The sequence below is a fragment of the Aotus nancymaae genome, unplaced genomic scaffold (assembly GCF_030222135.1).
Source record: "Aotus nancymaae isolate 86718 unplaced genomic scaffold, 86718_ANA_hifiasm-v0.15.2.pri h1tg000002l, whole genome shotgun sequence".
NCBI lineage: Eukaryota > Metazoa > Chordata > Mammalia > Primates > Aotidae > Aotus > Aotus nancymaae.
Genome location: NW_026988413.1, coordinates 53,185,347 through 54,153,305, shown reverse-complemented (window position 1 = coordinate 54,153,305; position 967,959 = coordinate 53,185,347). Strand labels below are relative to the sequence as shown.

Genomic DNA, 967,959 nt, shown 5'->3' with positions numbered 1-967,959 from the left:
GAGGCGTCAAAGCCCGGGAGAGGGCACCTCCCGCCCAGCTGTCCGAAAGGGAAAGCCAGCCCCTTTGGCCGTCAGGGCGCTCGGTTTTTCCTGGGAGGATGCGCGAGGGAAGGAGAGGGGCGGCGGGGACGGCCTCTGGCGCCGGCTTCTTTGTCTGCGCCGGCTGCGTCCCGCGCCCCTCGGGGCTCGCAGCCTGGCAGCCCGGGCGGCCCGTACGCGTTCTGGGATTCCGCCCGCGGTTCCGCCGGGGGCTCTCGCGCTCACTTCCCACCCAGGCCCCCTGTCCCTCCCGCCGCCCCCGCCCGGCCCCTCGCAGCAGCGACAGAGCCTCATCTGTAGCGGATTTTAAAATGAGATTAAGCGAAAGTGGAATTGGCAGCCTCGAGTGGTGCCTGGAAATGGTGATTTGTGCTGCTCGGTTGTAGGGAATTGTGAGGCCGGCAGGGCTAGCGGAGCTGAGATCCTACAGGCGCTCTTCGCCGGACTGCTCTGTTATTCATTGCTTCTGGACTCTGTAGGCGGAGATGGGTGTCGTAATTTTTTTAATCAGTGTTTATTTCCTTTAAATGTCGGTTATGACCAATGGCCCTGAAATCGGGGGAGGGAAAAACGTTCAGGGGAGATGCTGGCAGCGGTGATTGAAGCGGGTGGTAATGAGCGGCTGCACATGAACTGCAGGGAAGTGAAATAATCCATAAGCACGTTTTTAACCGAAGACGGCTGGCAGGAGCCCTGCGGCATCCGGAGATGGGGGAGCGGGGTTGCCAGGTTTTAATGCCTCTCCCCACCCACCCTTGGCTTGCCACCAAGCCAGATAAACCCGCACGTACAGAAATGAGTAGATTATAAAATTGGAAGGGATGGTACCTTTGCTTGCATTTGTGGGGTGAGGGGCGGTGAAAATCAGGGTCCAGGGGGAGACCTCTGCAATCACTTCATTGCAAAAGAAAGAAATTGTTTTCCTTTCTCTTACCGAGACCGAATGACAGGTAGAAAGGGTCCATCTCTAGCTGGCTTCTTGTTTCCCTTACTTCAAAATCCCCAGGGGCCTAACTGCATATATATATATATATATATATATATATATATATATATATATATATATATATAATATACAATGTATACATACGTGTTTGTGTATATATATGATGTAGTAACAATTGCTACACTGTAGCTCTGTGCTGGGCGCAGACTACGGGGCTATAGGTACTCTACCTCTTTAATCCTAACACCAACTGAACGGGCAAAAAATACCCCATTTCACAAGGAAGCACTCAGAAATGTTGATAATTGGCCCAAAGTCAGTGACAAAGGCTGGATGGAGGGCAGATTGTCTGGCTTCAAAGGCTCTCGTCCTGCACTGCCCTGCTCCAGTCTACAGGTCTAGCTAGAGCAGGTGGTGTTGACCCATACGGAATTAGGAGATACTCGCTCACAGCTAACAAGACTGTTACCGCCTTCCTGTCCAGTCGTGTGAATATAGCCAAAGACAAAATTAATCACTTGTAGAAAGAATCAAAAACTAATGTTTTTGGTTCACACTTTAAAAATGTTTACTTACTATGTACTGAGCACCGTCCTAAGTACTATGCATACTAACTCCTTTAATCTTCATAACAATACTATGGGAAAAGTACCATTAATATCTTCATTTTATTACGATGAAACAAGCACAGCGAGGTTAAGTAATTTGTCCAAGGTCACACAGCTAATAAGTGAGAGCTGTGACTTGAACCCAGGCAGTCTGATTCTGGTACTTTAACCACTGCAAACTGCCTCTAAAGAATGCATGTTGGTGTTGCTAGAGGGATGAGAGGATAATTATTCTTTATTCAGTGTCAGAACACCTCATTTCATTCTTACATTAGGCTGCAAAGTAGGTATAATTATCTTCATTTTTAAAGAGGAGAAAGTTGAGATTCACAGAAGTTAAAGGAGCTTGGGATCAAATCTGGCTATGCTTGATGCTAATGTCGCTGCTTAAATAAACCATCTTTAGTAAGCGCTGACACTTGGTCCAGGATATGATTGGAACTTAATTCATATAAGGTCCTCAATTCCCAGGAGGGCCCCTCCCATTGGGTAGTGCACTCTCAAAGAAATATTCTTTCTCATATCTCTCGACATGGCTTTCTTAACATTCAATTTATGTGACTTTCTTTTTCAATCTTCCCCTTTATTGTGCTTCCTTAGTTTTTATCACACTGCTTTGCTATTGCATTTGAATAACTTTTATACTCTTAGCCATGAAGTAAGCTCACATTTCTGGCTACAGCCTTGCAGTTGTTCAGTAACGGGCACAAAGACTGTTTAAATAATGTCCTGACTGGTGTTGAGCTGGTCAAGAGGGGAGTAGATGTTGGTACACTCCACTCTTCAGTCCTTAGGACTAACATGAATACCTTATGGAGGCTCAAGTTCATATTTGTTTAATCTGACACTTTTTTGGTTGAGGCCAGTTCAACTAGTCATCATTAAAAACTTTTAAATAACTTTTAGAAAAATCAAAATCAGAAAAATACATGAGTCATATATAATCCATTGAACTGAAAGTAGCATCTTCTTAGTGAGCAACTTACTTGAAATCACACAATAAGGTGGAAACCCAGGTTAGATAGCAAAACTTCCTGTTTCCCAATTTGTGTGCTAACCCTATACCTCATTTCTATTTAGTGAGCCATAATAAGTATCTCCAAGAATATCTGGCTTACAAAATCCAAAACCTTCTGAACTCATGGAAAAATAGAGAAGTGCTTTTCAAGAAAAATTGGTTTACATCAAAAACATCTGCAAAAAATAAAAGGTGATGCTGGGTGAAAATCAATAGGGCTTGTGGGAAAGGGAGTTTAAGATGGGATGAGACTTATTTTTAATTAAGAGAGCTTTGAAATAGTAGTTAGTCTACCAAAAGAATTAAACTAAATATTCTTAGGAGATAAATCCACTTCTTCTTGATAAGTGGAAATTATTGCCCAGTATTTGAATAATCATAACACAATGGGAATTAAATTCATATATATATGAATTTATATATATGATATATATGTGTGTATGTGTATATATGTATCTGCTGTGTGTGTGTATATATGTATCTGCTATATCTCTCTATATATATACATGTATTTATATACATATATATCAGATACATAACTGAAATTATTGGGAGGTGCTTTATCCAAATGAAATGCAAAAAAGACATTAAATTATATTTTAAGTTTGCAAGAATTCATTGTCTTTCATTGATATTTTTTAAGATGAAATATTAAATATTTTGGTATATGTGGGAAAGTGAGTCACTATTCTTATTTACCATGTAAAATCAGAGAGTTTATAAAATAAAAAATATGTAAATATAAATACGAACATGGTGAACAAACTGAAATCAGTTGACTCACTAGACTCGAAAATGGTAATAAAAGGCCACATAAGAGCAAAGCCAATAGCAGCTAATAAACTTATAAAATCTATTACTCATAAGACATGGTACGGTATGGTTTACTCATACCGTATGATAAAATTGATGCTCCTAAGCAAAAGCAAAAAAAGTCAGACCCTAAAGATTAGCTAAGCCTTTTGCAAATGAAATTTCACTGATAAAGGTGGGATATTAGAAGGTTGGCTCTGATACACATGTCCTGCCAGAACTTGTTACCAATTGCCACCCCAAATTAAAATACTGTGATGAGATAAACTATGGGTCAATACAAAGTCATTATATTGTAAGACTTCTGAAACAGAATCTGATTCCTCAACACTAAAAGTCTCTTTTTTAAAGCTTCTCCACTTCCTGGGATTTGCACATGCCCTTACTTCTCTCTGGAACCTATTTCCTGTAGCCTAGCCACACATCTTCCATCTTCCTCTCCCTTACCTCACTTCTTACTTGGCTGTAGCAGCTCATGCTCCAAGTCTTCTCTCACACATTTTTGCATCTGAGAGACCTTTCCTGATCCCTCATGCTAAAGTATGCCCTCTAGGGCAGCACTATCCAATATGGTAGTCCTAGCCCCGGGTAGCTATTTAAATTCAAATTTAATTAAATTAAAAAGTAAGTACTTCAGTCACACTAACCACATTTCCAGTATCCAGTAGTTACATGTGGCTAGTAATGGGATAATCTGTATGTCTGCACTGTACTAGATAGTGCAAACGTACAGATTATCCCATTACTACAGAAAGTCCTATTAGACAGCACTGTTCTGCATTGAAAAGGTGAATGAATGGCCAGTCACCAACATATTCAATCAATATTTATCAAACACCTCCTACGTGCCAAAGTGCTGGATGCAGTGGACTGTGATAAAAACGAACACAGTGGTCACTCTTTTGGCATTTACAATTTAATGTTGGGGACAGACAGTAAACTCATACAATAAACAAGGATAATTTCTGACAATGGTAAATGCTATGAAGAAATAAAACTAGATGATGTGGTAGTGACTGTCTAGGGCAGGGAGGCTACTGGAGATTGGGGAGTCAAGGAAATCTTCTCTGAAAGAGTGAAATTGGAGCTAATACTTCATTAATATGGAAGAGTACATCATGTTAACACGTGGGGGAAAGAGCAGTCCAGCTGGAGAGATCAGATAATATAAAGGCCCTAAAGCAGGACTAGACTATGCTTGGGATGGTCAAAGCTTAGGAAATGTAGCAAGAAAAGGGAAGAGTGAGGCTGGGCACAGTGGCTCATGCTTGTAATCCCAGCACTTTGGGAGGCTGAGACAGGAGGAGCACTTGAGTCCAGGAGTCTGAGTCCAGCCTGAGAAACATAGCGAGACCCTATTTCTACAAAAGATTTTAAAATTAGCACAGCATGGGGCTGCATGCCTACAGTCCCAGCTACTTGGGAGGCTGAAGTAGGAGGACTGCCTGAGCCCAGGAGTTCAAGGCTGCAGTGAACTACGATTGCATCACCATACTCCCGCCTAGGCAACAGAGTAAGACCCTGTCTCTAAAAAATAATCATCATTATAAAATAAGTAAAATGAAAGAAAAGGTAAGAGTGATATGGATATGAGATGAGGTCAGAGAAGCAGGCAGAGGCTAGATCACACTAATGTGATGGGGAGACTTGGGTCAGGAAGTAATATGATCTGAATGAATTATTAGAGTGTTGAAGAATGCCAGAATAAGTTGAGGAAAAAATTTCAAATACTTTTTCTCCAGGGTTTAAGTAATATCCAACACAATGTTTTAATGTAAATGTCTACAGCACAGTATTACAGTATACCAAGTACATTCACTAGGCACTAGCATGGACAGTGGCCAGACTGGACAGGGCCTTGTCTGCCACAGTGAGGATTTTCTTTTCTTTTTTTCTTATTCTTGAATACAATGGTGAGGCATGGAAGGGATTTTAAGCAGAGACATACTATGGTTCTATTTGTACATTTGGAAGATCATCTTCGTTATAAAGGGGAGAGTAGATTGGAGAGCAATGAAAAGTAGAGACAGGGAGAGAATTAGGATGTAGTGCAAGTAGCTCAGGTGAAAGGTGATGGTCTGCAAAGGGGATAGGGAGAAGAGAATGGAACTGAGATGTATTCAGGAGCCAGAACTACAGGACTGAGTAACAGAATGACTGGGCATAGGGATAAAGGGAGAGCGATGTATTGAAGAGGATGCACAACATTCAGGCTTTTTGCAGCTTGGTAATTGTTGCTGTTAGATAAATGATTCAAAAATACTTTTTATAAAGTAAACTTTTTAATGACGTATAGTAATAGGCACAAAGCCATGAACAAATCATACGGGTAGTGTGCAATGCATTGTCATAAGTGGAACGCCTCATGTAAGCAGCATCCAAACAATGTAGACAGAAGTCTCCGTGACCACTTTGAGTGAGCAATTGTATTCCTCAAGCCATGGAGAAAGTTTCAAGCAGAAACATAACATGTCTTCAGGATGGCTATTTTTACCTGTTTGCAAACTTTATATAAGTGGAATTATACAATATATGTGATTTTATATCTGGATTCTTTGGCTCAAAATCATGGTGTGAGAATTATTCAAGTTTCTATATGTAGCAAAAGTGTGTTAAATTGTATCCTGTAGAGTATATGGGGGAGGAAATCACAATTTTCTTATCTATTATTGGAAATTTTGTCTATTTTCAGTTTTGGGCAACTGTAAATATGAAGTTAAAAATATTCTTGCACATGTCTTTTGCTGAACATGTGTATACATTTCAGTTAAGAGAGGGAGTGTTGGATCATGGAGGAAACTCCTTTTAACACACTGATGAATAAGTGAGAAATAAAGATAAATCCTTAGAGGTCAAATGAAATAACAGCAGGAATACAGAGATAAAGAATGGAGTACGAATCCTTCCAGGACTCTGAGACATTTGCCTACTTCAGTAATATTTGAGTTTCCATTGTGATGGCCATGTGGGGTTGGGAACGGAGATAAAGCTTAGGGCCTGCTCAAGGCAGGAAGAGTGTTAGGCTATTGCTACTCAAAGTGTGGTATGCAGATTGATCTCCAAACTGTTACCGGTACATGTTGAGATATGTACAGAAATTGAGACTGTTTAAAAACTTTCACAGTTATTATATAGTGCAGTAGTATCCAAGCAGCATTCCATTTCCTTATATTGACTGTAGTTTTACAAAAGTATCTGTCCGTGATGGATTATGAGTTAGTATGCAAAGTACTGTCCCAGGTAATCCATAGATTAAAGCTATTAACCATTCCCAAATAGCTCAGCCCTCAATGAAAGGTAAACTAGAAAAAAAAATCAGAAATTCTCTCACTGAAATGTGAAACCACAATCTGGCTTTCAGGAGTTTTTGATACAGATTCATGTTTCTGTTTGATTTGAAAAATATCAACCTAAGAATCAATTTTAAAGTGGTTCTGGGTTGGAAGTGTTCCCACCCACCTGGCAAAACCAAATTCAAATCACCTCTAGGATGGACCATAAAAACAAAAACAAAAACAATTTCTTTAAGTCAGGCTTCAAAGAACTATGACAGATCAAGATTCACAGAACATTGTGTTTACAATCAAAAATCACTAATACTATGAGACAGCAGAATGCATTGGGTCAGTAAAAACAGGATAACCATAATCAGACTCACAAAAACTTCAGATGTTGGAACAACTCTCTCTACTGTCTAAGACATGCATATTTAATAAATTTAGAAAATGAAAAAAATATTTCAAAAATAGAACTAAAAACAAGAGACCATCAGAAATGACCAGGCATTCTCAAAATAAGAAATATAATACCTAAAATTTAAAACTGCAAAGAGAGAAGTATGTGCTTCTGACAGTATGGTATATTAGGTATTCTGGAAGGCCTTCTTCCTGTAAAACAACTAGATCCAGCATAAAACATAATCTTCTTGTGTTATCAGGCTTATAGAAAGAAACAGAAATCACTAAAAGACCAGGAAGTTTTACAGCTCAAGGACATCAATTAAAAAAAAAAATCAGGAAATTTTTAAAAGGAACCAACTATAAGGGAAAGCCAGAGTGGTGAGTATGTGCAGTGCATACATATGACTGTGGGTTCCCAATTATGTGGAAATGCAATATATGGCAGCTGTCACTGCAAATCAAAAGAAGAAAAAGTTGACTTTCCAATGGATGTACTGAGACAATTGGTTTTTCATAGGAAAAATAATCAAATTGGACCTCCACTTCCCATGAGGGCCATAGGCTGAAATATAGAGCCTTTCAGTTTCATGAGTCTCTTCTAGGTCTTCAGGGGAGCCTTGGGTTCACATGGTCATATTTTTAAAAATTTGAAAAGTTAAATATTTTCAATACATTAATTAAGATCACCATCTTTTTCTATTCTAACTACTCCTCCACATTTTTCTTTGTCACTGGAGTCACTGTGAGCATTTTTTAGATATGGCTAAAGAAAAGTTGATTTGGAGATTCACTGCATTTGAGTTTAGTTGGATATTTTTATTTTATTTTATTTTATTTATTTATTTATTTTTTCAGATGGAGTTTTGTTCTTGCTGCCCAGGCTGGAGTGCAATGGCGCAATCTCAGCTCACCGCAACCTCTGCCTCCCTGGTTCAAGCAATTTTCCCACCTCAGCCTCCCAAATAGCTGGGATTACAGGCATGGGCCACCACGTCCACCTAATTTTTTGTATTTTTAGTATAGACGGGGGTTTCTCCATGTTGGTCAGGCTGGTCTTGACCAAAGTGCTGGAGGCGTGAGCCATGGTGCCCAGCCTTTTTAATGTGGTTTATAGTCACTCTGTGTTTGCAAAGTTATTGAAAGAATGACTTCCAGAAATATTTCTACTGGTACTATGCTGACCTACCTGGAGCCATGACATGTAGGTGCAAATTAGAGGTTGTATCTTATAACGTGTCCTATAGGCCCTAGCTCCAGAAATATGTAAACAGTAGAGCGGTGACAAGGTGGGAAATGTATGAAGCCAAAAGCTAATCTGTGAAAAAACCTAAAATGTTACAAAATGTAAGTTCTCTTCTGTCAGAAATGATGAAATAATGCAGTGTTTACAATTATATTTTAAATGATTATATAATAAAATATAATGAATCACATATTTAGTGTATCTAATGCACTTTGCATTGACAATCTGATGGTTCCAGACAAAACAGCACACAGAATTGCCACCAATGCAGTGAAATGGCCTAAATAAACAAGTATTTCAGTGACAAATTTCCCAGCATATTCTTTAGTATAATTATGTATATAGTATTAGTATGGGTAATTTGATGATATGCATCTCACTGATTTAGGGATACCTTAAATTTGGAAAATTTTACAGTTTTTCATAATTGTTGATTATACCAATATTAAAGTATCATGAGGAAGAATTAGTCTAAGGAATGACAAAAATGTAAATCTAAATAAAGAATACAGGGGAAAGTCTGAAATGTCAAAAACAACTTTATATAGAACAATGATAATCAAAAACTCTAATGGTCAATAACATGAAGACAAGGAATTAATTAAAATAGGCAAGAAAATATAGATGATAAAAATGACAATAGAAAAAATAAAGAAAATTATGTGAATTAGTTCCCTTCTAAACAGGAAATCAAGATGAAAAGGAAGATGAAGAAAAATACAATATATTTGATCAATAGAACATACATGAATGTCTAAAGCAGTTTCATTTTGATAAATTTGTTGACTTGGACAAACACCATGATCTTTCATTTTTTCCTGTACAGTTAGATAATAATTTCACTCAACAGCATTTAAGGAAAGAGAGTTTATTTTTAAAAGTTCCTAAATTGTGATTGAGCCTACTAAGATTTATAGAGAATCAAAGAAATCATACAATGGACAAAAAAGCTTCCCAGAAAAATATTTTGAAAAGCAACTTTTTTTTCTACTGTAAGCTCTGGGGTACATGTGCAGAACAACTTTTAAATGGTCAAATGACTATGAAATCCAGTCTGGATTGTTGCAAGAGTAGAGGATGCTTTCATTGTTCGTAATCTCTTTTAACAAGACATCAGACAAGTTTGCTCATATCAAATGGGTGTTCAGACTGGAGGAATTTATTAAGAGCCCCCAAAATTTATGATGACTCCTTAAAGCACAAGTTTATGACATCTGAAGCAGTTTATTGAAGAACATGAAGCTAAAAATGTAGGAAAAGAAATATAAGTGGATTGGGCAGTTAATAGAAATATTATGCTATTTATTTGGATTTTGTGAAATTTTACTTTGATTTTAAAATGTTTTACTTTGTTGTGATGTTTCTAACTCTTTAAAAAAATTCCTTTTATACATAATGTATGTATTTATTTTTCTTAAAAAGGACCTCTATATTATATATGTCTCATGTCCCACAAAGCCTGTCCCACATACTGGCTGAATATTACATCTCAAAAGAGATGGATCTCAAAGATCTACCTCTTTTGAGATGTAATATTCAGCCAGTATGCCCAGGTGTGGTCTCACCTGATGCTGATAGGCAGCATCAGTTATGACTAGTGGGGCATGACTAGTGTTCCCAGTTGATTGTGTCCACACTGTATCAGTGTTTATGCATTCTGAATATTAAACTCTACTTGTCCTGCAGACAAAAAGTCAATTGCTAGAATAAAATTTTAAATGGGGAAAAAAATGCTTCAAAACTTGTAGAAGAAAATAGTGTACCAAATACATTTTATTTCCCTCTCCTCCCCAAATACGCTCTCCATCCTTCTCCTCCCTGAACTATGCCCAAGATGATGATCTATGCAGATGGCTTTACCAGGGTGCCTGTGGCCTCTTTTCTGGGTGAGTTTGGTCAATAGAAGGACCTGGCATTCCATCAAAGGGAGGAGGTGATTGCTAGGATTAGAGTGACTGGGTGAAGCATTACTCTTAAAATTGCCTCTCTACATTCTATCTAATCTCACCTTCTGGAACTCTCTTTAGATGTAAACTATACTTTCTCATTCACTTTTCCATATATTTTAACTGCTCTGTTTTATTTTCCATCTATTCATTTCTCTATGCCACATTTGAGAGAATGTCTTCTGATTTGCCTTTCAGTTCATTAATTCTCTCCTTCCAGTATGTCTAAGCTGCCATTTTAACCTATCCATTGGGTTTTTGTTTTTTGGTTTTTCGAGATAGGGTCTTGCTCTGTCTCCTGGGGTGGAGTGCAGTAGCACAATCTCAGCTCATTGCAACCTTTGCCTCCCAGGCTCAAGCAATCTTCTTGCCTCAGCCTCCCAAGTTCCTGGGACTATAGACACAGGACACCAAGCCCAGCTAATTTTTGTATTTTTCGTAGAGACAGGGTTTCACCATGTTGCCCAGGCTCATTTCAAACTCCTAAGCTCAAGTGGTCTGCCTGCCTTGGCCTCCCAAAGTGCTGGAATTACAGGCATGAGCCACTGCACCTGGCCTTATTTTTAATTTTTATTATGTAGTATTTTATATACATTGTGGAAAGGTCTTAGACACAAAAAGAAACTGTGAATAATATAATGGTAATAATAATGAATAATAACAGAAATGAATAAATGTTTCACATATATATCAGAATAAAAAGTTGTGGAATATATTTTATATGTGTTTCATGTATATTTCAGATATATTCAACAAACATATCTGAAATTATAAGAAAACGCAGAACAAAAGATAGTCCAGAACGATAGCACTTAAATTGAGGATAGTGTAGTCAGAGTTAAAGTATTCAAGAGGAATATTTTGACTAACTTCAATCTTTAGTAATAAGAGTTAAGTTAAACATCATGTCCACTCATAAATGGACATACATAGTATGAACCTGATGTTTGACTTAATTCTTATTACTAAAGATTGAAGCTAGGGTTTTGCACTGCAGTAGAGTGCTCACTGAGAGGCAGAAGAGGCAGATGAAATCATCCTGTGTTCTACTTGCCAAGTCCAGATAGGATAATGGAAGAATGAAAAATTATGGGCCAAACTTAATCACTCATGTACAAAGATTTGCAAATCCTAAGCAAACCTATTGATCAACTAAATCCAGCAAAATGTAAAAAAGGTAATAGAGGATAGAAGTTTTAGGTTCATTTCATGACTAAAAGATAATTTAACATTACTGTGTTAACAAAGGAGAAAATAATTTTAATCGTTTCAATAGATACTGGAATTCAGTACCCTTTTATGATACACTCATAGAAAAATGAAAATTGAAAGGAGACACCTTAATCTGATGAAGGATGTATATACAAAAGTTCCACAAGAAACATTATTCTTGCTGGCAAAACATTAAAAGCATTCCCTCTAAGATCATGAATGAGACAAGGATGTCCTCTATCACCAGTTGTTTTTAATATCGTGTTATATGTAATATCCTGGTTCTAAACAGTAAGATAAGAACAGAAAAAGAGAAATAAAATATATAAGTGTTGACAAGAAACAAACTAAATTCTTGGCAGTTAGTTTCTTTCAGTCTATTAAAGATACACTTACATTGGCTTCCATTGTTGCCGTTGAGAAGTCAGTCCTCATTTAAACTGCTGCTCATTTGAAGGTAATCTGGATCATTCTTTTTTCTGGATCTTTAAAGAATTTCTCTTTGACTCTGATGTTCTTCAGTTTAACTAATACTTTTTTCTGCTGCATAAAAATCCAACTAGCTTTTGTAACTCTCATATTCACTCTCATAGTTTGTCTGTATATGTCACAAGTGTTATGATAATTTACATGGAAAACAGGAAAAAATATGAAAGTAAATTAAAAGATGCAACACAAGAACCACAATATGGCCTTTAGGAATAAATTAAAAGCAAATATATGAAGTTATATAAGAAAAAATAAATAATTTTCCCAAGTTACATAACCTCTAGAAAGTGTTAAAGCTATAATTCAAACTTAGTCAGAAGCCCAAGCACCTAACCACTACACTATCTTGCCTTGATTCACAGAAGGGAAAACACCAGTGTCTCATATCAGTTGAAAAAAATGTTACAAAGCAAATTAAAACAAGATATCATTTCATACCTGTTAGATTGTCAAAAATCTGACCATACTTTAACTTTACTTACTATAATATATTTCTTATACAGACCAATAAGTTTGCAAGTATTTGTTACATTATTTTATATTTTTATATTTTTTCCATTATAGTTTCATTTATATTAAATATTGCATAATACATTTTTAAAGAAGGAATCCTTTTAAAAATAAATAATTAAAGAAAAAATATTCTTTAATATCAATTATAATATTCAAACTATTAATGCCCCAAATGTGACTTAAATATTATGCTATACTCAAAATTATGAAATTAAAAACTAAAAAATAAAAATACAATAATTCTATGTGATGTATTATTCCCAGTTGAGTTGAATTATTCCCAAGGAAATTTGTGTAATTTTTGAAGCTACCTTCAACAGATTTTTAGAGATATTTAATACTAATTCTCTTTATATTTTCTTTTACTTTTCTATTATTTGAACTCTTTGAGCTTTTCTTAGAGCTCTTTTCCAGTTAATTTTTAATTTCATTGCAGTATTATTTATAGATTAGAGTTGAAAGAACTATTTGGTTGTAGCCAGTAAAGACCCTAACTCAATTAATTTAAAAAATATGTTTATTGATTAAGATAATTGAAAAGTCCAAAGGAATTTTCAGCCATTTAGCATAACTCAGATGCTGCTGCTAGGACTCCCTCCATCTCTTAGCTGCACTCTTTCCTGCAGAGACATCAGTCTCAGGCAGGCCCTGTCAACATGGGAGCCCTTGGCGAGTCCAGGTATATTTTATTATTAAAGAACTGGCCGAGAGTCATATGCTATCCTTGAACCAGACAGTAGAATGGCAATGCAGATGAGCCCAGTCTGGAGCATGTCTCCTAAAGCCTAGAGTGAGTAAATGTAGAGTCAGGCCCACCAAAACCACATGGACTATGAGGGAGGAAGAGGTGGGTGACCGAAGAAAAGAAGGTGCACATTGAGCAGAACAAACAACAAATTTCCACTGCATCAACTGAAGACTCAAAAGTCCTTCCGTTGCCTAGCAGTGGAGGTTCCTTCCTGTGCCATATTGTTCTCCAGTATTGCAGGACGTCTGACAGTATGTGTGAATGCATTCTCATGTTTAATAATGAGTGCTGGTCAAGGCTCTTTTCAGAAGCAGCATTCATGGTAAGTTGACTTTAACTTCAAGCCAAGTCTGGGAGGTTGTAAAATAGAGGTCGGGACTCTCACGTTTTATAAAACTTGATAGTATTAATGGTGTTTCCTATTTGGGTCCTCAGCTTGCTACTTCCATGATAAAGTCCTACATGAATAATATGTAATTCTGTAAAGTTTTCCAGTAAAGTTAAATAAAGAAGAAGGAGTTGTTTAATATTATTGGATTCAATGCTGAGTACTGATAATGGGAAAATTATTCACAAACATTTCAGTCTTGAGAAAATACTGCTCATATTTTCAATGATTTGGCACACCTGAGCTTACAAAAACTACAATTTATACTTTCTGAACATATGACCTTGTTCAAGACTTTTCTCCACACTAAAAATTATCTGGAAATTCAATACCTAGTAGCAGTGCTCTGAAAGTCAGTTTGCTGTAACAGATAAGGATACCATTATAGATATCTACCCATTTTCTTTTCACAGTATTCAAGGAAATTTTCTGAGAAAATGCTCTGCTTACAGACATTCTTGCCATTGAAATAGCCAGAATTTTGCTGATGAGGGGTTAGACTCACGGAGATGAATAAATATTGGTTCGCTACATACTATTAACCTACCATATGCCAAGTACCATCCTAGGGAATGTAAGGGTAAAGAGAGATGGTCTATGCTCTCAAAGAGTTTATAATTCAATGGAGGCAAGGCACAGATGGATAATTATAATATAGTGTGATACTTTGGTAAAATAAATAATATGCATTATGATATTTAGAATTGAGATTAAGCAAGAAAAAATATTGGGATGGGTTGGAAGAGGTGTGTTGAAAAAGCCTACACTGGGGAATATCTTACATGATATTTGGGCTAAGTTGTAAAAACAGGTAGGAATTATCCAGGTACAAGGGAGTGGTGCAGGAATGCAAAGGACAACCCAAGCAGGGTAAACAGAGAAATAAGCAAGCACAGTGTGTTGAGCTAACTAGAAATAGGCTTAAGTGAAGTATGTATGCAGCTGAAAACGTAGGAACTTCCTGGTAGGCCTGGAGAAAGATAGCTACTAAAAAGTATCTGTCACCCACCAAGACTTTATTCATGTAATTGTAATTGATTTTGTCTTAATAGCATTTTACTAGGTTAATATTCTTGGAGATGGTTATGGGAGAGATTAGTCATCCACATCTTAGTGTCAAGTAGTTTAATCAGTTTGCTACCCTAAAATTTGGTCTAGACTGGGGTCAGCAAGCTTTTTTTATATAAAAGACCAGATTATAAATATTTTTTCTTTTGCAAGCTGACTTAGTTTATTATGCGCTGTTATTACGTAATACCTGAGACTGAGTAATTTATAAAGAACAGAAATTTATTACTCACAGTTCCGGAGGCTGGGAATCCAAGAACAAGGTACCAGTATCTGGTGTCTAGTGAGGGTCTGGTTGCTCCTTCCAAGATGGCACATTGAAGGCTGCATCCTCTGGAGGGGAGGAACTCTGCTCTTCATATGGCAGAAGAGCAGAAAAGAGCAAATCTCCTGCAAGCCCTTTTTATAATGACATTATTCTAACCTAAACATTTCCCATTAGGCTTCATCTCCCAACTTTGTTACATTGGAGATTTGACTTTCAACCCACAAATTTAGAGGAGTCAAACACATTCAAACTGTAGCACAGCCAAACAGTTTTCATTGCAACTATTCAACTCAACAGTTGTATCATGAAAACAGCCAGAAGCAACATATAAACAAATGGGTGTGGCTGTGTTCCAATTTAATGTGAATTAAGAAAACAGGAGACTTCTCCAAGATTTCTACTAAATAGGAGAGCTGTGAATTAAGCCAAAGGCTTTGGATTCCTGAAATAGTGCCCCTAGCCATGCTGACCCCAGTGACAAACTCCTAACTTTGAATAACTGTCTGGGCAGCCCTACTCTTTCATTTTTTCCCTCAGAAGCCATATGAGAAAGCATTGGCAACAAAAGCCAAAATAGACAAATGGTATCTAATTAAACTCCAGAGCTTCTGTACAGCAAAAGAAACAATCATTAGAGTGAACTGGCAACCAACGGGATGGGAAAAAATTTTTGCAATCTACCCATCTGACAAAGGGCTAATATCCAGACTCTACAAAGAACTAAAACAGATTTATAAGAAAAAACAAACAAACCCATCCAAAAGTGGGTGAAAGATATGAACAGACACTTTACAAAAGAAGACATATATGAAGCCAACAAACATGAAAAAATGCTCATCATCACTGGTCATTAGAGAAATGCAAATCAAAACCACATTGAGATACCATCTCTTGCCAGTTAGAATGGTGATCATTAAAAAAACTGTAGACAACAGATGCTGGAGAGGATGTAGAGAAATAGGAACATTTTTACACTGTTGGTGGGAGTGTAAATTAGTTCAACCATTGTGGAAGACAGTGTGGCGATTCCTCAAGGATCTAGAAATAGAAATTCCATTTGACCCAGCAATCCCAGTACTGGGTACATACCTGAAGGACTATAAATCATTCTATTGTAAAGATACCTGTACACATATGTTCATCGCAGCACTGTTTAAAATAGTAAAGACTTGGAAGCAACCCAAATGCCCATCAATGATGATAGAATGGACAAAGAAATGTGGCACATAAACACCATGGAATACTATGCAGCCATAAAAAATGATGAGTTCGTGTCCTTTGTAGGGACATGGATGAACCTGGAAACCATCATTCTCAGCAAACTGACACAAGAACAGAAAATCAAATACCGCATGTTCTCACTCATAGGCAGGTGTTGAACAATGAGAACACGTGGACACAGAGAGGGGAGCATCACACACTGGGGTCTGTTGTGGAGGGCTAGGGAGGAACAGTGGGAGAGAGGGTGGGAAGGGATAACATGGGGAGAAATGTCAGATATAGGTGATGGGGGATGGAGGCAGCAAACCACCTTGCCATGAATGTACCTATGCAACAATCTTGCATGATTTGCACATGTACCGCAGAATCTAAAGTACAATAAAAAAAAAAAAAGAAGCTCTTCTTCCCTTTGAAAAATGATGCTGAAGAGAGAAGGGAATTCCTGCTTTATTCATAAAGGCAGGAGATAGAAGTTCTAAACTGCTAAGTGGCTTTTCTTGTTCCTGGGGTAACCCTCCCTTTCAACTTTACGTTGTCAAGCGTCGGACTTTCCTCCTCATCTACCTGGCCTGTGCATGGCACACAGGTGTGTGGGAAAGTAGTTTTGGCTATGTGCATGTTCCAGGAAACACTCCAAATCTTAATTTATTTTCCTCCCCTTACACCAGCCTCCAAATATGGTAAATCATAGTTAGGGTTGAAGTGTAAACATAAAGTCCTATTTAACACATTACACAGCTGAAATGCAGCAGTATCCCACTGCTGAAAGTTCTGTCATGTTTAGTAAATGTGCAGGTCCTGGACCATGAAACTCACTTTGAGAGGCATGAAAATATTAAAGAACCAGAAATCTCAGGACTATTATTTTGGGGTTGGGAGGAGGGAGAATAAAACTGGCTACCTTTAATAATTTATTTCTCTCATTCCTTTTCCATATTTGAATTTTAGAAATTCTATAAAGCTCAGAGGGAATTTGTTCATTCCACACACTTTATGAATCCCTTTTTTGTGCACATCCCATGTCAGAACCACATAATAATGCAAGAATTACTTGCCAATTGCATGAACTTTGGTCTTAAATGGGTCATGGGTCAGTTTCAAACAAAGCACTAAATGTGAAATGATAAGTAACTTCCATGCCTATGATATTACGAGATTTTATTTTTCACATAGTGGACACAATGGCATAGTTTTGTCTTTATTTTTCAGTTAATGATGATAATGTGGATATTGCTCAATGCCAGGAACAGGTCTAACAATTCTGCTTAAGACATAAACTTTTCAGCATTACACAGTTCAATATAATGTCTTTTCTTCCCAATCATTTAATGAAAATTTCCTTGTTCATTAATAGTAAAGGATTTCATAAGAAAAAAGCCACTGACAAAATATGCCTTATGATTGAACAATCTAACATATAAAAAGTTATAAAACTGGTCGTTGTTAAAACATGATTGCACACGTTTGTGCTAATACTACAGGCACTAACGCAAAAAGTAATAGTAATTTTTAAAGCCTGAATTTAGTCAAATTCTCTACCATTTATATAATTCACACAAGAAGTGCTAAATATCATGTTTTACATTTAAATGCTAGAGAAGGTGTTTATGACAAGTACTATAGCTTTAGTACTAAGACATGTAAATGAATTTGAACCCATGACTAAAAAGTGCTCAAATGTAAATAATTCAGTGGTACAAACAATACAACTGTAACATTAGGTTTTTGGATTGTAACCAAGTGTCTCTAACAAAATTCCCAGTCCTTTGCATGCACTGCTAACCCTCAGTGGTTCTGATTATTCTAAAGGGCTTATGAGTTTTTTTTATGATAACCCACAAGCCTAGAATCAAATAATATAATTCTGATCCAATTTATAAGTCTAATAACTGTGGGCCATATGCTCACTTTTAAAAAATGATCATTATAACTATTTTAAAAATATTTTATGAATTACATAAATGACATAAATGATAGTTTGAATAAATTGAAACCCTTCAAATTATCACCATTACTATCATTTTACACTAATACTGGCAACATAAGTAGCAAGTATGAACAAACACATCTTAGTACTCACAAGTTTTATAAGTTTTAAAGTGTTAGATTTCTCATGCATAAAGTAGATTTTGTTAATGGCTTTTTCCAAAAAATGTTAAATTATTTTAAATGAGACTCACAAAATTATTGATGACATTGTTCTTCCTTTCAGGCAAAACTGCTAGTTTAGTTCATAGAACTACTGCCTGCTAGGCCAGTTCACAACTTTTAAGTTTTACTTGTAACTGTTTATTCTAAATAGCCTTTTTGAAACATTGATGATCACAAAAGTCTCCTCCTTTCATTTTATAACAATTTATAACGTATTTTAAAGTATATAAAATAATGTAAACCACTAACTGTTCGCCTTTTTAGTAAAAGTAGAATTCTAGTCAAAGGTATTCATAATTGTATCCTCTGTTTGGTATGATTAAGTTTACACCTCTGGGGGTCACAGGCTGAGAAAGCTGGCAAAGTGCCTACATTTTACATTCCTGTAGTGTATGAGTCTTACATATTGCACTGAAATACTCTCAGAATTAAATAGCCATGCAATTAAGATTGCCCATCAAATATGATATATAGAATATAAGCGTTATTTTCTAACTCTCCTTTCATGAAAATACAATCTAGCTCCTGCAGTGAGTGAGTCATGGTTCTTCCAAGAGCCATTTAAAGTGCCTGAGTGAGAATTTTCTTCAAGAATAGGGCAATTAGAAGGCTCCCCATGAGTTGAGGTGAGAATGCTTCCCAGTTGGAAGGCCCAGGACCAGGGTATCCCACAGTGGGCACAACACACCCCTCTGTCTAAGGGATCCATGCTCTCTGACCTGGGTGGCCAGGCTGATCCTTACCCAGGGGTGACAGAGGATGTGAGTGATGTAAGGTTAGGAGCTTTGCTTGCTGACTCCAAAACTCCAAACTTCGGAAGTCAATAATCAACATTATCTGGGAACTCAGCTATGGTCTTCTGCCACAGTCCTTCTCCCTGATTCTGTTAATCATTGAGCTCTCTTTTTCCAAATTTAAGAATGAGTCACGGCTTTAACTCTAGGGCAGCCTGATAAAGGTTCAGCATCAATAGCCTGCCCTGTGATTTCCAGGTCACAGGAAAAGAAAAAAGAGAGGAAAATGACAGCTGCCAACTTAAGAGCGGCCTGTGAAGAGTTTCTGTTTGAAAAATAATGCTGACCTCCAAATGACCTTCAGTACAATAGTGCTTTTGCTAAAGGATAAACTGAGCCTTGGCTAAGGTCTAACATCTCAAAAGTAAGATTGGATTTCTTTTAACTGCCACATTTTGGCATTTGCTAATATTTGATACAAATGGCTGATTTTGATTGGGACAGCCAAGAGAAAATCACATAGAAATCCTCCAAGATTTTTGAAGGCCCTGGCTTAGTGACTGCATCATCCAACGCTTACTATTGATATGACAGGGCATGATTTGTTGACTTGGAGATATTGATTTTGTTTCAGTCATTTTAAACATCCAATTGCTAGTAATTTTTGGATAGCTTGAAACCATAGTAAATTTTTTTCTTTGTCAAATTAGATATAAACAGGGAAATCTGAACTTAGGGAAGAAATCACATTTCAAAGATTTCGTAATAATAATTTTCCTTATTATCTCAGCAGATGACATTTTCAGAGCTCAATTGAGAGTGGAATGTGTTAAAGTAGGTCAAGTGTATGGTTTTTGTGGTCAGATATCTTGTTTGTTTTAATTACTAATTTAAAAAAAATACACAGAGTTGAAGTTCAGGGCCTGAGAAAGCCCTGAGGTCACATTTTACCATGAACCAGGCAAACCATATATGCTGCCCCATATCCCAGTGAGGAATAATCCACTGCTGCTGAAATATATTTGATAAATCACTTATGATAATTATGAATGATGAACTATTAAGGAGGGGTCGAGGAAACAAACACAGTATGTGACACATAAGTAGATGACTTATCAGACCAAGGGTGTGATTCTAGTACAGTGTCAGGCCATGAGTTTTACATTTTCATGTTTTATAACTAAGAAAACATTTTCATACACAGGCACTTGTTTTATTTAAACTTCATGTGGTTGGTATTACCATGCCATTCTATAGATGCAGATGGTGAATGATATGCTTTCGATCTGTGTCCTTGCTCAAATTTCATGTCAAATTATAATCCCCAATGTTGGAAGTAGGGCATGATGGGGAGATAATTGGATCATGAAGGTGGTTTCTCATGAATAGTTTAGCACCATCCCCTTGGTGCTGTTTTGATAGTGAGTGAGTTCTCATGAGGCCTGGTTATATAAAAGTGTACAGCATCTCCCGACCGGTCTTGCTTCTTCCATGTAAGACACCTGCTCCCACTTTGCCTCTGCCATGAGTAAAAGCTTCCTGAGGCCTCCCCAAAAGCAGAAGCCACTATGCTTCCTATGCCATCTGCAGAACCATGAGCCAATGAAACCTCTTTTCTTTATAAATTACCCAGTCTCAGATGTTTCTTTATAGCAATGTGAGAACAGACTAATATAGTGACACTCAGTGAGTTTAAGAGCATGCAATAGATATTCATTCATTCAAATAGTTTTTGGGTGTTGAAGAGCACTCAGGAGAAATTCATTCATTCAAATAATTATTTGTCAAGTGCCCACAATGTGCCAGGGATATACAGTAACTACCCAGAACCTGAACTCAGTTTGGATAACTAAATCTATTGTCAAAAACATTGATTCCATATCTTTCTGAACACTAAGAAGCTGACAGCAGCTTCCAATCTATTAGGTTTGTCAAATTAATTGACATCTCTTTGCCTCCCAGCACTGTGCCAAGCTACTTTTGACAATCTAATGGCTAGAAAGCAATGACTTTATCAACCGCTGGAATACTAATTATAGGCAAACTGTGAGATGGTGCTGAGAGGCCGCTTTCCCGCAACCCACCATTGGGGCTTTCTCTGTACTTGCTCTTCTCTATGACTGTGTCTCACCTTTTCTGCTTCAACAACGCACTTCTATTTGAAAAGCAATCTGAAACAAAAGCAGATTGTTTCAAAAAAAAAAAACAACAAAAACCTGATTAAGACAAGGAAGAAAGAAAAATATACATGTTTAAAATGAGAGATTTAACCATAGATATAGGAGAGATTACATTTCTGTTGAAAAATCTGTGGTAATAAAATTGAAAATCTAGAGGAAAGTGGTAAATTTCCAAAATATAAATTACAAAAATTAGCCTAAGAAAAGAATTAAAACCTAAACAAACCAATAATCATAGAAGATAACTAAAGCCATGCTTTTAAGAAAAGTATACAGGGCCAGGTGGTGTTACAGATGTATCTAGTCTTTAAAACTGATAATTCATGTTATTTAATGTACACTGGCTCAAAGAAAATACATTAATCTCCATTTTATACAATTAGAAATACCTGATTAACTTGGCCTGGCGAGGTGGCTCATACCTGTAATCCCAGCATTTTGGGAGACCGAGGCGGCCAGATCACCTGAGGTCGGGAGTTTCAGATCAGCCTGGCTAATATGATGAAACCCCATCTCTACTAAATATACGAAATTAGCTGGGCATGATGGCTCACGCCTGTAATCCCAGCTACTCGGGAGGCTGAGACAGGAGAACCCCGGGAGGCAGAGGTTGCAGTGAGCCAGGATAGCACCACTGTACTCCAGCCCGGGCGAGTGAGACTTCATCTCAAAAAAGAAGAAAGAAAGAAAAAAAGAAAGAAAGAAAGGAAAAAAGAAAGAGAAAGAAGAGAGAAAGAAAGAAAGAAAGGAAGGAAGGAAGGAAGGAAGGAAGGAAGGAAGGAAGGAAGGAAAAAAGAAAGAGAAAGAAGAAAGAAAGAAAAGAAAGAAAGAGAAAAGAAAAGAAGGAAGGAAGGAAGGAGAAATAAATAAATAAATGCCTGATTAACAAAACCCAACACCCAATAGTACAAACCAGAAACTTATAAATGTTCTCATATCAACATAGATGAAAATTTTAAATAAAATACCACCAATCTAATCTAACAATAAATGAAAAGAGCAACAATGTGAGTTCATTCTAGATATTTAAGGATAGTTCAATGCTACACATTCTTTTCAGATAATTCATTACACTAACAAATTGAGTGTGAAAATCAACGTTATGATTACAATAGTATACAAAATGGGGTTTGTAAAATTCACCATCCCTTTATAATTTTTAAGACCTCTAAATAAAAGAAGTAGAAAATATGACTACTTGCCACACACCAAATTAAGAACCAGCATCAAGCTAAACAGTAAAATGCGAATGCCATTTCTATTAAAATCAGAAAGAAGGCAGAAAACCCACATCAATTTTCTCATTCAACATTGTTTTAGAGATAATGCACTAAAGAAAAAAATGAAACAATGCATACAAATACGGGAAAATGTTGGAAAATGAAAGTTATTCCTTTTTGCAGAATTAAGTATAAACTTAGAAATCCAAAGAGACTAATTTAATAAATTAAGAGTACTAAAAAAAGAATGGATTTAGGGTAAGATATAAAAATATTTAGTTTCTATTTATACTAGCAATAACCAATAGAATAGAATAACATAGCATATTAAATAGAAATATTATTCACAATAGCAATAATTATGATAAAACATACATGACAAAATTATACTAAAGACATAAATCAAGACTTGAATGAACTGAATGTATACCCTGATCCTGAATGAGGACCTTTAGCATCATGAAATGTTATCCTTTCAAAATTAATATGTAAATTTTATTCAATTCAAATATATGTATTTTGGGGTGTAGTAACATTTCAAAGGTCAACTGAAAGCATCTGAGAATAGACAAGAAGACTCAAAAAACATTGTTGATATGGAGTTAGCCTTATTAGATAGTAAGACTAGTATAATGCTACTGTAATAAAGGTAATAGACAATAAAATGTGGAATTAAATAGTAAAAGAAAAACTAAAATTGCAAATATTAGCTGGCCATGGTGGTGCATGCCTATAGTGCTTGCTACTCGGCAGGCTAAGGTAGGAGGATTGCTTGAACCCAGAAGATAGAGGCCGGAGTGAGCCATGATTATAGCACTGAATTGCAGACTGAGTGAGAAAGCGAAACTCTGTCTCTTAAAAAGAAATTAAGATTTATATCTATTATTTTCAGGGGAGTCCATGTATTGTTTAGCAAGAAGACAATTACCAAATAATGTGTAAAATATCCGCTCATTTAAAAAATCAGACAAAGATATTATTTGCTTTTATTGGAGCACTGAGAAAGGCTATTAATATCATTCATATTGGTTTCCCCGGGAGTAAAATAAAAAGGAGAACATAGAGACTATTGTCCTTTCCCGGACAGATGGACAAGAGGTGAAGAGGAAGCAGTGGAGAGAGAGACATGGGGCGGGGGGGAGAGAGAGAGAGAGAGATTGCCCAACTCGGAAAAAAAATCTGAAAGTAAATGCTTTGATGTGCAAAGATAATTATTTCAGGAAAATACACAAGAACGTGCTTTGATATGCAAAGAAAATTTCTGGAAAACACACAAGAATGGAGTGGAATTAGAGAATGAGTAAGGGAATGAAACTTCTCTTAATACCCCTTTGTTTTGTCTTGTTTGAATTTGTAACAGGGATCATTTATTCATTGTTTAAAATCTGGCAAACTAATTCCAATGGTTGAAAGTAGCTTAATGTTACCTTTCAAGGAATATTTAAAATTCTTTTTCAACTGCAACTGTCTTGATCAAGTTATAGGAATATTTAAAGTTTAACGAACAACTCTGAACTCTGAAGAATCAGTCTATTTCTAATAGATCATAAGGGCCATTTAGAGAGGAACTCCTGAAAAACACTACATGGACCTACTAGTTGGTCTGCCTTCTCAACTGTTTTTAAATATTTCTTGTCAAACATAACAGAACTTCAGTTCTTAGAAACTTTTGCTGTCAGGATTTCATGGAAGCTGGGAAGGGCATGTTTAAAATTGGGATAATCATGAAATGTGGAGATTGGTAAATGTATCATATATGTCTGTTAACACTATTCATATCACCTCACCACATGTCATTTTTTTGTATCAGGCTGATTCACAGATTATGAAGAACCACAAAACTCTATGTGTGGTTTTGTTATGAAACCTATTTGTTGTGTATCAGTCTCAAGGAAACTTAAAGTTGGAGATTGTGTTCCACAAGGGTAGATACTATGAAGACTCATTTGTAGCTATCAGACTTTATGTTACCAGCAGAAGGTAGACCTTGATCACATAAAGCAACAGATGATAATATTGAGAAAATAAATATTCTGCTGTTAATGCCTATAGCCAACCCAGCAGGTAGAAATTATAATAATTAACAAAGGAAGAAATCATTTACTTGCATAAGTCAATGTTATAATATCAGAACTGGCTGGATGTGAGGGAACACAAAGACATAAATAGAAACACTTAAAAATCACCAGTTAGAGGTCCTGAAATTCATTTTTTCTCTTTGTATTGTCTTAATAAATCACACATCAAATAATACAGTTGAAAGAAAAAAATTAAATGAAATGAGAGTTGAATACCAGGTTGAGTAGAAAATTTTAACTGTAGAATAATCATCCTTACAGATACAGATGACACTTATAGGTGAAGTTATCACTTCCTTTTTCTCTCCCATCTCAACTCCTAAAATGAAGTGAAAATTACTTTAAAAGCAAAATGGTTCTGGATACATTGATAGGTATTTTTTTCCCAACGACTATAAGTAGCAAATTGTAACACTTGATGAATCATGTTATTTCTCACCTCACTTAATAAACTATAATAGTTAGCAAAAAAAAATTTATATATATATATATATATATATATATATATATATATATATATATTTCCTACAAGGTATTCATTTATCTCTGTATAAAATGTTTGAGGTTGAAATCTGGCCCAGAAAATGGGGCAGAAAGATCAGGAAATGGAAATCATGTGTCATCATGAGTAATATTCTGTTCTTCTGGACCTGAATTATAGCATTTTCACTAGAAATGCCTATAGTTCCTTCCCAAGAACAATAAAGAAATCATCAAAAACTTAGAAATATAAATAAAAAATAGCCAAACATTGAGTCTCCTAAATGAACTCATTGTGAGTTTTTTTAAAAAACAAAAACATGAAAAAAATATACTACATCAGAGTTTTTTACAGAAATGGAATAAACACTTGCAACATTCATAGAACAGACAGAAAATAATTGTGGTCAATTATATTATACGCCTACTCCTGAGAAAATATTGCACAGTCCAGGAAATGAGTTCTAGGATCCTTCCTGTATGTGGTAATATGTCCCATGGAGGCTTATTGTCTATAAATTCCCTATTTTCACAGCAGTGTAAGAGTAAACATGTGTTTTTATTGATTTTTATGTGCCACACCTTCTGTTCCACAGTGGGCTTAAGATAGCTTAAAGAGACACATAAAGTGCAATAGAACTTCATACATTAAAAGTGTGAGCATAGATGAAAAAATATGGATAGAAACATAAATGGAGACCAGAAAGACATAATAGTCACATTCTTGCTCTTGGTGAGCCACAGAATTTGGTGCTAAGCTTTCTAGCAATGACAGAGATAAGGAAGACATCAAACTCTAGCATATTTTTGGAAAAGGAAAAAATCCTAATGAACCTTGAGTGTTGGCTTAAATTACTCTATTTTTAATAGAAGTAAAAATATAATAGTAGTTAGTGGAGATCTAATAGAGTGATTACTAGAATTCCAGGTACTTGTCTTAATACATTACATACACCAAATCATTTAATCTTCACAAAATCTAATTAAGTAGATAATACTATTATCTCCTTTTTGTAGATTAGAAAGTTAAGAAACAAAGAGGTATATAACTTACCCAAGATCATGGATGAACATATAAAATGTTATTCAATGTATACTTAGCTAAGCAAGATATAAACTCTGTGTAGTTATACCTTTTATATATTCACCTATGTGAAATATATTTGATTATATATAAGCAAAACTACAAAAACAAGACAAGCTAACAACCTTAATTTCACACGATAAATGGTGTTGTTTGAAACTAAATCCTGCTTGCACTTAGTGTAGACTTGAGTGCTAAGATGAAAGTTCATTTATGTTTGGCATGCTACAATTTGATGACTCAATTCTCCCTCCATTTTTCTCTAATTAGACTACTGAGACACCTAGTTCATATGGCCTGTTGAGACACCATTTGGCCTTCCTTTGGTGAGAAGACATCCTCAATGTATCAAGCTCACCAGTGTTCTTTTTTTTATTATCGAGCAGCAAATCTAGAAGTATCACTTGATATCAACTCTATTAGAAGCACAAACATGAACTCAGTGAAACTGTGGAACAGTTTTAATTATAAAATTCAAATAATCAAAAATATGCTTAAATTGTTTTCTAGAATATCACTTAAATAAAACACAAAATTCATATATTCCTGTGAATAATTCTAGTTATGGAGAAACATACTTCATAATGTTCTTCATTTTTAAATATAGATTGCTCTAGTATAAATAATATTTATACTAGAAGACATTTATTTCTCATGGGACAAAGCAATATAAGGAGGACAGTGTCAAATTAATTAAATTAATGATGGCTTTGGCAACCATCCTATGAAAAAAGATAAGTATCTGAAAATATAATGATGACATCACCCCCAAAATGAACTCAGTAAGAGGAACCCTGATGATCTGGTTTTATCTGGGTGTATTCTGAAGCAGGGGAAACAAAGTGTCAGGGAAAGAAGTTTGTGGCAATAAACTCAAAGATGTCAAATACCTCATTTCAGCAATTACATCTTGGCTTCCACATGGCCTTTTATAGCAAGAAGCTCTTGTATAGAAAGCTAAAGAGCCAAACAAGAACTTGAACCTGAATAGACATGTTCCCTTTCACTCACAGTTTGAGAGAAGAATATTCTTAGGAAGTGTGCATCCAAGGATGTTTACTTATATAATGTCCTTAAGCTTGGAAAGCAACAAGATCTTAAAGATTCATTAGGATTTCCATTTGTTTCCATTTTCACTACTGTTACCTGTTAGAATGTTTTAAACCTGACTAAGCATCATAAAATGTATTACCTCATATAATAAAAAGTCTAATGTTGCTATGGCTTCATGGTTGGCTGATCTAGCAGCTCAAGGAAGTCCAGGCCCCATCTCTTTCTATCTCATTGTTATGCCTTCCACAGTGTGGACATTTTCCCACAAGTTTTCCCTAGAAGCCAGGCGTGTAGTGAAAAAGTACATAATTCTTCATTCATATCCAGCAGACAACAAATGAGTTTCTCCACCAATTATGCAATAAAATTCCTTTCTTATAGTCTGGTTGGCTAAACATAGGCCCCATTGCCAACAAAATTCCATGAGCTAATTGCTTAAACCATATTACCTAACCAATCCAAGCAAGAGACATGAGATTGCCATGATTGCTGTAGACTAGTCAGAGCCCAGCCTAGAAACTGGAGCTGGCGTCAGCTTCCCCTAAGTCAATTGGGTTGTACTTTGTGGATGCCTGCATAAAGTTAGAGTTCCAGTCTGGAGGGGAAAGTGGGGATAGGACTTGAGTAGCATCCTAGCTATCAACAAATCTTCTAGCAATAAAAGCTTTTCCTAAGAATGTTACAGGAAAACATTTTGTACCATGCCCTGACATCTCTTAGATGGGCTATAGAGGGGCAGTAGTGGCTCAGTCCTCAGTGAAATTCTTCCATGCTGTAGTGAGCGCCACTTCTCTGGGGTGATGTTTATTCCTTAAACAGTCAAACATCCTTTATTGCCTCCTCTGTACTGATAGCTGAACACTTGTTTGGACAACTTGCTTTGCATAGAGGAGCTACCCTCATTAGGACATCCTGGCTGTAGAAAGGAGCTGCCCACTGTGGGTTTCCTCTGAGCTGTTCTATTGCTCAATAAAGCTCCTCTTCATCTTGCTCACCCTCCACTTGTCTGTGTAACTCATTCTTCCTGTTGCAGGACAAGAACTTAGGACCCACTGAATGGCAAGGCTAAAAGAGCTGTAACACAAACAGGGCTGAGACATGCTGCTTGCTCACCACATTGCAGGCAAAGAGAAGGAAAGAAGAGTTGCAGCCCTTCGGGGATCCCAGATGTGGGAGCTCCCTGAGCCAGGGCTATGACTCCTCTCTCTTTGGGGTCCTGCAGTTCCTGGCATCTCCAAGCTTCCAGCAGCCACTGTGTTCCCTGATGCCAGCTGTGGAAGCTGCTTGTGGTGCACATGTTTCAGCCACAGCCTTGCAGAGAGCCGGCACCTGTGCTGGCTCCTGGAGCTGCCTACCCTGCTGCAGCAGCTGGCACATCTAGCTGCACAGTGGCCAGACTCCATGCTCAATCACACACCCCTCACTGTTCCATGCCTGACTCACCCTTGGCAGGCATGGGACCCAGGCCAGTAGCATGAGCCACACGCAGTCTGCCAGGCCAAGTGGGCAAAACACAAGCCCAGTGGGCCCAAGCAAAACTTGGGTAAAGGCACCACCAGCCACAGAAGTTTCTGGCCAGAAAATTGACACCCCAAAGATCCCATAAGAGTAGCATGTTTCTTAAATGCAAAATTGACATTTTATATTAGTCCACTGGAAAGGCAAGAGCTCCTGGCTTCTCTGCTTTTTTGCTGCTTATTTGCTACATAACTTCAAAAATGTTCTTTAACATCCTGAGGGTTGTCAGTGATGCTTACCGAACAACATTGCTGTGAAGATCAAACATAGCAATAAATGCAAAATCACCATATATTTTTATTAAGAAAATTAAGTTAGGCCAAGCATGGTGGCTCACATCTGTAATCCCAGCACTATGTGAAGCTGAGCCAGGTGGCTTGCTTGAGCTCAGGAGTTTGAGACCAGCCTGGTCAACATGGCGAAACCTAATTTCAACAAAAAAAAATTAAAAATTAGCCAGGCGTGGTGACATGTAGTCCCAGCTACTTGGGGGGCTGACGTGGGAGGATCACTTGAGCCTGGGAGGTCAAGGCTGCAGTGAGCTGTGTTTGTGCCGCTGCACTCCAGCCTGGGTGACAGATTGAGACCCTGTCTCAAAAAAAAAAAAAAAAAAAGGAAAGAAAGAAAGAAAGAAAGAAACAAAAAAAATTAAGTTACGACTGTGAAAATATTTTAGCTAGAATGCTGTTGAGCACCTTTGCCAGAGCAATAAAGCAAACATTTTATCCTTTAATGTGAGTATTTGATATTAAGTGAATGATCTTTAGATTTTTGCAGCACACCCACTCTATACAACTCAAATCAGTGATCATATGACAACTCCCGAATGACTTAAGTAAGTTCTGGACTAAAAACAAACATTGACGTTAAGCATGTGAGATACCAGAGAGGATTCCATTGGGAAAAAAAACTGGAGAGCACACACAGAAAAGGATGATGAGGGTAGCTAACAGCTACAGTTTCAGTCTCGGCTTGGAATTTTGATGGTAGGAGAGCATAAAAAGAATCAGAAAGGCCATAAGTTTGGAACATCCATCAATAGTTTCTACAATGATTCTAAAAATGTGATTCCCTTAGACACAGATGCTGTTTCAAACTTCCAATCTTCTCAGGTGCAATGCAAAAAAGGTATTTTTAGATATTGCCTATAAGAGCTACTATGGTGCTGGAGAACAAAAAGCAAATACAGAATTAGCTCAAAGGTCAATGTTGTTTTCATATATCTCTAGGTCATACTACCCATTAACCTTGCCCTGAATCCTGACCAACGGACACAGCAGAAAAGAAAAAAAAGGTAGGAAGATGAATCAATCAAAAACCTTTGGTTGCCATCATCCTGAAATTGCCAGCTCTTCTGCCATTCACAAATAATGTGTGCAACAAATTAAACTAAGCATTAAAACAATCAAGTTTAAGATGGGGCGCACAGTGCACATCTAGACCCAGCTGCTCGGAAGGCTGAAGTGTGAGGATCCCTTGAGCTCAGGAGTTCAGAGCCAGCCTGGGAAACTTAGTGAGACCCCGTCTCTTAAGAAAAAAAAAAAAAAAAAAAAAATTCTTTCAAAAAAAAATCAAGTTTAAAATGCAAATAAAATCTAGAGATTTTATTAACTATTAGAATGGCTCTCTGAATGACTATTGGGCTTTAAAGGCTTCACTCAGGGGTTCCCTCTCTTTTCACCCTCCACTCCCAGGGTGGTTATTCTACCTGTCAATTCTTTGGGAAAGGAAATAGAATAGAGTAGCTGTTAACAGCTCAAGTCCTGAAATCATACAATCATAGGATTCAATCCAAATGCAATTTCTTACTAGCTGGGTAGTCCTCAGGAAATTGCTCAACCTCTGTGCCTCAGTTTCCTCATCCTAAATAGGCATAATAATACCTGCCTCATAGAATTATTGAGAGTGTTACTGAGCTCAGTACTTGACAAAGACTCAGTAAATGTGACCCATTAACTTTAAACACATTCCTTGTTAACAGAGTAGGAAATTAAAGGGCTGCCAGCTTAGGGAAAAAAATGCTTTGAAATGATACACCAGCATCTGGGGCACAAAGGAAAGATGTACTGTGGACTTCTAGTGAGAGTTAATACCAGATGGTTTAGATCTGTTATTGAAAGTGAATTCAGAAAGCGACAACCCCACCACTACCCAGGAAGGGCAGAAAGGATGCAGTCTGCCCATAGCTGTCCTTGTTTGAATGGATATTTGTGTGAGCGACACATTAAGTTTAACCTTTTTGCTTTTAACTTTTAAAGCTCTTGAAGGTCCGCTTCCAAGTGAGCTTTAGGAACTCTGAACCAGCCCTTGCCTTCAGGGGGTTTGAGGGAATGGAGCTTTGGACTTTGGGGCTTAGTAGAACATTAAAAGGATTGTACATCTTTCCTTACGTAGCTCCCAGGCAGGGAAGATCATTGCTCGTTTTAAAAAGCTTTCATTTTTCAGGAGCCCTTGGCACCTCAGATTCATTTTATATCTGAGTTTATAGCTGTTATTTATAATTTTTTTGGTGGTCTACATTTATCTTCTTTATGTTTTTTTTTTTTTTTTGTCTCTCTTTTCAAGTATTGTTTTTTAGGGAATGCATTTTGGGTTTAGAACCCAGCTAATACGCATTAACGACAAAAATGACTGCTGTGAGGTTTTGAAATTGATGGATAACAAATGGTTGCTTTTAAAACTCTTTTACAGGATTACTTTTAAAACTATTTTTAAAAGTTAAGGGGCCGGGCGCGGTGGCTCACGCCTGTAATCCCAGCACTTTGGGAGGCCGAGGCGGGTGGATCACGAGGTCAAGAGATCGAGACCATCCTGGTCAACATGGTGAAACCCCGTTTCTACTAAAAATACAAAAAATTAGCTGGGCATGGTGGCGCGTGCCTGTAATTCCAGCTACTCAGGAGGCTGAGGCAGGAGAATTGCCTGAACCCAGGAGGCAGAGGTTGCGGTGAGCCGAGATTGTGCCATTGCACCACTCCAGCCTGGGTAACAAGAGTGAAATTCTGTCTCAAAAAAAAAAAAAAAAAAAAAAAGTTAAGGATACCACTTTACAATATATACTTTAGTCATTTATTTTAATACATGTAATTTAAGAAATGGCAACATGTGGGATGTTTTTAAAGCCTTTTATCTGAGGCTCTCTGAGTAAGTTTTTATTATGGTGAACCCATGTGTCCAATTTATTATGTAGAAAACTGAAGTTCCAAGAGGTTTAACAGAATCACCCAAGGTCTTATAATAAATCGTAGCCAATCTGAACATAGAGTTCAGGACCCTTGATCAGTGTAGGATCCTATATGTTCATCAGAATGACTTAGAAGGTTTTCAGACATGAAGCTTTTCCCATCTCCATCTGCTAGAGTCCATTCCAGGAATGTGGGAAGGTATCCAGGAATATTCCTTTTTATACATATTATATTTAATAATACTGAGGCTGGTAGTCCCTGAATCACACATGAAAACCACATCTTCAAATCCAATTCAGAGCCCTAAAACAGTGAGCCCCAAACTTTTTGGTTTTAAGAATGATTTACACTTTAAAAAATTATCTAGGATCTCAAAAAGCTTTTGTTTTTCTAGGTCATGTCTATCACTATGTATTGTACTAAAAATTTTAAATGAGATATTTTTAAAATATTTATGGCTGGGAGTGGTGGCTCACACCTGCAATCCCAGCAGCTTGGGAGGCCGAGGCGGGTGGATCACTTGAGGTCAGGGGTTTGAGACCAGACTGACCATCATGGCGAAAATCTGTCTCTACTAAAAACACAAAAAATTAGTCGGGTGTGGTGGCAGGTGCCTGTGATCCCAGATACTCAGGAGGCTGAGGCAGGAGAATTGCTTGAACCCAAGAGGCGGAGGTTTCAGTGAGCCTAGGTCAACACCATTGCACTCCAGCCTAAGCAACAAGAGTGACTCTGTCTCAAAAAAAAAAATTACTTATACACTCATTTAAAAATAATAAACCTATTACATGTTAATATAATAACACATTGGTTATAAAAAGAACTATATTTTCTAAAACAAAAATATGTAGTGGTATAATTTTAGATTTTTCCAAATCTCTTTAATGTCTGGCTTACTAGAAGACAGCTGGCTTCTCATATCTTCTTCTGCATTCAATCTGTTGCAATCTGTTGGTTTGGGCTAATGTTATGAAGAAATCTGGCTTCACACAGATATTTCGCTGGAAAAGAAGGGACTCTTTTAACAGGCTTTTTATATAATTATGGGTATTCTTTTTTGATATTACAGCAAAACTCAACAAGTTTCTTAAAGATTCATTACAGTATAGAATTTGAAACCATGTGGATTAACTTTTCATACTCTGTCACATTAAAATTCATCGGTTTGCTTCTATTTTGAATAATCTTTTATCTATTCTTGATTTTATCACATCATATGTTAGTCATTTGGAAAATAACATTTCATTGAGGTAAGCAGACCTTCCACATTTTGGCATATTTCACTATACAATATTATAAAACTCACACTCATTACTATTACCTGAAAAAGGCATCAAATACTGAGAAGCTGTCAAGCTAATAGTGGCAAATATAAACTTTCCCAAATTCTAATTTTCACTTGAAAGTAACTTTATCACTGGGAACAAATATCTAATAGTTTTTTTTTTTCCCCTTATGACAGACTTACTTGGTTAAGTTTTGAAAGGTTAAAAAGGCATATTTTACATGTCCATTGTCCTTTCAAATTAAAAGTATTCCCCTCCCCCAAAAAAAGCAGTTGGTTTAGTCTGCTTCTCAAACACTTGCACTATTGTTTGACCTTGAGGCAACCGTTGGCCTCCGGTGCTTTCTGAGCACTTCTCATTTCTCCCACAGATTACCATGACATGTTCTCAAAGGTGGAGATTTCAGAGTTAATCATTTTTATTGCTTACCAGGGACACTCCTAAGTGAAACTAGGTTTTGTTTGTTTGTTTGCTTACCTGCAAAAGCATGATCGTGAGAAACACAATGACTACTAGTGCAATTTGTGCCACTGCCTTAATTTGTGCTAAGCGGCCAGCACTTTGCTTTTGCCTTACAAGGCAAATATCAACACTGAGAAAAAGGCAAATAATGTCCTAGTATTTTTATAAACCACTTTTGATCTTGCAGGTCTTCTGGAAAGGTCTCCAGGGCTCCCAGAGTCTGTGGACCACACTTTGAAAAACACTGCTCTGAAAAACCAGCTTGCTATGATTTTAATATAATTCAGACTGAAAAACAAAAACATGAATTTAGCAGGATGTCCTCATTGTTATTGGCTTATCTTCCCCTAGAGAAGGGACACAAATGAGTAGAATTAATTAACCTATCATTCTTTTCAAACCATCTTAAAAAATTAGTTGTCTTTGTAGAGCTTAGCAAGCTGGGAAGTATGCAATATGAGATAAGAACTCATCACCATTTATAGAGTGGTTGATAGCCCAAGTGTAAAATAATTACAATGTTTGGAGAGTCCATAACTTATCATTTTAATCTTGGCCCAATACAAAATCAGGATTTTAAAAGCAGGTTTAAGAGAAGTTTAGGTGATGGTGGCTCTCGGGGCTCTTTCATCACAATGGAAAACATATTCCTTAGCTAGCATACTTTGTATACCATTAACAATACAGAAAAAAAGAAAACCCTCCACCCAACCATGGACATAGTGTTATGAGTGTTGGGAGCTGAGGGAATTGCTATTGAAAAGATAACAATGGCACGGGGGAAGTAAAAGTGAATTTCTCTTTGCCCCTTAGGCATTCATCTGCCAGTGATCGGATGTTACCTTTGTATGCCTTTCTCCCTTCAGGCACAAAGATGGAATGATGCTTGGAACTCAGAGTAAAATTTGAATAGGCTAGACATCTGCCTTCTGGCTATAACTTTCTATACAGCCAAAGCAGCTAATAGCCTTAGAGTTCCTTCCATCTGACACAATTTGCCATAACTAGGAAACTTTAATGTATACTTTAGAAATTCAGAGACACTGAATGACTTTGCAATACGTTTTTGGTTATCGCCTTCAGTCTGCTGGGCACTGGTTTGGAGAGACAGTAACAGCCCTGGTACCAGTGTTTTCTCATCTCCTCATTAACTAGTTGTACATAATCTTTAGCAGGACTCCATTCTCTCATCTCACATGTATAATGAGGGAGCCTAGATTTGAGAACCCACACAATCCTGCCGTTGGAAGATATTTGGAGAATTGTTATCTAATTCTATTCCCTCTGTTAGAACAAAAATAGCCACTACTAATTTACCACTTACTACATCCATGTTTTATCCTAAGTCTTTTATATATGTGAATTCACTTAATCGTTAGCTTTATGAGGGAGACATTGATTGATATTAGTAAGTTCTGCTATAACATGATATATTGGTTCCCCAAAAATCACTGCTCTATGCCAAATCATGCAATAAAAGACAGGCCTTATGGGGAAATGGGGCTATGACATATGGGGTATGACACTAAAAAACCTTTCAGTGGTACTTTTTAAAAAAGATAGATACCTAATAAAAATGGTGAAATATTTAAGAAATACACAATTACTACAAAAGACCTGAAGCTTCCTCGTGGAGGTAAGCGTCTGCACTCCCACTGGCCTGGCCACTTGCCACAAGAGGGAAGAAAATTCATGAGTCAAAAAAGAAAAGTGATGTACAGAAAATGAAAATGAGGTGCAGAAACAGCAGGATTCGTTACAAGTCTACATTTGCCTTATTTAAACTAGTTTGAATTTATATGAACAGTCAGCTGCCTTTGATTGGCTAAAACTCAGTAGTTGGCACAAGAGTGTATTACAATCTGTTTACACATCCATTGGGTTACAGTCCACTATATACAGAGAAACCTGTAAAATATGTAAACAGGCAGGTTTAAGCTAAACTTAACAATTCTTCAATATTTGGTCAACCTCTCAATTGAGAGGTTGACCAAAACTTTGTCATTGATGTCACTCTGTCACCATTGTAAATGTACTTATTTGGTCTCAAATCCCACTGAGAAATACCAAAACAGTGGGTTTTGTAAGGTAGGAACAAAGATTTCAGGTTATTATTATTTTTAAGTGTTAGAGTAGGAGGGACCTTTTTGTGCTAGAATCTCAGGAGAAAGACAAAACCTGGACTGTTTTAGGATCTGTTTCCTTAAAGTTTCATTTTGATTATGTTGCATTTAGCCTGAGTGACTCCATTTTGGTTTGATCTGGTCTGTTAGAGCCTAGGGCTTGAAGTCAGGCCAAAACAACGGCTTCTTACAATTTTGTTTAAAAGCTCCCCACTGGGGTCAGATTCTCAGTAGGTGAGTGATAAGATTTGGTTGTGTCACCACCCAAATCTCATCTCAAATTGTAGTTCCCAAAATTCCCATGTGTTGTGGGAAGGAGTAGGAGGTAATTGAATCATGGAGGTGGTTCTCGTGATAGTGAATGCCATTCTCATTATAGTGAATAAGTTCTCATCAGACTTGATGGTTTTATATGGGTTTTTTCCCCCTTTGCTTGGCACTTCTCCTTCCTGCCACTATGTGAAGAAGGACATGTTTGCTTCCTCTTTACCTTCTGCCATGATTGTAAGTTTCCTGAGGCCTCCCCAGCCATGCTGATCTGTGAGTCAAAACCTCTTTCCTTTATAAATTATCCAGTCTCAGGTATGTCTTTATTAGCAGCATGAATGGTCTAATACAGTGAGAGTGTGAATAAAACTTAGGGCCTTAGCGCAACTCTCAGTTGCCATCGTTTTGGATTTCCAGTCTCAGCATGTCATTCATTGGTTACAGTATCTTCATGTTCATACATTTCTTTGAGTTTTTGCCAGTCCAGTTAAAGAGAGATAATTTAATATTCTAGAGATGACTGCATATAAACATTTAAAACTTCATGCACCAGGAAGACTACTATTATGACTATCAGGAGGATAATACCAAGAGTTTAGAGTGTTCTCCTTAGACAGAGTCTCCATGAACAAAATGAATTAAAATCAAATAGATCAAAGAATGAGCTAGAGGAAGAGTCTCCATTTCAACCAAGCAGCCTGTTTATTAATCCCCTACAACAGAATCTCTACAATACCTATTGTATTCTTCCATGTACAAGAAGTGTCAGCAACTACAGATTTTCTCTTTTTGGCCAATTAGAAATCTAGAGCAATTCGTTTATTTAGCACAACATTAGCAAGATAATTTAGTCTGTTGTGTAACCATAGCCTTTACAGTAGAATCTGCTACAGAGCCTACTATGAGAGATAAATTTCTAATCATTGCCTCATTTACTCCAAATCATGAAAGAAAGAGACATAACAAATGACGCCATTCCAGAATAGTGAAGGCCTCTTGACAACGTTCTCTTTAACCTATGATCTAGGATGAGAAGTAGCCCAGTGTTCTGTTTACGACTGATTATGAAGCAGCAAATGTACCTCACAGCTACCCTTCATCTTCCATCTAACAAGGCATAAGATTGACCATGTGTAAGGCTGGCTGCAAAATCCTTCACAAATAAAAATATACCTCATGAGTCCACATGACAGACTCTTTTTCATTTCTACATTTCATAAAGGGATAAGCAGGGAAAAAATGGAAGATAAAAGTCTCATGATAGCAGAGCTCTTGATCCTTGACCTTGGAAAAAGCTGTCTATATCTGGGATGCTGTCTGCTTCAGAGGAGAAATGTCTCTGGTTAGCTTTACTTTACCATCTCCAATGGGTATACAGTTCTAAGAGTCTGGAGGGGGCCTTCTGAGTTGCAAGATTATAAACCCAAGGTTCAAAGTGCCAAAGTTTTGCTGAAGTGTGAGTGGCAAGGACAGTCCTTCCTGATGTTGTTCTCAAAATACCCACTCTCCAAGTTCTAGATTGTGAAGGATTCTATTGTTCTCCATGGACCATAAAAAGCTTTCTTTGCCTGTTGAAAATATAGTTTGGCATCATTCATAATAATACAGTTGGCATAGTGCATTAAAGCCTTTAGTCATATCAGAATTTAGTAGTGAAAAATACAGGAGGCTCTATCTTTAGGTGCATAGGTCTTCCAGGGACTATTTCACAAGGGGTTAAGTTATGTTTTCGTTTCATGGTGGGCAGTTTTATACAAATCTTCCTTAAAGTCTGAGGAAGCTGAGAGGCTGAAGAAAGAGGATGACATATTCAGTTTCTCAGAAAGAAATATGTAATAGGGACTTACAAACAGAAGCCACATCTGTGTCTTGGGTGGTGGTGAGATACAGTGGTGGATCCTTGTGCCATTACCCCCCAGACCTAGGGCTTATATACCACAGGGAAAGGGTGATTCAGAAGAGATGTGTAGAATAATTGAAGTATGATAACATCAAGGTTGTTTGACCTAAGGGCAAGATTTACAGTAAGTATCTGCTCTTACACAAGGAACAATAGGTAAACTGGAAATCTCAGAGACCTCTCCAGAACAAGGGTTAATAGAAGCCAACATGTTGAGGTGAACTGTTCCCACAGTTTTCTACTGGAAGTGGATCTGATTGTTATAAGACCATCCAGTCAATTCAGTTAGCTTTACCTAATGGTACTGTATCTGTAATACCTTATTTAACTATTTTACAAATTATCCAGTGAAACAAGTATGTCTATTATTAGAGATATTTCCAAAAATGCCCCAAGAGAAAAATACATTTCCTAGTAATATTTTAGGTATCCTTATAATGACAGCTCTCTTTCATGGGAAAGCTTTTGTACAACCAGAACACATGCATTGAAAATGACAATTGAATGAAATCCCTCTATAAATGTTTAAATGGCCCATTAGGTAACAGAAATATACCTGAAGTTTTGATAATCTTCCCAGGATTATAGATTTGACAGACTATTCAAACATTGTTCATAAAACATTTTAGAAATTTTAAAAAGTCATGACATTTTTATTTATTTACTTATATAAGATTACTTTATCTCTTCCATGATAAGTCATGGGATGTAAAACTTTGTTTTTTGAGACGGAGTCTTGCTCTGTCTCCCAGGCTGGAGCGCAATGGTGCAATCTCGGATCACTGCAACCTCTGCCTCCCAGATTCAAGCAACTCTCCTGACTCAGCCTCCTGAGTAGCTGGAGCTGGGATTATAGGTGCATGCCACCATGCCCAGCTAATTTTTGTATTTTTAGTAGAGGCAGGGTTTCACCACATTGGCCAGGCTGGTCTTGAACTCCTGACCTCAGGTGATCTGTCTGCTTTGACCTCCCAAAGGGCTGGGATTATAGGCATGAGCCACCCCACCCTGCCAAATGCAGAACTTTTAGTAGTGGAAGCCTTAAGGACTTAGGAAGGACCAGGTGGCTGCCCAGCCCCTTCATGAGTCTATGTTTAGCAATGGACTTATGTCCTCTTAAATAGCAATTTTGTTCTCCAATTAAGGTACTTAGCATTGCTCATTAGATGAGTTATCACAGGTAATTAAACTTGAACCATGGAGTTCATTCAAAAGCATATCTAAACAATTTTAGTACTGGCCGATTTCACATGAAAATTTGGCCAAGTATTTTCTTGATATTCAGTTAACTCTTGTCCTCTTTGGGTTAGCAGTTTTATAAGCCAGTCAGTCTATTTATTGGAATTTTGGGAATACTTAGTCCAAATAATGTGATCCTAAACTTATCAGTAACCTGTGATTAAGAGGACTTGTCAGGATTCTTTTCACCCTTTCCAGGAATCAAGCTACCAAGGTTTATAACCAGTTTGTAAAAGTCCTGAATATTTAATATTCAGCTCTTCCAATGAAGTAAGAGCAGGCTTAAGGACAAGCATGGAAGTCCCTGACTTTCAATGTTTAGTATATATATATGTATGTATTTAATTTTTAGAGAGATAGAGACTCACTTTGTTGCCCAGGCTGGTCTCGAACTCCTGGGCTCAAGCCATCCTCCCACCTCAGCCTCTGAAAGTGCTGGGATTACAGGCATGAGCCACCACACCCAGCCTGACTTTCAGTGTTGATGGAAGCTTGGAGTAAGGCCTGACCTCACAGCAGCCAATAAACCAATAGCTACGGTTATAGTCAGGTCATTAAAAGGATGAATCCCAACTCTAATTTAAAGATAAGTATACTGAGGCCCAGACAGGTACGTTGATTTCCCATGATCATACAGTATTGAAATGACCCCTATAAGCTTTATAAAATGAATTAGGGAAGAAGAGAGAGGGAGAAATGAAAATAAACCAAGTTTGCAGCACATTCAGCCTCAGTCATGAGGTGAGCTTGGTCTCTGCTTGCTCGTAGTCATTTGGTGCCTATTACCTCAGAATCATGCAGATCCTACTACAAGATTAGAGTTCCCCTTAACTGCTCTATAGATAACAACTTGAACATTATGGAATGTTGTTTTCCCTTCGAGATTTTTTTTAGGACCTTCGGGTCCTGTGTGCTGAGGAAACTACTGAGTCAGTTGGTCTGAAGAACCCCATGAGGAGCCAATTCACCAAAGAAAGCAGTTTCCACATCTTGATGATATCATCCCCCGTGGCCCAGCCAATCAACAATCCCAACTTTCCAGCTGCATACCTTCTATGATCCCCTAAAAACCCTATCCCAGAACTCCTCAGGGAAACAGATTTGAGGGTCTGCTCCCATTGCCTGGCTCAGTGCCTGGCAATCATTAAACTCTTTCTCATTTACATCTCGTTGTCTCAGTGTATTGGTCTATTACTGCACAGTGGACACACAAACCTGTTGTTTCTATAACAGTAGGATGATTAGATCTCAGGTATTTGCACTCCTATTTTATTTAACAGTCTAAGGCAGTGGTTCTCAGAGATTAGCCTGCATTAGAATAACCTAGATACGTATAAAACATAGAGGTGAAATGTAAGTCTGGAAGCACATGACTTAGGCTTAAATACCAGCCTGCCACCTGCCAGCTGTGTGACTCTGGGGAAGTTGCTCAACTTCTGTGTGCCTCAGGCTCCTTATCTTGAAATGTTGCTAATAATAGCATCTTGGTCATTGGGTTGCTATGAGGATTAAATGAGCTAATATTTGTAAAGTGGTTAGAACTGTGCCTGGAACACAGTTATTGCTCAATAAACATTATCTTTCACGTGTCCGTCATTCTTTCTAGATTCTGAACAAAGACTTTGATTCTAGGCTTCAGTTTCAATCAATATTAGTTATTGGTCTCAAGTATGTATTTGATACTTATGTCCTTGATATCATGTGTTAAGAGGTGGGATTAGAAAAGAGAGACAGCAAAAAAACAGAGTTCATTAGTTTCAGAGGCTCAAAGTCACAGTCATTGTCAGTTCATTGGTGAAAATGTCACCAGACAAGTGTTCTTCCAAAAGCATCTTATCTGAATTATTGCAGTCCTAAAGAATGTCTAGTCATAAACCTTGTCATCGGCAGGAGATATGTGAAGGATGTAAAAGGGTTTCTTGGAAAGTCTTTTGAAAGTGCTTGGAAACAGCTCTTATTTTGGACATGAAAGCATGAGCCTCCTCTTCCCTTCATGTGTTTCTGGCCTTATTTTGTCTAGATCTGGCAACGGTGACAGCATCCCATTATCTACAACTTTCACACCTCCAGAGACTTGAATTCAGTTGCCTGTGATAGGGCCCTGGGATATGCATTTTTAACTCTAAAATATGCATATATAATTCCTCAGGTGATTTTGATGTCAGTCGTCTAGAAATATGTGCTTAAATACTGGCATCATTTTGTATACAATTCCAAATATTCAGAAACTCCTGAAGTGCACTAGTGCATTCTCAGGTTCAGAAGGAAGAAACACATATAAACAAAAATAATGTCAATCATGACATACCATGAAAAGGTCTATGAGAAAGGAATAGAAGGAAGGAAAATACCTTCCACTGGGAATGTTGTGTTTTTTTGGAGACAGGATTCTGCTCTGTTGTCCAGGCTGGGGTGCAGTAGTGCGATCATGGCTCACTGCAGCCTCGATCTCCTGGACCCTCCCAACTCAGCCTCTTGAGGAACTAGGACCCCAGGCATTTGCCACCATGCCTGGCTTATTAAAACAAAATTTGTGGAGATGGAATCTCACTATGGGCTCAAGTAATATTCGTACTTTGGCCTCCCAAGGTGTTGGGATTACAGGTGTGAGCCAATGCACCTTACTGGAATGTTTCTTGAGGAGGAGAGATCTGGTCTGGACCTCGAAGGTGAGGAAAGTCTCTCAGGGGCTCTCAGGGCAGAGAGAGTGTATTGAGTGAAGGCCCAAAAAGTGTGAAGGTGCAGGGAAACTTGAAAAATAGTAAAGCAGACAAGAACAATAGGCATAGTCAGAGCAAATTCTGAGTTGTACTTTGACATCCTAAAAAAAAATTGCATAATCTCACATATATGTGCAATCTAAAAAGAAAGAGGTTAAATATAAAGAGGTAAAGAATAAAGAAAGGTGGCCTGAAGGTTAGGAGGGAGGTCAGGGATGGAAACATGAGTATCAGAGATAACCGGGCCATAGTGGAAACGGTGAACATTGGTGAGATTACCAATAAGAGAAAACAATGAGCAAAAGAAGAACCTTGAACAACCACATTAAAGTCCCAGGTTTTCTTAGCTTTAGATAAAAAAATGGCATCAAATCAACAATCAGTGATCAAAAAGACGAGAGATAAATGTTAGTAAGTGTGTGGAGAAAAGGGAACCTTAGTACACTGTTGGTGGTAAGATAGACTGGTGCAGCCACTATAGGAAACAGTATAGGCATTCCTAAAGAACTTTAAAATATGGCTGGGCATAGTGGCTCAGGCCTGTAATCCCAGCAGTTTGCAAGCCCAAGGTGGGAGGATCACTTGAGCCCAGGAGTTTGAGACCAACCTGGGCAACATAGTAAGACCCTGTCTCTACAAAAATTTTTTAAAAGAATTAGCTAGGTGTGGTGGCATGCACCTGCAGTTCCTGCTACTTGGGAAGGCTGAGGTAGGAGGATCCCTTGAGCCCAAGAGGTTGAGGCTGCAGTGAGCCATGATTACACAGCTGCACTCCTGCTTGGGTGACAGAGTGAGAGCCTATCTCAAAATTTTTAAAAAGAAGTTGCAAAAGATACACACACAATGGAATATTATTAAGCCTTATAAAAGCATGAATATTATTAAGCCTTATAAAAGCATGAGACCCTGCCATTTGCCACAACATGGATAGACCTAAGGGATGTTATGCTAAGTGAAATAACCCAGACACAGGAAAAAAATTGTATAATCTCACGTATATGTGCAATCTAAAAAGAAAGAGGTAAAGAATAAAAGTAGTTACCAGGAGCAGGGTGAGAGAAAGGAAATGGGATATACAGGTCAAAGTGTATAAAGCAGCAGATATGTAGGCTGAACAAACCAAGAGAGATAATGTACAACATGAAATTGTATCAGTGATTTCTGTTAAATAAGTACATTTCGGCTGTCCTTGTCACAAAATAAAAGTAACTATGTGAGATGATACGTATGTTAATTTGCTTCACTAGTGTATCCATTTTGCTATCCATAAGCATATCATAACGTCAGTTCATAAACCTCAAATATATACAATAGAATTTATTTTTTAATAAATGAATTACTACCTAAATCATTATAAACTTCATGCTGACTTGTGAGAAAAGAAAGATCTGATAATATTTCCTTTCATGGGTTTTATTTACTTCTAAATACTCAAAGTACTACAATTAAATTAGGACGCTTGGAAGGTTGTGTTATGACAGTGGTTTTTGGGGAAAGTACATGAGCATACCCTGAATATCTGAGAAATGCAAGATTTCTAAGGTGTCACTCCAAACCTAAACTTTTCCAACCATCTGTATTTTAACAAATTCTGCGGGAAATTGTGTCACACCCTAAATTTGAGGTCTACTGTCTTAAAAAAAGAAAGGTCATAAAAGTTTTGCATAGATCTTTAGTACTGGTTGTGAAAAGCAAAGGAAAGATCATCTGGTCTAGTGAATAGTGGCCATTTTATTTTAAAACATCAACTTAAATGTAAGATCAAACAAAAATCGTGTCAATAAAATATTCTTAGACCAGAGACAGATTGCTTGCCTGAAAATATACTGGGTATATCAGAGCAAATGTTTAGGAGAACACTAGAAAGCAATAATAAAAAAGGTCAAAGGGATGCTTGAAAACCATTAGTTGATCATAACTTTCTACAGTCCTGTAAGACAACCCCAGCTTTATCAGAATATAGCAAGAGCAGATACAAGCCAGATCTCATGGATCATAATATTTTTCCCACCTCTTTCTGTAGCATATTTAGCTAAATGTGAAGCCCAAGAAATTCTGAAAATCAACTTGCCACATAGAAAACTTAGAATGTGGCACTTTTAAATGGGTTATATGGACTTGATTATCTTCTTTGTGAATACTTGTATTAAATAATTCATTTGTAGAGAAATATAAAACGTTGCCAGTCTTTCTTATATTCTGCTGCTGATTATTGTAATTATCAACCTTTTGTATCAGTGCGTTTTGGCTGCAAGTGAGAGAAAACTTTAATTTTAAGTGGCTTAAGCAGTAAGAAAATGTAACTGGGAGCCCAGAGGTAGAACAGCTCTCAACACAGCCGCTCAGGGTTCCAGCTTCCCTTGCTCCTTTGTGTACTGGCTTTATACACAGGCTGGCAGCAAGGTGGTTCCAGCTGTTTCCACAATCACATCCAGCTATGGCAATGTCCAAAGGAAGAAGTAGGGCCAGCTCTTTCTTAAAGCTCCGTTTTAGGAGCAAGAAAACCTTTCTGAGAAACTCCCCCGAAGACTTCTCTTCCTGTCTTACTGTCTAGAACTGGGTGATATTGCTAATCCTCAATCAGTCACAGTAAGGGGAAGTGTGTAACTGTGACTAGCTCAGACTTACTCTACAGGCTGGAATAGGTGTTGGAAAGTCAACCACTACTATCACTGCAAAAAATGATCTCCACCAACATTTACTATGTTTACTTTCTATTGTGCTAGAGATTATGCTAAAGCCTTTCTGTGTATGTCATCTAAAAATCAATCCAGAAGATATATGTTTTTATTCATTTCATGTTACACATAAGAAAACTTAGCCTGAGGTCAGCTAATCACTTCAAATTCGCAACCAGAAAACACTGAGCCAAGACTCAAGCCTAAAGAAAACTCCCAAGCATGACTCACTCTGAAGCTCAACTCTAACAACCACTCTGCTATAAAGAGAGAGCACATGTAAAATACGTTGTAAATGTAAATGTACAATTCAAATATCAGGACTATTATTTAGGTGAGCATAATATAAACCTCAGCAAAAAGGGAATGCAAAGATAGGAGAGGAGTGCAAACAGCAAGTAAGGATGCACTTTGTCATTCTAAATGCATTCATACTTTTAGGTTGTAAAAATCATATCCTAAAGAATGGGAAAAATCTGTATATAAGACTATATGTGACATTTGTGACATTGTGGAGAAGGAACAAGGAACCAGCAAACTGAAGAAAAGCAACTGCTTCAATTGTAAAGGAGCAAAGAAAGAGGAGGCTGCAAACTGAATAATAACAGCTAACATTTATTGAATACTTCCTCTATGCCTGGGATTGTTCCAACAATTATGTGATGTGGAATTATTATTCTCTGCATTTTACAGATGAAACACTGAACTCATGAGGTTTCCAAAAGGATTAATTAAGTGGTTAAGAAAGAAAGGTGTTTAAAACAACTCCTGGCACACAGTAAAACCCTCTATAAATGTAGGTTATTATGGTTACACAGAAATCAAAGTAATCCTCCATATGCCTGGAGTATGCCACCTTTACTACAGAAAATTTAACTCACAATTTATACCTGTCATTTGTTTTTCTAATTATTTTTATTAGCAATATTTTATAGCAATATTGTATTTAAAGAGAGTGCAATATTAGATTTATTTGCAGGTAACAAAACAGCCAAGTATATTAAACGATTGATGTGAGAGTCTATAATTTTGTTAGTCATTGAAGAAGGATTAGTGCCACTAGTATTAAGATATGAGGGAGCTTAACACCCATCTTTCTGACTCACCAGTGTCAATGACACCTGAATTCAGCCTCTTCAGCAGTCTGGGGTCTGAGAGCTGAATTCCTCAGCTGAGCTTAAAATGCTGATCTGTTATTTACTGAGCTTTTTTTTTTTTCTTTCCCTCTTCTCTTTGTGTTTCTGGTTTTTGTCTGTGAGTAGTCATAAAAGTTTCATATAATGACAGGTAAGGGACTGGGAAAAGATGCAAGCACTAGAAATATAACACTCGAAGATGTGTTTTTCCTGCAGCATACTCCAGACAAAGCATATTTCTGGGCATTAAAATAATAACAGTGAAAAACCCTAGTCTTTCCTAATGCTAAATTATTTTAGCACAGGAGTCATTTTACCCCATAAAGCATTCCTTTTTTTTTCACATGAAACTAGATATGAGTTTGGTTTTTCAACACACTTGAATCTTTGGAATGTCTGAATAGTTTGGGAATAAGCAATTGTGCAAATTCTGAAGTGTGAGGGCACTTCCTTTTTCCCTTCCTTTCGTCCTTCCTTCTTTCCTTCAGGAGGAATTTGAGTTTTAGTAATTGTGGGTCTTACTGCTGCACAATTCCCACTAGATGGCTGTAGCAAATTTCTGGAGATTTATTCTACTTGGAGCAGCAAATCATGCCAGATTCATGAACCCTTAGCATTTTAGTTTTCCCTGGGATGTTTATCAAAGAATGCTGGCATTTAGGCATATATGTAAAATTATTGACTATTTTTTGTTTTTCTATCAGTAAAGATATTAACTCTGAATTCCATTCCTTCCCCTTCCTCTAATTTGGTATCATGCTCATCTTCACCCTGAATGTATTTATTTACTGGTATAAGCAAGAAATGCCTCATAAAGCAAACTGTACAACTGAGCCCCTAATATGTGGAAATTTTGTGTGTGTGCGTGTGTGTGTGTGCACACGCATTTGCATGTTTCAGGAAAAGGTGTTGGAGTTTGTCAAATGCTGTTTCTGTATCCGTTACAATGATCATGTGTTTTTCCTTTCTTAGTCTATAATGCAATATACTCATTGATTTTTACAGATTTAACTCGTGATATGGTTTGGCTCTGTGTTCCCACCCAAATCTCATCTTGAATTGTAATCCCCATAATCCCCACGTGTTGAGGGAGGGATGAGGTGGGGGCATGGTGACTGGATCATGGGAACGGTTCCCCCATGCTGTTCTCCTGAGAGTGAGTTAGTTTTCACAAGATCTGATGGTTCTATAAGCGTCTGGCATTTCCCCTGCTTGCACTTCTCTCTCCTGCACCATGTGAAAAAGGCCTTTGCTTCCTCTTTGCCTTCCACCATGATTATAAGTTTCCTAAGGCCTCCTTAGCCATGTGCAACTGTGAATCAAACCTCTTTCCTTTATAAATTATCCAGACTGAGGTAGTATCTTTATAGCAGTGTGAGAATGGACTAATACAATCAGCTTGTATTCCTGAGATAAATCCCACTTGGTCATATTGTGTAATCTCTTTATGTGGATTTGATTTCCTAGTAATTGTTGAGGATTCTAGTTCTATATTTCTAAGAGTTACTGGTCTTTAGTTTTCTTGTGACATTTGTCTGGTTTTGCTATTAGGATAATACTGGCTTCATAGAATAAGTTAGAACATTGCCCTGTCCTATTTCCTGGAGGAGTTTGTGAAAGATTGATTTTAATTCTTTTTTAAAGGTTTGGTAGAATTGATCTGTGAAGCCATCTAGGCCTGGGATTTCCTTTGTGGGAAGTTTTAAAATGATTAATTCGATGTCTTGTTATATGTTTCTTCACATTTTCTTACTCTTTTTAAGTCAGTTTTGATAATTTGTGTCTTTCTGGAATTTGCCTGTTTCACTTAGATGATCTAATTTGGTGGCATACAATTATTAATTTCATTCATATTTTTTCTTTTTCTTTAGCCAATCCAGCTGTTTCTATATCCTTTATATTTTACTCCATGCAAACACTGATTTATTGGGGCAACATTATTTTAAGCAGAGAGTATTTAAAATTACAATACAAAGGTGACCATCTTCTTGGTTGCAAAGTTGTTCACTTGTTTGTTCATTCGACAAACATATTGAATGTCTTGTATATTCCATACACAGCGCTAGGATCTGGGAATAAGGGGTGAGCAAGAGACAATACCTCACCCTATAGAGCTTATATTCTCATAAGAAAGGTAGACAAGAAGTAAAAAATGTAATATCCTACATAATATATCAGGAAGAGTTTAATTATTGAGCACTGTTTAACAGATGACGGCATATCAATCTGCTGGAAATCATATTCCAATCATAATGTTAATAAATGAACATAACATAGGTGGGATGTCTATCAGATTAAACAGATTCTAATTTGGGGAAGTGGAAAGGGAGGCAAGGCATTAGGTGCTGATCTAATTTAGTAGGTTTTAACATTGGCTGCACATTATGAGCATCAGGAGAGATTTTACTATATCCAATTCCTGAATTCCTCCTAGAAACTTTTATTTAATTGGGTCTAGGTGAAGCCCAGGCAAAAATTTGTTTTGACAACCTACAGAATGGAAGAAAATATTTGCCAACTATGCATCTGACAAAGGTCTAACATCCAGAATCTATAAGGAACTTAAGTCAACAGGCAAAAAACAACCCCATTAAAAGGGGCAAAGGACATGAACAGACACTTTTCAAAAGCAGGCATACACATGGCCAACAAACATATGAAAAAAATGCTCAATATCACTAATCCTTACAGAAATGCAAATAAAAACCATAATGAGATACCATCTCACACAAGTCAGAATGCTACTATTAAAAAGTCAAAAAATAAAAGATGCTGGAGAGGTTGTGGAGAAAAGGGAATGCTTAAAAATAATGCTTATACACTACTGGTGGGAATGTAAATTAGTTTAGCCATTGTGGAAAGCAGTTTGGTGATTTCCCACAGAACTCAAAGCAGAATTATCATTTTACCCAGCAGTGCCTTTATTAAGTATAAACCCAAAGGAATATAAATCATTCTACCATAAAGACATGCACATATATGTTCATTGCAGCACATTCACAATGGCGAAGACATGAAATCAACCCAAATGCCCATCAACAGTAGACCAGTTAAAGAAAATATGGTACATATATACCATGGAATACTATACAGTCATAAAAAAGTGAGATCATATCCTTTGCAGCAATGTGGATGGAGCTAAAGACCATTATCCTAAGCGAACTAACACAGGAACAGAAAAACAAATACCACATGTTCTCTTTTATAAGTACACATGGACACAAAGAAGGACACAATAGACACCATGGTCTACTTCAGGTTGGAGGGAAGGAACAGGATGAGGACCAAAAAACTACCTATTGAGTACTATGCTTATTACCTGGATGGTAAAATTATTTGAACACCAAACCACTGTGATGCACAATTTACCTATATAACACAACTGCACATGTACCCCTGAACCTAAAATAAAAGAAAAAATTTGTTTTAAGAATTCCTTTGTGATTCAAATGTCAAGCTAGTGTTGAGTATCAAGCACCTACTATGTCCCAAACAATATGAGGTGCTTTATATGTTATTTTATTGTTCTAGTATTAGCATAAGTTGCATTTTATTATTCTTATAGGCATGTGAAAAAAAACTCAAGTTCAGAGAGAATAAATGATTGGCAGGTTACACAGCATCTGTTTCACCCTTGGCTCTTTAAATGGAGTCACCTTATTTGTGTGTTCCATCAAAGGGAGCTTAAAAATCTAGGAGTAAGCTTCCTTCTCTTATGTTCTTCCCTGAGTGCCCTTCTTTTGCCCATTCACTGGCTTTATGGTTTTCAATCTTATTATTCTTTCTGTGTCTTTATCTCCCATATTTTATTCTTAAACTCAACACTTTGGCTTCATATTCCTCAGTCACTACTACCTAATTTGAGGACTTATTTGTATCCCTTTTTCTGGTTTACTGACCTCAGCATGATCTACTCAACTCTTGATGTAGTATCTTCCTTCTAATGTAGCTGATAAAAATTATTAGCATAAGATGATGGTGTAAATAATTTTACACAGTATAGTTAGATTTTATATTTTTGCCTGAATTCCCATACCACCAAAAGAAACTTTTGGCAGCTACACCTTGAAATTCTAAAGTGCTCTTGTATTTTGTAATAACAAAGGTTCTGTTTGTGTGTCTCTTGCACCTTACTAACAGCTATGCTAGTGGTCTATATCAAAGGTTAACAGGAATAAAGGTAATGGATCAGTTGGCCATTTGGTTCTTCAATAAACTTATATCATTAGAGGACAAACTCATCAATGATGAAATTCTCATATGTGTTTTATTTTTAAAATTAAGGTCTATCCAAAAAGATATTGTTTAGTCAATTAAGATAATTCACGGAGTGGCGGGTACAAATTAAGTCAAAGTAGTTGTCTATGTAATGGTTAATTGTTTTGGTGGTACTTAATCCCAACATAAAAGCTTTGTAAGGCAGTTTGTAAGTGGTCTAAATTGAATTCAGTTAAAATAATGGCTATATATATAGGCTGAAGGAATGGAAAACTATCTGCTTGATAGACTGTGTGTCCCGTACAGTGCTCAGTATAAGCTGTTTGGGTTTCTTAGATTGTGTCATATGATCTAGAATTCAGAGCTCATCTCAGGACCTTGGACAGCACCTGATTAAGCTCCTGTTAGCGCATACAAATGACTTTAATTTTGAAAATGTGCTAAATTCTTTGTGGATACAATCTCATTATCCATCAGAATGATGCTGTGAGGTATATAATATGTTTTTAATTATTTTTAATTGTTTTACCTAATACTGATGCTCACAAACATGATATTATTTTATCCTCTTTATAGACAAGGAAACTGAACCTCAGAGACATAGTTACATAGCTAGCTAGCTAGCGGGTAGCTAAAATGGAATTTGAACCCAGGAAACTTGATTCCAAATCAATTTGTTTAACCACTGTATTCTTCTGCTTCCCTAAGAAAACAGATTATATATGTAAAAAGTCCTTGCTTTGTCCATCACATGTGGCTAACCTCACCTCCCTCAATCACCTCACTTTCTCATTAATAAAGAAATCTGCATATGTAATTTATTAAAAATTAAATTTATGTTTATAAATCTATTAATTGGTTAACTTAAGAGAATTCACTGAGGGAAAAACCAAGTCAAAACAGCCATCTTCTACTTAAACCCCTTCTTCTTAAATAGGAACACATCCTGTACCCATTCTCAGAGGTAGCAGCATTTTCATAGACTTCCTGAGAAGACATATTATGTTAGGACCTGTGGTGAACTAGGGTAACCTTGAAAGCAGTGGGCATAGCTCAAACACATTAGTAGCTTTTAGACCTACAGATAATTTATATGAATTTAATGGTACCCTAACCTTTCAACTGCCACAATATGAAATTCACATTCAAAATACTTTATTTAATTACCTACAACATGTGTAAAATGGAGTAAAAGTTTAAACTATGTTTCTGTTTTCTGAATATATATATAGTCATCCCTTGGTATCTATGGAGGATTGGTTCCAGGAATCTGTTTCCCGCTTCCCCTACAAATACCCAAATCTGTAGATGTTCACATCCCTTATATAAAATGTCATGGTACTTGCATACAACCTACTCATATCCTCCTATATACTTCAAATTCTCTGGATTACTTAAAACACCTAATACAATACCTACATATCACTTCATTTGCATGGATTCAATGCAGTACTCAGCATGCAACAAATCCTAGTTTTGTTTTTTAGAATTTTGTGGAATGTTTTTTTGGATATATTCAATCTAAAGTTGGTTGAATCCAGGAATGTGGAATCCACAGATATGGAGGGTTAACTATAGAAAAACACTTTTAGTTGTTTTGTTCTCTTTGGGTTTCTTAGAAAATAAAATGGAAGCAGCTAGAGTATTTCTAAAAGAATCCAAATACTAAATAAAATATGGTCTTGCTGAAGGTCTGCTCATCTATTATTGCTTTTTTCTTTTAACAAACTCAAAGTCTTTTATAACAACAGAGAATGAGACTTTCCTAAAAATATTGAGAACCAACACTCAGTACAAATCCTACTTTCTGGTACTACTAGTAAGAAAATGAATACAACCTCAAGCATGAAACTTCAGGACTGAAATAAATGGGACAGTCTGATGACAGGCCACTTCTTGATGTTACTGTGCTGAGAAGCTTACATCTGTCCTAAAGCAATTCAGTACTGTGTATTGTGGTTCTAGTGCCTGTGTAATACACAACTGCCATAATAGGGTCACTTGGTTCTCCAGCTGCACTATGACAAACACATCTGATGAGCTTATGGGAAAATGTTCACAAGCACCATCATTCATTGTCTCAAGATTTATGATTCACATAAAGATCAACAGTCTGGTGCACACTGATTATTTTACTGCTGAGCTATACCATCTGTCTCAACCCAGAAATATTAAAGGTTTCTTAAATAATGGTGAAGGATTTTTTTTTTTTTTTTTTTGAGACAGAGTCTTGCTCTGTCACCAGGCTGGAGTGCAGCGGCATGATCTCAGCTCACTGGAACCTCTGCTTCCCAGTTTAAGCAATTCTCCTACCTCAGACTCCCAAGTAGCTAGCAGGAACTACAGGCACCTGCCACTATGTCCGGCTAATTTTTGTCTTTTTAGTAGAGATGGGGTTTTACCATGTTGGCCAGGATGGTCTCCATCTCTTGACCTCAGGATCCACTCCCTCAGACCCCAAAAGTGCTGGGATTACAGACATGAGCTACTGCACCCAGCCACAGGATCATGTTTTAAGAAGCATTATCAATGGCTTTCCAGCCTCTTTTGACTAAAGCAAAATTGATAATGTTGGCCAGTCACTATCAGCAATTAAAGAACTCATTACAAATAAACATCCAATCCACGAAAATAAGCTTTTACTAACAGTTATAGCAAAGAGCAAAAATGGTACACTCCACAATATCTGAATATTAAATTAGACACACCAATACCTACTCTGTTTATAGACTTAAGAATATAAAACATGGATTCTGAATGGATTATGGCTGCCTGGCTAAAATAAACACTGTTCAAAGTGTGGCCTGAGAGCTGTGTTTAACTACAATGACAGACCATGCTTACCAAATACACATGTGCCCTCCCTATGGCAGTGCCTTTAAAACTTAAGCTGAGTACAGCATTTTTTGGGTACTTATTTTCTAAAGATCAGCCTATACCTTTATTATGTATTTCCCCTTCCCCTTTTGGTTAAGTTAGAGCCATGTAACTAGATTTGACATGGTCTCTTATGCATCCCTTCCAGGATGAGGCAAGTAGGAGCTGGTACATTTTCTCCATCACTCTCTTCCCCAGTGTGGGCAACATTGGAGAGCATGTGTTCCAGATGTCATAGAAGATGGAGGTCTGCCTGGCCACTATTGGGCTGTGATGAGAGTGAGAAATAAACTTTTATTGTGTTAAGCCCCTGAGATTTCAGGGTTGTCTGTTGCAATTAATTACTCTGAAGAATGCAGCCACAAATATCAGATGGTGTTGAGATTTCTCACCACTAAGGACAAATCTCATTTTCACTATCAAATTGGACTTAAGTCAGGAAAGAAGTTTTTCTCTTATCAAAGGAGGAAAAGAATTATTTAACTCACACTATGACATTGCTTTTAAAAGTGATATTGGTCACAAGTTTCCTTGGGTGCTTTATCCTAAAGATCCTTAATTATGTTGATGGATGTATAGATAAAGATTTCTGATCAGTTATTGTTATTTTGGTCTTAATAGTAGGTTAGAAGAACAACATCTAATTCCAATACCCCAGGCTACTTGTTCTAATGAATCCCCACACTGTGGCAAGCCACCCCTCCTGCAAGAGCTTCACTGTGAAATACTTTCTTGATCCATTTTTCAGGTGAAGTGTATTATATTAACTGCCTGGCCTCAAATGCAGTGTGGAAGGACCATGAGAGAAGGGCAGAGGAACCAAAGCTTTGAACGAGCTTCTATCATGAGCTATCTGCCCATGAAGAATGACTTCTATGGGAAAATCTCATTGTTATTCCAGAAGGCCTCTGTCACATTATCTTAGCCCAATAGGTGAAGCACAATGAAGAAATCATTTGTAAGAGGTCCTTGTCCATAACCTACATTTGGTCACATTTGGTGACCCAGAATTGATTACAGTATTGTAGAGATTGTAAAAGACTGTGGGGTATATAAGAATACACCCTGTAATTCATTAAAATAAATCATCTTCAGTGAGACATGACAAAGAAGTTTTGGTTCTGACCAAATGTATGTCAACTTTCTATAGCAACTCCAGGTGAGAAATCTCTATTTTAAAACATGTCTCAGAATATTTTTCCATTATTAACTGAATTTCTGTGTGTCTTCCTTTTTCCCCTAATGGCAGGCTTACTGCCGCATTAGGGACGACAAAAGGAAATTCCTGCCTCTATGGGTATGGTGGACACAGCAATGAATAGGGAATCAGTAGGCTCTAGAGGAATTGCAGGGTACTAAGTATTTCTCCCTCCAAAGGTACTGGTCCTTGCAGAGGGATATCCATTAGCACAACACTCCTGGACTCTCTCATATCAACATCATCCCCAGGAAAAGACTCTTTCATCTGGTGTGTGATGTTAGGAGCAGGGATTTTGACCACATAGCCTAGTCCTTCCTGCCACTCTTTTCTCTTTTAGATTTGTCTGGTTGCATGTGCTTTGGTCTGCTCTCAGCCTCAAGGGAAGAAGTGGTAAATGTTCTTCACCTGCAGGGGGAAGCCACAGTTTTCCCTCGCTACCTGTTGTGGTGAATAGTTAAGCTGGTCAAATTCTGGTATTCAACATCAGGAAATTATCTCTTTTCACAAACCTTAGTTACTCCCTCAAATTTAACATTAATCAGCAATAATTGCTGATACTTTTATTTTCATTTGCTTGACTCTTTCATCTCCCAGTTCAGAATGTGGTATGGGTTGAAGGATGGACCAACCTAGGCCAGAAATCCATCATCCTAACGACAGGAAATTTTCTAGAAGAGAGTTTGAAAAGCCCCAAATTGGAAGTATTCAAATTCTCTGTATTAGTTGACTGCAACGAAATGAGGAGAGGGAAAGAGAATTTCATATGAATATGGTAGTGATGCCTCATTGAACTCAGAGCAAAAAAGCTACTGGACCATTGAAGAGAACTGCAACTAGGAAATATCTGGCTGGATTCTTTCCACCTCTTGTCTTGACATCTCTATGCACTTTTTTTTATTCTTCTCTTTCTCTGCAGACCAGCTTTCTCCACTTCTCCAGACAACATGCGGTTTTGTCAGAGACTGGAGTGGGATTCACACTGATTCAGTCAAATGTGGTCATGACAGGGAGATTCATATGTAGAGCAATGCATCTACTGTATCAATAGACCAATAATGTCAGTTATCTGCTAAGAGTAAGGAATAGGAAATTACTGTGTGAGGTTTGGGGACAAAGAAGACAGTTTACAATAATTGGATGAGGAAGGGAGACTAGAAATCAGGTAAAAATAGAATGGATAGTCTGCCCTGAGTATACCTGTTAGATTTGTAGTCCTATATTTGGAGTGGGACCAATCCTTGGAGCTGCAAATGTTTCCTCAGTCATGAATAGCTGCTGATGTCAGACAGAGCTTAAGCAAAAAGTTGAGTTTAACCTGCTTTTTCTGGTCAGGTTAGTAATGAGAGGAAACAGTTGGTATTATAGAAAAGGGAGTTATGAGAGAAATCAATTATGAAGTACACACTGGAGGAAGGTGAGATATATGATGTGGGTGATGGACAGTTAAAATGTGGTGAAGTAAATAGTATGAAGGTGTGAAGGGAGTCAAAGATTTGTAAATTATCATTCTACATTGTAGTTGGTTTGGTTCATTAGTTGCTTATAGAGTTTTTTGTTTTTCTTTGCCTTTTTTTTTTTTTTTGGTCAAGAAAAGAACCATTTTTTCCCCACTATATTGCTGATAATTTGTTCTTATCTGCTTATTTGTTGTCTATTGCATGGAACCAATTCTGAAATACATTCTTATAGGAGCCCCCGGGCTTGCTTTCCTAATTTGGACCAATTGCTTTTTCCAGGCCTGCTAGAGAATTCTCCTCTTGGAATTTCTTTATAGTGTTCACCTGAGTTAGTACCATCATTTATTGAAGGCTATAACTCTCCTGCATTATGTTTTGTCTTATTTTGTTAGAAGAAAATTCCCTAGAAGGAATATTTTACATGTAACTTTTCTGAGACTTTGTTACCATCAATGTCGGTTGATAACTCGGCTGAGTATATAATTCTAGCTTGAAAATCATTTCCTTGGAATTTTGGAGGCATTGCTTCATGTCAGTTTAATTCTAATTCCTTTATAAGGTGATGTCTTTTACTTAAATGAAAATATTTAGGATCTTTTCTCTATCCTTAGAGTTCTGAAATTAACAATAGTATGTTTATTTGTGGATTTTTAAAAACTAGTTTGCTCAAAATTTGGTGAACAAATTCAATCTTAATTTAAAATAATCTAGTTCAAATTAATACTAATTTGATTTCAATATTATATAGAAACTTTTCCCCAGTACAGATCCCTTTCTTCATTGTGCTCTTATTGTTGTCATAAAATTACATCTTTACATATTATAAGCCCATCAACATTTTTTTATGCAGTTAGAAAAGAGTTATGAAAAAGTAATTTTAATCTAAAGACTTATGTCTCTTTTTAGTACTGAGGTATTTTCTTCTATCATTTCTGTGAAAATATCCCTTTTTCTATTTTCTTCTTATGAAGTTCAACTAGTGAGATTTTTCTGTCTCTGTATATTTTCTGTTATCCCAACTTTTCTATTACTTTATCAATAATATTTTAATTTTCAAGAGCTCTTTGTTCTCTGACTATTCCTGTTTCATAGTTCCCTGTTCTTAATTTACACATATATTATATTTATTAATTTAAATAGTAACATATGGTCCTGGGACAAAACAGGTAAAAAAGTGCATTGTGACAAGTAAGCTCTCCCAAATTTCTAGCCCTAGAGGCAACTTTGTTATTAATTTCTTATGTAAACTTCCAGAAATATCTCATGTATTTAAAAGCATACATACATACATTCCAGCTTTGCTTTTCTTGTTCTCATTCTCTTGTCTTTCCTAAATTATCTCATATTTATTGGCAATCAGATATTTTATTAATCTTAGACTTTCTATTTTGTAAGTCTGGTTTTATCCATATGATTTGTTGTCATTTCAATGTAAAAATGGAGTGGCCCAGGTGCTGTGGCTCATGCCTGTAATCCCAGCACTTTGGGAGGAAGAAGTGGATGGATTCTTGAGTCTAGAAGTTTGAGACCATCTGGGCAACATGACAAAACCCCATCTCTACCAAAAATATATATATATATATATACTAGCTGGGCATAGTAGCATGTTCCTGTAGTCCCAGCTACTCTAGAGGCCAAGGTGGGAGAATGAGCCCAGGAGATTGAGACTGCAGTGTGCTGTGATTGTGCCACTGTAATCACACACAGAGTGATAGAGTGAGTCTCTATCTCAAAAATAAATAAACAAAAATTAAAATGGAGTAGATTACTTTTTTAAAGACATTAGATGTTGATTTTTCTCCTGTTGCATATGTTAGCATGTTTTCTTGCTCCTTCTCACCCTTGAGTAGAAAAGCCACCTGGAGATGCACGTTTGTGTGTAGTAATGATGGTAGAGAAAATGGAGGGAATTGACACAGAGTATTTGTTTTAGAATAAGTGCTGGAGAGTTGGTTTATATGCTGGGCAGATGAATGAATAGAGAGGCCAGAACCCACCTAGCAGCCCTACTCCTCTTCAGGCAGTTTATGTCTTCCACTTCCAAGTAATGCCTTTTGTTTTCCCTCTTCTTTCTCCCACATTCTACCCCTGCCCAATCCAAGTCCAGAGGCCTTGGAGTATTTTGTCTAGCAGCTTCGCTCTCTCCACACTATCATCCTTCTTTGCATTTATACAGGACTACTCAGGACTATAGCTTCCTCCAATTAATAGTACTTCTTAATATCTCTTATCTGCTCATGGTTCCCTATAGTACATTGTCCTTTAAAAAAAAGTGCTGGGCATTGTAGGATAATCTAATTCATGTACTCCAGACTACCCTTTTACAACATTTGTTTAGTAATTTTAAAGTATACCCTACACTGGGGGCAGGTACTTCTCTATAGAAGGAAATATTTTAATGAAAGGAAATTGTCAATCTGTCATTATAGGTTTGGAGACACGATTTTAGGGAGCCCTAGGATGGGAAGGAAGAGAAAATGCTATTTTTATTAATTTGTTCCTACGTATTCCCCCACTCCCCATCTGGAGGATTAGTATTTTCATGAGAGACATCTGGCAGCCCTGTCTGTTCCATTCCATGGTTTCTCGTTAATAGAACCAACGTGGAAAATGAGCTGCAGTTATTCTTTCTTTCTTGTAAATATAGCATCTTGCAATGATTGCAGCACTGTGGATATTATCATTGCTTTATCTCCCTGGAATAATTTCTCATTTTCTATTTTGAGGCACATTGTTCTATTCTTCTGATAGAAGAAGTTTCAGTCATTTTGATTCTAGCAACACTATAAAATTAGAGGGAGAAAACTTCAGAAGTTGCAAAACAGTAATGCTGTGGCCTTATTAAGTTAAGGGACATCACGCTGTTTACCCATTCACACTTGCTTATTGACTTAATGTTTTGTAAATTTAGCTTTCTTCAGTCTCAGCTGATGTGTGGGTGCATATACCAACCAGACTGATATTTATGCCATAAGTGAGAAATGACTTGATAATTTATGAGTGGTGAAACCCAAAGTCGAACAGTTTTTCCCTCAGGAAAGGAAAAAAAAAAAAAACACGCAGCACATCTTAGACAATTCTCTCCTTTGATTCTTTAAAGAAAGTGAACACTTACTGATGAGCAATTGGAAGAGAGAATTATGCATTTTGGTCAGCCAGACCACATTGTCCTCTATGAGCTATCTCTGAGAGAAATGTACCCAAGTAACAGATTTCCTTTTCTTGCCTTTTCTCTGTATCTGTGCAGTGGTTGGGCCTACACTAAGGATGACATCCTGGGAGTTTAGTGCCTACATGTAGAATTTCTGAGGGTTAATACTAAGTGACTGGGCTATGGAGATGCCATGCTGAGGGTGTAACTAGTAAAATACTAGTCTATGTAATGAGTAATACTTGAACACCTCCACTCCTTCTATGTCTCTGTGCTTTACAAAAGAGTTCTCTGTTATTGTTTGGTGTCCTTTCGAACAAGAGAAATAGATTTGATCACAAAAAGCCCAAGTTCTAGTGGAGAGAAGGGCATATATGTTTGGGGAAGGAAAGCTAGGGGAGAGTTGTTTGACCTCTCGGAAATATATCCAAACAAACACACATACATGCATGCACACACAAGCGTGCAAATACTCATTCTCACATACACATGCTCAGAGATGAGAATGGGGAATACCGAAGTTAAAAAAAGTCAACTGATCAGTCTCTTCCTCTCCTCCTTATCCTCCTCACTCTCCTCACATTTGGAGATGTCTATGAATGCCCAAGGGCGTGTGAGCCAGAAAACTGATCAAAAGTGCAAATGCTTGTGTTAAAAATTTCTTACCCCACAGCAACATGAATTCTTCAGAGACCATGGGCTTTGATATAAGATGTAAACTATTTTGACTTAGTTTTTCCACCGGTCATCCTAGGGAAGAGAAAGAAATAAGAAGTCAGGAAGTTGGCTCAAATGCTGAAGGTGAAAAAACAGGGAAAATTTGCAGGGCACCACACAGCATCCATTGGTCCACAGCAATTCTGACAAACAGCCAGGAACCTGTCATTAATTTCTTAATAAATGCCCAATGCTCTTCCCTTGGGAATAATGCTCTGCTTTTCATGGTTCTTTGTTTGAGTTAACAGTGCTTCCACCAGAACAAGTCTCTTAAATATTCTGTGGATTTTTAATGAATCATATGAAGGTTCAATCCTTTTTAAGAAGCATTTATTTTTTTGAGACACAATCTCATTCTGTCACCAAGGCTTGAGTGCAGTGGTGTAATCCTGGCTCATTGCAATTTGAACTCCTAGACTCAAACGATCCTCCCACCTCAGCCTCCCAAGTAGCAAGTACTACAGGCTTACTCCATTATGACTAACTAATTTTAAAAAATTGGCTGGTCTGGAACTTCTCACATCAAGCAATTCTACTGCATTGGCCTCCCAAAGTGCTAGGATTATAGGCATGAGTCACTGGGCCTGGCAAGAAAAGGATTTTTAAGAAAGCAACAACCTCAAATCTTTTAAGATAAGCTCTCTTCAACCTTGGAGTCCTTATGAAGCTGCTGTGTGACAATCCCTTAAAATTCTAAGAAGCCCCAATGCTTAACAGAAAGGTTGTAAGGCACACCTTTAAGATCCTTAGAAGGCCTTAGGTTTTTCTTATAGCAGCAGTACCAAAAGCAGGCACAAGCAATAAAAGCTGCATCAATTATACACAGCTGTGTAGCAAGCCGCTCTAAAACTTAGTGACGTAAAACAACAACAATCATTTTTTAGTTCACAAAACTGTCAAAATTCCAGGTATATATCTGTGTCTATTGAACCAATTACTCTGATAAGAAGATGAAATTGCCCTGTAAGGTTAAAACTCTCAAGACTAGGAGTTCTACTTTTTAGTCATGGAAAATTAGTTGTTTGGACCAAACTCCCACTGAGAACGAGAAAACCTGGAAGACACACACATATGCACACCAAGGCAGTTAGGATGCGTGGGGAAAATATGTTAGGGAGAAGATGAAAGCCCAAAGGCAAGTCTGGCATCTGTCGCCACTATCCTTTGAAAAGAGATGGCATTCTTACAAGCAGTAGATGAGAAGCAGAGCAGATTTTTTAGCAGGCACAGATCTAGGGGGCAACAAGTAAAGTTCAAGGCTTAGCAAAGTGGAGGAATCTAGGTCTAAAGGGAAGTTGGAACTCCAAAGGGATATACACTGGGAGTATACTGGAAATAGACTGGTCTCCCCAGACACTGAAATCCAATTTCAAATCATTTTAATTCCTGATTGTAAGGTAATCTGGAGGGCTTAATTCAATGCTGACTTCCAGAAGTAAAAGAAAATTCTCTCTGAAGGAAGGTAAGATTATCCAGAGCTTCAATTTTCTCTCCATTTTTCATATCCAGGGCATGGTATCCCATCAAAAGCATTTAGGTATTTAAGAAAATATAACTTAACTAAAAACCAAAGAAATAAAACATATGATAGATGTTTATTACTTTGTTTGATAGGTATCAGATGTGCTTTAAAACAATATGTTCAAAGAACAAAATAGAGAATTTTAGCAGAGAAATAGAAAATTTAAAAGAATGACACACATATGCTAGCTGGAAAATCCTAATATTAATAATAACTGACATTAAGTACTCAGTGATTAACACATTTGACCTAATTGTCATACATAGAACAGTGCACTTAACAACTGCACCACCGTTTATCAAAACTGAACATGTGCTATTCATAGGATACTCTCACAAATTTCATGAGATTAAAATTAGAGAGTATAGTCTTTGATGTCAGTAGAATTGAGCTAAATATCAATAACAACAATTTTTTAAAAACTAGAAAATTTATGTTTGGAAATTAAGCAACACACTTCTAAATAACCCATAAGAAATGGTGATGGAAATCAGAATATGCTTGAACTGAATATTAAAGAAAATAGTACATAATACATCTCATGTGATGAAATTAAAGCAGTGCTTAGAGAGCAATAGACTTTAACATATATATTAGAAAAGTAAAGGGGCTTGAAATCAATGATCTAAGGGTCTACCTCAAGAAGTTGCAAAAATAAAATCAAATGAAACCCAAAGTAATTAGAAACAGAGAAATAACTGTAAGAGTAGGAAGTATGTTTTTCAAAAGAAATGTAAAAGAGAATTAACAAAGGCAAAGTTGATTCTTTGGGAAAAAAAACCTACTAAAATTGGCCAAGCACAGTAATCCTAGCACTTTGGGAGGCTGAAGCAGGAGGATCACTTGAGCCCAGGAGTTTGAGACCAGCCTGTACAAAATGGTGAGACCTCATCTCTACAAAAAAATAAATCAGCCAGGAGGTGGCACACGCCTGTAGTCACTCAGTAGGCTGAGATGAGCCTGCTAGTTCAAGGCTGCAGTGAACTGTGATGGCACCATAGCACTCCATCATGGGCGACAAAGGAAGACTGTCTCAGAAGTAAAACAAAACTGGTAAACTTGATAAAACTCTGGGAAGACTGATGACTAAAAAAAAGAGAAAAGGCCCAAATAACCAATAATAGAAATGAAAAGGGGATATTACCACAGGTCCTTCTGATAATTAAAAGGATAATATGAGGATATTAGAATTACAATAAGAGATTAAAAATTTTAAGTAACATGAAAAAATTCCCAGAACACACTGATTGCAATTGACAGCAAAAGGTAGCAACTGACTGACAGATTCTAAAGTTTATACGGAAATAAAAAGACCTAAGATAATCTCAAAGAAAAAGAGTAGTAGACTTAGAGGAGCCACACTACTGAATATCAAGACGTGTCATAAAGCTATTGTAATCAAGATGATGGTATTGGCACAAGGATAGACTATTAGAGAAATGGAAAAGAATAGGATCCAGCAAAATACCTACACACATGTAGACATTTGATTCATATGAAGGGTGGCATAGCAGAGAAGAAGGGAGAAGATGGTCTTGTAATAAATGGTGCTCGGTCAATTGGCTATCCATATGAAAAGAAAAACTGAAAATAAAAATCAGGTAGTATTTAACTGCTCCTAGAAGAGGAAATAATTCTAGGAAAAAAACTGGAGAATATCTTTATGAAATGAGGTTGGCAAAGATTTCTTAAATGGGACACAAAAAGTACTAACCATAAATGAAAAGATAAATAAATTGGAGTAAATAAAACGTAGGAACTCTCGTGATGAATAAAAAAATGCCAACAAGAGGGTGAAAAGGCAAACCACAGAGTGGGAGAAAATATATGAAACACATAATGAAGAGCTTGCATCCAGAATATATAAAAATACTTTTTATATTTATAAATCTACAAAAAAAATACAGCCAATCTTATAGAAAGGTATTCAAATGGCAATAAACATGAAAATATGCTCAATGTTATTTGTTAGTAATCAGGGAAACATACCAACTAAAACTCCAGTGAAATATCACTAACCACTCGCCAGAATGGCTAAAATTAAAAAGACTGACAGTATCAAGTGTTGATAAGTATACAGAAAAGATGAAATTTTTATGAATGACTGGTGATAGTGAAGTTGGTGCAACCAATCTGGGAAAATGACAGTATTGATAATGTTACATGTACATTACATGTATATGTGTCATGACCCAACTAGTCGTCTCCTGGGTTTATATTGAGGAAAAATGCTTACATACAGAAACCAACAGACATGTACAAAAATATTCATGGTGCCATTATATGTAATAGCTAAATATTAAAAAATAAAAATCAAAGTTCCATCAACTGACAAGTGATACTGTGCAGTATAATTATATCTAATAGGATAATAGTAACAATGACAATGAATGTGCTACTGCTGTATGTCATAAACCTCACAAACATAATGTTGAGCAAAATAAGTCAACCTCCTCAAATATACATACAATATGATTCCATTTATATAACGTTCAGAAACATGGTTATCTTTGGGCAGCAAGATGGAGACAGTAGAGACTGGAGGGTATGTCATTCCCCAGACTCATGGAGTTTCAACCTACTTATACATAGATCAACGCTTAGCCAAAGACTTGGAGACTCTTCTGCTAATCCCCTGAGCTTTTCCTGTGCATTCTTCTCCTCTCTGATATTCTGCTCCATAAATCCTAGCCACCTTAGTCTCCTGGAACCCAAAGCAAGACTGCTATGGTCTGAAAGTTTGTGTCTCCCCAAAGTTTTTCTGTTGATACCTAACCTCCAAGGTGATATTAAGAGGGCCTTGGGGAGGTGATTAAGCTTCTCCTAACTAGGTCATCCCCTCATGAAGGGGATTAATGTCCTTGTAACGAGGCTTGAGGGAGTCCTGTTGCCCGTTCCCCATGTGAGGATGCAGTAAGAAGATGCCATCTGTAAGCAATGAACCTTCACCAGATACTGAATTTGTTGGTGCCTAGATCTTGGACTTCCCAGTCTCCAGAACTATAAGAAATAAATTTGTATTTGTTATAAATTATCCGTTCTAAGGTATTTTGGTATAGCAGCAAGAATGGACTAAGATACAGACCCTTAGGCTCTGTTTGGATTCCCTCTTCCTGCGCTGAGACCTATAAACAGCCACCAGGCAGGAAGCTAGAGCAACTGAAAGGCTCACCTCATTTATTTGCCTTCATTCAAGGATCTCAGTCTTGCTCGGCCTGTTAACCAATGCCTGAAAATTATATATTTCTCCCAGTTTTCTAGTTGTTTCTGGCAAGATGGCAGTATTAAAAGTGCAAAACTGGCCGGGTACAGTGGCTCATGCTTGAAGCACTTTGGGAGGACAAGGTGGTTTGAGCTCAGTAGCTCATGACCAGCCTGGTCAACATGGTGAAACCCTGTCTCCACCAAAAAATACAAAAATCAGCCAGGTGTGGTGGCACGTGCCCATAGTCTCAGCTACTCAGGAGGCTGAGGTGGGAGGATCACTTGAGCCTGAGAGGCAGAGGTTGCAGTGAGCCCACATGAGGCTGCTGTACTCCAGTGTGGGCAGCAGAGTGAGACCCTGTCTCAAAAAAAAAAAGTACAAATATATTTTTAATCCCATTTGCATTCCTGGAAGTCTGAATTTATCAAGTCCAAGATGGGGCCCAGGCATCAGAATTTTAAAAAAACATATAAAGGTGATTCTGCAATGTACTTCCCCAGTTGCCTATAACTAAAAAGAGGCCATCACTACTAATTGTCAGCCTCTGATCCCCTATTTGCAATACTGATGGTCACATTTATACACACACATGTGCATGTTTATTTAGCATATATTATTTCAACTATTACTTATTTTTACACATGTTATTTTTAACTACATTGGGCATTGCAAACTATGAATATACTTTTAAAGTGAACATACATTCATCATTTTAAAGTACAAAGTCAAGTTGACTTGGTGAGCATGCTTAATTTAAAAAAAATTTTTGATATCCCTATATAGATGACATATCTCTTCAAGGATTTTAAAGATACACTGATCTTTTAAGAAAATTGCTGAGCCTACTCACATCTGGATTCTGTAATCGGTAGCAGAGTTCTTGGATTATGCAAACACACATACCACAATTTGCATACATGTATAGGTTTTTGAATATTACAACAGCATAGCTAATATTTATTGGGCACTTATGTGCCAGGCACTGAACTAAATTCTTTAAACTGGTTATATCTTTTGAAACTCAAACCACCATAAAGGGTAGGTCATTATTTCCTTATATAGAGATTGGTATCTCGCCAACTTCTACTCCTGCCTCCTCATCCTTACAATGACTCTATGAGATAGGTATTCTTATTATTGTCAACTTCCAGAAAAGGGAGGGAGGCACAGAATGGTTAAGACAATGAATCCTCAGGTATATACAATAATATATACAATAACTGTTGAATAATGAAAAGATGTCAGAGCCACAAATCAGCTCAGGTCTTCATGACTCCAAAATGTATGTTCACAATACCTGTGCTAAAAAAAAATATGTAGAATCAGTAAATTCTTATTTCTAAATATTTTGAAATAAGAAAGTAAAACAATGAAAGAATTTTGGCCAGTTTTTTCACAAATTAATAAAATTTTTAAATAAGCCTCTTTTATAGAAAGAAGTAGTGAAAACTTGGCAAATGGAAATTTTTCTAATGATAACCTTTTTCTCTCAGGTAAGCAATGACGTTTCAAGTCAATATTTACCATGATTGATTGAAATCTAAACATACAGTAAATTCAACTGAAAAGGAAACTCTTGCTATATCAAATAACTTTGATGCAGATAAAGAAGAAAATTATTAATCCTGGGAGAATCAGAACTTTGATCCCATGTTTACCCCCAAGTGGATGGCAGTAGACACATAACCAAAGAAAAGTCATTAAAATGAATCAGTGACTTCAGGAATCCCTTGGATCAATACACAGCTCTCCCCCTGTTTGTAAAAGCTCATTTATCTCTGTGCAAACTGGATGAGTTCTGTTCAGACATCTCACAATACCAAACATTATCCATGCATTAAAGTCACAAAGGCAGAACTCAAGATAGTTCAGTCATCAGGTAACATATTGTCCCATCTCCAAAATAAATGTCTTTTATTAACTTTCACTAAAAACACTAAGGCAATCTGTGCACATATACTTCAAAGACTGCCATAAAAAGAAAGAGCAGGAGATGTTTTTCTATTTCTTCTGGGTTTTGTTTTTTGTTCATTTGTTTTAAAGATACACTACTTTCTTCTCTTTTGCCCTTCCACACCCAGAAGCATTTGCCTATTTCATAAATACGAAGTTAAAGAAACTTGCATTCATGGACTCCACATAAATATAAATGATGTCCAGGTTTCCATAGCAAACACTTAGGGCTGTTCATTTTCTCTACCCCTTACAGCCACTGCAAAGTGAGAGTTAGACACCAGCCTGGAGGTCTAATGAGCACCTGTTTCATTTACTCGGGATATAACTCAAGCTGCTGTAAAAAACTGCATTTGTGAAAAATACGAGAAATGATAAACAAGTTCTTCTTCCCAGAGGCATAGTAGCTTATCCATAGCTATTGCTTCATAAACAAATTCAACCCAATTGTCATCCCTTGTTGTCCCAGAGGAAAGCAGTACCTGCTTGGAAACAGGAGAACAGGCTGTGGCCTCAACTTCCTGGCTTTGGATCCCAACACAGCGACCTTTGGATCCCAACACTACTGGCTGTGTAATCTTGGGGAAGTCACTTAACCATTCTGTGCCTCCCTTTCTTATATGGAACCTGGGAATAATAATGGTACCCATCTCATAGTATAGGTAAAGATAAGTAGGCATTTAAAAAATAGTATTCAGGGCCAGCTGGGGTGGCTCATGCCTGTAATCCCAGCACTCTGGGAGGCTGAGACAGGCAGATCATCTGAGGTCAGGAGTTTGAGGCCAGCCTGATCAGCATGGTGAAACCTCATCTCTACTTAAAAAATACAAAATTATCTGGGCATGATGCTGCATGCCTGTAATCCCAGCTACTTGGGAGGCTCAGGCAGGAGAACTGCTTAAACCCAGTAGGTGGAGGTTGTAGTGAGCCAAGATCATGCCATTGCACTCCAGCCTGGTCAAAAAGAGTGAAACTTCATCTCAAAAAACAAACAAAAAGTAGTATTCAGCTATTATTTGACTGTTCCCATGGTTGTTGCCTAGATGACTTCTCCCAAATACATAGCCATTTTATTTGCAATAGGATAGATGGCAGCCAGTCTAATTAGGAAATCTCCAGATTAATCATATTTGCAATATATCTTAGATAATTCCATCCAACCTCAAGATCCTTTACAAATACCTCCTTCATATAGAATCTTCCATAACTAACCTTGACCAAAAGGATATCGTGTATATTTCTCCAAATTCTGCTGCCTGGCCCACCCTTGTGATTTAACACATATTGTCTTGCATTCCTAATTATACTTCTTTTTATGTCTAAATTGTCTTCCTAACAAGATTTGAGCAACCCCAAAGTAGAAACTATGTTTAATTTCATCCTTTCTTCCTCCCTTATGATAGCAATAGTAATATTAATAATACCCTCTCATATCTCTTTAGCTAAGGCAATTTCCCAAAAGGCTGACAGCTGAAGGCACTCTGCTGGCAGCAAGCACTCCCAACAGATATATCCTTCACTCCTGAAGGGGGACCTGATTGGTGCATTAAAACTTCCATTATAATATTAAATTAGTAGTTGATATAATAAGCACAGGATACTTTCTCCCTTTATGCAGAGATTATCTATATGTCCCTTTGTGATAGTGTTGAGTGTAGACTTCTTAGGGGAATAGATTGGATGATGTCTGAAGGCCGACCTTGTTTATTATCAGTCCAAAAATCAATGGCAGGTGGGAGGCTTCCCTGGGCAAGCAATTATGTTTCTAGCAAATACTAATGTCAATGTGAACCAAAAGATAAGTATCTATTTGAGTAACATGTTTAATTACAGGTTCATGGAATCCTATTTATGGTTCCCTTCCCCAAACCAATCTAAGAGAAGCTCAAGAAAAGCTCAGCAATGGCACAGAAAATTTTAAAAATTAAGAAACTATGACAAACTCTGAGAAATAGAAGGTGGCTGAGTCTAGGGTGGGGTAAATAATGAGATGTTCTCTAAAGCCCCAAATGAGGATAGGCTGGCAGATAATTTTTTAGTTGTGTGATTTTGTGTTCCCAGTATTTCCCTGGGCAGATCACTGCCTTCTCTGCTATGACCACAGGATCAGAAGGATAATATCCTAGGAGCACCAAAAGCTGCAGAAGTAAGTAACAAATAACCATAGTGTAGATGGGCTAGCAGGTACCTGAGCATCTTGCTCCTCCTCAAACCATCTTACAGTATGAGCAATGATAATATCATTGGACAAAATCCATTCCTGGGAAGAGGGACTAAACTCTGGAGGTGGAGAAAATGCATGCAGGGGTAACTTAATCTTGTGTTTTAACACAAGGGCCTCTCTACCATAAGGCAGTGCCTGCTGAATCACTTGCTATACCACTCCCCATCTCCTAACTAACCTGGAGAAGCAGTAGCCAGGGTCTAAGACGTTTTTGCTCTTCTCTCCAGGTAGACATTACTAACTGAATATACTAGTCATGGTCCCAGTGGGGAACCGTGGCAAACTTAAACTGCTAATTTGGATATTTTAATAATAATACTATTTACAGTCAGGCAGGCAGCATATCACAGTATCTAAGAGCTAGTAACAGGCCTGAAAAAGGACAGGGAGGTAGGTGCTACTATCAGAATCACAAGAAGGAAGTCACTCGGAGAGATGTGTCTTGATGGAATTCTGATCTTTAGTCATGGACACAGATGACAGCATAAGAAGAGAAGTGAGAGAATAAAGACTCTTGACTTCACATTCTTCTCTCCCAATATTCTCCTTCTGGGGCTCCCCAGTGGCTGAACCCAATGGGAAGGCAGAGAGCAAGGGAGTTTATTGATGTTGTTTGTACAGGTCAGCCTCCAGGAGCACTGAGCAGGGTAGGAACAATGGAGACGGGATCTGGAGGGGTAAACAGAAGCTTTCCAGAACACCAAGTTAGCTGATAATCCCAAGAGACAAATAGTGAGATATCCTGTGAGCACAAATGCTATAAAATAAAGGCAAATAATGAAAAACTTGCACCAAAAATAAGCAAAATGGAAAAAAAACACAAAAACTTAAATGAATCAGAAAATTCAGGGATAAGTAGGAATATCAGAAACACAAAGTAGAAAAAAAGCAATGATGAAAAATAGCAAATAGGCCATTTGCCATGAAAATTAATACAACAAATGGGTTTAATAGCAGAATAGATACAGTCAAAGAACAAATTAATGAAGTAGGAGATTATGCCAAGGAACCCTTCCAGAAAGTGCTGGAAAAGTAAAGTATGACAAGATGAAAAGAATGAAATATTGGAGAAAAATTAGTATCCATCTGGTGGGAGCCCTAGATGCAGATTAAAACTAAATGGAAACAAAATATATTTTAAGATATAATAATCAAGAGTCTCCCAGAATTGAATAAACATCTCAAACTCCAGAAAGGCAGGATTTATAGTGCTTAAAGAGGTGGGGGGGGGGGGCGGGGGGGGCGGGGGGGAGCTGTGGAAAGACTCACCCTAAATGCATTAAAGTGAAATTATAAAAGATTAAAGAAAAAGAAAATCAGATTTCTCAACTCCAAAACTGAATAGAAGAAGACATGTACATGATCTTTTTAAAGTACCAAAGGAAAACAACTTAAAACCTTGAATTTTATAATCAGCTAATCTATTACTTAAATTTAATAATGATAAAAATATTATTAGGTATACGTGTCTCAGAAAGTTTACTACACCAACACTCTGTTTCACAAAACACTTTGAGTATGTATTCTAGCAAGAAGAGAAATTAGTACAGAAGGAAGCAATAAAATATGGGAAGAAAGGATAAATAAAGATATAGTAAGATTTATTTTTGTTTCATTTGTCTTGGGCAAGATAAACAAAATAACTATATCCATAATCATCCAGAAGTAAAATTTTAGCTGACACTCATATGGTCGGGCTGTGTATGGGAAGGTATCAAAGAGAAGAGAATGACAATATGCTAAACTTCCTGACTTCCTTGGGAAGAACCATAGTTTCTATCTTTTGATACTGATGGATAAAAGATAAGCATAGAAGAGAATTTAATAAATTAGCATTAACTATCTTGAGAATAGTAATCTTTTTAATTTTTAATTTTTAAAATTATGGTTACATATTAGTTGTACATATTTATGGAGTATATGTGATACTTTGCTATACGCATACAATGTATAATAATTGTATTAATTCATTTTCATGCTGCTGATAAACACATACTAGATACTGAGAAGAAAAAGAGGTTTAATTGGATTTACAGTTCCACATGGCTGAGGAGGCCTCAGAATCATGGCAGGAGGTGAAAGTGAAAGGCACTTCTTAAACAGCAGTGGCAAGAGAAAATGAGGAGGATGCAAAATCAGAAAGCCCTGGTAAGCCCATCAGATCTCGTGAGACTTATTCACTAACACAAGAACTGGCCTCCATTATTCAATTACCTCTCCCAGAGTCCCCCCAACAACAGGGGGGAATTCTGGGAAAAACAATTCAAGTTGAGATTTGAGTGAGGACACAGCCAAACCATATCAATAATCAAATCATAGTAATGAGGATATCCATCACCTCAATAATTTATTTCTTTGTGTTAAAAACAATCCAATTCCACTTGTTAAAGCTAATTTGAAATATGCAACAAGTTATTGTTAATTATAGTTGCCCATTATGCTTCCGCACACTAGATCTTATTCCTTCTATCTAACTGTATCTTTGTACCCACTTACCATTCCCTCTTTAACCTCCCCACTACCTTTTCTGGCTTCTAGTAGCTATCATTCAAGAATAGTAATAGATTTTTAATGTTCAAACACAAGAAGACAATTGTAATCTATCCGATAGAAGACGGGAAATAACAGTAAAAAAAGAACTTTTGTAAATCAGAAATCTGTGTAAATGGAGCAAATTAATTGCAGATTTTTAGATTGGATTTAGGGGTAAAATCCAGTAATAATTTTTTTGCAACAGACTTACTTGTTTGTTTTTGAGATGCAGTTTCACTCTATCACCAAGGCTGGAGTACAGTGGCTTGATCTTGGCTCACTGCAATCTCCATCTCCCAGGTTCAAGCAATTCTCCTGCCTCAGCCTCGAGTAACTAGAACTACAGGCGTGCACCACCAAACCTGGCTAATTTTTTGTATTTTTAGTAGAGATGGGGTTTCACCATGTTGGCCAAACTAGTCTCAAACTCCTGGCCTCAGGTGATCCCCCTGTCTCAGCCTCCCAAAGTGCTGAGATTAGAAGATGTGAACCACTGTGCTCTGCCAAAAGACCAGTTTAAATTGACCTCAGATTCAGTTTTCACTGAAACACACATAAAAAGAAGAAAAATAAATTGACTTCAGATATGGTTAAATGAGAAAAAAAATAGATCATTTTTAAAATTGGAGAACATCATCTGATAAACTTTAACTAATTTTCTGATACAGGAGCAACACAAATAAAACAGAATAATGTGGATATTTTGGCAATCAATCCATGAATATGTAAGAACTGAATACACAATAGAGATAACATTATAAGTAATAAAAAGACAAGAATTATTTAGTAGATGGAGTTGGAATGTATATAGAAAAATAGATGATGGCTTAATAATTTAGTAGATGTTTTACCATATAGAGAAAAACAAGGAAGCTCTCTGCATTGAACTATATTAATTAGAATTGGGTTTATGTACAATTAATTAAAAAAGCGGTAATGGCTTAAACAAGGTAGAAGCTTATTTATCTCTCCTGTAAGAGAAGTCCAGAGGTAGGATTGAGGGCTGGAATTGTAACTCTATAGAGTCATCAAAGCCTTCCCATCTTTCTGCTCAGCCACACTCAGCATATGGCATCCATCCTCAAGGTCCTTCCATGGCCAAAGATGGTTGCTGATACTCCAGACATCATCTCAGCAGTCTAGGTTGGTAGTAAAAAGAATCAAGGAGAGAGAAGGAGGAACTTATATTCTCCATTTTAAAGAGTCTTCCCAGGAATAACCATAGTACATATTCAATACAGTTGCTGTGAGGTACGAATACAGTAAAGTTCTTGGTCCAGTCCCTGGCCATAGAAATGTTAGCTATTATTGTTGTTATTGAGAATGCAGGTGCAAACAAGTAATTATAATTCAGTGTAGTATATGTCTGGTAGGTGATGTAGGCACACAGAAAAGGACCCTGAGTGTTAGGGAGGCTCTATACAGGAGGTCATAGTTAGGCTGTGTCTAGAAGTATGAGTAAGAAAGAGTTCACCTAAAAAGAGAAAAAATTAACTGCTAGTTAGAAGAAACAGCACATTCACTGGTGTGGTCATTAGAAAAGTGTGGTGTGTTCAGGGGATGTCGAGAAGTTCAATGTGGCTGGGGTAATGGGCATGTGTCCAAGTTTAGGATGCACACTGGGGCCTTCTCTGCCATATCCTTGAGCAATGGGAATGGAGAACCAGCAGGGAAGATCTTCAGCTTGTGAGTGGCCCAATTATACTTGTATTGTATTACATTTTCTTTTCTCTTTTAGCTCCTAGATTCACCTGAATAAAATTGTGACTTTGCTTCTTTCAAAAAAAAAAAGGAATCTCCCCAAGGGTCTTATGCATACTTTTGTTTATATCAAATTGATGACAATTAAGTAAAATGGCCTCACCTAGCTGTAAGGGAGTCCAGGAAATGAGTCTTTATTATGGGAAGCAATATGTTCATCTAAAAACTGAGGTTACATGCCTAAAAAAAGAAAAACTCTCAGCCACTAAGACAGGTAATAGACGGGCAGAAAACCAGTCATATGGAGATTGTATTGTAAGGTGAAGACTCCAGTTCGCAAGAGACTGAAGTTCTAAGCAATGGCAGAGCTGAATCAAAGCAACTCTGCCTTTATACTCAACTCACAAACATCTTCCACTGCTTCCTTTTGTTCCCTATCCTCTCATATACACCACATATACTCCTATCCTTCCTCAACTCTATCCCAAGTACATAAGACCAAAATTGTTCTTAAAAATCTACAAAGCTAGGTTCCTGAGTGACTATAAGGCCCAGCAATTATCAGAACTCAGAGGTGACTCATACAGGTAAAACCAAAATCCTTAACCTGATTATGAACTGGCTCCCAAAGCAAAATGAACTGGAATGAACTTATTTAGGCATAGTAAGTTTGAAGTCAGAAACTTTGCTCTAACCTGAAAAAGGTAGATTGTCAGAGATCAAAGGAACCTTACATATTACCTGCATTATAAATACATCTTGTCATCCATTATTCAACAACTATTTCCTGAGCATCTACAATGTTTCCAGCATGGTGTTATGCTCTGAGGATTCTCTGACGAGTCAAAACAGATTGGTCTCTGCCCTCACCAAGATTGTCTAGTGGTGGAGATAAACAAAGCTCCTCCTTGTCTCTTGAGCTTTTACAAATACTGTTTCTTCACAAATGCCTGGAAGAAACTGTAAGTGAAAATTTCCTTGTCAAACTTGAGGTTGTGGTCTGGGCCAGGTCCAGTGGCTCATGCCTGTAATCCCAACACTTTGGAAGGCCAAGCTGGGTGGATCACTTGAGGCCAGCAGTTTGAGACCAGCCTGGCCAATGTGGTGAGATCCTGTCTCTACTAAAAGTACAAGAATTAGCTGGGTGTGGTGGCCAGTTACTTGAGAGGCTGAAGCATGAGAATGGCTTGAACCTAGGAGGCAAAGGCTGCTGTGGGTTGAGATCACACCACTGTGCTCCAGCCTGGGCAAAAGAGTGAGAGTCTGTCTCAAACAAAGAAACAAACAAAAACAACTTTAGGTTGGTCTGAATGTTAACCTCCCCAGAGAGGCTTGTCCCAATAACTCTGTCCAAAGCAGGTGCTCCTGTGCACTGGCATCGCTGTCTATCACGGCACCCTGTTCATATCTTTAGTAGCACTTATCACTATTTATTACTATATGTTTATTGACTTACTTTATTATGTTTATTGTTCAATGCCTAAAGTTTGCAGATGGGAAACTGAGGTCCAGAGAAGTAAGTGGACATTCAGCAAGTCATCAAAATCTGAATGAAAACTCAAATTGTCTAAGTACATGAAAACTTTAAGAAGCTGCACAACTTCCCTGAATCTCAGTTTACCTATCTCTAAAATGTGGTCCATAATTTTCTTACCAAGGATATCAGGAAAGAAAAAAACAAAATAAAATGTATCCAGATTGGAAATGAAAAAGTAAAACTATCTCTATTTTACATCTAGAGATAGTTTTACTTTTTCTATATATGGCATGATCTTGTATATAGAAAATACTAAGAAATCCACACATGGAAAATAAAAACAAAACCATTACAGCTAGTAAACAAGCTTAGCAAGGTTGCAGGATACAAAATCAATATACAAAAATCAGTGGTAGTTATATACATAAATGAATAATCTGAAAAAAATGAAGAAAATAATTTCATTTACATTAACATCAGAGAGATTCAAATACCTAGGAATAAATGTAATAACCCAGGAGAGGCAGGAATTCTATATTATAAGCTACAAAATATTGTTGATGTAAATTAAAAGAAAACCTAGGTAAATAAAAAGACAGTCCATGGATTAGAACACTTAATATTGTTAAGATGGCAATTCTATAGATTCAATTAATCTCCAGATTTAATATAATTGTTATTGAAATCTCAGCTGGCTCCCCAACAATTTTGAAAACAAGAGCAAAGTTGTAGAACACATACTTTCCATTTCAAATCTTTTATAAAACTACTGTCATCATGGGTGTATGTATATGTATAGACATAGATCAATGAATAGGATATAGGAAGTTCAGAAATAAGCCCATGTATTTATGGTCAACTGATTTTTGGCCAAGAAAATTCAATGTGGGGAAAGAACAGTTTTTCAACAAATTATGTTGGGACAACTGGACATTCACATGCAAAAGAATAAAGTTAGACCTTCACCTTATATCATATATAAAAATTAATACAAAATTAATTATTGAACCTAAATGTTAATGGTAAAACTATAAAACTCTTAGAAGAAAACATAATGATAAATCTTGGTTACCCTGGATAAGGCAATAATTTCTTACATATATCACCAAAATAACAAATCACAAAAGAAAAAATAGATTATTGAACATTATTAAAATTGAAAACTTGTATTTCAAAAGATAGCATCAATAAAGTAAAAATGCAGCTGAGATAAAATATTTGCAAATCATGTCTAATGGGTTTGATATTCAGAATATATTTTAAAAACTCTTACAACTCAAAAGTAAAAAGACAAATAACCTAATTTTAAAACAAGCAAAAGAGTGAGATAGATCTTTCTCCAAAGAAGATATATAAATGGGCAATAAATACACGAAAAGATTCTCAGCATCATTAGTCATTAGGGAAATGCATGCCAAAACTACAATGAGATACTACTTCAGACACATAAGGATGGCTCTAAGAAAAAAGATGGCAATTACAAATATTGGTGAGAATGTGGAGAAATTGGAACCCTCATATTTTGCTGGTGGAAGTGTAAAATGGTTAAGCTGCTTTGGAAAATAGTTTAATGTTCCTCAAAAAATTACACATAGTTACCATATGTCCTAGCAATTCCACATATGGTTATACATTCAAGAGTTGAAAACATATGTTCACACAAAAATGTATGTATGAATGTTAATATAAAAATGTATGTATGAATGTTCGTAGTAACATTATTCATAGTAGTCAAAAGTAAAATCAGTACAAATGTTCAGCAGCTGATGAATGGATAAACAAAATGTGGTATATCCAATCAATGGAATGTTATTCAGCTATAAAAAGGAATACTTTATGCTCAACCTTCCATCTCCCACAGCCATCATCATGGGATAGCTAACAGAACAGCCATATTTTCATGAAACTGCCTCCTGGCCTCCATCTATTGTTTACTATTAATCACTACAAATTGGGATCCTTCTCCAAGATTTTAAACTTTGGAACAGATTTAAGAAGAAGTCAATCCCTCATTAATGTTAGAAGCCATAAGAATTAAACCTAAATTAAAATCAGAAGCTGTTACATACTATGGGCAGAAAGCCAGTCTTCTTTGAGAGGCAAACTAAGCTGATCTCATGAGGCAGGAATGCTAAACAAAGAACATGTTGTGGGGACATCCAAGTCCTGATTCCAGAGTTTATGAATACCAGATGCATCTGGGACCTTCCCACAGGTTTGGTTGTCCAACCTTTCATTGAGTTCCATGAAGCAGTAGGTTGCCTCTCTGCACAAATTAATTCTATCACTGGCAACCCACTAAGGACACTTTAACACTGCAAAGTTTATTGTCGATAACAATAATCTCAGGTTATAAAAAGGAAAATGGAACTAAGAGCTAACATTTATGAAGTGCCTACTCTCTGTCAGACACGATTTTAAGTGGTTTAATGTGTCTTCATTAATCCTCACAACAATCTTATGAGATAGGTGCTATTCTTTTCCTATTTTATAAATGAAGAAACTGAGGCGTGGAAAGGATAGATACTTATCCATGGTCACAGAGCTAGTATATGCCTTGAATAAGTTAGCAATGTCAGTATTCTTAATCATTGTACTATGTTGCTTTACATGGGGTACAACACTACATGTATGTAAATTATTACTATTTGGAAGAAATTGACATAGAAGTTTCCGTGTTATTATGATTAATTTCTGAGTGGTGAATTTCCTTTACACAGCAATATCTCATATAGAAGCTTCCAAGAACTATCCATAGCATTGGGTACTTTTAATCTATAATTTCAGTTTTCTACCTTTTAATACTTCCATTTATTACCTGAATCCAAATTAACTCATATAGTGGCTTCAGTTATCATGAATTACTGATAAACAGCATTTTGGCTTATATAGCCACAGAGCTGCAAAAAAACAGTCTATCTCTATTATGCTTCCAAAGAAAGAAATATTCATATTCTGATGTTTTCATTATAAGGACAGTCAGTAAATGATCTACACAGAGTTCACACTAGAGCTGTTGAGTTTGACAGAGTATGAGCATATCATTTAAAATGCATGTAGATTCTGCTATTGCAGCTGTAAATCCGAAAGACAACACTGTGTTGTCAGGTTCTCCTCGCAAGATATCTCTAAATTCATGTTAAACTCATAAGCTGCTTTCTTGAGATGATAAAAAAATCTGATTCTGGTGAATCCAATGCTTATCCAATTTATCCCCAGCAGAGGTTAGAAAGTTGTACATTAAGTCTTCCCTGTCTTTCCTCTCAGCTCTACTTGCTGAAGGAACAAAAAGTACCTTCTGTTTAAAAGAAAAAAAAGCACTTGGAGAGAGGTTTCTTCCTGTGGGCTCTTCAGTCCCCTGTGTCTGATTTCCTACAGAGTGCTAATTACTGGTAGAAACCTGTTAGACAAAGTCTGTGCATCAGGCATCTTTGTACAAGAAACAGAAATGAAATTACCACTTCTTTTTACATAAACATCAAGTAGTCACCAAGAAGGCAAGAATGAGTGCCAACTTCAGATATGAACTGGTGACTTCCAGGGAGCATGCTGGCTTTAGATATAAATTAAGTTGGGTGCTGGGATGGGTGAAGAAACCAAGCTAGCTAGAAAATACCTCCTCCTTGTGCTGGATAATACCTTAAATTCCATGGTGTGAGTTTCACTCCTTAGTTTAAGACTTTCCTAGGTTATTAAATTGCAATTAATCTAAGGAAGGGAGACATCTCAAATCTTACCAGTTCCTTACATTTTATTGCGAATGAGTTTTAGATCCTATCCTGTGAGTAAATTTTAGAAAGGGAGAGAATTAGAACAGAATTAGAGACACTGGGAAAGAGAGACAAGGGCAGAAGCTTAGAACAAACCCAAGTTGTCCCAATTCCTGCTTTGCAGTGCTGTCTCTGACTTGTTAGTCTTTTGCTGGACCACTCAGTCACCTGATCCCAAAGGGAATTAGAAAATGGTCCTCAACTATGCCACAGGAGGAATTGGGAAGACTTCTGTGGTTAAGAGGAAATCACGGCCCCACCCCACCCACCATCACAGGTTGGTAACACCTAGTTAGGTCATAAGCCAACATATCTGATCAACTATGATCCAGTAACTATTTCGGGCAATGTTCTATTTGAAGGTGGTGAAGGAAGAAGACTGAAATCAAATAGAAATAAAACTAGTTGTCCTTGTCCTTTGATAATACAGTAAGAAAAATCATGTAACATAGAAAACAAATAACTACAATGCAAAACAACATGTCTGATGGTACCAATGAGTAAAATGGAGGCAGCGTATATAAGTGAAAGTTGAATCTGAGCAGAATTGGCTACAGAAGACTTCCTTCAGAAGAGATCGTAGCCCCATCAGAAGCTAATGTCAGACACAAAGGAGAGGCCATTCCCAGGATTTTTTTTTTTCTTTTTGGTACAGAAGAAGTCTTGCTGTGTTGCCCAGGTTGGTCTTGAACTCCTGGCCTCTAGCAATTCTCCTGTCTTGGCCTCCCAAACTGTTGAGATCACAGGTGTGAGCCACCACTCCTGGCTTCCAGGAATTAAAAAAAATAAAATAAAATAACTACCCAACATGTACACATGAAGGTAAACATTGGTTATATAGGCCTCAATTACCCTGTTAACAAGTGGCAATTCTTCAATGAAACCAGCTGTTCTCACTGTCACTGAAAGTACTAATATAGCTACAGATTGTAGCTGTGGAAAGTTTTCCTAAGTCTCCCTTCATCTGTGATCTCATAATACCCACTACACATCCTTTCTTTTCCACCTGCATTACTATGATGATTTGTTTACAGCTATTTTCCTCAAAAGTTTGGAAGTTCCTGAAATGCTAGGATCATGTCTTATTCATTCTAGTAACCCAAATACCTGACACAGGATATAATACATAGTTAGCACTCAATAATAGTCATCAATATTTATTGAGCACCTGCTAGATGCCAGGTAGGATAAAGTGTGAACAAGATAGATGGGATTCTTATTCTCGTGGAGCTTATGTGTAATACTAGTCAGTGCATAGGTAAATGGGTGAAGCACTGTATGGATGTATGTTTGTGTTTTCAGATACTGCAGATGCTGCCAGGACATTACAAAATCTATAAGGCCCTTTTTACTCCTTGAAAGGGATAAAATTCTTTGTTGAAAACTTCTCTTTGTCATATCGATAAGGGTTCCACAGAGACACAAAGCTTCACCCTTCAGGAGAAAGCTTTGCAGTTGGATGAGCTAGAAGGAGGTTACCAGGGCTAGATGGCCTGGCAGGATGACAGAGTTCAGGTAAAGAGCCCCCCAGCCTGAAGCACCAAAAAAGCCTCTTCATCACTGGTAAGGAGGTTTGTCTATACAATACTTCACATAAACTCTCTATTCTCACTTGTTCCTGATTTAGTAAGCCCATCAATCCTATTTATAAGATACTTACATGCTGTTCCTTTCAAGAATCCCATGGTGTGAATTTCTAGCTAAGTATGAAGTTTCTGTTTTTACTCTCCGAAGACTGCTCTAATACATTTTTTCACCAGAAGCTTGTAAAACAAAGTTAGCTATCAAAATAATAGGTGTCAACAATTCATCATCTAATCCTAAGTGACCCTGAAAGTTTTCTATAAAGAATTCAGATTGGGCAGTCAAGAATGTCTTAAATTTATAAAATGAAAGACTGAAGGTAGAAATTGATTCATCCTAAAATAATGGTTTTGCATTTTTCACAATTGGTGATAGATGTTTCAAGTTCTAAAAATGCAGACTTTTAAAATAGTAATTATTAACATCTGTATAGCATTTTACAAATTGAGTCTCTCAACCAACCCATAAGGGAAATAAGGAAAGAATTCACTATGAGACAAATAATTAAACTTTAGAGGACTTAATATTTTTCTCCAATTTTATTTTATGAAAAATTTCAAATGCAGTAAAATTGAAAGAAAAGAACATTAGACACTCAGGTGCCCATCACCTAAACTGAACTATTGCCAATATTTTGCTAACTTTGCTTTATCTATACAATTATTAAAATATTTCTTTTTTTTGCTAAAGCATTTGCAAATAAGTTACAAACATCATAAATGTTATCCCTAAATATTTCAGAATGCATCAATTAAAAATAATGACATTTTGACCAGGCATGGTGGCTCACGCCTAAAATCCCAGCACTTTGGGAGGCCGAGGAGGGCAGATCACGAGGTTAGAAGTTCGAGACCAGCCTGACCAACATGGTGAAACCCTGTCTCTACTAAAAATACAAAAATTAGCCAGATGTGGTAGCATGCGCCTGTAATCTCAGCTTCTCAGGAGGCTGAGGCAGAAGACTCATTTGAACCCAGGAGGTCAAGGTTGCAGTGAGCTGAGATTGCACCACTGCACTCCAGCCTGGGTGACAGAGTGAGACTCCAACTCAAAAAAAAAAAAAAAGACATTTTTCTTTTTTATTGGTAATTTCATTTTTATCCCAAGAAAATTTTCATTTATTCCCTAATATCATTTAATATTTAAACCATGTATAAATTGCTTCAGTTGTCTTCCAAAGTTCTTTTTTTTTGTTTTAATTGAGACACAATACACATACCGTAATGGACACCTTTTCAAAGTATAAAATTTACTGGTGATAATATACTCCATGACCACCATCTAATCCCAGAACATTTTCATCACCCCAAGGAAACCTTTACACACCCATTAGCAGTCACTATTCATTCCCTCCTCTCCTCAGCCCCTGCCAATCACTAATTTACTTTCTATCTCTGTAGACTTGCTTATTCTGAACATTTCATATAAATGGAATCATACAATATGTGTCCTTTATGTTTGGCTTCTTTCATTGAACATAATATTTTCAAGGTTCATCCATATTGTAGAATGTATTTTGCCACTAAAAGTAACAACAAAAATTCAGATACTTTTGTAGTAACCTAATAGCACTCCATTTCTTGTTAAGACTGAATAAGATTCCATTTTAGGCTATACCATATTTTCTTTATCCATTCATTAGTTGGCAGATATTTGAGTTGATCCCATTGCTATGAATATTCATGTACAAATTTTTGTGTGGACATATGTTTTCAACTCTCTTGAATATACATATATCTAGGAGCAAAATTGCTGGGACATATGGTAACTCCATGTTTAATATTTTAAGGAAGTGCCAAGGGTTTTTCAAATGGCTGCATCATTTCACACACTCGCCAGCAATGTATGACAGTTCCAATTTCTGTGGGTTCAGTGTATACTGCTTGGGTTATGTTTGCATCAAAATCTCACAAATGACCACTGAAGAACTTACTTATGTAATCAAATACCACCTCTTCCCCAAAAACCTATGGAAATAAATAATTTAAAAAATAAATAAAAATCAAATGAAATCATAAAAAAGGGAGAGTTCCAGTTTCTCCATATCTTCACAAACGTGTTATTATATATCTTTTTTTATTATTGCCATCCTAATGGTGTAAAGTAGCATCTCATTGTGGTTTTGATATGCATTTCCCTAATGATAAACGAAGCTGAGAATTATTTCATGTATTAATTGACAATTTATATACTTTCTTTGGAGAAAGTCTATTCAAATCTTTTGCTCACTTTAAAATGAGGTTGTCTTGATCTTATACCTAGAAAATCCCATTGTCTCAGCCTAAAAGCTTCTTAAGCTGATAAGCAACTTCAGCAAAGTCTCAAGACACAAAGTCAATGTGCAAAAATCACTAGCCTTTCTATACACCAACAACAGGCAAGCAGAGAGCCAAATCATGAATGAACTCCCATTCACAATTACTAAAAAATAAATAAAATACCTAGGAATACAGCTAACAAGGGAAGTTAAATCAGAGAGGACACAAATGGAAAAACATTCCATACTCAGAGATATCAATATCGTGAAAATGGCAAGTAATTTATAGATTCAATGCTTTTCCCTTTAAACTACCATTGATGTTCTTCACAGAATAAAAAGAAACAATTTTGAAATTCCAAAAAAGAGCCTGAATAGCCAAGACAATCCTAAGTAAAAAAAAAAAAAAAAAACCCCAAAACTGGAGGCATCTTATTACCTGGCTTCAAACTATACCATAAGGCTACAGAAAACAAAACAGCATGGTACTGGTACAAAAACTGACAATAGACAAATGAAACAGAATAGAGGACTCAGAAATAAGACTGCATGCCTACAACCATCTGATCTTCAACAAACCTGACAAAAACAAGAAATGGGGATGACTTCCTATTTAATAAATGGTGCTGGGAGAACCTGCTAGCCATATGCAGAATATTGAAACTGGACCACTTCCTTACACCTTATACAAAAATTAACTCAAGATAGATTAAAGACTTAAATGTAAAACCCAAAACTATAAAAACCCTAGAAGAAAATCTAGGCAATAACATTCAGGACATAGGTATGGTCATCAAAGATTTTACGATGAAAATGTCAAAAGCAATTTCCACAAAAGCAAAAATTGACAAATGGGATCTAATTAAATAAAAGAGCTTCTGCATAGCAAAAGAAACTATCATCAGAGTGAACAGACAACCAACAGAATGGGAGAAAAATTTTGCAATCTGTTCATCTGACAAAGGTCTAATATCCAGATTCGACAAGGAACTTAAACAAATTTACAAGAAAAAAACGACCCCATTAAAAAGTGGGCAAAGGGCCAGGTGCAGTGGCTCACACCTGTAATCCCAGCACTTTGGGAGGCTGAGGCAGGCAGATTGTCTGAGGCCAGGAGTTTGAGACCAGCCTGGCTAACACGGTGAAACTCTGTCTCTATTAAAAATACAAAACAATTAGCCAGGTATGGTGGAGCATGCCTGTACTCCCAGCTTCCCCAGGAGGTGGAGGTTGCAGTGAGCCGAGATCACACCACTGCACTCCAGCCTGGGCGAGAGAGGGAGGCCCTGTCAAAAAAAAAAAAAAAAAAGAGTGAGCAAAACACATGAACAGACACTTCTCAAAAGAAGACATTCATGCAGCCACAAAAATATGAAAAAAGCTCAACATTACTGATCATTAGAGAAATGAAAATCAAAACCACAATGAGACAACATCTCACGCCAGTCAGAATGGTGATTACTAAAAAGTCCAGAAACAACAGATGCTGGAGAGGTTGTGGAGAAAAAGGAACGCTTTTACACTGTTGATGGAAGTGTTAATTAGTTGAACTATTGTGGAAGACAGTGTTATGATTCCTCAAAGATTTAGAGGCAGAAATACCATTTGACCCAGAAATCCCATTATGGGTATATACCCAAAGGATCATTAATCATTCTATTATAAAGATACATGCATGTATATGTACACTACAGCACTATTCACAATAGCAAAGACATGGAATCAACCCAAATGCCCATCAATGATAGACTGAATAAAGAAAATGTGGTACATATACACCATGGAATACTATGCAGCCATAAAAAGGAATGAGACATGGGTGGAGCTGGAAGCCATTAATCTTAGCAAACCAAACACTTTATGTGGAAAATGAATGATGAGACCACATGCACACATTGGGGGAACAACACACAGTGGGACCTGTCAGGGGTGGGAGGAGGGAGAGCATCAAGAGAATAGCTGTTGGATGCTGGACTCAATACTGAGGTAATGGGTTGATCCGTACAGCAAACCACCATGGCACATGTTTACCTATGTAACCAAACTGCACATCCTGCACATGTACTCCAGAACTTAAAATAAAAGTTGAAAAGAAATTTACAATGTTAAAAAATAATAATAAAATAAAATAAAAATTGTCTTTTATTGTTGAGTTGTAAGGGTTCTTTGTGTATTCTGGATATCAAACCCTTATCAGATATATGATTTGCAATATTTTCTCCCATTCTGTGAGTTGTATTTTTACTCTATTGATGATGCAGTCTGGACATAGGCATGGGCAAAGTCTTCATGACTAAAACACCAAAAGCAATTGCAACAAAAGTCAAAATTGACAAATGGGATCTAATTAAACTAAAAAGCTTCTTCACAGCGAAAGGAACTATCATCAGAGTGAACAGGCAACCTACAGAATAAGAGAAAATGTTTGCAATCTATCCATCTGACAAAGGGCTAATATCCAGAATCCACAAGGAACCTAAACAAATTTACAAGAAAACAAAACAAACAACCCCATCAAAAAGTGGGCAAAGTATATGAACAGACACTTCTCAAAAGAAGACATTTATGTGGCCAACAAATATGTTTTAAAAGAAGCTCATCATCACTGGTCATTAGAGAAATGCAAATCAAAACCACATGGAGATATCATCTCACACCAGTTAGAATAGTGATCATTAAAAAGTCAGGAAACAACAGATACTGGAGAGGATGTGGAGAAATAGGAACACTTTTGGCACTGTTGGTGGGAGTGTAAATTAGTTCAACCACTGTGGAAGACAGTGTGGTGATTCCTCCAGGATCTAGAACCAAAAATACTATTTGATCCAGCAATCTCATTACTGGGTATATACCCAAAGGATTATAAATCATTCTGTTATAAAGACACATGCACACATATGTTCATTGCAGCACTGTTTACAATAGCAAAAACTTGGAACCAACCCAAATGCCCATCAATGATAGACTGGATAAAGAAAATGTGGTACATATACACCATGGAATACTATGCAGCCATAAAAAAGAATGAGTTCATGTCCTTTGCGGGAACATGGATGAAGCTGGAAACCATCATTCTCAGCAAACTAACACAAGAATGGAAAACCAAACACTGCATGTTCTCACTCATAAGTGGGAGTTGAACAATGAGAACACATGGACACAGGGAGGGGAACATCATACATGGGGCCTGTCAGTGTGTTGGGGGTTAGGGGAGGGATAGCATTAGGATAAATACCTAATGTAGATGACAGGTTGATGGATACAGCAAACCACCATGGCACGTATATACCTATGTAACAAACCTGCACGTTCTGCACATGTATACCAAAACTTTAAAGTATAATTTAAAAAAATAGAAAAGAAAATATGGCACAAAAAAATAAGAGTTTTATATTTTGATGAAGTTCAGTCCTTCTGTTTTGCCTTTTGTGATTTGTTCTTCTGGTGTCATTGTCTAAGAAATAATTGTCTAATCCAAGGTCATAAAATTTATCCTCTTTTTTATTCTAAGAGTTTTATAGTTATAGCTCTTTCATTTAGGTCTATAGTCAATTTTGAATTACTTTTTGTATAAGATGTAAAGTAGGGATCCAACTTAATTTTTTTCACATAAATATCCAGATATCCCAGTACCACTTACTGAAAAGATTATTCTTTCTCCATTGAATTGTCTTGATAATCTTGTCAGAATCAGCTGACCACACACCTAGGGGTTTATTTCTGGGATCTCGTTTCTATTCCACTGATTCATATGTCTATCCTAATGCCGTATTTATGCTAGTCTTGATTACTGTAGCTTTGCAGTAAGCTTTGAAATTGGTAACTATGTGTTCTCCAACTTTTCTCTTCTTTTCGAAGATTGTTTTTGCTATTCTGGGTCCCATGTATTTCCATATGAATTTTAAGAGCAGCTTATCAATTCCTGCAAAACAGATAGCTAGGATTTTGATAGGGATTTTACTTAATATTTTTAAACTTACAAACAGTGGCTTTTAGGTAATAGTCAATAAGGTTTTTTTAAGCAAAGTTTTTCAAGGACAATCACTTTTAACTATTTTAATTGTTCTGAATGACTAAATATGGGGTATTTATTATTATTTTTAAATAACTTCATTCATTTTGAAGAAAAATTACATCAAATACATGCAAAACTGAATTTCAAAGGGTGTTCATGAATAAAGATGTATGCCGTCAAGTAATCTACAGCACTCTTAGCAAGAACTAGTGCTCTCTAATCAGCAACTTTTTTACAGATAATTTTGCAAGAGATTTTTTCTTTTGAAGAAATCTGATTGCTAATTATTAAAAAGAGTACTACACAGCTCTAAGCACTAAGAAAGTGAGGAACACATTGAAAGATAAATTTTCAGTGAACGAAAATTCGAAAAGCAACAACCACACTTCAATCTGTTGGGGTAGGCTCTTAAAATGCCCCTTTATAGAAGTCTGATTGCCTGGGATTTCAGTTAGCAATACTGTCAAAGAAAAATATGTCACAATGCTTCCTCTTACGAGTTTGCATGTCTAACCCTTGCAAGTGATTTTTTTTCCCTACTGCTCTTTCTCCCCCTCAACGCCTCCTCATCACTTACTTCCACTTCCTCTTCCTTGAGCCCTCACTTTTTTCTTTTTTTGGAATTTCATGTTTGGATTTTTAAAAGTATTTTAGGCTGGGTGCGGTGGCTCATGCCTGTAATCCCAGCACATTGGGAGGCCAAGGCAGGGGGATCACTTGAGGTCAGGAGTTCAAGACCATGCTTGCCAACATGGCGAAACCCCATCTCTACTAAAAATACAAAAATTAGCCGGGTGTGGTGGTATGTACCTGGAATCCCAGCTACCTGGGAGGCTGAGGCAGGAGAATCACTTGAACCCAGGAGGCAGAGGTTGCAGTGAGCCAAGATCATGCCACTGCACTCCAGCCTGAGTCACAGAGTGAGACGTCTCAAAAAATACACAAAATAAATTAATTAAATTAAAAGTATGTTAAAGGATAGTGAAAATACATTTACTTAAATAATTTTTTTTACAACAAGGTCACTGCCAACTAATTATACATCCTGTAAAAATGCCAGGGTCCTGACTGGGGAATGTGGGGATCCGTTTGGATGAGCATGCTGGTGTATGTCAAGACATGATGCTATCCATTTGTCCACTGACTCTCCAACAAGACAGATTTAGGTGTAACATTTCCTTATAAAATGTTTTGGTACTTCTAAGACAAACTTATCTTCAATATGACTCAAAATTGAAGAGACAAATTTTTCTCTATGGCAAACACTGTGTAATAAAGGAAATAACACTTAAAAATATGCGTCATAAATGTGAATTTTGCCAGCTGTAAAATGTCCTATCCAATAGCCATTTTGTGGATTATATGAGGAAAATTTTAATTCCACAGTGGCAACTTGGGAGCACTTGGTTTGCTTCTGAATCAGCCACCTTCCTACACCATCAGAGAATCTATGTTCAGAGAAGAAAACTCATTTTAATGTAACAGCATATGAAATGTCAATAGTGGAGTAAATCTAAGAAAAATAAAATAGCATTTTCCAAAACAAATATGTGATTTTTTTTCTTATCTATTATTTTGAATTCTCTGACCCACTAGCCTCCCATGTGTTACTCTAAATTACTAAAAGTTTAACATGTTTGGGCTTTCTTTAAAAGGTAACACATTTGGCTGTGTGCTGTGGCTCACACCTGTAATCTCAGCACTTTGGGAGGCCGAGTCAGGCAGATCACTTGAGGTGAGGGGTTCTAGACCAGCCTGGCCAACATGGTGAAACCCAGTCTCTATAAAAAATACAAAAATTAACTGGGCATAATGGCACATGCCCTTAATAATCCCAGCTACTCAGGAGGCTGAGGAAGGAGAATTGTTTGAACCTGGGAGGCAGAGTTTGCAGAAGGCTGATAGCATGCCACTGCACTCCAGCCTGGGCAACAGAACAAGACTCTGTTTCAAAAAGAAAAAAAAGTAACATGTTTAGTTGTATACCCATTTAGCCACAGATACATTCACCGCTACTGGTGTTACTGAAAGATTTGATCTGCTATTTAGGTGTGTTTCTGAGAATATCCTTGTGTAGTCTGATTTAAACAAACATTAACCTCTCCTTGGGCTCTCCTTGCCACAAAACCCTCGTAGAAACTTACTACAATAGTATACTTTTGCAAATAATTGAGATTTTCAAGCCTCCTATATTTTTCTTAATTTATAATTTGGTATTATCAAAGAATACACTCCATGGCAGTAGCTTTGAAACTGTTTTTGATTATGGCCTACATAAAAGATACATTTTACCTTGCAACTCACTAAACACACACAGGTGTGTGTTTGTGTATGTGTGTATATGTCAAACAACAAAAGTTTTATGCAACAATATTTATCCTTAACACATGCAATGCATGCTGATATTTTCTTTTTTCTTTCTTTCTTTCTTTTTTTTTTTTTTTGAGATGGAGTTTCTCTCTTGTTACCCAGGCTGGAGTGCAATGGCGCGATCTCGGCTCACCGCAACCTCCGCCTCCTGGGTTCAGGCAATTCTCCTGCCTCAGCCTCCTGAGTAGCTGGGATTGCTGATATTTTCTATTCTATTTCTTTCCTTTTGTAAAGATGCTGGGTAATCTACCCAGTTGATGCCACAACTCAATAATGGTTCTCAACCTGCAATTTGATCAACATTGTTCAGAGAAAGACAGTCTTATCACACTAGAGTAATGCAAGAATAGGATCTCAGTTTGTCCCCTGATAACCCTAGCTTTCAGTGAGACGCTACCCCATTTTGAGTAGCCTCTAAGCCTTGCATTCTTTTCTCTTTTCCTTCTTCTGTAATAGTCTCAGATGCCACCTACCACAGGTAAATACAAACATGCGAAGAGATAAGACAGCAATCCTATAGTATGAGTCAGTCACAGGCTTTTTTTAAAAAAAAAAATCCTCCTCTGGAACATGACATTCTATAAAATTGGTGTTTATGTAATCAGCAATCAAGAGAAGGGCAAATATTGAAAAAGAAAGAGTCCCACAAAAGCAAAACACAAATAGCATTAACAGTTTACAATCTTCCTCTCTCTAGTCTGCTTTTTATCTTCCGTCCGCCCTAATGTCAATTTTTTTTGCTCAGTGAGTAGAATACAGTTGCCTTCTTTACCCTGTCTGCCTTCTTTCCCAGAAAGTTGCTTTTCTGTTAGACTCATGGCAGCCTTCCATGCAATCTCTCCCCATTCTTGTCTAGCACTCTCTGAATAATGGAAGCTCTTTTATTCAATCCAGGGCACTAGCTTTCACTTGACTCCTCACCCACTACTCAATCACTCATCGCCCAAGGATTCCCAGTAAACTCTGGCTCCCCTTCCTTCCCTGCCAGAATATCTTTTCAGCTTTCATCAAACAAAGGCACATGATTACATAGCCAACATAGACAAGAATAACACAAAACAGAAAAAGGGTGTTGTTTTTTTTTTTTAAAGTTTATTTCATTGCAGAAAACACAGAATTCTATTGGGTAGATATTATTCACTGTATCAACTCAGCATAAGACAAAGATTTTATTTGATTTACCCAGGGATGAGGTAAAATTCCCTATTGCTCAATAGGGAATTCCCTGACCTGCTCTGGTTGGAGGAAAAGTCCCTTTAGAAGTTATGGCCTTTCTGTTTGACTGTACATATGAGGACCTTGCTAGTGAGGTTGTGTTATTTTTAATCTTCCGTCTTACCACTTGTGAATGTTGTTAATTGCTTTTCTTTTTCCTAGAATGACTCACTCTTTCATTTCTTGTTTCTCAGATACCCAAATTAAATAAAAATTAAACATGTAGCTCAGAGTGGAGTAGAAGCATATTATCAGTTTCATGTTCGAAATATGTTGTTTCAGCATTTGCCATATTGTCTCTTTGGAACCTATGTTTAATTATATTATTCCATCTAAAATATTGGCTAGATAACTTTAATATCAGGTGGATGAAGCTCAAATAGAGAATTAACCTATTTAGCTCTTTTTGCTTTATTGTTTTTTTCCATGATTTTAATTAATAGATATCCATATATTTTTTTCTAACATTATATAATGGTATAAACATAAAAGTGAAAATCAACTATAATTTTGCCCCGTAGATATAACCACTTAAAACACTTTGGTATATATTCATGGAGACATTTTTCATATATATATATATATATATATATATATGCCTCACACATATTAATAGAATATTTTAGAAAATCTCAAAATTAGTTGCCTTCGGGTTATTAGAGTAGGAATAATTTCTTTCCCCACCTCTTCTCTGCTTTTCAGATTTTTAATAATGTCCATGCATTGGTTGTAAGCCATAATAAATGAAAGTAAAAAAGTAAAAAGACTAGCCAAGGAGCCGTGGCAAAAGAGAGGTCATTCTGCTGGCAGGGCAGATGGATGGTAGGGGAGGTCAGGTGCTGGGGCAAGGGAAGGAGTGCAGGTGGGGTGGGGAGGGGTCTGCAGAGGAAGGAAGTTCTGACTAGTCATCCCTAATCCTCAGCTCCTGTTGTTGTTTGTTCAAAACTTTCATGCTTGGAGGCACCTTCATAGTCACTTTCAAATATATGTTTATATTTTCTGGGACTTCATAAGAGCTGATTTTGAAACAACAACAACAACAAAAAAAACAACTACCTAAATCTTTTGCCAATGTCAAGAAGTGAGGAATAATTTAGAAGTATTTCCTTAACTTCTGCTGTTTGGGTCATTAGGAAAAATCTCACTCATAGATAGGATGTAGCTGGCAGGAAAGATGTGATTATTATCTATCTGTGTTCCCACCATCAGGCGCAAAGAGGAGGAAGTACACGTCTCTGCAGGGCTAGGACTGCCTCCCCAAGGACCACTATTTCAGTGCAACTATTAAATTACACTCCTTCGCCAATCCCAGGAAACTCCTCTCTTTCCCTAATGAAGCATTTATCACCATCTCCACACTGAATCTACAACCCATTCCCTCTCCTGCACCCCCATATCTGAGCCCCATCCATCTCTTCCCTTTGTTTTACTTTAGGAGGGAGGCTTGTTATATATTGCTTGTATAATGCTTTAATCATGGATTATGGGTTGCTTTACAGCTCCCTGAATGCCTTGGCAAGGTCTCTATATAAATAAAATTATTATTATTAAAGTCAATTAATCAGAGACACAATTCACTTTTCAGCATCTGACATCTTGAACACTTACTGATGCAGAAGTCTTTGCTTATCTCCAGTGTAGGGACATTTTGGGAATCAGTAATACAGGACATAGTTTTGCAGATTTCTTTAATTAGATTATAATTTGTACATACATACAAATGCATGGACATGTTAAGGATCAACAATTGATCAGCAGTCAAATAAGATGCTGAGGTTTTTTAAAATTTATTATTAATTTTTTTTTTTTTTTTTGGAGACAGGGTCTCGTTCTGTTGTTCAGGCTGGAGTGCAGTGGCGCAGTCACAGCTCTCTGCAGCCTTTATCTCCCAGGCTCAAGCCATCCTCCCGCCTTAGCCTCCCAAAGTGCTGGGATTACAGGCATGAACCACTGCACACAGCCAACTACTGAGTAATGATGTTTGGAAAGGGCTAGTAAGACTTATCACATAATTTACAAGCTACTTTTATTCACACTCAGCAAAAGAAAGAAAGGATAAGCAGCTCCCTGCATAATTAGAATCTCTTATCCACCTTAATTTCTTTTGATAGGTCATCTGTCTGGAGTAGCTAATTATTTGATTTTTCTTTTTCAGTAAACTTTTTGTTGAAGCATACATTATATATATACAGAAAAGAGCACTATTCACAATTGTACCGCTCAATAATTTTCACAAAGAAAACACAAAAAAGGGCCTCCCAGATATCAAGCAACAGAACATCACAATTCCTCAGAGGCCCCTCATGCCACTCCTATTTACTACTCCTGCTCAAAAGTAATCCTGACTCCTGTCCCCAGAATAGTTTTGCCTGTTTTGGAACTTCCTGTACACACAATCGCACAGGACGTACTGTGTCTGGCCAGTGATTTGTATTTCATGGTTCTTAGGATTTTAAAATTTATTATCTATTAAGTATCTGCCATGAGGCAGGAATGATATTAAGGGCAGGGACTACAAAGAGTTGACAGACACAGTCCCCACCCTTGATAAGCTTTCAGTTTAGCAGGACGACCGACATGTACACAGATGGGGTCAGGTAAATGTTAGCAGTTGTACAAAGGAAGAAGTGGGGCTCCAAGGAGATAGGGCTCAGTCCCACAGTGGCTCACAAGGTGGGTTGAAGAGACTGTCCTTTGCAGGGACACGGATGAAGCTGGAAACCATCATCCTCAACAAACCGACACAAGAACAGAAAACCAAACACTGCATGTTCTCATCAGGCACAAAGAGATAATAGTCAGGCACTCATTAGTGGGTGTTGAACAATGAGAACACATGGACACAGGGAGGGGAACACCACACATGGGGGCCTGTAGGGGGGTGGGGGACTAGAGGAGGGATAGCAAGGGGTGGGGGGCTAGGGGAGAGATAACATTAGGAGAAATACCTAATGTAGATAATGGGGTGATGGATGCAGCAAACCACCACAGCACGTGTACACCCATGTAACAAACCTGCACGTTCTGCACATGTACCCCAGAACTTAAAGTATAAAAAAAAGAAGAGAAGAATAGACTACTGAGACACCCACCCTGATACCTATGATATATCTTGAAATCCTCTAAGGACTTGAAGAAAGGATAGGAAGATATGAAATTGATTGGACAAAATTATTCTGGAGGGCCTTCCTGGGTTGTTGCTGGGATCCTCTTTTATGCCCTTTTTTTCTGGGTCATTTTCATTCTTCCTTTTGTAGTTTTTCCACACCTTTGACCTCTTCTACTTCCCCTTTCTCTCAATTCTCCTCCTTCTCCCCTCTTCCTTGGTCTCCCTCCTATCAGAATGTGCAGATTCTCCTCCCACAACTGCTCTGGATCTTTCTTTCTACCGATCCTTGCTTCCAGGGTGAGAAGAACAGGAGCTCTAAGCCTCTACACACATCCTGCCTACAGGCTCTACCTACTCACCTTCCCACTGAGTTTTCTTATGGGTAGTGGGCCCGTGGCACTCCTGATGGCTGAGGGTTGAGGAGGTGGAAAGAACAGATAAAAGGAAGGATAGATGTGGGTGGAGGATAGAGAAGATGAGCAAAACCATTTTAATCAATTCTTTTTGGTGTTCCACTATGAGTTCTGCAGTCAATTGAATTGAGTTTAGCTGATTTAATATTTATTGTGTTTTTTGTACCATCATCAAGTACTATTCAATTTCAGATGTCGAGCTGGAGTGGATGTAATGTTGCTCTGTTGTTTTGCTTTGGCTCCAGCAAATCCACCTTTCTCTCTGAGAACCCAAAAGGTGGTTTGTGCTGATTCTTGTCCACTGAGAAGACGCTGCTCTTATGTCCCCTGCCAGAGGGATACTCTCTGTTCAGTGTCAACAGAAGACCATTTAAAACACCAGCAAGGGAGCTGAACCTCCTGCTTCATCACCATGCCAAAAATCCCCAGCCTGTATTTCTTTTTCATCTGATTCCGACAGGGTGGTTTTTGTATCTTACCCACTGGCTGCCTAAATTGGAGACTTGGCTGAAAATACATTGGCTGAAGTTCAAACCAGACAAGATGAATGCCCAGGGTCGGTAAACTATAGAAATTGGAAGAGATAGCCCTAGTTCCTCTTTTCATGGGATTTTTCCAGAAGGGGATGTTGGAGTTTCAAGAGACAGAAAGTGACCATCATTTGGCAAGTGTTACATAATATTAAGAGGCAAAGTAGTGAGATGGGAAACATCCAAGAGATTTGCATCAAACAATCTGAATTTAAATCCTGGCTGCATCAACTAGCCCTGTGATAAAAAGCATTTTGGAGGTCAGATTTCAGAAGAGGCATGGTTGAAACTAAAATTTTAACTCTCCAATTTGCATGCCAATGAATACATTTTATGGAGTGCCAGATCAAAGGCCTGCTGATCCCATCAACTCTTCAACATGTAGATACTATGAGGATCAATGATCCATCCTCAATATCCAGGTGCTGGCTGCAAGTTCATTTAGACACCTAAGGTGCTTATTGTTAAATAGAAGGAAAGCTTGATTTATGATGTCTGGGACTTCCTAAAGAGGTTCTTTGTGCTTCTTTTAGTTGAGAATTCCAATAAAATCAGAAAAACAACTTACCCAATATGGCAGCTCAAATATCCAAGCCCCATTCACAGGTAAAAAACATTGAATAAGAATCAATACCTTATAGATACTGATAGAGATGTTTAATAGGGGGTAAGTGATGATTGGTGCTAAGGTTATTTGCTGATTAGTGTCTTAAAGGTTGTATGAGAGATTACATGTGTGCATCTTGTGTGTGAATGAAAGTACGATATCCTGTTTATGCCATAAAATATCTATTCAGAGCCAATTTTGTGCCTGAAGAAATGCCTTGTGTTGGAGTTAGAGGTGGGAGAAGATACAGTCCCTGCCCCAAAGGAGGCCACAATCTAGTATTTGAAATCCAGGCTCCTCAGTGCAGTTTTCACACAGGATGGAAAAGTTTCTCCAAGGAAGAACATCTTTGAAATTATAATGGTAGAAAATAAGACGTGAGGCCAAAACAATTGATTTCTTTTTTTTTCTTATGCTGCATAAGGAAATCCTCGCAGCTCTACCATGAAAATATGACTAGACTCTCTCCACTTCTCACCAGCTCTCCTGCTACCACTTGAGACCATTCCATCATCATCTCTCACTGGGAATATCCTCCTAACTAGATCCCCCACTACACTCTATTCTAGACACAGCAGTACAGTGATTCTTTTAAAGAGCACCACTCCTGTATTCAAGGCCCTCTGCTCACTCAGAGTAAAAACCTAAGTCCTTACAATATGAGATCTGAGCTCACATTCCCACTCTGACCTCATCTCTCACCTCTCCTTGACCACTCTGTCTCTGTTCTACTCCACTGACCTCCTTGCTGCTCTGTGACCCCCATCTTCCCAGCTATACTAACCTAGGACATTTGCACCAGTTCTCCTCTTAGCCTGGACCATCCTTTCTCCATAAATGTCTCTTGATCTTTAAACTTTTATTCAGTTGTCACAATGAGGCTAACCTTTACTACAGTGTTTGAAATCAACACCCTCCCACACACACTCCACTCCTACTCTGGTACTCCTAACTTTTATATTTCCATCATTGACTTACTGCTCCACATTTATGTGATTTGCTTTTTAATTATGGTTATTGTTTGTTCTTTGTTTCCTTCCACTAGAATGTAAACTCTGTATTTGTTATTTTATTCACTAGTCTATTCTAATCACGTGGAACATTTAACAACACGTATTTATTAAATGAATAAATTAATCACATAACCCAGATAGAAAGATACCTTAGAAATAATCTGATCTCCAAGTTGATACCTCAAATTTTTCAGGATGCATCTAATATACAAACCAAGGACAATCTGTACTTCTGTGCTCTAAATTCAGGTATGCTAAGAATGGACTCCTTGGCAATGGATTTATTTACAAAGTTTAACTCAATTTTGATCAGTACTCCTAAAATTATCTGTGGTGAAGAAATTTTTTAAAATCCCATCTGCCATGAAGCAAGGCTTTTATACATTACAATAATGATGAATTTCTAGAAAACCAAAATTTAAAAATACACACTACAAAAATTATTAATGATACGATATAAAGTAAGTGTATTAGGTTCAGTAGAAATGAACTACTCTGTCAAATTGCTATAAAAATTTGGAACACTGAATTTCTTATCTTATGGCATGGAGGGCGAGTAATGACAGTTGGAGAAACACACGTTGAGGAGCAGCAGTCTAGACTTGACTTCAGAGCTCACTCTTCTGCCCTTACCAGACACTCAATACCTCCCTCTCGTGCCCTCAACTTAACAAGGTTGTCCCATGCAGTTTGCTAATTGTGCTGTCCACAGTGTCTTTCTGGAGGAGACTTCCAGAAGCCTTTTTTTAATTCTTGCAAATTCTCGTTTTTCAGAAGCCCAGTCAGTTGACCTTTGAAATGTGGGGATAAAGCCTTAGCTTTCCAAAGTCGCTTATTCTTTTCTTTATTTCATATTTTATTATATTCACTCTTATTAAAAAACATTTTTCTTAAAATGCAACAAGCTTAATACACTTGGTATATATAATACCTGGGGACATCTAAAAATAAATCTAAAATTTTATCAGTATGTATGAATGAACAATATATTTCTCTTATTTCACAGCAATTGAGTCTATTGCCTGGATTCAGTAATAATAAGAATTGTATCTATACAAAAGATGTGACCATTTAATGTTTTAAGGGAAGAAGTTGAAATATAATTTGGAAGTAAGAAAGTAGTAAACTTGTATTTCTCTAGACTTTTAAAAAATATAATACATGCAAAAAGAGTTCACATTTTAGTGTGCTGTAATTTCTCCTCTGAAAAATATCGTGATTGAGGATGTGTGATGTTACCAAGCATTTGTTTTCAGTTTATGTACAGGATTCTCCATGGAGATATGTCCATAACATGAAGGCATCCAATATAGAAAATGACATGCAATGCCTTTATTCTTCCAGTTTAATTAATGCTATGACAACCACTTGGCAGAGACTGCAGTGAAGAGGAGGCCTCTGTAGGGAACTGTGGGTTATGAGCAGTAAGGAGACTGTCAAACTGTTATTGGGACCCAACATATCAAAACCAAAAGCTTTTTTAGCAGCATCACTGGAGATAAATTCCAAGGAGAGTAAGTAACTAAAAAAACTGGGTTGTTTAGTCTAACAAAAGGAAAGTTGATAGTAGCAGGAATCATGTTTTTAGAATGCATTCTGAATATGTAGAAAATGATTTCTGAAATTTAGGGGAAAAAAATCCTAAACCTACCCATCTCTGTGTGTTCACAATGCCCTGAGTGCTTTGAGAAATTCAAGATTATTTCCTTCCTTCTAGGGTGATTTATTGAGCCCCAAGGCTGTACTGGGTGAGGTGGTGAACAAGACAAAGTCCCAGCTGCCTTGGAGTGAGCTGGGGTACAGATAATAAGCAAATCATCAGATACAGAATAAATGAATAATGAGATGGACTGAGGAAAAATAAAACACTCAGGACTAGAAAACGACGTGGGGTGTCATTGCAGTCAGGGGAATCAGGGAAGGCCTCTCTGATGTTAGGGCTGAGACCTAAGTGAAAGGTGGGAATGGGCCACCAGGAAAAGTATTGCAGGCCAGGGAGGAGCTAGGGCAAAGGACTGAAACCCACGCCTGTTTGCTGAGCTTAAGAAAGAGCAAGAAATCAGTGTGATGGAGCACAGAGAGAGCAGGTGGAAGGGGACAGGAAGAGAAGTGAGGGAGGAGCCAAGAGCCCGTCTTTGCAGGGCCTCATGAGGATTCCCCACTCTATGAAACCAAGGCCCCTTTTAGATAACTAATATTTCCCAATGGCCTATTTATTTATTTATTTATTTGAGAGATGCTTATAGAAGTTCCATTTATAATAATCAAATGATAGAAACAACTCAAATGTTATATTCTTAGATAATTCAGTGTGTGGTAAAACTTTGTAAAAATTTGTGTTTACGTGTCAAACAGAGTTAGGATCTAGGCTCAGGTCATAATCAATAGGAGGACTTTCAAAAGTCTTCCTGGACCCAGGACAATTTTGCATTGTGTGAGACTGTCCTAAACATTGTGCAACAGCTGGCATTTCTGTCCCCACCTGTTAAATGCCAGGAGCACCTCCACAGGTCTCCCATAACCCCTGAGCAGACAGCATCATCTTTTGAAAACCACTGTGATTGGCTCTGACAATCATGGAGTCTTTGGGTTTTATGAGAAGGTGTTGGTGAGTTTGGAGCATTGCTATAGATCAGTGCTGTTCCATAGAACTTTTTGCAAGGATGAAAATGTACTATAAACACCCGTCCAATAGGTAGCTGCTAGCCACAGGTTGCACAATTGTGGCTAGTGAGACTGAGGAACTAAATTTCTAATTTAATTTAATTTCAATTTATTTAAGTTTAAATAACCATGTGGCTAGTGGCTGCCATGTTGGACTATATAGCTACAAACTATAAATATAAATCTCTAACAGCCAGTTTTTTCTCTTGCTCCTTTCTCACCCCTTTTTACATTCATGGCCATTTCTTTTTGATTCTGCTGATTTGAAAAACTAACTCCTTGGAAATGTTGGACTCAGAGCACTGCACCAATACTTTACTTGGCGGCTAATGAAGTTTTACATAATGGCGGCTTCCCTGAATTCCTTATGTCTGGTTACAGTTGGGAAGAAGCCCCTTTCACTTGATAATACCCAGTGCCTCTTACCAAATACTGGCCTAACAGTGACTGGGGCAGTTACCCAGAAAACAGAATGCCTGAATGCAGAAGTGCCTCTCACATATAGACAGGGACTGAAGTATCCCAGCAACTTGAACTTTACAAGACCAAGTTGAAGCACAGAGAGGACTGAGATGAGAGAAGAAATAACAGGGAAAATTAAAAGAGAGTTGATATGGTTTGGCTGTGTCCCCACCCAAATCTCAGCTTGAATTGTAGCCCCCATAATCCCCATGTGTCATGGGAGGGATCTGGAGGGAGGTAATTGAATCATGGGAGTGGGTTTTTCCCATGCTCTTTTAGTAATAGTGAATAAGTCTCATGAGAGCTGATGGTTTTATAAAGGGTAGTTCCCCTGCCCATGCTTTCTTGCTTGCCACCATGTAAGACATGCCTTTGTTCCTCCTTTGCCATCTGACATCATTTGAGGCCTTCCCAGCCGTGTAGAACTATGAGTTCATTATACCTCTTTTTCTTTATAAATTACTCAGTCTCGGGTATGTCTTTGTTAGCAGCATGAAAACAGATGAATACAAGAATAGAAGGAGCCAAGAGAGGATGCAGGAATGATCCATGAGAACAGTTTAACCTGGAGCCAAGTGAGGGAAGCCTTTAACAAACAGTACAGTAGGACAAAAACCAGGGGACATAGTCATCCTGCTGTACGAGTGGTGGAATCCCAGTTAGGTGAGGCTCCTCTGCCAACCAGACCCCACCTTCACTCTTCCTGAAGAAGAAAGCATTTCTTGCCCCTTCCAGTCTTTGCTCACCATTTTCCCTTCAAACCTTACCAGTTCTTCAGTGCCCCTAGGTCACAAGTCACCATCTTTTTTCTAGGCCTTCCCACTCCTCCACTCTGTGTGCCTCTATCACAGCACTCATCCCAACCAGCTGCAATGAAGCCTCTTCACAACCTCTAGTGGGCATGGCCTTCCTCTTTCCTGAACCCCCTCACCACTTCCGTGGTCATGACACAACATGAGCAGACACCACTTCCGTGGTCATGACACAACATGGCTGTGTGCATCCTGGTTCATCTCCTTCACTAGAGGAAGCACCTACAGCCCAGGATGGGGTCTCATGCACTTATGTATCCTCTGCACAGAGCCTGGCCAAGGTCGGTGCCTGATGAACTTGGGTGTATTGTTGCTTTTCTAGTTGCTTTTCTCCTTAACAAAGAAGAGAGTCTGCATAAATTAGGCATAATAAGGGCCCCCCAAAAAAACGTCTACCTCCTATTCTCCCAAACCTGTGAATATGTTGCCATGCAAGGCAAGAGGGACTTTGCAGATGTGATTTTTTTTTAAATTATACTTTAAGTTCTGGGGTACATGTGCATATCATGCAGGATTGTTACATAGGTATACACGTGTCATGATTGTTTGATGCATCCATCCCCCCTAGGTATTTCTCCTAATGTTATTCCGCCCCAAATCCCCACCCCCGCTATCCCTCCCCTAGACCCGCTACCCTGCAACAGGCCCAAGTATGTGATGTTCCTCTCCCTGTGTCCATGTGTTCTCATTGTTCAACACCCACTTATGAGTGAGAACATGCAGTGTTTGGTTTTCTGTTCTTGTGTCACTTTGCTGAGAATGATGGTTTCCAGCTTCATCGATGTCCCTGCAAAGGACATGAACTCATCCTTTTTTATGGCTGCATAGATTAAGTATTTTTAAATAGGGGGATTATCTTGGTGGGCCCAACTTAATTACAAGGATTCTCACAAGGGAAAGAAATAGGCAGGAAAGACAGAGAAGGAGCTATAACGACAGAAGAGGGTCCAGAGTCAGGGATTTGAAGACACTATGCTCCTGGCTTTGTAGATGAAGGAAGGGACTAAAGCAGGGAATGCAGACAGCTCCTAGAAGCTGGAAATGGCAAGGAAACTGTCTCCCCTAGGACCTCCAGAAGGAACTCAGGTCTGCCAACATTGATCTTCAGCCCAGTGAAACCCATTCCAGACTCCTTAACTCCAGAGCTGTAATACTACAGATGGGTATTGCCTAAAGCCACTAACTTTATGATTTGTTACAGTAGCAATAGGCAAGTAGTATTCCCTGACTGCCCTTCAGCTGCCAGAGGCCTCCTTGGGCCACATAAGCAGTAGGACAGCCTCAAGGAGCACTACGTTGAAGTCCCTGATCGTGCTTTAAACAACAAGGATTTTCCAGGTCTTTCTAAATGTCTCCACATGCTGGGCATGGTGGCTCACTCCTATAATCCCAGCACTTTGGGAGGTTGAGATGGGTGGATGGCTTTGAGGTCAGGAGTTCAAGACCAATCTGACCAACCTGATGAAACCCCATCTCTACTAAAAAAAAAAAAAAAATTCACCTGGCATGGTGGTGGGTGCCTGTAATCCCAGCTACTCAAGAGGGTGGCTTAGGTAAGAGAATCGCTTGAACCCAGGAGGCAGAGTTTGCAGTGAGCCGAGATCATGCCACTGTACTCCAGCCTGGGCAACAGAGCAAGACTCTGTCTCTAAATAAATAAATACATAAATATCTCCACAGAAGCAGAGGCCACTTCCCACCCTACCATCCATAGGGACCAGGGTTTTCCTTAAAGGAGAAAAGTACCACTTAAGGAAAGCCTACATTTGAACATGAATTTTTTAAATTTAATACACTGATAAACCCAGAAATGTTTTTACACTGTGTGCCCTGAGTCTGGGCAGAGGTGGAATCTCCCTAGGGCAGCCTGTGGAGGTGCCAGGGAGCAGGCAGGTTTCTGCAGAGGGGTTGGGCGCCCCCTCAATGCCACCTGTCTGTCAAGGAAGCTCTCACAGACTCAGCATGCTTGCGGCATTCCCTGAGCCCCATCACTGTTGATTGTTACTGCCTCAGTAGCCCTCTTCCCTGCTGGAGTGTGTGCCTTGTGGGCACACAGTCTGAGCCTGATTTGCTGCTGCATCTCCAAGCTTAGCACAGTGCCTTGCGCACAGTGGGCTCTGGACACCTACATGGAACGAATGAAGCCACTACCAGGTACACTGCCTAGAAAGAAAGAACTATTCAAAACTAAAGACCGTGGGCACCTCAGGAAGGTAGGTGCACCCGTTGGGTCCCTCACTCAGGTGCCTGGCTGTCAACCTTTGCACAGTGTTCTCAGACTTGGCAGTATGTTGCAATTGCCCAGAAAGCTTTAAAATATTGCTGTCTCAGAGATTCTCATTTAATTGGACCAGGGTACAGTTTGGGCTTGGATTTTTAAATTCCCCAAGTGATTCTACTATTTAGCCAAAGTTGAAAACCATTGCTCTGCATCAACTTCCCTTGGACTGAGGAAAGTTTTTGTCATTTTGTTTTTATCACCTAGAACCTCAGACTCATCTGAGCCCCTCCTTCTTAGATAATAATAAAAATAGCTACCATTTGTTGTTTATTTACTGTTGCCAGGCAGTGGTTCTAAGCACTTTATGAGTGATAACTTCAGCCCCAAACAGTTCCATGGGGTGGCTGCTATTACTCTTTTTTTATTTCTTTCAGACAGGGTCTCGCTCTGTCACCCAGGCTGGTGTGCAATGGCATGATCACAGCTCACTGCAGCCTCAGTCTTTCTGGCTCAAGCAATCTCCTCGCCTCAGCCTCCTAAGTAGCTGGGACTACGAGTGTGCACTATCATGTCTGCATAATATATATACTTTTTTTTTTTTTTTTGTAGAGATGAAATTTCACCATGTTGCCCAGACTGGTGTTAAACTCCTGGGCTCAAGTGATCCTCCTGCCTTGGCCTCCCAAAGTGCTGAGATTACAGGTGTGAGCCACCACGCCTGTTCCTTTTTAATAGATGTGGAAATTGATAAGAAAAGTAACTTTGCAGAGTAGAGATTTGAATGTGGACAGTCTGATTACAAAGACCCATGGCCTTAAATACCTGGCTCTACTGGGCAAGGTAGAAGTGATTTCAGGACTCTACTTTAAAGCAATGGCTACCCATTGGCCTGCCCTCCAGCTAAAATTGTTCTCTGACTGATCTTGTTACAGTAGGTAGCTAGTCAGGTCTGAGTGGGGCAAGACAGGAGTATTCGGTGACCATCAGGTGATGGTCAAGCGTTGTTAACTGTTTCTCAAAATTAATCATTGGTCACAGCAGGCACCAGGGAAAGGCAGGCTCCTAATAGAAAACACCTGAAACTGATGAGCAGCTTCCAAATAACATCGTGGAAGCATGCAACGTGTAAAACCCCAAGTCAAGAGGTCAGGCTGAGCACTTGGTTTTTCAAGTTGCCCCACGTGGCCCTCTTCCCAGTTGTTTTCCTTCCCTTCCTTACCTTACTGTTCCAAAGCTTTTTAATAAACTTCCACTTCCTGCTCTGAAACTTGCCTCGATCTCTTCTTCTGTCTTATGCCCCTCAATCGAGTTCTTTCTTCTGAGGAGGCAAGAATTGAGGTTGCTGCAGATCTGCACAGATTCACCGCCAGTAACTCTAAAGCGCTTCCACTGCTCACAACTTTAGTCCCTGGTGTCTGTGCCACTGCCTTGGTCACCAGTCTAGGGAAAATATTATTCAAAACTAAATAAATACTACTCAAAACTAAAGACCTTTAATGAGCTTTAGACGGCTGGGGTTACAAACCCAACTCCATTGCACCTGGCTGTGAGGGGCAATGTCTTCATTTAAATGATAGCAATCTTTCCTTACTAGAAAGATTCACTCTGGCTGAAGGTTAGGGAGAGGAAAATCATTTCAGAATTGACCCTCAGTCAAATCTGCATGATCTTCCTCCTGTCAGGTTCTAACTGAGGTCCAAGGGGAGTCCGTGACAAGTGGCTGGAAAACACGAGGAATCGTAGACAGTTTTGACATGGCTTTACTCTCTCTCTGGGCACGAGAGAGCCTTATGTATAGTGTCAGCGGGGTAATTATACCTTTTACAGACAATAGTGGCTCCTAGCCAAGCATGAGCTCACGTGGTGATCATCTAATGTGCCTCACGTGGCATGGTTATATAATGTGTGGGGTTGTGCACCTGAGCTCTAAACCCACTGAGTCATACCACGCAGCAAGGCTGCCTCGACCTACTCCTGACTAAAGCGCAGCCATTTCCCTTACACTCTACCCCCTGGTCTGAGGGGGTCTTGGAGCAGGACACATACCCATAGGGTAGAGCCCTGAATCCATAACCCACAACAACAGTACAAAGAGCAACAACAGCTCACTGCTAGGATCCCAGCTATGCTACTTACGACAATTAGGGTTGAGCCTAGGCCAGAGCCCAGGGATGCCCACCATCTCTGCAGGGAGTTGTCAGTAAGGCTCTCGACCGCTTTTATCTTCCCTGAGACCCCTTGCAAGGCTGCCGTTATGTTCTGCTGATTGTCAGGAATAAAGGCACAACATTGTGTTCCTAAAAGGGCACAGGTGCCTCCTTGAGCAGCCGTAACGTCTAAAGCCATTCAGTTTTGCAATACCACCTTTCTGATCTGATCAGCCTCATCTGTTAACAGGAAAAGGGTCACTCAGGTGTAATTCAGAGCCCAAGCAGCGTGATCTGCAAGAGCAATAACTTGTGCTTCTACAGTTAGGACACGCGTTCCAGGGATAGTCACTGCCAAGGGGTAGAACAATCAGGGGCTCGTCACACTCACAAAACAGTGTAGAGCCTGCCAGTTATGCTGGTGTCTGGGCAATGCGGGGAGAACAGTGGCAGGTACATAAGGCCACCCCCAGGTACAATGTCCAATACAGTCTACTGGCAGGTAAGGCCACCCTGTGTCCACACAGACCCATAAACTCCCAGGGAACACAAAATCCAGCAGGGTCCAACGCCAGCCCCACCCATCATAAATGCTATGGGCCAGCCGGGGGTGGGCATAAAGCTTGCCATGTTGTGTTCCAGGTGTCAGCTATGGGACCCCAAGTCTCCAGCCATGTCCTGTTCTCTGCAGATGCTAAATGTATGGAATTTTTTTTTTACTTTTGAAATCACTCATCCACTGATAAATCTGCATCCATTTTCCTTGATTTTTGTGATTTATAGCTTCACTATTATTTAAAGCCTCTGTGGAGAGACATAAATACTTTTATCAAATTAGCCATTCTTAACTACAAATCTGACTTCTTAAATATTTATTAAATAAAGAAAGACTCTTGATTTAATGTGCTGGCTTTCATACAAATTACCAAATACAGATTTGATGGGGATGTTTTTCCAGAATTAAGTCCTCTGTAAATGTTGAAGTAAATGAATTACTTAGCATAATAGCTATATGAGATAGGTTTTGGTAAGTGATACCACCCTCTGTGAATAGGTGATTACTTGTTCGTCCTTCATTTGAAAAAGTAACATAATAGTCACCCTACTTGAAAGCGAATTAGTTCTTGTTCACATGTGAATGAAGAGGCCTATGTGGGATTAAAAGCACTTTCTATACTGAATACATATGTCATTTGTAATTTGTATTTGAAGGACCTGTTTGCTTTTTTGGCATGACTTCTTTTTTTTTTTTTTTGAAGAAAAAGGAAGAGAAAGAGGGAGAGAGAACGGGAGCATTGCTTTATTGCCCAGGCTAGAATGCAGTCTAAAAATGGGTATTGAAAACCTCTTTTATGCCAATAATTGTGCTTAACAATGGAGACAGGAAGGAATAAGGGAAGAAAATAACAAACAAGCAGCCAACCAATATTTCATTTAAACCTATGAAATGTTATGCAATTACTGAGGAGTGATTTGCTTCCAATTATGTAGTCACTTTTGGAATAAGTGTGATGTGGTACTGATAAGAATGTATGTTTTGTGTATTTGAAGTGGAGAGTTCTATAAATGTTTATTAAGTTTACTTGTTCCGGGTCTGAGTTCAAGTCCTGGATATCCTTGTTAATTTTCTATCTCATTGATCTGTCTAATATTGACAATGTGATGTTACAGTCTCCCACTATTATTGTGTGGGAGTCTAAGTCTCTTTATAAGTCATTAAGAACTTGTCTTATGTATCTGGGTGCTCCTGTATTGGGTGCATGTATATATAGGATTGTTAGCTCTTCTTGTTACATTGATCCTTTTACCATTATGTAATGTCCTTCTTTGCCTCTTTTGATCTTTGTTGTTTTGAAGTCTATTTTATCAGAGGCGAGAATTGCAACTCCTGCTTTTTATTTATTTATTTATTTTTGTTCTCCGTTTGGTTGGTAAATCTTCCTCCATCCCTTTGTTTTGAGTCTTTGTGTATCGTTGCATGTGAGATGGGTCTGGATGCAGCATACCGATGCGTTTTGGCTTTTTATCCAGTTTGCCTCTCTGTATCTTTGATTGGGGAATGTAGTCGATTTAAATTTAGGATTACTAATAATATATGTGAGTTTAATATTGCCATTTGATCCTAGCTGGCTGTTTTGCCCATTAGTTGATGTAAATTCTTCATTATGTTGATGCTCTTTACTTTTTGATATATTTTTGGAAAGGCTGATACTGGTGTTTCCTTTATATGTGTAGTGCTTCTGAAAGAAGCATACACATATGCTGCCAAATATTGCCACAAGAGGGGTACCTTCTAAATCTGCAATAGAATCAGAAGTTAACATAATATCATCAATATAATGGAATAGGCAGATACCCTCTGGACATTGCTAGGTGGCTAAATCCGTGGCAATAAGACCATGATATATGGTGGGGCTATGCACATATCCCTGCCGCAACACTATAAAAGTCCATTGTCTCGTATCCATCGTGAAGGTGAACTGTTGCTGGCTCTCTGGAGTGATGTCTATGGAGAAAAATGCATTGGCCAAGTTCACCACATAGTGGTACTGTCCCAATTCTGTTGTCAAATGGTCCATCAAACCCATGATTGACAGCAGAGCTGCATGCAAAGGAGTGTTACTTTTTTTAAAAAAATGTGTCCTTCTAGATTTTTTTAAATTATACTTTAAGTTCTGGGGTACATGTGCAGAATGTGCAAGTTTGTTACATAGTTATACACGTGCAATGGTGGTTTGCTGTATCCATCAACCCATCATCTACATTAGGTATTTATCCTAATGCTATCCCTTCTCTAGCCCCCCAACCCCTGGCAGGCCCCAATATGTGATATTCTCTCCTTGTGTCCATGTGTTCTCATTGTTCAACTCCCACTTATGAGTGAGAACATGTGGTGTTTGGTTTTCTGTTCTTGTGTTAGTTTGCTGAGAATGATGGTTTCCAGCTTCATCCATGTCCCTGCAAAGGACATTAACTCATCCTTTTTTATGGCTGCATAGTATTCCATGGTGTGTATGTGCCATGACTTTCTTTATCCAGTCTATCGTTGATGGACATTTGGGTTGGTTCCAAATCTTTGCTATTGTGAACAGGGCCACAATAAATATACATGTGCATGTGTCTTGATAACAGAATGATTTATAATCCTTTGGGTATATACCCAGTAATGGGATGGCTGGATCAAATGGTACTTCTAGTTCTAGATCCTTGAGGAATTGCCACACTGTCTTCTACAATGGTTGAACTAATTTACACTCCCACCAGCAGTGTAAAAGTGTTCCTATTTCTGCACATCCTCTCCACCATCTGTTGTCCCCTAATTTTTTAATGATCACCATTCTAACTGTCATGAGATGGTATCTCGATGTGGTTTTGATTTGCATTTCTCTAATGACCAGTGATGATGAGCTTTTTTTCATATGTTTGTTGGCTGCATAAATGTCTCCTTTTGAGAAGTGTCTGTTCATATCCTTTGCCCACTTTTTTATGGGGTTGTTTTTTTCTTGTAAATTTGTTTAAGTTCTTTGTATATTCTGGATATTAGCCCTTTGTCAGATGGGTAGGTTGCAAAAATCTTCTCCCGTTCTGTAGGTTGCCTGTTCACCTGTTCACTCTAATGAGTTTCTTTTGCTGTTCAGAAGCTCTTAAGTTTAATTAGATCCTATTTGTCTATTTTGGCTTTTGTTGCCATTGATTTTAGTGTTTTAGTCATGAAGTCTTTGCCCATGCCGATGTCCTGAATGGTATTGCCTAGGTTTTCTTCTAGGGTTTTTATGGGTTTAGGTCTTACATTTAAATAGTTAATCTGAGTTAATTTTTGTATAAGGTGTAAGGAAGGGATCCAGTTTCAGCTTTCTGCACATGGCCAGCCAGTTCTCCCAACATCATTTATTAAATAGGGAATCCTATCTCCATTGCTTGTTTTTGTCAGGTTTGTCAAAGATCAGATGGTTGTAGATGTGTGGCATTATTTCTGAGGCCTCTGTTCTGTTCCATTGGTCTATATGTCTGTTTTGGTACCAGTACCATGCTATTTTGATTACTGTAGCCTTGTAGTATCGTTTGAAGTCAGGTAGCATAATGTCTCCAGCTTTGTTTTTTGTTGTTTTGTTTTTTCTTAGGATTGTCTTGGCTGTGCAGGCTCTTTATTGGTTCCATATGAAATTTAAGATTTTTTTTCCAATTCTTTGAAGAAAGTCAATTATAGCTTGATGGGGATAGCATTGAATCTATAAATGTGGGCAATATGGCCATTTTTACAATATTGATTGTTCCTATCCATGAGTATGGAATGTTTTTCCATCTGTTTGTGTCCTCTCTTACTTCCTTGAGCAGTGGTTTGTAGTTCTCCTTGAAGAGATCCTTCACAACCCTTGTTAGTTGTATTCCCAGGTATTTTATTCTCGTTGTAGCAATTGCGAATGGCAGTTCATTCTTGATTTGGCTCTCTTTAAGTCTGTTATTGGTGTATAGGAATGCTTGTGATTTTTGTACGTTGATTTTGTATCCTTAGACTTTGCTGAAGTTGCTTATCAGCTGAAGGAGATTTTGGGCTGAGACAATAGAGTCTTCTAAATATACAATCATGTTGTCTGCAAATAAAGACAATTTGACTTCCTTTTTTCTTAATTGAATACCCTTTATTTCTTTTTCTTGCCTGATTTCACTGACCAGAACTTCCAATACTATGTTGAATAGGAGTGGTGAGAGAGGGTGTCCTTGTCTTGTGCCAGTTTTCAAAGGTAATGCTTCGTTTTTGCCCATTCAGTATGACATTGACTGTGGGTTTGTCACAAATAGCTCTTATTATTTTAAGATACGTTCCATCAATACCGAGTTGATTGAGAGTTTTTAGCATGAAGTGCTGTTGAATTCTGTCAAAGCCTTTCTCTGCATCTATTGAGATAATCGTGGTTTTTGTCATTGGTTCTGTTTATGTGATGGATTACATTTATAGATTTGCATATGTTGAACCAGCCTTGCATCCCAGGGATGAAGCTGACTTGATCATGATGGAGGAGCTTTTTGATGTGCTTTTGGATTCAGTTTGCCAATATTTTATTGAGGATTTTCACATCGATGTTCATCAGGGATATTGGCCTGAAGTATTCTTTTTTATTTGTGTCTCTGCCAGGTTTTGATATCAGGATGATGTTGGCCTCATAAAATGAGTTAGGGAGGATTCCCTCTTTTTCTACTGTTTGGAATAGTTTCAGAAGGAATGGTACCAGCTCTTCTTTCTACCTCTGGCAGAATTTAGCTATGAATCCATCTGGTCCTGGGCTTTTTTTTTGGTTGGTAGGCTATAATTGCAGCATGAATTTCAGACCTTTTATTGGTCTATTCAGGGATTCAACTTCTTCATGGTTTAGTCTTGGGAGGGTGTAAGTGTCCAGGAATTTATCCATTTCTTCTCAATTTTCTGGTTTATTTACATAGAGGTATTTATAGCATTCTAAGAGGGTGTTACTTTATTCAGTTCCTAATAGTCCACCATCATCCACCGAGTTCCATCAGATTTTCTAACTGGCCACACAGGAGAATTGTAGGGATTGTGGGTGCCATGTGCTATCTGCACTTCCTCCAGCTTTTAATTGTCTCAGTTATGTCCTTATGCCCACCCGGCAAATGGTATTGACAGGTGGAAGTAAACCGTCAGGGTTGTGGCAGGACCTGAGGCTGGTGCTGTGTGTGTCCACACAGCACTGGCTTCAGCTGGGGGGTCCTGAGCCTTCCTAGGGGAAGGTAAATCAATCAGGCAACATGTATGTTTTGGAGGCTAGCAACTTTCTAGAGGCATAAAAGGGAAGTGAGATGTAATCCCATATTTATGCTTGGTACAACCTAGAACAAGTAGGGTCAAGCCAAGAGTGCTTTGAACCAAGGATTGGTGACTGAGGAAAACAGAAAGAGGCAGGAGACTGGACAAGGGCAGCAGTCATGAGGCTGGTCTGATTCCTCCTACAAGGATGACAGTTCTCTGGCCAACAGTTCCTGAGAAGCCAGAACACATACCTGTTGACATGTACCTTGTCTTTTTTTGCTCCCTCTGTCATTCCCAGTCACAGCTATTACACATTGTTGTCATATTCTCCTCTCCGCCTTTCTTGTCTTCTCCACTCACTTTCCAGCAGATGGCCTTCTCTCCTCATCCAGAGAACGTGCCCAGCAGCTGTTAACACTCAGCTTTTTATATCATATAAACCTAGCTTCATCCACAGGCATGCTTCCCCAGTACCTTCTTCAGTGAAAGACAAGGCCCTTTCTTCTGTCCAAGACTCACCTCTGCCTTGTCCTCTGGTACTGTTCGTTGAAACATTGTTGACAACTCTAGTTTATTACAACCAACATTTTTATCTTTTGTTTTGATTTTATATGGTCTATATTAGGTTGTTTTTCTAAGTAGTATTTGAGTAATAAATAATATTTGGTATTGAGTTCACATTTTCCCTTTCTTACTTATAAGTAGTGAGGGTGAGGGAAATTTTATTTAAATTGTGTGCATGCACATGTGTACTGAATCATGCTGTAAAATGCATTTCTTACCATAGGTTGCCAAAAGTTTGAAAAATGTCTTGCTAAATCCCATCTCCTTCATATCTTGCCCCATCTTCGTCCTTTATCATCCTCTATTTTCTTTTCTCTTAAGCATAATTTGCTTCAGTTTTCTTCCACTTTGAAGAGAATAGCTTTCCTCAACCCTGCATTTTTTCTATATAGCATCTACACTACTGTATTGGTTTCCCAAGGATGCCATAACAATGGTACCACAAACTGAGTGGCCTAAACAATAGAGAAGTATTATCATACAGTGCTGGAGGCTAGAAGTCTAAAATCCAGGTGTCAGCAGGGTGAGTTGTTTCTGAGGGTTCTGAGGGAGAGCCTGTTCCAGCCCTTTCTTGTAGGCTTGTAGATGGCCATCTTCACACTCATGTGGTGTTCTCCCTGAACGCACATCGATATCTAAATTTCCCTTTTTATAAAAACACAAGTCATGTTGGATTAGGGCCTACCCTAACGACCTCATTTTAACTAATTATATCTGCAATGACCCCATTTCAAAATAAGATCATATTCTGAGGTGCTGGGGGTTAGGACTTCAACATATGACTTTTTGGGAGACACAACCCATAACAATGATCTTCTCTGGGTCGAGATTCTGGAATGTGAAACCAACATTGACTGCCTATTCCCTTACCTGGATTCACTGTTCAAGTCATTGCAATCTTCCTTTTACACAACTTAAACTCCAATGGGAATGCTTTTAATCAAGTTACTCATGCTAATTGTCAAGTTCAATAGATAACGTTTGTATCCTTATCCACTTTATTAATCTTTATGATTTAAAAGAGGTTATACTCTTTCCAGTGAAACTCTCTTCTTTGTTGTTGTTGTTGTTTAACTTTTATTTCAAGTTCAGTGGTACACATGCAGGTTTGTTGTATAGGTAAACTTGTGCCATGGGGGTTCGTTGTACAGATTATTTTGTCACCCAGGTATTAAGCCTAGTGCCCACTAGTTATTTTTCCTGATACTGTCTCTCCTCCCACCCTCTGATATGCTCCAGTGTGTGTTGTTCCTCTCTATGTGTCCATGTGTTCTCATAATTTAGCTCCCACTTATAAGTGAGAACATGCAGTATTTGGTTTCCTGTCCCTGTGTTAGTTTGCTAAGGATAATGGCCTCCAGCTCCATCCATGTTTCTGCAAAGGACATGATCTGGTTCTTTTCTATGACTGCATAGTTTTTCATGGTGTATATGAACCGTATTTTCTTTATCCAGTCTACCATTGATGGGCATTTAGGTTGATTCCACATCTTTCCTATTGTGAGTAGCGCTGCAGTGAACACACATGTCCATATGTCTTTATGACAGAACAATTTATATTCCTTTGGGTATATACTTAGTAATGGGATTGCTGGGTCAAATGGTATTTCTGTTTTCAGGTCTTTGAGGAATCGCCACATCATTGTTTTCCACAATGGCTGAACTAATTCACACTCCCATCAACAGTGTGTAAGCATTCCTTTTTCTCTGCAACTTTGCCGGCATCTGTTGACTTTTGCTGTTGTTTGTTTGAGACAGGGTCTCATTCTGTTGCCCAGACCAGAGTGCAGTGGCCCCATCTCAGCTCACTGCAACCTGTGCCTCCCAGGCTCAAGCAATCCTCCCACTTCAACCTCCTGAGTAGCTGGGACTACAGGCATACATCCCCAAGTCTGGTGAATTTACTGTTTTTTTGTTTTGTTTTGTTTTGTTTTTTGTATTTTTGGTAGAGATGGGGTTTCACCATGTTACCCAGGCTGGTCTCAAACTCCTGAGCTCAAGCAATCTGCCTGCCTCAGTCCCCTAAAGTGCTGGGATTATAGGCATGAGCCACTGCGCCCAGCCTATTATTTTTTGACTTTATATTAATAGCCATTCTGACTTGTGTGAGATGGTATCTTGTCATGGTTTTGATTTCCATATATCTAATAATCGATGATATTGAGCTTTTTCTCATATGCTTGTTGGCCACATGTACATCTTCTTTTGAAAAGTATCTGTTCATGTCCTTGGCCCACGTTAATGAAGTTTTTTTTTTTCTTGTAAATTTGTTTTAAATGCTGGATATTAGACCTTTGTCAGATATATTGTTTGCAAAATTTTCTCCCGTTCTGTGAGTTGTCTGTTTACTCTGTTGATCGTTTCTCTTGCTGTGCAGAAGCTCTTTAGTTTAATTAGATCAATTTTTGCTTTTGTTGCAATTGCTTTTGTCATCTTTGTCATGAAATCTTTGCCAAGTCCTATGTCTAGAATGGTATTGTCTAGGTTAACTTCCGGGGTTTTTATAGTTTTGGGTTTTACATTTAAGAGTTTAATCCATCTTGAGTTGATTTTTGTATATGGTGTAAGGAAGGGGTCCAGTTTCTGTTCATATTCTGCACATGGCTGACCAGTTATCCCAGCACCATTTATTGAATAGCTGGTCCTTTCCCCATTGCTTGCTTTTGTCAGCTTTGTCAAATATCAGGTTGCTATAGGTGTGTGGCCTTATTTCTTGGCTCTCTGTTCTGTTGCATTGATCTATGTGTCTGTTTTTGTACCACTACCGTCATGTTTTGGTTACTATAGCTCTATAGTATAGTTGGAGTCAGGTAGCGTGATGCCTCTATGCTTTGTTCTTCTTGCTTAGGATTGCCTTGGCTGTTCAGGCTCTTTTTTGGTTCTGAATGAATTTTAAAATAGTTTTTTCTGTTAATAGTTCTGTGAAGAATGTCATTGATAGTTTAATAAGAAAAGCATTGAATCTATAAATTGCTTTGGGCAGTGGCCATTTTAATGGTATTAATTCTTCCTATCCATGAGCATGGATTATTTTTCCATTTGTTTGTGTCATTTCTAATTTCTTTGAGCAGCGTTTTGTAGTTTTCCTTGTGGAGATCTTTTATCTCCCTGGTTAGCCATATTCCTAGGTATTTTATTCTTTTTGTGGCAGTTGTGAATGGAATTGCATTCCTGATTTGGCTATCAGTCTTGACTGTTGTTGGTGTACAGGAATGCTAGTGATTTCTGCACATTGATTTTGTATCCTGAGACTTTGCTGAAGTTGAAACTCTCTTATTTGGCAGTGACGACCCAAACATCCCTGGTGTCTACTTTGGTTTTCTTCTCTTTTCACTATTGCTCTTTGTAGAATCTCATCTATGATCAGGGCTTCAGTTGCCACCCATAAACTAATGACTCTCAAATTTATCTCTAGTTCAGAATTGCCCCAGAGATACTCATCATCTTAAAGTGACTGACAGTTACAGGCACGGGCCTAACTTTGGTAGCATAATACTGAAAAATACAAAATAATTAAATCATGAGGCCTGAACTCATTTGATAAAGTCAAATGGTTTTCTGGCCTTTTCACCTGACAAGCATGGAGATAACACTGGTTTTTCAAAATAGTCATTAACTTTCCAGTGAAGTTGATTGCTTAATTTCTGTGTCTTGTTTTGGCTTCTGTGGGTATAAATGACAACTAGAAGCATTCTCATCTCAAAAATCCTTCTTCAAACAAATGGCCAGAAATGTAATCACCTCTTCACCTGATGTGAGAATAGATGGAGGAAAATTCCTCAGGAATAGAATAAACTGGAACAATTACATGTCCTCCATGCAAAATCCTACACTCCTTCCCCAAGCATAACCCTCTTAGACAGCTACCATGTCAATGTAGGATGGTAAGGCCAATTACCTGTTCCCTATCACCCAGCGCATATTTTGGTATTACAGTCTTGTGGGGGCTTCTTACATTCAACAAACACATATTCAACAGAACTTGGTTATAAAGATACTGTCTATAAGTAACATCCCTGAAATTAACAAGAAGTTGTCAGGGTGATCCTTAACGTAAGTGACTCTCTCAGACAGAGAAACACTCTGTGATAGTAGCATTGTCTGTTTCTTAGTTTGCTTTTGTTTTTTAGTTTTTTAATTCTCATCTTGTCATTTGTCTTGATTATTTTATATATATATATATATATTCATTCTTTTTCCTATCCATTTATAATTTTACTAGTGCTGACATTTGATTTGCAACCAGGATAATGATTAAATGTCATTAATGCACTGTTTATCCTGTGAAGCATATTTACAAACCTAGGTCACGTAAGAGTCCTAACCTAAAGCTCAGCCTCCTCTGAGCTCTCCCTCACCAGTTAGTGTGTTGCTATTGAACTGCCCTGTTATGGGTTTAATATGTTAATTAATATATTTTTAAATGTATTAATTTATAAGAACTAGTTTGGGAGAGGCTTTTTCAGATAATTTTTAATATAAACATCTATTGATACTTCTTGTTCATTAGGTTTGTGAATCTACAGATATAAGGATATATTTCAGAAATAATTTTCAAACCCTTGCTGTGTTCTAAATAAGTCCCTTACATTGTCTCAGCATCACAAGTCAGATTTCAGAGTAGTACGTTGTGCTCAATGCATTTTCTTCCTCTTACTGTCAGGATTTGAAACAGTCAGACTCTCATGACAGCTGAACCCCATGGGGTCCCCACTGGCTGCTCATGACTTACTGGAAGACTGAAAACCCAGCTGAGATTGGTTGCAAGGTTTCAAGCTTCAGCTACAGCCCCTCACCACAATCTAAGAACATTTCCAGCAGGGAAGAAGACATAGGCCTGGGTTAAACCTGTCAGTACTACTTGCCTCTTCCCCATACATGAAATTCCTTAATGGCACTCCCTTTCTGAACTAATGAAGGGCAAGGCTTCAAATGAGAAACAGACCAGCTCCTTATGACAAACATCTTGGGGCCCCTTAGATTAATGTATAATGCAAATATGCTGACTATGCATTTGGCCAAGGTAGACGATGAATTTATGTCCATGGTGTTTACATTGCTACTAACTAGCATTCCGAAGTTTTTCTTAAGGATTCAACCTAGGGCTGGGTATACTAGCTCATATCTATAATCCCAGCACTTCGGAAGCCTGAGGTGAGAGGATCACTTGAGGCTAGGAGTCTGAGACCAGCCTGCTCAACAAAATGAGTCTGTGTCACTACAAAATAAAAAATGAAAAAAGGCTGGGTGCGGTGGCTCACACCTGCAATCCCAGCACTTTGGGAGGCCAAGGAGGTGGATCACCTGAGCTCAGGAGTTCGAGATCAGTCTGACCAACATGGTGAAACCCTGTCGCTGCTAAAATTACAAAAATTAGCCGGGCATGCTGGCACATGCTTGTAATCCCAGCTACTAGGGAGGCTGAAGCAGAAGAATCACTTGAACCCAGGATGCAGAGGATGCAGTGAGCCGAGATCACGCCATTGCACTCCAGATTGGGCAACAAGAGCAAAAAGGATCCAGCCTAGGATGTCTGTTGTTTCTAAGGAACACAGTAGTGACAATACACTGATTAACCAGGCATTACCAAAACTGTGCTCAGTAAAGCAGGTAATGTACTAATGGGGCAAAGTCGGCTTTGGTTTCAAATCCTGGCTCCTCATCTTACTTAGCTGGGCCTTAGACCCTAGCAGACGTCAGCTTTCTCATTCATTTAAAGGAAGAGTAGTATATCCCTTGCAGGGCAGTTGAAAATATAGCAGAATTTCTTTAAAGTGAAAAATTTAAGTTTAAGGTGTCCTTTTTCCCCCTTTTGCCTTTTGTTTTACATTAAAAACAATTAATTTTATTTTCCTTTACTGCTAAGCCAGTGATACTCACTGACTCAGGGAGGAGGTTACATAGGATCTAGAGCGCAGAATCATTGCTAGGTTTGAGGTGTTTGTTTTTGAGGTATAAAAAACACATGTAATGGAATGCATAAACTGCATAAATCTGAAATACATAGTTCAACTGAATTGTCATATACACCAGCATAAGCACCACTCGGATCAAGATATAGAATATTTTTATCACTCCAAAGTGCTCTATCATATCCCCTTTCAGTTAGCAATGCCACCGCTACCACCACACTCTGAAGTAACCACTATTAGGCTGATCATGAATTGATTAGTTTTTTCCTGTTTCTGGCCTACTTCACTCAACATAATGTCTGTGAGATTTATCCATGTTGTTGTATTGGTTTTCATTATAAGAACACACAATTTTAAAATGTATTCTATTGATCAGTATTTGTTTTCAGTTTGCACTATTATGAATAAAGCCACTGTGAACATTCTTGTACACATCTGTTGGTAGGCAAATACACTCGTAACTTTTAAGCATAACCCAGGACTGAAATTGCTGGATCAGAAGGTAGGCATAAGTTACTCTTTCAAGGAAACTGCCAGTTTCCTAAAATAGCTTACTACATTCCCATCGGCAGTGTATGGGACTTGCAATTGCTGCACTTGATTTGGCATTTTAATTATTTCTATTCTGGAGAGTGTGTCGTGTTAGCTCATTGTGGTTTTGATTTGCCTTTTCTTGATGAATAATAAGGTTGGGCATCTTTTCATATGTTAATTATCCATTCAGAAATTCTTTTGTATGATGTGTGTCTTAAAGTTCTTGGCCATTTTAAAAATGGGGCTGACTTTTTGTTATTAATTGTAGGCGTTAAGTATTCTAGATACTAGGTCTTCATCAGATGTATGTAATGCAAAGATTATCTCCCAGTCTATGGCTTGCTTTTTCACTCTCTTAATATCTTTGATAAATAGTACTTCCTAAGTTTAATTTTGTCCAATTTATCACTTCTTTCCCTTATAGTTAGTATTTGCGGAAAGAAAATTTTATCTACATCAAAATCATAAAGATACTTTCTCTCATTTCTTCACCTAAAATCTTTGTTTTACCTTCTCATTTAGCTCTAAAATACATCTAGAATTATTTTTGGTATATGGTATGAAAGCGGTGTCAAGATTTGCTCAAGTTCTTTATTGAAAGATCATTCTTTCCCCATTAAATTGCATCATTGCCTATGTAATCAATCCAGTGACTGTATATGTGTAGACTTATTGCTGGACTCTATTTCATTCAATTAATCTGTGTGTCTACGCTTACATTAGTACTATGCTATCTGGATTACTATAGCTTTATAATAAGCTCTGAAATTAGGCAGTGTCAGTCTTCCCTTTTTGTTTTCCTTTTCAAAATTGTTTTGTCAGTTTTAGTTCATTTACTTTCCACACAAATTTCCAAATCATCTTGTCAATTTCCACAAAAAGCCTATCGAGATTTTAAGTGGGATGGCATTGACTAGATGAATCAGTTTGGTAATAATTAACGTAACAATACTGAGTCCTCCAATCCATGAATATTCATTTAAGTCTTTAAAAATATCTATTGGAAATATTTTGTAATTTTTTTCAGTGTAAAGGTATTGCATATCTTTAGATACCTCCATTTATTTTATGATCCAATAAATACTTTTATTTTCCAACCATTGCTACTATATGGAAACACAGTATTGGTTCTTACATTTTGTTTGTGTTTTTTTTTTATTTTCCACACACACAAGGATAACTTTACTCCACACTTCTAATCTGCCTTTCATTTCTTTTTCTTGCCTTATTGTGCAATGTTAGTATTACTTTTTCCTTAAGTGTTTAGTAGAATATGCTAGTGAAGCCATCTAATCTTGCAATGTACTTTGTTGGAGGAACTATTTATGAAATTGATTGGAGTAATAGTATTTTTTTTCTTATTTATTCTTGTGCCAGTTTTGGAAAGTGATTTTTAAAGAGTTTGTTCAGTTCATCTAAGTTGCTAAATTTATTGGCATTTTTAATGATATGCTCTTATCTTTTTAAGGTATGCAGAGTCTGTGGCACTGTCCTCACTTTCATTTCTGATATTACTGATTTGTGTTTCTTCTCTTTTCTCTTCATTACTTTGCTAGAGATTTATCAATTTTCTTAATCTTTTGAAAGACTCCCTTTGGCTTGTGTTGATTTTTCCATTTTTCCCATTTGTTTTCTGTTTTACTTATTTCTACTTTTTATTTTGTTGTTTTACTTACTTGGCTTAAATTACTGTTTTTTTGCTAGTTTCTTGAGATGAAAGTTGAGATCACTGATTTAAAATCTTCTTTTTCATTGTATATAATTAAAGATCTAAATCTTTCTCTAAGCCAAATCTCTTGAATTTTATGTTCTTTTTTTTTTTTTTTTTTTTTTTTTTTGAGACGGAGTTTCGCTCTTGTTACCCAGGCTGGAGTGCAATGGCGCGATCTCGGCTCACCGCAACCTCCGCCTCCTGGGTTCAGGCAATTCTCCTGCCTCAGCCTCCTGAGTAGCTGGGATTACAGGCACGCGCCACCGTGCCCAGCTAATTTTTTGTATTTTTAGTAGAGACGGGGTTTCACCATGTTGACCAGGATGGTCTCGATCTCTTGACCTCGTGATCCACCCGCCTCGGCCTCCCAAAGTGCTGGGATTACAGGCTTGAGCCACCGCGCACGGCCTATGTTGTATTTTAATTAAAGTTTAAAGTATTTTCTATTTTCCAATGCAATTTCTTTTTTTTTTTTTTTTTTTTTTTTTTTTTTTTTTTTGACCTATAGGTTACTTAGAAGGTTTTGATTAAACAACTGGGGATTGCTAGTTATCTATTATTACTTCCTAGTTTAATCCTATAGCAGACTGAGAATAGACATCATATGATTGAAATTTGTGAGACTTACTGTGTTCTATTTTGGTCAGTATTCCCTGTGTACTTGAAAGGAGTGTGCATTCTGCAACTGTTGAATATAATGTCCTATAAACTTCAGTTAGGTCAGATTGGTTAAATGTGTTGTTTAAATCTTCTGTACATTTACTGATTTGTGTGTGTGTGTGTGAGAGAGAGAGACAGAGAGAGTGTGTGTGTGTGCTTGTTTTATTAGTTGCTGAGAGAAGGATACTACAGACTCAAACCATTATTGTAGATTTAGAATTACCATCCTTATTCATTATGAAATGTCCCTTTTTTATTTATTGGCTTAAAGCAAGCCTACTTTGATATTAGTAAAGCCAGGCTATCTTTTTATTTGCTTAGTGTTTCCATGATATATCTCTTTCCAACATTTCACTTTCTATTTATCTGTGGCTTTATATTTAAATGGTGTTTCCTGTAATCAGCATATCATATTGTCTGTTCTTTAAAAATCTAGTTGTATGCAACATAATTCACACACAATAAAATTCATCTGTTTTAGATGCACAATTCTTTGAATTTTGACAAATGCACAGGTCATTTAATTTCTACCACAATCAAGATACAGAACATCTCAATATGCCCAAAAAAGTTCCCTAGTAACTCTGCAATCCAATCTTCCATCCCTAGGATTTGGCAACAACTCATCTGTATTCTATCCCTATAGCTTTGCCTTTTCCAAAGTGTCACAAAATGGAATAATACAGCATGAATCTGGCCTTTTTACACTTAGCATAATGCATTTAATTTTATCCATGTATTGGTAGGTTTTTTGTGTTTTGTTTTTTGCTTAGTAATATTCCATTGTATCAATGTAGCACAGTTTCTTTCTGTTTACTGGTTGATGGGTCATTTCCAGGTTTTTACTATTATGGTTAAAACCACTGTAAATATTCAAGTGCAGTTTTTGTTTTGTTTTGATCTCTCTTAAATAAACCTTGAAATAGAATTATTGAGTTGTATGGTAAGTTGTGTATTCAACTTCTTAAGAAATTGGCCAACTCTTTTCCAAAATGGCTGCACTATTTGCCATCCCTGCCGACATCAATATTCAGAAAGTTCTGGTTGCTTAACATGCTTGTCAGAACTTGATATTGTCAGTTTGTTGTGTGTTTGCTTTCTTTAGCCATTCTAATAGGTGTGCAATAGTAACTCACTGTGGTTTAATTTGCATTTTCATATTGATTAATGATGTTGAGTATTTTTCATGTGTTTATCTGGCATATTTATATATTCTTGATAAGTTATCTGTAGAAATCTTTTCTCAAAATTTTAATGGGTTGTTTATTATTCTTGAATTGTGTGAGTTCTTTACATATTCTGGATACCAGACCTATGTATTTTGTCAATATGTTCTTCCAGTCTGTGGCTTGTCTTTTTAACAGTTTCTTTTGAAGAAGAAAAAAAATCTAATTTTGATGAAGAACAATTTATCAGTTTTTTATGGTTTTGCTTTTCATACCTGATAAGGAATTGTTTTTTTTTCACCTAAATTATCAAATTTATGAGCATAAAATTGTCTATAATCTTCCCTTTTATCCTTTTAATGTCTGTGGGGTCAGTGGTTGTGCCTTATCATTCCTGATATTGATAATTTGTGTCTTTTTCTTTAGTCTGACTAGAGATTTATCAATTTTCTTGACCTTTTTGAATAATCAGCTTTAGGTTTTATTGATTGTCTCTTTTCCTTTTGTTTTATTTTCATTAATTTCTACTCCAATATTATTTTCTTCCTCCTACTTGTTTTGGATTTAATTTTCTCTCCTCTAGCTTCTTAAGGGAGAAACTTGAATTTAGACTTTTTTCTTAATATTTGCATTTAATATTTTAAATTTCTCACTAAGCATTGGTTTAGCAGCTTCTCACAAATTTTAATATGTTGCATTTTCATTTACATTTAGTTCAAAGTACTGTTAAATTTTTCTTGAGGCAATCTCTTTGGCTAATCGGTTATTTAGAAGCATATTGTCTAACTTCCAAATATTTGGTAGTTATCCAAATCTACCAAGTATTTTTTAGCCAAATTCTTACCAGCCTGTATGACATCCAGTGCTGCCCCAGGTGAGTAAATGCTCATGTCCTATCTTTCTTTGATTTCCAGTCATCCATGTTGCCTTTAATTTCTACCTATTTGGCTTTTTATTGTATTAATCATTAGACAGGCCTGTCAGTCTCACTTTGTTCAGCCTCCTGGATGCCATTTATCACAATGGGCACGAAGGAAGAGAATTAGTGCAAATCAATTCAAAATCTAGAGCCATAACTTGAAGCACAAACTGTGCTGAGTATGATCTATGATGAATTCATCATGATTATGGCAAAATCTCACAAAACATAAATATTTTCAGGAAAAAAATGTTAAGAATTAATAACCAAATATTCCATACTTAGATCTACTTAGAGGGAACTTTTACATTTAATGGATAAATTCAGTATAATTTTTATACTTCAGAAATGATAAAGTCAATGCTTAGTAATAAGAACCACTTTAAAACAATATGTTTTCGGAATTTAATTAGCACATTTAATCTGTAAATGAAGTATTTAAATGAAGTATTTAATCTGTAAGTGAAGTCATTTTGTCTGGGCTGGCATGTATATATTGATATAACTAAATCTGTGACCCACCCACTTCTCTCCTGCCATTTTCCTTTATCTTAATAATGCAAGGGCCATTTGAAATTTTATTTTTGAGGTGGAGTCTCATTCTGTCACACAAGCTGGAGTGCAGTGGTGCAATCTTAGCTCACTGCAACCTCCTCCTTTCAGGTTCAAGTAATTCTCTTGCCTCAGGTTCCTGAGTAGCTGGGATTACAGGAGCATGCCACCTCGCCCAGATAATTTTTTTTTTTTTTTTTTTGTATTTTTAGTAGAGATGGGGTTTCACCAGGTTGTCCAGGCTGGTCTTGAACTCCTGATCTCAGGTGATTTGCCCTCCTCAGGCTCCCAAAGTACTGGGATTATAAGCGTGAGCCACCACACCCAGGTCTCATTTGAAATTTTAGTTATACAAGTTAGTAACTTGGTATTAGAAATCTTAGTATTTTAAAAAAAGAAACTTCAATTGTATCATAAATCCTACTTCTCCACAAAAAGACTAATGAAAAGTCCTTACAGTTTAAAGCGACTCCCCAGGGAGGCTGTCCACTTTCTAGAGGAGCTGAGTGCACCTCTGCAGGAGCTCAGCTCTTTCCAGCGAATAGGTGGAGTTTTCTAACCCAGAGGAACCAGCCACTTTCATATACATTCCCTTACGTATTTCTATTTAGGTACTGACAACCCGAAAGTTTGTATCTCCAGCCTGGGCTTCTACCTTGAACTCGACTTATCTGCCTCTTTAAATATCTTCATTTAGATACTACGTAAGCATAGTCATGATGCTATAACAAAATACTGGCGACTGGGTAATTTACAAATGATATAAATTTATTTCTCATAGTTCTGGAGGTTTGGAAGTCCAAGATCAGGGCACCAGCAGATCTAGTGCCTGGTGAGGGCTGCACTCTGCTTCCAAAATGGCACCGTGCTGTACCCTCTGCAGGGGAGGAACACTATTTCTTCACATGGTGGAAGATCAGAAGGGCAAAACAGCAAAAGGGATGAATGTTATCTCCTTACATGGCACAGGAGACGGAAGGGCAAAAAGGAGTGAAGAGCTCCCTCACCATTCTTTTACAACGCCACTAATCTGCTCATGAGGGCAGAGCCTTCATGACCTAATCACTCCCTAAAGGCCCCATCTCCATGTAATACTCTTATTATATTGGTGATTAAGTTTCAACATATGAATTTCTGAAGGACACAAACATTCAAACCATAGCATATACCTAATAGAAATCTCTAACCTGCTATACTCATACCCAAAGCCCTGATTCTATCCCTGTTACCCCTCAAATTGTTCCTCCAGTCTTCATCTCAGCTAGGGTCAACCCCACCCTTCCAGATAATCAGGTTAAAAACCCCAAAGTCATCCTTGACTTTCTTCTTTCACAACAGATATTCAATTAATTAGCAGGTCCTATAGAAGTTTCTCTCAAATTATATCCAGAATTTGATAGCTTCTAACCACCTGCACTGCTAACATCCTTATCTGAACCATTATTATTTCTCAGCTGCATTATTTTTATAGACTTCTGGCTGATCTTCCTGCTTTCTCCCTACAGCCTATTCTCAATACAGTATTCAATATTCCTTTTCAAAATCTAAGCCAGATCATGTGATCCCCTCTGCTTAAATATCTCCAGGGCTTCTCAGCTCACACAGAATAAGAACCAAAGTCTTTTAATGCCTTGCAAGGCCACACACGACCTGGCCCCCATCACCCTCTGATCCCATCTACTGCCACACTTACCCTTGTTTCCTGTATTCTGATCACGTTGGTCTTCTTGGAGTCAGCGCCTGTGTTTTGGAAGTAGATAGGCAAAGATACTTGGGGGAAGGTTGGGCATGGACAGTCAGCAGTCTCTGCTGTACCAATTCACATTTTGAGATGACATAAAATATATTCCATCTGCATTCCCATAGTACTATTTTCAGCCTATGATATTCTGTGTGGTGATTTAAAGCATGTCTGCAAATTCTTCAACATCAGGTGGGTCTAATTCTCTTCCTTTTAAGTATAGGCAGGCCTTTATCACTGCCTCACAAAGCAAATGCTGCAAAAGTGATACTATTGACTTCTGAGGCTAGGTTAGAAAGGCAGTGCAGCATCTGCTGTTTCTCTTGGGATGCTGGCCTCCGAACCTAGTTACCATGCCATGAGGAAGTGGAGAGAATACATAGAGAGCCCATGTGATCTAACATTCTCCATAGAACTAAGACTCTAAGAGGGTTTGATTTTTCCTTCCTGAGCTAGATACTAAATAAGATTTAGCCATGCCTCTTACTGCCACTTCATATGCTGAAGAGAATCAGGATTATATGAATAGAGGGGAACTGTTACTTGAAAAAAAAAAAAAAACTTGTAGTTCTTGAAGAACAGTGGTGATGATCACCTTCTATATATTTTCTTGAATTCATTCAACATGGTTTCTCCCTCACCATGTGATGGATACTACTTTAAGGAGTAAGACATCTAAATCACCAAATAACCAGCTCTATCCCAATGATGCCTACATTTATACTTGTAGCAACTCTGATCTCCAATCTAGATACAACTACCTGTTTCACATTTCCACTTGGATTTCTCACAAGCACTTCAGTGGCAACTGAACTCATAATCTTCTCCACCCCTACAGACCTAATCCTCCCCCAAGATTTTCTATTTCAAAGAATGACTCTACCAATGCTGATAGTACCTATTATCCAGGCCAGAAATCTCTCTAATTTTGTATCACTCCTGTATCCCATTCACCTAACACAATGCCTGGCACATAGCTAGTACTTAGAATCTGTTGCATTAAACACTTTTAGGGAAACTGCCATTAAATCGAACTCTCAACTCCTTGAAAGAAAAACGGAATGGATTGTGGTATATCTAAAATCCAAGCAAATCTCCAATGCTTCTAAAACCCAGGCTCCTTCCATTATGCCAAAGCTACCACTATTTACTCAAACAGTTGAATGCCTTCTAAAATTCCCATCATTACTGTGCATCAACATGTAGTTATGAATGAATTAATTATAATTTTCTCTGCTCTACCAAATTTCTGCTTCTCATACTGTGTCTCATGAATGTGTGCCACTGCTGGAAAATGAACATTAACTGTGTATTCAGGGCATTTAATGACAAACTTGAGTGAAATGTTGCTATCTTTATAGGAAAGATTTTGTTGAGCTCTACTAAGCATTTTTGAAAGCAAATTGTGTCAGCAGACTGAAATTACATGCAAAATTATCTAAACTACTCACATGATAGGCAGTCACACTTTGTAGTAGATGAAGCTTTCTAAATGTAGGAGATGGAGCTGAATAATATCAACCTTTGGTCAAATTAACTTCAATCCAAGTCACTGCCTATGGCTAAAGGCATAAAATGCAAACAATTATGGTACACAATAGTGTGAGACTTAAGGTAGCAATGAAGGACACTATTACAGTTCTGATTGCACAGGAGACAGTTTCTGAATTTCATCTGCTATTTTTGATACTTGTTGAGTACTTAATGTGATAGGAGACACATTATTCCTGGACTTGGTCTGATTTTTCTTTGGAATATATAAGCAGAGTGATGCATACTTCGGAGAGACTGAATAGGCTTCTTACACTTCTGAGTTTTTCATGCTCCAGACCATCTTAATTACATTAATCAGTTGTTGGTTGACTAAATCCATTGGAGATACACCACTAATTGTTCATGAAGCCAGTACACCTTGAGGGCAAAAAATATAAGTCCTGAGTCACCTGCTCTCTGATGGTTTTCAGCTATACCTTTGACCTATCTATCCCACAGAATACTGAAAAATAAGTAATGAAATCTGCATACAGATTAGAACCCAGTAGATAACACTTCAATTCTAAAAATTAAAATCCAAGGTATTGTGTACATTTGAGAATTTAAACAAGAAATAATTTTTCTAGGTATGAGTTAAGAGTACAGTAAAAAAGGGATGTGCCTCTTTTTAGTAAGAATGTCACATTTCCTTATTTACCTCCTTTCTAGGCCACAAATACACATTTCAGGATAATAATAATACTAGCTTTATCAAACAACTACTCTGTGCCAGGTACCTTACGTAGATCAGGGTTTCTTTATCTCTGCACAACTGATATTTGAGGGTCAGATAATTCTGTTATGGGACATGTATTTTAGTATACAGTAGTCTGCCTTCATTCATAGGGGCAGTAAGTTCCAAGACTGCCAGCAGATGCCTAAAACCTCTAACAGTACTGAACCTGATTACCATAATTTAAACACAGTTTGGTTCACATCTTCTGCCTTTTTCATCTTAACTAAGCACTTATCATGCACTGTGGCCACAACTCTCGCAGTTTGAGGTAAAACAGCAAAACTAGCATGAATTTTTTTTCTTCTTTACAATTTCACAGAAGATTCATTCTTCCCACAGATCTTAGCAACTTCTGCACATGATGTTATTCTTTCCTTATTAAGAACTTACACCTTTTCACTTAAAGGAAGCACTTTACAGCTTCTCTTTGGCATATCTGAATTGCCAGCATTACTACTCTTGCACTTTGGGGCCATTATTAAGTGAAATAAGAGTTACTTGAAGGCAAGCACTGAGATACTGCAAGAGTCAATCTGATAACCTAGACAACTACTAAGCAACTAACCGGTGGGTGGCATAGACAGCATGGACAGGCTAAGTAAAGAGATGATTCACATCCTAGGTGGGACAGTATGAGAGTTTGTCTCACTACTCAGAAATACATGGCTTAAAACTTGTAAGTTTATTTCTGGAATTTTCCATTTAGTATTTTCAGACCATAGTCTGAGGACGACAGAGGGTTAAGTGAACCCAAGGAAAGCAAAAGCATGAATAGGAGGAACTACTGTATTTAGCAGCATCCCTGGCCTTTACCCTTCCCCACCCCACACCCAGTTGTGACAACCAAAAATGTCTCCAGAAGTTACTAAATGTTTGCTGGGGGGCAAAACTGTCCCTAGTTGAGAACTGCTGCCTTAGATATATTAATGTATTTAATCCTGTAAACAACTCTGGGGTAAATCTTCGCCTCCATTGTACAAGTGAGAACAGTTGCATAGATAGGTTAAATAACTTGCCTAAGGCCAGACAGCCAGTAGCAATACAGCTGGTATTTGATCCAAGAATTCCAGAGCCTGGAGCCTCAACTGCTATCTTGGTATCAAGACTTTGACCCCTTTGTGACTAATGAGATGAGGCTTGGTAGATCAAAATCTCTTCCAGAGTTGTTGAAAGGAATTGCTGCATCAATGAAAGCTTGCAATAGGCTTCAAAATGACTTGAAATAGAGAAGAGGGAGTAAGGTCTCCATCGATGTATACCTAACTCATGGTAATTGAAAGAAGACATTTGTAAAATGGAGGACCATCTATGTATAAATAAGTCTAAAAACCTACAGCTGAGTAACTTTTGTCTGCTACCACCTAAATCACTTTCAGACCTAGGTAGAGTAGATGCTGAGTGTAATTTAAGTGCCTCCTCCCAACAGAAATTTCTGGTCTGCTGGCCAGCATAATTTCCATTATTGGATTCCCTCCTGTAATTGGAGATTCAGATCTTCCAATTAGAGAATTCCACTTGCAGATGACCCTTGTTAAAATGCGAACATCCATATTAAGCTCTGTTAGTCTTCATTTAAATAAATTAATCAAATTAGCTAGTCAGTCATTTAGCAAACTGTTAGAAAGTAAATTACAAAACAGGGAAGCTCTGATGACCCAGTCAGGGGCAGGGAAAATCTGGTTACAGGTGTTATGCAGGGAAGCCACATTTGGGGCTGGTAATAAGGTGGGGCAGTACAGGAGAGGAAATGCACTGGGCAGGAGACAGGTGACCAGCAGTGAGGATGCATGGACAGTCACCTATAGGAAACTTCACCTCCTTTCCATCCTTCTCCTCAGTTTCCTATTTGATAATTTCTCCTGTCCTCTGATATCCCAGAGTCCTTTCCTCAAAATACAGACTGGTTCTGCCTATCTGTGACAGGCTGCACAGCAGACATGCATCCGCAAAACAAAATATAAGGGGCTGAAAGCTATTCTAGGTGGCTTTGCTCTTCCTCCAATCAGCTACCCAAATTGTTTTCTACACCTTGATGACATACAGATTTCTACATGCAGGAAACTAAGCCACAATCCACACTACACATGGCTTTTCCCTGGTCCTGGCATCGTTGAACATCTTGTGAAACACAAACTTCATTTTCTCTGGGAAAAGAGACTTAGAGTGAGGATGCTCTCTATCTCTTGCTGTGGATGTCAACCTTCGGGCAAAAGAGCCTGTCTTATTTACATAGGGAGGCAAAAGGAATTCCATCCCTTTTCTCCCTAACTCATTACCTCTAAATAGTAGATAACCACTTGCTTTCTTTGAACCAGATAGTTACATTAAAAGTACCTTTTGTGAGAGTTTTTCTTCAAAAACAGGAACGAAGAAATAAAATGCCACTGAAATTTAAACTAGGCTCTATAATTAAGCACTTTAATTCTGCTCAAAATATTTTTCAAGCCTTCAAATGCTGCAAGAAAACTTCTTCACAAATACGGACAAAAAAATATGGACAAGAAAATCAGAACCAAAGTTCACAAGTGATATAACAGGAAAAAAATTTATTGTGAAACTCTTAAAGGCCAACAATTTTAAAAATGAGAAAGAAAAGAAAACCATGATACTACTACTACTAATAATAAAATAACTGGTTTGGGTAGCTAATTTTAAGAAAGTGACAAGATAAACCTTGTACAAGCATACCATAGTTATCAAGTAGGCTGAAAGATGGAAAGTTGATCTGTTTCTGATCAAACTACCTTTGCCTTTTGAGAAAAGCAAGTGAAAAGATAAACACATACAAGCTTGGATTTTCAAAAGAACTTATATTTATTGTATTTTGCAACTATGATCTTTTAAAACAGTGGCCTTAGGAAAATCTGCTTTGGCAAGCGACTGTAGAGGCTCCTGTGGAGAGGAAGTGAAAAGAATAAACAAGGGCTGCTGGCACGTTCAAAGCGCAGGGGATAGTTCACAGAGCAAAATGTAGTCCTAAGTAAATGGGTTTCAGGCAATTTCAGTGTTAAGATAACATCATTAAGAGTAGAACAGATTGTGCTCAAACCCTGCTGTTTATAATTAACACGTTGCTTCCAAATACTCCAGGGTCCCTGGTAAATAGTCTTCTGCTCACATCCACCCAGACCAATCAGAATATTTTCATCAGATTCCATGCTGGGCCAGCACCTGTTTGGACAAATCCAATAGAGCCAAAGAACTCCTCTCCTTGGCCAGCTAAGTCATTGGATGAACACAGCTTGGCTTAGTCATTGTCACAGTGTCCATATGGCTTTGAAGCTTGTTTTCACAAGAAATCGTACAAGTATTTTATTATGTCAAAGTTCACCGTCCTATAAACAAAGACAGATAATATGTTAGCATTCTCACCACTAGATTGCTCAGCTTTTTATGATTCTGGAAAGCACATGCAAAATAATTCATGACTAATGCTAAAAATCCTATGGTGCTATCAAATGCACCCCGATAGGACTGACATTAATTTTTTTAAATGTTATTAGGAACAGAATTAAAAAATTTTTTTTTTTTACCATGTACAAAGTTTGCTTTTCTAATAAAAAAGTAAACGAAACTACAGCTATTCAACATTCTGTACTTCAATTGACTATAGAAAGTTTTAGACTTCATTTGAAAGTTCTTTGCTTTTTGTCTAATAACTAGAATAAAGTAATTAGAGATTCAAAAGTATTTAAATCTTCTTTGCTTCTGAACATTGTTTATCTTCCGAAACACCTGTTTTATCATTACATAATGCATAGCTCATCTGTCCTCATTTGTAGTTTTCATTCTTTTCAGTCTTTTAACGCTGGCTGACCTGTATGTGTATTGTAACTAAATCTGTATGATCCAAGAATACGATACAACAAACAGACGATGTGAATGTATATTTTTGTACTCTGATGGCAGGCAGAATAAAATAGCAGAGACAGAGACATATAATTATTTTCCTTTCACTAAACTCATTCTTCACTATAAATATTCAGACTTGGAAGTTTATTATTTGAATAAACGGTCAAAATAATTGGATATAATGATCTAGCAATAAGTATAAAATTAAAGCCTTAAGTATTCAACTCTGCAAAAATAATCATCCATGTGAGAACAGCCTTTTAAAGATTCACTAATTGCATGCTCTTATTTATTAAACCATCATCAATTAATGTTTTTGTCTATCATTTTGCAATATACTTTCTAAAAAAGTTTCTAAGCAAATGACTGACATATCAAATATTTTTAAAAATGTGGAATAGGGAACTGTAGATAATGCTTATGAAAACACATTTAAAAATAGCTGAAAAGAGATGCTATGGCTATTATGCTACCTAATGTTGGACTGAAGAATACCTTGTTTCATTATAATAGTGCCTCTCTGAAGAATACCAAGCCTTTCCAAATGGTATAAAAATACTGCCAAAACAATCCTGATAAAAACAATTAAAAATAGTTAAAAAAAAAACTTTATGCCTAAAGACACAAAAAGTATGTTTATTAAATCATAAAGCTATTTTATATGTTTTTCTTTCATTCAACTCTAGAAACACTCAAATTTATGAGCATCAAAGTACTTCTGACACTTTTTTTTTTTTTAGACAGAGTCTCGCTCTGTCACCCAGGCTGCAGTGCAATGGTGCAATCTCAGGTTACTGCAACCTCTGCCTCCCGGGTTCAAGTGATTCTCCTGCCCGTGCCTCCCAAGTAGCTGGAACTACAGGTGTGTGCCATCTTCCTGGCTAATTTTTGTATTTTTAATAAGAGACATATTTCACCATGTTGGCCAGGCTGGTCTCAAACTCCTAACCTAAGGTGATCTGCCCACCTTGGCCTCCCAAAGTCCTGGGATTACAGGTGTGAGCCACTGCGCCTGGCCAACACATGATTTAACAAAAAATCATGATACTGATTGAAAAGATATTATTTAGAGGACCATACAAAGGAAACAGATATAGTAGTTTACTTTTAACAACTGACACAAAGGCAAGTGTATTTGTACATCTCTCCAGGCACATTTCTCCACAATGACTTTGGGTTTTAAGTTATAAACCTAAACTGATATGGTAAAATGGACTTAATGTTGTGTTACTATTTTTTTTTTCTGGCCTTGGTGAAAAAAAGATTTTTGAAGCAGGTAAGATTAAAACAACTTAAATTCCAATACTAGGAAAATCCATAAATTACAATATATTTGATGAAATATTATACATCCATACAAAATGATCAATATAAAGATACACCAGCAATATTAAGGGAGAAAAGGAGAAGAAAGAATTACAAATAAGGTGTGACAGCTGCAGGGAAATGCTTGTCTAATGGACTAATACTAGAAGAGAGCACAAACAAATGAAAATACTGCAATGTTTGTGGGACTTCTCCATTTTTTGAGAAATTTATTTGTGTTACTATAGCATAGTTTGCACAATACACAAACTGTAACAGAATACACTTAATAGAATGAATGGAGTGATTTAAAAACACTAAGCAACTTAAATGTTCATAAAACTTTCACTATATTCCATTTCTGTGCTTTGTCAGTGGTGAGTATTCACGCAAACTGAATCATACATTAAAAGTTTTAGATTTAAAAAGTTAATCAGGAATTGAATATAAGATCATTCCTTTAAGAAACATTTACTTCCCAAGATGCATTATGATCTCTACCATTCCTCCACCCCAATGTAAATAGGCAACTTGCCAACTGATCTCACATATATTCTTTTAAGACATGACAGAATTTGTTAGAATAACCACAGGGGCAACATAAAAAATTATGCCACACATCCCAAAGATAACTTTGTGCTTTAAAGTACTTGAAGACAAACAATCCTCTTTAAAGAAAGGTATTACTTACAAAGAGAATTGTGTAATTTGCATGTACGTTCTCTGGCTTCCCATGGCCACAGATGCGTATTACAGTCATGCAAGTAAAATTTTAAACTTTGGGGTAACTTTCAATATACTATTGGAGATTCTCCCACAGAAGATAAATGAATTATTTTCTAAAGTAACCAGCTGGAAAGAAATACAGTAAACACAAATAGTGTTGGTGGCAATTTTCCTAGGGGTAATTCTTAAATCAGAATTTAGAATACTTTAATGCAAGCTAATTATATGGTATATATTTAAGGATTTAATTTTGCCTTTATCCTTTTTTTCATTTTGTTGATTCTTTTTCTCTACATTAAAATACTTTTTTTTCTTTTAGGATGCTATTTTGTTTCCTTTTACTTTTGTGGGCAGTTTGAGTTTGGGTTTTTTTGTTTGTTTGTTTTTTTCTGACCACTTGCAACCTTAACAACTTTAAGTTGTAACCTCAATTTATCTTATAGTCTTCCCAATGACTGTGGAAGAAAACAACTGAAAATGTGTTACTACCATTCACATTAAGAACAATCCAAGAACAATATTTAATAAGCTTCTCAGTCATCTGTTATCTGCCTTTTCCCATACTCTACCTCCATATTCTATGTTCCTGTTCTAGAATCAGCTTCCTGCAGCTTCTCTGTCCAAACCTTTCTGCTGTAGTCTCTATATCCTCTATCTTTTCAAGGAATGGTTGTTTTCCCCTTCTGGGCTTAACTGAAACTGGGCTCCCCACAAAGGACACAGTCTTTTCGTCAGCTCCTTCCAGTGAATGTTTACCCCAGACAGTTCAGTCAGGTGGGGATGGAGTCCTGTGCAAAAAGCTCTGCTACTCTGAGATTAAGACCATTCTGCTCACCATCCCCTATCCTCTTTGTCACCATCCCTTAGTCACTGAATAATTTAGCATACAGTTTAGTCTTCCTTTCCATCCCAAGACCTGTGTCAGCCTAGTGACTTCACTGTATATTTCTCTTTCTTACATCCAATAACCTTTTCCACTCTCATAATCACACTCAGAAATTCTCTACTTCTATATAAATAATTCAGACATTCTACTTTATGATCCCCAGTTTCTTCCTTTTTTGCTATATGGAACATGTTGGGACAGTCAGTTCACAAATACCTTCATTTTTTCCTGATCTACAAATGCTTACTGAATATTTATGTACTAGGCACTGAACTATTAGCCCCCAACTTGCTTTACTTCCTTCCTGCCCTTCCTAGCTTAGACTCCATGATTCATCAGGTTAACTAGTTACTTGCTAGCATCCACTGAGCTCACCTAGCAAAATCCCAGTACGATGTGATTTCACTTATAATTATTTGCTGTCCCAGTCTCTAGTACAGAAACTGGTGTTGGAGAAGACCACAAATCTCACAGATTGGTGCCACTGTAAATTCAAGGTCAAGAACCTCAACACTCTCAACAAACTGCTTTCCTTTCAACAGTTTCTTCCATTCCCCATGGCAGCTATTTCATATGTTCGATTTCTCTAAACTCGTACTACTTCTGCCCTTGGTCTCAATTTTGTCTCTTCCTTCACAGAGAAAACAGAAGTTATCAGATCAGAACTCCCCCAACTTATTGCTACCAAACCTCCAAATTCAGCTCCATCTGAATCCATCTTTTTCTCTTATTATAATGCAAGAGGATTCTGCTCTCTCATTCAGGGCTCTTGCAACTCAAATTCTAAATCCCATTCTTATATAACATTTCAGTAATTGGATGCTTTAAATTAACCTTTCTCCCTTTAATGAACTCTTCTTATCTGTTCTTTCCTATCAGCATTTAAATATGCTCCAATCTTTAAAAATAAATAATAACCCTCTCTCAACCCTACAACTCCTCTAACAGTTATAATCCTCTCTCCCTTGGCCAGGCACAGTGGCTGACGCCTGTAATCCTAGTACTTTGGGAGGCTGAAGCGGGTGGAACACCTGAGGTCAGGGATTCGAGACAAGTCTGGCCAACATGGCAAAATCCCATCTCTACTAAAATTACAAAAATTAACCAGGCATAGTGGTACATGCCTGCAATCCCAGCTTCTTGGGAGGCTGAGGCAGGAGAATTACTTGAACCTAGGAGGCGGAGGTTTCAGTGAGGCGAGATTGTGCCACTGCACTCCAGCCTTGGCGACAATGAGACTGTGTCTCCAAAAAAAAAACCACCTCTCTTTACAGCGTGCATGCATGCACACACACATACACACACACACCCCTAGAATACAGGCCAATAAGAATAGGGGATAGCTATGTTATACTTGTTGCTATATTTCCCCAAAGCTTACCACAGTATTTTGTTTATAATGGGCAACACAATAAATGTTAAATAAATGAATAAAAAACATTACGTCTCTTCGCTACATCTACTTTCTCATAAACACTATTTAACCTCACTATAATCTGACCTCTACTTCATTGTATCACTGAAAGTGTTCTGGATAAAACTACAAATGACTGCTTTATTATTAAATCAGAGAACTCTGCCTGATTTCTTGGCAGCAATTGATTGCTGACTCCCTTCCCTTACAGTTTCTTAGTTTTCTTTTATATACAACTTTATATGAACTGTTATATCCACTTAAGTTCACATCATGAGTTATTTTCCCATATTATCCTTCAAAAGTATGATTTTCAATAACTGTATAATATATACTATTGATTGATTGCTATTTTAGACACTTAGGTTGTATCCTGTGATCCTTATTATCTCATCATTTGTTCTCTGCCACAGGTGTCTGGAATGAGGCCAACCTTTTCTTTGGTAACTATCCTTGGGACTTCCTCTCCCATCAAACCTCGATTTGGAATGAGACTCTCCTGAGCTCCCTTTTTGCTGTCCCCAAAAACAAATTCATATAGTTCCCCTTCATGTGAAGTTTTACTGCTAATCACTATAGGAAAACATGCAATATTTACTTATTTAGCACATACTAAGTTTAAAGCACTGTGCTAGGTTTGAGGATAAGACAGTGATAGACACAAACATAGTGTGCTTTGAGCTTCATGAACTTATATTCTAGAAAGAAAGATGAACTCTAATTATTCAATTAATTATTTAAGTAAAACATGGTAAATATAATGAACAAAAGGGAACTTCCAAATTGTGTGTGTGTGTGGTGTGGGGTGGGTGATGATGGTGGTTGTGGTTTTGTAAGAAGGCATCTTTAAGGAGCAGACACTTAAACCAAAATCTAAAGGTTATATAGTAGTTAGCTAGGTGAAGGAGAAGAGAAGCTGGAAAATGCTGTGTATGTAAGGATGGGAAGCAGAACGGTGAATATAAAAAACTGAAAAAAGCCACAGTGGTTAAAGTACAGATAACTGAGGAAAGAGGAGACTGCTGGAGAAGAGATGATGGTGGTTTGATCTAGAGTGGTAAAACTATCATGATAACAAGTGAATGAAATTGAGATAAATAAGAGGGGCTCTGTAAGCTCAATAGGATTAATGGTTGAATACTGGGAGTGGGGAAGAGAGAGATGTCAAGAAGGACTCTCAAATTTCAGGCCTGGGCAACACAGCAGACTGCAGTGCTTATCACTTAAATAAGAGACACTGGGAGGAAAGCCAGATATTTCACTCTTTGTTGGTGGGTGGAAGCAGAGGTTAGAATTCCTAAGTTCAGTTTTGGAAATATATTAATATAGCTGGAAACAGCAATAAAGGTCAAGAAATTATAAATAGGTCTGGTCTTTAACAATAGGGGCATTATTAATACACAGATGGTTGATGAAGTCACATGTGTAGCTAAAGTTGACTAGGGAAAAAAATCTAATATGAGAAAAAAGCCTAGGGCCAAGCCTCAAGAAACAGCTATATTTAAAGGTCAGGTGGTGGAGATAACCTCTGTTAGTAAAAATGACCAAAGAATAAAGAGGAAAACGAGAATCGTATCTAAGAGAAGAGAGTTTTAAGAAAGAGAGAGTGGCCAACAGTGTTAGGTGCCACTGAGAGGACAAATAGCCTGAGACTAACAAAGGTTCTGGGAAAGTGGAGGAGATGGAATTCAGAGCATAGGTAGAAGAATCCACCTTAGGAAGAGAAACCCCTTTCTACTGAAAAAGGAAAGAAAGAGAAGATGGACACCAACACAGGTAGCTGAATTTTCAACTGATGGTTTCAACCTTGTTCTGTGAAACAGAGTGAAGACTGAACAGAATGAATGCAGACATTAGAATCTGTGGTTTAAAAACAGTCAAGAATTTAGGTGGAGGCTGGGCACGGTGGCTCATGCCTGTAATCCCAGCAGTTCGGGAGACTGAGGCAGGTGGATCAACCTGAGGTCAGGAGTTCAAGACCAGCCTGGCCAAAACAGTGAAACCCTTTCTCTGATAAAAATTAGCTGGGCGTGGTGGTATGTACCTGTGATCCCAGCTGCTTGGGAGGCTGAGGCAGGAGAATCACTTGAACCCAGGAGGTGGAGCTGCAGTGAGCTGAGATCACACCACTGTACTCCAACCTGGGGGACAGAGCAAGACTCCATCTCAAAAAATAAAAATAATAATAATTTAGGTTGTAAAGAAGTATGGATAGCAAGTCTCCTATTATTTCGGTACATGAGGTAGACCGGGTAGACAAAAATCAGTCTTAAGGAGAATAGGGAAATAGAGTCAGGTTTCGTGAGTCTCAAAGAAGTCATTTTTATAAGAAGTTGGGGGGCAGTAACAGTCTGGAAGTGGAAACAGGAAGAAAGGATGACACTGAAATGACCTCCAACCCTGAGGGATTAGGGTTTGAGCAAATACACAGCTACAATTAGAGATAACTCCAGGGGAAGTAGTGTCCCAAAGAAGAGTAAGGTTTTAGCTAAGGCAATGAGGAAGACAATTAGGAGAAGAGTAAGGAACATGGGAGGGAGGGAGAGAATGAAAGGCAGTCAGCAGAAAAGAAGTACAGAACACAGGGATGAGAGAGAAGAGGGCAGGTGTAGGGAGAAGCGGGTGCTTATTCTTTGGACACTGCCCACAGGAAGTAGGGAACAGTAAAGGAAACAAAAGAAGTTACAGAGTGTCCAAGTTCTATGGCAAGATTCCAGGTCTAAAGTTCTTGCTTTCTGCTGAGTGGTAAATGAAAGTGCATGTCTCTGGATGCAGAGATATGGAATTTAAAGGAAGTAATTGCTTTATGATCATACTTAACACACTAAAAAATAAGTTTTTATTCAATTTTCTCCGTGTAAAAGTTTGCCTGGTTTTATTAAAATGAATCACTAAAACCCTTGAATTCATGTTTTAGAGCCTATATGCCACAAAAATGTGGCAAATACCTGCATCATGTTATCACTACATTGTAGAGATGGGGGTCTCACTACATTGCCCAGGCTGGTCTTGAACTTCTGGCTTCAAGCGATCCTCCCACCTCAGCCTCCTAAACTACTGGGAATACAAGTGTGAGCCATTGTACCTGCCCATTCATTCATTTATTTATCATTTATTTATTTTTCAGAGTACTTTTAATTCAGAAGAGACTTCAGGGAGAAGCCTGACAACATATGGACTTCAAAACCTCAAGAAGCTGTAAAATTAATCATCAGAGGAGATCTGAAAATCTACACTGATATCAAGCACTGTTTTTAGGCTGAACAAAATAACATCTCATGCCTTTATATTGTTAATTTTGAAATATATGTAAATACTTCCATGACTAATTTTTAAAAGATACTAAAATGGAATCTTCATATTTAAAAAGGTTAGGAACACACTGTCTATAGATTGCCCGGTTCAACCTGCCAGTCTACACATGCATCTCCTCTTCCATTACAGTCCTGACAGATCATTATCCAGATGCAACCGTATGATGAAGTCATTTATTCACATAAATAGTTTGAACGTTTTCCACAACACTGAGTACACCTCTTTGTAAGGAAACTCATACTTTTAGACAGCTTTCATTTTGACAAACATACTTTCTTCCCCAGAACTTCTAACACTTTAGAATTACTCAGAATTAGTTTCATCCATTTTGCACACGACAGCCCCTGAAATACTTGACAGGTCACATGTCCTTCCTAAGGCTTTTCTCTCACACTCTGTCCTTCAGTCAGGGATGTGACACAATTCCTTATTCTACCACTCTCCTTGTGCCCCTTCAGCATTTATCCATTTGTCTCTCTGAAAACTCTAAACACAGCACAGCACACCAGATTTGATCGGCCTGTGACAACACACAGTAGAATGATTATGTCCCCTGACCTAGACACTGTATTTCTATCAGTGTTACCTAAGACAGGATTTTTAAAGCCTTGTAGTCAGCTAAATAATTTAGGACTTAAGCCAGCTCTCTCCCATCTTATTGCAATAGAAGAGAGTTTTCCGTAGCCAACTGTCTGTTAAATCTTACCTTGCTACTATGGGACCATTTATTCCAGTCTATTAAGGTCTTCCAGAATCTTGATTTTTGTCCTCTAACATATTAGCTATTTCTCCCAATTTTATGCCATTAGTAAATTTGAGAAGGTTCATTCTGTATTATAGCTTATTCATTCTTGGCACTTAAATAAATGATTTTTTCTTGCTTAAGTGACTAATGACATTAGATTAGGAAGAACACTAATTTTTATATTTAGTATATCATTTACATATTTCAAGATATTTTACCTTGAAATAGCTCTGATGAAGTCCAGAGACACTGTGCATTTGTATTTTGGTCCATCAAGCTGATCGTCATGGCCAACCAGAGTTAACAGCTGAAGGGTCACTAGAGAAGTAATCTAAAAGTGAGAGAACATTATTATAAGAAACTGTTTTAATAAGATTTTGTTTCTGAAACATAATCTCTTTTATAAACATACGTAACTGAATCACAGAAAATGTCTGCAAAGAAAATGACAACTTTGCAATCTGGAAACACAAATTTGTACATATGTTTACTAGTCTGGCAACTAGGACTAGTTGTCAGAGTCCTGGTTTGTTTTTTTTGCTTAGAGATATGGTCTCACTCTGTTACCCAGGCTGTAGTGCAGTGGCTTGATCACAGTTCATTGAAGTTTCAAATTCCTGGGCTCAAGTGGTCATCTCAACTCAGCCTTCCCAAGTGGCTGGGACTACAGGCACATGCCCACCACACCTAATTTTTTTATTGTTTTGTAGATATAGGGTCTGACTGTGTTGCCCAGGCTGGACTTGCACTCCTGGCTTGTAATCCTCCTGTCCTGGCCTCCCAAAAGGTTGGTGATATAGGAGGGAGGAGGAAAGTGCTGGGCAGAGAAGGGCATGGTCCCTGGCTAGAGTTCTACCCACAAGTCTGTGCCCACAGACCTAGGTAAGAATAGGCATTTCAGTTTTCATGCCTAAATGGTGCATTTTCCAAGACCACCCTGGCAGCCATGCCCTCATCTTGTGCCTATAAAAACCCTGAGACCCTAGCAGGTAGATACAAGCGGCTAGATGTTGAGAGGAACACACCAGCAGAAGAACACATAAGTGACTGGACATCAAGAGGAACACACTGGCAGACACTGGCAGGCCATTACAGTGGGATGACAGGGAGTTTGGCCAAGAGCGGCCAGACTCCAGGGGAGAACCACCTACGCACTCCATACCCCTTGTGGCTTCCCATACATCTGCTGAGAGCTACTTTTACTATTCAATAAAACTTTGCACTCATTCTCCCAGCCCACATTTGATCTAATTTTTCAGTACACCAATGCAAGAACTTGGGATAGAGAAAGCCCTCTGTCCTTGTGGTAAGGCAGAGGGCCTAACTGAGCTGACTAACACAAGCTGCCTACAGATGGCAAAACTAAAAGAGCACACTGTAATACACGTCCACTGGGGCTTCAGGAGCTGTAAGCATTCACCCCTAGATGCTGCCATGGGATCAGAGCCCCATCTGCATGCTCCCATTAGAGGTCTGAGCAGCAGGACACTGAAGAAGGGAGCCACTCTCCCCAGGAGGGGGAAAAGGGAACTTTTCCTGTTTCACTGGGATTACTGGCGAGCCACACTGCTCAGCCCAACCAAGAGTCCTAGTTTAACAACTGATTCAACAATCAGTCCTTAAGAATTCCACTAGAGACAGCTTTCTTTCATTAATGACTCAGATACATGACTGATAAACCTTTAAAAGCTGTAAATAAAGCATATTCCTTCTCTACATGAACATTTTACAGAATTTCTGTCTAAGTAACTCAGAATACAAAATCTATACTCCTTTGGGAATAAAACAATTCTAATATGGATTTAGGCCTTTTTTTTTTTTTTGAGATGGAGTCTCACTCTGTAGCCTAGGCTGGAGTGCAGTGGCACGATCTCGGCTCACTGCAACCTCCACCTCCCTGGTCCCGGTTCAAGCAATTCTCCTACCTCAGCCTCCCAAGTAGCTGGGATTACAGGCACCAGCCACCATGCCCAGCTAATTTTTGTATTTTTTAGTAGAGATGGGGGTTTCACCATGTTGGCCAGTCTGGTCTTGAACTCCTGATCTCATGATCCCCCTGCCTCGGCCTCCCAAAGTGCTGGGATTACAGGCGTGAGCCACTGTGCCTGGTCGGATCCAGACCTTTTTAAGAGTTGGGTAGCTGGTTAGATGATAAGAAATACATCCTTCAGACCTGGGCTTAGTCTTGCTTTAAAACTTTCTTTCTTTCTTTTTTTTTTTTCTGAGACAGGATCTCACTCCATCACCCATGCTGGATTGCAATGGTGCAATCATGGCTCACTGCAGCCTCAACCTATCCAGGTTCAGGTGATTCTTCCACAGCAGCCTCCTGAGAAGCTCGTACTATAGGCACATGCCACCATACCCAGCTAACTTTTTGTATACATGGGGTTTTGCCATGTTGTCCAGGCTGCTCTTGAGCTCTTGGGCTCAAGTGATGCACCCGCCTAGTCTCCCAAAGTGTTGGGATTACAAGCATAAGCCACCACAACCAACCAGTGCTTTAAAACTTATTGCTCATCATGTACTCAAGAAAATACCAGAGGAATTATTAGTAAAAGCAAAAGTGCTTTTTGTTAGGTCAAGATCAAAGTACAAAATAACATTCATACGGCCAACTAAAGTATTAAGTTTTCTGAAATCTAAGAAAGGAAGCTGATCCAAGAGCTGAAATTCTTTGAGTGCCCACTGTCTTCTCCTAATTTCTTATTTTTATCTACCACAGATCAGTAGGAAAAAGAGCCAGTAATGGCAATAAAATAAAATTTGGAGACTTAGTTACCTATAACAGCTCAGTGGCAATATGAGTAAGGGTTTTAAGTTATAATATCGGTAATAACTAATCATATGTCTTAGGAATTAAAAGTCTCACTTAATTTGGAATTAATACTTTACAGAGGCTAAGTAAACATCCTATGAATAGTAAACACACAAAGCAGTAGTAATTTGCTTGGTACTGAGTACTCTATACATATTATCTCATGTTATTCCTCATGACCTCTATGTCCACAAGGTAGATATTATTATACTTTTTAAATTTTTTATAGATGAGCCTCAGAGATCTTAAGTAACTTTCCCCATATCCCAGATCTACTGGCTTAGCAAGAATTCAAGAATCTATGATCATCTTACTATACATTTCCCATTATAATTTTGAAGGGAAAATTGTCACGCAGTGCTCAGTCTGCTATTAGTTTATTACCAAGTTAAAGAGTGAACAGATAAGAGATACCTTATATAGAGTATCTTACGTAGAGAAAATCCTACATTTAGTAAATATGAAACATTATTTCAATTGGAAAAGCAATTTATATTAATACATCAAAATACGAAGCTTTGTTGTTGAAAGGCTAAGATTTTAATTTCTAATTCAATATCAATAATTAGGTTACACCTTGAAACATCTTTTATAAGTATTCTGTGTGTGTTGAAAAGCATATGTATTTTACAACTGTTATGTATTTTGTTACGTGTCTATTGCTTTGTTACATATATGTCTATTATACAAGACATATATGTAATAAAGACATTATTTGTGTTGTTAAATCTTATATATACCATTTAAAAAATCTGCCTGACCAAAACTGAGAGGCATTACAATTTTTTCATTATCATAGAATCTTTTTCTTCTTGCAATTCTGTTTTTGCTTTATATTTTTGAAGCTACATTACTAAGTATATACAGATTTAAAGTTACTATGTTTTGTTGACAAACCTTTTCATTATGATAATAAACCTTTTATTCTCCAGTAATGTCTTTAGCTTACAGTATTTTTTTCCTAATCTTAACATAGCTATCTCAGCATTCCTTTATGTGCTCTGCCTTTTTCTTATGTTACTTTTCATGATTCTACTTTCAAGGTTCATGTTTTCTCAACTTTAGACAGTTCTCATGTAAATAACACATAGTGGAATTTTGTTTTTATAGTCAGTCTGACAACTTTTACCTTTCATTAGGACGATTGACTCCATTTGTTTTTAATATATCTAATGATTTTTAAAAATTTTTCTTTCTACTGTTATATTGAGCTATTTGTCCCTCCTTTCCTTTTTTTCATTCCTTTCTTACCTTTTAATGTATTATATTTTCTTATCTCTTTTTACTTTTACTATCTTGTAAGTAATTACTAGTCCCTTTAATTTGAATGTCCATTTTGATTTCTTCTTTGGCTCTCATGCTATTTTGGAAGTCCTTTGTTTCCAACTTACAAAGTTTTTTATTTTGTTTTGGGGGGATCACAGATGTGATCTGCATACTAGCAATCCTTTGAAATTTGTTGAGGTAGCTGGGTTCTCTGGGAGGAAAGAAGGGTACACAGGAACCTGGGTGTCACTGTGACAGAGTGAAATTGAACATGGTGGCTACTCTGCCTGTTCTGTCCACTAGGCCCCTTCTTGCTCTGTCCTAAGAATGTCTCCAGCTGATAACAACAGAGCACAAAGCATGCCCACCATGCAGGATGACTTACCCCAGGCAAATGAGGTAGGGAATAACAAGAGTTTTTCTCCTACTTATTAAGGTATTTACATAATATCCTCCATTCTGCCTCTTAGCCTGCAAAGCCTAAAATATTTACTATGTATCTCTTTACTGAAAAGGTTTGCAGACTTCTGCGTTAGAAGATTGCTAGATTCAAATTGTTAATTTAACCAACATTAAAACTAAGGTGCTTAGTAACTTTCTCAAAGTGATAATGACTGGTTGTTACCAGAAACTGACTTGACTAGGACTTAAATCTCCTAACTCCAATTCCAAAACTTTTTAAAAACATGCGTAAGCTGTGATCATAGCTAAGAAAGCACACATCTAACAGATGTATTATACTCTTGCCTGAGAATAGTGTGTGCTAAAAGAATTAGGATGATCTGCAAAACAGTCATAAAGGGAGCATTCAATAGAATAAACCCAGCAGTATGCCTCTAGCACTAAGATACAGGACTCTTTGCCCATTAACTTAAAAATCTGGCATATGCTACAAGTTTGTGCCCACCACAGAGGTGGAGCTGTCTGGCTGTCACTTAAGGTGTTAAGATCATCCAATTATCTCATTCCCACTCCCACCACCGGGCCCATTTGGATTCCATACTTAATCTTCTGATTTAGGAAGAGAGAGAACATAGTTTAAGAGGAAAAAAACATTCAAAGTTAGTAAGATCTATCTTTTGTCACTTACTAGCAGTAGACTTCAGACTGGTCAGTTAAACAATGTAGACCTCAATTTTCAAAACAAAAAATCATCAAAATAATCTTTCAGCCATAAAGGGATGTTCTAAATATTTGTAACTAAAAATGAGCACCAAAAAACTGTTAGAATAAATGCTTTCAGTGAAGTTATAGAATACAAAAATCAACAAATATGTCTATACATTTAGACATGAACTATCAAAGAAATTTTTAAAAATCTCATTTATGACAGCATCAAAAATAATAAAAATTTAAGAGTAAATTTAATCAAGAAGGTGAATTATTTATACACTGAAAACTATAAAATATTGATGAAAGAAATTGAAGAAAACACAAATAAGTGAAAAGATACCTGTGTTCATGTATTGGAAGAATTGTTATTATTAAAATGTTCATACTACCCAATGCAATCTACAGATTCAATGCAATCCCCATCAAAATTCCAATGTCATTATTCACAGAAAATAGAAAAAACAATCCGAGATCCAAGATGGCTGATCACTAGCAGCTCGGGCACGTAGCTCCCAGTGAAAGCACAGAGAACAAGAGGACGCCACACTTTCAGACGAATATTTGTTGCTCACGGACCAGGAGATTCCCAGTGGAGGAGCCCCACGGGTCGCCAGAGCGACTCTTGTGGCCGGCGCGGCAGTTTTGCTGGCGCCTTAGCGCAGCAGTTCTAGGTGCAGAGTCCGGAGATTCTCGGGCAGAAAAGCACCATCAATCTTAACACCGCTGTTTTGGCCGGCACAGTGGATTGCTCAGATTTCGGTGCTAGGAATCAAAAGTTGGACGTCCACTCAGAGACCTAGTTAGAAAGTCGGTAATTACAAAGACAACAGAGGGATAAATACACAATGAAGAGAAGAAACCAGCCTCAAAAGGCAGAGAATACTCAAAATCAGAATGCCTCTCCCTCTACAGGGGATTGCAATTCCTCATCAGTAACGGAACAAGGTTTAATGGAGAACGAGTGTGTTCCAATAACAGAAGCAGGTTTCAAAATGTGGGTGATAAGAAACTTCTGTGAATTAAAAGAACTTGTTCTAACCCAATGCAAAGAAACTAAGAACCTTGAAAAAAGGTTTGACGAAATGCTAATGAGAATGGACAATTTAGAGAGGAATATAAGTGAATTGATGGAGCTGAAAAACACAACACGAGAACTTCGCGAAGTATGCACAAGTTTAACAGTCGAATTGATCAAGCAGAAGAAAGGATATCAGAAGTCGAGCACCAACTCAGTGAAATGAAACGAGAAGACAAGATTGGAGAAAAAAGGATAAAAAGGAATGAGCAAAGTCTCCAGGAAATATGGGACTATGTGAAAAGAGCTAATTCACATGTGATAGGTGTACCTGAATGTGACGAAGAGAATGAATCCAAGTTGGAAAATACTCTTCAGGATATCATTCAGGAAAACTTTCCCAACCTAGCAAGGCAGGGTAATATTCAACTCCAGGTAATACAGAGAACACCACAAAGATATTCTTCAAGAAGACCAACCCCAAGGCACATAATTGCCAGATTTATTAGGGTTGAAATGAAAGAGAAAATACTAAGGGCAGCCAGAGAGAAAGGTCAGGTTACCCATAAAGAGAAACCTATCAGACTTACAGCAGATCTCTCAGCAGAAACCCTGCAAGCCAGAAAAGAGTGGGGACCAATATTTAATATCCTTAAAGAAAAGAACTTTCAACCCAGAATTTCATATCCAGCCAAACTAAGCTTTATGAGTGAAGGAAAAATTAAATCTTTTGCGAACAAACAAGTACTTAGAGACTTCACCACCACCAGGCCTGCTTTACAAGAGCTTCTGAAAGAAGCACTATACATATAAAGGAACAACCAATATCAGCCTTTCCAAAAATATATCAAAAAGCAAAGGGAATTAACACAATGAAAAATGTACCAACTAATGGGCAAAACAGCCAGCTAGCATCAAATGGCAGTATTAAACTTATATATATTCTAATTGGATAAAAAGCCAAAACCCATTGGTATGCTGCACCCAGACCCATCTCACATGCAATAATACACAAAGACTCAAAACAAAGAGAAGGAGGAAGATTTACCATCCAAACAGAGAGTAAAAATAAACAAATAAACAAAAAGCAGGAGATGCAATTCTTGCCTCTGATAAAGTAGACTTTAAAGCAACAAAGATCAAAAGAGGCAAACAAGGACATTACATAATGGCAAAAGAATCAATGTAACAAGAAGAGCTAACGATTCTATAGATCAACCAGACAGAAAATTAACAAGGACATCCAGGACTTGAACTCAGACCCGGAACAAGTAAACTTAATAAACATTTATAGAACTCTCCACTTCAAATACACAAAACATACATTACCACCTCACACCTATTCCAAAAGTGACTACATAATTGGAAGTAAATCACTCCTCAGTAATCGCATAGCATTTCATAGGTTTAAAAGAAATATTGGTTAGCTGCTTGCTTGTTATTTTCTTCCCTTATTCCTTCCTGTCTACATCATTAAGTATAATTATTGGTATAAAAGTGGTTTTCAATACCCATTACTAAGTTGCATTCTAGCCTGGGCAAGAAAGCAATACTCCCATTCTCTCTCTTTCTCTTCCTTTTTCTTCCTCTTCTTCATTCATTTTTTTCTTTCTTTCTAAAATAATAAAACTCTGATCTCCTGAAAAAAAAAAAAAAAAGGAAAAAACAATCCTAAATTTCCTATGGAACCACTAAGGACCCCAAATAGCAAAAGCAATCTTGAGAAAGAAGAATAAAGCTAGAGGCATCACACTTCCTAATTTCAAAGTACATTACTAATACAAAACTATAGTAATCAAAACAGTATGGTAATGGCATAAAAACAAACACACAGATCCAAAGAACAAAACAGCAAGTCCAGAAATAAAATCACACATATAAGGTCAACTAATCTTTGACAAAGGTACCAAAAATACACAATGGGAAAAAGATAGTTGCTTCAATAAATGGTAATGAGAATACTGGATATCTGCTTGCACAAAAAGTAAAACTGAACTCTTATACCGTACACAAAAATTAATGCAAATGTATTAAAGACTTAAATTAAAACATGAAACAATAAAATTCCTAAAAGTAAACATAGGGGAAAAACTCTCTGACATTAGTCTTCTCAGTGATTTTTTGGATATGATACCAAAAGTACAGGAAACAAAAGCCAAAATAAACAAATGAGACTATATCAAACTCAACAGCTTCTTCACAGCAAAGGAAACAACCAATAAAATGACAAGGCAATCTACAGAATGGGAGAAAAAAAATCAGGTAAATCAAATGGCATAAACAAGATAATAGAAACAAAATTATATTAGCAATTGTATTAAAAGTAAACTACATGCTTCAAATAAAATAAAAAGACTGAAAAAAAAACAAATCAAACTGCATATTGTTTAAAAGAGATACATATAAAATGGAAGCATATATAAAAGTTAAAAGTCAAGGACAAAACTGAGGTATATCACACAAATTCTAACAAAAAGAACAACAATAATGAAAGTAGGTTAAACATCAGACAAAACAGACTTGAAATGAGATTTAAGGAAAGGTTCACTTAATAATGACAAAATGCAGACCCTAAGCTCATATGTCTTACAAGATTAACTGCTTGAGACGTTTACTATGAAGAAAAGAGACACAAAACAGGATGAAGAGCCGAAGGATCCAGGAGTCTTCGGGGGAGAGTAAATATTGCTAAAAGTCAAGACAAGACAAATTCAATAGCCTTCCCAGACTGGAAATAGGTAGAAATCTATAATGACAGTAGGTCTGAAGTTTTAATGAATGGGAAGACATATAGAAAAGAGTTAACATAGTCTTCTATTGCTAAGTATATTAACTTCAACTCTTTCTAGTTTTCTGTAAGAGATTCATTTGCTAAAATAGGTGAGTAATAGCTATTTGAAAAATCATGCATTGAAATCTATTACTGAGGGCAGTTCTCCTTAATACTTTTTTTTAAATATGGAAGAAAACATTAATTACCTTTTACTTTGCCACTGACATTGCCTTATAATATGTCTCATAACTGATACTTTCCTGTAAATTCAAATAGTCTCAAATATTTAGATTCTTTAATGAAAATTGTATGCTAAATTACTTTTTCCACAATTTTTTCACAGGAAAACACAAAATCTGTCTTTAATAGTTAAGATAGGGTCTCAAGAATATTTTCAGATACCTTACAGTTTTTTTACTTTTACCACATTAGTGATAACAAATGTCTAAAGGCAGAAAGTTAGAACAAATAGGCCCTTGAAGTCACTTTAGTTCTACCAGGATTCCATGGCTAAATTAATCATGTAAATTGTACAAAGGATACAGTATCACTTCAGCTGAAGATGCAGCAGCTAAAAGGCACTTGCAAAATATTAATAACAAGAGTGATCATTTTTTACTTATTATTATTTTATTTATTTGTTTTTTTAATTGTACTTTAGGTTCTGGAGTGCATGTGCAGATCATGCAGGATTGTTGCATAGATACATACATGGCAAAGTAGTTTGCTGCCATCATCCCCCTCATCACCTATATCTGGCATTTTTCCCCATGTTATCCCTCCCCAACCTCCCCACCCCTGCTGTCCCTCCCCTAACTCCCCCTCAACAGACCCCAATGTGCGATGCTTCCCTCCCTGTGTCCATGTGTTCTCATTGTTCAACACCCACCTATCAGTGAGAAAATGCAGTGTTTGATTTTCTGTTCTTGTATCAGTTTGCTGAGAATGATGGTTTCCAGATTCATCCACGTCCCTACAAAGGACATGAACTCATCCTTTTTTATGGCTGCATATAGTATTCCATGGTGTATATGTGCCACATTTTCCTTGTCCAGTTTATTACTCATGGGCATTTGGGCTGGTTCCAGGTCTTTGCTATTGTAAACAGTGCTGCAATGAACATACGTGTGCATGTGTCTTTAAAACAGAAGGATTTATAATCCTTTGGGTATATACCCAGTAATAGGATTGGGGGTCAAATGGAATTTCTATTTCTAGATCCTTGAGGAATTACAACACTGTCTTCCACAGTGGTTGAACTAATTTACACTCCCACCAACAGTGTAAAAGTGTTCCTATTTCTCCACATCCTCTCCAGCATCTGTTGTCTCCAGATTTTTTAATGATCACCATTCTAATTGCGTGAGGTGGTATCTCCATGTGGTTTTGATGTGCATTTCTCTAATGACCAGTGATGGTGAGCATTTTTACACATTTGTTGGCCTCATATATGTCTTCTTTCAAAGTGTCTGTTCATATCCTTCGTCCACTTTTGAATGGGTTTGTTTTTTTTCTTGTAAATCTGCTTTAGTTCTTTGTAGATTCTGGATATTAGCCCTTTGTCAGATGGGTAGATTGCAAAAATTTTTTCCCATCCTGTTGGTTTCACTCTAATGATTGTTTCTTTTGCTGTATGGAAGCTCTGGAGTTTAATTAGATCCCATTTGTCTATTTTGGTTTTTGTTGCCAATGCTTCTGGCGTTTTAGTCATGAAGTTCTTGCCTATGCCTATGTACTGAAAGATTTTCCCCAGGTTTTCCTCTAGGGTTTTTATGGCGTTAGGTCTTATGTTTAAGTCTTTAATCCATCTGGAGTTAATTTTAGTGTAAGGTGTCAGTAAGCAGTCCAGTTTCTGCTTTCTGCACATGGCTAGCCAGTTATCCCAACACCATTTACTAAACAGAGAATCCTTTCCACATTGCTTGTTTTTGTCATGTTTGTCAAAGATCAGATGGCTGCAGATCTGTGGCAATGCCTCCGAGGCCTCTGTTCTGTTCCACTGGTCTATATTTCTGTTTTGGTAACAGTACCATGCTGTTTTGATTACCGTAGCCTTGTAGTATAGTTTGAAGTTAGGTAGTGTGATGCCTCTAGCTTTGTTCTTTTTGCTTAGAATTGTCTTGGCTGTTCGGGCTGTCTTTTGGTTCTATATGAAGTTTAGGGTGGTTTTTACCAGTTCTGTGAAGAAGGTCATTGGTAGCTTGATGAGGATAGCGTTGAATCTATAAATTACTTTGGGCAGTATGGCCATTTTCACAATACTGATTCTTCCTAACCATGAGCATGGAATATTTCTCCATCTGTTTGTGTCCTTATTTCGTTGAGCAGTGGTTTGTAGTTCTCCTTGAATAGGTCCTTTACATCCTTTGTTAGTTGTATTCCTTGGTATTTTATTCTCTTTGTAGCAATTATGAATGGCAGTTCACTCATGATTTGGCTCTCTGTTAGTCTGTTATTGGTGTAGAGGAATGCTTGCGATTTCTGCACATTGATTTTGTATCCTGAGACTTTGTTAAAGTTGCTTATCAGTTCATGAAGATTTTTAGGCTAAGACGATGGGGTCTTCTAAATATAAAATCATGTCATCTACAAATAGAGACAATTTGACTTCCTCCTTTCCCAAATGAATACCCTTTTTTTCTTTTCCTTGCCTGATTGCTCTGGCTAGAACTTCCAAAACTAATTGAATAGGAGTGGTGAGAGAGGGCATCCTTGTCTAGTGCCAGATTTCAAAGGGAATGCTTCCAGTTTTTGCCCATTCAGTATGATATTGGCTGTGCATTTGTCATAAATAGCTTTCATTGTTTTGAGATACATTCCATCGATACCTAGTTTACTGAGAGTTTTTAGCATAAAAGGCTGTTGAATTTTGTCGAAGGCCTTCTCTGCATCTATTGAGATAATCATGTGGTTTTTGTCTTTGGCTCTGTTTATGTGGTGGATTATGTTTATAGACTTGTGTATGTTGAACCAGCCTTGCATCCCTGGAATGAAGCAGACTTGATTGTGATGGATAAGCTTTTTGATGTGCTGTTGGATGTGGTTTCCCAGTATTTTATTGAAGATTTTTGCATCTATGTTCATCATGGATGTTAGCCTGAAGTTTTTTCTTTTTGTTAAGCCTCTGCCAGGTTTTGGTATCATGATGATGTTGCTCTCATAAAATGATTTGGGAAGGATTCCCTCTATTTGTATTGTTTGGAATAGTTTCAGAAGGAGTGGTACCAGCTCCTCTTTGTACATCCGGTAGAATTCGGCTGTGAACCCATCTGGACCCAGGCTTTTTTTGGTTGGCAGGCTATTAATTGCTGCCTCAACTTCAGCCCTTGTTATTGGTCTATTCAGGGTTTCAACTTCTTCCTGGTTTAGGCTTAGGAGGGTGCAAGTGTCCAGGAATTTATCCATTTCTTCCGGGTTTACTGATTTATGTGCATAGAGTTGTTTGTAGTAATCTCTGCTGGTAGTTTGTATTTCTGTAGAATCAGTGTTGATATCCCCTTTATTGTTTTTTATTACATCTATTTGAGTCTTCTCTCTTCTCTTTTTTATTAATCTGGCTAGCGGTCTATTTTGTTGACCTTTACAAAAAAACAGCTCCTAGATTTATTGATTTTTTGAAGGGTTTTTTTTGTGTGTATGTCTCTATCTCCTTGAGTTCTGCTCTGATCTTAGTTATTTCTTGTCTTCTGCTGGCTTTTGAGTTTTTTGATCTTGCTCCTCTAGCTCTTCCAATTTGACAAAAGGGTGTTGATTTTAGATCTTTCCTTGCTTCTCATGTGGGCATTTATTGCTATAAATTTCCCTCTAGACACTGCTTTAAATGTGTCCCAGAGATTCTGGTACGTTGTCTTCGTTCTCATTGGTATTGAAGAACATCTTTATTTCTGCCTTCATTTCACTGTTTATCCAGTCAACATTCAGGAGCCAGTTGTTCAGTTTCCATGAAGTTGTGCAGTTCTGAGTTAGTTTCCTAATCATGAGTTCTAATTTGATTACACTGTCGTCGGAGAGACTGTTATGATTTCTGTTCTTTTGCATTTGTTGAGGAGTGATTTACTTCCAATTATGTTGTCAGTTTTAGAGTTGGTGTGATGTGGTGCTGAGAAGAATGCGTATTCTGTAGATTTGGGGTGGAGAGTTCTGTAGATGTCTATTAGGTACGCTTGGTCCAGATCTGAGTTCAAGTCCTGGATATTTGTGTTAATTTTCTGTCTTGTTGATCTAATACTGACAGTAGAGTGTTAAAGTTTTCCACTATTATTGTGTGGGAGTCTAAGTCTCTATGCAGGTCGTTAAGAACTTGCTTTATGTATCTGGGTGTTCCTGTATTGGGTGCATATATATTTAGGATGATTAGTCTTCTTGTTGCATTGATCTTTACCATTATGTAATGCCCTTCTTTGTCCCTTTTGATCTTTGTTGGTTTAAAGAACATTTTATAAGAGACTAGGACTGCAACTCCTACTTTTTTTTGCTCTCTATTTGCTTGGCAAATCTTCCTCCATTCCTTTATTTTTAGCCTATGTGTGTCTGTGCACATGAGATGGGTTTGCTGAATACAGCACACCGATGGGTCTTGACTTTTTATCCAATTTGCCAGTCTGTGTCCTTTGATTGGGGCATTTAGGCCATTTACATTCAAGATTAATATTGTTATGTGTGAATTTGATCCTGACATTTTGATGCTAGCTAGCTGTTTTGCCCATTAGTTGACGCAGTTTCTTCACTGTGTCAATGGGCTTTCCCATTTGGCACATTTTTGGAGTGGCTGGTACTGGTTGTTCCTTTCCCTGTTTAGTGCTTCTTTCAGGGGCTCTTGTAAGGCAGACCTGGTGGTGACAACATTTCTCAGCAATTGCTTGTCCATAAAGGATTTTATTTCTCCTTCACTTATGAAGCTTAGTTTGGCTGCATATGAAATTCTAGGTTGAAAGTTCTTTTCTTTAAGGATATTGAATATTGGCCCCCACTCTCTTCTGGCTTGTAGGGTTTCTGCCGAGAGATCCACTGTGAGTCTGATGGGCTTCCCTTTGTGGGTAACCCAACCTTTCTCTCTGGCTGCTCTTAGCATTTTTTCCTTCATTTCAACCATGGTGAATCTGATGATTATGTGCCTTGGGGTTGCTCTTCTTGAGGAATATCTTTGTGGTGTTCTCTGTATTTCCTGGACTTGAATGTTGGCCTGCCTTGCTAGGTTGGGGAAGTTCTCCTGGATAATATCCTGAAGAGTGTTTTCCAGCTTGGATTCATTCTCCCCGTCAAATTCAGGTACATGTATCAAACATAGATTAGGTCTTTTCACATAACCCCAAATTTCTTGGAGGCTTTTTTCATTTCTTTTCACTTTTTTCTCTAATCTTGCCTTCTTGCTTTATTTCATTGAGTTGATCTTCAATCTCTGATATCCTTTCTTCTGCTTGGTCAATTTGGCTATCGAAACTTGTGTATGCTTCGCGAAGTTCTCGTGCTGTGTTTTTCAGCTCTATCAAGTCATTTATGTTCTTCTCTAAGCTAGTTGTTCTAGTTAGCATTTCGTCTAATCTTTTTTCAAGGTTCTTAGTTTCTTTACATTGGGTTAGAACATGTTCTTTTAGCTCAGAGAAGTTTGTTATTACCCACCTTCTGAAGCCTGTTTCTGTCAATTCATCAGACTCATTCTCCATCCAGCCTTGTTCTCTTGCTGGTGAGGAGTTACGATCTCTTGGAGGAGGAGAGGCATTCTGGTTTTTGGTGTTTCCATCCTTTTTGTGTTGATTTCTTTCCATCTGCATGGATTTATCTACCAGCGGTCTTTGTATTTGGTGACTTTCAGATGGGGTCTCCGAGTAGACGTCCTTTTTGTTGATGCTGAAGCTATTTCTTCCTGTTTATTAGTTTTCCTTCTTACAGTCAGGCCCATCTGCTGCAGGACTGCTGTAGGTCCACTTCAAACCCTGCTTGCCTAGGGATCACCCAAGGGGGTTGCAGAACAGTAAGGGTTGTGCCAGTTTCTTCTTCTGTTATCTTCATCTCAGAAGAGTATCCGCCAGATGTCAGCTAGAGCTCTCCTTCATGACATGCCTCTTTGGATATACAGGGGTGGGGGAGCAGCCTGAGGAGACAGTCTGTCCATTATCAGAGCTCAAGTGCTGTGCTGGCAGCTCCATTGTTCCATTCAGAGCTGCTGGGCAGGTACATTTAAGTCTGCTGCAGTGGAACTCATAACCGCCTCTTTTCCCAGGTGCTGTGTCCTAGGAAGGTGGGGCTTTATTTATAAGTTCCTGACGTGCTGCTGCCTTTTTTCAGAGATGCCCTGCCCAGCAAGGAGGTAGCCTAGTCACAGTCTGACAGCAAAGGCACTGCTGAGCTGCCATGGGATCTGCCTAGTTGCTGTGTAAACTTCCTTGCGGTTTTGCTTACAGAGGTACAGTTAGAACTGCCTCGGTAATGGCGGTCTGCCTCAGTAATGGCAGACTGCCTCGGTAACGGCGGACTGCCTCGGTAGTGGGAGACTGCCTTGGTAATGGCTGATGTCATTCCCCTCAGAGAGCTGGACCGCCCTGGGTCCAGCTGCACTTGCTGCAAAACTCTCAATCCAGAGTATTTTAGATTGCTGGTCTTTGTGGGGGTGGGACCTGCCAAGCCAGATCACCTGGCTCCCTGCTTTCAGCCCCCTCTTTTTCAGTTGAATGGGCGGCTCCATCTCCGACGCATTCCAGGTGCCAGTTGAAACAGTTGCCCAGATTTATTTGAGTTTTTGTGTGGAAATCCACAGCGCCAGCTAAAACAGCAGTGCTAGAAACTCGTGGCTTTTCAGCCCGGGGATCTCCTGGTCTGTGGGCAGTAAAAACTGTGGGAGAAGCACAGTATCTGAACCAGAGTGCTGGATTGGATGGAAAAGCCCATGATGGCCTTCACTGGGTAGGGAGCAGGGTCCTCCAGGGATTGCACTTCCCAGGTGAGGCAGTGCCCTGCCCTGTCTGGGCTCACCCTTCTTGGGCTACACTCACTGTGCAAACAGTCCCATTGAGATGCTCCTGGTACCTTGTTTGGAAATGCAGTGATCAATCACCCTCTGCATTGCTCTTACTGGGAACTGCACTCCAGAGCTGTTCCTATTTGGCCATCTTGGATCCCTCCTGATCAATTTTTTTAGGAGTAGGGCTGATTTAGGAAAAGCTAATACATTAAAAGAACTAAACCTAAAGAAAGCAATTAAATTAGAATGTGATTTTTCACATCAAAAAAAAAATAGTCTTTTATTTGTTGACTTTATCATATAAAAATCACTGAAAAGCTCAACATAAAAATATTCATATATATACATTGTATGCAAATATACAAATAATAGATATTCAGAGAAATATCTATTACATAAAAGCAGTCAACAGGCCAGGCATAGTGTGGTCCATACCTGTAATCCTAGCACTTTGGGAGGCCAAGATGAGCGGATCACTTGAGGCCAGGAGTTTCAGATCAGCCTGGCCAATGTGGTGAAACCCCATCTCTACTAAAAATAAAAAAATTAGCCAGGCATGGTGGCATGCACATGTAATCCCAGCTACTTGGGAGGTTGAGGCATGAGAACTGCTTGAACCCAGGAGGTGAAGGTTGCAGTGAGCTGAGTTAGTACCACTGCACTCCAGCCTGCATGTCAGAGTGAGACTCTGTCTCAAAGATAACAATAAAAATAATAAAAAAAGGAATGAACAATATACTAAATATTTAAAGGTCCTTTCCCAGTTTATTAAAATTTTGCAAGAGTTAAATTGAAAACAAAATAAAGCACAAAGATTAATTAGTGGGGTTAACATTTTAAATCTCAAATGTATTAGTTTATTAACTGTACTAAATGAAAACTTCTGGAAAAATACATATAAAACTTTAAAAATTATTTCTATACATGCATAAATAGCAGAATATCCACCTTCCTGTCCATTATCCAATCCTTAAATTAGCTGATATTTATTTCCAACTACATATTCATGAAACTCTTCAGGAGTTACTTACTCTAGGTACTACGCATTTAAAAATGAGGCCAGGTGCAGTGGCTCACACCTGTAATCCCAGCACACAGGGAGGCTGAGGCAGGCGGATCACCTAAGGTCAGGAGTTCGAGACCAGCCTGGCCAACAGGGCAAAACCCCGTCTCTACTAAAAATACAAAAAATTAGCAGAGCATGGTGGCATGTTCCTGTAATTTCAGCTATTCAGGAGGCTGAGTCAGGAAAGTGGCTTGAACCTGGAAGGCAGAGGTTGCAGTGAGCCAAGACTGCACCAGTGCACTCCAGTCTGGCCAACAGAGTGAGACTTTGGGAGGCTGAGGCGGGTGGATCACGAGGTCAAGAGATCGAGACCATCCTGGTCAACATGGTGAAACCCCATCTCTACTAAAAATACAAAAAATTAGCTGGGCATGGTGGCACGTGCCTGTAATCCCAGCTACTCAGGAGGCTGAGGCAGGAGAACTGCCTGACCCAGGAGGCGGAGGTTGCGGTGAGCCGAGATCGCGCCATTGCACTCCAGCCTGGGTAACAAGAGCAAAACTCCGTCTCAAAAAAAAAAAAAAAAGAATAGGATCACAAAAAATATTTATTTTGCTCCACTTTAAATGATCATGACAACATGATGAACTCAGATCTCCAGGCTAGCATTAACACCTACATAGTATGATACGGTCAGTGTGGACACGGCAAAAGTCTCTAGACAGTGAAGGTACTCAGATTCATTGCGGTGTCTCCCTTTCACATGTATACATGTATATGCATAAATAAGGTAGAGGCGGAGCAGAGCCTTTCCCATCTACCTGCCTGAGACCTTTCCTACAAAGGAAAAAGACACAGAACAGGATGGGCAACCAAGGGACACGGGAGTCTTTGGGAGAGAGTAAATATTGCTGAAAGTCAAGATAAGACAAATAGTCTTCTCAGTTTGGAAACTTGTAGAAATCTATGCTGAGAGTAGGCCTGAAATTTTAATGAATGGGAAGATATGTAGAAAAGAGATAACATAGTCTTCGATGGCTAAGTATATTAACTTCAACCCTTTTTATTCAGTGACAAATCTGTGACTTAGAGAAAAGAGATATAAAACAGTCATTCCTATTGTTAGGTCCCCAAATGTGGGGAGTGATTTACACAAAGTCTCTAGTTCCGGCACAGAATAAAAAATTGAAATATTTTGCAGTAAATAAATTAATGACTTAGAAGGATTTAATCTCTGTTGGAAAAAAAAAAGCTCTCCAAATAATAATGGTAAAACATTCTGTAATCTTTTTTTAGCACTAATTTACAGAATGCTTCTCATTCAATTGAGCTTTGAATTACCATGGAACATATTTCAGGAACAAACACCAATAAAGAGCCTAGACAGAAGGTTAGAAAAAAGATAAATACAGAACTTCCAACCCAGACAGGATGCAGAGATTCATATTTGTTATTCTTCCCTGCTTCGTACAACTATAAATCCTAGAAATAATGTTAAGAGGTGACCAAAAGAGGACTCTGAAAGGTAGAAAGAGGGAAGTGGACTGCTTAGGGATTCTAGGGCTACAGAAACAAGATAGAGGGAGGGAGTCTTATAATTCCTCACCCAAGAGCAAAAGGTAAACCAAGCCCAGCACTTCCCAATCCACAACTGAGCAACAGAAGGCTACCTAGGTATGCACATTCCTCCCCTGGATTAAAGAGGAATGCTGACAAAAGAACTCGCAATTCTATATCTAGCAAAGCTATCCTTCATGAATAAAGTGGAAATAAAGATATGCTCAAACAAAAAACTAAAGAATCTGTCACTAGCAGATGACCTTCAGAGAAGGGCAAAAGGAAGTTCTTCAAACAAAAGGAAATGCTAAAAGTGAAAGAACAAACAGTGGAAAGCAGATTTGTAGAGAAATACAAGAGAATATCTCCTCATGAGTTTTCTAAATCACATTTGATTAAACATTTTAACACCTCCTGATACTCAAGACAGTATCTGAAAAGTGGGGAAGTAAAAGGAATGGTAGTATGGCTTCCATAATTCACTTGAAGTGGTAAAACACTGATATGCCTTATAAAACTAAGCACGCAATTATAGTATTACCCTGAAATTGCACTTATGCATTTATCCCAGAGAACTGCATGTTCACATAAAAACCAGTACATGAATGTTCCTAACAGCTTTAATTGTAATGGCCAAAAAACAAGAAAAAACCCAGATGTCTTTCCGTAAGTGAATAGTTAAACAAACTGTGGTACATGTACACCACAGAATACTCCTCAGTAATTAAAAGGAATGAACTATTAATACATGCAAAAATTTGAATGAATCTGAAGACTTATTCTGAGTCAAAAAAGTTAATTCCCAAGTGTTATATACTATATAATTGTGCTTAAAAAATTTCTTGAAATGACAAAATTCTAGAGGTAGCAATTAGCACTTAACAGGAATTTGGGAAGGGGAGGGAGAGAGGAAGGCTAAGGTCATTAATGAGTAACAGGAAGAATCCTTGTGATAATGGAATCGTACTTGACTACAGTGATGAATTAACAAAACTATGCACAGGATAAAATATCATATAATCAACTATATATATAGACATACACAAAAGAATACATATAGAAGTAGGGAAATCTGAATGAGATCAGTAGATTGCATTAATGTCAATTCCCTGGTTGTGATATTTTACTATAGCTTTGCCAAATGTTCACATTGTGGAGAACCAGCAAAGGACACACAGGAAAGGAGAGTACACACTATTTTTTACAACTGTGTATGAATCTATACTTATCTCAAAAAAGCTTAATTTACAAAAACACTGAAAAAGTATTCAAAATATAGGCGGCTGTGAGAAATACCTTGTAAACCCTCAGAATAAATTTTATCTCAAAATGTTTAAGTAGCTATGAAGCTAAAAAAATCTACTTGTAAAAATAAAAACACTTTTTAACACTTATTTGTAAGGATTTTTAAATCTAAAGGCAGATGATTAGTTATGACTTGGGGCTCAGCCTCAAAGAAGATTTGTAGCTACTGGTTTCAGGCTGTAAGTCTATGAAGGTTCTTACCAAGTTGCCTAAAACCTGTGGCTAGTAAAACGTATTATTTCCTCTACAGCAAAGGAAGATTATAGCAGAAGTATTACTATATAAATCCCAACCTGAGTGTTCTTTTTCCAAATTCTTACTTTATATATTTTTTAATGATAAAAGTTCTGTTTTTATTTGTTTGTTTGAGGGCTATGAAAGACAACTGCACTGCAAATTTATTAAACAGTAAAGTTTTCCAACATAAAAATAATTGCACAACAAAATTCTGAGCTTGCTCATCTGAACTTGAAACTTAGGAGATCAATACTTGACTTAATAGATGAGGAAAGAAACATCATAGCAGGATAATTGGCATTATTGGTCCCTAGTCAGTCACCCACACAAACTAATGTTTCCAAATTATTTAATCCAAAAGTCCCAATGAAAAAGAATACAACACATATGTCATGCTAAAGGTTTACTAGAAAATATTTTAGAGTTGTAACAACAAATTTTAAATTAAGCACTTAATTTTAAGAATACTTAGCATATTAAAAACACTTATCCAAAATAATACATCAAATTGGGTACTAATGATTAGAAAATGGTTCATCAAGACTACTGCTACTGTGAATAACAAATCCCAGTATGAGTCTATGTGATTTTATCTTTTCTTCTGCTGTTTTTCAAAATTCCTGAGAATGATACATATGTATTTTGGCATTCACTACTTCCCTCAGGTTCTAGCAGAGGATATGGACAAAACTTGAGGGGCAGGGGTCAGGAAAAGAGAGCTATAGGAACTAATTAATAATATTAATGACCATGGTAATTAGCAGTATATGGACTGGAATTTATTATTGTGTTGAGATTCTACGACAGACATCGTGCATCCTCAATCCTCACAAAAACTCTCATGATTACTATAAATAAATCTCTTTTTTTCCAGATGAGGGTTCCACCTCAGAGAGGTTAGTAAATTGCTCAAGGTCATGGAGCTAACAGTGGTTAAAAACAGCAATGGATTTGAATACTATTTGAATCCAAAGCCCATATTCCTTATACTACCCCAAATAAGGAGCTATAGAATACAAAGAGAGAATTTTTTTGTTGGGAGAGATTAGGAAAGCTTTATGGAAGAAGGAAAGGGGGTTAAATGACAACTCCAGCTTGCACTGTATGCTGGAGAGGTAAGAAACCTAGGAGAACAGGCAATGCAAGTAAAACAGAAAAAAAGCCTTAAATAAAATTGTAGCAATAAGGACAAAGAAGTATCTCAATACAGTATAGGCAAATGTCCTGCCCCAGGGATACAGAATAGCCTTGAGAAGTAACAATTAACCATCCTGTGAACAAAACTGTTAGATGTTTGAGTTTGATGTCATGAGAGTAAAATATTAATATGGATTTTATTTAACCTAATGACAGGTTAGTTTTTCATAAGTCAGATTATATATTACATTAGACATTAAATTGCTATCTTTAAGGTTTAATTTTTAAAAGGTAAATATTCGCTGGGCACAGTGGCTCACACCTGTAACTCCAGCACTTTGGGAGGCAGAGGAGGGTGGATCACTTGAGGTCAGGAATTCAAGACCAGCCTGGCCATTGTGGTGAAACCCCAGGTCTATCAAAAATATAAAAATTAGCCAGATTTGGCTACTTAGGAGGCTGAGGCAGAAGAATTGCTTGAACCTGGGAGGCGAAGTTATAGTAAGCCAAGATTGTGCCACTGCACTCCAGCCTGGGTGACAGAGTGAGACTCCATCTCAAAACAGCAACAACAAAGTAAATTATTTTAAGGTTTAGGGAAAGCATGATTTCTTAAATTCTGAAATTATTAGACAATATTAAAAATGGTATCCCAATGCAAAGTTTCTTACACATTTGTGGTTTAAAGATCATTTAGAGAAACATTCACAACTACAACTCATAAAATATACAGTGGTTGAATATACTAAAGGTGAGGATAAATATACTCTATCATCAGTAATGTTCAGATTGTAAGGATTATATAATGCTTTCCACAGCTGCTTTTCTTGTCTGTTTTGTCAAGCTCAAAGTCAAACGAATAAAACTTAAATGAATAAAAAAGTTCCCTAAGGAGTGGGTTCTCTTTTTCAAAGTCAGAATTTAGATTTCATGTTAGAAAATACAGAAAAAGTTTTGTTTTTGTTTTTCAAAACCTGTATTAAAAGTCAGTGGTTTTACTACGAAGTTTTAAGTCATATGTTTTCCAGTGATGTTTTTCCTCAAAATAAAAATTCTGTTTTTGTCCTCCTCAGTTTAAACAAATCCCCTCAAAATCTGAAGCATCCTGTTATCAAAGAGAATAGTACTTCCCTAGCTTTCCTACACTAGTAGCATTTTGATACTGCTTAACGGATTTTACTTTACCTTAGCTTAAAATAATCAATCTATTTGACTCAAAAGCCAAAGTATATATTCCTTTTCCTTTGACTAGGTCCTACATTATGACTGAGGCATTCACAAAGAAAAATAAAAAATGAAAATCTCTTTATGTGTACAATATTTGTAGACTTACATCTTAAATGGGGTTATACGATATTTGTTTAATCTTTGCTCTGTGTACTATTATGTCCTTTGTTCTCATCCGTGTAGGGGATGAGCTGATTATTTATGTCGTAACAATAGGAGTTCATGTACCACAGTGAGGATTTTTTCCCTTAATCTGAGAGGCAGCCACTAACAAGCTTCAGCGGGAAATGCTTGATGTAAAAACAGTGTGAACCTGTTCCTGGGCTAATAAACTGTTCTTCCTGCCAACGAAAGAAAATCAATTTACAACTGTAATTAATTTTTAACATGCTCACTATTTTTATACATTCACAGGTTGGTATATGTCCATTGACTTATGAAATATCCTATCCTGTTTGTCCTGGAGGAGCTTTACAGTCTGAAACATATTAAATTATTTAAATAAACAAACTTAACATGTGAAATGTCAGTATATGAGTGCCACACAACCCAACAAGCACCACATTTGATTTGAATTCAGGAGACGTGATGGTTCATGGCATATATCAAGAGAGTTCCACTGACATTTTTACACAAACAAAGCAGAGGTGGTAAAGGCAGCACATGGCAGAAATAGGCAAATATCATCAAAGCAGTTCAACTTGAAATCACCAACATGAATTTTCATTCCCCAAAAAAAGGAGCGTGGTTTGCTAGTCTTCAAATATGTTCAGATAAACAAAAAGTAGCATGTATGTTTACACATAAAGAAACTGAAGATAGAGCCTCTAATCTCTGGAACTTTTTAGCATGCAAATTGACTGCAAATCTTTAGCAACCACAAAGACCATAACTGCATGTTAGGAGAATGGGAGGTCATTCAGTGAATGACCCTCATGTTCACAGATGGCATTGTGCAAGAGATACAAAAATGAACAGACAACATCTACGCCCTCAAACATGAGGGTAGTTGGAGACAAACACATAAAATGGTAATGACATAAAATGAGTGCTATGTTAGTATTATAATATGCATAAACATAATTATCTGATTATAGAGAAGAAAAAGAACTAAAAGAGAGGGAGGCAAAGTGCAGATTCATTGAGAAATGACATTTGGGAGATGGACCATGAAGCGTAAAAAGAGAGCTCAATAGTTGTAAGGGGACAGTACACGCAACAATATAAAAACATTTAAAATTAGTGTGTTTTCAGAGAGGAAACAGCCTATTGTGTATCGTATATATGGTGAATGAAGGAAGTGGTAGAAATTGGGGCCAGATTATGAAGGACCTTTCGATAAATGTTACTTAATGTAGACTTGGTTCTGTAGATAATGTAACTCATCAAAAAAAAGCGTAACCAGAAAAAGACCAAATTTATCTTTTAACATTTATGCTGATGACTGTATGGATAATGAACCAGCAAGTGTCTAGTTACAAGGAGACCAGTTAGAAAGCTGGTGAAACTGTCTAATAAGGAAGCTACCGATTTAAGGTAATGTCAGTGAGGGTGGAAAAAAAAAGGAGTACATTTAAGAGATATTTGTATTTAGGAGGAAAGACAGACTAGACTTAACCAAGTAAATGGAGGGGAGAAAATGATATGGTTCAGAGATAATTTCTCCATTTAGCTAAACTAAAAACTAGAAACTGTGTATTATCTTTGTTTTTCTGCCACCTAACAATATATATACCACATGGTAGGTGCTTAGTAATGGATGAATTAATAAATCATTAGTTTTAAAATCTAGATAAGACTGAAAACCCAGGAAAAGATTTAGGAAATAATTTGGTTTGAGGCATACCAGTGTGTGATGTATATGGATCATCCAGGTACAGTTCAGTTTCAGTTGGCAATAAGGATAGGGAACTAGAGAAAAAGCACTAGAAATACGTATTTCAAAAGCCACCAAAATACACACAGCATTTAAAGCCAAGGGAGTAGATAAGATAGCTCTGGGTAAACCTCTTTCCCTTTCTTGTTGACTATGGAAGCATGATTACTTTTGATTCTAATAATTCAATTATCTACCATCATTCAGAGTAACCAAAGGTGAGGAAGCATTCAGGTACTAAAGGTTACCTGGGCCTAAGAACCCTAATTTTCTACCTAAGAGAAAGGACAAAGACTTCTCTGCAGCACCAGCTACTGCAGTATGTCTATAGATGGCTAGGTATGGCCAATCTCCTTAAAAAAAACTCCAATTCATTGTGTGCTGACAAGGAATCAAGACAATTTCTTACTGGAAACCCCCTTTAAGCACCAACATGTCTTTTAATAATCTTTTATATATTTTGTTTTTTGGGGGATGGGGTCTTGCTCTGACGCCCAGGCTGGAGTGCAGTGGTGCAATCACAGCCCTCTGCAGTCTTGACCTCCCGACTCAAGTGATCTTCCCACCTCAGCCTTCAGAGTGGCTGAGATTACAATTACATACCACCACACCTGGCTAACTTATTTATCGTAGAGACAGGGTCTAACTTGAACTCCTGGGTGCAAACGATCCTCCTACCCCAGTCTCCGAAAGTGCTGGGCTTACAGGCATGAAACATCATGCCAGCCAGAAGTTTTTTAAATATACCACACATTTCCATAATGAAGATTTTTCTAAATCATTTATCTCCTAACCCATTCTTATTAAAACTCCTCTCATTTAAACCAACCTAGTCATTAAGTTCTATCTAATGCACAAATTTGCCTGTATAATCACTATATATTAGTAGTATGGAATCTCTTAAACATGCATTTGGAAGCACATATCCACACAAACTTTTTTGTTTGCTGTCAGGTAAAAATGTGCCAAGTTAAATAAAATTCACTGGGTTCAATATATTTCCCCCAAAAATGTGAATAAAGGATATACATTTAGTAAACTTATTGGAAGCGACACTAACCTTTGAGAAAGATAGTTATAAAATATTGCCCACAAAAATAAAGTATCAATGTGTTATTTTATACAAAAGTAGAAAGCATAATTTATGCAATTTTTAAAATCCTTTAGGCAGTTTTTTACGTGTCACCCTTAGGCACTAATTTGATTTTTCTAGAGTTTGGTGAAAATGCCTACTGCTGGACTGATACACTCACAAAGGCAAAGTGGCTACACTAAGAAATTTAACAGCGGATTTAGAGAAGACAAGAAAATAGTAGAGGAAAATAATGTTCTTTTACAAATGAGAACAAGAAAAACAATCTTTTATCCCTGGGCAGTAAAGTAAAATATGCTGTGCTTTTTAGTATCCTGGGTAATAATTAATATTGTTATTCTTTATGACACATAAAGAATACAGCTAGTAAAAATCATAGGTTAACTTTACTCTTCGCAAACATGAAACATCCCAAAACAGTTTTAAAAAAAAATCTCGTGAAGAAGGCATCTACTACAGAGTGGTCTGACGGCGGAACAGTAATATGTCCACACCGGGGGTAGCAGAAGATTTGAGAATCTCATTTACTGCACCAGTGGAGACTAAGCATCATGGCGGTGATGCTCTTAGCAGCTAGAAAAGAGCCAGCCTCTATCAAACAGCATCCCTGCTGACCTATTCATCAGCGAAGTAGACATTAGGTAAGGTGCCTTTACCAACCTTGGGATGAAATGCCTCACAATCTCAGTTGTTGTTAAGGAAAAAACATAGTAAGATTATTAGGAAATGTTAGCATTCAAGCTATTTTCTGTGATTTACATAATTTACCTTAATAGCATCAAGTATTACAGTTGAATATTAAAGAAACATTGGAATGCTGGTACAGGACAAGCGAAATGCAAGAAATTGCAAAGGAAGAGCTCTTCACATTTCTAATACTTTAGTATCCATGGAATTTCAAGGAAAACTGTCCCTTTTAGGCACCAAGTTTAATGTCTATAAAGATAATGCCGACACTCAAATCAATGTATATGAATATCTTACAGCTAGATTTTAGGATGTTACTCTTTATGTTTACAAGATTCAAATTCTTGTCTACTAGATTTCTAGTGTTATGTCACTAGCGTTTAACAAATATAGCTACTTTTTGTAGAAATATAAATAGAACAACCATAATACTATGTAATATGCAAATTAATTTTTAAGGTAAAGAGGTTTTATAATCATAAAGTCTTCATAAAATTAGTTTATTTAAAGTGCTTTTGGTTAAAAAAATTTATAAAAGCAGTTTGAAATACTGTATATTACAAAAGGAAATAATGAGTATACTTTTCCATTATGAAGTATTTCAAATATAGCCATGTAACTTTTTAAGAAAAGTCACTCTGGCTGCATATATTAGGCCATATACAATATACTGATTACTTGTCCATAACTTAAGTTCAAAGTCTTGAGATTGTCTGACACCAATGTCATAACTAAATTTAACTGGGCATTAACAAAATTTAGTTATAAATATCAAACAATCATTGCTTCAAACACTTAAGTTCAAGGCATGTTGGAAGAAAATATTCAACAAACAGCTTTGTTATGACTCAGTAGAAGACACTTAAATAAGTTTATCAAATATTAAGAACTACGTAAGTAAAAACTCTTATTTATTCACTTTAATTATTAGTATTCACTTTAAGTATTTAAGTATTAGTTTCTTCAGCATATGTATATCCTCACAGTAAATACACACATACACTATTAACTCTAGAAGTATAAACTAGAATCTGGTAGCTGCACCAGTACAAATGAAGAGCTGTGGAAGCCACAGATATATCTTCATTTCTGTATTCTCTTTATCCAAAACAATGCCTGAAACATAGTGGACACTTAGTCAACATTTGTTAAATGAAATTTTAAACAGAGAAAGAAAAATTTAATTCCAACCATGGAAAAAAAAGATAAATACTGATTTTGAATTTGAAGTGTGAATTAGATTAAAATATTTTTATTTTTAAACATTTTAGAATTAAATAAAAATTAACAAAGTCCCCTCTTTAAAAAAACTAACAACTGTACACATTTACTACATATCTTCCTGTATTTGACTAAATATGCCAAAATTTGTTTTTGGTGTAATAAAATGTTAGCTACCTTAACAAGTATAATATAGCAAAAACATCTTTTTACGGCTATGGTGAATTACAGATCAAGTATCTGCTAAAAAAAATTTCACAAATAAAACAACTAAATTATCATTCTTCTTTCTGATCAATGATAAATTCATTTGGGAAAAACAATTAGTTTGGATATAGCCTATATATCTTATAAACCAACACCTAAATGAGTAGTAAGTTTGTCTAAATGTTATTAGACTAAATGAAACCTCTACAAAAAACAATTGTTGATTCACGACCAAAAAGTTGAACTCATGTAACAAATAACTCCAAGTATATTCCAACATACAGTATCATGACATGAGTTCATAAGCAGAGAAGGTACAAATGGAAATGCATATTTAAAAATATATATTTGTGTAATAAACTATGCTCCAAAATGTTTGTATATGTTCTTATAAATGAAAATAAATTTGCAAAAACACTCTAAATTTTTCATTATGTACAACTAAGTATAAAACCACTCAGAAATTAGGTATTAATCATGGAAAAATCCAATTTGTCAATATGGTACACAGAGCCATTATTTTTAAAAAACTATCTCCTTTTCTTATCTTTCAGCTATTTCTTGGTACTCATTCAGAATATATTATTTTTATAATACAGTAATAAAACCTTTTAAATGGCAGAATTAAACTACTTTCAAAAATTATTTTCCAAAATGCAAACTGATCAAAGAAGATCAATGATAATTAAAACATATTCCTTTTAAAAGTCACTTTAGAAACCTATACCAATGATTTTAGGAATAAACTCTCCAGCAATTTTATTCTCTGGGAAAAAAATAAAGCAATACGGTTTAAGATGTTAAAATAAGTGATATATCTCACAATCTTAAAGAACTGTACTCCCATTGCTCTGACCTAACTATAAGACTATTTGGGTGAGGGAGGTAAGAATGAGTAAGAGAAGATATAGAAGTATAAAAAAATGAAAGAGAAATTCAAAAATTCCCAAATTACCACTTTTCTTTAAGAAATAAAAAAAGATACAATTAAAAAGCATAACCTGGCTTTAATATACCTCTGGAAAAAAGACAACGGTATTTCTTTAAAAGATGATAAATGGTCTTCAAAACCATATCTGATCAAATTAAACATTTAGAAATAATACCTATAAACTTTACCCATTTACTGCATGTATTCCATTCTAATGATGATAGAAGAAAGGAAAGGAGAAAAGAATGAAATACCAGAATTAATGCTTTGTCACCCAGAAAGTTCAGGCATATATAGAAGGGCTACATTTATCTTATTGGAATAAAAATTTTTTAAATGATCCAAGATAATGACTGCAAAATTGTACTAAAGGTAAAAATCAGGTAAGACTAAAATAATCTAAAAAAAATTTAAAGTCATATTTAAGTTCAATAAATCTGAGCATTGACATAAAATGTTAAATGTGCTACTATTTACTATTCTCTTTACTTATGAGACTAAAGAATTAAGGAGCAGACTTTTATTTAAAATTCAATAGAGAATAAACAAATTCAGAATAATGCCAACTACAATACAATATTGCTGCTACTCCTACCATAAATTTATTGTTCTCAATTGGAATTTTAATAAACTTTAAAGAGTCTTTGAGTTAATATTTTTATAACTTCATTATAGAACAGAATAGATTTAAATAAAATACAATAGAAATAAACTTTTGCTTCAGGAGAATTCTGAATGTCTATATCATACATGATAAATGTATACACAAAAAAAATTAAATAATTATTTAAGCAGTAAATCCAGCTAGAAAAATAGCACATCACTATCATATAAATTCTTAAAACAGGTGAATACAAAAATAATACATGATAATCTCACATAGACACATTACAACCAATGAAAAGCAATTTACTTCCAGGTACAAAATGTAATTCATTGCCAATTTTATTTACATTTTTATAAAAATGTAAATACACACATACATGTTTATAATTACATTTTTCAGCAATTTTATTTCCATTCAAACGAATCAATGTGTTAACAAACTTCTCTGTATGTCAGAGACAGTATTAACAGGTAAAAGGTATGTTTTCCTGGCTCATCTTAAAGCTAGAATGCAAAAACATTGCCATCTAGTGTTCGTACCAAATAAGCACTTCCAAAATGAATGGTATTTCTGTTTTTCACTAATAAAGTGTGTGTTGGTTAAATACAAACTGCCATTCCCATGGTTAACAGTATAATTTTGATAGATGAGTAAAAGGAGAAAGAAGAAAAATAGAAAAGGTCACTGGGAGTGAATGGGAAGAAGAAAATATAAGGCATGTGGGAGAAATACTCTTTGGATATGATTCCTGCCACATTTTGTTCTTAAACACATTACTTGATTTTCTTGGATACTTTACTGACCAAGCAAAAGTAAAGATCAACTCTTTAGAACTAGTTGCATCTATCCCTATATACTCCCCTCCCTTTGTATCCCAAATGAGAACTAAGACCAAATTCCTAAATGACTTGTTATTAAATTAACATAAACAAATTCATTTATAGCAATACTTTAAATATACAAAGTTTACCATTTTGATTACAAAATGTTAATTAGAAGGGATAAAGAATAAAAAGATCAGCAACTACAATTGTCAAGTTTGAAAAAAAAATTACCTTAATTAACCAACAAAGATGCATTTTGGGCCAAGTTGTTCTCTTAACTATGTAATATTACTGGCACTGCTCTAACTACGAAGACTTCTGACATTGCTCATCACAGTCAAAGGCTCAGAGCAGCTAGTAATCTCTAATCAGAAACCTCCCACTGTTTTTAATTGCTATATTTCTTCCCAGAGGATAAAACTGCTGAAGAGTTTATTTCTAAAAAGAGAAAATGCTCTATGCATGTAAGGTACAATATGTAAGGTACCAATAATAAGGTGTGACATGTGGTGGCAGTAGTGCTACTATGACTACTACTACTACAACCACAACTACAATGACTACTATTACTACAATATAACCCCATTAAATTCCAACCAAACCAGTGTGACAGATCACAAGTATGCCCTGCTTTTCATACATTTCTTTGGATCATATTAACCCTTCTTTCTGAATCTCTAACCTAAACTCTATCCTTTGGAAATAAGACATCAGGTGATTTTAACATATTATTTCTCTATTTACCCATTTACACATTTCTATATAATAAACATGTACCACTTATGTAAATTAGAAATATTTAAAGAACAAAAACTCTTACACATTCTCTACAGCCAAGTCTCATTTTTCATCTTCTGTGAATTCTTTCATCCTGCCCAATCTAAAAGTGATCTCTTTCTGCTCTCAACTTCTCAGGAGGACTACCTAGCATTCACTTACAGCCTTAAGAAAGTATTTTTAAGTATATGCTTTAATCCCCTAAAACAAATTATAAGCTCATTGAAAGAAAAAGCATGTACTATCCTTCACAGTGCCCCCCAACACAGGTAATTTTTGGGCACCTGAGAAGGACAATCACATGTGATGCAAACATGTTTCTGCTATGTTAAAAGCATTGTCTAACTCACTTCCTTAGGCTTTAAATCTCAAAGGTTTACTCATTGCATCATATTATAAAAGTTGTTTAATCTCTCTGATGTATTGTAAGACTCAACTGCTTTTGATAAAGACCTGATATTTTAAAGTACCTGCTAATTTAGTTATTGCAACAGTAAACACAAAAAATTCGTATGTTGTATGTAGAAAGGTATTAATAAAAGGCAAAGTGTGATTAAAAACCAGTTTCAGACAAAGCATTTTTAAAAAATATATAGAAAAAATCCCTGTAACACAAATTAAAACTGAATTACTTTTTAAAAGTTATCAGCATTAGGAATCTACCAAGCTATCTATCTAGCTATCTATCTAGCTGTTTAAGTAGCCTAGTAACTGAGTGAACTGTGTTTCTTCAAGAACACAAAATGAATGTAGAGACAATTTTCTATACATGCTGACACTCATAAAAATTATCTACATTCAATGTTGAGAAAATTGAGACTATATTTGTTACTCAAACTCTTCTCTAAATGCAAAATTAAAAGTTGCTAGCATAGATTTGATTACAAAGTCTGACAGCTATTCTGGGGCCAGATTTATTCCATGAATTGATTAAAATGCAAATATTATTTACATATTTCTCAACCTAAAAATGCATACAGAAAACAAAATGCTCACTGCAATATCTGACATGACTTTGCTTTTAAATAAATATTAATTACATCATTTTGCTTTTTCTTCTAACCACTTATACCATGTGCTAAACATTGTTTTTTTGGACCATTTAAGAAATCTACTGTGACTATAGTTTTAATAAATTGTTTTTTCTTAAAATGTCAACTAAAAAACAAACCTTAACTATTTATTTTTTTAAAGTCATATTTTCTACTTTTATGCTTTTGCTGCCACCTAGTGAAATTGTGAGAACTTAATATTCTGGAAAATGGCATTTTTTAATAAAAGCACAACTATTTGCAAAGTACACAGATGAGGAATAAGGACACTTGTAGATTACTCTCTTACAAACAATTTTTTAAAATTTTGTTTTCATTAAATTATAATTCATCAACGTAGTTATCAAGCCACTTGTTTAACTGGCAAGATAATTATGCTCATTTAATTTTAAAAATTCCTTTACCAAAAAAAGAGCCAAATTAAATTATTTTGCCATGAGGTTATACTTGTAAATATAAGCAAATTTAGTTATACTGCCAAAGATTCTATATACGTAATTTTCAATTACCAGAAAAATGGGTTATTATATAGTTAAAGCAGCAACATATGCTGAACAAAACTGTGAACACATGGAATTCTATCAACTCTACTATCTGAAGAATCTCACAAAGATGACATAGATAATAACCTATATTAAGCTTACCTGGGAAAAAATATTTGCTGTTGGAGCAACTCTGCTGTCCACGATACTATATAATATTGCTAATAATCTGTCTAGTGGAAATGGTTTTGGCCCAAGGAGATGATTGCTCGTCTGTAGTAAACAAAAACCAAAAATAAGAATTTTCTTCTTATACCAGAGCACTCACTTTCTGTACTACAAAACTGCCAATAACAATGTATTTATGTATTACACAGTTCCCCTAAAAATGCTAATAAATGTAACCTGCAGTCTCTAAGTTAGAAGTACACCTGATATGATCATGATTTATCTTTTCATTACAATTGTTTTGTTTAGAGACAGGGTCCGCTCTGTCACCCAGGCTGGAATGCAGTGGCAGTGCAATCATGGCTCACTACAGCCTTGAATTCCTGGGCTGAAACCATTCTCCCACCTCACACTCCCCTCTTGAGTATCTAGCACTCCAGGCACACACCACAATGCTTGTCTATTTTTACAAATTATTTTGTAGACACAGGGTCCCATTATTTTGTCCAGACTGGTCTTAAATGCCTGGCCTCATGCAATCCTCCCCACCTTGGTCTCCCAAAGTGCTAGAATTACAGGCATGAGCCACCATACCCAGCCATGATTTATCTTTTAACACGTTCCTCAAGATTTCTGACTTAGTATCAACAAATATTAATTAAAGAACTCACAGTCACCTTAGTCCAGTCCTAAATATGCCTCCTATTTTGCTGTTATAACCAGGTGTTAAGTGATTTGCCAAATCCAAGATAATAACCAAACCAGGTTCCTAAATCCTAGACTAGAGTTTACTACTTATTTCTCACAATTCCTCTTTGTACCTCTGCAAGGAAAATTTATTTGTTCAACCTTAGTAGATCTAAAAAGATCAATTACAGTAAGTTGTAGCTTAACTTAGAAAACTAATAAAATATTTTAGAAAGTAAATAAGCTATCAGCCTAAAACAATGTACAATTTTAAAAAAGTTTTCAAGATTGTAAAAAGTTCATACTTCTATACAAACTCATATGGTATAACTCATGTCATCAGAAATGAGATATAGTGCGCAAGTTCCAGTTTGTTAGCAGATAATTTTAACAGCAAATATTTATTTATTATTTTATTTATTTATTTATTTTGAGACAGAGCCTCACTCTGTCACCCAGGCTGGAGTATAGTGGTGTGATCTTGGCTCAGTGCAAACTCCACCTCACAGATTCAAGTAATTCTCATGCCTCAGCCACCCAAGAGCTGGGATTGCAGGCATGCACTACTATGCCTCACTAATTTTTGTATTTTTAGTAGAGATGAGGTTTTGCCATGTATAACAGGCTGGTCTTGAACTCCTAACCTGAAGTGATCTGCCTGCCTCGGCCTCCCAAAGTGCTAGGATTACAGGCATAAGCCACTGCACCCAGCCACAAATACGTACTTTATATTAGCAATGGCAAATGAAACTGGAAACTATATTTACGTGCATGGGAATAACCATTTATTTATTTAAAAGAAGAATGACTGTAAAGAAGAACACCTACTCAGAATTATACCATGAAGTTTTTAACCTCAGCTATTTATTTCTAAAAGATAGTTAGAAATCATTTTCCAGGTCTTAAATTTTGTATGCTTTTGTCATTAAATACTTCAAATACATAAGAGTACAGAAGTGAATATAATGAATACCAATGCACTCACCAATTTTATGTAATATACTGTGCAATACATGCAGAGAAACAAAACATTAGGTCACATTACAAATAAGCTGAAGCTTCCTTGAACCCTCTCCCACCCTATTCTCCCTTTCCTTCTCTAGAAAAATTCCACTATCTAGAATTTGATGTACTCTTGTGAAAGTTTTATACTACCACATATGTATACATGAACAATACACAGCAATGTTTGCATGGTTTAAAATTTTATATAAATTATATCATTTTGAACATACCTCTCTACCAATTGCTTTTTGAGATTTATCCATATAGATACATGTAGCTCTAGTCCATTTTTAAATTACCTTACAGAATTCCATTCTATAACTACTTTAAAAAATTCATTACTATTACAAATAATCCTGTGACTGACAATCTTGTACATTTCTCCTTGTGCACATGTGTCAGTTTCTCTAAGTAGGATTGTTGCATTAAAGTACAAAGGCAGGGTCAGTGCTATGTGTTTGCCAACACTGATTCTTCCCTGATACACAGGAAGACTACATTTCTCAGTCTCTCCTGCATTAGACAGAGGTCATGTAACTGGGGTCTGGCTGTCCAGTGGAATATGAATAGAAGTGATGTAAGCTACTTCCAAGCCTGGTCTTTCATCTTCTTTCCCTTTAGTGGCAACTTCAGAGGCCACCATGTTTCACTTCCTATCACTATAAGATGAAAGAGGGCCATTCAATTCATATTCAGTATGTTGTAAGCAACATAAATATTTTTTTTGTATGTAAAGCCAACATGGGTTTGGGGGTTTGCTTCTTACTACAAGCATAACGAGTCTACCCTGACTAATACTAACATTAACTTCACATATTAACTTCAGTAGATATTGTCAACTTGCAGAATAGGCAGACTCTCACTCTTCTACATTATCACCAGCACTTGAAATCATAGACTTTTTTTGTTTTGTCAAGCCAAGAGTATGAAACATCTTGCTGTTGTTTTAACTTGCATTTCTCTCATTAGTGAATAAAGCTGATAATCATGTCATGATTATTAGACATTCAGGTTTCTTAATGTATCATTTATCCATTTTGCTACCAAATTTTTGTTTTTTTCATATTGGTTTGTAATGAGTCTTTAAAAATTCTAGACATTAGGCTGGGCATGGTAGCTTATGCCTGTAACCCCAGCACTTTGGTAGCTTGGTGAGAGGGGTGGATGATTTGAGGCCAGCCTTGAACCCCTGGGCTTAGATGAGTCCTTGGTGAAACCCTGTCTCTACAAAAAATACAAAAATTAGCCAGGCATGGTGGCGTGTGCCTGTAGTCCCAGCTACTCCGGAGGCTGAAGTATGAGGATCGCTTAAGCCCAGGAGGTGGAGGCTGCAGTAAGCCGTGATCAGGCCACTGCACTGCAGCATGGGCGAAAGGCGAAAAAGTGAGACCCTGCCTCAAAAGTAGATAATAAAAATTCTAGACATTAACTGTCTGTTGTAGGAGTTCAAGAAAAGTGGTAAACATCATTGTAGGCTCTGCAGTCAGGCAGTCCTGGAATTGAGGAAAACTGCCTCTAAGAATGAGAAAAACAAAACTCATTTTCTATAGTGCACTCTATAGTTCAAAATTCTCCATCTTCTTACAAGAGAAGCCACAGTGGTTTGGACATACAAGGTAGAAGAAGTGATGTGAAACAGCCTAAATGCTCCTTTCACCAATTTCAACCTTACCTGACCCCACCTTCAAAACACTTAGTGTTTTTAATCCCTAAGCTTTTTCCAGGTTCCTAAGGCCAAATCAGCTAAGTTTGAGGCTTAGATTTCAGCTTTTTCTCTAATCTGCTTAGTCACCTCAATATCTCCCTACCATGCAATTACAAATTTTGGGGGTCTCTCATCTGATTAGTAGTTATGAGTTTACTTTTTTTATTTCTTCAACGTTATAGTTGTGGGTGATTCAAAGGGGAAAGAAAAGAGAAAAATGCCTGTATTCAACTGGCTGTATTTAACTAAATAATCCAGAGTAAACTTCTTCATCTACTAAGTCACTAAAAAAACTTAGCCTAATCAGTTTTAATTTCCAGCACCAGCTCACTTAAATGTACCTTCAATCACTATAGTCAACATAACAAAACTCTATTACATTATAACAGTACCTTATCAATATAGATAAGTTCCTATATTTAAATGACAAATGTAATTATAGACTTATCTATTCCCTATATTATCTTCATTTCTTAAGTTTCTGCCGTTAGAGAAATTAAAATGTAAATACCTTTTCGTGTTTTTTTAGAAAGTTGGTTTTCTTGATTTTTCCATGATGCTACAATTAAGAAAAATAAATTTTAAGTTGAAAAGACAGTATTCCACAAACCAGAAAACATTATTTATTTAAAATATGGCACACATAATACTAATCTATATATCTTAAGTTTTTAAATTGTTATTCTCCTTATCACCTTATATACATATTTAACTTGATATTTTAGGCCAATTTCATCTAGACTTGGATTGGATATAAGATTGCTTTTGCATGTAAAATAAGAATTTCTAAAATAAAATAGTGACATTTCCTAAAAGAACTTATTATATTGATTTAGTACAGCATATATATTGCTATAAAAATGAAATTTCCAAACAGATATGGATTTTTATTCATCCCATAAACAAGTCTAGCAATTCACATAATAAATGCTGACGGAGAGAATTTTAGCTAGGCACAATTCACATAATAAACGCTGACGGAGGGTATTTTAGTTAGGCACAATTCAAATAATAAACACTGACGGAGAGCATTTTAGTTAGGCACTCAGGATTCAATAGTGGGAGAAAACAATAAATGTGTTCCCTGCCCTCCAGAAACTAAAGAGGGCCGGGTGCAGTGGCGTGCACCTGTAATTCTAGCACTTTGGGAGGCTGGGGTGGGAGGATCACTTAAGGCCGGGAATTCAGGACCAGCTTGACCAACATGGCAAAATCCTGCCTCTACTAAAAATACAAAAATTAGCTGGGCGTGGTGGCGCACACCTGTAATCCTAGCTACTTGGGAAGCTGAGGAATGAGAATCACTTGAGCCAGGAGGCGGAGGTTGTAGTGAGCTGGGATCACGCCACTGCACTTCAGCCTGGGTGACAGAGTGAGACTCTGTCTCAAAAAAACAAAGTCCTAAAGAGTAGCACAAGACATGAGAATAAATACATACACACATACATACAAATTGTTGCAAGTCCAAAGAAGAAAGTAAACATCATGTGAAATAGGAAGGAAACAATAAAGAGGTCATTTAAGATAGGCTGTACAGAGAGAACTGCTTTGAGAAGGCAACATTTAAACTGAAGCCTGAAGAATGAGGAGTAGAGAAGGAGCTTTCCAGAAAGACAGAACATACAGACAAAGACCTTAAGGGAGGAAAGAGATCAGAATGTTTTGAGGAAGGACAATGGCTAATGTGATGGGAACACAGTGGGTGAAGAAGAAGAAAAAAACAACTCTAAACTGGGATTTCTCCAACTAATGTATATACAGGAAAGGCTTCTTCAGTGTTCTGGATAATAATTCACTATAGTAAGAGTTTTAGAACAACAAGAGTTGCCAGCCTTAAAATTATTTCCATCCTCCATAGTTTTAACAAAACTTTACATATTTTTAAAATCTAGAATTATTGCCTAAGATATACCCAATTTCTTCTTTTCTATGAAACTGACTACCTTCTCTCAAATTTCAGAAATTTCTTTAAAGCCTTAAAAGAATGAGTCCTAAATACATATTTGGCAATCTTATTCTAATCTCTTCCCCTTAGAAATTTACAAGTGTTAAGAAATTTCAAAATATTCCTGGGTTCTCAAAAAATAAAGCAAAAAGAAGTATGTTACTATTACCTTAAGAAAGAACCTCTTGTCAGTTCTTGCTGGATTGTATGAAGCAAGGTATGCAGCAATTAGAATAAACTTAGAGTAATATGGAAGTTCCACATGAGTATGCGCTGAGAGACCTATATAACAAAACACTTTGATGAAGTATTTATTAGGGTACCATTGGGTTTTAAGTATCTCTTCTCACTTAACTTTTGATTTTCATATGGTATTCTCTCGTCAAAATGACTTACTTCCTTACCTTAAAAAGTACCATGATAATGATGGCCATTGTGATGATGAACATTAATGACAGGCTTTACTCAATCTATTATTTTTGTTTGGCTCCTCTCATTTTGAAGTCTAAATCCTAGCGTTCTTCCCCTCAAGGCCATGCTCTCCATTAAACCTTCCCTGATGTTCCCCTAACATACCAAAATAAAAAAACTTATTTCTACTATGAATTCCTACTCTGAGTATTCCCACATAACATGATGCCTTATATTAACAGTTAACTGTACAAACTGAGTATACTTTGTCTGAAATGCTTGGGACCAGAAGTGTTTTGGATTTTTTCAGATTTTAGAATACTTGTATATACCAGTTGAATATCCCTAAATTCTGAAAAATCAAAGAAAACAAGCATTTCCTTTGAGCTCATGTCAGCACTCAGAAAGTTTTGGAGCATTTTCTATTTGGAAGTCTTAGATTCAAAATGCTTAGCCCTGTACATAAATCATATCCCTTAGTAAACAATACTAAGCTGAAGGAGCTATATCTAACATTTTTCTGTATCTCTACACTGCCTTGCACATAGGAAATAACTGCTGAATGGATAAATCAGGCAAGTAGCACTAATTCTTAAGGAAAGGGAAGGAATCTGATATTTACTGAAAATCTACTATGTGTCAGATACTGTGTTAGGTGCTTTGCTTAAGCATCACTTTGAATCACTGCAGTTAACAACACTAAATATTCTTCCCATTTTACAAATGAAAAACTGAGCTGGGTTCAAGGTCAAACAGAGAGAAAGTAGTGCAAACCAATTATTACAGATTTTTTTCTACTCTGGCATCTATCTCTTTTCCTAAAAACACACAACTAGAAGTCACTTGTAAAGCATCTGGAGTATTTAAACATAAAAAAACACAAAAGAGCATTTTAACACCACTATTGCATACATTTTCTTTAACCATTAGCCACTGACCTTTTTTTAAAAAATAACATTTTCGATATTTGCTTATTTTTAAAGTAAAATTAGTTCTATTAATATTTGGCATAAATCCAAAGAAGCAGTTTTCTTAGAGAAAAAAAAGCACAAAGCTTTCAAAACATAATCACCAAAGTGCATACCCTAAACTGATTAATATAAAATTACACTTTATTCCATAAAACTCATGAAATATAAACAATGAGATAAAACTGTCATATCATTAGATTGCTTTAACAAAAGCATTTAAAGAAATAGAAATTGCTTGATTTTCATGACTTAATCCAATATTTAGAAAATAAAAAACTGGTATCTCAACTTTATTTCCTCCCATTAGAGCTTCAGTTAAAGAAAAATCATTAATCAAAATATCATTATAGCTTAAAAAGTAAATTCTCTTTTATAATACTATTTCCTGACAGAATGCTCCTTAGTATTAACTTTAGTATCTTGATAATTAGTCAAAGAAGCATCTCTGGTAACTGACTCAATACTTCCTTTGATACCTTTCAGTTGCCCCAGATCTGTGTCATCTTTCTGTAGCTTTTCCCACTGGGAACTGAAAGCAAAGAGAAAAGCAAAAATGAATTAAAAATATAAAATCAATATGCTGTATTTAAAAGAGAGCCCTAGAAAAACTAAATTTTTAAATTTATTAACAAAACAGAAAAGAAAAATATGTACATGCAATATACGTGTTTGTACCTGTACAAAATAATTCAATGTATATATTAGAATGACATAAATTTACAAAGCAATAGCCAGATGTTAACTATTTAAAAATCGCTCTTACTATGATCACTGTTGTAGCTATCAAAAAACATCAACCAGGCCGGGTGTGGTGGCTCATGCCTGTAATCTCAGCACTTTGGGAGGCCAATGAGGGAGAATCACATGAGGCCAGAAGTTTGAGTCCAGCCTAGGCAACATAGTGAAACCCTATCTCTACTAAAAATACAAAAATTAGCTGGGCATGGTGGCACATGCCTGTATTCCCAGCTACTTGGGTGGCTGAGGCATGAGAATCACTTGAACCTGGGAAGTGAATGCTACAGTGAGCTGAGACTGTGCCACTGCACTCCAGCCTGGGTGACAGAGTGAGCCTCTGTCCAATCAATCAATCAATCAATCCGCCAACATTCAGTAAAACTCCCAATGTTCTAGTTAGCATATTAGATACAATTGTCATATACTATTTCTAAATTCTATAGCAATTTCTCAGAGTAGGTCTCATACCAGAAAACTGAGGCCCAAAGGTTAAGTTACCAAAGAACACTCAGCCAGTCAATTAGTGGAGCTATGAGTCAATTCCTTGTAGGATGCTTGCAAAGTTCATGGTATTTTAACAGCCCCATCCTGGCCTTACTTGCAATTAAAACTATTAAACAACCAAAACACTATTAAGAATATGAAGTGATTATGATATGACAAATTGAATTTATAAAGCAACACACTATAGTATAATGAAAAATCAATGACCTGGGACAGTTGTAGCTGCATGACTTCGAAAAAATGAGTAGCTTTCTCACAAAAAAAAAAAAAGGGCAGTTCGATGCAAAGGCCCTCTCCAACTCTTAAAACCCTTAAAAATAATGAGCTAATATACAGGGCTAATTTAAAAATAATCCTGGATTAGAACAATTAAATATTCAAAATCTTCATGAAGAACACAGTGGAAGAGATAAGGATGACTGTGGGTCTTCTTTGAGTATACTTTTTAAAAAATAGTTTTAGCTTTTGAAGTATTCTTTGATACCCATCTCTCACCTGTATAGCAATCAACAAGTTTATTTTATTCTCTTTTCCTTCTTTTCCCATTTTTTAAGTTGTAATATTCCTACCTTGTCAGAATACATAATATTTACATACTATTCTTCTACTCTTATTTCCACCTTAATTTTAGTTTTGAGCTAAACTTAATTACATTCAATGTTCATCATCAATCCTTTTGTTAGTTTCTCCAGTCATCTCTTTTTTACATCAAGGTTGTCCTAAGAAATGCCTTATAAAGATTGTCCTCTGAGTTCTTCCATGTTTAATATTGCTTCTCTCTAGCCTTGATAGTTGAATGACAGGTTGACTGAACATAAAATTATTTGGCTTACACCTCCTTTCTCCTTGAGTTTCTTGAAACTGTCAATCCATTTGTGGTCTTGTTTTTTTACTAATTCACTGTCCTTTTTAAGTGACTTATATTTTTTGCCTGAAAGTTCAGAGATTTTTTTTCTGTTATTTTTAAAGTCTAAATGCTTTCCAGGAAGTCTCTGTATTCAGCTTATGCTGAATAATGGCCCTGCCTCCAAAGATATCAAAGTCCAAATCCCTAGAATCTGGGAATACATTCTTACAGGGTAAAAGGGACTTAGCAGATGTGACAGTCAAGGATCTTCAGATAGACATTACACTGCATTATCCAGATAGACCCAAAATAGTCACAGGATCCTTCTAAGACGAAGACAAGTCAGACAGAAGAGAAAACACTATACTACTAGATTAGAAGATGGAGAACGGAACCATAAGCCAAGGAATGCAGGCAGCCTCTAGAAGTTAGAAAAGGCAAATAAACAGATTCTTCTCAAGAGCCTCTAGAAGGAAAGTCCCATGGACCTGTTTTAGACTTCCGACATACAAAATTGTAAGATGGTAATTATGTGTTGTGTTAAGTCACTAAATTTCTGATAATTTATTACAATACAATATACAAGCACAGTTTCAGAATCGATCATTCTCGATTAATTGGGAAAATGAACTATTTTGATGTGTAAAGCTAGGTCTTCTATTTCTGAAATGTTTTCTTGGATTATAATTTTAGATCTTAATTCTAATCTATTGTTTTCTGTTTTCAGGAACTCCAATTAAATATATGTTAACTCTTCTTTCTCTATCAGATTTGTCACATTTACCAGACAAAGAGGTAAATATGTCATATTTACCTCTTTTTTTAGTTTTGTTCTCCTGGTTATTTTTGGTTCTCTCCTCAATGTCCCTTATTATGTTCTCAGTTGAATCTGCTCTCCCTTTTTCATTTTCATTACTAACTACTATTGCCTGAACTCTGCTCTTGAGTTTGATCAACTTTTATTTCACATCCCCCTGTTCTTTGTCCATTTATTCTGAGTTACTAAATTTCAAACTTAAAGTATTATTTACATACCTGAAAACGCTTTTTAAAAAAATCTAAACCAAGTCAAGCTGTTGTACTGCAGTCTTCCTCTGCTCTGTTTTCAGTGTTAAGGGGGAAATTTTCATTAACTGAACTGTTTTTACTCACATTTTCTGTTTCTTCTTATAATACCTTTACATGGCTTTTCCATGTTGTCTTTTCTTCATTTTGAAATGCCTAATATTTGCCTGAAGCAGTAGCAACAGGTGATTTTATGAATGCAGGACTAAGGTTTTCGGGTGGCACAGATTACTTAATTCTAAAGTGCTCCCTTTTGTAAAAATAATGAAGTCAAGTTTCTTTAATAAATGGTGCCATTCTGAAAAAGTGGGATTGGCTTAACTTCCGATTTTGTCATTTCTGTTGGGGGGACGAAAGGAATCTTTAATTTCTATCCTTTCTTTCCATTCTTTTCCTTCATTACCAACTCTCAAAGGAATATCACACCTTTCTCAATCAACTGTCTCCCCTCAAAACAGTACTTTCCCAAGACTATCATGCTAACTCTGGCCCCACATACTCTTAAAACAAAAAAATACAAAAAGTTAAACAAGTGTGGTGGCACAAACCTATAGTCCCAGCTACTCTGGAGGTTGAGGTGGCAGGATCACCTAGGCCCAGGGAGGTTGAGGCTGCAATGAGCCATGATCTTGCCACTGTACTCCAGCCTGGGCAACAAGAGTGGAACCCCATCTCAAAAAAAAAAAAAAAAAAAAAAAAAAAATGCCACATTGATTCTCCAGTAGCCAGTGCTCTAATCCTTCCAGCCTCGGAACCATTCACTACTTTCTCACTCAGGGTTGAACTCTCTTTCTCGCAACTGATTTCATTTATATTTCACCACTACTAGTCAACCTACCCCTTGCCCCAACAATCTTCTCTTTTCCTTTCAGTCTTTGACTTTTCAGCTCAGCATGAGCTCCACAACTGGCCCTGCTGGTTTCAGTTTTTACTTCACTACTGATACATAAAAATTGAAGTTTGTAGCAATCTCTAACTCATATTAATGCAGCAGGCAAGGGTTACAGGTGGTTCTGTTGGCTGTCCTTATTGATATTATGGAGAGAATTGGATTTAGGTGGCCATAATTATCCTATAGGACTAGAAGTCCCTTCATTATTATGTAAGAATCATTTTAACAAGCAAAAAAAATGTTCCTTCCTACCTTTAGAAGAAAACATCACAAGCTTTTCCATTCTATGACTTCAGAAAACTCTTATCCAATGAGTTTTTATAATTAAAAAGGGAAAAGGAATAATAGTATCTTTGTAGTATTTCTGCTAATTAAGAAACTACTAAATTTTTACCTGAATTACAGGCTATATCAGCTAATTATATTGAAATCAAACAAAATTATTAAAGAAAAATAGTTAGTGATAGAGTAAGGCATTCATGAGAAAAACATTAAAAAAGTGACTAGAAAGAAAAGCAGGTAGTGTTTATGTTTTTCGGTTTCCTATGCTGATTTGGAATCTGGACTTAATCTAATATCTATAAGACATTTTATTATTCACAATCATTTTCAGATATATTATTTAAATCTTCTAAGGATTATTAGAGGAGGAAGCCAAGGCCTAGAGGTTTTAGGACTTGCTAAGATCACACATGGCAGACAATGGCTGAGCTAGAAATCAAAATCATGTTCTTCTCACGCACTAGGTGCCACCATGTCTCTCCTGAGCTGCTTCACTACTATTCTTTATATCATTCAAATATCTAGAATAAATACGAGAAAGCTAGTACTGACTTTCCTATAACTTTCTAGGTTAAAAAAAAAAAAACCTTTGTTTCAAATTGTGTAACAGTGGAGCCACTTGAGCTAAAAACCTCGACAAACAGAGCCCGGGAAGGCCATGAAGAAGAGTTCTCATGAATAATGCTTGATAAAAGAACTATTACAAAAACCCGATAAAAGAACTATCACAAAAAGACCATAACCTTGAACAAAGGCCACCATAACCTTATACAAAAATCCTGTGAGGACGTCTGCCCGGCAACTGCCTGTCCATCTCTGAACTGGTACCACCTTTGTTATTGAACCTTGTAGTCATGAATAATTATCTTAAAACAATTATGTAATTCTCCTCATTCTTCCTTTACAAACCTTTGTCTTTTACTTCCCTGAATATGCAGCATATGCATCTCCACTATAATGCCCATCCTCAAAGAGATACCATTTTCTTTTAGAGTCCCTCTCTGCTATTTAGGTTGACATATTGAAGTGAGACCTGCAGCAAGATCACCTTCAGAAGGAATCAACAGTTCTCAGAACTGGCATATAGCACTTACTTGAGCCCTTTGAACTTTCTGCTTCCACGGCTCACCTTTTCTGCCCTCATGAGCCTCCCACTTTTTGATGGAAGCTCTTGAATTCATTCAGGATCTGATTAAGGCCACTTTAAGAAAGGGTCTTACAATCCTCTTGGGATAACAACAACTTTCTGGTTTTTCTGGCAATCTCTTTCTGGCATAAGGACAAGCATCCTTCTGGTTTGAATACTCTGGTTACTATAAAATTTGTGTTCTATCTGTGAAGTATGTCTTTTCCGGTGAATTCACTTCTGGTTCTACATGCCTAATTTAGTATTTTGTTTAATCTGCATACCTGGGTTTAAAATTTTTGTAAATCTTACCTTGGTTTCATTTTGGTTTGGTAACACATATCCATAAATAATTTAGCTCTTTTCCCTTGCTTATTTCTAAGAATCTACAAAAAGCAAAAATAAACATCCTAGATGGTGGGCACAGGATGGCTGATTAAAAGCCACTACGATGTCACCAACATCTAAAACACTGGTCCAAACACCTAATATTTCCTGATAAGATTCATAGGATTTTCTTTGCTCTTGAGTGATTAAAAAGAAACAAAATGGGATCCTCAAATGCTAAAGGCATGCTAAAACAATCTTCCTTTGGAGATTCCTGCCAGCTATATTATGGACCATACTTGGGCATATTTTTTAATTGATGGGCAAATGGTTACAGAAGGTAGCTAGTCAGGCATAAGCAGGACAGGAGAAGGTTCCCCCTACCCCACCAGGAATGTCAGGCAACCCTAGGGTGATGGGCAGCCTATTGTCGCACTGTCTCTCTAATAATTGGTCACCGCTGGCACCATGCAAAGGCAGTCTCCCAACAGACAGAAACACCTGAAACTGGTGATCAGCAGCTTTCCAATAAGATCTCAGGAGTTGGGTGGGTAAGCTCAGACATGTGCAGTAAGAGGCAAAATAGAGGTGTTTAACTAGTATATGACTTTCCAGGGACATTCCACCGGTAAGGGAAGAACACCTCAAGTGAGCATATGTACAAGGCCAGTAAATGCACTGCACATGCCCATCTCCCAAGGGCTAGCAGGCCACTGCCCACCACAAGGGAAGAATCAGAGAAGGGTCACAAGAATCCAGAAGTATGCCACCATATACAACTCTAAGTCTAAGGTCAATGGGGCACTTATCTTTCAAGTTGCCTGCTTGGCCTTCTTCCAAGTATACCTTCCTTCCTTTTGTTCTTGTTCTAAACCTTTTTAATAAACTTCACTCCTGTTCTACAACTTGCCTCAGTCTCTCCTTGTACCTTATGCTTCCTTGGTAGAATTCTTTCTTCTGGGAAGAAAAGAACTGAGGTTGCTGCAGGCCCAAATGGATTTGCTGCTGGTAACAAAAGGACATCAAGGAAAATTTGGAGCACAATGGCCATTATTTGAAATCTTTAAACTTATTAAAGAACTGCGACCAAGTAAAGAATTAAAATATGTAGAGCATTCTAATTTCTCTACCTCTCTATTTTTTTCCTGCCGACTTTGAATCTAGTCACTTTTTCTGCTGGTATTGAGATAAACTTGCCACTATGGCATTCCAGCCAAGACAGCAAAGGGGAAAAAGTCTTAGAGTGCTTTCAAATTATTGTTACACAAATTATATCAGCTCCATGGCAACTGACAACCTAGACATTTTCTGGAAATGTAAATTTAGGTTTCCCTTACTAACAATTGATTTGAGTGACGGAATAGTTAATTAAAGAATTGATGTTCTAAAAGAAAAGAAGTGGCAAATGTTTATAAGAGGCTCTCAGATCAAAGAGGTCAAAATCTTGAGCTCAGAGCAATAATATAAAATGTCTCTGTCTGGCATAAAAAATGTTTGTCTGCCATGCAAGAACTAGAAAAAGCTAAAACAAACAAACAAAAAACACCCTGCTAAAATGCTTCCCCATCCACACTGACCAGTCAAGCAAACCAGACCAATAAACAAAAGAAAAATGTGTTACTAATTCTAGGATACTTGGAGACGTTTTTCTTATACAATTCAGCTGGTCCTATCTAAAATATAAACACTGGAATGTGTAACCCTCAACTTACTGGAAACTGAAAAAAAGAATAAAAAGAAGTGTTTTAAAAATCAAACTGCTATGGAAACTGCCTTATCCAAAATATTGATACACAGTCTTCATAAGATTGCCTATTGGAACAAATAAAGTTTAGCCATGAGAACAGGTCCCAAATTTTATCAGAAATAGTGTTTGGCTCCAACTATGTTTTTATAAACCAGTGTGTATATGTGTTTGTGTTTATACATATATCCATGTGTTGTGTTATATGTTGTGTCTACATGGTAAAATCTGGCACAGTTGTCCAGAAATCCCTTAGGGAATTCTATTCAGATTGGCTTAAATAAGCAATAATAAAAACCGTTAAAATATACTGTAATTAAACCAAATGACAAGTGACTTAAATGAACCTTTAATAAATAAGCTAGTTATCTGGGAAAGACATAGAAAGGGAAAGCCTGGCTGCATTAATGGGATTCTCTACAGATGCAAATTTCCCCCATCAAAGAAGACTTTACAGGGCCATTTTCAAAATACGTCAAAAAATATTTTGGGGTAAAACACTTTGAATTCCTTTGGTGTCTGCTATCTGATATGTGATTCTATATCAGAGTCGAGTTGGAATTTGGTTTCTTACTGACACAAAGAGTTTTTTGTCATCTTATGATCTATCTGCTTTAATGTTAATGCTGGTCAGTGGTGCCTAAGCTCCAAAAAGGAGGGGCTATGTCTGGCCTCCCTTCCCCTCATGGCCAGGAATAGTTTTTCAGGTTTCTTCGGGGTCCCCTTTGCCCAGAGGAAGTCCATTTAGTTGGTTAGGGAGCTTAGGAATTTTTTGTACAGTAGTTCAATAAATTAATTTTTTAAATATAAAAATAAGTAAGCGAGCTGCTTTTAAACTTGTTGATAAAATAAACAGAAATGTCTTCAGAATTGTCAGCATAGATTTTTGCTGGGATTTATGGGCCAGGTAGTTTTATATTTGTCTCTACTAGACAAGAGGTTTTAAGCTAAGGTATCAGGATTTCACACAAAAGTATAAAACTATAAACTCAGCCTAAAAACAGAATAATCTTTGTTTCTGTAACTCTTTGATAATTAAGACTAATTTGTTTGTTTAATAAAAACAGCTAAACCTCCAAAGTAATCAGAAAAATATCCACAACTTTAATTTTAAGGTTCTTACTTAGGTGAACACCTGATATTCACAAGCTATAAAAATGACTAACAACAAAAAAGAGTCCTAGGCCAGATGGGTTCACAGCCAAATTCTACCAGATGTACAAAGAGGAGCTGGTACCATTCCTTCTGAAACTATTCCAAAAAATACAAAAAGAGGGAATCCTCTCTAACTCATTTTATGATACCAACATCATCCTAATACCAAAACCTGGCAGAGACACAACTAAAAAAGAAAAATTTCAGGCCAATATCTATGATGCAAAAATCTTCAATAACATACTGGCAAACCGAATCCAACATCACATCAAAAAGCTTATCCATCATGATCAAGTCAGCTTCATCCTGGGGATGTAAGGCTGGTTCAACATACGCAAATCTATAAACATAATCCATCACATAAAAAGAACCAAAGACAAAAACCACATGATTATCTCAATAAGATACAGAAAAGGCCTTTGACAAAATTCAACAGCTCATTATGCTAAAAACTCTCAATAAACTAGGTATCGATGGAACATATTACAAAATAATAAAAGCTATTTATGACACACCCATAGCCAGCATCATACTGAACGGGCAAAAACTGGAAGCATTCCCTTTGAAATCTGGCACTAGACAAGGATGCCCTCTTTCACCACCCCTAGTCAACATAGTATTGGAAGTTCTGGCCAGCGCAATCAGGCAAGAAAAAGAAACAAAGGGTATTCAATTAGGAAAAGAGTAAGTCAAATTGTCTCTATTTGCAGATGAAATGATTATCTATTTAGAAGACCCCCATTGTCTCAGCCCAAAATCTCCTTAAGATGATAAGCAACTTCAGCGAAGTCTCAGGATACAAAATCAATGTGCAAAAATCACAAGCATTCCTATACACCAATAGCAGAAAAACAGAGAGCCAAGTCATGAGCGAACTCCCATTCACATAGCTGCAAAGAGAATAAAATACCTAGGAATACAACTAACAAAGGACGTGAAGGACCTCTTCAAGGAGAACTACAAAGCACTGCTCCAGGAAATAAGAGAGGACACAAACAGATGGAAAAACATTCCATGCTCATGGTTAGGAAGAATCAATATTGTGAAAATGGCCATAATGCCCCAAGTATTTATAGATTCAATGCTATCCCCATCAAGCTACCATTGACGTCACCTTCTTCACAGAACTGGAAAAAAACACCTTAAACTTCATATGGAACCAAAAAAATGCCCACATAGCCAAGACAATCCTAAGTAAAATAAAACAAAGTTGGAGGCATCACAACACCTGACTTCAAAGTATAATACAAGGCTACAGTAATCAAAACAGCATGGTACTGGTATCAAACCAGATATATAGACCAATGGAATGGAACAGAGGCCTCGGAAGTAACGCCACACATCTACAACCATCTGATCTTTGACAAACCTGACAAAAATAAGCAATATGAAAACAATTCCCTGTTTAATAAATGGTGTGGGGAAAACTGGCTAAACAGGTGCAGAAAGCTGAAACTGGACCCCTTCCTTACACCTTATACAAAAATTAACTCCAGATGGATTAAAGATTTAAACATAAGCCCTAACACCATAAAAATCCTAGAAGAAAACCTAGGCAATATCATTCAGGACATAGGCATAGGCAAGGACTTCATGACTAAAACACCAAAAGCAATGGCAACAGGCCAAAATAGACAAATGGAATCTACTTAAACTCCAGAGCTTCTGCACAGCAAAGGAAACAATCATTAGAGTGAACTGGCAACCAACAGAATGGGAAAAAATTTTTGCAAGCTACCCATCTGACAAAGGGCTAACATCCAGAATATACAAAGAACTTAAACAAATGTACAAGAAAAAAAAAACTCAAACAGTGGGCAAAGGATATCAACAGACATATCTCAAAAGAAGACATGTATGCAGCTAACAAACATGAAACAATACTCATCATCACTGGTCATTAGAGAAATGCAAATCAAAACTACATGGAGATACCATCTCACACCAGTCAGAATGGCAATCATTAAAAAATCTGGAGACAACAGGTGCTGGAGAGGATGTGGAGAAATAGGAACACTCTTACACTGTTGGTGGGAGTGTAAATTGGTTCAATCATTGTGGAAGACAGTGTGGCGATTCCTCAAGGATCTAGAAATAGAAATACCATTTGACCCAGCAATCCCATTACTGGGTATATACCCAAAGGATTATAAATCGTTCTATTATAAAGACATATGCACACGTATGTTCACTGCGGCACTGTTTACGATAGCAAAGACTTGGAACCAACCCAAATGCCCATCAATGATAGACTGGATAAAGAAAATGTGGCACATGTACACCATGGACTACTATGCAGCCATAAAAAAGGATGAGTTCATGTCCTTTGTGGGGACATGGATGAAGCTGGAAACCATCATTCTTAGCAAACTGACACAAGAACAGACAACCAAACACCACATGTTCTTACCCATAAGCGACTATTGAACAATGAGAACACATGGACACAGGGAGGGGAACATCACACACTGGGGCCTGTTGCTGGGGGTGAGAAGCTAGGGGAGGGATAGCAGGGTGTGGGGGGATTGGGGAGGGATAACATTAGGAGAAATACCTAATATAGGTGTCAGGGGAAGGATACAGTAAACCACCATGGCATGTATATACCTATGTAACAATCCTGCATGATCTGCACAGGTACCCCAGAACTTAAAGTATAATAATAATTTTAAAAAATGACAAACATGGAAATAGTTTGAACTAATGACTAGCCTTGCCTAACACCTCAGTTTTCATAAGTAATCTACTTATAACTGTTAAACATAAATAAATTAGGTGAACATAAGCAGCATAAACATTTATAGTTGAATTAAATAATACTCATTGAATGTCTGAATCACTTCCAAATAAGATAAAGTACTGAAACATAAATTACTAAACATAAGCTTGTTCTTGGCTTCTTAAAGTCTATAAAAAGACTACTACTAATACACATAAAAGTTAGGTTATAGAGAAACATTTTAAAATTATAAAATGGCTCTCATCTATAAAAAACTGTCATGTGCAGTTCAAAGTTTCTTGCTTCCTTGGTTTTTACTAGAAATTAAGGTTGCTAAAAGTAACCTTAACAATTCTAATTAACATATATAATTTTGTACACAAAGTTTACCCCAAAAACTTGGATGTGTTTTTAATGAGAATTCTTTTTTTTAAATTTTACTTTAAGTTCTGGGATACATGTGCAGAACGTGCAGGTTCGTTACATAGATATACATGTGCCATGGTTGTTTGCTGCACCTATCACCCCCTCATCTAGGTTTTAAGCCCTACATGCATTAAGTAGTTGTCCTAATGCTCTTCCTCCCCTTGCCCTCCACGCCAAAAAGGCCCCAGTGTGTGCTTTTCCCCTCCCTGTGTCCATGTGTTCTCTTTGTTCAAGTTTCACTTATGAGTGAGAACATGTAGTGTTTGGTTTTCTGTTCCTATGTTAGTTTGCTCAGAATAGTGGCTTCCAGCTTCATCCATGTCCCCACAAAGGACATGCACTCATTCCTTTTTTTATGGCTGCATAGTATTCCATGGTATATATGTGCCACATTTTCTTTATTCAGTCTATCATTGATGGGCATTTGGGTTGGTTCCAAGTCTTTGTTATTGTTAAATAGTGCTGCAATAAACATAGGTGTGCATGTGTCTCTAGAGAATGATTTATAATCCTTTGGGTATATAAATCCAGTAATGGGATCGCTGGGTCAATTGGTATTTTTGGTTCTAGATCCTTGAGGAATCGCCACACTGTCTTCCACAATCATTGAACTAATTTACACTCCAACCAACAGTGTAAAATCATTCCTACATCTCCACAGCCTCACCAGCATCTGTTGTTTCCTGACATTTTAATGATTGCCATTTCTAATTGGTGTGAGATGGTATCTCACTGTGGTTTTGATTTTCATTTCTCTAATGACCAAGGATGATGAGCTTTTTTTCATGTTTGTTGGCCGCAAAAATGTCTTCTTTTGAGAAGTGTCTGTTCATATCCTTCACCCACTTTTTGATGGGGTTGTTTTTTTCTTGTAAATTTGTTTAAGTTCCTTGTAGATTCTGGATATTAGACCTTTGTCAGATGAATACATTGCAAAAATTTTCTCCTATTCTGTAGGCTGCTTATTCACTCTGATGATACTTTCTTTGGCTGTGCGGAAGCTCTTTAATTTGATCCCATTTGTCTATTTAGGCTTTTGTTACAATTGCTTTTGGTGTTTTAGTCATGAAGTCTTTGCCCATGTCTATGTCCTGAATAGTATTGCCTAAGTTTTCTTCTGGGTTTTTATGGTTTTGGGTTTTACATTTAAGTCTTTACTCCATTTTGAGTTAATTTTTGTTTAACTTGTATGAAGGGGTCCAGTTTCTGTTTTCTGCATATGGCTAACCAGTTTTCCTAGCACCATTTATTAATAAGGTTACTAAAAGTAACCTTAACAATTCAAATTAACATATATTATTCTGCACACAAAGTGTCCCCCAAAAAATAAAGTCTGTTTTTAATGACAATTCTTAAAAAGCCAAAAAAAAGGTGTTCTTCATTGAGAAAAAAAGAATAATTTTGTCTAAATTCTGAAGGTTATTTAAGGTTATTTCCAAAAGTAAATTCAAGAAGAAAACAGAAACATGATAGAAAGGAACCAGTAAGCAGGAGATACAGATGTGTAAAGTTAAAGGTATAAATATGTATTTTTCGCAAAAGAAGGTTAAAAAGAAGAGCGAATTTTTTTTTTTTTAAGAGACAGGGTCTCGTCATGTTGACCAGGCTGGTCTTGAACTCCTGGGTTCAAGCAATTCTGGTGCCTTGGTCTCCCAGAGTGCTAGAATTACACATGTGAAGCATCACACCAGTCAAAACAAGGATAAATTTGAGAAATAATTTTGTGTAGTAACTATTTTGTTCTAAATGTAGTTATTTAAACAGAGAAAGCATAAGACAAAACTAAAGATCTAAGCATGTCATAGATGGTTTATATAAGTCATAATAAGGTTTGTGAAGGGTAGATTTATTAAACAAATTTGTGTGTGATCAAGTCGGCTATAATTAGAAGGAAATAATTTTTAAGTCTTTCCAAAGATTGAACTCTGAGATAAATATATTTCTCAATACAAAACTAAAAATTTGGTCTACTACATTAGAAAAAAGCTGTGTGCTTTTGTTTTTAAATTTTTTCCTAAGAATTGATCTGCTTGTAGTAAAAATTAGAGTAGGTTTTTACTTTGAATTCTGAAATCTGCTTTTTTAATAGTTTTTAAACTGCAGGGGTTTTTTCTGTTGTTTTTCTTCTATTTCACAGTCTTCATTTAATTTCAGGTTAGTAAAGCTGTCTTCTTCCCTTAGGATGGTAATTTCATTTCTTGAGGTAGAATTTTCCTCTTAAAGCTTCTCAGATATATAGCTCAGAAGTTTAATGTTTGCTGCATCTTACTGCATGCCATAAATGAATGCTTTCAACTCTTTCTCCCCTTGAGAAAGTACACCTTTAACCTTGACTGAGGTGATAACTCTCTCCTTTGACTTTTATATAACTTTTTTCCACTGATTATAATCTAACTCTAAAATGTTTATCTTGATGGTCTACAAAACCAATGTTTTCCTCCAGTATAGCTTGATTCTGTACACTTGGCTTTTCTTAATGTGTCTGAATCATTCCATGTAATCAGGAAACTTCCCATGCTGTTACTGAAAGCCATGTATTTCCCTGCTCAAGGAACTGGTTTTCTTCTTTACACTCCATGGTGTGTACTCATAACCTTGACCACAATTCTTCCTGTGTCTGATTAAATTCAAGTACTGTTTCCATTGGGTTCAACTTCCAGGTTATCTAAATGGGCTTCCTATAAGGAAAAGCAATCACACAGCAAGAGGTTCTTCTCTACTTTTTTGGTAATTGGCCCAAAACCAAATATTTTGCATTTTATCAAGATAACTTTGTGTTGTCCTTACTAGTTTTTATTTTTTATTACTTAGGAAAATAGCTTTGAAAAGGTTAAGGTTTTTTAAATCCAGGTAACTTTCTATATTGCTTTCGAAGTCCTTTGGTTATCATTCTGGTTAAATGAATGAGTATTACTTTAGTGACCTGTAATCTTGTTTTGACCAGCTGTTTAAACCTTTTCATATCGTTGATAGAATTCCTCAATATCAAAATTCTAAATTAAATATTTTTGACCTAGAACTAACTTTTGGATTTTCTAGTTAGGCCCTTGGAAAGCCTCAAGGTGCGTATTTCTCACATTGTAAAGATATCAAATGATTAAATTTATTTTGTAAATGGTATAAGAAGCATTGCCAAATGGTAATACTGGATCTTCTTTCAGTTATAGGTATGTGACTAATATCAATGTTATAAAACTGTCTGAAACTTAGAGATCTAATATGTCATCAAGTCATAATTGTGGTTATATATCGTATGCCACAAAAATAATCAAATTTCCTTGTCAATTTTTGATTACGGTAAACTTTCATCAAATTTTTAACCATGGCTATTCTAAGTCTCTGTCATCCTACAGTTATAGTTCTGATTTCTATCCAAAAGCATTTGCAATCAGATTTATAAAAAAAGATTCTAATAGTACTCTTAAATATACGTTTCTAGTAACTTAAAGATCAATGGATTAAATAAAAATCTATCAGAACTCTAATGAAGAAATGACAGGCTCATGAAACTGCTAATCAAGATCAAGCAGAACAAAAATTAATTACATGAGATTGAATAACTGATGAAGATAATGTTAACATTATTTTTGTTTGAAATATTAGTTTTTTGCTTGTTTTTGTTTTCTAGATTTAAGAAAATTTTCTCTCTAAAGCTACCTAGAGTTTATAGTTTTACAAAATTGCTAACTAGCAATAGAGTAAAGTAAATTTGTGAACCAAGGTCAAGCATCTGCTTTTTCTCCTTATTTCATTCCTCTAAAATTCAAAAACTCTTCATGGGTATTTTTTTTCCTTGGTAACATGTTATTTACTAAGTTCAAAAAGAATTTGCTCTCTCTTTACAACAGAATATAACTGGAAACACTGGTTATATTACCAAGACTTTGACTATCATATCATATTAGAAAATGTGCACAGAATTGCCTGATTTCAAAGATTTTCCCAGCCTTACAGTGAGTGAGTAAGTACTATACAAACTGGGATTGTCATATTACTATACATTTTACTTTGTATTTTCCTTTTTAAACTTTGTACTTGTTGGCTGTCAAATTTCTGCAGACACTGGGTGCAGTACCTCACACCTGTAATCCCAGCACTTTGGGAGGCTGAGGCAGGTGGATTACGTGATGTCAGGAGTCTGAGATCAGCCTGGCCAACATGGGGAAACCCGTCTCTACTAAAAATACAAAATCAGGCGGGCATGGTAGTGCACACCCATAATCCTAGCTACTTGAGAGGCTGAGGCAGGAGGAGAATTGCTTGAACCTGGGAGGCAGAGGTTGCAGTGAGCTGAGATCACACTATGGCACTCCAGCCTGGACAACAAGAGGGAAACTCTATCTTAAAAAAAAAAAAAAAAAAAATTCTGTAGAAGTACAACTCCTAACAGAACAATGCTGACCCAGCACTTTGCAATGACAGCCAACACCTATGGAACAGACAAAATTAAACTTAACAATGGATTCTAGCTAGACTTAGCCACTCCCTTAAACCTCCCTTGTGGCTAAAAGGGTTCTGACACTGACTCCTAGCCACCATTCACTCCTTTCAACAGACGACCAGACAACAACCCAGGACAGGTCTGTTCTGGCACCGAAGTACAATAAAAACCTAACTACAGGATGACTGATCAGCAATGCTTTTGGAGAAAGATCTTGATTAAAGGGGGAAAATGTAAAAGTTGTCAGAATCAAAATGGAGTTACATGATTAAAAATCCTGAAAAAACAGAGCCAAGAAAGGCCATGAAGGAAGGGTTCTCATGTATAATTACTGATAAAAAGAACTATTACAAAAGACTGAAAAAACCATAACCTTTTATAAAGGCTAACGCGATCCCTACACAAAAAATACCTCAGTGAGGACATCTGCCCAGCAACTGCTTGTCCAGCTCTGAACTGGTGCCATCGTTGTTATTGATTCTTGTTGCCAAGAGTAATTATCTCAAAACAATTATGTAATGCTCTTCATTCTTCCTTTAAAAACAGTGTTTTCCTTTACCTCTCTGATGATGCGGAGTTTATTACAGCACGTGCCTGCCAACTGCAATGCCAATTCTCAAACAGGTATCGTTTTCTTTTAGAGTCCCTCTCTCTGTTATTTAGGTTGAGAGAGTATATATCCCAAATAAAGATAAAAACAGTACACATAAAAACAGAAAATTACCTTGATACTTCCCTGAGATAAACAGTCTGCATGGCTTTCTTCAAATGAGGTTCAATATTTCTCCACAGTTTGCGAGTATCACGTTCACTTGCTACCCAAAGGGAAGAAAACTTCAGTAATTTATATCTTGTAAAAAGCTTTCTCAAAATAAATATTAATGAGTAAAATTACACAGTTACCTTCTCCTTTAACCACAGGTTCACAATATTTAGGAAAATTAAGTACTGCCTGTAAGTAAAGAAATATAAAGAGAAGAATAAAGCACTGATCAATCACAATTAGAAATTTATTTTTCAAGTAAAATGTGTTCTACAATTCAGGAAATTTTACTTAAAACAATTGCTCAAGTCAAACGTAATTATATGCAGTGGCATGCGCCTATAATCCCAGCTACTCAGGAGGCTCAGGCAGAGGGATTGCTTGGGCCCAGGAGAGGAAGGCTGTAGTGTGCTGTGACTGCACCTGTGAACAGTCACTGCACTCCAGTCTGGGCAACATGGCAAGACCCTGCTTCTAAAAAAAAAAAATGTAATTGTAGCTAATTAGTATAATAACAAAACAGCAAAAATACCAATAATGATAGCACAACATAAAATATTCTTTAATTGGCTAAATCCTGCCTAATATATTAGCCTCTATATACAAAATTACATGATAAAAGAGAATAGAGTGTCTCACCAAAAATATATTTCTTTGGCATATTTTGATACGGCTAATTAGAAGGGCTGCAAGCACAAGAATAGCACTGAAAAGCTGTTTATGTGTGTGTGTGTGAGGGAGATTTGCATCTGTAGAGGAAATAAGTAAACAGCAGAAAACAGGCTTTCTCTGATCATCCCCCACCTTGGATCTAGGAAAGATTAGCTCTCAAGAAAGAGACTTCAGGGTCTGACACCTTTGAAGGTCTGATAGAGAAACTTAGAACAGGCTACCATCTATTCTCTCTGAAAGTTGGTACCTATGAGGTTTCATTTGCACAACAAGACTGCCTTCCCTAACCATGTGTTTTCTCTTCTCTCCCTCCAGTAATCTGTTATGCCATGCCCAAGCCCATTTTCCTTCTGTAACCTTAGGATGGTATACAAATTTGAACCTCTGGCCCCACTTTCTGTCCCCTACCTTTTGAGGCTCATACTTTGTGTAAGGCTCCTGTGCCCATATGCATATTAATAAACTTGCATGCAATAGCTAATGCATGCAGGGCTTAACACCTAGGTGAAGGGGTGATAGGTGCAGCAAACCACCATGGCACACGTTTTACCTATGTAACAAACTTCACATCCTGCACATGCATCCTAGAACTGAATATAAAATTAAATTAAATTTAAAAATAAATTAAAATTAAAAAATAAATGTGTATGCCTTTTTTTCCTGTTAATCTCTTATTAGTTTGTTTTATAGATTCAAATTATCAAACCTGCAGGGTAAAAATGTGAACTTCCCTACAGTAACAAAGCATAATTTGTACTTTTAGGTTATATTTATGTCGCATAGAACCATAAAACATTTAAAGAAAAGCCTCAAGCCCAAAAAATTAACTGTTGCTTTCTAAGGTCTGAACATTCTCATAAATTAAACATCATAGAGTTCCGTATGACTCAAAGTATTTCGATTGCCAGCACTACCTAAGATTGTTACAAATGGAAGTTCTTGATACCATCTCAGGCATACTAAATCAGAATCTCTAAGCATAAGATCCAGGAATCTATGTTTACTGATCTCTCTAGAAATTCTATGTATTCTAAAGTCTGAGGAGGACTAATTAACTAATAATAACTACTTACTAGTTTTCCATTAATTAACACTGGAATTCTACTGAAAAGTAATTTGAGCAAACTGGTAAAAACATATGGCTTCCATATATCAATATTAGTTTGTTCCCAGTATTTCATATCAAAATAATTCAATGAGGCGTAGAAAAAAAGATATATATAAATGTGTAACTATATAACATATAACATATAACTAGATAACAGAGAACTAAGAACCAAATCATTAAAATGATTTCTTCCTATTCAACTTCATAAAAAACAATTATTTAAAGTAGAAAAATCTTCCAAATTCTGCTAATATTAAGTATAGAGAAGAAGAATCAAGAAGAAATTATTCACTTCAGCCAAACTTTCTTAACTTAATTTTAGATTTTCAGATCTAAGTATAGTTTAACAACAGTAAAGTATCATAATGTTAACAGCAACTGGTAAACAATTTGGCTAATAAAAATAAACAACTGACCCTTGAACAATACGGTTTAAACTGTGAGGGTCCACTTATACACAGATTTTTTTGCAACCAAACACAGATCAAAAACAGTATTCAGGGAATATAAAACTCATGAATATGGAGGATTAAGTTTTTATACACTCAGGTTCTGCAGAGTTGATGACAGGGTTTAAGTGTGCTCAGATTTTGATATACATGGGAACCAATCCCTCAAGTATACCAAGGGACAACTGTATTGCTTTTCTTTTTGGTCGAAACACTAAAATATGTTTAATAATTTATGAAAAACAGTTAAAAAGGCAATGTCATAAGGTTTGTCAGAGAAAACAAACCTAAATGAATATTCAAAGTAGTACTTTATTTTCTCCTGCCTTAAGCTACCTATAGAACTAGCCTCTGAAAAATTTAGAAATACCAATTCCTAAAAGCTCACCCACAGAAAAGATCCCTGAAAAAAGTATTTTTCAAGTGATTTAATAAACTTTCAAGCAAAATGCCACTTACAAACTTTGAAACAACACTATCTATCTGAAGAAAAAAAAATGAATGTTTATTCTTCTATGTTCTATATCTAGAGGAAACTAGAACATTGTGCTATTTTTTTCTCTAATGTTCAAGGATTCTTTTCTCTATTATTATCAATAGTAATATAAAACTTAAACTATACTTCACATTTATGAATATGATATTAAAAAAAGCTGTAACTTCACCCTAAATAAAATCATTCCTCAGTGAAACCTAAAGAACTTTAAAAAATACCATATTTAAATATATATTTCTCTCTTTATATTTTATTTTCCCATAAATATTTTCCTTAAATAATTTTTCCTTCTTGTACTTTATAATCTACTTTGAAATGGCTGCCAGCATAGATTCCCACAGGATTCAAGCACTAAAGAGTGGTAACTGCAAGTTACTTTCCAGGAAAGAGAGAGAAAGATTATTTGCTCCTAAGTCCATCTCACCTAGGTGCGTTTTCCTGACCCTTTCCTCTGTGTAAATCTCTTCTGTTATTTCTCTCAGAAGCCAGGGACGTCCTGGCTAAGGATCCAACTTCTAAGACATCTAACTTCTCGAGGAATATTAGTGATAAGCTTGAACTGGAAAAACTGTTCTGTTTTTTTCCCAACTGAGAAGATGTCTGAAATCTACACAGAAATCAGAGAAGCCCTGAAATCCGAAACTTTCAAAAACATACTAAATGTGAGCATAATTTTAAATGATTGCCTTTTATGTCCTGTCTCAAACACACACTGAATCTAAGTAATACTTTTCAGGGCAAAAACAGAAAAAGAGTTAAGTGAAGAAATTGTGCTAAGAGACAGAATATGTTACTTTGAAAGTAACTGTTTTCCAGTCTTATATATATTACTATTTTCTGTTATATGGAGATAAGATCTTCATTATTAATTGAAGGTTTCTAAAAGAGAAACCAGAAATTCTTGTCTCCTTCCTTTCCCATTCCCATATTAAATGAAAAAGGTCAAAGGAAAATTAAACATCAACATTTTTCCAAACTGTCTATGAAATATAAACAGCTATTCTAATTGTTTAAAAACTTTTTAAAGAACCTTCTATACAAAGATTACCAGCTTAGGGTCAGTGGCTAATGAAAGACCTACAATGAAAGCTTCTGACCAAACTCAAGTCTATCTAGATTCCAGAAACTCAATCATTGCATACATAAAACTTAAACAAAATCTGTTATAAAACATTAACAGACTTGTGAACTGTTCAAGTTTTTACATCTCTTTTCTGTTATTCCTCATTTTAAGTTTAATGGAGTTCTGCATTTTCTGCAATTAGAGAAAAGAAAAAAAAGGAAGAATGAGAGGATCTGAGAATGACATTTTTCTGATCAGACCAAAGTTTGTATTAAACCACAGACATTTTTCTTCTTATGGTATATTAGCTTCAAGAGGCCATATACAAATTCCAAGAATAAAATTTCAGTTTCTAACTTATCTCACACCATTTCTACATGGAAAAAAAAAAAAATATATGTATATATATATACACACACACACATATATGTATACACATACACACACAGTCACACACACACACACACACACACACACACACACACACATATATAGTGAAGCAAAATGTTTATTTACCAGATGTCTGAGCTCTTTCAAATCTCGACAAACAGTGTAGAAAACTCCAAGAAGAATGTTAATGTAGGCAGCATAGAAATCAGCTGAATACTCTGGAGGATGATCATGGGACAGGATCTTTTGAAGGTTTCCTGTTCACAGGACACAAAATAACTTATAACAATTAACACAGCACCCTAATCATAACTTCAAGCATTTCATAACAAAGGTGTTAAAAAGAAAACCCAGATCCAGCAATAACTAAGGAATCATAAAACTATTACAAGATTAGAAAAGTGTGATTTGTGAGATAATAAAAAATACGTATTTGATCTTCACCCCAGTTCCTGGCATACAGCTTCAAAAAACCCCCATAATTTAAAGAATGAGAAGGATAAATGGAGTATCTTTTGATACTCATAATAAGCCCTTTCTTGATGGGTGACATGGTTTGGCTCTATGTCCTCACTCATATCTCATTTGAAATTTTCAGTGTTGGAGGAGGGGTCTGGTGGGAGTTGATTGAATCATGGGGCAGACTTCTCCCTTACCGTTCTTGTGTTGAGTTCTCATGAGATTTGGTTGTTTCAAAGTGTGTAGCACTTCCCCCTTTGCTCTCTCTCTCCTGCTGGCCATGTAAAGATGTGTTTGCTTCCCCTTCACCTTCTGCCATGATTTTAAGTTTCCTGAGGCCACCCCAGAAGCAGAAGCCTGTACAACCTACAGAATGTGAGCCGATTAAACCTCTATTTTTAAAAAATTCTTTATAAATTACCCAGTCTCAGGTATGTTTATAGCAGTCTGAGAATGGACTAATACAGTGGGCCCCTAGGTAGCTTCAGGATGGGTACTGGTTGTCAGAGGAATCAACTGTGTGATTACAGGCCTATATTCTCACATACACTGCTATGAAGAAATACCCAAGACTGGGTAATTTATAAAGAAAAGAGGTTTAATTGACTCACAGTTCCACATGGCTGGAGAGGCCTTACAGTCATGACGGAAGGCACTCTTAACAGGGCAGTAGGAGACAAAATGAGTGCCAGCAGGGGAAATGCCAGACACTTACAAAACCAACAGATCTCATGAGAACTCACTAGTATGAGAACGGCATGGGGGAAACACTCCCATGATTCAGTTACCTTCTACCAGGTCCCTCCCATGACATGTGGGGATTATGGGATTGTAATTCAAGATAAGTTCTGGGTGGGGACACAAAGCCAAATCATATCAAGGCCCCACCTCCTGTACTTGGGAAAAGGAGAAGGGCTAAAGATTGAATTCATCACCAATGGCCAATGATTTACTCAATCATGATTATATAATGGCGCCTCCATAAAAAAAATCATAAATGATGAGGTTCTGAGAGTTTCCAGGATAGTAAATATATCCACATGCTAGAAGGGTAGCATGACCTAGCCCCACAGGGAAGAAGCTCCTGGGCTTCGGACCCCAGTGGTCCTTGCCCTATGTACCTGTTCATCTGGCTGCTCATTTGTATCCTTTATAATAAATCGAGTAAGTAGAGTGTTTTCCTGAGTTCTGTGAGTCATTCTAGCAAATTATTAAACCTGAAGAGGTGGTCATGGGAAACTCCAATTTATAGCCAGTTTTCAGGAGTACAGGTAGAAACCTGGGACTTAGACTAGTGTCTAAAGTGCTAATATTCTTGTAGGACTAAGCCCTTAACTTGTGGGGTTAGTGTCACTAACTTCTGATAGTTAGTGTCAGAAGTGAATTGAATTTTAGGACACCCACTTGATATCTAGAGAACTGAAGAATCTGTTGTTGGGTGAACAAAAATACCCAATACATTTGGTGTCAGAAGTGTTTTGAGTAAAAATAATTCTGAAAAAGTTATGAAAATTTTGAAACTGAGGTTAAAAAAAATATATCAAATAGGCCAGGCATGGTGGTTCACGCCTGTAATCACAGCACTTTGGGAGGCCAAGGTGGGCGTATAATGAGGTCAGGAGTTCAAGACCAGCCTGGCCAATAGGGTGAAACTTGTCTCTACTAAAAATACAAAAATTAGCCAGGCATGGTGGCACATGCCTGTAGTCCCAGCTACTGGGGAGGCTGAGGTGGGAGAATCACTTGAGCCGGGGAGGGAGAGACGGAGATTGCAGTGAGCCGAGATCGCGCCACTGCACTCCAGCCTGGGTGACAGAGTAAGACGCCATCTCAAAAAAAAAAAACAAACAACAACGATTAAATACTCCTTAAGACAAGTAGAAAACAATTACATCTAGAGAAAATCTCAAGAACCAGATTACTGGCAAAATCAGGAACAAGGAAAAAAATACTGAAGATTCTAGTTTATTTTTCTTCCTATTAAGTAAATCAACTAGGGAAAAAAAGAGGGAATAGTACATAAACTACCAACAAACTAGCAAATGCTCTTCATGTTTTGTAAAATGAAAAGAATACATTAATTTTTTTAAAACAATCATCACCTGATCCTAGTCCTTACTTTGTTATTCCCCCTCTTATAAAACAAGTTTTCTCCCTACAACTTTGATATCTTTATTTCTCTGCTATTGTATCTCAGACTCTTTATAAAATATCACGTTAAGAGTCCTAACCTTTTATTTTATCCTGCTGGAAATAATCATATTTTAGAAGCACAGTAAAATTTAAAAAGAAACAACCATCTATTATTCAAAATTTCCCAGTCTTAATACAGGAATCAGTTAGTCATTCATTCCTTATTGTAAGATCCTCTGACTTCTTGGTGCAATGGTCTCCTCAGACTTCTCAGTTAAGAGCTCTTTGCATATGACTAGAACTTTAAACCTAGTTCCAGAGTGTTCAAGTTTTTTGCAAAAAATTACAGATTAAAACCCTTCCAGGATATTCTGATCACGTCAATTTCCCTAAAAATACTAACCATTAAGTTAGTATTTTTAACCAGGCCATTTACCATTGGCTTTTGATTTTAACCACTCTTGTGCCTGACAATCAATTAAATACAGGTACAAGATCAAACAATATATATGAACTATCAATGAAAATTTATAAACAGATGTTTAGAAACAACTCTATTAAGGAATATTTTACAGCAGTTGACAAAAAAAAAAAAATTTAAAGCCTTGTTTCATACTTAGAATATTATCCTGAAGAGATACTAGATGAGACACTGTTACTGAATTTCCTTTTTTATTTCAAAACTACTGAAAAAAAAATAAACAAAAGCCAATACTTCCCTTTGGAGTCCACATACTTTTACATTCTAATAGCAAACTTTAAATACAATGTCACTAAGTTTTTTTAGGTATGCATGGGGGGAATATCTGATATAGTGAAAATTTCTAAAAGGTACTATAAAACTTAGAACAAAGATATCTACCTATAAAACCTACCAAATAACTGGATGGATGTAAGAAAAGAGAGATGGAGGGAAGAGATAAATGATCAGAGAGACGAACATACGTAAGCAAAAAAAAAAAAAAATTATTCTATAAATAAATGGATAAGAAAATTTGGAAAACAGTTGAGTCTCCAGCTCAGACTGTACTTCTAAGTGCCCCTTGAACATCTCTATTATATTTCTTGCAGGTAGCCCTCCGTATCCCATAAGATAGTTGATTAGATGTTACCATTGGCCTACTTCAGCCCTGATGAAAGTCTTAAAAGAATCAGAACCCTCGCTATGTTACTGTAAAAGTAAACCAGCTACTTGCTTATAGACTACAGTAAAAAATCTCAGAGTACAATTCTATAACAAGCAAGTCATGCCAGCTCTAAGAGTTTAGGACTACTCAATTTCATGAAAAAAATCCCATCTATAATGAAAAGCTGAAAACAGTGTATCATCAGGTAGTAAATAAAGGGCAGGAGAAACCCACTGCTTGGTCTCCTTGGGTCTTAAAATTTCATTATCCAAGTATAGTCTCATGTGCAAAGAAAAGCCATTCCTAACTTGGAGAGAGACTTTTGCTTCCAGTTGAGAGAGAGTAAGAGTATCCAGAAATATCCTCCTCTAATAATCAATTAAAAACTGGACACAATATAGAAAACAACTATTTTCAAATATCAAACAAATGGTAATAAAGGACCGTAATACCGGAGAAAAGGTAAACAAATAAGGTGAGTCCTACCAGTAGTCAAGCTTTCTAATGAGGCAATTTTAAGACTGTATTGCAGGTAGAGTTCCAAAAGGAGCTCATTTATCCTACTGAGTTGAGGAGACAGAGACCAGAGCAGAGGGAGCAGAGGGAGCTGAGGTAGCTAGAATTTGTAGGGCAGAGTACCTGAGGGGAGAAAGCTATGCCAAAAAAAGAGCTCCAGAAATCTGTACAGGGGTTCCCTCAAGTCTTAGTTTAAGACCAATCTATGCTTATAGATGATTAGTTCAGAGGAATAGTGTATGCATAGGGTAAAACCCTATAAAGCCATGCAAGAATTAGTTGCTGGGAAAAACCATTATTGGAGAGCTATATGTCAATTCCAAGAATTCATATAGGGCTGTGAATTTTTCATGTTGCCACCAGTCAGAATGCAGAGACCATGCTAAACACACAGGGCATTCAGTAGAGATTCCAGAAAAACTATGTCTTAGAAGTAGAGCTAAAATTAGCCCTGGAATAAAGGCTACTCTAGATCTGCTCTCCAAAAAAAGCTTAAAAATAGCCTTAAAAGGGTCAACTATATCTGTAAGTAATTATAAAGGCTAATGAGAAAAAAGTCCAAAACACAACAAAAAACACAATGTCTAGAATTCAATCAAAAAGTACCAGAAACATGAAGAAGTATAATGGATATCCAAGATGGACACAAATTAGTTGGTGGGAACAAACTCAAAACAAAAAAGGTAACTGAATTAGTAAACAAGAACATTAAAACAACTATTATACATATATTCATATGCTCAAGGATATAAAGGAAAACAAAAGCATAATGAGATCAGTAATGAAAAATTTTACAGGATGAAATTAGCTGCCTACTAGAGACTTGTAAAAAAATGTCAATGAACTTAAAGACATAGATACAAAAAACAATCCCAAATAAAACACATACATAAAAAAATATAAAATTTAAATAAACAGTCTTTCAGTGGGACAATATCAAGCGGTCTAACATACTTACAATGCAATCCCACACTAAAAAAGATAGAGAAGAAAAGGTGCGGAGGGAGACAGACAAAATATTTGAAGAAATAATGTCTGAAATTTTTCCAAAGTTGATGAAACTATACACCCACAGATTTAAGAACTCAACAAATTCCTAGCAGAATAAACAATGTTATTTTCTTTCTTGTCTTTTTGTTAAAGCCAAAATATTAAATATTATATTTAATATTTCAGTTTTATAATAATAGTTGAGGTTTATAATATAATTTTACATGGTTTATAAAAAATATAGAAGTAAAATATAAGACAACAGCAGTACAAATGTGGTTAGGTAGGAAACTCTAAGTCACTGAAATTTCAGATTGTTATCAGAACATAACTTAATCTATCCTAACTGACACAATAACTAAACCAAAAACCTGATCAAGTACATTATAATCTCTCTGAAGAAAAAAAATATCCATTGCCTAAAGATGAATAGTCTGCAAGAGGTAAAGACCAGAAAGCAAGACTTCCAAATTGGGCTCCTAGCTATAACTGCTAAGATGAGTACTGTCCTTAAAATCAGGCACCATATTCCTGAAAATGACATATGTTTCAAGTTATTACAGCCGAATAACATTAACCACTTAGATAATCTATTTGCCCTGGTTCCACACTTAGCCATAATTTTAACTTACCAATTAATGTTCCCCTTCTGAATGGCTTTTTATCTGACTACAGTGTTTTTGCTTTAAAAAACCTGAATACGTAAAAGGCCCTAAAATTTAATAATCAGAATTTAACTTGGCTCTATTATTATATACTTTTCAAAAATCTATTATCCTATACTCACTAAAGTTAGCAAGATCACTTTATTTGCTTTTGTCCTCAAACTACCTATGCTGCTTTGTATCTTTACTTTTTAAATTTTTTAATCAAATTCTACAGTTACATTATTAATTCAACTCAACTAAAATGTACAAAATCAACATTTTTTATAATTTTCTTAAATTCTAAATTTTTCAGTACTTAAAAGTAAAATGGGTCATGAAAATACTGAACTATGAACAGTGCTGACATAGGTACAAAGTTTTTTTGTTTAAATAAAATCTTTTATTACTTTTCCTCCTTCCTTTTTTTATTTTGGGATTTTCATGGATGAGAAATTAATGAAAATAAGGACTCCCTTTATCTATTTTGGGTTGCTGTTTAAAAATATCTCAGCTAATTAGCTAAGACAGGAGGTGTTATTTGACTGCTGTTCTGGTGAAAACAGGCAAAAATGTGCTAATCTTAACAATGTATGTTTATAGTTGATTAGTTCAGAGGAATAGTGTTAATGAGGTCAAGGTCATGGAATGCTATTTTTTTATAGCCTGCTAACCACCTTATGCTTCACAGTTATAATCTCTGAATCACAAGTATCATCTCTGTATGACACCCCACTGTTAATCCATAAAGCTATTCAGCAACACAAAAAGTTATTGTGTTCTTCCAAAAGCCAAAACCATCAGGATCTATGAAATTCAAGATTAAATACAACCCCCAAGAAAATAAGACACACAAAGGCTGGTAATTGGTATCATATGAATTACAGTAAAGAAAAATGAGATTTATGAAATCGAAAGATGCAAGTCCAACATTATAGTAAACCCAAGTATATGGTAAATGAAGATTTCAACACACTGTTAATATGCTTTACCAGTCTAGTCTGATTATTTGTACAGATGTCATAATCACAATATAGGTACATCTTAATGTACTGACTAAAAAAAATGAAGATACATTGGCATAAATATGAGAGCTTCTCATCCAAAAGAAATTAGTAATTATACAATAACCTCCCACAGTTCCAAAATAAAAATTTTGTAAGTGCAGAACTACAAACATCTTATTTGAGACTGGCAGCAAACCTTAGCAGTTTAAGATATCAAAGTATTCCATTTGAATATGCTAGTTTAATCTTTCAAACAACAAAAACTATTCTACTGCATATCGTTTGCCAGAACAATGTTTTAAGGTTTACCTATGCTGTAATCAGGGAAATACAAGACAAATGGCTCAAAGCATCCAGTATTTGGACGAAACTTTTCCCAAACAATTTCACTGAGAAAGATAACAGTCACATTTCTGTCAGCCTGTAAAAGAAAGAAATAAAAGTAACTTTGCATTTAAAAATCTTAATCAGAGCAGTACTTCCTTTTGGGTTTTCTTTAAAATAAATCCCCCACAGTTCTAACCTATAACAAATTATTTGCATATTAATAAACCATATTTAGAAAACCTAATCAAGGAGCTCATCCATTTGCAAACTGTCACACACTTATAGGTTAATTGACATTTCAGTTACCCATGAGTGCCAGAATAGTCACATAAGAACTTATAGAAATTAAGAATATATTTACTTGAATACTTAACTCTCTTATGGAAATTTTCAAAAAAATCATAAGCTTTCAATCAATAAACAATAAAATACAAAACTTAGCATTTCCCATCGTTAAAATGGCTACTATAACCAGAGAAAACAAAATATGGAGTTGCCATATGCCAAAACAGATATTCCCTAATATATAACATAATATAAAAAGAAAGTTTAAAGCTTTTTTAAAGATTATTTTTACACAAATTGAGTAAAACTGATGTTGAAGATACATTAAAAACACTAACAACTATGAGTTATTAGTATCTAAAACACCAGTGTAAAGCAGATGGCCTCTGAAGTATATTTAGAAATTACAATTAATATACCAAAGAAGAACATTAAGGGAATAAGCTCAATGTGTCTGTTATCCTTCTACAGAGTGGACACAAATACTCTATGCATTGCTAGTGAGAATTCATTGAAATTTTTCTCATATTCTTTTTGACATTTCCAAAGCTGACAAAGCAGATATGACAGCTGTTTTGGTCTACAAGTATTCTTTGGACCCAATCTCATATGTAAATATTCTATACTGTTATAGTGATTAACTATTTATTGATTCCTAACTTGTGTATCCTAATCTTATACACCAACTTTCATTATTTAGAAAAACATTACTTTGATTAACAAAGATAGCTGAGTACAATAAATTCTTACTTTCATTGAATATCTAGCATCTTTATGAAAGAGGACAGAATGTTTAATTTCAAATGCTTTTTTGTCTTATAAAATCATTCGTTTTTTTGGTTTTTTTGAGACAAGGCCTGGCTCTGTCACCCAAGCTGGAGTGCAGTAGTATAACAGCTCACTGTGGCTTCAACCTCCCCAGGCATAAGTGATCGTCCCACACCTCTCGAGTAGCTGGAACATGTGTTACCATGCCCGGCTAAATTCTGTAACTTTTGTAAAGACAGTGTCTCCGTATGTTACCCAGGCTGGTCTTGAACTCCTGGACTCAAGCGATCCTCCTGCCTTAGCCTCTCAAAGTGCTGGGATTACAGGCATTAGCCATCCCATTGGGTCTGATTTTTTAAGAATTTCTGAATTTATTTCTATGGGGTAAAACAGTATGCCCTAATCACAATCCTGATAACAAATTATCAAGTTGTTTTTGCTATAAAAATATGATTATCTAAAAGCATTTTATAAAACCAGTTAAATATATTCAGAAGTTTAAAAAAAGAGGATATTTATCAAGCTGAAAGGATTTTAAATTGGTAATGTTCTCATCTTTTCATCTGATAAGTACTTTCAGCATATATGATATCCATCATATTTTAAATTTCCTTTCACTTAGATACTTAATATATAAAACAAGAGAAATGCTTTTGCCAGATTTTTCTTAAATGAAATACATTTTTAAAAATCATGTATGTTTCCAGAAATGTCAAAACAAATCTCTTTTCCAGTTCAGCTGAAATTACTCTAAGTCTTTAAATTTTCTTCAAAGAGCTTCTATAATTGAAACTAAAAAATGGTAAAAAGTCCTAATTGTTGTGAAGGGATGGATGATCACCATTACTGGGTATAAGGAGGAAAAAAATAGGGCGATATACACTGAAAAGGCAAGAAGACAATAACGCATTCTGAATACCAGATGGTGAGTTCTAGAGCAAAGCAATGGGAAATAGTGGATGAGAGTATGCAAACACCGCAAACACAAATGCAACAAATAAAAGGAAAGGATATAGGAGATTTCTACTCAAAAAAGACAGGCCTTGAGTCTCAGTAATAAAATGTCAAGAGTTAATGATACCTTTAAGGCCGGTTGCCTCGCTGGGAGCTCGGACGCACACCCTCCTCTCTTTTGTCCAAAAGCTCAGACATGCTCAGGCATGTTCCCTTTTCCCCTTCTCGCACAGCCTGGCTTTCCCTTAAAGAACCCAGTATGCAAGTGGGGTCTTGTGATTCTAGCCAATAGCAGCCGAGTCTTTCTTTCTAGCCAATAGCAACTGAGTCTTTCTAGCCAATAGCAGCCAAGTCTTTCTAGCCAATAGCAGCTGAGTAATTCTAACCAATAGCAGCCAAGTCTTGTATGCAAACAAAGGCTTGTAACCTTACCCAATAGTAGTCTTGCTCTCCCACAACCAATCGAGCTCCTTCACCCCCTATAAAACCCCACGTCTGAGAAGAGTCTGTGTGACTTCTCCCGCCCCTCCTGTCGAACTGCAGAACCTCGCCTGGGAGCCTGAATAAATTCCTTCACATTGGATCTTCTTGTGTTGGCCTCAGTTTCTTCTTTTTAAACTCAGCAAGAACCCAAGAACAAACCTCATAATACCAAGAAAAGCTAGACTGTGTGAGGTTAACTTCCAGAATAGGCCACCAATAGCTACACTTATTTTCCTGTCCTCTCTATACTTCCCCCTCTCAACTATTACTAAAAGTAAACTTCAGGAGTTGGCCTTAGGCACACAATGATTTCAGTGGCCTCTTTAAGCTTCTAGCAGATTCTCAAATTTGAGCAATATATTTAACTTTAAAAGGCAGAAATGTTTTGAGCACTCCTCCCCTCCCTAAGTATTATGATTTTACTTAATATTTTAAAACATACAAACATAAAAGTAGGTAAATATAAACTGCTTAGGCTCAAAGCACTTATAAAATTATAAAACCAAAATAAATTTATAAATACAAACTATAAAACCAGTAAAATTTAAATTAATATTAACTGAATATATTGAACAGTATTGTTTTGTTCAAACTAAATCTTTGTGAATATGGTGAATACGGTCCTACCTGGAAACCACCAAGCTATTTCCCTCACCAATTTTCTTTATTCAAACTATTATAAAACCCTGTTTTATCTGTGATACAATTTGGCTTTCACCTGATACAAATGCCTAGTAAGTCCACTCCTGTGTTTTTTTTTACTGGGCCATGACAATCACAGTAGTACTAATTCGTAAGCCCTCACTTAATGTTGTTGATAGGTTCTTGGAAACTGTGACTTTAAGTGTAACATATAATAAAACCAGTTTTTTTCCTCAACAATGTTAAAATGAACTGATCCTGAAGGTATGGAGGACCTGCTGTAAGCTGTTTCACTTAAAGTTGTATTTCCCAAGAATCTACCGAGATGTTACATGAGGACTTACTGTACTATGTGGAACCAACACAAGAGTAAACTGAAATACAAAGGTAAACTCTGACAGTGAGTGGTCATAAGATAGAAATCCAGATGATCCAGAATAGCCATGCCATTCTTTAGATTATTCTTATTTTGAAATGCGAAGAAAATTGTAAAATTCTTGTGAGATTTTAAAGTCTGGCCCTCCAGCACTTATTCTAGCAACACCTAAAATCTTTTAATAGAAAGCAATCACTTCATAATTAGAGAGAAAAAGCTAAAATAATTGAAGAATAAATGCTATCAAATCAACTGCTTTTAGTATGAAAAAAATACTGAGGTTTACTCATAACAGAGAAATCTGAATTAAAATTACATTAAAATGTTAATTCTCACCTATCAAATAGCAAAATGAAAAAAATTCACAACACGATCTGTTGATTAAGTTGTGGGGAAAAACCACTCTCTCACATTACTTACCAATTCCTGTAATCTAAGAAATCCAGGCAAAAGATTTGCTTCCATATCTCTTAGATACTCTGCTTTATCTAGAACCTTAAAAAAAAAAAAATGTATTTTTAAACGCTTTACAAAATGACATGATTTGACTATGTCCCCTAAAGTTCATGTGTTGGAACTTAATTCCCAGGGCAGCAGTACTGGGAGGTGGAGCCACATAAAAGATGATTACGTCATGAGGGCTCTGCCCTCATGAATGAATTAATACTGTTATCAAGGGAGTGCATTAGTTATTGAAAGAATGGCTTTGTTATAAAAGGAACCTCTACCACCTCTTGCTCTCACCCTTGTCCTCTCTTGTACTTCTTCCTTTCATCATGAGACAAGGCAGCAAGAAGGCCCTTGCCAGATGCAGGCACCTAAACCTTTGACCTCCTAAACTCCAGAACTGTGAGAAATAAATGTCTTTTTTAAAATAAATTATCCAGTCCATGGTACCCTGTTATAGCAACACGAAATGGTCTGAGACAGTAAGTTCACATAATATACTGCAAAATTCAAAACTTGAATTTTCCAAGTTATAAAGAAAAACTATAACTTCTGAATTAACTTTTAAAATCCTCTTTATATTTGTAGAAAGACATTTGAAATAGATTAAATAAGTTAAAAAGTAGACTACTTCTAATACGTTTTAACTCAAATGTCTAAATAGAAAATGAGTAATAGCTACATTTAAAAGGTTTGTTTTAAAGGCACACTACCAAAGAAAAAAAAAAAAAAAAAACAGATGGTGTAAGGTATCCTGATGACACTTTCTTAGGTATCTACAACTGTGTGCATTTCTTATTCCATTTGATAAAAGATAGATGGTTACCATGTACCAAAAATTACAGGTCTTTCTTATCCAAGAGAAACAAGAAAATTATGAATTTTGTCATGTAGAACTGTCTTTCTTCAACTTTGTAACTGTATGATAAACCCTGTCTAACTAACTGGATAACTGATTATGTTAAAAAAAGATTCAATTTTTGTTCAGTGTAATGATAATGTTATTGGGATTACAGTTTTTTAAAAGGTCCTATATTTTAGAGATATATAGTGAAGCATTATGGACCACATGATTTGATACAGGTAATAGTGAACGGGGTACAATTGACACAAGTTTGGCCACATATTAATAATTATTGAAATTGGGTGATGGATACATAACACTATTCTCTTTACTTAACGTGTCTGAAATTTCCATAATAAAAAATGTGTTTTTTTTTTAAAGTTTCAAGATGTCCATTAAAACAAAAAACCCGTCCATTAAAACAAAGAAATCAAGGTCCTAAAAAACACTATTTAAAACAGTTAGTCTAATGTTTGTTTTTATTATGGAAAAATTTAAACACACACAGAAGCAGGGAGACTAGTACTATGAATCTGCACATATACATATCACCCAATCCCAACAAATACTAGTATCAACATAAGGCCAACTTGTTTCTTCTATACACACCTTACCTCCCCCTCTACCATTTTGTTGGATTATTTTTGAACAAATCTCAGACATTATATCATTCCATCCATAAATATGTAGTAAGCCACTCTAAGAGATGAGGACTCTTTTTAACCATAACCACAGTATTATCACATCTTAGAAAATTAACAATATTCTTTAATATCATCTAATAAACAGTACTCGAATTTTCTCACTTGTCTTATCCATTTCTTCTTATATTCAGTGTGTTTAACTCAAGATCCAAAAGGGTTCACATATTGCAACTTATAACATGTGATTTACTTGTCTTCCAAGTTTCTTTTATAACAGATCCTCCAATCTTTGATTCTTTATTTGTTATAGAAAGTAGGTCATCTGTCAGGCAGAAGTTTCTGTATTTTAGATTGGCTGATTGTGTCACTGTAATGACGTAAAACATATATCTGTATCCCTGAAATTTACTGTAAAACAGCCAATAGATCTAGAGGTTTGATCAGACTCAAGTTCAAGTTTTGGGCAAGAATACTTCACAAGTAGTGCCATAAATTTTTTACTGCAGTATATCAGCAGGCATACAATACTTAGTTGCCTCTCTTTTTTGTGATATTAAGATGGATTCACAGATTCAGGCATTGTTAGCCTGATTCATCCATTATAAAGTTCCCCAGCTGCCTTTCACACAATGATTTTTGCATCTCTTGATGATAATTGCTTATAATCACTCTTTCATTAGAGATCGCAAAATTGCAATCCTCTACCATTCTTTCTGCATTTATAGGTGGACATTTTTATAGAAAGAACTTTCCCTCATCCATGATTTGGCTACCCAGAAAGTTCACATATGACAAGAAGGATAAATATCTTTCCCTTTATTTGCCAATTTTCAGAATAATAAGCTTGTGTCTATATTAGTTTGCTGTGGTTGCTGTAATATTACCACAAACTTGCTGGCTTAAACAGACTTAAAATTCATTCTCTTACAGTTCTGGAAACCAGAAGTGAGAAGTCAGTTTCACTGAGCCAAAATCAAGGTGTGAGTAGGGCCATACTCCTTCCAGTACCTCTAGGGGAGAATACATTCCTAGCCTCTTTTGGCTTCTGGCAATTGTCAGCATTTCTTGGCTTGTGGCCACATCATGCCAGTCTTCAAGGCCAGCATCCTCAAATTTCCCACTGACTCTGCTTCCAGCTGCTTCTGTTACCTGGCCTTCTCCTCTATGTGCATGGTGTAGTTCAATTTCCCTCTGCTTCCTTCCTATGTAAACATATGACTGTATCTCAGGTCCACCCAAATAATCCAGGTAAATCTCCCATCTGAAGATTCTTCATGTGATCACACATGCAAAGACCCTTTTTCCAAATAAAGTAACATTTGTAAGTTCCAGAATTAGGACTTGGCATCTTATCTTCAGGTGCCATTATTCAGCCTGCTATATGCCCTACTAAATTATACTCCCAAGGTAACCAATGAGTTGGCATTTTGTATCTTTAAAGTATTTGTTTTTAATGTATTGTTATGAATTTGTGCATTTTAAAGTATCTAATATATGCTTCCATTCATTGAATTCATTATTCTTTTTGATGGCCAAATTGTCCTATCTTTGGCCAATGGGAACCTCCTTTAATTGGCTTCCATTTATTTTTTAAATGACCCTAATAGTCATTGATGGTTTCCTAGCTTTTTGGTATGGCAAGATGTTCTAGGCTCCTCTTGTACATTTTCTGCCTAGAACTAAAATCACTCTTTCTCTAAAGAAATCTGTTATCTTCCCCTATACTTTATTAGTAAGTTTTATTGTAGATTATAATCACTTAAATTAAGAATTTAAGAACTCCCCAAATTAACCAAATTTTTGTATCTGTTTTATTAAAACAATGTATGAGAAAAATCATACCTAAGATATTTTATTCTTAGTTTAGACAAAAAAACTAAAATTATTTACTGCTATAAAGATATGCATTCACCATGCATTTTGATTATAAAATTACCCATCAATCTCCATTTAAATAATTCTCTAATCCAGAACAGATTAATTTAAATACATTCATCAATTTTTTCTGCCCATTTTAATGCAAAACACAAAGCTAAAGCAGTAAAATAGTTAATTATTCGAATGTGATTAAGTTAACCCATTGTAATGATCTTATGATATTCTAATGAATACTCCTTTTTAAAAGCAATTATCAGACTAATATTAAGAGAAGCAGAAACTCTAATTCAGATCCAAATACTTTTCTTAATTTACACTAAGGTATTCTAATAGTGTCTCAATTTATAGGCTAGCAAAATGATATGGTTAGGCTTTGTGGCGCCACCGAAATCTCATGTTGAATGGTGATCTCCGTAATCCCCATAATCCTGTGTCAAGGGAGAGACCAACTAGAGGTCATTCAAATATGGGGGTGGCTTCCCCATGCTGTTTTCATGATAGTAGGTGAGTTCTCACAAGATGGTTTTATAAGGAGCTCTTCTCCCTTTGCTCGGCACTTATCTTCCAACCACCTTGTGAAGAAAGTGCTTGCTTTGCCTTTGCTTTCCACCATAATCGTAAGTTCAACGAGGTCTCCCCAGCCATGCTGAACTGTGAGTCAATTAAACTTCTTTCCTCTATAAATTACCCAGTTTTGGAAAGTTCTTTATAGCAGTATGAAAATGGGCTAATACAGTAAATTGGTACCAAGGTAGTTGGGTGCTGCTATAAAGAGTGGAAAATGTGAAAGTGACTTTGGAACTGGGTAACAGGCAGAGGTTGGAAGAGTTTGGAGGGCTCAGAAGACAGGAAGATATGGGGAAGTTTGCAACTTCCCAGAGACTTGTTGAATGACCATGACCAAAATGTTGACAGTGATAGGGACAATGAAGTTCCGAATGAGGTGGTCTCAGATGGAGATGAGAAACTTCTTGGGAACAGGGAATCAAGTGACTCTTGGTATGCTTTAGCAAAGAGAAGGGTGGCATTTTGCCCCTGCCCTAGAGATCTGTGAAACTTTGAACTTGAAAAAGATGATTTAGGGTATCTAGTGGAAGAAATTTCTAAGCAGCAAAGCATTCAAGAGGTGATCGGGCTGATTCTGAGAGCATTCAGTCATACGCATTCACAAAGAGATTATCTGAAACTGTAACATATTTTAAAGTGAAGCAGAGCAGAAAACTTTAGAAAATTTGTGGTCTGACCATGAGTTAGAAAAGAAAAACCCATTTTCTGGGGAGAAATTCAAGCCAGCTGCAGAAATACGCATAAGTAACGAGGAGCTGCCAAATGTTAACAGCCAAGACAATAGGGAAAATGTCTCCAAGGTATGTAGAGGTCTTCACATGACAGTCCATCCCATCACAGGCCCAGAGGCCTAGGAGGAAAAACTGGTTTCATGGGCCAGGGTCTAGCTGCTTTGCGCAGTCTCAGAACTTGGTGCCCTACATCCCTACTCATGGATAAAAGGGGCCATTGTATAGCTCAGGCCATTGCTTCAAAGGGTGCAAGCCCTAAGCCTTGGTGGCTTACATATGGTGGTCCTGCAGGAGCACAGAAATCAATTAACGTTTGGGAACCTCTGCCTAGATTTCAGAGGATGTATGGAAATGCCTGGATGTCCAGGAAAAAGTTGGCTGTAGGGGCAGGGCCCTCATGGAGAACTTCTGCTAGGGCAATGCAGAAGAGAAAAGTGGGGTTGGACCCCCTACACAGAGTTCCCCCCTGGGGCACTGCCTAGTGGAGCTATGAGAAGAGGGCCACCATCCTCCAGATCCCAGAATGGTAGATCCAACAGCTTGTACTGTGTGCATGGAAAAGCCAGAGATATTCAACCTGAGCCTGTGAGGAGGGTACTGTACCCTGCAAAGCCACAGGGATGGAGCTGCACGAGGCCATAGGAGCCCACTCTTGAATCGGCATGTCCTGGATGTGAGGCATAGAGTCAAAAGAGATCATTTTGGAACTTTGAAGTTTAATGGCTGCCCTACTGGATTTCAGACTTTCATGGGGCCTACAGCTCCTTTGTTTTGGTCAATTTCTCCCATTTGAAAAGGCTGAATTTACCCATTGCCTATATCCCCATATTATCAAGGAAGTAACTAACTTGCTTTTGATGTCACAGTCTCATAGGTGGAAGGGACTTGCCTTACCTCAGATAAGACTCTGGAGTTGGACTTTTGGGCTAATGCTGGAATGAGTTAAGACTGGCAGACTATTGAGAAAGCATGATGGGTCTTGAAATGTGAAATGCCCATGAGATTTAGGAGGGACAAAGGGTGGAATTACGTGGTTAGGCTTTGTGTCCCAATTCAAATCTCATTTTAAATTGTAATCTCCATAATCCCCATAATCCCCACTTGTCAAGGGAGAGACCAAGTGGAGGTTAATGAATCACGGGGCAGTTCCCCCATGCTGTTCTTGTGATAGTGAGTTCTCATGAGATCTGATGATTTTATAAGGAGCTTCTCCTTCCTCCTGCTTTGTGAAGCAGGTGCCTTGCCTCCCCTTTGCCTTCTGCCATGATTGTAAGTTTCCTGAGGCCTCTCCAGTCATGCTGAACTGTAAGTCAACTAACTTCTTTCCTTTATAAACCACTCATTCTCGGGCAGTTCTTATCTAATTCCAAAGATGATCATTTTAACATGTCTTTAGAATAATCAGGCATATCTGTTGCTCTAAAGTCTTCACTACCTTCTTTAACTCCCTAAGAAATTGAATAAAGTACTTCAGTATAGTTTTCTATACCTTCCATGATTTGCCTCAACCTACCTTCCAGTCCTCTTCTTCTCTCTTCATACTTTATAACCCACTATAACTAGACTATTTGGCACTCTCTGGCCTCCATTCTTACCTTCAGGACCTTACTTATATAATTCTATCTGAAATTCCTCTACTTCAGTTTCTTCCTAGAATACTCTGATTCATTTAGGTCTACTTCAAATGTTAATACCTCATGAAGCTATATTGGATACACACAGTCAATACTTTGCATCTGGTGACAATCACTTACCACATTCTGCATGTAGTCATATGTATGTGTCATACCTTTTCTATTAAATGAAGCTTCCCTTGGACAAGGAATATGCTTAACACATTTCTGTATACCAAAAGTGCCTTGCACAGAGCACTGTACATAACGGGACTCAAATATATGAAAACTGATCTAATAAATGATCATTTTCATATAAGAGACGATCTAATCAAATGAAATTACTTACAATATATACAGTCTGATCCTTGAGATTTTCAGCTTTGGTTACTTGTTTAAACAAGCGAACAAAGTCATTAAATGTTTCACAGGTTATTTCGGTAGAATATCCATCCTCTGAAGAACTAAGATGATTCAATTTGTTTAAAATTTGTTCCAAAAGCAGCCTTAAGGTAAAGCATTCAACACAATTCACAAAGACATGTGGGAGCTGAAAACAAGAACCAAAACAGTGTAAGTAAAGAAGAAAACGCAGAGACCCAGTAATGGGTCTGCTGGATATTCTCCATTTGTCTTTCTAAATCTATATCCCACCAAACCCACCCCACGCCCCAAGAGTCTGATGGCCACAGATTGTATCACCTGGACTCTCTTATTTTCTGGCTCTGGATGGAGAAGCCAATGGAAAAGAACCAGCAGGAGGCTAAGGGAAAATGGTAGGAGAGAAGCTTGGATATTGATTTCCTTGACTCCCACCATGACCCCTCAGCGGCCCTAGCTTGGCAGTGGATACTCTTCTACCAAAGATCAAGTTGGACAGCCCCTCTTCTAAGGCTGTACCTCTTGCTGGGTTCCAGTAACAGCACCTTTCTATGATCCCTTCAGGCCTGGAGGTGGTGAAAGCCCTGGTGTACCATCATCCCTTAATGATTACTATAAAATTTCCTCAACCTTTTAAAAATACTCCCTTCATTAAACTCACTTCAATTATTTCTTTCAGTTTGCCATTTCTTCCTTACAGAAATTCAAAGCAAACTTGTATTTTCCTATAAAGAATTCTTATATAGAAATCAGCCAGTCATAGTGGCTCACATTTGTAATCCTAAGGCTTTGAGGTCAGGAGTTCAAGACCAGCCTGGGCAATATAGTGAGACCCTGTTTCTACAAAAAAAAAAAAAAAAAAAAAAGAAAGAAGGAAATCCAAATATATTTGAATGTTAAAATTCTTAGAAATTTCACATTTATAACTTTAATATCCTTGAATAAACCTAAGTCAAAAAAAAAGAATTTTAAGAGTTTGAAACCATAGTAATCCTTTTATGAGGACTGTAAGAACTAGCTCTTGGCTAGGCATATGGCTCATGGCTGTAATCGCAGTGCTTTAGGAGGCCAAGGTGGGAGGATCATTTGACCCCAGGAGTTAAAGATCAGCCAGGGAAACATAGTGAGACCCCGTCTCTAAAAATATAAAAACAATTAGACAGGCCTGGTGGAGCACATCTACAGTCCCAACTACTTGGGACGCTGAAGTAGCCAGGAATTCATGGCTGAACTTGAGCCCAGGAATTTATGGCTGCAGTGAGCTATGATCATACCACTGCACTCCAACCTGGGCAATACAGCAAGACCCCATTTCGGAAAAAATAAAAATAAAAAAGAACTGGCTCTTCATTTAAAGAACTATTAAAATACCAAAATGAGGTAACTCCAGAAGTAATAAAGAAGCAAACAAGACTTGCTCACAAATACAATCTATCCTCAAAATAAGATCATAAAAGCAGTACTGATCATTCAGAGGAAGATAATTTGAGGCATTTGGCATAAATAATGGAATTTGTAACTATTTTTAGTGATTTTATAAACTTTATCCAATAAGGAGGCTTTTCTTTCTCTGAGTAACAGTGTCACTAAAGCCACATTAAACTTACTTGGGGACAGGTTCACCAGCATTTGCTAACTCGTTTCACTCTCACTCCTTTACGTACAAGAGTCTACAACATCTCTGTTATGAATAGTGTCTTGCTTATGGCATTTGTGCTATCCATGACCTTTAAAGGCAGCATATTCTAAGTGCCTGTCTGGGTCCCTGTATCAGAAGCAGTGACAATTATATATTACACTGATTAAGTGGCAGCAGAAATTACAATGTGAAAAAAATGGAATACAGTCCTTAAATATGGAACTTCCTTATTGGGTTTTCTTGCTTTTATTCAACATTTATTTTGGGGGCACTTCATTCAGGGGGTTCTAAAATGCAAATGCCTGAACCAGGATCTTGTACACTCAGATTCTGAAGTCTAGTATATAGCCCAAGCATGTGTGTTTCTAAAATGCACAGCTTATCTTTGGGATCAAAAGCTGAAATCCACAAGTTAATACATGCTAAGCACTGTGCTTGGTACCGGGGATAATTTCAAGAAACTCACAGGCTAAAGCCAGGGAAACACAAACACAAAATCATAGCTGAGAGAGCTAAATATTATGAAAGAATTAAGCACAGGGTGCTAAGGCTGCAAAACAGGGGTGCATCTAATATAGCTTAGAGGATCAGAAAAGACCTGTAGAGTATAAGTAGAAGAAAACCTGGCAAAATAAATAAGCATTTGCCAAGCAACAGGAAGAGCAAGTGGGTAAAGGAAAGTCATTCCAAGTCAGGGAGCAGCATCTGCCATGGCTTGAAAGTAAGAGAGCAGGAACTGTACACAGTTCAGTATGCCATCCTAAATATGCCTTCTCAGAGCTAGAAAAGGATGGGGTTAGCAAACCAAAGCCTGTGGACTAGCCGCCTGTTTCTGTACATAATGTTGCTTTGAAACACAGTCTTGTCCATTCACATAGAGAATGTCCATGGCTGCTTTTACAATACAGCAGAATTAAGTAGGTGAGACAGAAACTACATGGTCCACAAGCAAAAAATGTTGGTTATCTGGCCCTTAAGAAAAAGACTGCCCATCTCTGGTTTAGGATTTGAAAGGCAGTATGGCAATAGTCATCAGTAATAGCAGCTAACTTTTATTGAGTGTTACTACGCGCTATGTACTACAGAAGGCACTTTTCATGTACTAACATTTAATTCTCGTAACAATCCCAAATGTTGTCACTATGAGCCAACTTTGCAGATGGAGAAACCACTAACTGGTGAATCCAAAAAGCAACATGAGTCTGCTAGACTCCACAGTCCAAACTCTTAATTACTGTGTTATGAAAGATAAATTCAGCTCATGAAAGGTCTTATACATTGGGCAAATTACTTCAACACTGTCCTGAAGAGTTTAAGTAAGATTTGCATGGGCTAGCTACTCGGTGAAGATTGCAAATAAGAGGCTTACAGAAATACATGGAAAAAAACAATGGTAAATGAAAATCCTAGCACCAATGGCTAGGATTAAAGGTAGATGGAGACATGATTTTAAAAATGTGAAGCAACAGACCAAGTTTATTGATGTGATTTACTGAATGAGGGAAGATGAGGAAAAAGTTAAGAAAATGCAAGTTTGGACAACTGTGTCGATGACAGTGGATCATTCATAGAGAGAGATAATACAGGAAAAAGAACAATGTAAAGGCCATATGTTTAATTTTTTATTTGTGGAGATTCAGAATTACAGTAGCAATACATTAAAGAATGGCAAAGAAATATTTAATATTTTTATTCTTACCTCTAAAGTTTTCAACAAAGTTTGTGTTACATAGGTCTTTCCACTGGCAGTATGTCCATAAATAAAAATAGATGGAAAGCTGAAATGATGTCTCTAAGGGGAGAAAAGACAAAGACAAATATGAGGCTGCATGTACAAAATAGAAAATAAACACTTATCAAGTTGTTCAAAGTTGTATGTGGAAAAGTAAAATATTAAATCCAAATTCCTAACAGTGAGCATATTGTGGATGCGTCAACACACTTTGAACTTACTTGAATTCAACTCTAAGCACTTTGTTATGAAATTAAAATTTCTGTAACATTATATTTGGCATATTTTATAATGTACTATATATTTATATTTTTATTATTGTACAGGTTTACATATACCAACTTGTACTTTCAACTTTATAGGAGACTTAAGGAATTTTTAAGAATAATTTTGTTCATAATCCATTTTGATATTACTCCTTCTTAAAGAATCTAATCTCCTGCGAGGCTACAACTTCACTATACATTTTAATGCTATGAAAGTAAGTATATATAATCTAAAGGTTAAAAGGAATTTCAAGGTCCTCATTCTTAGGAAAACTTACAGACTCATTCTGAACAATGCATACTCACTGATGCTGGCATAAATGCATACAGTAGATCACATAAAACACTAACAAAATCTGTAGAGCATTTATTTTAAAATATATATTTGCAAGACCTTCCTGCAGTACATTCAGTTTGCAGCCCAGAGAAAAGTAAATATTGTCAAAGGTTTCTCTGGTCTAATCAACACTACGAATACTTACACTTCATTCCTTCAGTGAACACTTTCATTAGATACCTACCGAATGTGAAAACCATGAGGTACTGAAGAGAACACATATCAGTAAAAGACATTATCTACTTTGGAGGAAATTATAGTCCACAGTTTTTAAATAATTACAAGAAAATTAGATTATTTTTTAATAATACTTTTTTTTTTTTTGAGACAGAGTCTTGCTCTGTCACCCAGGCTAGAGTGCAGTTGCATGATCTCGGCTCACTGCAACGTCCGCCTCCCAGGTTCAAGCGATTCTCCTGCCTCAGCCTTCTGAGTAGCTGGGATTACAGGCACACACCACCACACCCAGCTAATTTTTGTATTTTTAGTAGAGACAGGGTTTCACCATGTTGGTCAGGCTGGTCTCGAACTCCTAACCTCATGATCCGTCTGCCTTGGCCTCCCTAAGTGCTGGGATTACAAGCATAAGCTGCTGCGCCCGGCCTATTTTTTAATAATATATTTTTTAAATAATTACAAGAAAATGAGATTATGCAATTTCCATGAGAAAGTTGAGTCTCTATCATTGATTACAGCAACAGTAACAAACATTTATTACATTCCAGTCACTAAGTTAAATATTTTTTACAAAACAAATCAGGAACTCAGATTTATGCAGGAAAAAGACTTTCTAAATGGCATACAGCTATGGCAAAAACAGCTCAACTGCTAAAAACAGACTAAAAATGTACTGGAAATGGATAGGTATTATAATACCTGAGTCCTTTTCTAAAGTTTATATGTAACAATCTTATAAATAAACTGGCTCAAAAATTCTGTCTTAGGAGGGTGTGGTGGCTCATGCCTGTGATCCTGGCACTTTGGGAAGCCAAGGCAGGTAGATCACTTGAGTTTAGGAGTTCACTTGGGAAATGCAGTGAAACCCTATCTCTACAAAAAATACAGAAATAGCCAGGCTTGGAGGCACACATCTGTGGTCCTGGCTACTTGGAGGCTGAAGTGGGAGGATCACTTGAGCCCAGGAGGCAGAGGCTGCAGTGAGCCAAGATCATGCCACTACATTCCAGCATGGGAAAGACAGTCAGACCCTGTCGCAAAAAACAAACAACAAATTCTCTCCCTAGAATTAAATGCGTGTTGCTGAGCATCTCTGCTATCCATTACATTTTTGTTGTCTAACAATACCTTAAAACATCTTTTCTATTTGTTACCTAGAATTATGTTGAACTGTTCCACTGTTATTTAACCTTTCACCTTTATAAATCTCGCTAGCATAAAATGCAGTAAGCTAGCGTCTGACACAGAAAAGGTGCTCAATATTTATTTATTGTACAAATAAATGAATATTCTTAGAAACACGAACCAATTTTTTATAGTTCTTTGCTACAGTTCTTTGGATTTCCCACATGCACAGCACCTTGCAGAAAAGTGATACTAATATTGTTAAACATAATTTTCATTAGGAGCAAAGGTCAAAAACCTTTCTGTGATCCACCACTAAGTCAAAACTACTCATCCCTATTTGCCAATGCTCTTTTTCAGGAGGAGTATTTCTGGTTGGAATGATCCGCATTCCAGAGATGAAATTCAGAGAACATAATCAAGAAAATACAGATAACTATAATTGAAAGCATTATAAATAGAAAATTAATTGAAGATGCAGTTGTTGACCTCTAATTTCCCTAAATAATGTGCCCCTTTAGATAGACGGCAGTACTTTTCCACTAATGCCTCACAGGCCACCTCAAATCACCATGCAGTATTTCCAGTTGGATGAAAGTAACTTATTGTACCTTTTCTATGTTTAGGTACGTTTAGATGCATACTTATCACTGTGTTACAACTGCCTACAGTATTCAGTATAGTAGCACCGTTGTACAGGTTTATAGCCTAGGAGGAATGGGCTACACCATACAACCCTAGGTGTATAGCAGGCTACACCATCTAGGTTTGTGTAAATACACTTTATGGTATTCATAGCGATGAAATTGCCTAGCGATGCATTTCTCAGGACGTATCGCCCTCATTATGTGACAGCAACGGATGACTGTAGTTAAAAAAGCTAATCAGAAGCTGGGGGTATGAGTATGACCTTAAATTCTCATTCACTTTCTTCGCAGGTAAGATCCAAGTTTCATTAATTCCAATTCTGATTTATGAATCTGAATCAAAAAGCACACCAAAGACCATCAGCAAATAGTCAAAAATAGGTTAAATTTTGAATTGGTGAATGCTACCCTCTGCCTATTGAAAGGACTCCCTACCTATGTTCATTCAGAAAAGACAAACATCCTCTGTAGTGCATCCTGTGAACTACCAGTTAAGGAGAAAAGTTTACACTAGACCTCTTCGGAACTTTCACAATTCTGGAAAAGCTAGTGAATTTTCAAACCCGAAGCACTGCTTTGGCCCTTAGTGGCCTTGAAAACAACCACCTCTCTACACTTGACTTACTCCAACTACCTCATAGAAACGTGAGAACTTACATTTGAATAAATAACATTCTGAAAACACATCTGTTATATAAATGTCATTGGGTTGGGGTAAGATAATGAGCAACTTCTAGCAGCTACTGTGGGCAAACTTCTCAGAAGTGCAGCGTGTGTCAAACACATCTTGGGCAACGTCATGTAGTGCACGCTGGTCCTTCTTGGACAGTCTCCTCTTAATCGGAAGAGACTGTGGGTGAAGGTGCAAGGCAGCCCCACAACACCCCTATCTCAACTTAAAAACGGCCTTTTGGCCCTCAATCCAAATACGAAAAAAAGTATTGGAACAGATCGCAAGACTACGGAAACGTCTGTCTCGAGTATCTGGAAGACAGTTTAACTACAATACCTCTCCAAACAAGGACTGCAAGGTGGACACTTGAGACTCGCGACAAAGCACCACATTTTCCAAGTGGGTCATTCTGCCGGACACCGCCGCAGAGGACAGTGGAGCCAGCGCACAGGCCCCTATCACAAGCAGCAACCTCGCTAGGTCTAGCGGCCCGCGCTCCCGCCGGAAACCGGACCCACCGCGTCGTGGGAGGAGCCGGCGCTGCCTGGCGGCGGCGTGACGACAGCAAGTGCGCCGAGCGCCGCCGCCGCTCTAGTCTCTCGGATCGACTCTTCGCCTTCTCGCTGGTCCTGGGTGCGCTGGGATTTTTCGCGGGCCTCTGCTAGGTGGGGATTTCTGGCCGGGGCTTTTCCCGCTCAAACGCCGAGAAGACGAAGCGGAGATGGGCGAATGGGGAAGATGTGGGAGGAGTTAAGGGGGTCCTGTGGCCTCTAATGACCCGGGAACCCGTGCCTTTGGGTTTCCCGGCTGAAAGCCCTAAGTTTAGAAACCTTGAGTGCCTTGGAAGACGGACCTGGAGCTGGAGCCCTTAGAGGGACGTGGAAGGCCGACTTAGGAGACTAATATGGTCAAAAGATGGGTTTTCTTCCTGACGAGGAGGTGGGAAATTAGTGGCGTTGAGTGCAAAACAGGGTGTAATAGGGTTTAATGAACAGCTTGGAATTACTATTTTTCGTGCAAGCTTGAAACCAGATGTGGAAGGCCTCTCATTCCTAATTGGAGGATGTTGTATGTGTGTGGTGAGGGTGATAGTATAATAATGCTACTTTTAGCATAAGATTTTAACGTGTATTTATTTGTGGGACACCTATAGCAACTAAACCCTAGAATATTCTGGAAATAAGGTAAAGTAGTAGACAACTCCGTGGTGGAAGAGAGCTTGGCGTCCTGAAACCCCTGGGTTGGGACCACTGAGTCAGCTGCTGAATAGTGGGACTTTGGAATCGTTGAGCCTCAACTTCCTTATCTATAAAATAGGGATAATACTGGCTAGCTTATTGCTAGGAGTAAAAGATGCTGTACATACTACCTGCTACACATAAATATTAAATTGTGGACTTCAGTCTGCTCGTAGATTGTAGATCAGAGTCTTATATTTGTGACTGTCAAAGAATCTTTTGAGAATTGCGGTCTATAACGCATTAGCTAGTCAAAATTATATTTTCGCGCAATAATTCAAAAGCATTTGTCCAGGTACTTTTAATAGAGAATTCTAAAGGTTATAATGGGACCATCCATCAAATTTCAATGTCTCCAAGGGAAGTTGGCCTTTGCTACTCTCCCAAGACTTATACATCTCTAATAGTATGTATATAATGTATACATGCATTATAATCATAACACTACATCTGTAGCATTCAATAAAACTGACTAATTGTCTAAAATGTTAGTCTCCCTCTCTATATACTTTATGAGGGCAAGGAATACTGTCTTCACAATTCAGTTTCTAGCATATACTGTTATGCCTGGCAGATATGTAATAAACAGTCAGATAGTCTGGGTACCTAGTGTGGAAAGTGGAATCAATTTGATTTGTTAAAAAGACTATTGCAGTGTCCCAAACAGTAAATAATAATGGCTTAAATAAACAATGGGAATTGGTGAGAGGGAATTGTAATTAAGGTTCATTAAACAATGTGGCAGACACTGTGATAGATATATTACTCCCATTTAAATTTTAACAATATTATAATAGAGATACCATTCTTGTTTCACATATGGAAAAATAAGATGAGCTTAGATAATTTATCTAAAGGTTTATAGTTCATACTTACTTGAACTTAGATCTGGTTAATCCTAAAACCCTTAATCTTTTTATTAACCATACTGGGAATGAGCTAGGTCTGAGAGAAATTTAGAAGTATATTTTATATAACTCAGTAGCTGTTAAGGGAGTAGTCACAGAGACTAGCATTTACGTTCCTGACATAGGTGATTTTAGGTTTTACCAGTAGTGAAATAAAAAATAAGGAATACAGATGAAAAGCCAGATGGAAAAAAAAAGGAGCATGTTTACTGATTTAGTTTTATCTTTATGGGATAAGAAATGACCCAAATGAGTTTGTTATATTAAATGTGAAGTGTCTGTAAAATAATCAGATAAAGAAGTCCAGTTAAAATGGGATCTGTAATTTGAGAGAGAAGGGCCCAGAGGAGACACAGAAATCATTGTATAGGCAGTTGAGCCAGTTCTCTAAATGAGGTTACTCATGGGTGTTTGTTTCATGGATTCCACTGAATTATTTAAAAATAAATAACCAGGACTAGGGAATAGAAGGTGATTTTCTCAACTGGATAAAAAGCATCTATGAAAAAAACTACAGCCAATATCATAATTAATTGTGAAATACTAATGCATTACCCCCTACGTTTAGGAACAAGGCAAGGATGTCTGTTCTCACCCCTCTGTGCAGTATTGTACTGGAGGTTGTAACCAGTGCAATAAGAAAAAGAAATTAAATGCACCCAGATTTGAAAGAAAAAAAAGGAATTTATTTGCAGACAACATGATTGTCATGTAGAAAATCTGATGGATTCTACAAAAAAGTTACTAGAACTAATAAGTGAGCTTTGCAAGGTTTCAAGATGTAAGATTAACAGAAAAAATGGTGTTTCTATTTACTAGCAATAAGCAATTGGGAATTGAAATTTAAAATAACAGCACAATTTCAACAAAAAATTATTAAATACTGAAAAATAAGTCTGACACATGTAAGACTTACACGCTGAAAACTACAGAATATTACTGAGAAATTAAAGAAGATATTTTAAAATAGAGTGATACCATGTTTAAGACTCAGACTCAATTTTGTTAAAATTTATCACTTTACCCCAAACTGATGTGTAGATTCAACACAATCCCAGTGTTGAATCCATGCATAATAATAAATAAATAAAATAAAATAAAATGGGTTTCTTGTAGGCAGTGTATACAGTTGCCCTTTTGTATCTGTGGTTCCACATGCATGGATTCAATTAATAGGATCACAAAATCTTAGTGTGCTCTCTCTCTCTCTTTTCTTTTTTGTTAGAAAATTACAAGTTAAAAATAGGCTCGGCCAGGCAAAGTGGCTCACACCTGTTATCCCAACAATTTGGGATGCCAAGGCAGGCGAATTGCTTGAGCTTAGGAGTTTGAGACCAGCCTGGGCAACATGGTGAAACCTCGTCTCTACGAAAATACAAACATTAATCAGCCATTGTGGTTTGTGCCTGTGGTCCCAGCTACTTGGGAGGCTGAGGTAGGTGGATCACTTGAGGCTAGAAAATGGGGAATGCTACTTTATTGCTGCAGGGATGAAATCCTAGGAGATTGAAGCTATCTCCTTTTGCTGAGTCAGTTCCTGGCTGGTAGTCAAAAGACCACATGAGCCAGTTTCTTGGTATGGGTTACCAGTCCAGGTGGTACCAGCTGGTCCATCAGAATGCAGGGTCTGGAAAATATCTCAAACATCAATCTTAGGGTTTATAATAGTAGTGTTATCTATAGGAGAAATTAAGATTACAAATCTTGTGACCTTTAGTTACCTGACTCCTGAATCATATTTCTAAGCTTATGGCTAATTTGTTAGTTTTACAAAGGCAGTTTTAGTCCCTGAGCAATGAGGGAGTTAGTTTTGGGAAGGGGCTGTTAACATAAATCCCTCCCATAGTTAGCTGGGCCTACACTCAGGAACAAACAAGGGAAGCTTGGAGGTTAGACACAAGATAGAATCAGTTAGATTAGATTTCTCTAACTATTAAAATTTTTGCAAAGGCAGTTTCAAACATAGATATTTAATTTCTCTTAAGTAAAATATAGGAGTGAGATTGCTGGGTCATATGATAAATATATGTTTAGGTTCACAAGAAATTGCCAAACTGTTTTCCAAAGTGACTGTACTATTTTACATTCCCACTGGCAATTATGAGAATTCCAGATACTTCACATCCTTATCTTGTTACTTTTATCCTACCTGTGTTCTGTTTTAAAATGGGTTTCTTCACATGGACACAGGGAGGGGAACATCACACACCAGGGCCTATCAGGAGATGGGAGGCTAGGGGAGGGATAGCAGGGGGTGGGGTTTTTAAGGTAAGTAAATAAATAAAATAAAATGGGTTTCTTGAAGGCAGTGTATACAGTTGCCCTTTTGTATTTGTGGTTCCACATGCATGGATTTAACTAATAAGATTAAAAAAATTAGAAAAAAAAATAAGGAACAGTATAACAATACAAATAAAAACAATATAGTACAACAACGACTTATATAACTTTTATATTGTTTTAGGTATTGTAAGTAATCTAGAGATGATTTATACAGTACACAGGATGGTGTGCATAGGTTTTATGCAAATACTGTAGCCATTTTATATAAAAAATTTAAACATCCACAGATTTTGGTATCCATAATGGTCTTGGAACCAATGCCACACAGATACCAAGGGACAACTGTAGTGAGAGCTTTCTTATTTGTCCTTATTTATCTAATCTGACAATATCTGTGTTTCAACTGGTATGTTCAGATGATTTATATTGTCTTATTTATATAGTTGAACTGAAATCTGTTATCTTACTAGTTGTTTCCTATTTGTTTCATCTGTATTTTTTTCTTTTTTCTCTTTTTTTGCTCCTTGCTTTTAGGTTACTTGAGCATTTTTAAAAATTACATTTTGCCTCTGCTTTGGGCTTATTACTTATGCCAGTTTTTAATGTTGTTATCATGTTTGCCCTAGGGTTTATAATACATATGTTTAATTAACCATCATGTACCTTTAAATATATTAAACCACTTCAGGACTACTGAAAGAACCTTACAACAGTGTACTTTCAATTCTCACTCCTATCTTTTGTGCTTTTGTTGTCACACCTTTTACTTTTTATTATGTTATATAAACCCAAAATATGTTGCTACTAGGCCAGTGCTGTGCAATAAAGCTTTCTGTTTTGTCCAGAACAGTATTCACTGGCCACATGTGGCTGTTGAGCTCTTGAAATGCGGCTAGTTGTAACAATGGACTGAATTTTTAGCTTTTATTTTTAATTTTTAATTAAATTATATATTGCTACCTTTGGCTAGTGGCTAGTATATTTAATGGTACAGTTTTAGATAAGTATATTTAGAATGACTAAAATAAAAAATAAAACAGGAACTGGGCACAGTGACTCATGCTTGTAATCCTAGCCCTTTGGGAGGCTGAGGAGGGAAGATCACTTGAGACCAGGAGTTTAAGACCAGATTGAGAAACATGGGGAGACCCCAACTCTACAAAAATAAAAAATAAAAAACTTAGCCAAGCAAGGTGGTGTGCACATGTAGTTCCAGCTACTTGGAAGATCTAAGGTGGGAGGATCACTTGAGCCAGGGAGGTTGACACAGCAGTGAGCTGTGATTGGATGAGAGAGCAAGACCTTGTCTCAAAATATATAAATAAATAAAGTAAATAAACAAATAAGGCTTTTATATTAACATTCATTTAATCATTTCTAGAATTTTTAAATTTCTTTTAGTAGATCCAAATCTTTGCCTAGTATTATTTTCCTTCTGCTTAAATAATTTTAATTGTTTATCTTAAGGTAGGTCTGCTGTTAACAAATTCTTTCATCTTTTTTTTCACCTTTATTTCTAAAAGATATTTTAGCTGAGTATATAATTCTGGGTGAGGATGGATTTTTTTGCAGCATCTGAAGTTGAAACTATGTTGTCTTCTGCTGTGGACACCTTCAAGGTTTTCTCTTTATTTGGTCTGTTGTTCAATGGTTTGAATATGACGGGTATAGGCGTATTATTTTTTATTTTTTCTGTTTCCTGCTTGAGTTTTCTCTGAGATGTTTAGGTCTGTGATTTGATTCTTTCATTATTTAAAGAAAAATTTAGCCATGATCTCTTCAAATAGTTCTTCTGCCCCTTTCTGTCTATTCTTTTCTGAAATTCCAATTACAAGTATGTTATACCACTTGTTGATGTCCCACAGTATTTATATGTTCTGTTCTGATGTTCCCATCCTTCCCCTCCATACTCTATTCTCTCTGTGTTTCAGTTTGGGTAATTTCTATTGACCTATATTCAGATTAACTGACTGTTTCTTCCACTTTGTCAAATCTACTGATGAACCCATCCAAAGCTTTTGCCATCTCTGCTACAATGTTTTTTATTTCTAGTATTTTTATCTCACTCTTTTCTATAGTTTCTATCTCCATTAAAATTTCCATCTGTTCATTTCTACCTTTTCCTCAGTTTCCTCTCCTGTCCTCTTCTTTCTTTCCTTTTCTTGAGACAGAGTCTCATTCTGGAGTATAGTGGTACAATCCTTTCTCACTACAACCTCCACCTCCTGGGTTCAGGTGATTCTCCTGCCTTGACCTTCTGAGTAGCTGGGACTACAGGCATGTGCTACCATGCCCAGCTAATTTTTTGTATTTTTAGTAGAGACAGGGTTTTACCATGTTGGCTAGGCTGGTCTTGAACTCCTGGCCTCAAGTGATCTGTCTGCCTTAGCTTCCCAAAATGCTGGGATTACAGGTACCTGGCGCAGATTCTTAAACATATTAATGAAAGTTATTTAAAATTCTCTGTCTAATGGCTCAAACATCTAGATCAATTGAGTCTCATTCTGTTGATTGGTTTGTCTTCGTCAGAGGCTTGTTTTTTGTATTTAAAAAAAATTTCATGTCTCATAAGTTTTTATTCAATGCTATACATCGTGTGTAGAACAGTAGAGATTGGGTTAAATGCAAGTTGAATGCTTCTTGTCTGAAATTATTGGGACCAGAAGTGTTTCAGATTGTGGATTTGGTTTTTCAGATTTTTGAATATTTGCATTATACTTACTGGCTGAGATCCAAAATTTAAAAATCTGAAATCAGAAATTCTGTAATGGGCATGTCTTCAGAGTTTCAAATTTGGAATGCTCAGTGCCTAGTAATGCCTTTTCAAGTAGGTATTAATGTGTGACTGCATCAAGTCAAAGCAGTCCTGAATGAGCTGCATCTGGGGCTTGCTGTTGCTATGGTTACTTTCAGCTTCAAGATTTCTGTAATGTTTCCTTATCCTTAGGGTGGAAGCTGAGTGATGACAGGGTTTGCTGCCTTTCTGCCAAAGGCTTAGGACTTTTGTTTTATAAAGGACAAAGTTCAAGGGAGAGCTTTATTCATTTCCCAGTTTGCAACATTTTCCCACATTCATTTCCCAAAGGAGAGGTCGCCACTCCTGTTTCTCCACACTTGCACATCTGAGGGAGGCTTTCTCCTGCTCTGCCCTCAATACTTCTTGTGAGTATCCAGTGAAGTTTCATGGAGATGAGCCTGTGAGTGAGTGTGAGTTCCTTTTTAGTCTGTGGCTTCATGGTAGCCACAGTTGGCTTTTACCAAATCATTAAAAATTTTAGTTGAATGTTTTTGCCTGCTTGTATGGCAGCTGCCTCTTTTCCTCCAATATTCTGCCATCAGTAACTCATCTCTCCTTAGGGAAGCCTGTCTTTCCTTAGATTTTAGGCTACTTGATTTCCTTGTCATTTTATTGTTATTGTTAGTTTTTGAGCTGGAGACTCACTATGTCGCCCAGGCTGGAGTGCAGTGGTGCAGTCTTGGCTCACTGCAACCTCCGCCTCCTGGGTTCAAACGATTCCCCTGTCTCAGCCTCTTGAGTAGCTGGGATTACAGGCATATGCCCATGCCTGGCTGATTTTTGTATTTTTAGTAGAGACAGGGTTTCACCATGTTGGCCAGGCTGGTCTTGAACTCCTGACTTCAAGTGATCTTCCCTCCTCGGCCTCCCAAAGTGCTGAGATTACAAGTGTGAGCCACCAGTCCCCACCTCCTTGTCATTTTAGCTCTCTGATGGGTTAAAAAAGAATTACGATCTTTTAGTTTATTTAGCTTTTCTTATTGGAGTACGAGCGATGTTCTTTCCAGATTATTCTACTCTAGAGAATAGTAGAACTCAACGAGATATTTTTAAAATCCAAGCTCACATATCTACTCTTGTGTCATTTTCCTTTTTATTCACCCTCTGTCCTGAGTTTGAACCTTTCATCTAAAGGCTTTCATCGTTGACTCAGGCTATATCTTATAGGGAACCAAACCTAAGACATCTACCTGTGTAGTCCCGTCCCAGCTCCAATGCTATAAAACTCCCCCAGTTTTCAAAGCCCTTAAGAGTCACTATTTTGCAATCGTTATAGCACCTAAAATCTCAATCTTGTATTATGGCTATTTCTGCTTGTGTTTTTTGGGTACCTACAGGATTAAAATACTCAGAGTCATTTATTAATTCCTTCATTAATCTAGCTTTTGCTTTTTTGCGATGGTTTTTTATTTATTTATTTTTTTAGAGACAGCGAGGGTCTCTGTCACCCAGGCTAAAGTGGAGCAGCTACTCACCCATGCAATCATAACGCATTATGGCCTCTAATTCCTCGGCTCAAGTGACCCTCCTGCCTCAGCCTCCCAAGTAACTGGGACTATAGGCATTTGCCACCATGCCTGGCTAATCTAGCATTACTGAGGACCTGTCATGCTAGAGTGCCAGAGCGTGACCAAGAGAGATATGGTAATTGTTCTCATGAAGCTTACAATCTAGTGGGGAAGACAGACAATGAAGATGTAATTGGAAACTTACTGGGTGCTATAAATGCAAAGCTTCAGTAAACAGAAATATCAACACGGAATAAATGAGAGGTTGAATAAATGTATAAATAATTCTTTCTCCACAATTACTTATCTCTCTTCTTTGTATTACATTTCACCTAAAATAGAATGCTTCTTACGTTCCTGATCATATTATTCTAGAATTTTACCATAAAATAGCTGCCAAAATATTTTTTTATAAAGCTTTTTATTTGTTTGACAAATGCAGCTGTAAGCATTGACTTTATATTGCAAGACCACAGTCTCCAAAACTTCAAATTCCCTGAGAGCTACTAGCATATATTAGAAATCTTATATAATATTATATTGACTAGGTCAAATATTTTGAAATTTGTCTCAACTCAAATTTATTTCACTTATTTCAATGAAAAAGATTTTTTTAAATTATAATAGAAAAAGAAAGTAATAAGAAAATGTAATAAAACTATATTCAAAAGTGATATATATAATGAAATAGAAAATTCAATATCACAGTGAAATTAAATCAATATTAGGTTGAAAAGCAATTCAGTTAACTTTTCTACTGCAACAACCAGATCAATTATTTTTACATTACTTCTTTTTAAACTTTCAACATTGCATTTCTAAAGAAAAATTTATCAGACAGGCCAGTTTAACATTTCTTAAAATACATATTCACTGTACAAGTAAATATTCATGAAAACATTTTTATTCAAAAGATAAATAATAAAGCATAGGATCTAGACTTCAATAGATGTGGGTTAGGATCTTGGTTTTGACGTTTCTTAACTGTGATTTTAGGCCTTGGTTTCCTCATTTGTAAAGTTGAGGGGAAGGGGAATAAAAATACTATCCATCTCACAAGGCTGACATCTCTGTATTTCCAGGAAGATTGATCTCCGACCATATTGAATTTCCACAACAGTCTAACTATCTTTCATTAGAATACAAGCACCACAAGTGAAGACGTGATTTTTGTTGACTTTGCTCAATGATATATCTCCACCTGCAAAATAGTGACTAGTACATATAAGGAGCTCAGTATGCATTGAGTGAATGTATGTGATATGTTTAACCTGGTGCCCAACACATGGCAAATACCCAATAAATACCATAATTGTTATTATATTCATTTATTAACCTTACCAAAACCAAACTTTAATTCTTATCCTGCTGTTCCTATAGCCTTTTCATCTTGTTAAATTGGCACTACGTTTTTCCAGTAATTCAGGCCAAATTTTTAAGTCTTATATTTATTTCTCTTTTTGCTCAGTACCTCACAAATGTCTCATAAGTCCTGACTCTATCTTTATTGTTGTGAGACATTGCTCCCACGGTCTCTCAGATTTCTGCGTGTTTTGTGATTAAGCCACTGACTGCCCTTTCTTTAGGACTATGTCTTCCAGGATGTTTATCTACTAAACAGTTTTGAAAGCTAGAGATAGTGTTTCCCTCTGGAGAACAGGGAGCAGACATGCAATTCTGTCCAGTATGGTAAAGATAATGTCTCCCACATAAACCAAGAGCAGGCATGTTTACTGCCCATTGTAAAAGTTTCAGGTTCCCCAAGCTCAAGGTTTCTTCTCTTGCAACAAAATCCACTATAAAGATGTAAACCATCATCATCTTTGTTTTGTTGCCCTGTGGGAATTGGGGTTTGGAGAACTGACACAAAAATGCCGATACTGGGACATGCAACCAAATGCATAAATCATAGAAGACTTCCTAGAGGAAATGATATTATGAATAATGAAGTATATGTAGGAGTTACTGAGTGAGAGAACAATGTGCAAAGGTTCAATACTTAGAGCGTGAAAACATTGGGATACCTGTGGGGATTTCAGCAGAGCCCAACTATTGGGTACAAGGTAGAGAAAAGAAGATGGAAAAAGACTGAAAAAGAATTTATAAAAAAAAAAGAAACCTAGGGAGATAAGGGTGTCATAGGCATTAACAGTCTTGTGTGCCATGACATGGAGTTTAGACATGAAACAAAGATCATGAGTGGCCACTGAAGGATTTTAAGCATGGATATTTGCATCTTGGAAAGGTCGCAGTATCGAGAACATTGAAAATGGCAGAATTAGAAACACAGAGACCTTTAAAATCTCTTACTTGGTAAACTGGTTTAGAATTTATAAGGAATTCAAATAGGAAATGGCAGAAGTAGGGTCACATTAAGGACTCAATTTGCAAAGATTATGATGTATACTACTGTACCCCATGTGTATTTCAAATAAAAACTATATTGAGCCATAAAAATAAGTGCAAGAAAACTCAATTATGTTCTGATATTTTCTTACATTAAATATATATTTTTGATATTTCAAATATTCCATTATTTCCAATTTTTGTTTGTTTCCTTGATTCCTGGTGTTTTGGAGAAATTATTTGACAAAGATTAAGGATGACTTTCTCCTCCTTGCAAAGGTGTAAATTTATTATCTGGTTTGAAAGACTCAGAATTTTAAGCAACATAAATCAGTCAAAATTTTTTTTTTTTTAATAGACAATGTTGCCCAGGCTAATTTTGAACTCCTGGCCTCAAGCAATCCTCCTGCCTCAGCCTCCTGAAGTGCTGGGATTATAGGCATGAGCAACCATGCCCAGTCCAGACAAAGGGCTTTTAAGCAAAGTCCTTCTCTTCTTCTTTAACAATTTTATTCAATAACAGTTAGATGTTATCTACATGCTGGTTTCTCAGTTTTCTACTGGTAAATTTTCTTTTTTGAAACTATTTCATAATTCTAAAAGTGAATTCCTCTCCTGCCCTCTGTGTAGCTAATAATGTCTATTTCCAGTTAAACTCTGTAGACTTGATCTGGTCATTGCTTCCCTAGGGAGGAGGCTGCAAAGTAAATGCCTCTTTTATACATTTGAGTTGATCAGCAGTGAGACTGTATAAGTATGGTGCTTCTCCTTTCTTATTTAGGGCTTTTAGAAATGGGCTTCCTCTACTGCTTGTCAGAAACATGACAAAATAACAAGTATATGGAAATTCCCAAGACTGAGTAAGATGAAAGGATTCTGAAGAACATTTGATATTTTAATGTCTTCCACTTATAGTAATGTATTAATTATTTCTTAGAAAGAGGACATTGTGGATCTTTCAGTAATTTATGGTCTTCTGGTATCTGTTTATTAGTGTTCATCTTTTTCTCAGATGAACATATTATATAATTCTTAAACAGCCTAGATTCTTGGCCAGTGAAGAATTTCTGAGGGCTCCTTGGAACCCCATACTGTGCTAGTGCCTTACTCATGCAGTAAAGCTGTCTGTTAGATAAACCAACCCCAGGAAGAGAAAAAGAGGAGAAATACACAGATTTGAGAGCAATTTAGATGGTATAATAAAACTTGCGTGGTTAAAGAGAGGGAGAGTATAACAATGACTGCCGGGATACTGAGTGGAGCAGTGGCCATCACTGAGGTCAGGAATACTAGGAGAGGGAAAATAAATTCTTTTTCAGGCAGGTAGAATATGAGGGGCCTGGAAAACATCCAAATTGTGATGCCAAGTTAGCTAAGTGATTCTGGAACTCGGGAAAGCCATTTGAGCTAAACACTTAAGATTTAGGAGTCATTAACACTTAAATGATTGTGAAATTCATGTGATAACTGAAATCACTCAAGGAGAAAGGATAGAATGAGAAGAAAAAAGGAGACTATGGAAACCTGAAAAACATTAACATTCAGAAGTAAGCAAAAAAAAAAAAAAAAAAGAGAGAGAGGAGTATCAGATGGAGAAGGCCTAGGCAGCCAGCGAAATTACAGAAAAATCAGGAATGAAGAAAGAGGTGTCATAAGAACTAAGAAAGATTTAAGAAGGGAATAATCAGCAGTGTTAAATGATGCAGAAGGTCAAGTGAGACATATACTGGGAATTGTATTAGTCCATCCTCGCATTGCTATAAAGAAATACCTGAGACTGGGTAATTTATAAGGAAAAGAGGTTTAATTGGCTCGCGGTTCCACAGGCTATACAAGATGCATGGCAGCATCTGCTTCTGGGGAGACCTTGGGGAGCTTTTACTCATGTCAGAAGGCAAAGTGGGAGTAGGCTGTCTTCATAGGGCTGGAGCAGCAGTAAAGGTAGTGGGGAGGTGCCACATGATAACTCCCTGACTGTCATGAGAACAGCACTAAGGAGAAGGTGCTAAACCATTTATGAGAATGCTAAACCATCTCCTGATGGTGCTAAACCATTCATGAGAAAGCGCCTCCATGATCTAGTCACCTCCCACCAGGCCCTACCTCCAACATTGGGGATTATAATTTGATGTGAGATTTGTTCAGGGACACAGATCCAAATTATATTAGGAACATATTACATGTACTGTTTTGTAGACTGCTTCACTCCTTACAGGATATTGTGAATATGTTTTAATTTCAGTACTACAGATCTACATTGTGACTTAAAATAGCTACAACGGCCAGGCATGGTGGCTTATGTCTGTAATCCTAGCACTTTGGGAGGCCAAGGTGGGCGGATCACAATGTCAAGAGATTGAGACCATCCTGGCCAACATGGTGAAACCCTGTCTCTACTGAAAACAAAACAAAATAAAACAAAACCAAAAATTAGCTGGGTGTGGTGCTGTGCACCTGTAGTCCCACGTACTTGGGAGGCTGAGGCAGGAGAATCACTTGAACCCAGGAAGTGGAGGTTGCTGTGAGCTGAGATCGTGCCACTGCACTCCAGCCTGGCAACAGAGCAAGACTCTGTCTCAAAAATAATAATAATAAAATAGCTACAACATAGCTGTTACATAGAATTCATTTGCGTGGGTGCACCATAATTTATCCAACCACCAACTAAACCTTAAAATTATTCTCAATTTTTCCTTTTATAAAACGTTTTCTGAATATGTTTGTATATAGATCTTGATGTGTTCAATTATTTTCTTAGGTTAAAATCCTAGAATTGGAATTATTAGGATAAAACGTCTATAGAGTTTGAAGACTTTAGATGTATTTACCAAATTGCCTTTCAGTAAGCTGATCCTGAAACTTCTAGATTAAACCAAGAGAGACTGGAAAAGGGTTAGGTGGTCGGTAGTGTCATGTGATTCTGGGCAAAAGAAAATGGACATCCTCTAGAGGGAGGCATCTATGGACAGGAACTCCATAGATTAAGACTGAACAATTGCAGGGCCTACTATTGCTGGAAAAATTTCTGGACTGACCAAAGAGGAGGGTGCAGGCATGCCCTCCCCATTCTTGAACAGTATTGACTTGAGCTCTCTCTGAGCCAAACGCTGCACCATCTGGAGACAGCATGCCAAATTAGGAAAATCCCTCAACTGAGTGGAGGGGGTAGTCAAGGAGAGTGATGAGTTCTGGCTCTAGGCCCAATTCCTTGGGTGTTCGCAGGGAGCTGCAGCTGTAGGGTAGAGAAAGAAAAAGGCAGAGGACTGATAGAAAAACCCTAACTGGATCCACAAAAGTTTCTGGGGCTGGGTAAATGGGAAAGAAAAAAGCTAGAGCAGTTTTTTGGGGGCCGGGGGACCTCTTGGAAGATCAGTGAGAAGGGAAGAAGGCCATGAGGAAGACAATGGGCAAGAAGGTCTTGGGGATGGTGGGGATGGCGAAATTTGATTCTCCTTAGAGATCAGGGCAATTGTCCTTGCCCCCCAAGTCCACAGCCTCCCAGTCCTAGAAGGTAAGAGTGACCCAGCCAGACCTCTCCCTGGCCCCATGCACCCAACCCTGGTGCCGCCCTGCAAACCAGCGCTACCGGAGTACCAGAGGATTGCTACCCTGGTCGTGTCTGTTTGGACTGGAGGACATATGTGGAGTTTGGTCGTCTGTTTCCTCCACCCTACCTTCCCGTTCCAGGGGGTTGCTGATGCTCAAAGCGGGGAACACTCTTCTCACCGGACTTAGTTTGGGGTCTTTTGGCTAAATCTTACAGCTCATCACGACTCCCTGCTGATGACTTCCAGAGAAGAGGGCCAAGTCTGACCAGAATGCAGTCTGAAATGGGAATGAGGGATCGAAATTGAGGGAGCAGTCTCGGCCTGCGGCGCCTGTTCCCTTACCACAGTCCTGGTTACCGGAGAAAGGACCTCTGCTGATCGGTGGGAGGACAATTCAGATACTGAAAGTAGCGCTGTAGCTACTCGGCTCTGCCTCTAGATGTCGCCCTTGGAATCAAAATAACAACTGGCTCCCTGAGAGCTCCTCACATCACAAGGAAAGGGCCTGAATGTGCCTTGCCCCTAAGGGAAAATAAACCCCAGCTGGTGAATTAGACATATCTGAACCCCAAAATAAAGGGCTCTGGGGGTTCTAGTGGAAGCAAATAACTGCTCTCTCTCTCTTTTCTTGTGTTAGATATGTGAGGAGAGCTGAGGTGAGAGGGTGGAATGATGGTACCGCAATCAAAGTATCTGAAAGAGATTCCTTTGCCTGAACAATGAACTAGTTTAGGCCAGGAGCTACCTTCTACCCGCAACAGGAACGGCTGCAAGAGGAAGGTCAGATACCTAACAAGGAACCACAAATAAATAGCCAGTAGATTTCTGATCTCAACAGTGAAGACCAAGAGAGGGAGACAAGCTACAAAGTGCTGAGAGAACGTATCTGTGTCAAAGTTTGTATGCAGAAAACCTTCCTCCAAGAATGAGAACAAAATAAATAAATTATGTAATTTGATAAATAGAAGCTTAGTTTGTCACCAACAAATTCACACATAAGGAGCATGTAAAAGTTGAACTTCAAGAAGAAGGAAAATGATAAGAGGGAAGGTCTAAAATGCAAGAAGCAATGGTAATGAAAGTAGTCAACACAGATAAATCTAAAGCATTGCAAAAAATGATGATGATAATAGTGATAATGTCTAATGTGAAGGATTTGAAAAGAGACAGAACTAAGACAGGGGACACAAGTGCCATGCAAGATGGCCAGGAGCTGATAGACGTCTAACCATTTCAGAGACTTTCCCATAAGGGAATAGGTAAAGATACAGTATCAGCTGTAGACATCAGCATACTTTTTAAAAACATATATTGCTTTATATGAATAAAATCTTACATAAACTTCATAAGAGAAAAAGATAATGTAAATCTGAAAACTCTAGAAGTGTATAAAGTAAAAAGTAGAAATCTCTGCTTATTTCTATACTTTATACTCCCCAGGTGAAATATTTTGTTTAAGTGCATACATGCACCCATGCAAACCATTTTTTTTTTAATGAAAACATTACTCTTCAACTTGCTTTTTTACTTAGGAATAATCATGGACAGTGCTCCAATTTAGTATATTTGCATCTACCTCATTCTGTTTAGCAGCTGTATAATGTTTTATTGTCTAAAGGTACCATAATTTTTTTAAGGAGAATAATTTTTTCTTTTTATTAAAATCTATTTATTTTACTTTAGGTGCATACTATATCTGGCATTTCTCCCCATGTTATCCCTCCCCTCCCTTCCCACCCCCCACTGTCTCTCCCCTACCCCCCCAACTGCCCCCAGTGTGTGATGTTCCCCTCCCTGAGTCCATGTGTTCTCGTTGTTCAACACCCACCTATGAGTGAGAACATACGGTGTTTGGCTTTCTGTTCTTGTGTCAGTTTGCTAAGAATGATGGTTTCCAGATTCATCAAAGTCCCTACAAAGGACACAAACTCATCATTTTTTATGGCTGCATAGTATTCCATGGTGTATATGTACCACATTTTCTTTGTCTAGTCTATCATTGATGGGCATTTGGGTTGGTTCCAGGTCTTTGCTGTTGTACACAGGGCTGCAGTGAACATACGTGTGCATGTGTCTTTATAGTGGAACAATTTATAGTTCTTTGGGTATATACCCAGTAATGGGATTGCTGGGTTAAATGGAATTTCTATTTCTAGATCCTTGAGAAATCGACACACTGTCTTCCACAATGGTTGAACTAATTTACACTCCCACCAACAGTGTAAAAGTGTTCCTATTTCTCCACATCCTCTCCAGCAACTGTTGTCTCCAGATTTTTTAATGGTTGCCATTTTAACTGGCGTGAGATGATATCTCAGTGTGGTTTTGATTTGCATTTCTCTAATGACCAGTGATGATGAGCATTTTTTCATGTTTGTTGGCCTCATATATGTCTTCTTTTGAAAAGTGTCTGTTTCTATCCTTTGCCCACTTTTGAATGGGGTTGTTTGTTTTTCTCTTGTAAATCTGTTTTAGTTCTTTGTAGATTCTGGATATTAGCCCTTTGTCAGATGGGTAGATTGCAAAGATTTTTCCCATCCTGTTGGTTGCTGATTTGCTCTAATTATGGTTTCTTTTGCTGTACAGAAGCTCTGGAGTTTAATTAGATCCCATTTGTCTATTTTGGCTTTTGTTGCCAATGCTTTTGGTATTTTAGTCATGAAGTCCTTGCTTATGCCTGTGTCCTGAATGGTTTTGCCTAGGTTTTCTTCTAGGGTTCTTATGATGTTAGGTCTTATGTTTAAGTCTTTAATCCATCTGGAGTTAATTTTAGTGTAAGTTGTCAGGAAGTGGTCCGGTTTCTGCTTTCTACACATGGCTAGCCAGTTTTCCCAACATCACTTAAACAGGGAATCCTTTCCCCATTGCTTGTTTTTGCCGGGTTTGTCAAAGATCAGATGGTTGTAGATGTGTGGTGTTTCTTATGGGGTCTCAGTTCTGTTTCATTGGTCTATGTCTCTGTTTTGAAGGTACCGTAATTTTTAAAAATTCCATTGATATGTAGTTTTGGAGGTTTATTGTTTCTACTATTATTTCATATAATGTTGCAGTAGACATTTCTTTATATACGTCTTGCATAATTATTTCTATAGGATAGATTCCCAGGAATGTATCAAAAGGATATATGCAACTTTTATTTTGATAGATACAACCAAATTACCCTTCAATCTACAACCCCACAACAACATATAAGAATGTCTTTTATCCCCCGCCCTCCTCAATAATGGATATTATAAATCTTTTTAAAGTTTTTCATCTGATAAGGAAAGATGATTTTAGTTTCAAGTTGCCTTGATTGTTAATTAAGATATTTTCTTGTCATTTCATTGGCCATGTGCTTTCTTCTTTTATGAATTGGTTATGCATCCCCTTTACTTATTTTTATCGGGTTTTAGCCTTGAGTTGATTTCTTGAGATTTTTGAGGTAAAATTGAATGTCTAATAAACTGTACAAATTTAAAGCATACAATTTGATAAACTTTGACATAATATATACATGTGAAACCATCACCACAATCAAAATAATGAACATATCCTCACCCCAAGAAGTTTTGTCATTACTCTTCATCATTTCACCCTCTTGCACCCCAACTTGGATCAAGGCAATCATTGATCTGCTTTTTATCACTGCAGGTTAGTTTGTATTTTCTAGTATATTATTGTATTTTGTTACTGAAAATATGTCATAGTTTTACATATATTTGGGGTACATGTAAATCTGAAGCAAGTACACAATGTGTATTAATCAAGGCAGGGTAATTGGGCTATCCATCACATCAAACATTTATCTGTTTTCTTTGGGTTGGGAATATTACAATTCTTTTCTTCTAGCTGTTTTGAGATATATAACAAATTATTGTTAACTATAATTTCAATACTGTGCTATCAAATACTAGAACTTATTACTTCTCTGTAACTATATTTTTGTATACATTATAGAATTTTATATAAATGTAATAATGCAGTATGTACTCTTTTTTTTGTCTGACTTTTTGCCTCTTGCCTTAATCATTTTAAGATTTATCTGTGTTTCTGCTCTTCAGAGCTCTTTCTATATCATAAATATTAGCCCTTTTCTGTTATATATAATGCAAAGATGTTCTTGGAGTTTTGTCTATATCTTATCATGGATTTTGTAGTCTTTTTTTGTTATAAGAAATTAAATTTAAAAATTTAATAGTAATCTCCATAAGCACTCTGCTTCATGACCTGATTTGTAGGTTTAGATTCATCATCAAAAAGCCTTCCTTATTCTATAATTATAAAAACATTTTAGAATTTTCTAGTACTTTTTTGGGGGGAGTTATATTATAGATTGACTTGGGAGAAAATTGAGAACTTTAGAATATTGACTCTTACTGTCCAGTTACATATGTTTCTCCATTTATTCATATCTTCCTTTAAGTGTTTCACTAAGATTTTATAGTTTTTTAAATGTAAGTTTTGCCCATTTTTTTGTAAGATTATTTATAAGAATGATAAGTTTGGGTCAGTTATTGTATAATATTTTTTCCTACTATTTCTTTTGTTGATTTTCTAATCAGATTGTAATGTACATTCTGATCGTTGCTCTGGATTTTATAAGTATAAGCAATACATACTACATCAACTCAACAGAGTCCTCATTTTGCACAGTTCCAATATCCACAAATTTTAGTTACTATATTTTAGTTAGTTAAAAAAAACACACACACACATTTCCCAACAATTTGGTTCAAATTTTAGTTACCGTGATATGTTAGCTGTGAGTAATTGCATAAAGAGCACATTCCCTAATCAATGCACAAAGAACAGATGAGCATCATGATTAGTGCTCAATCACAGTACTTCTTCCAAAGTCTGTCCATGATGGGTCACTCCATGTCTTACTAAGTGCACACACAGACAGCAGAGCATGGAGTTGCATTGCCTTGTTGTCTCCTAGTGATAAATCCATATTACATTTAAGAAATAGGTACTCAAAAGAGGGAATTGGCCACCAAATATGAAAGTGCAGCAAAATAACGAAAAGTGATAAGGGTGAAAGTGAATTTGAATCACTCATCAATGGGGTTATTGAAGAAATAATGTGTACCCTGTTACCATTCAAGAAACTCTAGACATGCAGCCAGAGAAACTCTGTGAAGGTGAACTTATCAACATAAATAAGGAAAGGATGATTAAAGGATGATGATGTTTCAGAGGAAATGACACTGACACAAATCTTCCCCTTAAAGGAATTCTCAGAGATACTTCACAGCATTGAAAGCACAAAGGATGAAGGTCAATAACGTTTTTATACAATAGTAATACTATAAATATATAATTTAAAAGGAAATTGTTGCCAAAGCAACAATAAAAGCAAATAATTTCCTGTAAGTAAATCTAACAAAAAATAAGCAAGTTTTAAGAAACCATGGGCTCATCACTGTATACATGTATGAAAACTTAGAGCTGTTTGGCCCCACCTGCAGACACTTGGGAACAACACCTGCAAAATCTGCAGGAAGGAAGACCCTAGGGGGTGGGAAGGCAGGGTGCTGAGAAGGCCTAACATGAAGCTGAATAGGTGTACCATCAGGAAAACCTCAATTTTGTACTGCTTCTCTTTTATAATACTTTGCAACCAGTTGACTATGGCCCATTAACGATGTGGAATGCTATCTGAAGTGTCTACTGGAGGCTTCTCTATAGGCAACCTCCTGTGGCATCTTGGGAACATCTTTTTGTCTCTAAACATCCTTGATATGCAGTTACCAAGGTTCATCTTTTATGCTCTCAAAGATATAGCACTGTCTGGGTAATGTCAGCTAGAGAGTATTGTTGCAGTAGTGGAGGATCTTGTTCAAAGCCCTTGTTCATGGCTACTTACACTTGCCCACTGCCATTCACTGTCAGCTCAGCAGCAAGGAACAGAACTCTACTTAGGCTTCCCCACTTCCAAATCCAATCCCTGTTCCCAGATCCGAGCCCAAGCCAGAGCCCTACCTAGTAGAAGACATATATGAGCCAAGGCTATCATGTAGAAACAAACATAGTTTAATGGATTTGTTTGTTTTGGCATTTTGCATTATATGAAGTCACACTCAAGCATTCCAATGCTCTCTCTCTATTCTTGTCCTTCTAAATCACCTTCTGAGAAGAGATTATTCCTCATCAGGAAAAGAGGAGAGTAAATGGAATGGTAAGGAAGAAATGTGAAGTCAAAAAAAATGTAAAATATAAAAAATGAAAAACATGTATCAAATTATAGGTATCAGGAGTGGGCAGATCATATATTTTAAAAAGCTGCCAAGAGATAAGAAAGGGACAGAAAGAAGTTGGAAAATTAATGATGGTAAATATGAATCTACATACTCATATGTAAAAAATCACCTCAGTTAGGGTATTTTTAAAAATCTAATTTAATATGACATTGGCCCAAATCCTATGACCAGATCGATACAAAGTTTAATTTCAGTCATGTTGGAACTTTCTGACCTTCTCTACCCCTCATCTCATGAAGTATTTCAAGGGACTTAGAAAATATTATGGGTAGCACCTTCCATCTTCAGTCTACTCCGGTTACCACTGATATTCCTATTGTCCTTACTAAACTTTTGGAGGGTTCTTCTATTTCTTTGGGCATGTGAATTTCTGCTGAAGCTAGGTGACCATTCAGCCAACTTTCCTCCCAAGTTCTGTTGCCTTCCCCAATCCCACCTCAGGTCCCCACTCCTTGTAAAGCCTGCTGACCTCCAAACTCTTCTATGGCTTTAAAAATTCCACCTTTTTGGCTGGGCACGGTGGCTCAGGTCTGTAATCCCAGCACTTTGGAAGGCCGAGGTGGGTGGATCACGAGGTCAAGAGATCGAGACCATCCTGGTCAATATGGTGAAACCCTGTCTCTACTGAAAAAAAAAAATACAATAATTAGCTGGGTGTGGTGGCATGTGCTTGTAGTCCCAGCTACTTAGGAGGCTGAGGCGGAAGTTGCAGTGAGCCGAGATCGCGCCATTGCACTCCAGCCTGGGCAACAAGAGCGAAACTCCGTCTCAAAAAAAAAAAATTCCACCTTTTCTTCTCTCTCTCAATCCTCAGAAATCATACATTTCTCTCCATTACTTGCAAATATAATCCCTTTTTGAGCTCAGGCTATTGGAAAACAAATGACACAGAGGGAAAGTTGTCTATGTAGAACTCAAGGAGCCTAAGAGGTCTGACTACCTTCTTGGAGCTGAGGGATTGGGAAAAACTCTGAGAAAATATCTCAACAAATTGTCCTTTTGCCGAGATATCAGGGGAACCTTGCATAGCCTCAGCCAGCTTCAGCACCTTGATTAGGCCCCAGATGGATCACACAGGGATGGGTACTTGCACTTCCTAGACTCAAGAACAGGGCTGTGGGAATGAAGACCCCTGTCCAAGTACCCATGATTCACAGTGTTGGCAGTGCAATGCAATGTGGCCAACTCTGGATAAATAACCACTCACTACCATTGGCAATCACCAAAACCCCACTATTAGCTATGGTTTATAATAGCTCAAAAATCCAGTGAGCTCTGAAACTGAAGAATAATGGTGGAACAGTACTTTGATTTTACAGGTTCATGCATAGGACAACTGTTCCAGAGAGACTCCTCAAGTCACCTATTTCCAACCAGAGAGAAATATAACATCAGAGAAGACAACCAGGATAATCACCTTTGAGGTTGATTAACCTGGAAGGTTGCCCTCTCCTGAGGGCAGACAGGGAGCAATGAATTGTAGGGGAGCTAGCATGTGACTAGGGCTCCCTGGCTCTTTATCTGACATTTAAGTCTGCTGGCCATGGAAGCAATAAATACAGGACCGTAGCAACTTCCTTTTGGCTGGGCTCTATCCACACATTGGAAACTAATAGGGAAGCTGAGGCTATGTTCTATGTCCTTCAGATGGAAGGTGAGGGATAGGAAGAGAGGGAAGCTGCTAATAAGCTGCTGTGACCCAGCCTGCAGCTTATCAGCAGAAAGAGAGTTTTCAGTTTATTCTGAATGGTAACTCCAGGTCTTGGGGCTTACCGAGAGGATTTACCAGGAAGAGACCACATGCTTAACAGATCTTAGTTGTACATGAAAAAGACAATGAAGGTGAGGAAGAGAAAGCAGTGAAGAAAATAAAATCAGAAGTGGTTGATTTCTTTTTATGAGAAGACCAAAACTAATATTCAAAAAGGAAATACTCTAGGAAGTAAAAGTGCAAACAAGAATCCAAGAAAAACAAGAAGAACAGTACATATGGGGCCTCTTTGCAGCTACTTCACAATGGGAAAAGATACCTGGGGGTTATTTTCACAGTTTGAGGAAGATCCATAATGTGAACATTTTATTTTATAAGAAAGCATTAATATAAGCTGCTTTAAATGCTTTGATGATCAAGGGAGGTATAAATAAGTAATTAAACAAATATAATTTAAAGTTATCTACCACAACATATATAAAACATACTTATCTTAGAGATGTTCAGCATATTTCCTATGTAATTTCTGTGAGCTTTAAGGAACTCACCGCAGGATTTGACTGGCTTAGAATCTTTCATCACCATTTGCAACCTGGAAATCTATCTGTCCTATAGAGATCCTTGTTAGCTATATGTATTAGAGTAATGCTTGCTCCATAATGCTTTTTCTCATGAAGCAGGCTGAGGAGGAGGTATAATTCTCACAGGCTGATGTATTCAACAGATCAGGGTAAGGTTTAGGCAAAGTTCCCATTTTCCTATCTAGGTTGTGGATGTGGCAGGGTGGGCTTCTACCCCTGTACCTTCCAGGAGATCTTCTGGCGGATTTCCAGCAGAAACTATAGAAGAGGCCCTTGACCTACTTTCACATGCTGCTGGGCTCACATTTGACATGACTTCCAGCATCTTGCTAATTGTCTTTACTCTCAGCTTCTGACTGTTTTCTCACTTTTTCTTGGCTGCCTCCTGGGATTACCTTCTGTTCATCCTTGGTTTGTGTTTTACTCTCTGGCTTTGGAATATCATCCATTTTACTTGCTTGCCTAGTTCTCATCCCAGATCATCTCTGACTAGATTCAATGTATCTTGTCTCCTCACCCATTTTCTCAGAGATGCTGTATTGTTTTTTCCTCTCATTTACCTCTTTCTTCTATGCTACACTCTCCTTCTCAGCCTCTCCTTTATTACTTACACATTTAGAAACTAGAGACTGCCAGATATGTCATTTAAATTCTGCATAATGCCTATCTGTGTTACTGGGCATTGTTAATTTCTCATTGAATATTTGTCAGAGTGAATATAAATCAAACTAATTTTCAAGCTACTCAATTAATTGTGATCATAAAAGTAGTTTGGTGAGTCAGGATGTTTTACAGAATGAAGTAGAATGTGATAGAATGGAAAATGCCAGAGGACATAGTAAAACAGAGTATTGTACAGTACTGTTTTGTGAAACTTGTGTTCCCAAAAGTTGGGAATCATAGAATAGGGTTATTTTTTAATACTGTAGGTCATAGTTAAAACATCTGAAAGCCATGAATTAGACTGCAGAGTGGGTTAGACAGAATTTACGCCACCCACCCAGGCCTTGTCATTAAACAGCTCTATTCTCTGGTCATAATGATAGGCTGAGGAAGACACATGTGCCATAAGCCAATCTAATCAGAGTCCTCCTTGAGATTGTTTTTTTTTTTTTCTTCAGTATCAGGAACAACTTTTTCTTTTCACTGGGGTGACTAAATTGATAGAACATGAGTTTAAGGTTATTGGTGGATATGTTGGAGAAACTTGGAGGCAGAGACAATGCCCCTTGTCCCAATGTATCCCTGGACTTTTCCATTACATAAGGCAATGCATTCCTTTTTTGGCTTAAGATAGCTTAAGTTGGATTTTTGCTCTTTGCAACCAAAAAATCCTGGGCAATTTTAAAGAACATGATGAGGAGTGAGAAGAGCTGGATTTAGGCTTGCCAGTGTCACACACTAAATGTATGACTCTTGGAAAATCTCAAAGGCTATATAGCTCTCAATTTTCTTCTCATCTGAAATAAGAAGAGTGCATCAAATTGGTAACTCACAGTCCTTCTTGGCCATCAGAGTTCCCTGTGGAGCTTTAAAAAATACAGATCTCTTAGCTCCATGTTAGGTTTTCTGATCAAAATCTAGAGGAGTGTGGTACAGGCAGGCAGTTGTAATTTTTTAAATGACCTTAGATGATTCTGATGCACAGCCAAAGTAGTTAAGTGCTGAACTAGGTCATCTCTCTGTTTGTACCCCTAATACTCAGTGCTCTGTGATTCCTCAGAAATCACACAGTCTGACTGAATTTTCAGCTGTTGATATAGTGACAAATATAGAATTTGGACTCACTCTATTTTTGTTGAGTGGCCTAGGATGAATGATGTAATGTAAATGGGAATAATGACTAATAAATAAGTGCTATCACAATTCCTAATTAGCCTTATAGACAAGTAGCAATCACCACTGCGTCAATTTAGTGTTCTTAGTGCAGACACCCACAGGATGGTCTGTCATCAGAGCAAACTCTTTTCTTTTTTTGATAAGTAGGGGGTTAAAGGGGAGGAGTGTTAAAGCAAAAAAAAAGTGCAAGAAAGTTGATGATTAAATTTTCTTTGTGTCATTACAAATATTTCTAGTAACCAAAAGTGTCACATTTCAGTTCTTTCCCGTGTCAAAGCACAAATTTAAATTAGAAATATTAGACTGATCTTTCTTAAGTAATTTTCTCTTGCCCAAAGATTTCATTCTCTATAGAAATGGCATATTTCTGTCATTAATAAAAAACACACAGAGATAAGTCTCATTACCCCTACAGATTTTTGTTTATTTTCCTCTTTAACATGCTTCAAGATAATTTATTCATCTGTTCATTGCTTTTCACAGGAACACTAACAAGACTAGCAGACTTGAAATGCTTTGTCTAGGAGAGTGCTTTCTTGGTAAATTTTCATTATGCTTCTCTCACTCCTGCCCTTTGGTGGAAAATGAGTGCATTATGGGATAGCTGCAGGGATGTGTACACATCCTTCAAGTGCACATATTCATCAGTTTAACATTCTGGGGGCTCCAGGACAGTGGCCACAGAGGGGAGAAGGATGTGTAGTGTGTGTTCTTGAATGATTGCTGAAGACCTTTGGGGAGGAGGAAGGAAGATGCATGAGGACAGCCAAGTAGGTAGAATGGGGGAAGCGAAATAGGGGACATTTTTGCACCTAAGGAAATAACTATTTTTGAAATGTTAGAGTAGCCTGTCAGCCTTGACAATTTTTTTTTCCAGGTTTTGAGGAAACCAGGGTGAGTAATTACAGGCAGTGACTGTGATTGTCAAGATAGTTCTGTAATTAGAGAAACACAAAATATGTCTCATTTAGAGGCAACTCAAATAGAGCCACTGGGTCAACCATCAGTTGGAAAAGGTTAATAAAGTCATAACAGCCAGGCAAGGTGACACTGAGGACTGTAGCAAAGGTCCGTGATAGGAGAGGATGTTTTTTCCTCCTTAAAGCATGGACTTTCTTTTAAAGCAAATTTGGAAGGAGCAGTCTGGAAGGAGAAATGGATCTGAATTGAATTCTGCAGTAAAATTGAAGGGAGGGGCAGGCCTGGGCATTCACTTGTCAGAGTTTTAAAATCCTAGTTGCTTTCTTAAGTTACTGGAGTAAAAAATACTTCAGTGGGAGAAGCAAGATTCTTTTTTTAGACTCATAATATAGTTAGAATCCATTTTTGCCCATGTATAAATCTTATAAAATGGTTGAAGCTGGACAGCTCACTGTCTAAGCAGTCAATGTTTTAATAAGCATGGAGTCGAAATCTTAACTACCTCACAATTTGGAAGCAAATAAGCAGCCTTTACCCACGAAAGCATGTAGAAAGCAAAGCATGTAGAAAGCCAGCATATATGAGTTAAGGTGGGAGTTGGAGGCAACGATCATCATCTATTTAATGAATATGATAAGCAGTTGGATGCAGCTGCCTTCAGGCATCTGGTATAGATTTATGGGTATCCAAATAGACATCCTGAATTCTAATAAAGGCAGCTGATCAGAATAACTAATTGCACAGACAGTTGTGTTATGTGTGGTTTTCACTTTGTTTTTAAATTTAGAAATGTCTCCCTTATTCTTATCACACCAGTAATAGGTGCCTAAGAAACGTACCTTTAGCTTTTTTTGTAATTCACACCTAAAATGGTTTTCAGAATGTAAGAAAAATCCAAGAAGTTTAAATATTCTATAAAGCGAGGTAATATAGTCTTCTTTTCTCCTTTCCTTTTTCCCTTTCTCCTCTCTCCTTTCCTTTGCATTTTATATTTAGGATGTGAAATCTCTCTAAGCAAAATATGACAACTACTTGAAAATTATGCTAAAATGTACTTTTGTTCAAGAAAGCTTTATTAACAGCCCCAATGGATATGATCTTTAAATACTAACACTATATCTTAGTCTGAATATAAGAATAATTTTAGGAGGGGGAGGATCCAAGATGGCCGAATAGGAATAGCTCTGGAGTGCAGTCCTCAGTGAGAACAACACAGAGGGTGAGTGATCACCACATTTCCAAATGAGTTATTACTGCCTACAGACCAGGAGATTCCCGGGCTGAGAAGCATCATGAGTTTCCAGCACGGCTATTTCAGCTGGTGCAGCGGGTCTCCGCACAAAAACGCAAACAAATCTGGGCGACTGTTTCAACCAGTGCCTGGAACACCTAGGAGACAGAGCTGCCCATTCAGCTGAAAAAAAGGGGGCTAAAATAGGGAGCCAGGTGATCTGGCTCGGCAGGTCTCACCCCCATGAAGACCAGCAATCTGAAATGCTCTGGATTGAGAGTTTCGTAGCAAACACAGCAGGACCTGTGATGGTCCAGCTCTGTGGGGGAAGGTCGTCTGCCATTACCAAGGCAGTCCGCCACTACTGAGGCAGTCTGCCACTACTGAGGCAGTCCACCATTACTGAGGCAGTCTGCCATTACCGAGGCAGTTCTAACTATACCCCTGTAAACAAAACTGCAAGAAAGTTCACACAGCAGCTGGGCAGAACCCACAGCAGCTCAGCAATGCCTCTGCTGGCAGACTGTGACTAGGCTACCTCCTTGCTGGGCAGGGCATCTCTGAAAAAAGGCAGCAGCATGTCAGGAGCTTATAAATAAAGTCCCACCTTCCCAGGACAGAGAACCTGGGGAAAAAGGCGGTTATGAGTTCTGCAGCAGACTTAAACCTCCCTGCCCAGCACCTCTGAACAGAACAGTGGAGCTCACAGCTTAGCACTTGAGCTCTGATGAGGGACAGGCTGTCTCCTCAAGCAGCTCCCCAACTCCCGTATATCCAAAGAGACACCTCATAAAGGAGAGCTCAGGCTGACATCCAGCGGGTATCCTTCTGAGATGAAGATAACAGAAGAAGAAACTGGCAGCAACCCATACTGTTCTGCGGTCACCACAGGTGACCCCCAGGCAACCAGAGTGTGGAGTGGACCTCCAGCAGTCCTACAGCAGAGGGGCCTGACTGTTAGAAGGAAAACTAAAAAACAGAAAGAAATAACTTCAACATCAACAAAAAGAACGTCCACTCAGAGACACCATCCGAAAGTCACCAACTACAAAGACTACAGGTAGATAAATCCACAAAGATGGGAAGAAACCAGTGCAAAAAGGATGAAAATACCAAAACCCAGAACACCTCTCCTCCTCCGAGGGATCACAACTCCTCACCAGCAAGGGAACAAGGCTGGATGGAGAATGAGTCTGATGAATTGACAGAAAAAGGCTTTAGAAGGTGGGTAATAACAAACTTCTCTGAGCTAAAAGAACATGTTCTAATCCAACGCAAAGAAACTAAGAACCTTGAAAAAAGGTTTGACAAAATGCTAACAAGAATAAACAGCTTAGAGAAGAATATAAAGGACTTAATGGAGCTAAAAACACAACATGAGAACTTCACAAAGCATACACACATTTCAATAGCTGAATCGACCAAGCAGAAGAAAGGATATCAGAGATTGAAGATCAACTCAATGAAATAAAACGAGAAGGCAAGATTAGAGGGAAAAAAAGTGAAAAAAATGAACAAAGCCTCCAAGAAGTATGGGATTATGTGAAAAGACCTAATCTACATTTGATAAGTGTACCTGAATGTGATGGAGAGAAGGAATCCAAGCTGGAAAACACTCTTCAGGATATTATCCAGGAGAACTTCCCCAACCTAGCAAGGAAGGCCAATATTCAAGTCCAGGAAATACAGAGAACACCACAAAGATATTCCTCAAGAAGAGCAACCCCAAGGCACATAATCATCAGATTTACCAGGATTGAAATGAAGGAAAAAATGCTAAGGACAGCCAGAGAGAAAGGTCAGGTTACCCACAAAGGGAAGTCCATCAGACTCACAGCAGATCTCTTGGCAGAAACTCTACATGCCAAAAGAGAGTGGGGGTCAATATTCAACATCCTTAAAGAAAAGAACTTTCAACCTAGAATTTCATATCCCACCAAACTAAGCTTCTTAAGCAAAGGAGTAATAAAATCCTTTACTAACAATTCCTGAAAGATTTTGTCACCACCAGGCCTGCCTTACAAGAGCTCCTGAAAGAAGCACTAAACATGGAAGGGAACAACTAGTACCAACCACTCCAAAAATGTACCAAATGGTAAAGAGCATTGACACATTGAAGAAACTGCATCAACTAACAGGCAAAACAACCAGCTATCACCAAAATGTCAGGATCAAATTCACACATAACAATATTAACCTTACATGTAAATAGGCTAGATGCCCCAGTCAAAAGACATAAACTGGAAAATTGGATAAAAAGTCAAAACGCATCAGTGGGCTGTATCTAGGAAGCCCATCTCACTTATAAGGACACAAACAGGCTCCAAATAAAGGGATAGGGGAAGACTTACCAAGCAAATGGAGAGCATAAAAAAAGCAGGAGTTGGAATCCTAGTCTCTGATAAAATAGACTTTAAACCAACAAAGATCAAAAGAGACAAAGAAGGGCATTACATAATGGTAAAAGGATCAATGCAACAAGAAGAGCCAACGATCCTAAATATATGCACACCCAATATAGGAGCACCCAGATACATAAAGCAAGTTCTTAATTACCTACAAAAAGAGTTGGACTCCCACACAATAATAGAGGGAGACTTTAACACTCCACTGTCAATATTAGACAGATTAATGAGACAGAAAATTAACAAGCATATCCAGGACTTGAACTCAAATCTGGACCAAGCAAACCTAATAGACATCTGCAGCACTCTCCACCCCAAATCCACAGAATATACACTCTTCTCAGCACCACATAGCACCTACTCTAAAATTGACCACATAATTGGAAGTGAATCATTCCACAGCAAATGCAAAAGAATGGAAATCATAACAAACAGTCTCTCAGGCCACAGTGCAATCAAATTAGAACTCAGGATTAAGAAACTGACTCAGAACCGCACAACTTCATGGAAACTGAACAACTGGCTCTTGAATGTTGACTGGATAAACAATGAAATGAAGGCAGAAATAAAGATGTTCTTCAAAACCAATGAGAATGAAGTTGCAATGTACCAGAATCTCTGGGACACATTTAAAGCAGTGTCTAGAGAGAAATTTATATCAGTAAGTGCCCACATGAGAAGCAAGGAAAGATCTAAAATCGACACCCTATCATCAAAATTGAAAGAGCTAGAGGAGCAAGATTAAAAAAACTCAAAAGATTACAGAAGACGGAAGACGAGAAATAATGAAGATCAGAGCAGAACTGAAGGAGATAGAGACAAAAAAAAACAAAAAAAAAACAAAAAAAACCCTTCAAAAAATCAATAAATCCAGGAGCTGGTTTTTTGAAAATATCAACAAAATAGACACACCACTAGCTAGATTAATAAAAAAGAAAGAAAGAAGAATCAAATAGATGCAATAAAAAATGACAAAGGGGATATCACCACTGATTCCACAGAAATACAAACTACTGATGGAGATTACTACAAACAACACTATGCACATAAACCAGTAAACATGGAAGAAATGGATACATCCCTGGACACTCGCACCCTTCCAAGCCTAAAACAGGAAGAAGTCGAAACCCTGAATAGACCAATAATGAGGGCTGAAGTTGAGGCAGCAATTAATAGCCTACCAACCAAAAAAAGCCCAGGTCCAGAAGGGTTCGCAGCCAAATTCTACCAGACATGCAAAGAGGAGCTGGTAAAACTCCTGAAACTATTCCAAACAATCCAAACAGAAGGACTCCTTCCCAAATCATTTTATGAATCCAACATCATCCTGATATCAAAACCCAGCAGAGACTCAACATAAAAGGAAAACTTCAGGCCAATATCCATGATGAACATAGATGCAAAAATCTTCAATAAAATAGCACATCAAAAAGCTTATCCATCACGATCAAGTAGCCTTCATCCCAGGGAGGCAAGGCTGGTTCAACATATGCAAGTCTATAAACGTAATCCACCACATAAACAGAACCCAAGACAAAAACCACATGATTATCTCAATAGATGCAGAGAAGTCCTTTGGCAAAAATTCAACAGCACTTTATGCTAAGCTCTCAATAAACTAAGTATCGATGGAATGTATCTCAAAACAATAATAGCTACTTATGACAAACCCACAGCTAGTGTCATACTGAATGGGCAAAAACTGGAAGCATTCCCTTTGAAATCTGGCACTAGACAAGGATGCCCTCTCTCACCACTGCTATTCCATGTGGTGTTGAAGGTTCCTAGCCAGAACAATCAGGCAAGAAAAAGAAGTAAAGGGTATTCAATTAGGAAAGGAGGAAGTCAAATTGTCTCTATTTGCAGATGACATGATTGTATATTTAGAAGACCCCATCGTTTCAAGCCCAAAATCTCCTGAAACTGATAAGCAACTTCAGCAAAGTCTCAGGATACAAAATCAATATGCAGAAATCACAATCATTCCTATACACCAATAACAGACTTAAAGAGAGCCAAATCACGAACAACTGCCATTCATAATTGCTACAAAGAGAATAAAATACAACTAACAAAGGATGTAAAGGACCTCTTCAAGAAGAACTACAAACCACTGCTCAAGGAAATAAGAGAGGACACAAACAGATGGAAAAACATTCCATGCTCATGGTAAGGAAGAATCAATATCATGAAAATGGCCATATTGCTCAAAGTAATTTATAGATTAAATGCTATCCCCATCAAGCTACCTGTGACCCTCTTCACAGAACTGGGAAAAACCACCTTCAACTTCATATGGAACCTAAAGATAGCACGCATAGCTAAGACAATCCTAAGCAAAAAGAACAAAGTTGGAGGGATCATGCTACCTGACTTCAAACTATACTCCAAGGCTACAGTAATCAAAACAGCATGGTCCTGGTATCAAAACAGAGATATAGACCAATGGAACAGAAAAGAGTCCTCAGAAGCAACGCCATGCATCTACAACCATCTGATCTTTGACAAACCTGACAAAAACAAGCAATGGGGAAAGGATTCCCTGTTTAATGAATGGTGTTGGGAAAACTGGCTAGCCACAGAAAGCATAAACTGGACCCCTTCCTGACACCTTACACTAAAATTAACTCTAGATGGATTAAAGATCTAAACTTAAGACCTAACACCATAAAAACCCTAGAAGAAAACCTAGGCAAAACCATTCAGGACACAGGCATAGGCAAGGACTTCATGACTAAAATACCAAAAGCATTGGGACAAAAGCCAAAATAGACAAATGGGATCTAATTAAACTAAAGAGCTTCTGTACAGCAAAAGAAACAATCATTAGAGTGAACTGGCAACCAACAGGATGGGAAAAAATTTTTGCAATCTACCCATCTGAATAAAGGGCTAATATCCAGAATCTACAAAGAACTAAAACAGATTTACAAGATAAAAACAAACAAACCCATTCAAAAGTGGGTGAAGGACATGAACAGATACTTTTCAAAAGAAGACATATATGATGCCAACAAACATGAAAAAATGCTCATCATCACTGGTCATTAGAGAAATGCAAATCAAATGAGATACCATCTCCTGCCAATTAGTATAGTGATCATTAAAAAATCTGAAGACAACTGATACTTGAGAGGATGTGAAGAAATAGGAACACTTTTACACTGTCAGTGGGAGTGTAAATGAGTTCAATCATTTTGGAAGACAGTGTGGCAATTCCTCAAGGACCTAGAAATAGAAATTCCATTTGACCCAGCAATCCCATTACTGGGTATATATCCAAAGGATTATGACTCTTTCTGTTATAAAGACACATGCACATGCATGTTTATTGCAGCACTGTTTACAATAGCAAAGACCTGGAACAAACCCAAATGCCCATTGATGATAGACTGGACAAGGAAAATGTGCCACTTATACACCATGGAATACTACGCAGCCATAAAAAATGATGAGTTCATGTCCTTTGTAGGGACATGGATGAATCTGGAAACCATCATTCTCAGCAAACTGACACAAGAACAGAAAATCAAACACTGCATTTTCTCACTGATAGGCGGGTGTTGAACAATGAGAACACATGAACACAGGGAGGGGATCATCACACACTTGGGTCTGTTTGGGAGGAATACGGGAGGGACAGCAGCAGGTAGGGAGGTTGGGGAGGGATAACATGGGGAGAAATGCCAGACATAGGTGATGGGGGGACAGAGGCAGCAAACCACATTGCCATGTATGTACCTATGCAACAATCCTGCATGTTCTGCACATGTACCCCAGAAGATAAAGTGCAATTATATATATATATATATATAAAGAAAAATTATGTATATGTATATATATATATATAAAGAAAAATAAGTGAATTTCATTCAGTGCAAAAAAAAAAAAAAAGAATAATTTTAGGAAACCAAAGTAACCAATTAAGATTTCAATTGGCTAGACTAAATGTGTTTGCCCTTGGATGTAACTCTTTTCCTTCTCATTTAATATTCAATTAACAATGTCTACTTTTTAAAATATTATACTTTAAGTTCTGGGATACATGTGCAGAATATACAGGTTTGTTACATAGGTATATATGTGCCATGGTGGTTTGCTGCACCTGTCAACCTGTCATCTAGGCTTTAAGCCCCACATTCATTAGGTATTTGTCCTAATGCTTTCCCTCTCCTTGTCCCCCACTCCCTGACAGACAGGTCCCAATGTGTGATACTCCCCTCACTGTGTCCATGTATTCTCATTGTTCAAGTCCCACTTATGAGTGAGAACATGTGATGTTTGGTTTTCTGTTCCTGTGTTAGTTTGCTGAGAATAATGGTTTCCAGCTTCATCTCTGTCCCTTCAAAAGACATGAAGTCATTCTTTTTTATGGCTGCATAGTATTCCATGGTGTAAATGTGCCACATTTTCTTTATCCAGTCTATCATTGATGAGCATTCGTGTTGGTTCCAAGTCTTTGCTATTGTAGATAGTATGGCATGCAATAACCATACATGTGATGTGTCTTTATAGTAGAATGATTTATAATCCTTTGGGTATGTATCCAGTAATGGGATTGCTGGCTGCTGGGTCAAATGGTGTTTCTGGTGTTAGATTCTTGAGGCATCGTCACACTGTCTTCCACACGGTTGAACTAATTTACACGGCCACCAACAGTGTAAAAGCCTTCCTATTTCTCCACATCCTCTCCAGCATCTGTTGTTTCCTGACTTTTTAATAATTGCCATTCTAACTGGCGTGAGATGGTGTCTCATTGTGGTTTTGCTTTGCATTTCTCTAGTGACCAGTGATGACAAGCTTTTTTTCATATTTCTTGGCCATATAAATGTCTCCTTTTGAGAAGTGTCTGTTCATATTCTTCACCCACTTTTTGATGGGATTGTATGTTTTTTTCTTGTAAATTTGTTTAAGTTCCTTGTAGACTTTGGATATTAGCCTTTTGTCAGATGGATAGATTGTAAAAACTTTCTCCTATTCTGTAGGTTGCCTGTTCACTCTGATGATATTTTCTTTTGCTGTGCAGAAGCTCTTTAGTTTAATTAGATCCCATTTGTCAATTTGGCTTTTGTTATCATTGCTTTTAGTGTTTTAGTCATGAAGTCTTTGCCCGTGCCTATGTCCTGAATGGCATTGCCTAGGTTTTCTTCTAGGGCTTTTAAGGTTTTAGGTCTTATGTTTAAATCTTGAATCCATCTTGAGTTAATTTTTGTATAAGGTGTGAGGAAGGGGTCCAGTTTCAGTTTTCTGCATTTGCTAGCCAGTTTTCCCAACACCACTTATTAAATAGGGAATCCTTTCCCCATTGCTTGTTTTTATCATGTTTGTCAAAGATCAGATGGTTGTAGATGTGTGGTGTTATATCTGAGGCCTCTGTTCTGTTCCATTGGTCTATATCTCTGTTTTGGTACCAGTACCATTCTGTTTTTGTTGTTATAGCCTTGTAGTATAGTTTGAACTCAGGTAGTGTGATGCCTCCGGCTTTGTTCTTTTTGCTTAGGATTGTCTTGATTATACAGGCTCTTTTCTGGTTCCATATGAAATTTAAAGTAGTTTTTTCTAATTCTGTGAAGAAAGTCAATGGTATCTTAATGGGAATAGCATTGAATCTATAAATTACCTTGGGCAGTATGGCCATTTTCACTATATTGATTGTTCCTATCCATGAACATGGAATGTTTTTCCATTTGTTTGTATCCTTTCTTATTTCCTTGAGCAATTGCTTGTAGTTCTCCTTGAAGAGGTCCTTCACATTCCTTGTTAAGTTGTATTCCTAGGTATTTGATTCTCTTTATAGCAATTGTGAATGTGAATTCACTCATGATTTGGCTCTCTGTTTGTGTATTTTTGGTGTATAGGAATGCTGGTGATTTTTGCACATTGATTTTGTATCCTGAGACTTTGCTGAAGTTACTTATCACTGTAAGGAGTTTTGGGGCTGAGACAGTGGGGTTTTCTTAATATATAATCTTGTTATCTGCAAACAGAGACAATTTGACTTCCTCTCTTCCTCTTTGAATATGCTTTATTTCTTTCTCTTTACTGGTTGCTCTGGCCAGAACTTCTAATACTATGTTGAATAGGATCAGTGAGAGAGGGCATCCTTGTCTTGTGCTGGTTTCCAAAGGGAATGCTTCCAGTTTTGCCCATTGATTATGATATTGGCTGTGAGTTTGTCATAAATAGCTCTTATTATTTTGAGATATGTTCCATCAATATCTAGTTTATTGAGTGCTTTTAGTATGAAGGGGTGTTGAATTTTTATCAAAGGCCTTTTCTGCGTCTATTGAGATAATCATGTGGTTTTGTCATTGGTTCTTTTTATCTGATGGATTATGTTTATTGATTTGTGTATATTGAACCAGCCTTGCATCCCAGGGATGAAACCAACTTGATCACGGTGGATAACCTTTTCGATGTGGGTTGGACTCAGTTTGCCAGTATTGTATTGAGGATTTTTGCATCAATATTTATCACAGATATTGGCCTGAAATTTTCTTTTTTCGTTGTGTCTCTGCCAGGTTTTAGTATCAGGATAATGCTGGCCTCATAAAGTGAGTTAGGGAGAAGTCTCTCTTTTTCTATTGTTTGGAATAGTTTCAGAAGGAATGGTACTAGCTCCTCTTTGTACCTCTGGTAGAATTCGGCTGTGAATCTGTCTGATCCTCGATTTTTTTTGGTTGGTAGGCTATTAATTGCTGCCTCAACTTCAGCCCTTGTTATTGGTCTATTCAGGGATTCGAATTCTTCCTGGTTTAATCTTGGGAGGGTGTATGTGTCCAGGAATTTATCCATTTCTTCTAGATTTTCTAGTTTATTTGCATAGAGTTGTTTATAGTGTTCTCTGATGGTAGTTTGTATTTCTGTGGGATCAGTGGTGATATTTTCTTTATCATTTTTAATTGTGTCTATTTGATTCTTCTCACTTTTCTTCTTTGTTAGTCTAGTCTGGCTAGTGGGTCTATCTATTTTATTAATCCAGCTCCTGGATTCATTGATTTTTTGAAGGGTTTTTTTGTGTCTCTATTTCCTTAAGTTCTCCTCTGATCTTAGTTATTTCTTGTCTTCTGCTAGCTTTTGAATTTGTTTGTTCTTGCTTCTCTGCTTATTTTAATTGTGATGTTAGGATGTCGATTTTAGATCTTTACTGCTTTCTGATGTGGGCATTTAGTGCCATAAATTTCCCTTTTAACACTGCTTCAGCTGTATCCCAGAGATTCTCGTATGTTATGCCTTTGTTCTCATTGGTTTCAAATAACTTGTTTATTTCTGCCTTAATTTCTTGATTTACCCAGTAGTAATTCAGGTGCATGTTGTTCATTTTCCATGTAGTTGTGCAGTTTTGAGTGAGTTTCTTAATCCTGAGTTCTAATTTGATTGCACTTTGGTCCAAGAGACTGTTTGTTGTGATTTCTGTTCTTTTGCATTCGCTGAGGAGTGTTTTACTTCCAATTCTGTGGTCGATTTTAGAATAAGTGCTATGTGGTACTGAGAAGAACGTATATTCTCTTGACTTGGGGTGGAGAGTTCTGTAGATGTTTATTAGGTCCGCTTGGTCCAGAGCTGAGCTCAAGTCCTGAGTATCCATGTTAATTTCTGTTTCGTTGATCTGTCTAATATTGACAGTGGGGTTTTAAAGTCTTCCACTATTAGTGTTATTGTATGGGAATCTAAGTCTCTTTGCAGGTCCCTAAAAACTTCCTTTATGAATCTGGGTGCCCCTGTATTGGGTGCACAAATATTTAGGATAGTTAGCTCTTCTTGTTGCCTTGATCTCTTTACCATTATGTCTTTATCTTTTTTGATCTTTGTTGGTTTAAAGTCTGTTTTATCAGAGACTAGGATTGCAACCCCTACTTTTATTTCTTTCCATTTGCTTGGTAAATATTCCTTCATTCCTTTATTTTGAGCCGATCACTGAGATCCTTAAGAAGAGCAACCCCAAGACATATAATCGTCAGATTCTCCAAGGTTGAAATGAAGGAAAAAAATGTTAAGGGCAGCCAGAGAGGAAGGTCAGGTTAGCTGCAAAGGAAAGCCCATCAGACTAATAATGGATCTCTCTGCAGAAACCCTACAAGCAGGAACAGAGTGGGGGCCAATATTCAACATTCTTAAAGAAAATAATTTCCAACCCAGAATTTCACATCCAGCCAAACTAAGCTTCATAAGTGGAGGAGAAATAAAATCTTTTACAGACAAGCAAACACTGAGGGATTTTGTCATCACCAGGCCTGCCTTACAAGAGCTCCTGAAGGAAACACTAAATATGGAGAGAAAATACCGGTACCAGCCACTGCAAAAACATACCAAATTGTAAAGATCAATTGCAAAGACACTATGAAGACACTGTATCAACTACTGTGCAAAATAACCAGCTAGCATTATGATGACAGGATCAAATTAACATGTAACAATATTATCCTTAAATGTAAATGGGCTAAATGTCTCAACTAAAAGATACAGACTGGCAAATTGGATAGAGTCAAGACTCATCCATTTGCCATATTCAGGAGACCCATCTCACATGCAATGTCCACTTTTAATTCTATGCTTGAGCCAATGATATCATTGTGCTCAACTCTACCCACAGATTGTGCTACCTGCTGGTAGATCCAGGGGTAGCTAGCTGAACATTACTGATGGTAAAACAATAGTTATGGTTATGTGTGTGTGTGTGTGTGTGTGTGTGTGTGTTTTTAAGTACCTATTGTTTAAACTGTTGTGGCCTAATGAGGTGACTAAAAGTTAACAGTTTTGATTGAAATAGTAAAGAAGAGAAGTAAAATGCTCTTCTTTAAAATTACAATTTTCTTTTTGAGAGGTCCTGGGCATAGAATACTGTCAGGTATATTCCATCTCTGTTGAATTGACCTCCCACCCAGAATATGGGAAATTATCTCTATAGAACTTATATAATCTCAAGTCTCTCCCACCTTCAAATATGTGGGAACTATTCTTTTATTACTCAAATATTCATTAAGATACTGAAGTAGAGATGTTGAAGAAATTAATATGAAGGAGACATAGGCTCTATCATCAAGAAGCCCACAGTTTAGCCAAGAAGAAGGATATTTACAAATACATGTGTGTTAAGTTCAGACATGGAAATATGTCTAAATGTTAGGAGAGTCTAACTCAAGAGAGTCAAAGGAAAGCTTAAGAAAGTATTTGATTTGGGTTTCAGTTTGACTTCTATCATAAGGGATGATTACAAGTCTTACAGGCAGACAAGAGTGTTCCTGAAAAGTGAAGTGTCTGTGCAAAGACATAAAGTGTTTGAGAGCAGCAAGTACATAGTTTAATTTGGCTAGAACAGAGATTGAAAGATTAGAGGTTAATCAAAGAGAAGATGAAAAAGATAGCTGGGGGTCAGTTGAAATTTGTATTTCATCCAATGACCAGTGATCCCTAGCCTCAGCAAATGCACACAAATCATATTGCAAAAAAATTCAATATGATTCAGACTCTTTCCCTACTCTCTACCAAAGTTTTCAGGTTAAGAAACACCAAACTGCTAAAGGCAGTGGGGATCACTGAAGTATTATATTTTAAGCCAGAGGCTGATACAATAAAATTCTTGTTTTAGAAAGACCTCTCTTACAGCAGTATGGAGATTATTACTTGTCACCTCAGATGTGCCAGGTTTGAAGAGAGATAGATGAGAGGCCAACAGACCCATTACTGTCTCACCCAGCTCAGTTTCTTTAAAATCTGGCTCTCATTCCCATAGGTGATTAAAACATACATAAAGGAAACATGTCAGTGTAAGAGTGGCATGTGTGTTATCGCTGGTTTCCAGCCCAGCCTCTCTCACCTGTCACACCAATTGACTTTCTTCCTGACCTATGACCTTTTGAGCCACTGCCTGGATCTTGATTAAAGTCCCTTATTTGACAGGAAATCTCACAGACTAATAATTTGTTATAAAATCCCTTTTGGCACAGTCTCAACATCTCTCACATCAGTGTATGTTTCTCACAGGCTGCTGATAGCAGATTATCTCTATTTCCATGGGCTAGTCTCAGACAGTGAGCCAATGTCATCTCTTCGTGCACTGACAAAAGACTAAACAAAGATAGAGATATTGGAGCTAAAGATCTGTCTCAAGTTAGAATTAACAGAACTTGGATACTAACTGGATGCAGAGGATGAAGATGGCAAGGCGAGGCATTCACAGCTTTCAGGTTTCTAACTTAAGAGACTGAGATGCTTGACAAAAAGGTAAAGAGGAAAAGGAAAGCAAGTTAACTCAAAGAGAAATCAGTTTGTTTTCAATCTGCTGATGTTGAACCTTCTTCAGTTTATCCAGGTTCAGTAGGGCATATTCTGCCTATTAAATGTTGATGAATCCTGGGGTTTGATTCTTGCTTGCCTTTTCTTACCCTTGCAAACAGACTCTGCATAATCTCATCCGTTCTCCTGGCTTCAACTACCACCTGCTAGTCTCTCTGCTTCTATTCTCTCCTCTTTCCAGCTGGATACTCAATGAATATTCATTGAATAAATTAATTATGGTTGAGTGACTCCATCTTCTATAATGCCTCCAGAGTTCTTTTTCTTAATTTCTTTTTTCTGAAATGGGGTCTCACTATGTTGTCCAGGCGGATCTCAAACTCCTGAGCTCAAGGAATCCTCTCACATCAGCTTCTGCCACCATGCCAGGCTAACAGTTGTTTTTCTAAAATATAAACACAAGTCACTCTGGAGCTAAGATTCATTAATGTAGAATCAACAAATAAAGCTGTGGCAATAGAAGAGTTCACCCAGGGATAATATGTGGCTAGATAAGTAAAGATAATAGAGAAAAGAACCTTGGGCGTCAACAATGTTTAAGAATTACACAGAGGAAAATGAACCAGGGGAAGTTACTGAGGAAGAGTGAAGAGAGAGGAATGAATAAAACCAGAAGATCCTTGTATGTTGGAAGTTAAGCAAGAAGATGTTTTGGACAGATGGGCTCATGAGTGAAGTAGCTGTGGTGACAGTCCTATGGATGAGCCCAGCAATATGGATATCCACTTATCAAGACTGATCTAGTTACAGCCATTGCTAAATATCCAGCCAGCTGTTAACAGGAACCAATACTGAGCTGCCAATATGTTATCATCTCCTCAAAAGGCTGTTGATCACTTGGTAATAAATTGACCACACTGGGCCTCTTTCACTCTGGAAGAGCCAGCAGTTTATTCTGACAATAATAGACACATATTCTGGGATAGATTTGCCTTTCCACTCCCACAGCCTCCATCAGCACCACTATTCAAAGGTTTACAGAATGTTTGATCTGTAGACTCAGGATACCACATAATGTCATTTCAAATCAGAGCACTCACATTATAGAAGAGGAGGAGTGGGCATATGCCTATGACTATGTAATTTGCTATTCCAATCATACAGGATCACCCAAGAGTGAACAGCCTGATAGAGCTTTGGAACATCCAGTTAAAGGTATAGCTGACATGTAAGCTTGGAAATAATACTTTACAACGATGGGAGGAGCAATATAAACTCTAAGTCAAAAAACTTAATAAGATGCTGTGTCCCCAGTAAGAAGAATAGATGGGCCCAGGAAGCAAAGTGTGCAAGCAGGAGTGGCTGTGCTTGCCATCACTCCCAAGTAATCAGTGCTTCCCATCTCTGCGGCTCTGAGCTCTGCAGGTTTAGAGGTTCTGAGTCTAAAAGAGGGGATATGTCTTACAGGGAATTAAGCAAAAATCCCTTTGAATTATAAACTGACTCCCACCTGAGCACTTCAGGCTTCTTGTGCCAAGGGATCTGCAGGTAAGAAGGAGAGTCACCATCCTGGAAGCAGGAACTGATCCTAATCATCAAGAGGGAGAAGGGAGGAATATGTTTGACAACTTTGGTGGCCCTCTGGTGGATGGGAAAGCACAGGAACCTTGTTTGGAGTTGATGGGACAGTGAGACCAGCAGAGATGCTACACAAGCATGAGGTGAATCTAGAATGGATAGTTGGGGATAGTGATGATGAATATCAATTGCAGCCTTGAGACTAGCTGGAGTGTCAGGGACACAATTCACTCCCTTGATCTTTTCTGCGAAGTTCTCCCATGAAAAGTAGTCCACTAGAATCCTAGAAGAGCTGCTATAGAGTGGATCAAGAATACATACGGGGTGGATCAAGCAGCACAAACTGTTCACTAGGGTAAACTCTGTGAGGCACTGTCCAGATCCTTCAATGAAGGATTTGTTGTCCCAGTTGCTGGGAGCGCTGTTTGCAAACCACCTGCAGCTCTCAGCCCCTTCAGGGATTGCCTCAGCCTCTCAGAGTGGCATTGTTTAAAGTCAGGACAGTTTACATGTAGTAACTGATTGATAGGGGAGTATAAAAGCCCGGGCATTATGGCCCATCTCAGGTTAACTTTGAAGGTCTATTCTAGCTCCAGCATTCCCCTCATGGTCAGCCAAGGCTCATGTTAGGCTTGCACAACAGCTTCACTTCTCCCCTTTCAAATCCAGCTTTCTTTCTCTCCTTTCCACAGGTACTGATCTTAAGGATGCATTTTAGTAAGCATCCTGCATGCTCAACTCAGATTCTGCTCCCGAGGGAGCCCAAGTTGTGACACTTCCCTAATGCCTAATCATGTCATTGTTCCCGGGTGAGGATCGTCTTCACACCTCTGTTCATCACATATTCAAGCCTGAGATCAGTATTCTCCATAGGGTTCTCAAGCTCTTTGTTTCGGCTAATGGGTCTTTAGTCATAGAATCTTCTCTGAGTGGAGATCCATCTGGCTTGGCACCTTCTCTCAGGCAATCTCAAACATCTACATTTTCCTTTGCATTGCTGTGATTAAAAAGTAGAGCCTTGGAAGCCAGGTGTGGTGGTTTGTGCTTGTAATCTTAGTTACTCAGGAGGCTGATGTAGAAGCATTGCTTGAGACCAGGAGTTCAAGATTAACCTGGGCAATATAGCCAGACTCCATCTCTGAAAAAGTGAAAAAAAAAAAAATAGGTGGGCATGTTGATGTGTGCCTGTAGTCCCAGTCACTTAGGAGGCTGAGGCAGGAGGATCACTTGAGCCCGTTCCAGACTCTCCAGCCTGGGCAACAGAGCAAGACCTCTTTGAAAAGATGAAAACAAAAAGTAGAGCCTTGAAACACCCTATCAAATTGTCCAGAAGTTATACAGTAGAACACACAGAAAAGGAAATTCAATTCAATTAATGTTTATCGAATATTGTAGTAGGGTGGGTGTTAAGGAGGAGTAGAACATGGAAATGCAAGAAAACAAGCAAAGAAAAAATCTAAAAAGTGTGAAAATAAGTGGCCAAGTAGAAATTAGGCTTCAGTCCGTTAAAGAGAAAGAAAAATACGAAAACACCAAAGATTGAGCACCAAGTGGACACAGGGAAACATCCAGGACAGTCTGGACTTCAGGGGATGAGGTTCAGGGAAGGGAAATGGAATACATCTTTTAAAGACAAACTGTGAACTGCGTCTGTCCCATCCTAGGAAAGCAAAGCCTCTGAGTGTTGCTGATTGACAAGCAATGTCTGAACTTGTCGGATAAACAAGTACTAGACTAGCTGGAGGTGGTCTACTGCATGTGTGGGGCACCTGATATAGGCTTATGACATCAGCTGGCTGCCTCTGGTGCTGACATGAGAGATACCTGCCTCAAGATTATGGTGTTCAGCTCACCTCTGCTCTGTATGCAAAGTGCTGGAGTTGGGATTATGCCACCCAATCTGGTCTGTACTGCTGTTGTACCAGATGGCCTGTTCATGGTTTATCTTTCCTGCAACTTTACACCTGCAACTCCTTCACCAAGGTCTTGGTGGGAATACAGACCTTAAGCACTCTATGCCTAGATTATTATCTAGATCCCTCTTAGCTTTCAGACTAACTTCTTTCTGCCCTAATTCTCACTACATTGAGTCTGTCTCTTCCTTACAGGCCCTCGCTTGTTTTTCAAATTGAATTAAAATTCCAACTCCAAGGATTCACCCTATACTCACATGGAAAGCTCCTGCTACATTCTTGCCTGTGCATGCACTTTCTTCCATTAGGCTGTCCTTTGTACCCTCATACTCTCCCTTTCTGAATCTGGGCCTGTTCCACTTCCCACTTGCAATGGCCTCCCCACTTTTCTCACCAATTGTAATTTCAATTGTTATTTTAATGTTGAAAGGTGGCATTATGTGTGATTTTATGGAAGTTCCAGCATAGGAATGGAGTGACTCAAAGGGTCGTTGACACAAGCATGGCTTATGTATCTGAAAGACAGCCTCATCTCTTAGGGAAGGACCCACGTTCTATGGTAAGGAAGGAAGGGATTCCTTCACCTGAACAAGGGTCTGGCAACTACAGCTTGTTTGTCTAATCCAGGCTGTTGTCTGTTTTTGTTAATGAAGCTTTATTTGAACACAGTCATGCTCATATGTTTACATATTGTTTATGGTTACTTTCATGCTACAATGGCAGTGTTGAATAATTACAACAGAGACCATATGGGCCAGAAAGCCTAAAATTAAAATTTGGTATCTAGTCCTCTACAGAAAATGCTTGTCAAATCCTGACCTAGAGCTTTCTTGTTTATTTCGGCCTGCCTGGTCTCCTCCATTAGACTGCAGCCTGCTTAAGAATGTGTCCATATTTCCCCCACTGCAACTTGTAATGCACTCCATGTAGTGAAAGCATTGGATTTCTGATTGAATGACAGGCATTCATCCAAGAAACACTTTTAAGTGCACCAGATGAGCAGCAAAACCTAGAGATGATTTATATTTTATGTGGTGAAAAGGCTATTTCCATGCCTTTTTTTCTCAATACATTTATTTTTTTTCTTAGTTTTACTCCATAAGGTCACTATAATAATAATTTAAAAAAAAAAAAAACCCTCAAAGTACGTTGTGATTTTTAAGGAGACATAGTCTCTTTGAGGAAAGGGACTGTCTGGTTCACTGTTCACTGTTGCAGCCTCCATCCAGCTACAGTGCTTGGCAAAGAGAAGATGCTCAACAGACAGTCAAATAAATGATGAATAAATGAGCTTCCTTTTCTGGTTGCAAATAATTTTATTTAAAATATGTTGTTTGAAAACATATGTAAACTTGAATTTCACAATGTTCATAACTCCACAGTTAATTAAATAACATCCAGGCATATGTTTGTGTGGATGATACCAACGGATTTGCAGGGAGATCATCTAAAAAGAAGGCATTGATCAAAGGAGCCCATTAGGCCAATTCTGTATATTGTGAAGAACCCCTCCCACCACAGAACAAATAATAGTATTATGATTAAAATGAATATAGACAGTCTCCATTTAAAAAACAGGTCGTGTTTCAAAATTGTATTTGTAAGGCAAGACTTTGACCTACATTTCCTTACAGAAACATTCTTAGAATGAATGGCCGGATTCTACTCCAAAGAAATTACTGTGGGGAAAGGGCTTTGTTTGGAGGAAAGGAATCTGGGTTCAGTGAATCCTGGCTGTCATTAATCAGCTGACTTGGACAAGTCACTCTCTATGGCAGCTTCTGATCTTCGTTTATTTAATCTGTTAAATGAAAGGAAAACGACATAGGAACTGTTAGGATAATTAAATGTGACAATGTACATGAATTAACTTTCACCATTCCTGGAACCTAGTAGATACTTTTTTAAAAATTTAATTTCCAGCCAGGTGCGGTGGCTCATGCCTGTAATTCCAGCTACTTGGGAGTCTGAGGCAGGAGAATCACTTAAACCTAGGAGGCGGAGGTTACAGTGAGATGAGATCACTCCGTTGTACTCCAGCCTGAGCAACAAGAGCGAAACTCTGTCTCATTGAATGAATTCACTTACACTAAAGTGTTAATGGATCACCATCCCTTTACTCTCCCCAAATTGTTTGTTTTCAAAAAGGACTACTAGATCATCCACAGGAATTTCTTAGCAGTCAAATTTAAATGTAGGCAAAGGAAAGGAAGTGCCATTCCATTTCTGCTACTGAAATGGCCTCCCCACTTTTCTCCCTGTAGGTTTGCTGGTCCTCTTTGGGAGGCTGCTGTTGTGGTCAGTTTTTCTAAGCCTGGCTTTCTGTGGATAAAGGACTCCAGAAACACCCTGAAATTCTGAGTGAGTAAGCAGAGGTGCATTTTTCTGGGCAGAGGGGCTTCAGCTTTCATTAGATCTTAGGAGTGATACCTCCATGACTCCAGAATAGTTAAGAATCTCTGTTCTATGCTGTAGTTGATTCCACAGCTTCTTCCCCACCTGCACTTCTGAACTCTTAGACTCGCTAAACGCTCAAGTTTTGATTGCCTTCACTACAGGCACCTGAGTACTCTTAGTAGTTGTGAGAAGGGGAAGGCAGACAGGGCATGAATAGTACTGACTATTTTCTTTATAGACTTTTTTTGGAACGTAATTTTTCCTTGTATAAGTGAATTCTCACTAAAGAAAATGTAGAAACTGAGGACAAATAGAAGAAACAGGAGAAAAGCACTCATGTTCCAAGCAGTGTGGCACTTTAGTAGCTGCGTGACTATTGTTCCTTAGTTTCTTTACTTTTAAAATGGGTATACTAAAAGCATTTACATCATATGGTGGTTGTTTCTATATTAATTTCTGGTATATGATTGGCATTCAATGAGTATTAACTATTTTGTTACTCTCAAGCCTGAGTTTGTCTATAAAATTGGGTGGAGTATCTACATACCTGATTTGGACTTCTGCATAGGAGAGCTCTCTCTTTTCCCTGATTTGTTAATTTTTTTAATTTTATTTTTTCAAGTTCTGGGGTACATGTGTAGGATGCAGGTTTGTCAATTTGTCCAATCATTTATATCATTATGGATTCATGGTTACTTATTTTATATTTTGCGTTATAAACCAATACTTTGTTCCATATTTGACCATTGAGAGCTCTTTTAGCTGGCTTTTGCACCCCTTTGATATACTCCTGTTGATCTGGATTTTTTTTGTTGTTGTTCCTTACTTTCTGGTACTAAAAAGTGCTCCAAGCTTATCTTATATATTTTCTGCACTGTCCTAGAATCAGCCATTTCTTTAAGGACCCCATCCAGTTTACTGGAGAAAAACATTAGAAACCCATACTGCATGCTACATGTGCTTGTTACTATAGAGTGTCATTTCTTTAAGGCTCTGTCAGCCAACAGAGCAAATAAATATATCTGTGTATACTGACCTGTGTATATATGCATATCTATAAATATTTTTACATGTAACCACCTTATCTATATGAAGTTAAACATAAATTCTTAATGATGTCTCCAACTCTGATTCATTACTACCAGGATCATTTTAGCATCCTTCCCTTGATGATCTGTAAATTTCCACTCCTTTGATGAGAAGTATGTCTCCCAAATTTTCTACCATTCATTTACTTGTCTAATTCCTGTAAACATTGATAGCTATATCTGAATTGTTAACTTGTACTCCCTTGAGAAACTATTTCATTGACTAGAGTAAAATATTTATATGCAGTTCCTTTCGCCTTTAGTTTTATGTTAAAAGTTGGTTTATCTACATCAAAAGTTACTCTTGTAGGGCCAGGCGTGGTGGCTCACACCTGTAATCCCAGCACTTTGGGAGGCTGAGACGGGCAGATCACAAGGTCAGGAGTTCAAGACCAGACTGGCTAACATGATGAAATCCCATCGCTACTAAAAAATACACACACACAAAAATTAGCTGGGCATTGTGGCTCATCCCTGTAATCCCAGCTACATGGGAGGCTGAGGTAGGAGAATTGCTTGAACCGGGACCTGGGAGGCAGAGGTTGCAGTGAGCTGAGATTGTGCCACTGCACTCCAGCATGGGCTACGGAGCGAGACTCCATCTCAAAAAAAGAAAAAAAAAGTTACTCTTGTATTATAAAGTTCTATGGTTTTGACAAACACATAATGTCATGTATCCATCATTCAGTACCATACAGAATAACTTCACCACCCTAAATATCCCTTATGCTTCGCCTATTCATACTTTTTATTCTTCCTTGAATATCTAGCAAGCACTGGTCTTATTTGTTGTCACTACACTTTTACTTTTTCCATAATGTCATATATTTGGAATTGTAGGGTATGTAGCTTTTCAGACTGGCTTCTTTGTAATATGCATTTGCGGTTCCTCTGTATCTTTCTGGGATTGATATCTCACTTCTTTTCATTGCTGAATAATACTTCATTGTATGGATATACCACAGTTTGTTTATTCATCACCTATTGAAGGATATCTTGATGACTTCCAAGATTTGGCAATTATGCATAAAACTGATAGAAACATTCCTTTACAGGTTTCTATGTGTAATTTTCTACATGGACCTAATTTTTCAACTTAGTTCGATGAAATCTGAAGAGTGCAATTATGAATCATAATGATAAGTTTATGCTTAACTTTGTAAGAAACTGCTGGACTGTCAAAATTATTGTATAATTTTGCATTTCCACCAGCAATGAATGAGTGTTCCTATTGCTTCCCATCCTTGCCAGTGTCTACTATTGTCTGTTGTTGTTTTTTTTTCATTTTAGCCATTTGAGTTATGTATAGTGGTATCTAATTGTTGTTTTAATTTGCAATTCCCTAATAACAATGATGTTGAGCATCTTTTCATAAACATACATGCCATCTGTATATATTCTGAGGCCAAGAATCTGTTCACATCTTTTGTTTCATTTTTATTCTTATGGTTTTGGTTTTCTTATTGTTGAGTTTTAAGAGTTCTTAATAGATTTTGGATATAAGTCCTTTGTCAAATATATGTCTTTCATATATTTTATTCCAGTCTGTCATTTGTCTTTTTTTTTAATATACTTTATTTTATTTATGTTTTTGATATGGAATCTTACTCTGTCACCCAGGCTGGAGTGCAGTGGTGTGATCATGGCTCACTGCAACTTCCACCTCCCAGGTTCAAGTGATTCTCCTGCCTCAGCCTCCATATAGCTTGGATTACAGGCACAAGACACCACGCCTGGCTAAGTTTTGTATTTTTTGTAGAGATAAGGTTTTGCCATATTGGCCAGGGTGTTCTTGAACTCCTGACCTCAAGTGATCTACCCTCCTTGGCCTCCCAACGTGCTGGGATTACAGGCGTGAGCCACTGCACCCAGCTAGACTTTATTTTTTAGAGCAGTTTTAGGTTCACAGCAAAACTGAGCAGAAAGCAGAGAGTTATCATACTACTGTCAGCCTCCCCTACTATCAACATCCCATATCAGAGTGGTACTTTTGTTACAATTGATGAAGCTACACTGATACATCATTATTATGCAAAGTTTTTAGTTTACATTAGCGTTTACTCTTGGTGTCCATGGGCTGAGACAAATATATAGTACAATATATCTACCAATAGTATCATACAGAATGGTTTCACTGCCCTAAAAATTTCCCTATGTTTTCTCCTATTTACCCTCTCTCCCTGCAACCTCTGGCAATCACTGATCCTTTTTATGATTTCCATGGTTTTGCCTTTTACAGAATTTCATATAGTTGAGACAATACAGTCTGTGGCCTTTTCAGATTACCTTCTTTCACTAGATAATGTACTTTTAACATGCCTTTATGTCTTTTCATGGCTTACTACCTCATTTCTTTTTAATGCTGAATAATATTTAATTGTCTGGATATACCATAATTTACCTGTTCACCTACTGAAGAACATTTTGGTTGCCTCTAAATTTTGGCAATTATGAATAAAGCTGTTATAAACATCCTTGTGCAGGTTTTTGTGTGGACATAAGTTTTAAACTCATTTAGATCAATTCTAAGGAGTACAATTGCTAAATTGTATGTAAGAGAATGTTTTGTTTTGTAAGAAACCACCAAATTATCTTCCAAAGTGGCTGTAGCATTTTGCATCCCCATCAGCAATGAATGAGAGTTCTGTTGCTCCGCATCCTTATCAGCATTTGGTGTCGTCAGTGTTTTGGATTTGGGGCATTCTAATTGGCATGGAATGACATTTTGTTATTGTTTTAATTTGCATTTTCCTTATAATATATGATATGAAGCATCTTTTCTTATGTTTATTTATTGTCCATGTGTCTTCTTCGGTGAGATAATGGTACAGATCTTTTGACCATTTTAAAATAATGTTCATTTTCTTATTTGTGGATCAACTTTTTATTCTTTTAACCATGTCTTTTACAGAGTGAAAATTTTAAATTTAGTGAAATCTAACTTACCAATTTTTTCTTTTGTTTCTAAAAACTCATGAAATCCAAGGTCATGTAGATTTTCTTCTATGTTAACATCTAGAAGTATGGTGGTTTTTGTCTTCTACATTTATGATCTATTTTGAGTTAGTTTTTGTGAAAAGTATAAAATGTATATCTAGATTCACTTTTAAATTTTCTTCCCTCTCCTCTTTTTCTGCCTTCTCTGGTTTTTCCCAAGCATTTATATCATTCCATTTTTTTTCTCTCTTAGCATGTCAATTATTCCTCTTTCTAAAAACTTTTTAGAGGATGTCCTAAAGTTGGTAACATATACATATAGAACTAATCTGAGTCCACTTCCAAATAATGCTTTATGGATAGTGCAGGTACCTGACAACAGAGTCCAATTCCTCCCTTCTCACATTGCTGCTATTCATTTCATATAACCATATGCTATTGAAACTGCTTTTGCAAGAATTATAGCAGTGAAAGGAATCTAACCTAACTGACTTCATCTTGGTGCTAACTTCATTTCACAAGCTAACAGCCCTCGCTCATTCCTGGATGTAGGCCATGCTAACTCTGGGAAGAATTAAGTTTATAGTTTAACTTTGATGCAAAAATGATATTACCTCTCAAAGCTGACCTCTGTGGGGACTGAAACTCCTTTTGTAAGCCTAATGAAAAACTGCAAGTTTAGGATAATGCACAGGGCCTGAATCCTGCTAAAGCATAGGCACAGTTAAACAATAACCAGCCATTATTCTTTAGCTTGCTTTTCTACAATCACTTACTGCTCAAGAGTCATGTATCCAGAGGTCACAAGACTTGTATTCTCTCCAACTGCTCCTACAAATAATATCACTATTGTAAAAACCTAGGGTAGGTCTTTGAGATATTTTTACTTTTGTATTCTGGCAAGTAGCTGACTCCACCCAAACCCAGGACTCATATGAAGGAACTGAATCAACTGGTCCTGGGATCACACTCAGAAACTGACTCATTGCACAAAGACTGTTTTAAAGACTGCTATGATTTCCTCCCAACCAGTCAGCAGCACCCATTTCCTAGCCCCCTGCCCACCAAATTATCCTTAAAAATCCTAGCTTCTGAGCTCTTGAGAAGGCAGAGAAACATCTCTCATCCTTCTACTTGGCTGGTCCTGAGATTATTAAACTTTCTCTACTGCAGGTTCTGCTGTTCTTAGCGTTTGGGTTTTCTGGGCAGCAGGCAAGAAGAACCCATAGAGCAATTATGCTATAGTCACACAATACATTGTTACTATTATTATTTGGGTAAACAGCTATCTCTATTAGATCAATTAAGAATGAAAGTAAAAGATTTTAGTTTGCTTTCCTTCATTCTTTGATGCTGTCTTCCTTCGTGTAGATCTAAGTTTCTAGCCTATGTAATTTTTCATTTCTCTGAATAACTTTCTTCACAATTTCTTGCAGGGAAGGTTTACTTGTGACAAATTTTCTGTTTGTTAGTCTGAGAAATTCTTTATTTCTTCACTTTTGGAGGATAATTTCACTGGATAAAGAAATCTAGGTGGATGCTTTTGTTCTTTCACCACTAAATATTGTAACCCCACTCTTCACTTGTTTCATGGTTTTTCATGAGAAAGCCAATGTAATTTTTATCCTTGTTCTTCTATAGCTAAAGTGTTTCTCCTTCCCCTCTGGCCTCTTTGAAGGTTTTTTCTGTCTTTGTTTGTCTGTAGTTTAACTATGATATGGCTGAGGTAGTTTTGTTGTTGTTGTTGTTGTTGTTGTTGTTGTTGTTGTTGATGGTAATGTTGTGGTGGTGGTTGTTTTGCTCATTAATCCTCTCCTGCCTGATGTTCTGTGAGCCATTTGGATCTGTGGCTTGGTGTCTTTCACTAATTTTAGAAAATTTTCAACCATTGGTATGTCAAATGTTTCTTCTGCTCCTTTTTCTCTTTCCTTCCCTTCCAATATTTCAATTACACATATGTTACACATTCTGTAATTGTCCCACAGTTATTGGATATTCTGTTCTGGTTTTTCATTCTTTTTTTCTCCTTATATTTTGGTTTAGTAGAATTCTGTTGGCATATCTTTAATTTCACTGATTCTTTGCTTGGCCATGTCTGGTCTTATTGTAAATACATTAGAAGTATTCTTCATTTCTATTACAGTGTTTTTGATTCTTTTGATTGTTTCTTAGCATTTCCATCTCTCTGTTTACATTATCCATCTATTCCTGTGTGTTCTCTACTAGAATCCTTAACATATTAATAGTAGTTTTAAATTTTCTATCTCATAATTCTAATATATATCATATATAAGCCTCATGCTGATGCTTGCATTGTCTCTTTAGATTGTAGGGTTTTTTTTTTTTGAGACGAAATACAATGGCTCAATCTCAGCTCACTGCAACCTCCATCTCCCGGGTTCAAGCCATTCTTTTGCCTCAGCCTCCCTGGTAGCTGGGATTACAGGCATGTGCCACTGTGCCCAGCTAATTTTGTATTTTAGTTTAATAGGGTGGTCTCAAACTCCTGACCTCAGGTGATCTGCACACCTTGGCCTCCCAAAGTGCTATAGATTGTGTTTTTTTCTTACATTTCAGAATGCCTTGTACTTTTTTTGTTGAAATTCAGACGTGATATATCTGCTACATAGGCCTGACTAGGAGCTGGGCTGTGTTTAATGTTTTCTGTAGTGGTAGGTGCTAAAGGCTTCAGTTTCCTCTTGTCCTTGTCTTTTTTTATTTCCTTCCTTGTTGTCCTTGAATTCTTTTCTACTTCTTAAATAGAGTCTTTGTCATGCATTTCTTTCACTTGTAATCCACTGTTATTATTCTGGGAGCCCTGTTGATGTGGTGACAAAATGTAGGGGAGAGAAAGTAGTCTATAATCTTGTGATTAAATCTCAGTCTTTTTGTGGTTCTGAGTCCTTGGGCTGTGACATTCAGAAATGTTTCTTCTCCTTTTCTTCTCCACTTAGGTGAGACTGGAAGACTAGCAGGGACTGCAAGTTAGGTAATTGCCCTTCCTCAGGCAGATAAGACCCTAGTGAAATTTATTCCCTTGGATAAGCAGGCCTTTGTTTTGGACAATGCTTGAGCTGTGGATACTTTTCCCCTTCCCCCTGCTGAAACAGGAGAGGATTTTTCTTAGATCTTCACTTGTGAACCTCATGGGGTTCATGGAGATAAAACCCACAAAACGTGTAGAAGCCTCTCCTAATACCACCCCCAATAGTTTCTCAAGCTCAAATTAACTCATACTCAGTCTCCAGAAATTTGTCAAAATGACCATTTCAATGTTCCTACTAGTTTATGGTCCCAACAGATCCTATTCCACACAAGCGGATCTTGGCTGCTTTGCCAGTTTCCAGATTTTAGGTGTCAGTTTGTCCTATGATTTCAATTCTCTAATGGTCTAAGAAAAGTGTTAACTTTCAGTTTGTTTAGCCTTTTTCGATCTCTTGACCTCGTGATCCGCCCGCCTCGGCCTCCCAAAGTGCTGGGATTACAGGCGTGAGCCACCGCGTCTGGCCTGTTTAGTCTTTTTCATGTTGTAAGGATTGGGTGATGACTTTCAAGTTCTTTGCATATTGGAGTTGAAACCAGAAATCCTTCTGATTATTTTTAGTCCTAGAACCCATCCTAAACAGGTCTGTCACTTTGACTTTTTCTCCATATCCTCCTCTGATTCTTTGTCTCCTATTTCCTCAGACCAAACTTAGTTTAGACCATTATCCTATATTCTGTATCTTAAGTCTGTGTTTCCTCCTATCCTGTCCTATACTCCAAGTTTCTTGTGTGTTTGTATTACTTTGGGTAATATTTTAAAATAAATTTAATGTATAGTCTTCTACTTGTCTTACCTTCAAGACTATATGTGTTTACCTTTTCTTTTATTTCTACTCTTGGAATAAAGTTTTTGATTAAAAAAAAGTATTGTCATAGTTGGGATGTATTATTTGTATATACAGTAATATTGTAAAGAATACTCACTAAATATTGTTGAACAGGTCTTATTCAAGGTCATACTTAGCTATTGATTTTAAATATGGTTACTTTATTCTAAAATTTACCTAACTATTCAGATTTTTGTGATTCATTTCTTTATGGGTTAACTCACTTACCCACTAAAGTTTTTTCTTTTCAATTTTTTCTTCATTTATAACAGCTAGAAAATAATATAATCTATGTGTATGGATAAGGACTAGCTGAAATATGAGTAATAGAAGGGTAAAAATAGGCTTTAATTCCAAAATAATCTACTTCTACTATTTTCATTCATTAAAAATAGGAAGAGAGAATTAGACTAATCCAAAATATTTTAAAAGCATTTTTAAAAATTGCTTTGCATAGAAAATAATAAGTCAATTTTAGTTTAGACTTTCATTGTAAAGTCAAAGGAATAGAGAATAAATGATGGCAGTCCAGGAGCCATTGATAGTGGCAATTAATATTCATAACAACTGTCATATGGCTATAAAATATTACTGATTGTTATAGCTACTATATAAAATTCAATTGACTTGCTCAGGATTAGCACAGTAATGTCATTATAGTCTGAAATCATGTTATAAAGCTGTAATTATGTTGGCCTAAATAAAATGAGAATTTGCACCAGAAAAAAATTAATCCATTTACTTACATTTTGCATTTTACTTATCTCAAATGCCTTTTATCTAAATTGTACATCACATAGTCTTATCAGAATTCTATGAACTTAGGAGAAAATGGGAGCACCAGCTGAGGTGCCATCTACAGGTTATTATAGAAATTGCAATGTTTAGTATTCTGAGAATATCTGATTAACAAAAAATAAACTTATAAGCTACTTTTTGGGATAGAGGACATCTAGGAGCAAGGTCTCAACAAACAGCAAAATACAGAATTGAAGGAGCTAGTTAATTATTATTTTGACTGGATGGAGTAAACGGCTTATTTCCATTAATGAGCTTCCATTCTAACTTGTATTGGATTTTATAGTTTTCTATGCATCAAATCAAGTGAAAACATTTATTGTGCAAAAAATTATTTTGGTAGGTTTGATTTATCCAGGGGGCATTTTAATAAAATAAAGGCCCTTAAAACAATAAGCTAAAAGAGATCTGGGGGTGGGGAGTGGTAGCCGAATCCTTTGGGAGGTAGAGGCAGGAGGATCATTTGAGCCGAGTAGTTCAAGACCAGCCTGAGCAAAATAGCAAGACTTCATCTCTACAGATAATTTTTAAAATGGCCAGGCATGGTAGCATGTGCCTGTTGTCCCAGCTACTTGAGAGGCTGAGGTGGAAGGATGGCTTGAGCCTAGGCAGTCAAGGCTGCGTCATGTCACTGCACTGTAGCCTGAGTGAGACCCCCATCTTTTAAAAAAGAGAGAGACAGAGAAAGAGAGACCTGGGATCAAGTCCAACTACCACTTACTGTCATGTCATCTTGGATTATCGTGGTTAGAAGTGTGGGCATTGGAGGCCACATCCTGGATTTGAATTTTCTCCTTTCTTCCCCAGCTCTTCCCCATCCCCCCATGACTTCCCATCTCCTCCAACTTCTTTCCTTTAACGTGTCCTCTAGATTCTTCCCTTTCACTCCTGCTGCTATCTCTCCCTCATCTCTGCTCTCCATCTTTTCTCCTTTTCTTTCCCCCAGTTGCTGTTCTCTTCTGCTCTTTTTTCTTCTAATGCTAAAAGACATTGACAAAACTTGTTCTTTTTAATCATTCACCAAATGTTGATAAAATAACTAAGTAGGCACATCTTCACGTCTTTTATTATGTTACTTTATTTTCATTATTGTGAGCAACATCTGTTATGTTTTCTGTCTGCCCAGCCTATTTTTAACAACATTGTTATACTGGAGGAATTTGTAGTTTATGAATTTGATGCCTCCTCCCCAGTCTTCTTTACAATCACTGCACAGGCATATGACTTAGGTTCTAAATGGGACTCACTCACACTTCGATTTGCAAGAGAACAACTTGGGGCAGGAGCATCTGCACACTGGCAAGGCATGGTGACAGAGGTGTAGCCACTACAAGAGTGCACGCGAGACCTCCAACTGTGGGGAGTATAATTAGCCATGGGGCCCCAGCTGCTGCCCTCAAAAAGCCATCTGCACTGAGGCCACACTCTGACATGGCTGCTCATTGAGTGCCACAGGATACCTAGGCAGGTCCAGTTCCTGTCCTCTGACAACTGATGTCAGCCGAAAGACTCCGTGATAGACCATTCCCAATATGTTTTAGACTGTACAGCAGCCCAGCATAATTCTGCCTACCCTAACTTTCTTTTCCTGAACTCAAAGTCAGACTTTGTTGGAGGTCTGATGGCTCTCCCTGCAGTTCTAACATGCTCCCATTTTCTCTCACATAGATGTTTTCCCTAAAAAAATCCCTGAGTGCTTAGCTCTACCTTAATGTTTGCTTCTCAAAGGACCCAGATCAGCATAAGCGGCATTTAGCTTTGAGGGAAGTCAGTGGCTGCAAGTTGAGTTCCTGGCACCAGAGTAACAGTGGTTGCAGAAAAGTCAGTGTCTTGATGTCAGTGCTTGGTGAGGGCTATGGTAGACATTTCTTTATCAGGGAAGTTCTAACATATGGACTGGAGCATGTTCCCTAGAAGCATAGCCTCAAAGCTCATTGTCTAGCTCTGCCTACGCTTCCATGAGCTTCTTAATATCCTAATATAAAGCACAGTTTGTGTTTAATCAGCCAAAGTAACTTTTTTCCTTGTGACTAAGAACTTTTGATTCAGAAATCTATTATAAAAGTGATTACAGGCAACAAAAATGCCGAGAAAGAGAGAAAAATTGGAATAGGTTATCTGAACTATTTGGGACTGGTGGCTCCTAAAATTCAGCTAATACTAAGAGACGGATGGTGGATTCTGGCATCACATGAAACACACACAGTGGCAAATGTGCTAATTAAATTAGGTCATACAATTAACATCTAGAGTATCCATTAAAGGCAAGGCTTTTAGTGACCCAGAAGCTGCTACCACAGGAAAAATACGAAGATTGTGAGGAATTTAAGGAATAAGTCAGTTGCTTCCAACTGCATTGAATAGCTTAAAGAAAGAATAAAAACCTCAACTTTTTAAATTTTCAGTTCACAGAAAACAGAAAATCATGGAATGTCTATGATTATGTTATAAAAATCTCTTAACAAAAGTAATTGCAGGATAATACACTAGAGAATCGAATTTAAAATTCATATCAGTTGAATTCATTACCATGCCTGTCTCTTATAAGAAAATTAGCAGAAAGAAAGGGACCCTGAATTGGTATGGGAACTTATGGAAGGATTTAGGGGCTGAGATGTCAAACCCATAAGCTCCCCTGAGCCTCTCACCAGGAGAGGCACCACCTACCCCTCTGCCTAAGGAGGCCCCTCCTGCTTGGAGGTAAGATAAAGACCCTGTGATTATCTCATCTCAGTTACCTTTCAAGGAAAAGGCAATTCTTCTACCACTCTTGTACTATCTCCCATTGTTTCCAGATTTTACCTGGAATCAAATCCCAACAAGCCCGAGGTATGCAAATATAAAGTCACACACAAAAATAAAAAATGCACACACAAAATGAATTGCAAGATTTATCTGATTTGTGTTGATGAAAGGAAGATAAAGAAGGGAAGGAGAGAAGGAGGAAGGAAAGAAGGGAGGAAGGGAGGAAGGAAGGAGTACATATAGTAATAGATCCTAAAAGAGATAGAACAAAGAGGGAGGAATATATAACTTTACACTGGCCTAAATTTATCAATATGAATGTACTAACCAGAGTATTTGGATTAATGTTTGTGAAGATTATATTGATATTGTTTGAATGATTGGTTGACTAAAACACAGACTTGGGCAGGGTTGGCTGCTGTGAATGATCACCACATGTCCCTCTGATAATCCTCTGGAATAGCAGGTATACAAGATAACCCACCTTGAGGCTGTCAGACAATCTCTTTCCTCTGCCAGTCCAAGGCTTACTCAATGGGCTCGTGGAAAACATAGCTAAGTCAGCCAGAGTCAGATTCTATTGTTTGACACTGAGAACTCTAATACAATATGCATCTTACATTTTAAAAATTAGGCACCATGTGTATTATTCAGAGTCCTCCAGAAAAGCAGAACCATTGGGATATGTATGCATATATAGAAAATGTTCATCTTAAAGAATTGGCTCATGTGATTATGGAGTTTGGTAGGTTCAAAACCTGCAGGGTGGGCTGGGAAGCTACAGACCCAGGAAGACCCAATGGTGCAATTCAAGTCTGAAAAGGTGTTTGCTGCAAAATTCCCTCTTGCTCAGGGCAGGTCAGCCTTTTGTTCAGGCCTTCAACTGATTGGATAATGCCCACCCACAGTATGGAGACCAGTCTGCCTTAGTGAAAGTCCGCTGATTTAAATGTCAATCTAACCCCAAAACATCCTCACAGGAATATCCAGAATAATGTTTAACCACATATCTGGGCGTTATAGTCTAGCAAAGTTGACACAAAAAGTTAACTATCATAGATAAATAAAGATCTTTATCAAAATAATTTTTATTATTAATCAGAATTCTAATAATTAACTTATGCTCTGCATTATATATTAATAATTATTTCTATAATTACCACATGCAGTCTTTTTGTAAGTAATTGAAAAACTAAATGACTAGGATTATATAACTTGAATCCAGTTTAAAATGATGAACTTAAATCTACAGAATTCTCTACCACACATTTAAAACAATTGCATGTTCCAGCCAAACTAAGCTTCATAAGTGAAGGAGAAATAAAATCCCTTATGAACAAGCAAGTACTCAGAGATTTGATCACCACCAGGCCTGCTTTACAAGAGCTCCTGAAAGAAGCACTAAACATAGAAAGGAACAACCAGTACCAGCCACTCCAAAAACATACCAAATGGTAAAGAGCATTGACACAATGAAGAAACTGCATCAACTAATGGGCAAAACAGCCAGCTAGCATCAAAGTGGCAGGATCAAATTCATACATAACAATATTAACCCTAAATGTAAACGGGCTAAATACCCCAATCAAAAGACACAGACGGGCAAATTGGATAAAAAGCGAAAACCCATCGGTGTGCTGTATCCAGGAAACCCATCTCAAATGCAAGGATACACAAAGGCTCAAAATAAAGAGATGGAGGAAGATTTACCAAGCAATTGGAGAGCAAAAAAAAGGAGGAGTTGCAATTCTTGTCTCTGATAAAATAGACTTTAAAGCAACAAAGATCAAAAGAGACAAAGAAGGACATTACATAATGGTAAAAGGATCAATGCAACAAGAAGAGCTAATGATCCTAAATATATACGCACCCAATACAGGAGCACCCAGATACATAAAGCAAGTCCTTAATGACTTACTAAGAGACTTAGACTCCCACACAATAATAGTGGGAGACTTTAATACCCCATTGTCAATATTAGACAGATCAACGAGACAGAAAATTAACAAGGATATCCAGGACTTGAACTCAAGCCTGGACCAAGCAAACCTAATAGACATTTACAGAACTCTCCACCCAAATCCACAGAATATACATTCTTCTCAGCACCACCTCACACCTACTCTAAAATTGACCACATAATTGGAAGTAAATCACTCCTCAGCAAATGCAAAAGAACGAAAACCGTAACAAACAGTCTCTCAGACCACAGTGCAATCAAGTTAAAATTCGGAATTCAGAAACTAACTCAGAACCACACAGCTTCATGGAAACTGAACAACTGGCTCTTGAATGTTGACTGCATAAACAATGATATAAAGGCAGAAATAAAGATGTTCTTCGAAACCAACGAGAATGAAGACACAACGCACCAGAATCTCTGGGACACATTTAAAGCAGTGTCTAGAGGAAAATATATAGCAATAAATGCCCACATGAGAAGCAAGGAAAGATCTAAAATCAACACCCTATCATCAAAATTGAAAGAGCTAGAGAAGTAAGATAAAAAAAAACCCTCAAAACCTAGCAGAAGACAAGAAATAACTAAGATCAGAGCAGAACTGAAGGAGATAGAGACACAAAAACCTTTCAAAAAATCAATAAATCCAGGAACTGGTTTTTTGAAAAGATCAACAAAATATACAGACCACTAGCCAGATTAGGAAAAAAGAAAAGAGAGAATATTCAAATAGATGCAATAAAAAATGATAAAGGGGATATCACCACAGATTCCACAGAAATACAAACCATCATCAGAGATTATTACAAACAACTCTATGCACACAAACTAGTAAACCTGGAAGAAATGGATAAATTCCTGGACACTTGCATCCTCCCAAGCCTAAACCAGGAAGAAGTCAAAACCCTGAATAGACCAATAACAAGGGCAGAAGTTGAGGCAGTAATTAATAGCCTACCACCCAAAAAAAGCCGAGGTCCAGATGGGTTCATAGCCGAATTCTACCAGACATACAAAGAGGAGCTGGTACCATTCCTTCTGAAACTATTCCAAACAATCCAAAAAGAGGAAATCCTTCCCAAATCATTTTATGAGACCAACATCATCCTGATACCAAAACCCAGCAGAGACTCAGCAAGAAAACAAAACTTCAGGCCAATATCCATGATGAACATAGATGCAAAAATCTTCAATAAAATACTGGCAAACCAATTGCAACAGCACATCAAAAAGCTTATCCACCATGATCAAGTAGGCTTCATCCCAGAGATGCAAGGCTGGTTCGACATACACAAGTCTATAAATGTAATTCACCACATAAACAGAACCAAAGACAAAAACCACATGATTATCTCAATAGATGCAGAGAAGGCCTTTGACAAAATTCAACAGTGCTTTATGCTAAAAACTCTCAATAATCTAGGTAATGATGGAACATATCTCAAAATAATAAAAGCTATTTATGACAAACCAACAGCCAATATCATACTGAATGGGCAAAAACTGGAAGCATTCCCATTGAAATCTGGCACTAGACAAGGATGCCCTCTCTCACCACTCCTATTCAATATAGTACTGGAAGTTCTAGCCAGAGCAATCAGGCAAGAAAAAGAAATAAAGGGTATTCAATTAAGAAAGGAGGAAGTCAAATTGTCTCTATTTGCAGATGACATGATTATATATTTAGAAGACACCATCGTCTCAGCCCAAAATCTTCTGAAACTGATAAGCAACTTCAGCAAAGTCTCAGGATACAAAATCAATGTGCAAAAATCACAAGCATTCCTATACACCAATAACAGACTTAAAGAGAGCCAAATCAAGAACCAACTGCCATTCACAATTGCTAGAAAGAGAATAAAATACCTAGGAATACAACTAACAAGGAACATAAAGGACCTCTTCAAGGAGAACTACAAACCACTGCTCAACGAAATAAGAGAGGACACAAACAGATGGAGAAACATTCCATGCTGATGATTAGGAAGAATCAATATCGTGAAAATGGCCATACTGCCCAAAGTAATTTACAGATTCAATGCTGTCCCCATCAAGCTACCAATAACCTTCTTCACAGAACTAGAAAAAACCACCTTAAACTTCATATGGAACCAAAAGAGAGCCCGCATAGCCAAGTCAATTCTAAGCAAAAAGAACAAAGCGGGAGGCATCACAGTACCGGACTTCAAACTATACTACAAGGCTACAGTAATCAAAACAGCATGGTACTGGTACCAAAACAGAGATATAGACCAATGGAACAGAACAGAGGCCTCAGAGGCAACACCACACATCTACAACCATCTGATCTTTGACAAACCTGACAAAAACAAGCAATGGGGAAAGGATTCCCTGTTTAATAAATGGTGTTGGGAAAACTGGCTAGCCATGTGCAGAAAGCAGAAACTGGACCCCTTCCTGACACCTTACACTAAAATTAACTCCAGATGGATTAAAGACTTAAACATAAGACCTAACACCATCAAAACCCTAGAAGAAAATCTAGGCAAAACCATTCAGGACATAGGCATAGGCAAGGTCTTCATGACCAAAATACCAAAAGCATTGGCAACAAAAGCCAAAATAGACAAATGGGACCTAATCAAACTCCACAGCTTCTGCACAGCAATAGAAACAGTCATTAGAGTGAACTGGCAACCAACAGAATGGGAAAACATTTTTGCAATCTACCCATCTGACAAAGGGCTGATATCCAGAATCTACAAGGAACTAAAACAGATTTACAAGAAGAAAACAAACAAGCCCATTCAAAAGTGGGCGAAGGATATGAACAGACACTTTACGAAAGAAGACCTACATAAGGCCAACAAACATATGAAAAAATGCTCATCATCACTGGTCATTGGAGAAATGCAAATCAAAACTACATTGAGATACCATCTCATGCCAGTTAGAATGGCGATCATTAAAAAATCTGGAGACAACAGATGCTGCAGAAGATGTGGAGAAATAGGAACACTTTTACACTGTTGGTGGGAGTGTAAATTAGTTCAGCCATTGTGGAAGACAGTGTGTCGATTTCTCAAGGATCTAGAAATAGAAATTCCATTTGACCCAGCAATCCCATTACTGGGTATATATCCCACAGATTATAAATCATTCTACTATAAGGACACATGCACATGAATGTTCATTGCAGCACTGTTTACAATAGCAAAGACCTGGAACCAACCCAAATGCCCTTTGATGATAGACCGGACAGGGAAAATGTGGCACATTTACACCATGGAATACTATGCAGTCATAAAAAGCAATGAGTTTGTGTCCTTTGTAGGGACATGGATGAACCTGGAAACCATCATTCTCAGCAAACTGACACAAGAACAGAAAATCAAACACCGCATGTTCTCATGCATAGGTGGGTGTTGAACAATGAGAACACATGGACACAGGAAGGGGAGCATCACACACTGGGGTCTGTCAGGGGAAAATAGGGGAGGGACAGCCGGGGGTAGGGAGTTGGGGAGAGATAGCATGGGGAGAAATGCCAGATACAGGTGATGGGGCGGAAGGCAGCAAATCACACTGCCATGTGTGTACCTATGCAACAATCTTGCATGTTCTTCACATGTACCCCAAAACCTAAAATGCAATATAAAAAAAACTTCAAAAAATTAAAATAAAAACATAAAATAAAACAATTGCTTGTTCTAATGATTAACAGTTAGAATAGGAGGGCACTAACCTAGTATGCTTACTCTCAATTCTTTTCTGTAAGTCAATATGCTTTATTCAGAGATTCCAAATAGGTAAACTTGGCATTCGTGGCACATATATAAATAGAAGCCTGTGAAAGATCATGAGTAAACATTAAGACTCCAAAGTTCTGATCCATGGGATCATCAGGCTATTGATCTTGCTTGTTTATGTTTGTCTTGCCAGTGAAAACATAAAGATATGTCACCTTAGTGTGTATTACTAGACAATAACTGCAAAATCAAAATAGATCATACACTTCAGTGAGGGGAAAACAGATAAAAATGTTTGAGAGTTAGAGAAATAGACCAAATAGAGATTTAACAATGAAAGCATATTCTTTTAATTTAATTCAGTCAAGGTTACTTTTTCATGATGTTAGGGTAATAGAGGCCCTATAGATAATATTCTCATAAAATTTATCTTCCAAATATGTACACTCAAGTGAGATATAAAAAGAATGAATGAATTAAATTATTCTGTTGAAAGTAACTTTTAGTAATAAAAATCTGCAGAAAAAAAGAATTAACTTAATAATATAATTGTCTGACCTCCCTTAAATGGAGAATTTCAAGGACTCTGAAAGCCATTTAATTTCACTAAAGGCTTTATAACTGTACTGTCTAAACCAGGCTTGGGTTAAACCTCAAGGTGATGAATACTTAGTGATTTCCAGTAGGTTCTTGGCCACTAACAGGAGTAGTCTACTAAATACACTAGTTTCATACCAGCCTTCATGTGTTAGAAGCCACAGCCACGCCTCAATTCTGCTCCTTTGAACAAGCCTCACTATTCTAAAAGCTGTATTTTACAGTGTAATGCTTTAGAACAATCACTTAATTATTATTTCAAATCATCCTCAAGAGTTTACTGATATAGCTGGGGATGGCACAGTAAGACATTTTCTCTTGTCTCCTTTCACAGTTCATAAAATGCCTGTGCAATTTGTGGCCATTGCAGTAGATCGCAGTGTCTTAAAACTTCCTCCGTTTGCAAATCAGGCTGGTTAGATAATAATCTGTAATCAGGCTATTTATATTATATAGATGAGACTATACAAAACAATCATGCTTTGATTCTTGCATTTATTACTTCCTGGGCAAATGCTAACTGGCAGTGAAACTTGATAGCAAACTATCTGTGTACTTGAGAGTTGTCAGATGTTACCTGGGGAGTACATAACATTCCCTATGCTATAGTAGCAAGAAAAGTCAGGGTTAAATTGTATTAATAATGGTCATCATTAGAAACTAATTGAGCCCAGAAAATATTAAATGTGCTTTAAAAAGAGCCCAATACCGAAATACAAGTTTATATCTTATATATTGGACATTTAGTAACCGCAAGAGAGGTGAAATTATTCTCTGCATTGAAAAATTTTTTTGACATTCAAATTTGCAATTGGAAATCTAGAACATGCTTTTGGCTGTTGTGATCAGTAATATGTTATTTATTTTCGTTGACTATTATAGGCATATATGTCCTAGCTTTTGCTAACTGCACTTAGAAGCAGTTGTTTAAGCTTTTTTTTTTTTTTTTTTTTGGTCATTGTGTCTTTTTACCTTATAGCTACAATGAAAATATAATGTTCTCCATTATCCCTATACTGGTTACTACAAACTCTCCAGAAATTATTTCCCTACAATTAGAGAAACCTTAACTGAAATGAATTAAGATTCCTCTAAATGAAGGAAGGTAATTTCTGGAGGGTTTGTTGTAAACAAGTATAGCTCCTAATTATTTTGTGGACTCCATCCTTCTCCAACCTGGCAGTTTATTCTCTTCCAACACTGCCTGTATGCAAAATACTAAACATTTCCTCAACCAGTCATGCGTGATGGTTCTGAAACTCTGTTTCATACATACCCAATGTGTATTTTTCCTAATTAAGACCAATCCCTGCATCATGCCCTCAGTCCTACTTCCTACTGTTTCCTTGGGAGTTTTTCTCCTTTAATTATTCATCCTTTCTTCTGTCTCTTAGGTTTTTCTTTTTTCATTCACATCCTCTTCTCATCCTACAAACAGACTCAGTATTGCCTACCCTAAAATAATTAAATCTAAAAGGTTTTCCCGGCTGGGCGCAGTGGCTCATGCCTTTAATCCCAGCACTTTGGGAGGCCAAGACAGGAGGATCACCTGAGATTGGGAGTTCGAGACCAACTTAACCAACATGGAGAAATCCTGTCTCTACTAAAAATAGAAAATTAGCCTGGTGTGGTGGCACATGCCTGTAATCCCATCTACTCAGGAGGCTGAGGCAGGAGAATTGCTTGAACCCAGGAGGCGGAGGTTGCAGTGAACTGAGATCACACCATTGCACTGCAGCCTGGGAAACAAGAGTGAAACTCCATCTCAAAAAAAAAAAAAAAATGCTGTAAAGCTTTTCCCTTTTCCCTTGATTCAGAATACGATTTTTTGGTTATTGCCTATATTAACTCAGCCTGCCGTAATAAAATTATAGATTGGATGGCTTAACCAACAGAAATTTGTTCTGACAGTTATGAATGTTGGAAGTCTGAGAACAGGGTGCCAGCATAGTTGGTTACTGATGGAGGCTTTCTTTCTGCCTTATAGATGGCCACCTTCTTGATGTGTCCTCACATGGCAGAGAGAGCAAGTGATTTCTTTCTCTTTATCTCCTCATAAGGCCACTAGTCCCATCATGAGGGCCCCACCCTCATGACCTAATCTAACCCTAATTATCTCCCAAAGGCCTCATCTTCAAGAACTATCACATTGGGGGATAGTGCCTCAACATGAGTTTGAGGGGATACAAACATTTAGTTCATAACATTGTCCCCATTTCTCTTCCTCTGGAGCCCTTCAGATAACATTTTGGAAGAAATAACCTTCAGTCCTTGCTCCCTTTGGTCACTTCTCATTGTCCCACAATCATTTACAGTTTGTCCTTCTGCCCTCACAATGTGACTAAAATCACTAAGATCACCAGTGACATTATGTCTGTCAAATCCAAAGGCTGCTTTTCTGTTCTTATCTTATTTGATCTCTCTTTAGTGGAATGCTGTTGGCCATTTTACTCCTTCTTACCTTCCTCATTTGGCTTCTAAGAAATGATACTATTTTCTGTCTCAATCACATTGGATTGTCAACAACCTCAAGTCAAGATTTCATCCTCAGTAATATTGTCTTCTTAATGTATATTCTCTCCTTTGAATCATTCCATGTCTTAATTACTGCCTGTGTTTGGTGATAAACCTTTCTCAGACCTACTGTATTGCAAAGGAAAACCTGTATCACTGTGCAAGTTATTTAAATAAGTATTTCTAAGATGGATTGGAAGTCTTTTCCCTTATTGAGGCTGCTTTTGTCATTTGTTTTTGTTTTTTTTTAATGAAAACAAATGTTTCTGTAGGAAAAAATCTTCAAATATATATTTCTAAATCTCTGTGATGGTCTTTCTTTGTTTTCTCTTATCCACACGAATCTATTGCTTTCAGTTACTAGTGTCCAGGTTGCTCCAATCACCACTGGATACTTCACAATTTGTCAATGTCTTCTTCAAGATATGCTGCTAAAAAAATTAAATACAGTATTCCAGACACAAACCGTTCAGCCTAGAAGTCAAGAAACTATTAACCTCATGCTCTTGACGCTATTCTTTTAAAGGTGGATTGATGTTCTATGAGTTGTTTGGGGGCAGACTCACATTGCTTGATGCTGGCTCACATTAAGTTTTTTTTTTTACCATGTGAAAAACAACCTCTTTCCAAGCCATACTTTCAAGGCATACATTTTTTTAAAATGAAAAATACAGGAATTATCATTTATTTCTACTAAATTTCACCTTATAGGTTTTAATCCAGTGTTCTAGCTCATAGAGACATTGCATTGTAATTATGTGATCTATGGTATAAATTCTTTCTGTTGCATAAATCATCATTCCTAATTTTGACCTCTGAGATCCTGCTTTCTGGGAGTTCAACTAAGTCACTGATATTGTTGACTTCAGTCACTGAAGTCAGGGAAGAGCCTCTAACACATTACTGGAGATGCTGCTCTGTTGGCAGTGCTTTGTGTCAAGATTTACTCAGGAAGTGGTAAATGACATTCCACATGATGTCATTTATACTCACCGACAGTGGTTGTGAAAGCTCCCATGACTCACCAGTGGTACTGTCATGTCAACAACCCACTCATGAGACTGTCATTCTCAGCAAACTGACACAAGAACACAAAACCAAACACCACATGTTCTCACTCATAGGAGGGTGTTGAACAAGGAGAACACATGGACACAGGGAGGGGAGCACTATACACGGGGATCTGTTGCAGGGGAGTGGGGGGGACAGCGGGGGGGGGGAGTTGGGGAGGGATAGCATGGGGAGAAAAGCCAGATATGGGTGAGGGGGAGGGAGGCAGCAAATCACACTGCCATGAATGCACCTATGCAACAACTTTGCATGTTTTTCACATGTACCCCAAAACCTAAAATGCAATTAAAAAATAAATAAATAAATAATAAAAAAAAAATAAAAATAAAATAAAATATGCTTTAAATATTTATTAGAAATCAAGATGTATAAATGTCTATGCTGTTTCTCTGTTCCACCAAACCAAAATCTCATCCAAAAGGGAAAAGATTATTATAATATGATTGTTCTTTCTGGACTCATTACTGTAGCCAATGAGTAGTATGCTTTCTGTTAAGTACTGTTTTGTCGTGTCTAAGATTTTCACTTTACCTTGCTTTTAATTTTCAGAGAAACTGTAATTTAACTTTTTTATTTTCTCTCTCATTTCCTTACTAGCCTTGAACAGTTAGGACAGGTCACTGAGAGAATTCCTCCATTGGGAATTGCTTCATTGTTCTAAGGTGTTTCACTGATGCAATTCTACAGCATGGTTTGTTACAGTGATTAGAAATTCCTCATAATCTGAATAACATGGATTCCTCTTTCTGAATAAGTCTTACCACTGTTGTCACACAAAAGCCCCAAAATATATATTTTTAATGTGCCTTCCATATCAGAGTCTCCGAAGTGTGATAGTGAAGTTTGGAGTGTAGTTTTTATTCAGTACTTTAATCCTAGACACGCAAACATAAGTGTATTTCAGGACACCCTCATTAGCTACATTATGGGTTTGTGTCACACTCTGTTACACACATTTCAAACACTTTGATTGGAGTATAAATGCTTAGCCTCCAGATTCTTCCACCTTCAAAAATATTGCCTCATAATGCACAGTTGTGGATCCTTTCCTCCCAATTTTCACACCTTTCCAGAAACCTCTTAGCCAAGCAAATACACATGTATAAATGCCAGCACCTTTGAGTTTTGCCTCTTCTTGACTTCACTTTAGTTGTTATTAGAGCCTTACTCAATAGAGCAAAACAAGTCTAGCTGATTTCCCAGCGTTCTGCCCGCTTTCTACCAGGCTGTATTTCCCCTGGAACTTCTCCTTTAAGTCTACTCCTATCACTGACAACTGCCTCATTATTACAGCCTCCGTATTCTCTCTTGCCCAGCTTACATTTTCAACACCCATAACATCATTTGCAGTTAGATGGAATCTCATGTACACTGAAGTGGAAATCTTCCAGGTGTTTGCTCTTGGTTTCTAGCTGTAAAATGAGACACTTTGATTCCTGTGAAAATAGTATCAGACCATAGTCAGCAGGTAAAAGAAAGTTTGTTTTGTTTTGTTTTGTTTGTGTGGGGGGGGCAGGGGGAAGTTATCTCCTCCTTGATCCTGAATCAAGATTATACCTAAAGCTGGCCCTGAAAGTAAAGCTTTATTTAGGATGCTTAGGATAAAGTGGAGCTTGGTCAGAATTCAGAATAGGTAGTGGAGATTCTAGCCAGTCCCTTAAGACAACTATTTCAAGAAAGCCACAGAGCAAAGTTTTGGGAAGAAAAATAAAAACACTCACCCTCCCCAAATTTTATCATATGTAGCAATTAATTTGACTAGTTATAGAATTGTTGCATTGATCTTAATCTATAGGAAAGCCCAACACAAAGAATCATAAAAGATCTCTAGGATAGTAAAAATTGCAGTTACCTTTTGACCTCTATATCAGCCAAAAGAAAATCAAATAACATATCTCCTTTATAGTTTTAGGGCTTCTTGTTACTTAAGAACTGTATTGAAATTGTGTTTTTGTTTTGCAAGCCTCATGAGTTATAATGAGTTATTGAATAGCATGGAAAGCAGCACTTGACTGAAGCTGATTCTAAACTCCTGATGGGAGAAAAAGTTCCACATGAGGTCAATTGTAATTTTAGATAAAAAATGAATAAGTCATGGTTTTTAGTTTGGTTGGTTGAGACGGAAAATATTGGTTCCTCTGGTAAGTAGCCATGTTGGAGATAACAGATGATCCATCCAACCAAAATTTTGAGTTCTAGTGTAACTCTCTATGAATTGACCCACCATTATCAATTCCCCATGCAAGACCAATTTCATGCAGGATAGAAAAAGCCCAGGAAGTGTGAAAGTAATCTTTGTTTTTTAAAAATGAATCTACTCTCAAAATTGAATGAAATTATAAAAAATGCAGTATTTCATTTGGAAGAGCGAGATTTGAATCTTCAGCACCCTCCAACAAGTTGAAGGGGTGGTATATGAGTAAGGCTGACATGAGAAGCTTCTCATGATTAGTTTCTCAGATAAAAAAAAACAAAGAAAAGAAGGCCATATTAAGTATTAGTATAGATTTTCACAGATATAATGAAGATCTATTATTATCATTACCTACAATGTATGAGAAAGACTAGCAATTTGATGTATAGTGGGAACTTCTAAGCAAGTAGTTCATGTTTGGCATGTATTGCTAACAACAACAACAGGGACAAGTTCTGAGAAATGTGTTGTTAGGCGATTTCACCATTGTGTGAACATCATAGAGTGTACTTGCACAAACCTAGAAGGTGTAGCCTCCTCACACCTAGGCTGTATGGTATAGACTATTGCTCCTAGACTAAAAACCTACACAGCATCTTACTGCACTTAATATTGTAGGCAGTTGTAACACAATGGTATTTGTGCATCTAAACATAGAAAATATACAATGAAAATATGGTATCGTAATCTTGTGGGACACTGTCATATGTACCGTCCATTGTTGGCTGAAACGTGGTTATGCAGTGCATGATTATACATATACACTGCATGCTTATGAGACAGGGATAGCTGGAATGCTTATGTTCATTTGGTTGATTCATTCTTGGTAATGAAATAAACATTAAATCCTGGAATTTTTCAGAAACTAAAAAAAGTTTTTTGTCCATGTATTTTGAATAAATATCTTTTAAAACATAGCCTTCTTTCGAATGATAGGGAGGCACTACATACATAGATATATTTATCTTTAGTTACTTATGTTGGCATATTTTCAAAGAAATTGAAACTGAAAAAAGGTGTGAAATCTATTATGTAAACACAAAAGTCCAGTTTCAGTGAAATTGGTATTCTATCAGAAGGTAGGAAGTTGTCTAGTGACCAAATGCAAATGAATGAGTGACTTGCTAACATATCTAATTCCATCTACATAAAGCAGATGGCCCCCTCAGGTCCTTCAATATTCCTCAGTCATCTTTCTCCTCCCCAACAAGGATTTATTAGGATTGATTGAAAAAATGATCTTCTTAAACTACTTCTACTGCTTTGGTATTAGCTTTTGCACTTTCTCTCTTAATGTAACTAGTAGAGACCATTAAGAAACAAGTCTTTGGGAATGGGGTATCAGTTTCTATAAAAATAAATGTTTAGCTAAGTAGAAAGTCACAAGCATCTTAACGCAACATTAGAGAACTCTGTACCAGCAAAATCAAGTGATCCAGGAAATGGAATAGTCCTTAACTTAATGGGAACCTCTGAGTAAGTAGTTTCATGTTTGGCATCTCCAAATGGCATCAAGATTGTGTACTGCTAATCTTGCTTAAGAATTTGCATTGTCTTCACACAAAAGCTGTGGTTTATTATGAAACAACAGAAGCAGGGCTAACAAGGTGGGTGGCAATCAAAAGATTACTGAACGTTTTTAGTAAAGGTGGACCATGAGGCAAGGAGCATGTGTTTTATGGAATTGAAGCTCTGCAAACAGCAGACCTCTTTTCTTTAGAGTATACCTTTCTCCTGTGGGGAAACAAGAGCTGGTCACGAATGGACATTTTTAGCCACAGCTGGGCTGTTGTACCTAGCAATAACAGAAGCAGTAGCAGCAGCAATAGTATGAATGTATGGGTTTATATGCTGGTGCCCATATGTCATATGTGTTTCTGTATGTTGTGTTACTCAAACTTACTGAAGAGGTACATCTCAAGTTATATGTGAGGTTTATTTAAGAAAAAGGCATTATAGGAACATTTTACCTTTCAATAATCTGTGGTCTCTTGATTTTAAAATAATCTGGTATTCTCAGTAAAGACCTGTGTTTGCTTGGGAAAAGGCCAAATTAGCATTGAGAGAGTGTTAAAATATTGAACAGCATGGCAGGTGATGAGCAGAATAGACTGGGTTGATTTGTAACTCCCAAAAGCATGGAAATCAACATTTTCACCCTTTGAAAGGATGAAGGCTGGGCATGGTGGCTCACACCTGTAATTTCAGCATTTTGGCAGGCTGAGGCAGGTTGGGAGGCCAAGGCGGGTGGATCACCTGAGGTCGGGAGTTCAAGACCAGCCTGGCCAAAAATTGTGAAACCTCATCTCTACAAAAATACAAAAAATTAGCTGGCTGTGGTGGCAGGTGCTTTTAACCCCATCTACTTGGGAGGCTGAGGCAGGAGAATTGCTTGAACCTGGGAGGTAGAAGTTGCAGTGAGCCAAGATCATGTCAAAGATTACTGCACTCCAGCCTGGGTGACAAAAGCAAAACTCTGTCTAAAAAAAAAAGAAAGGATTGAAAGGAAATGTGTGTGCGTGTGTGCGTGTGTGCATGTCCGTGTGTGTGTGTATCCAGCAATGTCCCAGCATTTGCCATTAATTGTAACTTAACCTAGTTGCATATTGAAGAGCAGTTACAGTCCTTCAAGATTTATGTAACACTTATAGCAGTATAATTTATTTACAAAGAGCTTCTTTGATGTGCTCTTTGAAACAGCCCAGTAAAATCATATGTCTTCCACCCAAATAATGTTTGATTTGAATTCCAAATTTAGTACTGGAAAGGAATACAGACAATCAAGTGCATTTTGCCTTGGACAGGAGCCATGTAAGGATTCCATGTGAGCTGCTCTGACCCATCTGGTCCCAATAAGGCCTCCTGAGGCTACCTTCTTTATCAGCATGGTACCTTGAAGGCAGTGGTGGTGGATACTGTGATTTTCCATTGGTTAACATCTGCTCACTCTTCTGTCAATTGTCTCAGTTTTGTCACACAGGATTACCTCTCTCTCCCTCACTAGTTACAGACTGGATGGTTTGTTAAATCAAGTGATCTTGACATCCTCTAGCCAAGGGATAGGATTGTGACCCAATCAAGGCCATTAAATAGAGACTGTCTTCTGGGGATTTGACTTTTGAACAGATACTGATACAGGAAATTGAGCTGTTTCAATCATGGTCCTGGAAGAGAATGTCCCTTGGATCATGTAGTATTGAGGTCCCCAGACAGCTCTAGACCCTCTCTTTACTGTAGACTTCCTTATTTGAATTTGACTTGATTTCCCTTCCCTTCCCTTTCCTTCCCTTCCCTCCCCTCCCCTCCCCTCCCCTCCCCTCCCATCCCCTCCCATCCCTTCCCCTCCCCTCCCCTTCCCTCCTCTTTCCCTTCCTTTCCCTCCTCTTTCCTTCCCTCCCCGTCCCACTCCACCCCCTCCTTACTTCCCCTCTTCTCTTTTCTTTTCAAGACAGTCTTACTCTATCAGCCAGGTTTGTGCATAGTGGCACAGTCATGGCTCCCTGTAGCCTCAAACTCCTGGGCTCAAGCAGTCCTCCCTCCTCAACTTCCCAAGTAGCTAGGACTAAAGGTGCACACCACAATACATGGCTAATTTTTACTCTTTTTTGTAGAGATGAGGTCTTGTTATGTTGCCTGCTGGTCTCCAACTCCTGGGTTCAAGTGACCCTCCCACCTCAGCCTTCTAAAGTGCTGGAATTACAGGTATAAGCCATGGCACCAGCCTTTTTTTTCTTAATTAAATTTGTTATTTTCTTCTTCTTGCTAGCAAACAAAGAGCCCTCACTACTGAGCTATGCCTCTCAGCCTATAGAACTTTGCTCTCTGGAGTACCTGTCCCCAAGCCAATTTCTACACTTATTCCACTGTTTTCACAATCTCTAATTGTCACTTGGTGAGTGACCCAAGGACTGCTAAGTGGAGATTATTCAGAAGAATATAGTAAGGACAGAAAAAGAGATGTAAGGATTTTAAGAACAAATATTTAATATTTAGATATCAGTCCCTTTTTTTTCTAAGGTTGGACTTTCTTTTACAGCAGAATCCCTAATAGACCAAAACTGGATCCTACTTTATCAGAAATTCAAATAAAGATGTTCATCATCAACAATCAGCAATTCAAACAAGCACCTGGCACTCCTCCAGATAATGTTTCATATCCCCCACTGCTCTCAGGAATTGTTCCTGCTTATTTCTCTCCAGCAAATTGTGTACTGTTCAGGCTAATGTGGGAGATTTCTCGTGAGAGACATTCTGGAAATCACCGTGGTGAGAGCCAAAATGTGTCCCCTAAAAGCTTTCTCTTTCTCATGTTTTCTCTTATCCTTTTTTGTCCTTCAAATATTTCTAGCTCCCAATCCCGTATTCATTTTTCTTATTTTCTAGACTTCTCGTGTGAGGTCTAGAGAGCTGGTATGAAGCTCTTCATCTGGAAACATTGCTTTTTAATAACATAGTAAAACATCACCCTAATATAAATAAAGGCTATATAAATCTTTGTTACAAATCCTAAAATAATGTTCTTCAAACTATGGATCAAAACCCATTTGTGGGTTGTGAAATCAATTTTTATAAGTTGTATCCAGGTTAAAAAAATAGAATAAAATTGTATACAATAGAGTAGATCTGAGTAGAAAATAGCAGACTATTTCACTCACAATATTTTAAACAAAATTTTTTTTTCTCAGTAATGTGTAATTCATGGTCAGTTCTCTTTAAACCAGGTCAAGACCCAATTGAGATGCCTGATTCACATGATTTAATCTCCTCTTTCACTCACTGAGAACACCAGAGTCCCTTCCATATCCTCTACATAGCCTTTGGCCTTACTAGAAGATGCAGTGAGGCATCTACACGATGGTACAAAATTATGGGCTGAGTCCTTCAAGTTCAGAAGTAGATATGCCAAAGTAGGAAATGACAAAAAAAACTTTTTTAAGACAATAATGTGGCTCCCAAAGCTACTGTCTTGTAGCCTAACCTTATTTTGTGTGTCAGAAGCTGAATATGTTACCGTATTCTTACTCTGTATTCCTTCTGTAATGTTTCTAATCTCTCAGATAGACTTCTTTACCCACATTTGGATATCCAGGCTCAGTGGAGTAAAGGTTAAGTATCCAGGAAGGCAGAAGAGAAAATCACATTAGTTTAAAAACCATTACTAGGTTACTCATATGAATGTTTCATGCAGTACCATAAAACATACATATGAGTAACCTAGTAATGATTCTTAAATTAATACCATCGTAGTATGACCATGCTTCGCTAAATAACAGTTTTGATTTGACAACCTCTAAGTTTCTATTCAACTCAAGACTGTCATTCTGAGAACATTTGTACCAGTTACTCTTTAAACTGCTTGTCTACAACTCTCTCCACCCTTCCAAGGACCTAGTGCACTTTTGCTGTTCTATGGGGGTTTCTTTCTTTGGCCATTGCCTCATTTACTCTTCTTTTTTGGACTTTCCTTCTCCTACGTAAATTGTTCTAAGTCTCTTTCCTCAGGGGTCCTCTCATGATCTCCCCACTTAGTGTTTGTATGCCCTTGCTGGGAAATCTTATCCAATATCATGACTTTAATTCTATTTATATAACATTAGCATTCATGTCAATATCTCTTCCCTGAGCCTCAAGACAAAATTTTAACTATTTATTGAAACTTTCTACTTGTATATCTTGTAAGCTCTTAAAATTCTATTATCTAAAATAAGAGTAATAATTCTGTCTCCCAAAACATTTTTGCTTCCCTGAACTGATTAGTAGCAGCCCCATTTAAATAGAACCATTAATTAAAAACTTCAAATCACCTTTAATTTCTCTCAGTCAGTATTTTCCATCAATTTTACCTACTGAGTGTCCCTTTTCCATCTCTACTTACACTACCTAGGTTTTGGGTCTCAAAACTTGTCAACTGTTCTATTGAAACTGCCTCTTGACTGGCCTCCTTGTCACTGTAACATTCATTTTCCACAGTGACACCAGAGTTATTTTGAGACACAAATCTGAGCGTGGCATTCTCCTGCTTAAAAATGGCTAATAACTCCTAACTTTTTATAGGACAAAAATTCCTCAGGGAACAGCTAAGGCCTTTCAGAGTCTAGGTAAACATTTTTTTTTTCCCCCTCACAGGATGCCCCACCTTTCTACTGGAACCAAACCAGATTTCTGGTTCTCACCTTAATCAGGCTTTTCATGTTTTATTCTGTCTGCCTGAGAAGGGAGAGGGAGACCAATAATCATAGAATGTCCACTATGTGCCAAGCATTTTGCTGTCTAATTTCTCCTTCAATACTCCTAGAAATTGATTATTTTTCCCATTTTGAAAATGAGAAAAATTATGGCTGGAAAAATTTCAAATTTTGCTCATATTCGCAGAATGATTAAGGGCTAGAACTAGAATTCAGACTCCAGCCTTCTTGATTCTAAAGCCTAAGCTCTTTCCACTAAACTGGGTTATGCTATCTTTGCTATGGACTGAGTGTTTACGTTCCCTCTATATTCATATGTTGAAATGTAATCCTCACTGCAAAGGTATTTGGAGATGGGGCTATTGGGAAGTAATTAGGTCATAAGTATAGAGCCCTCATACATAGGATTAGTGCCCTCATAAGAGGAGACATGGGAGGCTTGCTTCCTTTCTCTCTGCTATCTGGCATGTGTGGGTACAAGAAGAAAACAACCATCTGCAAAGCAGGAAGCAAAGTCGTTCCTCTTTTGACATAAGATCTGCCAGAACTTTAATCTTGGACTTGCTGTCCTCCTTAGAAGTGTGAGAAATAGATGTTGCGTAAGCCACTACTCTATGGCATATTTGTTGTAGCAGCTCTAACTAACTAAGACAGTACTGGAACTTATCTCCTTTTTTTCTTTCAAGACCCAGTCTAAAATATCACCTCCTCTATGAAACTTTTTCTGACTCCCCAAGGTGGAGTTAGTCATTCCATTGTCGTGCTCCAGTACCACAGTGTACGCATCTCTGTGGCAGCTCTCTTCACATTGTATTGTAGTTATGTATGTGTTTCCCTTCACCTTAGCCTGAGGAACAAGAGCCATTTTTAATTCATCAGCAAGAAGGCCAGTTGGAGAGGCAGAAACAGCAACAACTTGCCAAGAACCGAATCCCATTTCTGTACTTATTAACCATACAACCTTGGATAATTTACTGCACCTCACAGAATCTCTTCACTTGCCAATAGTGATGATAATTCTATAGGCAAGGTTTCTAGGACACAGGAGGCACCTCATACATGTTGAAAGGAAAACTTAGAAGAATATTTAATCCCTTAGTAGTCCTTTCCAGACATAAATTCACATTTCAACATTATCTTCCACCGAGCCTTAATAGTGGGATTTTTGGTATTTGCAGAAGACTGAAGGGAGAGGCAGTTTGGGACAGCAGAACATCTAATATTCCCACCTCCCCACATCATCCTTGGCATTTCATTATCCCTTAGTGGAATACCTTAGTGGAATAGGGCTGCCCTTTAATGGAAACAACTTGTTCTTAGCTCTGTTTAGCACCTCTACAAGAGCCAGAGCCCTCCCCTGTGCTGCGCAAGTGTGGAGAACATACTTATTGATTGACTGCTTTAATTGAAAACTCTTAGCTTGATAAAGGAAAAATGATGTGTTTTTCTATACATCCTAGAAAACCATTCAGTAGTAGACTTTGTTTCATAAAATAATTTTTAAGAAAAATGTATCCCCCAAATATCTTTCATAAAGCTTATTATTGTGTCTAATATTTATGTGAATCTTTTTATCTAAATAGACTTGAAAGCATTTTGCAAATGGATTTATTACCTATATAGTGTGTTCAAGACAATTAAAGTAAAATTCAATTAAAAAGCAACCACCTCCGAAGTAGGGCGCAGCAGATGTTTAACAGCTCACAGTGACACCTCACAACAGTGCAACTTAAGTAGCAGTTGATGAACAAAAATGAAGAATTCCATTTTCTATTTAAGCAACGGGAGCAACAGAGAGAAACAGAACTTAATTATCCAAATTAGAGGTTTTCTGTGACACCAAGGTCACCATCTCTGCTATTCACAGAAAAGCCACGAGATATTTATTGATCACATGCAGCCAAGAATACTGCTTTATGTCTCTGCTGATGGACAGCCCCCTTAGGCACCCAGCCTCCAAATATTCCAGTGATGAAAATTCGCAAGGAAGCTGGGAATGATCTTCAGGACTTAAAAAGGCAGTCCTGCCCTCCTTATTCTTCTGCTCCTGGGTTCATGAGAGGGCTTGACCACTAGGCTGTCTACCAAGTGACACAAATAGAATACAGTGTAAGGTTGCAGCCATAGTGTATCTTTCTGTGTAATGCAGTATGGATTTTACTCCTATCTAACTTGATCTTGAGTCTGGATGGAGTGAAACATTCTGACCACTTCACTCGGTGATTTTCATGTTCATTCCTGCTGAAGACTAAGGGGTGCTGAGGTGGGTCAGGGTTTCTTTCAGTGTTGAGATGTTATTTGAAAGTAATGACTCCACAATCTCAAAGCAGCCTTACAAAAAGCTAAAAAGGAAAAATTAACTCAGCCTCGATACTGAAAAATGCCTGGGTGGAGAACTGAGTGTGTCTCCCTTCCAGATGTGAGCTTGTTTTACATTCCCCAACTAGCTTGATCACCATGAATGTACCAACCTTCTGCCTATTATATTGCTTTTAATTTAAATATGAAATAAACTAGGTTTCCAAATAAAAATGAAAGAGACTCCTTGACTGCAGTTTATGTTAGATTAAATAATAATTTGACCCAGTTTTCCTTTAATCTGATAGAATTCTAAAATTAGAAACAAGCAGAAACTTGTTAATGGATTTTATCTTTGGGTCAAATTTCTTCATCAACTTGCCATCATGATGCTGTTAGTTAATTCATTCATTTTGGTAATGGCCACTTGCAAACAACTTACTGATACACACAGAATTAACAATTATTCTCTCCCTGCCTGCTGATAAAAGGACATCTCTCTGAAGGAGAGAGGAGCCAGCAGTTTCAGTAGAAGCACTGTTGCTTTAAATCGGTCTATTCAGATATTGTTATAACAATTTTACCTAATAACGAATATAATAAAGGCTGTTCAGAGATCGTATGACCTTTAGCCTATGGATTGCAAGGATTAAATACTGAGATAGATGTTTTCTTTCCGTGTGAGAAAATAGAAGACTTTCTCAAGAAAATTACATTGACCTGATTTTCTCAGGATCAAGCAGATGCAAATCAACATGTTTATTATATACCCATCATGTGAACAAAACTGTGCTGAATGCTAGGCAGACATGAAGATCAACACAATGATCTCTTGAATTCTTACAATATCTCAGGGATCTACAGAGATAAGAAGGAGTAAAACTAAGTAAGGCACAGGGGTCACACAGCACGTTTACAGTAAAGCCAGAAACTGTGGCTATTAGAACTTCTTTTCATAGTCTGGTGCTACTCCTCAAAAGCATAGTTTTGAATTGTGCTCTCTAGGCCTCAGATTCTGTTTTCAAGAGCATAAAGAGTAATTGGACCAAGTAGGTCATCTTCAAGACAGCAAAAGAGGTATCATTCCTGGCCACACAGAGGGAATATACTAAATTTAGAGAAAGAGGTATATGCTGTCATTTCTCTCCAGATTTAGATTTCTTCTGTCACCTGATAAATTTTATGCTATCAATAATCTTCCTCTCTGGTATCCACCGGCCTCTCACTGACCAACTGGATCTTTCTCAGCAGAAATTTGATCAACTTTCTTACATTCTAACTAATCATATAGACAAGGGAATCTTACTTGAACCCTGAGCATCAACTACACATCTGTCCATCATTGACCTTTCCTTCAAAGCCAGACTTAGAGAAGGAGTTGTTTGCACTCACTGCTTCTGCTTGCCTCAGGCACCAGCAATTCAGCACCACATTCTTGAGATTGTTCTTCAAAGATCACCAACAACCACTTTTCTGCCATCCATCCCAAGGTAGATCCTGTCAATGGCTTCCTCCACATTGAATCTCTCCTTCCTCACTGCCTCTATGACACCACTCTTTCTAGTCTTCTCTTCCCTCTCAGACCACCCCCTCTTCCTCCACCCACCTCTTCAACATCATTATTTCCCAGGGTTCCATGCCTGGTCCATCTTCCAGAACACCATGGGGAGTAGAAATAAAGTGAGCCTTGGAGACATGTTTGTTTGACCATTGATTATTCCACTCATTAGCTATGTGATCCTTAACAAGTTATTTGACCTCAATGAAATGCAGTTTCCTTGTCCTCAGTATATGGGGCAAATCATGCATAAGTCACTAAGTTTTTGTGAGAAATAAATGTGAAAATAAGTAAAGAGATGAGCTCAGGTCTGCCACGTGATATGTGCTCATTCAATTTTCATTGTTTCTCACCTACACCTCTGCACTGATAATATCCTAACTTATTTCTCTAGCTTGGACCTTACCCTGTCTCAGTGAAGGCATAGCATCCCATCAGGACCTACAAGTCACCTTAGATGCCAACCTTTTTCTCACCACCCCCGCAAGGAGGCTCTTTACCCTAAGAACTCTTGCATCAATTATCCTCTCATTTTCCCACTACTGCACCGGTCTCAGTCTAGGCTACCATCACTTTTTATCTAGACAATTCCATCCTCTTCAAAGAAATTTTCCTTCAGTCATTCCCACTATCTTCATCTCCACTCTGTCTCCCTCCATAGCTACCATCTAATGCATCATCTCTACTGGCAAGTCTTTGCTGTCTCTGTTGCCTAGAGAAATAAGCTCACATCCTTTGCATGGTATACAAGACCTCTCAGAATGTTCTTCTTCTTCTTTTTTCCCCCCCCAAACCCAGAATGTTCTTATCTCCATCTCCTTTCTACAGAAGTCCTGCTCTCCCGTCTAACCAATCTACTCGTATATTTCCTAACTGACAGATCCTTACATTCTCTCTGCCTTTGACATATTGATTCCTCTGTTGGGTACACCCCATGCCGTCTGTTTATCCTTCAGTCCTTAGCTCAAGTATCACCTTCTCTATGGATCCTTCTCTAACATTTCCCCTCATTGCTACCCCATTTCCACCCTTTACGTGGATTTTGGGAATAATGTCTCTGTCGCCCAACCTGAATTACAGTAACACAATCATAGCTCACTGCAACCTCAAACCCCTGGGCCCAAGCAATCCTCCTATTTCAGCCTCTCTAGTAGATAGGATTATAGGTGTGTACCTCCACACCTGGCTAATTTTAAATTTTTTATGTAGAGATGAGGTCTCACTAGGTTGTCCAGGCTATTCTCGAACTCCTGACCTCAAGCAATTCTCCCACCTTGGCCTCCTAAAGTGCTGGGATTATAGGCATGAGGTACTATGCCAGACCCATTATTTAAAAATCAACAAACATTTATTTTTTATATTCAATAAATAGTTATTGGACACCAAATTAGTTATCCATAAATTATTGCATAAAAATTACCTCAAAGTTTAGTAGCTTAAACAACATATATTAAATAGCAATGGTTTCTGGTCAGGAGTTTGTACACAGCCTAACTGGGTTCTCTGGCTCAGTTAGAGTCTGTCACACACCTTAAATTAAGGTGTTGTTGAGTGCCAAAGTTGTTTTAAGGTTTGAGTGGGGAAAGATTTCCTTTCAAGCTCACTCATGGTGGCAAGATAGAGATCTTGGTGGGCTATGAACTGAGGGACTTGGTTTCTTGATGGCTGTTAGCCTGAGGCTGTTCTTAATTATTTGCCTCTCCACAGGTCAGGTCACAACAATGGCCTATTTTATCCAGAGAAAGCAAATGAGAAGATGAGGGAGAGAGGGAAAAAAAAAGAACCATTGTCTTAGTTTGGGCTGCTGTAACAAAGATACCACAACTGTGTGGTTTAAGCAGCAAACATTTATTTCCCACAGCTATGGAGACTGGAAGTTTAAGATCAGGGTGCTAGCATGGTCAAGTTAGTGGTGAAAGACCTCTTTGAGGTTTACAGATAGCTGTCATTGTGTTGTGCTCTCGTGTCAGAAAGCAGAGAGAGAGGAAGCAAGCTCTCCTAATTCTCCTCTTATAAAGGGCACTAATCCCTTTCGGGAAGGCTCCACGCATATGACCTAATTACTTCTCAAAGGCCCACCTCTTAATACCATCCCATTAAGGGTTAGGATTTCAACATATGAATTATTGAGGGACACATTCCACCCATAAAAACCACCAAGATGAAAGTTACAGGCTTTTATAACCTAATCTCAGAATGATACCTCCTAAACTTTTTCCACAAATTATTCATAGAAGAAAGCCACTAGTTTTAGCCTACATTAAGGGGTGGGAATAAGAATCATTTCCAGACTAGATCAGTTAGATAAGTTTCCCTAAAATGAACCCATATGTAAGAATTTAAACTACTACTGAATATGTTAGAAATATTACTACTAGATTAATATAGGTGATTTTTATGAATTGATATCTTAGTGTATTTTGGCTCTCAATCTTCAGGAACCACATTTTCTTTGAAAATCACAAACCTGTAGAGTTTATTCACTTCACCCACCAGGTTCCCTAGAAATTACTGGTTTTCTTAAACTATTATTAATAGTAATTTTAGGCAAGAATGACAACATTTTCAGCTACCAAACCTGGAATATTAAAGCCTGACTTCCCATCTGTTGTACATTTAATTCATTTATTTAACTTAAGCCACTTTAATTCAGTTGAAAAACAGGAATAGTTACACTTAGTTAAAGAAAAAACCCTCTAATTATTTATAAAGAACATGATGGTTAAGTTCACATTACACATTACCTCTTACATTTTTCCTTCTCCTTTTTTTTTTTTTTTTTACTCTGAAAGAAGAAGCAGTTGTTAATGTTTAAATTTAGTGGTGATGGTACTGGGAGAGAAGCTTTACGAAAGCTTTATGTAACCCAGTCTAGAAACCTTCATCTCTGAGACAACCACAAAAGGAAATTAGCTTGGGTATTTTCCTACTTTCCTACTGGAATGAATCCCAAATTTAGGTACAGACTGTAGGCTTGTCACCTCTGGTCACAAAGGATGATCATTTCTCATTTCACTTGGGAAATGCTTCCTGTAAAAGGTTAGATTTCTAAATGTAGGGAATGAGAATAGTCTGTTCATTTACATCCCCAAGTGTAAGTGCCTAGGCAATGGAATCTGACTTCCTGGCTGCAAATCAATTGGTCACTCACTGATTATACTCCCTGTGTCTCATTCTCCTTCTTTGTAAAGTGGGGGCATTGATAATGATAGAGAGAGGGGAAAAAAGAACCATTGTGTTATTGGGTTGGTTTTGGTTTTAAATGCACTGATAGGTATAAAGTGCTTAGAATGGGTCTTGGTCTGTGGTAGGTCTATAATAAATGTTAGCCCTTTTGGGCCAGGTGCCGTGGCTCAATGCCTGTAATCCCAGCACTTTGGGAGGCTGAGGTAGGTGGATCACTTGAGGCCAGGAGTTTGAGACCAGCCTGGCCAACATGGCAAAACCCAATCTCTACTAAAAATACAAAAAGTAGGCCAGGCGCGGTGGCTCAAGCCTGTAATCCCAGCACTTTGGGAGGCCGAGGCGGGTGGATCACGAGGTCGAGAGATCGAGACCATCCTGGTCAACATTGTGAAACCCCGTCTCTACTAATACAAAAAAATTAGCTGGGCATGGTGGTGCGTGCCTGTAATCCCAGCTACTCAGGAGGCTGAGGCAGGAGAATTGCCTGAACCCAGGAGGCGAAGGTTGCGGTGAGCCGAGATTGCGCCATTGCACTCCAGCCTGGGTAACCAGAGCGAAACTCCGTCTCAAAAAAAAAAAAAAAAAAATACAAAAAGTAGGTGGGCGTGGTGGCACGTGCCTATAATTCCAACTACTCAGGAGGCTGAGGCAGGAAAATCGCTTGAACCTGGAAGAGGGAGGTTACAGTGAGCCGAGATTGTGCCACTGCACTCCAGCCTGGGTGGCTATTCTGAATGATTTAGTGATTACTTACAAAGTTATATGTGATTTATTTCATCAAATCACAGAATGTTTGTGCTATAAAAAATCCTAAAAATCACTTGCTCCAGTCCCTTCAAGTCCTCTATATAATACATTTTTTTCACACAGTACTCATAAGAATTATTTTTAAATGCACATGTGGTCAATGACTCACCACCCTCAAGGTAAGGACCAAACTTATTTTACCTGGTTTAACACCCTAGCAGCTCCCCTGCTCTCTCAATCGCACACCAGCAATTCAAATTTTCTGTTTTGCAGAGATCTCTCCTTCCTCTACCTTGAGTTTTCTCAGAAGCCGTTGCCTCTGCTCAAAATATTTTTCTAGTCATTTAACTATTCCAATTCCTACTTATCTTAAGGTAGGTAAGTATCCCTCCTATGGGCTAATAGAGAGGTACTGTACTTTCTTCATCAATACCTATCACACTGTATTTTATTGTCTCTTTGTCTGTATCCAGCTACTTACTCCAGTTCTTTTTTTTTCTGTTTGACATGGAGTTTCGCTCTTATCACCCAGGCTGGAGTGCAGTGTTGTGATCTCAGCTCACTGTAACCTCTGCCTCCCAAGTTCACATCATTCTCCCGCCTTGGTCTCCCAAGTAGCTGGGATTACAGGCACCCACCACCATGCCTGGCTAATTTTTGTAGTTTTAGTACAGAGGGGGTTTTGCCATGTTGGCTGTGCTGGTCTCTAACTCCTTGGCCTGCCCAGTTCGGCCTTCCAAAGTGCTGGGATTATAAACGTGAGCTACTTCGCCCTGCCTACTTACCCAAGTTCTATGAAGAGAAGGATCTTCTCTGTCTTCTCCATAGCTTTATCTTCAAGACTAAGTAGGTAGTATAGAGTAGGTGCAAATAAATATCATTTTTTAAATGAATGAAACAATGACTTATCCCCCAGATTACTCAGAGCAAAGATGGGCTTAGAATTAAGGTCATTTCTCCACATACGTTTGGTCAATTCTTCGAACAAAATGGAAAGGCTTTATTCATGAGTCATTGAAATTGCCAGAAGAAACATTTTTCCAAATACCAAATGTAAACACACTCATCAGAGAAAAAAAGCATCAAAATTATATTTAAATCTGCTCATTTTTCCCTATGTCTATTTCTCACCTCACCTTCTTACAAATATGAACATATTTTAATTTCTTAATGATTTTATACTTTCCACTTGTCAGATAATTGTTTTTTCTTTTTGTGTGTATGTTTAACGGAGCTGAGATTAACATAGATATTTTTGCTTGACAACTTCAATTTCTGAAGCTTCTTATTATAACCAAACATCTTTAATTTGATGCCATATCAGTGATTAGGAAGAAAAAAACTTACGATGGGGAGTGTGTATCTCATAGTTACTGACTGTTATCATAGTGAGAGAGATAATAAAATCATTCACCTGCTCTTGTAAATGTGCTGGAAGTTCTAAGTTAAACAAAGTCTGATTCTCCTTTATGCAAAATTAAAGAGAGAGCTTCAGAGCGCAGAGTTTCGAGGTTCAGTATAAGACCACTCTATCCTGGCCTTCCCATGAATGTTGGCAACAGGAGATGGAGCCCCAGCACTCTGAATGTTCCTGGAAGTGCCCTAGCCTATCCTCCCCCAACACAGGCACAGCTCTCTGGACTGCTCAGTCTTGAAAATCCCAGGACTAATCTCATTATGTTCTTTATCCCTGCTGCTTTAGCTACCAATAGAAGCCCAAGTTGTCAGGTCATCTCTCCTCCTCCCACCACTCTAATCCCCAAAGCGGGTCTGCATGTCTCTCGGATTTATCCCACTCCTTCCCTTTCTACTAATTCTTCGAAACTCATGTTCTACCATCAGAAACTCTTCTTGATCTTCTCTAAACTTTTTTTTTAACCATCTTTCCCTTACTAAAACGCAGTAGTCCCCTCAGGACTCTCGAATAAAGTTAATTGTCTCTCCCACACTGTCATACAACTGGAATTGGAGGTGGTCCTTGCTTCTCATTGTCATTTGTAGACACTTGTTCTCTTTCCTTCCACCCACCCAATACTAGTTTAGAACTTTGAGTCATCAGAATCTGCCACCCACTACTTGCCCTAGTTGATGTCACCTACGGACTTCTTCATTATTTAATGACTTTACCTTAGGTCCATGAAACAGACTCTGTGTGGGATGTTTTCATGCAGGTTTATTGAAGCATACACTGTGAAACAGAGTCTGAAAGGTAGTGAAGACAGCAGGATTAGACTGAGTAGAATTCATCTCTCATCTAGCTGCAAATAGACTTCAGCTCATCCCATGGGGTGTGCTGGAGTTGGGCTATCCCTTCAGAGTTGGCCCCAGTTGATGAAAGGGAGTCAGGACTTTGTACTTCATACAGCTACTATTTCTTGCTCAAACAGTCTGATGAGCATGATCTCATGGACACAGTGGACCAATGTGGTATTCTGCAGAAAGTTCAGATGTTCTTCAAACTGTGACAGAGGAGATAATAAGAGAGTTAATATAGTCCTGGATCAAGGCATAAATGTGTACTGTTGTCTGTGCCTCATTAATACAAATTACTGTTAATCTTTTTTCCTGATAGTGATGAAAAAGAATGCATTCACCAGATCAGTGGTTGCATACCATGTACCTAGGCTGCACTGATCTGCCTTAGCAAAGATACCATGTCTGATACTAAAGCTTATTCTACTTGGTTGAGTTTTCACTAGTCCACTTTTATTCACCTAAAAATTATCCTAATTTTTAGGAGCCAGACTGCTGAATATGGTAGTTTGCATCTTTTATGTCTTTAAGGGTGGTACTAATCTCTGCAGTTGCCTCTGGAATGGACATTTTTGATTTATTCTCTTGGCTTAGTGAGGGGGATTCCTGAAGACTCAGTCTTACTGTTAATGTTCAATAACTCTTCCCCTGAAAACTCATCTCTAGTCTCTGTGCAGTGCTTGACTGCCAAATTTCTGTGTATAGAGAAGCTGGCAGTCTGTTATAATGGCAGAAGTCTCAGCCACGGTTCCATGACAGACCATAGCCATGGTGAGTACTAGTGATGGTTACATCATAGCCTAGATGGGTTAGCAGACTTATGGAATTAGAGGCCCAACTTGTGGAGGACTTGAAGGCAACATAAAGGAGTTTAGAATTGATCCAACTCACAAAGCAGAAAACTTTGAAAATTTTTGAGCAGGAGCAATGGATGGAACATGGCAAAGATCTGGGCCAAGAATGATGGAAAATATTACAGTAACATAGGCATGAAGTGATAGAGTCGTGAACTAATATGGCAGCTGTGAAAACTGGAGCAATGAAGTAGAAATAAGATCTTTTTTTTGTTAAAGATTCAAAAGATCTTGATAATATGATTAGAATCGGGGATGGAGGAGAGATAGCTATCAAGGGTGATTTTTACCTTTTCACCCTTGAGTAATGGAGGAATGCTATTATCTTTTAGATAATTCAGAAATGGAGGAGGGTGTGTCGAAGAAAAATAAAACATTTAAAATAGAGCATCATGGTGAATCTGGTTTGGACATGTTGAGTGTGAGTTGATGGCAGAATTGCTGATTAGAATTGTCCCTGAACAATTGTAAATGTGAAATGATAGACTCAGATGAGCATTCAAAACCATAAAAATTTAAACCTGGAAAGAAACTCTTTTAAGGGACCAATTAGAACTTATTCAGGTGCTTCAGTGGAGGATGACAGTGGTGGTTTTAAGAAGTTGTAGAGTATTTGTGAAGTATATGCCTGAGTAATATTTGGAGATATTAGTTCATATTTTTCCCCACAGTGTTTTCCTGCTCATTTCTTTCTATTAACTCAGCAATAAATTCTGTGCTTCTTTGCCTAAGGGAGAGTAAAGGGTAGGCAGAAAGCCCAAAAGTAGTCTATAGGACATAGTATCTCTAAAAGCATAAGCCCATTGGAAGAGGTTTACAGAAGACACAGTAGACTCAAAGAAGGAGAAAGGAAAGGGAAGCTCTCTCAGATAAAATTGAGAACCTCTTGGGCTGAGGAAGAGCTAAGAGGCCTATGGATCCTGGAACAGTGGGAAATTGTGTTTTATTTCCTGACAATACATGGGACTGCCAAACCCCAGAGGGTAATAGCCTCATGGATTGTCCAAAGCAGTAGTATTCAGCCATGGTTGTTGCACATCAGATTATCTGAAGAAGTTTCTTTCCTACAGAGTCTTGCTCTGTTGCCCAGGCTGGAGTGCAGTGGCGCAATCTCGGCTCACTGCAACCTTTGCCTCCCGTGTTCAAGCAATTCTCCTGCCTCAGCTTCCCAAGTAGCTGGGACTACAGGCATTGGCTGCTATGCCTGGCCAATTTTTTTGTATTTTAGTGGAGACAGGGTTTCACCATGTTGCCCAGGCTGGTCTGTAACTCCTGAGCTCAGACAATCCACCCACCTCAGCCTCCCAAAGCACTAGGATTACAGGCGTGAACCTCCACACCCGGCTCCTTAAATTTTTTTTAAAGTTATTTGTTATTTAATAGAGGTGGAGTCTCGCCATGTTGCTCAGGCTGGTCTTAAACTTCTGGTCTCGAGCCTTCTTGGCCTCCCAAAGTGCTGGGATTACAGGGATGAGCCACTGTGCTCAGTCCAGAGTTTTGTTGTTGTTGGTTTTTTATCCCAGTACTCAAGTCTATCTCAAATATTCTGATTTAACTGGTCTAACTTGGGCCCAGGAATAGGTGTTTTAGGTGATTCATGTTGGCAGCTAGACTCTCTAGTCTAAGGCAGAGTTTTTCAACCTCAGCACTATTAACATTTTGAATGAATAAGTCTTTTCTGGGGATGGGATTTTCTTGCACTGTAGGATGTTTAGCAGTATCCTTGGTCTCTACCCACTAGATTTTAGTAGCACTCATCCCGCCAGTTATAACAATCAAAACTGTCTTCGGATATTACCAAATGTCCTTGGGGGAAAAAACTGTCCCAGTTAAGAACAACTGTTCCAGGGAAATCACAGGCTTTGAGTTTCCTGGACTCATCCATAAATGACACAGAAGCAACAGAGAGAATTTTAACCTAAAGGAGACAGTGGACAACTCAGAGGAAATAACTGAAGATCATGACCTATATGAACCAATGACTGATGATCAAAGCATCCTTCTCCTCATTTCTCAAACCTAGGACCATGGGCTGTGACAGCTCCTAATGTCTTGGCACCACTCAGGGGTGAGGGTGAAGGACAGGGGACTGGGAGGAGAGCTCCAAATTAATATAGTGGAATTTCCTGCCAGCCTGGTAGTGAAGGGGCTTAGAATTAAAACGGAAATATTAAGAGGGAGAGAAAGAAACAGAGATAATATTTCTTGTTCACTTGAATTGTGGCCTGATTTTCATGCCTTATACAGTTTCGTATCATATTGCCTTATTAGCTAACAGAAACATCACACAAAGCTCTACTATGGATTCATGCACCTCCCAATCCTGAGGTAGCCTGGAAGACCAAAGCAGATTGGCTGAAATAGAAGCAGAGCTGCTACAGTGACTGGCTAAAAAGTCCACAGGAGACATCCGAGCTTATCTAGGAGATACTTAAAGTGGCACTGCAAAATACATGCTGGAAAACAAAGAACTTTGGGGGCTTCTTTAGCAGATACAGCAACTTATCATGTCTTATGAGGGCCCCAAAACTCTCTCACTATGTGGAAGCTTGGTGATCTCAGGTGGATAGCTTAGAGCCCAGGGAGACAACTGAATGAGGCTTTCTCTTCCCCAAGGAGGGAGGACAGCTATGCCCCAGGAGGTTAGTAACTCCAGACAAAAAATGCCCATCCCAAAAACAATTGTCCATCTTCCAATTATCTCTTGCATTTGTAAGTGGATTTGTTCTCTCAATTACATTAAAAAACAAAACATTCTTAATATCATCCAGTCAAATCCCATCGTTTAATACATAAGAAACCTGAAGTTCAGAATGATTTAATGACACTGCCTAAGGTTATACACTTGTTAAGTAACAGCACCAAGACTAGAGCTCAGGTCTGATAACAACCAGACTGGTAACTTCACTCATCAGGATACCTCAAGTATAATATAGATATCTCTATTTACTGCTAGAAATTAACATAAAAAGGAAAGCAATATATGGCGAGTATATAAATGTTCTTAACTGCAAGGTTATTTCAGGCATATTTGACCCAGACTCCAGGAAGTCCTGAGCAACAGGGATAAGGAAATGATCCATATATTTTAGCAAGATGAGAACTCTTAGAAGGTTTGTCATGGGCGGCCTTGCCTTGCAATAGTTTGTAAGAAGGGAAAGTTCCATCTTTGTTTCTGGCATAGCCAAGGTCCATGTGCAAAAGAGTTGGCTCTTAGATGTACATATATCCCCCACAAAAACTTACTTTTGCCATCGTGGGTCCGTCTTTATTACCAATTTTCCCTTAAGGCTCATGGGAGGAGCTGCAGAGAGGGCTTGAGGCTAAAGGTCAGGTTCCTCACTTTCAGGGTAAAACATACCTTTGAAAGGAAGTGGTGATGGAGTACAAAGAAATTCCTAAGGGAGAAAGTGGTTTCAATATGGCAGGAAATGCATCTATCCAGGCATCCTGTATCCTCCTTCAATGTACAGAGTGATTTCTAGAGTTGTCTATATCTATGGTACCATGTGATGACTCTTCAAGGTGTCACTTGAATCCCTTTAAGGATGTACTTCTTTAGAATTGAAATCTCTGAGGTTCAATGATTGGGTGACCTTATGATTCCCAAACAGTGATGAACGGGGACACAGCAGAGATGAAAGGTGTCAAAGAGCTGGGAACAGTGCTGGCTGGTGGTGTTAGGGCCAGAGCAGAAGTGAAAATAGAAGTGGAGTCAGCAGGTGGTATCAGAGACTAAAGTTATGTTGGAGTCAGAATTGAAAAGGTGACATGATGGGTCATGGAACAGCAGTATTACCGGCCCAGTAGAAGTTAGAACTGGTGAGGCATGGAAGGTAAGCCACTTCCCTGATCTGTGTTCCTTAATAGGGACACAGCCTTATATCCTTCACCTTTTTCCTAGCAGTCCAATCTAGCCCAGTTCTGCAACATACCAGGAGCACAAGGAAATCCAATGAATAGCTTATGTATTTAAAAAGTTTTCCCTTCCAAGCACATTTGCATTTTACAAAGGGTCTTTTATAGAATTAAACATTTATTCAGACCTACTTTCCTCATTCTGGAAAACAAATAAAAATGGAGACTTGAAAACAAACAAACAAACAAAAAATAGAAATATTTAAACTTCACCTTTAAACATTGAGGAGTTGACAAAATAGTGGAGAACTGCCAGGCCAAATTCTGAGAGAAAGCCTGATTCCAGAGAATAAGGAAAGGAGCCAGGCACCAATGCTGCCCTGAGGGCATTTGCCAATATTAGGCAAGATAACAGAAAACTTGAGCTTTGATTCAGCAGGCTCACAGGTAAGGGAACAGAAACCAAGTCCTTTAGCAGAAAATTCTACTAAACATTCAATGTGGAAATAAATCTGGCACAAACTCTTCCAAAGAATAGGATGTGGGAACTTTTCCTAATTCCTCTTATGAGTTTAGCATACCCTTGATTCCAAGGCTCAATAAGGATAGTAAAAGGAAGGAAAAATAGAGGCTAATTTCAACATATGAAAATAGTTGCCAGATCCAGGATTATGAGATTGGGTTAACGTTAAAAATCAGTCAAAATGTAATTCATCACATTAAAAGATTAAAGTAACAAACTATAGAAATGATCCCTGAAGATATAGTCTTAAGAGCTTCTGCACAGCAAAAGAAACAATCATTAGTGTGAACCAGCAACCAACAGCAAAAGAAACAATCATTAGTGTGAACCAGCAACCAACAGAATGGGAAAACATTTTTTCAATCTATCTATCTGACGAAGGGCTAATATCCAGAATCTACAAAGAACTTAAACAAATTTACAAGAAAAAAATAACCCCTCAAGAAGTGGGCAAAGGATATGAACAGACACTGCTCAAAAGAAGACATTTATGAAGCCAACAAACATGAAAAAACGCTCATTATCACTGGTCATTAGAGAAAGACAAATCAAAACCATATTGAGATACCATCTCATGCCAGTTAGAATGGTGATAATTTAAAAATCTGGAGACAGATTCTGGAGAGGATGTGGAGAAATAGGAACACTTTCACACTGTGGGTGGGAGTGCAAATTAGTTCAACTATTGTGGAAGACAGCGTGGTGATTCCTCAAGGATCTAGAAATAGAAATATCATTTGACCCAGCAATCCATTACTGTGTATATACCCAAAGGATTATAAATCGTTCTATTATAAAGACAGATGCACATGTATGTTCATTGCAGCACTGTTTACAATAGCAAAGACTTGGAACCAATCCAAATGCCCATCAGTGATAGACTGGATAAAGAAAATGTGGCACATATACAACATGGAATACTATGTAGCCATAAAAAAGGATGTGTTCATGTCCTTGCAGAGACATGGATGAATCTGGAAACCATCATTCTCAGCAAACTGACACAAGAACAGAAAAACAAACACCACATGTGCTCACTCATAAGTGAGTGTTGAACAATGAGAACACATGGACACAGGGAGGGGAACATCACACACTGAGGGGTAGGAGGGCTAGGGGAGGGATAGCAGGAGGTGGGGGGACTGGGGAGGGATAACATTAGGAGAAATACCTAACATAGGTGATGGGGTGATGGATGCAGCAAACCACCATGGCATGTGTATACTATGTAACAACCCTGCACGATCTGCACATGTACCCCAGGACTTAGAGAATAAAAAATAAATAAATAAAAGATTAAAGTAGAAAAATCATATGATCAATTCTAGAGATGAAGAAAATAAAGCCCAAATATATATTACCAATAGAGTCCAATGGAATACTATATTCCAGTGAATGCCACAACATAAATGAATCTTACAAATAGATTGCTGAGCCAAAGAAGCAAGACATAAAAGACTACTTGAACATAATTCCATTTAAATAAAGTTTTTGGAAACAGGCAAAGTGTAATTATATTGTTTAGAAATACAGTATAGCTGGAAACACTATAGGAAAAAGAATACAAATTACTGTAAATATCTGGAGTGTTATTATGTCTAGGAAAGAGGGAAGGGCCTGTGAATTGGAAGGGATATGAGAGAGGATTTGGAGAATGCTTCCATCTCACTTCAGATGCAAAAACAAAATTTAAAAAAGAGTACTGTCAATGTTTTTTTTCTCAATTTGAGTGGTGGTTACTCAGGTATTCAGTTAATAATTACTGTAATTTTTAAACATTATTTGTGGTTTATGCACCTCCAAATATAGATATTATTTCACACCAAAAATATTTTTAAAGAAAGCCTTTTAAGATCCACAGAAATAAAGCCTAAATAGTGGCATTTCAGGCAACATGTATGACAAGCAACAGGAGAGATATTTTTGGGTAAGGTGGGCAGGCCCATAGTCCCTTCCACCACACTCCACACCCAGCGGTTCACTCTGCTACTCAGGCAACCTGGCCCTCCACAGTCTACCTTACTAGACAGGAAAAGTGTGATCCTGGTCAGCTTATGCAGTCTATTGATCTTGCCATAATATTTCAGAACCAACATTGTGATTAATTCAACCATAACACATCATAAATTTAAATAAAAAGTTCAGCAATTATTTACATGTCTTTTTAAAAATCTGAATTACCCAAACCAATGAATGTGATTCCTAAACAACTAAGATGATTATTTGCTGCTTTGTAGTTTGTCTGGCCATGGGCCATGAGAAATAAGAAAAAAAAATGCATAAAAAAAAGTCAGTGATATAAAATAAAAATGCAAAACTTAGTATTTTTTGAATGATAGTTACAGCTCATCAGAGAAGAGCCTGCAGTTGCCATGGCAACAATAATACAGGAAAGTGAACCTCCAGCCTCCAAGTCTCCTTTTTTTTCTCTCTTTCCTAGTCCTGGCACTAAATAGTAAAGAATAGTCCCAGACGATGTATAAAATCCATAATGTTTATAAATTAGTCTCAGTTAACACATACAAGAACCTTGAGTTTTTAAACAAATAACATGCTGATGAATGTTAAGAGGGTAGAGACATCTTTGATGAATGTACAATGCATCCAGATCCCATAAAAGTAAAATAATAGGGCATATGTTTGCATTACTGATGGTCTCTCCATATTACACCTGATTTGTATCCTATGCAGTCTCAATTTCTGAATTTCACTCCATCTTTATGATACTTTACTGTAATATACCTCATCTTGGCCCTCACACGCAGATTCTCACCCACAGTCTCCAATTAGCACAGACTTATCTTTTATACAATAAATGAATAGTGTAATGTACTGATTAAGACATTGGAATTTGGGATCAGATATATCTAAGTTCAAATTTCAATAATGCCACTAATTTACTGGGGAATCTTGGGCGATTCCTCATCTATAAAATGGAGATAACTATAATTGTAATACCTCTTATAGGGTAGTTGTAAGGGTTAAATGAGATAATGTATGTAAAAGCACTTACAGTACCTAGCACATATTAAACTTTAAACATTAATTTATCATTATTATAAGTAAAATGCTGTTCATGGCCTATGGTCATAGACATATCAAGCAATTCTTGAAAACCGTGGAAAAGTTTTAGTTCTCAGAATTGTAATTCTCAGCTACTTTATTCTACTTCTATTTCTATTCCTGTTTTGGGTGTATTTTATTTCTCAGTTAATTCTTGGAAGCTTTATCCAAAGACCATTCTGCAAGCCTTGCTCTCTAGCTCTTCCTGCTTTGTCATGCTTCTGCCTGGTTCCCAATCTCAATCACAATCAACAAGGTCAAATGCTGAGAGAAAAGCTCAGCTTAATCTCTATTTTGGCTACAGTTTGATAAGTGAGATAAGTAAAGGATATAAATATGTCATGTCTATGGGTATAAAAAATGGCAAATGGGGCAACAGATAGGAAAAATGCTCCAAGGAATAAAAACAATATGAGAGGACAGCCCCACAGCAAAAATTGGTCAAAAGTGTGAAGACAAGGATTTGTAAGGTCCAATGAGTAGAAGGATTATGGTAGGCTTGTTGTGTCCACCCATTCTAGAGGGCAAAGAAAGGCCATAACCAGCCACCTGGGGCCTCCTTTCATCCCTCAGCTTCTGGGAGTACAACAGAGAAGGATGTAGAGAACCAAGGGTGAGCTTCTTGACCATAAAATCAAAACCTTCACCATCAACTAACACCTATGGGTTAGGAGCATAGACTTGAGCAAGACTACTTTCATGAAGTCAGATCCCTCATGAATGGCTTGGTGTCATTTTTGCCGTAATGAGTGAGTTTCACTCTTAGTTCCCAGGAGAGTTGGTTGTCAAAAAGTGACTGTCACTTCCAACCAACCCCCTTGCTTCCTCTCTCACCATATAATCTCTGTACATGGCTCCCCTTCTCCTTCCACCCTATGTGGAAACAGCCTGGAGTCTTCACCAGATGCAGATGCTGGTGCTATTCTTCTTATATTACCTGCCAAATAATCCTCTTTTCTTTATAAATTACCCAGCCTCATGCATTCCTTTATGCAATACTAAATAGACTAAGACCAAATCATACACTGCATGCTCCTGTGTTTGGTTTCTTTTCATCAACAATATGGTTGTGAGACTCATCCATGTTGTGTGTAGTTACTGTTTATTTATTTTTGTTGCTATATAGTTTTCCACTGTATGAATGTATTACAGTTTTTGTTTTTGTTTTTTTTTTGAGATGGAGTCTTGCTCTGTAACCCAGGCTGGAGTGCAGTGGCGCCATCGTGCGATCTTGGCTCACTGCAACCTCCGCCTCCCCGTCCTGGTTCAAGCAATTCTCCTATCTTAGCCTCCCAAATGGCTGGGATTACAGGCATGAGCCACCATGCCCAGCTAATTTTTGTACTTTTTAGTAGAGACGGGGTTTCACCATGTTGGCCAGTCTGGTCTTGAACTCCTGAACTCGTGATCCGCCCGCCTCAGCCTCCCAAAGTGCTGGGATTACAGGCGTGAGCCACCGCACCTGGCCAGTTTATTTTTTTTAACTCATTCACTGTTGACAGACATTTGAGTTGTTTCTATTTTGGGAGCTTTACAAATGATGGTATAATAAACATTCTTGTACCTATCTTTTGGCATACATCTATGCAGAATCCCATGCATTTTCGGGGGGTTATATCTAAGAGTTAAAATGGCAGATCATAGAATATGAGAATGTTTAGCTTTAGTAGGTGCTGGAAAACCAATATATCCACTTCTTTAAAATGGTTCCATCAAACTGTATTCCCAAAAGCAGTATAGGAGATTTCCAGGTACTTTCCATCCTCACTAATACTTAGTATGTCTGTCTTTTTAATTTTAGCCTTCCTACTTGATGTGCAGTGGTATCTCACTTTTGTTTTGATTTTCATTTTCTTGATGAATAATGAGATTGAGCACATTTTCATATATGAATCGGCCATTTGGTCCTCCTCTTTAGTGAAGCACCTGTCCAAACCTTTTACAGATTTTTCTGTTGTATTGTCTTTTTCTTATTAATTGGTGAAAGATACACACACACACACACACACACACACAAACACACACATATATGTATTCTGGATATTATTCCTTGTCAGATATAGATATTGCTAATATCTTCTATCAAACATTGTTTTCCTTGTTACTTTCTTAATAATGCATTTTAGAGAATAGAAGTTCCTAATTTTAATGCAATTCAACTTAGCAGCAGCATAGCCGTTAAACAAATAGGCTCTGAAGTTGGACAGATACATGTTAAAATGCTAGTTCTGACTCTACCTAAAAGTCTGTGTGACTTAGGTAATTATTTTCTCTCTCTAAAATCTACTTTCCTCATCTGTAAATGAGTAGTAATTTCATATCCTTCATGATGCTGGTGTAAAGATTAAAGAGGACCATTTGTGAGAAGCACTTAGAATACTACCAGGTGCTAAAACTACTATTATTCTACTCCACATCATTATCAATGTAATACTCATTATTTTATTGTATTGTTCAGTGTACTGTATACTTAATTTTATAAATGACATTCTGGTTCCCCAAGTTACTAGAGTAAACTGAGATTTAGGATTGTTCTTTGGCTGGGGAACTTGCAATAAAACTGCAGCAAACATGAAGGTCACAAGAGAAGTAGAAAGGGGAATGAATGATATGGTGAGAGATAGTCTTAAAGGTTGTAAACAGACTCATTTCTTCCAAAGTTGTTTCACACATACCATAGTTCTATAAAGGTCATGCAGAGATTGGCCATATAGAATGAAAATGGAAGCAATGGGTCATAAGATGAACACAGTGTAAGAATTGGCACTTATTGAGCACTTCCTATGGCCAAGCACCTGCTGAATGTTTCACATAGATTATTTCCTTTCATCTTCCTAATGATCTTCAAGATATGGTACCATTTTGTACCTGTTATACAGATGAAACAATTGACTCTTGAAAAGAATAATTAGTTTGGCCACAGTGACACAATTAAAATATGATAAGCCAGGATTCAAACCCAGGCAGCCAAACCCTGGCACTCTTTATTTACAATGTTCTATGCTCTATTTGCATCCTGTCAGCAGACACTTAACTTTAATGGAAGACTGGAGCAGTGCTTGTTATCAAGGTGTATTCCAGGGAGAGATTAGTGATATGCCCACCATCACAAACATGAATACTTTACCAGCTTAATCAGCAGCCAGGTTGCAGCAAATCCAGTAAATTTCTCAATTTGTACATATCCAATTAAATACATGCTATAAAGCGTAAAAAGTACAATCAAGAACCTAAAATATTCCAGATAATTTTATTCAGAAGAGTTGTCACTGAAAATTCCTTTGATCAGATATTTCTATTATTTTTGTAACAACATTTTAAGCTACTTCTCTACTAATCACAAAATTGTTGTCAGCCTAAACCCTGTATAATAAAAATTAGAACAAAGCAATTTTATAGATTTAAATAGTTTAAGAATGTAAAACAAAGGTAGGAAAGAAGAGAGACTTAAGAAAAATGGAGTGGACAGAATGAGCATAGAATTGGGGTCTAGATTGGGTGAAAAGGCATAAATCCATAATATTAATAAGATTTCTTTGTGACCCTTTGATGTGCTGTTTTGATGGTTACTTCCCCTCTATTCAATTATTGAAATGGTTAATTGAAAAGCCCTTTAAGAGTGATCAAATATTCAATCTGACTTAATGATCTTGACAACCTAATCTGGATACTTTGTCAGTTAAGTATGAATCTCTTTTACTATATGTTCCAGTTCTTTCTTGCTATGTACCAAATTACCCCAAAACTGTGTGGCTTAGAACAATAGCAGTAATTTATTTGGGGGCAGGGCTTTTCAGAGAGGGCTGCTCTATACAATACTAGCTGGAGTGGCTCAACTGGAGGCTGGAGGATCTATTTTCAAGATGGCTCACACTCATTGCTCCAAGATGGTGCTGGCATTTTAGCTAAGACTGTGAAATGAAGGTCCTTTATCCCATGGGCTTCTGGACACACTATTTGTTGTTGGGTGTGTTTGTATTTTTCTTTCTGAGATAGGATCTAGATCTGTCACCCGGGATGCAGTGCAGCGGCACGATCTTGGCTCACTTTAACCTCTTTCTCCTGGGGCCCAGGCGATCCTCACACATTAGCCTTCCAAGTAGTTTGGACTACAGGCACAGGCCACCCACCACACCCGGCTAATTTTTTTTTTTAATAGAGATGGGGTTTTGCCATTTTACCTAGGCTGGTCTCAAACTCCTGGCTTGAAACAATCTGTTTGCCTCAGCCTCCCAAAGTGTTGGGATTACAGGCCTGAGCCACTATGCTTGATCCAGGCTATTTGGATTTGGACTTCCCCATGACATGGTGACTGAGTTCCAGGAACAAAGGTCTCAAAAGAACCAGGCATAAGCTGTTGCCTTGTATGGCCTAGCCCCAGAAGTCACAGCGCATCATTGTATTCACAAACCTACCTAGACTCAAGAGGAGGGAACATAATCTTCAGCTCTCAGTGGAGGAGCATTAAAGTCACATGTTAAAAAGAGCATGTGGAATGGGAGATATTGTTGTGGCATGTTTGGAATATGCAATCTGCCAGACCATATGTGTTCATTTATTGATTCATTCAATGAATATTTATTGAGCACTGAATTAGAAGTTAAATTTTTAGTGGTAGGGAGAAATATAAACTTTCTGATGTATATGGGGGAAACAGGCATTATTCAAGTAGTCACATAAATAGATGTATTATTGTGCGAATGATAAATGTTAAAAATGAGAGATCCATGGCACCATAAGAGAGAGTATGGGGAAGTCTAAGAGGTCAGTAAAAGCTTCTTACCAGGAAACAACAATTGAACTGAGATTTGAAGGATGAATAGAGGTAAATTTCTAAAAGAACCTTCTATGTGCAAAGAACAGTACATGTAATGAGAACAAAGATACAGATAAGGGCTTTGTAGATGATGAAGTGGGTGGGGAATAGACAGTAGAGTAAGTTGAAGCTGGAGAGAATGGTAGAGGTGCTCAGAGCAGGCAGGGGCATGCTAAGCATTTGCCTTTGGTCTCAGAGCAGCTAGAAGCCATTGAATTATTTCAAGCAAGGGCAATGGCATACTCAGATTTATATTAAAAAAGTGTGCTGTTCTCAGTGTGAAAAATAAGAGAGGGTGAAAGCAAAGAAAACAATGATATGGCTACTATAGTAATTTGAGAAAAGAGGTTATTAATAACTTAGACTAGTTTGGTGGTAAAGATGAAGAGAATTAAATTCAATAAATAGGCAGGAGCAAATTATATGTCAACAAAAGGGGTAACCTAGAAAAAATGGAAGAAATTCTAGAAACACCACACCTGGCTGAATCATAAAGAAAAAAAAAATCTTAGCAGACCTAAAACTGATAATGAGATTGAAGCAGTAATCAAGAACCTCCCAACAAAGAAAAGCCCAGGACCAGACAGCTTCACTGTAGAATTCTACCAAATATTTAAAGAAGAATTAATGACAGTCTTCCCCAAACTCTTCCAAAGAATTGAAGAGGAAGGAGCACTTCCAAACTCATGCTATGAGGCCAGCATTACTCTGATACCAAAATAAGACAAAGACACAACAAGAAAAGAAAACTATAGACCAGTATCTTTGATGAATAGTGATGCAAAAATATTCAACAAAATATTATCAAAACAAATTTAACAGCACATCAAGAGCATAATACTCCACGATCAAGTGGGATTTATACCTGGAATGCAAGAATGGTTCAACATGAAAATCAATCATTATAACACACACAATTAACAGAATGAAGAACAAAACCACATAGTCAAATAAATTGATGCAGAAAAAAGCATTTGACAAGATTCAACATCTTTTCATGATGAAAATACTCAATAAACTAGGAACAAAAAAAACCCTACTTCAACGTAATAATAAATGCCATATATGAAAAGCTCATAGCTAACATTATAGCTAATGGTGAAAGACTTGAAAGCTTTTTCTCTAAAATTAGGAACAAGGCAAGGATGCCCACTCTTGCTACTCAACTTAGTACTGGAAGTCCTAGCCAGAGCAATTAAATAAGAAAAAAAAATTAAAGGCATTCAAATTGGAAAAAAGGAAGTAAACTTATTTGTTTGCAGAAAACATAATCTTATGTGTAGAAAACTCTAAAGATTCCACAAAAACCTGTTAAAATGAATAAAATATTTCAGCAAAGTTACAGGACACAAAATTAGTTGCTTTTTAAAAATCACTAATAACAAATAATCTGAAAACAAAATTAAGAAAACAATCCTATTTAAATTGTAACATCAATAAAAGATAAACCTAGCCTAGGAAATCAAGACCACCCTGGGTTACATAGGGAGACCCCAAACCCCATCTCAATTACAACAAAAAAGAAGAAATAAAGAAAATATTATGGAGTTGCCTCAAAAAAAATTAAAAATGGAACTAGCATATGATCCAGTAATTTCATTTCTGAGTATATATATAAAAAATTTCATAGCAGGATCTCAAAGAGTTATTTTTACATCCATATTCATTGCAGCATTCCTTACACTAGCCAAGAGGTGGAAACAACTTAAATGTCTGTTGATAGGTGAATGGTTAAGGAAATGTGATATATACACATAGAGTAGAGTATTACGAAGACTTAAAAAGAAGGGAATCCCATCACAGACTACATTATGGATGATTCTCCAGGATATTATGCTAAGTGAGATAAGCCAGTTGCAAAAGGATAAATTCTATATGATTCCACTCATATGAGGTATCTAAAGTTGTTAAACTCATAGAAGCAGAAAGTAGAATAATGGTTGCTAAGGGCTTAGGGGAAAGGGAAGGGGAGACCAGTGTTTAATAGGTATAGAGTTTCAATTTTGCAGGATGAAAAAGTTCTAGAGATCTGTTTCACAACAACGTGAATATACTTAACACTATTTCACTGCAAACTTAAAAATGGTTAAGATGGTAAATTTAATGTTATATTATTTGTTTTTTACCACAATAATAATAATAATAAACCAGGAGGTTCTGCATTTATTTAGATCTCTCCTGATTCACTGGACTCTGCTTCCTCTAAAGTAATAGAGTCCATATCATTTAGATCAACATCTGGAATTTAACAGAATTAATATGAGTGTTGGATAGATGGATGGATGAATGTACAGACAGATGGATTGATGGATAGACAAGACTGATGAATAAGAGGACAGACATAACTCTCCTTTTTAATTCCAAGTTCCCTAATTCTCTCTTGCCTTATTGCCTTTGCTGGTATTGTTCCTGCTTCTTGAAACATCCTTTCTGCTCATTCTCACCTCTATCCATGCCCTCACCAGTCTCTTCCTCATCAAGGAAGCTTTTGCAGATCTCAGGGTAGTTATATGCTATCTCTCTGTGTCCTCAGAGGCCATCTCTAGCAGATGTAGGAACGTACTATACTGCATTGCAATGCTTATTTTGCGTGTCTCTTTAACTTGATTGTGTGAACTCCTTCAGACAGAGACTGTGTCTTGTAACCCCAGCAACTAGCACAGTATGCAGCCTACTAACAGTAAGCACTAGCTAGTATTTATTTATATTAATGAACAAAGGGAATTAACTCACTAAACCTTGAAGATCTGAATAGTTAGACTGTCTTTTCAGGTTTCTCTCAAATACCAGATTTTTAAAGTTAAGTTTTAGAAATGAAATCTTTGCAGAATTCTCTGAAAAATTTGCAAATGACAATGTAACATTATTCAATATTGTTGATTCATCAGAATTCTATGGGTGCAAGATCCCCAAATTCAGAGCCAACATCCTGTGGAGGAAATTTAGAAGTGCAGTTAGTCTTCCTTCCTAAAAGGCTGCCATCGTCTTTGCCTGAGGGTGGGCCAGGAGATTGCTGGTGAGAAGCCTTAATTTCCCTTTCACCCTTCCCAGTGTGCGACCCCTCCACACACAAAAATCTGCTTCAGTATTTAAAGATGTACTCAGCTGAGATTTCAGAGTTTTCCACCATAAGATGCATCAAAAATGAATAGTGCCTGAGAAATATTTAAAGACAGATGTTTTCAATGAAAAACTTAAAAAAAATAGAATACCCCTCACAATAGAATAATTAGTTGAAGCACTATTTCATGCTTTTATTGAGGATACTAATGAAAATTACTCAAAAAAACTGAGAAACATTACCAGGTGAAATGCATCATGGGTTAGGTCAGTGTTCTTAAACTGAGCTCTACAACATGTTCTTCAGCATTTGTGAGTTCTGTAGGAGAGTTTTAAATTTTGTTTCTAATCGAATGCTAATTTAAAAATTTATATAAGCGTATTTCAAGTAATAAGATTCCGTTACTGTCTGGTGGGGAAATGGGCTGGAAAACGGTACTGACAAACACTTTTAGAGTAGAGGGCTCCATATTTATGACTGCACTGATTCTGAGTGATCCACCCAGGAGCTTAGTTTTTAATATGTTGGTAAGCATGTCCAACTCCACTAGACATTATAACAACAATATAATAACACTTATTCTACAACTACTACTATGCAATTATTTCTAATTTCAAAGACAAAGCAAGCAAACAAAAAATCTTTTCTCTCTTGCAGTGATAATTTGCAACTAAAATCATTTTCATGGAATAAGGTGTTAATTTCATATTTGGTAGCTATGATACCATCATTTGAAATGATACAATACATCAAGGTAATATTGGAAAATACTAACACATAATGAAGTGGGCTTTATATATATTCATTTGTTCTTTCAATATATGCAATATGCCATGTACTGTTCCATGCTTTGGGGATATAGCACTGAGTCAAAAAAAGTTCCTGTTCTGTCTCACTTACATTCTAGTAAAAGCCAAAGCACAGTATAGTCCAACTGTGCAAAGAAAAGTTTTGTAGTAGTTTGAAGACAAAAAGGTGGTGAGAGAATTGAGTTGTCAAGGAGCACACTATAGTCTAGACATTGCAATCTCTAAAAACCCTGACTATATCAACCATGGCCAGATTTATAGTGAGAGAGGGTTTATTGAGTTGATTTTGTCTTTCTGCATATTAACTTGCATCATTAGTATAAGTGAATAAATAATATGCCCAAAAATTTTGTTATGTAGTATCTTTAAATTTCTCAGTTACATTCTGGAAATGTTCATTTGAATTTTATTAGTTTGGTTGTTTGACATATTTAATTTGTGGATTTATTTTAGACTGATAATTTCTTGAGTTGTTTTTATAAGAGGTATAAACTGTCTACAAAAGCAATCATTTATCATGACTTACTTGGTTAATATGGTCCAAATTATCCTTAAGCTCTCACTTTAAGTTACATTAGTAGCCCTAAGGAAAATCCACCATGGCACATTAGGTCCTCTCTTGCTGAAGCACCCACAAGCATTAATTTAAATTTAATTTTGCAAACAGTTTTATTGATGTATAATTTACATGTCATAAAGTTAAACCATTGTAAGTGTGCAGTTCTATGATTTCTTAGTAAATGTCTAAGTTGCACAACCATCATCATAACCCAATTTTACAACATTTCCATTTCCTCAAAAAGTCCTCTTTTGCCCACCTGAAGTCAATCCCTGCCCCACCTCCAGCTCCAAGCATTTACCGATCTAGATATTTTCCTTTTCTACAAATTTCATATAAATTGAATTTTTTGTGTCTGGAATCTTTCACTTAGCCTAATGCTTATGAAGAATCATCCATCTTGTAGCATGTGTTAGTTTTTCATTTTTATGGCTGAATAAATTCTGTTGTATAGTTTAAACACATTTTGTTTATCCATTACCAGAAGGCATTGATAGATATTTGGATTGTATTTTAGCCAATCTGACAGCCTCTTTATTTTGATTGATAGTGTTTAGTCCATTCACTTTTTTTTTTGAAATTTGGAATATGTATACATTTATTTTTTACATATAATTTTAAAAATTAGACTTTCTATTTTGAGATAATTATAGATTCATATGCAAGTATGAGAAATAACAGAGAAATTCCTATGTTTCCTTTACCTAGTTTTTCCCAATTGGCAGCACTTTGACTATGTCATTACAATGCCTTCTGAGCTTCCTTGTTTCTAATAAGGAGTTAGCCATTAATTGTATTGTCATTCCTGTTTCCCTACTAATTACTTTTCTCATGCTGCTTTCAAAACTTTCTTATTGTCTTTGGTTTCAGGGATTTAAGTATATGTCTAGGAATGTATCTTTTTGTGTTTATCCTACTTGAGATTTTTTTACTTTAGGGGATCTGTAGATGAATGCTTTTCATCAAACATGAGAAGTGCTCAGCCATTATTTCTTCAGATAAACTTTATGGGACTTTCATTAGACATTTGATATTGTCCCACAGGTCTCTGAGGCTGTATTTATCTTTAATTTTTTTTTCCTCTCTATTCTTCAGATTGGATGCTTTCTATTGATTTATCTTCAAATTCACTGATGCTTTCTCTTACCACATCAAATCTATGTTAACCCCATCAGATACATTTTTTATTTCAGTTGTTATACTTTTCGACTCCAGAATTTCCATTTGGTTCTTTTTTGTGGTTTCCATTTCTCTATTGAGATTTTCTATTTGTTGTGTAATAGTCATTATACTTTCAAGTCTTTAAATATGATTTCTTTTCATTTTTAAAAATATATTTTAAATTGCTTTGAAGTTTTTGTCTACTAAAACCAACACGTGAGAGTCAGTTTCTACTAAAATGTTTTTCTTCTAAGGGTGACATTTTCCTGTTTCTTTGCATGTCTCATAATATTTAATATAAAACTCACTATTTTGGATAGTGATAGCAACTGTAGATTCTGATTTTCTCTGCTGAGGGATTTTTTAGAGTACCTTGCCTGGACTTAATCTGTAGAATCAGTCTTCCTCATGATGTGTGGATGCTGATATCTGTGTACAAGTTTTTAAAAATTATTCTTCTTATTTTTTATCCTGGTTTTCTAGAGGTTTTCCCTGAGTCTGCAGGGCTTAGTGGTCAGGCAATGATTTGGGCAGAGATCATACACAAATACATTAAACCTGTAAGAATTCCATCCTCTGACAATGGAATCAGCCATTTCTCAACTCTTTCTCAGCTTCTACTTTTTGCCAACAAACCCTCTTTTGTCTCCCCTCAACATGCATGTCATTCCAGGGTTGGCTAGGGTTGCGTGGAGGGCCTATTTAGCTTTTGTACAGTTCTTTAATTTCCTGGGTAGCTTCATTAAATTTTGGACTGGTCCTGCTTGCTCCAACTGTGACCTCAGTCTAGAAGAACTGTGGGTTTTCCATATTCATTTTCTACTGAGCTTGCTACTTTCAGTGATTGTATTTTTTGTCATGTATAATGTTTTTCTGGCCCTATACTTCAAGTCTTCCCTTTCTGGAAGAAGCTGCTAGTTTTCACTGCTGGCCCTGTCACACTGAAACTAATGTGCTGATTGAGCTAGGGTGGATAACAAGGGTGCCACCCCACACTAAAGGTCACAAACTCTCACATTTCTTATCCAAAGTCCAGCAGTTCTTCATGAATAAACACCTCTCAGTTTATTGTTTGCCTGTAGTCAATCTTCAGAGCCCTGAAATGAATATTTTGACAATCTTATTCAGTTTTACTTGTTTTGGAGGAGAAGATAACACTGACTTCTTCATGCTGCCATGACTGAACCCTGATTAAATTAAATGTTAGGCTTTTAGTATTTATCCTGTCCATGTAAGAAACATTAAAATAGGCTGGGCGCATTGGCTCACACCAGTAATCCCAGAACTTTGGGAAGCCAAGGCAGGTAGATCATGAGGTCAGGAGTTCGAGACTAGCATCGTAAAACCAACATAATAAAACCCCATCTCTACTAAAAACATAAAAATTAGCCGAGTATGGTGGCGTGCACCTGTAGTCTCAGCAACTTGGGAGGCTAAGGCAGGAGAATTGCTTGAATCCGGGAGGTGGAGGTTGTGGTGAGCCGAGATCACATCACTGCACTCCAGCCTGGAGAACAGAGTGAGACTGTCTCAAAAAGAAAAAAGAAAAAAAAAAAGAAACATTAAAATAATAACTTAGCAAGTCATTATAATAGGTCCATTAAGGGTTTTTTTCTTTAAAAAGATTCATATTCAAGTTTGGAAAACACTATAAATTAGTCCTAAAAATTCAAAAGGTAAGTTTTGTCTCCACTTTGAAACTAAATATCATTTTTTACAATATGCACTTTAACAGGCAGAATCATATCTCATGTTTGAATATTGTAAAGTGAAGAGATTTAATATAAATTTAGCTTTTCATTGTCCTTTTTCAGTTTGCAATTTTTAAATAAAAAGACAAAAAAGAACATATTCTTCAGTAAAACAGTGAGTGGGATAAAATGGCTATTCAGTTTGAAATGATCATTTGATTTGAAAGTCTATAGCCTTCAAACAAAAATCACATATGCATGTAGTCTTGCCAGGAAACATTTGAAAAAATTAGTTGGTGTTAAAGTTTTATCAGCAGGGAGGGTGAAGGTAGCAACTTTCATAAAACTTCTTGAGATTTTCACTCAGCTGTTTTGAGAAGATTATACATCCCCATGATATTAACTTTTGTATGATCTGCTTCAGCCAATGGAATATGCTTTGGCCAATGGAGTATAACATGCTACATGTCACATTTGAGCAGAAGTTTTATAATTCAACTGAGCCTCATATAGTTCTGTCCTCTGTCATAAAATCATATGTCCTCAATAGAGGCTGCTCTATCAACTTGGACCCTATAATGAGAAGAAAGATCTGCAGTCAGGTCCATTGCCTAGAGCAGGACTACAGTCAACCAGCAACTCATCATGTGGTGTAGGTAGGAAGCAAATGATTGTGGTTATAAGCCACTGAGAGTTTGTGTTGCTTCTGCAGCAAGAGCTGACTAATACAGATATAAAAAGGTGCCCCTACAACAAAAGTACTGAATTATCAAGAGTAATATTTTTGTGTTACTAAGGCAGTAAAAGAAAGCACCTTTAGAAATGTGTTTGGAATTATAAGACTTAAAATATAGAATATGTGGCTTGGGGATCTTCTCTAAAAGGCTAAACTTGAGGTTTGAGAGACACAAGTGATTGCCAAGTAGGAGAAACAAGCTGTGTGGATAAAGATGCCTTTAGCAGAGAATCCAAGTAGTGGGTTCAAATACAGGCCCCAAATTGAAGGTACAAGGGTAGATGTTTCAAACTGAAGGTGTTTATTTTCAATCAAGCTGCACCTAGAGTGGGAAACATCATAAAGCATGTTCAGGAGGCACAGCAGATAAAATTTCCTTTTTTAAAGATCAAGAAGATCAACTAGTGTTAGAGTCAAAGAACATAAAACCTGCATACTGAAGTTTAAATTTTAACATAATATCACTATGACAGGCTTTAAAAAATCACACTTCAGGTGATGGTCATATTTTTATAGCATTTTATTCAATAGAGGTCACTACGTATCTTTAGACAGAATCATTCTAAAATTATCAAGGGCTTAAACAGATTAATAGCAAGAGAGTTCTTTTAATATGTTCTTTTAGATGGTCAGCCTTATGAGAAAACAACTTATGCTTTTAACTGAGTTCTGGAAAAAATGAGAACAAAAACTTTAAAAAGGGGCAATTTACACATAATCCAATTCATAATAGAGGAGAAAAGGAAAGAAGGAGAAAGCCTGGCATTTCCATTTCCCATTTCCCTCCCTGTTTGAAGTTCTACACAGACTAAGGTGCAGTGAATTCAGTCCTGTGATGAATTTGATCTTGATTTGCAGGGAGAGTTGAAATACTCAATCTATCTGATTGCCAGTGCTAACTTAGTGATTGATTATCTAAGAGGTGGTTCCTGGTTTCTGAAAATCCCTAAAAGAAAACTAAAGGAGTAGGAGAGCAGAAGAAAGCCTTGATGAGTGAAAAGAGCTTCATTACTAGAATCTATATATTCTGGAGTGGAATGTAATACTGACCTTGGCAATAGCCCTAAAAATCGATTAAGTAACAGATTTTAGAAATCGTCTCTTTCTCCATTATCCAAGGTCATAGCAATGACTCATCTGAAAACTCTAAGCAGCCATTGCTTGAAAAATTATACTGATGGGATTTCAGAAGGAGTTTTCAATTTTAAAGAAAATGTCTATTTCACCACAGTCTGTTACATCTTTCTTAGGTCTTGCCTAATTTTTTCCCCAAGTACTGGGTTGTATCTCTCTTTTTATATTTTCTCAAAGTTATCTTGAAAGAGTATTCATAGAATAAAACTGTACTGCAGAAAGGCAGCTCAGTATTCATCTGATGTCCCTTCTCCTTCACCATAATTTTAGAGATGAGAAAATGGATCCGTAAGATCCTTGGGCTTTTATAGTTCAACAAAGATGGTGCTAGGTCTGGATCCCAGGTCTGTAGTCCTCCAGGGCTTTCACGCTCTCCCCGCTCTCCCATATTGTCTCAGCTTAGTTTGGGATCAAAACATTTAGCTCTTTACCTTACCCAGGATCTTTTTAGCAGTGTTACATGGCCACATTCTTCTTTTGTTGCTTTCTCTGGTATAGTCCTGACATTCATTGAGACACAGTTTGCAAAAAGTGAGTGTGAGTCTCACTACTGACCCTTTGCGGCAGTCACAGGAAAACTGTTTAGCAGTGAAGTTGGAGCTTTGTGTGTTCAGTGTTTCTAATTCAATGCTGTCGATGACACTGGCTTCTACTAGTTATTTAGCACGTATGAATCATGTTATAGTTTCAAAATACTTTTCTATCAATAGCAAGTTCTTAGCATGAATCAGGCTAGTTTTATTATTTCCTCCTCCCCAAAGCAGCTTTCCTGGTCACATCAGATTTGATGAGGTGCAGTAAGTTGCCCAGATGCTTAGCTGTCACAACTCCTAAAGTCTACAGGGTGTAAGCCAAAAGTTTTAGGTTAAGCATAGAAACAGTCTTACCTCTGGGATCCCTGGTTACTAAGGACAGGGTTGGGGGGTGGGTGACAAAGGGGTATGGGAAAGGGTAGAACATTTTGCATTGGTTGATAGCAAGCCAGGAGTTCACAGGTATTTTAGCTCATCCCTAGTTGCTAGATTCTTTTTTTTTTTAATTTTTCTTTTATTTTACTTCAGGTGCATACTATATCTGGCATTTCTCCCCATGTTATCCCTCCCCACCCTTCCCTCCCTCCCCACCCCCCCACTGTCTCTCCCCTCCCCCCCCACAACTGCCCCCAGTGTGTGATGCCTGAGGCCACGTGTTCTCATTGTTCAACACCCACCTATGAGTGAGAACATACGGTGTTGGCTTTGCTAGATTCTTTAAAGATCCTGCTTCATCCTGAAAATCTGCTGTAGTACAGGGAAGGATGAAGATAGGGAGAAGGGCCACTGGCAGCATGTAGTTCATCCCTGACTGACGCTAACCGTAAGAGGCAACAACTCAAATTCTCAGAGGGAATAGGAGCACTTTAGACCAGCAATACACCAACACTGGTCTGATCCTAGTTGCTGTTGACAAGAGTGGACACCTTGAGTGTGCCCCTTGGCGTGGTGATTCTGAACACAAACCTAGAGGCAATTCCAAACCTGGAATAAGAATAAGGCTCTCCTTGGGCATGACTCAAATAGAAAAGCTCTTTGAATCATATTTGAATCTGAGTCACCCACCAGTCTTTTCTTTGTCCCATAAAGGCAATTCAAGCATTGAGGTATAAACCAGGCTTTTTGATTCTCAGCCTTCCCTTCTCAGCCACCTCCCATCTCAACCACTCCATGGAAACAGTAAGATCTCTTTCAGGCATTTATTTTAAAGAGAGACTACTTCATAAAAGCAGGTTTTGGGGACTTGGGGGCTTAAGAGAGTTACTAGAAATTATTTTCAGTTCTTGCTGTAAAGCTATCTCTGCCCCTGGGACACATGGCCTGCCAAATGGCCCCATAAATCTGATTATTCTCCTTTCCTCTTTCTCCTTCCGTGTTAAAATGCTTCTGATTTACCAGCAACTTCAGGAGAGTTAAAACAAATGACACTTAACAGAAATTCTGACCCTCCACTGCCACCAATGCACTGATGATGCATCATCATGAACTGTATTTTTAGAGACCTGCAAGTGTTATATTGGGCTAGCCCATATTTAGGTCATCTTTGTCACCTCCTCCAAATCCCTCTGAAATTTTAAAGACCTTCTCAGAGTCTACAATCACACTTGCTAGAAATTCTTACTTACTTAAACTTACATGTCTCACGCTACTGTTTAATTGTTCTCTCTTGATTTTCAAAGCTCTGTCTGATGGACCTTGAAGTGTAATACATGAATTTCATGCCTATACAAAAAGCTGAATGGAAGATTCTGAAACTCATGCATTTAGATCCATTCTCAGTTTCAGCAACAGCCCTTTCATTATCTTACGCGTCTCACACCCCATTCCACTTTCTCCCCCTCCCTCTTCATAGAATCTCAAATCCTCAGATTATCAAATGAAGAGCATAGTTAATTTTCATCACTTAGGTTATGATCCTTCTTCCATAGAATAGCCATTGATACAGCCAATTAGGTATAGACTTAGGGTCCAATTTTATCAGAATTTTCTATGATAGAAATGCTCAGAAAATTCAGTGATCATATGGTTCAAAATGATTTGTTACCAAAATCCACTCCTACAATTAAGCATTCTGGTTTCATGGCTGGGGGTGGGAGGTAGTTACATGGTTCTTTGTATCAGAATCAGAAGGAAACAAAAAAATAACCATCAGAAATAGAGAAATGCAGTTTGAAAAGTAGAAACTATTAAAAGAGCAACAGAAAGACTGTTAAAAGGGAAAACAGAAAAAAGACTGTTAAAAGGGAAAATAGGCTAAAGAAACAGCAGGAAGGGCAGGTGTACAACAGCTATGCCATGTGAAAATGTAAGGAATTCTTTATGCGTAATTCGGGGATCAGTTAGCCTGAAAACAGCACTGGTTAACCGGAGCTTTGGATAGTAGGGGGAGATGGAAATTCCTGGACAATTAACCATCTTCTGCGTCTTTTTGTACCCTTAGCACCCAGCTTAGCGCCTGGGCACAGAGTAGCTGTCAATACTTCAATAGTAAATGGAATACTGGCGGAACTACCCTGTTTTCAAACAAACTATAAAATTCTGTGACAGTCACTTCCAAGCATACGCCGGTCCAATCTATGGAGGGATTTGTCGGGGAAGCGACCTAAAGCAAAGTATGGGGCATCCATTGATACAGTTCAGCTGGCTGCCTGGGGAAAAAACGCAAAGAGGACGCAAGCTCAGCTGTGGAGGTGTGAGACCACCCTTGAGGTTTGTCTTTTACGTTATTGTCCGCCAGGCTCTTGCGCAACTTCTATCTCCACCTGTCGACCTAAAGGCAACCGAGAAGTTAGCCAGGGGCAGTTCTGTGGTAACAAGAAAGACTCTTGGGGGCAGTACGCCTCCTCTCCCTTGGCGTCTCTCGCCTGCAACTGCCGCGCTGCCTGCTCCTCGTGCCTCTGCAAAGATGCAGAGGTCGAAGCACGTTGCTGTGCGGTGATGAAATGTTCCCTGAATCAGCTTCTGGAGCCCGGCCCCTCACACCCACCAGGATCCTGGGGTTGCCTCTAGTATCCCTGTGGGTGCTCCTGCCCCCTTCTTAGACTATCCTTGCCCTCCTAATCCAAGCCCGCTTCTCTGGCTCCTGTCCACCACTTGATGGGCGTTCCGGGGTGGCCGCGGTCTTCTGCGCCCCTGAGCACTAGCAGCGCGGGCCGGGCAGCGGGGAGGGAGGCGGGAAGCCGAGCAGGGGGAGCCCCGGGCTTGCGCGCCGCGGTGCTCCACGAGGGATTTGCCGCCTTCAGCTGCAGCAGCTGCAGCGGCGGCGGCGGCGGCGGCGGGGAGAGGGGTGGAGGGTGGTGAGGAGGGCCGGAGCCCGGGCCAGGAGGGAGGGAGGGGAGCCAGGAGGCTGTGCCAGGCGAGCCGGAGGGGTGCTCCGCGCTCCCCCGCCCTCCTTCCGGGAGCGAGGATGCAGACTATGAAACTGGTGCTGCTGGGTTGAGGCGGAGGCAGGGGAGTTGCAGCGCGCGTGGCTCCGTGAGTGTGTCTCCTGCGTGCGGAGAGGCGGGGGGAGGCGGAGGACCAGGAGGAGGAGGAGGAGGAGGGGGAGAATGCCCGGAGCCGCCGCCGCTGCCGCCGCCGCCGCGATGCTCCCGGCTCAGGAGGCTGCCAAGCTGTACCACACCAACTATGTGCGGAACTCGCGGGCCATCGGCGTGCTGTGGGCCATCTTCACCATCTGCTTTGCCATCGTCAACGTGGTGTGCTTCATCCAGCCCTACTGGATCGGCGACGGCGTGGACACCCCGCAAGCCGGCTATTTCGGGCTCTTTCACTACTGCATCGGCAACGGCTTCTCCCGGGAGCTGACCTGCAGGGGCAGCTTCACGGACTTCTCCACGCTGCCCTCGGGCGCCTTCAAAGCTGCCTCCTTCTTTATCGGTCTCTCCATGATGCTCATCATCGCCTGCATCGTCTGCTTTACCCTCTTCTTCTTCTGCAATACGGCCACTGTGTATAAGATCTGTGCCTGGATGCAGCTCACCTCCGGTGAGTGCGCGCTCACCTCCGCGGAGGCGGAGGACCCCGGGGCGACCGAGTCAGGGAGGGGCCAGAGTGGGAGGGCCGGGGCTGTGCGCGCCACGGTGAGCCCAGCCGCCTAATCCGCTCAGGCGTCGAGGTGTAGTGGGGCGGGAGCCCAGCGAGGCCGGAACCCCCGGGGTTCCCCAGTCCCGGCGCTGGCGCCTTGTCCCGGGGCTTTCGTGAGCCTCCCAAGTGTGGGGGACGCCACTCAGAGGGACGCGCCGGAGGCAGGGCGGTTGTGGGGCCGAGTCCTCTCAGAACTAAGGCTGTGGGGCGGAGAAGTGGCCGCTTAGAGAGATGGGGGCGGGGGTCCGTGCTGAGGGACTCCAGAGGGACTGACAGGGCGAAGTGAAAAGCAGATTTGGAGAGGTCGTAGTGGAAGGAGCAGCCAACCTGCCCTGACCCTCGCTACTGGGACTATTTCTGTCCTTGATCCTGGGAATGGGGGTGGGGGGCGGTGGCTGGAGTGATGCTGTTTCTCTCCGTTCCGGGCAGTTATCTATGTTTTCTCCTCCGTCTGGAGGTGAAGAGACCTTAATTCTGTTTTGGGTTTCCTCTACTTAAGAAGAATGTAGCTTAGAACATTCTTTCGCAATTCCTCAATGTCAAGTCTTCAGTTTGCCTCCTTGTTCGTGCAAAGGTCCTTCCATTTCATCTTTAAACACAGAGGAGTCTTTAGTAAATCAGGATTCCTCCAGATCTCGTTTTTGGAAAGTGGCTTTGGGGAAGTGGGCAGAGAGGAGAATCTGTTTCAGTAGCATCTCCGATCACTCTTTGCATGTGGATGATAAATTGTTGCTGGCTGGAGGATATGAAAGTACTTTTTTTTCCTGTGCATCAAAGTTACTTTTAACCCAGAAAGTATGGGGTACATTTCCTGATGGCTTTGAAGAGTCCTGAAACAAAACTGACTCCTTACTGTACTTCCCCTGATGCCTATTGCGTCTCTGCCAGCCACCTTGGATGCCCTCCCTTCTAAAGTCAGGCGTTCAAGGGTCCTGGACACCTTTCTGTTCCAACATTGTTGAGATCCTTTTGATTTTATAGATGATGTGGTTTGTAGGAGGACACTGAATATCTTAGGCAGCTAAACTTCTCATTTGCATTTTATTTTATTGTTTTCATTTTTAAGATGTTAGTTTCAAGATTTTGTCGTTCATTCTATTCCTGGAAAGGTTTTCTGGGGAGTAGGGATTAAATCCCTGAGTTTACCAGAGTGTTGTAGGGTAAGTAAATACTTAAAGGTGCTGGACAATAGCTTTAAGGTTCATAATCCTGTATTGCTAGTTGATAATGAAAGAAAAGCTTGTAGGAAACTACATTTGTGTGGAAGTATTTGTTTTGTGTCGTGTCTCTCCTGATTCTGATTTGCCGTATACTGTAAAAGTGTGTATATGAAAAGCAAGAAATGAGCACAAGTAGAGACTCCCTTTTTTACACATACCATTATTCTCCTGAAATGTGAGTTCTGCATCTCCTTCTGCACCTCCGTCCCCAATTTTGTATGGCACCCCCTCACTCTGTGTTTTTATATATAATGTTAACTTTTATGGCCGTTTCAAGCAGAATAAGATTTGGAATAAATTCACGTATTATGGCTATTCTTGACACTTAGCTCTGGTTTGACTTTGAAGAGGACACACAAGATGCAGATGCTGTAGAAAAAGAATTGACCCTGCACAGCTAATTTTAATTTTTCTAAGTTAAATGACCTATTTAGACAGGTGATTCAAATTACATCGTTTTTCAAAGGTCTGAAAATACTTTGCAGGTGCTTTCTCAACAACATATTCTTCAGTGTTTGATTTTTATGAGATTTCATACTCTAACCCCCCACTTTTTTAAAGGACAGAAAGAAAATGATCTTTGAGAAAGAAATGCTAGCTTTGAAGTTAATACATTAACTGCAACCATTACAAGGATTCCCCCCACCTTTTCTCTTTCTGGAATAGAGCATACAAAAATTATCTGACCTGCAGTAGTGAAATATAATGTTGTTCTCAGACATTTGACATCAGTATTTATCCTGTTTTCCATGTCATATAAAATGTGGTGATAGTTTTTGTACTAAATAAAATGTAAGGACATTTACCTCAATTGGAGAAGTCCAGATCCTTAAGGGATATCCTTTTAAAAACCTTTGTTTGCATTTATTTGGTATTTTATTTCTAGGTAAACTATAGGACATGATTTTGTTCATTAGTGAAGTATATTAATAAAAGAAGAATGGATTCTGAGGGCAGGTCAAATAAGAATCTGTCACTCACAGATTTTTAAGGCATGACATATAGAAGATATTTCTAAAGAATGTTACATTTAACATGGGTTTTCAGGTTTTGTTTTTAAATTAAGTCTCATGATACAAACAAAAAATTTAACATGATCTATTGTAAGTTTCTTTGAAAGTTTAGTCTAGCTTTTAGACTATTCCTCTTTAATATTAAGTAGCCTTCTCCTACCTATTGTTTAACTGTACCTAGGCTAATCTCTAGTGTAATTTGCTAAATATGAAAGATGAGACCTTAATATACTGAGACCCTATTGGAGACTGTTTTTCCCTCATTGGAAATCAAACTATTCACTTGTGTGTTTAATTATCTAAGCATTTTTAATATACTAACATCCTATTATAGTCAGGTAGAATATAAAATCCTATTTCAAGTGATACATTAAGATGACAAAACAGGAGACTTCTTATGGTATTACAGTATAAATAATTACTATTTTTATGATTCTGAACGATGAACCAGAAAACTTAATTTATTTATTGGACCTGAAAATGATGTTGGTCATTCACCTAGGTATGTGAAACACACTTAATTAATTGAGCTGTTGTGAACATCTTACCCTCTCCCTCCCCACTCTAAATCTTATTGAAACACAGTATGAAACTAGGAAACACAGAATTAGGAATTAGGAGCTAATATATCACACTGTCTTTGGATGTAATCCTGTACATACAGACCATGCCTTATATGAACACTGGAGACATAAAACTGATACATAAAGAATAATAATCAGAGATGTATAACTTTCCTAAATCTATAGAAAAGCAATTTATTCATAAGGAAAAAAAAGATTTCTTTCTGTGTGATTTCTCTAACACTAAAAGGAAAGGAGTATATTTGTAATCGGTCAAGCAGGGTAATAAAGTTCAGATTTTTTAAAAATCAGGATGGAAAGGGAAATTTCTTCCCCTGGGAACCTGATTTTCTGCTTCTGTGTTCTTGTTTTCTTTAAGTCAATATTTCATTTGGTTTCTGAGTCTACTAATAACCACATTTATGAAAGTGTTTTGTTTTGTTTGTCCTAGTGACTATAAGCCATACCTTGAATTGTTTCCAGAAGCCTGTGTGTTCACCATATTAGGCCAAATAAATCTTTTGTTTTCTTTTTCTTTTTATAAGCTGAACTATTCAGGTGGAATTTAAAGTTTTGTAGACATCCATCATTGATTTATTGGTCCAAGGCAGCAGATGAGGAAAGATACTTGCTTTCATCTATGGAGATGGGACACCTGATCCAAGTTGGATTTTCTTATTAAGGAGGGATGAAGACAGAATGGGTTGTACTCCCCAGACTCCTCATCTGTATCATTCTGAGTGTACCAACTAGAAGGGCCACCAAGATGGCAAGGCTTTGTGGCAAGGGGTAAGGGCTGAATTGTTTAGTCTGTTACCCCTAGGCTCCCAGCTTTAGTTCTGCCAAATTCTTTTTATCCCACTTGCTTTCTTAAATTTTGTAACTTTGTTGTTTAGGTGAGATGAGAATCACCAGAGGTAATCACTATATTTCTTAGCCTGCAAGAAGAGCCTGTGAAATGTTATCCCATCCTATCTTGTGGCACCCTCCTCTTTTCTTATAGATCTCATTAGCATTTGAAATTACAGCACATTTCCATGTTTATTTAATTTCTGTCTTCTTTAGTACATTGGAAGTTCCATAAAACCTTGTCTGTTTTTCTTTATATAGTCTAGAGGTCAAAGCATGGAAATCGGAGTTCAAAGATGTGGGTTTGAAGCCTGGCTGTGACACTTATGGACTCTGTGACCTGGGGAATTAATCTTTCTATGCTTTAGTTGGTCATCTGCAAATATGCTTATAATTGTACCTGTCAGGAAACTGGTGCAAAAACTAAATGAACTAATGTATATACTTAGTGCCTGGCTTATAGTAAGCAGGCCCTCTGTGAGTGTTGGATATGGTTGCTGTTTTTGTCTTGTTATTATTATTCCTATGTCTTGGAACATAGTAGTATGTGTATATCTAGTACATAGTAGGTATTCAACAAATTTTTGTTGAGTTAATGAATGAAATAAGAATGAATAATTGAGTGAAGAATGAAAGGAAAAAGGACTTTAAATTTCCCATATGTTGTGCTGGGCGCAGTGGCTCAGACCTGTAATCCCCGTACTTTGGGAGGCCAAGGCAGGCAGATCACCTGAGGTCAAGAGTTCAAGACTAGCCTGGCCAACATGATGAAACCTCGTCTCTGCTAAAAATATGGCTCATGCCTGTAATCCCAGCACTTTGGGAGGCCAAGGCAAGCAGATCCCCTGAGGTCAGGAGTTCAAGACCAGCCTGGCCAACATGGTGAAACTTCGTTTCTACTAAAAATATAAAAATTAGCCAGGTGTGGTGGTGTAAACCTGGAATCCTAGCTACTTAGAAGGCTAAGGCAGGAGAATCGCTTGAACCTGGGAGACAGAGGTTACAGTGAGCCAAGATCGTGCCACTGCACTCCAGACTGGGCAGCAGATCATGACTCTGTCTCAATAAAATAAAATAAAATATATTTCCCTTATGTTGTGGTGAGTAGTGAATGCTGTATACTTTGAAAGCTGTGATACTCATTTCTCATTGATGTGTGGCATCAGTAATAGTGACCACACTGAAAGAACTATTCCTTGTTCTTTGATGACAATGGTTGTGACTTAACAACCTAATTTGTGATGAACTTTTTCCTAAACGGAAGCTTTTCTGATGTATAGGCAATGATCTTTATTACAACATTGGGAGATAATCACATCTCAGGCTTCAGCAAATTTTCCCTTACCATTTATTTTTTCATTTAAATAACCCGTATCATTCAAATTGGAGGTTTTATGTAAAAATCAAGAGACTGGGTTTTCTTTTTTCTTTTTTTTTTTTTTTTTTTGAGATGGAATTTCGCTCTCGTTACCCAGGCTGGAGTGCAATGGTGCGATCTCGGCTCACCGCAACCTCCGCCTCCTAGGTTCAGGCAATTCTCCTGCCTCAGCCTCCTGAGTAGCTGGGATTACAGGCACGCGCCACCATGCCCAGCTAATTTTTTTTGTATTTTTAGTAGAGACAGGGTTTCACCATGTTGACCAGGATGGTCTCGATCTCTTGACCTCGTGATCCACCCGCCTCGACCTCCCAAAGTGCTGGGATTACAGACATGAGCCACCGCGCCCGGCAAGACTGGGTTTTCTTTCAGGAAGAGCAGGGACTTGTTCTCAGTTGGATTTACTTATGTACCTTCAGGAGCAATAAAGACAGGAAAAGACATGGTTTCCAGACTTTCCCATTTCTTAGTGGGCATCAGTGCAGATGTGCTGTTCTTGGACTCCCACAGAACCTGCCAAACCTTCTCTGATAGAGTGATTCTGAATGTGCTGAGCTCTGATGGGGTGCTCTGAAGAGGGGACAAAACTGAGATGTACTCAGGTGTAGACTCAGTGTTCAGGACAGTCATCTGTTCTTACAGTTTGGCTAGTGCTGAGCAGTATGAGAAAGCGAGCTCTTGCCTCAAAGTGCTGCTTATGCATCTTAAGTTCAGTGCCATGGAGTGACCCTAAAGAGAGGCTTTTCTCTACCAGAGCATTTCAAACCTTCTCTGATGTGTAGAGGAAAGGATGTGTGCAGCTGGTGAGGGCAGTTTTTTTTTTCTCACAACATATTTCACTTAAAAGAATTTTTTATTTACCAAGACAAACTTACCAGATAGTGATCTGAAATAATTTAAAAACTTTTCCCTTATATGTAATGTGACAAGAAATGTAACAATTGAAGAGATGTGTGAAAATATATTAATGTGATATCAAAACAGTTTTTATAAAAGTGAGATTTTAAGCAAAATCAATGAAAAATAACTGGTCCCATATAACCCATACAATATATTAAGAATTTTTTTTTCTTGATGCAAGGCTACACATTTAACAAGTTTTCCACTGTAAAAATATAAGAAAGTACTTACATACTTCTATAAATTAATAATAAATATAAGCCTAACCAGAATATAGTATCAGAGGCTTAACATGAAAACACCTGTTTGGTAATTTTTGTTTGGAATGTTGCTACCACCCAGGAAGGAGAATCCTGATGGCCAGGCTAGTATATTGCACTGTATGTACATATCTCAGAAATCTTTCAGAGGGAGTAAAATTTTAAATGGAAAAAAAAAGAAAGAAAAGAAACAGAAGAGTATATAGCTAGAGTTCCAGTGTGTGGCTCAGTGCACTTCTGTGTGTGGTGTGAGGAGATAAACTATGGGGAGAGGAGGAGAGGGAATTTTGGATCACATTGGCATGAAGCAAAAAATTCTCCAGGAGAATTCTAATTTGGGGGCTTAATCACATGAGAACTGGGCTAGTTTTAAAGAGTAATTTCCATAATATGTTTGAAGTTTAGGGGTTAACACCAGTTTTAATTAATGTGAATTTTCTTTATCATAATGAGTCAACTGGAATTTTTATTTGATAAGAGGAAAGACTAAGGAGCTGACCTTTATTCTTAATAATAAAAAGAAGATAGTAATAATGATGGAAAGTAAGAGGCTGCTTCATATAGCAAATAGTAGATAAGTTATTTGATGACTTAAACATAATACTGTTATGAAAAGTCACTGAGGCATTTGAAAAATAGAAATAAACAATCTCCCTCAGCATCCTAAATGTTTGCATAATTAGTATCATTGTTAAAAATATAACCTCTCAAATTATGGCTATAATTCTATGATATTGCCAATGCACAAGATTCTGGTACTATTCATAGTTTAAATTGTCTTAACTATAATCTTAAGTGTATTTTTCACCCTTTTTGCTAAAATAAAACAGAAAAATAAGTGGCCTGCAAGGGGAAGATAAATAATTTTTTGACCAATAATAGACATGAACGGTATCTGACTACTATTGTGTAGAATGAAAGAAGAAAGCAAACCTTTTGGAAATAGAGTTGCTGGCACAGAATTGTCATACTTGAGTTCTGACATCTTCCCCACCGTAATGAAACCAAGGGGTGCAACAGGGTAGGAGCTGCTGTCTCCTCAACAGGAGGAGAGATCCTAAATGATTATCTGAGTGAAGCTGGTCTTCTAATTGCATGAAATTTTAAGATTATGACTTATTAATGAAAGGGCTAGTGAAAGGGCAGTGAAAAATAATGACGTAAATGATAAACACTTGTAGATCTCAAAAGAGACCCTAACTCAGAAGCAGACATGTACAACCCAACTAATCAAGGGAGTTCTCCACATTCTTTGCCCCGTTAGAAAACAATGGCAGATAGGATTTTGAAGGGGGCTCAAGTTTAGCTTCAGTACAGAACACATCACAGGCCCATGTATTTAAGTGTTTGTAAAACCTAGTTATAAATTGTGAGTTTAAATTGATTTCTGTAATATAATGCCTTTAATGGGGAAAGGGAACTTACAGTAAACATTTGGGTAAATACATTTACAGAACATCTTAAGAACATGTATAATTACAAACTAGACCAATTGAATTCATCTAAAATTCAGATGATTAATAACCAGTGATATTGTGGATTTGTGTAATACCAAATATGAATTAACTGAATATCTACATTTTAACCAGTTGACTGGACAAAGCATAATACTGACCACTTGATATGTTATAAAAACCTTCATAGAGAAAGGAATGCTCCACTATAGTGTTTTAAAACCCATGGTTGGTGACCTTTTAATGGTCAGTTTGTAGATAATTAATATTAGAACTTGGATTAAAACTGAGCAGAAAATATGAATACAAGGCATATAAAAAGGGCTTTATAAAACCTTTATTTTCTGAAAACATTTACATACTTACATAAGTGTGTGGACTAAGTTGCAACATAATAGGTATTAATTATTGTAGGTTGTAGTCACAATGTTTGAACAACACTATTCCAGAGAAAAGATGATTTAGTGTGAGTTTAGGAAAACAATCATCTCTTTGGAAAACTGTTGAAGATTTATACAATTTATTCATAGCTAATTTTGTATTAGAAGATAGATTAGATAAAATATACTTAACCTAAGCAATTTGAGAATTTTTTCCTTTGGTTTTATTTTATCACTTCCATTTATGACTTTTATTGCTAATGTATCCCCAGCTAAATTTTGGGTTGATTGAAAATTAGACTTATTTTCCAGTTGTGATTTGATTGACCCTTTGCGCTATAAAAATGACATGGTCCACCTCTGAGAAACAATATAGCTTCAAAACCATTTAACAAAACTAACCTTGTGTGAAATAGATATAGACTCATAGTCTTTTGAATGTTGGACAGATATTAAAAATCATTTAACATAATCTTCTCATTTTCTTAATTAAGAAATAATAATGGTAAATACTAACTATTGAGCGACTAACACTTGCAAAAACCTTTAGTTTAACCCTCACAACAATCCTACAAGGTTCGTTTTCTTATTCCCATTTCGCAGATGAAGAAATTGAGGCTTAAAAAAATCACTCAAAAGAACTTGTTGAAGGTCGTAGAGCCAATAGGTGGTTTGAGCCAAAATCAGACTCTTTCCCTGGCCTACAGCATGTTTCCACTAAGTCTGAGAGAAAATAAGAGTCTTGCCAAAGAATACCTTGGAAAAATTGGGATCAACATGCTCAACACGCATCTGATTCCCACTGCAGTTCCATTTCACCTACTTCCTTTTGCCTCCCAGTGTAATGTCCATTTATTTAGTGTAAGTCTTCAATATTCATTTTCACCATTCTGTATCATCATAAAAGGAAGGAGCTGCTGTTTACAGAGGAAATAATTATATATTTACCAGTTGCCTCTTCAAGCACACTTACGTGTGATGAGGTAGCACTCATACCATCCTTTTCATTTCTCTAACCTAGAGGCTGGGTGGTTCTTTTCCCCTAAAGTCCCCTTGGTTACTCCTCTGAGATTATTGCCATTAATCTTAGACTGTGAATTTTTACAGGACTAGAGCAACATCCACATTACTGGCTCTATGTCATCCATTCCGGCCCTAAATTAAATGCAGAAATTTTCTTAATAGATTTGCTTATTGATAGTGGTGGTGAAGATGGACAGGGTTGCTAAGGCATGGACAGAGTTCCAAAGCAGATAATAATAGACTTGAGCAGTTTCTGGAGGGATCAGGGTGAAAAAGGGAAGCTAAGGTGTGGTCAGAATATTTGCGTTTTGACCTATCATCTTATTGGCTAGATAACTTTGGGCAAGTCATCTAACTATTTTTGACTTTTCATTTTCTTAATGTTTCTAAGGCTTATACAGTTCTGTTCCAGATACAAAAAAAAAAAGAGATTGCAAGTTACAGACATTTAAAAAATAACATCTGCTAACCAAGTGTTGCTGTGTGTTTACCAAGAAAGTAAATGTAAGGAAAACCATCCAGGATAGAATGAAATTAAAGCAGAAAGAAAATAAAGAAAAACCAGAAAAATGGATAGGCATCTAAAGTTAAATTTTCTCAATCTCATGAAACGTTAAATAAAATCTATTTTCTGCATTCTTAGGATTATTGAACTAATACATGTAAAACACTTAAAATTGGACCTAGAACATAGTAAGCACTCAAAAAAAATGTTAGCTATGATTACTGTTACTACTATTACTACGAGAAAGATCAGGGCCAGAGGCATGGTTAGTGTTTACAAAATTTAGTAAACAGAAAAATTGAACTTACAATGTGTAACCTAATAAAGGCAGTTTAGTAGCACAGTTTGTGTATGCCGGATCTACCTTGTTTGGAGATCAAGAAAATATTTGTGAGTACCTTTAGTAAACTGTACGGTGGGCTGACTGCGGTGGCTCATTCCTATAATCCCAGCACTTTGGAAGGCCAAGGTGGGTGGATCATGATGTCAGGAGATTGAGACCATCCTGGCTAACACAGTGAAACCTCATCTCTACTAAAAATGCAAAAAATTAGCCGGGTGTTGTTGCACACGCCTGTAGTCCCAGCTACTTGGGAGGCTGAGGCAGGAGAGTCTCTTGAACCGGGGAGGCGGAGGTTGCAGTGAGCCAAGATTGCACCACTGCACTCCAGGCTGGGTGACAGAGTGAGACTCCCATCTCAAAAAAAAAAAGTAAACTGCATGGTGTTATAAAAATGCCATTGTGTTCCTTATAATGAATTGTATGCTTTACTTACAAAACATCAGGTTCAGTTGAGTTTAATTTTGTGTTAACAGATCTAGCTCTTCCATTTTATACGTCTGGAGTAATGATTCAAATAATAGGAATGTATTTGGGAGATCATTTTGAACTATTTGATAACTGCAATTAAACAAACTTGAAAAAAGGAAGCCATGTTTTGAAGAATGCATGGCAAGACAGTTTTTAATTGTGTCAAGACCTGAACATTTAGTCATTCTTACTAATTTCCTCCAAATGATAGAGAAATATTATCAGCTGTTACCCAAATTATTTCCTCTTCACAGTTATTGAAAGCAAAATTGAATATTCTCTGACTCTAATAACATCAGGAACAAATTAGAAATAGCATTTTTCCTTTGCTATTCAAAATGTGACTGTAATACATTGAAAATTAGGTTTCTCAATATTTATCTGTGAATCTTTATTTTTTTTTCCTCAGCAAAGAAGGTAATGATTTAAAATTGTCAGATGAAGGTTATGCTCAAATGAAGGTTATGTTGTTCTATTTTTCATTAGCATGTTAATTCCTTGTATATCTTTAGCTTTTCTAAAGTAAAAAAGCAACAACATTGTTTCTTATATTTCATTTTAGTTTTAAAGTCACCAGTTTATTATAAAATCAGAATATCAGGTTTTCTATGATTACTTCTATGCCTACAATCCAAACTCTTGGATTAAACTATAAGCAAATGAACATTCTCTGCTTTACCTATTTGCCCAAATTCCTTTTGTGGTGACTATTTAGAGCTGATTTTGACAAGAGAACTTACTAAATAAGCTTGTTCAACCAGACTGTTTTTGGAATGCCAGTGAGCATCACTGAGCAGTCTTGAAGGCCATGGTGAATAGTTCTGTTCTTTCAGACCTCTCAGTCTTTCGAAAGGGCTCTTTAGTAAGATGAGCTAGGATGGGGAAATGGGTCAGGATCCACCAGCCCCAGTTCACTTGGCTGAAGACCCCTCCATTGTCAGCAGGATGGGCTCTAGAGGGAGCTCCAGCCCTGTTATCTTGACTTCTCAGAATTTTGCCTTTCACAGGGTCAGGTCCAGTCATTTTCTCCCTGACACTGCTTGTAGGATGATATTCTAGAGGATGGAGGGTGGAGGATAAAATATGAAGGTTGAAAAAGAATAAGAAAAAGGATTTATCAGAAAATATACAGTAGAAGGGAAAGGTCCTTTACCAATAAGGGAAAAGCCAGTTCCTCCTGAATATTTCTGCAGCCCCTTGCCTTAATGTAAAATGCTTTGAAATTACTCTCTATAATAATTTATCTGACCTTTGAAGAAGCTGCCGTGACTTCCATTGTTCTCCTTTTTCGGAGAACTCATTGGCATGGCCATCCCTATCCAGACATTTTAGTTGTTATTTCTTAGACTGGAGATGGACACATGGCAATGATTTGAGCAGGTCACTGGATAATGCAAAAGAAATTGAGGAATTCAGAACGGCAAGATTCTAAACAGCCATTTGGTCTTGGTGGTCATGAGCTATGCATTATAGTTGTGTCTCTGCAGGTGCTTGAACTTGTTTTGAAAATTTAAAAAGTAGGATTGGAAATCCCATTTCTTGGGAAATTTTGGGGACTTTTCAAAATTTAAAAATAATGTTTATGATAACTCAGAACATGGACCCCAGCCATGGGCAAATAATGCTTCACAAAATCAGAATGAAAAACTGGACACCAAATTTAATTACCAGTTTCTACCTACAAACTCTAGTCTCCATTTCCTTAAATAAAACAAAAGAAAAGAAAAGGAATGAGTTGCTATTATACCCACATGTAGCATTATCCACTGAACACCACTCAAAGGAGACACAAATTCTCAAGTTGGTTTCTATTTTATCTCTTTAGGAACCGGAAGTGCAGAAAATTCTTTAGAGGAAAATTTTTGAAAAGCACACTTCCCTTCTCTACATCAATATTTTTTTTCCATCTTATACTCAGAGAGCATTCTTTCTAATCCTCACCAGAATTTTCCCTCATTAGTCCCAATGCCCTGCTATGGTCCCAGCTCCCACTAAAGTGTCCGTGTATGAACAAATCAAGAAGAAAATCTGAAACTGTACTGATAGTGCAAAGCATGCTAGCATTACTGTGTGACTGCTTAGAATGTTTGGCCACACTTAGTGTGCAGAGAACAAAGGGGGAAAGTTCTGCAATCAGTGTGAGTTTGCATTTCACAAGGACTGTTCCCTTCTTTTTTGCGTACTATTAAAGAATTGATTTTTTTTTTGATAAAGTCTCTAGAAAGCCAACCAAAGGATTGTGAGTGGTGGTCTCTATACACTGAAGGTTTAATTATAATAGAGCTATTCAAGAAATGGAATGAGTCTCACAGTTCTTCATCTCCAAGTCTCATGATAACATGAGCAGTTCATTGGAAATTTCTCCCCAAATGTGTTAAAGTATTATCCAAGTTTAGTATAGAAATGTGATTTAAATGTCTATTGTGTTATAAATGTTATTTAGCCTAGCCATTACTGTTTCACTTCATCTGCCTCATGTTATGAATAACATATTTTACATTGTCTGTGGCCTCTGTGTGTGTGTGTGGTTTAAACAATAATAAATGACCATTTGTTTACCTGCTACCCACTCCCCTGATTACATTTCCTCTCACCCAGAAGTAGCCACTTTCTTGAGTTTTGTGTTATTACTTTACATTTTCTTATAGTTTTATCACTAATGTACACATTCCTGGGTAGCATATTGTTTAATTTTGTCTGTTTCTGTTTTTAAAGGAAATGCTTTTAATATTTCACCATTTAGAATGACATATGCTATAGATTTTTATTTTTGCAAATACTAGTTAGGTTAAAGAAGCTCCCTTATTTCCTACATTGATAAGTTTTTAAATTGTGAATATAAGTTGAATTTTACTGAATACATTTCCTGCATCTATTCAAACAATCAAATTACTTTTCTGAATTAATACATATTGATAAGGTAAATTATGATACCTTATAATACCTTTTGCATTTCAAAAATAAAGCCAACTTTGCCATACATCATGAGACTCAATTTCTAATATTTTATTTATTATTTTTATTTTTTTTTATTTCAACAGCTTTTTGGGTACAAGTGGTTGTTAGTAAGTTGGATGAATTGTATAGAGGTGAAGTCTGAAATTTTAGTGCACCTGTAGTATGAGTTGTGTACATTGTACACAATATGTAGTTTTTGAATCTCCAATTCCACTTCCATCCTCCCCAGTCTGAATCTCCAAAGAGCATTATATCACTCTGTTTGCCTTTATGTACCCATAGCTTAGCTCCCACTTAAAAGTGAAAACATACAGTATTTGGTTGTCCATTTCTGAGTTATTTCACTTCAAATAATAGCCTCTAGCTTCATCCAACTTGCTACAAAAGACATTATTTTGTTCCTTTTTATGGCTCAGTAGTATTCCATGCTGTATATGTGCCACATTTTCTTTAGTCACACATTAATTGATAGGCACATAGATTGGTTCCATAGCTTTGCAATTGTGAATTGTGCTACAATAAACATATGCATGCAAGTGCCTTTTTGATATAATGACTTCTTTTCCTTTGTGTACATACCCAGTAGTGGGATTACTGGATCAAATGGTAGATCTACTTTATAATTTTTAAAAATATTTTCATGAGTTAAGTTGCTCTTTTTTTGTTTCCTTTGTCATACTTTATACCTAGTTTGGATAAGAGGGTTATATAAGATTCAAAAAAGTTGAGAAGTCTCTTTTTCTGTCTTTGAAAAAAAAGTTGTGTATGAGTCAAATGATTTGTTTTTGGAATGTTTAATAGAATTATTTCATAAAACTGAGCCTGTTGTTTCTTTATGGAAAGATTTTTTTACTGCTTAATACATTAATTGTTATAGAATCATTGAGGCTTTTTATTTCATCTTAAGTCAGTTTTTAAAGATATATTTTCCCAGAAATTGGTCCAATTATTTTATCTACATTTTCAAATCTGTTGTCATAAAGCTACTCCTAATATATTTGCATACTCGTATAAGGGTTGCTTGTGTCTTCTCTATTTTCTTTAGCTCAATTTTGCCAAAGTTTTGTTATAGTCTTTTTAAAAGAACCAGCTTTAACTTTGTTAATTTTTCTCCATTACTTTCTTCTGTCCTATAGCATTCATTTTGCTTTTTAAAATATTTCGTTTATTCTATTTTCTTTGGATTTATTCTTGTTCTTTTTCTAACTTTTTAATTTGGTTACCAAGTTTGTCAATTTTTTATCTGCTACAACTTTTGTGGGAAAACAATCTGATTATCTATGCTGAGATTTTTGAAAAGGGCATTGTTGGAAGTTTTGAGCAGGAATTGCATGCAGCTATTACAAGCATCATATTATTATATGTTCATTACAAAAAGCTCAAGTTACTTGTTAAAATTTTACAAGTATTTCAATGGCATAGTTTATGCAAATTAATATACTTGATATTGAGGCTATATTCAATATATTTTTAGTATATATTTATATTCAATTTTTTCTCATATGAAGTAAATGTAATGAATGTTTTTACAAAGTTAACATTTAGCATAATAGATGCTCCTAGATACCTTTCCATTTATTCTAGCAAATACTATTGTACTAGTATCATTTTCTATGATATAAAAAAGATGAGAAAAAACTCTTCACCACTAGTAGTCAGTTGATGCCCCCATGGTTAATGTCAGCTTTAGTGCTCCATTACATCTTTGGATTTTTGCTTTGTCTTTTTTCTTACCTCGGATAATTTATTACTTTACTATAAGCTCATATGCATGCTTTTAAAAGTTTTGAATTTTTATTTCATTTTCATTTTCTTTCTTTCTTTTTTTAAAAATATCTCTCTGTTGCCCAGGCTGGAGTACAGTGGTGTGATCTCATCTCACTGCAACCTCTGCCTCCCGGGTTCAAGCAATTCTTCTGCCTCAGCCTCCTGAGTAACTGAGAATACAGGCACGTGCTACCATGCCTGACTAATTTTTTTACTTTTAGTAGAGAGGGGTTTCCTCATGTTGGCCAGACTGGTCTCAAACTTCTGACCTTAAGTAATCCACCCACCTTGGCCTCCTTTGTTATTCCATATTTTTAAGTGTTCTAGTTAGAAGGGTTTTTTGGGTCATCTGTCCTGCTGTATTGTCCAAAATGTAAGTCCCGTGGAAAATATTCTGTTGCCTTTGCTTAGCTCTGTGACCACATGAACTCCAAACATCAAAGTGTCAAGTCACCACTTTGTGCCATTGCTCGGTGGGGAACAGGATGGGAGAAATGGAGATTGTAATTTCTGAACTGACAACTCAGAACTAATGAATCTCCCATAGTGGGTTAGCATCATGTTTTTCTGAGATTAAACTATATTAGGAGCAAAGACGTGAAGGTCTCTACTTCCAATGACATTTGTATATAGTATAGTAGATTTCTCTTAGTTCTCATATAAAAATACCAAATGAAATAATAAAAATACTGTAATTGGATTCTCACTCCTTCTGTTCATCTTTCACTCATTCATTTATCCTTCCCTATTGCAGTCCTTTTAGGTGTATTAGAGGAGATATGAAGGCTAACACTTTTTTTCCTTTTTTTTTTTTTTTTGAGATGGAGTCTCACTTTGTCACCCAAGCTGGAGTGCAATGGCACGGTCTCAGCTCACTGCAACCTCTGCCTCCCAGGTTCGAATGATTCTCCTGCCTCAGCCCCCTGAGTAGCTGGGATTACAGGTGCTCACCACCATGCCCAGCTAATTTTTAAATTTTTAGTAGAGATCGAGTTTCACCATGTTGACCAGGCTGGTCTCAAACTCTTGATCTCATGATCCACCTACCTTGGCCTCCCAAAGTGCTGGAATTACAGACATGATCCACCATGTCCGACCTTCTAACACTTTCTAATGTTGAGGATCTCTTCAAGATTGGTTTTCTTCCTAAGATTGGAAATAATTTTGCATTACTGGAAAAAAAAATGTGGAGGCCATTATACCATACTACGTTAAGTGCCTAAGTTCCCAAGCCAGAACATTTGAGTTTGTGTAGTGGATACTTCTTTTACAGAGTAATTGTATGACCTTGGACCAGTCCTTAGCCTACCTGTGCCCCAGTTTCCTTATCTGCAGAATGAGGATTAAAAATAGTACCTATCTCAGATCTGGTACACAGGAAACACTGATAAACATTAGGTATTAGAATCACCATTATCATTGTGTTATAATCACTCTAGAAAGGCAGTCCCAGAAAGAACAAGAAGTATAAAGGACCTGGTAGATTGCTTTTCTATAAAAACTCCAGGTGCCCTCACTGTTTTATTTCTTTTTTAATCTAGAAAAAAAAAAATCATGCACATTTTGGTGTTGCCAATCCATTGCTACTTCATTATTTATTAAGGTCAGTCCTTTCCATACTAGTCCTTTTAGGGATTTCCTAATAGTGAGGGGAGAACAGAAGAAGGTGTGAAACTTTCCAGGTGTGGGTGCCCTTTTCACCCTCTTTTTGGAGTTAAGGATTGGAGCGCTGTAGAATAATATCATTGAGGCTCAGGCAAAGGGTTGCAAGGAGCTGCAATGGTTGCTTGCAGCCTTTTTACCGGACGCCTCCTAAGGACAGAGACCATGGCTGTTTTACCCACTATTGTAGTTTAGTGCCTAGGTTGCTTGTCACTGAAAGTTTGCCTTCTTTTCTAGCTGGGTGCAGTGGCTCATGCCTATAATCCCAGCACTTTGGGACGCTGAGGTGTGTGGATCACCTGAGGTCAGGAGTTCTAGACCAGCCTGGCCAAAATGGCAAAACCCTGTCTCTACTAAAAATACTAAAATTAGTTGGACGTGCTGACACGTGTCTGTAATCCTAGCTACTTGGGAGGCTGAGGCAAGAGAATCACTTGAACCTGGGAGGCGAAGGTTGCAGTGAGCCGAGATCGCGCCATTGCACTCCAGCCTGGGTAACAAGAGCGAAACTCCGTCTCAAAAAAAAAAAGAAAAAAGAAAAGAAACTGGTGTAAAGACAATTTCTCAGCTCTTTTTAGAGAAAGGGTTAACATGCTGATTTTTCCCACAGCATAATGGGAGATCATATCATTTCTGTATGTTCTAAACTCTATTTAAGAAAATAGATTTGGCCGGGCGTGGTGGCTCACATCTTTAATCCTAGCACTTTGGGAGGCCGAGGCGGGCAGATTTTATGAAGTCAAGAGATTGAGATCACCCCGCCCAACATGGTGAAAACCCGCCTCCACTAAATACAAAAATTAGCCAGGCCTGGTGGTATGCGCCTGTAGTCCCAGCTACTCAGGAGGCTTAGGCAGGAGAATTGCTTGAACACAGAAGGTGGAGGTTGCAGTGAGCCAAGATCGCACCACTACACTCCAGCCTGAGTGACAGAGGGAGGCTTCATCTCAAAAAAATAAAAAGAAAAAGAAAGAAAAGAAAAAACAGATTCTATTTTTATTTCAAGATTAAAAACAAACTATGAAACAAACTTATGCCTTAACGTCTTGTGTATATAAATATGGAATGACATATTCTAAATGGCTCACCTTGACTAGGGAAATTTGGCATTGAAAAAAGATATTCTGTTAAAATCAGATATCTGGGTTTCATGGTTTGTAATGTTTGACCTTAACACAAAGAAGAAAAACATTATAGAGGCAAGAAAACACGAACATATTTGAAAATAAACCTTGTTTTTAAACAGATTGTTTTCCAAAAGAAATTCTTTTTATTCTTACCCTTCAAGATAACAACTATAATATCTGAAAGTTGAGCAAGGTGGGAAGATCTAGAGAACAAAAGAAAAAGACAAAAAGACACTGCAGTATAGTTCAAGGTGCTAAACAGATGAGACTGACACATGTCAGAAGCAGCAGTGACTTTCTGTGCTTCTTACCATCCCTGCCCCATTTAGACATTTATGCACTGGTTGCAAGAGGAAGACTGATCAGTTAAAGTCTAAGCAGGGAGCTGAAGAACCTCTTCATTCTCCTCATCCTCCTACCACTCTTCTCTTTCTCCATTGCCTCCTACTTTTCCTTCTGTCCTCTTCCCTCTTTTCTCCTCCTTCTTTTCTTCACAAATTTAGCTTGAAGTTAAAATACTCTGGGAAGACAAAAACGCATGACATTTATATATAAAAAAAAGCAACACCCCTATATAGGTAGAGAAAGAACATTTTATTTAGAAGCTAACAAAAAAACAATGTGAAATAATAAAAAATGAATTCAAGTCTCCTTTAAAATATAGCCGCATCAATTTGCTGCTGTCAGAGGGGTGCATTAGTAAAGTGGTGTCATAAAAGATATTTAGTAATTGTTTTTTCTTACAAAATAATTGTTTTACCTTTTTCACTGTTGTGAGGTTTTTTAATAAACTCCAAGAAATAAGAAAAATGTAGAATCTTGAGTGCAATTGTAAAGTAGATGTTGAAAGCTAGAGAAAAGTATTGGGAAATGAATTATTCTGTATAATAAACCCCAGACGTGCAAGGGAGCCCTTTTATGATATTGCTCAGATACATTGTTCACAGGGTTTCTTTAAGAAGATGCTCATTGCTTTGGATTTTGAAATGACATTGTGATGTCTGGCTGCTATGGTAACTGCTACCTTATTAAAAAAATAATATTTATAGCATTAGGAGAAATACCTAATGTAGATGACAGGTTGATGGGTGCAGCAAACCACCATGGCACATGTATACATATGTAACCTGCACATTCTGTACAGGTATCCCAGAACTTAAAGTATATATATAAAAAAAGTAACATTCATAATCCAACTAAAATTCTAACTTTTTAACATGCTATTCTAGAGTTCCCTTACATTTACCCCACTTTCCAACTTATCACATATTTGCTATAACCTTACTTTTTGGAAGTGCCTGTATTTCCCTATTTTTTAATATGTTAGGTTGATATCATTGTCATATTTGAGTAAGGATTTAGTGTTATTGCAAAGCTAGTTCCTTTTGCCCACAATAGTACCATTTGCTGAATGTTTTCCTTATACCAGGTACTATTCTAGTTCTCTACATAGTATCTCATTTAATCCTTACAACAATAATATGAGGTGCATTATTATTATTCCCATTTAACTGACAAGGAAATGGAGGCAGAGAGAGATTAGGAAATGTTGCCCAGGATCATACAGCTACAGCTGTCCAGTATAGTAGCCTGTAGCCACATGTAGCTGCTTAAATTTAAATTAAAATGAAATTAAAAGTTCAGTTTCTTAGTTAAACTAGCCACACTTCAAGTTCTCAATTAGTCTGTGGGACTAGTTGCTGCTGTATTGGCGAGTGTAGAATGGAATGTCTGTATCATTGCAGCAAGTTTTATTGGACAGAACTGTCAGAGAAGTAATGACGCCAGTCTTAAACCTAGGGGATTTGGTGGTTTCAAAGTCAAGACTTGAAACTACTGCACTGAACTGGCTTTTTCTCCCTTCCATGAGAAATAAAGGGACTAGTACGAGAGTCTTTGAGTTGGTGTTAACCAGAGATAGATAAAGGGCAAGACTGATGAATAGAGACTGAATGGGAGATTCATTTATTCAGTCCACAAATGTTTTTTGAGCCCCTGCAGAGTGATGGGCACTATTCTATATGCTGTTGATGCAGCAGTGAACCAAACAGATGGGTTCTGTGTCCTCACAAAGCTTACATTCTGCTGGGGGCTGGCAGACACAAACAACTAATTAAATATATATCTATCAGGTGGTGATAAGTACTATGGAGAGAGAGAAACAGGATAAGGGTTATAGGGAGTGCTGATGAAAAGGTCTCTTTTGCCGGGCTTGGTGGCTGATGCCTGTAATCCCAGCACTTTGGGAGGCCAAGGTGGGCGAATCACCTGAGGTCAGGAGTTCGAGACCAGCCTGGCCAACATGGTGAAACCCCGTCTCTACTAAAAATACAAACATTAGCCAGGTGTGGTGGCTGATGCCTATAATCCCAGCTACTCAGGAGGCTGACGGAGAAGAATCACTTGAACCTGGGAGGCGGAGGTTGTAGTGAGCTGAGATTGTGCCACTGCACTCCAAGTTGGGTGATAGAACAAGACTCCCTCTCAAAAGAAAAAAAAAAAGATAAGGTCTCTTTGACAAGACACAATTTAAGAAGAGACTTGAGAAAAGAAAGTGAGAGAGGAAAATTCCAGGCAATGGGAAGAAAATGTGCAGAGGCCCCAAAACAGAGATCAATGAGTCCAGTTAACGTGGTCAGTACCATGTAAATTGGCAGGCATCCAGAGAAATCACTTCTCTTTCAGATCCTCATACCTTATCTATTTAGGCTTCTTCACCTCGAGTCTGATGTCGCCTTTCTTCCCTAGTTCTATTACATCTGCCTTTGAGTCCATAGAGGCCATTTCACTTCTCTGATAAAATATATATATTTTAGTTTGCAAACTTTGGAACATAAAACAAATTTTAGCACTCTTCTGTGATTAACCTTTATTTCAAGAGATTGCAGGATCATATTGTTTGAAAAGTTTTTCTACTTTTCAAGGGGTCTTTCCTCTGATAAGCAGAAACTAGTCTCCTAGACCAGAAGTTGCCATATGTAAAACCAGGCTGACAAAATTATTTTCAGGAGAAAATTAAGATGGAAGGAGACTGAATCATAGTTTAAAATTTTACTTCTAGACTCAAGTAATAGCCTTATAAGCTTCATTTTTTATTGTTAATAGTTTGGCCAAACATAGAAAACAATTCCTAAGTGTTTGAGCAAATTTACAGTTTTCCAGTTAGCAACATATTGACATTCTGTAAGGATACATTCAACCTCTCATATGCCAAGTATTAGGAAAGATTTTATTCTTGCGGCAATACCTGGGAACTTCCATGGCACCCTCCTGTCCTGACCATCAGCTGTGCCTCTCTTGGTCACTACATCCTGTTGCATCCAAGCCCACTCCTTTTTTTCTTTGTTAAGACCTAATACAACTAGGCCGGGTCAGTGGCTCATACCTGTAATCCCAGAAACTTGGGAGGTCATAGTGGGAGGATTGCTTGAGGCCAGGAGTTTGAAACCAACCCAGGCAACAAAGTGAGACCCATCTCTACAAAAAAAGAAAAAAAAAAATTAGCTGAGCTGGGGCAGAAGGATCCCTTGAGCTCAGGAGTTGGAGGCTGTAGTGAGCTATGATCTCATGACCGTACTCCAACTTGGACCACAGAGCGAGACCCTGTCTCAAAAAAAAAAAAAAAGATCTAGTACAACTAGATCATTATTCCTGTCTCTAAATTGCAAAAAGAAAATGAGTAATACATGTAAATTATTACTTTTACATTTATATTTTCAGCATTTTATGTATAAAGTACTTTTACATGTAAAATTCTTAGAATACTACCAGGTATGTAATAAGAACTTCATAAATATTAGCTCTTATCATTATTATTCTCAGCACTCTAAAATCTTTCCTAATACTTGGCATATGAGAGGTTGAATGTATCCTTACAGAATGTCAATATGTTGCTAACTGGAAAACTGTAAATTTGCTCAAACACTTAGGAATTGTTTTCTATGTTTGGCCAAACTATTAACAATAAAAAATGAAGCTTATAAGGCTATTACTTGAGTCTAGAAGTAAAATTTTAAGTAAAATTTCTCTGCTTTATTAAAGCAGGTCTTTAATAGATGCCTTTAATAGATGCCTCCAGGCATCCAACCTACCTTTCTGCAGCTGCCTGTATCTTCCAGTCCCACCCCTGTATCCTACACAGCTCATGCACAATGCATGTCTCCTTTGATGAGCACTGCTTCTCCACATCTTCCTAATCTACCCTGCACATTGGAATTCCTGATTCTGAATCCTGTAGTAGGCGCTGTTGAGATTTCACCTGTTTTCCACAAGCATTTTATAGTCTAAAGGAAAGATCTCAACACAGAGAACAAGTCTGTTTCTCCAGGGGTGGAGGTTTCTCCACAGTTTTCCCTCAGTGTAGGGCAGTTCAGGTGGCCTCACCTCCACATCTCCAGCCAAGAGTTCTGGGTCCCATGGATGTGGGCAGGATCCAGGTATAACCATGAGTTCCTGGCTACTCTTTCAGTAACAGTTGGGACTTCCCAACTCCATTTAAAAACAGTCTAGAAAAACTCAAAATTTGGCAGCTGAGATTGAGTGAGAGTTTCCAAGTGCATTGGGCAGGTGCCTGATTTCAGTAGGGAGCCTGTAAAGGGCTACCCATAAAGGCAATTATCCCTCTGCAGTTCTGGATGCCTCCCAGAGGCTCCAAAGGGGTTAAAATGTATTGATTTTTGTTTGCAATATATTTAAAAGGAAGCACTAGAACCCCAACATGTTCATGAAACCAGACATTTTATCCATTTTATACTACCAACAAACAAGCACAAAAGCCAGCATGGCATGGGCCAGACAATGAGGAAGTGTAAGATATTTAGCAGTTTTTAATGTTGGAAAAATTCACATTTTAAAACTACCTGTGTTTATAGGCAACTGCATGGAACAGGAGTAGATAAGGGTGCACCATGTTGCTGAGGTGTGATGTCAGACGGGATCACATAAGAATGATAATGTATCCAAGGGAACCATAATTTTCTCAAAATTTCTTGACATTCTGTCATTGAATTACATTAGTCTTTTTTTATTTGTGTTTCCTCAGGCCTTGTTTTGGGCTTGTGTTCCTGAAAGACACAGTGATAAATTATTCATTTGTATATAAATAAAGGTGGCAGATTCTGGATGGAAGAAGTGTTTGCAGAGTGAGAGTAATTCCTGTAAGATAAAGAGTAATTCTGGATTATGGCACCTTATTTTCTTCATCAATGCCCTGTTAACCTGAAGTTATATAAGCTATGAGCATTAGTGCCTAATAGGGCAGGGAGGGTGTGCTTCAAACTAATAAGCAGAACCTGCAGAAACTCCGAGTGATATTAGCCATTTCTGTTTATGGAGCCTTGAAATATACCAGTGCAGTTCTGGGCACTTTATACACAGTGCCTTTGATTTTCTTAACCCTCCTTCAGGGTCGATTTTTTTATTTGCTGATGATGTAGCTGAAGCTCAGAAAGGTTATGTGACTTGTCCAGAGCCACCTACCTGGTAATTGGAAATGCAAGGCTCAATTCTATGTCTCTCTGTTCCTTTATATATATATATATTTTTTTTTTTTTTTAGTTGGTCCCTTTTATTCTTATTTCCTCATTTCCCACTCTCACTGGCTTCCTCATCCACTGAAAAACCATTATAAGTCTGATATGTATCCTTTTGTTTGTATGGATTCTTACAAAAAAAAATCTCTCTTTTTTGTGTTGCTCCATTTTTAGTTTGAGTAAATGATATTCTGCTATAGATTTGTTTCTCTTGTTGTTAACCATTTATTTTTAAACTGTTGCTGTGCATTGCTAGGTTTTGAAGCTCCACCCATGTAGCTGTACGTACCTCTGGCTTGTTACTGCTGAGGACTGCACAATTCTCCAGAGTTGCATCCACCTCATTTCCCTTGTCTACTGCCCTGGCAACAGCTCCCCAGATTGCCCCTAGATTTCCACCACACCAGACAACTGGGAAGTGGACATCTTGTACACATTCCTCATTGAGCCTATGTGGGATTGTTCGGGAATTGGACATACCATAGGACACACATATGCCAACTTGGGCCACATTGGGCCAGTTTGCTGCTATGCAGCCTAGCAGCTCCAGGCCCCACACATCTGCCAGCAGTGCAGAGCAGTCTTGCATCCTGTCATCCTCACTGGCACTTCCAGTTTTCTCATTTTTCTAATTTTCTAATTTTGGCCAGTCTGATTGTATAAAGTGATATTTCATTGTTTTAATTTGCATTTCTCTAAATTATTAATGACTGAAAATTATCTCTTCATATGCTTGTTAGTTGAACTTTTTCTTCTGCTACCCTGTTCCAGTTCAGGAGATGAAGTTCATGGTCAGGACCCTGGCTATCTCTCTAGACTGGCATTGTTCGTCTAAAATATAATGCCACCCACATATGCAATTGCATAATTCGTAGTAGTGACATTAGAAAAGGTAAAAAGAGATAAGTGAAATCAATTTCAATAATATATCTTAAATCAATATATCTAAAATACCATAATTTCTACTTATAGTCAATGTAAAAATTATCAGTGAAATATTTTATATTCTTTTTCTTTTTGTACTGTCTTTCAAATACTTTGTATATTTAACAATGAAAGCAAATCTCAATTTGGATGCTAAATTTTCAATGGTTAAATTGAAATATAGTCATTTTATGTAAGTGAATTTCTGTTTAACCAAAAACTATTTGACACTGCTTATAAAATTTTGGATATGCCTGATTATTAGAAAGCTCTTTTTATATTGGGCCAAATAGTACCAAATTATTTTTAACAAAATAATTGGCTGCCCTCCATTGTAGCCCCCCCTAAAAAGCCTTCCACAGACTCAACCTCAAAAATAAGTGTAGCATATTTATAAAATTGGACCAGGACCTGAAATTACATAGCAGCAAAGGCTATTCCTCTGCTAGCATCTATCCAGGATGATTTAGTAAAAATCTGAATCTGTTGGCAGTCTGACCTAAGGATTAGTTAATGTATTTTATGCAAAGGCAAAGCCAGCATACATTCTCATTTTGGTAAGAAATATATAGAAAGATAAATTTTCATCTTCATATTATTGATATAGTACATTATACAGATGTATACAATTAAGAGATAATTTTATGCAATATGGCAGGCATTAATAAAGACAGTGTGAAAGATTGTGGGACAAACCATTAGTGAAATGATTGTATTAGGATATGGCTTTTGTAACAAGAAGGAAACATGCTGCAATGAAGGCATGAAAAATATGGTTGTTTATAGTCACTTTTCCAGGTTTGGTCACTGTTCAGCCCAGGGTAGGTGATGAGAAAGGAACAGAATGCAACTTCCAGACAAGAAGGAGTGTAGAGTAGATAAGAGAACCTCCTTCCTTGCTTCCTCTACTCCTTGGTGTTGATTACAGGCTGCCTCTGACCATATACCCAAAGAAAGGGTAACAACTTTAACCCATAATTTAGGTGAGAACCAGTTTGAGACATACATGATAGTAGGGAATAATCAAGGGCATGGGAAGATATGTGGCCTGGAGTCATCCTTTCCTGACTTTTCCAAATCTCTCCATTTTTGTCATTGTCAGAAGTAGTGTCATTTGGACCATGGCAGCTTCAGGGTGCAAGTATTTATTTTTCTTTTAGCCTTAATCCATCTTGGAGCAGAGGGAGTGGGTGGAGGTTGAGGAGCAGACAACAAATAAAAAAAGGAAAACCCACATCTGACCCAAGAAGACTAAAGATGGACTCTCTTACTCCCATTTGTTCCTAGACTCTTAGGACTAATTCCGTTCAGCAGATGGTCTCCTGGAATACACTGTGCTAGTCATTATAGAATCCCAAAGACAAGAGATACATCACTCCCACAATCTAGTTGTGGGGGAAATGGCACCAACACACAGATAATGAGAATCAAAGTTAGAATGTGCTAAATGGTCTAAGACAGGGGCCGGTAACCCCTGGGCCATGGACCGATACTGATCATGGCTTGTTAGGAATTGGGCCACACAGCAGGAGATGAGCAGTGGGCTAGTGACCACTACCGCCTGAGCCAAAATGGTTGGACAACACTGGTCTAAGAGAAACACAGAGTTTGCAGAATATCAAAAGGTTAGTCTTCACATTTAATTTGGGGACTTGGAAGAAACTAGTGAGTAAATAGTCTTTGAGGTAAACCTTAAAGGATGAATAGGATTTTCATAGGTAAAGATGAGCAGGAAAATGCATGCTAGGATTACTCCAGAGGGAAGCCCCCAGTGATACTATGCACACAGAATTCATCACCCACTATACCTAAAGAGCTAAGTAGTAAAGGCATCCATGTTTTTGCTCTCTGGGTCTGATGGCATCGTGAAGATAACTCAGATTAGTCTCAGAGCTATGAGATCACCTCTGCTTCCTTGACAAGTCATGTGTAATATTGGCAGCCAGCTACCAGGTTAACAAATATAAGTGTGAACCCAGGATAAAAATAGAGTCAGGACTTTTTCCTCCTCTTAAAGGCAATTAATAGTTATTGACCTGGGACTTCTGGGCAAGTGATTATCTAAAACATCCATTTGTAAAGGACATCTTTACAACTCGGTAAGCAGTAACTTTCAGGTAGCCAACTTTGGCAGACTAGAAAAATCAGCATGTTATGTATTTAAGTCTCTTTTTCCCCCTCTAGTATCATTAAGGTTTCAACCAGAGAACAAAACCAAAAGGAGATAAATATTAAGAGATTTATTCTAAGGAATTGGCTTACACGATAGTAGAGACTGGGTGGGCAAGTCTGAAATCCCTAGGGTAGGCTGTCAGGAAGGGGAGACTGGAACTCTTAGACATGAGCTGAAGCTGCTATCTGCAGGTGGAATTTCTCCTCTTTATCTTCCTCCTCCTCCTCCTCCTCTTCCTCCTTCTGTTTCTCCTTCTTTCTTCATCTTTCTTCTTTTTCATCTCAGGTCTGCTCTTAAGACTTTCCAACTGATTATGGACTTTAATCACATCTACAAAATACCTACGTGGCAACAGCTTAATTAGTGTTTGACTGAATAACTGGGGGCTGTACCCTGGCCTATTGACACATAGAATGGACAGTCACAAATCCCATAGACAGCCCTAGTATTAGGGTGAGGACAGGTAATATAAACAGTGGGATCAGGCAATTTAAAGCAATGGTAGAAGGGAATCCATCAAAGATACAAAAGGCCACGTAGTATATGAGTTTATTTATATGAAATATCAAGAATAGACAAATTTACAGTGGATTTGTGGTTGTCAGGCTGGGGATAGGAGGAATGGAGAGTGACTGGTAAATGTGTATGAAGTTTCCCTTTGGGAAAGATGAAAAAGTGTTGGAACTGGTAGTGGTAATGTCTGTACAACATTGTGAATGCACTTAATACCGTTCAGTTGTACACCTTAAAGTGGTTAAAATGTAAATTTTATGCCACGTGTATCTTTACTGTGTATATAAAAAATAATCAAATTTTTATTTGGTCTGACTACAGTGGGCTAGAAATTGAAACATACTTCTCTTTGGGGGTCAGTAGGATGTAATTTTTTTTTTTTTTTTTTGCAATAGAGTCTCACTTTGTCACCTGGGCTGGAATACAGTGGCACAATCTCGGCTTACTGCAACCTCTGCCTCCCAGGTTCAAGCAATTCTCCTGCTTCAGTCCCCGAGTAGCTGGTATTACAGGTGCCTACCACTATGCTCAGCTAGCTTTTTGTATTTTTTGTAGAGATGGGGTTTCACCATGTTGACCAGGCTGGTCTAGAACTCCTGACCTCGTGATTCACCTGCCTTGGCCTCCCAAAGTGCTAGGATTACAGGCATGAACCACTGTGCCTGGCCCAGTAGGATGTAATTTAAAAGTATCAGTTCATATGTTTACCTTTGCTTTAGCATGGGATTTACCTGTTTTTGACAAGTGCCAGCCTCAGTTCCCTTACACAGTTGAAATGTAGGTTGTTTCAGCCTATTGCTCTACATGTAAAGCTTATAATGTGAGATCATAAGCAGGCTTTTCATAGACAGCTTGCAAGTGTATTGAGCCATAAAGATAATACAGCATTGGGTGACTTTCACAGAGCAAGTGATGGAGATCTTCAGATACAAGAAGCTTTTGTTTAGAGCGTGATGATTGGGAAGATGATTGTAAATCCCTGGACTGTCAGAAAGAAAACTGAGATTTAGCTAGGTTATTGTATGTGGGTTCCTGGGAATATTTTACTGCCATGGCTGTTTTCTTCTCAATAAATTCTTTTCAGGCTGGATCTTTATTGAGAGCTGTGATGTGTGGATCCTTTCCTCTGTGTATAGCATGAGCTGTTGCTCGATGGATGGCAGCATAATGATCCTTTTGCAATGGTGACAGTTTGGAGAAATGTTTTCCAAATGTGTTGCTACTGGCAGACATAGATGAATTTCTAACTAGAGTTATGGATCACCAGGAAAATGGGCTCTGACAGTGCCCTGGAGCCAGGGAGTGAAATAGACCTTCCCCCAGATGAGGGTGCACAGGGCAGGTGTGCAGAGCCGCACAGAGAGGGCCAGCATGAGAATGTCCTTCTGTTTGTGCATATGCTTCCTCCTTCTCAACTGGAAACCACATATTGCATATTTATTGCCCTCAATACAGAGATTTCTTATTGGGAATATTTTCAGCTCTTTTAGAAGCAACATTAAGTATTTGAAGCCACTAAGGAGGAATTTATTTACTGGCATAAGTGGGACTTCAGACATCTAAAAGAGCCTTTAGAAGGTCTTATGTTAGGCTTCACTTATATCATTTCATGAGTTAAAAATAACATTTAAAATTATTATAAACTATTATAGATGCCATTGTTAGCTGATTTGGGTCACTGAAAGACATATTTAGATAAAATTAATTTTTTGAAGCGTCAGCGTTCCCATCCTGAATGACTCAATAAATACATAAAAAAGCTAAATACAATTTGGTGTTGTCTTTCCACAAAAGCAACACAGCTGACTCGTATATCTCAGCCATTTTTTGACTATTCAGGTTCTTGAGTCCTGCACTGACTCAAGTCACATGCACATAGGAACCCACGAGCAGCTGTAATCTTTATGGGAGAAAGAATTCTATGCAACTGTGTCCACTGTTAGAGCTCACCAGTCAGGCTGGCCTAGCTCTTGCGAACACCTATTGAAAGACAATTATTGATGAGTGTGATGTAGTATGTTGGATGTATAAGATATGCTAAATACTTCATAGACATGTTTTTTTTTTCCCAATGCCAGTTTTGTGTAACGTGTTTTATAAACTGACACTCAGAAAAGTGAGTAACTTACCCAAAGTCACACAGATAGTAAGTGGGAGAATTGGCTTCAATTCCAGCACAGTCTGATCCTCAAACTCTGACACTTTCCATTGCACCATGGTAACAAAGATTTTCAGGATAGTTATCCACAGAGCTAGTCATCAGGAAGTGCTGTCGGACACCTATACTTTTAAAGGGATGGGGTGGGTGATCCAGGGAAGCTGCACAGTAGGAAGATCTGGGCAATGGCAAGAAATTCACTTGAAGAGCAACTTTTCTCTCCAAATACACTGCTCATGCATAACCTGCTCTTTGGAGCCTTGCATTCCAATGTATCATGTTTCACAGTTAACCTCCTCTGTGCTTGCTGTGCACCTGCCCATATGTCTGTAGTCACGCTTGTCGTACCTTATCGTACCTGGCACAGAACTTGCCATAAAGTAAGATCTTAATAAGTGCTTAATGAACTGATAAGGTAAATGCATCCAGATAAAGCTCAGAGATTGGGAAGCCAGAGGGAGTAAACTGAGCAGGTAAAGTAGGAGGTTGGGGACAAGCAAATAGAACTTGAATAGGAGCCCCATTTCTATGTTTGCCTTATAGTGGGTGAGCCTACCAGCACCAGAAATATACATGGAGCTTGATGATAAAACACAGCCTTTCTAGTCATTACATTTTCAGCTTTAGGGAGGTTGATTTCCACAGTGGGTTGTTGGATTTTTTTTAATATGCTTTCTCGTGTGTGTGTGTGTGTGTATGTGTGTGTACATTTACATACCTCTTGCCCAGGATGAAAACAAGGAAAGACTTTAAAGGAAGACTTCAGAGGAGAGTGGAAATAGGGTGATCAACTCTCTGAAGACTCAAAGTTCCCCACTTTGGTCATTAAGCCAGGGATGGGCAAACAATAACCCATGGGCTAAATTCCTCTTATGGACAGTTTTGCATGATCCTACATAAGAAAACAGAGCTAAGAATGACTTTTAAATGTTTTAGTGGCTAAAAAAATCAGAATAATAATAATTTGTGGCATGTGAAAATGATAAATTCAAATGTCAGTGTCCATAAATAACGATTTATTAGAACCCAGCCATGCTCAGTCACTTGCATATTGTGTATGGCTGTTTTCGCATTACAAGGGCAGAGTTGAGTGGTTGCTACTGAGACTGTATGGCCCAGTAAGCCTAAAGTATTTATGATCTGGCTTTTTACAGAGAACGCTTACCAACCCTTGCTCTAAGCCGTGGTAGTATCAACCCCTTTTAAGGCTGGTGGGAAAACAGAATAACATTATTTCCATTGTTTCAGGAGCCTTCCAGCAGAGTATATTGATTGTATTTATAGATTCCTATTGATTTTTGTTGTTACTTTGATCTGTGTTTGTGGGAAGGGCCTGGAATAATTGTTGTATTTTGTGAATGTACATTCTAAATAGCATCTGGAAAATCTCTCATGATTGATTTTGGTAAAGAAGCTTTAATTTCTAAATTGCTTTTGACCTTTTCCATCTGAAAGTGTGAGCTGAAGGGGAAGCAAGGAATAGGTAAACAGCAGCCTTTGGCCCCACACTACTTCATGAGCCACTCTGGGGATTAATGAGATAATGTATAGGCAGCATTTTGTGCTTGTCAAGGAAAGGCATTACATAAATATAAGACATTATTATTAGTAACACACAGATGGCCTTGAGGAAACGATTTTCATTTCTGACTCACAGAATAATAGGTTTCTACTAAAATAGTTAAGATTTGATGATTAAATTTATGCTTGTAATGGGGTCAAAGTAGCAAGGTTTAGCAGCAAGGTAATCTTGGAGTAATGAGAGAGACGATCATGATTTCAAGATACACAAATCTATCCAGATTAAAAAAGAAAGGCAATAATTTTCTGCTCTCCTGAAACAATGTAAGATTTGATGCTGCAAGAATAACTGTGATCATTGGTCAGAAATCACTTTGGGATCCACCTCTTTTAAAGGATTGGCATTACACCACCTGACCAACACCTAGGCTCTCCAGGAGCTAGGGGATGTGAATGTGTGATGCAGAAATGCTCCTGGACTTTGCCCTCTGACCTGCTAGATCTTCTTCCCAGAGATGTTCCTGGGTTCTAGTGGGTAGTTCTCATTAGAGCAGAGGCTGGGACAAGAACTGTGGTGCAGGCAGTTTGTTTGTGAGGTACTCCTCAGAAACAACAGTGAGAGAGCAGGAAGCATAGATAGCCAAGAGGAGAAGTCAGCCAAGGATGTATTATTGGGCTGGGTAACCTGCAGGCAACTGAGCTCCATCTGCTGGGGACCCTCTGAGGCACTGTGTGGAATAAGCCTCAGACTGTCATTCTGAAGAAGGCTGGAATTAGTAAATTCATTACATCATAAAAAGAGTCATTGCCAGGTTTTGAGGTCACATGTGCTAGATCATTTGCCTAAGATGTTTTGTTTAATTCTGAAAACAATTGAGAAAGGTATCTTTAGTCACATTGTACAGACAGGAAACTGAGGAATTTAGTATTTTAGTATAAATGATATAAAGTCACTTAGCTAGTAAGTGTTAGGATGTGGATCCAGGTCTGTGTAACAGCAAACCTCATGCTGTTTCATCGATGCTATGTAAGAATGTAACTGCCCAATGGGTTCATCTTGTCCGCTGCCCAGGTAGAGCCAATTTATCAAGACAGGGGAATTGCAACAGAGAAAAAGTTTAATACCTGTACAGCCAGCTAAATGGGAGACCAGAGTTTTATTATTACTCACATCAGCCTCCCTGAAAATTCAGAAGCTAGAGTTCTTAAAAGATAGTTTGGTAGGCAGGGGTCTAGGGAATGGAGAATGTTGATTGGTTGGGTCAAGGATAAAGTCATAGGTATAGGGAGTCAAAGCTGTCCCCTTGTGCTGAATCAGTTCCTGGGTGGGAGCTACAAGACCAGATGAACAAGTTTACTTGTCTGGGTGGTGCCCAGAACCATCAGAAGGCAAGGTCTGAAAAAATACCTCAAACACCAGTCTTAGGTTTTACAATACTAATGTTATCTCTAGGAGTAATTGGGGAAGTTAGGAATCTTGTGGCCTCTGAATGGCTAATTTGTTGATTTTATATGGGCAGTCTTCTCCTCAAGCAAGAAGGGAGTTTGTTTTGGGGACTGTTACCACCTTTGTTTAAAAGTTAAACTACAGACTAAATTCCTCTCAAAGTTAGTTCAGCCTGTGCTCAGGAATGAACCAAGAGCACCTTGGTTAAAGGCAAGATAGAGCCGGTGAGATCAGCTGTCTTTCACTGTCATAATTTTCCCAGTGTAATAATCTTTGCAATGTCAGTTTCAAGAATGTAGCCTCTTTCTCAGGCAGTGGATTTTAAATTTTAAATGGTTTCTGATTTGTAATGTTGGGAGGATGAGTGTATGGTGGGAGGTGCTGTTGCAGTAGCAGATAATCCCCCCAAATCTCAGTAGTTGAACCACACCTTACTTGTCTCACAACATGTGCATGTGGGTGACGAGATGGCTATGTGTTGGTGTGATCATCTCCTGGGGATCTAGGTTGATGGAGCAGCCACTGTCTGGCAGTGCTGGGTCTAGGCTGAGACAAGCGAGGTACCTGTGCCATTCGTTCTCAGGGTTGTGCAAGTGCTGACCTTGAATTCACATGACCTTGGGAGTGAATGCCTCCTTCCCCTTTGTACCACAGATGCCTCACTTAACTTACCCTAGTTCAGTCCTTGCCATTGGGACTGCATATGGCAGAGGGAAGAGGGCCTGGTAAAGCAGCCTCTTAAAGCTTTCACCTAGAGTGACATGCTTTTTCTGTTCACATTTTATTGGAAAAGCAGGAAGGATGCTGGATTTTGGTGAACAGTAGTAGAGTCTCCCAGAGTAGGTTTGATTTAATTCACTTTTACAAGCCTCCTTTTTTCTTGTTAATAGGTTCACAAGTTTAAGCTATTAAGCAGATCATCATGGCTTGGAATATATTTAATTCAAATGTTGACTTTCCTATGTGGTCTCGTGAAAATTCAGAATAACCAAGTGCTGCAGCTGAAGCTTCCTTTATCTGAGTATTAAAAGTAGAGTCGCAAGGAAGGTTCTCTGTAAAAATTTCCACACCATAATCACTCATCCAAAACTAATCTGGAGATTTAGCCATTTTGTAGATGGCCTGAGAGACAGAGGAAACAGACAGGCAATTGTTATCCAAAGATTTCATCTTGAATGTGTAATAAGAGCTATTGACTATAGGCAAAGTTTGATAAAGTTACAGTGTGGTGAGGGTGGGGGGACTTGTTTACTATTAGTTGCCTTCTTTAGCATGTGGCCTAGAAAATTATTTTGTTGTGGACTGCATTTTCTCTATGAGCTGAAAACACAGAGTAAGTGTAAAAGAGACATTAACTGTTAACACATACACACACACACACAATCATGCACGCACTTTAAAGAGGCACTGTGAGAAGAAAAAATGGCTTTGTTCAAATAATTGCAAAGCTGGCAGTAGACGTTAGATTTTCATGTCCACTTATCCCTGTACATAAGTCCAAAGAACCCAGATCATCTACCAAAATTCTACTTTTGTCTTGGGGAACAAGTTCTAGCAGTGGAGAATGCTGCATTATGGTCAGAACAAGATTTAGGTGTTAGGAGAAAGGGAATCATATCATGGTGAAAATCTGTTGCATCTTTGTATTTTTGTCCACTCTAGCAAGAACACATTGTGTAACTGGGCAGGCCATTTAACTTTGCTGGACACCAGTAGAATGAAACCAGGATCAGGTCATTTAACCCTGCTTTCTTCAATGGTAAGATGAAATGGGAAAATTCTTGCTCTAAATTTGGCAAAGTAAATAAAGGAAGAGATTGTTGTCACCTCAGAGAGATAGCAGGATGTAGAAATTTCTTTTTTAAGCTGGAAGAGACTTTAGAAATTCATACTTTGAGAGAAGGAGTCAGTTGAGAGAGATACTGAGGGTGCAGGAGAAAGAGAATTTCTGCCATTGAAGGTTGTGAAAGAGGTGGGAGCAAGTGGTAAGAAGAGGACGGAAGACTCCATCCAGATTGGGGATGCTTTTCCCTCTAAGACAGACTGGAATGAAGATACGATGGGTGGAGATCCTGTGATTTTTTTTAAGGTAGTGAAGAGGGCAGGGTAGCATCAAGAAGATGAAAAGCCTCTTTCCAGCTTGGTCATCTTCCTAGAATGTGCAGGCAGGGAGGGGACATGGATATGCTGAAGGGTGGAGAAGAGGTTTGGAACAAATGTGAGAGGAATAGAAACATTTTGGAGTCCAGGAATAATTCAAAGTTAAACAGCAGAAATTGTAGCAGACCCAGTTGGCATGGTGTATTTTTCATTATATGACACACCAGGACCAGGGATGAGGACATCTAAATGTAAGAGAGGGTCATCTTGGAATGATTGCCCTTGGCAACTTGGCTTAGGAGAAAAACAGAAGAGTTTGAAGTTTCCTGCAGTCTTTTGTGAGAGCAGAGAAGGTTCTGTGGGCAAAAGAGAGTGGGAAAGATGGAAAGGAAGTTTTGGACACTCAGGAAACACTGAAGGTGAAACAATGCTCAATAAAGATGAGACCCCAAAGGTACTAAGACCTGTGAGTGATTGAGTTGGGGCAGGAATTGCATTATCTTTTTGAGAAGATGGAGGAAGAGGGGAGCAGAGTGCTAGACTGTGAGTTTATTAGGATAGGGCCAAAGGTCCTCTTTATTTTGGTATCCCAGATCTTACAATGTTGTCAGGCACACGGTGGATGCTTAATAAATCCCTGTTGAAATAAATTAAGCTGAATGTTACCCAGGCTGATGGCAGAAGATGAAAACAGAAAGCAAATTCTGAAATTACTGGGCTGTAGACAAGGTTAGCATGTGCAGGTCTTGTCTAATGCAGAAGAGCTGACCTAGTTTATCTTGCCAAGCACCCCATCAGGGGCTTTCCCTTCCTTTCTCTATGACTGACTTCACAAATAAGAGGTAATTTCCCTAACTGTTGCTAGCTGTGCCTCCCACTTCTATAGGATGGGTTTCTGCTTATCATCCTAATACAAAATTATATTCTCCTGCTTGCCAGTATGAATGCATTTTATGGGAATGGCTTTGACTACATTCTTGATAAAAGAGTCATTCCTAGGGATTCAGTAAATATAATATCGAGAAAATGAAACAGAAATGAGAACCTAGCTAATTTGTATTAGAGATGGGGTAGCTCATTTGTGAATTGCTGAGTTTTGAAAGATATCCAGGAAAGAAAAAATAAATAAATCATGCATCCAGTACTGCTAAATGTAGACTTTTTTTTCATTTATTTTGCCAAGTGTGGATGGTTGTTAATTACATATTTATGATAATACTTTGTAGCTTACTTATGAAAGTCCTGAAGCACGTTTTCTAAATGTAATGAAGTCTGGACTGCATGGGGCCCTCTGGCTCCATTAGACTGCCATTAAATTTTATCTGAGAAGTGGTTTAAGTTTGCTATGGAGTTTGTGGATTAATTATATTGAGGTAGATTAAGCCGGCTTCTAATGATAAAACTAAAATACTAGAGAGACAATCTTAATATTTAAAAGGTTCTATAAAACTTTACTACATGCATATGAATAATGCATTTGATCATCAAAAAGAACGATTTAGGGGTTGAGTTCTAAGTGCCTTTGGACTGTAAACATCAGGGCAGCCCTTATATTTCCAGCTTGGGAATCAGTTGTTCCATGTTTAACTTGTAACCTGTGTTGTCAACATCTTTCTTACTCTCCTATTTCCAGACTAGAGAATTGGTATGTTGTATTCAAACTGCTGTTTATTAAGACAGAACTCAAGTTTAACCATTACCTAGCATTAATGTTGGGTCAGATCAAATGAGCTGCTTATGGCTTTAGGGCATAGATCATCAGATGTTAAGCAGGTGGAATAGGGAGAAAAGCTGGCTTGTTGATGACCATGGCTAAAAATAGTGGATTTGGAAATATCAGCATAATGAATGCATTTTACAACTTGGAAATTCTGGAGTTATTCACATATTAGAAAAAAAAATGCGTGCAGTATTTTGGTTAGTGTGCTTTTGTTTTTGGTTGCCCAAGCAAACAAAAATTTGAGTTGTAATGACTTGCAGATAGAAGTTGCTGTTGCTTAGGAATTGTTGAGACTTTAGGGGAAAGGAGGACCTCAGTAATTTTTGTTTTAATTTCGTCTGAAGACATAGGGAGCAAATTACATCTCTGTAATGGTTCATTTCCTGGAAGTAGTTATTTCCCCAAGGCTTACTTTCCCCTTGTACTTTTGAACTTTAAGCCTTTAAAGCCTTTAGCCCAGCACTTAGAAACTTGTCATTGCAATTTTTTGGCTATCATTTATTGCCTGTGAACCCAGCTTTCTTCTCATTGGGAATTCAGTGTTCTTGTTAGGTTGTTTATCCATAGAGAGCAGTATTGAGTGAAGCTGTCAGCTCATTAGCAGTGGGGCGTGTGATTTAGATTTGATAGGTGTACCGTGAAATTCAGGAGGGCTGAATTAGGAGCCCTCAGCAGGTAGCTTTTGCTGTCTTTATTTTCCCTACCAGAACAGTTTGGGTTTGGATAATACTTTGTGTTTTAAAACTCTGTCCAGCCTCTTTTAGTTGTTGTTGTTGTTGTTACTGTGGTAAGAACACTTAACATGAGATCAATCCTCTCATTTTTCGAAAGGAAGTATGAAGGGAGACAAAAAAAAAAAAAGGTACCTGAATGGTTCAGTTTGAGACTTTTAAGACTGGTTTTAGCTTAACAAGAAACTCCAGGACCTAGACCAAGACAAGATGCTTGCAGACATCCACTACCTGAATGCAGGGAATAGGGCCCGACTTCTGCAGTGAGTGATCTGCTCCTTTATGTTCACTAGTACTTCTTGGCTCTTTTATTTCTTTGTTCCTGCCTCTACCTAAATCCGTTCCTTTCCTTCCTTTTCTGCCCCGACTCTCAGCCCTAGAATCTTTGTCCTTTTCCAGACATGATGTGTACACATGTGCCTGTGTGTATGTTGTTTTGTTTTGTTTTTCTCTCCATAGCATTCCCGCAGACCAACAGTTTTGTGGTTTCCATGTGGCTACCTCCTTTTGCTTGTACTGGTCTCCTATGAGGGCATGACCAGCTTGTTATGTACCAGTACTAATTTTTATTAAGCATCTCTTATGTGCCAAGCATTGTATCAAATGCTGCATACATATAATATTTAATTTGTGGTACGACAAAGTAATAATAACAACACATATAGCCCTTACTACATAATTACTAGCTCTTACGGACACTGTGCTACACATCTTCTATAAACTTATTTTATGTTCACAGCAATCCTATGAGGGTTTCATCATTCAGGGTCTCTCCAGGAGATGTAAACTGTACCTTTTTTAAGTTTTAATGTCGTGTGATTTATAGACTCAAAAAATTGGTTCATTAAAATTTTACAATTCAATGAGTTTTAGTAAATTTATAGAGCTGTAATACAATCACCATAATCCAGTTTTAGAACATTTCCATCAACCTCCCCAAAGTTCTCTTGAGCCTGAAAGCAGTTAGTAGTTGCATGAGGCCAAGTTCTACCTCTAGCCTCATGCAACCACTGATCTGGTATATGTCTCTATAAATTTACCTTTTCTGGATATTTTATATAAATGAAATCCTATAATATGTGGCCTTTTGAACTTGGCATCTTTTACTAATTTAATACTTTGGAGATATCATACATGTTGATTTGAATGTATCCAAAGTTTGTTTCTTGGCCGGGCGTGGTGGCTCACCCCTGTAATCTCAGCACTTTGGGAAGCAAAGGTGGGTGGATCACAAGGTCAGGAGTTTGAGACCAGCCTGGCCAACATAGTGAAATCTCATCTCTACTAAATATACAAAAATTAGCCAGGTGTGGTGGCAGGTGCCTATAATCCCAGCTACTCGGGAGGCTGAGGCAGGGAAATCACTTGAATCCAGGAGGCAGAGGTTGCAGTGAGCCAAGATTGTGTCATTGTACTCCAGCCTGAGTGACAAGAGCAAGACTCTGTCTCAAAACAAAACAAAACAAAACAAAAACAAAACAAAAAACAAAGTTTGTTTCTTTTCATTACTGAATATAATTTTTATTGTAAAAACATACCATATTTTGTTTATGATTCTCCCAGTTGATGACCATATGAATTCTTCCAGTTTTGACTATTATCAGTAACGTGTGGACAGATGTTTTTATTTCTTTCTAAAACTGGAATTACTGGGTTGTATGGTAAATTTATGTTTAACTTTTAAAGAAACTCTCAAACTATTTTCTGGAGTGGGTAAAATCCTATCTCTACTAAAAATACAAAAATTAGCCAGGTGTGGTGGCAGGCACCTGTAATATACAATTTTACATTCTCATGAGCAATGTTAGAGAGTTCGTTTCTCCATATCCTTGCCCACACTTGATATTATCTGTTCTTTTGATTATAGCCGTACTTGCAGGTTTGCAGTGGTATCTCACTGTGGTGTAAATTTGCATTTCCTAAATGAATAATGATGTCGAGCACCTTTTCATGTGCTTATTAGCCATTCAGATCTTAGTTGGTAAATTTCTATTCAAGTCTTTGCTTGTTTGGCTTATTCTTGAATTATAAGAGTTTTTTTTTTCAATATTCTGGATATAAGTTGTCTTTGAAAGATGTAATTTGCAGATGTTGTCTCCTAAGTTATAGCTGGTCTTTTCACACATCAATTACTTTAACAGAAAGAATTTGATATAAAGAAGTATTAACCGTGTTAACATACATGTTAACCATGTATTGAAGAACTGAAAAGCCCAGAAAAGAACACAAATGTTTCACAGAGGTAACCATTGCAGGAAGGAGATAGAACCTCTAAAGATGGAGGAACAAAGGGAAGAGGTTGAAATGATAAAATTTAGAAGCTTGGAGAAGAAACTAAAACTTGGTCCCCTGAGGAGAGGCTGCTGCCAGCTGGTGCTGGTGTCTCTGAGGAGGTGCAAAGAGCCTGGTTCTGGGAGTGTGGGAAAAACTGCAAGCTGGCATTAACTGCTGCTGGTGGAACTTGCTGCACCTATGGGATAAGGAAGAGGGGCTTTGGAGACTGATGAGAAGATCAAGAGTCCTTTTCTCCTATTTCAGTCTTCCAGGCTCCATCTAGCACCATCACCCTCCCCTTTCCACACCACTGGCAGAACCAAAAAGGGAGCTGGGTGGCAAAGCAGAAATGTGACTTCCAGACTCCCAGCCCCAGCATCAAAAAATGGAGTACCAGAGGGGTGGGTTTGATGTTAAGAAACAATAATTTAATAACATGCACAGGTAGGTGCTACTATTATCCCCATTTTAAAGATGAGGATACTGAGGCAGAGAAAAGTTATCTATCTTTCTTAAGATAGTTAAACTAATAAGTAACAAAGTTGAGATCTGAATTTGCACATATGGCTCTGGAGCCCATTTTCTTAAACTGCAACACTGTTCCACTTCAGTCTCCAACATATATTGTAATAAATGTATGGTTTGCAAACAAAGCCCTTCCTGTTGCAGACTCTTGGGTCTCCTGTGGTCCTGTGGTCCGTTTTCCTGATTAAAAACTACTACTGTTTTTCTGAGTTTTTGAAAGCATAGACTCTACTTAGAGAGTTTCTAAGCTATGGCTGTTCCAGTCTTCAAAAGAAACCAACCCAGCTGGTTTATTTTACGTTTTATCTTTTTTTTTTTTTTTTTTTTTTTTACTTTTTATTTTTTTAAAAATAATCTTGCCAGGTGCAGTGGCTCACGCCTGTAATACCAGCACTTTGGGAGGTCGAAGTGGGTAGATCACCTGAGCTCAGGAGTTTGAGACCAGCCTGGCTAACATGGTGAAATTCCGTTTCTACTAAAAATACCAAAAAAAAATTAGCTGGGCATGGTGGCATGCGCCTCTAACACCTGTTATCCCAGCTACTCAGGACGCTGAGGCAGAAGAATTGCTTGAACCCAGGAGGCAGAGGTTGCAGTGAGCTGAGATCGTGCCATTGCACTTCAGCTTGGGCAACAAGAGCGAAACTTGGTATCAAAATCATCATCATCATCATCATCATCTTGTCTCCCATTTTCATCTCTCCATTTCCTACAACATCAAAATGGTTAGCTGGCAAGGGCACATAGTTTATCTCTCCCAGTGTTACCTATGTTTCTCCTCTGGTTGGCATTAGAGGAGAAACATTTGTGTATGGTTCTCTCATGGCAACAGGCTAATTCACATGCAATCCCATGATTCTGTGGTTTGTTTTTCTGGTTATATTATGTCATTCCCATTTTTTTAGTTGCTTTCCAGTCCTCTGAGTTTCAGAATATAGCTCACTGTTTTCACTTTGGATTGAAACTTGATGATTTCATTGCTTAACTTGCAAATTCCTGAGTAGTGATATTACCATGACGTTCCTCAACTGAGAAATTAGGCAAATTTTCTTTTTCTCCATATGAATCACAATGTAAATGTTATACCTGCATAATCAGTTCAGTAGGCTATGTCGTACTCTTATACTTAGAATTCAAAAGTGATATTTTAGGATATTTTTAACAATATAGGTACATAATTTTGCATAGACAAATAATTTTGCAACAGAATAAAGTGAGCTGTCTGGAATATGCACATAACGTAGTAGTGTTTCCCCATTCCACAAATAGACATGTATGAGATACATATTTTCCCTGACAGATTTATTCAAACCAAAGTCTGTAGCAGAATTTTCTCACTGCTAGTTGAGAACATCAGAGAGGATAACGTTTTTTGATGGGTGGATTGCTAACAGCCAGTTAATTGGTATTTCTTCTCAGTGAAAGTTACAGTCCGTTTAAGAATAACGTGGTCCTTTTGGAACCATTGCCTTTTTGGTGATAATTTGTTACTGTCCCAAACAGTCATTAGAAACAGTATGAATACAGCCAGAGTAGTTGAGAACTAAATATGACTTTCATCTTGTAGCTGGAGGTGCTGATGTATCCACCCACAATGTTAAAATTCAGTCTTGTGCAATGTGGATGGTAGTGAGGAAACTACTTTTTCGACGTATAGTTTACCTTTTAGGCTCTTGTCCTTTTCCATTCAGGAAGCCTGTGAAATGGAAATGCAGGGTTGCAGTTTGAAATACATAAGTTGATTTGGGACCAACAGGAGCAGTGAATCTAATGCTTGAATCTAAATATTAGCACAGTTCTTGATTCATCTGTGATTTCCATGTTTCCAGAATGCTGTTCATATCCTATTATATTTAGGATGTGCTGGCTGTATTTGGTTTTGAGGCAGTTATTGGTCTACAAACTTAGTGTACTGTGTGATACACTGAGGAGGCAATGTGCTGTGGAGAAGTTCTGTTCCTCAAAAGGTCTAATGGGTAACATATGAGCTCCACCATTCAGTGCCTCATGAGATCTTGGACAAGTAACTTTATGTCACAGAGTCTCAGAGCCCTCATTTGTAAAAACAGGGGTGATAATACAGCATCGTGAGATCCAAGTAAGATGTGATGGTGGTTTGTGAAGGTTTAAGTATTACAGAAGACGTAGTTATAAATATCCTTGTATGGTGATTTGTAAATGTTAGGGCAAAGGGAAATATACAGATTGCTATATTATTCGTTGGTTTGCTTTTGTGAATGTTCTTTTGTGATTTTGTTCATTGTCCAGTGAATGGCTGGATCATGATTTAATCCAAATAAAACACCATGTCTCTCATTTATCATATTTCTGAGTAGAAGAATATGTCTATGGCTTAAACATGCTTTCTCAAAGATTTCCTGAGAGCTACTTTAAAAAGAAAAAAAAAAAAGCAGTTCCCTGGGCAAATAAGTTTATGAAATGCTGCATGTGCTATTTTCTTCTAGAGATTCATAACACATATTAGCATATTAGAGGTTCTGAGAAATCCCACAATAATAGTTCTGGTGAACTTTGTTAATCCAACATTTCATAGTTATTTGAATATTAAGACCTTTCTCCCATGTGACATCTAATGTAATAATGTATCCCTTTGGTATATTCTGCTTAAAGCCAATTTTTTAAGACAACAAGGTGCCTGAATTTTAATTGGAAAAGAAATCAAATAAAATAATAGTCTTTCTTTGCTTATATACACAGCAGCAGCCATATTTCAAGAAAAATTGTGAAATAAATGAAATGAATGTTTAGTTGGATGATCTTAGGAAACATTTGGTTCAAAGTATTATATATGTTTTAAGTATTTTTAAAGTTACTTTTGCTTTCTATTTATTGGTGGTCACTGTGCTATAACCTTCCATCCCTTCAACTGTTGTCAATTAAAAGAGTCAAACTCTGTAAAATATTTTGAGAGATTTATCCTGAGCCAAATATGAGTGACCATGGCCCATGACACAGCCCTCAGGAGGTCCTGAGAACATGTGCCAAGGTGGTCGGGGTGCAGATATGGTTTTATACATTTTAGGGAGGCATGAGACATCAGTCAAATACATTTAAGAAATACATTGGTTTGGTTCAGAAACACGGGAAAAATTCAAAGGCGGGTGGCAGGTGGGGTGGGCAGTTCTATAGTGGCTGCCCTTAGAGACAATAGATGAAAGTTTTCCTATCCAGATCTTTAAAAGGTGCTAGACTTTTAATTAATCTATTAGGATTGGGAGGGCCTGGAAGAAAAAGATCTAGCTATGTTAATAGGGATTGTTTACAGATCCAGATTTTCCCCCACAGAGGACAGTTTTGCAGGGCCATTTCAAGATATGGAAGAAAAAAGAAACAAAACATGTTTTGGGGTAAAATATTTCGATTTTCTTCATTGTCTCATAATGCTATGCCAGAGTCAGATTGGAAAGCAAGTCACGATATATAGGATTAAATAAAACCCATCTGATGAGAATTTATGGTTTGTAGGACACAACTCCCCAGATTCCTTAGATAGGAATTTGAGCAAGATAAAAAAATCAGAGTTTAGTCCTCACTACCAAGCTGGGAATAAACATGTCTTCAGTATTTGTTGATTTAGAGAGTAATTCTATTGTCTATATATGTATACAGAAGTTTCCTTGTAGGCTAGAAATGGAGCATGGGTGGGAGACACATGAAAAATGGAAATTAAGACACAGCACCCTAAGTATGATGTGGGGTTTGCCTGGGCTGTTGGAAACACACTGAGCTCTGCCTTGATCTAATGGGATAGTTTTGCATCTGTGGTTGGCATCAAAGGGACCAATGTTATATGTGAATGATTCTGGAACCTACTAGAAGTGTGAGTTCCTCCACCAGACTGGAAGCTTTTTAGGACAGGCTTTATGTGTTTTTCTGTCCTTAGGGCCTAGTGTAGTGAGAGGCACATGGTAAGCATGGAATTATTATTTTTAAATGTTTAATAAAGTAGTAGAATTGGCAGCAGAATGATCTGACTTCCTTTGTCATTTAGATCATGTTTTTTTGCCTTAGCAACACTATTTACTTCAAGCAATAAATATCAACTGTTAGTATATTTTCATTTCAATTCATAATGACTTTTATCTGTAGAAATAATAATATAGGCTGGGAACAGTGGCTCATTCTGTAATCCCAGCACTTTGGGAGGCCTAGGTGGGTGGATCACCTGAGGTCAGGAGTTTGAGATCAGCCTGACCAACATGGTGAAATCCTGTCTCTATAAAAATACAAAAATCAGCTGAGCATGGTGGCACACTCATGGGGTGAGGCAGCAGAATTGCTTGAACCTGGGAAGTGAAGGTTGCAGTGAGCTGAGATCGTGCTACTGCACTCCAGCCTGGTGACAGAGCAAGACTCCATCTATAAAAAAAGAAAGCAAACAAAAAACTAATAATATAAAGAAAAATGAAAACAATAAACACTGAACATGGTACAATTTGGTGTGTTTGGCAAACTAGTTGTAACATAAAATTTGTTTGGCAATGCCAGGCACTGTAGCTCACACCTGTAATTCTAGCACTTTGGGAGGCCAAGGCGGGTGGATTGCCTGAGCTCAGGAGTTCATGACCAGCCTGGGCAACACAGTGAAATCCCGTCTCTATTAAAATACAAAAAATTAGCCAGATGTGGAAGCATACGCCTGTAGTCCCAGCTACTCAGGAGGCTGAGGCAGAAGAATTGCTTAAAATCAGGAGGGAGAGGTTGCAGTGAGCCAAGATTGTGCCACTGCACTCCAGCCTGGGCGAAAGAGTGAGACTCCTTCTCAAAAAAAAATTGTTTGACAAAGGTGAAAGCTGTAAGCACATTAACATATTAGAGGTTCTGAAAAGAATTGGTCTTGATGGAAAAAATTATACCTGGGAAGAATTGGACTTGCAAAGTAATCAAAATAGTATAAAGCTAACAAGGCTCAAAATTACACATGGTTAAATTTCTTATTGGCTAAGAATTTATTAAAGAATGAATGTTGATAACATGATAACATTTAGATTTGCACAATTTGACCCTAGAAAAAAATTAATCAATTTGGTAATAACAATAGGTGCAAAAGAAACCTCTCAAACACTATCCTGGATTTTTACTTAACTAATGGGTTTCTGAAGGTGAATCTGCCTGGGCTGCTATTTCTCTTTATTTTCCAGAGAAGGCATTATTACAGTTCTCTAGCATCATGTCTTACCCATTAATGTTCTGTATTAAACTATTTTGCCTTCATCTTTTCACCAGCTCACTGTTTCCTAATGTGCTTCAGCAGCATCTGGAATACTTGCTAAAAATCCAGATTCCTAGGTTATACCCTTAGACTACTAAATCTGATCTGTAGGGTTTAGGCTAGGATTTGTATCTTTATGGCACATCGGGTTATCCTTATGTAGGTTAAAATTTGGGAACTATTGGTGAACATGTAGGATTCATGCCTTTTAAAAATCTGATATTGGATGTGGGGAAGAACATGAATGATACCATTGGTGGCAAGATGCCAGGATAGCACAAAATCATCCATTCATTTACCAAATCATTTACCACAGTTTGTGGGCACTTTTATGTGCCAGATTCTGTCCTAGATGCTGGAGAGTATGGTGGTCAACAAAGTAAAGATCCTGTCCTCATTAAGTTTACATTTTGGTATGAAAGATTAAGTACAAGTCAAAATTAAGTATTTTTAGGTAGTGATAATTGCAATAAATAAAGGGTAGAGAAATTTTTATATAGGATTTTTCAGTGTGTCATAAAATGCCAAGGGACCACAAGAAAGGAGATGCTAGATAAAATCTCTGAGGTCATTCATGTCCCCAGTCAAGAGTAACAATGGGAATCTTCTTCTTTCCATTCTCCTGATAATGTCGCTGCTACTTTTTATGGAATGTAGGTTTTCATGGTGATAGATGGGGCTGAACTGTCAGGGAGTTGTGAAAGGTTGCATCTTGACAAGGAATTTTCACTCTAAGAAAGCTTTTGTCAAAATATACTCTTTGGGTGGATATCAAGAAGGTAATACAGTTTTGAAGTGTCTGCAGGCCAGGCTCTATTACTCTGGGCTAGGAGGAAAGGCTTGGCCACACTCCTCCTTGCCATTGCCAGAATATATTGGTGAATCAAGTTATTACAGTCATTTTACCAATAATACTTATGCCTCCAAAATTTACAATATATAGCTTTTTTCCTGGAAAGTTCTAGGAGTCTTGCAAAGCAAATTAGCATTGTTGCTGCTATGTAGTATTCTTGGGTTATGACTTTAAGATTTTTATGTATGAGGTACAATGAAGCTTAGTTTTCTTGTTGGAAATTTTGCTAGGTAAGGGCAAAAAGGTAACATCGCAAATTGTCTACATTTTCCCAAATATCTGGACAATGTCCAGTTCCCAACTACTCCATTAGGTCTGCAGGAAGGTCGAAAATATCTCTGTTCTTGTGGGTGTCAGGGGACTGGATGCATTCTGACATCTTGTAAAGTTCCATGCCTTATTTAATCACAGGATGGAAGGATAGAATTTGCTGATTCATTTGCCATCCTCTCAGGTGCCTGGTTTAAACCATCCGTAGGAAAGGTGACTGAGAGAGGAATACATCAGGGTGCTAGAAAACACTGAATACCTCTTGCAAAACAAACTTAACTGTTAAAACGTCTTTTTATTTCCCTGCTTGTTACTTCAAGAGAGATACAGCCCTGTTCTTTACAGGAAAAGGAGGGAAATTAGATTTCAGTGTATCACAAAAGCACACATAAGTAGGAGGAAAAGGAAGAGTTTAAGGAAAGGAGCATCTCAAAGTGAATGCTTAAAAAAGCATCTCTCCATTATAATATCTTTTTATTCTTTGGAATCAAGTGTTAAGGAATTGACAGAGTCTTTTGCTTAGAGAACTTAAAACCATCTAGAGCAGAGGACAGTATTGACTTTGCTGAAGAATTTACTTGCACCTGTGAGGAGCTGGATCAATTAACCTAAATTGACTCTCATCATTTTCTGTGACAGCTGGCAAACCAGTGACTGCTTCACTTTTCACCCCTACCCCACCTCAAATCATCACAGTATTGGCTCACCATTATATAACCCCTGGGAAGGACAAATCTGCATATTTTAGAAAATGAATAATGCATCCTATATTTCCCTACATATTCTCAATAATAATAACTAAGCTTTTATTTGCCTTTAAGTTAGAAATCTAGACTTTGCTTGCCTGTGGCTTCTTCAATTCTTGTAAGAATTCTACCTTGTGAAAATAATATGGATGCAGTACTGCACTGGAATTTTGAACTCTTCCAAATGAAACTTTCAGCCTATTTTTTTTTTTTTTTTTTTTTTTTAAGAGCTCGATTGACTGGGTGCGGTGGCTCAAGCCTGTAATCCCAGCACTTTGGGAGGCCGAGGTGGGCGGATCATGAGGTCAAGAGATTGAGACCATCCTGGCCAACATGGTGAAACCCCATCTCTACTAAAAAATACAAAAATTAGATGGGTGTGGTGGCAGGCGCCTGTAGTCCCAGCTACTCAGGAGACTGAGGCAGGAGAATTGCTTGAACCTGGGAGGGAGGTGGAGGTTGCAGTAAGCTGAGATCGTGCCACTGCACTCCACCCTGGTGTCTGGCAACAGAGCGAGATTCTATCTCAAAAAAAAGAGCTTGACTGAGGTATAATCTATATACAAGAAAATGCATCCAGTTCAAATGTACAGTTTATAGTTTTACTTTTTTTAATTTTCAATTTTTGTGGGCACATAGAAGGTGTATGTATTTATGGGGTACATGAGATACCTAGATACAGGTATACAATATTTCTAGCACCCCTAAAACTTCCCTCCTGCCTTTTTGCAGTTATCCCCTCACTCCTGACCTCAGGTGACTTCTGTCATTAGAGATGAGTTTTCTTTTTCTAAAATTTTAAAGAAGTGAACTATGCAGTATCTAAAGTTTGTTTGTTTTGCATAGCATGCTTTTCAGATTTATCAAAGCTGTTGTTTTTATTAGTAGTTCATTTATCTTCATTGCTAAATAGTATTCCATTTTGTGGATGTACTGTATTCACCTGTTGATGGCATATATGTTGTTTCCAGGTTTGAGTTATTATGAATAAAGCTGCTGTGAGCATTCATGTACAAGTCTTTGTGTTGACACATGTTTTTACTTTTCTTGGGTAAACACCTAGGAGTAGAATTTACTGGACATATGCTAAGTGCATGTTTTAACTGTTTTCCAAATGGCTATACTGTAGTAATGCATGAGAGTTCTACTTTCTCTGCATCTTTGTTCATACTTGGTATTGTTTTTCTTTCAATTGTAGACATTCCATGAGTGTCCTATGGTATCTCATTTTAATTTGCATTTTTCTTATAACTAGTGATGATATTAAGCATCTTTTTAATGTGCTTATTGGCCACTAGTATATCTTCGTCAGTGAAGTGTCTTTTCAACTCTTTTGTAAGAGTTTGGCATAAGAGTTCTTCATATATCCTTGAGACTAGTCCATTGATATATACATGGATCTGGTATATTTTCCCCTAGTCTGTGATTTGCCTTTTCATTTTTTTAATGGAGTCTTTCAAAGAGTTCAGCTCGTCAATTTTGTTCTTTTATTCCTTGGATTTAATTTATTCTTAATTCTCCCAACACATCATCCAATGTATTGCTCCCAAATTCTGAAATCGGGAACCTATCATGTAATGTGAGAGTGCTGACTTTCGTTTTTATAAACTTAGCACAGAAGTTTTGAAAAAAATATTGCCAGATGGCCCAAAGATACCGACTTTGCTGTTTCCTGTCAACTTTAGTCTAACCAGGTCCACTTCTAGGACAAGCTTGGAAGTCTGGATTGATTGGCAGATCCCTCGTACCATTCCAGAACAGAGTCGAATCTCCAAATTGGTCTCCCAGGGAATTAGAGGTAATTTGGGGGAACAGTTTGCACTTCCTGTGCCTTCCTCAGCACAGATCAGCCTGAACCAGAGGAAACTAACTGCCAATATTGGGAGTTTCCCTTGTAAGTTTGTAAATCTGCCTCTTCGTTTTTTGTGTTTTATTGAACATGAAAATGGAGTCTGTCCTTTACTCCAAGAAGCTATTAATGGGGTTTCTTAAGGATAATGATGCATTGAGAGTAGTGTCTGAAGTAATAAAGCATGTCTTAACAAATCTTGGACAAGTCAATTGTTTAAATTGTTCCAAGCTGACAGTAAGCAGCAGGATGTCCGAGGAGGAGGGTGGTACAATAGACACATTGGCTGATAGACTTTTTGGTAAGTGCACCAGTCAGTGCTTCTAGGGCAAGATCTAAGAAAAGAGAAAGCCAACATGAAGTTTCACGAAAATGTGGAGACATGATTTCACCTTTAGGATAAAAAGAGATGGAGAGAAAGGACTTCTCAGCACAGCCACAGCTTGTTATGCAGAGGAAGCAAAGGATGTGGCTGGAGCCACAGCCTGGAACCCTCAGTCACAGCACTATGCCAAGTGTTGCACAAACCCATTCTTATCGTGATTAGAAGTACCATATTTGAGATTTTATTGGGCTGCTATATGAAAACTATCTGACTAGAGCAGAACATTGAATTCTGCCCAGGGCATAGATTTAATGGGAAAAATATACTTGTTTATATTACAAAGTCTTATCTGTTTCAGTATAATATATATCATATTATTTTTAGCATGCTGGTTAACTAAAATTTAACTGTTTATCTTTCTGTTATGACTCCATTACTCACTGCTCTATGACCTTGAACAAGTAATTGTATCTTTTATAAGCCCTACGTTTCTCCACTGCAAAATGGGGCTATAACAGAACCCATCTCATAGAGTTATCTTATGAAGATACATTGAGATAATCCATATGCCCAGCACATAGTGAGTACTTAATAAATAACAATTTCTTTATTTAAAATAATGTACTTGTAGAGATATGTATTAAATATATTGAGTGATGAAAATTAAAAGATGTTAGATGTGGTAAACAGGAAACAATAACCCAGCACATGGTACTTGGTATTTCTACAGAAGATTCAAGAACAAAATAGGACTAAGCAGTATTCATAGATATGAATAGAAAAAAAAAAAAACTAAACTAAGCTAAAACACTTTCCAGGGCTCGAGAAAAACATACATCTGCAGATTAAGAGAGTTCCCTATGTTTGAATAAAAATTAATGAAAATATTTGTAATGTAAACATATCTGTGATATTTTTGATTTCCAAGAGTAAAGAAAAATTCTGGAAACCATTAAGTAAGGAGAAAAAGTTCCCTACAAAAGAAGAAAGAGTCAAGTTAGATTTAACTCCATAAGATAAGCCTGTGAATCAACAGCATTTTAGGAGATATATTTGTGACTAACAAATTCTAAGGCATAAATGCGAAATGAGAAGCACATTCTCAAATTTAGAAGAACTTAGAAAATATGTCATTTATATACAATACTGAAAATATACTTATACTCATTCTTTAGCCAAGAAAGAAATTAATAAAAACAAAAACAAAAAGCCAGAAAGTAGAATTTTTTTTTCAAGATTTCATAATAGCATTATATTTATTATAGATGCTGTTTATCAGGATGATATAATTCCTGTGGTGAAAAACCAACTCAAACTGGTTTTTACCTCTATTCTCACAACAATCAACACGCAAGACTTCTGTAACCAAATGTGTGGGGATTTCTTCCCATACACCAAGCAAGCAAGCAATCCTGCAGTGTACGCCAGCTGGATGTCCTTTAATTCAATTCAACTTTGATGCTATCTACCTAGAGATAGCCTCAGAAACCACAGGTTGAGGTCTCAGTCCAACAAGATTGTTCTCTCTTTTTTTTTTTTATTGCATTTTAGGTTTTGGGGTACATGTGAAGAACATGCAAGCTTGTTGCATAGGTGCACACGTGGCAGTGTGATTTGCTGCCTTCCTCCCCTTCACCTATATGTGGCATTTCTCCCCATGCTATCCCTCCCCAACCTCCCACCCACCGCTGTCTCTCCCCTATTTCCCCCCAACAGACCCCAGTATGTAGTGCTCCCCTCCCTGTGTCGATGTGTTCCCATTGTTCAACACCCGCCTATGAGTGAGAACATGTGGTGTTTGATTTCATGTTCTTGTGTCAGTTTGCTGAGAATGATGGTTTCCAGGTTCATCCATGTCCCTACAAAGGACGCGAACTCATCGTTCTTGATGGCTGCATAATATTCCATGGTGTATATGTGCCACATTTTCCCTGTCCAGTCTATCATTGATGGGCACTTGGGTTGGTTCCAGGTCTTTGCTATTGTAAACTATGCTGCTATGAACATTCGTGTGCATGTGTCTTTATAGTATAACGATTTATAATCCTTTGAATATATACCCAGTAATGGGATTGCTGGGTCAAATGGAATTTCTATTTCTAGGTCCTTGAGGAATCACCACACTGTCTTCCACAATGGTTGAACTAATTTACACTCCCACCAACAGTGTAAGAGTGTTCCTATTTCTCCACATCCTCTCCAGCATCTGTTGTCTCCAGCTTTTTTAATGATCGCTATTCTAACTGGTGTGAGATGGTATCTCAATGTAGTTTTGATTTGCATTTCTCTAATGACCAGTGATGATGAGCATTTTTTCATGTTTGTTGGCCGCATGTGTGTCTTCTTTTGTAAAGTATCTGTTCATATCCTTCGCCCACTTTTGAATGGGCTTGTTTTTTTCTTGTAAATCTGTTTTAGTTCTTTGTAAATTCTGGATATCAACCCTTTGTCAGATGGGTATGCTGCAAAAATTTTTTCCCATCCTGTTGGTTGCCGATTCACTCTATTGACTGTTTCTTTCGCCGTGCAGAAGCTGTGGAGTATGATTAGGTCCCATTTGTCTATTTTGGCTTTTGTTGCCAATGCTTTTGGTGTTTTGGTCATGAAGTCCTTGCCTACGCCTATGTTCTGAATGGTTTTGCCTAGATTTTCTTCTATGGTTTTTATGGTGTTAGGTCTTATGTTTAAGTCTTTAATCCATCTGGAGTTAATTTTAGTGTAAGGTGTCAGGAAGGGGACCAGTTTCTGCTTTCTGCCTATGGCTAGCCAGTTTTCCCAACACCATTTATTAAACAGGGAATCATTTCCCCATTGCTTGTTTTTGTCAGGTTTGTCAAAGATCGGATGGTTGTAGATATGTTGTGTTCCCTCCGAGGCTGACAGAAAGTAGAATTTATAGTGTAAAAGGAAATCACTGTGAACATTGAAATCAGTTGTGTAGATTTAATTGAAAATTCTTGAATTTTCTACTTATTTAAGAGTAAAATGTAACTGTAATACTTAATTCTCCAGAAAGAAGATAAATACCAGTTTAGTATTTCTAAACTTGGTAGAAAATCCTGAATTATTTTTGGAAGTAGCAAGTGGAGAAGGGGCACGGAGAAAAATAGTAAATATGTTAATTTTTTACCTCAAAAGAGGGAGTTCATAAGCACTGTTTTGCTTTCCTGGTAATAATTTGTGTCATAGGCTCAATGTGGTTTTTTGTTTAAAGCTGAAAGATACTTACAAGTAGAATTAGAAGTTTAACTATACCTTCCAAAATGCATAGAGATTGTTAATGGGGATGTACGATTGGTGAATTTTAAGTCATATAAATTATCTTTGGCCTAATCGGGGACTCGCGACTGGGCGCGTGACACGCCACCAGCAAGCCCCGCCCCACAGTGAGCCCCCCCCCCGCCCACCGCTTCGCACCCCGCCATTGGCCTGATGCCCATCCAATGGGCGACCACTCCAGGCTCCGTTACTCCTCAGAGACAAAGGGAAGAAGGGACGGTTAGCTGACCTCGCTCTCTCGCCGCTTCTCTGCCCCCGCCCCTTCCTTCCCGCTCCGGCCCCCCCACCCGCAGACTGGCTCCAGGCAGCGCCCGGGCGGCGGAGGCAGCTGCGGAGACGGCGGAGTGCGGGATGAGGAAGTCAGGCCTCGACACCCCACCTCGCCCCCATACCCCAGGAGCTGTGCCTAGTCCGGGAGAGGCTGGGGGGGGGGGCCTCAAGGAGCCCAAAGTCGCGTTCCCCGGAGGTACGAATCGCTGCTAGAACCCCGGCGCAGACGCGGGCAGCAGGTTAACCCACGTCTTCAGCAGCGTGATGTTGACCGGCTCCGCTTCCTTCTACGATTGCTACAAACTGCAGAGTGAAGACAGTGTAGACCTAAGGAAGACCTATACTCTATTTTCTTCAATAGAATATTCAAGTTCTGTAGATTCTTCACTTTTCTGTGCACCATGGTCTACTTATGGAGATGATATTAAACAACCTTCTAATTCTCAGATCAATGTAAAGGACAGGATTCAAATGGAAAGAAATGACTATGGCAGTGAAACAGATTTATATGGACTTGTGTCTAACATTTTGGAAGAACAAGATAAGTCACAGTCATATTTTGCTGAAGGGACCTGTTCCTCCAATGTAAAGTCAGTTTGGCCAATGAACACAAGCAGATTTGCATATCACCATGACCTCTTAACAGAAACCAAAAGGCCAATAGATACAGCCATCTCTCAGCAAGCTTTTTATAGTGGTGAATATGTGTCAGCAATGGAAAAGCAATACCTGCATAACAGTAATCTCACACCACAACAAAAAATAGATGAACTTTATCATGGGCTTACTGGTTTAGACCTTGAAGAACAATGGATGTACTCCTCACGAAGTGATCATTCTAACTGTTACAATATTCAGACAAATGATACAGCTGAGACAACATTCCAAGAGTATCCATTTATCAAAAACTGTCTTATACCTCAAACTGGTCTTTCTGACATCATGAAAGAATCAGGAGTTGATATTTACCCTTATGGAAGAGACAGAATATGTACTAAAGGTCTTGAAGCACCATTACAGCAAAAAAGGGCAGAGATGTTTCTTTCTCAATTTAATAGATACAACGAAAATGTAGATTATTGTAGATACCCAGAATATGTTCATCCTAATAAGGTTAAGCTTAATAAATGTTCAAATTTTAATGTCCAAGATAGTAAAAAATTAGCAAATGGCACACCTGAAACACCAACTGTAGAAGCAGACACCTACACAAAGTTATTTCAGGTTAAACCAGCAAATCAGAAAAAAACGGAGGAGACAATCCCTGACCAGGAGAATTTCACATTTCCGAAAGCTACACCACATCTGACAGAGAAACAGTTTGAAAAGGAAGCAGCATTCACTGCTGATTTTGGCTTAAAATCAGAATATGGACTAAAAGCTCACACAGCTTGGCCAGCTAATGATTTTGCTAACGTCACAGAAAAGCAACACTTTGCTAAACCTGATCCTCCAAATTCTGAATATTTTAAATCAGTGAATTTATTACGAAACTCAGCAACATCTTTAGGAGGTATCAATTTAAACAGACCAACTTGGATGAATGTTCAAACAAAAAATAACACTTCTGTTCCTTATCGAAATCAAGGTAACTTGATGAAATTAAATAGTCATTTAAGTGCAGCTTCAAAAGGTTCTAACCATTCTTCAGATTTTCCCCAACTATCATCCACAAACTTAACCCCAAATAGCAATTTATTTCAGAAATATTGCCAAGAAAACCCTTCAGGATTTTCTAGTTTTGATTTTGGTTACAGTGGTGCAGAAAGAATCCAATCTGTCAATCACATAGAAGGACTGACAAAGCCTGGAGAAGAAAATCTCTTTGAAGTGGTTACGGATAAAAAAAATTAAGCAGCCAAATGGATTTTGTGATAACTATTCAACTCAGCAGTATGGGATAATTGAAAATGTAAACAAACATAATTTTCAAGCTAAGCCACAGAATGGACATTATGATCCTGAGGAAGGTCCAAAGCATTTAGATGGCTTATCACAGAATATATACCAAGATCTACTGGAGTCACAAGGTCATTTTAATAGCCACAGAACGAGAGGTGGAGACAATATTAATAGCTGTGTGAATCGCACACAACCGTCATGCTTTTCTAATAATTATATGATGGGAGATTTAAGGCATAATCAGGGTTTTCAACAAATTGGTTCAAATGGGTTTCCCCTAAGATCCACCCACCCATTTGGCCATTCAGTTGTTCCACCGTTAGATTCCTATGACTTATTTTCTTATGATGACTTAAGCCATTTGTACCCCTATTTTAATGATATGATGTATGGTGATAATTCCTTTTCTGGTCTCATGCCAACTTTTGGATTTCAAAGACCAATTAAAACCCATAGTGGACCAGCCAGTGAGCTTCATATTCGTCTAGAAGAATGCTATGAACAATGGAGAGCATTAGAAAACGAGAGAAAAAAGACTGAACTAGCCCTTGCCAAGAATTATCCTGGGAAAAAAGTATCCAGTACTAACAACACTCCAATTCCAAGGCTGACCTCCAACTCTTCTAGAGCTGATCACTTAATTGTGGATGAACTTCGAGAACAAGCCAGCGTTGTGACTTTACTAGGCAAAATGGAACGTCATCGGAGCTCTCTTCTTCATGCCAATATCTCTACTGCTCTTGATAGACACTTGGAGTCTATTCACATTGTACAGTCACGTAGAAAAGATGAAATTGTTAATGCTTCCAATCGGCAAAGGCAAGGAGTTCCTAGACGTCAAGATGACAGAGATGTTTTTGCCCTTGCTTCAGCAATTAAAGAGATGTGTGTGGCTACTCAGAAAACACGCACTACCCTGTGGTGTGCACTGCAGATGACCTTGCCAAAAACAGCCACTACAACTGATGTGGTAAAGGCTTTACAAAATACAGTAAACTGTGAAGATAAAGTTCATGAAAGCATACATAGTAGCAATCCAATGAACCAGAGAGATGAAACAAACAAACATTAAGGAAATGCGAGCAGAAAAAGTAAAAAGCTGATAAATATATCAAGACATGCTAAAAATTTTTTAATGAACTTGTAAAACTTTAGATATGTTTTCTTTCAGATTTAAAGTTAATACCAATACCTTAATGAAGTCTAACTTCTATTTAAAAATCTTTTATATGAATCAGATATAGTTTTAACTGAACTCAAAGGTACAGTTGACTACTCAGAGTTCTGAGTAGTCAGGTAACAAGTTTAAGTAAATTAAATATTTCCTAACAGCTAAAATATGCTTAAACCCATTCTGTAGTGCAGGTAAATGCAAATGTGAAATTCTTCTAGGAGATATAAGTTTCATTTAGGTCTGTCTTAGTAAGTATAATTCCAAGTAATGAACCTAAGTAACTGTAACCCAGTTATGGTTACAGCCTAGTAACCAAGACAAGTTTTGATTGTGATATAAAAGTGTTTTCCTTAAAAAATTGGATAATACCTAGGGAACAAAGGAAAATATGGATAAACCCAATATTCATGTAAAAATTTAATATTTAAAATACTACCATATTTGTATATTTGAAATATTAACACCTAAGTATATGGAGGGAAATGCATCTGATTCTCCTAAATTAATGATAAAAGTGCCAGTGTAAAAACCATGCAAGTTACTGAATATAAAACCTGTTCAGATCATTTGTGTGTATTCTTTAAAATTTAATTATATTATCAATTATTACATGTTTCCCATTTTAAAGTTATTTAAATTGAATCATAAAACATTTCCTTTATCTGGATATTTTAGACTTGATGCAGTAACTAAAATAATGACTACTGTTTTAATACCCTTAGTTTGCTGCCTTTTATGAGGGTATCACGAAGTTCTAAGATGTATTTTTTTAAAGGTTAATCTTTAACGAGTTTAGTTTGCAGTTGGTTAGTGTATATTTTGTATAGCTGTGTTCATTAGTTTGCTTCTGTATTTTAAACATTATTGAAAGCTTAGCTTTTTCTGTTTCTCATCACTTAGTATCTTTGTATGGAACTCAAGTAATTTATTCATTAATATGAAATGTTGGTATTATGTGACTCAGAAGATCTTGGGTTTTAACGTTTCTTGCGTGAGTTAAAAGTATAATATACTGATGAAATTTAATTGAAATATCCTTGACTAGAAACACTGATGTTTTAAATGTTAGTGTTTTTCTTAGTTTTAGAAATCCTGGTATTAAAAAAAAAAGAGGGTAATCATACCACATAAATTTTCTTTAGATGATGTGCAGAAGAAACTGATTGAGAATGCAGGAGTAACTGTAGGGAGAAACATTTTGATCACTGATAAGCCTTAGAACTACCCAAATGAATTACTTTGAGGGTAGTCAAATAAAATAGATCACCTCACCACAGTCACTGCATAGAAAGTGGTTAAGTTTAACAAGATATGTTGGATGTTATGAAAAAAATACTGTACTGAATTTAGTCTCTCTGGAAAAAAAATAAATTACTTTGTTGAAGAAAAAAATTATCTTTGGAAAAATAGTTTTTTAAAATATCAAAAAGTAAAATATAATCCATGTTGCAAAAGATAGACTGCAAAGGAAAGATCAAGATACTAGACAAAATAGAAAACATGGAGCATAATGACAAGATTAAAACCTATGGTTCACTTGTGGCTTTTAGCTTAGAAATGTATTCACTGAAGACTATAAATTAAAGTGGGTGCTGTTCCTCTGTGTACTAACCAAGATTTACAGATCGAGTTCAGTAACAAGAATTCAACAGAATGCTGTGTATTTAAGCAGACGTTAAACAGGGTGACTCAAGAGGTCTCCTACTACTATTGAACTTCTAGTATTTTTGCTTTATGTTCTGAAAAGATTTTCTTCTCCATATTTCCATGTCGTGCTAATCAATACATAAAGTTCCAAAACTATTATGTCTTTGTTGTACATGATATCCTTTATTAATATAAATAATGCCCTTTCACTGTTTATTATTTTGCCTTACATTCTGTTCAGATTCTTTCCTTCCTTCCTCCCACACGCAGTTGTTACATGTTTACTATGTGTCAGGCACTGCACTTGTTCTGGATATAAAGTTGTGAGTAAAACAGAGGTGGTTCCTGCTTTCATGGAACTTAAAAATCTAATGGCACCTGGCCGGGCACAGTGCCTCACGCCTGTAATCCCAGCACTTTGGGAGGCCGAGGCGGGCAGATCACGAGGTCAAGAGATCAACACCATTCTGGCCAACATAGTGAAACCCCGTCTCTACTGAAAAATACAAAAATTAGCTGGGCATGGTGGCATGTGCCTGTAGTCCTAGCTACTCGGAAGGCTGAGGCAGGAGAATTGCTTGAACCCAGGAGGCAGAGATTGCAGTGAGCCGAGGTTGTCCCACTGTATTCCAGCCTGGCGCCTGGCGACAAAACAAGACTCTGTCTCAAAAAAAAAAAAAAAAAAAATCTAATGGCAACTTAGGATTGTGACTTCTGTTTTTATTATTTACCTGATGAATCTCTAATCATCCATTTACATTTTAACAAAAACATTTTTGTAAATAAATACTGGTAAGTTGATTTTGGCTTTAAAAAAAAATCCCATTTCTTTCACTGAAAGCTTGCTTTTGGGTGAAATATTGCTGCTTCTACTGAAACACAAGTATTGAAATGATGGGAGACACTAATTTGATTTAAAACTGCCAAATATTAGCATAGAAAAGCAAACTCCCATTCATCGTTTGAATTAACCTTAGGAAAAACAGTGAGATGTACAGGAGTATATTTAGCTTCCCTTCCCTCTGTGTGCCCTTAACATTCCATTTTGGGATATCTGGATGTCCCTTACCTCCCCATACAATCATTCTCCTACTATATTGTGGCTTCTCAGACCAATCCAGGGATGTGGATGCAGAGGGAATTTTTGAATGTCTAAGGTAGTGGTTTTCAAAGTATGTCCTCTGGACCAGCACTATCTCCATCACCAGGAAATTTTGTTAGAAATGCAAATTCTCAGGCTACATACATGTCACTGAATCAGAAACTTGGGGGATGTGGTTCATCAATTTCTCTTTAACAAGTTCTCCAGATGCTTTTTGATACATGCTCAAGTTTGAAAACCACTAGTCTGGTGACCCTCAAGCGTGGCTACACATTGGACTCACCTGGGGAGGCTTGCAAGCCATTGATGCCTAAATTCCATCTCCAAAGATACTGGGTTTAATTGTTCTAGAATGTGGCCTGAGCAGGGTTTCGAACTTGTGCAGCCAAGTTTGAGTACCACTGAACTATATGTCCCAATCCCATAACGAAATGTAAAAATTTGTCAGATTTTTTTAATGATCTTATTGTGCTGAGATGGTGTGCAAGGTACATAGCTGGGCTTTAGAGCCAGATGGCCTTGATTACTTTTCAGGACTCTGGGACTCACCTGCTGTATGATTAGTCAGCAGGTTACTTCTCTTCTTTATGGCTCAGTTTTCTCATCTGCAAAATAATAATCAAAATGCCTATTGCATACTTGTTACATGCCAGTCACTCTTAAAGGCCTTTAACTAACTTTACTGTTCACAGTAGGTCCTGAGAGAGAAGTACACTTATTTGCCCCCATTTGCAGGTGAATAAACTGAGGCACAGTGAGGCACTAAAACATGACAGAGCCAGGCTCAGGTCCAGGTAGTCTATTTCTGTAGCTCATGTTTCTGACCACCATGCCATAATGCCTTCTCATCTAACAGTGACACCTCAGGAGATTTTTGTCAGAATTGTATGTGTACAATTCCCTAGTTGTTTAATTCCTATGCCTTTAGCTCCCCCATCTCTCTTGCTGTGAATTATGCATGTTTTATTATTAGTTCTAAAGGAGACATCTTCCTAGCACAGTGACTCTGATGTGGAGGTTTCAGGTACCATAAGTACGAACTATAGGTAGGGCTTTGGGCCACAAGGACTATCAGTGCCTCTCACAAATTAGCGACCTCCTACTTTGGTTAAATACAGGCTTGCCTTGTTAATAATCATTAAACTTGATTTTTAACAAGCTACACAGTAATTGGCTCGTGCCAGCATACTTCCTTTAACCAGATGTTCAAATAGGGCAGCACTTCAAGATCTTCAGTTTAACAAGTTTTGTCCTGAGATATTAGCATTTCATTAGCATTTACAGATTGAACGCAACACCTGGCTTCTCTTTCAAGGTGATGCTAGGAAGGAGATGGTCTTTTCTCCTAAGGAGCAACATTTTTAATTCATTTGATTTCTAGAGGGAAAAATACTGCTCTTAGTAAGTACCTTGTAAGTTTGCTACTCTGTTTTAACAGTATTTAAAATTTAAAGGTAAGATTGTAGGAATTGCTTGTCATTTTTTTAAAAACTGCAAATTAATAAGAAAGCCATGGTGCTTTTTTCTTCCTTTGTCTTATTGTTAGGGGGAAGTGAAGAAGGTCTTATGAATTCTCATTAAAGGTTAATTTTGAATCTTGAATGTCAATGGATGTCGCTTCTTATATGCCTTGTGGAATTATTTTAGAGCATGTAATCAGTTGTCTGACCTCTAGCAGTGGCCTTCCCTCAGCTCTCAAGAGAACATGTTGTGAATTCTGGAGGTTTAGTGTACCTGCCTATTAGCTGCTTGGTTTTACCTTTTCTACCTGCAACCTGTAAGATGGGAGAAATAGAAATGAGGGAAACTTTGAAAAATTGGAGCAGGATAGGTGGAGAGAATAAGTTAAACAGGGGACAATAATGATGACAAAGGATGTTAAATAACACCATCTACTGTGGATGTTGAGTGTGGGAGAACTGTAAGAGCTAGCAAGTAAGCACGTTAGAAAACAATTCCAAAAATTGAGAGATTAAATAAAAGGCTTCAGAATTAAAGAAAGATAGAAGACTAGACAGACAGTAAAGGGAAAAGAGAAGAATTAGTTATCTTTTTAGACAATTATATTGATACAAAATGCCATGGAACCTGTTGGATGTAGATATTTAAAAAGAGAAACCTAGGTGATACAGGCAAGAAGTGGCAGTAAAACCAAGATGCCACCAAGAGCTTGGATCAGAGCACCTGGCTTGGATGAAACAAAAGTATGACTGAAGAATGAATATGTCAAAAGAGGGACTGTCCAGAAATGTGACATATTAATAGAGAAATCAGCAAGGAGGGCTTAGACAAGAACCATCCAAATCTTGCCTAGAAGAAGGAAGTTTTTGGCATCAGAAAGGTAAGGAGCAGTCAGGAAATTAAATCTTAGTTATATTTTACAGTAAGGAATCCTATGGATTTCCCAATCCAAAGAAGTTGTCCTCTGGTCTTTACTCTCCCAGCTGGAATGGCCCATTTGAGAACCTGGTGTGATGACTCATGCCTGTAATCCCAGCATTTCATTATATCTAGTGTCCTAAATCAAAAGGAACAAAGCAGAAGTTAAGATCTGAATAGTTTATCAGGACTTGGTAGCCCAATGCCATTAAACATTTGAATTTTATAACAATTCTTATTATCTTGTTTCTCTGCCCATCCTGTAAACTTCTTAAAAGGACTTGTCTTCCCTTGTAGATTACCTTCAGGGATAAAATGCACTAGTCTTGTCGATACACTTATTATGGTCCTCGTGGCATTTATAATTCTTATTGTAAATCAATATTTGGAATTCTGGTCTCTATGAGTGGGGTTAATGAGAAGCTATCCCAAAGATGTGGCCCCATTTATGTGCTGACAGACTGGTTTTAAGCTGAGGCCGCAAAGCTGAAGGCTGGACTTGGCACCAGAGTAAAATCACCAAGATAATGATTGGCTACATACCAAGATGCCTTCTAGAGAGGCAATCTGTCTCTCTTAGTGACACCTGAGTTCTCTGAGAGCATAGATATTCATCATTTATGCATGCATTGACTCAATCATTCATTCAGTCATTCATGTGGCAGTTTACTCATTGATTCATTCAAGAAATAGAATGAGTTTTACTTTAATGCTAGAATGAATTAAGGTAACTGCACTTTCTTATCTATTTTATAAGGTGTGGACTATAAATGGTTCTAAATAGAAAATGAATGCATCAAATGTCACATTTTCTTCTTTTAATGTAGAAATGTGTTTTTAATACTTATTTTTAAAGGTCTGGAAAAAGGAAGCACTTCCAGAATGGTGGAGAAAGGGCTTGCAATAATTGCTCCTCCATAAAAGCAAAGAAAACATTGGTAAAAAACTCATCAAAATCCATTTTTTGAGAGCTCTAGAAATTAACCAAAGGCTTACAAAAATGTAAGGAGCATTTATTCAAGAAATATTGATAAGAACAGTGAGCTTTGTGGCATTTTTACTTGTCCTATTCCCATCCTCCTCCCCCAGCTCCATGGTAGCCTTGAATACTAGCTGACTCACAAATGATGGTAATTGTAGACCAACCAAAAAACAGCAGTCTAACAGCCACTGGAGTGGACATAACAGGTTTGGAATTTTTCAAAAAGTCCTATTCCCAGGGCATTGTCATTATTTGACATATTTCACAGTTCCCTGAAAAGCTCCATTCATAGGGAATTGTCATTATCTGACCTGACTTGGAGCTCATTCTGCAGGAAAAACACTAGACCTAGGGAGTTTGTTGAAGACTGTCATTGGTGATTGCTTAATACCACAGTTGCCTGAGACTATAATAACAACTGGGGCAAACAAGAGCCTGGCTAAAAGATCCTGGCTAAAAACCTAAAAGGAAGATGTGAAGAGCAAGATGTCCATAGGGGTTTTAGAAAGTTCTTCCATATCCCTAAGGATCTAGAAAGTCACATGTGTATTCAAGGCTGTGATCTTGCCCAGGAGACACCAGAAAATACCCTAATTTCTCACCTCTGTCTGACCTTGAATCTCTCCACAAGCAGGAAGTAAGAGCACTAAGGCAGAGTTGTAAACTGTGCAAATGTGCCTTGATATACATGTAGAACCTCTTGACAAAGAATGGGAGACCATTGATTCAAGAGAGTTAAGAAAATTTTTGTCCAGTCATTAGCTGACCTTTAAGTTCAAAGAGATTTCCATGGCTGCAAATTACCTAGAATGCAGATTATTTCATGAAAGCCACTAAATAAGAACAACAAAAATACAAAAGCGCACCAACTAAAAACCCTGGGTGGGAGTGGGGGTGGAGGAGGACCTGATTTTCAAAGCTGCCAGCCAGAGGAAGCCAAGATGTTGGATCTATTAGACAAAGACTTTAAATCAGCCATTACAAATATGTTCAAAGAACTAAAGGAAACCATGTCTAAAGAACTGAAGAGAAATATAAAAATGATGTCTCAGCAAATAGAGGACATCAACAAACATAACGATTATTTTTAAAATGCAATAAAAAGTATAGAATTGAAAAATACACAGCTGGACGTGGTGGCTCACACCTGTAATCCCAACACTTTGGGAGGCGGAGGTGGATGAATCACATGAGGTCAGGAATTTTAGACCAGCCTGGCCAACATGGTAAAACCCCATCTCTACTAAAAATACAAAAAATTAGCTGGACATGGTGACAGGTACCTGTAATCCCAGCTACTCAGGAGGCTGAGGCAGGAGAATCACTTGAACTCGAGAGGTGGAGGTTGCAGTGAGCCAAGATCATGCCATTGCACTCCAGCCTGGGCAACAAGAGTGAAACTCTGTCTCAAAAATAAAAAATTAAATTAAAAAAGTTCAATAACTGAAATAAAAATAGTATAGGGGATCAAAAGCAAATATGAGCTGACAGAAGAACGAACCAGCCAAACTGGAGGAATTTCAATCAGAATTGTTTAGTCTGTAAAACAGAAAGAAAAAAGAATAAATAGAAATTATCAAAGTCGCAGAGACCTTGGATGTCATCAAGCATACCAATATACGCATAATGGTAATCCCTGAATGAGAGGTGTGCAGGTAGAGAGAAAGGGCAGCAAGAAAACTTGAAGAAATTTTGGCCAAAAATGTCCTAAATTTAATGAAAAACATCTATCTAGACATTCAACAAGCTCAATGAATTCTAAGTAGGATAAACTCAGAAATCCACACCTACATACATTATAGTCAAACTATTGAAAGACAGAGAAATTTTTTTAACTTTTAGGTTTAGAGGTACATGTGCAGGTTTACCATATAGGTAAATTGTGTGTGATGGGGTTTGGTGTGCAGATTATTTCATCATCCAGCTAATAAGCATAGTACCTGATAGGTAGTTTTTCATTCCTCCTCCTCCTCCCACCCTCCACCCTCAAGCAGGCTCCAGTGTCTTTTATTCCCTTCTTTGTTTCCATGTGTACTCAGTGTTTAGCTCCCACTTATAAGTGAGAACATGTGGTATTTGGTTTTCTGTTATTGTGTTAGTTTTCTTAGGATAATGGCTTCTAGGTCCATCTTAGAGACAGAAGATGAGTTAATGATTGCCTGGGGGTTGAGGGTAGGAGGAGGGGGAAATGACTGTGAATGGGATGGATTTCTTGGGAGGCTGATGACAAGGTTCTAAAATTATATAGAAGCAATGACTATACACTTCTGTGACTATACTAAAAAACACTAATTTGTATACTTTAAAAGAATAAATTGCATAGTATGTGAATTATATTTTAATAAAACTGTTCTTAAAAACTGGTTCAACATTTTGGCAAGACTGAAAGACTACCTAGTGTAGTGTTTCTTGACTTTAGTGTACATCAGATCACTTGCAGAATCTCATTAAAATGCATGCTCTGGTTCAGTAGGTCTGAGTGCAGACTGAGATTCATCATTTCTAACAAACTCCCAAGTTGTGTCTATCCCTCTGGTCTTCAAATGAATAGACTGCAGAAAAAAAGTCTGAAAAGATAAACTTAGAAATGTTATCAATTAATAGAGGTATAATTTAGGTAATTTAAATTATCTGTTGTATGCCATAGGTTTCCTGATTGTTTTAAATTTGTTTTTCATAATCAGAAAGAGGTAAATAGTCATTTCTTAAAAAGTAAAAGAAATCCTCTTTGATCATGTTTTATTTATTTTAGGGTAGTGTTAGTTTTCTTGCCTGCATTTCCATCAGGTGGATTAATTTTTGTAACAAAACTATGAATGAAAATGTAAATATATGCATTCATGTCATTATTGATTTTATATTTCCTTTTTAAACATTCTGGTTAGCATTAATAAGGCAATTGAGATTAATTGGTTATAATTGCTAGTCATTTTGTAAGAACCCATGCTGCCGTATGCTGTAACTTGTTCTTGCCCAACGAACTAATTTTATACCACAGTTATCCAACATCTAGTATATGCTTCATTGCCATGATAGACACAGAGGAGGAGGGATTCTAATGATCAATTTGCAAAATGCTTAGAATTATTTTATTGGATGTTAAATAGCTTACTAAATAACAAGGCTCTTTTTAACATGATTAACAAATAAGAAACATTTTAAAAATTAAATCTAACTTTTTCCTGAATACTGTGTCCACAGTCAGTTTAAAAGGCTGACCTGTGGTTTGTGAGTTTGGAACAGTTAGGTAATAATTGTAATACCAAGATCCTCCTGTTTGCTCACACATTTCCCAATACTTTTAGTTCATTCAGTGACTTACCTGTGTGTTCCAGCCAGTCTGCCACTTAGTGTCACTTGTATCATTACAGGCAATAATTTTTTTCTGAAATTGGCAGCCATTTTTTTTTGCCACCTTCTCCCATACTTCTGCCTCCACTTCTACCACAGAGACACTTTCCATAATTTTATCTACTTGGTTATCAGAAGGACCCACTGACTGACAGAAGCAGGAGGTAGGAGATGTAGGAGTAATTGTGCGACAGGTGGAAGAAATAAATTGCCTGCCACTGAGATACTGGCTTTCTCCTGCATTTTTCTGTCTCAATTTCTACTCTGTCCCAAACATTCAATACTTTATCCAAATAAATTTCCTCAGCCTGGATTTTTCTAGGACACCAGGTAATTTCACAAAATGGACTGAGTCATAATGCTCTTTATTCCTTATTTTCTAACTTTTATGATGTTCAGCTAGCTTTATTTAGATTTTGCAACACCCTCAAAAATAAAACTTTGCTTTTTATGAATGTGCACTTATCAGTAAAGACTCTTTTGGTTATAAATGATAGAAATAGGCAAGTAAACGTAAGTCCAAAAAGGGAAATCCAGGGTCATCTCACTGCTGCCAATGGCAGAAAGGCATGTGGGACTGAGGGAAGGATGCTTTGGAAGACCACCCAAGATAGCTCCTCTTCATCCTGCCCGCTCTGTAGAGCAGGTGACCCTGGCCTTGGGTTCACATGGTGGAAAACATGGCCACCCTATTGCTTTGGAGTTTATGTGTGACCAGTGTAGCCACACTAAGAAGAACCAACTGTCTTGGACCTATTCTAGGTTCCCAGGAAAGGGAGTTGGCCAAGTTCTGTTCAATTGCCCACCTTATGTTAGGACCATAATGTACAAATGCCTGCTAAAGACTCACTGCTACAGAGCAGCAGGAAGGAGGTCAAAAGGAGAGAAATGGGGATGGCACAAAATGACACAAAATAGCAATGACATAAAAGAAATGAAATCCCAGAGAAGAAGGTCTCCAGAGCAGTGATTATGGTAAGATACAGAGAAGTTGATAAGAGGCTGAAATGAAAGCAGAGTGGGGCCAGTGAGGATAGGGTTAAATGCTATACTGCTGGGCTCGTTGAGGGAAGGATAACAGCTAGACTATTGAAGGTGTATCAGGTTCAATTTAGAAAAGTCAAAGGCATCCTCTTTTTTCAGCCCATACCCTTCATTAGATTGCCCTGAATTTTGCCATGAAATATGGTACAAAAACACAATGAAGAGTTTAGAAAAGAAAAAAAAAAGATGAAAAGCGTGCAGAGGCCAGGTGCGGTGGCTCACACCTGTAATCCCTGCACTTTGAGAGGCTGAGGTGGGTGGATTGCTTCAGCTCAGGAGTTGAAGGCCAGCCTGGGCAACATGGCAAAATCCTGCCTCCACCAAATATACAAAAATAAAAAATCTCTGGGGATGATAGCCCATGTCTGTGGTCCCAGCTACTCAGGAGGCTGAGGCAGGCAGATCACTTGAGCCTAGGAGGCTGAGGTTGCAGTGAGCCGAGACAGCAACAGCTTTGGGCAACAGAGTGAGACCCTGTCTCCAAAAAAAGAAAAGCGTGTAGAGATTTTCTTCTGTTTTTAGTTGTAGTATTTTGCTTGATTGGATTAGAAAACATCAAATGAATATACCTGGGAAGTTTCCATGAAAATCTGGAAATCAGAGAAGGCTGAAAAGAAAATCAAATATGAAAATAAATATTAGTGCATGAAAATATTCTTATAGAACTTGAAACATTTAATTTCAAATAATCAGTAGCAAGTGAATTTTCCAGTAAAATTATATGAATTCCATTAAAGTAAAAGTTACAGGCTATGATTTTATATTATGTAATATTTTTATCTTAAGAAAACACTCCATTAGCCCCAAAAGTAGAGAATAATTATTTGTTTGGTTTCAGCAGTTTACCATATTCCTCCTAACTTCCCCATTTATTTCATTATTTTTTAAATTTTTATGAAATAAAATTGTGTTGTACTTAATTTTTTACCTTTTTGCCACACCACCTAAGAAAACCTAAGACCCTTCAAATATTTCTGGGGATTCATGGTTCATCCTTGCTGAGACAACATAGAAAGAAACATGTAACTGTTGGTCAAGAAGTCTTCAGCCACTTCATACACATTACCCCTAGTTTTCCTCAAGGGACAGCACTTTCCTTTCCTCCTTCTCTGGGAGCATTTTCTTCTCCCACTGCATACCTACTGTGGTGGCAGAGGGAGAAACATTTCTTACCCTCCACAGCCCGCTTCTTCAACAGACACCTACTGAGCATCTACTACATGAAAGATAGGAGGAAGGGGTGTGAACAACCAGATAAAGGCAGTATAAATCAAGGGGTGTTTAGTTAAAAAGAAGGTGACAACAGACTTGGCCTTGAAGGAAGTGTAGGAACTTGACAGTGAACAGAGGAGGGACGTTCCATGTTAAGGAAATAGCACATGCCAAGGCTTCTATGGGCACAAAGTTTACCTTGAGTTTCATTGAGAGCAGAAAACAGAACTGCTTCAAGTGCGCAGTTTCTCATGATAGACAGGGTGAGCCCTGATTTTATGTTATGTTTATCTCTTTTAGGATGATAATCCAACTTCTTGTCATTTTTGACATGGGTATTACTTTCTATGCATTTAACTTTATTTATTTATTTTTAAAGTAAGTCTCTCCAGCTTTTCTTCAACTTTCTTCTAACAGAAAGATCACATCTATCCAAAATGTTCCTCTGAAGGTTTTGGAAGTGCTGGAGTCTAGCATGAATGTCAGATGTAAATAAGTCACCATCATCTTGTAACAAGTTCATGGTACTCTTTCCACCTGTTCACACTTAGGTCCCAGGGAAGGCAACCCTGTATCTTCTTCCATGTCAAAAGTAAGAGGACGGGACAGGCTCCAGGCCTCCATCCCTGTTTTCAAATATCGTAACCTGAATGAGGAAACACAAAATGTCACACATGCAAACGTAATGTCCATCAGAGCTAGTCATCTACTGCTGTTCTATCTCAAGCATTTTCTTCATGTGGTTTGTGGATTGCCTTTTAGCCACTATGTGATGGAACTAGGGCAAAGTGAGGGGGCATCTGAGAAACTGTTCCAGTAAAAGCAGTAACTAAAATTGTTGATGCTTTATAGTATATAAAGCATCCCCACATGTATTGTCTCATTTAATTCTCACATCCATCCTGCATTTCTTATCCACTTTTCAAGAGAAAAAACTGAGACACAGAGGGATAAAGTAAATTCCCAGCATCTGCCAGCCATTAACAAGAAGTTCAAGTCAAATCTTCCTGCCTGTCTCACCTTATTATGGTCTAGTAGTTCTGAGTTACCCAGGCAGCTGCCGTATCCCATTTTGCACTCTCACTCTTCTGTTCTTCACTGGCAGATTTCTGTTGTCACCTTCTTCAGGTTCTCTGATGCCCCACCTGGCCCTGAGTACTCCCTTAGAAGCTGCATGCCCCCATATCAATACTCCTATCCTGCTTTTTTGCTGTGATTTGTTGACCTGGTTTCCTCCCTTGCTGGCTGTAGATTTGGAAGGCGGGGATTACATTTATTGGTGTTGATATTCTTAGTGCTATGCTTGACAGTTGTCACTTCCCTTTCTGAAGACAGGCTTTATGGTTGGAGTGCAAACACTAGTTTCCAGAAAGTTCCTGTGTACTACTGAAAAGACACACAGGATAGTGAGGGAAGATGTTACTTCCTGTGAGGTTTTCTGGGGAATGGAGAGTTCTGGTGAACTGGCTCAGGAACTGCTATCCCCGATGTCCTCTCACTTCCCTTGACATCGTAGATTTCTAGCTGGACAAGGCTCTGGTGCAGCTCTAGGGTGCTAGAATAAACATCTAGGATTACAATAAATATTGGTGTTTTGTGCAGTTTTAATTTCCTTGGATAAGTTAAGATTAAATTTGACTTTACTATTATTCTCATTTTTTTCCCATTTATTCTGTAACTAGATAAGATCAGAGTAAATTACCTGAAAATGTACTATATTCTTGTTCTTTTTTTTTCTTTTCCTTTTTTTTTTTAGAGATGGAATTTTGCTCTTGTTACCCAGGCTGGAGTGCAATGGCGCGATCTCGGCTCACCGCAACCTTCGCCTCCTGGGTTCAGGCAATTCTCCTGCCTCAGCCTCCTGAGTAGCTGGGATTACAGGCACGCGCCACTGTGCCCAGCTAATTTTTTGTATTTTTAGTAGAGACAGGGTTTCACCATGTTGACCAGGATGGTCTCAATCTCTTGACCTCATGATCCACCCGCCTCGGCCTCCCAAAATGCTGGGATTACAGGCGTGAGCCACCGCGCCCGGCTCTCTTTCTTTTTTGAGATGGAGTCTTGCTCTGTCACCTAGGCTGGAGTGCAGTAGTATGATCTCATCTCACTGCAACCTCTGCTTCCCAGGTTCAAGCAATTCTCCCACCTCAGCCTCCCAAGTACCTGAGATTACAGGTGCCCACCACCACGAGGGGATAATTTTTGTATTTTTTTTTTAGTAGAGACAGGGTTTTGCCATGTTGGCCAGGCTGGTCTCAACTCCCAACCTCAGGAGATCCACCCACCTCAGCTTTCCAAAGTGCTGGGATTACAGATGTGAGCTACTGCGCCCGGCCATATGTTCTTCTGTCCTTAAGGTAATTATGTTACCATAGAAGGGGCTCCAAAGAGTCATGTTGAGAGGGTTGGCTAAAGACTCTACAAGACTGGGAGGCTGAGGCTGGTGGATCACCTGAGGTCAGGAGTTTGAGACCAGCCTGGCCAACATGGTGAAACCCCATCTCTACTAAAATATTAAAATTAGCTGGGCATGGTGGTGAGTGCCTGTAATCCCAGCTACTTGGGAGGCTGAGGCAGGAGAATTGCTTGAACCCAGGAGGCAGAGATTGCAGTGAGCCGAGATCACACCATTGCACTCCAGCCTAGGTGACAAGAGCGAAACTCCATCTCAAAAAAAAATCCCATTACTGGTTATATACCCAAAGGATTCGAAATTGTTCTCTTATAAAGACACATGCACATGTATGTTCGTTGAGGCACTGTGTACAATAGCAAAGACCTGGAACCAACCCAAATGCCCAACAATGATAGACTGGACAAGGAAAACGTGGCACATATACACCATGAAATACTACGCAGCCATGAGAAACAAAGAGTTCATGTCCTTTGTAGGGACTTGGATGAGTCTGGAAACCATCATTCTCAGCAAGAACAGAAAACCAAACACCACACGTTCTCACTCATAAGTGGGTATTGAACAGTGAGAACACATGGACTCAGGGAGAGGAGCATCACACACTCAGATCAGCTGTGGGGGCTAGGGGAGGGACAGCAGGGGGTGGGGAGGGATAACGTGGGGAGAAATGCTGGATATAGATGAAGGGGGAATAGAGGCAGCAAACCACCGTATTATGTATGCACCTATGCAACAACCCTGTGTGATCTGCACAGGTACCCCAGAACCTGAAGTACAATTAAAAAAAAAAAAAGGCTCTACAGGAGAGCTGGAACTTGACCTGCCATGTGTTTTACAGGTTTGTATCTTTGAGCAATCACTCAGGGTTGAGTTACTTATTATAGTTCAAAGAAGAAGAAATGCATTCTTTTCTATGATGATGGACATAAAAAGTGTCTGAACCTGCTAATTAACTATTGAAAGAACAGTTTGGCATAAATTATACTGTAACTGAAGTTGTATTTGGTAGACTTTGTCAAGCATTTAAAGGGAGAATACAATTAACCCTATCTGGTAGGTCAATTCTTTCAGCTACCTATGAGGATATTCTTAAGATAATCCATAATAATAAGCCATTTTGTTTCTGTTCTAAAAACTGAAAATGAAAAGTCAAATGTTCTACATAGACCACACTGATGTTCTTTAGTTTATTGGTAATTCGTGCCTAATATTTCCAGTTTTCTATTACTTGTCATCTGATTTTTATTAGGTTGCATAAGTGATAAATGAAAAAAATCTAGAAATTTGACCCCCAAAGACAAAATCCTCTCAGCCAAACTAACAACTCAGATACCCCTCAACATTATTTAACTTGACCTAGTCTTAATAGTTTCTGCAAAAGCCACAAGCATTTCAAAATTTTTATCAACATTTTCACCCCCCAATTTTTAACTTCCTCTTTCTCCACACTTTTCATAAGAACTGTTTGTTATTTTTTCATTATATATGATTTGGAATCATTTTTATAAATTTTCCCAATTGGTGTGGACAGACACCATCTGTACAGGTTTAATGAACTCTCAATGTGTGCTTCATTATATTGTGGGAAGTAATTTAGAGCTAACAAATGTTATTTGACATCTACAATGGACTCCTATAGAAGTAACAAAATAGATATAATTTTCTTGTTTGTCAGATATAAGGAAAGCCCTAAGACTAGCCTGTGTATGGGCCCTGGCCCTGGGGGTGGCTCCTGCGTCACTTCACCACTCCTTCAGTTTGTGGTTAGTGCTTTCACCCCCAATATTGTGAAGGGAAGTAGCATAAGTAATCAGTTATGTGTGGAGAAAGCATAGATTCTCAGCCACAAACTTTAAACACAATGGAACATGGCTATTCTAGATTCATTCCTAATATTTATTGCTAATTAGTTTATAAGGCTCCATGACATTCTTGGAGGACTCAGAAAAATATTATTTTGTTCATTTTTCAAAGGCTGTAGCTGACCATCTAAAATTAATTAGTGCCATAATCAATAGATGAAACAAAAAAAAAGTATTTAGGATCACATTTAAGCTAACATTTTCATTAAATAAAAACAGCCAAATCATTTCAGCAGTGTTCAGAGTACCAGAAAATAATTTGTATTTACCAAATAGAAAAGGACAAAGCCCAGTAGAAAAGAAAAAAATGAGCATAACCTTTTAGATGACTTAGAATTTGAAAAACAAAAGCAGAAATCCTAAACTCAAATAAATTTTATTTAAGGAACAAAAAGATAACCAGTGCCAGATACTTTTCAGAAATTCAATTTGAGAAAAAGAATATTTAGAAAATAGCAGTTAAGACCAACTAGATTTATTCTAAAAACGCCTAGGAAGCAAACTCACTCATTCTCTGATTCGGCAGTCAGGACAAACTAGATTTATTCCCAAAACAGATAGGAGGGAAACTCATTCTCTGTTTTTGCAATTGATATTTCAGTGGCTCAGCTGTGGACCCCTCATTAAGAGACACATTTAGTAAATTAAAGAAAAGACCCAGTGAAGAGAAAACAGGCAATACAAATTATTAATGGAACAATGGAAATAATTTATGAAGAAAGATTAAAGTAGCAAAGAATGTCTAGCTTTGCTTGGAAATGAGTCACAGGAGTCATAATAATAGTCTACAAGCATTGAAAAGGTTTAAAACACTGAGACAGAAGAGGAATTATATGGCATCGCCACATAGGTATAATCAGAAATAACAGTATAAACTAAAAAACAAAACAAAACAAAACAAAACTTCTAAGCTATGAGCACTTTTGGATGACTGAGTATTTACTTTCACTGAAAGTGCTGCAAGTTTTAAACATTGGCCTTTCCAAAGACATACACAAAGTATTCTCTTTGTTATCCCTTATTAATCTTCTCAATCCACCAACATCCTGAGGTCCAAATTTCAGGGAAGTGTGGAAGATTTTACAAACTACTTCAAATAAATGTATAAGAAAGTTTAAATTAGGAACTTGTGTCTGGCTTATTAGCCAAGGGCTTTTGACAGTTGATTTTGCTTATGCTGATATGGTTTCCTCTTTCTCTAGAAAACTCCTACTCATTACTTGAGGTCATCCCCCTTTTCAGGAATATAGATGAAGCTGGAAACCATTATTCTCAGCAAACTAGGAAGAGAAAACCAGACACCGTATGTTCTCACTCATAAGTGGGAGATGAGCAATCAACACATGGACACAGGGAGGTGAATATCACACACCATGGCTTGTCGGGGTGATATACCTAATGCGTGTGGGACTTAAAGCCTAGATGACGGGTTGATGGGTGCAGCAAACCACCATGGCACAGTATACCTGTGTAACAAATCTGCACGTTCTGCATATGTATCCCAGAACTTAAAGTATAATAAATAATTTTTTTTTTTTTTTGAGACGAAGTTTCACTCTTGTTACCCAGGCTGAAGTGCAATGGCGCGATCTCGGCTCACCGCAACCTCCGTCTCCTGGGTTCAAGCAATTCTCCTGCCTCAGCCTCCCGAGTAGCTGGGACTACAGGCGTGCGCCACCATGCCCAGTTAATTTTTGTATTTTTAGTAGAGACGGGGTTTCACCATGTTGACCAGCATGTTCTCGATCTCCTGACCTTGTGATCCACCCGTCTCGGCCTCCCAAAGTGCTGGGATTATAGGCGTGAGCCACCGCACCCGGCCATAATAAATAAATTTTTTTTAAAAAGGAAAACTCTTACTCAGTCTTTGAAACTTAGAACACTCAAGAAGCCTTTGACACACAGGCAACGGTTGGCCATTTGATCTGGGTCCTCTGGAGGCAGTCTGAGAATTCCTGTAGTCGAGCACACGGCATAGTATGATGGAATCCTGTTTACTTGTGTCTCTCCTGCTAAGACCCTGGACTCTTTCAGGGGAAGGGCTATGTCTTATTCATCTCTGCATCCTTGGCCCTTCTCAAGGTACTATGTGTGTAGTAGGCAATGCAAACTTTTGTCACAGGAATGAATGAATGAGAAAAAGATGCAAATAGTGATGGAGACATTCAACTCTTCTTCTTTTGAATGCATTACTTTGGTCTTTGTATACATTTTTAATTCTCAGATATCTTTATACCATTTAAAAAGCGTTATTAAAAATATCTTTGGAGGAAAAAGATGACAAAGATTACATAACGAACTTGGATTTGGCTGAGAATGTCATTGAGGGAATCTAATCAGGTCCTTAGTGAGCATGGGCCCTCTCGCTGTCTCATTAGGAAATAGCCTGTAATGGAGGTGTCATTCCTATGCTATGGCTAGAGTGGGCTGGGCTCTGCAAACTACAGCAACCAAGCCAGATCTGGCCTGTCTCCTGTTTTTATATGGCTTATTATCTAAGAAAGAGTTTTATATTTTTATATGGCTGAAAAATGTCAAAAGAATGATTTTTTTGTTGTTTTGAAAGGGAGTCTCACTTTGCCGCCAAGGCTAGAGTGCAATGGCGTGATCTCAGCCTCACTACAACCTCCGCCTCCTGGGTTCAAGTGATTCTTCTGCCTCAGCCTCCCGAGTAGCTGGGATTACAGGTGCCCACCACCATGCCTGGCTAATTTTTTTGTATCTTTAGTAGAGATGGGGGTTTCACTGTGTTGGCCAGGCTGGTCTCGAACTCCTGACTTCATGATCCACCCACCTCGGCCTCCCAAAGTGCTGGGATTACAGGTATGAGCCACCGCACCCAACCAGAAGAATGATATTTTGTGATATGTGAAAAACTATGTGAAATCCTAATTTCATTGTCCACAAATAGAGTTTTATTGGAACGTAGTCATGCTTATTTGTTTATGTACTGTCTGTGGCTGCCCTTGACTACGACAGCATAATTTGAGGAGTTGTTTCAGAGATTGTGTGTCCCACACTCCTAAAATACTACCCAGCCCTGTATGGAAAAAGCTTGCTGACCTCTGCTCTAGAGAGATAATAGAGTCCATGTGCTGCAGATGAGAATGAGATCTTGAATCATGATCAGTGAGCTAAATCTTTAAAGTTATTTTTAATGAGATCACTTAGTTAATTTTTTTCTGATTTTCCTACTTCCTATAATAGATATTGATAAAATAGCCATTGTTTAAAAATTTGAAACTAAACATATTTTTCATTTTTAAAATAAAATGACATTTAACTAAATGTCTTTGGAGTTACACTTTTAACCAGATGAAGCAAAACAATTCAGTAGAGATCAATAGTGATTTAATGATTGGCCAATTTGTACTGAAGTAAAATTGTTGAAGAAATACATGTCATATTTTAGACAGAGTACATTGAGAGGTAAAGTGGCTTGAGAACCAAGACTGCTGACAAATCGCAGTCATCAGCTCTATACTCGTAAGAGGCATCAGAATTGAGTCATGAAAGTATAAGACACACTGCACTAGCTCAAAGTAATAGTTCTATCCCCTGCTTTTCTGTCTCTGACTGTATTTGGAAGGAGCTCTTTTAGGAGGTACAACAACTGAGCTCCATGTTTCTGGCCTGAAAAATTCAGGTGAATTGGTGGTACCTTTAACCAGACACCTATAAACTTAGCTACATATTTATTGAACCATTTTGTATTTTGATCCTGTTTTACTTTACAGAGATTAAAAATGTCTTGATTTCATATGATTATCCATGTAGGTCAAGTAACTATCCATGTAAACTTTATACATTTACCTACGTAAAGAAGGTGAAAATTAGGTTCTCAAATTTGTTGTTTTACCCTGGTCTATTGGTGATATTTGGCAACTAACCAATCAGGTCCATAAAACAAATTCAGTAAGTTGTTACAGTTTCTTTAGTTACATGGGTTTTTAAGAAGTATTTGGATGAGTGTGTAATTTATTTATTTGTTTCTAATAAATTCAGATAGGTAGTTTTTCAAAATAGTATTGATTCTTAAGATAAAAATCATGAATGGGTTTGTCAGTCTGTTTTTCTAGTAATTCAGTTTTTGAGCCTAGCTAAACAATTTCAGTACTACAGAATTATAGAATAAAGTAAAAAATGACATTTGTGATGCTATTTTTTCCTAATGAATATTTTATGGTATAAAAACTAATTTTTTTCTCCCTCCTTTTTTACTTATTAAAAATATAAAATTGCTCAGAAATAAAATATTTTTCATTGCCTATTTCAGTAATACATTTAATATTTAATTTATCAGATGGCTGGCAAAATATAAATATATTCCTGAGATAATGGTAGTTAACATTTACTAGGGAATTATGATGTGCCTGGTATTCTCGTTTTTTTCTCTTTTCATCCTGTTAACACTCTTATAAAATGAGTACTATGATTATTCCCATTTTGTAAATTGAGACAGAGAGGGAATAAGTAAATTATCCAATGTCATATAGTAACAGTAGATTCAAGATTCAAATTCAGACTGTTTAAAATCAAAGTCTATGATTTTAACCTCTATGTTATACTGCCTTCCAATCATTATCTTCTTGGCAACATTGTAGCTCTATATTTTGTTTTTAGAACTTTGGGGCAAAATAGAGCATTTAAAGCATAGGTATGTTTGAGAGGACTTGAATATAACAGATATTGAGGGTTTATTTTATGTTAGACCCCAGGCCAGGGGCGTTCACTTCCTACAATTCCCTTTAGTCCTACCAAGAGTGTTGATGTAGGATTTATGAATCCTGTCCTCTGTTATAGGAAATGGAAGCTTAAAGAAGTTAGCAACTTTCCCTGAATTAAACAGGTTATAAGTGACAGCTAGAAATCAAGTGCAAAATAACTTCTTCCTGAGTGTACTTGGCCAAGTCTCCTTTTCCTTGAGCATCCTCTAGACAAGGCTTCATAACTTTTCACAAGTGTGCTGTCAAATCATATTCACTTATTCTAATTTCAAGCTTTCCATTAATAACCAGCCATTCGCCACCTAAATCCTTGCCAATTGACAGCTTCCTGGTGAGCTGGGATCCATGAATGAGGTATAACTATGCTCCAGGTACATTCCTTTTTGTCTAGAGAACACTGTGAGCCCAAAAACTGGGGCCTTGAACCACCAACACATCTTTGTAGGCAAGAGATAAAGTGAGAATTTTACCTGTGGAATGTAGGCCGGGCTGAAAATACTAAGAGAGCAGTTTTGGAGTTGACACTAGCAGTGGTTGCCCAGGAAAAAATCAGAGATAAGGAATATGTATTGTCTATCTACTATGTGCCAGGAAATTAATATGCTATCATTTATTCCTCAAAATTGTCTCAAAATGACATTGTTTTAACTACCCATTTTATTGAGATATGAATTAAAGGAGATGATTAACATGACCATAGTCATGTAGTCAGAACTCTAATCCAGGTCTTCTGATGCCAGAGTCCATGATCTTTCCACTGATCCAAATCCTTTCTCCTCGGAGAAAGACACAGGTAGGTATGCAGGAGGAAAATGTGGATGTCACTGGTGCTGGACAACAACCGAGTCAGTCAGGTGTCCCTGGTGATTGACAGGGAGATGAAGTGGAAACAATAGGTATGCACTGATTTCTTCTTGGGGCCAAAAGCAATGGCCTCAAATGAGTGGGACTCAAAAAGGCAAAAGAAACATGCCTGGTCGGGCACAGTGGCTCACACCTGTAATCCCAGCAGTTTGGGAGGCCAAGGCAGGTGGATCACCTGAGTCAGGAATTCAAGCCCAGCCTGGCCAACATGGTGAAACCCCATCTCTACTAAAAATACAAAAATTAGCCAGGTGTGGTGACGCATGCCTGTAATCCCAGCTACTAGTGAGGCAGAGGCAGGATAATGGCTTAAACCTTGGAGGCAGAGGATGCAGTGAGCCGAGATCTCGCTATTGCAGTACAGACTGGGCAACAAGAGCGAAACTCCATCTCAAAAAAAAAAAAAAAGAAAGAAAGAAAAAGAAACACCTTTGCATTAGGGGACTTATAATTCAGAAGACATTCCCTGGGAGCCATGTAGTCTATCTTTCTGGAAAACTTTGTTTGATAACTTAACTCTTTGGTTATGAGCTAGAAAGACCTTGGACTTTGAAGTCCAAGGTATGAGCTGGATGCCTGCTTGTCCACTTACCAGCTGCTTGATCTGGGGCACCCTGGGGGACCTCTCTGAGACACAGATTCTCTGCTGTAAAATGGGGATCACAGTGCTAACGTCATAGGGTTGAAGTGAAGATTCAGTTACATCATCTGACCTCCTACTGGATACAAAAATAACTCTTCCATTCTCTAGGTTATTCTTACCTAGATGCTAATTCTAAAAGGTCAGGTCACTCTGCTAGGTTCTGTGGTTGATGAAGGATTGTAAAATCTAACCCCTGTCTTTAATTATTTTTAAATTTGGAGGAGATAAGAACAAAAATAGTTTTAACAATAGATAAGGCAAATTCTCTAAGAAGAGCCCCCAAAAAATGCTCTGTGGGTCTAATGAAGGAAAATAACTTTTAAGAGAAATTTCTGGTCAGGCGTGGTGGCTCAGCCTGTAATCCCAGCATCTTTGAAGGCCGAAGTGGCTGGATCACCTGAGGTCAGGAGTTTGAGACCAGCCTGGCCTACATGGTGAAACTCATCTCTGCTAAAAATACAAAATTAGCCAAGCATGGTGGTGCATGCCTGTAGTCTCAGCTACTTGGGAGACTAAGACAGGAGAATTGCCTGACCCTGGGAGGAGGTGGAAGTTGCAGTGAGCCGTGATCACAACATTGCACTGCAGCCTGGGACAAGAGTGAAACTTTGTTTAAAAAAAAAAAAAAGACAACCTTTTTGGTGTCACTGGGATGTGATGTGACTTGAAAGGTAGTTAAGATAAAGATCTCAACATTTAAGGTAGTAGAAACATGACTGAGAGATCAATCAAGTCCTTCATGCTTTGTCTCCAACTTGGAATGAAATAATTTTATTTAAATTATTATGCTTTCTTTCATTGCAACCATCTAGAACGTTCAAGTAAAAGCTGAACAATTAGTAAGTGGCATAGTCTGGATTTGAACCCATGAATTATGATTCCAAATCCAGTGATTTTTGCTTCAACATAGTGGTTCTCATCTAATTTCACTTTCTTTGACTTTAGGACTGCACTTAGACTGCCTCTGGATCTTCTTTTGAACCTCCCCTCAGATGGTAGGACAAGGAAACCCAGAAATTCCCTGTTTCACACTATTTATTGGACTATCTGCTTGGCCCCATTAACCCAGAGACATATAAGTGGGCTTTTTCTTACTCTTATTTTATTATTCAGCACAGTCTGCAATGACTAAGTCAATATTTGGGATCTTTGACCTTTCTTTTCTGGCTTTAACAGTATTTCTAATCTATAGAAGAGCTGTTCATTTGAAATATTTTGTTCCTCATTTCTGTTATTTCAGAATCCCTTTGTTACTCTATTTTAACAAATAGCAAGGGTTAATTATTGAGCTCCATGTTTCTTGTGGCAACATTTTTTTTTCCTAGATTGGATCCAACTTTTACATATGAATTTGTGGTGTTTATACATACTAGCTAGCAATTTGCTCACTGGATCTTCTGCTATTTGGAATAAATTTGATAATCTTCTAAACTCCCCAAATATTGATCTATTGAACCATATGGTAGAACTCTGGTGTTCTGCCATAGCTTCATGTGAATTGAGCAGATCATTTCTGTGGGATAAAATCTTAAAAAGATCTTGAACCAAAAAGGAAGCTCTGTGGCCACATTCATTTTATCACCACAGATTGGAAATGTTTACTGGTAGAGACTGTGTCAGAAACAGCAAAAAGGTTACCTTCCACATGCCAATCATGAGCTGGGTAGTGGCTGTCTGGATACTAGCAGAAAGTCTGAGGCATGTTCTCACTCACTGAAATGAGTGCTGTGATAGACTAGCAGTGTCCTCCCTTTTTGCTGGGGTAGAGGGAGGGGCAGAGGAAGAGTCGAAGCACTAGTGTTGTAATTTTCTAACCCTGTTGAGAGGGAAGAAATAGCTCTCGATCCCTGCTTTTTGTTTAGAAAATCAGATAAGTGGCCTTCTGACGTCTTGATTTGGTAAAATCTTACTTATGTTTGCCTGTGTGTGTGTGTGTGTGTGTGTGTGTGTGTGTGTGTGAAAGTTATCGAGTCCTACAACTGAAAACATATTGAGTGACCCCTTGGTGTTGCCTGGATTCTCAGAAGACTCATTTCTATTGAAGAATAGACTTTTTGAAAATCTTGAATACAAAAATCAGCTGGGCATGGTGGTACACACCTGCAGTCCCAGCTATTCAGATGGCTCAAACAAGAGGATCACTTGAGCCAGGGAGGTCAAGGCTGCAGTGAGCTGTGATTGTGCCACTGCACTCCAGCCTAGGTGACAGAGCCAGACCCTGTCTCAAAAAAATAAAAATAAAAAAAAGAAAGAAAGTAAAGAAAAATGTTGGAAAATACTGAAAAGTTAAGAAAAAGAGAAAAATCACGCATAATCAAAAAATCACGCATAATCTATTTTATTAAAAACTACTTCATTGTATTTAAATGATTAAATGGTTAAAAGATATTTAACTGAAAAATGTGACAAATGCCTTTGGACATAAATCTTTGCCTGTGTGTCCAGCAATGTCTCTTGACTCCTAGAAAGGAATTAGTGAGATACTACAAATGTATAGGCTCTTGTTACAGATCAGCAGATTTCTTTTTAGAGAGGTTATATCAATTGCTCTCCTGCCCACTTTGCTTGAATTTACACTTCTCAGAAAGTAATGCATGAGATTGTTAACCAGTTGCTATATCAATTGTGGTATCCATTTTCTTCAGTGAATATTTAAGTTTGATCTTTATCTGAAATTAGATCTGGCCTGATGTAGGAGGAAAAGCAGTTGAGCCAAAACTGGGAGATGTGGTCCCTATTCCTTAACTAACTAGTTACATGACTTGGACAAATTATTTAACTCCTCTATATGTGTGGGATTTTTGTGTTTGTTTTTATTTGTTTGTTTGTTTTTAGGCTGAGTTTTCGCTCTTGTCACCCAGGCTGGAGTGCAGTGGTGAAATCTTGGCTCACTGCAACCTCTGTCTCCTGGGTTCAAGCAATTCTCCTGCCTCAGCCTCCTGAGTAGCTGGAATTACAAGTGCCAGCAACTACACCCAGCTAATTTTTGAATTTTTAGTAGAGATGGGAGTTTCACCATGTTGGCCAGGCTGGTCTCAAACTCCTGACCTCAGGTGATCCGTCTGCCTCGACCTGCCAAAATGCTGGGATTACAGGAGTGAGCCACTGCACCTGGCCTATATGTTTGTTTTACCCATTGAAGACTCTATCCTACCTATTCCACAGGATTGTGGAGGATCTATTGGGTAACATAAAATAATGAATGTGAAAACAAGTTGAAAGTTAACATAAATGTAGGAGTCTGTTAGTGATTAAAGGGAGGAATAATCCACAAACCAAAATATTTCACCATTAAACTGACCCGCTAAGTCATTTGTGAGTTATAACACATTGAAGATTCAAACAACATCATGGAAAAGACATAAATAGTGCATTATTTTGCAGCAGTGAGGAAAATATGTGCAATAACATATTTAACATTGTATTGATTAATACGGATCATACAAAGATAATCATCAACCAGTCTCACTAACTCAGCAAGGAAGCAGCTAAGAAGGATATTAGTAAACATGTAAATTAAACTTATGAAGGATAAATTGGAAAAGTGAAGTGTCTAATGCTGACATATCATGAGTGGCTCTATGTAATTCTGAGTGATTTTCAGAAATGTGATTCATTTCGTGAATTGTACAGGAAAACAGGAGTGTTGTAGGGCCCAGCCAGAAATTATTTTTAATAGGAAACACCTCTTCCTGTGATTTAGGTACTGTAGAATCAGAAAGCATATTAACTGTGCCCACGTGAAAGTAGATTCTAACTGGATTAGTTTCAGTGAAGGTATTTTAATTAAAAGATAATTTGAGTTTAGTTATATGAAACGTGTTGTAACTGTTCTCTGCTTACTGGCAATCACATGGTTTTGAATATATTAACCTCTTGATTTAAGACTTATGAGTTCTGTTCTAGCTATCAGTAGTTTTTTATTGATAATAATGTTGATCATTTATATGTGAAATGAGATGACAGATAACTACAGTACAATTGAATGTAGTATGAATATAGTGAAGACATTCCTCAGATTGTCAGGTTATTTTGACTGGATATATTTTTTGCATTAGAACCATGGGAGGGTTTATTGGCATAACTTCTTGACAAAAGATGGTAGTGGGAAGAAGATCGTTTATAGTTTTTTTTTTTTATGCTTTTGAAATTCAATAATTTTAACTCTTTGAAACATACAGGTATCATTTCTTCAAGGGCCCTACCCATCTTCCTCCTAAAATCACCTATCATAGATCTGATTAAAACTTAGAAATAGCAGTTTCAGAACAATGAAAATAGACTACTCAGAAGTCCTCAGAAAGCAAAATTTGCTCTTTTCAACCTCGTTAGTGTTTGTAGGTTTATTCTTTTTTTTTTTTTTTTTTTTTTTTATTGCATTTTAGGTTTTGGGGTACATGTGAAAAACATGCAAGGTTGTTGCATAGGTGCATACGTGGCAGTGTGATTTGCTGCCTTCCTCCCCTTCACCCATATCTGGCATTTCTCCCCATGCTATCCCTCCCCAATTCCCCACCCCCCCGCTGTCCCCCCCACTCCCCCACAACAGACCCCCATGTATAGTGCTCCCCTCCCTGTGTCCATGTGTTCTCCTTGTTCAACACCCGCCTATGAGTGAGAACATGTGGTGTTTGATTTTGTGTTCTTGTGTCAGTTTGCTGAGAATGATGGTTTCCAGGTTCATCCATGTCCCTACAAAGGACGCGAACTCCTCGTTTTTAATGGCTGCATAATATTCCATGGTGTATATGTGCCACATTTTTCCTGTCCAGTCTATCATCGATGGGCATTTGGGTTGGTTCCAGGTCTTTGCTATTGTAAACTGTGCTGCAATGAACATTCGTGTGCATGTGTCCTTATAGTAGAACGATTTATAATCCTTTGGATATATGCCCAGTAATGGGATTGCTGGGTCAAATGGAATTTCTATTTCTAGGTCCTTGAGGAATCGCCACACTGTTTTCCACAATGGTTGAACTAGTTTACACTCCCACCAACAGTGTAAAAGTGTTCCTATTTCTCCACATCCTCTCCAGCATCTGTTGTCTCCAGATTTTTTAATGATTGCCATTCTGACTGGTGTGAGATGGTATCTCAATGTAGTTTTGATTTGCATTTCTCTAATGGTTTGTAGGTTTATTCTAATGTCCCTTTGAGGCTATCAGAATATCAGCAGGACACACAGCACACACAGGAAAAGAAGTTAAAAAAGGGTAGTATTGAAAATAAGCCAAAGAAGTATGTTCCCTCTAGAAGTAATACTGCAATTCAGCTGTTAAAAAATTAAAAATGTTACATTAAATTGGTGGCAATTTTTAGAACTAGTATTGCTAACTCCAGAAATGACATACCAAGCAAGTAGCAATATTTTAAAGTGTTTTTAAAAATCTGTTTCAGAAGGTAGGACTAAAGTTTTCTGTGCAAATCTCCTGTCTTTATAACCAAGTTTCAAGAGAACAGAATAAGGAGAACATGGGCATAAAATGAAGTGAAAGGAACAGGATATTTCTCATTTTACTGTTTCTCTCCCTTTTCTTATATGCTAGCAAGTCACTGATGTGCGATTCAATAAGATCTTCCTTTAGTATCAATAAGAGCTATGATTTGGCAAGTATTTAATATACTTTTAAGCACTGTATTATGTACTGTAAGTGTACTGTATTGTTCATTTAGTTCTCACAACAATGCCTTGAGAGGGTGTGGCTTTCTCCATTTTACAGATGAAGAGGCTGAGGTGAAGACAGATTAATGAATGAGCCCACGGTCTTGCAGCCACCCATGGGTGGGGGAGTCACCCCAAACTCCTGCTGTTTGGCAATCTACCCTACACCCTGTCTCCCTGTGTGATCACCCCATTATTTTGTGAAGATTGGCACAGAGAGCAAATGAAAGCTTGAATTGTTCATAGTTATTAAAAATATGCCTAGACAACACAAAGCACCAGACAGTGAAATCATACTCACACATTGTGGAGATCTGATCTGGTGTTGAACTTTACCAGTAATTTCAATGACACAGTAATTTCAGGGTCTAGGCACAGCAGAGACTGATCTCGGACCTCCATCGCAGCACACCGTGGTTTTTCTTGCTGCATGGGGATCTACTTTGTGCCAAGATTAGCATAGGAGGTGTGTAAGCAATGTGTGCAATTCACATTGCTTACACAGAAAGAGAATCTCCATTTTATACTAGAGAGTTCAGTACCTTATGTGAGTTTTTCTATTTTTCTGTTTTTTATCTCACAAATCCTTAGATCCCAAGTTTGTTTACCATAAGCAATCCTAGATAAACCAGATACATCCTACTAAAAGCATTCTATTTGTAATGACTCTTTCACTAGTGAGTACTATTAATGTGTTTGCCAGGTCTGTCATTAGCATGTCTGTTTACAAGGAGATTTGAACCAGTCACCCACCATCTTTCCCAAGGTCTTCATTCATTGCACTCTACACACAAAATAAAGGTACAGAATGGATAACAAACCTGCTCCTTATCCATATACTCCCTGCAAGCTTTGAGGAAGAAATGGTAGCTACCAGTCTCTTTTTAAAGTCAATTACTGGCTTGGAAATATGCCAGACAAAGGGAAAGAGACAGGCTCTGACTTTTCACCACCTCTAGGCTCCCTCCCTATCAGACCAAACTAGCAGAGTGAGACCTCAGGTAGTATTGACCTGCTTCTTTCCTGAGATGAATTTGATGTTGTTAAACCCACATTGACACTGGGGCCATGATACAGATAATGCCATTCTCACCATGTCTGGTTTTGCTCAACTTGTTCCTATTCCCCCGGGGTGAGTCCTTGCCCTTTGGTTTTCCTCTTCTCTGAATCTTCACCATCCATCTACAAATAGTTATACTTCTTAAGACTTATAAAACATTTATTTGTCAGGCACTCTTCAAAGATCTTTTAATATTGGCTCATTTAATTCTCAGAACAACCCTATGGGGAGCTGCTATTATTATACCCATTTTATAGGTGAGGAAACTGAGGAGTAAGATAGCTTGTTCAAGGTCGCATAGCCAGTCAGAGGTGCGGTGGGAACTGGAATCAGGTGGTCTGGCTCCAGAGCCCATGCTGATGACCACCAAGCCTCTGCCCTCTCCAAGGGAACTCAGTTCTTTGTCCTTCACTTTCGTGTCCCTCACCTCCAGTGAAGCCTTTCTAGGCTCCCTCGAACCATCATGCGTTCTTCTACAAATGTCAGTGTTTACACATAGAAATACAATCTCACGGACGGGCGTGGTGGCTCACGCCTGTAATCCCAGCACTTTGGGAGGCCGAGGCGGGTGGATCACGAGGTCAAGAGATCGAGACCGTTGTGGTCAACATGGTGAAACCCCGTCTCTACTAAAAATACAAAAAATTAACTGGGCACGGTGGCTCATGCCTGTAATCTCAGCTACTCAGGAGGCTGAGGCAGGAGAATTGCCTGAACCCAGGAGCCGGAGGTTGCGGTGAGCCAGATCGCGCCATTGCACTCTAGCCTGGGTAACAAGAGTGAAACTCCGTCTCAAAAAAAAAAAAAAGAAATACAATCTCACATTGTTTTTAGTATTTTAAGGCCATTTAAAAAAATAACTATACTCTATTTCCATAAAGTAAAGCTTCTTATAGCTGGAATCACCTGGTCTTATGTTTTGTTTGTTTGTTTTTGCCAAGAACTCTGTTTAGATTGGGGGATGGAGACAGCAAACCACATTGCCATGTATGTACCTGTGCAACAATTCTGCATGATCTGCACATGTACCCCAGAACCTAAAGTGCAATTTTATATATATATATATATTTTTTTTTTTTTAAAGAAAAGAAAAGGGAGAGTTTTTAAAAGTATAACATTGGAGAGGGAACATTTAATTTTAATCCCTTTATCCCTTGTAAATGTGGTACTGTGTTCCCATTATTTCAGTGAAAAAAAAAAAAACTTCATCACACAGAAGCTTTTTTTTCTTTCTTTTGAAACCCATTCATTGGAATTTAGTATGAATAGTAGATAGAGAATCAGAGTTATGCTGAAAATGATTAACCATCAGTCAAAGTGACTTTCATGTTTTATCATGTAAGAAATATGCTCTTAATTAGAATTTCCCTTCTGCTTTTTAACAAACATACAGAGTTTCAGGAATGAGAAGAGGAAATTGCAGCTGATGAATTTTTCAGGAGCAATTTCTTTGTGGATTTTGGAAAGCATTCTGGAGAAGGACAACATTGTTAGATTCTTCATAGAGTTTCTTAGAAGCCTCAGTATTCTGAGCCACATGTGATTGTACCCAGATCCAAGCACAGGGAACTCTGAAATGAAACACAGCTGTCCCGATATTTTTAAGAAAATTGTAAGGGAGACACTTTGTGCAATCAATTAGATTGTTCTTTTCTTTCTTTCTATTTCAGAAGACAGAAAAAAAATTGTAAATGCAGAGTTACTGTTGAGAATATAAATTGACTGGAGTATCTATTTATGCTGTTAGATTTATGCATAAATGTTAGATGGTACAAACAAGGCCTTATTGACCTTCGCAGCTAAGCAGTGATCCAAAACAGGATCATTGCCTTCAATTTCATGCTGCCAACCAGCAGCCTTAACATTTCAGTTTTGAGGGTTGAATTCTCTTACTGACTTAAAAAGAACTTTGGCAAATACAGATTATGTTGCCCTCTAAAAATTTTAGTCACCATTCCAAATGAGTGTGCTTCCAATATTTACTAATGACATTGCTTAGGATGTGTTTGGATTTAATGGTAGTTAGTATTCATTCATGGGTCAGCCTGAGAAGAAAACAAATTGCCCATATAGTTACGCTTCGGGTAAATGTTAACTGATTAGCATATAATTGAGATCTTGCTGAAAAAACGAGGACAATAGAAATTGATTTAAGAGCATAACTCTTTAATCATCAACTTGGGTTGGTCTGAGCAGAACCAAGAAATTGGAAAGAGAAACGGAAAAGTAAGAAAATGATTCTTAATCCTATATCAAGGATACCTACCCACTCAAGCAATTATTAATAATTTAACCATTCAGTAACAGATATTTGTTGAACATACTCTGTTTGTGATGCTAACAACAAAATAGAGAAGATGCAGTTTCTGACTTGGGAGATTGGTTGAATGGATATCACTCTTTTTTTTTTGAATCTGAGTTTCACTCTTGTTGCCCAGGCTGGAGTGCAGTGGCGCAATCTCAGCTCACTGCAACCTCTGCCTCCCAGGTTCAAGCAATTCTCCTGCCTCAGCCTCTTAAGTAGCTGGGACTACAGCCGTAAGCCACCAAGCCCAGCTAATCTTTGTATTTTTTTTTTCAGTAGAGACAGGGTTTCACGACGTTGGCCAGAATGATCTCAATCTCTTGACCTCATGATCCACCTGCCTCCACCTCCCAAAGTGCTGGGATTACAGGTGTGAGCAACAGCGCCCGGCCAGATGTCACTCTTAATTATACTCTGAATTATTCCTACTATTTTTGATATTTCTTCTTAATATTAAAAAATGTTACATAAATCCCCCTTCCCCAAATACCAATTTTTAAATTCCTATTATGGAAATAATATTGGATTGAATGCATACTTTGGGTCACTATTTCTTTCCTTCCCATCCCTTCTGTAATTTTTGAAAATGAAGAATATTATATAAAAATATGAAAGACAATTGTGAAAAATTAATAAACCACAGCTATTCTCTCACTCCAACTCTAACACAATACTTTCCTAATAATTACTTTCCAGATCTTGGTGGCCTAAACACCTGTTTTTAAATGTCTGTAATCATAAAACACATTCTACTTTCTAGTCTGCTTTTCCATTTTATGTGATGCATACATATTTTTGTACTTCTAAATAGTTGTATAGCATTCTTGGTTGAATGCAACAAAGATATATCTAATTTCAGTGGCAAAAAAATTATTTAAGGACATTAGAATAATTTCTAGAACATTTGGAAGGGCTATAGTTGGCTACAGAGTCCAGAACAAGGTCCTATCAGGTCACAGAGCATGAAGTGTAAGGGTGTCTCACTGCTGCCACCAAGCAGCAGACATTGCTGCTTGCACTAGTCTGGCATGGGTCAGTAGATACCACTTATTATGGGTTGTATTCTGTCCCCACAAAAAGATATGTTACAGTTCTAATGTCCAGTGCCTCAGAACATGACCTCATTTGTAAATACTGTACTTGCAGATGTAACTAGTTAGGTTATGATAAGTTTACACTACAGTTGGTGGGTTCTTAATCCAATAGGATCAGTATTCTTATAAGAAGTCAGGAGAGAACACAAAGGGAGAAGATGGCCGAGTGACAACAGACGCAGAGAGTGGAGTGGTGCAGACACAAGCCAAGGAATTCCAAGTATTGCTGGTAAACATCAGAAGCTAGAATAGGCAAGGAATGATTCTCCCCTACAAGGTTTCAGGGAGAGCCTGGCCCTACTACACCTTGATTTTGGATTTCCAGCCTCCAGAACAGTATCTGTTGTTCAAGCCAACAAATTTCTGTTTTTATAGCAGCCCTAGAAAACTAATACACCACCCAAAGGAATCACCTACTCACTGCTGCCTCCACTGTCATGGAGACAAACCTTCCCTAGCCCTGCTTTCTGAATCACCAACTCCCCCTGAAAGCATGGCATGAGCAACTGAACAGTGAATCCTAGGGCACATGCCCATGTCCTTTCTACAAGGAAGCCTGAGTAAAAGGGGACCTGACATTTTCTGTTTCTATAGCCTCTCAGAAAAAATGAAGAATAGAATTCTTGCAGCATAGAAAGATGCTCAGATGCTAAACAAATACTTTTTAGGTATTAGTGTTTAGAGGCATTAATTCACTGCCATTGTTTTTGCTAAGGAGCAACAAATTATATGTAAAATATCTATGAAAACAATCCTTATGAGTTTTTAAAAATTTTTTTTTCAAGTTACATTAATTCACAAAATATATGCAGAAACACTGTACTTATGACATAAGTAATATGCAGTAAAATGCAGTGCTTGACTCATGGTAAGTATACAGATATACTAAAAAATGTCAATAAATGTGAATTTTTACTGTTATTTTTATTTTATTGGTATTTTCTTTTCTTCTTCTTCTTCTTTTCTTTTTTTTTTTTTTTTTGAGACTGAGTCTGGCTCTGTTGCCCAGGCTGGAGTGCAGCTACTCGGGAGTGTGATCTTGGCTTATTGCAGCCTCTGCCTCCCAAGTTCAAGCAATTCTCCCAACTCAGCCTCCCGAGTAGCTGGGATTACAGGGTTGCATCACCACACCCAGTTAATTTTTTCATTTTTAGTAGAGATGGGGTTTCACCATGTTGGCCAGGCTGGTCTCGAACTCCTGACTTCAGGTAATCTACCTGCCTTGGCCTCCCAAAGTACTGGGATTACAGGCATGAGCCATGACACCCAGCTGTTACTGGCATTTTCTTTTGTTCTTCTTAAGGAAAGCAAAATCAAAACGTTATTTACTCATTGTTTCCACAGATATTTCCTGAGGGTAAGAGACTGTACCAGGCACAATAGATGATTCAATAATAGGCAAGAGGATTGCTTGAGGCCATGTCTTTGAGACCAGCCTGGGCAACATACTGAGACCCCATCTCTACAAAAAATTTAAAAATTAGCCAGGTGTAGTGGTGTGCACCTGTAGTTCTGGCTGCTCAGGAGGATGAGGCAGGTGGATCACTTGAGCCTAGGAGTTTGAGGCTGCAGTGAGCTATGATTGCACCACTGCACTCCAGCCTGGGCAACAGATTGAGACGCTGTCTCCAAAATCAAACAAACAAATAATTTAAAAAATGGGTTAAGTGGCTTTGAATTAGTGAAATAAGAGAGAAAGTTTGCAGAGAACTGTGATACAATGTGATAAGTTTCCTAAAAGTGATACAAGATCTTTAGGATTTGGGAGAAGAAGGAAGTCACTGCAGAGCATAATGAGTCCAGAAGACTCACAGATGGGACAAGTTTCATCTCAGCCTTCAAGGATAGGTGTGATTCTAAAGAACAGAGATGGAGAGGAGGCTTTCCAGGCAGAAGGGATGGCATCAAAAACATACAGAATGAGAAATACTTATTAGTAGTATTCTAATAAGTAAAAGTAAAAGATGGTGAATCCTTCTGCCATGTCAGACACTGTGCTAAGCCTGCCCTGCACATGTGTTACCTAATTAAATGCTAAGGGGAATCCTATGAGACAAGTACCAATGATTGCTTCCATTTTACTGATAAGAAAACTGTAGCTCAGAAGAGGTTATATACTTTACCCAAGATTACACAGCTGAAAGTAGTAGATTGTGTAGCTTGAATCCTTAAGTTCTAACAAGATATGAGAATACTGTCTAAATTGTCTAAATAAAACTGGCTGATATAATTTGATTATAGTTTGGAATGTAAATTGGAGATTGATGAAAGATAAACTCTAAGGTATATTGATGAAAACAATGGAGGGTGCTTTGATGTCAGGTGAAGAAGTTTGAACTTCATTTAGTAGGGACTAGCATGTCATAGTATTTTGAGCAGCAGAGTGACATATTCAAAGCATTGCTTTAGAATGGTAATCTAGTAGCATTGGATAGGATTATGGGAAAGACAGTTACTAGAAACTCCTTAATTATCATTTTTAAGGTAACAAGTGCCTGAAATATAATCAAGAGATTAAAATAGAGCAGTTGTGAAGTTGAAAGACATTGCCAAGGTGAACATAATTTAATGACCCATGGAATATAGGGAGAAGGAAATAAAAGGGAAAAGTCAAACGTGTATCTACATTTCAGATCTGAGTGACTAGAGGATTCTGATAACATTAAAAATACATGTTGTAAGAAAAGTAGATCTGAGTAGGAAGATTATACATTTGACTTTAGACATACTGGTTTTTGAGGTCAAAGTCAAAGAGCTCAAGAATTCAGAACTAGAACTTGAGAGAAGGATGAAGCCAAAGTTCCAGCCTTAGGATTCTTCTGAGTAGAGATAATCATTGAAGTCATTGGACATATGTTTTAGGTGAAGGAAAGGCTGGAGAGGATGAGATGGAGGCTGGAAGCTCAGAAACATCATACTAAAGGGGCAGGAGGGATATACAGAGGTGGCAGTGTTCTCTATGTTAACCCAATGCAAATATGTTGGACTGGACTTGGGCAGCCAGAAATATCCTAGTTCTATCCTTGATAAGTTTACGTATGTCCTCATAATAAAGAGTTAAAAAAAAATACAGAGAAGGCAAAGCAAGACAGAGGAGAGCTTCACTATTAAAGAGCTTTGGCTCCAACCCTGTGAAGAGTTCCAGGGGGCCAGACTCAGCCGTGTGGAAGAGCCCACCTGCCTTGATTGTAAAAGCCTTAGTAGCCCCAAACCAAAGCAGGGTGGAAGGTACTTTTCTGGGCCTTCTTCTAGGAGGTACATCCAGTCCTTCTGAGCACTTTTGCCACACAGAAAGGCAAGAACCAGAGGTCCATGCTAGTAGTGGAGACTCACCCACTGGCATTGGGTCAAAATAGTATCATGGCAGCCTTCCCTCCCCTTGTTAGTAGAATGGGAAAACCAGGACATAGAATAGCTATTACAGTCCACTCCTTTTATTTAACAGAGAGACAGAACAGGGAGACCAGTGGGTAACAAAGGGAGTTTTTAAAAAGGAAAAGAGAAGCTTAGAGAAAGAGAGGTTGTTCTAAGTATTAAATTCTGTGTAATGACAGAGGAAGGTGAAAATGGAAAGAAGGGATTTCACTTAAGCTGTACATAGTTACTGGTGGTCTCATTTAGTATCGTAGTAGATTTAAACCAAACTGACAGAATTTAAGAGTAAGTATGTAGAAAACCAGGGAAAAGGATTAGTTTGTGGACTACACTGGGGATAACTGGAGCTGAAAGGAATCATACAGATGGGCCAACAACTCAAGCGCATAGCCAGATCGAGAAGGTTGTGGTTGTTGCTGTTTGTTGATTGAAACATAAGGAGACTGACAGAGAGAAGGTAGCAAGGATAACTATGCAAAAGAGGAAATACATACTCAATGAAGTAAGATCCTGGAGGAGTTGAGAAAGGATGAGATAAGAAAATGACCTATTATTGAAATTTATCAAAAAAGGAAAATGCTTGAAAAGTTTTAAATATAATTATAGTCTGTAAAGAGTAAGAGTAAGCAAGGATAGCTCTGCTCCTGTAGGAAAAAAGACAAGGTGTAGGCAAATTCAAGTGAGGGTATGGAAGAGAAAAGGTGGAAGTGAGGCTTCACCAGATGAGAGGCATTGTGGCAAAAGAAACCTCAACATGTTGCAGATGGCTACCTGCTAGCAGCTGATTTTTTTCAAGTGGTATCTGAGAATTAGGGGTTTATGAGATACGGTAAAGGAACATGAAATATGATGGGAAAAAGTCACTGGAAAGGTATCCTGGGAAGAGGCCATGAAGATAACTTTTATTTTTGCAGCATCTTGAGCTGGAGGATATGAAATCTTCACTAAATGTTGGAAAGGCTCAGCCATGGAAGGCAGCGAGATTACAGCTGTCAACACTGGAGATTACTTAAAGCACTAGAAAAGATAAATCTCTGCAGAAAAAATAAAAGGGGGAAGGATAAGGTAATTTGCCAAGATATAGAGCAGGAAGAAATAGATTTGGAAGTTGTTCAGACTCATAAAGAAAAGATTGCTGATATGGGCTGAATGTTTATATCCACTCCAAATTCATACACTGAGATGCTAACTTCCACTGCGATGGTATTAGGAGGTGGGGCCTTTGCGAGGTGATTAAATCATGAAGGTGGAGCCCTCATGAATGGCATTAGTGTCCTTATGAAAAAAGACCCTAGAGCTCTCTAGCGCTCCACTATGTGAGGACGTAACGTGATGTAGGCCATCTGCAACCTGGAAAAGGGCCGTTACCAGAACCTGATATGCTAGCACCCTGGTCTTGGACTTTCATCCCTCAGAACTGTGAAAAATACATTTCAGGCTGGGTGCAGTGGCTCATGCCTGTAATCTAAGCACTTTGGGAGGCTGAGGTGGGTGGATCATTTGAGATCAGGAGTTCAAGACCAGCCTGGCCAACATGGTGAAACCCTGTCTCTACTAAAAATACAAAAAATAGCTGGGTGTGGTGGCACGTACCTGTAGCCCCAGCTACCCAAGTGACTGATGCAGGAGAATCACTAGAACCCAGGAGATGGAGGTTGCAGTGAGCTGAGATTATGCCACTGCACTAAAAAAACAAAAAACAAAAAACAAAAAAAAACATTTCACTTGTTTGTAACCCATCCAGTCTATGGGGCTTTATTATAACAGCCCAAGACAATTGGCATAGTCCTTCTAATGACAGTCTCTCTAGTATATTTCTCCTCCAAAATAAATTAAGCCAAGGTGTATGGCTTATAGAAATTGATTTATCCCAACTAACTTCAACTATCATTTATTACAAAATGGTTAAGCATGAGTTCTGGGGTTAAACTGCCTGGGCTTGAATTTCAAGTCCACCATGTACTACCTATGTGACTTGGGCAAGTTACTATATCTCTCTGAGCCTCAGTTTACTCATCTGTACAAAGGGGGTAGTAATAGAATCCTATTTTATAAATGGTTTAGATAAAATATGATACTGTACCAAAAAAGATTCACAGACTGGAAACTAGTACACATTTGTTAAGTATTCCTAATTACCGCAACATGCTGATGGTGATGGTGATGTGACATATATTGGGACACAAAGGTGAACAAAACATACCCAGATTTCCTGCCCTCATGGAGCTGGCATTCTAGTGAGGGAAGAGGGAAATTAAATTATGCAGTATGTAAGTTCATTGTGTCAGGAGGTGATGCATGTTACAAGAGGGGAGGAGGACAAGCCAATGTTAATGGAGATTAGGATGGGCAGAGGCAGCAGGGAAGCAAGTTAAAATACAGTAGGTAAAGTAAGCCTCACTGAGCAAGGTGCTTGGAAGTTGTGATGGACATTTATAATGAAGTCATCAAATGGGCCGCTATGGAAGTACATAAGTGGGTCATCCAACTTGTTCTGGCCATGAGAGAGGAAATAGGCTTGTTCAGACCCGATGTGGTTGCTCACACCTGTAATCCCAGCACTATGGAAGGCCAAAATGGGAGGATTGCTTGAGTACAGGAGTTAGAGACCAACCTGGGCAACAAAGTGAGACCCTGCCTCTAGAAAAATACAAAAAAAATTAGCTGGGCATGGTAGTACATGCCTATGGTCCCAGCTACTCCTGATCACAGAGTTTCTCACCCATGCTCGGCTAATTTTTTATCACTTGATCACTTGAGGTGGGAGGATCACTTGAGCCCAGGAAATCGAGGCTACAGTGAGCCATGATCATGCCACTGCACTCAGCCTAGGTGACAGAGCAAGACCCCGTCTTGAACACAAACAGACTGAAAAACCAGGCTTGTTCAGGAAGCCTCCCCAGACTACAGGATATTTGAGTTAAAAAAGACTAGAAGCAGTCCAAAAGGTTTGCAGAAAACTGGCATGTGGAGAGAATGGTCAGGGTAGGGCTTTAGCTTTGTGTTTTAAAGGAGGTAGTAAAATGTACCCTAGCGTGCCCTTTTAAAAGAAAACCTAGTTTTAAAATCATATCACTCAACTAGTGCTTTCGAAAGAAATTGCTTTGTATGCTTTTCTCCCTTAAAAAAAGGCACTATGGTTTTCAGTGTTTTTCATATTAAGTTCTTAAAACTATGACTACTTTACTAAGTGTGAGATTTGCTGGTATTATTATCGAGAAATTGGTTTTCTGATTGCGTTGTCTCTTCATAGGCACTTGCTGTGCAGGAGGCATCAGAGCCTCACTTGGCTCAATGTACTTTTGCTGGGGAATCAGAGGGTTATCTGTTGTAATTCATAGAAGTGCTGCTGTATGAAGGTACAGAAAGAAGAAAGGCCTTCCACTGAGGCACAGAGGAGCCCTTACAAGATCCCCACCAGAACTAGACAGCTTTTCGATTCATTTCGAAATGCTCCCTGCTTTCCATTACAGAGAAGGTTATTTGAGACTATAGAAAGATGTAATATAAATGCAGACTATCAGAATAAATTCACTATACCCCCCCAACAATAAATCCAAATACTGCTTAATTTAAAAGGTCAAACGAGGTCTGGAAACATTTTTTTGATTGTCACAACTGGTTGGGGGAAAGGCTACCCCATTGTGTAGAGGTCAGAGGTGCTGCTGACTGCCAGCAATGCATAGGACAGCCCCGCTTCCTAAAGAAGTATCTGACCCAAAATGTCAGTTGTGTTGAGGGTAAGAAACCGTGATCATACATGGAAATTCAGCTGGGTAAATGAGGACAAAGACATGAGGTAGGTGACGGACAATGAAAAGTATTCTGATCACTAGATAGTAGGGCCCAGCTAAGGGAAAGGAGTGTTGGAGTTGGGATAGTAGGGGTGAGATAGAAGATGTGGGGTTGGAGAGTAGGGGTGCCTGGAATTGGGATTTTGGAGGGGTGGAGGTACCCCAGTTATTGATGATGACAAAGGAGGTTTATGTGTTGCATACACACAGATGTGAACTTAACTGTTTATTCCAACATGTAGTAGCTTTGTGACCTTTGTTGACTTCTCTGAGTCTGTTTTCTTAACTGCAAAAATTAGGTATTTTTCTCATTTGCCTGTCAGAATTATTGAATGAGATAGTGTATGTAAGCTCTTAATATAGTGCCACCTAGTACACATTAGGTGCTCAATTAATGTTAGATGTTATTATTGCTATTATGATGAAGATTAGATAGATGATTATATATATATATATTTATTAAATTTTCACAAAGGAGTAAAAAGAGGGACAAGAAATGAAAGCAAAAGGAAAAAGTTTAGCTGAAATACTTTCCTTGAAGATTCAGCTTTCCTCTTGGCTCTACATCTTTTGATGGTTAATTATAATGCTAATTTCTATTTTTAGTGATGAAATTGTATTTATATTTTCACATTTGGGAATGTCTGAAGGATTCTTTTAACTCTAGGAGAAGATGATTTGGTTAAATTATTTCCTAGAAGGTTTTTCTGAAGCTGCTTTAGATAGAGGACTAAATGGAGTCTTCCTTTCATGGTCTCATTTTTAGTCTTTTGCTTATGAAATAGAAAAGTTGTTATACTTTCCCAAGTATCCCTTATATTGAGCTTGTACTCTTCAAATAAACTATATCTAGAATCTAAATTTCAGGGAAGCTCTGTGTCATTTGAACTGTTGTCACATCAGCATTGCCTATTCCTTCTGTTTGCAATGGTAAAATTGTAGCTTCGCACACACATAGTAGTATAAGATGTTCCCATTCTCCCACAGAGGCAGTGGCATTCGTTTATCTTCTAGTTTATTGACATGACATTTTCTACTGTGTCCATTTAGGCATTTTTATTCTTATGTGTGGTAGGATTTTATTTTAACTTTCCTTGCTTGTTAAGGATTGATATTTCTTAGATTGACTTACAGGTAAAGCTTTGATTCTGGTATTCTACACTATGTTCTAAAACACAGTGAAGCTCTTAAAATAAATGAAGTCAGTTTTTATGAAAAGTACACAATAAAGAACAATTTAGAGAATTTAAAATTAGGTTTGTTCCAGGGGTAACTCTGTCCTGACTGTTCCCTACCTTATATGTAGTTTGGGAAGAATTCTTTTTCTCTGAAATATACTTTCTTCTTTGGACCAACTTCCTGCTTTATTTGCATTGGTGAGTTAGAAGGATATCTTTTGATGCATGTCTTAGGATTTAATTTCTACATTCCTTTATAATTGTCAGCTGTGCTCTTTCTCTTTTACTAGATGTAATTCGTTGAAAGAGGAGGAATTGTGTTTTATTTATACTGCCACTGCCAGCCACCCAACCTCCAGCACATGTGTGGCACAAAGTAAACATTCAAAAATATTTAATGAATAAAACTGAATTAATAAATAACCAATAAACAGTTTTATAGTTTTGTACCTGTTGTGTTCTAGGTACTGTGCTAAGTTCTAGTAATTCAAAGATGTCATGTCTCAAGGTTTTCACAGTGTATTTAGTACAGGAGATAGTCAAATCCAGGAGAGTCTGGACATTGTTTGCGGTTTGTGGAAGCTGAGGTGCCAGAAGAGAAGGGAGGAGAAAACACGTGACGTCCTTAAATAGCTTCAAAAAGGGACCAGTGTAGCTCTCACATGAAACCTGTTGTTAGAGACAAAATGCTTGTTCCTAGGTGCTGCAAGGAAAAATTAGCATTCAGACAAGAAGTTTTCTCAGCAAGGCAATTTTACTTTCTGCAGAAAGGGTGCTACCCATTAGCAATACTGCCACAAGAGCCCAATGAACAAAGGAAAGGCAGAAATATTTGTCTTTTGTGCATTGAGTGCTTACTGCTATGTCCTATCTCCATTGGTTGGAGCTGGACCTCACAGTCTAAGCTAAGCCCAATTGGCTAACAACTTAAAACTTTCTTAAATAGGTAAAAGCAATGGAGAACAAAGGAAAAGAGGAAGTTTCTTGTGAAAGGACTTAGAAAAGTAATAGCATTTTCAAATAAGGAAGGGGCATGGACTGCAAGCTGGGACATGCCTGAGCATGTGCAAAACAAATATCTTGGTTAAAGTACAAGGACACAGAATGTACTTATTCCTTTATATCTAACAGCTACATAGGATAGGGCTTAACAAAGAGTTATTAGCAAAAAAAAAAAAAAAAAAAAAAAAAAGGCTTTGAAGGAAGTTAGTCTTTGAAAGAAACTATTATTTCTAACATTTATTGTTCATTCTTTAACAAGTAGGGAAACTTTGAAGAGGAACTTTTTACTTTCTACACCTATGTGAACTTGTAAAACTGGCTTTGTGGATTAGTAAAATATTATTATTTCTAAATCTAATTTGAACTTAATGATAACCCAACTTATACTAAACTATCTATACTAGAGTCTTCTAAGAAATTAACAGTGAAATCATCATAGAGCTTCCCTTATACATCCTAAAGTAAGCAAATTATTCTATTTAATTATTAACTGCTTGTATAAAAATGAATGGCGCTAATGTCAGATCCTCCCTTAAAGCAGACCTGATAGGGTTTTTGCTTGAAAATACATTGGTCAATATGTAGTTTGAATGGCTATGTGAATTTGAAAGATGCAAACCACATTTCTCAAAAAACATTCTACTGCCAGTGTTTGTATTGCCACAGCTTGGCCCCTTCTCTGGCTGATTCAGTCCACATAAGGACTATTCTTTGCTGTGAGTTGAAAACACATGCTCTCTCTCCATTTGGGGTTATGAGCAGACCAGTTGTTGATGTAGAATCAGAGTTCTGAATTCTAGTTCAAATTCAAAATATCTCGTTCTTCAAATACTTAACATTTTTATACATGGGTTATGAACAAAATAGCTTGAATGATTCAGTTCAAGCAATCACAACTCAAAACACCTCATGCATCAGTTTTTGCTGGTGTTGAGCATCAGAAATGAGAAATATCACCAGCAGTCCCAAATACTTCTTCAAAATATGAAAGCTGAGATTACATAGCCAATGCCAGAATAGACTTGTCTAATTAAAATGGATGGAAAATGCCATCCCAATAAATCAGATAATACCTCAGCATCACAGTGCATCAGGTGAGTAATGGTAATGTTTCACCTTGCTCACTTAGTCTTTAAATGGTAATTTACCCACTTAAAACCACATTCATGTCATGCAGCCTTTCCTGATAGCATCCCAAGTGCAGACATTTTTGTAGATGTCTGTCTACAATTATGTTAAAATCTACATATAAAACCTGGTAATGTGGTCCATAATGCTAAGTTTTCTTCTACTTAGGAAGAGACAATTCATGTATAAAAAGAGGGTCCTAAAATACTCATTAATTAAATTGTGTCAAGCATACCCAAGAGTACGTGCTATTGTCTAACTAAATTTTCTCGCAGTTAATGTCCTTTTATCAGAGATGAGAACAATGGAAACTTCTGGATGACTTAAGAGATAACAAAGTAGCCATTGTCCTTTCATAGTTGATAATTTAGAAATCATCCCTCCAATATATAACTGTGTGTAGTTGTGCACATTAATAGTAGCTGTCCTGGTTATATTATTCACTTAATGTTGAACCTAGAATTTTTACTTAATCAGATCCACACAGTGCTTCTTACAGTACTAAAATGTCTACCTCAAGCCCAAGTCATGGCTTCCAGCTTGCCAATTGTGACCTGTCTTTGTGGAACTATTAGAACTAATTACTTAGGATTTATAAAATAACTTGGAAACTCTAGAAACTAGTTTATTTTGTAGTTATTTTCATATTTTTATTTTCCCTTATTTAGAAAATGAATGACGAAATATGTCTCTGCATCCAAAAGCCTAGATTTAATATGATAGCAATATGGTTTTTTCTGGAAGGCTAATAGACTATTATTTGACATAACCCAATTGATAGGAAGATATCTTTGGAATCTAACCTTGCATGTACATAATAACCTCTGGGAATTAAACACTGATGTCACAGTTAGGTTCAGAATTTGATCAAAAACAAACAAGCAAACCAACAAATCCACCCTGAATTCTAAATGCTTATACAAAGAAAAAAAAATCTGGCAATCCTCTGAGAATCTAAAAAACATAGTAAAGTCAGTAACTACCAGTGGCATTTTGGTCATAGGTATTTTTCCTTTTATTAAGAGATGTATATTTTTGTTGACGTAGTTGTTGGTGTTCAAGCATTTTAAAAAATCAAGTAAAGGAAAAAAAAATTAACTCATGCCACAACTGCCCTTTTTAAAAAACAGCATAAAAATACCAGGGCAGCGCAATAATTTAACTCCCTGGGAAAGATCCAGGGATGCATACTTAGGGAATCTATCTATGTCATTCTTTAATTATTTCTTGCAAAAAAGTCAGAATCTTAGCATCACCACTTAGCCTATAGCAGTGCAACTCAGGCAAGTTACTCTGATTTTATTTTTTTTATAAAGGTAGGATAATAATAAGTAACAGCGTTGTTTGGAGGCTTAAATGAAATTGTATGTGTATATGAATTTGAGAGGTGACTGGAGCAAATCAACAAATAATAATGCTAGAAGACTTTGAAGTCCAATCCAAGAAAAAAGGAGAGTGACATGTGGACATGGGGTTTAGGAAAAGCAATGTGCTTGCCCGCTGATGTTTGGACTCTTTTTTAACTACAAGTTTCTTGTTCTATGGGAGATACAAAAGGACAAAATCAAGGATAAATGGCTCAGTGGCTCCTCAGACTGCTCTAACCACTCAACATCATCTGAATGTGACAGTGAGTGATTTAGAAAACATGAAGAAATAAAAGAGACAATAGAAATAACATTGGGGAAAAGCCATTTAAAGACATTCTTTTAAAAATCTTGTGCACAGAAAACATCCTTAGTCTTTGTCCTGTCTACATTCACATTGGAGTAATTGATCCTTTATCTAGGAGACATCTGTTCTCTGTGAAAGATAATGAAGATGTTAGAGTAGGAAAATGATGGACCAACACAAGGACTTAAGACATCTCTTTCTTCTAAAGCCTGTTTGTAGCATCCACAGGAACTCAGATTAGTGTTTCATTTGAAATTTACATTTCTTTCTGCCAGATATAGGTGATGAGGAGGAAGGCAGCAAACCACATTGCCATGTATGTGCCTATGCAACAATCTTGCATGTTCTTCACATGTATCCCAAAACCTAAAATGCAATAAAATATATATTTTTTTAAAAAAAGAAATTTATATTTCTGTGTGTTGATTTTTTTAATGTTATATTATTTATTTATTTATAAATACATAAATAATATATATAGAATTATATATAGAGAGAATTAGCTGTTGTCATCCTTTCTTTGACTTCTGTGTGTTGGATTTTCAGAGCTAACAGTCAAGCTTGTGTGTTGATTTTTGAGAAAAATGTTCTGTCTTTGAATTGGCTGCTAGGAAACCCAACTCCCTCCTTGTAAATACAGTAAAAGATTCTTCTTCAAAGGTTTGGCTTGCTTAAGTGTCCATGTCCTTTGTTTCCTACTTTCAAGGCCAGAATTCCTTGCTCTCTGTGTTCTGCTGGCTCTAGTAATTATACAACCTTTCCACCAGTCCTTATCTATAGAGCCCACATTCCACATCTGCTACCCACTCTGTGAATTACCCCTCCCATAACAATGGCTACTCCCCCCAAAACTGATCTTCCCACCTTCCTACCAGTAAAACCGCATTCCTGCACTTTTCAAGTTAGCCAACCGGGTTTAGCTTAAATTGTACAGTCCAACTCCAGCCAGTAGAGGCAAGACACAGTAACAAGGACTAGCTGCCTTAGAGATAGTAATAATCCCTGCTTTCCTTTGTTCGTGTGTGCTCTCATGACAGTCAAGCTTCTGAAAAGCACCCTTTCAACAGAAAAAATTGCCTTGCTAAGGAAAATTCTTTGTCTAAATGCTAGTTCTTCTTTTCAGCACTGAAGAACAAGGATTTGCTTTTAACACTCCTCCACCCCATCTTTGCAAGTGTATAAGGTGTGCATTTTGTGCATTCGATGACTTTATTTTCTGACTTCATTTCCCCTTTATCCTAATTTGCAAAATAGATTTGCGGTGGTTTTGAAAGACATACAGACCAGATGATAAATAAATAAATTAAATAATAAATAAAATATTACTAGCTGATGATGAATACAATAAATAAAAATACTCAGTTCCTTTTCATGTAAAAAGACTTTCCACAACTCCAATACTTCACCTATTTATTGTTTACTCTCTCTCTTTTCCTTTACAATTTTTAAAACAGCTTTCTATATTTACTGTCTCTTTGTTTCTCACTCATTCGTAAATCCATTGCCATCTACTTTAAGCCCTACTGCCTTTCTAATTTGATCATCTTAACAATCAGGAAAAACATCCTTCATCAGACACTTCTCGGGCTTTCTCTTGGCCCCTCTGCCACAATTATGCCATTCTTATTCTATTCATTTTTACAAAATTCTTAATTTAGTACTGTCTGTGTTTCCCCATGAGACTCATTTATCCTTTCAGTCCCTACATACCTACACTATGTTGATATCTTCTGATATTTAAAACTGAGTTGTTTTGAGTCATATTTTTTTTCCTTTGATCCTTGGTTCTTTAGAGGACAGTACACTTTTCTAATTTATTTGATCATTCCTATTTCCTGTATCTCTTGCAGTATTATCCTGCATTTATTTTTTTATATTTATGTTTTTAAAGTACTTTCTCTAAAAATGCTTCCAAAATGGTTTTTTTGTGGCAGACTTTCTGGGACTTTGTAAGCCTGAGAATATATTTATTTTACCATAACATGTATACAATAATTTGTTCAATATAACTATGAAGATTGAAAGTTGTTCCTTTCAGTATTTTAAGATTACTTTATCTCTTTGCATCTAATATTTGTATTCAGAAATACTATTTCATTCAGATTTTTGTCCCTTTGGAGGTCATAAACTCTTTCTGGAAGGCTTAGGATTTTCTGTGTCTTAGATTTCCCTATCACGTCAATCTTCTTGGTTTGTAATCTGCCAGACTGGGAGGAGAGGTAGAGGAATAAATGTCCAAGAGGCTAGTGAGGCTTGCTGGTATAGTCCAGTTCCCTACCCCACTGGGCTTTGGGCTGCCTAGTATCTAATATTGTACCACAGGAACAGGGCTATTGCTGCTGGTTTCTGTGACTTTTTTCCAAGGCAATGCAGGTGGAGACTAGCATAAAGTTTAAATGCTCTCCTCCAGGCTCCTCTCTCCCACTGCTGACTCTGGCTGCTCACTGCACCAGGCTGCACTTGGCCCTGCCAACTCATGATATCCTTTGGCCTCCCCAATGGTTTCTCCATTTTTATGTCATTAGTACTTTCTGCCTGTGTATCTTCTAGCTTCTGTAGTTTCTCCAGGGTTGATTATGGGGAAGGAAGTCAGTAGTACTTTCTGCCTGTGCATCTTCTAGCCTCTGTAGTTTCTCCAGGGTTGATTATGGGGAAGGGTTGTCTCACCATCTTGTCAAGACCTGGAAGACTCCCTCTCATCAGTGTTTTACTCTGTTGACTTGTGCCTCCTTCCTAAAACACTCTTACCTTGACTTCCCCATAGCACATTTATAGGATGCTTCTTTTTCTTCTCCTTTGAAGAGTCTTCCTCTTTGGGCCACTCCTGTTAGCATCCAAATTTTGCTCTTTTCTCACTCTCCACATTCTCTGGAGATGATCTCATCTCTTTTAAAGGCCTCAATTGCCGCCTACATGCTGAAGGTTTCTAGCTATCTATGTCCGGCTCTAGACTCTGTTCTATTGTCTATTCATATAGCCAAACTCACCATTGGACATTACCAAACAGATGCAAGATGCATCACAACTAATCTCATTCCAATCCTGGCAGCTCCTCCTAGGTTGCCTCTGTCTCTGAGGACTCCACTTAATATTCAGATGTCCTTCTTGATCTCTCCTCTATATCCCACCCCTAATTAATTTCCAAATTCTGTTGATTCTGTCTCCTCAACATATCATAGATTCACACTCTTTTTTATCTTCCTGTGTTTTAGCCTTAATCTGGGCCACTATCACCCCTTGCCTGAGATATGGATGACCCTCCTAACTGTTCCAACATTGCTCTCTCCCTACCTCGCTGTTTCATCCATTACAGCTGGAGTAAAACCATAATTTAGCAGTTTTCAAATTTATTGGTCTCAGGTAACCTTTGCACTGCTAAAATTTATTGAGGGTGCCAAAGAGCTTTGTTTAGATGGGTTATATATAGATACATATTTTTACCTTATTAGAAATTAAAACAGAATTTTTTTAAATTGCATTTTAGGTTTTGGGGTACATGTGAAGAACATGCAAGATTGTTGCATAGGTACACATATGGCAGTGTGATTTGCTGCCTTCCTCCCCATCACCTATATCTGGCATTTCTCCCCATGCTATCTTTTAAAGCTTGCCTTTAAAAATGTTATTATTTTATTTTATTTCATTTGGATGAGGATAAAATGTTACTCTTGAATAACGCAGCACATATTCTAAGAGCCATCAGAATAGACCAATGATGTCATCACTCATTATGTAGGCTTTGGAAAATTTTACATGTTTAAAAGAATAAGTGTGCAAAAGGTAAACAATGTCTTACTGTGAAGATAGTTTTGACTTCACAGATGCCCTGAAGATCTTGGAAACCCACTCCCCCCAGGACTCTATGGACTCCACTTTGAGAATTACTGCTCTAGTCCACCCATCTGATCCCCTTCCAGCTAAAATCACTTTAATGCCTTACCATGGTCTCTCAGGATGAAGTCCAAAAACTCTAGCAAGGTATACAAGGCCCTTCATGATCTTGTCTCTGCCCATCTCTCTAGACTCAGTTTGTGTAATATCTCTTGCTCTGAACTCTGCTTCTCTGCATTGAAAGCCTTGCAGGCCTCTGTGTTTGCCTTTTCCTTTCTTCTCTAGGTCATTGTACTTAGTTTTCTCTTGGCCTAGAATGCTTTTTTGCCCTTTGGGATCCTTTTGGACTCAGCTTTGTCTTGAGCTTTGCCCAAAACCTTCCTTGAAAACCAATCCCTTTCTCTGATTTCTTTGAACTTAGCCCTGTTTTATCATGTATTCTCTTGTTTATATCTGTTACTGACTTGTGTCTTCCTTTCTACACTGTAAGATCCTTAGGTGTTGATCATCATGGGGTTCCTAGCGCAATGCCAGGCACATAGATGTTCAACAGCATTGTTAAATCAATGGATGAAAATACATGAGTATAGTAATATAAAGCATGGACTTTATATTATCTTACATTATATGTAAGTCTATTACATTTTTCTTTTAAATGCTTAGTGAATTGGGGTTATTGTTTTCCATAACATGTATTAATTCATCCCTTTTATTATAAAATTTCAATTTAAGAGCATTAGTATTATATTAGCAGTGGATGCTAGTGGATATACACTGTGGACTGACTTACTCAGTGGTTACAGAGGACTAACTGCCCTTGATTGGATCCATCTTTACCCACCAACCAGGAAACTGGTATGATAGAGCTAGGGCATAAAAAAGGGAAGCAGTTGTGTGTGTGACTACTTTATTGGCTGTTTAGAACTATGGAATATTTGCCTATGGGCAATCTTTTCATGCCAGCAATAGATTAATTTAGGGTCAGAGGACAAGAGGAGACACTATATGGAAATTGAATGCAAAAGTCTTTGCATATGTGAATTTTTCTAGGGATGAGATGCATAGCTTATACCTTTGAAAGGGATCTAGGATTCAGAAAAGTGTAAGAATCACTTCATGATTAATGAATTGGTTTCAGTGTGTAGTAGCCTATTTTTTTTTCAACCAAAAAAAGTGAACTTTGATGCAAGATCAATCAGTATCCCAGGTCCACTTCACAATGGCATATTTATACCTACTTTGTGAGAATTTTTTATTGAACTTGTAGAGTTCTGTACTGCATGTAATGTAAGCTTCTGAGGATGAGAACTTTTCTAAATCAGACAGCTAGTGTGCAAATAGGTTTGGTAAGTGATTATAGGCATATTCAGACATAAATTTTCAAGCTAACTCCAATAAATCCCATGCAAGATAGCCATATGCTCAGAAAGCTATTATGAAAGATTGCATTTCAATTGCTGATCAGTCCTACAGACAATTTTTTAAAACTTATTGATATTAATGGCAATATTTTTCATGTATATATTGACATAATTATTTGTATTAGACATTTGCTTATTTATTTATAAATACATTTTCCATTATTTTTAAGTATATTAAGACTTTACTAAGTGTTTTGTTTGCATCTGGAATGCATCTTTTTTGTTAAGTTGTGTCTCACTCCCTTTATTGGGTGGCACAATGACATTAAATTAAAGGAAAAGAAAACATTTTAGCCAGGCACTCACACCTGTAATCCCAGCACTTTGGGAGGCTGAGGTGGGTGGATCACAAGGTCAGGAGTTTGAGACCAGCCTGGCCAATATGGTGAAACCCTGTCTCTACTGAAAAAAAAAAAAAATACAAAATTAGCTGTGCATGGTGGTAGGCGCCTGTAGTCCCAGCTACTTGGGAGGCTGAGGCAGAAGAATTGCTTGGAGGCAGAGGTTGCAATGAGCCAAGATCACACCACTGAACTCCAGCCTGGGTGACAGGAATGAAACTCCGTCTCAAAAAAAATAATAAAAATATTAAAAATTAAATTGAATGGAAAATAGGATTAAATGTTTTCCATGATGGTCTCTTTATTATCTATTTATTGAGACAGAGTTTCGCTCTGTTACCCAGGCTGCAGTGCAGTGATACAATTATAGCTCTCTTCAGCCCCAAACTCCTGGGCTCAAGGGGTCCTCCTGCCTTAGCCTCCTGAATAGCTGGGACTGCAGGCATATGTCACCATGATTGGCTAATTATTATTATTATTATTATTATTTGTTAGAGACTAGGTCTTGCCATGTTGCTCGGGCTGGTCTCGCCCTCCTAGCTTCACGAGATTCTCTCCTGGGCCTCCCTAGGTTTACAGGCATGAGTCATCACACCAACCCTTTACTTATTAAAAAAAAAAAAAACTAGGCTTTTATAATTTTCTTTCTAGATTGGTTTCTTTTTTTACTTTTATCACCCTTCCCCACACAAGAAACACTCTGTTACTCTTCGTAGGAAGATATTTTCTGAATGGATTAAAGCATAAAAGTGTCTTCAGTTGATGGCCTCTTGCTTGGATTGTTGAATATCTTTTCTCTTTTTCTCTTTTTTGAGTTCACTTCAAGGAAGTTTGTTTCTTATTGAATTTCTGTTGAAATGTACATTTCCCCCTGCATTTGTTTCCTGTTTGGGATAACTATAAAATGGCTGATTATTTGTAGACTGGCCCTTTGACCTGTGCTTTAAAATAGTAGAGCCAACTTGGTTCCTTTTGATTTTCAAGCTGCAGAAATAAGGCCATTTTCAAGATTCTAGATGGGAAATGGCAAAGGTATAAATGTATTTGATCTGAGACTGTGTTTTGGATTTGCATTTAAGTGTGAGAATGTCTAGTGTTTTGAGAATTACAGTAGTAGCAATAAAAATATTAGAAATAATAGCTATTATACATATTCATTATAGTCTAGAGCTACACTGATCCATATGGGAGTCCCTAGCCACAAGAAGCTACTGAGCATTTGAAATATGAATGTGTCACATGTTGAAAGAATATTTTGGAGATATATGGTTAAATATATTATCATCTTAGTTTCACCTTTAAAATTTTTTAAAAATGAGGCTGCTAGAATATTTTAAACTTTTATAAGTGGTTTGCATTATATTTTTATTGGACAATTTTCTAGGCATTTTACATGCCTTATTATCTCATTTAATCCTTACAACAACCCTATGAGGCATTTATCTTTAATATTCTTGCTTTTCATGGAAAGAAACTGATTATCACAGAGAGTAAATAACTATTTCAAAGTTAACCATGGTAGAACCAGGACTCAAACCCAGTTCATGCTCTTAATCTGTAGCTTCTAGTCTTTTTCATAACATACCCCATGAGTTCCTTTTGCTATCAGTGACAGCAATATGATTGAATGTGCTTCTTTATTATTTAAAATATTGGTTTCTTACTTTGTGATATAGCGATCTGAAGATCATATTGGTTTTTTAAATGCATGCATTTAATGAAACTGATGGCTGAAATATATAACTCACAAGGATATGGACATTCATATGAGGAAGGGCATCATTATCATTAGCTGCATTTACTGAATCATGATGCTCAGTCTTTTTGCCCATGCATTATTTACTTAAGGGATTTTACTGCAACTTAGCTAGTAGATTGCTATTTCTCCTGATATCATTAAATTGGTCTTGCAAACTATTTAAGTATTACATTTTAATATTTTTTATCAAGTGTTTCCTACTAAAATTCTTTGTTTAAAAGATTTTTAAACAACTTTTAAAAGTTTGAGACTTTCTAGAGGTGACAATACTTTTCATCAAGAGGAAAATGGAAATATCTCCATATGTTTATCTTTAAAATGCTTTCTGCCTTCATTGCTAAAAATGACACCCTTACCTTGAAGGGACAGATTAAGTGCGATTATATATTTTTAAAATATCTGCTATGTGCATACTGCTGTCAACCACTTATCACAGGGAAGTTAAGCTAATTTATAACACTTGTCCTTTGTCAAAAAATGTGCAACATCTGTAAGTTCAAAAACTTCCTTAACTTCTGTACTTTGTCACAAGATACTAGAGGTAAAACAATTTTTATAGTTAGCAACAATCTTATTTAAAGTATTGTGGCGATTCTACCAGGTTCTACTTTTAAAAAAAAAATGTTGGTACAAAATTATTTTCATTGATAACTGAACATAGGGAAAACAACAAATAAGCTGCTTCCTCCTGTTATACTCTCAACACAACACAGAACACTTCTGACAAAAGATGTGTGAGTTTTTCCCCACATCTCGATTCCCTGATGGATACCAACGGAGTGTCCTACAATTCAATTCAATTCTGACGCTAATTAGAGTTAACACAGACCACTTTCCCACAGATTAAGGTATCAGTCCCACAAGACTACCCCCACTTCAGATACTAATCGTAAGCAGTAGGTTCCCAGATTACTCATAATTTCTGTCTGATTTAGCTAAAAATCAGAAGTTCCCACAAATCCCTTCTCCAGTTCGATCATTTGCTACAGTGGCTCACAAAGCTCAGGAAAGTGCTTTGCTTACTATCACCTATTTATTGTAAAATCGCACAACTCAGAAACAGCCAAATGCATAGGGCTAGTTATGGGGGTAGGGACACAGAGCTTCCATACTCTCTGGGGGTGCCTGCCCTCAGCACCTCCCAGCACCTCCATGTGTCGAGCAACCTGTAAGCTCTTCAAACTCTATAATTCAAGATTTTTTTTTAATGGAGGCTTCATCACATAAACATAATGAATTTTTAACTCAGTACTCAACCCTTCTCTCCTTTTGAGAGCATGAGGGATGGAGCTAAAAAGTTCCAAACCTTTAATCATGGCTTGGTCCTTCTGGCGACCAGCCCCCATCCAGGAGCCCATTAAGAGTCACCTCATTAGAGCTAAAGACCTTCCCATCACCCAAGAAATTCCAAGGAATTGGAAGCTCTTTGTTAGGACCTAGGGACAAAGACCAAATATGAGACCAAAAGATTCAGGTAGCACAGCTGTCACTCAAGAATCATAAGAGTTTTAGGAGCTCTGTGCCAGGAACCAGGGAGAGATAAAATATTTATTAATATATCACAGTGACATTCTGTTACACCTTGCACTTTTGGCTTCTTTTATCTGCCGCATCAACTTGGCTGCACAGTGAATGAATTTCACATGTGCTTTCTCTGTAATCTTACCTTGGAAATACTTTTTTCAAGATTATAATTTTTTTTTTTTTTTTTTGAGACGGAGTTTCGCTCTTGATACCCAGGCTGGAGTGCAATGGCGCGATCTCGGCTCACCGCAACCTCCGCCTCCTGGGTTCAGGCAATTCTCCTGCCTCAGCCTCCTGAGTAGCTGGGATTACAGGCACGCGCCACCGTGCCCAGCTAATTTTTTGTATTAGTAGAGACGGGGTTTCACCATGTTGACCAGGATGGTCTCGATCTCTTGACCTCGTGATCCACCCGCCTCGGCCTCCCAAAGTGCTGGGATTACAGGCCAAGATTATAATTTTAAAAGTTATTCTGCCATCGGTTACACTTGCACAGATTTCAGTAAAACAACATTCTCACAAAATAATTCATGCACTGCGAGCCTATAGATTCTCTGGCATATTATTCCTTTAGAGACTTACAAAAATAATTCTTTATGAATTTTGTTATTAAGGTGTAATTTGTGCATGAGTGATATTTTAAAGTATTTTAAACTGATAATGAAAATGCAACATATCAAATATTGGGAATGCAGTTAATTCAGTGCTTATGAGCAATTTATAACTTACATTGTATTATATTTATAACTTATGCTTATATTAGAAAGGAAGAAAGGCTTTAAAATAAATGATTTAAATTTCCTTGCCAAGAGGGTAAAAAAAGATAAGCAAACCAATCCAAAAGTAAGTAGAATAAAGGAAATAACTTATTAAGAACAGAGATCAGTGAAATGAATTACAAACAGCAGAGATTTAACAAACCAAAAGTTGATTTTAAAAAATTATTAAATCTCTATTAAAACTGTTCAAGAAAAACAAAATATATATACTACCAATATCATAAAGGAAAGGAAATATCACTTCAGATTCTACAGATTAAAAAGAATAATAAATTATATGAACAAGTCTATGTCAATAAATTCAGCAACTTAGATGAAATTGACAATTTCTTGAAAAACACAAATTATCAAAACTTACACAGGATGAAGTAGAAAACATAAATAGCCTTATATCCATTAATAGTATAAAATTTATTAACAACAATTCCCTTACAGAGCAAACTTCAGTTCTAGGCAGTTTCACTGGTGAATTCTGTCAAAAAATTAAGAAAGGAATCCATCCTCCCACCTTAGTCTCCAAAAGGGCTGGGGTTACAGATGTGAGCCACTGTGCCCAGCCCTACAAGCTCTTTTAGAAAACAGAGGAAAAAGAGAAATTTTCTTGACAAATTTTTGATGCTAAAATAACACTGATAGCAAAGCCAGGCAAAGACATTACGAAAAAGAGAACTACAGATGAATATCCCTCATAAACATAGAAACAAAATCCTTTTAAAATTAGCAAATTAAATCCAACTGTGTATATATATATATATACACACACATATACATATATATATACACATCATGGGCTGGTGGATTTTATCTCCAAAATGAAAAGTTAATGATTTAACATTTAAAAATTATACAATGTAACTTATATAAATGGACTCAAAATTGAATACCATATGATTATCTCATTACATGCCATATGATTATCAAATACTATATGATTCTCTTTTTCTGTATTGATGCAGAAAGAGCATATGACAAAATTCAATGTTCTTTCATGATTTAAATAAAAAGTTATCTTCAAGGGGTGGTGGCTCACACCTGTAATTCCAGCACCTTGGGAGGCCAAGACAGGTGGATCACTTGAGGTCGGGAGTTTGAGACCAGCCTGACCAACACCGAGAAACCCTATCTCTACTAAAAATACAAATTTAGCCCAGCATGGTGGTGCATGCCTGTAATCCCAGCTACTCAGGAGGCTGAGGCAGGAGAATCACCTGAACCCAGAAGGTGGAGGTTGTGGTGAGCTGAGATCATGCCATTGCACTCCAGCCTGGGCAACAACAGTGAAACTCCATCTCAAAAAAAAAAAAAAGATTATTAGTAAACTGAGAAAGAAGTGAACTTACTCAATTTAGGAAACAGCATCTACAAAAAGCTTAGAACAAAAATAATATTTAATGGTAAAAAACTGAAGGCTTCCCTCCTTAGGAATAAAACAAGAATGTCTACTGTCACCAGTTTCATTCAGCCTAGTAGTAAAGATCCTAGCCAATGAATAAGGCTTTTACCTTTTCTTTAAATAAGAAAAAAAAGGTAAAACATAAAAATTGGCAAGAAAGAAGTGAAACTGCTAAGGCAGTTTTAAGGAAGGAGCCACAACCACCACCACCACCACCACCACCACCACAATAAAATATATTAGTACTGATAAGTGAGTTTTAGAATACAAGGTCACTATGTAATACAAAGCCATAAACTCATCATCCATAGAGTATGGTCTTAAATAAGCCATAGTATTAGGTTAGCCATATGAAATTCCTACTCAAACAGCAATTTATATGGTTTTACCTAAGAGGAAGTAAAATTTGATTATATACATTACATAGATCAACCATTTTTTCTAAGGAATATTGGTTATCTACATGTAGAATATTTTCATATACTAATATCTAATTTGTGACCTAAGTGAGGTGAGTGGTTCCTTTATATTCCTTTTTTCTTTTATCTTAAAAAAGAAGTTTTTATTAAGGTATAATTGATATACAAAAGACCATGTATGTTTAATGTATATAAGTTGGTCAATTTAGACATATGCATACGTTCATGAAGCTATCACACAATCAAGGTAATAAATATATTCATCACCTCCAAAAGTTTCCTCATGCCTCTTTCTTTTTGTGTGTGTGAATGTGTGGTAAGAACCTTAACATGAGATCTATCCTCTTAATAAATTTTTAAAGTGCATAATACCCTTTGTCAGACGGGTAGATTGCAAAAATTTTTCCCATTCTGTTGGTTGCCGGTTCACTCTAATAATTGTTTCTTTGGCTGTACAGACGCTCTGGAGTTTAATTAGGTCCCATTTGTCTATTTTGGCTTTTGTTGCCAATGCTTTTGGTGTTTTAGTCATGAAATAATACCATAGTGTTAACTGTAGGCACTATATTATACAGCAGATCTCTAGAACTTTCAAAACTGAAATTTTATACCCATTGAACAACTCCTCTCATTTTTCTGTCCCCACAACCCCCAGCAACCTCCATTCTACTCTCTGCTTCTATGAGTGTGACTATTTTACATGCCTCATATAAATGAAATTGTGAAAATTGTCCTTGGCTTGTTTCATTTAGCATAATATCCTACAGGTTCACTCATGTTGTTGCAGATGGCAGAATTTCCTTCTTTGTTAAAGCAGAATAATATTCCATTTTATGTACATGTCACATTTTCTTTATCCGTTAATCCATCTGTGGACATTTATGTTTTTTCCATATCTTCGCTATTGTGAATAATGCTGCAATGAACATGTTAGAGACAATATCTGTTTGAGATCCTGATTTTAATTCTTCTGGATATATGCCCAGAAGTAGAATTACTGGAACATATGGCAGTTATATTCTTAATTTTTTTAGTAAGTCTCTATACTGTTTTCCATAGTGGCTGTAACACTTTACATTTCTACCAAGAGTGTGCAAGGGTTTCAATTTCTCCATATCTTCACCAACACTTACCTTTTTTTTTTGGAGACTAGCCATTCTAACAGGTGTGAGGTGATATATCATTGTGGTTTTGATTTGCTTTTCTCTGAGGATTAGTGATGTTGAGCATTTTTTCATGTACATGTTGGCCATTCATATCTCTTCTTTGGAGAAAAATCTATTCAAATTCTTTGTTTGTTTTTAAATCTGGTAATTTGTGTTTTTTGCTACTGAATTGTAGAGGTTCCTTATTTATTTTGGATATTAACCCTTTGTCTGTTTCAATTAAGAAAATTCTAACCTTACTGGAATTCTTGTTCATTTCAGCCTATATATCTAGATATTGACATGAAGCTTTGAGATGCGTAGTCTTGCTTTTTAAAAGATAGAAGGAATGACATATTATCTGTTTAATTGAACTAAATTGGAAATTTATGGAGGCTGAGGTAAAATAAAAGTATCCAAGATCTAGAAGAAAGTATGTATAACAGTACATTGCTAAAGCTTTGTCAACTATCATCTTTTCATGAAGCAGGTTATATTTAGGAACCTAGATTTGTGGCCTACTGGGTGGAATCTGGGTTTTTAGGTTGATGATTCTCTGAATATTTCTTCAGCCAGATGGTTCTGCAGGCTGGGTGCCATCTGACCAGGCAATGTTTAGTTAGATTATTTAATTCTGTGTTTATTAAAGCTTGCTCTTTCTGGCAACATATTGTGCCTTTTTAAAGTGTCTCCTTGGCAAACTGCTGAGTTTTGGGTGGTGACTTTTCAAAGTATATCACTAGGACTGGCAGAGATCACCACTTATTCTCTCCTATACTCTAGAATGCCAAAGAAGAGGCCTTCCTTAGCTTTGCACCTCACTATATCCTACCATAGCTGCTTTTAATTTTTAAGCCTGATCCTTAATTTTCACAATATTTGGAGGTGTCCTTTGGTATGATAATTGTTAGTGATCTAATGGTTAGGGACCGAACCTTGGATCCTCTCATTGACTTGCATTATCTTGGAAGAGTGCCAGTAGTTTATACCTGACAATTGGTAATCATGTCAGGACCCCATTTTCAAAACATGTGGTTGGGACAGCTTAAGGAGACAAAGATCAATGTGACTGGTAGAAACTTGAGATTTTGTGATCTTGTACAGCTACTGACAGGGTTGGAAGACAGGCAAGATGCAGCCCTAATCCTGTCTCCAAAGTTAACAACACAGTGTTACACAATATTAGCATTCCTCAATGCCACCCAGAATACTGAGATAACACCCACACTGGATGGCACAGGTTAAAATGAATGAATTGTCAGAAGAGACAAGAGGAATCCATAACCATTATTTCCAGTGCATGAATGTTTGGCCTTTAAAAGGGTCTGTGTTCTCCTGTGAGTTCTGATTGTTTTGTAACTAGACATCTTGGTATGACCCCCTCCCCATCATGTCTACCACTCATAGATTAGGCAAATGCCTCAGGACTGTCTAGAATTAAAAAGATCTCCATGCCAACCAGGAGAACAGTCAGAAACATTTAAGACAAAAATAATGGAAGCTAGCTCCAGGGCTTCTGTGTAACCCACAAGGACATGTAGCTATAAAAAATTCCATAATCCCACAGCAGCTCTGACTCTTGACCCCTGGTAAGTGGTCAAAATGAGGATCTTGGAATTGTGCTTCCATTTCATATTAGGCCACTCTAACAAAATTCTTGTAGATTGCAAATGCTGATGCATCCTCACTTCCTGCGTGTTGCTCATGAAAATGAGCACAGAGATATTCTTCAGTGGTCACAAAAAGCAGAATGAGTGTATTATTTTTGAGAACTGAGAGTGATAGAGGAGCATGCAGAGAGCACAGCAGAAATTATAGTGATAAAAAGATGATTTATCAAATTCTAGAACCTTAATGGACTTATTGAACGGAGATATAAACTAATGCAGTATTCATCTCCCAAAAGTCATTGATCATCATCATGTAATATGGATTTGCAAACTTGCACAGCCTTTGGGCATTTTTATAGAGGGTAGGAAAACTATAATTCTACATGCAGTTAAATACTTACCCTAAAACTGGCTTCCTTTAGTGAGCTTTCTCAGATGTGGTTTAGTGCAAGAGTGGAAGGACAGATACCAGCCGGGGGTCATTTGTAACCAGCAGAGCATCTGTAACATGCCTACAGAGTTACTTCACCATTCATTAAAGAAAATCCATGCATGTTGACTATGGCCAGGTGCACTTCTCCGTAGAAAGGAAACAACAGCATTGGGTTTTTTGAGCTGTCAAGGAAATAATATTCGTCAGTTAAGCGAGTGCTAGGTTGTGATTGCACTGAAATCCCTTGAACTGAGTGTTAGCTTATCTGACACCTGTCTTGAACATGTATTAGAAGACACCCCCTTGTATTTTTAGATAATTCTGCATATGGATTATGTTTAAAGGAGTTTAAAAACTCTCCATTGAAAGAGCTATGCATCTCTATTATGTTGTTACAGAACACATTCCTTCAACCTAGCATTGTTCCTTTCCAGCAATTCTTAACCATGATTTCCAAGTTGCATTCACCACGTTTATCATATCATAAATATGGACTGGCAGAATCTAACTGTAAGATACCTTTGGTTTGGAAGCTGATCTGGGGTAACTTGTTAATTTTTTAAGAGACTATTTATCACAGATGTTGAAAACCCTCTGATTAATTTGAATATGCTCTAATGTCAGTCTGAAGTTTTGGGTTGCCTAGGCAGTTTTTTGTTTATTTGCTGGTGGTGGTGGTTGTTTTTGCTTTTAATGCTATATTGATTATCTGGCTAAGATGTATATATGTGGTGGTCTTGTGAATACAATTTTCCCTAGAAATACTTAAGTGCATTATGTTATAAAAACAGATCGGTCTTTTATGAAAAATTAAATTCTCAAGCTTCAGTGTGTAGTGATATGGTATAAACATAATAGTCAAGGGCATTAGTTCTGGAATCAGAGTTCCTGGGTCCATCTGCAGCCTCCCTTCTTACTAGGTGTATCCTTGGGCAGGTTACTAAATCTTTCTAATCTTCGGTTTCTTCATTGTTACATAGGGATGTTAAGAGTGTGTCTGTTTTATAGGGTTGTTGTGAAGATTAAATGCAGTAATCCAATTAACACAGGGCCTGACATACAATAAATGTTTAATAAACTTTTATCATTTCTTCTATTAATGTTCTCACAGACTTGAGAAATGGTGCCTATCCCTAGAATTAATCCTTTCTTGTCTGGTTACTGCATTTACTTTAAGAAGTATAATATAAGAAAATAAGATACTAAAGTGCCAGACCTCAGCCTGGTTACCTCCTTTTTTTATACAGAAACTTTTTTCATTTATAACAATCAAACTTATATCCAGGCAAGTTGAAGATATTCAACTTAGGAAGTTAATTTTGTTATTTTGTGTGTCTTATTAAAGGGGGTTTTGCAAGTGTAAAACTCCATCAACTTTTCAAATCTCCTCTCTCTCAACATCTCTCTTGTATGCTAATAGCAGCGAAGCAAGAACCAAGACCATTTTCCTGTCCTTTGATTAAATCTGAACCTCTTGACCCTAATCCATAAAGCAGGATTTTTCGTCGTCTACTGGGTCTGCTAATGAAAGTCAAGTGTTACAAGACATTGTTCTTATGACTAGGAAGGTTTATTAGTTGATGCCTTCTCAGATGGACACAGGATAATTGTACAAAGCAGGATATTTATTTGATAAAATGCCTTCTAGGTCCATTTCTATGAATTTTACCTCAAGAGGCCTGGGAATTATCCCAGAAATGAAAAAGGAAAATTCTTCAGGCATAAGAAGTAATTATCAGTAGAAATTGACTTAAAGACACTCAGTTCTGTTTATATTTTCTGCCCTTTGATCATTTGGAATGGTCTCTTATATTATAGGAGGAAGGGGGCATATGGAAAAACAAAGATAAAAACATAATCACTGACGATGTGACCACTAGAAGATCATGCACAGCTGTGTTGTTACAGAACCCATTCCTTCAACCTAGCGTTGTTCTTTTCCAGTAATTCTTAACCATGGTTCCCAAGTTGCAGCCACCATGTTTATCAAATTGTAAATATGGAGTGGCAGAATCTAAGACACCAGTGTATATGTTCTTTCTGTAGCTACAAACTCTCTAAGCAGGGAGATTCTTCATCAAAACTATTTTGTAGATTTTATAGTTTTATTTGGCACTTATCACATCTAGGTCTTAGCACCTTTAGTCTTAAAAACATTTTATTTTTTAGATTTTATCACCTGGAATTCTGTCTTAATTATCATTCACAAAACAATATGCTTGCTCTGATTAACTCATGTTAATAAATAAATAAATTCTTAACTTGCAGAGAATTTTCAGAAACAGATGTGAAAACAGTGTCACATAAGGGACAGTATTGGAATCTGTAGTTATTTTGCATCTGAGTATTAAATGCAACTTTCTGATACCTTTTGCCTTTTATACAATTCTTTTTCTAGCTTATTATATAATTGGATATAAAATTGCATTCAGCTTGAGACTCAGATTGCATGCAGAGTGTGGGGACTTGGTTATGTTGTTGGAATAAACACTAGGAAGAAACAAGACTTTTTCTCTGAAACTTTCAGTGATAAGCTACTTTAGTCTGCAGTAAAATTTGTAAGTATCTCTCCCCAGGGTCTCTGGACTCACTTTCTTTTTTTTTCCACTTGTACCCCAGAGCCCAAAATACAATTAAAAAAGAAGAAGATTGAAATTAAATGAACTCACTTTCTAAATACTGAATTTAAAAAAATAGTACTTTTTCTAAGTGATCAAGCAAAACATTTATGGATGCAAACTATTGAACTAGGTGAGTGATTCAATTACCAGAGAAGTTTTTTACCTGTAAGATATTTTCCATGTAATTGGTGATACAAGTCAAAAAAGCAGTCAGTTTCTTTATAAATCAATGCTACCAATATTATTTAAATTTTCAAATCCACTGGTATTCTCTTAGCATTGTATTGTTTTTTGTTTGTTTGTTTCAGATCTCAGTGGTGTTTAGCATCAGTGACTGCCCTTTATTCTGGGAACCCTAGGCTAGGGTTCTTACCTTTTTGACTTCTGTGTTTCCTAAAAAGAAATTTTACCAAGGTTTGTATCTTGGACATTTAGGTATTTCCTGTTCTCTCTGAAACATTTGGGTTTTTTTGGTTATTTTTTAATCAAAATTATCTAAAAATGTACTACATACATTTTATATCTATGGATCAGTCCATTTTATATCTATGGATCAGTCCATTAACAAAGTTAATGTTCAGGACACACATACTAAATTATTAAGTCTATTAAAAAATTGTGATTTTGTGGGTGGGTCAAAAATAATTAAATATTGGCAATTTCCTTTTTTTAAAATTTGCTTTCTCTACTCCTAGGTAAGAAATTCATCTTCTACTGTATATGTTAAAATATGGTTTACCTCTAGACTTCCCAATTGTGTAATGAAACAAATATCATTTTTAACCAGATTGTTATATTTTGATGTTATATCATCCCCCTCAAGTCATGGATATAACTTCTATTATCATTAATAACAATAGTTAATTGGAATCACAGATTTAACTGGTAAACATTTTTGTCTTCACCTAAGGAGTTTTGAATAATGAAAAATACAGGGAAATTCCTATCCTTCTTTTACTTTCTTCAGTGTCTAGTTTATTCATTCCTGTCTGTAGTGCCTGAGTTAGAAATAACTGTAGCCAAATATCAAGGTCTTACTCTAGCAGGTTTATCTCCTTCATTGGCAGGCACAGACAGTATGTTATATGAAGACTCTGTAATTACCCTGTTTTGGTAAACACACATTATTTAGCCAGTGCAGCAAAATGGCTCCTTCAGAGCCATTACATTACAGTTCATCAAGTAAATAGTGATTTAGCCATTTTCATGAAAAATATGTGTTATTTTGTTGATAGCCTGTCAATCCACAGCATTCAGCTAATTCCCTATTCCCCTTCATGAGTATTTTGGAACCTCTTTTTGAAAACCATTACTATACTATATGAAAACTACACAATGCTCAATTTCAATGTAAAAATCACTTAGTGTGATTGTTTTTATAGATATTTCTATTATGAACAGTCTCTCAGTGATAGAGATAACAGGACACAGAACTCCATGAATTGCTTTGGTAGAAATGAAAATGAATTGCGTTGATTGTCTTTAAAGAATGGAAAGAAATGATTTTATAATGTTTAGGCCCTGGAAAAAAATGTTTATTTGATTATTTTAATCTGTAATAATTTAATGACAGAATTGTAAAACCCATTCAAGAAGATATGCTCAAGTGTGTGTTGGTGCAGTCTGAAAGCAGGTGTGCACTGGTGAGAGTGTGTTTCAGTACTGATAGAGTTACTTTCACAAAGTGCCTTTTGGATTAAAATTAAGATGATGCCCTTACCTATCTTTCAAAAGGATTCATTTCCTGCGGGATCAAATTACAACGTGGGTTTTTGGTATCTCCTCCTGAGGGACAAATGCCAAGAAGTAGACTTCCAAACTGAAATATAGAATTCTGTGGAGACAGTGATGAGGAATCTGTGTCCATTTGTTTTGGTAGTGATGCGTCTTGCAAGGATTTCTAACAAAGCAATGCATTAGGATGTAGACAGAGTTCCTACTCACTGTGAGAATGTTGTTGTTATTTTCCTGAAGGACAAAAATAGCTGCCTTAGCACACTGTGCTGCTAGGCCTTGGTGGAAAATGTCATGCTGTCTCTTGCTTCTTTTCTTGATAGCAAGATACATATATTGAGTACAGGTGTGGCAATCTAAGTATACTGAGCCAATCTCTAAATGTACTTTATTCACTTATAAATAAATAAATAATTTATAGGCATAGAAGTGGGAAATTAGAATAGAATCTCATAAGGAGTTCAAAATGGAATGGCACAAACCACATCAGTCCCTTGCATTTAGTAACTCTGTGAGGACAGAGCAGACAGGAAAATCTCAATTACTGCTTACATATGAATTAACAGTGACTTATATCTCAATGTGTCTTTTTAGGCCTTAGTCAGAGGGTTTGTCTTAATGCATTTACAGCCCCACAGTAATCCTTTCAGCCTATCTTGCTTAATACATGTGTGATTCAATCAAGGCAGAAAACAGTTTGAGACCAAAGGACATTTCTCCAGGGTGTTTTCTATCACTTTTTGCCATGATAGTGGCCTCAAACACCTTTTCTCTCCAGCTTGTGCCTCTGAGCTGTCTTCCCCAAAAATGCTGAAATGGTAGTGAAGTTTTCCACCTTGAATTACCACTTGTTGATAACCAGAGGTGTCCACCTGGATTTTCTTGGTTGATGACCCATGAAGAGGTCAGCTTTATCACATTTCAGTGGTTTCCCTTAGCTTGTACCACTTCCTCGTTTTGTTTTTATGTTTTTATTCTTCATTTGAATTGAAATGTTCTAGAAAGAGGGCTAGAAGAAACCCCCCTCAGGATGGGTATATATGGTAATTTATTTTCTTTGCCTTTTCTTCTCACAAACATCTGTGGTCTTCTGAGTTTTCCTGAGAACTCTTAAGGAAGAGAATTTCCTGAGCCTATCAGGAATCTGGAGACTAGGGACAGAGAAGCTGGTGGAAAGGAAGAGAAAAACAATTGTTTTGCTTATGGAGCTTGGTATCAAAAGTACCATCCTTAGCATTATAAGACCCTTCCTACCTCTGGAATTGTAAATCGTGCCCTTTAAGAAATGAGGTTACCCTTCTAGAGGAAGACAATGGCAGCCTGTGCTCTGTGTTTGCCTTCACGACTTCCCTATGAATGTCCTTTCCCCGTTCTGAGTGAGTTTTTTAGCGTTCTCTGTCTCTGAAAACCCTTCACTAAAGCAACAAAGCAGAGTGGAAATGAATGGATGTGGCTCCTATAAACCATCCTCAACTTCTTCCCTTCACCCTTTCATACAGGGATTCTCAGAAGTGGGAGGCTTGTGGGTGGACCAGAGTCCTGAGCAAGGAACCCATGACCTCTCCTAAAACCACGTGAGACTAGGACCAGAGAACTGAAAATGGAACTGAAACTATAGATCTAGATTTTTCTTCTCAAAGTGATATAATAGGCATGCAATGGCTAATTAGTTTTTTTCATGGAAATATCTGAAAGGGTGTTGACAGAAAAGAAGGGATACCACTAATACAGAGTTCTGCTTTTTAAAATGTCTTCAGGGTGATACACTGGCAAGGCTAGGAAGTAAACTTGGCTGCCATGTTCAAGGTTAAGACAACTGACGGAACTGGAATCAGTAAAGGCAAGCCAATCAATTATAAATTGACTAAGCATATCTAACCTGTAAGGCACTGCGACATTGGGGAAGCAGGAGTGCCACAATGCAAGTGATGAAGAGTTTTGTTTTTCTCTGTCTTCTACTGCAATACCTGTTTTTGGTTCTAAAAGTAGTATACATAAAAACAATCAAACAATACAGAACAAGTATGAAGAAGTTAAAACTGGGTAATAATCCTGCCACACATATCATAACAACTGTCAACATTTTAGTGAAAACATCCTTTTTTCTTCTTTTTCTATTCTTAAATGTATTTATTAAAAATGATTTTAGAGCATACATTCTATTTTTTAAATATTTTTCTTGTTTTGGTAAAAATGACATTGAGTGTTTAAAATTTTCTTTCTTTTTTTTTTTGAGACGGTACCTCACTCTGTCACTCAGGATGAAGTGTAGTGGTGTGATCTTGGCTCACTGCATCCTCTGCCTCCAGGGTTTAAGCAATTCTCCCATCTCAGCCTTCCAAGTAGCTGCAACTACAGGCATGTGCCACCATGTCTGGCTAAGTTTTGTATTTTTAGTAGAGATGGGGTTTCACTGTGTTGTCCAGGCTGGTCTTGATGATCAGGTGATCTGCCCACCTTGACTTCCCAAAATGCTGAAATTACAGGGGTGGACCACCTCACCCAACCTAAAATTTTCAAATAATATGGTTAAGTTCAAAAAAAAAAAAGAAAAGAAAATCTTTCCCAAAATAATCACTTAGAAATAGCCACTGCTAACATTTGGTATTCTTTCCTTTCATCTCTGTTTATATGCACAAGTACAAATTGGTGTGTGTAACTTTTACATAAGTGGGATCAGCTTATTTACTCAAAGTAAGGGATGGAAGCTTCTGACATCAGACACCATTTAAAATATCTGTACTGTATCTCAGTCTATGGATGAATTTTATTTAACCAGTGTTTTATTGATGGACATTTAAATTGTTTACACTTTTCATATAGTATGCAGTAAGCATCCTTGTAACTGAAACCTTCGTTCATTTATTCAAATTATTTTCTTAGGATACATTCCTGGAAGTGGAGTTTCTAGGTCAAAGGGCATGCTCATTTTAAAGGCATTTTATATTTTATTGCTAATCAAAAAACAAAAAACATAGGTGCTTTATACCTAATGATGAACTGGTATTTATTATTTTAATTGGCATTTTAAAATTTACCAGATAGATAACCTTTTCATATGTTAATTAACCATTAAGTCTTTTCAATTGATTTTATTGATATTTCTTTTATCCTTTATGTGATCTTGTTATGAATTACCTGTTAATACTCTTTAATTTATAGCAGTTCTTTCTCTTCAAGGAATGTACCCTGAGAAAATAATTTGAATAAGTGAACGAAGATTTAAGTTAAAAGGATGCTTACTACATACTATGAAAAGTGTAAACAACTTAAATGTCCATCAATAAAGCACTAGTAAATTAAAATTCATCCACAAACTGAGATACAGTACAGATGTTTATATTGATGTCTGATGTCAGAAGCATCCATCCCTTACTTTGAGTAAATAAGCTGCTCCTATTCACTTAAAAGTCACACAAATCAGTCTATATCTGTGCATATATACAGAAAGAACAGCCCTGTGTCTGTCATATATATTTCAAATATGTTTCCAGGTTGCAATTTGTCTTAAAAATGTATTTGATGGTGCTTTTTAAGTTGGCTGGTTCTTGATCTGAGACTTGCTTGTATAAAATAAAAATCATACTAGACGAATTAAACAGGCAATACTACTTCAACAGCGCAGAGAGATTGAACTCAGCTCTGTTGAAATAAAAGGATAATTTGTAAGCACTAAGGAGAGAGAGTGGGAAAGTACTAGAGGCCATTTCAGAAAGAGGGCAGGTGAGTTGATGTGGTTAAACCATCTGTGTTTGCTAACTGTTGCTTGGGGAAGTTACAGGCACCCTTCTACAGAGACCGGGAGATAAGGATGCTGTCTTTCTTAATTACATTTCAAAGGGAAGGTTTTCAAGTCCTTAAGAAAGACATTCCTGAGTTGTGGAAGATTTACATTTTAAAGGAGCTAAAAGAACTTACGATAGCAAGTTTTCTAAAATAAATGTTCTAAGAAAAGAGAGGTTTAGGAACTGGTGGCCAGGAAGAAGCCTGTTGATATAGTTTGGCTATTTGTCCCCCACCAAATCTCATGGTGAATGTAATCCCCAATGTTTGAGGTGGGGCCTAGTGGACGGTGTTTGGATCTCGGGGGCAGATCCCTCATGAATGGCTTGGGCCCTCGCCTAGGTAATAAGTAAGTGCTCACTTTGAATTCTCAGGGGATCTGGTCATTTAAAAGTGTGTGGTACCTCTTCCCTGTCCCACTTCCATCACTTGCTCCCGCTTCGGCCATGTGATGTGCCTGCTCCTCCTTCACCTTCCTCCATAATTGTAAAGTTTCAAAAGCTTCCCTAGAAGCAGAGCAGATGCCAGCACCTCTGAAGTCTGCAGAACTGTGAGCCAATTAAACCTCTTTTCTTTATAAACTACTCAGGCTCAGATACTTCTTTATAGCAATGCAAGAACTGCCTAATACAGCTGTCTACAGTTCAGTTGGGCTTAGGGGAATATTAAGGCTGGCTTGCTTGATTTGGGAATGATGATACCATTCTCAGGAATAGGGAAGCTAACCAAAGAGGGAGATGGAGATTGGGGAGGGATGAACAGCTCCACCTTTTTCATACACCCACTGAAGTACTTCATAGACAGAGCTGAAGACTAGAATTGGTGTTGTGTGTATACAAGTGGTTATTGAAGTGAAAGGAATATGGAGGTGGAACAGCATTCGTCAGACCATAGGTAGACTTGTTTGTCTCCCTGAAACTTTCCACCAGGTCAAGTTGTGGTAAACAAAGCAGGCTACCAAAATACTTGTTGTATTTGTCCTTACCTTATGAGAAATGGGGATTGTTGTTGTCACCGGTCACTCAGAATTAGGATTCTGCTAGTCCCTCCTTGGATTACTACATCCTTGCCTGCCATAAACTGTAGCTGTCAGGAGTACCTAGAGGTAATATGCATACTATTAGGAAGAGCCCTGAGACACACAGGCCCAGGTTCTAATCTCAGCTTTACTGTTTATCAGTACCCTGTAGACAAGTAATTTGCCTTCTCTGAGACTCTGTCCTCACCTGTAAAATGGGGATAGTAACTCTGCTCAGGATTACTGGGGTAAGTCAGTGAGATCATGTATGCAGAGTGCCTGGCCCAAGTTCCTCCCATAGAATGAGCTCTGTTGTTTGTTTCCTTCCCTACCATCTTACCTCCCCAACCCATAAATGCCATTCCACTGCTTTAATTAAAAGACATAAGGGGCATAATGACCTAACTGCTCAGTTCTTTAATTCCTCTGTTACAATTTTGTTCCTATATTATTAATTTAATTTATAAAGTACAAATTATTTAGAAGTGCTGTTCTGTGTTTCCACAGTCTCATCTGTAGTGTATGCATGCTAAATGGAGAGGAAATGAGGTGTGTATCCTGCTCCTTTCATCTTGTCTTATTAGCCGTGATCAATGAGCCAGCCTCCTTATTGTGCCTCTGTCATTTTGCCTCAGAGCCTCCTCAATGTTTTTCCTTTATAGTTTCATTTAATCTTGATGCACAAATTAGGTGTAGATTGCAACTTTTCACTTCATCACCAATATCAGCATTGACATATAGGCAGCCCTGTTCGCCAGAAATGGATCTTGTGGTTTTAAAACTACACATTAATTAGCATTTGCTTTTAATGAGTCATTGGTGATGAGGCATATTAATTGAGTCGTGAAATGCTTATCTTGGGTCTACAACATGCAAATTAGTTGATTCACAATCAATTGAAAAGTCTCTGATCTTAAAATTTGGACAATGTATGTATGATAAACACTTCTAAAAAACAGAATCTAAAACTCAAGTCATAAAAAGAAGGACTTAGACTTTCAATTCTTTATGTTTAATAGTTATTCCTGGCTAGGTGTGGTGGCTCACACCTGTAATCCCAGCACTTTGGGAGGCCGATGTGGGTGGATCACCTGAGGAGGTCAAATGAGCCTGGCCAACATGATGAAACCCTGTCTCTACTAAAAATATAAAAATTAGCTGGACATGGTGGTACACACGTGTAATCCCAGCTCCTTGGGAGGTTGAGGCAGGAGAATTGCTTGAACCTGGGAGGCAAAGGTTGCAGTGAGCCAAGATCACACCATTGCGCTCCAGCCTGGGCTCCAAAATAAATAAATAAATAATGTAACGATGCATGCACATTTAATTTTTAAAGTTGTATTTAAACAGTGTGATGCTTTATGATTTCATAAGCTCAAAAATTATGACTAGATAATTAACTCAAGATAGATCTATCAGCTGTTTACTTTCAGAATTTTAGGTTACCTAGAAGTTTGAAGAGTAAAAGGCAGAAATGCATAGATGGATGATTACTGATATATAACTTTAAAAAAATATTTAAGAAACCGAAACAATAAAGACACATTACATAAGTGGGACTAGTCAGTGGTTCCAAAACACAGTAGTGCCCTTCTACTTTCCAAGACCCCCAGTGGATGCCTGAAACCTCAGATAGTACCAAACTCAATATAAACTGTGCTTGGATTTCTCTCTTTTTCTTTTCTTTCCCCCACCCCACCCCCTCGAGATGGAGTCTTGCTCTGTTGCCAGGCTGGAGTGCAGTGGCACGACCGCAGCTTACTGCAACCTCCGCCTACCAGGTTCAAGCGATTCTTCTGCCTCAGCCTCCCAAGTAGCTGGGATTACAGGTACATGCCACCACACCTGGCTAATTTTTTGTGTGTTTTTAGTAGAGATGGGGTGTCACCATGTTGGCCAGGCTGGTCTCGATCTCCTGACCTTGTGATGTGCCTGCCTCAGCCTCCCAAAGTGCTGGGATTGTAGGCATGTACCATTGAGCCCGACCTTCTCTTTTTTTCCCTACAATTTCACAGATGGAAGATTTGTTCTAACAGTAGATCCTAGCAACCTCAGTAGCTGATATTTTTCTTTCCTTATTAAGTGGAGAACTTTCACCTCTTCACATAAATGAAGCGCTTCATGGCTTTTCTTGGGCATATTTAAATTGTAAGCATCACTACACTTGTACTTTGGTGCCGTAAATAAGAAAAATAAGAGTTCTTTGAACACAAGCATTATGATACTGTGACAGTCGATCTGATAACCTACAAAGCTACTAAGTAACTAATGGGTAGGGAGCATCTACAACATTGAATAAAGAGATGATTCATGTCCTGAGGTGTAAGATTTTATAATGCTACTCAGAAAGGTGCGCCATTTAAATTGTGAATTGTTTATTTCTGCAATTTGCTGTTGAATATTTTTGGACCATAGTTGACTGCAGGTAATTGAAACCACAGAAAACAAAATCATGGATAAGGGGCGACTATTGTACATTCTAATATGTAAACTCTGATTAGTTAGAAGATGTTGCCAATTAGATGATAAAAAATGTACAATGGCTATACATTTTAGCTTTAAATACTTTAGGATTGTTCTCAGCTTTTATGCCCACCTCATTTTTAAGGCATCTTTCTTCTCTTTAAAACAAACAAAAAACTTTGTGTGGTGTTATTGGCTAATTCAGCCTCAACCATTCTATGCTCTTCTAGGTCCCAACATTCTCAAACTATATTTCTCACATCTTACTGTCAGCTGGCTTTCCATTAGGTTCTGCTAATAGGAGACATTGTTGCATTGTTGGAGGATTGGGAGGTCTAGTTTCTGGAGGATTTCCAACAGTGCAGTCGTGGTAACAGCATTGTCAGCCATGGAGGTGGGGAAGGGTCTTGGCACCTAAGCTTTCAGCAATAGCCTCCTGTGCCATGGCTCACACAGTCAGGCTGTGGCAGGCAGCTGGAAGGAAGCTTGCAGCATAGTACCAGGACCTCAGGGTAGCACTTCTGCTCTGGCAGCTTAGGTTGGTACTGGTTTCCCACAGTTACTTATGTTTGAGTGACTGCCTTGTTCACTTTAGTTTCTTAAGCACTTCTACCACCTATGTAACCAATTTCTCTATTAAATGTCTTATTTTTGAAATATCTAGAGTGGTTCCTATTTTCTGATAAGTTTCTAATGTAATGTGTTTAACTCCACATTTAAGTATCATTCATTACCTGTTATTGTGTCCCAATCTCAGGATATTAATGTACTCTTTGTATGTTGCCTGAAGTAACAGATTTAAAACCAAAATGGAATTGTAACCTTGGGCAATGGTCTTTATTCTGAATCTTCTTCAGAGAAGTCAAAATAATAAGATACATTGGCCAGGAATATTGGTGTGAGGAAATCAAAATTGATGGTACAAACTGCAGCTATGGACCATCCAAAATATACTTTATTTAATTTGCTACAGGGGATGTGGAAGGAAGAAATTTATAGGCACCCAAGTGTCTTTATGTCTGGTTGCAACCCATGTTGTTCCTAGCTGTGTCACACATCACCAGAGCAATAGCCAGAAAGCTTGCTGAAGGCAGAGGACCTCTTAGAAACAGGTACTGGAGAGGAAATAAATAGCTAGAGGGCTTTATTCTTGTCTTTTTGTTCCTGGATTAATGATGGAATCTAATATTTGAGCAAAGTATACTCCTTTTTTGCGTATGATTTTCCAAGGCAGTATTAACCTGTTAACCTTAATTTTATAAAAGAATTCATATTAGTTGCTTGAACAGATGTCTTTTAACTTTTATTTTAGGTTTAGGGGTACATATGCTGGTTTTTTATGTAGGTAAATTTGTGTCACAGGGGTTTGTTATACAGACTATTTCATCACCCAGGTACTAAGTCCAGTACCCAATAGTTATTTTTTCCGATCCTCTCCTTCTCCCCACCCTCTACTCTCAAGGAGGCCCCAGTGTCTGTTGTTCCCCTCTCTGTGCCTGTTGGTTCTCAGCATTTAGCTCCCACTTATAATTGAGAGCATACGGTATTTGGTTTTCTGTTCCTACATTAGTTTGCTAAGGATAATGACCTCCAGCTCCATCCCTGTTCCCATAGAAGACATCTCATTCTATTTTTATGACTACATAGTATTCTACAGTGAATACCTACCACATTTTCTTTATCCATATGACTGTTGATGAGCATTTCAGTTGATTCCATGTCTTTGCTATTGTGAATAGTACAACAACGAACATTCACATGCATGTGTCTTTATGGTGGAATAATTTACATTCCTTTGGATATATATTCAGGAAAGGGATTGCTGGGTCAAATAGTAGTTCTATTTTTGGCTCTTTGAGAAATTGACACACTGCTTTCCTAAATGGTTGAACTAATTTACACTCCTACCAACAATGTTTAAGTGTTCCTTTTTCTCCACAACCTCATCAGCATCTGTTATTTTTTAACTTTTTAATTATAGCCATTCTGACTGGCATAAGATGGTATCTCATTGTGGTTTGATTTGCATATCTCTAATGATCATTGATACTGAGGGTTTTTTTTATCTGTTTGTTGCCCACATGTATGTCTTCTTTTGGAAAGTCTCTGTTCATGTCCCTTGCCCACATTTTTTAATGGGGTTATCTGTTTTCTTATAAATTTAAGTTCCTTATAGATCCTAGATATTAGATCTTTTTCAGATGCATAGTTTGCAAAAATCTTGTTCCATTCTTATGTTGTCTGTTTACTCTGTTGATAGTTTCTTTTGCTGTACAGAAGCTCTTAAGTTTAATTAGATCCCATTTGTCAATTTTTGCTTTTGTTGTGATTGCTTTTGGCATCTTTATCATAAAATCTTTGCCCATCCAGAATGATATAGCCTAGGTTGACTTCCAGGGTTTTTAAGTTTTGGTTTTTACATTTATGTCTTGAATTCATTGTATTAGTCTATTCTCACACTGCTAATAAAGACATACCCAAGACTGGGTAATTGATAAAGAGATTTAATTGATTCACAGTTTTGCGTGGGTTGGGAGGCCTCAGGAAACTTATAGTCATGGTGGAAAGGGAGGCACATACATCCTTCTTCACATGGTGGCAGGAGAGAGAATGAGAGTAGAGCCAAAAGAAAAGCCCCATATAAAACCTTCAGATCCGGTGAGAAATCATTCACTACCATGAAAACAGTATGGGGGAAACTGCCTCCATGATTCAATTATCTCCACCTGGTCCCACCCTCAAGCCATGGGTTTATTGCAATTTAAAGTGAGATTTTGGGTGGGGACACAGCCACACTCTCAGAGTGTTGAGAGTGTGCAAAAAACTAATATTATTGGTTCATGTAGGTATATTTCTTTCTCATCTCAGTCTTGTAAAAATGATGTTTTAAGAGACCTCCTACAGGCTAAGGATACATTTGAATTAAAGGGATAAAGTGCAGAAGCTCATCACGTATTTTTAGGCAATACTGCATCTTTGCCCTTTTCCAGGGTTGTAAGAAGCAATAGCATTGGAGACAAGAGAAATAGGTAAATTGTGTTACCATACTTCAGACAACTATGTATGTTGGTGTTACTAGTAAAAATATCTAGTACCTAGAAAATAAGCTGTTCTTCCACTGCTGGAAAGCAACCATTGCATTTTCAAATTCCCTAGCATTTAGTTCACTCCCTATCTTGTTGTCAGGCCTGGTTCAGCCACTCCTCTGCCAGTGTTTCTATCAGTTATACCTGACTAAAGCAAACTGGCTTTATGTTGTTTTCTTTGTTGAGCCAAGACTTTACAGATAAGTAGAACTGAATGTTTGACCTAGCTATAATCCCTGCCTATGGATTAAAAGGGATTTTAGCTGAAATTGAAATCTTCTGATGAGAATCCAATGAAAACATGTTGTAGGGCTCCACATGTTTCCAGCAGCATAGCATTTGCCCAGAATCAGCATCTGCAGTAAAAGTTCTGATTTCCATGTTTTTTCCTTTCTGAAAAATCATATTTCTGAACTTTTTCCTTTAACCCTTCTTTCTGCCACAACTGTGTGTCTCTTTCCAAAGTGCTCAACATTGCTAAGAATAAACTCATCCTGATGATTCTCCAGTGGTCAACACCCTTATTAACATCTCTTTCCTTTTTAGCTTTGCATCAATGCACCTTTCTTAACATTTTATCTAAATTTTTTTTACTTGTTAACTTGCATCTGTGAAGTCCAATAGCATCTATAGTTAGTCACAAGACAGGGCATCGTCAGTGACATTGAGTTTATTGTTCTCGGGGTGGTGTTAATAACATTCAGTGTAAAAAATGAGAGGTGGGCTGGTTCTTGCTCTACCTGTCTCACATGGTTGGTGCAACAGTCAAACAAGAGAAGACAGGAGGCAGTTTGTGTTAATGGAAAAGATCTAGGATTGGGGAGGGCACAAAAGTTTAACTCACATCTCTGCAACTTAGTAACATGGGGTCTCCTTGAATGTCAGTTTCTTCAGCTGAAAAACTGGAGTAATAATAGTTCCTACCCATCTATTTTGCAAGAGTGTTGAAGAAAAGAGATATGGTTTGGGAATGTAGTTTGTACACTGTAAAGTTCTGTGAAGTGCAGGTTGTACAGGCTTATTTCTGTTTAAGAAACAAGTGGCAAATTGATTCTGGGGGATTAATCTGTTTTATTATCCATGTATTAGATTGTGATGCATGACAAACAGGCTATCTTCTGTGATTTGGCAAACTGCATATAGATGAGTATTCAATTTACTAATATTTCTTGGGTTCATTTATCCTTATCCAATGAAGAAGTTCAATACATTTGGAAAGGATTATATCTGGGAATAGACAGATTAAAAACATGGATTGATACAATTGAGGATTTGCACCAAAGCAAATTATCAACTTTGATACCAAGTCATTTGGTTTGTTTTCTCCTTACCTTCATCCTGTTCCTCCTTCTCTTCCTTCTCTTTCTCTTCTAAATTGATTTCCAAACCTTTCACCTTGTAGGCTGACCAATTAATTTCCTTAGTGTTCAGTGTTTTGCCTTCCCATTACTTTAGAAGTATGGGTTAGGTCTTTATCTGGCTCTCACTTAGCAACGATGTATCTGTCTATTCACTGCACCCTAGGTGTTTTTTTTTTTGTTTTGTTTTGTTTTTTTTTTGAGACGGAGTTTCGCTTTTTTACCCAGGCCAGAGTGCAATGGCGCGATCTCGGCTCACCGCAACCTCCGCCTCCTGGGTTCAGGCAATTCTCCTGCCTCAGCCTCCTGAGTAGCTAGGATTACAGGCACATACCACCATGCCCAGCTAATTTTTTATATATATATTTTTTGTAGAGACAGGGTTTCATCATGTTGACCAGGATGGTCTCGATCTCTTGACCTCGTGATCCACCCTCCTTGGCCTCCCAAAGTGCTGGGATTACAGGCGTGAGCCACCGCGCCTGGCAGGTTTTTTAAACAGAAAGATTTAATGCAAAGAATTGGATGCTTATAAAATCACTGAAATTACTAGAAGAGCAGAAGTTATCTGGACTATTGATTTCAATGTCAAACTACCACTGCTACAACCCAGAGGTCAGGAAGCTGCTACTAACCTACCCTCCTTTACCTTACCCTCCTCTCTACCTCAACTGGCTTGTACCCTTGAAGCTGGTGACTGGACACTGGAATATGGAATCCATTTACTGAGGTCATAACAACCTATCTTGCCAGCTAGAACTTATATGAGGGTATCAAGGTGTCACATTGACAGAATATATACTGCATCCAGAATCCTAGCTGCTAGGGAATCTAGAAATGTGGTTTTTAATTTCCCAACCTCTACAAAAATAGAGTAAGAATGGAAGCCAATGCCAATAGCCAGTAGCTTCAGCTTGGGAGGCAGGCTGGCTTGTGTTGCCAGGTCATTCTAAAGTTTTCAGAAACAAAGTAAGAAAATAATGGTTTCGGGTAAAAACCATGACAATGAATGCATCATTTGTGCCCTTACAAGCGGGGGAAGAGACGTGCAGATCTGCTTTCAGACTGAGAGTTGTATACAGCATGTTTTGGCATGGGACAGTTTCCATGGAGAATGACAAATTTTCCAAAGTAGAAAGATCTTGTGCAAACCTTTTTTTTTTTTCCCCAAGATGGAGTCTTGCTCTGTCAACCAGGCTGGAGTGCAGTAGCACCATCTCAGCTCACCTCTGCTTCCTGGGTTCAAGCAATTCTCCTGCCTCAGCCTCCCAAGTAGCCGGGATCACAGGTGCATGCCCCTACACCTGGCTAATTTTTTATATTTTCCGTAGAGACGGGGTTTCACCATGTTGGCCAGGCTGGTCTCAAACTCCTGATCTTGTGATCTGCCTACCTCAGCCTCCCAAAGTGCTGGGATTATAGCTGTGAGCCATCGTGCCCAGCCTTGTGCAAACTTTTCTTACCTTTAACCGTTGAGGCGCTTCGTGGAGAAGAGAGTTTTGATTCACTCAGCTCTGGTGTCATTCCTTCCATAGGAGGCTCCAATTTAACAAGCTCGCAACAAACCTTTGCCTGGTGGACATATGGATGGTTTGATCCAGCCTCGGTCGCTGGAGTAAATAAAGTGAGTGCCATCAACTTCCCTGATTTATTTCTGATGTGGCTGCTGCAATTATTATAAAGGCTGTCTAGGAACAGAAAAGCATTGTCCCGATGAGGGCTAAAAGCTGACTTTTGTTCTATCCTCAGCTCATCAGCAGTGTGTTTTGTGTAAGTAAGAAAAGGACCCTGTCACCTTTTGTGTAACTAACCCACTGAAGTAAGCATATCTCATGGTGTGGTTTTACATCATTACACAGTGGTACTCATTTTGTGACTGTTTCCTGGCGGGCATTAATTGGGAATGGTGTCAAACTGGACTTTATTTGTTTGTGTCTGTTTTTTTTTTTTCTTTTGAAAGTTTTTTTCCTAAAATAAATAGTCTACACTATTCTTAATATTAACCAGGTTTAGCTAAATCATAAAACTTGGTATGAATCTTCTCCAGTGGATAGCCACATAACGGAGGTGGCTAACTGAAAATTTGCATTTCTTATCAGTTTTCCTGCTTATCCCACCTGGACTTAGCCCTGGGGGATCTCTAGGATTCATGGTGTTTTCCCCTTCTAAATTACCTTCAACAATGGAAGAATTCTGTTTCCCAATAATAATAGGAAATTTTGTTTCTGGTTTCTAAGAGTCCGGGAAAAATGATTATCAGAGAAACTTGAATCAATGTAGCATATTTTTTTTGTTGGTTAGACAAAGGTAACAATACTTAACTTCCAGAGCATTAATGATGTATGATTACCATCCTAAATGTGAGATAAATTATATATTAATATTTATATCTAACCTAACATTCCCTCTCAGCACAATTATAGAAAACTGTAGGGAAATAGGTGCTTGCACTAGAAATGCCACACTCTGAGAATGCCCAAATCCCAGGTAACAATGCTGTATGAAGTTCAGGTGTTTACTGCCTTGTGCTTCATTCTGAATGGAAAGAACAGGGATGAGAGGTTGTAGAATAAGCCAGCTGAAAGACAGTGAGAGAAGAAGAATATGGGTGTTGTTGGGGATTCTTTTCCCTCTGTTCTTAGGATCTGGCCACAGATTTTCAAAAGCAAGAAATGGAAAAACGATCAGTTAAAGTGGCTTTAGGCCCAACTGGCTTTTATTGATCATTCCATTCCACTTCTCTCTTGTGGGATAATTCTGAATTTGAGAAAATGAGCTATTCACAAGCAGGGACTAATCCATATTCATCCTCTTATTTTTAATAACTGCTCATTCTTTGCAAGCCTCTGTTTCCCATGTGGACCCATTCATGTAACATACTGTGTGTAACAGGGTTTTAAAGCATTTGTAATATCTCCATTCAAACTAAATTTGCCTAAGATAAAGCAAGACCATGACCATCTCCGTGCTTGGTCTAGGAACAGTACCAGCATATTATATTTCACCAACATTTTAAGTGTTCACTCTGTGCACACACTAACAGCTCTACAAATATTAACTCATTGATTCTAATAAAAACTCCATTGTTTCCTGTTATACAGATGAGGAAACGGAGGGGCAAATAGGATAAGAAACTTGACCCAGGTCACACAGGTAATAAGGGCCCAATAGAAATCTGAACCCAGGAAGACTGGCCCGGGAGTCTTTGTTCTTAACTAATCTGAAACTCCAACATGACTACATGCAGGAGTCTTCACCTTGATGATTTTTCTTCACACTAGTTCTTCTGGCTCTTCTGACTCTTCCCTTTCCTTCCAACTCTCATTTCCATCATCTAGTTTCTGGGGGTGTGGGGTCCTTCTCTGTGTGGCCTACCTATCACATCCAGGAGACTGCCTTCCTGCCAGTCCCCTCCAGCTCACCAAGAAGTTATTCCTACCCATTTTCTTATTGAAGCTTTCTCAGTTTCCAGTGAGTTCAAGAAATTCCAGTTTTTCTACCAAGACATCCTTGGCCTTTAAGAAGACAGTTCCTCCCTTGTTTATAAACATGGAATTCTCATGATTTTCTCATTTACCATATTTCTAATGCATGAAAAAGACAAACATTGCTTTCTATGGGGTGTGTGTCTTTGCTTTTGGTGTATTTTCTATGTGTTAGTGTTAATGGTTTCTTAAACTCTAGAAGTCATGAATGATACTTGCAAGTCAGTTCAAAGCACTCCTTGGAACTTTCTTAATTTTCTTAATGTCTTTGATGGAAGTGATAATAGTTGTTGACCTTGACAATAGTCAGCTGTAGTTTGGAAATGCTATATATTGCTGTCCCTGTTGAAACAAAGCAAGATGGCTTCCTCATCTATGACAACGTGCTTACAGTGTGCTAACTATAGTTCCTCATATACGTTATTTCTTTTAAACCTCATCTCCAATATAAAGTAGCTATTATTACTCTCATGTTACACATGAGGAAACAGATTTTTAGTTAATTTGCCCTAGTTCATATATGGTAAATGTCAGGATTCAAAACTAAGACAATGACTTTAAAGCCTATGGTCTTAAAAATTACTGAAAACAACTTATAGAAACCTTGGTGAACCTCAGATAAAATGTTTTCTACTCTACTGTGTGGCCTTGGGCAAGTTATATAACCATTCCATGGCTTGTTTTTCCTGGCTACATTTTATTTTAATTAATAGAAGCAGAAAGTTGCATAATGTAATTTCACATTTAATGTTTTCCATTTGGATTCATACTTTGAAATTGAGTTATATTAACAAATGTTTATAGATGCTATGATTGAGAAATATTACACTAAGGTTGTATCATTAATGCTTTGCTCAAATATTTTAACTTAATGTAAAAATTTCTGCCACATGCAGTGGCTCTTGCTTGTAATCCCAGCATTTCAGGAGGCTGAGGCAGAAGGATTGCTTGGGCCCAGGAGTTCAAGACCAGCGTGGGCAACATAATGAGAACCTGTATCTACAAAAAATTTAAAGATTAGCTGGGTGTAGGGCATGTACCTGTAGTCTCAGCTACTTGGGAAGCTGAAGTAGGAGAATCACTTGAGCCCAGGAGGTCAAGGCTGCCATGAGCTCTAATTGCACCACTGCATTTCAGCCTAGATGACAGAGTGAGACCCTGTCTCAAAAAAAAAAAAAAAAAAAAATCACTACTCAAGACTAGTAAATACATACTTTTTTAATCACTATGACTGAGCAAAACAATGTATATAAATGACCTTCATTCTGCTGATGAGTTTTATGTTTTTAGGAAGCAAAGATTGATAGGTGGAGAGAAGCTGCATTTTTAGGAATCCAGACTCACTTTCCATCAAATGGATAACATGAAACACTATCCTCAAAGGCTGCTTCATTCTATTTTTATCAGCCTTTAAATATTGCATGTACTTTGTAGAATATTTGAAAATATAGGCAACCAAGAACAAAGAATAAAATAAAAACATCACATTTCTACCACCCAGAGATCACTGCTGTAGCATTCTCATGCATGGATTTCCAGGTCCTTTTGCATATATATCTGTAAGAGGGTATGTGCATGACTATTTGCAAATATCCATTTATAATGAACCAAAATGTTTTCCTATTACACCCATTATTATGTAACCCATTTTTTTCAACTAATAATTTCTTTTCCATTTAAGTAAAATTCTGTCTTATCTAAAACCAAGTCTGTGTTTACACCTCCTCAACTAATGCAGTTTTTTCTGTACATTTGGCATATGAAAATTAATATCGTTACATTTGGTTATTATCCCTGAAGTCTCTTAATTTAATCAGTTCTATTTTTATGACACTGTCTTGTTTAGAAATGCAATTTTATTGTAAAATGTCATAACTCAATCCTTGATTGAAAAATTGAGCCTGATCAGAATAAAATTTCATGTGACATTACAGAAACCTATTTTATGGGACCCTCTGGGAGACCAATAACAAATATTAATGATACTAATAAAAGAAATTGAAAATTTCAAATAGCCCTAATTGTATTGAAATTAAGAGTTTATTCTTTGTGGAACTAAAGGCAGTGAAATGGAGAACTGTTTTCAAACAAATGGCTCAGAATTACACTGACATATTCTGTGAAATATAAATCCTACCAACATACTGTCAATGGTGAGAATAACTACCAGACCCCTATAGGGAATAAATGCTTCTTTCAGACGTAAGTTTTACAACCTGTTAAAATAGTTTCCTGTTCAATTTATGGTTGGCTTTTCTAAAGTTTTCCCTTAATGACAATAAAGATTTTCTTCACACAAATTTCTTTCAGTTTGACTTCTCGATAGAACACCTAAACAGCCTACACTTTTTTATATTTATATCTATTATAGAATGAACAACAGCAAATGGCATGCAGGTAGCCTGACATCATAAAGTTTTAATTTAATTATGCCTTATTGTTATAATCCTCCTGTCTCATTATTTACTGCCACTATTTTCCATGAAAGCAGGTATTTATTTAATGCTAACTTTGTGCCTATCTATCCATGCATCATGGTGGAAAACTTGGGCTCTGGGAGTCAGAGCAGCCTGGATTTAAAGCCCTCCTCTACTGTGTGACCTTGAGCAAGTTACATAACCACTCTGTTCCTCATTTTTCCTGGCTATAAAATTGGAATAAAACAGTCTCTATCTCATGGGGTTATTGGAGTTAGATGAGACACCATGTAAAGCATTTAGAATAGTGCCTGGCACATAGCAAGCACTGAATAAATACAGGAAATTTGTTTTCAAAATTGAGTTTCACAAATGCCATCTGAAGTCACTGCTCTGAAAAAATATATCCTTTGATATTCCCTCTTCACTCAGAGAAGCAGTAAAAGTAAAAAGTAAAACATTTACTTGGGGATAAATATTTATAAAGCTATATGACAAATGTATCCTTTTTCTCCCACATGTGCATGCACACACTCTTTTATAGAAGTTTATTTTCATGTCCTCAACGTGTATTATTTATTCACAAGCTCGCTACTCTTCCTTCAAACCTGCCACTCTCTTGGAGCAGGAAAATGTCCCAAACTAGGGGATACATGTGATCTACTCAGTGGAGAGTCATGTAAAATGAATTCAAAGACCTCCTGCTTCTACCCAAGTCCACCATTGTATAAGAATATCATTCCAGCCCAGTTTAGTTTGTCACCTGCCTTCTGGAAGGCCCAGATAGAAGTCATTTCATAAGTTAGAATTTTACCTACAAAGAAGGTGTATTTGGGGAGCCAGCTCAATTCAATTGGACAAATATTTGGGTGTGCATTATGAAAGGGCACTGTGCTAGGTCTAGGGTGAATCAAAGGATTAAGAACCTCAACGACTCTACGGCTCCAGAATAGGGGATGTTGATAGCAGAATGAAATAAATACTGAAAAGGCAGGAGGAGGTGTTATGAAGAGGCTTTATTTCCTGTTGCAGAGAAAAGATGGGCTCTTCCTACTGAAGAGCATAGAGGAAGCATATGTCAAGATAAAATCATGAAAGAAACAAAAGCACAAGGATGTAAAATTAGCGTACGGAATGGCTGAAGCACTGGGTATGGTGAAAAAAGACTGAATCACAAAAGACACAGAATCCTTGCAAAGAAGCCTGTACTTCACGTTTTTGGCCATGGGAGCCACTGCAGTTTGTTGAGATGGAGAGAGACAAAGTAAAATCAGTTTAACAGCGTTCTTTTCTGGGAATCCTTCCTTATACATAAAACACCCCTTGTAAGCTATACATTTACTATCATTAAGTTCTTAGTACAGGTGGTAAAACCATGGTTTCTAATAATAGCTAAACATTACTTTCTAGTTTTTATCCTCTGATCAATAGGTATTCATGGGAATAAAACAGTGCAGATAGAAAGTCAAAAAGATATGACCCATTATCATTAAAGATAACCACTGGACATTTCTGGTTAACCATCCCTTATCTCTCTTGGTGGTTTTAATCTTTTAACTAAATCAGCATTCCTTAACATATTACTTGAACAGTCTGGTTCTTTGGCATATTAAAAATAATGTCTTAAAAAAGTAGAAAGGTGGTTGCCAGAGCTGGGAAGGGGGAAATGGGGAGGTGTTCAATGGATATAAAGTTTCACATTTATAAGAGGAAAAATTTGGGTCTGTTGTGTAACAAAATGAATATACTTAACACTACTGAACTATACACTTAAAAATGGTTGAGATGGTCAATTTTATTTTTATCACAATTAAAAATTATGTCTCACAGAAAGGACTCTGGTCAAGTATGTCTGTGGAACATTCATGCTTCTAATTCCATGTTGATGATTTACAGTTCACAAAGGCCCTGAGCAGTTCTGCAATAAAGAAAACCATTTAACTTTGTTGAGAGTGGAATTTCCAAATGCAGTAGTAACAAATTTGGACACATTAGTTTTTTTCAAAATGATTTCAGGGAAGGCTTGTCTAGACATTATGGCTAGAAAATGGTGAATAACTGTTTTCTTTCTTGAATGAAATAACATAAAATTTATCAAGCAATTTTTTTTTACTAGCAATTGCTTAGCCTCTTAATTTTGAGAAAAACACTGAAAAGATACTGTCACTGACTCTAGTCTATTTCAGAAATGAGTTTTCTTCTTGCCTGGATGTAGCATGCCCTCAGTCTCATCTTACTGAACTTAGAGAAACTTGAGTAGTAACATTTGTTTATTGTTGAAAACACTTATTAAATGTTGTCCCAAGCATTTGTTCATTGACAGACGTCTAGCCACTGCCATCTAAAATGGACACACTCAAAGGAGCCTCTTTGTCAATGATCATTACAGGAAAATAAAACAAACAGAAAATCCTATCAAAGGTTTTCTAACTTGGGCATACCACACAAGAGATGTAAAATAGCAAAATAATGTGAAAGACCTTTCTTTGTATAAAAGGATTGGGGAATTCAATTTCAAATAATGTTGATTATTAATATTGTTCTTGACTTTTTTTTGCCTCTTCAGTATGTAAGACCCAAATGTTGAAGGAAATGGAAGTATATAAAAGATTTCTACTGAAATAACAGAGTTCCTAGAAATCAATGCTCTTTAGCTTCCCTCTTTTTTTAATTGCTAAATGAAAAAAAAGAGAAATATTCTGGAGAAATTATTTTCACCAAAATTTTCTTATTAGATAAGTTAGAAACAAGAATAATCCATATATAGAAGCACATGTCAGGGGCAATATTAACTCCTTTAAGGCAGGAAAGGGATCATTTGATAAATTACTGTTGATCTGTGTTGCACATTTCATTGTGATGCCAGTCTCTATAGAACATAACTCTTATTTTTTGTTTGTTTGTTTTTTTAATACAAAGACTTGCTTTGTTACCCAGGCTGGAATGGTATAAACACGGCTCACTGATGCCTCCAACTCCTGAGCCCAAGTGATCCTCCACCTTGGCCTCCCAAGTAGGTGAGACCACAGGCATGTGCCACTATTCCCAGCTATTTTTAATAAAATTTTTATAGGAGGGAGTCTCACTTTGTTGCCCAGGCTGGTCTTGAACTGCTTGGCTCAAGGGATCCTTCTGCCTCATCCTCCTAAAGTTCTGGGATTGCAGGTGTGCAATCCCAAGAACATAATAAACCCAGCCCAAGAACATAATTCTTGATATGCATTTTCTCTTAGTTATTCACTCATTCAAAAAATATTGATCAAGCATTTGCCAAATGCCAGGCACTGTGCTTGGCAATAGACATAAAATGATGAGGGACTCCATTGTGGTCTCTGCTCTCATGCAGCCTACCATTAAGAGGAGAAGATAATTGCTAATCAAATAATCACATGAATGAGTGGACGATGATTAATGCAATAATGTGCCTGAAAGAAATAGTAGGGAAAAGTGGGAGCTAAATAATGAGAACACATGGAATCATAGAGGGGAACACCATACCCTGGGGCCTTTCAGAGGGTGGAGGTTGAGAGGAGGGAGAGAATCAGGAAAAATAACTATTGGGTACTAGGTTTAATACCTGGGTGATGAAATAATTTGTACAACAAACCACCATGACACAAGTTTACCTATGTAATGAACCTTCACTTAAAAGTTTAAAAAAAAAAAAAGAGAAAGGAATGCAGTTCTACAAAAGCATTAATAAAGGAACATAATACATCAAGAAAAGCTTCACTGAGGAAGTAGCACTTAACTGAAATCTAGAAGATGAGCAGGAATTAGCCAGATGGTGAGGGAGGGGAAAAGCTATTCAGACACACGAACAGTACTTACGAAAAGTACTAGGGGCTGGTCCATGTTGAAGCCCATTTCACAGGGAATAATTGCTAAAATCCCCAAAGGGCCCTCTGTATTTTGCATGGAAAAAAGGTTGGAACAATAAGCATTAAAATGTTAAATGTCAGTGCTTTATATTTTCTTTTATGATTTTGTTTTTATCCTTAATTTTTGTAGTGAAGACATAATATTTTAAAAGTTAAATTATTATTGAAATCCCAGTGAGTCAACAAATACTTTTATTTGTTGAATAGTTTTATAGAAACCCTTTTATGACTCGCCATGGTTTTAATAAAACTCCTGATTGGTTGAAAAATCATTTCAACTTCTACAAAATTATCTGAATGGAAAGATATATAGGCTGCTGGTTTCTGGGGCTTCAGTCATCAGGAACTACTGGAAGCCATAACTCCTGAATGAGTAAGAGCCAAGGCCATGGACTTTAGGGGGTTTTCAGGGTAGTTTTTATGTCTGCTTTTTCTGTCCTTTCTCCTCTTCTCTCCACTTCTCCACTCACATGGACTCAGAAAGTCTTAATTAGGGATGAAATCATCCACGAGCATAATGGCAGCAGGGTGGGAGTGGGGAACAAGGAAAGCATTGAGCTCATCTTGATCCATCTCTTGCCAGTGGCTTATCCTTTAACTTGTTCTTATACCATCCATTTCTCTGATGTGAGGATACCTGTATCTTCTTTGAATGACACAAGCATGTTCCATGCATTCCATCCCTGCATCTTAAATCTCTTTCTCAGGGAGACTCAGATAAATACTTAATGGCTACTGATCAAAGAGCCTCGCCAAGTTTCAGGCACTTGTTGGTATGTTGCTGCACATGTAGCTCTCAGCTATTAGGTCTTATCTAAAGCATTAAAAAAATGTCTTTGGGTATAGCAGGAATGTCCTGTGGACACAGTAAGCACTGGCTGGGGGTGAGGCAGTACCAGAACAACATTGCCCCAGAACACAATTTAGGGGACAAAAATCTAACCAAAATGGTCTTTAAGAGTTATGCAAAACAACTGGTGAAACCACATGTTGCACTGTAGTGAGAGATTTCCCCCTACTCTTTAGTGGCACCACTCCTAAGAAAACCCAGCTTGACTGGAGTCTGTGATTTGCTGGTGTTGACTGAGGCTGGGGTGGCTGTTAGCTCTGGCTCATGTGGTGGGAAACGACTTCCTGCTGGAAGAAATCTCCAAGCCCATAAGACCCTTCTCTGAGAGGGGAGAAAAGACTGGGCTCAGTTTACCTAAAGCTAATCACTGTGTGCCCTTCATAGTAAGTGCTAACATACAAACACTGACAATTTTCACAGAATTTATTGTTTTTATTAGGCATGTAACTCTCTATTGGCCATTCTGAGGGATCCCATGGGAGCTCTTAATCCTGCTAGTTGTATTCCACACCCTGGACTACCATTACATGTTGAGAGGACATACAAGGTGCTTGCTTCTTCCACTTTCTTTTTCCACTTTTTTTTTTCACTCTGTCGCCTAGGTTGGAGTGCAGTGGCGTAATCGGCTCACTGCAACTTCTCCCTCCCAGGTTCAAGCGATTCTCCTGCCTCAGCCTCCTGAGTAGCTGGGGTTACAGGTGCCCACCACCATGCCTGGCTAATTTTTGTATTTTTAGTAGAGATGATGTTTCACCATGTTGGCCAGGCTGGTCTCAAACTCCTGACCTCCCGTGATCCACCCACCTCACCCTCACAAAGTACTGGGATTACAGGTGTGAGCCACCATGCCTGTCCTCTTCTCCACTTCTGCTAATGTTAAACAGCCCTGGGAAAATGGGTTCAGCTCCTATACTGTTCATGTCTACCAATCCTGCAAGATTCTTGAGGTTTCCCTGCTCTAGCATCTGTTTTCCAGTCCAAACCTCATGGTGGTGCTTACTGAATGCCACACATATATTAATATTTCCTGTGGGTGGAGCAGCTTATTATTTTCTAAAAATTTCTCATCAATCATCTCATTTGTTCTCTACAATTAATATGTGAGATTGCAAAAACAGGTTTTATTATTTTCATGTACAAAACAGAAAACTAAAACTTTAGGATGAAGGTTATGATGTTTAAATGGTATGTACTCATCAGAGTTTTATGCCAGATCAGACATCTGGAAGCATTTCATCATGGATACACATATGGAAAGAAAAAAGTTTTGCATAGTATATAGATCAGGACTTTGGAAGAAGAGAGATCCTAATATGAATCCTGGTGCTATGAACCCTGTGATTAATCGCCTAACCTCTCTCAGCCTCTTCCTTTAACTGTAAATAGGAATAATGACTCTGCCTCTCAGAATTGTGAAGATTAAATGAGGTCACATTTGCAAATCATCTAGCTCAGTACCTGATGCACAGCAGATGCTTCATAAATGACATCCCCTAGATTTCCAGAAGATAGAAAGTAGAACTCAACTGAATGCAAAACTGTGAGTAGCTGGTTGCACACAGCCCTGGGCAAATGCAGATGAAAATCATAGGGAAAATGCCCTGTGTTTGGAATAGAAAAGAGAATAAACAACTTTACTTGAACAATTGGTGTGGACTATTCTCAGAATATTTCAAGGACGTGTAATTGTGCAGTCTGCACATTAGTTATTTATTCAGGATTGCCAAGTTGAGGGTTGCCTCTTTGTACAGTTCTCCTTTGTAAGCTGCTTTGAATCACTTCATTAGAAAGTTAAGTGTCTGGAAAAAACAATAACAAATTGTAGAACATATCCACTATTGTTCTACACACAGTGTACCAGAGCTGAAATTATGGCCAGAAGAGGGCCATGCATAAAACAGGCATTTGGTATGCAAATAAGCTAACAGTAATGAAATCTTAAATAACCCATGGGTAAAGTCAAGAATTTATTCAGTAGGTATTCAGTGCTGACCTTTAAACTAGAGTAGCTAAGGCTGGAGTGGTGGGAATTCTGATTTATTTAGTGAAGAGTGAGACTTACCTGTTTATGAAATAAAGACCCAGGACTGGTCCTTTAGGGAACCACTCATGGGGAGTAATGGGGTGAAGCAAGGAGACCAGCATCCTAGTCTCATACCTGCCACTGGTCAGCCACATCACTTTGCCTTGCTGGGTGACACAGTCAACATCTATTAAATGCTGGGCTGCCCTAACACAGACATTTCTGCATTTGTGCAAAGAAGGACACTCTTTAACAACTGAGAAGCCATCTGTACTTCAGTGTTTGTGCCACGGCTCCTCCTCAGGTTATGGTCCTGTCATTTCCCACCCAGATGTTATAATAGTCTTGCCTCCAGACTCGATCCTGAAAATCCATCTACCACATTGTTTCAGAAAGGACAATCTTTCTGAGAAGCCAAACTCTTCAAATCTCTTCCTACTTTCATGCCTTCCGTGTCTTTTCACTGATGTTGAGAAAAAGCATTCGTGTGACATACAACGCCCTCAGTGACCAGATCTCCCACTTGTCTTTCATGCCTCATCTCTCACTTTCCCTCACCCTAGGGTCCAACTACACAAAGTTATTTGCAAATCCCCAACACACCTGAATACTGCTTGCCTCTGGGCCTTTGTTTATGCTGCTCTCCCTGCCTGGGTGCTCTTCCTATTGTGCATGTCTCCCTATAATGAACTATAATCCCTGGAGGATAGGAACACGTTTAATTTGTCTGTCTTGGTGCTCACTCACTGTTGAATGTAGCACATAACAGGACTTAATATTTGGTGAATGAATGAAGGTAGATGGTTCAGATTTCAGGCTAGATATTCAAAAGGGTATTTTATTTTCAATGCTTCTGAAATTATAGCCATAGACTAATCACACCAAAAGCTAGCCCTGCCTGTAGTATAATCAGAGCCATTGCTTATGAACATAGCTCTTTTAGAAAGGATATAGGCTCAAGAAGTAGGTGATTGACCTTGAAGTCTAGGATATACTACTGTGTGGTAACAGCTGTTGGTGCCTTGCTCACATCTGTGATGTGCACCTAGCTTCCCCTCCCACTGCATTAGTGTTGCCTGCTAATGACTCACAGTTATACTTTTCATTGGAGAATTACCCCTATTGACTTGCCATTGTGATTACACCCTTTCCTCCCCTCAGGGGCAGCCTGTGACTGGCACCTGATTAATACTGGGTTATAAAAGCCCCTTTCCTTTTCCTCAAGATGAAATAACTCTGTACTGCCTGCTACTCACACTGGACTCCTGGGCAATCACGCTGAGCTTAGATTTCCGTTAACCATATGCTTGCATAGCTCCTTCACCTGCTGTCACCCTCTTCCCTCAATTCCTTACAAGTCTGTCTCTTGAGAAGACTCCCTCAATAAGTCACTTACCAAATCACTTGGCTTGGGCTCTGTTTCTAGGGAACCACATCTAAGACATCCTGGTGGTCTAGAAGACCTCTTGTGGGGTCAGACCTTCCTTATTAAGGGGTTCGACAGGGTTACTGCCAATCATGTATTTGTCCACATAGTGCCTCTTTCATGCCATCATTCCTACTCTGCACGGTGTTCCACCAGTGGCGTAATTAGCAAGACTCTTCTTTAAGTTGAATCTGTCCTTTTAGACTCTTATGTGTTTATACTCTCTGTGATTTGTCCCTACACCAACGTATGTAATAAAGCAAGTCAGTCATTTGTCACAAATGGAACTAAAAAAAGATACTGCCTTTCTCGGGTTTGCTTTTCTTGTTGTTCCTTCTCCCTGCCACCTCCTTGAACTTTAAAGCAGCAATTGCTTGCATCTCATGAACAATAAACAGATTTAGAACCCAAAAGGCAGCTGGCATGTTGCCCAGTGTGCCATATGCCACCTTTTCCCACTGCAGGTGTTCTGCCTCTTGACTGGCAGCTCCCAGGCTGGCTGTGGTCTAGTCTAAGAGAGACAGAAAATCTGAGAAGATATGCTCAGCATAATTCTTCACAAGGCCAAGTCTCCATCTTGGTTTTTGTTTGTAGGACAATGTTTATCATCTGCCCATGTTGACATGTACACAGGATTTCAGGAAGTATGTTGGACAAACTTGGTGCCCTCATGATGTGGACACATGTGGCACCACATGGATACTCCTAACCTTGCTTTTGCAAAGAGTTTGAAGTAATTGAGGAATTGAGGTACTGACTCCAAAATAGATGGAAGTCACTAAATTCTGTGAAAATGTGCTCAATAGGATCTCTTTTTTTGAGATGGAGTCTTGCAGTATTGCCCAGGCTGCAGTGCAATGGTGCAATCTCAGGTCACTGTAGCCTCCAACTCCTGGGTTCAGGTGATTCTCCTGCCTCATCCTCCCAAGTAGCTAGAAATACAGGCACGTGCCACCAAACCCTGGTAATTTTTTGTAGTTCTAATAGAGATGGGGTTTCACCATGTTAGCCAGTATAGTCTCAATCTCCTGACCTCATGATCCGCCCACCTTGGCCTCCCAAAGTGCTGGGATTACAGGTGTGAGCCACCACGCCCAGCCAATATGATTTTTTAAAAATGAAATTTCTAGGACCACTCCTCTAACTGATAGATAAACAGGAACCAGTCATTTGTCCTCCCTGTTACTCCTAGTTTTTTTCGCAGATCAGTTCCATTCCCTTAGATGCCTTTCTCGTCCTACAGTGGGATGGTAAAAAATTTCCCACAAGTGGTGATGCTTGGGTACTGAGATTAAACAGGAAAGGTGTAAATCATGAAGGCCGCTATTCTGATTTACCATTTTATAAATTTTATGTTCAGTTATAATTTTCTTTCCTTTTTCAAAGAAAAAGGCTTTTAAATTGATGATTGATAGACTTTTAAAACTACATAGTTATTTTTACTGTTTGTCTCAAGAAATAAATGTATCTCATATAAAGGAGATGTAAAAGTAAATACGTAGGTAAGATACTCCTGATACACTTTCCTTCAAGTGATTTAGTAAAAATTCTTAAACTTGTATTATATACATATAGTCATTTTTAAAAAAACAGATACAGGGTCTCACTCTGTCACTCAGGCTGGAGTGCAGTGGCGATCATCACTGCAACCTCAAACTCTTGGGCTCAAGCCATCCTCCCATCTCAGCCTCCTGAGTAGGATGTAAACCACCATGACCCGCTAATTTAAAAAAAATTCTTAAATTTTGTATAGAGACAGAGTCTCACTATGTTGCTCAAGCTTGTCTGAAACTCCGGGTTCAAGCGATCCTCCCACCTTGACCTCCCAAAATGTTGGGATTACGGGTATGAGCCACCACATGCCCAGCCAACATGTAGTCATTTCATATAAGATACTGATTCAAGCTAATGAACAGAGTTGGCTTACATGGCAACTCTATTAGTAGGTCCTTATACAGCATCCTTAAGATTTTCAAGCCAATCATAATATGCCTGGGGATTTGAATTTTTAATTCCTTTCACTTTCTTCTTCATATATGATTTGAGGCTTTGAAAAGTTCTTATGTCCTTTCTTCATTAAGAAAACTCCTCTAGTGTGCTGTAATTGTGTCCTAATTCTTCAGCCATCAGAGTTTTGAATGTGTTGTATTCTTTTACCTCTGGCTCCAAAAGATTCAGGGAAGCAGGACTGAACAGGCAGGGTCTAGTGACATACTTCAACCCATCAGGGATATCAAAGCACACTCCCTGCTGCACTTGCCCCACCCTCATGTAAAAGCACCTTCCATCCCCTTTCTCTCCTTCCCTCCACTTCTCTGCATGGCCATTCCTGGACCAAAGTGCTGAGGATGGAGCATGTTAGCAAGGGGGCCAGGAAGAAGGTTGAAAGCCCTAGAATCAAGGGGGTATGTTTTCTGTTGAGCTCCTTGGCTTCTCATTTATTTGGAGACTTACCTTCTTAGAATCCCTCTTCTTTCTTGAGGCAGATGAGACAAAGCATCCAAAGTACCTCACATAGAGTAGGAAGGTGTCTTGGCCCATTTTGTACTGCTGTAACAGGATACCAGAGACTGGGTAATTTGTAAAGAACAGAGATTTGTTTCTTACAGTTCTGGAGCCTGGGAAGTCAAAGATGGAAGGGCCTGCACCTGGCCAGGACATTCATGCTGTGTCATCCCATAGTGGAAGACAGAAAGGCAAGAGAGCATGAGAGAGAGACAGGAAGGGGGCTGAACTCATCCTTTTAGCAGGAACGCACACCTGCAATGACTGATCCACTCATGAAATGATGACATTAATCTATTCATGAAAGCAGATCCCTCATGACCTAGTCACCTCCTAAAAATCTCCCCTCTCAATACTGTTACATTGGGGATTTAGTTTCCAGCACGTGAACTTTGAGGAACATTCAAAGCATAGCAGAGGGGCTCTCCATAGGTGAACCAGGGTGGTAAGAGCAGGGGAGCGAGGTCCTGATGAAATGGTCTTTTAAAAAAATACTATTTATATAGTTTTTAATAGGTAATGATTCATATAACTTAAACTTTATGAAGTATTTCAAAATATATAGTGAAAATCCTGTCTCCTGTATCTTATTCTCATCCTCTGAGTTCCTAGGCATGATGTTGACTTTTGCACTAAAAGAGATATGTTTTATCATGAAAAGACAGTTTTTGCATGATAATCCCTATTTTATGGAGTGTTCTTTAAAAAAATCAAGAGATTCTCAAGTCCTTTATTTTCTTGGAACTATTGATATGGTGAATTATATTAATATGATTCTAAATGTTGGACGGTCCTTTGGTCTTTATTTTTCTAATGTGCTGTCAAATCCTGATTAGTATTATGGTATTTTACTTAGGATTTTCACATTGGCATCCATAAATTATATTGGTCTGTAATTTCAGAATATTTTGTGCACCTTTTATCATCTTTATCATCCTTTGGTACTGATATTATGCTGACTACATAAAAAAGAATTTGGAATGTTTCTTTTATATTTTCCCTTGATGCTCTGGAACCATTTAATGATTAGGTTTTCTGTCACTTTTCTTAAAAATCAAAAATGTTTTTGTTTGTTTATTTTAACATACAAAGATGCATTGTTTCTTTAGTATTCAGCAATCCATTCAAGGAAGATCATTTAGTCCAACCTTATGAAGCCTATATCCTTCAAGTAGTGATGGAATCACTATGGCACATTGAGTTCATAATTTTGATTCAGATCATGTATTTTGAGCAGATGTGGCAAGAGTGACAAAAGATTTCCTATTGCTTTTAAGCTAACTTTGATAATTTATGTATTCCTGTAAAATATTTCTTTCCTCAAAGTTTTTAAATATATGTACATACATCTTAGGAGGTTTGGTATGTTTGTGATTCTGTGGCTAGTTCCCCTTTATCATTTCTCATTTTACTTATTTGTACTGTCTCTCTTCTTCTTGATTAGGACAGTGCTTTAGACCATTTGGGTTGCTATAACAGAAATTCCATAAACTAGATGGCTTATAAATGATAGAAATTTGTTTTTTACAGTCCTGATGGCTGGGAAACCCAAGATCAGGCACTGACTGATTCAGGGTCTGATGAAGGCCCACTTTCTGGTTTACCCTTGATGCTTTCTGGCTGTGTCATCACGTGGTGAGAGGAGTGAGGAATCTCTCTCAAGCCTCTTCTCTAAGGGCACTAATCCCTTCCAAATACCTCCTAATATCCTCACCTTGGGGTTAGGATTTTCAGGCATGTTGAGAAGGGGTGCAGATATAAATATTCACTCCATTGCAGTCCATTATTTCTTAAAAAATGAACAAATTTTGATATTATTAGTTCTACTATTTTAATATTGCTAAACTCTTTATGTCTGCTTTTATTTTTATTTCTTCCTATGCTTTCTTTACATTTATTTAGTTGTTTTTTTCTTACTTCATCTGAGATGCTTTTTCAGTCTATCTTATTCATTGCTATAAATGTGTCTATGAATTTTCTGCTGTTCTTATTTATTGCTATAAATATTTGCTTGTAAATTTTCCACTTTGACATTGCTTTAGCTCTATTATTTTCTCATTAATAATTAAAAATCATTTTAGGTATGTTTCATTTCTCTCTTTTTTTCATCCTGTTATTTCCCTTACTGTCTTTTTTTTTTTTTTTTTCCTGCAGAACCTGTTTGGCCTTAAATTTCTTCCAGTTTCATTTTCATGTCTGTAATGTTTTTAATTTTTCTTCCACATTTTCTTGGAAAATATGACTAGGTGAAATGATGTGGAATGAAACCAGTTTTATCATAGGCCAATTGATATGAACAAGAGTTAAGTTCTGACAGCATATTTCTGATTACACAACCATCACCAGACTTCTAAGACCAAAACACTTCTAATATTAAGCTTTGAAATAAAAGGGAGCTATACATACAGTTAATAAAAATAAGTTACATAATTATTTACCTAATTATTCCAGCTCAGGGTCTCAAATGGCCAGAGCCTACTCTAATAGCTCAGGGCACAAGCCAGGAACCACTGCTGAACAGGACACCATCCCATCGCAGGGTGCACTCACACACACCCCACACCCACTCAGACCGAGACAATTTAGACATGCCAGTTAACCTAATGTGCAAATCTTTGGGACGTGGGAGGAAACTGGAGCACCCAGAGAGAACCCATACACACACAGGGAAAATGTGCAAACTCCACACGGACAGCGGCCCCTGGCCAGGAATCATTTTTCTTTCCTCATTAACATCATAATGAGATGACATGGAACAAAATGAAATTATCCAGGGACTTGTGTCCTTCTGAGTTTTATTCTGTCACATATTGATCTCTTCTTGTCTTTTCTCCATCGCTTTCTGAATTCTTGCATTTCTGTTTGATGGTCTTCCTTCACTCTATATCTGATGTTTGTTCACAATTTTTACGTGCTTCTTGGTAACATTTTTCTAGATAAACTGTTTGCAGGCAGTCCCTATATGTAGGGAAGAGCAAGGGTAATAGTGCATGTTAGTTGAGTTTCATAAACTTAGGGCTCTCTTTTGGTTGCTAAGAGAGGCTCCTTCTTTCAAATACAGCTTGTTTCCATGAATGGTCATGAAGTCCATGTCTAGTTTCTCTCGGTTTCTCTGAATTAACCCTAGTTATCACACTCTCATTTCCACCCTTACTATTGCAAGCTGTGCTGGAAATGGGCCTCTTAACTTCAGAAAATGTCTTTTTTTTTTTTTTTTTTTGTCACTTTCTGAGACCTCCCACAGCTGAATTCTTGCCATAGAGATCTCTGCTTGGCACTTCTCCAGTCTCTTCCCTACAGCTCCTAAGTGAACTTGTTTGCTTTTGGCAAAACTTACAAATATTTTGGAGTTTCTCTCCTAGTTTTGCCAAAAATTGAGGGAGCTTTTGGATGGCTTCCAAGAGAAGAGGTAGAACTACTAAGTAACAGAACCATGTACATATCAAAATTCCCTGTTGCTCTTTAGGGAAGACTGCTCTTTTCATTGGTTCACTTTTCCTTGGAGAGTGGTAAGATCCTTGAGATAAAAGGGTCAAGAAGGCAGTCATACCGCCTGCCTGCCTTTCTTTCTTTTCTTTTCTTTTTTTTCTTTTATCTCGCGTTGTCACCAGGCTGGAGTGCAGTGGTGCTCACTGCAACCTCCGCCTCCCAGGTTCAAAGGATTATCCTGCCTCAGCCTCCTGAATAGCTGGGATTACAGGCGTACACCACCACACTTGGCTAATTTTTATATTTTTAGTAAAGACATGGTTTCACCATATTGGTCAGGCTGGTCTCGAACTCCTGACCTTGTAATACACCCACCTCGGCCTCCTGCTAGAATTACAGGCGTGAGCCACTGTGCCTGGCTGGCAGTCATACCACTTTTCATCTGGTCCACTTGATTTTTGGATCCTAGGACATTTATCTTCACTTTAGGAGTATGATTGCATAATCTCTCTCTCTCTCTCTCTCTCTCTCTCTCTCTTTCCCTCTCTTCCCCTCTCTCCCCTTCTCTCCCCCTCTCCGTCTCCTTCAGATTCTAAGAATTTAAAGATGCAGGAACTGAATTATACCTAGCCTGTCACCCCCTCTGTGCGATGTCATTTGGTCAAGGGATAAGAGTAAGTCCAGCTGACCATAAAATGATCCACAATGATCAGACAGTGTAGAGCATCTAGATGAAAAGCAACAGATGGCAGGCATAGTTGAGGCATGAATGCAGTGTCAAGGAATCACAGCTACAAGGACGCAGCATGTTGAGACTCCAGAGTGTACAGCAAAGCTCGAGGCAGGCGAAGTCTGTCAGTACTTAGGATTCAGATTTTGCCACTGAGAATTAGTAGAAAGTGGCAAGAGAAAGCAGGTTCTGAGTTCTTGGAAGATGAGGATTTCAGGCAAAGAGAACCAGGATTGCATAACCAGGGTTGGCTTCATGGGTATGAAACCCATGCAGTGACTCAGTGTCCCATGCTCAGAAGGGCCCCCGCATGGTTTACTGCTTTACTCTCACTGCCTTGAAATCTTGCTGCTCTACTCTCACTGTGCTGAAATCTTAATTTTTGAACAAGAAACTCTGCATTTTCATTTTGCACTGGGCCCTGCAAATTCTCTTGCAGATGCTGCACATAACTCAGTACAGGGCCTAAAGAACTCTTACTTACCCTTTGCATTTCAGCTCCTACCCTCTAATACCATCTTTCCTTTGTGTCCCCATCATTTAATGTGTCTCTCTAAATATTTATTTAATAAATTAATATATTGGCTACCAGAAAGAAAACACAAGGTCCAAAGAACTGACCTGTAGCCCTTTCAGATGCCCCTTGCCAGGAGTGAGATCAAACCAGAGTCTTTGGGTAGGAATGAACCACAGGTTACTCCACTCTAGGTACTAAAAAGTGTGAGGACAGGGAGCCGGCCCAGTGAAAAACATACATGGATGATATCAGTAACGTGACCATAACCAGCCAAATTTAGGAAGATTTGGCTTTCTCATTCACTGAAGTAATTTGGAGACAAGGAAATTTTGTGGAGGATCAGTTCAGTTTTATCTGCTGTGTTGCTGGGTACAAACAGCTGTGCAGATTTCATAGCCTCCCCACTGCTGACACCCTAAGTCTTTATAGTTTCTACCTTCTCTAACTGGCCTACTGCAAGTCTGTTACGTGTTTATCAGCATAGTCTTTTTATGCACACCAGCCACCCAACAGAATAGCACAGGGCCTGGGGAGGGACCTTGCAAGACCTCTGTGTCTATCTCATCATTATGTCCTTGTTAGGCAGTTTTGCAGTTAATTTTTTAAATTGTTTTCATGGTTTTACCATCAGTTCCACTTTTAATCTTCCCAACAGTCCAGACTTTTTTTTCCTTTAGAAACGAGATATTCTTGCCTAACCCTTACTTCCTAATTAGTTTAATAAACAAGATAAAAATGACCTCCAAACAAGTGACCAACATTTCCTTATCCTTTTGGGTGCATCCCTCTCACTCCTCCGCTTTTTCTGTGTAGAAGTGACTTTTACATGGAAACAGCCCAAATCATTTCAGTAAAGCACTATCTCTTCCGAATGCATGAGATTTCCAGCTAAATAAATAATGACCTCTCTTCAGCGAAACCAAAGGGTATAGCAACTGCATGAGTTCATTAATTCTTCTTCACCTGTAGCAAAATATCTGAAAATCAACCCCTGAATACCCAGATCCCAGAATTCTCTCTGGTAGTAGTAGGCACCTTAAAACAAAACAAAAACAACCCAAGCTCTCCACTCTCCGTTAGGTATACAGAGAACCTCGAAAGGGCCTAAAGACCTAAAGCTACCATTATCAACTAAATACTCATATGTTTAAGACATAATAATAATGATCAGAAAAATAAATGGGACAAATTAATTTTAACTATTTTGCCAAAAATCTTGCTAGAATTCTTTTTTCAGATAAGGCAATGTATAAATATGAAAACCAAGCCTTCTCTATCTAATAGCGCTTTGTGGAATTCACTATTCCCTTCGCTCACAGGTTCCTTTTGGGTGCCACCTCTTTTTTTCATAAAGCCTATCTATGAGCTGCAATTAAAAGAGCCACAGCCATCGTTGGTCCTCTTCATTCCTTTCCCTAAAACTAGGCCCTCTCGGGTCCTAAGCTTCCAAGTTCCTGTACAGAACTTGGAATCTTGGAATCTAGACCTCAAGGGTGCAGGGTTTACCCCTAGGAGATCCAGGTCTGGAAGAGCAGACCTCAGAGAGTAGGAGCCATGGGCCTCACTCCAACTATGGCTTCAGCAGACAACTGAGGGTTTAGATTAGACCAGAATCTATAATACTGTGTTGCATTTCAATCTTGACTCCACAGACCTACCTTTTGCATCAGCAGTCAGATAGCCAGGAATTCTGGTCATTTTCCTACAGAATATACAACTGGGGGAAATTGAATGAAAAACTATAACTTTTGGGCAAGCTTTAGGGAATTTTAATGTGTGGATAGGCATGATCCACCCCCTCACCTCCCACTTCCTGCATAGACCCTGGCAGATTCCAGCTGGAGTTCCACCTTTATATTCCTTTCTAGGTGTCTTTGGTAAGGATTACAAGTAATGTTTCTGTCACCCTTAGCAAATGCCAACAATTTTTCCACTTAAAAAACGAAAGTATAGGTGGGGGAGGGAGGGCTGGACATAAAAACAGCAGCCCACACAATTTCCTCAAGGTGAGCAGGGAAATATCAAGGCAGTACCAGATACCTGCTGGGGAGTCAATCAGATCACAGTAGGTAAGAGCTGATTTACCAGCCACTCCAGGCTTTCCCTCTACCCACTTCCCATTGGAAGTGCTTAGCAATGCGCGGGTAGGAGAAGAGCAGCATAAAGCAAACACATTAAAAACCACAGAATTATAATCCTTTTACATTTGAAAGTGCTTTCTATTGTAGTCTGTGTCTATATCATCCAAATTAAATGTTAAAATATACCCCAAGTAATCAATAAAACATTTTCCCATTCAAATTAAAATGACCAACACAGAACACAAAATACAAATTTTTCAATTAGAATTGTCTTTACATTGTCTAATTTGCAATCCTCAGTTTTATTCCAATCACATTTTTTAAACAACTTTTCTTCCTTCAAAGTCACACAAAAACTAGGTCTATGTTCCAAGGAAATGTGTGTGCATATACCAGTGTTGTAGTGTTTGTATGGAGATCATTAATTTGGGTTTGAATGTTTCTTTATTTTAATATGTGCTGATTCTACATTGTTACTCAAGGATTGCTTGAGTAACAGTGCTATTATGAATTGGATTTTATTATAAAATACTTGTTACGCATGTGATGTTCCATTATATTATTATCCCTCTTTTCTTATTAACGATTAGTTAACAAGAAATAATATTAGAATTCCAGTAATAGCGAGAGAATGGTGGCACTCTAAAGCACTTGGCCATCAGGGCAAAGAGGTGACTGACCTGCCTACAGTTGCTTTCTAAGTAGTTTTAGGGAAGAATGGTTGAGTTTCAAGCTGGTTATCTCTCGAATGGATCTGTTCAAGACGTGTCAGACCCAAGACCATGTTGCATTCACAAAGGAAATGGTACAATGTCAGGTGTATTGAACAGTAGTCCAGGCTTTGCCTGGCACATCCTAACTGTTTTGATGGCTGTGTTTTGCATTTGGAACCTTCTACATTTAGCACAGAAGAACTTCATAAATATTGTACACTCATGAGTACTCAAGACATATGTTTGAAATTTTTATGTAAATTCTATGAAAATCTATTCTCTTTTCACATTTATTTATAACTATTATCTCCACTAGTTTAAAGGATATTTGTCTTATAACAGTCCTCAAATTCCTTGCTTTTCAGTTTAAAATATTTGTATTTTAACACACCATCTCTCCTTTCCTTTCTGTTTTAGAGGAAGATCGGGATGCACACCTCGTTTCTTTTCATTGCATCTTTGATCCCACTTGTTCCTGCCTCTTTGGAGGCCTTCAACCATCCATCGCCACTCCCTACTTTCATCTCTTCTTTTCTACCAGATTCTTCTCTTGAGTATGTAATTAGGGACATGTCCCCCTGATCTTAAAACTTCACTGTATCTTTCAAGCAATTCTCCTTTATTCCTTATTTATTTAACCTTAAAATTTCTGAAAAGAATAATATTTATGCACTATTTAACTTTATTTCCACATGCTCTTTAACCCTATATCATTTCACTACTGTTCCTGCTATGCCCTGAGATCTCAAAGGTTGCTAATTACCTCTTTAAAAATTCCTCTTGGATCTTGGTATTTATCTTCCTTACTCGACAGAATCTGGCCTCTCACTTTCTTAAAATGTTCTTCCCCTTGGACACAGGGCTGTCCTAGTTCTTCTACTTTTTTGATTACTCCTTCTCTGACTTCTCTTCCTCCCCCATCCCACCTCCAAGTGTAGGGAGTATTTTGATCCTTGGATCCTTTCTTCTTCCCTTCAAGGCTCCCTTCTCTGAAATGTCATCTAGTATCAGAGTTTCATTGTCTTCTCCATGTGATGGCCTCCTGATAAATTTCAGTGCTCATCTTCTCTCCTCTAGAGCACTTGCATCTCCAGAGCCTGCTGGAGTTTTTCAGCTAGATGACCTCTAGACACCTTCAAAACTGAGACCACCAATTCATTACCCACTCACATCAGCCTCTCCTGCTATGTTGCTGAGCCTACTGATGGCTTCACTTTCCTAGTCTTGGAGTCAATATCATCAGCATTGACTCCTCCATCTCCTTCTTTCCAATGTCAATTAATTTTCAGATATCATTGGTTTTACTTATGCAATAATTCTTGTCTTTTTTTTTCTTTTTGCTTTGTTCTCACAACTACTATCTGAATTCAAGCCCTCATTACTTCTCTCCTGAGCTATTATAATCATCTCTTGACTAATCTCTCCTGGCCTCTGACTTCTCTGCACCATTCTACACACTTCTGCTATCCAATAAAGAGCTACTGGTCACAGGTGGCTAGTAAGCACTTGAAATGTAACTAGTCCCACTTGAGATGTGCAGTAAGTATAAAAAGCACACCAGATATAGAATAATTTATACTAAAAAATTTCAAATGCCTCGTTAATAACTTTTATATTGATTACATGTTGACATATTAAAATTAATTTCATCTTTTTTTGTAATGACTAGAAAATTTTAAACTGCATATGTGGCTTTAAATACATTTATATTAGCTAGGGCTGCTAGAGACCATGGTGAGGCTTATGTTATTTTTCTTCTCAACAGCTTTAACTGCTTCTCATTACCATAAAATCATATTAACAATAGAAGCAACAACATATATTATTTTACAAAATAATATGTGTAATATATGCCTCCTTTAGAATCAAATGCAAATCTATTAGTTCAATATTTCACGCCCTGAGCCATCTGGTGCCAACCTATATTTTCCATTCATTCATTCACTTATTCCACAGATACGAATTCTCTCCCTCTATTCCCTTGTTAATACTTCACATGCCTCATAACCTTGTCTGCTATATTCATTACCTTGCATTCACACTGTTCTCTCTTTGTTGATAATGTTCCTTTTGCTGAGATATCTCTTCTCATTTTTCACATGTTTACATGTTTTTCTTCTTCATTATCTTTAATAAAATCTTCCATGCTTCACCCACACCAAAAAGCACTCCTTGCCCCCCAAAACTTCAGCACTCTGTAGTGTGTGTGAATGGCTCCATAATCAGAAAAACCATGCTTGCTTGTTCATTCATCCATTCAAGTCAAGCCTGCTGACCTCTCTCCCACCAGACATGGTAGGATGTCCCATCTTCCTTCCTTGCTCACACCTTCATGGGCCCATACAAGAACCCTGAAGCTTAGGTGATCTTGGTAAATAGGAGAAGACTTGGTGGCAGACAGTCCTGGCAGCTCCTCATCCAGGCCAGAGTGGTGTTGCAGCAGCACAATGGGTGGCCTTGACGCTTCACACAACCCCCATCTGGGGTGCAAATCCTAGGTCCCTGGGCACCCCAACAGGACTCTGTAGTTCTTCTCATCTGAAACTCAGCTCTTCTGATGTGCCCATCCCTCCCTTGAACACAACACACCAGTTTCCATTTCCAAACCTCTCTCCAGATCAATCCCCTTCCTCTTTCAAAATCCATAACAAGAAGCAGAAACCAAGACTAAAGTTGGTTTCTCAATATGTCACTCTGCTTCCTCTCTATCTCTCTAACGGGTTTCCATGGTCCAAAATTTCTTCCTCAGAGAAGGTTCAACCCCTTCCCTTTCCAAGCCTCACTAGCCAGATAGTCACTACCTTCTTTGGGCTTTTACAGAATCTTTTTTCTTTTTAGAGACCGGGTCTTTGTTGCCAAGGTTGGAGTGCAGTGTCACAGCCATGGCTCACTACAGCCTTGAAAGCCTGTGCTCAAGTGGTCCTCTCATCTCAGCTTCTCAAGTAGCTAGGACTACAGGTATGCATCACCATGCCTGGCTATTTTTTAAAAAATTGTTTTGTAGAGATGGAGGGGGTGGAGGGGTCTCATTATGTTGCCCAGGCTGGTCTTGAACTCCTGGCCTCAAGTGATTCTCCCATCTCAGCCTCCTAAAGTGCTAGGATTACAGGCATAAGCCACCAAGCCTTGCAGGTATCTTTATTAAAGGAGTGTTTCACTTTATTTTGTTCTCAATACATGCCAGATACTCTGTGTATACTATCTCATTTAATCCTCATTTATTACTTTACTTAGGATGAGCTAATTGTCTGAGCTTACACAGCTAGTAATTAGAGGAACCAAGATTTTTAAACAAAGCCTTGCTGGTTCCAAAGTGTGCATTTAGCCATTAATTTGTATTTCCTTAGCTTAAATATAATGAAATGAATCCCCTGAATCTGTATCTTATCATCACTACCAGATGTTAGGAGCACTGCCCTTCCTGTGCTTAGCTTAGAGATGCAAATGGAAAGTGTTTGTGGGATCCCTTTCTCCTAGAAGGGAAAACTTGGAGAAATTTTATTCTAAGCTCTTAAACACTCCAGTGCCCCTAAATATTTTTAGATGTTATTTCTGCCTCTTTATGATACAAAATTAAAGCCCTAAGTGTAAGTGAAGAACAAAGTCCCCTTTGCTCATTCCATCATTCCTGCCCTAAATAGCCCTAGTCTTTCCACCACTGGGAGAAATCATTCCTTGGCCTATATGCTGGGTAACCTCCCTGGGGAAGATGTGATGGAAAAGTAGATTATTTGATTACCATTATTATGTTGTATTATGTCCCTCAAGTGTGACTGACAAACAAAAAACAAAAGCATTCTTCCCAGGGCGTGTCTTATGCATTTACAAGTTTCACTTATGTGTTAGAACAAACCATTGCAAATTTACCCAATAAAGAGGATTCACATGTACTCCTGAACGGAAAAAAAAAAAAGGCAGGGGGGAGAAAAGGAAAAAAAAAGATTCTAGATTTCAACTCTAAAAGTAAAGTTTTCTCTTGAACATTTTAACTTAAATGCACACACACACGGGCACACATATAACATGAGGAGATATATACAGTAAAGGGAGAACAACAATAAAGCCACTGGAATCCAAATGAGACAGCTTTGTCTTCATCTGTGAGAGCTGACAAATCTGCCACTTTCAGTAAACAGCCTCTGATATGCATTTTGGGGGTGAAATCTCATTTCTCTTCTTCTGCTGTCACTATGGTTACCATCCTACAGAATCCCTGCACACATCAATTGAAAAAAAAGGAGGAAAAAAGAGCACAAACATAAATTTAAATATTAACATACCCCCTCCAAGCTGGAGGATTCACTGCCAGGAACTTGCCTGAAGCATGGTTAGGAATCTTTTGGCCCTGATACCCCGGTGTTGCCCATTAATCTCATTTCCAGTGCTACTGTGGAAGGCAACAGATAATACCTGGAGTGGGTAGAGAGAATAAGCCAGGCTTGACTCCTTGTGATCACAGAGCCCTGATGCCTCAGTCATAGAGTCCTAACCTTCTGTAGACTGCCGCAAGTGACTTGTGAGAAACCAGCAGCCACAGGCCTGGGTTTTAGGAAGATGGGAACACTAGTTGTGGGGCAGAACAAGTATAGCTGCCCAAGACCCAAATAATTTTTCCCAAATTTCTTTCTTAAGGCAGATCTATTGTGGATCCTCAGTTTCTTAATCTCTTACATAGGACAAAATAATAATTCCTGTACCACAGGGCTATTGTGAGAATTAAATATGATAATCACAGTGAATATATCTTGGGAACTCAGGGTACTACAAAATGCAGTTTCTAGTCATTGTGGCTTTGTGACAATAAAGTCAGTCACCACTACCATGAGTGGAAGAAATTTCCCATGAGTTCCATCTAACTGTCTGCACTGAGGCTTCCTTTGTCTCCCATTTCTGCCCTTCATTCTAGATATCTTATCTTTGTACTCAAAGAAGAAAATTGGACCAATAACTTTTAATCGCAAGTGAATTTCAATCCTTATTTGTTGCATTCACATATACTTCACCCTCTGCACATGGAAACAATTTTTTTTTTTCTTTTTTGAGACAAAGTCTCACTTTGTCACCCAGGTTGGAATGCAGTGGTACAATCTCAGCTCACTGCAACCTCCACCTCCCAGGTTCAAGCAAGTCTCATGCCTTGGCCACGAGAATCTCACCAGTCATTTGCATCAGTCTACAAAAGGTTAGGACCACAGGCACGTGCCACCACACCCTGCTAACACCTGTATTTTTAGTAGAGACAGAGTTTTACCGTGTTGGCCAGGCTGGTCTCAAACTGCTGATCTCAAGTGATCTGCCCACCTCTGCCTCCCAAAGTGTTGGTATTACAGGCGTGAGCCACAGCGCCAGGCAAGAAACAGTTTTAATAAAACTTTATTTTCCCTTGGCAATAAGAATGCTTAGAAATGCCAGCTCTCAGGACACAAATAGATCCACAATGAATTCTAAGCTAAAAATGAAACATTTAAGTAAATTCTAAAATGGAAAGATGTATTCACCTATTCTTCCTTTGATGACCAATTCCAAAAATGTTCAGAGAATTTTTTTCCATGAAGACAGTGGGTCTCATGTTTGGGCATGGATATTTCCAGGTACGATAACTTATTTAAGCTCAATTTAGTAAAACTGAAGTATGATTGGAAGTCATTTTTACTCCAAAAGTTATGGCACAGTATATGACTTTTTATTGCCTTCATCTTATTTCTGTGGGAAATGGTGTCATCTTAACTACCTTATGAGGAAAAGAGGAACATAAGAATAAAAAGTCAAGGGACAGAGTCTAGTTTTCACTTTGCCATCAACATAATGGGTAATGTTAGAAACACCACTTAACCCTCATCTACCTATTTGCTTATTTGCAAAATGAATACCACTTTCCCTATTCATCTTGCTATAAACAAAATGATTGATGTCAATGTGCTTTGAACGTAAAGAATGTTTAATGCTATGCCAAGCCTGTGCTTTTTACATTTTTTGTTAGCATTTGCTCTTGAAGAAACGGTTGAGGTTGCAATGAAGTATAACCAAGCTCTTATATTCAAGATACTATCTTGGTATCACTCTTGTGCAGGCCATGTTGGAAAGGTCTGTCTACTGCCAGCCTGATTCCACAACTCAAAGAGCTTTAGAGAAAGTACTTCAAGAGAATGAGGGACTTCTTTGTGTTAGCTTTTGGTGCACCAATAGTGTTTCATTAATTACAGACTGTTTTTCCTCCCCAAAGAGACCTAGTTACTAGTAATAAGATGAATTAGTTTAATCTGTTACATTAATTTCTTTTTATTGGGAGGTTTAAATCATTAAACTAATGATTTCATCCATATATTGAAGCAAGTTAATAAAATGCATGCAGTTATAATCCCATTTAACCCAAAAACTATATAGAACTTGGTAATTTGCTTTAAAAGATTCCATTTATTACCATTGTGCTTTCTTACCAGTAGAATAAAAAAGGAAAATCCTGCTGGAAATAAAAAAATAATAAAACCAGCAGATTAAAAAGATGTTTTACAATTTTTTGTTTTTTCAAATCCTGTAAACGTATTGTTCTTTAACTTAAGACTGAATCAAGAAGATGAGCATTGTATATGTGGATGGGTGGATGTTTATATTGACTATGTACTGCGTACTGATTGGATGGCTGTTTCCATGACTGTTTCAGTCCAAGAAGAGATGGGAAAGTCAGTAGATGTTGAGGCCTCAGAGTTTCCACAGGTAACCCTAAGCCTTTTGTTTTAATAATAACATCATTCTTCTGAGAGTTGTCCTCAAAAACAGTTGAGGCAGCCAGACAGCTTCTCGGAATTTATTTCAACAGCCTCACAATTTTATCAATATCTCTGTGATTCCTTCTAATCAACTGGAGATCCATACTTCATACTTTAAACAACAAAGTTGAAAGAATTTTTATAGCTTAGTTTTTAATTTTACCAAGTGTTGCTTAAAAAATTTGCTTTATAAAGCTGAAGTTGTTAACATTTCACCTTTATGAAGGAAACAAGATAATTAGTGAATTAAATGATAGATATATATACTAAACCACAATTTCAGTGCTGAGAACTTTGTGTGTTTACAAAGGATGAGGTCCCTGTAGTTTTTGTGGTAGTATCCTTAAATCCACTCATCTCTCTCCCAGTTACTCTTGGCTACTTCAAACTTTCATTCTCTCTTACCTGGACCATTATAATATTGCTTTTTGGTCCCCTGCTTTACATCTTTCCCACTTTTGCCAGCTTTCCCTCACCATAGAGACCAGAGTGAATTTTCTAAACATAAATCACCAGCCTAAAATTCTTGAGCAAATCCCTGCCCATTGAGTAAACCCTCCTTTGTGCTCAAATGTGATTGCAGTTCTCTAAATGCCCTGTGCTCCTTCACATCTCCCAGCCTCCTCTCCCAGGAACAGCCCCATTGGCCTTTCAAATGCCTTGTCCTCCTTCAAGTGTCAAGTGTCCCTGAGATGCCCTCTCAAACCTGCCGCATCTCCCCTATAGTCCCAGACAGCTTTACCCTCTTGCTTAAACCTGTATAGATTTATCTCATTATGTACACTTGTCATTTTATATTTCAACTTGATATTTACCTCTTACCTCTGTGTCTTTATCTTTACTATATCCCTGGGGTTTATCACAGTACCTGGCAAAAAAAAGTGCTCAATAAATGTTTATTGATTGAAGGAAGAAAAGAATAAAGGAAGGAACAAGCTGCATGGTTTGGTATATCCTTTAGAATTCTAAATATTATTCCTTGGTTAATCATAAGTATATTTTCACAGACTCTTTACAATGTAATAAACCAATATCATATACCATTTTAATGCTGCTTTCCTTTCAACAGCATTAGTTCTACTAATTTAAAAGCTATTAAGTAAGATGAAGCCTCAAAACCAGTCAACTGAACTGCTACAGTCACTTGGGAGCAGTTAGTGCTCTATACAGTTGCTAATATGATTTAAACTGAAGGCATATCTTTTTAGTTTTTAAGGGTAAATAAGATGCTAATAAAATTTGGAGTTCTATCTAAAGGCACTTTTTTGCATGTGTTTTTATTACTGTGAACTGTAGAACTAACGATACATGTCTAGCCCCCAAACATAATGATGAGCCATACTGATAGTCACTCGTGCCTCTTCTGGAGGTTTAAGGCTATATTTCCCAGGCCTTGCCTTTCTCTGATGTCCACCATAAACTACCCTGAATTAAAAGGTTGTAGATGGGTTGAGCTGATACAGCCTGGGTCTCAGATACATCAAGAGACATATCTGACAGAAAGTTTGAAAGGAAGTTCTAGAAATGATAGATTCCAACTTGAAATAGGAAGAAAAAACCTGAAAGGAAACCAAATAGATTCTGCAGCTATGTTTAGACCCTGCTATTGAATTAGCAGTAGCATAGTTGATTTGGTGATTGTTGTCCGTTTTCTTTTTCTGGCTGTAATAACTAGATTTCTGAACAATAAGTTAGATCAATTGTACCATTCTGGGAATCAAATTAACTGAAAAGAATTTGAAAATAATCAGATTGTGGTCTGCTTATTGTAAATGCACTTGGACAATGGGGTGGAAATTAGATTCTTAAATATACCTACAAGAAAAAATAATTTTGTGAAAATAGTCATGAATTATCTAACCTTCACATACCAATATTAAGATTGTATGGATATCAAAAATTAATTCAGATTTTTTTCACATCCACAAGAACTGCAGTTGTCATCTCCTAACTGTATAGCACATTGCTTCCTATGTTATATGATGGAGCAAAATGCAACTTGCTTGTTAACACCTGAACTAGTTAAAATTTGTTGTCTTTGTTCCATGGATTGGAATTTGGAAATAAATTCCTCTTTTACTTAAAGAGTAGGGAAGAAGTCACTGTTCAAATGCTTCAGTGTAAGAACTGTACTTCAGTTTAAGAAACATAAAGCTATTATGCTTACTACCAAATTAAGGGGGAAAGTTTTACACTCTTATTTGAAGTCAAAAAGTTGTGCAGGAAAAGAGTGTAGAAATGGCATCCACATGTTGGCTAAGCCATCTGGACGCTGACCACATGAATTCTTACTGCCCTGGGTCCCATTCTCAAGCCACATTAGGATTACACAGATTGTGCTTGTGGTTTGGGATGCATCCAGGATGCTGTGTTCTACCTGCCCCTATCACACACCACCTCCCAAGGTATTTGGGCAAGATTCTTGCAAAGAAGCTAAAAATGGACTAAGTAATGTGACTTGCCTAAAATGCTTTTCCAACCCTCACAACTCAGAGGGTTTCCAAGAACATTTATTTTTTCCAATGTCTGTATTGTTAGGGCATAAATAGTATTTCTAATTGTTTACACAACTCTATTCCATACTAACTTATAGGATGGTTCTGATAAGTCTAGTTTACAGGGTATATTATCTTGTAAAATGATAAAACTCAGTAATTACTGAGTTCTCAGAAAAGGGCATTCTTTAACACTTTCAGTGACAGTATAAATCATTTCAAATTTTCTGGAAGTTAATTAAGAAATAATAACAGCCTTAAAATTTTACAAACTCTCAACCCAGCAATTTATTTCTAGAAACTTATATTAAAAATGTAACAACATATGCTTGTAAATATTTAATTATACTACTGCTCAGCACATGTTTTTGTAAAGAAAAACTAGTAACAGTCTAAATACCTCCTAATCGAGCATTGGTTAAATAATATTAAGCTTTGTCAGACAGTAGAATACTAAGAAGGTGTGAAAAAATGTTCATGTGTAATTTTAAGTAGAAAGATCAGGTTAAAAAGCAGAATGAACAGTACTCTCCCATTTTGGTAAAAAGAAGTACACACGTGCACACATACATGAATGTGTATATGCGTGTGTCTGTAAAAAATGACAGGATAAAATTAGCTTTCTCTAGCTTGTGGAATTAAAAGTACTTTTCATATTTTTCTTTCTGCTTACCTTTATTTTTCTAGATTTTTTATAATGAATGTTTATTTTATGAGAAAGAAAACATTTTTATTTTCTCAAGGCAAGTGTTTCCCAAATGTTCTTGAGTATTCTATTTCATAGTTAGATCATTACCATGTTTAAGAGTTTTTTATTTTAATTTTAATATTTTTCTTCTGAGACAGGGTCTCACTCTATCACCCAGGCTGGAGTGCAGTGGCATGATCTCGGCTCACTGCTGCCTCCACATCCAGGGCTCAAGTGATCCTCCCACTTCAGCCTCCTGAGTAGCTGGAACCACAGGTGCACACCACAACACTTAGCTAATTTTTGTATTTTTGGTAGAGATGGGGTTTTGCCAGATTGCCCAGGCTGGTCTCAAACTCCAGGTCTCAAGGACTCTGCTCACCTCAGCCTCCCAAAGTGTTGAGATTATAGGCGTGAGCCACCACATGCAGCAGAATTTTTTCTTAAGTCCACCCAACATTTATTTAGCATTTATGCAAGCCCATCTCTTTTCATTTGGCTCTTGCTTTATAGATCTTCTTTTGTTTTTATTTGGTTGATAATGGAAAATAACTGCTCAGCACACTTAAGCGATCCCTTCTGTACTAGGGAAGATAGTAATCAAGTCACCTGTTACTCATTTTTCTCTCCAGGCCAGACTCCATTTCTTTCATCTTTCTTCCTGAATCTATTTTCTGTTCCTTTCGTCTTTATTTGTTGTTCACCTCTGAAAACTGTCTACTTCTTCATGTAGAATTTAAAATGTAGTGAGCAAACTGAAGACAATCATAGAAAAATATGACTTAGGCAAACTACAATGGAAGGAGTTGTCCTTAACCCTTAGCTATTGAAGAGCGTGATACACTTTTTATTATTTAAGTTGTCATCAATTGCGTATTTACCTCATGTTTATAAACAGGATTTCCCAAGGTTTTCTATTTTTTTTGCTACATTTTCATCTCACATTTTACTCAAATTTTTAATGTCTGCTGTTAGATTTTTGTCCTAAATCTTTGATCACTTATGTGTTTCCCCTATGGCATTAAATTACATCCTTTGGATAGGAAAATTTCTCAAAAATATCAATGTCATTTTGAATTCAGTCAGTGATCTTAAAAGCAATAGTAATCCTCCTAATTGAGAATTCTCTGCAGATCTGATAAATGCATTCCTGATTCTGGGTTATGAATATTGAATACAAATATAGGGACCTCAAGGCTGATTCTAATACATCCTACATCATCTTCTCCTCCAGGTTACATGTTTAATTCAACTATCTACCCACATTACAATAGGACAATAATCACCTTATTTCTACCTTACTGATAAGACAAAGTTTGTAATACCATTAAAACCAGAATTGAAGAAAACTTACTAAGGTCACTATCTCTTCGTTTTCATTGTGTTGTAATATTATAAAAAGAAATATAATTGGTTCAGCATGCTTTGTTCTTCATAGACTTATCGTGGAGGCTTTTTATTGGCTAATGATCAGCAGTGGAACAGTTGGCCTCATGAAATCTTTTTAACCTTCAAGGATTGCAAAGTCATACTGCCAGATGTATACATATATGTGTACACATATATACTATTCTATATACATACATATACTGTGTATACACATTTACTGCTGTGTGTACACATATATGTATATGCATTCTATGTATACATAGGAGTTTGCATATCAAAGCAGAACTCTTCAACATTTACAGTTTTGTCAGAGTAGCACTGGCTTCCAAAATCAATATGCAGATAAATAAGCGTTAAAGGAAATGTATATTACTTCTCTGTCCTATGGGACATATATCATACAACCAGTGGAATTTTTGTCCTCTAACTCCATGATTATATTCAATCATGAACAGGGAAAACATTTTACCTCGGCTGCATTTATTTTTAAAGCCATCACATTCAAATGAGATATGGAAATGAAAAGCTTTCACATTGCTGATGCTGAAGAGCAAATTAGAAGCAAACGATGATAATTATAAAGTTCAACCTTGTGTTCTCCTGTATATGCCAAAAGGTAATGAGAAGGAAGAGGATAAAAAGTTGAATCTGGTAAAGATGAAGAATGGTGAGCTGTCAATGAGTTCCAGATGAAAGAGGCATAATAACGCACTGGATTTCATGAAGAAAATTGAGCATGGATGACTGAGTTGTTTTGTTTGATAGGAAGAAAAATTAAAAGTCTTTGGGAATATTGCAATCAGTTAATTATCACATATAAAAAATATATTTATATATCCAAAAAAGATAAGCACAAAGTGATGAATGAATGATTATAGTAGAAGAATCCAATTGAGTATTCAAATAGGAAATTAATAGAATTAGTCACTGTTACAATTACCAAAGCATGTTATTGTAATATATCTAATCTCTTTCAAGTAGATTAATGAGAAGTCTTTAAAAAGTTACTCTTCTTCATTTTCCAAGGTCATAGGTATAAACCAGAAGTTACACATAGAAAGGACACCTTGTATATATCTTTCCCTCCACAGACAGTAAGCATAAAATGGACTCAATTACACATAATACTTAGACATTTCTTTGAAAATGAATGTAATGAACTCACTGGTGTAGCATGAAAACTGATTTTATAAGGAAATTCCTCCCCCCACCCCACCCCTACTGCAATACCTTAGAGTATACTAAGCACATTCCAACCCATTTGTTATTCCATCACTGAACTACTACTCTTTCTTCAGGACTCAGCTTAGATGCACCTTCTCTGAGAAGCCTTGCCTGAGCCCTCAAGGCTCCCAAGTGTTCCCATGACATTGCTGTGTATATCATGTTCTCTACCACTTATCCCAGGATATGTTCCCTTATTTGTCTCTCCCACTAGACTGTAGTCAAGTCCTGAGGCTGTATTATACCCACCTTTGTATACCCAGCACCTACTGTCATGCCTGGCACCAATTAGTGTTCATTAGGTACATATAATCTCACTTGAGCCTCAGTACAACCCTAAGAGGTCTAGATTGGGATTAAACTCCCTATTTAGTAATGAAGAAAATGAGGCTTTTGGATCATCTGTGATTTGCACAAGCTCACACAGACAGTGAAACAGCTGTGATTCAAACATTTGGTCATGGAACCCAAGGAAGATAAAATTTTAACAGGAGTATCCAAGCAATTCCAAATGCAGCAGACATTTGGATTTCATTTTTTAAAAAAAGAGTATGGTGTTCCCCTCCCTGTGTCTATGTTTTCTCATTGTTCAACAACCACTTATGAGTGAGAACATGTGGTGTTTGGTTATCTGTTCTTGTGTCAGTTTGCTGAGAATGATGGTTTCCAGCTTCATCCATGTCCCTCCAAAGGACATGAACTCATCCTTTTTTATGGCTGCATAGTATTCCATTGTGTATATGCAGGGCCTGTTGGGGGATGGGAGAGCTAGGGGAGGGATAACAGGGGTGGGCAGTTTGGGTAGGGATAATATTAGGAGAAATACCTAATGTAAATGACTGGGGGATGGAAGTGGTAAACCACCATGGCTTGTGTGTACCTATGTAACAATCCTGCACCATCTATCTGCACATGTACCCCTAGAACTTGAAGTATAATTTAAAAAAAAGAAAAGAGTATGGGACTAACTAGTGATCTTTGAAAGCAGTCTCAGCAAAAAACTGAGGAATAAATGTACAAATCCAGGAGATTTAGAAAAAACAAATTGTGATTAAAGGGATGTAATATAAATAGCTGACTAATTCCAAAAGTATTCCATTGGAGACCACAGAACTGTGGACAGTCTCTAAGATAGCATATTAAGAAAATTAAGGCTGGGCGCGGTGGCTCAAGCCTGTAATCCCAGCACTTTGGGAGGCCGAGGCGGGTGGATCATGAGGTCAAGAGATCGAGACCATCCTGGTCAACATAGTGAAACCCCGTCTCTACTAACACAAAAAATTAGCTGGGTATGGTGGCTCATGCCTGTAATCCCAGCTACTCAGGAGGCTGAGGCAGGAGAATTGCCTGAACCCAGGAGGTGGAGGTTGCGGTGAGCCGAGATCGCGCCATTGCACTCCAGCCTGGGTCTGGGTAACAAGCGAAACTCCGTCTCAAAAAAAAAAAAAAAAAAAAAAACAAAGAAAAGAAAATTAATTTTTCGATGGGAGACCTGGTGTCTCTGTTTATACATTGCATTAAATGAAAATAAAAGATACCAAACTTTGTGTGAAGCAGCTAGCAGTACTGAAAGGGAAGTTTATAATATTAAATACATTAGGAAAATTTATGTATACATTAGAAAAAAGAAAAAGTCTCAAATCAGTAATCTAAGCTTACATCTCCAGAACCTAGAAAAAGCAGAGAAAATAAACCTAAAGCAAGCAGAAGGAAAGAAAGAATAAAGGTAAGAGCAGAACTCAATGAAATTCAAAATAGAAGATAAAAAGAGAAAACCAAAGAGCTGTGTTTTTTTAAAGCTCAATAAAATTGACAAACCTCTAGCTAGATGACAAAAATAGAGACAAGACACAAATCAATATCAACAATGAAATAGGTATATCACCACAAGCCCTGCAGACATTGAAAGATTTAGTGTATACAGTGAGCAAATCTGTATGATAAATTTGACAAATTAGACAAAATGAATCAATTTCTGAACAAACACAAATGACCGCAACTCAAGTAATATGAAATAGATAATTTTAATGTCCAGTAACTATATAGGAACCTAAATTCATAATTTAAAAACTCTCCTGTATAAGAAATTGTCAGGCCTAGATGGTTTCACCAGAGAATTCTACCAAAACGTAGAAGAGGAGGGAATGCGTCCCAATGTATTTTATAAAACTAATATCATCCTGATACCAAAACCAAAGACAGTACAAAAAAGAAAGGAAGAAAGGGAAAAAAAGGAAAGAGAGAAAGACACAAACTACAGACCAACATTTCTTATGAATATAGACTCGAAAGTCCTAGACAAAATATTGGCAAATAGAATTGAACAGTATGTATAAAGAATTACATACCAATACCTTGTGGGATTTATCCCAAGGATGCAAAGCTGGTTTCATATTTAAAAATTAACCAGTGTAATCCACCATATTCACAGGCTACAGAAGAAAAATCACATGATTTTATCAATAGCTGTAGAAAAAGCATTTGATAAAAGTCAACACCCATTTATTGTATAAAAAATATCAGAAAAAAAGATAGAGTAAAACTTTCTCAACATGGTAAAAAAAACAGCTGCAAAAACCTTACACCTAGTATTATACATAATGATGAAAAATTAAATGCTTTGCCTGTAAAATCAAGAGCAAGACAAATATGTCTACTCTCACCACTATTATTTAGCATAGACCCAGGAGCTCTAACTGGTACAATAAGGCAAAATAAAATAAAGACATACAGATCCAAAAGAAAAACTTACTTTTCCTATTTTCAGAGGACATAACTATGTAGAAAGTCCCAAGGAATCTACAAAAATACTCCTAGAACTAATGTAAGGCCCACATGTTCACATGATACAATATAAATATATAAAAAGCAATTGTAATCAACATGGGATGTCAAAGTGAAAATGCAATACTATTTATAATAACTAAATAGAAGAAAAATATGAGATACTTTGATGTAAATCTGATACATGTATAGGACTTGTATGCTGAAAACGAAACAATGCCAACGAGTGAAATCTCAAAACGGAATACATGAAGACACATATCATCTTCCTGGGTTAAAAGACTCATTATAGTGGTGTTATCATTGTTTCCCCAATTGATTACAGGTTTAGCATAATTCCTGTCAAAATCTCAGCAAGACTTTCTGTAGATACCGAAAATATTATTCTAAAATTTATATTGAAAGGCAAAGAAGCTGGAGTTGCTAAAACAACTTTGAAAAAGAAGAACAGAATGGGTGGAATCCATATATTCAATCTCAAAAAATATTTTCTAGCTACACTAATCAAGACTGTGGCATTGGTGGAGGGATAGACACACAGATCAATGAAACAAAATAGAGAACCCCAAATAGATAAGGTTGCAAAAGCATTTTAATGGATGGGCTTTTCAACAAATGGTAGTGGAGTAACTGGACATTCCTAGGCATAAAAATGAATCTTGCCCTAGGTCTCAACTTTATACAAAAATTTACTCAAAAAGGATTGCAGTGTTAAATATAAAACTGTAAAACCTTTATAATAAAATAATAGTGAAAATTCTTTGTGATCTAGGGCTAGGCAAAGAGCTCATAGACTTGACATCAAAAAAACAGTGCATAAAATGAAACACTGACAAGCTGAATTTCATCAAAATGTAAAACTCTTGCTCTGTGAAAAACCCTGTTGAGAGAATTAAAGTATAAGCTACCACGTGGGAGAATGTATTTGAAAACTATGTATTTGAAAAAGGAACGGAAAACCAAATACCACATGTTCTCACTTATAAGTGGGAGCTAAATTATGAGAACACATGGACACATAGAGGAGAACAATAAACTCGGGGTCCTATCAGAGGGTGGAAGGTGGGAGGAGGGAGAGGATCAGGAAAAATAACTATTGAATGCTAGGCTTAGTATCTGAGTGATGAAATAATCTGTACAACAAGCCCCCATGACACAAGTTTATCTTTGTAACAAACCTGCACTTGTATTCCTGAACTTAAAATAAAAGTTAAAAAAAGAAAGAAAAGGACTAGTATCTAGAATATATAAAGAACCCTCAAAACCCAACAGTAAAAATACAAACAAACCAATTAGAAATTGGACAAAAGACATTTCATTGAAGAGGATATACAAATGGCAGATAAGTACATGAGAAAATGTTCAATGTCATAAGCTGTTAGTGATATGCAAACTTAAACCACCGTGACACAACAAATTCTGGCAAGCACGTGGAGAAACTTAATCACGCATACGTTGGTGGTGGGAATGTAAAATGGTACAGCCACTCTGGAAAACAGTTTGGCAATTTCCTAAAAAACTAAAATATGTGATTAGTATGGGATCCAACACTCGTACTCCTGGACATTTTTCCCAGAGAAATGAAGACTTATGTTCACCCCAAAACCTCTATATAAGTATTCCTGGATGCTTCATTCATAATAAACAATAATTGGAAACAACCCAGATGTTTTTCAGTGGGTGAATGGTTAAAGCAAACTGAGGTACATCCATACCATGGAATACTGCTCAGTAGTTTAAAGGAACAAATCATTGATACTTGGAGCAACCTGGATGAAACTACACATAAAAGACTACACGTTGGGTTCAGTGTACACTGCTTGGGTGATGGGTGCACCAAAATCTCAGAAATCATCACTAAAGAACTTATTCATGTAACCAGACACCTCTTGTTCCCCTAAAAACTATTGAAATAAATTTTTTAAAATTTCCCATTTAGAAACACTGTGTTAAATAAATTGAGATTCTAAGTATGTCTTCTGAAAAACTAGAGTAACTTGTTATAATAATGATTTCTCTTCTCTTTGCTTCACTTATCTTCTTTTTGAGACAGAGTCTTGCTCTGTCGCCCAGGCTGGAGTGCAGTGGCACAAACTTGGCTCACTGCAACCTCCACCTCCCAGGTTCAGGTGATTCTCATGCCTCAGCCACCTGAGTAGCTGGGATTACAGGCACACTCCACCACACTTGGTTAATTTTCGTATTTTTAGTAGAGACGGGTTTCACTATGTTGGCTAGACTGGTCTCAAACTCCTGGCCTTAAGTGATCCACCCTCCGCAGCCTCCCAAAGTGCTGGGATTATAGGCGTGAGCCACTGCATCTGGCCCTAACTGTGATTTCTTTATGGAGTATTTTAAACAAGGGTAGGTATTTCGGGACTCTGTAATCGTTTATCAGATATTTTCTGTATGGCTACCATGTGTCAGACATCTCCAGGCATTGGTGATTCACACCAAAAACTCATGTGCTGCCTTCAGACAGCTTCTCATCTAGCAGGCTCTGTGTGTTGCTATGATGAAAGTGGGACACAGGCTGGGTGCAGTGGCTCACACCTGTAATCCTAGCACTTTGGGAGACTGAGGGCAGATCCCTTGAGGTTAGGAGTTCAGAGCAGTCTGACCAACATAGTGAAACCCCATCTCTACTAAGAATACAAAAATTAGCCAGGCGTGGTGACTCAAGTTTGTCATCCTAGCTACTCAGGAGGCTGAGACAGGAGAATCACTTGAACCTGGAAGGCGGAGGTTGCAGTGTGCCGAGATGGCGTCACTGCACTCCAGCCAGAGCAACTGAGTGAGGACATCTTCTCAAAAGAAAGAAAGAAAGTAGGACACAGGAAAAGGCAGCCAACCAACTGACCTGAGTATCACAGAAGCCTTACCAGTGAGATAATGATTGAGTTGTATCTTGGAGGATGAGCAGTTATTCTCTTTTAAATTGGTGATGAGGCAGCTCTTTTCTCTGTCCATCCAGTTCGTGGCCCTTCCCTAAGCTTCCTTTAGAAATCCTAGGAATAATTTGATGTCTATGGATATAGTTCTCTTTCAGTGACCGATGGAAGACACAAAACTTGCTTCATCTAACTTGGTTCTCACAAGGTGATAAAAATAAAATATGTATTAAAGTAAAAACTATCTAAAGGCTATGTGCCAAGCTGACCTTCATTCAATTTTAATTTGGTTTCTTACTCAGAAAACTTTACTTTTCTATGTATATTACAATTAAAAGAAGATTGAAATACCCAGATTACTTGAAAGTAGACCAGCAGTTCTCAGCTGGTAGGTAGGATGGTAGGGGAGGGGTGAGAACAAGTGGAGTGTAACTTCAGCAGCCCATCTGACCTATCTGTGCAGAAAAGCTCCTAAAGAAAATGTATGATACATGTTCTAGTGCTGGGAAAACGGTTGATAACTCCCAGCATGGAAGGTGACTTATTGTGGAATATGTGAATTTGTACATTTCTAAATTAACTACAGTCAGTCAGTGAAAAAAAAAAAAAAAAGCGGGGGAGGGGGGAGATTGAAAATGAGAAGAGAACGTGAGGGAGAAACAGGAACAGGGAATTTTACTTTTTATTCGGAACTCTCCCTGTTGCTCCTGTGGTTTTAATTCCAATCCAGCTGTTTATGAAGAAGTTATAACACAGAGGAGATCCCCATTACATGGTCAGTCCTAACACATCAAGCAGAGGCAATAATTAAAGATGGAGAGCGACAAATTCAAATACAATTTCTCTCCTCCTAGTATTCACCCTCCTCCTGTCTTCCTAGAACAGCAGTCCTTAATTTTGGCTGTACATCAGGGGAGCTTTAAAAAAAAATCTGGAGCCCATCCTCAAGAATTCTGACTGAAGTGGTCTTGGGTATCTCCTAGGCAACTGCATTTTTAAAGGTCTTCAAGTGATTGCAAAGTACAGCCAAAGTTTGAGAACCACTGGTTAAACAGAGGTCCACAGCTTGTTTGAATCTCATTTGTGAGTAAATTTATTTTGTTTCAGACAGAAGCTGACAAGACAAGGTCAAGGTGTGTGTGGATCGTGTCACTGTGCCTGTAGTGATGAGGTTGTTGAGTACATAATAATGGTTTTAAGGTAGAGGATATATTAATAAATGAAATCAATTAGCATTTTTGGTTGTTAGCTCTCTTAAGATTTCCTGGCTTCCCTGGCCTTCTTTCAGTTCCTGGAACATTATTCCATGCTTTCTTCAGCCATAGAGCTTTTTGGCATATGCCATTCTCCTATACATATCGAGAAGCTCGCTCTCTCTCTCTCTCCCCCTCTCCCCCCACCACCTAGTCCCCATTCTTCTCTCTCTATTCTGCCTAATTAATCTTCCACTTCATTGGATCTCATTCAGTCTTCACTTTTTCAGAGAAGTCAGCCTCTTAGGCTACCATGAACTTCTTCCCAGGACTTACCACAGTTACAATGTTATCATTATTATTAGTGTCTGTCTCTCCCACTGGACTCTTAAACTCCAGCAAGGAAGAAATTTCATCTGTTCTTGCTCACAATTTTAGCCCCAGTCACCAGCCCACTGCCTGACACATTGTAGGTGTTCAATAAATGATTTGTTGCCTAATTGAACCAACCAGTCTCTCTATTTAGAAACGTGGCGGGGGTGGGGGTTAGCAGAGCTAGAAGATATCATGAAAAGCAGTTGGCTGGGAATGGTTCTGCTGAAAACTAGTTAATCTGACCTTGGCAGGTTACAAGTCCCAGGGAGCTGGAACTCGGTGTGAACTAGGGATGGTTCTCAAACTTGGTTGCAAATTAGAGCTACTTGGGAAACTGAAAATACCAATGTCTGAGACTCAACCCAGATGTCTCCATTTAACTGGTTTGAGGTGGGGTTCATATATCAGGCATTTTAAAATGCTCCAGGGTGATTGAATATGCAAAGTTGAGAACCAGGGAACTGAGCTTAATGATATCTAAAATCTGCAATTATACAATTGTAGGAACTTACGGAGCAACCCACCTTCTTTTGAAGCTACCCTTCTTTTCTGTTAGAATAATCTGCACTCAGTGGAAGCCCAGCCCATGATTACTTGGTAACAAACACAAAGTCAAAGGTATTTGCAACCCACCACATTAATTTTGTCCTACTTCTTTCACTTTCTACAGTAGCATTGTTTGCCTGCCACCTCTACACAGATGTGGCCTGCTGGCATCCTATGAAGTGAAATTGTGAGATGGTGCTATGTGAGATATGGGTAAATTGGGAATTAATTGTCAAAATAAAAACAGAGCAAATAAAAATTTGCTCTTTTGATTTTTAACTTTCTCATTTTCAAAATAGCAATTTAAAAACACATCTTTCCATCCAAATTCCCAGGGGGATTAATCTGCATTAAAGATTAATTCCCTGAGATGTTTCACTCTTTAACAGTCTCCTGGTTCCGTGTTTAATATTCTGCACTAAAAATAAAGTCTGGTACCAAATTTCATTTGTTGTCACTTTTTAGCTATAATTGACTCTAAGATCTAAAATAGCTCATCAGATTTCATGACTTCTATCCACAACAGAGCAGTGCCCCTGTTCAAAGAACTAATATCACAAAATGCAAATGTTACACAAGCATGTGGGAAGCAGCTCTAGCAGTGAAAAGCCAGCATTACCTCCTCCAGCTCCTCCAAGTTGTATTATTTTTTGCTGTTATTCACTGAGGTTATGACATAAACCTCAGTTGATTAATAGAATGACTGGAATTATAAAGGAATTGTGCTTTGAAGTAGCATGTTCTATTCCAACTAGAAAAGTTTATTGGCATAAGTAACGAAAGCAGTATGAAAAGGAGGAAATTTTTACAACCCTTTGCAGCCTTTGAGATTAAGTACACTTTCAGAGTTGGATCTGTATGTAGGGTGTGTAAGACTTGCATGTGGAAAATACTGAGGCAATTGAAGTTTTTAGGTTGCAAGACCATTGCTTAAGGATGAAGAGTTCTTCTAGGAAGTTCCAAACTTTCCCACATTTTCCTGTCTTCTGTGCCCTCCAAACTGTCCTAATCTCTGCCTGTTACCCAGTTCCAAGTCGCTTCCACATATTTCGGTATCTTTAGCACCCCATTCTACTGGTACCAGTTTACTGTTATTGGTCTGTTCTCATGCTGCTAATAAAGACATACCCAAGACTGGGTAATTTATAAAGTAAAGAGGTTTAATTGACTCACAGCTCAGCATTTCCTGAGGCTGAAGAGGCCTCGGAAATACATCCTTCGAATGTGGCATCAAGGAGAAGTACAGAGAGAAGCAGGGGAGCTGGGGAAAGCACCTTATAAAACCTTCAGATCTCATTAGAACTCACTCACTATCATGAGAATAGCATGGGGGAAACATGATTCAATTACCTCCCACTGGATTCCTTGCACAACACATGGGGATTATGGGAAGTACAATTGAAGATGAGATTTGGATGGGGACACAGCCAAACCACATCAATAAATTTCTGTTTTTCAAGATCTTCTAAGGGAGAGAGCTAATCATTTAAAATTAATTTTAATAATTATTAGCATTAAATGTAATTAATTTCATTTGCCAAAATTAATTTACTTAATTGATTGATTTAATTAATTAATTGAAATCAACATCACTAGGGATGATCATTAGGGAAACGTAAATCAAAACCACAGGGAGATACCCTCTCACTCCAGTCAGAATGGCTATGATTAAAAAGTCAAAAAATAACAGATGCTGGCGAGGTTGCAGAGAAAAAGGAATGTTTATACACTGTTGGTGGGAGTGTAAATTAGTACAACCTTTATGGAAGACAGTGTGATGATTCCACGAAGACCTAAAACCAGAACTAACATTAGACCCAGTAATCCCATTACTGAATATATGCCCAAAGGAATAGAAATCATTCTGTCATAAAGACACATGCGTGTGTATGTTCATTGCTGTGCTATTCACAATAGCAAAGACATGGAATCAACCTAAATGCCCATCGATAGTAGACTGGTTAAGTAAAATTTACATATACACCATGGAATACTATGTAATCATAAAAAAAGAATGCAATCATGTCCTTTGTGGGAATATAGATGGAGCTGGAGGTCATTATCATTAGCAGACTAATGCAGGAATGAAAAATTAAATACTACATGTTCTAACTTATAAGCGGGAGTTAAATGATGAAAACACATTGACACATAGAGAGAAACAACACACATTGGGGCCTATCAGAGGTGGAGAGTGGGAGAAGGGAGAAGATCAGGAAAAATAACTAATGGATACTAGGCTTAATACCAGGGTGACGAAATAATCCGTACAACAAACTCCCATGACACACGTTTACCTATATAACAAACATGCACATGTACCCCAAACTTCAAAGTTAAATTAAAAAAAGATGTTAACATTAAAAGTAATTAATAAATTTACTTGCTGAAACATGAAAATTATTTTTATTAAGTGATATATTAATTTTATTCATAGATTATCTTGTTATTAATTATATTATATATTATTTAATACAAATGTTCAGTCATTCTGTGATTTTTAACATATGACTCAAATTATTCAAATAATTGATTGGCTTTTTTTTTGAGATAAAGTTTTGCTCTTGTTGCCCAGGCTGGAGTGCAATGGCATGATCTTGGCTGACTGCACCCTCTGCCTTCTGGGTTCAAACGATTCTCCTGCCTCAACCTCCCTGATAGCTGGTATTACAGGCACCTGCCACCATGCCAAGCTAATTTTTGTATTTTTAATAGAGATGGTGTTTCACCATGTTGGCCAGGCTGGTCTTGAACTCCCGACCTCAGGTGACCTACCTGCCTTGGCCTCCCAAAGTGCTGGGATTACAGACATGAGCAACTACGCCTAGCCAATTGGCATTATTATAATACAGTTTCATGTACTTATTTTTGTAAGCACACTCTCAATATATGTCTTTAAATATTAAAAACAGAAATTAAATTGATGCTGATCCTAATGTCATCCTAAGAATGAGTCATATTAGTCTAGGTTTACATGAATTAAATCAACAATAAGAATAACAACAAATCACTAACTGCGGTGTTTCCAGTAACATTTTACTTTGATAATTTATCAAAATTTGTCATCTACACTGTTTTGGTCACTTGTATACTACTAAAAATAAGTTTATATTACTTCTAATAATTAGAATTCATTCAGAAGAAAAATTTTAAACGTTTTGCAGCCATATTATAACAGGACATTTTTTAAATTTCCAATTTATTTAATTTTTGGTTTGCTTTAAAGAAGTATGATAGGATAATCAATTAAAAGTTTTGCAGGGTAAAAATATATTTTGTTTGAATAATAATAACAGAAGTAGAAGGAAGAAAAGGAATGGTATAAAACCTTTAAGAAGTGGTTGGGCCTTGTTTTTTAAATAAATGATAATGGATATCCAGTATCTATGGTATTTAAATTCTATTGGACACATTTGAAAGTGTGATGCCACTTTGGGAGACTGAGATGGGCAGATCACCTGAGGTCAGGAGTTCGAGACCAGCCTGGCCAATATGACAAAACCCTGTCTCCACTATAAATACAAAAATTAGCCTGGCGTAGTGGCAGGTGCCTGTAGTCTCACCTAATCAGGAGGCTAAGGCAGGAGAATCGCTTGAACCTGGGAGGTGAAGGTTGCAGTGAGCTGAGATTGCACCACTGCACTCCAGCCTGGGTGACAGAAATAAATAAATACATACATACATACACACATAATTTTTTTATTTAATTAATAAAAATAAATAACTGTGATGCAAGAGTTTTATTTTAGAATATTTACATGCTTCCTTTGTAACTGTTTAAGTGTATAATAAAAATTTTAGATGTTAACATGAAAAATGTGAAAGGGGTATATATTTTTTCAGAAAGTTTTTTGGGGAGATATATGAGGAAAATACACACATTTTTGCTTGTCTTAGAGCTTTCTCTTCTTTTCCAGCAAAACTCTTCATCTCCTATTCCTTCAGGATCATCACTGTTCCCTCTCAGTCTGACATACTAAAGCTCATTTGGGTGTGGGTGACTGTGAATCACTTACTCTTCCCAAAAGGCATCTGCACTATACAAGGATTTATTGGAAATAATAACGTAACCTGAAAAATGGTGTTAGAGTGGGAATTTTCAGCTAGAACTGGGGCCTTGGAGGGAAGCGGGAAGGTTTCAGAACTCCTGCTGAGTGTATTGAGATTCACTAGGCCTGCTCTGGCTATAGGTGATATGGGAGTGTGAGGAGAGTCTAGAAAGAGGGAAAGCATTGGGAACTTTTGGATCAAATAGAATTTTGATCAAATTCATGATTAAGGAAATTAAACTTTTTAGTTATATGTTCTTTTTATTGTTTAAATAATGATATTCCTGACAGTGCCAGCTCCAGCATTTTGATAAATGTACATCCACACCTAAAATAAGATGGAAACTAGTTTAGAAGAGGAGAAGGAGGGAAACCAGCACCTTTAAAAAGAAGCTGATCATTTGTGTTTGGTGGTTTATTTGCTTACTTTATGTTGTATTTACTCTTCCAGCTGATCTCTGTGTGAAGAAAACATTATTTATTCTTTTTAGATTATGAAAAATCTGCTGAACAAGTCAAGGTCATGGCTTTGATGACTGTTTTGACTATTTACACTATGCTACCTGAGAGCCATAGACTATAACTGATGCAGGGAAACAAGCCAGCTGTGTACAGATGCATCTATGTGTTTCTGGGGAAGCAACTGTAGATGCCATATTGGGGGATGAGTCAGGAGCATCATGTTTATAAATGAAGATTTATGAAAGAGAAATGTGGTTGTCCTTGGTGCTAGTGGAATTTATCCTGCCTATTCCTCAGGACTTCTGTGTTGTCAGGGTCTTGGTAAATGTTATCAACACACTGAAAAGAGAAAATTAGTGAGTGCTAGTACGTGCCAAGTGTAAGGAGTTTTCTGTGGCAGAAGATATGGTTCCCAGCTTCAAGAAGCCTAAAATCTAGCTGAACAGACAGGATTTGTTCTTAAAGATATGAAAGACAATGCAGAAGGGTCTTTATTGCCATTTGTCCTATGCTCCAGGTCATATAAAGAGGATTTTATTTGGAGCTAAGCCCACGGGGAAAGGCTCACAGCATGGTGCAGGATTTGATTGGGGTCTTGAAACAAGGGTAAGAATTTGAAAAAAGAAGGAAAGAGAGGTCAGCAGGACCTTCCAAGCAACAGGGACATGCATAGGGTGTTCAGGAAATAAAAGGTAGACCAGGCTGCTTAGAGCAGTGAGTTTGTGGAAATAAAACGGCCATCTGCTGTCTCTCTCTCTCTCTCTCTCTTTTTTTTTTTTTGAGATGGAGTTTCGCTCTTGTTACCCAGGCTGGAGTGCAATGGCACAATCTCGGCTCACTGCAACCTCCGCCTCCTGGGTTCAGGCAATTCTCCTGCCTCAGCCTCCTGAGTAGCTGGGATTACAGGCACGTGCCACCATGCCCAGCTAATTTTTTGTATTTTTTAAGTAGAGACGGGGTTTCACCATGTTGACCAGGATGGTCTCGATCTCTTGACCTCGTGATCCACCCGCCTCGGCCTCCCAAAGTGCTGGGATTACAGGCGTGAGCACCGCGCCCGGCCCTCTCTCTCTCTCTTTCTCTCTCTCTCTCTCTATATATATATGTATGTGTGTGTGTGTGTGTATGCACATGCGTGCGCACACATATGCATGTTATATATACATATACAATGCATATGTACATATATATATGCATATTATATATACATATATACATATGCATATTTTCTAGTTGTTTACTCAAAACTTCATATAAAGTATACTTCTCAAATTGGACTGGGTTAATAGCAATTTTCTGAGTAATAATAATCTCCACCGTCCCAGAACCCTTACCATGTGTCAGGTACTGTAATAGAGCCTTTAAATAAATACATTATTTCTAACTCTTTAATGATCTCATGTGACAAATTTGTCTCTGCAGTATATGAAACACACATACAGTGGAGAATCTAAAAATAGTGCTTTCAAACCCCTTTGAGAATGCAATAAGTCATTGTTATCTAGGATAAGGGAGAAAACGTTATAATAAATGTTAGTTTTCCCTTTACATCTATATCCTATGTGTTAGCTCTGCCAAACATATTAAGTAAAATACAGTTTGCCTCATGACTCATTAACCAAAGCTGATCAGGAGACACCTAGGTGTTGTCTGTCATTTCTTCCATCTTTCTGTCCTTCTAGTCCACAGGCCAGGCATCCTTTCCATCTTCTCCATAAAAATTCTTGAATGTTTAATATGCATATAGTCACTTAGATATAGAAATATATGATGGATGCGCACATGCCTCACTAGCCATGTTGGGGTACCCTCCAAAATGGAAATAGATGATCACTCTTCAGTGAGTAACTGCAACAGAAACAGAACATCAATGAAAGTCCAAGGAAATTCAGGTTTTTGTTACCTTCATTTAGTTTAGTAATAAGGTAACCGTGCCTCGAATCCTCCAACCTAGTGATGCTCCTCAGGAGGGTTTAAAATACTCAGATTCATTGTATTCATCCCAGATTTACTAAAGAAGAGTCTCTCAGATTCATCTTAGGAATCAATTATTTAAAAATTTTCTTCAGATAATTCTGATGCAGTCAGTCAATCTATAAACGGGTGTTTGGGAACCATTTGTAATCAATTAATATAACAATCTTGACAAATTTGAAAGGATTGTTTTTCTCTTTTGCCCTACCCTCCAACAGTATTATAGTTCTGTTAACTAACAATTATTGACATGTATTTATGAAATTTAGTCAGTATCTAGCAGAGAGATAGATGATAGGAATGGGATCAGAAGTTGGACAAGACAAGAAGAACAGTAGACCAAGACACAGTATTGATGGCAAGAAAAGGAAAAGGCAGACATACCAAACACAAAACCTTGGAGATGAAGCATGGCCCACACCTCCAGAAAGAGTCAAGCTCGCAGGAAGACTGCCAAGGAAGACCGGGCAAAGGACTCCAAAGTTAAAGAGATCTTGACCTCAAGAAGCTGCAGCTTAAAGCCTGAAATTCATAGGAAGCCACTTTGCTTTCTATTTTATGGGGGCCAGCAAGTAGCCCTTCTGGTACTAATGTCAATGAAACCATCTGCTTATCGATCTATGCCTTCCACTCAGTTTGGAGTGTCTAAAGGGCAAACCCTCTATCTATCTCTTCCTGTATCCTCAGGCCTAGCCCAGTGCTTCTCAAGTGTTTGTTGAACTGAGCTATAGATTGAACCAAGGACTCCTGATAGACTGACTCACAATATTGCTCAAGTCATAAAATATTATCCACAAAAAAGCAGTTTGATTTAATTTTGGAGTACTAATTACAATGCTGCTTTGAATAAAGACCAGGAAAAATGGAAATGCTTTAAGGCTGAATTGTATTTGACCCACAGTCCCTCATATTTCCTCCAAATTTTACTGGTTCTACATCTCCCCTACTAATCTCATACTATTTGTTCTTTTCTATTCTCATGAATTGGCTAAAAAACAGAACCAAAAAATTTTTTTTCATTTTTTTTCTGCTTTAGCTTCTGCAGTGCTTCAAACCACTGACAAATTATATACACCTAGTATTTCTGTTGTAATGTTGGCTTCCCAGAGATGGGAAATGTGCTGTGACCATATGCATCGTTGTGGAAATATGAGAAGGTGGTGCTGATTTAACAGCTCCTTTAGCTTGTGTTGGAGTAACAGTTCTCCTTAAAGTAATAGTGGGTGTGTTTGTTTCCACTCAAGAGTTGAGCTCCTCAATGTGTATCACACATCTTAAATCTCAATATGCTGCTCACTGTTTTAGCTCCAAAAACCACCAATTCAAATCATCCAAAGAGAAACAATTCCTCCCCTTCTTAAACTACTCATGTCACCGTGTCTACATGCACTTATTCAACTCATAATGCAACATAATGGCATCAGGCATTGTAAGTCTGAAGACTTCAGTATAAACATATATGATAAAATATTCAAGGACCCTCCTGAATTTATGTTCATACTTTTGGCTGCAAGTGACAGAAACCCAAGTCAATTAATTTAAGCAAAAGGAGAGTGTGTTGGTTCATGTAGCAGAAAAGGCAGCTTAGGTAATTCACAAGATTGAAAGAAGAGCTCAAGGAATTAGGCCTCGGGGACTAGTCCAGATTTCTGGGTTTTTTTCTTTTAGACAGAGTCTCACTCTGTTGCCCAGGCTGGAGTGGCGTGATCTTGGCTCACTGCAATCTCTGCCTCCTGGGTTTAAGCGATTCTCCTGCCTCAGCCTCCCCCAAGTAGCTGGGGTTGCAGGCACGCCCCACCACATCTGGCTATTTTTGTATTTTTAGTAGAGATGGGGTTTCACCATTTGGTCAGGCTGGTCTCAAACTTCTGACCTTATAATCCGCCCACCTTGGCCTCCCAAAGTGCTGGGATTCCAGGCTTGAGCCACGATGCCTGGCCCTTTATCTTCTTTTAACTCTGCTTATCTCTCCTTTGCTTTATCCTATAGGTAGGCACGCTCTCCCAACTGAATGGAGAAGAGCACTGCTGGGAGAGCCAGGTTCCCTCCTTCTCTATTTGGCAGCCCCAGTAGAAAGAAAGCATCTTTCTCCCAGAGTCCATGTATCAATTCAAGAAAAGGTTTGGATTGATGCCATATAAGCCCCATTCTCATTCCTTTGATCTGAGTTTCTCACCCCTTATTGTACATGAAAATTCCCTCAAGTGTTTTTGCAAGTTCAGATTTGCGAGAACTACCACCAGAAATTCTGTCAATAGTTAGGAAAACCATGGATTAGGGAAAAGTTTTGGTTTTCCAAAAGAAAGAGACACTAGCCAAACAAACAGAAAAACAAAATATACTCACACAAGAGCCTCATCTAGGATTTGTGATTCCATGAAGATGCCCACAAATGTCTAGTAGCACAGCAGTGATGCTGTGAAAATATAGAGGCTGGCAGAAAAGATGGAGCATTTTGCGTGAAAATATCACAGCAATCCATGACCAGTGCCAACTTAAAAATGAATTTTTAAAAGGCCATACAGCAGTCTCCATTGCTGTGACACACCCTTAGTGACATTAGTTAAGCATTTCTTCAAAATACTGATGAACAATCATATTGACTTAATAAATGTTATCCAGACTTTTGTTGATGTTACAGTTAAGATTTTTTTGGTGCACTAGCAGCAGACACTAGGAAGCAATCTTGAGATTGCTTGAGATTCTAGAAATGAGTTTGACTCTGTGGATCTAGCATTAATCACATGAAATTCTTATCAACAGGAGAGAGACCAACTCATTCAACAGTTGTATAGGGTATCTATTAAATGAAAGGCACTATTCCAGGAATGAGGAAGGTACTGCCTATATGGAGCATACACTCTAGTGGGGAGACAGACAATAAATAAGCATGTACCTATCTAATAAAATATCAAATAGTGGTAGGTGCAGTGAGGGAAATAAAGCTGGTAAGAGGAATAACAGCGGGTGCTATTTAAACAAAGGCTTGGGGAAGACTGTTCCAAGATGAACCTGGAACAAAGTGAGAGCCACTCAGAGGTCTGGAGGAGAAGCGCAAAGGCCTTGAGGTGAAACCACGCTTGGTGTGTTCACCCAGTATGGCTGCAGCAGTAGCTGGTAGTGATGAGGTTGGAGAAGTGGGCGGAGTGCGGATATTATAGTGTCTTGTAGGCCATGTCATGGAACTGGGGCTGTATTCTAGATGTGGTAAGGAATAATCCACTGGTGAATTTGGCAGGTGGGGATGCAGTTTTAAAGTTCTATAACATCTCCCAGGTTTCTTTGTGCAGCAGAGACAGTGTGGCCAAAGTAAAAGCTGAATAATTAAGGAAGAGTTCATGAAAGTGTGTTCTCAGGTGGTAGCAGTGGAGGTAGTGAGGTGTGGACAGATTTGGGATAAAATTTGAAGGGCAGTGTGCTCGGTTGGAGACCAAGGGGGACAGAGTTTCTGCAAAAAGAGGGGAGGAACTAGTGTTAAGAATCCCCGGAAATAGGAAGTGAAGACTGACAAAACGCCCTGAAATTGGGCAACAGGTCAGTTCTTATGTTTAAATGGAAAGAAGATAATCAGTACTGATCTGTGAGAAAGGAATAAGTGGAGTGCTGGGGAGGAAGCTGGACAGCAGAGGAATGAAGGAGGGTGAAGAAGCCCAGGCTACAGACCGAAGAAGGACCCTTTGAAAGTCCTGGTCTCGCAGTGGTCATGGCAGTCCACTTTGCCTTCAGGTATACGTCTGAATGAATACAGAGGGAAATTCACTTCTTTTAAAAAAGTTTTTAAGGAATATCCATTTACTACTACCTCCCCACCCAATAGAGGATAGAACTCAAAAAATTGTAACAAGGGCAGAAACTATACTTTTAATATTCAAAAAGTGAGACCATATTTATTTCCATGTAAGTTACAAATCAAAGTTTATGCCTGGTTCTCTTTTGGGACATTGATGTCTGTCTTTCTCTATCTCTTGGAAATGGCTGTTCCAAATTAATTAAACTCTCAAGAGAGTACAGGATTCATGTGGAAGGTGAATAATTAAATTAATAGCTTCTCAGACCCTGTAATACATTTTCCACAAAGGAAACAGAAATAAGTTGTTTTTACATCAGAAATTCTGTTGGTTTGATCATTTCAAAGGGATTGGTGTTTTCCTTTTGAGTATAGCAGCCACCAGATGCTTTATCAACATATTTCAAAGCAATTGACTTGCTATGATTGGAAGAAATACACACAAAAATAAGAGAACTTTGTAGTTATGTCAATAGAATCATTTTACTTCTCCTCAAAGTATAAACAATGTTGTAATACGGAGATTGAAGTTAAATTTGATGAGAAGTATATATAGACTTCAATAAGAGGACCTTTCCTTCTCTTTTCTCATCCTTTTCTTTTACCCAGGTAGATAAGCAATTAAAAAACACCTACTGTATGCTCAGAACTATGTGATGCATACAGAATGATGATCCCTGACATCTAAAAGGAAAGAACTAGTTGAATGAACAAGACAACCACATAAGAATCAATACTAAACAATCTAAGGTATTATGACATATAATTAGGCCTAAATCATGTTCAATAGAATATGTTTAAGCATGTTCCAATAACATGGAATTATTTACTGCTCCCTGAAAACACCAAACATTCTTCAGGACTATGGAATGCCAATTAAGGCTTTCATAGTAATTAAAAGTGTCATAATTATGTGGATTCTATGCCTCCAAACCAAACCTTTTTATTTTCTAGAGAATTAAGTTTAAACACCTTAACTTGGCATCAAAGATGTACAGCTAAAGACTTTTTTCAGAGTAAGAACTAAAACTGGCTTGAACAGAAAAGGAAATTCTTTAGGTTGTATAATCAAACAGACTAGGACTGGGTCACTTTCATTCATGGCTTGCTCTAGAAACTTAATTTCTTCTAGATCACAGTGAAACCTTTTCCTGCATTGCCTCCAGTCTTAGGCTCTATATCATAGCTTTTGACAGCTTCAAGCTCATAGGACCAGGAGGAGAAGGGCAGGTTTTTCCTTCCCAAGAGGTCCAGGAGGTGGCTTATTACCTCTTTTGATTCTGATTGGATCAAATGCCCATCTCTGAACCAATGACTGTGGTCAGAAGAATGTGATGCTCTGATGGGCCAGAGCTTAGGAATAGGGCTTTCCTTAGATATTCTTTTGCTGTCTTCTGGAAAACAAAATATCAGATACCTTAAACACCAGATTTCCCACCGGTAGGCCCTGAATCCTCAGCTTCATCTCTTGCTACTTCTTGTTCTGCCACAAGCGTTCCCATCACAAGGAATTATTTCCAGTTCCCTAAGAAACCCAGTCTCTTTTGAGGATTATGAGTGCATGACTGTGCAGTTTCCACTTCCGGTTATTCCATTTCTTCTCTTCAGAAAAACTCAGTCTCATCATTTAAGACACAGCTCCTGCCTGATCTGAGCTGATGAAGGGTCCTGCGAGAAGCATGATGAAAATGTATGTCAAATACTGGCCATAACACCCTCTTCAGTGAAAGAAGTAGTCAGGTGGTTCCCGTCTCCTATGTTAAAGTAGCCATCCCTCTTTCTCTACAAAAGACAGAAAAATCATGTTGATTGATCGCACAGTTGGATAGACAAATTAATTGAAGAGGTGTCAGGAGCAGGCTGGGCCTGAGAGTAGCATAGTGAGTCAGAAGAGGGATGGGCAGTGCCTGTGTAGAGCCATTCCAGAAAACGCTGAATCAGCACAGAGGATGGAGGCACTAGGGGAAAGTCCAGAGTCAGAAAGTCCAGGCTGGGATGAATCAACAAGGACAAATCTCAGGCCAAGATGAAGGTAAATGGGTCAGGTTCTGAAGGGAGTTTGGATATGGAAAGAGGGACAAGGATATGTAGGTACCAAGGCTCAGACAAAATTGCTCCGTGAGAGAGGCTATGTTGTATTTTTATCCTGCTAGCCTATGTAGTCCTTGGTACAACTTCTCTTGGAATGTTAAAAATAGTGTGATGTTTGAGCGAGGCATTGAGATATTTGGAAATAAAAGATGATAGGACTGAATAATCATCAGTATGATTACACCTCAGAGATTTCTACTTGGATCCTTAATTCTAGATTTAAATCATTTTACATCCCACAGAAAGAAAAACAAGGTAATTCTCACAGACTTCCAGAAAATAAGATATTGATTCTACTTTTCAGTGACTCAAATATAGCTGAAATCACTTTGCACTGGAGGCCATGTAGCTCTTTATGGCCACAAATGATAAGCATATGTCCTAGAGAGGGTTTTTTTTTCCAATTATATTTCCAGTATACCCAGGGCCCAGGAAAGCCACAGCTGTAATTGGCAGACTGTGAGTACGGCTGGTTGTTTGCTTGTCCTTGTAAAATTGAGCATGGCAAGCCAATGAGGGGTGGAGTTGTGCCTGTTGTAAATGCATTTAGAATTCAGGGAAAGCAAAGTGTAGATTTGAGAATTTGATTTGTGAAGCTCATAACTATTCATTCATTTCTTAACCATAGTTCGTTAAATTTAACAGTTGTGTGACTTGGAATTCACAGATGACAAGTGCAACATATTTTGGGCAATAAATTACTAGCTGCTTTAAGAAACAGAATTGATTTAACAGCGTTTTGTGCAGTTGTAATAGAAGTACTAAAATCTGTCTTTCTACCTCCAAGGGGTTTATTTTAAAGGTTTAGATTGCAACCATAAACAGTCTTTTAATCCTTCACCATGCAAGCAAGTCCACTTTCTGAGGCAGTCATTTACTTGTCTGGTAATAAACAGTAATTTATGGTACACAATATCGATTTACATGTATAATTTCTCTCCATAGCAGGGGCAAAATACTCTTTGGTTGCTCTAGTGAGAAGTTGTTTACAATTTTCTCATTTCTAAAACAAAAATATTGCCTGTATTTTAAAAATAAATAAAGTTCTGAAAGTTGGAACACAGCCTGGAATAATTCTGTTACAAAGGCTAAGCCAGCATCAAAGGATGCCGACTTAACATTTGCTCCTTGAGCTAAATACCACAAATGGACATTTTTAAAAATGACAATTATTGCATCTCTTCATTCAATTTTATTTCTATCAACAATGAGTTCTTTTCTTTCCCTCCACAACCCTCTCCTCTTCCCAGAGGTGTCCAGAAAGACTAGCTCACTTCATCAGCTAAGAGCTACTTGGAGCGGGAGGACTCCAGTGAAAATATATACAGCTGTGGCAAGCTAACAATCACGTCTGTTAGCCACTGGATAAAACAAGAGTTGGCAAGGACCAGTGTATCTGAATTGATTATTTTCTAGTGGGAGGGATAAAATTCTGCTGATTAACCACTGAGTATCTTAACTAAATTTCTGGCATGATGTTTACATGATTATGCCATTGGCCTTGAAATGAGACTGACTTCTAGGGATGCTTCCAAAGGCAATTCTTTTCCTAGTTCCTGGAACCTAAGACCTCTACAAAGAAAGCTCGGCCCACCTACTGTCTGCAACCATGTCTTTTAGTACTTCCGCAAGAGTTACACCCAGGTGTATGACATACTTCCAGGTACATGACAAAGGGATCTGTCTGGGAAATCATTTATATAGTGAGTATGAAAAGACAGCCACAAAGTAAATTTCATATTTCTTTATTTTTCCATTAATAATTTTTTTTTTGAGATGGAGTCTAGCTCTGTCGCCAGCCTGGAGTGCAGTGGTGTGACCTTGGCTCACTGCAACCTCCACCTCCCTGGTTCAAGTGATTCTTCTGCCTCAGCCTCCTGAGTAGCTGGGATTATAGGCACACGCTGCCATGCCCAGCTAAGTTTTGTATTTTAGTAGAGACAGGGTTTCACCATGTTGGCCAGGATGGTCTTGATCTCCTGACCTCGTGATCCACCCACCTCAGCTTCCCAAAGTACTGGGATTACAGGTGTAAGCCACAGAACCTAGCCTCCATTAATAATTTAATTCTGTGTGATACACCATATTTTGGTGGGTTATAACCTCATTCATCCATGGGGCTCTCCCCATGGTGGTTTTCTCAATGTTCTGGGGGTCAGGATCTTTTCCCTGGCCAGCAGGCACCTATCCCTCCATGATCCCAGCCTTGTCTTCAGGATGCAGACTGGTGACTTTGGTTTAACACTGGGCACACAAGAAGCCGTGTCAAGGCTGAGTGTTCTGGGCCTTGATTTCTTCTAGGTTCTGCTACTTATTGGTGCTGCCAGGCACTGACTCATAGATCCTGGTGCTCAAAGGACCACACACTTCTCTCTTCCCCTAGCCTAGATAATCTGTTTTTTTTGCAGTTTTTGTTTATTTTTATTTTTATTTTGAATCTGGGTCTTGCTTTGTCACCCAGGCTGGATGCAATGGTACAATCATAGCTTACTGTAGCCTCAAATTCCTGGGTTCAAGCCATCCTCCTGCCTCAGCCTCCTTATTAACTGGAACTAAAGGCATGTGGTACCATGCCTGGCTAATGTTTTGTTGTTGTTGCCATCGTTGTTGTTAAAGAATGGCTCTCACTCTTTTGCCCAGCGTGGTCTCAAACTCCTGGCCTCAAACGGTCCTCCTAGCTTGGCTTCCCAAAGTTTTGGGGTTATAGGTATGAGCCACTGCTGATAATCTGTTTTTAATCTTGGAAAATATTCTGTTTTATCCATATTTCTATCCAAAGCATGCACATAGATTTCTCTTTCTTCTCCCTCTGACCCTGGGGAATTTACTTTTATGTTGGGGAAATCCTCTCTCTCCATGTTTTCCTCACAATACCCCATCTTCCTACACCTCATTACTCTCTGTGGAATTTTGCTTCTGGAAACAAAAGCCAAAAAGGGAAGTTTATGTAGGCCATCACTATTTCTTTCTCTGAAGGGGAAAAGATGGAAAATAATAGTTGAGAATTATACATTACTGTCACAAAAATTATCTTAGCATAGACATATACATACATTCTCAAAGGCAGATGCCTGGTTAATTTATTTTTGCACTGGTAAAACAAACAAAAGACACACTAGACAAAAAGATCTGAAAATCTTTTTTTCCCCTCTCCTCCTTTATTGCTCTACTTCTTCCTCCTTCTGCCTTTTTCTTCTCCTCTTCCACTCCTCCTCCTCCTCCTGTTTTCCTCCCTCTCCTGTCCTCTTTTTTCCTGTTTCCCCTCTTCCTCTTTCTTCTCCTGTCCTTCTCATCTTACCTTCTCCTTCTCCTCTTCTCCTCCTCCTCCTCTCTTTATTTCTCCTCCTCCTCTCTTTTTCCTCCTTCTCCTCTTCTCCTTTTCCTTTTCTCCTCCTTCTCCTTTTTCTCCTCCTGTTTATCCTCCTTCTCCTCCTCCACCTCCTCTCTTCTCCTTCTCTTCTCTTCTTCCTCCTCTCCCCCTTTTTCTCTCCTTCTCCTCTCCAGAAAGAGGAGGAGGAGAGAAAAAGGAGAGCGGGAGGAGAAAAAGACAAGAAGAGGAGAAACAGGAGGACTGGAGAAGGAGGAGAAGAGAAGGAGGAGGATGAGAAAACAAGGAAAAAGAGAAGGAGGAGAGGAGGGGGAGAAAGAGATGGAGAAGAACGAGAGGAGGAGAAGAGGAAAAGGAGGAAGAGGAGGAGAAGAGGAAGAGAGGAGGATGAGGAGCAAATCTTATGAATTGAGTAATTTATGAATTTACCAGAGTGTCCAATGTAGAAGATGAACTATATTCAATTTGGTTTAATGTGTCAAGGAGGAGCGAGTGAAGAGCGAATCACCTTCCCAGGATTCTTCCAATTAAACTATAATCATCATACTTCCACTTCTAATTTATGCTACATTTACTCATATGGCTATCTATAATTCAAGGATTTTTATGGTCATCTTTTATTGATTAGCATTAGCTAAATTCTCTGCATTGTTATGGTTTTGCAGAGAACTATATTTACAAACAGAAACAACAGAACTAATGGACATTACCTTGACCTCTGCCTGCATTGGACATGAGTGACCACTCTTTCTGAAACTCTCTTCTCCTCTAGGTTCCGTAGAAGCACTCTGTCAAAGTTCTTCTCCAGCCTTTCTGATCTTACCTTTTTGAAATCCTTCAGGAGGCTTTTTCCTTCATCCACATGGGAGTACTTAACCATTTACAGTTCCAGGCTTCCATTCTTTGTCTTCTGTTACCCTCCCAGGATATTCTCTCCTACTCTCAGAGTTTTAGCCACCAGCAATCTGCTAATGACTTACTCATCCCTGCCCAGCCCCCTGCTGGACACCTTCATTTGTTTTTTTGTTTTTTGTTTTTTGGTTTTTTTATTGCATTTTAGGTTTTGGGGTACATGTGAAGAACATGCAAGATTGTTGCATAGGTGCATACGTGGCAGTGTGATTTGCTGCCTTTCTCCCCTTCACCTATATCTGGCATTTCTCCCCATGCTATCTCTCCCCAACTCCCCACCCCCCACTGTCCCTCCCCTAGTTCCCCCCAACAGACCCCAGTGTGTAGTGCTCCTCTCCCTGTGTCCACGTGTTCTCATTGTTCAACATCTGCCTATGAGTGAGAACATGCGGTGTTTGATTTTGCGTTCTTATGTCAGTTTGCTGAGAATGATGGTTTCCAGGTTCATCCATGTCCCTACAAAGGATGCGAACTCATCATTTTTGATGGCTGCATAATATTCCATGGTGTATATGTGCCGCATTTTCCCTGTCCAGTCTATCATCAGTGGGCATTTGGGTTGGTTCCAGGTCTTTGCTATTGTAAACTGTGCTGCAATGAACATTTGTGTGCATGTGTCCTTATAGTAGAATGATTTATAATCCTTTGGATATATACCCAGCAATGGGATTGCTGGGTCAAATGGAATTTCTATTTCTAGGTCCTTGAGGAATTGCCACACTGTCTTCCACAATGGTTGAACTAATTTACACTCCCACCAACAGTGTAAAATTGTTCCTATTTGAATGTTCCATAGCACCTCAAACTCAACATGTCCAAAGCAGAATGCTTCAACTTCTTCTCCACTAACGTGTACACCTCTTTCTGCTTCCTTTCATAATCCACACAGTTGCAATTCCCATCCCTGCTTCTTAATCTTGACCAACCCACTCAGGCACACAAAATCAGTACCTACACAAAGTAGTTGCTACAGCAACTCCAGCTTTACTCTCAGCCTCCTGGTTACTGCTCTTATCCAACTGCACTGTTTGCTCCTGACTCTGCTAGCTTAGTGACCTTTTGTCTCCCTTTTTGCTTCTTGGACTTCTACCTCCCTTTCAATACTTGGCTCTATTCTCTCTCTCTGATTATACTGTCCTATTAGATCTTGGAGGAAATCTCCCTCAATCGCCCATGCTAACTTTCTAGGCTTCCCTCCACTGGTGAAGGATGAGACAGATCCCTCCGTTCCAGACTGCTTGAGTCCTCACTTTCCTTCACCCCTTCATACCGAGTTAACCACTAAGCCGTCATTGAACATGTCCTGTACTCTCTTTATCAACCCTGCTGATGCTGCCTTAATTTAAGCCCTCGTCTTCTCTTCCCTGCATTATTCAAACAGCTTCCTATTGGTCTCCAGTCTCCTATTTTGTTCCTCACCCTGCAGCCAGATCGATTGTTCTAAAACACAGTGTGGGTCCTTCCTTTGCTTAAAACCCATCAGGAAATATCTGCAACCCTGATCTCTCATCAGAAAAAAATCCATGAAATGCTTAAAAGACATAGATTATGGCTTCAGCTCCAGAGATCGTAACTCAGTGTGTTTGATACAGGGCTAAGACATCAGAGCTCCTGAGGTAACTCTGATGCGCAGCCTCCACAGCATGGCCCCCCAGCTCCACTGTGGCATGCTTCTACCCTTACTTCCATCTCATCTCCTGCTTCAGCAGAGGAGGATGTCTTACCTTTCTGAATCTTAGGATCTATTGCAGTACTTGATGATCATTGACATTAACTAGACCACTGCATGATGACAGCAAATATTATCAAAGAACCAGAGGTGTTTTTGAGGTCATTAAGAGCCTTGGAGCTACAGTTTAAAGAATTCCTGTGTTACTGTTCACACTATAATTCAACGTATTCCTTTTCTTAATTCCATATTCAGTGCTATTTTTGTAGAGTACTAGACAAAATAATTTCTCACCCTACTTGATATTTACACTTTTAAAATATTTATAGATTGCTTTTATATCCTCACATAGTCATCACTTAACCAAACAGTATGCATTTTACTTTTACACTATTACTTGAGAAATTCATCCCTCCATAAAGTGATAACTTTTCCTGAATTATTCCATTTCTTTATATAGTTCTTAAATTGCAGTTTTCTTCTTTGAACAACTAGATAATAAGCCTGTTGAAGGTAGCAATTCTGACTTATAATGATGACTTCGGCTTCACTGTTGCCTCTACCATGCTTGACACAGACCTGGGCATAAAATATAGGGAGGGGAAGAAAGAAGAAAGAAAGAAGAGGATGTAGGAACAGAAAGTTCTGACCCCTTTTTCTGTCATTTTTTTGGTCCTCCCAGCCCACGTTCAAGCTGTTCATTACTGCTACCATCAGATGTTTTAGGTATCCGTATTTCTCTGATCGAACTACAAATAAGGTAATTCATTATCCCTCAGTAAGAAAGAAAACCTAGGAGAAAATGGAACACTTGGTATTATTTCACATCTCTGGAACAGGATTGCTCATATTGTATAACTTGATGAGACTTTGCTAAAACTCCAAATGATACTTCTATCAAGCAGTGTAAATTGCCATGCTAGATCTCTGTTACAAGAAGTTGTATTTGGCTACAATCCAGTGAAATGTATCAAAATGCAATTTCTAAGGCATTCAGAACTGTACCCTTCATTTGATTCTGTTCATGCCCACATAGGAGCTGGAAAAATATTCATTAAGTTTCTATAACCAAGCGAAATAACTCAGGACCCACTTCAATAAATCCTTGATAATTCATACACACCCTCCCCGCCAATAACCCCCTCAGGCATCCAGTTCTGTTCTGAGGGGGAGTAATCCTTGATGCCAGCAATATTGAGAGGCACAGAATACCTAAATTTCAGGCACAGAAAACTGTGATTAGTTGTTTGACATATTAGAAACAAACAAAAAAAAGTGCTGTGCCCATGGAGGATATGCATACAGACCAGGCTAGCCTTTGAGAGCTAAGGAACATGGGAGGATTATTGGCATCCAATGAGACAAGAAAGAAGAGATGCAGACAGAAAAGAGTAGGGGACATTTAAAACAGCAGCTGTAGAAAGAGTAAGCTTGTGATCAATGTTGGGATGGATGCTATGGGAAAGACAGAAGAGAAAATAGTTACATTGCCAGAGAGTGGGAGCAAGTGCCATCAGCACTTACCTCAGCGACCCTTGGGACCACCTGTGTGTGCTCCTCAGCACAGTTGTACAGTTCTGCCATCTGGAGTGCACCATCACTGCCCTACAGCACCAGGGGAGGAAGCCTCATTGTGTCCCTGTGGCCCATGCCCTCCATGCCTGCATCTGTATCATAGCTGCACAGAGGGCAGAGTACACACTTCACAATCATGAGGGAGAACCAGACTCATATCAGGATGGGATGGTGTATAGTTTTTCTCTGTTGAAGAAGGCATGGAAGTATGTAGTATACTTCCTAAAGGTTTCTCAGTTTAAAAACATTTAATATAGACCCTCAACAAGAAAAACAACAGAAACACACAAAGTCTCTGATGCAACTGGGACACATATGTAACCCCAAGCTACAAAAAAAATTAGCATGGAAAGAAAATGGATGTGAGAGGACAGTGATGTCAAATACAGATGAATTCATATATTTACAAATGGTTAACCCTGTCCATGAGTATTTTGCCTCTACTTTAATACCTAGCATTTCATCTCCAGGCTGACTGGAACATTGTTTGCCCCCAGGTATGATTTTCCACACCAGTACAAGTCTGCCCCTAAAATAAGAATAAGTAATTGGCTGTTTCTCAATATCAATTAAAGTTGTAGTTCTGTTGGAAGAACCTATTAATCTAATCTTCTGTGATCTGATCTTGCCGAGGAAACATGAAATATAATTTTTAACCTGAGGCTTCCCCAGTATTTCCCCTCAGGTTCCAGCCTCAAGTTTTCCATTTTAACTTAATTCTTTTATACCGATAAGATACTCTCACCATTTACTTCCCCTCTAGCACCTTTTCTGTTTGTTTCAGAATGGTAACAGATTGAGCTTGTATTTCCTTTTTACACAAAATCTCTTCCACTAATTCCTTTCAAGCCAATACATTTATAATAGAACATGCCAGAAAGTGCCACAAAATGTCAGTAACAGGCTTCAGTGACCACTGATTTCATCCTCCTTCTTCTATATTCTTTCCTATAGTTCTTATATATTAATGTCATGGACTATTTAATCTACCTCAGGTTAACCTAATTTTTAGATTGCAGAAGATGCTTCTGTCACTCCGGATTTAAAGATACAAAAGAATTTTAACTGCTGAACCCTTGCAGCTTCTTTAATCAGCCTGGCTGATCTTTAACCCAAAAAATTGGTAGTCCATCTGTTCAAGAGGAGCTCACCTTCTGCAAATGGTTGGCTTTCATCACAGAAGGCATTTCAACACCCAGTATCCATCTGGTCACTGCTGCTTGCTAATCTAAAAACAGACTTGGGGATGTGGGGGAGAGTGACATTTCCAGTTAACAGTAATTATTTCTAAAAGCTCTCAGTTTCTTTTCACATTTCCTCCCCCTCTGACACTTCCATTTCCCATGGAGGACTTTTAGAAAATGAGGTTATCAGTAGAATATTTAGATGATTTATAAGAACGATGTTCTCTGGCTAAACTTTCTCAGGCAACCTTGGTTTTGTTTTTTGTTTGTTTTTTACCCCTTCTACTCAATTATTGTGGGTTCCAGCCCCAGTTATGTGCCTGAGTGCATTGCTCATATCTGAAGCACATGTAGTGAAGCAGAGTGATCTCACTAAGCCTGCATCTGACCCGTTGCCCATCCTCTCTGGCTGTTTTATCTATCCTGATAATCCATGTAAATTCATGATGTATCTGTCAACTTTGATTAGCAGATAATCACAGAAAATCAACTTCACAGTCATGAACATTTTGGAACTCAGTCTTACATAGATGAAGGATTATCAATTACACTGCTTTTGCTAACCTAAATCAGGGGAGCATTCTTTTTGTTGTGGTCTCTAATGCAAATGGAGGAGAGAAGTTGAAGAGATTGTCTAAAATAACTTATATACAGTCCTGCCTATAAATAAAGATTTACTTTCCATCAAGGTCCTCCTTGGGCAGGTAAAGGCTACTCTGAAGCTAGGGACAGTTTCAGAAATTTTCTGACCACCTCAATGGGCTATACAGATCATAGTGAATAGAAGTCAAGGCAAGTTTTCTCCTGTAAGAGATGGTTTCTCCTGACCCATGCTAGAAAAAAAAACAAAACAAAACAAAACTGAATTTCAGGTTTCAGTTCAGTGGTAATTAGTGATGAATTCTGCCACAAAGACCTTACTTACCAAGCACTATTAAGTACTGAAGTCATGAATCACCACTGTATAATCAATGCTAAAATTTTAAACAAAAATAGTCCTTTCTATTCCACAACAGCTTTGCAAATCTGCACACTGTACCAAAGGGGAACTTGTGAGAAATGTGTCCTTAGAGTAAAGCACAGGAAGCCTAACCATGAAAGTCCCGAGGTGCTAAAAATACACTGACACTTAGGCATGAGTGTTGGTTGCCTGACTTTGCAGAGCTAAGTTATGAAAGCTGGAGCCCAATTTAGAAGAGTCTGCCTCTTAGAGGTCTTATGGGGCCATGAACGTTTGTCTTTGAATACACAACCATCACTGGATGTTGGAGAAAACATCAATACATTTTCCAATATCATCTGAAAGGTATGTCAGATTAAAACGTTCTCCTTATCCATTCTACAGGGTAGTCAACCACTGCACAGGGCAGATGTTTTGCCATTGTTTTCTTTAGCAAAAAGGTGTTGGAAAGGAGGTACTTGCTCAGGTGGGGGTTCAAATCCTTGATTCTTTCAGTTATTATTTTTATTATCTTGAGTTTCAAATGATGAGTAAAGAGTCAGATGTTAATAGAAGTGAGGAATGTAGACTGATAAAGAATAGCAAAAGTGTACCCAGTGGTATCCATCTGGTAGGCAGAATAATAGTCCTTGAAGATGTCCACAGCTTAATCTTCAGAACCTGTGAATATGTTAGCTTACATAGCAAAAGCAACTTTGCCAATTAGATTAAAATAAGGACCTTAAGATGAGGAAATGATTACCCTAGGTTATACAGGTGGGCTCAATCTATTATCATGGGTTCTTAAAATTAGAGAATCTTTCCTGTTGAAGTGCACAGTCAGAGAGAGATGTGACTGTGGAAGAATGGCCAGAGAGTTGCAATATTACTGGTTTTGAAGACGGAGGAAATTGGCCACAAGTCAAGGAATTAACATGCCCTCTGCAAGCTAGAAGAGCAGAAAACCAGATTTTCCCCTAGAGCCTCCAGAAAGTAATACAACCCTGTCAACACCTTGATTTTAGCCCAATGAGGCCTGTGTCAGACATCTGACCTCTAGAACTGTAAGATAATAAGTTTGTGTTGTCTTAACCACCTATGTATGTGGTAATTTGTTATGGCAGCAATAGAAAACTAATGAAGTGGGTATTCATATGGAAATGGGTATTCATACAGAGAACCCAAAGTTGGAGACAATTCAGCTGCTCAATTCAGCAATATTTATTTGGTGCAAAGTTCTTTTCTGCAAAGGTGAGAAGATGCTGCTGGTTTGGGCCTATATAAAAATAACTCCAATAGGTAGAATACAGCAAGCCCTGCAAGAAGTAAGTTTAGTGGAGAGGATTACCTCTTGTTCGGGGCATAAAACATAATGTTTAACAGCTTTTTTCCTCTTACTATTTTATGCTGACTTTGAAGGAATAGAAGATTTCCAGACGGAAGTGGGTGGGAGGAGGGTATTCTGGGTGGAGATATACACAGCCCATGGTTCAGGTCTAGCAATAAAATAGCCTTGTCAGGTCTGGTTGGGCAGGAAATGAGTTCAGTGGTTCCCAAATGCTGGTCCATAATGAAATCCTCACCTGTGTTTTCCCAGAAATGAGAAAAAAACAGAACAACGTAGTGAGTCTTTTATCAAAGCTAAGTTCTTTTCATTTAAATTACTTTGTTTTATCCTGAGATTATTCTCTTTTCCACTTTTTTAGTATAAAAGTTACCTTTATTTAACAAAGTGATGTCGTTAGAGTTTTTACTGCTGCTGCTCTTGTTTTTACGGAAATATACTTATCTTGCAAAATAAAAAGTTGGCAACCCCATGTTGGTTTTCTTTATGTGAGTAAGGGTGGAGAGGGGTTCCTGATCCAAGAAATGCAAACATCTGGAAGGCAGAGTATTATAGGAATGGGGGAAATCATAGGAGATAATGAGATCCCGCTGGAGAGTGAGTGGGGATAGACTTAATGCAATGTTTACTGCCATACTAGGAGTTTGGGCCTGAATCTATCAACAGCAGAAAGTTGATGAATGTTTTTGAAAATTCATTCAGTGACATTCAGTGATGTGCTCTAGGCATTGTGCAAGATACAGTGAAATTATACAGTGTGATATGAGAATGAGATTGTAACCTACCTTACTCAGCTAAAATCCATGGAAGAAAGTCATAAAAAACTACAATGTTGAGGATGAGATGCGGTATTGAAAGTATGGTTGGCAGGGGGACAGAAAAGTCTTGAGCAATAGTTCTCAACGAAAGCTGATTTTGCCTCCCAGGTTATACAGGGACATTTGGCAATGGCTGGAAATATTTTTGATTGTCATGACTAGGGATGGGGTGCTCCCAGCATCTAGCAGGTAGAGGCCATACTATAATGCACAGGATAGTCCCCCACAACAAAGAACTATCATCTGGCTCCAAATTTCAATAGTGCTAAGGCTGAAGAGCACTGGTCTACAGAAAGTTAATTTCAGTATAATAAAATAACAGGGAACTGCTCTGTGTTCTGGGGTAGCAAATTGTAATATCAATATAAAGTTTGAGGAAGGAAAGAAATGAGCATTTATTAACTTTCTATATGTCAGACATTCTTACATACAGTAAGTTGTATTTAACCATCCCAATGACCCTGAAAGTTAGTTATATCCCTCTTTCATATGGGGAAACTAAGGCTATGGAAGTTTGTGATAGGCCTGCAGTCAGTCAGTCAGTGGCCAACACCAGGTTTGAACCTAGTCCTGTTCAATTTAATCACTCACCAAGGCCAGTCAGTTGTCGATTATTCCACCTCTGTCCATCCCCACTTCCACTATCTTAGTTCAAAGCCATTATTATCTATTGCCTAGGTTACTGAATGCAACAAACTACCAGCATTTTTCTCATGACTTCTTCCAGTTAACGTTAGAGAAAGCTTTCTAAAGAGTATTTCTGACTTTATGACTTTTCTGCTTAAAACCCAGAAAGATTCCAGATTCCAGAAGGGGCATGACAGTTCCTCTACTTCATTATGCTTGTTCTTATTTTCCACTTATACACATCTTCCTCATCTCACACACACACACCCCTGTGGCTAACTGCTTCAGTTCCAAAGGGAGAGCTTCTCCGAGTGTCTTTCCCATGGCTCCCATGGCACCTAGGTATATCCCATCATTGCCTTTACCACCCATCCCATCAGTGGTTCACTTACTTGTCTGTCTCTTCCACTAAAATGTACATAACTTGGGGTCAAGGACAGTGTTATTCCAGTCTACATCCTCAGCACTAGGCACAGAGTGGGCACCAAATAATATGTTGAGTAAGTGACTCCCGCCATCACTGTGTCTGCACAGTGAGTTGGATTTAGTATTCCCCAGACACAGGACAGCCAGATAAAAGTCCATTTTCTCCCACTAGGTACAAGGTGATGAGGATCTCAAGTAAGGTTTTGACCATGAGTAAGGAAAGGAAAGCTGTGAAATATGCTGCAGAAACTAGTCTATATGGGACTTGTTGACAGATTGGCAATGTGGAAGGATGGAGCAAGAATCCTTACTGGAAAGGATTCTTAAGTGATTAAGTGTACAGCAGCAGGATGCTAAAGTTGCTGTAAATGATAATATAGAAACATGCTTCTGTACTGTAAATTCTCAGTAAATGTTGAATGAATAAACTTGAATGATTTTTCTCTAAATTTTAGAGTCATCTAAATAAAGTCCGGATGATATTTGAAATCCTAGGAATTTATAGGAACCCCTAGGAACAAAGTCTAGCAAGGAAGAGAAAAGAGCCCAGGACTAAGCCTAACAATTATAGGTCATTAAAGGAGGAGGAGCCTGGGAAGGCGATGATAAAGCAGATGTGGAAAGAGAGGAGGAAAACCTTAAAGTGAGAGCATGCTGTGAGAGCCAGGAGGGGGTGGTATTTGAAGCAAGAAATGGGCATCTCCCTGCAGTGCTGCTGAGAGGCCAAGTAAGATAAGGGCAGAGAAGAGTTTGTTCCACAGGGCTCTCCTTCCTGGCAAGCAGAAGAGCCGGGAGTGTCACGAGACACTGAGAGAAGCAGAAGTGACTGCCAAAACAAGTCGTGGCTTGGGTTTCTGAGACTCCAGTTCCAGAACCTAGTCCTAAAAGTGTTTCGTGGCCCATGAAGACCTGACCCTAAAAGTGTTTCCATTCCTTATTTAACTTTGACTTTGTTTCCCTATGCAAAATAAAGCAATACAACTGGTGAAGACCCCTGCACTTGTCTCAGTGGTCTTAAGGATCCAGTGAATTGTTATTTATTATCTTTCAGGGACGGGCCAGTAAGGAGTGGTTCCATCTTCTGATGAAAATAAGTAGGTGTGGAGACTGCTATCCAAAAGCCTGAGACCTTGACACAGACTGGGACTGCTTTTTGAGACTTCCTAAATTAGTCCTGTAGGGAATATGCTCTGGTATCCTATTCTATTGCTCCACCTTCCCCAAAGTGGAATCTTGGCCAAGAGACCATGAATAGGAAAGTTATGGTCCTCAATAAGGCATCACTGACATGGGGTGTCACTTCTCAGACCCACTCATCACAGGTGAGAAGCTGCTAGAACCACCCAGTGCATGGGGGCAGTGAAAGGACAATTGATGTTGCTTCCTTTTTCATCTACTTTGCCCAGTGCAAGGGCCCTTTAAAAATACCTGGTATTCAGGGCCGGATGTGGTGACTCTCACCTGTAATCTCAGCACTTTGGGAGGCCGAAGCAGCTGGATCAAGAGGTCAGGAGTTCAAGACCAGCCTGGCCAAGAAGGTGAAACCACGTCTCTACTAAAGATATATAAAAAAGAAAGAAATTAGCTGGACGTGGTGGTGCACACTATAATCCCAGCTACTTGGGAGGCTGAGGGAGGGAGGAGAGTTGCTTGAACCTAGGTGGCAGAAGTTGCAGTGAGCCGAGATTGCACTACTGCATTCCAGCCTGGGCAACAGATTGAGACTCCATCTCAAAAAAAAAATGCCTGGTATTCATTTGACCCAGCAATTCCATTACTGAGTATATATACCCAAAGGATTATAAATCATTCTACAATAAAGACACATGCACACATATGTTTATTGAAGCACTGTTTATAATAGCAAAGACTTGGAACCAATCCAAATGCCCATCAGTGATAAACTGGGTAAAGAAAATATGGCACATATACACCATAGAATACTATGCAGCCATAGCAAAGAATGAGTTCATGTCCTTTGCAGGGACATGGATGAAGCTGGAAACCCTTATCCTCAGCAAACTAACACAGAAACAAATACAAATACCACACGTTCTCACTCATAAGTGGGAGCTGAACAATGAGAACACATGGACATAGGAAGGGGAACATCACATACTGGGGCCTGTTGGGGGGTGGGGGCCAAGGGAAGGGAAAACATTAGGACAAATACTTAATGCATGTGGGGCTTAAAACCTAGATGATGGGTTGATGGGTGCAGCAAACCACCATGGCACATGTATACCTATGTAACACACCTGCATATTCTGCACATGTATCCCAGAACTTAAAGTGAAATAATAATTTTAAAAACCTTGTATTAGGAGTTTGTAATTCATTCAACCCATAAAATGAGTATCTGACTTTACTTCTTCTAACCCAGGTGCTATTCAGAGTAAATGGAAATCAGTGTAATATATTCCAAATGCTTATGCTCATAAAACATCACTAATAACTGGACTTTCAGTCCATTTCAGTAATTATTGCAATGAATTTTAAGATTCCATTTTTAGTAAATGAAAATAACTTCAATAGTACACTCATATTTATAGGTTTTGGGGAAAAATTTGTATGGCCTCATGGGTATCTCAGGATATAAGCTAACCACTAGCACGAGACACTTTGTTTGATAAGTGGTGATTGGGCAAACACCCACAATTATAATTTTCTTCACGAAGACAAAAATTTGAAACATTATGGTGTTAGATGCATTTTCATGAGACATCTGGTATCCTCTCCCTTAGAAATGTAACATTTTCTTTTCCCATTAACCCTGAGCCTTGAAGTCATTTCTCTCTCAGTTCTTTCCAGAACAACCAGGACTTTTCATTTAGCAATAATGGGTGAGTATAGCTCAGCATCAGTGAAAAGATCTCTTCACCAAGACAGAAAAAGTCCATCCCATAGGTCAGTTCCTCTCCACTCAGCCCTTCATAGTGTATCTCCTTATATCTGCAAAGATGATTTCTTTTTTAAGAAAATGGGTGCATTTTTATGTGATAAGTAGAAAATGATTTTGGGAAAAGGGAAATGTACAATTGTAGAACTCTTCAGAATCACAAGTCCTTTTCCTGCCCCTCACTAGAAATTGAGCTGTTATAAAGCTGACCCAAGAGAAACAAAGAATTTATCTTTTAGCCTTTTTGGAAGGTATCTGACTTAATTAAGAAGGATGTCATTTAAGTCTCAAATTCAGGATTTCTGGATCAGGTGCATTAGATAAAACCTGACAGTTTTTCCATAAGGATTTATGCCAAAATGGGTGCTTATACATTTTGTCTTGAATTCAAAGCTTTGTGTCTTTTTCCCTCCTAACATGCTTTCAGATCATTTTTGCCTTTGAATGTTGTCCAATTTCTTATTTGGTTTGATTAGAGCCAACAGACTAATAAGAAAATCATTCCCACTTACATTATTCCTGTAAAATGATGCTTCTCCACAATCACTACCTTCGTGTCTGCATATTTCTCTAGCTTTGTTACATGTCACTGAAGGCAGAAAGGCCAAATATCATAGACCTCACTATATGGCATCAGCCCAGCATGGTTTCCTGGTTGTTTCACCTTTGAATAGGCTATTCTGGACCTCGTCTAGGCTATCCTGGACCTCCTCTCTAATGTCCACCCCTGCCAATTTCCATCTCCCAGAATAATTCCCGGATTCTTGCACTCATCTAGTACTGGCCTTCAGGAAATATCCAAATTTGTTACGAGGCAGGTTATCTGCATCTTTGCCCCGTTTACTTGAAGTACAGTATAAAGGACTCTGATCCCCAGAGGACAATGTGAAGAAGGGCTCTGATCTTAACAGCGCAGTGTGAAGAAGGGCTCTGATCCCCAGAGGGCAGTGTCAAGAAGGGCTTTGATCCCTATGGGCTTTGCTCCAGGTGAGTTAGTTCTGATTGGCTCCAGTAGAGCACTGTGCAATCTATCCTCTCCAACTGCTATGTGCAACCTCTTGAGATGCTCCTGTGCTGAAGGCGAGAGCAGGAACCTGGTCTAGCCATTTTCATCCTTCGAACCAGCAATTCCTTCTTACCATCCTTCAAAGGTTCCCATAATTGGAGTTTGCTGCTTTAGCAAATCTATTTGAAAAGTTGAAGAGCAAAAAAAAACTGCTCTGTCAGTCTTTGTGGGTCAGCATCCTGCCTCCACCAAGCCTGCTTTCCAGCACTGCAAACTGGAAAGGGCACAACAGCCAAGCACCTCTTTTCTGCAAAGGATAGAGGGGCATTGTCCCTTTCTATCTCTGCTTTTGTGAATATATCCAGACACTAAAATTTAAATAATTGTTGGCTGCCTATGAGCCAGCCTACTGTGAACTAAAGATCTTACAAAGGATAGTTGCCAAAAAAAAAAAAAAAAAAAAAAGAGGAAATTTTGGCTTGGTATCAGGAAACTAAATTTTTGTCTCAGAGTCTAGTTCTGAGCTATTGAACCATGTTGATGTAATGACATAAATATTTTAACTAACTTTCTAACAAGACTGTATTTTGAGGATCTTTAATGGATGTATGCTGTTTGCATCCTGACTTTGAAAGAAATATCCTAGGGAAACAACCATAGCATTTGATTTAATACCTCATTTGTAGTTTGTATTTAATTGTACATTCTTGTGGAAATACATGAATCCACAGAAAAATATTTAATCCAGCACCTTCAAATCAGTTAAACAAATTTATCTTTAAAATTCCCTTGATATGTAGCCAAGATTCCTTGCCAGCTATTTATTAACCACACATTGTGTAGTGAAGGTTCATAAAGCACTTGATAACAAATGTAACTTTGTGGAGGGAAAAGACAGACACTCAAAAGAAAGTCAGATAATGAAACTAATAATTGATATGAAGACTGCTCTCTTAAGGAAGGAGTCCCTCACTATAATGTGAGTGACAGTATTTCATTCATTGTAGTACGAATTGTTGCTATTGCTAATGTTCTTAATACAGCACATTGAATTAAACAGTCATGGTAGCTGTAGCAAATCATATAGACAGCTCACCACTTTTAATAAATTTGGGGATCCTCCCAAGGCTGCACAGCTGAGCTAGGAGAGTTCTTCCTTTGGCACTGGAGACCTGGGTTCAAATCCCTACTCCATGGCCTGCTGTAAGAAAGTTACGTGACCTTGGACATTATTCTAAGCCAGTTTTCTCTTCTGTAAAATGAGAATAATCATCTGAACATACCGCTTACTCTTGTTGATGGGATTTAGGAGAAAATGTAAGGTTTCTGGCACAAATGTTAACAAGCTCTCAAGAAATAGTAGCTCAAAATATATATCATCTATGCTAATTAATCATCCTACTTCTAAGTGGAATTACTTTATTCATCTGTCAGTATAGATAGTTGCATTGGTTAGTTCAAAACACTCGAGGAATAGAGTGTGGTTCTTTTTCAGTAGTGCAGTATATTCCAAGGGTTGGAATCTGGGCTTGGGACCATGAGAATTACAGAGTATGAGTAATCAATAGTGATATAGTCCAGGGTGATTCTTTGATGTTGCAGTTAATTTAAAAGCAGTTTTAATATAAAACTTTAATATAAAAGCAGTTTTTATGCATGTGTGTCCTATACAAGTCATGGTTGCTGATGATGGCAGAGGTAGACTGGATTCTCCAACTGTCCAATGGGCCACATTTATGCCCCCTGTTCTCAGATTTAGAAAACTTCGAGATAGCACAGGGGCCCAACGTTCATGGCCCTTTGCCATAGCAAAAGGCATGAAAAAGTAGGAGAATTAAATAGAGATTCATGCCCTTCCAAGTTTTGGGGCCCAGAGAAGCTTTCAGAAGGAATATTTTGACCAGCCCACCTCAGTTTTTGTTTATATCAGATGTGTCTAGTGAAAAGTAATATGATGCCCAGCTACAGTTTCAAAGTTTTAGAAAAAAAAAATGTTTTCATTTGTTCTCACAGTAAATATCAGCAAGTACAAGTTAGAGCCCAGCTAATCTAAGTCTGGAAAAAAGTGGCATAATAGAACATGATTTTTCCAACATATATCTAGGCAAATATGACAATATGCACAATTAATACTTAAAGATTAAAAGCTCTCTCTCTCTCTATATATATATATTTTTGGGGGAGGGTAATAAAGGGAGATCATTTTTTATTCCATTCTGTATATCTGAATTTTTTTACATGTATTGATGGATTACTCACATAAATTATTTTTTAAAAGGCATAATGGGGTCCAAATTAAACCATACTTTGTAGCCATTATTTGCATGTTAATCAAGACTTCTATTATTTTAAGTAGTTCTTAAAGTCTGTCAAATACTTCCTAATTTCCCCCTCAATTTTGCTTGCCCAGTCATTTATTTAGTAAACCCTCTTCCTCATAAGTTAATTCCAGTTTAGTCAGAAGTACAACTTAAAAGTGGCTCCAGGCTATAGGTAATCCTGTTCAAAATTCAGGAACTCAAGAAATTTAGATGGGTTTTTGGAACTAGAAAAAGGTTTAGATAATGTGCTCTATATCCAAACTCAGAAATGAATATATGTGGTACTGAGGGATACTTTGTATTGCTATCTGGGGACTTTTGCATTAATGTTGCCTTTAGGGAAGTGGTTTATAATCCTTGGTTGCCCACCAGAAAAATCTGTGGAACTTTAAAAAAAAATACATAGATGCTTAGGCACCATCTTTAAAGACTTCGAGTCTGTAGTTGTAAGGGATATTCTTTAGAAATGATTTTTCCTAAATCTTGATCAGTGATTATGTAAATACATGTGTAAAAAAATGACATTACCTAGAGAATTACTGAATACAGAACCTTACGGAATGCAAAAACTAAAAAATTCAGAGTAACTTTTTTTGGGGGGAAGGGAACTGAATTGGTTTTTGCTAAACATGTTCACAAGCACCAAAAAAGATTAAAAACAATTAAAAAATACATATTTTTCCAACAGTGGTGCTTTGTAGTAGATGATAAACTTCCTCAGAAACCAGGTATACTGATAATATAGTGCAAAGACTGAAAACAAATAATAAACATAATCTTCATGTTTATTTATGAAATGTCAATCAGTGGAATCTTTGACTGGCTTTTAAAATAAAGGCAGTTTCATTACACTGGCATATCTGGCAAACCAGGTAAGTACAGAAACCCTTTTCAAGATTTAAAAAATGGAGCAACACTGGTCAGCATTTGGTATGTGAATGTGATATACCTACTGAAAATCTTCCCACACGTCATGAAAACTTGGAGGTAATCTGTATAGCTTGAAATGTCTTCATTTTAGAGTATTATGCACAAAAGGGCCTCATCATGAACAGAAAAGTGGCGTTTTCTGTGTTTCAATTACAATTTAGAATGCAACTGGCTTTTTATGTTATATTAAGTGAATTATATTTCAAGCTCCAGAGTATGTGGGGCGTAAAATCCTGATTCAAGTTTTATATGACAAAAATTCTAGTAAATATTCCTTTTAATTAGTGGCTTATCGATATTCTCAGATTCAGTCTAATCATCCAAGAAAAAGTAGTTTCCACTCTTCTTTTGTTCTACATCCTTAATTGAATTAAGTTTGTTTATTCATGGCCTATAGTTGTTTGGATCTCTTCTGAATGTAATTTCAAGCTGAGACAAAAATTTATTCATGCCAGCCAAAAGGGTTTGAGGACTGTTTGCAACTGTATTCTTAGATGGAACACCATCAAAAACGATGACGCGATCCGCTAGATAGGTGGCCATGATGAAGTCATGTTCCACAACAAAGGCTATCTTTTTTGCATGGAGTATGAAACGTTTGACAACTCGAGCTGCCATCAGTCTTTGCTCAGAATCCAAATATGCAGATGGTTCATCAATTAAATAGACATCAGCAGGTTTGCCCAAACAAAGGGCTAAAGCTACTCGCTGTAGTTCACCACCAGATAATGTCTGCACCTCTTGATCGATAATGTTTTCAATTTGCAGAGGCTTCATTACATCAGTCACAAACTGTGGATGAGTATAAGCATCTCTTATCTTTTCATGTAGTAACTGCCGAACACTTCCAGTTGATTTGGGACTAATTTTCTGTGGCTTATAACTGACATTTAGAACTAGTACTTCTCCTCCTTCATCAGGTTTAAGTCTTCCTGCAAGCATTCTGATAAATGTCGTTTTACCCGTTCCATTTTCCCCCAGCATGACCATGATTTCAGAATCTGTAAACTCTCCGCTACAATTGCTAGCTCAAACTCTCCCATTTTTTTCTTCATTCCTGGATATTTATACATACACATCTTTTTAACTTCTTCTTCATTTGCTGTCTCAGCCACTTTAAAAACAAGTGATGCATCTCTGAATCTCAAGTTTTCTGTTGGAACATAGCCATCCAAAAAAATGTTTATGCCTTCTCTTACACTAAAAGGCATAGTGACAACTCCATAGGCGCTTGGTACACCATATAAACAGCAGATGAAGTCGGAGAGATAGTCTAAAACACTTAGTTCATGTTCTACCACAATGATATATCTGTCTGGATTTATTAGAGATCATATAGTAATAGCAGCCTTTAAACGCTGCTTGACATCTAAGTAACTAGAAGGCTCATCAAACATGAAAATATCAGCTTTCTGTATGCAAACGACAGCACAAGCAAATCTCTGCAACTCTCCTCCTGAAAGATCTTCAACATTTCGTTCTTTTAGGTGGGTTAAATCAAGCTGCTGACATATAATTGCCTGTGTCTTTGTCTCATCTTTTCGGTCCAAAATAGATCCCACTGTCCCCTTTGCAGCCTTAGGAATCTGGTCTACATATTGAGGTTTGATGATGGCTTTTAGGTCATCTTCTAGAATCTTGGTAAAGTAATTCTGTAATTCAGATCCACGGAAATAAGTCAAAATCTCTTGCCAGTCGGGAGGATCATCGTACTTTCCAAGGTTTGGCTTTTGTTTTCCTGCTAAAATTTTTAAAGTGGTTGACTTTCCAATACCATTAGTTCCAACTAATCCCAAAACTTCACCTGGACGAGGAATAGGCAACCTGTGAAGTTTGAAGGCATTGGCACAATATCGATGTGTGGTTTCTTTTTCTAAGTTGCTTGGTAAATTGACAATTGATAAAGCGCCAAAGGGGCATTTCTTAATACAGATACCACAACGAATACAAAGAGTTTCAGAAATCCATGCTATTTTGCTTTGGGGTGTAACTTCTATGCATAATTTTCCCATTCGAACTACAGGACAACTCTTTTTGCATTCCTGTCGACATTTCTTGGGTTTACATTTGTCATGGTTGACAATAGCAATTCTTGTTAATTTATCTGCCATAACTGTGTGAAAGAATATCCAGCTCTTCTGGAGAAAACGATCCCCTTGCGGAGGGGAGCGCAGAGGCCAAATCAGCTCTTGCCTTCACTTTTCAGCCACACAGCGTGTTCTCACGGCCACCGGCCAAAATGGCGGTGCCCAGCCGCCAAAAGCTCTATTTATTTTTAAGTGGTTATTTTATCCTGATAAGTATTTTTGTCTTATGTTTAAACTAAATGTGAAGCAAAATGTGTGAATGAAATTTTCTTTCAGATAATGAATGCAGTTTTCCTCCCTATCTTGATTTTTCTCCCTAGTTTTATTTTAAACATGTGTTTTCCAGTTGCATGTGTATACACAAGCACATAAATAGTTCTGTGTTCAATAAAATGAAAGTAAGAGAAGAAAAGCAGCAAATGGAGAGTTCAAGTAAATAGCAATCCATATACATCCTAAACTGTTTTTTAAAATTGGGGATTTAAAAAAAGAGTATTTCACCTGTAACTTTTTGCTGGAGAAAAAATACCTTCTTTAAATGAACCACTAAGAATCCCTGTAAAGGAGGGCTATAGTTTGGCCACCCTTGGATTTGTTAGCCAGCCCAGGTGAGTGTCAGGAATAAGGTGCCCACCTTCCCTTTCTGTGTCTTTCTATTAAAGAGAGACACAAAACAATGGTTTCCAGTCAATCAGGGTACAAGCACTGGCAGCCAACTATGAACCATCCCAGGGAGCATTTGAGGCAACTGCCATTGTTCCTGCCTCAAGGACCCTTCAGTCTGCCTCCCTGCACAAAACACCAGGACCACCGCTTCATACATGTGTTTTAAATGTGTCTTGATTGAATTGTGTAGCCCTTAAGGGATTCTTTGGGCAGAATTTTATTCCGGAAATATTATGAGAAATGGACATTACTTCAACTTGGAAAAATCCAATAGTTGGACTTGTGGAGAAAAGGGACCCCTAAAGATTGAGATAGGAATTTATAAAATTTGAACATTAAGTAGTGAAGGAACCTGGTACATTGGCAGAGAAAGGAGTAAATAGCAAATATGACTTTAAAAGTAATGGGAAAGTCCACATTTGGTATAGTAACCAGGAGGGCTGCTGAAGATTCCAGATCAGGATAGAGGCTAAGAGACTGATAGCACATACTTTCTAGTCCTTACTTCTCTCTCTCTCTCTCCCTCTCTCTCTCCATATACATATACACATATAATACACACATATACATATATACATATGTTCTCACGACAATCTGAGAATATATATGTGTGTATATATATTCCCACTACAATCTTTACAATTTTATGAAGTGAGCACTGTGAGGATCCCCATTTCACCAATAAAGAGACTCAAGAGCAGAGAGGTTAACTAACCTGCCCTGGGTTGCACAGCTAACATGTGATGGAGTTGGGATTTAAACCTAGGTAGTCAGCTTCAGAGAATGCCTTCAACCACTACATTATAGCGCTGTTGAAGGGGAGTGCTAAAAGGAACATTAAATGTGATTTTCTGTCATTAAGCTCAGCATAGTGAAAAGGCATGAATAGAAAATTGGTCCAAGAGACTGGAGGAATGTTGATAAGAGTGCAAGTGAAGTTTCAGTCTCCTGCTGTATAAAATGATATTAAATGTAGCAAGAAATGTTCTTAACATTCTTCAGAGCTAGGCACATGGCACATATTATTGATTGGCACAAATAATCGTAATTGATTAAAACAGGGCTAGAGGAGTCGGTAGCCTATTACTTTTTCAGGCTATGTTCCTTTTGGCACATGTCCTTAACCCAACACACACACACACACACACACACACGTGTATATAATACAATATAGTTTTCTATGCACCTCCCCGACCCAAATATGTGTTGGAGTAGTGAGGACCCACTAGGGACATTTCTATCAAGATTTTGCATTTATAATTGGCAGATAATAAGGAGAAAGAGATGAAATTAGAAAACAAAAATTATAACAACTTTGAGTAACCTTCTGAAGATGCTTATTACAGGATGAGGAAACTTTTGCTTCGTTTCTGTGTTCCTATATCTATCTGGGGACCTTGATTATTTATAATTCAGCTTACTATGTTGGGTGGGCACTAGGGATACCTTGAGGAGTGACAGGGCCCATGTGCTCCTGAAGCTTATAGAAGGAGGACAGAGATGTTAACCAATAAATATTATATGCTATCTGTAATATCATAGAACTGTAAAAGGTACAGCAGAGGCCAAAGGGAAGGGGCAACTGTATTAGTCAGGTTTCTCTAGAGGAACAGAGTCAATAGGATGTGCGTAAAGAGAGAGATTGATTTATTTTAAGAAATTGGCTCACATAATTATGGAGGCTGAAAAATCCAAGTCGGCAGGATGAGCAACAGACCAGAGACCTAGAAAAGAGCCTATGTTATAGTTTGAACCTAAAAGTGGCCTGCTGCAGAATTCCTTTTTGCTCGAAGAAGGTCGTCAGTCTTTGTTCTACTAAGGCTTCCGAGGAATTGGATGATGCTCACCCACATCAGGGAATTGCTTTACTCAGAGTTCACCAATTTAAATATTACTCTCATCCCAAAACACCATCACAGAAACATACAGAATAATACCTGGGCACCATGGCCCAACTAGGTAGACACATAAAGTTAACCATCACAGCAGTCATTTTTGGCCTGGGGAGAGTAATAGAGAGTGGGACAGGGATGTCAGGTGCAGAATGATTGCAGGAAATGACAGTTGAGGGCGAAGAGGAGACTGCAGGCAAGGTGGGAAAGGACACTCTGTCCAAAGGCAACCATTACATCATGAGTCATCCAAAAAACCACAGAACACATGAGAGGAAAAAGGTGGAAGAGGAGCTGGGAATGTAATCATCGGCCAGAAAATGAAGAGCCTTGATTGCACCACAAAGGGGTTTTGGACTTTCTCCCAAAAGCCATGATGAGTCACTGGGGTTTTCAGCAGCAGAATATCCCAGTCACTTGTGCATATTAGGAAGGTCACCCTGACCTCTGTTCTCCCCAAACAGCATAAGATTACCAGATCTATGGAAACCTATGAAAATGATTTGCATTTCTTAGAGAAAATATAGACTAGAGGAACATACACCATTTTTACAATTTTTAAAATGTGAGAAATTATTCTAGATTTTTTAAAGTTATTTGTATAAGAAGTTATAGTTGTCCTTGATACTTCTTTTTTTCAACCACACACTTCATAAAGAACGAAATCCCTTCAAACGATCTTCTTATCTTCCAAACAGTATGAAAGCCTATCGAAATTTTCCAGAGCTCTCCTTGCTCTCTCTCTTACCAGGTTATATTTAGCTCAGCTATAGACCTTGACCTTTTCAATCGACTGCACGACACAATGTGCTAATCGGAACATTTCTTAATAGACTTTTATGAGGTTCATGGCCCCAAACCCATCCTTGTCCACACACACACACACACACACACACACACACACTTCATCTTTGGGAGCATTTCAAAAAAACAACTATTAAGTTGATTCAGGAGAAGATAGATGTTTTGTAATTCTTCTAACAAAATAGGTTTTAAACAGGCTTTATTTCTTTGAGCTTAGGGAAAAGGATAGATTTGCATTTCTTCCTCTCTTAGGAAATTTTTCTGTTTGAATAATGTTGGCATATTTCCAGTTGCCATAAATCTTACCTTGAATAGCTCTCCCTGGGTCCTCTTTCTCTGGTATGGCTTGGTTTGCAGGCAGGATCTGTATGCAAAGACTGACCTGCAGAGGTGTCGAGTATGGTGTTCTTCTTAGGAACATGAACTCTTCCCTTTTTTTCCTGCCCGTGCACCCATCCCTTGGCTGCCTCTGCTTCTGTGGATTGACTTTGAGGTCTCTATCATGTTATCAAGATAGTTTATTCACAAATGCCTTTACTATGTTATTTATTATAGTATTAACAAAGTGGAAAACCAGGCATGCTCTCCTGGCCCTTGGCAACAACCACTCAAAAAGATTAACCTAAATTTGGCTGTTCTACTTAAATTAAATTGGTGATTCTTAGAAATACGAATAGAAGAAAACTAAATAATTATGGAAATGCTGGATAGTTCTCCCAGAGAGGAGCAGGAGAACTGGGGGAAAGATGCTTTTGAGGCACAAGCTACAAAAGGAGATTTTTATTTTTCAGCAACTTGGCCAGCTGGTCAATTACTTGTTTCATGGTGTGCTCTGCTTATCAGCTATACTATTCTCTCTAGAACTCAGTGTTGCAGCCTACTGCCTCCAGCCTGCTTCTCTGGAGGACTACCTTATACCTGTTGGCCTTTGTTCAGAGAAGTGGCCTGGCTGGGTTTGATTTCATATTTACAGCTACATGCCTTGGGCAAATTACTTAACCTCCCTGTTTCTTGATTTCCTAATCTGTAACACCCTGCCTAGACCAGAGCCATAGGTTCTAAAAGCCACTGGGCTTAAAGGAGTCCACAACAGCATCAAAGAGGCACCAGGCAGCAACCAAGTGAGCAAGGCATGGGCCACATAACCAAGATGCACAGGAATAAACACTAGTAGCAAGACCAAGGCCTAGTGGCTGGGTTTAGACGTGTCAGCATCATGGACAGCTCAATGCGAGAAGGGATGTGACCTTTCTAATAAGGAAGGGTTCACTTCCTGATTTACCGTAGCAATTTCCTTCTAATTAATTAGAACTCAGTGGATTTGCAAGGAAACTGGAGTGTCACCCCGTCCATTTGGGCTGTGTGAGACTTGCTAACCTGCAGAGACATTGCGAGGGTCCTGTGAGAAGGATTTAGGTTTCCTAGGGTTGCAGTAAAAATGGGAAGGCATCTCTTACTCCCTCAGAATAATTACCTTTGGGAATCATTGTTGCTTTTGAGTTCAACAATAGGGATCTGAATCAGGGTTGGAGCTTTAACAGGAATACATTTGGTTCTTGGCCATTTCTAAGAAAGTGTGTGTATTACCTGTAATTAATCCCTGTCATAAAATGTGTATATATGTACATTTTATAATTAAAATATTTTTAAGTGTAGAAGATTTTTAAGCTTGCTGATTGTAATTTACAGAATCCAGTGAAGAAAATTGCTATCTCCTAATTTTCTTATTTTTAAATCAGGATTTCTTAAATCTGGAAATAGAAAGTAGGAATAAGCTCATGGGTTCAGATCCTAGTCCTGCCTTTTACTAGCTGTGTGACCTAGGCATGTTAGTTAACTTCATGTTTCTGTTTTCACTCTTTAAATGAGGATAGGAGTGGTACATATTTTATAGTGTCACTTTAAAGATTGCATGCGCTAATATCCATAAAGCACTTAGATTACTGCCTCATTGATGTGTATTATGATTATGATTATTTTTATGTTTCTTTGTTGTAAGATACTCTTCATACCTCCACTCAGTATACTACAGCTTTCTACCATGTTATTTTGATCCTGAATCTAAAGTAAGAATGCAGATCTGGTTTCACAGATGTTTTGCAATATCCTTGCCCAAGAGAAACATTTCATGTTCTTAGAGTTCATACCCTTTGAATTGAAGCCAGGGTTTGGCCTTCAGATTGAAAACTCAGGGCAGAAGGCAGCCCTCAGCAACTGTACTGTAAGGCACAAAAATATTCTCTTGTTTGCTGCTTTACCATCTTTCCATTTTAATAAAAAGTTATGAAGGGTCCAACATCCTGAACCTAAGTAGAGTTAGGACCTTCTTTTGTTGCCTAACATGAGAGGAGGGAATGACTTGAACCACTTGCCACCTTTGTAATCTCTGAGCACTTTCCAGAAAAATTTTTAACCCTAGCTCTCTTGATTGGATATGAAACTGCCTCTAGGCCCAGAAAATTTAAGAATGTGAATCTAAAATGCAATTAAACTCATCTAGTTCCCATTTCTCTTTTCAATTGAACTTTTCTTTTGCTGTGCCTTACCGGTTTACATCACACTCCTCAGGAGCCTTAAGGCAACTTACAAATTAAAACCACAGAATATTGAGATCACTTCACACCCTACAAATAAGCAAGTCCCCTCTGTTGCCATACTACCATCCCAGCTGTTATTGACATTTCGTGTTGAGAAGTAAACACTGAAACTTAATTAGTCTAGGCCCGGAGGAATCCTTATTTCGCAGTAAGTTGTGCCTGGCTAGACTAGAGGCTCAGGTGTTGGCTGTGTGAATGTGAATTATTGTGGATTTTGGAGTCAGAGTCATTCTGATTTATCCCCTCGCTCAGTGATAACTTATGATGTCTCTGTCCCAAAGTGCTTCCCAAGCATGTGATACCCAAGATTCTTCATGATGTGACTTTTTTCTGGCCGATGACAATTCATCAGTAAAGAATTTCCCATACCGCTTTACATTGCCCATCAATATTAAAACGAGTCTCCTTGTCTCTTTTATTTTGACAAACAACTCAATATTTTTGGTGGTAGGGCTGGTTCTTTGTGTTTCCTTGTTTTGGTTTTTGTAAATTTGTTTCTTGGCATGCTCCTCCTAATCTCAGTTAATTCAACATTCTTGTCTTCATTTTAGGAAATGGATTATAATAATATAATTATTTTCATTAATATTTATTTTTCTTATGCATTCTAGATGATTTTCAAAGTTTATTTGCCGTCGAGTTCCACATCTTGCAAGAAAATTAACTAGATTTCTAGCCAACAGCTATATCTCTGTTTTGGTATCAGTACCATGCTGTTATGATTACTGTAGCCTTGTAGTATAGTTTAAAGTCAGGTAGTGTGATGCCTCCAGCTTTGTTCTTTTTGCTTAGAACTGATTTGGCTATGTGGGCTCCCTTTTGGTTCCATATGAAGTGTAAGGTGGTTTTTTCCAGTTCTGTAAAGAAGGTCATAGGTAGCTTGATGGAGATAGCGTTGAATCTATAAATTACTTTAGGCAGTATGGCCATTTTCACAATATTGATTCTTCCTAACCATGAGTATGGAATGTTTCTCCATCTGTTTGGGTCCTCTCTTATTTCGTTGAGCAGTGGTTTGTAGTTCTCCTTGAAGAGGTCCTTTACGTTCCTTGTTAGTTGTATTCCTAGGTATTTTATTCTCTTTGTAGCAGTTGTGAATGGCAGTTGGTTCTTGATTTGGCTCTCTTTAAGTCTGTTATTGGTGTATAGGAATGCTTCTGATTCCTGCACACTGATTTTATATCTTGAGACTTTGCTGAAGTTGCTTATCAGTTTCAGGAGATTTTGGGCTGAAACGATGGGGGCCTCTAAACATACAATCATGTTGTCTACAAATAGAGACAATTTGACTTCCTCCTTTCCTAACTGAATACACTTTATTTCTTTTTCTTGCATGATTGCTCTGGTTAGAACTTACAATACTATATTGAATAGGAGTGGTGAGAGAGGGCATCCTTGTCTAGTACCAGATTTCAATGGGAATGCTTCTAGTTTTTGCCCATTCAGTATGATATTGGCTGTGGGTGTCTCATAAATAGCTTTTATTATTTTGAGATACGTTCCATCAATACCTAGTTTATTGAGAGTTTTTAGCACAAGGGCTGTTGAATTTTGTCGAAGGCCTTCTCTGCATGTATTGAGATAATCATGTGTTTTTTGTCTTTGGTTCTGTTTATATGGTGGATTATGTTTATAGATTTGTGTATGTTGAACCAGCCTTGCATCCCTGGGATGAAGCCTACTTGATTGTGATGGATAAGCTTTTTGATGTGCTCTTGCAATCTGTTTGCCAATATTTTATTGAAGATTTTTGCATCTATGTTCATCATGGATATTGGCCTGAAGTTTTTTTTGTGTGTTGAGTCTCTGCTGGGTTTTGATATCAGGATGATGTTGGTCTCATAAAATGATTTGGAAAGGATTCCCTCTTTTTGGATTGTTTGGAATAGTTTCAGAAGGAGTGGTACCAGTCCTCTTTCTATGTCTGGTAGAACTCAGCTATGAACCCATCTGGACCTGGGCTTTTTTTGGGTGGTAGGCTATTAATTGCTGCCTCAACATCAGCCCTTGTTATTGGTATATTCAGGGTTTCAACTTCTTCCTGGTTTAGGCTTGGGAGGGTGCAAGTGTCCAGGACTTTATCCATTTCGTCCAGGTTTACTGGTTTATATGCATAGAGTTGTTTGTAGTAATCTCTGATGGTAGTTTGTATTTCTCTGGAATTGGTGGTGATATCCCCTTTATCATTTTTTATTGCATCTATTTAATTCTTCTCTCTTTTCTTTCTTATTAATCTGGCTAGCAGTCTGTCTGTTTTGTTGATCTTTTCAAAAAACCAGATCCTAGATTTATTGATTTTTTTGAAGGGTTTTTTGTGTCTATATCTCCTTCAGTTCTGCTCTGATCTTAGTTATTTCTTGTCTTCTGCTAGCTTTTGAGATTTTTTGATCTTGCTCCTTTAGCTCTTTCAATTTTGATGATAGGGTGTCAATTTTAGGGCATTTGTTGCTATACATTTCCCTCTAGACACTGCTTTAAATGTATCCCAGAGAATCTGGTACGTTGTGTCTTCATTATCGTTGGTTTTGAAAAACATCTTTATTTCTGCCTTCATTTCATTGTTTATCCAGTCAACGTTCAAGAGCCAGTTGTTCAGTTTCCATGAAGTTGTGCAGTTAGTTTCTTAATCCTGAGTTCTAATTTGATTGCACTGTGGTCTGAGACACTGTTTGTTATGATTTCCATTCTTTTGCATTTGCTGAGGAGTAATTTACTTTCAGTCATGTGGTCAGTTTTAGAGTAGGTGTGATGTGGTGCTGAGAAGAATGTATATTCTATGGATTTGGGGTGGAGAGTTCTGAATATGTCTATTAGGTTTGCTTGGTCCAGATCTGAATTCAAGTCCTGGATATCTTGTTAATTTTCTGTCTCGTTAATCTGTCTAATATTGACAGTGGAGTGTTAAAGTCTCCCACTATTATTGTGTGGGAGTCTAAATCTCTTTGTAGGCTGTTAAGAATTTGCTTTATGTATTTGGGTGCTCCTATATTGGGTGTGTATATATTTAGGATCATTAGCTCTTCTTGTTGCATTGATCCTTTAACATTATGTAATGTTCTTCTTTGTCTCTTTTGACCTTTGTTGGTTTAAAGTCTATTTTATCAGAGACCAGAATTGCAACTTCTGATTTTTTTTTCTCTATTTGCTTGCTAAATATTCCTCCATCCCTTTATTTTGAGCCTATGTGTGTCCTTGCACATAAGATGGACTTTCTGGATACAGCACATTGATGGGTTTTGACTTTTTATCCAATTTGTCAGTCTGTGTCTTTTGATTGGGGCTTTTAGCCCATTTACATTTAAGGTTAATATTGTTATGTGTGAATTTAATCCTGACATTTTGATGCTAGCTGGTTGTTTGGCCCATTAGTTGATGCAGTTTCTTCATTGTGTTAATGCTCTTTACCATTTGGTACATTTTTGGAGTGGCTGGTACTGGTTGTTCCTTTCTATATTTCGTGCTTCTTTCAGGAGCTCTTGTAAGGCAGGCCTGGTGGTGACGAAATCTCTGAGCAATTGCTTGTTTGTAAAGGATTTTATTTCTCCTTCACTTATGAAGCTTAGTTTGGCTGGATATGAAATTCTAGGTTTAAGTTCTTTTCTCTAAGGATTTGAATATTGGCCCCCACTCTCTTCTGGCTTGTAGGGTTTCTGATGAGAGATCCACTGTGAGTTTGGTGGGCTTCCCTTTGTGGGTAACCCAACCTTTCTCTCTGGCTTCCCTTAGCATTTTTTCCTTCATTTCAACCCTGGTGAATCTGACGATTATGTGCCTTGGGGTTGCTCTTCTTGAGAAATATCTTTGTGGTGTTCTCTGTATTTCCTGGACTTGAATATTGGCCTGCCTTGCTAGGTTGGGGAAGTTCTTCTGGATAATATCCTGAAGAATGTTTTCCAGCTTGGATTCATTCTCCCCGTCATATTTAGGTACACCTATCAAATGTAGATTAGGTCTTTTCACATAATCCCATATTTCTTGGAGGCTTTTTCATTTCTTTTCACTCTTTTTTCTCTAAACTTGCTTTCTCATTTTATTTCATTGAGTTGATCTTCAATCTCCAATACGCTTTCTTCTGCTTTGTCAATTCAGCTATTTAAACTTGTGTATGCTTCGTGAAGTTCTCATATTGTGTTTCTCAGCTCCATTAAGTCATTTATATTCTTCTCTAAGCTGTTTATTCTCGTTAGCATTTCCTCAAATCTTTTTTCAAGGTTCTTAGTTTCCTTGCATTGGGTTAGAACATGTTCTTTTAGCTCAGAGAAGTTTGTTATTATCCACCTTCTGAAGCCTGTTTCTGTCAATTCATCAGACTCATTCTCCATCCAGCTTTGTTCCTTTGCTGGTGATGAGTTGTGATCCCTTGGAGGAGGAGAGGCGTTCTGGTTTTGGGTGTTTTCATCCTTTTTGCACTGGTTTCTTCTTATCTTTTTGGATTTATTTCCCTGTGGTCTTTGTGGTTGGTGACTTTCAGATGGGGTCTCTGAGTGGACATCCTTTTTGTTGATGATGAAATTATTTCTTTCTGTTTTTTCATTTTCCTTCTAACAGTCAGGCCCCTCTGCTGTAGGACTGCTGGAGATCCACTCCATACCCTGTTTGCCTGGGGATCACCTGCAGTGGCTGCAGAACAATAAGGATTGCTGCCAGTTTCTTCTTCTGTTATCTTTGTCCCAGAGGCATTGCTGAGCTTCCGTTGGCTCTTCCCAGCTGCTGTGCGGTTTTGTTTATAGAGGTATAGTTAGAACTGCCTCGGTAATGGCGGACTGCCTCGGTAATGGTGGACTGCCTTGGTAATGGTAGACTGCCTCGGTAGTGGCGGACTGCCTCAGTAATGGCAGATGCCCTTCCCCCAACAGAGCAGGACAATCCGGAGTCCAGCTGTGCTTGCTGTGAAACTCTCAATCCAGAGCATTTCAGATTGCTGATCTTTGTAGGGGTGGGACACGCCAAGCCAGATCACCTGGCTCCCTGTTTCAGCCCCCTTTTTATCAGTTGAATGGGCATCTCTGTCTCCCAGGCATTCCAGGCACCAGTTAAAACAGCCCCCCAGATTTGTGTGAGTTTTTGTGCAGAGGCCCACTGTGCCTGCTGAAACAGCCGTGCTGGAAACCCGTGGCACTTTTGAGCCCAGGAATCTCCTGGTCTGTCGGCAGTAATAACTCATTTGGAAGTGCGGTGTTTACTCACCCTCTGTGTTGTTCTCACTGGGAACTGCACTCCAGAGCTGCTCCTAATCGGCCATCTTGGATCCCACCCCCTCCGTTTCCCTTTTAAAACTGAATGCCTTTAACAGCACCCAAGTCACCTCTTCAATGTTTTTCTGCTTAGAAATTTCTTCCACCAGATACCCTAAATCATTTCTCTCCGGTTCAAAGTTCCACAAATTTCTAGGGCAGGGGCAAAATGCCACTGGTCTCTTTGCTAAAATGTAACAAGAGTCACCTTTGCTAAAATGTAACAAGAGTCACCTTTGCTCCAGTTCCCAACAAGTTCCTCACCTCCATCTGAAACCACTTCAGCCTGAATTTCATTGTCCATATTAATATAAACATTTTGGTCAAAGCCATTCAACAAGTTTTAGAGAGTTTCAAACTTTTGTAGTCTTCTGAGCCCTCCAAACTGTTCCAACCTCTGCCTGCTACTTAGTTCCAAAGTCACTTTCACATTTTCAGGTACCTTTTCAGCAGCACCCCACTCTACTGGTACCAATTTACTGTGTTAGTTCATTTTCACACTGCTGATAAAGACATACCCAAGACTGAGAAGAAAAAGAGGTTTAATGGACTTACAGTTTCACATAACTGGGGAGGCCTCACAATTATGGTGGAAGGCAAGGAGGAGCAAGTCATGTCTTACATAGATGGTGGCAGGCAAGGAGAGAGATTGTGCAAGGAAATTCCCAGTTTTAAAACCATCAGATCTCATGTGACTCATTCACTATCATGAGAACAGCAGAGGAAAGACCTGCCCCCATAATTTAACCATCTCCCACTGAGTTCTTCCCACAACACATGAGAATTTTGTGAGTTACAATTCAAGATGAGATTTGGGTGAGGACACAGCCAAACCATATCAGTATCACTGCCTGTTTCACCATGGAAGAACACAGCAAAGAGACTCTAATCTATAAACCAGAAAGCAGGCCCTCACCACACACCAAATCTGCCAACACTTTGATCTTAGACTTCTTTGACTCCAGAACTATGAGAAATAAATTTTTGTGTTTATAAGTCACCCAGTCTGTGATATTATGTTATAGTTGCCTGTACAGACAGACAAGGACAGCTGGATAAACAGAAATGTTAAATTTGCCAATAAGTAGTAGCTGAATATTAAGCAAATGGAGTTGCAGAAATTGATCTTTCTTCCAAAGAAATTACCTAATAATGATAGTAATAGCTACCATTTATTGGGTGCTCATTATGTGCCAGGCATTATTTTAAATACCACCCATACAACATCTCATTTGATCCTCTCAACAATCCTGTGATGTGGCTACTATTATTTTATAAAAGAGAAAACTCCAGAAAAGAGTGATCCAGTAACCCCTCTCAGGTAATGCACCTGACAGAATTAGGATTTACACTTATGTTTCTTTGACTTAAAAACTATGCGCATAATACCATGTTATGGATTCTATTACTACTACTTCTACTGATGATATTTGGAGGCCTGAGTTAGGGTCTTAGCTTTGCTAATCATATCCTAGACCGAGTAATTCTTGATATAGTAGTACACTTTTTAAAAATCCCTTCCCGGATTATAAAATATGCCACTAGGGTAGGTAAAACAGCCAGCAGTAGGAACTGATGACATTCAATTCTATTGCATTCCATTCAACAGATATTTATTGAGGTCCTGTGATGTGTAAGATCTAAAGCTGGTTATTGCAAAGGATGCCACATATTTGAAAAATATTATGAATCCATCTAGATTCCTCATAGAATCTGGTATCTAAATAAAAATTAAGTTTTTATAAGAGAAAGAAAGTAAATAGGCAGATTTTAATGTAGAGAACTACGTTTTCCTGAATGTCTTTCTGTAGACCCTTTTGGCTGGCATGCCCATGACTGAGACAATTGGATGTGAGTGTGCACCCAGTTGGCATTGGAAGGCAGTGGGAAGTAGCTCAGGATGGGTCCACTGCCCTTTAGATAACAGACCACTGCTGGGCTCTCTGCTTCTGAAACCTGACAGCACCACTCCAGAACACCCACTTGGGCTTTCTTTGGGAGAAAAATGTGCCAGGATTCACAGGGGGTTGAGAGACTGGGGAGAGGAGCACCATCTTCCTTGCAGTACTAGAGTAGAGGCTCAGGTGTTGGCCGTGTGAATGTGAATTCCTCATGCTCACTGCTCCCATCAGCAACCACTCCCTACTGGTGATCATGAAATGTAAGCTGAAGGAAGTCAGTGATGGAATCTTGTGAACCTGGAAAATTAAATAACTTTGTGTGGCATGCATTGATCTGGAAAGTCATTTTGCAATGGCTTGATTTATCATTAATAGAAAATATGAGTTAAAATAGTAGACCAGTAGATTTTAGAAAAGTACAAATAAGTCTTTGAAATCACCTAACTTTTCAAACATGTGAGATGACAGGTTTACTGAAAAATATTAAGTCCTGTGGAGACAACTTTATTCATTCAGCTCTGTGGCTCATAGACAATTTGGAAGAAATTAAAGCTCTCCAGAAAAAATCATAAATTTGAGTCCACCTCCTATTAAGAAATTTCTGTGCTTTAAATAATACATTTAAGATGCTAATTCATGAGATAAAATGTTGCTATTTATTTGAGCATTCTTCAAAAAGCTGTATTTAAGAATCAGGACTAATCTGGTCTATCCGTTAAATTGGTCAACTTTTCCAAAACAGTTTTGTTCGGTAGACATAAGGGGAAGTTGTGTTAAGAGAGAAGGAATTGACAGGAAATTGAGGAAGAGAAGTGAAAGCTGTTTGAATGCTTAAATCCTAGGAAAATATTAATTTAAAATACAGATTACTTATGGCCTGGTACTTCAATGAATTATTCAACAAATGCATGCGTTTCATATTAGTGGATAACAGTTAGCCTTTTTTAATTTCTCAAGTTTCCCTGCACTTGCATAAGTAGTCACACACTTTACCTTTCTGTCTATCTGTCTATCCATCCATCCATCTCTCTATCTATCTATCTATCTATCTATCTATCTCTCTCTCTATCTATCTCTCTCTCTATCTATCTATCTGACCCAACAATCTTGCCATATGACCTATCACTCCAAAAGCTCAATTCTAGGGCAGTTATAGTGACAGGCATGTCTCATGTTCTACCTCAGTTCATCAGAAAATATGGTAATCAGTGGGTTTTATATAAAACTAGGTCTGAACAGGTTTATAAGACTTTAAAATTCTTTCCTTTTTAGTGGCCTTATATTATTAGTCAACAGAAACTTTCAGCTCCCATCCTGGAGCAACCATTGTTAAGTTATGACTGTTTGTGATTCTATGTGACAGAGCCAGCAAGCATGATATACTGTTAAGGCCATTCGCCAGAGGGAAAAGGCATTTTCAACCAGAAGAGCCAAACGGAGGTAGGAATTGGGAGGAAAGTGCTAATCAGTTTTGTAACTCAGAACTCACCTTCTCTTGGCTGGGCATGATGGCTCACACTTGTAATCCCAGCACTTTGGGAGGTCAAAGTGGGAGGCTTTGGAGCCAGGAGTTCAAGACCAGTCTGGGCAACATAGTCAGAACTCAACTCTACAAATAAACAAAAACATTACCCTGGCATGGTGAAGGAGGAGGCCGGGTAAGAAGATTGCTTGAGACTAGGAGGATGAGGCTGCAGTAAGTTGTAATCATATTACTGCACTCCATCGTGAGTGACAGAGCAAGACCCCGTCTCTCAAAAACTATATATATCTCACGCTCAGCATCCACATCTGGAAATAAAAATAATCTGACCTCTCATGACAAGTCATTTTATTCATGTTTAGAAAGTGAGTTGTGAATAATAAATATTTATACAAGAGCACCCCAGGCTTTTTTAATATTAAGGAGGAAAAATGATGGATTTTCATATAGGATCCAAAGATGGCTCATGTTATTAAAACAGAGATGTTAGAAGGCCATGCCATGAGCCTGACCTTTGTTCTGATCTCTTTCCAACTAATCAGTTGACAGCCCTGGGTGTCAAACCTTTCTTTCCCAATGATGAAACTGGGCCAGTTGTACACCCTATTCAATGAGAATTGATTAGTATTTTAAAGTATTTTATGAAAAGTCTAAGAAAATACTATGCAAGATTAAGCTATCCCCCTTTTGTGCCATTTATTTCTGTTTATTCAAGCACCAAAGGAAAACATTTCTCAAATGCAATTCTCCATTTCAAATCTAGGTTGTACTTCATAAGAAGAAAATGTTATAACCCGTCAAATAAAACTAAGAATTATCCTTGACTTTGTTAAGGTTTCTCTTCTTAATGTATTTGTAGCTCATGTCTCATTCTTGTGTCAGCCTTTCTTGATGACTAATGTAATTCTTGGCAAATTTGGCTTCATTTGCAAAACTACTTCAGGACAGCTATATATTTTCTATAGTTTGAATACAAAATAGAGTCAGCTTTATGTCAAACTAGGTGTTTAGATGGTACTGTCTTTCACTTAACTTTTGTGAAAGCAAAGTTTCCAATGTTACTCTGAGTGATTGGGAGATCACTCATATTTTCAAAGATTCCTTTTTTTCCCCAATGAATTAAATGATTTTGTCTCAATTATATTCAAAAGAACCCATGTGCCATAGGGCAGTGTTCAATCATAGAGCCATTTTGGGCCCCCTAAATACATCAGTCATTCTCAGGAGATGCCACTGGCTTGATGGAGACTTCTTCAGTAGGTGCCAAGGCAACTTTCACTCACTCTGGTTATACCCACGTGTTAGGGAGATACAGATGTTTTTATATTCTTCTCTTTGAATGTACTGGCATCCCCGAAACTGGTGCATTGATCCAACTGTGGCATCAGGTGAGCACATGGACAAACTCTCAGGTCAAATCCAGCGAATGACTAGGATAAAGACATTCCTCTAATCACAAGATGTGTTGATTCATTCCCTTTTTGGTGATGTTCTAGAATCACTTTCGTCAGTCTAAGAAAGCTGTCTTGTCAGAGACACCATCCACAATGAAGAAAATGACTAGGGCTGGTGTTGAGGAAAGAGGACTTTTTTCCTTTTGGCTTGCTCATGATGTACTCAGGGACTCAGTTCAGCCTTGCACCTGCTCCAATTCATCCTTGCCTCCTTCAGTAAAGGAAAAACCCTGAGCACAAACACAATACTACTGCAGAACTAATGGTCATGCCACCTGCATTGACCTGTGGACCCACCCACCTCTGCTATAACTGAGATATTTTTTCTCCCCTCTCTCTGAGCCCTAGGCCCCAATCCAATGCATGTCTACTGCTCTCTCAGTCAAGTTTTGGGACACCAACTATGGCTACCCAAGAGCTGTGCTTTTTCATGCTGTAGGTTCAAATATGTCAGATCTGGAAGGAGCTCAAGAGGATGAGTCTAATTCCCTTCTTTAAATTACCCTCCTCTTCAGTTCCACACCTCTCCTGTGGGCTCCTAAAGAACTCTGGGGATCAAGTGTTTCTAATAGGATTCTTAACAGGTTTGTACCTGAGAATCACCTGGGGAGAATTTTCAAAATTTTCTAATTCAGGCTCTATAAAGAGCAACTGACTTGGTAGATGTGGTGGTGAAACTCCCAAGGTGATTCTGATGTGCAGTTCTAGTTAAGCTTCTAATACTGTGTGGCACTTCTCCTCTTGTGCTAAAGGTACTTGTGTTTTGCTTGTCTTCCTCAGCAAACTATCAGCCCCTTGAAGACAGAGACTAAGTCCTATTCTTCCTGAATCTTAGTGCTTGTCTTCTGGTACCTACTCAGTGTTTGTAGAAGAGATAGGAAATTCTTCCACTGAGAAAGCCATGAGTGGTGAATGTTAAATAACTTAGCCAAGGCCACATAATGAATTTGTTGCACAGTTAACACTAGGTCTTGGATCATCTTACTCCCAGTCTACTGTTCTTTCCATTATTCCAGAACAATCTAACCTTACCTTATAGCCTACTAGTGTCTGTACAGCCTCCCTCTGGTGGGACCCTACTCCTGATTGCAGTCTTTATGCTGTGCTGAGAATCATACTGCCCATCTGTCAACTGTTTTCCAGTTGTATCTGTCCTCCTACTACCCATGACATGGTACAGAGTGTATTCCCCCAAAAAACTCACTCTTGGTACCCTTCCAGAGGTCGGAGAAACCAGAATTCATCTCCTAAAGCATTGTAAAACAATGCTTTTCAGGTTGCCATTAAATTTCCCATGACTGGGCTTCTTTGGGATGTAACATAGCAAAATGCTTTGGCTAAATATTAAAGCATGTATTCAATTATATGAAAGAGAAAGGCTAACATAATTGTATTTGAACAAAAGCAAAATAAGATCTCCTGAAGAATTAATAAATGTGGTGATCAGTCTTCATGAGAGGATTCAAAAACCTCTAATGACATGCTTATTACATTTTTCAACTCATCTTTGGTGTTGTGCCTCTGGACAGATGGACAACTATAGACAATATGGTGATTGAAGAACAGAGAATTGGAAAGTGAAATCTTCCTGTATCTTTATCTTCTTTCCTTTGGCCACAGTGTCAAAGGAAAGACGCACCCATTACAGTGGTGCAATAAGTATTTGTTTTTATGATTGTGTCCTATTAAGATTCCAGGCAACTTGAGGGCAGGGAAATGTATTAGTCATCTTTGTATCACTAGCTGCTAGCTGATACTCAATAAATACATTTAAATGAATGGGTGACATTTGACCTGCAAACTGCAGATAAATATTCTCATGGCTAACATAGAAAGAATTGCACATGGTTATATACACCTTGTCATTCAGTGATCTCTCTTTTTTGTGGGGAGTGATAAAAATAATTTTTATTGTACATATTTGAGGTTTAAAACATGATGGTATGGGATACATATAGCTAGTAAAGTGTTTACTATAGTAAAATAGATTAGCATAGCCAATCTATTTCATGTAATTACTTTTTTCAATTATCTTTTAATAGCAACAATTAAGTAAAATATTATTAATGATGGCTAATATTTATTATATGCTGGGCACAATGTTCAGTGATGGCTATTATGTCATTTAATTCTGACAGCAAGCCCTATAAAGTGGATTCTATTTTTTCCCTGTTGTATAGAACACAAAACTGAGGCTCAGTAAGGCTGAGTAACTTGCCCCAGGTCACATAACCTGTAAACAATGGAAATAAGATCCCAACACAACTCTGTTTGACACCAGACACTATATGCTCAACCACTATGCCATATTCTCTTTCCCCAATGACTCAAATTTCCTGATTATCTTTAAGGATAATCTTAAGCTCACAAGAAGCATAAATATTTGATATAACAGAGACGTGATTCATTGTGTTTTGGAGCATTAGAGCCTTATGCTAAAATGCTAATTTCTCTCAAATACATCTGCTCTTACATATTTTAAAGTGCTGGCTTAAATTATATTATACTTTTTTGTGTTATGAAAGCTATACTTTCTATCAGCCATTGAAAAATTGTGGGGTGGGTGAAATTTGTTATTACAGAGTAAATGCCCACTCAATATTGATGGATTGAAGCCTTACCATTTCCACCTTTTGCTTGCACTTTTTAGCCCTGGCACATGCTCAGCAGTCAGCATTGCTTACACCCCTCCTGGTGCCACCACACTTTGGCTAAATGTGGTTCATATGTCAGCTTTTCCTTGGATGACTTTCAGATATGAGGGTGCTTCACCCAAAGGAATGACCTTCAAAGGTGGAATTTCAGGAGCTCCACTCTTTATGGACTCAGTGACACTACTGTCTACTAACCATAGATACACCTGGATTCATTCAGAACTTAGACTTGATGATTTGACTTGTGCTTGTCTATTATGTCATAAGGCAAAAATAATGGAGCAATTTTCTTGAACTTCAGTATCCCTGAGAAATGGACAGATTCTCCACCTGATGCAAGCTTTTTTCCAGTACTTGTCCCTGTTTGTCTTAGAACAAAGGCCTCACAGCTGTCTCTGCTATCATCAGTGTCCATTCACCAATAGACTGTTCTTTTCTTTTTTAACTTTTATTTTAGGTTTGGGGGTACATATGAAGGTTTGTTACATAGGTAAACTCATGTCACCAGGGTTTGTTGTACAGATTATTTCATCACTCAGGAATTAAGCCCAGTGCCCAGCAGTTGTCTTTTCTGCTCTTCTCCCCGAAAGACTGTTCTTAGTAAGCTTGTGCTGCTTTCTTATGCACTCCTAAATGTAAATTTACACCCTACCTAAATAATCCTGCTTTCCCATCTAATAATCATCCTGGAATATTGGCTGTTATTATCTTGTAAAGACTCAGACATTTTCACATTACTCAAACATCCTGCCCTTAGTGTTCACCTGGTAAAAAGAGCTTCCTTGGAGAACCCAGCAAATGCGAGTCAGAGTAGCATCTGAATTAAATGTTAATTTGATTACATTTCACACTGCTTAAATTCACCTTGCCTGGGTGTTAAAAACCTCTTACGAACCCTTTCAGCAACTTTACCCTAAATGGTTTATGATGTTAGTAATTCATACTTCTCATTTTTACATGATGCCTTGAAGTACCTACTTTAGACTATAAAATGAAAAGGCCATGAAAAAAATTAAAAATTTGTCATTTCTGTCAGTCAAGAGACCATAAACGATTCCTTCATTAAACCAAACTCTTTCCTCAATCTTCAGTTTTTTTCAATTTTCTGTCAAAGAGCTTCATTATTCAGTGGCAAAGGATGAGTGTGGAATAGAGTTCTGTGTTTCAGCACAAGTCACAGCATCTTCTGTTTGGAAGGAGCCTTAACACCCTCCTTTCTCCAGCTTTTCTTCCTCACCGTGCAGCCGTTTTATCCCTGAAGTTCCTGGCGAGTGGCATCCAAGCCTTTTCTGGACACAATAGTGAAGAGCAGCTCACTCCTTTGAAAGAAGCCAAATCCACTGATGGGTCAGGTTATACGAAAATTGCTCTTTGGATGGAAACAAAAACCTGCTTCCCTGTTATGTTCACTGATTAACCTGAATTCTGCCTCAGAAGAAGCATCACACATATTTCATTCCATTTTTTTTTCCTGCCCTTGGAGCCCTGTAGGTATTTGCAGACAACCAGGTCTTCACAAGTCTAAACCTTCTCACTAAATTCATTCTCCCAAGAATCCTTCAGAGGACAGAGGAATAGGGTCCAAAATATTTGCCATCCTGATGATTCTCTGGATGCACTCTATTTTGGCAAATTCTTTCTAAAATTTATGTAAACATACACTTCTTATTTTTAAGTATGTAAAGTAGAATATAAAAACCTTCTGAAATCTTTCCCCTTCCCTCCCAGAGTTAACCATCCTGAGCCCTTTGGTGGCTATTCTTCTGGCTGTCAGTCTGTTTTAAAGGGCAGTTTTTAAGTGAACTATTTTGTTCTTTTCAAAAGATGTATCACCTGACTTTGAAGAAACAAATGTGCCAGATCAAAAAAGGTGGTGGTATTTTTGAGTATTTTCCACACAGATTTTAATCTATTTGTGTTAGTGCAAAAGTTACTGTGGTTTTTGCCATTGCATGTAGTGGCAAAAACTGCAATTACTTTTGCACCAACCTAATATATTTTGTTTGTTTTAAAAGACAAAAGTTCTTAAAAGAACACACAACTATAATTTTAGGCTTATCTATGGTTAGCCTCTTGGAGATGTGGCTTTGCAGCGAGAGAGAAATGTGAATTTAGGCGAAGTAAATGATCAAGTCTGTTTTAGTTCAAAAGAATTAATATTCTAGTAGGGAGAAGGAAGAATATTATGGATTCATGGACTTAACTGGGACTTAATTTTATGGCTTTTGGACTTAAATCAAGCCTTTTGGGAGGTTTTCTGTTTTTCAAACACTGAGAACATTCATATTAATAGACAATAATTTTTACATAATCCCAACTTTATAGAACTACATCTATTTCTTTTTCAAAAATTCAATCTACTGTGTTGTATATCTGCTTGATGATTTTGGAAAAGAGAAAAAGTTTCTATTAATACTCTATTAGCTACCTCAAAAATGCTCTGTTTTTAAGGCTTAATAATCTATAGGGACTAAAGTAGATCAGTGTTTTCCTAAGTCTGTAGCTTCACTGCTGAGTAGGCATTTTAGGGTCAACTTTCAATGATACTAAATCATAAATGAGAAAGGTATTTCCTCCTCAATTATTTTCCAATCCTGCTGAAAGAGAAAAAGAGTCTCAAGTTGATGCTAATATGTCTTAAATACCTCTCTAACATTAACTAGTTACGTTTTAAATAGAAAGAGCAGATATATTCAGGGACAGCTTTTGACTGACCACTAAATTTAGCTAGAATTAAATAGAACTGTTTCATTTTCATGACACTTACATTAACAATCTCTTTTTATTTCTGGGAATTGATATCCATTATTCATTAAAGGTAGTATAGGAAATTTCCTTTCAATCAATTCATTTGGGGAGGGAAAATGAGTTTATTTAAAGACAAATATTGGCCAGATACAGTGGCTTACGCCTGTAATCCCAGCACTTTGGGAGGCTGAGGCGGGGGAAATCACTTGAGGTCAGGAGTTCGAGACCAGCCTGGCCAAAATGGCAAAACCCCATCTCTACTAAAAATACAAAAATTAGCCAGCGTGGTGGCAGACACCTATAATCCCAGCTGCTGGGAAGGCTGAGGCATGAGAATCGCTTGAATATGGGAGGTGGAGATTGCAGTGAGCCGAGATCACATCACTGCATTCCAGCCTGGGTGACAGAGTGAGAATCCATCTCTGGAAAAAAAGACAAATATTAAGTAAAAAATGCACAGGTAGTGACTGGCTATTAAATGGTATAGGAAAGAACTTAGGAAACTTGAGATATAAATGAAATACCGAGTATAAGATCATTTTCCCACTGGAGTTATTTTTCTGTCTTTGGAATTATTTGGTCACTCCTGTTGACAGCTACATTCACACCCACATCAGTCACTGCAGTGGCTCTTTCCTCCTAACAGCCAGGGCCTTGGTAAAGTTAGGAGATGCTTGTTGCTCTTTTTGTCTTCCTTCAGTTAGCTCATCTCAGTGGCCAGTCCTGATAAGCAGGTGGTTAGTGAGAGACAGTCCCATCTTCTCTCAACACCATCATTTATTCTGGTCACAATGCTTTGCTTTGCACACTGTATCCCTTTATGAATTCCCTATCTAAGTTTTCTCCTTTGTCTTTGTTAAAAAGGAATAGTATTCCACTTTAATTTTGATGTCAGTGAGGATGACATCCATACACAAAAGAGCATGAATTGGAAGAGGCAGAGAGTAGAATAACTGACATTTGAAATAAAAGATTATTGTGTTGCAGCCTGGTAATATTTACTGCTAAATCATATCTCTTGATTGTGTCCAAGCAATAGAAGTAAACTCAAGAATTAGGTAATTATGAAAAAGCCTGGCAAAATTAAGAAATTACAGAACTTTCCTAGGTGTCATATCAAGTGAATTTTTCAATTATATTTGCCACTCATGATTGTCAACCAGAGAAAATCCAACTAAGAGAAATGGTTTAATTTTCTATTCAGAACACCATTGCTTCAACTCTCACTGAAAAGGAACATGTCACATCAGTCCACCAGCATGTGCCTGCATTCACTTAAGTTCTATGAAGTGGGCAGGGACAGGGATAGGAATAAGCTCTGCTGGATAAGTAACATAAAAGTCCTACAAAGGATTATAAATCGATCTATTATAAAGACATATGCACATGTATATTCATTGTGGCACTGTTTACAATAGCAAAGACTTGGAACGAATCCAAATGGCCATCAAAAATAGACTGGATAAAAAAATGTGGCACATATACACCATGGAATACTATGCAGCCATAAAGAAGGATGAGTTCATGTCCTTTGCAGGGACATGGATGACTCTGGAAACCATCATTCTCAGAAAACTGACACAAGAACAGAAAACCGAACACCACATGTTCTCATTCATAAGTGGGTATTGAACAATGAGAACACATGGACACAGGGAGGGGAACATCACACACTGCAGTCTTTTAGGGGGTGAGGAACTAGGGGAGGGATAGCAGGAGGTGGGGAGGTTGGGGAGGGATAACATTAGGAGAAATACCTAATGTAGGGTATGGGGAGATGGAAGAAGCAAACCACCATGGCATGTGTATACCTATGTAACAATCCTGCAAGATCTCTACATGTACCCCAGAACTTAAAGTAAAATAAATAAATTTTTTAAAAAGTCCTACAATATCATTAATGGATTACTACTTTTTAGAGAATTAGGATACAGGGGCTTATTCAGAAAGCCCTCCAAAGAACTTGACATTTTTGAAGTAAGAGTTTTGGCAAATGCTAAATCTGTGAAAGACTGCTCAAAGCAAATAGCAGCTCTCAGATTTCCTAATCCTATGGAGTCTTTAGGGGAGAGGAAAGATGAACTAGCGATATGTCCTCTGGAAAATAAGATTTTTTAAATGCTATGAAAATTTGAGAATGGCAAGCATGGATATTGTCAAAATTCATCTATATTATATATTTTTGATAAATAATAACCTAACTACCTACTCTAAAATGATATAAGATAAGGGATTTTTTTACATTATAAATCTTATTTCATTTAAGAATTTATATATTTGCTTCTTTGAGACTTTTCCCCTCAATCCTGTGCACACTTAGGGTTTTGATACTAGCAATATTTTGTAGATATTACCGTTATAAAGAAAGAAAAAGTGGAGTTGGAGTTAAAGAAGAGTGACAATAAAATGCCAGTTGGAAAATATGACACTCCATATATGCAGATCCTGGAGAAAGGACAGCAAAGGGTATCCTGTTCATTTTAAGTAAAATATAATCCTTGAGCGTTTCATTAGACAATGATAACTGCTTTTGATGAATCAGTAATTCATTAATCATTATAAATGTCTATTGGATATAATAAATGACTTATGCATACTTTTGTTTCTGAGTAAATGGAAATGTAACACGAATAACAGAAAACTAAAGGGGTTAAGAATATTTTATGTATTACTGATTATTTCAATGTGAGTCTTGGAAGGAGTCTTAGAGGGAATCCCATTTTCTCCATTTAGGCTGACCCAGTTAACCACCGAACCAGAGCTAGATATCAAGACCCTTGATTTTCAAACTATTGCTTTTTCCACTGTACCATTTTCCCATCTCCCTTGCTTCTAAGAATTCTCAAGGGTTTTCCTGAAGTGTCTGACACAGCGCTACTTAATTTGAAAAGAATCAACCTTGAAAAGAAATTCTGAGCTTACCTTATTTACAGAATATAATAGAAATTGAGCATAACTAGCTAGAAGATTCTGACCTTAAAATTCACTAAAAGTATTATTATCGGCAAATAGGCCTATTTTTACTGCATGAGAAATGAGTGAGAACAGACAGTACCCGAAGAGATCTAAAAAAAAACGAAACAACTAACCAGCCCAGAAAGTCCCCATGGTGGATTTCTTGGCTTTACCCTTATTTGTTTGTTTGTTTGTTTGTTTATTGAGAGAGGGTCTTACTCTGTCACCCAGGCTGTACTGCAGTAGCTCAATCATGGCTCACTGCAGCCTCCACCTCCCTGGGCTCAGGTGATCCTCCCACCTAACCATCCCAAAGTTCTGGGATTACAGGCATAAACCACTGCGTCTGACCACTTTACCCTTTAAATATGAAGAAGGAACCTGCTTTCTTCCTACCTGCAAATGGCATTCCTGAAAGCAGTGTCATCAGAACTTCCATATAGAAGGGGCATCAGGGAGGTAATGTTTTTGGAAAAAGTAGCTAAGGAATTTGTCTTGTATTCCCACCTCTTCCATCTGTTTAATATGTCCCTCTCTTGAGGGCAAGAACCGAGTCTTTATATCCTTAGAACTGCTGTGCCTAATTTATGTTTGATATTTACAAATCAACAAATGATTTTATAGAATGATAAGAAGAGTACAATGAGAATAAAACCCTGGGTAAAATTCACATTTGAGGAGCAAGCATAGAAAGAAGATCCAGGAAAAAATATTAGAAAAAAAGAATGGTTTAAAAGATCTATGGACTTGGGAAAACCAGGAGGCCATAAGGTCATGAAAGCCAAAGAAGGAAAGAGTTTGAGGAAGGAAAACATCATCAGCAATTTGAAGTTCAACAGAGGTTAAGGACAAAATTGTGTTCATTAGATTTTGTAAGCCAAATGCAGGAGGATATTTATTGAGTTGGGAAGGAGGACAGGTGAAAATTAGAATTGAAAACACACTGTTTATACTTAGATTGTATGTTCATTTCAAGTAAAGCGAACTGGTGATGATTATAGGTAGACTCAAGTACCCTCAATACCCCTTCAAGCCACTGCTTGGCATTGCTATTAGTTCTTAACCTTCCAGACCATCTACACAAAGAATAAATACACCTACCTTAGTACCATGGTATAGATAGATCTTCCTCCAAGGGCAGACCTACCGATCCTCTGTCCTATTCAAGCGAGTTGGTTTGTTTTTGGTTTTTGCCATGACTTACAGTTTCATGGACCTGTAACCCCCAGTGCCCTTCATTCAGCAGTCTGATACCTTGATCTACAAGTCCCTTGAGAAACAAACAAGTTTTGGTCAAATCCTGGCTACGTTATAAAAAAGAAAACATTACTGCCCAAATTCCAAAAGCCATCAGTCTTGTCTGCTATTGCTTCCTTGGGGTCTTCATATGTGTGGTTATCTCCCTGACAGTCTCTCATTGGGTCCTTGTCCACAATGCATCTGTCCCCAGAGTTTATCTTCTTAACCTTTCTTGGGCATTGGGCTCTGGCTCCATTCTTCTTTTAAATCAGTTACCTTCCAATGACTCCCTCTTATAAGGCACTTCAAAATCAGCAGAATCTGATAGCCTCAGCTTTCTTGTATTTCATGAAAAGTATCCAGCATTTCACTGATTGATTCACTCAATACACATTTACTGAACATCAAAGGTAAATCAGGCACTGCAATTCTAAGGATATAGAGACTTGGTTCTTGGCCTCAAGAAGGGACATATTAAACAGATGGGAGAGCTAAACATATTAAGTGGGTAATCAAAAACAATGCACTCAAGAAGAGGCACAACCCTTAGCAATAGCGGTGTGTGGAGAAGGAGGTGAGGGCATGGGAGAATGTCAGGGAAAGCTTCCTAGAAGAAGTTACTCCTAACCTAAATCTGAAAGAATAAGTAAGCATGAAATAATGATTAGAAAGAAAGATATCCAAGCAGGAGGAACTGTTAATCAAGGCTTGGATGTAAGAATCAGCACAGGATATATAAAGAATTTCAGATAGTTCAGCGTTTTGAACATTAAGTGTTAAGAAGGCAAGTGGCTAGGCAGTCACTAAAGAGTATTAAGCATGGAAGTAACATAGGACTTATGGTCTAGAAAGATCAGTTTGACTAAAGAACAGAGAATGAATTGAGTTATGCCAAGTTGAAAGGAAGAAGATAAGTAAGGAGGCTGTGGCTATAATCTAAAAATAAATAAATAAAAAGGTTACAAGCACCTGAACTAGACCAGGGAGAAGATAAATTGCAGAGCTACATAAGAATCAAACTAATCAACGACTTTGTGATTAATTGTCCTTGGGGTAAAAAGCAAGAGTCAAATTAGGATTAGACTTCTAGCATTAGGATTTGGTGAATGGTGATATCTCCAACTGGAGCAGACATTAAAGGAAGGAGAGCTGGTCTAGAAGAAGGTTGATGAGTTTAGTTTTGACCGTGGAATATTTAAGTACAGAAGTACAGCACACAATTAGAAATATAGAAAAGTTAAATACTAGTTTAAACTATTTTAGTGGATGAGAAAACCTAGGGAGATTTTATAGAATAATAAGATGACTACAATGAGAATAATACCCTGGGGAAAATTCACATTTGAGGAACAAGCACAGAAAGAAGATGCAGGGAAAAAAAACTGGAAAAAGAATAGTTTAAAGAGAACTCAGGAAAACCAGGAGACCATAGGGTCATGAAAGTCCGGGAAGGAAAGAGTTTGAGGAAGGAAAACATCATCACCAGTTTGAAGTTCAACCGAGAGGTTAAGGACCAAGGGGTGTTCATTAAATTTTGTAAGCCAAATGCAGGAGGATTTTTATTAAATTGAGAAAGGAGACAGGTGACAATCTGATTGCAGTGGGCAGAATCTATAGAAGGAAGAGGTAAGGGTATATTTAAGAGTTTGGTTGAAAAGGGAAAAGAAAGAGGGATCATAACTATGGGGAAACAGAACCAATGGAGAGAAAAAAGTCAGAAGAGTGCTAGTAATTGACAATATAGATATGCAATTAGGGATGGCAGCTAAAATATGACTGTACAGTTTACTGGAGAAGATATGGTCAAGAGCACAAATGGACTTAATCCATTTAGTCCCCTGAAGATGAGTTGAATGTAAGTAAATTTGGGGAAAAGGAGAGGAATCAGAAACAGGAAGTTGCATAAGCTCATGCCCCTTGTGAGATGAATCTGAGATTCCAATTGAGGGGAAAGAGGGAGGGACTTGAATGAAGACAAGTAAAGGGATTGATGGAGACACTCCTCTGAGAATTTCTGGGCAGTTTGGAAACAGGAGCTATTAATGCTAGGCCCAGATTAGCAAATAAAGGGCCAGAGTGGATGTCCTACTTTCAAACCCATCCCAGCAGATGATGGTAGCAGACTAGCTGTGGTGGAGTTCTGGGTAGAGTGCTAGGGTGAAGAAGGAAAGAGAGGATTACTCTGCCTTCCTCTTTGAAAGGGATATTGGTCCCAGGGAGATAATTAGGTTCAAACTGGCAATGGACAAATTAGACCTATTTTTATAGAGATGTTTTCAAAGACCTACTTTCAGTGGGCGGGGGTGTGTGTGTGTGTGTGTGTGTGTGTGTGTGTGTGTGAAAAGCTAACAATTGAGTTCAGTGTTTTAGCCTCTTGTTCTCCTCTCTTTGTTTTGACCCTTTCTCCTTCTTTCCCAGCTTCTCCTGAATCTCCTGCTACTGGATCTAAATTTATTCTGTACTTCTTAATTCCCAGTGATGGGAAAATAACAGCTTAAATCTTTTTTGTTCTAATGCTAACTGTGTTTAACTGATGTCAGAGAAGAGTATTTGATGTCAGAGAAAGCATTTGAACTTGAACAGCTAAAATCCAGGCATCAGTCTTCAGATGGCTGTTGACTTGGAGCAGCAGCTACAGGATTTTTGCCTCATCCGTGATCTGGTCTCTCCTTCACCACAGAAGACAGAAGAAAAAGAAATACCTTTTACTTAGTAGATCAGATTCCATCACGGAACAAACAAGTGAGACTGTTTGACTTACACAGTTCTCCCTTTGGAGAATATTTGAAAAATCTACAATAACCACTTTTGCTGAATCTCTAGTTGACTCCTCAGTCAGGATCAAGGATAGCCATCACTGTAGAAAAGATTTCTTTATGTCTTAGTTAAAATGCTTTATCAGCCATCCTGGCTCAATCTAGGGCTGTTCATTATTAAAAACTTCTGGAAATAAGAGAAAAGAATGGAAGCCCATCAAAATTCCTGGGAATGAGTTTCTCCTTTGGAGCATATGATCTAGAAACTCCACACGTGTAGACTGAATTTCCTTTAGTTAATTAGCTACATTCCTCCTTGAAACATCCTCTTTGAAAAAGCTGTCAGTCTTATTATTCAATAAACATTAATGAACACCTAGCAAGTGGCAGGCTGAGTGTGGGTGCAAGGAATACAAAGGTGAGTGAGACATCAGAGTGCTCTCAAGAAGACAGAGCTGTGCCTGTCACTGTGACTCCATGGGGTGACAACTGTGATGGCAGGATGCTGTGGGCCACCTACATCAGACAGGGACAGCAAGGGAGGGAGGGGGACAATGCTACTATCAGTTTTCTGCTTTGGGAAGCTCCTTCGTGCTTGAGGATGTAAATGGTCCAGGACCAAGTCTCCTAACACTTGGCTAATATTATCTAGGAACATTTAGTATCACTTCTAGTCTAGAAACAGCTTGATGAAAATAGATTCAAGAGTCTAAGATCCCTGCACAGGATCTTGTATAAGCAGTTTACAAACTAGATTTTCTTTTACAAACTGAATTTTCTCTGATTATTTCAGCTGACAGGGCATTCGCAGAATCTGGAGATTATTTTTTGTCACCAACACCACTGATTGAAGCTCTCAAATCAGTCCTACAATTTCCCCCATGCCTTAGTTTCTCTATTAGGTAAATATGAAGTGACAGTGGAACTACTGCTCTCATGTCCCAGGTAACACATCTCCCGGCCAATCTCCTCGATGGCAGTGGGCTACATGGGCCAGTCTGCAGTCAATATTCAATCACCTTGTGCTAATCACTCGCTGCTACCATTTTTTGAATTCATGCCAAGGTTTTTATCTCTTTTGACATTGAAAACTCCATATTCTATTTACAGTTATCCTGATATATATGAAGAAAATAATTATTGCCTTCTATGTAGTTCAACTTTTGTGTTTACAGAGCCTTAAACATTTAACCACTGTATTTCATTATAAGACCACATATCATTTATTTTCTATCAGTGCTTTCATTTTTTTTTTCAGTGAGACAGTCTCGCTCTGCCACCCAGGTGGAGTGCAGTGGTGTGATCTCAGCTTACTGTAACCTCCACCTCCCAGGTTCAAGCAATTCTCCTGCCTCAGCATCCCAAGTAGCTGAGACTACAGACACCTACCACCACACCTGACTAATTTTTGTTTTTTAGTAGAGACAGGGTTTCACCATGTTGGACCAGGCTGGTCTCAAACTTCTGACTCCAACTGATCTGCCCACCTCGGCCTCCCAAAGTGGTAGGATTACAGGCATGTGCTTCCATGCCAGGCTGCTCTCAAATATTTTAACCTTTTCTGAGGATCTTCCTTTCTGTTCAGTGTCTGCAAATTAAATTATCTCATCCCTCCTGCTTTAGCAGCTGGTACTTCCCAGTGGTCATTAAGCCCCCATTGGATGGATGATAAACTATCAACAATTAAAATTAAGGGCTTTCATTCCCTTTTGGCTGTGTCAGAGAAATTTATTTTTGCATTCCTAAACAATATTGTTCTATTAGTGAAAATCTCTCCACTCTTAATAGATTGCAACTAGTAATAGGCAATTGAGTATTTTCCACTTGAATGTATCCTTATGAAGTGTCTTTAAAAATGTAAAATTGGCTGTCCTATCAGAAACAACTATTTTTCTTGTCTGCAAAATGCTGGAGGGCCCCATTAGGAGAGATTCAGTGGTCAGAGGTGTGGTTATGTAATACCCAATTAGATTATGTTGTTCTGGTTTAAATCCACTCCTTATTATTAAACAGCATTTGATGAGGTTCAGTACATGCCACCCCAAAATATGACATCTTGGCATTTTGAATATTTTAAGCTGAAGGAATTTGAGAAACAGAAAGTGCAGGAGGAAAGTCTCTGACTTTCCTCTGAAGCAGGTCATAAGACTCCCATGTGAGAGGTGCCTTCCTTATTCCCAGAGAAAAGAGCAACCTCGAAGACAGAGGGACCCCAAGAGAAGTTTAAACAGGCCTGCTACACTTCCCTGGTGTACTACCCTTAAATGGTACTCTTTTGTCCCATCATATTTTTTCATGACTTTCCACTCTTCCCCAAACCTAGCATAAAAATGCTTAGGGTTAACATTTCTTCAGGCCTTCATTTCCTTGTCAAGGCTCCAGTGTCACATGATACTTACATTAAATAAATGTGTGTGCTTTTCTCTTGTTCATCGGTCTTTTCTTTTTAAGGGCCCCAACCAAGAATGTTAGGACGATAGAGGGAAAAGATATTTTCTTCCCTTTCACATTCTATTACCTGAAATTATTACTGTTCCTTTTCTACTTGATAGACCCATTTTCATGGAAATCTGATTATTATCAAAGGCAGAGTGTTTAAGAAGTCTTTCCCATGAATGTTAATGAGAAAAAGCATCCTTGGAGGAGGTGAAGATCTGTTCTTGGAGTTTCATTCAAGGTTAAAAGGGTCAGGATTGCATGGCCGCTCAGTAATAGATCTACTTATGACTCCATTTATGTTCGCTTTAAAAAATCAATATTAAGAGCTGGAAGAGGCCTTGGAGCTCACTTAGTTCAATTCTTCCCTTTTATAGATGAGGAGCTCGAGCTGCAGCTCTCACCCCGAGTCACAAAGTTGACTAACTTTCTGCCTGGACCACGACATGGTCCTGAATTCCAGGCTGTGTTGATTAGTCTTACAGAACATCATCTATGGAGCCCTGTAATTCTCCGTGAGAGGACATCAAAACTGTAGAATCAGCTGAGTGAACTGAGTTATTTTATCTATTTCAACTGTACCATTTGGACATTCTATTTCATGGTACCTATAGAAAGATCTAGTTACTTTGTTTATTCAGCACACATATTGAAGACCTACTCTGGGTCAAACATTGTATTTGGTACCTTATTTACTGTCATTAAGCAATTTCAAAGTCTCCCTTACATTTAATCAATAGTTTAACTTGGCATATTATAAAAATAATAGCTAATAAAAGTTACCAATAAATTTTTCTTCTATGAATGTATCATTTAAGTTACTTGGAGATTAATCAAAAAGTTATTGATTACATATCATTTTCAAGGTCTGTCATTGCTGTGGGATTTAAAGACACAGATATCATAGGAGAAAGCTTTTTACTATGTGCAACTCAGACAATCATGCATCTATAAGTGTGTATCCCTGTATAGCCAGGACATACACCTATGCCAGTCAGCCAGCCCTTTTTGTCAGTAGCTCACCAAAGCAGGAAGCATGGTACAGTGTGGGGGCTCAAACTTTGTTATAAACATCCATTTGCTTCCATACAGAATTTGAAGAGCAAATAATACTAGGCAGATACCATATTTTATCAATTCTAAAAATGCACATTTTTTCTCATTTTTATCTCTCTGAAGCAGGATGCTTCTTAAAATCAAGAGTTTATGGCATTGTTTTATAGGTTAATTGGCAGGGTTTTTTTCTTAGTGTTTCACAGAATTGTGTCTTATAATCTTATAATCAAATTTTATGAAATAACACTAGGGTAACTATAAGGATTTTTAAAAAAACAGGTGCAAAATAATTAAAAGTTTAAAAATCTAGGCTAAGTCTAGCTGCTGCAATGGAAATCAAGATTAACTTTAGGTTTTCTAAAAACTAAGGTAGGGTGTCAGTTAAACATGGCAGTCCCTGTGAAACCCAAATAAAAAGACAATGAAGGAATAAAATAGTACACTTCCACCTACGCCACACCCTGCCAAAAAAAAAAAAAACCTAAAGAGACAACTTCAACTGATGAGAGATATCAAAGTGTTTTCAGAAGATAGGAAACAAGAGTGGTAACTGACATGGCAGAGCCAACATAGCAATAATATAATTGCCTATAAAAGGAATACTCATGATCATGATATTACACTGTCATTCTGTGAAGGTATTTCTAGGAGAAATGAAAATTACATGGCCTAGGTAGGAAGAATTTGCTTAAGTACTTAAAGGGTCTTTCTGACCATCCCTTGGGCCATTCCTGGAGCTAGAGGGGAAAATTCTGAATTGGCGTGGGGAAGGTGCAAGGGTGAAGGTAGGATACGGGCAAAATAGCTGCATGCCTCCTCTTAGTTCAGTAGTCACATAGGTTTCAATCCAATGTAAATATGAGTCTTGCTATCTTACCTGTAGATATAGCTTTTTTTTTTTTTTTGAGACGGAGTTTTGCTCTTGTTATCCAGGCTGGAGTGCAATAGCGCGATCTCGGCTCACCGCAACCTCTGCCTCCTGGGTTCAGGCAATTCTCCTGCCTCAGCCTCCTGAGTAGCTTGGATTACAGGCACGCGCCACCATGCCCAGCTAATTTTTTGTATTTTTAGTAGAGACGGGGTTTCACCATGTTGACCAGGATGGTCTCGATCTCTTGACCTCGTGATCCACCCACCTCGGCCTCCCAAAGTGCTGGGATTACAGGCGTGAGCCACCGCGCCCGGCCCGATATAGCTTTTAAAACTGTCTATAGATTTTATTTAAGTTGGGAAAATTTGAAAGATCTAGTCAATTATACTTTCTATTTCAAAACAGATAATATTCCATACTTGGGAGGAAAGGCTAACCAGATTCAATCCCAGCAATATCAATATCATACATATATATATATATATATATATATATATATATGTATACATACATATATACATACACATACATATATACATACATGCACACATATTTATCTATAAATATATGTATGTGTGCGTGTGTGAGTGTATATTCCTCCTAAACAGAATGAATTTTTATTTCATATAAACATTTTTAAACCTAAAGATGGTTTCCCCTAGTGTCACTCTGATATTGACTGTTTTGCTAGATGTTCTCCTCTGGTTTCATGAACTAGGCCTTTGATAAATGCTAATGGCTGGGCAGGAGATGGATTTTATTCACCATAATGTAAGGCATATTGAGCTGTGGTTCTGTGAGGGGTCACTCTCATTATTACATTGTATTTTCTGAAAACCATCCCTGTGTCTGTTCTGTCCCAAGACTCCTAATGGATTCTAACATCTTTAATAAATGCTTAAACCATCTTCACAGTAATAAAGACTCTTTTTCCCCCTCAACCATGGGAAAGTGAGAAAAATACATTTGGGTCTGCTTCTCTATGGAAGAACAAAAAAAATTCTAGAAAGAAATTGTTAGTTTATCATCTTTTATTGCGGCATGTACAGAATGTCAGGGAGAATGGAATCAGGATAAAGAAATGCAGTAAAGCACAATTATTTAAGGTATTTTTCTAAGTAACTTACATTGGCTGTGTCCCACATGTCAGGAAAAAGTTATAGGCAGTCAGCTTTTTCAAGAAAGAGGTTTCAGAGAGTCACTGATTTATGCCTTAGGATTCACAGTATCATAGACTTGTTCTGAAAAGGCTTTCTCGAGGCGTGGGTAACTCCTAGAGAGTCCCCTGCTTAGCTGCCCTGTGATGGGCCTGCTTCTCTTATAATCCTTATCATTATCCTTCCCTCTTCTGGAGGTGTTTGAACACTGAGATGTCCCATCAAGATAAATGGATTTTGCCTTTACTGCTTGTTACACCCGTACTTCCCCTCTCTAGCCAGGGTATCCTCTGCCTTCAGCTGTGGGTTCCAGGCCCCATGCAGCCAGACAAGAGTGTTCTGAGGATCAAATAAGGCATCTGAAAAAAACTTAAATCCTTACATGGTTTGATATTTTAGTGTATAGTATTACATTATGTTATATCATGGCATACCAGATCATTTTATATTAAGATCTCCTGTGTTGTACTCTTGACCTTGCTTCAGCTTTCCTGGTGTCCAGTCCTGAGCACTGGTAGAGCCTGCCCTGCTGTGCACCCACCCTTCCATGATAGATTGTGCTTGACAGTATCCCTCTACCCACAACCAGTAAGGACCACTCTACCCCTTAATCTCTTCACTCTAAATTCTAGGTGTGGCCGTGAAAATAGTTAGAAATGACAGATGAACAGGCCAGCAGATAAAGTCAGATTCAACCGAGATACAACTCACTTGTATCAAGAGTGGTCAGATCATACTTGACTACTTCTAAAATTAAGGTAAAATTATATTTTAAATCTCCTAATTTGATTTTAAGGCCTTGCCCACCAGTTTTCGGGAACATCCTATTGTCTGGTCAAGTGTTTGAAGATGTTAAATACTGCATTTTGGAAGCATTTGAGAGCCCTAATGCATCTTAGCTTATTGTACACGTCATACTGCTTATGTTGCCCTATTTTCTTAAAAATCTTTTAAATCTTGCTTTATTATTTTAATTGTAGTATTCAAAGGAAATCTATATACTACTGGAAGGCACTATGCTTTATTCCGTTTTTTATTTTAGATTCAGAAATACATGTGCAGATTTGTTACATGGATATATTTTATAATGCTAGGGTTTGGGCGTCTACTGAACCCATTACCAAAATAGTGAACATAGTACCCAACAGTCTGTTTTCAAATCTTACCCTGCTTCCTCCCTCCTCTCTTTTGGAATCCCCAGTGTCTGCTATTTCAGTCTTTATATCCGGGGATACCCAATATTTAGCTCCCACTTACAAGTGAGAACATGTGGTATTGGGTTTTCTGTTTCTGCATTAATTTGCTTAGAATAATGGCCCACAGCTCTATCCATGTTGCAGCAAAGAATATGGTTTCATTCTTTTTTATGACTGCTTAGTAATCCAGGGAGATATGTACCACATTTTTAAATCCAGTCCACCACTGATGAGCTGCCCCACTTCCTAAAGGCCCAGATAAATTGGCCAGTCAGTGAACATTAGCCATTGTTATTGTCACTATTATTGAGTGCTTTCTTTATATTTTATAGATAACATCTATAGATTTTATGTAAGTTGGGAAAATTTGAAAGATCTAGTCAATTATACTTTCTATTTCAAAACAGATAATATTCCATAATTGGGAAGGAGGGCTAAGCAGATTCAATTCCAGCAATATCAATATCATACATATTTATATGTATATATCCATACATATACATACACACATATACATATATCTACAAAATATAAAGATTACTACATTTAGAGACAAGCTACACAAGCTGAGATTAAACCTCTAGTGAGAGAACTGAGCCCAACCCATAATATTACCCTATAAATCAATATAGTAATTACTGAGCACCCATCATGAACAAAGGACTATGCTAGCATTTAACACAGCAGTGAGTTCAGACAGAGTTTCTGCACTCTTAGAGCTGACTGCATAGCTAAACCTAGAGCTAGAGCTTGTTCCCGTGGTATGTTACAGCTCTTGGAGTTTGAGGTTAAGTCTTGCCAGCTGATTGCAAGACTTATGAACTCAAAATTTAACTCTTCATAATGGGATACTTACTCAAATTGTTAACTATTGACTATGTTATGAATATAAGGCCTTTCAATGTTCTGCCCATGGTTGAACAGGTGAATTGCCTTCTAATGTACTTGCAGAGACCCTCAGGAGATTATAGAAATTAAAATACTCATCTTTAGTCAGAATAATTTCTGAGCATGTTTTCATGCTTAATTAACTTCTTTCAGCTGACCAGTCAGGTTCCTTCTGGAATGATGTATGTAACACTGATATATGTAATTACTGTGACTATTTGTAAAGGCCCAGGAGTACAGTCTATCACAGGTGATAACTGAAGTACATGTTATTTTTTCTTATGAAAATTTTCAAATGCAAGAAAAGTTTAAAGAATTGTATGGTGATCACCCATGTACATGCCACCTAGATTCTAGAATTGTTAACAAATCTGTGCTTTAACAGGTATCTTATCTTTCTTTCTTTCCAGTCATCAAGCCATCTTATTGTTTTATATATTTCAAAATGAGTTGCAGACATCAGTGGCCTTCATGCCTAACCACTTCAGCATGCATAGCATTAACTAGAGTTCAATATTTCATTATAATGTAATGCACAACTCTTAGGTATACCATTTGATGAATTTTGACAAACTGGCACACCCCTGTAACTCAAACATCTATAAAGATAGAGAACATTTCTGTCACCACAGAAAATTCCTCATACTTGTTGCAGTCAATCCCCACCCCTACCCTCAGCAACTAATGTTGATTTTTTCCACTATAGATTAAATTTGCCTGCTCTAAAACTCCATATACATTGACTAGTCCTCTTTTATGTAATGCTTCTTTTACTCAGCATAATTTTTTAGATACATTTATGTTGTTGCATGTATCATAATTATTTTATCTTGAGTAATAGTCCAATTTATGAATGTACCATTTTTAATCCATTCTCTTGCTGATGGACATTTAGGTTATTTTCAGTGTATAAATATTATTAGTAATGCTGCTATGAACATCCTTGGAACAAGTCTTTTGTGGATTTGTTCCATTTCCCTATAGTAAGAAGCTAGGAATTGTATTACTAGATTGCAGGGTGGCTGTATATTTAGTTTTATAAGAAACTTCTAGAATGTTTTCCAAAGTGATTGATCCATGTTACACTCCTCTCAGCAGTGTATGAGAGTTCCAGTTGCCCTACATCTTTGCCAAAATTTGGTATTGTCCAGTCTATTTAATTTTAGCCATTCTGAGAATGTGTAGTGATATTTCACTGTGTTGTTTTAAAATCCTCAAAGATGAACCATGTTAAACACTTTTTTATGTTTTTATTGCCCATTCAGACATCTTCTTTTGTGAAGGTTTGTTCACATTTTTATTGATTTTTTTTTCCAAGCATATTTTTACGTTTTCTGGGTACAAGTTTTTGTTAGATACATGTTTTGGAAATATTTTCTCCTATTATATGACTGGCCTCTTTATAAAGAGAAAATAGGAGAAAATATTTTCAAAACATATATCTAACAAAAGATATATTATCGTTATTATCTTAATAGTGTAGTTTGAAGAACAGAGTTTTTTAATTTTAGGGTGGATTAATTTATCAATTTCTTATTTTATATTTATATTTTCTTTATATTTCTGTCTAAGAAACCTTTCCCGTCTAAGAAACCTTTCCTGCCCTTAGGTTGTGAATGTGTTTTCCTATGTACTTTTGTAGCTTTATTGTTTTACCTTTTACATGCAAGTCTATAATGTATCTCAAATTAACTTTTGTATATGGTGATGTTTACTTTTTCCATATAGATATCCAGTCATTCTAGCACTATTGGTTGAAAACACTTTCTTTTCCCATTGAATTATTTTGGCATGTCTGTCAAAACAGTATATAACCATATGTATGTGGGTTTGTATCTCAGCTCTCTATTGTGTCTCATTGATCAATTCATCTATTCTTATACCAGTAGCATATTGTCTTGATTGATGTAGCTTGATAATAGATATTAAATTCAAGTTCTAAAATCTTTTAACTTTCTTCTTATGACTTTGGATAGTCTAGCTGCTTTTCATTTTTATATACTTTTAAAAATAAGCTTACTCATTTTTATCAGAAAGTCTTTATAGTATTATTATTAGGATTGGAGTGAATATATGACTGATTTCAGGAAAACCGATAACTGTACTAAATCTTCCAATTCAAGAATTTGGCATATCACCTCATTTATTTAGTGTTCTTGAATTTCTGTCAGCAATATCTTGTAGTTTTTAGTGGAGATATTTGTGCATTTTTTAAAAATTTACTCCTTTTTTCAAGTTCTTTTTTTAAAAGCTTTGTTTTTCAACACTATTATTAATAAAATTGTTGTGTAACTTTATTTTCCAATTGTTTGCTGCTGGTATACAGAAGTGCTCTTCTTTTTTGTTTGTGGATCGTATATCTTGCCAACTTGCTAAATTCACTTATGAATTCTAATACTTATATTTAGAGTTCTTCAGTATTTTCTACTTAAATAATTATGTCATTTGTAAATAGAAACAGTCTTTCTCTTTCTTTTCTATCTGTTTGCCTTTTATTTATTTTTCTTGCCTTATTGCACAGACTGGGATCTCCAGGAAAATGTTGAATATGAGTATTAAGTGTAGACATTCCTTGTTTTCCTGATTATAGGGGGGGAAAGTATCGGTATCTCACCATTGGATATAATGTTAGATACTCTTTACTAGGTTAAGTAAGTTTCCTTCTGTTTCTATTTTATTAGTATGTGTTTTTGAATGGGTGTTGAATTTTGTCAAATGCCTTTTCTGCATCCACTGAGATTATCATATTTCTTTTTTAGTATGTTAATATGGTGAATGACACTAATTTTAAATGTTATGCCAATGTTGCATTCCTGAAATAAGCCCTATATGGTTATTATAATGTATTATCTTTTTAATATATTATTTGAATCAGTTTGCTAATATTTTGCTAAGGATTTTTGCATTTAGTATGTATTATTTTTTAATAAAACTTAAAATCACAGAGTACCTGGTCTGGCACTTCTGGAGACATTTCAGAAAGTATCTGAATAGATGAGATTTTAAAATACTGTCAAAATAGACTTGTCCAAACCAAAACATTGTGAACATCCATGTTCCCCTTCAGTCAAGCAGCAAATAGAAAACAGAGATCACTTGCTTCATCATATTAGAGAAGTTTTACCATGATTTCATTCCATTTCCTAGATATTAACTAAAATGTCATCTAAATGTAACCAACTAATAAGCTACTCTCCAAGAGTAGACCAGTTTTTTTTAAGACTTTTTTTTTAGATTTCAGTTGTTGTATGTCAAACTGGAAGACTACCAAATGAAGAAAGTCTCACTCAGTTCTTAGTGTAGAATCTTGAATTGTTAGAAAGAATGCATTTTGTTAAGAAAAAAATGCTCATATTACCACTTCAAAAAAGTGGAAAAACCCAGAAGTCATCAAACTAAAGGAATCAGTGGGCAATAGTCCTTAAGAGAAAGAACTTATTAGTCGTGGTGGTCTACAGAGTAAACAGAAGTCAGCATAGTAGTTCAGTGAACTCAACTAAGAACTGTTTAAATCCACTGAAAACCAAGATAGGCAGCATTTGTAGATTTTTTTTTTTGTTTTATGTTTACATATGTTTTATGTTTATACTGAAGCCTCATGTACATTCATTAAGGGTAGTATTCAGTTACACTGCAGTCCCTCCATGGCACCTACACCTTGTGGTTCTCTGCCATGATTGACACTTTTCACCCTTTGTGTCCTCTGTCCTTCTCCCTACTCCCAGCACTCTTACATAATCTTCCACCTGTCCTCCTTTTCCTCCTCCAACTGTCTGCCCTCTAGCTCCACTGTGCATGGGCCTGTCACAGCCTTTTGTGGTACCTGGTGACTCCCACAAGGGCCAATTTGCCTAGAGGTATGCCAAGGGCTAAAAAGACTCGACTCAAGAAACCCTCATTTTAACCAATTCTTTGATCCTTGAAAGAGAAAGTTTGACATTTACCATCAGCAAGTATTATTTTTGTCAACATCTGCACAGGGCTCTTCAGGATTTGCCATCATTCCCTCCATCATTTTTATTCACAGCCACTTTCTTTGACTATAATGCAGCTAATGATGAAAGTGGAATAAGGCACTGAAAACACACACACAGACACACACACACAGACACACACACACACACACACACACACAGAGCCTTGTCCCCAATAAATGTTGAAGAGAACAGAAGCCTTTGCATGGTAAGGATTTTGGCAGGCTATATTGTCCTACAGTTTATTAGTTGATAATTTTTTCTGCCTCTAAGTCATTGTGTTTTCCCAAGTGAAGAACCTTTGGCTGAGCCCTGGAAATATATATGCTTCACAGAAATGAAAAGTTATTCAACCAAGACTACAGGGGAATGCAGAGGAATGCTCTGTTTGTAATTCTGGGGCAAATGCTTTAGAATGCACTTTTGAAAGCTTAACAAAATTACTTAAAATCATGCAGGGAAACAACAACCTTTTTAAAAATATTGTCCCCGAGGATTTCATTTATCTTTTAAATCTAGTTGCTGCAAAATACTGATAATGCACAAATTCTCCAAGATGTTAAATCTGCAGCTACCAGTGGCTTGCTTAATTAATCAAATTACCTTAAAGTTAATGCAGTCAGTGAGAAAAGTTTAATGATATTCAAAACTTTCATGGTAGTAATTACAGTTGAAGAGGGTCAGTCAATTGAGAATTATGTGAAAAATGAATAGAATAAAAATCTGAATTAGGATATCAGAACATCCATAAATTGTGGGGAGGTGAACCATGAAAATAAAAATCACTTATGTTCATTTAGAAGGAGGAAATAAAAGAAAATGTGTTGGAATTTGAGCCTAAGGTAAATTTAAGGATGGGGCAGTTCTACTGGAGTAAGAGAAAGAGGAGCTAAGGATGGTTGAGAAAGCAAGTTGGAGATGATAGATCATTGTTTCTTCTTATATATCAGCTTCTCCCATTTTAGTGTGCTTAAAAACAGCTATTAGATTTCACCTGTTCCTTCCACCTACAAATTTCTTCTCTCTGACATCGTCTGTGTGCACATCTTTAATTTTTCCTCCATATTTTTGAACAAAGAGCTTACAGTCTATGAAGTATGCTTACTGTTTAAAAAGATAATTGATTGTTCAAAGCATTACAAAATAAGAAGCTGAGAACACTTAAAATAAAATACATTTTTTTTCTATTACCTCTCACCTTACACAGATCCCCTTTCTTAAAAGTTGGCAAGGTATTGGATTTTTTTAAAAAAATCAATTTGCTTTATATATTTTTTAAAGATTTCTAGTGGGTGAAAACATCTTTCATATTTCAAAATTAGCATTGTCTACACACTGCATTTTTTGTAGAAGGCAGCCACAACAGATGGTGCAGTGACTTTTTAAAAATGATTGACTCAATAAACAGTTGTGTGTCTTCTGTATGCAACACCATGCAAATGTTTTATAAAGCCCCTTCTGGCAAAGCACATTAACACAGTCTGTAGGCCCCCAGTAAGTCGAATGCTGGAAGACTACTGGAAAAGTCAGTAGAGATTTCTAGGAGCCTATGAAATGTTGAAAAGACTCTTCTTCCAAATGTCCCTGTTGAAAGATTATTTATCATTTTTCTCCATTTCAGAGGCATAAAATACAAACATTGTGTATGAGTGAGAAGCAAAGAGACAAAGAAAAATTCCTCCCATTGTGATGCCAAAAATAATAAAGAGAAAAATGCTCATTGAGTTATTCATTCATTCCTTTAGCCTGTTTTTATTGAGCATTTATCGTGTTACTGGCACTATGATATGTGCTTGAGCTACAGAAATGAATGTAAGAAGAGATATCTGTGTAAACCAACAAATGCAATGGTGTATTATGGGTGCCATGATGGAAGGATGTACAGAGTGTAAAGATGAGGTTAGAGACATTTCCAAAGTTGTATTCTAAGACAAGTGCATGTTCACCTCCGTGGCAAGGGAAAGAAGGCAAAGGAGATTGGTGCAAAGGCAGCCTAGAGTACCATGAAATGGCCCAATTGTGGAAACTACAAGTAGCTAAGTTTAGCCAAAGAGTCCAGTCACTGGGAGAATGACCAGTTGGAGAAATAGGTAGGTCCTGGATCATAGAAGCCCTCATAAACTCTGTCAAGGTGTGTAGACTTTATCCATAGGCATTTGGGAGTCCTGAAGGTTTTAAGCAGAGGAGTAATAAAATCTGATTTAATAGTAGTATGAAGCAGAACTTATAAATTATAAAGTAAAATGTTTTAAAATATTTACTAGAAATTAAACATTTAGCAATTATCAACAAGAAAGTTATCTGGGTGACATGATGGCAGATTGTAACAGCACCATGGTCTGCTTTTCCTGCTAGTTCAGTCACCTTCCCCTGAGAGCTCCTATTGCTTCTCCATGACCTTGCTCAAAAAATTTATTCATTGAGTCAATAAATGCTCACATGCCAAGCTCTATTATGGGCCCTAGAGATAGTGAGATAAAAAGTACTCATGGTAGGCCAGATACAGTTGCTCATGCCTATAATGTCAGCACTTTGGGAGGTGAATGCAAGAGGATTGCTTGAGCCCAGGAGTTCAAGACCAGCCTGGGAAACATAAAGAGATTCCCGTCTCTACAAAAAAATTTTAAAAACTAGCAGGGAATGGTAGTACACACCTGTGGTCCCAGCTACTCAGCAGGCTGAGGTGGGAGGATCGCTTGAGCCAGGGAGGTCGATGCTACAGTGAGCCATGACCGAGCCACTGCACTCCAGCCTGGGCAACAGAGTGAGACTCTGTCTCAAATAATAACTTACGGTTCCTTGTCCCCATTGTGTTCACTGGAGCTATCATGTCAGATGTCTCTGGAGCCAGACATGATCCTTGAAGAATCACAATCTTATTCCTCCTCGTGCTGCCACATCCCACCTTTCCCAATGCCAAACTCATTTTTGTACTCATCATCTTCATGTGCCAACAGAAGGGTGCAGATGCACTAGGTGCAGCAACGATAACCAGTTCCATTTTGAGAATTGCTGTAAAGGGGAGTGAGAGGACTCCTAATGGTCTACCAGGGAATTGGTGCTTCAAAACCCAGTTTGAAAATTTTAAAAGCTGACTGCTTTTCACAAGGATGCTGTTACTGACTTTGCAAAATGTTCTATATATTACTCTGTCACTCAAGGAATCAAAAACTTCAGATGGCAATGGTGGACTATTAGGTGTACATGTTAATTATTGTTTTGATAGTTAGAAAAGCATACTAAGAGCACAGTCATTATTACACAAGCCACTGCCTCACTTATTATTCAGGAAAACTGAAACTCATAAAATGTGATGTGAAGGTAAGAGGAGTCATTTAACCTACAGAAAAGTCATTTTGTTATGTTTTTCTATTTCAAGCCTTCTCATATACAGTATAACAAACTAATACAGAAAATCCTTGACTTCCTAACAACTATTTCATAATTGCTTTTGTAAATAAAACTGGAAACAAAGATATACTCTTTGTAGGGGGGAGGGGTCTTATATTTTGGCCTATATTTAATATGGATCATTCAGCACAGTTCTGGACTGCCGTTGGACCTGTTATCTATATTACATATGCCTAAATTCCTACCCAGTGTTGTAACTTCTTGTAAGCTTCCAGTTTCTGGGGAACTTTAGAAATCTCTTGCCTAATTCCTGAGGTTGAGTTGTTCTGGTGACATGATTCCTTAGAAATTGATTCTTAGTAGTATGAAGCAGTTCTCAATGAACTTCCATGCTGTCCCCTCATAATAAAGGGAAGCTTCTCTTTGAAGATGCCGTGGAACTCACAACAGAGCTTCCAGCAGCAAAAACTACAATCATAACCTCGAAGGTTGCAGGGCAACCTCATCAACTTTGGGAAAAGGCTAAGCAGCATGTGCTGTTACATGCTTAATTAAACAAATGTTTACTGAGAGCCTACTGTGTGGCAGGCACCGTTCCATGGGATATTTTCTGTGCCTGGCCACTCCCTGACCCTACCCCACCTAGCCATTCTTCAGATCTCTGCCTAAACATCAAGGAAGACTTCCCTCAAATTAATAAATCCTAGATAGGTGCTCTCATAACCCTCTGCACCTCTCCTTTGAAAACACTTAGCACAATTAAAATTTTCTAATTATTTTTATAACTTGAGAGAGAAAAGGTCTGTCTTCCCTATAAGCTTTGTGTTGATCAGGATCATTTCTCTCTTTACAGTTACTAGCACAGAAACTGATTGGGACATAAGAAGGAATAATGAAATGTAAAGAGTGAAAACAGAAATTTTATTGTGTAATTAATATATTGTATGTATAACATTGTAACAAGTAACCGCCTGGCTTGAGGCATATCATTAGATTCTCAGTCATGTGAAGAATCAGAATTCTTGAATGCTGGGTAATGTGAACATCTTTGATAAAGCTGAAAGTTTCTAATAGTTTCTGAATGGAATACTCCATCCAAGGGCCCCTTCTGCAAGCACGCATGGAGATAACTTCAAACCATGGGAAGGGTTGTGTATCTGATGGTCCAGCAGATAATCTGGAGCAAGCCCTTCATAGGCTTCCCTGTCACTGGAGGCAAGCGCTCTCTGTCCAGATGCTATGGTAGTGCCCATACTTCCTGTCACTCTTTTAATTTTTATCACATGGGATGCAGTCGCCCTGCCTCAGACCTTCTCATGGCTCCTAAAGATGTGTTTATTAAAAGGCACCAATGAAGAGCTTCCCTGTGAACTCAAGTTCAGTCCAAGACATGTCTAAATAGAGAGAATTTATTTGTTGAGACAAATCACACAAGTCTTCCTCAGAAGCAGAAACATCTTCTTCAAATACTTTCCTCCATTTGTGAAGATTTGTATAAATCTCTTAGTATGATTTATTGACGGTTAACAAGTCTAAATGATCACTTTTTCAGCTCTTCATATCCAAGTTGAAGTAGAGATAAAAACAGTATTCCTGCATCTTTCTGTATCTTATCGAATTACTAGGAAATTAAAACCCCTCTGTTCAGGTCTATTTGTGTGTTTTGAGATGTGTTAAAAGCACATGAATAACAAAACGTAGCTAGTAAACAGAAAACTCTTCCATACACGTCATACCCGCCTTAGTAGTCATAGGATCTACTGGCATAGGGTGGAGGTTACATTCAGATACCTCATAATACAACTTAAGATTTCTATTCCTTGGCTTGGCCAGCTTTCATCTCACGTTCATTGCCAGAAAATGTGCAGCTAGGTCTCTGCACTCTTCATTGCAGTGACTAATGAGCTCTAAATCATTATCTGTTTACATGTTCGTTCTCCCCAAGTGACCATGAGCTCATTTAGGGAATCAGTGACTCATTTTTGTTCATCCATTTTATCCCCAATATTAATTCCAACATTTGACCCATATCTGTGTGCTGAATAAATGTTTTTTGAACTACAGGAACTCATAAACATTACCTCTTCTGTTCTTTCCCAATGAAATCAGCTGTAATCATCAGCCCTCCAAATAAATTTATGCTGTATCTGTTTCTGTCATATATATATAGAATAATAAATGGACACATAATGATGTAACAACAATAATATTTTGCTTAATGGAAGTAACATTATTTTATTAGTTTGTATACATAGCATGTTAAGGCATTACTTTCCATTTAAAATTTTTTTGGAATAACTGTTCTTTCTTTTGCATACTACTTAACTCATTTCAGTCATTCTTTTTATGAATATTCATTTAAAGCTACCTTTAGAGTTAACTACAAAATAAAGTTTCTATTTACTCTTTATATCTCAAGCTTTAGTATAACTGAATCATTAAGTGCTTTAGCTAAGACTAGCAGATGCATCTGTAAATTGATCCCTTTGATTAAAGCTAGTTGGCAGGCTGCTGATAATATAGTCATACCAGAAGGAATTAAATGCTTATTGTTCTAATTAGATTATACAGCTCTATTTTACTCCACCATACAAATAGACAAATATAGTCTGCCTCTATTGACATGGTGGGGGAAGGGGAATGTGATTACGTTCATTTATTCAGAGGAAGTATAATCCTTATTAATTGAAGTCCTAATTGGAATGTATTTTAAAGGAACTAGAATTATCTTTGCCAATATTTTGGCTGGAATTTTCCTATTTCAATCAATATATACAATTGCTTTGTATAATGACATTGCTGGCTTCTCCTAACATTGTAATTACACCCTTTGCTTATATGTAAGGGAACTTCAAAAAGTTCATGGAAAATATGAATTATGAAAAAGCTAGGCATGGATTTCAGTTTTTTACCCCAATATAAACTCATACTAACATGAATATAACATATCTAAACAGGGTCTAGTTTGAGTCACTAAGATGGATAAGACATCAATTTGGAAAATGCCCCTATCAGAGCAACATGAATTCTGCTGAAATTGAAGCAAGAACAAATATCAAAATTATGGTTAAGCTTGGGTAGAAGAATGGTGAAATTATTTCTGTTTTACATAAAGTTTATGGGGACAACGCCTCAAATAAATCAGTCATTTTCAAATGGGTAACTTATTTTAAGAAGGAACAAGATGATATTGAATATAAAGCCCATAGCAGCAGACCTTCCAGATCAATTTTCAAGGACAAAATTAATACTGCTTGTGCCTTAATTGAAAGAGACTAGCAACTAACAGCACAAACAATAGCCAATACCACAGACATCTCAAGTGGTTCAGTTCCTACAATTCTGACTGAAAAACTAAAATTGAACAAACTTTCCCCTCAATGGATGTCAAAACCATTGTTCCCAGATTAGCTGCAGACAAGAGCACAGCTTTCAATGGAAATTTTCAATACATAGAATCAAGATCCTGAAGTATTTCTTCAAAAAATTATAACAGGGGTGAAACATGGCTTTACAGTATGATCTTGAAGACAAAGCACAATCAAAGCGGTGGCTACCAAGAGGTGGCAGTGGTCCAGTCAAAGTAAAATCAGAGCAGTGAAGAGGAAACTTCATGGCCAGAGTTTTTCGAGATGCTCAAGGCATTTTGCTTATTGACTTTCTGAAAGGCCAGAGAACAATAACATCTGTTTGTAAGAATGTTTTGAGAAAGTTAGCCAAAGCTTTAGCAGAAAAACACCTGAGAAAGCTTCATCAGAGTCCTTCTCTACTCAAAACAATGCTCTTGCTCATTCCTTTTATCAAACAAAGGCAATTCTGCAGGAGTTTCAAAGGGATACCATTATACATCCACCTTATAGTCTTGATTAGACTCCTTCTGACTTCTTTTGATTTTTGAATCTAAAATCATTTTTCTTTAGTTAGTAATGTAAAAAGGATTGCATTGACAAGGTTAAAGTCCCAGAATTCCCTCAGTTCTTTAGGGATGGACTAAACGACAGGTATCATTGCTTACAAAATTGTCTTGACTTTGATGGAGCTTATGATGCAGACATAAAGTTTACATTTTTAGTTTTTATCTCTTAATTCCATTTTCCATGAATTTTTAAAAGTCCCCTCTTATGAATGCTTCTAAACAAAATGAAAGCTGTGCTTTTCTTAAACAGGCAAATATTCTCACAACTGAACTCACTTATTATTTTTACAGATAATAGAGAAAACATTACTCTGCCTCACATCTGAACGATCACAAGTTGAGAATTAGTGACCTAATAAGTGAAGGTTATTCTTGTAGGTTGATTTCTACTAGTTTATATAATTTATAAACATATAAATGTAGAATAATACTGTCATCAGCATTGTTCATCTGTTTCCATCATGGAAGTATCTTTTATTTACTTCCTTTTCATTTTCATTGGGATTAACTTGGCTTTCAAGTTCCATTTTGGAGATAACTTTTTCTTGTAAGCAAAATTGAGGTTGTTGAATTGGCTGTATTTGGGGTAGAAGTAATAGAACAGAATCATGATGTCAAATGGTCCTCGATTAGTCAACACATTCTCCATCCTCTCCTTATAGGTAGCAGCATTAGACTTTGAGGATGGAAGAAGCCATCACATATTTAGTCCTTCTCTTCCTCATTCATTCAATTAGCATTTCCTTTTTTTTTTAATAGCTAATGCTTTGTTGGAGAAATAGCTACTATCACATCTGCAAAAGGGCACAGCAGTGATGTCAGTGTTAGTGAATTATTTATTATTTATTATTATACTTTAAGTTCTGGGGTACATGTGCAGATCGTGCAGGTTTGTTACATAGGTATATACGTGCCATGGTAGTTTGCTGCATCCATCACCCCATCATCTACATTAGGTATTTCTCCTAATGTTATCCCTCCCCAATCCCCCTACCCCTTTCTATCCCTCCCCTAACCCCCTCCCCACCTGATGACAGGCCCCAGTGTGTGATGTTCCCCGCCCTGTGTCCATGTGTTCTCGTTGTTCAACACCCACTTATGAGTGAGAATATGTGGTATTTGGTTTTCTGTTCTTGTGTCAATTTGCTAAGAATGATGGTTTCCAGCTTCATCCATGTCCTTGCAAAGGGATGAACTCATCCTTTTTTATAGCTGCACAGTATTCCATGGTATATATGTGCCACATTTTTTTTATCCAGTCTATCACTGATGGACATTTGGGTTGGTTCTAAGTCTTTGCTATTGTAAACAGTGCCACAATAAACATATGTGTGCATGTGTCTTTATAATAGATAGATTTATCATCCTTGGGGTATATACTCAGTAATGGGATTGCTGGGTCAAATAGTATTTCTATTCCTAAATCCTTGAGGGATCGCCACACTGTCTTCCACAATTGTTGAACTAATTTACACTTTCACCAACAGTGTGAAAGCATTCTATTTTTCCACATCCTCTCCAGCATCTGTTGTCTCCTAATTTTTTAATGATCACCATTCTAACTGGCTTGAGATGGTATCTCATTGTGGTTTTGATTTGCATTTCTATAATGACCAGTGATGATAAGCTTTTTTTCATATGTTTGTTGGCTGCATACATGTCTTCTTTTGAGAAGTGTCTGTTCATATTCTTCACCCACGTTTTGATGGGGTTGTTTGTTTTTTCTTGTAAATTTGTTTAAGTTCTTTGCAGATTCTGGTTATTAGCCTTTTGTTAGATGGGTAACTTGCAAAAAATTTTTCCCATTCTCTTGGTTGTCAGTTCACTCTAAGGATAGTTTCTTTTGCTGTGCAGAAGCTCTTAAGTTTAATTAGATCCCATTTGTCTATTTTGGCTTTTGTTGCCATTGCTTTTGGTGTTTTAATCATTAAGTCCTCAATTACCATTTTGTGAGCACCTTTTATAAACCAGAGATTACACATAGCACCAAGGATATGAGAATAAACCACATAGAGATTACTGACATATCAGAAATTTCACACTTCAATACAATGAGGAAGGTCTGTGATATAGATAGATGCCAGGTATTAGGGAAGCATCACAGGAGGACCTCAATAAGGCTTCTTTCCATGGAAGCAGTTTTGCAGTGGGGTGCAGGTACATGATCTCTCTTGTTTTCCCATCTAATCAGCCAAAGTGCTTTTACTAACCAAACATCAGCAATGGTTAATGAGGCCAGTAACCACCAAGGTCCTGCCAGACAGGCAGTACTGAGTTGTGCTGACTTAAAACTTTGTAAAAGCCCTAGACTTCTTATCCCCAGACATTAGTAAGGACTTCCCTGGCCCCTCAACTCTGGTCCCTGACCAGCCTTGTAGACTCCCCTTCCTACACTAGAAGCCTCAGATGAGGAAGTATGGCTCATTGGTCATGGGCTGATGTCTGTGTATGGAAACTCACCCAATCCTCTTCACCACACTTTTATTTTGTGTTAAACCATTGGTACTATAACCTGGGGTACCCCAAAAACATGTCAAGGGGTGAGGGACAGGAAGATACGTGAACTCATAGTAGCAGAATTGCTAACACTTTACCATATTAACAGTACTTCACTATTGAATATTTTCTGAGCTGGCTACTTCTCGAGAGTTAATCTGTCATCTTTTCTATCTATATTTATTGAGATACAGAGCTCTGCTCTGTGGAGAATCAAACCTTCAGGAGCAAAAGGAAAGGGAATTAATTCTATATACTTTCCATATCACTGAGCTAATCTCTATGTCTGAAGATTATTGTCATTCAGGTTCTAATAGAATCTTTACTGTTCAATTTTGCTGTTACAGAGTCATTGGGGGCCATTATTTTGAAGTTGTTGATGATAATGACAAAAAAACCTCATGTTTCATGATACTTTTCACTTTTACAAAATGTCTTTCCAAACTATTATCTCATTTTATCCTCAGAGTAAAGAAGTAGATTATGCAGATACAATCCTCTATTTGCTGGCAAAAATTTTAGAGGCACCAGAGACAGAATTAGTCACTGAGCTCCTGGAAAAGCCAAGGATAAAGATATTCATGCTTAAACAGCACCCTATGGCCCATAAGGGGATGTACTGTTATTCCATTCATTCTTCATGCATACCTGTGATTTGGAGTCACCACTTCTATAAATAAGGAGACTGAGGTGCATAGAGGTGATGTAGCTAAACAAGATTATGCATATATATCCAGCTAAGAGGTAATAACTGGCTGCTTTGGACCAGGCACTATGATGAGGGTGTTCATATGTAATGTCTCATCTAAGCTCACTAAAGTCTGTGAGCTGGGCACCATTATACAGATTTGACAGAAGAGTAAACCAATTAATTGCCCAAGATCTCCGTTTGCTGGCAGTGGAGCCAGTTCTTAAACTCCTTCCTAATGCTCTTTCCATTAAGCCAGAGGTTCTCAGCCTTTTTCCATCCCCAATTTATTTAATTACAGCATTAAATAAATCATGAGTAATATCTCTCTTTATGCCACAGAGATGTTTCATAAAGGGCTTGTTCTTCTGGGAGAAATAACAGAATCTGCTGGAAGATGAAGAGAGGAGTGGAGACAGGAATTCAGGAGAGAGGATAGTTTAAATTAACACTCTTCCTCTCTCCCTTTAGTGACTAAACTATATCTCTTAACTCTTATGAGAGTTTTTTTTAAGATTCAAATTTATCTCTATTTTGTCCTTTCAACTAAATGTATTGAGTAACTCCACGTGCCAAATGTGTTCTAGGTACTAGAGATATAGCAACATTAAGTATAGCAGTGAACAGAATCTATAAGGTGCTTAAATCATGAAGCATATATTATAGATAGTGACAAGTGCTCTGAATTAAATTAAACAGAATGATGAGACAGACATAGGGGAGAGGGGTTTCTAGATAGGGTGGTCAGGGAAGCCCTCTCTGATGAGTAGCATTTGGGCCAAAATGTGAAAGGCCAGAGTAGCCAGCCACACAAAGAGCTGGAATCAGGTTTTGGATATTTTATTGCCCACAGCTGGCTCTGGTACTGCTCTCCCTCTTCATAACAAAGGCACCAACCACAAACTCAGCCTGCTTGACTCCTAGTTCCAGTTAGAATGCCCCAAGCACCAGCCAGTCCTGGTCCTCACCACACTTTCTCCCTGCCAAAACTTGGAGCTGGCTGTAGTCCACATGACCTGGAATCACAGCTTTTCCTATGCTTTGTTCCATGGTTCCCCACATTCATATGCTCACTCCATCTTCAGCAAGGTGGAACCTACCCAGACAGAGTCCCTGAGTCACATAATGGTTTAATGGTTGACTTTCAAAATATCAGCACCTTCAAAACACACAAACATTTCCATCAGCAATTTATTTTCTTTTTCTTTTTTTTTTTTGAGACAGCCTTGCTCTGTCACCCAGGCTGGAGTGCAGTGGTGTGATCTTGGCTCACTGCAACCTCCACTTCCTGAGTTCAAGCAATTCTCCTGCCTCAGCCTCCCAAGTAGCTGGGATTACAGGTGTGCACCACCATGCCTGGCTAATTTTTTTATTTTTGGTAGAGACAGGGTTTCGCCATGTTGACCAGATTGGTCTAAAACTCCTGACCTCAAGAAAACCACCCGCCTCGGCCTCCCAAACTGCTGGAATTATAGGCATGAGCCACTGTGCCCAGCCAGCAATTTATTTTCTATAGGCAGTTCGTCTTTGTGAAGGACCCAGGTTCTTCTCTTTTGCCTTCCCCTGAAGGTGGAACTTATATAAGCAAGACAAGGCAACCAGTGGAGAGGATGGGAGCTAGAAGATTCTGAAAAACTGCTTTGCTCAGAGTTCCTTACTTGTCATGTGTATGCACATGTCCTGTAACTTCTGCATATAAGATGACCAGCAACTAGGTTTCTTTTCAGTAGTGATTACAGAGGAAGGCTAAGTGGTAAAGTTCCCCATAATTAAACCTCAAGGACACAGAATCAATGGAGTCTTCAGCATTATGTCAGTAGAAGTGTTTCATTCAAATCAATCACTGAAATAGGTTGAAAGCTGTCTTAGTTTATTTTATGTCTACATACAGAATACTACAGACTGGGTAATATATCTTAAACAGAAATGTATTTGGCTCAGGTTTCTGAAGGCTGAAAGTCCAAGAGCATGGTGCTAGCGTTTAATGAGGACCTTCTTGCTGTGTCATCCCATGGCAGAAGGTGGAAGGGCAAGAGAATACTAAAGAGCAAGAAGGAAAAGGGGCTGAACTCATCCATTTCATCAGGAACCCACTCCCATGACAAGTAACCTGCTCCTAAGATAACACTATTAATCTATTGATGAGGCCAGAGCCATCATGACCTAATTGCCTCTTAAAAGTTTCCACCTCTCAACACTGTTACAATGAGGATTAAGTTTTCTTTCTTTCTTTTTTCTTTCTTTTTGAGACATGGTCTTGCTTTGTTGCCCTGGCTGGAGTACAGTGACACAATCACAGCTCACTGCAGCTTTGACCTCCCAAGCCCAAGCAGTTCTCCCACCTTAGCCTTCTAAGTAGCTGGGACTACAGGTGCCAGCAAACCTGTCTAACTTTTTAAATTTATTTTTTGTAGAGATAGGGTCTCACTGTGTTGTCCAGGCTGGGTTTAAACCACAGCATTGCACCCCTGGTCCTCAAAATTCTTGTTCTCCTCAAAATGCAAAATATATTCATTTTATCCCAATAGCCCCACAAGTCTTAACTTGTTCTAGCATCAACTCAAAACCTCAAAGTCCAAAGTCTCATCTAAATCAGTTATGGGTGAAATTCAAGGCGTGATTCATCCTGAGGCAAAAATTCCTCCATCTGTGAATCTGTGAAATCAAAACAAGTTATTTACTTCCTAAATACAGTGGTGGGACAGGCATAGGAGAGATATTCCCATTCCAAAAGGGAGGAATAGGTAAGAAGAAAGAGGCAACTAGTCTCAAGCAAGTTCAAAACCCAACATGGAAAACAACATTAAGTCTTAAGCTCAAGAACAACATTAAGTCTTAAAGTCCTTTGACTCTATGCCCCACATCCTGGGCACACTGAGGTAGGGGTTGAGCCACCCCCAAGGCCTCAGGCAGCCCAGCCTCTATGGCTTTGCTGAGTTTACTCTGCCCAGTAGCTCTCATGGGTTGGAGTCTTGTGCCTGCAGCTCTTTCTTTTAGACTGACCCCGCAAGCGGGTAGTTCTACAGTTCTGGTGTCTAAGGAATGATCCCACTCCTAGAGTTCCACTAGGCATTGTTCTGATGGGGACTTCCCTGCGGTAACTCTGAACCTGCAGCAGGTTTCTGCCTTGGTCCCCAGGCTTTCCCAGACATTCTTTGAAATCTAGGTGGAGACTGCCATGGACCCACAGCTCATGTACTCTGCATGTCTGCAGATTGGGCACCACATGGAAACTGACAAGGCTTACTACTTGTACCCTCTGGAGCTGCACCAGAAGCCTTGCCTGATCCTTCCAGAGCTATGGCCAGGGTGGCTGTGGAGTGCTGCACCAAGATGCAGGGAACAGAGTCTTGAGGCAGCTCTAAGCAGCAAAACCAGGGAGGACACCCTGGGCCTCTCCCCCAAGATTATTCCACCCCTCTAGAGCTCTGGACCTGTGATAGTAGGGGCAGCCTAAAAGAGCTCTGAAGTGCCTTCATGGTCTTTCTCCCATCGTCCTATAGCACCTGGCTCCCTTCTGCTCATCTCCTTAGTGAATGGCCACTTGGCCACAACCTTAGTTCATTCACTAAGCACACCTTTTTATTTATTTATTTTTTCCTTTTTTAAAATTTATTTATTATACTTTAAGTTCTGGGGTATATGTGCAGATCATGCAGGTTTGTTATGTAGGTATACATGTGCCATGGTGGTATAGACACATCTTTTTAATCTTTATATGGGCAGGCTGCAAATTTTTCAAATCTTTCCATTTTGCTTCTCTTGTAATTATAAGTTTCATCTCCCAATGATCTAATATTGAAGTTTCTATGACTTAAAGTGCTGGAATTCAAATCTACCCAAGTTGGTAGAAACTCCGAAATAAGCTCCTCCTGGATAATAGAATAAACTGTGTCTGTAACTATGATATGACTTTTTTTTTAACTTTTAGAGAAAGCAAATAGCAGGAAGATCAAATTCCTCCAATAATGGATTTTTCTACTCAATTATTCAGTTGTCGAAGCTGTTAGGCCTTGCAGAACTGGTTTCAAGACTGCTCTACTACCAGATGAAGCTATCAGGACTGTCAGTCTCCAGGGAGCCTGGGAATTGTTTCAAAATGGTCACAAAGGACCATCAGAATTAAATGTACTTTATAGGGGGAAAACAGTCATTTTCCTCCTGGGATTTGCTAGCCGTATCCTTCATCCTTCAAGGTTCTCAAATGACTCTCAATAAACCTAATTCTGTTATTTTCAGCTGCCTATCCCAAGTATCTTTTGCTAAATACTCTAATAATCTAGGTTTAGACAGTCTAAACACAACAAATGTATTTTTTAATCCATGGGAAAAATTCTACACTATCAAAATTGTTAAACCTCTGACTGAGAGTTTTCAGTCAAATAATGGATTTTACCTTGTTTCCTAAACACTATCCTTTAACCTCTCTCCCCTTTCCAATCATCTGACTTTCCAAAGAATTACCTTCTTACTCATAAATAGAAAAAAATATGAAAAGTTTTCTCCTATTAAAACAAGTGAGAAAAATGGTCAATTCCTATAATTTCCAGTGACAGTGATAGGCACATATACTAATTTTTTAAATTGTAGCTGTTTTGGTTAATTCTTTAAAAATCATACACATTCATATTATAACTGCTACAGTAGTGCAAACTTATACCTTAGAAATGTTGGTCACAAAATAATTAATGAAAAACATTTCTTAGCATGTACTTAAAAATACATATACATGCACACACATACACACACACTAAGACACACAAATTCCAAGGGGTACTCTGATTTGATAAAGCCATCTGGGAAGTTATAAACTCATAGTCATCAGTGAGTGATGTTTCTCATAAAAGCATTTTTCCCTTTATAACCCTCAAATCATATTTTCGGTATTCAGTCTCCAGATAACTTTCAAAAACACTCCTGTTGTATAAACCAAAGTTTACCATTATTGTTGCAACTGCAGGGAAAAACACCAGACTGACTATTACATTAAGAGGGTAGAAAATTTGACTCCTTTTTGAATTTGGTCACAATCAAAATGATGATCTGAAAAAAGAAACAAGAAATATTGAAAAGCTACCCCATATTTTAACAGGCATGTATTTTTAAAGTAAATGTTATTGCATATGTTTGAGGTTTACTTCTTTTCTTCTCCTTGTATAGTATTTCCTCTATAAATCATCACCATGAATAAGTCCAACAAGACCAAAGATCCAGGAGTCGTTGAAAAAAGTCAGCACAGCACAGGGTGCCAAGCCTAAGTCCAAAGGCACCACAACTGGCAGTTAGGAGCATGCCCTTGTTTTTCTAAAGTGAGAATGAGGAGTAAATGATATTGGTGAGTCAGTCAGTCCAGTACTGAGTCTAAAAACTGGATTCTGCTTGATCCACCAATGTGGACAAATTACAGAACCCCTCTGTGCCTCAGTCTTATCTTCTTTAAAAGGAGGATAGCAATGATGTGCATATAATGAGGTTATTAAAAGAATTAAACAGATAATAAAGCATGCAGACCAAAGCCTGCAATGTAATAAGTGCTCAATAGATGTTAGCCACCATTAGTTTTATTATCTTAATTGGGATTTAAACTCCTGTACTTTCATTTGCCCACTTATAATATTAATGTAAGGAATTATCCATCTCCTCAAAGTAGAGAATTTTTTTCTGTGCCTGAGATGTGTCTCAAAATACACAAGTAGATATTTTTTACTTTGAAGTAAATAATGTTCAAAAGAAACATTCTCTTTGGTTTAAGAGATTGGGTGCAATAAGAGATCTCAGCTTAAATGAGCAAGAGAGGCAAGAATCACCAGCAATGAAAATGGTGCAGAGAATATAAAAACCCAGGAGAATTGTAAAGCACATTTAAAATGACAATATTGTTATTACACAGTGCCCATAAAACAGTTAAACATGCAGTTCCTGCCAAGCTTGTTTGCCATCACTTCCTAAATTTGGCTGGTAAGCAAGGAAGACATCTGGAAAAATAGTTAAAACAAAACAGTGTCTAATTAGTTTTAAAATATTTTGGTTAAAAAGTACAGTAATTAAATAATGTAATTTTGAGAGGATAAAAAGAAGTGACTATTCTGGGAAGACACGGGATTGCATTCTCAGACATTTTCACTGGAGACATTAGGGACTTGCACAGGAAGCATAATTATTTCTTCTTTAATTTTTAATTATGAAACTATTCAAACTATCGAAAGTGTCAGAAATTATGTTTTTAAAAAAACACCTTTTCTCCACCACTAAGATTAAATAGACTTCAACGTATCACCTTATTCACAGAATTATTGCTAAAACCAAAATTATATTCAATTATTATGTTAGCTGGTCCTCATTCCAGTATTGATTCCAGTTGGTTGTGTAGCTACTTTTCTGTGACTAGCAATCCAATGCAGTAAATTAAAACTTTGGAGTAAATGTTGAATTCTGAATTGCAATTAAAAATCCTCCCTGTATACTGAATCTGAGACTCACTAAATATCTGGGCATCTTTGATTGAATTAGCTTTTTTAATTGACTAAGGCAAGGCCAACCCTCCTTTAAGTGATGTGATTCTACCTACTCAATAATATCTTCCCCATCAACTAGAATTCTAATCACAACTCACTCCTATGAGGTTTATTTTAGTCTGAGTTTTCCAGAGAAACAGAAAAGAGAGAGAGAGAGAGATACTTACTATTAAAAAAAAAAAATGGCTTACACAATCATGGAGGCTGAGAAATCTAAGATTTCTCCAGCTGATTGGCAAACTGGAGCCCAAGAGAGATGGTGATATAGTTCCTGTCTGAGTCCAAAGGCCTGAGAACTAGGAGAGCCAATGGTGTAAGTTCCACTTCAAGTCTGAGTCTGAAGGCAGGAGAAGTCTAATGTCTCAGCTCAATAACAGTCAGACAGAGAGAGAGACTTATTTCATATTCAGCCGTCTATTCTATTTAGATCTTCAATAGATTGGATGAGGTCCACCCACACTGGGGAGAGCAATCTGCTTTACTCAGTCTACTAATTCAAATGCTCAGCTCCTCCAGAAACACCCTCATAGGCACACCCAGATATAATGTTTAATCAAATATCTGGGCATCCTGTGGCCCAGTTAAGTTAGCACATACAATTAACTATTGTGAGTGACAAAAAGTAGAGCTACTCTCTCAAACACACACTCAGTTTGAATTCCCAGTTTCTGGTTGTCTGGAACAACCTTCCAGCCATTTTTTTTTTTTTTTTTTTTTCATTTCAAAAGTAGCATGAATTAGTTGAGTCCTATGAAGCAATGAGATGCTGGCAAGTTTTAAATGCAGTGAGACAGAAACAGTGAGAAAACAGAGCAACTCTCAGATGCCTGAACCAGGAAAGGCAGTCCTAGGCTGATAAAGGGGTTGAGTTAAATCTATAGGATGTTGATGACAAATGCTGGATGGTGGCAGTGGTGATAGCAGATAAAATTTATTAAATGATCATGATAAGTTAGGTGGGCATTATGATAACATTAACTTTATTTCATCATCACAGCAAGTATGTGAAGCATACACTCTTGTTATTCCCAGTTTACAAACAAGAAAACTGAGGCTTCTGCTGATTAGATCCAAAGTCATATAACTAGAACTGTTCAGTTCCAGAGCTGGAATTCCAACCTTCCTATTGCTAGAAGGCAGCAGCAATGCCAAGCAATACAGGCTGCGTGGGGAGGGATTCAGGTGGGAAATAGACCATGGCACACCTTGTATGTTGCATAGTTTTGCCTTAGCTAACTAAAGAAAGGATGTATGTTACAATACTTGGTGGTGTCAGAACCAAAGGGCAAAGAAGGAAACTAGACCCTGATGTTTAGTTCAACTCAGAAAGTTGGCAGTAAGGACAGTTGATGCAGCAAATGAAGAAAAGGGAAATGGCAAAAGAAATACAAATCTTTTCACTTGGTCTTCTCATTTCCGAGTTTGAAATTAACTACAGAGAAAAAAAAGAAACATAATCAAAAATAAGACAATTGATTAGAAGACAGAAAAATTCTAAAAGAAGGGAAGTTTACACAGGTTTCTATGTAGGGATAGTAGAATTAAGAGTAGTTAAACTATATGAGTTAAATCTCAATTTAGTTCATTAGAAAGCGAAAAAATAATGCAGACATGCTGTGCTTTGTATAACAGAAGATGCAGTCCTGCACTTCCTTATACACTTCACACTGGTATGGAGGCTGTTTGGGTGTCTGTCATTCACTTCTGTGTAACACATACAGCTTCCAATTTGCTAGAGTAAGTGCTCAAAAATGTCGTCATTCTTCAACATTGAATTGCATGATTATCACAACTACTTTTCCATTATTAGGCAAGTCTAATTTTTCTTCTTTCGGATTTATCTGGTGTGTGAAACATCAAGGGATATAATTACTTAAATATGTATAGAAATTCAACACCAGAGATTAAGAACATAGACATCATCAAACCTGGCTTTTAATCCCAGCTCCTCTGCCTATTAATTAACTCAAGGACTTTAAATGTGTTATTTAATCCCTCTGAGCCTCTGTTTTCATATTCGTAAACTACTGCTGATTATAGCCATCTCCTAGGTTGTTTTGAGGATTGAATAAAATAAAATGAGTCAAGTAATATCATGATTCCTCAGTAAATGGAGATAATGAATGGATGGATGAATGCATGGATATCCAAGAAGCAAAACAAAACAAAACAATGCACATCTCAAAAAGAAATGAGTGGACTTAGGAACACCAAAACTTTGGAATAAAGACATCTCACAAATTTTTAGAAGGGACCGTCACCTTTCTAATCGCTGCTCGTAGTTACAGAGGTATCTGAATGTTCATATAATTTCTTTGCTTTGAAAATTAGACTATAAATTTAAAAGCTTAAAAAGAACTCTCAAGGAAAACTCTGAAGACACTGATGCTGTGACCTAAATCTTCGTGCCTCTCAGCTGATTAATCTTGTAATTGTGGACCAATACAGGGAGATGGGATGCTGTGAAGGACAATGACACTACTTTGCTTAGAGGGATTGATGTTTCATTTCCTACCTGCCTTGCCAAATTATTCCCTTCCTCCTCCTCTGTAGACTATCTTTGAGAATCCAAATGCTGTGAATTAACCTGTGACGTTAATCATAGCCTCCTTGTTCCACAATTTCTCATATCAGTGTTTTCCCACACTACACTCAGCTCTCGTGTTTATGATTGAGAGGTGGAATTGGAGTAATTCATTTGGAAACAAATATGCAAAGAACTGTATTTACTAATCACAGCACCTGTAATGAAAGTCCCTCCAGAATACAAGTAGGGGCTGGATAAGTTATCAGTTAACTTTTGTGTACTGGATATATTTTAGTCTTAAACTTCTGACCTCAGGTGATCCGCCCACCTTGGCCTCTCAAAGTGCTGGGATTATAGTTGTGAGCCACCGCGCCCAGTCCCTATGTACTGGATATATTTTAAATATCTTTAAAAGGATGTTCGTACCTTTTCTCAGGAAGTAAAAATGATCAGCAAAAACATCTACTGGCAAAGCACTGCCCTGTTTTTTTGGTAGCGTGTTACAAGATAGCATCCTGGCTATTTAAAAGGAGTCAGTTCTAAATGATGCCAGAGCCTCAGAACTCTTCTAAAGCTCAGTACCCACGTGGAAACTCCACAGATCAGTTTAGGGTATATCTGGTTTAAAAGCCGCTTGACCTATATAAGAATTTTAAGAAGGACAAGAACTTTATTGCCTTAAATCCTAGAATTCCTTTCTTGTGTAATTGCAAATGGTCCTCAATGCTGCTTAAATGCGGCTATGAAGGAAAGACCCAGGGCTTAGAAAATGATGATTCTTTTGAAATAACCTCCTCAGAACTACTAAAAAGGCTAAAGGTGGCTAATTAATGGTGACAGAATTACCTAGTTTATTATCCCTTCTTGCCTTTCAAACTCAACCCAACTCTGCAACAGCAACTCATCTACCCTCCACTTACCCCTAATCAGCATTTGCCTAGGTAACTGATTTTCAGGCCTTGCTTAATCATTACTTATGCTTGAGTATCTCCAACCACCTTCCCCTTCCATGGCCCTGCTCAAACAAGATTAAGATTGTCAAAAAAAAATTGCATGGGACAAGTGAAACAAAGAAGAGTTAATTCAAGCCTGTTGCAATAGAACAAAGAGATTGAACTTGACTCCATTCAGACAAAAGCCAGGAGAGTATTTAAGCACTGGGTGAGCTCCTAGAAACCTACTAGAGGACATTAGTGGGGAGGTTGGCCAGTGTGATTAGGTCATGTATATTGCTAATTAGCATGTAAGTTAGGCTCCTGCCCTCCCACAGAGACTGGGAGATAGGGACACTGTCTTTTCCGATGATCACATTTCAAAGACTTGGCTCCCAGGTCCTTGAGAAAGATTTCCCTAAGTTATAAAACTGGCAAGATACTGGGAGATTTACATTTCAAAAAGGCAGAGAAAGATCTTACAATTACAAGCTTTCTAAAATAAATGCTCTAAGAAAAGGGAGGTTAGGAGCTTAAAATAAGGAAGAGACTTGTCTAAAGTTTAGTTGGGCTGAGGGAGAACATGAGGGCTGTGTTGGTCAGGGTCCTTCTGCCTGCTATATGCCATCATGGTACGGTCATAGAGTTGTCCCTATTATAATTATTTGAGTTTCCAAGAGTTTGACTATATATCTACAAGTATAAGAAGAGCTCTTGGTGACAGCCCCAAAGGTCTCTGTTATTGAGCGTAATAACTGATTTATTACTGTGTCCCTTTGGGCAGGTACAATGTGTCTGTTTTTTTTACCATGTTGTTCTTAGTACAGATGATATACAGAGAACTGGCACCTGGTAAACACATGCTGAGTATTTGTGGAATAAAGAGAAAGTTCTGAATAGACCCACTTCCTCCAAAATTCCTCTTTGAAGAAATTTGCTCTTTGGACAGCACTGTCCTGTCCAAAGAGCCTGTCTTCTTCCTTTTCTTTCTTCTACTTTCTTTTCGTTTCTTTTGTTTCTTATTGAGACAGGCTCACCCAGACCAGAATGCAGTGGTACAATTACAGCTTACTGTAACCCCAACCTCCCAGACTCAAGTGATCCTCCCACCTCAGCCTCCTAAGTAGCCGGCACCACAGACACATGCTACCATGCCTGGCTAATTTTTTTAATGTTTTCATAGAGCTAGAGGTCTCACTATCTTGCTCAGACTGGTCTCCTGGGCTCAAGCAATCCATGTACCTTGGCCTCCCAAAGCACTGAGATTACAAGAGTGAGCCACTGTGCCTGGTCAAGAACCTGTCTTTTACTTGATTTTTCTCCTTGATAAGTCAAGTAAGCATATATGCCAAAAGTCTATACACAAAATGTAGAAAATATTTCTTCACATATATGAGCTGGCTCAAAATAATTTATTTGCTGTAATAAGTGTGAAAAAGTTTGGCATACCTTCTTCAGATTAACAAAGATGATTTAGAGAAACTGAGTGGCGTATGTCTCTTTAAAAAGTTATTTAAAACATTTGTACTAATACTATTGTTTTCCATCAAAAATATTTTCCCCTAGCAAATAAAGCATTAACAATCACTCCGTTGATCATTCTTTTTTAAAATTGGCATTGTAGTTCTACAAAGATTTTAAATAATCTCTCAAGTCTAGCCTTAGACTGAAAAATAGTTCTAACGAAAGAGTATAAGTATTTGCAAAAGCTGGAATACAAGAACCTCAATATGGATAGTTCTAAATTCAGTGATTCAGCTGCCTTTTTTTATTATTATTATACTTTAAGTTCTGGGATGCATGTGCAGAATGTGCATGTTTGTTACATAGGTATGCATGTGCCATGGTGATTTGCTGCACCCATCAACCCGTCATCTACATTAGGTATTTCTCCAAATGCTATCCCTCCTGTAGCTCCCCACCCCCTTACAGGCCCCTGTGTGTGATGTTCCCCTCCCTGTGTTCATGTGTTCTCATTGTTCAACTCCCATTTATGAGTGAGAACATGCAGTGTTTGGTTTTCTGTTCCTGTGTTAGTTTGCTGAGAATGATGGTTTCCAGCTTCATCCATATCCCTGCAAAGGACATGAATAGAGAGCCAAATCATGAGTAAACTCCCATTCACAATTGCTACAAGGAGAATAAAATACCTAGGAATACAACTTCCAAGGGATGTGAAGGACCTCTTCAAGGAGAACTACAAACCACTACTCAAGGAAATAAGAAAGGACACAAAGAAATGGAGAAACATTCCATGCTCATGGATAGGAAGAATCAGTATCATTAAAATGGCCATAATGCCCAAAGTAATTTATGGATTCAATGCAATCCCCATCAAGCTGCCACTGACTTTTTTCACAGAACTAGAAAAAACTACTTCAAATTTCATATGGAACCAAGAAAGAGCCATATAGCCAAGACAATCCTAAGAACAAAGAACAAAGCTGGAGGCATTATGCTACCTGACTTCAAACTATACTACAAGGCTACAGTAACCAAAACAGCATGGTACTGGTACCAAAACAGACATGTAGACCAATAGAACATAATAGAGGCCTCAGAAATAATGCCACACATCTACAACAATCTGATATTTGACAAACCTGACAAAAACAAGCAATGGGAAAGGATTCCCTATTTAATAAAAGGTGTTGGGAAAACTAGCTAGCCATATGCAGAAAACTGAAACTTCCTTACACCTTATACAAAAATTAACTCAAGATGGATTAAAGACTTAAATGTAAGACCTAAAACCATAAAAACCCTAGAAGAAAACCTAGGCAATACCATTCAGGACATAGACATAGGCAAAGATGTCATGACTAAAACACCAATAGCAATGACAACAAAAACCAAAATTTACTAATGGGATCCAATTAAACTAAAGAGCTTCTGTGCAGCAAAGGAAGCTATCATCAGAGTGAACGAGCAACTTACAGAATGGGAGAAACATTTTGCAATCTATCGATCTGACAAAGGGCTAATATCCAGAATCTATAAGAAACTTAAACAAATTTACAAGGAAAAAACAAACAACCGCATCAAAAAGTGTGTGAAGGATATGAACAGACACTTCTCAAAAGAAGACATATATGTGCCAAACAACATATGAAAAAAAGCTCATCACTGGTCATTAGAGAAGTGCAAATCAAAACTGCAATGAGATACCATCTCATACCCGTTTGAATGGCAATCATTAAAAAATCAAGAAACAATAGATGCTGGAGAGGATGTGGAGAAACAGGAATGGTTTTACACTGTTTGTGGGAGTGTAAATTAGTTCAACCATTGTGGAAGACAGGGTGGCTATTCCTCAAGGATCTAGAACCAGAAACACCATTTGACCCAGCAATCCCATTACTGGGTATATACCCAAAGGACTATCAATTATTCTACTATAAAGACTCAGCTCTCTTTTAAATAAAATATAAATGATTATGAATCGAATATGAATCCCAGTGAAATAGACCTTATTAATAATAAATCCAGAAATTTTCAAACTTTTTCTAGCCACCAAGAAGGATTTTTCATGCAAGACTTAAAATAATGGTCTTAAATTGTAACACAGGATAAAGTCTTTCATATCTGCCAGTACCAGCCTGTGGTTACCCTGTAAAGATAACAAAAACTAATGTACTCTTTTTTATATTTAATTCATCCCTTCCAAAGTTTCAGAGTTGGAAGAATTTTGATAGTGGTATCTTACATTTTTTTTTTTCACTAGATATGACTCATATTTACATAATGAGAAAACATCTGGATACAAAGAAGAAAACCTAATCAGTAACCTTCTGTGTTTTTCCAAGATGCTTTCTAATATTCTGATATTTCCAGATGCCTGGATCACAAAGACACATAGTTGTCAACAAATAATTATATGCAGTGTCCCTTTCCATCTAAATGTTGTAACTTCATATAGCCCCAAAGCTCACTACTCTGTAGCTGCAATAGTAGCTTTAATCTGAGACTTTAGATTTTCTTTAATATATTCATGGCAATAGTAATTCCATAGTTTGTTGAAGACAAAAGCTGAGCCATTGTTTGTGTATCTAGAGAAAATTTGCAATCTATATACACTATATCAAGTACAATATATGCAATCTATATACACTGAATCAAGTATAATCTATATACACTATACCAGATAATATAAAACCAACTCAAAATACCATAGGCCTTAAGCTTAAATGATAAAGAATCAAATCATCTCACTAAACAATAACTCACTAGTCAGTCAATTTAAGACTGGTAGAGCGTGCAGCCTCACAATATCATCACTGCCCAATGTCTCGGTTCTTCAGTCTTCCAGGTGTCTGCGTTGCCCTCCAGATCAAAAAGTAGCTACCCCACCTCCAGAAATTATGTGTCAGTGCAACACAGAAGAAGCCAATAGATGTTTTTCATCTTAGCTCCTTACTGCAATATGTAATACCCATTACTATACTTTGGAAGAGAGTGTGTTTTATGACTATGGGGAAAAATGAAGAATAAAGGCATTCTATAATTAAGAAAATAATTCCATCAATGCTTTAATGAACAGTTGCTTGATTAACAATCAACTGTCTTACACACTGCTTACTATATGCTTTACAACATTGATTCATGTGATCTTCATGACAACCCTATGGCAAAAATACTATTTTACAGACAAGGAGATTGAGGCATAAAGACATCTGGGCCGAAATGTCATGGCTGGTAAGTGCCAGAACCAGGATTCAAACATAGGCAGTCTGGCTTTGGAGTTCACATTCTTAAACACCATACTTTGCTGCCTCTAACTGCCTCATGTTTAAGATTCTATCTCTTCCAATTCATTATACATTGTTTGATGATGTTAGCTTTCCATTTCTTCCCATTTCTTAATGAAAATCTTATTTGGGTTATGTCACAGACCTAAATAATCTAAAGAAACATGTTGATTCTTAAAAAAAAAAAAAATACTTCTCGTTTTCAGGGAGAGAAGCCCTACAATGGGATTCTGAAAAGGAAGGGTAATATAAAACTTACAAGATTCAGATTATTTAGTTCAAATGAGAAAACAATAAGATCCAGAAAGGTCATGTGACTTGGCCAATTTCCCACAGCTCCGTAACGGTAGTGCTGGGACCAGGATTCATGTACCCTGCCATGTATTTTAATCAAGTTCATATGATGTGCAGTGCCCTCTGTACTAACTGAATGGATCCTGGAATGCAGGGCAGCAGAAGAAGAGGCCCTATAGTAGCTTCTTTATTTATCCCGCACCTAGTAACTTTTCACTCAGTGATCAAACCAAACCATTTCTTGTGACCATATCAGGAGCATTGCTTAGGAGGTGTGATACTTTCTCTTTGGGCTCCATGAGACAGGAGTCAGCGTGCTTCCTGTGCTTTAGAGAGTGAGAAGCTGGGCATGCTTTCTAAAACTGTTGATTTTGTTAGATATAGATGACTTCAATAAGAATAATATGTAGTTTCTCATATTCACATATTATTGTTTTACAGTTGCAACTTGCAGTCTTCTTTATTTGTCACTAATAATGTTGACTTCTGATACTATTTTGAGGCCACGGTGTACAAAATATACTATCATTAATTGTGTTGCTTTTCTTTATCCTTCTCTGTCTTTCTGTTATTTTTCACTTATTTCTCTAGCCATGACTATTTTAAAATTTCTAATATAATGCCAGTGGTACTTTGTTACATATCAGCTTGCAATTATAATCCCTTTTTCTGTTTCTCAGAATTTCTTTGCCAGTACTTATCATATTTCTTCTGTATAATTCAATTAAAGTTCTTATTATGCAGAACCACTGAAATGAGAGACAATCTGATAGAATAATACCATGTTTAGTCTAGTTAGTAGAAACCTACCTATTTATTAAATCAATATACTGAAGTATCAGTTCTCAAATAAGTCAAATATGCTAACTACTTAATGCTTATAATCTATTTCTTTAATGAGTACATGTTTATTAGCTGACTCAAGCAGTATTCTAGATGTGAAGAGAATAACAGTGTCACACTTTTGTTCCTCAAGGAGCTTATAGTCTTCTTGGAGAACCAGACAAGGATCATGTAGTACAGTGGTCACCAATCTTTTTGGCACCAGGGACTGGTTTTTGTGGAAGACAATTTAAGACAATTATTCCACAGATGGAGACAGGTGCGGCAGGTGGGGAGGGAAGGGTTTCAGGATGAACTGTTCCACCTCAGATATTAGGCATTAGATTCTCATAAGGAGCTTGAAATTTAGATCCCTCACATGTGCGGTTCACAATAGGGCTCGTGTTCCTATGAGAATTTGATGCTGCCACTGATCTGACAGGAGGTGGAGGTCAGGCTGTAATGCTCACTTGCCTGCCACTCACCTCCCGCTGTGCTGCCTGGTTCTGATACTGGTCTGTGACACGGGATTGTTTACTCCGATGTAACATATCAGATGATGTGATAAAGGTAAGAACACAGTACGCAAGGGATCTTGAGACAAGCCTGGGACCCAGCCTTGATACATCAGAGAATCAGGCAAACCATGTTAGGTGGAATTTGATCCTGGACAATTCAGAGGGCATTGAGTGGTCTAAGAGTGCTTTGGATTTTTCATTAGGAGTAATCTTCACTCCACAATAGATTTATCAAGTTGATTTTTAAGAGTTTTAGATGGAACAATGATGAATAAACCCTTTTGTCTGTATAGATTGTTAAATATTTTTAGCTTCTATACCTTACCTCTTGCTTCATTGGCAAATAGTACAACTTTTGCTTCCACATAATAGTCCCTGCTTTCCTTCAAGTCTGTGATTCTTTTAACGCTTTCATATATCAACATCTATTTCATTTTCTCAGCTACTTCTTACTAGTTTTAGCCTTTTTTGTGGCCTTGTCTAGCCTCCAACTTGGTCCTTTGTTATACACGGTACCTCTAGCCAAATAGAAATACTTCTTATCTTAATGTAGCACTTTTCCCCCTAGTGATTTTCCACTTCTAGGAACATAATGGCCCAGAACTCCCTAACTCATCCTCAGGATCTTGAAATGGCAATCATTCCTGTGTATAGGAGTACAGTTTAGGGGTTTATGATCAAAGAGAAGGCTAAATTATGTACCCTGGTACCTTTCTGACAGCTGGATTAATAGAGTGCTACTACAGACAAAGCAGTCATGAGACCATTCATGACTGAGGCTGGCCTTCAATGCCATAAGGCTCTAGAACCATTCGTGTTTCCTTCCTCTCGAAGACAGCCTTTTCTTTGACCCCTGACAGCATAAATCTCTACCCCTTTTAGGAAAACCACCATCTTCTGCTCACAGAAGTTGGCTTTGTTCAGGCATTTGTCCAATACATCTTCTCATATTCCAGCAATACCTGGGACAAAATAAGAAATCAGATTTTCAAGAGTTTCTTTACCTTCTAAGTCTGTGAATCCATCCCAAGATCTCCAACTTTTTTAGTCTCCAATCCCACTCATAATCCCATAAGCCCTCTGATGTCAGTCCAAAAGTCAAACGAGATCCAGTCCTGAAAGTTAATTTTGTGGCCCTTGAGGCTTACTTGAATTGGGATTTTCTCCCTTAATGGATTAGTAGAAAACTCTAACGTTATATGAGAGAGGTTTCGCTGAAAGAATTCATCATTCCAAAAACAAGCATGCTCATGCTGCTTTCAGCATGCCCTTTCCTAAAAAGCACAATGCTAATACGTGAGCTCCCAGAGTTAACAATTTGCACACTGAATTACTACCCATTTCACCAGACTCATACTGAAAGGTGTAGCTGCTACTGGAATGAATGACAAAGATCACTGTAGAGTGTGCTGGGTCAGAGGAAGCCCAGGAGTTCAGAACTTCCAAACAGAGGTGCTGACATTGACACCTTTCCCTCCAGGGAGCTGGCAGATCACTTAATCGTGTTGCCATCTGCAGAGATAATGTCACACTAGAGAGTTGTTATCTTTCTCACAAGGGGGTTGTAACTGGCTTTTTAGTTGTATCTGTAGCCAGGAGAGGAGTTGGCAGCATGCATGCTCCGACTTCAGTCCTTTCATTTTATTATATAATTGTTGAACAGGAAGAAGGGCAGAAAGAGATGACTCCTCCACTGATAAATAGAGCTTGCAAAACCTTAACTTTATAGAAACTTTGAAATCTAGGTCCCCAAAGAAATAAAAATAGGCCTCTTATTCCCCATCTTCCTGCCTCTTAGTAACTCATACTGACACAAAAATTATCTTTTGCCTACCAAAAAACATTCTTCCCACCCCAGAATATAGAGTATATGTGTTTATAATTAAACACCTCTGATTTCTACTTAACATGCATAAACAATTAATCCCTTTGAATATAGTGAATTGTGTTTTCAAAGATGGCTGCAACAACATCCCCCAGCCCAGCTTTTTTTTTTTTTTTTTTTTTTTTTTCCCTGAGACATCTCTCTCTGTCACCCAGGCTGGAATGCAGAGGCCTGATGACAACTTACTGGCCTGATCACAACTCACTGCAGCCTTGACCTCCCAGGCTTAGGCAATCTGTTCACCGCTCAGCCTCCTGAGTATCTGGGACCAGAGGCATGGACCACCACACTCAGCTAATTTTTTTGTATTTTTTTCTAGAGATGGGGTTTTGCCATGTGGCCCAGGCTTGTCTCGAATCCCTGAGCTCAAGCAATCCACTTGCCTCAGCCTCCCAGAGAGCTGGGATTACAGATATGAACCACTGTTTCCAGCCTTTAAAAATTAATAACAACTTTATCTAGATATAATTCACATACCATAAAACTCACATATTTTAAGTGTTCAATTTAATGCTCTTTAATATATTCATAGATTATACAATCCCCACTACAACTGGCTTTAGAACATCCCCCCCAAAGAAAACCTCATACTCATTAGCAGTCACTCCCCCTTTCCTCTTCACCCCTCCACAACACAGCCCTAGGCAACTAGTAGTCTGTGTCTACAGATTTGCCTATTCTAGACATTTCATGTACACTGAATCATGCAATAAGTGGCTTCTTTCGCTTAGCATAATATTTTTAAGGGTCATAAATTTTACAAATAATGCAAACATTCATGTACATGTTTTTGTGGGGACATATGTTTCCATTTCTTGTGGACTTAACCTAGGAGTGGGATTGCTGGGTTAAACGGTAACTCTGTGTTTATGCTTTGGAGCAATTAACAGACTGTTTTCCACAGCAGCTGCACCGTTTTACATTCCCAGCAGCAGTGAATGAGGGTTCTAGTTTTTCCATGTCTTCACTAACCCTTATTCTTATTTTTTTTAATTGCATTTTAGGTTTTGGGGTACATGTGAAGAACATGCAAGATTGTTGCATAGGTACACACATGGCAATGTGATTTTCTGCCTTCCTCCCCATCACCTATATCTGGCATTTCTCCCCATGCTACCTCTCCTCAACTCCCCAACTCGCTAGCCCCAATGTCCCTCCCCTATTTCCCCCCGACAGACCCCAGTGTGTGATGTTCCCTTCCCTGTGTCCATGTGTTCTCATTGTTCAACACCCACCTATGAGTGAGAACATGCGGTGTTTGATTTTCTGTTCTTGTGTCAGTTTGCTGAGAATGATGGTTTCCAGGTTCATCCATGTCCCTAGAAAGGACACGAACTCATCGTTTTTTTTGGCTGCATAGTATTCCATGGTGTATATGTGCCACATTCTGCCTGTACAGTCTATCATCGATGGGCATTTGGGTTGGTTCCAGGTCTTTGCTATTGTAAACAGTGCTACAATGAACATTCATGTGCATGTGTCCTTATAATAGAACGATTTATAATCCGTGGGATATATACCCAGTAATGGGATTGCTGGGTCAAATGGAATTTCTATTTCTAGGTCCTTGAGGAATTGCCACACTGTCTTCCACAATGGTCGAACTAATTTACACTCCCACCAACAATGTAAAAGTGTTCCTATTTCTCCACATCCTCTCCAGCATCTGTTGTCTCCAGCTTTTTTAATGATCACATTTCTAACTGGTGTGAGATGGTATCTCAATGTAGTTTTGATTTGCATTTCTCTAATGACCAGTGATGATGAGCATTTTTTCATATGTTTGTTGGCCTTGTGTAGGTCTTCTTTTGTAAAGCATCTGTTCATATCCTTCGCCCACTTTTGAATGGGCTTGTTTGTTTTCTTCTTGTAAATCTGTTTTAGTTCTTTGTAGATTCTGGATATCAGCCCTTTGTCAGATTGGTAGATTGCAAAAATGTTTCCCATTCTATTGGTTGCCGATTCACTCTAATGATTGTTTCTTTTGCTCTGAAGAAGCTGTGGAGTTTTATTAGGTCTCATTTGTCTATTTTGGCTTTTGTTGCCAATGCTCTCAGTGTTTTGGTCATGAAGTCCTTGGCTATGCCTATGTCCTGAATGGTTTTACCTAGATTTTCTTCTATGGTTTTTATGGTGTTAGGTCTTATGTTTAGGTCTTTAATCCATCTGGCGTCCTTGTCTAGTGCCAGATTTCAAAGGGAATGCTTCCAGTTTTTGCCCATTCAGTATGATATTGGCTGTTGGTTTGTCATAAATAGCTTTTATTATTTTGAGATACATTCCATCAATACCTAGTTTATTGAGGGTTTTTAGCATAAAAGATTGTTGAATTTTGTCAAAGGCCTTCTCTGCATCAGTTGGGATAATCACGTGGTTTTTGTCTTTGGTTCTGTTTATGTGGTGAATTACGTTTATAGACTTGCATATGTTGAACCAGCCTTGCATCCCCGGGATGAATCCTACTTGATCGTGGTGGATAAGCTTTTTGATGTGCTGTTGCAATCGGTTTGCCAGCATTTTATTGAAGATTTTTGCATCTATGTTCATCATGGATATTGGCCTGAAGTTTTCTTTTCTTGTTGAGTCTCTGCTGGGTTTTGGTATCAGGATGATATTGGTCTCATAAAATGATTTGGGAAGGATTCCCTCTTTTTTGATTGTTTGGAATAGTTTAGGAAGGAATGGTACCAGCTCCTCTTTGTATGTCTGGTAGAATTCAGCTGTGAACCCATCTGGACCTGGGATTTTTTTGGGTGGTAGGCTTTTAATTGCTGCCTCAACTTCAGCCCTTGTTATTGGTCTATTCAGGGTTTTGACTTCTTCCTGGTTTAGTCTTGGAGGGATGCAAGTGTCCAGGAATTCATTCATTTCTTCCAGGTTTACTAGTTTATGTGCATAGAGTTGTTTGTAATAATCTCTGATGATGGTTTCTATTTCTGTGGAATCTGTGGTGATATCCCCTTTATCATTTTTTATTGCATCTATTTGATCATTTTCTCTTTTCTTTTTTCTTAATCTGGCTAGTGGTCTATATTGTTGATCTTTTCAAAAAACCAGCTCCTGGATTTATTGATTTTTTGTGTCTCTATCTCCTTCAGTTCTGCTCTGATCTTAGTTATTTCTTGTCTTCTACTAGGTTTTGAGTTTTTTTGGTCTGGCTTATCTAGCTCTTTCAATTTTGACAATAGGATATCGATTTTAGATCTCTCCTTGCTTCTCATGTGGGCATTTATTGCTATATATTTTCCTCTAGGCACTGCTTTAAATGTATCCCAGAGATTCTGGTATGTTGTGTCTTTGTTCTCGTTGGTTTCTAAGAACATCTTTATTTCTGCCTTCATTTCAGTGTTTATCCAGTCAACATTCAAGAGCCAGTTGTTCAGTTTCCATGAAGCTGTGCAGTTCTGAGTTAGTTTCTGAATTCTGAGTTCTAACTTGATTGCACTGTGGTCTGAGAGACTTTGTTATAATTTCCATTCTTTTGCATTTGCTGCAGAGTGATTTACTTCCAATTATGTGGTCAATTTTAGAGTAGGTGTGATGTGGTGCTGAGAAGAATATATATTCTGTGGCTTTGGGGTGGAGAGTTCTGTAAATGTCTATTAGGTTTGCTTGGTCCAGGCTTGAGTTCAAGTCCTGGATATCTTGTTACTTTTCTGTCTTGTTGATTTGTCTAATATTGACAACGGGGTGTGAAAGTCTCCCACTATTATTGTGTGGGAGTCTAAGTCTCTTTGTAAATCATTAAGAACTTGCCTTATGTATCTGGGTGCTCCTGTATTGGGTGCATATATATTTAGGATCGTTAGCTCTTCTTGTTGCATTGATCCTTTTACCATTATGTAATGTCCTTCTTTGTCTCTTTTGATCTTTGTTGCTTTAAAGTCTATTTTATCAGAGATGAGAATTGCAACTCCTGCTTTTTTTTTGCTCTCCGTTTGCTTGGTAAATCTTCCTCCATCCCTTTATTTCAAGTCTTTGTGTATCCTTGCATGTGAGATGGGTTTCCTGGATACACCACAGCAATGGGTTTTGGCTTTTTATCCAATTTGCCAGTCTGTGTCTTTTGATTGGGGCATTTGGCCCATTTACATTTAGGGTTAATATTGTTATGTGTGAATTTGATTCTGCCATTTTGGTGCTAGCTGGCTGTTTTGCCCATTAGTTTCTTCATTGTGTTGATGCTCTTTACCATTTGGTATGTTTTTGGAGTGGCTGGTACTGGTTTTTCCTTTCTATGTTTAATGCTGCTTTCAGGAGCTCTTGTAAAGCAGACCTGGTGGTGATGAAATCTCTGAGTGCTTGCTTGTTCACAAAGGATTTTATTTTTCCTTCACTTATGAAGCTTAGTTTGGCTGGATATGAAATTCTGGGTTGAAAGTTCTTTTCTTTAAGGATGTTGAATATCGGCCCCCACTCTCTTCTGGCCTGTAGGGTTTCTGCTGAGAGATCTGCTGTGAGTCTGATGGGCTTCCCTTTGTGGGTAACCCGACCTTTCTCTCTGGCTGCCCTTAGTATTTTCTCCTTCATTTCAACCCTGGTGAATCTGACGGTTATGTGCCTTGGGGTTGCTCTTCTAGAGGAATATGTTTGTGGTGTTCTCTGTATTTCCTGGACTTGAATATTGGCCTGCCTTGCTAGGACCAACCCTTATTCTTATCTGTCTTTTTTATTCTAACCATCCTGGAGGATGCTCCCATTGTGGGTTTTCATTTGCATTTCCCTGATGGCTAATGATGTTGAGCATCTTTTCATGCATTCATTATTTCTGTGTCTTCTCTAGAAAAATGCCTATTCAAGTCATTTGCCTATTTTTAAATTGTGTTATTTGATTTTTATTATTGACTTGTAAGAGTTCTAGACACAAATTCGTTATGTGATCTGCAAGTATCTTCTCCCCTTTCCCCTCACATGTTCTTTTGTAATGTGATCTTGACATTCCTCTTTCAATCTGGGTTGACTATGTACCATTTGACCAAGAAAATATAGCAATATTTTCTGAGTAACTTCTGATACTGAATCCTAAAAGATCTTCAAAGCCGGGCGCAGTGGCTCATGCCTGTAATCCCAACACCTTGGGAGGCCAAGGCAGGTGGATCACTTGAGGTCAGGAGTTCCAGGCTATCCTGGCCAACATGGCGAAATCCTATCTCCACTAAAAATACAAAATTAGCCAGCCATGGTGGCATGTGCCTATAGTCCCAGGTACTCAGGAGGCCAAGACAGGAGAATCGCTTGAATCTGGGAGACAGAGGTTGTAGTGAGCCGAGATCATACCACTGCACTCCAGCCTGGGCAACAGAGTGAGACTCTGTCTCAAAAAAAAAAAAAACTACTGCAGATCCTACCTTCAAATTCTGAAACAGTGCCATGCTGTGAGAAAGTCCAAACAGCCATGTACAGAGGTCCATATGAAGGAGAAGCAAGGTTCCTGGCCCACAGCTGCAGCCGAGCTGTCAGCCAAAGCCAGCATTAATTGCCAGCCATAGGAGTGAGGCCATTTTGGACCTTCCAGGTATTCCAGCACCTGCAACACTCCCGTGCACCACACAAGCCCCACACAGATGAGCCCTGCCCTAATTTCTGACTTGGAATCCTGAGAAAATAAAATGGTTTCATTGTAAGTCACTAAGCTTAGAGGTAGTTTCACAAAGGTAAATAACTGAAACACTGGGCAAGTGACTGTGTCTTGTTCAGAAATAAAAGGTTACACTTGGTGAAGAAACTTATTAAGAAGATGATGTTCTTTGGTGTTGTTATTGAGATTGTAAGCCTTGAATATTTTGGATATTCGAGAGTTTTTCAGGCATTCAGGCAGTAGTGACCTCTCAACTGCTGGATTACTTCTAATTTAAATCAAATATCATGAGTTTTGACACACATATGAAAGAGGAGCATCTACCTCCAAAACATACAGGATGTAGTTTGTAGAGCTGTAGCTATGCCCTGCAAACCATTTCTCAGCAAACTAGTCAAAACTGAGAATCAGAGGCTTTCTCTAATTAATTCCTGTGCTTTGTAAATAAAAGAGGACATGTTGAGAATCAGGAAGTTCCTCTAGAATTTCAGTTATTCTATTTTGGACCTTCCACAGTTTGTCACTCAAGAACAAACCATTTCATCTCCTTAGAACTCATTTTCCTCCTGAGCTTTACAGAAACTCATAGGATATCTGGAGGTACTTCAGCTGTACCCCCAGTGAGGAAAAGAGGGTAGAACACAAGGGCAAGGCCAGTGAGTGGGCCTCCTTATCACTATCCCTTCAGCCAAAGCAGCTCTGCTTCTTAGGCATACCTTATGGGTAAGGAAGGTAATTATTTTGAATTATTATTATTTTGAAGGAAAAGAGAGATAGATAGGTGGATGGATGAAGACAAGGAGGAAGAATAATTTCCTTTGCAGGACAACTTAGTGGTATCCTTTCAACGCAAAAAATAAAATAAAATATTATAGAGAATGGGAGGTTGAGATCTATGAAAGATGTGCTTTTCTTCTTTCTTTCTCTAGTAGAAAACATGGGCTGTGTCTTTGTTTTATTATGTATAAGAGATATTTATCTCCAGAGTATTCATTAATGAGCAAAAGGAGAATAAATCCAAGTTCAGGTTTAAAAAGAACTTTTGAGGCATGTGGCTATTAATCACTGAGATGGTTTATGGATGATAAACATTGTGTTTTTTCACCTCCTTAAAACTATAAAGGAATATTAAATTCTTTATACATCTTTGCACAATAGTTTAGGTGACACCTGCCTGCAGGTTAGCTTTATACATCTTTGCACCATAGTTAGGTGACACCTGCCTGTAGGTTATGTAGAGGGTCTTTTCCACTTCTAATTTATTAAAACATCTCTGCAAATCATATGCAGTTGGATTGTCTCGTCACTAACATTGTCCTTGCATTCAGTGTCCACCTGGATAGTCATGCATTTATTTCAAAGGCATTAATTACTTTGAATATGTTGTCCTCCTTCACCAAGCAAAACATGAGAAAAGAAGGTGTCTTTTCATTCTGAATTAATTATGACATTCATTCAAAAACAATGACTGTAATTACATTTGGCATTTTGGGTCCTATCACAGAAAACAGCCAGCTTAAACAGCAAACAATTTTGCATTTTTGATCTAGGAGTAAAATGCTGCATGTCTCAGTTCCACAGTCCTGGAGACAAAATCCTCCCATTCATGGGCACAAGCCCAGCAGCAGTAATAAGCATGGCACACCAGCAGAGAGAAAAGTAACACTTGGTATTTTCTATCTTCAAAGTGTCCCTTATGCCTCCTTTAATTTCATTCCTCTATACTTTAATCGTAAAGGAAATATAAGACCATATTATCCTCTTTATCATTAGTCTTTCTATTGAAACTAACATAACCAATCATCTATGATCCCTATTTGTGAAGCAAACACCAGCCTCTTTTTCTCATTGGCTGCCCTCCACCTCCAAATTGCAGACAACTGGCAGTCACTAAGAGGTCAATGGCCACTTAAGCTTGGAACTTCACGGGGAAATTTTTATACCAATTTTTTAACTCTTCCTTGGGGACTTTTATGCAGTGAATATGACCCTATCAACCAAATATAATCAAAGATACCCACACAAAGATGGTAGTGTTTGAAATGTTCACATTACTTACATCGTGAAACTTCTTCAAAGTTTCCAAAACAACACCCCTGCTAGCCAGCTGTCATCCTTCCTCCCATGGCCCTGCCAGAGCCAATTTGCCTGACAGACCCTAATAAGCTCCACTGTCACCCTTGGCAGATATTCAGTAAGAATGAACAACACAAAGTACTATAGTCATTTCTTTCATGTAAATAAGATAGTGATATTATGAGAAAAACATCACTAAGCCTGTGTAATTTTTTCACTTTAATCAAAATATGTACTGGCTCCAGGGTCTAACATTTTAGACATAAGTGCCTGCTTCCTTACAAGATTGCCTTCCAGAGAGTGTGCTGTGTATGACTCATTATCAGCTCCAAAGACACTCCATGGCAGGGCTGTGAGCATCAGATTTCCTGCCTCTAGAGTCCAGCTGTTCACAGTTACAAATGTAAATATCAGAGCAGAAGGTTTTAAACTTTCCGTATTTTTAGTTTTTCAAATAGGAGTCTACAAATAAACCAAATTGCTCTGGTTTACATTTAAGCACTTTGGAATAATTACCTTCCCTCCGTGCTTCATTTTTATGGCCCTCTTTGAAGCAACCTGGAGTCTCCAATCCAGTGTACAAATCTATGCAGTTCAAGGTATTTGACATATGGATGCTGGACATTGTGAGGACACAAAGGGATTTTAGATGTTATTAACAACTGGGATGACCTGGTTAGGAACATCCAGAAACCAAATTACTTAATGATGGAGCACCCTCTCTGCTGCTTTTGTAACCAAATTATAGGATGTGGGTTGTTATGGTGATAGTACCTCTGTAGGAAGAAGTAGAAGATGTTGTAATATTGGACAGAATTAGGGTGAGCAGGCTTATCCACAACATATATGTGGAAGTTTTCTTCTTTAAATCAATTTAGACAAGGGCCTACTATATTTTCATGTTCTGTTGCTATGCATCTTGAAGTCAACATCACCTGTTATTATTTTTCTCAATTGATGAATACAAATTGTAGATATTTATGGTGTACAACACAATGTTTTGATTTATGTATACCTTGTGGAATGGCTAAATAAAGCTAATTAACATACCCATTATTTCTGTTACCATTTTTTGTGGTGAGAACACTTTAAATTTTCCTTAGCAATTTTCAAGTACATGATACATTGTTATTAACTTTAGCCCCCATGTTTTACAATAGCTCTCTTGACCTTATTCCTCCTATCTAACTGAAATTCTATCTCCTTTGAGCAACATCTCCCCAATCCCCACCCACAAGCCTGTGTAACCACCATTTTCTTCCCTACTTCCATTAATGCGACTTTTCTAGATTCCACATATAATTACAATCGTGGTATTTGACTTTTGTTCCTGGCTTGTTTCATCTAGTACATTGTCCTCCAGATTCACTCGTGTTGTTGAAAATGGCGGAATTTCCTTCTTTTTAAGGCTGAATAGCATTTCATTGTGTTTATATACCACATATCCTTTCTCCGTTCACCCATTGATGAATGCTGAGGTTGATTCTATACCTTGACTATCAGCATTACCTTTATTCTTTAAAACAAACTGATCTTTCCTTTTTCTTTGTTACTTCAATTATTAGGGGCTTTGACAGTTATAGGAGAGAATCTTCTCAAATAAAGGTATGCAATTTCCAATTGATTATTAGTTTCAGTGCATCTCTGTGTCATCACAACTGTCCCAAATGATTCTTACTCAGAAGTTAAAATTAGATCTCCTACTCAGCTGTTCTTACAAAACAAAGACCCTTCTAGCTTTGCTCAGACCTCACGAAGAAACCATCCCTTTCACTATTTGTACTAAATGAGTCTCTGTAAAACATGTGACAAAGTTCAGTACCGTGGACAGCTCCTTCCACATTGTAGTACTCTGTGCTTGGAATTTGAAATTAAAACTCTGAACTCCTAAAACTTGACCTCTGATCAAACTATCAGGCTATACCTTCCTTCCCCAACACAAAATCCAAATAAAGCACATATGCCTCATTATGTGCTGTTGTAGGCAGAAAACTAGAAAAATCTAACATTCTCATCCTGCAATTGATTGCTTCTCTTGCAATAAAGGAAATCAGAAAATATCTGTAAATACAAATTATCTAAACCAGATCTCTATAATCACTGAATGTGATAAATGTATGGCCCTTTTCATGTTGGAGCATCAGGACTTGTAGGGTCTTAGATGCCTTGGATGGAAGGACGTGAGAAGCAGGCAGAGAGGAGCACAAGTCTGAGGTATATGGCAGTGACGCCTGTTCTCATGTTCACTGAAAATCAGGTACACGTGGCCCATTCCTGCTCTACATCAATATTGATAATTCTGCATGGATGTGAAATTTAATTAGAGATAATTTTGTATTAGGAACATTACCAAGCAAGCCTTAAATAGAATAGTACTTAATTGTGACACCTACTACCCTAGGCTAAGCTTTGCCTACATCACTGCCATATTCAGCTAAGATAGCACAACAGAAATCAAAACACAGCACTGCCCTGACATACATAGTCCTCACATACTGGCAAATAAAGTTGTAGAATTTGTCAAGCAACAAAAATAAAATGCTCAGTGATTTTTTTTATCTGGTGATGCACCAAGAATCTTTCTGTATTTACCAAATATCCCTTGGGGAGATACCAGTGATGACATAGATAATATTTAGTTTGAGTCTGTGTTGTTGGAATATTAAATTTGGTTAAAATTTTCCCTTGTTGTCCCATTAGGTAAATCTTCCCTTGTTGTCCCATCAGGTAAATGTTTCAAGTGGCTTTTGCATGTACAGAATGACTGGATTATTTGCAACCAGTAGCATTCATGTTACTGGGATTCCTTAGAGCTAAATGTAAGCTTTTCCTGTTAAAAATAAGCATACCATTTTCATAGAACTTTTCAATGTAATTTTAACTAACGTTTGGTTCTTTTTTCAAATAAATTAAGAACTGACCCCAATTCTACTCTCATTGAGTGCCTTTGGACATTTAGGCTATAGTTTTTGGAGGCTACATTGTAAATGGTAATGTTTCCTCGTATTAGATAAGAAGCAGCCTTCTCGGCCGGGCGTGGTGGCTCAAGCCTGTAATCCCAGCGCTTTGGGAGGCCGAGGTGGGTGGATCACGAGGTCAAGAGATCGAGACCATCCTGGCCAACATGGTGAAACCCCGTCTCTACTAATACAAAAAATTAGCTGGGCATGGTGGCGCCTGCCTGTAATCCCAGCTACTCAGGAGGCTGAAGCAGGAGAATTGCCTGAACCCAGGAGGCGGAGGTTGCGGTGAGCCGAGATCGCGCCATTGCACTCCAGCCTGGGTAACAAGAGCGAAACTCCGTCTGGAGAAAAAAAAAAAAAAAAAAGAAGCAGCCTTCTCAAACTCAAGAAATGAGTGACTTGCTTCAGCACTGGTCCTATCAAACAGTAACTTAAAATACTCTGGAAACATTCTTTGCCTAAGTGTCTGAAAATATTGCTAAAAAAATTACCATGGTGCTTTCTGTCAAATAAATTTTGTTTGGATATTATTCCTTTTCTGTAATCACAATATGACCATTAAGAAACCAAAAATATCTTATATGTGTTACCAGCCAATGACTGAGAAAGTCCTGTTGTTCTTTATAGTGTCAATGTTCTCTCATATTTCAAAATGACATATGAGACCTCTCTCACTCACTGTCCCCTATATTCACAGAAGGATGCTGCTGACATCACAGGTGTTCATATGCTTTAGCATGGGGATGAAGACGGATGGGGGATCAGCAGTTCATTGCATCTATGCATACCTTCTGGAAAGTTGGCTACCAGATTGGCCACTGTTCACGATTCGGTTACTTTGCTCTCCAGAATGTGTGGTCCCACCGTTCAAAATTACTTGCTTGATTTCTGAGGGTTACAAGCCAGTGTTGATCAGCTTGCAGTATTTATAGAGTAGGTAGCAACACCGTCTATCTTCCTCAATAAGTCTTCACCACATTTCTCTTGCCTGCCCTTCTACCCCCAAATGGAAGCTGGTTAGCAGGCCTTCTGTTATCTGTCATTTGTTTCCAACCCTGCAGAGCTAATGCTACACCAAGGTTGGCTTCAGTGCAGATGGAGTGGCTGTGTTCCAGCTCACTGCTTGTGATGCAGACTCGCCAACTGATGCATACGAAGTGTTGAGAAAACTATTTAAGATTCTACTTACAGTAACTATGGCCAGTGTACATATCAGTCATATTGGCCCTTAAACATGGCCCTGGGCTGTAACCTTTAGCTGACTCTTCAGCTTGACACAGTGTTGCGGCCACATTGGATGGGGTTCACTTCTGACCACCATACTACCCTTAAGTATGAAATGTATCAACCACATGCATTTTTTTAATATTACATATCCCTCAAGGGTGTGGATATTTCTTTGCGCACTTTTCTTCTGCAGCAGATGTCAGCACACCATTTGTCAAAAAACTGACAAAGAACTAAAGGTTCCAGCTGTCTCTAGTCATTCAGTTAGCTCCAATAAGCAAGAATCCTCCGATAAGCATAGAACCATGTCCCTCAAAAAAGAAATATGGGAGATATAAAAGAGAAAGTCCTTGCTTTTGAGGAGTTTGTGACTTAATGGCAGAGAGGAGTGGCAGCAGACTTAGTGAAGAGATTTCAAGTATTTGAAATGTGTCTTTTATGTTGCATGTGTGCACTAAGATCACAGAAGTGCTGGAGTCACATACAGGACAAATGAACAAATAGTGTCTGATAAGGTTCATCTAGAGAGATTTTTCAAAGAACCTGAATAGTGAGCTGGGTTTCTAAAGAGTTAGGACTGGTTTACAGAAGGAAATAAAATTGCAATTAAGAGGTAATTGCATAGGAAAAAGGAATGGGTGGATGTGAGAATATAGGTAACCTTGTGCAGGGTAGCCTGCAGATTTGGCTGGAATAGAAAATACTGATAACAAAAAACATATGCAAAGTTGGATTTCTGAGATGCTGAAGCTGCATAGAGACCATTAATAGGAGACCTGACATACCAGGCACAGAAGTTGGATTTAATAACTTAGCACCACCCACATGATCCAAGGCAGGGTACAGCTCCATTGTTTTGTTTTGCAGTTTTTTAGGTGTTGAGATATTTATTTACCTGATCTTTACAAGCTGGAACCAGTCCTCTCTCGTGGCCCTTGTATATTAGTCAAGGTCCAATTATAGGAGAAAAACACACAGTAGCTTGACCAGGGAAAGTTTAATATAAATAATTATTATTTATAAGAGGAAACTAAAGCAACAGATTAGCTAGTAAAAAGGAGCTCTAAAGAACATCAGAAATAAGAAACAACCACTACCCTTAGGGCTCAGTTAGAATGTCCAAGGAAGAGCTGTCCACCCACCATTCCCCAGGACTGAGATCCGTACCTTATGTGGTTGGAGAGGAAAGAGCTATGACTCACCTAATGGCAGAGAAGTTATTGTGGTGCCATAGTGGTAGAACTTGCTAGAAATCTGCCTTTCAGAACTTGCTGAAAATCTGCCCTTGTGTAACAGGAAAAGCTGTTCACAAGAAGGTGTCTGATCTTCTGTCATGTCTCTGCAACACCTTTTACTGACAAAGCTCTGCATCATCCTAGCTAACAACAACAGTAAAAGCATTTAAAATGCCCAGCTCAATTTCTGCAGAGCAGGCAATGAAGTATAAGTTTGCAGCTGAGGTAATAAATTGATAATTGGAATATCTTGCCCTCTCATTTCCTAAAAGTTTACCAATGGCCTCTTTTATTTTCAAATATAAAACCATATTAACTACGCTTTTTTAACTACTCAGCTGTGTGCCCCCCTCCACCCAACTCTACCTGCTTCAGAAATCCTGATCAGCCCTTGAAAGGAGTATGACCTGTGGCTGAGAATCAGTGATCAAAACCAATATGATTACATTCAGTAAGACAACTGATCATTTCTACAAGTAAAGGATGGAGGAAGAATGGGCTTATCAGTTTTTGTGAAAAAGACTGGGTTGGAGGAGGAGGGTGATTGTTAGTTTGCTATAAGTAAACTATGAGCCCACAATTTCATGTGACTCTTAAAAAATAAAATAGTCTCCATTGGTGGGGTTCAGAACGAGGGATATGTTGGCCTAGTTTTTATATGCAGAGCTTTTGCTATTCCTTAAATATTGCATTCACTTCGAGGCACTTCCTTTTACAAAAGATAGTTGTGAACTACAGCACTTCAGAAACAGAATGATGAAGAGGCTAAGAATGGTGAAAACACCTGGTGATATTAGCCTAAAAAAAAGGAGGCCTAGACAAGACCTAGTTACAATCTTTGTAAGTGTTTTGTATTGGAAGATGATTTTAACTTATTAGCATCCTCAAAGGAAAGAAAGGAAACTTCAGGAATATGTTATGGGAAGGAAAACTGAGGATTAAGTAAGAAGGAGGTCGTCCACATTAACAGTGCTGGGAAAAATCAGGGACTGCTTTAGGAGGCAGTGAGTGACCTCTCTTTGGATAGGGATGGGACAAATTTCTTTGGGCTCCCTTCTTTCTCCAGTTCTTTATGAGATTCTGTGAGCAGGCCAAGGTGGCTCTGCTTATCCCAATATTACTGCAAAGAGACCAGGCTCAACCTTCATATGTAATCTATCCTCTAAATTATTTGTGTCTGGTGAGGTCATACTTTTAGGAAGAATACAATGAAGAGACCTCTAAAATCAGCTTTTTATATTTAGGTAGCAAGAAGACTTGCAATTATCCCTGTCCCAGAGACCCAAATAATTAAATTCCAACACATAATTAAGTTGCATAGGACCATTACTAATAACACTATTTTAATATGACCTTCAGGATATAGACATTATTATTCTAATAAAGGGAAAGAATTTGATGGTTCATTTTAAACTATTATGTGAATTCTTAGCCTAAAGACTATTACGGTCCTATTAAGTGAAGCAATTTCTAATAGATAACTATTATGAAATAACCTGATTACATTTTAAAAGGTGAGCAATGACTATTTTATAAATATTTCCTAAGTAACTTGATTCAGTCCTTCTATTTTTCCATACAGCTAACCCTTTTAAGTTGAGTCAGAATTACGTATAGTTCAGGGCACCATGTTAGATGTTAAATGATAAGGGTTTTTTTATTTATTTGTTTTGAGACAGGGTCTTGCTCCTGCCGGTCAGGCTGGAATGCAGTGGCAAGATGTGCAGCTTCAACTTCCCAAGCTCAGGTGATCCTCCCACCTCAGCCTCCTGAGTAGCTGGGACTACAGGTACATACCAACACACACAAAAATATAGTATTTTTTTACATTTTTAGTAGAGATGAAGTTTTGCTATATTGCCCAGGTGGTCTCAAACTCCTGGGCTCAAGCAATCTGCCCACCTCAGCCTCCCAAAGTGCAAGGATTACAGGCATGAGCCATGATGGGGAGTATATATAGAAACTATGAATACTATGCAAGTAGTTGGATAGTCTCAATAATCATGTGAGCACCTCAGAATAAGTGTTTTTTTTTAAAAAAAAAAAAAATAAGTATAAAGGATGATGTTGATGGCAATGGTGACAGTTGATGGTAAGCAAGTCTAGCCACAACTTCTAGTTCTATGAGAGGCTTCTGAAATCTTTCCAACCCTGGCTAAGACTCCTATTTTGGTCATCTGCAAGTTATTCAGTTTCTCAATTTCAGATAGCCTTTGCAAAACAGTCAGTCCTGAGTGCCAGTTGAATATTTGAAAGCTTAATTTAGTGATTTGTTTTCCATTCTGAGTTCTTAGATTATATTCAACAAATACAACTTTCTAGGGAAACAATATTAATTCCTATCCAAAACAGACATTTTGTCTGACTATTTCTATGCAGGTGGTTGGAAAAAAAGTTACTGGAAACTGCATGAAACCATAATGCAGGATTAAACAAGTCTACTTGGGGTCTTCCCATAGGGCAGTGACTCTAAGAGATCTTCAGTGTCTCTTCCCCATCAGTTTGGCTGAATGTGACAGCCATAATAAGCCAAGAATAATTTTGTTTCTTTGAGGAAAGAAATCACCTCATCTTGCCATTCTTATACAGCTTCTTTCCTAAAATGATATTAGATGTACTGGTCCACTTGTTCATTACAATATGGCAGTGAAGGATCATTTTGGTTGGTACATAACAACATGTATTATTTGTTGTTATGTCACATAATTATATTAGTCAGGCTATTTAATTTAGCTTTTTAATCTGTCCTAAATGTAAAAGTTCTCACTTGGGAAGAATTTACCATCTGTACATTTTTGTCTTTATTAAAGTAACTACTAATGTTGCCACCACTAAGTTGATTTATAATATTTCAATATGAGGTATTCATTCTTTCTCCCTACCCATCCTCCACCCTATTTCCCTGCTACCCACTTTGTGGGTCCAGGCCACCAGTGACAGACAGCAGCTGGTGTTGGTTACAAAGACTTCTTCGGTAGTGTCAACAGCCTCTATCTAGTCACCTACATATTTTAGTGATTTTAATAGATTAATAGTTAAGTATAACTATTATCCACTATTATTCTAAACTTTTATCTAACAAATACCTTTATTTCTCACTGATGCCTTCTTCATTTTCTATAGTAGATATGTAAATACCAATAGCTAACAAACATTTATTCATAAAATATGAGGTCCCTATGTGTATTAACTAGCTCAGGCTGCCATAGCAAATACCATATGCTGGGTGGCTTAAACAACAGAAATTTATTTTATCTCAGTTCTGGAAACTGGAAGTCTCATAGCAGAGTGCCAGTATGATTGGTTTGGTTCCTGGTGAGGGTTCCCTTCCTGGGTTGTATACAGCCCCTTCTCATGTGTCCTCACAGGGTGGAAATAGAGTACAAGAGTCTTTTCCTCTTCTTATTTGTATTAGGACCCTACTCACATGACCTCATTTAAGCTTTATTGCCTCCTGACAGGCCCTGTCTCCAAATACAGTCACATTAGGGGGCTGAGCCTTCACCATATATAGATTGGGCTCTAAGACACCAGGCACCAAAGAGGAAAGAGTGTTAGACTTAAAATGGGGGGATTAAGGCAGTATCTGCAGAGTGAATAGTGAAACTCTCCCAGTCCCCCTCCACCCCCCAACCCTAGTATGCCGGCATCCAGAATCATATTCCCTAAGCAGAAGACTGTGGTATCCTTCTTTGAAGAAATTGAACCACACCAAAGAACTACAGGTCCTGAAATTTAGGTATGTCCCCAGAATGCTGGCTGGGTGTCCTGTTGCTGTGGCTGTGAAGCCCTTTAGTATACTAGTGCTGCCTGTACCCAGAGAACTTCAGTCACTGGTCTCACTCTTAAATATAAATCTACAGAAAGGGATCATATGACATTTGAATAACGTCTCCAATGTGAAATATAGAAACTAAAACCAAACAGGAAAACAGCTCAGGGGAAACAAAATTAGACACAGAACAGAATCAAATGTCAAAGAAACTATAGTTAAAATGCTCAGAAAACTAAGAGAAGAAACATGAAACAAGGATAAAATGCCATGTGTATTTTTTAAAGAACAATTAAAGAATATGTAAGAACAACTTGGAAATTTAAAAGTTCATAGCCAAATTTGTTTTCCAAGAGAAGGATCTCCTGGAATATAGAACAAAAAGATTATAGACAATACGGAGGGGAAAGGTAAAAAAATAGAGTGTCAATCCAGAATGCCCAACATGCAACTAATAGGAGTTATAGAAAAAAAAGAACTTGGGCCAGGCGCGGTGGCTCACGCCTATAATCCCAGCACTTTGGGAGGCCGAGGCGGGTGGATCACAAGGTCAAAATCGAGACCATCCTGGTCAACAAGGTGAAACCCCGTCTCTACTAAAAATACAAAAATTAGCTGGGCACGGTGGTACACACCTGTAGTTCCAGCTACTCGGGAGACTGAGGCAGGAGAATTGCTTGAACCCAGGAGGCGGAGGTTGCGGTGAGCCAAGATCGCGCCATTGCACTCCAGCCTGGGTAACAAGAGCAAAACTCCTTCTCAAAAAAAAAAAAAAAAAAAAAAAAAAAAAACTTAAAAGACAGGGAAAAAAATGTTTACAGAAATGAAAGATAATTTTCTATGACTGGATGACATTAATTTCCAGTTTAAAAAGACTTCTGAGTACTCAACACAATGAATGAAGAAAGGTCTACTCTAAATGAACATCGTCATGAAATTGCAGAACACTAGCGAAAATGAGAGGATTGGGAAAAGTTTCTGGAGAGAACAGATGGGCAAAATGTGAAAAAAAAAAAAACAGAACTTTTAAAAAGTATTAAACTTGTCAACAGAAACATTAAAATCTGGAAGACAACAGAATGATACCTTCACAGTACTGAGAGAAAATGAACTTTAACCTTGAAGTCTATATCCAGCCAGACTCTCATGCAAACACGAAGGTAGAAAAAGACATTTTCAGACATGTGTGTGCAGTCAAAAAAATTATCTCTCTGTGCCATTTCTCAAGAAGTTACTGAAGAATGTGTCCGACAAAACCAAAGGGAGTAAACCAAGAGAAAGGAAGGCAAGTGAGGACCAAACATCAGAATGAGGCAGAGATCTTCCAGTATGAGAGTGAAGGAAAGTTCCAGCAGGACAGCTCTGCCCAGGCCAGAGCTCAGCCCATCAGAGATGCAGCGGAAAAGCTAGAATACTCTAAGAAAAATGTCTCCAGGAGGAAAATGGGTCAATACATTAAATGATAGCTTTGACCCTGTAGAAATTGTACTGAGAGGCTGTTTATAGAGCTGTTAGAGTTGTAGGAAAGACTTAATCAGGTGCCCTCCCTTTAAAGAAAAACCCTGAGTAAATTTTAAAAAGGCAATTAACTCTAGAAACAATAAAATGTAATTCAAGATAGGAAATAGAATCATATCAACTTTCTAGTGAACAATTTTTACACAGTCTTTATAATGAAAACACTGAATATGTATGGACTTAACCAAAAGTTGAAGCATAATTTTATTGGGAGGAGAGGAAGAATATTCACCTACTATAAAGGTAATTAAGAGCTTTTTTCAATAGTTAGTGTCTAAAGCAGATGCATTTATAGGCAGCATATGTATATTATATAGAAATAGAGAAGTTAATGCCAGAAGGAACAGCTCGAAGAGTTGAATGGGACTACTAGCCTCTAAGGAATGGGAGAAAGATGAAACAGAATACCAAAAAGTGCTATTTTTTTAACTTTTATTTTAGGTTCAGGGGTACATGTGCAGGTTTGTTAATATAGGCAAACTTGTGTCACAGAGGTTTGGTGTAAAGACCATTTCATTATCCAGGTACTAAGCATAGTACCCAATAGTTATTCCTTCTGATCCTCTCCTTCTTCCCACCATTCTCCCTCAAGTAGGCCCCAGTGTCTGCTGTTCCCCTCTTTGTGCCCATTGGTTCTCATTATTTAGCTCCCACTTATAGGTGAGACCACGTGGTGTTTGGTTTTGTGTTCTTGCATTAGTTTGCTCAGGATAATGGCCTCCAGCTCCATCTTCATCCACGTTCCTGCAAACACATTCCTGAACTCATTCTTTTTATGGCTGCATAGTATTTCATGGTGTATATGTAGCACATTTTCTTTATCTAGTCTTCCACTGATGGGTGTTTAGGTTGATTCCATGTCTTTGCTATTGTGAATAGTGCTGCAGTGAATATACACATGGATGTGTCTTTATGGTAGAATGATTTATATTCCTTTTGGTATATACCCTGTATTGGGATTGCTGGGTTGAATGGTAGTTCCGTTTTTAGCTCTATGAAGAATTGCCACACTGCTTTCCACAATGGTTGAACTAATTTACATTCCCCCTAGCAGTGTATAAGGGTTCCCTTTTTCTGCAACCTTGCTAGCATCTGCTTTTTTTTAGTTTTTTAATATTAACCCTTCCAACTGATGTGAGGTGGTATATCATTTTGCTTTTAATTGGCATTTCTTTAATGATTAGTGATATTTAGCATTTTTTTCATATGCTTGTTGGCTGCATGTATGTCTTCTTTTGAAAAGTGTTTCTATCCTTTGCCCACTTTTTAATGGGGTTATTTGGTTTTTGCTTGTAAATTTAAGTTCCTCATAGATTCTGGATATTACTCCTTTGTCTGATGCATAGTTTGCAAAGATTTTCTACCTTTCTAACAGTTGTCTTTTTACTCTTTTGATAGTTTATTTTGCTGTGCAGAAGCTCTTTAGTTTAATTAGATCTTATTTTTTAATTTTTACTTTTGTTGCAATTGCTTTTGTGTCTTCATCATGGAATCTTTGCCAGTTCGTATGTTCAGAATGATATTCCCTAGGTTACCTTCTAGGATTTTTATAGTTTTAGATTTTATATTAAAGTATTTAATCCATCTTGAGTTGATTTTTGCTCGTGGTATAAGGAAGGAGTCCAGTTTCAATCCCCTGCATATGACTAGCCAGTTATCCCAGCATCATTTATTGAATAGGGAGTCCTTTCCTGTTGCTTGTTTTTGTCAGCTTTGTTGAAGATGAGATGGTTGTAGATGTGCAGCCTTATGTCTGGGTGTTCTATTCTGTTCCATTGGTCCGTGTCTGATTTTGTAGCCCTTTAGTATAGTTTGAAGTCAGGTAATGTGATGCCTCCAGCCTTTTTTTTTTTTTTTCTTAGCTTTCTTTTTTTTCTTGGTCTTTGCTATTCAGGCTCCTTTTGGGTTCCATCTGAATTTTAAAATAGTTTTTTCTAGTCCTGTGAAAATGTCACTGGTAGTTTAATAGGAATAGCATTGAATCTGTACATTTCTCTAGGCAGTATGGCCATTCTAATGACATTGATTCTTCCTATGCATAAGCATGGGATGTTTTTCCATTTGTTTGTGTCACCTACGACTTTTTTTGAGTGGTGTTTTGTAATTCTCATTTTAGGGATCTTTCACCCCCTGGTTAGGTGTATTTCTAGGCATTTTATTCTTTTTGTGGCAATTGTGAATGAAATTACATTCATTGATTTGGCTCTTGGCTTACCTGTTGTTGGTGTATAAGAATGCTACTGATTTTTGTACATTGATTTTATGTTCTGAAACTTTGCTGAAGTTGTTTGTCAGTTGAAGGAGCTTTTAGGTAGAGACTATGGAGTTTTCTAGCTATGGAATCATGCCGTGTGCAAACAGGGATAGTTTGACTTCTCCTCTTCCTATTTGAATGTCTTTTATTTCTTCCTCTTGCCTGATTGCCTTGGCCAGGACTTCCAATGCTATGTTGGATAGGAGCGGTGAGCGAGGGCATCCTTGTCTTGTGCCAGTTTTCAAGAAGAATGCTTCCAGCTATTCCTTGTGAAGTATAATGTTGGCTGTGGGTTTGTTATAGACAGATCTTTTCATTTTGGGATATGTTCCTTCAATACCTAGTTTATTGAGCATTTTTAACATGAAGGAATGTTGAATTTTATCAAAAGCCATTTTTGCATCCATTGAGATAATTATGTGATTTTTATATTTAGTTCTGTTTATGTGATGAATCACATTTATTAATTTGCATATGTTGAACCAACCTTGCATCCCTGGGATGAAGCCTACTTGATTGTGGTCGGTTATCTTTTTTTTTTTTATTCTTTCACACAGGGTCTTGCAGTCACCCAGGCTGGTGTGCAGTGGCACAATCTCAACTGACTGCAGCCTCGACCTCCAAGGTTCAAGTGATTCTCTCACCTCTTAGCCTCAAAAGTAGCTGGGACTACTGTAGACAAGCATCACCACACCCAGCATTTTTTTTTTTTTTTTTTTTTTGGTAGAAACAGGGTTTCATTATGTTGCCCAGGCTGGTCTCAAGCTGCTGAGCTCAAATGATCCTCCCACCTCGGCCTCCCAAAGCACTGGGGTTACAGGCTCACCATGCCTAGCCAGATTAGCTTTTTGATATGCTACTTCAATTTGCAAGTATTTTTTTGAGGATTTTTACACCAATGTTTATCAAGAACATTGGCCTGAAGTTTTCTTTTTTTGTTGTGTCTCTGCCAGGTTTTCATATCAGAATGATACTGGCCTCATAAAAAGAGTGGGGAGGAGTTTCTCCTCAATTTTTTGGAATAGTTTCAGTAGAAATGGTACCAGCTCTTCTTAGTACATCTGGTAGAATGCAGAATTTGGCTGTGAATCCATCTAGTCCTGGGCTTTTTTTGGTTTTGTGGGCTATTTATTACTAATTCGATTTCAGAGTTCATTATTGGTTTGTTCAGGAATTCAGTTTCTTCCTGGTTCAGTCTTGGGAGGGTGTATGTGTCCAGAAATTTATACATTTCTTCCAGATCTTCTAATTTGTGTGCCTAGAAGTGTTCATAGTAGTCTCTGATGGTTATTTGTATTTCTGTGGAGTCAGTGGTAATATCTCCTTTGTCATTTCTAATTGTGTTTATTTGGTTGGATCTTCTCCCTTTTCTTCTTTAGTAGTCTATCTAGTGGGGTATCTATCTTTTAAAATGCTATTTTTTAATTATAAGACTTTTAGCACTATTTGACTTTTTCAACTATTTTTATGTGTAGTATTTTTATTAAAGTACCATTTACTTTTTAAAAACATAAAGGATAAAATCCTTATTTCATATAAAGGAAAGTATTTTGGGAATGGGAAGGAATATTTTTAAAGTAATGCAATGCAGACTATGTTCTGGCTCTTGAAAGCAAATCAACAACCACATATATTCATGATTAATATTTACTTATCTATATGCCAAATTCATATGGGTTGATAATTTGAATTAACATATATAAAGTCATTGACATCATATAATTACTCTAAATTGTATATTTGGAAATATACTTGAATTTCCCATATGTCAGAACTCCTTCATTATTCTATGATCTTTTTGCAGTTTTGAGGTGTTGGGGAAAAATATCTTAGATTGTAAGCAGAAGGATGGCAAAATGGGGCTCATTCAGTATATACAGTGCCAGCCTCTGTCATGTCATCTCCCTTCTCTCCTCTCTAGCATAGCTGAAAACTCTGCCATTCATAAATGATATTTGGTTTTTCTATAGAACCAGAATTCTTGAGAAATGTGCATTTTATTTTATTTTATTTTACTTTAAGTTCTGGGATACATGTGCTGAATGTGCAGGTTTGTTACATTGGTATACATGTGCCATGGTGGTTTTCTGCACCCATCAACCCATCATCTAGGTTTTAAGTTCTGCATGCATTAGGTATTTGTCCTAATGCTCTCCCTCCCCTTTCCCCCAACCCTCCGACAGGCCCTGGTGTATAATGTTTCCTTCCCTGTGTCCATGTGTTCTCATTGTTCAGCTTCCACTTATGAATGAGAACATGTGGTGTTTGGTTTTCTGTTTCTGTGTTATTTTGCTGCGGATGATGGTTTCCAGCTTCATCCATGTACCTACAAAGGACGTGAACTCATTCTTTTTTGTGGCTACATAATATTCCATGGTGTATATGTACCACATTTTCTTTATCCAGTCTATCATTGATGGGCATTTGGGTTGGTTCCAAGTCTTCACTATTGTAAATAGTGCTGCAATAAACATGTGTGCATGTGTCTTTATAGTAGAATGATTTATAGTCCTTTGATTACATACCCAGTCCTCGCCAGCATGTGCTGTTTCCAGACTTTTTAATGATCACCATTCTAACAGATGATATCTCACTGTGGTTCTGATTTGCAAGAAATGTGCATTTTTAAGAGTTTACATGAGTTGCAGTGAAAAGTGTGTCCTTATTCCCTAAATAAGGAAAATATGAGCAATGATCTTGGACACTTGACAGTTAACTCTCAATCTGCTAATGGAGAGAATTACACAGATATTATAAAACATTGAATGAAAAATAGTTATGTTTGATTTTGAAACATATTACATGATTTTAGAAGAGTATCCCTCACATGCTGCTTCCTTAGGTTGATTCATATTAAAGGCAGGTTTTCATTTCCCAAGTGAGCATATCTGTGGTGAGGGAGCAAGAACCAGGCAGGCCAGGTTGAAAGCATGGCAGGGAGTAAGTGTGTGTCAACTGTGTTTTGGAACTGCATTATTTCCCAGACAGTATATCTTCTTGCCAAGTGGGTTGCCATGTAACTTGAAAACAACCAAAAGTAATAAGAGTTTTAGAGTCCAGATACATCAGGCATTACTTTTGCATCACCAGCAATGCACTTGAAAGCTGGCAATATCAGACTTTAAATCATCAACCGCTGAGTCAAATAAGAATCATGAGCAGCTTCTCACTTGAACAAGACCAGTCTGCTTGCTCCCTTGCTTAATGCACCATGGAGAACATAACATGCTCAGTAAATTATGTAGAGAGGATACACAAATGAGCTAATTTTATTATGAGAAAGGTTCTGACCAATTGCTTATGGAATAATTATCTCTCAATAAGTGGCCAGCATTTGTTCCATTTTCATTAGAGGTATACCTGAGACTCAGGACAGATTTCTTTTGGAGAAAGGGTAGTATCTGAGCATATACTTTTCTTTCTTGGAAGTTTCCTTTACATGAAAAATGAGAGAATTTCTTTAGTGGATAATCACTCTTCTGATGCACTCCAGCCTGCAGTTTCCATGACAAATTCCTTCTTAAATTGAGGGGTTGGGGGAAAGCTTTATACGAAAGGAGATATGAATGGGAGAGATTAGAAAGTCCCATGTTAAAATGTTCACAAGATTGCCCATTCACATTCTGATAGAAAGATTAAGTTCTATCAGAACTTTATTTTATTATCTATTGGCATAAAAAAAAACTTTACCCTGTATGAAATATAGGTGATTACCCAAAAATGACTTTTATGAATGTGATAGGTATCTGTTATCTTTACCTCATAATAGCAGCTGATGTTTTTGAAGTAATACATAAATAATGAAAAGCAACCCAAGTTTTATGCCCAGACATAAAATAAATGGACACTAAAAATAAATATGTTATTACTCTTTTTTTTTTTTTTTGACAGAGTCTCACTCTGTTACCCAGGCTGGAGTGCAGTAGCCCAATCTTGGCTCACTGCAACCTCCAGCTCCCAGGTTCAAGTGATTCTCATGCCTCAGCCTCCCGTATAGTTGCAATTACAGGTATGTGGCACCACACCTGACTAATTTTTGTATTTTTAGTAGAGACGGGGTTTCACCTTCTTGACCAGACTGGTCTCAAACTCCTAACCTCAAGTGTTCCACCCACTTCAGCCTCCCAAAGTGGTGGGATTACAGGCATGAGCCGCCATACCTGGCCCTAGGTTATGACTCTTAAAGATTCTTCAGGAGCGGTATTTAAATTGCTTTACACTGAGATTTTCTAGTGACAAAGGTGACTTCCAAGATTCACATATTGGTTTATTTTCTATTCCTCCCCTAAAGTAATCTGGTTGTTCTGGAATACATATGGTAGAGAACAAACATAAATAAGAATATTTCCAACTGAAAATTTTTGTTTAACTTTCAATTTCTAGAGCTCAGTAGATCTTGTTTTTACAAAATCAACCTTCTCACTTGGGAATTTTTTTCTCTCCTTTCTCCTCCTTGTTAATGAAGGTAGAGATTTTTACCTCTCCATGCAGAAATATAGCCACTGCTTACCCTCCTCTCTGGTTCCTTCCCATAGCCTAGGCCCCTACTCTCACAAGTAGGAGGAGACAGGAGAAGTCTGGAGAGCATCAGGCTTCCATGTGCTGCCACATCCAATCAGAAGGCATCTGGTAGAAGCCTAAGCCCCTGAAGGTTCCCCCTTTTCCAGCAGGCATTCCACATATGAAAAGATTATCCAACCATAACCCAGCACCTGCTTCTTGAGTTGTTGTTGTGTTGTTGCTACTGTTTTTAATCTTGTGATACACAGTGATTTTTCTGTTATCTCCAGTTTTACAAAGTTAAAAGCTTACCTTCTTTTTAGTCTAACTTTAGTGATATTTGGTCAGGGATTTTTTAGGTTATTTATTTACTATATCTTTGGTTTTAGTTATTTTTCAAATAGAATCAGCTTTGTTTCTACTTTGCAGAGGGGGCATAAATCTGAAGTCTAAACTTCAGAACTCAAATCTCTCCTTTTGGTGGAGCCTAATTTGTTCATCTCGTTCTCTCTATAGGAGGGCAGGCTTTCTGGCCTCCTTTCTTTCTGACCCCTTCTTTATCAAGCTTTCATGCAGGAAGTGAAAAAGGGATATGGTAAATAAAAACTCTGAGCCTTCCCAGAAATTCATGAAACCTCCATAAGCCTTCTTATTTTTAAAATAGACGTAATAATAATACCTACCTCACATAGTTTTTCTTTTGACTAAATGAGATAATCCATGATTTTGGTATTATTCTTTTTGTTACTCTTAACTACTACTGCTACTAGCTCAAGGTCTGTTACACATTAGATACCTACACTATAAATTTTTGTAGGAATTGTCTTGAAAAGTTTCTAGAAATTAAAGTCTTGCAATCTCCAGGGTAAAACTAGAGCAGTAAAGAAATTGAGTGCCCCACAGAGGGCCCAAAGTCAGTAGAGATTAACCCTGGCTGTGCAATGGAATCACCCAAAGGAAATAAATTATTTGGTCTGAGACACAGCCTGGGATTTTTTGAAACTCCCCAGATGATTCCAATGGGTAACCAAGGCTGAAAACTACTGGTTTTGCTTAAATTTAGATTTAGGGCACCTAAGCAAGATCTAACAGGCAGCTCCATCTTCAGTGTACAGCTTCCCAAAATGCCAGTGCATAGCTCATTTACAAAGAAATTCCTATCCTACATGGTAAAACTTGCAAGATTTTCTTGGCTGGCTATTGAACCATTATCTTATCCATGAGTGATCTACTGGTGAGCTTTGATAAGCTAATATAGTTCAAATCTAAGCATCATTAATGGATGTCAACTACTAGTTCTTTGCTAAGTGTTACCTCTATGGGGAGACTATAGCCACTGATTAAAAACATTTCCCATTTCTGAATTGACAGTTGTCAAAATAGCTTATCATTGATTTCACAGATTAGTCAAAACACTAATTACCAAGTACCTCCTTTATCACCAGACAAATATCTCACGATGCAGTCATTAATTACAGTTTCATTTCCTGGATCTTTCTCTATATAGTTCTGATATAGACTCAGAACTGTATCTGTAGACTGATCAATCTCATGGCTGTAAGTGCAAAACCTCATGCCCCAGTCCACATCCTCTTGCCCAGAGCCCTTGTTAAAACACTAGCCCAAGTGTAGCCTGCCAATGCTGTGAGAGTGCTTTACTAACTTTCCTTAACCCAGCAGTTTCAAAGAAACTCCTTTTTCATAAACTGCCACAGACACACAAATGTTATTGGGTGATGATATGAAAGCCAACACATTGAAAAGCAAGGTTGCACTGGCAGCATCCATGCCCAGTCCCAGGAAACCAACACCTGGAATCTGTCCTAAGACTTGGATAGGAGCGTTTTCTTCATGTGCCAAGCTGAGCACTTTATGATGTTCAAGACTGAATTTTCTTGGTAGAAGGACTCGTTGACATTCAGTAGTATTTGACATCCAGCAGTAGTCATGGCTTTATACTTAGCTGTGGAGCTATGAGGCAGGCCTTGGGGCAGACTCTTCTCCCCTGTTAGTACCTGTTGCTGCGCTTGAGACACTCCTCCCCTTCCCTGTGCCCATGTGTCTGTCATATATCCCAGTGGTTTCCCAGCCCTGCTGAACTTAAGTATCACCTGGAGGAGCTTTTAAACTACAGGAGGCCCAAGCATCATGCCAGATCAATTGAATAAAAACCTTCAGCTATTGGCATTTTTTTTAAAGCTCCCAAGTGGTTTTGAAAAGTAGTGCATGTTGAGGACCATTAACCCAGGTTTCCTATTACCCCACCCCACCCCACAGTCCCTCTGCAGTTCCCAGACCTTGTCTCTACTGTGATCTTCCTATAAAAATGTTCCCAACATAACTAAGAGTCAGCCATTCAGGTTTTTCCATTGAATTTTATGCATGGTTTTCTGGATTCTTCATATCGCTTTGCCTGTGTAGACACAGCTTATGCTTTGCTTATTTCACATCTGCAGAGCAAACCCAGGCATTCTTCACTGGGTGCGCCAGGGTTATTGCTAATGAGGCAAGCAATGAAAACAGCTCTCTTTAATGATGCATTTGTCCAACTCTTACTTTTTTTAAACTGTGCTTTATTTTGATTTGCAGAGATTAATTTTGCCCAGCCACGACCCTCTTGGTTTAGCTTATTATTCCTCCTATATATTGTTGCTTTCAAAAAGGCAAAAACAAAACTTGGATGAGGATGGATGATGTGCATATAATCCATTAAATATAATTGCCCAGTGAAAATAATATTTTAAAATTTCCTTGATGAGTACTATGTTCCCTAAGATGATCTCACAATAATTGTGTTCTTGACAAAAAGAGAATGTGAAATAATTCTGTGAAGGAAATAGATTATAAATACAGCAAAATCTACCAAAGTTGCATGTCTAAATCTTCATGGGAAGTGAGGGAACTCCCCTGACATATTTGCTCTATCAGCGTGGGTTTTCTTAAAGTATAATACACGTACACAGATGCTCTTTGGAAAAGGACTTTAATTCCCCTGGATAGGCTCTTCCATAGCTCTCCAGACAAAGTGGTGTGGTGAGACATGAGGCTTTACTCCAAGGCAGGGCTGGGTTTTACTCTAGACACCTCTTACTCACCAAATAACCAAGAACAAGGCACTTAATCTCTGTGAGCCTCATTTCCCAGATTACATAAAAAAGAGGTAATAACACTAATATGAAGCCTAAGTACATTATGTACGCCAACAACCCAATGTCAGGTGTATTGTAAATGGGCTAGTAAATCAGCTATTCAGTTTACAAACATGTATTTTAAAGAATTTGTTCACTTCGTCTTGAGTCACTAGTTGCTCACCAAGGACTCTGAGTTTTATTTTCTATAGCACACCCTATGCGCTATTAACATTCTTTAAGCTATCATCAACATCATTGTGAGTGAAGAAAAATAGCACTATAGGTACGTAAAATGAAGCATTATGATTCAGAGCTTTATTTCTGTGAAATAGGTTGTAAGAATTGGCAAACAGAGAGAAAAGAGCTCTGAAACCTTTTTGGTTGCATTATCTGGTTTCTATTGGGAAAATAGATGCCAAACTCAAGAAGGAAATTGTTTTAACTGGGAAGATTCTCCAGTTTGTACAATATGCATTCACGAAGTATAGTTGCCCTAATCAAACATAAGACTACTGAATGTTTATATAACCTAAATCATTAATCACTAAGTTTATTTTCCACAAGAATGATATACGTAGAATACAGAAATGAAACTTGGGTTTCCAACTCACTGCAAATAGAAACTGTTTCATTTATTCAGTATTTAGCAGACTTCTTTTGAATACCAGATTCTGTGTTTAAGTGCTGGAATACAAACATGAATAAGCACAGTGCCTGTCTCCCCTTCCATATCCCAAGTACTCATGGAGCCATGAACATGAGTATCTCAGTTCAGTCTACGGAGTACTGTAACAGCCTTATAAACAGATATTGTTTATCCCAGCATTATGTATCCCATCCTATGCCCAGTGAAAGAGGTCAATAATACCTTGGATACCTCAGGACAGTCTGGAAGTCTAAAGGGCAGTCTGAATTCGTTACTTATTTTCATTTAGCCTAATGAAAGCAAAAATCGTCCGGTTTTTACTATTTGTAATATAGTAACTGAATCCTATGAGTTGTTGACCCAAGTTTTGCAAGAAGAGGAAATTTCTTTGTCTGGATCAACTCTTGAGAGCCTCCCCCTTTTTTCAGACAGGATCATGGCATGCAGCATCCCAAATAAAATCTGAACTAATACAGGCCTACACATCTCCAACTCAGGGCAGCTCTGGATTGGGTAGCCAAATTTGGCTTGGGCTAGTGATTTCTGACTGAGGAAAAGTATTCCTCCAGCCTCTGAGGAAATATAATGAATGAAGCTGGGATTGTGAATTTGTGTTCTTCAGGCATCTAGGAAGAGTCTTGAATAATCTGTCAGTTTGTTTTCCTGTGGTTGCGGTGGGTTTTGGTACGTACTTACAGGTTACACCACAACAAATATTCATTTTTGAAACATACTGTATTAATTAGGAATGCTTTCAGTTGCAGGTAGCAGCACATTCAACCACAGTGGCTTAAATAATAACAATTTAGTTTTTCTCATGTAAAATTCCTGGAATTTGTTTTAACAACTTCACAGTGCACAAATCTCAGTGATTCTCTTCTCCATTTTCTCACAGTCATTGCATGGCAGCTGCAGTTCCTGCCATCTCTTTTATGTTCCTTTAGGAAGAAGAAGAAAGTTTCTGTATCAGGAAAGCAAATTTCCCAGGAAGCCTACACCAGACTCCTGTGGACAATTTGTTGGCCAGAGAGGAAAGGGAGTTGAGAAGTGTCAGCCAACCACCAGGGTCTGCTGGACACCCCTTTAATTGACACAGTGGATGGTATTCAAATAAACAGATAAGTGGGCTGACATGCCTGCTAAATGACTAAAATGGATTAATTCATATTGGCAGTGATATCTGACATGTGAGGAATGCTTTTAATGAGATGACTGGAGATTAGTTTCTGTTCGATTTTTAGTGTATGTTCTCAGCTTCTTTACTGACTAGGCTGGGCCATTTCCATCTATAGATCAAAGCATGAAGATATTTGCTCCTGATGGACCTCTCTCATGTAGGAGGCCAGTGACAGAGACACAAGTCCTGACGTATGTGCTGTTCCAATTCATGGGCTGCTCTATTCATAATAGTGATCATCACAGCTGTAGGTACTGTTTACTGACTGCCAAGCCCTGTGCTCAGGTGCTTTCTAGATACTGCCTCTCTGAGCTCTCCAACCAGCCATATTTCCTCCATTCTAAGACAAAGCTTTCAGATGATGTATATCATTAATATTTTATTTCTCCAGACCCCTACAAAAAGAAAAGCTGTCATTAAATCAACAAAATGTCTTTCCATTGGTGGCATCACAGAATTAAGAAACTGTGGTATTATTTCCATTTGAGGACACAAAACTTGTAAAGATAAGATAGGTTGTGGTAACTCACCCAGTGTCACCCAGCTGGAAACAAGCTTGTCTGATTCTAACCCTGCACCATTTTGTTACGCTGTCTCTCAGATTAATGTGGTGGTATGTAATATAATAACTACCATGTGGACAGCACTTACTTTATGCCCAGCACTGAGATAAGTGCTGGGCATGGTTAAGCCCATATAAATCCTCACAATGGCTGCCTGTGTAGGGAGTACTAGTTCTTTCTGGAAAACAAGGCTGTAAAAGTAAAGTTGTTCACTCAGATTAAACCCAGGTCATCTGGCCCATGACGTGATTATCTTCATCACCATGCAGTGCTGTTTCTCAGAGTAACACATAAGAATATTTAATTCTGTAATTATTCTGCTGTATTAGAGATGTTCTATCTGCTCTCTAACACAAACCATAGGAAGCTCTGTGGATACATCCTGGCCTCCAGGTCCTTTATGTTCTTCCCCTCCTGTTTTCCTCCACTCCTTGTATTCCAGTAGAGTAGATTAATCCACTTCACTTGGCATCACTTAGCTGCTCCTCACTAAACCTCATGATCCAGGGGTTGAGAGAGGGTTTGACTGTTCTGAACAGCAAACAGGTTAGCAGGCAGCATTCACTTTATTGCATTAATTGGAAGAGTAGAGAAAGGTATTGAGATGGACACTAGGAATGACAAAACACTTCACAGACCCCTGAGGAACTCATAGTCTGGAGGGTGCATTTGAGAAATAGAGGCAGGCAAATGAACAAAGTAAAACAGATCTGTCCAGAAAGCTGTGGGAGCACAGAGCAGGAATCGTGCAGTCCCCCCAGGGGATCTAAGAGTGCTTTCCAGAGGAGGTGGCATGAGCCTCTTATCACACAACAACAAAGGAAGGGAGAGGGTCTTTTGGTAAAGGTGCAGTATGTACAAGAGCCCTGAAAAGTGAAAAGGAATTTTTAGGGATCAAAGGACAGCACCTGACCCATCGTGGCCTCTCAACTAATATTAGCTCCTAGGAAGATGACAGGAACAAAGGAGGGGAGCAGGAGACCAGCCCAGTGAGGCGGACAGGGCCAAACCGTAACATTTGATGGATTTGAGATTTTGACAAACTAAATACAGCCTCCTGTTGGAAGGGCACAAGACTGTCAAAGGCATCTAAATTCAGGGAGAGGGAAGGATTTGTGTGGGACTATGGCAGATGTGTGAACTCAGGGGATTGATGAGAGCAGCAGGAGCAGGGAAGTATCTTTACATCCCAAATTGTAACTGTTCTGGAGAGGTCCACTTAAGATGCTGTCACAGCATCATTGGACCTAGCATCTGGTGCTCAAAAAGATATGGTCAGTGGATTACATTGACAGCACCTGGGGCTTGTTAGAAATGCAGAATCTCAAGCCTCATCCAAGATCTACTGACTTGAAATCTGCCTTTTTGATAGATCCTCAAGCAGCTTCCATCAGCCCATTGCAGTATGAGAAGCACTGCCCCAGTAAATAGGGGCAAGAGGGCAAACTTTATCAAGTTTTATTCACATTAAAGAAGTGAGGCCCAATGGAAATCTTTTACGCTGAGGGAAGACAGCAACTGAGAGCACATATCTGCGGTTGCTTGAATAAGGAGAAAGAGAGTCTAAGATGCCAAGATTGGGTGCCACATGTTCTGGTACAATGAGCAGAAGAAACAGTATGTAGGAAGAGACGGCTATTAGGCCACCATAATGAGGATGTGGCTTCTCCAGAGACCGCCTGAGCAATCATCTGTAGTGCACACATCCCCAGCAACCTCAGAAGATGCTGGAGAACTTATACCATGGAGCAAGAAGAAGGCACTTAACAGACAACTCCCACACAACAAGGGTGATTGGAGAAAACATTGTTCCTCACTGCTTCCTCTCCCTCCTGGGGAGAGTTAGCTAGTTAAATGCCTTCAAGATTTAATGAATGAGGAATATTAGGGAAATACTTCAGACTAAGCTAACATTGACAACACATAAGCAAAAATAAATTATTCCATTCAGATTACTCCATTCCTTGCTGAAAGGGTTGCTTTTTATTACACCTGAGTACTTCTAGAGTGTGTAACATTTAGAAAGCTTTTTCGGGCTGAAGAAGTAAGCACTTTAATGCTGTAAGCTTCTAGATACCCTCTGCTTTTGTCAAAAACAACACACTTGGATGGGTAGACAATCCACAGTGCATAAGGAATGCTGTCCTGGGCACTGTGGGGAGATGCAAAAGAAGTCGATGGCGGGAGAGGGAAACAGGCCATTAAAGCAAAACGGACAGCCGCTTATGGTGATTCAAATTTTCTATGGGGCATCACAATGAAACTTGTAAGATGAATGATTCATGTTGTCAAAGAGACATTAGTTAAAAAAAAAAAATCAGACTCTACAGTGACTTGCTTCAGTAAGAGTCTGTCTTCATCTCAAAGGACTTTTAAGAATCTAACTAACCATCTTCATATGACAGCAGGGTCACCTCAGAGTGCAGCAGCAGGGTGAGTGAGTATCCTCCAAAGAATAAGTCAGACTGCATAACACTGCATGGGGTACAGAACGAGGGTGGATTTGAGCCAAGCCACTGAGGGAAGTTTATCAGATCTTTGAATAAGTAGAAAACAGGCTGCAGTTTAATGAACCACACCGAGAAGCACTTTCCCTGGTGATGCAGTTTCTCTTCCGTGACCTAAAAAAAATCCAAACCTCCTCAAGCTCTAAAACTGGCAGAAATTTGAACAAAGGCTTGATTGTCTGGGCTGCTTACTGCTAGTATTCTAAAATAAAGATTTTAAACTATAGGATAACTGGTTGGAATGCATCATAAGCTGTGTGAACCCAAGGTGCCCAAAGGATTAACAATCCCTCAGGAAACATGTTTGTTTGCAGCCCTGGGCCCTGGGGCCTTGGCACCTGCTCCATGGTGCCTCTGTGCCTAGCAGAGGATCAAATGCTTACCCTGGCACATGCCCTCAGCATTTCAGTTTGTGAAGGAAAGGGAGGCAGGGTGCCTGTCTCTGTTTTTCATGCAGGCAGGACTAAGTTGGATACAAGAGATCCAGCATCATAATTTTTTATAAAAGTATACAATAGTAGAAGTGACTTGAGCCATGTATTCTCACTTCTGTCTCCAAGCCTGCATTACAGTGACACATTTCTAGTGGCACTTCCGTGCCTCCAGCATATGCCACTGCTTTGGTCTTGCCCATGAAGCACATCAGAGCGTGTGCCCTGGAATCTGCTTCTGCCTCTCATTGGCAGTGAGACTGAGAAAATTAGTAACCTATCTGAGCCTCAGTTACCTGGCTTATAAAATGGTGATCGTTTCAGGCTCACAGGCTATTGTGAGGATTAAATGATATCACGTATGTGGAGTGCCTAGCATGGTTTTCTGACCCATAATTTATGCTCGATAAATGTTAGTAATCTTATCTACATGACCCATATGATCCAGAGGTTTTTGTGATAACATGGAGATGAGGAGGAGAAGAGAGGTGTAGGAGTTTGCAAGCTTGGTAACTAGGTGAATTGGAGATGCTTTTAACTGATGAGGGAAATACAAGAGGAGGAGGAGGCTTGAGGACAAGATGATGTTTGGTTCGGCACAGACTGAGATTGAGATTGAGAGGATGGGATGTCCACAGACACTCAAAAAGCTGACTTGACAACCTGGGGCAGTAGGCAGTGTTGACTGAAGCCATCAATGAGGGTGAGTAGAGTGTGGAGAAAGGGCCAAGGAAAGGCACCAGGGGACACCAGCATTGAAGGGCCGGGGTGGGGGGTGGGGGAAGCAAAGTAAATTAGTTGGAGAAAGTAGGAACAGAACTAGCTGACGGCAGTATCATGAACACTTGGGAATTTCTTTTTTATTTTATTTTATTGATATATAATAGTTGTACATATTTTAGGAATGCATTGATAACTGTATACAAGGTGTAATGATCAAATCCAGGTCACTGGGATATCCATCACTCCAAACATGTATCTGTTTGAGGAATCTCGGAAAAGGTCTTAGCATAGGATCCAGTGCTACAAAGGCCTGGGAACATAAGCGGTGCAAAGAGGCCACTAGGAGTCAGTGGGAATTTTGTAGCAATAGCACCCTCCTTGTGGGGGATTGAAGAGGAGGTGGGAAGTAAGAGTTTAGAGGTGGTGAACGAGGGCCGCTCCAAGAAAGGACCAAAGCTACAGGAGAAGCAAAGCCAGCCACTAGTTAAAGGCAGGAAAGAGATTTTACTCGGTAACTACTATAGCGGGGAAGAGCGTCTGTTGAAAACTGAGCTCAATTTCAATCTGTGCAGAAGTGTCTGGGCATTTTAAAAAGAGAATGAAAGAGTAGGTAGTGGCAGCTCCAGCAGAGTCAGGGAAGTGGAAAATTACAAAAATCAGGGAGGGAGGCTATTCCATGTGATTGGCCATCTGAGCTTGTTAACTGGTGCTTATGTAGTTAGGCTCCTACTTTTCCACAGAGGCTGGGAGGCAGGGCCCCTACCTTCAGGTGTTGGCTGGAACAAACTATAAATTCTTTTGGCAGCCTTAAGCCTTCCCAGATAGGAGCCTAAGGGGATCTGGGTTGTCCCAGGGACACAGCCTTGAGCTACTAAAAACCATGCTAGAGATGGCTTAGGTCTTAGTGCAGGGTTGGGTACATGAAGTCGTTTGTGCTGAGAGTCTGCAGTCCTTTGAGGCCAAGGTTGAGGCCCAGTGGAGAAGAGGGCTCAGAGGAGCCTTAGTTTGGTCAAAGAGAGAATCTTTATCAGAAGAGGCAGAGTCATCGAAATATATAGATATTTTTAAACTGAGTGGAAGGATCCAGGAGAGATGACAGACTGAACCAGAAACAGCTTGGAGTAAAAAGCACAAGTGATTAGCCACCCAGAGTGGAACAGTGAGGCACAGAGAAGCCATAAGGCCCCATAGAGGCAACGCTCAAAACCAGGGGCCAGCAAATTTTGTAAGAGACCAGATAGTAAATAATTTAGGCTTTATAGGCCATATACGGTGTCTGTGGCATAATTTTTCTTCTTGTTCTTTTAACCCCGTAAAAATGGAAAAGTCATTCTTGGTTCATGGGCCACCCAAAAACAGGCTGCAGGTGGATTGAGCAGCTGCCACTTGCAAGCACCCCTGCTCTAAAGCCTGGTTTGACCCCATCTATGTGTAGAGGTCACCCTTTTCATCATTCAAATTTGCATAGAACGCTTTGACATTCCACCTGCCTGCAGGGACTTTCTCAGAACATTCACCTGCAAAAGTTCATCCCCTCCTCCCAGCCAAGACAAAAAAAAAAAATTACAGCCTCATCTACTAGATGCAGAACTAATTTGTTGCTTGGCATCCCCCCAAATCCACAGGCCCAATTCATTCTGTTAAGTTTCGTGCCAGAGGCTTCCATGCAGAGCCAGGTGATGTTGCTTCCCTAGAGACAGCACTTTTTTGCCCAGTACTTAAGCTTAATTGGGAGCAACTTCCTGCATGACAATGCTCACATTAAAAATATCTTAGGATGGCACCTAAGGTCTACCCATTCACTCCATGCCAAGAAATTCCTGACTTGTTTCCAGAGAGAAACCACAAGTAGGCAGTTCCAAGTCCCATCAGACTGCAACTCCACATGCGATTTAATTAATAGGTTTCTCCGTCAGTTGCATTATCTAAGAACAGAAACAGGCCAGCAGATGTGGTATCTGTCCATGGCATCATGCTACTACTTTTGCCCTGTATCAGCTGGCAGAAAATTCAAGGGCTGACCAGCAGAATTTGTTACTTTCAGATAATGCTAATGTCTGAAAATTTTGTCTGTTTATTTTAAATATTCAGACACATTTTCATGACCAGAGGGATTTAGATGAGCTGCCAGAAATTAATGATTTCCTGCATCTAGTACTCTTTGAAGTGTGCCTCTAAGAAAAGCAGCATGTTATAGTGGGGAAGTTCCAATTTGGGAATCAGAGTTGGATCTGCATCCCAGACTCAAATAGCTGCATGACCTTGGGCAAGTTATTGACCTTCTCTAAACCACAAACTTCTCATCTATAAGATGGGGATAATTGTACCTACCTGTGGGAATATCATGAAAATTAGACATACTACTTGTAACCTTCTGAGTGAGGCATCTGGCACCCAGAAAGCACTCCCAGAATGGTTGTAATAATAATACTTGTAAGGTCATGGTGTCTCATTTTAGAACTAGGTGCCCAATGGTTTGGATATTTACCTGCCTGAAAATGAAGGGCTGAGCAGCGTGATTTTTTTTCAGTCTTTTTCAATTATAAACCTATGAACTCCAGATTCCTAATCACATGTTTCTTCACCCCACCAGCCCCTTCCTCTAGTGCAGGTTGTACACCATGTACAAACCAAGCAAACTTTCTTACACACAGAGGTACATATGTTCATACACACACACACACACACACACACACACACACTCCCTCATACCAAGTACAAGTTATTCTCTCCTACCTCTGATCATTCACACCTGTTGCATCCCCTGCCTCAGGCGCTTCCTTCAGCTCCTGCCATCCCTGCCTCTTTCCCTTCCTCCTTCAGCTAGTCCAAGAAGCCTGTCCTGAGCAATGACAACTGTTGTTCCACTCCTTCCATCTATCTGCACTTTGTTCTGTACTATGTAGCTAGACTTGGCAAAGTACAGTTCCTGTGTTTTCCCTTGCAGTTTTTTCCCATTGGACGTCTTTTATTTTTCACTCCATATGCTTGTTCTGTCTCTGGTTGTCTGTTCCTTGGCCAAGGGTTCTACACATTGTCTCCTCTATCTGTCTACTCAATGCAAGCATAGCTGGCATCCTGTGAATGCTTTTGACTGGTGATTAAACAGGGAGAAAGATGACTGTGTAGGCAGGTGTCTGGGGTTGCATCATGAATAGGTGCATTGACAATGTTACATTCCAGGAGATAACTTGGTCATCCCAACAGCAAATAAATACTTTGGCAGGAAATGTTTGGTATGGACGTTGGAGTGACAGTCCTTGAGTGCAAAATTGAGGATCCCTAAAGGGCCACAGACAAAATCAAATTGGTTGTATTATCAAACATGACTCTTGTGTGGACGGGGGTCAAATATATGTATTTTTTTAATTGGATTGTTTGTAGCAGGGAATTTTGTTACAAGAAATTGACAAAATGTAAATAGTGCTGATACAGGCTTCTTTGGCAAAGTGCATCTTTTCTTGCAGTAGGATTTTAACTTACGCTGCATTATCTGTCTCCTGCCTCTTATCTTCCTTTGAGCAAGTTCCACCCAACCATTCAGTTAGTTTCCTTGGTTACCAGTGACTTTCAGTTTTTAATTCGTGAGTTTCTGGTGTTAAACAAAATATCTCTGTTTTTGTGCTGCATTGACAAAGGTTAGAACTAGCGATTGTGTTTTTATTGCGAGGAAAGCATTGCATTTTGTTTTTTCAATGAAATTACTAGGTAACAAAACAATAGAAAATGACTCATAGGGGTTTTCTTTACCAGGGAGGTTTTATTTCTCTCATCACAGATTTCAGAATTTTGACATTTGGTCTTACACCCTTTGTCATCAATCTGGTTGTACAAAAAATAATTGGAGCTTCTCCACCTAAATAAAATAAACAAGATTACTGCTAAATTTTTTTAAAAATTTTATTCTCTCCAACATTCCTGAATGGGATAAATGTGCTTTACGTGATTCCAGGTAAAGTAGATGAGATGGGAATTAGAGATTGCAGGTGAAAAGCCTGTTCCGCAGAGGCTTTTTTCTTTCCCCATGATTGCTAAGTACCATCCTATGCAAAAGTGAATTTAAGTGAGTTTAACCCCAGTGATCCATTAGCCTAGTGAGGCCTGATGAGGCCTGCTGTAGACCAGAGAGGAGGGAAACACAAGCTAGAGTAGCTCTTTCAAAGGAAAAAAAAAAAAAGATGTCTTTGGGACTGGGGGCTGCTTTCGAGGGTGTGACATTGCTGACTTCCTGCTCACAGCCGCTGCTTCCCAGTTTCCCATGATACACCTGGAGCCTGCTGACCTGATCTCCCAGCAGAGGCTGATATATGACCCTGAGTAAGGGATAGATCATGCATGGGCATCCTTCCCCTTCATGCTTCCTGAAGAGGATCTAAAAAGGTGGTCCTTTGAAAATTGCTCAACCTAAGGAAGTCTTGCCCAGAGGAAATCTACAGCTCATGACCACAAGATTACTCGATCACTGTCCTCACAGCATTCCCCTCCCACCTCTCCAGAATTCTCCAGGACCGGAGGAGTCATGGACCTGTGTGGCCAAATATCTCCCAATTATAAGACCATTTGCAAACGTTGTATTTTCCTTTTAACACATTGTGTGGACAGTCTAATTATCCATGTGGTCATCTTCATATTCTACTGTCCTTTTAAAGAAAGATCATGGTGTATACCCCTTCCCTTTGGAATTCATGTCACTTCTGTTTTCTGAACTTTTGGTTGTTCACAAGTCCACATGTGAAGAAAAGCATGCCTAGCTGGAAAGAAAGTCATGGCCTCTCATTTACTTTCTTTTGAAGGGTATTACTAAAAGCCTGGCTGACTCTGATGGCTCAATTTCTCCACATATCCCCTTCTACTTATTCTCAATCATTTATAACCTAACAGAAGATAATATATGCTGAGCTGTCATATAAGCATAATAATTGATACACAAATCCCTCTCCAAGTGGTTCTTAAGCATCAAAATATTCAACCACCAACATGTTATCCAAGTCTGTATATTTTTAAACAAGTAGCAGTTTGTATAACCTGTCTTTAAAGCATTCAGACCAAATGAAATGCTGCTGAAAGGCTGCTTCCCAAGGCAGGTCAAGCCTGCTTATCAACAATATCAACTATTCTGAGCCACATGTAGCTAATGGCATTGGAAAGGCCAAGTTCAAGTTTGATTCTTTAGGCAGAAAGTCATTGGCTGAAATTCATTCTGAGGATGAAAAATAAAATCTAGGGTTTTAAAGTTTCTGTTAGATATACCAATGTCTTGTTTTAATAGCTGCCATTTCTTTAATGCCTAATATGTGTAGAGATTGAATCCTCACAGCAGCCCTGCAAGGTAGACAATGTTACCACTTTATTGGAGAAATTGAGGATTATGTAGCTAATTACTTTGCCAAATATGTGAAGGTGCCTGGATGTGGATACTGGTCTGGTTCCAAACCCCACACCCTTTCCAGTACACTTGCTGCTCTTCTTCTGTGGTTTTCATTCTCACCCATGCACCTATCCCTCCATCCTCTGTCTCTGGAGCTTCCTTCAACAGACTTCCCCTTCCCAACTCAAAAGTCATAGCTTTAAACTCTCTCTTTCCCACTCCATTGAAAACTTGCACAGTTGAATTCAACTTGAACTGCTCTAACAATAGTATATCCTCTGTTTTGACAATTGAATAATATCTCATTTTATTTGGCTACTAACTTGCCAGTAGAAAGCAATTACAGTGATATGTGGGTCACCTTAATCAAGTATTTTTCCATAGATACCAGCACAATTATTTTCCATGCTAAGCCTTTGACAGAAAAAAGATAGGGCCATTATGCTAAATCATAAAGTGCTCATTAGAAAAAAAAATACATGATTTCAAGTAAAATTATGGAGAGCTTTCAAATTTTCTGCTGCCTTGCAGTTAGAATTGCTTGGTATTTAATGCTGACTTGGTCAAATAATATTCATATAGCACTTTATGTACCATTAAATATAAATGTATGTATATTCTTGCAAGTTCTCAGTTCTGACTTTTTTTAAATATCAAGTGCATTTCTAGATACATTAGGAAGAAGGACTCAGAAGAAATACCTTTTCTCAATATTGCACACATACATCTTTCTGTATTGTTCTTTTTCTTTTTCTTTCTGTCTTTTTTTCTCCAATTCAACTTTGAAAACATGCTGATTTAGTCATTTTGCTACACAGAAAATCTGTGAAGTCACTTTAGTCCATCTCAGAATTGCTCAGAATTCCTATAGATTGCAACAGTGTTCTCCATCTCTAGTACCTGGAGTACTTATTTAAAAGTCATCTCCTGGCTGGCACAGTGGCTCATGCCTATGGATCACCCAAGGACAGGAGTTTAAGACCAGCCTATACAACATGGTGAAATGCTGTCTCTACTAAAAATACAAAAATTAGTTGGCAAGCACCTCTAATTCCAGCTACTCAGGAGGCTGAGGCAGGAGAATTGCTTGAACTCAGGAGGGGGAGGTTTCAGTGAGCTGAGATCATCCCACTGCACTCCAGCCTGTACGATAGAATGAGACTTCATCTCAAAAAATAAAATACAAACAAAAGTCATTTCCCTGGGCTTCATTCTCCCAGATTCAAATGTCGGGTATCCCAGGAATCTGAATTTTGATGCATATCACAGATAATTATGACACAGATGATTTCCAGACCCTACTTTGGGAAAGCTGGAAGAGATGAAGGAACAAGCATAACTAACATTACCTTATTAGACCCCAAATATTGGCATGTGAGGTAGAAATTTACCAAGGTTCAGTGAGGTCCCACTACTTATACCATCAGATTCCCTGAGCGTGCCATGCACTTACACAGTTCTGTGCCTTTGCACATGACCTTTCCATGGACCTCCCTTCTCCTCCCTGCTAGATGAGAGCCTGCCCAGGTTTCAGGGCCAGCCCCAGGTAAGCAGACTGCATGCATCATGCTTTACTTGCTCATGTTGCCCTTGGCTTGTTCTGATTGTTTGGCATCTGCTATATGGAAGATGGCTAGTTCTGTACCTGTCTGTGCCCCCACAGACTGCTGGCTCCTCCTTGGCAGGATTCATGTCATATACCCAGCATCTCTGTCAGCGCCTTGAACCTAGGAGGTGCCTCCTAAATATGGCACCCAGGTTATAGAGCCAGGATCCAGACCTCCACTGTTGTTTGGTCATTCAGTGCTCTTTCCCTCACACCAGCGAATCCCAGGCTGCCCCAGCAGGGCATGAACTTTTAGACACCTTTCAGGAGTACTCCATGATAATGGTATAGCCACATGCTTTTCCTGGATGCTTCTGGTGCCCTAAATATACAGTGATGTGGGAATTCTTAGCAGGATTAGGGGAATGATTGGAGTCCCCAACACAGACTGAAGAAACTACTTTTCAACACAAAAATTAAAGCCATTCTAATGCAGTGCTATAAATAAGCAACTAAACTGAATGGTAGAAGGCCTTCACATTTGCTGTTTCTCAAAATCAGGAAGGTGTTTCACCTTCCTGATCAAACGGTGAAAACAGGAAGCAAGCTGAGCTGCTACTGTAGAAAGCTGTCTTGCTTTAGTCTGGCTTAACCACGAATCCTATTTCTCAGCCAACTAGCCCTAATAGTGGAGGGAAAGGGTTAGAAGTAGCTCCCTGGTGTGCCTGCTGGCCCAGTGCCCCGTGAAGAAGGGCTTCATGTCACTTTCCTCCTGATCATTTTAAGACGTTTGAAACCAATTTCTTTCTAGCCCTCCAGTTTCCCACAGCAACCCTTTTTGTTTAATTGAAACTGATATACAGCAAATGATCAGTTCACCATCTGCTTTGTCAGCACAACCAACCTGGTTTTGCCCATCTCCAATTCCAGGCTGATATCTCTTCTGATCAATCTTGGCTTGGAAAAATAATGGATTTTTCCTCATTCAGCATGGGAGAAAGTATTAGTCATGCCGTCCTGCCTGTTTGTACTATGCCACATTGTCTTTTTCTACCAAGTGGATGCGGGAGGTACCTTTAGCAGAAGGTACAGGATTTGGGTGTCAGAGTGAGTTAGAAAGTTGCTATATAAACAACTCAATGTGAACTTTGTATTTACCTTCTACTGTATATAGAAGCATAAGGAAATAGGCTACTCTCTAGGCAATGTCACTTAGATTGTCTTGACTTCTGTCTTCACTTTGAAGGTTATATTAATAGCCACATCTGCATAGCTTTTTCCTTCTTTTGTAAACTTCCACATTTTGCCTCACAACAGCCCTTTAGGCATCAATATTCATCTTGCATAATACACAGAAGTCGAGTGGTTTTCTCAAGGTCACATACTCCATCATACGCCATTGTGTCTTGTCCTCTTTTCATGACACTAGACCACTTTCCCTAAAAGTAGATGCCATATATCCTCCTAGTATGCCTAAGATTATAAACTTGGATAGGTTTAAATGTTAAAACTGGTGCTGCTATTTGCTGGTGATGTGGTCATGGAGATGTCAAATTTCTATTATTAGTACAACTAACCTTCTTAATGGGAGGTATGCCTCAGTGTTGAGATCCTGTGAGCACTGACATCAGGAAGGCTTAGGGATGCATTGCAGTGATGGTCCATGACATCTCTGGACCCAGAGCACAGTGAACATCAAGATTATGTCAGAGAAACTCGGGTTCTCAAGAAGTAGCAATGGCAGGTGAATATGTGGATGTAAACTACACACAGAAACCACTCCATTGGCTGAGGAGCGAGAAAGGTGCTGTCCTGCCTGTTCCACCCGTGTACCCTCTTTCTTGGAGTCATTCCTACAAATAGTTAAAACATCCAGGGCAGTATTACTAAATAGCTGAACTGACTCATTTTAGACCATCGTTTGAGAGAGGAGACCACTGAACTACCCTTACTCACATATGCTTGTTCTTCCAACTATAGACAATTAAATCAGGAAGTGAATGAAATCACCTCTGTCCTGACTCTTTTGTCCTAGTTTACCTGGTCGAAAGAAAAGAAAAAGATATTTTTATGTTATTTTGAGATGAGAACAAGGACAAGTAATTAATAACTCCAGTGTGTTTCCTTCATAATACAGTAGTCCCTCTTTATCCCAGGGAAGTACTTTGCAAGACCCCTAATGGTTGCCCGAAGCCATGGATAGTACTGAACTATATAGACCATGCAGGAATTTCTTTTTCCTTCTTCACAATGTCACAAATAGAAGATATATTCTTACTGTAGATTTATGCAATGTCAGCATGCAGTATTTTTTTCTTTATTATGTTAAGAACTTTCACATTTTCACTTCAAGGAAGCATGTTGTGGCTTCTCTGGCATATTCAAATTATCACCATCACTACTCTTACACTCTGGGTCCATTATTAAGTAAAATAAGGGTTCCTTGAACACAAGCACTGAGATTTCATGACAGTTGATCTAATAACCGAGAAGCCTACAAAATGGCTTAGGGCAGATAGCATCGATGGCATGGATCTGCTGGACAAAGAAATGATTCCCAATCCAGGGAGGATGGCCCAAGATACTGTCATTCTACTCAGAATGGGTCACAGTTTATAACTTATGAATTGTTTATTTCTTGAATGTTTTATTCAGTATTTTCAGACTGTGGCTGACTGCGAGTGACTAAAACCATGGAAAGAGAAACCACAAATAAGTGTGTGGCGGGGGGGACTACTATATAAAGATATTAATAACTTTGGGACAAAAACAGCCTGGGATTGAATTTTATGTTTCAGTTCTGGTGGTGTGGTTGAATTAAACCATCTTCAGATATTAATTCTAGCAGAAGTATGCCAGTAGTCATAGTATGCTTTCACTCTTCCAGGCATTTTTCATAGATTATCTCATTTAACGCACTCAAGAACCCCTAGTATATAGGTGCTATTATTATTAATTTCCATTTTTCAGATGAAGACACTGAGAACAATGACCCTTAATAATTTTCCCAAAGTTACACAGCTAAAAAATGAAGGTGCCTAGAGCCAGATTCAGGCAGCTTGGCTTCAATCAAATCTCTCTGTAACTGTATGTCTCATGAGGTATGGTAGGTACAGCTTTCTAAGCATTTAATAGAATGTTTATTGGACGAATGATACAAGCAAATGAGTGAACAAACAAATAATGAATAAATATTCAACTGGCTTGCAAAGAGGGTCAATGCAGGTTTGGAGGTAGTTGCTGTTGATGAAACTTATCTTTGCTCCTGGAGTTCCTTCAATTCACATCTCCTGAATTTGGAAATGAGATTTTCCCAAATGTTGACTCAAAATAATTTTAATAAAGGCAAAAAACTTTGTAGGATTGCAATTAGTTCACTAATTTTTAAAGTCTTAAGTCAAAATATATGATTTTCCAGAAACACTCTTTAGACATTTTAAACTGATACTCAGTTATTTCAAATGTCATGACCATCTGTGTTAAAAAAAATATTTTCTTCTTTACTGTGGTTTACTTAAGACCCAATTCCTCATGTATCCTCTCAAGTTAAACCATGCTGGGCATTTTTTAAAAATAGTGTTTATTTGTATGCCTATTCTGTCAGTGTTGATTTCAGTATATAAAATAAAACATTATAACCTTGACTATAAATTCAAGAACTTGAAAGTTTTCTAGTTCCTCCTTTTGAGTTTATAGTCAAGGTTGTCTAAAGTGCATGTTGAATTGGAATCTGAAATATTTTATGGATTTTTTAAAGTAATTATTTTAACCACATGCTATAAGATGAACTCATACCCTGAGAAAGAAAACACAGCACACCAGAACTAACACATAGCCAACATATTAAACAGAACCTTTCAGAATTTCTCCTTTTTCCCCAACATCTTTGTGCAGCCAGGGCATTTCAACCCAGGAAAAATTGAACTGTCATTGGGAGGGATTCAGCTAAAGATCCTGCAGCAGTTCTGGCTGGAATTTCCCAGCTTCAGGAGGAGCTGTGGTTCACTCATACTTCACTGAGCATCTATCCAGGCTACTGATTATAAAGGAAACATGGCTACATCATCTGGCTAGAGATTCATATACAACATGCAGAGTTGTAAAAAGACTCATAGGTCCTGCTAGCAGCCTTATTGTTATGGGAAGCCAAAGACAGTATGCCAAAAGTATATGCCACAGCTTTTCAGGTTACCGTGCAAGAGAGTAAATTGGGGAAACTACATATCTTATGCAGAAAGAGAACAACTAGAAAACTCAGAGATCTGGGGCTTTGTCATATATTACAGAGACAAATTTATGTTTGCTATCACAGAATCCTATTATTCTAGAATTGAATCCATGTAAACAAGAAGTCTTTGGATTTGGGTGCTCAACTATCACTCACTCACACCTTGTCACTCATACCATGTGTGTTCGCCTTAACCACAAGACCATGAAAACTTTGAAATAGACAAAAGATATTGCTGTATATGTTTCAGTGTTAGGTGATGTACTAGCTAGCAAATCCACCTGGAAATTATCTAATTCTCTAGGGATGTGTTCCTTTGTTTGACTTGAGACTTATTACAAAGCAGATAGATGATGACTTTTAGAAAACTGATCGTGATAGAAATGATTCTTGCAAGATAACATTACAATGAATTTTGTCCACTAGAGCTAGAAATAATTTCCATCCTACATTCTGCCCCATTAAAAAGATAACCCAAAGGTTACATTTTTAATGCTCTGGTACTGTACATTAGGCAGTCTTGTACCAAATTAGCCATTTTATCAAGTATTCTTTCTTTCAGCTTGTATAAAAAATTTGATCCTCCAATTCTTTTCAAATACATGCTAAAAGAATACAAAATTTTCTATTAAAACTTTAAGATATCTCAAATACAAAAGAAGTTCCTTTCTTTCTCATTCTTTCAGGTTCAAAATGAATGTCCTAGTCGGGTACCTTTCCTCACCATGGTAACTCCAGGACACTGGCTCCTTTCCTGTTTCCACTATCCCCTATGGCAGGGGTCGACAAACTTTTCCTTTAAAGGTCCGGATAGTAAATATTTTAGGCTTTGTAGGAGTCTTGCAACTTCTCAGCTCTGTAGTTGTAGCACAGAATAGACAATGACTGAGCATAGTTGCATTCCAGTAAAACTTTATTTACAAAATCAAGTGGCAAGCTAGATTTGGCCCACGATCTACAGTTTGCTGACCCTGCCCTTGGATCTCAGAATCTTCTGTCTGACATGAGAAGAAAGGATAGAGAACACAAATTATTTACTGAACCACCTTGCCCTGAAAGTGCCATGTGTCACTTCCATTGAGAATTAGTCCCATGACTTAGTTGAAACTAGATGCACTGGTACCTGGGAAATGTCCCTGGCTGGAAGGCCACTTATTAGAAACAACTCTACATCATGGAAAAAAAAACATGAGTCCTTGAAAGACATCTAGCCATCTCTGCTATAGGTATCCCACATATAACAACTATCTGCAGGCCATATAAAAGGACTATATAACGAATTTCAGATTTCTTAAAAGCAATACTGTGTTCATGAAAACAAATTTTAGCACTTAATCACCAGTTTGACTTTAGCTACAAATTTCTTCACTGAGATACCTAAGACTGCTAATATAAAACTAGTTTTCAAAATAGATAATTCACTCTGTGTTGGAAACAATAGATCCTGTTTTTATGTAAACAGTTTTGATATCTACAAATATAGCATCTACTGGAAAGTGGTAGTTTATGTATCTATAATTACTTGTTGGCTTTCTGCATAATTTTCATCAGAACACTCAGCAACTGGGTCCATCCATGAAGATAGTATATTGAATTATTTCCATGATTGAGGTACTTTCTTCAGAAGAGGAGGATAATATGATTTAGAGATTTAAAAGCCAGGTTTTAATTATAATAGTCCATTCCATTAAAAAAAATGCAGACATATTGAGACTTTTTTTAACTGTAAAAAAAATTCCAGGAATGTCTAAACTATAGTTTCCCAGTAACTTTGACTCCTCTGTATGCATAAGGCCTGCTTTGAGAATCTACAAAGCAATTACATCAAGACCTGAGTTGTATCCAAGGTAGCAAGAGCTATGATTATAGACTCTAATTCACATGTATCCCTTGTTCATAACTTGTCTGAAAGTGTGATTTTTCAGTGAAGCTTAAATGTGTTTTATCTCTGCTCAAACGTGAGTTATTTCAGATGCATGAGGAAAGATGACCTATCTCTAACAGATTTGTAGATGAGGAAGAAATTGACTGGTTTTGTTTCTGACTTTTTCCAGTGCCTACATTGACAGGTATCTTTATAATCTTCCAGCTAGCAAAGAAGACTGTCTGACTTCGACAGTGTGAGCTGGTGATTTCTCCTGCTGCTCATCTCTTCTGTCTCCTACTACTCAGTGTTCTCCCCGGGCATAAACCACAAACTCCAAACTCATTGCAGGTGTACCTGGCTTTACCTTTACAAATCCTATTTACAATATTCCATTACAACTTTTAAATGATTTTTAAAGTATTTATTGGTACATAATATTTGCACATTTGTACTGGGTACATGCAATATTTTGTTACATGCATAGAATGTATAATAATCTAGTCACAACATTTAAGGTATTCAGTGCCTTGACTAGTTACCATTTTTGTGTGTTGGGAACATTTCACTTCCTTTCTTCTGGCTATCTTAAAATATATTATACAATATATTGTTGTTAACTATACTATCAAACATTAGAACTTATTCCTTCTATGTAACTGTATGTTTATACCCATTAATCAACTTCTCTTTATCCCTCCCTCTGCCCCCACACATACACTTTTCCCAGCCTCTGGTGACTATTATTCCACTCTCTACCTCCATGAGATCAACTTTTTTAGCTCCCATATATGAGTGAGAACATGCAATATTTGTCTTTTTGTGCCTGGCTTATTTCACTTAACATAATGACCTTCAGTTCCATCAGTGTTGCTGCAAATGACAGGATTTCATTCTTTTTTTATAGCTGAGTAGTATTATATTTTGTATATATATATCACATTTTCTTTATTCATTCATCTGTTGATAGACAGGTTTATTCCATATATCTGGTGTTGTGAACAGTACTATAATAGACGTGGAGATGCAGGTATCCCTTTGATATACTGATTTTCTTTTCTTTGGATTAAATACTCAGTAGCAGAATTGCTGGGTCACATGGAAGTTTTATGTTTAGCTTTTTGGGAAATCTCCATATGATTTTCCATAAAAGATGTACTAATTTACATTTATTCCAATAGTGTATAAGAGTTCTCTTTTCTCTGCATCCCCCCAGCATGTTTTTTTCTTTTAATAATAGCCAGCTTTTAAATGATTTTGAATGAACCTTTCTAAAGGTGCAAATTCCCAGTTATATATCCCCCTTCTACAATTATCTGTTTTCATGGGGGTGGAAATCTTTAATTGGCTTACATGCAACCTGTTAACTATGAGCATATAAAGGTGTTTTATGGTAGCTGTGCCCACTCTTGTAATCACAAATCACTTTCACGCTCGCTGCCTATATTAAGCATCACATGCTATGGGCCATTGCTGTCACTTCATAGATTTGACTTTTCAAGGCTCACATCCTAGCAGCTGCTTCTACTCTTCTGGGTGCTTATGCCTATAATTTAGATTAGCTGCCCCAGCAGAATCAATGTTGTCTGGGTGATGAACTTGTGATCAGATTAGCCAATCTTCCTATAATGCCTCCGTAACTGGATCCACTATCAGCATAACTAATATTTGTTATCCATTTAGTGTACAATATTGAACTTGAAACAGCCAAGGGTAAATAGTAACTAAAGTTAACATGCCATTATATATGCAATTTACAACTTAGAGAAGTAGTTAAAGAAATACAAGGAAAAATTACAGACTTTTCCGCTGCAAGGTCATATAGTGATATCAAATTCTGGCTCCATTACTAACCATTTGTGTGAACTTAAACAAATTATTTAACCCCTTTCAGCCTCAGTTTTCTCATATGTAAAAAAATAAATAATAATAATCCCTATTTATTCAGGACCTTCTAGGTACTGAGTACTGAAACAGTCACTTTCCATTTGTTATTTGATATATTCCTAACAACTCAGCAAGGTATTACTCCACCCATTTTATAATTTAGTTGGGAAAATGGAGTTTGAATTTCTCTAACTCTGCTAATATCAATGTCCCTGTTTCTTTTGAAAGAAGTATTCTTTCCTTTCATTACTTCTATAGATTGTGATGGGAGTACTAAAGAGCTGTGGATGCAAGCAAGTGGGAGAATGTTTATTCTTTTGAATATCTTTTCCTTTTTCCTTCTTTGAAACTTTAACTTCCGTGTGTGTGTGTGTGTGTGTGTGTGTGTGTGTGTGTGTGGTTACAATCGTTGTTTATGTAAATTTTCTATGTGGTAGGATATATGCAGGACTGGCATTCAGCCAGCCAGTAAGACACAGGATGGGCTAAACTAGTGGGTCAGTGGTGTGGTTTCTCCCGGCTGCATTCCTTTTGATTCATCAGTACCATGCTGACTGAGATGTGAAATATTTTTAATATCAACCCAGGATAAATTATCTGGGTTCACACAGCTCCTTTCTCCTCATTACACTACCATCTTGTTTTACAGTCTTTCTGGTAGGTAGGTTTCCTCTTCCTGGACTGGGAACTTCTTGAGGCCAGAGTCTATATCCTAGTTCATTTTGGTGTTCTCAGTTCCTGGCACAGTGAATGTATTGAATGAACACTGGAATGAATGAATAAGTGACTAAGGAGTGAATGATATAAAACCAAGGGTCAGAGAAATAATCTCAGCTGCTTAAAAGTGGCAAAGCCAGCTGACTCCCTTCCTGCGTCTTATACAGTCCCTGAGGGAATTAGCATCATAAGATTATGGATATGCCTAACATTTAGCAGGGACTCACATGTTTCTTTCTTCTCTTCCTCTACCCAAGTATAATTAGGTATGTCAGCCCTGAACCTTTATTTTTGAATCACAGCTTAATCTAGCCTTGGCATTTGTGGACTCAAGAGAAGCTCACCTTCCCAATTTATCCTGAACCCTTGTGGAGTTCCTGCGGTTTTCCTTCACCTGAATCTTTCTTTCTCCCCTATCATGTTGGTTGATCCCAGGAATGGCTTCATGCTGGTGCCATGCTCTTGAAAGCAAATGAATGCTCAAGATTTCTGCATTTTTTCCCTACCTAATCAGTAAAGGAAAAATATGTGGTCATTTCTCAGCATGACTCTCTCAATAGTGATTTTTCTTTCTAACCTGAATGAAATAATGCCCCCATCTCTTTCACTTATCCTTTGAAGTTCATCCTTTGCAGCTATAGTTCACTTACTGGTTAATTTACATTTATAAATGTACATAAATCCCATTGACATCCAGCAGACTCCTTCAGGTTTACAGTCTCCTCTTTCATGTAGGCTTTATACTTTTTAAGGGCTTGAAATGACTTGAAATCCAAACTGAATCAGAATTTAATTTTTTAAAACACTCAAGCAAAGTGCGAAAAGAGTTTATGCATTGGTACTGGGCAACTGAGCCACACATACCATGAAGTTCTTGGGAAACACTAAATTAGTATTGTTTTGTTGGTTTGCCTTACCAAGTTCCAAAAATAGAATATTAAACATAAAATAATTTTCTTTTATCTATACTATGTGTTCTCACCTAACACTTTTTGGAAGATCACTGATTTTATCTAATCTTATGGTTATAATGGCTAGTGCATGATCAGAGATCTTTGTATTCAAAGGCAACATGCAGGAAACTTCTGGCTCGTAGTTACTACCTATCTTTGCACTTTTTCCATGGACTACATGAAATCTGAGCTCAAACAGGGCCAAATGTGACACTTTCTGGTATTTTCCAAAAGCATTATGCGTTAGACTGGGGACGGGGAAGCTTTGTTTCTTTTTGGGCAAATAGGCATGCAAGTGTGGAACAATGAGACAGCAGTTCAGAAGAGAGTTTGATGAAGGGCAAAATTGCCTGCTCGAGACTGTGAGTGCCACATGAGTTTAGAAACATTGCCCATGGGATCTGATGGGTTGAAGTCACAGAATCCTCAATTAGTGACAAGAGCTCAGAACTGAATTAGAACAATAAAGACAGATATTTCAGTTTTGAAGCTAGAGACTTCATTAAACCTGAGAGTGAGATGAAAGCATAACACCTTTAAGCACTTTGTTGGATATGTGTCTATGTGATTCTTCTTGCTCATCTGCATAGTTCATCAAACGATATTGCTTGACCCATTTAAGAAGGGAAAAAACTGGGTGCTGAAAAGAATGTCTGTAGGACTATTCAGACCCTTGGTGAAAAGACACCAACTGGACACACTTAGTGCTCAGTTCCTCTTCCAAGGCTTTTCCAGGATCAGCTGAGAGATAGGCAAGCCCCAGCAGCAAAGACTTGGTGCATGATTTTTTTTTTTTTTTTTTTGCTTTGTGCATGATTAAGAAAAGCTCAGAATACATATTTTCATAATTTCAGTACAAGTCATGTGTTCTAGACACTGATTTCTTCATCCTGTTCTGGTCAGTTCTCACATACCACACAGTCTTACTGTCAATCACACCATACAACAACAGAGATCCCAAGTGGATTTAAAAGTTCAAAATCTTAAAAACCTTCTACAATATATGTGATCATTTGATTAAATTTGAAATGGGAAAGAGGCTTCCTTTTTTTTCCTGCTTCTTTTTTTTTTTTTTCAGTCTCGCTCTGTTGCCAGGCTGGAGTGCATTGGCGCGATCTCGGCTCACTGCAACCTCTGCCTCCTGAGTTCAAGAGATTCTCCTGCCTCGGCCTCCCGAATAGCTGGGATTAAAGGCACCTACCATCACACCCAGCTAATTTTTGTATTTTTAGTAGAGACAGTGTTTCATTATATTGGCCAGGATGGCCTTGATCTCCTGACCTAGTGATCCACCTACCTCGGCCTCCCAATGTGCTGGGATTACAGGTGTGAGCCACTGCACCTGGCCAGGAAAGGGACTTTCTAAGGCATAAAAGTCATGGTTTGAACTATGGGAGGAAAAAAGATTGATATACTTTATATAAAACTGTAATATTTCTATATTTCAGGGAACATTATAATACGATTTTAATACAAATCAAAATTAGAAGAAAATATTTCTAACGAAGAGTTAACATATCCAAGATAAAAATCAATAAGAGAAACACTAAAAACTCAACAGAAAAAGATGGATGATCTGAGCAATTTACAAGAAAAGAAATACAGAAGTATTCGTCCAACTATTATTCTATGTAGTGAAATACGGAGGTAGACACCAATTAATGAGGAAGAGCAGCAAAGAAGACTGAGAAGTCTGGAAGAGTAATTTATGGAGTCAGATATGTCACATTTTTTGTTTCATGATTTGCTCCATTGCTTTTATGCTCACTTAGTCATTGATACTTATAAAATGTTCTCCATTTCTAAGGACATTGCATATTAAATCTAAAGGCAAAACCAAGATCAGGCTTGAACAAAGGGCTAATATCCCTGGCATAGAAAAAACTTAAACATCTTTAGGAGAAACACTAATACATCAGTAGAGGCCTACACATATAAACAAGTGTGCAGTCATGAAATTGTAGGATTTATGTTTATCATCTTTTTACTTAAAAAAAATTCATCTTTGACTTCCAAAGGAGTAAAACACATAATTTCTTAAGCGTACAATCAGATGTAAAAGCAAAGATGTAGGCTGGGCGCAGTGGCTGACTCCTGTAATCCCAGCACTTTGGGAGGCCGAGGCAGGCGGATCACGAGGTCAAGAGATTGAGACCATCCTGGCCAACATGGTGAAACCCCATCTCTACTAAAAAAATACAAAAAAAATTAGCTGGGCATGGTGGCGCACGCCTGTAGTCCCAGCTACTCGGGAGGCTGAGGCAGGAGAATTGCTTGAACCCGGGAGGCAGAGGTTGCAGTGAGCCAAGGTCGTGCCACTGCACTCCAGCCTGGCACCTGGTGATGGAGTGAGACTCTGTCTCAAAAAAAAAAAAAAAAAAGCAAAGATGTAATGAAAAGTCTCATCCATAAACTTCCCATATGGTGTGTTTATGACGCACGTATTCTTTTCTAGTAGACAGTATTTTATTTAGCATATCTGGTCTTTTTCAAAATCATCTGACAACCCTATTGGATGATACAAACCATCTTAGAAATAGCACTGGTAAAGACTTAGAAATGTTTAACCTCACTCATAAATAAATAATATCAAAATGACAAATAATACAATACTTTAAATTCCAGCATTGGCTAGGAGATGTAAAAATGGTCTTTCTGAAACAATGCTGGTAAGTTTGTAAAGTAGTACACATTTTCTGGGGGACAGTGAGTCCTGTTTGTATCAACAGCCTGAAAACTGGCTCACTCTGACTCAGCAGTCAAATTCTGCTTTGATTGGAAATTCTGATTCTAGAGGTGTAATCAGAGGAAACAGTCATTGGTGAGGGCAGATTCAACTACAAGGATGTTTACAAACATCCATGTTTTAGGTGATGAAAAACTGGGAGCAACATAAACAATATATAATTGGCTAAACAAACTATAGCATGTCCATATGATAGAATAACATGCAGCAATTAAAAACAATAACAGAAAAATAACCTCAGTCAGACACAGTGGTTCATGCCTATAATGTCAGCACTTTGGGAGGCCAAGACAGGAAGAGCTCTTGAGGCCAGGAGTTCAAGATCAGCCTGGGCAATATAGTGAGATCTAAATCTCTACAAAATATTTTAAAATTAGCTGAGTGTGGTGGCGTGTGCCTACAGTCCCAATACTTTTGGAGGCTGAGGTAGGAAGATCGTTTGAGCCCAGGAGTTCAAGGCTACAGTGAGCTATGATCACACCACTGTACTCCAGCAGGACCCAGTCTTCTGGAAGAAAAAAAAAAGAAGAGAAGAAAAAGAAAAATGACCCCTATATAGTGAAACTGTATGGCCTATTTCTATTTACATATGCCTAGACAATAGACTGGAAGGAAATCAACCAATATGTTATGTTCATCTCTGGGTAGTCACAGATGAATTATTTTAATTTTATTGGATTTACCTGTTTCAAATTTTCTACCACATTTTGTAATTACATTGGCATGTGGAGCAATTACAGAAGAAAAGGCTAGGAATTTTTCACAAAGATAACACAGAAGCAACATTCTAGGACAGTCCTGTCCACTGGAACTTTCTGCAATGATGGAGGTATTCTGTTTCTGTGCTGCCCAATGCAGTAGTCACTACCCACTCATAGCTATTAAACACTTGCAGCATAGTTAGTTCAACTGAGAAACTGATTATTTTAAACAAGCAAGCATAAAAATTTTCTTTATCTTTGCAGATGAGTATGTGTTCCCATGACTGTTCATAAAAGAAATTTAATAAACACTGTTCCTGCTATATGGGGAAACTGATTTCTAATTTTCATTGAGTTAAATTTATGGAACCATGTGCAAAAATGACTACTGTGTTGGACAGTGCAGTCTTTGGCAGATATACCTGGGGCATAGAGGAAGAGTCATCAGACCTTGTTCGATGCAAGAACTCTGGATTAGACAAGATTTGAGACAGCCAGCCTCTGACCCCTGAATTTAGGATCCTCAGCATTTTCCTAGGAGAAACTGGAAGTTTATTTCCATACTTCAGTGTGAGAATTAATATATGCATGTAATTTAGGTGTTAACAGTAAGATAAACTTACTGCTTAATACTCTGTGTAGAGTTCTAATTTCATAGTGTAGGGTTTTTTTCTCAATTTATATATTTGGTTGTTGTCATAAAATGTATAATTGAAGAACTTTTCTGAGCCTTGTCAAAGAGAGAATTCTGGGCAGGATTAATGCTAGTCACGTATTACAGGCAAGATTCTGATGCCCAGAGTATACAGCACCCCTTACCAAATGCTGCTTTTTAAGTAATCTGATTTCTGTCTGCATTTGCAAGACATATTTTAAAAACTACCCCAAGGTGACCATTTAAAAGGAAGAGGGAAAAAATTCTCCTCTTTTCTGGTACCTCGTTTTGTGGCTGATGTTTTCAGAGATATTTTTCTCCTGGCCAAACTTAGTGTGTTTAAAAGCTTCAAAAAGAACCTACTATCTTTTCTTCACTGTAAGAAAAAGACACAATTCTTCATTCTTTTTAACCAGGATTATTAATTTTATAGCACTTAAGGTAATGTAACTGTTATACTCTGATGGCAAAATAATGTTTTTAAAATAATGAAGTTATGGCAGAAGCATTTAGATATAATTATATAGCCATAATAAGAAATTTCAATTAAGCTTTCATTACATTGCAATTAACTCTACATTTGAACACTAACATTAGCGTGGCCATAGGTTTTCTTTGTTTCTTGCATTTTAAAAACAACATGACATCCTTTTTCATTTTGTTCGCATTTGAGAAGCTTCCTGGAAAATGAAATTAAAATCTAAATAAGTTTTCTAAAACTTATAATCAAAAGTTAAAAAGAATATCTTTCAAATAATTATATCTCTTAATTGTGCATCCTATTAGTTATTTATTGCTATGTGACAAATTAATCCAAAACTTTGCAACTTAACACATTAGTCACATAACTTCTAAAGGTGAGGAATGCTGGAGCAGCTTAGCTGGTAGTTCTGGCTCCAGGTCCCTCATGAGATTACACTCGAGTTGCCAACCAGGGCTGCAGTCATCTTAGCCTACAAGAGGAGAATCCACTTCCAATATGGCTGTAGGTAAGAAGACTCAGCTCCTTACTGGTTGCTGACAGAAACAGAGACCTCAACTTGTGGCTCTCTCCACATGGCTGCTTGGCTCTCTACATGGCAGTTGGGTTCCCCCAGTATTCATAATCCAAAAGAGAAAGTTTGAAGCCTCAATGTCTTTTATGACTCAATCTTGTCATAAATCACACCCATACTTCCACCTTGTTCTGTTTATTAGAAGAGAGTCACTAAGTCCAGCCCACATTCAAGACGTAGGGAATTAGTTTCTACCTTTCAAAGGCTGTATCAAGGAATGTGTGTACATACTTTAAAACAAAACGTGCACGGAATGCTTTCAGTTGTTAACTGGCTTGATTGGTCTATGTTTATTTCATTACACTATAGTCAAATGGAAGAAGGCAAAGCCATAATTAGAAGCTGAATTGAACTTACATTCTGAGATTTAAAGCCAAATGACAGATTTTAGACATACTTTTCCCTTTGTTTCTTGGAGTTTTGTTAGAACATAATTGTAATTTTGTGTCTGATACTTCTTTCCCACTGAGGATATACCTTTGTGAGATCGAAAGTCAAAAAATTCATGCTAGCCTCTGTTTTCCAAGATTTCTACGAGCCTCATTATAAAATAAGATATCAAAGAAAACTCAGGTGGTCTCTCCACTCTGCAGGGAAGGGACCGACATGCATAATAGTGGAGGCTCTGCATCCATTCTATTTGAAATAACTCCTTGCCCCTCTGCTTTCCTTCACTGCATTCTCTCCCTGAGTGATCTCATGCAATTCAACAAGGTTCAAATTTTTATCTCTCGCTGAGACTTCTCCCTGATCTTCAGACTTGTATATCCAGCAACCTCCTCAGCATCTGCACTGACTTGATTAATCAGCTCCTCAAACCTAACATGTTCCAAGCAGACTCTTTTCTTCACAGTCACAGGGAGGAAGGAACCCAATGAGCTGATAGTAACAGACAGTTAGCGCCAGCTGCTCGCCCGACGATGGCTGTGTTTCTGTCCGTGTGGTGATGTGGCCGCTCAATCAGTCAGCCTCCCCTCCTTGGTGGGGCACCTCCCTATACTGAGAAGATGGGAGAAATTGTATCCCACTCCTTTGGCAGCAAGCAAGCAAGAGTAATTTCCTGATTGGCCTCCAAACTGAAAACACATTTTCTCTATTTGGATGTAACGGCACTCCCTGTAACAGGCTTTGTCAGCCCTCTAGGCTCCAGGAAATGAGCCAGCACAGGGGATTCATTATTTATGTCCAGGATTGTGTGAGTGGCATGAGCGAGTGCTCTGATGGTGTGATTTAGGGGTAACTTTTATTGCCCAAAATATCTCCCTGTCAAGCCCTACCATTTCCTGGTTCTTATCATACCCATTATCCCCCAAGGGCCATAGAAACACCTTCCCTTGTAGGGCCTAGCATCTCTCAATTTCTCCCAGGGAATCGGATCCTGAAAGCCTTTTGGAGGTTTTGTTTCATGGTTATACAAGAAAGAGCATTTAATTATAAAGCTACACATTAGCAGAGTCAATTTAATATGAGATGCTGTCATCTCTAAGAGATCATTGCTTCAAAGAACCAGGACAAAACAAACAAACTTGATGGGGGTAAAAGAAGAAGAAAAGAAGGGAGGCTTGGCGTTGCCTAGATGGGGAAACCTGCTTAAGGATGAGAACACTGGAAAGGAAACATCTAAAGGAGGAAAATTTAGCCTGGTGTGAAATGTGTCTTAAACAACTGAGTTACTGACTACAGAACTAAAGTATCCATCAAACCTAAAGCAGCTTAAGTTTATAAAATATTCCTATTTCACATAGAGAAGTAAATACATATTTGAACAGATTGTGTTAAATGAGATATAGCCTTTTTGCTGATGTGTTAGTATTTTATTTATTAAGCAGTTAAGTGTTAGGGATTGTGCTACATGCTTAACATATCTTTTGGTTTTTTGTCTGTCTTCTTTGTTTTGCTGGGGAAGGATGGGACCTGCCCTGTTTACTCTCTGTCTTCCCTTGTAAAATATAAGGCATATGAGGACAGGGATTTTGTCTGACTTATTTACTGCTGTATCCTTAGGCAGTCTCTAGAATAGTCCTTGGCACTAGGCTTATGATCAAAAATTATTTATTGAAACGAAGGGAGGGAGGAAGAGAGGAAGGATACGTTATCAAATTTCATACCCTTAGGACCTTATTATCCCTGTTTTACAAAGAAGAGTATTGAGACTTAGAGACTTTAGGTAGTGTGCCTAAATCATATAGCTAGCAAAGGACTTTGTTTCCACGTGTCTTCTTTCAACAAGTATTGTTCTCCAAACTTTGAAGAGACAACACTAGGGTACACATAGGCCAGATCCTAGACACACAGTCCTGGTTTAGATTCTCATACACATCCATGTGACTTGTGCATAATACTCAAATATCTCATTCCAGATTCTGCCATCAGCATATTGTAAAAGATTTGGAGATATTGTGCACAAATAACAGAGCCACAGTGCATAGATGATAATAATTAAATCTCTTCAAGAGAAATTTGTAGATTAACAAATTAATACTTACAAAAAAGCCTTGAAAATATAATGAACTGCATAATTGCCAAGCATTGTTATTAACCAGCCTAACTAGTTATGAAAAATACTTCGTGTAAGCATTCTGGAAGAGCTAATGTTTTACATCTCCCTTTTTCAAACTCATTTTGCTTTATTTTCCATAGTAAAAAAAAGTGTAAAGTGTCTCCCATGCCCACACCCATTTTTTACAAGCTATGAGCCTTTGGACAAAAGACTGTCTCTCACTAAGCCCTTAATCCTCAAGGTGTCATCCCAGGTTTCACATGGGAGCTTGTCAGAAATGCACAATCTCAGGCTCCACCCTAGACCCACTGAACCAGAATCTGCATTTTAAGATCCCCAGATGACTCATAGACACGTTACATTTTGAGAAGCATAGCCGTAAGCTTCACTTAACCTCAAATGGGAAAACGTGAGAACTGAAGTGCCCAATATAGTGCCTGACAGCACTCAACGAAATGTGGTGACTTACTCCTTACCCCAACTCCTATAATAATGGTAACCTTGAAACGTCTGGTGACTGGTACTGCAAGGCCAAGGTGTGGGTCTGGCTTTAAAGGGTCCTGGAATGGGACTGTGCCAGCTGGTAAAACTAGTTTTTTGGATAAATGTGGCCCCTTCCCCTCCTCTAACGTGTAGTTCCAAGTTTATTTTTATCCTCTCAACTGCTGAGACGCTAATAGGATTTGATTGTGTCATGTGTTTTCACATTAACTTTAATATGCAACTATTTGAATTCAAGCCCATATTTAATTTAGGTGGAATTATTTTCTTTTTATGGTGTTTATTTATATATAACTATAAAAGCAGTACATGCTTGCTCTAGACAACTTGGAAAACACAAACTGCCACTGCTAGCATTTGGGTATTTCTTTTCAGTTGTATTTCAAGCAACAGTAGAATTACACTGATGAGTCTTTTTTTTTTAATTACTTTTTTTTTCTTTTTTTTGAGACAGAGTCTTGCTCCGTCGCCAGGCACCAGGCTGGAGTGCAGTAGTGCTATCTTGGCTCACTGCATCCTCCACCTCGCAGGTTCAAGCAGTTCTCCTGCCTCAGCCTCCTGAGTAGCTGAGACTATAGGCGCGCACCACCATGCCCAGCTAATTTTTGTAAATTTTTGGTAGAGAGAGGGTTTCACCATGTTGGCCAGGATGGTCTCGATCTCTTGACCTCGTGATCTGCCCACCTCGGCCTCCCAAAGTGCTGGGATTACAGGCTTGAGCCACTGCACCTGGCCTACTTTTCTTTTTTTTTTTTTTGAGATGGAGTCTTGCTCTTTTGCCCAGGCTGGAGTGTGGTGGTGCAATCTCAGCTCACTGCAGCCTCCATCTCCCAGGTTCAAGCAATTCTCCTGGCCTCAGCCTCCCAAGTAGCTGGGATTATAGGCACGTGCTACCACACCCGGGGGATTTTTGTATTTTTAGTAGAGAAGGGGTTTCATCATGTTGGCCAGGCTGGTCTCATACTCCTGATTTCAGGTGATCTACCCACCTCAGTCTCCCAAAGTGCTGGGATTACGGGTGTGAGCCACTGCGCCCGGCCACTGGTGAAACCTTGTAACCTGTTTTGTTTTTTCTTTTACTTGTTTCAAGACTTGCCCACATTGTGTAATGTGAAGATAATTCAACACATCTCTATTACTCCTCTTTTGTGACTCTATCATAATTTAAACACCCCTAACTGAAAAGGTATACAGTTTCTAGTGCTGTTGACTATTCAAATCATGTAGTGATGAGCATTCTTCCTTGTAAGTTTTTTGCCATAGTTGATGACTTCTTAGCATTGGTTCCCCCGAAAATAAATGACTAGGTCAAAGGATATTTAATACTCTTCTCTGATACTTAAAGTCAGCTTCCAGGAAGTGGGTTCCAGGAAGGGTCTGTGTTTTCTAAGTTTCTACTAATTGATAGGCAATATAATGGTGGCTCCTTATTTAATTGGCATCTTTCATTTTTAGTGAACATCAATAGTACCACCAATTTACAAAAATAAAAACAACAATCAAAATTCCACATGCCTATAATTTGGTCAGAATTGAAACTTGTATATTTAATCTTACTTGCTAAGAATTTGACATTTCTCTCCATTTATTCAAATTAAACCCTTCCTCAGCTTTCGGGGGTTGGTTTGGGTACCTGTTGCTATTACCAATTGAGAACCAATTCTCTCACTGATATTTGTGAAAAGGCATATCTGTATTTAGGGGTAAAATTGAATCTGCTTTTCTCCATGTTATTATAAGAAAATGCCAGGATAACTTTTAAAAATTAGTTTCCGGAACATACATTAGTGCCAAGCTTGTTAATTACAACTCTGGATTTAAGTTTTGCTTTCTATGAATTTCATTTCCCTTACTGTTGTAGTACTAAAGTTAATTCATGTTAAGGAATTCTTTCCTGAAGTGAGATTCAAGCTGAGTCACCTGATCCTCATGTAAATAATGAGGTAAGAGGCCGGGTGCGGTGGCTCACGCCTGTAATCCCAGCACTTTGGGAGGCCAAGGCGGGTGGATCATGAGGTCAAGAAATCGAGACCATCCTGGCCAACGTGGTGAAACCCCGTCACTACCAAAAAAATACAAAAATTAGCTGGGCATGGTGGCGTGCACCTGTAGTCCCAGCTACTCGGAAGGCTGAGGCAGGAGAATTGCTTGAACCCGGGAGGTGGAGGTTGCAGTGAGCCGAGATCATGCCACTGTGCTCCAGCCTGGTGCCTGGCAACAGAGTGAGACTCTGTCTCAAAATATTAATAATAATAATGATAATAATAATGAGGTTAGATTAGTTCAGGGATTTTTGAAGTCAGGTCCCTAAAACCTCATCTTTTAAGGAACCTTCTCAGGTTAGGATGAGGAGGGAGGATTATGGGTCTCCCAACCCCTGGTCCACCCACCACCTCCAGTGTCCTAATCAACAATCTTAATTCAGCTTCTTAGTATCCGTTTTGTTATCTGAGTTTCCCCAAGGAGTCAGCAAACTTTCTCTGTCAAGGGCCACATAGTAAATATTTTAGGCTTTACAGGCTCTACCAGTGGATCACTGTTGCACCTGCTCAGTTCTGACGTTGTAGAAACCAGCCATAGATAATGCATACATAAACAAATGAGCATAGCTGTGTTCCAATAAAACTTCATTTGTGAACACTGAAATTTGAATTTCATGTAATTTTCATGTGTTACTATTATTATTCTCCCAATTTCTTGTCAACTATTTGTAACTGTAAAATCCTAGGCTGTATCAAACAGGCAGTGGCCCATATGGTCGGCTGATTTCTGCTCTGGTCTTCTGTCCCACTGGATGCCACTGATGTGCTCTGGTAAAACCCAGCTGGCACACTGAAAAAGGTCAGTTGCAGAGACTGGAGCCCAGGTCCCCACAGCCAAGCAGCTGTGTGTGTGTGTATTTAGTTATTTAATACAGACACTAGACACTCCACCCTGCCATCCCCTGCCAGGACCAGCCCAGGACGGAAACATACCCAGATAAGACTTTGCTAGCTTCCCACTACTTAGACAATCTTTATTCTATTTTGAAAACTCTGCCCAGTGGGTAAGGATACTCCTGATCTCCACCACTGGCACCACTTGCCCTCTTTTGAGAGAGAAAAAAAATCATTCTCATTCTGCTTCTTTCATGACAATAAAAACAAAATACAAATTGATTATCTCAAATTATTCTGCCTTGCTGGTTGCTTTGAGAAGAGAAATAAGTTGTCCTTCCTTCCCTAAGTAAAAAATTAAACATAGAATTTTAGGAATCTATACATCACCAGTTCAGCCCCACACATTTTCAGATGAAGCCTAGCCCAGAAATATTAACTAAATACACACACACACACACACACACACACACACACACACACACACACACACACATATATATATATATATATATATATTTGGAGGCAATAGCATTACCTAAGCCCAGGAATTCTTCACCCTCTTCCACATGGTCTCCTCCCTAATGCATTTTTATTGTCTTACTCAATGAATCAAATTTTTGAGAGTCAGAGTATAAGAGCATGTAGGAGGTCTTCCTACAGGTGCTTATCACAGGAAGCCTCCAGAAGGTACAACCAAGCACCAGTAGTCACAAGAAGCCAGCTGAGCATCAGAGCTGCAGGACCTTCTCACTCTAAGATTCTGTTCATTCAATAAGGGATGTTTACATTGTGTGAGACCACTGATACGATGGTACACACATAGTGTTCTCAGACCTGCCTAGTGAAGTTGCAGGTATTCTCCCACTTGAAGAGCAATTGTTCCTTCAGGCTAGTTGTTAAAGTGACTTCCTTAGATGAGGAAGAATCAAAGCAATGGATGGTCAAAGGCAAGTCTAAGCAAGACTGAAGGAGCCTCCAGATAATTCCTTTATAGTGTATTACATAGAAATATCATTTAAGTAGCAATGATATTGCAGAGAAAAATGGAGGCCTCAGCTTTCAAATTTCAAAAGCCAGGGCTCTGGCATAAAGCAAAAGATTTGAAAGAATTGTAAATAATCTGAGCAAAGTACCATCAGGGTATAGTGATGGCTGAAGTGAGTAAGGGGAACTTAGGCACCAGTGGTCTGAAAAGAGGTCCCGTTACCTACTTCATTCCAGTGGCACATTTTGAGCAGAAGCATGCTATTATAGAACCCTCAAAGTACACAGAGATGAAAGAGTCCAGCCCCATCACCAGATAAAGAAAAAGCTGAGTATCTAGCAAGACAGACCCCAGCCTGCCTCCAAGGCACCAACACCACCATGGGGAGTACAGATGCAACCATTCTTAATAGGGGTAGAGAAGTAGAATTCACTGTAATGCAGAAGGTATGGGAGCAGCTGCATGATTTCCACACACCAAGAGTGGCATAGACAAGAACAGACAGCTGGCAGATGTGAAGGGCTTTGCGGTTGTCTGATGATATAGGACAAAACCCTTGTTTTTCGTACTCTCATTCACCACTCAGCACAACCCTTCCAATATCAGATGTATGTGGAGTTGTCCCCACACACCAAGCAATTCTCCAGTGGACACCTGCTGGATGTCCTCTAATTTAACCCAATTCTGACACTCTCAACCTAGAGGTAGCATCAGATCCCATAGGTTGAGGGCTCAGTATCACAAGACTGGCCCCCATTTCAGATGCCAATCACAAGTCCCAGGTTGAAACCAGTACTTCTGACTGACCAGCTGTGTATTAGTTTATTTCTACGCTGCTATTAAGAAATACCTGAGACTGGGTAATTTATGAAGGAAAGAGGTTTAATTGACTCACATTTCTGCATGGCTGGGAAGGCCTCGGGAAACTTACAATCATGGCAGAAAGGGAAGCAAAAAGGTCCTTTTTCACATGGCAGCAGGAGAGAGAAGTATAGAGTGAAGCAGGGGAAAAGCCCATTATAAAACCATCAGATCTCATGAGAACTCACTCACTATTATGAGAATAGCACGGGGCAACTGCCCCCATAATCTAATTACCTCCCACAAGTTCCCTCCTCCAGCACATGGGGATTGCAATTAGGGTTACAATTCAAGATGAGATTTGGGTGGGGACTCAGAGCCAGACCATATAAAGCTATAAATCGGGGGTTCCCAAGACCCCTCCTCAGGTTTGACTGCTTTGCTGGGCAGCTCACAGAACTCAGTAAAACACTTTACTTACATTTACCCACTTATTGTAAAGGATATTACAAAAGATGAAGATGAATAGCAAGATAAAAGTGATGGATAGGGCAAGGTATGGGAGAAGGGACGTAGAGCTTCCTTGTTTTCTCTGGGAGCACTACCCTCCAGGAACCTTCATGTGTCCAGTTATCTGGAAGCTCTCAGAACTCAGTTTTTTGGGGTTTCTATAGAGGACTCATTACGTAGGCATAAATTGATTAAATCATTAGCCATTTTTATGAACGACTCAATTTTCAACCTCTCTCCCCTCTGGAGGTTGGGGTCTGGAACCAAAAGTCGCAACTCTACAATCATGCTTTGGTGTTTCCAGTGACCCTCCCCTACCCTGAAGCTATTTAGAGGGCCCTAGCCACCAGTCATCTCACTAGCATAAAAAAGACAGATCATTCCGGAGATTACATGGGTTTTAGGAGCCTAAACCAAAAAAGAGGGATGAAAACCAAATATATATTTCACAATATCACATTTTGGACACAAAGAAAATATAACAGCAGCTAGAATCCAGAGCATCTCAACAGACACCAATATTGATAGGAAAACTCAAAGGATCTGAAGCTCTGTAAGCCTATCTAGAGTTTATATAAACCTCCAGGGCAAAGGGGAATGAGAACCTTGTATTGCTTCATATTGAATTTCTACCCTCCAGCAGAATGGGTGATAGAGCTAGAAATTTAGTCCCATTATAGAAAAATACAAAAAATTGGGTCTCTTGCACACCCGAATTGTGAGCTAAGATTCCTAATGACCATGCCTGTGATTAAGAATTAGAAAATGCTAAAGACTCTACTTCTAATAGTATGGAGAACACTGATAGTCCTTGGCATGCTGTTTAGAGATTTATGCAAAATAAATGCATTTAATACTCCTGCTTTGATTCACCACTCATGAGAGGCAAGGAGTTTAGTGGCTCTATATATAATACCTTTGACCATGTGTGGAGAACCAAGAGATATGATGAAGGTGGTTGGTTGCTCCTAAGTTCACTGGACAAAGTGACAAAAGAAAAAGATGAGCTCAGAAATTCTAACTCCTGTCTCCAAAGCACATACTAAGCCTCCAGTCTTCTAAGATTGCCCTCAGTGAAAGTCTTATCTCCTGTAGACAAAGGGATGAAATTTCGGAAAATCAGATACAAGCTCTTATCATGAGAGTGGCTGACCTGCAATGAAAGGTACATGCTCAGTCTTGCCAGGTATCTACTGTTAAAGTGAGGGCATTGATTGGAAAAAAATGAGACCCTGCAACTTGGAATGGGGATGCATGGGAGGACCTTGATGAAGCTGGGAACACTGAGCTTGTAAACTCTAAAGAGCCTTTTTGCAAGAGGAAACAGCCTCCCCACCCTGCTATGGTGGTAACATCCCCTTCCCACCCATGCTGCCATCAGCCTTTCCACCTTTGTCTGAGGAGATTAACCATGCACTGCCTGAGACAACAGTGATGGCCTCCCCTGAGGCAGTTGCCAGGCAAGGCAATGCTGATTCTCCTCAGGACCCACCCCAGCACCCCTAGACTCAAGTCTCAGCAGGCCCCTAGAGATGAGGTTCAGAGTGTGACCCATCAGAAGTTGTGCTATACTCCAAAAGAACTGCTTGAGTTTTCTAATTTATATAACCAAAAATCTGGAGAACACACAGGGAAATGGATATTAATGGTGTGGGATAATGGTGGAAGGAGCATAAAATTGAATCAGACTGAATTTATTGATATGAGCCCACTAAGCAGGGATCCTGCATTTAATGTTGCAGCTTAGGGAGTTAAAAAAAGTTCTAGTAGTTTATTTGCTTGGTTGGCTGAAATATGGATCAAAAGGTGGCCCACCATGAGTGAGCTGGAAATGCCTGAGCTCTCTTGGTTTAATGTAGAGGAAGAGATCCAAAGGCTTAGGGAGATGGGAATGCTAGAGTGGATTAGTCACTTTAGACCTACTCATCCCAGCTGGGAGGGTCAAGAATGTATACCCATTATCAACACTTTGTGAAATAGATTTGTGAGGGGAGTACCCACATCCTTGAAGAGTTATGTGATTGCTCTTCTCCGTATTCCAGAGCTTAGAGTGGGAACTGCAGTCACTCAATTAGAAAATTTAAATGCAATGGGAATCATTGGATCCCAAAGTGGCAGGGGCCAAGCGGTGGCACTCAGCTGTCAAAGGCAAGGTGGGGGTAGTTGCCATAATGGACAGCAGAGGCAAAGCAGCAATCAGAATAGTCTGCCTCCTGTAGAGCTCTGGTATTGGTTACTTAATCATGGTGTTCCTGGAAATGAAGTTGATAAGAAGCTAACTGCATTCTTACTTAATTTGTATAAGCAGAAAACTTTCAGGTTGAGTGGACAAAAGACTAATTTGAATTATAGAAACAGAGAATCACAGCCTCTCAATCAATTTCCAGACTTGAACCAGTTTACAGACCCAGAATCCCTTGAATGAAGGGGGTGCTGGGTCTCCTAAAGGAGGGACTGCACTACACTACTGATAATTTATACTGTTAATCTTTCTCCCTTCCTTCCCCAAGGAGACCTCCAGCCTTTTATTAGAGTAACTGTGCTCTGGAGAAAGGGGAATCATCAGACTTTTGAGGGACTACTGGACACTGGCTCTGAGCTGACGTTGATTCCAGGAGAACCAGAACATCATTGTGGTCCTCCAGTTACAGTAGGGGCTTAGGGAGGTCAGGTAATTAATGGAGTTTTAGCTCAGGTCCCACTTACAGTGGTTCCATTTGGTCCCCGGACTCATTCTGTGGTCATTTCCCCGGGGCCAGATGCATAACTGGCACAGGCATACTTAGCAGCTGGGTTAATGCTAGAATAAGTTAAGACAGAGAGGGACTGTTGGGAAGGCATGATTGTGTGAGGACAGCAGATTTGGGAGGGGCCGGGGCAAAATTATATGGTTTAGCTTTTTGTTTCCACCCAGATCTCATCTTGAATTGTAATCCCATAATCCCCACCTGTCATGGGAGGGACCAGATGGGAGGTGATTGAATCATGGGGGCAATTTCCCCCATGCTGTTCTCATGATAGTGAGTGAGTTCTCACAAGATCTGATGATTTTATGAGGGGATTCCTCCTTCAGCTGGCACTCATTCTCTCTCCTGCTGCCCTGTGAAGAGGTGCCTTCCATCATGATTGTAAGTTTCCTAAGGCCTCCCCAGACATGAGGAACTATGAGTCAATTAAACCTCTTTTCTTTATAAATTATCCAGTCTCAGATATTTCTTCATAGCAGTGTGAGAATGGAGTAATACATTTACATTCTGCATAAACTGGGTTTCCAGTTAGGTCTACTGACAGGGTCTTTAAATGACAGGAGAAATAAGGAGTGTTTGCCTCTCCTTCCCTGTTCAGAAAGAGCAAGAGCCAGAAAAAGTGTTCTAGAATTTATGACCATCTAACCAAAGTGGCATAGAATTTACCTTGCTGGTCAATGCATGCATTCACAACACAGAAAATAGCAATTTACAGTGGTTTCTGACCACTCACCAAAGGGCTACAGTATATTAATAGATATACAGTGTATTTTGGTACTAAAATTTCCTAAGGGGACAATTAGGAAAAATATCTAAAAATGCTTTTCAAGGACAATAATGAAAAAAACAAAGGTTGAGAGACACTGGTCTATTGTGATGAGGAAGCTTGAAAACCAGGTTTAATAGTCTTAACCTGCATATACCCAAAAAAGACCAATTATTGAAAATGCTGTGGCAATTACATTGAATTAGCATAGTTAATTCACTTCATCAATTAAAAACCTGAAAAACCTCTTTTTTATTCTTTCTCTGGGAATGGAAATGGTAGTGACAGAAATATAAACAAAGGTTTGTGGACACAATGTCAAAACAGAATGAAAAATACAGAGTTTTATGGACACCTACCACTACCACCACACCCAGAAAAGAAAATAGTTTGTCACATATTTCACAGGTGAGTGGCAGCTATCTAAGACTGTATCATACAGGAGGTAAAAGAATTTACCAAGACAGTTGCAGGTAAAGAAAGGCAGATTTATTAGAGAAGGTATGAAAATAGGTTGCAAGATTGCAATTGGCAGCACAACAAGAAGGTTCTGTCTGCAAAGAAACAGCAGCTTTCCAGGATTTTATAGAATGGTACTTATGCTGAAGAGTGCTACTTGGAGTACTGATAATGTCAAGGCTGCAGTGAGATAACTTGAAAGTGTCTGGTTATAGCTAGACACAGGAAAATTGTGAGTTTATATACATTATCTGTGCAGGAGAGCTATATGTCCTGGATCACGAAGAAAAGCAGACTTATAGCTTATCTTCTTTCTCTTTTTGCTTTCTCTTGGTCCTGCCAGGCTGACTTCTTTTCCCTAATTAGGACTCCACCAAATTTCTTTTAATTAAATTTTTTTTAGAGACAGGTCTTGCTCTGTTGCCCAAGCTGGGGTGCAGTGGTACAATCACAGTTCACTGCAGCCTGAAACTCCTGGCATCACTTCGGCCTCCCAAAGGGCTGCAATTACAGGCATGAGCCATGCACCCAGCCTATTTGTCCAGTTTTTACTCAATTAGTAAATGAGTTAACTACATTAATTCAATGAATTTCCACAGATGAGTCACTTCTATTCAATTAGCACTATGAGTGATTACAATAAGAAGTACAAAGCAGTAAGAAGCAAGAAGACAGATGAGACTCTTATCAAGAGGGTCTATAACCTTATCTGTTGGGTCTCCCGGTTTTTTGGATCCTCCATATTCTGATAAAAACAAGTAGGTGGTGAGAAATGCTGATGAACAGGAGCAAATATCCTGATTTGTACACAAGGGCTATGAAGCTGCTGAGACTAAAAAACTCAAGGGCTTTGCATTTGTGTGTTTCAGACCTGGAAGATTTATATATTGTTTCTGCTGGGTGAGGCCCATGCAGATGAAATAGGGAGACAAGAGGAAAGGAAAGTGTCCAGAGGAAAATTACCACCTACCCAAGGGACGTAGAAGCAATAGCAATAAATTTGCTAAATACAGCATACCTAACTTAGATAAACAAGGGCAACAAGCGATAAGCAGAAGGCCTGGAAATTGTACCAAATGTCAGGTACCAAAGCAATAACTGTAGCAGAAAGAGAAAACACAGTTGGGCTCAGATCCTTGCTCCCTTATTTTCTAAATGTGCATACCCTTGGTCAGATTATTTGAATTCAGAATTTTAAATCTCTCCTTTGTAAACTAGGACTAATTCCTACTTGTAAGATTGTTTTGAGGATTAAATAAGAATACATGAACTGCAGAGTACCAGTGTCTAATATATGTACTTGGCAAATGGGAGTTTAAATAAACAGTTGGGTAAAAGTTTAAAGGATGAAACAGAAAAATATAAAGTGTTACAAGGTGTGCGTGTGTGTGTGTGTGTGTATGCTTGTATATATGTGTGTTTGTAAAATTTATCAAAGTCTACTTTATAAAGGGTATTGAGAATATGGGTTAACTTAGCGAAGAGGGGGTGAAAAGGAAAAGTCTTAGCTATAAGGGAAGATGTAAACAAGTGTAAGTGCCTGCCTGACCATTACAAAAGAAGAGAACCAATTCCAGCAATAACTAAAAACAATACTAATAATAATTTTAGAAGATCTTGCCATAAAAGATAAAAGAAATTGATGGCTCTGAGGATTTAGTGTCCTCTGCAGAGTTCTAGACCAGAAATTTGTTTGTGGAGTTGGATTTTGAGCTGCTTTATAAAAAAATAAATGCAAAATGTTGTGGTATGTCTTAGTCTATTTGGGCTGCTTAACCCATTTGGGGTTTCTGTTTATAAGCCACAAAGTCCCACAGACTAGGTGGCTTATACACAGCAGAAATATATTTCTCACAGTTCTGGAGCTTGGGAAGTTCAAGATCAAGGTGCAGGTGGATTTAATGTCTGGTGAGGGCATGGTTTTTAATTCATAGACAACTATCTTCTTGTGTCCTTACATGGTGGAAGGGGTGAGAGAGCTCTTTAGAGTCCCTATAAGGCACTCTGGGCACTCTATTAAAAATAAGGGCTAGTTCCATTCATTAGAGCTTTGCCCTCATGACCTAGACACCTACTAAAGACCACATCTCATAATACTATCACATTGAGGGTTAAGATTTCAACATATGAATTTCAGGGGAGGGTACAAAGATTCAAACACCCTCTCCAAAAAGAAATATTAGCAACTATTAAGAGGTAACTTCTGAGCAAAGACTTACTAAACAATGCAAGTGCTTTAAGAATCTGTATGAGAACCTGCAATCTGTTTTACATTTGCAAGAATAAAAGGAGTATCACATAATGTATATGTTACCAGCACCCATAAACAAAAACTGAGCTATATGCTGAGTGTTTTAATAGCACATGATTTAAATATAAATATAGAATGAGGTTTCATGCCAAAAATAAGTTTATAGCCTTCTTAGAAGCACCAATAGAACAGAAATTAGATTTGCTGTGTATTAGGTCAAAGAATATAATAACTCATTTGACTTTTCAAAAATAACAAGTGGTATACTTTGGAGATGTGAACAGTTGTTCTATATTTGATTAAGAAGAGCAAAGTTTTTAATTTGAGCTTTTCATCTAACTTGTCTTTATAATTGAGCTTTACCCTAGTGCTAATGTAATATTTATTATCTTCAGTATAAAGGAGAAAAAACAGCTTGTTCATGCTTTCGTTTGTGCTCATGGAGCAACAGCAACAGAGAGAACACCCGGGTAATAGATTAGCATCCAAGAGACTGGGGGGGATGGCAACTTGTGCGACAGTACATTGATTCTTCCTGAAATTCTGTCTTTTATGACTTTCAATTTAAATTCTTATCTTTACCATGGTATATTATGGGTTTCTTATTCCCAAGATGTTGGTTTTCATGTTCACTGGAAAGAAAAACAAACCTAAATAAGTCTCAAATCTTTATTCAGTATAACAGCCTTTGTGTATAACTCTAAAACGTTAGAGGAATGTGCTCAGCAGTCAGGCCTCATTTCAGGCAGGGCTTTAATGTGGAACAGCTTCCCATAAAAGTTTTCCTGGGGCTCTTGTTACATTTTGGGCCTGAATTTTCTGCCATCCTATTGCATCAGAGTCAAAAATGTATACATTTAAATTCAGACATTTAAGAACAACAAAAAAATGGCTTTTATTTTCTATACTGATTGTATCTTACATTAGATCTCCCTTTCCCACATAGTAGCAAGAAAAAGTCATAAACTTACCAATAAAGTTAACCATGTCCCTTTCTGTTCATTATGCTTTGGAGAAGTAGACTTAGACTTTTTGGGGTTTCAGTCAATTCAAAGTTTAAAATCCTATAAGGATGAAAAGCATAGATAATAAAAGACAAAATAGGTAAGCTGGACCCCATCAAAATTAAAAACTCTTGTGCATCAAATGGCACTGTCAACAAAGTAAAATTGTCAACCCACAGAATGGGAAAAAAATATTTGCAAATCATGTATATAATAAAGGATTTGAAAATGTACATCCACATAAAAACCTGTACATGGATGTTTACAGCAGTTGTATTCATAGTTGGCAAAACTTGGAAGAAACCAAGATGCCTTTCAGTAGGTGAATGGGTAAAATACATTATGGTACATCCAGACAAAGGAATATTATTCAACACTAAAAAGAAATGAGCTATTAAGCCATGAAAAGACACAGAGGGAATGTAAATGCTTATTACTGTATCTGATAAGGGATTAACATCCATAATGTATAAAGAACTCCTACAACTTAATAAAAAGACTGATTTTTTTTAATGGGCAAAGGACTTTAATAGATATTTCATCAAAGATATAAAATAGGTCAATAAGCATGTGAAAAGATTTTCAACACTAGTCAACAGGAAGATGCAATTCAAAACTATAATAAGGTATCACTTCACACCCAGTAGAATTGATACTGTTTTTTTAAAATGGAAAAATAACAAATGTTGACAAGGATGTGTAGAAATTGGAACACTTGTGCATTGCTGGTGTAGCTGTAAAATGGGGCAACCACTGTGGAAAATGATATGGCAATTCCTTAAAAAATTATACATTGAATTACCATACGATTCAGCAATACACCTCTGGGTATATACCCAAAAGAAGTGAAAGTAGGCACTTGAGCATCCATGTTTATAGCCACATTATCCACAATAGCTAAAAGGTGGAATTAACTGAAGTATCCATCAATAGATGAATTTATAAGCAAAATATGTTATGCACATACAATAGAATATTAGCCTTTAGAAAGAAGGACACTTTAACACATGCTACAACATAAATGAACTATAACCTTGAAGACATGCTAAGTGAAGTAAGCCAGTTACAAAAGGGCAAATATTATATGATTCCTATTACATGAGGTTCCATGAGTAGTCAAATTCATAAGAGACAGAAAGGAAAATGATGGTTGCCAAGAGCTAGGGAGAAAGGAGAATGGGGAATTCGTGTAATGGACATAAAGCTTCGGTTGGGGAAGACAAAAATGTTCTAGAGGTGGATGGTGGTTATGGCTGCGTAACAGTGTGAATGTATGTAATGCCACAGATCTGTACACTGATAAACTGTTAAAATGGTATATTTTATGTTTTACTGCAAAAATGACCCTATAAAAGCAGTTTTCCCCCAGTTTCTAGGCTTTTCCTGCTGCTTCTTTCATCCAGCATCCCCTTGCAGGACAAAATTTAGTTACCCTCATAGCTTTGGTGCAAGGCCTTTGGTTTACATGCTGACATCAGCTGGCGTATTTTGACCTCAGGAAGCTCTGTCCATACCGCCTCCAGCATTGTAATATCTGTAATCCATTCTGTCAGGGATTGCTCCCAGGGAGCTTGGCCTCTTCCTCTGATGAATAGGCCCCCACCTCAGCCATCAGGTCTTACAGGTCCCCTGAGGTCAGCTGCAACCTCTTGTTCTTGAGAAATCCAGTCAAGGTCATCACTCTTCTTCACTCATTGCCCATGGATCTCTCCCTCTCCTGATCCCACCAGCATGAAGGGCTCTCTTCTCCTTCCCTAGTGGGTAAGGAATGTATGTGACTTTCTGTATGACATTTCCTGCAAACACAATCAAGTCATCTGTATTCTGTTTGTTGAGTCTGAAAGTTGGAAATGTCTGAACCGCCTTTACATTAATATGACTTGCAAATAGGCTTTTGTTTTGGACCACATAGTATATTTGCTTATATTTCCCTTTCTATGGGTGATTTAGAGAAGTGTATTTTTAGCATTGTGGTTAGTGGATTCAATTTCCTTATATTTCCATCAGGTGTTTAAATTCATGCCATATTTTAACTTGCAATTTTGATTTTTTCTAACTTTAATTACCTTTTTGTCTTGCATTATTTATTATGTGTTCAAGCATTCATCATAGTATCTATTCTGTCCAATTACTTTATTTTCATAGAGCCTTTCATCCTCCTATCCCTAACTGTACCAATTTATCTCCAGGCCTGCTACATATTCAGTAACCAGGGACCTCCTTTTACTGCTCTACTGGTTAGAATCTATTGTTTCAGGATCTGACACCTGCATTTTTCTTTGTTTACAATCTCATTTTGCTGGCGTGTGTCCTAAGAATAGACATGTGGGTGGTAAACTTTGAGTCTGTATGCTTGTGTCTTTACTGCACCCTCTCGCTTGATGGATAATTTCTCTAGGTATAAAATTCAGGAATAAAAATTATTTTTTCCTTAGAATTTTTAAGGAATTGCTATATTGTCACTAAGCATCTAGTGTTGCTGATAAGCCTGATATCTGTCTGATTCTTGTCTTTTGTGGGTAAACTTTTTTCTCTCTAGAAGCTGTTAACATTATAGTTGACCTTTGGACAATGCAGGGATTAAGGGCAACAACCCCTCTCCCCATGCAGTCAAAAATTCACATAGAACTTTTGACTCCCCTAGAATTTACTATTAGTAGCCTACTGCTGGCCAGAAGCCTTAACACATATTTTGTATCTTATATGTATTATATGCTGTATTCTTATAATAAAAAAGCTAGAGAAAGAAAATGTAATTAAGAAAATTACAAGGAAGAGAAAATATATTTACCATTCATTAAGTGGAAGCAGATCATTCTAAAGGTCTTTATGTTCATTGTCTTCACATTGAGTAGGCTGAAGACGAGAAGGAAAAGGAAGGGTTGGTCTTACTGTCTCAGGAATTGCAGAGGCAGAAGAAAGTTCATGTGTAAGTGGATCTGCAAAGTTCAAACCTGTGTTGTTCAAGGGTCAACTGTACTTTCTTATTTTGAGGTTCTATAATTTTATAAGGACTTACATACGTATTGTCTATTTTTACTCATCCTACTCAGCATCTAATGAATTATTTCAGTTCAAAAATTCACATCTTTTAGCTTTCGGAAATTCCATATTTCTGGGAACTCCTTTTTGTTCTGATTCTTTTTATGGCATCCTGTTCTTCACTCTTTAGAGGATATTAATCAGAAGTTCCTCTGTGTGCCAGGAAAGACACATAGGATTGTGTTTTGTTTCATAATTCTCTTCTCTTCTCTGCATTATTTTGGATTCCTTCAGTGTTGCTTTTTCTGTTTATCTTTCTGGTTCTTGCTCTTGTCACAGCTTTCCCCGAATATCTACTAATCCTTAATTTTCCACTCACAATTCAGAACAAGGCAAAAATAAGCTCATGGTGAACCCTGCATATGTGAGTATGGCTTATTAAGTGGATGAGCAGACAGTAAGCTGACCCTCAGACTAAGAAATCAAAATGCCAAAAAAGGAGAAGCTTTTCTCTTAAAAATTAAAGGCCTGCACCTATACTGGTTGCCTTAATTCTTCCCAAACAATTTATTCCATTTCTTTGAAGAAAACTCTAGTGATTTTGCCTATAACATAAACTCTTAACTAATTGGCATTAGGAACTTGGAAGAGAATGGGGTCAATGGCACTATATAGACACCTTCAATTAACCCCTATTTTCTACCTCATATCATCTTCAATTTTACCTGACTTCTTTGGTGTTCTGAGGTAGGGTCCCTTTTCCTCCCTGGCACTGATTTCATATTCTGAGCTGTGGCCTCTTCCACATTGTTTCATCATTTAATGTTTGTCTAACTACTCCCACGCTTCAGGAAAATTCTGGAAGGTCCCAGCTGTCAATAACAATCCTCTCCTCCCGTCGGCTGTCCTGTTTCTTGTGGGATTATATCTCTTTTCTGATATTGTCAACTTAATTTGAATATCCAAAGAACAATGAAATAAAGATTTTCATTTCTTCTAGATTATCTTTTAACTTCAAGTATCTGTTTAATCTCCAGGTCTTTTGTGGTTGTTGTTATCTTTTTATTGTATATTTCTGGTCTTTTCAAATCAAGATGTAGCTTTTAAAAGCACAACTTTGATGAATTTATTTCGGCTTTTTATCACCAAACTGATGTTTTTAACTGTTCTGTGAACTCAGATCATCCATTCTGTTTGTAGTATACCAATTATACAAATGTCAGTTAGCTTGACCTTGAAGATGATATTATTCAAGTCATTTAGCATGTTTATTTTTAGACTATTTTATCTAACACATTTCAAAACAAACTTTATTAAAATCTTCCACTGTGTTTTTAGCATTTTCTCCTCACATTTTTAGCAAATTTTGCCTCCGTCTGCTATGTTTGTGTATAACCTGAGTACACAAAGGTTTGTGGTTTGTTATTCTCACTGATAGCATCTTTTGTCAGTAGCTAAGCTGCTTGAATGCTTTTTGACTTTGAATTCTATCATTCTTGCTTCCTTCGTTTGCATTAACTATGTTTACCTTTGTCTCTACCCTTATTTTCAGTCTTACTTTATCTCTTTATTTGAGTTATGATTCTCACTAATGTATAGTTGGATTTTATCTGAGTATGACAACGTATTTTGATAGGGAAATTCAACCTTTTCATACTTCTTGTGAAAACTAGTATTTTTGTATTATTTCTCCCATTTATTTTAGGTTTACTGTTTAACATACTTCATTTTTTTCTTCTTACCTCTCCGTACTTTTCTGGCTTGGTAAGCTCTCTCTTCATTGCATTTTTCCCCTGCTAATTCGGAAGTGCCGATTACTTGCTTTCAATTCTTCCTGGGCTTACCTTCATTCCCCCACAGTTGTCATCACACTTGTATTTCTCTATTAATATATAAAATTAACAATGTCTTCCTACCAAGATATTTTATTTGTCTACTCATCCACCATTTCACTTTCATGAAATTTTTAGGCCATTATAAGTTCTCCTGTTCTACATTATCCCCTCTTACAGTGGTGTGCTAGAGCTGATTTAGACTAATCCTTACCTCTCCCAAACTGTGTTCAGTGATATTAATATTATCTTGCAATTTGAAACTGGCCATGGTGGAAGTGTTTATACTATAAAAATTGAAAAACACTACAAAGCAGGACTTTGTGTATTGTTTTTTCATTGAACCAGTTGTTAAACATTTAACAACACAGCACTGCCTTTCTACTCCCATTAAAATTTGTGAGTTCTTCTAGACTGCTTCCAAATTATAGTTCAGAAATACTATTTTCCCTTTTAACATGTGTTTTGTTTCAAAACTTTGTAACATATTAACCATTCCTACTTAAATGAATACTCATTCAGTTTTAACCATTTATTTTACAGCATTTACTGTTTATGAGTGATTAATTACACTTTTGGTCTTCTATATTTTAAAATCTCTTCTCTTTCCACTTCCATGAGGATAGAGTACTTTTTTTTTAATACTTCCCTCACAAAGGATACAAGAGTGATTCTTACATATCCAAAAATACCTTTCTTGCCCTGGCAGGCAGGTGATATCTTAATCAATATTCTTTTTTATTTCTTTTTTCTTTTTTTTTTTTGACAGGGTCTCACTCCGTCACCCAGGCTGGAGTGCAATGGCATGATTATGGCTCACTGTAGCCTTGGCCTCCTGGGCTCAAGCAGTCCTCCTTCCTCAGCCTCCCATGTAGCTGGGACCACAGCATACACCACCATGCTCAGCTAATTTTTTAATTTTTCATAGTAACAGGGTCTCACTTTGTTGCCCAGGCTGATCCCGAATTCCTAGGCTCAAGCAATTCTCCCACCTTGGCCTCCCAGAGTGCTGGGATTATAGGCATGAGCCACTGCACCAAGCCTATTAGCCAGAATTCTTAAAAATCTTCTCTCAAGAGACTATAGGTAATGTTCTGTTTCTTCTCCTTTCTAGTATCACAAATAAATGGGATGTTATTGATCACATTTCTTTTCCTTTAATCTATTTTGTTGTTGTTGTCAGTGTCATTTTCTATGTGGGAACTTAAAAAATTTCTTTCTTAAATATAAGAAATTTATAAATTTTACCAAGATATGGCCAGGTAGACAGTTTTTTTTAATATCACCTGCATTTTAGTAATCATTGTTTATTATAAAAACTTGTCTATCTTCAGAGAAATTTTCTTTTTTAAAAAGTATTCTTTTTTATCTTCCCAGAGCTCTTAATGTTTACATTTTAAGTCTCTAGCCTCCAAATATCTTGTCTCTTTCCTCATATCCTTGGGATTTTGTTCTTTATTTGTTCTATCAGTCTTCCAAACTACTGTTTCATTTCTAAACAGCAGCCGTCATCCTCGGTTTGAGGTTTTGTAAATTGAAGATTGTGTTTAGCTCTAGGAAGCCTGGTGTATTCTAACTGCATCTCCTTGAGGAGTCTTAGTACTTGTTAGAGTTCTCTCCCCCTTCTTTCTTCAGTTCTATGAGTAGTCCCCAGGTCCAGTTCAGCTGTTCAGCTTTGCCTCTCTTGGATCCCTGATTCCTCTTAAAAGGAATTGTAATTTTTTTGCATCTTCATAGTTTAGTTCCCTTCAGCACCTGTTCAGTCAGGACTTTAGGGTTCCCCAGGCCATGAGGTTAGCATGAAAGTTTCTGCTTGTGTCAACTGATAAGGAATTGAGCTGGCAGTCCCCACACTGAGGCAGACAGAGGCCTCTCTGGAAACAGGTGGCAGTCTTTCCCTACTACTGGAACTGGGAGCAGCTCAGCCTAGCAAAGCATCTCTTTCAGGTGATTGGCGTCTGGCAGCTCCTCACAGAAGGATAGACAGCACAGGCAAACAGGACTCTACTTGTCAGACCCCCTCCAGGAGCAAGAAATAGTGCATCTTTATCCTCTGGCTCTCTCCACTCTTCCCCAACACCATAGGGAGAAAAGACCTTGACTCTGAGGTTGGCACATGCCCTCCAGGCTCTGCCGGCAGCATCATTTTGTTCATTGTGTCTCCAGAGGAGGAATTTGAAGAAATGAGCCAGGGACACGTTCTCAGGCATTCATCTTCTAATACAATTTTTTGGTGGCATATCAATTGACTATGTTATGAGCCCACAGTCTGACCCTATTTTATGGTTATGATAGCCACTCAGCATCATCTGACCAAAGTAATTATAGGCATGATATTTACTATAAGCACAAAAATTTCAGGGCATCACCAGTTGCCAGCTAGTGTTACCACTGACAGGTGAATCAGATAAGGATATTACTCATAACAGGCCTCTGACAAGGACACTGACTATATAGTGTCTATCTCTGGCCAATCACTCAGCATCCCTCAGATATCTGGGTAAGAGGACCACCAGCACCTCTATATATGGTTGAAGCTGGACTAGTCCAGCCAAATGAGCAATATTCTCAATTTCCTGGCCATCAAAGCCTTACATGCAAAACAGTTGTCATCCATAATATAGATTTACTCTAAGCTAAGGCAGAGCCAAAATTTAAGTTCAGTAAAGATTTCATTTCAGAATCACACTGCTGGAAGATATATGTCCAACACCTGCTCCCCTAAGTATCAGAACTTATTGCAGTTGGGTAGTAAAATTTTCAGATATTAACTATTCACTGGAAGTCAGTCTTCAGGTTGGTGGGGAAGGTTTCACAAAATACTTCACAACAGCTGCCTCTTTTGTTAGCCTTCATATGGGAGAAAGGTATTCTTTGGTCAACTGTATGGGTGATATTTGTCTCTATGATGGCACTTTAATAGTCAGCATTGATGTTAATATTATTCCAGATTAAGTGGCTCAGCCACAATTCCATTCTTTGCACAATCTTATCTGGAATTGTGACCCTCAAGAGGAGAGAGAGAGGAGGATAATGACTATAAGATCTGATGACCAGCTAGACTAGTGTGTAGCTGGCCAATATCCTGGTCCCTCAGTATATGACAATGAGAAAACAAAAAGAAGCCTTAGATCTTCATTCTAAATTTGACACCAAACATTAAACATCCTGGGAGTGCCAGAGGGGCAACTGCATCATCACTCAACCACATCTAAAGCACCACCTCAAGCCAAACCCAATATATGAATGTGTCTGACAGCAGATGGATGGAGACCTCGATTCATGCTCCATTAGGCTTAATTCACTCCAGAGCTCACCAGTTCCCAGGGTGCATAGTGTTCAGTCAGGTATGAGCCAGAAGCTGAGGTTTTCTAACCAGCCAGTTCACTGAAAAATATATTCTGTCCATTTAAGACTGTGTCAGCCTGAGATGAATAAAACAAACACCATCATTACCCCCAACCAGGCTTGGATACTTACTAGTCAAGTTTGACCTACGAAATTGGGACCTTCTAGGAATTACAAGGGTGCACTGGCCACTAACCAGATGAAAATAATCAGTAATGCTGCAGCAGCTTATATCCTGGAAGACAATACAATAGCCACACTTCAATTGGAACCTCAAGGAACTTATTACCTTAAGGAGTTCAACCATCCCTGCGAGAGGCCCTGCTGGGACCACAAGGAGGATGTTCCTCCTCTCCCTCTGACACATGAGGAGTTTTAAGTAGAGCTGTGCTTCTTCCATTTTCTCTAGTAGTTTTGTATGTATTTTTCTTTATACTAGCTCCATTCTGGGTTATAGAGGCCATGCTTTCATCATGTTCCACTGATTGTATTTGAATGACTGAAAACACTTCCTGCAGAGTGTAAAGAGCCAATATGATTCCCTATCCAGTGCAGGGAGGAGGACGCATTAGAGGAGAAGAGATACGCTTTTGGAGACTGGAGTAAAGTGTTCAGCCATGATATTACAAGCCAATACAAGTCTAGCCAAAGCTGAGAAAACAAGAGTAATCTAAAACCATTAAATGGTGCTCAATTACATAAATGCTGAGAAAGAAGACCAGAGGTACATCAGAGAGACCAAAGACCTGGAATACAGCAGCTATCAAGAGCAGGTGAGGGGAGAGCAGAAGGCTGAGTACCTAGAACTCTTTTCCTCTTGAACTATTTTCCCCTTGCTTTCAAGGGCCAACTTGTAGGGCTGGTGGAAACAACCAAACACCCATCGCCATTTAGAAAGGCCCAGGAGAGCAAGGGCTTTGCCAACTTTTGCGGTCCATAGATCACTTCGGGTTTCTAGGCAGCATTCTAAGATATGACACTGAAAAAAATGTTTAAAGTGTCCTCATCCAAAATACGAAAATGGTAAATCATTTTTTGTGTTGTTTGGAGTACTCCCTAGAGAAAACATATCTTTCACTCTGACTAGAAACATCCAGTTCTGATATTTACTGTACTTCCAGTAGAAGAGATGAATAAACACTATTGATGCCATAGGGAGCTCAAGTTTGAATCCTATTGTAATATAGCAGAGATATCCCCAGACTGCCTCAGCTTGAGACTATAAACCAAGCTCATATTCTTTTTCCTAGAATTATTAACTTAAAAAAAAATCTGTTCTTTCCTCCCTGGCAATTGTAAGTTCTATTACATATTTCTACATTGATACTGGTTACCTTCCTATTCTTAAGTTATATTTACATCTACATTTAAATATTTATATACAATAATTAAATAGCCATGTCCCCCCCCACACACACACACACACATACACACTCATACACATAGACTCTTTACTTCTCTTCTCTGACCACCAGTCCTCTGAGCCCCAGTCTGCTTCTGACTCTTAGATGTGATTGAAAGAATAATGGTCTGGGACTAAAAATGTTAAATTTTATGTTCAGTTACACTTGATAGTCTGTGTCTCCCCTTCTTCCTCACATTGTTTCTCATTATGGCAGTTGTGTTGGGTATCTTTGTAGACCTTTTTCTCTCAAGTCCCTTGAGAGAAAAAATTAGATTTGTCTTAATCACTACTGTCTCTAGACCTGAGACAGAAATAACAGTTACCTGACTGAAGAAGGTATTTACCAAGGATTTGTAAAATCACTTTAGGTCTGGCCATGCAAAAAAAATGGCACCTCTTAAGACTCTCATCAGCCACTGACAAGAACTCCCTTAACTGAGAATATATTGTTTTAAAGTTCAACAACAACAACAAGGAAAATCAATGAAGTTCCTGCATTTTAGTCTGGGAATTTTGCTGCCAGTTATTTCTAAATAATTTCTAGGGATGTCATTTTGACAACTCGGCCTGCCAATACTTTGAAATAAGTTGGTCCACTTCTTATAGTTCATGGGAACTTTAGTATTGTTGCACCACAAGACCATTTCTCAGTAACAGACTTCAAACCATGTACCGCAACATGAATATTTGTTGATGAGTCCGATTTTTGCATTTTTTCTGGCCTACTTTGACCTTAGTTATTGACTTTCATTAACTAAGTTAATTAATTTTGTTTCAGACTGATAACATGAGAATAACAGGCATGATTAGGTACTGAGCTCATCCTACACACTAGACTCATAACTTACTCCACACATTTATATCTGGGCCTCCCAATATGTTGCTTATCTTCATCAAGGTAGGTTTAGGGGTATGAAGGTTGAACACACAGGTAGTGTGTGTTCACACGGGTTGAGTGCATCAATACCTAGGGATAAAGGAACAGAATCCATACAAACAATTTTTCAAACTTTCAAATGTGTCAAATGATGAAAGTTTCAGGAAAATTGTATGTAGCACTGTCACTTTTAAGATATCAGAGGTATTCATGTTGATCCTCCATGTTTTAAGAGAGAAAAGAGACAGAGAGTGTTTGGAACCTCTGTAGGACTGCAGCTACTGAGATGCCAGCTGCAATTTAGATGCTTGCTGCGATTCAGATGAGTTCAGCCAAATAGCAGGCTGTAACCCCAACAGGGAGCCAGCGCTGAAAGGGAGAAAACTCAAACTAGCAAGACTGGGATTAGTCAAGTAATTAGTGATGCAGGATCACTAATGGGAATGGCCAGTATCCCAGATGATTCCAAAGCTAGACTTGATTCAAGCTGGAAGTGTTATCCAAGGCAGAGTGGTGAACAAGCAGTGAATTGGGTCCTGCAGTAAGGCGGCCCCAAGTCATGGCATTTCTGAACATCATTAGCTTTGGTCAAGATGACCTATTCCTTTGGAATATAAATCAAGCTTGCCTTTAAGAATTAAGAAAATAATGTACACAGCCAGAACCAAGCAAAATATCAGGACAACTGACAAGCAGATTTGAAATAAGATCAAATTTTGGTCCCAATGGGAAACCATAAAACTAATCAAGAAACTGAGACAGAACCATGTCACAAGCTGAGAAAACCCAGAAGAGATTTATGAAAGGCCAGACTTGGAAGACACAGGTGCTCAGAGTTTATTCCATATTAACAAAGCTACAATTGATCTCATGCCCATCAATTTGGGCCACAGTAACTACAAATTAGAAGTGAAGAGCCCATAAGTATCAAGAACATAACAACACACTACTATGTGTAATGTTATGTGGTATGCAGAATAATACCCTCTCTGCGGGGATGTCTACACCCTAATCTCTGGAACCTGTAAATATGTTAGGACACATGGAAAAAGGGAATTAAGGTTGCTATTGTAATTAAAGTGGCGAATCAACTGACCTTATGAAGAGGAGATTATTTTAGATTATTTGGATGGGCCCAATTTAATCATACAAGTTCTTAAAAGTAGAAGAGGCAGAAGAGAAAGTCAGAGAGATGGTATGTGAAAAGGACTCAACCAAATGTCTTACGTCAGTTTGGGCTATTAAAACAAAGTGCCATGGACTGGGCGGTTTACACAATCGAAATCTATTTCTTACAGTTCTGGTGACTAGGAAGTCCAAGATCCAGGTACCAGCAGCTCTGGCATCTGGTGAGGGTCTACTTCTTGGTTTGCCAACAGCTGTCTTTTTGTTGTATCCTCACATGGCAGAAAACAGATACTGGCCCTGTGGCTTCCTCTTACAAAGGCACTAATCATATTTGTGAGGGATCTATCCTTATGACCTACTGACCTCACAAAATTGCCACCTCCAAATACCATCACATTGCAAATTCGATTTCAACATATTAATTTTGGGGAGGACACTAACATACCATCCATAGCACCCACTATTGCTGGCTTTCAGACCATTAGCCAAAGAATGCAGGCAGCCTCTAGAAGCTGGAACAGGCAAGGAAATAAATTGTCCCCTAGAGTCTTCAGAAAAAAATGCAGTCTTACCAACACCTTGATTTTAGCTCAGTGAGACCCATATGAGAATTCTGATCTAGAGAACTATAAGATATACGTTGTTTTAAGCCACCAAGTTTTTAGTGATTTGTTATAGCAACAACAGAAAATTAATAGACATTACAAAATTAATACACATTACAGTTGAGCAAATGCTTAATCTAGATTGTTTGACTCTTCAAAATCAATGAAATCACAAAACCACAATTTGTCCCAAATAACAATTTTTTTATATATATAAATCAAATCCCTTTAAAGAATACAAACAATAGAGAGGGAGAGTGGGCAGTATTGGGCATGGGAAGGGTATGTCCTCTTCTTTTTATTCCCTCAAGCTGGGGTAAGGAAAATAGGGATCAGGACCAAAGCCCAGATCATGGCTACTCTAGATTGCTCTCAATTTCCATCTAGAAACTTTAAGCTCTGCTAATGGCCATATGTTGATCTACAGCATGAATTAATATCCCCTACTCTGGGCAAACAGGTACAAGTATTCTGGATTCAGAGAGTGGTAAAGAAATGAAAGAAGGACAAAGAACTTCTTTAGTGTAACATGTTGGAATGTATACCACTCTAGCACTTTATTAAATGTGTCTAATTGTATTAGTGCATTCTCACATTGCTATAAAGAACTACCTGAGGCTGGGTAATTTATAAAGAAAAGAGGTTTAATTGACTCACAGTTCTGTGGGCTGTACAGGTACCATGGCTAGGGAGGTCAGGAAACTTACAATCATGGCAGAAGGCAAAGAGGAAGGAGGCATGTCTTACGTGGCCATAGCAGAAGGAAGAGAGAAAAGGGAGATGCTACACACTTCCAAATAACCAGATCTCATGAGAACTCACTCAGTATCACAATAACAGCAAGGGAGAAATCTGCCCCCATAATCCATTCACCTCCCTGCAGGCCCCTTCTGCAACATCGAGGATTACAATTCAACATGAAATTTGGCTGAGGAGGACAGAGCCAAACCATATCACTAACTAGCAGACTTTACCAGTAATTTACATGAGCAACATCCCAGAATTTAAAATGTTTTATATTATCAAAATCCTATAATTCTATCAGCATTCCCAGCCTTGCTTATAAGAAAGCCAAATGAATTACAATAGATTTCTAAATGCCAGGAAGGAAACTGGAGCTTTTGCTTAAAGGGTGAAAATAAAGAGCCCCAAGGGGAGTAACGATACCAAGGCAGAAAGCAAATCTCAAGCTCCCTGCTCATTTCTAAAACCTCCCTCAGCTCTGCCTGGGGCCACTCCAGCATCCATGTTCAAAGCAAAATTATCTTATGGGCATTTTTCTGACAGGCTAAGACTGGGTTAAGTTTCATTTCAGTCCAGAGAAGTTATTGTTCTGATCAGGCATTGTTCTTCTTCAGATGTCTTACTGGTCAAGGTTTTATCTATAAACATTTGGCGACCGCTGTTAGAACTTGAAAGATGTGTAAAAAATCTTTTGACAGAACATTTAGTACACTGACTTCTTTCCCCCTCCCTTGACTTGGTTTTTGTCTTACCCACCCCCACTTTTTTTTTTTGATACCTACTGCCTTTTTCAATTCAATTTCTCTAGAGACACTTTCTTGATCTAAAGCCCAGCATTCTCAATAAATATATAAGTTATTTGAAGATCTTACCATAGATTTCAGCCAAACATATTTTAAATTATCTATTTTTTAACATCTAGATAAATTGTTTCAAAGGAATAGCAAAAAATGTGAAAGCCTTAAAAAACTTTAAGGAAAGTCTGATGAGAAAAAAGAGCAAGAAATAAGGAAAATAAAGAACTCAATTTGCCACAAGTCTGGGGTTTTTTTAGTGGTTCTTCATTTTAGATGTAACAAGTCAGCGCCTCAGAGTTTATGTAACCTTAATCTTAAAAATCCAAAGGGTGAGGGGATTCGAGGGAGGAAAATGATACTTAAGAAGTGCCAAATAGACATAAGGAACAATCAGCTTGAAGATATTGTTATCCAGAACCCCACCATACTGGTCTGCCCTTTTCAGTATGGTGAAAAATCAATTCAGTGCTTAGGCTAGGTCATGTCTGTCCGGAATCTCTTCAAAAAGGTTGCCAACCATTCTCTAGCTTATGCAGCTGTTCTTAAAATGTATAAAGAACAGGACTGGGTGCAGAGGAGTGAGTGCGTGTGTGTGTGTGTGTGTGTGTATGTGCACATGCTCACTCTCTCCATATATATATACACACACATATACTTATATACATATTTACATGTACATACCTGTATACATGTGTATATACACAGAGAAAGAGAGATTAGTTAAACTGTGAAAAAGTGTGACTTGGGTGCCTGTTAAAAATATGTGTACTTAGGGACGCCAAGGAGGGAGGACAGCTTGAGCCCAGAAGTTCAAGACCAGCCTGAGCAACACAGAGAGACCCCATCTCTACAAAAGTAAAAAAAATAAGCTAGGCATGGTGGTGCCACATCACTCCAACCTGAAGGACAGAGCGAGATCCTGTCTCGAAAAATATATATGTGTATTTGTGTGTGTGTGTGTGTGTATATATGTGTGTGTGTGTGTGTGTGTGTGTAAATGCATGAGTCTGATGCCCCCTTGAGTAAGGGAAAGGTGGTCAGAAAAGCATTCATCTTTCTTGAACTTTGTTCTTCCAATGTTTTTAGTATGCAATATTTATTTTTCCACGTTTACTTTGAACAATTGTTTTTTGCCATTTGAAGTTTTAAAACCATTTAAATATTATTCTCAAGTACTATGTTAAATACAAATAGCAAGAGTGGTCATCCTTGCCCTATTCCTGACAAGATTTCAGTTTTTCAGTATTCAGTATGGTGTTTGCTGTGGGCTTTTTATACATGGTGTTCATTATTTTGAGGTAACTTCCTTCTATTCTTAATTTGTTGAGAGTTTTTAATCATGAAAGGGTATTGAATTTTGTCAGGTGCTTTTCCTACATATGTGTAGATGATCATTCCATTGTTCGCTTATTGGGGCATATTTTTGTATGTTTAGCCATCTTTGTATCCAAGGGATAAATCCCACTTGGCAATGTGTATGGTCATTTTAATGTGCTGTTGAATTCAGTTTGTTAGTATTTTGTTGAGGATTTTTACATCTGTACTTATCAGGGATATTGACCTGGAGGGAGGGAAAAACAGGGAGTTGCCAATCAATTGGCATAAAGTTTGGGTTATGCAAGATGAATAAGTTCTAGAGATTTGTGGAACATTGTGCTTATAGTTAATATTACTATATTTTATGTTTGAAATTTTATTAAGAGGGTGAATATAATGTCCTTACCACACTAAAATAAAATTAAGGGGGGAAAAAATCTGTATTCGTGCTACATTCTGTTTTAGGAAAGTGGCTAGAAATGGATAACTCTGTTTCCAAAGGAATCTTTTGGGCTTGGGAATGCTGGTCTTCATTGAGAAAGAATTAAATCATTCCTAAGACCAGCCCTTGTATTGAGAAATTGTAATGCTGGTAGCCATATTGGCACAGAATTCCTGGCCTTGTGTAACTTCAGCCTACAATGACTTTCCCTGAGCATCCTGGTAAGCCAGGGTGGAGAGTAAGTATGCCTCCCTCTCTCCACCTGCTCTGCAGGAAGACATTTAGTCAGCTCGCGAATTATTAGGTTGGTGCAAAATTAAACATGGTTTTTGCCATTAAAAGTAATGGCACAAGCACAATTATTTCTTGCAATATGTCGATGGAACACCAAGTGAATACAAATTTATTACCAAAATGAAGAAAGTAAATAGCAGGTAACCACTCAATAATCTGGACTGAGGATCCCTGTTTTACAAATAAAGTATGCACAAAGCGGTAGTCTAGAGGCTCACAGAACTCCTGGCAGGGTAACCATTAGTCTCTGTTGCCTTGCTTTGGGTGTCACTCTGGCTGAAAGATTTTGCTGGGAGAATGGTGATCCTGTTCGTATGGAGAATGATGCTCTTTTCTTCTCTTAAGATCTGTGGCTAGAATGCTGTTTAGATTTTAGCTTGTGAAAATGTTGCCTAAGTCAAGTCCTCTCCTGCAAATTTCAGATGTGTTTGTGACCTGCCAGCATGTTCAGTTTGCATTATTAAAATTTTTATTAAAACAATGTGTTTATTGAAATCCAAAAAAGTGTTACCTTAAAAAATAAAGCTTTACAAAAATTTATTCATACTTTTATTTGTAAGAAGCAGAAATTATTCTACATACAAGTAGCCATATGTATAAATTAATAAGGTACACATGTACACATATGAATAATCTTTAAAAGAAATATATACCTTTTAAGAACATATAAAAATGTTTAGCTAACCTAAAGCCAACTTAAAATATCAAGGCAAAAATTCAAATCAAAAAAGGGGGACTGAGTATTCTTGTACAATGTGTATGGAACCAACTATAAGTGTATATGAAACCAACTATACAAATGTTTAGACATATATTTATGCAATAAAAGCTCATTAATTCCCATTCCACACATTTAGAATTTATAATTAGCCTAATGATCTTGGCACTACATGTAAAATGAAATTCTGATTAGGTAAAATTCTTGTGTAAATAAAAGAAATATTTACACATATAAAAACCAACAGTTTTTAAGTGTCATTTTAGAGGCAGTTCTTGTACTCGAAAAATGTCTAGTTATAAGTAACATGCTAAGGAAAGCCAAGATTCTGCAAGTGTTCTTAGTACGAAAACCAATATTCTAAAGTGATTTAACATGCATTGTTATTGTTAATATGTAGAAAATAATAGCATAGATGGTATTATTAATAAAGGATAGATTCCAAAAGCATAGACTGCCTGGGTTCAAATCCTGATTCTGCCATTTGTGGACTGTGTATGACCTTGAGCAAGCTCTTTGAAATTTCTATGCCTCTGTTTCTTCACATATAAAAAATAATAATAATGTCAAGTTTGGTCAAGAAATAACAAATGGCAGCCTTCTGTTTCCCCACCTGACCTCCAAACCAACTGAGAGTGATGGAGGAAGATAGGGATCAAAATAGCCCCTTTATTATGAAAAAGGCTAGGCAGAAGAACATGGCTCTTGCTCAGTTAGCCAAAAGGACTTCCTAATCTGCACTCTCAGAACTAGACATACTTAATCTTCCTAGTCTCAGGCAGCACTCGAAAATCAGACCTGCCTCATATAGAACATACAGCACAGAGGAGTAGAACACATGCTTCATGTGAACAAACTACTCCTAAGGTCGGAAAAGGAAGGGGTTGGACAGGTATGCCCAGTTCCTCTTCCCCAGACATTTATCAGGTAACTAATTCCACTGCCATGGAAAGGAATGAGAAGTGAGATAGAGCCCAAGAGTACTTAAGGAAAAATTCATCTTTGTGGAAACTGGAGGTGTCAGGAAGAAGTGTTCTTATGTTTCTTTTAACTTTATTGGAGAATCAAATGAGATGATGCCTGTAAAGTGTGCCCCATACATGGGGAATGTCCAATAACTATTAGCTCTTATTATGAAGTGTATTATTATTATTAACTACATCATTATCAGGATTTCAATGAATGTGACTGGACTCATGGTATGTATCAGAAGCCATTTAGTGGTGCTCTAGAGATCAGAACTGCATTTAATTTTTTAAGTTCTAAATTCTGATTTTCATTTTATTTGGCTCTTAATCCCTAAAATTTGGGTAAATTATCAAGGATGTTATTTATTTTTCCTCTGGTCTGGAATCATATTCTATAAAAGGTATTTCTCCATAAACTACGTTGTTCATACATGCAGGTGTGATTCCTGATCATCTGCTTACAGCCATGGTCCAAGGTTTCACAGCTGATACTGCACAATGTGTGGATGTATGTACAGATCTTTTTGTTGGACAAACTGGGGCTGAGTATTTTGGCAGAGCAGAGAGGCTTTTCTCATCATCAGACACAACATTCTAACTCTTCTCTTTTGAGAGCCCAGTGTTTATATTTCCTTTTCTCCTCCATCTCTCTAATGGATATCTTTTGTGTTATGACCCCAAGTTAAATGCCCATAAAATTATATTGTGTTTAAAGCCATAACTTACCAGGACACAATGTGTTTTCTTCACCACACTCTAAACCACAGTATTTCATGAACTGGATTGTCTAGCGACTCCGTTTTCAGAAGAGACCAAGGTGTAAATATTATAGTTTTTCTTTTTTTTTTTTTTTTTTTTTTTTTTTTTTTTGAGACGGAGTTTCGCTCTTGATACCCAGGCTGGAGTGCAATGGCGCGATCTCGGCTCACCGCAACCTCCGCCTCCTGGGTTCAGGCAATTCTCCTGCCTCAGCCTCCTGAGTAGCTGGGATTACAGGCACGCGCCACCGTGCCCAGCTAATTTTTTTTTGTATTAGTAGAGACGGGGTTTCACCATGTTGACCAGGATGGTCTCGATCTCTTGACCTCGTGATCCACCCGCCTCGGCCTCCCAAAGTGCTGGGATTACAGGCTTGAGCCACCGCGCCCGGCCATATTATAGTTTTTCTAGAGGTATAAATATTATAGCTCAAGTTTGTCAGCCACGTGCCGATAAAGAAGTGATTGGAATGAGCCTTCTATCTCTTTTACCAGGTGTTTATTGTGACAATCCCCGTGTGAAAGTTCCCGCTCCACAGCCTGGCAGTGTCTGCTGGTATCAATTTCTTTAACTACTGTATGCCTGAATAATTGACAGAGCTAAGTGGATGCAGTTTCCTTTTTTTCACCAAGTTCCCCTTGAGTGCTTCAGCAACATGAGGCAATTTATCATGTTTTTTGTGCAACAGTGCATAGACTTTTTAAAAAATGAATTTAGACTTTCTCTTCCTGTTCAAAAAATAAGTAGTTCTCGGGTTCACAATGTTAAAAGCCCCAATTGAGATAGTTAGACCAGCAGTATCAGCAGGCCCAAGTAACACAAGCCGTGGACTGCCCTATTGCCTTTTTCATTTGGTTTCATTTTCCTTTGAAGAAAGACCCAATTACAAAGGTTTGTGGATTTTTCTAAGGATGTTTCCTCCATAGAGGTTACATTCAGCTCTTTAGCAAGAAAAACACCAGAGCAATTAGTGGCTCTGGGGAACTACTAGCCATTTGTGTACTATTTCAGGAGAACCCATTGTGGGCATCAGTAGCCTCTACACGGAGATTCCTTTCAGAATGTAAAGGTTTCTTAGCCATTTGGAAGATAAGTAAAATTGAAATCAACAGTGATATCCTCACAAGGATACTTTTATTGTATACCCTGTGTTACAAGATGTCATGGCATCATACCATGGCCATGGTTTCTTTTCATCATTCTTCTCTGCTCACCTCCAGCCTGTGGGCTCTCGTTTCTCTTTAGCATTCAAGGATATTCTCTCAGCCGGGCATGGTGGCTCTCGCCTATAATCCCAGAACTTTGGCAGGCAGAGGCAGGTGGGCCACTTGAGGTCAGGAGTTCAAGACCAGCCTGGCCAACATGGTGAAACCCTGTCTCTATGAAAAATACAAAAATTAGCTGGGTGTGGTGGCAGGCACCTGTAATCTCAGCTACTTGGGAGGCTGAGACACAAGAATCACTTGAACCCAGGAGGCGGAGGTTACAGTGAGCTGAGATTGCACCACTGCACTTCAACCTGGGCAACAGAGAGATAGACTCTGTCTCAAAAAAAAAAAAAAAGATGTTCTCTGATATGCTTCCAGAAAGCCTGCTGCCAAAATGAAGAAATATATAGCTGCAAGGAAGTTAGTCATTTCCTAGGTGACATTCTAATAAGAAACCCATTTTTGGATAATAGTCCAATTGGAACTAATTCTTCACTATCCCTCCTCATCAGGAAATAGCATGTCCAAATTAAAAGACTGTCCTGGTGCCTTGTACACTCTAAATGTTTACTGTAGTGATGGTGCTACATCTTAAAGGATGATCAATTTGTGAAGAATCACAAATAACTAATTATAAAGCCAAGAGGAATATTATTTAAATTTTCACTGATTGAGGCATTAGCCTAGGATCTCGCAGATACTTCTTAGTCAGGATTAGGAACACCTGTTAGTTTCCAGTGACTATACAAATCGTGCGGATTAATAAGGTTCTGGTTAATAGAATACCAGAAAACAGAAATTTATTACAGCACTCAAGCATTAATGTAGAATGTAATAGTCATGCCTTTCCGAAGAAACCAACAGAGCCTCAACTGTTTTAATGGCTTAAATTAAATATACTAAACTTTGGGGGATTTCACCTTTCAGAAACAAAACAAAACTGCCAAGTAGGAGGAGTTCAGATAGGAGGAGAAGATGTCTATTTTGGTAATATGCTGTCAGAAAATAAAACTTTTGTTATGCAATGGCCATCTAAAGTTTTAAAAGCTTTTGAGGCAATTGGGGTTTTTAAATCCTACCATCCAACCATTTAGATTTTCAAAACAGAGAAATTAGAAAGGAATAAAGTCTTTCACTTTAAGAAAACTAAATGATGAGAACACTTGAGTACATAAAGTGGAACAACACACACCGGGGTCTTTCAGAGGGTGGAGGGTGGGAGGAGGGAGAGGACCAGGAAAATCACTAATGAGTACTAAGCTTAATACCTGGGTGATGCAAGAACAGAAAATCAAACAGCACATGTTCTCACTCATAGGTGGGTGTTGAACAATGAGAACACATGGACACAGGGAGGGGAGCACTATACACTGGGGTCTGTTGGGGGGGAGAGGGGGGGATAGAGGGGGGTGGGGAGTTGGGGAGGGATAGCATGGGGAGAAATGCCAGATATAGGTGAAGGGGAGGAAGGCAGCAAATCACACTGCCACATATGTACCTATGCAACAACCTTGCATGTTTTTCACATGTACCCCAAAACCTAAAATGCAATTAAAAAAAAAAAATACCTGGGTGATGAAATAACCTGTAAAACAAACCCCATGACACAAGCTTACCTATGCAACGAACCTGCATATGTACCCCTAAACTTAAAATAAAAGTTAAAAAAAGAATATATTCCAAAAGAAAAAAGGCCCACGAGAAGTGGATGGAGAACCCGCACACACTACAGTGCCCTGTAGCCTGAAGGAGACCTGACACATCCTTGCTAGGTAGGCCGAAACACTCTTCTCCAGGAGCCCCAAACCCTGACCTGGTTAGGCAGATTTTAAGAGTTCTCTAACTAGTCAACAATCTTGCATTACTGAAAATAAGAATTGCATTTCAAAAATTCTTTTTATAACTTTCAGCAAAATATCCATTGCATAAAGTACTGTTGTATATTATTTCATTTATCTTCTCATATTCTTCACTTAAAATTTCATTTAGAAAGTCATATACTTTGAAAATAGGGAGCAATAACTTGCCATTCTTACTCTCCTGTGGTTTTAATTCAGAGTTAATTCTACCTCTGTTCTTTTTATCCCAATTTGTAACTTAGAGTTTCCAGAAATGAAAGTTCTAAGATAGTCTACCTTCAAGATCAAAGGACTCTGAGAAAAGACATTTTTGTTGACATAACCATTCCACACACATCCTGTTCCAATGAAGTTGTTCTATAATGTTCAGAAACCTGCCTGAGCTTATGTCAGTTGGTGATTTCTATTAACTTTAGCTGAGACTGTAATATAAATTATTCTTCAGGTGATTCCCATTTGTAAAAGAAAAAAATTCAATTTTCTTTTTTTCTTTATGAGAAACTAATTTTCTCACACACAAAAAAAATTTAATATGTAAAAACCATTTAAAATATTTTTAAATATTCCAAGTAATCCTTAGAGGTGTTTTTCTGAGCTATAGTTTGGATTCAAAGATCTTCTGCATCCTCCTAAATAAAAGGAATTTTTTTCATGGAAACCATGTGTTTTAACAATCTCGTTATCACTAGACAATGCCTTAGAGAGAAAATTGGGTACTGACTACTGACTGCTAGGAGATACAGAGGAAACAGAAATTTGAAAAAAATTTCAAATCACCAACTTTACCTTTTAAAAATTATTCTCCCAAGTACTTGTAATCTGCTGTCTAATCATAACAAAGTTGTTTCTGTTAAATGTCAAGTAAATATGAATCTATCTTTAACTAGATTTGAGACTGATATTGACCTCCACAAACTGTATCTTAGAATGTATCGTCTAGGTATTACAGCACCTTTAACTGTTCATTCATTTTCCCATTTTCAAACATATTTTAGTGCCTACTATGTACACACTATTTTAGATGCTATGTATATCATGATGAACCAAAGACTTTTTTTTTAATGTTTTAGGGTACATGTGTAGGATGTACAGTACATAGGTTTCTTACATAGATGAACATGTGCCATAATGATTTGCTGTACCTATCAACCCATCACCTACATATTAAGCCCAGCATACATTAGCTATTTTAGCTATTTTTCTTAATGCACTCCTTCACCCTGCCCCACCTGACAGTGTGTGTTGTTCACCCCTGTGTCTATGTGTTCACATTGTTCGACTCCTGCTTATAAGTGAGAACATGTGGCATTTGGTTTTCTGTTCCTGCATTAGTTTGCTGAGGATAATGGCTTCCAGCTCCATCTGTGTCCCTGCAAAAGACATGATTTCACTCCGTTTTATGGCTGCATAGTATTCCATGGTGTGAATGTACCACATTTTTTTTAATCCAGTCTATCATTGATGGGCATTTGGGTTGATTCCATATCTTCGCTATTGTGGAATAGTGCTGCAGTAAACATACACATGCATGTGTCTTTATAATACAATGATTTATATTCCTTTGGGTATATACCCAGTAATGGGATTGCTGGGTTAAATGGCATTTCTGGTTTTAGATCCTTGAGGAATTGCCACACTGTATTCACAATGGTTGAACTAATTTACAGTCTCACCAACAGTGTAAAACTGTTTCTATTTCTCTACAGCCTCAACTGCATCTGTTGCTTCTTGAGTTTTCTATAATCACCATTCTGACTGGCGTGAGATGTTGAGCTTTTTTCTTGTTTGTTTGGCTGCATAAATGTCTTCTTTTGAGAAGTGTCTGTTCATGTCCTTTACCCACTTTTTAATGGAGTTGGTTTTTTTCTTGTAAATTTGTTTAAGTTCCTTGTAGATTCTGAATATTAGACCTTTGTCAGATAAATAGATTGCAAAATTTTTCTCCTATTCTGTAGGTTGTCTGTTCACTCTGATGATAGTTTCTTCTGCACAGAAGCTCTTTAGTTTAATTAGATCTCATTTGTCAATTTTTGCTTTTGCTGCAATTGTTTTTGATGTTTCATTGTGAAATCTTTCCCCATGCCTATGTCCTGAATGGTATTACCTGGACTTTCTTTTGGGTTTTTATGGCTTTGGGTTTTACATTTAAGTTGAACCAAAGACTCTTCTTCAGAAAGTGTAGAGTCTGTTAATTGAGATAATACTTGTAAATAGATAACCATGACAATGTAAAAAGTAACAAGGAGCCTAAGCTAGGAATTGTCAATAGCTATGAAAGTTCAGAGACAGGCAATATTACAAATCAAGAAGAATTTGAGATGGCTTGCTCTGTGGAGGGTGTTGCATTCGGCTTGAGTCTAAAAGATATTTAACAATGGAACATTTAGGGACAATTGTGGCAAATACTCCAAAGAGAAGAGGAAAAAGAGTCATCTAAAAACTTGGAGTCATGTGAGGTTCAACCCAAGTGGAAAAGTAAGTGGGGGATGGATTACAGAGTGTTGGAATACTTGACTAAAATGCCTGCCTATTCTTCAGTATCCAATAGAGAGCCAGCAAAAAGTTTTGGGCTTGATGATCTAGGCAATCATGTGTAACCTGGATTAGAGTGAGGGTAAACTGAAGGCAGAGAAAAGTTAGGCTTCTCATTAAGAGGTAGTGAAGGCCTAAAGTAGGGAAGAGTCAGTAATACCTATATATGCAGAAAGAAAGCACAGGCAGATAACAGAAGCATGGAAATGCTTGGGATGTGGGTCACAGAAAAGAGAAGAGTTAAGTATGACCCAAAGTTTTGAACTAGTATTCTGTAAAATAACAAAGAACACTAAAGCAGAATTCTCCAAGGCAGCCTTTCTACTTATCACCCCTCTTGGTCTCTGTCTCCTCAAGACTTGTCCTGTAGAGCCATGTGCATGCTAAAAAGGAAGAAAGTAGGTACCCATTCCTGTATTGTTCAGTAAGTTGTGGTGAGGCAAGAGTTCTATGGCAATGCTCTTACCAGCTTCAGGAATTATTTGGCCCTGATAGTCACAGAACTCTAACCTGGTGTGGCTTATCTACATGCCTTGGAAACAATAACCTGCTATGCTGCATAGCCCTTGCCTGCTTTGCAACCTCAGTGTGATCACTTTCTCCAACCCATGACTGATCTCCTTATAGCTCCTCAAACACAGCAAGCCTCTTTACAATGCCAGAATCTTTGCACATGCCATTCCCTGGAACAGCTTTCATGTCAATTTCACATGTCTAGTTTTTTGTCTGTTTTTGGCCTCAACTTAAATGTTGCCCCATCTAGAGACCTTACCTGACCGCCTTTTCTAAAGAAGGGCCCATTCTTTATTTTCTGTCTGAGCATTTAGTTTCTTTCCTACTTAGTACTTATTACATTGTGCAGCTATTTTATTTGTATGCTTACTCATTTTTTTTTTTTTTTGGCCTCTTCTTCTGACAAAACATTAGCTCCATCGTAACATAAACCATGCCTCTTTTCCTGGTCACTGTATCCTTAGCACCAAGAGCAGTGCTTGATACTTCAGAGGAGATACTCAATAAGCAACAGTTGAACGAATTAGTAAATGAATGGATGAACTCACTTGTTCAGAAAGCTTTGTGTAACCGAAAAATAGAATACTGCGTAATTCAATGAAATATAAAAAGAGGCAATAATAGCTACTTTTCTTTTTTAATTTTCAAAGTAACCTCTTCCTATAAAATGTACTTATAGAATTACTACAGTGATATTTGGGAAATTGAATATAAGTATTCTCCAGGATTTCTTAATTTCCATAAAATCTCTGTAGTGCCACATTATGTTGCAGTGTTTTTCAGACTTATTAAAAATGAAATCAAATGGAGAATAGAATATAAAATACCAGCATGCATTGCATGCAGTAAGTATAGTTTCAAGAAACTTTTTTTACTGACACACGATAATTGCCCATATTTATGGCAAACATACAATGTGATGTTTTAATACGTATATATTGTGTAAAAATTAAAACAGAATAGTATACCCATCACCTCATACATTTATTATTTCTTTGTGGCAAGAACATTCAAAATCCTCTCTTCTAGCTATTTTGAAATATATAATATAATGTTGTTAACTAATAGTCACCCTACTATGCAGCAGAACACCAGAAATAATTCCTCCTATCTAACTGTAACTTTGTACCTGCTAACCAGTCTCTACCTATCCTTCTTCCCCAGTCCCTCCCAAGCCTCTGATAACCACTATTTTACTCCATTTCTATGAGATCAAATCCTTTAGAGTCCATGTATAAGTGAGATCATGTGATATCTGTCTTTCTGTGCCTGGTTTATTTCACTTAACATAATGTCCTCCAGGTTCATTCATGTTGCTGCAAATAAAAGAATTTCATTCTTTTGATGACTGAATAGTATATACTTATGTAACATTTTCTTTATCCATTCATCTGTTGATAGACATTAGGTTGATTCTATATCTTGGCTATTGTGAAGAGTGCTGTAATAACCATAGGAGTTTAGATATCTCTTTGACATACTGATTTTATTTCCTTTGGACGTATACCAGTAGTGAGATTGCTGAATCATATTGTAGTTCTATTCTTAATTTTTTGAGAAACCTCCATATTGTTTTCCATATGGCTGTACCAGTTTACATTTCCACCAACAGTGTATTAAAGTTCCCCTTTCTCTATAGCTGTTCCAGAAAATAAAATTTAAAAAAAAAGAAAAGAAAAGAAAAAGCAGAAGGAGAGAAAACAAAACTTTTCTGTGGCAGGGGAGAAGGGGGATCCCAATATAAAAATATTTTTTATAGTGATTCAAAGTTGGTACACACTCTAGTGTTTACCATGTTATCCTTTTGTGGCTGCTGTCATAGCTCCTCAAAGCCAGCCTTGAATTTTATTTTGCAGTGTTATGATTCCTTATGACCTATTTGTAATGGAAGCCTTCCCACAAATGCACCCAAAAATTCCATTTCTTAACATTCTCTCACAGATCAACCTACCTTAACCTCTTTCGGGATGCTCAGTCTCACTGTAAAGTGAATTCCCAGAGTTCCATTCAATGTAGAGTGCTGGGCTGCTTTTAACTTAACCAGCAAAACACACACATGCACACGCACACACACACACAATCAGAGTGAAAGTGGTGAGATTTGCTGTTTTCTAAATCAAGAAAAATTTGAAACGATTTGACAGACAATGGAAACATTTGCTAAGTTAAAATTTGTTAACTTTTTTTCTTTTGTTTTTCTCTTTCTCTCCAAGCTGCCTGCCTTGTGCTTGGCTGTATGATTTTCCCGGATGGCTGGGACTCAGATGAAGTAAAGCGGATGTGTGGAGAAAAGACAGACAAGTACACTCTTGGGGCTTGCTCAGTCCGCTGGGCATACATCCTGGCTATTATCGGAATTTTGGATGCCCTGATCCTCTCGTTTCTCGCATTTGTGCTTGGAAATCGACAAGACAGCTTGATGGCAGAGGAACTGAAGGCAGAAAACAAAGGTAAGATTGCTTTAGGGAACTCTTAACTGGATGCCACAAGCACAAAAAATGGTGCTCTCCGTTCTTTCCCATCAAATACTAGTGCTTCCCCTGTGGTTCTAATTTGCTGCCTCTTTTAATACTGTGTAGTTTGCAGACTTTTCCCCAGACTCAACTCAAGAAGCTTACACAACAAAAATATTATGCTTACTTATCTTTCTGAAGCTCCCTTAGTCCATAATTATTATTTTAAATCATTTTTTTTTCCAGTCTCTTCTTTCCTCTTCCTCTGATGTCAGGTTTGCCATCTGAACTTAATGGCTAAGATGTAACTGTGGGTGGTGTCTATTTGATTGAATGAAAAGTACTTTCTATCCATGTATTCAGCTATGTTTCAGGTTGCAATAAATGCCTGGGGAATCTCTAAAATAATCTATATACATCTTTATTAAAGTATTTGTGATCACTGAATTCAGACCCAACTTCTCAGAGAGAGGTAGTAACACTGGCCCCAAATAGTTACAGTTAGAGAATTTCAGTAGTTATCTAATTAGCTGAATTTTAAATGTGGTATCTGGGTAATCAAAAGTCCTCAGATTTCTTTTCAAAAAGAAATTGCCTTCTGAAACACAAAGAAAACCAGGATAGAAAATAGGATGTTGACTATTGAATGATACATAAATATATTACAGTGGGCAAATAAGAGGTAGCAAGTTATTATTGAAGATTAATCTATTAATTTTCTTTCCAGATTTCTACACCAATTTCTTGGGATAGAATTTTGATGTCTCTGTTATTTTAATAGACTTAGATTCATTTAACAGTTTTATCTTTATGTTATCTATAACTTTAATACTGTGGACTTACATTAGCACCTTTAGCTGAGTGGCTTCTTCTTCTAGCTCTTATTTCTAATTGGAAGCTAAATCCATCCTTGAATTATGAGATTTAGCTTATTATTTCAAGTAGATACTAATTTCAAAAACCCTTCACTGCTTCAACAGGCCTCAAATATAAGCATATTAGTTTCTATATAAATGTCACATGTAGTGATAGCATAGCAGGCTTTATATCTAGACCATCACTGTATATGCAGGTAAACTATGACATAAAAGAAGTAAAATGGAGCAGCCCAGGAGAGCAGCAGTCATCCACAAACCCTTTATCTCCCTGATTTATAGACAGAACACGTATTAGTTTACTTAGTTCTACCAAAATATTCTAAACACAAAAATAACCCTTACACAGGGAAGTGGTGCTGAAACTTCTTAAAAACAAAACTACCACCTTCTCAGAGTTGCCCTTTCTAGATAGAAGGGGTGATATGAAGATAATTACACTTTTATTTACATTACAGATTTTGTGCTTTCACATGCATTCATTAATGTGATACCTTTGTTGTCTTTGTAGCTTATTGGATATAGGCAGGTTTCTGTCCAGTTAACTTTACTTCAAATGTAATGGTAAGGATAGTTCAATATTAAAACAAGTTATCTTTTTCAAAAGAATGAATTAAATAAAAGCCTAGCTTGTTCTGCGGATTCTTTATTTTGCCACCACCTAAATGGACCTGTACAGTCCAAAGTTATATTGAAAACTTTCCACTTTCCAGACATCTTTTGACCACAAATAAAGAGAAGAAAATTCACAAGAAGGAAAACATAACAAAAGCAGGAATATTTTTACCTGGCAATTGAGCATTCTAACTCATACTCACGTATATGAGTGACAGTAATTATCCTGATTCATGCTTCAGAAAAGAACAGCTAGAAGTATAGAATAATGCTCAACAGTTTTCAAAATTGGTGTTTTCTTCTGGTTGATTCATTTATATATTGATTTCTTATCCCTTCCATCTGAGTCTTCATTAAAGAAAGCATCATGTGACTGGGCGCGGTGGCTTACGCCTATAATCCCAGCACTTTGGGAGGCCAAGGCAGGTGGATCATGAGGTCAAGAGATCAAGACCATCCTGGTCAACAAAGTGAAACCCCGTCTCTACTAAAAATACAAAAATTAGCTGGGCATGGTGGTGCACCCCTGTAGTCCCAGCTACTCGGGAGGCTGAGGCAGGAGAATTGCTTGAACCCAGGAGGCGGAGGTTGCAGTGAGCCGAGATCGCGCCATCGCACTCCAGCCTGGGTAACAAGAGCGAAAGTCCGTCTCAAAAAAAAAAAAGAAAGCATCATGTTCATTCAGTGATTTATTAAAATGCCTTGGTATAAGTTTTGAAGAGAAAGAAGGTTTAAAAAGCTCAATATAAGGTTTAGGGATTATCTTTGCGTAATTTTTCTGTGTTCATCATCTTCTCCATTTGCATGTGTGACTATAGTTTCTTCCATCTTGTTCTGAAGGAAAAAAATTAGTAGGGGTTCATCTGTTTCAAACCAGATAGATCCAATAAAGCAGTCAGAACATCAGGCCACGTTGATGAAACATTTCAGTTGCATCATATTTTTATTTTTCATTCAAAATTCCTTAATCTCAGACTCTGAGAAGATGTAAACAGCTGTATTATAGGGCATATCAGACCTTCATGCAATGGGATCTATATAAAATTAGATCAGGATTTCTAAGCCTTATATAAAATGTAGTCAAACCTACATGTTTCAGAGAAATGGTACAAGAGTTACACTTGCTATATAAAGTATCTTTTATTGTTTGGTATTATTTAAACACTTGCTAAATGTTGAAACTTCTAAAGTCAGATCTTTTGAGGAGGGACCGATCAGTGGTTTTGTATGTTGTGTGTATGAAGATAGTTTTATTAAACAGTAGTTTAATGGTGTTCAGGTGTATGTAATAATGAAAACTAAATGTCATCAATGTTATCTTCTACAGATTCTAAAGGAAGAGAGATTGGTTTTAATAAAAAAGATAAGAATAATTTGAAATTATGTAAATAATTATATATAAATGGGTGCTTTTACAATTTGCATGGATGCATTGATGTGACTTTTCACCCATTCAAACTTTTTTTTACTATTTTATTGGCTGCTGTTCTTGTTTTGGATTTCACTATTAATTTTTTTTCTGATGAAACTACTGAGATGTACTATGGTAGCCAGGGTTTCCTTTTGGTTTCAAGGCAATGCAATGAGACAGGCAAATCTAGCTCCAGCGTGGAATTTAGAAGAATTTATTAAGCACATGAAGCTTTTCAGTATCATGGAAGAAGTCAGTGTCATATCTGAAGACTTGGTTCAACAGAGCAAAGTATTCATACATTCTGATAGAGATTACGCATCTGATAGGGATACACACTATAATGTCTTTTATAATCTTCCAGTTTTATCGTCTATATGGTCTTGGCTCTGTGTCCCCATTAAATCTCATCTTAAATTGTAATCCAAATTGTAATTTCCACAGGTTGGGAAAGGGACCTCATGGGAAGTGATTAGATCATGGGGATGGTTTCCCCAGACTGTTCTCGTGACAGTGAGTAAGTCTCATGAGATCTGATGGTTTTATGTGTCTGACATTTCCCCTGCTGGCACTTCTCTCTCCTGCTGCCATGTGAAGAAGGATGTATTTGCTTCCCTTTCCACCATGACTGTAAGTTTCCTCAGGTCTCCCCAGCCATGTGGAACTGTGAGTCAATTAAACCTCTTTCCTTTATAAATTACACAGTCTCGAGAAGTTCTTTATAGCAGTGTGAAAATGAACAAATGCAATGGTCTACCAATTATATCACTTAAATCCTATAACGAGTAACAGGAGCATTATAGTGAAAATAAGCCTGAAAGTATAGAATATGTCCCCAACGTGAAGTTCTTCCTGAATGTCACCTTCATGTCATGATCATATCTTCTTTTTGTGGCCATTGTAATTAATGCAGCAACACGTATCCCCATTTATCTGGAAAGACCACTGTAATAGTCTGTTCTCATGCTGCTAATAAAGACATACCTGAAACTGGGTAATTTATAAAGGAAAGAGGTTTAATTGATTCACAGTTCCACATGGTTGGGGAGGTCTCACAATCATGGTGGAAGGCAAAGGAAGAGCAATGTCACATCTTACATGGTGGCAGGCAAGAACTTGTGCAGGGAAACTCACATTTATAAAACCATCAGATTGTATGAGACTTATTCATTATCATGACAACAGTATGAGGGAAACTGCTCCTGTGATTCAGTTATCTCCACCTGGCCCTCCCTTGACATGTGGGAATTATTACAGTTCAAGGTGAGATTTGGGTGGGGACACAGCCAAACCATATCATCCACCATATAGATTCAGGCTTTCTAAGTGTCATTACAGCAAGGATATTGCTTAGATCCATGAGTGCTTTGCAACAATCCACCCTAATGGATACAACAAAAATCACTGTTACATGAATTCTAAACTATATAAGGGAAGGGGAAAAACTCAGTTCTAATTGTTGAACTTGCTCTACTCGCAGAGTCTGAAGATGAAAGGGAATATAAGATGCTGCTAAGCCATAAATTAATCATCACAAAAGAGTTATTCAAAAGGAAAACAAGAGAGGAGTACACACAGCTAAAAGTCTCCACTTCTATAGACCACTTTTTCCTATGACACATTTCCAGTCAACTAGCCCCAATCCTCATTTCAGTGTTTACCTTCAATGCCTCCCACATGCCTTGAGTTTCTCCTTTCCACGAGATCATTTGAAATAAGTCACAGCTAAGATTTATCATAAATTATAAAGTGGGAAAATTAAAGGAATTTTCAGATACATGTTAACATACTTTCATGAAACATAAGGCAACAATTTTGAAGATATAATTGTTGTCTTAAAGGAAACCTTTATAAGAGATAAACTTAATCATCTATGGAGCTCCAGGGAAGTGTCAGAACATTTCTTTGTGCCAAAAAAATAAAGCTCCACTGAAAAACAAAAAAAAAAGTGAAACATCTTTAAATATCTAACTAACTCAATTTTTGTTTTAATTTTTTTTTGTTGTTGTTAGAGACAGTCTCAACTCTGTTGCCTAGGCCAGAGGGCACTGATACAATTATAGCTTACTATAGCCTTGAACTCCTGGTGTTAAGCGATCCTCCTGCCTTAGCCTCTGGAGTAGCTAGGACTACAAGTGTGTGCTATCACACCCTGCTACATTTTTGTGTGTTGGAGGGGGATTGTTTTTTGTAGAGACATGGTTCCCAGGCTGGCCTCGAACTCCTGGCTTTAAGGGATCCTCCTGCCTTGGCCTCCCAAAGCAATGGGATTACAAGTGTGAGCTGCAGTGCCCAGTCCCAACTAACTTTATACAGGACCTGGTACATGCAAGAAAACTCAGCTGCCTGCTCTGAATTTTGAAAGCCTTTCTACAGGATGAGTGCTATCCCTGGCTCTGGGGCTGATCGTGGACAGGCAGGTATTGTTTGGTAGTTCAGCAGCATGATTTCTAAATGAGCCTACTTTAACTGCGTATTTTAACACACTGAACTGTGAAGTCAATTTAATTATGTAAAATTAAAGTTTCATCCAGATAAAAAGGATTTGAAATGAAAGCTTCATTTTCAATTTCTTTCATTAATTATGAAAAGATAAATAATTACATTTTCCAGAGCTCCCATGCCACAAGTATCTCTTTCCTTGTCAGATACCATTCATAAAGAGATCTGTTTCTGCATTTGTGTATATGGTCTCTGGAATTTCTTATCAGATAATTGGGTCCTCTCATGAGCAATTTTAAAGTCACTTTGTCTTCCAGCACTTAAACTGCAAATGAGAAAACATGATTATCCGTCAAGAGGTGACTCTAGCCACCATTTATATATTAAGGGTTTAAGCTCTTTTCAATGCTGTAGTTGGAGAGGTAGAATAAATTCATTTTATTTAAGCAACTAATTGAGACATATTTCAAAACTTTTGTATAAGGTATCACACCATGCCATGGCTACACTGGGAGTGGCAGTGTGGTTTAGTGGAATGATTGTGCACTTGGATTCAAGCTGCCCAGTGCTAGTACTGTCTCTGACACCAGCTGAGGAGCCTTGGGTAATATCTTAATAGTTACAAAATCAAGCTTCCTGGTCTGTGAAATGCAGGGCATGACCAGATGACATCTGAGGGTCTTTCCAGCTATAACATATTTCAATTCCAAGGACATCTTCAGGGGTGTTCTTTAAAAAGAGGACCTGAGGGCAGTAAATGCTCTTGCCCTCGTAGCAGTGAACACAATATAAATACTCTTTTAGGAACTTGTTAGCATGCAGGGATGACTAGGGGAGAGGAAAGGTAAAAGTCAAAGGGAATGGGAGGCCAAGGCAGGTGGATCACAAGGTCAGGAGTTTGCGACAAGCCTCGACAATATGATGAAACCCTGTTTCTACTAAAAACACAATAAAAATTAGAGGGGCATGGTGGTGGGCACCTGTAGTCCCAGCTACTCAGGAGGCTGAGGCAGGAGAATCGCTTGAACCCGGGAGGCAGAGACTGCAGTGACCCGAGATTGTGCGCACTGCACTTAGCCTGGGCAACAGAGTGAGACTCCATCTTAAAAAAAAAAAAAAAAAAGTCAAAGGGGAAGGGGCTTTAGGATGCCTCGAATGTTTTCTGTTTCAGATGTGTACCCACCCACGACCCATGCTGTCAGAGGTCCAAGAGTAGAATGAGTCCAATTACTCATTTTGCTGTTGTCCAGTTACTCATTCTACCAAGAGCAGAATGAGTCTAAGTTAGAAACTCTGGTCCATGGCAGAGGAGCCTCCTTGCCTCACTGAGGTCTGATACTGTGATGTTTACATGAACACCATGATAGTGGACAGAGCCTCAGATCACAGACAGAAAACTATTTCTGTTCTAAACTCCAGCAGGCATTACTTATGTGTCTTTGGCCTAGCCCCTTAACATCTCAGAGCCTCGACTTGACCTTCTTTAAAATATTTTAAAACATTTAATAATACCCATCCCTGCCTCCTCCATAGATTTGAGAGAGTCCAACAAAAACATGTGTGTGAAAGCAATTTATAATCAATAATATCTACATAGGCTTTGTTTATTCTCTTTACTACGGATTTTCCCATATAACCTATTCTTTGATGTCTGCAATAACCCTGTGAGATATTTATCATAATCCCCATTTTACACATCAAAAACCAAGGTACAGAAAAGTTTAATATTTTGTCTAAATTTTCACAGCTAGGAAGAATTGGATGTAGGACTCAAACACAAATCATTTTACTCAAAATTTCAAGTTCTTTGTTTTAAACAGCATCATATAATCAATTCTTTTTTTCTTTTTTTTGGGTGGGGAGGGTGGACAGGTCCTCACTCTGTTGCCCAGGCTGGAGTGCAGTGGCTTGATCACAGCTCACTGCAGCCTCAACCTTCTGGGGTCAGGTAATCCTTCCACAGCCTCCTAACGTACTTGGACCACAGGCACACACCACCACACCCCACAGATATTTTTTCTATTTTTTTTAATTAGGGTCTTATCATGTTTCCCAGCTGGTCTCAAAGTCCTAGGCCCAAGGGATCTATTTGCCTCAGCCTCCCAAAGTGCTGGGACATACAGTCAATTCTTATGGATGCTTATTCTCTTGCTTTCAACTTGATCAGTCTACTTTGTACAAGTTAAGTGTTTGGTCTTATTTTTATTTGATAGCTTTTAGATAATGTTATTAATCAAAAGTTTAATGCACTTAAGAATGAGGAATAGCCTTTGAAACCTATACTCTTACTTGGCTATGTAACTTTATAAAAACCTACTGAAATAAGATCAGGAAGCCCAGAAAAAAAGTATCTTCAAGTGCTTTGAATTAAAACTTTAATAAGGTCATCGTGAACTGTCGGTTTCCCGATGGGATTTGTGTTTAACAAAGTCCTTGTGGTCATCAAAGCATCTCAGAATGTGCCTCTAAAGAAACTGCATATATCCTGTCACTTTTTCAGAAGGGCTCAAGTTAATCTGAGAGTTGGAGCTGACTTTAGATGCCCTTACAGCATTGTGTTATATTCATGCTGCTTCTAGTTCATCTCCTCCTACTCTTTTCATGAACTTACTCCATTCAGGTTTTCACCTCCAGAATTTCACAGGCGCTGTCTTATCAAGGTCACTCCAATCTCCTAATTGCTAAATCTCACGCTCAACTTTCAATCCTTCTATTGATCTGTCAATAGCCTTTCACAGCTGACTACTGACCCCATCTTGAAACTTTCTCTTTAGTTGGCTTCCAGTCACTGACCTTGCCTAATTTTCTTTCTGGTCTCTTCCAGCTTGGTCTCCTTTGCTGATTCCTCCTGCATGGCTCCATTCTTTAACCAATGTATCCTTTCTAGCTATACACGCTTCCTAGGTTATCTCATCAGGTGTCACGACTTTAAATAACATCTATATCCTGATGCCTCCCAAGTTTAAGCCTTCTCCCATCCCATCAATGAACTTTGGTCTCTATACCCAACAGCTTACCTGATACTCTTTTTTGAATATCTAATTAATTTCTCAAACTTAATATTTCCAAAATTGAGCTTTTGATACTTCCCACAAAACATCCAAGCCAAAGCAAACCCTGGTGGTTGGCTGACACTTCCCAACTCCCCTTCCTCTCTGGCCAACGAATTGTCAGCAGGCGTCTGCTGTAGGGTTCCTGGGAAACTTTTGCTTGCCTGATATAGAAGCTGCCCCCTTCCTCTTTCTCCTTCTTCCTGAAGGAATATAAAAGAGATGGCAGGAACCGCAGCCACCATCCAATGACTGTGAGGAAATGGAGAAGAGAATCATTGAGATTTGTGCACTGTGAAGTTGTTAAAACAAATCCAGGAATTTTACATGAGAAATACTAAACTCTTATTATTTAAGCCACTGTGGTTGAATGTACTGCTACTTGCAACTGAAAGCATTCCTAATTAATACAGTATGTTTCAAAAACGAATATTTGTTGTGGTATAAACCTAAGTATATACCAAGAACCAATGCAACCACAGGAAGAAAAACTGACAAATTATTCAAGACTCTTCCTATGTGCCTGTAGAATACAAATTCACAATCCCAGCTTCATTCATAGTATTTCCTCAGAATCTGGAGGAATACTTTCCTTACTTAGAAATCACTAGCCCAAGCCAAATTCGGCTACCCAATCCAGAGCTGCCTTGAGTTGCAGATATGTAGGCCCATATTCATGCAGATTATTTTATTTGCGATGCTTCATGCCATGAGCCTGTCTGAAAACATGGGGAGGCTTTCAAGAGTTGGTCCAGACAGAAAAATTTCCTATTCTTAAAAAACTTTGGTCAACAACTCATATGCTTCAGCTACTAAGGGAGTGCAGTAACTTAGGGGTAATAAAACCAATGTCTCCTCTCATTAATATTGGAGATCAAGGTAAAGAAATATTGAAATTCAGTGACAGAAGCAGAAAGGCCCTGGTTCTTTACAATCACCTGGGGAGATTTAAAAGTATTCCAGGCGGGGCATGGTGGCTCACACCTGTAATCCCAGCACTTAAGGAGGCCGAGGTGGGTGGATCACTTGAGGTCAGGAGTTTGATACCACACTGGCCAATATTGCAAAACCCCATCTCTACTGAAAATACAAAAATATCCAGGCATGGCAGCAGATACCTATAGTCCTAGCTACTTGGGAGGCTGAGGTAGGAGAATTGCTCAAACCCAGGAGCTGGAGGTTGCAGTGAACCAAGATCACACCACTGCACTCCAGCCTGGGAAATAGAGCAAGACTCTATCTGAAAAAAAAAAAAAAAAAGAAGTATTCCAGGGCTTGGGCCCCACTCCAGAGATTCTCATTCAGTTGGTATGAAGTAGATTCAGGTATGAAAAACTCCCCAGGAGGTTCTAACGAATAGCCAGGGTTAGAGCCCAATGGAGTCACTCAACTCCCTCATTTTCCCAATGAAGAAGCCAAAGCGCAGAAAGGGGAAATAGAATCTTCACCAGTTTGTCTTATTATAATTAGAAATCAGTAAGTAACCCATGATATATAAAGTTTCACTCAATAATAGGCTTTAAAAAAATCACATTTCTGATAATGTTTTGTTGCTGTATTTTCTTGGAAACAGAGCTCTCTACTGGCCTTGGAAAACTGATTTCTGCTAGCTCTGTGAATTAGGGCAAACTTAAGTGTCTTCATCTATAAGGGCATTAATAGAACCTTCCTGATAGAGATTTTATGAAAATAAAAGAAGATACTGCATGTAAAACTGTCTTTCACAATGTCTAACACATGTAAACTATTGTCACTTTTAGTGCTTTGATTTTATTTAACGAACATTTATATAGTGCTTGATTCATGGGGTGCATAGCCCCTGCCCCTCACTACCTTGCCCTGCTGTCTCCCTTTGTTCCTCACATCGCTAAGTCATAAAGGAGACCTCATGAAGATCTGGAGATTGCTTCCTCCATGTGCTTAAATATAATTTTTTCATCTGGTTGCTTTACAAATATTTTAAAATATAAGGCTGATGGTAGTTGGTCGGTTGGCTTGGGTTTTTGTTTTGTTTCTTATAATCTCCTCACATACACCTATATTTATGAGGTAAGGAACTAAAAGCTTATTCCTTTACAACGTTTATTCTTTTACCACATTTGCCATCCACAGAGCTCAAACTGTATAGATGTTTCTGCAAGTTTGAGGACAGTCCTCATTCCCCTGAGGAGAGCCCTTATTCCCCTGATGGAAATGTGAGTCCTTAAAATGTTACCCATTTTCAACCTGGCTCAGAATTCCTTTGCTGTATTGCTAGACTGATCAGGAACAAAGCCAAGCCTCAAAAATGTCTGTGTGAATTTGGGACGAGGTATCCTTCAGAAGTAACAGAGGGAAGAGATTCTGCCCAGGCAGAAGAAACAATAGACAAGAATCCCCTGAATGTAGAAAATACAATCACTTTAGTTCATACACAGGGTGATGAAAATTTAGTGCCAGTAGGCTAGTAGGTCCCTGTGTTTTGACCAGAACATATCTTTACTTTCCTCACCATAAACACAGTAAATAAAAGCCATGTGTCAAACAAATATAAGTAAATTTTTATTATTATAGAAGTTAAAATAAATCCCAGGGCACTATTCCCCCATTACTCAGAAACGCATTTCTCTTTGGCTGTCTCTTGGGATGCATTCTGATGTGATCCATTCCTTCACCAGCTAATGCACACCCACTAGGTAACACCCACAGCAAGGCTTATCATTATTATTATGCAAATCAAAATTTTCAGGTAGTAGCTATGGAGCATCTAAGGGCATAATATTTACTTGGGATACTTATTTTAAATGCAAATTGTGACTTCAGTAGTTGTAAGGAACAGCTCTGTATTCTTTTTTTTCTTTTTTTCAATTAATAAATTTTATTTTTGGCTGGGCGCAGTGGCTCACACCTATAATCCCAGCACTTTCAGAGGCCAATGTTGGAGGATCACGAGGTCAAGAGATCGAGACCATCCTGGCCAACATGGTGAAAACCCCTCTATGCTAAAAATACAAAAATTAGTTGAGCATGGCAGTTCGTGCCTGTAGTCCCAACTGCTCTGGAGGCTGAGGCAAGAGAATCGCTTGAACCAGGGAGGTGGAGGTTGCAGTGAGCTCAGATCTTGCCACTGCACCCCAGCCTGGTGACAGAGTGAGACTCCATCTCACAAATAAATAAATAAATAAATTTTATTTTTTAGAGCAGTTCAGGTGTACAGCAAAACTGAGCAGAAAGTAGAGTTCCCACAGACTCCCTTCCCCACCAACTCACACTGTCTCTACCATCAACATCTTCTGTCAATGTGGTGCAGTTGTTACCACTGATGAACCAATATTGACCCATTATGATCAACCAAAGTCTATAGTTTACATTAGGGCTCACTGTTTCTGTTGTACGTTCTATGAGTTTTGACAAATGAAGTCTTTATTTTTAACAAGCACATTTAACTAAATGATGCAGTTAATTTGAGGATCACACTTTAAGCAACACTGCTCCAGGTGATTTATAATCAGATTAGCACTATGATTATAATGTAATGATACTGAGGCCAACAACAGTGGCCAGACCACTATTATTACTTTAGAGTTCCTTTTATAAATATCTTGGCAACCTTCAATGCATAAACAAGCTCTATTCCAAAAGTCCACTTTTAAACTCAGATCACGGGCTTTTCATAGAAACAATTGATGTACACAATGATCATGTTCTTGGACCTACCCTTCAAAGTTCATTTCGCTCATAATATTATAAGGTTATTTTAACATTCATATTTAAAGAGAAGACAATAGAAATGTACAACCATAAAGTTAATGGACAAAAAGGTTTTGAAAATATTTGAGAATGTTTTTTCAATATTCGATATTTGAGAACAGTGGTCAGGGACCTCTTTTAAATAAAACTTCAAAGGCACAAACCATGAGACAAAAATATATATTAATTGAAAACACCAAAATAGGACTTCTGTTCATTAGAGACAACAAAGAAAAAGACCAGGTGATAGACTGGGAGAAGCTATTTGGAATGTTTCTAGCCAAAGTATCTAGAATAAGCGAAGGATTCCTCTGAATCAATAAGGGAAAAAAAAGCTCAATTACAAAATGAGCAGAGTCTGAATAGGTAATTTTTAGAAAAGGAAACTCAGAAACAGCGCCAGCATGTAAAGAAATGCCTAAATAATTGCTAATTAGATAAATGTGAGTTAAAACAGTGAGTTATCAGTTTACACCTTTCAGGCTGGCAGCATTTAGACAGGATCATAGGCAGAGATTTGCCTTCACGTGCTTCCCAGTGGGAGTGCAGACCACTGCGGGGAGCAATCTAGTCCAATGGATAAACATTCCCTGTGACGTGCCAATTCTGCACCTGGATTTATGCCCAGGAAATTTCTCACTAGGGCCATAGGAACGATGTATGAGGATGTTCACTAAAGATTTCCTTGCGGTGGGGAGTTGGAGAAAATCTGGTTGTTCACTGTGGAGAGGCGGATAAGGAATTTGGGATGAGTGGAAACCATGGAGTATTATGTAGCAGGTAAGAGGCAACAAATTAAGTGATACACATAGCAAAGTGTATGGATCTTAAAAACAGAATGCTTAATGAAAAAAAGAAAACAGAATAAGATAAGAAATAAAATATCACTTAAATAAATTAGAAACAGTGCACATCAAACAACCATCTTCACTGTGCAAAAAAATATTCAAATAAAAATACATGTTAATGGTTGCCTTTGGAGGGGCAGAAGAACAGCAGTGGAAGAAAGGATGAGGAGGATTCACCAAGAAGGGGCAGTGTGATATAGGGGAAAGAGCACAGGCTTTGACGTCAGCCTGCCTGGATTAGAGCCTCAGCTTCACTGCTTACTAGCTGTGGATCTTGAGCAAATCACTTGATGACTCTTAAGCTTCTTAATGTGTAAAATATAAACCATGTTATCTATCTTACAGTGCCATAGTGAGGTTTAAAAGACATAATCCAAGTACAGCACTTAGCCTAGTGCTTAATATATAATTAGTATTCAGTAAATGTTAGCAATAATTGTAAAACAATCCTGGCCTCATGATGCAAATCGATAGTGGGAACATCAATAATTAAGAGTAGGAAATAAGGGCTGGGAGAAAGAACAGATATGGGGAACTGATTCAGGAACAGGAGGAGCATGGTGATGCTTAAGTTTTCCACCTTTCCTATAGGAATCTCTCAGATGGCATCAGCATAGTCTTCTGTACTCTCATTTTTTCCCCTTATTTTCTCTTCTGTTTCCCTAGTGCTATAGAAGTTCTCACTTTTTGCCATCAGGGTGTAGTTAGTCTTAGGAGTAGAGGTGCAGAGTGCAGTTAGTCTAAGGAGTAGAGAAGGGGAGGATCTGGGGTCTGCATCATGAGGAAGAAGGAAGTGTGTCAGTTGGCTATTTCTGTGTACAAACCACCCCAACACTCAGTGGCTTAAAGAGATAATTATTTATTATTCCTCATAAGTCTGGGGGTTGAACATCTAGGCTACAATTGTCTGAGGGGTGGCTCTGTCCCAGGTGTCTCTCATTTTCCTCCCGGAACTAACAAGCTAGAATGTCTTACGGGTGATAACAGGGGCACAGAATAGTCCAGCCCAACAGCACAAGGACTTCTGAAGTCTCCGCTATGTCATATTTGCTAACATCTGATCAGCCAAAGTCAGTCATGGCTGATGGGCCATATACCCCAGGAGAAAGTGAACACAGCCTAGCTGAGGAAGCAGGGAAAATGAAGGCAGGATGATGCAAAAGCAGCTCCGAGCAAGTTCTGCGCTCTCTCGCTCTCTCTCTCTCTGTCTCTCTATTTTTCTCTCCCCCGCCCTCTCTCCCCTAACCCCCATCACCACACACACATACTGAGAAATGCCCACATATATTAATGGCAGAAGCCTCAATGACTAGTATAATATTCGTTTTTTGTTTTGTTTGTCTGTTTTGAGACAGAGTTTCACTCTTGTTGTCCAGGCTGGAGTGCAATGACGCGATCTCGGCTCATTGCAACCTCCACATCCCAGGTTTAAGAGATTCTCCTGCCTCGGCCTCCCAAGTAGCTGGGACTACAGATGCACGCCACCATGCCCAGCTAATTTTGTATTTTTAGTAGAGACAGGATTTCTCCATGTTGGTCAGGCTGGTCTTGAACTCCCGGCCTCAGGTGATCCACCAACGTCGGCCTCCCAAAGTACTGGGATTACAGGCGTGAGCCACCGTGCCTGGCCTAGTATTAGTTTTAATAAGTCCGTTGATGACTAAGGATAGATAAGTCTTGCTATGGAGCCAGGGGTTGGGATGGGGAGGGGGGATGGAGATCTATCCTTAATGAAGTAGACAGATGGATAAATAGTGCTGTTTGGGGACATTGAGTGTGCACACACACACACACACACACACTTTCTTCATTCCAGAGCAAATGAGAAGTTAACTAAGGACTGAGATGAGTTTACAAGTTTTTATTAAGTTTGATCCTAATTTTTAACTTTCCATACCTTGCACTGAACCTTTGATAGCTTTACTATCATAGCCTAATGATGATGTTCATACTAATATCAGCAGCAGGAGTCTAGCATACATAAAATATAAACACAAAATTGTCAGTAACTAATGAAATGAATGAATATCCACAGTCTCTTTTTAGACAAATAAATCTTTTCTCCCAGGATCGGGGAAGATATACTTAAATAGTGTGAAATGTATATCTATATCACATTTTAAGCACCACAATTTAACCTTTTTATTTATTTATTTATTTATTTTGAGACAGAGTCTCACTCTGACACTCAGGCTGAAGTGCGGTGGTGCACTCTCAGCTCACTGCAACCTCCACCTCCTGGGTTCAAGTGATTCTTGTGCCCAGCATGCACCACTACGCCTGGCTAATTTTTATATTTTTAATAGAGACGGAGTTTCACCATGTTGACTAGGCTGGTCTCGAATTCCTGACCTCAAGTGATCCACCCACTTTGGCCTCCCAAAGTGTTGGGATTACAGATGTCAGCCACTGTGCCCAGCCCACAATTGTACCTTTTAAAGAAGCATTTATTCATTCAAAAAAAGCATTATTGGTTTGAATATTAAGCAGAGATTCTAACTTTTTTCACTACTATGTGTATAAAATATCTCTTTTACTGATGCTAAAATTAAATTTAAATATGCCTTTAATATTTTTAAAATGTAACATTGTTGTACCATGGGCCTAGTACATGGAATGGAGCCCTGCAAGTGAGAAAAAAGAAAGTGATGGGGTACCCCAAAATAAACCTGCACACCTACAACCATCTGATCTTCCATGAAGTCTACAAAAATAAGCAATGAGGAAATGACTCCCCATTTAATAAATACTGCTGGGATAGCTGGCTAGCAATATGCAGAAAAATGAAACTGGACCTGTGTGTTCCACCATATACAAAATTAACTCTAGATGGATTAAAGATAATTGTTAAGGCCTCAAACTATAAAAATCTTAGAAGAAAATCTAGGAAATACCATTCTGGACATCAGCCTTGGCAAGTAATTTGTAACTAAGTCCTCAAAAGCAATTGCAACAAAAAGCAAAAACTGACAAGTGAGACCTAATTAAAGTAAAGAACTTTTGCACAGCAAAAGAACCTATCAACAGAGTAAACCGACAACCACAGAATGGGAGAAAATACTTGCAAACTATGCATCCAACAAAGGTCTAATACCGAGAATTCATTAATCAATAAAATCATAATCATGGCTGTATAGAGGGGCTTGTCATTTATTGCAATTTTAGTCCAAGCTGGACTAGGACCATGTGTCTTTCAGTTCTACCCACTGTGCCTAGCACAGTGCCTGGCATCAAGCAGGTATCCTATATACATTTGAATGTAATTAACTGGGAGCTTTCTGCACCCCACCAAAAATAAATAAATAAATAAATCCGAAGTGGAAGAGTGATAAGATACTACTTATGCAATTTTTCAGGCATAGAGTCATCTGTCTACCATCTGGCCCGTTCCTCCTGTAAGTAGCTGCTTTTCTCAGGGAAGCATCACCCAAACAAGCTACAAGACAGATGAGTGTAATCAGTCCTAGGTATGCACAATGAGAGGCTTCTTTCTATCATTAGAATGCTCTCTGAGTCTCCCAGAGAGTTGGGTTCTTAAAATAAGATGAAATATTTAAAACACAGAGAACCAAGTTCTCGTAATCCTAAAGTCTTTTTAAAAATTAGAGCAGGTCTGTATTGTCTTGAATAATTTAAGTTGTGCAAATAAGAAATTGTCATTTGAAACAGCTCAGGTAATTTCATGAACATTTCTCTCTGTAATATACTTGACTGACAGATGATTTCCTGAGCTGATTTTTAAGTCACACCGAGGACAAATAGACACCTGAGAGAACTGCCTTTCATTGTCTTCTGTTAAGCGAGAGAAGATAGAGTGGGCTGATGCTTAAAGAACTCTCATTCCTGAACGCTGACTTTTTTGAACGTCTGAGGGTCTCAGCGAGTCTCTTTATTCTGACTGTAAGAAAACAGCGTGAGAGTGCTCCAAGACAGAACGGGGACTTATCCCTCAATGAACTTTACTTCGGAGTGGACATTACTAACAAGGCCGACTTACTCAGAGTTAACTCTGTGAGCCACATATGTGCTTGCACATGTCCTTGTAGTCACAGTTTAAAATATTTTTTTAAAGGTGAAATTAATTTTAATAATATATTTAATCCAATATATCCAAAATTTTATTTCATCCATGTAATTGATATAAAAAATTATAAATTAGGCCAGACATGGTGGCTCACACCTGTAATCCCAGCACTTTGGGAGGCCGAGGCAGGCAGATCACGAGGTCAGGAGATCAAGACCATCCTGGCCAACATGGTGAAACCCTTTCTCTACTAAAATACAAAAAAAAAAAAAAAAAAATTAGCCAGGTATGGTGGCACATGCCTGTAGTCCCAGCTACTCGGGAGGCTGAGGCAGGGGAATTGCTTGAACCTGGAAGGCAGAGGTTGCAGTGAGCCGGGATTATGCCACTGCACTCCAGCCTGGTGACAGAGTGAGACTGTCTCAAAAAAAAATTATAAATTAAATTTTCTTTCACGTTAAGTGTTAAAAATCCAATGTGTATTTTACACTTGCAGCTCATCTCATCCACACAAGCCACATTTCCAGTGCCCAATGGTCACATTTGGCTCCTGTGTTGGAGAGCACAGGCGTGGACAGCAGACAGCCCACTCAGTACAACACACCAACTTTCATTGAGGAATGTCCATAAGTTTATCAAAATGCTCTTAATTTTCCACAAATATTGATGGTTCTTACCTCTTGGATTTTTCAGCAGAAACTCAGCTTCAGGGCAGGGAAGAAGAAAAACACCAAGGTTTTCTGGGCACCTATAGTGTGAACAAAGACTCACATCATCTCACTTTCCCCACAACAGACCTGTGAGGAAAATCTGATTTTGCAGAGGAGAAAATCAAGGTTCAGGCAGGTCAAGGACTTGGCAAGGTCACACAGTTAGTGATGGCAAGGCTGGGAAGGAACTCAGGCTTAGCCTCAGAGCCCTGGAATTTTCTATCGTATTATCATTGCTGCTCAGATACCACTGGGTAGCAGTGGTTCCCAAACCAGTGAGTGTCTGAATCACTGGGAGAGTTTATTACTAAAGCACTTGTCACTGGGCCCAACTCCCAGAGTTTCCAATTCAGTAATTTGGAATGGGGCCTGAGAATCTGCACTTCTACCAAGTTTCCAGGAGATGCTGATGCTACTGGTCCAGGGACCACACTTTAAGAACCTCTGCTGTATAGACTGAATTTGGTGCAATTAGTAGGAGCCTGTCTGTCTTAAGCTAGTGATGATGCTTCCCTTGGCTGCCAGAAACCAAACTTTGATTTATAAACCTGTCTGTTATTATTCCCTTAGTCAGCTAAAGTTGACAACCAAGTAGTATGGACTGGGATAGGTCCACTTGTTATGAACCTTTTTATTCCTTCTTAATTAATTATTAAATATAAGTACAGTATTTTAGTGTAATAGGGAAGCATTCACCTCTTCCCTCAGTTCTTGAAGGGAAGGGGAAACAATACATGTGGATGTCTTGTATCATGTTAACAGAGTAGTCTTTTCCAAAGTATACACACTTTTAAGTCATCACTATTTACTTTTGAAAAATTCATATGACATCTTTTTAAGGATGTGGGTACATCATCAAATATTTTCAGGGTATTATTTTTTAAGCCAAGTGATACTTATTGTGCATTCACCATAATTTAGAAAAGTCCTGAGTGTAAAATTTAACTAACTGTATTTTAACCACCGATGCTATGCTCAAGAAGTGAGCAATTATTTGCCTTTCTACCTATCTGCAAGCTCCATCACATCTTGATTGATTAAGTGGCCTGGGGCACTTTCAATCTTCCTAGCCATTGATCTCTAGCTGTTTCCATTCTTGCAAGGTAGGGGCCTTTCCATTCCTCTTACTTATTTTTAAAACTTTTAAACCCTCTCTTCTACCCCAACTCCCAAACCCTATCACATTGGAAACAAAAAAACAAGATTACTTTGTGCATATCATGGAGCCCATAATATTCAAAAAAGGACAGAACACCCAGGTGTGCTAACAGGACAGGAGCAGGTCAAACTGATATCATCCTGAAAAATGGAAAAGTCATCTTCATTAGACGCTCCATCAGAAATATGGGAGCATTTATGTGTTCAAAACTGCAAAGAGAGGCAGCCTGCATTTTTCCCATGGCCTTCTAATAACAAGATAAGTGAAAGTGAAGTTGGGCTGCAGAAGCTGTTTGGGACTCTTGACATCACTCACAGCCTATACGTTTCATAACAGATGCTTGAAGCCTGTTTCTTCATCCAAATATGGATTTATTTTGATTTGTTGGGTTTTTAACATTTTTTACAAATTCATCCTTGTAACATAACACAAGGGTGGAGTTTCTAAGAAGGAAAAGAGTGGGGTGTGGGTGTATTTGAATAAATGAAAAAAAATTAAAAACATAATACCCCAATATCACAAAGACATGTTTTGAGCAAAAACATTAGAAGGAAAAGCCACCAATTCAGTAAGTCACCAAAAATACCTGCCATTTCTCAAAATGACAGTGGGAACACTGTCATTTGCCCTCAGTCACCATGCTCTGCTCTGCATTCTGGTACTGGTTTCAGAGGAACTGATGGAAGAAGGTTTGGGAAGACTAGGGTGGGAAAAATCAAAGATAAAAGGTGAATTCCTAGAGTCCTTTCTCTTTACCCTAAGTTCATAAATGCAGAATCCCTTCATGTGATTTGATTCAGAAGCAAGTAGAACAGTCGTAGACTGAATTTCTTCAAATGCATAGCCTGCCAGAATTTTCATTTAACTGTACCTTGTCACAACCTGAACTTCGTCCTTACAACACAAAACCCATGCTCAGGATAAAATGACACAGAATACCATATTGTGGTTCTTTTAATAGAAGTGCCAGCAAGCCATATTGGGAGGCAGCTGTTTGTCTCCAGAACATTCCTAGGAGGAAGGTGAACAGATTTTTGCTAGATACCACCAAAGTATTTTCTAACCTAGTCACATTTCCTTGCTTATAGCACAGTGATTCTCAAAATTTCATGTGCCTATGAATCACCTCAGAATCTTGTTAAAATGCAGATTCTGATTCAGTAGATTCTGCATGTCTAATAAGCTCCCAGCAATGCCAGTGTGTCCACCTGAGCAGCAAGGACATAGAGGACTCTGTTTTGTATCTGAAAACACTACCTGGCATGAGAGGGTTAACATCCAGGACCTGAGACAAAGATATTTGCTGGAGTAGGAGGGGAAGATGGCAGATGTAGGTAGCAAGGGGATAAAATAAGGACCCAACTACAAGTGACAAGAGAAAGGAAAGTTGAATGCAGCATCTGGACAATAGTGTGACAAATAACAGGTGATAGCCCAGGCAAGCAATAGCAACCTAGAATGTCATGACCAATGAAGGGGTGGTGTATGCAATGGAGATTCGTAAAAATTAGATAGCTGTACAGGCACGCAGATGAGAAATCTCTACTAAGTAGCAAATATCTGGCCATAGAACTAAATACAGAAGAGGAGACCAAGGGCAGGAGAGGTAAGGCAACATGGATCCTGGCAAGGACAAGAAGATGGTGGGGAACTGAGACACAAATTTATATGGCAGGCATTTTGATTCCATTTTAAAGATGAAGTGTCTAGGGTTTAGAAAGATTTCACATCTTGCCTAAAGGCCCTCGTTAATAAGTGGCAAAGCAAATGACTCACATTCTATGCTCTTTCCAAGACCCCACGCAGGCCTGGCAGCAAGCACATGGACAGAGGAAGCTGCACAATAACCCAGGGCTCTGCAGTGTGCCCCAGAACCAAGGAAGGACTTGAGCCTTCGTAGGGGGAATAGTCTGAATTAAAGATGCAAGGACAAAAAGGACAGGGTACCAGCCATTGTGTGGCAGAGTAAGGACTTGTTGTTTACTGAGGCTATAATTCAGAACGGTGATGATGCCAAAAAAAGATCTAATCCCTTTGATAACTATTCTATAGTCATCTCATTTCAAAGCAGAAGTATCCATGTGTGAGATATGGCAAGGTTTCTCTTCAAGCAGCCTGCTCCACCTTTTATTCTTTAATTCCAAGTATCACTCCAGCCCCTTCTCTTTCTTCTCCTCTTTTCATATTTGATTTTACTACATGCCCAGGCATGCCAAAACACCAATTCCTTTCCTTGTTTGAGAAGGGACTGGGTCTCTAGTCCCCCACAAATGACCCCCTCCTCCTCTCCCCTCTCTCCCATCACACATCCATCTTATCTAAAAAAGTTTAAATGTTTAGCCAATCAAATCTAGTTTAAATTGTATGGTCCAACCCCAGCCAATGAAAAAAAAAGACACAAAGACAAGAGTCACGTTAAAAATAAAAACTTCTACTATCCTTTGTTCAGGGTGCTCTCGTGACAACCAGCCCTACGAGAGACACCCTTCTACACAAAAGTAAATTTACTGAGAAACCCTGTGTCTGAATACTCAATTTTCCTTATGACTCCAAACTTTATTTCTAACACCACGTCTTAAGCTCTGAGGCTTGTCAGCAAGTAATTGGCACAAAAATCATGGAAAGAGGGCAGGAGAGACATTGTAAAGGCCTCAATATCCCAACCTTAGCCAGACCTTGTCTTTATTTCTTTGTGTTGGTCTCTAAGGTGGGAATCCCCAGACATCTAATTCCAGGAAAACTAATGGCTCCCTTGCAGCTTATTCAAGAGCCTGTCATTCACCATAGTGTGTTAAGTACTGTGTCCTTACAATGAACAGGACTTGATTTCAGAAGAAACAAGGGAAAGTAGATATGGCAAGATATATATGTAGATTAACTCATTGAACTATATTGTTCTCCTATACATGGCTTACTGCATGCCATCGGCTGCAAGTAGAGATTGCATTACTAAGACTCCCTGCAGTTCAGCTTCTACACACCACTTAGCTTCCACTTCCACAAGAGGCAGAGGCCATGCCCCACAGTTGGTGAGGGGATGCGTTGGGGGAAGGAGGATAGCAGCAAATAGCTCAGTGGCTAGTTCTCAGCTTCACAGGTATCAAGAATCTTCCTGGTGTGGATTGACAAAAGCAGTGTGATTCTGCAGGAGCAGCTTCTTGCTTCCCCATCTTCCTGGAAAGGGCAGGAACTTCCTCATTGGACCACTTCTGTAGGGTTGTTGGGTTGTTTGGAGTTACCCTGAAAGCTTGGCCTAGAGCCTGTTCCTCTCCCTTCCAACAATTTTATGAGTACCTAATTCCGGCATTAAATCCCTTTCTGCTTAAACTAGCTAAAGTGGATTCTGTTAACTAATCCAGAAAAAAATTTACAATAAGGATCCATGGAGATGTCACCTAGAAATGTAAGAATAAAGAAATCTGGGAGTGATGTTTGGCTCTTAATCTATGTGTATGTGTGTGTCTCCATCTCTCTTCAACCTACTTCATTCTTTCTTCTTAGAAGCACTACCCACTTTCTCTACCAATCAACCTTTTATACAATGCATTTTGAATTTTCCTCTCTCTGGCACACACTTGCCCAAAAATGATGGACAGCCTTTTTTTTCTTTTTCTTTTTTTTTTTTTTTTTAAGACAGAGTCTTGCTCTCTTACTCAGGCTAGAGTGCAGTGGCGCAATCTGGGCTCACTGCACCCTTCGCCCCCAGGGCTCTAGTAGTTCTCCTACCTCAGCCTCCTGAGTAGCTGGGATTACAGGTGCCTATACCACACCCAGCTAATTTTTCTGTATTTGTAGCAGAGATGGGGTTTCACCGTGTTGGCCAGGCTGGTCTTGAACTCTTGACCTCAGGCAATCCACCCACCTTGGCCTCCCAAAGTGCTGGGATTACAGGCATGAGCCACCACATGCGGCCAATGGACAATTATTTAATCCCAATCCTAGAGTCCCATGAGAGATAATCTGATTGGCATAGTTTGAGCTAGGTATCTACTGTGGTCCAATCAGCTATTGTTTCAATTACAAAAACCCTGTGATGTTTTTTAGTAACTTAATAATCCATAACTACACTTAAGGAAACTGGGCCTGATACAGTTTACATGACTTAACTCAAATCAGACAACTGTTAGATTTACATCCCTGTCTACTGACCTCAAATTCAGCAACAATGCAAGATTTACATCCCTGTCTACTGACCTCAAATTCAATGCTAATTCCACTATGCCATGACTGCATTTTTAGTATTTATAACTATATATCTTTGGAGTGCTTTACAATTTACAATGTGTTTTTATATCTTCTGTCTCATTTGACCCTTCCAATAGTCCTATTATTATTTCTGTCCCACTTTATTGGCAAGAAAATTGATGTTCACAGAAGTTAGATGACTTGTTCAAGGTCTTAGATTTCATTCAAGCTCATGCCAAAGTTTCCATCTCCATCTTCTGATTCTAGGAGGATTTTATGTTGGAGTGAGGGTTGGGGAAGCCAAAATGTAAATGGAGCTAAATCTCATAGGACGTCAGATCTGATAAGTCAAAGCCACTTCTTATCTTGGGTTCTAAGAGAAGCAAACAAAAGATGACACTTTGTCGTTGATGAAGTGATTGGCGAAAAGTTTATTGGACTCTTATACTGTGATAAACTGAAACAGAAATGGCAATTTGAGGGAAGAAAGACTCCTATCTAGGAGGAAATGCTTCTTTACTCCCTTCTCAGCACAAAAGAAAAGGTTATGACTCTAGCAGATTCCTAAGGAGCTGATTAAACACATCTGAAGTAAGAATAGATAACTTTCTTCAAGTTTAATGATCAGCATAGACTGCAGAATTCTTCTGGGCTCAGTATTTGGCCAAACACTTTGCAATAGTGTCTTGCCAATCTATAAAGAGATACCTAAATGACCTTCCAGTTTTAATATTCATTGGAAATTATTTCTGTTGGGGAGGGATAGTATTAGCATAAGGGATTCATCCTTGCTTCTTGTCATCACTTTCAGAAGTCATGTGTTTTCCTTTCAACCTAACTTTTGCGAAGAAAGCCATTTCCCAAGAGAAATTACAAAGGCATTTTCTGCACCATCTTTAACTAATAGTTATTGAGCTGCTATCATGTACAAAGTGTAATACTCAAAGTGCAAATGATCAAATACTTCTAACTTTTTGCAAGATGCTTCATTATTTCTCCTGTGATGACCTTGTAGCAGCAGAGCAGAGTCCCATGATAGAGGCTCAATTATTTTAATTCTCTTCCAGCAGCAAGGCTTTCAGTGAGCATTTCCATTCCCCACAATTTATGTGCAATACAGATGTCTGATTACTGTAGCACAATGATGGAAGTCCATGCTCCACACACTTGTACAGAAGTCTTCAAAACAAGTTCTGGTAATTCTTTGTGATCAACATCAAGTCCATGCAATCACTGCACTTCTGACCACTACTATAGAATCATTTTAAAACTTCAGCATGTTCTTCCCTGTTTTGTAGTCAGTTCTTATAATTTCCTAAACCCCACTGTATGGCTTGTTTCAGTATCTTTTCTGCTATATCATCATTTGTTTCTAAGTTTGCACAGAAATCCATAATGATGATACAGAATGATCCTAATTCTAAAGTAGTTTCTGTGGATGGTAATGTTGAGCTTTGTTGGTATCTTGGCTTTCTAGAGAACAGAAGAAACTTTGGTAATATGGGAGATTATCGGAGAGCAATGAGTGGAATAGTCAAAAACTAAATCATATTGACTTGAGAGTCTGAATGCCATGGAACCAAGGCTTTGGCAGAGGCCAGCAGAAGGAGCACCATCTTTGACAAGGCTCTTACATCTTCTTAGAAAGTCCAGCCACTAGGGGCATGAACCAATTACAAAGAGGATCTTTCACTTGGATTGTTTCTGATCTATGCTGATTTTCTCCACCTTATAAACGTTTTCAAATGCTCTTAACTTTAAAACTAAAATACTTAGTAGGTTAAATTTCACCTGGAAAACTATATAATAGGCCCTCTCATTAGGATTCCATTTTACTGCCAAGCCCATGAAAGATCTGGGGAAAAGGGGATGGACCTTTTCAGCTCCCTCCTCATCCACAAGGAAGCCTCTGAAAAGAACCTCTGGGGTTCCTTGGCATGCAGTTTGAAAACCATACTTCTAGTCTTGTGCAAAGAACTTCTGATTCTAGGACCCTCAGATGAGTGACAGAAGGTTGACATCAAAGGATGAAAAAGAGAGCAATCATTTCTTTCTGCTTGCATTCTCTCCCCCACCTCCCACTCCCATTATTTTTCTCCTAATTTCCCATTCTCTTCAGCTTTTCTCCTCTATTAGTTTGCCATACTATGATAAGGTTCAAATTTGATGGGCACCATTTGGTGCCTTGGTTTGCACACCAAATTCATGCATTTTATTTCTATTATTATTTGCGTTTAGCAGAGTTTATAATCATGAGAAACGTTGCAATTTGCTTGTCTTTATCATAAGAAACTTCGATTTTCTTTTTAAAAAGCTAAAAGAATCACTGAATAGCTTCAAATTTTGAGTGAAGTTATCACAAACATAATAAAGGTTAAAGTACTGATTAAATGTGATAAACTAGTACTTTCTGAAGAATGACATTTCTCAAGATAACCATCATCTACAGACTCTGTAGTCTGCTGGGTTAGTGCCCTCGATGAGGAGACTAGCAGTGGTCACAGAAAAACTGTCAGAAGAAGAACATCCAGGGGTAAGACAGAGCTGGGAGAGGCCATTTGGCCCTGCAATCAGGGAATGAGCTCCAAAAAACAGTGTGAACACTAGAGGATCTGCAAACCCAGAGGTGCCTCTGGCAGACTGCTTCTATCTTGGAGAGAACCTAGAGAGAATATCTGAAAATTCAGGGAACAGCCAGAGGAATCACCCCACCTCTGTTATCATGTGATCCACAGAAGGCAATCTGCATCTCTCTGACTGGTATTTATGTAGTCCCTGGGTAAAGTTTGCACTTCAGCTCCTCCAAAATGAGATTTAGGTACCCTGTGTACATTTTTCTTCTTTTATAAAAGTGTTCTTAGCTTCCTTTGTTATACGGCCTTGTATTTCTAAGTACTTTCCTTGAGCCTCTCAAAGCACAAACAATAATTAAACCCAACCTTGCAAATTCCTCAAGAGGTAGGGAGAAATTTTGTTGAAAAAGACATGGAAATTAGATAGATTAATCAAAGTCTATTACCAAATCCACGGATTGGCTTGAGAATAAAAGCCCAAAGTTCAATGGCTTCCAACTCCCTTTCTCAACAATCACCCATCAGACTTGGTTTCTTTTTCTTTTTCCCATTCCTAAAGTAATTTTTATTTACATTATCTTCATGTGACTTGGCCTTGAGGGAAATGGTAGAACAAAGGAAAGAAATACACCTTGTGATTTCATCTTTGCCTAAAAGCAAGTCTTTCCAGACTCTGTTTTCTATCCTCTCATCCCCATCACATGGTATCCCATTTTTTAATCCCTAAGTCTCTGAGATAATGACTCTTTCAGCAAAGAAAAAGAAGCTACTGTCTTCTTTCCCAGCAGCCTCCATGGAAAATACTCATGAAAGATTGAAGCAGATATCCAAACACCCTTGTGAATCTTCTCATGGAAAAAAAAAATGTGAGAATATTGCCTCTGCCTTCCTTCCACTTACTGGAAATATCTTAGATTTCTAGTTTTGATCTTCAGGATCTATGTTGTTTTTAAGTACAGTAACCTGGTCAGTGGGCTGAGGGAGTCTGAGAAGTTGCTGGGAACACTTTTTCTTGCCTCAGTGAGAAAAAGTTGACACCAGAGGGCAACCTATCACTGGCCTTCTGTGAACTAACATCACACTCCCATCTCCGGGGAGTGCACTCACTCTTGGCATGGCCATTTTTTATTAATAGAATCAGCAGAGTTGGGCTTGAGCCTGCCCCATCACCCACACACCTAGGGGTGCTGTGTGACTAAGTGGTATGAGATGACAATGCAGGAAATTTCTAAGGACGCTTAGTGTCTCTTTGTCATCTACAGATGCTCCTCTTCCCAGCAGCAGAATCCCTGCTAACTAGCCAGCTGGTTGTATTATTTCTATGACTGGCAGTTTTCAGACAATGAGAAATTGATCCAGCGACCAAAGCCCTCAGCACAAAGGATTAGTTTGACTTTTATTTCCAGGAACCGAACACCACTACCCGCATCCTCCTTTTAGATGACAACCTTGTTGCCACCTTCCATCAGACTGAAACTGCCCTCTCTCCAGATGGTCTATTCTGTTGCACTCTTTAGTTGACAGAAATCCTTCACACAAATGTTAATCAAAACATTCAGATACTTTCATATCCACATGCACACACAGCCATTGGATAGCATGAGTGAAATAAACTGGAATGCTTAGACAAAAATTATCTGAACACCAGCCTAGTCTTCCTGCAAGGTTCCATCACCTGTTGACTGCAGATGCTATTCAATAGTTAATCCAGAAACCAGATTTCCCTCTGTCATTGGGGAAAGAAATAGAAATATAGCTGTCATTGCAAACATCTCAGGAGTTTCTGATTAAATACTTACTTTTTTTGATCTAACCAGTGAATACAACAGGGAACAAGCAGCCTTCTGGCTTCACGTTATCATAGAAGCATAGTTGAAGGGTGTTCAGTAGCACTCTTCAAGTTTGAGCAGAGAGGTCTATGAGCAGCTGTTCTTACTGTCATTAAGGAGGGACCAGAAAGAGCAAGCTTTGAAGACAGAAAGACATATTTCAGCAAAACATTAATGTCCATTTCTCTTTTCCCTTTCAAAGTACAAGGCATTCTCCTTAAACAGCCTGAAGCCCAAATCTCAAGATTAGGATTGTTAAAGAAAGTGTACAACTATTAGGTTCAACCAGAGAAAATTGCCAACACCAAACTTTTTGACCTAAAAAATAGCAATTTCGTATGGTTCAATCTAACAGGGAAAAAATTAACATTTTAATTTTGGCATACAAAATTTTGCACCAAGACCATGGCTTATAAGCAATATAGAGAAAGGACTTTCTGAATTTATTTCTTTAACATATCAAGGGCTAAGAAGGGTTTCTCCCAAACCCCCGTCTACATTTCAGGTTCAGCCAGAGAGCCAGAGTCAGCCTGGTATGAGATATTCTGGAACTGCAGTACACTGTATCTCTTACAGAGTTAACAAGGAAGGTTGCATAGTTTTTTCAAGAGACTTAAAGGGAAGAGGTAAATCACTTCCTCTGAATGCCATGAAGGGATGTATTAGATGACCCCAAACAGAAGACAAGTATAGCATATAAGTAACTAAAAATTCTGAGGCTCTAAGAGACTGACACTCATTTTGAGTTTGGAGTGCAGTAAGGCAAAGAAGTGGAACTACAAACAGAAACAGGCTCTATAAAACATAGGTGAGTTACTAGCCTGCTCGTGGTCTTAATAAAGAGAAGGAAAAAGATTGGAGAAGTATACCATTAACACTGGCGTTTACATAGGAGAGCCGTCTCTGAGAATATTCACATAATTTTTTATGTACACACAAATGTCGGACTTAAATACTCACTTATTGCTTCGTACCATTCTCAGAAGACTGGAAGAACAGAGATTGGAATAGCACACATAACCTCTCTGGGAATGGTGAATATCTAACGCTCATCCAATTATCCCCTCCCACTTCCATTGCGGACATCTATAATCAATCCTGGCACTCTTCCACCTAAGCCAAAAGAAAATCTCAGAATCCTCCTCAACACAGATCCCAGGCAGTCACTACCAAGTCATCTGAAGTAAAACCAGGGATGAAGTCTATTTTCCACAGCCTCATAACCCCTGTAAGTTCTCCTTCTGTGTTTTTGTTAACTCGGTTATCTCATTCTTGATGATCTCTCCTCACCCTTGCAGCTTGCATATTCTGCCCCACCGCACCCCCACCATCCCCTGCAGCATGGCAGTTTTTTAAGTGCGAGAATAGTCATTCTGCTCATTGATGAATTCCCCCAAACCCCCTAGAACAGTGCTCAGCACAGGGTTGGAGCTCAACAAATATTTATGGATGAAAGAAACTTTGTTCAGACTTTTCAGGCCGGCTCACTTAACATCTCTGTAATGAGGCTTCCCCAGCCCTTCCAGTTCTTTCTCCTCTTCACAAAGCCACACAGTATGGGCAGCTTCTTACCCACCTTACCACACTCTGCTGGTAAACCCCTTTAACAAATCAGTGCTTGTTGAATTAAAATTGAATAGGAACAGAAACCTGACTAAATAATTAAAATGATCTTACCTCTCAGGTGTATGGCACTTTCACTTTTTCAGATAGGTGTTTCATTTCATTTCATTCAGCCCCATGAGTTGAATAGGACAGGAGTTATCTCCATTTTGTAGGCCAGGGAACAAGAACAGAGGTGATTTTCTCATGATTTGTTCATGTCAGAGGCAGCATTTGTCTACTCAGGGCTCAGGGCTCTTTTTACTGGAAAATGTTGCCATTCTATACATTCTTTGCTTTAGTTGAGAATATAGTTATATTGTCCAGTTCTACAGGTTTTTGGATATGTATACTAATTATATAATTATGGTTATAAGTTATATTTTGAGTATTTCACAGGGTATTTTTTAAAGAAAACTTCGATTTTTATAGTCCAATGAATATTGCTATTTTGGCTCTAGTTTGCAGTCACTAATAAATGCTGCTCACACCACTCATAATCCTCATTCCTGCGTGATGTGTTTACAATCCTCTCCAGTGAAAATAAGAGACTGTAGGCTCTTTCTCTTTAAGCCCAGAAGTTACCCTTACTTTTATTTTTAATACTGATTAATTCTTCTTTTTCTTTCTTTTTTATTTTATTATTATTTTTTTTTTTTGAGACAGAGTCTTGCCCTGTTGCCAGGCTGGAGTGCAATGGTGCGATCTCAGCTCACTGCAATTTCTGCCTCCCAGGTTCAAGCGATTCTCCTGCCTCAGCCTCCCGAGTAGCTGGGACTACAGGCACATGCCACTATGCCCAGCTAATTTATGTGTTTTTAGTAGAGATGGGTTTCACTGTGTTGGCCAGGATGGTCTCGATCTTTTGACCTCGTGATCCGCCCACCTCAGCCTCCCAAAGTACTGGAATTACAGGCGTGAGCCACCACGCCCAGACCTTTTGCTTCATTTTTAATATCTCTGCTGGCCAATCATAACTTCATTTGAGCCTATTAATAACTGCTTATATTCATGATATTTTCACATCTTTTATTCTTCTTATTCTCCTAACCCAGAGGGATAGAACAAATTTCCTTACCTCCATTTGACAAAAGAGAAAAATGAGGCGCAAAGAAAGGAAGTGACTTGCCAAAAATCCCTTAATTAGTTAATGGCTCAGTGATTATTAGAACCCAGTTCTTTTGATCTCAGGTCCTGCACTCTTTCTGCTCAAGCCTATTGGCCTCTGTGTGAGCTGTCTTGTAGCCGAGCAGCCCGCAGGGTGTGCTCAGACACTGGGCTGCAACTGCCTCCTCCACCAGCCCTACAAGGACACTGGATCCTACACAGTAGTCACAGCAGTGCCCCTTCTTATTCTGATGCCACCTCAACTCAGTCCTCACCAGGAAAGGGCAGGCTGCGCTCCACTGCACTGCTGCCCTGCAAAGTGAATGGAAACATCACACAGAGATAAAGAAGAATGCAGAACTCTCATTCCCCTGCTGCCTCGAGGTAGAGAAGAAAGCATTCTCAGCTCCTGCCTCTGAGAGTGGGTTCACCTCCAGAATATAAATGCCAGCCTCCATCCCTGTGACGTAGCCTACTCTCAAGGCAGGCAAGCCGCACGCTCAATGGGGGAGACACATGACTCAGGCTTCAATCCTTCAATCAGATACATTTTTAATTCAAGTTCTGTGCAATTTGGCTAACATTAACTTTATTGGGTAATTACCTTATTCGGAGTGCTGTTAACAGCGCTGTCGACAGGAATGTCAGTTTGCTACAAGAGATGTGCTTGCTGACAGCAACACAAAGAGAAGCTGAGGCGGGTTTTTCTTATAACCTACTTACTAAGATTTTATGAGTAAGTCATTTTCTCCCTGGTGGGCTTTCCCTTGTGGTTTTTACAGGATCACTGCTGCTTGAATGTAAATGCAGTGACCCAGCCTCATTGTCATCCACATTAGCTGCCTCTGAACCAGTGAAGTCTTCTCACCCACCCAGGACCTGACACGGCAGTGAGGGGCCACTGGCTGGACTTCACCCTCCATCCCAGCAAGCTAACCAAGGACAGGCAGTGTGCCTCTGGGGGAGGGCCCGGTGAGTTCTGCTCAGAGATAGAGGAAGGACTTCCTGTGCCCAGTTACAGTCAGCTCTGATTATCCATATTCGTAATGGAGAAGTAATGACCTCGTTTTGGAAGCAATGTTCCCAAAAAGGCAGGAGTATTAGCATGAGGCCCTGATGATCCTCCACAGTTGAGCAAATCTGCTCTCTCTTTGGATAAATTTGAGAAATACTATGCATCCTTTACTCCTCTCTTGGAGAAGCATAGAGATTCTGAGAACTATCCCTGGCATTATGGATTGAATTGCATCCCCCTAAAATTCATGTGTTGAAGCTTTAACCCCAGTATCTCAGAATCTGTCCCTTATCTAGAAATAGGGTTGTTGCATATGAAATTAGTTAAGATACAGTCACTCTGTAGTAGGGTAGGCTCCTGGCCCAGTCCTTTTAAAGAGAAGAAACCTGGACAGAAACTCACACACAGGGAGAATGCCATGTGAAGATGAAGGTGGAGCTCAGGCGACACATCCACAAGCCAAGGAATGCTAAAGATTGCCATCAAACCACCAGAAGGTAGGGGAGAGGCCTGGGACAGATGTTCCCTTGCAGCCCTAAGGAGGCGCCAACCCTGCTGACACCTTGATCCTTGGCTTATAGCATCCAGAACTGTAAGACAATACATTCCTATTGTCTAAGCCACCCAGGTTGTGGTACTTTGTTACAACAGCCCTAGAGACTAATACAGAGGGTAGGACAGCTTCCCTGTAGTCACACATCTAGTTAATGGTAAAGCTAGGAAAAGAATTCAGGCCTCCTGGCCTTTTGAAACAGCGCTTTGTCCACGGAATAGTTCTAATCACACTCAATGTTCATTCCTCAGCTTCAAATCCCATTTGGAATCTGGCAAAGAAATAGGGATGGGAAGAGAGAAAGATGACAGAAGGAAGGAGAAGAGAAAGGAAGAAAGGGGTGCTTCCTCTTTTCTTTTTCCTTTTCTTACAGGGCCCTCATAATAAAAATGATATTGATAATAGCTAAATTTGTCTAGCACTCACTCTGTGCCAGGCGTGGTTCTAAGCCTTTTACATACATTACGTAACCCTAGTAATGACTTAGATACTGCTAATATCCTCACCTCACAGTACAGATGAAGAAACTAAGGCAAGAGATTTTTAGATAACTCCTTCATTGTCACTCAGCTAATAAACAATGGGGTCAGAATTTGGCCCCAGGTGGCCAGTCTCCAGAACCCAATTCTCACCACTTTGCTGTACACCTTCATTCAGGTAATGCAGAGAGAAAGGGTTTTTGCAACGTAAGGTCAACACAGCCTTTAGCTTTTCTAGTGGTTAAATATCAGTAAAGCCTCTAAACAAAAGCTTATCACTGTGTTCCAGCAATTTCCTAGAACTTGGGCTTTTTTAGAAAAAGAGTACTTTGATGACTTACATGCTGAGCATCAAGATATGGTCCATTTTATTCAAGTACTGTATTTTTATATATCCAGTTCTTTCTGATCATGTTCCTTTTATGGAGTTTTGCTGTGAGAATCTCTGTTTGCAGTATAAGGAGCATGCAGGATTAAAGGCCTCATTCAGAAGGCAAAATATATGAGTTTTAGCATCTTTATACATTACAGCAGAACAATACACTGCGAAATTTCTACTTCCCCTGCCCCCTTGATTCAAGGCAAGCTGACCCATCAACACTGGTGTTATAGTTACAGAAAATCGCGGGTTTTTCTGGAGCAGGTTTGAATTCAAGGATCCTACACCATTGTCAATATATGCCAGAGTTTGAATCACACCAAGGTTCAAAAATAGGATAACCATAATACAGTACATTTTTGGCAATTAAATATAGCTGGCCGAGTACAATGGCTCATGCCTGTAATCCCAGCACTTTGGGAGGCCAAGGCAAGTGGATCACTTGAGGTCAGGAGTTCAAGACCAGCCTGGTCAACATGGCGAAACCCTGTCTCTACTAAAATTAAAAAAAAAAAAAATTAGCCGAGCATTGTAGCAGGCACCTGTAATTCCAACTACTTGGGAGGCTGAGGCAGGAGAATCACTTGAACCCGGGAGGCAAAGATTGCAGTGAGCCAAGATCGTGCCACCACACTCTACCCTGGGCAACAGAGCTAGATCCTATCTCAATCAATCAATCAAAAAACCTACTAATTTTTATAGTCTATTAATCAAACTGTATTTCCAAGGAAGCCTTTGCTTTCTCTTAACATTATCCATTTATGCCCAAATGCCAACATTTTTTGTACAATTTTGTTTTCATTTTCCTGCCAGGTATGTGAAAATTAGGGGCCAGATGGAGAAACATTAGAGAGAATAAGGAAATCATTTGTAGGAGCTTAAAAATACCCTCTCATGCCAGACTGAAGAATATGATTTAAAACCTCAAAGATTCTTTGCTTGCCCTAAAGCAAGCAGCCACTGCAATAATTTAACTGGAACCTTTTATTACATTAGTCGCTAACTTTAAAAATGCAAATCTTCTGAATATAACCAACAACTAACCATCTTTCTTCCTGTCTGAAAGTTTTATTCTTTTTCTAGGTTTCTTCTTCTAGGTTCTCTGGGAGTTCTTTTCTGTTTTTTGTTTTTTTTTTCTAGCTTATCAGAACATAAAAAATGCATGCTTACATTCTTCTTAAGTCTTGATTTTCCACATGTACTCTACAATACATCTGATTTGTATCAGAATCTTGGAATGTATTGTTTAAAAGGAAAGAAGAACCTAATTCCAAACATATCCTATCTTTATATTTTCTGGTTTGAGTTTAACATGTAAACTGGTTGGTACCAGACTAAAGCCAAAGAATGGTGTAACTCGAGTGGGTTTTAGTCTAAATGTATCCTAAGAACCCGGAAGCTTCCTTGTAGTGGACATCATAGATGCAAAGAACTGCGAAGTAAGTCACTCTGTGAGCCCAAAGTCACCCAGGCTCCAGCTGAAATTATATATTATATATATAATTATATATTATTTCAACACGGATAAGAAAAATGTATTTGGAAATACAACACTTTAGCCTATTGCCAAATACAGCAGTTTTTAGAAACCACATCCACGATCCAGATGCCACCAAGGCACCCATGGGTCTCCCCACCCCCACCTGCATACAGCCCTATTCCTCAGGCCTTCCTCTAAGGAAGGCACAACTATCGGAAACACCCTCAATTGTTGTCAAGATACAAGAGGCCCCCAACTTCTCCTTCTTTTACCATTGGTTCTCATATCAGAATCACCTGAAGGCTGGGAAGCCTCCACCTCCACTGGGGCCCCCTCCCAGAGTTTCTGATTCTGCAGGTCTGGGAGTGAGGCCCAAGAATGTGCTTTTCTAACATGTTCCCATCAGATGTGAATCTGAAGGACCACACTTTGAGAATCTCTAGTATTCTGCTGGTTTGGGGGTGTTTTTCTAACATGTTCCCATCAGATGTGAATCTGCAGGACCACACTTTGAGAACCTCTGGTATTCTGCTGGTCTGGGGGTGTTTTTCTAACATGTTCCCATCAGATGTGATTCTGCAGGACTACACTTTGAGAACCTCTGGTATTCTGCTTGTCTGGGGGTGTTTTTCTAACATATTCCCATCAGATGTGAATCTGCAGGACCACACTTTGAGAACCTCTGATATTAAACAAAAAAGAAGGTGCCATTCTAATGCCAAAAGTATTCATACTGGCATGCAGATGTTTGGTTTTCATTACAACAATTCCCCTGTATTTGGTTTCCTATTTTATAAGACGTAGGACCATGAGGATTCAGATTGCAGGTCTGGGCTACTGTATTTGTTGGGTAACAAACTTCACATTGTGAAAAGCAATGATGGGCCTTTACAACAGGGGAGCAAATATACCTGCTTGTGGCTGAAAACCTTTCACCCTTGATTCAACTTCAAAAAGCCTCACTTGAGAACTAAACTGGGGCTCAATTTAGTAAACTCTTTCCTGAGACCACCTCACTCAAAAGGAGCAAGATGCTCCAGCGTCATCGGGAGGGGACAGTCCTATCTGGCTCTAAGTGTCATGACCTCTGGGAGCCTCAGGATGCCTGGAACACAGGAAGAGATGCAAGGAATCAAAGTATAGCCCATAGATTATTATGTGACGTTGGAGATTAATATGTGACTTTGGGAGAAAGAAGTCACCTCTCTTGTCTTTATTTTCTGCCTTGAAATTTGGAAACATTATAATCTTATCCTTCCAACAACTTCTCAAAGGGCAGCATTTTCAGTATGGTTTTGATGGGTCCCTGCACATTCTATGATAGGTGGGAGCCCTTGTGCTTGAGTGCTTGGTGTTTTACTTCCCAGGGATCCTAGAAAACAGGACTCAAGAGGTTATCAGGGAATATTAAGTAGCCATGAAGTCATTTGGGAGACATCCCTCTGTGGCCCCACCAGCCCTGACTGTGGTGCTGCCAAGGTACTCAGCTCTCAGGCAATGCTGTCAGCCCAGAGTCTGATGGGTCTAAGGAGCCACAGGGCTACCTCATGGGATGGTGATACATTTTGGTGGCTATGTCTGCAATTTCTTATTTCCCTTTGCTGTTAGAATTCCCTTAGCCTGATCCAAATTCCCAAAGGCAACCTTCCCAGAAATCCCCAGTGCCTGATTGCCAGCACTTCAGAGAACATCATTTGTCTTATTTAATTACTCTGAAGAAAACCGTGGAGACCATTTCACCTTCCTCTCTGACTGAACAATGCTCGGTTCAGTTGCCATTGATGAACCTTTTTTTTTTCCCTCCTTCCCTTTCTGAATGACTCACCTGAAGATAGAGTTTGAATGGAAACACAGCAGGAACCATGTCCTTTTGAGAAACTCCTCCAAGTAACAAGAAAAAGGAGTGTGGGAATCCTTGTAATTTTAGTAAATCATTTAGGCAGCCTTACTTCACCAGCTGCTTACTGGCCTGTACAAGATTCTATGTCTCGGAGAGACATCTTGGATGTATTGAACCTGCTCTCCTTCCCCAAACAGTGCTAACCTAGGCTCCTTCTATGACAATCTGGGCTCAGTGTCCTGGAGCTAGAGCCCTACTTTGGAAAAAGAAGACGTAGACCCAGGTCCTACAAGGGTGGACCTATAGATGCTACAGCCAGAGAGATCCTAAGTCCCAAACGCTTCTCATGATATCTTTCATATGCTTTTGGAAACCAGAAGATTGAGTATGATTTAGATTTGTCATTGCTGTGGGCTCTCAGTGGTCCCCAACCTCCTTGAGTCAATTAATACCCATTCCTGTTGTGCAGGAGCTTGATCTCCCACACCTTGTGCGGAGGTGGTGACCCTACCCACCTCGGTCTCACTCATCCAGAATCATCTGACTATCAGAATGGCTGAGCTGCATGGAGTTCAGATCCTGTGCCTGGTGCAGGGGGAGGGGATGCAGAAACACACCAGCTACAGACTTAACCACTCCAGAGACTCACCCAAGAGTCATCCTGAGCTCCACAGACTCCCATGGAAAGAATAATTATCTTGATTCCCAAGTGGAATTACAACCCTTCACTCTGTTTCTCCAGTTTCCCAGCAACCGTGTGTGTCTGCAGGAACTTCCTGAGCCCACTAACATCCACTGCATCTCCCACACACACCTCCTCCTACTTAGGCCAAGGTATTCCCCTCTGCCCTAGGGCTCCCTCTCGCTCCCACTATCATCCACCACGTCTCCACCCCTGGAGTTGTCAAGCAGAGGCCCTCGCAGTGCAGCAGTTGGGTGCCCTGGCTCTGAACCAGGCTGCCTCCATTAAAATCCAGCCTGCAACACTTACACACTGTCATAGTCAGGAACCATTCTATGTTTCAGCATCCTCTCCTCTAAAATGGAGATAATGATAACAGAGCTAATGTCAGAGAGATGTCAGAAGGGTTCAATTAAACAGAATTATTTTATGTGGAGTACTTGCCATAATGCCTAGCTAAATAAATGGGAGCCATTATTATTCTTCAAGACTGAATTCAAATGCCACACTTACTCTTTAGGATCTCTTCCTTCCTTCTTTTGCTCCCTGGACGTAAGCCTTCAATAGCTATTATCACATGTACTTCATGATGCATAGCACACCCCTGCAGCCTGATACCTGCAAGACTTGGCCCTGCCACTTAATAGCTGTATGATCTCTATGCCTTACTTTCTTTCTCTGTTGAATGGGATTAATAATAGCACTCACCTCATGGGGTGGTTATGAGGATTAAGCAGGTTATACATGTAAAGCACGTCAGCAGTGTGTGATGCATAGGAAGCATCCCATAACATAACCACTCTCATCATTGAGTATTCAATTGTCTGTCTCTTTCACTAGACTTCAAGCTCCTGGGGTAGGGAAATGATTTATTTTTGTATCTTCCAAAACCAAAGTATAGTTTGGAAAACAGGAGAAACACAGAGGAAGGGTTATAATTCCACTTGGGAATCAAGATAAGTATTCCTTCCATGGGAGTCCATGGAGTTCAGGACACCTCTTGGGTGAGTCTCTGGAGTGGTCAAGCCTGTGGCTGGTGTGTTCGTGCCTCCCCTCTCCCTGCACCAGGCACAGGATCTGAACTCCATGCGACTCAGCCGTTCTGATAGTCAGCTGATTCTGGATGAGTGACCTCTGCACAAGGTTGTGGGAGATTAAGCTCCTGGACTTCTGATCTCTAGTATTTGTTTCCTTGCTTTCTTCCTTTCTCCACGAACACTGATTCAGCACTGATATGTGCTGGCCACTGCCAAACTTGATAGAACATGCAGCAGGTCTGACTCGACCACAGTCCATAGTCTTCTTACCAGAGCTGTGGTTGAGCTGTAAGGCTCCGTCTCTGGAGCAGAGCCTCACAGCTAAAGCCTCTACCTGGAACTCTTCTAACCAGCATAAACTCGTGTTTTGTTTTGTTTTGTTTTTAAGTAAACTTTAATCTACATCATGGCTTGTAATGTGCCTAGAAGTGAGGGAAGGAAGTTTGAATTTTACAAGTATATGACCAGAGAGGCAATCATTTACAAAAGGCAACCAAGGGGAACTCCCTCCACCTACAAGCTTGCTAAACACCAGCCCTTGCCCGCCGCCAGCGGCCCCTCCTCTTGTGCAGATCTGTACTGATGCGGTTTTGTCTATAGGCAGAGCTCCCTCATCCACAAGGATAGAGCCCCACCCCACAGACCAGTGTCCACTTCCCACCTGTGAGTGAGTTCTAGTGCAAAAGCTTCACGGGAACCAAGAATCCTTGAAAGAAAGGGAACCAGAGCAGAGACCCCAACAGGGTTCTTGCTCCCACTGCCAGCAAGTCCTTGACACCTCCATTCTTTGGTGAGCATGTCCCCATAAGTCCTCACCTCTCCCCTAAACTTTCCCTTCATCTCCTTCCCCTTAACTAAAATCTGAACCTGCCCTGAAGACTCCACTTCCGTAGCCCTGCCCAGAGGACACAGCTCCCTCTCCTACAGCTTTGAAAAGCAGCGGTAACAGTATACTTCTTGTATACTGTCTCTAATGCTGCTTCCAGAGGATATCCTGGCACCCTGGTACCATAAAAACAAACAAGGGGGAAAAAGCTTCCTTTGAGATTGATGTCACCAGGCTGCCTCTCTCACAGCCTCTCCTCATCGCTGTCACTTCCAACCGCCCACCCCTGCTTCCTTTGTAAATACTTTGACAGCTGGTCCCGAGTTTTCCTCTACTCTCAAATCCTACCACCTTTTCAGACATCTCTTTTGTCCACATCAGTGACCATCCACATGAATGAAACTTCTCAGTTCTTTGATTTGCTCAATTTCAGTGCCTTCTTCTCCATGCAAGCCACCTTCTGAGAATCCCAGACTCTCCCACTACTTAGCACCACTGAAAAACCAAAACTGGATATCCGTTCTCTGTCCTTCAACCTGATCAAGACCTTGGTCCCTCAGACTTGACTTTCTCCCCTTGTCATCACTCAATTTCTGACTAGTGTACCCTCATTTCAACCCTTTCTTTGCCAACATCCTCAACTCCTTTGCCATGTACCTTGTTGGAGTCCATCAGGAAGCCAAACCCAGGTTAATCCAACTCTCTGTCCTCTTTGAGTCTACACCTGGACTGTTAGGAATACCAGAGGGGAAAAAACATCATATAACCACAGAAATAGTACCATTCTTAAGGATACAATTTTTCTTTGTTTCTCTGCTTTGTCCCCTACTGTCCCACCTAGTGGCTATTTCAGGTGTTCTTTCTTCTCCTTAAAGTCCTATCTCAACAACTCCCTGACCAGTCAGCACACAACCTTGTTTCCTACTTCACAGGAGAAATAGGTGCCATCAGATAAAGTAGCCTACCACCTTATGGCTGCTACACATCTACGTATTTATCTTCCTCTATGTCATCATTGTTCTCATCTCTCCTGTCACAGTGGAAGCAGTGGGGGTTCCTCCTTCTGTGTCAGCCAAATTCCTCTGCTTGCACACTGGGACACATGCCCTCTGCTTTCTGCAGAATACTTACTGTATCTATATGCCCAGTGTCTCTCTTCACCCTCTCCTGCATTTTGTATTTTTCCCACCATCACTGAAATATGCTTGTCCACTAGCTGTAAAATAAAAACCTTTTCTCAATCCACATCTATCCTCTTTCTTCATCATGAAGCTCCTTGTCAGAGTTATTTTCTCCTTCTGCCTCTACCTTCTTATTGTAAACTGTCTTCTGAACTTATCAGACTTTCTCCAATGTCACCAGTGACATCTGTGCCATTAAACCCAAAAGACACTATTCAGTCCTTATACTTTTCTACTTTTCAGCAGAATTTGACATTGATAACCACTCCTTCCTACTTGAAGTACTCCTTTCTTTTGGCTTCCATGAAACCACACTCTCCTTGTTTTCCTCCTTACCATTTACTCTGCTTTGAATACCTTGTTTCCTCTGTCTGCCTCTTAAATATTCATGTTCTTTGTGACTTTACTATTGAAAATTGTTCCAGTTATCTATCATCATAGAGCAAACTACCCTAAAACTTAATTACTTAAAACAGCAACCATTCTATCGTGCTTATAGTATCATGGGCCAGGAATTCAGGGAGGGCCCTTAGGGCAATTCTTCTGCTCCACATGGCATCATGCATGGTATTCAGCTGATGAGGTTCTAAGATGGCTTCACTCACATGTCTAGCACCTTGGCAGTGGTAACCAGAAAATTGGGATTCCGTTCCTTTCCATGCAGCCTCAGAACTTCTCCACATGGTCTCTTCAGCAAAGTTGTCAATCTTCTCACAATGCAGTTTAGCAATTGAAGAACAAGTGCTCCCAGAGAAAGGAAAAGAAGCTAGCAGTCTCTTAGAGGCCGAGCCTGGAATCTGACACATCATTACTTCCTTCTTATTCTGTTAATCAACTAGTCATAAACTCATCAGAATTCAAGGGGAGTAAATATAGACCCCACCTCTGAGTGGGAGGAAGGGACCAAGAATTTGTCCTCCACAACAACCTTCTTCTCTTCAACAAAAAGACATATTCTGCACAGTCACCACCATCTTTCTCCTGGCTTACTGCAATACTTCCTAACTGGTTTCCTGCTCCCATGTATGTGCATTCCATTATCCACAGTGAAGCCAGAGCAACATTTCTGTAATACATATCATGTCATAGCACATCATTCTCCTGACTGAACCACTTTAACAGCTTCCCATTGCCTTTAGGGGGAAGCCCAAATTCCTTAGCATAGCCAACTAGGTCCTTTGTGATTTTTCCCTTGCTGATACCTCCGCCTTCACCTCTCACCACGTCTTTCTTATACTCTACACTCTACAATATTGATGACCACAAGCATGTCATGCTTTCACTTATCTCCAAGCCTTTGTAAATTCTGTTCCCTTTGTAGTAATCTTCTACCCAGCATCCCCCATTTCCACTTCCCATGGATGAACACACATGCACACACACGCACGCGCACACACACACATACATACACACGTTGTCTTCTTTCATCCCTCCTTCAGATCTTGGCTTAAAGAAATGGTTCTCAAATCACTTGTGCAATCCAGAGCAGGCATCAGTATCAACTGGGAACTTGTTAGAAATGCAAATTCTCAAGACCAGCTTTGGACTAGGGAATCAGGAGCACTAGATGTGGGGACCAGAAATCACTGTTTTAACAACCCCACAAGGTACTTCTGGTATACTGAAGTCAGAATCACTGGCTTAAACAGCATTTCCTCCAGGAAGCTTTCTCTAACTTAACTCTCTACCCAACAAGGAATAGGGACCTCTCCTGTGTGTTTCCACAGTTCCCCATCCTTATCCTGACCATAACCCTTCTCACAGTATAGTACAAATGCCTACATACTTTTTTAACCCCAGTGGGCTCTCTCTTAGCTCCCACAGGCAGGGACTGTATCTTGTTTACTGCTGAATAGCCAGTATCTACATAATGCCTGTCATGTTAGTAGCTCAATAAGAAGTGTTGAAGCCAAGATTCAAACCCAAGTATGCATCACAATCTTCTAGAAAGGTAGATTGCAAACACCAGAAATAAGAAATGTAATGCACTGAAGATATTTGTAATCAGCAGTTGGGATCCAGCTTCAAATAAATGCTTTGATTCTTGCATAATAGAAAGGAGATTCTGAGTAGCTACAGGATACCTAACTGCAAAAGACTGTAATAAAACCCCAGAGGGAAAGATATACACTGTTGAACCTATCTAAAGCCCTGAAAATAGACCACCTGACTCTAGCCCTGAAATTGGATAAACCAGGCTCATCATCTTCCCATTTCGGCTCAACCAGTTCTTCCTCCACTGCTTGTATTTTAGTACACTATGTTTAGTGGAGTTTCTCAAATGCCACTAAATCTTTGGAAATTTGGCAGAAAAAAAGAATCTGGGTCATGCAACTGTGAAATCTAAATAAGGTGTAATTAACATGTCCATCAACTTTCACAGAAGTGATGCTAGTTTGCAAACTATTCATTAATTCTGCACAATAACAGAAATCGGTACAATGCAGACACCAAGCTGAAGATGAGAGGCTCAATGCAGTGCCAACCCAGAGTGCTGCTGGTGATGTATAAGAATGAACTGCTTCTATTTTCTGCATAGAGAGCTATGACTATTTAAGAATTTGGGACTGGAATTGCCAAAGAGTGGTAGTATAATCACTGACCCTCAATCTTTAAATGTAACCTTGTTGATTTACAAAATACTCTCCAAATTATGAAAAACATTTCATAAATTCCTTGGGAACTTGGGGAAATGAGCTCTTCTCAGTAGAAATAAAACATCAAAATGGCTACATCTGAAAATCAGGAAAGAACTGAATTCAAATCCCAGATCCCAACCAGCAGTGTAGCCTACTTAAAATTTTGGGACCTCGCCTGAAAAATGTGGTAATCATACCTCTTCATAATGTTGTTTTGAGGATTAATAAAATAATGCACATACTCTGCTCAGCAAATAGCTAATTTGCCAAATAGCTATTATTTCTACTCTTTCCAGATAGAATTAGATAATGATATCAAAAACCAAGTAGACTATGAAAAATAGTACAGCAATTCCTCAAAAAATTAAAAATGGAATTACCATATCCCACTTGTGAAAACACATCCAAAAGAATTCAAAGCAAGATCTCAAAGAGATATTTTCACACCCATGTTCACTGCAGCATTATATTCACAATAGCCAAGACGTAATAGAAGCAACCTGAATGTCCATTGACAGATGAATGAATAAACAAAATGTCAAAGACAAACCCCCAAGATCTCACTTATTTCAGAGATCTAAAGTTGTCAAACTCATGAAGGTAGAAAGTAGAATGAGGATTGTCAAGGGTAGGGAAGGGGAAACGGGGAGCCATTGCTTAGCAGGTCTAGAGTTACAGTTTTACAAGATGAAGAAGTTCTGGAAATCCATTACATAGCAATGTGAATGTAATTAATGCTGTGGAAGTATACACTTATAAATGATTAAGATGGTAAACTTTAGGCTATGTGGTTTTTTATCATCATTCAAAAATATTTCTTAATTGTTTTTAAAAAGTGAACCAGCTTCCCTCTCTTTGTTTCTTCTGATAGTGTGTTTTCCTGCCTCCCTTGACACTCTGTCTCAGTCTCCTTCATTCCCTCTCCGTCTTCTTTCACATGCCGTTTGGTTGTTGAGATTCCTCGGGGCTCCATCCTCAGCCATCCTCTCTTCTTGCTGTCACACTCCCAAGGACTTCAGCCACTTCTCCAGCTTTGCCAGCCCGCTCCATACATGCAGATGACTGTTGTTCACTGCTCTACTTCTAGTCTCCAAAATAGAGCCTAGAGCTTAGTAGGCACCAATAAAACTCTGCTAAGTAAGTGAATATCTAGAACTCTAGCCCCTACCCAACTCGAAGTTTCAAGAGCCATATTTCCAACTACTTTCTGAACACCTCAAGCTGGCTGTCCCATAGGTCCCTCAAATTCAACATGTCCAAAATTAATTCTCTGATGGGAATAAAAAGGCTTCTCCTCTTGATCTTGGTTAATATTGCCCTCAATATTCTCCGAACCTGCTTTCACTGGCTGTCCAAACCCTGTGGATCTTAACCTAGAAATGTCTTGAGACTCTGGCCACTTCTCTCCCTCCCATGGCCTCATGATTTCTCAAGTGGGCTACTGTGATAACTTTCTCCTTACCTGTTTCCTTCTCCAAGAAGTTCATTCCCCACACTAGTGTTAGATTTTCTTTCTAAAGGGAAAATTTCATTATGCAGCTTCACTGCTTAAACCTTCACCACACTGGTACCATCATAGGCTCCTATCGCCTACAGGGTTAATTCCACAAGCATTGATTGGGCCTGCAAATATCCTGTATTCTGTCTCCCATTGGTTCCTCCAGTCCTTGCTCCCAGAAACCCTAAACTTGCCAAATTGCAAACACACTTGCCATCTGCACGATGCCCTTCTGTACCTCCACATACATTGTGTCCATGTCAGACCCTCTGTGTGGAAAGACTGTCCACTATTCCCAATCTTCCCTTCCCGGAAGTAACTGGTGCCTCGTGAATAATGAATAAACACCTACCAAGGAGCCACACAGCTGTTATGCAAACCATTTCATCTTTAAAAAATTTCCTCCTCAGCACAGTGGTCTAAGCAGCTTAGCCACTGGTTACAGACTGAAATGTGTATATATAATTGAGCGACCCACAAGGAAAGATGAAGGAGCAGAGAGTGGAGGATTTAACTGGCAATATTTAGAATTATAATCTTGAATGTTATCGAACTAGCTACTTGCTCAGTTTCTCATCTGTCACATGAGAATAAAAATAACACCTACCTTATAGCATTGTCAAACTTTAGATGAGGTGATATATAAAGTGATTAACCCTATATCTATTATAATGTAATCTTTAATAAGTGGAAGATATTGTTACCATAGAATCAACTTTCTCAATCTGCTACTTAGTCATGCATTCTCACTTCCCACTAACAGATCTCATTAATATCTCTAGTGCCACCAATATAATTCCTTGTAGGCAGAGGAGTAAGATGGATTGAAATAATACATGCCATTCTAAATACAGTAAGATGAAAATTTCTGGTCCTGTCAAATAAGACTACTATTGTGTGTATGTGGGGTGTGCGTGTGTGTGTGTGTGTGTGTGTGATGTACACACACTATATGAAACTTGAAGGAAAGATTTATATATCTAATAATGTTGTTACGTATGGCTAGTGCAATCTAATTCTGCTCATTTGTTCTAATTACACAATTAAGTTTAATTACCAAGATCATATGAATGCAATTCCATTACTAGAAAATTAACTTTTAAAATAACATAGTGATAAATTTAATAAAAGCCCAGCATTATTCAGAACCAATAGTTCTAGAAAATCCTTTTATTGCGCCCTCTGCATAAGTAGGCCTAATTACAGTCTGAAATTATTATAGTACATCTTTGCTATTGCAAGCCACTTACTTTTATATTTTGTTCTGTTTTCTTGTTTTTAAATATTTTCAGTACTGGGCATTGGGATAAATATCCTTCCATTTCTAAAAGGGACTGTTCTCATAGTTACATTGAGAACCTCTCAGTGAAACTCAGCCTCATTACTGAAGTCCCATGTTATTCCACTTCTGCGCTCCGTCCTTCAAGTATAGGAAAGTCTCACAATTGCTTTCAGTATCATTTGGATGATTTGTGGAAATACAGAAGCTGTGAGGCTGAAAATTAATGTTAGCTCATTCTCGGTACAGTCACATGGCCTTAAACCATAGAAAGCATGAAAACAATGGATTTGGGGTGGTTATTGTCTTTCTTCAGGCTGCTATCACAGAACACCATAGACTGAGTGGCTTATAAACAACAGAAACTTATTTCTCACAGTTCTGCAGGCTGAGAAGTCCAAGATGAAGGCACCAACAGATTTGGTGTCTGATGAAGACCTGCTTCCTGGTTTGTAGGTGTCATTCTTCTCCTTATGTCCTCTCATAGCATAAGGATGAGAGGGCTATCCAAAATCTCTTTTTTGTGACAAGGTCTTGCTTTGTAACCCAGGCTGGAGTGCAGTGGCACAATCACAGTTCACTGCAGCCTTGAATTCTTGGACTCAAGCCATCCTCCCACCTCAGTCTCCGAAGTAGCAGAGACTACAGGTGCATGCCATTATACCTGGCTGATTTTGTGTGTGTATGTGATGGGGTCTTCCTGTGTTGCCAGGCTGGTATCAAACTCCTGGGCTCCTCCTGCCCTAGCCTCCCACAGCGCTGGGATTTCAGGTGTGAGCCACTGCTTGGTGTGAGCCACTGCATTCCTGGGGGCTCCACCCTTATGACCTATTCACTTCCCAAAGCCCATCCCCTAATACCATCACATTGGGGGTTAGGTTTTCAACAAATGAATTAAAGGGGCTTGGAGAGACACAAACATTCAGCATGTAGTAGTTATCTTCGTTGTGTTCTTTCTTACTGAATTTTTAAACCCTGTGCATTACAACCTATCCCTAGTGTTTCTTTTATACAGTGTGTGGTGCCATAGGAAAAACAGAAACCATTTCTTTCTGTTCATATATGGGGGAAAACATAATTCCTTTATGAGGAGTATTCTCAGCAGGTATCCTGGTTCTGTTCTTATAATCTCTGACACATGATGTAGATCAACTAATTTATAGTCTAATAGGCAGAACAGAATCACCTAACTATTAGGAAGCTCAGCACATGTGTATCCAGGGATCTGAAATGGCTCTTCAAGATGGTGTTTTCCAGAAGGCATCAGAGATACTTTCTCCTGAGTCCTGCCAGCGACAGCCTTCAGACTGACTCCTCTGTTAACTTAGCACAGTCCTCACACACCATTTCACACTTTATCTTTTCGATCTATTGTAGAGCTTCTTCCAAAAAAAAACTCTAATAACCTTTTTTGTTACTTTTGCACTCACACTGTTGAAAAAGTCTGTAGTGGCCTATTTTATGCTTAAATTATACATGTGAGAAGATAGACTGAGCCTGGAGTTCCAGGTCTAATGCTGTCTCACTGACCAAAGCCAGTTGGTACCATGACTGTCTTGTTTTTTTAGTGAGAAAAAAGCTGTCTTCTCCCTGCCTTCCTTATGTGAAAGTTGTGAAAATTGCTGAAGTCTAAAAAATGCTACATCGACAATTGGAGCATGTGACCATTTGCAGGCAAGGATATATTTTCCTGAATGTTGAGGAGAGTTACCCAAATCAAACTGGTCACTCCCTCAGTATTCCTTTTCTCCTTCACTCATTCCATCTCTCACTCCTCAACAAGACTGCATTTACACAAGAGTTGTGGTATAAAGTCAGTAGGCAAGGCAAAATGCATAGCTGAAGTTACCCTTGAAAATCTCTTTAAGAAAGCACCACCATTTCCTAAGTCCACCATAGCAAACCTATCTTTCCACTGATGTTGGAAGCAATTGCTGCTTCTTGGTAAAGCATCTTTCTTGTATTTATGGACTATGCTTTTTTTAAAAAAAAAATGTGTTTCTTTAAACTCCAAAACGCACAACACAGCAAGATGCTCATGCTATGGAAAACACAGGGGAACTGAGGATTGAGAGAAGTGTGGAATTCACAGCCCCTGCTACCTACTTACCAATGGCTCATCTTCCATAAATGGGAAGGAAGACCAGTAACCAGCCTGAACTGTTTAAATGATTTTCTCTCTCTCTCTCGCACACAGACACATACACTCCAACTAGAGCTTGATAAGCACATAGTGTTCTTGGTGAGTATAAAAAGAGAACCTAACTCAGTCTTGGCCACAGAGGTCAGGAATGTGAGTTAGGACTCTTAACTCCAACAGACTCTTGGAGTTGACAGAAATGTTAAGGGATCATTTTTAACTGGGTTGGGTTTCTGGGCTTTTCCATGTTCCAGCCAGTCTTCAGTTATCTTAATGGAAAGCCACCATGCAGAAAGCAAAATTAAGATTAACAGCATAGACTCCACCTTTCTGTCCCATTACCCAGCCTACTAGGAGTAAGAAATGTTGGCTCCTATTTTCAGATGTCAGTGACTCCCATGCCCCCTCCCCCAATTTTACGTTATATTTATATGTATCTTAATGTGGATTTGCACAGCTTAAAGAGGTAGAAAAGCAGAAAAAAAATACATAATGTAGCCATCCATTCATAAACTATGTTTTTCCCTCCATTGTTAAGTCTCCAGCTCTGATCATTAATATTATCTACTCTGAGTTCAGGCGGCTGTGGTTGACTTAGATGCCCTTCAAGAGAATTCCTCCCATACACATCTTAATGAAGAGGGATCACTTTAACAAGACTTTTGTCAATATTCAGACTGATTATGGGCCCTAACTTTTCCTAGCAGTTTTTTCGATCTACTATACAATGAAGGCACTAAGTTAACATTATATATTGTAGGATATGCCAGCCAAGAAAATCTGTCTCTGGGTTTCTGAATTTCTTGATTTATCCTGCTAGGTTTCTGTATTCAAAACTGCCTTTCATGATAACAAACAAGCCAGTGAAGGCACCTTGCTGAATAATGTAAACCAGATAGACCATGTTTATTCACCAGGACTCCACACTCTAGCCTAGCTACCTGGTTGCTTCCAAATGCAATTCCAAGTGTTGAAATTGATACTGAAGCTTTAAAGGATGTGGGTCCTCATAGCCTGACCTTCCATTTACCACCCAAGGCAATTTTCCCCACAAATTCCAAAATTTCCTTTTACGTGCTAAAATCAGGATGTTTCCAGAGTTGCCTTTTTCCCTCCCCGGGGAGGATTCATGCACCCTGCTGCTATCCATAGACAGAGCCTGCTTGTCTACGGTGTGCAATTCACCTAGGTCCTATCTCCTGTCTGAAAATCTTTGCCTGGCCATATATATGTATCCTTTCTGGAATTTGCTCGCACTTTTTGTGTGTGTGTGTATCATCCAGTTTTGCAGTGTCTTGTTTATTCTTATTTCAGGACCACATTCCCCAACCAGAGAATAAACCACCTGTGTGCAGCATTGTATCCTGTTTTCCTTTTGAAACACATGGTTCTTAAAGCAGGCCTTCAGTAATCTTAATTCCTATCTGATTTATGTCAGGATACCAGGCCCATCTTCTAGAATTCACCCTTCCGGAATATGTTAAGCAGGAAAGATGGACATTATAGTGCAGTGAAATTCATATCCGACCGGTTGTTAGAAGACTGGATTCCTGGTCATTTTTGACCTTGGACAACTCACATAACATTTTAAAGCCCCATTTTCCTTGCATACAAAATGAATACCTTATATACCTACTTCCCAGGTTCAAGTAAAGACATCAAATAAAACAGGACACGTCACTTGTGTCTATGAAATACTACTCAAATGTATGGTTGTATTATTAACTCATTTGGTCTTTCTCCACATGGTTGACCTAAATGAAAAGTACAGATAGACCATCTTGAACTTTCTGGGAGATCTTCCACAAATTTTAGTCTTTACCATTGTTTTTCTAATATTCTATTATTATTTCTATAACCTGCCACCTTTTCCTTTCAGCTTCTTGTTGGTGTAATTGGAGCTGTTTTTTGAGGTGATTCCTCTCCAGTAACCAAGTTATCGCCATTGTCCTCTGGTCTGTGGGGATGGGGGGATTGTCATTGGCTCAGACTTCCTTGGCTTCAGGGAAACTTTCTGATTGCTCACAAAACAAACACAAAAGGACGTAGGAAAATTCAGAAGGCTGGAAACCAAGACTGTGGGCAACATTTCTACTGACAGGGTTAATTCTGACATAATTAAAAAGTTTAAGTAATCATGGAGTCTTAAGCATAGAGAAAGTATTCCTGGCAGCCTTACATTCTTGGGCTGAGATTATCAGTCCACTACTTAGAGGCCCATCCTCCTTTTGCATCACAGACTCCTTGATATTTCTAGCCTCCAACCACATCACATGATCACTCTAGTTCAGGGGTCTTCCCACCCATCTGTTTTTCTGAAACTTTAGAAGCAATGGATCTAGAAAAACAGTGCTTTTCTGGATCTAGAAAAACAATGTTAAAGACAATTTTGTGGAAGATCTCCCAGAACCAGCTGGAACTGCTGGCTGCCTGGCCATACTTGGGAATCTCAACTTCTTTGGGCTTATTTCCATTTCCACAGATCAAAGATGAGGATAGATTCTGATTTTCAGGGAAACTAAGGGATATATTTCCTGATTGCAAATGTTGTTCCCCAGGGGTGCAGGGTCTTTGTGTTCTTAGATTCCAAGATGACTATGTCTTGATTCACCTGGCCTGTCAAATTAGGACAACTGAAGCTGACAGCCAGCATTTAAGAGATCTTTAGTTGTGGCTGCAGGATGATTTCAGGTTTTTCTTTTTTGGGATATGCTTTCAGGGACCTAAGAGTTTACCTGAAGGAGCTTGCCTACTCCCAGTCTTTCTGTAGGTTATGGAGAGATACTGGATCTTTAAGAAGTTCAAAACAGCAAGATTTCAATACTGGTGATGAAAGGAAAGCATCACATTCCTACCCCACTCAAAATCAAAAGTACAGAGCTTTCCTATCAGTGTCATCTCTTTCCCACTTTCTCTGCTTTCCCCCACTCCGCAAAGGCAAAGCCTTGCTGCCTACAAGCATCCAATGGATAGAGACCCTCAGGAAGGCATCTTGGGAAGGAAAATGAATAGAAGTGTGTGCCTCTAGCCTCCTCATTAGTTAGAATGTTGACAATCAATAAAAATAAAAACAAAAATTCTAAGCAAACTCCTTTCTGGCCAGCTTTTGGAAGCCATAACAAGTCTGTCACCCAATTTAATCCAAAAACTGCTAGAATTCTCTGTGAGTCCAGACTCTATTACAGATGAATTAATTATCTCCATCATGGCTACTTATTTTAGTTCATTTTGACATGGTACCATCCATGACTAAATAGTTTTTTCACTATTGGGTCTTACAGTTCCTCGAGACTCAAATTCTGCTGCCTCTGGGGAAGAAAGTACAAGGCTGTATATCATGTTTCCTGGAGAGCTCCCCCAAGCACTTTGTTCCTGTACCTTGTTTTTGCTACTATAATTTTACCCCTTCACTTACCAGACAGGGAGGATCTATTCTGGTTTTCTCATATTCAGTTACTTACAGAGCTGAAAAATGGGATGATCCCTAAGTATGCTGAAAGAGTTTAGATAGCTGGTAAACTCAATTCTGCATCCACTTATCGTTCTTTCAGTACATAAAAACCTTCTTTGGGAAGTACCTGGGCAAAGAGGGATGTGTGACAAAAAGATATCAGTCTGCATCAGGTCCTGCTCTTTGCTAGCATTTCTTTCTTTTTTTTTTTTTTTTTTTTTTTGAGTTGGAGTCTTATTCTCGTCGCCCAGGCTGGAGTGCAGTGGCATGATCTCGACTCACTACAACCTCTGCCTCCTGGGTTCAGGTGATTCTCCCACCTTAGCCTCTTGAGTAGCTGGGATTACAGGCCCCTGCCACCATGCCCAGCTAATTTTTGATAGAAACAGGGTTCCACCATGTTGGCCACACTGTTCTCAAACTCCTGACCGCAGGTGATCCGCCCACCTCAGCCTCCCAAAGTGCTTGGATTACAGGCTTGAGCCACCACGTCCGGCCTGCTAACATTTCTAAGATGCAGTCAGAACGTCCTTGAACAGTTGGGTGGTAAATAAAGCATGCAGATTTACATAAACTCCTGGACAAAAGAGGGGAAAAACAGAGGAGAGGTGGGAAATGTTTGTAATAGAAAACCAAGTGTTTAAATCAACATGAAAAAAAGCAAACAGAAAGGCTAGCTTTGCATAAGAGGAAATGAGATGTAGAAAGCTGGTTTTTCATGTGAAGAAATTCTAAAAGCAGTCCAATAATATTTCTGTCTTTGGATTTACTAAGATGTCAGTGATGAAAAAGCAATATTGTCAAGAATAATAATATGTCAGGGTAAAAATCAATAGCAACCACAAAAAGGTAATAAATTTTTCTAAAGAATGGTTTGAACTCAGACTCACAGAATTTTATGTCATTAGATAAACCAAGCAGCTACCAGCTGGACCTGCACTCACAGCTGACCAGACAAGAGCTGGGTTTGTTTTGGTTTGGTTTCTTGGCAACTTCACTCTAGTGGCCTTGTCTCTAACTATGGAAGATTATAGAGCTGCCAGCTTGATTGTGATGAAAATCTGATGTCAAAATTGAATCTGATTTTCCTTCCCAGTCTCACTTTTGAAACTCCAACTCTTCCGTAATATCTCCCATAGGATAATGTGGTGCCCAAAGAAACTGTGGTAGTGGAAAGAGAACTGGTTTAAGGATTTGTGGACCCATTAATATAAAGTTTAAACACAAGCAACATTAGTCTAAGGTGTTAGAAGTCAAGATGGGGTCACTCTTAGGTCCAGTGTGGACGGGAAGGGAGCATAAAGGAACTGGTGCTGTTTTTTGAGCTGGGTGCTGGCTAGACAGATGTTCCCACTTTTTTAATTCCCTGAATATACACGTATGATCTGCACACTTTTTCTTATGTACTACAGAAGTATAATATACATTACGCTTTCATAAAACACAGTGAAAAGGCTTTGCACTCTCTTAACAAATCTGCTCTAAATAGCCAACAAATTTTGGGAGGTCACTTGAACCCTAGTTTCTTTCACAAAATGAGATGGTGGACCAGAAGACCCCAGACCTGAAGTTTCTTGGTGCTGTCATCATTGGCACATGATGAATGCATAGTGTTGGTACTCCTGCTATTAGTGACTCAAAGAACAATCAAAACATGGGCACAGTTGCCACAGGCTTTCCCAGAAAAGGCATGAACTGAAAGCTATGTAAATTTGCCACATGGGGAATGACGTTGAATAATTGGAACCACAGGGCTGATGTTGATAGCAGAGAAGTAGGATTAGGGCGGCTGTCAGTGTGAGCCCCACTTTAAAAGCAGGTGTTCATCACACAGCTAGTGATGTGTGCAATCACATTAAATTCAAGAGCCAATGTTTCTCTGGTAGTTTCTTCTCAAAAATAGCGGCTGGAAATCATGGTTCTGTTAACATAAGCTACAAGAATGTCCATCTAATCCAGCAGTTCTGTGTTTCAAGCAGTTCCTTTCTTTTCTTGTTTAAAATAAAGTGAATTTAAAGGTGACCTGCACCCTGACTGATTGGCAGAGAGAATCAGCCTCTCTGTCGTCAGTGAGAAGTTGCCAGTCATGTCTCACAATGATGGGAAAAGACCACAGTCTGCGTTGGAGGGAATTTGCTGTTCTGATAGGAGAAATGCAACCCCCATTGGATAAGAAAATGAGCGATACCTATCTCCCTATGTGCTTTTCCTACAACTTGAGCCTCTTGGAAGACAAAATATGTGTAGTAGGAAGAAGGAAAAATAATAATAATCCAGCTAGGTAGTTAGCACCTGGATAACACATCCACAGAGAAGTTCTTAAAATCTGATTATTTTCTTCTGAAAGCCTCTAAAGTCCCCTAGAAACAAGTCACCTGATTCTACTAAGCCACCTGCCTCATCCCACTGAAAACCTTTCCGGAAAGATGGGCCAGGCATGCTCTCTGATGGCCATTTGTCTTCTGAATCCCAAGAGTAAACCTTTGGCACAAACATAGAAGTGTATTATTTGGTCTTCCAGCAAACATGAAGAGAAACAATGAAATGAAGGAAATGCACATCACGAGCTGCCACACAAGATCCTAATTACCATAATTTGGCCCATCCTCCTTCCCATCACCGGAAAGTCAGCCTTCTGGATGAGAGGAAGCCAAACCAGCAAGATAACAGCCTTCTGTTCTCTCTCCCCATCCCTCGCCTCTTTCTTTCTTCCTCTCTTCCTTAAATGATGTTCATTAAGACAGTGATTCTTCTAACGGTTTGTAAGCCTCAATTGTATTAGTGAAAGCTTTGCATAACTTCATAAAATGAGCCAGAGAGAAGAAAAAGGAGCTGAAAAAAGCAAACACGCTGTCTTTTTATTCCCCAAAGCAACTGTCAGTCCCAGAATATTTTTGTAGAACCTGCCAGAAATCACTCTGGAATCATCCCTGTTAGATACAAGGACAGTAAATCTAAAAAGTTCAGGTCTTCCATGGTGTGATTTAGAAACTCTTAATAATTCAGAAAAGGACAATTTAAACTCCACATGTCCAGTCACATCAATAACACCACTCCCTTCAGCTCCAAACAGCCCCTAGAATATTTCCTTTTTCTAGATGACTCATAGCTTTGCCTTGTCCCTGACTTCCCCCAAACTACTTGAGTAAGTTAGTTTGGCATAGCTTCTTACATGTAAGTAGCAAATGAGCCAGGCTGGGAGACATACAAAGTGTGTTAATTTCATGCCTATTAGAATTCACCTAGAATATGCCAATTAAAATATGGATCTAAAAAGCACACACCCCTGCCCACCCTAGTGTCGGGGCTTCTGCCTTTTACTGTAACAGGTGCCATAGAAATTGGCTCCTCCGTAACTCTTCAGCTCACCTATGGGATGTGATGGGATTTTTCAATAGCAGCTTTCAATCAGCTTGCTGGGGCCTCAACAGTGCAGCCCCAAGTTAGGGCTTGAGCAAGCAAGTCCTTAAGTCACGACGCTCCTGGTGACAGCATGTACACTAACACGGTAGAGGACTGCTTCACTGACCTTTTGTATTTTAGAGTGTGTGACCAGGTGGGCTGCTTTGTTTTCAACCACTGTGTAAGAAAGTCACAATTTAGCAAGATAAAGGACATGTTTTTTAAGAAGCAGAAATAACGAGAAACTGGTATCCTTTTTAGCATTAGTGTGGAGGTGGCCAATCGAGACAGGCTAGGAGTGATCCAAGGGGTTGGAGGAACCTGGCAGAGAGTAAATTATTATGAGGCCATATTTGAAGTCAGTAAGCAAAGAAATGCATGTGGTAGTCGGAGTTTGAAGTAAATCCGTTTTTTTTTTTTTTTTTTGAGACAGAGTCTCTCTCTGTTGCCAGGCTGGAGTGCAGTGGCCCGATCTCCACTCATAGCAACCTCCGCCTCCTGGGTTCAAGCAATTTTCCTGCCTCAGCTTCCCGAGTAGCTGGGACTACAGGCACACACCACCACGCACAACTAATTTTCGTATTTTTAGTAGAGACAGGGGTTCACCATGTTGGCCAAGATGGTCTCGATCTCTTGACCTCGTGATCTGCCCGCCTCGGCCTCCCAAAGTGCTGGGATTACAGGCGTGAGCCACTGCACGCAGCCTAGTAAATCCACATTTTATATCTAAGTGACCTATGATTAGAGGAAAAGGCAGCCAGTAAAGTATAGAAAATGAGGCCAAATTGGAGTCAGGGGCCACCAATCAGGCAGGAAGGACATGACAGGAAATCTAGTTAATTCAGCATATTAGTTTGGATGCTTGAGACTGCCAGGTCTTAGAAAACCCAGCTCAAAGTGCCTTAAACAAAAAGGACATTTGTGACTAAGATAACCAGAAGTCCAAAGGTAGGCAGTCTTTAACTGTGGCTGATCCAGTGGCCAATCATTTCATCAAGGACCTAGGTTTTAATCTGTCTCTCTCCTCTACCATGCATAGTGTCTGCTCCATCCTGAGACTGAGTCTCCTGTTGGTCAGAAAGTGGCTGCCAGTCACAGCTGGATGTCCACGCTTTCTCGCACACACCCAGGGAAAGCAAAGGAGTTACTCCTAGAACATATCCAAAAAAATGAAAAGAAAGTTTCCCAAAAGTCTCTGCAAACCTCTCGTAGCATCTCATTAGCCTGAATTGTATCTAGTCTTCTTTCCTGAGCCAATCACAACTAGTTTGTATTATTTCATTTGGCTTAAGTGCATTGAGGTCCACTCCTGGGCTCAGAAAATGCAGTTAGCTTTCCCTAAATTAATGGGCAGCATGGAAGGCAGATAGAAAACTAATTAAAGTCACCAATCTCCTAAGAAAGAGAAAGAGGAGATACACGCTGCATGGGCAACTGTGATCATCATTAAAGGTGTTCACCCAGCATCTCTGGCTTCCCCCCTTCCTGGCACATAGTGGTTGGGTGGAGCCATAAGACTTGTTGCAGTCTATGAGTAGTGAGCAGAAGAAGTGGCACATGTTACCACCGGGCTAGAAACTTTAATGGCCAAATGAGGCCTCCAGAGCTATCTTTAGTTCTGCATTAGAGACTAATTATTGTAGAGCAGCTCAGGTGGTACCTGTTCCTTCTGTATACATCCCCAAATAAGGAGACATGGAACAGAGCCCACAGCCAACCCATGATGGAGATGAGCAAGAAATAAACCTTCATTGTTAAAATCCACTTTTTTTTTTTAATTCCAGCATACCTTAGTCTGTCCTTGATAAAACTTTAGACAACATAGGCTGGGTGCAGTGGCTCACACCTGTAATCCCAGCACTTTGGGAGGCTGAGGCAAGTAGATCACTTGAGCTCAGGAATTTGAGACCAGCCTGAGTACTATAGTGAAACCCCATCTTTACAAAAAAAATACAAAAATTAGCCAGGTGTGGTGGCATGCACCTGTAGTCCCAGCTACTTGAGGTGCTGAGGTGGAAGGATCGCTTGAGCTCAGGAGGTAGAGTTTGCAGTAGGCTGAGATGGTGCCACTGCACTCCAGCCTGGGTGACAGAGTGAGACCCTGTCTCAAAAACAAACAAACCAAGAAAAAAAAAAAAAAAAAAACCCACTATAAATAACATCATGGCAGCAGCTGACATCAGCACTTGGTGTCTAGTCCTGAGTGGGGAAAGGGGGCTATGTGAGGTGGACACCAGTGTCACATGGCTTATGACTCCAGTTAGGCATGGCAGGCCAAGGTGAGCAAGTATGTCCCAGAACTAGAAGCAAGCGGTTTTCCTGAGAGTTCCCACCTAACAGAGCCACCACTTAGATTTCTTCCTCAAGAGAAACAGAAGAAAAAGAGTATTCCTAATTTGTCTCTTAAGTAATCTAGACACATGCCTGGCATACAAGAAATAAAAAAGAATCTACATTCTATTAAGTATTTTAAGGTAAATAAATTACTCAAAAAATTTGGAGAAAAAAGTTACTTAGATCAAAAAAAATCTGAATTCATAAAAATGACTATTTAGGATCAGAAATGCATCTGTGGAAAAACTAACCTACAAAGTAGAAAACAAAAATTTTAACATCAGATTTATTAAAATATATTTTAGTTTTTGAAATATTTTTGAAATGTGAAAGTGATCACTAATTGAAATGTGTATAGAACTACACCTATGCAACGTTTATTGTATAGTCTACAAAAAAATCATAAGCTGGTATCATTTCATCTTATAATTAATTGCCTTTTTTCTAAATGATAATATTTTTAAAAGTGTAAAAATACAATGTAATGTAAGTTATCCTAATAACAAGAAAGATAAATGCTAGAAAGTATTGGTATATTTTTTTGAAAGCCTAGTTCTCAAAGGAAAATAAAATAGAAAAGCTTCACATTTTTTAGTAAATAATAGCTACAATACTTCTTCCATATATTCATCTACATCTTCTTTTTAAAAAATGTTTTTAACTATCTCTTGGTTTTGCTTCTGCTTTTTTGGACTGGCTCTGACCTGTGTATATTGGAAAGTTTTTACTAACCACCACAACAGGAATGAATTATGTGGAATTCTTTGGTATAAACTGAGAAGGACTTGGAGAGTGTTCCTTCTCTGGCAGGAATGTTTAAGATTCAGTAGGTTTGGCTCGTGGAGATAATTTTTATTACTGCATTCAAAAACATCCTGTCTGGTTGTTGAGCATTTCCAGAGCAGAATACCGGGGTAATTTTGATTAGGTCATAATCTTCAAAACGTGTTACAATTACCTAGTGACAAGATGCTCAATTTTCAGAGGTTTTTTTTTTTTGCCCTGTTTGAAAATGCAGTCATCATTCCCTACTTGAGAGCTATTTTTACTGTCCTCCTTGCAGAGATTAAAATATGAAGGCACAGAAATTGTTGTTGGGTTGTGTGCCAGCCTAGGAGCCAGAAGACTTGGGCTCTGGGTCCTGGACCTCGCAGGCTGATGCTCGGGCCAACAAAGTCAGGAGGAGAGTAGGGTCTCAGACATCCGCTGATGGGAAAACTGTGCAGCACATTTACATCCAGACAACCACACCTGCCTCACCCCTGGAAGAGATCTTCTTTGTTTTGACAAATGACCCTCCTGGGTCTGTTTGGTCAACAAAGAAAGGTGAAACACCAGCATTGCCCATACCTTGCCTAAGTCCTCTCCTTACGATCAGGCCTGGGAGAGACATGTTGCAAAGTCCCCCAAATCCTGGCCTCCATCTGTATCCTGACATAGTAGAGGAAGCGTGCACTCTTTGAGGCTCCCCGTGGGCATTGGTGATCCCGGCTTCTGCCCTCTCTGCCTGCACCTTAGGAGATGGAAGCAGGGACCCTGCAGAGACAAAGAGCCTACTGGGCGGAGGAGTCATGGCATCTCTCCTGATGATTCCATCATGCTGTTGCTTCCCACACACTGTGCCTTGAAGAACCTCATTTTCCTTTTGCTTTTACCTTGATTAATGCCCTTCATAAGCTGCCTTCCCACAACTTCATGCGCAGCCACTGCCCAAGCATGTGTTCAGCTGCTGTGATATCTGGGAGTTATCTTCCATCTCCCTACTCCACAATTATGTCGGCAGCCTTCTTCCTGACCCAAGACTGTTGGGAGCAGGAGTTTCCTACTTTGTTCTTCCAGGCGATCTTCCTTTTTGCAAGTGCAAGATCTCAGGTCTAGGCTTTGGTCCTGTGGTGCTGAAACGTGAGCTGAAATTTAAAATGTTACAAAGGTAGGTCATGGTAGGATTTGCTGTCCCTAAACCAAAGATGTCCTTAAACCTAGGGCTAATGTTGCCTTCCCTTTGAAAAGTTACTACATCAATAATTCAGTTTACATCTCAGCTTGCCTAATATATTTCTTTCTTATTTGAAAGGCAAAATGAACTTCAGAGAATTGTTGTTTAAGTGAGGTTTTGTGAGCTGAGCCTTCCAGGAAGCCCTCAAGGTCTGTGGGATCTGTATGTGACTGGGGCTCAGGCTTCACTCTGGAGAGTGAGTGCGATCTCTGTGTTCTCCTCCTACCTCTCCAGCCACTCCTAACCTACGTTTCTTCCAGCTCCCCTTCCTCTAACCACTCTTGCTTACTTTCCTCTTCCCACATGCCTTCCTTAAACTTATCCATTCCCATTGTCTCAAACACCTATAACCAGCAACTCTGGCCACAATCCTTCTTGATCTCCAAACCCTATTTCCCCCAACTGTCAAATGAAGGATGTCTTAGAATACTCAAACACCTCAAAGTCAACCTGTCTAGACTGAACTAATCGTCCTTTTATATCCCCACCCAAACCTTTGCCACCTCCTACCATCATCTACCTACCTACCCAAACACCTCTTTGAGTATTTCTTAGTGACCCAGCTCCTTTCCTTGCTAGCCAGAGAGACAGTGTGGAAAGGAGGAGCTGCAGAAGGTGGCGCACGTGTTGAGATATTAGAGTTCCTACATACACCCTCAACTCCGGAGCCAAAAAACAAAGAGGGAACAGGAGGTAAAGTGCAATAAAAGATCCAGATAAGTTCCTGAGGCCTCTAAAACAGACAGGCCCTTGGCCTGGCTTCCCTTTATGAGGCTACCAGCCTCACAGAGAAATCCATATTCATCTGGCACTTGAGCTACAGATTAGAAAACAATGAGGGAGATGATCAGGCATATGGGCTTAGAATATGTTTCCAGTTTCCCAAGGGCTTCCCAATGTATGCAGGGATTCCAGAAGTTCCTGCTTATCCCAAGGGGGATCAGAGGGGTTCCAAGAACAGCCATAGTCTATTAGAGCCTTAAGATCTGGACACAGAAACTAAAGAATGCAAAGACTGAACTGGAAGGATATGGCTGAAATGATGCACAGAAGCAACAGGTGACCCCAAGGACTATGCATGACCAAGCATACCAGGGACACCAGCACAAAGCCCCCAGGCCCAGGGACCAGCCCAGCTCAGCCAGGGCTCTCACAATAGGACCAGCCAAGACCTGGAAAGGCCCTTCCCATCATGATGTTGACAGATAAGCTTTGCTCTGCAACCATACAGGAGGGAGCAGGGGGGTTGCTGGGCAGGATAAAAAGAAAAGACCCTGAAAGCCTGAATGCAACCAGAAAAGGTGGTGTTAACCTGAAAGGAATTATTTTAACTTGAAAGAGACAAATTTCTCTAGTTAGCACAAAAGTTTTTTGGTTTATTTATATATTTATTTTCTTTGAGACAGAGTATCACTCTGTCACCCAGGCTGGAGTGCAGTGGCATGATCTTGGTTCACTGCAACTTCTGCCTCCTGGGTTCAAGCGATTCTTCTGCCTCCGCCTCCTGAGTAGCTGGGACTACAGATGCCTACCACCATGCCCAGCTAATTTTTTTATTTTTATTAGAGACAGAGTTTCACCGTGTTAGCCAGGATGGTCTCGATTTCCTGATCTCATGATCCATCCGCCTCGGTCTCCCAAAGTGCTGGGATTATAAGCATGAGCCACTGCACGCAGCCAAGTTTTTTGTTTTTTTACTTTATGTTTCTTTCTCTCTTACCATTGGACTGAGAGCTATCAAAGACAATTAACTAAGTGGTAAACAATAAACGCTATTTTTTTTTTAATAATTTGAGCTGTAGTGAGACATTTTTGACACTATTGCACAAAAAGCATCACTGTTAACCTTTCTTCCCTGCCTCTTTCTCTATACCTGCTATGTTGGTGTCTCCCTAAAATTTTTGGTATTTCTGCAACATTCATATATTGGAACTTAATCACCAACGTCATAATATATAGAAGGTGATTAAACCATGAGGGCTCTGTCCTTATGAATGGAATTAGTGCCTATATAAAAGATGTTGGGCCAGGCACGGTGGCTCACACCTGTAATCCCAGCACCTTGGGAGGTTGAGGCAGGCAAATCACTTAAGCCCAGGTATTTGAGACCACCCTGGACAACATGGTGAAACCCTGTCTCTACAAAAAATACAAAATTAGCTGAGTGTGGTGGCACACACCTGTAATCCCAGCTACTCATGGGGGCTGAGGTGGGAGGATTGCTTAAACCTGGTAGGTCAAGCCTGTAATGAGCCATGATAGTGCCACTGCTCCATCCTGGGCAACAGAGCAAACCTTATCTCAAAAAAAAAAAAAAAAAAAAAAAAAAATGCTGAAGGCTGCTTCCCTCTCCTTCCACTGTGTGAGGACACAGAGAAGGTACTAGCTATGGGAACAGGCACTGAATCTGCTAGCACTTTGATCTTAGACTTCCCAGGCTCTAAAACTGTAAGAAATAAATTTCTGTTATCAGTTACACAGTCTATAGTATTCTGATATAGAGCCCAAGTAGAATAGGACAATGCCCATCTAACAGTAAACTAGCCTGTAGACTGTATCTCTGAGTTTTCTCATGTCTAAGTTCCATCCTTTCCATCCCCAATGCCAATGCCAAGATTCACACTGGTCATCTCTTACCTGAAGGTTATAACCCTGAGTGGTGTCTTCTCTTCCAGGTCTTCTCTTTTTAATGTGTCCTCATCCACATTGCTTGATTTTTCTAAAATGATGCTCCCCAGCTTTAAAAGCTGAGCTGACTCCCTGTGAATAAAGGGTGATAATTCGAACTCCATAGCTTGTCCCAGAAGCTCCTCCTAACCTACTCCTGCTCTAGCCTCAATCTAACTTCTCCTCTGCCCTCTCTCACACATCCCAAGTTCAAGCCATAGCAGTTATTTACCATTCCAATAATGGACCAAGTTCTTTCGCTTCACTAATCGTTGCACGTGCTGTTTCCCTTCAAGATCCGGATCCAACATACCACTTCTTTGACACCCTCCCTAATTCCTTTCATTCCCCAAGTCAAATTCATCAACAACTCTTTTGTTCCCTTTACACTATATACATGCCTATGGCAACCAGAAAGCCACAAGTACCAGTTTCAAATATTCGATTCTATTCACAGCTTAGAAACATAAAAGTTTGTGGACCCTGCTCCTCAACTTATAGTTCCAAAGCCATGGCCATATGTTCCAAAATCATTATTAGCCTTTGCAATGTTTTATCATGATCTTCAGTTTGCATAACTAACCCCATAGTTGAATTAAACTCCTAAAGGGCAAGAACCACATGTGTGTTCCTCTTTGCAGCCACATCTTTCTACCGTGCTTACTCCTTCCATCCTACTCAGCTTAGCAGGGGAACATCTGGCCAATTCGCAAGTTAGAAACATTACTCTCTCCTGGGATGAAACCACTCCCACACCAGGGCAAATGTTTGGCACATATAGGAGAACTTGGTTTTAGTTCCCACTTACCCTCTTGGGTAGGTACCTTTGTGCAGTGCACAAACTGCCCAACTGTATATAACAGCCCTTGGACCTAACATGTAATAAGAACAAAATATATCTTTGTTGATGAATGAACTTGTCTAGGGAACATTCCCTACCCTACCCCTCTTAAACTGCATGAACTGACTGTGCCTATCATTTACATAGTTTTGGTATTGCGGTACATCCAATAATCAAATATTCTTCAGCATGCCTTGATAAATTAACGTCGGGCTTACCCACGGAAACATACGATACTATATTTGTAGTATCACTGAAAAATTAATTAAGCACCAGCATTTTATAAAGCATTCACCACAAATACTCAATATATGCTTATTAAGTAAATACAAGTTCAAATATTAATATCTGAAATTATAGTGCTTTTCCTTTAACTATTGCAGTATAACCATTATCCCCATCTTGTCTCCAAAAATAAGTGAGCTCTATTCAGAGATTCAATTTTAGGTACTAACTTACTGTGTCATAAAAATAACAACAGCCTGAACACTGGTGGAATATTGATGGCTTATTAAACTACATGTCTGTTTGTTTCTTGCTAAGGGCCCTACCACTCAGCTGTTGGTGTGTACTCCCACACCTCACACAGTCTATTCACACAGTCAGCCTTCAAGCTCACATAGAACCCAGGCAAAGCTAACAACAGACTCTAGCACAAGCTGAAGTAAATTGAAATGTTAATATATGACCCTTCATTTTTAGAGTAAGAGTAATTTTAGAATCTACGAATGATACATATGAATTTTATTGCAGTATGACTTGATTTTTAAGTATATTAGTGAAAAGTCTGCTCTAAAAGAAGCTATATATACAATGTGTGTAGATGGCTAAAATTCTAGTATCTCAGGGCCCTGTGTTTCTCTAGACTACTAAAAATACAACAAAGTCAAAGTTAAAGATGGAAGGAAAGTGATAATTATGCAAGCTGTCATCATTGAAGGAAGGTTGTTAAAGTATCTCAAAACTTGTGTATTTTGGGAGGATTGACTGAGCCTAGGTTGTTGAGTCTGCATTGAACTCTGATAGTGCCACGGTACTCCAGCCTGGGCAACAAAGGGAAACCCTGTTTCAAAAAATTAAATTTTAAAAACTGATTCACTTTAGAAAAATTTTTATGGGTTAAATATTTTGAATCTATCACTCTAGGTAAAATAATTTGTCAACTCTGAATAAATTGTGGAGGATGCAAAAGTTGTCTTCAGAAGAGATATGGGATGTTCATGACCCTAAAATGTGTCAAATAATAGTTTCTTCTCCTGTGTCAATTAGGACCCTTCAGTTGCAGATCACAGAAAACTTGACCCAAATTGGATTGATCATGTTAGGAATAATTCTCTTAAGACACAGCTGGATTCAGGACTGGTTCAACAGATAGTATCAAGACTCAGTATCTCTTTTGGTTCTCCTTCTGCTGTGTTAACCTTCAGTCTTGGGCTTCACATCTTAGCAGACAGAGGCAGCAGCTCCAGCTTGTAGATCCTCCCTAGTTTGAAGTCAATCTGAAAAATAGAGCATATCTTTCCAGGATTCCTAAGAAAGTTTCCTTGCTCTTCATTGGCTCTTGTTGGGTCACATGTCCATCTCTAAACTCATCACTGTGAACCCAGACATGTGATATGCTGATTTGCCAGCTTGAGTCACTTGTCTACATCTGGGGCTGGGACTACCAGAAACACTTTGGAAATGGTGGAGGGGGCTATTCTTCAAAGGAAAATCTAGGTATAATTACCAGAACGAGGAGGAATGGAGAGCAACCAGAAGAAAACAATGGCGATCTGCCATTACTTTCTTCCCTGTGGTGGACAGCCGCTAGATGACCCCAAATGATCTCCACCTCTTGGTATTCTTGCCTTTTTTATAATGCTATTCCCCCTTAAGTGTGGGCAAGACTTTGTAACTTGCTTTTAACCGAGAGAATATGTCAAAAAAGTATGAGGCGTCACTTCTGTGATTAAGTTACATAAGACTGTGATTTCCTTCCTGTTAGTTAACTCTCTCTTTTGCCTTCCTGGCTTGCATGCTTTGATGAAGCAAGCTGCCATGTCAGAGAGGCCCACATGGCAAGAAACTGAGCATTACCACTGGCTAAAAACTGAGGTCCTCAAAATGCTGAATTTAGCTAACTACTACGTGAGCTTGAAAATGGATCATTTCCTAGTCAGGCTTTCAGATGAGAAATCAGCCCTGACCAGTATCTTGATTGCATTCTTGTGAGAGATATTGAGACAATGGATCCAGAAGTCATGTCCAGTTCCTGACCTAGAAACTGAGATAATAAATGTGGGCTGTTCTAATCCACTAAGTTTGTGGTGATATTGTTATGCAGTAACAGATGACTACCACACTTCCTTTTCCCCTCCCACACCCCTTTTAGAATCTCTCGAGATCTGCTTCACTCCCCTCAGCCACCACTCAGCAGCCAGAGGGCTCTCCTCAGGGGCCCCCATAGGCTCAAATGCCCTGGGAAAGGCCTCGTGCTCCCTTTTCCCCTTGGATCCCCTCACTCCTCCGTGTGCTGGCTTCCATTTACCATTTAGAGAAATCATCTCACTGGGCTAAGTATCACAGATTCCTCGGGACTTAATCCAGAGGAAAGGACATTGTTTCATTGACAGTATCTGGGACCCTTCTTAGCATCCCTTAAGTTCAACTACTTAGGGGAGTACCAGATCATATAATATGAGAGTACAGAACTAAAGGGTGTAGAAGCATTTTGGACCCCAAAATAATTGTTTCTTGAAAGAGATGTGACTCAAATGAATATGTAGTCCTTGTTAATGGCCAGTGACAACTATCTGTAATGATGTAGACAATTGTCATCTGTTAATATTTGAGGCCCTTTCCTATCTGGAAGTCACCGTGAATGGCCAGAGTTGATTACATGGTCCCATATCTGCCTTCTTTCTGTCTTCAGTTCCTTACTATTCTCCTGCCTCGATCACCGCTTCCAGGGTTGCGCAGCTGCAGCCCTATCGAGCCCAGCCTTCAGTTGAACTAAAGGAGGCTTCACAGAGCTGCACAAAAGCTTCCAGCAACCAAAGCACAAAGCCTTTCCTTCAGTCAGCCTCCACAGTCTCTCGGCTCTTAGGAGAGCCATAAACCTACGTGACAGTCAGATTTATGCTTTCCTATGGGGCTTTTTAGGCTGATCCCAAACCCCTCTCTTCTCATACCATCTACAGTTTTTAGTCTGTAAACAGACTAAACAGCCCTCAGGGAATACCCCAGACACATTGCTTTGTCTGAACCCTGGGCTCTCTTCCTCTGTGGATTCTGTGATTCCACAACTCAGCATAGTATTTCATTTGCACAGTAAACCATGATATGTTTCATGATTAAACACTAAAAAGGAGACAGGTGGTGCATTTATGGTAATTAAAGCCTGCTGCAGACTGTGTTTTAGTGCATACAACTGACAATGCAGGAATTACCACAGTCTTTGGTGAAGAAACAGCTCTGCCTGTCACGTGGCTGTGGCTCATACAAGTTTTCAGACAGAGAACAAGATCAGAGGGAAGCTCACTAATCTTTTTCTAGTTGACATTGAGGTCATTTGGGAAACTATATGCCACAAAGCATAATGCTTTCACTCATACTTAGGTTCGATTAGTTCAGGACTAAGTTATTCATAGATTGTTTAGAGATGCATTATGTCATTTGAATTATTAACTCAAGATAAAACTCATTCTGTTAGGGAAAATTTTTCTACCGGAGTTTATTCTAGGAACCCTTACACTGTTCTTGATCTCTGCAGATTTCTAAACCAATAAAAGGATTGCACTGAACCCCAAAGTTGTGTTTGATACAAATACAAGTTTTAGATTCTGGGAAACAGAGGGGTGAAGTTCCCTTTCCAGTAATGACATGTGCTGTCTTTGTGACTGCAAACATTTTCCCTTGAGGGTTTAGTAAAATGAAGAGCTCTTATGATCTTTTTAGGATGAATGTCCATTATGTTCTCTGAATATTTTCAACATGAAAAAATCCTGAATTGATTAAATTCTGTTGACAGTTCTAGAAGGAAGATTAATTATTTTTTAGTGCAAGGAAATCATTTCCCTTCATTCAGTTGTAAACGAAATACTTCCAAGTACCTGTGAGGCCGCGTCATGAAATGATCAAAGGGAACACAACACAGTCTTGCTGTGGACCATGCCTGAGGTCAGGCACTCACCCTCACTCTCCTTGCTGCTGGAGCCATGGCCTCATTTTACTCTTAATACTTCTCAGGCATTGAACACTCTTGGAAGTGCTCTTTTTCTCAGTCCTCTCTTTCATCTACGTGTTCTTCCTAATAATTTCATTTATTCCTATGACCCTGTTGGGGCTTGTATTGTGCCCTGCCAAAAAAAAAAAAAAAAGAGGTATGTTAGAGTCCTAACCCCATGTATCTCAGAATGTAATTTTATTTGGAGACAAAGTCTTCATGGAGGTAATTAAATTGAAGTAGGTCATGAGAATAGGCCCTAGTCTAATATGACTGGTGTCCTAACAGTCTGGGGAGAAATTTGGATACAGAGACAGACACACACAGAGAGAGCACCATGTGAAGATGAAGGCAGAGAAGAGGTTGGGGCGATGCTTCCACAAGTCAAGGAATGCCAGAGAGTGCCAGCAAACTACAGAAGCCAGGAGACAGGCATGGAACAGATTCTTCCTCACAAAGAAGGAATTAATCCTGCCGACACCTTGATCCTGGACTTCTAGTCTCCAGAACTGTAAGACAATAAATTTTAGTTGTTTAAGCCACACCGTTTGTAGTACTTTGTTACAGCAGTCCTAGAAAACAAGTACAGACTCCAACTCTCAAAGTATTATTTCCAGCTCAAAATCCTCTTCTGAATTGTCGGGTTGACAAAGGATATACAGGCTTCTCAAATTCACATAAAGGGCTTTTTTACCCCAATGCTTGGACTATAGTAAGTTCTCAGTAAGAGTTAATGCTGCTGCTACTATTGATGATGATAATAATGATGAAGTCGCAGAAAAGAAGGGGGAAGAGAAGGAGCAGCAGCAGAAAAAAGAGAATGAATTAACTGAGTCTGGCTCCCCTCTGTGAAATACAAAACATGTAAACAGTCTCCACAAATGTGTCTTTTCTATCTTTGTATTTCCTCTATCCGACCGCTCACTGAACGTCTAAAGCACATGCACGATTGAATCTTCTGAATGTCCTTATTGAATATGTTGGTGGACAACTGGTAGTTAATCACAAATGGACATTTTTTAGAAGAAATCATAGTTCCTGGCTTCTTTATGCATTCAACAGGAGTGTTTATTTGCAGTGAGGCAGTCTGAAACACGGTCTCATTGGCCAGCACTGTACTCTGTCTGAACTGAAGAGGGAAAGGTGGGATGATATGTTCACATTACGGCTGGGATTTAAGTAACAGTATTTGACTCTCAACCTGCTCTTCTCCCCCATCAGCCGAACTCTTTCTCTGATCAAGATAAGGAGGCACAGAACAGCAGACTATGCCCACTTCCTTCAGAAACTGAAATGCCCATGTTATTTTAAATGGCACCATTTATCAAGCACCTGCTAGCTATGTCACAACACTGTCAGACTCATACTTTGTATTCATTTTTCCAATTGAACCCACCAACCCCCACTTTCAGTATGGAAGAAGTATTGTTAATCTCATTTCAAAAATTACTGCTCATTTCGTAGGTGGCTGGAGAGACTAGATTGCCTGAGGTCACTTAGCTAGAAAGTGTCAGGGCTGGGATTTGAACCTATGTCTCTGTGACTGGTCTACTTAGGACCCAGCACCTGAAATTGTGCCTGGTGACTAGTTGGTGCTTAATAAGTATTTTGTGGGCTTAATGACTCCAAAGCCACTACATGGTGGAAAGTCTCTAAAACTGGAAGAAAAGAGGTGAAAAAGACAGAAATTTAAGGCAAAAGCTCTGGGCGGCAGGAGTTTAGATATTGAGAGATAAAGCTTTGGTCCTTCTGTTCTGTTAGTGTCAGATTCCATCAACTTGTAGTAATTACACACAATGCAAGGCAATGTTTATTAGATATTCTAAGGCCAGTGAGTCTAACAGGTAAATAACAAAAACAAAAAGATTATTATCATTAAGACATCTCTTGATTTTAGGGTAATACTCAACAAAGCACTTATTTCATTAATTACCATTTGGTCCTTTGCCGCCCTTTCACCCAAACCCCATAGATGGCTGTTAAGTCCTTTTTTATTTTTGGCAGGGGGTGGAGTTTAGCTCTGTTGCCAGACTGGAGTGCAATGACACAATCTCAGCTCACTACAACCTCTGTCTCCAGGGTTCAAGCAGTTCTCCTGTCTCAGCTTCCTAGGTAGCTGGGATTATGGGTGCTCCACGAGGCCCAGCTAATTTTTGTATTTTTAGTAGAGACGGGGTTTTACCATGTTGGTCAGGCTGGTCTTAAACTCCTGTCCTCAAGTGATGACCTACCTCGGCCTCCTAAAGTGCTGGAATTACAGGTGTGAGCCCCCATGCCCAGCCAGATCTTGGATCCTCTTGACAAGAGTTTAAAGAACAACCATAAGGTACAGATATTTTAGACTGGAGCTATCCAGAAGTTTGTAGATCTTTAACATCCTTTTCTTAAATGTCAGGTTGCTGAGACAGGCAGGGGTGGTACATATGCCTTGAGATTCTTTTCTTAGTACATGTGCTGAAGAGAGTGAACATGTGAAAAGCTCTTTCTAATTTCTACTTGGGAGAGTAGATTAGTTAATGTTGCATACTAAAGTGACCATCCACGTTCTGCCTTTGAGGGACTCAACCTAGATACTAGAAAGATTTTCTATTAGGAAAATTCCCAAAGCCCCTATCCAAGGACAATTGTGTTTACTAATTTTTGACATGTTTTTTCTTAAATTCCTTTACTAGCACTCTCACAATAACAGCACCTTTAATTTTGAATTATTGATAAATAGCATTTCTGTAAATAATTTTGTATCATATAACATATGAGTTTTATAATATATGTAGTACCACATGAATGCCTTAAAGAGTTTATTATGGAATGCAAGAGAAGAGTCTTACTCATACAGCACAGAGGAAGCTCATTGTACTGTAGCTCAGATACCCTGGATTGAGTGTTAGTTGTTTAGTTGATGAATTGTTTTTGAGTGCCAAAGATGTGCTATGCACACAGCCAGGTGCTGGGATACAGTAATGAGTGAGATTGACATAGTTCCCACCCATTTAGAGACTCTAGTCTATAAGAAAGCCATAGAATAAATTGTGGTAAGTGCTGCAATAAGGAAGACACAAATGCAGGCTGTACCAGGCAGGAACACTGAATTTAGTCTAAATGGGTTATGCAAAGCTTCTTGGAGGAAGCAACAATTAAAATAAAATCTGAAGGAGCAAACCAGTTGAACAGAGAAGTACGTCAGACCAGGGGAACTGTATGTGCAGTGCCTCAGACAGAGCATGGGCACAGTGCTTCCTAACGTCTGAAGTTCTGAGTGCCTGCAAGGAAAAGAATAACATGAGGAATGCCAAAGGGAGTAGCCAAGGCTACCCATGATGGGCTCTGTGGGCTGTGGACTTCAACCAAGGATAATGAGAAGCCATTGCAGGGATTTAGGCAGGGGTGGCATGATCAGACTGTGGCTCAGAAGAGTGGAAATCAAATTGAAGAAGCAAGAATAGAGGCAGAGGAACCAGGGGAAGGCTGCAAGGAACAGCCCAAGTAAGAGGTGATGGTGTATGTGGCAGGCAACTGGAGAGAAGCACTTGACTGGAGAGGTTGCAGAGGTAGAATCCACAAGACTTGAAGAGAGAGGGTCATTCTCCTGCTCTACTTTGAGCCACAGGAAGAATGATGGTACAGTAGCAGAGAAAGGGGACATCAGTGGAGTAGCAAGCTCAGGATGTGAAGGGAAGCTGGGAGAGGAAGGGCACATGTTCCTTTTGGGTAGGATGCCCATATCATTTTTTGTCCAAACTGGCACACGTTCAGAAATAAAAGGAGGTGTTATTAGTGCTATTGGGACAACAATATAGCTTGTACCTGGCAGACCAGACACATAGCAATTCTAGTTTTGGAATATATTGAAGCTGGAGGAACCAACAAAGTATTTAAGTGAAGATTTCAAGTAGGCAGATGTAGGTCAGAGCTTGAGGAGAAATCCTTGATCAAGGAAATGGTTTCTTTTTTAATCACTTTATGGTGTTTAATTAAGACACATTTTATGGCTGTTGTTGCTGTAGATGACAGAATAAACTGGCAGCTCAGGATTACTGCTCTGTCCTTCCTTTATAGCTTCTCTCATATCAGGTGGTCCAGGAATACCTCCAGATGTGTCAGGAGAACTGTCTTCAGCTTTAGGTTAGAGTCAGAATAAAATCTGGTCAGAGGCAGCCTGCCTAAATGAGATCTTTCTTTTTTTCTTTCTTTCTCTCTCTTTCTTTCTTTTTGTCTTTCTTTCTTTTTTTTTCTGACACAGGGTCTCCCTCTGTCTCCCAGGTAGGAGTGCAATGGCACAATCATGACTTACTATAGCCTCAACCTCCCAGGCTGAACCCATCCTCCCACCTCAGCCTCCCTAATACCTACAGTGCTCACCACCATGCCTAGCTAATTTTTTATTTTATTGTTTTGTAGAGATGAGGTATCACCAAGCTTCCCACACTAGTCTTGAACTCCTGGGCTCATTATCCTCCTGCCTCTGCCTCTCAAAGTGTTGGGATCAATCTGAACCTAAGTGAGATTTCTAACGGAGGTCAGTCAGGACAGCAAGGATGGATGAGTATACATATAACCCCAGTCCTAGAAGAAAAAAAAAAAGTTCAAAAAAGATAGTCTACTGACTCTGGATTAGCAGCATCATTTCATATCCAGATGACAGCATGTTGTTGCTGTGGTTGTGCTAATCATTAGCAATTATCATTATTATTATGACAGATGACATGCTGATGCCGCGCATCGGTCTCTGTCAATGCCAGCATAAATGAATGCATGTATTACAGTTCTTTCCACTTCTAGTTCATTCTCACTTTGAAGGCTAAACCTGAAATAACATGAAGACATTTATTGCTGTCACCTCTCGCTGATTATGTCATTATGGGAGAAAGCTGTTTTAAAGAATGCACACAACAATGAAGGATTTGCAAAGTAAGTCTGCCGAATTAATGTGTCCCACCAACAAGATAGGTTTAAACTATTATTTGATAATTTGTTAACCTGAATGCAATAATACAAAGAATTATTTCTCAAATGCTGATGAAATTCAAACAAGTGAAGATTCAAGAGTTACCAAGGTGAGAACTCAGGCTTTTCTTGGTGTGTAAGACACCATGAGCCTTTCTGTTTGTTGCCAATGCTGTCTTACTTGGAAAGTGATCAATAACACCTTCTCAATGACCAATCTTCATTACAGTCCAAAAAGTCTCCATCTGAACTTCAATTCAGTAATTTGCTGGCATGACCATTGCTGACAAAGAGCCAGCAACTGCTGAGAAAACGATGAGCTCAAAGAGAAAAGAGCAATGCCCAAATGGCCATTGCTAATAGACTGGATGAATAAATTGTGCAATGCAATACTGTACACCAAGAGAAATGAAAGAACCACAGCTATCCACATCAACATGGATGAACCTTACAATGTATAATGTTAAGTGAAAGAAGGAAAGCATAAAAGAATATGTACACCAGCTTAGGCAACAATAGTGAAACTCCCATGTCTACAAAAAAAATTTTTTTTTAATTACACGGAGACAGGAGGCTCATGCCTGTAATCCCAGCACTTCAGGAGGCCTAGGTGGGCAGATCATTTGAGGTCAGGAGTTCAAGACCAGCCTGGCCAACATAGCAAAACCCCATCTCTACTAAAAAAAAATTACAAAAATTAGCCAGGTGAGGTGGCAGGCACCTGTAATCCCTGCTCCTTAGAACACTGAGGCAGGAGGATCACTTTAACCAGGGAAGCAGAGGTCACGGTGAGCTGAGATTGCACCACTGCACTCCAACCTGGGTGACAGAGCAAGACTCTATTTTAAAAAAAAAATTAGATGGATGTGAGAGTGCACAGCTGTGGTGCCAGCTACTGGAGAGGCTGAGGTGGGAGGATCACTGAGGTGGGAGGATCGTTTGAGCCCAGAAGGTCAAGGCTGCAGTGAACCATGATGGCACCACTGCACTGCAGCCTGGCAACAGAGTGAGATCCTGTTTCAAAAAAATAAAAATAAAGAATACGTACAGTATTACTCTAAGATCAAAAATTCAGCATATTGTTGGGTTGTGTAAATAACTGGTAACCCCATAAAGAAACCCAAGGAAGTGATGGTTATAAAAGCATTATGGGATCCTTGGGGCATCACTCTACTGGCTAGAAACTTCTGTGTCCAGTGGCGCCTTTGCCTGAGTTTTGCTCATGCCCTCTGGGCTTGTTTCACCTACTTGGCCTGGCAGGCTGCCCTTGGTTCATGCCACCAGCCTGGGTCCCATGCCTGCTGAGGGCAAGTTGAGCATGGAATGGCAAGGGGTGTGTGAGTGAGAGTGGGGTCCAGCTACTGCGCACAGTCAGACAAGCTGGCTGCTGCAGAAGGGAGGGCAACTCCAGGTACCAGCTCTCTGTGAGGCTGTGGCCAGACCAGGCATACCACAAGCAGCTTCCACAGTTGCACCAGAGAACATAGTGGTGCCCAAAAGCTTGGAGATGCCAGGAATTGCAGGGCCCCAAAGAAGGAGTCATAGCCCTGACTCGGGTAGCTCCCACATCTGAGATCCCCGAAGGACCACAGCTCTTCTTTCCTTCTCTTCACCCACAACATAGCAAGCAAGGGGTATGTCTCAGGCCTGTTTGTGTTACATCTCTTTTAGCCTCACCATTCAGTGGGTCCCAGGTTCTTGTTCTGCCACCAGGAAGAATGAGGTATGCAGACAAGTGGAGGGTGAGCAAGATGAAAAGGAGCTTTAACAAGCAATAGAACAGCTCAGAGGATGCCTGCAGGGAGCAGCTCCTTTCCACAGCCAGGTGTCCTGACGCATGTTCAGCTACTAGCAGAGAGGATACCTCCTCTCTGGTAGGCAAGTCATCCCAAGAAGTGTTCAGCTATCAATAGAGAGGGTAGCTCCTCTCTGCAGCTGGTTGTCCCATCATCTGCACAGCTCTCAGCAGAGAGGATGCCCTAGAGTGAGTGGCTCCTCTCTGCAGCTGGTTGACCCATCATCTCCCTGTCATCTCTCCATCATCTCTGCAGCTCTGAGCAGAGAGGAGGTCTTGGAGTGGGATGCTCCTCTTCACAGCTGGTCATCCAACATCTGCTCAGCTGTGGCTGAGCCCAGGGATTTTATGGGCCTCAGAGGGGAGGAAGTACGTGCTGATTGGTCCATCCCAGAAAAGGCACTACAAGTTCCTACTCAGGTCCATGGAACTGGCAGCCTGGCTCCCAGCCTTCAGGGCCTCCGTGGCCTGAAGATGAGACCTCACTGGGGACCCACCCCCTTCTGCCCAAGAACCTGCCTCCCTCTGCTTTTCAAGACATCCAGACTGTAGGTGCCAAGCAGCACCTGCACGTCAGCACCAAGCTGCCGTCAGCTGCCTCTCAGGTTTCCTCCTATGCTCATGAGTGTCCAAAGTCCAGAGGGGGCCAAGCAGGGGGCTGGTGTGTCAGCACTGCCCTGAGTGTGTGCACACTCGACTGGGCTGCAACAGTGCCTAGGCTTGGCCCTGACTTTACTCTAACATCAGAGCAGGTGCTGACAGCAGGGAGAAGTCAGGCAGCAGGAGCAGGCACTTTCAAGCCTGCAAGGGCAGGGGGGACCTTCCCAGGCCCCCAGTAGTGCAGGGATGCCTGGATCCACAGCTGCAGTTTGGGGAAGTTTGGGGCAGCTGCAGCTGTGCCTGGGCTCCCACCTGCTCTGTGGAGCTGGAGGCCCAGGTCTGCAGCCATGGTTTGGGCAGCTACAGCTATGCCCAAGAAAGTGCGACTCCCCGTCTGCTCCCCAACCCCAAGAGCACTAGGATGCCTGGATCCACAGCCATGACTTGGATGCTACAGAGGCCCCCAGGGAGCTCCCACCCCAACTCAGAAGGGGTGGGGCTCCCGCTTGTCCCAGCTCCTGCTGGCTCCAAGGGGCATGCAGCCCCCACCGTGCCTCCTTGCTACAGCCAGCATGATGGCAGGGGCGGCTCCAAAGGGCCTGCTGGTGCCATCAAAAGTCAGTCAATAGTGATTACCCCAAGCAGGAAGAGAAGGGCATGTGACTGGGGAGGGACACGTGGGGTTTCCAGGATGCTGGCAATGTCCTATTTCTTGAGCTGGCTGGTTGTTACACGGTGTTCACTTTATAATTCTTTGTTAAACTGTGCATTGTATTTTGTACACTCTTCTGAATGTGTGCCCTATTTCAAAAATCAAATTCTTAAAAAGGAAAGAAGACCACTTGAGCAATGATATGAGGGAAGCTAAATCTGTACATTTTAAATTTTTCATTACAATGATTTACCCAAAGGGGACAAAGAATTCTTACAGTTCCACCCTTTTCTCCTCTGTTCAGAGGTTGTAACTAAATGCCACCTCTCTCTCAGATATCCCCTTCTTTTAATTAAGCTGAGCTCTCCCCTGTGCCCACCCCCACCCCACCCCACACAGCAGAGTCTCATGCCCTTGATTCTCTCCTGGATCTGGTCATCTCGTGGCAGGCTGCAGTCATGGCTTGTTGGGAGACACAGGAAGGTTGTGAACTGCCTCATATCAGCACTGGGGCAAAGAAGCTCAAGATCCCTCTCTCTTTCTCCTTTGAAGAATGAGGAACTGCTTTCCTCATTCAGAATAACAGACAAAATGCCTCCTTCCTATAGCTGACCACCGCATTCCATATAGACCAGCATCCCTTGCACAATGAGAATTAGCCTGATTGTGTGCTTCCTGTCACCTATTCTAGGACACTCTACAACAGTCTTGATCTTCATTGTGAGTACAAGATGGAGATCCCATCCCAAAAGTACAACTTGAAGAACTGGGCCCTGTAAAAACCGTTGTTGTTTTACAGCAACAACATTTGCCAGTAGATTCTAAGCTTTTCCAGTAATTAGTCCCATTTGGGGCAACAAGAATCAATCTAGGTAAAAATCATACCTAAAAATCTCGTACCTGTTACAGAAACCTAGTTTCCTTTTAGCTTAGCAGGATTCCCTCCTGCTACTCAGGATCTGCACAAAGCTTCAGGGATGCAAGAACCACTATGCTGGCTCCTGAGATTGCTTCATAAAAGGATGCATTTACCAAAGATAATCAGATAGTTTATACAAAGTGTAAGTGTGAGCTCTGGCTTGAACCCATTCTATTTTCTTGGATTCTAAATCCTCACCTTTGGTCTTAATTTTAGTCCTCTATGGTAACCATGGTTTCAGAATCCTTCTTTCAATTACTATGAGCAGTTGCATAAAGGAGATATTGGGTTTAATCTCTTAAGCCCCATCTGAAATTTCTGCAGTGATTTGGGTGGCAACTCACTTACAAAATGAACTTCAAACCCTGCTTTCAAAGGCACACAGTGACTGTCAGAGCTGAGCAGTTTCATTTTCAGGCCACTCAACATGGCAAAGAGCTCAGGTCTAACCAGCCTTTGTCCAGGTGTGGAAGAAACATCTCACCTTGCCTCAGTTAACTCCTCCCTGCTGGCCTTCCAGCCTAGGGCTGGTTTAACTCCATTGTATTTGTCAAGAAAATCCATTTTCCAAGCCTACCTTATGAACCTGTGTCTTCTGGGTTTCTACGGTCCTCTGGGTTAAGTGCACACTTCTGACTGTGACCACCTTAACTTCCAAACTACTAGCTCTTCCAGTCGTTCTGGAGCTCCCCTGCAAACCTTTTTCTCTTCTCCCCCTCTTTTCCACCCAGGCAAATTCTTCAAGGCCCATTTCACACACCCCAGCCATCCCAGCCCACAATGATCTCTCCCTGCCTCTGCGTCTCCACGCACTTTATTGGAATATTGCTTGGTATTGCTATTTATCTTTGCTCAGCAAGGCCTGCTTTGCCAGTCTTTGTTATAATTTCCTTGAGGGTAAACCGTGTCCGGTACCCTGTATTCCCAAACAGTACCTATCCAGTGCTGGGCAGTCAATATTTATGTGTTGATCAAAGACTCAACCTCAGATTTTTTTCAACCTCACCTCATTTCATTCAGTCCACAAGGGTCTACTCCCTTTTTCTCCTCATCTGATTCACCTTCTCAAATTGCTGCCTTGACCCAGCCCAGAAAAAAGCAGGGCTTTCTTGTTCATTGGGAAGTTTTCTAATGTAAACATCACATTTTTAAACAACCTTCCTCTTCAATACAGTCTCTGGCATTCATCCTTTCCCCAGTCTCCGAAATGCTTATTTGTTTGTGTCTAGGTACATAGCATACACTTTACTTTGTTCATCTCTCTCAGACTGGGAGATAGCTAAGGACAAAAACAACGTCTCTGCTTCATTATAGAGTCCGAGGCCCTCACACCCCTGGGAACTAAGAGGCCTTTCCTGATTTGATGATTGATAATTCTAGGTATAGGACCACAGAAGCCTCCTCCCTCAGATAGTACTACTTCACTGATTCTAATCACATACGAATCATGTGTGTGTCATTGGCCATACCATGACACCCTCCTCCTCCAGCAGTCCCTCCCTCATACCACATCATCAACTGTCTTTTGAAATCCTCCCATCGCTGACTGATCGTAAAGCCTTTAGCGGAAACAGTATTCCAATATCTAGCACCAGGACCTCTGTTGGTTATTTAAATGTAGGTTAATAAAAATTAAATGCCATTCATTTCCAATGTAGTTGCACTAGCTATGTTTCAAGTGCTTGATAGGTACATGTGACTAGGGGCTACCATGTTAGACACAGCACAGATACAGAACATGTCTGCCACACAAAAGGCTTTTGGGCAGTGCTGACTTAGATCAAGCAAGAGAAGTAAAGAGGAATGGGAAGGATTTACTGAGCCAGCAAGGATCATCTAGTTTATTTCAAAGCTCTTAGGAATGAATGTATTTAAATGCTTCAGAGAAATATGGGGGTTCATTTTCCTGTTCAGTTTATTTTCTATCAGTTTCAAGAAACGTCTTTTTACTACCCTCTAGGTAACCTATTGAAATTGTCACAATCAACATGGGCAGGAAGTTGTCTCTAAAGTCTAACCTTGTTTGTGGAAATCTTTGCCCACCTAAGGCAGCTTACTTGGCACCTCAACGTAAATATCTAGATATCATAGATATCTTTAAATATCTAATTTCTTGATGTTTTAATAATATCAATTATTACAGTTTCAGTTTTATGCTTCCCCACTAAGATTCTTTTGAAATTGACCCTGGGGTAAATATATCATTATGGACTCCAGTTTATGAGTAAAATAACCAATAACCTAAATTTCAGATGTTCAGAAGTACTCAGACAGGGAAAACTGGGGCAAAGCCAGAAAAACAGAGATGTTTCACATGTCACTAATATGTGTTGGGTTTGGGAATTTGTTGGCTTGTTTTAATAGGTGCTTCCTCCTTTCTCTCCCTCTCACTCAAATGCTAAAAAAAAAAGAGAGAGAGAAAAGAAAAAGAAGTAAAAAAAAAGAGCTCTAATACAAAGGCAAGATCTTTCAGATTTCATCTTTAACTGCTTGTTTTGGGTCTTCCTCGTCTTTTTTAATCCCTGGTAATGTCATCAGAGAGACTATTTTCTCTCATTGTTTGTCTGTTACACAGAACAGTCTATACAACATACAGCTATATAGAACTTTATGAGAAAATATATTATGGCCCCCTATCGTGGCATTCATAATGTTTATTTTGCATGCCTTCAAGCATTAGGCAAAGCCCCAAATCAATCTCAGCTTGATTTAATATAAGCTTAACTTGAGCCCTGTAAATGCAACCAAAAATCTTCCGTCTTGATCCTGCTTAAAAATAAAAAAATTGAAGCACATGAATGATAGGGAATATGCTTGCATTTCTAATAATAATTGTAAAACAGATGGTCCCTATTTACAACCATGACAATTAACATATCGCCACTAGAAATTTACCAGGTCTCACCACAGTTCAGTTCTATGCAAACATCTTCTGCTGCTCTTCACCCATCCCCAGAAGAATACACTCCTCTTGCCCATTTAGATCTGGAAAAAAAAAAGAAACCATACTCTCTCAATTACTTACATTCATCTTGCACGAGAGCTTAGCCTCCTATGTGATTACACACAAAAATTCTGACCCTTGTTTCTGAATTATTTCTCAGTATTCCAGCAGAAAAATCTTTGCAGTAGGAAACCTATGCCTTTCCCCTTCTCCTCATTTAAAAAAAAAAAAAAAAAGCAGTTGCATTACTCTTGTAATATAAAGTATATGTGCTTCAGCACTACTACCTCAAGTCACAGCAGCCACATTAATCACTTTAAATGCGGTTCACAGGGAAGCCCTTTGCTTGAAAGTAATCACATCCTTTTGGGATTCCAGTCGCTTTATATTGGAGCTTGCTGATATGTGTGTACTTTAATAGGGATTCCACACCATGTTTACACCACCACAGCTTGCATTTTTGAAGGCATATGGACAATTTGTCAAGGCTTCAAATTTTACAGAGAGACACACATGGCTATATAAAGAAACTTCAGCTGCCACAATGACCTTCGCTGTCACCTGGCCCAATGGAAGGGTAAATAGGATCAAAGCAATATACAGAATGAGCTGATTGTGATCTCTTTTTTAAGGAAAAGAAAACTGTCTCTGTTCTATTTCCTTGTGTGTTTCACAATTTGGGCTCCATGATTATATTATTGCAGAAATCTCTCCAGGAAAATTGGACTCATCAGGACATTTGCACCTTCTCATTCATACACATCTGGACATGTTGTATCTGAAAATTGGAAAATCCAAGTGCATTCACAGACCATGCAAAAAAATGAGAGTGGGAAATGCCAAGCCCATTTATCATTCTCAGCGAAAAAATTGTACAGGCAGCTTATTCTGCAAGAAAAGCAAATGAATGAAAGGGTGAGCAGAGTGCTAATAATGTACCATGGCTCCAGATTAAAGTGTCAGTGCTTCTGCTCAGCCTCTGAGCAGCTGAATGCTTCTCTGGGTTTTGATTAGGAAAAGGAAGATATTCAAAGAGATGTGAGCTGCATGCCCAGGATACATTTTCATAAGCCAACCATGCCTTGTCAAACCAGAGGCAGAGATTATGTTAGCAGGGGTTGCAGGCCAGGCCGAGGCCCTTGGCAAAATCAGGAGGCAGATGAATTGTGTTTCCAGGGGTCTTTGCTGAAGCTCCCAAGCAGTTTACTTCACACCCAACTTTCTTCAGTTGATGAGCAGGGCAGAGGCCCACCATGTGCAGAACCTGCAACACCAGCATCCTCTCGGTACCACAAAGAGCTCATTTCTCCTTCCAATCAAGCAGCTCCCCTCACTCTGAGTCTGATCCTCACTCCTCACTGCCTCAGGGAGCACAGAGGTTGGGGAAGACACCTTAACCACCACCCAGGCCAAAGAAGCAGAGGCCTCTAGACTAAGGTCCTGGTTATATCCTCTCCAGAGGAGGAGGGAAACGCCTTCCATTTCTTTGGAATAAGCCCACTACCAACTAATGCAAACACAGTTAACGCCTCATCCAGTTTGTCCTCACCTCGATTTTAAGCTTTTCCAGGATCTGGTCCCAGACCGGAGCCTAGAGAGACACCCACAGTGTTTCCTGTTTAAGCTTAGACTGCCTTTCCCCTTCCCCTGGCACTTTAACTGCCTTCCAAGAGCCTGCCACCCAAAGTCACCCCTGCACTGCTGATTTACAACATGAAATCTTCAAAGCATCACCGCATTTAGAGTAATCTTTATTGCATGCTTTCTGCTTTTTTAAAAAAAAAGTCATTATGTGGTGTTCAGTTTTTTAATAAATGTGACAGGAAGTGAGTCCCAGAAAAAACCCATGGGGTTTGGGTGGGCTGCCTCTTCATCCTCCTGCTCTCAGGCTGTGTGGATCACTCCAAGCAAAGGGCCCCCTGCTGACAGCATCCTCCTTGTGGGTGGCAGGGACTGCCTCTGCCTCTGCTGAGGAGAGGCAAGGAAGTGAAGAGTTCCGATTGAGAAGCACTTGCAGCTGTGGGCAAGAGACGGTTTCATGCGGATTCACTCTCAAGTGAGGACTGAGGTAGGAAGTATTCTCTTGATTCTGAAGTGAAATCCTGCATTATCCCTCAAGTACATTTACCTACCCCTACTGCTCCTCAGAGACAGCCAAATCTTCGAGTTCCCAGGAGGCAGAACTGTGTAGGTTCAGAGGTTCTAGAAGACAAAGATCGGACCCTTTTGAAGGCATTACGTGGGACATGAATGAGCTAGAACACCAAATTTGGGAAATTCAGCATAACCTACAGTGTGACCATCTCACTATGCTGCTTTATAACCTTGTTTCTCCATCTTTAAAGGCCTAAAGTAGCAGAGTCAAAGCTTCTAGACTTGGAAAAACAGGATTTCACAGAGAAATGAATAGAATAACCAGTTCTCCCACCTCCAAGTGAAATCTCACTTAGTTACAATAAACTGCACAAATAAGAACATACATAAAGCACTTTGTAAACACAGATTAAGTAGTGTGTTCAAAGGTCAGTAAATTTACCACGAGTTTTAGAGAGCTGCTTAGCTCTCCCCATTCGTAACATGGAAATGATAACAGGCTGCATATAGTAAGAAAACGTCAAGAGTGAAGGGGCTAAATATTTAGTGAAGTGTGAAGAGCTTGGAATTTGGTGACAATATTACCTGGAGGGGGAAAGGAGGGGCAGAGGAGAGGACCTTGCAATGATTCACATCCAAAAGATGCAAGGTGGGCTTTATCTGTTTAAGGGGATTTCCCATGAGACTGTTTGAACCGGGTTCAATAACCCAAGGTTCATACTGTGTTGCAGAAGTGACTTTCACTGGAACAGTCTTTCTCAAAGGTGGAAAACACTGAGTTGTTGACAACTCTCTCGTGAGTCATGGTATTTCTAAAAACAAACATCTAGAAGTGTTCAGTCTTGGTCCAAGTAGATATATGATGAGGAAATACTAACTACTTTTTATAACATGTTTATCAGGTAAAAAAGTAATCCCTGAAATTTCATCCTAGTCTAAATCTGATAGTTTTCCTTCTGAGTCAGGGTTTCTCAACCTCACCACTATTGACATTATGGACCAGTTAATTCCCTGGGGGATGGAGTCTGTCCTGTGCGTTATCAGATGTCTACCAACAGTCCTGGCCTCCCCCCACAAGTAGCCAGTAGCACCACTCAGTTGAAACAACCCAAAGTATCTTCAGTCATTGCCACGTATCCTTTCCAGGCCTCAGTTTTTTCATCTCTAAAATAAGACAGCTGGACCAGGTGATCTCTAAGTTACAGCATTCTATGCTCTAAGCCCTTTTGGTTGATTGTCTCTGGATGATTACATTTATTGTATTTATTAAGCAGTTTGGGGTTCCTCCATTCAGAGCTTAATTTCCTTTTCTATGATTTTTTTCATCTCAGAATTTTTATATAAAAATTATATTTCACAGTTTTCAGTGCTTTAGTTTGAAATAGATGTTATGCCATAAAGATCACTATAGATTTATAAAGCAAAACTCAGAAACTTTAAAGAGCCCATAAGTGCTTTGAGATTAATTTGATCTTCAATGTGTCTGTGAATGAATGAGCTTGACAGAAGCCTTTCAATTTCTCGCTCTACTTCAAAGAGTGCACAAAGTACAAACTGTAAATCAACCTCCACATTTGCTGATATGGCCACTAAGCTGGAAAAAAAGAGAAAAAGATATGGCTAATAAACAATTCAAACAAGATTTAGGAGCTTGGGGCCGGACGTGGTGGCTTATGCCTGTAATCCCAGCGCTTTGGGAGGCTGAAGCGGGTGGATCACTTGAGGTCAGGAGTTCAAGACCAACATGGCCAAAATGGTGAAACCATATCTCTATTAAAAATACAAAATATAGCCAGGCATGGTGGTGCACACCTGTAATCCCAGCTACTCAGGAGGCTGAGGAAGGAGAATCACCTGAACCCAGGAGGCAGAGGTTGCAGTGAGCCAAGATCGTGCCACTGCACTCCAGTCTGTGTGACAGAGTGAGATGCCTCTGTTTCAAATATATATATATGAGCTTGGGAAGCCCAGGGTCCAAGCTTATGACTTACCTTCTTTGAATTACTCCTGCTTGTATGGTCCAGGTAGAATCTAGATTATCCATTTCCAACAGACATTTATGAATGAGTGAGTGACAGGGGAGTTGGGGGGAGAGTTATGATAGGAGGACCAGGCCAGGCACAGTAGCTCACACCTGTAATCCCAGCACTTTGGGAGGCTGAGGTGGGCAGATCACCTGAGGTCAGGAGTTCCAGACCAGCCTGACCAACATGGAGAAACCCAGTATCTACTAAAAATACAAAATTAGCCAGGCATGATGGCACATGCCTGTAATCCCAGCTACTCAGGAGGCTGAGGCAGGATAATCACTTGAACCTGGGAGGCAGAGGTTGCAGTGAGCCAAGATCATGCCACTGCACTCCAGCCTGGGCAACAAGAGCAAAACTCTGTCTCAAAAAAAAAAAGATTAAAAAAAAAAGATAGGATGACCATATAAGATCTAAGAGCTACAGTGTAAAAAAATAATAAATTAAGCTAGGAGGACCATAGAAGTAACTGGGACTAAGGTCAGAAGGATTCAAACAAATGATCGATTCACTCTCCACTCAAGATGGCATGGGTCAAACATAGCAACAGTGAGCCTGATAGACTGAGGCACATTTAGACAGCAAGAGCAGTCCATATGATGGATTGGTACACATTAACTACCTTGTGAAAAGAGGAGCAACATGGAAAGATCATGGACTTGAGATCAGATTGACCCAGGATCAAATCTTAGTTTTGTTACTTTCTAGGTCTGTGATTTAGGGCCAGTTATTTAACCTATTGGAGTCTCCATTTCCTGATCTATAAAATCGGTGTAATAAAACCTATCATTCAGAACTGCTGTGAGGACTCAATGAAAGAATGTGCATGTTCCAGGATTAAGTCAGCTGTGCATAACAAAAAAAAAAATTCAAATAATAGTGTCTTAAAGTAGAGGTTGATTTTACTTCAGATAGTATGAAATCTAGTGGTAGCTGTTCAGGACTAGAAAGGGGACTTCATAGCATCAAGGATGTCCCAGTTTCCAGCTTTATTTTGCATGTGGCTTCCATCATCAAGATTGCCTTATAATCATAAGATGGTTGCAGCAGCTCCAACACATTTGCATTTTAGACAAAAAGAAGGAAGAAGAGGAAAGGAGAAAAAGAGGCCTGGCCCCTCAGTTGAGTTAACTTCCTTTAAAGAGATTTTTTAGATGCCCACCCAACAACTTTTGTTTCTAATTCATTGCCCATACCTATCTTCAAGGAGGGCTGCAAAAGTTAGGACTTTAGCTGGACACAGTGCCTCCCCCAACAATATGGGGGATAAAGGCAAAGCGGGGGATGAATATTAGGTAATTAATTAGAAGTCTCTCCGATAGTATGCAAAGCACCTAGCAAATAGAAGGCACTATATGAATAACTGTTATTATTTAACTCGTTCTTAAAGCTATTTGGGGGGAGGCTTTATCACCAAGATTGCTGGCCAGCCCAGCAGCCAATATTCCCTGGTCTGTCCTGGAGACCTTTCATATCACCACAGCTCTCACCATAGCTTCTGTCCAAACTGTGCCACAGCCTCCTGGGAGCTTTGGGTCCCTGGAGCCTCTTTAGTGCTGGACTTCTGGTCACAGGCAGCTCTGTGACAGCAGGATAACAGAAACTAAAGCCACATAGTAGAGAGATAACAAAAGAAGAGAAGCAGCCTGCATCAGCCCAGTCCACCCTAAGCAGCATCCCTCATTCTTCCCCTAAGCAGAGGCCCAAAGGCTGCTTCACCTCCGGTTCTTCCACAGCCTTACCTGACCCAATCCTAGCACTGTGCATTCTGAAAGGAGGGATAAGAACAGAAATTCATCAGCTAAATGGAGCCCCTTTGAATCAAGATCCCTCCAGAAGTATGATTTGGCAAGTTTTGCCACTCAGGCCTACTGAGGAACCCAGAAACCCTCTCCAATGGAACTGATCTGTGTCCAAGCCACCCAAATGGCTGAAGACCCATCACAACCCTGAAGCTGCCCAAGATGGACGGCCCAGTTACGGAAGGGAGGAAACAGCCATCATTGACCCGTAATCTCAAACCCTGTGTTTTGAATGTACTCACTCCCACTGGCTTCTAGAGCTCTCGCTACTCTGGTGACTCTGGAAAGAGGGTTTCTTGCACCCCACTCCTTTTTTACCTTGGTTCTAACATTTAAAAAAAAGAAATTTTTTTAGAAAGGCATGTTAAACTGAGGCTAGAGCTGGAGACATAATCGTTTTTTAAGAAATATTCATGCAAAGGATGCCCTTGTGTGGAAGAAGCTCTTTTGTACTGCCTTAAAGTTAGGCTAAATAATCTCTGCAGTGATGTATGGGGGATCTCATCACCTATTTTTGCATCATTTACTCTAGACAAGAACTTTGATTATCATTTACTAGGTAAAGAATGTTTGTGCTGCTCCAAAACCCAGGCTTCTTGATTCTTTTACCACTATCACTGTGAGCACTGGCAAATTGTAGCATAGAATGGATCACTGCCCTGAAGCCAGTTCTTCACGTGGTACCTCTTAGGCCAGCGCTATGGGAGGCAAGCTCCTGTTTTATATGTCACAGAACAAACACTAGTCTTGCAAAGCCTTTCTGGCACTTTAAAATGAGATTAATTTAACTCCAATTTGGTTAAAAGCTTTCTAAGGGAGAAAATTCAGTCTACTGATTTGGTATAAATAAATGGATGTTTGTTTTAAAGTAAAGAAGATGGTAGGTACACTTAGTAAATTATAGTCTTAAGGTTCTGGTGAAACCAGTGTCATCTTATTTTGATTTCCTAGTTCAAGTCATGGCATGAAACATTTTTGTTGGTGAGGGGGAGGGTGAAATAGTTCAAAATTCTCTATTCAGAAACATTTTCCACCAAAACGAGCCTCGTACTTTTACACAACACATACCTTACAGAGGAAAGGACATAGAGAAACTGCCTTTTTATTTCTCTTCACCGTGAACATGTTCGGTACTTAAACACGGTCTCAAACGTCTGTTTTTTGTTCTGGATAGTATCTTGTCTGCATAAGAAGCTGAGCTTTCCATAGAGAGGGCCTGGAGTCTAAAATTATCAGAACAATTAATTTATTTGTGTCTTCTGTTATGATCTCTTATTTTGGTAAGAAAAATCCTTGCTACTTTCTCAAAAAAGCAAAAAAGTTATTTTGGAGATTCTTGGTTCATCTCACCATGTGAACTCCCTCAAAAGACCTGTCCCATCTCTGGAACACAGTCCAGAGGTCTCCACTGCTCTGAGGAACTCATAAAGGAGGCTGGACCCTATTCCAGCCCTTTGTATATATGAAAGCAGCTGTCCTGTGCTCGTCAGGTTCAGCACCAGACTGACTGCCCCCAGGTCATACAGTATTGTCACAAGTCCTGAACATTCTTCTGTGGACTAGATCCCTCTTCAGCTATGGCTGTTGTAATGGTCACAATGAGCCAGATGTGGGCAACCCAAGAGGAGACAGAGAACCCTGTCAGTTCCCTAGTTTGGGACCCTCTCCAGCTCACTCCCGCCATGCCTGACTCATAAATTGGCAATGGAGGACTCTTTCAGCAAAGGCTCACCCAGCCTCAGCCTCTATATGTGAGATGCTTTGAAAGACACAGTCAACCTTCCTAGGCCTTGGTGCCCTTAGGAACAGAGAGGCAGGTCTCCTGAGTCTCTGTCCCCACCAACCTCAAATTCCCCAGGCCAGCATGAGGGTAGTACTTGCCCACTGAATTCGCAGGAAAAAAGATCAAGGCAGGAAGCCTCACAGGATGGAAAGGAGAGAGCTCCTGCCCCAGCAGGCAGAGAACTCAGTAACTCAAATCCAGCCCCCTCCTCTGGCCTTTTGTCTGAAACCAAGAGACCCAGATGCCCAAATGTTATTCTAGCCAAGGGGCAGCGTGCTGGGGATATAGGATTTGTACCCAGGAGATACTGGCCTGACAGCCCTTCCCCATTGGGGTGGAGGGGGAAGGCAACCAGGGATCCTCAGCTGAGCACAGCCAGCCAGCCCTCTTATTCTCCAACCTCAGGAGTGGGGCGAAGACTCCTCCCATGCCAGAGCAGCTGAAGAGGTCAACCAGACAAATGGCATCAGTGGGAAGGTAAGAGGAAAACAGAGTCCTCAAAACATGGCTGGGGGCGGTGGCTCACACCTGCAATCCTAGCACTTTGGGAGGCAGAAGCAGGTGGATCACTTGAGGTCAGGAGTTCAAGACCAGCCTGACCAACATGGTGAAACCCCATCTCCACTAAAAATACAAAAATTAGCCAGGCATGGTGGTGCACACCTGTAATCCCAGCTACTCAGGAGGCTGCAGCAGGAGAATCACTTGGGCCCAGGAGACGGAGGCTGCAGTGAGCCAAGATCATGCCACTGGACTCCATCCTGGGCAACAGAGTAAGACTACCTCTCAAAAAAAAAAAGATTCCCCAAAACATACTGACTCCCAAAGCCCATACTTATGAGGCTCAGACTGTGGTTTGGTCTAATCCTGGCCCCAGGACTTCAACCCAGCCCTCACTTCCAGAGGAGACAGCACACCCCCATTAAGAGCCTCCCGTGAGGTGCCACTCTCCCTGACCAAGGGCCCTCAGGCTGGCTTGCCCTCCATCAGAGGGAGGCAGAAGTGGGGGCATATAAAGGAAGAGAGTAGAAGAAAAGTAAAAGGACCTACTCCTGCAGTGGAGAGTGTTAGAGGTCATAGCTGCCTTTTAAAAGGGATTGCTGGGCTTCTCATGTATCATATAGAAGAAGAAAAGGTGGCTTCCCTTTGGATAGGATGGGTATTCATCTTCTTTTACCTGGGGCAGTCCTGGTTGGTTTACACCTGCTGGCTTGACATAATTGTTAATAACACCCAGTTTCACTTGCAAAAGGTAACTTATTGGACCACAAAAGTGACAAGGTGACTCTACCTTGGAAAAGGACTAGAAAGAATAAGAAAATTCTTCTTTTGAAAATGTTTTTCCTAAACTCATAAAACATGTATAGCTAGAAATTGATCATTTCACTCTGTGACCACATTCACCTTTACAAATTAAAAATTATATTCTTATCCAAACTGTCTTAATCAAAATAGTATATCATCAGCTGCACTTTTATTCTTAATAAAAAATGTTACCTATGCATAATATGATAGTGAAATTAACCAAAGAGACTTTTGATTAAAATGCATTCTTGCAGTTCTTTGTTGCCCTAATTGCTGGAAAATTCAATTCGGTCGTGAGCTCAAAACTTTTCTGTACTTTTTTTTCTTAAGAAAAACTGAGTTTGTTTGTTTTGAAGGAAAAGTTAAAAATTTCAAAAGACCAAGCAACGAGCAACATTTACAGCCTGGAACTATATGTGTCAATTCATGTGTAACTGTATCTTGTTTCAGAAGAGAAAATAGAGTTACTCATTTCCACGGTGGGCCTGCAGCCCCCCTCCTCCAGAATGCCCTCGCCCACCCCTTCTTTACCCACACCTACCCTTGTTACACCAAACCATCAGACACCACAGTAAGATTTACAGATTCTCTGAGAGTTTCCCTGTAGCATAGTTTTCTCATTTGAAAAATAAAGATGCAGTGGGGATTTTCCTGCTTCACAAAAAAAGATGCTTCAAAAAATGCTTCAAAATACCATACAATACATGTGGGATTCTAGATAGAGTGTTGTTTTGGGAGCTAGACTTCTATTTGAATCCCCACCAAACCTGCACTACTGCTTATTATTTGGGTGACTTTGGTTAGTGACTGAAACCTTTGGGACTCATTGTTTCATCTGTAAAAGGAGGGTTAATAATACCTGCCTTCCCCAGTGTCTTAACAAGAGAATAAGATGGTGTAAGGCAATGCCTGGCATTCAGTAGCCACTTTCCCTGCTTAGTCCTACAATCATTTGGTGAGTGATGATGTGGGTACTATATAAAATTTTGCAACCTCCTTGCTTCTTCTATTTTCCTGACCCAAGCTGGAATAGTGAGAAAACTTTAAAATGGAATGAAACTCACAGAAGTCAGCATTAGCCTTTGCTATTTTTCAGTTTTGTTAAAAGGGCTTGATGCAGAAGACAGACTGGAATATTTGGGAGTTTAGATGCACCAGATAATTGTCATTGTCCCTTTATGGTGGAAAAATCTAAGGTTGGTTGTATTGTCTATCAGTCTATCAGACAAGATTAATATGCCAAGCATCACATCCTCTATTAAACATAAAGAAAACAACTAACTATGAAGGACCAGGTTTTGTTCCCAGATACACATTCAGTGGCTCTTGTTTATAGGATTTAAGTGCATACAACAGAGGATTTTTTCATAACCAATGTTCATTCTGTCCAAATGTGTCATTGCATAATACTCCTGTAAAGTATATTTAACCTAGCAAGTTGAGTCCTAAAGCATTTCTTTCATTCTGTTGTTTCTTGTTGAGAGTACTCCTTCATCCACTTCAAATAGCTCTTACCCTGCCATGGCTCACCCCCTTGTCTTAGGATCTCTCTGTTTGATATTTCTTTTCTTTTCTTTTTTTATATTTCTACTTGATGCAAATGTCAAACCAGATGGTTAGAATAATTCAGTCCTCAGTCAGGCACAGTGGCTCACTCCTGTTCCCAACACTTTGGGAGGCTGAGGTGGGTGAATCACTTGAGGTCAGAAGTTCGAGACCAAGCCTGGCCAACATGGTGAAACCGTGTCTCTACTAAAAATACAAAACAGCCAGGCATGGTGGCACATGCCTGTAGTCTCAGCTTTTCGGGAGGCTGAGGCAGGAGAATCACTTGAACCTGGGAAGCGGAGGTTAGTGTATTAGTCACGGTTCTTTAGAGAGACAGAACCTTCCTCTATTCATTTCACTCAGTAAATATTTATTGAGCACCTACTATGTGCTAGGCAGTTCTAGGAGATGGCAAACTAAGTAGACAAAATTCCTGTTGCCCAGAACTTTCTTTTTTTTAGATGAAGCCATTTATAATTTATTCTCTATGAATACAAATATATGTAAATACACATAGAATCTGTTTTTACAAAAATTGTATCAAATTCTTCATACTGAAAATGGCTCATTTCATATGATGTATTTTATCATTGTTGCATATTGAGCTACACGTTAAATTATTATTTTTTTATTTTACTTTCAGTTCTGGGATACATGTGGAGAACACGCAGGTTTGTTACATAGGTATACATATGCCATGGTGGTTTGCTGCACCGATCAACCTGTCACCTTGGTTTTAAGCCCCCACGTGCTTTAGGTATTTGTCCTACGGCTCTCCCTCCCGTTGCCAAGAATGGGAGGAGACAGAAAATAAATAAACGTAAAAGGCAAGAAAATATTAGAAAGTATAAAGTGCTATGTAGAGAATTTATCCTGGGTAGTATGCTAAATAGTGACCAAGTAGCTACCCTTGGTTGTATGTTCAGGGAAGGCCTTTGAGGATCTGACATTCAAGCTGACATGCAGAGAAACTGACCCAACAACATTAAGAAAGAAAGAATTCTAGGAGAAGCGAAGAGCACATGCAAAGATCCTAAGGTGGAAAGGAGAATCAGGAAGGAGGCCAGACTGACCGGTCGATAGAGAGTGGTGTGAAATGGAGCTGGAGAGGCAGACAAGAGCCCAGTCCTATAGGCCGTATATGCCAGTGAAAGGAGCTTGTATTCTACTCTGTGATGGAAACCACTGAAGGCTTGTGAACAGGGAGGGACATCTGATTTCCATCTTTAAAGATACTCCATCTTGTCTATTTCTTGTATTGTCACTAGGTATGCTAGCCCCATATGCTGAGGCACTTACTGTCTTTGGAAGAAGCTATCCCACACAGCCACGCAGAAAAAACAACCAAGAAGCCATCACACTCTCATCTAAAAAGCCTACTGTTCTTTCACCATTTGTGCTTTTAGGAAGCAACAGGATGAAAGCAGTGATGGAAGCAAAAGTTGACCATCTGCCCTGAGAATTAAAGTCTAAGAAAAATCATGTCAGAGTTATGGTGCCATGAAAATTGGGTCCTACATTCTGGCACTCTATTTTTCACTGTGATCTGCTACTCATTCTGATATTTCACAGTTGAAGGATTTACCCCTGCTGAGCAGAGATGAGCCAGGTTAACTTTTGGGATGTACAACAACTAAATCTCAAGAATATTTGGTTACTGTAGTTTGTTTGTCTACATAGAGTTGCCCCTAGGAGCTATGGTTTGTAGGATGTCAATTTATCTCTGATGATAAATGAAAATGGCACCCAGTCTTGTGTCTGGGTTCTGAAGCTAATGAAAATGTGTTTGAAAATAATCCCACGGCCAGATGATAGTAAGATAAGGATCTTTAGTAATATTTTGTGGTGATGAAGAGCTCTGTTCCATATATTCAACGTGTGCACAGTGAACACTGGGCAGGGAATTGGGTTGTGTTTAAAGTTTGGCAAGGTACTTCGATCCTGAAACTTAGTCTACTTGTCTCTAAAGGAAGGACCTTGGATGACTTCATCCTGGATCAATCTTAGCTCTCATGTTTGATGGTCCTTGTGCCATTACCCTGATTCCCTACTGGCCACATTTGTGGAATGGCAGGGCTAAGAGCAGAGACATCTGGTCTACCCTAGAGCTGATTGGACCACACACAGGGATCAAACCTACACCTTTGACTTCTTTAGCACCTTTTCATTATCAACTGAACCAGACATCTGTAGTGAGGAGGAGTGTAGTTTAAGTGGATTTATCTTCCGCACTAAACTGTATACCCTTTAGTAATGTTGTAGTCACTAAATTGTACTAAATCTTCCATATGTATTATTCAACCTTCATTAATAACCCCATGAAGTAAGTGCTAATATTATCCCCAATTTAATGCAAGACACTGAACCTTGAAGAGGTTGAGTAGTTTGCCTGAAGACATGCAGCTAGAAAGCATCAACTTTTTATTATTATTTCCGTAGGTTATCGGGGAACATGTGGTGGTTGGTTACATGAGCAAGTTCTTTAGTGGTGATTTGTGAGATTTTGATGCAGCCATCACTGGAGCAGTATGCACTGCACCCTATAGAAAGCACCAACTTTAAACCCAGGCTAACTCAAAGCCCACACAGTAATTTAGCTGCCACATTCCAGTGCCCTTGCTTACTTATTTTACCATATTCCACAATACTTATCACAGTGTTTGACAGACATTATTAGATGCTCAGTAAGTGATTCTTGAACAAATAAATGTTTAATGCTAGCATGCCTTCAATATTTTCCCATACTGCTCTAGAGAAATAATATAACCTTGTTAACCAGAAGTCTTACCCACTCTACTTAGACTTAGTACAGAATTGCTCATGAAACCAGCCCCAGTAATCAGAGCTTAACCTAAATAAGGATTTACGTGCTTAACTTACCTCAGTGGCCCTTGCCATTCTGCGATTAGCCATTCTTTTGGTTCTCAACTGGAGGAATGGGGGTGGGAAAGATACATGAGAACCATCTGAGGAACTTTTTCAAAAAACAGAAGTTATTTATGCCACATCTGCCCTCCCTAATTCCAATGCTATCTGGGTAGGGAGGAAATGGCTATGTCTGTGCAGGTTCTCAGGTGTTTCTGATACATTTCCCCATGTACTTCCATCTCCACTCCCAACCCTACATATATACCTCCATTGAGAAGGACTACCACTGGAGTGAAAGTCAGTTCTATCTTCATTTAAATAAAGTCTGATTTCATTAGAATCTAAATTAAGTGATAAGGCTATGTGTGGCTGACTTGAACATAAAGACACTCAGAATTTCAACTGTATTGTTTATTAATTATTTTATAGATGGGTTTTGACTGTAGTACATATTTATGTTTCATTGATCTTTTTCAGAATCTGGCTTGTAGAGCAAAGTGCACAGCTTGCTTTCAATTTTTACTAAAGCATAGTAAGTGTTATAAAGCAGCACTGTCTTGCAAAATGATGATGAAAATGTTCTATATCTGCTCTGTCCAGTTTCATACCCTAGACACATGTGGCTTTTGAGTGCTTTAAATGTGTCCAGTGAAATTGAGGAACTGAATTTTTAATTGTATTTTATTTTAATTAATTTAAATAGCCACATGTGACTAGGACTGCTGTGTTGGAATGTGCAAGCATAGAGAAACATCGCTTCATTTTTTTAACCAAAATAATGTAGTAAGTACCAGGACTCATTTCATTTTTAAAAAACTCATTTTCAGTAATATCTAAAGCAAAAACAGAAACAATGTTGAAAGAGCCCAGAATACATTCTAACATGCTAACATTTCCACCAGGAATGAATTCTTAAGAAAAGGAATATTCTGACCCCAGAGTAGATGAAAGCAGTTAGACAAAGAAGAGACACTCCCAAGGGGAGCTCCCTGCAGGTTCCTAGTAGGCCGTGAGGCACAGAACAGTGAGACTGTCAAGGAGAGAGAAATTTCCCCTCGGAGGAAAATCTAAATGTGATTTTAGCCACCTGTCACCCCAGAGGGAGGATAGGATGGCAGTGTTAAATTGGCAAGATTGTAAAACAGGGAACTTAACTAACCTTCAAGGCCAGCTGAGGTGTTTAAAGTGCATTTCAGCCAACAGAATTCCATTTCTGAAATCCTGAAGGTTCCCACCTATATGGCAGATTGGAAACCTGAATTTCTTTTATGTTATAAAATTCGCAATTTGGGGGCCAGGAATAGTGGGTCATGCCTGTAATCCCAGCACATTGGGAGGCCAAGGTGGGCAGATCACTTGACGTCAGGAGTTCAAGACCAGCCTGACCAATGTGGCGAAACCCTCATCTCTACTGAAAATACAAAAAATTAACCAGCAAGGTCATGAACACCTGTAATCCCAGCTACTTGGGAGGCTGAGGCACAAGAATCATTTGAACCCAGGAAGTGGAGATTGCAGTGAGCCAAGATCACACCACTGCACTCCAGCCTGGACAACAGAGCAAGACTCTGGCTTAAAAAGAAAAAAAGAGGAGTGATCCAAGATGGCCAAATAGGAACAGCTCTGGATTGCAGTTCCCAGTAAAAATGCAGAGAGTGAGTGATCACCGCATTTCCAAATGAATTTTTACTGCCCACAGACCAGAAAATTCCCAGGCAAAAAAGCACCACAAGTCTCCAGTGTGGCTGTTTCAGCCAGCGCAGCAGTCTCCACACACAAATCTGGGCACCGTTTCAACTGGTAACTGGAACATCTGGGAGACAGAGTCACCCGTTCAACTAAAAAAAGGGGGACTGACACAGGGAGCCAGGTGTTCTGGCTTGGCCAGTCCCACCCTGACAAAGACCAGAAATCTGAAACACTCTGGACTGAGAGTTTCACAGCAAGCACAGCTGGACCCGGGATGGTCCAGCTCTGTGGGGGGAAGGGTGTCCGCCATTACTGAGGCAGTCCGCCATTACCAACACAGTCAACCATTACCGAAGCAATCCGCCATTACCAAGGCAGTCCACCATTACAGAGACAGTCCGTCATTACTGAGGCAGACCACCATTACCGAGGCAGTTCTAACTATACCCCTACAAACAAAACTGCAAGGAAGTAAACACAGCAGCTGGGTAGAGCCCATAGCAGCTCAGCAACACCTCTGCTGGCAGACTGTGACTAGGCTACCTCCTCACTGGGCAGGGCATCTCTGAAAAAAGGCACCAGCATGACAGGAACTTATAAGTAGAGCCCCCCCTTCCCGGAACAGAGCACCTGGAAAAAAAGGCAGTTATGAGTTCCGCTGCAGCAGACTTAAACGTACCTGCCCAGCAGCTGTGAACGGAACAATGGAGCTCACAGCTCAGCACCTGAGCTCCTATAAGGGACAGACTGTCTCCTCAAGAAGCTCCCCAACCCCCATATATCCAAAGAGACACCTCATAAAGGAGAGCTCAGGCTGACATCTGGCGGGTATCCTTCTGGGACAAAGATAACAGAAGAAGAAACTTGCAGAAACCCTTACTATTCTGCAGCCACTGCAGGTGATCCCCAGGCAAGCAGGGCCTGAAGTGGACCTCCAGTTGTCCTACAGCAGAGGGGCCTGACTGTTAGAAGGAAAACTAAGAAACAGAAGGAAATAACTTCATCATCAACAAACAGGATGTCCACTCAGAGACCCCATCTGAAAGTCACCAACTACAAAAACCGCAGGTAGATAAATTCACAAAGATGGGAAGAAACCAGCACAAAAAGGATGAAAACACCCAAAACCAGAATGCCTCTCCTCCTCCAAGGGATCACAACTCCTCACCAGCAAGGGAACAAGGCTGGATAGAGAACAAGTCTGACGAATTGACAGAAACAGGCTCCAGAAGGTGAGTAATAACAAAGTACTCTAATCTAAAAGAACATGTTCTAACCCAATGCAAAGGAACTATGAACCTTGAAAAAAGGTTTCACAAAATGCTAAAGAGAATAAACAACTTAGAGAGGAATATAAGTGAATTGATGGAGCTGAAAAACACAACACGAGAACTTCACGAAGCATACACAAGTTTCAACAGCTGAATTGACCAAGCAGAAGAAAGGATATCAGAGATTGAAGATCAACTCAATGAAATAAAACGAGAAGGCAAGATTAGATTAAAAAGAGTAAAAAGAAATGAACAAAGCCTTCAAGAAATATGGGATTAAGTGAGAAGACCTAATCTACATTTGATAGCTGTACCAGAATGTGATGGAGAGAATGAATCCAAGCTGGAAAACACTCTTCAGGATATTATCCAGAAGAACTTCCCCAATCTAGCAAGCCAGGCCACCATTCAAGTCCAGGAAATACAGAGAACACCACAAAGATATTCCTCAAGAAGAGCACCCCAAGGCACATAACCGTCAGATTCACCAGGGTTGAAATGAAGGAAAAAATGCTAAGAGCAACCAGAGAGAAAAGTCGGGTTACCCACAAGGGAAGCCCATCAGACTCACAGCAGATCTCTCAGCAGAAACCCTATAAGCCAGAAGAGAGTAGGGGCTGATATTCAGCATCCTTAAAGAAAAGAACTTTCAACCTAGAATCTCATATCCAGCCAAACTAAGCTTCATAAGCAAGGGAGAAATAAAATCCTTTACGAACAAGCAATTGCTCAGAGATTTCATCACCACCAGGCCTGCTTTATAAGAGCTCCTGAAAGAAGCACTAAACATAGAAAGGAACAAGCAGTACCAGCCACTCCAAAAACATACCAAATGGTAAAGAGCATCAACACAATGAAGAAACTGTGCCAACTAATGGGCAAAACAACCAGCTAGCATCAAAATGGCAGGATCAAATTCACACATAACAATATTAACCTTAAACGTAAATGGGCTAAATGCCCCAATCAAAAGACACAGACTGACAAATTGGATAAAAAGTCAAAACTCATCAGTGTGCTATATCCAGGAAACCCATTTCACATGCAAGGATACACAAAGGCTCAAAATAAAGGGAAGGAGGAAGATCTACCGAGCAAATGGAGAGCAAAAAAAAGCAGGAGTTGCAATCCTAGTCTCTGATAAAATAGACTTTAAACCAACAAAGATCAAAAAGAGACAAAGAAGGGCATTACATAAGGGTAAAAGGATCAATGCAACAAGAAGAGCTAATGATCCTAAATATATATGCACCCAATAAAGGAGCACCCAGATACATAAAGCAAGTTCTTAACGACCTACAAAGACTCCCATACAATCATAATGGGAGACTTTAACACTCCACTGTCAATATTAGACAGATCAACAAGACAGAAAATTAACAAGGATATCCAGGACTTGAACTCAGACCTGGACCAAGCAAACCTAATAGACATTTACAGAACTCTCCACCCCAAATCCATAGAATATACATTCTTCTCAGCACCATATCAGATCTATTCTAAAATTGACCACATAGTTGGAAGTAAGTCACTCCTCAGCAAATGCAAAAGAATGGAAATCATAACAGTCTCTCAGACCACAGTGCAATCAAATTAGAACTCAGAATTCAGAAACTAACTCAGAACTGCACAACTTCATGGAAACTGAGCAACTGGCTCTTGAATGTTGACTGCATAAACAATGACGTGAAGACAGAAATAAAGATGTTCTTCAAAAACAACGAGAACAAAGACACAACATACCAGAATCTCTGGGACACATTTAAAGCAGTGTCTAGAGGAAAATTTATAGCAATAAATGCCCACATGAGCAGCAAGGAAAGATTTAAAATTAACACCTATCATCAAAATTGAAAGAGCTAGAGGAGCAAGATCAAAAAATCTCAAAACCTAGCAGAAGACAAGAAATAACTAAGATCAAAGCAGAACTGAAGGATATAGAGACACAAAAAAAAAAAACCTTCAAAAAATCAATAAATCCAGGAGCTGGTTTTTTGAAAAGATCAACAAAATAGACAGATCACTAGCCAGATTAATAAAAAAGAAAAGAGAGAAGAATCAAATAGATGCAATAAAAAATGATAAAGGGGATATCACCACAGATTCCACAGAAATTCAAACCACCATCAGAGATTACTACAAACAACTCTATGCACATAAATCAGTGAGCCTGGAAGAAATAAATAAATTCCTGGACATTTGCACCCTCCCAAGCTTAAACCAGGAAGAAGTCAAAACCCTGAATAGACCAATAACAAGGGCTGAAGTTGAGACAGCAATTAATTGCCTGCCAACCAAAAAAAGCCCAGGTCCTGATGGGTTCACAGTCAAATTCTACCAGACATACAAAGAGGAGCTGGTACCACTCCTTCTGAAACTATTCCAAACAATCCAAAAAGAGTGAATCCTTCCCAAATCATTTTATGAGACCAGCATCATCCTGATACCAAAACCTAACAGACTCAACGAGAAAAGAAAACTTCAGGTCAATATCCATGATGAACATAGATGCAAAAATCTTCAATAAAATACTGGCAAACCGATTGCAACAGCACATCAAAAAGCTTATCCATTATGATCAAGTAGGATTCATCCCGGGGATGCAAGGCTGGTTCAACATAGGCAAGTCTGTAAACATAATTCACCACATAAACAGAACCAAAGACAAAAACCACATGATTATATCAATAGATGCAGAGAAGGCCTTCGACAAAATTCAACAGCCCTTTATGCTAAAAACTCTCAATAAACTAGGTATTGATGGAACGTATCTCAAAATAATAAAAGCTATTTACAACAAACCCACAGCCAATATCATACTGATTGGGCAAAAACTGGAAGCATTCCCATTGAAATCTGGCACTAGACAAGGATGCCCTCTATCACCACTCCTATTCAATATAGTATTGGAAGTTCTAGCCAGAGCAATCAGGCAAGAAAAAGAAATAAAGGGTATTCAATTAGGAAAGGAGGAAGTCAAATTGTCTCTATTTGCAGACTACATGCTTGTATATTTAGAAGACCCCATCGTCTCAGTCAAAAATCTCCTTAAACTGACAAGCAACTTCAGCAGTCTCAGGATACAAAATCAATGTGCAAAAATCACAAGCATTCCTATACACCAATAACAGACTTAAAGAGAGCCAAATCAAGAACAAACTGCCATTCACAACTGCTACAAAGAGAATAAAATACCTAGGAATACAACTAACAAAGGATGTAAAGGACCTCTTCAAGGAAAACTACAAACCACTGCTCAATGAAATAAGAGAGGACACAAACAGATGGAGAAACAGTCCATGCTCATGGTTAGGAAGAATCAATATCGTGAAAACGGCCATACTGCCCAAAGTAATTTATAGATTCAATGCTATCCCTATCAAGCTACCAATGACCTTCTTCACAGAACTGGAAAAAACCACCTTAAACTTCATATGGAACAAAAAGAGAGCCCACATAGCCAAGTCAATTCTAAGCAAAAGAACAAAGCTGGAGGCATCATGCTACCTGACTTCAAACTATGCTACAAGGCTACAGTAATCAAAACAGGATGATATTGATACCAAAATAGAGATATAGACCAATGGAATGGAACAGAGGCTTCGGAGGCAAAGCCACACATCTACAAGCATCTGATCTTTGACAAACCTGACAAAAACAAGCAATGGGGAAAGGATTCCCTGTTTAATAAATGGTGTTGGGAAAACTGGCTAGCCATGTGCAGAAAGCAGAAACTGGACCCCTTCCTGACTCCTTACACTAAAATTAACTCCAGATGAATCAAAGACTTAAACATAAGACCTAACACTTTAAAAACCCTAGAAGAAAACCTAGGCAAAACCATTCATGACATAGGCACAAGCAAGAACTTCATGACCAAAACACCAAAAGCATTAGCAACAAAAGCCAAAATAGACACATGGGATCTAATCAAACTCCACAGCTTCTGTACAGCAAAAGAAACAATCATTAGAGTGGACCAGCAACCAACAGAATGGGAAAAAATTTTTGCAATCTACCCATCTGACAAAGGACTTATATCCAAAATCTACAAGGAACTCAACCAGATTTATAAGAAAAAAAAGAAACAAACCCATTCAAAAGTGGGTGAAGGATATGAACAGACACTTTTCAAAAGAAGACATATACGAAGCCAACAAACATATGAAAAAATGCTCATCATCACTGGTCATTATAGAAATGCAAATCAAAACCACATTGAGATACCATCTCATGCCAGTTAGAATGGTGATCATTAAAAAATCTGGAGACAACAAATGCTGGAGAGGATGTGGAGAAATAGGAACACTTTTACACTGTTGGTGGGAGTGTAAATTAGTTCAACCATTGTGGAAGACAGTGTGGTGATTCCTCAAGAACCTAGAAATAGAAATTCCATTTGACCCAGCAATCCCATTACTGGGTATATATCCAAAGGATTATAAATCATTCTATTATAAAGACACCTGCACACATATGTTCATTGCAGCACTGTTTACAATACCGAAGACTTGGAACCAACCCAAATGCCCATTGATGACAGACTGGACAGGGAAAATGTGTCACATATACACCATGGAATATTATGCAGCCATAAAAAAACGATGAGTTCACATCCTTTGTAGGGACATGGATGAACCTGGAAACCATCATTCTCAGCAAACTGACACAAGAATACAAAATCAACACCGCATGTTCTCACTCATAGGGGAGTGTTGAACAATGACAACACATGGACACAGGGAGGGGAGCATTACACACTGAGGTCTCTGGGAGAGACTAGGGGAGGGACAGTGGGGGGTAGGGAATAGGGAGGGATAACATGGGGAGTAAGGCCAGATATAGGTGATGGGGATGGAGGCAGCAAACCACATTGCCGTGTATGTAACTATGCAACAATCCTGCATGTTCTTTACATGTACCCCAGAACCTAAAGAGCAATAAAATATATATATATTTAAAAATAATAATAAAATAAATAAATAAGAAAGAAAAAAATTAAATTAACACTTCTGGCTGGGCACAGTGGATCACACCTGTAATGCTTACTTATAAAGATATTAAGTCTCTCTGTACTCAGAGGGCAGGTTGGACGTATTACTCATATTACCTGATGGGTGTATTGCTTAGGAAACTTTGTTCTTCTATTAAACATGGGAAACAGTATGGTGGGTGGTCCTGGCATGTAAGTCAAGAGGTCTACCACTAATTCTGTCCCTAACAGGCTCTCACCTGTCCCCTGAGTTCTTTCCTAATCTACAAAATGAAGCAAGTTGACTGGATAATTAATATTATTAATCAATAATTAACATTAATAATTATTATTAGTATTGACAATTATAATTAATAATAAAATATAAAATATAGACTGGAAGATTACCAAGGTCACATCCAGCCCTAGACTTCTTTGATTCTAATACTAAATTACAACGCTATCTTGTATTCCTTCTCTGAAAGGCCTCTCAATTAAAAATCATTTTCTCAAGGACTCTCATTTCTTTTTTTGTTTTTTCTTGTGGGTTTTCTTTTTTTTATTTTTATTTTTTTGTTGAGACAGGGTCTCACTCTGTCACCCAGGCTGGAGCACAGTGGCACAATCATGACTCATTACACCCTCAATCTCACACGTTTAAGCAATCCTCTCCTGCCTCAGCCTCCAGAATAGCTGGGAATTCTTTACTGGCACAGGCCACCATGCTAATTTTCTTTTTCCTTTTCTTTTTTTTGTAGAGACAGGGGCCTTGTTGCCTAGGCTAGTCTTGAACTCCTGAGCTCAAGTGTTCCTCCTACCTTGGTCTCCCAAGGTGCTGGGATTATAGGCAGGAGCCACCACTTCCAGTTTCCTTCATTTCTGTTCTTTTTATTGCTACCCTCCACCACTGAACACCAAATATCCAGGAGGTGGTGCATTTGAAGGAAAATCAGTCAGTACTCAGCATTCTACCTATTATCTACTAGTACCTAGGAAGTGAGAAATTAAACTATAGAACCCAAATTCCCAGGGCTTAGTGAAAACCATCCAAATAAAAATACTCAAAAGGACATTTTGGTGGTTTTTCTAACACTCTACATAAATGAGACCACGGTTCATTCGAGTTTGAATAAATCAAATAGAAACATACAGGTTGTCTTTTTTAACATTTGTGGTATAATAAATAAGCTCATGAAATGAAATCTCAGTTTATTAGTTAATCCACCATAATGAGTGATTCTTATACTTAGTGAGCTCTGTGAACAGTCAAAGTTCTCCAACATGGCCAGGCATGGTGGCTCATGCCTACAATCCCAGCACTTTTGGAGGCTGAGGCGGGCTGATCACGAGGTCATGAGTTTGAGATCAATCTGGTCAACATGGTGAGACCCTGTCTCTACTAAAAATACAAAAATTAGTTGGGTGTGGTGGCAGGTGCTTGTAATCCCAGCTACTCAGGAGGCTGAGGCAGGAGAATCACTTGAACCCAGGAGGCAGAGGTTGCAGTGAGCCAAGTCGCACCAGTGTACTCCAGTCTGGGTGAGAGAGTGAGACTCTTAACTCAAAAAAAAAAAACAAAAAAAACAAAAGTTCACCAATATGGTGAAAATGATGGCAAAAGGCCTGTTTGTGGGCTCATAGCACAGAGGAAAGTGTGCTTCACCCACACACATGCATGGTGCCAGCAAGCTTCGCCTGCCTTTTGGTAGGGGCATTGATCTTCCTTTTCCCTAAGAAATCCTCTCCCATCTTATATAAAAATGCACAAAAAGTACATCCAGTTGCCTTAATTGGAATATGACCCCTATGATCCCAGGGATCATTTTCAGGGGTCAGGGAGACCCAGAAGAGGTTTTTCATGAGATGTGGCTATGTAGCTAAGACGGAACCTTCCTCATTGGCCTGCAGTCCACGTTCTGCATAAAGCCCATCTTCACCTCGAGTGATTTTCTGCATCCTAGGGGTATGGATCAGGACATTGCATCCTTGTTTGTGTCTGTGGAAAATGGAATGATGATCAAACAATGATACTGATTCAAGTCAATATGTATTACAATGCATTATGTGGGGTGTGTGTGTGTGTGTGTGTGTGTGTGTGTGTCTTTGGGGGTACCTGTATGTGGCTGTCCCTAAGCCATCACATGTCTGCTTTCCCATGTATGACTTTCTGTGCGCAGATCTTTCATTTTTATCTCTTTTTTGCTCCTTCTGTGAATCTCACTACCTGTTGGCTTTCTCTATCTCTCTTGTCTCCTCTCAACTGCCTCTTTTTACTAGCTATAATATAAAACCGGAAGGATCTTTAAAATAATTTTTGCACCAATTTATTTGAGTTTTATATTTCCCCTTACTGATTCCAAAAGAGAGTAGGGCATTTTATACTCCCTCAAAAGAATTATGCTTTATTGATGTGGTCCTCATTGCTCCTCTATTGTTTCAGGAGATCTCAAGGCAAATAGTTTCTCCACTCCTGACACCAGAGAAAGCAAGAGAAGAGATAAAAGAGGGTGGATGAGGCTTTATCTATCAGGGTGCAAATCCAGTGGGAACCACTTCCTGTCCTCCCCTTCCTCACACTCATTCTCCCCACTCTCTCCTCTCTCTCTCTCTCTCTCTCTGCTCCCTACCTTTCTCCACCATGACTATTTCATCTGTCCTAGAGAGCACTTTTATAGAGGATTAAAATTAGTTTCTAAACTATTCCCAACTACCATAACCAGCATGTCTGTTCTGATCAATACACACACACACACACACACACACACACACACTCTCTCTCTCTCTCTCTTTAAAAAAAAATCAGTGATTTTGATGAGTTAAGCATAGCATAGCAAAATACTCTCAAGGTTACTCAGACATCAGCTCCTCCTCTAGTGGTAGAACCTTTTGCAGGGGGTGCTTTTCCCTACATGGGCTACCCACCAAAACCTAGCCTGACAGCTTACACCTGAGAATATACATGGCCTGCCTTGGGAGGGGATTGGGCCCTGGAACCCAGAGTAGACCGTAGAAGTGACTGCCATTGAACTCTTTACTAAAATTCACAGTGTATGGGATGATGATGCCATGGCTGTCTTCACTGCATTGAGAACTCCAGCCCTCCAGATGGAGTCCTGCAGGCTGATGAGCTCACTGACGCTCCAGGAGACGTGGCATTGCTTGTCTCCTCGAAACAAAAAGCATAACTGCCTCTATCTCTTCTGTAAAATAATGGCCTTCTTCATCTGTTTTGGAACCAAATGCAAGATAATGATTCCAAGGCAAGATAATTACTTATTTGAAATGATTTCCTGTGAAATCATCTTGTATTTTCTAGTCTGGTTATAATTTGGTTAATTGCTTAATAATTCTGTTTAAATGTCTCTATTTCTGCAAACATCAATTCAATATACCTCCTTTTCCTGGTTGACAATGTCTTTGCTTCTCTAAGTATCTTCTGCCTCTTTTGCCTGTTTGCACTTTTGCCTGAGCAACATTCCAATGACATAAATAGCATCCCTTCAAAAAGGTGTTGAACAGATCAAGGTGTCTCTCTGTGTTCCAGAGCATGAGCACTATAATCTGTGTCCTTGAAACAGTACCTGTGATTGGAAAGATCTAAGACTATGTCTTTAAAAAGCCAACCTCCCTGCCAGACAAATAAAGCTGCCATTCCTGGAAGCCCTAACCCCTACCTGAAGCGTGAGGCATGCTGTACTTGACATAGTGAGAGGCTGCCCAAGAAATAAAAACCCAGGCCTAGACTCTGGGAGCCTGCAGCCCAACTGGCAGCTACTCAGCTGGGGAATTCAACTCTGGAGTGCATGTACATATTTTTTTAATGATCCAGATTAAAACCCTGCTCAGAGCAGAGGTCTTCTCAGACCACAACAGTGTAGACTCACAGATAAGCATACACTCCTCCACCTTCGTGGTGGAAGAATGCACCTTGATGGAAGCTGAGCCCACATTTATGCCCTCTGTGTTTCAGGGAGCGAAGGCAGTCTGTGACTCACCCTTTCTGGAAAGGTGAGTTAGGCAAGGTTACCCAATGGACTCAACATTCTTCCTCTCTGTATTCTACCAGCTAAAAACTTCCAAGGTCACTTTTCATTTCTCATTTGAAATGATGTTTCTGACACCCAACTTCATATAATCAAGTCACTTCATGCAAATACATCCTGAAAAGAGCCAACACAGTCATTCATGCCTTTGAAAAAGTGAGAAGGAGCAGAAAGAAACTTAGAGAAGAGGCCTGGACCTTCTATTCTGAAAACTATCTCGGGCCTGTGATGAATACAAGCATCCAAAAGAGAAAAGTAAGAAGAGGGCCAGATGGGAAGCAGGAAATGAGAAGCTATCAGTCAGATAGGAGGTGTTGGAGGGAAAGGAATTGGGTGTCCAGAAGGAGATGACAACCCATTAATTTGAGTTTCAGGGAATGCTACACGCTTTTAAATATGACCTGTGTCAATAGACCCGTCTACGTGTGCAAATGCACCACCGGGAGGTGAAGAGACTGGGATTCAATTTGAGGAAAAGTGAGGAACTAACCGGGCACTGGTGCTGACCAACTAGGGACTCAGAGCATGCTCAGCAAAGGCAGACTCACACCCAGGTCCTCCACGGGCATTTTGCTTGCAGGTGCCTTTTAGACTGAGTGTCCCATTCTTCCATTTGACCACAATATCCTGCCAAGTGAGGGCAAAGCTAATGAAAATGATTCTGGGAAAGAATGGGGGAGAGAAGTTCACCTGCCTGCATGACTTCATCAACCAGTTGGCACTCACACCACCATCACCCCCAAACCCCCTTCCATGCACTGGCACCTTTCAGCAATTCTCTGTGAGGTACTAGATGGAGGCAATTGAGAAAATGCAAGATGACAGCATGGCAGGACAATACCAGAGAATGTGTACATAGCCTTGAAGCATCCAGCGTGAACCATGCTTTAGAGTTCTAATTGATCTGTGTGTGTACAATTGATTTTTACTTATCTTTCTTTTAAAGCTACTCTGAATTGCTTTAGGATAATCCAGAATGTGAAATGATGTCCTCAAAGAAGTTGAACACACTTGGAACTATTGCTCAATCTGTGTGTTTCTAACTCTTGTCTTTTTCTCTTATTTTTCTTATTGAGTAAAATTCTCTAAGTCCTAAAATTCTAAGTCCTTGACTTTCACTTCTTTTTCCTCTCCTTTGGGTGGTATTGCATAAAAACAACAATAATATCTAACTCTTAGATAATACTTAGTATTGACTAGGAATATTCTTTCCTTGGGCTTATGGAATAATAGAGATATTCTAAGTATTTCTTTTCTCTTTTTTTGAGATGAAATTTCACTGTCGCCCGAGCTGGAGTGCAGTGGCATGATCTCAGCTCACTGCAACCTTTGCCTCCTGAATTAAAGCAATTCTCCCTGCCTCAGACTCTGGTGTAGCAGGGATTACAGGCACCCACCACCATGCCCAGCTAAATTTTCAATTTTTAGTAAAACCGGGGCTTCACCATGTTGGTCAGGCTGGTCTCAAACTCCTGACCTCAAATGACTCATCTGCCTCAGCCTCCCAAAGTGCTGGGATTACAGGCTTGAGCCACTGTGCCTAGCCTCTGAGTATTCCCATGCGGTAATTCATTCCGTCCTCACCACAACGTTATAAGGTAAGTGCTGCTATTAGCCCATTTTACGATTAGGAAACTGAGGCAGGGGAAGATAAGACACTTGCCCAGTCCCACAGCTAGCAAGTAGCAGGACTGAAGTATGAACCAGGCAGTCTGGCTCTCAGAACTATGATTTTCCTCACTGTGAATCACCAAGGAATGACCAGGAATGACATTGTTAGTTTTAATCTTTAAAAAACAAAGCGTGAGCTCTTAACTTATTTTACCTTTAACCGTTCTGTTTTTTCCTCCCACACTCTCAGATGATGGAAATGCTTAAGGCAAACTAAGGTAGTGTGAGACCACACCATGTAAGTGTGAGCATGGCTTCGTGGGTTCAGCTGTGTTGTGTGCGCTTCCGCCTTCCGTTCCCGCATGTTTTCTCTGCTGTTCTCTGATTCCCGCTTTCAGCGCTTAGCCCTTGGGCCGCATGAAACTGCCGCTTTCAAGCCACGGATCTTCTGTCTTTGTTTCTGATTTTATTTTCGTGCTTCTCTCTCCCACAATCCCTGGCACTTGCAGCTGTCAGCCTGGCACCTCCCCTGGAAGGAGCTGGGGAGTCCTGGGGGATGCTTTTGCTTCTTGTTCTCTGACAATGAGCACTTGGATGATCAGCTTTTAGGATTCTAGGCGTGCGTCCACGCTCTCACTGCAACATACCACTACACAGTGTGGACCCACGCATGTGGGCATCTCTGTACAAACCTTGCCTTTGCTATGCAATGTGCTCTAGGACCACCACCCTTAGGGGGATCACTGCTGAGGGAGTCTCCGTAGAGTGAATGCTAAGTGAGAGTAAACACCATTGTGCCAAGTAACAGCTAAAATGAGCCATGGAGAGAAAAGGTCATCTTCTCATCTATTATGTTCCCTGTGTACACATAGGTATGTGATGGAAACACATATATATGTGGAACAAAACTGTGACTACGAAGGAAAAAGAATAATGGTGTTTCAAGCCAGATAGGGACTATAGTGGCCTTTCATTATACTGTTCACATAGACACACACATGTGTGGGCACACACAATTCCTTACGGTGTTCCTTCATTTTCCATTAACTGTATCTCCAAACTGAGTGATTTCATTATGTGATAAGTTCGACTTACAGAATAAATTGGAAAGGAGGTATTTGTGCCTAAGAGCATACCTGGAACATTTAAAATATGATCCTGACTGTGATTGTGGGGTTGGAACTGTCACTGAAGTTTCTAGTGTGTGTTAAATGGGAATTTGGAGGAAACTTTCCAAGTCAGTTGCCAGAGATGACAAGAACATAAAATTAGAGGGGCTCTCATGAAATGTGACTGAGCACTGCCCAAGCCCCTGCAGTGCTGAGACCCCCAACCTGTCATTTAGAAACAGGATTCTAGAGCTGATGAGTCTTTAGAGATGGAGCCTTTACTCCAAATCCCTTAATTCATAGAAAATGGCCAAAGTTTCAAGAGAGAAAGTAACTTGCCCAAGATGGGGACAGAGCCTGGATTAAAACTTAATCCTCCTCTTCCCATCAAGGTATCTTTCTTGGTGTGATGTCCCAGCTCATTTCTCTCTGGAAGAGAATCTCTTATACACTACCAGGAGAGCTTTTTAAAAGTGAAGGAGCCTACATCCCAAGAAAGGACCCCAGGTCCCTGTCCTGACTCTGCCATGAAATATCTGGGTGAACTTAAGAATGTTGCTATGCCTCTAGGGACCTTGGGCTCCTCATCTGTCAAATGAGTTTGAAATCAGCTGATTTCAAAAGTACATGATGCTGAATTTGCTGAGTAACCTCAGGCTGTTTTTCATGCAGTTTCCTCCCGGCAACATTCGTTTTCCACTGTAGGATTATGAAAAAAGTTATAGTCAGGCTTTGCAAACGGGGACAGCCTCTAGGAGCAAGTGCTTTGTGGGTTTCTGTTACTAACTAAAGATGAACAAGGGCAGGAAGGAGAAGGTGCAGATGAGCACGCAGCCTGTCCCCTTTATATGGACCTATCAAACTCGGGTAGATGTGGCAAGATCCGGTGTGGTCATCTCAAATCTGCTAGTTTCAGTAGTTTGGGGTTATCCGGCTAGTGTATACTTCTCTCCTTCCTGAGATACCACTGATCAGAGCTCTGGACCTTGAGCAGACCCAGCAGGTGTACAAGGTTACATTCTCTCCTTTTCAGTCTATTGCTAACCAAGTTAACAAGGCCAGGGAAGTCTCTGAGGTAGTCCAAGAATAATTGGAAAGCCAATAAAGCAAAAACAGAAATCCACACATGCCAGCTTTCAGCAGAGTTTTGAGATGCACCCTTCATTTACATAAAATTATGGAATTACAGATATTAACCAAATATGCAATGTCATTTTTTTTACAGAGCTTTCTCTTTCCATGGTAAGTAAATGGCATTTTTAAGATGATTTTTTTCTTCTTGGAGAGGGAGTCTTGCTCTTTTGCCCAGTCTGGAGTGAAATGGCGTGATCTCACCTCACTGCAACCTCTGACTCCCGGGTTTGAGTGATTCTCCTGCCTCAGCCTCCCAAGTAGCTGGGACTACAGGCACGCGTCACCACATCCAGCTAATATTTTGTATTTTTTAATAGAGGCAAGGTTTTGCCATGTTGGCCAGGCTGCTCTCAAATTTCTGACCTCAAGTAACCCACCTGCCTTGGCCTCCCAAAGTGCTGGGATTACAGGAGTGAGCCACTGTGCCCAGCTATGATGAATCTTTTTTGGAGAACAAAGAAATCATCGCTTGATTTAACATTTTGGTTCATTCGGGTTTTCATATATCAAGTTTGGCCGAAAACACAACTTTTTTCAAAATCACACATCTAGTCTGCATCAGCCTTCCCTCAATCTGACACTGATTCAAAATCTGGTGGGAGGAGCAGGACAGCTTATGGTTGAATAGGGAAAATCACAAAGGTGGATCATTTCTTGTGTACGTCTTAGGTTCTAATGCTGCTGGACAAATAGCACCACAAAAAGCTATGGCCTCAGAAAGTATTACCAGGATAGAATTTCAGCTCCAGAGTTTTGGCAGAAGGGACTGAGAGGCAGCACATCTGGCTGGAAGGGTTGTCCAAGGGGACCCTTGATGCTGCCTCTGCACAGCACTTCACGTAAGATTGAAAGATGCCAGTCCACCATGTCATTTGAGGGAAGCAGCCTCAAATAATGGAGATAGTGGAAGGGGACTACAGGCCCTCCTTGGCAGCTGTCACTGCCCTGGTGTTACCACCCCTTCTCCTGTGATAACTGTAGCACTGTTTGAAGAGGAAAATGGCATCCTTGGGCAGCCACACAAGACTAGTTGGTCTTCCTGCTGAGGATGCTGGGCAGGCAGGCAGGAGTCACGAGCTCCTTGCCTTAGTTCTCCCTTTGCTGGAGAGCCCCCAAACAACAGTCAGCCAGCTTGGAGTAGGGGTGGGTTTCAGGCTTCTTCAGGTCTTTCTTTGCCCTTTCCTAGGATAATCGTTGTCCTGCTGAGACCTCTAGTGACCAAATTGGAAACTGCAGGTGTCTGAGGAAAGAGAGGGAGGGAGAGGAAGGGAAGGAGAAGGGAAGGGGAAGGGGAAGAGGAAGAAAGGAGGGAAGGAGGGAAGGAGTCCTGTGGGCTGCCCCTGAGCCACAGCAAAGCACTCCACTGTCTGTGCAAGCCTCAGCCTGAAATACTTCCTAAATGGAAGAAGGGGCGCGTCTATGGCCTGAGACCCTAAAATATCAGCCTGGAGGCCTGGTAGCATGTCAGCATGTGAATATGCCAAGCTGGCTTCCCGGTTAGCTATGGTGATGATGAGAACTCTGCCTTTTTTTTTTTTTTTTTTTTTTTTTTTTTTTAGACAAGATCTCACTGTCACCCAGATTGCCAGATTGCTAGGGGCTGGAGTACAGTGGCACAATCTCAACTCACTGAACCTTCACTTCTGGATTCAAGCTATCCTCCTACCTCAGCCTCCCACCCGAGTAGCTGGGACTGCAGGAATGTGCTACCACACCTGGCTGATTTTTTTATTTTTAGTAGAGATGGAGTTTTACTGTGTTGCCCGGTCTGGTCTTGAACTCCTGGGCTCAAGCCATCTGCCCACCTCAGCCTCCCAAAGTTCTGGGATTACAGGTGTGAGTCACCATGCCCAGCCAACTGTGCCTTCCTTTCTGCTTCTAGTTACTCCAGTTTAGTTCTGGGAACTACTAGAAGCTCTAGATTTGGCCAGGCCTTAAACTAACTGAGCTTCCAAGAGTCTGAAGAGCTAGCCAACAGAGCCTAGCCATCTGACAGAGACACATTAGTTTGCTCCCTCAGAGCCCTGCACGGACCGGCCTGGCTCTTGGGGGCTGCTGGGTGACCCTGCACTGTGTGGGGACCAAGGCCCTTGGCCCACTTAAGGTTCACTGAAAAGTCAGTGACATGAGGCAGATGGATTGCTAGGAGAAAAGGCATACAAATTAATTTCCCATGTATTTCTGGGAGCCTTCAGAATGAAGATCCAAAGATACAGGGGAAACTGCCCATTTTTATGCTGAGGTTCAACAAAGTAGGGACAGCCAATAGAAACGTGATTGGATAAAAGGTTAGGCTCTAATGCTAATAGACAGAGTGGGGAAACCTAGCAAGGCTTCTCTATCTGGATTCTCCTTGTTGTCTCTGAGCCAGCATTCCTTCCTTCTGGGTGTGGGCAGGACCCTCTCTGGAGTGGGGGCCTTATGGCCTATAGTCAAATAAGGTGAATCAGAACATGTCTTTATGGTCAGTCTTTATACAGCTAGAGCAGAGGGAATATGAGAGTCATATATTTAGATGTTATGGCTGGCTTCGGAAAAAGAGGGTTCTGGTTTCTGTGACCAGCCTTGGGGAAAAGGGATTCTATTAGGTTCATGCAAAAGTAATTGCGGTTTCTGCCATTATAGTTTCTATGGCTAGCCTTGAGAGAGAATGTGACTGGGAGACAGGAGGGCAGGAGAAGGTCAGAGAAGATCTTTTGCTTCTGAGTCTACTTCTGAGGCCTTCATTTTTGGGTATTGTTTTCTGAGCCCCAACAACTTCTTCCCCAGACATCTACCTCCTAGATAGACAGAAAACAAGCCCAGCACCACCACTACCTCTAACACTCTGATGCAGAGGGCTTCCCCAGGACAGGAAGTAGGTTACACCTGACTGACATGAAACTAAATTGTTTTAATTGTTCCAAACTAGTGGCTCTCAAAATGTAGTCTCCAGACCAGCAGCATCACCAAGGAATTTATTAGAAATGGACATTTTCAGACCCCAGACCTGCTAAATCAGAAATTGTGGAGGTGAGCCCCAGGAATCTGTGTTCTATAAGCCCTCTGGGTGATTCTGAGACCGCCTACCAAGATTTTAGAGCCACTACTGCAAACACTGATTCTCAAGTGTCTGTAGAAAGAAGAGTATCCATTCTTGGAAAAAAATATTACAAAAAAAAAAAGAGTAAAACTCCCAGTATTTAAAATGTAGGTTCTGATCCCTCACCCATAGAGATTTAGAAGTTCTGCCATGGTGTGCGTAAATTGCTTTTTGACCATCATCCAGGTAATTCTGATGTGGGAAACCCACAGGCCACCACTTTGACAGATTCTGCTCTAGAAGGAATAGCGCCATCTTTGCTACCAATTTTACCTTCTCTCTCAGAGATAAATATTGTTCTCATGTCTTGCCAGTCATGAAAGAGATCTCAGCAAGTATATTACAGTATTCCAAGTCTTTGGATGGGGTTGTAATGTTTACTTTGACACATTTGTTTTTGCTGCCCCTGTAAGGAAAATCTCAGTGGCATCTGCATAATAACTCAAAAAAGAAATATTTCTCTGGAAAGAAATTTGAATTACTGAGAGAACAGAAAGAACAGGACGCCTGTGGCTGGGTGTTTTCTGGGCATGGAGACACATCTCCTTGGGAGTCTGGGTCTCTGGGCTGGTATGCTGGGCTCAACCAAGAAGCCATGAGGTATCTCTAGGCTGTGAGTCCATCAGAGGGCAAGTTACCCCTTCTTCCTTCTTGGAGAATTGGAGATTTAGAGATGCTTTCCCAATAGGACTCAAGAGGATAGCTGATTATCAAACTTCTAGGGGGAAAAAATGGCTTCCAAAATTTGAGGTTATGAGTATACTTGACTTATACAGCCATCGCACTGGTCACCCTGGCAAAATTCAATTCATATTTGTAAAGATTGTTGTAGATATAAAGTCCAAACTCTCCTCAACGCAGCTCTGGGCCTACCGGAGCTCCCGAACATTGTTCTTCTGTACCACTTACCTCCCCCACCCAACCCTCCACTTCTCTCCAGACCACCCACACCTTCATGGGGCACTAATTTTTTGGGATGTACCCCAAGAGAACTAAGGATAGACAGTCATGTTTTCAAGAATTTGACAGGAGCAGAGCAAGAGACTTGGTGCTGAAGCTCCTTGCCACTCTACCTAGGGTCCACATTGCCTAGGCATCAGCACTGCAAAGATACCATCTGCTTGGGTAGTGACTTTCTCAGGCTCAAGTCTCTATTTTCAAACCATGTGGGTAGAGCAAGGGAAAAGCTGGGTCCTTCCAACATTCCTCCCTTCTCCCTTCTATGTCTTTCCCTTGTCCATTTCCCCAAATTCCTTTTCCCAACTTTTCCATGCTTCTGTGACTTCCACCAGCTTTTTTCCCTCTCTCTCTTTCATTTTTTCTGGTTGGGCTTCTCACAATCCTGGACAGCAGAAACCCCCTAACCCTCACACATACCCCTAACAGCTCAAAGACCCTCACCAGCATTAACTTCTGAAGCCACATGCATCCTACCAGGCAGTGAATACCACCTTAATTAACTGTAAGACATAATTAAAAGGCAGATCTCTCCTCTCTCAGATAGACGGAGAGAGAAGAGAAGCAAGAAAGGGCAGAGCAGCAGAGGAAAAATCCAAAGAGAAGCCACAAATTATTGGAATTTTAAACTTACTCTGTGTCCAGAAATGTGCAGCCTGCTGCCCCCAGCAGTGGGGATCAGGACACCAGGCAGGGAAGGCAGGTGGAGGAAGAGGGCCATGCTGAAAGTAGGGCAATAGTAAAGAGAAGAGAAGGCTTTTGTCCAGAGAGCAAAGCCACTCTTCACAGAGCTGTCCTGGTTAGGAAGAACCCTGTTTGGGAGTTGGGAATAGGCCGGGCTGGCCATGCTGGCAGGAAGCTCTGACTTTCATCTCGCTACCTGTCCTTTGCTCCTGCCCCCAGGGCCAGCTCCATGTTCTTTGCTCCGACACCAGGGCCACGTGACCAGTGCAGTCCCACAGGGATCCAAGCTCACAGGGGCCCCCATGCTTGTGGTTTAATACTCTGCAGCCACAGTCTTGACATTGTTAATAGTCGTATCTTTGAATGTGTTTTGTAAGTGAAGTCTGATGGGACAGTGAAGCACGTGGGGGATGGGAGGCAGGGAGACTGTTCATGGGACCAGCTTCCTGCTGCCTCCTCCTCCCTCCACCCTCTTCCCAGTCCCATCCCCACCTCCCTGCAGATGGATTCTCAGCCCACTCTCCTGCACCCTGAAACCCTGAGCCCTGCCCAGCCTGCTTTCCCTGTGCCTGCCCAGTAACCACTGCCACCATCTGCCCCAGGCAGGGGTCTGGGCACAGAGGGGAAGATCATAGTTGAACACATCTATCCTGAAGCATCTCAGGATAGAGAATAGCAGTGTCTGTCCCTTCTCAGGACTGACAGTGCTACAGTGTGTCTGGTGGACAGTGGACGACATCCACAGCTCAATGAAGAGCAAGCCTATTGCCCACCTTGATCCAGTTACCTAGTAGAGATATTACAATACCTTGGGGTCATTTGTCTGCCGCGGGTTGAGGATACCACCAGTGAGAAGGGAAGGTTCCTCAAGTCAGGGGATAATGAGCCTGTGAGGATCCTAAGTACCCCCATGCGAGAGAGAGTGCTTTCAGTCAGTCCACTTGAGCCTACTTTGTGCCTGGGGGACCTTTCTCTTCCTCCTTCCAACCTTCTGGAATCTGTCAGTGTTTGCCTTTTCTGGCCAGCATACGGTGCCTTCCAGGGACAAACTGCAGGTTGCGTGACTTCAGTGATTATACAGATGAGTTCAGTCCTCTGATATTGCATTTAAACTGGCATTGCATGAAATAAAAATGAATAGTAAATTGGTGCTAATTTGATTTTTTACTTTTATTTACTTAGAATGACATTAAAAAGTATATTTTCAAAATTCCACAAGATGAGAGAGACCCCAGGAAAAAAGGAAAATGTTTGTATTTTAGTACCTTTAGCAGCACTTTTTACAGCTTTTTGAACAATTTTCATTTAACACTGGGTCTGCAAATAATGTGGCTGGTCCTACCTGCAGCTTAGTTCCCACCTTGACTTGGAGATGTTCATATTTGCCCCTACACAATGTTAGAGGTAAAATTTTAATCCTTTGAGGGAAAAACAGTTCCCAATCTCTGACTGTAGGTAATTTCAATCTTATTATCCATTTATGCTCAAGGGGAAAAAAAGAAGGAAACGTAAAAGTAAAGAGGAAAGAGGAGCTTGCATTTAGACAAGCATCACAGGGGAAGAGAAACAATTCTTCTCTTACCCTCTGAGTTCTTAGCTGGGATGAACCCCTGTAATAAAACACAGGTTAACAAGATAAAAACAAACAGAAGTTTATGAACATAACTTCATGTATACATAGGAGATACCCAGAGACATGAGCAAATTTCAAGGAGGTGGCATTAATTTCAGGCTTAAATATCATCTTCAGCTGAAACAAAGAAAGAAGGGTATTGCAGGGGCCAGTTAGGGGGAGATGACCAGGAAAAGCGTGGTAAACAAGTGGAAGGTTTGTTATACGTATTTAAGTGCCTTCTTCATTGGTAAGTCTGACTTAGAGTCATCCTTCTTTACTCAGTATGGAAGTTCATCCTTTTGAATGGAGATTTCCTATATGGATGTCAATTTCCCTTACAAAACAGAACTCCTACCCTGTCTTCAGAGCTTCTCCTGTGTCTGCAGTTTCTCAAAATTATCCTTATACTAAAGAAACATATTTTGGGATGGTATACTCTAGGTGGTAACCTCCTACATGCACAGGGCAATGTGAGATCAATTCATTAATTATGAGAAAATCTCTTCAACAATATATCTTCTTATACTCAACACAGATTGTCCATACTTCCAGCATATTACAAATGATTTGGGTCATTTATCACCTGCCAGTCTGAAGTCTGGCGCCTCAAAAGACAATTAATAAGCTTGTAATTTCTCATAGCTTCAGTATGAAAAAAGGGAATAAAGCAGAATTAAGAAAATATCACTTTCATGGCACCATTTGTCTAAGTAAAATGTGTGGGGCTACATTTTAAATGAGATTTTTTTAAAGAGAGAGTAGAACACCTTGGCCCTTCCTCCCAGGTCAAAAAAAACTTTCTATAAAGTGAGGCCTGCAATGGTGTATAATTTCTCGTAATTACTCTCCATTGACTATTAACGTATCCACCCAAACACACCTTTCTCTGCACTCTTGTGAACCTCCGTAAGCTCTTTAGGCAGGCGTGGGAAGCTTAATGTATTTCCTGTGAAATCGTACCATTCTCCTTGATCAGCTTATCCCAGCTTTGCAAATTGAAAAAAAACTTCATTCCTGGCGTCAGCAGCCTGTTAAATTGGTTCTGATTAATAATTGAATCTTAAGACCCTTTCAAGACAACATTTACCACAATAGATTAGTGAGGAGGGGAGAGCCATACCGTGCAACACCGTGTCATGATGGAACAGACCGATGACCTCAACCGGAGGTTAAATGTAGAGCCCAGACTGGGGGAGTTTAAATCCTTAGCGAAGTCCAGCATAAAAATACACAGGACATCCTCCCTGCAGACTGAGGAGCCTACCTACCATTTATTTTCTAGTAACAGACTTTTAATGCTGATCAAGATGCATTCTTGTTGGACTTGGAGTGTGACTGCAAGTCACATTCTTAAGTTTCACATTAAGCTCTCTGGGATTTTGAATTATTTATAATGGTGTTGCAGAATATTTCTTCCTTTCATCCTGAAGGACAAAATACAGTCCTCCTGAAATGTCAGACTGAGAAACAGATATGCTCCTAGTTTAACAATCCAAAAGAATGTCCTTCTGAATGTTTTTCAGACATATGGGTGTCCAAATAACTCCAGATCTTTTTTTTTAGACAGAGTCTTATTCTGTCACCCAGTCTGGAGTGCAGTGGCGCAATCTCGGCTCACTGCCACCTCCACCTCCTAGATTCAAGTGATTCTATTGCCTCAGCTTCCCGAGTAGCTGGGATTACAGGTGCATGCCACCACACCAGTTAATATTTGTATTTTTAGTAGAGACGAGGTTTCACCATGTCGCCTAGGCTGGTCTCCAACTCCTGACCTCAAGCGATCTGCCTGCCTTGGCCTCCTAATATGCTGGGATTACAGGCGTGAGCTGAAATAAATCTAGGTCTTTAGGGCAAATATTTAAGTGTGTCCATGCTTGCAGAACACCAAAACTTGCCTGGACCCAGCATCTCCCAACCCGATCTATGACTGAAGGTAATTTCAGTCCCGTTATTCTTTCAACCATATGAGAAAAAGAAGGAACCCTAATAGTAAAGGAATAGAGATTCTTGCATTTAGATGAGTATCCATCACATTTTTAGGTAACCCCTGGAGTTTCTCAATGGAGGCCTATCGGCTGCCCTAAAATGTAACATCAGAACCATCTGCAGGATTGGTTTAAAATGCTAATGCCTGCACTCTGCCCAGATCTCCTGATTCTGACTCCAGGAATTTTTGAGTTAACCAGGAGGCTCTTATGTAGTGCAATTTGAGAATCATCAACCTCCAGATACTTTCACTAATTTTAGTGTATTATTAAATCTAAGAATCCAAAAATTTTATTGTACACATGAGAATCTTTAAATCACTTGCTTAGTAGAAATAACTTGTGGCCGGGCGCGGTGGCTCACGCCTGTAATCCCAGCACTTTGGGAGGCCGAGGTGGGTAGATCATGAGGTCAGAAGTTCGAGACCATCCTGGCCAAAATGGTGAAACTTAGTCTCTACTAAAAATACATAAAAATTAGCTGGGCGTGGTGGTACACACCTATAATCCCAGCTACTTGGGGACCTGAGGTAGGAGAATCTTTTGAACCCTGGAGGCGGAGGTTGCAGTGAGCCTAGATCATGTCACTGCACTCCACTGCACTCTGGCAACAGAGTGAGACTCCGTCTAAAAAAAAAAAAAAAAAAGAACTAACTTGTATGTTTTTTAATTGACAGAAATTGAAAGCAAATTTCTTTCAACATTCCTCCTTTCAGTAAGCATGTATTATGACCTGGGTACTTGCATTATGGCAAGGTGTATTATGGCCTGGATACTGTGCTAGGTTCTGTACCTTAACTGATCTTCAGAGCTTCTCTATGAGTATTGATACCTTCCATGTTTAGTATACCTCAGAAAATCTCAGCCGGCAAGAATAGGATGAAAAGTGAATCTTTGAGAGGTTTAGCAAAGAAGGTGATAACAACAGCTAAAAGACTCCCAATTCCCTCGCATTTTTGTCACTTTGCTGTATGCCAGGGACTTTGCCTAAATTATCTCATTTCACCCCCGTGATAACCTGTGAAGTAGGTATAGGTAGACTGTTTCCATTTTATAGATGTTCATTGTATACCAGAGGACACCATAGCTCAGTGAGCTATTTGACTCATAGGCAATGCAGCAGGGATGCACTCCCAGCAGTTTGCCTCTGGAAGGAAGGCTTTTTATTCACCACTACCATGACAGTTTTCCTTTCCATAATAAGGCAGGGCCAGAAAATGATGCTACCAAATGGAAATATTTTATAACATCATACAGGCAGCTGATTTCTACTCCAATAGTGATTCATTCTATATTATATTACTTATTCTATATTATGGATTCATGAAGTATACAACATATGCCACACCTTATACCAGGCTCTGGGGATACAAGATGAATAAATATATGCTTCAAGAAGCTCCCAGTTACTAAGACATCCAGTTATGTAGAAAGTTCAGAATCAGAACTCAGAATGCCCAACTTCCTTGAGGCTATTGAACTGCCTGGCATGCCTTTCTAAAATCCTCCCAGGAAAATTAATTTCCAACCTGGTTGCATTGTTGTGATGTTAGAATAACTCTGCCAGTTTGACTGTTCTTACTCCAGCAAAACCACTCCTGGGGGCAGTAGATTTGAAACTGAATTCTCTTTGCCATGAAATCTGTAGAATTACAATTTTTAACATGTTTTGATGTGTTAATGTTAGTCTTTTTCCTCCTTTCTGGATGCTAGTAAAATTTACTGAGTTCCCAAAACTGGCACCCTTGGTGTAATTCCTAACAACTAAAGACCAAAACTATGCACAAGAGCAGCAGGGAGTTTTCTAGCTGAAAATTCCACAGGAGAGAAACGGGGCATGTGGTTTGCAATCATTACTACACAGCACGTGGTAGTTAAAATAAAGTGGGTAAATTCTAGCTGTGTCCCAGGCTACTTCCTGCTATGAAGGCTGAATACAAACCAGAATATCTCACCATCAATATAAAAACTGTGTACAGAGTTATCCTCAGCCCCCTTTAACATTACAGGTGTTTCAGAACTGTTGGGGGATTCCTGGGGCAAAATAAACCTAGGGTCTCAGTTACAGGCTGTGGGACCTGCAGCTGGCTCAGATCTTACTGCAACCTACAACTTGCTGGCCTCCTCACCTTTCAGTCTTTGGTGCTCAAGAGCAGAGCTACCCAGAGAGATCCCTCTCGAAGGTAAATATAGACAGACAGTGTCCTGTCCTGTCATGCCTAGACGTTGTCATCACCCCAGGTTGCTTTCTCCCACCTTGAAAACCCTCCATCCAGGACTACACCCACACACCCACCCCCTATCTGCCTTCTCCACCTCCATTCCTAGGCAGATGAGCATAGCTGGAGAAAGACCCCAAACATAATGATACATCTATATAAACACCTCTAGCCTCTGCAGCCCACTCCCTGCCACTTGGTACCTCTTTCATTCATTCCTTGTAGGTTCCTCCCACATTCCTTTCAGAAATGGCTCCAAACCTCCTCCTCTTTGCCCAAGCCTTCAGCACGCCTCCACCCTCATTGAACCCCACCAACCCCTGCTGGGATAAAACTCATCAGTGACAACTTCTCCAAATTCCTTCTCTCACCTCAAATCTTTTCTTTATTTTCACCCTTTTATATTCTCATCTCTGTCTCTGTCATTTTGCTGTCCCAGAGCCTACTAGTCCTACTGAGTTCTCAATCCCCTCCCCTTGGGTCCCTCCGGAGGTTGGCATCTGTCAATTACTTTCTTTTTCTCCACATTGGAGTACCTTCTCCCAAGCTGCATCTTCCCTTCATCCTGTAAATGTGGTCAGGACCACTACCTGCATGTGCCACATCTAGAGCTTTTACTTGTTCTCTCACCTTTTCACTCCCAAAATTTTATTTTGAAAAAAATCTGTTGGCCAGGCATGGTGGCTCATGCCTGTAATCCTAGCACTTTGGGAGGCTGAGGCTGGTAGATCACCTGAGGTCAGGAGTTCAAGACCAGCCCGGCCAACATGGTGAAACCCTGTCTCTACTAAAAAAAATACAAAAATCAGCTGGGCATGGTGGCAGGCGCCTGTAATCCCAGCTACTTGCTAGGCCAAAGCAGAAGAATTGCTTGAACCAGGGAAGCAGAGGTTGTAGTGAGCCAAGATCGCACCACTGCACTCCAGCCTGGGCGACAGAGTGAGACTCTGTCTCAAAAATATATATATATTTTTCATATATATGTTATTCACATTTCACTTACCACTTACCTAGTCACTCTTTTTGAAAAAAAAATTATTATGAATATATTCTGCATTCAAAAAGGTATAAGTAGGCCAGGCATAGTGGCTCACACCTGTAATCCTAGCACTTTGAGAGGCAGAAGCGGGTGGATCACTTGAGATCAGGAGTTCAAGACTAGCCTGGCCAACATAGTGAAACCCTATCTCTACCAAAAACACAAAAATTAGCTGGGCATGTGGTGTTGCATGCCTGTAGTCCCAGCTACTCAGGAGGCTGAGGCAGGAGAATCACTTGAACCAGGAGGCAGAGGTTGCAGTGAGCCAAGATCATACCACCGCACTCCAGCCTGGGTGACAGAGCAAGACTTCATCTATATATATGTATGAATAGGGAGACCACAGAGGATTTTTAGGACAGTGAAACTTCTACTTAGGATACTCTAATGGTGGATACACATCTGTCAATTTGTCCAAATCCATAGAATGTGTAATACTAAAAGTGTCCTCTGATGTAATTAGAGTACAGAAATTGGAACAGACCTCAGGACAGAAATTGGAAAGGTTTGAGCTGCTAAAATACATAAATTCAAAGTGTACTATAAACTCTGGGTGATGATGTGTCAATGTAGGTTTAGCGATTGTAACAAACGTACCACCGGTAGGAGATGCTGTAGTGCAGAACAGTGCATACCTAGAACAAGTTGTGTAAGCGAACTGTCTGTACCTTCTGCTCAATTTTGCTGCAAACATTTTTTCAAAATGTTACTTTTAGAGCAGTTTTAAGTTTACAGTTTTCAAAAGTGCAAACTATGATGATAAACTATGATGTAACTTATGTGATAAACACCTGCTTACTCACCACTTGGCTTAAGAAATAAAGTATTGGCTGGGCCCGGTGGCTTACGCCTGTAATCTCAGCACTTTGGGATGCTGAGGCTAGTGGATCATGAGGTCAGGAGATCAAGGCCATCCTGGCTAACACAATAAAACCCTGTCTCTACTAAAAATACAAAAAGTTAGCCAGGCGTGGTGGCAAGCACCTGTAGTCCCAGCTACTCTGGAGTCTGAGGCAGGAGAATCGCTTGAACCCGGGAGATTGAGGTTGCAGTGAGCCGAGATTGTGCCACTGTACTCCAGCCTGGGTAACAAGAGAGAGACTCCATCTCAAAAATAATAATTAATTTAATTTAATTTAAAAATAAAATAAATAAAGTATTACCAATACCCCCACTCAGAGTTGGACTGGGACTTAATTTCGCTTTTAATCCTTCCACCACCACCCCCTAAATACACACACACACACACACACACACACACACACACACTCCTCAAATGGCTTTTTTCTCTCAGGCCTGCTCTGTAACCTTACTTGGCTCTCTCTGCCCAATGCAGGCAAGGTTGATTATGAAATAATCCACTGCTGAATAATGAATTCTGTGTGGTGTAGTTACTTCCAGCAATATATCTGCTCTAAATCTGAGCACCAACTAAAGATTTGCTGAGTCTCTGTTTATCAAAGGCTGATCAAGCATTTTACCATTAATAAAGGAAGCTCATACATCCTGGGGGTTCACTGTATGTGCAAAGAGCTAAAGACCTCTAGGTTTCCCAGGATAGTCCTCTAAGGGCCACCCTGGGGATGGACCTTAAGGGTCTTCACCTATTCCTTCCACACCACCCCCATTTTCTTGCAGTCCCTTCACAAAAGCATCAGGGTTTTTCAACCAGACACTTTAAGAAGGAGCAATAAGAGCCTATTCTAAGTATCTTAAAAGGCAGCTATATGTAACAGTTTAAAAGTATGTATGTGTATTTTATCCCCTAGAATGTAAAGTGTTTATAGAAGAAATTTCAGACTCTACAAATGAATGCCTCTCTCTCTTTGCTCTTGCCAAGAACTAGAAAAATTAAATTAAATATTTAAACTTCTATTTCTTTCTGTCTCCAGAGTTGACAGGGACACATAGAGTATGCTAAGAATCCAGCCCCAAGTAGACAGGAGAATTTAATCTTTTTTATTTTAAATTTTTTCTGGGATATGTTTTTATCAGTACAACTACCAGAGGCAATGCCATCTCAGACTTTTTCTTGACAGTCTTGTGCTTTTCACTGTCGCATACAATTAGGTGCTATTTATAGCTTTTTTAAAAAAGTAAAACATAAGATAATAAGAGGCAGCAGGTGAATCCTGTGTCTCATTGTTGACAAAGGCTTTCTTTCAATATTATTTAAGCCAGATAGTTTCATTTATATATTGTATTAGATTGTGTTTTAGTGTGGGGAAAAGGAAAAGAAAGGGAATGAACAAAAATAGTTTCAAAAACATTTTGCCCAACTGGACAAGGAAAATGTGGCACATACACACCATGGAATACTATGCGGCCATAAAAAACAATGAGTTCCTGTCCTTTTAGGGACATGGATGAATCTGGAAACCATCATTCTCAGCAAACTGACACAAGAACAGAAAATCAAACACCGCATGTTCTCACTCATAGGTGGGTGTTGAACAATGAGAACACATGGACACAGGGAGGGGAGCATCACACACTGGAGTCTGTTGAGGGGTATAGGGGAAAGACAGCGGGGGGTGGGGAGGTTGGAGAGAGATAACATGGGGAGAAATGCCAGATATAGGTGAAGGGGGGATGGAGGCAGCAAACCACATTGCCATGTATGTACCTAGGCAACAATCCTGCATGATCTGCACATGTACCCCAGAACCTAAAAGCAATTTTAAAAAGTGTGCCCACCTAAAAGGACATAAGCCAGTGAGAAAGGGCACAAGACATGTCTAAGTTTGATACTTAGCTCTTTGGGTTACAACGTATATGACCTTGGGAAGTACATTTAACTATTTTTTTCTCGTATATAAAATGAGCAATAATGTTTATCTCAGGGAGTTTTCATGAGGATTGTACCTGTACGTCAGATACCAGCAGGAGACAGAGGGCACCTTCAAACAGGGTAATTTAGGAGAGTTGGGAGAAGCAGCTATTTCCACAGGTATGGACAGGACTTGGGAGAACCTTGAGGGATGACAGAGCCCCCCAGGTTAGCAACAGAGGGAGCTGTTATGTAATGCTGGAGAGAAGTATAGCCGAAGCTGTCTGTACCTGTGGCTAGAGGAGGGTCCTCCTGGCAGAAGCGGTGACCTTCCCTAAAAAAATGCAGCCACCCAACCTGGGTCCTGGGGAGAGGAAGAACGCCACCCTCCCTCTTCTCCCATCCCCCATTCTCCTGCCTTTGTCTCCTGTTGGCTGAAACCAGAGGGCAAAGGAGCCCAGTGGACACAGTCTAAAGAGGTCAGCTCCTGGTGGAGAAGGTTAGAGAAAAGATCAGGAAGGGCAATCAAAAAATATCAAGCAAAGTGCTTAATCAATTTTAGTCTTCTTCCTCACTGCTCCCAGTTGCATTTTCCTCATCAGGCAATGCTGATCTGGAAATTGGAAAGGTTTGAGCTGCTAAACCGCCTAAATTCAAAGGGCATTCATTATTTTATTTGATCCCCATAGCACTTGATTAGGTAATTGGGGCACATGGTATTATATGGAGGCTGGAGAGATTAAATGATTTTTCAAAGACCATAGAGGGTTCAAAGCTATAACCCAGATTCCTTAAATTTGTGAGATGTCCCAGAGATACAGATGCTAAAAAAGGTTATTTGAAGATGAACCCTTTGAGTAAGTGGATCTTAAACATTATCATCCTCCAGGTACTTCCATCAGGCATCAAGAAAGGATTTGACTCCACTTATAATAAAGCATTTGTGTGTATGTATAGTATATGTGCATATGTATTTCCCTATATATTATTTATAATAGAGGAGATATACATATGTATCAAAGGACACATATATGGTTAATAAAAGAGAAAATCAAAACCAAGAAATGGAGCATACGTCAAGTATGCTAATCATAAACTCTAGTTGCTGGGGATGAGCCTCAGATTTGATTCTGAGCCTCTTGGCGTCAGTAAGTTGCACTGTTCCCATTATCAGAAAAGAAGGAACATACTGTTTTCTTAAAAAAAAAAAAAAAAAGTAGATGTTCCTAGAAATAAACTCTAAAATATGTTTCTTATGGAGGAAACGTTTTTTATGTAAGAGACTGAGTGACGGAATGGTCAGTGTCCCTGACAGCAGTTTTCTAATTAATAAAAAAAAAAAAATGTTTTCTCAGGGCTATTGCATGAAATCAGGGCATAGCGTGTAAGTAAATCTCTGTAAAGGTGATTCTGGGAGAAACTAATGGTCAAGCACCAAGCTTCCTGGTGGTCTGACGTGGTCAAAGTCAGACACACACTTGGAGAACCTGGGGAAGAGAGGAGAGTCTCCTTCCCTTTTAGAGCATCTTCCCTAAAGAGCATTTCTGTCAGGGAAGCTTTGGATTGGCACAGACATCTAGAGGTTATTCTCTCCAACAAGACCTAGAATGAATGCTGCTGTCCGTGCTGCTGATGGCAGGAATCCACAGGCTTTGGTGAACAGGCTGGCTCGTGGTAGGTCTGGGCTGCCTATTACAAAGGCACTGCAGCTTCTCATTCCTGGAGGCAGCAGGTTAGAGCTCACTCTGGCAAGCGATGCTGCCAAGTCTCTCTTCTGCCATCTTCCAGCAATTTGTTTGCAACTATTAAGGCATAAAAGGAAATCAACTCACTTAGAGACAGAAAATATTCTCCAAATGGCACGCTCTTTAAGTTTAAACCTCAAATACAACTTCCCCAAAATGCCATAGTCTGCCATCCAGAAAAATCAGCCCCCCGTCTTTTGCTGGAAGTTACAGACCAGAGCTAGTTAGAATCCCCTATGTCCTGAATTGTAATGCAGATAAAATGGGGTGAAAATGAACTTCAGGAGTAGACTTGAAAAGAACTAATCTTAGGAGCTACTACGTATTGCCACCTCCAGGCCCCAGGCACTTTAAAACATTACCTCTCATTTTCTACTTGCCTTCTGGGTAGATGATGTTATCTCCTTTGTATTTTTCAGATAAGAAAATGAGGTTCTGAGATGATAAGCCCTAGCCCAAGGGTATACTGATAGAGCTGCATTTGAATTCAGCTTTCTCTGACCTCAAGCACCACATCCTCAAGGCAGGGGAAATCTTAATGCTTCCTTCTGCTTTGGAGAAGGGTAGATCTGGGCCAGCCTGTGTATGAGCCGCTGGTCCTGCTGGTGCCTAAACCCCTGACTGGGTACAAGATCCAGTTACCCCTCACCCCTGCAAAGCTCAGAGCTAAACACAGATCTGGACCTGCTGAACCCTCAGGCCAGCTTTCCAAGAAGCTTTATCCACCCCTCTCCTTGGCCCTCACCACCACCCGGGAAGTAAGCAGAGCCTGGTAGTTAATATTCATTTCACAGGAGAGTCAAAGAGATAAACCTGTGATCCCACAACTGCCAAGTCTGAGGGAAGAAGAGCTCAGCTGCTTGAGCTGCTCCGCCTGGTGGTCTGACACAGTCCCAGGACAGTGTATGTAGAGAGATGTTGTATATCTGAGAAACTGAGTGTCTGCACACCACCTTACGCTAACTCAGATGTGGACAGCAGAGCCCAGTTACACAGAGCTGCAGTGATGCTGTGTTAATTGCCCTTCATATTTAGCTTAATGGGCGCTGCGTAATTCATGATAGAGCCCTAACCTCCACCCCAAAAAGATATTAAAAATAGCAGTGGCTTTGTGGTATTGATTCCAGATCTTATTTTTTGTTGTTTTCCTTGACCTGCATTTGACTTATCTCTTTCATCCCAAAATCCTATAAAGTGACGCAAAATGACGGGTAGAACCTCCTACTGGATCCTATTCCCATGAGTGTGTTAGATTTTATTCTGGCCAAAGAAAATGGACTCCCCTATGTCCATCTCTACAGAGCATCTGCTGACAAGTATAGCCACTGACACATACAAACAGCAGCACAGTTTAAGCCTCTGGGTTTTTTTCCCCCATGTCATCTGTCAAAGACTAACCAAAATATAAGTGGTGCGTTCTAGGGGTCTTATCTCTTCACTTGGGATCTGCATGGCAAAAACGCTGAGCTGCCTCAGGATGTAGGGTGCAGCTGAAAAGGGAACTGGCATTTTCCTTTACATTTACTGAACACCTGCACGTGCCAGGCACCCCTCACTGATTATCACTTAGTTCTCACATGACCCTGGAGGACAGGATTTATTGTCCCCATTGTAGCTAGAGGTGAGAACACAGGCTGAGACATCAGGTGACTGACATAGCCTTGCACAGTGAGTGAATGACTAGCCCAGTATTTGGACCAAATTCTCTGATTACAAACCCATTTTTCTCTTCCTTCTGTCATGCTTTTCATTCCACTTTGACAGCTAGGAGAATCAGGCACTGAACTGCACAGAACTGGGATCAGTTGTTCGCAGTAGGCTAAGGCAAGCAGCCCTGGAGAAAACACCCCTCCTTCTTTACCTGTAAAGTGGGGGCAATAATAGTACCTCCCTCTTGGAATTGGTGTGATGTATATGTCCATTAAGTGCCTAGAACACTGAGTTAACAAAATTAGCACTGTATAACTGTTAGCTATTATCATTATTCTTTACTCCATCAACAAACATTTTGTTAATGTTTGTTGATTGTGAACTCCAAAAAAGAAATAAGCAGAGTCCCTTATGTGTAAAAGTTCTGTGCAAAAGACAGCATCGGATACCAAGAAGCAACACACACCAATGGCTAACCACATGAGGTCTGGTATAGCACAGATCAAGGTCAAGTGGTAGCACTTACCAACCCTGTGACTACAGGCAAGCTGTAATACTTACCTACTTGCACCTCTGGGAAAGAGGAATAGGAATACCTGTCTCCCAGGGCAAGGATTCCAGGTGAAAATGTATGAAGGCTCTTAGCATGGAGCCTGCTTCCTCTTTGGAAGGGTAAAATAAATAGCCACTGCTAATTTCATCATGAGCAGGGTCTTAAGTTCAAGAAAGTTTCACGAAGCTTTCAGCCAGGTGGAGAAACCAGACTGGAAAACTTTCCCACCCATAAAGTTAAGGCAGGGTGGTCTGTGACAACAGGAGCTTCACCATAGACTGAAGGCCCAGTCGATGCAGAGAAGAAAGAAGCCCTGGGCAGTGTTCCCCATGGACTCTGAGGTCCTGTGTGGCATCAGGGAGGTAACCTGAGGCAGATCCAAACATACTGGAATGTAGGACATGGGTTTCTGGAGGAGGATGCAGCTACCCCAAAATCTGCCAGAGTAAAGGATGTATAGCATCCTCTAAACCATCCTAAAGAGAAGGAAAGGTTCTCAAGCGTAACCTTTCATCCTCACCTAAGCGAGGCAGTAGGGGGCACTCTATGGATAGTGTAAATGAACCCCGTCATGAGAGGTCCCAGTTCTCTAGGCCAAGATGGGACGGGAGCAAATAGCACTTGGCTGAGGGTCAACCTAACTGACCTGGTTTCGCTAAGCCATTCAAATATAGTCAGTCATGTGTGACTTAACAGCAGGCATATGTTCTGAGAAATGCACTGTTAGGCGATTTCATCATTGTGTGAACAGCACAGAGTGTACTTACGCAAAGCTAGATGGTATAGCCTACTGCACACCTAGGCTTTAGGGTAGAGCCTATTGCTCCTAGGCTGCAAACCCATATGGCATCCTAATGTACTGAATACTGTATGCAATTATAACACAATGAGAAGTATTTATGTAGCTAAACATAGGAAAGGTACAGTAAAAATATGGCATAAAGGATAAAGTGTAATACACCTGTATAGGGCACTTATCGTGAATGGAGCTTGCAAGACTGGAAGTTGCTCCTGGCGGATCAGTGAGAGAGCGAGTGGCGAGTGAATGTGAAGGCCTAAGACATGACTGTATACTACTACAGACTTCATAAACACTATACATAGGCTTAGGCTACACTAAATTTATTTTTTTAGTATTTTTCTTTCTTCAATAATAAAATTAATCTTAGCTTACTTACCTTTTTTACTTTATAAAGGTTTTAATATTTGTTAACTTTCTGACTCTTTCAGAATAACACTCAGTGTAAAACACACACATTGTACAGCTGCTTCAAAATATTTTTTCTTTATATCCTTATTCAACAGGTTTGTTTCTATTAATTTTTTTTCACTTCTTAAACTTTTTTGTGAAACACTAAGACAGGCTGGGCACGGTGGCTCAGGCCTGTAATCCCCACACTTTGGGAGGCCAACGCAGGCAGATCACTTCAGGTCAAGAGTTCGAGACCAGCTTGGCCAACATGATGAAACCCTGTCTCTACTAAAACTACAAAAAAAAAAAAAAGCTGGGTGTGGTGGTGCACGCCTGTAATCCCAGCTACTCAGGAGGCTAGGATGGGAGACTCGGTGGAACTCAGGAGGCAGAGGTGGCAGTGAGCAAGATTACACCAATGCACTCCAGCCTGGGTGACAGAGGGAGAGTCCGTCTCAGAAGGAAGAAAAAAAAAACTAAGACACAAACACACACATTAGCCTAGGCCTATCCAGGGACAGGAACATCAATATCACTATCTTCCACCTACATCTGGTCCCACTGGAAGCCTTGGGGGCAATAACACACAGAGTTGTCATCTCCTATGATAACCATGCCTTCTTCTGCAATACCACCTGAGGACCTGCCTGAAGCTTTATAGTTAACTTTTTTTAATAAGTAGGAGGAGATTCTAAAATAACTATAAACAATAAATACACAAACCAGTAACAGTCATTTATTATCAGTATCAAGTATTATATACTGTACATAATTGTACGTGCTGCACTTTTATGACAGGCAGCATAGTTGGTTTGTTTACACCAGCATCTCCACAGACAGGAGAGGAATGTGTTGCGCTAAGATGTTACAACAGCTACAATATCATTAAACGATAGGAATTTTTCAGCTCAATTTTTTTTTTTTTTTTTTTGAGAAGGAGTTTTACTCTTGTTGCCTAGGCTGGGGTGCAATGGTGCAATCTAAGCTCACTGCAACCTCCACTTCCCGGTTCAAGCAATTCTCCTGCCTCAGCCTCCCTAGTAGTTAGGATTATAGGCATGCACCACCATGCCTGGCTAATCTTGTTTTTTGTTGTTGTTTTTTGGTTTTGGGGGGGTTTTTTGAGGCAGAGTCTCGCTGTGTCTCCAGGTGCCAGACTGGAGTGCAGTGGCATGATCTCAGCTCACTGCAACCTCCGCCTCCTGGGTTCAAGCAATTCTCCTGCCTCAGCCTCCCAAGTAGCTGGGATTACATGTGCGTGCCACCACGCCTACCTAATTTTTGTATTTTAGGAGAGATGGGGTTTCACTATGTTGGCCAGGATGGTCTCGATCTCTTGACCTCGTGATCCACCCGCCTCAACCTCCCAAAGTACTGGGATTACAGGCATCAGCCACCATGCCCAGCCCTAATTTTGTATTTTCAGTAGAGACGGGGTTTTTCATGTTGATCAGGCTGGTCTCAAACTCCTGACCTTAGGTGATCCTCCCGTTTTGGCCTCCCAAAGTGTTGGGATTACAGGCGTGAGCCACTGTGCCCGGCCAGCTCAATTTCAATTTTATGGGACCACAATCATATATGCAACCTGTTGTTGACCAAGACATCAACACGTGGCACCTGACTGTACTAGACAAGGGCTTTTTAATATTTTCAGCAGCCAATGCAGGTTGAAGCACTGGGCTGCTTAAACTTTTCAAAAGAACACAAAGTAGGTGTGTGTGTATGAATACTTCGGTCAGGTTTATTTGGTCTTCAACTCATCTTCCTAAAATGAATATATGTCAAGTAAACATGTTGTCAGTAAGATTATTTTTAAAAATAGCAGAAGATCCTATTAAGACACACACCATAAAAGGGTGGAAGAATCTCTTGAGCACAGGAGTTTGAGATCAGCCTGGGCAACATAGCAAAACTCCATCTCTACAAAAATAAAATTAGCCAGGCATGGTGGCACTGCACCAGTTGTCTTAGCCACTTGGGAGTCTGAAGCGGGAAGATGGCCTGAGTTCAGGAGTTTGAGGTTACAGTGAGCTATGATCGCATCGCTGCACTCCAGCCTGGGTAACAGAGAAATACTCTGTCTCAAAAAAAGAAAAAGAAAAGAAAAGAAAAACTGAAACTGGTACGTTAATTTTTAAACTCTGATTTTTAGCAATATATGAATGTGCTCATACACTCCCACACACACAGTTTCTTTCCATGGCTGTACATTTCCAGTGGGATTTCGGGTACTAACTGCAAACTAGCTTCTCGTGATGTTTGCCTTCACAGAGTGGGAGCTCTCAGAGTGAGAGACAAAGCTCCTGACAAGACTGTTTAGCTGCACTCATTTTACAAATGTAGTCTTGGTTGTCCTCAGAACGTGTGGTAAAGTCTGGCTGTGCTTTTATGACAGAAATGGCGGGGGCAGGGGCCCAACAGGGGAGGGCGGGTAGTGAAGCAGGCGTTTGGAGATCACTGATGATGAAGGGCCGTGGAGTCTTCCCTCACTGATGCAAATCAAACACTCCAGTTGGGAGGAGGAATACCCAGAAATGTGCTAGGACTCCCAAGAAATGTCATTTATAGGTAGCTGGCAGCTGCTCTAATCTCATTTCTTTAATTCTACTTATTATTAGAATGTTCAAAATATTAACCTCACTCTGGATATCCAATTAATTTGGACAAATCACAATTCATGCCAATTAACTGTACTGAAGAGCATTTCCTCTTAATACTACAGTTCACAATTGCTCATAATTGCAATCTCATTTTGCTTTAATTAATATTTGACTTATATAAAAGGAGAGATTTTTCGAGAGTGTCTTTCTGCTGATAGTGTTTTATTGCCTAAAAGGAAGACTTTTTTTTTTTTACACAGAAGTTTTTTTTTTTTTCTTTCGAGACAGAGTCTCATTCTGTCACCAGGCTGGAGTGCAGTGATGCAATCTTGGCTCACTGCAACCTCCATCTCCAGGGTTCAAGTTATTCTCCTGTCTCAGCCTCTGGAGTAGCTGCGATTATAGGCATACACCACCACCCTCAGCTTTTTTTATATATTTTTAGTAGAGATGGGGTTTCACCACGTTGGCCAGACTGGTCTTGAACTCCTAACTGCAGGTGATCCGCCCACCTCAGCCTTCCAAAGTGCTGGGATTATAGGCATGAGCCACCGTACCCAGCCAACACAGAGGTAATTCTTTCTTATACTCACTGAGTTGGGTTTCAAGAGGCCGTCAGAGTCAAAACTATACCTACTAATTCAGGCTGATTCATTTCTTCTAATGCCACAACATGAAAACTCAGCAGTTTAATGATTTGGTTCTTTCTTTCTTTCTTTTTTTTTGTGACAGGGGCTCACTCTGTCACCCAGGCTGGAGAGCAGTGGTGAGATCCTAGGTCACTGCAGCCTCAATCTCCCAAGCTCAAGTGATCTTCCTGCCTCAGCCTCCTGAGTAGTTAGGATTACAGGTGTACATTGCCGCACCCCTGAATTTTTTTTTTTTAAGAGATGGGGTTTCACTGTGTCGCCCAGGCTGGTCTTGAACTCCTGGTCTCAAGCAGGCTTCCTACCTCAGTCTCCCAGAAATGTTGATATTTCAGGTATGAGCCATTTAACTGTACTGTAGTCCTTTCTTTGACTACCCTATGTGGTGGTCTTTTTCTTACAGAAAATAACTTCACGTAAATTATCCTCTTTGCTTCATAAGGTTAAGTGTTCATTCCCCATTTATAAATGAGGTAAGCCCCTGCATAATGCTGAAGTCCAAATTTGTCTTTGGTGCTCTTCCATGTTCCTTTCTTTGACTACCTTGTCAGTGTCTCCCTGCACCCACCTCAAAATCTTCATGCCCTCCAGCCACCTTCTCTCCATCCCACCAGATCCAAACCAGCTCTGCACTCCCTGATGATAGTGTGTTACATTCCTCCCAGAAAATCCCAAATGATACAGCTCCATCCAACCAGGACCTTCAAAGTCTTAGAAATGTCTAATGGCAGTGGAAGTTTTAGTTTCTACCAGCAGATGGAGGAGATTTTTCAGACCTTAACTAGCCTCTTTAGAAGTCTTTAAATTATGTGATAAATAAATAAATAAAAACAAAAACTCCACACCCACAATAAAAAGACAGGATTCCCAGTTTAAGTCAAGTACTGATTCCGTCTTTTTTTCAAATATTTATTGATCACCGCTGTGTGTCCCACATTGCACCAAGTGCTAGAGATGAAGGCACACTGTATGTTAGCCCAGTTTTTTCCTCCTCACTCCCCGTATAATCATTTGCACACTTCTCTTTCCCACACGCCGAACTGTCAGCTCCTCCTGACACATTGTCTTTATCCTTGGAGCCCCAGTGCCTGGCACGCAGCATAAATTCAACACTGAATAGAGATTATCAGAATGAAGAATTCCAGGGTCATTGAGGATTGTTGGGTTAAAAGCAATTTCTTAGACAACCCACCAAGTCAGAGAAAATATTTGCAAATTAAATACCTGTTGAGTGACTTGTATCCAAAACATGTAAAGAGTTCTTAAAACTCAACAATAAAAGGACAAATGATCCAAATAAAAGCTGGACAAATAATTTAAACAGACATTTCCCCAAATGATATAAAAAAGACATACAGATAGCCAATAAGTACATGAAAAGATACTCAGCATCAGCAGTGAGTAGGGTAATACAAATCAAAACCATAATGAGATATCAGTTCCTATGCATTAGCATGGCTATGATCAAAGATGGGTAGTAATAAGTGTTGGTGAGGATACAGAGAAGTTGAAACTCTCACATTGCTGCTGGGAATGTAAAGTGGTGCAAATACTTTGAAAAACAGGTTGGAAGTTCATTAAAAAAAATTAAACAGAGTTACCATATGACCCAGCAATCCCACTGTTGGGTACATACACAAGAGAAGTGAAAATATGTCTGTACAAAAACTTGTATGGCAATGTTTATAGCAGTATTTTTCTTATTTTTTTCTTTTTTTTTTTTTTTTTGTTTTTTGGAGACAGAGTCTTACTCTGTTGCCCAGGCTGGAGTGCAGTGGTACAATCTCAGCTCATTGCAACCTCCACCTCCTGAGTTCAAGCGATTCTCCTGCCTCAGCCTCCTGAGTAGCTGGGATTACAGGGGCACACTGCCACTCCTTGTTAATATTTTTGTATTTTAGTAGAGATGGGGTTTCACCATGTTGCCCAGGCTGGTCTTGAACTCCTGAGTTCAGGCAGTCCACCTGCCTCGGCCTCCCAAAGTGCGAGGATTAGAGGTGTGAGCCACTGTGCCTGGCCTATACCAGCATTTTTCATAAAAGTGCAAAGATGGAAACAACCAAATGTCTATCAGATGATGGATAAACAAAATGTGGTGCAGGCACACCCTGTATTTATTGCACTTCACTTTAGCATGCTTTGCAGATATTGCTTTTTTTTTTTTTTTTTTTTTTTACACAAATTGAAGGTTTGTGGCAACCCTGTGTTGCACAAGTCTCTCAGCACCATTTTCTAACAGGGGCTCACTTTGTGTCTCCGTGTCACATTTCTGTTATTCTCATAATATGTCAAACATTTTCATTACTGTTATGTCTCTTATGGTGATCTGTGATCAGTGATCTTTGATTTAAGTATTACAATTGTTTGGGAGCACTGCAAACTGCACCACATAAGACGGCAAACCTAACAACTGTGTGTTCTGACTGCTCCACCCACCAGCCATTCCCCCATGTCTTCCCCTCTCCTCAGGCCTCCCTATTCCGAGATACAACAATTTTGACATTAAGTCAATTAATAACCCTACTTAACTACTAAACTGTGTTTAAGTGAGAGGAAGAGTCACAGCTCTTTCACTTGAAATCAAAATCTAGATATAACTAAGTTTAGTGAAGGCATGCCAAAAGCTGAGACAGGATGAGAGCTAGGCCCCTTGTACCAAACAGCCAAGTTCTGAATGCAAAGGAAAATTTGTTGAAGGAAATTATAAGTGCTACTCCAGTGAACGAACACACAGATGATAAGAAAGTGGAACAGCCTTTAAGGGATTGTTACGGTTATGGTTTGATCTATCTAGACAACTAAATCTTTTTCTGATATAGAAAAACTTCTAGTTGTTTAGATAGATCAAACTAACTATAACAATTCCTTAAGCTAAAGCCTGGTCCAGAGGAAAGCCTTAACTCTCTTCAGTTCTACGAAGGCTGAGAGAGGTGGGGAAGCTGCAGAAGAAAGGTTTGAAGCAAGCAGAGGTCAGTTCATGAAGTTTAAGGAAAAAAGCCATATCTGTGACATAAAAGTACAAGGTGGGGGCTGGCCATGGTGGCTCACACCTGTAATCCCAGCACTTTGGGAGGCCAAGGTGGGCAGATCGCTGGAATCCAGGAATTCAAGACCAGCCTGGGCAACATAGTGAGACTCCATCTCTACAAAATATGCAAAAGTTAGCTAGGCATGGTAGCATACACCTATACTATGAGCTCCTTAAGAGGCTGAGGTGGGAGGATTGCTTGAGCCTGGGAGGCAAAGGTTGCAGTGAGTTGGGATTACACCACTGCATTCTAGCCTGGGCAACACAGCAAGACCCTGTCTCAAAAAAAAAAAAAATGCGAGGTGGGCTAGGGGCAATATCTCATGCCTGTAATACCCGTGTTTTGGGAGTTTAAGGAAGGAGGATCACTTGAGGCTAGGAGTTTGACATCAGCCTAGGCACACACCATATCCAACTCATTTTTTAAAATTCTATTTTGTAGTAGGACTACCTGAGCCTCCCGAGTAGTCCTAGCTATTCAGGAGGCTGAGGTAGGAGGATCACTTAAGCCCAGAAGATTGAGGCTTCAGTGAACTATGTGTGACAGAGCAAGACTCTGTCTCTTAAAGAAAACAAAAAATTATAAAATGAATCAGCAACTGCTGATGGAGAAACCACAGCAAGTTATCCAGAAGATCTAGCTAATATTGATGAAGGTGGCTACACTAAATAACAGATTTTCCAATCAGACAAAACAGCCTTGTATTGAAAGAAGATGCCATCTAGGGCTTTCATAGCTAGAGAGATGTAGTGCTTGGCTTTGAAGCTTCAAAGTGCCTGATGTGGTGGTATGCCAGTAATCCAAGCTACTCAGGTGGCTGAGTCAGGAGGATGGCTTCAGCCCAGGCATTGCAGGCCAGCCTGGGCAACATAGTGAGACCTCTGTCTCTTCAAAAAAAAAAAAAAAAAATCAAAAGACATGCTCTCTTTTTAGGGGCTGATATGATTTGGATATCTGATCCCTCCAAATCTCATGTTGAAATGTGATTTCCCAGTGTTGCAGGTGGGGCCTTAGTGAAAGGTATTTGAGTCATGGGGGTGGATCCCTCATGAATGGCCTGGTGCCCTCCTCATGGTAATGAGTGAGTTCTTGCTGTAAGTTCACATGAGATCTGGTTGTTTAAAAGTGTGTGGCACTTCCCCCCTCCCTTTCTCTCACCATGTGATACAATGGCTCCCCCTTTATCTTCCACCAAGATTGGAAGCCTCCTGAGGCCTCATTAGGAGGAGATGCTGCTGCCATACTTATACAGCCTGCAGAACCATGAGCCAAATGAACCTCTTTCTTTATGAATTACCCAGCCTCAGTTACTCCTGTATAGCAACACAAACAAACTAGCATAGGGGCTAATACAGCCGGGGACTAAATTGAAGCCAATGCTCATTTACCACTCTGAAAATCCTAGGGCCCTTACAAATCATTCTAAATCTACTCTGCCTGAGCTCCATAAATGGAACAACAAAGCCTGGATGACAGTACATCTGTTTACAGCATGGTTTACTTAGTATTTTAAGCCCACTGTTGAGACCTACTGCTGAAAAAAAAAAAAAAAAGGTTTCTTTCAAAAAAGTTTCCTTTCAAAATATTACTGTTCATTGACAATGCAGCTGGTCACCCAAGAGCTGTAAGGAAGATGTATAAAAAAAATTAATGTTGTTTTCATTCCTGCTAATCCAGTGTCCATTCTGCAGCCCATGGATCAAGGAGCAATTTCTACTTTCAAGTCTTATTATTTAAGAAATATTTTTTGTAAGGCTATTGGTGCCGTAGATAGTGATTCCTCTAATGGATCTGGGAAATATAAATTGAAAACCTTCTGGCAAGTATCCTTCAATCTAGATACCATTAAGAACTTTTGTGATTCATAGAAGCTAATAAAAATTAAAAGTGAATAAAAAATTTAGAAAGTTATAAAAACATCAACATTAACAAGAGTTTGGAAGAAGTTGACTCCAACCTTCATGGGTGACTTTGAGTCTTGGCTTGATTTCAAGACTTCCATGGAGGAAGTAACGCAGATGTGGTGGAAATAGCAAGAAAACTAGAATTAGAAGTGGAGCCTCAAGATGTGGCTGAATTGCTGCAGTCTCATAATAAAATTTGAGTAGATGAAGAGTTGCTTCTTATGAATGAACAAAGAAATCGTTTCTTGAGATGGAATCTACTCCTGGTGAAGTTACTGTGAACACTGTTGAAGTGACAACAAAGTATTCAAATTTTACATGAACTTAGTTGATAAAGCCACAGCAGGGTTTGGGAAGACTCAATTCCATTTTGAAAGAGATCATACTGGGACTTATATGCTATCAAACAGCATCACATGCTACAGAAAAATCTTCCATGAAAGGAAACTTCCTTGTTGTCTCATTTTAGAAATTTCACAGCCACCTCAGCCCTCAGCACCCACCACCCTCATCAGTCAGCAGCCATCAGCATGGAGGCAGGACACCTCCATGTTCACCAGCAAAAATGTATTTTTAAGTTAAGTATGTGTATTTTTTAGTCATAATGCTACTGTGCACTTACCAGTCTACAGGATGCTATAAACGTCACTTTTGCATTGGGAAACCAAAACTTCTCTCTTTATTGTGATATTCACTTTATTGCGATATTCACTTTATTGCAGTGGTCTGGAGCCAAACCCTTAATATCTCCAAGGTATGCCTATATATCCATACAGTGAAATACTATTGGCAAGAAAAGGGGATAAAGTGCTGACATGCTACAATGGGGATGAACCTTGAAAATATTATGCTAACTGAAAGAATCCAGCCACTAAGTACCATATTACTTCTTTTTTTTTTTTTGAGACGGAGTCTTGCTCTGTCACTCAGACTGGAGTGCAGTGGCGTGATCTCGGTTCACTGCAGCCTCTGCCTCCCAGGTTCCAGCGATTCTCCTGCCTCAGCCTCCTGAGTAGCTGAGATCACAGGCACATGCCACTGCACCTGGCTAATTTTTGTATTTTTAGTAGAGACAGGTTTTCATCGTGTTGGTCAGGCTGGTCTCAAACTCCTGACCTCAGGTGATCTGCCCACCTTGGCCTCCCAAAGTGCTGGGATTACAGGCGTGAGCCACCGTGCCTGGCCTGTACCACATTTCATTTATATAAAATGTCCAGAATAGACACATCCATAGAGACAGAAAGTAGCTTAGTGGTGTCCAGGGCCTGGGGAGAGTGGAGAATGGGGAGTCACTTACAGTAAGTATTGGGCTTTCGTGGTGATGAAAATATTCTAAAATTAGTAGTGATAGTTGTACAACTGTAAAAGTGTACTAAAAATCACTGAATTGTATACTTTTAAGAGGCATTTTATGACATGTGAATGATGTCTCAATAAAGCCGTTATTTTAAAAAGTTTCTCTCCCACAAGACTCCTCAATGGGAAATAAATCCCGGAGATGGGGGTATGACTTATATTGTAGTTAAGGCGACTGGCTGTCCTCAATTGCCTGGAACTGAAGACATTCCTGCGCGTAGAACTTTCAGTGCTAAAACCAGAAAAGTCCTGAGCAAACCAGGCAATGTTTGAGACATGCTTACACTAAAAAACTGTCAATGTTTATCTGAAATGTAACTAGGCATTCTGTATTTTTATTTGCTAAATCTGGCAACTCTATGACGATCCAATTTATTCAGATCAAGTTGAAACAAAGAGTTAGAATTAAGAGAAAAAGCAAAGAAAAACTAAAGGAGTTTGGAGTGAAAGAAAAGAGCTCCCAATGCATTGTCTAACCTCGGCCAAGACTATGGCAAGATAGTTTTACCAAGATCTCTTTTCACAACGTTCTAACGTTCTCTCATTTCCAAAGAGTTCATATTGGAGGACTCAAAAAATTGATATTAATAGTTACATGAAATAATGTGTTTCTTAAAGGTATTTCTTCTTGGGTGAGACTTAAATTAAGCTTCCTCCTGGCAGCTGAGTGCATGATGAATTATATTATAAGTAAATCTATTTTTAGCCTACTAATGCAACGGCAGACAGGCTGTTAAAAATAAAAGCAGGCCTAGTAGAGTACAGAAGCCTGGGGAGCTTTTCCTTACTGTTTAATGAAAATGAAGCCGGTTCTGAGCATATATGGTTGGAGGGAAGGTGTGTGCAGCTGTGATCAGGTTACAAGGCAGTGGCTTGTAATTTAGAACTTAGTGTGTAATGTGTCACTGAGGCAGAAGCTGAAGGATGTAGCCCTAACGGGAGCTTCCCGAAATTGCTCAAATAATGGGAGAAAAGGGTTTGCGTGTTCGATCAGGTGGGAAGTGTGATATTTTAAGGATCTTCAATATTTCCCTATTGGGGAGCTAGGACTCAGTTCATTGCTTGTTCTCGCCTTGACGCCGCACACCAGGTTAGCAGCCACCAGGGGGCACCAGAGCAGCCCATCCCAGAGGAAAGCCTGAGCCTCTGAGTCATTGAAACTCACTCCTGAATACGCTTCTCTTTGAGCCCCCATGCCCTGATGATGGTGCAGACTGAGCAGTGCAACACAGTGGTGGAGCGTATGGATTTGGAATCACATAGACAAGGGTTCCGGGTCTAGCTCTGCTTCGTAAAACCTTTGCAGCCTCTGTAATCCCCAAAGAGATAGTAAGAGGTGGTAAAAATGCAATGAGCTGGAAAGTGCTTGATACTTATACTGTGCCTGATGCGTGATAAGTGCCCAAGTCCTCGGTGCACGCCAGAAGCCTGGAGTTGTCGGGTGAGTTCAAGTGCTAACAACATCACAGAGAAGGCATCTGCTTCCATTCCCTTATGTTCTGGGCTCTCTTCCCCCTTCCTCTTTCCTTCCTCAGGGACACCTGGAGACCCTCTTCCACTTCATTCTCTGTTTAGTTCAAAGGCCTTCGTTTTGGCAGCTTGCCAAGCACGTCTTCCTCAGATATGCCCTCTGACCCCTCTCCCCACCCCCCGCAAGTTCTGTCCAATCCACTACCTCGGTGTTTCTCAGTGTGGTTCACCAGCCACCTGCATCAGAATCATCTGGACATACCAAGTTGGAATATCTGGGAATAGAACCTAGGAATCTGCATTTCAGTGAATTTTACACGTGATAAAGCTTAAAAATTTCTGGTATATTCTTAGTAAGATTTGTTTTTTAAAAAGAATATAATGCAGGCTGATCTCAACCAGCTGTCAGGAGGGAAATTAGCTGATTATCTGGTTAAAGTAATTCACACTGAATTTGGAAGAACAAATAAACTCCCCTTTCAGGAGAATTTGCGTTCTGACATTTTGCAAGCCTTGATGAATTTCAAATTGGTGAAATGTGTGAGATGAGTGTTTGAAGAAAATGACCTTACCTCTGACACAAGCCTCAGGGGAAGCTTATGTCTACACCTGGAAAGGATGGGTTCTGTAGCTTAATAGCCCCATCCTCCTAGGCTAGAACCACCTGAAATTCAGCCCCAAGGACACCAACTGGTGGAGAGAAGGAGAAGTGGAGTGGGTGAAAGAGGAGGAATGGGCTTCTCAGGAAAGGATAGGAGAATGGAAGGTCAGTGGGCAGGGAAGAGAAGAAGGAGAACCCTCTCATATATCCCCATCCTTATAGCACTCAGTGCTGAAGGCTTGCGTAGGTGAAGCGTGGACTGCTGAAAAACAGATCCAGCCACTGATCTTCCACTCTACCCCAGAGATCACAACTGAGACTTCGATTTTACTTGCTATTTAGGTAATTTTTCAATATGAAGCTGCCCAGTTGATGGAGGAGGAGTAGTAGCCCCCCTGCCTTTCTTTGGGGCTCCCAGACCATTTCTCCCCACTCCATGTGTGGGTGTGGTATAGGGCCAGTCCTTGGCCTTTCCTCCTTCTCTTCCTACAGTCCCTGCAATACCATCTGTATAGCTGATGGCTCCCAAATATATTACTCCAGTTCCACCCTCTCCCTTGAATTCCAGATCTTTGTGTCTAATGGCCTATTCTGACTATCTGATTTTCCCCTCGAAAAAGTGTATCTTGTTCCCCATCTCAGTAAATAGGACCCCACTCACCCAAATGGACCAGAAACTTGGGAGTCATCATGAGTTTTCTCTCTCACAGACACACACACACATTCCTCATGTAACTTATCACCAAATCCTACTGACTCTGCCTTAAAAACACATCTTGAGGCCGGGCACAGTGGCTCATGCCTGTAATCCCAGAACTTTGGGAGGCTGAGGCAGGCGGATCACAAGGTCAGGAGATCGAGACCATCCAGACCAACATGGTGAAACCCCGACTCTACTAAAATCCAAAAAATTAGCTGAGCATGGTGGCATGTGCCTGTAATCTCAGCTACTCGGGAGGCTGAGGCAGGAGAATCGCTTGAACCCAGGAAGTGGAGGTTGCAGTGAGCCAAGATCATGCCACTGTACTCCAGCCTGACAACAGAGTGAGACTATGTCTCAAAATAAATAAATTAGTAACATCTTGAATCTGATCCAATTCACCACTTCAACCACTCCCAGCCTGGTCCAAGCCACCACTGCCTCTCATCCAGACCATGCCATTGCCTCCTAACTGCCCTGTCTGCTTCAACTCTTACCCCTTACAGTCTTCTTGTCACTCACAGCCACAGCGAGCCTTTTACAATGTAATTCTCATCACCCCCTCCCTTCTCCCCACCCTTCAATAATGTCCCATTGCATTGAGAATAAAGTCAAAATGCCTTACCATTGCCCAAGAGTCCTATATTGCCCAGTTCACCCTGATGACCCTTCTCCAATCGCCAGCTGCCCTGGCTTCCTTGCTGTTCCTCTCTCCTCTGCTTTTGCTGAAGCCTCCACCTAGAAGGGAGATATCCCCTAGATATTTTGTATCCTCATTCCTTCAGGGAAACGTTCCCTGACCACCGGCTCCAAAGTAACAGCTGGCTCCTTACCCCAATTTATTTTTTTTCATAGCACTCAAAGCCACCTGAAGTATTACACATATTTATTTGTTTATTGTCTATATCCACATTTCACTGTGGGCTTTATGAAAGCTGGAACTTATTCTCCTTTGTCTGCCAGTGTATCCCCATACCTAGAATCGTGCCTGACACATCATATGTGCTCAATTCATGTTTGTTGAATGAACGAATGAATGGTGAATGAATGAATGAATGGAAAAAAATGAAGAAAAACTACTAATGTAGGTAAGGTTGACCACTAACTGGTGGCTCAAAAGTTACATCCGAGATCTTATTTATTAGGAGTATGGGACAAAAGAATAAAGTTGCTGGTTCCTCTCTATTACCCTCCCTAGTTAAGGAATGTCCCCATTTCATTCCAATAAATGGTCATTTCTAGAGTTCTGGACAGTCTCTTTTTTTTGTTTGTTTTGCAACAGAGTCTTGCTCTGTCACCCAGGCTGCAGGGCAGTAGCGTGATCTCAGCTCACTGCAACCTCTACCTCCTGGGTTCAAGTGATTCTCCTGCCTCAGCCTCCTGAGTAGGAGTAGCTGGGATTACAGATGTGAGCCACCATGTCTGGCTCTTTTGTATTTTTGGTAGAGATGGGGTTTTGCCATGTTGGCCAGGCTGGTCTCAAATGCCTGACCTCAGGTAACCCGCCCGCCTCGGCCTCCAGAAGTGCTGGGATTAATGGGTGAGCCACTGCACCCGGCCTCTTTTTACATGTTAAATAAATTCTTTTTTATTCCGCATTCTAAGTCCTCAAAAATTATACATTCCCATTTACCAAATTACAAACTCAGCTTTTACCCATTTACTGTACATAAAACAGAGCTAATGAGATTAGGCAATAGGAAGCTTTTCTGTTGCAAAATTATATTAATGGAGTCTCCCATGGGCTAAGCTGCTCTCTCTGAAAATTAAGCACATTCCAGAAATCACATTAAAACTCTTTCAGTCCTCACTGTGTCCCCAGGGTCAAGGGAAAGGAAGACTGATGTGGCTTCATAAAGCGGCTCACTTGCTCTGAACATTTAACTGTGGATTTGTGGAGATCTGATTTGTGACTTGCTTCCCACATCTGAAAGGAAAGAAATCCAACGTATTTTCTCCTCTCATGGCAAAGCTTGTTATACTGGCAGCCATTCCCCTGTAAATGTTTCCCACAAAGATGGGCACAGATTTCTACCAGGGGTACATCTGCATTAGCTCCACAGTGAATAACAGAGGGCTAAATGATTCCCGTGTAGGAAGTAACTGAAGGAAGGAAAGATGACTGTCTAACTTACTGAATAAGAATATTACCCTGGCTGGGCGCGGTGGCTCACGCCTGTAATCCCAGCACTTTGGGAGGCCAAGGCGGCCAGATCACGAGATCAGGAGTTCAAAACCAATCTGGCCAATATGGTAAAACCCTGTATCTACAAAAAAATACATATACAAAAATTAGCCAGGTGTAGTGGTGGGCACCTGTAATCCTAGCTACTCAGGAGGCTAAGGCAGGAGAATTGTTTGAACCTGGGAGGCGGAGGTTGCAGTGGGCTGAGATTGTGCCATTGCACTCCAGCCTGGGTAACGAGTGAAACTCTGTCTCAAAAAAAAAAAAAAAAAAAAAAAAGAGAACATTACCCTAGCTTGGGTTCTTCCACAGATAGATGCTGAAATGGGATTTAAGTGCAGGTCGTTTTTATAGGGATAGAGCCCAGGAAACACTGGTAGGAGATGAAAAAGTGAGACGGGGAGAGGAAGGTGGTCAGTAAAGGAAGTATTAGCAAACAAGTCATTACTTGGGTAACTGGATTGCAATTCCACTGGGGATTTCTGAGAGTCCAGGGGAAAGGGAAATGATATTTATAAATCAATTCTCATCAGTCATTGACTGAGGACTGCAAGAGGTAAGAGATGTTGATTCCTTGGCATTTCCAGTCTGTCCCATGGGTAAGCAGAGAGGACTTTGCTGGACAGAGAAAGTCCGCCAGCAAAGAGACGCAGAGGCTGGCAGTTAAACATTGGCCAAGTGGGTACTGAAATGATAAAGCCCAACGGCAAGGTGGCAGAGAACCGACAGCCTCTATTGCAAGTACTGGCTTTTGCAAAGAGCATTTTCTGAGAATGGATGTTCTCCTATAAAGTCATCTTTATATGAACAAGGCTTAACAGAAGAATGCTGGAAAAATTTCAGTGAGAGCTGAAATCTTGGAAATATGTTTAAAAGCAGGTCATCTTGGTTCAGATTGAGTGGACTAGATCTATTGGTAGGACTTTCAGAGTTGTTTTGGGGTTTTATTTGTGACAACTCTCAACAGCTTGAGAGTCAGAACAAATTACAAAGAGAAGCAGATCTTGTGGTTCCACCTGACTGGAGAAAGCAGCTCTGCCTTTCATTCTAGAAGCTGGCACTTCATCTGCTGTGGGCTGATCCTTCCTCACAGAGCCACTCTGTCTACTCTTTCCAAAATCAAGAACCGCACATACATGTACACATACGTACATGCTCACTCAGGAGACCACAATATTAGAGACACAGCATTAATCTGTTTTCATATTTGGATATATTTTAAGACATCTTACCCCTTCAAACAATAGACATTCTAATTATGTAAATATATATCATAGAGGCCAGGCATGCTGGCTTACACTTGTAATCCCGGTGCTTCAGGAGGCCAAGGCTGGAGGATCACTTGAGTCCAGGAGTTTAAAACCAGTCTGGACAATATAGCAAGACCCCACCTCTACAAAAAAAAAAAAATTTTAATTGCCAGGTGTGGTGGCACATGTCTGTAGCTCCAGCTACCCAGGAGACTAAGGCAGAAGGGTTGCTTGAACCCAGGAGTTGGAGGTTGCAGTGAGCTGTGATCATGCCACTGCACTCCTGCCAGGGTGACAGAGACCCTGTGTTTTAAAAAGAGATAGATAATACAGATATACACACATTCCACAGCAAAGAGATCTTGAAGTCCTACTATGTGCCAGGCATTCTGCTAGGTCGTGGAGATTCAGAGATGTAATGCCTGGCTCTTGTCCTTGAAGCATGCAGAATGTCAGTGAGGAAAATTTCCTTGTAAGTAGATACATTATACCTCCACAGTGGAGTCACTGCCACATGTGTCAACAATGCATGGACAATCATGTGTAGGGTGTAGAAGGCAGAAATCTTGAACTACTTGGATATTTGGGATAAGTCTAAGTTTTCCAGGAGAAGGAAGAAGGGAGATTTCTATCCAAATTGTTTCCATTAATGAATCCACTGAAAATCCCCATACTGATTTTTTAAAAGTCAAGCTTTCATCAGAAAGTCAGCAGTTAGAAAGGTGGAAAGAAAAGAGCAGTTACATGATGTTGAATCTGACCAAAGACAGAAAGAGAAGTAAAAGAAGTAAAAGTATACCTGTTATTTAAACTCATAAAGGCATTATTTAAAATCAAGATTGGGAGAGAAAAGTGAGAAGGAACAGAGGTGAATCTTCACTTTTCTAGAGGAGACTCAACATATGTTGTCTAAAATTAATAAATTCATAATTAAGCAAATGTTAACATAGTATATATACTGTTAAAGTAACTACAGCAATAAAACTGGAAACTATTAGAAGAGTTTGTCTCCAGGGAGTAAAACTGGGAATGAGAAGGGATGAAGTGGGGTGACTCTTCATTACAAGATCATTTATATGGTCTGACTTTTCAAAAATGAAGTATTGGCTTTTCCAGGCCAAGCATGGTGGCTCACGCCTGTACTCCCAGCACTTTGGGAGGCCCGAGGCAGGTGGATCACTTGAGGTCGGGAGTTCAAAACCAGCCAGGCCAACAAGGGGAAATCCCATCTCTACTAAAAATACAAAAACTAGCCAGGCATGGTGTCATTAGCCTGTAGTCCCAGCTACTCAGGAGGCTGAGGTGGGACAATCACTTGAACCCAGGAGACGGAGGTTGCAGTGAGCCGAGATCACACCACTGCACTCCAGCCTGGGTGACAGAGCAAGACTCTTTCTCAAAAACAAAAACAAGGAAAGTATTGGCTTTTCGAAAGAGCAGTTTCTAAGAATGGATATTCTCCCATAAAGTCATCTTTATATGAACTAACTTTAAAGGGAGAACTCTGGAAAGATTTCAATGAGAACCGAAATCTTAGAAATATGAGGAATTTCAGTGAATTAATGGAAACATTTAAAATCTATGTATCTTGATGAAGTCGAAATTTTCAAATTCAAGCTATTACACTCTGCCTGCTATATTATATCATCTCAAAATTATACATTGTCCAATCAGTTTTATTTTAATTAAAGAGCAGTCCTAATTATATTTCCTAGAGATCTCTTTTCCTTCTCTCTTCTTCTCATTCAGCTCTTAGGATGAGGAAGCATCTGGCAGGCTTGGTGGCTTGTGCCAGTAATTTCAGAAGTTTGGGAGGCCAAGGCCAGGAGTTTGAGACCAGCCTGGGCTACATAGTGAGACCCTCTTCCCTACAAAAAATAAAAATAAAAAATGAGCCAGGCTTGGTGGCGCTCACTTATAGTTGAGCTGCGCAGGAGGCTGAGTCAGGAGGGTCCCTTGAGTCCAGAATTTCAAGTCTGCAGTGAGCTGTAATGGTACCACTTCACTCACCTGGGCAACAAAGTGAGACCTTGTCTCTAAAAAAGCAAGTGGTTGGGGCTGGGCGCAGTGGCTCACACCTGTAATCGCAACACTTTGGGAGGCTGAGGCAGGCGGATCACGAGGTCAGGAGTTCGAGACCAGCCAGACCAACATGGTGAAACCCTTTCTCTACTAAAAATACAAAAGTAGCTGGACCTGGTGGCGCATGCCTGTAATCCCAGCTACTCAGGAGGCTGAGGCAGGAGAATCACTTGAAGCTGGGAGGCAGAGGTTGCAATGAGCTGAGATCCCTCTCAAAAAAAAGAAAAAAGCAAGTGGTTAAGAGATTCTCCTCCTGCTCTACAGCTGCAGAGCAGACAGGAGGCCCTACTAGTCCTGTGCATCTTAATCCTTCCTCCATCCCCTTCCTCCCCCGCATTACAATGCCCTGTAGAGCTCAGGGGAAAATGCCGTCGCTGCCTTGAGCAGTAGACTTGCCTCAAAACTCCTGGCTCACTGTTTACATGTAGGGTCTGGAACTAAGCAGCTAAATTGGCTGTGTGTTTGTCCCTTTAGAACTGATTGTCTGTCCTGCTCAGTCCGCTCCGTGGATTCTGAACAGTGGCCTGGTGAAGTTCTCGTTACCCAGAGCTGAGATCAACCACTAACAAGAAGGAAAGTCTCTCAGGCCAGAGACCATGGGAGAAACGGCAGGGAAGCCAGGTTCCTCCAAGACCTCCTGCAGCCGACACGCCAGGCTCAGGTGGCCAGTGAGGACCACCTTTGTGCTTCGTTCATTCATTTTCTTACCTGAAATAGGGACCGATGTGGCTCCCAGGAGGGTGCTATGAAGAGGATACAGCCTGTGAGGTTTTGCCAGTATTTTCCTGGCCCACAGGCTGATGAGAATAGACAGAACCACAGCACCAGGAAGCCCACCAGTGGTGCCCAGGCTCCCCAACCTCATCCCTGCCACAGAGTATGTGGTCACGGAAGGTTTAATTTTTTTTTTTAATCTTCCATAGTAGAGAATTTCTGTTTCTACCATTACAACACAACTGTTGCAGCGATGAGGACAAATCTATTGAGCCTTTCTGCAGATCTAGGTGCCTTTACCTCCTTGCACCCCAACTTTCATATCAGAGATATCTAGTTGCCAAATTAAGAGTCTGTTTTGAATGGTTTCTGTTTTAACCTGTTGTGTGTTTCTGTAACAGAATACCACCAAAAAAAATGTTTTGTCTGAATTTTATTTTTGAGGCAGCCCCCAGAATCACAGCAGATTCAGAGAGACTCCCAGAAATGTATTTCTTACAGTTCCGGAAGCTAGGAAGTCCAAGACTGAGGGGCTGCTTCTTGTTACATCATAACATGACGGAAGGGCAAGTAGGCACACGAGACAGGAAATCAGGACAAATTTCATCCCTTTTTTGGGAGCCCACTCCCACTGATAACAACATTAATCCATTCATGAGCCTTCATGACCTAAGCACCTTCTAAAGGTCCCACTCTTAATACTATTACAGTGGTAATTAGATTTCAACATGAGTTTTGGAGGGGACATTCAAACCACAGTAGTCCCTGAATTGGCATTCTCTTGCATTGGCCAAGAGCCATTCTCTGAATCACAAATAAAATCAAGGCCTGAGCAGAGATTGGGAAACCTTTCTAAGAACCAGATATCTGTTCTATCTGTGGAAGAAGAATGTCCTATTATAGTGAGCAAGAGATGGACAATGCAGAAATGGTATATGCTGCCGGGAGCGTTATTTAGCCCGCCTATCCCTGACAGCCACCAAAGGCAACAAGAAAAATAAAGCGATATGGTGTAGACAGGCTGATGGGAATGTCTGGAGGGCAGCTCTTACAGTGACTTGAACAACAGCCCCAACCTTGTTCTAGGATCTCACTAGACTCAGTGAATCACTTTCAACACAAATTAATCCCACTACCAGGAATCTTAAGAAAAAGAAATTGGGGTCAGGCATGGTGGCTCACACCTGTAATCCCAGCACTTTGGGAGGCCAAGGCGGGCAGATCACAAGGTCAGGAGATGGAGACCATCCTGGCTAACACAATGAAACCCCGTCTTTTCTAAAAATACAAAAAATTAGCCAGGCGTGGTGGCATGTGCCTGTAGTCCCAGCTACTTGGTGGCTGAGGCAGGAGAATTGCTTGAACTGGGGAGACAAAGGTTGCAGTGAGCCAGGATCGCGCCGTTGCACTCCAGCCTGGGTGACAGAACGAGACCCTGTCTCAAAAAAGAAAAAGAAATTGGAAGTTACTCTTTTCTATTGTTATGACTTCTTCTAGTCCTTATGAAAGTATTCTTTTGTAATACTTTGCATATTGATCACAGACTTTCTTTTTAATGCTCATTCATTCAACAAGAATGCATCAAGTGATATATTGAGGAGTGCACTGAGTGTATGTGAAGGTGCTAAAAGGAATGTTTATGGAGTGGCTATCCTTTTGATGTGTTGAGAGTCTTCAGAGCATCTCCTAATCACTCTCTTAAAGAAGCAAATACAAACCCACAATAACGTGGAAGACAGTAGAATGTTTAGCTCAGTTTTCTTTCCAAGGCATTGAATTTTCAAAATAACAGTGGCACATTTTTTCCCAGTTATAAAAATGATGCATGTTCAGCTCACTGGATAAATAAAGAAAAAGAAAAATCAGATCTTTTTTTTCAGAGTTCAAAAACATCCTAAATCTACCATTCAGAACTCAACTAACATTATGGTGTAGATACTTCCATATTTTTTCTATGTACATGTAAACATAAACATAGTTGATTTTCAAAAATGAGGTTCCATTAATCATGCTACTTCATATCCTGCTTTATTCTTTTATTATGGTATGTATATTATTCATTTATTATAGATCTATGCACTCATTTTAAATAGCTATATAGGCTGAGCACAGTGGCTCATACTTGTAATCCCAGAACTTTGTCATGCTGAGGCAGGAGGATTGCTTGAGGCCAGGAGTTTGAGACCAGCCTGGCCAACATGGTGAAACCCTGTCTCTACTAAACACACAAAAATTAGCTTGGTGTGGTGGCACACCCCTGTAATCCCAGCTACTTGGGAGGCTGAGGTGGGAGAATTACTTGAACCTGGGAGGCGGAGGCTGCGGTAAGCCAAGATCGCACCTCTGCACTCCAGCCTGGGTGACAGAACGAGACCCTGTCTCAAAAAGAAAAATATGCTATTCGTTGGACTTTAAGCACATAACCTGTTATTAATTGAGATCACAGTCTCCATCTGTGCACAGCAGAGAAAGTAGTAGAGTAATAGGCAAGAGCATATCAAGACTCAGATTTGTCTGGGAGTTATATCTAAGTAAAATGCCCAATAAACAGCAGAGCAGGACCTAATCTGCCTTTGCTCTTTGTTATCCTTACCGTGGTATGGATACTACTCAGAGTCCTAATCAGTGAGTTACTTTTGTCACTGGTAAAATGGCATTAATGATGTCACCTGCCATATAAGGGTATTTGCAGGATTGCACAGCATAATGTACCTAAAGCACTTAGCACAATGCCTAACAAGTAGTTCTCAGTAAAGGTAGGTATTATCATTATGGAGAACCCTTAACATCCAAGTCAGGGGTCTCACAGGGAACGAGGATCACAGCTGATTTCTGAGCTCTTCTGGGAGATGTCCTTACCAGGGACATCATTTGACTCAGAGCATGACCACATTCATAAAACAGAAGACAGTCTCCCAGGGTCAGTCTGCTGGCACCTTCACTCCACCTTCCAGCCAGAGGCCAAGTATTTCCAGCACTCACACATCATCCTTAGTACCTATAAAACTCTCAAGTTATTTTTAAATGCTTAAGTCCAAACAAGCACTAAGAAACTATATAAAATTTTTATTGTATTATTTGTTGAAATAAGAAAAACTTCACAGGCAGTTCTTAGAAACTGCTTTTTTCAATTCCACTCTATTTCATCTCCTCTCTGTCTCTCCCTAAAGAGGTCAGGAGTTTGAGACCAGGACCTTAATGCTGACCTCATTCCTCAGAAACACCCTGTAAAATAGGTATCACACCTAGTTCAGCAAGTAAAATGACTTGGCCACATCTAAGAAGCAGCCAACCCAGGATCCAAACTTTTATCTGGCTGATTCCAAAGTCCAGGTGCTAATAATCTTAAACTTGAGTGCACATGAGAATCACCTGGGATCTCAATACTGCTTCTGTAGGTTCAGGTGCACCCTAGAACCTGCATATTCTCAAATATGCAGGTGATTGAGATCCAAGGAGGCACACAGGTCCTGCTCTGTCATTGACCACACAGCATTAATGAAGTCCAGCCATAGGATTTTCTTCACCTAGCTGTTACCAAAGTAGCTTTCGTAAAATTTCAGTACACCCCAGAATAAGCCATGTGTATATTCTGGATATTTGCCAATTTATGAAATGGGTCCCAGAGCAGAGCTGGGACACACCTGGTTTCTGGATGTTTCTGCTGCGTCTGTAGAAATCTTCATTATCATCATCCCAGGATATGGTCAAGTCAATTGGGTGACCTTTCCTCCTCTGAAATCCTAATCATCTATCCCCTAGGCCAGCTCATCTTATCAGCTTCTGACCCAGTTAGCTTTCCTACTTCACAACAGGTTTCTAATGCTTTATGTCAGTGTGAGAGAAATGGCAAGTCGGGAAGATTTGTGACTTTGCATTCAGGAGGCAGCAGGGTAGAGCAGTAGCTTTCAAACTAGATTCTGTCAACCCTCAGGACGCTGTAGAGGTGCAAGGGGCAGGGGAGAAAGAAAGGCCTGGGAGTTCTGAGCCCTTCACTGGAGCAGCTGTGCTCAATTCTGTTTCATATACAGAACTGGGATTTCTGAAAGTCACTCAAAAAGCTTTTCAGTGGGAAGGGTGGGAAAGAAACTGGAAAAGCAGTAGAAAGAGAGAAGTTACAAGAGCTGGATTCTAATCCCAGCTCTTCAGCTAAGTTGCTGTGTGACTCTGGGCAATTGTTTCATCTCTCTGGGCTTCGGGGTGCTTAGCTGAAAAACATAAAAACACTGGAAAAGTTGATGCCTGGTTTAGTCTGGTCGTCTGCTAGGCTGCTGTAACAAAATCCCACCAACCTGGAAGCTTGAACACAGAAATATACTTTCTCAGCGTTCTGAAGGCTGGAAATCCAAGATCAAGGTGTGACAGGTTTGATTTCTCCTGAGGCCCCCTCCTTGGCTTGTGTCCTCACGTGGCTTTTTCTCTGACCATGTGCACCTGGTATTTCTTCCTCGTATAAGGACATCAGTCATACTGCATTAGGGCCCCACTCTTAAGATCTCATTTTATCTTTTTTTTTTTTTTTTTTTTTTTTAAGAGATGGAGTCTCGCTCTGTCGTCCAGGCTGGAATGGAGTGGTGCAATCTCAGCTCACTGCAACCTCTATCTCCCGGGTTCTAGCAATTCTACTGCCTCAGCCTCCGGAGTAGCTGGGACTATGACCACACACCACTATGCCTGGCTACTTTTTGTATTTTAGCAGAGATGTGGTTTCGCCATGTTGCCCAGGCTGGTCTCGAACTCCTGAGCTCAGACAATACTCCCACCTCAGCACAAAGTGCTAGGATTACAGGTGTGAGGCACTGCCCCTGGCCTCATTTTATCTTAATTGCCTTCTTAAAGACTCTATCTCCAAATACAGTCACACTGGGCATTAGGGCTTCTATATTTACACTTTGGGAGACACAATTCAGTGCATTGCCTAAGGCTTCTTTCAGTAAACACCAGGGGTTGTTGAGCAGCAGCTATGTGCCAGGCTCTCCTCCAGGTGCTAGGGACATAGTGGCGTCCCAGAAATGCCCCTTGTCTACAGCCATACCCACCTGATCTCAGAAGCTAAGCAAGGTCAGGCCTGGTTACCACCTGGATGGGTGAAGTGACCCTTGCACTTGAGGAGCTCACTGTCCAAAAGGTGAGCTCCATTAAGAGATGATTGCGGCAAAACAGAGACCCAAAAAATATAAGAGAGCAGTTCAGGAAGTGCCTCCCAGGGAAGCAACCTCAGATGAAATGTGAAACATAAACAGGTGTTCACCAGTCAGAACACTGGAGGGAGGGCTTTTCAGCAAAGTGAGCAAAGGCCCCGAGGTAGAACACATCCAGGAGGCTGGAGCGCAGTCTGAGGTGGGGAACCGCAGGGGAGGGGATGGAGCAGGGAGAGGAGGCTGCAGGAGGCCTCATGAGCTGTGCCAGGCAGCCATGCATATTCAGCAGAAGGTATCACTGCTAAAAAGTTTTAAGCTGGGCCAGGCACGGTGGCTCATACCTGTGATCCCAGTACTTTGGGAGGCCGAGGTGGGCAGATCATTTGAGGTCAGGAGTTCGAGACCACCCTGGCCAACATGGTGAAACCCCTTCTCTACTAAAAATACAAACATTTGCTGGGTGTGGTGGCACACACCTGTAGTCCCAGCTACTTGGGAGGCTGAGGCAGGAGAATCACTTGAACGTGGGAGGCAGAGATTGCAGTGAGCCAAGATTGCACCACTGCACTCTAGCCTGGGCAACAGAGTGAGACTCCGTCTACAAAAAAAGAGAAAAAATTTTAAGCTGAAGAACAGTCTGTTCATTTCTGCATTTTAGAAATCCCCAAAATTCTAAAATTCTATTTAGCAGTCTCTGGTTCTCCATGACTGCTACATCATTTGTGGCCAACCAGTGTCACCCAGCCGGTGATGTATTAGTAGCACAGCTACTAAATGCCTTTATTCTTGGTTACTTCTCTCACAGGGCCATCATGGGTGTGTGTGCCTATGTGTGTGTGTTCATTAGATCTTGGTTATAAATTGCCTTCTGGACCCTGAAGTCTGCTTCCCTTTGGTCTAGAGAGGAAGCATACATCATACTCAAATGTCTTATTTCATTACAATAAACACCCATAAGGATAATTAGAACCAGGACTATTAAATTTGTGGTAATAAAGGCATGTAAAACTTCATGATCCTGAACTCCCTGCCTGCTAAAAATTCACTAAGACCATAGGTTCACATGCTGAGAAACCAAAGCCTCACAGCTTCCTAGAGGAGAGAATGAACTTAAAGTTTTAAAGAGATGTACCTTACCATAACATCACTGACACTCGCAGAGTAGTTGGAAGAAAGGGGAACATCAGTTGGGTTTTTATAGGTAATTGTTAGTAATCTGCTAATTAACAACATTGATTCTAGGGCTTTCTGAGAAATTAGGAAAATACAATCCTTTTCTATTGTAAATTCTATGCTAAAAGAGGATTAAATAAAGCATTAAAGCAATTAGATTCGCAAACACAGATATATCAATATACATTGTTCAGGTAATATAATTAATAAGAAAATCTCCCAACCCAGAAAACCTTTCCATAAAGGTAGTAGAGAAAGAAAAGGTTTATTACTGAATAAGAATTAAACCAGAATGGGATATACATCACAGGCAACTTGCGAAGAGATTGCTGACAGAAAGAAATCTCACCCTTTTTTGTTTGTTTGTTTGTTTGTTTGATATGAAGTCTCGCTCCGTCGCCCAGGCTGGAGTGCAGTGGCAGGGTCTTGGCTCACTGCAACCTCCACCTGCCAGGCTCAACTGATTCTCCTGCCTCAGCCTTCCAGGTAGCTGAGGTTATAGGAACTGGTCACCATACCTGGCTAATTTTTGTATTTTTTTATTCGAGACAGGGTTTCACCATGTTGGCCAGGTGGTCTCAAACTCCTGACCTCAGGTGATCCACCCACCTCGCCCTCCTAAAGTGCTGGGATTACAGGCATGAGTCGCCACGACTGGCCACCAATATATTAGTTCTTGTCAAATGCACTAAGAGTCAAGGATGCTATACTCTCACCCTGCTGCCGTGGACCTGTCTTTTGGGCTTCAGTAGCAAAAGCCTTTCAACCTATGTAAAATATGGCATGGTTTCATGCCAAAACTGGACAGCGAATATTATTAGGATTTATAAATCAGCAGCAACGTTCTATTTTCAATGTGCTTGAGTAAGGCCTATGAAGTAATTGTGCCTGTTTTCTTGCTTTTACCATATTTCACAATGTTCCTTAAGGGGGAGGAGTGGAAGAAGAAGAGAAAGAGATGTTCATGAATTAATTGAAATCTGTTCTTGTGAAATATTTACTTTCCAAAGAAAAAAACACATGAGAAAGTATTGTGCCTTGTGTCACAGTCTAATTGTCCACTGCATTCAGAAATAGCATAGAATTATCAAGGGCTGGATCTTAGGCCATTTTCTGCCCCTTCTCAGCAAAGATCTGCATGAGTAGCTAGAAGAACAATTTTAGTAACTATCCTCTCCATCTCTCCTGTGTTGAAATTGGTATGTTAGATCCAAAGGGAGATGGAGGAGACAGAGAGAAAAAGAGAGACAGAGAGAGGCACAAAATATAAAGGTTAAGGCAGAAGATATAAAGGTCATAAAAAGAAGAACCTGACTGTGAGCAGTGACTCATGCCTGTAATCCCAGCACTTTGGGAGGCCAAGGCAGGCAGATTGCTAGAGCCCAGAGTTCAAGATCAGACTGGGCAACATGGTAAAACCCCATCTCTACAAAAAATACAAAAAGTAGCCAGGTGCGGTGGCGCCCGCCTGTAATCACAGCTACTCGGGAGGCTGAGATGGAAGGATCACATGAGCCTGGGTCAACTCTGCAGTGAGCGGTGATTGCACCACTGCGGTCCAGCCTGGGTGACAGAGTGAGACCTTCTCTCAAAAAAATAAAATAAAATAAAATAATTTTTTTAAAAAAGAAGAAAAATCTAGAAGAAAGGAAATAAAAAGTCCAAGGACTACTGCAAATGGTACCTTCTTTACCCATTTCCTAGATTCCTCTCTACATATTCATACTGGAAAAAAATTATTATTGCAACTAAGTGATGAAATCTCTTCCATCTGTGGGCTTAGGATGAAAAAGCCCTTTCCCACCTCTCCTCCCTCTGCCCCACTCCTTAATGGAGGTGAAAAAAATGCAAAAGCCCCGAAAGTCCACATTGAGATTGCAGGTCACTTAGTATCTCTACCAGTCACTTGAGATTTGGTAGGTTTTTCATAGATTCCCATGCTTCATCATTTTGTTTGTTTGTTTTTGAGACAGAATCTCACTCTGTTTCCGAGGCTGGAATGCAGCAGAACAATCTCAGCTCACTGCAACCTCCACCTCCTGGGTTCAAGCGATTCTCCTGCCTCAGCCTCTCAAGTGGCTGGGATTACAGGTGTGCACGACCACACCTGGCTAATTTTTATATTTTTCTTAGAGATGAGGTTTTACCATGTTGCCCAGGCTGGTCTCGAACTCCTAGCCTCAAGTGATCCACCCACTTCAGCCTCCCAAAGTGCTGGGATTACAGATGTGAGCCACCATACCCGGCTAAAGATACTCTCTTATTTCACATCTCTTCCATTTGTTCAGCAAAGGTTAAATGATCACCTTACATAGATCAGGCACTTAGCTAGGTGCTGGGGGTGCAATAGTGAGCAATACAGAGGAGGTTTTGATGGCACGCAACTCACATTCTGGTGCGGGAGAAGAGAAAACAAAGATACATGAGGTAATTACAGATCATAAGTAGCACTACGAAGCAAATAAATGGTAATATGCTAGAAAGAAATCAAAATGAGCTATGACTGAGTCTTTGGAAGTTATTTCTACTTAGCATCTTGCTTTCCGTTCAAAAACCCAGTCACTGGTCCTGAAAGAGTCAAAGATTACACACTTTGTCTTTCTTTTCTTTCTCCCCAGTCCCTGACTCCTACCTCAGCACATGTCGGTGACACTATAGATGCCACCAAACAGACATAGTCACATGCATAGCCTGTTGAGAAAGCTTGGCTGTGAGTCACTAATAATTTAGCTGCAAACTAAATTATAAGTCTCAGAAGAAAGTATTATGCTAGTGTTGCCCTTTCGGTTAGCATAAGAAGGTATTAGAGAATCTATCTTGGGCTGGTGACTGGGGTGTAGCTTCCTGTCCAGCTGTCTTCTGGCATCATTTGCAGTACAGGGTCAGAGAGTGTGGATTGATGGGTAGAAGGGTGGCATACAAGTAAAGACCCAAGTCTTCACCAGTCCACTGGCCAATTACAAAACAACAAATCAGTCTACAAAGCTATAATAATATATAAAATTAATTTTGATCAGTTAACAACCAAAGTTGGTCTTACACCTTAAAATTCAGCCCAAAAGTATGTGTGAACGTGCATTTAGGTTCAGCACAGATCTGATTGCTTGAGCCCAGAAGGCAGAGGTTGGAGTAATCTGAGATAGGATTGCAACACTGCACTCCAGCCTGGGTGACAAAGCTAGACTCTGTCTCAAAAAAAGGAGGGGAGTGGGAAGTTGTTCAATGGGTAAAGCATTTTAGTTTTGCAAAATGAAAAAGTTCTGGAGATCTATTTTACAACAATGTGAATACATTTAACACTATTGAAGTATACACTTAAAAATGGCTAAGATGATAAGTGTTAGGTTTGGTGTTTTTTACCAGAAGGAAGGAAAGTGCCAGGACTCTTAAAGCCCAGATTCAAGGGAAAGGGAGCATAGACCCCACCTCTCCGTGGAGGAATGTCAAAGAATCTACAGTCATCTTTAACCTGCCACACCCACTGTGGGGCCCATCATGTAGAGAGTACCTGAGGACACTGAGGATGAGGTATTCTTTCTGAGAGACTGCACTCCACGTCTCAGAGATGAAGGATATCACAAGTCCCTGCTAGAAGTAGGTGCAGTTTGAAACAATAGAGTTGGAGAAAATGGCAAAGCTTGTTCAGCCAATGAGAAAAAATGGCCTGGAACTCCTCCTTTAGTCGTTTTTACAACGAAGATTCAGCTAGCCACTCTGCCCAAAGCCTGACTGCTCCCACCAAACATTTTTCTTGCTCAGTGCCTGCTCCCCAGCTGTCCTGACCGTGAGGGCTCCAGACCCTGACTAAAAAGGTCAGATAGGTACAATGAGCAGAAACCAACCACAGGAGACATTTCAACATCTGTAAACACATAGAAAATTCAGCCAAGTAGCATTTAGACAGCCTGGACAATGCGGCCATTATAAATGCTGCGCTCATGAGCAGTGATTCAAATGACAGCTTTGAAAAGGATTTGCAAAGAGCCCTTTGGAAATGGAACATGGGCAACTCCGAACCCATGACATGTTACAAGGACAAAATTGACTGAACAAAGATCCAGAGCAGCATTGAATGTCTTATTTATTCATTCCTGCTCTGTACAAACCTGGGAGAATGTGACATCTTTTAAATTACCTCCCCTGATAGGCAACATCCACGGTGCATGGGAAATGTTAGCAAAGTTTTTTAAAGAGTGGAATGTTCCACAAGGTGGCAATTACACCACAGTGATGCTTTCACCAAATTCTGCAAATTGTCCTGCTGTCTCACGGTCTTAGACTGAAGGAGTGATGGCCACATCCAGAGAGGAAATTTCTGACTTTTATTTCCTTCCACTTACTCTCTTCACAAATCTGTTTTAAGAGCTAGCCCTTGCCGAGTCTTCAGGTGGAAAACTCTTCATTGTGCATGCTATCTAAGTAGTTGTAGTAGCATTGTAATTTTACTCCCCCAACAAAGTGTTTTCCTGATATTCTGCAGGGAGTGGTTGTGTTCGGATCACCGCTGGTTATTGTTAATCAGCCTAAGTCTGCAGAACTTCTGCATGCCCTGGGGTTTCTGTTGCATGGTGGTGGTATGCAGTAGGAAGGAAAAAAATGCTCTGGCAGCAATGTCTAAGTAACTCCAATCCAAGCAAACATTCCCAGCGGGCCTGATGAGCAGTGTGCACTCATGGGCAAGGCCGGGATTAGGGTGAGGCTAGGTACCTAGGGTGCAAGCTTTTTTATTTGTTTGTTTGAGACAGGGTCTCACTCTGTCACCCAGTCTGGAGCGTAGTGGTGTGTTCATGGCTCACTGCAGCCTCGACCCCCTGGGCTCAAATGATCCTCCCACCTAAACTTCCCAAGTAGCTAGAACCACCGGTGTGCACCATCACACCTGGCTAATTTTTTTTTTATTTTTTGTAGAAACAGCATCTCTCTATATTGCCCAGGCTGGTCTTGAACTCCTGGGTCAAGCGATCTTCCCATCTTGGTCTCCCAAAGTGCTGGGATTACAAGCATGAGCCACAGTGACTGGCCCTGCAAATTTTAAAGAAGCACTCACCACCCAGGTGCAGTGGCTCATGCCTGTAATCCCAGCACTTTGAGAGGCCAAGGCAAGCAGATCGCCTGAGTTCAGGAATTTGAGACCAGCCTGACCAACATGGAGAAACCTCATCTCTACTAAAAATACAAAAAATTAGCTGGCCATTGTGGCGTATGCCTGTGATCCCAGCTACTTGGGAGGCTGAGGCAGGAGAATCGTTTGAACCTGGGAGGTGGAGGTTGTGGTGAGCCGAGATTGCACCACTGCACTCCAGCCTGGGCAACAAGAGAGAGATGCCGCCTCAAAAAAAAAAAAAAATGGTAATAAAATAAAATAAAGAATTGCTCATCTTACATTTGCATGTGAGTTCCTTAAATTTTATACCCTAGGTACTCACTTGGGCACGGTGGCCCAATTTTTTATGGCCACATAGTACTCCATGGTGTGTATGTACCACGCTTTCTTTATCCAGTCCACCACTGACGGGCACCGAGGCTGATCCCATTCTTTGCTATTGTTAATAGTGCTGCAATGAACATATGAGTGCATGTGTCTTTTTGGTAGAAGGATTTGTTTTCCTTTGGGCATATACCCACTAATGGGATTGCTAGGTTGAATGGTAGTTCTATTTTAAGTTCTTGGAGAAATTTCCAAACTGCTTTCCACAGTGGCTGATTGTGTTGCTTTTAATAATATCTAAAGAAAGTATTCCTTTCCGTAGGGCTTCTGCCAGCATGACTCAATCTCAGAGAATCATTATAGACTAATCATCACTATTACATGATCATATTTCAATTATCCTCTGTGTAGTCCAGGTACATTAAAGTAACCATGACTTCTCTTGCTGAGAGAAGTTCATTAAGATCATAATGTGCATATGATCTTTTTAAATATGTTGAAAAACAAGGGGGAACAGACTAAAAACAACAGAATGATTCAGGATTCTCTAGCACACATTCAGAAACTTTATCTTATCTTGTGTTTTAAAGTGCTCTGTGATACAAAACCTCAGCCTGCCATGGCTCAGGCCTGTAATCCCAACACTTCAGGAGGCCAAGGCGGGTAGATCACCTGAGGTCAGGAGTTTGAGACCAGCCTCGCCAATATGGTAGAACCCTGTCTCTACTGAAAACACAAAAATCAGCCAAGTGTAGTGGCACATACCTGTAAGCCCAGCTACTCTGGAGGCTGAGGCAGGAAAATCACTTGAACCTGGGAGGCAGAGGTTGCAATGAGCCAAGATTTCGCCACTGCACTCTGGCCTGGGTGACAGAGCAAGACTCCATCTCAAAAATAAATATAAACAAATAAATAAAAAACAAAGTGCTCTGTGATGCAAAACCTAACAGGCTGTTTGTTTCCTTTTGGCCTAAATATGCCACACCATGATCAGCTAAGTGTATTTACCCAATTTCCCAATATGTAAGATACTCTTAAGCCCTGGTTCACAGTAACAAAGTCTATGAAAATCATTCAAAGCGTAGGGTTAATCACACTGTTTGCGATCTAGCTGTGTTGATAGAGGATCAGTCCCTAATCTGTTGGAGAAAAGGAAGAGTAATTATCCCCTGAGAATTCATCCAAAATAAATAAAAAAGTTTTGTGACGGGGGTCTTACTCTGTCACCCAGTCTGGAGTGCAGCGACGCAATCTTGGCTTACCACAACCTTGACCTCCCAGGCTCAAGCAATCCTCCCATATCAGCCCCGAGTAGCTGGGACTACAGGCACACCACCACACTCGTTTTGTAGAGATGAGATTTTGCTATCATGACTACAAGCTGATTTCAAACTCCTGAGCTCAAGAGATCCTCCTGCCTCAGCCTCCCAAAGTGCCGGAATTACATGTGTGAGCCATAGTACCCAGCCAAGAAACATTTTTAAAAACAAACAGATCTTTATATGAAAGATATTCATATTTATAATAATAAATCAGAAACCTACCTATATGTCTGACAATAGTGAAAGAGTTGAGAATGAAATATTGAGCATAGAGTAGAGAGGAATGAGAATGAAACAGAGTATCATGCAGCCATTGGAAATTCATGCTGATGGCAGGGCACGGTGGCTCACACCTGTAATCCTAACACTCTGGGAGGCTGAGGAAGGTGGATCACTTCAGCTCAGGAGTTTGAGATCAGCCTAGGCAATATGATGAAACCCTGTCTCTTTATTATAAATTAAGTAAATAAGTAAAGAAAAGAAGCTTATGCCGATGATATGGAGAGTAGAAATGTAGAAAATTGTCCTTAATGTAATGGGAAAATGTTTAAAGTGTCATCTATACTGTAATTACAATCGTATAAAATAATTGCACATTTAGATAAGGAATGGAAAGAAATATAGGAAGGAAACAGTTTTGTCAAAGTGATTGGATTGTGGGTGATTCATCTATAATAATTTTGTAGCTGCTATAATGTTGAGTTCAAAATAAATAAAACTTGGAAAGAAAAGGAAAACATTCAAGTGACACATTTTTCCATGCTAAGCAGAAAAGTCACTGATGCTTGGGAATGGTCTACACTCTTCCTTGCTCCTTCAAAGCAGCCTGTAATCTTGACCCAGATGGAGGGAACATGCATGTTCTTCTGGCTGGGAAGACTGTGCTGTGGGTTGAATGGGACAGAAATCTCAAACTTTTCAGTATTATTTGGTAACAAATGCAAAGTGCATTTGAACCATTCATTGGTGTAATTTTTCCATGACAAATATTATGCACAAAAATCTTGCAGACAGAAAATGATGCATTTTTTCTCTCCCCCTCTCCACCCCTTTTCTCTCTCTTCCCTCCCATTTCTGCAGTTCTGCTAAGCCAATATTCTCTAGAATGAGCACAAAACAAATCGAACAACAGCTAAACAAATCGAATAACAGCTTTTGTACATCAACATCAAGAAGGAATACGCTCGAGAGAGATCAGACTATAGAGATGAATATGAACAAGAATGGAACATTCACTTGTCAACGCACCTTCTAATCTAGATCAGCAGAGATGGGAGTGATTTTCTGGAAAGAGATGTGATTATGGATTAAACACCAGCTCATTGGAAACTGTCACTGGATGAGATCAGAAAATGTTCATGAAAAATCATGTTCAGGAAATAAGGAAGAAGAATATAAATGCTCTAGCGTTAACATGTAAAATACATATGTACTGAGGTTTGTAAACTGTCCTTTTTAAATCAAACTGAAAACAAAAAGCTTTAACCTTTCAACAGAATTTTTAAAAAGGCGGTTAGTTCTAAATTATTCCTGTCTCAATAACCAAGAGGCTGATCAAGCATCATTTACTGAGGAAGCATCTTAGAAAATGCGTCTGAATGTTTTTGTAGGAGCCGTGACCTTTGGTTCTTCATCTCTACCATTCATTTACTTCACCGTATACTTAGTTACAACCACTCAGTTATTAAGAGACAACGCTTCAAACTTTTTACCAAGTCTGTGTTCTGTTTAATCTGTCCATACAAGTTATTATGAGAAAATTTTTATGCCATATACTATTACTCCATCAAGCTGCATATTACAGGAAGTACATCTTTACATCATAGGTTCCCAAGCGACATAGATTTCCCTATCTTTCAGGAAACAGCATTAAGGAACTCTGAAAAATATAGAAAGTCCATTTTCACCTTGGATGCTCATGTGTAATATTATAGGCTACTATCAAATAAATACTTTTTTTCTAATTCTCCCTAGTATATGCATAGGAATTTAAAATACTTTATAAATAAGTATCTAAAATATCTTCTATTTTTTTCCTATTTCTTTGCCATACATGTTACCAGAAATCCATATCTTCTATTTCCCTTACCGATGGGCACTCATTTTTATTTTTTTATAATCATTCCATTAAACATATTTCTAAATAATAGTGGTACTAACAAAATAAATAATAATTTAATAGCCTTAGAAATAAATGACTATATACTTATACAGGTTGAAAAAAACTCAGTAGGAATAAGTTATCTTTTTGTTTACTAATGTTAGTTTCAAAAATGCTCAGATTCACTTTAGTTGGCTGACATCTGGAAGTAGTTAACAACTAACCAGTTGACTTCAACAATCATTTGCTCCCAGGCTTCCCCCACCATCAGCCTCACCACATATCCTGCCGATATCCAACAACAGAGAAATATTTGACATTGAAATAGCCCACTGCCTGAGAATGAACACAAGCTAACATGTACATGCAAGGGTACTTAGTGGAAGCCAAACCATGTTCTATACCTGAGCAGCAAACATCGACGTGTAGAATGCTTTTATTCATATATTCAAAATTAAGAACAAATTAGTATCTATCACTAGAACATCAGATGGAGGATAACACAAGAAGTGATACAGATCAGGGTTCACTTCTCTTACCCTCTCTCTGTTAGGACCACATTCCTATTTTAGCCAAATGTTTCTGGTGCAAGCCATCTTTTCACCATAAATGGCATTATGTTTCAAATGGCTAAAAGCATATTACAGATATGCTCAAAGGAGTAAAATCCAATTCACAGAGATGTGGCTTTTCTGAGGAACCAAATTAGGGGCATACTTAGTATCTCCAACTAAAGTATTAGTCATTCTGAGGATCATTTGTTGCTTTAAGTATTAGCTCCCTACTGTATCCGTAACACCCTACTTACTAAATTTAATTACACACAACTTTTCAAGAATTCGTATTTTATTTGAAGGGAGGTACCTGTCTACCTTATCTACAATAAAGACAGAAGGCATTGGCTTTCCTTCATCCATGCAAACTACAGATTCCATCGGGAGTCCTACGTCACTAACAGTGGTGTTAACAAAACTAAGAAAGTACTTCCTATCCACATGCAAATGTTTTAAAAAAGTTTTTGCCATAAAACCTAAGTGTAATTTAGCATATGACAGTGCTCTGAAGATGGGTCATTGACGATGTACCATTTGTATATAGGTAATACACATGTAAATCACTAAATGTTAATTAAGTCTAAGAAGTAGGTTTTTATCTTTTTAAAAAACAAAAAAAAGTGACTCCCTTTCTCATTCTGTTCTGTTGTATTGCGTCTAAAAGTTGTGTGTAATTTTTTTAAGGTCCAGATAATGTAAAGAAATTTGTTGGAATATCTGAATTTCCGTAAAAAATAAAAATAAGATTTTGTTACTTAAAAGAACTTTTGGTGGTGTGGTACATCTTCTGTGCATTCAGTTTCTGTCTTTGTCCAGTGATCCGGTGACAGCTGATGGTTGGATTGAAGTAACTATCTCAGAAAATCTCCCTGCTCTTGGATTCCATAATATCTGTCAGCAGCAAGACTTTCATGTAGAAGGCATGGTTAAAATCTCCAAAGTCTCATCTAGCCAAATATAGGGATATACACTCAGTGGAATAAAATTGATAACTAAATAAATAGCTGGACTGCTGAAGTAAAACTTGACCTGCAATATCCATTTGCCCAATCTCCCCTTTGCAAATTGAAAACAGCCAGCCATTCCTCACACATGAGCAACCCTTTTACAATACTTCATACTAGGTATATGTTGTCTGAGTAGGTCTTGATCTCTGATCCTTGGTTTACTATATGACGCTAAACAACTCTAAGCCTCAGTGTCTTCATTTGTAAAATAGATATAAATAATATTATTCAGCTCCATAGCATAGTTGTAAGGACATAAATTAAACTGTAGTGTGGTTGTGCTTGACAGGTAGGGGATATTCAGTGAATGTTCATTCCTTCCCCTCCTATCATATGCAAGACACTGAAGGGAAAAAAGAAACATAAAACAAAGTCTCTGCTCTGAAGATGCTGAAGACTATTAGAGTGACATTTGTGAGCAGGGATTGAAAATTCAAATGCATACAAGGGCCAATAAATTCACAAAGCAAGCTCAACTTGGGAGATGATAGGAAGTAGTAGGAACTGGCCTGGCACAGTGGCCTGTAACCCCAGCACTTTGGGAGGCCAAGGCAGATGAATCACTTGAGTCCAGGAGTTTGAGACCAACCTAGGCAATATAGTGAGATCCCTTCTCTGAAAATAAAAAATAATATTTTTAAAAAATAATAAAATAATTTTTTAAAAGGAAGTAGTGGGAACTGTGGAACTCTGAAGAACCTAGGTCCTGTCTCAAGGGAATAGGTAGTCAACACTCAGCTCTCATTATTCAACAAATATGTATTGAATTTCTACTATGCACCAAGAGCTGGTGAATCACACAAAAAAGGTCTCTGCTTTCCTTTCATAGTCTTATGTTCTAGTAGGGAAGACACACAATAGACAGGAAAATGTCAGCTAATAATAGGTGCCCTAAAGAGAATTAAAACAGGGTGATTGATAGAGAAACGGAGAGGGGAGTCAGGTGAGGCCTCTACGAAAAGGTGGCATTTAGAGTGAGACCTGAATGTTTAGAAGCCAAATGTGAAAAAAGCAGAAGGCATGCCAGCCAGGGAAGAGCAAGGTGGCAGGGTGGGGAGCCTCGCGGGCTAAGCCAGGACAGCTCTGGGCTTTGTAGGCCAGGATAGTTTGTACGTTTTAAGTGTGAGAAAAAGCCACTGAAGGATCTTAAGCAAAAGAGTGATGTAAACTATTTCACATTTCTAAAAGATTACTTTTGGTTTCTGCATCTAGCAGTACCAACTAGACCCTCTAAAAAGCCTTTTTTTTTTTTTTTTTTGATTTTTGATTAAGAGTCTTGCTCTGTGGCACAGGCTGGAGTGCAGTGGTGCAATCTCGGCTCACTGCAATCTCCACACCACCATACCCAGGTAAATTTTGTATTTTTAGTAGAGATGGGGTTTCACCATGTTGGCCAGGCTGGTCTCAAACTCCTGACCTTGTGATCCACCCACCTTGGCCTCCCAAAGTGCTGGGATTACAGGCGTGAGCCATTGAGTTCAGTCTCTAAAAGGCCTTTCTTATACCATACCGTTAAATCTTAGATAAATTACAATAAATTTATTTTTAACATACAGCTTGGATTGCAGGAAAGTAAGAGAAATTCCAAAAGCATTTCAAAAAAGAAGTGGAGTGAGCTGAAAACTGAGTGTGAACCGTAAGCAAAAGCAAAAACTGGGCTTGCCTGAAGGTAATCTGTATAACAAAGTAGGGAATGGAAGATTAAGCCTTGGGCCACTGGAAGTAGGTGAGTTAAATTTGACATTCACATCCTAAATCAGGACACTTGAAGATGGCTACATCCTAAGCAATAGGAAAATTCCTCATGCTAGCAAAAGAATTCTATCAAGAACACCATCTCCACACTAGCTCTAGATGGAAAAATAATAATAATGATGACCCCTTGAAATTTATCATAGGCCTGCCCCCGTCAAGTATGGAATTCAGTCTTACACTCTCCATATGGTCAAAGAACACAAAACCAAGAAATTAAAGAGCTTGCTAGGGCCCCTGGTAGCAGGCAGATACAAGCATATGTTGTCTAGAGGAAAGCATCTCTAACATAGCTCTCACCAATTAAGATCAACAAAGTATGTCCTTGCAATTTTAAAATTACTAAATATACAAATAAACCATAAGAGATAATCAGCAGATATAACAACCGATTTATTGCCCCACAGATTTTAGATACTGGAATTACCAGATACACAATATAAAATAATCATGTTTTACACGTTAAGGAAATAAAGACAGTGTCTAAAACAATGAATACAATAAGGAGTACCTTAGATATAACCAGGTAGATTAGAAGGAAAATTTTTTAAGTCTTGGAAACTAAAACTATAATCATTGAAATTTAAAGTACAATGTGTAAATTACAAACTGGTATAACTGAAGAGAGGAGTTGTGAACTAGTAGACAGATTCAAAGAAATTACCCAGAATGCAATACAGAAAGTCAAAGGGTTGGAAAATGACAGAGTCTGGCAAACATGGCAAAACTCTGTCTCTACCAATAATGCAAAAAAATTAGCCAGGCATGGTGGTGTGCAATTTTAATGTCAGCTACTTGGGAGGCTGAGGCACAAGAAGATTGTGTACTCCAGCTGAGGATGGACTGAGCAAGACTCTCTCTCCCAAAAAATAAAACATAGCTGTATTAGTACGTTTTCACACTGCTGATTAAGACATATCTGAAACTGGGCAATTTAGAAAAGAAAAAGGTTTAATTGGGTTCCCAGTTCCACGTGGCTGGGGAGGCCTCACAATCGTGGCAGCAGGCAAAGAGAGAGCTTAGGCAGCGAACTCTCGCTTTTTTAAAATCATCCGATCTCGTGAGACCCATTCACTATCAGGAGAACAGCGCAGGGAAGACCCGCCCCCATAATTCAGTCACCTCTCACTGGGTTCCTCCCACGGCACGTGGGAATTGTGGGCACGTGGGAATTGTGGGCGTTACAATTTAAAATGAGATTCAGCTGGAGACACAGCCAAGCCGTATCAATAGCTGACGGTTGTGAGGGGAAGAAATGGTCAAGTGAAGAGCAACGGGAAGGAGACCCAGGGAAAGCAATGCGGCAGTCAAGGTGAGAGAAGGTGGTGGCTTAACCAAAACGAAACGGGGAGATGGAAAGAGGGGGCTGCACTTGGGATAGTGTTGCAGACTGGGTTTCCAGAAGGGAAGGGAAGGGAAGGACGCAGTCTGGGCAAGAGGAGATGCTGGGCTCTGAGGCAGTCTCCATGAGGGCCTTGGCTGACCCCACAGGCAGCACTGGGATTTGCTGGGGTGGCCTTTCAGAGTTGTCTTGGGTTACTGAGGGAGCGGTTTTTGTTTTGTTTTTGTTTTGTTTTTCCGAGACAGAGTCTCACTCTGTCGCCCAGGCTGGAGTGCAATGGCGCCATCTTGGCTCACTGCAACCTCTGCCTCCCAGGTTCAAATGATTCTCCTTCCTCAGCCTCCTGTATAGCTGGGATTACAAGCACGTGCCACCACGCCCAGTTAACTTTTCTATTTTCAGCTGAGGCGGGATTTCACCATGTTGGTCAGATTGATCTCGAATTCCTGACCTCTTGATCAGTCTGCCTCGGCCTCCCAAAGTGCTGGGCTTACAGGTGTGAGCTACCGTGCCTGACCAGGAGCAGGTTTTTTTATGGGCAAGCAGGAAAGGATGTGATCTTGGGTACGGTGTCTCTCTGCGGCTGAGGGCTGTGAGGTGGCAGCATGCCCAGCAGCTGTGGGAGTAAGTCCTGCAGTCCTAAAAGGGCTCTGGGTGGCACATCATGGCATGTGCTACAGAGAAGTGTATTTTTGGAACATAAAACTTGAGGATTGAATGTGGAAGATTAGAAGACAGAGCTACTAGGGTTTTTTTGCTCTGAGGGTAGATAGTGGTGCTATTTACTGAGAAAGGAAGAAGAGGAGCAGCAGCAGGGGGTTGGGAGATAAAAATCCAAAACTTCTTTTTTGTGAAATTTAAGTTTAAGCTGCTTATTAGAAATTCAATACATAGCTGGTAGCAGTGGCTCACACCTGTAATCCTAGCATTTTGGGAGGCCAAGAAGGGCGGATCACCTGAAATCGGGAGTTCAAAACCAGCCTGGCCAACATGACAAAACTCCATCTCTACTAAAAATATAAAAATTAGCCAGGCGTGGTGGTGCTGGCTGTAATCCTACTTGTGCCTACTCGGGACGCTGAGGCAGGAAAATCTCTTGAATCCAGGAGGCAGAGGTTGCAGTGAGCCAAGATCACGCCATTGCACTTCAGCCTGGGCAACAGAGTGAGACTGCATTTAAAAAAAAAAAAAATTCAATTCATTTTTAGATATCAAGTAGACCATTAGATGTGGAGGGTAGAGTTCCAGGGAGAAGCCTTGGCTAGAAATCTAAAGTTAGTAGTCATGGCAAACAGATGGCTTTTAAAGCTTTGAGGCTGGATGAAATCATTTAGGAAGAAGGTACAAATAGAGAAGAGGATGCTAGACCATGCCCAGACCACCTGACTTGGAACAAAGGGCAGGAGTCAGCAAAGTAGACCAAGAGGGACCTGCAAAGTGGGTTGTTAGGGAATCCAAGTGGGAGAGAAAGTATTTCAAGAAGTAGGTATCCTGAGAGTGACACTGCAAAAAGAAAAGTTTTAAAACAAGTAGAAAATGATTAAGTGTCGGCCAGGCATGGTGGCTCACGCCTGTAATCCCAGCACTTTGGGAGGTTGAGGCAGGCACATCACTTGAAATCAGGAGTTTGAGACCAGCCTGGCCAACATGGTGAAGCCCCATCTCTAGTAAAAATACAAAAATTAGCCGGGCATGGTGGCCCGTGCCTATAGTCCCAGCTACTCGGGAGGTTGAGGTGGGAAGATCACTTGAGCCCAGGAGGCACAGGTTTCAGTGAGCCAAGATTACACCACTGCACTTCAGCCTGAGCGACAGAGTAAAATCCTGTCTTAAAAAAAAAAAAAGGAAAGAATGATTAAGTGGCCAAGTAAGACAAAAGCAGAGAAGAAACTACTGGATTTGTCAGTTGTGGAGGCTATTAACAAGAGCAATCCACATGAAATACTAGAAGTATAAGCAGTGAGTTCGGAAAAGTTGAGGTTGAGGTGGAGACAGCGATACAGGGAACTTTTACAAGAAGTCAGGTTGCAGTTCAAACCTGAGAAACCAAGGCTGCTAGCTTTCCTAGTTTCTCCACAGAATATTTTTAGAATGTAGGCCAAATGCAGTGGCTCGTACCTATAATCCCAGCACTTTGGGAAACTGAGGCGGGAGCATTGATTGAGGCCAGGAATTTGAGACCAGCCTGGACAACATAGTGAGACTTCGTCTCTACAGAAAAATTTTAAATTAGCTAGGCATGGTGGTGAACATCTGTAGTCCCAACAGGAGGATTTTTTGAGCCCATGAGGTCAAGGCAGCAGTGAGCTATGATGTCACCACTGCACTCCAGCCTGGGTGACAGAGTGAGACTCTACCTCTGAAAAAAAAAAAAAAGAATATGAATTGGCAGGTAAGTTGATGTATTGTTAAACACAGTGCAGATCAACATTTTGAGAGTCAGAAAAACCTCTAGGAATCAGGGTTAGCCAGTGGGTCAGGAGCTTCTGACTTCTATGAAGAGGGCATACTCCCAAGAAGGAAACTAAACATCATGGCAGAACCTGTGGTGGGACAGGTGAGTGAGACAGATGCCAAGGATGCAGGAACCCTTGGGAAGCCTGCAGTGGGGAAATAGGATGAGTACCGTCCAGTTTAAATACAGAGAGGAAGGCAAGCCTCAGGTGGACTGTGTCCGGAGCTTAGACTGGGGGAGTGGGAAGCAGAAATTGTTAGCAAACTCTTTTGGCCACATAACCTATCCTCTAGTATAGCATTTATCGGCAGTAAAACCTGTTTTCATTTCCACATGTATGACTTCTGCGTGGTCCTCTCATTGATGTTATTTAGGTAGGGAGGCCAGATTGTTAATAGTTTTTAATTCCAGCTAGTTTGAAGTTTGGACTTTATTCTGCAGGCAGTGGGAAACCATTGAAAGTTTCTGAATAAAACAAAAGAATAATCCAAGTGTGATTTTAAGAGGATTATTTATTTAATAGTGAGCAGGATGGAGTCATCCAAGGCTAGATTAGAGAGGCCACTTAGGAGATTCTTCCAGTTATGGAAATAGAGACTAAGGGATGGACTGGGCACGGTGGCTCACGCCTGTAATCCCAGGACTTTGGGAGGCTTAGGCGGGCAGATCACGAGGTCAGGAGATCGAGACCATCCTGGCCAACATGGTGAAATCCCGTCTCTATTAAAAACACAAAAATTAGCTGTGCGCACCAGTAGTCCTAGCTACTTGGGAGGCTGAGGCAGGAGAATCACTTGAACCTGGGAGGCAGAGGTTGCAGTGAGTCGAGATCCAGCCACTACACTCCAGCCTGGTGACAGAGTGAGACTGTGTCTCAAAAAAAAAGACTGAGGGATAAAGACCAATTGGGGTGGGGTATGAAAAGGAGGATAAAGACGATGCTTGGGTTTCCAATGTACATTATTAGAAGACTGGGGTTGGGTGGAGAACAGACGCTTACTAGGATGAGGGAAAGCAAGGGGTTGGATGGACTCCTATGATGGAAGCACTAATAGTCAATATTTGGACAGCACCATGGAGTGTACAGGTGCCTTCATGTCCATTATCTCATTTACTCTCACAACTATCCTGTGGGGTATTATGCCCATTTTACAAATGAGGAATCTGAGGCTCAGTGATGCCCTTGATAAGGTCTTGACCCCAGATGTTCTCCTTGCTTTGACAATGGCTTTCGGATACACTTTGGCTTCTGCTGTTCAGTGTGGAAAGATGTCAGTTTATGTTTGCCTTTCACAAGTCATGTCTTGAAAACTTCGGTTTCTCGGAAGAATTAGCTGGATTCCATTTCTTTGATGTTGGTTCCCTGTGATCCTTCTAGAAGACTAATAGCTTACATTAGACAGCTGGAGGAAAAGAAAGAAAATTTATCTCTAAGTCAGTTTTCCCTTTTGAGAGAATCTGGCATCCAGGTCCAAGTGTACAGCTTCCTCTGAAATGAAACATTAACTCTCTCACCTGGTCAGGATACAAGTTAGGATCATTAAAATTCATCAGATGAGAGCCAAATCCTTGTGAACCAAGATAAGTAAATGCATTTACCTCACCCTGTACCACCTGTACCTCCTCTCTCAAAGAAAAAGCTGAGACTCCTCTTCTAATGGGTGAGATCTGTTTCATTATCCCCACGACAAGTCAGTAAGTTCAGGGTCTCAGATGTCAAACCAACCTGTGGGTCAATCCTAACTTCCCACATTATTTAAGCACTGGCTTTTTCTCTGGCATTAACTGAATGGAACTTCACCTGAGGACAGAATTGGCATTTATATTTGCAGTTATGGAGTAAAGACTCATTCTTAGCCAAACCAGGCTGGAAAACTGAAAGAATTCAAAGTAAATATGCAGATGTGATGTTGTCTTGCTGATGCAAAGTTCCTCAAGTCAAAACATTTACTGGAAACTTTGGCTTCCTCCAAAGCAGGAATTTTTTACATTTTAGAAGCAGTTTTCCTTGTAAAAGCCTTTACAATTGTGAGGCCTTCTGCCTTAACAAAGATTGTGAATTTTCTTCTTGGTGATTAAAATCAATTCTGAATTAAATACAGTTGCCCTGATCATGTCAAAAATGATGAAGGTGCCTTCCTACAGTTTAACTTATTTTACAGATTTAAAAAGCAGTTAGATTTTTTAAAACTTGATTTGTACTGCCATCTAGTGATACAGTCCATTGACAGTTTCAACATGCTAAATATATATCGGTCCATAGGTTTACCCTTAAGAGCCACATCTTAAATAGAGCATTTATATTTGTAAGTATAGAGAGAAGACTAGCTCCTATACACAGCATACAAAGTCCCCTTATATATCTTACAGACTAAGAAAAAAATTGTAAATATGAAACAGAGCCTGAGCTTGGTGGCTCACACTTGTAATCCCAGCACTTTGGGAGACTAAGGTAGGAGGATTGCTTGAGCAAGGAGTTCGAGACCAGCATGGACGATATAGTGAGACCCCATCTCTACAAAATAAAAATTAAAAAATTAGACAGGCTTAGTGTGCACCTGTGGTCCCAAATAAACGGGAGGCTGAGGCAGGAGGATGGTTGAGCCAAGAGGTGGAGACTGCAGTGAGCAATGTTTAACCCCACTGCACTCTACCTTGGATGACAGAGTGAGAACCTGTCTCAAAAACAACAACAACAACAAATACATGTATATGAAAGAGAACTACTGCTAGTATCCTAGTAAACCACAGAGACTAGTAGGCTTCTTAGATTAGGTTTTTTATTTGCATCTTTGATTTTTACCCTAATTAAAGCGGTTAATTTCTCCTGGGTAAACAAATAAATCCTGGATGATGAATGTAATGGCTACTCTGTTTGGAAAGGCAGAATGGTATAAAAGTTAAATGCAGGGGAACTAGCATGATGCTCTCTTGGTCCAAATCCTAGCTTAGCACTTGCAATCTCTGTGGCCTTAGGCTAGTTATGTAACATCTCTATGCCTCAGTTTTGTAATCGGCAAAGCAGGAGTAACAATCAGACCTACTCATAGAGTAATTTAAGAGACACTGTACTTACCACAGAGGCTAGCACAAAGTAAATACTCAATAAAACACAACCAGAGCACAGTGAGCCTAATTTGCATAGCCCCTTGGGATGTTGAAATAGCAGGGAAGCTCCTGGTCCCATTCTACCGGAAAATATATCCTTAGACACAGTGAAGATGAAGGTCAGGTCTCTGGATGCTAGAATCACCGTATGATCCAAAAATTGCATTTCTAGATATAAAAGAATTAAACTCGGTGTTATGATAGCCAAAAGATAGAAACAACCCAAATGTCTATTGATGGAGGAATGGATAAACAAAATACACATGCCAGGAAATATACCAGAGAATATTTCTCAGTCTTCTTTTTTCCTTATGCCATTCTAACGAACAAAACTCAGTCTTAAAAAGGAATGAAATTCTGATACATGCCTCAATGTGGACGAACCTTGGAAACATGCTAAGTGAATAAGACACATAAGGACAAATATTGTATGACGCCACTTATATGAAGTACCTAGAATAGTCAATTCATAGAGACAAAAAGTAGAATAGAAGTGACCAGAGGCTAGAGGAATGGAAGAAGGGAGAGTTCATGTTTAACAGATACACACTTTCAGTTTAGAATCATGAAAAACTCTGGCCGTGAATATAGTAGTGATAACAATGTGTTGAGGGTCATATGATGTATTGTACAAAAAAGAAAACCTCAACCATGTGAATGTAAATTGTATACTTGAAAATAATTAAAATGGTAAAATTCATTTTATGTGTATTTTACCACAATTTTCTTTTAAAAGCACAGGCAGGCCAGAGCCCTGGTCATACATTCCTCTTTCCCACTTCCTTCACCCTTGTTACATCCATATACTTACTGGGCAGCCCAGGACCACCTCCAGAGGACGTGGATAGTGGCCAAAATGCACCAGAAACTCAAAGGAGGCCTTCTGAGCTCCTCATCTTCCCTCCCCCCGAAACTACATACACACACACACACACACACACACACACACACAAATACACAAATACACATACACAGGCACCTTGAAGGAGGAAGAGGCGACACTCTGGAATCCTGGAAAACCGGCAGGACCTGGTGCAACAAATCGTCTTTGATTTCAGGCTGTGCCCTAATTTTCCTCTGTGGCTGCCTTGGCCTGGTTATGAAGGTTATACTTTTAGAGGAAGGAAAATGTCAAAATGGACATGATCCTAATTACATTTGTGGGCAGAGCAAGGAATGAATGTGAACAACCTCGATGCCTGTTGACTAATGCTGAGAAACAACTCAAATGAACCAGCGAACCAAAAGATAAGCGAAATCCAGAAACAGCTCTGGCTCAACCCCCAGCAATGGGCTGGAAATCCATGAAACAGCTCCGCAGATAGAGAATGAAAAGTCTATTCTTACACACGTTATACTCGGAGTAAGTAATCTTATGTGAAAAGTAGCCAGGGAAAAAAGTTAAAATGTTCCTTCCCCAAAACCTTCCCAGGAAACAGTCATCCTGGGAAAACACAAAGTTTTGGCCCAGTGTTTTCAAAATATCTTATAGTGAGGCTTTTTTTTTTTTTTTTGAGACGGAGTCTCGCTTTGTCGCCATGCTGGAGTGCAGTGGAATTGCACTGGAGTGCTCAGGAATTCAGAGCACAGTGGGGATGTCTGATCTCCTCCAGAATGTTTGGAACTTCAGCTGAAAAACTTGAAGGCTGGAGGCTGTAATAGTCTGATGGCTTCTTCATGTACATGCCTGGCAGTTCATACTGGCTGTGGCTAAGGGCCAGCAGGATCACCCACACCTGGCCTCACTATGTGGCCTGGGCTTCCTCACAACATGGCAGCTGGGATCAAAAGGCAAGCATCAGCAGGATGTGGTGGCTCATGCCTGTAATCCAATTATTTTGGAAGGTCAAAGGAGGAGAATCATTTGAGCCCAGAGTTTGAGACCAGCCTGGGCAACATAGTGAGACTCTGTCTCTGCAAAAAATTTAAAAATTATCCTGGTGTGGTGACACACACCCGTAATCGTAGATACTCAGGATGCTGAGGTGGGAGAGATTGCTTAAGGCCAGGAGGTTGAGGCTACAGTGAGCCCTGATTTCACGACTGCACTCCAGCCCAGGCAACAGAGCAAGACTCTGTCTCAAAACAGGAAAAAAAGAGGGGGTGGGACAAGTATTCCAAGACAGAACCAGTGAAAAACTTCCTGCCTTTTATGACCTCACCCTGGAAATCATTCAGCATCCTTTTGGCCATGTTCCATTACCTCACCCTGGAAATCATTCAGCATCCCTTTGGCCATGTGCAGTTAAAAAGATCTGTCTAAATTCCTTCCAAAGGAAGGAGACATACACCCCACCTCTCATGACACAGCATAGGAAGAGCATGTAGGATTTGGTATGTAGCTACATATTGGTGTAGCCAACTTTGGAAAACACAGTTTGCCACATTGTGTTTTATTTCAATTAATCCTCATCCCCAAAAGAACCCCTTTGCTATTACTGTTTTACAGTAAAGGAAATGAAAGCTCAGAGAAGTGAAGTAACTTTCCAAAGTCACACACTTAGTAAATGGCAGAGCAGAGATTCTGATTCCAGTGTCCAAGTCCTTGATTCCCAACCTGCTCTTCCTGCCTTATCTACAGTTAAAGAAGCTGGAAGCTCAAGTTCCAGGTCTCCTTATAAATATGTACAAATTCTTAGAAGAAAAATAAATATAGAAGCATTGGATTCTCTGCTCCTTCTATACCTCAGGGCTGCAGCTTCAAGGCAGACTTGATAGAAATATTCTGTTAGGCCTAATAGTACATTCACAGCCCAGGGGAGACATCAGTGGGTTTCATAGACTCCCCAAAGAATAAGTCCTAGGGTACCTGCAAAATGGCCAGTGCACTTGGCACAGTTAGTTGCCACCAGTTTGATCTTATCCGATTGACCCTAAAATTGGCCCAAGTACTTGTGGTAGCCATCCTCCACAAGGTGGCCCCAGTGATCTTTGCCTCCTGGTATTCACACCCTTGTGTAATCTCCCACACTCTGACAAAGTCGGTCTACGTGACCAACAGCAAAAGGCAGAAAACGGTGTCTAACTTCCAATATTTGGTTTTAAAATACTGCGACTTCCATCATGGGCTTGCTCATCACTCACAGGGGAAGCCAGTCGCCATGTTGTGAGGACGTTCAGGCAGCCCATGGAAGGGCCTGCAAAGCAAGGAACTGACACCCAAGCCGATAGCCAGCGAAGAACTGAGGCCCACCAACAACCATATAAGTTTTATAAACAGATTCTCCAGCCCCAGTCAAGCCTTGAGATGACTGCAACCGCAGTGAATAGCCTGGCTGCAACTTCATGAAAGACTGCATCAGAACTACCCAGCTAAACTGGTCCCAGATTCCTGACCCTCGGAATAAGGGTTAATTGTTTAATGTTATCAATAAGCCAATACCTTTAGGGGTCACCTGTTACATAGTAATGGATAACAGAGTATTGAATTTAAAATGATGATTATCTGTTAGTAGGAGTTGGGGCTTTGGAGACAAGCACACTGCCTTTATAGCCTGGTTCCACCACTCCCTGGGTGAACAGTGTGGCCTCTCTGAGCCTCAGTTTCCTCATAATTAACAATGGGGATGATAAACTTATTCTCAAGGCTGAGTGAGGATCAAAGGAGTTGGAACAGGGAATAGTCCCTCTTCTTCCCTCTCAACATTTTATTTATTTATTTTATGTGGGTTTTTTTTGTTTGTTTGTTTGTTTGTTTGTTTGTTTGAGATGGATTCTCACTCTTTAACCCAGGCTAGAGTGAAGTGGCACAATCTCAGCCCACTTGCAACCTGCTTGCCCCGGGTTCGGGCAATTCTCCTGCCTCAGTCTCCTGAGTAGCTGAGCTTACAGGCCCCCGCCACCATGACCAGCTAATTTTTATATTTTCAGTAGAGACAGGGTTTCACTATGTTGGCCAGGCTGGTCTCGAACTCATGACCTCAGGTGATCCACCACCTCGGCCTAGGATTACAGGCATGAGCCACTGCACCCAGCCCCTTCTCAACATTTTAAAACTGGAGTGAGAAGTTCCCTCAGAGCAAGCACAACTTGCTCTGATGATGATAATTGTCCAACCAGCATTATAATAACCATAATATAGTTAATGTTTCTTCATTACTTATTACGTACCAGGAAATAGGTCACTTTCAGGTACAAATCTCCTGCACTGTTACTTTAGCTATACTTTCCTTGTTTCTATAGACACATTGGAAAGAGCGTAGCATTGGTAGTAACATGTATGTTTAGATTTTGTTATATAGAAATTATAGACAAAACTTATAGTACAAGAAAATAGTTAAATTATTAAACACAGTGAACATATTTTAGCTGCTTCCCATCTACATATAATTAGTCAACAATCAGTAGACAAATATTTATTGGGTTCCCATTATGTCCCAGGTATTGTCCTAGGTTCTATAAGGAATGGAAAACAATCTAAGAAATCATCTCTGTCTTAAAGGAATTTACAGACTTATTAATATGAAAACCAAAATACTGGCCAAGCACAGTGGCTTATGCCTGTAATCCCAGTGCTTTGGGAGGCCAAGGCAGGAGGCTTGCTTGAGGTCAGGAGTTTGAGATCATCCTGGGCAACACAGTGAGACCTCATCTCTACAAAAAAATTTAAAAATTATGCTGGCATGGTGGCACCTGCCTATATTCCCAGATACTCAGGAGGCTGAGGCAAGAGGATCACTTGAGTCCAGAAGTTCGAGGCTGCAGTAAGCTATGATCTTCCACTGCACTCCAGCCTGGATGACAGAGTGAGACCCTGTCTCAATACAAAAAATAAATAAAATTTTTAAAAAAGGAATATCAAACACTGTAAGTGAAGTTGCAAGGAAGTAAATGACTAACAGCGAGGTGAATTGGCTTCTAATATGCGGATGTTAATCTCAGATTTACTGTTTACTGACATTGTGGACTGAGGTGTAATCACTTACCTATCTGTGCCTCTATTTCCCCATCTGTAAAATTGGGCTAATAAGGTATGTGGTATGCCTCACAGAGTTGCTGTAAGGACCAAATGAGGTTTCATATATAGAAGTATGCACACACACGCAGAGTGCCTGATAAAGGAATAGCACTTCATTTCTAATATACATAATACATTTGGGTATATGTTTACATGGGGGCTGTAGGCTATTGAAAAGAGAGGGATAAACTGGGTTGGAATGTGGAATGTGCTGGGAGATACTGAAAATGTGGTTCTTGAATCTCCCTTAAGACCAAGCTGGCTTTAGGTGGTCTGGGAGGAGAAAGGAATCCCGGAGAAATGGGAGAACCCAGCCTACTCTGATTTACGGGAGACAGCCTTAACATCATCCTGTCACAAAGGCACTGCCACCTATAACAGTTCCACCTTGTTAAATAAGAAATAGGCCAGGTGCAGTGGCTCATGTCTATAATCCCAGCACTTTGGAAGGCAGAGGTGGCCAGATCAGGAGTTCGAGACCAGCTGGGCCAAATAATCAAGGATGCCCATCTCTACAAAAATACAAAAATTAGCTGGGCATGGTAATCCGTGCCTGTAATCCCACCTACTCGGGAAGCTGAAGCAGGAGAATCACCTGAACCTGGGAGACAGAGGTTGTAGTGAGCTGAGATCACACCACTGCACTCCAGCCTAGGAGACAGGTTGTAGTGAGTTGAGATCACACCACTGCACTCCAGCCTGGGAGACAGAGGTTGTAGTGAACTGAGATCACACCACTGCACTCCAGCCTGGGCAACAGAGCAAGACTCAGTCTTGAAATAAATAAGAAATAATAGAACAAATAATAAGAATGGCTTACCTAATGTAGGGCTGAAGACCGTTTATTAGCTCATTTCATATTCAAAAAGTGCCATGATGTAGCACTCTCATCCCGTTTCTGCAGAAGGAGAAACTGAAGCTCAGAATGCTTAAACAACTTGCCCAAGATTATGTAGCTAGTGAACAGAAAAATGGGGCCTCCAACCCCAGCAGTTTTGCTCCAGACCCTGGACTCTTAACTGCTGTAATAAATTTCCAGTGGTTAATCAGTGAGACATTTTTCACTCTACTTAACATTTTCCCACCACCTAGCCAAATCCCAAGCCAATTGAACAGAAATCTCTGAGGAAAGGTAAACTTATTTTAAAGTAGCTAAAGTTAATGTTAAATCAACAGAACATTATCTGGATTAGTCACAGAGAAATGATTCTTAACCTTAAGGGGTCAGGGTCTCCCTCCAAAAATCTGACAGTAACTAGGGCCTCTCTCCCTAGGAAGATATACACAGACACACCTAAAAACGTGTACACAGAATTTCAGGGATTCCCTGATGCCCAGGGAGGAGTTCTAAGTTATCACCTCTTGACCTCACACTTCCCGATGCTAGATAAACCTCCTCCACGTGTAAATAGTCTGGGGGTCACACTGGGGTCCCAGTCTCCCCCTCCCTGGCCCCCGCTCCATTAGCACAAATAATCAGGGATGGTGGGGCGGGAAACTGTTCTGCCCACACACATATTCAAATAACAGACTTTCTCTTTGACTGTATATATTTTGTTGAATGAGCACTTGAGTTCTTGGTGAGCCTATGGTCTGGGGGTGCCAACGCTTTCCTCCTGCCAGGATAGAGCAGGAGCAGGCTGTGGGCGGGCCTTGCTGGAGAAAACCTTCGAGACCAGCTGGTGTTGCTGCTGCACCACAGACTGCCGGGTGCCGCTGGCCACTAGGGTGCTGAGAAGCCACTTCCAGCCCAGAAAAAGCCAGAATTAACCTAACCCAGGTCCCATCCCAAAACAGCTCTGTCCCATGTGTTGGAGGAAGCCAAAAGCATAATAAATGTCTTTGAGTCTCTAGGGGTGGCATCTTGTGGGAGGGCAAATAATTGGCAGATAAGGCTGGTTAGGAGAGTTCCTTGGTGTAGATTCCTCCAGTATCACCTCCAGGCCCAAATGGTCCAATGCTGTCTTCAGTGGTTAACCTTTGTTCTCCCTGGTAGAAGAGGGGGTCGAGATACCTTTTGTCTCTGGAAATCTATGTCCTGCTTTTAGACAAATGAGGGAGGGCAGAGAGCTTTCTGCATCTGCTTCATTCTTTTTTTTTTGAGACAGAGTCTCGGCCTGTCACCCAGGCTGGAGTACGCTTGGCTCATTGCAACCTCTGCCTCCTGGGTTCAGACGATTCTCCTGCCTCAGCTTCCCGAGCAGCTGGGATTACAGGCACCACCACCATGCCCAGCTAATTTTTGTATTTTTAGTGGAGACGGGGTTTCACCATGTTGTCTGGGTTGGTCTCTGACTCCTGACCTTGTGATCTGTCATCTGCCTCTGCCTCCCGAAGTGTTGGGATTACAGGCGTGAGCCACCACGCCCGGCCTGCATCTGCTTCTTAATTGTCTTCAGCTCAACAATCCTTCATATTTAGGGAAGGATATTTTGGTCTCCTACATGTGGATGTATCAATAAATGATACTTGACAAGTATTAGTATTGAATTTAGATGAGGGTAGGTATGTGGGTAGGTATATATTCTACTGCATGTTTAAATATTGTCATGATGAGAAGTTAGAAAAAGAAGACACTGAGGGAAAGCTCAGAGGAACATGTACCTACATGTGCCAGAAAGGAAACCTGCAAGCTACCCTGGCCACACCAGGGTGAACAGAATGGGCTAAATTGTGTCTCCCCTAAATTCATATATTGAAGTGCTAACCCCTACTATCTCAGAATGTAACCATATTTGGGGATGGGGTCTCTAAAGTGGTAATTAAATTACATTGAGGTTATTCAGGTGAGGCCTAATTCAGTATGACTAGGGTCCTCATAAGAAGAGGAAGTTTGGGCCAAGCCTGGCGACTCACGCCTGTAATCCCAGCACTTTGGGAGGCTGAGGCTGGTGGATCACCTGAGGTCAGCAGTTCGAGACCAGCCCGGCCAACATAGTGAAACCCCATCTCTACTAAAAATAAAAAAATTAGCATGGTGGTGTGCAACTGTAATCCCAGCTACTTGGAAAGCTGAGGCAGGAGAATCACTTGAACCTGAGTGGCAGAGGTTGTAGTAAGCCAAGATTGCACCATGCACTCCAACCTGGATGACAGAGTGAGACTCCATCTCTAAAATAAATAAATAAATAAATAAATAAAGTTAAGAATGGAGGTATATATGTGTGTGTGTTGGGGAAGAATGACTCTAGCTATAAAAGCCCTATAGCTAATCTTTATACAAATTAATAATTAATATTTACTAATACTTAGAATGACAGTTACTATTTAGGTAGTATGCAGCCATAGCTGATTATTAAAATATTTGAGTAACTTTATACTTGATTATAAATAGTATCACCCAACACCTCTCTGAAAACTCCCTACAGTCCAGCAGCTAATGGATGGATGCTGGCACTGAAGTGTCCTTCAGAACCTGCTCCAGCGCGATCTTGATCTCCAATCTGCAAAGACATGTTTTTCAAGTTCATCCCTGCTTGCTGTGTTCCCAGGACTGCTGTCTCAATTCTTTATGCTACATTATCTCACAGCAACCTGGAAACATACACTATGAGTATTTCCTTTTACATATAAAGAAACTGTGGCTCAGGGTAGCTAAAAAGAGGCAGTGTTCTTAACCACTGCTCCCTATTTTCCAGCTGTGCCCCCTGGAATCAGTATGTGAGGATTCCTTTATCTTCAGAAGAGCAACCAAGAAGAGCTGAGAGGCTACAGCCCCAGGGTGCTGGGAAGGCTGGGTGTTCTCAGGCCTCTCCATTTCTCCAGGTAAGAGCTCCCCATACAGGCCAGGTGCAGTGGCTCACACCGGTAATTCCAGCACTTTGCGGGGCCAAGGCAGGCGGATCACTTGAGGCCAGGAGTTCAAGACCAGCCTGGCCAACATGGTGAAACCTTGTCTCTACTAAAAATCAGGCGCGGTAGCACATGCCTGTAATCCCAGCGACTTGGGAGGCTGAGGCAGGAGGATCACTTGAACTCAGGGGGCAGAGGTTGCAGTGAGCCAAGATTGCACATCTGTACTCCAGCCTGGGTGACAGAGCAAGGCTTTTTCTCAAAAAAAAAAAAAAAAATGCTGTCCCCATACTAAGAAAGGTGCCAGGACACAGTAAGAACAAAGACAAAGAGTCTTGCAGGCAAATAGTTTCCTAAAGCTGCACAGTGGTTCTGAGCTCCTCATTGCGGGAATTATGGAAACTCAAGGGGAGCCCTCACAGGCATCGCTGGACCCCTCAGAGTGCACAGCAGTGCTGAGCAGTGGGGCATGACCCACTTTAACCACTTTAACCTTTGAAAGCCATGGCAAATGTCTGCGTCGCTGTCTGCCAGAACACCTGGACGCTCTCCTGGCTCCCACCCAGGCCCTGAGAGTTTGTTGTAGGAACCCTACAGGCAAGCCCCTAACAATGCTCTGCCAACGTAGTGGACACTCACCCAGACTGTGCGTGCAGGGAGGCACACTTCCTCTCACCCTTGCCCTGCCCCCTGATTTCCTGGTGACCTTCTAACTTTGCTTGGGCCTTTCCCATGGTGCTTAACCCCTGTGTGACCTGAAGACTCTGTAACCCTAAAAACCAGTCCTGCTAACCAGCTGGCCTGGGTACAATAGCATTTGGAAAGCAAAGTCATGAGACTGAAACCAGAAGAAAACCTATTCATGAGAGGAGCAGCTGGCAGCTGGAAAACAGAAGGAGAGAGAAAGGAAGGCCAGTTCCTACCTCCTACAGAACCGATTAACCAGGGATTTCAGAGCCAGTCACTCGGCCTGCCTAAGGCCCCCTAGGCCCCTCTCCTAATGAAGGCAGTGATGCTTATCCTATCTCCCACATCCTTCCCAGCTGGGCTCAGAAGGGCAATCCCGCTGACAGGAGCTTTGAGATGGAAAACAGTGGAGGGGGTGCTGCAGTGGGGGCGGGGAACCCAGGCTCTGACTTCGGCAGTCGAGAGTATTCGTCTAATTCTTCTCTCCAATTAAACATCAAAGAAATATTTCCAAGGGCATATGTTGTTATTAAAGAATTTTATCCTTTTTAAAATTTTACAAGTAATATATTTTCATTAACAAAAAAAGAAAAAGAAGACGGAAAAGTTGCCCGTAACTAGGAACCACTTTCAACACTTAGAATCCATATGCTTTTCACACATGAAAAAAACAAGATGATACTGCACATATGCACAACAAAAGATCATGAAAAGCACAGTGGCTGTTGCCTGTAGTCCCAGCTACTCGGGAGGCTGAGGTGGGAGGATCACTTGAGCCCAGGAGTTTGATGTTACAGTGACCTGTGATTGTGCCGCTGCACTCCAGCCTAGGTGACAGAGTGAGACCCTGTCTCTAAAAACACCACCACCAGATCAGGAACATTGTTCCAGGTCAATAAATCCACTTCTTCCATACCTTCTTAATGGTTGCAATATGTTTCATCCTATATTAAAAGATGATAGAGTCAGTCATTTCCCTACTGTTACGTGTTTAGATTGTTTGTGGGGGAGTTTAAATTCTTTTATGAAGGGACAGACTGAAACTAGAGGAGATGATATCCCAGCCTGTTCCGTAGTCCTCTCGCCATCATCCCCACCTACTCACCCACCATCTCCAACCTGGCTACTCTGCATTTCCATGTATTATCTTCCCTTAGAATCACCTTCAGGAAGTTTCCAGATGTGTTCCTGTGTGAGCCCTGTCCATAATCATGTTATAGGGAGCACAACATCATCTCTTACTTGGGCTTCGCCCTCTTATCCCTCAGACAACAGACCACAGCTGAGGCAAAACAACTGGCTTCAACCACATCGTTTCCAGCACTAAGTGTTTTATTAGTGGAAGGTGACTTCCCAATCACACTGTTGGCACCGCACACACACACATACAACACACACCCATCAGTGTCCAGCTAGATTAAACAATGGGCCCTCAAACTACTTGAAGGGAGTTCAAACACCCCTGCAGTGAGAGTGGGCTGAGGCAGGGTTGGGAAGGAAGAGATGACATGAGAAGAGATCCAAATAGGTGAACACACATACACATACATCTACATACACATGTTCACACAGGCGTGCTCCCGAGCCTCCCACATAGGAGAGGAAAAGCTTTCATAAAGAGGCAAAAGTTGTATCTTACGCATTTCAAAGGGAGAAATACCAGGACCTGTGGACTGAATGCAAGTATCTATTTGGACCCATTTGACACTGGGTCCAGTGTCAAATGTGTCCTGGGGGTGCTGACCCAGCACTGGACTTAAATGAAATTGCAGATGCATATTTCTGCACACTTCCCATCCCCCCCTCCTCCTTAGTATCGTGATAGGGAGATAAATTTAAGGCCCTTCTCTTTTCTCATTTCCTCATTGTGACACCAGGAACACCCTTGAGGCCACACTGTACTTTTAAATGATTAAATACATTTAATTTAAATGATACAGTTTCCAAGGGAAAAAGAAACAAGGGACCGGGGAGGGGAAGCGGGGAGGCCACTCCTGCTTTCAGCAATTGAAGGGCCTGACTGCCAGCCACACCCTGGACTTGCCTGCCTCATTCTCTTGGTGGTACCCACCCTCTCCAAACTGCCCAGACTGGGAAACCCGAAACCATCTCTGTCTGTCTTCTCTTTCTCTTTCCCTCATTCCTAAACATCTATTCCATTGTCAAGTTCTGTGAGATTTTTCTTTTTTCTTTTTTTTTGAGTTGGAGTCTTGCTCTTTTGCCCAGGCTGGCGTGTGGTGGCGTGATCTCGGCTCACTGCAACCTCCTCCCCAATTCAAGCAATTCTCATGCCTCAGCCTCCCGAGTAGCTGGGATTACAGGCACATGCCACCACGCCCAGCAATTTTTTGTATTTTTAGTAGAGATGGGATTTCACCATGTTGTCCAGGCTGGTCTCAAACTCCTGACCTCAAGTGATCTGCCCACCCTGGCCTCCCAAAGTGCTGGGATTGCAGTGGTGAGCACCCAGCCTTGGGTTCTTTCTTTTCCAACACTTTCCCACACCCCATTCCTCCCTTTCCATTTCCATAGCAACTCCCCTACCTGAGGCCTTTACCCTCACATTTCAGCTACCCTAGCCTCCTATTTACACTTCCCACCCACCTTATCCTTAAGTCCTCCTAGCTCATTCTTAACCAGTGGGATTCAAGTCTTTGATAAATGATTTGCCTTGCTGTCCTCCTACTAGAAAACTCTCAAGGGATCCCCTTTGCCTATCAAATAAAGGCCACTACTTTGACCTGGTAGAAAAAGCCATCACACCATTTGGCTGTGTCCTATTCTCCCACCCTTTTCTCACCCTGGCTGCTTCTGTCTACCTCCCAAACATGCAAGGGGTTTAGTTTTCCCTGGAATGCCCACCTCTCCCTGGAATCCCACCCCTGGAATGCCCAGCCATTCTCATCTTTACTTCTGGAACCAGAAGGACTATTCAAAGCAAATCTCCATAAATCTGTCACTTACCTTGCAACCGCGAGAAAGCACTCCCTCCTCTATAGCTTTGTTTGTACCTTTCACCGCCCTGTATTTTATTATCTGGTTGAAGTCCTATTAGATTATAACTCCTAGAGGACAAAGGCTGAGTTTTGCTGGTCACAGTACTGCCTGCAGCTTCAGGAAATGCTGAATTTATGTGAGCTCCACTAAGCAATTATTTCTATCAAATACTGGCCCAGAAACCTCGGAGACTCACCTACCTCCTGGATTCCCAGGCATGAAAGAGCAGACATTTACCCTTGCAGAAGGAGGCTAGCCTGTTGTCATGGGTCGAATTGTGTCCCCCGCAAAATTCTGTGTTGAAGTTTTAACACCTAGTACCTCGGCATGTGACTGCTAGAGGCCAGGGAGAAAGTTCCCTTTTGCCCTCCCAAGTTTTGCTGAAAACGTAACTCACTGAAAGGCAGGTTAATTGGAGAAAAGAAATACACATTTACTTAACATGTATACACAGGAGTCATCAGACTGAAGAACCAAAGATGCAGGAGAAGTTGTCCATTTTTATGCTTAGCTTAATAAAATATGGACAACAGTATAGAAATATGATTGGACGTAAAAAGCATAATCTAAAGCTACTAGACTGAGTGGGGAAGCCCAGCCGGGCCTGTCTAGGTTCTTCTTGGCATCTCCGAGCAAGCATGCCTTCCTTCTGGGGTAGCAGGACCCTCCCTGGAATGGGGATGTGTTATGACCTATTATCAAGCAAAGTAGGTCAGATAATTTTCTTTCTTTTCCCCTCCCTCCCTCCCTCCTTTCTTTTCTTTCTTTCTTCCTTTCTTTCTCTCTCTCCTTCCTTCCTTCCTTCCTTCCTTCCTTCCTTCCTTCCCTCTCTCTTTCTCTCTTTCAACAGAGTCTCACTCTGTCACCCAGGCTGCAGAGCAGTAGTGCAATCTTGGCTCACTACAACCTCTGCCAGCCGGGTTCAAGCAGTTCTCCTGCTTCAGCTTCCGAGTAGCTGGGATTACAGGCATGCACCACCCTTCCTGGCTAATTCTTGTTTTGTTAGTAGAGGTGGGGTTTCATCATGTTGGCCAGGATGGTCTCGTACTCCTGACCTCAGGTGAGCTGCCTGCCTCTGCCTCCCAAAGCACTGGGATAAGAGGAATGAGCCACCATGCCTGGGCAGGTCACATAATTTCTGTATGACCAGTTTTTACACAGAAAGGTGGAGGGAAACTTTAGAGTAATATTTTTAGATTTTATGGCTGGCTCAGGGGAAAAGGGTTCTGGTTTTTAGGACCTACCTTGGGGAAGAGGGATTCTAGTTTCTATGGCTAGCCTTGGGGGAGAATAGAACTGAGAGACAGGACAGCACGGGAGATCAGAGAAAAACTTGTGTTGCTTCTGAGGCCTTCATTTTGGGGTATGATTTTCTGAGCCCTGACATACCTTATTTAGAGATAGGATCTTTGCCAGAGTAATTAGGTTAAAATGAGGTCATTAGGGTATACCCGAATCCAATTCGACCGCCATCTTTTATAAAAAGGGCACATTTGGACAGACAGACACGTATGGAGAGAAGATGATGTGAAGACACAAAGGGAAGGTTGTCTACAAGCTAAGAAGTGCGGGAGGAGGCCAGGCACAGTGGCTCACCCCTGTAATCCCAGCACTTTGAGAGGCCAAGGCGGGCAGATCACCTGAGATCAGGAGTTCGAGACCAGCTTGGGCAACATGGCAAAACCCCATCTCTACTAAAAATACAAAATTAGCCGGGCACGGTGGCACATGCCTCTGATCCCAACTACTCGGGAGGCTGAGGCAGGAGAAACACTTGAACCCAGGAGGCGGAGGTTGCGGTGAGCCAAGATCATGCCATTGCAATCCGGCCTGGGCGATGGGAGCAAAACTCCATCTCAAAAAAAATTTTTTAAAAGTTCGGGAGGCTACCAGAAGAGAGAAGGGTCTCCAGCAGGTGCTTCTTCACAGCTCTCGGAAGGAATCAGCCCTGCCAACAATGCGACTTCAGATTTCCAGCCTCCAGAGCTGTGAGACAATATGCTTCTGTTGTCCTAAGCCACCTCGTTTGTGGTGCTTTGCTAAGGCAGCCTCTGCACACTACGCAGCTGGAGTCCTGAGAAGCCAGAGGGCCTCCAAAGTGAGCCCCATCTCAGGGCTGGGGCCGCAGGTCCTGGGAGGGCAGATGTAAGGCTTTGAGACGCCAGGAGAACAGAGGCATTTCTGGCTGCAATGAGCTCACGCTCAGCTGAGCGGAAGTGGCTGGTCAGCCACACAGGGCGTGGGCCAGTAGTTGGTCCGCCTGACACAGTCCTTTGAAGAGAGTGTTTGTTTCTGCTTTTGGGCAGGGGAGGGTGGCATGGGGACAGGGGCAGGAAACTCTGCTGAAGGGCAGACGGTTCCTCCAGGCCCCAGGTGCTTCCAGCCAGGCTCTTTTAAAACTAAAGAGACATGGAAGGACATCATCGAATGTGACAGAGTGGCCAAGCTCTGCCCTGGACACCCCTCTCTAGTTACTGCTTTCCACTGAAGCTCCTGGTGCCTGCCACCTCCTCAGCAGGAGGGACCAGTGATGTGAAAATCCCTTTCCTCCTGACTCAAAGGGGCATTTCCTGAACCCTCCTTACTCAAAATGTGTCCACCTGCCCCCTGGACCGACAACAGACATGCTAGTTCTATTGGGATCTATTTGATAGAATTGGATTACCTGACAGTGTCAGGGTTCCCCATGAGCAGACAGGAAAACTAAGGCAGAGCCAAGAGGCCTAGCGTCCATGTAACAGCAGCTACCATGGTAATAGGGAACACCAGGAGCCAGGCCTTGCTCGAAGCCTGTGCTGCCCAGTACAGTGACCACTGGCCACATGTGGTTATTGGACACTTGAATGTGGCTAGTCCAAATTGAGTTATGTAGTAAATGTAAAAATAGACACCGAAATTTGAGGACTTAGTATGAAAAAAAAAGAATATAAAAATCTCATTTTTTTTAACTTTTAGGTTTGGAGGTACGTGGGCAGGTTTGTTATGTAGGTAAACTTGTGTCATGGTTGTACAGATTATTTTGTCACCCAGGTATTAAGTCCAGTACCTCGTAGTTATTTTTTTCGGCTCCTTTCCCTCCTCTCAACCTCCACCCTCAAGCAAGTACCATTGTCTGTTGTTCCCTTCTTTGTGTCCGTGAGTTCTCATCATTTAGCTCCCACTTATAAGTCAGAATATGCGGTATTTGGTTTTCTGTTCCTGTGTTAATTTGCTAAGGATTATAGCCTCCACCGCCATCCATGTTCCCACAAGAGACATGATATTGTTCTTTTTTATGGCTGCATAGTATTCCATGGAATATATGTAATACATTTTCTTTATCCAGTCTATCATTGATGGGCACTTAAGTTAATTCCATGTATTGCTATTGTGAATAGTGCGGCAAATTCTCATTAATATTTTTAAAATATTGATTACATGTTAAATGGATACTATTTATATTGTGTTAGAGTATATTATTAAAAATAATTTTACTTTTCTTTTTACCTCTGATAATATAGTAGCCACTAGAAAATTTTAAACTTTTGGTTACATATCTGACATTTATATCTCTTGGAAATGTCAGGGAGCAAAAACTTTCCCTCTACCCACTTAGCTTTAATCATCAGGAACCTGCAAATTAAACAGACAAGCTGGGCGTAAAGGCTCATTCCTATAATTCCAGTACTTTGTGAGGCCGAGGCAGGAGGATCTCTTGAGCTCAGGAGTTCAAGATTAGTTTGTACAACATAGTAAGATCCCATCTACCCGTGCGTGCACACAGACACACACACACACACTCACACACACACACACACACAATTAGCTGAGGAAGAAAAGAATTACATGGTGGTGGTGCACTCCTGTAGCCCCAGCTACTCAAGAGGCTGAGGTGGGAGGATTGAGTCCAGGAGATTGAGGCTGCAGTGAATAGCGATCGTACCACTGCACTCTAGCCTGGTGACAGAGCGAGATCCTGTTTCAGTAAATAAATGAATATGTAAATAAATTGACAAAAGACAAATTACCAAGAGGAAAATATATATATATATGTAATTACTTATGCAAAAGAGTTCACAAAGAACTATGACTCAAAGAGGCCAATAGAATTTGGGACTTACTTATATATTATACCATCTAACAGGGGACAGGGAGAAGCAGATAGACACTTTTGAGAGAACAAACAACTTCTTAGAAAGTGGGTGAAGGATAGCACTTAGGGAGAAACAAATTACTTTTTGGAAAGATACATGGGCTCTTAGCAACATAGACGGAAGATAGGATACTTTTGTGACAAATGTCTGTTTGGGTATGGTGCTAACCTTCTTTGCCTAACAGAGGAGATTAGGGGAGGTGATTTGCAACAGTTCTTTTGGGAGGTTCTGTTTTTAGGCAGGTAAGGGATTTTAGAAACTCAAATGCCTTCAGCTCAAAACAATTCTTAAGCCACAGTGGTTTATCCTAGACCCTTTCAGGTGGCCCTATTCCAGGCACAGCATCCGAACTCGTAGCACAACCTGCAGGGTGATGATGTTCTCATTTCTATCTTAGAAACAGCACTCAGTCCTTAAAGGTAAAGAAACTTGCCCAAGGTCACACAGCTGGTAAAAAGAAAAAACCAAAGGAGTGCAAAAGTAGCAGCAGAGAAATCTGTGAGGTGGTGAGCAATGAGGGTAGCTTGGAGCAGGATGCACCAGCGAGACAGAAAAAGACGAGGTTTGATATATGTTTTTTCGGTGGAAGTACTTGTTGTGATATGTGTGAGGAGCAGGGAGGGTGGGGGGAAAGAATGGTTCCAGGTGTCTGGATTTAGGCATGGGAGCCTTCGGTTCTGTGCTCAGACCTGAGCTGCCCAGTGAACGAGGCACAGATGCAGTGTTCACAACCTGACTCTTCTGTTTACTAACTGCTTTATCTGGAAGTTCTGTCACCTCTTGGTACTTAATTACCTCAGGAATAATAGAGTGTCTCCTAACAAGTGTTGCAATGAAAAAGAAATAATATATATAAGAGTTCTACATACATAATTGTTAGTTGTTTAAAAAGAGAGAGGGCTTTCAGCGGATCCAGAAACATTCCTGGCCTCCCCTCTCTCTTTCATTGCTCAGGCTGCTAAATCAATGATCAGCTCTCAGGCCAGCTCCCCTGGGAAGCACATCAAAGGGAGAGTGAGCGGAATGGCTTCTCTCTCCCAAGGAGTCTGCCTCATTAGGGTCACAGCCCCTCTCCCACCGGAAAGCCTGGATCTCGGTCAGGGCCACAAAGCCTAACAGACTACCTTCATGTCAGCAGAGAGCAGAGTTAGGGTCCCTCTGGGCCCCTCTCCCCAACCCTCTAGGGGCAGAATCCCACCCACAAACCCCCCAGGTGCACAGCTGCATATCCTCAGGGGAAAACTCCCTTCTGCTGTCACCTTAGAGATAGTCTCCACTTCCCCAAGACAGAAAGGAGTGAGGAGTATTTTGAGGACTCTCCCTGTCTTTTCCTGTACCTCTTTCTTGTGATCCCAGGTAGGCACCTGCCCTGAATCTTGCTCTTCCTCAGTGGCAGTCCCAGGTGGAAGCAGATCAGAATCAAATGAATGGTCTCTCTGCCATCCTGCTCTGACCTCCACCTTGCCACTCTCATTAAACTGGGCATTCCTGGTATGTGGTGCTCAATGTTTGTTGAATGAATAAGTAAGACTCTGCTAAGATCTCTGCCAATAATAACCACAGAGATAGTTATACTATTTTAATGGAAGTTTCTTTAAAACCAAGACAATTACAAGAGCCAAAGGATTGACAGCTCTACTGATGGCACGCCTAGAGTCCTTTTCAGATGATACCAAGGAGGCAACCGCCTTCCCCAGACACTTGCCCCAGCCTCCTATGGAAGGTTCAGGTGTCCTGGACTGCAGCTCTTCTAGTCAGCTTTCCAGTTGCATTCCCTGGCATAATTGTTAGGTATCTGGAGCCTATAACTTCAACACCTAGGTGTTAAGAATCATGGGGCCAACTACAGTGGCTCATGCCTGTAATCCACCCCCTTTGGGAGGCCAAGATAGAGGATTGCTTAAGGCCATGAGTTTGAAACCAGCCCAGGGAACATAGTGAGACCCCATCTGTATGAAAAATTAGAAAATTAACTGATGGCTTGCGCCTGTAGTCCCAGCTACTTAGAAGGCTGAGGCAGCAGGACTGCTTGAGTTGAAGGAGTTCAAAGTTGCAGTAATGCAGCAAGCTAGACTGTGCCACTGTTCTCCAGCCTGGGCAACAGAGTGATACACTGTCGCTAAAAAAGAAAGAAAGGAGAGCAACATGGCCTGGGTTATCTGGGCAACACATTCCACACATCCTGGAGGACCCTCACCTCCTGATAATCAAAATAGGCATTTCCATATTTCTTATTTCTGAGTGCCTGTCAACAGCACACCATTTCACAGCAGAGCAGGGACTAGAGTGAGGCATAGGAGGCATTCAACATGGGTGCAGATTTTTTTTTTTTTTTTTAGTTAGAGTCTCGCTCTGTCACCCAGGCTGGAGTGCAATGGCATGATCTCGGCTCACTGCAACCTCTGCTTCCCAGGTTCAAGCCGATTCTCCTGCCTCGGCCTCCAAGGTAGCTGGGATTACAGGCATGTGCCACCACACCTGGCTGATTTTTGTATTTTTAGTAGAGACGGGGTTTTACCATGTTGGCCAGTCTGGTCTTGAACTCCTGACCTCAGTTGATCGACCCACCTCAGCCTCCCAAAGTGCTGGGATTACAGGCGTGAGCCACCGCACCCAGCCGAATTTAAGAGGCTACAAAAAAAACTCAGTAAGCAAGATAAATATTTTAGTGCAGTTCTTTTAAAGTTTTTGGTATTTTGTTCATCATGAGTAATTTTGTATTAATTTTGATTTTTTTTTTTTTTTTTAGAAATGGAGTCTTGCTCTGTCACCCAGACTGGAGTATACTAGTGGCACGATCTTGGCTCACTGCAACCTCCACCTCCTGGGTTCAAGTGATTCTCCTGCCTCAGCCTCTTCGGTAGCTGGGATTATAGGCGTGCCACCACACCCGGCTAATTTTTGTCTTTTTGGTAGAGACAGGATTTCACCTTGTTCAGGCTGGTCTCGAACTCCTGACCTCGTGATCTACCTGCCTCGGCCTCCCAAAGTGCTGGGATTACAGGCTTACGCCACCACGCCGAACTAATTTTGAATTTTTAAATGATTGCATTAAAATATTGTTTATCACCGGGCGCGGTGGCACATGCCTGTAGTCCCAGCTACTTGGGAAGCCGAGGCTGAAGGACCGCTTGAGTCTAGGAGTTCTGGGCTGTAGTGCACTATGCTGATTTGGTGTCCGCACTAAGTTTGGCATCTATATGGTGACCTCCCGCGAGCAGGAGACCACCAGGTTGCCTAAGGAAGGGTGAACTGGCCCAGGTCGGAAACGGAGCAGGTCAAAACTCCTGTGCTGATCAGTAGTGGGATCGCGCCTGTGAATAGCCACTGCACTCCAGCCTGGGCAACATAGCAAGACCCCATCTCTTAAAAAAAAAACGTAAAAATATATATATATTGTTTATCATGGTTACTGAGTCTTTTGGCACCCACTGGACTCTGTACCCTGATCCAGTACCTCTTTCACCTCAATCTAGTCTCAGTCTCTAGAGAGCAGATTACACTCATCTCAGCTCTGATCTCTAACCAGTGCTGGCTTGTGATAACTGGCTTAAAGAAGATTGATAGGCTGATGATTGGGTTGAAGCATAAAGTAGCTGGAGGCCCCATCTACCTCTTTCAGAAAGCCATGAAAACAGATAGGCATGGGGCCAAGTCTATTGTTCCGAAGTTTCCACGGGCCTTGAACGGCCCTTAGGCTTTGTGGTCTGGTGATCAGAGCTGTAAAGTTTTCTAAACAATCAGAAGTCTTTGATAGGGTGGCCAACACCCACATTTTCCATTCTGGGAACAATGCCATCAAGGGCCACAGCCTCAGTCCCTCAGCTAAGTGAGGAAGTGTCCGCTGGTTGCTGGTGGGAGCAGGTCCTGTGAGGGCAAGGGTCAGAAGGACAGAGAAGTCCTATCATCCTGGCTGCTCGCCTTTTCCCTCTGGTACACACTGACGACCCCACCCTTTTGCATGTTCAAACCCTGCGCTCATCTCATCTCGCCCATTCTCCTTGGCTAAAGCCAGCACACATCCTGTTCCTCTCAATGGGAGAGCTGTCCCGACAACTGCATTTAAAGATTTTCTTGCATTGGTTCAGAATTTGTCCTGGTGCTGTCCTTATTTCCTGACCCCAGTGTAGTTGCTTTATTCAGGTGTGCGAAGGAGTGAGCTATTTTGTTACGGAGGCAGAGAGAAACAACCTCAGGTCCCCCTGATAATGCGTTTAGAACTCTCTTTTGAATAACTGGGGCATCAAATTCATCGACAAACTCCCTTTGGAGGATATATCATCTGGGGACCCCCTCGAAGATAGGTATCTGGGCTAATTTGACTGCTGTTTTGGAAGAATGCAGGTGGGCAAAGATAGTTTCCACTAGGGCAGAATGTTTCTTCCACTTTCTGGTCTTTGTTATTTTGCTCGCTTCCGGTGTGAAACCACAAATTTCAGAATTAGATGAAACTTATAGTAAAGCCCCACCACAAGGTCTTTGTCAACCCCATATCCTGGTGACCAAACTAGATTTCATGATGTCAGTCATTTCAAAAACACAGGCTCTTCCAACGGCATCAGCAAGCAGAAATCCGGTTCACAAATACTGGTCTGAATCAGTCTCTCTCTCTCTGTCTCTTTTTTTTTTTTTGGCACCGAGTCTTGCTCTGTTGCCCAGGCTGGAGTGCAATGGTGCGATATCGGCTCACTGCAACCTCTAACGCCCAGGTTCAAGTGATTCTACTTCCTCGGCCTCCAAATAACTGGATTGCAGGCACCCAACACCATGCCCGGCTAATTTTTTCTATTTTTAGTAGAGATGGGGTTTAGCCATGTTGGCCAGGCTGGTCTCAAACTCTGGCCGAATCAGTCTCTTAATATTTGAATCTGAATCTCTTGAGATTTTAGCCCCTCAGTGCTGCCCTGATGGAGATGTGCCTTTTTTTTTTTCTGGGAAAGTATTCACTTCAACTCCCCTGGAATGATTAGTGGGTTTCTTTCCCCCTTCCCTAGTGTGGCCTTGTGAGGAAGCCAGGAAGTACTTACTGCCAAGCGGCAGGGCTTGGGAAGGCCCCTGTGGCCAACTGGAGGAGATCGGCCTTCATTGCACTCTCAAAACGGAAGTGTGGGCGTGTATTATGTTGCTGCAGCAACCAAAGGCATCTGAGCAGCAAACCTCCAATGACTAAGCCCAGCCCATTCAAGGAGGGAGAGTTTCAGGTGGCATGTGTTCCCCAGGGACTGGGCCTAGCTCAATCGGGAAAAGTTGGCATTCAAAAGTCCTCAATGACGCAGAGGAAGCCAGGAGAATACAGTCAATGGCTAGTCATCACTGATTCGTGGTCACAGATGTTAGAACGGGAAAGATCTGCACTGTTCAGCCCGTCTGACCCCTCACTTTCCTGAATAAGGAACTAAAGTCTGGAAAGGACTTGCTCAGAGTCCTACTGCCAGTGGGTGTCAAAGCCAGAACCACCACCCTCATTGTCTTCTGTATACATAGCTTCAACAGTTTGCGAACACTTTTATATGCTTTACTTTCATCTGATCCTGGACTGAGAGCAAATATTTATTCTTCAACCGAAAGGCCAAACGCTTGAGTTTCCTCATCTAGGAGGATAAGAGTTCTTTTCTTTTCTTTCTTAATAAAAGAACTTTTCTAATGGAACTCTTTTTTCTTTTTTTTTTAAATTTTTTTGGTAGAGACAGGGTCTCACTATGTTACCCAGGATGGTCTTGAACTCCTAGCCTCAAGCAATCCTCCTGACTGCACCTCTCAAAGTGCTATGATTATAGGCATGAGCCATTGCTTCCTGCCCTCTAATGGAATTTTTGTTAGGATTTAATGAGTTAATAGCTTGGGGATTCAAGAGAATATAATAAAGGAACCTCTCTTCACTTTCCAAGTTCTGAGCAAGAGCTGGGCAAGGAGAAATAACAACAAATGGGATCAGCCAGGAGCGGTGGCTCACGCCTGTAATGCCAGCACTTTGGGAGGCCGAGGCAGGCAGATCACTTGAGGTCAGGATTTCAAGACCAGCATGGCTATCATGGAGAAACCCCATCTCTACTGGCAATACAAAAGTTAGCTGGGTGTGTTGGTACATGCCTGTAATCCCAGCTACTCAGGAAGCTGAGGCAGTGGAATCGCTTGAACCTGGGAGGTAGAGGTTAAGTGAGCCAAGATTGGGCCACTGCACTCCAGCCTTGGTGACAGACTCCACTCAAAAAAAAAAAAAAAAAGAAACAAAAACAAATGGGATCCAAACATCAGCTTTGTCACTGATACATTTTATATAGGAGTCCATGGTTTACATTTGTGGTTAAGTGAATGCCAGAATTAGGCAAGGTACCCACGCAGGCTCAGGCATGCCTCCCAGTTGGAAACTGTTCCTGTAAACAGTGGAGTCTGGGAAGAGCAGAGCCCAAAGCATGCTGTGAAAGAGGCTGGCTGCCAAGAGGACGTAGATGGGGCTGAGCTATGCGTCTCCAGTTCCTCCCCACGCTCACCATTGAGAAGTTGCTCCTCTTCTTGTACCACCCTCTTTACCACCACCACTGGCACCTTCCTGGGCAGGAGTGAGTCAAAGAGCTGGGAGACAGGTCAGAAATCTCATGCCAAAGAAGCTTCTTCCACATGGAAGGAAACATAAGGGATGAGGAAGAATCTTTTTCCCTTCTAATAATTACATGTAAAGCACTTAGTACCCGGCACAAAAGTAAATGGTCAATAGAAGTTAGTGATTATAGGCCGGATGCAGCGGCTCATGCCTGTAATGCCAGCACTTTGTGAGTCTGAGGTGGGAGGATCATCTCAGGTCAGAAGTTTGAGACCAGCCTGGCCAACATGGCAAAACCCTGTCTCTTCTAAAAATACAAAAACTAGCTGGGTGTGGTGGCACACGCCTGTAATCCCAGCTTCTCTGGAGGCTGAGGCAGGAAAATCGCTTGAACCTGGCAGGTAGAGGTTGCAGTGAACTGAGATTGTGCCTCTGCACTTCAGCCTGGGCAACACAGATGCTGTCTTAAAAAAATAAATAAATAAAAGAAGTTAGTGATTACTGTTAATACTTGAGCTATAGCTTATTCATCATACCAGAGACTTCTGAATCTCCATTGGTATGACTGCTCTAATCATGTCTGCTTTTATTGGATGTGTGACCTCGGGAATTTTACTGACCCTCCCTAAGCCTCACTGTTCTCTATACAAAGGATATCATGATGGTACTTATAATTGGGAAGACTACATGATTTAGTGTAAAGGGCTTAGCCTGGATGCTTGGAACCTAGTGAATATTTAACAAATGGTGACTATTGTTTGTTATAAGAGAACTTGGGAGTTCACAAAATAAATGCAAAATTGGCAATCATGAAAGATGATTGATTTAGAAGAGGTATGTAGGCTCAGGAAGGTGGCCCACGCCTGTAATCCCAGAACTTTGGGAGACGGAGACGAGCGGATTGCTTGAGGCCAGGAGTTTGAGACCAGCCTGGCAAACATGATGAAAGCCCATCTCTACCAAAAATTAGCTAGGTGTGGTAGTATGCTAATCCAGCTACTTAGGAGGCTGAGGCATGAGAATCACTTAAACCTAGGAGACAGAGGTTGCAGTGAGCCGAGATCATGCCACTACACTCCAGCCTGGGCGATAGAGCGAAACCCTGTCTCAAAAAAAAAAAGAGGCATGTAAAGGAAAGGCTGGTTACTATTCATCAGAATTAGAGCAATCGCTTCTTTGCACAATCTACATGCTTAGGTTTTATGCCCAATTTTGCCCCTGAGAATGAATCGCCAGGAGTATTGCAAAATCACCTGGGCCTTTTCCCATCACTTTCTATAAAATGAGGGGAAATGTACAGTCTAGTGTTCACCTTGGGAAGATGGTGATGTTTTTGAGGCTGTGAGGTCTTTGGGAAAGAATATCTAAGTGTTTGTTCATGTGTCGAACAAAACTGGCTTGAGCCAATAGCAGAAGCTAAGAGCCGCTTTCTGAGCTCCAGGAGAATGGATACTGGGTTTATCTTACCCATTGCTTCGTCTTCAGCATCTGGCACAACATCTGGTACATAGTACACTTTTATAAAGTATTTGTTTAGGCCGGGCGCGGTGGCTCACACCTGTAATCCCAGCACTCTGGGAGGCCAAGGTGGGTGGATCACGAGGTCAAGAGATCAAGACCATCCTGGCCAACATGGTGAAACCCCGACTCTACTAAAAATACAAAAAATTAGCTGGGCGTGGTGGTGCACGCCTATAGTCCTAGCTACTTGTGAGGCTAAAGCAGGAGAATTGCTTGAACCCAGGAGGCGGAGGTTGCAGTGAGCCGAGATCGCGCTACTGCACTCCAGCCTGGCGCCTGGTGACAGAGCGAGACTCTGTCTCAAAAAAAAAAAAAAAAAAAAAGATTTTGTTGAATATATAAAGGAATGGAGTGGGTACCTCAACACACAGCAATGGGAAGATGTGGGAAGATGTTGCCTAAGGGGATGTGGTCTCACTTCTTTTGTAGATCTAGGTTGGGCACATCTATGGAATATGGAGCTAGAGGTATTTGTACAATCCTTGACTGGTCTTCTTGCTGGAAGATGGAGGTGGACCACTATTCAGCAACCTGTGCGATGGAGGTGCTCCATTACACAGGTTGCTAAATAGTAACCCACGAAAGCATCAATTGCTGCTTTTTTTTTTTTTTCCTTCAAAAGCCCCTCAATGCCTATTATTTTGAATATGGGAGCTTGAGTTATTCACGTTCTATTTCTCATGCAAAGTGTGATAAGAAAGAACAAAAAATGTAATACCTTAACAATCAGGGTAAACTATAGCAATAGCCCACTTTGAGACAGGGATCGATGTAGGACCCTGGCAGCTTAATCAGATTTCATTGTAAAGTCTCAGACATACAAGGACGATACAGGCACACTTTATGTAATAGCAAAGACTAGAAACAATGCACTGTCCACCTATAGAGGACATCTATACAATGGAATATTGTGCAACTGTAGAAAGGAATGAGAGGTGTTGTGTGTATTAATATGACAGATGGTGTATATTAAGTGAAAAAGACAAAGTGCAGAACAGTATAGAGTATGCTATCTTAGAAGGAGAAATACAACTACGTATATGTATGTACCTTTTTAAAAATAAGTAGAGGCCAGGCATGGTGTCTCATGCCTGTAATCCCAGCACATTGGGAGGCTGAGGTGGGTGGATCACCTGAGGTCAGGAGTTCGAGACCAGCCTGGCCAACATGGCAAGACCCCCTCTCTACTAAAAATACAAAAATTAGCCAGGCTTGGTGTGGGCACCTGTAATCCCAGCTACTTGGGAGGCTGAGGCACAAGAATCACTTGAACCTGGGAGGCAGAGGCAGCAGTGAGCTGAGATCATGCCACTGCACTCCAGCGTGGGTGACAAAGTGAGGATCTGTCTCAAAAAATTAATAAATAAATATTAAAAAATTGGAAACATAAGCCAAACACCAGTAAAAACAGTTATCTAGGAGATGGGGGAAGAGAGTAGAAGGGAGAAAAACGGAAGCTAGACTTGACTTCCCTGAATGTGCCTTATTTTGTAGGTATGACTTTTGAACCACATATGTTTTACATAATTAGAAAACAAAATTTAATAAAGATGAACCTGGCGTTGTGGCTCACACCTATAATCTTAACACTTTGAGAGGCCGAGGCGGGTGGATCGCTTGAGCCCAGGAGCTCATGACCAGCCTGGGCGACATAGCAAAACCCTATCTCTACAACAAATTAAAAAATTAGCTGGGTGTGGTGGCAGGCGCCTGTACTCCCAGCTACTTGGGAAGCTGAAGTGGAAGAATCGCTTGAGGCCAGGAGGCAGAGGTTGCAGAGATGACTCCATCACACTCCAGCCTGGGCAACAGAGTGAGACCCTGTCTCAATAAATTAAAATAATTTTTAAAAATTTCTCCTAATGCTATCCCTCCCCATATCCCCAACCCCTGCTAACCCTCCCCTACTCCCCCACCCCCTGATAGGACCCGGTGTGTGATATTCCCCTCCCTGTGTTCACATGGTCTCATTGTTCAACACCCACTTATGAGTGAGAACATGTGGTGTTTGGTTTTCTGTTCTTGTGTCAACTTGCTGAGAATGATGGTTTCCAGCTTTATCCATGTCCCTGCAAAGGACATGAACTCATCCTTTTTTATAGCTGCATAGTATTCCATGGTATATATGTGCCACATTTTCTTCTCTTTTTTTCTTTACTTTTTTTTTCTTTTTTCCTTTTACCCACATTGACAGCCTGCAGCTATGTGAAGTGCCACATTTTCTTTATCCAGTCTATCATTGATAGGCATTTGGGTTGGTTCCAAGTCTTTGCTATTGCAAAGTGCCACAGTAAACATATGTGTGCATGTATCTTTATAATGGAATGATTTATACTCCTTTGAATATATACCCAGTAATGGGATTGCTGGATCAAATGGTATTTCTATTTCTAGATCCTTGAGGAATCACCACACTGTCTTCCACAATGGTTGAACTAATTTACACCCCCACCAACAGTGTAAAAGTATTCCTATTTCTCCACATCCTCTCCAGCATCTGCTGTCTTCTGATTTTTTAATGATTGCCATTCTAACTGGCATGAAATGGTATCTCAATGTGGTTTTGATTTGCATTTCTCTAATGACCAGTGATGATGAGCTTTTTTTCATGTTTTTTGGCTGCATAAATGTCTTCTTTTGAGAAGTGTCTGTTCATATCCTTCACCCACTTTTTGATGGGGTTGTTTTTTTCTTGTATATTTGTTTAAGTTCTTTATAGATTCTGGATATTAGCCCTTTGTCAGATGGGTAGATTGCAAAAATTTTTTCCCATTCTGTTGGTTGTTGGTTCACTCTAATGATTGTTTCTTTTGCTGTGCAAAAGCTCTTTAGTTTAATTAGATCCCATTTGTCTCTTTTGGCTTTTGTCGCCATTGCTTTTAGTGTTTTAGTCATGAAGTCCTTGCCTATGCCTATGTCCTGAATGGTATTGCCTAGGTCTTCTTCTAGGGTTTTTATGGTGTTAGGTCTTATGTTTAAATCTTTAATCCATCTGGAGTTAATTTTTGTATAAGGTGTAAGGAAAGGATCCAGTTTCAGCTTTCTGCATATGGCTAGCTAGTTTTCCCAACCCATTTATTAAATAGGGAATCCTTTCCACATTGCTTGCTTTTGTCAGGTTTGTCAAAGATCAGATGGTTGTAGATGTACGGCTTCATTCTTGAGGCCTCTGTTCTGTTCCATTGGTCTATATCTCTGTTTTAGTCCTGGTACCATGCTGTTTTGATTACTGTAGACTTGTAATATAGTTTGAAGTCAGGTAGCATGATGCCTCCGGCTTTTTTTTTTTTTTTTTTTTTTTTTTTTTTTTTTTTTCATTTTTCTTAGGATTGTCTTGGCTGTGTAGGCTCTTTTTTGGTTCCACATGAAGTTTAAGGTGTTGTTGTTTTTTCAATTCTTTGAAGAAAGTCAGTGGTAGCTTGATGCAAATAGCATTGAATCTATTAATTACTTTGGGCAATATGGCCATCTTCATGATATTGATTCTTCCTAACCATGAGCATGGAATGTTTTTCCATCTGTTTGTGTCTTCTCTTATTTCCTTGAGCAGTGGTTTGTAGTTCTCCTGGAAGAGGTCCTTCACATCCCTTGTTAGTTGTATGCCTAGGTATTTTATTCTCTTTGTAGCAATTGTGAATGGGAGTTCACTCATGATTTGACTCTCTATTACTGATGTATAGGAATGCCTGTGATTTTTACACATTGATTTTATATCCTGAGACTTTGCTGAAGTTGCTTATCAGCATAAGGAGATTTTGGGCTGAGACAATGGGGTCTTCTAAATATGCAGTCATGTCATCTGCAGATAGAGACAATTTGACTTCCTCTTTTCCTAATTGGATACCCTTTATTTCTTTTTCTTGCCTGATTGCCCTGGCCAGAACTTCCAATACTATGTTGAATAGGAGTGGTGAGAGAGGCTATCCTTGTCTTGTACCAGTTTTGAAAGGGAATGCTTCCAGTTTTTGCCCATTCAGTATGATATTGGCTGTGGGTTTGTCATAAATAGATCTCATTATGTTGAGATACATTCCATTGATATCCAGTTTATTCAGGGTTTTTTGCATAAAGGGCTGTTGAATTTTGTCGAATGCCTTCTCTGCATCTATTGAGATTATCATGTGTTTTTTGTCTTTGGTTCTGTTTATGTGGTGAATTACATTTATAGATTTGCTTATGTTGAACCAGCCTTGCATCCCAGGGATGAAGCTGACTTGATTGTGATGGATAAGGTTTTTGATGTGCTATTGGATTCAGTTTGCCAGTATTTTATTGAGGATTTTCACATCAGTGTTTAGCATGGATATTGGCCTGAAATTTTCTTTTTTAGTTGTGTCTCTGCCAGGTTTTGGTATCAGGATGATGTTAGTCTCATAAAATGAGTTAGGGAGGGGTCCCTCTTTTTGCTTTATTTGGAATAGTTTCAGAAGGAATGGTACCAGCTCCTCTTTGTACCTCTGGTAGAAGTCGGCTGTGAATCCATCTGGTCCTGGACTTTTTTTGGTTGGCAGGTTATTAATAAAGATGAGGGCAAAAAAGAAATTTCTAAAAACTGAATGCAACCGAAACAAACAAATTTAACTGGTATTGAATTAGTGATTTATACAGAGAGAAATTATTTTAAGTAACTTTAAAATACAGTCAGCTGACTCTCAATCTTGACTATAATATAGCCTAAAGATGAATAGAAGCAGTATATTAGTTTGCTGGGGCTGCCATAACAAGCATTACAGAGTTGGTGGCTTAAACAACAGAAATTGGTTTCTTCATGGTTCCAGAGGTTACATGTCCCAGGTCAAGGTGTGGGCAGGGTTGGTTTCTTCTCATACCCATCTCCTTGGTATGTAGATGGCTACCTTCTCCCTGTGTCTTCATACGGTCTTCCCTCTGTGCACGTCTGTGTCCTCATCTCTTCTTATAAAGACACTAGTCATATTGGATTAGAGCCCACCATAGAGAACTCATTTAACCTTTATTACCTCTTTGAAGATCCTGTCTCCAAATACAGTCACATTCTGAGATAATTCAATGTATTAATTTGGGGCAAGAGCAGGGAGGAGACACAGTTTAGCCTGTAACAAATGTTGAGAAATCTAAAACTGCATTCTATGTTGTAGTTGTAATATTGATAGTGGTGTGTGTATAGTTTGAGTTTTAGCCCCAACTAAGGCCCCAGACACAATGGAGTGTCCCAGATTCCCTTCCCAAATTCCTGACCCATAAAATTATGAGCAAAATTTAAAAGTTGATTAAGCTACTGAGTTTTTGGATAATTTGTTATGCAACAATGGTAAGCAGTGCAGAAGCTTTTTGGCCCCCTCCCAAAAAAGGACCTTATTTGGGAATGTGTTAGGGGAATCTGATACCACAGAAAAATCAGAAGAAAATTTAAAAAATCTAAAATGTGGACATCTCTACAGGACAAATGATCTGGCTTTTTTTTTTCTAGATGGAGTTTCACTCTTGTTGCCCAGGCTGGAGTGCAATGGCATGATCTCGGCTCACTACAACCTCTACCTCCTGGGTTCAAGTGATTCTCCTGCCTCAGCCTCCCAAGTAGCTGGGATTACAGGCATGTGCCACCATGCCCAGCTAATTTTGTATTTTTAGTAGAGACGGGGTTTCTCCCTGTTGGTCAGGCTGGTCTTGAACTCCATCTCAGGTGACCTGCCTGCCTCAGCCTCCCAAAGTGCTGAGATTACAGGCGTGAGCCACCACGTCCGGCATTGATCTGGCTTTTATAACAACAACAAGGTTGAAAGAAGGAAAAAGAAAGGGATTTTTTAGGTTAAAGAGATGAGAGACATATCATACAACTGCAAATTCAATGGGTGGGCTTTATTGGGATCCTGATTCAGAAAACAAATAAAAAATACTATTCATGAGACAGTTTGGAAAATTTGAATACTGACTGGATGTCTGTTCATATTTATGGTTTATTATTTTAGGTTTGAGAATGTTCTTGTGGTTTTTTGTTTTTATTTTTATTTTTGAAGTGTCCCTATCTCTTTAAGAGAGCTTAGTGTTAAATTCCTGGGCTACAGAAATGGATCAGTCATGGTGCTGCCTCCTTGAAGCCCATGGTCAGTGTTGAAGAAAGCATGTACACAGATGAATCGTAAGATGTTAAGTGCCACAAAAAGAATTAGAGAGTCTGTCTAGAACAAAGTTTCAACAAAGAGTTTATTTTTGCAGAATTCATTCCTACCTAACAGTGACTTAGACAGTCTCCTCAGTATCTACACCTGAGCCTCCCAGAAGCTAGCATGATACAATTTGAACTTGTGTGCAGAATATGACCTTAAGCTGCTTGAAAAACTCTGTGTTGTGATGGCTGCTGCTTTCCCGGCATTATAGAAACGGGTTGACTTTATATATCTACTTAATGGCTGGTTGTATTCATCAACTTGGGCTTCCATAACAAAATACCATAGACTGGGTAGCTTAAACAACAGACATTTATTTCTTACAGTTCTGGAGCTGGGAAGTCCAAGATCAAAGTGCCCAGTGATTTGGTTCTGGGTGTGGACTCTTTCTGACTTGCAAATGCCACCTTGCTGTATTTTCACTTAGTGGAAAGAGAGAACTGGTCTCTCTTCCTTTTAAAAGGGGACTAATCCTAACACCATGACTCCCCTAGCACAACCTCATTAAAACCTAATTATCTCCCAAAGGCTCCATTTCCAAATACAGTCATATTGGGGTTAGGGCTTCAACATATGGGTTTCAGGGGAACACAATTCAGTCCATAGCAACGGTCTACTTCAGCATTACTGAAAGCAGTGATCCAGAGCCTCCCTCAACTGCATCAGAATCACCTGGTGTGCTTTTTTTTTTCCTTTTTTTTTTGAGACAGAGTCTCACTCTTGTCACCCAGACTGGAGTGCAGTGGCACAATCTCAGCTCACTGCAACCTCCGCCTCCTGGAAGCGATTCTCCTGCCTCAGCCTCCCACATACCTGGGATTACAGGTGCCCACCATCACACCTGGCTGAATTTTGTCCTTTTAGTAGAGACAGGGTTTCGCCATGTTGGCCAGGCTGGTCTTGAACTCCTGACCTCAGGTGATCCACCCACCTCAGCCTCCCAAAGTGCTAGGATTACAGGTGCAAGCCACTGAGCCTGGGCACTCTTTTTTTTCAATTTTTATTTCCACATAACACTCCTGCTGTGTTGCCCAGGCTGGAGTGCAGTGACTATTCACAGTGCACTGTAGCCTCTGACTCCTGGGCTGGAGCCATCCGCCTACTTCAGCCTCCCGAGTAGCTGAGATTATGGGCACATACCACCAAACCTGGTTAATTTTTGTATTTTTAGAAGAGATGGGTTTTCACCATGTTGACCAGGCTGGTCTTAAACTCCTGAACTCAAGTGATCCACCCACCTTGGCCTCCCCCAAGTGCTGGGATTACAGGCATGGGCCACCATGTCCAGCTGATTTTTATTTTTAGTTTTTTTAGAGACAAGGTCTCACCTGTCAGCCAGGCAGTGCAGTGGACAGTCTTAGCTTACTGTATCCTGGAACTCCTGGACTCAAGTAATCCTCCTGCCTCAGCCTCCCAATGTGTTGGGATTACAGGCGTGTACCACCACTCCCAGCCCTACCAGTTTAATTGACTAGATAAACTGAATGATTTGTTGTCTTTTATTCCTCTGTCACAATGCACTGGGCTATCCCAGAAAGTAATATGGCATTTTCTCACGGGACTATAATTGGAGTACTTTACTGAGAGAGGATATAACTTCCAAGCAGTTATAAGTGGAACAAACCATTCTCAGGGACATTCTCCACCCTCCTCCTCCCTTTTCTCTCTCATTTCAGTCTTTACTGTTACATAAACTGATTCTTTCTCCTCAAGTTTGCTTATTTGGGCAGTACCTTTTTCCAATGGGCTGGCCTGTGCTTTGTCAGACATGCAAGTCCTCATACTCACTAAAGGATCCTTCAGCTCTTATGTTACATTTCTTTTTCTTTTTCTTTTTGAGACAGGGTGTTGCTCTGTCACCCTGGCTGGAGCGCAGTGGTGATCATGGCTCACTGCAGCCTTGACTTCCTAGGCTCAGGTGATTCTCCCACCTCATTCTCCTGATTAGCTGGGATTACAGGTGTATACCACCATGCCCAGCTAATTTTTTTTTTTTTTTTTGTATTTTTGGTAGAAATGGGTCTTCACCAAGTTTCCCTGTCACTCCAGGACTCAAGTGATCCCCCCACTTCAGCCTCCCAAAGTGCTGGGATTATAGACATGAGCAACCATGCCTGGCCATGTTACACTTCTTTTTTTTTTTTTGAGACAGAGTCTCACTCTTTCACCCAGGCTGGAGTGCAGTAGGGCAATCTCAGCTCACTGCAACCTCTGCTTCCCGAGTTCAAGCGATTCTCCTGCCTCAGCCCCCTGAGTAGCTGGGATTACAGGCACCTGCCACCACGCCCAGCTAATTTTTTTTGTGTGTGTATTTTTAGTAGAGAGGGGGTTTCACCATGTTGGTCAGGCTGGTCTTGAACTCCTGACGTTGTGATCCTCCCACTTCAGCCTCTCAAAGTGCTGGGATTACAGGCATGAGCCACCGCACCCAGCCGCATTTCTTATTAAGCAACATTTTATAATTCTTCAACTTTGAGAAAGCAAAACCATAACCCAGCATCCAGAGAAAGGCAACTTGAAAGCTGGCTAATTAGTTTTTTGTTTGAAATAACTAGCTTGTCTTGCCTTTTCAAAGCACTTAGTTTAATTTTTGGCACTTTCTTGCTTATAATTTACCAAATGCACAACATTGTAGGATAGCAAGATTTGGATTCTTGGCCCTTGGTTCAGGCTCTGATACTGTGATTCCCCTAAAGTGCATGTTTGATTTTACACACTGTACACCCTTCTCTTAATCAAGATATGGAAATAAATGAAAATGTCTATTTCTTTTTTTTCTTTCTTTCTTTTTTGAGACAGAGTTTCGCTCTTGTTGCCCAGGCTGGAGTGCAATGGCACAGTCTTAGCTCACTGCAATCTCTGTCTCCCAGGTTCAGGTGATTCTCCTGCCTCAGCCTTTTAAGTAGCTGGGATTACAGGCACACACCACCATGCCCAGCTAATTTTGTATTTTTAGTAGAGATGGGTTTTCACCATATTGGCCAGGCTGGTCTCAAACTCCTGACCTCATGATCTGCCCTCCTCAGCCTCCCAAAGTGCTGGGATTACAGGTGTGAACCACTGCGCCTGTTCGTCTATTTCATGCTTACTGTATCTCCCTTTGGAAGAAAATTTCAAGGTGTAAGAGAATTAATTCCCTAAGAAACATACCTTAAAAGATACAGCTGGACTCCAGAAAATTTGCCACCTGGGTTGCCAGACTGAACTGTTCAACAGACTCGCCATGTGATTCTAAATGCTTTGGCCATCAGACTCCTTTTAGGACCTCCTTTGATTGTAAGTCAAATTTACATGCATCCAGTATCTCTTTTCTTAGCTGCTTTTCTACTTATTCCATTAAGATGCGCAATGTGACCAGCTACCCTTGGGAAGTGAGTGCTTGGTTTGATTATCTTGCTTTCATGACAAAATCTAAACTTATTTCATCTTTATAAAAATCAGTCAAAACTATGTGTTTTAAGGGAGGTCTTGCTGTGTTGCTCAGGCTGGTCTTGAACTCCTGACCTCAAGCCATCCTCCCACCTTGGCCTCCCGAAGTGTTCAGATTATAGGTGTGAGCCACTATGCCCACCCAGAACCATGTATTGTATGATGCCACTTGTATAGAATATCCAGAATAGGTAAATCCACAGAGAAAGAAAGCAGATAAAGGTTGGCTAGGGCCTGGGGAGTTTGGGTGGAAATGGGAATGACAGCTTTTGGAGATGAGGTTTCTTTTGGGGGCGATTAAAATGTCCTGAAATTGTTTGTGCTGATAGTTGCACAATTTTGTGAAACCAAATGGTAAAAACCATGGAATTGTGCATTTTAAATGGTTGAATTGTATGGAATATGAATTATATCTCAATAAGGCTGTTATTTAAAAGAAAACAGTCAGGAATTACTCAGGCGACATTGAGGAAGATGCGTACGTGGCTTTATTCCATGGAAGGAGACAAACCACCTTGTATTACTGAAGAGAAGGACTCTGGGCTCCCAGCCTTCTACTCTTACTGTATACACAGTTTCTATTTTGGTCCTTTTTATAGCCCTCTTGTTATAGTTAGTGAGCAACAGTTAAGTCAAAACCCACAGTGAGGCCTTGGTTACAGCTTACCCTTGTTTTCAATCAACAAAAAATATGACTAATGTCACCACGGCTCAACTCAACCACACACGTGGATTCGGGAGGTTTTGGACATGTACTAGAGGCTGGTGGGGCTGACCAGCTGGAAGGACAGTGGTTAGCTGAACTTAGGCTCCAGGAATAAGATGTTGGTAAAGCCTGTGAAAATGTCTTCCCACGAGCTACGGGTGGAAAGTTGTGGAAGTAACCCTGAGGGAAAACAGAGTTATCTGGCTTGGCCCAGAGATACAGGCTGGAAATTAGTAAGAAGAGCAGATTTTGGAGCCAGCATTCCTCTAGCTAACTTCCAGCCCAGCACCCCTCTTCCAAACCACCATTTCATACATGACCCCGAAGGGAGGCCGTATCAGGTCCCTAGAGTTGGGGGAAGAGAGACTCAGTGGGAAACTGTAATGAAGTGACTGTGGCAGCGGCAGCGTGAGGCTAAATGTCTTGTGACAGCACAAAACATTTCTCTCCTGTCGCTTAGTGACAAGGGCCCTGTGATGGTTAATCTTCTCTGTCAACTTGAGGGAGGCTGAGGCACAAGAAATGCTTGAGCCTGGGAGGCAGAGGCTGCATTGAGCCAAGATTGTGCCACTGCACTCCAGCCCGGGCAACAAAGTGAAACTCTATCTCAAAAATTACAATAAAATAAAATTGTCTGGGTACGGTTGCTCATGCCTGTAATCCCGGCACTTTGAGAGGCTGAGAGGTGGATCACTTGAGGTCAGGAGTTTGAGAATAGTCTGGCCAACATGATGAAACCCTGTCTCTACTAAAAATACAAAAATTAGCCGGGCTGGCTGATGTGTGCTTGTAGTCTTAGTTACTCAGGAGGCTAAGGCAAGAGAATCTCTTGAACCCAGGAGGTGGAGGTTGCAGTGAACCGAGATGACGCCACTGCACTCCAGCCTGAGTGACAGAGCGAGACTTCATAAAAAAAAAAATAATAAAATTTTATCTGTCAACTTGGCTGGGCCACAATTCCTAGATACTTGGTCAAACATTATTCTGGCCCTATCCAATTGATTGAAGGCCTGAATAGAACAAAAGGCTGACACCCACCCACACCCCTGAAGAGGGACTTCCGCTGCAGGCTGCCTTTGGACTTTGTCTGCAACATCAGTTCTTCAGGGTTCACTGGCAGACTGCCTTAGGACTTCAGCTGCAACGCTTTCCTGAGGCCTCCCTGGTAAGATTTTGGACTTGCCAAGCCTTCACAATCACATCAAGCAGCTCCTTAAGATAAATATTTGTATGTGTATATACACACACACATCCTTTTGGTTCTGTTTCTCTGGGAGCCCTGCTAATATAAGCAGTATTTCTCTTTCTCCAGGATTAGCCATTGGAACAGAACACAAGTGCAGCTCTGACCTCACCAAATGGAGACAGTAGCACAGGGACAGGCGCTTTCTGGGTAGGAGCTGAGGCCTTAGTGCAGTGACTTTAAGTAAAGACAGACAATCAGAGTCCTGTGAGAACCCTCACAACACCTTCAACTAGATAAAGGGAACTGGGAAGTCACACTTCTAAGTACACTCATGGCCAGTGTAGCTTTGGAGAGATGCAGGTTTGCTAAAATTCCAGAGCACATATGAAAAAAACCTCATCATCAAGAGAAATGCAAATCAAAACCACATTGAGATACACATCAGTTAGAATGGCGATCATTAAAAAGTCAGGAAACAACAGATGCTGGAGAGGATGTGGAGAAATAGGAATGCTTTTACACTGTTGGTGGGAGTGTAAATTCAACCATTATGGAAGACTGTGTGGTGATTCCTCAAGGATCCAGAACCAGAAATACCATTTGACTCAGCAATCCCATTACTGGGTATATTCCCAAAGGATTATAAATCATTCTACTATAAAGAAACATGCACAAATATGTTTATTGTGGCACTGTTCACAATAGCAAAGACTTGGAACAAGCCCAAATGCCCATCAATGATAGACTGGGAAAAGAAAGTATGGCACATATACACCATGGAATACTATGCAGCCATTAAAAAGAATGCATTCATGTCCTTTGCAGGGACATGGATGAAGCTGGAAACCAGCATTCTCAGCAAACTGACATAGGAACAGAAAACCAAACACTGCATGTTCTCACTCATACGTGGGAGCTAAGCAATGAGAACACATGGACACAGGGATGGGAACATCACACACACCCCCTGTTGGGGGGGTGAGGGAGAAATATCTAATGCATGTGGGGCTTAAAACCTAGATGATGGGTGGATGGGTGCAGCAAACCACGATGGGACATGTATACCTATGTAACAAAGCTGCACATTCTGCACATGTATCCCAGAACTTAAAGTATAATAATAATAATAATAAATTCCAGAGCAATTCCCACCTGCCCTGAGAGTTGATGTAAAAAATGCTTCTTCCAGTCAGGTGCAGTGGCTCACACCTGTAATCCCAACACTTTGGGAGGCCGAGGCAAGCAGATCACCTGAGGTCAGGAGTTCAAGACCAGCCTGGCAAACATGCCAAAACCCCATCTCTAGTAAAAATACAAAAATTAGCCAGGCATGGTGGCAGGTGCCTGTAATCCCAGCTACTCAAGAGGCTGAGGCAGGAGAATCGCTTGCACCCGGGAAGCAGAGGTTGCAGTGAGCTGAGATCTCGCCACTGCACTCCAGCATGGGTGACAGAGCAAGATTCTATCTCAAACAAACAAACAAAAAAAAAAAAAGTGCTTTTTCCAGGGAGGGTTAGTCTCGGGTTGGCTCTCCAAGCACAGAAGGGATCATCTCAAATTTCTGCTCTTTGTGGTCAGAGCTAATCAAATAGTTTTTGGGTAGGGACAGCAGCAAACATTGCCACATTCAGCTTCTTGAACCTGCTTCAGATAGTGGAAGCTGGCCCTTGAAGCTCCCATAACAAATAACAGCAATTGTTGAGAGTCCTCATGGACATGCCATAATGCTTGGCAGTCAACAGGGGCTCACATTCGGAAATAAGTAAGCCCACATAGTCGTGCTTACTGAAAACCGTAAACTACTTTAAAACATACAAAGACATGTATTCTGAAACAAGAGGCTGATAAAAGAGGAAAAGAAAAAGGGGTTTGCTTGGTTCTTAGGAGACAGGGATGGGAGTTCCCTGCAAGCAGAGTTGCACAAGAGATAATATGGAGGCAAAAAGAGGAAGCAGGGAGCAAGGCCAGGCCAAAGTCAACTGAAACAGGAAAATTAGCCAGAAAGCATATTGCTTGCTCTTGGGAGACATTTCCTTCAAGTTCTACCTTGCCCCAAAGCCTAACCCAAGCCAGGGTGGTGAGCGGTGAGCACTCTCACCTCTGAGCCTGACACATGGACTGCATGTGCTCTCCTTGGCATATGGCCTGATTTTCTGAAATCATAACCATTTTGGCGCAACCATCTCGTGACTCCAGTTAAATTTCAAGACAGATTTTTTTTTTTTTGAATGGTATATTCTTAGTGCAAGAAAAAGTAACAAGACTGGGCGTTTTGTTTTGTTTTGTTTTGTTTTTGAGACGGAGTCTTGCTCTGTCACTCAGGCTGGAGTACAATGGAGTGATCTTGGCTCACTGCAGCCTCTGCTTCCTGGCTTCAAGCCATTCTCCTGCCTCAGCCTCCTGAGTAGCTGGGATTACAGCCACCCACTATCACACCCAGCTAATTTTTTGTATTTTTAGTAGAGATGGGGTTTCACCATGTTGGCCAGTCTGGTCTCAAACTCCTGACCTCAGGTGATCCACCCACCTCAGCCTCCCAAAATGCTGAGATTACAGACTTGAGCCACCGTGTCCAGCCCCAGACTGGTGTGTGTGTGTGTGTGTGTGTGTGTGTGTGTGTGTGTTTGTTTTCACAGAAGGAATTAATACAGGGAAATTGGTACTCATGAAATAGTTGAAAGTACTGAAGGAATAAGCAGGCATGTAGGCTGGGGCCTTCTGGAATGTCTACCTGAACGCCATAGAACTGACTCTCATGACAAAATCTAAACTTATTTCACCTTTATAAAAATCAGAACTATGTATTTTGGGGGAGGTCTTGCTATGTTGCTGAGGCTGGTCTTGAACTCCTGACCTCAAGCCATCCTCCCACCTTGGCCTCCCAAAGTGTTGAGATTACATGGGTGAGCCACTATGCTCACCCAGAACCATGTATTGTATGATTCCACTTGCGTAAAATATCTAGAATAGGTAAATCCACAGACAGCAGATAGAGGTGGCTAGGGCCTGGGGAGTTTGGGTGGGAATGGGAATGACAGCTTCTGGGGATGAGGTTTTTTTAGGGGGTGATTAAAATGCTCTGAAGTTGTTTGTGCTGATGGTTGCACAATTTTGTGAAACCAAATGGTAAAAACCATGGAATTGCTCTGCCTGTTAGCCAGTAGACAGTGTCCTGGTTGTTGCTTGCGTTAAGTCCTCACTAGACATCTACCAGAAGGCAGCTAACAGAGAGCTCTGGCATAGGCAAAGGGCTGGCACTCAGTTCTAGCCCTCTCCTGCTGTCCCCACCACCTCTCTGTCTTATCACTTACCTTCTACCCTCATCCCTCATCCTGGAGAATATTTTTTAACCTAGGTAAGGAGCTTTGCTGTTATTCCTGATGTTTTCTCCTTAATCTTTTACCAAAGTTGTTTTCTGTAGTCCACAAAGGATCTAGACCAGTGGTTTTCAAACGTCAGCCTACATCTGAGTCACTTGGAGGGCTTGTTGAAACACAGAATGCTGAGCCCAACCCCCAGAGGTGCTGATTCAATAGGCCTGGGGTAGGGCCCAAGAATTTGCCTTTCTAATAGGTATCCTGGTGATGCTGATGTGGTCTGAAGACTCTACTTTGAGAACCACTGGCCCAGGCTTTTAAAACTGCAAAACTGTATTTTCTTCTCATTAGACCCATCTCTTAGATATGAACAAAGAATGGTTTGTCTGTTCAAATGGGGAGATGGAATAGAAGGAAAAAAAAACCTAAAAGAAAAAAAAATCGAAATCAATGGTTTAAAAATAGTATTCTAGCATTCAATAGTAATAATATAACCCTTTTGCTATGACTTTAATATCTGGAAGAGGGAAGCTTGAGTACTTGAAAAATCTTGCTCCTAGATGGTACAAAATAATGTCTCTTATTTCCCTTAAGTATTTTGTCTTTGCCAAATCTGTCTTAGAGGACAAAAAGGAGCAAGTTCTTCCTCCCTGCTTTTCCTCTGTCTCCTCTTCTCTTTCCTCATGACCCTTTGGTCTCTTCTCTTACCCCTGGGCTCACCCCTCAGTCCTGATTTTTCTCATTCTCTGTTCCTGTCACTTGGAGCTTTCCAGTCTTCTCCCAAGTAGAGGGGCTAAAGCTATTACTTTCAGAGTGCGCTGAGTGATATACATGCAATGCCTCAGTGACAATCCTGCAGGATGGTATTTTACTTCTCATTTCACAGATTAGGAAACAGATGCTCAGAGAGATCACACTGCTAGGAACTGGTGAACCTAGAATTTGAGTCCAGTTTGTTTAGCTTCCAGTCCCAGGTCCTTCCCACATGTTCATGAACTTGTATCCTTTAGCATCCCCAGCCCACAGGACACAGACCTGGTCATGCTCAGGGTCAGGTTCCAGCCAGCTGAGGGCTGAGGGGAGTGGGTTGGACATGGAGCAGGGAGCTGGAAGAACACTTGAGAGACAGCATGTAGGTGAGGCATGGCTTTATTCAGCAGCCCCTTCACAGGGTCAGTGTTATATTTATACACTACACAAACAATAGTGGCTGAGAGCCAAGTGGTAAGCTTCTCTATGTTATGTCTACATGACTATGATTATATAAGACATGGGACTGCGCACTTGCGCCTCTATCCCGCTGAGTCATCTAGGCTGTTTACCTCGACCTATGCCTGCTGCTCTATGCCTGCTTGGCTGCAGCACAGCCATGCTCCTTACAGACCTTCAGATGGAGATCTGCAGTGAGTAGACTAGAGAGACTCCATGTCAGATGCCAATCTCTGGGCCAAATCTTTGTGGGATACTTCCCTCACAGTAGGAACTGCAAAACCACTGCTTCCACTGGGGCGTGTGTGTATTTTCATGTCTGGGACATTCAATTTGAAAATGAACATGGTGAGAAATTATGGTCTCACCCTCAAAATCTGACCAAATTCTCAGCATATCCCAGATTGTGTAGATTGTAGGGAAGAAGCATGTTATTTTTGGCAGAAATACTCTTAGTCTGGCAGTAAATTTCTTAAAACATAAAAGTGCTTTTTAACATCCTTTTTTTGTCCCCCTCTTGTTGATTTTTGAACATTTCTTCCCAAGCAAGGAATTATGTAACAAGATTTGAAAATTACCAAACTTTGTTAGTTTTCTTCGGTTCCTTTTCTATGTTTCTGTGTACCTTATCTGCTTTAAACTTTAAACTTAGGAATTAACTCTAAAAGCACTTACAATCACTTCTCAGCCTTTTGGCTAAGATCAAGTGTAAAGCACTTCAGGGTGGCCCAGGAACCACATGGGGCTAGATAACAGTTTCCTAGAGCAAGGTGGCAAGCTCTGAAAAGCTTACTACAGGCCATAAGTTCATACATGGCCCCCTGTCAGTGGGGAGATAAGCTGTGAACCTAGGAATATGGATGCCTGTGATAAGTGGTCCTCACTCTTCTTCCCAAAGTTTCAGATCCCTGTGTCTTTCTGGGCATCTTCAAAAATGTCCATTTCCCATTTGCCATGAAAACCAGACTGATGCAGAAGTTAGGGGTTGTAGACCCTAGAGGTAAACAGCTTCCTCCAGATCCTGGTTCTGCCTCTTCCCAGCTGTGTGATCTTGGGCAAGTTATTCAACCTCTCTGGGGCTCAGTTTCCTTCCCTGTACAATGGGAGTAAAGCACATTCTTCCCAGGGTTGTAGTGTGGCTCAACTAGGTTGATACAGACGAAGTGCTTACTTAGAGCAGTCTATGGTGTATAGCAAATGCTCAGTTAAAGTTGCTATTCTTGGCCGGGCATGGTGGCTCATGCCAGTAATCCCAGAACTTTGGGAAGCAAAGGCGGGTAGATCATATTAAGTCAGGAGTTTAAGACCAGCCTGGCCAACATGGTGAAATCCCATTTGTACTAAAACAACAACAACAACAACAACAACAAAAATTAGCTCAGTGTGGTGTTGCCATGCCTATAATCCCAGCTACTTGGTAGGCTGAGGCAGGAGAACCGCTTGAACCCAGGAGGTGGAGGTTGCAGTGAACCAAGATCGTGCCACTGTGCTCCAGCCTGGGGACAGAGCAAGACTCCGTCTCAAAAAAAATAATAATAATAATAAAAGGCTTGAGCCAGAACCCTGTGACTTGGGGCTCCCGAGATCCCAGGGAAACTTGTATACATCTCAGCGAGCTGACAGATGTCTGCACTGAGGTGTGAACTTTGATCACTGCCAGTCATTTCTACTGGCACTGAAGCCAGCTGAAGTAGTAGAAGCATAAATAGGAGAAGCAGAGATGACAGAGATGATCAGTTTTCTTTTCTTTTCTTTCTTTCTTTCTTTCTTTTTTTTTTTTTTTGAAATGGAGCCTTGCTCTTGTTCCCCAGGCTGGAGTGGAGTGGCGCGATCTCAGCTCACTGCAGCCTCCACCTGCCGGGTTCAAGCGATTCTCCTGCCTCAGCCTCCCAAGTAGCTGGGATTACAGGCACCTGCCACCATGCCTGGCTAATTTTTTGTATTTTTAGTAGAGACTGGGTATTACCATGTTGGCCAGGCTGGTCTCAAACTCCTGACCTCTGGTGATCTGCCCGCCTTGGCCTCCCAAAGTGCTGGGATTACAGGCATGAGCCACTGTGCCCGGCCAGAGATGACCAGTTTTCTAATGAATGGTGTCCAAAGGCTGGGCCCAGACCTGAGGCCTGTAGGGAGGCAACATAGCTGAGATCTACACAGTCCCTTCAACAAATATAACATGGATGGGACAGATGAAGGGGCAAAGGAACCTTGAGAACCCTTGGCCAGTGGTTAAGAGTATTTACCTGGCATCAGAAATGTCTAGTCTGGGGTTGACTTAAAGCTGTGTTGTTTACTCTTTGTGTGACCTTGAGCAAGTCAACCTCGCCCCGCCTGAGGTTCTCCAAGTGTTGTGGTCATAACTAAATGAATTTAAGTACTGATGTACTTAAGATAGTTCCTGAGACAGACTGAGCTCTTAACTGCCATTAATTACTGTTATCAACGTCAATATTTGAGCAGCACCAGCTGATGGGGAGGAGGAGGATCCAGGATTGGGTGGGTGAGTGAGAGCAAGTGGGGAGCTAACCTGGCTGGCTAGACTGGCGCTGGGAAAGGTAACCAGGTGGGCTGAGTAGATAAGGCAAGCTAGCATCCAGTTCAGTTGATTATTAGTATCTTCAGGGAGCAAAGTAAGAAGCTGGAATGACTGTGGGAGAGTCAGGATAGTAGACCAAAGTCAGGAAAGAGTCGTGGCTCTTGAGCAATTGACTTAATCCAAGCAGAGCCCCAGCCAGGGTCTGAGGAAGGTTGGAGAGGAAAGCACATTGGCAAAGAGGAAGACAGGGTGATTGAACCCCGGCTAACGGGCAGGGTCCAGTTCTAATGAGGGAAACTGAGGCACAAGGGCATCTTAATGAACTAGGTCACTGCAAAGTGGAATGTCAAATAGAGGAAGGAAGTGGAGAAAAGGCTGAGATGAGGTAGACCTGGAACTCTCAGAGTTCTGCTGTAGCCCAGGAGAGAATTACCAGCATGCTAGGGGTGGCAGGGCCAGTGGGGCTGAGCCTTCTGAAGTTGTTTGTTTTGAGACAGAGTCCCGTTCTGTCACTAGGCTGGAGTGCAGTGGCATGATTTCGGCTCACTGCAACCTCTGCCTCCTAGGTTCAGGCGATTCTCCTGCCTCAGCCTCCTGAGTAGCTGGGACTATATGTGCACACCACCACACCCAGCTAATGTTTTTGTATTTTTGGTAGAGACATGGTTTCACCCAGGATGGTCTCGATCTCCTGACATCGTGATTCGCCAGCCTCAGCCTCCCAAAGTGCTGGGATTACATGTGTGAGCCACCATACCCGGCCTGAAGTTCTTTCTAGAGCAGTCATGGTCACCAGTGACTCCAGCCAGGTTCCTTGCTGTCACCTACCCACCCAATCAGAGTGCAAACTGCCTTGTGCCAGATCACAGCTCCTAGCAATGTGATAATCTGGTGCCCAGGGATGTGAGAGTGATCAGTGCACATGAATCCAAGGCAGAAAGGAGTATGGTGACCACTCCTCAACAGTGACAAGAGTCTGTACTTGAAACAAAAGGACTTTTCTTATCTGCCTAGGACACAAATGTAGTTTGTAATTGGAAGAGAGCTCCTGAGTTTGCCCCAGCTGTCTGCTCAGTTTTTATTTTTTTCTTTTTTTTGAGACGCAGTTTCACTCTTGTTGTCCAGGCTGGAGTGCAATGGCACGATCTCGGCTCACTACAACGTCCACCTCCCAGGCTCAAGCAATTCTCCTTACTCAGCCTTCCTAGTAGCTGAGATTACAGGTGCCCACCACCATGCCTGGCTAATTTTTTGTATTTTTAGTAGAGATGGGGTTTCACCATGTTGGCCAGGCTGGTCTCAAGCTCCTGGCCTCAGGTGAGCCACCCACCTTGGCCTCCCAAAGTGCTGGGATTACAGGTGTGAGCCACCATATCTGGCCTTGTCTGCTCAGTTTTATAACAACTGCTGAAGCAAAATGAAATGAAAAGATTGGAGTGTAAGAATGAATAAAATGACTTGGCCTGCACATTTTGTGGAATTACCCCAAATAGTTTATCAAATATGTAATGCTTTGGGCTCAAATTGGAATTTTTTGTTTGTTTCTTTCTTTTAATTTAGAAGCAACCCTGGATATTTGACCTCTGTTATAAATTGTGTTACCAGAAGCCTGGAAGTTTGTATTTCAAATTTCCTGTCATTTTTTTTTCTTTTTTTATGCAATTGTTTGTAGTCATGCACTACTAATTTAAGGGAAAAAAAATCACTATCTGGGATGGATAGCAGTTTTTCTAAATTTCACAGTAATTTTTTTTAACCCGTTCATAAGATTCTGATTTACTTTCACATCTCTTTAGGGTATAGTTCAAACTATCTACTGCTCCCTTAGAAATCATTACGCGATTTTGGCTTCAGCTTTGTTTGGATTTATTGAGCTTTTTTTCTGTTTATGTTGCCTGCAAGTCAAGTGTCTACATAAGGCACTCCTCTACTTCAGTTTCGTTTCATAGAATTTCATCTACATGACTTTGAAACAAGTTCCCACTGGAATTAGCTCTGTCTCCTTACTAATGAAATCATTTTTTTTTTATTTGAGAGAAAGTCTCACTCTGTCACCCAGGCTGGAGTATAGTGACATAGTGGCATGATCTCAGGTTACTGCAACCTCTGCTTCCCATGTTCAAGGGATTCTCCTGCCTCAGCCTACTGAGTAGCTGGGAGTACAGATGTCCACCACCATGCCCAGCTAATTTATTTTTATTTTTATTTTTAGTAGAGATGGAGTCTCACTATTTTGGCCAAGTTGGTCTCAAACTCCTGACCCCCAGTGATCTGCCCACCTCAGCCTTCCAAAGTGCTGGTATTACAGGCATGAGCCACCGTGCATGGCCACCAATGACCATTTCTTTTTCTTTTTTTCTAATGGAACGTTTCAAAGAAATCTCTGGAGCTGGGAATGGTGTTGCATGCTTGTAGTCCCGGCTACTCAAGAGGCTGAGTGGGAGGATCACTTGAACTCAGGAGTTTGAGGTTGCAGTGATTGCACCACTGTACTCCAGCCTGGGTCACAGAGCAAGACCCTGTCTCAAGGAAAAAAAAAAAAAAAAGGTGTCTGGTTTGAACAATGGAAATGAGGGAAGCTGACTTTTATCTTTGTAGATTAAAACCTTTCAGTCCAGGTCATAGACTTTGGGTTTTTGAGGGTTTTTTTTTTTTTTTTGAGAGTTTATGGTCATCATCCAATAATTAAAAAAAAAAATCTGTCATGCTTCTTACAGCATAAACTATATCTATATTATTTTCTAACTCTCTTCTGGCACAAAAATTTCAATTTAGGCACAAGATCTGAGAAGATGGTGTAGGGATAAAGGGTAAAGATGATTCCTTTGTGAATTTCACCAAAGCATGTTTTTAAAATATTGTGCTATTAGTCTATTTTTGCTTTTTTGGGTTATTTTGAGATGGACTCTCACTCTGTTGCCTAGGTTGGAGTGCAGTGGCGCAATCTCCACTCACTGAAACCTCGGCCTCCCAAGTTCAAGCAATTCTCCTGCCTCAGCCTCTCAAGCTGGTACTACAGGCACGTACTACCACATCTGGCTAATTTTGTATCTTTAGTAGAGACAGGGTTTCACTATGTTGACCTGGCTGGTCTTGAACGCCTGATCTCAAGTGATATGCCTGTCTCAACCTCCCGAAGTGCTGGGATTACAGGCGTAAAGCACCGCGCCAGGCCAGGCTGTTATTTTTGAATGATGATAGTTATATAGGCCTAAAGTTTTATGTAAATAAATAGAATATATATTTTAATTTAGCAGTTAATAGATTTAATTTCATTAGCTATTAATGGAATACAGAATGTTCTCAATAGTTATTTTGGCTTCAATTTGGCTTTCTGCCTCCATGATCTCTGTTAGATTTAACTGGCCTAAAACCAGCTAAAAAAGACTACTTAAGAGCTCTAACTTATTGTTTTCAAATCCAAGCTTTTATAAAGGTCTATTTTATGGACAAATAATGTCCACCAAAACAAACTACTTAAAGCCTGGTAAACATCTTTTTTTTTTTTTTTTTGAGATAGGGTCTCATTCTGTCACATAGGCTGGAGTACAAGTGGTCCGATCATGGCTCACTGCAGCCTTGACCTCCTGAGCTCAAGCTGAACATCCCAAGTAGCTGGGACTACAGGTATGCCACCATGCTCGGCTAATTGTGTTTTTTGTAGAGACCCAGGTCTCACTATGTTGCCCAGGCTGGTCTTGAACTCCTGGGTTCAAGTATTCCTCCTGCTTAGACCTCCCGAAGTGCTGGGATTTCAGGCCTGAGCCACAGTGCCTGACCTAAGCATCTTCATCTCAATGTTTTTATTAGTCTGCCTTTAGACTTTGTCATTATAGAGATTCCCTTTTGATTCTGTTAGAAACAGCTTAGTTAGGAAGTAAATATTGGTAGATTTATTCTTGGTTACCAAATTCTATTTGCAGATGATGGAAAAGTAAGAATTTTTCATTTTTTTGAGACGGAATCTCACTCTTTCACCCAGGCTGGAGTTCAGTGGTGTGATCTTGGCTCACTGCAACCTCTGCCTCCTAGGTTCAAGCGATTCTCCTGCCTCAGCCTTCTGAGTAGCTGGGATTACCAGTGTGCGCCCCCACACCTAATTTTTGTATTTTTAGTAGAGATGGGGTTTTGCCATGTTGTCCATGCTGGTCTTGAACTCCTGAGCTCAAAGCAATCCACCCGCTTCGGCCTCTCTAAGTGCTGGGCAGGTGCGAACCACCATGCCTGGGCTAGAAAAAAAAAATTTTTAATTGAAGAGTAGATGTAAATAGTTTGCCTAGATTGTGTAAAAATAGTTTAAAAAGTATTTCCAGACCAATGATGAGAATGTGTCTCGAAACAAGAGATTATTACTGATTTAATTCTGTGCTCCTGATGTTTATTTTAAAAATAGCATATTGTAAAGGAGATAATCCTAGATTGTGTGGGTGTAGTGTGTGCATTTCTATATGTATATCGCAGTCATAAAATAATATTCTGGGCACCACACAGATCTGAGAAACTTCCAAGTTGTGGAATCATAGTAGAGATACCAAAGAGAGGGAAAGGGAGAGAAAAGGGTGAATTGAAAAAACCTGGTAGTATTATTTCTTCCTGCTCAGGGTTGATAATATAGTAAAAAGATATTTTTTATTACATACAACTAGAAAGGACCAATTAGAGGGTGGAAAAAGTGCTCCTTGGCATAGTTAAATGATAGGCAGGGGAATATAATTTCACCAGAAATTACTATAGCAAGTTTCAATAAAGGACTGCAGAACAATAAGGCCTTGTTAATCCCATACTGGTTTATTCAAATAGTGTGTAATTCAAAGCAATTGCTGCTCCCTGGGCAGGAATTTACAACTGCTATATTCGAAGGGAGGATAATGTGTCATTCCAAGGGGAAATCAGGTTCTGGAAAGGGCCTCCTGGCTGCAGAACTGTATGTGTCCTCAGACAGCTCCAGAGCAGGCCAAGTTAAACAAAATAACTGAGAACCACCCTGTGAAGTAAGTCTGCTTCGAACTAACTGATCTGTATTTGCCTTGCTCTCTTCTGCCTTTTTGATGGATGACAAAATGTCCCCAAAGCAAGGAGCAAGAGGGGAAGGCAGAGAAAGTCAGACCTGAATAAGCTATCCGTTAGAAAGTGACTGGCCCCGCCAGGGCGTGGTGGCTTACGCCTGTAATCCCAGCACTTTGGGAGGCCAATGTGGGCAGATCACTTGAGCTCAGGTGGTAGAAACCAGCCTGGGCAACATGGTGAAACCCCATTTCTACAAAAAAATACAAAAATTAGCTGGGCATGCTGGTGCATGTCTGTAGTCCCAGCTACTTGAGGAGTGCTGAGACAGGAGAATCGCTTGAGCCCGGGAGGTTGAGGCTACAGTGAGCCATGTTCATGCTACTGCACTCCAGCCTGAGTGACAAAGTGAGACCCTGTCTCAAAAAAAAAAAGAAAAGAAAAAGAAAAAAAGGAAGTGACTCCTCCTATCCTACTTGGCAAGGGCATACAGCTTATTCAAGAGAACGGCAGCCTATGTGTGTGGACTATATGTATATTTAATTGATAATGGTGATGAATACAGAGCACTCTCCCTGGGCATAGAAACACTGGACAAGAGTCAAACATGAGTCAACTGCGAGAGGAGGCTTGAATGATAATACATTTTGAACAATTACGGTCAATAATCCTTCAGAGAACAACCCTTCAGTTTTATGTTACCATTTTTGTGGAATTAAATATGAACAGCTTAGAATTCCACACTCAAAAAACTCATCTTTGAATTCCAGTGACTGATTAATCTATGCTCCCAGGGACACCATGCTATGTCAGTCCTCCAACAACATATTGTGAGGCCATGCTGAGCTGCTAGTTCCTGTGGACTAGCTAATTAGGTTTAAAAAAAATAAAAAGGGAAAGACCAGGCATGGTGGCTCATGTCTATAATCCTAGCAGTTTGGGAGGCTTAGGCAGGAGGATCGCTTGAGCCCAGGAGTTTGAGACCAGCTTGAGCAACAAAGTGAACCCCTGTCTATTTAAAAAAAAAAAAAGCATGGTGGCACACACCTATGGTGTGAGATACACAGGAGGCTGAAGCAGAAGTATTGTCTGAGCCCAACAATTGAGGCTGCGGTGAGCTATGTTTGTGCGATTGCACTCCAGCCTGGACAACAGAACAAGACCTCGTTGAAGGGAAGGGGAAAGGGGAAAGGAAAAAGGGAAAGGGAAGGAGAAAGAAAACTTTAGAGGTAAAACCATTATGCAGAACACTGGTGTGCTATTTTTGACCTGAGGACTGCCTATTAGGTGCTCAGGAAATAGATAAGAAAGAATCTTAGATGAGACATCCCAGCAGATTAGGATTCAAAAGATCTGTCTGGAATTCTGAGCCGCCATAACACGTAGTAACATGCACATAAAATTAAAAGGCTGTTATGGCAGAGGCATTTATTGCTCACCAAATACCTGTAGGCTTCCCCATCTATCCCAGTCCATCTATAGTTTGTTCTGTCCAACCACGGAGACAGAGGTGACCTGTGTCCCTTCCAGGCTGAAGTATAGGACTGCTGTGAATTTTCATTTTTTAAGATTCTTTTTTTTTTTTTTTTATGAGAGAAAGAAAGAGAAAGAAAAGGGGGGAGAGAGAACAGGATTCTTGCTCTATTGCCCGGGCTGGAATGCAATCTAAAAATAGGTATTAAAAACCTCTTTCATGCCAATAATTGTGCTTAACAACGGAAAAGAATTTTCTATGCATTTTCTCCCTCTATAGCCAGGATGGTGATGGCCCAAGCCTCCAGTGATACAGCAGCAAATGCCAAAGCCTCTATCAACCAGGGTTCTTAAGCAGAATTCCCATCTCCAGTTCATACTTTACCACCAACCTGTATGTCATGTAATGAAGACACGAAACAAGCTTTTACTGTGTTAAGCCAAGACTCTGGTGCTAATTTGTTACTGCAGCACTGTCTACGCTAGCACAGCTTCTTTTCTAGATCTTGTTGTAAAAAGGGAAACTCCATCTGGAGAAAGGATGATGAGCAATCCAAGTCACACAGCCCCTGAATGAGCCGCCAGGTCACCTTTGCATGATGTGTCCCAAATGTGTTTCCACTCCCTCAGTTGTCACTGTTCCTTCAGGGAGTGGTGATGCGGGGAAAAGCCCTGGTTGGTTGGGGGCCGGTATCTCACAGTCCGCTCCTGATGATTTCTCTTTATTCACCAACCTCCTCTTGGGATTTTACTCTTGCTAAACATATGGTACAAATCAGTAAAATTATTCATTGTGGTTTTCATTTGAGTGAGCCAGTTTCCGCTCCTCAGAAGGGTCTTAACAAAACAGGAAGTTTTTCTTGGATCTAGAAATGGAACTTTGCCTTCTGACATTAGCTTTTACTAACTTCTACAAATCTCTGTTTTCCTACTTCCCTGTCAGAGGGTGGGGCACAGAGAATAGAAAATCTGGGATTAGTAGAGTTAGGGCTGACTGGGTTATAGAGTGGGTGGAGTGTAAATGGCAGCTTGACCAGGCTGGACCATATTCACTTTATCACTCACCTCTTTCCCCACTTTGGCCTTGGGGAAGACATATGAAGGGGACTGTGAAGGATCAAGGAATGCTATGGATAGTTGGTGGCCACTCGACGGTAACCCTTCACCTATGTATCCCAGCTGGTATTTCTCAAAACATACTGCTTTGCCTCACCCATTAGATTCCACTCCGTGGGGACAGGGAGCATGTGTGTCTTGTTCTCAATATCTGACACATAGTGGGTACCCAAGAGTACTTTAAGGAATACAGGGCGGAATAATTGATTTTCATAACTATCTTAGGGATTAGGAAAATCAAATGTAACTAATTTCCATTTCACAGATGGAGAAATGGAAACATTAAGAATTTAGGGGCTGGGTGCAGTGGCTCATGCCTGTAATTCCAGCACTTTGGGAGGCTGAGGCTGGTGGATCACTTGAGGTCATGAGTTCAAGACTAGCCTGGCCAACATGGTGAAACCTTGTCTCTATTAAAAACACAAAAAAAATTAGCCGGGAGTGGTGGTGGGCACCTGTAATCCCAGCTACTCGGGAGGCTGAGGCAGGAGAATCACTTGAACCCAGGAGGCGGAGGTCGCAGTAAGCTGATATTTCGCCACTGCACTCCAGCCTGGGTGACAGAGCAAGACTCCGTCTCAAAAAAAAAAAAGATTTTAGGTTACCGATTAAGGGTGACACAAGGACAGTTGGTTAGTAAAGAGTTAGAAGTGAAATCCAATTCTCCCAATTTCTATTTTCTTTCAATTGCATGACAGGTTAGATTTAAAGTCTTCTCCCCAACCCACCTGACATACACAATAGTACTGGCCATCTGTCATCACTACCATGAAGACGGTGGTGATTGGAATTATATAATATAAATCACCACCATGAGACTGAATGCTATAAATGTCTACATTTCTTTTAGGAAAGTCTATCAGGAAAGACATAAAAATCCTACCATCATTATTACTGGGTATAGAGTCTCATGATGTTACTTCTTAAGTTCTTACTGATCTGTATTTTCTGTTTTTCCCCCAAGAATAAACATGTGTTACATGTGCTATCCAAAAATAATGGAGGGTGCAAAACAGCCTCTAGGTTTTTTTTTTGAGACAGAGTCTTGCTCTGTCACTCAGGCTGGAGTACAGTGGTATGATCTTGGGTCACTGCAACCTCCACCTCCTGGGCTCAAGCAATTCTCCTGTCTCAGCCTCCCAACTAGCTGGGATTACAGGTGCCCACCACGCCTGGCTAATTTTTGTATTTTTAGTAGAGACGGGGTTTTGCCATGTTGCTCAGGCTGGTCTTGAACTCCTGACCTCAGATGATCCACTTGCCTCGACCTCCCAAAGTGCTAGGTTTACAGGCATGAGCCACTGTGCCTGGCCAAGCCCCTAGTTTTCAACATTTTCTTTACATAGGGAATTAAATAGGCTTTTAGCCCAGCAGTTGGAATATTAATCAGGTATGTTTGGAGGGGTAAACCACAGGAAGGAAATCCTGGCAGAAACTGCTAGTTATTTTCTAATCTGTACTTTTCTTCTTATATAACAGAATTTTTAGCTGGATACACAGTCACCCAGTTTCCCGGCCTCCTTTGCAGCCAGATGTGACCAGAGATGGGAATAGAAGTGATGTTATGTAACATATAGATTTTTTTTTTTTTTGAGACAGGGTCTCATTTTGTCACCCAGGCTGGAGTGCAGTGACAAGAACATGGCTCATTGCAGCCTCACACTCCTGGGCTCAAGTGATTCTACTGCCTTATCCCCTGCCCCCACACCGCCGCCTCATATAGCTGGACTAACAGATGTACACCACCACACCTGGGTAATTTTTGTATTTTTTTTGTAGAGATGGTTTCACCCTGTTGCCCAGGCTGGTCTCAAACTCCTGAACTCAAGCAATCTACCCAATTCAGCTTCCCAAAGTGCTGGGATTATAGGCATGAACCACCGTGCCTGGCCCAGATTGTTATCCTTAAAAAGGAGGAGTGTCTTCAACTCCTCCATTTCTGCTGGAGCACAGATGTGAGGGTGGGAGCTGAAGCAGCTATCTTAAGCAGTGAAACGGAAGCCATGTATTGAGGGCCACAGCATTGCTGAACTGCCACTCAATTTTGGCATGTTTGTTACAGTTGTTGACTCCCTATCCTAAGTAATACCAAATCTAAACATTTAGCAGAACAGTGCTCCAACTTCCTCATCTGAAAACAAATGTGTTCTTTGGAAAGAACGTACAATTGCATTAGTCAAGCTTTCTTTTGTTTATGGGCACACGGACCCAATTCTACCTCAGTGATCAAGAATGTGTCTCTTTTTTTTTTTTTTTTTTTTTTGGAGACGGAGTTTTTTGCTTGTCACCTAGGCTGGAGTGCAATGGCACGATCCTGGCTCACTGCAACCTCTGCCTCCCGTGTAGCTGGGACTACAGGCACCCGCACCACGCCCGGCTAAGTTTTGTATTTTTGCTAGAGATAGGCTTTCACCATGTTGGCCAGGCTGGTCTCCAACTCCTGACCTCAGGTGCTCCACCTGCCCCAGCCTCCCAGAGTGCTGAGATTACAGGTGTGAGCCACTGCACCTGGCTAAGAATCAGTCCTTAATCCAGGGCATATTATATAACATGGATGGTAAGGAAACTGCAGAAATTCATCTGGTATTTTCAGCAGATCATGAATGCTTGGGCACTTGGTTTCTGGCTCTTTCTGCCCGATTCTAACCACCCCCTCCTCCTACAGACACAATTCAGAATTTGTACATGTGGTGCAGTTTTGTGTAGGAGGGCTGCTTAAATGAGCCTTCTTGCCACCTGGCTTCTTGGGCAGTGTGGAGAACTCAAGGCCACATGTGCCACTTAGTGCAGATTCAAATGAATTATTGAGAATTGTAATGGTTCACGTGCTAACACAGAGTAAGTTGACTGCGGATAAACCATAGAGCAGAAGCTTTTTTTAAAAGCAGCTTTAAGCAACAAACATTTATTATCTCACAGTTTCTTTAGGTCAGAAATCTGGGGTACAGCTTAGCTAGGTGCCTTTAGGTTCTCTCATAAGGCTGTAATCAAGGTGCTGGGCTTCCACCTTTTCTTTTTTTTTTTTCTCTCCTTTTTTAAGAAGACAGGGTTTCACCATGTTGATCTGGCTGGTCTGGAACTCCTGAGCTCATGATCCACCCATCTTGGCCTCCCAAAGTGCTGGAATTACAGGCGTGAGCCACCCTGCCCAGCTTGGGCTTCCACCTTTTCATCTGAAAGCTCTCCTTAGGGAGAGTTCACTTCCATGCCCATTCATGTGGCTATGGGAAGGTCTCAGGTCTTCCAGCAAGTAGTCGTTTTTATTTTTCCTTTTTTTGAAGACACAGTCTTGCTCTGTCACCCAGGCTGGAGTGCAGTGGCACTATCTTGGCTCACTGCAACTTCTGCCTCCTGGGATCAAGCAATCCTCCTGCCTCAGCCTCCCCAGTAGCTGGGACTACAGGTGCCCATCACCATGCCTGGCTTCTTTTTATTTTTTATAGAGATGGGATTATAGGTGTGAGCCACTGTGCCTGGCCAGCAGCAACTTCTTAACAGGAATTTTGAACTTTCTGGATTATTAGAAACACAAAATATACTTACCTGTTGAGTTGAGGTTGCTCACTGGCCACAGGTTTCAGCCAGTGATTCTGGTCTGTGACCTTCCTGGACCATGCTGAGTTTCCTTTATACTCTACAGACAGAATGTCACAATTCATTCAGGAATTGGTCTCAAGTCCTCTTAACTCAGGTACTTAGCAGCTCTCCTCTATTCATGGAAGTTTGCAACCCATCCAGACTATTTAAGATTGAAATACCTGATTGAATGCTGGATTATATTTCAAAGTTTTGTCTGAGAATTCCCTCACAACTTCTGAGGTCACTGATACCATGGTCAAGGTACTTGGTATTACTTCTTTTTTCCCATTTTTCAAATGAAGAATCTGAAGTTACACAGCAGCATCAGGAGTTTTTTTTTTCCTAAACTACTCGATATGTGAGTCTAAGGATTTAAACCTTCCTGTCTGAAGCCAAAGCCTATTCTGTTTCCAGGCCTCAGTAAACAGAGTTGATCCAGAGGCTGGAATAGTCATTTGACAGCATTCCAGCACTGTCAGCATCTTCACTGAGTAACTTTGTTATTTGCTATAAACAGCTGTAAATTTCCAGAACTGCAGGCACACCCATATTAGAGTGTTCATCACTAAAATGCCTCATAATGCCAAATGCAAATGAACAATGAATTCAAGTCCCAGTGGAATTCTGTCCCTGATCCCCTCCACTAGCACAGGTAATTGAGAACTGATAAAATTTAACTTTTCTTAAATGATAGATCTCTCAAATCTAACCCCTTCTATCATTTAATGGAACTTCTCAATTGTGGAAGAAAGAATGGTTGATGCTATGCTTTAAGCTGCTTTTAAAATGTGAAACCTCTTTTGCTAAAGGAGAAACGACACTTTTTAAAGTAACAGGACTTCTCTAGGCCCCCAGGTTTTGCTAAAACTCAGGAAATACATATGGACAATTCTCTCGTTATTGTTCTTCCTAAAAGTCCCAGAAACCATAGCTTGATTTAGTACCTCACTGGAACTGCAGACCTTAAAACACAAAAATCCCACTGAGATCAAAGAGGCTCATTTATTTTCAAGTTGTGGTCCTTCTACCCCCTGGGCGGCTCCTCCCCCATGTCTGTGTCTGTGGCTTTGATTTATAATCTTCCACCCCTATAAGCTTTGGCATTTACTGGGATCCTATAAAGAGGTTAAGGTGTAAAACCAAGAGGAAGCTTTTAAGGATAAGAAGGACTTGAGGGTAGCGGCTGGAGTAAGAAGAGAGTGTTAAGGAGAGGAAAAGCAATTGTAAGAGACCACAGGAGTAGCATAAGTGAATGAGCACACTGACAGGGAAGGCCCTGGCTGACTGAAGGACAGCTGAATGTGGTTTTGCCCACCGAGGCAGTGCCTTTGGTTCTGTGATACAGCTTCCAGTGGGAGAGCTCCTTGCCCAATGCACTACAATCGGGACAGCCAGCGTGTGAACCCCCTCCCATTTTGTCAAGGTTTTTTATATGCTTGCACAGCCAGCTCTGTGTTCCCAGCTCTAAGGCTTGTGATTTGCAGTTTATCCCCTGGGGGGTAAATAATAGGAGCTGCAATCTTATGCCAGAAAAGAACTTGCCTCCCCAGCTTGGAGGCTCAGCTGATGATGAATGCAAAAGGTTTTCTGGAAAATAAAATGAGATACCCCATGGGCCAACCTTTGAAAATTGTGAGGTGCCAAGTAAATGTGAGTCATTGCAGTTCTAGTAATTATCAGGGATAGGTGGGTTTTCTTGAAAAGGAGGAAGCCTCAGAACTGCCTAAAGGGAGCTTCATGATTTTCCTCACAGGTATTTCTGGAGATGCAAAACTCAAAATTCTCCCTTTGGAGTTTCTGATGCAGTGTTGAAGTCACAGGTTCTAGAGGCAGACTTGGGTTGAAAGTCTGACTCTGCCACGTATCTGTGTGAACTAGGGCAATTCTCACCTCTGGAAAATGGGAATACTCTCTCTCTTACTGGATGTGGTTGTGAGAGATGTAATTTATGTAAAAGGCTTAGCATAGTGTCCAAGCATTAATAGAGGCACAATGCATGGTTACCTGTATCATGTACCTTTCATGAGAAAATTGGTCTGGTTTAGCACTGAGGCAGTGGAAGAAGAGACATCACAGTGACATGTCCAATATAAAGCACACAAGAAAAATAAGCAATGGGGACATTTATTATATACAGACCCAACCACAGATTGTAGGGACTCAAGGGTGAGAAGCATCCAATGCTTTCCTCAAGCAACGGGGTTCTTGGAGAGCCCAAGAAGTACTGGTGTTACGTACCAAAGTCCATGTCTGTCAGTGCAGGAAAAAAACTATAGTCACAGATTATGTGGAGAAGGTATCTCTTCGAATGTGTCTGAGGAAATAAACTGTAGCAGTGCTGAAAATGGGTGAGAATGGATGAGAGAAGGATTCTAGAACCTACTCTCCTTGATTTGTCAGTAATGAGTCACAAAAGTTGCATAATGAACATATGAAACACATAGTATAATTATGCTGCTTTCACATTTGCACATGGATAACACAAATCTTGTCCACAGCCTGTTCTGAAGCCACAGTCAGAAAAATGGCATTTGGCTTCTGCCTCAAAGAACAGAGTTGAATCCAAATATAAATTTTGATACTAAGTATTTTCTATCATTCTTCATCTTGTTTTCTAACCATTTAGCTTGAACATTAACACAAATATTTGCTGACAGTGTGCCACTATAGGCACTGTGAAGGATGCAAAGGAATTTAATATGTTCCCAGACTTCAGAATTGTCATCAATTGACTCAGCAAAAGGGAACCAGAGATGAGGATCAAACCTAGGCTTTCATCCTGTAATTTTTGGTTCCTCGTTATTTTCCACTTTCCTACTAGCAGATTCTGACGTCTGAGCCAAGATTGAGTACTTGTCTTCAATCATGTTTAGTACTGACTTGAGTAGTAGCTAGCACTACTCGAACTTCTATGTGCCAGGCGTTCACGTCACAAGCAGAGATCATTCAGATCTCAGAAGAACCCTATCCAGTATTTATGATTATCATCTTCATTTTACATATAAGAAAACCGAAGCCTAGAGATTAAAGAACTACTGTGAGGTCAGAGCCCAATGTCTCATGGGTAGGAAACAACACGTAGGTGCAAAGGTGGGGAGGTAGACTGACATTTCCATTTCTTCTCGCTGCTTGGAGTATGATCAACTATGCTATTTTGTTATTTTAAAATAATGCACTAGAGGGCGCTAAATACACAAGCTGTAACTGTTTAGATACTACAGTTCCCACAGTAGTAAGATACATAATCAGTAATAAACGCAAGGCAAAAAGGCTCTCTCAAAGAAAATGATGTAACTTATGATAACTGAGCTGTATTTCTGTCCCCTCAGAAAACTCATTTTATATTAGGCAATATTTGTATTTTATCTCTAATTTGATATTGATTGCTATTCAAAGTACCTTTCAGTTAGGAGTTTAATTTTTCCTTGTTCTGACTGCTGAATGACAAAGGGAAAGGGCAGGGTAACCTGGATGAAAATAAATTTTAAAAAATTGCACTGAGATACACTGTATCTTTTAAATTTTATTTAGCGAAGTTAAACATACATATATATTAAAAGAGAGAAAAAGGAAATCACTCAACCCTTCATATCCAAGAGCTTAAAATAAAAGGACTAAGACTCAACCTAAACTTCAAATGCCAGTGGCAACATTCTTTTAGAGGCAATTTAGATTAAGTAGTGTTTCTATTTTTTGATTTATCAAATAGGCATTATGTATTTTGTTTTCCTACATAGGAATTGAGTAGTTAGCTAACAGAATACCCATCTCTTAGGAGTAACGAAGATTTACAAAATAACTTTTGGTTTTCATAATTACAAAAGCAATACATTATCATTGCAGAAGATGTTAAAAAAAAAAAAAAGACACAAAAAGTAACAAAACTCTCCATTATCCCAATAGGCAGAGGAAGTTATTACCATTTTAATACATATCCTTAACACATACACGTAAAAGGTACATATACACATAAAAATATAAATGTTTAACAGAAATTACACCTGGTACACAATTTTATTGAACTATGATCATGTCTTATTCTTTCATTTTATTGTAGTATAATTTACATAAAATGCGTAAATCTTTGATTTTTACATTATATAGAAATGTATACTTATATGACCCATGCTCCCTCCCAATCAATGCTGCCTCAAAACAAACTGCTCTTTTAATTTAGAGCTTAACACTTCTAATCTCTATCACCATTTTTAAGCTTCATGTAAAATTTTCCATGTCAACTTTGAAAGCATGACAGTTCTAAGGAATCTCCAGTTCTCCGACTGGTGTAGGAATCAGATAATTTGACTCCAGTGTGAATTGCAGTTACTGATGGTATCACTGAAGCTCAGTTAGGGGCCACCGAGAATAGTCTGAAGGGCAAATTTATGGCCCTGCAGGGATTGCAGAAAGAAACCAAACCCAAGTTCACAACTCAGCCTGGAAGGGGAAAGTTCCATTACTCAGTATTTGAAGACTAAGTGGATCATAAATGGTGTCACAAATTTGGAGGTTTTTTTTTCTTGTGAAAGATAATAATCTGTATGTTTAATTCGTTATCATTGCCTATAAATTATCACAAGCAGCACAGATAGCTACTTCAGTTATCAGTGCAACTTAAAAAAAAAAAAAAAAAACTAGCATTTCTCACTGGCTGTTTCTTAAAGACACCTCCTATCATCTACACCTGGTCCCAAAACCAGCCGTCCATGAAGCAATGACAACGAATTAAAGCAGGGGACGGGGAGAAGGGGTGTAGGGCCCAAGAGTTTGGGAGTATTATGGCTTGTTGTCAGGTGGCAGCTTAAGATGTACTTGGGAAGATGTTTTATATCCATTTACCCTGTTAAATTAAAAACATGATGCTACCAAACCTTCCCTTGTCCACCACCCTTAAGGGAATACTCACTGAGTACAAAGCCCTACAAAAAGGAGTGAGCCAAGTTGAATAAACGTGGAAACTTCTTAGAAATTAGGAGCCTGAAAGGCTGTTTGGGAGATGGCAAACATATTTAAGAGTTCTCAAACACCTGCTCTCTGATTACAGGTGGGAGAAGGCCATTCCCATGCCTTGTCCCCACGGGCATGGAGAACCAAACGCACTTTGCATAGTTAACACGACTATTATGTCACTGGGCAAAGAGATACTCAATAAATCCCCATAGCTTTTCCTTACTTTTAACCTTTATGTGGATACTCTATGCCTAGCACTGTTGTAAGGGCTTTGCAGGCATCATCTCATCAACCTAATTTAACAAGAGGCTCAGATAAATTAACTTTTAAAATCTGGACAAAGCTGATTAAGGTGGCGGAAGAGCTGGAATTCAAATAAAAGTCAGTCCTATAGCAGGGCCATTATTGCTCCTGCCTCCCTTAGCTTGATCAGGAAATATGAGTGGTTCTTTCCTCTGGGCACACAGGACAATGAACAGGCTGGCTGCTGCCAGGATTTACAGAAGATGGCCGCTGTGCTGCGATCGGCCTGTGAGCTAAGTGTCCCAGCCAGGAAAAGTCGGGAGTGGCACCAGACTGTTTTTTTGGAGGAGACGAGGGTAGAAAGGGGTTAAACGGAAAAGGAGAGTCAAATAGGAGCCCGAATAAGGGAAAAGGAAAGCCCTGGCTCCCCAGGCCAAGAAAACGCTGGGCGGAAGTGAGCCGGCCTAGGACGCGCCCCGAGTGGAGGGAGGCCCGCGCGGCGGAAGTGCGTTTCTGGGGCTCCTGGGGGCAGTAGGGTCTGCTGGTGTCTCGTCTGATCCCGAAGGCAGGAGTGGGTTAATTAATGTTGCCGGCCGACAGGATCGGCTCTGGGAGTTTCCGATCTCTGGAGCCGAGCTGCACCTCTGCAGTTTACTGGTCGCCCTTTTTCCGGCGCCGCCGGGGTATTCAGACCCGGGCAGAAAAGGCCCCTCTGCCCCTCCTAGCGGCAGCGTCTCCTAGGCTGGAGGGCGGCGTCGCACATGACGCAAAAGGCGGCTTGGGCTACGCCCTGTATCATGCTGGCCAGTCTGGATGCCCTAACGCCAGGCCCCGACTCGCTCTGGCCAACAGGTATGCCGCGAATCTGCCCCCGCGGCGCAGCCGCCTACATCTCGCCCTTCCAGAGAAGTGAACTTTCGGACGGCTTGGTAGTTTTTACTAGTGCACCCCACCGCAAGCCAGCAAGGCAGATGTCGGGGAAGGGGCTCCTTATGTGTAAAGTATTGGCAGGCCTTGCAGTGGATCTTCGGGTTCCATAGTAATATACCAGTCATTATCTTGCCTACATCATTTGGACTGTGCAGAATGAGATGCCAATAATATATCACATACAGTAAAGGGGCTGTTCCCACAGAAGGTCAAAACTGGGATGTATTACCTCTCTCTTGATTAGTCAGACCGGCTTCAAGGGGGCTTAAGTTTTTTTTCTCTTAGGGTTTCTTGTTTTTTGAGACAGTCTCGCTGTGCCACCCAGGCTAGAATGCAGTGGCACCATTTCAACTCACTGCAATCTCTGCCTCCCGGGTTCAAGCGATTCTCCTGCGTCGGCCTCCCGAGTAGCTGAGACCTAGGTAAGACCCACCACGCCTGGCTATTTTTTGTATATTTTATAGAAATGGAGTTTCACCATGTTGGCCAGGCTGGTCTTGAACTCCTGACCTTAAATGATCCGCTCGCCTCTGCCTCCCAGAGCACTGGGATTACAGGTGTAAGCCACTACGCCTGGCCTCTTAGGTTTTTTTTTAACTCAAGAAAAATACCTCCCTGTGGGTTTTCATTTGAACCACTTTTAAGTAGGCTAGTTTCTCCAAAACCAATTGGGCTGGAAACTAGAACAACACAATATATTCCCGACCTGAACAGGGCACTGAAATAAGTTACAAGCCTCATAGTACTTACCAGCCTTCTCTCAGAACTCTAACACCCCTTGCAAGGGATTTCTAACTAGGAGTCCGTAGATAAAATTTAGAATGTGTGTGCATTATGTAATGCATAAGTGAAACATTCTGACATGTTTTGGGGGCTGTCAGAAGGTTCACAGCACAAAAATATGTTAATCTTTGCATACCTGAGGAAAGAGAGAAGCATCTCTGGAAGTAACTTTACTCTTACTAAGCTCATTCAGGCTTATTTTCTGGGAACTTGTAACAAATGAAGTTTAGTGTCCTAAGCCAGTAAGAATGACTACTCCAGAAATCCCATTTGTAACAAATGAACTTGTAACAAATGAAGCTTAGTGTCCTAAGCCAATAAGAATGACTACTCCAGAAATCACACTGACATGTTGCCTTTCCCTATTTTCCACTCTCTACTGGCAATCAGATAGCTGGTTCTTAATTTTAAGTAATTTGGTTCCATAAAACCATCATCAGAAAATGGAGGGTTTTCATCAATCACATCTTAATCTATACATTGGAAGTGTTTAAAAGATATATTCCTCATGTACAAAGAACCTGATTTTTCCATTTCTCAAAAGACTCCTTCCAGTTATGACTAGGGTTCACAAAATACTAATGTAATTTAATAGCCCATCAACAGTCATTTGAGTGGTACTATGTTTGTTTAAACTGAACCCACCATGCAGATAACTACTTAGAAATTTTGATGACTGCTAATCCTTTTCTCATTTTTAACTCATCAGCCAGGTGAATTCTCCCCCCACCACCCCCTAATTTTTGAAAGTGGTATTCCCTTAATATTCTCTGACCTCCAACAATTAAACATCCTATGTATGCACATACACACACACACACACACACACACACATATATATATAGTTACCTTTAATCATGTAATTCAACAGTAATAGAGAGGACGGGGACTATGAAATCTCGGCTGTGATGCAATTCTGTCTGCAGCTTAAAATAGATGTTCTTTTCTCCCTCTCTTTTCCTGCTAGGATTGCACTGTAAATTCATAGCTCTTTAAAAATCACTGCTCAAATATGCCCCCCTCTTTACCACTGTTCATGTTATCCCTTATAATATCTGCATTCCTAAAAGGCTTATTAAAATACTAATCTGCTTCATAAAACATTCCATAAATGAGTCTAATATTACACCATTTTTAAAAAGTGGGGACATTGTCTTCACTGCAGTTTCTGTAAAATCTTTTTATTACAGTTACCTTTTCAAAATATAGAACTGATTTGATGTAGACTTGGTACATTTGTCCAGAATCTACAGTAATTCTGATGCAGGTTGATTCACTGTCCCTATTTTAAGAACCACTGGTTAAGAGGTTAAACCACATAAGCTTTCTTGGAATCATTTCTTTGGCTGGTCCCAGGATACCCTGAAGGCAGTAGGTTGTGCAGAATCAGATGGAAGATACCTATGGTGGCATGAGAGTCAACAAAGTGAACTTTTTGTGCAAAAAGAGCAAATTTGCTTTGGAATTCTCAACATTCTATTTATTACAAAAAAAGGAACCCAGCCAAATGAAGTGTGGTGAATGGAAAACTGTGATCTTTCCATAAAAAAATCTGTTTCATAAGTGCTTTGTTATTTGAATATTTAAGGTATTCATATTTCAAGTTTATTAAACCAGTTTAAATGCTCCTCCACCTACTTATGATTAAAACTTTCAGCTCTTTACTACCTTAGTTAATGTTGGCTAAGGACCTACACATTGAGGTAAAGTGCTGGGGTTAAGCAAATTGAACCTTTGCAGGCTCAGACAAGATCTTAATCAAGATATATGTGGTGGTTCACACCCATACTCCAGCTTTGCTTGGCCATGGCGGAAGAATCGCTGGAGCCCCAGGATGTTGAGGCTGCAGTGACCCTTGATCATGTCACTGCACTCCAGCCTGAGCAACAAAAGCGAGACCCTGTATCAAAAGAAACAAACAAACAAAGATCCTGAACTGCAGTCACACCTGGCTAAATACCTAGTAAAAATAGCTGGTTAAATGTACTACGATGTTCCCCAAATGCTAAAGGCAGATGCTGTTTTATATATGGCTGTGTCCCTCTGTGACAAGAAGTTACAGGGTGCGTTACTAGTAGTCCTGTACCCAGTGGGGCCTTGCAAATCAACATCACATGGTAGAAAACAGAATCTGATCACATTTCCTACTTCCTAGACAAGTATCAGAATACACTTGTTAAGCCTGTATCCTGCCCTCAACTGCTATATTTGTTTTTTATTTCTTTTTTGTGATACTAGGGTCAAATGTTAAACTGTTCTGCATAAGAAATAAGAGTTACAAATACTGGGCAGGTGAGAGTGATAAAGAAAAGCTGGCCGGGCACGGTGGCTCACGCCTGTAATCCCAGCACTTTGGGAGGCCGAGGCGGGTGGATCACGAAGTCAAGAGATCGAGACCATCCTGGTCAACATGGTGAAACCCCGTCTCTACTAAAAATACAAAAAATTAGCTGGGCACGGTGGCACGTGCCTGTAATCCCAGCTACTCAGGAGGCTGAGGCAGGAGAATTGCCTGAACCCAGGAGAGACGGAGGTTGCGGTGAGCCGAGATCACGCCATTGCACTCCAGCCTGGGTAACAAGAGCGAAATTCCGTCTCAAAAAAAAAAAAAAAAAGAAAAGAAAAGAAAAGCTGAGGAGAAACAATACCGCATACCTAAATTGCTAAGGTAGGTCTTGTGTTTGTTTTTTAAAACACACACCTAAAAAGCTTAGGTGATAACTGCAAAGGATTTTGTAGGGGGAAAAAGGGGAAGGGTATTTTTGCAATTTAAACATCCTCTGTACTTTCTCCTGTAAAATCATTCATAAACATTACTCATTAGTGCCTCATGAAGTTCTCCTTTTGGGAAATGCGATTAAACACACAGCGCTTATTTTAAATTTTGGCACAGGAGTCAAAGAAAAGCTGCCCAAGGAGGGCAGCTACCTATGGGGTGTGCATACATTCATGTCCAATATAGCTTTGATAATTGTTCTATGTTTATGCCTCACTGAGTCTGTCGTTTTAAAAGAAACCTTCACCTTTATTGTATCCAATTAACTTTATTAGGAATCTGCCAAGTAACAAAAGTATTCATAGTAATTAGTGACTCCATTGCATTAGAACTGTAACTTAGTGCCATCTTTGAAGGCTGTTTTCCCAGTGAGGAAGCATTCGCTGTCATTTATCCTATTACTTTATTCTCTCTAAATAGCGAGCATGATAAGACCTCAGCTCACAATTTACTTATCTGATTAGCTTCCATTTCTCTTTAAAATAAGGATACTCACTATGTGATACTTTTAGAATATTGCTGTACAACAACCTATCACTAGTAAGAGTATGTAAAAATCCTACCAGTTTATGTACTAAAGTTAACATGTCTATTTTCTAGTTGCTTGTGATTTATCTTTATTTTCTTCATGTCACTAAGATAGGGGTAAAAAGCCCTAAACTAACATATTTCAAACATTTTTACATGTTAATATAAATTTATTTTAATGGTGGCATGTTATTCCATCTACTGGCTGGGACACGGTATATATAATTATTTGCCTGTTAATCGGTTCTGAATATTTGTATTCTGACTCTTGGCTAAGCTGGCTTCCCTCTTTTCTAAGTGCTGACTGAACCTTTGATGACCAGTAAGGTCTCTGGCTTACAAGTGCAATTTGAGCACTATTTATTTTTAGAAGTCTTAAATCCAGAAAATTTCCTTTAATTGCTCTTGTCCTGAATACACAACCTTTTTCTATAGTATAGGGCTACACAATAAATATTTTAAGCTTTGCAAGCCAGTCTCCCTTTACATATTCCTCCCCTTTCCCCCTTTTAACAACTCTAAAAAACAAACAAAAAACCCCTGAAAGTTTTAAGTTTACTGCCACATGGGTACAATCATATACTTAGGTCAATAATTTCATAGTTTTAAATGTAACATCTCACATTTCAAATATCTCCTAAAACTTTCCAGAATAATGGAAATGATTTTTATGAAAATATTCCTGTAGAATTAAAAATAACACTTGAAAAAAATCAAGGTTATTTCTCAAATTGCTTACTTGGTGAAAGTCTACTTATGGAGCACGCTACAAGTACAAATAATCTTTGCTGTTTGCCAATTACCTAACTAGTTCCTTATCTTCCTCATGTTTTGTGAGACATAATCAATTTAGGATATTGTCTTCAGCTCTAGGGACTCAGAGGAAAAGAGCTGACCAAAGATGGCAATAAACTACCCCAATATACTGTGGCTATTTAAACAGGTATCAGTCAGCTATTAGGCAAACTAATTTGTAAGGAGAGGGGTTAGGTAACACTGGACACCTCTAGAACAGCGGTCCCAAAGACAGGCCAGGGGAGATGGTTTCAGCATGAAACTCTTCCACCTCAGATCATTAGGCATTAGTTAAATTCTCATCATGACAGCACAACCTAGAACCCTCACACGTGAAGTTCACAATAGGGTTCGCAAACCTATGAGAATCTAACGGCGCCACTGATATGACAGGAGGCTGAGCTCAAGAGTAATGCTCACTGGCCCACTAACTCACCTCCTGTTGGTGAGGTCGGTCAGGGCCGGGATTGGGGACCTCTACCTTAGAGGGTTTCAGGCAAATCCTAAATAGTATCAGTTTCCACTAATACTTAAGTTTATGTTTAACGTAGCAAGACTGACATTTGTGACAGCCCATCTCTTAAGATGTACAATGTTTCAGAGGAATTTTAATAGGGTGTTCTTGTTCATATATTGGCACTTGTGTAAACTTTGGTCCTAGGAATATAGAGATATAAGTCTCCAGGGACAGTAAAAACAATTGAATGGTAAACAAAAAAGGCAGGCCGTATTTTCTTTAACACCCTTAATTCCATCCTTATCTCTACTCTTGGGTGCTTATATAGCACATTATTGATTAACTGTAGCCACTCTAACTTATCCCTTACTGTCTCTTTGAACAGGAAGAATGATTAACACAATGGAATGTTGGAAGGTTTAAAGTCTACACCTCATTTGTCCGGGTAGCCTTGAATTTATTAGGAGTTAAAATAGTCATCTTAAAAAAATCTCTGCCCTTTGCACTTCACAGTTCTTTATTTTACCCACACACTCGTCTAAGTGCAACTGCATTTTCTTTTGCCTTACTAGTTAAGGAATCCCACAGAGAATGATCATGGGCTACTCTGGTTTCCAATTCGGGGAGACCCTATACTTTAACTTCAATAAAATAACAAAGTCCTCCAAATGAATACGTGATTTTTGCCCAGGGCTCTGAAAGTCAAAGTAAAGAAATTCAATAAAGTGAGGGTAACACAGGGAGTAAACTTAACTTTCAAGGTAGCCAAATGCCTCATCATCTAAATAATGACACCCATCAATGAACAAGCAAGATTCCCACTGTCTCCATATACACTCCAGTGAAACATAGCCAGCTTGAGAATTTGTGCAGGGAAAGACTCTGTTTAGCTTATACCTTGAACCTAAGGGAAATTCAATAGCACATTTACTGTTCCTGGCTAATCTTCAGAATAATATACTGAACACAGGAGGAGTTAAGAATACAAAATACCTGTCCGTAGTCTCGGAAACAATCACACACACAAAAATCTGTTCATTTCCAGACTAATGAAAGACTAAATTTTTTTGTCTCATGTATTTACTATATTGTTTCATGTATTTATCTATATGCTTCAGCTGTATTATTTTAATTTGCTGAAATAGTTTATGGTTCTTTATATTTAGCTTTTATAAATAATTGAAAATCTAATGAATGCTTATTTAATAACCAATAAGCTGGGGACTTCCAACACAAGGGATCAAGTAATCTGGTTCTGTAATAAATAAGCAAGTTGGTATCTTTCATGCTGAGGGTGTATCAACCAAGTTAAAAGACAGGTATGTAAAGAAAAAAAATCTACCCAATCAGCACATTATAGCCAAAGTTAACTATATAGGAAGTCTAATGACATTCAGAAAAGTGCTTGATGAATATTCCAAAAACATGTGGAATTAAATGATGAAAATTATTTACTAGCATTAGGACTCAATTTTTAATGTCAAAGTAAATTTAAACAATGGATCATTAAAGTCCCAGCTGGGATATTTAGATACCCCAGACATCTAAATATCTTAAGACCTACTACTATTCTTATTTTTTATTTTTGAGACACAGTCTTACTTTGTCACCCATGCTGGAGTGCAGTGGCACAATCTTGGCCCACTGCAACCTATGCCCCGCCTCCCCACCCTGTTCAAGCAATTTTTGTGCCTCAGCCTCCTGAGTAGCTGCAATTACAGGCTTGTGCCACCACACCCAACTAATTCTTGTATTTTTAGTAGAAACAGGGTTCACCATGTTGGCCAGCCTGGTCTTCTGACCTCAGGTGACCCACCCATCTAGGTTTCTCAAACTGCTGGGATTACAGGCCTGAGCCACCACACCCAGCCAGATCTGCTGTTCTTCTAAGTTGCTAGTGTTAAATGAGGTGATACTTCTACTCTTGAATTGCAAGTCAGGATCTAAAGTTATTGGTTTGACCTTTAGGGAAAACAGTAACTGTAATAAAAAGATCACAATGTCTAAACATCTTGCAGTAATTCACTGTAAAAGTAGTAGGATGGACTGTTACTATGCTTAAATAACAGTTTATAGCCCCCTCCACCTTTTTAAAAGATGCTTATGGCTGGGTGCAGTGGCTCACACCTGTAATCCCAGCACTTTGAGAGACCGAGGTGGGCGGATCACCTGAGGTCAGGAGTTCGAGACCAGTCTGGCCAACATAGTGAAACCTCATCTCTACTAAAAATATAAAGATTAGCCGGGTGTGGTGGCACAAGCCTGTAATCCTAGCTACTCGGGAGGCTGACGCAGGAGAATTGCTTGACCCTAGGAGGCGAAGGCTGCAGTGAGCTGAAATTTTGCCAGTGCTCCAGTTGGGGTGACAGAACGAGACTTTGTCTCAAAAATAAAGAAAATAAAAGATGCTTATATTAAGAGGGGTGTGGGGAGGAGGATGTATAGAAGTTGGTTAAGTGGTACAAAAGTAAAGTTAGAAAGGAGTAAGTTCTAATATAGTACAGTAGGAAAATTATAGTAATTTACATAGTATATTTCAAAATAGCCAGAAGATTTGTAATGTTCCCAACACAAAGATAAATGTTTGAGGTGACTGCTATTCCAACTACCCTGATTTATTACATATGGTACACAATTATGAAAATATCGCATGTGCCCCCAAAATATGCACAAATATTATCTGTATCAATAAAAATAAAGAAGCAAAGTGTTATATTAAGTAGGGAGTTCAGAAATAAAGGCTTCCTTTCTCAACAAATCGAAACACTCCTAAGAAGAGAGAGTTTCTGGGCTGACAAGACTTTACCTGTTTGACAAAAGTTTAGTCCATCAAAATAGTCTAATTTTCTTGAAAAATCCTCTTCCAGTGGTATGTGACTAAGATAAACTCTTAGAGTTCTATAATTTGGTCACTTTTTAAAAAAATTTAGGATTTAATGTTTGAAAAACACTTCTGGTACAAAGGTTTTGCTTTTGAGTTCTTAAAACAACTAAGACTGGCCTCAAAGTTTATGCCATAAACAGAAAACCTAAATGGGTATTAGACAGTATAACTGAATTTACTCATAGCTAGGCTTCAAAGTGCCTGACTTCAGGGTGACTTGGAAATTTACTTTGTGTCTGCCCCTCATTTACAAAATAAAGAAGCCAAGGAGCTCGTTTATTTCAATCTTTATGCAACTCCTCTAGGCCAATAATTTTACAATCCAACACTCATTTACTATTCTAAGAATAATATATGTTGGCCGGGCGCGGTGGCTCACGCCTGTAATCCCAGCACTTTGGGAGGCTGAGGCGGGTGGATCACGAGGTCAAGAGTTCGAGACCATCCTGGTCAACATGGTGAAACCCCCTCTCTACTAAAAATACAAAAAATTAGCCTGGCATGGTGGTGCATGCCTGTAATCCCAGCTACTGAGGAGGCTGAGGCAGGAGAATTGCCTGAACCCAGGAGGCGGAGGTTGCAGTGAGCCGAGATCGTGCCATTGCACTCCAGCCTGGGTGACAAGAGCGAAACTCCGTCTCAGAAAAAAAAAAAAAAAAAAAAAAGAATTATATATGTTATTACCAATAAGAGTAAGGGCCAAATTTGAATGTGGAATTTTAAATACAGGTGACCCCTAAACAACAAGGGTTTGAACTGTGTAGTTTACTTACACACAAATTTTATTCTGCCTCTGCCTCTGCCTCCCCCTACTTCCTCAGCCTACTCAACCAGATGATGATGAACACCTTTATGATCCACTCCCACTTATTTTTCTTCCTCATGATCAATAACATTTTCTTTTTTTTTTTTTTCTTTTCTTTTGAGACAGTCTCACTCTGTTGCCCAGGTTGGAATACAGTGGCACAATCTTGGCTCACTGCAACTTCTGCCTCCCAGGTTGAAGTAATTCTCCTGCCTCAGCCTCCCGAGTAGCTGAGACCACAGGTACCAGCCCCCATGCCTGGCTACTTTTTATGTATTTTTAGTAGAGATGGGGTTTCACCGTGTTAGCCAGGCTGGTCTCAAACTAAACAGGATCTCATCCTGTCACCCAGGCTAGAGTGCAGTGGTGCAATCATAGCTCACTGCAGCCTTAAACTCCTGGGCTCAAGCAATCCTCCTGCCTTAGCCTCCTGAGTAGCTAGGACTACAGGCATGCACAACCATGCCTGGTTTGTAGAGACATGGTCTCACTTTGTTGCCCAGGCTGGTCTTGAACTCCTGAGCTCAAATGATCCTCCTGCCTCGGCCTCCCAAAGCAGGGATTACTAGCCATAAGTCACCATACACAGCCCATTTGATTTCTTCTAATTACTTTATTGTAGTAACACAGTATATAATACATATAACATACCGAGTTAATTGACTATGTTATTGTTAAGGCTGACAGTCAACGGTAGGTTATTAGCAGTTAGGTTTTTGGGGAGTGAAAAGTTGTATGTGAATCTGACTGCATGGGAGGTAGGTCGGAGCCCAACCCCTGAGTTGCTAAGAGTTAACTGTATATGCTTAGAGTTACCACAAAAGGCAGCTGATCCAGGACACTTTATTTTTAAAGCTGAGAATGAATCATGATACCAAAATTAGAGAAGTATTAGTGCTGAAGCTTTAAATAAGTTTTACTAAGAAAAATTAACACATGTTCCCGGAGCCAATCCTAAATATCACCCATTAGGAGCACTGAAGATTGAGGATGAGTTCAGTGGAATTAAACTTTTCATAGCAACCTGCAGCAAACATCAACTTAATTTGTCCTAAAGTTTATGTTAAATGCATGCCTGTATCCCTCAAATGAGGCCTTTGCATTCCCAGATAAGAGTCACTGTCAAAAATGCAGATTTCTGCGTCATATTAAATAGTGCAGCATATGGTTCTTCAGAAATTGCTGTACTGTAAGAAAATTACGAATGATGATACCTAACATCTTGTTTCTGGGACCCGTGGGGAAGAAGCCTACGAATGTTTATTTTAATAAGTTTCAAAATTAACTACGGTGATCAAACTGGCTTGGGAACCACTAACGTGCAGCATTTTAATATGCCCATAGTAGGGAAACTTGTTTATGTAGTACCTACAACTACCACTTTGGAAAAGAAATTTGTTGATTATCTAACAGAATAAATTAACTTACTTTATTGTTGCCGAACTTAGACGTGACTTTTAACTTAGTGCCAAATCCTTCCAAAGAATATAATCTTGCTTGTATTGTGCGAGGGATTAGTTAGCACATTGATGGACTCAACTTTTTAAAAACAGATATTAACAATCTCATCTACTGTTGACTGTAAATCATTCAGAATCTCTGTGCAGAGACTGACATGTATTTTTACCAGCGCCATTTTAGGCTGCAAATCTGTTTAGTTCCTATGAATGTTGCTGCATGTTGCTGAGTGTTTATGTATCTGTACCCATATTTGTGGGACAGTATCTATTCTTTTGAAATGAGACAACAGAATCTACCTGAACTTTCATCCTGTAAATAAGGCCATTGAACTGTTTAGAAAAGTTAACTGTGGGGAAGTTCTCTGCTCTGAAGTTCCCTTGAAGTTAAAGCACCTTTACAGTTGCAATGGACACATGAGTACCAGGATATGTTTCATCTTCATCTGGGATTGCTAGTCCTTTGAGATAATTGTACCTGATGAAACCTAAGAGGAATAGATGCCCAATTGTTTTCTTGGTATTATTTTTTTCTTTACTAAGAATGGCTATGTTCTTGGACATTAATCACTAGCAATTCCAGCTTCTTTAACCATTAACTACAGAAATGCATCTCTGACCTTTCTTTTTACAATCTAGGTTTAGGCGCTATTTTGAAGATTACTACTTATATCAAGGAGAACAGACCCAATTAATTCAAAATTTACTTAAGTACTTACTATGTCCTAGGTACAAACGCAGGCACTACATGTTTAACAATAAATGGCATCCTTTTATCTGAGGGAGACAGTGCAAGATAGATATTCTGCTCCTCAGGGGTTCATATTCTAGTGCTGGGGTCCCCAACACCCTCCGCCAACCCACCACACAACAGGAGGTGAGCTGTGGACAAGCATTACCCTCAAAGCTCTGCATCCTTCCAGATGAGTTGTGGTAGTGAGATTCTCATAGGAATGCAAACCTTCCCATGTGAAGGATCTAGGCTGCATGCTCCTTCTGAATCTAACTAATGCCTGATGACTTGAGATGGAACAGTTTTATCCCCAAACTAACACCTGCCCACCTCCACAAAACTGATCCCTGGTGCCAAAAGGGTTGGGGACTGCTGTTCTAGTGGGTAGAGAGGCTATAAATAATTGTAATAAACTGCAAAAGTGCTATAATAGAGCTAGGGTACATGGAACTACAAAAAACAGTTGACCTCTTGGAAAAAATCAGAAAAGGCGACAGTAGAAAAACACTTGCATTCAAAAAATAGGATCTATGAAGAGATCATACTACAGGTTGCATATCACTTATCTGAAATGCTTGGGACCAAAAGTGCTCTGGATTTTGGAGTATTTGCATATACATGAGATAGTTATCTTGGGGGTGGGATGCAAGTCTAAACATAAATTCATTTATGTTTCATAAATGTTTCACCTTATGCACACAGCCTGAAGGTAACTTTATACAATATTTTTAATATCTATGCATGAAACTAAGTTTTGACTGTGGCCTATCACAAAGTCAAGTATGGAATTTTCCACCTGGTACATCAGGTTGGCAGTTTCAAATTTTGGAACATTGCAGATTTTGGATTTTCACATTAGGGATGATCAAACTATATGGGTGGAAGCAAAAGCAGCAGCAACTGGATATTTTTGATTGGAAAAAAAAAGGCAAGAGGCAGATCATGGGATCCATTAAAAGCTTTCAAGCAGTACCAGATTCACATTTAAGTAAAATCACTTTGAAGGGTTAACAGATGGATTAGAAAAATTAAAAGCCAGGGTAAGCAAGCAAGCAGGTTACTACAAAGTTCTATACACAAACTTATGTGTTTAGCAAATATTCAGAGTGAGTGACTGACTACACTTTTCCAGGCCTGAATTAAAGTAGTGGCACTGGGTGTGAAGACAAGGAGGGGAGATAGGCCAAGAACTATAGCTAGAACAGACATTAGGGACATAATAGACATGGGTGTTAAAGAAATAAAGATGATTCCCAGGCTTCTGACAAATCTGAGACCTTACTGTTTTCAGTTTGCATCCCTTTTTTTTTTTTGAGACAGAGTCTTGCTCTGTCGCCAGGCTGGAGTGTAGTGGCACGATCTCAGCTCACTGCAACATCCGCCTCTCAGGTTCAAACAGTTCTCCTATCTGAGCCTCCCGAGTAGCTGGGACTACAGGTGGGTGCCACCACACTCAGCTAATTTTTGTATTTTTTAGTAAAGATGGGTTTCACCATGTTGACCAGGATGGTCTCAATCTCTTGACCTCGTGAGCCGTCTGCCTTGGCCTCCCAAAGTGCTGGGATTACAGGCATGAGCCACCGTGCTGGGCCTGTATCCCATTTTTAAGTTAATATCCAAGTACTAGCTCATTCCCATTTTTTTGTAACATAGAAAATTCATCTGTCAGCCTATAACCAAGAGAGAAACCATTCTACTTTATTTCCTTTATCTATTTCTATGGAAACATACACAATATACAAAAGTCTCATAAATTGTGACCTATTTTTATATTTTTATCATTTTTTTGTAATGTGATTATTTGAATAAGTCTTTGTAAACAATTTTAATTGCTATTTATGGAGATATCCTAATTTAAATTTCTGTCAGAAATTCACAAAACTAACTTGTCACAATTTAAAAGAATGCTGATGACTATTATTATAAATCTGATATTTTTATTTTTTACAGCTGAGAATAGTTTCATTTAAAAAACTGATTAAAGGATCGTCTTTGAGTTATGCTCTCCATATTTGTAAAATCAGACAGCGAAATACATGAATGATTCCAAAACAATATTCCAAAATGAATGTTAACTTTTATTCTATAGCAAAATGAGAGTAAGAACAATGTGGCGAGGTTTTACAAAGACAGTTTTTTAAATAAGACTGTGTCCTTATTTGCCGATCCATTTTAGGCTGGGCATGGTGGCTCATGCCTGTAATCCCAGCACTTCGATACGCTGAGGCAGGTGGATCACCTGAGGTCAGGAGTTCGAGACCAGCCTGGCCAACATGGCAAAACCCCGTCTCTACTAAAAATACAAAAAATTAACCCGGCATCTGTAATTCTAGCTACTTGGGAGGCTGAGGTAGGAGAATTGCTTGAACCTGGGAGGCAGAGGTTGCAGTGAGCCAAGATCGCACCATTGCACTCCGGCCTGGGTGGCAGAGTGCAACTGTCTCAAAAAAAAAAAAAAAAAGGAAAAAAGATCAGTTTTAAAACTCAGTATTGGAATTAGAATGCTGTTATTTAGTGAACTTAAAACTGGCAACTATTCTGGTTTCCATTCAATTTATTCAATTGGTTTCCATTCAACTTATTCAAATCCTAAAGTCCAGGAATTTGACTGTCTCTAAAGCCCTTGACAACTAGTTTGTTTGCTTCTCAGATAGACTAGGTATCTATAAAAATTCTACCAAAGAACCCACAAGAGTTTCATAATTACTTTGCTTTGTTGACTGATGGACATACATTATTTGGAGCTACATGTACATACATTTGGTCTGTCCTAAAACCTTGAGAAAATTATCCTATATGAATTCCAGGAATACAGAATGTGAGCCTTTCCTCTAAACCATTTGTTCTGTATTATAAAGGATTCTGTGAGACATAAGACCTAGATCATGAAGCAAAGGGTTCTTTGATTCAGAAGGAACAAATCTAACCTGCTTGGTGTGAAGCTATCTAATCACTGGCTGCGATTACATAAGGGAGTTACTTAGGCACCTTGACAAAGATTATGATGATTAATAATTACCCTGTTCTTTTAAGAACACTTCTCTCAAGCAGTTCAAAGCCGTCTGGTATACAATACCTCCCTTGATACATATTAACAATCTGAATGAATCCTCCCACCAAAATTAATTCTGCCAATGAGAAAGAGGGGCTAGGCTGCAAAGGAAATGTATAACCAAACTACTTTCAAATTCATAGCTTTAAGTCCAAATGACATGTGATGTCAAAACTCCTACTTCCTCAATCTAAAGAGGGTCTATACCCTATATTTACCTTCATCTGAACATTCTAGAGCCCCAAGTTTTAAAAAAGTTAGCTGGTCTGGTTGCAATTACTGAGTTATAAAGTACCATCTTTTATGTTGTACTGCTGCGAAGGTATCTTATTTTCTTTTCACTATCAATTTTAAGGAACTAAATTAAAACTCCACCTATCAATGTTTAATTCTCTTCTTTCTATCCCCATGCCTCACCCACAACTTGATTTTGAAATCTGACTCCTTCATTTTGCTTTGGCAATTTTTATTTTAGAATATTTTAATCTTCACACAAATGAGTTATTTCATAAAAATGTAAGGCAAGAAAAAACATGTTTTCTTTTTGTTTTGAATAGACTAGGAAGAGGGCTGTTAGGAAAAAAAGACTTTTATCTTAATTTTATGCATAGAAAACCAAATAGCCACTTATTTTCCACAAATGACTGATTTTTACTGAGCACATATACAGGGAACTTAATCAGGCATTTAAAGACATTAATTAAAAAATACATGTAATGTTTTGATCTAGGCCTCTGATTAAACTACGCTGAGTTTATTTAGTCCTTTCTTATCCTTGAAAATAATTTGATAGTTTTTAGTTATTTATTAGTATATTTATTTTAGAAAGGGGCTTTGGCACCCAGACTGTAGCACAATAATGGGAACATGGCAGGAACATGGCTCACTGCAGCCTCCACCTCTGGGACTCAAGTGATCCTTCCATTTCAGCCTCTGGAGTAGCTGGGACTACTGGCTTAATGCCACTGCACCTGGCTAATTTTTGTATTTTTTTGTAGAGACAGAGTCTCACCATTGTTGCCCAGGCTGGTCTTGAACTCTTAAGCTCAAGCGATCCACCCCCCTGGCCCCAGCCAAAGTGCTGGGATTACAGGCATAAGCCACCACACCTGGCCACAGTTTCTATTTAACTGACAAAAAAAAAAAAAAAAAAAAAAAAAAAATCATTTTGATTTAGCATTTGGTTGTCAAAAAAAAAAAAAAAGGTAGAGATACTCAAAAATAGCCATATCTCATGATCATTTTGATGGCATATAACCTCACCCTACAATCTTTTTCACTATGTTTTGTTCTGTTTTTAATTTCAGAGAAGGCTACCTGGACCTAAAGTTATGAATGAATTAGGAAGTAGTCTACTACCTAAGTGCAATGAAGGTCAGTTTTCTTCATAGCTTAATATGAAAAACGTTTTAAAATGTCTCAATTTCCCTTTCAATTTCACTATGCTAACCTCTGGTCACAAAGGTTTCAGGGCTTCCTACAGTACCAAAGTTTGACTTGCCAGTTACAAATAAAACGAATTCTTGCCTCCAGGGGTAAAGACAACACATTTAGAACACTTTGACATACTTCTATTATTATTTGAAGAAGGAGTATGTATTGTTAAATTAACATACAGAAGTTGCATAATTGATCTAGGGGGAAGTCTGGAGAGTATAGGGATGGAAAAAAGGAGGAGGATGGAGACGAATGGGAACTAAAAATTAGGTGACTACTCTATGTTAAGGATTACCCACGAAAGCAAGACACAGGATATATGAAGTACTGAAAAAAAAAATAACTTATTTAATGTAACCACTTATTTGAGTGAATTGATTCACATAAATCCAATCTGATGGATGAAAAAAGATCAAATTTGATAATACTAAGGAAAATATAGTACCTGTATCTGAATTATCTCAATTGATCTCAACTTCCTCATTGGCAAAAAGATTAAGTCTCTACTATCACTAAAAACTAATTTATTAAAAGGGCTCGAGAGTGGTGACCGGCCCACCTCTCCACACACTGGGAGAGGGGTGGATCCCACAGCCACTCTCAGCCATCCCCGGGCCGGTGGCACGGCCACCCCCGGGGCTGGAACTGTAGCATCCTGCCCTCAAAACAATAGTGCCTCAGCCATCCCTGCCACACTCTCCAACCCAATCACATACCAGGGACAAGCCCCTGGCGGGGGTTGGGGGAGGAGCCGAGAACGGAAGAGGTGGGACATTCAGCAAAAGTGCCCCTGCATCCTCCGCCACCCCAGGTGTGGCATCGTGCCCCTGAGCCCCGCCAGCCTGGAAAGGCCGCAGATGGGGACTGGAGTTTTTTGAACACGCGGTCGGCGCGCTAGACCCCCACTACTTGCTCCAGGACTCTGGAGCTGCACGTGGGGGCCAGGGAAGAAGGCCCCCGGGGTGTTGGAAGGGAGGAACGAAGAGAAACAGTTGGCAACAGAGGCGCCAGGCACGCGCAGGTTGGGGTGGGGGGCCAGGGGCAGACAGACCCTTGTGTCCAGGACTGACTTTGAATAGATCGCAGGGAGGGAGCTGCTCTGCTATGTACAAAACTACGACCCAAAAACTAATTTCTACGAGATATACCATATAAAGGTAAAAATAATGCAAGTGTTCAGCTGACAGTAAGTATAAATGGTTCTCATTTTCATTCTTAGCTGGCTTTGACATTTAGCTATCCATAGACAGTACATTCATGAAAATAACCAGTTTTAAGCACACAAATAATACAAAGTATATACCCTTCATACAAAATGGCCATTAAGTCAACTATTTTCAAAATGTTTGATTTTAGAACCTTTGATGGTTCATTCATAAGGTAGCATAAAAACAACCTTCAGAAAAAGAAATAAGTTAACATACCCAGCATCATATTTGGTGACACCTTACATTCTCAAACAGAGCTTAGACATTTTTATCTTTTTAAAAAATGCACTGTGATAGCCTGGTGTGGTGGCTCATGCCTGTAATCCCAATACTTCAGGAGACCAAAGCAGGAGAACTGCTTCAGGCCAGCCTGGGCAACATAGCAAGACTCTATTTCTACAGTTCTTTTTTTTTGTTTTGTTTTTAATTAGCCAGGCTTGGTAGCACATGCCTTTCTTAGCTACTGGAGAGCCTGAGGCTAGAGGATGGCTTGAACCCAGGAGTTCTATGTTACAATGAGCTATGACTGCCCTGCCACTGAACTCTAGCCTGGGCCACAGAGTGAGATAATGTTTATAGAACAAATGCAAAAAAAACACTGAAATTTACGTTTTAATTTCATTTGAGTGTTATATTTTAGCGACAGGGGCATCTTTTGTAAAGCAGAACTACCATGTTAAGTACCAACAAAGCTGATCAAATGATGAGAGATTATCGATAACATTTTGTAACGTAAAAGCCACAAAATCAAAAGTTTTTTAAAATTTCAAGGGTGATGGAGGTAAAGTGATCAGAATGTATAATATGGAAATTTGCCCAGGCAAAAAATGTTACTCAAGCAAAACATGAACTAGCCACACATGGAAAAGAAGAAAAAGACAAGACAGCATACTGTGTTTTTCCTCTTAAAATTCAATGGTATAATTAAACGATTGTTATCTTAGCATAAGTTAGCTTCAGCTTTCTAATGGATGTGTTCCCACATCTATAAACTGATCATATGAAACATTCTTCTGAAATCCACACTGTAAAATGGTGAGAATATGAAAGCTACCTGGAAATTATATCAGAACCATCTCTATATGACAATTTCCAAGTCATAATCACAACTTTCTTAATAGCAATGGTTATATATGTGGCCAGATAGTATTGTTTAACAGTAATGTCTTGGTCATATGAAGATAGCAGAGCATACACACAGTACAACAATTTGATTATTATTTCTGCTGACTGTCAAATGTGCATAAAACTATAAAAATGTATTTTCCAGCTTGAGTGACAGAGACTCTGTCTCAAAAAAAAAATGCATGATTATAATGAATTTAAGATGTCCAAACATTAACAAAAATGCTAACCTAAAATTTGAAGCATTTTAATAAGAGTTTTTGGGGACCTACAATAAGAAATAACAGAATAATATTATAGTATCAGCTGTCAAAATGTATTATGTATTTCCTGATGCAACAGCAAAATTTATGGTAAGTTCTAGCTTTGCTATAGATACAGGTATAGACATAGATTGCCTGTGTTACATGGATTCTCAGCATACAATTAAAACTTCGAGAACTCTCTTAAGTCCGTGTTTATTAATAACAATGACAATCAATTATCCAATATCTAATGCTGTCAGGTAGCAAGCTACACATTTGTAGATAATTAAACAATTTATAGATAAGGAAACAGTTCAGTGAAGTCAAGTCCATCAAGGTCATGCAGCCTGTGTACTGACTGGGAAAGGAAGTCTGATACTTAAAACTCATGCTTGTTGCTAATTTCATTTCATTCCATTTCTTTGCTTTGGAGACAGGGTCTTTCTTGCCCTGCTGCCCACGCTGGAGTGCAGTGGCATGATCACAACTCACTACCACCTCTGCCTCCCAGGTTCAAGAGATCCATTCACCTCAGCCTCCCAAAGTGCTGGGATTACAGGAGTATGCCACCATACCCAGTTAATTTTTGTATTTTTAGTATAAACAGGGTTTCACAATGTTGCCCAGGCTGATTGTAAGCTCCTAGACTCATATGATCCATCCATCTCTGCCTCCCAAAGTGCTGGGATTACAGGCGTTAGCTACTGCACCACGCCAGTCTTTTTTTATGTACAACCAGGAAGAAAAAAATGTGGTAAGAACCAAATACTTTTTCTAATCTTGATTCCATCTAATGCTAAGCTAGATTAGAAATGAGATATTATAACCCAGTATACAACAGACTCTACTGACTGTCCTGTTTTCAACTGAGAGGTAGAACAGCAGTATTTAAGTTCAGGCCTCGCTCTATCCCCTGTTACGCTGCAACTCAGTCAGTCATTTCCCTGAGACTGTTTCTTAAAAATAAAAAAACAAAACAGAGAAAGTAGTGGCCTGAGATTCACAGGAAAAAAGACTCCAAATTAAAAATAAAATAATGTGATCCAGTCTACTCCCTTTCCACTCTCATCTCTCAATCTACAAGGTCACACAAACCTAGTGAAATTGGTTTACTTAAAACATTGTCTCTGTTCCTGTTTTATGCCTTTACACATAAAACCATGCTGACTGCAAATATGTTGTATTCTACTGCCCCACCCTTTCCCTATTGAAACCCACAACTATCTGCCTCCTAATCCAAAAATTCTATTTCCTCTGTGAAACACACTACCCCATGAACTGGGGTATCTGGCTGAATGCTTACAGTACTTGGTTACATACCCATGTGGCTTAAACCCAAACTAGATTATAAATGCATAGAGTAGGGACTAGTCCTTCCAGCTTTCGACATGACACATACATGTTTTTGAAAAGTGTGGGAAAACCCTCTAAAGTCTTATAAGATGATGGTATAGAATCAACCAGACCATTTACAGCTAATTTTATATTCAACAGACTTGCTATTATAATAAACACATACTACGGCAACATTTTCAGGCATTTGGCATCAAAGCAGATTATCTATGTGTGCAACAAAACTGCAGGCCTATTACATGCCAGGAACTGTGTACTTTAGCCATAAAGACACACATTTTGTCTATGAATCTCATTTACTAATGGAAAACGGGAACATGAACATGACAGTATGATAGGTATACATGTAACAAAAAGGAATGTCTTAATTTTCTGGAAAAAAAAAATTGGGCTTACAAGTCAATAATTGCTCCTGAAAGGTTTTGTATCTCATTTAATTCCTAACACCACTATACAGTTAATATTTTACCTATTGTATGGATTTTAAAACTGAGTCTCAGAAAGCAAACCACCTAAAAGTCTTCCTTGAAGTGGAAAAGCAGGTATTCAAACTTGGATTATTCTAGTTTCCAGCAGTGTTCATGATGTTCCTAACATCTTGGGAGGTTAAAGCAGGGGTTGGATGAAGAACCTGGTATGTCACAGTGTGTTTTGACTTGATCCTCAAATCTCTGGTAAATGAACAGTGTTTTAAGCTAAACAGATTTTTCTGGAAATACATTTTTGGAAAAATGTTTGATTTTATGAATTAAGCTAGAAAATGATTTTAACTATTATCTAAAAAAAAATTTTTTTCTTTTTTTTGAGACAGAGTTTTGCTCTGTTGCCCCAGCTGGAGTGCAGTGGCATGATATGGGCTCACTGCAACATCCGCCTTGCAGGTTCAAGCAATTCTCTCGCCTCAGCCTCCTGAATAGCTGGGATTACAGGCATGTGCCACCACACCCAGCTAATTTTTGCATTTTTAGTAGAGATGGGGTTTCACCAAATTGTCCATGCTGGTCTTGATCTCCTGACCTCAAGTGATCTGCCCATTCTCAGCCTCCCAAAGTGCTACAATTACAGGTGTGAGTCACTGCGCTGGCCAAGGTCTGTTTTAAATTTGTTTGGTTTGAGGTACCTGATAGGACAAGTAAATTGATTTAGTAGTTTCAGTTGAGTTCAGAGATTACAAATTCTAGAGTCATCAACAGGTAAAGGTATGGGAATTCATGATTACAATTAGTAAAATGGATAACGTAACATTGGTGGGGACACAACACTGGGAAATTCAACATTTAAGAAGCTGAAGAAACCAACTAGAAAAGGGTATTAGCATAAAAGCCAAGGAGTTTTTAAGGAGATATGTTCTTAGGAATCAAATGCTATGGGTTTTATATAAGACCACCTGGAGCACATAATAATACAGAACTTTCACAAAATATTATAAATGCAAATAACTGTGTATGTTTCTTATCCCCCAGAAAAATAAAACTTACCTATATGGGCAGAGTTTGTGGAGAAAGGGAAGTAGTTAATTTTTAGATACTTTCTGTTTTTTTTTAAACTAAATGGGCATAGATGAACCCTTGACTTTTGATGTCATTTATAAAAATCTTTCATCAGTCATTTAACTTTTTTAAAAGAATGCTTCAATCAAAGCTATCTAATCTGTCCCCTTATCCTTTTTACTCCCATTTGCCTTTCACTAGCCATAAAATGGGAGCATGAAATAGAAAAAAAGAGTCGCCACAGAATGTCTATTGTATAGATGTGGTCAGACAAGTTGTGCTTAGGACATGGAAGAGATGCCTAGACTACCACAATATTGTTATCATATGAACCAGAGAACAGTGAATATTTTTGCTGCCTTTTCAAGTTTTTCATAGAATGAGGAAAATTAACTGAACATTTCTTAAGCTTGTCAGAATTCCAACAGGGGCCAGACACTGGGCATAGTACGTAGGTAATTATGTGTGATGGAGAATTGCAAATAGGCTTTACTTGATTTTTTTTTTTTTTTTTTTTTTTTGAGACAGAGCCTCCCTCTGTCACCCAGGCTGGAGTACAGTGGCATGATCTTGGCTCACTGCAACCTCCACCTCCTGGGTTGGAACAATTCTCTTGTCTCAGCCTCCTGAGTAGCTGGGATTACAGACAGGCGTGCACCACCACGCCTGATCTGGATTCACTTTTCAATGTAAAAAAGAGGTTTACAAATTTCTACTGAGAGTTTAGTTTCTAAATTCTGACCTAGGATATAAGAATTCAAGTGTTTAATAAATCAATAGCAATTTTCCCAAATCCAGAGTTTGATATGGAGCTACACCATCTCATGAGCTCACCCATCATTCGAATTACTTTGCCCCTTAGGAATCAAGTTATTGGAAGTAGAAGCAACCTGGTTTGAGGTTATGTGGTACATCATTTTCACAAATTTCAGAAATAATTTATACTACTTTACTTTCTAAGGAAGGTGGAAACCCAAAGTGGGTGAGTAACTGAAAACTTAGGTTTTACTTTCCTATAGATGGGGGTCTTGCTATGTTGCTCAGGCTGGCCTTGAACTCTTGGCCTTAAGTGGCGATCCTCCAACCTAAGCCTCCTGAGTAACTGGGACTACAGGCGTGTGCCAGACACCTGGCTGATTTTTTAAAAATTATTTGCAGAGACAGGGGTTTCATCGTGTTGCCCAGCCTGGTCTCAAACTCCTGGGTTCAAGTGATCCTCCTCCCTCAGTATCCTAAAAGTACTGGGATTATAGGCGTGAGCTACCAAGCCTGGCCTTGCAATTACTTTCTTATTTATTTTTATTTTTTATGAGACAGAGTCTCACTGTGTCGCCTAGAATGGAGTGCAGTGGTGCGATCTCGGCTCACTGCAACCTCCACCTTTCCAATTCAAGCGATTCTCATGCCTCAACCTCCTGAGTAGCTAGATTATAGATGTGCACCACCACACCCAGCTAATTATTTTGTATTTTTAGTAGAGATGGGGGTTTTGACACTTTGGCCAGGCTGGTCTTGAACTCCTGGCCTCATGTGATCCACCAACCTTGGTCTCCCAAAGCGGTGGGATTATAGGTATGAGCCATCATGCCCAGCCAGCAATTGCTTTCAAATGCTACCTATCACTTGTGTGCATTAGAGAATAATCTACCAATAAAAGGTACTACTTAGGATAGTTATGAATAAAGTAATTTTTAAACTATTCTTACTATAAATATAAAGCTAACTAGACTTAGGTTCTAAGTTTATGTTCTAGCATATAATCTTAAAAAAACAAATGCAATCAGTTCCTTTTCCTTGACCTAAAACGTAGACATAAGATCTCAGCTTTCTTGCCAAATTTGTCCTATTAAGGCTGAATCTACCTGGCTTTGGCTTTTATCTCTGAAAACTATAAAATCTCAATTATTTTTCTTGAAAATTAGTATTTCTTTTTCTTTATACCCACCCAGACAACAAGTATGGATGCTTCTGTAATGTCTTACATTCCTTCTTTATCACTCCTACTCTGATTCAGGCTCTTCTTGCCACATTGAGGGCAAAAGCCAGCCTCTTCCCCTGGCTTGAAGAAATGTATGTTTTAAAGTAATTCTTTCTCTGTCCTGTGCCACACCTCAAAAGTTAAGTCATCAGCTGGGCGTGGTGCCTCACGCCTGTAATCCCAGCACTTTGCGGGGCCAAGGTGGGTGGATCACCTGAGGTCAAGGAGTTCAAGAACAGCCTGGCCATCACTGCAAAACCCCGTCTCTACTACAAATGCAAAAATTAGCCAGGCACTAGGTTGTATGACATACCATTTGTATTAGGTTGATAACCAATTTAGTTTATTAGGACTTGTGCTATATAAAAGATATTTGCTGACTGAAAGCATGTTTGATACCTCAAAAGACGATGCTAACAACACTGCTTTTACAGTGTGCTTACAAAGGAGCAAAAAACAAAACAAACCCCAAAGGCCATTTTTTTTTTCCAAATAAGAAATACAAATGTACAATAAACTTCAGTGCTTGCAGCAAAAGTAGGCATTAAAGAAAAATGCTCTAAAGTATTTTTCCTTAAAAATAGCCAGCCCAGTATTTTTTCTTCTTCTTTTTCCCACCTTTTTGGGGCAGACTATCTCTGGGCCATCAGCAGTTTTCTGCCTTGCCTGGAGCCTCCCTAACCTTTTATCTCTTATCCAAATTGTTGATCAAAAGAGCTCTTTCAAAACAGTTTAAAAGCCAGTATTTACAGTTGATAGACTGTACAGTTAATCCTGTCAATCTCTAAAAAAACCATGTACACCTGAATGCCTATCAAGTGTCAAGCACTAGGACTGGGTTATCAATGTAAAGAATGACATTTACTTGAGAGTAGGGATTTTTTAGTTTTCAAGATGCAAAGAAAAGGCTCAAGTTTTGTTACCCAGAAGTGAGAAAGAGGCACTCCAGGTAGCAGGACAAAAGCACAAAGGTATGAAATAGCATAGCACTTTTGAGATGGTGTGCATTTTAATTTTAGTGTATCAGAAGATGTGCTATGTGAACCTAGTAAGATTATTGCCAACTGCAATGTTCCCAAGTTAAGAGACAATGATTTCGACAAAAATAAGGAAAAGGAAGTTGGGGTAATTTACTCAAGTAATCTTTGTAAGGGAATGGGTGAAAATTCTTAGGCAACAAGTACCAAGCTTAGTATTTTTATTGAGCTCAGAAAGCCTGTAGTCCCCAGTAAACTTTAATACTGCTCACCTGTGGCTCTGAAGCTGGCAGAGCTAAGATGGAGGTGAAAATTGGAGAGGCACTGGAACATAATAGGCCCAAATGAAATTGCCCAGGCAGAACATATGAATGTATGAAGGCAGTCAAAGAAAAGTGATTTCAAATATTAATAGCATTTAAAATGCCATAGGACAGTCAAGAAAAATTGAGAGCTCAAGAGGTTCCTGGATTTGGCAATCAGGAACAATGAAGACACACGGTGACTAAACGCACCGAACAAGGGTGCTTCCATTCGCTTGGAAAATGGCCTCTTTTTCTTAAGGCACGGTGAAGGGAGGAACATTCTGAAAATTACGTTAAAATCTGACTTCATATTTAGTTCCTTTCGTAAGCAGGAATAAAAACTGAAGGAGGGAATCTTACACGTAGCAAAGTAACCCTTGAAGACATTCAAGGGTTCTTAATGCTTACTTTGTATTCAGAGTGGCCCTATTACATACTTTGTACTAAATATTTATAGTTCATCCACATTCAGTTGCTTAATAACTGAAAAAAGAAATCCACAAAAACTAGTGAGGATTTAAGGTACACAAAAGAATTAAAAACCCAATCTTGTTTTCGCCTACAACTAAGACTTCAGGAAATAGCACAACCTTGACCTCAGGTTCTTTTCCGGTCCAGCAATCATTTCCTCCTAGCACCCAGTATGTGTTCAAGAAGTAGGCCGGATTTTAGCTGCAAATGTGTTTGCTGAATAACTCCCCACCCTGTACACCACCCAAAAGGAGAAGCCCTTTAAAATTTTTTGCTACTTTTGTTTTTGACTACTATAACTAATTTGCCCAAGTGGGAAAAACAAACTTACAGTCTGCCTTACTGGATATACCAAAATAGCCCTTAAAAACTGCTGGTTATTTTCTCCTATCAAGGTTTCAAAAGCTAAAAAAAGTAGTCTGTACTACTACAAAAGTGCTTCAAAGTTAAGCTTGAATATTTGATAATGATGCAGGACCCTTAAGGAATATTTACCAGAAGTGCTTACAATTGCATCTTTTATTTTTAAAAACCACAAAACGGCAACAGAAAGAAAACAGACTAAAAGTACTGAAAACAGCCCTACAACTTTACAGTTTAAAACATGGCTTTTATTCCGTATTACTAACAATACCTAGTGCCAAAAAAAAAAAAAAAAAAAAAAAAGGCAGGCCGGGTGCGGTAGCTCACGCCCGGTAATCTCAGTATTTGGAGAGGCCGAAGAGGCGGAAGGATCACCTGAGGTCGAGAGTTAGGCCAATACAGTGAAACGCCCCCTCTACTAAAAATATAAAAAATTAGCCAGGCATGGCGGCGGGCGCTTGTAATCCCAGCTACTTAGGAGGCTGAAGCAGGAGAATCGCTTTAACCTGGATGGCGGAGGTTGCAGTGAGCCGATATTGCACCACTGCACTACAGCCGAGGCGACATAGCGAGAATGTCTTTAAAAAATAATAAAGCAAATCTCAGCGACAAAACTGTATTCTTAAAGGATGTACAGACAGGAAAGTGGAATAAGGAATAGGAAGTACAGAAGGAACAAAGTCTGAAAAGGGCCCTTAAATTCAGATGGCTGTTTGTACCTTTTAAAAGCAATTAAAGTGTTCCTGGGTGTTATTTACACCTTTGCATTTGTTTCCAAACTTTGGAAATACTTTGTTTCCTCAGAAAGTAATCGATCCTCCTCGACGTTGTGCGCCCAGGAGCTAGTCTCCCCTCGCTACGCTTCGCAATGGCCCTGAAGACTCCTAGTAGATTCCGAGTCCCATGTCAGGGACCTACCACCTTACGTAAGTAATACTCTGCGGGGAGAAAGGCAGATAAGAAAATAGGGCGCCAAACCTCCTCCAACAGCCGTCACACCCCACGAGGAGTGTCCTGCGGGGGCTTTCCCCTGGGAGCCACAGCTGTTCTGCCGTATGGGGGAGGGGGAGGGGAACGCTTTCGAACAGTCATCTCTTCCTCTTCGGGCCGCCAACGCAGACCGCACCACAGTCTCCTCCGCCCAAACCGTGTCCCCTCCCCCGCCCCGGCCTGGGTCGGAGCCAAACCCCACAGGAATGCAGCCCGGTCACATGCGCTGCGGCGGTGGTGGACGTGCCTCTCCCCCCGCGCCCCAAGGA

At 39.1% G+C, this 967,959-nt stretch overlaps 4 protein-coding genes across 6 annotated transcripts; 2 read left to right on the top strand and 2 right to left on the bottom strand.

Annotated features, from left to right (window-relative positions):
* Positions 1 to 127,449: 127,449 nt before the first annotated feature.
* ORC5 (origin recognition complex subunit 5) lies at positions 127,450 to 222,349 on the bottom strand. Its single transcript, XM_012456404.2, has 14 exons — positions 222,170 to 222,349; positions 218,576 to 218,668; positions 215,206 to 215,406; positions 208,553 to 208,627; positions 204,607 to 204,718; positions 197,548 to 197,678; positions 193,384 to 193,432; positions 193,205 to 193,295; positions 176,691 to 176,743; positions 175,002 to 175,114; positions 173,399 to 173,446; positions 169,485 to 169,595; positions 137,372 to 137,484; positions 127,450 to 128,245 (listed from the first exon to the last, which is right to left on the bottom strand). Exons 1-14 carry the CDS (start codon positions 222,239 to 222,241, stop codon positions 128,200 to 128,202), a joined length of 1,308 nt encoding a protein of 435 aa, XP_012311827.2. The 5' UTR covers positions 222,242 to 222,349; the 3' UTR covers positions 127,450 to 128,199.
* Positions 222,350 to 333,406: 111,057 nt separating this feature from the next.
* On the top strand, positions 333,407 to 872,126 carry LHFPL3 (LHFPL tetraspan subfamily member 3). Of its 3 annotated transcripts, none has more exons than XM_012456386.2 (4): positions 333,407 to 334,016; positions 710,180 to 710,416; positions 815,622 to 815,669; positions 869,788 to 872,126. In XM_012456386.2, the coding sequence occupies exons 1-3, from the start codon at positions 333,578 to 333,580 to the stop codon at positions 815,636 to 815,638; spliced, it is 693 nt and encodes a 230-aa protein (XP_012311809.1). In that variant the 5' UTR covers positions 333,407 to 333,577; the 3' UTR covers positions 815,639 to 815,669; positions 869,788 to 872,126. The 3 variants fall into 3 exon arrangements, with proteins under 3 accessions (XP_012311809.1, XP_012311805.1, XP_012311818.1); XM_012456395.3 differs by having other exon boundaries at positions 333,578 to 334,016; positions 815,622 to 815,649; positions 869,788 to 872,100; XM_012456382.2 differs by lacking the exon at positions 815,622 to 815,669.
* Positions 386,677 to 389,401, top strand: LOC105720054 (meiosis-specific coiled-coil domain-containing protein MEIOC-like). Its single transcript, XM_012456366.3, is given in 2 exon segments — positions 386,677 to 388,269; positions 388,271 to 389,401. Coding segments are annotated over 2 exon segments (2,709 nt in total). The 5' UTR covers positions 386,677 to 386,691.
* LOC105720065 (ATP-binding cassette sub-family E member 1-like) lies at positions 541,560 to 543,716 on the bottom strand. Its single transcript, XM_064364622.1, is given in 2 exon segments — positions 541,560 to 542,490; positions 542,493 to 543,716. Coding segments are annotated over 2 exon segments (1,797 nt in total). The 5' UTR covers positions 543,586 to 543,716; the 3' UTR covers positions 541,560 to 541,786.
* Positions 872,127 to 967,959: the final 95,833 nt, after the last annotated feature.

What these genes read in the sequence shown, in the direction of transcription:
- ORC5 (XM_012456404.2), bottom strand. Translation starts at nt 222,241, where the DNA reads ATGACCCACTTGGAAAATGTGGTGCTTTGTCGCGAGTCTCAAGTGTCC. An exon ending in TTCTTAGATTACAGGAATTG is followed by an intron (nt 204,719 to 208,552) that starts GTAAGTAATGTG and finishes TTTCTTTTACAG; the next exon opens with GCTGACAGAAATGTGACTGT. An exon ending in ACAAGAGGTTCTTTCTTAAG is followed by an intron (nt 173,447 to 175,001) that starts GTAATAGTAACA and finishes TCTTAATTGTAG; the next exon opens with CATCATGGAAAAATCAAGAA.
- LHFPL3 (XM_012456382.2), top strand. Translation starts at nt 333,578, where the DNA reads ATGCCCGGAGCCGCCGCCGCTGCCGCCGCCGCCGCGATGCTCCCGGCT. An exon ending in CTGGATGCAGCTCACCTCCG is followed by an intron (nt 334,017 to 710,179) that starts GTGAGTGCGCGC and finishes TTTCTCTCCAAG; the next exon opens with CTGCCTGCCTTGTGCTTGGC. An exon ending in ACTGAAGGCAGAAAACAAAG is followed by an intron (nt 710,417 to 869,787) that starts GTAAGATTGCTT and finishes CCATTTCTGCAG; the next exon opens with TTCTGCTAAGCCAATATTCT.